The 1,118,581-nt window shown below is 40.3% G+C and overlaps 6 protein-coding genes and 4 long non-coding RNA genes across 37 annotated transcripts; 4 read left to right on the top strand and 6 right to left on the bottom strand.

Moving 5' to 3' along the window:
• Positions 1-22,050: 22,050 nt before the first annotated feature.
• Positions 22,051-30,062, bottom strand: THAP10 (THAP domain containing 10; the record flags this gene model as incomplete). The annotated part of the gene is given in 7 exon segments (XM_070519619.1): positions 22,051-22,382; positions 22,493-22,522; positions 22,525-22,639; positions 25,883-25,995; positions 26,705-26,804; positions 29,189-29,249; positions 29,251-30,062. Coding segments are annotated over 7 exon segments (1,428 nt in total), but the record flags the coding sequence as incomplete, so codon positions are not given.
• On the top strand, positions 29,361-167,240 carry LRRC49 (leucine rich repeat containing 49). 9 transcript variants are annotated; one of them, XM_044764625.2, is made up of 18 exons: positions 30,014-30,148; positions 30,220-30,406; positions 30,826-30,882; positions 32,947-33,034; positions 37,616-37,813; positions 38,158-38,260; positions 42,016-42,219; positions 48,889-48,955; positions 54,524-54,667; positions 69,204-69,265; positions 108,820-108,967; positions 119,622-119,705; positions 124,206-124,372; positions 134,913-135,150; positions 136,327-136,512; positions 139,636-139,745; positions 150,011-150,164; positions 166,537-167,240. In XM_044764625.2, the coding sequence occupies exons 5-18, from the start codon at positions 37,705-37,707 to the stop codon at positions 166,738-166,740; spliced, it is 1,980 nt and encodes a 659-aa protein (XP_044620560.1). In that variant the 5' UTR covers positions 30,014-30,148; positions 30,220-30,406; positions 30,826-30,882; positions 32,947-33,034; positions 37,616-37,704; the 3' UTR covers positions 166,741-167,240. The 9 variants fall into 9 exon arrangements, with proteins under 9 accessions (XP_014703708.1, XP_014703709.1, XP_070355054.1 ...); XM_014848222.3 differs by lacking the exon at positions 30,220-30,406 and having other exon boundaries at positions 29,361-30,148; XM_070498946.1 differs by lacking the exon at positions 37,616-37,813 and having other exon boundaries at positions 29,781-30,148.
• Positions 167,241-216,057: 48,817 nt separating this feature from the next.
• Positions 216,058-762,906, top strand: THSD4 (thrombospondin type 1 domain containing 4). 6 transcript variants are annotated; one of them, XM_070498910.1, is made up of 20 exons: positions 216,058-216,313; positions 241,491-241,620; positions 243,033-243,143; positions 254,794-254,863; positions 303,166-303,530; positions 312,043-312,174; positions 329,114-329,561; positions 341,660-341,762; positions 467,215-467,351; positions 674,853-675,057; positions 727,364-727,539; positions 729,855-729,951; positions 734,258-734,533; positions 740,876-741,005; positions 741,677-741,881; positions 742,472-742,645; positions 749,691-749,864; positions 756,843-757,022; positions 760,630-760,774; positions 761,229-762,906. In XM_070498910.1, exons 3-20 carry the CDS (start codon positions 243,112-243,114, stop codon positions 761,369-761,371), a joined length of 3,192 nt encoding a protein of 1,063 aa, XP_070355011.1. In that variant the 5' UTR covers positions 216,058-216,313; positions 241,491-241,620; positions 243,033-243,111; the 3' UTR covers positions 761,372-762,906. The 6 variants fall into 6 exon arrangements, with proteins under 6 accessions (XP_070355011.1, XP_070355003.1, XP_044620557.2 ...); XM_070498902.1 differs by lacking the exon at positions 241,491-241,620 and having other exon boundaries at positions 216,059-216,313; XM_070498906.1 differs by lacking the exons at positions 216,058-216,313; positions 241,491-241,620 and adding an exon at positions 222,161-222,239.
• On the bottom strand, positions 559,284-580,591 carry LOC139042174 (uncharacterized). The gene is made up of 3 exons (XR_011498544.1): positions 579,592-580,591; positions 577,214-577,459; positions 559,284-560,662 (listed from the first exon to the last, which is right to left on the bottom strand). It is a non-coding gene; the product is annotated as an uncharacterized lncRNA (long non-coding RNA).
• Positions 718,076-729,827, bottom strand: LOC139042176 (uncharacterized). Its single transcript, XR_011498547.1, has 3 exons — positions 729,160-729,827; positions 727,335-727,420; positions 718,076-725,874 (listed from the first exon to the last, which is right to left on the bottom strand). It is a non-coding gene; the product is annotated as an uncharacterized lncRNA (long non-coding RNA).
• Positions 762,907-764,706: 1,800 nt separating the features above from the next.
• Positions 764,707-767,973, bottom strand: LOC123282865 (uncharacterized). The gene is made up of 2 exons (XR_006523166.2): positions 767,704-767,973; positions 764,707-767,553 (listed from the first exon to the last, which is right to left on the bottom strand). It is a non-coding gene; the product is annotated as an uncharacterized lncRNA (long non-coding RNA).
• A 10,965-nt stretch (positions 767,974-778,938) lies between these two features.
• On the bottom strand, positions 778,939-783,209 carry LOC139046252 (uncharacterized). Its single transcript, XR_011506092.1, has 3 exons — positions 782,571-783,209; positions 781,814-782,012; positions 778,939-781,407 (listed from the first exon to the last, which is right to left on the bottom strand). It is a non-coding gene; the product is annotated as an uncharacterized lncRNA (long non-coding RNA).
• Positions 783,210-785,943: 2,734 nt separating this feature from the next.
• NR2E3 (nuclear receptor subfamily 2 group E member 3) lies at positions 785,944-792,785 on the top strand. Its single transcript, XM_014849746.3, has 8 exons — positions 785,944-786,266; positions 786,832-786,958; positions 787,140-787,243; positions 787,333-787,581; positions 787,721-787,896; positions 788,795-789,041; positions 789,289-789,394; positions 792,089-792,785. Exons 1-8 carry the CDS (start codon positions 786,173-786,175, stop codon positions 792,219-792,221), a joined length of 1,236 nt encoding a protein of 411 aa, XP_014705232.1. The 5' UTR covers positions 785,944-786,172; the 3' UTR covers positions 792,222-792,785.
• Positions 792,786-796,425: 3,640 nt separating this feature from the next.
• On the bottom strand, positions 796,426-1,085,952 carry MYO9A (myosin IXA). 14 transcript variants are annotated; one of them, XM_070498759.1, is made up of 45 exons: positions 1,085,471-1,085,641; positions 1,071,266-1,071,423; positions 1,037,574-1,038,484; positions 1,015,774-1,015,868; positions 1,011,104-1,011,166; positions 1,004,859-1,004,958; positions 1,003,170-1,003,226; positions 996,736-996,833; positions 992,601-992,727; positions 986,586-986,675; positions 979,910-980,026; positions 976,707-976,841; positions 967,174-967,295; positions 961,158-961,299; positions 955,631-955,826; positions 944,094-944,213; positions 931,258-931,333; positions 909,850-909,993; positions 908,144-908,183; positions 901,654-901,776; positions 894,358-894,438; positions 892,171-892,281; positions 891,188-891,310; positions 889,456-889,605; positions 888,071-888,390; positions 885,859-887,463; positions 882,652-882,751; positions 881,930-882,145; positions 873,294-873,406; positions 869,564-869,706; positions 866,748-866,971; positions 866,184-866,300; positions 864,170-864,358; positions 862,894-862,941; positions 848,480-848,591; positions 840,085-840,146; positions 831,882-832,074; positions 830,227-830,355; positions 829,302-829,407; positions 828,397-828,528; positions 827,533-827,656; positions 825,726-825,779; positions 804,303-804,505; positions 801,813-801,955; positions 796,426-801,133 (listed from the first exon to the last, which is right to left on the bottom strand). In XM_070498759.1, exons 3-45 carry the CDS (start codon positions 1,038,411-1,038,413, stop codon positions 800,670-800,672), a joined length of 7,947 nt encoding a protein of 2,648 aa, XP_070354860.1. In that variant the 5' UTR covers positions 1,038,414-1,038,484; positions 1,071,266-1,071,423; positions 1,085,471-1,085,641; the 3' UTR covers positions 796,426-800,669. The 14 variants fall into 14 exon arrangements, 13 of the variants coding, with proteins under 13 accessions (XP_070354860.1, XP_070354858.1, XP_070354864.1 ...); XM_070498757.1 differs by lacking the exon at positions 1,071,266-1,071,423 and having other exon boundaries at positions 1,085,471-1,085,952; XM_070498763.1 differs by lacking the exon at positions 1,071,266-1,071,423 and having other exon boundaries at positions 881,930-882,142; positions 1,085,471-1,085,952.
• Positions 1,084,713-1,106,955, top strand: SENP8 (SUMO peptidase family member, NEDD8 specific). 2 transcript variants are annotated; one of them, XM_014849694.3, is made up of 2 exons: positions 1,084,713-1,084,851; positions 1,105,213-1,106,955. In XM_014849694.3, the coding sequence occupies exon 2, from the start codon at positions 1,105,249-1,105,251 to the stop codon at positions 1,105,885-1,105,887; it is 639 nt and encodes a 212-aa protein (XP_014705180.2). In that variant the 5' UTR covers positions 1,084,713-1,084,851; positions 1,105,213-1,105,248; the 3' UTR covers positions 1,105,888-1,106,955. The 2 variants fall into 2 exon arrangements, with proteins under 2 accessions (XP_014705180.2, XP_014705179.2); XM_014849693.3 differs by lacking the exon at positions 1,084,713-1,084,851 and adding an exon at positions 1,086,096-1,086,233.
• Positions 1,106,956-1,118,581: the final 11,626 nt, after the last annotated feature.

Genomic DNA, 1,118,581 nt, shown 5'->3' with positions numbered 1-1,118,581 from the left:
TACCCTAGATCTGATGAATGAGATCTCTGGGGATGGGGCCTAGAAATCTGTGTTTTAAATAATATCCCAAGTGGTTTCCAACAAGCTGCAGTTTGATGACCACTGGCCCAGGGTACGAGATGGTCAGATGGTCTTTCAATAAAAATAGATGGAGCACCTCCTACCTGCCAGGCCCATGCCGCCTTTCAGATGTACAAGGGCAAATAAGACCTTGTCCCTTCTTTAAGCATGCTGATCTAGTGGGAGACACAGACAAAAAGTGTAGGTCCTGGCAGGAGCCCAAGCTACGACCTCTGCTGGGGGTCAGACGGATCTGGCATATTCAGAGAACCAGTGAGCAACCCAGAAATCTCTCCAGGAGGGACTGACTCTCCTCCCGGGAGAATAGTCATCCCCGGGAAGTGGGAGCCTGGCACCACAAGCCTGACTCACTAACAAAGCCTCTGTTGTCAGAAAGGAGTGATTTGCGGGATAGCTTAGTGTCTGACACGTGTTTGCTTGTGGGGCAAAACCCTGCTCCCCAGCTCCTGTTTACACCCTGTGGTTGTGTATCTGAGTCCCACGGACAGCTGGGGGCCTGTGCATTAAAACTGAAAGAGCTGTTTCCCTAAAACCCATGTAAACTATTTGGGCAAAAGGAAGATGACTTTGGGACCCCACTACTTGCGCTTACACATAAAGGGAGAGGCAATCTTTGCCACTGCGCAGAACAACACCTCAAAGCTTCAGCACCTCCTGTACTGCCCCTCAGCTGTGGGAGGAGGCTGTGGTGCCTGGTGGGCAAAGCTGTGCCCAGGGGAAGTGTCAGCAGTGGCCAGGGGACAGGGCATTGTCTAGCAGAGAAGTTCTGGGGCAACAGAGGAGGGATAACCTGCAGGCATCTGGTGGTGGCTAACTAGACTTGTCTGCAAACACACGTGAGACACCCTGAGGGAATGCCCAGAGATACTTGGGGAGTGTTTAGGGAGCTAGGATCACGTACTGATGGCATTAGTGTGTAAGAGGGAGCAGGTGGCAGGAGCCCAAAAATTTGGGTAACAGACTAAGAAGATCTGGCTTCTCTTCATTTGCCAACCCTTTTGCAGAAAGAACCTGGTGCGTAATCAGAGTGACTTCTAATTTGTAGCCCAGACCAAGCACTCTGAGGACCCAAGTCATGGGCACTGGGATGGGGTGGGGGTGTTGAGAGGGAAGGACCCTGGAGTTCCTGAGGGAGAGGATGTGTGGGTCATTTCCTTTGCACAGTTTGGAAGGTCCAGCACTTTCTGACCACTGCCCACCTTTCCCCCTTCCTATCGTGTCTGTCTGCTCCAGCCACATTGAAGTCCTCTCAGTTTACTCCAAGGCACCACCCTCTTTAGCTTCCTGTCCTTTAAACATGCTGTTTTGGATGCTTGAAATGCTTGTTCTCCCCCTTTCACCTGGCCAACCCCTATTAATCTGTCAAGTTTCAGTTAAAATGTCACTCAGGTAGACTTTTCTGGAGTCACCAGTTTAGCGTATAGGACATTAAATGCAGGAACTCAGATGTGGAGAAAATGTAACTGTTTGGAGTGATGGAAACTGAATCTCAGTTTCATTTTGGGCTCTTCTCATAACTTGGATCAAAATTCCAGGCACCTGGTCACCAGTCATCTGTTTACGCAGGAATCAATCTCCTGAGATGTCCATAGCCTCAGTCAGGGCTCCCCTGCCTGCTTCTATGCCAAGTTTGGGCTGTGGGGATCTTTGCTGGGCTCTATTTGATCCCATGTGCCTAGAGTCAACACCAATGACACACAATCGTTTTGCTCCTTTTTTCTCTGGCTTCCATTCTGGAGAAATCCTTTTCTGGTTCAGGGAGAAGTCTCTCTCATCTCCAACTCCACTCTGCTCAATGATTGTGGACTTCTTTCCCAAAACTTTTTATTATTTTTATAGATACCAAAAGGTTTTAAGAATAATAAAATGAACATTCTTATACACTCTACTGGATTAAAAAATTGTTAAAATTTTGCCATCCTTGTTTCCTCACCTCTAAGTACTCCAGCCTATGACTTCTTAAAATAAGGGCATTTGTACATAACCACGTCTAACAAAATTATCAAAAGTTCTACAAAATCATTTAATATCTAGTTCATATTTGAATTCCCCCTAAATGTTCCATTTCAATAATTTTTTTATGCTTAAAAACAAAAACCAGAATCCAATTAATTAATACATTGCATTTTCTTTTTATGTTCTTCTGGGCTGTTTTAATCTAGAACAGTCCCTCCACATTTTTATGTTGTTGTTGCTTCATGACATTGACTTTTTGAAGGATTCATGTCAGTTATCCTAGAGGACTCAGGTATTTGGAAACAAAAAGCCAGAGAACTCTGCTCTAAACTTTCCCTGAGGCAAGAAGTGTAACCAACCCATTCTGGTTTGCTCAGGATTTAGGGTTTTCTCTGACCGTGGGACTTTTAGTGCCAAAACTAAGAAGGTCCCAGGCAAACTAGGATGGGTTGGTCACCCTAGAGGTAAGGAGGCACAGAATTGGATATTTGCTTGAAGGCTGCAAGGTACAGAGTAGAACCCTAAAAATAATAATAACCCAATATTATGCAGCCACACTTGATCAATAAATGCTTTCACAGCATCCTGTGGTTACCCTTTTGCAACATTCATATTTTGACTCTCGGTTTAATGTCTAAATTTCTCAATAGATAGTAAACTCCACGACAGCAGGAACATATATGTCTTTCTCATTACTCTCATCCGACTGTATCCCCATTGTCCTGGTACATATCAAGTGTGTATTAAATATTTAATGAACGAAAGAATAATTGAATGATCTCAAGGTATTTCAGAACAGAACGTATAAAGTAGAATTCAGCATCTATTTTGAATGCCCAGCTGAGAAATTTTCACACAGTAAGGCTGCAGCCCTGGTTGGTAATCTCCATCCCCTAATCACTGAGTATGAGTAGGTTACGTTGCCTGCATGGAAATCTTAATAAACACCCTGTGCAATTGTCCTGGCCTTCTGGGTGAGACCCTGTAAGTTTGAATAATCTTCAACATCAAGTTCAAACCTTAGCTTCTAAGTCCTCAGAGGCTTCATGCAATGAGAGGATAGACAAGGGTAGGGGTATCTGGGAATCTGGAGACACTTAACCCGTTGGCTCAGCAGCACTGGCCCATGTACCAGGTCCCAAGGAAATCAATCACACTGTAAGAAAATTCAATTAAATCATGTAGAAATTAAAATAATAATTCTACTCCTTGTCCCATTCTCCAGATTTGAACACCTCAGGGTCATTAAATGATTGATCTCTGAGAAGCCAAGAAAAAGAGGCTGGGATTGGGGAGGCAATTGCAATATAGTGTAATTCTGGACTTGGCCTGAATTTCAGGTCAACTCAAGGTCATGTCTGGCCTTTGGGAATTCTTCTGGGCTGGGGATTTGGTGACAGACTTGAAGCAGCATTGGGTAACTGATGGTAGAGAATTCAGATGGAGGCTGATCTGGGCTGGAATCTTGAAGGCCCAGAGCCCAGGACTGGCAAGGTCCAAGTGGAAGACACCACATCTCAATGCACGCTCTCTCATTCCAGTCTCCCTTCCCAGAGGAAGGTCTGGTTGGGACCCAAGCTAACCTACATAGGGCTGGCTTTGTGGCAAGAATCCTTAGTTCAGATGCTTACCAGAGAAAGGTGTCAGAGTCGCTAAGAAGTATCAGAGAAAGACTGATAGACAAGAGCGTTTAGAAAAGAAGAGAACTTCCTAACTGTGAAGGAATTTTGAGGTGCTTGATGATATTTGTTTTTTTCTGAGCATGAACAGAGTACTTTTTATATGTCCCTCACAGTAGGATGAGGGGACTGAGGTACTGAGAAGACACCAAAGTACTGTAAAGGAGATCAAAAGGATGACTACTTATGGAGCAATTACTGTGTGCTATGCACACGACCTCATTTGATCCTCGCAGCAGTCCCAATGAGGTATTGTTTGGAAACTGAGTCTTAGCAAAATTAAATGACTAGCTAAAGATTATAAGACTGGGATGTGGGAGAGCATGAAGATTTATACCTGTGCTGTCTGACTCCAATTCTCTACCTTTCCCACTACGCCACACTGCATTTTTCTGGAGATGGACTGGGACTAGGGCCTAAACAGCTTCAGAAGTGAAGACATTATTAATCCAGCTGAAGAACATAGTTATTGCTGCCATGCTATTTGAAGAGCACTGGAAAGACCTCTTGGCTCCACACTTTTCTCTACCGCACCTACCACACTACCTGAAACCCTGGCATGCATTGCTTTGAGGTGAATATTGGGGTCGTGCCTCTTGGAACCATTCTAAATGAACTAATCTGATCCAGAGGTGGTGGGGTGAATGCTCTGCACTCTTCCTCTCTGTCACCTCTATTCTGATACATCCCAGATGCTCCAGCAGCTGCATTTCTCAGCATTAGCTGTAAACTTGGGAGCATTGTGTTTTTCCTGCTCTTTGGCTTGATTGTCCTTTGCCTCTAGGGGAGGGAGGGGGCTGCTAACAGCCTGGAGGGTAGCCAGATTTTCCATTTTGCAATCTCCAGTCACAGCTGCTAAAGAAAACTTATATTGTGTTTTCATTCAGCGGGGAAAACATGTTTGTTTTGCACCCTTGCGTAACCATGAAACATCTGGGGTAACTCAGTTTAAAACTTCCCTCCAGTGTCACATTTGGGCTAAATGATACAGAAAAATGTTCACCTTGAAATGCAAGCTGTAATGGTGTAATATGTCATTCTTACGCGTGTTTGGATGCAGCCCCAGAAGGGAGTCATCCAGGACTTACAACTCAGGTCGTCTAAACTGCATTCATCCTACATCACATTGTCCTTATAAATGGTCAGGGCCAGAAAATGGAATTTGGGTACTTGAAAGGGGGAAACATTTGGCAGGGCTTAGAAAGGACTCTTCAATGCTTTCTCAAACTCGAGCGGGTATCAGAATCACCTGCAAGACTGGTTAAAACTCAGGCTGGCTCCCGTCCCCAGAGTTTCTTATCCAGTAGGTCTAGGGTGGAGCTCAAGAATTTGCATTTCTAATAAGTTCCCAGGTGATGCTGACGTTGCTGGGCTGGGGACCATATTTTGAGAATCTCAGCTTTAAACTTTGGTCAACCTAAGTGAGGAGCTGAATCAATACATGCGATTGGCAAAAACTGTATACAGAGGCAATGTCCACTTTTATGCTTTGTTTGTTGTTCTAAATGGGTGAGTTGGTGCTAAAATGAGATGACCACACTTAATCATTGCTGGTAGGAGCACACTTTGGTACAAACTTTGTAATTGGCAGTAAATAAATACTTATAGGCATTGGTCTAGTAATCCCACTTCTAGATATCTCTAAGGAAATAGTAAGAAACATGCACAAAGATTAAGGTATAGGAACGTTTATTGGAGCTTGATATAAAATTGTAGAGACTTGGAAATCACACAAATATCCAATAGCTCAGAAATAATAATATCCACATAATGGAGTATTATGCTACCACCAAAGTACTTAAGGAAAGTTTTTTACTTTATTTTATTTTTTTGAGGAAGATTAGCCCTGAGCTAACATCTGCTGCCAATCCTCCTCTTTTTATTGAGTAAGACTGGCCCTGAGCTAACATCTGCGCCCATCTTCCTCTACATTATACATGGGACGCCTACCACAGCATGGCTTGCCAAGCGGTGTGTAGGTCCACACCTGGGATCCGAACCAGGGAACCCGGGACATCAAAGCAGAATGTGCAAACTTAACCACTGCACCACCAGGCCAGCCCCAAGGAAAGTTTTTAATGATGAAAGGAAATGCTTGTGATATATTACTAAACAAAAAGCCCAAGACACAGAGCTACATATGTAGTAAACCAAATATATAATACATATGTACTGCTATAAATAGCATATCAACTAAGGAAACATGCTGAAGTGTTAACAGTGATGAATTCTGGGTGGCATTACATTTGCACTGCATATGTCAGTCATTTCCTCCCTACCTGATCTTCTGAAATAATAAATCCTACCCTCAGCCTCACCCTTCCAAATCCAAAAGGGGATTCTTTTTTTTTTTTTTTTAAAGATTTTTATTTTTTTTCCTTTTTCTCCCCAACCCCCCTGGTACATAGTTGTATATTCTTCGTTGTGGATCCTTCTAGTTGTGGCATGTGGGACACCACCTCAGCGTGGTTTGATGAGCAGTGCCATGTCCGCACCCAGGATTCAAACCAACGAAACACTGGGCCGCCTGCAGCGGAGTGCGCGAGCTTAACCACTTGGCCACGGGGCCAGCCCCAAAAGGGGATTCTTAGGCTGCCATATTTATACCAAGTGATCCATCCTTCTAATGATAGGTGACTGGACCCTGTAATAGACACCTGACTCAAGGCGAACCTATCAGAGACTCCATGACAAAACTGCACTGTTAACCTCAGAAACTGTTAGATGGCTGTGGGATGTACCCACGTAGACTGAGGGCTGGTGGCCGTCCTAGGCTGTATGCAAGGGGAGGAGGTGAGTGCAGATCTGCAGCTCTGTGGGTTTCTGCTGTCTGCAGTACAGGCTCAGTAGCTGAGCAGCATGTGCAAGCACACATGCACACAAAAATCTGCCTTAAAAAGCACAGGTGGGGAAGGGTTGTAAATATTAAACTGTAATACTTATGCTCCTGCTATGCTTCCCACAATCTCCCTTTTGTGCTTGAGCTAATTAGAGAGAGTTTCTCTTCCTTGCAATTGTGTCTTAAATTAACAAGTTTCTTTTATTTATTTATTCATACACGTTTGTTTTTTCTTAATCTCCCACACTGAATGTATTGTTGCTTTTGTTCGGAGGAAAATATTGCTAAAATTAAAATACTGAGCTGCAGCTGAAAAAATAATTATTTACTGGAAAATTTCCTAGTCGATTAGTAGCCCTCACTCCTTTCCTATTTTTGATACCCTGAGCTTCAGAAACTATGAGGTTTTCTTTGCTTGCTTTCAGTTTGGTTCAAAACGCAGCAGTAAGTTTACTTTAAGTTTGGAAAGCGTCTGTGCAAAATTCTTGTCCTATACCGCTCTAAGCCCGGCCATTTCCCCAGCAACTCTCTGAGGATTCCAACAGCAAAGACTGATGCAGAATAAAAGATGCAGAGTGTGGTTTTCCCCACTGATTTATAGACTCAAAGATTGGAATGGGTGAGTCATCAGCAAATTGAATTGGGAGAGATTACTGCAGAGCAGCCCACACTTTGTTATAAAAATTCTGCTGCAGTATCACACTAGCTCAACAGTGGTTTTTCATTTTTAGAAATATGAGTGAATGCCATATAGTTGGTCACTGCTTTTTTGTGACACGTTAGATTCATATGAGTTTGCACTAGCTCCAAACTGTGACACAGTTTGGAACAGGACTATTTGGAATAAGCCTATTAGGTCATTCTTAGCCCTCTCAAGGTCATCATCTCATCCTCTTCCTCACTGAGAGTCAAATTCTAACTAAAGCGTGATTAGAGTTGGTTTGAAGAATCTTTACAAATGCTGTTGATCTTTGAGAGAGGAGCTGATTCCGTCATTTTCAATTTTATCCTCAGTTTGTTGAATGAGTGAAAAAATGTTCATATTGTGCTTCAAGATGAACCTAGGGGATGAGCGCTTGGAAGTAACTTCCTGAGGGGTCTAGTTTGGGGACCTATAATTATGGTTTAGAAGCCTGGAATGAGGTTGGAGATAAAGTTGTGATGCAATAAAGAACTTCCAAAAGTGTAAGTATTCTTAAAAAATGAGAGAATTGTCAAGAAGGAGAAAATTATTGGCACATTAATAAAAGAGGAAATTTAGACCAGAGAAGTTCCATAAGCAGAAGCTAAGAAAGCTGTCATGTCCTTGAGGAGAGTGATTCAGATCTGAAACCATGGAGTGAGTTTGTGCCTAGAGAGAAAGGGGACCTTACTTGCCAAGAGACTCCAAGACCTGTGAGAGAAATGACTCTTAAGAATGGATTGGCAAGCAGATAACCTGTCGAAACCTACAGCTGACCCAATTTTAATAACAATTATACTCTGCTATTCCCCACATATAGTCAAAATGGCTAACTAAACCTATTATGGTAGAAGAATAGGAAGATGAGGGTTAAGGTGAGGAGGGAACAGGAAAATACTGACTGTCTTTTCCTGAGGGAGTCTTCACCACTACATACACAGCAGGTAGTGTTTGCTGTATAACATGCTGCCCCAAATGTAATGACTTAAAACACAACCATTAACTTATCCCATAATTCCATGGGTTGGTTGGGAAGTTCTTCTGTCCGGAAAGGCTGGGCTGATACTGCTGGGTTGACTCAGCTTCTCCAGTCAGCTGGTATGTCAGCACCGGTTCTGATCTAGGATGCTCTAGGATTGCTTCAGTCATATGTTTGGGATTTAGAAGCCTCTTGTCAAGGATCTGGCTGTTTCTCCACATGGTCTTTCATCCTCTAGCAGGCTAGCTGGGGCTTATTCACATGGTAGTTCCAAGGTTCCAAGCACAGCAAGAGGACTAGCCCAGTGCTCAAGCACTTTCAAAGCCTCAGCTTGCATCACCTTTGCTAATATCCCATTGGCCAAAGCAAGCCATGTGGCCAAGCCAGATTCAAGGAGTGGACAAATAGATGTCACCTTTTGATAGGTGTGGAAGAATTTATGGCCATTTAAAAAATCTTCCACAAGTAGATAGTAAGGTTGGTAAAGAAAAAAACCAGTGAATCCTTAGAACTATAGAGAAAGGGTTGGGATGTCAAGGAGACTGTCCTTGGCTAAAGAAATTCCTCGTTTCCTGGCTGTGTTAGCAAAACACTACTTCCAGTATGATTTGGTCCAGCTAGGGAATGCTCTGTTTAGGGATTGCCCTGGGTTATGTTATCTCAGATCCCAACATAACTTTTGAGGCTCTGAATAGAACTGCAAACACCATCTTAAAACAATCCTGGAAGTGGCCCAGATTCCTGGGATCCATCTGTTCTGAAACTAGCCAGGCAGGGACGACCTCCATGGAATATGTGAAACCCAGGCCTACTGGTTCAGGGGTGACAGAGGACCTACTTTTTCTTTTTAAGTCAGGGATTAAGAACCAGAAGGTGCAAGGGGTGGGTGGATGAGTAGCAATGATAGGGTAGGTTAGGATTTTTAGCTGGAAATCACAAAAAGGAAGGATATAAATGGTAAGCCTGCTCCCAGAGGGAAGCAATCAAAATTAATAATAAGGTGGAGAATGTGATCTGGAGGAAAGTTTAGGGACCATTTAAAGGACAGGTGGAAGAAATCTGATCATCTCTTGAAGGAGTTTGATTTTTTTTTTTTTAAGAAGATGAGCTAAGGAAGATCCTAATCTCAGCTCTGCCACCAACCAGTTAGCTGTGTGACTGTGGACAAACCACCTCATTTAGTTTTCAAATCACCTCATGACAAAACGAGGGATTTTGGCTGGGTGATTTTTACAAAGTTCTTTCCAGCTCTAACATCTTCATGGAAGCTAGAAAAGGATTGACATATACGCGAAGGGAATGAGGCTCTGGCAGGAGGAATCCCCTTTAGAGAGCATTGAAACAAGTATTGAGGACGATTTCAAATCTCTAGAGCTTTAGAAACCTGATAGATCCCCATCATTCACGCAACAAATATTAATTGAGCATCTGCTATATGCCAGACAGAGCAGTCAGTGAATGACAGCAGCTTGCTCCTGCCCCTGTGGAGATTACAGAATCATCTGGGTTTGATCAAATGATTTTAGAGAAAAATGAGGTTTTATAAGCACATCCAGCTTCATGATTCAGTCATTTGTCATAAAGAGTGGGATTGGGTTTGGCAGAAATGGGGAGACTGGATTGCTGAGACAATTGCAGGCAGGGATTACATCAGATAACTTCTCTGAACTTCAGTTTCTTCATCTGCCAAATAAAAAGGGCAGACTAGATCACCCCTAAAGTCTCACTCGGCTCCAGAATTCTGACCTGGCTGCCCAGCTTTCTTAGGTGCTTCAGCTCAGCAACTCCATCTAGTGTCACTGTGTGAACTTAGTAGAAAACATCTAACAGTCCTTCTACCAACTGATGAGAGCACTAAAGAGGCTGGACATAATGAAGACGAGATTGAGAATCAAGCTATCAGAGTAGGGGGTTGATGGTATTAGAACTAACACTGACGTAATGTTGACTGTGTGTCAGGCAGTGTTCTAAGTGGCAAATATTCGTTTAATTCTCACAACAATCCTATGATAAACTACTAACACACACTAACTACTAACTACTACTAACTACTAGCTACTAACTACTAACACATACCTTACAGATGAGGAAACAAGACACAGAAAAGTAACTTGCCTCATAAGCAGCAGAGGCAGAATTCAAGCCCAGCTAGTGGGCTACAAAGTCCATCTTCTTAACCACCTCACTTTCCCGCCTCCAGCTAAGAGTGGTGGAATACTTACCACACTTACCATGTGCTGGGCACTGTTCTAAGAGTTTGGCATATTTGACCTCACTTAATCCTCTCAACAAAAATATGATGTAGGTATTAAAATCACAATTTTTTTTCACATGAGTAGACTTAGGCTCAGGGAGATTAAGTAATTTTTCTAAACTCATATCGTTGATAAGTGGTTTCAAACTTCAATATTCAGCCAGAGTGAAGGGAGCTGACCAAAAGATGCATCTGGTCTGCTGCCATCTCCCTAGTCCCACATGTCACTGCTTCATTATACTTGGTACAGAAAGGGAAGATGCAAGCATTAAATGCCAGATAGAGCTTTTTTTTTTCAATTATTCAAAGAGCCAGTTCCTGAACATTCAGAAGTTATTAATTCAATTAATGGATAATGCAGGCTTGTATGCATTTTCTTGGTCATTCTTGCTTCTCATCTTGGAGCAATGTTGTCGGGTAAATAATGAAGACATTAAGTGCCACAGAAGGTTTATAAGCTCTCCTTTAGGGATCCTATATCATAGTTTGAACTATCACTTTTATGTAAACACCGCCCCAGACTACATCTCCATGTCTCACCGCTCTAATTGCCTGAGGAACATGTCTGCTTTCCTGTTCCATTGTCCTCTCAAACTCAACATTCGGTATTCATTTGCAAATGCTTACAAGCACTTACTATGCACCAAGCACATATGCAAAACCATTAGACCTTAAGAAGGTGCTTGGCACATGGGAATACTAGTGAAAGACAGTCCTTCCTGTCAAGTTTTACAGAGTCTAGTCGGGGAGACAGGTAAACAGTCACTACAACGCAAGGTGACAAATGCTATGATGGGCTAAGCAGAAACGCTTCAGTATGTGCAATGATATTTCATCCAGTCTTAAGAGAGAGGGAAGAGTCGGGTCAGGGTAGTTTTCTCAGACAATTGACTCCTAAAACTGAAATCAGCACCTTTCTCCCCAAACTGGCTCCTTCTTGTCTCTGCTAGTTGTACTGCCATTTTTAGTTATCCAGGCTTGAAACATTGTGTACTCTTTCCTTGTTCACAAATCCATTGTCTAAACTAATCATCATTCCAGTCAATTCTTCCTTCTCAATATCACCTCCATTCTTTACCTTTCCCCATTCTGGTTCAATCTTTCGTCTTCTCAAGCCAGGAGTATTGTTACCGAACTCAGGTTCATTTTTGCTTATTGCCTGGAAAGCCAAACACTGAGACACCGAGATTGCAGCAGAGAGAGTTTAATCACAAGGCAGCCAAGTGAGGAAGCAAGAGAATGAATCTCAAATCTGTTTCCCCAAAAATGGGGACTCAGGGATATTTATGGGGTAGGGGGCAAGGAAGTCTGAAATGTGGAGGTAGATGATTGGAGGTAAGGAGAGATGATGATCTATGCAAGTGTAGTCAGACTTCATGCCTCTTCATAGGATGCACGTTCACAAAATGGAGGCGTTAGCATGATCTGAGGGTGGAGTTTTAGCCTCTTGATGTCAAGAGGGCGCTTAGCGGACATCTGTGTGAGGATGAGTTGGTGGCCTCAACCTGCCTGAAGTGGACAAGGGGTTCTAATTCCTGAGAAATAGTTCAACCACCCATTACCATGGTGACCCAGGCTCCAGGGAAATGTTATCTATAGGAACCTAGTGGGAATCAGATATCTTATTGCCTAAATAGCACAGTTAACAATCGGTGGGTAAATGGCTAAAAGCTATAATCAGTAATTGCAAAAAGGGGAAAAAAACCCTCTCTTTAGTTCCTAGCTACCTAATTATCAATGGCTGTTTGCTGGTTTCACTATTGCACACGTCTGTCATCCTAACCCTAACAGTTCTCTTTTTCAATTCTCCCTGCACTGTACTCCAAATTCATTTGCTTAACATATTTTCCTGCTCAAAAATCTCTAAAGGTCATCCAGTTCCCAAAGGATAAAGACCAAGCTCCTTGTTCTGGCACCTCTGAATCTCCCACAACTCCCTTGTAAGAGCCTCTGCCTTCAATCTAATGATACTATTATCCCTCTAAAGTGCTCACTCTCTGCTCTTTCTGCATTCATGCCTGTGTTGACTTTTATTTGCCTCCAGTTCCTTTTTTTTTTAGATATAGAGTATCTACTCTATCTCTCCTTAAAGAGCCATTATTCTACCTCTTCTGTGAAGCTGATCTTAAAAAACTACAGAATTTATTGTTTGTGTTAGTCTTTTGGCAATCATAATGTATTGCTGTTTTCTTCAGTCAACTTTATAAAGTATAATTTACGTACAACTGCAACTGTATGTACCAATGTAACCATCATCACATCAGGATATAAAACATTGGCTTCACCCCCAAACATTCCTTCTGCCATTTTGCAGATGGTGTTCCCCTGCCCCGTCCTAGGCAACCACTGATTTTCTTTCTAGGACTACAGATTAGTTTTCTCTTTTCTAGAATTCCATACACATGGAAATATAGAGTATGTGCTCTTATTTGAGTTTGGATTTTTTCACTCAACATAATGTTTTCAAAATTTATCCACATTGTTACGTGTATGTTTGTTCTATTCTATTTCTTGAGAATTTCATTGTTTGGATATACTACAATTTGTTTATCCATTCACCTGTTAATGAACATTTGAGTTGTTTCCAGGTTTTGGCTCTTATGAACATTTGTGTAAAAGTCTTTCTGTGGACATATATATATTTTAACTTCTCTTGGGTAAATACCTAGGAGTGGAATTGCTTGGTTGAATGATATGGGTATGTTACCTTTACGACAGTTTGCCAAACTGTTTTCCAAAGTGGTTATAACATTTTGCATTCCCATCAACTATGTATGAGAGAGTTCCAGTTGCTCTTTGTCTCTCCAACACTTGGTTATTCTAAATCCTTTGCATTTCCATATTGTAAATGGTATCGATTTTTTATTTCACTTTCCAGTTGTTCATTGCTTGTATATAGAAATACAGTTTATTTTTGAACGACTGTACTAAACTCACTTATTGATTCTAGTAGCTTTTTTGTAGATCCCACAGGAATTTTTATGTACATGGTCATGTCATCATTTTTTTTTTAAAAAAAAGACAGTTTTGTGTCTTCCTTTAAAACTTCTACTCATTTAATTAATTAATTTTGCCTTTATTGTACTAATTAGGATCTTCAGTACAATGTTGAATAGAAGTTTTGAAGAATGACCATCCTTGCCTTGTTCCTGATCTTAGGGATAAAACATTCAGCCTTTGAACATTAACTATATTATTGGTATATACTTCACAGCTGCCATTTATCAGGTTGAGAAAGTAAGTTCCCTTCTATTCTTAGTTTGCTGAGGGTTTTTATCATAAATGGATATTGATTTTTGTCAAATGTTCTTTCTAAATCTAATGAGATGATCATATGATTTTGCTCCTTTATTCTGTTAATGTGGTGAATTGCACTGATTGATTTTTGAATGTGAAGACAACCTTGCATTGCTGAGCTAAACTACACTTGGATGTGATGTATTATTCTTCTACTATATTGCAGGACAGGTTTACTAATAGTTTGTTGTAAGGATATTTGCATCCACATTCACAAAGGATATTGGTTTGTAATTTCTTATAATGTCTTTGCCTAGTTTTGGTAATAGGGTAACACTGAACTCAACGTGGAATGGAAAATATTCCCTCTTTCTTGAAGGGTGCTTGTGTAATGTTGACATTTTTTCTTATGTGTTTGATAGAATTTATAAGTGAAGTCATCTGGGCTTAGAATTTTCTTTGTGAAACGATTGTAATTACAAATTCAATTGCTTTAATAGATATAGAACTACTCAGATTTTCTATTTCTTCGTGTGTCAGTTTTGCTGGCTTGCCTCTTTTCAGTTTCAATTTGGTTCTTTTTTATAGTTTCCTTTTCTCTGCCAAGATTCCCCCACCTCTTCATCCATTACTGTTACATTTTCCTCTTTGAACATATATATAATAAATCTTTTAAAGTTCTTGTCTGCTAATTCCAACTTCTGGTTATCTTGAGGTGGTTGCTATTGATTCATTTTTGTCCTTATTATAGGCCACACTTTCTGATTTCTTCTCACGACTAGTAAAGTTTAATTTTATACTGGACATTTTGGAAGATAAATTCTGTTATCTTCTTCCAAGGCATGATGGATTTTTTTCTAACAGCCAGTTAACTTGGCTGATCTCAAACTCCAAACTCTGCTTCTGCTATGATACGTAGCAGCTAACCTAAGGCTTCCAACTGTTGCTTTCTGCAGGGCTGCCTGAAGTCTCTCCACACAACACCCGTGTAGTTCAGTGACTAGTCAAAGATTTGCGCAGAGTTTATAAGCAGGTTTTGGTCCCCCTCCCCAGTGGGGACCATGGTTTTTCTGCTTTTCCATGACTTGCCCCATCACTTTTCACTCTGGCAGCCCTTAATTTTCACCTCTGACTCCTCAGGCCAGTAAGACTGCAGCTTTCTGCTTGAGTTCTAACTGCCCTTCGCGGTGTGGAATAGGGAGTACATTGAAGTGTAAAGACACATAAAAGACATCTCATGCACTGAAGTTCACTTCTTTCAAGGTTGACTCCCTGTTTCTTCCCACTTTTAAGGCTCCTCAGCTCCCTCAAAGTTATTTCGTGTATTTTTTCCAGAGTTTATACATGTTATCTACGGGAGGGTTTAATCTGATACAAGCTTCCTCACCACTAACAGAATAGGAACTGATCTGTTTTCATGGAGAAATTTTGGGAGATTTTAAAAAATGACACCATCACTACCATCATCTTTCCAGAATTCTCATAGTGGAACATTTAAAAAAATTATTTTATTGAGGTCATAATAGTTTATAACTGTGAAATTTCAGTTGTATGTTATCTTTTGTCAGTCACCCTCTAAATATGCCCTTTTACCCATTATGCCCACCCACCCCCAAACCTCCTTCCCCTCTGGTAATCACTAAACTGTTCTCTTTGTCCATGTATTTGCTTATCTTCCACATATGAGTGAAATCATATGGTGTTTGTCTTTCTCTGTCTGGCTTATTTCACTTAACATTTACTCTCAAAGTCCATCCTTGTTGTTGCAAATGGGACAATTTTGTCTTTTTTATGGCTGTGTAATATTCCATTGTGTATATAACATATACCACATCTTCTTTATTCAATCATCAGTCAATGGGCACTTGGGTTGCTTCCACGTCTTGGCTATTGTGAGTAATGCTGCAACGAACATAGGGGTGCATAAGTCTCTTTGAATTGTTGATTTCAAGTTCTTTGGATAAATACCCAATAGTGAGATAGTTGTGTATATGGTATTTCTGTTTTAATTTTTTGAGGCATCTCCATACTGTTTTCCATTGTGGCCGCACTAGTTTGCATTCCCACCAGCAGTGTATGAGAGGGTTCCTTTTCTCCACATCCTCTCCAACATTTGTTATTTTTTGTCTTGATGATTATAGCCATTCTGACAGGTGCAAGGTGATATCTCACTGTAGTTTTAATTTACATTTCCCTGATGATTAGTGATGTTGAACATCTTTTCATGTGCCTATTGGCCATCTGTCTATATTCTTTGGATAAATTTCTGTTTAGATCCTCTGCCCATTTTTTGATCAGATTTTTTGCTTTTTTTGTTGGGTTGTGTGAGTTCTTTATATATTTTGGAGATTAACCCCTTGTCAGATATATGATTTGCAAATATTTTCTCCAAGTTGGTGGATTGCCTTTTCATTTTATTCCTGGTTTCCTTTCCCTTTCAGAAGCTCTTTAGTCTGATGAAGTCCCACTTGTTTGTTTTTTCTTTTGTTCTCCTTGTCCAAGCAGACATGGTATTCAAAAAGATCCTCCTAAGACTGATGTCAAAGAGTGTACTGCCTATATATTTTCTTCTAGGAGTTTTATGATTTCACATCTTACTTTCAAGTCTTTAATCCATTTTGAGTTATTTTTTTGCATATGGTAAAAGATAACAGTCTACTTTCATTCTTTTGCATGTGGCTGTCCAGTTTTCCCAACACCATTTATTGAAGAGACTTTTCTTTCTCCATTGTATGTTCTTGGCTCCTTTGTTGAAGATTAACTCTCTGTAGATGTGTGACTTTATTTTTGGGCTTTCAATTATGTTCCATTGATCTGTGTGTCTGTTTTTGTGCCAATATCATGCTGTTTTGATTACTATTGCTTTGTAGTATATTTTGAAGTCAGGGATTGTGATGCCTCCATTTTCTGCTATAATTTTTATTACTTCCCTCCTTCTGCTGACTTTGGGCTTTGGTGGTTCTTCTTTTTCTGGTTCTGTTAGGTGCAGTTTAAGATTACTCATTTGAGATTTTTCTTGTTAGTGAAGGTGAGCCTGGGTTGCTATGAATTTGCCTCTTAGGACAGCTTTTGCTGCACCCCATGTTGAGTTGGTATGGTGTATTTTCATTTTCATTTGTCTCCAGATATTTTTTTATTTTTCCTTTAATTTATTCATGATCCATTGGTTTTTCAGTAGCATATTTTTTAGTCTCCACATATTTGTCACTTTCCTAGCTTTTTTCTTATAATTGATTTCTAGTTTCATAACATTATGGTCAGAAAAGATGCTTGATATGATTTCAATCTTCTTAAATTTATTGCCTCATTCCCCAACATATGGTCTATCTTTGAGAATGTTCCATGTGCACTTGAAAAGAAGGTGTAGTCTGCTGATTTTGGATGGAGTGTTCTAAATATATCCATTAAGTCCATCTGGTCTAGTTTTTTGCTTAATTCCACTATTTCCTTATTGACTTTCTGTCTGGATCATCTATTCATTGAAGTAAGTGTGGTGTTGAGGTCCCCTACTTTTATTGTGTTGCTATTAATTTCTCCTTTTAGGTCTGTTAATAGTTCCTTTATTTCCTTTGGTGCTCTTGTGTTAGGTGCATATATATTTATAAGTGTTATGTCCTATTGGTGGAGTGTCCCTTTTATCATTATAAACTGCCCCTCTTTGTCTCTCATTGCCTGTTTTATCTTGAAGTCTACTTTGTCTGGTATAAGTATGGCAACACCTGCCTTCTTTTGTTTGCCATTAGCTTGCAGTATTGTCTTCCATCCCTTCACTCTGAGCCTGTGTTTGTGTTTAGAGCTGAGATGTGTTTCCTCAAGGGAGCATATTGGTGGGTCTTGTTTTTTAATCCATCCAACCATTGTTTGCCTTTTCATTGGGAAATTCAATCCATTTACATTTAGAGTGGTTATTGGTATATAAGGGCTTAATACTGCTATTTTATCACTTGTTTTTTAGTTGTTTTGTATTTCCCTTGTTTCTCATCCCATGCATTTCCAACTGCCAGTTCAGTTTGGTATTTCTCTATGATGATTTTCTCAGTTTTCCCTTTATTTATCATTTGTGTCTCTGTTCTGATTTTTTGTTTAGTGCTTATGTGAGGTTTGTGTAAAAGATCTCGCAGATGAGATAGTCCATTTTCTGATAGACACTTATTTCCTTAGCCTGAGTAGTTTCCATCCCTTTCCTCTTCCCTGTCTAAGTTATCATTGTCACAACTTATTGCTTTTTGTGTTGTGAGTTTGTGATTAAAATGAAGTGATTACAGTTATTTTTGATGCTTTCCTTCCTTTCATCTTTAATGTTATAATTAAGCATTTGCTAACTAGTTCTGATAGAAAGCTGCAATTTTCTGATTTTGTCTATTTATCTCCTTGCTCAAGGCTTTGTAAGCCCTTTCTTTTCTTTTCTTTTTTTTCAGGTTTGAGGGTCTTCTTCATTATTTCTTGTAGGGGAGGTCTTGTGGCAGTGAACTCCCTCAGCCTTTGTTTATCTGGGAAAGTTTTTATTTCTACGACATATCTGAAGGATAGTTTCACTGGATAGACTATTTTTGACTGAAAGTTTTTGTCTTTCAGAATTTTGAATATCTTTCCACTCTATTCTAGCCTGTAAGTTTTCTGACAAGAAATCTGCTGAAAGCCTGGGAGGGGTTCCTTTGTAGGTTACTTTCTTCTGCTTTGCTGCCCTCAATATTTTTTCTTTGTCATTGACTTTTGCCACTTTTAATAATATACGCATTGGAGAAGGCCTTTTTACATTGATATAATTAGGAGTTCTATTACCTTCATTTGCACGTAATTCCAGCTCATTCTCCAGGTTGGGAAGTTCTTGGCTATTACTTCTTTGAACAGCTCTTTGCTCCTTTCTCCCTCTCTTCTCCTTCTGGAATACCTATAATCCTTATGTTGCGTTTCCTAATTGAGTCAGATATTTCTCAGAGAATTTCTTCATTTCTTTTTAGTGTTAGTTCTCACTCCTCCATCTGCAGCATGTCTATATTTCTGTCCTCTAAATTACTGATTTTGTCCTCCATAATATCAGCTCTGTTATTTAAGGACTCCAGCTTTTTCTTTATCTTGTTCATTGTGTCTTTCATTTCCAACATTTCTGATTGGGTTTTTTTTTTTTTTATAGTTTCAACCTCTTTTGTGAAGAATTGCCACTGTTCATTAATTATATTCCTGAGATCATTAAACTGTCTTTCTGAATTTCCTTGTAACTTATAGAATTTCTTTATGATAACTATTTTAAATTCTCTGTCACTTAGATTGTAAGTTTCTGTGACTTCAGGATTGATTTCTGGGTACTTGTCATTTTCCTTCTGATACGGAGTGTTAATATACCTCTTCATGCTATTTGATGGGGTGGACTTTTGCTGTCACATAGTCGTAGTATCTGGTTGCAGATTTAACCTGCCACCACTGGGATGGGGCAGAAGCTGTGTTTTTGAGCCCTCTGTGACCTCTGGCTGATGTGCCTGACCATTGGAAGCTGTGCTAACAAGGCTTGTCTGCGTTTTCTCACTGGCTGCAGGTGCTTTACACACATAGGTGCAGGTGCTCAGTTGGGGATCCTGTGCTCTGGCCAACTGGCTGAGCTGGTGTGCCAGGTGGGAGAGAGGAGTGCTTTCTTCTGCATGCGTGATCCTGAGCTCCTCCACTCTGCACTCAATGTTTGCCCACCTGGGCTGTTTGGCTTGGTGTGGACATCCATGTGACTGCTTAGCCACCTTGGTGTAGAATGTTCCCACAGGCTGGGAGGCAACTCCAAGAGTGCAAGCATTCCCATGGATGGCTGCCTTTTTCCCTCTTCTCCTCTCAGGTTTACATGCTGGCCACCACACAAGGTCCTATGCCCCAGATTGCTGCTCCTGGGAAGGGTGAGGAGACCCCTTACCTCCTTCCACTGCCTTCCAGGGGGGTTCAGCACCTCCACCTTCAGATACGTGGCTGTGTGGATCTCTCAGACATCTATTGTGTTGTGAAAATGTCCTCTGTTGGTTTATGAATGTCCTTTTCATTGTGTCTTAGTGGGGAGAGACTTAAGGAAGAGCTCACCCCACTATGACGCTGACGTCACCTTCATAGAGGAATATTTTTGACTGAACAAACTTTACTTTCACACACTCAACATATCTCCCTTCTTGCCTAAAGTCCAATGGCTTTATGTGTATATCCAGTTGAGTTTCTTAAGTATAAAAAAAATACTGGCCAGCCATAGAATACATTTAAAATAAATTTGTGTAGAATAAAGTAAATGTTTTTATTGTGACCTCAAATGCCTTACCCATTCTGGTCCTGTACACCACTCCAACCACATCTCGTATCATTCTCTGCCTAGTTCATTATCTCCAGCCACCCTAGCCTTCTTTCTGTTGCTCAAATACCAGAGCACCTGCTGTTCCTATCATCTGCAATGCTCTTCCCTCAGATATTACACAGTTGCTCCTTTTGATCATTCAGGTCTCTGAGCATATATCATATCCTTAGAAAGTTCTTCTCTGATTACCCTACCTAAAGGAGCAAACCCTCTCTTCACCTCAATTATGCTTTAACATTTTGCTCTGCTTTATTTTCTTCAAAGCACTAATCACTATCTGATATTATTAATTCATTTCCTTGTTTATTGTCTGGCTCCCTACTAAAAGGTAAGTGTCAAGATAGCAGAATCTTTGCCTGTTTTGTTCATCAATGTATCCTTAGTATCTAGAACAGTTGTCTGGCACAGAGTATGTTTAATAAGTACTTAATAAATAAATAAATGAAGAATGATATGGGAGGTGTTGAAGTAAATCTAACTTTTTTTCCCTCCATTAAACTCATCTGACACCAAAACAAATTAAGATAATTGACAATGCTTATGTAAAAAGCCAACAGTATTATATAAACTATAAGTTCCTTATGTTTAACTTAAAATGAAGCCAATATTTTATTTTATTTTAAGGTAGTGAAACATTATATAATATACTATAAAATCACGTGAATCAACAAACCAAATATAAATTCTCAATTGGTAAGAGAAAAAACCCTAACTGAACAGGAAAAAAAATAATTAATAAAGTGCTCTTATGGCTGTCAAAGTTGTTTAATATGTGGAAATGAAGTAAACTCATGGGAGTGAAATTTGGGGATGAATGGGCAGATAACATTCATTACATTTTGAATTAGAGAGATGGGCTGTTTCAAAGCTCAAGGGACAGTAGGTACTTACTGATCGTATTTAGCTTCAGAAGATTTATATGCTTAATTTTAAAACATAATGCTCTCTTAAAACATAAAATAGCCAAAGCAGCAGCAATAATAATAATAATGCTTTGTTGTTTACATAATCATTGTTCAGGCTCACAACTTCTATTAATACTTAATTCTATTATTCTTTTTATTAGAATTACACTGTTCAAATTAAGTCAGACATGAAATTAGTTTTTGAAGAAAATCACTTTGGTGTATTATTTAAACCTTCAAGGATAAAACGTATGCAAGTTCTTCCAATCATGCAGAACTAACAAGACATGTGAGGTGTAAAATAGACTTTTATTTTTACTATTCTCCATAGAAGATCAGAGTTATAGTAAGTTTCTTAGAAACCATTGTAACAAATTACTTCATGGTACAAAGTTGCCATAGAAATTTTCCTGGTGAATGGCAGATGGGGCAGCTAAATTTCACATGCTTATTTCCCAAACGTAGAATTCAGTAGAGTGGTATTGATAGAGGAAAACCTAATCCCAGAAATGGGGATATGTTAGAAATGTAATATCTTTTCTTGCATGATGTCAATAATTTCAATCTAAATTAGTCAAGCTAATTGATTTGTTGTAATAGGAACTCATGCAAGTAGATTTCATTAACAAGGTAATCCAACCATACGAAACTCTAACTCTAAATTGATTCCCTTTGAAAATTTTCTGTGAGAGCCATAGCTTCACCAGAAATGCTCACAGGGACTGATCCAGAGATCTAATAGTATTACAAATGAACACACCAATAAACAAATAACACAGAAAATAATAATCAAGAGTAAATGTCCTGGCTTTACCCTAAAATCATTTTATAGTATCAGACTTGGCTGTGTTCACTATTATTGCTCTTTATCTTCACATTATTTAGAAGGAGAGTGGCATTGTAACTCGTGAATGTCAAATAAGTCCCATATGAGTGTTGCTTCTGAACTAAGCTTAAATATTCAAGGCTTAATCTTGGTCTGGAAATGTTGCTATTTAGTTTTGTTTTATAACCTGATTACCACCAAAAAGATAAAAAGAAAAAGAAGGTGAAAGTGGGAGGTGGGGAGGTTTTGGGCAGGATTATCTTCATTATCTTGGCAAGCAGGCAAATTTTTGTCTTAGAACTAAACAAATTTTCTGATACTCAACTGTCAAATTATCTCGAAGTGAAAGATATACAAGAGCAAAGAGATAATTATGTTAGCAAAGATTTGAAAACTTATAGCACATCAAGTCATCTGACGCTGTGTTTTTAACAGATCTCTTCTTTCACCTGCACAGCTATATAAGATTAATCACTCTGCTCACTCTTGATATCCTGGTCTGCATCTGTTTCTGAGTCACTGGAGTAAATGTCAAAGAGAGAGGACGTTCTAGGCCACAATTCACCAGTCTGAGGAGATGCATTACATAGTTGTTTTCCAAACACTTTCACTTTGGCCTGAACACCTGAAAGAGAATAAACACAATTACCTACGAGTTAGACTTTGCTTTTCATTTATCTTTCATATACAAAAGATCAATTCAATTGATCAATCAACTGGAGAATCAAAACATACCCACACTATGGTGAGGGGGCCTTTTCAAGAAATCTGTGTACTTTTATGCACTGGGCCTTCTTCACAGTGAGTAGGTACTGAAGTGACATCATTAGATAGATTATCAGCACGGATTTGTGTTTGTATAACTTCATTTTCACATGTAATCTAAAAATATTAATCAGAGGAGAATTATATCAAAGGTAAACCCACCTTATATGGTTGTATCTCTCGAAAGTTACAAGTAGTGAAAGAGTATAGATAATACTTTTCAAGGTCACATAATAGGAAGGCTGGAATTTGAACCCAGGCAAGCTGGAACCATAGTCCAAGTACTTAAGAACTCTGCCATACTGTTCTTTACTATCTCTAAATCATAAATTACTAAGAATTCTAGTCAAGCAGAAATCTATAAGCTATTAAGCTATTTGCTTACAACTCACTATTTTTTTCCTAAATCAACAGCTGGAAGAGATAATATTACCAGAATTGAATATCACAATAGTAGCCTTATTCTAGAAAGCCTAATCATCACTTTCATACCTTGCAGGGAAATACTTTAATAAAATAACATGATTGGCTTTAATGTTTTTATTCTTGCCTGAGAAAAATTACAATGTGAAATGGAAATTTTCATTTGTGGGGGAAGTAAGAGGTACAAAGGAGGAGGATTTCTAGTACCTAGAAATCATGTGGAAGAGGACAGGAAAAGACATCTTGAAAGTGTAAGAGGACTATGGGAAGAAAAAAATAAGAAGTGATAGAGAAGTGAAAACAAAATTAAAGTGCTTTGTAATTTTACCTCTGGCCCTGGTAGTAGCAACTGCCATGAGACTACTGAAAGAATATGTTAGCAGGCATTTTGGGCTGCTGTAACACAGGCTATTAATACTCAAGTTAAAAGAACTTTGTGAAGAAACTTTTGTGAAGAGCCCCTTTGTAACATGAATAATTACACCTAATATTATTGAGGATTTAAATGAAAATTTAAGTCTTATCTTTATTTGTCCTTATAAAATTATGACTAATTTCCACTGGCTACATCTACTTCTAAGCCAAGCATTATAAAAGTCTAGAATAAGTACAGATTTCTTTACAAAACAGATATACACCTAATAAAACAGAGTTTTAGGAATTATTTAATCAGGGTTTAAAAAATAACTTTGGTTCCCTTTATAACAATATGTTATATCATTGAGTAAAATAGGTACCATAAAGAGAAGCAAAAAAAAAAAATCGTAAAAACTAGCCATAATCTCATCATCCATAGCTAACAAATTTATATTTTGGTACATTTTTTTGTCTTTTTCTATGCATTAAAAAAAATTGGGATGATATGTTTTATAATCTAATTTTCCCCTTTAATATATATGTCATATTTGTATGTTATTAAATATTCTAAGTCATAATTTTCATGGCTGTACATGTTCTATTGTACAGATATACTAATTTATTAAAACAAACCATATTATTGGAAATCTTTGAACATAAATCTTTTGTGCACATATCTGATTACTTCTTCATATTACAAGGTTAAGAGGCAGAATTTCCAGATATGTGTTAATCAACTGGAACATGACTCAAAAGAAAATATTTAGAATGGGGCAGAGAGAGAAAAAAGGATGAAAAATATAGAAAAGATCATAAGAGACTTGGTGGATATGATGAAAAAGTATAACATACACTATTAATTGTAGTCCCAGAGGAAAGGAGAGAGAAATGGGACAGAAGCAATATCTGAACAAATAACATCTGAAAATTTGCCAAAATAGATAGAAGGCATTAAGACATGGTTTTGCAAAAGTACTATTTGTATTTGTCAAGATAGAAACAAACAAAACTGTACCTATGCACATTACAGTAAAACTGGAAAACAAAGGAAAACCTTAGGAGTACTCAGCTAGAGGAAAAAAGTACATTTTGCTCAAATGGGCAACTACAAAACAGAGAAATGTCTAAACTCTGAAGGATATAGAAAGATTTAAATAAAAGGATGTACTATGCTAACACTAACCTAAAGAAAGCTAGCGTTGCTATAGTATTAGCGTGATATCACTAATAACATAGTTCCAAAATACACAACACAAAATTGGTGGAAGATTTTAAACATGCCTCTCTCATAACTAATACAATAAGTAGACAAAAGTTCCATAAGGATATAGGAAATTTAAAGAACATGATTACTAGACATATATGGAACAGTGTACCCAACTGCAGAGCACACATCCATGTCCAGTGCATACAGAACATTTACAAAAACTGACCTCTGTTACTGACCCAATACAAGTTTCAATAAATTTGAAGATTAAATTCATATGTTGTATATTCTCTGGCCACAATCCATATGTTGTATATTCTTTAACCTAGACATCTATGACAAAAATATAATTATAAAACGCTCATATGTTTGGAAATTTTCAAATATAGTACTAAACAATCCATGAATCGAGATAAAACTAAGTGGAAATTAGAAGATATTTTTACACTAAATAATAAAAATATCCTATATCCAAAACTTGTGGGATTCAGTTAATACCACACTTAGAAGGGAATTTATAGTCTTAAATACACATAGTAGTATAGAAAAATTAATTAGGCTTGATTATTTTAGGTTGGAATCATTAACATCATGCAAAAAAGTATTTCACAAAATATTTCTACTGTATCCCCATTTCAGGAGTCAGTTTTTCCTCTAACAATACCACTCTAGCGAATTCTACATTCGGAAAATAAGCCTGTGAAACAGCTGCCCCATCTGACATTCTCTATGAAAATTCTGAAAATCAGTGATCTAATTTCACTTTCAAGAAGTTAAAGGAAGAATAGGAAATAAAAAATTTAAAAGTAGAGGGACCAAGAGTGAAATGTAACGCAGACTGCAGACTTTGGGTGATAATGATGTGTCAACGTGGGCTCATCAGTTGTAACAAACATACCCTCTGGTGGGATGTTGATTGTGGGAGAGGTTATGCATGTGTGGGGGAGGCGGTATACGGGAAATCTCTCTAACGTCCCCTCAATTTTGCTATGAACCTAAAACTGCTCTAAAAAAATTAAGCCTTAAAAAATAATTCAAAAAATACTGAAAATCTTTAAAAAAATTTAAGCACTTGGGCAAAATTTGAAATATTTGATAATTCAATGTTTAGTCTTCACATAAGCAAGTTAGTTATTTATAAAGTATTCTTGTGTGAAATAGCACATCTGAATACGTAAGGATATCCTAGTGTTTAAGTGAAGTTTTCACTTTTTAATAAGTTTGTTTAATAGAAAAACAGATATGAAAAGGTTCATGTTAATCATTTAGCTCAGTAATGTATAAATCTAACCTATCAAGGAGAAAATAAAAGCTGAAAAAAATAAGTAGAGGGAAGGAAATAATAAAAAATAGAAATACATGAAAAAAAATACCAGAGAGCAGGGCTGGTGCGGTTGTGTAGTGGTTAAGTTGCACACTCCTCTTAGGTGGTTAAGTAGGCAGCCCAGGGTTCGCAGGCTTGGATCCTGGGCACAGACTAGCACCCCTCATCCAACCACGGTGGCATCCCACATAAAACAGAGGAAGATTGGCACAGATGTTAGCTCAGCAACAATCTTCTTTACACACAAAAAACCCCAACAACCATCCAGAGAGATCAAAAAGGCAAAGCTCATTCTTTGAAAAGATTAATAAAAATAAATAAACACCTGGTGAAGCAGATCATGGGAAAAATAGACTGAAAAAGCAACAATTACTACAGATCATACAGAACTTTAAAAGGTAAAAGATTATCTTGAATAATTTTGTCAATATATTTGAAAACATATTAAACTGACAAAATTTTAGAAAAATTTATCAAAATGGAAACAGAAACAAAAAACTCTGAATAACCCTACAACTATTTTAAAAATTGAATCCATAATTAAAAATCTTCCCACAAGGAAAACTCCAGGATGAGATGTCTTTTTCAGTGAATTCTACCAAATATTAATACCAAATTTATTAGTGAATATATAATGACAATTTATAGAAACTTTTCCAGAGAATTATAAAAGAGGGAATGACTCCAAATTGGGCAGCATTGTCTTTTTTTTTTTTGAGGGAGATTAGCCCTGAGCTAACATCCACCGCCAATCCTCCTCTTTTTGCTGAGGAAGATTGGCCCTGACCTAACACCCATCGCCATCTTCCTCTGCTTTATATGTGGGATCCCTGCCACAGTGTGGCTTGATAAGCAGTGCGTAGGTCCATACCTGGGATCCAAACCGGTGAACCCTGGGCTGCCAGAGCAGAACATGCAAACTTAACCACTGCGCCACCAAGCCAGCCCCAGCATAATCTTGATACTAAAACCTGAGAAAGCATTTCAAGAAAGAAAAATTATAGACCAATTTTGCTCATAAACACAGACACAAAAATCCTAACTATAATATTAGCAAATTATATTAAGCAACATCAAAAAAGAATAATACACCTTGGCCAAATTGGGTTTACTTCAGCCTTGGAAGTTTGATTCTATATCTCAAAACCAGGCATACATTTCACCACATTAACAGAATAATAAACAAAATATATGACCATTAATAGATTCAGAAAAAGCATTTGATAAAATTCAACATCATTTATGATTTAAATCTGTAGCAAAAACTAGGAATAAAGAGGAATATTTCTTTTTATGATAAACAGCAGCTACAAAAAAAACTATAGCAGAAATCATATAAAATGGTGAAATATTAAAGACTTTCCCTCTGAAAATGGAAATGAGGAAAGGATTCCCCATCACTCCTATGTTCCCCACACTGTCCTGGAGGTTCTAGCTAGTGCAATAGGAAGAATAAGATAAAGCATGAACATCAAAAACTATTTGCAGACATTTTTTAAACATGTAGGAAGTCCCAAAGAATCTATAAATTACTGGAATTAATAAATGAGTTTAACAAGGTTTCTCGATAAAAGGTCAATAAAAATCAATTTATCTACATATATTTATAGAAAATAAAATTTTAAATATTATTATTTATAATAGCAAAATCAAATAGGAATAAATCTAATCAAAGATGTATAAGATCTCTAAATGGAATGCCATAAAATGTTTTTAAGAGAAATGCAAAAACCCAAATAAACGGAAATATACGCTATGTTCATGGATTGGAAGAATCAATATTGTCAATATGCCCTTTCTCCCCACATTTATTTATAAATTTAGTGCAATCTCAATCAAAATACCAGTAGATAATTTGTAGAAATTGAAAAGCCAATTTTAAAATATATATGGAAATTTAAATAGCCGCAAATAGCCAAGACATCCATGAAAATGAATAAGATGAGTTAATCAATGGATATTAATTCTTAATTTAAACTACAGTAATTAAGACACTGTGATAATGATACAAGGATAGGCAAACAGACAAACAGAACAGAACAGAATGTGGAAATAGCCTTATATGTATACTGACACGACTTATGATGAAGGGGTTCAGAACAAGCCTCCCCAAAATGTGCCACTTTGGCATGTGGACTATTTAGAGCTGAAGGCAATCAAGACCTAGCCAATTCAAGAAAAACTTTTACCTCTCCCTTGACACTTAAAAGAATTTAGATAGGGGCCCTGGCCCAGAAAGAGAACTATTACCAGAGAGAACTTTTCTTTTTTTTTTTGCTTTTGTTTTTGAGGAAGACTGGTCCTGAGTTAACATCCATGACCATCTTCCTCTACTTTATATGTGGGACGTGTGCCACAGCATGGCTTGATAAGCAGTGCATAGGTCATGCCCAGGATCTGAACCAGTGAACCCTGGGCCACCAAAGCAGAGCATGTGAAGTTAACCACTATGCAACTGGGCTGGCCCTCAGACAGAACTTTTTATCTGAATGACCTATCTGTACGGCAGGGCAAACATCTAATTACCAAACATCTACCCTACTTATTGTCCTGTGAATTACCCTCCTCCCCTTTGAAGTCCCAGGCCACTATCCCATTCCTCAGCTCAGGATGGCATAAAAGCCCCAACTGCCTGACTTGCCCTATGTCTCATATTCTTATGGGGTTTCTCTATGTGTGTAATTAAATTTGTTTTTCTCCTGTTCACCTGTCTTATGTCAACTTGATTACCAGACCAGCCAAAGAGCCAAGAAGGGTAGAAGGAAAAGTTTGCCTCCCATACAATGACAAAGTTAACACTGCAAGGTGATGAGGAAACGCTAGTCTTTTCAATAAAAGATGCTGAATCAATTGAGTATATCTGGGAAAAAATGAAACTTAAATTCTATCTCATATCATACACAAAAATCAATTCTAAATGGGTTGTAGGGGGCTGGCCCTGTGGCCGAGTGGTTAAGTTCGCACGCTCCGCTGCAGGCGGCCCAGTGTTTCGTTGGTTCGAATCCTGGGCGCGGACATGGCACTGCTCATCAAACCACGCTGAGGCAGCGTCCCACATGCCACAACTAGAAGGACCCACAACGAAGAATATACAACTATGTACCGGGGGTCTTTGGGGAGAAAAAGGAAAAAATAAAATGTTTAAAAGCCAAAATATCAGTTCACTTCACTTCTTGGTGAACTCTTCCCATCTCTAGAAATGAACACTCTTTAGATCCAATTGAGTCATAACCTAACCTGTGTATGGTGATAGGGCTGAAGTTTGATTACCTCAAAGAAGTCTAGGAAGTTTTCTTTAAGATGGGAAGTGGGGAAGAAGATGGTAGTGACCAGATGCAAAGTAAGTGTAATCAACGCTTAAAGGGAGGCCGCCTGCTCGGTCTCCCTCTTCTTCCGCCTTGGGTGCTGAGGAGGCCCCTGTGCACGGTGGGCACGGCGCCTGCTACGAGCCTCGGGCGCTGCGAGAAGGCAGGCTCTTCTGGACAATCGGAGACGTCAAAGCAGGCGGGAGCAAAGCGGTCCGAGCAGATGAGCGAGGGCTCACTGCCCGGCACGCAGTGGAGCGGCAGCCGCCGCACGGCTCGGTCCTTGGGGAAGCGGAACAGCGACTTCCCGGACTTGGGGGTGTTGCCGCAGAGCGGGGCCACGCGGCGGGCCGGCAGGACGGCGGACGAGCCGGGATCCCCAGGCCCCCGCACGCCCGCGCTCCGAGCCGCGGCCGGGGGAGGCGGTCCTCCCTTCCCCCGTCCCCGCCGCGTCGGGCCGCTTTCCTCGCCCTGGCTCCGGCCCCCGGAAACGCCGACCTGGGGCCCCACAGGCGACGGTACCCGAGTCTCTGATAGCTTCCTCCCCGTCCTCGTCGCAGTTTTCCCCAGAGAGCAGCCGGCCGCAGGCAGCAGGTTACGAATTTCGCGCGGCCCGAGCCGAGGTGGGCCGTAAAGAGGAACGAACCGGAAGTGGTGGTTGTCACGGCTACCGAGGTGGCCAGCCTCTTCCCGGTCTTCTCCTCGTCGTCCTCCCACTCTGTTTTTATGAGGCCAGGAAAACAGAACGAGGACGTGCTCACGCACCGGGTGCCCCCAAATATAGCCAGATGCGCTAACGGCTGTGTTGGCCGGTTGATTTGGGAGAGGACCAGACCGGAAACGGTAGTTTCCATGGTAACCCCTGAGCGGGTTACCTGGGAGATGACCCCTTTCGGCCTCTGAATTTCTGCTGTAGCGTCGCTTCTAAGGCAGATCCCACCGATCTTGGACTGTCTCCTACCATGATTCCCGGGAAATACCGCTCCGTTTCTGGCCGGGCTACGAACAACGTAGGTTGGGTCTCCTGCTTTCTCTTTTTTCCCATTCGAATCGTCCTTTCTGACTGGCGTCTTTGTCCTAGGTGTTGGGCTGTAATATTGGGACCAGGACCGCTGAGTCTACTCAAGCTATTGTCTGACCGAGGCTTGAGATTCGTGGACTGACCAAGGCACTTGGAGGGCATTTAACATTGTATGATGGGTATTCAAAGTCTTGTCCAGGATCTTGGCTTCCCGGAAGGTGGAGCTGGTCTGCTGTGAAAGGCTCAGGTTCATTTAAATTCCTTTAACCAGTCAATTTCTTTTTCTTTTCTTTTCTTTTTTTTTTTTAATTAAGGAAAGAATTTATTATTAACAGACACTCCCACCCCCTTCACTTGTCCCATTGAGATATTACTTAGACCTGAAATGGCAATGTCAAAAGCCTGACGTGATGAGTAGAGGGTTAAATTGCTGCAGACATTTTGGAAAATGAATCACAGTGAAACCTTTTAATTCTTGGTTGCAATTTTATTGTTTTCAGCAAATCCTCAGAACATGATAATTTACCAGAAATAGAGAAAAGCAAGCATTCTGTTTTATTCTAATTTTTTGTTATGTCTTTATCTGTATTATTTTGGGGAAGAATGTGTGTGTGTATGTGTGTTTAAGTTAAGAGCATATTTTATGGTTTAATTTTTACATTGCAGGTGAACTGTGGGCTTCATCTGGTTATTCAAACATCATCGCTTCCTGAAAAAAACAAAGTAAGATTTCAGCAGATTTGTATTTATATTGAAGATAAGTTGTTTTGTATTCTACACAAATAGTATGATATAAAGAGTAGAGTCTGACTTGGACATTTTAAGTGTATTTACTTTGGTCTCCAGTATGAAGCTAATTTTTATGTTCTGCCTACATAAAACCAAAAACCCTTTTTTAAGAACTGAATCTTATTTCACCAATTACAAGAGGTAAGGTTTTTTGTTTTTATTTTTGTTTTTTTAACATTTCTTAAATGTGGATCCTTCTTAAAATTGATGGCACATAATAGTTTAATTGGGAAAGTTTCTTCTTTCTTAGTAGTGGGTAAAATGATGGTATGTCTTACTACTGATGGAATCTTATAGTAGATAAAATATAATAATTTGGGGGAACATATCTACACATCCCATTTAAAATCAGAGAAGAAAAATAGATTATTAGTGGAAATATATTAGGCTTAATGCTCTTTAGAAGTTAAAATATGAACATGAGATTCTCTTTTCCCAATTTGCCCATAATATCCCTTGCATTTACATAATTTCTGACTTTTGACTTGATTTTTTAGATACACGTGTTTTTCTTTCCCTCCTGTTTCACCTCGGTGCTCAAACATACTCACGCACCTCCTATACAACTGTGTCTCAAGACACAACACAACTTTTTCTCCTTTGTCCAAGTTGGACTCCTCCAACCATCACAACTCAGTTTTTTTCCTAAGAAAATTGTTAAATAGATGCCACTGGAGGAGCTCTATAGTGAAGGGCAGAGTTTACAGAGAACAGCATGAAAGGAGGGGCGTGAGGAGGGGCGTGAGGAGGGTGGATCAAAGGACACCATTAGTCAAAGAGGCAGCAGTTGATTACATGAAGTATATGAAAATGAACACGTGGAAAACAGACCATTTGGTCATCTTGAATAAATAGCGTATAAACAGCAAATAATAAAAATTAATAAATAAGTAGCATATATAGAACAAATAAGTAAATAGCAAATAAAGAAATTGAAAATATTCTTTATTATAATTGGACGTAATGGATTCCCTCCAAAGCTTTGCTAATTGATTTCACTGGACAAATCCTATTCTACCATTAGAATGTGTTTCTAGGAACTATGTGCCTCATCCAAGTTCTTTCCAAACTGTTCATTTCCTCTTGTGTGGACATATGTTCTGAGAAAATGCCTTTAGCTAATCATAAGACTAATCCTAATCCTAATCATAAGGATATAATGCTATTGGAATGTTTATAGTATGGATGAATCAGAAGCGTCATAATTCTTTTAAGATATGTATTTAGGGTTTTTTTTTTTTGTGGCTAGTCATGAGAAGTTGTTTTGGGTTTTTTTCTCAGTCCCCCATCAAATAATTTAAAATCAATTTGGAGAAAACTCTTCTCATAGGGTGTAGATATCCAATTTTATTATGTTATAGTTGGACTTTTAAAGGAATCCTAATGATAAAAACAAGTGATTTTTTTCTTAATAGAATTTGGTTTCTATTGTATGTTTTTGCTTTTGTTTTTGAGAAAATGATTCTTTTATTCACTGTATTTGTGGTGAGGGTATGGAGGAATTAGGAGTGCCTCAGATTGGAGGATGGTTTCATTTGACCTCATGAGATTGACTCTGATTTTTTGTGTGTGTGTGGTAAAAAATGCATAAAACATAAAATTTACCATTTTAACCATTTTAAATTGTACAAATCAGTGGCATTCAATACACTCATAATGTTGTGCAGCCATCACTACTATCTAGTTCTAGAACTTTTTTTCACCCCAAGGGAGTCCCTGTACCCATTATGCAGTCACTTCCCATTCCCCCTCCGCCACCCCCCCGGTAGCCACAAATCTGCTTTGTGTCTCTATAGATTTTCCTATTAGCGATATTTCATAAATAGAATCATAGAGTATGTGGCATTTTGTGTCTGACTTCTTCCAATTAGCATGATGGTTTCAAGGTTCATCTGTGTTGTAGTGTATATCAGTTATTGTATGTTATTTTATAATTATCTTCATTACTTATTGTTAAATTCTTCTCCAAATATTTTTTCCTTAAATAATGTTTTTTAGGTTGAATTCAAGCTACATAAAGAAACACCATCATTCCCTGGTCGACTCTTACAACATGACCTTGAAAGAAACTACTCAAGTAGGCAAGGTATTGTCAGTGAGTAGAGACCAGATATGGTTTATCGTCTCTAAGTAATATTGTTTAATAATGTTGAATTTCTAGATCCAAATAGACTTGAATTAAAAATGAAATGGTTCATTGGTTACCAAGTTGGTTTGATATTTGTTTAAATCAGAATTGGTTTTATATACACAGCATAGTAGATTATTTCCAATGCAGAAAAATTTATTGTATTTTAGTTTAGGAATTGGCTATGCACAAGAGAGTGGGAGAGAATCTTCCAAATACTGTATTAAAACTAGGAAGAATGGCTAATTAGTGAAAGTAAGAGGATAGGAACACAGATCTTTAGGAAATACGGGAACAGTGGAAAGAGTGGAAAGTCAGGAGTAGAAAGAAACAATCCCTTTCCCTTACTAGCACATAGAGTTATAGATATTTTATATCAAAGGCCTTAAACTTTAGTGTACATCACCTCTGATCTTGTTAGAAGAGCAGATTTTTAGTGCTCCCCTTCCATTTTTCCCCTTCCCCATTCTGATATTGTAGGTCTTGGCTGGGATTTGAAAGTGTGCATTTTAATAATGTCTCTAGTGATTCTGATGGATGTGGTTTGTGGACCACCCTTTTAAAAATACTGCCTTATATGATCTGGTTATATTTCTGACACGTATTTTTTATTTCAAGGAGAAATTTCCTTTGGCACATTTGAGTTGTTACTGAGTTGCTAACAACTGTTGGATATCTGTAACGTGCTGGTGTTAAGCACTACAGCATCCTTACGTACAGTGCCATCGTCCCCCCCTGGGAGTTTGTATGGGAGGGCTGATTGGTGTAGGCCTCTTTGGATTGTTCGTCTCATTAGTGCATGAACATATGGTGGTTTTGAATACCGATTAGTTTCCCCTTTTTGTTTTGTTACTTTTGGACCTTCCTCTTGGGCCCATCTAATCTGACATGCCTTTTCTCGTTCCTGCATCCTACACTCCTGTCTTGGCCGATTGCCGGACGTGGCATCGACCTAACTGCAGTTTTACAATGCAGTTTTACAGCGCCTGTCTTCCCTTCTTTGGTTCAGTTCAATATTTATTGAATGTGTTTTATGTGCCAGGCGCTGTTTTAGGCACAGAGTTATAGAAGTGAACTTCGAAATTCTCAACTAGGATTTTTTATGTTTGCATTGTGAATTTTCTTCACATTTTTAATAATAATACCTTAAGATTCTTTTCTAAATCATGAATCAGATATTTTTCACAAGCTTTCCTTGAGTCAGAGAAGGAAGTTGGTGTACAGATTTGTGGTTGGCTGGCCAGGTAAATTTATTTAAGTGGTAAAGTACGTATTACTAGATATTTGCCAGTAAGGAATAGTATGGAGGCACTGAATTTTGTGAACCTGAGAGATGAATAAAGTCTTATACATAAGTAATGACCTAGAAAATACAAATGAATTCTTCAGGGAAAAATAAACCTAATTTTTTTTTCATTAAAATATTTTATTAAAAATCATTTTCTGTGATAGACTACTCATTTGTACCTGATTGTTTCCAAATGTGCCTCCTCCATAGTTCCAGGCAGTTTCATGTAAAGAAGGCCACACAGCTTAGAGCTATTTTCTTGACTTGTGTACTCGCTATTCTACCTCTAAAGGCATAAAACTGGAAAAATTATAAGTGGCACTTTATCAGGAAAAATTTGGGGACCTCTCATAAACTGCATCCTAATACCCAATCATTGTAATTAATTTCATTCCACTTTTAATTTTTCTATGTTTTTCAAAATTACTTGAACATTTATAATAGCTTGTCAGTATAAATTAACCAATGGTACTCTCATTCCAAAGTAAAAAAAACTTGATGTTTTAGTTTGGCTGATTAGTCCAAAACTTGGTATGTGATTTCCTTTAGGCTTTTTAGAATATTGTTAAGAGTTAATCCCTCTATCTTTGAGATTTTGTAAGAGCCGGATACTCTAGGGAAAACTACACAGTAAAATCTCAGTTAACCAGACCTTAATTGATTGAATTGCTTAATTAAGAATTCCAGAATGTGGGTATAGAAAGGAAGAGACAGTGCTTGACTCTTAAAATCATGATAAATCACTGGAAAATCTAGAATCAGGATATTGTTTACCAAAACAATCTCAAAGATAGCACTGAGTGGACACACATTTATTGCAATGTACTATATCAGCCAGCCAGCCAGCAAGCCATTCACCCATCTGTCTGTCCACCCACCCCTCCATCCATCTATCTGTACGTCCATCCACTTACCCATCCATTTACCCACCCACAGATGGATATCTGTGTATCTAAAGTGCAGTACCGTGACGATTTTTACCAAATGTATTCATATGCTGCTTAACACTGTGAGATCCTAATTATGAAAGAATTCATTCAGCATTTTTATACTAAAATGCAAGAATTTCTGATTTTCTTTTTTAACAGAAATAATATATACAAAACAGATTTCCAATTAACTCAGTAAATTGGAAAATCAATTAATTAATTTAGTGATTGGCTACTGAATTTAGATTTTACCAAGAATAGAAAGAATGTAAAGTGAGGTCTATCTCTCAAGGAGCTTATGAATTTAATTGAGAAGACAAGGGCTACATATCTGGTAAGTTAAATAGTCATATACAAAATAAGCAATTAACAGAGGAAATGTTTCAATTAAAATTTTTCCAGGGACTGGCCTGGTGTCGTAGTGGTTAACTTCCGCACACTCCACTTTGGTGACCTGGGTTTGCGGGTTCAGATCCTGGGCATGGACCTACACCACTCGCCAGCTGTGCTGTGGCAGCAACCCACACACAAAATAGAGGAAGACTGGCGCAAAGGTTAGCTCAGGGCAAATCTTCCTCAGCAACAAGAACAAAATTTTCCACGTAGTAAGGTAGTTTCATCCCACATATATATTTATGTGGGTGTTCATTGACCATTCTGTAGTCATATATGAACACCCACATATATATATATATATATGTGTATGTGTGTGGGTATTTGATACACACATATATATATATGTGTGTGTGTATATGTATAGGTATTTATGTATCCACATAAATATGTCAATGTTTCAACCACAGATCACTCTAGTTCCCAGTCATTTAGAAGATCTTGTTTCTAGATTTTAAGGCTTTTCTACCTAATCATTCTTATCTCTTGCTATTTATTGTTAAGATGTATATCACACTGATTGTGATAGTAAACTCATCATGTGGATAGTGGTTATGACTCTGTGTATAATAAGTGCTGAAAAATGTCAGAGTAAAATTCCTGTATTCACTGAGTGTAAATTAAATTTATTCTTCAGTTATTACCTTTACATCTCAAATCTTCTAATGTTTAAATCTGCCTCTTGAATTGAGAATTGGCTTGAAGACTTAACAAAATAATTCAAAAAACCTAACTCTGATGCTAACAAGAGAAATTGAGTTTATCTATTATTTGCAGTTTTTCTTTTATCATCTTTAGCTGACCAGTTAATTTTAATTGGTTAAAGGTTTTTGTTTTGTTTTGTTTTTTTAACCCTCTGATTTTTGATTTCCACATCGGTTTACTGAATCCTGTTTCCTTGGGTATCCTGCCAGCAGCTGGTCACGTCACAAGACCGGTTCATTGGTGAACATGATGTCAATTCAGAACGCTTGTACTCTAGATCATCATTATCAGTTATCTTGATACTTCATGATATTCAGAAAAGTGGGATGTGAGCACTAATTATTTTGTTGAAAAATCTAAGTGTGTGATACTTTGGTTTACGCCCTGCAGACCTAGAGAAGCTAGCAAATACGATTACTTTGCAGCTCATTAATATGGTCTATATGGAACTTGATTTTAAGTTGTCGTCATGTTGTCTGACGGCCTCCCAAAGAGTATGTTAGCTTCCTAGATTTAGTTTCATCTTTTCACCTCATTGTTCAGTTTAAGCAGCAGAGTTCTGTGGCAACCTTAGGTTCTACTTTACTGCTCATTGCTCCCCTCAAGCACTTTAACGTCAATTGCTGCTTTCAGGAGATTTTTCTCTTTGTAGAGGAAAATACAGTAGATTTCCTCTGGTGTTCAAACTGTCACCTTTGACCCATGACTCAAATCTTACCTAATTTCTGGAATTTCCTAGCATTTCCTCTTGACCATTCTATATTCTTCTGGGTCTTTAGAATACATCTTAATATCCATCTCCCCAAAACCTGTCTGTAACCATCTTCATTAAGTGAAGGATAATCAGATACACTTTATATGTGAATATATAAACAGGTATTTTTTATTCTTCATTTTATGTATATTGTTCTGTATAGTTTGTTAATTTCATATGTGTTTGTCCACTAGATTGAAAGCTACTTAATGGCAGGGACAATATCTAACCAACAGCCTGTAAACCTCATAGGAGTGTCATATACCCTGTGGACCCTAACTACAAATGTACAACATTTAGTGACATTCACTTTGGTCTCTGCAGTATTCTTTACTCATGGCAGCTGAACATACAAAGAAAACGTGATGACACGAGGTTTACATTTGTTATCCACAAGTACTTTCTCTGTATTTCCTGTAGCAAAGTCATGTATTGTGTAGCTTTGTGATAAACTTTTTGATATTTTGAAGGAGATGGAAGAGTAATAAGCCCTTCGCCTCGTAATAAATCATCATGCATCTCATCCACAACAAACGTGACAGAACTATGTGGGCTGGAAATGAAAACTACCACGAGCTCCTTATCAGCATTTGGAGATTCTTCCATTCAGACACCTTCAAAGTCCAGAATCCGGCAGGGCTGTCATAGTGCTGGCCCCAATGTATCTGGTAATGAGGGACTATCATCTCAGTTATAGGAGAGTTAAAACTTAGTAGTAGGAGTCAGGGTTCTAAAGGGATAAAGATAGCACTAGAGTAGTGCTGTACTTACAGGGCCAATCTCTAAGGCAAGGGAAAACTTTTTGGCACACACAGAACACATGGTTTAGGTTTGAGGAGGAAAGAAGCAAACTCGAATTTAGCAATTAATTTCAAATATGGAGAGCTATGGAAAGTATGCTTTCTAGCAAAGATATTTGTATGTGCCAGAGCCCTCCAAATATAAGATGACTTTAGTTTCATGATTTTAAAGGTTTTTCTTAATCAAGTAATTTGTATATCATTTTTAATAGGTGATCATATTAATTTGGTGAGCTCATCAATGCCATCATTTCCTATTCTCCAACGTTCTTCTGAAGAGAAAATTCTTTATTCAGACAGGTTGACCCTAGAAAGGTGAGGACAATTTATTTTCTTTTATTTTTTGACTAGATAATACATAGACATGGTACAAGATTTGAAAGGTACAGAAGTCTCTCTCCCTCCTCTCGTTCTCCAGCTGTATAGTTCTCCTGCCTAGGTATAATCACAGTTACCAATTTTTTATTTATCCCTCCAGGGGTATGGGGAGGAATTTTATATCTATATAATATAAAAGAACTTGACAATACTCTGAAAGAGCTCTATAGCAATTCTAAAATATGACATTGTTGGAAATGGATTTTAGGATAGAAAAAACTTTCTGATACAGTCCTCACACAGGCTTCTGGGCCCTAGCCACTCGAGTTCCCTGTTACCTCACTGGTATCATCTCCTCCTAATCTCTCCTTCACTCACTCTGCTACAGCCACATCTGCCCCCTTGTTCTCTTTGAGTATATCAAGCATGCTTACACCTCAGGGCTTTTGCACTTGCTGTTACCTCTCCCTGAATGCAGTTCCTCCACAGAGCTGTAGGCACATTCCCTTACCTTCTTTAGGTATTTACTGAAATGTCATCATCTCAGGGATGACCTTCCCTGGCCACCTTCTCCAAAGCTGCAACCCCTTCCACCCTGACAGTCCCCAGTCCCTCTTCTCTGCTTTATTTTTCTTCTTAGCACTGTCACCCTCTAACATAATAAATATTTTACCTATGTTTGTTGTCTGTCTCCTCCTCCTAGAGTATAAGTTCCATAAGCACTGGGAGTTTGGTTCAGTTCTGCATCCCCAGCACCTGGAACAGAGCCTGGCCCAAAATAGGCTCTCAATAAAAGGTTTTGAATTTAGGACTTGGTCCCCATCTTTAAATCTGGAAGGTATCTGCAAAAGAATGGTGGATGAAGGATCCCAACCCTACCTTAGTGTATAACCAGCAGAGAGACCACCTCTGCTGTGCGTACCTTTAGCTTACCAGTGCGCACCTGACAGCAAATTGTTAAGCAAACTGTGTAGCTTAGATGCGCACACCCGACAGCGAATTGTTAAGCAAACTGCGGAGCTTAGCAGCGCACACCCGACAGCAAATTTTCATGGGCCATTTGTGTTTGTAGGTTGGGAAAAAGCTCTCTGGAGGGTATATGTTGTTTTGTGGACAAAGTAACACTTGAGGGCAGTATCTCTCATGACATCTTTGCAGTATTGTTGGTTTTTGAGATTGTAATCCTAAAATTTATAGCTTCCACAAAACATTTGAGGGATTCTATAGTAATTTTAATCTCAGTCTTTAAAAGTCCAGCTGAGAACAGTACCTCAGCCCTTCAGTTTCATGTTACTTGACACTAACAGGAGCCAGTATTTGTGAGACCGTGACGTCAGTCGTCAGGCACTCGTGTTGTAGCTTGGGGGGACTCAGGCAGTTGTGAAGAGGGTCCTGGGCACTTGGCCTCTGGGGTAAAGACGCGGACTTTGATCCGGCAGAGACTTGTTTACCCAGGAAGGTCAGGACCAAGATAACCGACTCAGCTTCAGAGGCTGGTTGTGAAGCGACAGGATCACAAAGAAATCATAAGCTTAGGCATAATTTGATCAGTACCAGGATATACAGTTGAGAAAGTCGGGCTAGCAGCAGGGCACTGAGGGATCATTACTGAAAAGGCAGTGCGTAATGGTAGTGATTTTCAAAGGTGGATCTGCTATGCTGGGCAGCTCCTTAGCCAGGAGACTGAAGGGTCAAGAGTAGAATCCAGGGCCTGCCCAGTGGCACAGCGGTTAAGTGCACACAGTCTGCTTCGGCGCCCTGGGGTTCACCGGTTCAGATCCCGGGTGCGGACATGGTGCCACTTGGCAAGCCATGCTGTGGTAGGTGTCCCACATATAAAGTAGAGGAAGATGGGCATGCATGTTAGCTCAGGGCCAGTCTTCCTCAGAAAAAAGAGGAATATTGGCAACAGATGTTAGCTCAGGGCTAATCTTCCTCAAAAAAAAAAAAAAAAAAGAGTAGAATCCAGCCCTGAGAAGATTCTAGATGCTTGGAAGAGCTAGCCTCTGGCTGTTCTGGGAGTTGGGGTAGGCTTGGCGTACCAGGATGGCAACCTATCAGCACCAAGTAGGAAATACAGAGGCAAAAGCGTTGTCCAACAGACATGTCAGTAATGGGGTGGGAAGTGTAGCAACTCAGGGGTTTTGTAAGCATAATCAACTCCCCTTGAGAGCACTGGCTTATCTGTGTTTGCTTGCTTGCTTTGATGGACGGCAGGGACTTATGGGGTTATGGTGTGGACAAGTGAGCCTTGGAGCTGGATCTTAGACACTGGATTTGGAATCTAAGAAAGTGACTTTATTTCAAGCTATAGCAGCTTATGTAAGAGGAGAGTTAGAGGTTATTTTCCTAACTCAGTGATGACTGACTCAAGAATTGGATGAACTAGAATCTGGGGGTATTAGTAAGTTTAGCTATGAGAAACAGACGAAGACTGAAGCAGGAAAAATGAAACAATTTTTTTTGCTAAGCTGATGTACAAAGAGAGAAATTTTAAACTAGAATGCTTACAATTTATTAGTTTATAATTTATAAAACAGAAGCACCAAATGTGGTAGTATAATTGAATGCATGAAATAAATTCTAAACGCTAAGCACACATTAAAAGAATTAAACTATTATCTATTTTTTAATTTTACTTCTATTTTAAACCAATTTATTCAGGGCCTGTATTTTTAAACATCATATCTTTGTAAACCATTAACATTCAGTTATTTCCCTATCCTAATCATTCTTTTTTTCATTATGAGGAGGATTCGATCACTTCTACAGTTTTATGTAGGCTTATAGCACTAATTTATTTTCCTTAAAGGTTACATTAGCTTGATTTTTACTGGAAGGAAATATTTCTAATAAATCTCCCTGTTAGAGTTGTTCACACTCTGATCAATAGAGCTACATTTTCTTCGAAGACTCTTGAAAATCTCAGAGTAAAGCACTCCTGTCTGGCCATTTTATTACACTAGTAGAATTCTTAAAGGGCCCTGCACATATTTACTTCACATGTAATACATTATATATAACTTTTTGCATAATAGAGGCTTACTGTTTTAAATACAGCTGAAGGTATATGTTAAGGTTTCATCCTACTTTAAGCATTCTAAATGTTCTGCAAAGTTCAAAGTGAATGTTGAATATGTAAAGATACACTTAAAATCTAAGCTTCTGAGGAAATGTTCAAAGGACCACCTTACCATTAATGAATTTCAGGATGAAATTGTTTTCATCAGAGTGAACTATAGATAGCTGAATTTCTTGCTCTTCCTAAGATATCATCCAGCTCAGGAGTCTATGATTCTATGAGAGATCCTTTGATGTGGTTTTTTTTTTTTTTTCTGATGACTTAGTTGCCTGGACAGTCTTTTTATCAGTGGATCGATGGCCAGGGCATTTCTCTGGTTATGTGACATGGTTCTTTGAATCATCTGAACCTCTATCGCAGAAGGCAATTACATTGAGTGTTTTCTGATGTTAAGTCAATTTTATGTGAAATAATTTATATTTGGAGGTTTTTTTAAAATACAATGAGAGCTTAGACTTAATTTTAATAATTACCCTTGTCAAAGTATATTGACTTTTATATGAATGATTTACGATTAGGTCTAAGATGCTTAGTTCATGGAGGCAAGAACTGGTTCTATTTATCTTTTTCTCCTCTCAGCATGGGAGCACAAAAATACTACTAATAATATTTGCAAGGGGAGGCAGGCTGCCAAGTCAGAACTTTATTAACTTTTTAAAATGTTTTCTAGGCAAAAGCTGACTGTATGTCCTATCATCGATGGGGAAGAACACCTTCGTTTGTTGAATTTTCAACACAATTTTATAACTCGGATCCAAAATATTTCTAATCTGCAAAGGCTAATATTCTTGGATTTATATGATAACCAGATTGAAGAAATTAGTGGGCTTTCTACTCTGAGATCCCTCCGGGTCCTTCTGTTGGGGAAAAACAGGTAATCTTTGTAGAACAATTTTTGTTATACTTAGAACTAATGTTGAGTCCTGTGGTGTTTAGATGGCAACTCAGAATTGAATAACACTTGAGAAACTAATAGTTTAAAATTTTTGAAAGATTATTTGAATGGATAAAGACTTAACCATAATTTGTTTTATGAGATTCAATCTGACAATTAGTCAAATAACCAAATAACATTTATGGAGTGTGTATTTTATTATTTCCATTGCTTTCCAGTACCATATCTTATCTGGAAGTAAATAGCAGACTTTGGCCTTACCTTTATGTTCTCTTGGCTATATTTTAAGCGTGTGTATCCACGTTAGGCTTACGTGTTTCACTTGTGATTCTTCTCAGTGCTTGACTGAGGGTAGACATTTGATACTTTGTGACTGTCAAATTACTGACTGATTCTTGTTCAGAGGGTATTTTCAGTGTGTCTATAATGGTACGTCCTGTATGAACCTGCCCAGTTCCTTTCATGAGGCTCTATTGTGGAGTGCAGCAACACAATTCCTGAGTAATTTCCTTGAGATTTGTTCATGACTTTTCTCTCCCTTCTGTTTTACTGGATAGCTTTTACAATGCCTGCAAAGAAGACCTTTTTAGCAAAATCCAAAAATGATTTTTATGTTATCAAATGATGTAGTTTAGATATAGCATTATACCTAAACATGCCCCTCTGTATATACCTAAAGAATTACCCCTTTACTCTCACTAGCCAGTGGTAAATAGAAAATACTTTTTCCCAAATCACGTCCCAGAGTTCTAGGCTCTTGTCTGTTCTCTGTGGTTTCTTGAAAGTTCCAATCATTGTAGTTTATCACCTACTATTAAATCAAGTGTTAAACTAAGTATTATGGTAGCATGAGGGAATTTGGGGGAATTATAGGATCATAGAGTATTAAGCTTGAAGTGACCTCAGAGATCAGCTCTCTCATTTTATATATGGAGAAATTTTTATATATGGAGACATAAAGTGACTTTTGCAAAGTTAGATATGTACAAACTATCTACAGTGTGAATATGCCACCAGAGCAGTTCACTGAGTAGAGGGAGGAGTAAACTTTTCATACAGTTAAGGCTTTCCCTTCTAGGTGCTCCCTATTATCTCTCCCAGAGATTTCTTTACTAGTTTCTGATCCTTGGAGTAATTGATGTGTTTGTCTAGCTTCCGTTTATTCTTCAGTACCATTGCCCTTTGCCAGCCCTGGGGTCTAGTGGTTAAGATTTGGTACTCTCACTGCCCTGGCCCAGGTTCATTTCCCAGTCAGGGAACCACACCACCTGTCTGCTGGTTGTCAGCTGCGTGTTGCTGTGATGCTGAAAGCTGTGCCAATGTATTTCAGATACCAGCAAGGTCACCTATGGTGGACAGGTTTCAGCGGAGCTTCCAGATTAGACAGACTAGGAAGAAAGACCTGGGCACCCACTTCCAAATAATTGGCCATGAAAACCCTATGAATAGCAGTAGAACATCATCTGATATAGTGCTGAGAGGTGAGAGGTTAGAGCAAAAAAGGACCAGGCAGGCTTCTGTTCTGCTGTACACAGGGTCACTAGAAGTCTGGAATCGATTGGATGACACTGACAGCAACAAACCATTGCCTTTATGCTGTCCTTTTAGTCCTTGAGTTAGGTGCTTTCCAGTGATATTTTTAATCTCCTTTTCTAGTTTTAAACCTAGTTTTAAACAAGAGCTGCTCCTGGTTCCTAAGGTTTTAAATCATCTCTCAGTCTGCTCTCTTTTCCTGCTCCTCCTTTTCAGCTTCTTGGAAATAACCTTTTAAGTTTTTTCAAAATAATTTGTGCCTCAAAGACACCAGTCTATCTGGCCTTCTGACCTTTTTAAAGGTCTCTTTGTTCCTTCAAGTCTAAGGGACGATGCCTTTCTCTATCCTTACCTTGGTCAAGTAAAAGCAATCTGATTCAGTCTCTTCTTCCTCTTTCTACTCTTCCATCTTTTTGTTTGTTTGTTTGCTTTTGGTCATATTTTACTTTATTTTTCACATAAGGAAAATTCCTGTTAAACAGTTCTAGAACTGTTCATATTGTTGCATAAAAAGAAAATGAGCCAGAAGACAACTTTCCACATTTTTCCAAAGTGCATATTTCTGAAGAATCAGTACAATGCAAATCTGATCCCTAAAACATATGCCTGGTGCTTTCCAACCTGCTGACTTTGTCATGGAAGGGGCCTGTGAGCCTTGAGGGTGCAAATCTCTCCTGTGGCAGTACTTTAGTGCACATTATGCAAACCTGACTGAGGACTGCTGGAGAGGAGAGAAGCACAGCTGCCACCCTGTCTCCTCACGTTTGTGGTGGATGACTCGTTATCCTCTGCTAGTCAAGTCCAGAAAGTTTTCTCCGTCCCACATTGCACAGCACTGCAGCGTCTTTAAAGCCAAGGCAATGGAACCATATATGAAAATCCAGGGCAACGATATGCCTCTAAGTTCAAGCAGCTCCAACAAAAATTTGTGCTCAGAACCTAGAAATACCCTGCTCAGATCCTGTGTGTGAAGTTTACATTGCTACCAAAGAACTCCCAACCCCTCTCTGTCACTTTGCTAGTGAAGTTCTTGCCATCTCTTCTACTTTCTATGTCCCCTGCCTGTCCTTGTGAGATCTTCTAGTGTTCTCATGATCACAGGTGAATGAATAGAACTTCTCTGTGTTTTCTTCTGATCACCCAGGACTATGGATACCAAACTCTCTGCCAGACCCTGGGATTCTGTATTCCTTTCCTTTTGATTCCTTGAAGGTTCCCACTTAGGGATTTGTCTCTGACACCTGAAAGGCCCAGCATTCATATCGACCCTATAATGGGGTCTTTGTCCCCAGTTCAGTAACGTGCTGTGCCCTGCAGAGACGGGCTGTGATGTACCCCTAGAGGTCTGTGGCTGCTGATGGGTGATGGCTGAGCCTTCTCTTTGTCTCATTTCAGTCTGTTTAATGGGAGAACTTCTTTTTAAAAAATCTTTTGGGTCACATTGGTGTTAATATAATAATCCTTAACTAGTAGGGACTGACGAGGATTCTGAAAATTCCTCACATCAATACCTGATCTGACCAGTGGCCTCCTAGGTCAGCTGATGCCCTTCATGTGCCTCTGAATTCTTTAGAATGGATCTGTTTTTATGTCATTTCAGGTGCTAAGGGTGAGGAGAGAATCTATGGCAAAGGCAATTCACGGGAACAAGACAGCAAGATGTTTGGTTGGTCTTGGGTTTAACTGACTGAGTGACTTCTGTATTTTTCTTCCTATTCACCTGAGCAGTCAGAATCTGAAGTGAGAGTCATAAAGCCACTATGGGTCAAAGCTTAGAGAATGCCCAAGTCACGACACATAGGGACTGTTTTACTGGATAGCTTAACAGTGTGTGAGGCCCTGGTGGAATTCTGTGGGGAGACGTGCTGCACATGAAGGTTTCTGTGATTGAAGTGCCTTAAAGGTGCCCAGAGTTTCTGAAAAATACAGAAACAGATTACATTGATCCTCCAAATCAGAGAACTTTGCCGAGACCATCTCCATCCCTTGTGTATAATTTTCAAAATTTTAAAAATATAATTCTCAGACAAATAGATAGTAATTACAGGCCAGTGTTTTAATTAACTCAGTACGTAATGATGGAACCAGTAGGATGACAAAGCTCGTTCAAAGGAGCATAAGAGAAACTGATATATAGTCAATGAAAAGTGAAGAATGTTGGAATAAGATTGTTGTTATAAAACAGGTTAATATCCTACAAAGCAGTAAAATCATAACCCTCAGGTTATCTTTTCTTTTCTTTTCTTTTTTTGCTGAGGAAGATTTGCCTTGAGCTAACATCCATGCCAATTTTCCTCTGTTTTTTAGTAGATGGGCTGCCAGCACAGCATGGCCACTAACAGAGCAGTGTAAGTCCATGCCTGGGAACTAAACCCAGGCTGTCAAAGTGAAGCACACTGAACTTAACCACTAGGCCACTGGGGCTTCCCCAGGTTCTTGTTTCTCTTAGACAAAATAAATTACATTCCTACCTGGCAAAAATCAGCATTACGTCTTATCAGTTTTCTACAAGTTAGTATATGACTTTACAGAGTTTGGGCTGTAATCTGTAGTGAATAGATGATCCTTAGGTAGGCTTGTGGACAGTGCTCTGATATGACATTGAAAGGACATGCAGTCATCCCTTTGCCTTGTTTCCAAATTTTGGTTAGCAACACTGAGTAGCACCCTTTCTTCTATACTTGCGTATCACTGCTTTAGAAAATTGGTTTTTGTACCTACCATTTGTTTTTCACTTGAATATTTATATTTTATTATTTACATTATCCCATATCATTAAATGTTCTTTGAAAATATAATTTTTAAGAGCTGTGTGATATATATATGAATATATGTAATAATTTACTTAATATTTCCCTTTTGTTAGACATTTACATTGTATCCTTTATTTTGCTATGCTAATGCTGTGATGAATATCCTTTTCCATAAATCTTTGTCTGCATCTCTGATTATTTCCTTATAATAGGCTTTAGTATTTTCTGTGTAACAGGGGAGTCATCGTCATAAGGTTCGCATGAGGGGAGAATTGAGATTTGATGAGGAGGAAGGTCTATATTTCAGGGCAGTGCTTCTCAAAGTGTGATCCCTGGACCGGCAGCATCAGCAGCACCCAAGAAGTGGTTCTAAATGCAAGTTTTTGAACCCTATTGTAGGAATTCTGGAGATAGGGCTCAGCAGTCTATTTTTAGCAAGCCCTCCAGATGATTCTGATGCACACACAGAAGTTTGAGAACCTCTGTTTTAGGAAATGTAAACTTGGGAAAATAAAAGAATTGAATACAAGGCTTCTCTAATAGCTATGAGGTCGGATTGCTGTTAGAAAGCATCACTCTGTCCTAAGCCATATTATTAGGATACTGTCACCTTCTCTAACTGTTCAAGGTATTTCAAGAGCAAAGCAGGTGGAGGAATAATTTTGTTGAAAGTTTTGTCTGTTTTCCCATCTCGTTTGGCTGCTACTGTTAGTATTGTTAATAATATTGGCTGTTATTATTAGGGATATTTCATTGTTCTATAGGATAGTATTACATGCCTGACTCGGGATGAAGGCTAATTAAGGATTCCGCTGAGTCTGGAAGGATGTTAATGGTTTGGATGAAGTGACTGAGCAGTGTTGAGGCAGTAGGGTGCTTTCTAGGAAAAGAGCAGATTCTGCCAGTGTGATGGTATGAAAGAGGAGACTGAGGAGGAGATTGTGGTCATGGGGGAGTGTGTGTGTGAGAGAGAAGGGAGAGAGGAGGAACCAGAATCACGCTGTGATGGTACATAGTGAGTGTATGAGAAATATTTTTATAAATTAAATTGGCTTGAATTGGTTTTGGTGATAGAAGTCTGGATTTGGCACTGATGTAAGATGGCTGAGGTAAATGGAGATAGAAATTCATGAACTTTAAGTCTGCATTATGTTCACATGCTGATCAGCATGTATGAAGTTTCAAGGGGCGATCCAGGTTCTGGATCAGTTGGAGGCAGCTGGACAGGTAAGGTAGCCGTAGAAGATAGGAGTGACGGAGACAGTGGGTAGACCCTAACCATTAGGGAATGTAAGAGGGGACTTCTTAGAGAGAAAATTCTGTGTTTTTCAACTTGTAGCAATGTTTTAGCTTTTCATGAGATGGCAAATCAAAAATTCCAAATAAATATTACAACTGAGCAGGTCCAGTAGAAAGCATTTAGGTAGTTTGTATTTGTGATAAATAATCCTGTTGTGAATACCCTTGTACATGAAATTCATCCATTTAGTTAGTATGTTTATTCATTTATTCAACAAATATTTATTAGGTACCTACTTGTGCCAGGCACTGTCATGAATGCTGGGGATAGAGTAGAGAACATGTCAAAGTTTCTGCTCTCTTGAGCTCCTATTTTGGTTTGAGGAAGGAGATCATAAAAAGGTAAACATATAAATAATATAATCTTAGGCAAGGATAACTGCAGTGAAGTCAATTAAAAGCAGAGAAAGGAGAGAGTAATGGGGATGGGAAAGGGGAGAGCTATTTTTGATAGGATCATCTGGAAAGGCCACTCCGAAAAGATATTTGAGCCAAGATCTGAATAATGTGAAGGCATGACCATGTGAAGTCCTGGGGAAGAACATTAAGGAAGAAGGAACTGCAAGGGTAAACCCCCAAGGCGGGAATGAATTTGTTAGGTTAGAGACAGCAAGAAAGCCCCTGTGACTGGAGCAGAGTGAATGGGTGCGCCTCAGTGATGGTAGGAGAGAAGGCGGAGGAAGAGTCAGCAGCCAAATGGTTTAGGGCCTTGAAGACTGAGGTTAGGAGTTTACATTGTATTCTAAGGTGAAGGGAACTGCCTTGAATAAGTGCCTTATCCTAAGGTTCTTAGAAGTAGAATTGCTCTTCTCTAAAGATCTAACTTTTAAGCTGTCTTTGGGATGTTCCCTGCAGTGGGACTGCATCTTTAACGTTATAATTAAATCAATGGGAAGTATGTTTTTCTTTAATATGTATAATTATATATGGTCTCTCTCTCTTTATATAGCTGGTTCTCTATCTGTATATAGAGATTAAATTAAAATGAGTTATGCCTTAGCATGTTTTGATTTACAATAGGTGTGATACATCCATATTTCTATCTATTTATTATGATTTTCAGAATCAAGAAAATCTCAAATCTGGAGAATCTAAAAAGCTTAGATGTCTTGGACCTTCATGGAAATCAGGTATTGTAAAGCCTTTTTATTTCTTTCTTTTTTGGCAAAAGTCCAGGAAATTTGGTATTATAAAAGTTTTAAGTTATGTTCATGTTGAATTTTTGAAGAGTTACTTCACTGATTCACTGAAATTTCTAAGGTATTAAGCCTATTTATATAAGATTTGGTAATACCTTGGCAGTAAATGACAGACAAAACATATAAAACATTTGGAATCCTTATAGTTAGGATAATTTTGTTTCTTATTTAGTCCTTTATTAACTTATCTTTTAAGTAGACGTTATCCAACCCCAACCCAAGAGCTAGGTTGTTACTAATGGTTTTCTTCTACTTAAGTGTTCCTCCTTCATTCCAAGGTAACCCCAATTCTGGATTTCACATTTATCGTTCCTCTTTGGTTTTTTTTCAGTTCGTTTTATCACGTATAATTGTGTCTAAATAATATATTGTTTAGTAGTATTGTCTGTTAATTTAAAAAAGGCATCATACTCTATGTTGACATCTAGTGTTTGCTTTTTGGATACAACATTATGTTACTGAGAGTCATCTGTTTGAATAAGTAGCTGTAGTTTATTCATTTCCACTGTTGTATGTTTCATGTTGTGGCTATATGAAAACTTTTTTCTCTAGTTTATTATTGATAGATGTTTGAGTTGTTTCCTTTTGTTGTTGTTGTTTGTTTTGTTTCCTGTTAGGAATAGTGCTTCTAAGAACATTGATGTATGTGTTTCTTCCATACACCATAAGGACTCTAGAGTCTATATCTAGGAGTGAAACTGATGGGTCATAGGTTATTTAAATGTTTAATTTTAAAAGATAACGCCAAATTGTTTTCCAAAGTGGTTGTACCAGTTTATGCTCCTACCAGTAATATTTAAGAGATCTGTTGCTTCAGTCTTTTTTTTTTTCCTTCATAAAGCTCACCTTCACCTGTGATCATTCTTTTTTCTTTTTTGAAAGATTGGCCCTGAGCTAACATATGTTGCCAATCTTCCTCTTTTTTTTTCTTCTTCTCCCTAAAGCCCCCAGTACATAGTTGTATATTCTAGTTGTAGGTCTTTCTAGTTCTGCTATGTGGGACGCCACCTCAGCATGGCTTGATGAACGGTGCTTGGTCCGTGCCCAGGATCCAAACTGGCCAAACCCTGGGCAGCCAAAGTGGTGTGCATGAACTTAAGCACTCGGCCATGGGGCCAGCCCCCATGTTCTTTTCAACATTTGGAATCGTCAGGCTTCTTAATTTTTGCTGATTGAGTTTGTGTAAAGTGTTGTCTCCTTGTGGTTTTGATTTATATTTCCCTGATTACTATATACTCTGGGGTTATTGTTCTGTTCAGTCAATTTGTCTACCCCTCTATCTGTCTGTCTGGATTTCTCTATCTGGTTTATTTCCCCTCCTTATTCTTCTCTCTCAGAGCATCTCAGCTGCCTTTTTAACCCTTTGCTCTTCCATTTAAATATTAGTGTTTGAAATGTATTTATTTATGAGTAGCTACATGAGCTACATACTCCTGCAGAAGGTAAAGCCTCTCCTGAGGTAGTGAGCATACATTCTGGGATGATCCAGGAGTCCCTGCCTGTTGATAAACAAGATCTGTCACTGCCATTTGCGGTTGGTCAGGCGCAAACCTCAGTATGATCTCTGTAGGTTTTCTAACAGCTGTTAGTCCCAATTGTTTTGGTGAAAAGCTAATATAGTTAATAAAAACCTTGATAGATCTAGATAGGCCACATCTGCTAGGTTCTAATCTCATTGCAGCCCTTTCTGTGAGTCTGTCTGTGTGTGCACGTTGTGGGAGGAGTGCCGAAGACCTGGGAATTGCCCAGCTCTGCAGGCGGGTTAGTGTTGCTCTAATAGAATTGAAGTTACCCAGTTAGATAGTGGTGGAATGGGAAGAGAAATTAAAGAGTTTTGTCAGTGAGAAATATCATATGCAAAGGCACTGAGACTAGAAACAATATGGTAAGTATTTTTTACTGCTAGAAAATTTAGCACATGTTGTGGACTGGTGAGAGATGAGGCAAGAAAAGTAGGTAAAGGGCAGATTGGAGGACTTTGTACTCCTTGTCATGACAAGGAATTGCCATTTAACTTGTAGCCCACTATTTTTAAAACTATTCATAAGTATAAATGAAACATTTTATGGTAGCAATATTTTTATTAAGTTTATTTAAAAATGTATATATGAGAAATAAACATTTATCCAGGATCTCTAAGAGAACTAACATATCACTTGATCTATATACTGTGTATAGGAATTATTTACCAACCATTATGTTGATGAAAACTGCTCTATCCCTTGTTAGCTGACCTGTGTTAACTGTCTTATAATTTCAGCATACGTTTGTCATGTTGCGTGTATTAATATTAAATATTTGTACCACACAAATTATTTCTCAAGGCTCTTTAACTACAAGAAGGAAGTTTGAAATGAAAATCTAAGTCTTGTTTCAAAATATCTAACCAGTAAGCAAAAATTTGGAGTATTTCAAAGCGAAGACAGACTTGGTGACCTTAAGCTTCTAAAAAGTCAGGAGATAAACTATTGAAGATGAAACAATGTCCAACTCTAAAAAAAAGGGTCAGGTAGCTAAAAAACTAAGAGAAAATTAAGTGAATTTTTTGTCTTTGAATTTACTTCCATTGGAAATAAAAATGATACTTGTATATTTTGAAATTAAATAAAATTGATTTATGGATGTGAAGACATTCTGAGGAACGATGGTAGTGTTCAAGAAATAGATTGAGGAATGGAAAGAGATAGAGGGAGGTAAAACGAGACAGACAACAGCTGAGAGACTAATCCGATAATCCTGGTGAGAAGTGATAGTGGCTTGAACGGAAGTGGTAGCAATAGGGATAATAATAGGGGGACAGATTGAATAAATATTTAAAGAGTAGAAACATCAAGATTTAGCAATTGTTAATACATGAGTAGCGAAGTATACAGAGGAATCTGGGAGGGTGACTCCCAATTTCTGACCTAGATTTTTTTTGATCTACCAGAATTTGTTCTCTCGGTAACGCTTATGCTTCGAAAAGAATCTGTTCTTTCAGTGATATCTTTTCCTTCAGGGAGAGCTTGCCCTTTCTGTGGTTGCTTCCCTGAAAGCAGACATTCGCTCTGTCAGTATTGTTGAGTAGGAAGGTTGTCTTTGTTTAGACAGAGCAGTCTGGTTACTCTTATACACAAAGCTAAGACTGGAAAATCCAGCTTTCCTGTATGTATTAGGAAACTCTGCAGTCTGACTTGGGACCCTCTCTCTGATCAGTATGACCCATGATTGGGCTTCCAAACATTCCCATCAACTCTTCTTCTTGCTGTGAAGTTTATTAACTAATCAAGAACCATGCTCTCACCCTACACCGCCCTTTGCTTAAAGTTTCTATCGTTTACTCTATTCTTGTGACTTTGTCTATGGCTGTGACGAGTAACAGACTTTATTCTGTCAGAGATGTTATATATGATTCCAGCCTATCTGATTGCAAACCAAGATGCCCAACAATATCACTAGTGATTTTTTTTTTTTAAATTACGGGTTGATACCTGTATATTAGATTTAACATTAACAATGTTTCTTTTCAGAGTTACCAAACTAAAGGGTAACTCTAAAATGTAGGCATTCTAATTGTAAGTCCCACCAGGACCAAATGGAATTGGAGAGAGGTAGTTTTCTAAAAGAAAAGCCCCAGGATTATTTGCAGAAGGGAGAAAACACCCTATTCAGGTTATACAACAATTGTGCCCCTTCATCCTGTATATTTATATCTTTCTTGAGCTCAGGAAAGTTTTATTTATTTAAATATTGCTTTTCCATTTATGTTTGTTATATCTATGTTGTTTGTCTTTCGTATCCCCATCTTATCTTTTATTCCTCTTATCTCTATTTTTTCTTAGTATTTCAGGAGAATTTCTCAAGCCTGTGCTGACATTACTCATTTTCTACAGTGTCTATTTTGCCTTTTGCTGATTCCATACGTTTCAGATTACATCACCTATTTACTTTTGAAATGTTTTTGTCCATGTCTTGTTATACAGTTCTGTCATCTGAAAATACTGATAACCTTGTTTCTTCTTTTACAATTTTTTGTTTAATTTATTGTCATTTTACATTAGTTAGGCCAAAAATCTTAGGACAAATTTTAAAGCATGGTCAGATGTTACCTTTATGTATTATTGAATTTATAATAAACATACTTGGGTTTCCCTTCTCAAACCTGGATAGAATCTAGATGATATTTCTTGAATGTAAGGTAAGGTCAAAACAACAACATAGAAACTGGATTATAAAACTAAAAAAATTCTGTTAGCTAACATCTGCTTTGAATTGTTAAATGAAAAATTTCAAATAATACATATGTGTGATGGCAATACATAGAAAATTAATCTCTAGTGATTTTGCAGTTTATTTTTAATGTTCAGAGGAAAAAGTGTTATGTGTATGACTCACTGTTACTTAAGTACATTACATTAAAAGGTTGATGAAGCTCCCCAAAAGGACCTCTACTTCTGTGTCACGTAGAAACTCATCCCATTGTGCTATGCTTGCTATATTACAATAGTACAATAGTGGGGCTTAAAATCCTGTTGAGGTCTCATCACTTCATGGGTATAGCTTTTGCTTATCCTGACCTTGCTGTGAAACTCTAGCTCCTCTGCTGCAGTTCAGTGCTTATGTACATGTGCATATTCCATGATTCAAGTCCTCTCGTTCTAAACAGTTAATGTCTACCTGACTAAACATTATCTATCTGTCCCCTCTCTCTTTTTTTTTTTGGAGGAAGATTAGCCCTGAGCTAACTGCTGCCAATCCTCCTCTTTTTTTCTGAGGAAGACTGGCCCTGAGCTAACATCCGTGCCCATCTTCCTCTACTTTATATGTGGGACGCCTACCACAGCATGGCTTGCCAAGCAGTGCCATGTCCACACCCGGGATCCGAACCTGCGAAGCCCAGGCCACCGAAGCAGAACATGCTCCCTTAACTGCTGCACCACCAGGCCGGCCCCTGTCCCTTCTCTTAAACATTTCCACTAATAAAGAATATCACCCTCTACTGGGGATCCTAGATCCTTGAGTTATTTCCATTCAGACTCTTGACTGCTCTCAGGATCCTGCAGTATAAATGGAATTAACAAGGGAAACTTAGTATCATTCCTTTTCCTTGCTTCTCTCAGAGGACAGAATTGCTTGGTCAAAACATTGTGAGCTTATGCCTTGGGCTCATAGTAAGTTTCTGTTTGGCAAGTAGTATGTATACTTCTTGTTATCTTCATGGGACTTGGCACAGTATTGGGCACTTAGAGAGGTCCCAAACGACGGACTTGTTGATTACTGGATAAAATTTGCTTCAAATATGTACTATTTTCAAATTATAAAATATGTTTCTTTAGTTAATTTTCACAAGTTAAATGACTTCATGTTATCTACAATAGAGGAAATAGAAATAGATTTTTAAATGTCTTCATATAAACCTGTCAGTGAATCCAATGACTCTATCTTTTATTTTTAGGGTTTTTATAACATGCATGTCTGAGATTTATGGCTGCTAATCATCCCTTCCTCATTTTTTAACAGATTTCTAAAATCGAAAATGTCAGTCATTTGTGTGACTTGAGAGTTTTAAATCTTGCCAGAAACCTTTTAAGTCATGTTGATAATCTTAATGGGCTGGACTCACTAACTGAACTTAACCTGAGACATAATCAAATCACTTTTGTGGTGAGTATTAAAGTAGAATCAATATGTGATCCCTGGCTTTTCTTTTAAGGAAATGAAATAAATGTTATAGCATTGCTTTATGCAAAGTAAGAATCAAAGGTAATTTAGTTTTTTCTGAATTTAAATTGTGGATATAATTATTAAGCTTTATAATATTTTGATTTGGGAAGTGTTAACATGTTTTCCATTAGAAAGGGTATAGAAGTATGAGTAAATGAATCAGCTAGTGTAAATGAACACTGAATCCTTTCCTGTTTTGTCCTGGGTGTTTTAATAAGAAAGAAGGTTATTGGTGACTGAAAGTTGATTAATTGTTGCACCAAGAGGAGAAAGGCACAGAGAGGAGAGCTTGAGCGCTGTGAAAACATGCATAAATATCATATCCCTTGCAGTTTTTAAAGAGGCAACTTGGTTTAGCAGAAAGAGCATTGCATAGGGCTTCAGAGGCCTAGTTCTGGTCTCAGCTTCATCTTTCATGAGCTGTGTGACCTTCGCTAGATCACTTTAACTCTTAAGCCTCAGTTTACTGTTCACTAAAATAAGGGCATTTGGGCTAGATTATCTGTAGGGTCCTTTTTGCTTGTTGACTCTGAAAAAAGACTTAAAGGTGGTAGAGAACTGGCATGTGAGCAGGAGGATAAGAGTTAGCATTGTGGGGGCAAAACCACAGAAAGGCGACTCTAGAACTCTGAAGATAAACTTCATTAGATTTATAGTTATGCTCAAGTTCAGCAACTAAGTAACAGCTTGGTGCTCAGGTATTTTTGACTTGTGCATATGTGAAGAGCACTAGAAATACAACTTTTAGCTGTGTGATATGACAGGCAAGGACGACTTCTAATGATTTGTAAGAATGTTATTTGTTCTTTTAACAAGTTTCCTTTGTTTATATGCAATAAAAAACTTCATTAGGTTCTCTCTGGATATCATTTAAGCACTTTTAAAGGCACAATATAACTCTGAACTTTTTCAAGACTTTGAGTTCCTTAGTAAATAATTAAGTATAACTGTAAGTGGTACCCTTGAAAAGGTTGGGGGACAGATGATGCGTTATATCTAGGCCTCATTGTACAGGCTGGTTTCATTTTGAAGTTTTCCCAGAAAATCTGAGCCAAGTAGTGCTCATATTTTTTAGGAGGTTGAGATAATTTCAGAACCTTCGCCAAGACATGGATTTATTCCAGAACCTCTAAATTTTATCATGCCATCCCCAGATTGGATTTAAATACTGCAAATGGCTTGTTTATTTTAGAAGACATCCAGACTGAGTTAATCTGTTTCATTGCTGAGTCTCTAGGAACTGCTCAGGCTGGACTTAACCTGACCTTAAGATTTGGGTATAGTGAGAATCCAAAAAGCTTTGGTAGGGTAGGGTACAGAAATTTATAGGCTCTAGCATATCCCTGTCTATATTTTGTCTTTCATTTGGAAAATTCAAAATGCATATAGAAGAAATTGCTTACTGAATTTCCCATTGAGTATTATGTCTAATCATTACTGGTATCGTTTAAGCAGTAATAAACATTTTATGGAAGAAGAAATTGCATTAATTTCTAAAAGCTAAAAAGATTTAGTGATAAGTATTATACATAGATGATTATCATGATAATGATAAGTATCATGTATATTAATTTACAGGAAATTGTGAGTATACATTTAAGGATAAATAAGAAACTTTACTCAACTCTTGTTTGTTTCTTTTTCAAAGCATCCTTTTCTTAAAAGAGCCAAGAGACTTTTAAATTTGAAGATTCTTTTTTTTTTTCATCATCTTTTCTTTTCTCCAGGGTCAGTTATCACACTCTTTCTTTTTCCTTTTTTTTTCTTCCATGGTTTTGATTTTCCTCAATGGCTGGTAATCCTTAAATGAAGGACCATGTTAAGTAGTGGCTGGGTCTCTTGTGCAGTTGAATAGGTTTTTTTAACCATAAGGTCTCTCCCTGGAATGATGACTAGCTTTGTGTAAGTTTTTAAATCCCACACATTGGCAGACTTCCCTTTAGAGTAAGTGGAAGGGAAAAGGCAGGCTCGCTCTGTAGTTGCCAAAATAGGAAAGACTTTACTTTTGGGAGTAGAAGGGCTTCAGTAGCTTTTGTGCCAGGTAATACTGCCATTCCTTTTTCCCCTCTGGTTCTACTGTGGCCAGTTATTAATCATCTCCATAGATAAAACACCCGCACTCTCCATCCTTCTTTGACAGATGCTCTATTTTGTTTAGAGAGCAGATCCTGAGGCTCCAGCTGGGGGTTTCTTCAGCCAGCTGGTCTGTGTGTGCATGGCAGGGGTGGGAGTGGGCTGGGAGTAGGATGGGTTTGTTGGTGTTCCAGGAATAGCTGTTGAGTAGACGGACATTTAATTACACATCTGCTTGATTGCCCACAGTTAGCCGCAGTCCACGCCTGCTCTTTGTACGTGTTAACCCTGAGCATGGAGTGAGATGGCATTCTGTCAGACAGAACTGCTGCCTTTGCAGCGCAGCGTCTCTCCTGCTAGTTTTAAGCTGCAGTTTTCTCTGTTCACAGTTATCTCCAACAAGATCCTATCTGTTTTCCAACTTCCTGAAATTCACCAAAAATGCCAGTCTGTTAATGATAACTCTTGTTTTTAGCATTTTCGTGGATTTACTCATTTTGTGTTTTTTTTTTCTGCTTCACCCACTGAATCTTGGGAAGGAGATGAAACAAATACCTTACCTACTTCATCATCTTATTAGAAACCTTCTCTGATGTTTTTGATGTAGAAAAGTTACTGTTTGTTTGTTGTAGTTAAATTCACCAATCTTTTTCTTGGAAATTTTGTAAATTTCAAACCAGATATCTTTTTAGTTTATATATTTCCCTGTTAAAAATTACTAAACATTTCAGACACTCTTAAAAGATCAGGAAATAATGTTACCAACATTTGTATATCCAGCAATCAACTTAACAAATAAAAGCCTTTCAATTTTCCTGTTGTCTTTCAAATACGGGTGAAGCCTCTTGTGTAACCCTCCCCCATCACATTCCCTCCCTCCTTCGCAGAAGTTACCACAATTCTGAATTTGGTGTTTATTCCTATGCGTGTCTGTTTCCTTTTCCCATATATGTATGTATCCCTAAACAATATGAAATAATTTTCTTGCGTCCTTTTAAATATTCTGTAAATGGTATCATACTGTACATATCTTCTGTAAGTTGCTTTTATCAACATTATGCTGAGATTTATCTATGTTGATACTTGTAGCTCTAGATCACTAATTTTAATTATGTATTATTCCCTTGTATGATTGTAATTAAATATTCTTTTATTTATGGACAATCGTGGCATTTTCAATTTTTTGTTGTTATTTATTTAGTCTAATGTTAAGATCAGCTTTCTTTTGTTTTTTTTCCCCTAGTATATCTTTTTTCTTTAAAGATTGGTCCTGAGCTAACATCTGTTGCTAATCTTCCTCTTTTTTTTCCTTCTTCTCCCCAAAGCTCCCCAGTACATAGTTGTATATTCCAGTTGTAGGTCTTTCTAGTTCTGCTATGTGGGACGCCGCCTCAGCATGGCTTAATGAGCGATGCTGAGTCCGTGCCCAGGATCTGAACCGGTGAAACCCTGGGCAGCCAACTCGGAGTGTGCGAACTTAACCACTGGGCCACGGGGCCAGCCCCCTGGTATATCTTTTTTATTCCTTAACTTTTTTGTGATTTTTTTTTTTTTGAGGAAGATTAGCCCTGAGCTAACCTCTGCTGCCAATACTCCTCTTTTTGCTAAGGAAGACTGGCCCTGAGCTCACATCCGTGCCCATCTTCCTCTACTTTGTATGTGGGATGCCTGCCACAGCATGGCTTGTGAAACGGTGCCATGTCCACACCCGGGAGCTGAACCGCTGAACCCCAGGCTGCTGAAGCGGAATGTGTGCACTTAACTGTTGCACCACTGGGCCGGCCCCAACCTTTTTGTAATTTTTAATTTTGACATAATTTCAGAAAATGTTGCAATAATAGTATAAAGAATTCCCAGTACCCTCCTCCCAGGTTACTTAAATGATAACATTTTAGTACATTGATTTAGCCTCTCAAAGTCATTCTCTTTTTTCCCTTCACTTTATGTCTACCAGTCTCTCTCTCTCTATGTATATATATGTTTTTTTTTTTCCTGAACTGTTTAAGAGTAAGTTGCAGACATGATGCCCTTTTATCTCCACATACTTCAGTGTGTATTTCCTAAAAACAAGGAATTCTCTTATATAACCAAATTACAATGATCAAAACCAGGAAATTAACATTGATATGATGCTATTTATCTAATCTATAGATCCCATTCAGATTTTCCCAATCTTCTCAATAGTGTCCCTTATTGCAAAAGAAAATTCAAGATCATGCTTTGCATTCAGTTCTTCTGTCTCGCTAGTCTTCTTTAATCTGGAAGAGTACCTGAATCTTTCCTTTTATTTTATGACATTGACATTTTGGAATAGTATTGGTTTATTATTTTGTAGACTGTCCCTCAATTTGGGCTTATCTAATGATGTTTCCTCATGATTAGATTCAGCTTGTGCACTTTTGGCAGGAATATCACCACAAGTGATGCTGAGTGCTTCTCAGTGAATCATATTAAGTATTCTTTATCAACCTTTTTCTTATAAAGAATGCACAATTCCTCTTTTCACTTATAATCTGAGAATCTGTCTTTCAACCAGAAACTTTATTCTATTGTACTAATTGTGATTACTGACATATTTAGATTTATCACTTTGATGTTATTTCATGCTTTCTATTTGTCTTGCTTTTCCTGTACTTTTTTTTTCTTGTGCCTTATTTTCTCTGCTCTTTCTTATTCACTTTAATGGGTACTCTTTAACATTTTAAAATACATGCTTGACTTAAATTATAGAGTTAGTGTACATCTCTACCCTCTTCTCAAATAAGGACCTTGAAAACATTTAATCCAGTAAGCCCCTCCAATTTTACACATTTTTGTTGTCTAGTATTTTCTTTTTGTCTTTCTGTTCCACAAATTAGATATTTTAGTTGCTGTTGTTTTCAGTTGATGCTTATTTGGATTCACCCACATGTTTGTTTGGGTTCACCACTCCTCCCAAAAGATATAACTTAGAAAACTTTAGAAACTTTTTTTTTAAGTAGAGTATTTTACTACCTCTCGTGGTAGGAAGCTGTCTCAATTTGTCTAATAATGTGTTTGTTTTGCTTTTATTCATTACTGATGTTTGACTTGGTTGACAGTTCTTTTTCTCCCATACTAAGGTGTGTATATGATGTGGAACTACCATATTTCACCAATTGAGACACATTTTTCCATATTTCAAACAACTCTGAAGTCTGGACATGTCTTACATCTATGACATCTAAAATCACTGTTGGACAGGCTACAGCAATTTCATTGCCTGAATATATGTGAACTTGGCTCTAACTGTTTATACTGTAGTCATTTCAATTGTTGGTACTACATGTTTTGAATTTAATCAGTGTTCAAAATGTATTTTAAAAGATTACACCATGATTTGACTTTGAAATGAAACATTATTCACGAAGGCATGGAAATCAAACAGCAAAGACCTACTTTTAGTATTAGTGAAATATATTTTTCATTGGAGGAATGACTGCAATTCCACATTTTTTGCTTATTAACAATCAAATACTTTAAAAGGAAGACAACCATGTATAGATGAAGCTGTGTTACATTTTGTTACTAAGATAGCTTCAGAGAGGTTGCCTATCACATGCCAAGCAATGCAGCTGAAGGCAGGAGACGTTCAGCAAACTCCTTGGAGTGAGTGAAAGAAATGTCAAAGTGTCAAGAAGCTGTGTGAATAATCCATGCTGGTGTCTTAGTCCATTTGGGCTGCCATATCAAAATACCACAGACTGGGTAGCTTATAAACGACAGAAATTTGTCACTGCTCTGGAGTCTGGTAAGTCAAGATCAAGGTGCCAGCATGGTTGCATTCTGTGAGGGCCCTCTTCCTAGTCCATAGCTGGTGCCCTTTCACTGTGTCCTCACATGGTGGAAGGGGCTAGAGCTCTCTGGGGAGTCTCTTTATAAGGGCACTAATGCCATTCATCAGGGCTCTACCCTCATGACTTAAGCACCTCCCAAAGGCCCTACCTCTAATACCATGATGGGGGTTAGGATTTCAACATAGGGATTTGGGGCAGACACAGACATTCAGACCATAGCACTAGTGTTTCTTTATCTTAACAATATCAAAACATCAGATAGGGTGTCAGTAGCTCGGAAGAAAATCCTGTAGACAACAACCTTTTGTGTGTGTATGTGTAAGATCGGTCCTGAGCTAACATCTGTTGCCAGTCTTCCTCTTTTTGTTTGAGGAAGATTGTTGCTGAGCTAACATCTGTGCCAATCTTCCTCTATTTTATGTGGGATGCTGCCATGGCATGGCTTGACGAGTGCTGCTAGGTCTGCACCCAGGATCCAAACCTTGAACCTAGGGCTGCCAAAGCAGAGCATGTGAACTTAATCACTATGCCACCAGGCCAGTCCCCTTTTATTTTCTAATCTACTCTGCACTCCTCCATCCTCTCTCTTTTTTTTCCCCTCCCCAAAGCCCCAGTACATCGTTGTATATCCTAATTGTAGGTCATTCTAGTTCTTCTATGTGGGATGCCGCCACAGCATGGCTTGATGAGCCATGTGTAGGTCCATGCCCTGGATCTGGACTGGTGAGCCCCGGCCACCAAAGCAGAGCAGGCAAACTTCCGCTCAGCCACAGCGCAGGCCCCATAGACAACAATCTTAAAGCACATTTTTAGGGCATACTGCTTCACCAATGGTCTTTTGTGTGTGTGTGAGGAAGATTGGCCCTGACCTAACATCTGTGCCAATCTTCCTCCATTTTGTATGTGGGGTGCCTCCGTAGCATGGCTTGATGAGTCGTGTGTAGGTCCACACCCAGAATCCGAGCCCGCTAACTCCAGGCTGCCGAAGTGGAGTGTGCGAACTTAACCACTATGCCCCATCACCAATGTTCTTGATGGCACAGAAGACAATACTGTGTGAAAAGCATAGACATTATTAGTTAAGGAATGCTTCAAAAGCTGAACTCTAAATGTGAAGACTTTTCCTCCAAACTTTATTGAGGTACAATTTAGATACAGTACATTGCAAAAATCTTAACTGTACAGTTTAATAACTTTTTTTAATGCAAGTGTACTTTCATTTGGCTACCACCCAGATCAAGACAGAAAACATTTCTATCACTCCAGAAAGTTCCTTGTGCCCCTTTCCAGTCAATGCCTTTCCTCGCCCCAGAGGTTTTCCAACTTCTATCCCCATGGATTAATTTTGCCTGTTTTTGAACTTTTTATAAAGGATATATATATATAAAGTATGTTTTTTGTGTGTACTAAACATAATGTTTTGGTATTCATCCATTTTGTTGTATGTATCGGTGGTTTTTCTTTTTTTTTTAATTCTTTTTTTATTGTTGTAACGGTAGTTTATAACATTATATAAATTTCAGGTTTACATCATTATATATTTCAATTTCTCTAATTTCTGTGTAGATTACAACATGTTCACCACCCAAAGACTCATTACAATCCATCACCACACACACACACACACACACGTGCCTAATCACCACTTTCGTCCCCCTCCCACCCCACTTCCCCTCTGGTAATCACCAGTCCAATCTCTGTTGCTATGTGTGTGTTTGTTGTTGTTTTTATCTTCTACTTATGAATGCCTCTGAACAGAAGAATGAAAAAACATTGTATCTTTTGGATAATGTTTTTTTATAATGTGTGTTCTTTTTAATTGCTGCATTGTATCCATTGTATAAATATAATACAGTTTGCTTTTTCATTCTTCTGTTCACAGCATTGTGATTATTTCCAGTTTTTGACTCTTACAAATAAAACTGCTATGACTATTCTTGTAGTCTTTTATTGATATGTTTATTTTGGCAGACATGCTCTTATTTCTCTTAGGTAAGTACATAGGAGTGTCATTATTGAGCCATAAGGTAGGTAGCTATCTAAGTTTATTAGAAACTGCCGAAGAGTTTTACAAAATGATTATACCACTTTACACTACCACTAGCAATAAATGAGAGTTCTAATTGCTCCATGTCTTTGCCAGCATTTGGCATTGACAGTCTATAATTTCAGTGACTCTATGGTATTCTCATTGTGATTTTAATTTGTAGCTCCTTGATGACTAATTATATAGAGCATCTTTTCAAGTGCTGACTGGTCATTCTGACGTATCGTTTTGTGAAGTATCAGTTCAGTCTCTTGCCAGTTTAAGAAAAATTGGGTTGTTTATCTTTTTATCATTGAGTTGTAGTATATCTTTATTCTAGATTCAGGTCCTTTGTTTGATGTATATTTCCTGTATAGCTTGCCTTTTTGCTTTCTTAACAATGTTTTTGATATGTAGGAGCTTTACATTTTAGTAAAGTATAGTTTATCAATTGTTTTCTTTTATCCTTAGTGCCTTTTTTGTCCTATCCAAGAAATCTTTGCCTATCCCAATATCACGAATATGTTCTCTGTTTGCTTCCAGAAGACATATAGATTTCCTTTCATTTTAGGTCTGTGATCCATCTTTAATTAAATTTTGGGTATGGTGGAAGGTGGGGGTCATGGTTCATTTTTCCCACATAGGGATATTTATTTGCTCCATCACCTTTTATTGAAAAGACCTTGCTTTCCCTATTGAACTGAATTGAGGTCTTTGTTGAAATTGAGTAATAATCAAATGAATTTTTGTGAATCTTCTATTCTGTTCCGTCTATTTGTCTACCATTATGCCAAACTGTGCTGTTGAACTACTCTAGCTTTACAGTAAGTGGAGATATTTTGAGAATTCACTTATTTGATAAATTTATTTTATTTAATTTACTTTGTATGTATGCATAAGAATGATATTTGGTAAAAAAAATATGGTTAAGTAAATCTAAAAGAGCTCTTTTGGTAATAATGAAATAAAAATTCTAAGTGATAGATTATTTTATTGTTGGTTAATCATAAGTTTATTTTCACCAAGTGTTGCATAAAATAATTGTAAGATGGTATCAGATTTGATTAAATATGGTAATTTTATTAGCATACCTAATATTTATGTTTCCTGAATCTGCAGGCTCATATCTTTTATTAATTATGGGAACATTCTGAGTCTTTATATTTTCAAACATTGCCTCCTCCCATTTCTTCTCTTTCTACTCCTTAAACACCTACTAGGTATAGTATGGACCTTCTTCTTCTAGCCTTTGTTTCTTAAAATTTCATCATTCTTATTTCTCTCTGCTATATTTCTGCATTCTTTTTACTTCTTTATTGCCATCTTCCAGTTCACTAACTCACTCCTTAGTTTTGTTTAATCTCATTTTCAGGCCATCCATTGAGTTTTTAATAATGACCATAATTTTTTGCTTCTAGAAGTTCTGCATGGATTTTTTTTCATAAATGCCCAGGTTTCTTTCTTTATACTATTGTATTTTTTTCTTATGTTTTGGTTTCTTTTATTCCTCTAATAATTTTAAGCATAGCTATTCCATAGTCTTTATCAAATTATTGTATTTTCTTAATTTTTTGGCAGTTCTACATTTGCTACCTGAAGTTTCTGCTGACTCTTGCTCATGCTATTCTTTTCTTCAACGGTTAGTAGTTTGGGATAGTTATAATGCTGTAAAGCCTGCGTTCAGTTTGTGTCTTTCCAGAGAATTTTACCAGGAGTGTTAGGGGCATGAATGCCAAAGATCATTTTTTCTGAGGAATCTTGTTAGATCATGCATGCAGTGTAAATTTGAACTGCAGATTCAGGTGAGGAGAGGCCTATGATTATGAAATTGACGCTTATTCTCTTTTTTCCTGATGGCATTTAAATCTAGCTAACCTAGATTGTAAAGACTGGAAATCTCTGTAGTTAGAGTATTAGTGCTTGCTTAGTAGTGTGGTTTTTAGTTCCCTTTTATTTTCTTTTTTGTGGAGGATTGTAACAGTATGTGGAAGAAAATCAGACTGGAAGAGTAGCTTGCAGCTAGTGACTGATAGCTGTTTCCATGTAATGGGTAGTGAGCAAATATAAAAAGCAGATATGCATATTAATGCCTTTGGGTAACAAAGCCAGATAAGGACTTTTTTCATTGACATTTAAATGTCCAACTAGAGTTGTTGATATGATGGCTTACACATGCTATTCCTCATTTAATACATGTCTGTGTCACAAAGTGATGACTATAGCAAGTAGTTATTTTGGAATTAATTTAATAAACCTTTTTATAAAAAGGAGTACTTTTTTCTTTGTTTTTTTCAAAATTACTCAATACTTTGTTAATAAATCTGTTTCTAGTTCTCAAAATTAAAATAATTACCCTTCTATATTTTTACTCTGACTTTTTTATATGACAGCACAGCTGACAATGGGAGTAGCTATGATTTTATTCTCGTCATCTTTGTCCTGCTTGATGCATGCCAAAGCCTCTGCCTCTTCACCTCTTCTGCCTTATTCCTCTGCAGGAGGCTGCTCTAAAAATAGCTCCAGTGGTAGATGTTTCACACATGGTCAGGTTGCTGACTCATTTCATTCTTTTGTGAAGTTTAGGAATATGGAAAACTGTATCTGAACAGAGTAGGACAGCATGTTTCCCAAATGGCAAGTCAGTATTCTTTTGAAAAAGAATTATAATCCTCTCAATACTCTTGTAGTGAGTAGTTTTATTTCCCTATTTTTAAAGAATTACATTTAAAAATAGATAAAATGGTTTTCAATCTTACTTCACAAAATGTTTTAAATGTGATTCTCAGAATTGTGTTTTGCTAAATATAATTAATTTGAGACTATGAGCAGATTACTAACAGATGAGCTATAAATATTCTCCTATATGTAAATAATTTCTTTCATCTTTTTTTCTCATCTTAGATATGTTAACATTAATGCTTCTTTGCAGTGGTTTCTCTGCCTGTGAAACAGTTACTTCAGGAGAAGTCTCGTCGGGAGGGTTTAACGCTTGACAGTGAAATAAATGTGCTGACTTTTTCTCAAAGCTATGAGGCTTTAGCTTTCTTACATTACCCTTAAACCCCCAATTCTCCTTTCCCCATCATTATACAATAATTATATTGTACTTTTTGGATAAGCAGATTATCAAATGCTAGCTCCCCCAAAATACCACCAGCTGATTAAAAAAAGCTGAGATTAGGGGCTGGCCCTGTGGCTGAGTGGTTAAGTCTGTGCGCTCCGCTGCAGGCGGCCCAGTGTTTCGTTGGTTCGAATCCTGGGCACGGACATGGCACTGCTCATCAAACCACGCTGAGGCAGCATCCCACATGCTACAACTAGAAGGACCCACAACGAAGAATATACAACTATGTACTGGGGGGCTTTGGGGAGAAAAAGGAAAAAATAAAATCTTTAAAAAAAAAAAAAAAAGCTGAGATTATTACTGGCAAGAAGAACACACTGCCTTGACATAGTCTTAGTAATGTCTTTGAGGGAAAAGGAAGGATATTTATTTTTGAGATTTCTTTGGGGTCTGGTTTAAGGTGGGTCTTTCAGTGCAGAGGCTTGATTCAGATGGATGAATTTATGAGATCGTAGATTAGGAGTGTCTGGCATAGCAAGATGAGCTTTTCAAAGTGAATATTGGACCATGGTATTCAACTTTTCTTTTCTGGCATTAATGACTGTCTCATTTCCCCCCATTAACTGAAGGTTCAATTTACCATTAATTAATGTCCAAACTCCCCAACAGAACTGTAAAATTTCTCTTCATATGGGCAAAGATGTCAGGTAATCTATCTGTTTCATTTCCTGCGCTTGGAGATGCCCTTTCTAGACCCTCTGTCCTCTGTCTCTCACATAGACTGGTTACTCTCAGGCCTGCTATGGAGATGTTATTCTTGGATTTGTTGTTGCCTCCCTCTGACGGTGAATCTACTTCCTGGATCTTACATATCTCCATCTTTGGTTTACTCTTTCATGTTAGAGGAGCCATCTTCTAGTAGCTTTCAATAAGTCTTTGTTTTTCTGTAAATAACTCATGCATAGATAAATGATATGATGAATATGTTTTTCTTTTGTTTATTGTAATGCCAGAACTTCATTACAAAGTATATCTCAGAATTGCTAGAAGAATTAAAGAAAATTTATGATTTTCTTATAGAAATGAATTTTGGAGCAAAAGTGATTGTGGGTAATTATTTTGCTTTTTAAAGTTCTGGAAAGGGTGTCTGCTAAAGTGGTAACAGGAACATATGTAGTTGAATTCTGATTTTTATTTTTTCAGTTTGTTGTGAATATCTTTTTATGGCTCTGCCAGATAATGACAGTTTATGATTTTGAAAATTTGATAAAGACTTCTGGTAAAATTTTGTTACATAAATGAAGATAAATACAAAACGTTATAATTTAATAAGACAAACTTTAAAAAACCTTTTCTCACAAATTATAGCCTGATGTAATGTGAGTTTATGTTTTAATAGCAAAAAATTATGTCTTGAAAGGTTTCTGTAGTCTCTGAAGGTGGCAGGCTGGAATTCAAAAGGACAATTTTTTTTAAGATGCCTTGATTCAATGGAGATCCAGGCTACCGCTTCTCAGTGTCTCCCAGTTGGATGTCAGCAAACAATGCTTGTGTCCAGAAATATCTCAAGTAGATTCCAGGAGGAATGTGGGAGAAGAGAGTCCCCAAGAGTACAGAGAGGGCTTTCGATTTGGCTGTGACTTCTTATTTCTAGAGACCAGATAGGAAGCAAGCTACCATTTCCTTGGAAAATAGGGCCCTGGAATAAAATGAGCTCTACCACTTGTCCGTCACTCCTCCTCCACCCCACTTCCCTCTCATTTCTGGGAATATCAGAGAGAGGCAGCTGGTAGAAATGATTCAAAAAGTTTGCCAACATATAGAGCCTAATACTCCCTGAGGGGAATTTGGCTGCCTTCCTGTTTTCTGCAGACTTATTCCTTGACCATGGTTGAAAAACTTAAATATCACTAACTCACATCTGTGGAACAGGTTTTTCAGGGGTAAGCCTGATAGTGGTAATGCCAAATGAATGGTATACATAGCCAGTGTTTTGATCATTGGCAATTGTATTCATTTTACAGTGTTTAGGATCTAAGGGGTTGAGAGAAGCCTGGAGAATGGTACACAAGGGAAGCTACATACGAGAATGTCCTAAGCCAGATTCATTTCTCCTGTGCCCTCTCAAAAACCAATGAGAAGTGACTGCCAAATTTTATCACTTTTATATTTTCTTTGTATAACAAGCTTTTAAAAATAAATAAATGAACCGTTTTTGGAATAGCTGGGTTTGTTTGTAATTTTACTGCACATCCTAAATTCTTTCAGGGGTCTTGGAGTGGTATTTTTAAAAGGGATGAAGAAAAGGGTGGAGGAAAATGATGACTTGTGGAAACAGTAATACAAGTTTTGATTTAGGTTTAAATATTGGTGACAATAATATATAAAATGTATATACTTGTATTAGCATTGTTCAAACTCATATAACTGGGAGTTATTGTAAATGATATTGCCCTTAAAAACGAAAAACATTTTATGTGAGTAGTACCAGTGTGCAGTATTTTAACGGACAGAACACTGAAAGTCAGGATAACTAGAATCTTGTCCTGTCTCTGCCCCTAGGACAGTAGGTAACCCTGGGGCACCCTCCCACCCCACTCCCACCCTGCGCCTGCAACAACCTTAACTGTTTACTTTTTCTCATTAGAATAATGAGGTTGGAGACTAGGTAATTACTTCACTTCCTTTTCAGATTCTGTTACTTCAGTATATGTCATACTTTCCGGAAGATTTGTCTTTTCCCTTGATGAAATTAGGTAGCTTTGTATGTATTTATTTTGTGATTTTTTTTTTTAATCATTTGGGCCAAAATGTTTCAATATTTGCTAAGGGTAGCTGTATTTAAACAGCAGTGGCTTGCTTTGCGTTGCTATACCTAAACAACAGGGTAGATTTCCAGTTGTAAGAACCTCTGATTCTTGCTTAGATTGGAAATTGCCCTTAGGTGCCCTTCAGTGACTCTGTGATCTGCTTTCATTTTTATGGGGGAATTGTCAGTGTATTGGTTCATTGAACACCGAGTGGTATATTTCCAAGGGTTTGAGAATAGTGAGGTAACTAGCTGTGAAAGTTATCAGTACTGCTTGGAAAGCTAATTGCATAAATTTACAGTTTAAAGCATTTGAACAGCTTCCTTTTAAAAGTGATTTTTAACAAATGTTTGATCATACTGTATTTGTGCTACCGTTGAAGTGCTGAAGTAGCATTTTGGATTCTTTCCCAAAAGCAGGCTTAAAGAGGCTGGCAGCAGCCTCTCTTCCTGCTCTCTTCAGAGCTCTTTACCTTGCCAGTGGTGCAGCTCGTTCTGCCGATGCACTGAAACCCTCCCATTTAATCTGCAGTGGAGAAAAATGGAGCTCAATGTCCAGTAGAAATCAGTAGGCTAGCAAGGTTGCAGTAAATAGAAATGACTATATATTTCAACGGCTGAGCAAGAAGACATGTACAATATTTTTTTTCTTTCAGCTGATTAAATTTTTGCTTTCTGTTTCCTTCTAGAGAGATGTGGATAATTTGCCCTGCCTCCAACGTCTGTTTCTCAGCTTCAACAATATATCTACGTAAGTGGAAACTCCCAACTTGTCGTTTATTAATAACTTGATGGTGTGGGTTCTAGTGCTTTAAGTTAAGATTATAAGTACCTTGGAGAATTTTGTTGGTATGTAAGATTTTAAATTGGAAAATAATAGGGCCATCTATGACAGAGTTTTTTGTGGAAAAACAGAGCTCTGGTGTGTATTAGTGCCTCTAATGCTAAAATGATGAAATTTGTATGGTATGTGCTTTTTGTTTAGTTATACAATTGTTTAATTGCTCTTTAGTAAAGCATGTGTATGTGGAAATGTCAACATATGTTTTGCTGTCCTTTGTGTGACACTTACTGCACTAATCAGTTAAATTAGAATTTCTTCATAAATTATCATCTACAATCTGTAGAGCTACTAAGCAATTTTGATATAGCAGGCTACATTTGTCATTGAGCCACTTGGTAATTAGATTATAACTTGTAACCTGGGATCCCTACTTAGAATTAATGCTGCTAAGAGACTGTATATAGAATATATAAATAAATGAATTTTATTTTTCAAAGATTTGAAGTATATCTTCCTTTATATTGTAATGCTCTCATTCAGTGTCAACCTGGAAGATTTCAGAACTGGAGCTGAGACAAGCAGTCAGACTTTTCAATGCAAAAGGACCTCTATTCGTTCCTTAATTCTTTGCTTCTCCTCCTTCCCCCGGCCACTTAATTTGAACTAGGCTTTATAACTACCCCTCAGTTCTTCAGTTTCACTTCAAGGCTGTTCTTTGAACCTACTTTTATAACAGTGTAAGAATTAAGTATAAAAGAGTCTAGAGCACATCTCTTCCTGAACTCCAGGCCTGCGCTTTTGTTTATTAAAAGCCAGTTTACTTTTTGTGCATTTTCTGTTTGCATCTTTTCCTCCTCCATCAGACTTAAGTGTTAGCCCTGTATCCCTGTACTATATCTCTAAAAGTTGGAGATTAAATCCAGGTGGTAAGCTTTGCATATCGGCATTATTTCAAAGAAAATACACTTAGTCTATTTTCTCTTCTGTGAAAAAAATATTAAAGTTTTCTGAAAGACTTTTCACATTCTTTTCAGTTTATGTTGAATGCTGTTCCAGCTGCTTCTCTATCTTGTTGGGGAGGTAGGATTTCTTTTCAATGACAGTGGAAGGGTCACTCAATATTCTTTAGGGAATTTCTTCCTAAAAACCATTAGCAACTGTTTTGAGAAGATAGTTTCTCTTTCTCACAATATGTTGTTTCTCATGTCTCACAGTGTTAGCTGTTTAGGTGCTGAAAACCCTTAGATTCCCTCAGCCTATCGTGGACCTCAGTACTTTCTCTTGCTGTCTTGTTTATGAGGAGTCATTTAAAGACAGACATAAATTTGAGTGTATAGGGGTTATGATGTTCCCAGATTCCCAGGATACCTGGATTTCTGAACTCCTGCCTCTGCAAGGAATTGTTTATAATTGCTTCTGTGTAGGGAATTTTCTTCGCAACCTGGAAAAGAGTTTCACCCACCCAACCAAATAAAGATAGGATTAATGAGATTAATATTTATAACTTTCTCTAAAGAGCATGATTTCTCAAGAAATTGAGATGTGTGAGTCAACAACCTCAGGGCTTTCATTTTCGTACTAATTGCTGTCTCTGTGTTTCTACATAGGCTTAGCCCTTTGCCTTCCTCTTGTGCTTCCAGCTGGTCTGCTTTTGAGGCTAAATACATTTTCTGCTTTCTTTCTCTTGATGCTTGTGGTCCAGGAGATGGTGTAGAGAATATATTAGGTCTGAGGTGGGGAGCATTGGAGAGAGCAGAAAATGTTTCTGCGAACTTGACTGAAGACACACATGTCTCAGATGGCTGAGCTATCAGATACCTGTAGTGATAACTATAGTATCTTTTCAGGGCCTGAGTGCCCTGCTATGGTCCTGGCATAATAGAGTTGCCTGGTTTTACAGTTTAGTGACCTAGAAGTAACAGAGGTCAAGAAGTGCAGAAACAGCAGTGTAAAGCTGGACTCCCCCTAGAAAACTCTCAGATAGGATTCAGCAAATGAAAATATCCAACTGTATATCCTTTTGGGGGAGGAAAAATGTATTGACTGTTATGCACTAGGGCTTCCTAAGTTTTGACCAAGTTCTTGGATTCTTAGAGGTCCATTTGCATAAACTATTAGGTACCTGGTGGAAATTCAGAAAGTTCCAAAATGTGATGGCACTCTATTCAATTCATAGAATTCCAAGATGAGATGAAGAGGTACCTATATTTAATGGTGCGCTTTGTGGACAGAACTCTTTTTGTATGTTTTCCTGCAGATACTAGAACAGTGCATTTAGTTCTACCAGTAAGCATGCAAGATATATTTAGAGAATGAATGACACGTAAGCATGACTGTGTATCTGAATAGAACCAGTGCTTCTGGTTAAATATCCCTCAGAGCATGAAGAAGACAGAGACACAAATAAGTAATGATAATACAGCGAGTTAAACTTAGTTGTGGTGAAATGCCAGAATATTAGAAAATGTAAGTCATCCTGGGGAAGGGAAGTGAAGAAAGCCTTTCCAGAGGGAGATGGTATGTGAGCTGAGCTCTAAGTTGAGAGTAGGCCTTCGTATGTGAAGGATACTTGGTCATTCCAGGTAGAGGCACAACCTGAGCAGAGCTGATGCAGAGGGCTCAGCGTGGACTCTCTAGGTCCACCCTCTGGGGACGTGCAGTGAGATCTTTGCCCTCCCCCTCCCCTTTCCCCCATTCTAACCCTGGGCCCTCCTCCAGCTCACAGAATGCTGGAGGGGCCTGCCAAAGTACTCTTTATGATGATCACCCTGAGAGAAATGTACTGTGCTTAATCAAGGGGATCAGTTATATCTGATTCGTTCTTCAGACGTGTTCATTCCGTTATTCACCTCTTCTTCCGAGGTACTATTCATCTGGTTGATTTGGTTGTTTTTCTTGGCTCTCATGATCTTAATTTCTAAGTAGTCTGATTGTATTTTTTTTCTAATGGCTTATTCTTATTTTATGAATGAGATGAAGTTTTTTTGATTTCTAGAAATTACTTTTCCCTCTTGAAGTTAATACCTATATTCTCCAAACAAAACAAAGAAACAAAAATGCTCTTTCTTTGTTTCCTTATTTCTATGATTTGTGAGTGGCAGTTCATATTTATGAGCGTCTAGGTGGATTTGTTTCCTCAAGATAAATTTAAAAAGTCACTATGAATGCGAATTATGAGTACAGGATCTCTGTCTGCAGAGGATGTAGGGTAGGGAGCGAGGAGGATGTCCACCTGTTTGGACTTTCCTTTAGGATGTGCACAAGAAACTTGCCTCTAGGAACAGGAGCTCCTTTTTCATCTTGGCTGCCAGAACTTACCCAGAGCACTGCCCTTCTTCTCTCATTGTTTTCGACCTAGGGACAGTTCAGGAGTCAGCCGCTCTGAGAGTGAGACGCTGGCAAATTGTTACCAAACCTTCAATAATTGCTGGGCAACCGAGCCACATCTGCTGTCAACACTTGCTGCCTCTGATCTAGGCAACATTCTGTGGTTCTGCCGGCAATACTTACTTACAATGTAATGATCCGTTCATGTCAGGCTCTTCAGCAATTTGCAGTTTTACTGATTCCATCTGCTTTATATCTTCCAGAAATTCCTTAGTGTTTTGGTCTCCTGATAGAACTCCCCCTGGCTTTCTACTACTGCTAGGGATATTTTTGTACTCTTATGTTCAGTCATTCAAAGAGATTTTGAGAGGGTGAAGAGAGGAAAGAGCGTGTGCTCAGGCAGCCGTTCCCATAACTGTCCTTCCGTTGAGTGATTTCCCCAAATAGGCTACACATAAAAATGTCCTTGGAAGCTTTGATAAAGATTAACTGATAGAATTCATGAAGAGAGTTGAGCAGCACTTGGGACGTAATGAGTGCTCTCTAAAATTAGTTATTCTCACAATGCCCGTCTGCTTACCTGCCCTGCCCACCAGCCATGCCATCGAATGGTGGGCTCTTTGAGGGGAAAAATTATGTCTTGTTCTCTACTATAATAATCCATAGTGCCTAACATGTAGCATAACTAATGCATTCAGCAATTCATTAAACAAATATTTATTGAATGCCTACAAAAAAAATATCCTTGGAATCTTTGAAAATGCATAGTCCCTGGTTCACTGCTGGGTGGTCTTCTTCAGTAGATTTGGGATGGGGCCAGGGATCTGTATTTTTTTAAGGCTTCTCAGAGGATTATTATGTACAACTTGATGCTAGATTTGGGAACCACTGAGTTATGGAATCCCCAAATGAGAGTATTTGCTAACTTAGAGATTACTGTTTTATGTAAAATTTCCTTTCACAAGGAAAAGCTTTGTAAACAAAAATATTTGTCAAGAATAAATATGTGCTACCCTCAGGAGGTAGTTTATGATCTGTAACCAAAAACTGGGGTGTTTCGTCAGTTTCATCTCTTCTACACTGAGACAGTTGCAGAGTTCTGCTATTTATTACAAGGTTAAGTTGCAATTGATTCTTCTCTCCAGTTTCCCTCTTCTTTAACTCTCCAACATAGAAAGTTTTTACAAGGATTTTTTTTTTTTAGGAACAGAAAGGAAGAAGAGTTTATACTTCTAGTGCCTTGATTGCCTAAAAGGGAATGGTTGCTATCGCTTTGAGAACTGAGAGGAATTCAGTATCATTGGGAAAGTAGTCAAATACAGATGCTCCTTGACTTACAATGGTTCAACTTAGGATTTTTTGACTTTAGGATGGTGCAAAAGCAATACACGTTCAGTAGAAACCATACTTTGAATTTGGCTAGTAATATCTGATACGATTCTCTCTCATGATGCTGGGTAATGGCAGCGAGCTGCTGCTCCCAGTCAGCCATGCGAGCACCAGGGTAAACAACTGATATGCTTACAGCCATTCTGTCCCCATACAACCATTCTGTTCGTCACTTTCAGTACAGTATCCAATAAACTACATGAGATATTCAACACTTTATTATAACATAGGCTTTGTGTTAGATCATTTTGCCCAACTGTAGGCAAATGTAAGTGTTCTGAGCACGTTTAAGGTAAGCTAGGCTAAGCTATAATGTTCACTAGGTTAGGTGTATTAAATGCATTTTCAACATGATATTTTCAACTTATGGTAGGTTTATCAGGATGTAACCCCATCATAAGTGGAGGAAGATCTGTACTGGTCAAGGTCAGATACCAGCCCAGGACTGTTGGCTTCTTTTTTTTTAATTGTGGTAAAATACACATAAATGTTCCATCTTAACTATTTTTAAGTATATAGTGTAGCAGAGTTAAATATATTCACCGTGCTGTGCTGTCTCTCCAGAACTCTTTTCATCTTGCAAAACTGAAACTCTATACCCATTAAACTACAAGTTCACATTCCTTCCTCCCCCAAGCCCCTTGCCACTACCATTCTTGTCTGTCTCAATGAATTTGACTGTTCTAAGTACCTCAGATAAATGGAATCATACAGTATTTTTCTTTCTGTGACTGACTCATTTCACTTGGTGTAATGTCCTCAAAGTTCATCCATGTTGTAGCATGTGTAAAAATTTCTTCCCTTTTTAAGGCTGAATACTCATCTATTATTCTTGAGGTGGTGTAGAACAGACTAGAAGAGGGAGTTTGCAGAAAGAGCCATGCTTGCCTCTCCATCCTCATTGCCTTCCCACAGTGCCCTAGACTCATGTTCCACTGAACTTCCTTAAACATCTCATGCTCGCCCTTGCCCACTCAATCTTTGTATCTACCGTGACTTCTCACAGTAGCATTTTTCTATCCTCTTTGTCTGAATAACTCCTGAGCATCCTTTAGATCTCAGATTAAATGACACCAAGGGTTCTCAAGCTTGAATATGCCTAGGAATCATCTGGAGAGTCTGCTAAAATGCAGCTTTCTTGGACCCATCTTCCATGAATTCTAATTCCGTAGTTTTACCTGGGGCTCAGGAATTTGTATCTCTAGCAAATGATGCAGCTGACTTGAAAATACCATGGTATGTGTTTTTTCAGACTTTGAGTTAAACCCATACAGGGATCCTAAAATCAATTTAGTGGTTCAAGACCAGGAAAATAAAAATAGAATAGAAAATATCAGAGTTTGTCACGTGTTGTAAGGGCAAATATTGTTTCACGAAAATTTTCCAGTTCTAACTGTGTATGGATGTATCTATGCATGCATTTGTGAGTGTGTGTGTATCATTTTACTATAGGTATGTGGGAACTGGGTTACAGTGTAAATATATATTTCTCACTATGGATTGGGTTAAAAGAGGTTTGAAAAATACTGTGGGGTCTTGATACATGCTTTCATAGCTTCCTGTATTTCCACTGTTATTGCAGTGGTCGTAGTTTCTTGTGCTTTTGTTTTAAATTGTTCTCCCCGCTGGACTGTAAACTTGACAAAGGCAGAGGAATGTGTTTACTTTGCTCACTGTGGTCTCTCCGGCACCTAGCGTGTATATGCTCTCAGTAAAAATACTACTATTGTATGAAAAAATTTTTCAAGGAGAATTTAGTCCCTCAAACAGAAAGATTTTTCTGTGCGGTCTAAGAACTTGTTTTGGTGGGTCCTCTGTCAGGTCATTGCTAAGTCATTTGGACCATGTTTAATACCCAGACATGTAAGGTTTAAAGGCTTAAGAGATGGAAGTTCTCTTGGTAGTGGTTTCTGACTTCCAGGTCAATCTATTGATTTTTCAGCAAGGATCTTGCCCAGAACTTCTAGATGTGAGAAAAATCTATAGAAACTGAGACTTCCTGTTGGACAGTGGTATATCAAGGGTAGGGTGGTGGGAGTGGTCTGCCCCAGGGTATAGACAGTAAAGAGCTGTGGTATCAGTAAAGCATTTAAAAACAATAATAAAACTGACTAAAAATAATTTTGCCTTTTATTATCACCTTACACTGGAAATCCTAAACAATGTCAGGGATAAAATATTCCTCTTTGCCAGTGTGGACCTCTCATATCTCCTTCCTTCCCTTAATGAGGCATGCTATTTGGACTCTGCTTTCTTATTTTATGATGTCATTTAAAATTTTAAGCTAGGTTTCCATTTTCTTTTTTGAGGAAAGAATGCTGCTACACGTTGTCTATTGACCTCTTTTAGTAATTACAGTATCCCTAAAGGTCACTGAACTGCAGGCTTTGGGCTGTGACTTTTCCTTCATTATATCCTCCTGCCTACTTTCAAAATTTTACTGAAAGTGGTTCATAATTTTACCTTTATCAGGAAGTCATTCTCTTTGCATTTTTCTCAAGCTATAACATGGTAAGTTACCCTGTATGAATTATATATTCAGAGAAGAACCTGTTTCTATTTAGGAAAAGCAGAGAGACTCACACTGCCCTGCAGTGGTCTCTTTTAGTACTGGTTGATATTTTAAGGAGGAAATTACTTCACTGACCTTCAGAATGTACCGGTATTTGTCATGAACTCAGGTGGTTACGTAAAGTGTTCCTACAGTTGAGGTATAGGGCTTTACTCTTGTACTTTCCAGGATTGGACGTGTCATTAGGTCATTTTGGCTTGAAGGAAATTAATTTTCCTTAGTTCTAGTATCCAGCAAACTGGTAGAATGCTTTCAGTTTTTTCCTCTGTGGCTCAAGTTAACAACCAGTAATGTGTGAACCTTCTTACTAATTGAATAAAGCAGAAGACATCAACTATTGAGAGATCTTTTCTGACCACCTACTGAGAAAAATTTTCAATTTAAGAAATGACTACATATTTGTTGAGAAAATTTCATTATCGGTACCCATTTAGCTACTTAACTCCTCTTGAGGTGTTTGCCTAATGGCTGACATATGATTCATCTTCAGATAAACATTTAATTGCATTTTCCTAAATGTTATGCACCTCATCTAAAGAGGACCTACAAAAATGAGTTCTAAAAATAGGGGCTTCTTTTCCATCCATTGCTCTTTTATTTCTTAGCCCTGAGCAAAACTCCCACAGCGTGCTAGGGCATAGTTACCTAGCATCTGATGGGCAAGCCGAGCTCCAGCTTTTGAATTCGTTCAGAAAGAAATAGGTGAAACGTCCACAACTATTGACAGATTTGTTCTCCCACTTCAGAAAAACAGACTTTGAGGTAAGTTAAATTTGTTTTATCGTGCTCAGAGTTGACATAATTATTGGATCTAAACTTATTTTACTTAAAACATAAAATTTTTACTAAGTAATTTTTATGTAATTTTCCGTTGTATCCTTATTTTAATATTATTATAGGTGACTTTTCTTTTTATAGATCAAAAGTAGAAATTATTTAAAAATATTGTAAAACATAAAAATGTTTAAAGTGGACTGATTCTTTTATTCCTTGTTTTTAGGACATTCAGTTTGTTAGATGACTGTGCTATTTGTAATACTTTGCATTCTAATAGAAAGTCTTGTTTGAATTTTTCTACTAAGCTAAGGATTACACAGTTTAGTTGATTTTTCTCTGACTTTTATTTTTGTGTTGCAGTCAAAATGACTTTTATTTCTGTTAGTTTTAAGTGTTTGTTGATTTCATGCTAGACAGATTACTGACTATATAGATGGAATATTAACACCATTATGCCACGTACTCTTGTCAAGTGGCAATATTATCAAAGACATTGGAGATATTAACACCATTATACCACGTACTCTTGTCAAGTGGCAGTATTATCAAAGACATTGGAGATTTTCTTCTGATTTAAGGGAACCAGCATTAGTGCTGTTTACACAGTATAATTTTGAAATTGTAAGATTATCCTATTGATGTTCTGCAGTTAAGTAAGCAATAGAAACCAACTTCTTTATATGCCTTGTGTACCTTTATAGTATTCTGTACAGTTATAAATTCTACAAATTTTTTGCTTTAAGCTAGCATTTTAAAATGAATGGACTACATTTACTTTATATTTTCTAATTTACTAAATTGCATATAGAGTTTACTGCCAAGAGAGAATGATTTAAGTGACAGGAATAGAAGTTAAAGGCTTCATTCAGAGGTATTGTCAGAGAGCACTGAAAACTTGGTGACTCTCTGACTGAAGTAGGGTCAGAGATTTTATAGGATATTAGAAAGCTGAGCATGTGAGCTTGTGGTTCTACCATAGGCAGAAGTTTTTGACTTTAACCTTCCCTAGCAATGGGGGGTTGTTCCTTTCTTTATGCCTCTTGCTGAAGGGCTCAATAACCATCAGAACGGTATTTTCTGAGGACTATTTTTGCAAACTTTGTAGTTTATTGAAGAGTCAAAGTTTATAGGGCAGGATGTGGTAGACAGTAAAAAAGAGAGAAATGGGGGCAAAGGTACCAGGCAGCGGGGAAACCGGGGATCCTCTGTCGGGTTTGTTTTATTCCTTTTGCTTTACTTTGAAGGAGAGAAAGGCAGAAAAAAATCTATTGGACAGCAGTTACTTTTTATTATTATTACATGCCTCTTTTTTTTTTTATTATCCTCTTTCTTTCTGTCAGCATCTATACTCATTTAAAGCATCAATTCTGTAAATATAAAAATACATACAGGGGCCGGCCCCGTGGCTGAATGGTTAGGTTCACGTGCTCCGCTTTGTCAGCCCAGGTGGTTTCACTGGTTCGGATCCTGGGCGTGGACATGGCACTGCTCATCAGGCCATGTTGAGGCGGCATCCCACATGCCACAACTAGAAGGACCCACACCTGAAATATACAACTATGTGCTTGGGGGGAGGGGTTGGTTTGGGGAGAAAAAGCAATTAAAAAAAACCCCAAAAGATTGGCAACAGTTGTTAGCTCAGGTGCCAATCTTTAAAAAAAAAAAATTACATACAAATGGACATGGACTTTATTTATAACATTGTGAAGGAATTTCACAGGAAGTTTTCTAGATGCTTTTATTGTAATCATAAGATTTCATTTTCATTAGTATAAAGGTAATTTATTTGCGTATGCTAAAAGAAGGATTCTTGAACTAAAATTAAGCTAAGGCCCTGTGAGCATGCTGTTTGCACACCTAGTCTCAGTCCAGGTTCACACATACATAGTTGAGAGACTGATGGCTTTTCGTAGCAGTGAATTAACATTTTTAAAAGCATTGCTGTTTCCAAGGCCCTTTTGGGTTTTGCTAATGTGTAGGGTCTAGAAGTTGCAGGAAAATTTTTGGTGCATATTACTAAGGGGAGTTTTGAATCTTAAAATTATTCATGATTAAATGTTATATTGGGTGGTTGTTTCTAGGTTCAGAAACAAGTATGATAAATTGAGACCAATGTGTTTTATGATGTCCTTTTTGTTGTGTTCTACAAATGCAAGGAAATTCCAAAGTATATTCAGAAACAAACTTAAGATATAAATAGATTAACTCCAAAATGCATTTAGAAATAAACTTAAGGTATATAAGTAGCTTCCTCTAGTGCTATTCCTTCTACTTGTATTATACAAAATACTTCCAAAAGGAGTTTGAAGTAGTTTACAATAAAAATCCCAAATAGAGTGAACGTCAACATTTAAAACAAAGGTAAATGAACAGATGTTGAACAAATTGAACAAACTGGTCACTTAATTTCAGGAAAAAATAAGCTCAAAATCGACCATGCCAAAACCCCAAATGTGTACTTCTACCTGCTAACCTTCAAGGTTGATCTACTGGAGGAACTTTTGTTCGTCCTTTATGATTCCATCTAAACCCCCAACAAGGAGAGTGATTTCCTGTTTCTACGACCTCTGCAGTACCTCCTAGAGTACTATAATATCTGTTGTTGTGTATGTCCTCTTAGGCCATGTTTAACTTATCATCGTGTCTGTCACATTTTGCACATAGTAGGCATGTAATTATTATTGTTTTAATTAATGAATAAATAAAGCCGAAGTTTAAAGCTGATTTTTTCAATATTCATAGATAATTCTTAACAGCCCTATTCAATATGTTATCTTATTTAGTTGTCTGAGAATTCAGTTTGCAGCTAATTTATCATGGCTCTCCCTTGGGATATAAACTGCTAAAAAGTAAATAACACAAGGAAGCCAAATATAGATTATTTTATGGTAGAGTTGGGTTATTAGTAACACCTTTCACAGGATATTCCAGCCCAAAGGCTCTCTTCAACGATTTAAGATTTCAGTGGAGTACTTTTTGAACATTTGAGTTAGATTCAAAATTGCTTCTCGGAGAAAAACTGACACTTTGCTTGAGGTGGTTTCTAAATCATCTGATGCAAAGATAAGATAATCCTCTATGTGAGCAAAAATATCTACCTGATTTTCATATATATGTATATACACACACACACACATTATATTGGGTGGCTGTTTCTAGGTTTAGAAATAAATAGGTATGATAAATTGAGACCAATATGTTTTATATATATATACATTTATACTTGTATATATGTGGCTATTTTAAAGTCCTTGTCTACTAATTCCAATATTTGTTTCAGCTCTGGGACTGTTTCTAGTGACTTTTTTTTCCTCTTTGATATTTATTGCATTTTCTTGCTTCCTCAGTTGTCTGGAAATTTTTTATTGCATTCTGAGCATTGTGGATGTTATTTTTGTTGAGAATCTGGGTTTTGTGGTCTTAATTTAAAGATTGTTGAGTTTTGTTCCGTAAGGTAGTTAATCTACTGGAGAATCAGGTTGATCCTGTTGAGACTTGTTTTTAGGCTTTTTTAGGGCAGATCTAAAGTAAGCTTATCTACAACTGGAGTAGTAAGTTTTTATATCTATGTTTATTTTATCCTGACAGTAAACATTAGAGTAATACGTTTTTATATCTTTATTTATTTTATCCTGACGGTAAACACAAGATTTCTGGATCAGAGGCAGACTGATTATTTGCCTGCAGGATATCTTGTGTTGATTTCCTGTGCTCCATTTTCCTCCATGGGGTTATGTGATGAGGGCAGATGTCACCTACATGTACAGGGTAGGGGGTTTCTAGCACATGAGAGGAACCTCAAATTATAAATCTTGGAGCCTACATAGGAGCTGCTTGCACAGCTGGACCTCTTTGCCTCTAGAGAAGGAGAAAGAGAGAAAGAAAGAGAAGCGGAAGGCTTCCTTGGTCAGTTACCCTTTGGAATGAAAACAAATGGCTCCGGGTTTTATTATCCTTTGAAATGTAAACCCTTTGCTCTGGGAGTTAAATTTCTGTATTATTCCAGAGGTCTCTATCTATACAATCACCCTTTAACCCAGGTGTGATTTTCTTTGCTCAGACCATGCAGCCCTTACCATGCAGAAACATGAACATCTTCAGATTGTTTCCCGACACAGAGTAGCCCTACACCTAAGGCATAACCTTTCTGGGGCCTCAGCTATAAAACCTGAGTGTTCAGTCTCTTCACTATGTCTGGTTGGAACTCCAATGTCTCCCAGCTCTGTGTGGACTATAGCTACTTTCTTCACCTCACAGCCCCTCAATAGAACATTTTCCTAGGTTTCCTGGAGTCTCACCCTGTGTTGGTGCATCCTAATATTCAGCCAAATAGTTAAAAGATGCTTAGGCAGATTTCTTGAGTTTTTCGTCTACTCGGCTCTCTCTTCTCCACTACTCTTTCTTTCAAATTCCAGCAGCCTCAGCAAACCCAAACACTGACCTCTGTTTCATCCACCCAGTGAGATCTCTCTTCTTTTTTTGACTCCACTTCCCTATGTTGTGATCTGGAAAGTGCCTCCAGGCGGAAAGCCAAGATGAATGTGGCTTTCGTGTGTATATCTTCTCCAAGGGTCACAGCCCTGTGCTGTCTGTTGTTCAACGCTTGCTTCACATATTTGGCCCAGTTTCTTGGTTGTTTACATTGGGAGAGTGAGACTGATACCATCGTAGCCAAAACTGCAAGTTCCTTCTATCAGATTCTCAAATTATCATGTTGTATATTATCTTTGCCATCTATCTGTCTGGGACTTAAAGGATATGATTCCCTTCAAATCAACAATACTGTAGTCCTGTATCTAAGAACCAATGATTTAATCTACTCTTCAATTGGTAGATATACAGTTTCTGTCAAAAGCCTCTTTGATATTTAAAATGAACAGTTTAGAAATGGGCTAAAAATATATCCTTTAGATTCTTTCAACTCCACTCCAGTATCATGTTATTTGTCCAGAAAACTCCATGCTCTGTCTTATTACTTTATGTCCCTGTAGAAATGCCTTCAAAAACTATGATTTAATGTATTCTAATCTTTATTGAAGAGATTGAGGAAAGAACTAATTAAACCAGAAAACTCTGGCTAGTGAAAGATATTACTGTTGAACAGATTTTGTTACAGGTCAAAGTGAAAAGGGAACACTATGAATGTATGAATAAATTACTGGGATGCTTTTTCATATGCACATACAATAAATATGTCTACAGACAGTTATTCTTGAGTCCATGTCTGAGATTGTAGGATCATGTAGTTTTCAAAAGAAAAATATTTTTTCTTATTTGTGATGTAAAAATATGTGTAATCTAAAAGCTGTGTCAAGTTATTTAGGAATAATTTATAAATATTGTATATTTCTATAGAAGCTGCCAACTTTTGATGTTTGAAGAGGTGATTGATAATCATACTCTTTCTCTTCTGCTCTAAGTTTTGAATCAACTGAAAGGTACAGGAATCAGACAAATGGAGTACAAAACAGCAGAATGCTGTTTAGACATACACCTATAGTCAGACTTCCAAATACATCTCTCCTGAAGTGAATTTTCAACTCACTCTATAACTGGCAGAGGAATTGGAAAACTGAGAGTTACCTCTCAGGAATGGAACTGAAGAGAATACTCCCATCCTGGAGACTGAGTAGCCTGAAAGAAAAATAAGAGAACCTAGGATTATTATGGGAGATTTGCAAGTTAACCTTTTAGGAGTTGTGTGTGTTTGTGTGAGGGATGTGTTTGTGTGTGTGTGTGTGTGTCTGTGTGAATAGGTTGTTAAATGGGATGAGTTAATTGTTTTCTCCATATTAGTTTTTAGTATTAAAGAAGACTTTTATGAAGGGCTGAACTTTGTCAGGAAGGAGAATTATTGCCTGATCTTGAAGGTCACTGGACTTCTAATCAGGCCTTGGTTAAAAGAGGAGGGTATTTTCCCCTTTAAGAAAGTTGAGAATTGGGATTCTATATGAATAAGGAGGATATTTCTGGATTCTTGCCTTAAAAGGAAATGAATCAGATAGCTTGTTTGTCCTGGGCACATAAAAAGGTATTACAGTGACTTAATTGCACACTCCAAGATATCTTAAAGGGTAGTTGAAAACTGTTGACTAGTCTCTGGGAGTTGTTTTTTGATAAAACTTCCTTCTTACAGATTGAAAAGAAATTCACAGTTTTGGTTTTAGACCCCATATTAGGGACCATAGTTTTTAGTTTTGATTTGTGCTGGGAAGCACTGAGTAAATCTGTAAGCAAGATTAATAATATTTTCTGCTAGTCCCTTTCGTTTTGTCTTTGGAGCTTGCTTTTGGCACTTCAGGGACATTGGCTTATAATTCTCCAAAAATGACCCACTTGAGGGATTATGAGCGTGACGCCAGTTTTTCATAGCTGCTTGGGTTCAGGATCTAGGACTACCTTAGGGATATCCAGAGGATAGTAGCTCAAGACTGATCTTCCTCCTGCTTTACCATTTCAATGATCTTCTCCATCTCTTTCATCTAGAGAACTTTACATTTGTCCCCAGTTGGTTGTTGAAGAACATTGATTATGCGTCTCTATATGTAAAACACCCAGTAAGGCATTCTGGAGAGTGATAGAGATTAAGTATACGGCTCTGTTTTACCTGAGTGTCTAACCTAATGACAGAGAACACGCAAATACATGAGTGACAGAAATGTAAAACAAACAAACCCTACATCTTGTAGAAAAGCCAACAGCCCCAGAATCATAGTCTGTCGGCTCAGCACCTCTGGTATAAAGAGCACTTCTTCCTTGATAACTCTAGCAGAAAGTTTCTGAAGAGCCTTAGTGTTCATAATTGTGAACTTGGACCAGCAGTTTCACCTTCACTGGGGAGCTTATTAGAAATCCAGAATTTCAAGCCCTACCCTAGACTTACCGGATCAGAGTCATCATTTTTAAGAGATCCCGAGGCGATTCAGATATACATTACAGTCTGGGAAGCCTGCTGCAGAGGATTCTGATTGTGCTTATTTAGGTCAAGTGCCCAGTCGGAACTAATCACTCTGGCCAGGGGCGTATTGGGCACACCAAATGCTCAAGCCTGGGACATATGTTCCCTAACCCCAGGACTGTGGGGGTGGGATCAGTTTGTGGATTGGGTTTGCTATAGAAAAGAAGTGTTCTGTTACCAGGAGAGGGGAAGCTGAACAGGAAGATGGTAATAGATATCCAATAAACTTATTTCCTCCTTCATGTTTTAGCTCACATTAATGTTAGGGCTAGCTGTTCACTAGCCCCTTGTCTTTGGGTCATTTCATCCCATTTCCCGTGTGTGTGTGTGTGTGTTCTACTCCCAATCTCCCTTACCTCACAATGCCATCTGTCTGCTTGACCTAGATATCAAGAGATTCTTGTTTCTTCCACAGCATGATTCTTCTATCACTTCTCAAAGAGTCATATTTCTCAAGTAAATATAAATACATTAAGGATAAGCACACACATACCTGTGCCGAAGTCTGAGTTCACTTCCTTGCACTCTTGATAGAGCAAGTGTGCCTCCCTCACTGCCTTTCATCCTACCACTAAAGTGTGTGCCTTTTCAGACTGTGAACTATCTGTTAAAATGCATTTGTATTTACTAGAGGGAGTCATACTTTTACCCTCAGGAATTATAACTCCTAATGTCTCCTTTACAGGAAGTTTTACATACAGGGAAAGAGAAGGTTATAATCCTTTACTAGTATTATTTATTTTTGATGCTCAAATTTTCCTGAATTTGTCAAGAAGGCTCTTACCATCTTTTGGTATGTCCTTATCATTCTTTGAGCACTTCCTTACTTTCTGTCACAACAAGGTGTTCCAGGCTCATCTTGCAGGAGTTCTGATTCCTTTTTGTGGAAAACGGTATTTAGAAACCAAGATTTGAGTGCTAGGTATGCTTGTGGATATGGGGGTGTCATTGCTTCTAGGACTTCTCAATGGGTAGAATTAGAAAAGTATGTATGTGTGTGTGTATTACACATTTTTATCTATTTGTATATATGAAAAACTGTGGCTTCATACTGACACCTTCTTGAATTCAATCATGAAACGTCCAATTACAATCCAATACTACATGGCTTATTTTAGCTATCCACCACACTCCCTTTCCATAGTATTTATAATTGCTTTCTCTGACATTGACTCCCCATTATATGTAATATATTTACTTACTCAGTCTTTGAATATATACAAAGATTTTTCAGAATTACTAACCATACTCCTGTGGGAGGAAAAATCTTCCAACCAGGGTTCAATATTTATTTATACTGTGTTTTGTTTTTAGTCGAAAGGTGTATAATCAAAAAACTGTGTTCAAAAGTTGCTTGGGTTAGTTCTCCTCCACTAATTTCGGTGTGATTATGTCATTCATTTGAACAGTGAGATTTATTTGTTTCTGTTTCTATTCCATTTTTTGTTCTTTTTTCCCCTCAACCTTGCTAACTTGATATATTTATTTTTCAGTCTGTGTAGTAATAACATGTTTCCAAAATTCAGAACTATACAAAACGGTGTTACTCAGAGATCTTTCTCTTTCCCATTCCTTCTTCTCCATTCCCACCCCTCTCCTTTCCATTCTATTTTCACCCACCCCTATAGGTAACCAATCTTGTAAGTTTCTGGTTTATCCTTCTCATGTTTCTTTTTGCATAAATCAGCAGATACATGTATACTATAGAGAAACACACTTTTTCCCCCCTAGAACTTCTATGGTTTCCGTTTTTACATTAGATTCCTGATCTACTTGGAGGTTATCTTTTTGGATAGTATGAAATTTGGAGCTAATTTAAGTTTTTTCTAATGTCTTCCCAGTTGTCCCAGAGCCATTTATTAAAAGGCCCATCTTTGCCCCAGTGATTTAGGATGCTACCTTTAGTATCAACTTGTCTAACTCCATTAAGAAGCTTGACAAGCATGAGCTCCTTTACTTTCCTCTTTCCTTCTCCCATATTCCATTTTTTAGCTGTGTTATTTCTACTTTCCTGCACATAAAATACATTATGTCTACTACATAGCATGTTGTTCTTTTAACTAGGTTCCTGCCTTTATTTTAGTCTGAGATCTGCAATTAATTATTGAGTGCTTGTCATTAATCCTTTTGCTTGAGTTTCCTCAGTCATCTCTTAGTGGATGAAGCTCATCCAGTATATTCCTCAAGAGGGGCTCATGGGTACAGAATATTCTGATATCTTGCCTGTTTAAAAGGTTTTCTATACCTTGCTACTTGAAGGACAGCTTGTCTAAATATAGCATTCTTAGTTCACTCATTCTTTCCTTGAGTTTTTTTAAAAAAATACTACTCCATTGTTATTGCATTGTAAGTTATGTTTAGGGCATCTGGTGCCAGTCTGATTTTAATTTTGATCTCTGTGCTTAGAGATCTTGAGGATATTTTTTTTCATTTCTTTTTAAAGTTTAATAGTTTTATTAGGATATGTTTTCAAATTGATCATTCTGGTTCAGTTTTCCCAGGTACCTGTTGAACTTTTTTAATATGTACATTTTGGGTCTTTTCATATTTCCAGAAAGTTTTCTTGGGTTATAGTTTTAAGTATTAGTTCTGTTCAACTATTTTGTTTTTATCTTTAGAATCTCTTATTACACATACTTGTTTTCTTCTTTCTCTTTCTTCTGTTTCAACCACTTTACTTCTGGTCCATTTTACTTCTTTGCCTCATTTTTATTCTCTTAATTGTTTCTGGCTTTCTTCAATATCCCTTAGTAAAATTTTATTTGGATCTGTTCTCCCTTGGGGACTTTGTAATTTAATCTTTGATTCTGTGATGATTTTGTCCTTTCCTTTTATTTCTTTCCTAAATTCACTCAACTCTCTTTTTATTTCTTCCTGTTTATTGTCCATTTATACTTTTAATTTTTGAGTTTCTTATTCAAGGTGGTTTTTCATACCTCTAAATGCTTACTTAAGGATATTTAATTCAGTGTAAAATGTTGTGTTACAGTTTTCTTCTTCTTCATGTTTCTTTTTGGGGGTGGCGAGTTTTCATCAGCTTGAGTGGGTTTGATTTTATATTCTTAAAATACTTTGTATAGACTTGGTCTGTTTCTGCCAATTTATTTTGTGGGTTTGGGCTGTTTAGAAGAATCTTAGGTCAAGGGTGCCTTCTTCTGTCAGTGTAGCAAAGTACAGTTTGTGGTGTGTGTGTGTGTGTGTGTGTGTGTGTGTGTGATGGGGAGAAGGTATCGTATGTCTTCTTTCTTCTCTTTATTTTTTGGTTCTCTTTTTCTTGCAAGGCTCTGCATTTTCCCCTTTTGCTCCTTTACCCATTTTCACCTTCACCGTCCAATCTCCAAAGAGCTCCTCTTGCTGCCTTTCTACCTTCTTAAAAGCAGTGACTTTTTTTTTTAAAGATTTGATTTTTTTCCTTTTTCTCCCCAAAGCCCCCCGGTACATAGTTGTATATTCTTAGTTGTGGGTCCTTCTAGTTGTGGCATGTGGGACGGCGCCTCAGCGTGGCTCGATGAGCGGTGCCATGTCTGTGCCCAGGATTCGAACCAAGGAAACACTGGGCTGCCTGCAGCGGAGCGCGTGAACTTAACCACTCGGCCACGGGGCCAGCCCCTCAAAAGCAGTGACTTTTTGAAGACTGCCACCTCGAACTATATGCTCTTAAAAGTCCCTTCCTTGTAGTGTATGTTCTCATCTATTGGCACTCTTCCAATATTTTTGAACCTACTGTGGACTTTCTGGTGGTGATTTTAACTTGGTTTTAGGCCCACTACTAGCTCTTCTTTTCTCTCTTCCACAGTTTTTCCATATTACCTACTTATAGGTAATTTGGTGTTTGGGCCCTCTCTGTCTTTTTGTTATGTTGTGGGCATTGGTTTTATGTAGTTTGTTTGTTCTTCTGTAGTTCTGTACTGTTGTTTGGAGGATGGGTTGGGACATTCAGTTTATGCCTCTGTGTTTACCTCATGTATGTGTATATGCATACATGCATGTGTATATATATCATACGCCTTTACCTCTCTCTCCTACCAGAATGTAAGTTCCTTCAGAGTAGCAATTCACTTTTCCTCATCTTTCTGTCTCTAGGAGTAATCCCAGTGCCTATTATATACAGTGACTTTTAAACTTTCCTTTACCTATTTATGAGATTAAAACAAAGTTGCAATACAACATATTACTCTGTTAATAAACTATCTATCTCTTACCAAAGGCTAAAGGATTGTAACATGAAGTTAAAGCTCTCTTAACTGTGCAGCTAAGTCCATAGTAGGCTAGATAACTAGCACTTGGAGTTATTACTTGCAAACCTGAATGTACATAAATTGCCATGTTGCTCATGAGTGAAGGAATATGTTATATATAATATATAATATGATACATATATATCAATTTAGAGGGAAGCCTATGGTTCCTGAATGAATATGTTGCTCTTGTGTCTTGACTATGATATGACATGAGAGATGCCAGAAATATTTTGTTCTAATATGAAGAGATAAATAGCAGTGCTGCGTTATGCTACTGTATTTAAAATTGGGAAGGTCAGAAGTGCTACAGTGAATATTTAATGTTCTGATGAAATCTTAGGGGAAATGATGCAGTATTCACCAATACCAGTTTCACACTGAAATCTTCCTGACAGTTGTTTTGTCTGGCTCATGCAGCAAATAAAATTTAATGTAACTTCCTCATGATAACTGCCATTTCTATAAGAGATAGATACCTTTGTCAGGTCATGATTCAGAAAGAGAAAAAAGCGATGGATATGGATACAAGGACCAAATCTAAGAATATGCATAAAGATTTATGTACAAGTGTTATGTACTGAATTGTATTCCTCAAAATTCCTATGCTGAAGTTCTAACCCCTAGTACCTCAGAATATGACTGTATTTGGAGATAGCGTCTTTAAAGAGGTAATTAAGGTAAAATGAGGTCATATGGGTAGGCTCTAATCCAACAGGATTAGTGTCCCGATAAGAAGAGATTAGGACACCTCTGTGCACAGAAGAACTATGTGAAGACAGAGGGAGAAGATAGCCATCTGCAAGCTGAGAGGCCTCAGAAGAAATCAACTCTGCTGACACATTGATTTGGACTTGTAGCCGCCAGAACTATGAGAAAACACATTTCTGTTGTTTAAGACCCCCATTTTGTGGTACTTTGTTGACAGCCCTAGCAAACTAATACTTGAAGGATAGCCATCACAGAATTTTTTAGTAGCATCTCAAAACGGAAACAACACAAGTGTCCAACAATGGGGGCATAGTTACATTGCCTCCAAAACTACCTATCCTACCTCATCTGGCAGTCTCCTTGATGGCAGCAAAGGACAGCAAGAGTAGTCAAGGATTCAGGCTGCTACCATCACAAGTAACCTGAGCCAATTCATGAAAAATTATCAGTGGAATAAGCTCCAGTGTCTTTCAGTTTATGTTTTCATCCATGCAGTAGGTGGGATAACAAGGTACCATGGATTAAGACATTAGTTTTATTTGTGCTGGTCATGAACATGCCAGAGAAAAAAAGAAGACAGGTAGCGTGCCTCGAAATTTTTACGTACACAGGCTCAGTATATTCCTTTTCCCCAAAATGATTTCATTCTTTTGTTTTCTATACAACCTACACTCCAGAGTCTCTTTGGAAATAAGATTTAAACTGCTGAATTTTTTCTTCTTTATTGTCTCTACATTATTATCCCTAATTACTATGCCAAGACCAAGGTATACTTGTTTATATCTGATAAATTATTCTTTTTTTGCCTACAGAACCTTAGAATATAGTCCCCTAAATTCATTAAGACAAAAAAAATCTCTTTCAAGATTAGTTCTCATATATATTATTTCTTATAATTTCTATCCATTTTAACACAGTAGATTTCTTCTATAGATGTCTAGAATTCGACAGGTTAAGTAAATTAAGATATTCCCAAAACATTGAAATATTATGTGTCCATTAAAGTAATCATTTAAAAGTAATTAATGACATGGAAATATGCCAGAGAAATGTTAAGAAAGCCATATACAAAGCAGTATACATATTACACGATCTACATTTTGTTTAAAAAAAGTATAAATAAGTATATCTTTAGGATGAGAGATTTCATATAGTTTAATTTTGGTCTTATACTTTTCCAAATTTCCTTAATGATTATGTGTTACTTTTATAATCAGGAAAAAAAAAAAAAAAGGAAGGCAGAAAGGAAGAGCTATAGAGAAGCTTGCTGGTACAATCTCATTCCACATTTAAGATTTTTGTTACATAATTAAGGAGTGAAGTGAGGTTTTTAAAAAATACTATTATTTCATTCCATGCTTATAGCAAAAACAAACAGTACAGAAATGTATAAAGTAAAAAGTGAATGTGGCATCATCCCACGGCCCCCAGTCTCAACTGCAGAAGTACAACTCTATTAAGAGTTTGGTGGGAATCTGTGAGGATTCTATGGGATTTTTGTTCCTGTGCCAATACTATTGACACATGAATAATATTTTTATAAATATGGAATCATGCTGTATAGATTTTTCCTCAGTGTGCTCTTTCACTTAGCAATATATTATGGATATTCTTCCATGTTATAGGTAGTATAGGCAGACAAAAGGATAATAAAAAAATTGTGTTGCATGTCTATTATATCAAGTATAGTGTACTGGTTTACAACATTTAACCAGTACAGCATGGGCACTGTCCCCAGAATAGAGCTAAACTGAGTCTCGAGGCCCCTGCTGTGCCAAACATTAATCTTTTCGCTGCTGAAAGAACAGGAGATGCAGAGCACCTCAGGGCTGGGACTGGGCAGTGAGGTGAGGCACTTAGGCATCTTGAGGGCGGTGCCTTCACCAACTGGCATAGAAATATTTCAGAATTTTAGCTAGTACAGTTAGTTATGCCAGGTAAATATCAGCCCTGCATGTATATCTCATTCTTTTTAATGGTGACATTCAATTTCGTTGTATTGATTAATCTTAATTTATTTTATGAGTCCCTTATTTATGATCGTTTAGATAGTTTGTCATTTTTTTGTTCTTACAAGCAGTGTTACAATATACGTTTTTGTACATACTATGTTTGAACATGGGCTAGTATATCACAATGTGACTTTGGAGAAATCATCTTTCTCCTTAGAATCAGGAATCCTGTTTTAGTATTAGCAAGGAATTGTGAGGTTCACTTTTAAAATCTGTAACTTTAAGGGGCTATTGAAGTTTAAGTCAGTAGTCTCAAACCCTGACTGCCTCAGAATCACCTATAGAACTATTAGGAATTATACATCTGTGACCCTCCTCCTAAAGATTCCAATTTAGTTTTAGTTGGGTTCTAAGTATTTATATTTTTAATAAGCTCCACAAATGATTCTGATGCCCAACCAGTATTCGAAGTTACTGGAATATAGAAGAACTGCTATTTTAAAAGAGTACAGGATTGTATGATTTGTCCGTGTCTACTGTATGGTAATATATATTGGCGAAGATGTGGAAATACTGGAAGTCCTATACTGCTAGTGGAAGTATAAATTGGTAAAATCGTTTTGTAAAACTCTCTGGCAATATCTATTAAGTTGAACTTAAGAGCATACTGTATGACCTCTCAGTTCCACTCCTAGGTATATATCCCACAGAAATGCTTAACATGTTCACCTATTCAGGTGCACATTCTTTTTTTTTTCCTTCTCCCCAAAGCCCTCCAGTACATAGTTGTATGTTCTAGTTGTGAGTGCCTCTTGGCTGTGCTATGTGGGACGCTGCCCCAGCATGGCCCGATGAGCGGCACTAGGTATGCACCCAGGATCTGAACCAGTGAAACCCCGGGCCACCAAAGCAGAGTACATGGACCTTATCACTTGGCCACGGGGCCGGCTCCAGTTGCTCACTCTTAGCTGCACTATTTATAATAGCCTTAAACTGCAAATAAGCCACATCTCCTCCAACAGTGGAATAGAGAAAGTAAATTAAAATAGAGAAAAAAAATAGCATTAAGGTATTTTTATGTAATGAAATACTACCTGGCAATGAGAATCCTCAGACTACAGCTACATGAAATACAGATGCATCTCAGAACACAAAATGTGTGTTACTGTACCAGGGTTGTTTTTGCCTGTTGCCTGGAAAGCCAAACGCCAAGAGGATGAGAGTGCAGCAGAGAGAGGATTTTTGTTTGTTTGTTTGTTTTTTGTGTATTGAGTTCATAATAGTTTACATGGATGTGAGATTTCAGTTGTACATTATTTCTTGTCTGTCACCACATCAGTGCTCCCCTTCATCCCCACCCCCCTTCCCCTGGTAACCACTGATCTGTTTTCTTTGTCCATGTCTTTGTTAATATTCCACATATGAGTGAAATCATCTGGTGTTTGTCTTTCTCAGTCTGGCTTATTTCACTTAGCACAATTCCCTCCAGGTCCTTCCATGTTATTGCAAATGGGATGAATTTGTCTTTTTTTCTGGCTGAGTAGTATTCCATTGTACATATATACCACATCTTCTTTATCCAATCATCAGTTGATGGGCACTTGGGTTGCTTCCGTGTCTTGCCTATTGTGAACAGTGCTGCAACAAACATAGGGGTACATATGTTACTTTGGATTGTTGATTTCAAATTGTTTGGGTAAATACCCAGTAGTGGGATAGCTGGGTTGAATGGTAGTTCTATTTTGAGTTTTTTGAGGAATCTCTATACTGTTTTCCATAGTGGCTGTGCCAGTTTGCATTCCCACCAGCAGTATATGAGGGTTCCCTTTTCTCCACACCCTTTCCAACATTTGTTGTTTTTAGTGTTAGTGATGATAGCCATTTTAACAGATATGAGGTGGTATCTTAGCATAGTTTTGATTTGCATTTTCCTGATGATTAGTGATGTTGAACATCTTTTCATGTGTTTATTGGCTATTTGTATATCTTCTTCGGAAAAATGTTCATATCCTCTGCCCATTTTTTGATCGGGTTGTTTGTTTTTTTATTGTTCAGTTGTGTGAGTTCCTTATATATTATGGAGATTAACTCCCTGTCAGATATATGATTTGCAAATATCTTCTCCCTGTTGGTGGGTTGTCTCTTTGTTTTGATCCTAGTTTCTTTTGCCTTGCAGAAGCTCTTTAGTCTGATGAACCTCCCACTTGTTTATTTTTTCTTTTGTTTCCCTTGTCTGAGAAGACACGGTATTTGAAAAGATCCTTTTTAGTTCAGTGTCAAAGAGTGTACTACCTATATTATCTTCCAGGAGTTTTATAGTGTCAGGACGTATCTTCAAGTCTTTGATCCATTTTGACTTCATTTTTGTGTATGGCATGAGATAATGGTCTACCTTCATTCTTTTGCATGTGGCTGTCCAGTTTTCCCGACACCATTTATTGAAGAGACTATCTTTTCTCCATTGTATGTTCTTGGCACCTTTGTTGAAGATAGGTGGCCATTGATGTGCAGATTTATTTCTGAGCTTTCAGTTCTGTTCCATTGATTTGTGTGCCTTTTTTTGTACCAATACCATACCATTTTGATCACTATGGCTTTGTAGTATATTTTGAAGTCAGAGATTGTGGTCCCTCCAGTTTTGTTCTTTTTTCTCAGGATTGCCTTAGCAATTCGGGGTCTTTGGTTGCCCCATATGAATTTTAGGATTCTTTGCTCTATTTCCATGAAGAATGTCATTGGGATTCTGATTGGGATTGCGTTGAATCTGCAGATTGCTTTGGGTAATATGGACATTTTAACTATGTTTACTCTTCCAATCCACGTGCATGGAATCTCTTTCCATCTCTTTATGTCGTTATCAATTTCTTTCAGTAATGTCTTACAGTTTTCATTGTATAAGTCCTTCACCTCCTTGGTTAAATTTATTCCTAGATACTTTATTCTTTTAGTTGTGATTGCAAATGGAATTGTACTCTTGAGTTCTCTTTCTGCAAGTTCGTTATTGGAGTATAGAAAAGCAACTGATTTTTATAAGTTGATTTTGTACCCTGCAACTTTACTGTAGTTGTTAATTATTTCTATTAGTTTTCTGATGGATTCTTTGGGGTTTTCTGTATATAAGACCATGTCATCTGTGAACAGTGAGCGTTTCACTTCTTCACTCCCTATTTGGATTCTTTTTATTCCTTTCTCTTGCCTAATTGCTCTGGCCAAAACCTCCAGTACTATGTTGAATAAGAGTGGTGATAGTGGGCATCCTTGTCTTGTTCCTGTTCTCAGGGGGATGGCACTCAGTTTTTCCCCATTGAGTATGATGTTAGCTGTGGGTTTGTCATATATGAACTTTATTATGTTGAGGTAATTTCCTTCTATGCCCCTTGTCTTTAGAGTTTTGATCATAAATGGCTGTTGGATTTTGTCAAATGCTTTCTCTGCATCTATTGAGATGATCATGTGGTTTTTATTCCTCAGTTTGTTGATGTGGTGTATCACATTGATTGATTTGTGGATGTTGAACCATCCCTGTGTCCCTGGTATGAATCCCACTTGATCTTGATGTATGATCCTTTTGATGTATTGCTGAATTCAGGTTGCCAAAATTTTGTTGAGGATTTTTGCATCTATGTTCATCAATGATATTGGCCTGTAGTTCTCCTTTTTTGTGCTGTCTTTATCTGGCTTTGGTATCAGAGTGATGTTTGCCGCATAGAATGTGTTAGGAAGACTTCCATCTTCCCTAATTTTTTGGAATAGCTTGAGAAGGATAGGTATTAAATCCTCTTTGAAAGTTTGGTAGAATTCTCCAGGGAAGCTGTCTGGTCCTGGGGCTTTATTCTTTGGGATGCTTTTGATTACTGTTTCAATCTCTTTCCTTGTGATTGGTCTATTCAGACTGTCTGTTTCTTCTTGACTCAGCTTTGGGAGGTTGTAGAGTCTAAGAATTTATCCATTTCCTCTAGATTATCTGTTTTGTTGGCATATAGTTTTTCATAGTATTCTCTTATAATCCGTTGTATTTCTGTGGTATCTGTTGTTGTTTCTCCTCTTTCATTTCTGATTTTGTTTATCTGAGCTTTCTCTCTTCTTTTCTTTGTAAGTCTGGTGAGGGGTTTGTCAATTTTATTTATCTTCTCAAAGAACAAGCTCTTTGTTTCATTGATCCTTTCTACTGCCTTCTTTGTTTCAATAGTGTTTATTTGTGCTCTGAGTTTTATTATTTCTCTCCTTCTGCTGACTTTGGCTTTGTTCTTCTTTTTCTAATTCAGTTAGGTGTAATTTGAGATTGCTTATTTGGGATTTTTTTTGTTTCTTAAGGTGAACCTGTATTGTGATGAATTTCCCTCTTAATACAGCTTTTGCTGCATCCCATATGAGTTGGTACAGTATGTTATCATTTTCATTTGTCTCCCGATATTTTTTGATTTCTCCTTTAATTTCTTCAATGATCCATTGCTTGTTCAATAGTCTCCACATCTTTGTCCCTTTCTCAGCTTTTTTCTTGTAATTAATTTCTAGCTTTATAGCATTATGATCGGAAAAGGTGCTTGTTACTACTTCAATTTTCTTAAATTTATTGAGGCTTGCCTTGTTGCCCAACGTATGGTCTATCCTTGAGAATGTTCCATGCGCACTTGAGAAGAATGTGTATTCTGCTGTTTTTGGATGGAGTTTTCTATATATGTCTATTAAGTCCAACTGGTTTAGCTTTTCATTTAATTCCACTGTTTCCTTATTGATTTTCTGTCTGATGATCTATCCATTGATGTGAGTGGGGTGTTTAGGTCCCCTACTATTATTGTGGTGTCATTAATATCTTCTTTTAGATTTGTTAATAGTTGCTTTATGAACTTTGGTGCTCCTGTGTTAGGTGCATTGCTATTTATAAGTGTTATTTCTTCTTGATGGAGTGTCCCTTTGATCATTATATACTGCCCCTCTTTGTCTCTCTTTGCCTGTCTTATCTTGAAGTCTACTTTGTCTGATATAAGTATTGCGACACCTGCTTTCTTTTATTTGCTATTAGCTTGGAGTATTGTCTTCTGCCCCGTCGCTGTGAGCCTGTGTTTGTCATTGGAGCTGAGATGTGTTTCCTGGAGTCAGCATATTGTTGGGTCTTGTTCTTTAATCCATCTTGCTACTCTGTGTCTTTTGATTGGAGAATTCAGTCCATTTACGTTTAGGGTGATTATTGATGTATGAGGGCTTAATGCTGTCATTTTATCACTTGTTTTCCAGTTTTCCTGAATTTCCTTTGTTTCTCATCCTCTGTGTTTTGGTCTACCCATTGAATTATGTAGTTTTTTGTTTTTTTTTTTAAAGATTGGCACCTGAGCTAACAATTGTTGCCAATCTTCTTCTTTTTTCTTTTCTGCCTTTTCTCCCCAAATCCCCCCAGTAGACAGTTGCATATCTTTTTTAGTTGTGGGTCCTTCTAGTTGTGGCATGTGGGATGCCACCTCAGCATGGCCTGATGAGCTGTGCCATGGCTGTGCCTGGGATCCGAACCAGTGAAACCCTGTGTCACCAAAGTGGAGCACGCAAACTTAACTGCTCAGCCACAGCGCCAGCCCCAATTTATGTAGTTTTTAATGATGTGTTTCTTTGTTTTCTCCTTATTTATTCTTTGTGTCTCTGTTCTGCTTTTTTGTTTAGTGGTTACCCTGAGGTTTGTATTCAGAATCTCGTGTATAAGATAGCCCATTTTCTGATGGCCTCTTATTTCCTTAGTCTAACTGATTCAGTCCCTTTTCTCCTCCCCTCCTAAGTTGTTTTTGTCATATCTTATTCCATCTTGTTTTGTGAGTTTGTGGTTAAAATGACAGGATTATCTTTGTTTTTGGTGTTTTCCTTCCCTCTAGCTTAATGCTATAGTTGAATATTTGCTGTCTTATTCTGATTCTGTCTACCTATTTATCTCCTTACTCTGTTTTGTGACCCCTTTCTCCCTTTTTTTTTCTTCAGGTATGAGGGCCTTCTTGAGGATTTCTTGTTGGGAGGGTCTTGGGGCTACAAAGTCCCTTAGCTTTTTTTTGTCTGGGAAAGTTTAATTTCTCCCTCATATCTGAAAGATATTTTTGTTGGATAGAGTATTCTTGGCTGAAGATTTTTTTCTTTTAAAGATTTGAATATGTCATTCCATTCTCACCAAGCTTGTAAGGTTTCTGCAGAGAAATCCGCTGAAAGCCTGATAGGGGTTCCTTTATAGGTTATTTTCTTCTGCCTTGCTGCCCTTAGTATTCTTTCTTTGTCATTCATTCTTGCCAGTTTTACTACTATATGCCTTGCAGTAGGTCTTTTTACATTGACAAATCTAGGAGATCTGGAAGCTTCATCCACACAGATTTCCCTCTCTTTCCCTAGGTTTGGGAAGTTCTCTCCTATTATTTCTTTGAACATGCTTTCTGCTCCATTATCCTTCTCTTCTTCTTCTTGAATACGTATTATTCTTATGTTGCATTTCCTCATTGAGTTGGATATTTCTCGGAGACTTTCTTCGTTTCTTTTTAGTGTTAGTTCTCTCTCCTCCTCTGTCTGGAGCATTTCAACATGTCTATCTTCGATCATGCTGATTCGCTCCTCTATGATGTCCACTCAAGTGTTCAGGGAATCCATATTTTGTTTTATCTCTTTCATTGTGTCTTTCATCTCTGATATTTCTGATTGATTCTTCTTTATAGTTTAATCTCTTTTGTGAAGTAGCTCCTGAACTCATTGAATTGTTTCTCTACAATTCTCTTTTATTCTCTTTTACCTCGTTGAGTTTTTTGATGATAGCTATTTTGAATTCATTGTCATTTAGAGTACATATTTCTGTGTCCTCAGGGCTGAATTCTGGGTGCTTGTCATTTTCTGTCTGGTCTGGAGATTTGATGTAGCATTTGATGTTGCTAGGTTGGGTCTTACACATTCTGATATTATTCGGTTGCAGTTACAGCCTATCGCCACTGGGTGGGTGTCAAGAGCCATGTATTCTGAGCCCTCCTTCTTCAGCTGATATCCCAGGCAGTGGAGCAGCACGGGGCAGGAGGGGGGAGGGGTGCTTTCTCATGGGTGCACTCTAGGCTTTCTTGATCAGCTCTCACTCTATGGTCTCCTGGGATGTTGGCTTAATGAGGTTACTCCCTGCAAAAGCTTTCGCCCCATTAGAGGGCTACCGTCTAGGCTGCAAGGGCCCTAGGGAGTCCTTGGTGATCCTGTAAATGAGCAACCCCTTCCCCATTCCTTCCCTTATGGATCCTCCCATGGCAGCACTCACAGTCTTTAGGTGAGGGAGCAAAGTTCTCTCTTACCCCATTCCAGCTCCTCCGAGGGGGGCTCCAGCCTCTCTGCCCTCTGTCATGTGGCTGCGAGTCTCTCCAACATTTTTGTGTTGTTAGAATGTCCTCTGTTAGAGTATGGATGCCCCTTTTTGTTGTATGTTGGAGGGGAGAGAGTCCCAGGCAAGTTCACTCTGCCATGATGCTGACATCACTCTGAGAGTGGATTTTAATCATAAGGCAGCCAAGTGAGGAAACAGAAGCACGAGTCTCAAGTCTGCCTCCCCCAAAATGGGGAATCAGGGATATTTATGGGGTAGAGGGCAAAGGGGTCTGAAATGTGGAGATAGATGATTGGAGGTGATGAGAGGTGAGGTAATTGATGATCTGCACAAGTGTAGTCAAACTTCATGCCTCTTCCTAGGATGAATGTTCACAAAATGGTGGCATTAGCATGACCTGAGGGTGGAGTTGTTAGCTTCTTGACATCAAAAGGTCACTTATCAGGCGTCTGTGCAGGCCCATTGATGGGTTGGTGGTCTCAACCTGCCTGAAGTGGACAAGGGGTCCTAATTCCTGAAAAACACCTCAAACACCCATTACCATGGTGACCGAGGCACCAGGGAGATGTTATCTATAGGAACCTAGTGGGAGTCAGATAACATATTGCCTAAGCAGTGCAGTTTACAATGGGCGGGGGAACAACTAAAAGCTATAATCAGGAATTGCAAAAAAGGAAAAAAACTTTAGTTACTAGCTACCTAATCATCAATTGCTAGCTGTTTACCAGTTTCTTATGGAGCAAAAGAAGCCAGATTCAAATGAGTGCATATGTATGATTTCATTTACATAAAGTTCAAAAACAGGCAAAACTTATCTATAGTGTTAGAACCAGGTGAGTGGTCACTTTGGGGAGGAGTAGTGGCTGTAAGGGAATGCAAGAGGGGGCATCAGGGTGTGGGTAATGTTTGTTTCTTAATCTGGGTACTGGTTACATGGATACGTTCAGTTTGTGCAAAATCATCAAGCTGTGCACTTATGATTTGTACCCTTTATGTATATCATACATTGATTAAAAAAATTCAAAGAATACTATAAAACTATCAATAGAAGGAAGTTGCTCCAAATAACAAAATTGTTTCATGACAGAATAATAGCTGTATTTCCATAAACTATAAAAGAGGAGTTTGGTCTGCAGTGGCATGCTGGAGCCAGCTTGCACTGGCTCACTAGACCAATCATGTACATCTCTTCAGCTCGGTGATGTCATTTTGGTAGCTGGAAATCGGCCATGTTGGGAATATTTACTCCATGGAAATTGGCAAATGCTACATTGGATTGTTGTTTTCCCAGAGGGTGGTACCTACAGTACTGAATTTAGGTCTCTGTACACAGGGACATTATTTGACTTGCTTTATAGCCAGTGTAATTATTGAACAATTAATATAAATGTTGAAAGTGGCTGAAATGAGCAAGCCTTTTAGAATTATCCTTATCACAATTTGAGACCTCAAAGAATCTTTCCTTCTTTTTTCTACTGTAAATTCGAGGGGGTTTATTTTCATTTACATATCAATTCAGTAAGTGGAAATATGTCATTAAGAACTTTCCTTATCACTTTAAATTTGGTTTCAGTGTCACAAATTAGCATTACAAGAACATCACCATGTATTGAAATCTACCCTTGGTAATTAGAGTTATTGTGAATCACCTGAGACTGAAGCTATGTTGCTCCTTTTTTGTTTTTACTACTAGAAAATGATCATTGTAGCCTGGAGAAAGTAAATAAAATTGTCACCCTCAATTCTGAGACACTCAACTCTGTCCTGGTGTCCTCTGTCAGCCAAGTGCATACAGACATAATAGATACTCTCTTTGTTGAATTGTTGTCAATGACATTGTTGAAACAAGATACCAAAAGAGACAGGTTAACGTTTTTCTCTATTACTTCTGTTTAACTCTTTATGTCTCTATCCCATCCTTTTCACTTTCTTTTTGTTTCTATCTATAGCCACAGTCTTCTATCTATCTATTTCTCTCTGTCATCACTTTAGCTTCTCAAATATTAAAATCTTTTAAACATTGCGATGGAAGGATTAAACTATTTTAAGAGTTTCCCCAAGGGGAATTTGGAGATCTTTTTTATGCATGTGAGAAAAATATCTTGTTGTCTTAACATTATTTTTGCTTTGTGATGACAATGGCTTATTATTAGAAGGCATCTTTAGATTCCTTAGAACCACATAGTTTCTGAGAACCCCTGCTACCATCGTGCACTTAGTGACTAACATCAATTAACGTGTATCAGCATAGATGGTTAATTGTTATGGAGCACCCAAAGAGAGAAACAGGAAAGTGAAAGAAAAAGTGAAGGGAGGAGAATACATATAAGAGAGGGAAAAAATTCTGTTAGTTTTGCTTTCTATAACATTGAAAATGAGTTTTGGATTCAGCTGTTATTGGACTATTCCATTTTTAATAAAGTTCCCTGTCACCTTTTTACCTGAGTATTTTAGCAGTCATTGATGATCATCGTCTGGATCCATTATTTCATTAGGGATTACAAAGTGGTGATATTCTGTCATTCTTCATTTTTTTTAGCTATAATTCTTCTATAAAGAAAACTTTTATTATCTTTTTGGTTACCCTGAAGAACAATTTGTTCAGGAAAGGAAGGATAAGTGCTTGATTCCCTTTATCTCCATCTACTGCCTTTGACTTTTTTATTTTAATTTTTTAAATATTTTTTTAGTCTCTGGAAGTTCTGTGTCTTCTCAGATCTTATTGGATTTTACTCATATTTTCAAACTTGTTTTTATTTCTTGAAATATCTTATAATTTTTTAATTCTGTGTTTGAATATTCCATTGTATGAAGAAGTCTTAGCCAATCTGACTAAGTCATCTGTTGTTTCTGCTAGTAGACTATCAGAGTGCTCTATTTCCTTTTGAACTGTGAGCTATTTATTTTTCTTGGTACCTTATTTTTGGGAATTTAGGCGGGGCTTGTATGAAGGTAGTTTCCTCCATAGAGGAGTTTCATTTGCTTCTGTCAGATGCTTATAGGTATAACTAGCCTTACACACTTGAAAAAATCAATTCTCAGGGCTCTCCTGGTGGCGTAGCTGTTAAGTTCGTGTACTCTGCGTTGGTGGCCTGGGGTTCACAGGTTCAGATCCCAGGTGCAGACCTAGCACTGCTCGTCAAGCCACACTGTGGTGGCATCCCACATACAAAACTAGAAGAAGACTGTCACAGACGTTAGCTCAGGGACAATCTTCCTCAAGCAAAAAGAGGAAGATTGGCAACAGATATTAGCTCAAGGACAATCTCCTCATCAAAAAAAAAATCAATTCTCCTCTTGAAATATTTTAGACCACCCATTTATCGTGGATTCAGGCTGCAAACTGTGATTTGTGGTTGTTTTCCTCCTCTTCTACTTAACCCCAAATTTTGAGATAGGCGATATTCCTGAGGCAGTGGATAGGAAAATTCATAAGTAATTCACCCTCTATTGAGAGCCTAGCCCTTGGGGTCCCAGATTTATGGACAAGTCTCCAGTTAGGCTCTCCAACTTGGGTGGCCTCTGGGATTTGTCTTCTGTCTCCCAGCCTTGAAGATCACGTAAACAAATCTCAAATTCATTGGATTCAGTAAATGCTCTCATAGCAAAAAGGTCAGTTTCAACATTCTTCTTACCTCTCTGAGTTCCCACCTTTACTTTTTTTTCGGCCTGTATATTTCTTATTTTTTAGCAGATCGTGGATGCATTTGATGCATTTGAGAAGATTTTTAAAATATATTTTATCAAGACTTTTCCATTGTTTTTAGCAAGATCTTCAGTCCACAAACTTAGTTCATTCTATCACAAATACAAACACCGTCATGTGCTCTTTTAACTGCGCTTCATTCTTTAATACTTCATTATATGTTATCTTATAGATCTTTCTAGTCATTTGATGTTTACAGTTGTATTTGTTTCAGTCCTTGTGAGTACACTTGATTTATCTACTGTTGCATTTCATTGCAGCCTGCTAGGTACAGTAGTAACTATTCAGTAAAATTCTCGCTGATGAATATAAAATAAGTGAGCTTTTCTTTTCATTAAGATTATTTCATAGTACATGGCACTTTATTGGTATGAAGGAGTAAAACCTCTTCTTCTAAAGTACCTAACTTTTGGGGGGAAGCTTTCTAATTGAAGAAATTTGACTGGTATTTGGGACTTGTTAGTTAAATATCTATGTGGTATACATGCATATTTGGGAATTTTATTTTTTCCCTTTGTTTTATTAAGTAAGCATAAAATGGACTAAAATATTTTTCTTTTGAGATGTGAGTTTTGGGCAGTAGGGACAGATTGTTCCTCTATAGGTTTAGCAGATAGAAAGCAGATGTGGCATTGGGAAGAGAGTGCTAGAGGCAGAGCAAATGTATGAGTAATCTGGAAAAAGATGAAAGTCAAATTATGAGTTAAATGTCAGCTTTTGGACCAAAACTTTTTCATTCTTGGTACTCTGAAGAGGCATGCAACTGAGTGCTGTGTTCTTAAAAAAATAGAGAGAGAGACTATTCTTGAAAGCCAATGCTACTCCGCTATACTTACTGTTCTATTTCCAGGTTTTTTTGTTTTTGTTTAAACAATCTGATTTTGATTTTCTTTGGTTAGGTAGGATATAACCCTTCATTAGCTTGTATTTGTAATTAAAGAGTATTGTTTTGTTTGATTAGAGAGTGTCTTGGAAATCATATGTACTTTGTCTGTGCATTTCTAGGAATGTCTGGCATGTTTATTGATCAAATGCCTTGCAGATGGAAATGAAATTTTGTTAGGAATCTTCTGGATGAAATACAGATTTATTTTTACTTTAATAAAACTGTTCAAAACATAAAGACTAGACTTCAATCTGGGTGTCAGTGCTGGCAGCTGATGTGGGAAGGGTTGTCAGGATTTTACCTGCTAAGGATTACAGTGATTTTCCCATTCCTCATGCCTCTCTTTGTTTGTGCTTGAATTACAGTTGTAGACAAGATGGGCATCAGCATGTCTTCTAGATCTCTGAAGTGCTTCATAATGACTGTATTCACTGGGCATACTATTTTCTTCTCTATCCACTAATGTGCTTTATATTTAAATTCTATGAAGCTATCATTTAGTTTTGTGTTTAACACCACTTATTTGGTAATTATTAGACTAACTCCACTCCCCAAAGGAATACTCAAGAAGTAGGGCTGAGAACAGTTGGAATTATTGTAGTTTAAAATTATGCTTATCAATAAGAAACAAATCATAGACTGTCTTCAGCCCAGCTTGTAAATAAACAGTAAAATTAGAATCTACCTATGATAAAATGAGATTTTCCAGCTTCTCTATGGTCTAGACATATTATTTCCACTTTTCAGTGCATCTGTCTTACTAGTGACAGATATCAGGGCATAATGATTCTCGAATAGCGTGATAACTTTTAAAAAGTAATTTCAGGGATAGTGTAATAAAATTCACTTACTAATTTTTTTTATCAAGAATATGACCTTTGGAATCATTTCAATTCATCATCTTCTTTCATTCATTCCCCAGAACTTTATTGCAAACTTATTAAATGCTAGGTCCTATGTTAGGTGTTGGGGCAGTGGTCACACCACATTTCTAGCCCTCAGGAAGCTTCCAGTTTAATTCTGTTCAGACATGCTGGGCCATTGAAGAAAACTGCTCTTTAACATAGACCATCTACTGGCTCTGTTGCCTCTGCTCCTCACATTAGTTAATATCTTAAGGTTGAAATTAGTTACCCCATCCCTTGAAAGTTTTAGGGAAACTTAATGAAAGCCCTCTTGAAACATGTCCTAATAGCCACTGGCCACCAGTGTCACATGGTGTTCCAGATAAAAGAGACCTGATAGATGAAAATGTGATCTCTCAAATATGTGCTTTTTATACTTTAAATTTCTTTGTAAATCACTTCATTGAAATATAACTTACATGTAATAAAATATACCTATTTTAAGTGTAGAGTTCAACGAATTTTGACAAAGTATACATCCTTGTAACCACCATGTCAATCATTAACCCAAGAGAACCTGTATGTTATTCTAGATTTATCTCTTCTTCACATTCAAATGATTACTAATTTCTGTCCGTGCCACACTTTAAACTTCCATAGAACCTATCCCTTCCTCTTTACTCTTATGGCTATCACCTTAGTTTTTGGTATGTTAGACCCTTACTATTTTTCACCTTTATTACAGCAATCTACTTTATAACTAGTTTTTTACTCTTAACTCTTTTTTTCCATTTATACCTTCTATAATGTTACTAAGTTGTGATTATTCTAGTCACGTTAGCCGCCCCTTGCTTAAAATCCCTTGATGACTCTTCACAGTTCCCATTCTCAATCATCAATTTCTGAGGAAGAGTGTGGTTCGCAGTGGCAACTGACTTGATGATGACATCATTCATCAGACAGGAAATATACAGAGCAGAAAACATGTGGAGGGAAGTTAGTTCACTTAACACTGTGGAAGAAATAAAACTTTGCCTTGTGTTTCAGTTTGGAAATTATCAGAAGCATTTTTATTTGATTTAAGCTTTATGTAAACAACTATGAGGGAAGGAGAGAAGCATCTTTTAAACATCCATCTCAAACACCAGAAACTGTTCTAAGATATTTTATAGTGATAAACAAAACTTGTTAATGCTAGGTGGAAAAAAATATAATGTTTGTTGATGTTTATTTACACCTGAAGTGCTTAAGTTTAAATTCACGAACTCTCATTTTTACCTACATATACCAGCCTTTTAAAAAATGTCGTCTCATAATTATCTAAACATGTCTCAAAAACCATGATGTGAATATGAATCATGAGATTTACCTTTTAGATTGGTAAGGATAAGCTCTGAGGTAAAATAATTGATAGTGGACTATCTCTTTACCTTGGATGGGAGGAAAACATAGAAGAAATATTTAAATATGACAATAAAAAACACAATGAACTTTGTTCTTGCTAGAGAGCTTGCCTCAACCTTAATTGTGCACACACAGGTTATTTTCTATAGCATAAATATTCTATATCGTGTAGCTTTTCTTAACACAGGAAGAAAGATATTCAGTATAGTACCTCATTAAATAAAGTGCTTTTAGGCCTAGGTGTTTTCATTAATTATTTGATTAGACACTAGATTAGATGACTAATATAAATGAGTTTTACCGACCTGCTCTGGGGTATTATTTAGAAAAGTGATTATTCCTTTCTTTAAAAAATGAAAGTCCCAATCAAAATCCCAGCAAGTCATTTTGTAGATATCAACAAATGGATTCTAAAGTTTACATGGAAAAGCTGAGACCTAGAATAGCTAAACGATACTGAAGGAAAACAAAATTGGAGGATTCATTAACCTACTTCAAGACTTATTATAAAGGTACAGTAATCAGGACAGCATGGTATTGGTGAAAGAGTAGACACGTATATCAATGGAACAGAGCAGACGGCCCAGAAATAGACCTACACAAATATAGTCAAGTGATCTTTGACAAAGGAGCAAAGCCAATTCAATAGAGAAAGGATAGTGTTTTCAACAAACGGTACTGAAACAATTGGATATTTCTCTAAAAAAGTGAATCTAGACATAGACCTTATACCTTTTACAATCTAGACATAAACTTTATACCTAAAAGAAAACTTAGGAGAAAATCTAGGCAACCTTGGGTTTGGCGATGAGTTTTTAGATACGACACCAAAAGCGTGATCCATGAAAGAGAAAATTGATAAGTTGGACATCATGAAAATTAAAAACTTCTGTACTGTGAAAGACACTATTAAGGAAGTGAAAAGACAAGTCACAGATGACGAGAAATATTTGCAAGACATGTATCTGATAAAAAAGAAACCTATCTATGATATACAAAAAAACTCTTAAAATTCAACAATAAGAAAACAACCTAAGTAAAAAATGGAACGAGAGGTAAAAATGCAAAGAAGACATACATATGGCAAACGTGCATATGAAAAAATGCTCAGCATCCTTTGTCATTATGGAATTCCATAGTAAAACAATGAGACACCACTACACACCTATTGGAATAGCTAAAATCCCCCAAAACTGACAAATACCAAATGCTGATGAGAATGCAGAGCTGGTAGGAATACAAGATGATACAGTCACTTTGGAAGACAGTTTGGCAGTTTCTTGCAAAGCTAAACATAGTCTTCCTATACGATCCAGCGGTTGCACTCTTAAGTATTTACCCAGTTGAGTTGAAAACTTATGTTCACACAAAAACCTGCAGACAAATATTTATAGCAGCTTTGTTCATAATGGCTAAAAACTGGAAGCAATCAAGATGTCTTCACTAGGTGAATGGATAAACAAGCTGTTTGTACACTCATACAGTGGAATATTACTTAGTGATTAAAAAAAGATCTATGAAGCCATAAAAAGATATAGATGAACCTAAAATGCATATTACTAAGTGGAAGAAGCCAGTCTAAAAAGACTACGTGTTACGTGATTCCAGCTGTATGACATTCTGGAAAAGGCAAAACTGTAGAGACATAAAAAAATAAGTGGTTGCCAGGGATTCAGGGAGAGGGGAGAAGCTTTGAATAGGGGATTTTTAGGGCCATGAAACTATTCTGTATGCTGCTTTAGTGGGGGATACATGACATTCTGCATTTGTCAAAACCCCTAGAACTTTACAGCAAAGAGTGATCCTTAATGTATGCAAATTTAAAAAAATCATTTAGGAGGTTGTAGGATCCCAGGAAGGAATGAACACAGACTATGACAAGAGAATCTAACTGTATTTCAATTGTATGGAAAAACCTCCCTGAAGGGGTGGTGGGGTAAGGTGCTGACCTAAGTAACTTTGTAAATGAGTCTGCAAAACTAAATGCAAAAGGAATTACACATAAACATTGTGTTTTAGTTGATAGAGTCGTTTCCCACGGGGGTACAGGTTAAAAATTCGGATACCACTATGCATGTATTCTGGAATTGAACAATTGAATGATGGCTGGGAGATGGTGGGAGCCAGATTTCTCCTGGTGGGAGTAGGAATTTACAGATAAGCAAGGGAAGGACGCTAGAATGATCCTTTTGGTAATAGATTAGAGTTTGAGACAACAGTGTGAGCTCATCTTTAGCTTAGTATAGACACAGATGGCTACATGGAGAAATATTATAGATATATGTATACACACAGGTTAGCATATACACATATATTTCTTTACTTTGTCAGCAGAGAACCTGAAAGAAACGACATCCCAGTAGCAAGAAGTACACTTAGCCAGCAGATCTTTGTTTCTAATACCATTTACAATAAAAGGAACCATGGCTCCTTGGAGAAATGGCTGATTCTAGGACTGGGATAGTAAATATATAATATGAATCTAGAGAATCTTATAGTGCCAGAAAGTAAAGAAGTGCTCAGAAAAAAATCCACATTAATGGGGGTATGTCAAAGGAACATAGGAGCCGACTGAAAGAGCCTCCAATGGCCAAAGCTGGAACAAGTTGAACAATAAGATAAGTAAAATAGTTTTGGATTATAACCCAAAGTATAAAATAAATATCCATAAATTGAAACTGATATAAATAAATAAATGGGGGAAAAAAGACAAACCTTCTGGGAAGAAGAATTCCAAATAATTTATGTAGATACTCTGCCCTCAAGGAGGGGCAGCTGAACTTCCCACTCGCTAAGTTGGGGCTGCACATGATGACTTCCTTCCAAAGGATTCAGTGTGGAAAGAAGGGAAGGGAAGACTAAATGTACATTGGAGAAAACGGAGAAGCACTACCTCACCCAGGTTCTCAAGGCCAACATGGACAGTGATAAGTCATGTTAATTAATAGTATGTACCTCAACCCTAGTCTAATCATGAGAAAAGTATCAGACACATCCCAATAGAGGAGCGGCCTACAAAATAACTGACTGGTATTCCTCAGAACTGTCAAGGCCATCAAAAACAAGGAAAGTCTAAGAAACTGGCACAGTCAAGAGGAGCCTAAAGAGACAGGACAACTAAATGCCATGTGGTGTCCTGGATGAGGTCCTGGAGTAGAAAAAGGACATTAGGGAAAAACTAAGGAAATCTAGATAATATATGGTCTTGAGTTAGTAAGAATGTATTGATATTAGTTCACTAATTGTAAAAACTGTAGTATATTAATACAAGATGTTAATAATAGGGGAAACTACATGCAGAGTATATGGGAACTCTGTACTATCTTCTCAATTTCTCTGTGAGTCTAAAACTGTTTTAAAAAAACAATGTCTATTAAAGAAATGAAAGTGCTGTTTGAAGGTCTCACAATAACCCAGTGGTTTCTGTCTCTCCTGCAGTTTTGAGAGTGTCTGCTGCCTTGCTGACTCTACATCTCTCTCAGACATCACTTTTGATGGCAATCCAATAGCTCAAGAGTCATGGTACAAACACACTATCCTTCAGAATATGATGCAGCTGCGCCAGCTAGATATGAAGAGAATCACGGTGAGAACTCTTCTAAAGTGCTTACCATATTGTTTTCCTTAGCATGCATTAAGAAATTGGCATGCATACTCTTTGCTTGAAATGCTTCTTAATTTTTATGAACTGTGGATTATCATGACTGTATACTTCATAATTATAATTGCAGATTTTTTTACCACCTGTCCCTGATTCCAGTTTCATTGAATAGGGCTTTTTAAATTCCTAATCTTCTATTTAAAATAATAATCATGCTTATTTCTCATTCTTGCTTAGTATCTAATTGATAATTTACTTTGGAATGGATGAGTAAAAATTTCATTGATAAGTTCAATGGTATAATGGTTAAAAACATGGGTGATGGAGCCAGACTGTTTGACCATTTTCTAGGCATATGACCTTTGGCAATTTACTTAAAATTTCTATATCTCATTTTTCTCAAAGTAAAATGGGAATCATAATTATATTATGTCATAGGGTTGTTAAGATAAAATAAAATACTAAACCTTAGAACAGTATGAGGCTCCTAGGAAGCATCATAGGGAGCTGTTGTTTGTTATTGTTATTATTGATACTATGCCTCTCAAAGTAGCAATCTCTTTTTTTATTCACTCTGTCTCCGTGTTAGGTATTTTCTACACTTAGATGTTTTGATATGGCTCCTGAGCTAAGTGAAATGCTGCATATGATACCCCTCTTTTAAGGTGTACAATGCACATTAGCATATTACAGACTCCAAGAAGTTCTGTAATAAAGAAACTTACCTTAATTTGTTTCATTGCATCTCAAATTTATTTGAATATTTTATTTTCTCAGAAAATACCTATTAATAATCTCAGTTTGGAGGCCAACTGGTGGCATAGTGGTTAAGTTCACATGCTCTGTTTTGGTGACCTGGAGTTCACAGGTTCAGATCCTGAGCATGGACCTACACACTGCTCATCAAGCCATGCTGTGGCGGTGTCCTACCTACAAAATAGAGGACAGCTAGCACAGATGTTAGCTCATGGCCAATATTCCTCAAGCAAAAAGAAGAAGATTGGCAACAGATGTTAGCTCAGGGCCAATCTTCCTCACAAAAAAAATAAATAATCAATTAATTACTTGAAAAAATCTCAGTTTGATAATCTCTGATCTAAAAAATATCCTAAGCCTCCACCTGTTTTCCTACTTTTAAATTCTGCTAATTTTAATGTGGATTCTCAGTGATCAGCTGGGTTTATTATTTATTAATTGACTCATTGGCTGTACACCAGTTTCACAATGTGTGCAGTTTACATTTCTACCTCAGCAATGTTATGGAAACCTAAGGTATTTAGCAGATAGTTAAAGTGTTGATGAATTCATGAGTACCAGGAATCTCCTAGAGTCCTGCCTCTCTCTTCCAGCATAGAGATATGGTTCTTTGTCCTCTCAGTTTGTTCAGACCTACACTGTCAACACTGTTTTGTACTTTTACCCTTATCTCTGTCTCTTTCTCAATTAAGCATCTTTGGTACTTCTAATTGCTCTTCCTGTTGAGATTGAGATGAATGGGGTAAGAAATTAAGCTAACCCATTTATATAAATTAGTACTTAATTGTGCATTAGGTTTCTCATAGTGAATTTATGTGTCGCTCTTGTCTACCCAACTAAGGTATATAGTCCTTAAGGGCAGAAGCTGTTCTTCCTCCTCACCTGATACATACAGATGTTCTATACATATTTATTTCCTCTCCTTCTCTCTCTCACACAATGATGAGAATACAGTCGTGTTCAATAAAGACTTGTTGATTGAGAGAAATTTACCTACTTCTATGCCTTAAATATAGGAAAATCATACTGTATATAATCATTGTCCTTGTATGTTCCATAGGGTGTGTTTACCTGTAAGGAAATGAATGAAAATCACCTGAGATGGGAGCAGGGCCAGCTGTTCTGCTAAATACAGAACAGCAATCCTTGCATATCCACTTCTCCACTTTTCAATTTTAGAAATTAAATTCTTTTTAATGGAAACAATCTGAAAGATATATAAAAGCTGTAAGTGGAGTACAAAGAACTTTTTTAAAACCATTTGAAAGCAAGCTGCTAACTCGATTCCCCAACAACCCTGAGTTTGTGTGTATTTCCTGCAAGCAAAGACATTCTCCCATATAAATACAATATTACCAACAAAATCGGGAAATAAATATTGAATACTTACTAGTATCTAATTCTCAAACCACATTAAATTTTATCAATTTTATCAATAATGTTCTTTATATGAGAATGGTCCAGTTTGGAATTATATATTGCATATAGATGCATTTTGTTGTCATGTATCTTCTGTCACTATTTTTCAGGAATAGTTCCTCAGTCTTTCCTTGACTTTCGTGACTTTGACATTTATAGATTATAGATCAGTTATTTTGTAGAATGACCCTCAATTCAGGTTTTTGTAAAAATTATTGAGGCCATATTGGCTTACAACATTGTGTAAATTCCAGGTGTACATCCCCATATTTCAGTTTCTCTACAGATTGCATCATGTTCATCACTGACAGTCCAGTTTTTATCCATCACCACACATATGTGCCCCTTTACCGCTTTTGCCCCATATCCCCTTCTCTTCTGGTAACCACTAATCTGTTCTCCTTTTCTGTGTGTTTGTATATCTTCCACATATGCGTGAAATCATATGGTATTTGTCTTTCTCTGTCTGACTTATTTTGCTTAGCATAATGCCCTCAAGGTCCATCCATGTTGTCGCAAATGGTATGATTTTGTCTTTTTTATGGCAGAGTAGTATTCTATTGTTTTTTTCAATATTTCTTTACAATTTTTAGCTGTAGATCTTTGGTATTAATATCACAGAAGTAATTTTGCATTCTTCTCATTGCATCCTATTAAGTGATGTGTAATTTATATTTATCCCTTTATTGATGATGTTCACTTTAATTAAGATGGTGTCTGCTAGGCTTCTTGATGTAAAGTTATTCTCTTTCCTTTTGTAATCCTATTCTTCATAAAATTTTCAATTTATTCATTTATTTGTGTCCATATGGACTCATGATATTTAGTCTCACCTTTTGTTTGTAACTTTTTAGCAACTTTATATGGAAACAATATACCATTTAAAAAACTTTCTAAAACAGGGTTGGCAAACAATGGCCCATAAGCTGGCCACATGTTTTTGTAAATAAAGTTGTTTTCTAACATAGTCATATCCATTCACATATGTATTATCTATGTCTGCTTTGATGCTGAAATGGCAGAATTGAGCAGTTCCTAAAAAAACTATATGGCCTACAAGCCTAAAATATTTACTGCCTGGCTAGAAAAATTTGCTGATACCTGTTCTATAACTATTTTTTCTCTTTAAAGATGCTATCTTGGTTAAATATTTATGTAATTTACTATATAAACATTCTAACTGGGGTGGATCACACAAATATTTAATGAACTTCTAGGCACTAGGGCTATGGATCCCAAACGGTGTGCCAAGGATGCTGCAGTGAACTCACAGGGGCACTGTGGAATATTTTTAATTTTCAAGGGAAACACGGTGGTATTTGATATCTGTGAGACACTGAGAAAACTACTAGCTCAAGGTAGTTTACCATTTCAATGTTAGGTCACACTATTTCCCTCCATGGGATCATTCTTTACAAAGCTGAGCTTTCAGTGGTGGTTGTGATAAAAACAAATGCCATGCCCAAATCAGTAAGGAACGGGAAATGAAGGTGGCGGTGTCCCAGTTTAATTCCAATGTTTGAGAAGTTGTGTAATACTGTAGTACACATGTTCCATTGGTAAGTAATTGTGGTTATTTAAGAATGGTATACAATTTTTTTCTTTTAATTTACATGTATTATTATTTTTTCAAATGGCTAAGATGCTAAAGTGTGAATAGTTATTCAATTGTTTACTAACCACTTAGTAAATAGAGCTATAACTCATTTCTTTTGACTTAGATGCACCGTGAAAAAATTCCTGAGACGCTCTCAGGCACCTTGAACTGAAAAGTTTTTGTGTGAGGGTCTGTATTAGACGCTAACGATAACAGATCAAAATCACAGTTTGTGCCCTCGAGTTACTTACAGTCTGGCGCAGAGGCAGGCATGCAGCCAGATTATACGGCAAAACGACAAGCTACTTAGATAAGATAGAACGATCGATAGATATGTGTGTGTGTGTGTGCACACACTCACACACAAAGTGCATATGCAGACACATATGACACAACGATATTGAAGAACAATGCACTCCTATGTTTACCAGAGAAATAGGAAAAGTTCCAAAGGAGAAAAGACTTGACTTGAGACTTGAAGAGTGGTGAAGAAGGAAGATATATTTGTGGAGAGTGTTCCAGGGAGAGAGAAGGCGTCCAACATGCAAAGGGGTGTGAGAGAATATAGCAGCTGGTAGCAGTTCAACATGGCTGAGCATTGAGTGTACATGGGGGAGAAGAGCAGGAGAAAAGGATGTCTGATAGGCAAAGGGTAGGCCATGAAGGGCGTTTTATGTCATAATGAAGAGTTTAGATTTTTGTCTTGCACCTAATAGGAAGCCCTTGAACAGTGCAAGGTAGTTAAATTAGATTTGCCTATTAAAAAGATTGTCTATCTAGGTAGCAGTCCACAGGATGAACTGGGGCAGATGGGGTGGGTGATGAGATGAGAAGCAGGGAGATTAGTCAGGGTAAGAGCTTTTGGGGGTCTAATCCAGGGGAATAGCAAGACACAATGTGATGCCAATAGAGAATATGAGTCGCTGGCCTCAGTTCCTATTTTGCTTTTGTTATGTCTGTTAAGAAGAATGACTTTTAGATTATAAAGAATAAAAGTAAATGTTAATAAGATGAAAGCGAAGCCTAGGATAGGTGACTAAATAAGTTTTAGTCCAGACTCACCTAGAGCAGGGGCTGGCAAACTTTATCTGTAAAGGGCCTGTAAATAAATATTTCAGGTTTTTGGGGCAATACAATCTCTGTTGAAAACTACTCAACTGTCTCATTGTAGTGTGAGAACAGGAGAGACAATATATAAATGAAGGAGCATGGCTCTGTTGCAATAAAACTCTGTTTACAAAAGGAGGTGGCAGGCTGGATTTGGCCTGTGGGCCGGAGTTTGCCAATCCTTGATGGAGAGCATGGAATAAACCTAGTGAATAAATTGCTAGACCACTGAAAGTTAGATCTGAGAAGCAGTATAGAATAATAGGGTAGTTGAAAAGTAAGGTGAACTAATCTGTCTTTATCACAGAAGGAAAGAATATAAATTCCACAAATTGTGACAGTTAACTTGATGTTGGTTATGAAAGAATACTACATTGGATTGTTGAAAGATAGGTTGTGAGTGCTCAAGGAATTGATCACTAGGAGGCAGCACTACTTCACTAAAAACAGTTCACACCAGACAAAACTAGTTTTCTATTTTAGATATTATAAATAGACTCTCAGAGGAGTGCTATAGATAAATAGTGTTTTGGTGTTTATGATATTACTTTGAGTAAGTTGTATGACAACATGGGTGAGTAGGTCTGTGATCTAAGCATCCCTACAGAGCGTGGAGTGAGGATTAGTGTTAGCCTGGAGCGAGATCTGTGCTATGTGCCAGGAGGCTTTCTCCACAGGCCCATTCTATTTTACATTTTTGTTAAATGACTAGATGACAATCTGATAAAGTATGTGGATGACAGAAACTGGAGAAATTAGAGATCCTGATATATTGGTTGATCAAATCAGAACCCACAAGTAGTTTAATTGTCTAGAACAAGGTTTGTTAAGGTACAACCTGTGGGCCATATCCATCCTGCAACCTATTTTTGTACGGCTCTCAAGGTATGAATGGTTTTTATATTTTTAAAACATTGTAAAAAAAAAAAGTGAAAAAGAAAAGAAAAAGAAAGAAGAATATGCAATAGAGATCTTATGTTTCTCACAAAGCCTAAAAGATTTACTATCTGGCCCTTTACAGAAAAAGTTTGCTGATTTCTAGTCTAGAAAAATAAGAAGAGTTAGCAAGATAAAAAATAGATAAATTGAAAATCCTGGACTTTACTCCATAACAACAACAACAAACCAATTCTCAGCACAAATGCAGGGTTATGGGAGATGAGACTCAGCAGCATGTGTGACTATGTCTTGCATTTGGAATTGATACGTTCAAATTGAGCTCATTGTGAGATGTGATTGTTAGAAGTCAATATGGTTTAAAGCAATATTCATTTATAGAAATAGAGAATTCAGAAAAATAGAGACAATAGTCCTTATTTTTTTATTTAATGGTCAGATTACACCTGCACTATTAGTTTTAGAGTGGTGATAACAAACGAGTATTTGCAGAGAACCTGGCACAATTCATTGACAAAGGAGAAGACATAAGGAAGTATTACAGTAGCCTTCATATATTTTCATGTCTGTCCAAAAAAAAACAAAAGAGAGAAGAATAGACACATTTTGAGGAACTGGAACAAAGACTGTTGTACAGAAAATTCTGGGAGGCAGAATTATCTCCTTTTTATTTCTAAAACAGTATTTTGTGAATGCAGTCACTATTGTCACAATTCTGAAATGGACACAATATCTAAGGTTTTCACCTTAAACCCACATTTGGTTGGCTTAATATGAACTTATTTACAATTTGTTCCCCGAAAATGGCATAACTTGAGATGGAAGTGAGTTTCCTGTTGGAGTAGCCATTACTAATGCTCACCCATACGTTCTGGTTCTCCCCCTCTTTTTTGACACGTGGAAAGATATTTCCTTTCCTCTTGAAGTTAAGTGTGGTTGTTCAACTTGCTTTCACTGATGAAATGTGAACAGAAGTAATGTATATAATTTTCAGGCAGAAGCATTTAAAAGGTGATGTGTGATTTTCCATGCTTTTCTCCCATGTGGTGGTCATTGAACTGAAGATGCCATCACATCACAGCACCTGGGAATACTTAGCCACTACGTGGAGAACAGTTGCAATGTTCTTTGCATGATCAAGAAATAAACTTTTCTTATTGTAAGCCAGTATAAGTTTTCAAGTTGTAATGGCAGTATAACCTAGCCTGTTCTGACTCCCCCTCCCCCCTAGTATTTAACAGCTAATATCCCTGGGCCAGTAGAAGTCACGTGACATGGCTTCTAATCTTCATTCTGACATTAACTATGACCCTGGAAATATCAGTTTTCTCTGTAAAAAAAAGATTGTTTGAATGAAGAATATGGACCATCTCTTCTAGACAAAAACTCTGTGATTTTAAAGTCTGTTTTAATATTTGATGTTGTCAAGGAAAACAATGTCTTTTATAACTATCTATTCTGAAGTTTAAAACACCACATTGCCATTCATTTTTTTAAATTCCCCATAATAAATTGCTACCCATATTAGGACTACCGTTATTTATTTTGGAGCAAAACTTCTTTTCATATAATATATGCATTGTTTTAGAGCCTTAATAATCTGCTAACAGAGTATAATCTAAGTTATCAAACACCTATTAAATGGCTGCAGTTCTTAATTAATTTGAAATCGTTTCTATATTGGGTTTTCATGACAAACTGAAGTAAGGAAAAAAGTAGATTTTGTTTTGGTCCCAGATAGATTCTTTTCTTTTGCTACATAAAGGATATGGCTTTTTTCCCAGAAATTGGACTATTATCGTGATGATGCCAAAATTTTACAGTTTTTCCTCCCTACCAACAGATTTATAGCTTATCTTTACAATTAGAGGTTTATTTTTTATTCTAAGTTTAGTTACTCTATAATTATTTGGGGCTGAAATATAGTCATCAGATGCATAAATTTTTTTAAAAACACCCAATAGTTGAATTGATTTGGTGTATATCCAGTTTTCCTAGGTTTAGCTTTCCTTTTAAAGTCCTACTTTAAATAGCCTTTAATAGAAGCTCAAATTCTTTTTGAAAATCTGATGAAATCATCTCTTAAGTGTGTGTAGTGCGTGATCCGTACAGTTTCCAGTACTGTTTGAATAACCAATCTGTTTCTAGTTCACATTTTATAGATGAGTCCACAATTGAACATCAATATATTTTGCTCTTTCAAAAAGTTGGTTCTGAAATAGATTATACTTAATAGGTAGCAAATCAGTATTTGCTGAACAGAAGAGTTTAGTATAATTATTAATCCAGCTATTTTATGAAGTTCAGAATCAAAGTTCTGAATTTCTTATTTAGTTTATTTCTCCTCGTTACCTCTACTCAGCCTTTAAACATTAAAAATAACTATTTTCCATATTGTAAAAGATACTTCACCAGAAGTCACATTACATTTCCATTCCCTTTAAAACAAATAAATCATATGGCAGATTACTACTGAATTTTTACCTCTCCTTTTTCATCTTTCTAAAATCAGTAAAATACATTTAAATATAACCTTATTATAAGAAATACTACAAATCCCATTTCTCCCAAAACGTGGCTGCTGGTCCTGATCCTGGCATGGTCAGTAGCTGTGTCACCTTGTATAAACTGTTAAACTTCTCAGAGCGTTCATTTCTTCATTTCTAAAATTAGAGTCTTCTAATGGATATACTTCTAGTTTCCTTTTTAACTCCGTGATAGTTTCTTTTGTGCATCTTTAATATGCTTTTTTAGTCTAGGTCTTTGCTTTGTTTTCAGAAGCATTTATAATACTTCTAGAAATACATTTTCATGTCCTCTTTGGTCTTCCTTAATTCTAATATAAAATATATACTGCTCTGGATAGACTAGATTATGTTACAGTAACAACTTCTCTAACTTTAGTAGATTAAAGCAACACAGTTTATTTCATGCTCATACTGCCTGTCTGTCCATAGTATGTGGTCTTGGAACTTTACTCTGTGTTGTCCTCATTCTAGGACCAAGGCCTTCAAAGTGACCCCATCTGGAGCTTTGCAGATTCTGTAGCAGAAGTGAGAGAGAGAATAGCTATATCATACCTGGTCTTTGAAAGCTTCCACTTGGAAGTAAACACATATCATTTTGTTCATATGACATTGGCCAAAGCAAGTCACATGATGACACCTAACTTCAAGGGGGCAAGAAGTGCTATCTCACAATGTGGCCTGGATGTGGGAAGACACAGAAATATTTGGCGAACTGCTCTTATGACTATCCATCATGTTTTAAGACAAATGTTGACTTTTGGTAGGAATGTAAATTAGTATTACCTTTATGGAGGGCAATTAGCAAACATATCAAAAGCCCTAGAAATATGTCTACCATTTGATTTATCAGTTCCAGTTTTAAGAAATTATTGAATAGATATATAAAGATTTATATTCAATAGTTCAGTCTTTAAATATACATTTATTGAGTATCTACTATGTGCCAGGAGTTGACATGGTCCATACTTTCATGGAGCTGTTTGGAGCAGGAGAGGGGAGAGACAGTACCAGAGATAATTAAAGATTTTATTTTTTTCATTTTTCTCCCCAAAGCCCCCTGGTACATGGTTGTAAATTCTTAGTTGTGGGTCCTTCTAGTTGTGGCACGTGGGATGCTGCCTCAGCATGGCCTGATGAGCGGTACCATGTCCGCGCCCAGGATTCGAACCGACAAAACACTGGGCTGCCGCAGCGGAGCACACAAACTTGGCCACAGGGCTGGCCCCAGTACCAGAGATAATTAAAATGAAACAAGTTAAGTGCTATGATAGCGAAGTCTAGGATGCTATGAAAGCATATAGGAAAATTTCTTCTGACCTATTTTCCAATTGACTGATTCTCTCTTCAGCTGTGTAAAATCTGCTCTTCAACCTCCCTCCATTGAATTTTTAGTTTCAGTTTTTGTAATTTTTCGTTTCTAAAAGAGTTCTCCTTCAAATGTGCTAAATTACTTTTCATGGTTTCCGATTCTGAAGATAGTTTGAAGCTTGTCTTTTATGAAGAAATTGTTTTCTCAAATTGTGACATCATTTTGAATGCCTACAAATCTTTTGATAATCAAAACTGAAAGTTACATGGTTATATCTTATTCTATTAAAATTTGACAATCTTCAGGGAAGAAAACATGATCCAGATTGTGCATACAGATCACAACTTTTAAAAATGTGCTTATAGTAAATATTGTAAGGTGATACAGAAATGATAAGACTTGAGTTAGGGTGTTAGGATTATGACTGATTTTTTTTTTAAACTTTCTAAACTATAATGTTATTTCATGGTTTTTAGAATTTAAGAAATTAGACTGGTCAAATCAACTTAAAAACAAAGTAAAAGTAATGATATTGATGGAGAATATTAGTATCAATGAAGAGTTTTTTAAAAGGCTTTCTCTCTTGTTTTATCATTTAAAAAGCTCAGATTTACAACCATAGATCAAATCAAAATTGTTAGAAGTATAATTTTGACCCTTTTTTATCTTCAAGGTAGAAAGTTTGTTAAGTCTTTCTATGTGGAATTTTAGTGCACGGTATATAAAGAAAAATTATACAAACCTGCTTTCCCCTTTTTTCTTTTTCTTCTCATTAATTTTTCTTTCTTGTGTTAGCTAGATTCATCTCAGATCCAGAGTTGGGAGTAGAGTTAAGAATGCATAGGTTTTTTAGAATTAATAAGGAAAAAGAAAATAAAGAGGAACATACTAACTTTTCTTTGAGGGCATATTTTCTATTAGCAAGTAGTATGCCTCTCACAAAGAAAAACGGACTTGCAGAACCAAAGCTATTTAGCATTAAAAAGATTAAATACTTAATAATACTTTTTAAAAATTTTCTTTTAGGAAGAAGAAAGGCGTATGGCGTCTGTTATAGCCAAAAAAGAAGAAGAGAAGAAGCGGGAAAGTCAAAAACAATCACTGCTTAAGGTATTTTCTCTGATGTCTGCATGCATGTGTGTACACATACTCAAACACTGAAGCGAGCTAGCGAGTCAGCTAGAACAGTCATTTCCAAACTTTGTAAATTTTTCAATCCCATCGTTAGAATGCTTTTTTGAAATAAACACCCCTAAACTTTATAAATTACCACCTATAAGTAAACTAGTGCTTCTGAAATACTATATAATGTACATTATAAAACACATGCAAAAACTAGAAACTTTAAAAGGAAGAGAGAAAAAATAAATATAACAGAATTTGCTATTTTTCTACCCCAGGGCATCGCCTTATATATTCTCACAGAACGTGCACTTCATTTTGGAAACCTCTGTGAGAGTCTGTCATCTTTACTGATAGATTTTAATGAGCTCTGCTACTTGGGGTTTTTTTAACGGTAGCTTTTTAAATTTTAAAACTTCATTAGCTTCTCTGATATAGAGGTAGTAAAGATCTTGAGGAATTTAGGAATTAAAACTTGTTTTAAACTGGTTTTAACTGATTTAGCATATCAGATATTACTTTCCTTAAATAAAATATTTTCTTTTAAAATATTTTATATCATCTCAAAGTATAATAAAGACAGCTTAAAGTTTATAGCTCATGTTACGCTTCATACTATGTTCTAAAACTAAGGATATCACCCTGATTATCACTACTCATTCTTCTGTTATGTAGGTACTTTTCTTTTTAAAATTAAAATGGCATTCAGAATTCAAAAATGACTGGTAGGGATACAAAGTTGTATACAATACACTTAGGAAACAAGAGAACTTACTGGGGTGATGGAAATGTGGTGATCTTGATAGGGGTATGGATTACACGGGTATATGCATTGTCAAAACTCACCAAAGAGTACATTTGAATCTGTGAGTTTTACTCTATGAAAACTACTCCTAAAATAACAAAAAATAAAAGCCACAACTTGGTCCCAAGCCCTCTCAGCTCAGGACAACTACTTCAAAAGTAATTAGAACTGTTCGTCAGTGTGCTGTAATTTTCTCACCTGCTGTTATCTCTAACCTGCTGACTCCTCACCAGCTTTTATCTGTTTTCTCTTCATCCATTAATCAGACGTGCCTAAACCCTCTCTTGACAACTCTACCTTTTTATTGATTTAGCCAATAGGATTTTAGTCTTTCTTATGCTGGAATATCCCTATAGATTGGCCAGAAACACCTTGGTTTATAAGAAATATACAGTAGTTTTAGGCAGTATTTTTTAAATGTGTAGGAGCAAGATTTACCATTGCCAGATAATACTAGTGGCAAATTTTCTGAATGATTCATTTAGAAAAAATATTATTTCCTATCATGTAGCTGCTGCTGTCAGATGAATGAGTGAATAAATGAATAAAAATATGTGAATAAATAGACTAAAGCTACATAAAGAACACTTTTGTGTGGGCCCTGGGCAATAGAAAGGAAGAATAAACTTAGAAACTCCATTGATGATTTAGCTCTAAGGCTACCAGCGTAAGTAGAGCCCCCATAGGCAACAAATTGTCGTGGACTCCACCTTTGAACCGAAAGGTTTTTGTTATGTATTCAGTTCAGCTGCTTGTTATCATCAGAGTTTTTGGAAAAGTGCCATTAAATTTTTAGCAAACGTGATTTTTAAATGTTTGGAAAATTTGTATGAAAACTTCAAAAAATGGCTAATGTTTCTCTTCAAGCCACTAAAAGGGGCTCTTTAATTATGAGGGTTATTTAGCTTTAAAATTTTTCAATAAGAGGAAAAGCATGGGAAATCAGGAGACCTGGGTTCTAGCCCTAGCTCAGATTCTGGGTCATGATACCAAAAACCCTCAGCATTTGGTGGGGATTGTTTCACGTGACAACACATATTGATCATTAAGAAAATGGGGCGGGTGGTTATAGAGGGACAGGAAGAGTGTATCAACATGGATCTTTTGCCTTGTTGCTTTTCTATCTTTCTATTTTCCTTGCAACTTTGGAAATGAATGAGAATAATAGCTATGGTATATACTGGTGAGGTATTGCTTGAGCTGTGAATAGACTCAAGTGGCAGAAGCTGAAATTTGGCGTCTTCTAAAATAATTGTCACTTTAACACAGAGTTGACAATTTATTGCCATCTAGCTTTAGAAACATGATTGTAACTGATACACCAAATGCATCCATGATCTTTAAGCGTAAAATTTTCTTTGGGTACCCTCTCTTTTTGTCTTGCAGAATGTCTAGCCTTCTTTTGTTTTTTTAATTTTTTTTTTTTTAATGAAGATTAGCCCTGAACTAACATCTGCCACAATCTTCCTTTTTTTTGCTAAGGAAGATTGGCCCTGAGCTAACATCTGTTCCCATCTTCCTCTACTTTATATGTGGGAGGCCTGCCACAGCATGGCTTGATAAGCAGTGTGTGGATCTGCACCCAGGATTGGAACTGGTGAACCCCGGGCCGCTGAAGTGGAGCTCGTTAACCACTATGCCACCAGGCTGGCCAGTGCTTTTTTTTTTCCCTTGTCCCACAGATACCTAGAGTTCTTACGTGGCCCCCTGGCCAGCCAGTGATACCTACCTGACCCCAGGTTGCAGTCCTTTTCTAAAATGTCTTCCCTTTCCCTGGCCCCAGGAAAAATATCCATTCTCTTAGTTAACCTGGTGTTGATCTGATTTTAATAACCCAAGTGAAAGAAGCTTAACTTTGGAGTGGGTATAGGAAACTGTTTGCATTTTCAGAGTAGCTTGTTATAAATTTGTTAACATGCTCAGTGGTGCAGAGATATTTTGTGTCTTTTTTCTAAGCACTGCTATATCTACCCCATTAGGAATATTTCTTTCTACCAACCCCCAGTCAGCCAGAAAACCAAATGCATGGAGTCAGCAGGATAGCCATCCTCCATCCACTCACTGTCCCTCCCTCTCTTAAAGTGGCCTTGGTCCTGAGTAAAAATAGTGGCATTGCTTAGATTGAGAATTTACTTGTCCCAGTCATCTGCAAATAACTGAAATAGAATTCCTTAAGGTAGAACACCTTTTTATTATAGATTTGGGGGAAATAATTACAAAAGAACAAAAGCTTCCTACTTGCTTCAGGGAAAGACATACAAAAATTTTAAAAGTCTCAGAAGTATATACATATTAAGTATAACCCTTTGAATTATATAGATAAATTCGAAATACCAAGCAATAGAAAAAAAGAACCCATGCTAAAAACATTTTTAAACACAAAAATAGAACTTCGAAAAAGTTTAGTTTTAATTAAGCTTTCTCATCACTTTTTATTCCTATCCAGTGCCATTCCTACGTGCTAAAATTTTAGATAACCAAATATAGGCAAAGATGTGGAACTAAATATAGTTATTCTACAAGTATATATTTATATATGCTCTGAGGGAATGGGCAAAGAATCTTCCTAGGAGCCTCGCCGGGCTCCGGGGAAGCCGGTGAAGAGGGGTCAGTATCACACAGCTGAGTTTCCAGTGGATGATCGTGCCCTTAGCAGAGAGGAGAGGCAAGTGTCTATTTTCAGCCCTCTGATCTAATTGACATGCCGCTTTAACACATTAACTTTGATAATGGAGACTTTACCAGAATAGTGATTTTTTTTGCATCAGTGTATATAGTTTAATTAGAAACGTTTCAACATTGCACAGTGTCTTTCAGTAGTCTAGATCTGCTCTTTCTCAACAGGTTTCTGTGAGAGAATGGAGCCCCAGTGCCCAAAACCAGTGGTTCTCAAAGTGAGGTTCATGGACCAGTAGCATTAGCAACACCTGGGAGCTTGTTAGAAATGCAGATTCTTGAGCCCCAACTCAAAAACATTAAATTAGAATGAAGTGAGAACCAGCACTTGGTGTTTCAATAAGTTCTCCAGGTGATTTGAGGTACTCTAAAATTTGAGAACTACTGCCCTAAGGCATCCATTACATGCGATGAATTAACTTCTTCCCTATTCATCTAGGATGGTACTAGTTACCTAGAAATATTTCAACTTAGTACTATTTCTTTTAGTGGTCTACATATAATTATTAATTTTCAGACGTTGTAATTTATACTATGAAGCTTGGAACATTAATTAATCCCTTTCCTTTTCCTCTCTCTCCATCAAGATTATCCACCATGTTAGTACTAATTATTGGACAGGAAAATTAAAGTATCATTAGTTTGTTCTTGCTATGTTTAAACACAAAGGCATATAAATTTCTGTCAAATTAAAATTTCAGATATCCCTTAACTGTATAAATTTCTGTCAAATTAAATTTTTAGATAGTAAATTTTTGTATCTCCAATGTGAGTAATTATTATTTGTAGATTATTTTTTTCTTTGAGTATAATAGACCATTATTGAGATGTGTAAATGCACAGAGTAGATAAAGGCCATTTGTACTTTGTTTTAGAATGCATGTTTGGTAGCTACTTTTAAGGAATAGACTCCTTTGAAAGTGTAATAATTAGTCTGTGCTCCTTGGATACTGACCTGCTACAAAAATTGCATTATGTAATTCCTGTCACAATGAACTTTTTCACAGGAGAAGAAAAGGTTAACAATTAACAACGTAGCTCGAAAGTGGGACTTGCAACAACATCGAGTAACCAGTATTGCTGCAAATCAAGATAGAAAAGATTCTGATTCTCCTTCTCAGGACCCTGGTCAAGTCGATGGAAGCACCATCTCTGCATTTCCAGAAGAAACAGGGTATGGAATGGTATTCTTTCCAGATATGAGTGTCTTTGGAGAACTGAATTTGGAGCAGAAATGGGACTATTTCACATATAATTATTTAAAGATAGTTTTCTTGGGGCCAGCCCCATGGCTTAGTGATTAAGTTTGGTGCGCTCTGCTTCAGCGGCCCAGGTTCCCAGGTTTGGATCCCAGGCATGGACCTACACCACTTGGCAGCCGTGCTGTGGCAGCAACCCACATATAAAGTGGAGGAAGATTGGCACAGATGTTAACTCAGGGCTAGTCTTCTTCAGGAAAAAAAAAAATAGTTTTCTTAAGAAAACCTACTGAAATTAGAAGTTTAAATTTAAAAGTTAAGATGGAAATATTAAAAATATAATCTAACCCATAATTTAAAAACCCTTCAGTGGTTTCCTATTTTTCATAGGAAAAAATCTAGATTAGCTAATAAAGGCTATGAGGTCCTCTCTCCACCTCACCTACTTTATTCCATACCATCAGCCACTTTATTCTTATGCTGCAGCCTCAATGAGTTTTGGTTCGGTTACTTCCTGCCTCAGAAACTTTCTCCTGGAAACAGTTGTATTTTCCCCTGACACCGCTTCCCTGCACCACTTCCCTCACCTGCCCTGGCTAACTCCAACCCTGCCTGGAGGTATTAAATTTAAACCCCACACCCTCTGAAAAGCCTTCGCTAACCTTCCCAGCAACTAATCTAGGTCAGATACCCTTTTTGTCTCTCAGTACTCTGCACTTCCCCCTTTTAGCACTTACCGTAACCATAATTAAATAACTAATGGGTAATGAGTTCTTTCATATCTGTCTTCCCCACTAAAAGGTAAGCTTCAAGAGGAAAAGAATCCTGTTTGTCTTGACCTCTGTTGTGTCCCCAGCAGCCAGCACAAAACCTTACTCCTTACTGGTGGTATTAAGCAATTCGGCATAAAATATGAATAATTACTCCAGTTGTGTTCTACCATATCTGTCTATTCCAGGGACTCACAACCTCTTTTCTTCTATGATGCGTGTCGCATATTACATACCCCTAGTTCATGAGCAAATCTGAGCACACTGTCTAGGCTTCACATATTTCTCTTTCTCTTCCACTTGATATTGGAATCAAGTAAATGAGAGGGGCATAAAGCATATTTATCTTTATAGTTTATTTGTAATTTTAAATATATGTGTAATTTTAAAATAAAGCCTAAAAATCAAAGATAGAATGCATTTCCATTTTGTTTCATTTGATGAAGCAGTTATCTAATGACCTTACCCAAATTCTGAAACACATTTCAGACTAACTATACTGTAACTTTATTTCAGGTTTTTAGGCAGTATTCTTTAAGCTTTTTGTATAGAAAGAATGTAATAAAGAAAGTAATTTAGGAAGCATTAGAATAATATTTTGAAAGTTTTGTGAAGTTAAAGAGTCTGGCATATGTTTAGACGAGTATACTTCAAAAATTTTAGTTATACGATTAATTTATATTGATCAGTGTACTTCTCTCAGTTGTCCTGGGTATTCCCTTGTAGGACTGCTCAGCTCTTTCAGCTAGAAAAATAAGGCAACAAGCATAGAAATTCTAATTAAGTGATAATTTATATAACAAACATATCATTTTATATTGCCCTAGAGCTTTATTTAATATCATTTAAATGTCAAAATATAATTATACTTGATTAGAATTATATCACTTTATAAAGATAAATCTTTATATCTTTGGATTTAGACTTAGGAAATACTACACATCAGTTCTATTTCTGATTTCTCTTTTTAACAAAATATTTTTCCTGTATTCCTTAAGAAGGTTTCCTGGTCCCAAGTTTGTCCAAATAATCTTGCAAATTTTATTCTAAAGTTTTAATAAGCTTTTAAAAGTTAGTCCTTTAATACATCAAATTTATTTTTAAATATGGTGTTAGGTGAGAGTCTAACTTAATTTTATTTCAGTTGACTATTCAATTTGCTAATAGCATTCCTTAATTAAGCTATTCTCTTTTTAAATGAGAATGCCATTTTCATCTTGTTTAAGTTCCCATAAATATTTGAATGTGTTTCTGGATTTTCTATTCCATTTTACTATTCTATTTATCTGCTTTATGCCAATACCAGACTATTTTGATTATAGTAGTTTTGTAGTGAGTTTTAATATCTAGTAGGGGAAATCTGCTTTCATTATTTTCAAAGTTTCAATTCTCGCACACTTGTTCTTCCATATTATTTTAAATGTAAAATCATTTAATCTAAATAGAAATGTTAAGAATCTTATTCAAATGCCATTTAAGTTATTCATTTCAGAAAGATTGACAGTTTTAAGGTAATAAATCATCACTTTAAAAATCATGGTATATCTCTCCATTTTTTCAGGTCTTGTTTGGTATCCAGAAGGAGCTAACTGGGGAAGTGTTGAAAGATTAAGGGAAAATTCTGAGGAACTAAATGAGGTTAGAGACCATGAAGTTGTAGCAACCGTAGTCTGAATTGTTGAGTGGGTATTCCAGGAGCACAGAAACTAGATACAACAGTAAAGAAGCTAAATGTCTGATAAAGAATGAGGAGACAAAGGATCAAAGATAAGGAATAAGAAATTCAAGTATAATGACAAAAGAAAGAAATGATGGGTCCTATGGTCTAGGCTAGATTTTTAAGGAATTGAAAAACAGAAGGTTGCCGACAGATTGGAAGAAAATTTAGTGTTTCTGGTACTGGAATTGTAAATGAAGTTGAAGATGAGAAGTATATAAAGTAAGAGGGTTAATAGTGACCTAGAATGGTGGGAATTTTTGGTCAGAGTAAGTTTTTGAAGTTGAAGATTTTAGAGGTGGAACATATCTACGTAATGAAAATGTTAAAAGCAATTTGGAGGCCATTGTTGGGCCATGGGAATGGATTGTTGGAGAAGAGTAGAAGTGAAAGTCATCAGAGGAGAGAAGATCAGTTGAAGCTATTGTCATAGACACTAAAGTTGTTGGTGGTAGAACTAGGCGTGGAAGCAAGGGCCGAGGTATTCAACAATGACCATCTCCTCGCAATCTCAGCCGTGCATCCTATGCTCTTGTTAGAGGGCTGTTCACTCTTCAGGTTTTATTAGTGTTGGGGCAGCAGTGAGTGGAGTAGGGTTTTTGTTTACTAATTGGCTCTTTTACCCAGCAAAACTCTCTCTGATAGGTGTTTTCCAGAGTATTAATGTGACTTTCCTATGACTTTGAACTTTTTAAGCAGCTTATGGCCCCAAATTTTGTGACCTTCTAAAATAGTTTAAAATGATAGTGTTTACTTTTGTGTTTCAAAAACAAGCAATCAGTTCCAAGAGAAAGAGGAAGTGTCTGTTAGTGAAAATTCTTGTGCCTTATAGTTACTGCCAAGAGTTTCAGAATTTTTATTAGGAGTTCCACAAAGTCAGAGGCTTTTTAAGCAAGGACCACAAAGGAAAAGTTTGGGAGAGACGGGAAAAGTGATGAATGGGTTCAATGGAGAGGATACGGAGAACAGGAATGAATCATTAGGAAAGAGAGCCATAGTTTCTGACAAAAGATTTATTTTCTGTTCATGTCAGTTCAAAGTGCCATGGAGACACCATTATGTTAGCTTGGTCTGACCCTTTTGTTTTGGTGAGGAAGTTTGGCCCTGAGCTAACATCTGTTACCAATCTTCCTCTTTTTGCTTGAGGAAGATTGTCACTGAGCTAACATCTGTGCCAGTCTTCCTTTACTTTGTATGTGGGACACCGCCACAGCATGGCTTGATGAGCAGTGTGCAGGTCTGTGCCTGGGATCTGAACCCACAGACCCCAGGCTGCCAAAGTAGAGCATGTGAACTTAACCACTATGCCACCAGGCTGGCTCCAGTCTGACCCTTTTTAATGACCTAAAAACTGTTAAATCAAGGAGACAGATGATATTTATATATGAAGTCAGAAAAATGAAACTTTTGAGAGAGTGAATTATTGGTGGAGACCATAAAGCAACATCAGTTACTTATAACTTCTAGTGGTTGCAGATAATTTCTTCAGTGTAGTTTGTGGTTATCTGATTCCTGTAAAATCTCTTACATCAGAAAGGTAGAATCATTTCTAAAAGAGCTTGTTATACCTTGTATACGTCTATACCAGGTGCTCTTAACCAGAGGATCCATATTGACTTTTTGAACTTTAAGACCTTATTTTACTTGGACTGTCCACACCATTTGACATAGTTGACACTCTGCATTGTCGAAAGGCTCTCTGCACTGACTTTCTTGAGAGCATATTCACCTGATTTTCCTTTTACCTATGTGGCTACTCTTTTCTTTTTTTAAGTATATCTTGCCAACTCCTTTTCGACCAAATCTCTAAATGTATATCATGCTATTTCTTGATTTATAAGATTTAGATATACTTTTTGCTCATATATGTCTTTGACTTTAAATACTATTAATATTGTGAAGATATCAATAACTGTATCTTTTCTTTTATGGTTTACCTATTTAGATTGCATTTAAAGAAAAAAAATCTTTTACCACATTGAGATTATAAAAATATCTCCCATTTTGTCTTCCTGAAGGTTTAACATTTAGCTGTTCATATTTTAGTTTTTAACATGGAATTGATTTTTTAAGTTTGAGGTTGGGATCTGATTTGTTTATTTTTCCTCTATAGAGATAACCAATTGCCCTAGTGTTATTTATTGAATATGCTTTTCTTTCCCCACTGATCTGCGATGCTACTCTGACTTTTGTTGGCAGTGGGAGCAGTAGGTGGCAAGGTCCTTTTATAGATCTTCAACTGATGCCCCTGTGTTCACTCTCACTTCTCACTCCTTCTTCTATTATATCTACTGTTCTTTCCTCTCCAAAGTTCTACTGGGCATGTTGGCTGCCATCTTTGTTCTTGTCCCCAATGCATATTCAAAGCAATGGCTTCCTTTGTCCTTCTTTGTCACTCAACATTCTTCACTTTCCAGCTTCCAGAATTTTGCTGAAACTTCTTGCTGCAGATTGTTATTGCTGTTGTGGCTTTATACCATGTTAATCACTTAGGGTCTTAGAGGGAAGGGTTTCACACATGTGCTCAGCCTGTCTGCTATTTTATCTGAAAGTACAAAGTGAATGTTTTAAATATTAGAAGTTGTGTTACTACATTCTCTGTAAATCTTGAAAAATATAGTTAAATTTCATCTTTCTGGAATGATATAAGCCTGGCTCTTTCTAAAGGTAGAAAGGCAGTCAGAGGGCCACAAAGTCTCTTCCTTAGTGTTCTGATTTGTTTTTTTAATACTACATAAAGTTTTCCATTTTTAGCAATCCCATTTATAGTCTTTAGTATTTCATCATGCCAAAAAAGTGGCTAATTCTTGTGTTACAATGTCTGTGACCTTTGGCTTATGGGTGTGTAACTGAATGCCTGGAAACAAGTATCCATGAAAAAATTATAGGCACATTAAAGGGAAGAAATTCTGTAAAACTTTGGTATATCCCATTAATGATTTCACTGTTCACTGTACTTGGGACAACTCTACAGTAAAATGACATATTGCAGCTTTCTTTCTCCTGCCAGAAATGGGAAAACACTTGGTGTAATGTTTTCTTTGCTTACATTGGATGCATGCAGTGAAACTGGTTTATTTTTGGTCATTTCCTGTCTATGAACACTATGCTATTTTAGCCAACACTACTATAATAAAACATAATGCATAAAATGAATTTCCACACCTATGAATGTTGTAATAGAAATTCATAAAATACTTTATTATAGGAATCAGCGCCACTTATTCGTTGGGAAAAGAATCTTCCGAAATATTTTAAGTCTTTCTGTTCTAGCCTGTTATGGAAAGCCTAAAGATTAAAAAAACACACACACCAGAAAAACCCATAATCCTCTGAAATACTGTCTTTTTTCTTTTAGGCATTTAAGAGTAAATTCTCCGTTTAGCCTGGCTTCAGAGACTCATTGCTTTATTGCATCGAATTGGTCACCCTCTCTTCTCTTAGGGTCCTCTACTAATCAAGAAGCATAGAATGTTTTTCTGATTCATTCTTATATAAACATTGATTTGAATAAATGAGCACAGGACTTGAAATTAACCACTAAAGATCTTGAAGAGAATTCCTATTTGATGGCAGACTGCCTACTGTTATATAAATAACATTTGAGTTGGGAAATTTATGTGGAAATGTATTGGAATTCATGAGAAAACAAATTTTAAAACATGTATCCTCCATAGAATACCACCACATTTCTTAGAGTGTAAATTCAGACCAGACAGAGGTAGGAACCTCTACCAGGTACCCAGTCACCTACTCTAAAGCATTCGAGTAACACTTGATTCTTCCCCCTCCCTCATTCCCCACAATCAACCACTTAAGTCCTACTTTTATTTTCTCTTAAATCTCTGGTATATCTATGTTCTCTTCTTTTATTAAAAATAGTCACTAAAATGTATTGAGCTAAGCATGAGATATGGTTTAGAATATTATTTCTAGTCTTCATAACAACTCTAAAAAATATATGTATTATGATCACCATTTTACATCCAAGGAAACTGAAACTACAGAGAAATTCAATAGCTTGCCCCAAAAGTGATCTGTTTGTCACTGCAGATCTGGGATTTGAACTAAGGTCCATCTGATTTTCTTGCCAATGGCATTTCCACTACACCATGCCCTCTTTTTTTGTTATGCTCTTATATCGTCTAGTTAACACTATTGCACTGGTCTTCCTACTATTCTCCCTCCCTCCAGCCTCTCCCTGCTACATCCTGCACAAAGTTGACCAACTTACTGTCTCAAGTGGTTCCTTGAGGGCAGAGAACATGTGTTATTCATCTTTGTATCCCCAGCACCAGCACCTAACTCCAACATTAGAGGTCTAAAAAACTTGTGTTAAATATGGTCCTCTTACTTTTTTATTTAAAAATCTTTTTCTGCTCTTCAACATAGGGTAAAATCTGACTTTCCACCTTCATTTTCAGCTACAACTCCCCCATATGTTTCAGTGTTCCAGCCATATTGAAATTGTTCTTAACAATGTTACGCATAATTAGGCCTCTGTGCCTTTCTTCGTTCTGTTTTTCTTACCTAACGTGTGCTTCCTCCTCCTACTTCTGATGAAATTCTACTATTTATCATTCAGGGACCAGTTCAAATGCTACCTCCTTTGGAAATCTGACTTCTTCCCTCTAGAAGAATTAGTTATTCCTTCCTCTGTAGTTCCATAGCGTATTGTTTAAATATTCATTATATGACAATAAGCACATTATATTAGAGTTAAAAAAAATATATATATATATCTTGCTCTCCACTCTCCATCCAGATTGGGAGCTCTTTAAGAGCAAATAAGTCTTAATTTATCTTTATATCCCCAGTGCCTACCATAATACTTATATATAATAAGCTCTCCAGATTAACCTATTTGCTTAAGGAGGTTGAAGTTATTTCAGTTTAGAAATGATATCCCATGTATTTATTAAATTAATTGCAGGGTATGGTTAGAGCAGTTATATTTCTGGGACAATAGCCCAATAAAATTGAGGAAAAATTCTGATATATCCAAAAACTTGCACATGATTTCTCTACTGATTGTCCTTATCAGTACAGAGGAGTTAGTTGCCTGTGCCAGAATTCTTCAGAAAATATTTGGTGAATAAATGAACAAATGAAATAATATGTATGTCTAAAAAGATGTGGACCTATCTACCAAGAATACAAGAAAAACTGGAAGAGCAACCACCAACATATAAACATTGGTTAGCAAACTTTCTAAGATGTTTATTTATTTGGTGAGGAAGTTCGGCCCTGAGCTAACATCTGTGCCAATCTTCCTCACTTTTGCATGTGGGACGCCACCACAGCATGGCTTGATTAGCAGTGTGTAGGTCCCTGCCCAGAATCCCAACCCATGAACCTCAGGCCATCAAAGTAGAGTACATGAACCTAACCACTATGCCATCAGGCCAGCCCCTCTAAGTTATTTTTTATGGAAATCAGAGCACACCTTCCTAGAGGAACAGGTTCCTCTGTTCCATATTGGCCAGAGTTTGAGGCTAAACTCAAGCCTCATTCAGAAAATAACTGAAATGGGTTAGGTATTGGATGAGCTGTTTAACAGGTGCTGTGTCTCCTATTGAGGAGGCTGGACCTGTCTACAGTCCAGCACTTGCCGTGTGTTTTACTGAATGTCCAGGTGAGATCTACATAAACTGGAGGTTATTTCTGCTGTTTTGCTGAGTCCAGGCTTGTTTTTATTTTTTCGCTCATTTTCCCAACAGTTTGCTTGACTAACCTTTACACAAAATAAGTAATCCCTTTCTGATGATACGCTTTTCATTTTGTAGTTTATATTCTTAAACTTTTAATCACATGGAAAGAGAAAAGCAAGACACTTCCAAATATATCATATAAAACACCACTTCTCAAAGGATTTATTCATGTTTTTTGTACATAGCTTTAATTCCCCATCATTTTTACATTAAAACAAACTTCTTTTGCTGGGTATCTTGGCCATCAGGCATCACTACATCGACTAGCTAGCTTTTTTTCTTGCCTTGACCTTACTTCTTCATTATTTGTCTTTGCCTCACCTGAGAAGACCTTCTTGCTAACCCTTTTCTGTGTCTGTCTCACTGATTCTGCCTCTTTGCTCAAACCAGTTTATGATTGGAACATCCTTTTTAAGATTCAATAGATACTCATACAAAACTTTATAACTGTCTCACTTCGTTAAGCCGTTCAAGAAGTGTTTGTTGAGCACAACATGTGCTAGGAGTTGTGCTAGATTCTGGATCTACTATAGTGAATGTGACAAAGTTTGAGCCCTTAAAGATCACAAGATTTAGCAAGAGAGACAAGTAAACAGGTAATCGCAGCACATCGTGGTAAGTGCTGTAATGGGAGTATGCACTCTTTTCATCAAGCCTTCTTTATTTTAGTAGCAGTGAAATCTAACTCTTATCCTTTATCCTCCATCCTGGGGGATGAAATGATTATATGCTCTACATAGCACAACACAAAGCTTTCGCACAAAGCACAATATAAGGAAATCTTGTTTCTCATCTTATTTTTGTTCTACTATCAGCCTTTACCTTTCAGGATTATCATCTAAGATTCTTCATATACTACTGCTCATTGAATTGTTGTCATATAATAATCATTGTCTTGAGCACTAGTCTGGCAGAAATCAAGCTTTTTTGTATTTTCTTGGTTGCATATTTACTTAGAATTGACTGATGTTATTACCCAGCTTGTTATTGTGTAGACAAATGTGTTACAGGTTAACTGGTGTCTCTGAAGTAGGTACATAGAAGTCTAGTAAAGCATGATAAACCAAGAGGGTGATGCTTTGTCAGTCTTGGTCCCAACAACAGCATTATAAAAATTTCAAAGATCTTTAAGAGCCCACACTAGACCCCAGTGCCCCCAAAGATGAAAAAGTATAGTCTTTAGCCTTGAGGAACTCGCTATCTGATAGGAGAGACAAAATTGTAGACATGTAATTATGATAGCTTGTGAGAAGTGATGTGTTGGGGCAGTGTACAAAATTCCACAGGAGCACAAAGGAGGGCAAGGCACTGATACCAATAAGGGCAAATAAATACTGTCTGGAAGCAAAAATCCCAGAAGGAAAACACGTAGAACAGAAGCCAAGCGTTGTCAGAGTTTTGAGACTGCATAAAACAAATAGTTACGTTTCTATTCACAAAGCAGAAAATTTGAGTTGGATCGAGCTATTTGTTTTCCTTCGCTATCGTTTAGGTAACGTTTTACAGAAAATATGGATTCTACTTTGGAAATAATAGCAATTATTATATTCAGTAGAGTATGTGAAGTGATTTTATATACAATTTAATATATATAAAATATGATATATAATTAATTTATTAAAATATTTAATAAATATAATATATTTAATATATAATATAATATTGTTTTTCATCATTTCTTGTTTCAGATGGGGAGGAAATCTTCATTGATTTTACTGCTTGCTTATAACTGTAGTATACATACACTTGCAAAATTTCAAACAACATTGAAGTATCCAAAAATAGAAAGTCAAAGTTACCCTTCCAACCTTTGAGATAAACTATTGTTAACAGTTATTATGTGTCTTCCCAAGTGTTTTATAAACATTTTTGTATTATATGGCTCTTACTGTAGAAATATTGTTTTGTAAAATACATTGTTTTTTTCCCCAGCCAAACAGTGGAGTATTTTCTAACTTAAGAAAACCTATTTGTATTGACATGAAAAGATATCTACAATATATTAAATGGATTGTTTTAAAACTAAATAGAATATCAATTCTCTTTCATTAATATAAATTGATATAAATAATTTGAATTTAAAGGCAGTACTTTTTTGTGGACATGTACCTCTTTTTTTGAATTAAAGTATGTGACTAGAAGAGTACAAAACTTCCAGATATTCCATTGAAAATTAGTCTTTGGTGCTCTGGGTTTAATTATTGAAATGAAAAAGTGAATATAAAATTTCCAATATGATTTCCAATAGGTCTTTACATTCTTTTATTTACTGTGCATGATTAGACTTTCATTTAAAATTGTATGTTGGGTTTCCCAGGTCTCTGGACTCGGCGCTCGGCAATGCTTTACAAGGTTTATCTGTCACAGACACACACCTTGTAGAAGTGGATGGGGACACGCTTTCCCTGTATGGCTCAGGAGCGCTGGAGTCCCTGGATCGGAATTGGAGCGTTCAAACAGCAGGAATGGTGACAACAGTGTCCTTCACTTTCATAGAATTTGATGAAATCGTCCAAGTGCTTCCCAAACTGAAGATCAAGTTTCCCAATTCTCTGGTAAACATCTCCTTTTGGTAGTATATTTAAATTCTTCTCAGTTATGATTTGTGTGTTCAGGCCAAAGACTTGTTTTAACTTTTATTTGTGTAGTTTCTGTCTGGCAGGGAGACTAAGCTTTTGTGTTCGTTTTCTGAATCTGGAATTTAAATTAGTATTCATAAATGGCCTTGCAGTTTCCTGTTAATACTGGAAGTTATCTCTCTGGAAAATGATTCTTTATGGAATATAAAGGATTAATATAATTTTATTCAAATTATATAGTTCTACTTTATAAAGCATTAAACAGGATCTCACCTAACTCCATATTATATATTCATCTGCTGTACCTGGTATTAGTGGGACATGTACATTATATATGATTTTTATAGTAGTCCCCTAACAATATTTAAAATAATTTTAGTAGCTCATTAAAATTTCCTTTCCAATTATGGTATTATTGTGTTATTAGTATGCATTTGCGGAAACTGTGGTTTCCATAATGAAGTCTCTCTTGAGTTTGTATTATTGTTGTGTTTTTCTGTTAGCTAAATGATTTCCCTCACCTGCCCTTTTATAGTGCTTTTTTCTTTTGCCATATCATCTTCCCTAGAAGATAGAATTGGAGATGGTATGTTTAGAAAAGATCATCCAAATTCACAGACAGAACACTTACATTAACATTTCAGTTTTAATGATTTTATTTTCCTGTAGCCAGTTTAACTAGCCTACATAGTAATTGGCAAGATACAAGTAATGATGGCTGACTAATTCTTCTCAGAAGGCTTGTGAGCCCTGTTACTTATAAAGTTCTGAAATTTTCATTTCTAATCTTTCTTTTGTAGATTTAATCTCAGCGTAAAGCATATAAAATCATTGTAATGCCTGAAAGAGTCTGAATTATTGTATATTTATATAACTTGTAAGAATCTTAGCTTGTTAATAGAGGGATGTCCTTTGTAGAAAGGCACTTTGAATGCAATATTGGGTAGATTAATGGATTCCATCAGTGATGCACTAGATGGATTAAAGTTATGTGAATTTAGTACATTCAGTTGATTTAGTGTAATTGAAAACATGTTAGCTCAGCCTAAAGTTTACAGATTTACTTGGGGAATGATCACTGAAGCTTTCATGTTAATATTTTAAGATAGTTAAACTCAATGTTCAGCTCTTTTTTGTGTTTTTTTATTGCAGCACCTTAAATTCAAGGAAACAAATCTTGTAATGCTGCAGCAATTTAATGCACTAGCACAACTCCGTCGCATTGACCAGTTGACAATTGATCCTCAAGGAAATCCAGTTGTCAGTTTCACACTCTGGAAATACTATGTACTGTTTAGGCTGAGCCATTTTAGTATGCAGAAGATAAATGGAACAGAGGTAAGCTAAACACTAAGAATAAAAATGTTCCATTGTAGGGGAAATAGTCATAAAAATGGTAAGGAATTTAAGTTCTCATGAGAGAACTTTTGAGAAAAATTTTTTTTAATCTTGACATTTAAAATATGAAAAAGCTAAAAATCTTTTTTTCTTTCTTCTTTATTTTGGTGAGGAATATTGGCCCTGAGCTAACATCTGTTGCCAATCTTCTTCTTTCTGCTTGAGGAAGATTAGCACTGAGCTAACATCTATGCCAGTCTTCCTCTCTTTTGTATGTGGGACACTGCCACAGCATGGCTTGATGAATGGTGTGTAGGTCTGTTCCTGGGGTTCCAAACCTGTGAACCCAAGACCACTGAAGCAGAGTGTGTGAACTTAACCACTACACCATTCGGCCGGCCCCTAAAAATCTTTTTATCCAAAAACTTCTAAAGCACTAGACAAATTTTGAAAATAAAATAGTAACCAATTCATGGAGAACAGTAAATACTTTTACTCTTGCTTGTAAGCATTCAGAAATGTAAAATGTTGGTAGGATGACAGTTTAAAAAAGAACACTTCTATAGGTAATAGGATCTTTTGTGTTTTTCAAAGTGCAGTGCAGACCGCCTGGCATGCAGGAGGGGATGGGGAAGTAACACCCAAATGTAAGCTGGTAAGGGGCATGGTAGAGGCTGGGAAGAATAGCATAGAAAAACAAGAGAATGTACATAGGGAAGGAAGAGCGACTTAAAAGAAAGGAGATGAGAAGGAAAAATAAGCAAGGAAGAAAGGTAAAAGAAGAAAAAGTAAAGAGGAGAGAAAAAGGAAACGAAACAAGCCTAAGTGAACCTCTGAACTGCTTTGTTAGTAGTTTGTATGAGCTGCCTGTGGCACATCTGCATTGTATAACTCAGGCCTGGAGCCCAAATACCTGGAAAATCGTTTTACAGATAGTGAAGTTATTTTTCAGATCAGTTCTGCTAAGCTTGTCACAAGGGTAATCCCCCAGCTATCCAAGGACCATGTTCTCTTTAAATATTACTTTGGAAGAAAAGAGAGAAACTATGTTTCTTTCTATTGTATGGTGGAATTCCTGAGCTGAATTCAAATAATCCCCCAAAGGAAAAAATTGTTAATATGCCTTTAGTATTATTGTGATTATCTCTTAAAATTCAGAAGAGCTCCTTATTGTAGGGTGAACTGTAATCAACTTGGCCATGATAGCACCTGTATTTCCCTGCAGCTGATACACTACAAGGATCTCTGGCCTAGAACTCCAAAAATCCAGCTTACTATTAGGAGACTGGAGGTCTGTGGGTCAGTACACAAGAACCATGTGAAATTTCCATCAACCATGGGAGGCCCGTGACCAGTGTCAGCCGTCTTTTGAAGATGTAGGGCAAATCTGGAACCTTCAGATGACTGTTAATTTCTCCAGGTAGTTCTCAAGAGATTTGGTTCAGCCTTGTGTATTCTTGTATAACTTCTTAGTATTCCCCAGAGAGGTCCTGAGTCCCTGGCCAGATCTAATAATTAGTCCCAAAGGTTTCCAAAGCTAACTGGACTGGAAATAGAATGGTTATTTTGGCTCTAGGTGAGTAATTCTCCCTCATTAATGGCAGAACTGTTATCCTGATTAACCCTAAATAGTGTATTTAGACATAGTGATCTAGACATAGATCACTGCCAGAGGTGTACTAATTATTAGAGAACCTTGAAATAGAAGGGAATAGTATAATATAATTATATAAAGTAGAGAAGAATTAGAAAGAACCAATATAATTTATTCTGATTTAAACTTCCAAAAATGTCAACGCAAGGGATATTTCACCCTTTAATAAAAGACGTAAAATAAAGCTACTTATCTCATCCTTGACAATATAATATTATACTATATTTCTACTTCTCTTTGTATAAAAGAAAATGTATTGCTTGAGGTAGAGTTAAACTGAATTATGAGCAACAGGAAGAAAAGATGAAGTAGTGACCTGCACTGGCCACTAGGTGACTATATTAGACCAAACAACTTGGTTGTCAGCTAAAGAGGGATCTGAGGGAGCAGCAGTCCCATTAACTACGAAGGTCTAGGGAAGGGAAGGGAGTGAGTCAGTCTGGACTGATTCATGTGTATAAGATGCTTGGGTTTATTCTTCAGAAAATGCCTGTGAGGTGTATTACAGCTAGCATTAAGAATGAATTTTTTAACGATCCAAAATCTAACTACACCAGGGTTTCTCAGCCTCAGCTCTGTTGATGTTTTGGGCCAGATCATTCTTTGTTGTGGGAGCTGTCCTATGCGTTGTCAGATGTTTAGTAGCATCCCTGGCTTCTACCCACTAGATGCCAGTAGCACCCGTCCACCAGTTGTGATAACCAAAAATGTCTCCGGATGTTGCCAAACGCTCCCTATGGGCCAAAATGGCCACTGATTGGGAACGGCTGAATTATACAGACAAACGAATAGTATTTAAAATGCAAGCAACCTCATTTTATATTAAAGAAAATGTGCCCAGATATTAATGTAAGTCCTGCTTTTAGCTTTTAGTACTTTCTTGGTTAACATGGAAATGATCCCTCACAGGGAACACCTACGACAATTTATTCCTTGCGGGGAGAAAGAAAAGTGTAACTTCAGAATGAACAAGAGTGTCCTTGCTAGTACAATGTTCTATCTCTCAGGAAGGCACAAAATTATCCTTATAGGAGCAAGGCGTGAACAACACCTTGGCTTACCTTTGACACATTATTGAAATGAATCTGTTCCATTGAACTTGAGAATTTCCTCCCAGCCCCCCAAATCACTCTACTCCAAGAAGCCATAGGGTTTCTGAAAAAAAAAATCGTTAAGAATTTAAAGTATCTCAGGTATAATTCTCAGGAAACATGGCTTCTAAGTCAGAGCTAACTCATCACCTCTCAGTCGTCCTCCATTACCATGAGCTACATTTGTACATCTTCATTTTAATTAAGCTCAAGGAAGAAAAAGAAATATCAATGAGAACTCTCTTCTTACAGCCCAGGAGAATGTACTTTCCTGGACTAAAAGAAAATATTTAATCTGGACTTTCTTTGGAATTATGCTAGTTGTATCAAGCTAAGAGACAGTGTCATTTTGGACTCCTCTCCATTGTATCCCTTCAGGTGACACAGAATGATATGATAATGGCTGAAAGGCTCTTTGGAATCCTAGCACATGTAGCATCTTCTGAGTTACCCCAGTACCGTCTGATTTCAATTCTGGGTGATGCCAGGTAACCTTTAATTTCTATAGTTTTGTAGAGTTACTGTTGCACTAGAAAAAGGAAAGAAAGGAGACTAATCAAGAGGCTAGTCTGTAGTCCAGGAAAGAGATCATAAGGGCCTGAACTAAGACAGTGAAAATGGAGAAGAGGATAATTTGAAAAGTACTTAGAAGAGGTGTACCTGACAGAACACACTGACTGACAGGATGTGGCATGGAGGGAAGGAGGAAAGTCAAGGATGGTGTGTCAGTTATAGATAAGAGAATTCACTCTGGCTAGAGCCAGCAGAAAACAATTGATATACAAAGAATTAGTTGTCTACAAAATCATTGGAAGGATTGGAGAAGCAGTCTCTAGACTAAGCCTCCAGAGATGACTCCCAGAATGATACCACAGAACCAGCCCACCAAGGAAACTGTCACTTTTGCTACAGTCGGGGAGCTGGGTGATCAGGAGACTGTTTATTGTCCCAACTGCAAGCTGCAGGATTGTACCAGTTTAACTACATTGGGGATCAGGAAGTTTCCCACTCTGCTCTCTAGAACTTGGCTCCAAAGCCATGTTGCCCTGCTGTAATTTATACCAACAAAATGGGTTTCTTGTGTGCTACTCCTACTTCCCCACTTAGCTCAGTTCTGATTTCAGTCTTACCCAAGTGTATCTGATTGGTGGAATCTAAGCCCCATAAAAATCCGTAGAAGCATTCTGAAAAAAAATACCAAGGGAGGTACTGCTACAAAAGGAACAGGAATGCAAGAAGTAGGAAGCAATGAATTCAAGAAATGATGCTGTGGAAAGAAATCAGTGAAAAATAGAGTTGTCTAAAAAATATTAATGCATAATGTAAAAAAATTTTCATAACCTTAGAATTAAAATTCCAGAAAATCCTAAGAGAAAAGAAGTTAAAGTTTGCTAAGTTCCTTTCTCTGTTTGGGAGAGATAATAGGTATTAATTAATACCAGAAATTATTAAAAAATACATGTTTAACTATGTGTATTAAAATTTTAAGGGCTACCATTAGAATAAAAGATGAGATGTACAATTTCTAAACCACTAAAAGGCAAAAACACTGACCAACAAAAAGCAGGAAGGGAAGAAAAAAGAAAAGTAAACAGGTCAGTTATCACAATAAATATTAATGAATGAAATTCTCCTATTAATAAATAGTAGCTCTCAGATTGGGTTAAAAATTGAGTTACAAGTTGTGTTTGAGAGACCCCTAAAGAAAGCAATATGTAGAGGTTGAAAATAAAGGGATGGAAAATATATAATTGGCAAATAGAAACAACAACAAACAGATATGGGAATGTTAATATTAGTGATAATAGAATTGATGACAGCAAACACTACAGTCATCCAAAAAAGATAATAATTATGAAACAATATAACCAGGATCATAGCTTCTAAATATTATCAACAAAACAAGTTACATTGACAAATTCACAGTTATTGTGGTAGATATTAATCTATTTGATCATTAGATCAAATAAATCAAAATAAAAAAGAATATGGAGGATTTGAGTAACACAGTTAACACACTTTATTAAATAAATGTATTTAGAATTTTTTTCCTAGGACCTTATTCCCAATTCAGAAAAATATATATATATTCTATTCAAACACCTATGAAATGTTTGCAAAAATTGAACATATATTAAGCTGAAAGAAAATTTCCATGTATCCCAAAAAGCATACTTATGCAAATCACTTTCTCTAATCATAATATCATAAAATTAGAAAATAATGAGCCAAAAACATATCCAGTTGTAATTGGAAAGTCAAAAAAACAGGAGAAGCAAGTTCCCAGGAAAAAAAATACATGTGCCTTTAAACTTAAAACAAGATGTTTGACCTCAATCCAAGTTATAGATGTGAAAATTTTAAAACAGTGAGATAACTTTGTGAGGAAAGACTAAGAGTTTGATGACACACAGCATGATGAAACAGGATTCTTAGGCATTGTTGGTGGTAATGAAAGTTGATGCAACCTTTTCACAGCAATTTAGTAATACCTAAAAAATTTTAAATGTATATGCCCTTTGACTTAGTCATTTCCCTTAAAGGAATATTCTACAGATAGTTTTTTACATGAGCATAAATATATGTGTCCAAAGATTCCATTGCAGCCAGTGTTTATAATAACAAAAATAAGAAAACTCACTAAATGTCCATTAATAGAGAACTAATTACTTGCAGCTCTAAAAATAATTAGAGATTCCATTATGAAACAATCTTTAAAATGTCTTAGAAAATAAAAGTACAAGATATAGAACAATTGTATAGTATGTTGCAATTTGTGAGAAATAGGGCATTTATGTCAGATATCCTTGTGTAATTTAAAACTATTTAATTTTTTTTTCAATGATTGCCTCTAGGAGTTGAGCTGAAGACACTAAGTTTCCAAAGCATGTAGAAGCCTGCTTTTCACTGTATGTCTGCGTGCACTGCTGAAAGCTTTTTGGTTTTTGTACTTTTGTGTGTGTATGTGAGGAAGATTGACCCTGAGCTAACATCTGTTGCCAATCTTCCTCTTTTTGCTTGAGAAAGGTTGTCCCTGAGCTAGCATACCTGCCAATCTTCCTCTGTTTTATATATGGGATGCTACCATAGCTTTACAAGCGTGGCTTTACAAGCAATGTGTAGGTCCACGCCCAGGATTTGAACCCACAAACTCTAGGCCACCAAAGTGGAGCATGCCAACTTAACCACTGTGCCACCAGGCCAGCCCCTTTTTGTTCTTCTTTCATAATTATTATTGTAATCCTTTTTTTTTAAAGGATTTAAAAAAATACTTTAACTCTTTTGGGTCAAAGAAGAAATTAAAGTCATAAATCACATATAAATGAATTTGACAACAAGAGCACTATGTGATAAAACCTGTGAGATGTGGCTAAAACTGTACTGAGAGGAAATTATATATCTTTAATGTACTTATTAGAAAACCAGAAAGATTAGAAATTAGTGAGTCAGACTTTCAATTCAAGAAACAATTCAATTCAAGGAAAATACCAAAGTAAAGTAAAAGAAAAGGGAGGAAAGAAATTCATAAAGATAGCACACCTTTTAAAGAAGAAATTGAAAAAAGAACAGTTGACCAGTAAAAGAAAAACTGACTCTTTATATAGACAGTTTTCTAAGAAAAATCCAAGAGCTCAGCTTTTAAACTTTTAGAATTAACCAGAACATACAACAGGGAAGCCAGATGCTACATCAACACACAAAAACAATTAACATTTCCTCATGCCAATGGTAAACTATTAAAAATAGTATTAGAAAAAGTATCCCATTTACAGAGGCAATAAAAACTATAAAATACCAGGAAATCCACCTGACACAAAGTAACTATGAAGTGAACAGTGAAATTGGAAATAAAAAAGATATCTATAAAATAGAGATGTACGTTATTAATGAGTTCTAAGACTTCATGTTGGAAAGATGCCAGTTTATTCAAATTAAATACCAAATTTATTAAGTTCCCAATCAAAAATCCCAATGTCATTTCTCAGGAACCTAAATAAGATGAATTTTGTATTTTAGGAAGGTATTCATCATCCCATGTTTATGAAAATATTCTGCTGTGCTTTCTAATACTTTCATAAGGTTTGAAACATTTAGTTCACAAAAATTTTGAAGTTTTATGTAATAAAAGACATCATAAAGTCAAAAGACATGAGCAGACAAGGAGAATATATTTGCAACATATTTAACAAATTTTTGTCTTTTTTTTTAAGATTTTATTTTTCCTTTTTTTCCCCAAAGCCCCCCAGTATATAGTTGTGTACTTTTAGTTGTGGGTCTGTCTAGTTGTGGCATGTGGGATGCCGCCTCAGCATGGCTTGATGAGCAGTGCCATATCCGTGTCCAGGATTCGAATTGGTGAAACCCCGGGCTGCCTGCTGAAGCAGAGTGCACGAACTTCACCACTCAGCCGCGGGGCCAGCCCCCATATTTAACAAATTTTTAAAGAAGTTCTACAAATTTAGTAAGAAAAAGACAGTCAACACAATAGAAGAAAAAAAGGGGTAGCATATGAGTAGAGAGGTCATAAGAATGGCCCGATTAGATAAGAAAAGATCGAACTCACTTGTAATCAGAGAAATACAAATTAAGTTAAAATAATGATATGCCATTTTTGCCAATGAGATTAACTTAAAATTTTTAAAAACAACAATATCAGGGATTTATTAGTATTCAGGGCAACATACTCTCTACACAGTTGGTAGCAGTAAACTTGATGCAGACTTTTGCAGGGAGGTGGTTTGGCAATATCTATCATATTTTTGAACCCAGAGGTTCTAATACTAGGAATGTACCCTATTGAAATACTCACACATAGGCACAAAAGATTTATATACAAGGCTGCCATTGCTTTATTGTTTGCAGTAGCCTAACTTTGGAAAGAAATAAATGCCTGTTAATAGAAAAAGCTAAATTAATCATGATACTTATACACAATGGATGTAGTATCTATATGACACTATCTACATTACAGTCATTATATGACTGTAAAAAAAGAAGAAAAAAAATTGAGATAGATCTCCTGTTCTGCCATGAAATGACCCAGAGACAGATAGTTAACTGAATAAAATAAAGCATAAAACAATATTTATTTTATGACCCAATGTTATTATTAAAAGCAACAGAATAAATATGTTTGCATATAAATATAGAGGCATAGAAAGGGGGCTGAAAGGATGAACACTTGGAAGGGTATGGATGTTAGGAGTGGTGGTGGTGTAGTTGAAGAGCAGTTTTCAAGTTTTACGCTGTGTGTCTGTACAATTTGAAACTTTTCATTGAGAATGTATTGGACTTCTTTTTCTGAAAACAGTGAGTTAGATTGTTTTGACCATCGCTGGCATTAAAAACAACTAAAAATGCCAGATAAAATAAAAACTGTATAAACATGTCGAAGAGCTGACAAGGTATAACATAATTACTATGCCAAGATCTATGGGAAAATTAGAACATTGAGAAGTAAGGTGGGCACAGAGACTGTGTTTGACCTGAAGGCATTTCAAGGAAACGTAAATTTTGGTTTGCCAGCTGTAAAGAAGGAAGGATAGGAATCAAAGCCCAAGACACCATCTAAAGTGGCGAATATAAATTGAGATCTTCCCAAGGTTAAGCTAGATCACCTATGGCTACACAATGAGAGTAAGAGTGTGTCAGAAATAGGGGCTGGCCCCGTGGCCGAGTGGTTAAGTTCGCGCACTCCGCAGCAGGCGGCCCAGTGTTTCGTTGGTTCGAATCCTGGGCGTGGACATGGCACTGCTCATCAGACCACGCTGAGGCAGCGTCCCACATGCCACAACTAGAAGAACCCACAACGAAGAATACACAACTATGTACCGGGGGGCTTTGGGGAGAAAAAGGAAAAAATAAAATCTTTAAAAAAAAAAAAAAAGAGTGTGTCAGAAATAAATCTACCCTTTCTCCCCACTCTCAGGATTTTCTAGGGAGTGTTGCCTTCATATGAGCAGAAAAGGGGTAAAGTGGTCTCTAAGAAGTTGTAACCAAAAACCAGTTTTCATATAGATTTGCAGCCTGAATTCATAATATTTGGATAGTTTAAAATAATATCAAAGTTTAGACAGTACTATCTCTAGATACCTGGGAAAAGAAAATGCAGCTCCTCTCTGGAGGAGGTTGCTTTCATCCTATCTCAGAGAATCCCATGGATAAGTTTTAAGGACAATGACCAGCACACAATGAAGAAACAAAACAAAACAAAACCATCACACAGAAAAATAAGGCACCATATGTAAGAACTAGAAGCAAAAAAATAGACTATAGAAACAGACCTATGAATATTTTGGATTTTGGCATTATCACACATAGATTATAAAATGACTATGCCTAGTATATTTCATGATATAAAAGACAAAGTTGAAAATATCTGGAGAAAACAGGACATTTAAAAAAGTGATCCAGCAGATCTGAAAGGAAACCAAAGGAAGTTCTATAGATGAAAAATATAATAAGCAAAATTAAAACTTAATTAAGAAATTTAATAGCCAATTAGACACAGTTGAAAAGAGAATCAATAAACTGGGAGATAGTCTAGAGAAAATTTTGTAGAGTGCAGCACAAAGAGAAAAGAAGAACATATAGAAAAACAATTAAGAAATTTTGGAGCTGGAGTAAGTTAGAAACTTGATTGGAGTTCCAAAAAGACACAATAGAGAGCATGGGATAGAGACAATATTTAAAGAGATAATGGCTAAGAATTTTTCAGAACTGGTGAAATACACTAATCTACACATTAAGGTCAATCAATTCCAAATTTGATAAATAAAAAGAAGTACATACCTACTCACATTACAGTGAAACTATAGAATACCAGCTATAAGTGAAAAATTTTTGAACAACCAGGAAAAGAGAGGTTATCTTCAAAAGAGTGCACATCAACAATTGACCTTATAACAGCAGTATGGGGAGCCAGAAGACAGGACAATGAATGATATATTCAATATAATGAAGGAAATCAATTGCCAACCTAGAATTCTATACAGAGCAAAAATATCTTTTAAGAATGAAGTTGAAATAAAAACATTTTAAAACAAAATAATAAAAACAAAGCCTAAGAGATTTCCCATAGTATTCCTGCACTAAAAGAAATTATAAAGCCTGTAATTATGGCGGAGGGAAAGTGATCCCAGAAAGTCTGACATGCAAGAAGAGCTAAAGAGCAAGGAAAGTGGGATAAATTTGTGGACTAAATCTTAATAAACATTGACTGTATAAAGTAACATTAATAATGTGCTGTGGGATTTAAAAATATAGAATTAGAATACACTCCAACAGTAGGGGGTTGGGGTTGGGAAGGGGTGAATGGAGACATGGTAATCTAGGTCCTTGTATTGTCTGGGATGGAGATACAGTAATTAAGTTTAGATGTTAGTAAGTTAAGAATGCATGCTGTAATGTCTGCGGTAACCAAAGAATAATAGAGTATATAGCGTTCAAGCTAGTAAGTGGGAGCAGTGGGGAGGGTTAGGGAGAGGATAGGGAGAAGACAAAGAGAAGAAGAAACATAGAACATGTGGATCAAATAGAATGAAAATAAAATGTCAGATTTAAGCTAGATACTACTGTATCAGCAATTATGTTTGTACCAAAACTCAGTGGCTTCAAACAAGAAGTCTTTTCCCTCCTGAGTCTACAGATCAGCTGGGTGGTTCTTCTTCCCTCATCTGGGGCCCTCATGTATCTGCAGTCGCCTGTGGGTTGGGTAGGCTGCTCTGCTGATCTGACCTGGACTCTCTCACTTGTTTGGGGGTTTGCCGGCTATAGGCTGGTCTAGGAAGACACAACTTGTCTCTGCTCCACATGGTCTCTTATACTCCAGAAATCTGCCTGGGCTTGTTTTCATGGCAGAGGCAAGATTTGAAGAGAGAGCAGAAACATGCAAGGCCTCTTGAGAACTAGGGTAAGAACTGATACACCATCATTTCCCACATTGTTAGTCAAAGCAAGTCACAGGGTAATATTTAAGGGACTTGGAAGTAGACGTTACCTAACTTCAAAATCACATTGTCAGGGACATGGAGTCAAGGGAGCCATTAATTATGACCATCAATATAATCAATCTACCTCAATGATAAAATGTAAATGTTCTAATTGTTCTGGTTAAAAGCCAAAGATTGTCAGACTGAATAAGAAAATGACATTCATATCATACACTGCTGGTGGGAATGCAAACTGGTGCAGCCACTATGGAAAACAGTATGGAGATTCCTCAAAAAATTCAAAATAGAAATACCATATGATCCAGCCATCCCACTACTGGGTATCTACCCAAAGAACTTGAAATCAGCAATTCCAAAAGTCCCATGCACCCCTATGATCATTGCAGCATTATTTACAATAGCCAAGACGTGGAAGCAACCTAAATGCCCATCAACTGATGATTGGATAAAGAAGATATGGTATATATACAATGGAATACTACTCAGCCATAGAAAAAGGATAAAATCATCCCATTCATGACAACATGGATGGACCTTGAGAGTATTATGTTAAGTGAAATAAGCCAGATAGAGAAAGACAGTTTCTGTATGACTCCACTCATATGTGGAAGTTAAACATGTAGACAAAGAGAACAGATTAGTGGTTACCAGGGGAAAGGGGGGATGAGGTAGACACAAAGGGTGAAGCGATGCACCTACAACATGACTGACAAACAATAATGCACAACTGAAATTTCACAAAGTTGTAAACTATCATAATCTCAATAAAAAGTTAAAAGAAATGAAGTTCAACTATATTTGTTACAAGAGACACATCTAAAATATAAGGTTACAATATGGAAAAAGACAACATCAATACTAATCAAAATAAAAACTGTAGGACTAAATAGACTAAGATTAAAAGCAATACTAGAAATAAAGAGGATCATTTCAAAATGATAATAGGTTCAGTTTGCCAGAAATATAAAAATAAATTTGCTAATTTAATTGGTATGCACCTATTAGCATAGCCTTAAAAACTTATAAGGCAAAAATTGACAGCACTACAAATCCACAATTACAGTGGGAAGTTTCAATATACCTCTGAGTGATTAATAGAAAAAAAGATATAAAATATTTAAACAATATGATTAACAAATTTGACATAATGAATATTTAGAGAACATTACCCCCAACAACTGTAGAATGTACATCCTTTTCAAGTCTACACGGAATATTTATAAACATTGACCAGATACTATCCATAAAGCAAACATCAACAGATTCCAAAAGATTTACTTGGACCATGTTCTCTGTTCAAAATGCAATTAAAAGCTTTAATTCAATTACAAAATGTTAGCCAGGAAAATTAAGAAACATTTCTAAATAACCCACAGGTTAAAGACAATTTCATAATGGAAATTTGAAACTACCTTGAACTGAAATATAAAAATAGCACATTTCAAAACTCGTAGGATCAAGTTATAGTGGTGCTAAATGGAAACATTTTAGCCTTGAAATAGGTATATTAGGAAAGAATAGAGGCTGCAAATGAATGAGCTAAACGTTTATCTAAAGTTAGAAAAAGAACAGCAAAATATCCTGAAGAAAGTTAAAGAAATAATGACATTATAAACAGAATTAATGAAAAGGTGATTATTTGAAAAGACTAATAAAAGTAATATAAAATATATGTGTACATTGCTTTTGTAATTAAAAAATCAATACAGAAAATAAGTGCAGGTAAGATCTATATGTTATTTCTTTCTTTATAAAAGTGAAAAAATTATACTACTTAAAGATCCAATCAAAAAGATCGATTAGGTAAATTGTGATCTACATCACAATTGAGTTTTATTTATTCATTAAAATTATTAATTTTCTAATCTCAGCTTTTTACAAAAATTCATAGAAAAAGTCTGGAAAGAAATATATCAAATGTAAACAGTGTTATAGATTTATATAGATTTATGAGGTATACTTTATCAATGATTTTTATCTATTCAGGCTTTTCAAAATTTGTACTTAAAATTTCTAAAACGATTGTGTTATACTTTTAAATTGGGAAAAGGAAGATATTTTAAAAGATATATTCCTCTTCTGCTCCCAGTCTTCAGTTCACAGTTCACGGTAAAGTAGTCACATCACTTCATGTAGAGACACGCTAGTGGTGGAAGCCAGAATGCGACCTTCCTGGAGGATGAGTTGCAGTCCTCTGCAATTCGAGGCTGAAGGGTCTGTAAGGGATGCAAGGAGCACTACTTATGTTCTTCATCATCAAATGAGGCTTCCTTTTTCATTGCTTATCTCCTACTGGGATCTTGCCCTGATATGCTAACAGTTGGAGGTATTTGGGTTTTTGTTTGTTTTGTTTTTGCCTATACTTAAACCAGTATCCCCTCCCATTTTCTACCTATGAGTAATACTACTGAGCTGCATAATGGAATTATGAACTATTTGTATGATTTATGAGATATGAAGATTTTGAAAGTTTGGCCAACTACATCTTTAATAGAGTTGTTTTGTGCTCTGTGATTATTTTATTTTTATGTTGATTATTTTTTTAAGGTAGAATTTTTTCACTTTAAAAATGCTTGAGAGATTTACGTTGATGATTGGTAGTTATGAATCAAAAGAATTTGGGTTGAATAGCTTCATTAGTAGAAAGATTGAGATATTGAACTGACTCAAAAAATGATAAACTCAAACTCGTAAACAAATATTGAAAAGAGCATATGCTCCCCTATAAAGTCAACAAAAATAGACATATTTTAATAAATCTGATAAGAAACTCTCTAAATCTCTTTACTGTCTTTCTACAGGAAGAAGCAGTTCCGGTATCTGCTAGAAACCAAAGGGAAAAAACCTGGTATTGTCAGTGAAGAAAATAATGATAGCAAAAGACTTGTAGGAGAAAACACAAATCGTGCTACACTTAATTATACCACAAGAGACTTTTATAATGAAAAGTTAGAGGTAAAGCTACCATTGATCTTTGGAACCCAGTGCCTGCATATATCCCATGTGGCTTGGGACTTGGCAGTTGTACAATTCTCCCTTAATCAGTTAAGATAAACTTGTTCTGGAATGTTAGCCAGCCTTATGTACAAAGCTGAGGGCAGTGGGCACGAAGGCTTTAGGAAGAAGTAGAGCTCATAGTTCCAATGTCTTTATTTTAGCAGAAAAAAATGTTCAAAAGACATCTGTACCAAAAATCTAGACCAAAGTAGGCCTAAGGGTCCTGAGCTCCCTGAATTAAGAAAAGGGTTATAGGCTTGCTGAGAGGGCTTAACTAACCCATGCTAGCCTGGCAGAGGATGCAACAGAACCCCCATTTCTGTTCTCTTTGCCTGAGTCCTTGATGTTTTAATTCACTTCTTTCATTCCTCCTACACCATTAAGTTCTGTATTCTTAATCAGGTAATATAATTTTGATCTGTTCTGTTTCTACTGTAGCTACTTAGTCAGAAAAGCTGGAATCAATTCTTTATTTCTTTATGTGTTCAGAGGTTTATTGGGGGAATACAATGTTAGGGTGCTGCGGGAGCTACAAAGAAGAAAAGCATGCACTGCCTGCCTTGATGGAGCTCATAAGGAAGCTGAAGAAACAGGTCATCTAATTATCAATAGAACGCTAAATTCTATAAGAGACTTTGAGGAGACTGAAGGGCAAATGAGCAAGACAGAGCAGGCAGCATTGATTGAGCATCTGTGACTTATGTGCAAGGCACTGTGAGTTATTTATATATTTTTTAACTCATATATATTTATATAACCCACACAGGTTTTATATATATATATATAGAAGTGAAATGGCCAGGCAAGTGGTTTTCAAATGTTTTTAACAGTGGTGGGGCTCTTTATTCAAACCATATTGTAGCATGAAAATCCAGTATGTCAAAACAAAGCAAAAGAGCAGAGCTGCTGTTGTTGTAGAGGGAAAGTAGAGGGTTCAGAGCTTCATCTGACTGGATCTTCTCTTCTTGTCCTTTCCCCTCACTTCACCCTTAATCCTGAAGCATCTCTTTGGAACCCATAGGGCTCTAAGGATTACAGCTTGAAAATCACTTGAAAACTCAATGCAGCAATATTTTTTATAGCATCCTAAAAGATGTTCAGACTCTGCTTTAAATTCTTCTAGGACAAGAAAGGCCACTGCTTCGTGAGGTACCTTTATATCACTGAATAACTCCAACTGTGAAAAGATTCTTACATATTAAGCTAATAACTTTCATTTAATGACTCTAGTACCACTTTATATAGAAAAGAGGACAAGTCTCTTTCTTATGAAAACTCTTCCAATACTTTGTCAGCTAATTCTCTGTCTCATCTTAATCTTCTCTACGTTCATACTTCCACTCATTCAAAAATCATGGATTAAGTACCTATCACACACATACTTGGACTATAAGAAGTCACTGTCCTCATCCTTATGGATCTCACATTCTGATGGAGGAGATAGACACACACAGGGATAATTATAAGTCAGTATATCGAGAGTAGAGGAGGGATAGCTAACTCAGGTCAAGGGAGGCTTTCTAGAGAAGAAGCTTCCTGATGTAAGTCTTAAAGGATAAAATAAATATATGACAAAGGGCAATTCTGGAAAATAGCACAGTGTGAATAAAGGGTGTGGCAGTATAAAACAGATAAGAAGAGGCCCAGGAACTATACGCAGTTCAGTGTTGTTGAAGTACTGAGACTGAGATGGATGGTGTTAAAAGAAGAGACTGGAAGGTAGTAAGAGGGCTGTGTGAAAGAGATTGAACGTCATCTTTGGCTAATTGGGGCTTCCTGAAGTTGCCAAAAGAGGAAAAGGAAAGCCAACCTCACAGGAGTATGAGTCCTCTTCCTAAAGCAGTTGGTTCTGTGAGTCAAAAATTAATACAGTTTCTACAAGAGACATTTAGAAAAATGTCCAAAGAGCTTCATGCAAAATAAGAAGAGTTCCATAGAGAAATCTACCAACTCTTTAAGGAACAGACAATTCCAATGATTTTTAAATTGTTCAAGTGTATTGAAAAAGAAGGAAAACTTTTACATTTTTTCAGGACGGACAGCATAACACTGATTCCAAAACCTGCCAGGATTGCACAGAAAAAGAAAAGCCAGACCAGATACCTAAGAATATTGATGATGCAAAAATCTTTTAAAACTGTTATCAAGCAGAATACAGCAGAACATTGAATGAGTAACAAACATTACAGTCAAGGGCAGTTTATTCTAAGAATGCAAGGAAGATTCAAATTAGTAAATTAATAAATCTAAGGTGCAAAATTGTGATTATTCCTATAGACGTTGAAAAGGCATTTCACACAATTCAATGCTCATTCTAAAATTTTTTTAACTCACTAAGTAGGATAAACAGAAATTGGATAATAAACATGATGCGTGATGAGGAAACTCTAGAAACGTTAGCATTAGTGGTAGGCAGAATTCTGATTAAGATGACCTCCATGATTCTCACTCCCTGTCATCCACACTGTTGTATAATCCCCTCCCCTAAGTGCAAGTAAAACCTGTGACTTGCTTCTAACCAATGAAATGTGGCAAAGGTAAAAGAGATTTTGTGGATACAATTAAGATCCGTAATCAGTTGACTTTGAGTTAATGAAAAGGTTATCCTGGGTAAGCCTGACCTAATCAGGAAAGTCCTTTAAAAAAAGATTCAACATTTCCCTGAGAGATTCTCCTACTGGCCTTAAAGAAGGAAGCCACCATATTCTGAGAGGGTCACATGGCAAAGAACCAAAAGAAGCTTCTACAGAGTAGCCCCCTGCTGATAGCCAGGAAGAAAAGTGGACTCCAATCCTATAACTGCAAGGAAATGAATTCTGCCAACAACACCTGAGCCTAGAAGAAGACCCCCCCCCCCAAGCTTCAGAAAAGAACGTAGCCTAGCCAACACCTTGCCTGCAGCCTTGTGAAGTCCCGAGCAGAGCTTCCAGCTGAGCCACGTGTGGACTCCTGTTGCATGGAAACTGTGAGATAATAGATGTGTGTTGTTTTAAGCTGCCAAGTTTGAAGTAGTTTGTTGCATAGCAAGAGAACACTAATGCATCTGTGAAGTCAGTACCAAGACAAGGGTGTCCAATATCACCATTATTATTTATCAATACAGGCAATACAATTAGACAAGGGAAAGAAATCAGTGGTAACTTGCAAAGAAGGGGTTAAACTTACTATTTACACTATTTACAGACAGCATTGTTGAATACCTGTGAATCCCAAGAGAATTAATTGAGAAACTGTAAAAAGCCGTAAGAAAATTCAGTAATGGAGCAGAAACCAACAGCTTCCATATATAGATAGCAACCAAAAAGAAAACATAATGGAAGAAAAGATTCAACTCACAGTAGCAACACAAAAAAGATAAAATACTTAGTACTAAGCTAATTAATATGCAAGATGTATGAAGTAACCTTTAAAACATTAATGAAGCACACAAAAGATTTATACAAATAGAAAAATCTACCATGTTTTGGATAAGAAGGATCTAAAGCAAAATAGGTCAGTTTTCCTTAAGTTTATTTAAAAATTTAATATGATCCCAATAAAAATACCAAAAATTTTCCATTGAAGTTTTTTTAAACAAGTCGATCCTACAGTACATGTGGGAAAATAAACATAAATAGCTGTAAAAACTCTGAAAAAGGGAACCATGAAGCGAAGACTAGCATTACTAGATATTAAGGCATATTATAAAATCTTATCAATTAAAACAGGATGATCATGAGGAGATAGTCTAATGGAATAGAATGGAAAAGTCAAGTATACATCCAAATACAAAAGAGAATTTGTTATAAAGAATAATCTCAAACCACTCAGGTGAGCTATCCATTAAGTGATTTGGGAATAATTAGGGAACTGAGGAAAAAAGCTGGATTCAGACATTATATCTCTTATACCACCATAAATTCTAAATGGGTCAGAGATTTTGAAGTTCATAATGAAAGCATTAAAATTCTGTAAGAAACCATGGAAAGTTAACGTGTAGTATTGGGATGAAAAAGACCTCCAGGAGAATAAAATAAGTAAAGACAAATGACAAATTGAAAGAAACAGTTTGCATCTGATCTCCCTAAATTATAAAGAGCTTTTAGAAATCAGTAAGAAAAGGAGTCAGCAATTGAATATAGGTTGTATTACCTATTCAAAAACAATTTTTAAATAATATACCATTTACCATAACAACAAACACTGCAGGAATGAATAATAAAATATGTATAAGCCCTTTATGGAGGTTTCAATAAAATTCAGAATTTTATTGAAAGACATTGAAGAGGAACTGAAAAATAGTTTATGTTCATGGACAGAAACTTTCTACATGGTAAAGATGTCACTTCTTCCTAAATCCATCCATAAAGATAAGGCTGTTCTAATCAAAATTTGCACAGTGTTATTTGTGAAACTTCACCGGTTGATCCTAAAAGTTACCTGATAGAGCAAAGGACCTAAAATACACAAGAGTGAAAGTGATAGAACTTGCCTTTCCAGATATCAAGTGTTATTACAAAGCATAGTAATTACAGTAGTACACAAATAGACAGACCCATGGACAAAATAGAGAGCCAGAAGTATCCCATGGATATGGGGAAACTTTACACAGAAAGCAGATATTGTAGACTAGTGCAGACAGACTAAATGGTGCTGAGGGAATGGAATATCACATCAGAAATACATATTGAACCCCTACTTCACACCATACAACAAAAATTATTTCCAGATCAAATAAAAACCCAAGTATGAAAAACTTTAAAGCTCTCATTTAAAAAATAGGTGAAAACCTTTATGACCATGGTTGAGTAGGCTATGATTTTCTAACACCCCAAGGACACAAACTAAAAAGAAAAAAATTTTGATAAATTTGGCAATCAAAGTCATTGGTTTTTGGGTTTTTTTTTAACAGAATTAGTTTCAGTGGAGTCATATAAGCAGAGTCTTGATTAAAGTGGTTTGAGCAGTAAATGAGCAATGAAGAAGTAAAGACAGGGAATGTGGACTCCTGGTTTGAGAAACATCAAAGAGAAAAGAGGAATCTGAAGCCACATCATATTTTGGAAAGAACACTAGAAAAAGAGTTGGATTTGCATTCCACCACTTATTACCTGAAAGACCTTGCCCTGTTCATCACTGTGTCCTGGCTCAGCCCAGCATTCTTCCCTGTATACTATGCTCCCCACTTGAAAACATTTAAATCACTGCAGCACCAAGTGCTCGATCTCTCTCTTCCGGACGTCCTGAGTCGTTGAGGGAATTAGTTGAAGTGAGTTCCTCACAAATCAGGGTAAGCAGGCCCTTTCATTATATGTATGACATGTGTAATTATACACGACATGTAGAATTCTGTTGCTTGGTAATTGTCTGTCCATTTTCCTGACTCACTCTAAAAAACATTTAAGATGGATGTAGAATCAGAGAGCTGAAAAGGACTTTAAAAAAATCTAATCCTGTTCTTAGACATATGAGGAAAACTGGAAACTCAGGGGAACTGCTCAGGATCACGCGGTGAGGCACTGACTGAGCTGCCTCTGGAGCTCAGACCTCCTCATTCCTGGCCTTGGGCTCTTCCACAGTCTGTCATTCTGCTTCCGGAAGTCTTCTTGACCACCCCAGTGCAAGGGTTCTCTCTTCTCTGAACACTGATTATATTTGCTGTCTAAATATTTCATTCAGTACTTATCTACTGTTTAATTTTTTTATTTAGTTTTTCATATGTGTAGGCCACCTCTAACTAGACTGCAAGTTCTTAAGGAACTAGATTAGACTTTTGTCTACATAAGTATTAGTAGTTGATGTCTAATCCTGAGAAAGTCTCTCAACCTCTATTGGCTTTAGTTTCCCATTGTAAAATAGAGATATGGATTAAATCCAAATACCAGTACCATTATAGTTAAAATTGCTCTATCACAGATCCCACCTTTGACCTACTTTTTTTTCCAAACCATCTTCATGACAACACAGTTTGAGTTCAATGAAATAATATAAACAATATTATATAGAGTCCATTTCATCAGGATTAACTTGAAAATACTTGCTTTATGAACTCCACAGGGATATTGTGGAATAGAAAAATGTAAATGTATGAAAGCATTCGAGAATGGAAAAAGCATTATTCACAGAGCAGCAACTCCTGGACGGGTTAGGGCAGGAGGTATGTCTAACGTGCTCCTTAACAGTCATTCCGGACAGGCAGAGTCGTCCTGGCTGACACCTGAGGAGTCTCAGAGCATATGCACTGAGATGTAGAGTAATTGGCTTGGAGGAAAGAATAAATGAAGAAGTAAAAATGCTTTCAAACAGTTACTAAATTAAGGGTTATTATAGCAGATACATTTCTGTATCAACATGTTTATAAAGAAGTAATGGAAGAAACCGTAGCAGGAAATTTTAAAGCACCAAAATTGCATTATAACAATTAAGAAAAGTTTATTTTAATTTGTATTCTGTATAAATTACTTAACAAAATACATCATTTAAAATATTTTTTAAATTTTTGTTATTCCTAAATTACTATATGGGTTTTTTCCAGTCTTACTGCTAGAACTTTACCTTTTTCTTTTTTTTTTTATTAAGGTTATGAAAGTTAACATCCTTGTGAAATTACAGTTGTATATCATTATTAGTCATGTTGTAGGTACACCACTTCACCCCTAGTGCCCTCCCCCCATCCCCCCCTTTCCCCTGGCAACCACCAATCAGTTCTCTTTGTCCATATGTTAACCACCACCTGTGAGTGGAGTCATACAGAGTTCGTCTTTCTCTGTCTGGCTTATTTCACTCAACATAATACCCTCAAGGTCCATCCATGTTGTTGTGAATGGGACAACTTTGTCCTTTTTTATGGCTGAGTAGTACTCCATTGTATGTATATACCACATCTTCTTTATCCAATCATCAGTTGCTGGGCACTTAGGTTGGTTCCATGACTTGGCTATTGTGAATAATGCTGTGATGAACATAGGGATGCATGGAACTTTTGGAATTGCTGATTTCAGGTTCTTAGGATAGATACCCAGTAGTGGGATGGCTGGGTCATAAGGTATTTCTATTCTTAACTTTTTGAGGAATCTCCATACTGTTTTCCATAGTGGCTGCACCAGTTTGCATTCCCACCAACAGTGTATGAGGGTTCCCTTTTCTCCACAGCCTCTCCAACATTTGTCACTCTTGGTTTTGGATATTTTTGCCATTCTAACAGGTGTAAGGTGGTATCGTAGTGTAGTTTTGATTTGCATTTCCCTGATGATTAGTGATGATGAGCATCCGTATATCTTCTTTGGAGAAATGTCTGTTCATGTCCCCTGCCCATTTTGTAATTGGGTTGTTTGATTTTTTATTGTTGAGTTGTGTGAGTTCTTTGTATATTATGGAGATTAACCCTTTGTCGGATAAATAACTTGTGAATATTTTTTCTCAATTAGTGGGCTGTTTCTTCGTTTCAGTCCTGTTTTCCCTTGCCTTGAAGAAGCTCTTTAGTCTGATGAAGTCCCATTTGTTTATTCTTTCTATTGTTTCCCTCATGTGAGGGGTTATGGTGTCCGAAAAGATTCTTTTGAAGCTGATATCAAAGAATGTACAGCCGATATTCTCTTCTAGAAGACTTATTGTTTCAGGCCTAATCTTTAGGTCTTTGATCCATTTTGAGTTTATTTTAGTGAATGTTGAAAAAGAGTGGTTGATTTTCATTCTTTTACATGTGGCTGTCCAGTTTTCCCAGCACCATTTGTTGAAGAGACTTTCTTTCCTCCATTGTAGGCCCTCAGCTCCTTTGTCAAAGATAAGCTGTCCATAGATGTGTGGTTTTATTTCTGGGCTTTCAATTCTGTTCCATTGATCTGTGCATCTGTTTTTGTACCAGTACCATGCTGTTTTGATTACTGTAGCTTTGTAGTATGTTTTGAAGTCAGGGATTGTGATGCCTCCAGCTTTGTTCTTCTTTCTCAGGATTGCTTTAGCAATTCGGGGTCTTTTGTTGCCCCATATGAATTTTAGGATTCTTTGTTCAATTTCTGTAAAGAATGACATTGGAATTCTGATTGGGATAGTGTTGAATCTGTAGATTGCTTTAGGTAGTATGGACATTTTAACTATGTTTATTCTTCCAATCCATGTGCATGGAATGTCTTTCCATCTCTTTATGTCGTCGTCGATTTCTTTCAAGGAAGTCTTGTAGTTTTCGTTGTATAGATCTTTCACTTCCTTGGTTAAATTTATCCCAAGGTATTTTATTCTTTTTGTTGCGATCGTGAATGGGATTGAGTTCTTGAGATCTTTTTCTTTTAGTTCATTGTTAGCATATAGAAATGCTACTGATTTATGTATGTTGATTTTATACTCTGCAACTTTGCTGTAGTTGTTGATTGTTTCTAATAGTTTTTCTATGGATTCTTTGGGGTTTTCTATATATATAAGATCATGTCGTCTGCAAACAGCAAGAGTTTTACTTCTTTGTTGCCTATTTGGATTCCTTTTATTTCTTTTTCCTGCCGAATTCCTCTGGCCAAAACCTCCAGTACTATGTTGAATAAGAGTGGTGAAAGTGGGCACCCTTGTCTTGTTCCTGTTCTGAGAGGGATGGGTTTCAGTTTTTGTCCGTTGAGTATGATGTTGGCTGTGGGTTTGTCATATATGGCCTTTATTATGTTTAGGTACTTTCATTCTATACCCATTTTATTGAGGGTTTTTATCATAAATGGATGTTGGATCTTGTCGAATGCTTTCTCTGCATCTATTGAGATGATCATGTGGTTTTTGTTTCTCATTTTGTTAGTGTAGTGAATCATGTTGATTGACTTGTGGATGTTGAACCATCCCTGTGTCCCTGGTATAAATCCCACTTGATCATGGTGTATAATCTTTCTGATGTATTGCTGTATTCGGTTTGCCAAAATTTTGTTGAGGATTTTTGCATCTATGTTCATCAGTGATATTGGCCTGTAGTTTTCCTTCTTTCTGTTGTCCTTTTCAGGTTTGGGGATCAGGGTGATGTTGGCTTCATAGAATGTATTAGGGAGTGCTCCATCTTCCTCTATTTTCTGGAATAGTTTGAGAAGGATAGGTATTAAATCTTCTTTGAATGTTTGGTAGAATTCTCCAGAGAAGCCGTCTGGTCCTGGACTCTTATTTTTGGGGAGGTTTTTGATTACTGTTTCTATTTCTTTACTTGTGATTGGTCTATTCAGATTCTCTATTTCTTCCTGATTCAGTTTGGGTAGGTTGTATGAGTCTAGGAATTTATCCATTTCTTCTAGGTTGTTCAATTTGTTGGCATATAGTTTTTCATAGTATTCTCTTATGATCCTTTGTATTTCTTCAGTATCTGTTGTGATTTCTCCTCTCTCGTTCCTAATTTTATTTATTTGAGACTTCTCTCTTTTTTTTTTTAGTGAGTCTGGCTAAGGGTTTGTCGATTTTGTTAATTTTTTCGAAGAACCAACTCTTTGTTTCATTGATCCTTTCTACTGTCTTTTTTGTTTCAATATCATTTATTTCTGCTCTAATTTTTATTATTTCCCTCCTTCTACTGGCTTTGGGCTTTGTTTGTTCTTCTTTTTCTAATTCTGTTAGGTGTTGTTTGAGGTTGTTTATGTAAGATTTTTCTTGCTTATTGAGGTAAGCCTGTATTGCAATGAATTTCCCTCTTAGGACTGCCTTTGCTGCATCCCAGATCATTTGGTACGGTGTGTTTTCATTTTCATTTGTCTCCAGATAATGTTTGATTTCTTCTTTAATTTCTTCAGTAATCCATTGTTTGTTCAGTAGCATGTTGTTTAGTCTCCACATTTTTGGCCCTTTCCCAGCTTTACTCTTGTAGTTGATTTCTAGTTTCATAGCATTATGATTAGAAAAGATGCTTGATATTATTTCAACCCTCTTGAACTCATTGATGCTTGCTTTGTTTGCCAAGATATGGTCTATCCTTGAGAATGTTCCATGCGCGCTTGAGTAGAATGTGTAACCTGCTGTTTTTGGATGAAGTGTCCTATATATATCTATTAGGTCCATCTGATCTAATTGTTCATTTAATTCTATAATTTCCTTGTTGATTTTCTGTCTGGATGATCTGTCCATTGGTTTTAACGGGGTGTTGAGGTCCCCTACTATTATTGTATTGCTGTTGATGTCTCCTTTTATTTTTATTAATAGTTTCTTTACGAATTTTGGTGCTCCTGTGTTAGGTGCGTATATATTTATAAGTGTTATGTCATCTTGGTGGAGCGTCCCTTTTATCGTTATATACTGCCCCTGTTTGTCTTTCTTTATCTGTTTTGCTTTGAAGTCTACTTTGATATAAGTATGGCAACACCTGCTTTCTGTTGTTCATTATTAGCTTGGAGTATTGTCTTCCATCCCTTCACTTTGAGTCTGTGTTTGTCTTTGGGGCTGAGGTGTGTTTCCTGGAGGCAGCATATTGTTGGATCTTGTTCTTTGATCCATCCTGCCACTCTGTGCCTTTTGATTGGAGAGTTCAATCCATTCACGTTTAGAGTGATTATTGAAACGTGGGGGCCTACTGTTGCCATTTTATCACTTGTTTTCTGGTTCTTTTGCATTTTGTCCTGATGGAGAGCTGTTACTTTGTGTTATTGTCCTTCTGCTTATCTCCTTTGTTCTGGATTTTGTAACCCCTTTCCTTTTTTTGATTTTTCAGGAATGTGGTTCTTCCTGAGCATTTCTTGAAGAGGAGGTTTTGTGGTGATGAACTCCCTTAACTTTTGTTTATCTGGGAAAGTTTTTATTTCTCCATCATATTTGAAGGATATTTTCGCTGGGTAGAGTATTCTTGGCTCAGGTTTTTGTCCTTCAGAATTTTGAATATTTCATTCCAATCTCTTCTAGCCTGAAAGGTCTCTCCTGAGAAATCTGCTGATAGCCTTATGGGGTTTCCTTGGTAAGTTATTTTCTTCTGCCTGGCTGCCCTTAGTATTTTCTCTTTGTCGTTGACTTTTGCTAGTTTCACTACTATATGCCTTGGGGTTGGTCTTCTTGCGTTAATAAAGTTTGGAGATCTATTGGCTTCTGTCACATGAAGTTCCATCTCTCTTCCCAAGTTTGGAAAGTTCTCAGCTATTATTTCTTTGAACAGGCCTTCTGCCCCCTTCTTCTCTTCTCCCTCTGGTATACCTATAATCCTTATGTTGCATCTCCTAATTGAGTGAGATAATTCTCGGAGAGTTTCTTCATTTCTTTTTAGTCTTAGTTCTCTCTCCTCCTCTGTCTGCAGCATTTCTATATTCCTATCCTCCAAATTGCTAATTCTGTCCTCCATATTATCGACCCTACTGTTCAGAGAGTCCAAATTTTTCTTAGTCTCCTCCATTGTGTTCTTCATCTCCAGTATTTCTAATTGGTTCTTCTTTATAGTGTCAAGCTCTTTTGTGACATAGCTCCTGAACTCATTGAGTTGTCTATCTGAACTCTCTTTTAACTCGTTGAGTTTTTTAATAATGGCAGTTTTGAAATCATCGTCATTTTGGTTATAGATTTCATTGTCTTTGGGATTCTTTTCTGGGTCCTTATCATTTTCCTTCTGTTCTGGAGATTTAATATATTTTTTCATACTGCTTGATGGCGTGGATTTGTGCCTCCGCATAGAGATAGAGTTTAGTCGCTGCTTCCACTTGTTGTGACGGGTGTTGAGGGGGGCAGCTGTTTAGACTGCACCAACCAGGAACCCTGTCAGCTGTTACTGACTGGACCTGGACCCCTCCTCGTAGTCACAGTGGTCCTGTGGGGTCCCTCATCGGTTGTGGGGGCAATTGCAAGGGGGCCTCAGGCTGCTGGTGCCTACTGTTGCAGCCCACTTAGACGCGCTCCCTCCTTGTGGTCTGCAGTGGTGTTGTGGGCTTTCTCAGCAGCCAGGAGCAGGATCATATATAATCGCCGCTTTGTCCCTAACATAGCCCACAAGATCACACTTGTCCACTATAGGTCCCAGCAGAGCTATGGGTATCTTCTGCAGTCTGTCGTTAGCTCACCCAGCTGTGCTACTTTTGCCCCAGGGCCTTCCCGCCTTGCGATTCCCAGTCAGGACCTCTCCACTAGTGCTGTGCAGAGGCTTTTGCTGAGGCTGCTGTAGGAACCTGGAGTTCCCCCCTGGGCTATGTAGCCGTTTCACTGGAGCTCCACTCTGCCCCATTCCACTCTCACGGGATCTCTGGGAGCCCCATGCCTCGTCTGGGACACGGCCAGAGTGGCGGTGGCTTGTAGGCTGCTGCCTTGTGGGAAATTCTGCTCTAGGGAGCTTCTTGGTATTCCGAATGCTGGGTGGGGCATCCCTGCCAATGGTGAGCAGAGGCCCTCCCTGCTGGGGGTGGTGCAGGACCCTGGAGTGTCCCCCCGGGCTGCAGAGCCGGGTATTGGAGCTCCAACCCTGTCCCCAAGCACATCCACAGGAAGTCTGGGCGCCCCCTACACCAACCCGTGCGCCAGAGACCGTGGGCCCAGCAGCAGCTTGCGGTCTGGTGCCATGCCAGGGAATCCACCTGCTGGGAGCTTCCCTTTGTTCTGGCTTCTGGGTGGGCCTCCCTGCTAATGGTGAGTGGAGTCCTTCCCTGCCGGTGGGTGCGGGACCCTGGGGATTCCCCTTGGGCTTAGGTGTAATCACGGGGGGCTTGAGTAGGGCTGTTGTCACCTGTTTCCACCGCCGCTCCGCTGGTGAGTGCACACTCCTGCCCTTGGTATGTGGCAATGCTATGGGGGAGTCCACTGGAAGAGAGCCTCCTGCAGGAACTAGGCTGTCCAGGGGTTGGGGGTCGGGGGTCGGAGAGTTTTCACCTATTTCCACCTCCTCCTGGGGGGAAGTCCATCCACCTTCCGATGTAGAGACTCTTAGGCATCTTGAGATGCTATCTGGATATCCTTTGTTAATCAGTGAATGTCCAATTAGTTGTAGATTCGTCAGGGGAGAGACAAAGAAGACCACTCACTACGCCATCTTGGTCCCGCCTATTAGCACACTCTTATTGCAATTGTCCTCTTAATTGGGTTGGTACCCAGTATAGCTGGTTGCTAGGCTCAGGGGCATACAGTTGTGATAGGCCTGAGGCCAACAAGGCTGATGTCAGTTCTCTTAGGAGTGCAGCTGAGTAGGGCTAGCCCTTGGCATGGAGGCACTGAGTTGTTTCAGGCTTTGGAAGGTGGGGCTGATCCTTTTTATGGCTATTTGTGAAACACAAGTCTTCTGCTGCTGCTAAGCCTCACCCCCCTCTGGACCGCATACACTGTCAGCACAGTCCTGGTCCGTGCACACTTCTCAACCCCCTGGAGCGTACCCCACCACCACACTGCAGAGGCCCCCACCTCTGCCCCAATGCTCCCCACAGTTCACCTGGTCCTCACACAAGCCCTGCCCCACAGAGGCAGACACCTTTGCCTGCCTGTAGAGGATCAAGGCACTCAGTCAATGCAGGCTGAAAAGTAGCCTGAGGGCTTGCTGTTAGGTGGGGCCAGTCCCTAGGGTGGGTTGCGTGCCCTGGCTGAACTGGATTAAATCTGTGCTCTAGTGGGTGTGGCAGACCCCTGGGCTAACAGCCCAAGGGACGCACCTCAATGGCCCCCACCTGTGTCCATATCAGCACGCCTGGACCAGCTCAAAACAATGGCCCCCACCAATGTCTCAGTCTCCGGAGAGGATCCTCCTCTCACCAAGATGCCCCCAGAGCCCACCAGGTGAGTCTCGTTTCACCAAAGGACAGTCAGCCTTCTCTCTGGTGATTTTAGGTTGCTGCAATGAGTGACTGGCCCCTTTAAGACCCGGATCTTTTCGGCTTTCGTCTGATAGCTTTTCTGGGGTGTCCTCGCTGCAGTTAATAGCCAGCAAAGCCAGACAGTAAGACCCCCCCCCTCTCATTTGGGCTGAGTCCGAAGGATGGTTATAGCAGTATTGCCCCAACTCCATACCTCACTCCTCCAGGGAGGGCTGTGTACCTTAGGTTGGCTCCCACCTGGCCAACTGAGAAGCTCTGCTGCTCCCAAAGGTGGCTTTTTTCCTCTCTGGCCAGAGTTACTGCCTCTTCTGCTTTCGTTAGGACTGTCCCTTGTTGTGGGGGTTCTTTTTATCCAGTTTTCAGTTTTCAATCCAGGGTGATTCTTCCTAAAATTGTTGTAACCTGGTTGTGTTTGTGGGAGGAGGCGAGTTCAACATCTGCTCACAGCACCATCTTGACAAGAACTCCTTTTAACTCAAAATCATGTTTTAAGAAACTTAAAAATCTGCAGAGAGACCTTCACTAAATATGCTTTGTGCCTTCTACTTGTAGAAATGCATTGCTTGTTGTAAAATATTGCTCGTTTTAGTTATTGATCTCTGGTGAGTCACACTTGTCCTACTTCCGGGTAGTCCCTGGGTAGCCCAGATTTACTGAGTGTTCAAAGGGAGCAGCTAAATGCTGTTCTCATCGACAAGCTAACTTAGTGCAGGTGACTAAGTCCCAGACTGTATTTCCGAGTTAGAGAAGTGAGGTTCATTGGTGGAGTAGCCAGCTGGAACCATTTGTTATTCATCGCCCATCAAAATCTGTACATATTTTTATGATAGGTCAACCCATGACCTGTTGTTTTTAGTACATGAACTAAATCAAATCAGCATGTTGACTCCTGAATGGTGAATGATTATTTAGAGAAATCTTACATGTCATAAGAAAATTTTCAAAATATGCCTCTGTTAGGGAAAGTTAGGACAGTTGGGACTCATCATTGACTTACATTAATTGATCAGGAACCTAAAACATATTTTATTGTTTTAAAAATTGTAAAAATTTGGAAAAGGAAGAGAAATAGATAAAGGAGGAAAAAAGCACTCATGGTCTCATAACCCAAAGACAGTCTTAATGACACTTCAGTATATTTTCTTCAATAATTTTCTGTGTATTTTTTCTAACTTTTTAATGAAAATTTGAAACGTTCAGCAAAGTTGAAAGAATTTTACAGGAAACACCCATACACCCAAACCTGGATCCTACTATTAACATTGTACTATACAGTGTACTTGCTTTGTCACATATCTGTGCGTCTGCCCATCCTCTATCCGTCAACAGTGCACCTTATTTTTTAAATTCATTTCAGAGTAATTGCAGATATTAGCATGCTTCTCCCTAAATAATTCAGTATTTGTTATTTGATAACGTTTCTTCTTTTTAGGTAAAATTTATATACAATGAAATATAAATTTTAGGTGTACAATTGCTAAGTTTTGACAAATACATACACTTGTATAACCCAGCCTCTATTAAAATTTCATTTTGTATTTTTCCTTTTCCATTTAACATTATAGTGTATTTTCCTTGTTATTGCAGATCTTCATAAGTGTAATTTTAATGGCAATATCCATTGATATTTTAAATTTAACTCTTTAATTCATCTTGAAATTATTTTGGTATTTTGATTTGAATTGGAGGTTTCAATAGATCTTTTCAAAGTAATTAAACCTATTGTCTCATTGACATTTATTATTTCTTTCCTCCTTCATTGATGGAGACTTTTTCCCTTGTAATTCTGATTATCTTATCTATTGCATTGATTTTTCCATATTATAACACTTTCCAGCATCATGCCTTTATAGTCCCCAAAAGTATCAATAAGCAAAATTAATGTTGAATCCTTGCATTAAAACAAAATGGCCTTGTCTCAGCCCCTGGGATGAAATTGGGGCCCAATGCCCTAATATCCTTGGGCCCAAAACTTTCCCTGTTGTGTTTGCACTCCAGATTTTTCACGTGCAGACTGCCAGACCCAGAAGTTGAATGGGAGCACTATTTCTTTCAAAGGCCAAGTTTCAGGTCCCCAACTTGTGTATATTTCCTCTTCCTCCTTGTACACTTCCCCCAACTTTGTCCAAATGGTCTAAGCCACATAAGTTAGTATAATATATCACTACCTGCTTTCCTAAAACACAGAATCAGTTCAGAGTATGGCTGTTTAAAGTATGTATATGGATCTTCACTGACCTCATACCAATTAAGATTGTCAGTATCAGTACTGTGATACATTACCACTAGAAACTGTGAATCTGTGCGTTCAGTTGACTTGTGTGAGCTGAACTACCTGAACTGAGTAAGGGGAAAGTCTACCAAGGGAGAAATAGTAGTTATGAGCCAGTGATTCCAATAAAGAAACACATTTTCTAAGAGAGCTGTCCAACAGAGGTAGGAGTGGACTGGGAAGCAGTGAGCTCCTGATTGCTGTCTTGCTCAAGCAGAGCTCTGTGTCAAGTGTCTAGGAAAGTGTTCCTGCTCTCAGGGTTGGGGCTCAGAACAGATTATTTCAAGTTTCTCTGGTTCAGCTGATTGTTGCTTTGGCTTTTGGATTAATTATGATTCAATGCAAATTTTTCTTTTTTTAACAGGAAATAAAGGAAAAAAAGAAATTCTGCAAGATGTATATTGAGGACCTTGTGAAGGAAGCCACAGAGATCAACATGAAAAATGAGGCTTTGCAGAAGCTTTGGCCACAAATGTTCATTGAGCTTGTTAGGGATGCAGTCATAGAAATCCGCAACAAAAGCTCCTACATGAAGCTTTGCCTGCAGCAGATAACTGACCAAAAATAGAAATGACTTGTAGTTACAGTTGATTTTAGCAGTTTTATGTTTTTCAAGGTTGAAAATACGTAGGTTAAACATGTTAAAACAACAACAACACTATCCTACAAACTAGAGAGACTAGCATCAAGCCATTATTGCCTACTGTTCTCATAAGTAAAGGTTAGGAAGGAAAGAAAGAAAGAGAGCAAGAAAGGGAGGGTTAATTTCCTCCATATGTTGACCAAACCACCTTTGGGAACTAAGCGGTCTGCAGAGATCGCCTGGGCCTTGCATTAGCACTGCATTTTCAGTTCTTGCTCTGACTGGTGCCCCTGCTGGAGCCCAAAGCACTCAGTGTTTGCTCATGTTCAGCATGAGTTGCTTTTACCTACTTTCAGCTGGAAATTTCCAATTGTTTGCCTTTTTATTTTATGTCATGATTTCAAAGCCAAAAATATGTTCTTTTTTATGAATGAAGAATAAACTTATTAATAAATTAGTTTAAAAAAAGGCGTTTGCCTCCTTAATCCAGTGGGAATTGTCGTATTTACTGTATGTTCCTCCTTAGCTGAATAGGAGCCCTTGTCTTCACTTACATGAGAAGAGGTCCTACTCTTCCAGGGATGCTGTTCTCCTCAGGGTACGGCAGGAGATTCTGGGGGTCACTGTGGGCAGAAAATATGAAAATGAGTCAAAACTGGGGCAGGAAAAAATGCTTTGTGTGGGGGCCGGCCCTGTGGCCGAGTGGTTAAGTTTGTGCACTCTGCTTTGGTGGCCCAGGGTTTCACTGGTTTGGATCCTGGGCACGGACATGGCACTGCTCATCAGGCCACGTTGAGGTGGCGTCCCACATGCCACAACTAGAAGGACCCACAACTAAAATATACAACTATGTACTGGGGGGCTTTGGGGAGAAAAAAAGCAGGAAAAAAAAAGATTGGCAGCAGTTGTTAGCTCAGGTGCCAATCTTTAAAAAAGTGCTTTGTCTTAAAGGATCCTTAGTGAATGTAAGATGCAGTTATAAATCATCTGCTTTAAATTATAAATTATAAAATATAAATTATAATCACTTGTCTTCTCTGAAAGGTGTTTCCTTCTGTTGGTAGCTATTCTGAGGCTCTTTTTTCCAGCAGGAATATGTCCCTGTACCTCAGAAGATTTAGGAATTCATGAGTGAAAGGTTCTCATTTTTCTAATTCCATATGAAGATCTAATAGGTAAACAGGATATAAGCAGGGGTTTGTCCTGGTTCATGCTGGTGAGGAGGGTGGTTGGAGCCCATTACCATAGCTAGAGATGGTACAACTTCAGAAAAACGATCTTACAGGTCAATAAATGGGACTTCTCCAGTTTGCTCAGATTTTGCCTAGCAGCTCATGTCAGCAGAACCACCATGATGTGGGAAAACAACAATGAAGTTATAGGACAACAAAGTCATACAGAAATGCTGGGAAGGAAGCTAGGTAAGCTACTTTTGCAGTTCTAAGAAGGGCTCACATCCTTAAGAATTCCTAGTCATCCTCCCCCAAGAAAGAGTGCTCAAGCTTAGGAGGTAAACATAATATTTAAGAAGGTGACGCTGTAAGTCACCCTGTCCTGGGTTCGCATCTTGGAACTTAAGCTACCAGCTGGATAGCTTGTAACCAATCTGAACCTCAGTTTCCTCATAAGAGAAGCTACCCCATAAGATTGTTGTGAGGATCAAATGAGATAATACATTTAAAGCATTTATTATAATGCCTGGGACAGAGCAAACGCCCAGTAAATGGAGCTAATTCTTCTAGATACAAGTGGAACCACAGAATTGGTGCCCCAGGACAGGAAAAGCTATTAGCTTTTCTTGCTGATCCTTCAGTCTCTCTATATTGAAACACGGAGCATCTCTCATCTGGCTGGTAAAGGGTGATCTCTCCTGGGGTTTATATCTTGTTTGGTATAGAAATGAGTTCTCACCCTGAGGGTGATGTTGAGAGAAAAACCAAGAATATCTTGCTCATGGACTTCTAGTAAACAGGAAAGGCAAGAACCTATGACTACTCAGGAGTGTGGGGAATTATTGCTCACTCTAGGCTTTGCAGGTGAATGGCCTGGCTGTCTAATAAATAATCTGTCTCGTTTCTCGAATGCTGCCTCTCCTCCCTTAACCCATCCCTGAAGCCAGAGGCACTTGACCCTCACGTTTACATGCATTCTTGGCCCTCCCCAGTCATTCTGGGAATTTAAGGAACCCTGGGTCATCACTTAATGACTTGGCAGCAAGCCTACCCAGGCGCTGCTGGCTCAACCTAGACCATCTGTTTCAGGCCTAGTAATAGGGTTTCTGTCTTGTTCCTGAAACCAAACTGCCTTATGCCCCAGCTTTAGTCACTTAGTTTGACATCCCTTTGTACCTGAGCTCCCTCTTGTCTGCCCCTACTATCCCATACTGATTGATTTCTATGTCCTGAATCCTTATTTTGCCTGTTTGCAAACTCCTGATGGCTATGTCCTCCCATCTAGTTTCTGGCCCCTTCAGCTGAGCTTCCTCCTAGCCCGTTTTGCTTGCTGGAGTTCCTGGGTGAGGATAATTTCCATATGAAAGGACAAGGAGATCTGGGTCTTCTGGCTCTACTGGGTCTGGAATCAAGTCTGGGTCCTAGGTTGTTAATGGTGATTGCTGGAACAAGCTGTCCTCTCTATTTGGAGTATGCCAGGGTCTTCAGGAAAGGGGAAGAGGTGATATCCCACAGTCTGAAACTGTCCAGGCTGGCATATGCTGAAGGAGTGCTTTTTTGGAAGAGGAGTCTCAAGCAGAAAGAGAACATTGCGTATGACCCAAAAGCAGAAACATCCAGTATCTCCCACCTGGGGGATACTTTATGTTCTGGTGCAGCAGCTAAATGGTTACGTGTGCTGCTAGATCTGGGCATGGTTGCTAAGTGTGCTGTTGGATATAAAGCCAGTTAACTGTGCTCCTGAGTCTGAGGATGTTGCTGGTATCAGCTCCCCATTTCTCAAGCTTCACTCCACTGACAGCCTGGCATGTGCGATGGTGAGGCCTCGCCCTGCTCCTGATCTGTTCCTGATCAGGGCGCAGGATACATTGAGATTCATATCCTCCTCCACTGAGATTTATTGAGCAGTGTCTAGCACTATTCTAAGCTCTTTGCATTCATTATCTCGTTGAATCTCCTAACACTGTGATATACATATGATCGATATCCCCAATTGAACATTAGGAAACTGAGGCATAGAGAGGTTAGAAACCTCACCCAAGGTTATTTCAGCCGATAGTTAGTAGACAAGACCTGCACTCATACCCACCGCTAGTCTTAAGAATCTGGCATCTGGGTAAAATAAATGAAAGAATGAAAAGAAAGGAAGTAGAGGGAAGGAGGGAAGAAAGGAAGGAGGGAGGGAGGAAAAGAGAGAAGAAAGGGAAAGGGAAAGGAAAGGGAGAGAAGGGGAGAAGAGAGGAGAGGAGGACAAAAGAAAGAAGAATCTGGCTAGTTAGCAAGGCAAAATGAAAAATAGAATATAAAGAGACTGTTCAGGAAAATATTAAGTTTAAACCTTGAAGAACAAAGGTTAGTTTTCATAACCTGCTTTCATGGGTCAGCTGGAGATGGAATGGTTCGTGTTGCCAAGAAGTTCAGAGCCAAGTTTGAAACTTGCTTTAATCACCGCAACTGTGGCTAACCGGTACTGATAGGATATTTGTTATCTTTGATCCTGACTTTCCACTTATGTTTATGTTTTCCTGGCTCATTATATGTGTCTTTTGTTGCAAGCTACCTTAAATCCTTTGTGGAAAGAGGATAAGGATAAATAAATGAGCTAAAGTATACCCAATGCTCCAAAGAATAAATGACTCCTATAATTCTTGGGCAGTCGGATAGTTTGCAGTTTCTCTTCAGGAAACAACGAAACTATTAATTCCTTACACCGGTCTCTCTAAGCTTGAGCGGTCGGACAGTTGACTTCTCTTTATTTGTCTAGAAATATTTCAACATGCAGAAATGCATGTGGAATACTATCTCAAATAAATACGCTGTGTCCACCACCAAGCATAACAGATATTAATATTTTTCCACATTTGCTTCAGATTTTAAAAATAAAACATTGCAAATAGAGATGAAGCCCGTGTACCTCTTTCTCTCCCTAGAGGTAAGCACTGTCCTGAATTTGATGCTTATTATTCGTTCACGTTTTCATCCCATTCCTACTTATGCATACATGCATAGGGAGTTTATTGAACTGAGTTTTTATCTTGTCAAGTATTATATATATGGTATCATGCAATATGTTCTTTTCTGCATCTTTTGTTTTTCACTTAATACTCTGTTTCTGTGTCGCTCTATTCAGAAACATAATTGATGGAAGTAACTCTGCTTCTTTTGTTTTTACTGCTCTTTAATATTCGGTTTTATGGGTGATGCACAGTGTATATATCCATTTTCCTGTTGGGGAGCATTGAGTGATTTCTACTTTATAGCTATTACAGACAATACTGCTTTGAACATACTTGTTCATGTGTGATTTTTGGAAGGTACACAATTAGCAGTGGGATTGCTGGGTCATGTGCACACATTTAGCTGTATTAAATATCATCAAATTGCTTTTCAAAGTGATTTGTATCAGTTTACACTCCCACAAGCAGAGAATACAAGTCCAGTTGTTCCACATACTCGCTGACAATTAGATTTTCAGTTTTGCAATCTCATGTGTTAATGTGAAGTGTGTGTGTTCTTGAGGGTGGCCTTTATGCAGCGAAGAGCTTGTTCAAGGGCTTTTTTAAAAGATGAAATTTATATACAGTGAAATGCACTGAAGTGTATAATTTGATTAATTTTAAAAATATAATCAACATCCAGTTAAGATATAAAACATTTTAATCACCTCAGAAAACTTCTTCTAGTCAATCCTTGCCCCTCCCCTATGAGCAGCTATTTTTCTAGTTTCTTTCACCATTGATTAATTTTGTCTGTTCTGGAACTTCCTGCAAACGGAACTGTACGGCATGTATTCTTGTGTTGGGCCTCTTTCACCCAACATATTGTTTCTGAGAATCACCATATTGTTTCATGTATCAGTAATTAATTATATCTTATTGCGCAGTATGAAGATACCACAATTTGTTTATCCATTCCTCTGGGTTGTTTCTAACTTAAGGCTATTGTGAATAAAGACATTTTTATATAAGTGTTTTTGTGCAGTGGAACTTCTGGGTCATGGAACAGTTTTAAGTTTATATAAGGAACTGCCATACGTTTTTTCGAAATAGTTATATAATTTTACACTCCCTCCAGCAATGTATAGAGAGTTCCAACTGCTCCACGGATTGCCAACAATTGTTGCTATGAGCCTTTTTTATTCCTAGCTTATTCTAGTGTGGCTTTTTCAGCCATCTCATTGTTGCTTTAATCCTATTTTCCCTGATGTCTAATGATGTTGATCACATTGCTATGTGCTTTTTGGTCATTTTTGTGTCTTCTTTTAGGAAGTAAATGTTTAGGTCTATGCCTCTTTTTTAAAATTTGAATTGTTTGTCTTTTTATTATTGATTTATATGAGTTCTTACACGTTCTAGATACAATACTTTTGTTTTGAAGTATGATAAAGTTCAATTCATCAATTTTTCTTTTATGGCGAGTGCTTCTTAGTGTTCTCTCTGAAATAGTTTGCCTGCCCCACGTTTGCAAAGATATTCTCTTCTGTTTTCTTCTAGAAGCTTTATAGTTTTAGCAATTACATTCAGGACTACAATCCTTCTTGAATTAATTTTTGAAACTTTTTGAAAAATCAGTTAACCATGGTGTGGGTCTTTTTCTAGACTTACTATTCTGTTCCATTTTTCTATTTTTACGTGAATACCACACTGTCGTGATTACCATAGCTCTATAGTAAGTCTTGAAATCAGGTAACATAACTCCTTCAACATTGTCCTTCTTCTACAAAATTGTTTTAGCTAGTCTAGGTCTTTGCATTTCCATATAAATTTTAGAATCAACCTGCCAGTTTCTATAAAGAAAAGATATATTGAATCTACAGATGAAATGGGGAAGATGGACATCTTAATTATATCGAATCTTCCAGTCCATGAATATGAGATATCTCTTCATTTATTTAGATCATTTTTCAGCAAAATTTTATAGGTTTCAGTTTAAATTGTATTCTGAAATAAATTTATTCCTAAGCATTTCATCTTTTTTAAAATAAATTAACAGTATTTTTAAAGGTACTTTAGAATTTAATTTCCAATTGTTTCTTTGCTAATGTATAGTAATGCAATTTATTTTTACATACAATTGCTCCTCATTATTCAGAGATTCTGTATTTGCAAATTCACCTACTTCCTAAAGTTTATTTGTAACCCCAAAATCAATTCTCACAGCACTTTCATGTTCATTCACAGACATGAGCAGAGAGATGAAAAGTTTGAGCCACTCAATGCACATGTTCTCAGCTGAAGTCAAGGAAGGCAACATTCTGCCTTCTTTTCTCAGTTCTCGTAATGTAAACAAATGTCCCTTTCATAGTATTTGGTATATTTAGTGGCATGTTCGTTTCATTTTGTGTTTTTTGTTGGTGTCTTTGCTGTTTAGAATGCCCCCAAGGATAGTGCCGCAGTGCTCCCTAGGTTTCCTACGCACAAGAAGGTCGTGACGTGCCAGGTAAGCTTTGTTCAGGCATGAGTTACAGTGCTGTTGGCCATGAGTTCAATGTTAATGAATCAATAATATGTATTTAAAGAGACGTCTTTAAACAAAAACACACATAAAACAGGTTACATATTGACTGACAAAAATGTTGTGCTCAGAGGCTCACAGCAACCTAATCCTGTATTTTGTCTAGAAGCAAACGTTCAGCATTCACTAATTCAGTGTTCACAGAATAACTCCAGTGGATGACAAGAATCTTTTATATTGACCTTGTATACTGTAACTAGTCAACTGGGCAATAGAATCTGAATGGTGAGAAGCTGCATTAGCTCAGAGGAACTATACCAACTGATCTCAGCAGAAAATAACTGATCGAAACATGGATAATTTTTTTGGAATTTCTTTTAATTGAGGTTATGATTGTTTACAATCTTGTGAAATTTCAGCTGTACCTTATTATTTGTCAGTCATGTTATAGGTGCACCACTTCACCTTTTGTGCCCACTCCCCACCCCCTTTTCCCCTGGTAACCACTAATGTGTTCTCTTTGTCCATGTGTTTGTTTATCTTGCACATATGAGTGGAATCATGTAGAGTTTGTCTTTCACTATCTGGCATATTTCACTTAACATAATACCCTCAAGGTCCATCCATGCTGTTGTGAATGGGACAATTTTATCCTTTTTTATGGCTGAGTAGTATTCCATGCATATATACCATTTCTTCTTTATCCAGTCATCAGTCAGTGGGCACTTAGGTTGCTTCCATGTCTTGGCTATTGTGAATTATGCTGCAATGAACACAGGGATACATGAGTTCCTTTGAATTGCTGATTTCAAGTTCTTTAGATAGATACCCACTAGTGGGATGTCTGGGTTATGGGTATTTCTATTTTTAATTTTTTGAGAAATATCCCTACTGTTTTCCATAGTGGCTACACCAGCTTGCATTCCCACCAGCAGTGTGTGAGGGTTCCTTTTGCTCCACCACCTCTCCAACATCTGTTATTTTCTTGTCTTGGTTATTTCAGCAATTCTAACAGATATAAGGTGAAATGCTTATGTAGTTTTGATTCACATTTCCCCGATGATCAGTGATGATGACATCTTTTCATGTGCCTAATGGCCATCCTTATATCTTCTTTGGAGAAATGTCTCTTCAAATCCCCTGCCCACTTTTTGATCAGGCTATTTGATTTTTTGTTGTTGAGTTGTGTGAGTTCTTTATATATTATGGAGGTTAACCCTTTGTTGGATATATGATTTGAAAATATTTTTTACCAGTTGGTGGGTTATGTTTTTATTTCAATCCTGTTTTTCAGCTCTTTAGTCTGATGAAGTCCCATTTGTTTATTCTTTCTATTTCCCTTGTCTGAGAAGACACGGTGTCCGAAAAGATCCTTTTAAGACTGATGTCAAAGAGCGTACTGCCTATATTTTCTTCGAGAAGTCTTATGGTTTCAGGTCTTACCTTTAAGTCTTTGATCCATTTTGAATTTATTTTTGCAAATGGCGTAAACAAATGGTCTATTTTCATTCCTTTACATATGGCTGTCTAGTTTTCCCAACACCATTTGTTGAAAAGACTTCCTTTCTCCATTATATGTTATCAGCTCCTTTGTTGAAGATTAGCTGTCCATAGATGTGTGATTTTATTTCTGGGCTTTCAATTCTGTTCTGTTTATCTGTGTGTCTGTTTTTGTACCAGTATCATGCTCTTTTGATAACTATAGCTTTGTAGTATATTTTTAAGTCAGGGATTGTAATGCCTCAAGCTTTGTTCTTTTTTCTCAGGATTACTTTAGCAATTCGGGGTCTTTGGTTGCCCCATATGAATTTTAGGATTCTTTGTTCTATTTCTGTGAAGAATGTCATTGGGATTCTGATTGGGATTGCACTGAATCTGTAGATTGCTTCAGGTAGTATGGACATTTTAACTATGTTTATTCTTCTAATCCATGTACATGGAATGTCTTTCCATCTCTTTATGTCATCATCAATTTCAGGAAAGTCTTGTAGTTTTCATTGTATAGGTCTTTCACTTCCTTGGTTAAATTTATTCCAAGATATTTTATTCTTTTTGTTGCGACTGTGAATGGAATTGTGTTCTTGAGTTCTCTTTCTGTTAGTTCGTTGTTAGAGAATAGAAATGAAACTGATTTATGTAAGTTGATTTTGTACCCTGTAGTTTTGCTGTAATTGTTGATTACTTCTAGTAGCTTTCCGATGGATTTTTTGGATGTTTCTATATATAGATCATGTCATCTACAAATAGCAAGAGTTTCACTTCTTGGCTCCCTATTTGGATTCCTTTTATTTCTTTTTCTTGCCTAATTGCTCTGGCCAAAACCTCAGTAGTATGTTGAAAAAGAGCAGTGAGAGTGAGCATCCTTGTCTTGTTCCTGTTCTCAGACGAATGACTTTCAGTTTTTCCCCATTCAGTGTGATGTTGGCTGTAGGTTTGTCATATATGGCCTCTATTATGTTGAGGTACTTTGGAACATGGATAATTTTTGAGCATAAAAATAAGAACGTGTTGATACTCCTGTCAAAATAATTAATTTTATGTTCCAAATTTGTGGAATTTATATAAAAACCATTTTAAAAGTATTTTTGACCTCTCTGAAACCACCAAACTATCTGTAGCCCAGTCGTTTAGACTGCTGGGGTCCACCAATGATTTAGAGAAAATGGTTTGAGAGACATACTTACAGGTGTATTTTTTTAAATATCCCCCTCCAGCAGTGTAGCAGAAATTTGATGGGTGAGATTATCTTCACTTCCTAGCACCAGGGATGCCTCTTGATTGGTATAAGCTGGTTAACATAGTCTCATGCCTTTTGTACAATCATTGTGCAGTGAATCAGACCTAAGCCAATCTACATATGGAATTTATCTAGCATCAGTAATCGGCTCAGGTAGGGCCAATCAGAGAGGAGTGCAGTTTTTTGTTTTGAATGGTTGAGAATAAGAGAACTCTCTCTCTCTTGCTCTGAATCCCAGATGTACAAATTTGAAGCCTGGAGCTCCTGCAGCTACTTTAATACCGTGAAAGCAAGCAGCCACACGCAGAAGGGGATTACTGAGAAATTAACGAGAAATGGAGAAGGAGCTCTGACTGAACCTCACTTGAAGCCCTCTCTACTGCTGAACTTATTCTCTGCTGAATGATCTCTGGGGCCTTAGCAAGGAAGATGCAAAGGCTGGGGTCTGGAATACTCTGAAGGTTTACTTAACTCACGTCTGGTGGATGATGCTGGCTACTGAGTGGGACCTCAGCTGAGTCTTTACCCAGAGCACCTACGCTTGGCCTCTTAAAGTAGCTGATTGGCCTTCTTCATAGCATGGCATCTGGATTCCGGGAGCAAGCATCCCAAGCTCTGTCATCTTTCTTGACCTAGCCTCAGAAGTCACATAGCATCACTTTCAGGTCTGAGGTCACATAGATCCAGCTCTCAACAGGTAAAGTATCAAAGTCATAGTGTCAGAAGAGTTTGTGGACTAGGAAGTAATGTGCAGCCATTTAAAAAACTACCATTTGCCACAAACACCATGCTGTTTCTTGTCCTTAAGGCCTTGGACATTTTGCAACATTTCTCTCTATCTTTTCACCTGGCTGAACCATACTCAGCCCCCTCTGGGTGAGATGCCCCTATCAATGTGTACATAGTACCCTGTATTTCATTTAGAGAATTCACTTGTAATTTACCTGTCTATCTCCTCCACTAGTCTGTAAGTTCCCTGACCATATCTGAATTCATGTCTTCATTGCGTACTCCAGCATATTTAGCAAAATATCTGGATGAGCAATAAAGCTTTATCTTGGGCTTTGTGTAGTAAATCAGTTTCATTTAAATTGGATCCTCATAGAGACAGCCCTCAACTTCCAACTTTTAATATCGTTACATCGTGCATTTTTGAGCACTTTGCACTGACACCTCTGTGCACCTTCTAGATGCAAAGTTCAGACTTTCATAAGCCAGGAAGCAAGAAACACTCAGAGCTACCTTGTTGTGGCCATGCCCAGCAGCCAACCGCTCAGTCTTATAAACATCACCATGTGTGCACGGCAGAGTGAGTGAGAAAGGAAAAATATATAATTCTGATACTAGTGATAAAAAGTGAAACCTCACAGGTACTACAATAGAGTCAAAGATGGAAATCATTAAACATGATGGAAGTACCATAAATAACAAGAACAAAATGTAAAGAACATGTACAAAATGTTGGAAATATATCATCAAAGATGGAATCTAAAAGGCAGGGCATTAATAGGTATTTTATCATTTTTTTAGCTATCTGGGAATGAAAGTCCCTTATAATATATAAATTCTGCTGTTGAACTTTTGATTTTCCAGCAGATTTACAGAGACATATTACACACTAAAAGAGTGGACCACTTATCCTAAATAAAATGTGAAGCTCATAATTAGTTTTATCACCTCTGCAGGCCAACTTTAACAGCATCTCCAGGGTTCAAGATTGGCAAGACACCTCCTAAAATATACACAAAGACCTACTGTCATTACTCTGGGAAATATTTCTCAAAGAATGGCATGGGGAGGCCCACAGCAGAATCACATGTGGGAGTCTTACAATTCAGATACCTGTCCTCATCCTCTTTCCTTGGACCAAATCCCTGCGAGATCATCCCAAAATTTTTAGCAGGCTCCCAGATGACTCTTCTTCATACCAAGTTTGGGGGCCAGTGCTTTGGTAGATGCTGACATTGGAGCCATGCGCCCCTTGACCTACTCCTGCAGTCTGGAAAGGAGTCTGCCTTAGCCTCGCCACCATGAGAAGGTCAACCTGATCAGACCCCAGGTAATATAAGCCCATATTAAAAAGAAGAAATGGTTTTGCAACAAGAGAACAAGAAGAAGAATCTGGAGAAAGTTTTTGCAATCAGCTTTGAAAACACTAAACTCACAGATTTTCAAATGTCCAATGCCTTTGCCTTTCTCCCCAAGCTGACATTGGAGTAGCAGACCTGGGTAGCCATGCTTCCAACAAGTTTCTGTGAGGCACTGGGCATGTGGTCCAGCTGAACAGAAAACTAACTATGGGAAGAGACAGGTGGCCAGCAGCAGAGCATTTTGTAAGATTGAGATGGAGAGACTGAAGGCTTTGAGTATTTGTAAGAATAATAACGCTTCTGGCTTCCACCCTGTGGACTAGACTGCTGACAGTGATGGAGAAGGTGACAGGACAGGACTGATCAACCATGTGTGGGGCGAGTAAGACCTTTGACTTTCAGCTAGTCCCAGTGCTGAACGTAAGAATGCAGAGACCTTCTACACCATAAATTATGGGAAGTTAAATCTAGTAGCTGAACTTACAAAGCCTATTACTCTAAGATGGTCAACAAGATGGATATGAAGATGCTGTAGTCAACCATGAGGAGCATGGTGACTTGTGCTCAATAGAATTAAGCAAAACTAAGAAAGGAAATGTGTCCTTAACCCCATAGAGCTCAGTTCTTAGTTTGAGTTCGGCTAACACCATTCAAATCCTGATGCTTTCTTCAGTCAGTGAATCTATGGCTTGTGTTTATGGTCTAGGGAAGAAACTGCATGAGCAAGCTTCTCTCTCTGCTTTTCTCTCGCCTCCTGTCCATTTTTCTTCCCTTTACTGTCTCCCCATCTCTCCCTACTGCTCATATCTTGCTGTAAATCCTCTCTCAACATCACTTTCTCCATAGCTGTCTTCTCTCCCTCTATTTTTTGTCCTTTTTTTTTTTTTTTTGGCCCATATATTTCTGTAATCCTCTTCCTATCTTTCCTGCTCTCCCCCTCAGTGCTGTCTCTCTCACCCTTCCCATCACAAAAAACATCTCCCTGCCTCTCATTCTACTAATCTCTTGGTGTCTTTGTTTCTGAGTGTCTCCAGCCGCTGTCTTTGTATCTCAGTCTTCCGAGACCTCCGTGATTATTTTTTGAAGTCTCTGTGTTGATCTCAATCTCTATGAAGTTATTCTCAGGAGAGTTATGTGCCAAGGGAAGTGAGATATTCTGACAAGCAACGCCTAAGATCATGTGGCAAGGAGCATAGAGACACGTGTTACATCCAGCTTATCTCCTACTAGACTGTGAATTCCTCAAAGCAGAGACAGTTCTTGGACTGTATTAAGAATACATATGTTTATGGGGCTGGCCCCGTGGCCGAGTGGTTAAGTTCGCGCGCTCCGCTGCAGGCGGCCCAGTGTTTCCTTAGTTCGAATCCTGGGCGCGGAAATGGCACTGCTCATCAGACCACGCTGAGGCAGCGTCCCACATGCCACAACTAGAAGAACCCACAACGAAGAATACACAACTATGTACCGGGGGGCTTTGGGGAGAAAAAGGAAAAAATAAAATCTTTAAAAAAAAAAAAAAGAATACATATGTTTATTGAACTGGCTGTTGTTACTGGGGAGAAAGTCTTAGTAGTGGATGATACCATTTACTATAAGAAAAATAGGGTACAGCAATATAACATCTTTTAATTTAAAAAATCATTGGAAATATGGTTTACTTTTTAAAGTCACAATTTTGCAAGTGCAAATGGTTCAACAACAGTGGTAGAAATTTTGCCCATTTTTCGTATGCATCCTCCCATGCTCAGTGTTCTAATACTATTGTCAAGTAAAAGAAACCAAGACTGCCTGAAGGATAGATGGCTCCTTATGTTGTGAAAGGAGGGGAAAAGATCAGAAGGAGCCTGGAATATCCTACTGTCACTGGAAGGCAAGAATCTTCTATTTAAAAAAAGTAAGGGGCAATATCAAAAGGCCAAAGGACTCAATTTAAGGGTTTCCATTGGCCAAGTTGTGATAATTTGGGCACAAAATATTATTGTTGTTATGATTTCTTGGAGCAAGTTGAGTCTATGAAAGACCACAAATTCATAATTATCTCAGAAGAACTACATTAACATAATAAACACAAAAATATAGCTGTAATACAAAAAATGGATAACCAGTTATAGATTTGTTTCTTGTTAATGGATTTTAACAAGTGACTCTGGTTTACATGTGGATATTTTGTTTCTCCCACTAAGTTACTGGTTTGTTTGTTGGTTGGTTTGTTTTCGAGGAAGATTAGCCCTGAGCTAACATCTGCCACCAATCTTCCCCTTTTTTGCTGAGGAAGACTAGCCCTGAGCTAACATCCGTGCCCATCTTCCTCTAATTTATACATGGGACACCTGCAACAGCATGGCTTGATAAGTGGTGTGTAGGTCTGTGCCCGGGATCCCTACTGGTGAACCCCAGGCCATGGAAGCAGAGCATGTGAACTTAACCACTACGCCACTGGGCAGGCCCCTAAATTACTGTTTTTTATAAAAATACATAAATGTATATACACGTTTGTTTCTGAGGAAAAAATAAAATTATGGAACTGAGTTAACCAATAATGTAGGAAAACACATGACTCCAGCAAGAAAAGGGAGGACTGGTTTGATTGGCACTGGGATTGACATATAATAATTTAGATGGAAAGAAGATCCAAAACTTAATGAAGAACAGTGATCACACAAAATTACCAAGTAGAAGAAAGGTTCAACCGGGTCTTCCCAAAAGAGGATTTAGTCAAATGTTCCAAAGAGGAAGAATATACTACCTAGACCCAATGCCTCATCTCGCAGGAAATGAAACCACTAGATGGCCCTGCTCATTTTAATAAAACACCAATAAGGAATACATAATTCTTTAAAAAGGTAACAGACCAAGTCAATATATCATGCTGATAGGACACTGGGTTTTGTAACTCTGGTAAAGTGAGACTTTAAAAGTACATAATTTCCTGAAAGACACCAGGTTGTAAAAAAATAAAACCCAAGTGAAGGTGTGACCTTAAAAATCATGTTGCAGTAACACCGGAAGTTAATGCAGCCTGATGATGATTTCTGCGCCCAGACCAAAAATGGATCAGCCAGTAATCCAGATCCTGCAGCCTTGGCCGAGCTGAGCACGTACACTTTTTCTTTTGGGTCTAGTAATATTACTCTACCCCTGGGAAGAAATAAAAATATATTACTGAAACCTTAGGAAGATATTAAAATAAGTATACTAATATCCCCTAGGAAGGTATAAAACAAGCACATAAATTATCAAAGAAATGAATAAGTCCATTGTTCGGAGGCTTTAGAAAACATTCAAGTGGAAGTATAATAATAAGCTTTGTAGTCACTGTGTGTGTGAAAGTTCTATATTTGAAGTGTACAAAAAAATCAGCCATAGGACAATTATAATTGCATTTTAAATGATTTAGGAGAATTTAATCAAATTAGAGTGAGCTAAAATTTTTGAAATAATTTTGTTTTTAAACTATTTATTAGGTATATGAGTTCAATAATTTGAGCATTAAACAAAATACAAGTTTCCAGTTCCTGACAGGAAAATTAAGAAACCTGGGCTATGAAGTACCCTCTGCAAAATCAGCCCAGAGGAAATTACAGACAGTGATTGAAAATCTTTGTGGTGTGTTAGAGTCACCCAGGGAGCTTTAAAAACTATTGATAATCAGCAGTCCTCCTTGGACCAATTGTATCAGAATTTCTAGAAGCAGAATCTGGGCATTAGTATTTTAAAATATTCCTCAGGTCCAACTAACATCCAGCCAGGGTTGAGAGATTAATAGAGGCGGAGAGAAGGCAGAGTCTGTGGAACTAACATACAAACTTTGAGAAGGCCATGAGGAGACCAAAGACAGTCGTGAGCTGGCGTAGGAGCTTGTGGCAGTCTGGGACGGGAACATAGTTGGGCAGTAGGTGCAGCTGTGGAGGGTAAATTTTGCTCTTACCTGTCCCGCATGTTGCCTTGGCAAGATCTTTTCTGGCCCTATCACTTCTGTAGGAAATTAGCAAGAGCAGCCCAGATGCCAGGTGTGCATGTGGGGGAAATGGAAGGATTGGGAAGATGGGAGAACATCAGGACAGCTCAAGACCCCTCAGGCTGAGAACCTGGTGAGAACACGTGTATGATGACCAGCTGCCCTAAGGCGATTGCTTCCTCATTCCCTTTCTCTCCCTACCCTCAGTGACAGTGGATTGCAATCTAAGAAGGTTACTTCCTATCCTGGAGATGACCTGCTTCTTTCCAAGAATTTAAGGAAGATTCTCTGAATGGAGGCAATGCCTGATAAAGGAACTAGGAATGGAGTTGGTCAGGTTCTGTGATGTGTGGTGGTCATTCCTAGAGACCTTCCCCAGCCTTCTACATAAATAGTCCTAAAGATCAATGTCACACAGACTATGTTCTCTGACCACAATGCAATTATGTTAGAAATAAATTACAAAAGAATAATTGTTGGGAGACAATTCTCCACGGGTCTCTTGTATTTCTCTACGTCTTCCGAGGAGAGATATGGTCCCTTTTTGTTCTGGACTATCTTTTCAAGGATGTTTATATAGCAAACAGCCTTGGAAAATAAAGATAGTATCTCCCTCTGTGGCAGGGGGTAGGTTTGTTTGCTGTCCAGTAAAATGAAGATAATGTCTCCTTCTGGGGCAAAGATTGGGTGGGTTTGCTGACAGCCCCCTTATAAAATATTGGAATTTCCTAATCTCAGGGTCCTTTAACTGTGACCCAAACCCACAACATGTACAGCATCCTCCTGGATTCACAAATACATCCCTCTCAGGGGACTTGGGAGGCAAGGGGAACCAATGAGAAAATGAAGTAATTAAGTCCTTTGTCTCTGATCCAGGAATCTCTTGTCTTCTGCCAGCATTTTTGAAACTGTGGCTGGCTACGTCATTAGCTTACAAGTAGAGTAAAATCCAAGATTCCTCACAGTCCTTGATAATAACTTAAAACCCCATGTCTGGATATGAAATAGCATACAACTAAACAATCTTTAGATTAAAAAGGAACTCATGAAGATATTATAGAAAATTAGATAAACTGAAAATATTTTAAGACAAAATTTATAGGTGTAGCTAAAGCAGTATTTGGAGGGAAATGTATAAATTTAAATAAATTTATCAAGAATCAAGAAAGATTGAAAACTAATGAGCTAAGCGTTTAACTCAAGAAGTAAGAAAGTTAGAGCAAACTAAGGAAATTAGAAGGAAGGAAATACTAAGGGCAGAAATCAAAGTCAAGAATAAGAAAGACAATAATACAATATATAATAGCAGTAGCAACAAAAAATAATGAAGATAAGCAAAATTATAAGCTGGTTCTTTGAAAAGATAAACAAGATAGTCTTCCAGAAAGACTGGTCAAGACAAAAGAGAAATGATGTAAAGAAACAAAATGCAGAATAATAAAAAGGAAATAACTGCAGATGCATAAGAAATTTTAAAATAATACAAGAATATTGTGAACAATGATTGTCTGATATATGGAAACTGATGAAATTGATTTTGTTCTACAAGGTAGTATTTAAATTAGGCAACACGAGTAGAGCTTGGGTGCTGCCCAGCCAAGGTGGACACTGCCAACCAGAAAGGGTGCCACCAGGGTGCCGCACTGCTGTGTCCTCCTGGAAAACAGCTCTTTATTTCTGAGAGAAAAATTCAGTGCCAAATTGGCCGGAGGAGAAATGTAAATATCAAACAGACCAGTAAGCATTAAAGAAGTGAAACGGTAATCAAAGCTTTCCTTTTCAAAAATGTTGCAGCCAGAAAGTTTTTCAGGTGAAAATTTTTTAGGTAGAAGCTTTGTAAACTTCTAAGGAACATGTCTCATGTATTCTCAATGGGATCAAAATCAATCAGTTTTTGGGGAGGGGGAAAAACCTAGATATTAAAACAGTTTGTGGTCCTCCAAAGGGTCACCGTTTGTGGCCCTCTGAAGGGTCATTGTACATAAATGGATGCACAGTGCCTCTGTGGTATCAAAATTTCCTGGTGGGGAATTAGAAAAAAATATATATCTAAAAAGGCTCCAGGGTAAGGGGAAGACTATAATGAAAAAAAGAAGGTTGAGAAACACTAATTTTATTCAAGAAAATAGAAAAAGAACAAAAACTTCCTAGGTCATTTTAACATTTTAAGAGTCTGGTATAACTTTGAATCCAAACCTGGATGAGAAGAACACACACGTGTGTGTATATATGTATATGCATGTATGTATGTGTTTATATTCATAAGTGAAATGTACCTCTTTATATATGGAGAGTCCCATTCAGTTAGGAAAATGAGTGCAAAAATCCTCCACAAATATTAGTTAAGTGAATCCAACAGAGTACTAAAAATATACCAGAGAACCAGACTGACCCTCCCGCCTCAAGCACCGAGAAAAACTGGACAGAATATGTGGAGCGACTGTTGTAAGATATTGGATAACAGGAAGATCAGGACTGTGATTCCAGAGAAAAGGGAAAAAAGTGGCATGAGTCCTACAGCCACCGAAGCTTCCTACCTAGAGGTAGGCTCTAGGAGCAGAGCCAGAAGGGTGTTCCCTAGCAGAACATGGTGGTCTCTCTGAGCTGAGGAGCAGAGATTGGAGTTCTAGGAGCCTGCGGCACCTGGAAGTTGTCGGGGCAGGGTTCCAGAGAGGAGACAACTACACAGGAGAAGAGCTAAGTCTTTGGTTAATACTAAGATGTGCAGATGTAGAGTCTTTTATATACATATATATAATTGTAATATTATTTGAAGGCAGACTGTGATAATTAAACTTGCTTACTACAAACTGTAAAACAACTACAAAATACAAAACAAAGAATTATAACTAATAAGTCCCCAAAGGAGAAAAAAAATGGATTCATAAAAATATTCAATCCAAACGAAGTCAATATGATGGAAAAAGTTCACAAATAACAGATGGAACAACTAGGAATTGAAAAGTGAGGAGGAACCGCATAACAAATCACATAAAGTATGAGTGGTGTAAACACCAAATTAAAAGGCAGAGATTGTCAGATTGGATCCTAAAACAACACCTAACTGTATGCTGCCGACAAGCAACCTACTTTAAATATGAAGACATAATTGATTAAAAATAAAAGAATAGAAAAGATACACCAAGATAACCCACATCAAAATGAAGCTGAAGTGGCTATACTAATATCAGACAAAGTAGATTTCAAAACAAATAACCTTAGCAGGGATAAAGAGGGTCATTTCATAAAGATAAAAGTGTCATTGCACCAAAGGACATAGCAGTTCTCAATGTTTTTGCACCAAGTAACAGAGGATCAAAATATATCAAGTAAAAAAACTGATAGACCTGAAAGGAGAAATTGGCAAATTTACAATTAGAATTAGAGATTTCAACATCCTCTCTTAATAATTAATAGAACAAGTAGAAAATCTGGAAGGACATAGAAGCCTTGAAAAACATAATAAACACTATAAACCAAACCATTTATATATATTTATAGAACACTCCACTCAACAACAACATAATACACGTTTTTATCAAGTGTACAGGGAATACTTACTAAGACAACATACTGGGAGGTAACGCAGACCTCAATAAATTGAAAACAATTCAACTTATTCAAAGTATGCTCTCTGACTACAAAAGAATTAAGTTAGAAAACAATGAGAGAAAAATACCTGGAAACCCTCCAAATACTTGGAAATTAACATACTTCTAATAACCCACAGATCAAAGAAGAAATCAAAAGTGAAATTAGAAAGTATTTTGAACTAAATGAAGATGAAAACACAACATATCAAATATTGTAGGATGCTGGCAAAGTAGTGCTTAGAGGGAATTTGTTAGAAAGTTCTCAGATTAATGACCTGAGTTTCCACCTTAAAAAAGAAGAGTAAAAAATAAAATCAAAGAGAAAACCAATGAAACCAAACATTTGTTTTTTAAAAAATCAATAAAATTGATGAATCTCTAGTCAGATTGATTAAGACAAAAAGAGAGAAGACACAATTTACCAATACCAAGAACTAGGAAGCAATGTAACGACAGTTTCAATAGACATTGCAGGGATAACAAGGGAATACCACGAACAACTCTACACACAGAAATTTGGCAACTTAAATGAAATGGACCAATTCCTTGAAAGACATAAACTACCAAAGCTCATTCAAGAAGAAATAAATAACCAGATAGCCCTATACCCATTAAAACTGAATTTTTAAATTAAAGAAAACTTGAGGCTCAGATGGCATCACTGGTGAATTCCATCAAGTATTTAAGAAACAAATAAAACAAATTCTAAATAAACTCTTCCAGATAATTGAAGAGGACAAAACACTGCCCAATTCATTCTTTAGGTTAACATTACTCTGATACCCAACTAGACAAAGATATTATAAGAAAGAAAATTACAGACCAAAATCCTTCATGAACATAGATACAAACTTCACAATATTTTAGGAAATGAAATCCAACAATATGTAAACAGATAATACATCATGACCAAGAGGATTTCATCTCAGGAATCTAAGATTGGTCTAACATTTGAAAAATTGATTGATATAATTCACGATATTAAGGACTAGAAAGTGAAAATCAGCTGATTATCTGAGTAGATGCAGAAAAAGCACTTTGTGCCACCATTCACAGCCTCCCCTGTGACCCACACACAGGGGCAGGGGAACATCAGGGGAAAGAATCTATGACAGCCTTTCGAGAGACAAGGAGAGTCCTCCCTCCACACAGAAATCCAGATTGCTCCCGTCTCTACCTCTGCACTGGCTCCAGGGAGAGGATGGAGAGGGCTTCTCTTTGCCTCGTGATCAGCGCTTCCCAGACCTGTTCTGTGTGATGGGCCCACCTACCACCTGGTCCTTCAGAGGGTAGCCCCCATTTTCGGCCATTGGTTTCATCACCTGACCTGGGACAATAGGATTTTAGGGTTTCTGAAACCAGGTGCTTCAGCCAACTCCCTCTCCCCCAGGCACTGGGACTGACAGCCCCGTTCCACCATCACTGAAGCACTGCCCCCAGCCCATTCCCTTAATGATGGTTAAGTGGTCATTGTAGGGCCAATAGCTTCTTACTTTTACTCTCAAATCACCCATAATTTTTCACATAATAATCCCCAGACTTTAATATTTCCGTAGCACTCTCTAACCCAAGTTTATTGTTAACATAGTTTCTTCAATGAGGAGAGGGAGCCTCTGGCAAGACTGTGGGATGAGGACTGCTGTTTTACATTATAAACCTGGGAAGCACTGTTCAACTTTTAAGACTGTATACATGTAATTCTTGGATAAAATAAAATTAAATCTAAAAAGAAGAAGAAAAGACATAGTATACTCGCTGCTTCTCCCCATCCTGAGCCTAGTGCAGGCAACACTAATCCATAACGCAACTCTTTTCCACTGACCCACATCCTCCAAACCCTTCTCAATACAGGACTCCAGGCAGACACTACCAATCAATTAGAATGACATGAAACCAGTTTTACGTTCTTGATCTTCTCCACTGGCTGTGAAAACAGGTTTTGACTTTGCTTGTCTAGCTTGGAACTTTGTGCCTTTTCCAGAATGATTCCAAGCTTCAGCCCTCTGGCATCATACACCACAGCCCAAGGTGTACACTGCTCCTAAACCAAGTCACGCCTCACTGCCAGGGAACCTTCTGTGGCCACCTTCAGTCCCTGCTCAGTGGGGAGCAGGGTGGACAGCTATAATGTGTAGGAGCAGATCCATTCAAAGAGGCCCCAACAGCCGGAATCCCTGAGAGAACCCCTCTTCGGGAACAGCAGGTGCCGCTGACTGGACACCTTATAGCTTCAAAGGTCCTCAGTCCTTTCTGTCAGTCTGAGTCACTGGGTGTCCAGTGGGTGGGTAGTGACCTCTGACCTTTTAATACTTTCCCCTCTAAGAGGAGCAGCAACTTCCTACAGCCATTTCAACTGTGATTGGCTTATACCAGGTAGAGAGATCTTGCATTACACCCGGTGGAGGGTGTGGCACGGGAAAAGTTACAGCAGTGTCACCCTACACTCCCTCCCGTCAGGAAGAGCACTGCCTGTTTTTTTTCCCCCTTGCAAATCTTCAGTCTCGGAAGCAGAGCAATCAATCATGTGGTCAACACAAATAGACCTCATAAAATTTGAAGTTAGAGTCCCCTCTGACAGTTTCCTCACCCATAAAATGAGGGAGATAGACCAGATCATCTGCAAGAGTCTTTCCAGCTCTCACATCCAGTGACTTTATGGTTTCATCAACAACATAAAGAAGAATAGAAAGCAAAAGACATCCTCTAAAACTTAGCATAGGTTCTGGAGAAGAAGAGAGTTGATTTGAAAGGGGAGAAGCCAAAATGAATTCTGAATTGGAGGAGGACAATGAGAACGTGCTTGTTAAATGCATCACCACCCATGTGCCTTCCAGTTGGCTCTGGATAAGTTCCAGACGTGGTATCTGACTGATAAGTATCTTTCTTAGTTAATGTAACGATGGTCTGTTGTGCCTGCCAAAGGTTGGAAGGAAACTAAGCCAAGAGCTGGAGGCCAGAAGTTCCTCACTCCTGCCTTACACATAGGGCAGGCTCCAGGTTTTTACATTTTCTACTATATTTCAAAGCAAGTAACTTTAGTTTCCTCTGTCCTCCGTCACTGTGAAATACCACATCTCCATGGGAATGGGGAATGCATTTACCTTCATCAAATCTGCTAAGATCCTTCTAGAACACATTGTAGCAGGAGTTGCCTTTCACTTGGGGGAGGTTCAGAATGCAGCCTGTATGAGAGCTGCTTATTCCTGGAATGCAAACACTCCCCAAATCTAGAGATTTCAGAGATCTCTGATGGAGGAAGTGGTGGCTGTAAAAATTCACTTGGAAGAGACATAGGCAAGAAAAGCTTATCTTAGCTTGGGACAGAGTTCGGGATCATTGCTTTGGGAGTTAAGGACACTCAGACGGGGATGGAAGCCTCCAGGGTGAGGTGGCTCAAGGAGAACAAGTGTGTACAGGGAGAAGAGGAGAGGCTTTGGGACAGGCTGGTGGGTTGAATGCTATCTTGGTTTTGTTCCTAAGAAGTGTGTTTTTCCAGTCTCTTCATGCCCTCACACACCTCAACTTGGGCTGGTAGGGTGTTGCATTTCTTCATTCAGTTATGAGTCATCCATTCTTTCACTTACTCACTTGCTCATTCATTCAAAAAGCATTTATTCAGCACCTACCATGTGCCAAATATTGTCTTAGATACTGAGTTCACACAAATGAACAGGACCTGGTCCCTGCCCACCAGAGCTCACAACCTAGTTTGGGGAGGCGTACAACTAAACAGGCAGATGCCGCTTAGCAGGGTCCATGCCATGGGAGGTGAGCAGGGGATGTGGTGGGAGCATCGCAGAGGGGGAGCTAAGCCACCTTGGGGAGGGGGCACAGTGGGCTTTTCAAAGGAGGGCTTGCCTTAAGGGTCCTGAAGAGTGTGGATGGGTGAGAGTGAGGAGAGGGAGAGGAAAGAGGACAAAGGCATTCTAGGCAAATGAGGCAGCTTTTGCAATGACTCAGGGATAAAGAAGAGCCCGTGGGGTTGCAGGTCTATAAGTGGTTCAGAGCACTCAGCTGATGAACTGACCACACACTTTCCGGTGAGCGGGAGCCCTCGTATTTACTCAGGTGTTTACCGAACAGCCCCCATGAAGAAATCAGCTTGCTGGGCTGACCACATGAAATGATTTCATTTGGTTTGAATGTATTTAACTCTGTGTGGCTGAATTCAATGAAATGTCCGTCTTCAGAAGGAGCATGGATCTCAGCACATAGCTTCACTCATTCTTTCATTCTGTTTATTCAATTAAAGATTCAGCTAGAGATGCAGCAGGAAAAGCAAACAAACAAGAGGCAAAGATCTGTGCCCTCATGGCACTTACATTCCGGCAGGGAGGCAGATAACAAACAAGATAAATGAATTTGCTCTATAGTAGAGTAGATGATAATAAGCACTAAAGAGAGAAAGGAAGGAAAGGAATACAAAAATGTCAGGGTGGTTGCAGTTTTAGATGGAGTGACCAAGGAAGTGGCATTTCAGTAAAGACCTGAAGAAACTGAAGGAGTGAACTGTGAGGACGTCTAGGGGAAAGGCGTTTCTGGCAGAGGCAATGGCAAGGGCAAGGGCCTGAGATGAGAGCGTGCCCGGTGAGTCTGAGAACCAGCACCAGCCCATGTGGCTAAGGGGCTAACTAGGAAAAGATGAGAGAGTTTAGGAGGAGCTAGACCACACGGGGCCTTGAAGGACGTGGTAAGGACTTCCCTTTCCCCTCAAAGTAGGATTGGAAGTCTTTGGAAGTCTTTGAGTAGAAAGTGACATATTCGTCTCATTTCTCTGTGGGGAGTCCGTGGCCTGAAGGCAACAAAGGCAAAGCAGGGAGATGCATCAGGAAGCCAGCGCGGTGATCCAGGTGAGAGCTGATGATGGCTTAGACCAGGCGGAGCAGTGCATGGGGTGAAAAGCGGTCAGATCCTAGTATATTTGGAAAGCTGAGCCCACAGGATTTGCTGACAGATTGAATGTGGAGTGGGAGAGGGAGAAGTCAAGGATGACCCCAAGGTTTTGGCCTGAGGAACTGGAAGTGCCTTTAACAGAAGCAAAGAATGAGGAGTTGAGCAGGTTTGGGGAGGAAAATCAGGTCCTCATTTCTCTGACCTGTTAAGCTTGAGGCAGAGATGTGGAGGAACATGCAGATAGGACGGCTCCACAGAGGCCAAGGGCAGGAAGAATGTGTCAAATGCCACAGAACAGTCAGGGAAGATGAGCATGGAGAGAAGGTCATTGGCTTTGGCAAATAAAATGGTCCTGAGATCCCAGAAGAGGCACACAGTGTGCTGTGTGGATTCACCCAGTCTCACGCTCCCCTCCATTACGTTGGGGTTCTTTGGCCCAGTTTCTTTTTTCTGTTCTCTTTCCAAGCTCTTCTCCTTCCCAGCTGGCCTATGACTATCCACTTCTCCAATACTGGTTTTGAAGCCTGTTTAATTCAATGGTCACTCCAGGGATCTCTTGGAAACTGGTGGAAGGGTGCCCTGTTCCCTGTACGGTATTTTTATGTTCATTTTTATGGAGCGCTTATTTTTTCTGCTAAAAATATCCTGTGCCTTTATGGAGGTATGGGAGGGGGGAAGTGGAGTGGAAAAATTATTTCAGCATCTTGCTTACGAATCTGCTCAGTGGACTAGAGTCCTTACCTACTGTGGGTTTGAGCACTGGCTTTCCATGCCCATTTCTGGATGTCCTCACTAACATATTCCAGCCCAGGCCTTTCCTGTTTTAGTGAAAGGAAAGTACTGCAGCCCCACCCACTCATCTTAGAAACTCTCTCCGGATGGTCTGGTGAGTTTCCATTCCAGTAGATGGCACAAAAATGAGTTCATGGAGCACAGAAAGTCCGAACATCTGTTTCTATGGGTCTACATGATGTCATTTGCCCAGAAACACCCCAGCCCCACACACAGACAGCACAGATTCTAAATTTGGAGAGGAAAAAAAATCAGAAGGGGAATTCCTACTGGAGTAATGTTCTGGATGTGGAGGGGCACCCAAATCTGGCTTTCATGAATGGACTGATTGAGCTAGGTAGACTCAAGAGGGTTAATCTCCCCTGACTGTTTTCCTAAACTCTGTCCTTTGAAAAAAGAAAAGAAAAATAAACTGGGGAAAGGCATTACTGTGTGAAACGGGGCTGGTGATTAGGACTTCCACTACATGGGTCTAAGAGTAATTGAGTCATTACCGTTGCATAGATTCAAGGTTGGTTTCAGGGTGGTTGAGTTCATATAGCACAGGATATTTGAGAAACTGTCTGAAGAAAAACTCACTGTGACCCAGCCTGAGCCAGGGTAACAGCTTGCTTCAGAAAGGCAAAAATAAGGAAATAACATCCCAACTACAGAGGGGGGTGAGGGTAGAGACTGGAGCACGGAGAAAGGAGAAGCCATGTGAAGGTGCCGTTATATGGCTGGGGAGGAAGGGCTTCTCTCTGAGCTCCCCTGTGCTGCTGCCTCCAGAAGAGTCTCCTGAAAGAGTCCCCTGGGGTGAGGAGTGTGACCCCTTCAGGTCTGGGAACTAGGACTTGGGACTGCCACGCTGGTCACTTTTGGTTTGGGGAAGTGTAAGAAAGGGACAGTTTGTGAACGATATATAGCCCTCCAAGTTGAGTGGGCTGTTTAAAGGCCAATTCATAAGGGGTCACGGTGCACAGTGGTGGTAGAAGGCAGGGCTGGGGATGGTGGGGTATGGACTATGTTCTATTTTGCCAACCCGGAACCTAGAATCTTGATGGCAGCAGCATGTGGTGTCCTCCTTGTAGAAAAGTACATCCACATCAGTATCTGGACGAGAGCTTTATCTTAGGACTCCAAGAAGATAGCAAAGGATTTATTGATAATATTTGAACCTATACTTTTAAATGAGAACTTCATATTGTGACTATATGGATGATGTAAGTTTAATTAGATACACCTGTGCAGAAGAGCTGCCCTGACAGGCCTGAGAATGCTGTCCTTAGAAAGGCCAGCTTGCAAGGTTGGCTTTTGGCTGGTCTGTGGAAACTCGGCCAGTAAACAGTTCCCTGCACTGATATAAAACTTTCCCTAAATGATAAGGTTAGCTCATTGTTCCCATCCTGTGTGTACAGTGTGGTTTATGCTGAACACCCAGTTTTCTTCTGGGAGTCCGGAATTTTGGTACAATAGGATGCCTATGTGACCAGTCCCCAGTAAAAACCTTAGGCCTGCCATTTCTAATTCACTTCCCTGATAGACAGCCTTAATATGTGTTGTTGCAACTTGTTGCTGGAAGAATTCAGTTTGTCCTGTGTGTCCCCCCTGGGAGAGGACTCTTAGAAGCTTGCGCCTGGCTTCCTCCAGACTTCTCCCTGTATGCCTTTTCCCTTTGTTGATGTTGCTCTGTATCCTTTTGCTGTAATAAATCATAGCCACGTGTGCTACCATACGCTGAGTCCTGTGAGTCCTCTTAGCAAATCACTGAATCTGGAGGTAGCCTTGGGGACCCCAACACAACACTAAACTGTACATGCTAAGGGTAGATTCTAAAATTAATGACCAGCTTCCTCTGCACTAAAGAATTTGAAAAATTCTTTAGCCAGGTGAGGTTAAAGGAAGATATTGGTTCCAGTCTGGATAGTTCTATTGACCTTGTTCTTGGTGACCCCAGAGTAATAGCTTTCCTGGATCAGGACATTCCCTCCTGTGCACACGCCATTCTCAGTCTTGACTTACTATCATGGAGCAGAGGCAGAGGAGAGACAAGGAAGCAGTATCTGGATCTATATGTGGTTGAGGCTGGAACTCCATAGGTGTTTGCAGTTCACCTCTCAAGCCAGCAGGAGGGTGACTGTGATGAGCTGGCTGGCCTACAGGTACAGTTCAGGACAGACTCCTGCAGCAGGGCGTTGAGGGGCTCTTCCCAAGTGTGCCTTTCTGAGAGAGGTGTTCCTAGATTCCAAGCTGACCTACCTCTACTTGGTTTCCACACATCCTTCCTTTAGATATGCTAATGAAGGCAATTAACGCAGCTGGGGCCTGTGGGCTCTGTCTTTCCATAACCTGATGTGTTGATTTGGCTCTCAAAGAGCAACTTGATCCAAGTTTTGGGGCATTCCTCACTCATAGTCCCTTCTCCTAGCTGCAATTACCACCTTGTATACAGAATTGCTTTGGAGGCTTGTGTCTTTTCTGGACGATCCTATAAAGAAAAGCAAGTTTTAAGCTCATATGTGCTGTTCAAGGTCTTAAAAATCAACTTGCCACGTACCCAATTCTGGGTTCCCAGACAGCCACTCAGAGGTGGGGGCTTTCCTGGCAAGATGGGTGTATTTCTCTAGCCTCAGCCCCTTCTGCAGACACAGCATACATTCATGGGGATATGAAAAGGGGGCTTTGGAAGTACACAGGAGTCATGCTAAGGGGAGGCCATTCTTGGAAGTCTGGAAGATTTGCTACCTTATAGACCTTTGATTCTGAGGGCTGGTTTTCTAAATGTCCTAGTCCTCATTAGCTCATTCTTGGAATAAAATAGTCCATGGGTCTGGCAGCCATCATAGAAAGCCAAAGAGAAGTGGGACTCCTGGATGTGGAGGTGAGGGGAATGAAGGAGCGGAAGTATCTACATGGCCACAGGACCAAAGGGAGTGGTGGGAGAAGGAAAGAGAGATATGGATAAGTCAGTTCCTGAGGGACCAGGAATCCCCAAAGACTTTTTTTCAAAGTAAAGTCTTATCATCCCACTAAACAATGAATAGGATTAAGCTGCCATTCATGATTATTGACCCAGTATGAACCTTCACGGGTTGTTATAGGTGGCTATACAAGTGGCTTCAGATCCAAAGAGAGAAACCATTCAACATGTTCTGCCTTTGCGTGATGGACAGGCTCAGTGTAAGACTTTTGGATAAAGTACTCCCTGTCCTTCCGACATTACAAGCTTAGTAGGAAAATAGGAAAATGTCATAATTACCACTGCAGGAAGTGCTAGATGACCAGGGCAATATACTTTCCTGTATGGAAGCTCTTCCTCACTGTTAACCTCAAAAGTCTCTATATCAGAGGTATTTGGGGTCCAGACTCTGGATTTCAGTGAAAAGTCTTTAACAGAACATGATGTGAACAGGGGCTCCTTTCCTATCTAGGGGATCTCTAATGACCGTGAGCAGAGGCCTGTATTTGCACTGACACACACTGGCTGGGCACCTGCAGTGGTTGGGGGAAGCCACAGAGTATTGACTAAGAGACGACCTCATCCTTCAGGGAGCTTGCAATTTAATACAGTAAGGTCGGTAAGTGGGACCAAGCGGATGACAAATTTTTGAAGAGAGGCCAAGTCAACGGACCAATCCTAGCTCTCAGTGGTGGAGTGTTCCATCCTTACATGTGTCCCATCTGCAGACACATTTGCTCAGGAGGCTGTATTCATTCCCCAGAATAATGGCTTTCTGCACCGTCTGTAAGTATCTTTGAAGGAGGTCTTCAACAAATGAATTTTAGTTTCTCACAATTCAAGTCAACCCAACATTTACTGAAGGTTGACAAGGATGGAAAAGAATGTGGTCTCTGACCTCATGTGTCCTGCTTTTACTCTCTTAGGACTGGCTGTGATCCCCTAATCATTGCTTGGCAGGCAGCACAAAAACCTTCAGGCCCAGCTGAGCCATTTAATTGGTGCTTAAGTTGAATTTGGGGGAATTTTCTAGAGAAAAGAAGCAATTTTGCTCAGCATCCAGGAATAATTCACGCAGCTGTACTTCTAGCCTCTGCATTTCTTCCTGTTGTAAAGGACGACCTGCCACTGCCTCTGTCCAGGGCACCCCACCACCTGTGCACAGGGTCCCATCCCCTCTTCCCACTCAGGGACTTTGCATCTTTCTCTTAGATCATTAATTTTCCCATTTCTAGTGATTCATCCCACTGACATACCAATATGTTGTAACATCCCTTATTATATTAAAAAATTAGTCAAAAAAGAAATCTCTCCTCGACCTCCAATTCCTCCTTCATCTGTTACTTTATTTTGCTCTCTTTGTAGCAAAACTCCTCAAAACAGCTGTTGCTACATCTCTGCTTTCCTTCCTCCTATTCTTTCTTTGACCCCTATCTGTCAGGCCTTAGTCTCCACAGTAATACTGAAACCAGAATTCTTTTCTTTTTTTTCCAAAACATAATCAAAAGGATTTTAAATTATTGAGGTAACACTGGTTTACAACATTATAAATTTCAGGTGTACATCATTATATTTCAATTTCTGTGTAGAATACATCATGTTCACCACCCAAACACGAATTACCATCCATCACCATATGTATGTGCCTTATTACCCTTTTCTCCCTTTTCCTTCCCCGCTGCCCTCTGGTAAACACCAATCTAGTCTTTGCATCTATGTGTTTGGTTGTTGTTATTGTTATTTTTATCTTCTAGTTATGAGAGAAATCATATTGTATTTGACTTTCTCTATCTGACTTATTTTGCTAGCTTAGCATACTACCCTCAAGGTCCATCCATGTTATCACAAATGGCAAGATTTCATAGTTTTTATGGCTGAGTAGTATATATACCATTGAGTATATATAGCACATCTTCTTTATCCACTCATCCATCAATGGGCATTTAGGTTGTTTCCAGTTCTTGGCTATTGTGAATAATGCTGCAGTGAATATAAGGGTGCAAATATCTTTACACATTTATGTTTTCGTGTCCTTTGGATAAATACCCAGTAGTGGAAGCTGGATCATATGGTAGTTCTATTCTTAATTTTTCGAGAAATCTCCACACTATTTTCCATAGTGGCTGCAGCAGTTTGCATTCCTGTCAGCAGTGTATGAGTGTTCTCTTTTTGCCACATTCTCTCCAACACTTATTTCTTGTCTTATTAATTATAGCCTTTCTGACAGGAGTGAGGCGATATCTCATTGTAGTTTTGATTTGCATCCCTAATAATTAGTGATGTTGAACATCTTTTCATGCGCCTGTTGGCCATCTGTATATTTCTTTGGAAAAATGTCTGTGAAACGAGAATTCTTAAAGTCACCAGCAACTCCCATCTTGATAAATGCACTGATCAGTTCTTATCTTCAGCCCAGTTGACCTTGCATTAGCATTTAACACAGCAGGTCATTTCCTTCTTCTGGAAACCCTTTCTTTGCTGGAATTTTGGGGTAACCCATTCTCCTGGCTTTCCTCCCACTCATTGGCCACCCCTTCATGCTCTTTGCCTGCTTCTTCTCTTCTTCCTTTCCCCTAAATGTCAGGATGTTCTAGAGGTCAGTCAACAGACTTGTTCTCTATTTACCCTCGCTCCTTAGATGATATTACCCGGTCTCATGATTTTAAATACTGTGTCTACTCTAATGACCCCCAAACATATCTCCAGCCTAGACCTCTCCTCTAAGCCAGCTGCCTTTTTACCATGCCCAGTTGGATGCCTGCTGGACAGTTCAAAGATTGCACGTCCACAATAGACCTCTCAATTTCCTGCCAGATCCCCTCCTCATACCTGTGTCTTCTTCAGTCCTCCTGTCTCTTGGTCAAGGGCACCACCCTTTACCCAGATACTCAGGCCCCAAGCCCATGAGTTGTAACTGAGTTTTCTCTTTACCCCACACTCCACATCTAAACCATCAGTAAGTCTGGTTGGTTCCATCTGCAAAGTATAGTCCAGGTTCACGCACTTCTTAACATCTTTACTGATGTCACCCGTCTGAGCCACCTCCATGTCTCTCTGGACCTACTCTAGTAGCTTCATAACTCGTCTCTCTGCTTCCTCTCTTGCCATCCCTCCCTCACTCTTTTTTCTCCATGGCCACCCAAGTGGACAGTTTTAAAACACAAATCAAATCATGTCAACCCCTGGTCAAAACATAGAATGAAATCCAAATTCCTTACCATGGCTGACTCTCACTCTTACCTGCTCTTTCTTGTGCTCCTATTCTCACTACACCAATCTTCTGACTTTTTCTCAACCCACTAACTTTATTCTTACCTCCTGGCTTTCATATTTCCTATACCCTCTGTCCAAGATCTTCACATTCTTACTTCTTCACATTATTTACATCTCAAGCACTCATTACCTGAAATTATAATGGTTATTAATTTGCCTATTTGTTTATTGTCTATCTCTAAAGCAATGGAATCTAAATTTCATGGCAAGAAGTGAGTCTGTCTTGTTCACTGATGAATCATGGGTGCCTGAAATAGGGCCTGGCCCATGGAAGAGACTCAATAAGTATTTGTTGAATGAGTGAGAAATAGTAATAGCTAGAATTTATTGAGTACTTACTATGTGCCAGATATTGGATAAAGCTTTTACATGCATTGTCTCATCTAACTCTCACAGCAATCCTATGAGAAGTTTCCTGTTATTTTACTCCAGTTTTACAGATGAGGAAAACTTCAGCACAAAAAGATGAAGAAGTGTGCCTAAGGTTACACAACTAATGATCGGTGGAACTGAACCTTGAACCCAGCTTGGTCTCACTCTGAGAGATTATACTGCCCCCCACGAAAGTAGCTCCCCTACCAGTTAGAGTCCCAATGGAATCATTTTAAGATCCCCTACTTATGAATTCTGCCCATAGCTACCATAAATGCTCCTTTTGTTGTCTGATGGGGCTGAAAAGAGCCATCACTCCCTAGGAAAGAGTTGTGAGGACACTCTCAGCCTTCAATTCTCCTGCCCAGCCCCAGAAATGGATTCATAGTTCTAACATGGGGGGTGAGGAAGGGCAGGAGCACACGTGGAATGGAAAAGAAGCGTTCTACTTCTGGGAGCCCAAATTTCTAATCTTTCAAGGCTTTGATGTAGGGCAAACTCCACGATTCTCCTGCTGTCTTCGTTCTCCAGCTTCATGCTTCTCTTGCTGCCCTCACTTCCTCTTTTTCTAGATAGGACTCTCTCTAGGAGACACTCTTGGTCCCCAACCATATCCCCAGGGTCTGCCCTAGAGGTTGTCTGCAGATAGTTCCTCAGCAAGGAATGTCTTTCTGGATCTCTTCACTTAAGGGCAATTTCCAGCCCAGGAGTGTACTTTCTCCCGGTGGGGGACACACCAGAGGTGCCAGTAAGTTAATGTTATAAGAGTGACCCTCCTCCAGTGAAGGACAGGACTTGGTGGATGAAAACCCCTCCTCCACCCCTTTCAGGGGGACAACTCTGAGGTGTGTTCCACAGTTTTCCCGAGGTCCCCAGTGGGAATGAGTGATCCACTCATTAACACACCCTTCATCAGCTTTCCTTTCTTCCCTGCCTCACCTCCTTACTCCCTCACATGTTCCCTGAGAGCACCTCCCAAGTAAGTTACATGTGCTGGAATCTTCATCTCAGGTCTGCCTTTGGGGAAACTCGACTCAAGACAGACGCCCTCTCCTAAAACTGCACTGTCTTCTGAATAGAACCATATCCAGGAGTCATCAGAAGAACCAGCCCACTTCCCTTCAAACTTGGGTTAAATTACATTTCAATGTGTTGTACATTCCATGGCTTCTGCTGTGATTTCAGTTAATGCTCTCAATCACTCTGCAATAGACACTGGTTGGGTAGAGTCAGCCCTTTTTACACGTGTGAAAACTGAGGCTCAGAGACTCAAAGACTCAAAAACTCCAGGTTGGCTGCCACCCCCTTGGAGATGGGTGTAAGGATCAAATAAAGTCCTCTCTATAATGCACCCAGAAGAGAGCCTAGCACTTAGTGGGTGTTCAACCCAAGTAAGTGCTCTGTTCTCTTCTGACTTTATTTATTCCAATAAATGATCTTGAAATCATTTTGTCAATGGAATTTGGCGCATATTTCATAATCAAAAAAACAGATGCACATTGAGCAGTTTCTTCTCCTAAGTGAATATGTGCTTGTGGTTCAGAAATTCCCCACCAGACTTAATCTCCTTCTCTTCACAGGCACGGGTCAGGAATCACCGAAGCCTTGACTCTGGACAAGGCTCCCGTCTCTGGGGCTGGGTGTCAGCCTCTGTTGACTGCCGCTTCTGACCTGACTCCAAGCTTCCTCTCAGGCTCCAAAGGAAAGCAGGCACTCCAGTTCTCTCAGGGCCCAAGGGTGGAGCACAAACAGACTGGAGTAGGAGCTCCTGGGATCAAGCAGAAATATAGGCTGGCTCCCTGATCCCAGAGTAGAGCATGTCTCCCCTTCCAGCCCGTCCTTGCTGTGGGTCTCCAGCCAGCCGGGGAAGTTAGTCTATTTAATGAGCTCTCTCTGGAAATGTGTCAGCTACCTGATTATGGCTTCCTCAGGGGTGGAGTGTGTGCTCTGCCTGTTCATGTGTTTCCCCCATGACTCCTTCCTTTGCTCTTCCACAATAAGGCCCATCTGCCATAGCAACGCCTACAGCCAGTGGCACCGTACAGGGTGTTCCTTCTCAGCTGCACAATGTTTCCTTAAAGAAACACACACCTGAAAATGGAATTTCTGGAACGAGTCCTGGATGCTTCCCAGAGGAACTCTGGCAACATGTGCAAATACTCTTTTATTTTCCAACCTGGGAACAAATATTTCCTATCTTTCTTTAGGGCTATGCTCAATAAATGCTCAGGTGACATATTTCTGAATGGCAGGTGTGGATGATGGGAATGAGGCCAAAACAATACTTGTCAGTCTGTGTCATTTCCACCAGCACTGCGAGGTTATTCTTTTAATATCCAATGGAAACTAGGGACTGGAACTCGGGGAAAAAAGACAGAGATGAAAATTCTGGAGTTATCTTCAAAAAGAAGGAATCTTAAGCTATGAGGATGGATACAATCTCTGTGGAAGAGAAAAGAGAGAGGAAGAGATGGGAGGAGATAGGGTCTTAGGTAGGTTGACCATATAATTTGTTGCCCAAACTGGAACAACTTTGAGAGAGAAACAGGCCACGATTAATAATGACATTGGAACCTCAGATGTAAACCTGGCCTGTCTTGGGCACACAAGGACATATGGTCACCCTAACACTGGGGTCCCCTCTACTGAAGGGACTGGTGATGACTGCCTTTACCACAGCCCTGACACTTGTTACATGACACAGGAAGTGGCGACGAGGTGGTCTCTCGCTGTAGCCCAGAACAGGAGACCTTTTGTAGGGCTCCTGGGGCTATCATGAATTTCTACAGCTTGTCCTCTCCTGGCTGGGAAAGGCCTCCAGCCCTTCTCTTGTCATCACATCCTTCCTTGGGGACAAGGGAGGTATGATGAGGATAGGACACAGATGTGCATGTGCTCTCCCAACGTCTCAGGGAGAAAAACTGGAACTATTGGAAAATTCATAGAATCATCAAAAGAGTGTAATCACCTACATAAATTGTTTAAGAACTCATAATCCTATGATAAAAATGAAAAGTTTCTTCATATGATATTAAAACTCACCCCTACCACATACATATAGTTCCCCCTCCCAAATTAATTACAATATGCCTTTGTCCCTACTTTGTTTCCCACCCAGTCCCTGTATGGGGACCATGCCCTCCTACCTCTTCTGGGACCCTGATCCATATTTAAAAAAAAGAAATCATCTCTTGACCCTGAGTCTCCATTTTGACCTATATCTAGAAGAGTTTAGATGCAATACCTTCCCTTTTCTCCCTCATCCCTGTGCAACCTGGGCTTGTACCACTCCCGCCCCCCACCCCCCACCCCCCGACTTTTTTGAGTGTTTCAGACAGACTGAAGAGTTCTAACTGACTTCATCTGGGTCAGCGTGGTTCACAGTAGGCTCAGACTAGCTCAGTCATTTCGGAATGTCAGGTTTCTAACGGAAACCAACTGGTTCTCAAACTAACTCCAAGTTGGTTAAAAAACAGTTTTTAACTGATTCTAACCAGGTCAAATCCAACCTTCCTGAATCAAGGTGGATAAAGCCAGCTCAAGCAGGATAAAACATTCCAGCTTGGGACAAATCAGATTCAGAGCAATTCATGCTGACTGAGGCCAGATAAGCCCGGTTCTAACTTGTCCTCACTGGATCAGACCAACAGGACGGAATCAGAACGGTGCAGAAGGAGGAAACGGGATGCAGCTGGGGATACTGCTTTGTATTAGGGGAAAACAGTGTAGAGTGATTCTTAGCAGAGAAAACAGATTCTAACTAAATTAAACCGGTTTAAAGGCTCATTTGTCAAAGTAGCCTCGTTCAAACTGGATCAAATCAGTTCTGATTTCCATAGTTTTTCCCTTTCTGGTTAAAACCAGCTTTGACCAGTTTAACCCAGATAAACTTGGCAGCATTGCCAGATGGCTTTAAAAACATATTATTAACTATTTATTGAGGAAAAAAGAGATGGATAGGTTATAGATATCATTATACATTATATTTTATAATTTACATTTTGCTTACATAGATCATTGAAAGGCATATTTTTTTAAAAAAACCCAAAGCAAGCTCTTTACTGATTCAGCACACAATCGTAATATACATTAGTCAATAGATTACTCTGAGCATTAAAACAATTTCTTACATTGTTGAGTGTCCCAGGTTTTAATCAAATTGGGGCAGGTTATTTGGAAAAACAAAAAAAATGTTCCGATTATCTAGAGCTGAGTCTGTCAGTGGAAATGAACTGCGTGACCGGGGACTGACTTTCTCACAGTGATATTTTGGGGGAACCTCTTTTTTTCATGGGAACAACACTCAGACTTCAATTACTTCATCAAAAGCAATTAATGAGGAGCCAGACTCACAATAAGACACATTTTCAAAGGGAAAAGATTTCTCCAGATCTGTGAGGACTCTTTCCCAAGGCAGTGCTGCTTCTTGAAAAATATGTTGACTACACAAACTGCTCAACCATCCTTCCATAATCTAAATATAACTTTCCAATAAAAACCCTTTCATATTTTTTTCCTCCGGAGAATTTCTGAATTAAATCATAATTTGATATGGGGACATTCAGCAATTTTATTTAGTTGCAGACTTCCTAACTGATGGACAGTGCAAAAATGAATGAATTTAGAACTATGTTGACTGCCTTGGAACCACATGAATTAATACGTAATCCTACTTGTTTATCTAAATGGCAAACTACTACAGAAGCAGAAAGCAAAGACGTAGAGAATGGATGAGAATACAAGTTATCAGGCAATTAATAGTAACACTGACGTGGAAAGGTAATTTACATGAACCACATTAGAGAGAATATATCTCCCAGACAGAACAAAATATTGGATTTCGTGTTTCAAAACCAGACACCTACAAGCCTGCAACACAGGTCTGATCAGATCAAACTTGTTTAAACAATTCTATGCAAATGAAATTTGTTTTAATTGTTTAAGCTGCTTGCAATTGGATTAAACTGAAAATTGCCTTTTGACATCAAAGTTTGCACTGACTATGGTCCCCTAATGTCCTCTTGGAGGCTAGATTGTGAATAAGAAAATGCCTCTCCCTTTGCACACCCACTACCCACCACTCCTCTATTTCTCTAGCTCCCTTTGGAAAGAGTTGCTTTGTGCATCAGGACCCCCAAAATGTTCCATGTGTACTTGAAAGGAATGTGTATTCTGCTGTTGGGTGGAGTGGTCTATAAATATCAACTAGATTCAGTGGATTGATGTGTAATTCACTTCTAAGTGTTTGCTGATTTTCTGTTTACTTATACTATTAGTTACTGAGAAAAGAGTTTTGAAGTCTTCACTCTAATTGTGGATTCATCATTTTTCCATTCATTTCCATCAGTTTTTGTTTATTTGTATTCTGAAATTCTGTTGTTGGGTACATGTGCATTTAGGATTGTTATGTCTTCTTTGTGAACTGACTCTTTCTTTATCCCTGGTAATTCTCCTTGTTCTGAGGTCTACTTTAATATTAAAATAGCCGATCCAAGTTTCTTTTTATTAGTGTTTGCATGGTTTATCTTTTTTCCATATTCTTATTTTGAACATACCTATATCATCATACAGTCACACACCACATAATGACGTTTCAGTCAATAACAGACCACATATATGGCAGTGGTCCCACAGGACTAGTACCATATAGCCTAGGTGTGTAGTAGGCTATACCATTTGGGTTTGTCTAAGTGCACTCTATGATGTTTGTACAACAAAATTGCCTAACGATGCATTTCTCATAACGTACCCCATCATTAAGTGACGCATGACCATATTTAAAGTGGATTTCTTTTAGGCAGTAAAGACTTTTAATTCATTCTTGCAATCTCTGTCTTTTAACTGATAGGTCTGATGAACATATTCTAAAACGGTCCCTAGTGACCCCTGTCTCTTGAATGTATTTTTTTGCTTACTCCCTTCTGCTTAAGTGTGGACAGGCTCTGTGAGTTGCTCCTAACCAATAGAATATGGCAAAGATAATGGGATGTCACTTCTTTGACTGTATTACCTAAGATTGTAACTTCTACATTGGGAGCTTGATAGACTCTCTTGACAGAGTCACTCCCTTCCTGCCTCTGATAAAGCAAATTGCCATGTTGGGGAGGCTCACACAGCAAGGAACTGAGGACAGCTGCTAGTCAACATCCAGCTAAGAACTGAGGCCCTCAGTCCAAACAGCCCAAAAGAAACGGAATCATCCCAACAACCATGTAAACGAGCTTGGAAGTGGATTCTTCCCCAGTCAAGCCTTCAAATGAGACCCCAGCCCTGGCCAACATCCTGGTTGAAGCTTCATGAGAAACCCTGAGGCAGAGGACACACTAAGCCATGCCTGGATTCCTGACCCACAGAAATTGTGAGATAATAAACACATGTTGTTTTAAGCCAAGTTTATGGCAATTTGTTTTACAGCAACAGATAACTAGTATATGCATTTATACCATTTAAATATAAGAATTGAAATGTTTGTACTTAGATCACCATTTTATTGTTTATTTTCTGTTTGTTCCTTCTGGTTTTCATTTTCCCTTTCCTACCTTTTTTTAATTACTCGAATACTTTTTGTATTCTGTTCTAATTTTCTATTGAGGTTTTTACTATATCTCTTTGAAAAAGAGTTTTTTAGTAGTTCTCTAGGAATTACAATATACGTACTTAACTTCACAGCCTAAGTGTTCATCAACTGGTGAATAAATTAAGAAAATGTAATATATGTATAAATGCGATTGGTGGTTGTCAGGAGCTGGAGAGATGGCTGGGGGAATGAGAGTTGCTGTGCAACATGTATGTAGTTTCAGTTATACAAGACAAATGAGTTTTCGAGATTGGCTGTATGACATGGTGCCTATAGTTAGCAATAGCGTATTGTGTACTTAAACATTTCTCCAGAGGGTAGATCTTATCTTAAGTGTTCTACAGGATTTAAAAGATAAATTCATAAGATAATTATAAATCTATGTTATTTGTCATATATAAAGATACACTTTGTAACGACAACAACATAAAGGAGGGCAGGAATATAGAGCTGTACAGGTGCATGGATTTTGTAAGCTATTCAAATTAAATCAGTATCTATATGAATTGGCCTGTTAAAATTTAGGGTATTAAATATAACCCCCATGGAAATCACAAATAAAAAATTTTAAAAATATACACAAAAGGAAATGAGAAGGGAATCAAAAGAGTTCACTAAAAAAATCAACTAAACACAAAAGAAGGCACTAATAGAAGAAATTAGGGACAGAAAAACACTATAAGACATAGAGAAAACAACTAGCAAAATGGCAGAAGTCAGTCCTTTCTTATCAGTCATTGCTTTGCTGGAAATGGGTTAAACTCTATAGCCAAAAGGCAGGGATGAGTAGAATGGCTAAAAAAATTTTCCATTTGCTTCAAGATTGCTTGCCCTTACTTCTTGGAGCATGCTTATAATCACTGATTTAAAAATCTTTGTTTGATCATTCTAACATCTGTATCTTCTTTGGGCTGACATCTGTTGACTGCCTCTTTCCTTGTCAGTTGAGACTTGAGTGGTTCTTCATATGCTAAGTAATTTTGTATTATATCCCGGACATTCTGAATATTATGTTATGAGATTCTGAGTCTGGTTTACATCCTAAAAGAAACATTGATTTTTTTTTGAAGCAGGCAATCAACCAGGTTATATTCTGGCTGCCAGTTCTGACATGCCCCTGTGGGCTGTGGTTCCAGAATTGGTTCTGTTTTCAAAGTGCAGTGCTATTCAGATCAGTCCTGTGTGTGTGCTACCCAGTGACCAGTCTTGGGCCTAGATCACGGTCTATCCTGCAGTTGAATTCTCAAAACCTGTGGTATGCTGTTTAGGATCAGATCGACACATGGGCAGCTTGGAGGTGAGCCCAGGAGTGCATACATAGATTTGAGGCATTTCTTTATGAATCTCCCTACTCTCCACGCTCTCCCCAACACCCTCTTGCTCCTCAGAGCCTCCCTTCCTGGTCCTCCCCAGACAGAAAACTTGGGCTATAGTTTCCTTGCTCTGCCACACACTTCTTGTGACTATTTCTGTGTCTGGAGTCAAGCGGCAGGAGGATAGAGAATGGAAAAAAAAGAATAGAGACTTGCACACATTCTTGTGATCACTCTTCCTCTGATCAAACAAAATGGTTCTCCTCCCTCAGAGCCCGTCACCACTGCCACCATCCCTACTTACCCCACTCCCCACCTCCCCAGTGCTGCCACAGTACTGCTTGTGGGAGAGGCTGGAAAGAAGGGAAAAAGTAACAAAACCCAGAGGATTTCTCCCTCTCTCTCTGACTTGTAGTAGCCCCCATTCTTGTTTCTTGGGCCAGAAAGAGAGGACTTTGGACCTCTTTCTGTCTGACCCTGGTTCACACTTCTGAGTTTCTGGCTGCCTTCGAGTCCAGACTGGGCAACAATGGAGGAAAAAAAAAGGCAAATTCATGGCTGGTTTAGTGGAACTTTGCATTCTGGTCTCCTTCCCTGATCTGCCTGCTACAATTTCTGTTTCAGAGCCTCAGATAGCTGCTCTATCCATTCTGCCCAGGATTTGTAATTGTATTTAGTGTGTCATTCCTTATTCCATCTTTTCTAGAATCAGCATCTCCTTTTGCTTTTTAAATCATTGATGGTTCACTATATGGACAATTGTATCTTACTTTATATATATGGCATTTATTGCAAAAAAAAGTTCCATTTTTTAATTTCGTTAACCAGCAATAGCTCTTTCTTACGGCCTGAAAGAATTTGGCAGTCCACATCCTATTTTGTGAATCTACAAGTAGAGGCATTCCCCTCAAAGGTAAATTCTCAAAGGAACAAATTCACACTAAGATTGAATCACAACCTCATTTGCTCTGCACAATTCTTTCAGTTGTTTTTCTTGTTTGCATCCTCCCCCTTCACATTAATGGGAAAAAAGACTGTTCCAATGAGGCCAAAAGAACTCCGAGATTTGGAGCCTGAGGGATTAGGAGGACAATTGCCCTTCATGCAGATATGGAGTATAGAATAGGAAACAGAGATTTTGGCAGTGGGATGGGAGGTGATATGTTCTTTCCATAACACATTGACTTGAAGAGCCTACAAAAATATCCAGGAAATGGGAGCCTGGAGTTGAGGGTTGGAGGTCAGATTTGGGTGGCATAAAGAATGACTCCCAAAGAAGTTATTGTGGAAGATGTGAGGAAGAAGATTATTATGGGAGGGTAGAGTATGCAGTATGGCGAAGGAGGAAAGACAGTGACCACATCGAGAGGTGTGCTTAAACTTCCCACTGCCAAGAACTTCCACCACGATGCAGACCTCAGTTCTGTATCGGTGCTCTTCAAGACCCCTCCCACTCCTAGGCCCTCCCACTGTTCCTGAGCATCGCTCCACTCCCCAGAGCTTGGTGAATTCCCGCCAAGCAGTCCCCTTTGGGACATGGATTAGCCCTTTATCTGGAGCTTGGTCAAAGACAGATGTGGTATTTTTGTCACATGGCAGATCTATTGGGGGAGATTTTTCAGGATTTCCCTGATTCTGGCCCCTGGTGGAGACAAATAGTCTGGGGTGAAGTTGCAGACTTCTGTGCCTGCCCAGCTTGTGCAAGAATTCACCCCTTGATTTGGGCCCCTTAACCAGCATGATTACTGTATAATTAAATACAGTAATTGCATAGTGAAATAACAAGGCTTTTCAAGCACTTTACCATTGCCAAGTTGTATTTACAAACACCATCACATTTTATTGTAACAACCACTGTAGCAGATACGGTATGCCAGGTTTTGCTGCAGTAATAAACAAACCCAGCTCTCAGTGGCTTCATGCAACAAAAGATGCCACACGTCCAACAAGGGGTGGTGGATGCTTTGCTCATGAGAGATCCAGGCTAACCAAGACAACATCTTAACAGTAGCTTCCACAGTCACAGCACCAGTGGGAAGGGAACATGATTTGTACGCTGAGCCTTAAAACATCTGCCAGCTTTTCTTTTTTTAATTTTCAAAAAGAGAAGTCACATTCTATTGGAGAAAGCAAGTCACATGGCCACATTTCACTTCAAAGGGACAGGAAAGTTAATCCTCTCTTGCCCCTGAGAGGAAAATGGTGAACCTCAGTAATGACTACCCAAACCTTGCGCTCAAGAATTATCTCCACTTTAGAGCTGAAGAATTCAGACTCTGCTAAGTCACTTTTCCAAAGTCGCCCAGTGAACAAGTTAGCAGAGCAAGGATCCAGGTGCACACTTGCTTAACTACAAAACCCACGCACCTTCTATAACTCAGATATCTCTTCTTCATGAAACATTATATAGAAGATGGTTCTTACTATCTTCAAGGGAGCTTCATATGCTGACAAGTAAAAAGTTTGACCCCCAATTAATCTTGTGAAAATGTGTCTCTTTTCTCTCTCTTCTTGCAACAATTCGTCTGTTTTTTAAAGAAGAATAAAAGAAAGGAAAAAGAAAAGAAAAAATACAAAACAAACCAGGCCCTCGGGCCCGCCCTGATGTGCACCAAACAGCTAATCGCGTGGGGAGCTGTGGTTTGCTTCCCAGTGTGTGGTATTTTCCGCTCATAGGACTGGGTCAGGAGAAGTTTGTATCTTAATCGACATGCTTGCTCTTGCTTATGTTTGTTCTCTGCTTGATCCTGTACCCTCATTCATCCTTTGCAATGTTCCTGTGACAGTGGAAGAGTGACATACTTCTAGCCAGACAAGAGGGAAGGACCAGGTACCCAGCCCAGCTTCTCTCAGACTGAGAAGTCTAAGAGGGAAAGTGGAGGGCATGGGAGCACTCCTCCCCATTATCCTATCTGAGAGAAGCCAGCAGTCTTAGTCCCACTCTGCAGATGAGGAAAATGAGGCTCAGGGAAGTTAAGTGATGGCTTAAGGTCAGATGTCTAGCACCAGATTAAAACCAGCTGTTATTATTTTTTCTGAATCATAGCTTGGTTTCCTGTCCACTCCGCTCTTCCTTTTACCCTCCTACTCCTGGGAAACCTGCCCTGACATACACCAGCTGAGGCAGGGCTGGCTCTGCCTTGTCTAAAGACTTCAGCCTTCCCACGGCTTGCTCCTGGGTGAGTATAAGAGCGGGTGTGGCTCTTTACTATGGAGACCTAAGAGGTGAGGCAGTAACCCTGAGGCCCAGGCTGCCGGGCCTTGGAGGTGACAGTCCTCCCAGAGCTTTAGAGGAGGCACTTCTCAGGCCTCAGAACTGGTCCTGAACAAAAGTGAGATGTATGGAAGAGTTCTGGAAAGAGGCGTGGGTAGTAGTAGAAACTTGTTTCCCAACTGCTGGCCGAGCCTCTGGACAAGCCCAGGAGGGAGACTCAGCAGTGTTTTTATTTTAATCCCAAAGAAGGAAAAAACATCACTTGATTAGATTAAATATGCTTTGAGGGGGACCTAAAATCCTCAGCTTCAATGTGTATGAGATTTGAAACTCACGATGTTTTTAGTGATTTTGATGAGTGTTTCTGACAGCAAGAGACCCCTAGTTTTCATGAGATCCCCAGTTTTCTCCATCCATGAACTTATGAAGGGCAGGACAATGGGGAGGGGGCTCACTGAAATAGCCCAAGGCCTGGCCCCCGTGGGGTAGTGAAAAGGGTACTTACTCGGTGGGCTCTTGTTCCCCATCAACCATACACACACTCATAGTCTGAATGGATGCCATTCTCTCACTTCCATTCCCTTATCTGTGTAAGAGGAAATGCCCTCTTCTACTTCTAGGATTCCATGATTTGAAATAGGGAAAGATGAACTTAAGAAATAGTGGGCCATGGACATTGATCCTGTAGCTTTTGGATGGACGTCTAATTCAAGGGGAGTACAGGAGCCATTCCAGGACTTACCCACACAGGTAGGCCTCTAGTCCTAACAAACACGTGAACGCAGCAGCTATGTCAATGAGTCTTAATGACTCAAGACATGGGCCGGGGCAGTTTTTTCTGGAAGCCATGATGTGGCGCTGTAGTTGTGTGGTAATTCTCCACATCACAGGGAACGAAAGAAGCCATTTCAAATGCAGCTTGAAATTTTTAAAAAAGAAGTCACATACTTCTCTGTGTATGTCATCTTTTCCCAAATGGATCCAAAGTGAGCCACATAATTTCCCTGTTGCAGAGTTTCTGAGAGAATCATAGATCTGAGAGCTGGAAGGAGCTGCAAGACTCACTGTGAGCCAGTCCCCTTTCCTTCCAGCAGGTATAAATACGTTCTTCCCATTTGATAGACGAGGTGACTGTGGTTCCAAGGTTGGTGATTCCTACTATGGCACGGCCAGCGGGTGAGGCTCGTATAGAGGCTGGGGGACTGCCTGCTTGCTTTTACTACACTATGCTGCTTCTCACAAGTGGAAGACTCCACCATCACCCAGAGAGCAGTGAAACGGGAAACATTAAAGAAAAAAACAGAATATAATACCCTTGAAATCTTGGCAGCAAAGTTTGCAAGATGATGTCACAATTGGCACACAGTAGGTCCTTTATGTATTGAAAGTAGAGGCAAGACAAAGGTAAGAAGGCAAGGTGAAGCAATGAACTTGGAGACTGTTGGGCTTCGTGGCCTGTAGTGCCCTGGGTTTATATACACACCATATCTGGCCAGTGTTCATTGGATATGCCGTATCGCTGAGACTTTATAAAAAAGAATTCATTCAACAAGAAAGCCAGTTTGCTAAAGTGGGAAAATTGCCAATGAGGCCAAGGTGACAGCAATTTCAGGCACGATGTAAGCTGATTAGCCTCAAGCAGAGACGCTGTTTCCTGAGCTGAGACCTCTAACCCCGCCGCCAGCTCGGAGACTTGCGGTGCTGGTCACGAGGGCGGCGTGGGCTATGGCTGAAGGACAAGACCTTATTAGGAGTGTCTTCCAGGGAGCAGGGAAGGCAAACACAGGGCATTCCTTTAGAATGATGGATTTGTTTTATTTTGCATTTGTTTTTTTCATTACAAAAGAATTGTGGAATGATGTTTTTGAATTACCTTGTTTTATAAATAACAGGATTTTTTTTTCTCTCCCTGTGGATAAACACAGATCTGATCAACTCAGCCCCTGCTTAAAGCCCCTCAGAGGCTTCCTCTTGCTCATTTGAAAATAACCCAACTCACAAATATGGCCATAAGCGTCACTGACCTTTAACAGATTTGCTCAGGACAGCTTTCCCAACTGTTTACAAAATGATACATTTCTGTATTGATAGATTAATAGCCACTACCCCAAGCTCCCCCTACCACCCAACTTCTTCCACTCTGGGATCGCCGGACCTCCCCCAAATCTAGCTTCTAGTAGAGCAGTGGGCTCCAAGATCCTACTCCAGCCTGTGGCTTGTACCTGTTCTGGTGGGACACGCCTGTGTCTTTGTGGTTGTCAAAGGACGATAAACCAGACCATGCCCCTGCCCCACTTCCCTCCTTCCGCTCTCTTGGATTCAAGCCATGCCCGTTTTTCTGCTCCTTGAGTGTGTCATGCCTCCCTCAGGGCCTCTGAAAGTGTGCTTCCTACCATCTAGAATGGTCTCTCCACCCTATCCCCTTTTTACTTTGGTTAACTTTCTCTTCAATCATTCATAGTTGGATGGATGAATGAAAGAATGATCAATCATATTTGACAGGAGCAGGCACTTGCAAATGGCCTTATTTCATATGTATCATTGCCTTCACCTAGTGAGTTAGCACCAGGAGAAAGGGCGCCTGTGAATCTGGAGGCTGTGATGTCCACTCTCTTTCTCGCTCAGCGTTGCTACTGCTGGAGAGAAGTGGCTTCAATCGGGGTGAAGCCTCTTAGCTGTGAGTATTATCATCTGCATAGCAGGAAAAGGGAAATAATCTGAATATTTGAGATTCCGAAAGTTGTCTTGTACCAGGTAACATAAAGTTTCCTATCTCCTCTGACTGCACTTCGGGCAAGGAAGAGACTGAGAGTGAAGCCAGAGAGGGAACGAGGAGGAGATAACCTCCTCCTCATAGCTGGAAGTCTCTGACACTCCATGGGAAACCTGACACTCCATCTAGAAGCCATTTTGCTTCTGTCCTCAGAGCTGTGGCTGGAATACTCTCTTGCGTAGTCGTGGATTACAGGTCAAGTAGGGGGCCAGCCCAGGCGGGGACATGGGAACTCGGTGGTTAGGCCACCATGCCAGGTCCCCTGGAGGAGGAAGAGAAAGAACTGAGTTAAGGAGGCAAGCAGAGGAGAGAAGGCTTCCTAGCGTTCACCGGAGGTACTTAGAAACTGCTTAAAACAACAACAAGTGTGTCAGCTCCCAAAAGTTGTGTTTTGTGCTGTTTACCACGCTTCCTTATTTCCTTATTATTTGCTGAGAACAAGCTTGCTTCGACTTTACAGTCTACAGAAGTTTACAACCAAGAAAATGAAAGGAACAATTTCGCAAGCATCGTGATGGACCCTGGTATCTCGCTGGAGCCTGAAATTAGGGGTTTGAATAAATGTCTATTTCCCTTCCCCTCCAAATGCTAACAAAGTAGAGATAATATGGGGGTTTCCTTCCCCACTGGGACACAGCCCCCCTGACATGCCATTAGGTGAAAACACTAGCATTCGTCCAGAGCTCAGAGCAGTGTTTATCATGTTTGGAACTCTGGCCCCGAGAAATGCTCTGCTGGTGAAAGGATGCACGGTCGGTCTTGCTGATTAGTGAAGGGAAGAAGCTGAGTTACTCGTGCGTTTTCCCCGGAAAGGTTCGGTTGTCCTGAGTTGCCTCACTGTGGTCTGTTCACACTGTGCTCTTACTCCAGCTCCACATGCTCTGAAATCCCAGGACGTTGCTCTCAGCCGTATGCCATTCGTCCTCAAACATCTAGCAGCACTCACCATGTGCCAACACCGTGCTCCAGGCTGGGGACCCCAGGAAAATGGCTGAAGGCTGAGGATGTGGCTTTAGGCAGAGGGCAGACTTAGCGAGGGGGGTGCTGGCAGTCTTCAGTAGGATGACCAGATCATCAGATGTCATCCCATCTGGCACAATGGAGCAAAGGGGAGCTCTTAATAATTACACTGGGACAACAGATGTAAACTAAGACTGTCCTACATATACAGAGCTGACACAGGATAGAGGAGTTATGTTTGTGTGAGTGTGTGTAAAATTAGCCCTGAGCTAACATCTGCTGCCAATCCTCCTCTTTTTGCTGAGGAAGACTGGCCCTGAGCTCACATCCGTGCCCATCTTACTTTATATGTGGGACGCCTGCCACAGCATGGCTTGACAAGTGGTGCCATGTCCGCACCTGGGATCCGAACCGGCGAACCCCGGGCCACCGAAACGGAACCTGTGAACTTATCTGCTGCGCCACTGGGCCGGCCCCTGAGGAGTTATGTTTTTTGTCTGTCATTTTAGGAGCCACCTCTAGGGCCCATGGGTAGTAGTCATGGGGAAAAAGGTTTCAGCCCACAATTCAAAGGGGCTTTCTAACAGAGAGCCTCCAATAACAGTATGGGCTATTTTGTGAGGTAGTGAGCGCCTTGTCACTGCAGATAGATAAGAGGGTGACTAACATCCCCCCCACCCTGTTCCCCCCACCAAGGTATTGTGTATAGAAGACACTGATGTGCTAGGGAGACGCCTAGGCTAGATGGCTGTGGGGTGGCCTCTGTTATCTGAGGCACCTACTCCTTCGCCCTTCTGTTGGTGCAGGTTAGTAGCTTATCTCCTACATGAGGACCAAATCCTGCCCATCTGACTCATGTGCACACACACACTTGGAGAGAAGGAGAAACACAACACCAGTGAAAGGTTACAAACTCGCTGTTTTTGGATAATTAATATTCATTGGTGCCCACACATAATGTAAGTATCTCTTTGATTAAAATGAGACTAGATTTCAAAATATAGTCTTGATTCTAAATAAAGAAAATATTTTGTGACATGTAAACAAAATATAGTCACAATAATTTGATCAAGTTGGCAGTGGATCAGAGTCAGTTCTGAAGAGCCAGCCTAGGTCAGTTGGATCAAGTTTGGTCAATAATAATTAAGGCAAGAAGGGTGGGAGATACAAGGGAATTCTTTGTACTACTTTCGCAACAGATCTGTAAGTCTAAAATTAGTTTTAAAAAACCCCGTATCCTTTGCTCCTAAGGCCTGTTCATACCATACCCGCCTCATGACCTCTCCTTCTCCTTTAAGACTCAGCTCAGGCACAATATCCCAGATTTCCGCTCTCCTCCCAAGTATTCCTGCATATCCCCCAATTATACCTACCACCTACTAATATGATTTTCTGACTAGATCACACCCTCCTCACCTTATTCTGAGCTTCTTGTGGACTGGAACATTTTCATTTCATCTTTACCTTCTAGCACCAAGGCCCTAGTCAGCACTCAGTGCAGGCCTCTTCAATGAACTAATAAATCAATCCAATTTGAACAAGTTTTATTAGTTTTGCTTTCATTTTTATAATTGTGGTAAAATATGGATTACATAAAATTTACCATTTTAACTATTTTTAGGTGTACATTTCAGTGGCATTAAGTACAGTCCAATGTTGTGTAATTTTTCTCATTTTAAATGATTTAAACTGGTCAGAATTTATTGGGGCTATTAGATCCACTTGATCTGGACCCAAGGGACTCGTGACACTCAGAATTAATTTAATCCCAATCATACCAGGTACCTCCAATCAAAATCTGTTTGATCAAGCGTAGAGTTATTTCATCCCATTTGCAGCGGCCTGAGTCAGTCAGAGCTGGCTCTGAGCAGGCTCCTGGCCAGTAGTTAGCCCCCAGAGCGGGTTCTCTTTCCTTGGCCTAACCTTTTGGGTTGCCACTTTCTCTTTCGTTAATTTTTTTCCTGGAGCCATCTGCCGGGCTGCTCTCCTTTCTGCCCCCACATGCCACACCCAGGCGTGGTGGGGCCTGGCTCTGGGGCAGGGAGCTCGTATTCCACCATTGCCTTCTTGTCCTACGCGGGCACCTGCACTTTCAAAACAGCTCCCGCAGGCCGGCTTCAGAGGCAGTTATAAACAAACAGGCTGACTCACAGGTAGGAGAATACCTGGGTCTGGACAGCTTCTTCCAATGTTGGTCACCCCCCAGCACCCCTCCCAGGGGAGGAGGGATATTTTCTCACAGTCGCTCTATTTCCCACCTCTCTTGAATTTAAAGAATGTGGCAGCGCATTAGGAGTCAAGAAACTGGCCTCTCCTACTTCTCCTGCCATTAATTAGCTGTATAACTTGGGTCATGCCCTCCTTGGGACAGTATTTCCCAATTAGTGAAAAGAAGGCCTTGGATATACAGATCAAAGTGTGGTCTTTATTATTAATTATGCTTATTATTATTATTATTGGCAGCAGGCTTTTTTGTTCGCACACAGTGTTACCCTGAGTAAGACAAGAAGCAAGGCTGGACGGCTCTGGCTGTCAGGGAGTGTGTTTTCTCTCGCCCCCATGCTAACCCAAGTTAGAATTCAGGGGCCTCTTGGCCTTTTCCCCGCCTTCAGAAGGAGCCCAGTGAGTCTATCTTGTGTGTGAGTACGCGAGTGAGGGTGACTGTGTGTGCCCCCTAGACGAGGGCTCCTCCCCTGTCCTTACAGTCACCGCCTTCTCTGCTCTGGTTTACAGCAAAAGTTTCCTTGCTTGCTCCTTGTTTCAGCCTCAGCCCATTCCCGATGCAGCCAGAATGGCTGTTCCAAAACGCAAGGATGCCCACGTCTCTCCTGCGCTTCGATCCTCCCATGGCTCCCACAAACCTCAGGATCAGATTAACGTGGAATTCAATCCTTCCACCAGCTGACCCTAGCTTACCTCCTAGTCTCACCCCTTCTCCCCTCGGCCGGGCCCGGCCAGCCTGGACCACTCTTCCTTTCACTCTCACCACCCTCCTGCCCTCGTTGCCTTGGTCTAGACTGTCTTCCCCTCTACGGGATGATGTCTGTTATCTCAGTACCCAAGGATCAGTCTCGCTTATGGTTCTAAGGGGCCCCTCTGGGGTCGCGGGGGTGGGTCGGGGGGCCGGTCCTTCCCGAGGCGGCCGCCAGGGGGCGGCAGGAGCGGCTCCAGATGACAGCAGGAGGCCGCGAGTGGGGGAGGGAGGAGGGACCGAGGGAGCGCGGATCCCGGCGCTCGGATCGCAAACTCCGAGCCAGCGTTCTCCGCGCGCGCCCGAGCCGCTGGCCGCCCGCGCAGCCCGACGCGGAACCGGGGCGCAGCGGGAGGCCGTTCAGGGCGGGCGCGGGGCGGCGGCCGTCCATGCGGCGGGCTCGGGGCTGCCCGGCGCCGGGAACCACGCGGGGGCGAGGCGAGGCGGCCACCGGCCGCTCCGGGACGCGGACCGCCAGGTGAGCAGAGCCGCCCGCGCCCTCTGCGCGCCACCCGCGACCCGGCCTGGCCGCTGCCCGCCTTCGGGGCTCTCTGGACCGCAGGGCGGGCTGGCGCGGGCGGCGGGGCGCGGTGGGTGTGTCCGGGGCGCCGGGGGCTGTGCCCGCACCGGGCTCCGGGAGCCCGCGCGCGCCTGGTCTGTGCCGACGGTGCGCCTTCTTCTCTCCTCCTCTTCCCTTCCTGGGGGATTTGCTCTGTCCCGGCGCCAGTGCTCACCCCGCCAACTCGGAAAGTCTAGGGACAGTCCACCTGGGCCGTCCCCGAGTCGGGGCCCGCGCCCGCTGGGTCGAGACCAAGGGGACCGGAGAGTGCACACCCAGCCTGTGCGCCCCCATCCCAGCCTCGCCTACGTCCTGCTTGGGGCTAGAGCGCTGGTCCAGCCTCAGTCGGCGCGAAGGAGCCCCAGCCCGGGGCCTGGCCACGCCGTTTTCTAGAAAGCCTCCAATCTGTGTGTGTCTCAGCTAAGCCGCTGCAACCCAGCGCCTCTGGGAGAGGGAGTGGATGGGCTGTTTCCGCCAACTCTGGACACTTCCTCAAGTGCAGTCCCAGTACCTGCAGTCTCTTGGCGCGCTGAAAGAATTAGCTTTTACAGAACTAGCTCACCTTGGAGCTTTAGAGATACGGAAGTTACCATTTGTTTCTTTGAAATAACATCAGCCCTAACTTGGGAAGGGCATTCAGGGCGTTCTCGGGCCGACTTAGCATCTGGAATTTGTAGGGCTGGTGTTTCCTAAGCAGTCTACACCCGGCCCCGCGCCCCCCAGCCTCCACTACTGCCTATTAAATGTGCCCGCTTGAGGCTCTTCCGTCTCCTTTGTGACCCCCACCGCGCACCCCTTCGCCCCTTTGCAGGCAGTGAGTGCATCTGAAGCCTTGTACCTGGGTACCCGAAGTCATCATATTGGAATTTGGAATGAGAGAAATAGAGACCCAAGAGAGGTCTATGGAGTCGTCTTGTCCACCTGTCGTTTCACAGCTGAAGGCACCCGGGCACAGAATAGTTGAAAGAGTTTTCAGAGATCACACAGCCCTTAAAACCTGCATAACCTGCATGTTTTTGATAAAGGTGAAGAAGTGGTTGAGTTTAAGAGGATCTTACCTGGTTTCAATATACAAGGAAGCAAACATTTAAAAAAATTGATTTAAATATAGTATTGCTTAATTCCTATAGATTTTTGTTGGCACCATAGTTGAATTCCTTTAGAAAACAAAATCCTAGCCCTGGAATTAATGCAAGGAAGCACATGGGAATCCTGGGACTTTCCTATAAACCTCTGCAGGGCTGGAGCAGGGGTTTCCCGGAGGGCCTGGCCTGGGAAATGAGTTCAGGTGATGAGGATAAGGGAGCCGCTACTGAATAAGCACCCAGCTGGCTGGCCGCTTGTAGGGAGGGCTGGTCATTTGAGCTTGTGTTGTCTCCTCCATGCCCAGCATGGAGCAGGGCACCAGGTGGATCTTATCTTCATTTCCGTCTCCCCTGCCGTGAAGAAATATTTCTAGCTGGCTGTTAGGAAAAAATAAATGAAATAAAATACAGCCCAGAGTTTGAGAGTAACATCAGGGGTTTATATTTTGACTTGGAGGTTTGTTTTTGTTTTTGTTTTTGCTTTCCCCTAGAAATGCTTATTGTGATTGCTATCAGTTATCCTAAAGAGAGGCTGGCTGTTGCCCCTGTTCTTCTCGGTCCCCCATGTTTCTCTCCATGGCATCACCCTTCTCCCATTTGGCTGGGAGTCTCCATGTTTGAGTGCCCCCGGCTCACCCATCCCACCCCCCACATTGATGGCTCATTCATTCCCAAGTCCCTTCCACATTCTTCTGTGATATCGCAGGGAATTATTTTCCTGTCTCCATTCCCTGTGCCTGCTCTTTAAACCATGTCCACATTACAGTAATAATCTCCCCTCTTGACTCCCGGACATGAGTCGCTTTCTTCATTTTAATCCATCTTCTTTCATGCTGACAGATTAATATTCCTGAAATTCTGATTTCACCACATCATTCCTCTCAAGAAATCACAGTGGCTCCCCAGTCTTCACTTCTATTTAATTCTTCTCCAACCCATGTTTTTGGGCATCTGCTTTGTGCCAGGGACTGTTACTATGTGCTGGGGCTTACACTAAGAACAAGACAATATCTCTGCCCCCCATTTGTTGTCAGGCTAGAGATGATAAATAGACACCTGGGAGAGAAACGGATGTAAAGAAATAACCACAAAACAATGAAAAACATTGGGGATGTGGAAAACATCAAGGAGACACAGATGAGGGAGTAATTTTTTCTGCATGGGAGGAGCTAGGAAAGTTACAGTGGGGCTTTGAAGCATGAAGAGGAGTTCAAGAGGTGGGAAAGGCTAGAACAAGGGAGGGCATGCCAGGCAGAGCGAAGTACTTGAGCAAAGACCTGGAGATATGAAAGTCCTGGTATGGATGTGGTTGAATCAAGGTCATTCTTCATCTGGGCATTTGAAACTTGTCTTAATTTGAGTCTACTTTATGTTCCAAGAGCAGCCCAACTCTTTCCTCCTTGAAACCCTTCACTGCACACACCAAGTCTCTTTATCTGGGTCTTGTCTTTATCTGGGCCCTACCCTCAGCTCAGAAATTCACATCTCCCCTCTACTAATCTAAATTTTGGCAGAAGTGTGTCTCAGCCCTTCTTGTGCACACCCGTCTCTCCCCTCCCCGAACCCATCTTATGTGTTCCCCTGTAGTCTCTTCAGCCTCGACATGTCCTAATGGGTGAGCCTCATCTCCCCAGCCAACCTGAAGTGTCTCCAGGGCAGCCCCTTCGCCTCTCCTCCTGGGGCCTGTCCCAGGCTGTGTAGCCCAGTGCGAGCTCCTTACCAGATCCAGCAAACTTGAAAATGCAACCGGGTTTGACCTGCCATCTCGCTTTTCCCTTCTTTCTCCTCTTCTCTCATTTTCCCCATTTTTATCTTTCCTTTTTTGTGTGTGTAGAATTGTGATATCTGTTTACATATGTGTGGATATAAAGGTTTCGTGTGTGTTAAATAATGAATTAGAAATGGGAGCTAATGCCTGACACAGGCTGACACTGGAAAGGGGGGCTTCAGTGGGAGGCTCTGGCTGGAGGCTGCGTCGCTGACTCTTGACCCCTTTCAGGATGCCCGCTCTTCACTCCTCCTCTGTGGGACCTGTGCATGAGGCTGGGCCCCCCTCATCTTCTGGGCCTGGCTTACCCTCTTTTCTTTCCCCAACCTATCAAAACTGACTTCTCTGGTTTCTAGAGCCCTGCTGGCCCGAGGAGCTCATTCAGGTCACGTTCATGGAGCACAGGTATGTGCTGTACTTGGTGCTTTAATCCGCCCAGCAACCTGTGACCAGACATTATCATCTGCATCTTACAAGGAAGAAAACTCCGGCTTCCTTGCCTGAGGTCAACTCGGGTTTTGAACTTAAGCTTAGAACCTGGCTCTCTAAGTCTGGTGCTCTTTCCACTGTGTCAATATTTCCTGAAAGTGTTGTCTTCGGAACATCTGAATCAGAGCGAGGATCTGGTGGGGAAGATACCAGATTCCATGGTGGAGTCAGGGCCTGGGAACTGGCATTTGTAAGATCCCCTGGTGATTCTGCTGCATGTTTGGGTTTGAGGACCACAGCCCTAGGCTGCCTTTACAGTGAGGTTCTAGTCACAGCTGGTGAGTTAATAAGCCACTTTATCCCAGGTAGCATGTCCTTGTCAACAGAGGCCTTGACCTTGACTCCAAGGAGTGAGCATTGGAGCACTGTGGCCCAGGCCAAGGGGAGAGCACTCTTTTGGTCAAAGGGGTCTTCAGTTCAGTCCTGGGAGCATGCTCCTCGCCTGCTCCCTACAAAGGCGTGTAAGCCTAGCCCTGGTCAGGCTCACTGTGAATTTATTTCTGGGCCTGAGCAAGTGCTGAGGGAGAAGGATAAGGCTGGGTTGGCTTGGGAGCCCCAAGTTGCCTGGGGTAAGAAATGGGCTGAATATTGCAGCCGTATATTCAAACCCAGCAAATGAACTAATAATCATTAATCAGTAATAATGATAATGAGTTATCCGTTCAACATCCTCTCCCCTCTCTACTCTCCTCCTCCAGTTTCCTTTTAGATTCCTAAAGAAGAAACTAAGAAACACGTAGGCAGTGGTTTTCTTTATGGATGGTTTGTTGTCCTGGGAGAATGGTCTCTTTTTCTTTTTACCTGATCTTTCAGTGCAAGGTACTGTGCGCGTTGTCTTCTCCGATGGGCCTTGCCTGAGCTGATCACTCACATGGTTTTCTCTCTGGCAGTATCCTCTCTTTGCTCCTCTCCTCTTGGGTGTGGTTCAGAGGACAGAGAGTCAGGCTTACGCTGCGTGGTGTCTTGCCCCAGAAGGGTGGCACTGGGCAGCCCACAACCTGGGCTGGGCAGCAGGCGGGCCTGCCCCACCCTCCCAGGCAGCTGGCTGGCTGCCCGAGGGCTGGCCAGCAGCGAGGACAGAAGTAATGAGTGATTAATGGGCACCCCATCTAATCTCCTGCCAGGGGAAATGAAGGGCCAGCCGTGGGCTGGGACTCGTCATGACCTGCTCCAGGTGGGCTTGGAATGTACCCAGCTCAGGATGGGGCTTAAGGCTTGAAAGACGAGAGGAAATGAGATGTTAACCCTTTAGGCTGTGGCCCTCTGAGCCCCAGCAGGGAAATCGCAAGGGAATTACCCAAGGCATCTGATGAAAGGGGAACATGGCCTTTGATTTATGGTGGGGATGCAGCCACATGAAGACCAGGGGGTGGGATGACAAGCCACATCTTTGACTTAACCGTTTTTCCTGGATGCTCAGTCAAGAGAGAGAAGAGGAATTTCTTATGAAAATGGACACACAGACTGCTGGGAGCTGCTCTCCCTGCTTCCTTCTTGGAAACCTTCCAATCATATCAGCAAGTTACAAATTTGTAGTTGCCCAACAGACTTTTCCTCCTAAAATGCTGTGCTTCTGACCACTTGTCATATCAAGGGAGATAGAGGAGGGAGTCTGGCACTGGGTGGACAGCATCTCCAGCAGTGGGGTCCACCCCCGCCCCAGGTCAGACAGCAGCAGCGTGACACAGGGGGTGAGAGCCTGAGAGCCCGCTCCCTGAGGTGGACCTTGGCTCCACTCAGCCGTAGTCCCTGACAGTTTCCTTAGCATCTTGTTTGTAGTTCTGCCGTCTGTAAAATGGGGGTAATAATGATTCATACCATGGGTGAGGTTCCTGAGAATGTGAGGTGCTTAAGGCAGTTTCAGGCATGTGGACGTGCCGCATGGATGGCAGCCATCATTTTTTTCTCACCTCTCTAGTTAATCCAGAGACCAGGTCTTCCCAGGGAAGGATGTCGCACTTCTCTTCCAGCTCTCTGACTTGCTTTGGGTGACCTGACGACCTACTCTTTGATCTCGCTTGTTTGACCACTGAACCTCATATGACTTGAATTCTGGTCCCCTGGCCCCTCCCTTGCTGCTGGCTCCCTGGCCTCTGGCTGCCCTTTAGATTACACTGCCTTTCCCCTTGTCCCCTGCCTCCATGCTTGGTGGCCAGACCTGGGGGACTGGGCAGCGACGCCTGCCTGGTCCTCTTGTGTCACAGCAACTTCTGCACCAGCTCTGCCCATTGCCAGGCTCGCTGTGACCTGACAGGCCCAAGCACAGTGGCCGAGGATGGAGAGGGCAGCTGCCTTGAGAGCTAAATTAGGAGCCATGGAGACAGGCTGACCCGGTTGCAAATCACAGCTCTGTCCCTTTTCTGGTTTCTCTGAGCTCCCATTGCCTGAACCTTGGTTGAAGCTAATAATAGTAACATTTATCTAATGGTTGGGAGGCGAGTCAGACTGACCGTGGACATGAGGCCCTTGAGACTGTGCGGGGCAGTTTATTGCTGGTTATAAGGTGAGCTGTGGGGGTGGAGCTGTGTCTTCATGTTTTGAAGTCTTATTACAGGGTGTGCACTGACATTCTAGCCTCTAGATCCATTTAGAGTCTTTTCCAGAACAGACAGGTACCCAGGCTCTGCTTGACTTTTGATATTTTAGTTAAGGCCCAGGGTTTCATTTTGCTTAAAGTTCAAAGGACCTTCTGGCCAGCTAATGGAGAAGGACCTGCTGTTAATGGAGTTGCGTGTCCGGTACTGGAATTCACCTGCATTCACTTATTTAATTCTCTCAATAATGCATGTGAGCTAGACATTATTCTTCTTATTCTACAGCCTAGAAAACAGGCTCAGAGAGGCAAGTTAAGGAACTTGCGTGGGCTCTCACAGCAGGCAGATGTCAGAGTCCTGTTTGAGTTCCACGTCATCTAACTTCTAAACATGTGCTCCGGGGGAACCAATGGGTCAGTTAGTGCCTCAATCTAATTGTAACCCACTGAAAAGTCTAATTGTAACCCACCTAAAATTTTTTAAAAATTGAGATATAATTCACATACCATAAAACTCACCATTTTAAAGGGTACAATTCAGTATTCTTAATTTATTCACAAAGTTGTGCAACCATTACCTTTATCTCATTCCAGAATATTTTCATCACCTCAAAAAGAAACTCCATACTGGTTAATAGTCACTCTCCACTCCTGCCTCCCCCCAGCCCCTGGAAATCACTAATCTGCTTTCTGTCTCTATGGACTCTGGACATTTCGTATAGATGGAATCATACGATTTGTGGTCTTTTGTGACTGGCTTCTTTCACTAAGAATGTTTTCAAGGTTCATCCATGTCGAAGCACGCATCAGTACTTCATTCATTTTTATCTCTGTGTAACCCACTCGTAAAATTAAAAGGCCGGGGGCCAGCCCGGTGTTGCAGCAGTTAAGTGCGCACGTTCCGTTTGGGTGGCCCGGGGTTCACTGGTCTGGATCCCGGGTGTGGACATGGCGCTGCTTGGCACGCCATGCTGTGGTAGGCGTCCCACGTATAAAGTAGGGGAAGATGGGCATGGATGTTAGCTCAGGGCCAGTCTTCCTCAGCAAAAAAGAGGAGGACTGGCAGCAGTTAGCTCAGGGCTAATCTTCCTCAAAAATAAATAAATAAATAAATAAAAAGGCTGACTGTTTGCTTAGAGAAGGAGTGGAGTTACCGTCTAAAACAGATGCAACACAAAGGGTGCTGATTTTCTACTGTGGGCAGATGTGAAAGAGCTGTGAAATGTAGGGGCTGGTGGGGTGAGCGCTCCTGCCTCGTGTGGGCTCCGTGAGGCAGGTGGGGGCTGGCTGGGTTCCTGTGTCTGGGAGTGCGAGGGATGCGCAGCCTCTGTCCTCCAGACGCCATGTTGCACTGCCCTTGGTTCGTGCCATTGGCAAAGCCTGTTGGGATGTGTCCTGGAGAGGCCGTGTGGGTGCAGTGGCCCCCTGCCCCGGAGAAGTGGGCTAGAGGGCTTGGAGCCATCTTTGCCATAGTCTGCCTCCTTTGGGTGCTGTGTAGACGTCTTAGCCCCTGTGCAGTCTGCTGCATTGCTTTGAACTCCACGTGGACCCTGGTGTCAACTGCTGCTTGCTGATAACAACATTGCTGACTTGCTTTGTAAGTTTCTAGATGTAATACTTTATTTTTTTCTGATTACAAAGGTAAGGTATATTTATTGTTGAAAACTTAGGAAATATAGAAAAACTCAAAGAAGAAAAATAAAAATCATCCATAATTCCCCAACCAGTAATGGCCATTATTTTTAATGTGCATCTTTCTAGTCTCTCTCTCTCTCTGTCTGTACAGACACACACACACACACACAGAGCTTTTTAACATTGGTATCATGCTGAACATATTGTTTTGTCCACTACTTTTTTCACTTAACAATGCATCATAAACATTTTCCCTATGTATTAAACATTCGGTATTCTTCCAAAACATGATTTTTAAAATGACTGCAGAGTATTTTTAAAAATATTAATGTTTGCTTAAACAGTCTCCTATTTTTGGACATGTTGGTTGTTTTCAGTTTTTTAATGTTATTTATAAATAAAACTGCTTCTTTTGTGCATTTTTTCTACTTATATTAATGCATAGTGCTGTTTCTGGGACAAAAGACAAATACTCTTAAGGTATTTGATACATCTAGTCAAATTGGCCTTCCAGAAAGACTGTATACTTTATAATTCCACAAGTGGTATTTTTTAACTTGAGTTTTGCTATATGCGTAACTTTACCAGAACATCCCTCTAACCCTCTCCATCCTCCCCCTCCTCCCCTCCTTCCCTCCTCCTTCCTCCTCCCCCTCCTCCCTCTTTCCCCCTCCCCCCTCCTTCCCCCTCCTCCCTCCTTCCCCCTCCTCCCTCCTTCCCCCTCCTCCCTCCTTCCCCTCCTCCCTCCTTCCCCCTCCTCCCCCTCCTCCCTCCTTCCCCCTCCTCCCCCTCCTCCCTCCTTCCCCCTCCTCCCTCCTTCCTTCCTCCCTCCTTCCCCTCCTTCCCTCCTCCCTCCTTCCCCCTCCTCCCTCCTTCCCCCTCCTCCCTCCTTCCCCCTCCTTCTTCCCTCCTCCCTCCTTCCCCTTCTTCCCTCCTCCCTCCTTCCCCTCCTTCCCTCCTCCCTCCTTCCCCCTCCTCCCTCCTTCCCCCTCCTCCCTCCTTCCCCCTCCTCCCTCCTTCCCCCTCCTCCCTCCTTCCCCCTCCTCCCTCCTCTCCCCTCCTCCCTCCTCCCCCCTCCTCCCTCCTTCCCCCTCCTCCCTCCTTCCCCCTCCTCCCTCCTTCCCCCTCCTCCCTCCTCTCCCCTCCTCCCTCCTTCCCCCTCCTCCCTCCTTCCCCCTCCTCCCTCCTTCCCCTCCTCCCTCCTTCCCCCTCCTCCCTCCTTCCCCCTCCTCCCTCCTTCCCCCTCCTCCCTCCTCTCCCCTCCTCCCTCTTTCCCTCCTCCCTCCTTCCCTCCTCCTCCCTCCTTCCCCCCTCCTCCCTCCTTCCCCCTCCTCCCTCCTTCCCTCCTCCTCCCTCCTCTCCCCTCCTCCCTCCTTCCCCCCTCCTCCCTCCTTCCCCCTCCTCCCTCCTGCTCCTCCTCACCACATATCTGCATAGTACACTAACTGCTCATATTGTTCTGTTTTGCCCTTGATATTTGCCTATATTTTAATTTAAGCATGTGCACATTTGTCTTTTTCACATAGAATGATTTTGTGTAAACATTTCTCTTGACCTAACCCACGTTCTTATTTTTAAGCGTAATGACAATTCCCATCATTTTGCTCCATGGTGGTTTCCTTAGCCATTCCCCACCCTCTGTTAGGGATCTAGGTTGTTTCTAGTTTTTCTCTAATCAGAAAGTTAGGACTGCTAACGTGAAGGTTCAATTTGCTGTTATTTTTTTTCCGATCTCATGTTCCGTTTTGGAATTTCCGTTCCGGGCCGTGTAATTGCGAGGTCGGAAGCAGGAGCTGGTCTAACAGGGTTAATGCTGCTCGGGGCTCTCCAGAGAGAAAGCACCTGGGAGGCCCAGGTGAGCGCCCCAGAACAGAGAGGGTGCTTGTTTTCTGCCTCCCCTGTCTTTTCCTCATTAGGTAGTTCTTTCCTCAGGCCCACCTGGGAGGAACTCAACACCTCGCTCCTAGCGAGGGATGGAAGAGGTGCTGTGAGGTGGGCACTCTCCGAGGTCCACGCAGGGAAATTATGTCAGTGTTCATACAACGTTCACGTGTAAGTGGAATCATACAGTATGGTCTGTTGTGACTGGCGTCTTTCACTGAGCGTGGTGAAACGGAAGGTCTTGGCAACTTCTGAGATTGTGCTGACATGCTTTAGTGGTCCCGCGTGGGCATCGCTCTGCATTCGTTCACTCAGGCATCCAGTGCTCCCTGAGCCCCTGCTGTGCAGCAGGTAGCAGCACCCTGCCTCGTACGTGGTGTGAATTCCAGGCCTGACTTCGCTACTTATTGCCTGGGCGACTTTGAACAGCTTAATCACTTTGAGCTTCAGTTTCCTCGTTTGTCAAATGGACTAACAATCACTGTACAGGCCACAGGAGTGAGAGGAGACAGCATTTGAATGAACAGTGTTTGTTCATTCCTACTATGGAATGAAGGCTCTACTATGTGCCTCACTGCGCACTGGAACATCTGTCCATCTTAAAGAAGATGGCCTTCCTGCCTTGGGGGGCACTTACAGCCTTGGAGGGGGCGGGCGGAGGGGATGATCAGAGTGATAAACCTTACGTAGTAGGAAGAATGGGGGCCCAGAAGATTGCTGGGAATCCAGGGAGACTTGAGAAGGGCTGAGCCCTCAAAGGGGAAACACTGTAGGGGGAGGGAGAAAGGAAGTGGAAGCCTGCTGTGTTTAATGGAGGCTGTATTCTTGAAGACCTCACAGAGTTCAGGTCTCTTGTAATTCAGACCACTCTTTTCTGACAGAATAAATGTAAAGAACATGCGTGTGTGCTTGATACATTCTCAGAATGCATGGTTTTGCTTTAACGTTGCTTTTCATATTGTCAGTGTTATCTCTAACATTGCACAGTGGGCTTGCTGGTAAATTGCCCATTTAGTATCTCATGACGGTTATTTGGCTTCCTCAATAGCCAAGCTGGTGGTGGTAGTAATGATCATCGTCATCTCCGTGTGTTTTTAATCTGGCACCACCATTTGACAGACTGTCTAGATCAGGGGTCGGCAGACAATTTTTTTGTAAAGGGCCAGAGAGTTAATATTTCGGTTTTACAGGCTGTATGGTCTTTGTTGCAACTAATCAACTCTGCCTTTTGAGCACGAAAGCAGCCATAGACAATACGTAAATGAATGGGCAGGGCTGTGTTCCAGGGAAACGTTATGGACCCTGCAGTTTGAATTTCATATAATTTTCATGTCATAAAATAGTATTCTTTTGATATTTGTTCAACCACTTGAAAATGTGACAAAAACAGGTCGTGGACCAGGTTTGAGCCACTGGCCAGTTTGCTGCCCGTGGTCTAGATGACTACAGTATTTGAAAGTTGTTTTAAATTGTAAAAAGAGTGAATGTTAAAATATTCTGATAATCGACTAAATCACTCATGTAAGTTCCAGTGCTCATAAGGGTGTAGCTTAATTCACAAGTTCTATCAAAAGATTGTGGGTATTTATCAGCCTGTATGATACTAACGAAGGCAGTTAATTCAGCAAAATTTGTAATACTTTAAGTAGTTATTTTAATGAATTTAAAAATTTAAATCATATTATTTCAAAATTTAGACATCATATGACTTTATTAATATTGTTATATCATTCCATTTCATGATTCAAATTGTATACCATAAAATTGTTCATTATTGTATACCATCCTGGAGCCTAGCAGCTCGGCCTGACTCTCAACAGCCTGATGGCCTATGGGAAGGGCTTTGGAACGTGATTCTGGCTGGAATATTTCTTGCAGAAGCCAGGGGAAGGCATGGAAGGGGCACCACGGTGTATGTCTGGCACATGGTGAATGTGGGATCAACTTTGTTCCCTCTCTTCCCTTTCTTTTCCTCCCCACCCAAAAGTTCTGTATATTTGATCAGCTCCAAAACATGCTGAGCCTCTTTGAAATTGTTACTTTGGTTCTTTCCACATGCAGTAAAGTCACTAACCTTTTAAAATGGAAACAAAAACAAAGGCTGTTAGAAAGCAGTTTCCCTCCCGGGTCACCAGCTTTCCCTTGCTGGAGAATAAGCAGTGTGCTGAGACCACAGGCGGGGGCCAGACAAGAGGCCTCAGGTCCAAGGAAGGCGCCTCCAGCTGGGTGTCGACCCTGCTCTTCTGCCAGGAGGAGGGCGCCTGGCCTGCTGGCTGCTCTGAGTTCTGCAGCTCCTGAGTGTATCTTGGTATCAGGGATTCCAACGGTAGGAAAGCCAGGATCCTCTCCAGATGGAAGACCACCAGCCCCGAAGGTGACTGTGATGCTGTAGTTCTTGGCTTCCAAGCGAGCTTTGGCTGTGTATGTTGGATGGAAGGCCTGTCTTGAGTAGACGTGTGTTTGTGTTGTTTAGGGAACGATGGTGCTTAACCACGTGTGCTTTCTGGCTGGGGTCTGGCAGGATGTGAAGGGAGGCAGCCACTATCCTTTGGTGGGTGAGATTTTTCATTATTATGTCGTGTTGGGGGCTGGCATTCTTCCTGTGCTTTAGAGGCTCTTTGGTTTATAGACAAGTGATCTTGAAGCCAAGGGCATAGGCATTGAGGCTTGACTTTGCCACTGACATTCCATTTGACCTCCAGCAATCCATTCTCCATCTCTGGGGTCACTAATTCTTTATTTCTAAATGAATGGTGATAGCCTAGACCATTTCTGAGGGCCTATTTCTCTCCGTTGAGACATGTGAGAAGGCTGGACTTCCGCTCCCACTGAGCAGCCACCTGGGGTGGTCAGAGGAGGCCTGGTGGAGAGTCAGGTTTCTTACCATCACCCAGCAGTAATGAGGCCATGCATCCCCTCCTATCTCCCTGCCCCCCACCCCTGACACCAGTGGTGCTGGTGGAGGCCACATTAGGGACAGTAATGAGGTACTCCTGCCCCCTCTCATCCAGGGAAGTTTCAGTGGAGGGCTGTTGGGGAACTGAAGCTCCCACCACTGCTCAGTAGTAATGATGAGACCCCCTTCCCCCTCGGGTGTCAGCGGAGGCAGAGTGGGGAACCTAGATTTCTGTCCCCACTTAACTATAATGAGGTTGGGTCCCCCTTCCTCTGCTGGAGCAGTGTTTGAGGAAGCCAGCTAAAATGAAAAGTTTAAATAAGATCTGGAGTCTCATAAGATAATACCTAAAATGTCCAGGTTTCAAGTGACAATCATTTGTCATACCAAGAACCAGGAATATCTCAAACTGAATGAAAAAAGACAATCAATAGATGCCAACACTGAGATGACAGAGATGTGAGAATTATCTGACAGATTTTAAAGCAGCCATCATAAAAATGCTTCAGTGAGCAATTATGAACATGCTTAAAACAAATGAGAAAAAAATTTAGTCTCAGCAAAGAAATAGAACACATAAAGAAGAACCGAATGAAAACTTTAGAACTGAAAAATATAACTGAAATAAAGTCTCACTGGGCGAGACAAACAGCAGAATGGAAATGACAAAGGAAAGAATCAGTGAATTTGAAGATATAACCATAAAAATTCCCCAGTCTGAATAAGAGAGAGAAAATAGACTGGGGAAAGAAAAAAAGGACAGATCCTCAGGGACCTGCAGGACTATAACAAAAACTAACATTTGTGTCTTTGAAATCCTACGAGAGATGAAAGAGGGTGGGGCTTAAAAAGTACTTGATGAACTAATCGCTGAAAACTTCCTAAAGTTAGGATAAGACATAAATCTACAGATTCAAGAAGTTTAGTGAATTCCTAGGATAAACCCAACGAAATCCGTACCAAGATATGTCATAGTCAAACTTCTGAAAATAATTTTGAAAAAGAAGAATAAAGAAGGAGGAATCAGTCTACCAGGTTTCAAGAGTTAGATAGCTACAGTAATCAAGACAGTATGGTTTTGGCAGAGGGAGAGGCACACAGATCAGTGGAACAGAATAGAGAACCCGGAAGTATGCCCATCTGATTTTTGACAAAGGTGCACAGGGAAATCAGAGAAACACTAACTGTAATCACCTGAATGATGATTTGGAAAAGGCTGGTGGAAGAGGGAGTGAAGAGGAGAGAGTTAATCTGACAGAGAATACAAATGAAGAATTGAGAGTTGGCTTGAGACTGGGCCCAGGGCACACAGGAGGGAGATTCACAGAAGCCCAGGTAAGCTTTGAGCTTTATTCTCTGGAAGGATGGTGTTGCCACCACTGAAATAGGAAAGCTTGGCAGGAGGGCATGCTGTAGAAATGGTGTCTGGGTCCTTTTTTTATTCATCTTGGGTGGCCTTCAGCAGGAGGAAACTAGTCATACAGGAAAGCGGTCTGAAGGAGAGGGTAGGTCTTGAGATATTGGATTTTTGAGACCACAGCATGAGATAATAATCAAAGAAGTCAGAGTGTAAGAGTCCTTAACCTGCGTACACAGCTCATTAGTAGGGGCTGGGTTATTGTTGATATTTTTCTACTCCTGGTTTGGGTCACAGGGAGAGCCAACAAGGCAGAAAAGAGAGGAAGAGAACAGATTTGTGTGGCCACGGATGATGGAGTTCAACAAAAAGGCTATGGTAACAGTTTTATTCTTGCTAAACCCAATTGCCTTTTATTGCCCCCCCCTTGATCTCTGGGTGACCTTTGACTCCAGTGACTTGCCTTTCTTGGTTTCCTGGAAAATATTTCCTAATTCTCGGGGTGAGTGTCTGTTTCACATTATCATAATCTTTTAATGACGGCACCTGATTTCAGCTTTACCTAATACCAGCCCATCACAGAATCATGTCAAGGAAGTAAGACTAATTTGCTGGGTTTCTGCTTCCTTCTGTAAGGCTATATGGAGCCTTTCAGCATACATTGCACAGCAGTGATTGCTACAAATCATTGACTAGATTTCTATCGCTTAAAAAAATAGTGACATAACTCACATGTCAATGCAGAAGCCCCACGAGCCAAGTAGGAAAAGGCAAATCCTTTCCCTTGATGTTCAGAAGCACCAAGGGCAAAGCGCGTGGCTGGCTGATTTATGGTGGCTGAGGCACAGAGAGCCGGATTGCGTTCTGGATGGGCAAATGTATGGGGGCACTGAGAAAATATCCTGGACTCAAGGCCAAAGCCGTCTTGGAGTGAACAGGCAGGGCACAACCTCATGCACAGCATCTCCCTTGGCTGAAGCCCAGGCTGCAGGCTGCGAGTTGTGCACCAGGGAAATGTGAACACAAGCAGCTCTCCTGGAAATGTCTATTTGATGTAGTGTTTCAGGGGACCTGAGAGGCAGTTTAATGTAGTGCTAAGACAAGCCATGTCTCCAGCAATCAGTTGGGCTTGGGGTCAGATCATCTTTCTGCTACTTACTAGCTCTGTGACCTCCAGCATATTGCTTCACTGCTTGAAGCCTCAGTTTCCTTTTCTGTAAAATGGGGATATCATAGGGTTGTCTTGAAAATCAATTAAAATAACTTTTGACACATAGCAATGGAGATTGGATTGGTGGTTACCACAGGGGAAGGGTGGGGAGGGCAAAAGGGGTGATTAGGCTCACATGTGAGGGGATGAGCTATAATTAGTGTTTGGGTGGTGAACATGGTGTAATCTACACAGAATTTGAAATATATTACGATGTACATCTGAAAACTATATAATGTTATAATCCAATGTTACTCCAATTAAAAGTAAATTTAAAAAATTTAATTTAAAAAATAATAATAAAATAAAATAAAATAATGTTTGTAAAGTGTTTAGCACAGCCTGTCCTGTATTATACACTTAAAAAAATTTCAAATCCCTAGTCCTGGATTTGCCTCTAATTAGCTGCAATGCCTTCTATCAGTCGTCTTATTTCATTGAGTATCAGTTTATTTGTCTGTGAATCATGATTACAAAATACTGAAATTGGGGAGTTGGGTTAGAATCTCCTAGTTTTTTTGTGCTTTGTGATTTTGTGATGTCAACCTGAAAAGTCACAAAGGAAATAATTGATAGATTTAAAGACATAAAATAAAAACTTATTTACATAAAAATTATCAAGAAAGTTAAAAGAAAAAAATCAAACTGAAAAAACTTGACAAAAAGAGTTAACATCCTTAATATAGAAAGAGCTTCTTAAAGATCAATTCAAAACACTGTGAGCTCTACAAAAAAACTGGAAAAAGAGGTAAAAACTTCACAGAAGAGATAGTACACATGGCTAATAAAAAAAGAAATCTGGGGAGTGGGGAGAGGGCACAAGGGGTGAAGTGGTGGACCTACAACATGACTAACAATAATGTACAACTGTAATTTCACAAGGTTGTTAACTATCATAATCTTAATTAAAAAAATCTGTTTCAACTTTACTAGTAATGTGAGGAATACATATTAAAGTGATTTACTTGGGGATTTTTGCCGATTGTGACACACACACTGAATGCCCACTTTATCCAGGCAAAGTTGTTCACCAAAAGGTTTCCTCCTGGGAATATAAGCAGACCACGTTTTCCACACTTTCTTGCAGTTAGGTGTGGCTATCTGACTAAGCTGGGTAATGGGTTGTGAGTGGCCGTGATTTAAGCTACCTTTGTGAAGCCACTAGTTCCGTCCTCCATGCTTTCTCTTTTCCCTTGTTTGCTCACTGGATGGAAAAAACCAGCTGAGGATTCTGAGGCCCTAGACAACGGCGGAGCCACTAGATGGAAAGAGACTTGGTCCCTGGATGCCTGCGTGCCTATGTGGAGCAGAATGCCCCTGCCAACCCACATTAGACAGTGAACTGAGCCAAAAAGTTTTTGTAGTGCTAAGCCGTTGAAATTCTGAGATGGTTTGTTGCTGCAGTTAACCTACTGTAACTGATTATGTATCAAATTAGGCAAGATTATAATGCTAACATTATTAGCAAATGTGTCATCCACTGCGTGTGGGATTTCAGGTGGATACACTGTTTTTGAAAATAACCCACAGCTATGAAGGACCTTAAATAGTCATACCTTTTGGCTTAGTGATTCTGTTTTTAGGAACTAAGCAGAGAAGCAGATAAAGAATTTTATACCAAGATGTTCATCACAGATTCCAATAATAAGGAACCTATTAGATATATTATCTGGCTTCCATAGAAATGTTTCTGCATATTACTAATGAGATGCTTATGATTTAAAGTGAAACGTAGAATGTAAAGCTGTATGTGTGATTTTGCATATGTAAAATATGAAGATAATATGTATAAGCATTAAGCATAGAAAAAAAGACCAGAAGGAAGAACGCTAAAGAGTTTCATGTGGTTAACCTGGATTATGAGTAATTATAACTTTCCTCTTTATGTTTTTCTGTAGTTTTCAGTTTTTCCTCAATAAACAGGTATAATTTTATAGACAGATTTTTTTTTCCAAAAGAATATCCCATTTGCTATGTTCTACCCAGCCCTGAAGTCTCACCTAGACCTATTTTGTGAATGAATGTGATACTGCTCTCTATGAGCTTGTTACTTTAGTGTTAGTGCACTTGGCCCACCCTCCTTCTCTGATGTGTGTGTGCATGTGTGCATAGACACATGCAGATGTACACAGGTGCTTGCCAGAGTGGCAAGAGGCCATTTGTAGATGGCAGGACCTGAGCCTTGTATCAGAAGGAAGAGAAGGAAGGGAAGGTGGACTAGGAGGGTGGCTCAGCCTGAGCCAAAGCTGCCGTTAGTCCCATGGCCACCTGCCTTTGACCAGGGCAACTGGAGAATATATTGGTTTGGGGGATGAGATGGATCATCATCTTGGAGAAGGCCTGGGTAGTTCGTTTGAAAATCTTCGGCTCCCATGCAGAGCTCAGCTTGTGGTAGTCTGATCTTGTTTCCTTTGATAACTACAACCCAGGGATTACAGACTGCTCTTGGCAGAGGATGCTGGAGAAAGGTTGAGTCTGAGTGGGGAGGAAGGCTGGAGCCTGTCTCTAGATATCTTTGAGTCCTAGGTAGGGTGGCCTGCATCCCATTACAGCTGTTTATTTGTGTGTCGGAGGCTCCAGGAGTAGGGCAGAGAATGTCATCGATGGTGTTAATTTCACAAACGATTAGCAGTTACTACAGAAGAGTGAAGTGTCTATTCAGATCCTGGGCTGAGCAAGTGTCTTGGAAACGCAGCGTGCTCATGCTTGAAGTGAAGGCCGTCCCAGTGAGACCGAATGTAAATTCTTTCTGTCATCAACAGAACACCTGCTGTGCCCAAGGCCCTGTTCTAGGCACCGGGAATATAAAAAATAAGTCTTGGGAAAAATCTTTACTCTTCCGTAGTCCCGTGTTATGGAGAGGAAAGACAAGCACGAAGCGTAGGGACACACTGTGACGGCTGCTAGCTTGGAGTTCTGCATATGGGATTTATACAGCAGTAAAGAAATTTAACCAGGTTTATCAAGTGCTGTAAATCAAATGACAGTGTAATATTTGGGGAAGAGAAATTGCTTTTACTCCAAATGCATGTCTCCCCTTAGATCTGCAGTATCGTGTCATCAGAAATTGAAAAAGCAACTTTGTGCAGAAGCAGGAACAAATGGCTCACTAATTTTAAATATCTTGCCTGCCTGATATTTCTGCCCTTGAACGTTTTCCTTAGTTACCTGGGAAACACTTTTTAGGACTGGAAACAAATATAAACCACATCAGTGTTAATGACCATGAAAATGATGCAGTTTGTGTTGAAATCCTTAACTAATCTGTGCTGACTACCTAATTCCTCCAGGTAAGAAAGGAGAAGTAAGGTGTTTTCTTTAATGAGTAACAAAACCCACTGTAATGTGTTAGCTTGAAAGTATCCAGGGAGTTTTAATAGAGCTTCTCAACATTTTTTCTTAATTCAAATTCTATGGGTTTTCACATTGCTGTGGGCCAGCCAGCCAGTTTGCAGTATGGAGGTTTGATGGGAGGAAATGAGTTCTGTGGCTGAGTTTGAAAATGACAGAGAAAAAAGGATGGTCTCTGCAAGGGGGTAGGAACAAAGACCGAGAGCAGAGGGGGTTTAGGGGAGCATTCCCCTGGCTGGGCTCAGCCCAGTAGGAAGAGGCTGGAAATGTGACTGGGCGGGGGCTCCAAGGTCAGCTTCCCTGAATCCCCTGCTGCCTGGGGCAGGATTTCCTGAAAGGGCTGTGGCGAGTGATGACGGCCACCAGAGGGCTTGGGAGGGTTGCACTCTCCGTGGAGGCAGCACACATCCATGGTGGGTTAGCGCCTCCATTCTGTTCCTAGGGCAGTCTGTAGATGTTTGCTGAGCATCAGCAATAGCAGACAGAGAGAAATCAGACATGGTCCCTGCTTTCAAAGCAGTGAAAGTCTGTTAGAGACACATGCTGTTCATCCTTCATTCATTCATCCATTCGTTCGTTCATCTGTTAATTCATCAAACTCTTGTTGCATGGCTACCTGTACCAGGCAAAGATGAGTAAAGATGTAAAGATGAGTAAAACATATCCCTTGCCTTCAGGAGCTCCCCATCCATAAGGGCCAAGCAGAAACAGAGCGTGTCTGGTGTTTGTTAGAGGAGGAGAGAACCCCTTCTCTTTTAAGCTTCTAGACCCTGTCCTGTACCTCTCACTGTTGGCTGGCTGATTTGCCCACCATATTGTTAATGATGTCTATTCAAAGGATATCCCTCCCTTTATTCTTCTCGCTTGCTCTGAATAATCTTTTCATATTAAGTGGGACATATCTTGAAGAAATAAGAACTCCCCTTTATCTGCCTCTTGTTTTCTGGCTGCTCTTCTTGGCAGCTTCTTGCTTCTCCAGCCAAAGCTCTTTCTCCAAAATCCATTGTGTCTTCTCAGGTAAAGGGTGTGGGGGACACCCTGCACATCCTTATTTGGCCTGACCACCACCTTAGGACAGTGTAGGACAGCCTCCTCCTTGATTTCCACTCCTGTGCTGGCTCCTTCTTTGCCTCCTCTTTTGGTCTGCTGGGCACCGGTTGGATCCTTGGTCCTCTGCCCTGTGTCATTCATTCACTCTATGCTCTCTCTCCAGTAGCGAGTTTGTTCATTCCCAAAACACACGAGTCCCTTGTTTTTTTTTTTTTTTTGAAGGCGCCAGAAGCTTTCATCTTTCCCCAGACCTCATCCCTCATCCAGCTATTAGTTCCTTGTGCTTGAGATGCTGGCTCTAGTTCTTCTGATTCCTTAAAGCCCACCTGGTCCATGGAGGCATCCCCAAACACCCAGGAGGCAGTCAAGGTAGAGTTCAGAGCACTCTGGAGCCAGACTGCCTGGGTTTCAAACATGTACTGCCACTTAGTAGCTGTGGGTCTTGGGAAAATCCACTAACCTTTCTGTGCCTCAGTTTTCTCCGCTGTAACCTGGGGGCAGTACGAGTAACTACTTCATAGAGTTGTTAGGAGATTAAATGAGCCATTACATGAAGTTCTTAGTGCATGCCTAGTACAGTCATGCATCGTTTAATGACGGGGATACCTTCTGAGAAATGTGATTCTGTCGTTTTGTGAACATCATAGAGTGTACTTATACAAACCAAGATGCTGTAGCCTACTACACACCTAGGCTATATGGTATAATCTTTTGGGACCACCATTGTACGTGCGATCTGTCATTGACCAAAACGTTGTTATGGGGCGCGTGACCATATATAGCAAGAATAATGTAAGTGCTAACCATAGAAGTCTACTGTGCTATTTACTTCCTTGGAATTCTGGGGTTCCTTTTTGCCTGTGCCAGCCATGGAGCACTCATTCTCATGTAATTTATCATTGTTAAGGAAATATTCATTTATGTACTTACTTATTTATTGATTTGCGTCAGTAAGAGTGTAAACTCCTTAAGGACAGGGGTCCCTCCCTGTCATATTTAGTATCTTGCATGAAGCTTAACCCAATAGGCACTGAATGCTCCTTAGTTGGTGACTAGATTGCCCCACATATGAATACTCCAGGACCTCAGGGTGACTGCTGCCAGCCCTGCAGGAGACATGGGGCCAGTCTGCTATGTTGTGATTTGAGGAGTCTATGCAGCTTATCCACTGAGGCCTAGAATGTTCCTTTATCTCCAAACTCTTACTCGAGATGACACCTGGGAAAAGACCTGAACCAGCAACAGACATAGTCAGCCTCTGTTTTGATGATTTAAGCCAATCCTTTCTGTATGCAGGTAGAAGGCAGTGTTGAATGATGGTTAAGTACATAAACTTTGGGCTCAGGCTGCCTGGGTTTGAATCCTGACTCTCCCACCAACTAGCTGGGTGACTTTGGAAAAGTTACTAAACTTCTCTGTACCTCCATTCCCCAGTGGTACCTTCTTCAAAGGGTTCTTGTGAGGATAAAATGAGTTAATACATGTGAGGTGCTTAGAATACCACCTAACCCATGATAACCACTCATGGTAACTGTTTGATCCTCAGCCACATTATTATTGTTATCTGACATAATAGATTATTAAGTTGTTCATCGTGGCTCACTTTGCTGTAGGTGATGATCATGGCACAATAAACCGTTATGCCCTGAAATGTTTTATCCCCCAGCAAATCTGTGAGGTACACAGAGTCCCTTGGGATGGCATCCATTCACTGATTCATTTATCCTTTCATTCATTTGTTGAGTGTCTGGCTATGCGTGATTCTTTCCTAGGTGGGAGACAGTGAGTCTAATAGAGCGAAAAGAGGAGCAGCTCAGCTGTCAGTGGTCAGTATTCAAGTCCCAGCCCTACCCTCGACACTCTAGGTGGCCTCAGTTTTGCTGTGAGGATTAAATAACATGACTCATGTCCCCTATCAGGTGCGTAGTAAAAGTTGATTTCTGACTCCTCTTCCACTTTCTTGATAATGGAAGACAGAGGAGGGTTGGACACACTGATATGGAGAGCCCACATCCTGGTACTTTTGTCCTCAGACAACTGGAATGTCAGGAAGGGGGCAGTGCGAACAGCGGGCCAGGGTTCTGCCAGAAGTTTGCATAAATGGTGGCAGGGCAGGAGAACGTGTTGGTGATGCTGATGGAGACAGGATTGGGCAGGCTGTAGGCCCAGTGCAGAGGCTTCTATTCTGTCAGGGCCCTCAGAGAGCGGCTTTCTTAGAGGAGTGGGCAGGTTCTGAGACTCGCCCTCACCATGTGTTACTGGGCCTGATTTGGGGTCTGGAACTGCCTCCCTCTGAAATCCCTGGTCCTCATTCTTGTGCTGGTGAGTCACTTCCTCTCCGTCAGGGACTCGGGCTTTTGTTTGTCTGGGTGGTTACTGTACATTGTGGGAGTTCCAGAGGGAGAAGCCTGTGTGTGGGAGAGAGGGAGGTGGAACCGGCGCCTGTAGTTGGGATGTGGCCTCAAAGTGGGCCATTCCTGAACCCAGACATGAGAGGCTGAGCAGATCCTTCTCGTCTAGGATGTAGGCTGAAATCAGGCAGGGTCTTCCAGAAGCTCTGTCAGGCCGTGAGGAGAAGGGGCGGGAAAGATACTCAGAGTTGGACCTATGGGTAAGGGGTAGCGGAATAGCGTGGTTGTCCAGCGCACAGTGGCATCTTCTGGGGTGAGGGGAGCCATCTTCTGGCCTGGGTTAGATTCATCCCAGTCCTTCTTTGTGTCCCTGCTGTCCTGAGCCTTGGAGCCCCCTGCCACTTCCTCCTGGTATGTGGGGACTGCGACTTTGGCCTGAACCGAATCAGCCTTCCTGTAGGATCTTTGTGGAAAGGAGAGGTGGGGCCTCCATCCCCCAGGGAGTGTATGTTCTAACAGAAACTAGATTGTTCGATTTTTTTGTTCACTGTCAAGAAAGGTTATAAATCAACAGCAGCAAACCTCAAAAGGCGGACACGGCTCCACAGATAGCCTGTTTACTCAGCCAGCTTGCCTGGTGCTCTGTTGCCAAACGCATTTTCCGGAAACCTCACTTTCATTAGGCCCCTCCCTACTCCAGAACCTAAATGGCTCTTTCTTGCCCATCTCCTCAAAATCCTCCTGGCGCTGTTTTTCAAGGGCTTGGGTAACATGGCCTTGTGTCGTCTTCACGGTTGTATTCCTCCCATCACAGTTAGAATCTGGTCTTCCCGATTTTAAACTTTCTGACTGTGAGCCACAGTAAGAAGTACTTAGCCTTACTGTGCATAGTAACACTAGAATTTTCTCTTCTCTCATTCTTTTCTATTTCATTAAAAAAAGTGTAGGTCATGACCCGTGAAATTGATTTGATGACAGACTCATGGGTCATGACCCACAGTTTGAAAAGCAGAGCCGATTTACCACAGTCCTGATCATGGAAGCACAAGCGAGCACTGAGGAAATGGCAGAGCTGGGACAGGCTCGTCACCCACATCCTGAGAAAAGAGTGACTCATTGAAGCTGACAAGAAGTTGGTCAAAAAACATTCTAGATTAGTGGCCTCCAAAATTTTTTTTTGGATTGCACACTCCGTCAGTAAAAACTGTTTGAGTGTATTACTCCAATCTATGTTTGGTTATTTTTTTAACCTATCAGTTTATGATGTGACCACATAAAACATATATTTGAAATATAAATTTAAAAGGATGAGATAAAGATGAAAGAAGCCATATTTTAAAATGACGTACTAATCATGATGGCTTCATTCTATTATCAGCAAATATCCGAAGGCAAAATACTCACAGAGGACGAGGTTCATGGTTATCTGCAGCAGCTGTAAATCTATTTTCAAAATGTTTTGATAATTTAAGATGCTTTTCTGGGTGACTTCTTGTCAGATTTGGAAACCGCTGCTTTCCGTCACAAATACCTCCCTCAACATTGCCCTTCCTTTCTGGCAAAACCAGAAAAGCTCCGCTAGCCCCTCCTTTGCCACCTCCATCCACTGGAAATCTGTAGGGAGGCGTCTGGCACCTCGCTTTCCCTTGTCCTCCTCAGCCATTCCTTTACCATACTCTGGGAGTTTTACCTCTCAGTGGAGGGTAACCTCTCCCCATGTCCTCCTTCCTTCGCTGTCTTCCCGCCACACTGCCTCCTCCTCCCTCCCAGTTCCTCGCACACCTTTACACTTGTGATTCCCCTTCCCTGGGATGCCCCCTGCCCTCCTCCCCTGGCTGCCTCCAGCTCCCCTCTCAAGCCCCAGAATGAAAGTCACTTCTCAGAGGGACCTTCTCTGACCACTGCCTAGGATATTTATTTTTTTTTCAGGAAGATTAGCTCTGAGCTAACATCCGCCGCCAATCCTCCTCTTTTTGCTGAGGAAGACTGGCCCTGAGCTAACATCTGTGCCCATCTTCCTGTACATTATATCTGGGATGCCTGCCACAGCATGACTTGACAAGTGGTGCCTAGGTCCGGACTTGGGATGCAAACCGGTGAACCCCGGGCTGCCGAAGTGGAGCTGCGAACTAAACCGCTATGCCACTGGGCTGGCCCCTGCCTAGGATGCTTTTTGAGGCACCTTGGACTTTCTTTAATGACTTTTATCACAGTTTTATTTTTATACCTGTATATGTTTCAGTTTGTTTAAAGTGTATAGCCCTCTAGCATCTAGGCTGTAATTTCCTTGAGGGCAGGGACCACACAGCAGAGGCCTGCTGTGGTGTGTGTCTAGCACCCAGGTCATGCAATCTCAATAAATATTTAATAGTCCCAACAACCCTATGAGGTGATTATAAACAGTGTCCCCATTTGTGTGTGTGTGTGTGTGTGTGTTTTGGAGGGGAAGAAGATTGGCCCTGAGCTAACATCTGGGCCAATCTTCCTCTGTTTTATGTGGGATGCCGCCACAGCATAGTTTGACTAGTGGTGCTAGGTCCACACCCAGGATCTGGGCCTGTGAACCCTGGGCCGCTGAAGCAGAGTGTGAGAACTTAACCATTACCCCACCAGGCTGGCCCCAAACATCATCCTCACTTTACAGGTGAGGAAATTGAAAGATAAAAGGGTTAATTGCCAAGGGTCATCTGGTTAATAAATGGGGATGTTGGTCTCAGACCAGGTCTTTTGGATTACAGTGTGTACTCTTACCAACTCCTCTTGCTTGTTCATCTGTAGCCTGTGTAGGCTAAGGGCTGGTTTTAAGTCCCATCTTCCTTGCTGATGCCCGCCCAGAAGGACTCTCCTTCTCTTGAACTAGCTCGATTTGTACTTAGGGTCTCTATGAAACACCATCTACCCTGTGTTGTTCCGGATAACACCATCCTTTTCCCAGACAACAACACGTCCCTACATCTTTATCCACCAAAGCTAGATCGTAAAGTGAGACCCTGTCTGGACTCATCCTTCTCTTGAATCGCATAGCACCTTGGAGAGGACCTGAGCGCACCATGTATTGAACAAATAGTTACTTATTAGTTGATCGTTATCAGGAGCTTGGCAGAGATTTCCCGTGACTCCCGACTTAAATCCCGTCTTTGTGCATACCTGCTCCCCAGCCAAGAGCAGGAAGCCCGCACCTCGGATTCAGAGGAGTATTGACTGTTCCAATTTGCACTTGTTGGCTTTCTTCCTGGTGTATCTCAGTGTAACTTCTGGCTGAGACCCAAGACTCTAAGGGTCTTCAATACCATGAGTAATTTCATGAGTTGCTGATGGCTAATTAGGGGTGATTACAATTAAGAGGCTTTACTTTCTTAATAACCCCTAGCAAGGACTTGTGGTAACTTTTGAAATCTTGATTATTCTCCCCTGCAAATGGAATTTTCTGATTCTCATGATTGTCTTTTCTTAAATGGTTACAATTTGTCTCTCCATCCCCCATTTCTAGGGAGAGGAAATCTGAAGTCCTGGGAAGACTTCGGAAATCAATGCTTGTGGAAGACTCTGGCTTTATTAGAGAGGACCCCTGGGCACACCTTGAAAACTTGCTTCATTTGTTTGTCTTTCCCTGAAAGGAGGTGCGAGAGGAGGGGAGGCTGGCCCATGGTTTTTCTTCTCAAGTTACATTATGTTCCAACCAACTCTCCCATCCCCCGATTTTTGATGCTATTTATAATTGACTTTTGAAACTGCTGGCTCGCTTGACAATGTTTAGAAATTCTGTTTAGTGAGGGCCTCTGAATAAGGCAGGGTTTGTTGGCAAGGGGTTTTACCTTCCTGTTTTTACTATGATAACACATTTTAAGTGTTGCTTCACCTCTTCTTTCATCAGTATCATCAGAGCTACTTGTTATTGCGGGTCACTCTACTCTAGTGCTGGACTAAGCATATACATGTGTTCATTTATTTAATCTTCACGACCTGCAGCAGTTCTGGAGGCAGTATTATTTTTATTTTTGAGGAAGATTAGCCCTGAGCTAACATCTGCTTCCAATCCTCCTCTTTTTGCTGAGGAAGACTGGCCCTGAGCTAACATCCATATCCATCTTCCTCTACTTTATATGTGGGACGCCTACCACAGCATGGCTTGCCACGTGGTGCCATGTCCGCACCCGGGATCGGAACCGGCGAGCCCTGGGCCGCTGAAGCAGAATGTGCAAACTTAACTGCTGTGCCACCAGGCCAGCCCCTGTAGGCAGTATTTTTTAAACAGTTTAAACAATTTTTAAACAGTTGAGATGTAATTCATGTACCATTCACTTCACCAATTTAGAGCATACAAGTCAATGGCTTTTAGGATACTCACAGGGTTGTGCAACCATCACCACAATCTAACTTTAGAACATTTTTGTCACCCCAGGAGGAAACATTTTACCCTCCCCATGACCCCTCTCCACCCCATGACCCTGGCAACCACTAATATACTTTCTGTCTCTATAGATTTGCTTTTTCTGGACATTTCCTATGAATGGGATCATACAATATATGTGGCCTTTTGTGTCTGGCTTCTTTTATGTAGGATGATGTTTTCAGAGTTCATCCATGTTGTAGCGTATATCAGTATGCCGTCTATTTTTATTGTTAAGCAGTATTTTTTACCCCTACTGTACAGCTGGGGAAACCAAGACACATAAGGGTGAAATGAGTTTCCTGTGGTCTAGTAGCCTTTAACAGATGGAGCTAGATTTCCAGTGCAGGTTTGCCTAATGCCAATTCTGCTATTAGCTTGGAGTCTGAGGTCATTATACTAATAGTAATTTATTGAACATCTTCTGTGGAACAGTCACTGTACTGAGTGTCCAGTAAATTTGCTACCTCATATTCATACATAATCAGATTTCAGTTTGAAAATCTGGTTACCATAAATGGGTAGTGGCATTTTTGTTTCAGTGTCTTCCATTTGCTCACTTCTGGTTTCATTGGCTGACTTAAGCTCTAGAATCTTTCTAAGAAAATGATGCTAAAAATAGCATTGTTTTTCCTTCTGTAGGATTTGAACACCACTCTCATCTGCAGAAAATTGGCAACATCTCCGAGGAGCCCTTGCTTTTCCTGGGACCCCCAGCATCATGGTTGTTCCCCGTTTCATGGAGTCTTTCAGGTCAGTAGAAAACCTTTTAAAAAGAAAATAGGAGAATAAGAAATTTGATATTTGAGTTTTACTATATAGTTTCTTTTAGTAACCAGCCTTGAGGGTCTGCCTCTCACTGACATTTTTGATAGACTATGTACATATGTGAATAAGTTTGCTATTCACAAAGGCCACCGAGGCCTGGGGATCTGTGTCCTGTGCAAGGAGGTGCTTTGACTGAGATCCAAGTGGCTTGGTTTCTAGGCTGTGCCCTGCTATTTGCTAGGAGTCCTGTAGGCCTCAGATTTTTTTTTTTTTTAATAAAGGTGTTACTGGATCAGTGGATATTTATCATAGTTGCACAATGGAATTATCTGAAGAACTTGAAAAAATATTGTTCTCTGGCTGCATCCCCACAGATTTTGACTTAATTGATCTGCTATACTTAAAAGGTGACCTCTGTGCTCCCTTCTGCTGAAAACATCTATATCTTTCATCTGCATATTTCATTTGATCCTAATATCAACCATGGGCAGTCCATAGAAGAAATAGTATTACCTCTGTTTTGTAGATCAGAAAATCGTTGCTCAGGGGCTGGACCTGTGGCCAAATCATTAAGTTTGCACTGTCCACTTTGGCAGCCAGGGGTTTGCGGGTTCAGATCCCAGGCATGGACCTACACACTGCTCATCAAGCCGTGCTGTGGCAGCATCTCACATACAAAAAAATAGAGAAAGATTGGCACAGATATTAGCTCAGCGACAATCTTCCTCAAGCAAAAAGAGGAAGATTGGCAACGGATGTTAGCTCAGCGCCAGTCTTCCTCACACACGCACACAAAGAAAACTGTTGCTCAGAGAGCGTAACTCCTGGGGGCCACTTTCCTCTAGGGCAGAGTCAGGAGAGGGGCTCTGTTCTCGGGAACCGTAGTCCACGTCGCTGAGGCTGTTTTCCAACTTTTCTTTAAACTAATAGACCCTTTTAAAAATTCTTTAATCAAAATCCTATGTAAAAATATCATTATATAAAATAGCCAATGGCAGTATTCTATTAAGATAAATTTATTTTATAAGTTCAAATTTGTAATATTTAAACCTTATGAGATAAATGAGTCTGTTATGTTAAACTCCAACATTGGAAATCAGGATTTATGGATGAGAGCTTAGACATTGGCCTCAGAATCTCGTTTATTCTGTGACCTGTTTTAGCTGCACAGTGTTAAGAAAATCTTGATCCACACAGGTAAGTAATTCAATTGGTAACAGTTCTTTGGTGGAGCTCATCTTGCAATCTCAGGATCCTCTTTAAATAAGTTGATTCAGAATCGAAAAAGAGGGAAAGGAAGAACTTTTTGTTTCAAACTTGGATCACTAAGGATATCTTGTAGTTTTTTTTTTTTTTTTCATAGCTATACAACTAGCCCCAAATGCCCAGGACTTACAATAAATAGTAAAATGGTCTATATAATGTGTTATTAGGATGATGCCACATGTGATTGCCTGATCAAGGCTAGAGCATTTGCCAGGCAGATGCTCTTGGGCCTATGCCTGGCATTTAATTGAGAGTATGTGAGCTTTAGTCTGTGGTTGCTTGTATAATTTTACATGAATGGACATGTGCAGGCCTGAAGTCCAAACACCCACGCAGAGCTTCAACCTTCTTCATCAATGGCATTCACAAGCATCAGAGAAGGCAGGAAAAGCTCCATTCTGAGGCCTCTGCAAAATCCAGCTGTTAACAGGGCAGCCCAAGACTCTTTAGGGCTAATATGTGGTATCTAATCTAAAGTAGCATGTGTGCATTTTTTTAACCATAGTTTAGAAAATAATTTGAAAGATAGTTCAAGACATGAAATATGCATCCTATGTGTGGGAGCTCTGACATACTGCTGTAAAACCGCAGGGGAGTGAGAAATGCAGCTGTACCACTGGGTCACTTCAGGACCACAGCTTATTTGAACACTAGGACCCAATGGGGCACAGAGAAGTGGCGGTCATAGTCAGATATTGAACTTGATTGAAAAGAGCAGTGGATGACCAAACGTGGGTTCACCATGTGGTAAGCAAGTATAAGTGTGGCTGCCATCAGAAAGGCTCCTACAAGTACTGAAGACCCTCAAAAATGTGTGCACCCAGACTGCAAAGGAAGGGCGTTCATTTGGAGAAGTCCCTTTTGCGAAGTTTTTTTTTGATGTCTTGGAATTTTAATTGATGCTCCTGCAGACAGTTAACCTCCGGTAATGATCTGTGGTATGGAGGCCATCTCCTTTCAAGGAAGGCCTGGTGGGCTTACCTCCACGCTGTGCATTATTTTGGAGAAATTGCCCACAGATTAGAAATTAGCAGGACGGGAGTAGTGGAAAGCTAGATGTGGTCTTGCTGCCCTCTGGGCTGAACTCAGGAAATCGTGACAGGCCTGCAGGATCAGCGTCCTGCTGAAGGGGTTGTTTGAACAGGGCTGCTCAGCAGGACATTTCTCTGAGTCCTGCTGTAAGGACTGGGAAGGAAAATATGAGTTCTGAGTAGAGGTGATTCTTTGGGAGCGCTCAGCGGGAGATTTCCATCAAGTCTCCTTCTTCATAAGCCAGGCACTCGTAAACCATTCTACATTCTGCTTCTAGGGCCATGCAAATATATTTTAACCTGAAAAAACCCCCAAAACTAGAGTGTCTTTTGTTTGAATGCTTTTCAAAATGTTCTGGGGAAAGGGCTATGGTTACCTTATGAGTGAGAGGTCTTTGGTAAAATTGGTAGATGAGAAACACATACACACACACACACACACACAAATTAAGGGCTTTTAAATATTTATCAAGGCAACCAAATGCATAAAGATCAGTTGGAAAAGTTGGAGGATTTCTCTACCTGTACAGAAAACAGGGCAAGATTAGAAGTTAGCTGCTAAGATAATCCCTGAGAGGAAAAAACTTTTAAGGGGATTCACAATTCTGATATGGAGAGATTTAGTTTAAAAATCCCCACAGAGAAACAGAAGGCCAGCTTTCTCCTTATTAAAGAGATGGAGAAGCCCTGATTGTTAACGTAGCAAGAGTGTCTCGGCCCTGCTCAGAGTCTGTAGTAATAAAGAGAATCACAGTTAAGCCAGCAGCAGAAGAGACATAAGATTTGAATACTTAATGGAGTTGGTTAGCGAGCTGTCATTGAACCTTGGGCAAGCTCTGGATGCCATGCAAAATGCAGGGCAAGTAAAATCCTTTTGGACCCAAGTATGGGTCAAGTCTAGAGTAAGGAATGTTTGTCACCTGTTACAAATTAGAGAGGAAACAGCACTAAACGATATAGAAGTGTTTATATTTCTTAAAATCTTGCTCCAAATTGCGCACCTTTTGTTGTATGCACAGTTACATCTTTATGTGTGTGTTCACATTAGGGAAGGAGACACAATTTTCTCCCTAGAAGTCATATAAACAGGTGATGATAGCTACCTACCATGGCCAGCCAGCGAAGTCTCTAGAGCCAGTTGGCTTGGTCAGGGCTCTTCCTTGACCTCGAGGAGTGTTTTAGTATTGTTAACATATTTTGTGTTTGAAATGAAAACATAGATGAAAACAAAACTATTGAAAAAAGCCAAATAAGTGGTTGAATTGGCAGGAAATAAAATTGATTTAGTGATTCTTATTTTGAATAGTTTTTGAAGAAATGCAGATGTAATTAGAAAGATTACAGAGTTAGATGGTGATTTTTATAGATCTGATGAAGGGCAGTTCTTGATCATTTTCAGGGTGTTACAGGTTGATGCCCCTAGGTCAAGTGTTTGGTTTTAGTCTTCGGAAACGTAAGGCTTTTCTTTTCCTCGATATACGCTTCAGTAAAAGTGTATTGCTGTAATGCCTGTCAGCTAGTTTGCTTAGAAATACAACCAGAAGGGATTGAGGTAAGAAAGAGAAAGGTGGCTGTTTTAGGGCAACTGAAAAAGATCCTGAATATAGAAAGAAAGAAAGAAATGGGTTGAGAAAGTATGTTTGTAAGTGTGAGAAAGAGAATGTCCCAAATAGTGATATTTGAGTGATGATTGATCAGTGAAAACTGAGACTTCCCTCAGGGGTAGGGAAATATGTGTTAATTGGGAAGGGTCATGGGGTCAATCAGTGTCCCTATGTCCGTGACCAAGAAATGGGGTGGAGGAGGAGGAGAAAGAGGGGAAGGAAGAAGAAGATAAGAAAGAGGGGGAGGAGGGCAGAGGGACAGGAGGAGAAGGAAGAGGAGAAGAGGCCAGGCTTGGATCATAAGTATTAAACTTCATGGTGTTGATAAGACAGGACAGAGTTTGTGTAACCCACATCTAAATCACTACCCAGCTGATGCTGAATGAATATTTGTTGAATATTGAATGAATAAATTAATAATTATCTTTTGTTAAAAGAAATAAAGTAGAAAATTGTTGTTTCTTGATCAGGATCATTAATTACAAAAATAGGTTAAAGCAGAAATAATACACACACACCTTTAACAGTTTATTTTTAACTTAAAACACATGTACATTCACTCACCAATTTTTTGACGTGGGGCCAACGACTTTTCTTTGAGCATGAACCCCTGATTGTCTTCCTTGTGAAGACCACACCTATAAGCATTATCTAAGATTTCCATTTGGGTTTCTTTAAAGTGGAGTGAGAATTTAAAGACATTTGCAAAGCAATCAGAGTGCAGAATGATTCTAGATTTTTGTTATTTTTGTCCTTAATCATTTACAGTTGTCTCATCCACACCTAATTTGCCAGAAGTTTTTTTCTTGGCTACTTGCCTTTATTGAGTCTTTCCAAAGCATTCAGCTTCATTTTTGTAGAATCAGCTAACAACTCTTTTTGTGCTCTATTTCATGGGTTTGTGTACTATTTGAATATTTTATGTGATTACAAAGCAATTGATATAAACAGGTTTGGGAACATGGTTGAATCTATATGAACACGACTCATCTGGTGGGAGCAGAAGAATACAAGTGTGCCAGGGAAGAACCTGCTGGAATCTTTTCTGGGAAGCCCAGTAGGACCCTCTGAATGGTAGGCAGGAGGCTAGGAGGAAATAAAATAGTTTTTTGGAGGACTGCCCTGGCAAACCCCTACCTATAAAATGATGGCAGGCATTCAGACAGCATTGATTTTTCTTAATGCCTGGCACAGTCCTGCATCTGGACCATGTCCTCATCACTCAGTACTTGACTGTGGGATTTGCTAGAACATTCTGTACCAAAAAGGGTACAATAGAGTCAAGGTGCGATCATTGGGCTGCCAACTACCCATTGCTTATGTACCCCAGTGGATTTATATGCCTCAGGTTAACATTGACCCCCCAGGGATCAGAACCAATAACTCCAACTTGTAGAAATCCACCTTTTAGGATTATCTTCCGTTTTCCAGTTCTTCTATTTTTCCAGCAGAGAATTCTGGGATGTATTTAGAAAGCACTTTATTAATGAACAGTGTTGGTCACAGCAGCATTTTGCATTTCTTTAGTGACTGATATTTCCTCCTTCCTTCTCAATCTTCTTTCTCCCCACACTTCATTCTTTCCTTCCATTCTTATACTCATTTGCTGTTTATCAGCCCTGAGTTTGGACCAAGACTGTGATGATTGTTCTACTAGCTGCAAACATGTATCAGAAACCCTTTTCTCGAGGAACTACCATTCAGTAGGGGAATTTAGCAAAGGGTTTTGTGTTTTAAAAAGCTGTGCCATGACAGCACACCTCACTTTTCCAGAAGTCCTGGTCCAGAAAATACAAATGGCTGCAAGAGTCAAGAACCTGGAAATAAGCAATAAAAACCTGTGTGCAATGAGACTAGGTATCCTTAAGTCCATGCAATAAAAAGGAAACATTTACTCCACGAAAGCCAGGCACTTCTTTTCCCAGAGCCTCTTTGGTCTTGGTTTGGCTGCAGCTTGGTGGTCTAAAGGTTTACGAGGGCAAGGCTGATCTGAAGGGAGCTGAGTTAAGAGGATGCAGGCTCATCCATAGTATAGTCAGTGATGCCTGACAGCAGGGAAGAGACAGCAAAAGGCCAGCTGGATTCAGAAAGCCCCAAGCTTCTGGGCTCTCCACCTGCTCTGCTTTAGGGCTGCACAAATTGATTGCCATTCACACTGGTGACTCTGAGCCATCTAACAAAGGTTACTTAAGCTCAGCATACTCTGCATAAGAAAGCAGGGGAAATAGACAGAATGCATTTTTTTAAAGTTTGGGATTTAAATGGTTAGCTTCAATTATTTTAAAATTTAGAATGTTTTTAGAGTGAGGCTGGATAAATGAAGTATCCCACTTATTTTCTGATTATTTTTGCAAGCAATGACAGAAAGTAAAATGGATGTGTGAAGCCACAGCCTCATACAGACTAGGGAAGAAAACTCATGTGATGAAATGGCAAATGCTTGGTTTAAAGGTGTGTTGTGTCCTAATGAGGCCCTGGAGCACAGTGGTCAAGGGTCCAGGCCAAGAGTCTGACTGCTGGCATTGAAATCAGGCTTTGCCACTTAGTAGGTATGCGTGCCCTTCCATAAAAGCCTCTCTGTGCCTCAATGTCCTCACCTGCAAAATGGGTATAATAAAAGTATCCGATAGGATGGTTGTGGAGATTAAATGAATTAGTACTTGTAAGCGTTGAGATCAGTGGTAACCATCAAGTCTTCATTGGCTAATGTCATTTGTAACCCATCTCCCTCTCTTGCTGCCTTTTCTCTTAACTGCTGTCAGAGGAAGGCAGAGGGTTGAGCTGAACAGGGTAAAATGCATGCTTAGCAAAAATTTTTGATCTCCAGAGCGCTGTAGGTTGAGATTTCGCTTCAATGCTAAGATTTTGCCTCTCTTTTGCTAAGGTTGGTATAATTTTACTAGTGATCAGGCTGCTCCCAAAATATCTCTTGGATTGTATTAACTGAAGAAGAAAAGTAGTAAAGTTCTTTTTTTTGCTGTTTTCCTTGTTTTGTTACTTGATATGCTCCAGTGTTGTTGAGTTTGCTGAGCTGATCCAAGGTACCCAGCGGCTGTGACACGATCCACCCTCACTGCAGTTGAGGAAGGGCTGGGGTGGGAGTGGGGAGGGCTTGGCTAAGGCAAATAGAGAAGCCCAGAGCCCAGTTCCATGATGTAAATCTTGTACTGAATTTCAACGAGCATTGTTTTCTACATGAGGAAATGAAATGATGGAGTGTTTAAAATCTAGAACAGTGCTTGGTAAATGGCATAACTTTTTTTTTTCCTGACTGGTGTGAGATGTTGGGTTGTTTCTACTGCAAGGTGATTCGGAAAGTCTTGGTAGGAATGTGGCTTCCCCACTGCCTGGAGGGGAGTGTATGATTTGTTTGCCAAAAGCCCTGGTAGCCTTCAATCTGTCAAAACGTTGCAAGCTGGGAGCAGTTTGCCAAAGCAAACTATCAAAGTGAAATAACACACGAGTCGCACACACACAGACACACATATGCTCTCCTATTCCCCAAACATTAATTTTGAATTGGGTCAGGAGGAACAAGGATTTGGGCTAGATTGTCAGTGTTTTGAAGAGGTGTGGGCACGGCTACAGACTACCAATCAGATAGGTATGTGTGAGCAGGGTGGGGTATCCTAAAACAGAGTCTACTGAGCAGGGGTGGCAAACTTTCAGCCCTTGGCAGAGTTTCATCTGGCCCCTGGGGTTATATATTGCTCTGGCTGCTGTTATTGCAGCCCAAAGAATGATTTCCCCTCTGGGGGAATTTATTCTATTCCGTTCAGAGCAGAGCCCGTTTAATAACTAAGATTTTATTCCACAATGAATTTTATTAGGTACCCCTATGCATTTTAACTTCGCTAGGGCCCAACTCAGTGAAGAAAAGAATCTTTTGAACATGTAAATATAACTTGTGTTGCATTTTTGCAACAAGAGGCACCAACAAACATTTTGCTGCCAGACCTTGTATAAATCCTGTGAAAACAAATTTTGGGGGAGTCACATAGAAACTCAAAAGCACAACTGATTTTTATAAATCACTCATAAAAGCATAACTCATTTTTATAAATCACTCATAAATCGCTCCTAAAGTGACTTTGGACATTTTTTAATGTGCTAATTCACAATATTTCCACTTATCTTGAAATTACATGGGTCATAAGATGATGAAGCATCATTCATTAATTCAGTGAATTAGGTTCGGACTATAAAGCAGATACTCTGCTAGGGCTTGGGGATAAAGTAGTGACAAAACATGATCTCATGGAGCTCGTATCCTAGTGGACAGAGGGAGAAATTTAAATGAATCAGGACGCGGTATGTGTGATGGTGATGCTGTGGAGAAAAAGAAATAGGCTGGGCTGGGAGAGGGAGCCTGGTTTATATAGCGTCAGGGAAGCCTTAGGTGAAGAGACAGCTTTGGGCAGACACCTGAAGGAGAGAGGGAACGAGGCGTAGACATTCCTGGGAGTAGAGTTGACCAAGCATCCTGGAATGCGGTTCCTCTCAGACAGAGGAAAACTCAGAATCTTCCCTCCTCCGATCTTCCGCTCCCCCTCCCTCCCCAAGTTCCCCTGCGTGTTATGGAAGTGCAACCTGGGATGAGTGGTTCTGCAAAACTGTTCCTGATTGCATTACAAGTATGTGGCTGAGGCGTGTGCCAGCAACTTTGAGGAGCTGAGGTGTAACACAATTATGGAGCTGCTGTTTGTTTTCTTAACAAAACCATACCAACCTGGTGTTCTTTTTAAATGAGTAAACAGTGCCAGAATGTGTTACAAATGATCCAGGTTTTCAGGCACAGGTTCATAATGTGCTTTCTTGCATATTAAGTCATTTGAGGTAGACAGGCAAGGTTATATTATTCTCATTTTACAGATGAGGAAACTGAGGCACAAGGTGATTTGCCAAAGGACATGTAACCAAGGAGCGTAGACTCCTAGGTTGTGATGCGCATGTTACTTGGTTTAGAGGACAAATTGGATTCAGTAAGGATATAACTAGAAAATAACTATTCTTTTCCCACCACTGTGTTCAACCCACTTCTTTGGATGCCCTGCCCCATCCCTGCAAGACTCTTGGGCAGTTTTCTGGTCTATTGTAAGTTTAATGAGCAGTCTTGTTTTCAAGTATCAAAAAGTCCAAAAAAGGTGTCCGTGGGAGGGGATAGCTTTGTTGATTGAATGCCTGTCCTTTTAGTATTAACCTCAGACATCAGTAACGTCACCATCTAGACCTGCACCCTTAGCGCCTTGTGTGCTTAGCACAGATCTGTGTCTCTGCATTGAACGGTACGGAAATAGAACATTTTCATCATCAGAGAAACTTCTATTGGACAGCACTGGCCTAGATCCTCTTCAAGTTATAAACCAACTCTTTGATTCTTTTCACCACTAATTTCATATTATCTATTTTCCTTGAAAGGATTTTGTGTATAGATATGGTACATTAAAAGAAAGTCTAGTCAGATATAAACATTTCAGTCTCTCATCCAACTTAAAGCTTCTTTCCTCCCCTGGGCTGGGCCTGCAGTGGGGACGAGAGGGCTTGGCTGGCTCCTTCACTCTCTTAGTTCCCCTCCCTGCCCACCCTGCCTTGTTAATTCCTCCAGGATGGAGCAGAGGAGAGGTCACTGGGCAGAGGATCTCGATAGGATTGGTGCTCTTTGTAATCTGGTGGTGCTGTCCTCGTTGGCAGATGTCTGAGTTCTGGATTCTCCTCTCTCAGGGCACTTTGGTTGGTCCTTTGGAGAACCTCTGCCTCACTGGGGGTCTCCTCTGCACATCACCTTATGACCCTCCCCCCACCTCCTGTACGCCACAGGTACACACCACACATCACCTGTCTTTTGGGGTCACCTAACCCTGGTGAGCAATCTTCTTTGATGAGGTCCTTGCTAGACAACCTAAGTCCAGCTTTCCATGGTACCCACGTAGCTCATGGGAAAAACCCAGCACCTCCTGCCCCTGCAAGCCCTAGAAACACAGGCTACTCCCACTCCAGCCTGCTGTCTCCACTCTGCCCTCCCAGACCCTCCAGCCAAGTTTTGGCCTTTAGATACTTTTCAGGGGAGAATCAGGCACCAGTCCTTATACCCCAAACACTGGGCCTCCAGATCAAGCTCTCTGAATGGTTGCTCTCCTTGCTTGGTGGGGGAGGGAGCTCTGATTTTCCTCCCCATAGGGGACTGGAGGCACTGTGCTCAGCACTCCTGCATCCTTCTTCAAAGAAATCCACACCTAGCAAACTTCTCCCATTCTCCATCCCACTCCCCACTGCTTGTACAGGCTGGAGGCGGGTGAAGGCCTACGGCTCAGGACGCAGGTGAGGGCAGTCGGGGACACCTCCTTTTCAGGTCCTAAATAGACAGTGCAGCCCTTCTCTTTGGAATGTGTGCATATGTAATACCCTTGGTCCTCAGCTTTGGGGCCTCAGCTGCAACTCTAAGACAACAAAAAGGATGTATTTAACACCTCCTTACATATCCTTTTGTCCTGCTTCTTGTCCCATCACACAGTCTCCACCAGTCTGTCCACATCCATTCTGTGCAGTCTGCTAGGGCTGGGCTCATTTGCATACAAAATGAGGGTTAGGGTAGAATTTGGGACACTCAGAGACGGCGAGAGCCTTTTCTAACTCCACAAGCCCTAATGCCAGATTCAGACAGGTTTTCCTCATCTCCAGCTCCACATGATGAGTTTTTCTTGGACAGGGGCCGTGTTTCATATCTCGCAATTATGTTGGAGGCTTCAAAAAGGTTGAGAATCACTGAGTTAAACTGCCCTCAGGGTTAGACCCCCAAAAGGATTAAAAAGATAACTAAGCAGAAGCAGTGGCCCTTTTGCAGGGATGCTTAAGACAACGCTGTTGATGATTTGAAATCAAGGGACTTTAGGCATTTTGATTAATTGACAATACTTGCCTCTCTGACTGACTAACCTGCTGGGGGTTTTCCCCTCTGTCATCATCCATGATCCTTACAGATGAGAACACTGAGACTCAGAGACCTTGGCTTACCCAGGATCACCCAGATGGGAATGGGGGAGTTGGGATTCTAGCCTAGATGTGTTTGAATCCAAAACTTCACACTCTCCCAGCACACCCTGCTGTCTCGGGGCCAGCTGGCTCCTATTTCCACACCTTCCTTTTATTTGATGACAAGCCCTAATCAGGGCTGGTGACAGTGGGGCTTAACACAGCTAATCCCACCCATGGAGAACATATGTGACACTGAAGGGCCACGGACAGGCAGAGGAAAGGTTCTGAGGAAAGCCTGGGGTGTAGGAGAGGGCCTTCCCTGGCCAGGCTCAGAAGCCCCACTTTTAGCCTGACTTACCAGCTCCCCAAGAAGCACGCATGCACTGGCACTTACTCTGTGACAGGCACGGTGTCTTATCTAATTCAGTCCTCGCCAAACCTCTGAGCCAGCTTCTGTGATCCCCATCTTACAAGGCAGGAGACTGAGGCTCACAGAGGTTGAATGTTCTGATCTAGAAACCCTGCTGGCAAGCAGTAAAGCTGGGTTTGATCCCAGATCTGCCCCATGCCGTGGCCAGCCCACAGCCCTGGGCTGCCTCCCCTCCCGGGGGCCAGCCCTTTGCATCTTCACTGGGTCACATCCCAGGGCCAGGGTTGGACTGTTCTCGCCCTTCCAATGATGAGACGGAGATGCTGCCTTCCGCTGGATGCTGCTGCCTGGAACAAACTCACAGCCTGCCTGTTGCTATGTTTCCTTCTCAGTGTCCTGGGTTCCCTCCTGCTGCTTGGATTCCAGCTCGTCTGCCCACAGCCCTCCACTGAACACAGAAAGGTAAGCCATGGCCGTTCAGAGGCTTTCCTTCTCTGAACAAGGGGCTGAGGTCACTCCAGTCACAGCCCTGAGTTTTGTTCTATTTGGAGGTGAGTCACTGCTTATTCTGAGAGGAAACATCATTTATAGAATGTTCTTTAGTCCTTCTATCCCTCCTAAGTCCTTGGAGCTTAAAAATGAAGCTGGTACCCAGAGTCAGTCTCTGACCTGAGAGCAGTGCTGGCTTTGCAACTGGTGTCCGTTAGAAAGGGGCGGTTATGGAGAGGTCAGTGAGAAGACTCTACCCACCTCGGAATGGGGGAGCACCAGCATGGAGCTTTTAGCCCCTCTAGGGGCACCTTCAGGGGAAACAGGTACAGATGTCAGAGAGAGCGATAGCTAAAGCTGTGGCTGTAGCTACACAGAGGATGCCCTTATAGGGAGCCAGGATCTTTGTTAGAAGGACATAGCCACTGCCGACCAGCACCCAGGCAGGGAGGGAGCAGGGAAATAAGGACCTGGCCCTGTCTTTGCTCCTCCCCGCCATCTCCTGCTGCTGACTCCTTTAGCTGAAGCCAACCCAAGACAGAAAATGAAAAGCCCTTGATGCAGTCCTCAAAGGCCAGCCTCCTGGGCAACAGGGCTGGGTGGAAAAGGGTGGTCAGAGCATCTGGAGGGACAAATGGACAGTATCAAGCATGCTTCCCTTTAGGCTTTGTGTGTTTCATAGTAGATGAACTATCTGCTGTTGCCTAAAGAAGCCAGCTACTGTCCTGCCACAGAGCAGGTGTGTGATAAATGTTTCCTTAGGAACAGATGCATAATGTGACTCTGAGAAGGTCCCTGAAATCCCTTTCTGCCCTCTGGGAGCTCCTCTTGTCTACTTGTAATGAAATGCACACACTTCTGAGAGGAATACTAGGTCAGCCGTTTGTGTCTGAGTGTGACTGAGTTGGTTGGAACCTTTGCTGAGAGAAGGTTTTTATAGGGGATGTCCAGGAGAGAAAGAAGCAGAGGAAAGAGAGTATGTACACAGTTTTGGCTAGATAAGACCTTCTTGGGAGCAGCTCTTGATGATCTTGTCTGATTAGTCTAATTTCTTTTAGGTCTGTGGATTATGTTCTGGCTTTGTTTTTCTGGGCCAGATATAAACCTATATTGTATTGTATTCCCTACTCTGACGTCAGCTCCATGAAAGTAGAATCTTACCTGTCTTGTTCACTGCCATGTTCCCAGCTCCTGGAATACAGCCTGCATGTTGTAGGTGCTCAATAAACTACTTGTTGAATGACTAACTGAATGAATGGAAAACCTGGCCAAGGTCTAAGCATCATTTTGTTGGAGTCACTTGGAAATGTACACCCCTTCACTCCACTGCATCATCCCTATTCATAATTTTGAGAATCAGAGGACAACTACTGTACATTGAGTGTCTGTGTCCCCCCAAATTCATAGGTTGAAACCTAATCCCCCATGTGATGGTTTTTGGAGGTGGAATCTTTGGGGGGTGATTAGGTCGTGGGAGTGGAGCCCTCATGAATGGGATTAGTGCTCTCAACAGAGTCGTGAGAGAGCTTGCTGCTCTGCCATGTGAGCTTACCAGAAGTCTGCAACCCAGAAGACGGCACTATACGGCATCCTGGTCTCGGACTTCCAGTGTCCAGAACTGTGAGAAATAAATTTCTGTTGTTTATAAGCCACTCAGTCTGTGGTACTTTGTTTTAGCAGCCCAAACTTACTAAGACAAAAATTGGCACTGAGAAGTGGGATTGCTGCTGGAACAAATACCTAAAAATGTAGAAGTGGCTTCAGAACTGGGTAAAGGGTAGAGGCTGGAAGAGTTTTTAGATGCATACTTGAAAAAGCATACATTGCCGTGAATGGACTTTAAAGGCAATTCTGGTGAGGGCTCAGAAAGAAAAGAGGAGAAGCTGTAGAGAGAGCCTGTGTACTTAGAGAACAGAAAGTTGGTAGAAATATGGATGTTAAAGGCCATTCTGAGGTGGTCTCAGATGGAAATGAGGAATATGTTACTGGAAACTGGAGGAATGGCCGTGCCTGTTGTAAAGTGCCAAAGAACTTGGCTGAATTGTGTTCGTGTTCTAGTGTTTTCTGGAAGGTAGAACTTGCAACCAATGAAATTAGATATTTAGCTGAAGCAATTTCTAACCAAAGTGTTGAAGGAGTGGCCTTGTTTCTCTTGATGCTTGTAGTAAAATGTGGGAAGAGAGAAATGACTTAAAGGTTTGGAAAATTCTCAGTGTATCCACATTGAAAAGAAGGAGAAATCTTGTTCTGGGAAGAACATTAAGGGTGTGGCTGAGAGACCATTTGATAAGGAGATTAGTCAGCCATCTTAACAGAAGCTGGGAGCTATTGTCCAAGACGATGGAAGGATGCAGAGGAGGGGCTGCTGGTGCCTTCTGACCTTGGCTCACCTCTGGTGTCACCTCACTTGGTGGTCTCCACTCTCTGCACTCTGGTACTGAGCTCCTTGGCTGTCCAGTTGCTGCTCCATTTGGCCCAGGGAGGCATGGGCTGTGCCCAGCTGAGCTGTGGGGGCATGGCTGCCTCCACCTAGATTGCAAAGGACATGACCTCCCAGCAGGGTTGTGGTCCTGGAACCCCCAACCCAGAGAGCTGCAGTGGGGACAGGGCTGTCTAAAGCTCTTGGGGCAGGGCAGCCTGGAGCCTTGGGGCCCCACCCCTTGCCCAGCAAAGCTGTGGGCAGGGGGGCGGAACACTCAGTCAAGGAGGATTATTCTTGAGCTGTAACGTCTAGTGAAATTTGCCCCATTGGGGTTTGGACTTCCTTGGGACCTTTCACTCTTTTCTTCTTTCCTCTTTGTCGCATTTGGAATGGGAATATCTGTCCTGTGCCTGTCTCCCCATTGTATCTTGGAAGCGCATAACGTGTTTGATTCCACGGGTTCACAGCGGGAGAGCAGTTTGCCTCAGTATGAATCAGTCTCACCATATCTGATGTAGATGAGATTTAGATGAGACTTTGGACCTAGACTTTAAAGTTGATGCTGGAGCCAGTTAAGACTTTTGGGGCTATTGGGGTGGAATGAATGTATTTTGCATGCAAGAAGGACATGAATTTTGGGGGGTCAGGGGTGGAAAGCTATAGACTGAATGTATCCCCTCAAATTCATATATTGGAACATAATCCCCAGTGTGGTGGTGTTTGGAGGTGGGGCTTTTGGGAGGTGTTAGGTCATGAGGGGATTGGTGCCCTTATAAAAGAGATCCCAGAGAGATCTCTTGCCCCTCTGCTATTTGAAGACAGAGCAAGAAGGCTATTGTCTATGAACCAGGAAATGGGCTCTCCCCAGACACCAAATCCTCTGGCCCCTTAATCTCGGACATCCCAGCCTCCAGAACTGTGAAAAATAAATTTATGTTATTCATAAGCTGCCTAGTCTGATATTGTTGTTACAGCAGCCAGAATGGACTAAGACGACTGTCTATTTTCATTATTAAGTTATATTATTCATTATTGTTTGGAATTGCCAGGGTTGTTAATCCTAATAGTTGAATCAATCTACCAGTGTTCTTTTTTGTTGTTGTTATTCAAATAGACCATCATAGCTGAAAGTATTTTATAAATGATCAATTTACTTTGCTATCTGTTAATTTTTCAAGTTAGCCTGGACAATATAAATATAGCCTGAGCAAAAGGTTCACAAGTAAATATTGCCCTCATGTTTCTGAAAGTGTTTGTTCTGAGAAATCAAAAAAAAAAAAAAGGGTTATGAGTTTCTTTAGGATATTAAATTTAAAAATTGAGCAAAATATATCACACCTTGGTATACTGTACCTTCTTGTCAAAATATTTTTAAGAACTCTGCAGTAGAAAGATTAAAAAAAAGTTTTTTGGAATCATTTGTGGATTCTTTTACTTGGAGAATGTAATTTTAGGACTATCCTGAAATATAATTCTGTGGATTTCAGCTGCCAGGGTCATTGTCACTCGCCCCGGAGAAGAAAGGATTCAGTGCTTTCTTGGCGGGTGGATTTCTTCTTGATGTTTCATTGGAGTTTGTGGAGCCATGGTTGTCATCCTGCCTGGTTATATCCTCAAAATCCTGGCGGCAGAAGCAATACTGGCAGGAGCATCATCCATTTATTTCTGCCACATAAGAAGTAAGGAGATACTTATTAAAAAGAAGCCGAGGGGCCGCCCCCTGGCTGAGTGGTTAAAGTTCGGCATGCTCCACTTTGGCGGCCTGGTTTCTGGGTTCGGTCCCAGGTGCGGACCTACTCCACTTGTCAACCATGCTGTGGAGGCATCCCGTGTACAAAGTGGCGGAAGACTGGCACAGATGTTAGCTCAGGGCTAATCTTCCCCACAACAACAACAAAATAAAGGAGTTGAAAATCTTTTTCTATAAAGGGCCAGTTTTGAATGTTTTAGGCTTTCTGGGCTACAAAGTCTCTGTCACAACTACTCAGCTCTGCTTTTGTAGCACAAAGGCAGCCATAGGCAATGCTTAAATGAATGGGCATGGCTGTGTTCCACTAAAACTTTATTTACAAAAATAAGTAGTGGCTGGATTTGTCTCTTGGGCCAGTTTGCTGACCACTGCTCTAAGTCAGGATAGGGAGGAGTTAAATGCAAGTAGACGTGTTTTGGAATTTGAAGTTGAAAATTGTCTGCTCCTGGGACTTTAAGGAACACAGAGGATTTGAGAAAAAAAAGTATATTATTTCATTAAAACTTAAGAATTATGATTGCTATCAATTGTTTTCATTACTTAGATAAATCATAATTGAATTCCTGCTGACCCATTGTTTTGTGGTAAAATCCGCTCCCACTCTCTAACAGAGAGCAGCAGAAAGAATTAGAAAACCATTTGTGGTAAATGCTTAAGGGACAGCATTACTAATTTGTGCATATCGTAGTTTAGCATGTCTATGAAAACTACCCACTAAAAGACATCCCTTTTTCTTTCTCGTTACAACAGCATATCCAACTTTAGCATATGGAAGCATTTCTACAGTCTAAGTTATTCTGAGGAAAAGACATAATTTGTAAATGCTGTCAAGTAAACTATGCATTTCTAAATGCTGCTCGGGTGATTGGATACGTCTCTGTAAAAACCGTCCTGTAATAGTGCAAGAAAAGAGGACTCTGGTGCAGTGTGAATAGCTCTCTCCAGATATTTCTGTCCAGAAGTCTTCCTCTTGCTCCTGCAACATGGACAGTATCACAAAGGATGGCCCAACCTCTGTTCTTGGTGGTTGTTTAATGACATATGGCAAATGATTATATTTTTAAAACTCTCTTTGACTTCATTTGCAGATAACGTAAGACTAAGAACGAAGACTAAGAGCAGGAAAAAACTTGACTGAGACTTTAATAAAAACCACACATTATTAGCAAGGGAAAATATGCTGATTGTAAAAAGCTTTTAGGTTAATGAAACTGTTCTACTGTCTGCCCAACAGACATTCACTGAGCAAGCTGCTTTACAAGTCATAATGTGTATGGTCAACATAATCTATACAGGAAAGAATCATGATACTTTGTACTTTATTTCTACAAATGGAAAATCACATGTATACTTTCATCATAACTGCTCAATGTGTTCTTTTTAAGTTTACTTTTTTTATTTAAAGTATGCGTGTTTGTTAAAGAGAATTTAGAAAACAATGAAAAATTAAAAGAAGGAAAAAGGGACTTACTCCTGGGGCCACCGGCCAAAGAGAAGTGCTCTTCAACATGTTATTTATAGAAACTTGCAAACAAAAAGAACAGAGACACTACAGAATGAAGTAAGGGTGGAGTGAAATATTTGTCTTGCTGACTGATTAGCAAGCCTCAGTGTGAACAGCAGGGACCTTGTAGTGGGTCTAGAGCCTACTATTATTGCACACGAGGTGCAGCCAGTTACTTCAGATTGCCTCTTGACAGTGTCACACAGTTGGATATGAACAGAAAGCCTATGGAAGGGCAAAAAGAACTTGTAGACTATATAAAATTTCTCATATTACTGCTGCTATAGTCAAGAAGAAGAAAGGATAAAACAGTAATGCTTTTAGGAGAAAACATGAAAATATCTGCAATATTTAGGGCAGGCAAGGATTTCTTAAACAAGACACCAAAAGAACTAACTGTGAAAGAACTGGACTCTGCTAAAATTGAGGACTTTTGTTTATCAACATACACCATAAAAAGAGTGAAAAGATAAGCTATAAACAGGGTGAATATATTCACAATAATATATTTGACAAAAGATTCATGTTCAGAAGTATTTAAAAAAGACCCACTTAAGAAATTAAGAGTTAAGCAATCCAGTTTTAAAGTGGGCAAAAGACTTGAACAGACACTTCATGTAAAAGGATATTCTCGTGGCCAGTATGAAGAGGTGCTCAATCAAAATCATTGGTCTTTAGGGAAATACAAATTAAAATGAGACACCAGCAGAATGGCTTAAAATGAAAAACACAGACAGTACCAAGTGCTGATGAGGATGAGGAGCAACTAGGACTTTCATACCTTGCTGGTGGGAGTTTACAATAGTGAACCCTTTGGAAAACTGTTTGGCAGCCTATCTTTAAGCTAAACACATTGAACATTTAAGCTGTTCAATGACCTGGCTATTCTACTTGTAGGTATTTCCCAAGAGAAATGAGTGCATGTATCCACCAAAACATATGTATAAGAATGTTCATAGTAGTTTTATTTACAATAACTCAAAATTAGGAATAATCCAAAAGTCTATCAACAGGAGAATGGATAAATAAATTATAGTACATCCATACAAGATAACATGAAACAACAATTAAAAACTAGACTTGTGTTTCCAGGCACAAGATGGAACAACAGGGATTGGGTTGACCTTTCCTTCTAGAACAAAAGCAATATGGCCAAGATAGAGCGACAGGGACTGGATTTTTTCTTACCCTGTCACAGGAAACAACCAAAGCTAAACCAAAACAGACAACATATGTGAAACAGTGGTTTTCAAAACCCTGGATATCAATCAGCAAAAGACAGCAATCCCTCAGAGAGAGAGAGCTGAACCCTAAACTTTTCCCAGCTAATTGCCTTGAGAGAGTTTCCCATCCTTGGACGGGAGGAGGAAATGGGAATCCAGGCAGAACCTGTTGGACTCCTTGAGTTAAGGAGATGGATTTGAGAGTCCAGCAAGACCACGGTGGTGAGGTCTGCAGGACAGAGTACCAGAGAGGAGAGAACCACACAGAGAGAAGACTACAGAGATCTGCAGGGGGTCTTCCTCAAGGATACAGCACAGTACTGATCAGCACATGCATGTGAGTTCACAACCTGAGGCCAAAAATGAATCTTTCAAAAAGATTAAAGGGAACAGCACCTGGTACTCACACAGGACCAGAAACAGTGACTCTTTTCAGCAGCCAGACTTCAAAAACTCATAATTCAGGGATATTGGAAAGAATACTCAGGAAGCTCTTGCCTTGGTACTGGGGGAATAATTGACCCTAGACTGTGCATCCGTCTAGACCTAACAAATCATAAAAGTACTACTGGAAAGGATCAAACTGTTGCTAAATAACTTAACTATCCCAGCACAAAGCTCACAAATATAGGAATATAAAAATATTCAGCACCCAAAAAGGTAAAATTCAAGATGTCTGGCATTTAGTGAAAGATTACCAGACATGCACAGAAGCAGAAAAACATTAGCAGTGTTCTTCATAATGAGGAGAATAATCAGTCAATTGAAACCAACTCAGAATTGACACAGATTTTAGAATTTGAAGACAAGGATATTAAAAGATACTAAAACTGAATTCCGGGGGTCCAGCTCTGTGGCCAAGTGGTTAAGTTTGAGTGTTGTGTTTCAGTGGCCCAGGGTTTTGCTGCTTCTGATCCTGGGTGCGGACATGGCACAGCTCATCAGGCCATGCTTAGGCGGCATCCCACATGCCACAACTGGAAGGACCCACAAGTAAAAGTATGCAACTATGTACTGGGGGGATTTAGGGAGGAGAAGGAGAAGGGGAAGAGGAAAGAGATTGGCAACAGATGTTAGCTTAGGTGCCAATCTTACTGAAACAAAACAAAACAAAACAAAACTGTATTCTGTATATTCCAAAAGTTAAGTAGAGGCATGGAAGATACAAAAAACACTCTCATCAAACTTCTTGAGATCAAAATGACAAGATCTGAGATGAAAAATACACTGGATGGGATTAATGGCAAATTAGAGAGTACAGAAGAAAAGATAAGTGAACTTGAAGATGTAACAGTAGAAACTCTCCAAAGTGAAATACAAAATGAAAAAAAGAATTTAAAAAGATGAATAGAGAATCAGGGAGCTCTGGGACAACTTCAGGTGGGCTGATACATGTGCCATTAGAGTATCAAAAGGAGAAGAGATGGAGGGACTGACAGGAAAAATATTAAAAAAATAATATTTGTAAATGTTCCAAATTTGGTGAAAACTGTGAACCCAAGAATATCAATGAACTCCAAGAAACATGAAGAAAATGGCATCAAGTCAAACCATAATCAAATTGCTCAAAACTAGTGATAAAGGAAAAAACTTTAAAAGCCTCCAGGAAAAAAACACATTACATACACAGAAACAAAGATAAGACATCAGATTCCTTGTCTCCTGTCACTCATGCAAGTGAAGCAACATCTTTAAAGTACTGAAAGAATAAAACTCTCAACCTAGAATTCAATACCTGGAAAAAAAATCTTTCAAAAATGAAAGTAAAATAAAGACATTTACAGACATAAAAATGCTGTACTATACCTGCACCACAAGAATTGTCAAAGGAAATTCTTTAGGCAGAAGGAAAATGAGATCAGATGGAAATATGGATCTATACAAAGGAATAAAATGCACCAGAAATGATAACTACATGAGTAAATATAGAAGGTTTTAAAAAATTATTTAAATCACTTTTAAATATTGACTTTTAAAATAAAAATAATAATGTGTTTGGGGTTTCTGATATATGTATAAGTAAAATGTATGACAATAGTATAAATGCCAGAAGAGGATAAATGGAAGCAGAGTATTGTAAGCTCTTATAATATATGTAAAATGGTATCATATTACTTAAAGGTAGACTTTGATAAGTTAAAGATGTATACTCTAAACCTTAAAACAACCATTAAGTAACAAAACAAAGGATTTTAGCTCACAAGCCAAAAAAGGGAAAAAATGGAATCATAAAAATAATTCAAAAGAAGACAGAAATAGAGGAAAAGAGATCAAACAACAGACGGGATAACTAGAAAACAAGTAGCAAGGTGGTAGACTTAGATATAATTATATTAGTAATCACAAAAACACCTTACCTGAAAGACAGAGATTGACAGATTGGATAAAAAACAAGACACACACCTGTATGCTATCTATAAGAAACACCCTTAAAGACACACATAGGTCAAAAGTAAAAGGATGGAAAAAGATACCATATTAACAGTAGTCGCAAGAAAGCTGGAGGGACTCTATTACTATCAGATAAAGTAGATTTTAGAGCAAAGAATATTACCAAGGATAAAGAGGGTCATTTCATAATGGCAAAGGAGTCAGTTCGTCAAGAGGACTTAACAATCCTAAACATTTATGTACCTAATAATAAACCTTCAAATTATTGAAGCAAAATCTGATATAACTGCATAAAGAAACAGACAAATCCACAATTATAGTCAGAGATTTCAGTATCCCTTTCTGATACTGATAGTGCACACAGACAGAAAAGTCAGTAAGAATGTAGAACACTTGTCTGACTATCAACCAGATGGACCTAGTGGACATTTGTAGAGCATTTCCTCAAACAAAATTAGATATGCATTCTTTTCAGGTACATGAAGAACACTTATCAAGATAGATCATATTTTGGGCCATAAAACTTAGTCTCAGTACAACAGGATTCAAGTCACAGACAGTTTGTTCTCTGATCACAATGGGATTAAGTTGGAGCTCAGCAACAGGAAGATATCTGGAAAATTCCCAAATGTTTGGAAATGAAGTAACACACTTCTAAACAATCCATGAGTCAAAGAAGAAATGAAAGGGAAATTAGAAAGTACTTTGACCTGAGTGAAATTGAAAACACAAAATATCAGAAATTGTGGAATGCTGCTAAAACAGCACTTAGGGGAAAATATATATAACTAAATACCTATAAAGACAAAAAGGTCTCAAATCAATGACCTCAGACTCCGCCATAAGCAACTAGAAAAAGAAAAGTAATTAAAGTAAGAAGAAAGGAAATAATACAGATCAAAGCAGAAATCTATAAAATAGAAACAGAAAAACTACAGAGAAAACCATGTAAACCAAAAGCTGGTTCTTTGAGAAAATCAATAAAATGGATAATCTTGGGCTAGAGTGATCAGGGAGAGAAAACAGTGAAGACACAAATTACCATTATCACAACACAGAGTGGTGAAATCACTACACATTCTGTAGATATTAACAAGATAATAAGGAAAGATTATGAATACTTTTATTCCTGTAAATTCAACAATTTAGATGAAAAAGACAAACTATTTGAAGCATGTAAACTACCAAAGCTCCCTGAAGAAGAAGTAGATAAGCTATTTCTTCTAGATAACCTATAGAGTAGTTCTATATTTCTTAAAGAAATGGAATTTGTAGTTAAAAGCCTTCCTGCAAAGAGAGCTCTGGTTCCTGATGGTTTTACTGGTGAATTCTTACAACCATTTAAGGAATAAATAATAGTAATTTTGGGCCAACCTCGTGGCACAGTGGTTAAGTTCGCTTGTTCCGCTTTGGTGGCCCGGGGTTCGCCACTTTGGATCCCGAGTGCGGACATGGCACCGCTTGTCAAGCCATGCTGTGGTAGGCGTCCCACATATAAAGTAGAGGAAGATGGGCATGGATGTTAGCTCAGGGCCAGCCTTTCTCAGCAAAAAGAGGAGGATTGGAAGCAGATGTTAGCTCAGGGCTAATCTTCCAAAAAAAAAAAAAAAAAAAAACCAAAACTAATTTTACAGAAACTCTTCCAGAAAATTGAAGAGGAAAAAACTTCCCAACTTATTCTGTGAAACCAGCACTTCATACCAAAGCCAAATAAAGATATTACAAGGTAAGAAAACTATGGGTGATTATCCATTATGAACATAGATACAAAAGTTCTTAAATTTTATCAAATTAAATCCAACTTATAGGAAATGATAATACATCGTGAAGAAAAAGGCTTTATTCCAGGAATACAAGGTTGGTTTAGTGTTTAAAAATGAATCAATGTATTTCATCATATTAACAAACAAAAAAGAAAAACCATATGATTATCTCATTAAATGCAGAAAAACTTTGACAAAATCTGACATCCATTCCTGATAAAAATCTCAGCAATGTAGGAATAAAAAGAAACTTGGCTTTAACCTGATAAAGGACATCTACTAAAAATTATAGCTAATTATGCTTAATGGTGAAAGACTGAATACTTTGCTTCTAAGACTAGGAAAGACAAGGATGTCTTGTCTCACCACTTCTATTCTACATTGTACTGGAAGTTTTAACCAGTGCAGTAAGGCAATGAAAAGAAAGAAAATGCATCCAGATTGGAAAAGAAGAAGTAAAATTGTCTTTATTTGTAGACAGAAAAATTATCTGCAGAAAATCTGATGAAATCTAAAAAAGGCTTCTAGAAATAAGTGAGTTTAGCTGAATTATTTTATATAAGATCAATATGCAAAGAGTCAACTGTATTTCCATCAACTGTCAATGAACAACAGAAAAATTAAAAAAGAATATCGTTTACAATAGCATGAAAAATATGAAATAAAGATAAATCTGACAAAAGATGTGAAAGACCTCTACACTTATAACTGCAAACCATTGTTGAGAGAAATTAAAGGACACTTAAATAAGTGGAGAAATATACAATGTTTGTGAATCAAGAAACTCAATACTGTTAAGGTATCCATTCTCTCCAAATTAATCTATAGATTTAACACAATTCCAATAAAATTTCCAGCAGACTTTTTGCAAAAATTTCAAAAATACTTATGAAAATGCAGAGGACCTACAATAGCCAAAACAAGTTTCAAAAAGAAGTACAAAATTGCAAGAGTTACACTACCTGATATTTATATTATTATAAAGCTACAGTAATCAAGATAGCATGTTATTGGTGTAAAGGTAGATAAATAGAGAGTGGAACACAATAGAGAACAGAAATAGACCCACAAATATAAGGAAAACTGATTTTTGACAAAGGTGCAAAGATAATTGAGTGGAGAAAGGGTAGTCTTTTAAACAAATAATGCTGGAACAATTGGATATCCACTTGCAGAAGAGTGAACTTCAATCAATACCTTGCACAATATACAAAAATTAACTCAAAATTGATCATAGATCTAAGTATAAAACCTAAATCTATAAGCCTTCTAGAAGAAAACAAAGGAGAAAATGTTTGTGACTTTGGACTAGCCAGATTTTTTAGATACAACACCAGACTCATAGTTCATAAAAGAGAAAGTTGACCAATTGAACTTTATCAAAACTACTAACTTCTACTGTTCTGCGACACTCTTAAGAGAATGAAAAGGCAAGCCAGAGGCTGAGAGGAAATATTTACAAAGCATATATTTGATAAAGGACTTGTATTCAGAATATATAAGGAACTCTGAAAACTCAATCATAAGGAAAAAACAAAGAGATACAAAAGTAAGCAAAAGATTTGAAATACTTCACCAAAGAAGATACATGTTAGCAAACTGACAAGTAAGCTCAAGAATGATGCTCAACATCATTAGTTATTTAGGGAAATACAAATTAAAACCACAATGAGTTATAACTACATACCTATTAGAGTAGCTGAAATGAAAAAGACTCATCATACCAAGTCCTGATGAGGATATGGAGGAACTGGTTCCCTCATGCACTGCCAGTGGGAATATACAAATGATAAATTACTTTGAAAACAGTTTGGTAGTTTCTTAAAAAGTTACACACCTGCCTGTCATGTGATGTAGTATTTATCTAAGAGAAAAGGAAATATATATCCATACATAGGCTTGTACATAAATGTTCATAGAAGCTTTATTTGCCATAAACTGGAAACAACCCAAATGTCCGTCAACAGGTGAATGGATGAACAAAGCTTGGTTTATCCATACAAAGAAATACTACTCTGCAATGAAAAAAGGGGAACTATTGATAGATGCTACAACATGGATGAATCTCAAAATAATTATGCTGAATGAAAGAACCTACACAAAAAATGTACATACTGTATTACTCCATTTCAATAAACTTCTAGGAAATGTAAAATAATCTATAGTGACAGAAAGCATATCAGTGTTTGTAGGGGATGAGAGGAAGGGAGGATGACCAAGGCGTGCAAAGAAACTTTTTGGGTGATGGATATGAGCGTTATCTTGATGATGGTGATGGTTTCATGGGTGAATACATGTGAGCAATCTTATCAAATTTTACACTTCAAATATTATAATTGATTGTGTGTCAGTTATAATTCAGGAAAGCTGTTAAAAATAAACTACTGAGATAAGCAACAACTGAATGAATTTCACGTGAATTCATTCAGTGAATTCACTGAATAAATTTTTCCTATTGATCATAAGAAGCCAGAGACAAAAGTACCTCCAGTATGATTCCATTTATATTTAGTTCAAGAACAGGCAAAGCTCATCTGTGGTAAAAATAAAATCACAATAATGGGTACCTATGTGGGCATGAGTACTGACTAGCAAGAGAGCATGAGGAAAGTTTCAGGGATGTTGGAAATATTCCAAATCTTGGCCAAGGTGGTGGTTATTATAGGTCTTAAGAGTGTAAAATATCATACATTTACAACGAGCATACTTTATGCACTCCCTGTATATTATACCTCAATGAAAAAAAGGAGGGGAGGAAAAGGAGGAAGAAGTGCATAAAATGCCAGTACTGAAATGGTCATGAAAGTCTTTGGAGCAGTGTGGGATTGTCCTTTGAGAATTACCGGGAAACAAAGATGCTCTTCAAAGGACAGCATAAGGCACACTCTCATTAGCGAGTGTCCAGCTACAGAACCCTTCCAGAATTGGAAGCTGACTCTCAAGCAGACACTGTGTCTTTTCCAGCTGGTATTTGTCAGGCCTTCTGTTTCTAATGGCATAAATATAACTGACTGCTTCTGAAAAATTAAGCGTATTTCTACTTATGAGAAATGAAGAAATTAAAGTAAAAAGACCTTATTAAGGACTGGAAGAATGTCAATGCTCACTAATTCATGCTGTGCCAAATCTCTTGGATTCAAATCCAACAGCAGAAAAGTCAAATTTGCTTCTTTTACAAATAGAGTCGCAAGCTTAGGACTTTGTGTTTGGAATACAATGTAGCAGGAAGAGAGCATCTTCAGATTTTAGTTTGGGGATAATGGGGCGGTCCTGGCCTCTTAGCCTCTTCCTGGTTTCTGGCCAGGATTCCCCTTCAGATCTCTGATTTTTTTTCTGAGTATGTTTATTTCCTGTGGGTGAGTGGCACAAAGTGGAACGTAGAATAAACCGTCTGCCTTGGAACCGGGTTTTCTTGTTGGCTAATGCTTACTGACTTCCTCGACCGTGGACAGGGTCTGCCTACCCAGCCTCTGGGGAACCTCTTTGCCTTCTCCAGCCTTGACTGACTTAACCAACCTTGTGGTGTCTCCTAGGGAGATACCAGGTCTCTTCTATGGAGGAGTCTTGGTCTCAGCCATCCTAATGTCAATTGCCCATACCTGGAGCCAGGAAGACCGGAAAGAAGTCATAGCCGTTTTCCTCCCCATCATGGCAGCTCTGCCCTCATCTCTTCTTGTTAACCCTTCCCTGCTTCAGAGCCCTGCATCTCTAGATTGTGAAAGGACTTGTTATCTTGTGGGAAAGCTCCAAATCAAGAGATGAAATATGGAAGACGGAGAAAAACTTGGGCCACGTATTCTATTTGTAGAAGTTTGTGAAGAGGGCTCATCAGAAGAAGGAGGCACTAGGGATAATATAAGCCAGGGAAACTGAGGCGACAGCCCCACATTTTTTATGACGAAAATGATATCCATTGAGTTTTGAGTGTTCCTTCCCCATGACAGCCTCTGCCCTGATTTCTTTAAAGACTTATTTTTTTATTTGAAAAATGCTACTAAGTTCAAGGGCAAAAAACTTTTGTTTTTCTATATTGTGTTTCTTTTGTTCTAAGTGTTTTTCCTGCTTCACAGACACACTTACAACTCAAGTTTATAAATTCCTTCCTTTGGAAGTTCGTAGTTTCATTTGTAGCAGTATTTAAAAATAAATACATTATAAATTTATTATTATTGTCTGAACAAACTCTAATACCCATATCTCAAATGTCATCTTCTACAAATAAGCCAAGTTATACACAATAGATTTTTTTGTGTGTGTTTTGACCCTAACAACGTGACTTTGGGACTATAAATGGTTCTAAAAAAAAATGAGTATTTTATGTACTTTAATTTTTTCTTGAAATTTCCATTCCCTTTCACACTTATACACAAAGAATGCAAACCATAAAAAGGAGTTTTTTAAATAACTTCTAAATTCCCCCACTATGTTATGTTTCCAGGCCAGATTACAGTTAAAACAAAGTTTTGACAGACAGAATAACTGATCACTTTGGAAAAGAAAATGAATCATAGTACAGGCTTTAGGCCACTGTCCTTGGGTATATGCTAGCGGTCCACCTTCTTTGAATGATGATGTTAACTGATTCTTAATGATGGAGGAATCTGGCATGTGAGTCTTCGCCTGGCAGCCAGCTTCCTTCCCCACCACTCCTTGGTTAGTTTGGAGAAACAGAGAAGTCAATGACCTTTTGTTCCTAATTTTACTTTCTTTGTATTGCTTTTTATACAGCTGCTGCATATTGTTATTCATGGCCAACTTCATTTTTTTTCCCATTAACTCATCAGACACTTATCAAGTGACTACTGTATGAACTTGAACTCTGAAGCCGGACTGCCTAGTTGATATCCCGGTTCTGCTGCTTACTAGTTCTGGACCTTGGGCGGTTTTGTCATCTATAAAATGGGAATAATAATAGTACCTATTGCGAAAGTTGTTTTGAGGATTACATGAGTTATATATAGAGTTTAGGAGGTGGCCTGACCCATAGCAAATACTATGTTAAGTGTTCTTGTCATTGTTTGCTGTTGTTATTATGACAAAGTCCAGCCCTGTGCTACATGCTGGGTACCCAAACAGGCTTCTTCTCAAGGTGCTTCCCTCCTAATGTCATGGGTATGATCTCTACCCAAGCCTGATTTATCTAGACTGGAGTTTCTCTGTCTTGGCACTGTTGGTATTCTGGGCAAGATAATTCTTTGTTGTGGGACTGTCCCGTGCACTGTTGGAAGTTTAGCAGCATCCCTGATCTCTACTCACTAGATGCCAGTAAGATGCTCCTCCACTTGTGACAAGCAAAAGTGTCTCCAGACATTGCCACATGTCCCCTGGGGGACAAAATTGCCCTCAGTTGAGAACCGCTTATTTAGACTGGTAGGTCCTCCTGCAGAGGCAGAACTGTGGCTTCCCCGCATTCTGGGGAGTCCCCTCGTTCCATGTTGTCGTCTTCTCCCTGAGCTTGTTTTTGAAGATCCGTGTTACGTGTTACATGTGCCTCTTAACCACGTATTTGGAACCACGGGTTCATTTCCCCTGTTCCTACTGAGGCCTCCTTAGTAGGAGGGGCTCCTCTTTAAAGTCTCCTCCTCCTTCTCAATCTCTTGGGCTTCTCTAGAAAAAGGAAGGAGGGACCTAGTCTTCCTAGCACTAATGTTCAGGGCTGGTCTTGAAGACAAACACCTCGCCCCAACTTAAGACGTGTGTTACTTATCGCTCTGGAGAGCGAGCATGGGTTGCAGGATCACACGTGGGCATCTTACTATGGGAGATCGTGTGGCCCTGGTCCTTGGCCCACGTTTTTCCCACTTCCCTGCTGAGTGAGCACTGATGGCTAACACTGAGAGAAGGCCTACCAAGTGCTGGGCTCTGTGCTAAGTACTCGATGGAGATTGGCCTGTAATTGTTCACATTCACCCTTGAAGGCAGATATTTTATTTCTGTGTTGTAGATGAGGAAACCTCAGATTAGAGACATCATGACCACAGCTACGAAGTGGCAGAAGCATAGATTCACACCTGGGCGTCTGATCCCAAAGTTCTTAACCCAGCCATGTCTGTCTCCATATCAGCTCAGGCAGCACCATCTCCTTCTGGCCTCAGGAAAGCAGCAAGTGTCTCCTGGGAATGTCCCGTGTCTGTGCTCTAATTAGATTTAGGCTCTTAGATCCCGTCCTGGTCCTATACAACTGTCCATCAGTAGCCTCCTGCTGACTTGATGTGATGGGAGTGATTTTGTTTTATTTTGTTTTCATGATAATGTCACAGCTGAGACTCACCCTGTCCCCCACCCCTGTTTCTTGGCTCTCCCTATGCTGAAAACCCTACTCTTTTCTTCCCTGTGTTTAGGCTGACTGTGAGCTTCTGCTAACTGACAAGGCTCAGTGAAAGGTAAAAGTGTAAACCAACCTTGTAAATTGGATTAAAACTTTTGTGCTAAGCCCTTAGGCCACAGAATTTACCTTGCTGACGCCAGGTGTCCTAACATCTATATTTCCCTAGGACTAACCTCTTTAAAACTCTTCATTCTATATGCAAAAAGTGATTACATTTAACTTCAGTTCCGTCCCAGACACAGGACTCCATATAAGCCAAAAATAAAGAACTTAGTGTGGAAAAAGACTTATACCTAATTTAAAATCTTTACTAGAATTTTATTGTATTGAATATTATTCAAAATATGTTGGCCATTGCAAGGTATGGAGTCTTTTTTCCCCTGTTACATTGATAGTTTATGCTAACAGGTTATGATTTGGAGCATAAATCTATATATTACCTGATTTCTCTTTGGCCCACCTTGGTTTCTTTTTGCTGAGGTCACATGGATTTGCTTTAATTTTCCACTTTGTATTAAAACCCTTGGATCATCGTCCTTACAGTTTTAGCGAAAACATCAGCGTCTGTAGAAAGCACTCAGAGAAAATGAAGATCGTAAAGTGTCCAGGTACAAATGAATTATGTAAAATCTGCTGGGGAGTATTCCTGAGTAGCATCGAGAACATCCTGTTCTCTTCCTTTATTCTCTTCCTGCGCCTTTCACAGGGAAGACACTCCATGTCGACGCACAGACCCACAGGAGGGCTTATGGTTCAGACTGGAGTTAATCATCAATTCAAAAGTGTGGGAGGTTTGCTGAGCACTTGCTGTGTGCCAGGGAATACACGAGGCACTGGGGGATGTGACGATGATGTATTGGCCCCTCCCTGGAGGAGCTCAGCTTAATGGGGGTGACAAAAATAAATGATGGCAGTGCAGTCAGGTAGATGCCATGATCAAATCTGGATACTGAGTTTGGGATCACAGAGGAGAATGACAATGCTGATGGTGACAACTAACACTTATGGAGCACTTTCTACATGTTTGGCACTGTACTTTCTACACATTGTCTATTTTTTTTTTTTTTTTGAGGAAGATTAGCCCTGAGCTAACATCCACTGCCAATCCTCCTCTTTTTGCTGAGGAAGACTGGCCCTGAGCCAACACTCGTACCCGTCTTCCTCTATTTTATGTGAGACGCCTGCCACAGCATGGCTTGACAAGAGGTGTATAGGTCCACACCCAGGATCTGAACCTGTGAACCCTGGGCCACCGAAGTGGAGCATGTGAACTTAATTGCTGGGCCACCCTGCCAGCCCCTCACATTGTCTATTTTTTAATCCTCACAACTGTGGGAGGTAGAAGCTACTATTATCCCCATTTTACAGATGAGGAAATTGAGGCTCAAAGAGAAATTCCCCAATCTGAGCCTTAAAAGCCAAGTAAAGAATTATCCAGGGGGAAGAAGGAGAAAGTGGAGATTCTGGAATGGGAGAAGAGCAAGTACAAAGACACAGAAGCAAATGGAAGAGATGATCTCTGTGTAGCAAGGAGGCTTTGGGAGCTGGGGTTACACCATCCGGTTCTGCCCATGGTTAAGGGATTTCAACCTTGTGACCCATTTTCATCGAAGAGCAGCCTCTGCTTCCGACACCGCGCTCCGGCTCTCTTCCACCCTCAAGTGATGGGCCACTTGGTTATGTAAGGCACCCATGTGATTGGGGTGAACTCTTCAACCTTGAAGTGGTTGTTCAAGAGACTCTGAGCTTAATCGTGGGGGAAACAACATCATAGCCTCTCTGGGAAAGTCACAGGGCTGGCAGGATCCCCAGAGGTGTAGGTTCTCAGTCTTCCAAGCTGAATTTCAAGTGGCCTTGGGCAACTCCTTTAACCTCTGTGACTTTTGCTTTGCCCCTTGAATGCTCAAGTTTGTATTCCCTGAACCTACCACAGAGCCCAGTACGTGATAACCTGGAAAATGGGGATACCAGTTATTGCAAGGCATTTCAGGTGATTAATTAGAGTTCAAATGAAAGCCTTTAAACTACTTGGTGAAATGTAAGGAATAAATAAATAATCCAACTTCTCAAGATTCCTTAATTAACTAGTCATCACTGATCTAAGCCCTTATATGTAGAGTTGGCAGATGTTAGTTGTGCTAGGAAAACTATCTTGGCCTCTGCTCCATGCAATTTTAGTTCGCGGCGGGTGGGTACAAATGAGTACAAACCAGAGGTGGAATTTTTTTCCATACATGGGGCATGCTGAGGGGAAAAGCAGCCTTTTCAGCAGGGGAAGGCAGGTCGAGTGTGCAGCAGAACAGAAGAGCCTGGAGCGCCCAACTGTGCCTTGTCTGATGGCTTCTCCTTTGCAAGGGTTGATCCCTGACATTGAGTGGGGGGAGGGTGTTGATCACATTGAAATATCTGCTAATAGGCAAGGCCCTGCCTTCCTCCACACCCTCTCTCCTCCTCTAAAGACTTTCTAGAAAACAGAGCAAAAACAATGAGGTAACCCCAAGGGTTGATGAGAATTACGTTCTCCATGCAGCCCGATTACCCAGCGCCTTTGTCCCTGTCGACTCCGTGAAGGAAATGGCTGTCAGGTGTCTCTCCTCCATGTGCAGGGTAATCTGCACTGATTGACTTGTCCATTGTCCTTCTCCTGGAGCTAAAAAACAAAACAGGAAAGGCTGCTTGGTGGGGAAAGAGGGGAACTTGGTGACCAAATGCTGTTGCTTTCCAGGCATTGGACACAGGCTCATTCTTTCTGAGAAACTTACATCCAAAGGCAGTGACTTTGAAAGGACCATGGCTGTGGAATTAGAGACAGATGCTTAGCTGGCCATGAGTAGATATTAAATTGTATTAAACTATGCAAACCACATTTCTCATGCAAGGCTTGTTTCAACCTTACATCAGCCCTTGGGCTGCATTTGCATTTCTATAGAGAACGAAATAAAAGCAGCATGTCAGTTACTCATTTCTATTCATAACTTTGAGCTGTTATTATTCTAGTTCTTGTCTACCCTACACGGCACGGCCAGATTAATCTTCTGAAATGTCCATCAAGAGCCAGTTTAGTTCCCAGCATTTCACTTTATCAACTCATGTTTATAAGGCCCAGGTGCTGAGAAGGATATAAAGATACATAAGATGGGACTAATTATAAGGTAACCAGACATCCTGCTTTGTCTGGGACAATCCTTGTTTATGTCTGTTATCCTGATATAATTATTACTAGTACTCCCTTTCACTCTAAAAAGTAATCTAGTTTTAACAATGAATTACGGGTCTCCCTGCTCATGCCTGTCAAGTGCTCATAAGCTACAAGGGGCAGAAAGAATGAACAGAAATAATCTCAGAATGAGGTCGAGACTGGAGGCAGAGGAGTATAGAGGTTTGGAGGGGGACGGGAGCCACCCCAGGGCTGACATTGACAGGGAAGCCTCTGCAGGCCTAGGCTTCAAAAGATGAGAGCTGCTCAAACAAAGGGTGAAGGAGGCCTGGTGACAGTGGGGGAACAGTGTGAGGAAAGCTGTGTGTTCAGGGTTCTCAAGTGGCCACACAGAAGGAGGCTTCTTCTCAGGAGAGGAGACAGGGGCCTGGAGAGGTGGGAGGGACAGATCTGGAGGGCTTGAAGGGCAGGTGGGGAACTTGACCTTTACCCTGGAGACTGGAGGAAGGTACTAAATAGGAAGATTACACTGGTCATCGTCTAGGACAGGTCACCCAACGATAAGTTGCAGATACAGGATACAGTCAGGTTGCAGATACAGTCAGGGTGCCCCTTGACTGTGCTCTCTACCATCATGCCATTCTGCCTGCCTGTCTCCCATGTCCTGCACGATTAACTAGGTAAATTAAGATTTTCCACACATGACAGAGTGAGGAAAATGGATGTTCTCGTGTCTTTGGTTTCCTCTAAGCAGAAGTCTCCAGCCAAGAGTTGACACGAGCTTGCTGTTTTAACATCAGTTAAAATAATTATTGTAGCATGATTTTTGACAGGAGAAACGCAGAGGCATACATTTATAGGAGCGGGCCATGCAGTTAGGACAGGTACCATCCTTTAGGGGGCCGTCAGAGGACGACTCGCCACAGGGTGTTGATCTGTCTTCCATGTGGGTAATCATCTGCTTAGTAATGTTGCTTGAACTGTGGTCACAGTTAAGGCTCCGCATGAGCTGCGAAGCTATTCATTTTGGCTTAACGTCTGCTTTCTCTTCTCTTCATTCCTTTTTTCTTTCTTTCAACTAAAACCACTTGTTGAGTGCCCAAAACATGGCCAAACCTTAAGCTACATTCCCTCATTTCATTGTCACAACAATCCAATCCTTTGAAATCAGAGGATGCCCATTTTACAGATGAAGAAAATAAGCTTCCAGGAGCTTAAGAGAGCTGCTCAAGGTGACCAGCTGTGTGTGCTGCTGAACGTGTTCCCGGGAGATCAAGCAGGTCTCCAAGAATAGTTTGATTTTCAGGGATGCTATTGAGGAAATTAACATCACGCAAAAAAACGGTACTCTGTTAGTGGTACCCAAGCCCAAATGTGCATAAGCGCCCTTTGAGGAGTTTAAAAAATACCGGTTCCTCAGCTCAGCCTCCAGAGATTCTATTTTAGTGGGTCCCAGTGGGCTTAGGAATCTGTGGGTATGTTGTTTTAAACTTCCCTAGAGTAGCGATTCTCCTACTCTAGGTGCATCAGCATCCCCTGGAGGCGTGTTAAAACACAGATGCTGGGCCCCATGCCAGAGTTTCTCATTCACGAGATCTTCAGTGGGGCCTGAGAACTTGCATTTCAGGTGGTGCTGACGTTGTTGTCTGGGGAGCATACCCAGAGAATTGCTGCCTTCGCGGTTGTGGATGCTCATCCAGCGGTTGAGTCTATTTCAGGAGGTTGTGATAGGATGAGAGAAGCTAGGCCCAGGATGCCTACATAACCAGCCATTCCCCTTCCTCCAAACCCAGGAGAATCACTGTCCTCTTATCAACTGAGTCTGGACATGGGCTCAGTATCTCTCTTGTCTCTTTGCAGTCCACCAATCCCAATCAAATGGGCTTGGCTCACAAGCTAAACCTATTTTTGTTAAGCTGGACAGTCTAACTGGCACTTCCCAAATCAATAATTTTAAAAGTCTAAACAGGCCAGAACATACAATGGAGAAAGGAAAGTCTCTTTAATAAATGGTGCTGGAAAAACTGGACAGCTACATGCAAAAGAATGAAAGTAGACCATTATCTTACACTACACAAAAATCAACTTAAAGTGGATTAAAGACTCGAATCTGAGATCTGAAACCATAAAACTTGTAGAAGAAAATATGGGCAGTACCCTCTTTGACATCAGTCTTAGCAGTACCTTTTCAAGTACCATGTCTACTCAGGCAAGGGAAACAAAAGAAAAAATAAACAAATGAGACTACATCAGACCAAAGAGCTTCTGCACAGCAAAGGAAATCAGAAACAAAACAAACAGACAATCCACCAACTGGGAGAAAATATTAGCAAATCATATATCTGACAAGGGGTTAATTTCCAAAATATATAAAAAGCTCATGCAACTCGACAACAAAATTGAAGAAGCTGTTCAGAAAATCAGAGGATATAAACAGACATTTTTCCAAGGAACATATACAGATGGCCAACAGGCACATGAAAAGATATTCAACATCACTCATTATTAGGGAAATGCAAATCAAAACTACAATGAGATATCACCTCACACCCGTCAGAATGGCCATAATTAACAATACAAGAAATAACAAGTGTTGGAGAGGATGTGGAGAAAAGGGAACCCTCATACACTCCTAGTGGGAATGCAAACTGGTGCAGCCACTATAGGAAACAGTATGGGATTCCTCAAAAAATTAAAAATAGAAATACCATATGATCCAGCTATCCCACTACTGGGTATTTATCCAGAAAACTTGAAATCAATAATTCAAAGAGATTTATGCACCCTATGTTCACTTCAGTATTATTCACAATAGTGAAGACGTGGAAACAACCTAAGTGGCCATCAATGGATGAAGGGATAAAGAAGATGTGGTATAGTTATACAATGGAATACTACTCAGCCATAAGAAAAGACAAAATCATGCTATTTGCAACAACAGGGATGGACCCTGAGGGCATTATGCTAAGTGAAATAAGTCAGACAGAGAAAGACAAACACCATATGATTTCACTTATATGTGGAAGATCAACACATAGATAAGGAGAATAGATTAGTGGTTATGAGAGGGGAAGCGGGGGCGCAAGGGGTAAAGTGGCACATATTTATGGTGATGGATAAAAACTAGAGCATTGTAGGTGAACATGATACAGTTTTTACAGACTGAAATTTACACAATGATACAAGCCAATATGACCTCAATAATAAAAAAAAGTCTGTTTGTGGAACTTGCACCCTATGTATTCATTAAAGGAAACCCCTTGAGGAGTGGTCTTGACCTTGGCTGCACATTAGAATCACCTAGGAAGTTAAAAAAAAAACTATTGATGCTCCACCCGCTCTGAGGCCAGTTGGATCAGTGTGTCTGGAGGTGGGTCCTGGTGTTGGTAGCTTTGTGAGCATCACAGGTGATTCTCATGTGCAGTTGGGGACGGCAGCCATTGGCCGGAGGCGTCAGCGCTGAGCAGGTGTCTAATTAACCAGATGCCATGCCAATTCCTGATGTCTGCCTGCAGATTCTTCTTGCAGAGCACCCCTTCTCTCCCCACACCCCTTCGCATGCAACACTTTATTTTCTGCCAAACAAAATAGAAGGGAAAGCAGCCAAAAGCCCTCTGACACCATCATTGCTTGGAGGCTCCCTGACAAGTAGCTGAAATGGGTGACAGCCACTGTCCCAGAATAGTCGGAAGGAAGCTGTGTTTCTGGAGTGGTGCCAAAGGAACTGAGCTCTAGCTGCAGAAGGTGTCATTTCTCCTCGCTCACTTTATCTTCTGTGAATTTTGGGATGCATAGGGTCCCATAGAGAAGAAAGATTTCCATGTAGAGACTCCCCAACTCTTAGCACCATGGGATCCCCAAATCCAAGTCTCCTGTTTCCACCTTTGCCAGGACTCACTCTCTCCTTCCCAGGTGCCCCCTCATGCTTCACTAAAATTGCCCTTTTATGAAGTCACCAGCGCCCTTCTAAGTGGCACTTCTCATTTCTTTGTTCTCCCTGAGTCATCTGATTCTGTTGGCCACTCTTTCCTTTCCTGGCATCCTAACTTTTCTGCCTCCTCTCTTTTCCTTCTCTGTGTGTTTTTTACTAAACTTCTTTGTTTCCTTTTACCCTTAAATGGGAGCATTTCCCCAATGCCACCATCTTTGCCCCTTAGCACTTCTCTGCATACCTTTTTTCCTTGGAATTCCTTCCTGAGATCCATGGCACTGGGCTGACATATGCTCTGAGTCCAGGTCTCCCAACAGCATCTGTCAACAGAACTTCCTCTTGTGTCCACCAAATTGGCCCTGTCTCCAGACTGCCCTGTTTTTATTCCAGGCTCCCTAGCTCTTCTGGTTTCCCGGGTGTGGGATCTCAGCAACATTAAGCCCCGTAATCCCGTCAATAACTTCGTCTGGTGCTCCTTTCCTTCCTGGTACCTCTCTCTATAGCCATCTTGCCTTTGACTCTGCTACCTTGTTGCTGGGTTACTGTGATAACCTTCTAGTGAGCCACCCACTTTCCAGTCTCACTCTCCTCCCATCTACACATCACCCCCAGAGCCCTACTTCTGATATGCTCGTTCTCCTCTCCCTGGCTGCAAACATCTGTGGAGTGCTTACTGTGTGCCAGGCACAGTGCTAAGCATGTACATCTATTTTCCCATTTAAACCTGACAGCAATCTTATGAATCAGTAGACGCTATTATTATCCCATGAGGAGACAGACTTGGTGACTGACAGAGATGGAACAGAAATTCAAGCTCACTCGGGGCCTCTGAGCCCTCACTCTCAGCCACTATACTCGATGCCCACCGCCTTTCACCCAGCCCTCAGTGACTGCCCAACACACACAGAATCAAGACCAAGCCCTTGGATTGGCACACGAGGGTTTTCTAGATCTGCCCCAGTCCACCTTTGCAGTCTTACCTTCTTTGATCCTTCCGAGAAGAGTGTACCTCCACATGACCCGGTTTACTCCTGGGTTCCCAGATCATGTCACTCTTTCCCTCCTCTACATTTTTGCCCAAATCCTTGGTGACATCCAGTACCCAGGGGCAATGCCACTCCTTCAGCTTAGTCTTCTTGACCTCTGCAAACCTGAATTCCAAAAGTCTTTTTTGGTGTACTGTCTTGTGTTTTAAATTTCTTTCATTAATTTTAATGTGAACCCGTTGTGGTCCCCTTTTTCAGGTATCTCAGAGTTATTTTCCTGGATGGGCTAGAAATCCTTGAGGGTAGGATAGTTCCTGACGTGGTGTCATGGACTTAGTTCAGTCTCCTACAGTTCCCAGCATGCTTCCTTGTATGCAGTGGCCCCTCAAATTTGTGTTGATTATTTTGACTTCATAGTCTTGTCCGTTACAGCTGTCCCTGTGCTGGGCGATGTAAATAAGGCCATGATACAAGGCCCGCCCTCTAGGAGCTGTTCTGCCAAGGTGCCCGGATCCTCCACTAGTGCTCTGCACAGCCATAATCGCTTGTTAGATTAGTTTTCCATCCTTCATGGGAATCATTTTTCTTCATACGTTTCTGTTTTTAAAGTTTGAATAAAATGGAGACTTGGCTGTACACCAGGGAGGTTTAGGAGAGAAATGTGCAGTGGGACCTCCCCAGCCAAACCTGGCTGCAAATGCTGAGTGCGCAGGAATACAAATGACTTCTAGCAGAATGGGCGGGACTCCTGGGGGACACACAGCCATTCCTGCTTTGATCAGGAGCTGGGCCAGTGTTGGGAAATCAGGTATAGTGCAGCCCTCAGCTGGGCTCCCTGCTGTGTATCTTCCGGAGTGGACTGCGCCTCCACAGTCAGAAAGGGCCACCTCTGCTTCAAACCTGCCTCTCACTGACTGGCACAGTGATTGGGTGGGCAGCTCGTGACATGACTCATTCAGAACTGTGCGAGTAATAGTAACAAGCACTTAAATAGAATGAGATTACCGTATTAACACACATAACACAGGATATGACATAGTGAAATAAACATCTAAGTACAATTGGTACAATTCTAATGATCCACAACTGCTAGGATTTCTAGATCCTTCCGCTGCCTGTACTCTGGTTCTAGGCCAGTGTCACAGAGTCACGGTTGCCTAAAGAAAGAACTGCTGCGTTGGTAAGAATGCTGAAGCACAGTCTGTCTTGTTTGTTTCATCCCTGTAGTAGATGACAAAAAGGGGTACCCACATCCCTTCCCCACAAGCTGGGTGGCTTTTCTCGCCACTAAGTAGAAGTTGCCTCCCCTGGCTTAACCCCAGCCAGCTACCAGCAGTAGCAGCAACCTGCCACTGAGGAGCACAGCCCACCCACGTCCTTGGCACTGAGAGCAGTGTGGAAGGGTCTGGAAATGGTCTGCTGCTTCCACACTCTGGGCAGGGGGGCCGAATTTAGCCCCTCGGGGAGCCTGTGGGAGTGTAAGTGTATAGTTTCCTTATGACCCCATCTTGGTAGCCTGTTGCCCTGCTGGGCCTGGTTCCTGTTTGTCACTCATTTCTCACTGAAACCAAGGCTTGACCCTGAATGTAGGCACTGTCTGGAGAGGCCCCCGCTAACTCATTTAGATCCTACCAGTCCAAGGCTGCAGCTGCTTTGTGGTATGCTTTAAGTGCCTCAAAAAACGTGCATACCTCTGCCTTCTGGGCACTAGCAGTTCCTGGTCTTCTGTGACATCCATCTCAGGGGGCTCACACTTGTGCTCTTGCTTCATAAGACCCAGTGCAGTGGCTTCACTGTAGAAGGATGAAAACCGCAGATGGTTATCACCTTATGGGCTGTTACACCTGGAATCTCAATTGGAGAAGCTGCTCTGGGGAGAGCTAGAGGCTGCCAGAGGATCAGAAACAGGAATGAAACATGGCTTGGCACACAGGAGCCAAGGATGGTGCTGGGACCGTGTCTGTGTACTCCAAAATGTGAGATGTGACCTCCACGCTGTCACTGGGAACTGTTTTCTTCCATCAGTAAATGTTTATCGACTAATTTTATGAGCAAGGCTTTGTGTTAATCCACTGTAGAAGGTGGAAAAGCAATAATGTTTGTGAATGTACCTAACAGTACTCAGTCCATGGGAGATGCTAAGAAATGTCAAAATTTTTAGGTATGTATATGCAGATATAATTTTCTATTCCAACAGATAAAAAGACAACTGAGCATTATTGAGTTCAGCAAAGGGCAACGTCTCTGCTGGGATCCAAAGTGGTTTGGGAAGGCAGAATTGGGAAGGCTCCAATAGATGGAGGCAGGTAGGGAGGACATTTGTCTTGTAAACTGGAGTATGTGTAGGGTGGATAGGGATGGGGAGAGGCTGGTAGTGAGGAAACTAGCTGGTAACAATAATAATGATAATGATAGTTACCAATTATTGAGCATCTCCTAGGTGCTGGATACTGTACACATATGATTTGTATCTTCCTCAACAACCCTACAAAGTGCACTTAACCAAAGAGGAAACTAAGGCTTGTCCATGTTGAATAGCCCACCCAGAGTCCCAGAGCTTGTAAATGCCCAAACCAGCATTTGAACTCAGAACCACCTTCTTTCAAAGCTCAGGCTGAAATACGTGGAGGTTTTTATTAGAAATTTGGGATTCAAGATAGGGGAATTATAGTCAAATTGAAAGGAAGGGTCAGATGGCAGAGATAATTGAAAGAATCAAGAAGACTTGATAACTGATCAGGTTTGAAGGGCAAAGGAGACTGAGAGGGAAAAATTGACTCCATTTGGTGTCCTTGGATATTGGGAGAGAGGTATACAGCACGAGACACCAAGCATCATGAGGAGGAGACGATCTTGAGGAGGTGGGACGAGAAGGTATTGAGATGAGTTTCAGAAATGTGGCAATCAAGATAGTGGCAGAAATGCCAGGTATCCATTGTCAGTCATCTTTTCTGACTCACATTGTAGACAAGCTGTGAGTATGGACGAGTAGGAACATGGAAAAGTGAAAGCATCTTGTGTTAGGGGAGAGATCCTAGAGGAAGTAGAATGAGGGATGGCGGCAGAAGTAGCTGTCAGAGAAGAAGGAAGAGGAATAAGAATGGCATCATGGTACGCATGGCAGAAACCAGTGGAGGAGTTGCTGCCAAGTGAATTGTCAAGACTGCCCTACATGTCAGAGAAGTCAAGATTAGTGCTCCTACATGAACTCGGGAAGGCTCAGGTTCAACTCACCATACATTCACTAGCCTTGTATTTTGTGTAGGAGAGAGAGAAAGATGAGCCTCTGCTCCGGAAACCTTCTTGAAACAGACGTGAGTTGAAATGTGGCTCTTCCACTTAGCCTAAGATTGTTATTCTATGAGCTTCTATTTCCTCATCAGTAGAATGGGCAGACTAATTTCTGCCCCCAGGGATGGTATTGTTGCTGGGAATTGTTCTGGGAATCAGTTCTGATGCATGTACAACACTCACACAGTCCTGGAGCTTAATGATGCTGGCTTGATTATGCCTAGAACTCATAATGACAAATAAGAGAATGAAGGGTAGTTTTCGGGGGGGAGAGGGGGTCTTCCTGCCAGACTCAGGGAAGCCTGCCTTCCTTGGGAGTGCATCCTTTCTTCAGTGGTTTGGGCTGTTCAGTCTATCACGCCTGATTTCTGCTGTCTCATGTGGCTTTTCAGTACGAAAAAGAATCTCCTATTTCTAGAACTTCCTGTCCTTTAATGTGTTTTTTGGCCCAGATGTTCTGACAGAGCTCCCTTTTACTTTTCTTCCCCAAGTTCAGACATTGACCAGAGCCCCCTTCCGTTTGTTGGTGATGTTGTCACTTGCCACACCACAGGAAAGCATACCGTGTGCTTCATGGCAGATGAGAGGGTCCCCAGATGGCTCTGAAGGTTAATACAACACAGATGAGCTGGATGCGCTGCGGGTTGTGTGGACTGGCCTCTTATCCTCTGGGGGCCCAAGGGCTGAAGGGGTCTGTGTTTATCTGCCTGAGGGACTTGCTGCATACCTGCCACCTGTCTGTCCCCTGCACAGCCTCACTGGGGACTAGGAAGTGGGGAGGTGGTTGGGGATATGGCCTTATGTGTGTTTGGCACTCTTGAGAGACTGGGGTATGGAGACAGGGGGGTTGATGCCACAAAGATAAGGGCCTCCTTAGGAATACATGTGTGACTTAGAAGCTGGAGGATTTGGTGGGGAAAAGAGATGCAAGCAGGGACAGGAAAGGCCATCAAGGTGGTGGCCCATGACGCTGGCACAGGAAGGCTGGGCCACCCAACCTTCCTCATTCACCTGGCTATTCCTAGTAGGCAGCTCTGCCCCATTTCTTTGAGATCAGTCCACCCTGGGCCTATATCCAGGACACTCAGATTCTTGCATGTCAGGCTGGGAGGGCCTTCAGGGGTGACCCATCCTTCCTCTCTCTCTCTCCTCCCCTGAGCTGGGCACTTGCCTCAGTTTGCCAAGATGGTTGGAGGAATGTAAGTCACAGGTGTCTCAGTGTCACAAGTGTAGGGCCTGGAGGGCAGCATGGGTCAGAAGGATGCTTGCATCCACGATTAGGAACTTGTTAACCTTGCATGGTCTACTTCTTCTACCTGGCCAGGTATCCCTGGCACCCAAGAAGGCCAGGTGAGATGTGTGGGCTCTAGGTAAAGTAAATTCTTTCGGCCATGTGTGTGGGAGCGCACCACCATTCACTGATACGGATGACCCAAGTTCCTTTGAATAAAACTTCACATATAGCCCAGTCATTGTAAGAGCCCTGCCACAACCATTTAATGAATCAGAGCGGCATTCCTTTTCATCCCAATTGACCAATTCCAGTCTGTGTATCTTTCCAATTTAATGTCAGCAGTATCAAGTTTAATCAACTGGCATAAAAAGTTCCCTATTAATAGATTCTCTGGAAATCCCCTGATGTGTTATTTTATTCCTGACCTTGTTTAAAAATAGCCCATATCAACATCCCCCAGCCATGCACCAAGACCCAAACTGGCCTACCCAGGCTCTTTGCACAGGTGCCAGGACACATCAGAGGCAGGGTCCAGGGTACGACTCGGGATCCCCATACATGCATTCCCACATTCCCATTCTCTTTAGACCTTTCCTTTTTGGACCTTTGCTCCTTCCCACTTTGTGCCCCACCCATCTCCTCCTCTCATTCACAATGCTGATGTTCTAGGGACTGGATTTCTTTGGTCTGCATACGCCAGAAATGGGGCTGCAGAGAAAAATGCTGAGAGGTGTCAAGGATCTCCCCAGCTTACTCTAGAGCAAGGTGTTGCATCCTCAGCACAGTTGACATTTTGGGCCAGCTAACTATGTGTGCGTGTGGGGCTGGGGACAGCTTTCTTGTGCACTGTAGCATGTTAGCAGTATCCCTGGCCTCTACTCACGGGATACCAGTAGCATCCCCCACCCCCTCAGTTGTGACAACCGAAAATGTTTCCAGACATTGTCTAATGTCCCACGTGGGCAAAATCGCCCCCATTTGACAACCATTGTTCTAGAAGCAGCAGCAGTAGGTATTTCAGAGGCCTCTGGAACCTTCCCCAGGTTTCTCCTTCAGCCAGGAATTTCAGAGGCAACTCCTACTGGGGGTGATGGAGGGCATTTCCCAGAGCTCCCTCCACATTCCTGGACCCAGCATGCTTCTCTTTCATTTCTGTGGCTGCTTTTTCAGCCAGAAATCCCATCACTTCTCACATCAGTCTTTTGCCTGCAGAGTCCCTGTTGTCCCAGATAGGCTGGTCTGCAGCTTCTCTGACCTTGCACGTCAGGGTGACTGGGGGAAGGGGTGGTGGGTAAAGCATGAGAAATCCTGGGCTGGCTTCCTGGCTCCACTTCTCACTGGCTGTGCAACTTAGAGCACCTGTGTATAATGTCAGCACTGAGTCCTGGTGAACTTGTCATGTCATCCAATGGTATTATGGCCAGAGACCCTGAAATGCCTGAATCCTGCCAGTGGGATTCCTAGAGGAAAGAGACCCCAAGAACAGTAGCAGATGGGAAACAAAATATGATGAGTCTTGTTATAATGCATTAGCTATGTCCCTGAGAGGCCTTGTGCTAAACATCAAGTGATCAAAGCCATTATTCTGAAGGAAGAAAAGGGTTAAGTGTTCAAGGGTTTTACACTTGCAATAACAAAACAATTTTTTTCTGTAAGAATTTAATCAATAAAGTGTTTTTAATGGCCACAAATTAAATTTTGGTGAAATTTATGGGCTATTGTCATCATAATCCATTCTTATAATCAATAAAGTACAAAATTGAAATAAGTTGTTGGGAGTAGGAAGCACAATATCAGAACACACCACAGCTCCGTTCACAACCACCACCAACAGGAGAACGAGACGCCATGTTGGGGGAAGCCCCCAAGCAGAGCTGCGCCATGTTGCGGGAGCGGCGGCTTCTCCTGTGCTCCAGGCTAGCTTCCCACAGGAATCTCATATGGCCAACATCTGTGTGATGGTGGTTGTGCTCATTTTTAATCATTCCCGTTACATCCAATTCACAGTATAAAGACTTATGTTGTGAGTAAATTGCCAAAAAACACTTTATCTGGGTCAGTGCCTAATGACTCCCAAGGCAGAGTTCTGAAGAAGCTCAAGTGTATTATACAGCTTGGACTTGAGGCCTGCATGGAACCGTCTATCTTCTTTAAGCCCAAAGCAGTGTCCAACACTCTCAAGTGGTTGTAAAGAAAGAGGTGGAGGATCCCATGGAGTGGAAAAAAGGGCCAGAGGATAGAGGCTTTCAATGTGGTACCTCTGCTGGCCAATAAATGTGGTCAAGTCAGCATCTGGGGTTCTAACCTATTAGATTAATGACTCTCCTATGGGTAAAGAGAGGATGATGTTGATCTCAGAGGCTTGGGGTGTGGATTAAATGGCTTTATGCATGTACTAATGTAGTACGCTTACCATTAAACACACCAAGTCTCAAGCCTCAAGCAGCTTGAAAATTGAAAGGCACCTCTAGTTTCTCCAAACTGGTACTGCCCCGAATGTGCCAGAATCTGCTTGCCCTCGCAGCACTTCCAACAGTACCTTTGGTCTCCCATATAATTGACTGTGAGCATTGGAAATAGTTGTGGTTTTTAATACAGTGATATTTCCTCTTCGGGGACTCTGGCCCCTGGTCTCATTTCAGCGACTGCTAGCTCTGTCCCAAATGTGGTTCTTGTTTCTTCCTTGTCTAATGGAGAGAGTGTGTGCATTTGCACAGGGTTTTTAATGGGCTGTAAGCTGTTGGCTCTGAGAGAGATTCTTGGTTCAGAGCCAGGGAGACTTTAAATGTTTGGGGAAGCCTGGGAGTGCTGCCGAGGGGGCCCCTCCTCTGCCATATGCATGACACAGGTCACCACAGGCAGGTAGATGTTCCTGTCCCCCTGACAGACAGGAGGAGCCCAGCTCCATGGACAGGCACTGCTAGGGCTCTGTTCCTTGCTTGGGCGAGGCCTCTGGGCCAGGCAAACTTTTCTACGAATATCTGGAGTAGAAGTTTTAGATGAAGCCAGAGATTGTTAAGAGGGGTCCTTTTTTATCATTCCAGAAACAATTGGGGAAGCTTCCAATTTGGCCGCCCCTGGTGGTCTAGACCATAGAGTTCTCAAGATGGAAATAACTTCCAGGGATTTTTTCTCTCAGGCAAGACCACACCTCTGCCATCTCAGAAAGACAAATCTGTTCTATTTTGAACTTCTCTGGGAAGGAGATTTTGCAACCATGCTTGGAAACAGTCTATTTTTAATGATCTCTGCACTTTTGCCTTCTCACTCCAAGCCCTGTGGCTGAGGCCCGTTGGCCTTTGTCTCTGTGAAACCACCCTTCGTGGCCTTGAAGGTCATTGTTCAGGGTGGTCATCCCTCACTACTTTCTTCTTTGCGGAATCATTTCAACCCCAGCACGTTTGGGTGGTGGCCAGTACAGTTCTGGGTTTCTCAAATGTCTCCCCCAAAATCTCCCACCAGCAGAAGTGTGTGAACACGTGCACATATGTGCACACACATACACACCCAGGCACACATATCGCCTTTAAGGAAGCCCCAAAGTGGCCAACTGAGGGCTCAAAATTTCCTTGAAGTCTACTGTTTTCTTTAAACATTCAAGGAAATGTGACATTCTGTCTCCAAATATAACTGATTGTTTTAATTTTGAAAGAATGCTTTAACTTACTTAGCATCAGGAAAAAATGTACATATACACCTTCCTTTTTTTTTTTAACCCCTGAGGACATGAGTAGTTTGGGAAGATGCCACATCTTTTTTTCTGGGACGTCTGGTGCCCCTCGCTGCACTGCTAACAACCAGAGTTAGAGAAGGTTGGGTAGTGCGTCTCCTGGCTCCTAGTACAAATAGATCTGACTTTGAATTCTGACTGTATCACTTGTTAGCAGCCTAACCTTAGGCACATTACATCAGCTTCTCAGTTATAACAGTGGGATAATATTTCCTACTTGATAGGGTGTATTCATTCAACAACCATTGAGTGTCTGCTATGTGCCAGGCTCTGTTGTAGGGGCTGAGAATAGAGGTGAATAAGAGAAAAAGATCCTCACATATAATGAGGTGTTTCTATTCCAGATGGGAGGAACCGACAATATATAAATAAGCAAATAAGAGCATTTCAGGCTGTCAGAACTGCTATGAGGAAAATGAAACAGGGCACTGTGATGGTGGCAGTGTGTGTATATGTGTGTGCGTGTGCACTCATGTGCACTCACTGCTTTAGATGGTGTGGCCAGGGAAGCCTCTTTGAGGAGGCGACATTTTTTTTTTACACTTTTGTGTGTGTGTGTGAGGAAGACTGGCCCTGAGCTAACATCTGTTGTGAATCTTCCTCTTTTTGCTTGAGGAAGAGTGTCCCTGAGCTAACATCTGTGAGGAGGCGACATTTGAATTAAGGTCTGATTGGGAAGGAGGAGCCAGCTTTGAGAATTAAATGAAGGAGGTTAGTAAGGTGCCTGGCATGTGGTAGGAGCTTAGTTGACGTTAATTGGCTCTCTTTCTTCAAGAATCAAAGAAATACTGTTTAAACATGGGGAGATAGATTTTACAGGTTGTTAGATGTGATTGGAAGGATCTCAAAAGCACAACCAGGGAATTCGGACTTTGGAAATGATACAGTGGGATAATTTGTTTGCATCCCAAATTGTTGCACCTCTTCCAAGGATGGCTGCTCAAGGGTACTCCTGAGTAAACAGAGTTTTTCTAATTGTATTTGCACCTGGGCCCTGATAATCAGCGTCTTTTCCTTTGTTGGAGAGGCCTAGCTTTCTACTCACCTACTGCTGTGACCTGCTCCCATGGAGCATGTAAATAATATCTTCACCTCCTTAACCAAATAATATCAGGCTTGAGTTGTAACCTGTTAAATATATGGGAAGAACTGATATAATTATTATTTCCTTAAAGAAACATTGTATTGTGCAAGATGTGCATTTCCTAAAATATGCCAGCTCTTTTTCTAAAGTATTTTTCTTTTACATATATAAATAATAGTAACCAAGCCTTAAACTAGTGATTGTACAGGACATTATGGCCTACGAAGCCCTTTAGTACCCAGTATTTGGGCTTCATAGCATTCTGGAGAATTAAACACCATGAGGCAGAGAGAAGAGTCTGAGTTTTTGAATCAGCCCAACCTGAGGTCCAATTCTGGCTCTGAGCCTCGTCTGTAATTTTTCTTTAAAAGTTAAAACAGTGTTTTATAAGCAGAGGACTCATAGCCCCTTGGTGTCTTGAGTATATTCTTGATGGTTAGCAACTTAAATTAGATTTCTTGTTTTAGTTTAGAATTTTCAATTTGATGATAACCTAAAAATATTAATATAAGTCTGTTCTGGATAATCTGAATGGCAGTTTATTAACTGAATACCTCCATTTTAGTGAAAAAAAAGATTTTTAAATTTTTAATCCATAAAAGGTGGCAATTTTGAGATATCTCATAGGGTACCAACCTCCAAAGACCCTGCCTGTCCTGCAGAGGTCACAACCATGTCCACCTTCAGCTGTGTTGTACAGGTTCTGTCTTTTGTGACCCAGCTCACACTAGCACATTGGCAGTAAGTATGGTGGTAAATAGAGGTGAATTTTTTTTCATCAAGTGGCATTTAAAATTATTTTAGTGTTATAGATTGGCTCTTCAAAATAATGGATTGGTGGTTTAAAACAAGTTCATTTTTCAGAAGGAAAAAATAACTCAAATGACGATCTGTTGTGCTCAAGTTCAAGAGAATCTCATCAAAAGGTGAAACTTTAAAGACTATTCTACAATCGCACCCAACAATGTCTATTTAGTCATTAGCCATCCATCACATGAAATTAATATTGTTAATTTGAATCTTTTTTGGTTTTCAGTTTTGTACTTACTGCATTTGTTGATAAGCATAAAAAATTTATACCTGGTTTTGTCTCACAACTTGGGGTGTAAGACACATGAAAACAGAAATTATAGTAGAATATAGTGAAGTGTGTTCAAAATGCTGTGCATGGCTAAGGGACAGAGCAACTGTCCTTGCCTGGGGAGTCAGGGTAGTTGGCAAAGAGGGCACATAAAATTCAGTAGGTCTTGAAGGGTGAGCAGAAATTTATCAGGTGAAATAAGGCTGGGGACGAGGGAGAGCTTTTGAGCCAGTCACATGGGTTGTATGAGGCACAGAGTGGCGTAAAAGCTTGGTGTGGTCGTGTGAGAAGTTAAGAATAGGGAAGTGCTAGAAGGGGAGGCCGCAGGGCTAGGTAGAGGCCAAAGAGTGAAGGGCCTTGTGAGCCAGGCTAGGGGACTGGATTTAGTCTTAGAGGCAGAGGGGAGCCCAGGGATGTCAATAAACATGGGACTTGGATTATGTGATTTTTAAGAATGTAATTCTGGAGGTGGGGAATGTGAGGGTTGGATGGATAGAGACCAGATAAGGACAAATGGGAGTGAGGCCTTGACCCAACCATGGACCATGAGAATGGAGAAAAAGGGAAAGTCCACAGATATTTCTAAGGTAAAAGTGGCAGAATTTTGTGTCCAGTTGGAGGAGGGGAGTAGGGGATGGGATCACTTCTGGATGAACCAGAAGATTAGCGTTCAGAGGATGAGGTGTTCAAGTCCTGGTTAGGCGACATGTTGAATATGAAAAGCCCATGTGTCATTCTGTTGGAAATGTCTAGTTGGTTATTAGGGATATAAATCTGGTGCTTGGGAGAGAGTTTGGGGCTGCCCATTAATAAGGGAGACATCAACCTGAAGATCATTGCTGATGCTATAGTATTTCCCTGTGAGAAGGTTTGGATAAGATTGGAAGGCCAAGAATGGAACCCTAACATCTGAGGAGCAGATAGAAGAGGAGAAGCAAGCATACTGAAGAACTAGACAGATAGAAGAGAAGACAGCTAGAAGTTTAGGAAGAAAACCAGGACAGGATGGTGTCCTGGAGTCAAGGAGAGAGAAAGTGTCAACAAACAGGAGGTAATCAGGGGATCAAATACTGAGTGCATTACTTTAAAAGGACAGGAGAACTGTCTTTTGGATTGTCAGCCTCTTTTCATTTAGGCACACGGAGCAAGGAAAACAGTAGAGGCATCAGAGATCACTAGCCAAGTAGCTGAACAGCCATGACATGTGCTGCTACAGAGAGAGTAGGTGTTTCACATTTAACAAAGCAAATGGGCAAGAAACCAAGAAGTTGGTACATTTGTCCTTCATTCATCCATATGCTCATTCATCCATCCATCAAATATTTCCTGAGGGCCTGCCAGATGACAGACTATGTATGAGGTACTGTTAGAGTATATGGAACGCAAAGATAAATAAGACAAAATCCCTGCCTTGGGGAGCTCACAGTGTTGTTGGGAGACCACTGTGTACACAGATAATTATAGTGCCAGGTGGTAAGTGCTATGGAGAGGGATATGGTTAATGGCCCTGGTGCATCGGAGAAAGAGCATTTGACCTAGATGGGAAAGGTCTTTGGAGCTGAGTAGGAGTTCAGAGGCACAGGAGAAGGAGAGAACGGGGAGAGCATTTGAGCTGAGAGAATAGCAGGGTGAAGGCAGGAGGGGAGAAAGGGCACGTCCTGCTTCATGCACAGTGTGAGCATTGGGGGTGAGGGAGAGCAGAGGTAGAGTTGAAGCTGGAAAGGAAAGGTGGGGCCAGATTATTAAAGGCCATGGCAGAGAATGAGTTTGGAGCTCATGTTTTGGAGAGTGGGAACTCAAGAGACATTGGTAAGCAAGAGAGTAACACAGTAGGACTGGATTTCTAGAACATAGCTTTGGTGACAAGAGGCGGCCTGAGTGGGCAAAGGAAGGACTGAGGCAGGGAATCTGGATAGCATCCCATCTCAATTCATTTGTAGCCTCCTTCGTTCAGCAAAGTATAGAACACCTATGATGCGCTTGGCACTGGATGCTTACATGTTCCATGGCAATGCTTTTGAATTGACTGTCTTTCAGGAGCCTGCTGGTTCCAGCTGCTTCCTGAAGAGTGCTGGATATTGATCCAGAGGTAGATGGCCAAATCACCAGACAGAATTCTCTGCTAGAAGGTGACTGTTTTCCCAGTCAACCTCTGGGTCCATCAGCTGGCACTGTTTATTGTGTGAATTACTCATTATTTTGACTGTCCTGGTTGGCTTGGGTTGCAGATAGGCAATTGCTGTTGAGAGCACAAGGCCAAATGGACTAGCCACCGAACACAAGAACACACCCAGGCATTGCACACAGAGACATCTGCTTCTGTTTCCCGAGTAGCTGTGCAGCCACACAGGGCGGACTCAGTACCCAGGCACATGCTCTGTGTTATTTTTTAGTTATAACTGAGGATGATTTCCATGTGGCTGATGATGAAAGAGTCAGGTCAATTTCAGAAAGGGGAGTGTTTCCGATTATGCAGATCACATCCAAATATTTACCTCATTCCATCATTTTGGCTGGGTCCTGCATTTGAATATCATGGAAATGCATCCGGGCCTACTTTGCACTGTGTTTAGGGAAGATCTTCTATGCTTAAAGCCTGCTCTTTGCTGGCAGTGGGGAAGCCTGGGCACAACCTGTGGGATTGCCTGTCTCTCTTGTGGGACTCAAAGCAAATCAATATGTGGCAAGGAATGTCAGTGCTCTTCCAGGAAAAATCAGAGCCTATTAGCACGGGAAGGGACCACGGCCCTAATCAGTTCCAGCCAGCTCATTTTCCTGTCATGGAAACTGAGGTCCAGAGCCATAGACTGACCTGCTGCAAAGCAGGAAGGGAGTAACAGCAGACTTGGGACTGGAACACAGGGGCCAGTCAAGGGTTTCTCACGAGTCTTCCCTCTTCTTTCATCTTTCATCAGTTCCTGTTGCTGCTAGACCTCTTTTGTTAAAAGTATATTTCAAATGGAGTCTGCTTAGCCTGGATCCCATATAACATGAATGTTTTCCTGTCTCATATGAAAAACTCCGATTTGGCCTCAACTTGAATGGCAGAAGTAGAAGGGGTAGGTCAAAAACGCAGGGAAGTTGAGGGTAATAAAATAATGTGGCTAGAGCATTTTGAGGTTAAGGAAGTAGCAGCATATGGTCGAGGTCCAAAACCTGAAAGGTAAGTTCAGTTGAGTGCTTTCCTCTTCGAATCTCACCTAGAGCTCTCCAGCGGCCAGTGATTTCTTCAACCAGAGGATGCATTCAAATCACTGAGGAAGCTTATTGAAAATGCGTATTGCTGGGCTCCACCCCAGAGGTTCTTATTCTCTAGGTTTGATGTAGGAGCCAGGAATCTACATGTCTCAAGTAGATGTGAGGTTGATTGTGTGGCAGGTACCCTGTGGGTCACACGTGGAGAAACAACACAGGACTAGGAATAGGAGGACAAGGGTATGTCTGTGTTGTTCTCCAGTGTTTGTGTCAGAGTATATACTCAATACCATATATGTGGATGAATATGGTAGAGTTTGATGTATCTGAGATCATTTACTACCACAAGAATTCACCAACTGGGAGGACACAGGTATTGAGAGAGAACCTAGGGGCCCAGCAGACAGAGCTGGAATTTGCAGGGCAACCAAATTCCCACCTGCTTAGCTTTCAGATGGCTGCATGTCAGTGGTTTTTTTTCTTTATATGGCTCATGCTTTAGCAAAGGCTTGGTCCTTTTCCACATTTCTCTCTCTCTCCCTTGGCCTCCACTCATTCCTCCTCCTTTGTTAACAGTTTTGTGCAAATGCGTCCTTTTAACTGTTCCTGAAATGCATTCATTTTACAGCTGCTGGCTTTGACATTAATGCTAAGAGGTAAGATTTTGGGCCTTTGGAGTGTGTTGTATCAGAGTCAAGATAAGTGATTAAGATATAAGGTTGAATTCGTCTTTCGGAGAAACCATCATGGTGGTTTAGATCTGGTTTGAGTTTGGAGCCTCTTTATCAAGATATATGACCTCCCCTGGCCCCTGCACAGGGTCCCAGGTAACAAATGTCCTGGCTGAGCTGCCAGCTCTATGTTCCTGCTCTCCTTTGCTCTCAGCTTTCCAAAACTTTGCTCTCTAGGCTCAAACTCCAAGGTGTATTTTGGTAATGTTTGCTTTAGGGTGTTGACTTGGTTATGTGGCTAAAACCAAACCTACTTTTTCCAGTCTTTCCTAGAATGAGACTTTAGAATTTCAGGCTTTGCATGTGACTCATTTTCTATGAAGAACAGATGGTGGGTTTAATTTTGTAGAAAGAAAATTAGAAACCAGTGAAATCTTACATGATTTCACATTAGTACCAAAACCAAATACATTGAAAACATTTAGAGCTGTTCCTAGTTACAGATTTACTGGTGGCAAAAGAAATTCCCAGGGTTTTCTGTGACAAGGACTGCCACCAACTCTTGGTTTACTTGGTGCCTCCCACCTCCCACAATCTGTTCTGCATCTTGCTCCATTTAATGTATTTATTTTTATTTATCTAGCAAGAATATTGTAACCATGACCGAACTTTTTTAAATTACAAGAAAACTGTCCTGGGTCTACCTTCAGTAACAGATCTTATGTTTTCATTTTTCCATGTCCCCTTCTAGGCTTTGTTCATATGCCAACAGAATCTTTACATTATTATGATCATGGTATAGTTACAAGATTGTATTTGGCATTTTTCACTTAATATTATGTTACAAAATTATTTCCATATTGCTCTTTATTGTTCACGATTGTGATATTTCATTGAGTAATTAAGCTCTAATTTGCTTGACCGTCCTTCTATTTTGGTCTTATATGTTCATCCCCCTTAAAAGGATTATGATGAAATAAAACAGACACAATCGCTCTGATTGTTGCTTCTCCTACTCTTCTCTAAACTCACTTGCTGTCTGACCCTTGAACGTCTCATTCACTCAGCCCATCCTGTTTCATGGAAACCTTGCTTCTCTAGTTATGCTGACTGTGGTCAGCTACTGTCTCTATATGAATTCTCCAGCCCTGGACTCCCTCAATCCAAGGCTTCTGCCAAGTCCAGACCACCTTTGATCATCCCAGTCACTGCTTTCTCTCCCCTCAAGTCCTGTGCCAAAGGCAGACCTGGCTTGGCTTATTTCACATTATCTTGGTCACCATACTTTATGTGTATATTGTAATATTTGCAATCATTTAGATATCATTTAGGGTTCTTTACTGCAAGCAACAGAAATTAACATGAGTAGTAGGGACTTTAGTCGAACCAACCTAGGAAGCCGGTGGGCATTGAAGCAGGCCAGAGAGCAACAGGAATGTTCTTAGAGCATAAACAGTGGGGTCAGGGGAGCTGCTGCTGGAACAAAGGACCCAAAGCCATTTCTAGTCTCTTGGTCACTCTACTAGAGATTCACATTGCAGGGAGGGAGTGTCCAACTGGCCCACATTGCCTACCTTGGCTTCAGCAGGCAGGGCCCCTGAATACATTCTCACCACACTTTATCCAGTGTGGAAGAATGATTTCCTAAAGGACCCAGAGAAAGAAAAATGATTGCCAGGCTGCCCTACACACACATCTTCCCATTAATATACGTTTACATGAATTTCCCTGCCTAATTTTAATTTCCATACAACCAACCCCAAAGTGTCAGTAGTAACAGCATCTAGCTCCAAACCCAAAATCTTTGGGGGATTTCAGTTTCCCCTCTAGCTCTGCCAGTCTCTTCTTTTACACGACCCAAGTTGAGTGAAACAGGGATGTGACTACCCTGATTCTCTGACATCTCTGAGTGCCTTCCCTTTTTTCTGCTCCCTGACTCATGCCCCACAGTGCCTGTTTAGAGAGGCACCATAATATCTAGCAGTCGTTTTTATATGACGAAGGGGATGTTAGAAGATTTGGAGCGCTTCATCCAAAATACACTCATCTCCCTTGACCCTAGCCTCACCCCAGGCAGGACATATCATAATCTCTGGAAGAAGGGGCATAACAGGGTATTTGTACTTTGAAAAAGCTTCTCTTTTAGTTCTGTTATCTTACGCCTACACCCACCCTGGCCCTATTCTTTAAAACCTCCAGTGGAATGGAGAGAGCACCGGTTTGGTTCGAGGGGTGGATCTGCTTCTTACACATTCTAATTTTGATTGGTGACATATGTTTCCCAGGGAAGGGATGAAATGCAGGTCTCTTATGTTCCTGCTGGGTGACTGGCAGTGCGTTTGATGCTTTACTTTGTTATTTCATTTCATCTACCTAACAACAGTCAGATTTGCATTATTTTGTCTCTTATATGTATTTTCAAAGTCCATGCTTCATCCACCAGAACACTCTGTACCTCAGTGACCACATCTGCAAAGTGAAAGTAAAAATCGTTGAAATCAGGATGAAATCCTGTGAGTATCAGATGTAGGGCTTGTGTTAAAGTAGTTCAGGCATATAAGGGATGCTTTTGTTAGTCTTAAACAGCTCTTCTTTCTCTTCATGTAGCTCTTTTGAGGATTAAGTTAGATAATACATATAAAGCAATTAGCCCTTTGCTAATATTCTCTACTAAATAAATGGTGGTTGGTGTTGGTGTCATTTGTTAAACATCTGCTGATAGCTGTGGCCTGCCAGCTGCTCCAAGCTGTTAGGTGAGCCCCTGGGGCAACCAGCTAGTTGTATGACGGAGGTGGTAGGTGGATGAGGAGGCCACACTGTGTTCTGCTTTTTCATTCCTGCTGCCCAGTTTGGTGGGGAAAGATTTTTTAACTGGGCTATTTCCATTGCCAGGGTCAGGGAACTACTCATATTAGGTTGAATCATGTGAGTCATTTGAAACTATGACTCATGAAGTTGCATTTTCGTAGATCAAAAATGGTAACATATCAGTAATTATTTATGCTTCAACCTAATGCTTAAAGAGAGATATCTACAAATAGTCATTCTCTGTATACTCTTCTACCTCTAGGTTGTTTTTTTCCTTCACCAATTAATATATTATGGAGAGCTATCCACTTTAACAGACATAAGTCTACCTTACTCTACCAGGTAAATTGCATTGCATTGTTTGGACAGACTAGATTTTGTTTAACCAAGCTCCTATTCAGGGACATTTAGGTTGTTTCCAATTTTTTTTGGTTTTGTTCTTACAAAAAATGATGCAGTGAAAGTTTTTATATACACAACTTTACGCACTAGTTTTGAGTGTATCTATAGGGTCAACTACTAAAAGTAAAGCTCCCAGGCTAAAGGATATGTGCATTTAAAATTTTGATAGGTATTGCAAAGTTCCCTCCAAAGAAGTTGCCTCAATTTAGACTCCCATTAGCGCTGAACATTCTTGCCAAAGCAGTATTGTCAAACTTTATAATCTTTACCAATCTAATGGGTATAAAATGGAATTCTGTTGTTTTATTTTACATTTGTTTGATTATATGTGATGTTAAACAGTTTTCATATATTGTGTTTATTTTCCTGTTATATTAGGCAGATCAGGCTGCCATAACAAAATACCATAGACTGGGTGAATTTATTTCTCACAGTTCTGGAGTTTGGGAAATCCAAGATCAAGATGCTGTCAGCTTGGGTTCCCCAGTGAGGGCTCTCCTCCTGGTTTGTAGATGGCTGGCTTCTTGCTATGTCCTCACATGAGAGAGCTCTGGTCTTTCTTCCTCTTCTAATAAGGACTCTAATCCCATCATGGGGGTTCCAACCACATAACATCGTCTAAATCTAATTAACCTCCAAAGGCCCTGACTCCAGGTACCAGCACAGTGGGCGTTAGGGCCTCAGCATGTGGATTTTAAGGGGGACAGAAACATTCAGTTCATAACAACTGCAAACTACCCGTTCATGCCCTTTGTCCCTATTTCCATTGGGTTTTTTGGCTTTTTCTTACGGATTTATTAGACCTCTTTATAAATGAGGAAAATTAGCAGTTCAGGGTGCACTTGAGAAGCACCTCAGGTTTTCTGCTTCAGTCTTTATATGTCCTCTGTGTATTGAGGAAGCGGCAATGTTCTGGCAGCTTACAAGGCTTTGAGTTTCCACTATTTGTTTTTGTCTCTTACCGTGATTTATTCTTTGATTTTGCTGTTTGTCACTGACTAACAGAGGTCCTCTTAGCTAGTCCTAATGTTAGGAATATTATGTCTCAGAACACTTGGAAGTTTTCCCATCTTGCCGCCAATCAGGAAAGAAGGAGGGAGCAGGGTCATTCGGAGGGTTGGGAAGCTGTGGAGGGAGGATGGGAGGCTGAGGCACAAGGAGGCTGACATCCGAAGCCCTCCTCCCTTTATTTTTCCTTTGATTTTCCTTCCTTCCTTTCTCTTTCTCTTTCTCTGTATTTCCTTCCTTCCTTCCTCTCTGTTCTTCTGTTTTTTCGTTTGTTTGTTTCTGGCTGTGTACTATGAAAACACAATTCTGGAGCATGTCCTCAGATTCTCACCATGGGGACTGAGATGGAATTTCAAGTCACTCGCCATAATTCAACTATAATAGAGAATTCTTATGAATAGAATAGGATGGAATGTGGTTTCATGTTTTCTTTCTCCAGGGACCCTGCCAAATTTGGCAATAGGAAATTAAGGGTGGGATTAGTTCTAGGAAGTGGATTTTTAGGATAGCGGCATGTCTAATCCAAATATTAGAGACAGTGCCTAAGTTATCTGTGTTAATGAGAAATCAGGAGGGGGTGGATAACTGAAATCCCTAACTGTGCCAGAAACAGACTTCTGCCTTTGCTGGTTTATCCTGATTATCCTTCTACTAGAACTATCAAAATGGATTTATTTCTACTCATTTCACTCTTCTGTTTTTCACCAACAACACAGCCAGGAAGGCAACATACTGCAGGCAAAAAAAAGGACACTAGAGTAGGAGCCAGGATTCCTCAGTTTTAGTCCTGTCTGTACCCCTCACGAGCCTGCGACTCTGGGCAAGTCATACAGCCTTTTGGGGCCTCGGTTTCTGCCTTGTAAAAGGGTCAAATTAACACTGGCCTCCCACAGTGGCCTGAGGGGTCCTGAAAGGTGTAACCTGAAGCTAGTGGTGCCCATGCCATAGAGCCCGTCCCTGTGCACGTGAGCTGTCTGCCCTGTGCTGGACCCAGAGAGGGTGCTTGGCAAATACATGTCCACTTATCTTCCTTGTCCTGGAAGTACCAACACTGTGTTAGTCCCACAGGGACCAAATGTTTCTGTACAAAAAGATTCATGAGAGAATAAAGAAAATATTGAAATATTGCGTGCCTGGAATTCAAACCATAGGGAGGAAAAGGAAGGCTCTCGGAGCTGGGCCTGGTCTTGACCTGGGCCCGACCTAGCAGCCATTAGGGTAAGAAAGGCATCAAGGGGCAGGAAGAGAGAGTAACACAGCGGATAAGAGCAGGGTTTGGAGCCAGACTCTGGGCCAATCCCTATTCTGCAACCTACCAGCTCTGGGACCCCAGGCTTGTCACTTTGTCTCTCTAAATGCAGAGTTCTTCTCATCTAAAAAGGAATAATACAGATACTTTATGCAGAAGAGTCCTCTGAGGTTTACCTCAGAGTCTGAAACCCAGGGTGTTAGATCCCTAGGGTGGCTGTAACAAATTACCACAAACTTGGTGGCTTGAAACAACAGAAATTTACTCCCTCAGAGTTCTGGAGGCCTGAAGCTCAAAATCAAGGTGTTTCTAGGGCCACCCTCTTTCCAGTCACAGAGGAAAATCCTTCCTTGCTTCTTTCAGCTTGTGGTGGCTCCCGGCATTCCTGCTTGTGGCTGCGTCACTCCAGCCTCTGCCTCAGTGGTCGCATGGCTTCTCCTCTGTGTCTGTGTCTTCTCTTCTGTGTCTTATGAGGACACTTGCCATTGGATTTAGGGCCCACCCGGAAAATCCAGGAGGATCTCATCTTAAGATCCTTAACTTAATTACATCTGCAATCACCCTTTTTCCAAGTAAGGTCATATTCACAAGTTCTGGGGGTTAGGGCACGGACATATTTTTTGGAGAGGGCCACCATTCAACCCACTACACACACTTCAGGCATTACTTTATATGTCAAGACTGTAGTCTGATTTGGCACTTTTTTTTCCAGCCACCTCAGTGAATCCGCCATCAGTTTGATATTAATAAATCAGGACATGTGAGGAAGGAAAAGAAAGAACAAAAGCCGGTTAGTTTGTTTGTTTTGTTTTATATTTATAAGCAGGCAAATAGCTCTTGGGTCCCCAATTTAGTAGTGTTGAGTTGAATGTACTTGCTTCGTGCTCTCATTCCCCCTCCTCCTGCTGCCCACACAGTGGCTGTAAGGAACTGCAGCCCTCCTGTCAGAGAACCTTCTGTCTTGTCCTTACTCTGACCCCATCTCCTGCTGGCTCCACCCCACATTGCCACTGACCTCTCGCCCTAGCTCTTTGACCATGGCTCCTGTAGCCTGGTGGTCTGACATCCAGCTCTGAGCCCAACCGTCTGGTTAGATACTTGCTTGCTCCCTCGGTTCCCTCAGCTCTGTCACTCATCCTGCCTCAGTTACTCCCTGAACCTTCAGGAACCCACCTTAAGCTATAAAGGTCACCCAGAGACCACTCTGTACAAGGAAAGTGGCCTCAATGAAACAAGCCCCGTGGCTTCAGGGGGACTGATTACTGGGAGCAAAGACTCTACCTAAGAGCTGAGCCCTCGCTTTTAGTGACTACACTGCCAACTACAGCAATGGCCAACACTTAGTGAGCACTTACCTCAGGCACTTCATGGCGGGGCGCGGGGGGGTTCCTCGTCAAGTCCTCACAGCCACCCTCTGAGGTAATCTTAGCTCCATCTCTCATTTCCCTGTGGTTACGAAGGAGTTCAGGCTTCTCAGGTTTGTTCATACAAAGGGGAACACAATCCCTGGAGCTTCTCACTGCTCAGGGGTACTGTGGGGACAGAGGAGAAGGGCAACTGTAAAAGGTCTTAGAGTTCTTGGGCTGAATAATGCTGCCAAAACCCAAGATCTAAAACAAACAAAAGTCGAGGTAGTCTGGAGGCATTTTTGCACTTCAGATGAAAGCCCGAGGTTCAGTGAAAACCCACATTCTATGGAAAGTCATAGTGTTGCTCAGTGTCTGACGGGTAGGAAGGACATTCCAGGAGAAGGATCCAGAAGTGCAAGAGTAGTTGTCTGCTGGGAGAGAGCAGGGAGTGCTGGAGCTGCGGGTGCTGGGAGCTGAGTCCAAACCCGGCTGCAGCACCATGAGTGGGGCGGGTCACAGTCTCTGAACCTCAGTTGTGAAACCTTACCTCTGAAAGGTGAGAATGGCAGTAACCAGGGCTGCCGTGAGGACTAGAGATTACCCTAGTTATCTGGCACCTGGCACCGAGTGGGCGCCTGAGTAATTACAGCTATTACGGTGATCCTCCTCTGTGGCCTTCTTAAACCCTCACCCCACCCCCTCCTCACCCCGATCAGTCAGGGCAGCCAGTTCCCCAGGAGCCTCCCCCAGTCGCGTACTAGCTGCACACAGCTCTTCTGCTGCGGGGTCCGGGCTGTCTCTGTGGACCTGGGGTGCTTTGCTCCTCGCCCTCAGGCCTAGCTCAGTGCTGGCATACAGCTGGTGCTCAGAGCATGTCTGCAGAGTGAAGGAACGCTGTGTACCCACGCTTAGCACGTGTCTGGCATAGTAGGTGTCAGTGAAATGACCAATTAAACGAATGGGAATGTAGAATCACCCTCTGGATAGAACCGTAAAACTTTCTGACACTTTTCACTTCTGATTCACCATGGAAGCAGGAAAAATTATCATCATGGTTACTAACAAGTAAGTATTCAGTGCCAAGCTCCCTGCTAGGCACAACGATGACCTGGCTCAAATCTCTTTACATCCTTATGAAGTCCCATCTTTCTGAGAACACAGTGAGGCTCTGAGAGGTTCAGAAACTTCCCCGTCACACTGCCAGAAGTGGTGACAGGGATGTGACACTTGGCACCTGGCTCTGCAGCCGGGCCTCTAAACTGTGGTGTCCCATTGCCTTCATTGAGTGGAGGCACGGGGCTTCCGGCGTTCCCAGGAGCTTAACGGAAGTCCCTGAGGCCTGAAGCCCAAGGACCTAAGCTGGAGGTTAAGGGGGACTCCTGGGGGGTAAGCCTCAGTAAGAGGTGAGGGCACCATGTTGAACTCTCCACGGCCATGGTACCCAAAGCAAGGACCGAATTAGGACTTTTGTGGGCCCTAGGGTCTTTTGCTTTTGTGTCCCTTCCTCCATTGAAAAATAAATAAAATTATACTTCATGAGTGTTGGTATAAAGACAAATATAACCTAGGCCGTATTATGTTCATTTCGTTCTTCAGATTTTAAAACAGGCCCTATGCCGACTTGTGCCTAATGAAGAAGCCTTTCAGGCTATCCAAAGCTTTGGAGGGTGAAGCAGGAGCGGGTGTTCTGGTCCCCTAACCAGTCTCTGTCTCCGCAGGTCCCGCAGCGGATGGTGGCGGCGGCCGAAGGCGCGCAGGAGGACGGCGGCGGAGGCGCCCCGGGCGTCTGGGGCGCCTGGGGGCCCTGGTCCGCCTGCTCGCGCAGCTGCAGCGGCGGCGTGATGGAGCAGACGCGGCCCTGCCTGCCCGGCTCATACCGCGCGCGCACTGGCCCGCGGCCCGGAGCCCCCGCGCGCGCCTTCGCGGGCCACGTGGTGTCGGCCGTGCGCACGTCGGTGCCGCTGCACCGGAGCCGCGAGGAGCCGCGCGCGCCGGCCGGCCTCAACGCCAGCCGCCAGGGCCCAGTGCTGCGGGGCAGCCGGCACCCGCAGCCCCGCGGCCGCGAGCCCGCGGCGGAAAGAAGGTACACGCCCTCCGCACCCCGCCCTCCCACCACTGTCCCTGATCCTGCCCGGATGTGCGGCGCGCGCTGCACTAAATTGCGGGGCTGAAGCGTTGCTTTGCCGGGTGGGGAGGAATTCTTGGCTCCACATATCTCCTTTCATCTTTTGATTTATTTTGCAGCCTTGTAAAGCGTTGAGGCCACTCCCACCTCACTCTGAGGTTCTGAATAGTCTTTAAAGTGAAGCTAATTCTAGGAATGCCCTTAGACATCAACCTTAGGGAGGCCCTGCAGCGAAGTGAAAGTAGAAGGGGACCTGGAGCTGGGAGACCTCGGCTCCAGTGCTCCCCAGGTGCAGGGGGAAAGAGAGAGATCTGGCCACAGGCTGTGTGGATCTGAGCTGAGGACACAAGACAAGGAGGCTTCTAATCCAAGAGCCGATAGAAGTTTCTAATCACTGGACAGGTTAGATGTCTGGAGCTTTAGATGCTCCCTGGCTGTGGGTTTCAGGATTCTATGAACTTTGCTAGAAAGTTTCTCCAAAGAATTTTGAGTGAGCACACTGCTTTGAGGATCTAATTAAGGACCTAGACATTTTTTAGAGTCTTATAAAATATAAACTCCAGAGATGGCACAGTGGTGTCAAAATAGTTGTATAGCTCTAAAGAGCCTGCCATGGCTAGGCCGGCATAAATATGCCAAACTAGGCAGTGCCCATGGGAAAGGCAGGTATATAGGGGCTGAGGAGAGCTTGTCAGTGAATTAGCTGATATTTACAGATTCCTCAGCATTCAACAATATTTGTTGGGTACCCTAGGTCCATGAAGGAGTCTGAGAGAATGTTAATATATTTTGTATTAATAATACAAAAGCAATAACAACAACAAACAAACATTTACAGGAAGAGCAAAAAGTGTACGATATGCTCTCTGTGCTAAAGAAATGTATAATTTAGTCGTCAAGCCAAGTTAATGCCCATCCCAGGCAGGACACATGCGTGTCAGGTGGGCTGCCTTGCCCCTCTTGTCACTTGCAGTTCAGACATCGACAGCGATGGCCACCCTCTCCCACTGTGGTTAGATGCTACCATGAGAGTCCTTCTCAGCCATCTGCTGTGGGCTGTCACTGCCAGACACCTGGAGGTGGGTAGGAGATGCAACCCATCTACCCTCCCCAGCTGCATGCTCTTGACCTGATCAGTAGGAGTTTGGAGAGAGAGGACCATTTCACAGAGAAGGTGTTTTAGACGAATTGTGAAAAATAAACCAAACTTGGGTAGATAGAAGAGAGAAGTGAAGAATTGTGAGTTTCGAGGCCTGGCATGTCCTGTCAATGGGAGAGTAAAAGAGAAAGATCAGCTGGGAGAGTATGCTTCTTTCTTTCTCTCATCTTGTGTAAAAGCTAAGCATCCTCCAACATCACTCTGGGACTGGGGTCTGCTACCAGTCCTAGTGCCGAGGGCTTGATGTATGTTCTCTCCTTTCATCGCAACCCCAACCGTAATAACATAGCTCCCTAGTCTCTCATCTGAAATGCTTATGGCCAGTGTGTTTCACCATTCAGAACTGTTGAGGTTTTAGAAAGGTAATTCAGGGCATAGTGCACATATTAATGGCATTCCTTCTGTGGTGTGGGCCAGCATCCCATTATCAAACACATTATTATTTTTGCAATGCAACATGAATGTTTACATCAGGTAGGATAAAAAAAGACCATAAATAGAACTTAATGGACCTTAATGTCCATTAAGTTCAGGTTTGCTGCCCAATAAGTTTTGACACCAAACTGACAAAAACATTTTAAAAAAAAAAAGAGAGAGAGACAAAAACTTAGTTTTCCAAACTGTTGGTTGCAGAATTGCAGATTTATAGTAGCTAAGGCTTATTGAATACCTATTCTATACCAGGCACTGTTCCTGTCTCTTTACATTGACATGAGATGGATGTTAATATTATCCTCATTTTAGGAATGAGGAAACTGAAGCCCACAGAAGTGGAGTAACTTGCCTAAGGCCACACAGCTGGTACGTGAAGAGTTAGAATTCGAACCTAGACAGTCATGGCTCTAAGGATCTGATGAAGGAAATGTTACACACGAGCAATCTGAGGCCCTGAGAGGTTAAACTACTACCTGGAGTCCTCGAGCCTTGGAAAAGCTGCGATTCGAAGATGCCGCTGACTCCCAGATCGCTGGAGTACTCGGGGATTTCTCTTACAGCCTCTGTGGTTAGAACCTAGGAGAGCTGCCGAGGGAACAGGCTCGTGTTGGCTGCCGGCCTGGGCTGCAGGCATTCCACCCCACGCGTTTTGGCAGCAGGAAATTTTTTTCTTCTAACTTATTGACAAGGGGCCAGTTACTGTTTACTATAAAGTTCCTACAAATTTTTATCATGCTCTTGTAATTTGACAGTTTCAGATGAAACAATCCAAATATTAGTCTGGGAGGCCCGCACTGCTGACAAATGTCACGCTCTTCCCAGCTGACGAAAATCACGTTTGCTTATATTTATCAGTCATTAGGAACTTGCATAGTATATGTGACCCCAGAAGAAATGTCAGCATGTTCTGCAGATGGCTGGCTGCCCCACTCTCTGTTTCAGGTTTGAGGTGAAGGCTCTTCGGGCTTAGGTGTTTAAGAAACTGTTAGATTGTTATGCTAGGCAACTGAAAACTTAATTGGAGCCAGATAACAAAAAAACAAAACTATTCAACCTTCCAACAAATATTTATTAAGCATCTACTACGTTGTAAGGCCCTGTGACCAACAGAAAGGGGAATAAAAAACAAGTTGTGGGGCCTCAAGGCTCTTACTGACAGACTAGAGCAGCTGGTTGCAAACTTACTATTTTTTAAGCATGAGAATCCTTTCTGTGAAATCGGTCTTACTTAGAGGCTCAGTTTGTCACACGGACAAAAGCTGAGCTGCTCTGCTTCCATCCTCAGAGGCATCATTATAGAACCCCAGGGTCTAGATCAAATGGAGCAGTGGTTTTCAACCTTGGCTGCCCATTGGAATCCTCTGCTCATTTTTTTAGAAATCATGACACTCTGGTCACATCCCAAACCAACATCCGAATCTCTGGGGATTGTGCCCAAAGTTGGGAACCATGAGTCTGGAGGTACCTCTTTGGAGCCTCAAGGTTCCCTGGAAAAGAAATTGGGAATCAAATGTTGTCTCACAGAACTTTCCAAGTTTGGTGAGCACACATCAGAATCACTTGCAGTGGGATGGGGAGGCTTGTTAAAAGTAGAGCTACCTGGTCCCCACTGTCTCCCCTGCTTAGTGGGGATTCTGTTGTGTAGTCTGTGGTGTGATCTAGGTAGCTTCATTTTAAATGATTCTGATGTATTCCAGAGTTTGAGAACCACTGCTCTAGAACGTTAGGAAAGACATGTATGTGAATGCCTTCCACACAGGCAGTATGATGACATAGTAATGGCAATGACTGTGGCCGCCATTTTGGAGCATGTCTTATAGGTGCAGCCGCCATAGCAAATGCACCAGCACATTTACAGCTCACACAACCCTGGGAGGCAGGTATATTTATTCACATTTTACAGACAAGGAAACTGAGGCTCAGAGGAATGAAGCGACTGCTTAAGATCACCACTTCAGAAGCAACAGAGCCAGAATTCTAAGTAGGTCTGTTGGAGTTCAGCACTAAAGTTCTTTTTGCCGAAATGGGTGTTTTTGAAAGTGACCCTGCTTGCTTTGGGCAGGTGTGGTCAGAAAGGCTGCTTGGAGGGTGGACAGTTTAGTGAGGTCTTGAGAGTGGGTGGGATTTGGTAGTCAAGGCTTAACATGAACTGCATCTCTTCCTTGCCATGTTCAGCTCTCTTACCGAGGGAAATCTTTGCATCTAGTCCTAGGCACCAAGAGGCCTCAAAAACATTGGAAGCCACAGTCCCTCTCCTTGGAGGTGTGACTCAGTGGTGATGGGCCAGTGACAAACGCAAGAAAAACTGCACTTGCCAGAAAACAGTAAAAATGTGACTAGAGTTCAGGAAGATGGGAAATTCTTGTGGGATGGAGCAGTCATGGAAGACTGCACAGAACAGTAGGATTTGAACCCAACCTTGATGAATAAATAGAATTGACTTAGCTGGAATATATCTGAAAACTTCTTGAGTCCACTTGCTTCCATATCAGAACTTTGTCTCATTAAAACACATACACACACACACACACTACAAATTGTACTCTAAAAGCCTTAGAAAGCGTGTCACTACTGGAGCTCTCCCAAGGATCCCGAGCTTAGGAAAGTTACAGAACTTCCCTCAGCCTCAGGGGCTTCATCTTTCAAATGAGAGTCGTAATAATACCTGTCACATGGGATTGTTGAGTGATTAAATGAGATAATATATTCATACTTCGTGGCCTATAGTAACTGCCCAATAAATTGTAGTTCTGCCTCCCATTATGGGTTTAAAGGCTGGGTATTAGTGTGTTAGAGAGTTCCAGTTAGGACTGTGGTTCTGCAGGAAGGATCAGGTAGAGAACTGGGGCCGCATAGGAAGACAGGGAGCCAGGAACTGAGGTCTAATCCAGGAGGGAAGGACTCTGGGCAGCACAGCCTGTGTGCAGCAAGGATTCCCAGGGCCTCGGCACCCTGCCCTCTGCCCTTTCTCTGTGTGGCCTGCTTGGAAAGGCCCTCCATAAAGTGTGGCCTTCCCCTGGGATTTAGTCAGAGCGGTGGCAGCCTGGGGAGGCTCTCGACTTGCAGAGGAGTCAGCCTGCGGGTCTGGGCCAGCAGCTTCCATGATGCACTCAACCAAGTCCTCCCTCTCTCCGTGCCCAAGGTTGTGTCCTTGTGATGGCTGAAGGAGGAGGGGCAGGTGGGGGAGAAGGGGAGTCAGGCTGCGCATGCAGCGGTGCAGCAACTCACACCTGTGAAATTAAAGACACCGCTTAGTAGGAGAGCCTTCCCCTCAGTTTCTGGAAATGGGTCCCTGCAGACAGGAGGAAGCTGTAAGGAGCCCCTGTTCCTGTAGGACCTTCCCTTTTGTAACACGGAAACCAGACAAATTTCTTTCCATTCCCACAATGTCTAGCGACAACAGCATCCAGAGAGAGTGCCTGCTGTCCAGAGTCCAGGTACAGAACCTTACAGAAACCTGTTGTAATGTCTATTGGCCAGTTTAATTCTGCTTCCACAAAGGCAGGAGATGAGAGCAGCACCTATTCCTATTTGAGGACGACTTTAGGTAACGTTTTCGCTGCCCTGTTTGCCAAAGAGCCCTCCAACAGATAGCTATTCCCTCCCACCGGGCTTCCTTATACTCACCAACATAGGCCAGTTTTCCTCATCATTACACATGTGAACCATCTGGCATCTGGGCAATGGGATGCTTGATGGCTTTGATTCAAAGGTTTTCAAGATAGGGAGCACTCCTCCCATTCCCCAGTGGGCATTGCAAGTTGAAAACTGTCATCCACTGGAGACTCTTGTAGGAGCCCAGGACATGAAAGTCACAACTGTGAAAATCTCTGATGCTGTTTCCCTTGGGTGGAGTGTGTCATATCCCTCAGGTGTCAGAAAGAGGCTGCGGAGGGTGGGCTTCCGAGAACATCCCAGAGGAGTCTGGCTACTCTCCTGTTGGGAGGTAGTCTCGCTGGGTCAGGGGTGCTCTGGCCCAAGCTGTGCAGACCCGAATCTCAGGGGCAGTTTGTGGTCTGTTCTCAATTATTGGATTTAAAACAAAATATTGGTCTTTATTTGTTTTCAGTCTCTTAACCAGACCTTCAGATGATGGGGGAGCAGGAGCTAACGCATCCTGAGAGGCTGCAGAATGCATGATAGAGAAGAATTCAGCTCTGGAATGGATAGGTCTGGCTTCTCTGCCCAGCTCTGCCACTTATTAGCTGTGTGTCCTGCTGACATTGCTTAAGTTTTTCCTAATGAGGATAATAATACACCTGCTTCGTTGGGTTGCTTTGAATTGGATAACTTGTACAAAGTGCTTAGCACAGTGTGGGGCCACCCATAGGTACTCAGTGAAGGTGGCAGGATGCCTCCCACATGCTGAGCACATTGGCTGGCGTTTTACACGCAGCATTTCATGTCATTGTCTTGACCGCTGGTGTGGTAGACCAGTACTGTTCCATTCATGGATGATAAACTCACGGGTCAGAGAGAAAATGTCTAGTTCAAGGTCGTACAGAAGGAAGGCAAGAGAGTCAGGGGTTAAACCTGTCTGTGCTAGCTATCCCACTGCTGGGTATTTATCCAAAGAACTTGAAAACACAAAGGCATAAAGATACTTGCACCCCTATGTTCATTGCAGCATTATTCACAATAGCCAAGACTTGGAAGCACCCTAGGTGCCCATCAAGGGACGAATGGATAAAGAAGATGTGGTATTTATACACGATGGACTACTACTCAGCCATAAGAAATTATGAAATCCGGCCATTTGTGACAACATGGATGGAACTTGAGGGTATTATGCTGAGTGAAATAAGTCAGACGGAGAAAGTCAAATACCGTATGATCTCAATCATAAGTAGAAGATAAAAACGACAAAAAAAAAAACACATAGCATTGGAGATTGGATTGGTGGTTACCATAGGGAAACGGGGGAGGAGGAGGGGAAAAGGGGTGATTAAGCTCACGTGTGAGGGGATGGACTAAAGTTTTCGGGTGGTGAACATGATGCAATCTTCACAGAATTTGAAATATATTATGATGCACATCTGAAAATAAACAAATAAATGAAAAAAAAATAGGAAAAGAAACCTGTCTGTGCTACATCATGCTCCTCTTAGCCTACTACTTCTGGAAAGCCTTTTTCAAAGTAAAAGGTGACACGTTTATTAAGCAAAGTTTGATAAACTAATACTTTTCTCTCTGAGATAAAAAAGTGAGATCTTTCTTCAATATCTACCCCCCAAGTTTTTAGTCTTACACGGTAACATTGACACCGTCTCCAGCATGAACTCCAAAGTCTATGTGGGAAGCTGAGAGGAAACACCAACTCGCTATAGTCAGAAGCCGACCCTGCAAATCCTTCACATAAAGGGATTTGCTTTTGAGGGTGAGATCGCAGGGCTTAATTGATAGAGATGACCTGGGCGTTACCTTCTTGTGTTTTGTTTTCATTAAAAATTTTTTTTCTTGTGATGAGAACTTTTATTTTATTTTTCTTGCTGTTTTATTTTTTCTTCTTCTTCTCCCCAAAGCCCCCAAGTACGTAGTTGTATATTCTAGTTGTAGGTCCTTCTTGTTGTGCTATGTGGAATGCTGCCTCACTGTGGCCTGATGAGCGGTGCCAGGTCCATCCCCAGGATCAGAACCGGCGAAACCCTGGGCTCCCGAAGCAGAGGGTGCAAACTTAACCACTTGGCCATGGGGCTGGCCCTCTGCTTTCATTTTAATTCACTCAACATTCCTTGAGTATTTGCTGTGAGCCAGGCACTGTGCTAGACACAGAAGGGTAGACAGGTAAAGGAGGTGTGTTTTCAAGGACTCCACGTAGAATGAAGGAGCAGCCCACGGATACCCACCATACTGGCGTGTGATGAGTATGTTACCTGTGGGATGAGCAGAGGGCTGTGGGAGCCAGAGGTGGATCTAATTCGTGGGGAGTCAAGGTAACTTCGTGGTGAAGGGCACTTCCTTGAAGGATGAGTTTGCCCTTCTCAGTGGCAAAGAGCTGGGAAGTACTTGGTATGGATGGGAGATGGCAGTGGTTTGGTAACGCGAGAGGAACAAGAAAATTTCCTTGTCCTCAAGGGGCTCGTGCTGGTGGGGTAGGGGAGGTAGACAAGCAAACAGACATTCACAAGACCAAGTGCCCAGGAATCTCTGAAGGGGATGCTCAGGGTGCAGGGAGGGACAAGAGGGATGAGAGAGGACTGCAGAGCCAGGGAAGGCTTCACAGAGGCAATGATGAGAGAGCTGAGCTTTGAGGAAGAAGGATTTTAGCAGAGTGAGGGAGTGTGGAGGGCGTTCCCTAGGAAGCAGACTGCAGGGCTGAGCCTGGAGGCTTGGTGACCATGTCCGGATCTGGATCTGGAAGTCGAATGGGCTGCTGGGGCTGGAGCACTGTCTGTATCTGAGGGAGCGTCCAGGCGAGACGGGGAAGCCCACAGGCTCCTTTCCTGGGAGGGCCTATCAAGCAGTCTCGAGGGGACTGAGCTAGAAATTCTTTGAGAAAAACAACCCCCATAAACACGATGACCAACTCTTTTCTGTTTTAAAGCAAAACAGTGTCTCCAGTGTGTAGTTGGTCTAAATCGCTCCTTAGGTCCCTTGTGATTCTCAAGGTGTTTGGCTATGCTGCCCCATCTCCGTAAATCTCAGAAGACAGGGTGGACTGGCCAGGGAGCTAAGACTTGCTCCTCTAGTGCTGTAATAGGTGTGTTGGTTTCCCATTGGTTCTGTACACTTGCCACAAACTTAGTGGCGTAGAACAGTGCAGATTTGTTCCTACAGTCTGGGAGTCAGAAGTCTAAAATCAAGGTGTCAACAGGGCTGCGTTCCGCCTGGGGGCTTCAGGGGAAAATTTGTTTCTTTCCCTTTTCTGGCTTCTAGATGCTGTCTGCATTCCTTGGCAGGGAGGCCTTCCCTCCCATCACTCCAAACTCTTGTTTCTGTCATCTCATCTCCTTCACTGACTCTCATCTGCCTACCTCCTTCTTATGAAGACCTGTCAGATAATCTAAGGTAATCTCCCATCTCAAGATCCTTAACTTCATCACACCTGCAAAGTTCCTTTGCCACAAAGGTAAGATTCATAGGTTCTAGGAATTAGAATGTGGACATCTTGGGGTAGGGGGAACATTATCCAGCCTATCATAGGAGTACTTGCATTTCAGGAGTCTTGAAAATATCCAAGTAACAGGACAATTTCTGTGCTAGTAAGACCGCCGGCCACTTCTCCATGTCACATCTGGTTATTGTCAGTGGGAAATTCAGCAGTACTGTTTACCAGAAAAAAGAAGAGAAAAGCCACGCAATCCCCACCCTACCCTTCAGTGATCTTCTTTGGACGTGTGGTATTAATCAGGGACAGTGATGGTAATGGAGTTAAGGATAATAGATGCCCGAGGCAACTGGCGTATAATAAGGAGCTCTGTATTCCTAGTCCAGGGTCCAGGGTCCAGGTCCCAACTCTCACAGATGCTTTAATCTTGGGCAAGTCACCTCATTTCTCTGGCTTTTAGTTTACAGGTTTTGTAAAATAAAGGGGTCCTATTCCATTCCTTAAGGTCACTTGCTAGATACTGATGAGTTATTGAGGCCCAACTTGCTGTTCTAAACGTCCCACCACCATTCTGCCATCCAAAGCCATGGAAAGAGAGGAAGGTGGCTGGAGACACAGCCCTCAGACATCTTCTCAGACCCGCTCTGGAATATGATGGTTTTCTTCTCTCAAGATGTATTGACATCGCAACCCTTCAAATCGCCCTGTTCAGACTTCTGTCTCATGACGTGAGTTTTTCTTACAAGTGCCGTCAATGTGTCTGACCTTCTTTTGTCATCTCCCTCTGGGCCTTGGCCCTTTTTCATTGGAAACATTCTCATTTCTTACCTTGGAGAAGGTCCCGGGCTACAGTCATTAGACCCCACTTCTTGCCTCAGCTGCCTCATTTGCTTACTGGGTGACCTTTGGGAATCATTTAATCTAAACTATAAAATGTGGACTTCAAAAACCAGAAGACATTGGGGCCTGCCTGGTGGCGTAGTTGTTAAGTTCATACACTCTGCTTCAGCCGCCCGGGGTTCACAGGTTTGGATCCTAGACAGGGACTTAGCACGACTTGTCAAGCCACGCTGTGGCGGCATCCCACATAAAATAGAGGATTGGCACAGATGTTAGCTCGAGGTCAGTCTTCGTCACCAAAAAAAAAAAAAAAACCCAAAAAACAGAAGACATTGTTCACAAACAAGATGGCTTGATTCTTTTATTATCCTTGACTAGATAGTCTTTGTGTTTTAGAACCTGTGTCTCTTTCTGTAATTTCTTGTATGTGTGTGCATATGTGTGTTTGTGTGTTTTTGCTTGAAATGTTCATTTGTTATGAAGCAGGACGGTCAAGATCAGGCCTAGATCACAGGCTTTACCCCACCCCCCTATTCCCGCCTCCCTGGGGAACTGTCCCTGGCTGTGGGTAGGAATCATTTGTTTTTTCAGCTCCTCCCTTCCTGCGCACTCTTTGGAGGCTATTTGCATTTCATCATTAATTACTCAGGAGCAATACGTTATTTCTGTGCTGAGGGCCCGTGGAGCTGAGTGGGCCTCTTCGTGATGCTGGGTAGGAAATTGCTGTTAATTAAACTTCACAAAGCCACATGCCATTTTCCTGACCCTCAGTCGATACCTAGGGAGTCTTGTTTCATACAGAGGGGCAGAAACCACATGGCAAGCAGAAGGGAAATCTTTGGCCTTGTCTGTGTTTCTCCTTGGAAAATCTCCCTGGCAATCCTGGGCAGTTCACAGAGAAAGCAGGTACATCTGTTTGAAATGCGCACTTCACATTTTTGGTGTTTTTTGTTTTCCTCCTGCAAGGCAAGTTTTCTTTACCTTCTGAAGCAGGATTTCCACTTAGTTCCTGAATTGTTTGACAAGAACTTACCTGTTGATGCTAACCAGATAAACGGTGTTTTAATATGCTTTGGTTTCTAAGTTGGAAACCCTAGCCCTTTTCAGTGAGAGAGCGTGTGTAGTGGAGCTGGGCCCACTGGTATGTACGTTTCTGCCTGTAAGTTAGGAAAGATTGGACCCAGATTTTAAGCTTGAGTTACTCTGATCTCAGACAAGGCTCCAAAGAGCCCTTGTTCATTTCTTGTGGCATTTCATTAAGTGTCAGAAGTATTTCATTAGTTATCAGAACAAAGATCACATTTGCCATAAGAATGCTGCTGTTGAACCCCCTCCAAGTCATTCATAACTCCGGGTTCCAGAAGAAAGATATGGTGGGCTATGGAAAAAGCCTGACTGCAATGTGTGTGTCCCAGAGGGGGAATCTCAACTTTGCTTCTGGGACCCTTAGGGCTTCTCCTTGGATGCACGTCTGGCAGCATCCTGAGATGCCTTTGCAAGGATGGGAGCAGGGACATTTCCTGTATGTGTAGGCTACTGTCCTTTCCTTTACTCATCCTTTCTGCACACATTGCTGATTCAGTTGTAGTAATGACAACCATTTTTACAACACCTACATGTCTCACATAATTTACATGTGTTATCTGAGCCTCAAGTAGCCACATTTTATAGTTGAGGACACTGAGCTGAGGGTAGAGAAATCCCCAGCATCCTGCTCCTGCAAGGGACAGAGTGGGATCTGAATGCAGGGTTGCCTGACCCCAACATCCGCACTCTTCCCACTGCCACTCTGAGCCTGTACTGTGGATCTAAGTAATTTGCCTGTACGTGAGAGGGTTTGGTGGGCAACAGCTAGGGCCTCCTTGTTTGTTCTCGTGGTAGAGTGCTAATGGCCCCTCTGGGCCTCTTGAGTCCTTACCTTCTCACCCATCCATAGGCCCTTTCTTGGATGTATAGTTCTTTTGGCTCGTCTCTATTAACAGTAACAGGATCAGTCACAGCTAATGTTTATTGAGAGTTTCCTGTGTGTGGGAGCCTGAGTAGTGGCCCCCCATATAGTAATGGACCCCCAAATAGTATTGGCCCCCCCAAAGATATCAGGTGCTAATCCCAGGGACCTGTAAATGCTAACTTATTTGGAAAAGGGGGCTCTGCAGATGTGATTAAGGGTCTTGAGATGGGGAGATCCTCTGAGATTATACAGATGGGCCCTAAGTGCAACCATGAGCATCCTTATAAGAGATAGGCAGAGGGAGATTTGATACCCAGACACACAGAGGAGAAGGTGATGTGAAGGCAGAATAGAGAGAGGTTTGAAGACGCTGTTCTTGAAGATTGGAGTGATGGGGCCACAAGCTAAGGAATGCCGGCAGCCACCAGGAGCTGGAAGAGGCAGGGAGATAGATTCTCCCGTAGACGCTCCTGAGGGAGCTCAGTCCTGCCAACAACTTGATTTCAGCCCATTGATACTGATTTCAAACTTCTGGCCTCCAGAAATGTGAGAGAACAAATTTCTGTTGTTTCAAGCCACCAAGTTTGTGGTAATTTGTTACAGCCGCCCTAGGAATCTAACACCCTGGGTGTCAGACTCTGAGGTAAACCTCAGAGGACTCTTCTGCATAAAGTATCTGTATTATTCCTTTTTAGATGAGAAGAACTCTGCACTTAGAGAGACAAAGTGACAAGCCTGGGGTCCCAGAGCTGGTAGGTTGCAGAATAGGGATTGGCCCAGAGTCTGGCTCCAAACCCTGCTCTTAACTGCTGTGTTACTCTCTCTTCCTGCCCCTTGATGCCTTTTTTACCCTAATGGCTGCTAGGTCAGGCCCAGGTCAAGATCAGGCCCAGCTCCGAGAGCCTTCCTTTTCCTCCCTATGGTTTGACTTCCAGGCACACAATATTTTCTTTATTCCCTTATGAGTCTTTTTCACACAGAAACATTTGTCCTCTGTGGGCTGTGTGGATCCAGCATTTAGCTAAGACTTCTCTTTTCCTCAGTGATTGGAACGTAGTTCATTGTGGGCTAGCACTGAAAATGTTTTCTTTCTGGATTTGGAGGGAAACTAATTTTTCCCCCTATTTTCCAGTAAATTCTTATTCCAAACAGTCCATCGCTCTAATCCTTGGTGAATGGCATTTGTATTCATCAGTTGTACTGTATTGCAGCTGTTTAAGCTCCTTAAGGCTTACCGTTCATTCATTCAGTAACGTTTGTTAATATTACAATAATATCTGTTCACACAGATTTACAGATTGGACATAATGTTTAACATCTTTTAGACTTAGTTTCCTTACATATCAAATAGGTGTCTGCACTGATGGTTAAATGGGATAACATGCCTAAAACTTTTGGCAGGTGTTCAATAAATTGTTGCTATCTGAATCCTGAATTTACTAATTTAAATACACGATGCTAGATATTTTGGGGGATGAAGTAAAACTCTCGGACAAATCCCTCTTTCCTTCAATGAAGTGAGGTTGACAGACTTGCACCTAAATAACTTCCTCTAAGGCAAGAAAGAAAGTTATGCATCATTTCTCACACATGATTATTGTATTTGAAATATTTTATAATTATAATGAAGAAAAAAGGAAGTGATGTATGGCAAGTAGACACATAGAAGGTAGTATAAAAATTCAGCTTGGGAAAACATCCAGAATATGAGAGAAATAGCATTGCTTCCTCCATGGGCCTTTCACATAAAAGATGATGAAGACATGCAAGTTGCATTATAATCCTTATTGCTGTTGTATTAATGAACTCAGCAGAACTTACAGAAAAGAGTTCTTCAGCTTGCTTCAGCCTGCTGGGGGTCAGCCTCTGGGGCAGGGGGCACTGTTGGAGAGTCCCCAGGGGAGAGGGGTTAGGAGCTCACACTTGCTTAGCACCTGCCCTGGCCAGGCACTGTGCCCCCAGGTAATCTCATCTGTTCTCCCCTAAGCCCTGTAGTCCTGGAGGGCCGCTCAGGTTCAGATTACAACCCACACCAGCAACAGGTCTGACTCCCAAGAGGCCTCCTCTCAGTTACACTGGAGAAATGAATGCATTTACTGTTCTCTCATGCAAAGCCTGCTCCATGCTGCTCAGCCCGAGTTTGGCTGTCTCCCTCTGCAGTGACCCACGCGTGTCAAGGTTGGAGGCTGTGTGTCTCTCACCTTCAGGAGCTGTTGTTGTGGTAATCACCATTCATGAGCGTCCGCTGAGGGCCAAGCTCTGTGCTAGGCACTTCACCTCTGTTATTTCATTTAATCCGCTCCACAGCCAGTTGAGGTGGGCATTGTTATCCCCATTTTACGGCTGGAGGTAAGAGATGTGGAATGACTTACCTGTGATTACACAGGTAATAGGTGGCTGATCTGGCCTGTTTGATGGAATACTTGGGCTCTTTCTGCCATCTCATGTTACCACCTTTGTCCCAATTCCTCTCTTACCCTCCTCATCTTCAGGGATGCCCTGCCCAGCACTCAACAGGGTGGAGCCATCATCTTTGCTCTGAGTAATCTCACTGGAAATGCCTCTCTATTGGACCTCTACCAGCTCATTTTTTCACCTTTATGTGAATCCAAAAAAGATGCCTCTTCCTCTGGCCAGATTCATCACACTGAATTTCAACACCCGGGTGTCCTTGTTCAGTGAATAACCTGCTCAACTGTAAGTGGCATCCCTGCAGCCACTGGACACCATTGCTTTCTTTTGGTCTGAAATTGGTTTCCTTGAACACCTGCTCGCTTGTCCTTATTCCATCCCTCTGGGCCCACACTGAATAAGGCACCTGAAGATTGGTCTTGGAACCCCAGGGTCACTCAAACGCATAGCAGCACCAGTGAGTACTGACATGACCTCTTCTGAGGGATCCTGGCTGATTTTCAAGCACCATCCTTTAGACAAGGGGAAGCAGTGATGGCAATATCTGGAATCAGAGTCTAAGTCATCTCCTACGATCATTGCCCCAGAAGGACTGGTTCTGTTCTGAAGGCTACTACTCGGTTTTATTTTGGGAGGTGTTAACGGGACAGCCCTATGGATCTCATCTCCTGGGAGGCCAGTGGGTGGGTCACTGAGGATAGGGTCTTCTTGAAGCTTGGCTTCCTGGTGCAAAGCGGGCCTTGTAAGCTCAGAGTTGCTCCAAAACCACTTTTCTGCTTCCGTTGCTAGGTTGCTTGCTTCTTGACTCCTGGCAGTGCTCCTGAATCCATTTGTGAAAAGACCTCTTTCCTTTCTCTTTATTAGAATAAATTCAACACTTCTCCCTGTGTCCCTTCCCCCGCCTCTTCCCCCTCACACCTCTCTCCCTCTTATAAGCCTTATTCCAGGCTCAGAGCAAACCTGTCAGCTGATTCTCATGCTGGGCTTTAGATGCAGACCGTACATACTTTCTGGGGCACAGCAGCAGATCTGGTCAAACCAGCTAATGGTTGTGATGGTGTGTGCCACACAGTAGGCAACCAGGAAAGCTTTGTTTTCATCATCTTAATTTTTATTTCCCTAAGTGGTCCGAGTTTTGCCTCTTATCTTCTGTAGACATGAGATAATTTGTTGCCTGGAACAGTGCTGGCAGGAGTTTCAGTCTTCTGAACTTCTAAGAAGACATATGCACTCAACCTAAACCGTTTACTCAGAGCCGCTTTGAACTTAGCACATGCTAGCCCTTCTCCCTTTGGCAAGTGATCCTAATGGAACAGGGCGAGTTTTAGGAACACTGGGCTCTCTTTCCAGTTGTAGGCTGCAGACTCGTTTCTGTCCAGCTTTCCTTGGATCATGTGGCTCCTTGGCAAATGCATGTTTCCGGTCTTCAGCTGCTGCTTGTTCCCATTCTTGCTCCCTTAAAGTTTGGACCCTTAGGTCTCTCTAGGTGGTCAGTGGCTACCGACTTTTAATTTCACCAACTCCCTTTGCTTCCCACTCACATGTGTGGGGCTGGCTTGACTTCTTGCTTATTGGAACTCAGAGCCTTTTCGTCTCTACTAATTGGTCTAAGAGGCAACCTTTATTCAGCCACTGGTTAAAAATGCTGAGCAATTAAGCTGTGGTGTCTCACATGTGTTATTTCTGCAGCCATGCACAGAGTGCCTCTGGGTCAGACCCACTGCTCGTCTCAGGGATTATGGGCACAGGGGCAAGAAACTGACAAGCCTTGTCCTGAAGAACTAGAAGACTAGTGAGGGAGCCAGGCCTTTTACTTAACAATGTTACCAAGATACGGTGTTAATGCTGTGGCAGAGAGGTGTGCAGACTACCCCCTGAGAGCGCTGTTTGGGGGAAGCGTCCGGAAGTGTGGGGGTAGGGGGACTGGTGTTTACTTTAGGCCTGGAAGGCTGCACCAGTTTGGAAATAAGTAGGGCAGAATTCCAGGCAGAGCCTGGGAGGCACAAGAGCTCAGTGTGTTTGGGAAATGGTGAGTGATCCATTATGTCTGGAAAATTTAGGGTTGGGGGCAGAAGACAGGTGGAGCGAGATGAAGACTGGAGTTGAATCTGGGAAGATAGACTGAGACCAGACGAGGAAGGATGTAACATGGCGTCAGACTGAATGTGCCTTAAAAACTTCTAGATTTAAGCTATCTTCTGGGCAGAGATGAGCCACGAGGGTTTTTTGAAATAGAGGATAATGACTTGGGCTGTGTTCAGAAAGACAAGTCCCGTGGAGAGAGAAGTCAAATGTACATGAGGTCCCTGACCCTGACTTGGGTACCTGATGGTGAGGATGCTGTTAGACAACCTGGGAATATGCACTGGGGTGTTTGTCATCACTAATAACGCTGGACTGGGTGTCAGAGTCATTGCTATTCCTTCTTAGGTGTGTTGCCCAGGCATATTCAGACCTAAAAGGTTTCCATCTGGGTGCGAGGCTGGTGATGGCCTTTGTTGATATAATGACTTTTCAGTTATTGACAGTGACATTTCTGAAGAATATTTTGTCCCCTAACTATTTCTGTCCCCTCAGTCTTTGGGGCCTACCGCCTATTTATAAGTGGTACATTATGTCCAGACGAGATGTCTGCATATTTAATGTTAGGGTTACTGACCTGGTTTCTCTTTGTGATGTTGCTTATCCCACAGGCACAGCCTAGCGGGGGTTCTGACAGGAGGGTTCTGCATTTGCTTCTTATGATCCTCTCCACATCCATGGTTATATTTTTAACAATTCAATTGAAAACAGTTTAGTGTTTTTCTTTTTTCTATTACTTTCATATATTGAAAACCTGGGCAGAAGGCAAAAAAAAAAATTTATGGTCATACAAAATGATAAGAAATGACAAATGAGCCTGCTTCTACTCCACCCTGTTGTGTCTGCTTCCCAAAGCAATCCAGTGCCCAAAGTTTCATCTGTATCCTGCATATATGGGCATTTTCATACACTGTATACATATTTTCTCTTTTCTTTTTTAACACTAACAGGAGCACGGATATTCTCAGTTTACCTTCTTTAGTGTCTTGTTCTTAAGTGTATTTTGGAGACCATTCTGTGTCAATATATTCACATCTGCCTCATTCATGTAAACAGCTTCATAGTACTCCAATATCTAAGTGTACCATAATTTAACTAGCTCCTTATTCTCCTTCTTAAGGATGCATAGGGTATGTTTCAGATTTGTAATTTATAATCACAACTCAGATATGCAAAATGCAATTTGTTTTTCTATAACTGGACTTGGTTCATGAGCCTCTATTTCTGCTGCTGCAGGAAAATTGCCAATTCTAGGAAACTCAGATGCTCAGACACTTGATGGTAAGTGTTATCAATTCAGGGTTTATGCTCAGGTCAGTCAGGGTTCTCCCTCTTCATCTCATTCTACCCTTCTCCCTGAGGGTGACCTGGCTGCCCAGATGAGGGGCTTCTGTGCAGTTTTGGTGAAGGAAGCGAGGTGTCCACTCTGCCTCACTGGCTGCCTCCCACCCTCTGCAGTAACTGCGGCTGAAATCTGCACATGTACTCTCCTGGCCTCCAGTTGCCGAGGGCCATGTATTCCTTGTTCTTGCTGGAACCACAAAGACCCCTTCGGGATGACCCGCCAGCACGCAGGTGGGCCCCTCCCTCCCGTGTCCTGGTTGGGTGCCATGTTGGACCCGGGTTCCCCACAAGCTTGCAGGTCCCTTCTGTTTTCAGGCTCCTAAACGAATCCGGAGTTTCCATTGCACCCCAGCCCAGGCCAGAGCATACCGGCCTAATCTCCGGTTACTGCCTCTCAGTACTTCTCTCATCTGCCTGCTAGGCAAATGCTTAATTTCCTTTGGTTTGAGGAAATCATTCCAAGGTCTTAGCGCTTTCTTCATACTCTAGAGTGTAAACTATACCTCTGCTTTCCATGCCGCAGACTTTGGCTCTTGACAGACAAAGCCCGGTTTTTCAAATTCTAAAGAAACTTTTTCTCTCCTTGTGTGAGCTTTGGGTCTTCTCTTCTGTGGCACTGAAATCATCAAGGTCATTCTAGAAGCTTGCGGGGCGGGGGTGGGGGTGAGGGATTACTGAGAGGGAGAAATGTGCTGGCTAGTTTCACAAAATGTTGTCCTACTAGGGTTGTTTCAGATGTCCGGCCAGCGCAGCAGGCGCACTGAGGACCCTTGAGCCCACATCTCTGTGTGCCTCTATAAGCACTTGGGAAGATAATTCCTAGTTATGATTCCTGCTGCCTAGGATCTTTTAAAATGTCTATAAAAACCTCTTTAAAAAATGCATTTAGTCATACTAATGGATTTTGGAAAAAGCGTTTCACTTGATAGTAATTACAAATCACATCTCCCTCCCCTCCCTGGGAGCTCACAGTGCCAAGTGGAAATGCTTTGCTTCCTCAGTGAGAGGAGAAAGGAAGGAGGGGTGTGCGCGTGGTGCAGGCTGGTGTAGAGGCCGCTCTCAGATGCAGCACCCCCACCTTTGTAACTAGGAGTCTGTGAGGTTTAGCTCCGTACTTGCTTAGGCCTATCTTTGATGCTAAGACTGGCCAGGTAAATTGCCCCAAAACGTTGCCTTGGTAAGAGTTTAGTTTTGATATATAATGACAGCGCCAAGTACAAATGTGGCAGAAAGGATCCCTTTAAATCATGAGGAGATTATTCACTCTATAGCAAGATTCAATAGGATCTTCAATTTCCTCAACATCTAGTACAGGGACTTCTATCCACCCCTGATTCTGTGAGCTATCTCCAGTAATAAATAATCTTCTATCTCACACACCTCCTTCTCATTTTTCCCTATGGGAGAATTGATTTCTGTTTGCCCAGCAACTCAACTCAGGTACCTTGCTGCAAGGAATGCCACCTCTCCAAATGCTGTTAAACCCAGGACGTCCAAGATGAAGCAGTACCAGGAGACCCTCCGCTTGAGCGGGGGCAACTGGCCTCATTGCCCAGCCCCTGGGCTGTCACACTCAGACTCCTGGGGTTGCTTGCAGGCTGGTCCCAGGGGCTGCTGCTCTGTTGGATGCTGTGGCCCATGTGTGGTTCATGTTAGCACAGCTGAGAGAGGCTGGACCTCTCACAGAGACTTGACGGAGCTTGAAGAGAAAACAAAAGGGAAATAAACATGGAGAATATAAGAAATACAAACAGCCTGGCTTCTGGAGGGCAGGGTTCTTAGTGTGCCCATTCTACCCTGTACTAGAAACTAAGAAAGGAGGTGGGAAGCCATCCTCTAGCCGCAAGCAGCTGACAGACAGCCTTGCCTGCGTGGCTCCCCAGCTCTGACAGGCACGCATGGAGTGCCCTTGACCTCTTAATTCTTTCCTCCGTCTGAGAGTAAAACTGAGTCTCAGCCCATTCTGGGTCCTCCTTTCCATTCCAAGGACCTGTTTCTTCTCTGGGTGTTTGATACTGGGAACCATCTCACCCAATAGATGAGACTTTTGTTCCTGTCTAGAGCGAGGTGGCCTTGTCCTCAGTGCCACAATAGTTTAATAGTCTTTTAATAAAATATGTCATATAACAGAAATGCAATAATGGGAAGGGGAGATTTTCCTCCCTTTGGCAATAGTTGTTTGAGCTATTCATTCATTTGTTTTTTCAGTTTTTCAACCGTCAATTATTATTGTTATTATTATTTTTGCTGAGGAAGATTCACCGTGAGCTGACATCTGTGCCAGTCTTCCTCTATTTTTTAGTATGTGGGCCATCGGCACAAGCATAGCCACTAACAGAGCGGTGTAGGTCCATGCCGGGGAACTGAACCCTGGCCACTGAAGCTGAGCACACTGAACTTAACTACTAGGCCACTGGGGCTGGCCCTCAGCAGTCAATTAATTATTGAACACTTACTATGTGGCGGTCATTGTACTTAGTTTGAGGGATATAATACAAATAAGATGTATGCCCAGAAGGAGCCTACGGTCTGATAAACTAAGGCAGACTAAACAAATAAATATTATAAAAGATTATTGTGTTGTGACAGTTACATGGGGTCCAGTGGAAGGACAAAAGGAGAAGCACATCAATTCAACGGAGTGGAGAGTTGGGTTGGGATTTGGACCAAGAAAAGTTTCATTGAGGAAGTAATGCTTCAGCCAAGTCCTGAAAGGTGAATAGGTAGTTGTTCCAGGACATGGCGGGGAAGCCAGCGTAGAGGAGGAAACAGCATGCGCTGAGCATGGAGAAATAAACTGGGTTGTTCTGTTGGGAAACTCCAAGGAGTGTAATGTGGGTGGTCCATGCAACACCAGGGCTGTGACAAGAGATGCAACAGGAGCCATGTTGTGCAGGCTGGGTGACAAAGCCAAGGAGTTTGGACTTAATACAGAGAAGTGGGGAGAGTGGAAGAGCCACTGGCTCTGAAGAGTCACTGACTTCACTGACTGCAGAGTCAGGGGGTGGTGTGGTACTTGGGAGTGAAACAGAGCAGTGGTTTTCACAATGTGGTCCGCAGATCACCAGCTTCAGCATCAGCATGGCCTGGGAACTTGTTAGAAATGTAGATTCTCAGATCCCGCCCCAGATCTCCTGAATCAGACTCTGCAGGTGGGGTTCAATAGTCTGTTTTAACAAGACTTCCGGGTGATTCTGATGCTTGCTCAAGTTTGAGAACTCTTGTGGTGGAGACTAGAGGAAGAACTAGGAGGACAGTTTTGCAGGGGGAGGGATGATGAATTTGGGCTTGAATGTGTTGAGTTAGGGATGTCTGTGGGAAGGTGTGGGTGGAGCTAGCAAAGTGTGGTCCCAGGACCCAAGCATCGGCATCACCTGGGAGCTTACTACGAATGAGGAATCAGAGGCCCGCCGAGACCTCCTGAATCAGAAGCTGTTTTTTGACGAGGTCCCCAGGTGATCTGGGTGCATATCACAGGTGAGAAGCAGACTCTAGTCTAGCGGTCAGTTGGGTATACGTGGTTGACGCCCAGGAGAGGGGTCTGGGCAGGCAATAGAAATGTGGGTGTTGTCAGTTACAGATGATGGTTATAGATGACACATTTCTAGGGTATGTGCATGAGTTGGGAAGAGGGAGACTGGATGTGGTGTCTTTGCTTGAATCATCACACTGACTGGTCATGATTAACATTACAAAGCTGTACAACGTCACACATGATGAGCCCCTGGATGACAGCCAGCCTGTCGTAAGGAAAATATTTTATGTGCTTCTTACCCTTTCCAAAATGCTATTTGCAGCCAATATCTCAAGAAACAGCAATTTCCTCAGACATCCGGAACTGGAAGCACTGGGACTGGGCCCTGGTGTCAGAACCCTTATGGTCCAGTTCTTGTCATTGAGCCATACCGTGGGGGAGGGAGGCTGTGCATTTGCTTACGTTGTTGTCAGGGCTGGAAATGTGTACAAGCAGAGAAACATTATACATGATGCTCAATAGATGTTCAAAGAAGTTGCTCAATAAAGGTTGTTGAAACAAATGATGGGAAACAAAAGATAAAGACTACTTTCAGATTAAAAAATGCGTTTCTATCAGTAACCTCATTTTGATCATTACAACATCATTGTAAGTAGATAAGATGGGAATTATTTATGCTCTTATTTTAAAAAATAACAGCTTTCTTGAGATATAATTAACATACCAAAATATTCACCATTTAAAGTGTATAATTCAGTGGTTTTTAGTATATTCAGAAGGTTGTACAATCATCACTACTAATTTCAGAATATTGCCATCACCCCAAAAAGAAACCCTCTACCCTTTAGCAGTCACTCTCTATTCCACTCCCCGACTCCACGCCCAAGCCCTTGTTAACCGCTAGTCATGTTTTTGTCTCTATGAATTTACCTGTTCTGGACATTTCATAACAATGGAATCATACAATATGTGGCCTTTTGTTTGTGTCTGCCCTCTTTCACTTAAAATATTTTTGAGGTTCATAAATGTTGTAGTATGTATCAGTACTTTATCCATTTTATGGCTGAGTAATAATCCATTATTTGGATATAATATATTTTGTTTATCCATTCATCAGTTGATAGGCATGTGGGTTGTAGCTATTATGAATAGAGCTGTTATGAACATTCCTGTACAAGTTTTTGTGTAGATATATGTTTTCATTTCTCTTGGGTATGTACCTAAGATTGGAATTGCTGGGTCATATGGTAATGCCACATTTAACTTTTTGAGGGACTTCCAGATAGTTTTCCAAAGTGATTGCACCATTTTGCATTTCTACCAGGAATGTATGAGGGTTTCAGTTTCTCTACATCCTCTCCAACACTTGTTTGTATCAGTTCTTTTTATTATAGACATCCTAGTGGGTGTACTCTCATTTTGTAGGTAAGAAAATTGAGGGTGCGTTATTTGCTGTTATTTGTAGAGCTAGTAAATGGCCAAGCTAGACCTTTTTTTCCCCAAAGCAAATACTTGTTTGATGCACGCTCTCTGCTAGGCCTTATGAAGTCCTTTGCTCTCATTAAGTCATTTACTCTTTACAACAACCTATAAGGAAGGATCATCTTTACCATAAATGCATACAGGGCCGGGACTGGGCCTAGGGTGGAGCATTTAAGGAGACATCACTCTCAGGTTCGACCAGCACTTGCACGACCCTGAGAGTGTCTCCTTAAATGTTGCTCCCTGTGTGCTTCACTGGTCTCATCCCAGTCCTGGCCCTGTTTAAAGAAACTGAGGCATCAAAAGACTGGGTAACTTACCCAACGTTTCATGATTAGTAAGTGGTGGAGTTGGGATTCAAACCCAGGAAACCTGGCTTCAGAGTCCAAGTCATTAACCACCATTGATATGCTAACACCCATGTTCTTGATCTCACACCGGGCTTTTTTCATTTTTCTCAAGGCCCAACTTTCCAAAATTAGCCAGAGCTCTGACAAGTGCTGAATCCTGAGTAAAATCCCAGAGGTAGATTATGGGGAGACCAAGCAGAACTAATTGACCTCACAGCCCCCCAGGCACCTACCGCATGCTCCCCTGGAAGGGTTAACTGGCCACATGGGTTCCCTCGGCCACATCTGTGCTTATTATCTCAACTCTGCATAAATCTGCCCAGTTCCTGGAGGCCCCCTGCAAGTGGCCAGATGGAGCGTGTCCTGGTGGGGAAGAGGCCATTCTGAACCGTCAGAATGATTAGCTCTGACTGCCGTAAGGAAAACACACATTCTCTTGGCCAAGTGAGGATGAATCTTTTGCTTGTCCAAGTGTTCTGAGTCAAGTATTCAGAAATCGTCTCTCATAATCACACCCTAATTGGCCTCTCATTCCTTTTAGTCTATTTATCAGAATTAGCTAGTCGTTTTTATTCAAATCATTATCTTTCCAATGGTGTTGCTGTTTGTGTGGATTGAATGGTTCTCCAGTTTAGAGCCTCCTATAAGGCAATGTGAATACAAAAATATACATTTGCACATGTGTATGTTATCCCCCTCAGGGGTGATGGGCAGCCTTTGAAAGATGCTTACACAAGTCATCAGCCAATGATGGTTCTCCCTCGGCTCCCCAGGAGTAAAGAGCTAGTCAGTCTTGGTTCAGCAGCTCCCACTGGATGAACTGCAGCAGTGCAGCCTGGCTCAGGCCAGCAGATTTTTGTATATGTCACAAACTCAGAGGTTTTAAAAAAATTTTTATAGCTATCTGTCTCCATTAAAAGTGATAAATTTTGTTGTTGAATTCTCATCCTTTCGCTTGGAATTTCAATTCTGTTCTATGACTTCGTTCCAAAGCCATAGGTCTGTGGACCAGCAACACCAGCATCGCCTGGGAGCTTGTTGGAAATGCAGAATCTCAGGCCCCACCCTGGACCTCCTGAATCAGATCTGCCTCTTAACAAGATCGCTAGGTGATCCACTGCTACACGTGTCTTCATTTCTCTCTTACCTTCAGGTGGGGTCTCCACCTAGTATTTTGAGGCTAGAATTCTTGGTAGACTTTCAGATCTTAAAGAAAAAATGACACACACACACACAGAAATTCTTTCCTTCATCTTTGCATGATGTCATTCATTTTACCCGGCCTACCACAAGAAAGAAAAAGGCAAATTACATCCAAGTTATATATATTTTTAAGACTAAGTTCTTAATTGCATCTCTTAAAGCAGCATGCTAGATCCCCCATCATTAACAGAGTCCCAAGTGTTGCCAAGATTAATTGAGAAGTGGCTAAAGGCAAAATAAACACTGTAGCACAGTTTAATTCAAAACCATATCAGCTAAGAATGAAGGTGCAATTAGTGATAAAGGTGTTAATAATTAGTCGTGGTCTGTTAAATTTTATATTCAGTGGTTATGTAGAGTGAAGAGAGAATTTCCTCATGAAGGCAGAAATTAATGTTTCACCTTGATTGTTGTTTTAACGTGCTTATTTTAATGGGGCCATCCTGTAGAAACGGTTGGGCACATTTCCAGTTTTACGTAAACGTAGAATTAATTATTATGGAAGCATAATTTTAGAGTTGGAACTATTTTGCAGTCATTTAATCCAGTTTGGTAATTTTACAAAAAAGTAAGAGTTAGATGACTTACTTAAATCCTTCCACAGAGTATTGGAACCTTGTGTCTCAACTCTCAGACTAATGATGGTGAAGCCTTCTCAGGTCCCTCCAGACAGAAGTACTTCCTCCTGCCTCAGAAAACCCAAATCACCATTTGTCGTATTGCTTCCAAGGCCCTTTCTCCACATGGCATTAGTTCTAGCTGCTTTCAGTTGTAAGCCTGGGGGCTTGGGACCCCTATGCAGTTCACTTTTATATTTCCTCACCATGCCTAGCTTTGTATTTTGCAAACAGTAGTTGTGTAATAAATTTACATGCAGTGGTGTCCTGGAGCTGTTTTTCCCTGCTCTATGGAGCTGATTGTGTCTTCACATTGGTAGCTTGACACTGGCCATGGTGGGAGTATTTATACCATGGGCAAATTCTATAAATCAGGGCTTTTTTTCCCCCTTGGAAGCCAGTTATTAAACGTTTACCAGCACACCACTGTTTACATGATTTTCCTAAGGTCTTACAAGGCAAAACGTCTTGACAAAATATAAAGAGCCTTACCACTGTGGAGGTGACCATTCACCCGTTGCTCAGCATGGGTTGCCTCAAGAGTGGTGGAGTAGCCAATTGCTCACTGTCCTCTAATTTCTTCAGGGATTAAGTTTAACCAGGGAAAGTCAGGCCTCAGGACAGTTAGAGTGTGGTTGTTTAGCTAAGTTCCACTTCCCTGGAAAAGCTATTTGGGCATGAGTGGTAATGGAAACGGTCTGAAATGTCAGGCACAGTTGAGTGAGAAAAAATCCACAAATTATTATTAGGAAAAAAGTGAACAGGAAGTTACTATGGCTGAAATTACAATTATATCTTTATCCTTCTCAGAAAACCTTCAGTGGTTCCCTGTAACATACAAAATTGCCCCAACTCGCTGACATAAGTCACGTACTGACCACGGCTTACCGTTCTAACCTCATTTTCAACCACTCTCATCACCCACTGTTGACTCCCACCCTCATTCTACTTTCTAGCCTCTGTTCTAGCCTCCACGATGTTCCCTGCTCCTGGAATGCCCCCCTCTACCTCCCTGTTCCACCACAGGCTCTCTCCCGAGCGTTCATTCCTACCCAGTCCCCTCTACCATGGTCCAGAGCTTCTGGGTGAACATGAAAATTCCTATGACTCTGTTCATCCCCTCTCTTGTGTGTCTCTCTTTAGGAGCAGGACCCGAGGTCCCATCGGCCCTGGCAAGTATGGCTATGGTAAGGCGCCGTACATCTTACCACTGCAGACGGACTCTGCCCACTCACCGCAGAGGCTTCGGAGGCAGAGGCCCTCATCTCGGCATTCAAGGTCCCAGGGAGCATCTGGTTCTAGCCCTGGCTACAGCCCGCCAGCCTACCGGGCCCCCCAGCATGGGCCTCTGTACCAGAGTGACAGTGGCCCTCGTTCTGGACTGCAGGCCTCAGAGGCCTCCATCTACCAGCTGCCTTTGACCCATGATCAAGGCTTCCCTGCAGCTTCAAGTCTCTTCCATAGCCCAGAAACAGGCAGCAGCCATGGCACCGGAGCCCACAGGGCAGCTCAGAGCTTCTCCCAGCCTGCCCGGTCTACGGCAATCTCCTGCATCGGGGCCTATCGGCAGTACAAGCTGTGCAACACCAACGTGAGTCCTCACCGCCTCTTACTGGGCCTGGAATCAGCTGCTATGCTTATCTTTGTGTCGATTGGCAGTGAACATGTGGAAGACAGTGAAGGCGTAGTTTTTTAGGCCATGTTAATGTACCTGTTTATATTCCCTCCTTCTCTTTTCTCTTCATGTAGCCTCCTCATGTACTTTTCTTTCTTATAAGGTTGTGACTTTAGTAACTGATGAGTAACTTCTTGAGTCGCTTACTGACAATCACTATTGCTGCATATCAAACAACCCCCAAATGCTTAGTGACCTTATGACAACAGTATTTATTCTTTGCTCATGGGTCTGTGGGTCAAGTGCAGTTGGCTGTTTAGGGCCACCAGTGGTGGAGCCAAAGAAGGGGGAGTTTTGGGAGTTTGACTAGCATAGGTATCACCCAGTAAGTTTCCTGGAGGTTGCCTGCTATTCCAGGCATGAACATGTTAGATACCATATCGTGAAAAAATCTGGTAGTGAATAACTTGCTGAGATTCCATAGCTAATGAGGAGCAAAGCAAATTATAAATGGAAACTACATAAGATGACCAAATGTGTTTTTTAAAAAAAATCAGTATAAATACTGTGTATATAAAAGAGAAAGGAATAAGAGAATGTTTAAAGGTTAAATTTTTCATTAATAATTTAATCTGCCTTAATACTCCGTTACCAGGTAACAGGACAGCTGTTATATATTAGCTTCAATTTCCTCATTAAAAATATATTTCCTGCTATAGAGTTCATAGAAATGACTTAATTTGTGATTTTAATAATTCCTCTGAATGCCTGGATTGCTTTTTAGCTTGTTCTTCCACTGACAGACTTCAAGAATTCTTAATTTTTGTAAAGCAGTAATTTTTCTAAGGCCATTACTAATCAGTCAACCAGTAAGTCTCAGTTGAGCATCATTGCTTGTCTTGTAACAGACCAGATACCATGAAGGATAAAAGAAAAGTCATATTATCTACCTCATAGAGTTGTTATGAGGATCAAATGAGGTGATGTTAGGAAAGTGCTTTATAAATTGAAAAGAAATACTTGTGTCCATGATCAGACATGGTCCCTGTTCTTGAATATCCATTGCTATCCTTTTAAAGTGAAATGAATTCATTTCTAATGTAGAATATATTTTCCCATTGAGTAGTATGTTTCTTAATTTTAAGACCAAGTAAACTATAAAGATAAGGGAAAAGAGACAGAGGGTGTTTGGTATGTATGTGGACCTGATGTCTGCTTAGCATTTCTTTCATTTAATCTACATTTTGTAAGTATGCATTTTTTGCTAGACCTATGCTGCCAACAGCAGGGCTGTTTCTCCCCATGTAGAAGTTGTGGCTGCTCTGGGTGCTGGGGTAACTCCAAACTGAGGAGATTGAATTGCAAGGAATCTTAGAAAATTCTTGTGAATTCATGATGTCTGCCATCATTTTGGAAGTCGGCAAAATAACATCTCACCCCAGGACAAAGAAGTAACTGTTGACAAAGGATTGTGCAGGTTTTATTCCCTTCTCTTGGTTGTAACATTTTACATAGTGTCCTTCCCAGTGCACCCTATCATCCCAAATCACGTCCTACTTACTTTATTCAGAGATGTCATTTCTTAGAGGTCCCATTACTACATATCTTCTTTTTATAAGCCTATGGCTTCTTGTGACTTGAGGTGTAAGCCATGAACACTTTAAAACTCCCATGTTAGGGGCCCCTAAGAGCTCTCCTAGGTTTGATGCTTTGCTGGGAGGACTCACGAGACTCAGCACATAGTCATACCCACAGCTCTGATTGATTACAATGAAAGGATACAGAGCAGAATCAGCAAAGAGAAAGGCACGTGGGGCAAAGTCCAGAGGACAACAGGCACAAGCTTTGGAGAGTCCTCTCCCTGTGGAGTTGTGCAGGACACACTTAATTCCCCCAGCAATGCTGTGACAATGTGTGTGAAGTGTTGTCTACCAGAGAGGCTCATTAGAGACTCCATGCCCAAAGTTTTTATTGGGGTCTGATCACATAGGCACCCTCTGCCTGCCGCATACCCAAATTCCAGACTCCCAGGAGGAAAGCACGAGTTCAGCATACATTATCTTGCTTGTACAAATAGTTTGGGCATAGTGAGTCACTCTTATCACTTGGAGAGTGATGGAAACTCTTCTGAAATGCCAGTTCCCAGATGCCAGCCAAAGACCAACTTTGCAAGCAGGCCTTTCTGAGGAGAACAGTCTTAGTCCTGTATCTTATTTGCGCACTCCCTACGTGAACCCGTGTGCTCCAGCATCTCAGCATCAATGACCTTATGTAGACATTTACATATCTTCCCCAATGTCCAACCTGAAGAGATAACATGAACCCCCAAATTATGTAAATTTTCCCACTCAAAGAGGAAAAAGGTGAAGGACAATATTGTAAAAAATTTTACTAATCTAACAGAGAATACAGGTTATCACTTATGTCCTCTCCAAAGATTAGAAAATAATGCATGCATTTAGAGATCTCTCCCAGTTATTACCTGGGAGAAGAAAAAGAATGGAAAGTAGGCCAGGGCAAGTTGGAAATAGCCATTGACTTCGGAACTCCATCCCTTAAACTAAGTGCCCAGTATATCTCACCCAAGTTTTGGGTGGAATATCCCTTTTCTAATCCCACCCCCACAGTAGAATGCTGTCTTGAGATGCATGGTAATGCATATGAAGGTGGTCTGAGTTAGGGGATATGTTTTTGCAGCCTTCCATTTCTCGGAACAGTCTCATCATTGGTCATGGTCCCTCCCTTTACACTCTTATGGTCCAATGGTAGAGAAGGTGCCAAATGCAGCCGCTAGTTAGTCATTGTGCTTGGTGCTGGAGCATGTTAGCGAGGGGAAAGACCTGTAGGGGACAGAGCAGGAAGCCATAGGGTTGGGAAAAACTCCACTGAGGAGTGTACAGTTGAGATGGGCTTTCAAGGATGGCCAGAAAAAGAGAAAAGAGCACTGGGGGCAAAGAAGCAGGAGGGCAGGATTGTATTAGAATCTCAGGTGCTGTGATGACTGCCAGGTGGTAGAGACCCTCCTTCCTTTCCCCCCCCACCTCCTCCTACCCACTTTAAATAATCACAGCCTTATTGGGGAATTTATTCTTTAACATCTCAAAACAGAAGTATCTCATGGGCCTTGTTTGACTTTCATACATGAGATAGATGGGTGAGAAACTTCTTAAAACATAGTGCAAAGTCAAAAAGCAATTCTATCCACTGGTTTAACTGGATGTTAGGCCTGCAAGGCAGTGTGGGATAGTGGGCTTGGGAGCAAAGCTGAACTGGATGTAAACCCCAGTTTCCCTGGGCAAGTTATTTAACTCTCTGAGGACCATCTGCCAAGCGGAGATAATAATAGTACCCACTCTCCATAGGGTTGATGTGAGGTTCAGAGAAGATCGTGTATATAAGGAGCTGGGTCTGGTGCTGACACATTGTTAATAAATAAACTCTTTTGACCTGGATAAGTGAACGTGGCTTACGTGCCTCTCTGTAGATAGGAATGGAGTAAGGTCTCCGCATATCTGAACAGCTTCCAATTTTGAGGTACTAAGTCATGACATTGTGGATGAGATGGTCAGCCTTGTTCAGAGTTCCCTTTGTCCTCTGGTTAGCTTTGGTCCAGAGGCCTTTCCCTTTGCCCAACAATAAAACAAGATTGTTGAGAGACCCAACATTTTAGTTGTGATGTAGTTTCACTGTAATCACCTTTGGGTCATATTAAAAGTGATGAAAGTGAAACTATACATAACTTCATGCCGATGAATTCTTTACACCCTCAAATGTGCATGTTTAATGTGAAACCCTATCTTATGTCATCTGGGAATTTTAAGCATTCTAGTGTGTCTTTAGGATTATTTGATTCATGTAAGGTGTCCACTATGAAATACTGCAAAATTGATAATAAATACAGCACTAATGATCTCTGAAAGTAGTTTTTAAAGATAAAGAAGGGTTTTTTTCTTGCTTACAATGTGTATGGGTACGTTAAGGTGGCAAAGCCCAGGATGGATAGAGAATCTGTGGTCTTTTAGAGCAGGCATCAGTCTTAGACATCTACTAGTGCAATGCTCCAAGTCAGTCACCACTGCAGGTTCTTGCTTGGAGTCCATAAACACAGCATTGACATTGACTGAGTGGGTCAGGTGTTAGGCTGTGGGTCAAGGACACTGAGGTTAGAACAAGCCCCGGCTCTAAGCAGCTCAGAGTCCAGTGGGAGAGAGAGCCCCATAAATAGGTAATAACAAGTACATGGTGTAGGCATCACTGCATGTGCAGTGTAGGGGCTTTGAGATCTCTGGACAGTGAAATTAACCTGGCATGGGTGGAGTCAGTGGAGGCCTCCTGGAGAACTGCAGGCTACCCGGGTGAGGGGAGGATTTTTCTAGGAAAAGGGGGTGACAGTGATCCTAGAGGCCCTTTGTGCTCCCATAAGGACTGAGGAGCAAGATGGGGGGTCTTGGGGAACCTCTCGGTGGAATCAGATGTTTTTCCAATGAGCGGTGTCTTCCCTGCAAGTATGTCCTCAGCAGTGAAGGGGCAACACAGGGAGGTATCCATAGTTTATCCACAGCCCTGCACTTGCTCAGCTGTGGCTAAAAATAACAAGTACTCAAGGAATCAAGCAAATAGTTAAGTTTCTTCTTTATGGAAGCTCATTGAAGGCCAAGATTTGGGAGCAAAAGAGCTAGTCTTTATAGGGGTGAAACAGGAAGAGAGAACATACAGCAATCCCTCAGGTGCCTGAGGGATGTAGTTAAAATAAAAGTCTTTTCTACTAGCTGTTTCTGGGGTTTTGTATTATTATTTGCTAACTATGTTAACCACCACGACACTTTATGCCCTTTTTCCTGGAGGCCTAAGTGTCTCTCTCGCCACCTTCCTCTCTTTAGGCACTCTGAACTCAACGCTTTCTCCCTGGAGAGGAGACTGACACTCGGCTCCTCCTGGAGAAGGGAGGCTGCAGTGGGTCAGCTGGTGCAAGGCGGGGACAAGGTTATGAGTCTTTAAAGGGCTTTGCTGCCAAAGGAGACGTGATCCTGAGTTTAGACAGAGTGCACTTAATGTTATGAGGGGAAAAACTCCTGGGGCTAAAAGCAGCTTGTAGCAAACGTGGATACGATGATTTCTGGTATCAATGACTCTCCAGTAAATTTCCCTGGGGGAGACTGGCTTCTGACAATGGGTTTGTCCCCCTGGAGTTGTTTCTGTCTTGGAGTAAGTGAAAATGAAGGGAAGATGTTGGACAAATCTCCCATGTAGCTAAGCTCTCTTTAGGCAGTTCCAATTCTACCCCATTTCTAGTCTCACACTGAATGAGAAAGGAACTGACAAACAACTTCCTGTAGTTTTAAGGAGAAACTTAGCAGGTGGGCCAGGTAAGAATTCAGTCTATTTCTGTGAGACGTAAAACTTGCCAGGAACTGTGGGGCCAGTTAGTGGATGGATAGGCCTTCTAACTGAGGGGCGTAACGTAAGTTTCTCTAATCAGAGCTTATCATCAATCTCCTTATCTGGGAAATACATGCTAGGGTCAGTGCTTTTTGCATCATTCTGTTTTCCATCCTCTCAGACCACTGGGAATTTTCCATGGAAAATTCTCTTATTGACTTTTTCATATTCTATCAATGGCCTTTCATTTATATATGAAATACATCTGTGAATATATGAACATTAAACGTTAAATATATAAATATAAATATCCACATGTATTGTATATAAGTATGTTTAATATGTATGAAACAGATATGTATGAATCACACACACACACATATATATGAATTGTTCACAAATGTCGCTTTTCATGATTATGAAACGTAGTACAGATTGTAAGAAATATCACAGTGGTAGAGAGAGGCATATACTAGTCCCTCTCCCAAGATGTAATCACAGTCAGTCATTTTTAATTTTTAGTTCTTATGGTCATTCTCTCCTTAACTCTAAATAGCATACTAATACCTCTGCTTCTTGATGTATCAACTTCATATTTTTTCGTCGACTCCTCGCTTTGAAAGATCTAGAAATGACCTCCTTTCCTCCCACTCTGCTGATCTCTGCTAGCCATGTTTTTATTTTTAATTATATTTTTGACTATATATAGTATATTAACAATTTTTGTTTTCTTTGTTTGTCAATATTGGGAAGGATCAGTCAGCTTCTTGCATTGTAAGATTAGAAATTTAGTGCCCAACAGTTCACTAAATTCTTCTCATTGGATTACATGTTTTGTTTACGGATTTGTCTCACCTTGGCCTGTGAAATCCCTACAAGAGACTATTATGAGGGATTCTTCTCTGTATCCTCAATAGTCACAACACCTACCACATGGGAGAGACACAAGGAATATTTGCTTTGAAGGAATTTCCATTCTGCCCTGGCAGATAGCACCGGGGAAGGAAGCCAGTCATATTCATGTGACCCCTAAGGTAGCAACTAGGAAATTTTGTACCTTGTAGGGGAGTGGGAGTTTTGAATGTTTTAAAAAATTTACATTTTGCCGTATACTTCCTGATTAGTTAGAAAAAAGATGCTCCCTTTTAGACCTTCTTAGAGATATAGAGATATGTAAATAATCTAAGGAGGGAGGAATAAATAAGCACTCCTAGGATAGACCTGGATTTGTACGGATGTGTGTTCAAAGTACTTAAATGTGTAGGGTACTCCTGGGTGAATGGATGGGCTTAGTCATATTAACGTCTTTTGAGTCTTGATGTTACTGTATGTATTGTATTGAATGTATTGAGTGTATTGATGTATGTATTGAATGAGAGGGAAATACTTTTCTCTAGAAGAATATTATGAACTTGGATGGGGAAAAAAAATGTTTGAGAACTAAGAAACCCTCAGGTTTTTTTCCTTTCTTATTTTAAATCCCAAGCCTTGGCCCAGCTCTTTGGATGGACCAGTTGGCTAACTGTCTGGAGGAGTGCTGAAAGTGGTAAGAGGGCACAGAAGAGTTTTTGTGAGGCTGAGTTTGTTCCAAGTGACTCAAGAAATCAGATATTAAATATATTTGAAAAATGTGCTGGATAACCTGTAAGAAATTTTGGTCCATGGTTATATTATTCTACAGCTAGAACACAAAGCCTGTTTCCAGCTGCAGAAGAGAAACGAGGGGAATGTTTGCTCAGAACACCTGCCTTTCGGGCACTTACAGCTTATGGAACTGCTGGATTCGTTTTGATGTCTGCTGGATTCATTTTCATTTAGATTCCAATTCAGCTAAATGAAAATGAATCCAGAGACATTTATTAAACATTACTACATGCTAGAAACCTTAATGTCTTACTAATTTAATCCTCACAAGAATCCTTGGGGAGTGCACGTGGTGCTGGGTTTGTTACTGAAATGCAGTCACTTAGGTTTAGAGAAGCAAAGTGCTTTGCCCAAGGTCACATAGCCACTTTCTCATGGCAGTGCAGGGACATTTTCTAGGTTTCTTTTTTTAGATTTCTTCGCTGTGGTGATGTTAAATACATCATATGTTGCTATGGTAGCTGGTCTTTTGATTGATGCCAAAGTAATGTAAAGGATAAAAAAAATGCGTATCTGACCCAGGCAGGTTTCAGGGTCATGTTCCTTGTTGCCTCCTTCATTGGGGATGATGCTCTTCAGTCTCCTGGGGAATTGAAAGCAATTAATTGCCAAAAGGTAAATGTGTGATCACCAACAGTGGCCTCTTGAGCAGTGAAGTTAGGCACTGGCACTTGTCATCTCAGACTAACCAGGGTCACTAGAAACAGCCTGAGTTTCCATAATACTCTTTGTGACTCATAGCAACCCCAGGCAATTGTCTCAATGGAACTTTGGATAGAGCCTGAAGTGCATTATAAGGACTCAGCTCATTCTATTAAAGTACATTTTTATTCCTCTTCCCATAAGAGACCAGTGGAAACATCCCTCCCTCTTTGGGGTGGAAGGGAAGCATTTGATGGAGATTATCTCCCAGGGGCATTTCTTGGCTATAAAGCTCCGGTCTTTGCTGGCCCCATCCTGAGTGAGCCTGATCTCTATCTACATGGCTTTTTCCCTGTCTCAGTTTCCTGGCCTGAAAATTACAAGAATCTGTGCCCACGGAAAGGATTAGCTGTCTGCAGGAAATCTGCCCAAAGCCAATTCACAGTGTAATATAGAGACAATTACTGATAAGGTGAGGGTGACTCAGTCTACGGCATCAGGAAACAACCCACTTAAAATATAACAAATGTAAAATGATCTGAAACCTGGAAGTTTTCACTTCAGAGAGTCTGTTACAATGAGAGATCATCTACTGATAATAGTATGACAAGCACAAACAGATGTAATCTCCAAAAGAGACATGAAACAGAATTTCCCCAGCCCTGCTTGGTTTTCATCCTCAGTCCACAGTTCCCTGCTCCTTACAGCTGGGGCTGCTTCACCAGGTGTCAGACGCTAAGTCTGACCTTGGCCTTGAGGACCTCTCCTGACAGGAAGCAAGAAGGAGTTAAGGCCTCCTTGTCTGAGGACCCATTGCAAATTGACTTTGCTGTCACGCAATCTTAAGGGGTTCATGGCATGCTAGTTACTGGCATAGGTTCTACCCAGAGTGTCTGGGTTCAAATCCTGCTTGCCACTCCCTCTGTGACCTTGGGCAGCTCAGTTAACTTTTCATTGCCTTGGCTTCTTCATGTGACAAAGGAGTATATTAGTTGTGCAGATTAAATGAGCTAACATACATAAATCATGTGGTAGAGTATCTGGCATTTAGTAAGTGTCAATAAAAGTTAGCTATTCTTAACATCATCGTCATCACTCCAGGCTTCTGCCTTCCTCTCCTGTACCATAATTCTGCCTCAATAACCCACGTCCATATCTGGGCCCTGTGAGCTTTGCCCTTCTCTGGCCAGGTCCCTCTCCTCCCCAGGAAGTAGTGCCCTACCTCTAACTGGCAGCTTGCCTGGTTCATGTGAGTCCCTGCTCGGGGTCATGCACAGGGCCATGCCCATCTGCTAGGGCACCTTGTTACCTTCTGCTGCACCTTCCCTTGCTGGGTACCGTAGTCAGCCTTGGGCTGGGCTGCTTCCTGGCAACTGTAGATGGATTTGCTGCCTCAGCACCTGACTCCCCACTGAGTCTGATGCCACATTAAGCCCTCGTGCCTTAGGAGGTAACTGGGCCATGCTCAGATATAAAGAACTTGTTGGGGCTGGCTCCGTGGCCGAGTGGTTAAGTTCACGTGCTCTGCTGCAGGCGGCCCAGTGTTTCGTCAGTTTGAATCCTGGGCGCAGACACGGCACTGCTCATCAAACCAAGCTGAGGCGGCATGCCACATGCCACAACTGGAAGCACCCACAACTAAGAATATACAACTATGTACGGGGGGCTTTGGGGAGAAAAAGGAAAAAATTAAATCTTTAAAACAAAAATGATTCTAAAATAATTTGGACTTAAAAAAAAAAAGAATTTGTTGACGGGATGGGGTATCCTGAATGACCCATCACAGGTGACTGGTTGTCTTGGCAGATGCATATGGATGGAATAAGACTGCCAGGTGTTAGTGGGGTATTAAAACACCCTGTAGATTTATAAACTACAGGCACATGCAAGGCTGGCTGAGGGCCAAATGGGTTTGGAAGGGCTCAATACTGATAAATTTCTATTATACAAATATTACATATTTATTGCAGAAAAATTAGACAATACAAATAAACCAAAAGTTAATCATGAAGAGGAAAGAAACATCTATAACCCACCTTCCAGAGATAAGACTTTTAACTCTCTCTCCACACCGCCCCCCGATAATGATTGTAACACTTTTTTCACTTAATGGATTGTGGACTGCTTTCCATGTCATGAAATATACATTTATGTCATCAAATATTGAGCAATTCAAAATGATTCTGAAGGTGCTTTGGTTCATGGTCTGGCCAATAGGCAATACTTTGCTGATGGAGAGAAAGAGATTAAGCAGACTGGCCAAGTTTTTGTGGTCTGCAGCTTCCAATTCTGGTAACTGCCACCAGGTTAATTAGCATGGCTTCTGGCTGAAGCCTCGTTGTAGCTTGGCTTTGCATAGGTGTGGTTAATTGAGGAACAGGACATTTAGCCCGCTTGTTCTGGTCTGTTTCCGTATGAAAACCTACAACCCAGCAGCTCATCTCTGGTTTCTGATGATAGCCGGGGTGGGCGGTCAGTGCTCTGGGCTCTCTTCCTATCTCACTTTGGGACCTTGGGATGCCACTTCTCCGGTCCTCGGTTTCCTCATCTATAAATTGAAGGGGTTGGATTTGGTTCTCTTCTGCTCGAACGCTATGTGTTAAGGAATTTGGAGTGAGATTGAGGCTTGGGTGTGGCTCTTCATTGCTGCTGCACAGTCTGGTGCCTGGCTGGCGGCACCAGAATACCTGAGGGAGCAATTCAACCATGTCTTCCTGGGCCTGTTTCCCCACCCTCCCACTGGGGTGAGGGCAAAGAATCTGTATTTTTAATAAGCTCCTTAGCAAGTCTTTCTCATTGCAAGGTTGGTGCCTTCTCCCAAGTCACCCAACTGATCACATCCTAGTCGAACTCTGGTTCTGGCCAAAGGGTTGTAAAAAGCAGCTTAACCCCAAATCCTTCATGGAGACAGCTGGTATTGCTGGAAGCCTACCTGGTTCTGGCTTTAGGGACGCTAGCAGCTTGGCTTCCACCGCCCTTGGAGACAGCCTTCCCTGGCTTGTCAGCTTCTCACTGGTTGTCAGAGTTCAGCCCACCCTGCCCGTCCACCTGGCCCTTTTATCCCCACCAGTTTCCATCACGTTCTATTTCATATGGCTTCCTGCTCCATATGGTTTGGCTCAGGCTGCAGCAAGGTTATGACCACCCTGGTGTTTGTACCAGCAGCCTCCCCAGACTGTCCTTTATCAAGAGGAGACATTTTTTCTTCCATCTCGCTCTATTCCTCCCTCTGTTCCCTCATCTTCCAGAAGACCTGGTGTTTCTGATACATACAGTAGATTTCTTTGTAAATCCTTCAGACTTTGAGCTATCTCCTTAGCCATTCGTTCCAGAGACTTCTTATACACAAGGCTTTTAATATTTAAGGGGCCAGATTCCTTTCCCTTCTGATTATTAAAACACACATTCATGCACACACAGCCCACACTTAAACTGAGTGTAGCTAGCTTTAAAAAAGCTAGGCCATACTTTATCCACGATTTGAATGAGAGATTCTAATCTTATTTTATTTCACATTTATTTTTTTTATGTCACACTTTGCTCATATTTACCATTTATAAATAAGAAAGAAATAAGCCAGAGGGAGCTGGATATTTTCTTTGAGTAGTCTAGTGTATCAGAATCACCTGGATAATTTGATAAAATACAGATTCCTGGACCTCATCCCAGATTTTCTGAATAATAATCCTTGGAGGAGGGATCCAGGCGTTTGCATTTCCCATGAGATCTCTGAGTGATTCTTTTGCATGCAAAGGCTGGGAGCTTCTGCGTTAGATGGCGGAGAGAATTTAGACAAGATAGGGTTCATGCTGAGATGCAGCCTGGTGGGCACCAGACTTCTTGGAGTTAAATCCAGCCTCTGCCCTCCCAGGCTGTGTGGCTCCTCCATGCCTCAGTTTGTTCGTCTGTGAAAAATCTGCAAAACTAGCATGTTTACCTCATTGCTTGTTGTGAGGATTAAATGAGTTAATATGTATCCTATGTTTACAGCAGCGCCTGCACGTGCTAAGGGCTCCGTACAGGTTTGCTGTGAATATTATCCCATGTGGGAATGGCACAAACAAAGTCAAACAGATGGAAGTGGATGACCTCTTTGAGGGAGGGGAGCAGACCTATTTGTCAGGAGCAGAAGGTTTAGGTTAGTGGTTTTCAAATTTTGGTGTACAAAAACAACCTGGGGGACTTGTTAAAATTTTAGTGTCTTTCCAAAGATTCTGACTTAGAACGTGTGCTATGAAGCCTTGGGATCTGCATTTTGAATTTTTGTTGTAGGCGATCAGCAAATTTTCAGAAACCCTGTTTTTGGTAGAGGAGGGCTAGCACATAAACTTGGAGAGGTCTCCTCGGCCTTGACTGTGGCTGCGAGAAGAAATGGACACTAACTGGCTCTTTGCTGTCTGCTTTATTAGGTGTGCCCAGAAAGCAGTAGAAGTATCCGGGAGGTACAGTGTGCATCCTACAACAACAAGCCGTTCATGGGCCGGTTTTATGAATGGGAACCATTTGCAGAAGGTAAGAATAGACCCAGCCCTGCCCATAGGAATAATTTTTGTCTTTTCTCCAACTCTGTTGCCTTGTGGTTGATTTTGGAGGAATTGACTTGATCCTGGCTAGAGTGACAATACGGGAGAAAGTGTGACCCCAGGGCACAGGGGAACCTGCAGGGGTCTTTACTAAAGGTAGGTAGCTCAGGTGACACCTGGACCATCAATCAGATGGATGAGGTGTTGATAGAAACAAGCAGCCTCCGAGGATGGCAGACCGAGTGGGACAGAACAGCGTTCAATGAACAGGTTGGAGCAAGAGGCTCAAATTAAGGTTGTCAGGAGTGAGTGGGCATGGAGGTTCCCTTTTCCTTGGTTCCTGCTACAGGGGCTGGTGTGGTGGCTTAAGAGAACATGTAGGGTTTTAGGGTTGACACTTGTTTGGCTTTCACTGTGGAGGACCTTGCACGCCATTTCCAAAGATGAAGTGTGGTAGGCAGACATTGTCCCTGGGACCAAGGTTCCTGCCATTTCAAAATGGCAGAAGATCCAGTTTTGGTAGGAGTTGTCAGTACTGCTCTGGATCCTGGAGTCACCTTTCTTTGTTGAAACCTAGATGATAACATGGCTTCTGGACTGAGAAATGTTAAGTTCTGAAATATTTCTTCCCATCACAGAGAAAGTGGGCTCCAAAGTGGTGATGGATCAAGCAAAACTTGTAGGATTCAATACTGACAGCCAAGTTGGCCAGAAAGAGTCCAGCTGTCCTCAGTGTCCAGCTGGAGAGCTCTGCCCAGCCTCAGCCCAAGGCAGTGGCTGGGACAGCTGGTGTTGGCCAAAACCCAGAGTGCAGAACACTGCTGCTATGTCCAGGATCTAGAGAAATTGTCTTGGGAGAGAGCTTGATAGTGAGTTGTGTTGATTTCATTACAGAATCAATGCTTGGGGAAGCCAGACTATGGAAGGTCCTGTCTAGGTGGAAGCCCTTGGGGAGGAGAAGGGAGGATTGATGTCTGCTCTGAAATTGGATGCAAAATTGTTTTTGTCTGTGCATTTTTCTCAGAGGAGAGTCTGTAGCTTCTAGTGGATTCTCAGAGTGGTCCTATGACCTCAAAATTGTTAAGAACTAACTTGACTGAAAAATTGGGGCTATCAGATCCAAACAAGAAAAATGAGTAGATGAAACATAGAGCCAGTTGGATGCAAAAATGAAGGTGGCTAAGAAACTGGAGGGTGAACTAGGGAAGGAAGCCTGAAGTGAATTTTTGATGTTGTAGATCACAGCTTGGTCCAAACACTTTTCATTCTTCAAAGCATGATGTTAAATGCCAGGTGGTATCCTGATGTGATCCTGGAACAGAAAAAGGCTATTGGTGGAATACCTGCTGAAATATGCATAAAGTGTAGAGTTTAGTTACAAGTATTGTACTGGTGTTAATTTCTTAGTTTTTTGTTGTTGAGGAAGATTGGCCTTGAGCTAACATCTGTTGCCAGTGTTGCTCTATTTTGTATGTGGCTCACCACCACAACATGGCTGCCAACACATGGTGTAGGTCCATGCCCAGAAACTGAACTTGGGCCACCAAAGCGGAGCACGCCAAACTTAACCACTAGGCCATGGGGCCAGCCCCAATTTCTTAGTTTTCATAAATGTGCCGTGGTTTTATAAGATGTTAACATTAGAGGAGGCTGGGTGAAGAGCATACAAGAACCCTCTGTACTATCTTTGCAGCTGTTCTATAACTCTAAAATGATTTCAAAATGAAAACTTTTAAAAGCGGCATTGTGTTCCCAGTTAGCAAGGTCTTACATGCATTCTGATGAAGACAATGTCTAAGACTTGCTTCATGTGGGTGAGGAAGAGTACACTGGGTTGAATAGCATCCTTCTTGGAACCTCAGAATGTGAGCTTATTTGGAAATAGAATCATTGCAAATGTAAACAGTTGAGATCCTGCTAGAGTAGGGTGGGCTCTTAATCCGGTAGGAATGGTGGTCTTATAAGAAGAGGAGAAAACACACAGACATACAGGGAGAACGCCAAGTGACTATACAGTCACAGAGACTGGAGTAATGTGTCCACAAGCCAAGTAACACCGAGGATCACCGAGGATTGCCAGCAACCACCAGAGGTTGGAAGAGGCAAGAAAAGATCCTTGCCTAGAGCCTTCAGAGAGAGCGAGGCCTGCCGATGCTTTACTTTTGGACTTTCAGCTTCCAGAACTGTGAGAATAAATTTCTGTCGTTTTAAGCCACCCAGTTTGTGGTATTTTGTCATGGCAGCCCTAGGAAGAGACTCCAACGAGGAAGAAACTAGGTACTGATTTGATTGCGATCTACCCACATGAGGAGGTCACCAAGTGGGGTTGCTCTGACCAACAGCAGGAGATGCCCAGAGAAGTGAGGCACATGTGCAAAGTGAGTGACCACCTGAGGGATCTAGGCAGTGCTTCTCAGGCTTAGCTGCTCATTAGAATCACTGAGAAGCCTTCTAGAAACGCTGATACCTGGGCCCCACCCCTAGGGACTGTGATTTAATTGGTCTGGAGTGCAGCCTGTGCAACAGGATTTTTTTAAGATCCCAAGTGATTCTGATGGGCAGCTGGGATTGAGAACCTCTAATCCAAGAGGAAGTCAGGATCCAGAAGAGGTGACAACTCTAGCCTAAATTAAAGTACAGAATCACGGGTGTTTCATAAACTGTAAAATATATTCTTGTGTCAGGACCACGGTCTTGTCAGTACACATTTAGAAAAGTAACCCTGTCTTTTGTCTCAGCCACACCCTGCTTTATTGCTAGCCATGGATAATAGCTTTATTGTGATTAACTGGAGGAAAGGTGAAATCCTCCAGTAGTACACTGTGCACTCTATTGCTTCCCCTTGAGCAGAAGCCTGTTGCCAGACCTTCTCTGCATAGCTTGGGGTGGTCATTTGCCACCCACTGTTATCCCAGACCTGATCCTGTCAAGCCCTAGTAGACTCAGATCTGGTATCAAAAGCCCTATGAGTGCCACAAAGAACACTCGTGCTGATATTTTCATGTATTACAAATATGCCCTGTGGATGCCCACTATTGTTGGGTTTATGTATGATTCTGCGCTTTATCTTCTTTTGTTTGCCGTGATTTGCGCTGGACTTTAAGTGTGAATACTGCAGGAATTTTTTTTTTTTTTATAACAATTGATTTAACTTTTTATTTTGGAAAATTTCAAACATATGTAAAAGTAGAGAGAATAGTATAATTGTATAATAATAAGCTCCTGTATACTCATCACTTAATTTCAGTGGTTATTAACTCATGGCCAGTCTTTTTCATATATATCTCACTTGCTCTTTCCCACCCAGATTATGGGGAACTATTTGAATTCACATTATATAGCATCATTCACCGATGGACCTATTAATTAGAACTCTTGGTTGTAAGTGACAGAAACCCAACCTACATACATTTAAACAAGAACAATGCTTTTTTTTTTTGGTGAGGAAGATTAGCCCTGAGCTAACATGTGTGCCAATCTTCCTCTATTTTTTGTATGTGGAATGCCACCACAGCATGGCTTGATGAGTGGTTTGTAGGTCTGCTCCCAGGATCTGAACCCGCAAACCCCAGGACACCAAAGTGAAGCACATGAGCCCAACCACTATGCCACCAGGCCAGCCCCAAGAATAATATTTTGGGTCATGTTACTAGGAAGTCCAAGAGGTGGACTGAGCTTCAGATAGAGCTGCATAGGGATTCATTAACATTAGGACCCTACATTTCTCTGTATTTCTCCATCTCTTGGTTCTGTTTACTTACTTCTCAGGTGTGTGGGCAGGCTTACATGGCTTTGAGCTTGCAGTCATAGTGGGAGAGACTCTCTCTCACCTAGTGTTGTGGATTGAACTGTGTCCTCCAAAAAGATGTGTTGAAGTCCTATCTCTGGTACCTATGATTGTGGCCTTATTTGGAAATAGTGTCTTTTCAGGTGTAATTAAGATGCAAGTTAAGAAGAGGTCATACTGGAGTAGGGTGGGCCCTTAATTCAATATGACTGGTATCCTTAAAAAAGAGAAGAGACACAGAGACTGACGGAGAGAACCCCAGGTGACAACACAGGCCCAGAGACACAGGGAAGGTGGCCATGTGATGACCAATGCAGACATTAAAGAGATGTACCTGTGAGTCAAGGTTTACCAAGGGTTGTGGGTAACCACCAGAAACCAGGAAGAGGCATGGAAAGATTCTTCCCCAGAGACTTCAGAGGGAGCACGGCCCCGTCAACACCTTGATTTTGAATTTCTGACCTCCAGAACTGTCAGAGAATAGATTCCTGTCGTTTTAAACCATGCAGTTTATGGTAATGTGTTATGGCAGCCTAGGAAACCAGTGACGGTTTCAATCTCAGAAAAACCAAACTTTGGTCTTGCGTGGATCATATTCCCATCCCTGGACCTGAGTTCCGGGCATGGGGGTACTCAGGCTAGCTCAGGTCATGTGACCAACCCTCTGGCTGGGGACCCATGTCACATGAAGCGGAGGTGGGCAAGTGGGAATCGGGACAGACAGAAAAATAGCATCTTCTACAAAAATCATTCTATACTCCTTAACCATAAGCCACTGAAATTTTCAGTGAGCCAAGTAGAATCCTGGTGTATAGAAAAATGCAAAATAGCAGCAGATTAGAGAAATTAGCTGTCTTCTACAATGTGTTACTTTACCTAGAAAATTCAGCATTCTTTTAAAGTATTTATTGACGTTAATTTGTCTCACATGCCTAGGAGAGGAGGAGCCTATGGTCACTGAAGCTGCATTTACTTTGGCTTTGTTTAAAGAATTCTTTTTGTTGCTAAGATCGTTTTCTTGATTTTGCTCTTCTTCCTCTTAAATGAGTCCCAGGCTGACCAGTGGGAGGAAGATGCTGTTAATGTTTCTGCAGGATGTTCATGCTTTACGGCTGGATTTTGCATTGGGCTCTTGGTTTGGTTTGGATGTCTGCTGCTATCCGCATGTGCCTGCTTAGGGAAACAGCTGGACTCATTCAGTCCAGTGCCGCATAGAATAGTAAAAGTGGAGGACATTCTCTGATAAACACATTAATTTCACCACATGCTTCTTCCTAGGCCTTTAATCGCATTTCCTGGATATGTTGATCTATCTTTAGATAATGCCTCTAGGAATTTTTCTCATAGCCTTGGACCTAATATTGTAAAGATGATGGAAGTGGAATTCTGGTGCCCATGTGTTCCTGTTTACTGAGGACAGTGATGGTTTATGCCTGTCACCCTAGTCCCATTTCACTCAGAACCACTTTGGACAATAAATTATATGGTCAACCTAGCTAGAATGGGACACTTTAATAGGAAGACTCTTGGTTAGATGTTGACATTGGAGAAAATTGTACCTGTTTTTATGCCTCCAGTATTGGGCCGGGCAGCAGTAGAGTCTACAGTTTTGCTGGCTCACTGTGGGCTGTGCAGCCGCAGGTATCAGTCTCAGTCAGTCCAGGGGACAGCTTTGTGCTTGCATAATTGAGTGCACTGTGTGGCCCTGAGAGCTGAACTAAACTGAGTGGAAATCTAAAAGCCAGAGGTGAGGCTGAGTCAGAAATTCGAGGTTGCCAACTGGTCACGTGAATAGGGCCATTGTATCTGTCAGGAGTGACTAGCTTACGCAGCAGTAAAAAAGAACCCCAAACCTAAAGAATTAACAGAACAAAAGTTTGTCTCTTGCCCATGCTACATGTATAATCTAGTATATGTTCTGCCCAGTCAGGGGCCCAGGCTGATAGAAGCTGCATCTCAGCTTAGGCTTCTGCTGACGCAGGGAAGAGGAACAAGTGAATCATGCACAGGTTCTTGAAGCTTCTGCCAGAAATGATACCTGTTGCTTCTGCTCACATCTCATTGGCCAAAGCAAGTCACATGTCACACGCATCTTCAGAGGCAGCAGGGAGGTACCATCCCACCGTGTGCTCAGAGGAGGAGAAATGAAATGTCTGTCACCAGCCATGACCAGCACAGGCAAGAAGCTCTGACAAAATTCCCTGCAGGCTTTCCTTGTGAGTCCAGGTGACTTTTACTAGAGTGTTTGCAAGAATAGTAGATTTTGCTCTAGGGAATATTAAAGATGCCATGCCGTCTCTAACAGCCACCGGGCCTGGAGCCTCTTAGATCAAGTTCTTCCGCCTGATGAAAGCTCTGAGGGGCAGAGATGGAATGTTGGTGCCCAGGTGACCAAGGGTGCTGCTGATTGCTTCACCAGTCCCGCAGTCTGCCCTGGCACGGACACCACGCTGGAGCGTGGGGCAAGGGCTGTCAGATAAAAACATGGACAGTGATATCGAAACTGTGAGGCAGGAGGGAGGAAGGCTTAGGACCAAGCACTGGTGGACCCGGGGTTAGGAAGTTCACGTTTTAATGAAGCAGCTTCATTCCTAGGGGCCTGGCATTCTCACTCCCCCGGCCCACCCCTCCTGCACAGACAGTCCATAGCCATTAGGAACCTTTCAGAGTAGACAGGGCAGGCCTGAGGGAAACGAGAGGAGTAGTCCAGTAATACCCCCCCCCCCACCAGACCGGTTCTTGAACTCTCTTATACACGTCTAGGAATAGCTGACAAGACTAGGCCGTGTTTGTTTAGGGTATGAGCATAGCACTGAGAACAAAGCAAGATCCTGAGGGCAACCTCTTTGTGAAAACAGAACAGTCATTTCAGTTTTGTACAAGTTGAGTTTGACTGAATCGCAGCATTGCTGGTAAACTCTGAAGTTTAAGGGAGATATCTTAGGGTTGAAGACCTGTATTTGAAGTCGTTGGCCTTGGTGTGATAATTAAAGCCACCACGATGGGTAAGATGTTCAGGAAAGTGTAGAATGGTGAGGCCAGAGAACCAAGGGGGGAGCTCTGGGGGATGTCCACCTTAAAGAAGCAGGGAACGAGGCTCAACCGGTGGAGGAGGCTGAGAAGACATAGCACCCAGGCATTGTAATGCCTTGTATCATCTCTTACATTAATAAAGTCTATTGTGGTTTATAAAGTTCTCTTATGACATATACCACAATGAGGAACAAAAGAGACAATAGAAATTGCTTGTGTTTACTGAGCACTTACTACATGCCAGGCACAGTTATAAATGCTAACTCATTTAATCCTCACAGCAACCCTGTGAGGTGAGTAGTATTATCAGCCTCATTTTACAGAAGAAGCAGAGGTATAGAATAATTAAATAAGTTGCCCAAGCTCACCCAGCTAGTAAGTGATGGAGCTGGGTTCAAACCTTAGAGTCTGGCTATAGAATCTGTACTCTCAATGTGTGTGGAAGCCAGGAGAAGAATTGTACAGTTGAGAGTATTCAAGACCAGTCTTCAGGTACCTGTTTTCATTGTAAAAACTATCTGAGTCATTAAAGTTTAGCTCTTCTGAAAAAAAAAAACAAAGAAAGAGAGAGGAGATCAACACAGCTGAACACTGCAAGGGGTCAAGGAGAGATTGAGACCCGAGGAAATGAGACTAGAATGGGCTGTCGAGAACTATGGGAAAGAAATTAGGGATGGTATCCAGTAAGTGTAGCTAGCTCTTTTTAAAAAAAAAAAAAAAAAAAAGCTGTGAAGAAGGCATATTGAGAGTGTTTGCCAGTTTGAGGGGAGAGAGAGAGGTTTGTCTAGAGTAGTAGAGAAATGAGGATGTGTGTAGATTGACAGAATGAAGCTTGTAGAGAGAGTAAGGGGTTAATAGAATGGTATCTGTGAACCTACGCTATCCCAGAAGAATAGATGGAAAGTAGGTATTTTTTTCCCTCCTGGGAAAGTGTGTTATTACTTCTCCACAAGCTATTATAGAAAGCTTCTTCACCATTTAATAAAATTTCATTTACTCAAGAGAAATAAAAGCAATCATATATTCCTAAAAAAGATTTGTTTAAGAATGTTCACAGCGGCTTTTTTCGTAATAGCCCCAAACTGGAAACAACCCAAATATCCATGAACAAGGGACTGAATAAACAAACTCTGGTACATTTATACAAAGGAGTATTACTCATCAATAAAGAAAAGAGCAGTCTACTAATACATATAACAACCTGAATGAATTTCAGAAATGTTCTGTTGAGCACAGTAAGGCAGATAAAGAGTACATACTGTCTGATTCCATTCACATGGTATTCTAGAACAGGACAAATTAGGCTGTGGTGATGGAAATCAGAACAGTGTTTGCCTATGGAGTGGAGAAGGATTATCTGGCAAGGGGTATGATGGAGCTTTCTGGAGTAATGTTAATGTTCTATATCATGATTGGCATGGTGTTAGACAGGTGTATACAGTTGTCACAACCTATCGAACTGTACACTTGTGATCTGTGTGTTTTATTTTATATAAATTATACTTTAAAAAGCCCGTTATTCTCTTTCCCCTTCTCTGTCTCTGTCTCTCTAATTCCTGAAAGTGACATTTGAAGCCAGTATAAATTTCACCATTGTAGAACTATTCTAAGGCTTGCTGGTTTCTTTCTTTCTTTCTCTCTTGTTCCATTTTATTTTAAATACTCTTTCTTACTGAACATGGAAGAGGAAGAGAATTTTAGGGAGAATGGACTCATACACAAAGTATCATTTTTAGAATCATTTAGGATCAAAGGGCTTTGTTGGGCCTAGAAATCTTTAGATGGGTCCAGAGTCTCAGGAAGCAAGGTGGACATCTGTATTAGTTAGCATTCCTTTTTTTTCTTTTTTTTTTGCAAGCAACAGACACTAGTTTAGGATGAGTCAAACACAAAAGGATTTTACTGGAAGGATATCCAGGAGCTTAGAGAATCAACAGAAAGTGTGCAGAACCAGGCTCGGTGAAAGACAGAAACTGAGGAAGCTCTGGGCGTCTAGGTGGACAGAGCTGACGGTCTTACTTGCGTGCTGCTGCTCCAATAGATAAATTATAACAGGTTTCTCCATCCAAGGTTCAAAGCCCTGGAAGTAAGAGCCTGATTGGCTTGGTGTAGGCCACATTACCCACCCCTCGGCTGGGGAAGTGGGGGTGGGAGGAAGGAAAGTGAAGGGGTCCTGATTGACAGTCTCGCTGAGACTCACACGGAGGAGGAGAACTGATTCCCAAAAAGGAAATCTAGATGTTGAACCACAAGAGGGGAGAGTGGATCCTGAATGGCCCAAAACAACCAATGTCCATGACAGAAACTTACGGCAAGTCAGGGTGCCCACCTGGCTTGTCAGCTCTCATTTCATCAATAAGTTTACAGGGCTTTTAACACCTTTGAGGGATTACTGGAACTGGAATATAACACGATTGTCACTCTTTCCTTCCCCTCATTGTGTTTACATTTCTGAGGATTTCTATAGATAGACCTCCTTATGTATGTCTGACATGTGACTGTGTGGGTCCCCTTTGCTCCCAGACATTATTCTGGCATAATTAAGGTTGACCAAGTTACATTTACATGGGGCATGGGAGAGGCTGGGCTTCTGGCGTGCTTTACCCCATTGCATCCTGTGTCAGGGAGTGACCTCAGGGAGAAGTGAAGGGGGTTAGTACTGATTCTGTTCCCTCCCCCTGGTTTCCATAATCACTGTCATTAGTTTAGCTCTCTTGCTCCCCAGTGGGATTATATATGTGAAATGCTTCTAGAACATGTCTAGTTTTTGTATCCACACTGTGTTTCTCTCTATATCTGAAGAGTAAGGAGAATGTAGGATGGAACAAATGGTTATCATACATCTCTGTAAGTCTTTTTGCTGGGAAATGGAGGATTTGGAAGAGGAAATATTGTTTGAGGGAGAAAATTTCCCCTGCTCTAGGGTATTCTGGAAGGTGTAACTGATTCGTGTAAAAGCAGCTTCTTTCCTGGCACTTGAATCAGTGTCATTCTGGGTAATTAGTAAAGAAAAGCCTCAGGATATATTTCAACATCTAATAAGCAGATTAGTCTAAATATGAGTAATTTTAAGGATTTGAAACCAAGCATAGAGCTTAAACTCATTGCAAAATATTAAATAATGAGACCCAATCCTGTCGTTTTATTACCTCCCAAGGTGGGAGTCATCAGCCCGCTCCAAGACAAGCCAATAGTCAAGAGGCGAGGAGGTAGGAGAGAAAGGGATTTTTATTACAGCTTGCTAGCAAGGAGGAAGATGGCCGACTAATGTCCAAAAGAACCATCTTAAGGGGGCACAGAATCTTGAAGCAGTTATATAGGCCAGTGGATTATACGGGAGGAGGTTAGGAAATGTTGAACTTCCTGGTGTTGCAGACTGGGAGTTGTTATATCAGATCTTTGCATTGTCATGGATATCAGCATAGAATCTCTGTCTAGAGGCCATCACCTTCCTGGAAAATTCAAAAGAACAAAGTTACCATCTTATTGCAGCTGGGAGGGGCCAGAAAATCTGCAGACCCTGCAAATCCTCCAAGACAGACCCTTACTTATCTAGGCAAACTAAAGCAGAGATTCAAAGGGGCTGGTGAGTCAGAGTTATTCATGGTTCCAACATGGCTTTCTTCTATAAGATGGCTTCCCTTACGCTAACTTTTGACTGTGCCTGTATCAGTTAGCTCAGTGGTGCTGATAGTTTCTCTCTTCTGAGAAGTTCAGCTTTCTGCAAAGCTTGCCTCAGTCCTTGTACCTAGCATGGCTGGCCAGGATAGGCAACGTCAGATGTCACTACGTGTTCCTGTTACAGATGCAGGAACAGAGATGAAGGGTTGGATGGTCTGCCCCAGATCATAGAATAAAATAGAAGAGTCAAATGAAAGGAGAAGTTACATAACAACTGCCTGCTGAGCTGAGAGCTGTCGTTTGCCGCAGGGGCTACGAAAGAATTTCTCCCTCCATGTAACCAAGCCATGACCAATTCATTTCCTTTAAAAACAAACAAATGTGTGTTTTTACATCAAGACTACTAAGACTTTTCCAGGAAATCCTGCGACTCTGTCTTAATCCCTTGTAGCACAGTTCTCTCACTCTCTGAGCAAAGGTCTCTTATTGTAAATTGGTAGGGGTGTGTCCCGAGGGAGTGGTCAGGACATTTTGCTGCACCTTGCCTGGACTTTGAGAATTTACTAGTGGGCCAGTACCAAGAGGTGTTTAGAGTTAGAGGGTTTAGAGCTAGAAAGTATTCAATGATTATGCAATTTATATTTAAATTGTAAATTCAGTCCATTCTTTGCATATTTATCAGAGAAATTCTCCCTCATCTGCATAATCCCTCCCCCAAGCCATTAAACAGCAACCATACCTGTCAGTCTCCATTTCCTAGAAATTTCAGTGAGAACATTTGTAGATCAGTGGGACTCTTTTACAAAGGATTAGAAGAAAGCTCTGTTGAACATCTGTGGTCGGGGTGGGAGGAGGGGAGAGAGCGTGCATCAGCACTCCGTCTTTCCCCTGGTGGCCTGCTTTACCTGCCTCCTCATACTGTCTGAACTCTGCCTCAACACATTCTTATAATGCCACTGTAGTTCACCCTGGAATGATTATTTATTGCCTAGCTACCTTTTGGAACCACATTGAAGGATATGTCCAGGGTCCTCCTTCAGATATTTGAAAGCAGCCATGGTGTCACCTGGAATCTTGTCTTACTAGCCTGCTGAATATTTCTGTTTCCTTCAGTTGATTCCCTGTATATTGGAGCATGCTCCTTGTTTATCATCCTGGCTGTTTTTAGAATACAGTCATATGCTGCATAACGACATTTTGGTCAACGACGGACTGCATATACAACAGAGGTCCCATGAGCTTAGCACCATATAGTCTAGGTGTGTAGCAGCCTATTCCCTCTAGGTTTTTGTACACTCTGTGATGTTCACACAACGAAATCGCCTAACAACATATTTCTCAGAACCTAACCCCATCGTTATGTGACGCATAACTGAGTACTGAGTACGTGAGTCATAACAAACAGATCTCCTAGCCTGTGCCAGCTCTGGCTGAGCATCCCTCTGATGTGCTGGGCTCAGGAACAAGGAGTGTCATTGGGGTTGATGAGTGATGTCTGCATAGGTGTGGGGAGGGAAATGGCAGCATAGACGCTGCCTCTTTGCTGGCTTTACAGTTTTTCAGTCTTTCAAATTGTAGTTACATGGGTGCCCATTAACCCTGTTAGTTGCTTGAAAATTTGGGGTGAGTCCCTATTCTTTTTTGAACAGAGATGAGACTTAAATGATTGACAGAGTTTGCCAAGCATTGCGTAGGTCTCACTACAAATGCCTGTATGAAGTTTCTGATTTTAAAAAACAGTAATCATGGAAATGATGCAAATAAATATGATGAACACAGATCATTGTACATTAAAGCTAAAATGCGTTCACATTTAAAATGTAAATAAAACCAAACGATATGTAACTGATTATAATTTTCAGAAAGAAGACTTTAGGATGGCTGAAATGGTTGGAGGCAGGCCTGATTTCCCACAGTGACCCTTTCAATTCAGGATTCTTTCAGGGGCACAGTATATCTGGAGGGGGAGGAACTAAACCAAGGATAATTTCTAAAAACTGGTTTGTCTGGGGCTGGCCCCGTGGCCGAGTGGTTAAGTTTGCGCGCTCCGCTGCAGGCGGCCCAGTGTTTCGTTGGTTTGAAGCCTGGGCGTGGACATGGCACTGCTCATCAAACCACGCTGAGGCAGCGTCCCACATGCCACAACTACATGGACCCACAACGAAGAATATACAACTATGTACCAGGGGGCTTTGGGGAGAAAAAGGAAAAAAATAAAATATGAAAAAAAAAATTCTTAATCAAAAAAAAAAAACTGGTTTGTCTGATATCTATGTATTAAATAGGTTTCATTCTGCCTTTGGAATTGTATTTCCCATCTGCCTCTGGGGCTGTATCTACTGCAGCAAAACAAAATTAAAGTGGTGGCAATTTATTTGTATCTGAATTATCGTGATTCCAAACCCAGCTATCTTCAGCCTGAACCATGGAGACCACTTGTCGTCAGATCCTGAGTTCGCATTTGTCATTTTCATGCCTCTTTGCTGCAAACCTAGGCTGCACTAACAGCTAGTTATTTGAACCGACTCCTTTGAACCCGAATCCTTAGCAACTGAGTATATATTGGGATATATTTTTTAGATTCCTAATTGTGATATATATTACCCTGAAATATAAGCCTTTTGTTCATTCAACCGTTTCTGTTTGCATGGGAGAAATTTCTGGATTTTTGCTTTTCCCTCTCTTTTCTGTTCTGTGGCTGTCACTGCTCACTTCTCACCCCCTGATGGTGTCCAGTGATCTTTGGACTAAGGAAGACACACCTTTCTGGCCCTTTCTGTGCTGGGACTAAAACAGCACAGATTCTGTAGCCCCCTGGGGCAAAGCAGAAGCGGTCATCACTGCCTCATTGTATCCGGTTCAGCTCATCCTTCCGTGGGTAGTGCTTAGCTTTTTATCTGGATTTTTTTCTTCTCTCTTTTTGAGTTGCTAGCTAGATACATACACATGCTGACTACTACCACCACCACCACCAACACCCACTAATATCTCCTATGACGAATCCACCGTATAACTTTGTTGACAAACATCTGTTTGGATATGTTTAAATGGTTCAGAATGAAAACAGGGAAAGGACTTATATGAATTTTAGTTTTGAACTAAGGACTTTCTAAGCAGACAGAAGTTTTGTAAATGTAAGTTAATTAGCGCTTTGGAGCTGGTCAACAGAATTTACAACTCAAGATTGCTACTTAGTAATTAATAACAAGAAAAGTTTAGTAAATCAGTTCTCCATTGTATTCAGTTAATCTTTTTCTTTTCAACCTTGCTGCAGATGGTATTTCGTATGGAGGCAAGGAGGAGAACAGTGAGCAGTCACTGACTGGGGAGGGACTGCTATTGGGAGAGACTGAAGTACGATAGGTTACAGGCGTAGACAGAGCCAGGTATTACAGGGTCAGAGATGCCATGCAGACAAGCCTTGTCATGCATTTAGTGAGGCCAGAAGTCAACAGCAGAGTAGGGCAGGAGACTGGCAGGGCAACCATAGATTTCACATAGTTACTGAATGAATTTTTGCTTTACAATTTGATCGAGTGAGCTGAGTTGAGTTTTGTCCAGGGGAGTGATTTGAAGTTTGCATTAATCCCTGGAAACAGCTTTCATCTAAAGGCATCCTCCAGCGAATGATGTTGATTTTAAATTGAGCAGCCCATTAAAAATAGGTCAGATTTAAACAGGACAGTGGACCTTGGTTTGGGGAAAACTTGCAGTGACTAGTAAGCAGTGTCTCTGCTGTGATCGGTAGGCCTGCCATTGGGAAAGGGAGAAAATGGAGGGGGGGTTCTTACATTCCAGTCAGTTCGTGTAACCTCTTGATGCCAAAAGTTAGAAAGGAGAAGCGTATCAGATGCATACAGCCCAAATTCCATTTGTACTTAAGGTTATGTAACTGCTCATCTCGTAATACCTTTGGCCCTTGTCCAGTGAGCATGTAGATATTGGCAGCTTTGCGTGCTTAATAAAGCCCCATTGATCAGTCACGATGCCTTGTCCTACACCCAGTTGCCACGTTTGTTTAAGCTAGCTTTGGAAGTTGTATAAATAGCTTTAGCAACCTGCTCTCCCACCCATTGTGATAAATGGCACCTTCAAAAAATCCTTTGGCATGTTCTTAGAATGTGAAGGAGTAGAGCTTGATCCACTGACATTTACGATGGGTATCAGTCTCCTTCTGTTATCATCTCATGGCATCTCCAGTGGGGACCCTGGAGAGGCCTCTGGGGTATCTACTCCCACCCTGGATCCCTGGACCTCCGGAGCCTCTGCTTTTCAGAATCAGCTCGTGTGGTGTCCTGTCTCATGGAGCCTGGCGAGGGCTGCGCAGGGGCTGCCAAATGAAACTGGGCCTCTGGACTAGACAAGTGAATTCGAGTTCACACAGAATGGAAAGGCACACTTTTTCCCCTTAAAAAAAAGATTGCTACAACATGTTGGCATTGATTCATGTATCCACCTTTTGTTCTGTGTGAGAGATAGCCTTGGGGTGGCAGAAAGGACAATGAACAGAGGACACAACCCCAGGGGTACCAACTCCAGCTCCTTGGACCTCAGTAAGAAATTCCTTCTTCCTATCGTGAGGGTCCAGTGAGATGAAGTATATAAAGCACGTGTATAAAGGTTGTAAGTTCCGCTATTATGACTGAGTGCCTGCTACATGCATGGCATCCTCCAGGCAGAGCCTGGAGGTGTGAGTAGGATGGGGCATTTGCAGATGTTGGGAGAGGCATTCCAGGCGGAGGGAACAGCACAAGCAAAGGTGCAAGGGTGGAAAACCCAGGATGTACTAAGGAAACATCAGGGCGTGTCCTTTGCCTGGAACAAAGAGTCTGTAAAGGGAAGATGTGCAGGATAAGGTTGGGCTTGGAGTTTAGGGCCAGATTATGGAGGGCCTCAAATAGGAGGCTAAGGAAATTGGACTTCATTTTCTAGGCAGTGAGGAGCTATTGGGGGTTTAAGCAGGGGAGTAACATGATCAGAGCTGAGCTTCAGGAATATTAATCTGGCAGCAAAATGCTGCAAAACCTCTTTGGAACAAGAAGGGGTATAAATAAATAAATAATTTGAAAATCTGGCAGTAGTGCTTTCAAATATGTTCTGAAACGTATAAGCTATATATTTTGAAATGATAATGTCTTTCTTGTTCCTTTTTTTTTTCCTAATAGCAGCCAAATTCCTTTTTTGTTCTCTCTTTTCAGCGCTTCCTCCCTCCCTCCCTCTCTTTCTTTGTTTCTTTCTCTCACTTACTCCTTCACTCGCTCTTTCCCTCTCTCCTGCCTGTCATGGTTAGCGGTGTTTTGAGGGATCCAAACCCAGCCCGGGGTTGAGAGGTCCAGCACAGTGCTTCAGGAAGGTCCAGCTGCTGGGGCTCTGTGCCCGTGGTGCCAGCTGTGCCTGGGTTCCATTACCGAAGGCAGTGAAATCGTCCAACTTTGATTTTTACCAACCCCAACCATGCAAAATATAGGGATTTTGAATGAATAGGCAAATTCCTGTAATTCGTGTGGCCAATGTTTCTATAATCAAATTTTCTAGAGACGTCACCAGAAGTCTTAATTAACTAGTGTAACTCTTGGGTTAGCAAAAACAATGGAATTTCTATGGATTCTATAGTTACAGCCCATGTCCCTGCTCAAGCAAACTTAATAAATGCATTTAGATCCTAGATGTTCATGGATTTAACTTACAAGTTTTTCACTCTCTGTGAGGGAGTTCCCTTGAGGGTCCGAGGCACAAAGTTTGACTGCGATATGAATCTGAAAAGTCTGCTTTGCAAGATATGTGTATGGAAAAGGGTCATTTAGCTTTATTGTTCTCTACTTATTTGTGCATTTGCAACACGGCTCATTAAATAATTAGAAATTTTGTTCCTTTGAAAAATGGCTGTCAAGCGAGAGAGAAACCTGTAGTGAAGTTTGAAAGTATCATTAACTTGTAGTCTGTAACGTAAGGCTGTGAACAGGAAACTCACCCAACTCTCCATGGAAATGTGATTCGAGAGAAAGCTGGGAGCCTCTGTAAACATTTTTGTATTTGTGAATCTGGGAATTCAAGAAGGTTCCGGATATAGGCCTCAGGAATGTCAAGAGTCTGCTGTAAATCCAAATTCACAAAACAGATAAATTATTGAATGACTATTCAAATTGTAAAACAATTTTTCATTTGATTAAACATTTACTGCATGTTTACCCTAGAGAAGTCCTTTAGTGAATACAGTTGGTATTTGGTTTACAGAAATTCAGTGTCTACAGTTGCTTCTGGATACACATATTATGATAAGTGGAATCCCCTTTTCATAGCATTAGGAAATTTCAAGATAACCGTTTCTCCATTTGAAAAATAAATTTGCATTTATGAAAGGTACTTGTTCAGTAATTATAGATTTTAGTTTTTAGCGTGAAGAAAGTTTGCATTATAAGGAGTTTAATTTTCAAAGCTGTTTGTTAACAAAGGTTCTTATTTGTTATACGCAGTGGTCACCATATTCTTTGCCCTTTGGCTTAGGCCCACATAGAATAGCTTTTAAAGCCCTGACTCTGATACTTACTTGCTTTGGGATCATAGGCCTCAGATTCTCCATCAATGAAATGGGGAAAATAGTAGTATCCCCCTCTGAGGTCTTTGGAAAAGATGAAATGCAATAATTAATGTGCCTTGTACCTAGTAGGTGCTCAATAAAGGTTAGCTATTACATTATTACTATTATTATTTTTCCAGTCCCAAAGACGAGTTCAGTTAACTCAAGCTGAGCAGTATTTTATTTCCAAATGAGGGTTTTTTTATTCAACTTTTGTTCGCTATCTAAACTGTTGTACATTTCCCAAAATAAGGAAATTTTTGGCGTCTAACTTAAACTACTGCTGTCTAGGAGACCCTGCCTTATCTGGTGCTTAGATTAAAGTGTTTTAAAGGTTCCCTGATTTATGAGATCCCTATCCATTGCACCATAGCCTAAGAAGGAAGTAAAAGAGGAAAAAGAGAGGAAGAGAGGGAGCTGTGTTACCTTTATGTAAATATTAGGTTGATCCTGGTTCTTGTCACAGTCCTATTTCTAGCAATAGCCTCTTGCCGGTGCAGTGGTGCGTTGGTTCCAACATAACTCTAAGCTCTCCTCCTTGACTTTGAAGGTCCACATGGGCTAACACCCATAACTTACCCATACTTTCTCTCCCAGCATTCCACTTTAGACACTTTCCACTCTCACCAGGCGCGTCACGACAAACTTGCTCACGTGTTGACTCTGTCTAGGATTTCCTCTAGTTCTCTTTGATTTATCCAAATCCTGTCTAGCCTTCAGGACCCACCTAAAACTTACCAGATCCATGACGCCTTCCCTGACTGCCTGCCTCCTCCCTGATTTCTTTGTGTTTCAACTTATGTATCCTTTTCATCCTGGGCCCCAGAACAGATCACCCTACTAGAATTAGTGGGAATCACAGTAATAATTACAAATACTCACATAAAATTCTCTAGCCCCCAGAGTATTCTCATTTACATTATTTCTCTGACCTTCCTAACAACCCTCTGAGGTAGGCAGGTTAGATATTTTTAACCCTACTGTGCATGATTACTTGGTCAAGTTCATACAGCCAGTGAGACCAAGAACTTGAACTCACCAAGTCTACCAGCCTTATTTCCCAAATATGGTTTTACATGGCTTGTTGTTTCTTCTTTGGTAATATCTTCTCCTTAACTAGTCTGTAAAATTCTTGCTGGGGGTGGGGGTCGGGGGTGGGGAGGATCTCTTTTACTCCTGGACCTCTCAATAGCATTTGGCCTTGTATCCAGGTCGCTAAAGACTTGTTGACTAATAATAGTAATGTTTAGCGAATGCTTACTGTATGGCAGGCATTGTGCTTAGCTTCTTTACGGGAAGTATCTGACTTAATCCTCAGAATGCCACTATAATATAGGTGTCATTATTAGGTTTAGGTTCAATTTAGGTTCAGAGAGGTTTAGCAGCTTGCTAAGATCAGAGATCAAATAGCTAGTAAATAATTTTAACTCATCACAAAGATTGCTATTACCATGGGAGGTTTATTATGTTTTATTTTTTAAATTCAGACTTCTGCATAACTTAATATTTGGAGGCGGCATTGATAGGGGCTAAATTGCTACATTAGAGGGGTGGGGATCTGCTCTATTGACGGTACCCAGGGTATTGACAGTACCCAGGAATGGTAAATGGAGAATTTGAGTGAAAAAGACCTTGGTTCATGACCTGTTTGGAACCTTTATTTTAGAAAAGAACAGTCCCATTGATTGCTTACCAGAATTTCACATTTTAGTTGGATTGAATTATGTCAATACCATAGTATTCTACTTAAACTAGAGATATAGTACTTCTGATGCCTTTTCTCTCAAGTGTACTTAATCCCAGAGCCAATGAATGAGAACCCTGGGTATGTGGCCCCAAGTAACATGAAGGAAGGCCAGAAATGTCTATACATTCTTATAAATGCATATGGGTTTTTCATTGTACACAATAATATACATGTTTATCTTAATAGAAAAATACTTTTGTATTACTTACATTAAGGGGAAAAGTGAGATACTATTGTTTGGATGTTTTAAAAGTTGGGTTGATAAAAGAGTGCTAATACCGCATAATAGTAGGTTCTGGGTCTAGACAGCTTCTCCTTCTTTCTTGGTGTTATAATGTTTTGAGAACATAAACTCATATAAATAAATGTTGGGGTATTGTATGTGGGGAGATGCCCAGAATGTTGCCAAAGAAGTGGTTGCATGCTACATTTTCAGGCTCCTTGTGATAGAAATTTTAGTAAGTATTTCTTCTTGCTGAGGGACCAAGTTACTTCTATAACATGGCAGACCCAAAGTGTTTCTGATTTCAGTAACGAAAAAAACTGGCGTTCTTTGTTTTGACCGTTAATGTAAATAAACTGTCTCAAAGACACATATCGTCCCCAGGCTGTGTGCTCTTCATATAATTCAAGCTTTTTTATTGCAACAGTCAGCTCTGCCTTGTGGTGAGTTGAGAGGTTTCAGCCATGAAAAAAATGTTTCCTAAATAAGTGAATTTGTGAATAGCAAAATAATTCAGTGCATCCAAGTCTTTACCCTTTATTTTGAAGAACACTTTTTCCTCCATTAAGAAAAACAACAATTCAATAGTAAGTTTAAGAACACTAGCCATGGTCTATCCTCCCCTCCCCTGATAGCCAGCATTCAACTAGGTAACAGAGCAAGCTTTTGGATGCACTTTTTATTACAATGTGTCTGAAAAGTCGACAGTCAGCCACTACATTTCCTTCTTTTCCTTAAGAGTGTGTTGTTCTCTGTTGAAGCTGTTGCAGTTTTGGGTGTGCTTACCAGCCTCCATCCAAACTGCCATTCTCAGTTTTAGCTGTTGTCTCTATATTTTCAGAAATGGAGCACTATTCTTACTCTGAATGAAATGGAATGGAATAATCGTACCTTATTAAAAATCACTTCATCAGATATTTTACAGCTAAGCGTTTTGCACATTAACAAGCCTTTACAACAATATTATAAACAGAACAAGGAAAGACCATGAAATGGACGAATCAATACCAACCTCTCAACTGCCTAGAAAATTCCTTAGCTGCTCCTTCACTTGTGTCTGTTGAATAGTTTAAAATGTATTGTTTGGTAGTATTATTGATTTTTAGTTTGGCTATCTCTTTTTGACCCAAACCAGAAAAATCTATGCATACGTATGAGGACTTCACCACATGTTCTCTTGACTGAGCCTTACCTTCTGGGTTTCAGTTTCTGAAACTGATCCTGAAGAAAGCTTCAGGCAACTTAGTGCTTTATTAATTGTGTTTCCTAATCGATTGCTCAAATCCCAACTTTTGTCTTAAATTGAAAAAACCCTGGTTTTTTTCAAAAATTTACAGTTTCTTAATAAATATCATTGCAAGAAATTTTTTTCTTGCAGCTAATACTCAGATTTTTTTCCCATCATAATAAAAACAAATCAGATTTATAACCATTTGTGTCTCTACCATGGTAAACTCTTTGTTGGACATACACAGAGAAGGTATTTTTTCAATTTAACGTATGTGTGTAAATGTGTGCTCTGTGTTTTAGATTGACTGTGGCCAGTTTGCTATAAGTTGGGTTTGGGGTCATCTTCTTCTTCTTCTTCTTGTTTTGCTCTTGTTATTATTATTTGTCGTCAATTTTATAGTGAGGAAATTTCAAAACTTGTGCTGATTTCAGATTATTTTGCGTTTTGCCTGTCTTCCACATTTTTTATTGTTTCAAGTTTATGCTTCAAACTTCTAGTTTTTAACAAATGATCACCATTCCTAGGAGTATGCAGACTGCCATTTGAGAAGCATAACACTTGAGTTAAAGTCATAGTCACAAATAAATTAATACTAAAAATTGTGACTGCCTGGAAAATATACCAGAGGAAATGAAATATTTAGGAAGCAAAGGAAAGGCTACAGGAGTAGCCTTTGGGTGGTTGAATTCAGCAGTGTCAGATGCTTGTATTTACAGAAGGAAATGGAAGAAAGTTCATCCTCTTACAGAATACCATGTTAATATTTAATATTCAGAAAATTGTAAGAGCATCCAAGAAAAACCAAAAATAATATGCTTATTATCCCTTTAGTGTTTTTATATAAACCTGTGATCTAGATTTTTACCCATTGCTTTATCTGTAATAAACATTATGGAATAATATTAATGTCCTTACATTCTTCTTTGATATGCATGAGGATATTTTTAAATTTAGATGTTTTATATCCAAAGAAGTTCCAGATACTACCCGAAAAAACAATCAAACTTCACGTAATGAAGAGAAATAGGAATATGTTCCTGGGAAACAGATAGAGACTTTAAAAACAGCTTTGAATGAGACAAACAGAACTTCTGAAAAACCATCTTGCACGTTTTTGAAACTAGGACAAGCCTCCTGCCACACAGGAGTCAAGGACCACTATGGGGTCAGATGCCAAGAGGATGAACTTGCATATTTCAGATGCTTCATGTTTTGCTTCTGATGTTCTGAGCCGCTGGAGTTGGGTGCAGTTCTTCCTGGATTGATAAACTGTGTCAGGATACATTGAGTTCAAGAAGGGATTTTTAACCTTTCTCTGTTTCAAAATGAAGGACTTCTGTGGCTGAGGGCTAATACACTCTCTAGAATCGACTTGGGAGAAAGAAATTGACTCTATTTCACATTGGGGTGTGCAGCGTGCCCTGTAAATAGGGAGGCCACCTACAGAGAGTGCTAGGTGACACTTCCCGCTGCACATGCCTTAGTTTATGCCTGATGAGGCATATAAAATGTTTAGAAAAAAATGAGTTTTATAGTCACGCATAATTGTTTGCTTGGTATTTGCTAAATTCAGTTATCCATTAAGAGGATAAAAAGGAATCAGTCCACAGTAAACAATGTGAAAAGGGAGGAAGACAAATTGGAAACTTTCTTATCCTCTTGTTTTGATCTCTTTGTGAAAGAAAGCATCCTGACCGCAATGAGGAAACATCAGCTTGGAATTCTTACCTATTTGATTTGGCAGATGTGAATAATTGTTCTTTCTGAGGATCCAAGAAGTAAAAACATGGGACAGCAACTGAAAACCACCTCAGAGAGGATCTAATTAACTTCCCCATTGCACAGATGGAGAAACTGAGGTCTGGAGATATCTAATGACCTATTAGGGTCAAAGGGCCAGTCAAGGGCGGGGTGGAGAGTCAAGTTAAATGCCCTGACTTCTCTCACCATCCTGTCTCCTGCTGGCCAAGTACAGCAAGAAGCCAGAGGGCACGGGCTCCCTCTTGAGACACAAATCAGGGCAAAGAAAGGCAGGGAATGGGTCTGGGAAGGCGGACAAAGAATGACCCAGCACAGTGATGACATCCATGATGAAAGGAGCCCTTACGAATGCAGTGATTCTCGCATTCAGTAAATTTCAGTATCTTAATCACAATAGCATCAGCATACATTTGAAATAGCGCCTGTTCCCATGTGGGATACTTCCCATTTACATGGTCTGCTGACAACACTTCGTGCAGTTTATGTATTCAGGCTCCCCTTACAGTAATACCAGGACCTTCCAGGGATCTGCGGTCTTCCGCATGGGGGATTTCTGCATAAAGAAACAAAGAAAACACTTTCAGTGGGCAAACCCCAACTGGCAGACATCTCTATTTATTAGTGTTGCTTTTTGAAAATAAAATCAACTCTCTTTTAGGAAAATAACTAAATATTACCAGAAGTTTGAATTAGAATTTTAGAGATGAACTAGACACCGTATGAGATGTCTTGTATATGTCACCTCAGATCCTCTTGGCTGCACCTAACTTGAGGGTCTTGGCTCAGTCCTCCCTACACTTGTCCTCCTGTGGACACAACCCATCAGCTGCTAGCCTCTCATCTGCCGCCCTGGGGCTTTCCTGTTAGCTCTCAGGGGCGAGACTCCCAGAAGCCCCAGCACTCATGCATGCACCCCCAGGGAATGTGGGGAGGTAGCATACCTGGGGCGAACCTCTCATTGGTGGGAGATGGGAATTAAATGGGACATGAGAGTTAAATTCTTTCCCCTTCCTCCCTGCTGGGTGGACTATCCTGAGACACAGCAGTTAATGCTGCCTCTAGGATATGGTCCTGCATGATCCCAGGGTTAGTTGCACTGGACACCATGCAGAGGTCAAGCTTGGGAACACACCCTGTCCCATTTTCTCTCTCCTTCCCTGCCTCTCTCCCCACACCCTCCTTCCTGAATCAAGCAGTAGCTCTGCTTCCGGGAACCCAGGCTAAGATAGTTCCAAAGGCCGTGCTTTTGTGGGCTCCCTTATGAGGTCCAGTTCTCGAAGGCACTAGTTAGGCAGCTGTTAAATGAGTATGGAGAACATTAAGTGGACCAATCAGTAATCTAATTATTGTAAGTAACTGGATCCCTGTTTGACTCAGAAAACAGATAAACGATGATCTGTTTTCAGAACAAAAATCATAGAGCATAGAGTTCTAAACTGCCTGGTGTCGCCTTAGCCTGACCCCTTCTCAGCCCTTGTTTGGGGCTCATCCTTTACCACAGGATGTGTCTCTAGCTTCCTCCTGACAGAAGAGGAATGACTGAGATTCATTTTCCTATTTTTCTAGCTGGATGATCCCTCCCTGATGAATAATCCAGAATGAGGCGATGGTGCCAGAGCACTGGGGGATCACCCACTCGTGCCGAATGCCTCCTCACTCACCTTTCCCCAGAGCAGGTATACATCAGACCCCAAAGAATGTTGAGCAGTTCTTTCTTTCCAGTGATAGATGGAATAGGGAGAAGGGCATTGGAAGTTCTCCTCTGGATCAAACTGCCTCAGTCCCTGTGCCATCCCCTGTTGGGGGTACTGGTGGTGCGAGCTGTGGGTGACGGTGCCAGGGTCTGTAGCCTTAGGGCTTCCCAGGGGCAGGTGCTGGTACAGCGCATCATCTGTTCCTGGCTGAGTAGCTTCCCAGCTGGCTCTCCTGGAGATTCTGTGAGCTGCCTAATGTCCGTTAAATATATTTTCCACTTAAACCAGCTATGGTGGGTTCTCTGTTTGCAACAGTGCAACAGAGTACTTTTAAAATCAGTGAATGACGCTGCCATTAGGAATTTTATTCTATGTCTCAGGGTTTCATTTGTGTGTCATTTAGATTTTTCCCCTTTTGTCCTGTTAGTATCTCTTTGGGATCTCCACAACTATCAACTTACTATGTTGCTTTTAAAAATGATCTTGCTTACAGTGACGTCCAACACTTGCAAAAGTTCTTTGCTTCCAGGAACTGAATTTCAAGGAAGCTAAATGCATGTTAGTTAAATTTATTTCAGAGTTTGATTACTGAGAAGAGCAGAGATGTATCACTCACTAGTGCTTAATATAAAAAATATTTAGATTAAATAAATTAGTTATCTTTGTATTTAGTTTAAAACCCATAAAACACTTAACTGCATAAAAAACTGTTGGTTACGAATAAGTAACCTAGTCCTCGTGTGTTACAGGTGGCAGCAAGGTTTGTCTCTGCTGCCGCTCCAATCAGGTTATTTTTAACATGTATAATCATACTCTAATTGGTCTGTTTTGAAAATCTTGTTACCTTTGTTTTTCTTTGGTAAATTAAGGTTTATTTATGAACACATGCATATAATTTAAAATTGAATAGTCCTAAAAGACTTAAAATGAATAACAGTATTTCCCCCAAATCCTAGCCACTCCCCAGAGGTAACCATCTTCAAATTCTTGAGCTGTTTCATTTGGCATTTACCTCCATGTTTCTAGACAGTGTGAATTATCCGTTTTGGTTATGCCTTGTTGTCTTCTTGTAAGATAACTAGATTTAGCATCTTATACCAATCACCCCCAGCCTCACTTCCCCTCCCTAACCTTCCTCATGTAAATTATAATAGAATTTTTAAATAGTCATTGTTTACATTATTATGACTGTGGGAATGCTGTTTACTACAGTTCTGTCATATGTTACCACATCTCTTTCTAAATCAGTATATTTGTGTTAGCCAGGATTCTTTAGAGAAACAGAACCAAAAGAGATATATATGTATCTCCATGAAGAGCTGATGTTTCCTTTTGAGTCCAAAGGCAGGAAAAAACTGATATCCCAGCTCAAGGCAGTCAGACAGGAGGAGTTCCTTCTTACCAGGAGAAGATCAGCCCTTTTGTTCTATTCAGCCTTCAACTGATTGGATAAGGCCCACCCACCTTAGGGAGGACAATCTGCTTTACTCAGTCTACTGATTCAAATGTTAATCTTATCCAAAACACCGTCACAGACACACTGAGAATAGTGTTTCACCAAATATCTGGGTACCCCATGACCCAGTCAAGCTGACACATAAAATTAACCATCACAGTATTTTTCTGACGTCTGTCATTTTTTCTAAGTGCTCAGATACATAAAATAACCTATCATTTACATTTTGCTTCCTCTTGGAGACCTGCTGCTTTATTCTTCCACCTACTTGCTCCAGTCTGGACTGGTTGAATTCTCGGCTGGAGGCATAGCTAACATTCTCTGTTACCACATCCCATATCTTCTACTCTCTTGGTTTATTCTCTTGCTTGGCTCAAGCACACCCTCCAGCAGCTGCCTAAGGAGGGGTGCAAGGGAAATGTTTTGTTTTTAGTTTCTGCATATCCAAAATATGTGTTTATTCTACCCTACACTGGCTTATAATTAAACCAGTTTTAGAAATCAGTGTTGGAAACATTTGTATGTGAGAATTATGAAAGTATGTCACTATTGTCTTTCCAGCTTTGAGAGGAGACTGGTGCCACTCTGATTCTCCTTGCTTTGTGTGTGGTGTCAGTTTTGTGTCCTGAAGCTTTCAGGGTGTTCTCTCAACCTCCGGGGTTTCCATACTTTGCAGTGAGATGCGTTGGGGAAAGCCTTGGTATCCTGTGCTTACCTTAAGATAGACCCTTTCAAACTAGAAACTCATGCCTGGGTAGTTCCTTTTAATATGTATTTGATAGTTTCTTCTTTGTATTTTCACTGTTCTTTATTTCTGGAACTCCTTTTTGGATAGAATCTCAAATTTTCTTATCTTTCCTCTCCTATTTTCCTTTGTTTTGATTTTTGGTTCTACTTTCTGGGGAGTTTGGTTGGCTATCTTCTAGATTCTCTGTTGAACTTTTTAATTTTTGTGGTCAAGTAATTTCCAAGAGCTCTTGCTTGTTTTCTGATTATTTCTTTAGCATAGATCCTGTTCTTGTTTCATGAATGCAATATCTTAATGTATTCACTCTCTAAGAATATAATAGGATTTTTAAAGTTCTTTTTATTTTCCCTGCATCTCCCCCTACCTCCAAGTTATTTTTGTTTGTTTTGACTCTGCCTTTCATGTCAGAGTCTTTCCCTGAATATTTGTTGATCTTTATCGAGTATTCACATTTGACAATAAAGCACTAAAGCCAGACTGAAAGTTCTACGTGCATGGGTGGGTAGCTGGCTGATGAGCTTTCCTTGGGGAGAACAGATTTTGAGCTGGCCTGTTTGTTGGAACCTCACACGCAAATGTCAGTATATGCATGTCTTTCCTCTGAGCTGTTCATTTTCTCCAGAGAAGAATCCTTTAATCTCCTGCCTGGAGGGGTGGACGTGTGGCTGGTGTTCTGGAAGCAGCTCGCCCCTCACCTCGGTTCTCCACCATGTCTCCTTCCTTAGTCTGCAGCTCTTCCTCAATTTCTCCAGAGAATAAACCTCTTGCCTTCTTGGAGAGGGGGATAGGGGATGCAAAGTGGTCTGGCCACATAAAGTAGGCTCACTAACTCTGTTCTCTGTCATGTACCCAATCCCCGTCTTTCATGGAACTTGTGCCTCTAAGGGCTGAGCCACTGGGGTTGTCAGGCCAGTTAGTGTTGGTCTCAGCAGAATCCTTTATGGCGGATACTGAGTTTGCAACGTGTTCTCTATCACAACCCTTTTATCCACTTTTCTCCAAGTTTGCGGAAACCTTTTATACCTTTTATTTGCTGATATCTCCTTGCTTTTGCCTTTGTTCTTGTGGGTTAAAACATTTTTAAATTGCTTTCCCGACCTTTTAGTAGGGTGTGGGAGGGAGAGGAGGTCAAAGCAGATAGTCAGTCCTCCATGTTTAACGGGGAGTGAAAATCTAGGCTTCTAGACCAGAGAGGTCACGGGGCTGCCTGGAGGCCATTTGGGGTCCACTGAGTCCATCATGAGTCCTGGGACGGGGGGCATTCACAGCACATGTACTAGGTATTTGCCATTCTCATTTTAGGTATTTGTCCTCCTGTCTTTGCTTTTCTTCATGTTTTTCCTACTTTAGTCCTTTCCATCTTCTGTTCTCATTTATGCTCTGCTGATTGAAATTAGGTTTTCAGCAGTCTTTAACACCTCTGTGCGCTGGGTGCTCTCCAGTTCAGCTTGCTTTCCCCCAGCCTCAGCTGCTCTGCTGTCATGAGTGGCAGTCCCAAGTGACCTTTTACAAAGAGTGCCTGTTAGTCACTGTCTAGTTCAGTTACCTGGGGCTAACTAGTCAGTGACTCAAACAAGTTCCTTCAAGAAGTCAACTTTTTCTTGGAACTAAGAAAGCAAACAAAACATGGGCTAAGCCAGTGGAGTTGGACGGGGTGCTTCCCTCTCCTGCCTTCTGCCACATGGCCATTCTTGTCCGCTCGCACAGGCCGAGAGCTCAGGATCACTTAGGTTCAGTTCAGGAGACAGCGGTATTTACATTTTTCCTTCTGAGAAAGCAGTGTTCCCCTGTCCTGACACAGGCTGCACGTCTCTCTCTAAGTGTGGAAGCTGCCGCGGCCATCTCGGTAACTTGCTGTTCTCGGTCGACAATGTCTGAATTCACATCAGGGCTCTGATTAGTGCATAATGTAAATGCCTGGCCCCGAACGTATGGCCTGAGTTTATCCAAGGCCCAAACAATTACCAAACATTCCTCTTAGATAGAAGACAGATTTCTTTCCCTTGGCAAAGATTTTCTACTGAGATATATTACAGGATGTTTTACATTCTCTTGGTCTTGTAATAACACCACGCCCAATCCAGTATTTGATGTGTCGGTGGCCACTCAGAAGGTTGTTATTTTTTTAAATACACGTTGCTCTTAGTCTTGCACTCTCCTGTCTATAAAGATGCACAATTCTGTCTCCCCTCTGTTATGACACCTGTGAACTTACATCAAGCTGGGACTGGGACCAAGAGGGGGTGGATTAGTGGTGCCTGTGTCGGGGAAGCTTGAAAGGGTCTGTGAGTACCCAAAAGGCTGGAAGGGATGCTCTAGTTGTGGCGTCTAGATAAGCAGATTGGGCTAGACATCTGTGGTTTCAGTTAGGCAGGAAAGAAATCATCTGGAATCATCTCTTGCCTGGATACTCAGTGTCCTCCTTACTGGTGTCACGGTGATCCTGGAGTGCGATATTATCATCTCTGAAGGAGATGAGACTCGGGGAGGTGGAATGACCTGCCCAGGGTCACCATGAACTCTCAGGGCCAGGATTTGAACTCAGGTCTCCTGACTCCAAGTTCGTGGTCCTTCCACTCTCCTCCAGCTGTTTCCTGAGCCCCTTTCCTAGATCGTTCAAGCAAAACAAGCGAGCTTCCTGCTATTTGAGGGAAAAAAGGGTTTAGTGGGGACTGACTCATTGATGTTGGCTGTTCCCTTTGGTTAATTTCACCAGGTCATCTCCCAGCCCTCCATTTCCTTTTGCAGAGACCCAGATCAGAGGCGTTCTGGCTCTGTACAAACTCACTTTGTGACCCTGGGTGAATCATTTCCCTCTCTGGGTTTCAGTTTCCTCATTGTAAGATAAGTATATTGGAATTCAGTGGTTCTCAATCTGCTTGTGCGTCAAAATCACCTGGGGAGCTTTTTAAAAAGAAACAACTCTATTGAAGTTCATTTTATGTTATAAAATTTACCAATTTCAAGTGTTCAATTCAGTGATTTTTAGTAAATTTACCAAGTTGTGCAACCATTACCATAAATCGGTTTTAGAACATTTTCATCACTTCAGTAATATCCCTCCTGCCCACATGAATCCCCATTCTCACCCCCTGCCCCAGGCAACCAATAATCTATGTACTTTCGGTCTCTGTAGTTTTACCTTTTCTGGACATTTCCTATAAATAGAATCATACAATATGTGGTTTCTTGCATCTGGCTTCTTTTACTTAATGTAATGTCTTTGAGAATCATTAATGTTGTAGTGTGTATCAGCAGTGTATTCCTTTTTATTGCTCAGTAGTATTCCATTGTGAAGATATTTAGTCTATCCATTTCATCAGTTCATGGACATTTGGTCCAGTTGATAGACTTAGCGGTCAATAAATAATGATGCTAAGAACATTTATGTACAAGTTTTTGTGGGGGTGTATGTTTTCATTTTTCTTAGGTATATACTAGAAGTGGAATTGCCAGGTCACATGGTAATTCTGTGTTTAACTTTTTAGGAAACTGCCAAACTGTTTCCAAAGCGATTGTTCCCTTTTACATTCTCACCCACAATGTATAGGGGTTCTCCTGGGGAGCTTTGTACAAGTTCTCATTTCTGGGCCTTGCTCCCTAGAGGTCTGGAGTTGGGCCCAGGAATTTGCCTTTAACGAGCTTCCTAGGTGATTCAGATACATCTGGTCGGTGGATGTGTGTTTGGACCCACTAAGACCAGGTGACCTCGGAAGTCTCCCTGAAGCCAGTTGTCTGTTAGTTTGTGCCTCTAGGGCAAGATGCAGTTCCTGCCAAGTCTTTCTTGGTGTTTGTCTTTGGATCAGAAAAGCAGTTATGCAGAGCAGAGCGGAGAGAGTTGGCCAAGTAGCGTGCGTAAATCTGTGCAGCACCTGTCCTGCATTATCCTCCACACAGGCCAAGGCTTTGTGTCCTTGGCTTCATAGACATAAAATTTTATCACAGGTTTTTATGTGTTATCACGCTGTAAAAGTGCCATAAAATCAAGGGTCCAGTTTTCAGTGCATCTGAAAGCATCCTATTCCTTCAAGTCATAATTTTGGTTGCTGTCATTTTGGTAACTTATTGAGAAGCTGCATCCCAACCTTGCTACTTATTAGCTGTGACTAGTTTCTTGATGGCTCTGAGCCTCTGTTTCTGTATCTGCACAATGGAATTAAAAATATCGACATCGTGGAGTCTCTTGTGAGGATTAAATGAGATAACATATGAAATGTAACTAGAATGAATTTTAGTGCTCTTTTCTCCCTCTTTCTTCCCCTGTGCCCTCTTGCATTATTATACATATTTTCATGTGCTTGTTGGCCATTTATATATCTTCCATTTATTTTTTATTTTTATTTTATTGTGGTAAAAACACTTAACATGAGATCTACCCTCTAAAATTTTTGAGTATAATATAGTATTGTTAATTACAGAGACAACATTGTATAGCAGGTCTCTAAAAGTTATCTTGCATAATTGAGACTTTATGCCCATCAGTTAGTAGCTCCTCATTTATTCCTCTCCCTAGCCCCTGGAAACCACCATTTTACTCTCTGATTCTACGAGTTTGGCTACTTTAGACACCGCATATAAGCACAAACATGCAGTTTTTGTCCTTCTGTGACTGCCTTATTTCACCCATGTTACTGCGTATTGCAGCATTTCCTTCTTTTTTTTTTTTTAAGACTGGGTAATATTCCATTGTATTTATATACCACATTTTTTAATCCATTCATCCATCAATGGACATTTAGGTTGTTTCTACATTTTGGGTATTGTGAATAGTGTGCAAGAACATGAGAGTGCTAATATCTCTTTGGGATCCTGATTTTAATTTTTGTGGATACATACCCAGAAATAGGATTGCTGGATCATACGGTAGTTCTAGTTTTAACTTTTTGAGGAGTCGCCGTACTGCTTTCCATAGTGGCTGCACCATTTTGCATTTCTACCACAGTGTGCAAGTGTTGCAATTTCTCTACATTCTTGCCAATGCTTGTTTGTTTTTTGAAAATAGCTATCCTAACAGGTATGAGGTGATATGTCATTTTGGTTTTGATTTGCATTTCCTTGATGATGAGTAATGTTGAACATCTTTTCATGTACCTGTTGGCCATTTGTATGTCTTCTTTGGAGAATTTTCTATTCATGTCTTTAGCCCTTTTTTATGTGTGTGAGGAAGATTGGCCCTGAGCTAAATCTGTTGCTAATCTTCCTCTTTTTGCTTGAGGAAGATTGTCACTGAGCTGACATCTGTGCCAATCTTCCTCTATTTTATGTGGGATGGTACTACAGTGTGGCCTGATGAGTAGTGCTAGGTCTGTGCCTGGGATCCGAACCTGTGAACCCCAGGCCTCTGAACTTAACAACTATGCTACTGAGCCAGCTCATTTTAGCCTATTTTTTAATTGGATTATTAGTTTTTTTGCTGTTGAGTTGTAAGAGTTATTTTTATATTTTAGAAATTAACCCCTTATCTGATATATGATTCACAAATATTTTTTCCCAATCTGTAGGTTGCATTTTTACTCTGATGATTGTTTTCTTTGCTGTACAGAAGCTTTTTAGTTCGATGCAGTCCCACTTTCTATTTTTGCTTTGGTTGCCTGTGCTTTTGGTGTTATAGCCATGAAATCATTGCCAAGACCAATGTCACAAAGTTTTTCCTCTGTTTTCTTTAGGAGTTTTAGAGTTTCAGGTCTTACATTTACGTTTTTAATTCATTTTGAGTTGATTTTTGTGTATGTTGTAAGATAAAGGTCCAATTTCAGTCTTTTGCATGTGGATATCCAGTTTTCCCGACACTATTCATCGAAGAGACTATCTTTTTCCCCATTGTATATTCTTGGCACCCTTGTCAAACATCAGTTGACTGTGTATGTGTAATTTGATTTCTGGGCTCTCTATTTTGTTCCATTGGTCTATTTGTCTGTCTTTATGCCAGTACTCTACTATTTGAATCACAGTAGCTTTGTAATATATTTTGAAATCAGGAAGTGTAATATGTCCAGCCTTGTTCTTTCTCAAAATTGTTTGGCTGTTTGGGATCTTTTGTGGTTCCATATGAATTTTAGTACCGTTTTTTTCCTCTAAAAAATATCACTGGGATTTTGGCAGTGAATGCATTGAATCTGTGGATTTCTTAGGGTAGTATGGACGTTATAACAATATTAAGTTTTCCACCTGATAAATACAGAATGATTCTCCATTTGATTGTATCTTCTTTAATTTCTTTCATCAATGTTTTACAGTTTTCGCTGTACAAGTGTTTCACCTCCTTGCTTAAGTTTATTCCTAAGTATTTTATTTTTACACTCTTGTAAATGGGATTGTTTTCCAATTTCTTTTTCAGATAGTTCATTGTTAGTGTATGGAAATGTAACTAATTTTGTGTAATAATGATATGATAATGATTTTGTATCCTGCAACTTTCCTAAACTTGTTTATTACTTCTAATAGTATTTTGTGGAGTCTTGAAGGTTTTCTCTATATAAGATCATGTTATTTGCAAACGGGGACAGTTTTACTCCTTCCTTTCCAATTAGGATGCCTTTTATTTCCGTTGCTCTGGCTGGGACTTCTAGTACTATGTTGAATAGAATTGGCAAGAGTGAGTATCTTTACCTTGTTCCTGATCTTAGAGAAAAAGCTTTCAGTTTTTCACCATTGAGTATGATATTAGCTATGGGCTGTTCATATATGGTCTTTATTATGTTGAAGGAATTTCCTTCTATTCCTAGTTTGTTAAGAGTTTTTATCATAAAACGGGGGTTGAATTTTGGCAAATGCTTTTCCTGCATCTGTTGAGATGATGATGTGATTTTTATCATTCATTCTGTTATTCTTTCTTTTTTCTTTGAGGAAGATTAGCCCTGAGCTAACATCTGCCACCAATCCTCTTTTTGCTGAGGAAGACTGGCCCTGAGCTAATATCCGTGCCCATCTCCCTCTACTTTATATGTGGGACACCTACCACAGCATGGCATGCCAAGCGGTGCCATGTCCGAACCTGAGATCCGAACCAGTGAACCCTGAGCCACCGAAGCGGAAAGTGCGTACTTAACCGCTACGCCACTGGGCTGGCCCCCGTTCATTCTGTTAATGTGTTGTATCACATTAATTGATTTTTGTATTTATCCCAAGGATAAATCCCACTTGGTCGTGGTGAATGAGCCTTTTATTATGCTAGTATTTTGTTGAAGATTTTTGCATCTATTTTCATTAGAGATATTGGCCTGTAATTTTCTATTCTTGTGGTATCTTTATCAGCTTTGGTATCAGGGCAATGCTGGCCTCATAAAATGAGTTTGGAAGTGTTTTCTCCTTTTCAGTTTTTTGGAAGACGTTGAGAAGAGTTGACATTAATTCTTCTTTGAATGTTTGGCAGAATTCACCAGTGAAGCCATCTGGTCCCGGCTTTTCTTTGTTGGGAGATTTTGATTCTGATTCGATTGCCTTACTAGTTACAGATTTGTTGAGACTTTCTGTTTCTTCGTGATTCAGTCTTGATTTATGTGTTTCTAGGAATTTATCCATTTCTTCTAGGTTATCCAGTTTGTTGGCAAATAATTGTTCATCGTAGTCTTTTATGATTCTTTTTATTTATGTGGTATCACTTTTAATGTTTCCTCTCTTTCATTTCTGATTTTGTCTTTTTTTCTCCCTTTTTTTTGAGGTGAAATTTACATAGCATAAAATTAACAAATTTTCTCCGAATCCACATCACGCTTGTTATTCTTCACCTTTTAAAAAAGATTGTAGCCATCTTAGTGGGTGTGAAGCAACATCTGATTGTGGTTCTGATTTGCATTTCCTGAATGACTAATGAGATTGAGCTTCTTTTCATGTGCTTCTTGGCCATTTGTATATCTTATTTTCAGAAATGTTTACTCAAGTCCTTTGCCCATTTTTAATTGGTCTTTTTTCTTTTTGTTGTTGAGTTGTGAGAGTTCTTTGTATACAGTCATGTGTTGCATAATGACGTCTCGGTCAATGACAGACCACATCTACAACGGTGGTCCCGTAAGATTAGTACCATAGAGCCTAGGCGTGAAGTAGCCTATACCATCTACGTTTGTGTAAGTACACTCTGTGATGTTCACACAAAGACAAAATTGCCTAATGATGCATTTCTCAGAACGTATGCCTGTGGTGAAGCAACACTGACTCATCTGGATACTAGACCCTTATCATAAATATGATGTGCAAATATTTTATCTTCCCGTTCTGTAGGTTATCTTTTCACTGTCTTGATAGTGTCCTTTGATGCAGGGAAATTTTTAGTTTTGATGAAGTCTAGTTTATCTATTTTTTTCTTTTATTGATCATGATTTTTGGCCTCATATTTAAGAATCCATTGACAAATCGAAGGACATAAAGATTTACCCCTATGTTTTCTTTTAAGAGTTTTATAGTTTTGCTCTTAAATTTTAGGTCTTTGATCCTAAATCCTTTGTTGTTTTTTTTTTTTGAAGAAGATTAGCCCTGAGCTGACATCTGCTGCCCATCCTCCCCTGTTTGCTGAGGAAGATTCACCCTGAGCTAACATCTGTGCCTATCTTCCTCTATTTTATATGTGGATTTTGTATGTGGGATGCCTGCCACAGCATGGCTTGATAAGTGGTGCGTAGGTCCATGCCTGGGATCTGAAGCAGTGAACCCCAGGCTGCCAAAGCGGAGCACGTGAACTTAACAACTGTGCCACAGGGCCAGCCCTTAAATCCTTTGATTTTTGTGTATGGTGTGAGGTAGGGGTCCAGCTTCATTCTTTTGCATGTGGCTATTCAGTTGTCCCAGCACCATTTGTTGATATTATTTTTTTTCTCTTTGAGTGGTCTTGGTAACCTTGTCCAAAATCAATTGCCTTAGATATATAAGGGTTTATTTCTGGAGTCTCAGTTCTGTTCCATTGATCTGCATGTCTAGCCTTATACCACATTGTTGTCATAACTGTAACTTGGTAGCAAGTTTTCAAATTGAGACGTTTGAGTCCTCCAATTTTGTTCTTTTTTAAGACCCCCTTCCATTATTAACTGGCCATCCCACTGTTCTGCAGTAACCACTTAAAAACACATCCAGGGGCTGGCCCAGTGGCACAGTGGTTAAGTTTGCACACTCTGCTTTGGCGGCCCAGGGTTCACAAGTTTGGATACCAGGCGCAGACCTAGCACTGCTCGTCAAGCCTCACTGTGGTGGCATCCCACATAAGATAGAGGAAGACTGGCACAGATGTTAGCTCAGGGACAATCCTCCTCAAGCAGAAAGAGGGAGATTGGCGATAGATGTTAACTCAGGGCCAATCTTCCTCACAAAACAAACAAACACACAAAACACATCCACTATTTTGCTTCTGGGCCAGGGTATCAGTTATGTGTACTGTAAAATCAGCTACACATGTCTGATCTCACTATTTCTTTTCACCTGATGAGGCTTCATTTCTTCTCTTCTAGGATCCCCTAGATATTCCATCCTTCAACATGACTGACTCCACCTCTCTCCTTAATCTGGAATTTTATGGCTAGTTTCTTTTTAAGCCCATGGTCCAATGCTGGCCTTGTATTTTAATCTCCTCCATGGTTAGAGAAGCAGAATCTTTGTTGTTGGGCCCCCATGATGCCCTTGGCTTCAGGCCTCAGCTCTCCTTGTGACCATCCAGCCTGTTTAGGGACCCTCAGCTCAGAAGCCCTCTCAGAGTATCAGATCCAGCTCAGCAGCTTCTACCTTCTTCCCCTGCCCTGATATTGCCCGGTGCTCTTCCCACAGACTGGGTACCTCTGCATCAGATCTTAATGAGCATCTTGGGGTTTATGATAATCAGGAGTGTTATTTTTACTATTGTTGCTCTTGTACCCTCCCATTTCATCAACATGCATATCATCTCCCCCAGAGAAATTAGGTGACTTGCTCCAGTTAGTAGGAGTTGAAACCTGGGATAGAAGACTTGTCTCCTGATGTCTAGCCCAGTGATGCCGCCTTTTCCCAAATGGCTGTGTTTTCTGTCTCTCGAGAAGAGCATGGACATTGAACTCAGACAAATGTAGGTGTGATTCTAGCTCAGGCCCTTGCTTGCTAACTGTGTGACACTGGGCACATTTCTTAAACCCTGTGAGCCTCAGATTCTTCATCTATGAAATGGAAATAGCTGTGCTGGCTTTGCAGGATTAATACTCAGATCAAATGAAATGAGGAATGAAAAATACCTAGCACAGATCCTGATACAGGTGCTGATATCTTTAAAAGCCTCCAGTCTCGAGGCTGGCCCCATGGCCGAGTGGTGAAGTTCATGCGCTCCGCTGCAGGCGCCCCAGTGTTTCGTTGGTTCGAATCCTGGGTGCAGACATGGCACTGCTCATTAAACCACGCTGAGGCGGCGTCCCACATGCCACAACTAGAAGGACCCACAACGAAGAATATACAACTATGTACCAGGGGGCTTTGGGGAGAAAAAGTAAAAAAATAAAATCTTTAAAAAACAAAAAAAAGCCTCCAGTCTCCTTTACAATGATGCCTCCCGTTGTGTGCAATTTCCAGTTCCAATGGATTATTGCATTCCTTCTTAGATGACCTTCAACATGGGGATCACCCAGTTTGGTGCAAGACGTCTCCATCGTCCCTTCCCTCTGCACCAGCCTGGTGCTCTCAGCTTCTGCCCTGGGCTTTTGTGAATCTCTGGTCTGAGCTGTGCTTCATCCTGCCAAGCTGGACAGTGGGGATGAGAAACACAGAGCAGAACAATAATTAAAAGAGGAGGGATGGAGTTGGGTCACTTTTATGGAACTGTTTTAAATGTTTTACCATATTTTGAGGTTTTTAGTACTTAGGTCATCTTGTTGCTTTTATTTGCAAAAATTTGGTTTCTAGATAGGGGCAAGCTAAGGATTGTGGACGCTTTGATATTCTTCAAATATTGGTTCCACACTATGTAGAGGAGAAGCTGTTCCAGCTGACAGAGGAGAAAAGACCACTGGGGGCAGGAGGTCCTTTGTTGTTCTGGGCATTTCATCTCTGGCCCCAAATTTGCATGCCACACGGAGCAAAATAAAAATGATGCACTTAACAGGAACCACCCACCTGAGACAGCATTTTGATGACCAGCTGCTATTACTCAAGCATGCTTCTTACAGTTGTCATGACCACCACAGGCGCCCTCATCATAGAGCTCTCAACCATTTACAGAGCTCTCTTTGAAAGGAGTTCTGGCAAATACCATTTTCCTTCTCTAGTTAAGTTTTCTTTATGTTTTGGCATCTTGACAGCTTCCTGGCTGGCCTGCCCCTTAATCTGGCACTGGAAGAGACCCTGACGTCTCAGAAAGCAAGTTCTGAAGAGCATTATAATGGAGGGCCCCAGGTGAGGGTGGGGGATTCCAGTAGAAAAACTTGCTGAGAGTACATGCTCTCTAGACCCAGAAAGCCCTAAACTAATGAACGTTAACTCTCAAACCCCCAGGGGATGAGGAATGGAATTTTCATATGTGTGCCTTTTGATAGTTAAAAAAAATCTGTTTAGAGTATATTCTTCCATTGGATCAGTCTGGAACATACTGGTAAATCATCATCCCTATTGTATAATGAAGGCCAAGCTTTCACATAAAGGAAAGTTTTCTATCCATAGATGTGTTCCCTCCAAATACCTAGCAAAATGAGCTTTTTTAAAATAATATTTTTATCTACTCTATCCTCGAGGACACACCACTCCTATATGCTTTGTAATTTTTTTTTTTCAAAAACTACCCGAGGTGACAGAAGAACATAAACAGTACCTGTATTGGGAGTCAGAGGAGTACCTCTCTAAGACGTGGACCTTCTGTCTAGAAGAGGCTTTCAGAGCTGCACAGGGCCTATAGGGCCTTGGGATGGTTCATTAATGCTGATTATCAGAGATTGGCTTAGCTGTTATTTTTGGACCAGATGCTCTATTCCTAGAAGTTCTCATCACCTTTCCCACTAAATCACTCATTGCCTGTTCTAGGCAGGGTTCGGCTTTTTAAAGCCCTCACACTTATCAATACTCAAAAGTTATACAGGAAGGGGCTGGCCCCGTGGCCGAGTGGTTAAGTTCGTGCGCTCCGCTGCAGGCGGCCCAGTGTTTCGTTGGTTCGAATCCTGGGCGCGGACATGGCACTGCTCGTCAGACCACGCTGAGGCAGCGTCCCACATGCCACAACTAGAAGAACCCACAACGAAGAATACACAACTATGTACCGGGGGGCTTTGGGGAGAAAAAGGAAAAAATAAAATCTTTAAAAAAAAAAAAAAAAGTTATACAGGAAGATACTAGTGTAAGAGTGAGAAGCACCAGTAAACATCTAGAGAGTCTAATATGTTCTTTCTGGTTGCTTTTTCTGCTTTAAACTCTTTGTGTAATGTCTGGCAGTAGAACAGTGTGTGAGAACTTGATTAAGTTCCGAATTAAGAAATTGCGAGCCAGATAGTAAAATGAATGGATTGTGCTGGCAAGTTCTAAGAGAGCATCAAAGTGCCTTGATAAACTTCTCCCCAGTGAACCCAGTCCCAGCTTCTGAAATCACAGCCAGGGGAAAGTCTTTGCTCTGAGATTTTACCATTGTCCAAAATAGTATCTTGTTAATTGGATAAATACGTCTGAGGACAGAAGAATTTGCTAAAGGAGAAGGTAAGATCTGGGCAGAGCTTGTTTAATTTAAAAGAATCTGTGCCTTTGCTGCAAGACCAGGGAAACTTCTCTGCCCTAAGGTCATTTTCCCTCAATAATAAGCTTTTCTTTTGTCAAAGGTTGAGGGTTTTCATTGTTGTTGTTTATAAGTTTTTAAATGGAAATAAGGACTGAAGAAAGCAAAGAGAAAAAAATCAGCTCTGATTCCATTACTCGGAAGTAACTGCCATTATTATTTGCCATTATTATTATGTTACTTAATTTTTTAACAAAACTGAGATCATACTATATATAATGTTGCTTAGTCTATCTTTCTGCACTTAAAAAATATATTGTAAACAGCCTTTGAGGCCAACAAAGAGAACCTCAGATCATGAATTTTAGTGGCTCCAAGTATTCCATTTAATGGGTGGATCATAATATATTTTATGAATCACCTACTAATGGCTATCTAGGTTGTTCGTAGAATATTGCTACTTAAAACGTTGCTTCAGTAAACATCTTTGAACATGTACCTTTGTGTATTGGGGATAATCATTCGTTTCCATCTTTGCTGTCCTGATGAACAGTATCTCTTTATTTCTTTTTCAGCACCTTTCCAAGTCTTCTGACCATTTATATTTCTACTTTTATGAATCATATTTTAATATTTTTTGCTAATTAAAACTTGTCTTTAGATTTCTATAAAACTTTTATTTACCTTCATTTATTCGGGGGAAAAAAGCCTGGTTCTCTTTGAACTCCTGTACCTGGCTCTGAACTCTAGACTAGAGGTCCCTAAATGTGATAGAACATTGGAATCGATTTCCTGGGGATCTTTAAAAAGTGACTGGAGCCTGGCTCCCAATCCCTGTCATTGATTTAGTTGGTATGGGATGTGACCACTGCTCTAGCCTTGATCAATCATCATGCATGCTTCTGTAGATATATATTTCCTTCCAATTTGTCCCATTTATGCTTTTTTCTTGATTTTATTGAGTGTCTGTACATCTTTTATGCTGCCTTTTTAAAAATTTCGCATTATATCATAAGCAGTTTTACAAAGTGCTTCTTTGTTTGTAACCACCATTTTAGGCCTGCACAATACCATTTTGAGTTTATTGACAATAACTTATTTAAAATTTATCCTACAATGAACATTTCAGTTGATTTGCTAGAGAAGCAGCTGAATGTAATAGATGCAAACATTGACTCTGGTTTTAGATAGTCTGTCTTACTAACTCTATGACCTTGAACAAGTTGCTTAACTTCTCTTGCCCTCTGTTTCCCCATCTGTAAATGGGGATGATAAACTACTTCACAGGGTTGCTGTGATGATTAAATGAGTGAATATATGTAAATCATTTAGACAATGTTTGTAAGTAATCAATAAGTGCCATAAGACATCTCTGAGAACAGCTCTTACAGCACCCTATAAGATAAGATATATATATATTTTAAATTTTTTATATTCCTATTTTATAAGATGTATTTTTAAACTGTCTATTGCATCCTACTAATTGGATTCTGTTATTACTCCTTTGTAATGCAGTCATGTGCTGCATAATGATGTTTTGATCAACAATGGACCACATACAGGCAGTGGTCCCATAAGATTGTGTACCACATAGCCTAGATATGTAGTAGGCTCTACCATTTAGGTTTGTGTAAGTCACTCTATGATGTTCACACAATGACAAAATCGCCTGATGACTGATTTCTCAGAACTTATCCCCATGATGAAGTGACACACGATGTCTGTGTTAATATCTGGAAGGCCTGATTCCCCTTTATCACTCTGCCTTTTCCAAGAGTCTCCTTGCTATTCTGAGCTGTCCTTTTTCCAGATGAACATTAGAGTGATTCTTGTGCTTTCTTTTGAAAAGTAATTTAATCTCTCTTCTATAATGATTTTCTCTGGGCTACCTCGATGTCTCCTCCAAAAATTTGAGGTTCAAGTTTCAACTCAGAGTTTCCAATCTGATGTGTGCTTCAGCGTGGTTGAACTCGTATTCTGCCTGCATCCCTGCAAGGTAACTAGCCTGTCCTCCAGCCAGGGGACCTTGTCGGAAGGGGAGGAAACAGCACTCAGCCTTTGCAGCTCATGACATTAGGAAGATGCAATGCCTTTGATCCCTCTTGCCGGGGGGCTTGTTGGGGTCTGACCTCTGCTGCCTCATGCCCCACAGGTCTGTCACAGCAACTCCAGGATGTTCTGATTTTATGGTCAGACAAAAACTGGAGAGTGTGTCTATGGGAACAAGGTTAGGATTGGTTTGTTTTGGGACATATTTCTGAAGACTGAGGTTTAAAGAGGTTCGTTCAAACCCAGAAAATCCTTCTTCATGTAAGAAGTAAACTACCACGTGTCGTTGTCTGAGTCTTCTTTCCCTGGCAGGATTTTCAATCCTTGTTTGGTGGGATTCTCTGGGCCTGGGTCTACACAGAGATTTTTCTACCCCAGGTTGGAGAGAACACCAGAAGTGGCAGAGGGTGGGGGTAGGCAGAGCAGAGCTGAGACCCAAATAGAGAAGCCAAACTCTGATGACCCTCAGAAGGAAGGCCAGTGGGTCACCAGAACAAAAGGGGTCAGAAATGGGCACTGAAGCCAGAACATGCAGCTGGAAAGGCCATAGTTGTGAGATGAGAAGAGCAGAACCAGCAGATGCCATCCAACACAGAGGCTGTGGGCGGCTGCTCAGAACATGCCCCATCGCTGGCTCGGTGCACACCACCTGCAGAAGGGCCTGTTCACATCCAAGATCCAAATGTCTGGGGGAGTGAGCTAAGGCCACAGGTAAAGACGATTTGGGGCTGCTGTCTCTAAACATACTCCTACTGATGCTTAGCGCAGGGAGCACATCCCCTCTTTGGGCCAGCAGGAAGTCTGGCTGCTCGAAAGTGGCACGAAATGATCTGTTAGTCACTTTCCCTCATCTGAGTGAGACTGTACCCATTTTCTCCTTCTTCCAACACCATGGGCCCCAAGCCACCCTTGCATGTAAGGCCTTGGTTTGCTCCCTAGAAATGACAGCCCGAATTTGGAGAACGCTCCATGAATCCTGCCGTAAGGTCTGCACTTGTGACTTATGTCCTTTCGCAATTCTTTGCCATTCTGATTCCTAAACTCTCTCACCCAGGGTGGAACTCTGATCTGCCAGTTCTGGGGAAGCACTGGAATCTGTGTTTGTGAAAGCTCCCCAGTGATTCTGGCAGTCAGCACATCTGGGTATCACTAGCTCTGGGTACCCTGGCTTCCCATGTCAGCCAGGACAGTGGCTAAACCTCCAGGCAAGGCCCAAGTAGGCACAGATTAGGGAGCTGTAGGGCAGGAAGCAGGCAGTCAGCATGGGCTAAGTTTTTATAAATCTCCGGCAGACACTGTTGTCTGCTTTGGCTGAAGAGGGAATCAGGAGGCAAATGGCCTCTAAAGTTGTAAATAATGATATGTGCTAGCTTGTTAATGTGGAACTCATACAAGCCAATTCTGTGGATAAAGCAGTACATTTAAGATGAGGCATCTACTTGTTTATTTCTGTTTTTGTAGGAGGAACAAGGGCTGTGGGCCTAATAGAAATTGGTAATGGGTCTTGAATGTGTTACCTCTTCCAGAATCTTCCCTTTCAGGTTTTTCCATGTTACTATTGATGCTCCTTCCCTGGAGTCTTGCATCTACTGCCATTCGTCTGGGTGACACTTCCTTATAACTGGATGCTGTTCTGGTGCCAGGGGTCCTCAGGGAGGGTATTTTAATTGTAGTCTAGGTTAGTCCTTGCCTGACGTTGTGACTCTGACCTGTGGTTACTACAAGGAACACTACCTAGTTTACCTAAAGAACACCACCAGGCAATCGTAGGTCCTTTAACACTCTCTGGGTGTTAGGCCTCCAGACCCCTCTGAGTTTCTCCTCATTCTAGAAACCTCGTGCTGCTCTACTTTGATTCACAAGGGCCCCAGAGCAGGCCCCTTTGGGAGGTGCCTTTGAAGCAGGATCAGATGGCAAAAATCGAGAAGGACATGTCCCCAGGGAAGAGTGCCAGGGGCTGAAGAATAGAGCTGGCCCAAGCTGCCCGTTCCCTTTATTCCATCTGTGGGTAGGATGCCTCCTAAGTTGGCAGCTCATCCCAGAAACCAACCAACCTCCTCTGGGAGACAAACCAAAAGGACTGTATCATGTGAAGGCTGGGACCTCTTATTCCTTGTGAAAGGTGATGAAAGCCTGCTCCATTGGGCTGTGACCTCTGGGCCTTTGGTCAGGACTGTCTGTGCCGCCCTTCACCAGGCAAGCCGTAAATGGGAACGAGGGAGACTTGTGCTCCTTTCAGAGGTTGGACGGTGCCTTGGCATTGTTACTTCAGACCCTAAGCCCTCCTGGATGGAGTTCAAGGGAGAGGTCACTTATTCTGAAGTTTGCCATATAGAGAATAGTGTTTCTATTTCAGTGTAGTTATAATATCAGAATTATCCTGCACATTTAAAAACATATTTAGCAGTAAATTTTTCAGTTTTATTACTAAAATTCCACCTGCATTCTCTTTCCTCCTTTCTGTTTCTCACCCAATTTGAGGATTATATTAGTATTTCCCTTTGGGAAAATGCAAGAGCGTTACTGAAGAACCTTGAACTCAGGCGCTGCTAATGGAAGATGCTTAAAGGGGTTTCCAGTGTTCTTCAACCTTGTCTATGGTAAAAAGTTTTCCATATAAAGAGATCCTTGCTAAAAAGAAGTAACCAAAATGCATATTTACCCTGTCTTAGATAATTAATCTCTCTAATAGACTTGTGGATTTATGCAAAAAAAAAATGGTAGACTATAAAAGATCATTAATCATCCTGGCATCATGATCTCATGTTGTTATGAAATAAATATGCTTACTAAATGGATCCAGATGCTAGCAAATACATGTGTCCAATAAAGACTATTTCTCTTTTTGGCCGAGGCAATAAACACACTGGGCTTGTTTGTAACGCCTCTCTTCCATCACTCGCCAGTGATCCTACATGTATTTTCACCTCTTTCCCCAACTGCTCTGTTGCTGGTGAAAGGTGGGTAAGTGTTTTCTGATAAGGATTCTGGGGAAAACCCTAAGTAGGTAGGAGACTTTTCCCCATGACCCAGAGCTGATGGATGATAGGGAAATGAAAATCACATGGCCAATCATCTACCAACCTGGGACAAAACATTTTTCTCTATTAATCTTCTTGCCCAATACGTCAAAGTATGAATTACCCATCCCCAGAGGACATACTTGAGCCTTAGAGGACCCACTGCAATCTGCCATGGAAGGACAGAATGATAGAAAGATGGAGACGTATTCAGTTACCATCAAACATCAGGTTCTTGACGTGGGTAAGCTGTCTTCCCAAGACCACCCCCAGGAGTTGGCTGCAGGGCTGGAAAGCAGAGGAGGCCCACTGTGAGAGAGGATGGAGCTCATAGTGAGCTGAGGTCAGCGGTTAACCTGGGTTTGGAGCCAGACACATATAGATTCCAATCTTGTAAGCCTCAAAGGTGCTCTACCGCTCTGAGTTCATTTTCTTTTCTTATTAACTCTGAGTTGCTGGGAGGATTAATGAGGTTGTTATTATAAATTGCCTAGTACCTCCAATGCACCTAAGATGCGGTAGCTATTGTTGCCATTATTAACAGAATTACTGCAGACGGAGAATGAGGTTGTCTAGAAGTATATGAGTGAAGGAAAAGCTGTTTACGTTTCTAGCAGAATGATGGCTTACACATGCCACTAGCCAGGAGCCCTGTCCTGCTGGGAAAGGCATCTCCTCACAGCCACTTCCAAATCTACCCTTCTTGAGTTCCCACTCATTGTCATCCCCAGTGTCCCAAGTTCTCTGGGTCCTAGAGTTGGCCAAGTCACCACAACCACCACCACTGTGCGTGGCCAGCAGGAGTGCATGCCTTCCTATTAACACTGGAGGAAGTATGAAATACCTACTTTGCCCCTCAAACAGATGTATGAGAGCTTGAAGGCCTAGAGATAAGAAGGAAGAGAGAGAGAATTATGTATTTATTGTTGCCTTCTCTTATGCCCAGCCCCTTGCTAGGTAATTCAAAGATTCTATCTCATTTTTATCTTCATAACAACCCTAAGAAGTGTGATCATCCAGGGAAACCGAGGTCACACTCAAGTCTGTCTTTCTTAAAAGCCCGCGCTCATTCTAGTAGGAACTTCCTGCTTCTCATGTATCTTTTCTAAGAAATCAAGGTAAACAAGGCAGCATATATACAAAAAAGGTTCACAGGAGAAAGAGTTTTGGAACAAACATGCTTGTATTTTGCTGAGCATGGATTTCTGTTTCACCAGATGAACAATATTTCTCAAGCTGGTGTCTGACAGAATAGTAGATCTCTGGAATCTTGCGTGAAAGAGAATTCTGTGGTCAAATAAAGTTGGGAGTGCTCATGTTATATTCCTCTCTTGACAATTCATAGGGCAGATTAGCCTGTTAAAGGCTCTGAGAAAGCCCTGCAGTTAAAAACAAAAAACTGTTTAAAATTGGTTAATGCAGTGTCTTTCAAACATATGCTGGATCTCTGTATGGTGTGTGAAACAGACATGAACATTCTGTTGCACTTTTCTTCACAGATAGTTCTTTGGAAATATCAGTCTAGAGTACAAATATAAATTTCTAGGTTGGCATTATTTTCAAATCTAGGATATTCAGGCACCATCCCAGAATTTTTTCCCTTATGCTCTTTCAAGACCCTACTCTGCAGCCATCCCTCAGGTCCTCCCCTTGAGGAAACCATTTTCCTTCTAGACCTTGGGACAACTTGCTTTCTTTGTTTCTTGGGGATTCTCTGGGGTTCTGGTCTGTGAGAGTTGCTCTTCTTGACTGAGACCCCTTTCTCACTAGCCTCTTGTTAAGACTGACTGAGTAAATGTGCTCAGGTCTTCCATTCAGTACCTTAGGTTGCCATCCTACACTAGTTACAGCTGTGGCCGGTCATGAGGCCTCCATGTCAGGTTCCGTCTTTCCCACGTATGACTTAGCTTATTCTCAGTTTCTACATCTGTGTGATTTACTTGTATGTGAAGTACACTGGATATGCCAGCATACTGAACCTTTAAGACTCAGTGTGTCAGGGGTCCTCAAGACCACCCTCAGGCTTAGTGATTTGCTAGATGGGATCACAGGACTCAGGAAAGCTGTTTACTCCCAGTTATGGTTTATTACAGTGAAAAGATACAGATTAAAATTAGCAAAGGGAAAAGCTGCAAGGGGTGAAGTCCAGGAAAAACCAGGCACAAGATTCCAGGTCTCTCTTCCAAGCAGAGTTGTGCAGGAATTTACTTAATTATTCCAGCAGTAATCTGATAACTTGTGAAGTGTTGCCAACCAGGGGAACACACCTGAAGCTTGGCATCCGGGAGTTTTTTGGGGGTCTGTCCTGTAAGGCACATAGCACGTGCATGACTGACCTCAGCTGCTCAGCCTCCAGTACATCCCCACGCCCCGACTCCTGAGCAAAAACAGGTATTCACTGTAAGTTATGCGGCTAGGATAAACTTATGTGGTCACATTGGTATAGCATGTCCAAGGCCTCAGGTGTACAGAACTGCTCTTATCAGGACAATATTCCAGGGGCTCAGAGCTTAGCTCCCATAGTGTGGCCAAGGGCCAGTCCTTAAAATAGCCCTTTCTTTGTAATGTGCAGGGTTTGGGCATCACGGACCTGCTGAGTTAGCCCTTTTTTTAACCCTTTCCTGTCTACTAAAGTTTAAATTGCTCTTACAAGTTGCTATTTTCTCAGAAAGACTGAATTCAAGTCAAATGACAGGTACTTCAGATTAATTTTTTAATTTCCTGCCTGAGTGCTTGTTGAAATATTGCAGAGATAGTTTTTGGCCTTGGTTTGAAACATCAGGATAGCCCTGTCTATTTCCTTTTTATTTTGTTTCCTTTTTACTGAAATAAAATTCACCATTTTAACCAGTTTATAGTGTACAATTAAGTAGGTTTTAGTATTTCATAATAAATTTAGATAATTTGGTATCTAGGATTCTTATTGGCCTTGGTGTCCAGGCCAATTAGTACTACCTGCTACAATTCCAGAATCTTTCCATCATCCCAAAAGAAACCTCTTATCTCCCATTTACCCCCTCCTTCTCTCCCTTGTAAGCACTAATCTAGCTTCTTTCTCTGTGGATTTACCTATTCCGGACATTTCATATAATTGGAATCCTATAATATGTGGCCTTTTGTGACTGGCGTCTTTCACTTAGCATAATATTTTCAAGGTTCGTCCATGTTGTAGCATGGATCAGTTCTTCATTTCTTTTTTTTGCTGAATAATATTCCATTGTGTGGATATACCACATTTTGTTTATCCATTCATCTGTTGATGGACATTTGGATTGATTCCACTTTTTAGTTATCATGAATAATACTGCTGTGAACATTCACGTGCAAGTTTTTATGTGAACATATGTTTTCACTTCTCTTGAGTATATACCTAGAAGTAGAATTGTCTGGTCATGTGGTAACTCTATGATTACCTTTTTGAGGAGCTTCTTAACTGTTTTCCATGGCAGCTGCACAATTTTACATTCCTACCAGCAATGTATGAGGGTTCTGATTTCTCCACATCCTTGCTAACATTTGTTATTACCCATCTTTTTCATTTCAGCCATCCTAGTGGGGGATGAGGTGGTATTCATTGATTTTCTTTTGCTTTTCCTTAATAACTAATGATGTTGAGCATCTTTTCGTGTGCTTACTGAGCATTTGTAAGTCATCTTTGGAAAAATGTCCATTCAAATTATTTGCCCATTTTAAAATTGTGTTGTTTATCTTTTTATTGTTAAATTCTAAGAATTTTTTATATAATCTAGATGCTTATGTTATATGCTTTGCAAGTATTTTCTCCCATTTTGTGGTTGTCTTTTCACTTTCTTTATAGTGTCTGTTGAAGCACAGAAATTTTTAATTTTGATAAAGGCCAATTTATCTATATTTTCTTCTGCTGCATGTGCATTTGATGTCGTATTTAAGAAACCATTGCCTAATTTAAGGTCATGAAGATTTACCCCTATGTTTCCTTCTAAAATTTTTATTGTTTTAGTTTTTACATTTAGGTCTGTGGTCCATTTTGAGTTAATATTTGTAAATGGTGGGAGGAAGGGGTCAAATTTCATTCTTTTGCATGTGGATATCCAGTTGTCCCAGCACCATTTGTTGAAGAGACTGTTTTTCCCCCATTGAATGATCTTGGCACCTTTGTTGAAAATCAGTTGACCATAGATGTATGGGTTTATTTCTTATTTCTCTCTTAACAAAAAGATAAGATCTGACAGAATAATGGTGGCATGCAGGCCCTGCTAGACTAACAACACAGGCTACCCAGAACAGCCCCAGTGCTGATCTCTACTGCCTTGCTCTCTGTTCCACCACATGTATGCTCAAATGGACACTCAGCCATTGATAGCTCCCCACCTGTGCAGCTTGTCTTCACCTTGAAAATATTTACTATTCATACAACTCCTAAAATACTATCATTATCACCTTTGGGGGAAAACTTAGCTGGTAGACCATAGAAAGATATCAGTTGGATAACACTATTTTAGGGCAATAGTGTTCAAACAGTGGTCCTTGGAGCCCTGTTCCTTTAATCCAAATAGTAAATAGTTCTGCTCTTATAGTTTTATCTATCTATCTATCTATCTATCATCTATCTAGCATGATTTCATTTTAGGAACCCAGCATAGACTTTATGACTCGCTCTTACCATGGGATTGGGAGACATTCTTTAGAAACCAGTTATCACTAAGTTAAAAGGATGTCTAGGACATTGGGTAATTCTTTCCACCACAGTGTACCAACTATATCTTGCTGAGTCTATCAGCCTAGATTTAGGCCAGTATTCAGTAGCAGAGACCCAAAATAAAGTGGTTTAAGCAAGACAGAAGTTGGTTTCTTCCTTGCTTTAAAAGTTCACAGGAAGATAATCCAATGCTGTAATGATGGCTCTGCTCCACAAATCCTCAGAACCCAGAACTTTCCAACTCATAACTCTTTCATTTCTAGGGTTTGGTCCTGTGTAGGAAAAACTTAATCTTCCTCTCTGTATCTCCTTTGCTCTCAGCCTACTACCATACTCACTACACTTTTGACACCAGATGTTTGAGGGTTTTCCCCCACTGAGCAACTCTCTGCAACACCAGCTGGGTATCTTACAACTGAACTCAATTGGAGATAGCATCACCTTTATCTAGAGACAGTATAGGATCCCACAGGTTAAGGGCTCAGTCCCACAAGACTACCCACTTCAGATGCCAAGTGCAAGTCCAGGTTCCCTGTGCTTCTGACCTATTGGCTATAAATCAGAGGTTTCTGTGATCCTTTCCTTTGGTTCTATTAATTTGCTAGAGCAGCTTATGGAACTCAGGAAAACAGTTTACTTACATTTACCAGTTCATTAAGGGATACAATAAAGGATACAAATGAACAGCCAGATGAAGAGATGTATCGGGTGAGGCCTGGGAGGGTCCCAAGTGCAGGAGCTTCTTTTCATGGAGTTGGGGTGTGTCACCCTCCCAATAGGTGGATGTATTCACTGACCTGAAAGCTCCCCAAATCCCATACTATTGGGATTTTTATGGTGACTTCATCATGTAAGCATGATTGATCACTAAGTGAGATGGGGCTGAAAATTCTTGGCTTGGTCTTGCTAGTGACCAGCCACCATCAGGAGCCACCCAGGAGCCCACCCAGAGTCACCTCCCTCAAAGAAAAGACACTCCTGTCACCCAGGAAATTCCAAGGGTTTTAGGAGCCCTGTTTCAGGAACCAGGGTCAGAGACCAATATGCATATTTCTTATTATTTCCTATGTCCTATTTTTAGATTCCAAGAGGCAGTCAGAATTCCAGCCATCATATTTCAATTCCAGGTGACAGTATATTGAAGAGAAGAGGGAGAGTGATGAACAAAGGGCACAGACCTGCTTCTTTAAATGTAGCTTTCAGGAAGTTGTCATGTGACAGTTCTGCTTACATTCCATTGGCCAGAAATGCATCTTGTGGCCACACTTAGCTGCAAGGAAGGCCTGAAAATGTAGTCTTTGGAGAGGCCAGCCATAAGCTCCGCTAAACTTCTATTATTGTGGAAAATCATGTGTTTTTGAAGACATCAGACATTCTCTGGCACACCCATCATTTGAATAGCTCCTAGAATCCAACCTCTTCCAAGAAATTGTTTGAACTAATTAGAAAAATGCTGTGCTCCTTACCCTTCTTGGTCTGATCCAGGGACTTTCTGATTTGGTTTCTAACTGGCTACTCTGCCTTACTTTCTGCCTCCACACTTCCTTTTTCTAGACTTAAAAATGATGAATCTAGCATTATATGTTGATGTCGTGTTTCTCTTTTGTATGTGTGTGTAAAATAGTAAAATCTATTTCCATCTCAGTAAATGGCACTACTGTCCACCCAGTTGCTCAAGCCAAACACTTAGGAGTCATCCTTAAGGCCAGTCTTTTCTTATTGCTCCTGCTCAGTCCGTTAGAAAGACCTGTCTTGTCTACCTTCCACATATATCCCATATCTGGCCTTTTCTCTATGCTACCACCCTAGTGCATGCCCCGATTATCTCTTGCCTGGGCTGCTACAAATACCCTCCCAGGTGGCCTTCTTCCTTTCACTTCCTCCCACGTCTCCCCACAGTCCATTCTGCACACAGCACAGCAGGCAGTTATCATCTGTGACATTACCCTGCTTCAAACCTTCCATTGCCTTCCTGTTGTGTTTAGGAGGAAATCCAGGATTCTCTTTGTTTCTGTGACTTCTATTATGTGCTGAATTGTGTCACCTCAAATTTGTATATTGAAGCCCTAATCCTGAGTACCTCAGAATGTGACTGTATTTGGAGATAAGCCCTTCAAAGAGGCAATTAAGTTTAAATGAGGCCGTTAAGGTGGCCCTAATCAAATCTGACTGGTGTCCTCATAAGAAAAGGAGGAGGTTAGGACACACAGAGAGTGATACCAGGAATGAATATGCACAGAGAGACGACCACATGCAGAGGCAGCAAGAAGACGGCCATCTACAAGCCAAGGAGGGGGCCTCAGAGGAAACCAACCCTGCCAGCACCCTGGTCTTGGACTTCCAGCCTCTAGAACTGTGAGAAAATAAATTTCTGTTGTCTAAGTCTTCAGTATTTTGTTATGTCAGCCCAAGTAAACTAATCCAACCTCCTGTTCCACACATGATCAGTTACCTCTGGCCTCATACCACCCTCTCTCTTTCCCACTCCACTCCAGCCACGCTGGCTTTCTCTATACATTCTCCTGGCGGGGCCTTTGCACTTCCTGTTCATATTTCTTAGAATGGTCTGACCCCCAGATCATCCTGTGGTTCCCTCCTGGTCATTCACATCTCATTTCAAATGTCACCTCCTCTGAGAGGCCTTCACTCTGATACCCTACCACTTTCCATCATGTTACCCTGTTTATTTTCTTCATAGCACTTAGAACTATCTGAAATTTATGGAGTTTACTTATTTCCTAGAATGAAAGCTTCATGAGAGCAGTGACTTCCTCTCCCTTATTCACTGCCATATCTCTACTTGCTAGAACAATGCCTGACACATAGTGGGCTCAATAAATAGTCATTGGAATGAATGAGTCGATGTATGATACAATTAGTTTTATACATGGGTAATTTTGAAATTTAAAAAGTACTACTTGAGGGGAGCAGAGAATCCACCTTTTGGAGAAAAGTTTTTTGGGAGAATCATGTCGTTTTTAACTTTTCAATTTATTCTGTGTACCCTTGCCCCCAAGCAGCTAACCCCTTGGTTCTCATCTACACGGTCTCCCTCCATCTCAGCAGATTAGTGCTGATACTGACTCTCTGTGGCTTTCAGGCCCTTACCAGTATCATTTTTCTACATGACCATCTCTAGACGAATTTTTCTCTATTAAAATGAGGACTTGGGTAGTTAGAAAAAACATAGCACAGGCTTCTACTAACAAAAGCAAATGGAAGCTATCATTTAATTTAGCTCCAGTGCCCTAATACCGACGACTAGGCATATGGAAGCTTTTACTGGGGGATTCTTCTGTCTGGAGGGGCTTTGAATACAAACTTGCTCAAAGTCCTATAGCTTTTCCTAGTCTTTAGAGAACATTGACCCTAAGAATGTTTCTGGGTGAGTTAGAAAAGATCATTTTAGTCATGTGATCATAGCTCTTTTTGAAGGTTTGATAATAGTCACACTTTATTGAGAAAGAGATTGAATATCTCTTTGGGTTGAGAGCAGAGAGGACTTGTTTATTGTTTGTAAGTCTGTTTATTTGTTTTGAAAAGGTGGGTTTAGTTTCAGATATACTTAATTGGAGGCAAAGTTAGGATATTAAGGAAGAGCTATTTAGCAGAAGCTAGAGATGTGAGAATGGAGAGCAAGACGGAGGCGAGGAATGGCAATCCAGATAAATTTCTACTTTAGTAGCATGTGACCTCAGTCATAGCCAAGAGCCTGTCCTGGAAGCAGATTCCCATACAGGCTGAATTTTAGACCTGAGAATTTTAGAAATGTACTGGTAAGATTTACCAATGAAACCTACGTTTGTTATTTTTGTTCTGTATCAGCAAGGATGGTTTCTGTCTGATATGGAAAACTGTTGGTTTGTCCCAATTTTATCCCCACTTCCAGACCAGTCCCTGCTTGAAAATGACGCAAGAGTCTACAGAAAGAGAGTAACGTGAAATCAACACAAAAGTTATATTTTCATCGTTATACTTCTGTTAACACTGCTTTAATCATGAGGTCTTGGAAGAGTCCTTCATTTAAAAAAAATGTTTGATAACACTTATAAACATGGCTCTAGGTAAAGAAATCCAGCCTCTGCACAAGTGAGAGATGCTGAAACATTGTAGGATATGTTCAAAATGACTTTCATTTTGAAATTTCCGTTCTAAATTTCATTTCTAAGTTGGGTATCTGTGTGCTTTCCCAGCACCACATTTCTGTTCCATGGGAAGTTTAGGCCACTGCATCCTTATGAAAAATATTTACAGCAGGGATCATATGATACCCATCCATTATCTTGTAGGCTTTCAAGATGGCACCATATTTTGGGTGATCATATTGGAGCTCTTGTCATCTCCCAGAAAGTTTTCCAAGACATGATTTTTTTTTTGAGGAAGATTAGCCCTGAGCTAACATCTGCCACCAATCCTCCTCTTTTTGCTGAGAAACAGTGGCCCTGAGCTAACGTCCATGCCTATCTTCCTCTACTTTATATATGGGATACCTGCCACAGCATGGCTTGACAAGCGGTGCCATGTCCGCACCTGGGATCCGAACCGGCGAACCCCGGGCCGCTGAAGTGGAACGTGCACACTTAACCGCTGTACCACTGGGCAGGCCCCCGAGAAAGGATTTTTATTGAAATAAATGATTAAATATTATATAATTCATCTGATTGATTGGCTGATATTTATTTACATCAAAGCTTACTGGGCATCTTGCAACACGTCTTCACTTTCTTTTCTGAACAGTTCCTCTTTAAAGACTCTTTCTTTTGTTATAGCCCTGGAGTTTGTATTATAGCTTTTTAAAAGATTTTTAAGAGTAAAGGATCAGATGCATAGGAAGGACAGATATTTTGAGAGCCTGCTGAAAATTCTGTGTTGAATTATATTTATTTCATAGTATCAGGATAAAGAATAAATAGAAATGAGACTATGAAAAAGCCTTTGTGTAACAACTTGGCTAACAGAAGTTGCCTGTGTCAGAACTGGATCTTTCTGCTTTTGCTCTAGCAACAGTGATCATATGAAGTTGTTGATGGAGAAGTGAGAGGTGCCTATTAATACTTGAGCCAAATAGTTTGTACCAGCTCCTCTTTGGTTTGCTGAGTCAGGCTTCTGCCAGGTTTGCAAGTGTAACCTAGAAGCGTTTAGGCGGAGTCTCCTGTGCTTGCTGGGCTAAGTAATGGTGTGGTACAATGGTCAGTCACAGTCCCTTCTGAGACCAGCTTCTTCTGTGTGGACCATGTTCTTTTTCTCTAGTTGTCTTAATTTTGCAGTAAGTATGTTGAAATTGAACAGAGAAAAATTAACAATGTCAGAATAGGAGAGAGGGAGACTGGGGAGTCACTCCAGCAGTACCCCCAAAGAGAGGATGCTTGTCTGAACCCAGCATTGCGGTGTCTGATCCTCCCCTGCAGAATCAGACATTAGATGTTAGTGACTTGAATCTCATGAACTCTAAATTATTAAGAGTAATAGGCGTAGCTACCAGGTGAGGTACAGACTCATGTCAGCTGGTCCCCACATTCTTCTCCCTAGAGGAATATGTATAGGGGAGACCAGCTATTATTCTGATTGAAGAGCAGTTAGCATAGGATGATATAATGAACGTGAGCTGTTCAGTGGGACAGAGGTTGACTTAAACATAGGTTGATAGATAACTCAGCCCTTCCACTTACAGTAGGCGACTTTGTGTAATCTTACTAGCTTCGCGGAACCTCAGTTTTCTCATTTATAAAATAGGGTAGTAATCATTCATTCTGCTGAATTTGTAGAATTGTAATGAGGATCACATGACATAATGTATAAGTGCCAAGTCCCATGGTAGTTATTGATATTACAATATTTTTATTAAAAAGTAGCTTGATCATTTGCACAGAGCAGAGGGAGCCTAGGGGGGCCAACTGTCATTTCATAGATGACCTTAAAAAGTAAACCTAGCCAAGTCTTTCTTACTTGTTTTGACAAACTTTTTGCCTTGTAGGGAAACTTCTAATTAATGCTGATCTTACTCATTTTTTATATTGATCATGCCAATTAATACTCAGAGAGGACTTTAGTTATAATAATAAAAATAGTAATTATAATATCTACCATATATTGAGTAATTATTGTATGTCTGCATTGTGCAAAGTGCTTTACACAGATTATCTTATTTAATTCTCATAACAAACCTATGATGTAAATATTATCTTTATTCTCAGAGTGAGGGAAAGGAGGCTTAGAGAGTTGAAATGACATCTAGTAAGTGGCAGAGTTGGTGTTATTCTAAAGCTACACTGCTGCCCCCCAAGTTTTTGAGACACACTTGTCTTTGCCTTATAATTTCATAGCTGTATTAGAAAGGCTTATCAGTAGTAGTGATCTGGACCTTTTTATGCTTTTCTCTTTTATATTATTATTTAAATTATAAAATTCCAAATGTAGAGAAAGTATAGAAAATAATAAAATACAGTGAACTTACTACTAATATTTAGTGCATACTACCATTTTGCCATATTTGATACAAATTTTTAAAGATACGGAAATAACTAAAACCCGCCTCATCATTTCTTCTCCTTCCTTAATCTCCTCAGCAGAAACTCTTCTACCAAAGGCAGTGAATGTTCTTCCCCGCCTGTTTTTCTGGCTTATGACTTGTTTACATACCTAAACAAAATACATAGTATTTGTTCAATGTGTTTTTAAAAAAGTATCATGTTGCATGTCACCTTTTGCAACTTTCAGTTGAAATTTATCTTTGTCAATACATGCAAATCTCATTCACTCCTGCTGTATATTTCAGTGTAAGCACTCCATGATTTATTTATCTGTTCCCACATTGATGAACATTTAGGCTATTTTCATTTTTTAGCCCTCACAGACAATGCCTCCTTATACACGTGAGTGAAATGAGCACACAATCTTTTGTCAATTACATGTGTTGCAATACCTTCTTCTAAACCAGGGATCAGATAATAAATACTTTGAGCATTGTGGCCCATAGAGTCTCTGTTGTATCTATTCAACTCTGTCATTATAGCATAAAAGCAGCCATAGACGATATGTAAACAAGTGAGCGTGGCTGTATTCCAATAAAACTTTATTCACAAAAAACAGGCAGAGGGCCAGATTATAGCTGGTGGGCCAGTTTGCTGACCCCTGTTCTAGATTATTGCTTATCTTTTTGTTTATGAAGCTTTTTGTTATACTAAATTTTTATTTGAGTATAATCAGTTTTTGCCAATCTTTTCCTTTTTGTTTGTGCTTTTGTGTCCTTTTCAAGATATTCTTCCCTGCTGTTTGTATTAAATACTTTCTTTTATTTATACCTCTAAAAGCTTTAAAATTTTGCTTTTTACATTTAAGTTTTCAGTCCACCTGGAGTTTATTTTCGTGTGGTGTGAACTATGAATCTAACTTCAGTTTTCCTCTTATGGCTTGGTGGTCCTAGCCATTTATTGGATAGTCCATCTTTTATCTACCAATTTGTCAAACTGCCTCTACCATATACCAGTTCGTTTAAAAATAACCCTTTAAGTTTTGCAAAAACAAGACTAAGCTGCTGTCTATTGGTTGCTATCTACTTGAAGAATTAAGCCAAGATTAGAACCTTCCAGTTGGGCAAAAATTTAAATATTCCTAGGAGAAACATCTCTTTGGCATCCTTGCTGGAGAAACAGGATATAATTAGTCACTTATATAATTAGTGACTGAGTATTGCTCAGGGTAGACTCACTGCTGTAACATACAACCCCCAAATTTCGGTGGCTAAACACATCAGGATGTGTTTCTTACTCACATCATAGATGGGTCTTAGTAGGTGGGTATGTAGGAGAGCTCCATTTCACAGAGTCATTCAGGGACTTTAGTTCCTTCCAGCTTATGGATCTTCTATCCCTTAGGGCCTTGGGACCTCCACTGGGTCCTCTGCCATAGGGCCGTGTATGATGGGAAGAGAGACAGCATATGGAGTTTTGTGGGAGGCTTCATCTGCCAGGTCTGGAGGTGGCATACATCACTTCTACGCACATTTCATTCATTGCCCGGAACTCAGTCAAGTCACACGGATGCTTCTGATTACAAGAGATCTTGGGAAATGTAGTCTAGCTATGTATTCAGGAAGAAGAATAGATGAGGTGAACAGGTAAATATAGAGGTCTCTCCGTTCAGATCCAGAAATCTTCATCGTGAGAGCAAGACCATGTTTATTGCAACTACCACTGTCTCCCTAACACCTGGCTTGTGGTAAGGGTTCAATAAAAATTAGAAAGAAAGAAACAAAGGAGACTAAAAGAAGGAGGAAGAAAGGAAGAGAAGGAGGGAGGAAGAAAGGGAGGGAGTGCAGGAAAGTGGATTGACATGAGAGTGAATGAATCAGTGGGGAAGCCCAAGGCATTATTGAGGGGATTGTCCCAGACTTTTGTGGAATCTGTAGGTCAAACACAGGTCTACCTTTATGAAGGTGAGTGACACAGAACCATGACTCTGCAGGGGCTTGGATGTCATTTGGCCCTTTAAAATGTAGTATATCCCAGTCTAAGGCCATTGCTGGTAGGGGTGGGGACCCATCATGCTTCTAGACTTGGTGCCTAGTGGCTGGAGGACTGAACAGAACTGAGCCTGGAGACAAAGTCCTTCAGTTCCAGCCACTAAGCAGAGTGGGGCTCCCTGGGCCTGGGGCATGCTGGGCCCCCAGTGAGCAGCAGGAACTGGCTGGAAAGTTTACATTCCAAGCATCCCAGTGGTGTTTTAAGAAGACAGTATAATGAATGGTAGGGCCAAAATCTGGGACTGTCAGATAAGACCTTTTTTCCTGCCTGTTTTGGGAGATCCCATGTTGGGAAAACCTAAAGTATTGTACTTTATAGTTATCAGTGGGACCTAATAAACCATTGCCAATCCTGACATTTATATTTTCATGCAACACAAAATAAACCATGGGAACTGCCTTCCACGGTCCCTCAGAAAGTGTTGGCAGAACCCAAAGTTTTAAAAAGATTGGGTGGGATGTAAATGTTTAGACAGATTAGATTGCCTAAGTGTTTGCTTTGTATAAGAATAGTCTGAATAAACTGCCAAGGGATAGTTTTCAGAGTTGGATATTGGTGTCTAAAATAGTTGATAATGAAAGTGACTAACTCTCTAGTCCCTTTACCTCTGAAACAGATTTGTGACTGAGAGAATTAGAAGTGAGGAGTAGCCACAAAAGGAAAAAGAGTGTTTGTCTCCTGTGAACCCATTTCTGTCTACATAGGATGGAAATTTTTGGAAGATGCTGAAATGTGCCCATTGGGAAATTTGTTTTTCCTTAGACTTGGACTCCTTGGACTGGAGTCCAAGTCCAAGGGAGAGGTTGCCCGTGCAGAGGGGCAGCCAAATATTGAGGATCGGGGATGGTCTTGTTTCAAATCCTGGATCCACCACTTAGTATTGACATTTGACAAGTGTCTCAACCTCTTCAAGCTTTATTTTCCTCATCTGTAAACATAGGGGAGATCATAGTACCTACCTCCATAGGGTTCTTCTGGTTTAAATGAGGTAAGCCACCTAAACTGCTTGATTAGCATAATGCCTGGGATTTAGTCAGCGCTTAGTAGGGTGTTAGTGGCTCTTATGATTCTCACTATTATTATGAAGAGAGGAAGCAGTGAAGCTTAGAACACATATACCCAGGGGTAGGGTACTTCTTGTCCAACACCCACCTGCCAGTGGCTTTTAGATTTATGTGGAAGGAGGAAGGATTCAGGGAGCATGGAATTATATGTCCCTAAGCTGCCTATGCCACCCTTGGGAGAAGTTCCTGAGGAAAAGGTTCTAAGTCCTTCCTAGGACGCATGCCATGAGTCAGAGTTAAGGCAATGAATTGGGGAAGACAAGGACTCAAGACAAGCAAGCCTCCTGGTTGACAGAGAGTGGGACAGAATCACCATGGATGGCCACCAGAATGAAGGCTGAGGAGGTCAGTGGTGGGAGACAAATGGGGAGTCAGGGGTGTCAGTGGGGATGGGGCGGGGTCTAGTTTGGAGCAGGGCTAGTTCAGTAGCCTCTCTACCTGGACCTTTAGTTCTTCGGCCACACTGAGAGATGGAATCCTAATGGGAATGAGCCACTACCTGTCCTTTAGTCACAAGGTTCCTAGACCAAGATGAAGGCTCCTGGAGTAAGTATCCTGATGGGAAAGGCCTAAGCTCCTGAGAGGCACTCAGGGTTTGGCCACTGAATCATTAATGGTTAAGAGTAGTTAAGGTCATTTAGACCAACAGAGACACAGGGCCAAGGACCTGTAGCTGAGGCTGGGGCTCCACTTGTCAGCAGTCAGAAGGCCCCAGACAGGACAGAACCACACTGGATCATTTCATTCTGAGGTGGAAGTCACTAGGGTGAAGATCCCAGGGTAAGTAGGGGCAGTGAATCTAAGACTTAGGACAAAGGGAAAACAGACACCCATGTAAACTGGAAAAAGGTCAGATGACGTCAAGTGTGAACCTGAGAAGCAGGAGGGCAGAGGAGCCAGAGGGCAGCAAGCAGAGAGAGCACTGAGGTGGGAGCTGGAGTCCGACATGCCAGTGGGATTATCCTCGCTTGGTGTCTGGCCTTGGACAAGCTGCTTTGTTTCTCAGAGTCTCAGTTTCCTCATCTGCAGTGGGGAGGACCATGCCCTGGGTCATGATGTTGGTTAGTGGCAGAACCTGAATGAGAACCAGACCTTCTGAGGATAACAGTTAGCACTTCTGCCTGACATTGGTGCCTGCAAAATACTTTCTCTTAAGTGCTCACATTTGATGATATTTCGTCCAGGTTTGTTTTCAGTACGTCCTGGTCATAACTGGTCACTTTAGGGCACTCCTGCCATGTCTGATCAAGGAAATGAGGAACACTAAAATAACAACATGAAACAAGAATTCCAAAATCTCTCAATGTCCCACAGTCCCTCTTGAAATTTTCAGAAATACTCTTTTACATTAATTCCAGAGTAAAACCACTCTTCCTTAAAGCGTTTAAGAAAATAGAACATTGTTTCTTACTCAATGTTTTTCTTTGTCCTGGTTCCAGAGTGCCTTGTGGGTGGTGGTGCCCTGTTAGAAATCTGTTAGGGTGGCCCTGAATGTGAGTTTTGCTGGGCTATTACTGAAAGCTTGTTTTGCCAACAAATTACAAGCATGTGATTAAACAAAGATAAGCAAATTCTTTTTTTTAAATTATTTTATTGAGGTCATATTGGCTTATAACATTGCATAAAATTCAGGTGTACGTTATTATATTTCAGTTTCTGTATAGACTGCCTTGTGTTCACCACCAATCATCTAGTTTTTATCCGTCACCATACATATGTGCCCTTTTACCCCTTTCACCTTCCCTAGCAAATTCTTTATTACATGACTTTTCAGAGCTTTTACACTACTAATATGAATTATAGATTTCCAAGAGGAAGGTATAATAACCAGACTTTACCAAAAGAGTCACAGAAATTTTTTTAAATTTTGGGTTTCGTTTTTGGTTTTTTTTGCAGAGATCTCTTGACACTAACATTCTTGGGAAAGTGCTTTGGGAAATGCTGACTCAGAGACCGCGTTTGTTGAGCTCCGAGTTTGCTGAGTCACCCCTAGATAAACTCCCAGTTCCCCCACGTTGGCCTTTGAGCGTGCGTTCCCATACAGGGTGAACTGTGTGAGGGGTATTTGCTGTCACTCATAATAACCACATCACAGTCTGATGGGATGATTCCATGATGCCTTACAGGGATAACATTTGAGTTCATAAAACACTTTTGTGTATTTGGAGTGTACTAAAGACCACCAGTTAACTCAGACTGAAACAACCTCAACATTGTTTGCTGAGCATCTCTGTGTTGGAGCAACTCGCTTTCTCTCAAGCTCTTGCCTTTCCTCTTTCCGTGGGGATGCCGCCTTCCAGCAAAGGGGACTCTCATTTTTACCACAAATTATTCCCTCCCCTGAAGATCCCTGTTATAACTAAGATTTAAAATAGGTCAGCTCACATTTCTAGGCTTTTAGTACAATGCAATCCACCTTGGATTGGTAAAGAGACAGACAACACATAAAACAGAAGATCTGAATAGTCAAAGAAACCTTTTCCTGGAATATTATTGAATGTATTGCTCCACCACAGACCTTACCTTACGTCAGCTTTTCAGAAAGTGTGGTACTCAACACTGGTGTTGGTAGCTTGTCCCTTCACTTTAGGTGGAACCAAGAAACCTTACTATATAACACTGAATCGTGGAACGAGAAAGTCATCCTTGTTCAGTTCTCCTTCAATTCCAGGCTAAATCTTTTTTTTTTTTTTAACATCAAGAAAAATGTCTCAGTTGGGTGTTAGTTATCTTTAACAATTCTCAAACTGAGCTAGCCTTCAATAGTATCTAGCTAGAATTTAGTAACGTTGGTTTTTTTTGTATTTATTTTACTGTGACCTTTCATTGATGGAAAGTGGTGTAGATTTTCCGTTTACCATGATAAGATAAAATTTCTTTTGAAAACATATTTTAAAAAATTTAAACGTACAGAAGTCCACATGATGGCAAAAACTGTGAAGATTGGAGCTGCTGTCCTAACAGTTGCCATGTCACTTTTCAAAGTTGACTCCAAATATATAACAACTCATTTTACAGATGAGTAAACTGAGACTTAGAGAGGTGAAGTGACTTTGACTCAGTCATTTGACTGAGATAGCCAGAGCTGGGACGAAGAGCTTCTAAATCTTCATGTACTCTCCTCATTAAATCTTTTGTATCAGCCCCTTGTATTAAAACATAAGGATAAAATAGTCAACTAAAATAATTTTTCCTCTCCTCACAACATTTTGAAATCATGTTCCAAGAATAGATTAGAACTAAGTAAGGTATTAAAAGCAGTTACGAATGTAAAAGCACTGAAATAAATGTAATTACATTCTTAAAATGCTATAACGTCAGATGATAATTTTTTAAGTTAAAATATTTAACCAAGAAACAGCTGAAACAACTTAAGACCTGTTAAAACAACAAATGGGCTAATGTGAGCAAAGTTGAAAAGAATCTTAAAATATTAGATTCAGTTTAACATGGGGAAAAAAGATTACTTTCTCAAAACCCTAAAAAGCAGCTAAAATCTATAAAAGCCAGAGTCAATAATTGAAAATGTTAGTAACAATCGATGTCCATTAGAACTAAAGGGCAAATTTAGAACTGAGCAAACTAATAACATAGATTTCTTCTTTGGGTTTTAATATGGGTCAAACTAAGTTGAAATCAAGCTTGGAGTACATTAAAATGCACCTACTAATGGTTTTTAAAAATCCATTGTAGGTCAAGCAGTGTTGTTGAATTCTGCCTGACAAAGGAGTCAGTGACCTTTTAGGAACTTCGAGGAAACTTCCCCCTAGTCTGCCTGATTTGTACCTACTGACTCACTTTCCTGGAAAAGAGGGTTTCCGAGAGGTAAAAAGCCTGGAAGGCTGAGATTGTAGGTAGGCTGACTAGACAAACTCAGCCCTTGCTGGAGCATATTTGATTATCAGAACCATCCAGAAAAAGGGATCAGAAAAAAGTGAGGTAATTTAGTCCAAGGAGTAGACCACAATAACTTATTAGGTTTGTAGAATCATTGTAGTTTCCTCCTATTTTAAAATTTGCAACCCTCTCTTTTTCACATCGTATTGAGTAGTAGAATTCTAAAAACACCAATGTATTAGTTGTCTATTGCTGTGTAACAAATTATTCAAAAACTTAGCAGTTTAAAAAGAACAATAAATCTTCATTATTTTACAGAATTTCTGTGGTCAGGAATTTGGAAGTAGTTTGGCTGGGTGGTTCTGGTTGGTGGCCCTCACGAAGTGGCAGTCACATGTTGGCTGGGGCTGTGGTAATCTGAAGGCTTGAGTAGGGCTGGAGGATAAATGAATGTCCTAAGTAGCTCACTCACAGGGATAGCAGTTTGGTGCTGGCTGTTGGCAGGAGGCCTCAGGTCCTCTCCACATGGGCCTCTCCACAGGCCTGCAGAGTGTCCTCCCAACATGGTCGCTGGCTTTCCTCGAAGCAGGCAAAGAGGCAAGGTGGAAAATGCAACATCCTTAATGACCTAGTCTCAGAAGTCATAAACTGTTACCTTTGTCATCCTTGATTGGTTACACAGACTAGTCCTGATTCACTGTGTGTAGAGAGGACACAGAGGTGTGAATACTAGAAGGTGCTGATCATTGGGGGCCATTTTGAAGGCTGACTACCACAACAAAGAATTAAAGATCATGAAGACAGCAGAGAAAGCCCATGTTTGCCTGTGGCCAGCATTGCAGAAGGAGGAGGAGGTCTAAGAGATACAGAAATAATGGCAGCTTAGAAAAGAGAAGAAATCATCGAAATCCCAGTGAGGTCCGTTGGAAAGAAGATGGGATTGTTCCAACACCCAGTGAGGAATTGAAGAGAAGTGTAGCAGGAGAAGAAGGGTGGGAAGTGGGCCAGTTACAAAAGCCCCTTCAGTTCTCTCAGATTCCCTGAAAACTGGCTGCACAGGTTCTGGCTGGTTTGGGTTCCAGAAAGGTCATCATGAGCTGAAAGCTTTGGGTGCCATAGCAGATCCTTGCAGTTAAGTTGACAGAGTGTCCTGAGGTGGAGAAAGAAAAGCTGGTTGACAGAGAGAAAGATAAAGCATGAACGAAGCAGCAGAAATCAAAGGCCTATATGGCTCTGCTGTTCCCTTTGGTTTAGTGCAAGATTAACAATAATCTGCTTCTTAGAAACCACACAGAGCCCTTTTTCTCATAAGGAATATATTTATGATAGGAACTTTAGAAAATGCAGATAAACAAGAAGGGAAATGTAACCTGTAACCCCACTACTCAAAGAACACTGCTGAAAATTATGGTTCTATTTTTTCCGGTAATAGTAAATCTATCACTCTCTCTATACATGTATATGTTGGGTTTGTGTGTATGTATTTTACCAAAGTGGCGTCCTGCCACTATAACCGGCTTTCTCCTGTGGCACTCATCTTTGACCTGGATCCCTGTAGTGAATGATTCTACTGTAGGAGTGTTTCTCAACCTTTTCATTATTGCTTCCCTAAGGAGCCCTTTTAATACCACCATGAAATTTTAATACCACAAACATAATCTATACCTGTTTATATATTGTGGTCCTTTGGAGGGTTGCAATTAATTGTAATATCTAAAATTTTTTTCACCTCCCAAGAACAAATGTTTGCCCCCTTTGACACTGCATGCAGTACAACAATATTTTCTATAGCTTTATGGTATTTCATTATATGAGTGTCTAGTAATTTGTATAACCATCTCCCATTACTGAAAATGTGAATTATTTCCAGGTTTTACTTGTTATACCCAATGTTGCAACAAGCTCCTCACACGTGTACAGACATCGTTTCTCTCATCCATAGGAGTCAGACTCTTATCCATAACCTCCAGTAGGATCTCCTCCTTTCCCTTTGATCAGTTCAGCACCATGGATTTTCTCTTCATTCCTCAGTTCTCGAGTCCCTGCGTACCTGCCAGGTGCCAGCAAGTCCTGAGTCTGGCACTGGCAATCGAGAGATGACTGAGAAACCAATTTTATCTGTGCAGAGCTCATGCCCAGTGGAAGGAAGGAGGCAAATGTGAAGATGAAAAGAAGGCAGGGGACTTGGGTACCCAGAGAGGTCCTCAGAATGTTAGTCTAAGGGGCTTCAAAGGTGAGGTATGTCGCAGCCCCTGTCCTCCTTGGAACTCAAGTCAGGGCACAAGACCATGTGATTTCTGATTGCTGCAAACCTCGATTTCCACATCTGTACAGTGAGCTAGCGATACTGACTGCACAGGGATTTTTTTTTTCAAACCTTCTGCAGTTGGGCATCAGCTGCTGAAATGCCAAGCCCAGATCAGAGGAATTGCTAAATTAGAGCCCATTTGACTTCTGAGTATGATGGTAATTAAACAAAAAAACACTTCTGAGTATGAGATTAATTAAACAGAAAACCCCTCAGGGACTCTGGATGGTTTGTCCAGGGAGGCACTGTGAGTTTATGATGACATCAAAGCCAGAGAGAAAGAAGGATTTTTACTAGGAACTTTCTGCCCTCTTACTCTTGAGTAATTCTAATGACACGCATGTAAAATACATTATGGCAAATCCTCTAACAATTTCCGCCTCAGTAATAAATGTTGCATTCTAGTAGAGCAAGAACATCTGCTTAATAATTTCACGTAACTGCTCTGCAAAGCTGCCAGGGGTAGAATTTAGTCAGTTGGGTATAGCATGAAGCAGATGGCGCTGGAGGAGGAAAGACACAGTTTGAACCCATTTAGCCACTAATGTGACCTGGGGCAAGTGATTTAACTTCTCCAACTCTTGGTTTCCTCATCCACAAAGTGGATAAAATAATGACAAATGCCATACGGGGTTGTCATGAGGATTTAGTGAGTGCATGTGTGTCAAGGGCTTAATGTCAATGCCTGGTCCAGAGTGAACACTCTGGAAATGGTGGTGATGATGATGGTGGTGGTGGTGGTGATATGATGATGGCAATGGCAATGAGGGTGATGGTAGCTGTGGTGGTGACGATGGTGATGATGATGGGAAAGTAAAAGAAATATTGCTAATATGAATCAGGAGTGATTTTCTGGTTTTATTGCCACTGTCTCTGAGATTGAGTGGCAAGGAAAGAGAACAAATAGTAATTTCTTTTGGGACAGGATGAAACTCATTCAGCTGTGGGAAGAACAGAGGTGTGTAGGCCAAGAGACTTATAGCAGCATTTGGCCTCTAAACTGTATTGGCTGTGTGATGTTGAGTCTTGATGATTCTCGATTATCCACCTGTGAAAGGAGAATAGGACGTCAGGTTGTAGTAATGATCACAGGAGATAATTTGGGCGGAAGCAGCTGGTGGTGGGTAGGCCCAGTAAATGTTAGTTGTGTTTATGAAAGGAATATTTAATTAACAATTTCAACAGTCCATTAGACCACTCTCTTTTTTCCGTTTTCTTCTTTTAATTGTTTATGGTGGCCTTATTTACCCCCTGTCAAATGCTTGTGAAGGGGCTCACACTCTCTTGCCACTCACCATTGCTTCAAATAGCTTCTTCCAGTGTAAACCCTAGCCTCCTTCTATTAGGTTCTGGGTACCTCCCTCAGGAAGCCCTCCATGGCTGACCTGGCCCACCTACAGCTTCCTTTCTTGGGACTTTCTGAATCACACAATTTATAAAACAATTCGCTAATGCTTTTCTATGCTAAATAGGTATATTTATTTTATATATCAATGTTTGTGTTTGTCCCCTCTGCAAATTAAAGCTCTATGAAGTCAGGAACTCTGTTATATTTATATTTTGAATCTCATCTGCTTTCTTTTACCCTGACTCACTCCTCACCCCACCCACCCCCACACAAAAATAAATTCTTTATAGCACGGTGCTGAACATATAATGGGTATTCAATAAATAAAGTTGTATTTGGATTTCTTTTTTATAAATCCTGCTTTTTCTCTTGCTCCTTTTTCTTCAACTCACTCCCCATATCATGTGCCTTCGAATATACACGAATACAACCTTTTATGTTTATATATTTAGTGACCCACTTGTGAAAATAAATGTGTTACAGTGTGGGGCCTGGGACACCAGATACCATTTGAGCCTCAGAATATATTAATTAATTCAGTTGTGTCTACGAGAGAATGGTGATTTCTCAACTCAAATAAACGCCCTGTAGTGACTACAGCTGGTATCTTTCCCCACAAAGTTACTAAAGGGAGGAATGGGACCAAAGTAAAGCCACTGTCTTAACTGCCTCACTGACTGGGCATGTGTCATCCTTTCCCAAACCATAAGGTGATCTGACTCCAAAAATCTGAAAAATCCTGGCTCGGCGGAGAGGCCTGTAGCCCAGTGTCGCATTCTGCTGTGGGCTCCCTTGTGACGCCCCTGTTATTAGTAGGCTGTGTCACTGTATTTTTATGCTTTTCTTGTCTTTATTTCTCTTCTTGCTGTTTCTTTTTAATTCAATCTTCAATCACACAATCTAGCCCTCTGTGTGAATGATAGCGGCCCTTTGGGTGTTTCAGTCTGCCTTTTATTTAAGACCGTACTAAAACTTTTCATCTGTTTCTCCTAAAAGATATCCGTTTCTGCATACCTTGGTGGGCAAGGAGAGAAAACGGTAATCTCGCTTTATTTTGCTCGTGACTTTGCTCTCCCCTTCCCACCAACAGTCAGTTTGGACCTAATGATTCTCCTCCTCGTCTTTACTCATTTGTTCATTTAGTCAGTCAGTCTGCCATTTGATAAATATTTATCATTTGTCCACTGTGTGCCAGGTGCTATTCCGGGCTCTGGAGATAGAACAGTGGATGAAACTGATAATGTTCTAGTCTGCAGGAGCCAACAATTCTGGCAGGGGCAAGAGAATGATGTACCGCACTGGCGTTTTTCACTTGGAACTTTTTTAGAACTTTGAACCTTGGAAAAAGTCCACTTTCCATGGGCTTGCTAGTGCTGCTGAACTAGACAGTTGCTCAGTTGCTGCTGCTTTCTGGAGATCAAAGTTCAACACACTTGAGCTCTATGATGCAGAGCATTTGATTTGATGATTTATAAAATAAAACTTAAGGCCCTCTGCAGATGTCACATCTGATTTGTTCACCATGTTCCCTCGAGGCCCTGTAGTATCGGGGGAAAAAAGTGAGACTAAGCTTTGTGGATCCAGTTGCTGGGCCTCAGTTTCCTCATCTGTAAAATGAAGAGGTTGGATAATATCTACGGTTCCCTCCAGCTGTGCAGTCCACTGACTGTTGTCCTACAAGATCAAGATCCTTTTCTTGAAGAGATGTTGGTGTTTTTTTAGCTTAAGGCACAGCCAGAGCATCTGAGAAATACCAAGCCTCCACTATGATGTGTCACCATGAAAACGTTGGCTGCCCTCTGGACATAATTCTGCTGGTGCTGTGGCCCAAAGTTAAATTTAGATAAAAATCAATTAGGAGCTAAAAATATTCCCAGCTTTCCTGACAGGTTGTATCCATCATCATGGGAGGGAAAACAAGGAACTGGCTGCCTGGCAACAGGGAGTGGGCAGGGCCAAGTGTGAGCTGGAGTCCCACTGACTTGAAAAGCCAGAGCCATGTCCCGGGAAGTCTGAGGCAGACTGTGGGAGGCTTCAGCCTGAGGAAAGTTCAAGTTGGAGAGGAAAGTGGCTGGGCCTCTGGGTGACCCACACTGCCCATAACTTCTAGAAGGTTCTTTTAGGGAATCCTGTTCAGAATTGAAACCTGGAAACTTCCTTTGCTGCCTCCTTAACAACATACCTTAAAGGGATTCTTCAGCCAAAAGGCATATTTTAATTGAGTTGAAAAGGTGAAGATTGAGTTGGTGTCCTCTCCTGTGAGATACCATGTTGGCAGGCAATATGGTGGCCCTGAGTTAGAACTCCTGCCTGCCTTTCTGAAGCTTGTGGATTGTGAAATTGAGGTAATGCCACTTGCCTAACCAGGCGGTGGTAGTGATGATGTGAGATGACATGCGCAAAGTGCTTGGTTTGGTGCTGAGCACGTTGTACATGTCCAGTCAGTATTCGCTGTCATGGCTGGTATTATTATGCCCTCCCGGGCTGCATGAGGAGTGGCTGCAGCTGCCCCTGGGTGCACCCATGAGAAGGACTCATGGTATATGGAGTCACTCAGACTCAGTTTCAACCTGTGCCCCTCCCAGCCCCCACATACTAGCTATATGACCTTTACTAAATTCATCTTTCTGAGCCTTAGTTCTCACTTCTCAGAAATAGGTATGACACATAATTTGTAAGGTTATTGTAAGAATTGCATGAGGTCATGTAAGAAAACACCCGGTGCACAGTAGGTATTCAGTAAACACAGAAAATCATGCATTGTTGTCGATAGAGGGAGCTCTAAAGTTAGACCGACTTGTTAAAATCCAGACTTGACTGGATTATTAGTTGGGAGGTCTTGGGAAAGTTGCTTCACCACTCTGAATTTCAGTTTCTTCTTCTACAAAATGGAAATAATAACAGTATCAGCTTTCTAGAGTTACTGTGAGGATCAGATGACAGAAGGCATGTAAATCAGTTAGCACAGTGCCTGGCACACAGTAAAGCCCTCAATAAGTGTTAGCCCTTTCTTTCCTGCCCACTCAGTTCTTCCGGGGTCCGGTTGAAGAGAGCGGTCCTGCAGTGTGTTCCTTCTGACCTAAAATACTGTTTTATATACCCACTCGTTTTTTCTTACTTTCTCTCTCGGTCTCTGCTGCGGCTGTCACTGGTCCACTGCTCTGTTGGCTGCCAAGACTAAGAGAGAGACTAGTTCGGTGGGTAACTTAAAATAAAACAGACATCAGATGACATATCTGAGGTTTGAATGGCAGAGACACCAACTAGCCTGTTGACCGGGCGTCACTGTGACCTGGCCTTGGAGACTGGGGAGGAAGGCCGTGCTCATTTGCTCTTGCACCTGTGTTTTTCCTGGGGCGTAGACAGAGAATTGAGCTCGTTTCTCTTGCACTTCTCTCAGTGGCCTTTGGCCGGCAAGCTGTTTGTCTCCCCTTCCAGTTTTCTGCTACAGTCATTTAGACAGTGTTGATTAGTTTTCCTGAGGTGGTGTTTGGGCGTCTCCCCCAGCCACCTAGGTGTTTGGCCTGTGACGGTGATGGAGGGGTGGCTGTCCTTCCTCAGGCTCCTCCTGGCATTGGGGAAGCAGCTCTGAAATCTCAGAGTGGGACAGGCCAAGAAAATTTGGATGTGGACACATGAACACTTGGTTTCATCTGAAGACAGTCGGGTCTCAGGCGGCTAGATCACTGGGAAGAAATGTGGCTTTGCATCTGAACTCTGCATTTGGGGAGACTTGGAGTTATCAGTCTCAGCTGGCTCCATCTCAGAGTGGATTAACTTTTATGAAATGATTGTCTCCAAACACACTTACTAAATGCAAAAACCTGCTGTGGCTCCACAGGCACCATGGGGCGGGGTGAGCCGCAGAGGCTCACTGGAGCTGGGATGGCTCTGACGCAGTCTGGCTCTGGAGCATGGCGGGGCGAGAGGAGGAATCCCAGATTTACGTGCTGAAAACCGAGGCTTTGGTCTTGGCCTGCTGCTAATCAGTCGTGGGACCTGGGGAAAGGTGTACAGCTGCACAGAAAACCCCACAGGGCCCATCTCTGGGGCTCTTTGTGGAGGGGTGGATGGCATCTGTGGCATTTGGATTCACAAATAGCTGATATCTAATCCCAGCTCTTTTCTCATGCCCTGTGTGACACTGGGCTCGTTACTTGTCCCTTGAACTTCAGCCTTGCCATCTGAAATACAAAGATAATAAGATTCTGTTTGTCAGGGTCTTGCAAGAAGCAGGCACCAAGACAGGATTAAATGTTCAAGAGTTTATTAGGGGAAATGAGTAGGCTGGGAGAACGGTTAGACAGCAATGCAGGTCTGTTCTCAACTGAAGGAGAGAGGGAGGGAAGGTTGCGGGGAAGGGTCCTAGATTTCCAAAGAGGGTTCAGCAAGGCCATATCAGGGAGCCCTGGAGTCAGAGGCAGCTATCAGAGGAGTCCATGTCTCCTAGGAATAGACTTGCCTCAGTACCACTTCTGGAGCAGCCACTGCCCCGGGGAGCTCAGCTCAGTGCCAATGCTGCTGCAGTGATGAATTTCAGAGCCTGGCAACTAGGGCCCTTGGTTAGTTATGCTCCTTGTAGTTGGAGGTTTGCAGAGGACCTTCATTTTCATGGGCAACACAGATACCTACACTGTAGGGTGGCTGGCTGTAAGGATAAGAGAGCAAAGATGTACAGAACAGTACGTCCTCTTTTAAGGATGATGTGTATGTGTACATGGGTACATATATGTATGGAAATTCTTGACTGTAGAATATAGAGGGAAGAACACCAGGCTTGGCATCAGGAGGCCTGTGGGGAGGAAAGGACCCTGCTCAGGGTCATTCAAATTACTGCCTTAGTTTAATCCTTGCCACAAACCCTGGGAAGTTGGGTGCCTGAGGTTGCAAAGTTAGAACTCAGCATGCTTGGATTTGAACCGTAGTTCAAGTCTTGTGATGTTAACATTTTATGACCCAATGGCTGTCGTAGGTTAAGGTAAGCATCATTATCCCCAGGGGCAGCCGTGTCTGTCTGTTTTGTCCGTGCTGTGTAATCAACATGCAGAATTGCGCCTGGTACACAGAAGTCTCTGTAAATATTCGAGTGATGAATCCACTGACTGTAAACTGTTAGCTTGGTGTCCAGTCTACCTCACCCAGGCTCCATTTGAGTACTCCTCCCGATTAGACCTCCCTAACAGTGGTGCTCCTATGGGGAGACGGGGTACTTCGGTGAGAAGGACATCTTCCCTCTTTGCTGGCTGCAAGGTCATGGTGGAGAGAGCCACTGTGCGTCATGCTTTCTACTTGAAGAGGCAGGGTGTAATGCAAGCATTAGCCCCTCAACCCAAGAGCCCAAGAGCGTGAGCTTCCTTCCTCTGGAATCTCCAGGCTGAGTGGGTGTCGGGAGGAGTATACCAAGGCTCAGCTTTCAGATCAGGTGTGCATTCTGTAGGGTGGGTCCCAGCCAACCTAAAGCCCCTTGTTACTGTGCTTGCAACCATGAATGTGTTGTGGAAGTGGTGAATTGCCCATCAAGATGGCAAGAAACAGCTGCCCGTTTTAGTTTCCCGTTTCTGATGTGTGGGCCTCTTAGACTTGAGCTTTCTCACCCTCAACATGCTCTAATTAGGCTGAGCCTTGGTTTTTTTTTTGGCCAGGAGCCTTGTCATTCTGGCATCTACGGTTTTGGACAGGAAAAATGTGGATTTGAGTGGCTGGCAACTGGTACAATGCAAAAGGGCAGTGATATTAGAGGACATTCCCATGGCATCAGTGTGGGCATTTTTATTTTCTCAAGAATCAGCCAGACCAAGGGTGCTAGGGGTTGTGGCTGTGACTGAAGACACATAGTAAGTCTTTGGTTTACACTTTACTTGATGCTATTTCCCTCTCAATAGAGGTAACATTTGTATCCAACACCCGATTTATAAGGTGGTACCAAGCAGAAACAGACCTCTCTCTCCTGCAGGGTTTAGCAGATGCTTGTTGCAAACGTGTGGACTTCAGTTGACGTGATACTGCTACACAAGGTTGTGGCTTTTTCCTTCCTTCCCTGTCCCACTGTCTGATCCGTTATCCTCAACTAACATTTCTCGCCTGTCGCTTTTATGCCAAGTATGTGGAACTCAGCAATGAGTAAGACGCAACCTCTGCCCTTAAGAAACTCACAACCTCCCAGCCTGCTATTTTATTTGAGAGTTTAGTTGATGAAAGTGTTTAAAGAAAGACCGTTTTTAAGATTTAGAATTCACATTATGGAGGACAGTATGATAAGATACATCCCAGCAAACAGGAAGCTGGAGCAGTATATCAACCACCAGAACGGTCATAAACTGTGAACTTAGTTAGCTCTTTTCCACAAAATCATCCAAGGCATGTTCACGTGGTTCATTTTTCTTCATGACATGTGAAAAACAAGGAGAATGCGCTCCTTTTTGCAAAGGGGGAAACAGAGCTAAAGGACTTCTTCAAAATCTTAGCTTTGAAACCAACACATGATTTCTCTAGAACCCTTTCTCCAACAGATAAACATGAGCAGCCTTTCTAAATTAGCTGGTCACAGAAGAGTTTGGGCATTAAGCCTGACAGTCTATGTGAAGCATTTGGCACCTTTCCTGGGTGCTTACTAAACAAGCAGTAGAATTGGTAGCTTTCATTTTTGTTATTATTTTCTTCATCATTCTTGTTACTTTCTCACAATCTAGCTGTGGGGGCAGCTGGTACAAGGCTGTCACCCAGGATCCATGGAGAATTCCTGAGAGCCTAATAGCACTGGGATTGGCATTGGCCAAGTCTATGACCAAATGCTGGCCCCTCAGGGCAAATGACTCGGCAGGTCAGGGTCTGACCCTAGCCTGGAAGAAGAAACACAACAGCTTCCCTGTCTCCAGTTCTCTGAAATTAAGCCCTTGGCATCATCTGGATTTGTTGCTGGGTAGATTTGTAGCCCTCACAGCTCTCAGAAATGTTGGCAGATAATGGTAGATGGAGAAAGGGAAACGTATATCTTCATGGAAGCTGTGCTGTCCATCTGGGGCAAAGGCGGAATATGTTACAAAGTCTGCTTCTTTTTGAAGCTGCACATTCAGAAGTAGAATGTGGCTAAGTGACAGACTGCAACAGATGGGCCAGGGCTGCCCTGCATTTTAGAAAGGCCCTCCTTCTTGAGCAGAATTAATGGAGCTCAGGTCCTGGGAGGGTGAGAGCACTCTTGGCATGCAGCTGTCCTATGTGACTTTTGCTACACTCATCTGAGAAACATATTGGATCTGAGAAATGAATCTTGGATCCTGGGTCATGTTAGTGTCAGAGTCATCTTTTATTAATTAAATGAAACAATGCATATGAGGTACTTAGAGCAGTGCTTGGCACACAGCTCGTATTCAATAAATATGGACACTCATCAGCACCAGCATCTTCTTTTAATTGATGGCTCTTTGCTTAAATCAGTGTTGTTGGGTTGGGAGATTGTACTTCAATGAAACAGAACTTCCTATTCTGTTTAGACTTGAATGAAGTACCCTCCCTCCCCCCATCCCATGAGGATTTTTGTATAATCCACATACCTTAGAACCTGGACTCCCAGGATGGCAAATAGATTTAATCTGGTGCTATGGAGTCTGGCTGGACTCCTTTTTGAGAAGAATTCTGGGACTTATTTCAGGCTCAGAGGACAAGGATATAGTGATTGATTAGTGATGTCTGTCATGGGTGTAGGAGAGGGGTGGGAGGGCATGTGTGCCATGCTTTTACCATCTGTAATTAAACAAAGGAACTTCAAGGTCTGACCTTCTCAGTGAAGATGAGCGTGAGGCTCGTTTCTGAAGATGTTGCCATTCTGGCAAGCATCTGAGACCTGAAGAGCTACTTATCTTCCCGGTCCTGTTTCTGGTTTCTGGCTGTTTGTCTTTTAACAAGAGGTCAGTGATTGAGGGCTCCTCCACATCTGTAGGGAGTTTCCTGCAGAATTAGGATATGTAAAATAAACCCACGAACTCAAACTCCCAACAGATGCTGAAGATTGTTTCCCACTTGAGATCATTCTTCTTCTAGAAGGGTGTGGTGTGGGTTATAGAGCAATGATGTGGAAGGCCAAACTTGAGGGGCTAGACCACAACAAAGCACAATCAATAAAAAAAAATTCTCCAATTGGGGAGAAATCACCTCAGTGGATGGCCTTTCAATTGTAATCCATTAGGGAGGGAAAATAAAGTGATGGCTGCCATACCTCCAATATGTGTGAGACATGCATACACATTGTCTCTCTCTCCCACGTGCTCAAGCTTCTAGAATCTATTTAGTCAGTTAAGTGATTTAGGGCAGTTGTTTTTCAACTTTTAGTGTAACAATAAGTTTACAGCCTTGGTCTGAGTGGTGAGGGTCTAATGATGCATAGAAATAAGTGGTATCTATTAAATGTATTAATACCCCTTATTACAAGTATGTAATATTTTGTTAAATCTGCAATTCAGTTTCCATTTAGCCATAAAAGAAATTTAGATTCAAGTTACTGAAAAGTTGAAATTTCTAATTAGCAATCTTTAAAGCAAGGAATATTTTTCTTGAGGATTGGCCCTGAGCTAACATCTGTTGCCAATCTTCCTCTTTTTGCTTGAGGAAGACTGTTGCTGAGCTAAGATCTATGCCAGTCTTCCTCTATTTTGTACATGGGATGCTGCCACAGCATGGCTTGAGGAGTGGTGCATAGGTCCATGCCCAGGATCCGAACCCACCAACCCCAGGCCACCAAAGCAGAGCACGCAAACCCAGCCTCTATACCCCCAGGCTGGCCCCAAAAGCAAGGAATTTTATTTTTTGTCCTTTTAACATTTAAGGAAAAAAATAAATTGGTCGTTTGGGTATGATTGTTTTTCTTAAAGTTGAAGATCAGTATTTGGAACATTTGGTGTTACCACCGGACATTAATTGTATTCCACATTCAACCATGTCTCAGTCTGTTTTGAAGAACCAGATGTGCAGAGAAACAATAGCTCTCATGGAATTAGACTTTTTTTAAAAGGCATAAAATATGAAGTTTCTGTAACACATGCTTTCAAAACCCTACTTTAACATTTCATCATTTCTGTTCCTCAAAATATTTTTTTAAATTCATAACTCATTTTCTCTTTTGGATAATTCAGATACAGTTTCTGAAGCAACAGAAAGATTTGACCCCAATCTAATTTTTCTGTAGGAAGCAGGCAAAATTCTAAAAATGGCACACAAACCTGTCTAAATGAGCAAGACTTTCACACTTTCATCATGGGAAAACGCTATTTGTTAAGGTCAGTTGGAGGTGACTTTGGTCACATTTGAGTGTATGCCTTAGGGAAGCAAAGGGCATTATTTGCATGGGCACCATTTGCTGAGGGTCGCTTCTAGACCTTAGGACAATTCAGTGTGTGTGTGCACACATGTTTCTGTTTTGGTGGGGAGGGAGAAGAGGGGAGGAAGGAGAAGCGTTATGATGACCACCCTGGTTCTGAGCTAGGCAGAGGATGTTTGTGGATATGGATGTGGCTCGACTGGGTGCAGCACTAAATTGCCTCTCTAGTTTCACCCCTAAGAACTGCTAAAAAAGCTAAGCAGCCATTTCCCAACCTGAGAGAGGACTGTGAGAGGTGATAGTGACTACAGTAGCCAGGCCAGAGGTAGGATGGACTGTGGACCCAGCATGGAGGCCCAGAGAACTGCTGGCTGCCAGAGGATCCAGATAGACCTGAGTAGAGCCAGGCCCCATGGGCCTTGGTGGAGCTAGGAGCAAGGAGCCACTGAGCCCAAGGTCACTGGGAGGAAACCTGGCCCTGGATGGCTTGGCCCTGTTTATTCAGTGACTGTCACCCCAGGAGAAAAACCACAAATACTTGCCTTGTGAGCCAAACCCTACAAGAATCAACTAGTTAACATGTAAAACGTTGTCCTAAATTGGAACTGGATAAACTGGTCTGGCCTGATGAATAGCTAAAGGGTTTCCCAGCCAGGGATGGGGCAAGAGAGCCCTTGGACACTCTGCCGGGGCAGGCCATCCACTCAGCAAGTCTGTTCAGCCATGGAGGTCCTCAGAAGGGTCCTGGGCAAGACAGGCCCCAGCCGGGCTGGAAGATAAGGCTCTGTGTGCACACACGAGGAGGCCTTTGGGTGCCCAGAATGGGCCTGGCAGAGGAGTTGGGACACCTGGGAGACATTCCTGGAAGGGTTGCAGGTTAGTAAAGTGACTCCTGAATGCAGTGTGATGTAGGCAGAATGGCCCGTTTGAAGGTCAAACTGAGTTCTGAGCTGGACTCTCATTCACTAATTGACTGTGGTCAAGTTTCTGAGCCTCTTCTCAACCTCAGGTCCTTCCCTATAATATAAATACATTGGAGTATATAATTATAAAGTATATTGGTGTATGAATGTATATCTATATACCAAGTATATACAAAGTATAAATAAGTTGGTGATGCTGATGACCTCTTTGAAGGATTATGAGGATTACCAGAACTATGTGTGTAAAACACCCAGCAGTGCCACACAAAGGCTACTGTCCAGTGTCCACAGTCCCTTCCCTATGCTGTTGTTAAACTGCACATCCCTCCCAAATGCTATCACTTTATTTCCCTAAGAACTAGGCTCAAAGTATGGTTTTTAACATTGAAGAATCAGAAGTTCGAGCTTTGAATCCTTAGTTTCCCTCTTCAGCTGAGCGACTTGGAGCCAATCCCGCAATCTTGGCATCCTTGAAATGTCAGGATTCCCTAGGTGATGATGGCTCCCTCCCTTCCTGCTTGACCTTTCCGAGCTCTCTGCAGTCGCACAGGAGAATCCAAAAGCAAAGAATGTGCTTACAGTCGCATGATCAATTTTCTTTGGACCTGTGTCTAAACCAGCTGTACTTATCAGGGCGTTTCATGTTGTCCCAGTTTATACTCACGTGAGGAACCTAGAATCAGGCTGTGAGGTAACGCCAAGAGTATGTGGACTGCTATAAATTAAGATGCTGGTCTGCTCCACAGTGAGGTTCTTTCGGCTCTGATTTCTCCTTTTATGGTGTCTTTAGAGAAAGGCAGGGAAGTTAGGAGGCCATTGACTGAGGTGTTACAAACACACGCTCATTCGGCAGAGTAGGGCTGGAGTTTAGCTTTTTGTTTTTGAGCAAGTTCTGTTGTTTGGGTTTGATCAATCTGTGACCAAAAACTGGGATTATTAGAAGGAAAAGGCACCCATAACCAGCCTCTTACAGTAACAGATATTTGGTGGGAGGTAAGAGAAGGGGGAAATAGAACAAAATAGAAAAGACCCTCCAACTCAAACCAGCAGTGGGCCTGGCAAAGACTGAAGTCTCCAGTTTGATGTGGCCAGAAATGAGGCCAGAGTCTGGCCGTTGTCCGGAAACCAGGGTCAGGGTTCCAGGGCTACCAGTAAAAGGCTGTCTATCCTCGGGGTCACATTTGTTCCTATGGGAATGGAACTATAGGAACCTGCTGGCTGGTGTTTATAGGATGAGACCTAAGCTCTTTCAGGGTGGTCACGCTATGTGTTGCTGCTGCCTCAGGCCGTCTCTGTGGGCTTGGCTCTTCCCAGGCCATCTTGAACTGACCTTATCCCACATCGTTTTGTCAGCCTTGTTTTCAGCCCTCAAAGTATCACTCCTTCTGTGCATGGTGGCTTTCTCTTCGTAGCGTGTAGCATTCTTACTGTGTTTTGTCTCCATTAAACTTTTTCAGTGTTCTTTCTGTTTCTGGCCCTTTATTTCCCTCTGCCTATCCAAACTACTGCTTCTGCCTGGGCCTCCCTCTGATTTCTTTATTTTTTAGCCCAGAAAAACTCCCATTCATCCTTCAAAACACAGATCGAGTTTAATTGCTCTTAGAACATCTTCCCTGACCTTCTCAGATATTTGATTATTTCCCCCCTGGGTCACTTCTGTCCTTTGCACATGTGTCCTGTTAAACTGATCACAGGGCATTATTTTATATTTGTTTATGTGCCTTGTCCCTATCTAAAAATATAACCTCATTAAACATGAGAGCCATATATTATTTATTAGAGAGTAGGCATAGGGTATAGTGTTTAAGAGATGAGTTGCCTAAATTAAAATCGCAGCACTACCATTTGCAAGCTTCCTAACTTGAGGCAAGTTCTTAACTTCCCTGTGCCTCAATTTCCTAACTGATGAAATGAGAATGATTAAAGAATCCGCCTCCTAGGGGTGTTAGGAAGGTTAAGTGGGAAACATATGCAAAGTACATAATTGCTCAGTGAGTCTTAATTATGGTGATGTTGCTCTGAATTCCCAGGCTCCATTACAGCTTTGGAGTTGAGCACATAGTCAGTAGGTGTGTACCGATTTGCTTTGTCTTGTGAGTCTGTGGCAGGGCTCTGTGCTCGCCGAGGAAGGGCAGCGGGACCTACCTGTTGCTGTACACGTTGGGTTGAGCACCTGGCTAGGATGGTCTCATATCCCCATTTCACAGATAAGGAACCTGAGCCTCAGAGAGGTTAAGTGACTTGTTGAAAGTCACTTTAAAGTCCAAGATGTGGTAGAAGTCCTGGAACTCTGAGTGGGTGCTTGAACCAGAGAGTCTAAAATGTCACCCACTCCGTAGCTGAAAGGTCCTGGCCTCTCAAACCAAATCCTCAAGGAGATGAGCTAGAGAAACCATGACATGTGGCCCATTCCATGCCACACTGGAAGCTCACTGCCCATCTTGTGGGTGGCCTTGGCCGTGGCGGCCTCCCACTTCCCAGGCTTTCTTTTGTAAGACAAGTGGCTGGTATTTGGGCCTTAATGAGCCTCCATAAGGTTTCCTGGGAGTTCACTTGTGAAATGGGATGGAGTGCCTGCACCTACACTGGGGCCCAGGTTCCTGAGGTGGGTGTGCAGATAACCACCTCACTGTTGCCTTCCAGTATGTGTCATCCCCTCTCTCTCCTGTTTCGTTGCTTTCTTCTCTTCCCTTTTCTAGCCTCTCTCCTTTTTCCTTTCCTTCTTTCTTTCTTTCTATTTCCACTTAGAGACTTTTATGTTCCTTTTGGAATAATGACCTTAATGCCTTAATGTTTTTCCTAATAGTAGCATGTGCCCAGGGTAAAGAATTCAAGCAATCCAGATGAGAACCAAGATGAAAGTAGAAAATTACTCCAAATCTTACCACTGAGAATTAATTCTTGATAATAGTAGGTAAACATAATGCCAGACATTTCTGATATATATCTATAGATATATATATATATGTATCTCACACACACACAGAGAAAGATGGATGAGTGGGTTGATTGATGGACATCCTGATGGAAAAACCGATATGTCAATTGCCTGTCTGTCTGAAGTGCTTTTTTATAAAAGTGGGACAGTAGATGTTATTTAATAACATCTACTAAATTCCATTTTCTTTCTGGAGTTTAAAAATAACATAACTGTTGAGGTTTTAAAGTATACTTTGGGAAGTTGGAATGGAGAGGCTGTTTGTGTTATACAGACTGTTATGGGAAGTGTAAAATGTTCATGGTGTACGTGATGAATCGAGTAAAGAAGTGGGGGCATTGTCCTGGGCTTGGGCCTCTGGCCCTCTCCCTGCAGACACTCTGGAGAACACTGAGTGAGAGGACGGACTGGGACAAGGAGGTGCAATCTCAGCACACGTGTCTCCCTTCTCTGACCTCCTGTTTTACAGATCTCCACACAGTTCAATATCTTCCGCTCTCTAGATTCCCTCACCTGCCTGCCTGTGTTTCCTTCTGCCCCTGGCCTAGGATACTGTGGCAGGGACAGACCCTGCAGGGCTGCAGAGTGGCCGCTGAGTATGCTCTACGGTTGTAGCCTCTTTGTCTGATTCTCACATCCTTGCCCCTTTTTCTGGAAACATGAGCAGTGTGCCAGGTGGCTGTGTTGGAAGGGAACCCATCCTCAGCCATAAGCAGTGCCTGGAGCAGCCCTTCCCACCCAACGTCACTGGGTGGGGGGCCCAGGACACCAACCAGATGCGCCTTTCCTCATGGTGAATTCCCCTCTGGGGCCCTTGATGTGAGGCCCACCCAGACCATCAGAGAGAGGCAGATGTTGAGTCTCCGAAGGTGTTTGAGGCTCTCTACTCCCTTCCTCTCACTGTCTAGTTCTGCATACAAAACGATCTTCAGAGAAGTAGCTTTTGCCATACCCTAAAGGTTTCATTTCACTCTTTGTGCCGCCTGGTCTTGTGTTATCATAACTAGGAGAGAAAATTGTTTCTTCTCTGCATAAACAAAGCCTACCTTTAAATGACCTGCCTTGCCCACTATGTTAGTTTCCTAGTGTCGTTATAACAAATGACCACAAAGCTGGTGGCTGAAAACAATAGAAATTTATTCTTCCACCATTTCAGAGGGCAGAAATCTGAAATCAAGATGTCGGCAGGGTTGGTTCCTTCTGGAGCCTCCGAAGGAGAATCATTCCGTGCCTCTCTCCTAGCTTCTGGCAGCTGCCGATAATCCTTGGCTTTCCTTGACTTGTAGACACATCATTCCAATGTCTGCCTCTGTCTTCACGTGGCCTTCTTCTCTGTGTGTCTCTGTCACTCTAATCTCCCTCTGCCTTTCTCTTATAAGGACCCTTGTCCTTGGATTTAGGGTCACCCTATATCCAGGATGATATCATCTTGGGATCCTTAACTTAATTTCATCTGCAACGACCCTTTTTCCAAATAAGATCACATTCACAAGTTCCAGGGTTATGACTTGGACATATTTTTTTTAATCTTTTAAATTTTTTTTTTGAGGAAGATTAGCCCTGAGCTAATGTCTGCTGCCGATCCTCCTCTTTTTGCTGAGGAAGACTGGCCCTGAGCTAACTTCTGTGCCCATCTTCCTCTATTTTATGTGGGACACCTGCCACAGCATGGCTTGACAAGCAGTGCGTAGGTCTGCACCCAGGATCCAAACCTGCAAACCCCAGGCCACCGAAGCGGAACATGTGAACTTAACCACTGCACCATGGGGCCGGCCCTGACTTGGACATATTTTGAGGTAAAGGGCACCATTCAACCCTCTACTCCTAGCTTATGGAGCAACATTGGCAGCCTCTCCAAAAACATGTGAGCTACCTTACCAGGCACACAGGCAGGGTGCTAGCTGAATTCTGCTCAAGAAAAACCTCACATCCTTTATCCTTTGTGTCCTCCTTGACACCTAGGACTGTGCTGTAAGCTCATCTTTAGTTGTTTCTTGCCAGACATGATAATTTAGGAAAAATAGTAAGTTGTGTGAAAGTTTTTCTGGGCTTAGGGTAGGGGTATTATTTTCATACTCAGAAAAAGCCATGGAAATACCAGGTGGTGTCACGAGCAGTCAAAAAAATCTCTTGTGCTTGCCTGTGTGTGTTCTCTGTTCATATGTATGAGATCCACTTGACAAACGTGGCCTTTGCTTACCGGAATCTTCAGGGCTATGGGAAGGATTTGAAAATGGTGTATTAACATCTAAGTCTTTCTCAGGTCCAACCTTTGAGAGCTGCTGAGGTGGAAGATGCCCTTGAGGTGTGATGGCAGGAAAGTAAGCCAAGAATTCTGAGCATGTACATGGTCGTGAGAGAGAAGTGTAGAAAGAAGGGTGCAAGTTACACTGGCGAAATATTCCAGCGGGAGATCATGAGACTTCAAGTCGAAAAGAAAACTACTTTCGGGTTTCCTTGTCTTTATCCTTGATCTTTTCTTAGTCTAGCCAGAGTCTGTGACATTGGCTATAATTATGTATGTGATTTCTTGTTTCTGTAAGGTAGTCTTCTATTCTGTTTCAGTATGCAGTTTTCTGTGTGTGCATCTGTCTGTGTGTCTGTATATGTGTGATGAAGGGAGGGACTGACTTTGAGTAAGGAGGCGTGTGCCTTAGCAGCCTGCCAATATGAAGGGCATTTCAAGCGTCAGCAAATCCAGTCTTGGTCCAGAGGAGATGATGGAAGGGAAGCTGAAATAAAGGGGCCATTCCTGCATTGGTACCAAAGATACCTGAGCAGCCTGTAGTAGCAGAGAGTGCTGAACTCTGACTCTTTTCTCCAAACAGGAGAGCCAGCGCTGCCTAGTTGCGGGGGTGTTTTTTACTTAAATGATTTGGATTTGATAGTAAATCACACATAACAAGAAATCTGGAGGTTGCCAGTTTGAGGGCTTTTTACTTTAGCAGCTCAACAATGCCAGTCTCTGGGATGGCCTCTCTGAGTTTTTAGTGGCTTTCCCCTATTTGCAAGATGGTTGCCACAGCTCCAGGAATTAACTTTAACACAAAAATGTCTGTGTCAGGTGGAAGGGAAGAGGTTTCCCTGCACACTGTTCTCTCTTTTTGCCAGAGAAGAAGGCCGTCTTTCTGAGATGTCCCTAAAGACTTCCCCTTAAAGTGCATTGTCAAGAAATAGATAAACAGTTAAATTTTTTAAAAATTTTTTACGTTGAAACAGTCTCAAACTTATAGAAAAGTTGCAAACCCTGGACAAAGAATTCCTTTTTTTTTCCTGAACTATTTGAGAGTAAGTTGCCAGTGTGATGCGTCGTCACCCCCAAATACTGCATTTCCTTTAAACAAAGACATTCTCCTACGTGACCACAATGAAGCCATCAAAATTGGGAAATTCGCGTTGGTACGTTACTGCCATCTGGTTCTCCAACATCATTCAGGTTTCACCAGTTCTCCCAAGGATGTCCTTATAGAAAAAGTATCTAGGTCAAAATCACGTGTTGTGTTTGGTTGTCTTATCTCTTTGGTCTCCTCCCATCTGGAACAATTTCTCCGTCTTTCCTTGACTTTCATGACCTTCCCAGTTTTGAAGAGTTTAAGCCTTTTGTTATGTAGACTGGCCTGCGATTTGTGTTTGTCTGATGTTCCTCATGATTAGATTCACGTTATGCACTTTTGGCAGGAAAATCACAGAAGGGGTGGTGTGTTCTTACTGTATCCTAACAGGTGGTGGTGGTGCGTGCTGTCCATTTGTTCCTTTATTCAGTCCTTTATTTCTCTCAGTATGGACACATGGATTTCTCTTTTACTCAGTGGCTTATGATCTGTTACTATCACTCCTTATTTTGAGGCTCAAATTGTCCCAGTTTGGCCAGTGGGAGCCCTTTCAACCTGGCTCCTGTATCTTTTTTGACATGCCTCCATCATTCTTTGAGCGCTCCTCACTTTCTGGCACAGCAAAATGTTCCAAGCTTGTATTATACTTTTCCAGTCCCAGTCCTGGAATCAGCCATTTTTCTAAGGTGACCTGGTTCATTTTAGTGGAGAATGGTATTTAGAAGCCAAGATCTGAAAGGTAGACATGCCTATTGCTGTTGGGATGTTGCTGCTCCTAGGCCTCAGAGTGGACAGAACTAGGCAATATACACACATATGTACATCCATATTAATTTCTGTATTCATCTATATATATTGAAAATTGTGAGTTCACACTTATATCTCAAGTTCCAACCCAACATCATAAAGTTCATTCTTGTTTTCTCTCTTTCCATATTTATAGCTCTCTTCTCTGATGGCGAAAAATCTGACTTCCATAATTCTTTATATATTTGCTCAGTCACCCTGCATGTAATCAGTCCGTGTTGCCACCATTACCCCTGCCCAATGTAGATGTCTGCTCAGTGCCAGATCACCCTCTCACTGGGGTGGCATCTTGCTCTGGGCCACCATCAAATGGACATCTCCCTTGCTTGATGCCCTGAATACACACTTTTAAAGGCAAAGTGTTTGACTTTATCAGGACCTCCATTTTCTATATGTCTAAATCTACTCTTTCAAACGTTCCTGCCTTACTTGACTGGTACCTTTAGTGTCCTATCAATGACCCTTCCCTTGATGGGGATCCTGCTGGTGTTTGTATGTACCTGTGCTGACCAATACAGTAACCAGTAGTCACATGTAGCTCTTTAACTTTAAATTAATTGAAACTAAATGAAATTTAAAATTCAGCTTCTCAGTTGGACTAGCTATATTTTAAGTGCTCAATAGCCACATGTGGCTGGTGACTACCAAATTAGACAGTGTAGATATAGAACATTTCCATTATTGCAGAAAGTTCTGTTGCATAGCTCTGGTATATTCTGCGTAAACACCCTTTTTTCCTTCTATTTTGACATTGATCTTTCCCTGACTGCCCTTCATCCTGACTTCACCTTAATTTTTCATTGTCAGATGATTAGTGGGCCATTCAAATACTTGGCAGTCTTTCATGCTAGCTAGCCTGTCTCCATACCCTCATGGTAACAGCTTCACTAATCTCACCCCTGAGTACTTATTCACAACACACCTCAGTCCATTCCCATTGCACCAGACCAACCAGGATATGTGGTCCGCAAATGGATCCAAATATTTGAAACTGAGACTGTCTTGGAAACTCTTGGACTTATACTAGTTGCAATAGTTATAAAATGAGAGTAAGCTAACTTCTGCTTGTCTGAGGTTTTGAAAAGCTTGCTTATGTAGGTCGTTCCTGGGAACCTCGATTCCAGGTTGTCTTGTCGGTTCCTCAGCACCCAACCCTTGGCACAGGGCCTGCTCCTCCAGACCAGTGCTTCTCAAACTTTTATATGCAGCAGAACCACATGGGAATGTTGTGAAAACACAGACATTCTGATTCAGTAGGTCTGGAATAGGCATGAGATTCTGCATTTTAATGAGCCCCAATGGGTGCTGATGTTGCTGGTCTGAGGACCACACCAGCAGGTCCTGGATATCTGAGATGCTGAATCTCAGAAATGTCAACACTCCCCTCTGTTTTTCTTTTGTCTTCATTTAGAACACCTGCTCACCAAAACTAGATATCCAGATGAGTGTTGTTCAACACACGAAGTGATAAAGGACTCGAAGAGATGCTTTGAGAGTCTCTACTCTGGTGATACCACTACCCAAGAAAACAGCTCTGAGGATAGCTCTTGCTTGGTTCAGAGCCAGGGAGAGCCATAGAAGACATAGTCTCATCTAATTGTAATGGCTATTTTAACCTTTTATTAAAATTTACACTTCCCAATATAACTTTTATTCCAGATTTGGTTCCAAAGAATGAATACCTGTTAACCACCAAGCTATTTAAAGGAATGTGCCACGTGTTCTGTAACTGTTTGAACAAGGAGTCATATTGACGTTTTGAGTGAAAGTAGCATCTTTGAAATAAGCACCAAGTCTCCAGGATGAGCCCCTCTATAAGGCAGCAGTGCTCTTAGCTGGATAGGCAGGTTCGCACCGTTTTGTTATGAAGGTCACTTTCCTTTACAGTCACATCTTGTATTGCAATCTCTATTGCTATCCCTTCTGGGTTTCACACATACATTCTCTTTTTCTGAGTCATCCTTCCTCCCTATGTCCTTAAATCCATCTCATCCCCCAGGGCTTTGCAGCATGGAGTGGTGGGGACACCGGGACATAGGAGGCAGACTAACCTGGGTTCAAATCCCCTGTCAGTTCTTCTTAGCAGTAAGATCACAGACAAATTGTTTAACTTCTCTGAACTTTGGTGTTTTAATTTAGAATGAGGCTACTCTGATGTATGGGGATTAAATTAGATATCGTGTGTACAAGGGATAAATTGGATATAGAAATGCCCAGCCCAGAAAAGCACCCCAAAATGCTTCCCTTTCTTAGTTGTTTCTCTCTTTAGTATTGACCCCTCTTTCGCTCAGTTCTTTTCTTCTTCATTCAGACATGCATGTTTCCACTACTAGAAAACAGCAGTGACATGAACTTGCTCCCTTCTCCAGATACTTTTCCATCTCCCCACTTCCCTCCATTGACAAACTTCTTGAAGATGTGGCTGCTAGCTGCTCTCATCACTTCCGTGTCCTCCTAGCACCTGTCAGTGACCCCTAACTCCAGAGCACATGATCTCAGCCTTGACAATCCTGTATTTTCTCTGACCCACTCACCTCTGGGAGGGAGCATCCCCATCTTTTCTTCACTCAGTGGCACTCTCCCAGGTAAAAGTCAAGGTCGAGGACCCAGCATTGGTCAAGGACTACCATGGAAAGAGAAAGATTGCTGAGAGATGAACCACAGGGTCAGATTTTTGTTTCGTTTTGCTTTCACATGTTTTGGACAAATGGGGTGAGACTGTGTGTGCATATATTTGTATTTGAAGTAGGATAGGGATCCTTATTCTTAGAGGCTACAGGAGCTTTGTAACTGAGGGGGAGTTCAACGTGGGCCCAGCCAGGGGGAGCTGATACACAGCTGGTCTCAGGAAGGAGGTTAGAGCAGGAGGGAAAGAAAGGGTATGGTCCGTTTCACCAGGAGCCAAGGTTTACAGTCCATTAATTTTAACGTAATGCAAATCGGTTTGTGGAAGTGCTGACACATGTTATTTAAAAAGCATGAGTAGCATGATAATTAAATCTCTGTCTATATTTTATTCTAGCACATTTATAGTGTATCCTTGCCCAGGTGGTGTGATAAATTTCCAGTCTTATAATGATACAAACTGCAAAGTACCAAAAAAGAAAAAAAAGTGAATTGTGATGCCAAAAACAAGATGGGGTACATTCACATGAGCTTCATTATTTTGAGCTGAACTCTGTTTTTGTCCCTGAGTTTAACTGCATTGACTCACTAAAAATATCCCGAAGTTATGCTTTCCCGTATACAACATGAGGGGATATCGGTGTCTGTTTAATGTTTCTTTTTGGCACCTTCACTTTGAGGCGTGCGTTCTTGGTGGGAGCCAAGCATGCCCTAGGATTCAGACAGTCCTTCCCTGCCCAGCAGAGTATGGAACAGAAACGAGCCCCTTCCTGGGAATCAGGAGCCCTGAGTCCCCTGGGCCCTGGGGATGCCACTGCCTGGTTAATTGACCTGCCCTCTGGGTCTCTGTCATATAAGGAGCCAAGGTGCTGTTACTTCTAAAGTGAGCATTTTGTGACTTGAATTTTTATTTTTCCTCTTCATCTCTTAAAATAAAAATCTCCCAGCATAGTCCTTTACACATCTCTGAAGCTGAATTTCTTTAGTTCCAAAAACATTCAACTAGAAAGAACGGCCACCAACCTTGAAATGTCCCTGGAAGACTAGGAGGAAGGCAGGGAGGAGAGCAGAGGAGGTAAGCTGAGGCCTTGGGAGAGGGGCAAATGGAAAACAGAACAGAGTTGGTGACAAGGGTGTGCCACTCCCAGATTTGGGGAATCCCCTCCTTGTAAGTGCATAGTTGTACAGAGCATGTGACTGTACTTCTGCCCTTTTCATTGCAGTAGGCCTGTTGTTAATTCTTCCAAGAAACACCTCTGGGAGGAGGTAATAAAACCTTTAAGCTGATCTGGTATGTGAGGCCACTTGGGTCCCTGTCTTCAAGGAGCATAATCAGACAAGTCTGTCAACAGCTGCAGTTGGAACAGCTTTGCTTTGAGCACCGCTGGGGTACCAATTACCTCTGTTTGAGAAATGCTTTCCAAGGCCAGCTGTGGTTTTGGGGTATCAGGTGAGTGGTTGGGAAGCACCAGGGAGTACTAGAGGTCCATGTGTACTGTGTAGGAGAACGGCCGTGCATCACAATGAAATGTTGCATGGTAAATCCATCACGGAACGTGAGCACTGCAAGAGGCTTTGAGAGCTCCTCTGGCCAAGCATGTCTTCTGGAGAGTGAGGCCCAGACTCAGCTAGTGAGGGGTGGGGCCCGTCTCTACCTGGTGCAGAGCTGAGCTTTCTGTGTTTCCCACTGTAACACGCTATATATATGTCATTATTATGAAAAAAAAGTCCCTTCTTCAGGAAAAGTATAGGTAAGTAAAACAGCCGTGTACAGTAGGCCCTTAAACTATATGGCTTTTGTTGATTGCTTTTACCCTCTAAATATCGTGTTTTCTCCCTGCTTATGGGTATCCTGAGACTTCCAATCTTGCTTCTCCCAGCCGTCTGCTCTTAAATTCCTCCCTGCACAAAAACGAAACCTTTATATAACCTCAGAATAATATCTCAATGCTTCTTACATGTGCTCTTGCTCTCATTACCTGTGCCGAGGCTACAAGCTCTTGGCCACAGCTATTTCCAGTGTTTTAATCTAGACTCTTACCAGAGGGTGGAGATGGCATTCGCCTGGTCCCTCTCCTGGGCTGGTGATGGTTTTCTCTGTGGCCAGTTTGGACTGGAAACAACATGGAAACCAGTTTCCTTTCTGCAGTGTGTCTCTCAGCTTGATCCCTGCTTCTGCTTCTGTCTCCCTACTCCCTTCCAGGGGCCGTATTGGTTCAGAAGTCAATTACCAAATAATGCTAACTTGCCAACTCTGGTCTGCATTTAGGAAACCTACTACTTTCTCTCACTAGGCTTTTCCACCCACAGTTTGCCAGCCCTGGTTCTTTTTAAAACTTCTTAGTACATTTGTGCAGCTAGCCGATAAGAGCTCCTTTGGAAGAATCATGACAACCCTGTACTTCTCACATCTTTCCTCTTTGGCTTCCAAAGTGGGCCCATTAATTAAACAAAAGAAAAGATTACAATGTCTGTTTATTTTGGGCAGGTTTGTGATTCGAACAGAGTTGGTACTTTCTTGTCCATTTTTTTTAGCATCCTTTCCCAACCAGGAACATGTTGAATGTTCATTTGGGAAGACAGAAGCTTCCAGGATCGTCACCTCTGGTGTTGCTGTTCCTGTTACACACAGTCCTCAGCCAGGTTAAAGTTTGATGATCGGTCCACAAGGTAAACTTCTGGCTGAAGACACGTGGCCTGAGTTTATCCAAAACCCTGATAGTTGCCAGCCATTCTTTCTGAGAAGCAGACAGGTTTCATTCCCTTGGCAACAACTTCGTATGGAGATAAATTACAGAATGTTTCACACAGTCATGGCCCCATAACCAAATGGCAGGCATTACCGCGTCTGCTGGGTCGGTTATGAATGGGGTTGAAAGGTATGGGTCTTTAAAAACCAGGTAAATTGGAACATACTTGAACTTTACTAAAGCTTCTAGACATCCTGGGACTTAGAATTTGAGAGAATTTGCTAGTGTAGTTGAGTTCTTTCAAAGAATATTTATTGAGATCCTCTGTGGTCTGCTAAGGATACAAATGTTAAAGACATGGGTCCTGTCCTCAGGGGCTCCGAAATACCAGGGGAAGGAAGTGAATAACTCTAACGCAATATCATACGTGCTATGACAGAGGTTTATCCACACTGCTTTATGAACTCCAACGAAAGGAAAATGAATTCCAACCAGAGTTTGGTTCAGGGACGGGTAATGCAAAGCTTAAATTTAAGCTGGATCTTGATGGAATTTTCCATATGGACACATTGTGGAAGGGCATTCAAGGAGGAGGAAACAGCATGAGTGAAGGCCCAGAAGCCTGAAAGCTCTGGGAAGTGCTGCTTTGTGTGGCTTATCTAGAGGATGAATAGGTAGGAGGGTCAGGACATGAGGCTATGAAGGCACACTGGAACCAGCTTCCAAGGACCTTGCAGGCAACGACTCACATTCGTTCAACACCATCTCATGTACCAGACACTTTGCTAAGCACTCTCTACTTGGTCCCTCATTTAGTGATCATAGCATCTCCATCAGACCCTTCTGATATCCATAGATACATGATACATGAAACAGAAGCACTGTTTCTCTATTTTCATCCAGGAATGTTGTATCTAGAGGAGCAGTGAAGGATGAAGAAAATAAAATCTTCGTGTGACACAACATCTTTGACTGTTTTGGGCCTAGTGCAATTTTTTCTAATGAATAAGCCTTGTTAATAAAAATCAAGTGTCCAGTTTTTTATTAGGAAGCATTTAATATGATCGCAAGACCATCCATGTGTGCTGCAGTTTTCAGTGTGCTTACTAGAGGCAAGTCAGAGCAGATGAGAAAGAACACATCAACTGTGGTTTGATTTAAGGACTTCAAAGATGTTCTCTGTGTCTTTACAGGATAAATTCTTCAATTTGAGGTCCCTGACAGATGGAGTAATGGATGAGCTTCAAGGGGATCCAGGAAACCCTTTAAATTGTATAAAAACATTTTCTCTGCTAATACATTTGTATGTGGGCTTCTACAGAGAAAGTCTGTTCTTTTATATAATTCTAAAAAGGATCTGTTGGTCCCCACCATAATAGGAGCCACTATGGAATGTACTGTCCCCACTACTTCTTCAGGGCCTGGATGATAAAATCCCAGCTTCCTTGCACTGGAGGCATGGACTTGAGAATCAGACAGACCTGGATTCAAATCCTGCCTCTGCCATTTGCTGTTTGTGTGACTTCAGCTTTAGTTCCCTCCCTTGTGAACGTGGAAAGTAATATGGGAACAGAGAATGAGATTCATACACGTGTAATAAAGAAAGCAGATGAATTGCCAGGTGATTGAGAAGGGAACGAGCTGAGACAGGAACGCTGGGGAGCATCAGAATCCAAGGGGTTTTTGAGAAAAGGGGGCCAATGAAGGAGACTGAGAAGGAGAGGCCAAGGAGCCAGGAGAGAAACCAGAAGGGAAGACTGTCCGGAAGCCGAGGGAGGGGATGACGTCAAGCAGGGAGCCATCAGACTAATCCACTTAGATGAGGACAGGAAGGTACCTTTGGATTTTTATTGTAACTTTTCCAGAGTGTGCTCAGGAAGCATTTGATGAACTAGTTAAAGACTCCTCCTTTATTAATTCAACATAAATCTTCTGAATGCCTATTGTGTAACAGGCAAAGCTGTTGATGCCATGGAACTTGGTTCATGAGATCTCACCTTTAGAAACTTTAGGCAATGACATAATTTCTACTGCTGCATTTGCTAACAGGCATTGGATAAGCCCACCAGAGAACATGTGGGTCCACTGTGTGGCCTTGAGCAGGCCGTGCAATCTCTCCAGGCCTAAGGGATAGAGACTAGATTATCTGTAAAGTTTCCCCAGTCTAAAATGAATCCTACATCACTGTCCAGTCGAGATGGGGGTGGGAGTGGCAGTCAATAAATGCCTCTCACTTACAAAACTCTAGTTGCACTTTAGAGCTCTTCATCTTACAGGATGTTCCCTCGTAAACTTCACAGTCCTCTTGTCCTTCCCTGCGATTCCTGAGCCTGCATGGTGCCTATACCCATGTTTGGTGGATGGATAAATGTGTTTCATCTGAGGATTTTTTCCTCCCAGGGAATCCTGTTGTTTTAGCATGGAAGCATTACAAATGTTCTGTAAAACAAAAATAACATTTGCTGAATGCACAACCATGAGCTAGGCCCTGTGCTAGAATTATTTCATGTACATAACCTTGTTTGGGGGGGGAGTCCTTTTTATGGAGCTTTCACTGTGCTGTAGATCAAGTAATGTTTCAAATAAAGGTTTTCCTGGACCAAAACCACAAGCAATAAAAGACTGATACAATGAGCTTAATGCATAAGGTGAGTTAATCCTGGCCGCCTTACACCCAGCTCACCAAGGAGCTCTTCTTTATTTGAAATTGGCTTCCAAACCTGATGACTTTCTGAGCAAGACATGCTTTCCTCTAGCTACTTTGAAGTTTGCGTCTTTCTCGCATGTGTGTCTGTGTGTACACTCAAAAAAAGAGGCTCTAAATGAATGTCTCTCAGTTTCTTGCCCTATCTGCCCACAGATTTGTTTCTTCTTTTTGTGGCAAGTATGGGCCAATAGCCCAAGTATTCCTAGATTATATATTGTTTGGTGGTACCCTGGGAGAAGAGGACGGATCACACGGCGAAGAGGACTGCCCTGGGCTGCTGACCCAGCCCTTGCTCAGCTGGGACCATGCTCTTGGGCAGCCAGCCCTGTGCTTCAGGGAGCTGAGTTCATGGCAGGGCCCAAAGAGGATGCTGTTGCTTGACGGAGTTCCCATCAGCAGGACCCTGGGTCAAGGCAGGAAGTAGTATTTTCTTCACATGTCAAAAAAGGGTCTTAGAGGGCCAGCCCTGGTGGCCTAGTGGTTAAGTTCAGCGTGCTCCACTTTGGCAACCCAGGTTCAGTTCCCAGGCGCGGACCTACACTGCTCTGTTAGTGGCCATGCTGTGCTGGTGGCCCACATACTAAAAAATAGAGGAAGATTGCCATGGATGTGAGCTCAGGGCAAATCTTCCTCAGCAAAAACGAGTCTTAGAGTAACTCTTTCCCGAGTGTTCTAATTCAGATTCTTCCAGTTAGTTCTAATTAGTTTCTTCTCTGGAACTTTCTAATTAGTTTCTTCTTCCAATGAGGCTGATGACTACTCTCCTCAGATAGTTGCTTCTGGGGCCCAAAGACCTTCTGTGAGCACCCAGACTGAAGTGGCCACGCAGTCACTCCCCGTCTGGTCCCCCTGTTCCTGTTCTGTCCATCACTTATTACAGTCAGCAGGGGTATGGGGCATTGTTGTTGACTGTCGCCCCCCTCCCCTCAATAGATATAACTTGGTGAGAGTGGAGACCTATTGGCCTCATTCCTTGCTGTGTCCCCAGAACCTAGAAAAAATACTTGGTGCATAGTTGGTGCTTAATGAAAATGTGTTGAATGAATGAACAGCAAGTGGAGGAAAGGAAAGAAAGGGAAAGACGGAATGTGAGAGAGAGGGAGGGAGGGTGGAGGGAAGGGAAGAACATAGGGAGGAAGGGAGATTTTAGCAGGGATACTAACTCTTCTTGGATAAGGAAGCTGGGACTGAAGTGACCATGGTTCTCAACACTCGTGAGGGGTGCCCTGTTCCCTTAGTGTGGTTCATCTACCTGCTGGAGCCCACAGCTCTCTCTTAGGCCTTAACTATTCCAGCACTGACAGGCCTGGAACTGCCCTCACAGCTCCTTCTCTAAGGGGAGTTTTGCTCCCAGGACATTAGCAGCACCATACACCCAAAGATACCAAGGGACAGTGTGCAAGGAGGCAGTCGGGTGTGGTCCAGGGGACCCAGAGAGGGACTGTGGCCACCCAGCTCAGCCTCTGCTTCTCCACCTCACCATTGTGAAAGATGACATTTTCCTTGTGGATTTGGGGCAAGGAGTGCAAATCCATGTCAGTGCTCCCAGCGCTTAGTAGGTGGACAGGATAAGGTAGCTCCTCCGTTTGCGTCTTGTGGCATCTGGGCTAAGGATCCTTATTTCTGGCATGCTCCTGTTCGTTGTTACCCAGCAGGTGGAGAGAAAGCAAAAGAATGTCCTCTCTTCCTGCCTTCCTACCTCCCATCCTACCTGGCTCACTGCTTGCTGTCCTTTGATTTGGTGTCTGCTGCATGTGAGACATCTGTGTTGCTGTGACAAGGGTGCTGCAGTGACAATGGTGTTGCCATCCCCACTCTGGTGTTGCATCACCAAGATGGCTTTGTTGGGGTGTGTGGGGGGGTTGTTTCCTTGGCTACTGCTCCCGGCCTGAGTGGGAGCTGACACTCTTCAGTGTGTATTTCAGCAAGTCGACCCAGTGGGACACCCGGCAGGCCGGCTTCTCCGAGAGGGTGTGGGCTGTGCAGCCAAGAGCAGTGGGGGCGGCTGCCAGGTTTTGAGAAAGTATTTGAGGCATCGAGGCTGTGCAGGGCCCCACGCCCTTGCTCCCTCTCCCCTCCTGGCTCTCCCGCTTGCAGTTTTAATATGGGCGGGAGCTGGATTAAGTGTCTTGGCGGAATCCAGCAACTGGAGTCCTTTCTGGCAGAGGATGGGGAGTGCACATCAGGATCACATTCCAGATGTAGGGACGCAGATTTGGGAAGGATAAAGGAAAGAGAGTGAGAAAATTAAATGTGGCGAGAAATGGATTTTCCCTTTCTGCCGTCTGAAAATAATTGAGTTATGTTATTTTGTAAAATAATCTGTTTTGAGGTTTTTCCTGTTCCCCCTCATACTACCAATTGCCTTACTGATTTGAAGAGGGGGAAAAAAAAGCACTCATTTTGGCCTAGTGCTGTGATTCCTCCCAAACTTGGGCCAGGTTCTAAGAGGTGGCTCTGCCGTCTGTTAAGAGTGTGGAAATGAGAACCGGAGGAGGTCTGGCCTCCCAGGGAAGGGGCTCCGGACCCGCTTTGTCAGGTCCTGGCTGGCTCCTCCCACCCTTCCAGACAAGTGCCCACTGCATGGCCGTCCCAGCCTTCCCCTTCTCTGGGCTTTGAAGGGCTTAGTCACGTTTGGCTGGAGGTCCTCAAAGGTGTCTGGGTCACCTCATGATGTGTCAGAGTTTCCCTCCCCTCCTTCTCAGCTGTTCCTTAAATTCTGCTCCTGGCTTCTCTTTATGGGGGCTTAAGGGGGAGTTCCCAGGTCAGGGTGGCCTTTACAGTGAGATCTCTTTATTATCAGTCCAGGGAATATTTAGTAACTGTGCTTTAACTGTGGAGTGTGATAAGATGGGCCTTCAGGCAGCTGTCCAACAGAAATCCCGTCAGATGGGTGTCCCTTTAGAAGCAGCCTTCCTGTGGACGGACAGAGCAAGCATGAGGCTTTCAACAGCTTCAGGTCTGGGCCAGATTTCAGAAAATTCATATCCTGGCTTAGCCACTTATCAATGGCATGGCCTTGGGTAAAGACATAACTTCAGTGTGCCTCAGTTTCTCCATCTGTGAAATGCCTGCAAAAATAGTGTTTACCTCTGGTTGCTGTGAGGATTAAATGAATTAATGAACAAAATGTACTTAGAACAGTGCCTGCTATGGCTCAACTCATATTACTTAGCATCATTGCCATTGTCATCATCATCTTTAATTACTATCTGGTGGCCTTGTGTGCAAGTTAGCTTTGATTCTCTGAGCCTTAGTTTCCTTATGTGTAAAATGGGTGTAATACTAATAAGATTGTCAGGAAGATGAAGAGAGAATATATGTGAAGACACTTAGCCCAGGGCTTGACACCCAGTGGAAACTTGGCAAAAATGAATTCTCTTGTCCCTCTCCAACACAGCCTGCCTCTGTATAGCCTGTCAGCTGTTTGGATGGAAGGATCCATTTTCCTACAGTCATGCGCCACATAAGGACATTTCTGTCAACAGTGAACCGGATATACAACAGTGGTCCCATAAGATTAGTACCATATAGCCTAGGTGTCTAGTAGGCTATGCCATTTGGGTTTGTGTAAGGACACTGTGTGATGTTCGCACAATGACGGAAGTGTCTGACGACACATTTCTCAGACAGTATGCCCGTCGTTAAGCGATGCATGACTGTATAGTTTGGCTGGCTGTGTGATGGCAAGTATAGTCCTTGTTACTTATTGTAATTTGACATGAGTTAACATAATCATCAGTGTAAATGGTCAATTCCTTTTCTCACCTTCCAGTTCTTCCCTTTGCATCTTCTCTTCTGCTGTGAATCAGTCAGGCAATTAGTCTTGAGGGCCTTGTACTTGTCCAGGATGTACTAGGAAGCCCAGAGCTCAAGCTTAAGACTTTCTCTTTGGATGTCAGACTCAACATGCCCAAAACTCTTTCCTAACCTCCATTGCATTGTTCACATCACCATTCCCCCATTAATCTTGAGTTATCTTTGATTCTCCCTCTATCATTATAATACCCTTCATTCAGTAAAGGCCAGCCCCCTGGATGGATTTTAAAGGGCCACTTCCCTCTCCATATGAAAGACCAATAGCCTGAAAGGAAATGGACCAAAAATACTTGAACATGGAGCTCTTAGAGATGCAAATGCAAATGACTTAACTATAGGTAAAGATGCTTAGCTTTGTTCATAATAAGGACAATGCAGTTTTAAACTACACCGAGATACTGTTTGTTACGGTGTAGTAACAAAGATCCAAAAGCAGATTTCACCTGAGATAATGAGGGTATTGGGCTTCCTCTTGCATTGCTGGTGGAAGTATAATTTTGGTAACTTCTCCATGGAAAACAACGTGGCAATAGCTAGCAAAATTATAAATGCACATGTTCTTTTGACCTTGCAATTCTATTTCTCAGCCTACAGCTATTCTTAGATTTAGAGGAAGCAACAAATGCACTTAATTATTTATTGTAGCCTTGTTTGTAATTGCAAAGGATTGGAAACAATCTAAAAGTCAAGAAAGGGAAACTGCTGAAATACGTTATATTTCATCCATACAAAGCAATGCTATGAAATCTTGAAAAGAGAGGATGAGAATTTCTGTATGTCCTGATCTGGATGGATTACCAAAATAAAGTAGTAGGTGAACAGAAAAAAAATTACTAAAAGAAAGTGGAAAAATGCATATTATTTGCTCAAATATACCTAAAATATCTCTGGAAGGAAACTTAAGAAATAATATTGTTCCTAATAAGGAGTAGCTAGGGTAAAGAAGTAGGAGGATAATATTTCATTGTTTACTCTTTTATACCTTTTGAATTTTGAACCATATGAACCTTAGTTTTAAAAAAATGAAAAGGAAACAAAACAAAATCAAGACATTCAGACAAATAAACCATTGCCGCTGGGAACTTCTTCAGATCTGGGACAAAATAAATATTCCATGGATCCCCTTCATTGTACAGTCAGTTAATGAGAGAGGAAACCTGGCATAATTTTCACAAATTAAAGACTGTGAAAATAAAATCTGAAGCAAATATGACAAAACATTAAAGTGAGTTGAGTTGAGCACATAAGTATTTCATACTATCTTTCGGTATGATTGAGTTATTTTGTAATAAAAAAGAAAAATTGTATAAGTAAATAAATAAAAAAATGGATAATTTGCCTGGCATGGCTTTGGTGTTCTACTCTGGGATTGTTGTAGTTCCATTTTCCTCCATGTTCAGCACTCTCATGCTAAGTTTCATCACCCCCCTAACTGCCCTTGTACATGGAGACCCACGTTATTTTATTGTCGTTTTTGCATTCTCATCTATGTGTGACTCATTACTAACTTTCACGTGATTATAAACTCTGTAAAAGGTAAAGATTGTCTCTAATTCAGAAGTCAGCAAACTTTTTCTGTAAAGGGCCAGATAGTAAATATATTAGGCCTCGCGGGCTAGTCTTTGTCGTGATTACTCAACTCTGCCATTGTATCACAAAAGCAGCCTTAGATAACTCATAAATGAGTGGACGTGGCTGTGTGCCAATAAAACTTTATTTACAAAAGCAAATGATAAGCCAGATTTGGCCCAAGGGCCGTAGTTTGATATCACCTAATTCATAGTTTTCTATCATTGAATTCATTGTTATATACCCTTTCGCTCTCTCCCCTTTGCCTGTCTCCCCCTGGAAAAAGGCTGATGCTTTGTGTGTGTGTGTGTGTGTGTTTGTGTACATATATGTATGTATTTGTGGTCCCTGGGACGGGAGGAAGTGAAACAGGAAGGAGAAGTAAACATAGTCTGTTTCTAGATTAGGGAGAAATCCAGGCCAACTATCTGGTCTCTCAGGCAGCAGTGGAAAATGTGAAGGAATAGTTTTTTAAGAAAAGGTAAAATCATGACTCTCAAATTTAAAAGGAACATGTCAGAAATTTTATTTAGCTCGTTAATCAATGAGGGAACCAGTATGATGTTACCACTGGTTCAAAGGAGAGACCAAGGACATATAAAGACCTTCAGGATTGATGAAAGGAATTTGCTGTAGATGAAAAACTGGCCTCTTGGGGAAGAAGGAGGGTTTATTATTTGCATTTCCATTGACAAAATTCATTTGCATTTCTCTCAGTTTTCTACAATTTATAGAATCGTAAAAGAGCTCAGGTAAGGACAGTGACAGGCAAAAGGTGCACACCTATAAAATTAGATGATCCAGAAAAGGTTATTAAATGATGCCTAATTATTCCCTGGGAAATATACTCAGATCTTTTTTTGGTCTTTTCAAAGTTTTTCACAATTTTGTGTGATAGAAATAATATTCAGTAAGCTCATGTTACTCTAGATTATAGAAGATCTCGAAATCTAGGCCTGAGGTTTTCACACTCAGTTTGATAGTGATAGGCAGCTATGACAGATACTTGAGCCTGTGGAATAGCAAGGTGGAAGTTCAGGAGGGAGGTAAGTTTACCAGCATTACTCTAAGTGAGGACTGTGGTTTGACCAGGGGAGGTGGGGTGGAGTGGACAATTCCAGGGACCATTTCCAGAGAGGCAGCATGATGACATGGAATCACACAAGATTGAAGTTAGAAAACCTGCATTTGAGTCCCACCACTGCTACTTACTACCCCTGCAACATTGAACCAATTTGCTTAACTGTGTCTGAGGATAATATTCATTGCCTCAGAGGCCATTGTATTAAGTGAGGAAGCACATATCTTAATACTGAGCGCTTTGCCTGGCCATAGCAGTTTGTAATAAATGTTAGTTTCCCACCTTCCATCTGGGGTGCTTGCTAGACACAAGTATGTGCCCTTAGGCAATTACTTCAGCAATCTGAGCTTTGGTTTATCAGTTCAAGTGCAGAAAATGATATCCACCTCACAGAGTTGCTAAAAGAATTGGCACGTAATGGTTCCAGGAAATAATAGTTTCCCTTTGGGGGTTCAGGATGGCCTCACAGAGGAGATGAATCAATAAGTCAAGTCTTGATGGATGAGTAGATGTTTTGTACATCAGCATTTCCAGATTTCATAAGATTTCCCAGCACAATAATTAGTATGCCTATAATTCAGTTTTATTTTATTTATGTTCGTCACATAATTTTGGACCATTGTGTTTTCTTTTTAGTCCTTGTATGACACTGAGTTTTAAAGCTTGTCATGGTAAGGGGCATGTGTTGTGGTCACAGTAAGTGGGAAACAGTATAAAATTGTGTAGAGCTTATTTGGGGATGGATTATAAATGGAACATAAATTGTACACGTGAATTAACGGTTATTTAAAGCTCTTTTAAAAACTGCAGTTTGGGAGGACAGCCCTAATCAAATATTTTGACCTATTGCTTCTGCCTAAATAATAAAATATCTTAGGAATTCTGTTATTTTGGCACCTAAATTACATCTCCCAGATTTTCTCTTTCTCATAGAAACAATACAAAAGTTATTTATCAGACCATTGGAAATGATGCTCATTTTACTTACAGCTCATGGAAGTGTATGCTTCTCTCCCTCTCTCTCTTTCTGTGTGTGTGGCCCGCCAGCCATGACCCACTTAATTGGGTGTGTAGCAATTTAAGGAATTTGCCTGAGGATTCCCAGGTGAAACAGAGGGAACTCCAGCTCCTGACTTTCTTAGCTTGCCTTCTAGTTGTCGTCTTCTCTACTTCATGTCACTCTTGCTGATGTAACAGTAACAAGCCCGCCAAAAGGGTGGTCCAGGCAAGACACCCCAGTAGGAGCCTTAACCCCAGGGCACCCTCTCCACTCCATCAGCTCTTTCTCCCTGCCCGGGATTCCTACCCTATCTTCCTTTAGCCATGGTTGCCCTAACTCTTCCCTTCTAGTAAAAAGCCACCTTCCATCCTTTTAATGTCTCCCAGAATCCCTCTTCTGCTGTGTATTTCCTTCTCTCCCAGGGATAGCCTTCAACAGCACAATCCACTGAGACTTTACAGAAATATGGGGGAGGGAGGAGAACAGGGAAGAGATTTTTAAACTGAAAGGAGGTCTCTTTTGTTCTTTGGCTTCCTTTGGCGTCCTTGGTATCACAGCATCCTAAAGTGGGTTCTGGTTGGAATGGAGATATAGCTTGTAAGCAAAACAAGTAAACTGAACAGGAAACTCATGGGATGTTGTTACAGGCAACTTTTTTTTCTTTCACTCTCCTTTTAAAAGTAATTCAGTAGAAGTTTTTTCACTGCTCTTGGTTGAAAAGTCAGGTAGTCCCATGACCTTTCTGATCACTCTCAAGTAATAAAAAATCGTAGAAAGTTGACTGAACGGTCTCAATTCAGTTATTAAGTGTCCAGTCTATGTAATAATCAAACCGTGTGACTTGCTTTAAAGTTAAACCTGCTCCCCTCTCCAGACGAGAAGCTGCTGCAGGTGAGAGGAGGCCGAGCTTCCTTTTTGCTCTCCTTTCACACATCTTCCCTCATGTTGGTGACCCAGGTTGCTGACTCTGCTGGGTATTCAGAGAAGGAAGAGGAAAAGGCAGGAAATCTCTTACTTGACTAGTCCTTTTGTAAGACATCTTCACTGGGTGGGTTTGAAAGCTCTTTAGAGCTGACTCCTTCTCTCATGGATTCTTTTGTGGGTTCTGAGACCCTTACAGGGAACATTGAACTATATTTCTCCAGAGGCATATGTTGCATTTTCCTCTAGCTGGCCACTCTTTCCTCAGCTCTGTTTTTTCCAATGGTGCACTCTACACAGACCTTTTCAGCTGGGATTCTGTCACCTTCCCATGAAATTCTCTTAGGTGGGATTTAAAACAGATCTAGACTGAGTCTCTTCCCAATATACCTTCTGTCTAGTTCACAGGAAGCACTCACGTATCGTCTGCCCTGACAGCCTTCAGGAGAATAGTGCCCAACAGACACCTCTCCTTTGCTTGTACCATGAGAGCATCTAATCTTTTAGGTTTTCCAGACAGGATTTAGACCCAGTGCTCTGCATCCCAACAATGGTAAGGAGACCAAATCAAAGCCTCCGATGATCTCACCGAACCTTCTTTCTCTTAACTCGAAGGAGAAGAACCTCACCCCTTCTGCTCAGGAGGGGCCTGCTAGCACAGCTCTCTCCAAAGAAATCCTCTTTCAAGCTCCATTTTCTCAAAACTATTCTATCCTCACTGTGAGTAAGGGATTCAAGAGTCGTGTAATGAGTTTTTGCCCATCCAGTTTGAAATTTTTGTATGGTAGTCTCTTTAAAATGTAGCATCCACTGTTTTGATATCTTAGCTGAAAATGAGGCAGGAACGGCCCCGTTTGAACACCCAGTTACACCAGCTTAGCCTTCGTGTTACATCACAGTTGTTGAACAGTCACTCTACGCTATGTCTTTTTTCTTATCTCTTCTGATCCTTGCAACTACCTCCTTTCAGAGAGAAGGAAATTGAGAGATTATAGGCCTTGTCCGAGAGTGTTCAGATAGTGTTGGGGCTGGGATTGGACGCAGTTTTTCTAAATAGTTCATAATTTCAGTTTTGATTGCCTTTTTAATTAAAGAGTTAAAGGAATGTCTGTAACTTGCAAGTGGATAGATTAAAAATAATTCTTTCAGTATTAATTTCTAGTATTATTGTTTGTGGGTTTTGTGGGGTTTTCTTGGTCAGAAATATAGCCCTGAATGAGTCCTGAGTTTTAGAATGTAGTGAGGTTTGTGTAATGACCTAATAACGTGGGCAATTTTAGTAACTGTTCTATGGGTATGTGAAGTCTATGTACTTGCTTTTTTGTTGTTGGGTACAGAGTTCTGTGGTTTTCTCTTAACTTGAACTTTCATGGCTCCTAGTTCAGGATCTTACACACTGAAGATCTCAATGGCTGAAACAAACACATTTTGGACGTGCTTATAACCAAAATAGCAAATTATCCTTAAAAACATTAGCATGCCTGAAACTCAGCTACAGTTTGTTATTTCATTCCAAGTCAAGCAGGAAGTCCCTTCTAGACCCATAAGATCTGGTGGTGAGGTTTTCTTTCACTTCTAGAACAACTTTGGACAGTGAGGCAGGACATGTGAGTTCTTAGCCCAGCTCTGCCACTAACTTGCAACCTGGGCAAGTTGCCTCCCCCTGAAATATAGAGGTCAAGGCAGAGGTTCTCATGGTCCATTCTGCTTCTCAAAGCCTAAAACTCTGCACTGCTGGCCTCTGGCTGTCCATCCTGAGGGTCACAGGCAGTTCACAGAAGAGGGTGTTCCCAATGAGAGTGAGTGTTTTTTGGAGAAAGCATTACACACATGCAAATGCTGCACGCTGGTCCCTGGGAATTACAAAATCATTATTTAAAAATTGCTGGAACTGCTGGTTTGCAATCAGTTGTAAAATCGCTGGGGTAACCCTTTCCTCGGTATGTTATGTGAATGCTGGACCAAATTAAATTACAAACTAGGTCAGAGGGTAGACCTGGAATGATACACGCAATGCTGGCTGTGTCTTCTTTGTCTAGAACAGCTGCACATGGGCTGGGTGATGTGTGTACTCCCTGAAGGTGATGCAAACACATTTCTAGCATTCAATGTTGTACTCTTTGTCCCCTGATGCTCTTGACTGTGGGGTGGTTGAAGCTCTCAAATGGGGAAAGCAGAGGGATGTGTAACCTTCTATGCAAAGCTTGGTTCATTTTCATCATTTCAAATGTACCGTTGAATCGATATCTTAATTATTTCGTTCATTTTCCCTCTATTGAGCATTCAATACGTATCAAGCTGTGCTATCTTCTGTGAAGACAAAGATGGGTAAGAGACAAAAAGGGCTAGTGGATATTTGTCATTTCTTATCCCACCTAAAGTGAGACATGAGCTAACCATGTTCTAAATATGAATAAATGGGTGCAGTAAGAAAGGGGATGTGGTAAGAAAATGTCCATCTAAATTTCCAGATCAGAAAGTGGTGCATCTCAGGGGAAGGAGTCATGTTCTACCAGTTCAGTGGTCAGAAAAGCCTGCCTTGACCTCACCAGAGCAGTGGGCCTCCCTCCAGCTTCCTTGGAGGCTGCACTGGGGAATGACTCTAGAGGGGGAGTGAGGGCCCTGAGCCTCAAACTCTGAATTCTAGGAAAGGGGTTTCTTGCAAGAATGAATTCAGCCTAATCACTTGAAATTAAGGCAGCAGAGGAAAACGCCCCATCTCTGTTTATAAATGTGCAAAACAATTTGCTAGACACAGCTATTACTCAAGCAAGGGACTGTGCACAGATGGCGGCTTGGGCTGGAGTGGATGCAAGGGCTAGGACTGTGGGCCATTAATCACCATCCACAGATCCACTGCCGGGTGTAAGCGAGCATACTGAGCCGAGGTAGTTTATTGTAGGGGCTTCATGTTGAATCCCAGTCCTGCAGGTAATTAGAGAAACCCTCACAGCCACAGAAATCACCAAAAACCCACAGAGGGGATTTCAGCCAAACCCACATGTCCACACTTTCCCCTCTCATCCTTTCCTGCGCCTTCCTAAATACAGAACACTTCCAGACTGTTGCAACTGTGTGCATTCAATCAATGAATAAAAACATCCATGTCTGCTAGAGGCCAAGCACCCTGAGGAATGCCTGTGTAGATTAGTGAGCTCCTCGTCCAGGTAGGTTACTGTCTAGATGTGGAGATAAGGCAGAGTGTGTGTGTGTGTGTGTGTGTGTGTGTGTGCACACGCATGCGTGCGTGCAAAAGGCAAGCAACTCAAGGCAGTGAGTAAGTTTCCCCTCCTCCTTCCTGACTACCTTCTCCTCCTCACCCTTCAAGGTCCCGGCACAGCTGCACCTTCCTCTGAGCAGCCTTCTCTGACCTTCCAAGACTGGCTGAGGTTTTCTGGCTGTATGTACCCACAGCTGCCTATACTTCCCCCATCATTGCACTTCTCACTCTGAATTGTAATTGCCTGTTAAATTGTTTGTGTCTGCACCTTCCCTATTCTGTGACTTTCGTGGGAGCAGGGACTTCGCTTGTCTGTGTCACTTCCAGCATAATACATGTTTGTTGTCACATTGTATAAACAGTATTGATGATGTTCTCTGAGTATAGAGATGGAACAGGTCATTTTAAGCTGAGGAGAAGGGACTCCAGCTGCCCCTGTGAGATAAGTTGAGAACAGAGGAGAGATGATATGGTTTTACCTAGTGCGGTAGCTCTCAAAGTGTGGTCCCTGGACTGGCAGTGTCATTACCTGAGAACTTGTTGGACATGCAAATTCTGACCTCATGCCACACCTCCTAGCTCAGAGACTCTGGAGGCAGAGAACCTGGCAATCCTGGTTTTAATAAGCCCTCCCGGTGATTATGATGCAATGAACTCTCACATACAGATTTGGCTTTACCTGTGACTTTTGGACAAATAGAATTTACCTCATGCGCTACTTTCAGTTGATTGGCAGTGGCTGTTTGAAGCTCTGTGTGAAAGATTCTGAGGCCATGACTGTGCCCAGGATGAAAAAGTACCATGACTGATTAGTGATGTCTGCATGGGTATAGGAGTAAGGGGGTACTCATGTCCCTTGCACCTGTTATCTCTGATCTGGAGCCCCAAAGGCAAGAACAATGCCCTTAAAGATAAGGATGTAACTTCCCCCACATCAGCACTTCCTTAAGGATGAGCATCTCTCCCTAAATTAAGGATTGATTGCTGACCTGCTGTGCTCACCTTGTGACCACTGACCTGCTGTGTTCACCAAATTGCTATGCCAGCAAAGCAATCTCATGACTATCCTAAAAGGGACGTTCCAATCATATTTGATGCATGCTCTTTGACTCTGTACACCCCCACTTCTTTGGAGTGCTCCATTCCTTTGTGAAAGGACTCTCCCGGGCTATATGGTCCTCAAGGTTGGCTCATAGTAAACTCACCCTAATTTTGATTTATAGATTCGTTATGGATTATTTGCAACAACGGTTGTAAAGAAAAACTGATGAGGATCTGCCCAAACCTTGGGGAGGGGATGAGAGGGTATGGGAGGCACTGCAAATGCCAGAGGGATGAAGACCATTGGGGGCTTCAGAAAAAGGAAAAAAGGCAGATGTTTGACATAAAGTGGCGTTGCATATAAGGGGAACATGGAAATATGAATTTGACTAACATTATCTGCCTTTAATGCAGACATCTAACTTTCCAGCAGATGGAGATGTTACCACGTGAAAGAGAAGTTTGACAGGTGGGCCCAGCCCCAGACTCCCTACTTTGTAGAACAGGCTGGTTGTTTCTTAGGAATGAGGCACAGAGGGGACCCCTAAACTATGTAGACTCCCAATCTTTAAGTAAATAACACTTTTTAAAAAAATTAGGCACTACCTATGTTCCTAATTCAGAGGGTAAGCTTTTTAAATTACGAAAGCCTTAGCCAGTTGTTTCCATCTGGCTCTGGGAGAATTTGACAAAAATCGTTTGTCTTCTGAGCTTTGTGTTTGGAAACCGTGGGCAGAAAAGGGTTCTGTTTGCCTTCAAATCAACATGTATTTGCATTACAGTACTTGATACTTTCGGAGTCAAGGTTTCAGGGGTTTTTTTGTTTTTGTTGTCTTTTCTTTTTTTCCTGGTCCCTAGAGATTCCCTTGGGGCCATGGGCATCGGGGTCAAGTTGTTTTCACAGCTTGCTTGCGTTTTGTTTTAGGCTTCTGAGGACTTGGGCAGAATGCTTTTATCATGTGTTTGAAGAATTGAATAGCTGTGCACCCGAAGCTAGCTGCTAGGCATAACTCATTAACATTTAAAAAACCTGTTTGAGTGGCTAATAGAAAGGGATCTTTTTGACCGACAGTGTTGTCTGGGTGATCTCAGGTGTTGGATAAACATTTTCAGATCTCAGGATGCTGGGTTGGTCATTGTCTCCAAACCAAGTAAGTGGTACTCATGAATCAGGGCTGATAGAGAGGTTAGCAGGAGATAGACAAAATGGCCTTAGGTGTAAAGGGGATAATGTTTTATAACTTGTTTTCCTTCCCTAAAGTCTTTTTCCTAATGAGTTTAAACAAAAGAACTCAAAAGTCATTCAGTACATTTTCAGGAAAACCATAATATGTTCTACTCTTCTTTTAGATTTTAGTCTCAGAATAAATTCCAGGATGGAGATTAATAGGTCACTGGGTATGAATTATGTCACTCAATATCTGCCTTATTTTTCCAAAAGGACCAGCTGTACAAAGATACCGCTTTCACCCGAAACATGCTTTATGTGCAATCACTTTTTTAAAAAAAGGAAAAAAAGGAATCTTCTTTGTCAATTATAAGTATATATACAGCAAAGGCTTAGATGTAAATATTACAGTCTGGTCAGGGAATTTCAGGCATGTAGCTCAGAATCCTGCTCAGCATAGCTTAAGAGAAGCATCTTGGAGATTTCCTTCTTAGCCCAGAACCCCTTTTCCACATTCCTCTAAGTTCAAGCAGAGGTTACCCTCCCTCGGCCCAGGGACCTCTTGCCTCCTGCCAGCCCATGATGTCTGGATCTTCTTTTGATCTTCTCTTTTTTTTCTTGACCCAGAGCTATTTAATCTCTCCTGGGAGAGGCAGGGGCATTTGTTATTTGGCCATCAACAGTTAACTGCTTTTGCGGTTTACACACATACATATGAACACAAATCCAAATTGCGCTCAGGATATCACAAATTCTCAGTAAAACCTGAGTCTTTAACAAGAATTTACTCCACCTTGTTTCACATAAATCATCCCTTGAATTTGTCCAGAAAGAGACGATCATTTTGCCATTTTAACACTCTTGAGGGCCTCTTACATTTCTGCCATATAGCTGCTCAGTTCACTCCCCCGGCCTTTCCGTTATTCTTTCATTTGCTCACCAAACTCATACGGAGTCCCCGCTGTGGGCCAGGCACTTTATAGTAGAGAATGCCAGTGAAGCAATGGAAATGTATCACCAGTAATGGGGAATGCAGCAACCTTCACGCATGCTTTATTGGTTTGGGGTCAGTAATGTCATCTTTGTTTTGCATAGGATGGCTGACTTTTCCAGCTGCTAGAATGTGTTCGCTTCCTAAAGGTTTTGTGTTGCTCAGCTCTTCCTGTATGCCCAGCTTCACATGCAGGGGGAAGAACAGAAACCAGAAAACAGAGCTCTGTAGGGCAGAGTGGTCTGCTAGGAGATGACCCCAGCTGCTGGAATCTGGCCACCAATTTTAGTTACCCTTTCCTTAGGGTGTTGATTTGATTCTTTGGAATATTATGTAGGGGGGACAGATTTTTGGAAGTTTATACGGCTTTTGGCGTATTGGCTGCATTTTTTTACTTGTGCTAAAATACACATAACGTAAAATTTGCCGTCTTAACTATTTTTAAGTGTGCATGTCAGTAGTGTCAAGTACATTCGCATTGTTGGGCAGCCAATCTCCAGAATTGTTTTCATCTTACGAAACTGAAACTCTTTATGCATTAAACAATAGCTCCCCATTTCCCCACTCCCCAACCCCTGGCAATATTATTCTGTTTTCTGTCTCTGTGAATTTGACTACTCTAAGTACCTCAAATAAGTGAAATCATACAGTTTCTTTTTGTAACTGGCTTATTTCATAGAGCATCATGTCCGCAAGGTTCTTCCATGTTGTAGCATATGTCAGAATTTACTTCCTTTCTAAGGCTGAATATATTCTGTTGTATGTATACACTAGATTTGGTTTGTCCAGTCATCTGTTGATGGACACTTGAGTTTCTTCCACTTTTTGGCTTTTGTGAATAATGCTGCTATGAACATGGGGGTACAACTATCTCTTCAAGACTCTTACTTCTTTTGGATATATACTCAGAAGTGGAATTGCTAGATCATAAGGTAATTTTATTCTTAAATTTTTGAAAAACTGCCATACTGTTTTCCTTAGTGACTGAAACTATTTCACATTCCCACCAACAGAGCACAAGAGTTCCAATTTCTTCAATCCTCGTCAACACTTATTATTTTCTATTTTTTTGATAGTAGCCATCCTAATGGGTGTAAGATGTTGGTTCCATTTTTAAGGGCAAAATAATAAAATAGTTGAACAACGTATCCTAAGAAATCCCTGCATTTTCAAATAAAAGGATACAAATCAGGAAATGCTAACATTTGCCACTATACACACCTAGTATCAAAACCAAACAGTATCAAAAACCAAACAGGTTGGGCCCCATGGAATCTAGGTCAAAAGTTTAAGAGAGCTTATATTACATTTTCTCTCTGTTTATGTTATCCAGTTTGATTTTCATGGAACTATCTATTTTTGGTGAACTCTTTGTATGGTTTTAACTGGACAAGGAAAGCAGAGGGAGATTAGAGAGGAAGACTTAGAAATATGGCTAAAACTGTTGGAAGATTTCTGGATTGCATAAACAAGCTATGGACAGTTTGAGTTTTCTTTACATAGGTCTACAAGGTTAAATCCAATATTGCATCCTGTATTTCCCTATGTCTGCTCTATCGTATAACCTTCCCCTGACCTCCAGCACTCTGAACCCACAGAAAAGACCTTGAATGCCCTTGGTCTAAACTTGAGCTTGCCCATTTGTCAGAGCTTTACCCTGAAGAGGAGTTTACTATATTGAATTATCCAGGAATTTTTCCTGGAGCCTGATCTACATAGGACAGTGGGAAGAGAAGTAGATAATAATCTGGGTTACTCAGTCAGAAAGGTCACATCCTTTCATCTCAAATATTTAGGCATTTAAAGAGAATTCTCTTTTTTTCTGCCCCCCTTCCCCAATTTTTTAGGTAATTATGCCTGGCTAAATCTATCCAAAGGAAACCAGAGCATCAGGCTATAGCTGCATAGTCAATGTGAAGTAGGGGACGGAGTCTAGGAAAAGAGCCAACATCACAAAGGTTTACTGACTATGGCTTGTGCTGTTGGGAGTGTGGGTAGGTGCGCATTCTTTCCAGGTGTCCTGGTCTGTCGTCACGTGTTTTTCACTGAGGCTGTATGCTTATTGATGGGAACTTTTGCTGAAGGAAAAGAATAGTGAGTTTCTCTCTAAGACCTGTGTTTATCAGGGGATGATGGTTGAACTGCTGGAGACTATGGCCCTTCAGAACACAAGAGACTCCCAGAAGAAGAAATATTAAAGCCTCTCCTCTATGCAGATCTAATAACGAAATGAAACTTGCAGGTGGCTATTTGCAAGAACCATAAAGAGAAAGAAAATAGAATATTGAGATCCTGAACAGCGTTCCCAAGGCTTGGCTACTGAGCAGCTGGAGTCCTGAAGGGGAGCCAAAAAGCCATGAAACTGTGCTCCCTGCTCTTCTTCCAGGCATATTTTAACTTGGCCATGCTGCTGTGACAATTATCAAAGAGGATTAAAAGAAGAGGCAGTTCAGATGCGCTTTGGAGACAGCCTAACATCAACTAACTACCTAGGGGCGAGGGAAGACGTCTAATAGAGCCTTGAGACTACTGGGGACTACCACCTAGCCTGTTTTGTTACTGCCAAGGGTTGCCACATTTTGATAGAGGTAGATATTTCCATGTCTGCAATTCTTATAAAGCTTCCCAGTGCAGACATTCCACCCCTTCCCTGGACATCTAGTTTCAGGGGAAAGAAAGGAAGCGAATGTTTATTGAGTGCCTGTGCTTTTACAAGCCTCCTCTTATTTGATTCTCAGACAAGTCTGTGAGATAAGCATTGAAATACCCATTTTAACAGATAAGAAAAGCAAGCTTCACAGACATAATTTGTCCAGTGATGCAGCTTAGTAAGTGTCAGGACTCAAATTCAAACTCAGGTAAGGACATGCAAAAACATCCTCTTTCTCTTTTACCTTTGTGCCTTTCAGTAGAGTCCCGAATGTTAGGGACTTTGTCTAAAGGTCTAACCAGCATCTTTTCTGCTGCATTTCTTTGAATCTGCTGCATCTTGAAGGTCCTAATAGACCCCAAAGGCCTTGCATATGGAGCCATAATGCTAGCAGCAGCAGGTTCTGCAAAACAGCTTTGGGTCTCAGTGAGGCTGAGAGGAAGGCTACACCTCATTTAACTCAATGGCCACCTTCCAAATTGTCCCACAGTCAAGAAGTGGGCTGCTTTTCATGCTGCTTCTGTACACATCCTTTGTGTTTCCTTTTTGTCTTTGCCCATCCTTTCTCCCAAATATCACAAAACACTGTTTCAGCCTGAGGTTTCAATTAGGTTCTGGCATGATGAGCTCATGCCACGCTTTGTGTGGCCACGGCGAGAACATCCTTCCCGGTGCTTCCTTTGAGAGGGAGCCGCGGCTGCTGAATTCCCTTTTCATGCCGCCGCAAGGGAACCTCCGTTTCTCATTTGTCCAAATCGTTGTTTGTCTTCGGGAAGTGAAATGCTTGCATTTGATTGTGGTTGGGATGGATTGACGTCTTTTAAAGTCCTGTGGAGGAATGAAAGCCAAGCTTACTCAGGGGGATTATCCCCCTGCATTCAGTCTGGTTGAATGTGGGGGGCTGCCTTCGTTTGGTAAATAGTGTGGAGGGACCCGCCCCTGCCTTTTTCTCCTGGTGGTTGTGCATATTTGGATGGAACGTGTTCTGCCTGCAGAGAGGACCTCAAAAAAAGTCAAATAACTGGGGCCTGAAAGGGACAAACGAGGCTGGCTGGTGAATCCCTTCAGGGTCACAGTTTCTATCTTAAGGTAAAAATGATCACTTTCCACACTTGCCATGTAAATCCAATGGGCCACCTTGCAGGAGTAAATTCACCAAGCCACCAAGGAGGAGAGCCTTGGTTCCAGGCTCTTGTAGAAGCTCCAGGAAAAGGCTGGAGTCTAGCTGGTTGAAGCAGCCACTTGCTGGGGTCCTTTGTGTCTGTCCCTGTGTTTGTGCATGTGCAAATGGCCCCTTCTCTGTCTGGCTTACTGTGTATTTTGTTTGGAAAGCTCCTGGCTGTCTGGGATTGTATCTATTCATGCGCCTCTGTACAGAGGCATGTAAATGAGCTTGTTAATTCAACTGAGCAATTGATTAAGCTGTTTTTTAATGTGCTTGGCAATGTCCTAAGCACTAGAGGGAGGTATGAAACAAGGCCCGGGGTGGGGGCGGGGGGTCTCTATCTGTAATCTTGAGCAGCTCGAGGTGTCTTTCTAAGCCTCCTGTTCTTGTCTGTGGACTAAGAAGGGTAGACAAGCTGATTTCTAGAAGGACTCTTCCTGCTCTAAGGTTCTCTGATTAAGGTCATCAGAGATGGGAAAACATCAAGCCAGCTAAAACATAAGACCCATTGTGATTAAGAATACGAATGAATTATGTAGAAAAATGTATCTTTTCGTTGTATCCAGAGTAAGCTTGCTAGCAAATAAAAATAAAGAATGCCCAGTTAAATTTGAGTTTCAGAAAAACAAATAATTTTTAGTATAAGCATGTCCCATGCAATATATGTTGTGCATCTGAAAAATTTAACTGGGCATCCTGCCTTTTACATGGCAAACCTAATCCAGAGAGATCATGAGAACTGAGAACTTAAGGAAGGGGCACCTCTCCAGGCTCACTCCTCTTCAGGCTGTCTTACTCTCTGCTCTCCAGCCACGCTGACCTCTTCCTACTCCTTCTCCTGTCACAGGCCCTTTGTACAGCCTGGTACTCCTGCTTGGGATGGATTCCTCCCCATCCCCTCCATCATAGAACTGACTCATCTTTCAGATTTCAGTTCAAAAGTCACTACCTCGGGAAAGCCTTTCCTGTATGATACCCTAGACAAAGTCAGTTTCTCCGGTCCATGTTCTCTGGGAGACTGTGCCTTCACAGCACCTGTCACAATTTGTATGTTTGTGTATTTCACAAACAGATGCTGAAGGTGGGGTTTGTGTAGGTAGATTAGAACATCAAGGACATTCTAGATAGGTGAACCAGAGAAAAAGAGCCCCAGAGGAGAGAAGGCCCATGCTGTGTTTCCATAAGAGTGAAGAGAGCAGTTGAGACCCACTTGTAGAGAACAGTGTCCTTGAAACCCATCTTAATCGTTGGATGTAGCTGTTCTGAGGACAGCGAAGAACTCAGGATGGCTGTGAGAAGAGTGGTAACATGATGAAAGTCATTATGCAGCGGGCTTTATGAAGCCCCCAAAGGGAGAGCTGAGTCGGAGAGCCTTCCATGGGGCTGCTAAAGGAACAGGCTGTGAGGGTGGCAGAGAGCATCAAGTCAAGAAATACCTGCTAAGCCCTGCTGCCTCGCAGGCACAAAGTGTGTGCTAGGCGTGGACAGTTCACAAAGACTCGAGTGAAAGCCAGGTGGTGCCTAACTCATTGGTTCCTGTAGTCAGAAGTTGAGACGAGGTAGCTGGGATTCCTTGAAGTCTTCTCTTGAATTCTGAGAATTTATTATGCTAAAAAATTCTTTTCCTGAAGACATCAAAACTTTCTTCCTGCTGAAACTTTCTTTTTCCATTGTCTTACCATGTCCGCTTATAAATGTTTAGAAGAGAGAGAGAGCCTTTGTTAGAACCATTGCTTGGTTTTCAGCATGTGGATTTATTGTATCCACCCACTCATTCATACAATAAGTTTTCCACCTTATGGACCAGCCTATGTTGTGTTCCTATCACTGTTGATTGCTTTGGCCTGATGCCAACAGACTGGAAGACACATGTGTACACGCCTCGCCATACACATGTGCACGCATATATACACATACATATATACATATATTTTTTACCTAAGATGATAATAGCAGGAGATGGGAAGTCAGGCTGCCCCACTCTGGGCATTGCCTGCAGAAGGGGTACCATTTCCTCTGCCTCTGAGTTTCTCTGGCTTCTGAGACTTACTTCACATGGTGTTTATGCCAGAGTTCCCTTTCCTGATTTCCTTCGGAGAGTTCTCAACTCCTCAGTTCTTGACAGGAAAAGCCCACATTGTTTTTCTGGAGGATATGTGTATATTCCATATTTTAATATGTCCATATCTGCTTAGATAGATATACATTTTCCAAAGCCATAAGAAACTGGTTATGACCTCTTGCTTCTATTGAAACTGTCTCACTTCTATTGAAACTGTCAAGCGGCTTTGCTGACAGCTAGCCAAACTGACAGAAGGCCCTTCAAACTTTTACTTTTTATTAAATGTAACATTTTAAGATGTAACACTACATGTCACACAGCTTGAACAGCATGGTGTTTTTTCCATAATGGTATTGTTTTCAGTCACTTTTTCCAACTTTAGATTTACTATGACATGAGAGAAAAAGAAAACATTTTGAAAAAGGTTGGGTAGCTTGGACAAGTTGGCTTAGCCAATTCCCATGAAACTACATGTCTAGGAACTTCCTCCAAATGGGAAGCTACTGTTCCATGTTCTTCTCTCTGGAAAATTACGAAGAATATAAACCATGGTACTTCGTAGAACTCTTGACAAGAATGTTCATTCTTTCTACAAAAACGATGGTCTTGCTTGGCCTGGGCTGCTGGTCTACCTCTGCAACCTCATCTCCTGTCATCTCCCCTCGCTCTCTACTTCAGCCGTGGAGAATGTCTCTCACCCCCTTTTTTTAAAGGTATGCTTTTTTTGGTAAGGAAGATTAGCCCTGAGCTAACATCTTCCTCTTTTTTTTTCTCCCCAAAGCCCCAGTAGATAGTAGTCTATCTAAGTTGTAAGTCCTTCCAGTTCTTCTATGTGGGACACCACCACAGCATGGCTTGATGAGTGGTGTGTAGGTCCACGTCTGGGATCTGAACCTGTGAACTTGGGGCTGCCGAAGTAGAGCATGTGAACTTAACCACTACTGGGCCGCTGGGCCAGCCCCCTCTCTCACTCGTTGAATGGGCATATTCCTGGCCTTTGGGTGTAGCCCTTGGTATACCTCTACCATGAATGATCTTCTCCCCTCCCCTCCACTCCCCTTCACACAATAAACTATCCTTCACAGTTATAATTTCCCATCTATTTGTATGAATATTAATGAATACCTGTCTTCCCTATGAGACTGTAGTTGCATGAGGTTGAGGACTTGGTCTCTTTTTCTTATCATTTCCTCAACACATTGTAACACCTGGAATGAGGTAGACTCTTAATAAATACTTGCTGAGTGAATGGATTCATAAAGTGAATGAATGCTGATTGCCCATTGAAGGCAGAGACTCTGTCTTATTAATAACTTGCTTAAACCTAGATCCTGGCACACAATAGGTGCCTAATAAATGTTTGTTGGGTGAACGAACGAGCATTGCTCCATATGTGGCATCATGTCAAGTACTGTACTTGAACTCAAGGAGGTGAGTTTCTGCTTAGAGAGATAATCTGTGCTCATATGAAAGAATTAAGAGTTCAGAGGGGCACTGAGAATAAGAATTCTGCTTCTGAGTCAAACCTGGATTTTTGAATCCTGCTGGCTCCACCACTTTCTGGTGGTGTGGGTTTTAGCAAGTTAGTTAACCTCACTGAGTCTTGGGTTCCCATGTATAACATGGGATAATAATAGTATCTATTTCAATGAGTTGTAAGGATAATATGGAATAATACCTATGCAGTGTCTCATACGGTACTTGGTACACTGCAAGTACTATCTAACTAGCCATGTTAGGTATTATTATTCTTAATCTAGAGAATCTCTATGCCTTTTAACTGTAGTGGGGTCATTGACAGTCAGCGTGACTCTAGGCAAATCTTTTCACTTTTCTAAGCTTCAGTTTTCTACCATGTAAAATGAGAGAATTAGGTGATAGATTCCTTCTAGGTGTGACATTCTATATCAGGTAGACATAGCAAGATCAATGTGGCTGAGTCTGATCAGGGGAAGCTTCCAGGAGCAGGTGGGCTGAGCCTCAGCTGGAAGCTCAGGCAAAGAAGAGAATGTGAGGTATCCCAGCCAGGGGGAACAGCTTGTGCAAAGCCGCGGTGTGGGAAGGGGCAAGGGGCATCTGGGGAGGGAGTGGAGTGGGGAAAGTTGTTGGTTAGGAGTGGTGGGAGAGGAGTATAGAGCTACGAGAGGGGAGTGACCTGAAGAAGGTAGGTTTGGGGATAGTATAGGTTGAGCTGGATGAATGGGGAGAAGGCAGGGAGCCTGAGTCATGGAGACCAGCTAGGAGATTGTGTAGACCTTCTGGCACAGGCTGATGGCCTGGGCTGGAGTTTGGCAGGAGGAATGGGGAGGGGAGAATCCAGAATGAAAGAATGACTCAGCCTGGTGGCCGAGCAGATATAGAGAGCGAAAGAGGTTTCTTCGATGCTTGCTGCCTCAGACAGAAATGTGTCCTGTCCTTGAGAATATTGGATTGTGCTCTAGAAAGTTGCATCAGTGGTTGGCAACCCAGCAGAGGACCCGGCATCCACCAGCGGAGGGTTAGACCCTGCTCATTGGACGTTGACAGCCATGGGGAGAAGGCGAGTACTAAGTTCTATTTCTGCTCACAACACTCTGACACCAAACATATAAGTTTTCTACACCCAGCAATTCTCTAGTTCTCTGCAAACACCACCTGGGTGTCCTACAGTTTAATTTTGATGCTAACCACCTGGAGTTAGTGCAGACCCCACAGGTTAAGGGCTCAGTCCCGCAAGACTGCCCCCTGCTTCGGACACCAATTGCAAGTAGTGGGTCCCCAAGTTACCACACTTCTGTCCAACTTGCTGCAAATAGGAGATTCCCATGACCTCCTCTTCAGGGTCGATAATTTGCTAGAATGCCTCATAGAACTTAGGAAAACAGTTTACTTAATATTACCACTTTATTATAAAAGGTACAACTCAAGAACATCCAGATGGAAGAGATACATAGGGCAAGGTATGGGGGAATGGCACAGAGCTTCTCTGCCTTCTCTGGGCATGCCAGCCTCCCAGCACGTGCATATGTTCACCAACTCTAAAGCTTTCTGAACCCCATTGTTTAGAGTTTTCATGGTGGTTCCATGATATATGCATGATTGATTAAATCATTGGCTATTGGTGATTAACCTGATCTCCAGGCCCTCTACCCTCCCCACCCTGTTCCCCAGAGGTAAGGGGATAACGCTGAAAGTTCCAATTTTCTAATCATGCTTGTTTTTTCTGGTGACCAGCCCCCATCCTGAACCTATATAGGGGCCCACTAAGAGTCAACTCATTAGCATAAACTCAGGTTTGTTTGGAAGGGGCTTGTTATGAATAACAAAAGATGCTCCTCTCATCCCTATCACTCAGGAAATTACAAGTTTATTAGAAGCTCTGTACCAGGAACTGAGGACAGAAAACAAATATATTTCTCATTATATCACAATATCACAGTGGGAGTAGAGGGAGAGGTTGCCAGCCAGCTCTCTTGTCCAGCACCAGCTCTGCTCAGATGTCATGAAACTGATGGGAGTAGCTCAGCGAATTGGGTAGGTGATAGGGGCTCAGCCTTAGGAATCCAGAACAGAAACTGAGGCCATTCTCTGGGGCCATTGCAGAGAGGCAGGAAACGGGCTTCCTTTAGCTGGCTGCCCTGGGGGAGACACGGAGTCCCCAGGTACCCAAGAGATCCAAGCATGATGGGGCTGGGTAGATACCCTGGCCTCGAGTAAGTGGCTTCGGGGTAGGTGGTGTACAGGTATATCCTTGTGGCAGCACAGCCATGGGAAGCTCTGTTTGGAGTTGATTTGGGTTCCAGCACAGGACAGGAGGGTGGTGGTGTAGTGACAGCACAAGGGCAGTGGAGTCCCACAGGGCTGGGCTCCAAGCTGAGCTCTACCACTTAGCAACTAGGCAGTCATGAGCAAGGCACTACAATTGCCTGAGCCTCAGTGTCCTCATCCTTCATAGGTGAGGATTAGCTGATAGTCTGGCATATAGTAAGTGCTCAATAAACAATAGACATAGTAAAAATTATCAAAGGTGGCAGTAGGTTAGGCAGCAAAATCCAAATGCAGATGCTAAGGAAAGAGAAGTTCCTTTTCCTTCTCTGTTTTCTTTTCTGCACATTGTGGACCATGCCTGACAACTCAGAAAGGAACTTCCTCCTTGCAAATTTTCTTGATGATTGCAGTCTTGAGTGGCTGGCTTGCATGTATAAAACTGTAACCTTTTATTTAGTTAGCCAAACATTATTCTGTATGTCAGCTTTGGCACTGTATTCCCAGTAGTGGTTTGGTTGCTAGGTAGGTCTCCTTTCTCCATTCTCGTTCAACAGCACCAATTAGAGCAGTGGTTCTCAAAGCAGTTCCTGGACTAGCAGCATTAGCATTGCTGGGGAACTTGTTAGAAATGCAGATTCTGGGGCTCCACCCCAGACCTAATGAATCAGAAACTGTAAGGGTGGGGTCCATCAATCTGCATTCTAACAAGGTTTCCAGGGGATTCTGAGTACACTAAAGTTTGAGAACCACTGCATTAGTGTTACCAGCTAGAACTCTGTTTCAGTGAGAGTGAGGCTAAAAGGAATTTAACATCTGTGGAACACTGAACCGATGTCTTTTCAGAATTTAAAAAAGACATTTTTGTTTACTGTTTCTAATGCAGATCTCCAACCCTGTTAAGACTGTCAGTTAAATAAGATTTAGTAGGGCATTGCATGTGGACTTTTAAAGCACGTAGTCAGAAATGTGGGATAGAAGGTTAGGGATATTACACAATTGATAAGCTGTATGCTTGTGCATTTAAGTTTTAATAGTGGAATGTGCCCCAAACAATTTCCTTTTCAGAACAGGAAAAGCTAAGAATATACAGTCTCGCCCATCTTCTCTTCTGACTTTTTCAGAACAGTTTTTTAATTCCAGGGAAGAGTCTGGGCTCTCAGAAGCATTCTCCTCATCTTATTTTCCATAACTTTGTGCTGGAAAATGCAGTCTGGGGGAAAGCAGTTTAAATAGTAATCATCCGCGTCTAGGGCAGAATTTGGAGTCCAAGGGCAGGCAGATCCTTTGTCATAAACAGGAGGAAGGCCGCACAGATAATGCAGTCCGTGGAGGTCTGCCTCTGGGTTATTCACCCCAACTGAATGCTGCAGCCTCCGTGCCCATTGCTGGGGCTGGGAGCAAACCCCTTTTTATTTTGTTTAAACACTGCATACACGCTTAAGACATTGCATCCACATGTTTCTAATTCGTTTACACTTCACTCATCAGCATGTGTTGGGTGAGCACCCCGCCACGGCTGAGTTTTATGAGCTGCGTTTACGAGGCTGCTTTTCTTGAACAGGGATATCATATATTCTACCAAAAAAATGGAATTTGAGCCTGGGAAATGAGGGCTTGGGTGCTAAACTTGGAGTGAACTTGTGAAGTTTGAATGGATCCAAAACTCGGCACAGATGTTATCCATTCTCCAGGAATAGCCTCACATATTTATTCACAGAATCTCCCCTCTTTTCTTACCTGAAATTTTCTCCCTATTTAAATGAGGGCGAGAGAATGTGCCATTGTGGGAAAAGCTTGAACCTCGTTTCCTGCCACTTTGGGGAGCCTCCCTTGCTTACTAAGAGCTAGTGCAAACCTAAGTGATAGCAGAGCTACCTAAAACCTAGAACCGCGATACTTCAGCAACATTTTGCTTTCCTAGAAAGCAACATTTTGTTCTTCCACTTGTGTAGAGTCCCTAAAAAGATGGCAAGGAATTTTACAGTTTTGCGTTAATTTTGAACAGATGGGAGGGACCTACCATTGATAGAGGCTGTGCAGAAGGATTCCATTTTTCAGAACCTGAGTTGTTGAGGTTATTTTTTGCATTCTTTTTAAAAATAGTTTCTTATTATTCTGAGTTATGCATGTATATATCTTACACTCAACAAGCTCTACAAACTTTACTCCTTCTCTAATATTTCTTCCTCCCCAACTATTTTAGCTGTTCTTTCGATATTACCATCTTATCCTTAAATAATGCTACATTGTTACTTCTAGATTTTTCAGTTTCAGATATTTTCTGTTGAAGATGAGGATGTCTCCATCTTTCATCATCCTCTCCGTCCACCTCTCCACACGTGCATATGCACACTTCCCATTCCACAGCCTCCCAATGTAATTATGTTGTAATTTTGGTTAGATTAATAACCATTGCTTACAGTATGACCATGTGCATGCTCTTCACAGTTGAGCCATATAGAGCACTAGCTTAGGTCAGATCTCCAGGATGCTGATGCTGAGGCAGAGATTTGTGCCTAGTATTTACTGGGGAGAGACCCTGGAACAACACCTGTGAGGGGTGTGAGAGGCAGGATTGCTATGCTCTGAGCTGGGATTACCCTGCAGAGTTACCCAAAATTGAGACAGGGTGGGCCTTTGTACAATCACCTGGACCAGTCATTGGATGAGGGCTTTCCTGTGGAGGAGGTTTAATCTTAGGTGAGGTGGTTCCCTTAGGCTGAGGGCGAGTTCCAGAAAGACATATCTGTGAGCTCCCAGCAAGCAACACTCCCAGCTGCCCGGGGAATTCTGATTTGGATTGAGGGGGTCATGGTAGATAATCTGGGTATCACACTGTAGTTTCCAGTCCATATACTATGATTACTTTGCTTTTCCTGAAATATTTTGTTCTATGGTGCTAATGAATACTTTTTTGTTTTTAGTTTGTCTATTTTTTTATGTTCTTCAGACTAATGCAACCCCAAGCTCTTCTAAACTGAGCAAATCTTTGGATAATTTGATATCTCAATATCTTAACATTTACTTGGTATCTTATCTTTTTCATTTTCTTGAAGAAATCTCTCCTGGAGCCTTCTGACCTGCCATAGTCTCTCCCTATTGCACATCTGTCTTATCAGGATAACCCTTCACTCTAGTCCTAGGCATTCTCTTTGCTGGGTTAGATCTTCTATTTCCTGGGTCCCACACCTTCTGTTTTCTTGGTTTATTCCTTCATGTGGTAGCATATGTCCTCTAATAGGGTACGTGAGAGTAAATTGTGCGAGAATTGAATTTCTGAAAATGCCTTTATTTTTTTCTTAAGAATTGATAACTTGACTAGATATAGAATTCTAGAAATTACTTTCCCTCAAAAATTATGAGGCATTGCTCACTTACCTTCTAGCTTTCAAAGTTGTTGTTGAGAAATTCAATACCATTTTATTTATTTGTTTGTTTCCTCTCTGGTAGGCTGTGTTCTCTTTTCTTTGTCCCAAGTGTCTTGAAATTTCACAGCCTTGTGTGGTTCATTATTATCCATGCTCTGGGAGACACTTTTCCATGAGTCTCTTATGCTCCTACAGGTCTCTGTGAAGTATGCCAAGTATGCAAGGCCCTGCCCCCTAAAACCAGGTTATTTCTCAAGGTTGTGTTTATAGTGAGCAACCTTGGAGGGTGAGCTACATCTCCATCCAAGACGAAGAAAGGGCTCCTGATTGCTTCCCATAAAAGCAGTGGGTTCCTCCAGCTCAGTGTTCTTCAGCTGCATGTGCAGGATCCATCTGGGCTCCTACACATTGCCCCTCTGGGACTTGGGGCCAAGGGGAACTGGCAAACATGCTGATGCTTGTGCTGCTTGCTCTTCCATGAGTAAAAAGTCCTTTGTCTGACTCAGAGTCTTGTATCTTCTGTCTGTATCCGTGAAACAGTAACAGGCTAACATTAATTATAAGTAGGGTAAAATCAAATCCCACCCGAACACCATTGTCCTGGGCACTTGGTAGTCTCCTTGAATCTGGAAACAGAAATTTATTTTTTTGAGTTATTTCTTTGATAATTTCCTGGGGATTTAGGAAGCTAATTGCTGCTGCTCTGTTTTTTTTTTTTTTTTGGTGAGGAAGATTGGCCCTGAGCTAACATCTGTTGCCAATCGTCTTCTTTTTGCCTGAGGAAGATTGTTGCTGAGGTAACATCGTGACAATATTCCTCTGTTTTGTATGTGGGACACCCCCACAGCATGGCTTGATGAGTGGTGTGCAGGTCCGTTACCAGGATCTGAACCCGCGAACCCCAAGCCACCGAAGTGGAGTGCGCGAATTTAACCACTGTGCCATTGGGGTGGTTCCTGCTGCTTCTTTTTAAAAAATAACAGCTTTGGGGGCTGGCCTGGTGGCACAGCGGTTAAGTGCACATGTTCTACTTTGGCAGCCCAGGGTTCGTCGGTTTGGATCCCAGTTGCAGACATGGCACTGCTTGGCAAGCCATGCTGTGGTGGGTGTCCCACATAGAAAGTAGAGGAAGATGGGCACAGATGTTAGCTCAGGGCCAGTCTTCCTCAGCAAAAAGAGGAGGATTGGCAGCAGTTAGCTCAGGGTTAATATTCCTCAAAAAAAAAAAACCCGAAGAAACCCCAGCTTTACTGAGATAAAATTCACATATCATAAAAGCCACTAATTTATTTATTTATTTGAAGAAGATTAACCCTGAGTAACTGCTGCCAATCCTCCTCTTTTTGCTGAGGAAGACTGGCCCTGAGCTCACATCCATGGCCATCTTCCTCTACTTTATATGTAGGACACCTACCACAGCATGGCGTGCCAAGCGGTGCTATGTCTGCAACCGGGATCCAAACCGGTGAACCCCGGGCCACCAAAGTGGAATGTGTGCACTTAACTGCTGTGCCACCAGGCCAGCCCCAAAGCCACTACTTTAAATAGTATAATTTAATGCATTTAGAGAGTTGTGCAACCATCATCACTGTGTAATTTCAGAACATTGTCGTCTTCCCAAGAAGAAAGTCCATACCCATAACAGTCGCTCCACATTCTTTTCTCCCTCTAGCCCCTAGCTACCACTAATCTACTTTCTTCCTCTATAGATTTGCCTATTCTGGACATTTCATATAAATGTAATTATACAGTGTGTGACCTTTTGTGACTGGCGTTTTTCACGTGGCATAATGTTTTCAAGGTTCATCCGTTGATGACATAACAGTCGCTCCACATTCTTTTCTCCCTCTAGCCCCTAGCTACCACTAATCTACTTTCTTCCTCTATAGATTTGCCTATTCTGGACATTTCATATAAATGTAATTATACAGTGTGTGACCTTTTGTGACTGGCGTTTTTCACGTGGCATAATGTTTTCAAGGTTCATCCGTTGTAGCGTATATTGGTACTTCATTCCTTTCTATTGTCAAATAATACTCCATGTGTGGATAGACCACATTTTGTTTATCCACTCATCAGTTGAGGGACATTTCGATTGTTTCCACTTTTTAGCTATTATGAATAATGCTGCTATGAATATTCATGAACAAGTTTTTGTGAAGACATATGTTTTCATTTCTCATAGGTGTATACCTAGAAGTGGAATTGCTGAGTCATATGATAACTCTATGTTTAGCATTCTGAGGAGCTGCCAAATGTATTCCAAGGAAGCTGTTCCATTTTACAATCCTCTCAGCATTGTGCGAGGGTTATGATTTCTCTACATCCTTGCCAACACCTCTTATTGTCTTTTTATTTTAGCCATCCTAGTGTGTGTATTGTATCTCATTGTGGTTTTGATTTGTATTTCCCTGATGACTAATGATATTAAGCATCTTTTCATGTGCTTAATAGCCATTTGTATATCTTCTTTGGAGAAATGTCTAATCAAATACTTTGTCCAGTTTTTAATTGGATTATCTTCTTATTATTGAATTATAAAAGTTCTTTATAGGTTCTGTATACAAATCCCTTATATGATATGTGATTTGCAAAACTTTTGTCACTTTCCATGGGTTGTCATTTCATTTTCTCAATGGAGTTCTGTGATGAAGTCCAATTTATCTATATTTTCTTTTGTCACCTGTGCTTTTGATATCCTGTTATCTAAGAAACCATTGATGAATCCAAGATCATTAAGATTTATGCCTGTTTTCTTCTAAGAATTTTATAGTTTTAGCTCTTATATTGAGCTTGATGCATTTTGAGTTAAGTTTTATATATTGTGTCAGGTAGGGGTCCAGCTTCATTCTTTTGCATGTAGATATGCAAAGTTGTCCCAAGAACATTTGTTACACAAAGACTATTCTTTCTCTGTTGTGTTGTCTTGGTACTCTTGTCAAAAATCAATTGACCATAAATCATACTTTGTATGATTTCAATCCTTTAAAATTTTTTAAGGCTGTTTTATGACCTAACATTTGTTCCCTCCTGGAGAATGTTTCATGTGCACTTGGCAAGAATGTGTATTCTGCTGTTGTTAGGTGGAACGTTCTATAGGTATCTGTTAGGTCTACTTGGCTTATAGTATTGTTCAAGTCTTCCATATCCTTGTCGATCTTTTGTCTAGTTCTATCCATTATTGAAAGTGGGTATCAACGTTTCAAACTATTATTGTTGAGTTGTCTGTTTCTCCTTTCAATTCTGTCAGATTTTAACTTCATGTATTTTGGGGCTCCATGTTGTCTTCCTGATGGATTGACCCTTTTATCATTATAAAATGCTCTTATTTGTCTCTAGTAACAATTTTTGTATTAAAGTCTATTTTTTCTGTTACTAGTATAGCCAATCCAACTGTCTTTTGCCAGTATTCTCATTGCTTTTATGAAGGAGTCAATTTTCAAAGAGTTTTAGCTAACCATTCTGGAAAGTGGAACTTCTAACTACTTCTTAAACACCCTTACAGATAATTTTTCTGTTTTTAGGCCTGCTTTCTCCCCTATTTCCAAAGTTACCTTTTGGAGGCACTACAATACTAGGTAGCTTTGTTGCTTCAATTCCTGCTTAGGATCAGTTTTCTTGGGTCTGCTAAGTCATTTCCATGGGTCCTTCTGCATCCCACCTTCCAAAATTGTTTCACTGTTAACTCCTTTTCTATCTTCTTTGTCCCTTATCTCTTAAAAATGTCTTAACTCCTACATCAACGGGTTTTCCAAGGAACCAGAGTTCAATGAATGATACAAATATTTAACATGTATTTGAGTTTCTGGTTTAGGAGCCAGAGGTGAGGCCCAAGAATCTGCATTTTCAACAAGTTCCCAGGTGATGCTGATGCTTCTGGTCCCAGGACCACTCTGAGAATCACTACCTCCTGTGTGGAACGTAAAGGTGTTCCCTTTGGAGGTGGGGTGGACATGCAGGAGGCAAATGAGAACAAAGAGAGAGAGGGAGAGATAAGAGGGAGATAAGCAGGGAGGAGAAGGATGTAGCCCTTTGCTCTTGTCCCATCACTCCCAGCTCATGGCCACTCTTCTGTTTTCCCTCTCTCCCTGCATTGATAAAACCGTGACAAAATTTGCTTAGGGAAGGAACTCTTGGCATCAGAACTGTAATTCTATTTAAAGAAAAAAAAGGAGGGAGGATGAAGTCACTATGCATGGAAAAACCTTAAACTGAAGCCCTGCAAATGTATTTTTATGTAGACTTTTAAAATGCTTCAGGAGTATATGCAGGGCCTAGAGAAATCAGTCCTCATGTAATTTTTTTTAGATTTTTAAAATTTTTTCCTTTTTCTCCCCAAAGCCCCCCGGTACATAGTTGTATATTCTTCGTTGTGGGTCCTTCTAGTTGTGGCATGTGGGACGCTGCCTCAGTGTGGCTTGATGAGCAGTGCCATGTCCGCGCCCAGGATTGGAACCAACAAAACACTGGGCCGCCTGCAGCGGAGCGCACGCACTTAACCACTCGGCCACGGGGCCAGCCCAGTCCCCATGTAATTTTATGAGGAGCACTAGGTTGAGTCTTGCTAAGGCAGCAGGATTCTAGGCAATTTTGTTAGGTGGTCACTTGTCTGCAGGTTTCAGATACCTCCAAGGATCTCCCTTGTTCCTTGTTGCAAGTGTGAAAAGGCAGGGATGCTTTCTGAGCCACACAGGCAGACAGTCAGACCTAGTGGCTGGTTTGGGCCACAGGAAGGAGGAGCCCAGACTTCGGCCATTCCTCTGGGCTATTTTCATGCAGCCATTTGGAGATTCTGCCATAATTACCTCATTTAGCCATGTTTTTGGTTCTCAGGATGTTCTTCTATCGTGTGGTTGCAAGAGAAATAAAATTGTGGCTGCCAAAGATAGTATCCCAAAGGAGAGAGGGAGTCGGGGGGAAGCCAAGAGAAGTGAGAGCTCAAAGCCCTGGCCCCAGGTGCAGCTGCCTTGGAGACACTTTATTACTGAAAATGCAGTGCACCTGGAGAGTTCCTGCTCGCACTTCAGAAAGTGGGGAGCTGGGAAGAGAGGAAACAGATTCTGGATAGATGACATGGGAAAGCAAGTTGTAGGAGGCTAAGTTAACCTCTAACTTTTTGCTTCCTTTCTTAGGCCTGTTGTGGTTGTGGTGTTGTCTTTAATCTATAAAATGATGGTTTGGTTTTAGATGATTCCCAAAGGTTCTTCCATCTTTGGTCTTCTGGGATTTTTCCAAGCTCACCTCTTAGATCTTTTGGGAAGCCAAGGTAGGAAACCAAGTCTCTTGACTTTAAGATAGAGCTCAGAGGACATAGAAGATTCAATCTTCTGTAAACTGTGTGGTCCCAGAGGCCACACGTTGTTTCCTGTTAGCGGTTTTCAATGGCCTTGGAGTGGAAGGAAGTTCATGGCTATGACAGTCAGGCAGCCGCACTAGGGAAAATATGATAGATTGTGTTGTGTAGGAAAAAGTCAGTATTATCCAATCCAGTAATCAGATTTTCAGACAAAGGCATGACCCTGGAACACATTGTCCATGGCTGAGCATAGCATTAGTCTTGTCTCCAAAAGCAGTTAAAAAAAAAAAAAACGTGTACTTGGCTTGTCTCTCTCTTTTGGGTATGGAAATATATCTTGCCTGAAAATTTTTCTCATTCATATTTTGGAGGCAACTAAATTGCTCTGAAGATATTAGTTGTAGCAATAATTAATTTAGCATTTATTGAGCACCAACTGTATGCCAGGCTCTGTGTGAAGTGATAGAAATATAGAGAAAGACTCTGAGGTAGGGGAATACATCTCATGTGGAGAGGGGAGAGAAAGGCAAAAAAAAAAAAAAAGAAAAGGGCTAATATTCATTTATCCCTCCCTCCTTTTATTCTTCAGGGATTTGTTAACCATTTGCTGTGTGCACAGCTCTGTACTAGGTGCTGGGGATCCAAAAGTGAATCAGACAGTCATACCCTGTGGTCCTTCAAGACCATGCTTCCATGAAGCTTGATGAATCCTGTAGTGGAAGAGGCCAGATTGCCCTGTGATGGGTGGATATATAGGTGACATCAAGATCCTGGAGGGCTTCCCAGAGGAGGTGACCTGGGAACTAAAACAGAAGTACAAATGGGTGCTAGCCAAGTGAAGGAAAGACAGAAGGACCACCTGAGCAATGGCTGAACAGAGGAAGTGCTTAATTGGGTATAGAATGTGGATGTAAGGACGAACAATAGGAAATGAGACTATAAAAGTAGGTGAAGTTCATCTCTTGAAAGATGTTTGATCCCTTGCATAGGACTTTGGACTTCAACCTGAGGTGATGGGGAAATCACTTAAATATCTCATGATGCAGGAATTATTACAGGAAACGGCAGCCACTGAAAAGGGCATAAAGATGATGTAACTGTGTAGATTTTAAGTAAAAAAAAAAAAAAGCAGAACATAAAAGTTGTGTACTCACTGTGATTGCTGATATATAAAATATAATTTTGACTCTGGCAAAGCATAGGAGGATGTCTAAGGGTAGACTCTATTATTTGCATTGTGAGATTCTTTAAGAGTTCCTTTGTAATAGTCACTCAGCATCAAATCTCTCCTCTGTGCCAGCAGATGAGGATACAGCTTCCTCCTTCTACCATCAGATCTGGAGAGAGCGAATAACTTTCATGCAGTTTTAAAAAGTGTGTGATTATGAAACATCTAGGCAAATCTATAGAGACAGAAAATGGATTGGTAGCTGCTAAGGTCTGGAGGGAGGAAGGAATTGGAAGTGACAGCTAACAGGCCCAGGGTTTCTTATTCGGGTGATGGAAACGTTCTGGAATTAGTTAGTGGTAATGGTTGTACAACATTGTGAATGTACTAAAAACCACTGAATCGTACTCTTTGCTTAAAATGGTTAATTTTATGTTATGTGAACTTTATTTCAATAAAAAGTACAAGAAGAAAAAGATGCTGATTGACTTTTTTTTGTGGCTAGTAAAGGGCAATCGGAAGTGTGAATTGAACTGCCAGGCAATGGGCTACCGCTTCTACGTACGGCAAGCTGAGAAGGTCATTGATGGTACCCCCTGCGACCAGAACGGCACGGCCATCTGCGTGTCTGGGCAGTGCAAGGTAAGTACCCCTGGGCTTGGCTATCTGGAGTGGATTCTTGGGTGTTCTATCTGTGACTGTGAATCTATTGCTTGCCGGGCTGTGACCTGCTACCCCCAGTCCGTGGTCCCCCTTGAACCGTGAGCTCTGGGAGAAGTGGGCGAAGACAGGGCAGCTTTGTCCACTCTGTGCTTTTGATCTTGGGAAGTCGCCGTGCCTCCCTCTGGCACGTCAGTCAAGTGGTTTATGTTTACATCACGTGCTTCAGAAGGGACACAGCGATCTTTCCTCCTTGGGTCTGGAGCTCCTTCCTTACCTCTGAAGTGGAGGTTATGCAAAGGGCACTGCCAGATCAGGCAAGAAACGGTTGGCGTCGTGAGGGTGGCATTTTAAGAGCATGGCGTATTTTATCGTGCCTCCCACCAGATGGGGCAGGCTTCCAAATGAAAGTTGTCTGGTGCCTTTTATAGCAGAAGTTGTTCTTTAAACAGGAAGAGCTTGCAGCCTCCTTGGACTTCTGAAGTCTGTTCCAGGAACACCCCGCCCTGCATTCACAAACATTCTGGGCTTAAGAGAATCCTTGTGGGATGCTAACCTTTGACAGAAAGAGGCATTTAGTTGAAAATAGTCATCTTCGATGAGATGGCACGGATTCCATTACCACATTAATTTGGGCCTGGGCCACCACCCTCCTTTCATCTGTGAATGTAACAGTGGAGCTGAGACTCTAGCAGGTAAATGACTCTTTGGAGCCCAGACTAAGATTCTGTCTTAATTAACACTGAACAGCTGGCAGGACTGAGTTTCATCCAAGGAAGAGGTCTTGGCTATCACATCTGAAAGTTCCTGTTATACTTCGAATGTAAATCGCCACAATGTGTAGTGTTAGAGCTAATCAAGTGTGATTTATAAGCACAACCTTCCTCCTCTGGCCTTGTTTTAATGAGGAGGTTTCAAATAGAATACAAAATAGCTTATCAAAGCAGCAGGGCTATTCTCAGATTTCTAATGAAATCAGCCGTCATTTGATATGTGATGCGTGTGAGGTGTCTTTGGAAAAGCAAAACCTCAAAGAATTAGGACATGGTATGGAAGACAGAGAGAGCATGATGGGAAGCACGCGGGAGGCTGACACCTATCTGGCCTCCAATTTTCCAGTCCTTTGGAGAAACCACTGGGTTTCACTCATCCTCTCTGAGCCTCGCCATCCTCAGTTAATACCCAAAGGAGTTCTGTTAGAGTTTTGTGGTGTCCAGCTCAAATGGCTCTGCTTCTAAATGTTGCTAAGCCTGAAGTGATGGACCTTATGGCAGCTTAGCCTTTTCTTTCAGGTCCTGACTCAACTGTTTTATTTCCTGAATATAGGTGCATACTCCCAGGAGGTGGTGTGGTGGTTAAAAACATGCCCTCTGAAGCCAAACTACTTGGGTTCAAATCCTGCCTCTTCCACTGATTTACTGCATGATCTTGCACAAGTTACGTAAGCTTTCTGTAACTCTGTCCCTAATCTGCAACATGAGGAGGATGATGCCTACCTCGTGTCGTAGGGAAGAACCACGAACTAACCCACGTAAAGCTCTTATAACAGGTCTGGCACTTAGTAAGCATGCTGGCCTTTATTAGCATTGTGATTGTTTGTGCCCACCTAGGGCCTGTCGTATTTGAATTTTCTATGCAAAAGTATTTTCTCTTTTTTTTTTGGTAGATTATAAATTTATGCGATTCTCATCTTTTGAGGCAAGTTCTCACACTGTAGTGTGAACCAGCAGAGAACTGCGGAGTCCAACTTGGTAGATCCGGGGAAGGGCCCGAGCACCTGCTTTTCTGACAAGCTCCTGTGTGACACAGATACGCTGGTCCATGGATCATACTCGGAGCAGCAAAGTTTTAAAGGATACTTTGATTAAAATCTAGTTAACAGAGAATCAGAAACGTAAATATGGAGTGGTGCAGTGACTTGGAAGGAAGGTGAAATGTGGTCTCTGTCCACTGGGGGAGCATGTTTTCTTAGGGCTGCGTTAAGTGTCTCTGAACTGATGATAGGAAGGAAAAACAAACACTAATGAGGACGTGGGTATGGATTCTTACTAATTGATGAAAACCATTCAGACTGTAGGGCAACCCAGTCTTAATTGCTAAAAGACTGAGGCAGGCGTTCTCCAGGACGTGAGCAGATTAATAGGAATTTGGTGTTACAAGAACGACTTTGGTGTTACTTCATGTTTGCTCTCTGTGCCCTTGCCTGAAATTCGCTCACTGAAGTTGTTGGACCCGCTGACTGTCCTCGTCCTCTTTCGAACTTCGGTTTAAATAATCAGAAGTGCATTTGCTTCCCAGGCTGACATTCTGTTTACCCTGTGACTTCCAAAGGGGAAAGTGTCCTTTTCTGAATATTTGGTCAGAGGCCCAGAATTCAAATTGCTATCTCTGCCTCGCTGACTTGCGGCTGAGAGCACTGTGACTTGTGGACAGTTCCTGCTAAGATGTGTGTCTGTGTCTGAAATAGTGCCAGGAAGCCTCTGCTGGCCACGTAATGTTGAAAGCAAACCCAGGCCTGCAACAAAAATTAATGAAAAGGGACAAGCATTAAATAAGTATGCAAGCTGAACCCACAAAAGGGTAGCTAATGGAGGGGGCGTCCTCCCCACACCAAACCAAAGAAAGGCCCCAGGCCCTCCCAGCGCGCGCTGGAAGACTGTTCCAGCACCCAGCAGAGCACCCCCGGCCAGCCTGTGTTTACCCTGTTGCTGGAGCTCCTCTGTGTTTTAGATCCAAGAGTTGGAAGAAGGGCAGGAAGAATGCAGACGGCCTTGGGCTGGGGGCTGGAGAAAATGAGGGTCCTTCTCCAGTCCCTCAGTGCTGCTCAGTTCCTTTCTTGACAGGGACCAGAGGGTCTCAGTGTGACTTCAGGCTAAGGACTGCTTGTAGATAGACTTTGAAGGGAAAGAGCTCAGGGCCTGTCTTTTCCTAAAGCAAGAGAATGTAGCTGAAGCTCCCAGAGATTCCACCTTCCTCATCCTGACCCCTTCCCTCTAGACATCAAACAGGAACGTCTGGCCAGTCTTCAGAGAAGTCTCTGAGACACTTCCAGCCCTGTCCAGTCGTTATTATCATTTATGGGAATGAAATAGCACTCGTGTCTAATTAACAGAGAGCACAGTAATAATTTCTATCATTAAGCATCATATTAACTATGCTGTGATTTTTTTTCACTTGATCTCAGCTTTAAACTTGAACTAAAAAATTCTGAATTTTCAAAGTTTGATGAATATATATTACATTTGCTCACAACTTAATAAAAATAGGTGAAACTTTGTCTTCAAAGGTATAGTAGGCATTTGAAAAGAACAGGGTCACTGGAGTAAAGACTATGAAAAAAACAACCTTCGTGCCCTGGAGACCAGCCTTTCAGAAACCTCAGGCTTCCAGACATGAATGATCCTGAAAGAGTCAGAATCACCCCAAGACCCATGCTCTGCCCCTTAAAAAAAGTCTTTGGTGGTAAAGGAGCAGTCCTTGAGGAAGGACCTTGCAATAAATAGGCTGACGCAAAGCAAGGGAGTAAGGTGTTGGAGCCGATGCGAGCTAGGAAGGAACCATTTCTAAGAATCTGTCTTGGCCCAGACACTGTGCTATGTACTCTACACACCAAATTATTTCATTAATTTGTCTGCCTTACAGAGGACCTTTGTGAAGATGAAATGGGGTGGACAAACTAAGTGCCAATGGGGGTTAACTATTAAAATTGGCTTTTTAAGACATACTGTTAATAAGAACAGAAAGAGTAGTTTATATGTGTTGGGAAGAAACCCATGTGCTTTCGGTCTCTCCTCTGTTCTGAGTTTATTTTCCTCACTGATTCTTTCCAAAACAGAGTCTCTTTTCAAAACACACATCAGGACACACCTCTCTTTAGCTAAAATTCCATCTGTGGCTCCACTTTGCCTATGGAATTAAGTCCAGGCCCTTCATCGTCTGTCTCCTGCCAGGCCTCCCTGGGCCCCCACTGCTGGCCAGGCTGGGACGTGTTACTCCCAGACCTAGCAGGCCTGCAGGGTTGTCCCTCCATGAGAATGTACACACTGTCCCGTCAGCCTGGAGTGCTGTTCTGTGTCCACTCTTGGTCCAACCAGTGGACTCTGCTCAAAAGCCACTGGCTGACCCCCTTGAGGACTGTTCTATTCTTCTGTTCCCACTTCTTGTACCTGTTTGCTCCCATCGCCCCTGCCCGCCCCCCAGCCACACTGGGAGCGATTCCAGGCACTTTGCTGTAACAAAATGCCTGCCATTTGAATAGGTGCTTAAAATAAATGTGCAAATGAATCGAGGTACTTAGTGACTCAATATGTTGGATTTCGGCAAATGAAATTAGTCTTGAATCCAGCACAGAGTTTTCTCATTTTTGGCTGGGATGGGCAGTTGAGTGCAGATAAAAGAAGGACGTGAAGCCCCCTTGGCAGGGTCCCCGGAACCCAAGGCCCTGAAGATCTGGGAGAGTGCTTGGCGCTTCCCCAAGCTCCTGTCTCCCTCATCTTGTTTTTAATTTTTCTCACTCTGAATTTCTTGAGTCCCTTCAGAGCATATGATGGAAGAACCTAAGCAAAGGCGCGGGTGCACGCTCCCATGCTGCCTTCTGTTGAGGGGAAAGGACCCACATCTGCCCACCAAACTTCACCTCTCGTCCCTAGCCAGTCATCGCCTGCCATGCAGGGCGTGTCCAACGGCCCACCATCCACCGGCACGCAGCAGGGTCTCACACCTCCTCCCCTAGCTGGCACACGCTCAGCTTCCATCGGGCCACATCGGCAGACAGAAGTTTCATATTATTCAATAAATGACAGCAAGGTAACTGTTTCCAAATGGTCAGAGATAAGCCCTGGACCGGTGTGTTGCTCTGCCTGAGAAGGATGACATAATGGGTGTGTGCATCTGTTTGTGCGCTCGTGTGTGTTCAGGCGCCAAATTTCCCTTCTCCTCCGTTATAAACTGCTATTGTACTTTCCGGAGCCAAACAAGTAGACTGCTCGTTTCTCTACCCATTTGCCCTAAGTTGCATTTTTTTTCTTTTTGGTTAGCGCCTTTGTTTTGTGGACTCCACTTTGAGTTCTGTTGTGACTTGAGTGAAAGCAAGAGAGTAAGTGCATTGGGTAAAGCCAGAGCTGTGCGTGCTTTAGCCTTGACAGAGGGTGGAGAGCTCTTACTTTGCTTGAATTCTGAGCTTTTATGATGCTTTCTAGACTCTCTCTCGTATTCCCACCCCAAGCAAACTGTGTTCTAAAAGTACTTGCTGCTGTGACTATTAAAATGCTAATATTATGTTACGGTTATTTTGACATGTGTCTGAGCTCCTAAAGGAGAGGGAATGAGTGTTACACATACTTGTATCCTCAGTGCTTAATATATTAAGATTATTCAATAAATGTGTAAGTGAATGAACAAAAGAACAAGATAGAAACTCTTGAAATCTTAAACTGAAACCTAAAGTAAACTTGATGAAATTTACCTGATTAAATGCACTTCTTTTCCATTACCTATGATTTTTTCTTGTTCCAAACATTGGCACCACTACCTAAAATAAAGACTCTGCTTAGGTTCCTTAATTAATACATACTAATTAATGATTTATTAATTAATCATTAATTAACGGCCCAAGCAATACACATAGTTATCAATTAATTCAACAAATAATCTTAACTGCTCACTGCAATACACTGGACTAGGCATTGGAGATAAAACAATGGAAGAGATGAATGTGGTTCATACCCACATTGAGCTTAAAATCTAAAGGAGAAAGTACTAAGGTGAAAGTCAGTTAACAAGCAAAATAATAACAAATTTTGATGAGCGCTTTGAAGTTAATAGGGAATTGAAATAGGGAACAGTGGTGGAGAAGCATCTATTAGATGGAGTGTCAGCAGAAGGCCTCCAAGCAGGGCAGGGTCAAGATAACAAGTGGAGGTGACACTACTTACTAACCATGCAGGTCCCGGGGGTTGCAGAAGGCATATACCAAGTCTCCTGCCCGGGACCCAGTACACATGCCATGCTCAGGAACTGGTAGATATGGAGATGATCATTTTGTGCCTTCTTCCTGCCCTCTGCCCTTGGGTTAATCTGGCCTCCTCCTGATGGTGCCATTCTTAGTCCACCCGTGTGCCCACACATCTTCCTGAACTCATCCTGGCTTTAGCAACAGAAGCCCCCCATTAAGTCATTTTCTAGGCCCGGAAAGACTGCCCTGGAAATTGGATGGTATAATGGGTGGAGAACAGGTTTTGGGGTCAGCCAGTGTCTCTAATACTAAAACAGATAATAGAGGATCTGCTCTGTGAGATTGGGGCACGATGTCCAGAGCTTCCCACCTGCCCTCCCCCCCACCGTGGCCCCTCCTATCCCAGAGTGCCAGAAGAGAGAGAAACTTAGGGTCCTTTCTCTCTAGCTTTCGGAAGTAATGGGAGCATTGCCCCAAAGGGAACTTAAAAGAAGTGCTGTATCTAAATTATCAGGGATGGTGACTGGCATTTGTAACCGAGAAATGAGAGGGAGCTTCAGTGGAGCTCCCTGGGCCAGACAAATAGTCCACCTCTGTCCCATCCACCCTCGTCCCTGCCCCTAAACCAAGCACCGGCTAGAAGCACTGTCTGAGTGTGATCTGTTCTGGTACAGACGCTACGGAGTTATGCAACTTTCACTGTATGCAAGCTCAACTCTACAGATCCTGTTCCGCAAGGCATGTAATAAAATTTCAGGGATGCAGAAAACTGTGCTGCTTATGGAAACCCCAGGCAGCCTCTCTTCAGACTAACCCAGCCAAGGGGAGCAGTCGCCCCTTTGCCTTTGATCCCTGTGCACATTCTTGCTGAGTCAGCTCGTGTTCTTAACTTGTGATATTGACATAGGATCAGACTTTGAAAAGAGAAAAAATGTGGGCTGCTTAGCCTGATGATGACTCCAGGAGAGGCTGAAAGTCCGAGTGAAGATGAGGGGAAAGCCCATCATCCTTACACCACGTCTGGGCGTCTCGTTTAAATTCCTGCCGAAGGTCGGGTCAAACCGAGTAGTGGGTAATGCAGCTGGTGTGATAGGAGAAGTCTTAGAAAAATATCCCCAGGTGTTGTGCATTTGGGTAGAACTAGGTACTTGAGGACAAAAGTGCCGGATGAGAACATTTAAATTTTTTGTTTCATATTTTTAATAGATGATATGTATATATATATATATATATATATATATATATTTTAAAGCAGTGTCTTTTTTCTTTTTTTTTTTTTACTTTTTCCCCAAAGCCTCCCGGTACATAGTTGTATAGTTTTAGTTGTGGGTCCTCCTAGTTGTGGCATGTGGGACGCTGCCTCAACATGGCCTGACGGGACGTGCCATGTCTGCACCCAGAATCCAAACCAGCGAAACCCTGGGCCACTGAAGCAGAGCATGCGAACTTAATCACTTGGCCATTGGCCGGCTCCAATGTATATACTTTTTAATTTTCTTTTTTATTTATTTTTTATTTTTTTGAGGAAGATTAGCCCTGAGCAAACATCTGCTGCCAATCCTTCTCTCTTTACTGAGGAAGACTGGCCCTGAGCTCACATCCATGCCCATCTTCCTCTACTTTATATGTGGGACGCCTGCCACAGCATGGCTTGACAAGCAGTGCCATGTCCGCACCCGGGAACCGAACCGGCGAACCCCGGGTTGCTGAAGCGGAACATGCGCACTTAACCGCTGCGCCACTGGGCTGGCCCCTAGCTAATATATTTATGTCATTCAAACATCAAAAAGCATGATCCCCTGTCCCCAATCCATGCAGTTTCCCATTCCCCAGTAGGAAATAACCACTCTTTGATAGTTTCTTTTCTTTTTTTTTTTAAAGATTGGCACCTGAGCTAACAACTGTTGCCAATCTTCTTTTTTTTTCTGCTTTTTCTCCCCAAGCCCCCCAGTACATAGTTGTATATTTTAGTTGTGGATCCTTCTAGTTGTGGCATGTGGGACCCTGCCTCAACATGGCCTGATGAGTGGTGCCATGTCTGCACGCTCAAGCTCCAAACCGGTGAAACCCTTGGCCGCTGAAGCAGAGTGCGTGAACTTAACCACTCTGCCACGGGGCCGACCCCTGATAGTTTCTTTTTTAAGGCAGATATTTTTATGCACCTATACGCCCATTCATATTATGTTATTTTTCCCTTGTTTTTACACATATGGTAGCATATTACACACATGGCTCTGGACTTTGCTTTTTTCACTTAACATACATTGGAACTTTCCATTTCAATATCTAAAGAACATCCTCTTCATTTCACAGTTGTGTAGTACTGTGCTGTATGAATTAGCCATAACTTATTTAACTGTGATGTACATTTACTTTGTATCCAGTCTTTTATCATTACCAGCAATGCTGCTATAAATACGCTTGTGCCTAGGTCATTTTACATGTTTGCAGGTATCTGTAGGATGAAGTCTTAGAAGCAGTCAAGAGTCCATATGTCTTTGTGATTTTCATGCCTAATGGGTGGCAAATTACTCTCCAGAGTGGGTGAGACAACTAACACTCCCACCAGCAATGTCTGAGGGTGGTGAGTCGTCCAACATTTGGCTTTTTGCCAAGCTGATAAGTGAGAAATGGTATCTCGAGTAGTTTTCATTTGCACTTGAGTGAGATTGAGCATCTTTTCACGTGTTTAAGAACCGTTCAGGGCTTGGAGTAGGGTGAGTGAGGTGCCTTGGATGCAGAATTTAAGGAGGCACTTCATTAAATTAAATGCTCAGGGTGTCCTTAAATTTTGTGCCTTTGGCACCTCACCTGCCTACTGTTGTCCTAGCCCCCACAGTGGCCTCCTGACCTGGGAGCCATTTACATTCCTTTTCTGTGATCTGTGTTTCTATTGGGTTGTTGATCTTTTTTCTTAATATGTAGGAGTTTTTCATACATGAAAGAGATTTTTTATGCTATAAATTGCAGGGGTGTTTTTTTTCAGGTAGCCTTTTGACTTATGCCTTTGCTCATGGGGTTTTGTTTATTTTTTGCCATGAAGAAGTTTTAAATTTTTTAAATGGTGAATTTAGCAATTTTCTCTTTCACGATTCCAGTTTTTGTGCCATAGAAAGACCTTCTACACTTTGAAGTTAAAAAAGGTTCTCCTATGTATTCTTACAGTAATTTATGACTCTACATTTTTACATTTTATATTAATCCATTTGGAATTATACCTCAGGAGTGTATATGTGAGGTATGGATTCAATTTTACTTTTTTTCCAGTTATGTCTTTACCATAATTGAATAAATCTTTCCCTCACTATTTTGGGGCTCCATCTTTATTACTGTACATATGTGTGTGTTTTGAGCTTTCTATTCTATTCCATTAGTCTGTATATCTATTCATACATGAATATCGGAACATACATTTTGAAAGAGAAATAAAACACCTTGGTGTAAAGTTAAGAAAGGTAAGCTTGCTCTTTGCGTGGAGCTAATGCACTCACAGACTTCAAATGGAAACGTTTTTTTGTTTATCATTTGGAAAATCCATCAGTGTTTAGGGGCCTTAGCAAGACTTCATGTTTACTATACATTTTTACTTGGTTGAAAAATGAATATTCCATGACTTTTAGCACTGGAATAGCAGAAGTTGCAATCAAGAAAAGTACTCTAGATGACAAAACCTTGGGAGGCCAGATCACAATCTCATGCATGGACGGTTAGGGGAAACGTTAAAAAAAAAAAAAAAAAAAAAAACCCAAACCCAAAGAATTAGAAGATTTATTGAAAAATACAGAATAAAAGTTCTAGCAACTATTTGCTTTTAGAACAACCAGATTTGACAGGGGAAAAAAAAAATCCTGACTCCTATGAGCAGCCCAGCTCTTGAGATGCCTTGTTCTGTCATTCAGTAACTAGGTAATGTCTTCCACAAGTTTTATTTATTTATTTATTTTCTTCCTTTTTATTTTTTTGAGGAAGATTAACCCTGAACTAACGTCCGCCACCAATCCCCCTCTTTTTGCTGAGGAAGATTGGCCCTGAGCTGACGTCCATGCCCATCTTCCTCCACTCTATATGTGAGACGTCTGCCACGGCATGGCTTGATGCTTAGGTCCAAGCCCAGGATCTGAACCGGCAAACCCTGGGCCACCAAAGCAGAGCATGTGAACTTAACCACTACGCCACCAGGCCAGCCCTCCACAAGTTTTATTTTATACGAATCCTGTCAATTTCTTAAAGTTTATCAACTCATCTCCTGATGGTTTGAAATTTACTCTTTTTCCTACTTATTTTTCTTGTGTTTTATTTTCACAATTCTCAGCAAAATGCAATTCATTGTTGCATTTAAGGATATTACAGACCTGGTCTCCTAACCAAATCTTGAGATGGTGCTGGGAGAAAAGATTCTTCTTTACCCTACCTCCAGACTCACCCAAAAGGGCTAAAGAAGGAAGATCAGTAATGGCATGATTGTCATTTAAAGGGACTGAATATAATCATATGTGTAAGAAGATCTTGGATTCAAACATTTGGTTTCTGAATACTAGTCTTGTTTTCTTAAAACTGTACTTGAAAAAAACCTTAGAGTGTTTGTCTCCCTTGTGGGAGCTGTAATGGGTTTCTTCTGGGTGAAAGATCTTTGTATCATTTGGGTATGTTTTTGCTATTATTTTCTCACTTGGGGAAAAATATCCTTTTTTGGTGGTGGTGGGGGTGGAGATAGATTTGAGCTCTTCTTGTTACCTAGCCAAAGAGGGTCTGCTTCTCAGTGAGTTGAAATCAGAGCCTTCACCAGAAGTAGTTGTTACACAAATAGGGAGCCCACGGGAAATTATTTCCCAGAGCTGTGGCTCCCCGAGCAGGAGAAAGCAGAGGCATTTTACTTTAGATGGGGAACGAATATTCAAAAGAGAGAGGTGGGTATTCACTTGCACAGGCTCAGCTGGAAAATATGCTTCCAGACGTACATTGCATGTTATAATAATAAGGCTTTAGGCTCCTCCTGGGGCAGAGATTGTAGTATTAAAATGAAACAAAGAGCGACTTTAGGTCATCTCTCAGCTCATGGCGCAGGTTCTGCTGTGGTTGGTGATTGCATTTCTTAACATAACAGAAAAAGAAAAAACAATTTGGAGAAACAGTTAAGTGCTTCCGAAACCTCCCTTGAGTTCCTCTGGGCAATTAGTCCGCGACACTCTGAGTGAGGCTAGAGAACATGCAATATTTTGTAAATGGAGGGCTCTATCTTATTGCTATATTCCAGCCTGTATAGATTATGTAGCACAATATCGAGTAAATGTGACTTTAATACTTCTTGGCAATGACTTTTTCCTATTGCTTACGAAGGGTGGTTTTGTAGAACTGGTTAATAGTGACATCTAGTGTTTAGTATTGAAATTACATATCCTAAAGAAATCGCAAATTATTGTTTAATTCAGGGTTGGTGATAGACTAAATAGGCCAAAATTAAAATAAATGGAAGTGGAGTAATGGGGGAAATAACTGGGGAAAATTTGAATTAGAAGGGTGATCTCTCCCTGATGACAACACCAAGAACTGTAAATAATACTTGGAGGCAACTGTATGTGGACGCACAAAGTACCTTCAGACTTAGCTCCAAATCCCTGTCTTTTGTCCAGTTCAGCCCTCTGTGGTTCTTTCCCAAACAGGCATGGGTGTGAATTCATTAACCACATTACCTTGAGCAAGTCATATAATTTATCTGAGACTCAATCCTCTTAAATGTAAATTACAGACAGTGAGACCATGTCATACAGTTTTGGGAGAATTAAAAATGAGACATCACTTTGTGCATAAAGATCTGAGTTCAGTGTGGGGTACATCATGAACAATAAATGGCGGTGCTGGAGGTGGTAGTGGTGGTGGTGGTGTGGCGATGTGTCAGGGGGCTCTTTTGCAGGGATAGTAAAGACAGATGGGGACCAGATGCAGAAATTGTCCAGGAGATTGTAACTGGATTCAGGGAACAGTGAGCAACAGGAGCCATGTCCTGATAGGAACAGAACATGTGGATTGTGTGAGACTCAGATGCAGGGATCCATGGTGCCTGAAAAGGCACTGGGATTGAGAAAGCTACTGCCTGGCTCCCTTGGCAAGAAAGGGATGGAAGTGTCAGGTGTCTTTGGGGAGAGTGTTTTTGCCTGTAGGGGTTAAAGAAAATAAAACAGGAGCCAGTCCCGTGGCTGAGTGGTGAAGTTCATGCACTCCACTTCGGTGGTCCAGGAGTCACCTGTTCGGACCTGGGCACAGACCTACACACTGTTCACCAAGCCATGCTGAGGCAGCACCCCACACAGAGGAACTGGAATGACTTGCAACTAGGATATACAACTATGTACTGGGGCTTTGGGGAGAAAAATAAAAAGAGGAAGATTGGCAACAGATGTTAGCTCAGGGCCAATCTTCCTCAAGAAAAGAAAAAAGTAAAGAAATATAAGCTATTTTTTTAAAAAAAGAAGATAGAACAAAGTGCAGAAGTGATTATTTATTCTACCATTCATGAGCTGGGTCTCCTTTGTTAAATTTCTTGACTTTTCTGAGCCTCATTTCCCACTTCTGTAAAGTGGTGATGATAGTGGTTACTGACCTGGCAACGATGTGAGGATTAAATGAGAAGATGCGTGTAAGACTGTCAGCACAATGCCTGGTGCTGCTTAGTAAGCACGCCATAGCAGTTAACTCTTCTTGCTGTCTAAAAGGAGGAGATGGAAGCAGAAGATTAGAAACAGGACAAACAAAACTTTATTCAGCCCCTGGACACAAGCCTCTTGATTCTTCCTTGCCCTTCTACCCTGTTCCCTTTGCCTGACGTCCTTTTCTTCCTCTCCTGCCTCATAGGTCGCCTCTGGAAAGCATTCCCTGACTCGGGGGTGGGGAGGGTGCATCATTGCTCTTGTACTGTGTACCTTGTCTTGACACCCTTTTTGTTCTCACTAGATTGTCTGTGTCGTTATTTGTTTACACATCTGACCTCTCTGATAAACAATGAGCCCTGAGGACAGACTGACCAGCTTAGGTGCTTGAGAAATGTTGATAGAATTGGTGAATTCAGAGAAGGAGAGAGGAGCAGAGAGAGAGAGAAAGTCCAACTGCGAAGACTGTTCGTTGAATCTAGGATGTTTATTGAACTATTCTTGCAATTTTTTCTTTAGGTTTGTAATCCTTCAAAATAGAAAATTGGAGGGGAAAGAGTGAAAGATTTGCTGTTTTCCTTTATGTACTGAAAGCACTTCTTTTCGGGGAGACTGGAATGGGCTCTGCCACCTGTTGTGTCTTTCCCCCTTCCTTGCCTGGCCTCCCCGGGCTGCTCTCGCTGCTCATAAATACTGTTGGTGTCCAAAGGACGAAGCTGCCCTCTCTGCCTGCCTGTCTCTTTACTTGACTTGGCTCTGCTTGCCGGGGCTTCAACCTGTCATTAGGAGAAAAACAGATCTCTTCCTTCTATATGTGAACACTTCTCTTATATTGCTTGGAAGCCACAGTGTATCTTGGAATTCAGGGTGAGGAGGGAGAACGTTAAATTTTGCAAAGAGGAAACATTCAAACAGTCCTTTGAAAGTACATGTTCGGTTCAGAGGCAAAAAAATCCCAAACCCCAGAAATTGTACTTTGACACTGCCAGGTCCCCCTGCTGGGCATTTGCAGAACTGCAGCATCCCAGATCACTTGTGAACAATTCTCTCCTCTGCTTTGGAAAAGCGTAAAAGGTGCCAAGTTCAACGCTCTATCCTATCCCATCCCCGTGTGCAGCGAGCATTGCTTAAACTGTTAAGCTCTGTATTGAATTAAAACACAATGGACAAATGTAATTTCAGAATGAAAGCTGCATAGCAAATACTCTTCAAATGCTTCTATTTTATTTTATTTTTTAGCAGAAAGAGCCTGAGGCAAATCCTGGAAGTAAAGACTGCCGCACATCCCTTTTGTTGTGTGGATTGCTCAAAGATCAGACGCTTTTTCTCAATTGGAATTCTGTCTCCTATGATTATCCAAGGCTGGGGCGGTACTTGCTGAGATAATGGACCTTTTGTCAACATTTTTAAAAGTTCCTAAGAAATAGAACTTTCCAACAATAGAATGGCCCATTTCATGTGGTGATACCTATCCTGTTAAAAATGGTGTGAATGCCTAGTAAACATGTGATGAGCAGTGGAAGGAGAGATGTACCGGCGGCCTGTGGACAAACTGATGAACTGGTGCTAGGGAAGGGGTGTGAAATTGAGTGCAGATTTGGACAGGATCACCTCTGGCTCCCTTTCCGTCTGAGATACTGGGAATCAGTCTTTCTAAAGAATTCAACAGAGAGTTTAAAGCACTAAATTAGTCTGAAGTGTCCTAGACTGATACCATCTCTTCTGTGGCCACAAGTGACATTCCTAGCTTATCTAGTCATTTGTTGAATTAATTCTCCGTCAGAAGACAGAAATTTACCAGGAGAATCAATGTGTCCTCTGTAGCCAGGCCTCCCTCCTGAGCTCCACACTCACACCTGTTCACTACTATGCATTTCCACTTGGAAATGCTCAACATGATCAAATCTGAACTCTATTTTTCCCTCCCACATTGCTCATCCTCTCATGTTTTTGATTTTGGCAAGGGGCATCTCCGTTCTACTTGTCTCCCGAGTCGGATCAGCCGGACCAGCTGGATGCCTTCCTCATTCTTGCCTCCCCAATTTAGTGGTGACCAAGTTCTGTCCGTTCTGCATCCTCGAAGTCTCCTGTGTCTCCCCCTCCCTTGCCCTCTTGATGCCGTAGCTTCATTTCAGGTCTTAAGTCATTTGTTCTGTGGACCATCGCATGCATGGGTCTCATAACTGGTCTTCCTGCCTCTTTTTTTAAATTGTCTTTCACTTACGCTTTTACTTTGCTACCAGAGAGACTTACAAATATAAATCAAAGTGAATTCCTCCTTGCTTCTGTGCCCACTATGCCTATCCCCATCGTTCACAGATAAAGTGCAAACTCCCTCGCATGGCATTCAGTATGCGCCGTGATCTGACCCTGCCTACCTCTCCACTCTGAAAGCATACACTCCAACCACACCAAGCCAGGTACAGCTCTCTGAATAGGCCATGCGTCTGTTTTATGGCTCTGGGCTTTGTCCCTCTTTCTTCTGCCTGGAGTGTTTCTTCTTTTCTATACAAATGGCAAATATCAAGACTCAGCTTAGATGTCATTCCCTCTGAAACACTATTACTCTTGGTCCCAGGACAGGGTGGACGCCTCTCCCTGTTGTGCCCCAAATAGACTTCAATCAAGACCCCTGTAATTCTTTATTGCTCCTTTTGATATACATGTCTGCCTCCCCATGGATGCCCAGAAACATCTTGAGCTGGTGACCAAGCTTGTCTTACTCATCTTTGATCCTCTGACTGGCACAGCGAGTCAGCACATAGTGCTTACTCAAAAGATATTTGAATGAACCAATCAGTCTGTTATTCAGCCAACTATAGAAAGCCACACTGTTCATCTGGAGCTACTGGCATCATATGATCTGTTCATTCTTCACCAGGATATACCCTGACCTCACAACCACATAGTGCAGGTGTGTCACATTTACAACAGCGCCCCCAGAGTTCATCTTCTGATCCCCATCAGATTGATCAGCAGGAGGTTCTCTACTTTCTCAGATGATCCTCCCAATCATTTCCACTGGTGATAGCAAGTAGGCAGCCTGATATCCAAGTCTAAACTTCAAAAGATTGGTCGGGATCATTGTTTTGGCTGACTGGGAGGAAGTGATGATTTAGCTTCATGGTTAAAGCCTCAGAAAGTTCTTTTCAAGGTTGTAGGATTCAAATGTCAAATATTACCCACGACAGTGCATGGGCTCCTTGTGATATTGTGTTTCCCTTGTACATCAAAATGTGAAGTGTGGGGAAATTTTGCTGAGCTTGATCATGGAGACCAGTCTATACTTTACTCCCTTTAGCAACTGCATGCTGGCCTACCTAGATGTCCAACAGGGACCCCAAAGCTCAAGACAGTTGGAATATATTCTTATCATTCCCTCCAACTCCCTCCAAAGAAGATAACCTTACTATCATAGATGCTTTCTCTTGTATCTCTATGAACAACCCCCAACTACTTACCTAGGCCAGAAATGTGAATGTCATCCTCACTTCCGCTTTCTTTCGCCCACCACATCTAGTGATGATAAGGTCCCAAGGAAACTACCTCCTTAGTAGGTTTCTGTATTTCAGTTTTCATCTTCCTTCTCATTATCACTTCCTTTCGTCAAGCCCTTGTCATAGCTGGTGTAGATAAGTAAAGCAGCCGTTTTAATGGTCTTCCTGTCTCTAGTGTTGCGCCTCCTTATACAGAATGGCCAGTGTCATCTTCTAAAGTATGAATCTAAATGTATCACTCCCCTGCTGAAAAATTTCCAATAGTTCATCCATGGTCTTTAGATCTCTGCTTAATTTTGCAGTATCATTTCACCACATGACTCTTTCACCATAGACGCTAGTCTTTAATACCTCTAGCTCTTAAAACAGGTCATCTTCTGTCAGATCTCTCACTTTAGTATATGCTGCTGCTTCTGCCTAGAATGCCTTTGTAACTGGATAGTTGTGGCTGGAGGTAACAGAAAATCCAATCCAAAAGACTTACACACTAAGAGGATTTATTAACTCGTATAACAACCCCGGGCGCCTACTGGTTCTTGGGTTGATTAATGCAGCAATTCAGTGGTGCCATTGAGGACAAGGTTCCCTTCATCCTTCCACTTTGCTAAACTCTGCTTGGTCTCCTCAGGCTCACTTCCCTCATTTTCAGGATATCTTCCATGAGTCTAAGCATCTCAGGCAGACGTGAAGTCCAGCAGAAGAAAGAAGAGCCCGTTCTTGCTTGTGTGTCCTTTTTTGAAGACTGAAGGAAGCTTTTCTAGACACCTTCATAGCAGAATTTGCCTATTGTCTCATTAGTGAGAACTGAGTCTCATGCCCATTCCTAAACCAGTCACTGGCGAAGGGATTTAAGGAAGTTGTGAGGGAGAGGGAAGGAGCGAAGGGAGGACACTGTAATGAAAACCAAGGCACTGTCAGCACAGAGGAAGGGAAGATGCCCACTGGGTTGGCAAACTATAGAGTGTGCTATAGCCCTCTTTCCCCGTCTTTACCAGGTTAATTCCTAGTAATTTCCCAAGCTAATTCTTGAATACACAACTAAGGAGTCACCATGGGGAGACTTCTGTGACCACCTCCCTTCCCTCTGGTGCCTTCTGATGAGTTACACTGCCATAGAACTCATCTCACTAGATTATGAATGCCCCAAGGTTGGACCCTTTTAGTATCTGGCACGGTTACTGACACATAGTTACAGGCATATACTCTAGTAATCATTGAATGAGAAAATGGATGACAAAATCTGAGTTGTTGTGTCAGTTAGTCATGATTTTCTGCTTGTAACAAAAACTCAACAATAGTGGCTTAGCCAAATGAAGGTTTGTTTTTCCCGTGGAACAGCAACTCCAGAGGAAGAGGCCCTGGGCTAAGGAAGATGCTCTTGCAATTTGTCAAGGACCCAGGTTCCTTCTAGTATCTTGTTCTACTCTCTTTAGCATGTGACTGCATATTCTCATGAGTACAGTTTGGCTCTCTCTTCCACTGAGTCCATGTCCCAGGCAGGAAGAAGGGCTGAGGGTACTTGTCAACTGAGTCTATGTCTTTTCCTCCAACAACAGCTTTCCCAGCAGCTCCACTTAGTTGACTTCTAGTTACATACCATTAGCCAGACATGACATGGACATTGCCAACACAAACATTGTCAGGGTTCTGTTAAGAAAAAAGGGAGATGGGGGCAATGAGCATGCACTTATCACCTCCCTTCGTTACCTCCAAAGGGTCTGAAGATAATTTATTCTTTATATGCTGTTCCATCTGCCAGGTTGAAAGGAAATAGCAGCTATTCAAAGCTGTCAGGTGGAAGTGCGGTGTTATATTCTAGAACTGGGCCTGTAAGAATGGCTTATGTCACACTCCCGGCATCCTCGTTGAGGATATTGAGAAGACGGTGTCAAGAGGACTGAGGACCAGACTGACGTCGTTTGCTCGGCTTTAACCAGATACTCAGTGGCAGAGACTGTTTGGGAAACAACCTGTCTTCATCTCAATTCTCACTCCCTTAACATTCTGGGGCATTTAGTGATTGCAGTGCATATGATCTTGAGGTGATGGAAATTAGACTTGTTAACTTCTTTTTCCAGTATTGCGTAACCAAGTCTTCAAAAGCAGAACCCATATTTGCCTGATTTGCTAGATATAATGCCTGGTATAGAGTCTTGTAATGAAGATTCTAACGTAGTCCCTCCTGGTTTCTCTGCATGAACTCTAGAAAGATGTAGAAAAGACCTCATGGTGACACGTTTGCCCGCTGCGGCCTGCAGTTACCTCCACTCACGCCTAGATGGCACTCATGCATCAATCAGGAAATGGTTGACTGGTACTATTAACCGCCTGGTAGAAACTGACAAATTCTTGAATCAAGGTGGTGAAAAGTTAAATCTGGGTGGCTTTCAGGCATGGCTGGTAGATGGATTGGTTAAAGGAGAGGTGGTGAAAACCGGGGACTGGTTGTAAACACGTCTGATGATTACACAGAAATCCCCTTGCCTTCTGTTCATTCTTCAAATCTCAGGTCCTTGCTGGGCCAGCCACTACAGGCAAACCCAGAAATGGACTGGTCGGTCTTACCGGGGTATGCCTGCCTTACCAGTGGGCAGCCTCTGCACTGCCCAGAGGACCCAGGGGAGCCTATTCACATTGGTCACATAGTCTGAGATGGTCATCACAAGGAGACTCAGTCGCTAAGCCATGACTTTGCTAGTCAGATGGAGAAGGCTTATGTGTTGGATTGAATTAGTAACTGGGTGAGTGGTTTTTAATTTATTCTTGTAGACATAAACACATTATAGTATTATTCAACACCACTAGTGTTAAACTCTTGTTCTACTGACTGACCAAATTATCTGGGGGTATCTTGGACACCATTTCTCTGTGGCAGTGCAGTAGAGTGGTGAAGAACACATGGGCTTTGGAGTTTGAGAGAATGCGTTCTAGTCTGTGTTCTATCACCTACTACTGTGTGGCCGCGGGCGGGTTAATTAGCCTCTGTCTGCCTCCGAGTAATGGAAGTAATAATAAAACCTACTTCCCAGAGTCATGGTGAGGATTGAGTGAGAAAATTCTATGTAAACCACCTAGCACACTGCCTGCTACGCTGTAAGTGCTCAAAAACATGAGCTATTATTGTTGTCATTACTCCAAATGCATTCAAGTCACAAAGGGCAGTGAGGTGTGTCAGTTGTTCCCATTCTATGCAGACATTTCATAATCAGCTTAACTTGAATAGTAAAAAGTGTTGGGGGCAAAAGCCATAGAATTTTACAGTAAAACACATTTCCAGGTTCAAGTTGAAACAGCATTTAGAAATAAGTAGACTTCATTAGGGGGAAATTGATTTGCACCAAAAAATCAGACCCCAAACTACTGGAAAATGAAACATAGGTCATTTTAACACCAACTGGCATCTGTAAGATTTGCTGGCCTAAGTCAATGCCTAGTTCTTTGGGTAGCTTTCACCACAGATGCGTAATAGGATTTGTAGACACTTGGGAAAAAACCACTTAGTTTTAAAAGTAGGTTAAGAAACTACTCCCCAGATTAAAGCAACATGACAATTTAAAGAGGTGGATCAAGGCTCTGATGTAGAGTGACTGTCCAGGGTGGACATGGATGGGCCTAAGGGTAGTTTGAGGTACAAATCTGGAATCCAAAGAAGGAACAAAGGAAGGAGAGCTTTGGTGTTGGACAAACATCTCAGTCCTACGGTGTGCACTTGAAAACAAGGGGGATGGCAGACATGTCGCTTCTGTCTCTAAACCAGGTCAGGTCACGTCATTGTAGTTAATGACTTGGGTGTGTTTCCATGTGGCCTCATATATTCCGCTAACTGGTTGACATCGCTGCCTGAAGGAAATGTGGGCTTGGAAAAAAAGTTTAGACTCACCCTGTTGGTGTGATTGTGGACCAGGGTGAAAGTAATGCAGGCAGCCAGACCCCTTTTCTTGCCCTCTGTTCACCCAGGAGAGCTGTGCCTGCTCAGAGAGGGTTGGAGGAGGGTAGGACAGGGGACAGACAGAAAGCACATTGAACTTAGGCTCGGGAGATCCCAGTTCACAGTCGGCTTCCATCTCTTACAAGTTGTGTGCCCAAAGACAAGTTGCTTCCACTCTCTGAGCTTCCATTCTCTCATCTGCAGGATGGAAATAGTAAATCTTATAGCACCAACATAGTGTAACAGGTATAAATTACACAGCCACCACTGGGAGTCTGTGGGGATGTGCCTTTGTTCATAATTGAGCTCAGATTGTTCACAAGGCCCCTTTGGCACTTCGTAGACAGAGGTGCTGGGGCCAGGGGAGGGGTAGTATTTAATCTTGCTGGTTAAAGCTAGTCATTTCTGGTTTAGAAGTCTCTTCTGGACTAACTCAGTCTCTTTGGGAAAATCCTCGATCTCTCAGAGTTCCTCCCTCCTTCTCAAAGCTCCTTCTCTTCCCCTTTCTCCATCTGTTCTCTTGGGGAGAGTCAAGGTGAAGACGGAAGTGGACATAGCACCATGGTGCTGGGGCAGAGGGTTTGGCCCATGTTGTCCTTCCCTACCAGCTCCTGCTGACCGGTTTTTCTGTAGTTCATTTTGCCTGGTCTTTGGGCGTCCCCTCTGTCCTCGCTGCATCTGCTCCAAGGGCAGCAGACATAACTCTCAGGCTGTTTTGCAGCACAGTTCAGGGCTGGTGGACTCCAGTCTTCCCTCACGCCCCTCCTCACTATCTTAGCGGCATTTTGACCCGCATGCTGTGTGGCACTGATGCTCCCAGGCCCCCTGCATGCCCATTAGGCTCCCAGCTCTGGGCTGTCCACTCTGTGCCTTGACACCTCATCCAGCTATGTGCTGGCCTTGGGGTCACTGTCTCAGCTCCTTTCTCTGCCTAGACTCAGGACACCCCTATTTCTTCTCTCCTGCAGCTAACCTGTGTTGCTGGAGACACTCTGTGAGGGAGTCTCCCTGCTCCCACCTTCCCATGAGGGAAGGAAGACACAAGTCCCCTTGGCTTTCCAACTCTCTCTGGAAGTTTCTAAACCCACCTCAGGTGTTTCTACCCTGAAGTGGGTCAGGGGCTGCCTGTGGTGAAGGAAAAGTTCCCATACTTGAAACTTCAGCTCTTCTTCCAGTCTCCACTCCTCTCCCAGCTCTCAAAGGCATTTACTTTTGCTCTAGATTGAATTTTGCCCCTCTTCCCTGAAATTCATATGTTGAAGCCCTCACCCTAGTATGATGGTTCTGGTATTGTGATGGGATTCGGAGATGGGGAGCTGGGAGGTGATTAGATGAGTCATGAAGGTTGGGAGCTCATGATGGGATTAGTACCCTTATAGGAAGAGACACCAGAGAGCTCTCTCTCTCTCTCCTTCTCTCTCACTCCACATGTACACACACGCAATGAGGAAAGGCCGTGTGAGGACACAGCAAGAAGATGGCATCTGCAAACCAGGAAGAGAGTCCTCACTAGAAACCGACTCTGCAGGACCTTGATCTGGGATTTCTACCCTCCAGAACTGTGAGAAAATAAATGTGTATTGTTTAAGCCACCCAGTCTGTGGCATTTTGTTATGACAGCCTGAGCTGACTAAGACAACCCTATCCCCTTGTGGCAAGACAATGCTGCATGTGCGTGTGAGAGCTTGTCTCTTCTCTGTCACTTCCAGGCACACCCTGTGCTCAGGGGGATCTTGTAGGCCAAGCCCTTTCAGACTTCAAAACTAAACTCCTTCACTCTGAAGCACCAAGTTCTAGCAGGTCAGAGTGTTTTGCTGTCAGGCTCCTCCCTCTGAGATGGGCTTCAGAAACTGACCTGTTGTCTCCTTTGTCCTTCAGTGCCTCCATGGATGGAGGACCGTCGAGCAACATGGTGTTACCTATCACAAGTGAGCAATATATTGGATAATAATTGTAAATCGTATTTGGTGACATGAGCAGATGTGAAATTACTTAGGACTATGCCTGGTAAACAATTGGTACTCAGTGAATGTTTCCTAAATTTTGACAGTGAGTGGCAGCTATGAACTCGGGTGTTCTAAGAAAGCTGAGCTACACCGAAACAACAGTCGTCTGCTTGCTGTTGGTTTTGTCCCCTGGAGGCATGATATTCAGACATGGAGGGCTGTGGGTGTGTGCCGTTGTGCAGATTCTCTGATGGGAATCTAACGGAGGTACATTAAAAAAATTCACTGTGGTGGTCATTGCCTACTTGCGTAGGGACCATCACAGCCATCAACTGGCAGCCCCCAGAGATGAGGAACTCCAGCCATGAGGGTGTGGGATATTTGTTGCAAATGAACCTTGGTGCCCACAGTGGGTAAACGCTCTTTAGAATGAAAGAATCACGTGGAAAGTAACTCAGAAGAAACATACATTTAAAATCACTCTTCTGTCTGTTACTCCTCTAGGAGGGAAATTAAAAAAAAAGAATAAACCTTAATGTTTAAGTTAAACAAGGCCGTTTCTGTACACTGATGTAACTGGATAGCTTTGAAAAGGAGGGCGGGATCATCCCTGGCCTGGGTCTTGAAGCCTGGCTCTTGAAGTCTGGCTGCTGAAGCAAGAGGTGGCCTGGCCCCTCTCCCAGCTGTGGGGCTCCAGGGCCGAGGAGCCCGAGGCCCCGCATGTGACACCTCGCTCTTAAGATACTCTAATTTATAGTTAACGCCTTTTAAGCAAACAAGAGGCAGAAAAAAAATCTGGTTCATATTATGGCAATTTGCAATGAAGGGAAGTCTGGGAGTTCAAAGAAAAAATGTCCCAGGAAAAGCACAGGCTGTTAAAATTCATTCTAAGTGGTCAGGAAGGTAATTGAAAAGAAGGTTTTCTCAGTGTGATGTTGGCAGCTTGGTCCCTCCCTCTGCGCCTCTCCCTCCAGTCATCAGTTTCTGACATGAAGGTCATTGCAAAGAGGAACAAAACTAACGAGAACAGGTCACTAAGACATGCTAAGTTGACTGAATAAATAAAAACTCCAGGGCTCAGTGGAAGGGATCAAGTCAGGAGAAATAAGTATATTCTCCTCCCAAAGCCAGAATCTTCTCTGGCCTGATTTAAGGGTCACAGAGGCTCCCTCTCCCTTCGTACACTCACCTTTGCCAACCAAAATTAACTGCCCCACCTGCTGATGATTTGGGGCTTGATTTTCTGCCGTTAGTAAGTTCCTAACTGGCTTCTCTGGGCCACGGCATCTTTGGTGACTCTGTGCTGGCTGGAGATCTGCAGAATGGGAGTGATGAGGGCCAGAAAAAAGCAGAGCTTTGCTTCCCGGCTCTGCCCTACACTGAAGCCTCTAGCCTCCCCAGTCTGGAGGGTTTTCATATTTGCTGCAGCAGCGGCACCACAACGACTAAATCAGAAGACCTCGGGGTGGCGGACTGGCTGGAAGGCGGTGTTACGGGGCTCATCTTACAGCTGTGCGTACTGAGAAGCCTGTGGTGTTTGCTTAGTCTGTCTGCTGAGTTGGAGGTTTGGTGGGTGAGGTTCGAAGGAGAGCATGGCGAAGGAAACATCCTTCATCCCCACCAGATACCCCGTTGGCCCTGCTACTTCATGGATTGGGGAGACCCGCCTCTTAATAAGCAGCCATCATTCAGTCCTCCAGAACAGCTTGTCTTTCCACACGGGTCCGTATGCCATCAGCCCCATGCCCAGCATTAGGGGTTCATTCCTTTGACCTAAGGAATTGGCCTGTAATAAAATGCTGCTCTGCTCCCCGGTGGCATGACACCAGGCCTAGTGTGAAGGTGAATTTGTGGATGTAATCTGTTCCAGATGAACTCCAATTTGATTGAGAGCCATGGGGGAGGAATTAGGAGCACTGAGGAAGGGGCAGAAATTTGACACAGTAGAAGCTGAAAGGGAGGTGGAGGTGTCAGTAACAAAATTGCCCTCTTCACCTCAGGGTGGCCCTGCATTGAAGCAAGAAGGAGCCGAAGTCTTTGTGCTTCTCCCCACAGTTCTCGGAGGTCCTGTTGTTTCTCTTGAGCAGCAGAGGCTCTTGATGCCTGTCCCGTTTCACTGAGGTCAGTTTCCTCTCTTTCTGAGCCTGCCAGAGAGTCAAGGGTCAAGCTCAGCCCAGTTCAACCCACTGACCTTTTAGACTGGGCCGCCTTTTGTAAACAAGGTCTGCCTTTTACTCCCTTAATTAGAATCCCCTAGTATGAATGGCAGTGTTATTTTTCAGTGTTTGGTTTGGATGCGAGGAAAGAACTTTTCTCTTCTTCTCTTTTTTCCTCCTGTGGTTTACTTTTGGATTACTTAAATAAATAGATGAAAATGTCCCCAGTTAAGCATCCAAAGAGTGCCAAGGCAGCACACCATGTTTATTCGCATATTTTCCACCCTTTCTATTCCCCTTTACTTCAGATTTTAAGGAAATTTTTTGCATTTCTTTTTCCAATGGAATTTCTTCCGTTTCTGGAGGGAATTTTTTTTTTTTTTAAAGATTTTATTTTTTCCTTCTTCTCCCCAAAGCCCCCCGGTACATAGTTGTGTATTCTTCGTCGTGGGTTCTTCTAGTTGTGGCATGTGGGACACTGCCTCAGCGTGGTCTGATGAGCAGTGCCATGTCCGCGCCCAGGATTCGAACTAATGAAACACTGGGCCGCCTGCAGCGGAGCGCGCGAACTTAACCACTCGGCCACGGAGCCAGCCCCTCTGGAGGGAATTTTTACCAGTGGCAAATAGGAGCTGCCTTAAACTATCAGTAAATAGCGAAAATGCTGAAATAAAAAGGAATAGCACTGGGGTTGCAGAGTGGGAAGGAATGAGGTGCCCTGCTGAGCACGTCACCTGGCCATCTTAGCCAATCCCCAAACAATCTCGTTAGGGAGAGTCGTGTACACACGGGAAACCTGAGGGCCACAGCAGTTTGCCCAAGGTCTTGTACCTGGCTGGTGGCTGCGTCAGGAATTGGACCTCATCTGAGGGCCTTCTGAGTCCCAGAGCCTCATCCAGAGGCAGCAAAGCTTCCCAATATTTGCTTCCTTCTCAACAATCCCTTATCAGAAATTGGAGGAGAGCTGGGGTGGAATGGGGAGGCGAAACAGAAGTAGATGAGGAGAGCGCCTACCTTCTGCTTTAGGTTCTGGGATGTCGATTCCTCAGTGTTCACCTCTTCCCATAGCAGCAACCGAGTAATTTGTGCTTCAAAATGCCATCTTGGGGCACTCCCATTCTTTAACAAACCATTGTCATTCTAGCTCAAAATGATACAATGAAGATTCTGGGGAATTCTAAGAGCCTCTTAAAGAAAAAACCCTAGTGCCATTGATGGCATTCCCTCCAGAAGCTGTGGTTTCCAGGCTGACTTGTGAACCTTGTCTCATTGAAAGGTGAGGTGTAGAGTCATGGACATCCTTTAGATAGGGATGAAGGCCCCATGGGGTGTAGAGTTCCATCCTGGCCTATAAAGGAACTGGCCTCTGAGTGGTGGTGATGTGGGTGTTTCCAACCTGTGTGTTCAGCCTAAAGTTAGGAAGTGGAGATTCCTGACCTGAAATAAAATCCAGACTCTTTGCTGTGGGCTACAGGGGTCTCTAGAATCTAGCTTCTTCCTATTGCTCCATCCTCCTCTCTACTTCTCACTCAGCATCAGCCACATCGGCCTTCTTGTTCTTAGGTCTTGCTAAGCTCTGCCCACTTCAGGGGCTTGGCACTTACTGTGACATCTGCCTGGAGCACTTGACCCTGGGGTCTTTTCAGTGCTTCCTCCTTCACCTCTTTCACGTTTCTATTCAAAGGATCCTCTTCTAACCAGCCTAGCTCCACCCTACCGCCACTGCCACACTCTCCCCCCTCACACTACCTTATTTTCTCCACTGCACTTGCTGTTACCTGAGACTACAATATATATTTGGTTATATGTTTGTGGCTTGTCTTCCTCCCAGAATGTGAGCCCCGTGAATGCAGGATCTTTGTCCATCTTGGTCACCATCGGATTCCCTGCACCATTACAGTGCCTGGCACATATGTGTTGAATGAACAGATGAGTTCGGGGAGTCTGTGACATCAGCAATTACCAAAATCCTTTACCAGAAGATTTCTGGGCTTTCCCAGTTCTGGGATAAATTATTAAAAGTTACACATCCTGTGAAAATGTAATCTTGATATAACAAGTCTCTTTTATGTATGCATTAGTTTAATTCTTTAATGACCATGGGTAAATCATTATAACTTTTAGCAATATTTCTCTTTCACAGATAATAAAACTCAGAGAAATTCTTTGACTTGCCAAAAGCCATATAAGCTTTGAATAAGAATTTTATGATATAAATACCCATGGAAATTTGATTTGTATATCTATTGTTATATAGAGGGAAGAGCCTAGGATTTGGATTCAAAAGGTTTATATTTTATATTTTGTCTTAGTTTGTATTTTAGCATGTTTATCAGAGTCAACAGACTTCCCTTTCTAAGTTTTAGTGTGCTTATCTGTAAAATGAGGATAATAAACTTATCTGTAAAATGAGGATAATAAATTTAAAAAATAGGACTTCATTAGGACTGCCTGTGATAACATATTTGGTATTTAGGATTTAATAGAGTCTAACGTACCTGTTAGGCACTCTGTAACTACTGGTTGACTTATACACACCTATTTGCTCACCTGTAAAATACTATGTCTACCTTTGGGATTGTTGTTAGACTCACATAAAGTGAGGTGCCGAAAGCACTTCCTGAACTATGAAGCATAATGCAGATGTTAACCGATCATGTAATTGTTATGTTCCAAAGCACTGGACATCCTAGAACTTTCTAAAAGAGAAATAATGTTGATAAAAACATTCTATTCATCTTTAGACATTACCAGAAAAAACTGTTGAAGACGTTTATGTTACTGAGAGAGTTATTCTTACCCTGTGAGGTCTCTCCAACCTTAGGTTTTACTCTTACACACAGAATTTTCTAAAGAAACTTCAAAAAACTTGACTCTGTTATTCATTTACAATGGTATAAAGTGTAATAGCCCAGTCACAGGTTCTATGATTTGCTGGATGCTCAGATGGGACTTTCTCTGCTTGAATCCTTAACGATACTGCCATTAACGTTCTATGTTTCATTTGAAAATTCTATTTGAGGGAACTGAAAGGTATACTTAAGACAGCTTTCTCGTGAATTCCTAACTTTGCCTTTGTCAGTTCTGTTGAGTCAGAATAGTAGTTGGCCTTCTCATTTTTTCTTGTTTTCTGTCTAGTCAACATGCTCCTGAGCTAGTTGCTCAGCTGAGCGCTCCAGGCTGAGGCAGCCATGAGCTTTGGTCTGCTCACCTTGCTTGGTTCCAGGTGGACTGAAATATTTCTCCCACAAGTTTTCTTCAAAAAGTTGTATCTCTTGCGTGAAATAGAATATTTTAAGTGAGTTATTTATTTAGATTCCTTTTTAATTAGAAAAATTCAGAAAGGCACATTTATACCCTAAAAGTAAAAATCGCCCATAGTCTTTGAACTGCAGTGAAATATAAATATATAAGAAGTGAATATATATAAACTAAGGAGTTGTAAAACAACTAGTGATGAATCAGAATAACATTTAAGTTTTGTGAAAGATTAGCCCATTGTGTGTAACTCTGAACTAGAGAGTGGCAGGTGGGTTGATAAATTCTAGGGAGGTGTTATTAGGCCAGTAGGCTTTACACGTTTTTATTTTTGAATTATGTTCCCTCTTAAAGGCTGTATAGTGAGTCTCACATGCCCAGATCTACACCTTATCCTCTGCCATAATCAGCCATAGCTTCTGTGGCCCTGGAGTGACCAGCACTCTCTCCCTCTGGACTTGACTCCAAGTTTCTACCTCAGGCCACACTGGTGTCTCTCCTATGAGAAGTGCCATGGCCTCTTTTTCATGTTTCTCTGAAGCTGTCCCCTCCCTACCCCTTGATCTCTGTGGCCCACAGTGGTGATGGTGACTTTCTCAAGCACATTTCCAAGGGATTCCCTAAGGAATGGCTAAGAGATTGAAACGCTAGGCCAATTGTTCTGAGCCGACTTGTGCTAATAGAAGAAATAAATCACCTACCAGCGTTAAGAAATATATAGGTAGATAAGCAAGGAGGAGAAGAAATACAAGTTGCCTGTTTTTTTTAAAGCATGCCGTTGGCCCCAGATAACCCCAGGAGTAGATTAAATGGTATATTAAAAGGCACTTAAGTATCTTGCCTGTTCTCCCAAAATTAATGGCTCGAAGTATATTGCACATTGAATTTATGACGCCTGCCAGCAGGGCTGGATGGCATGTGGACGGTTTGTGCAGTGTGGAAACAGTAGCTCGCTTTATGATACGTCAAGTCCTGAGCTGCCATCACAAGCAGACAGTGATGCCCATGACTCCATGGGAGATGATTTATCCCGGGCCATTTAAAGTCAACAGATACTTTTCAGTGTCTGAATTCTGGCCTTTCTCTCACTGGGCTTGTGGCTGTCTCTTTAGTGAAAACAGAAAAGGGCTGCCTGTGACACCGATGAGTGTTCCCAATTTGAGCACAGTTCAGCCACCTTTAGTGGTTCAGGCCAAGGTTGCTTTTCCTCGCTGGTGTCTGGTCATTGCCACCCAGTTAGATGGGACTGGAAGTTACCAGAGAACAGTTTGCTGGAGATGCTTATGTAATCGTTCATTGCACAGGGCAGTCAGTTCTGAAAAGACCAAATAAAATCTGTGTCTTCTGTATGGCTTCCTATGTCCTCATTTTATCCATGTTGGCCCCCTTAGTGAGGCCCCTCCTGTTTAAGCACTACCAAGAAAAATGGAGTTTTACTAATTGTAGCCTTGTATTAACTCCCTTGTATTAGTTGTCTCTTGCTGTGTAACAAATTACTCCAAAACTTAGTGGCCTAAAAACAATAATAGACATTCTTTCTCCCACAAAGTGTCTGTGGGTTAGGAATTCAGGAGCAGATTAATTGAGTGGTTCTGACTCAGGAACTCTTTTTATGAGGTGGCAGACAAGAGGTTAGCTGAGTCTACTGTCGTCTGAAGGCTTGACTGGGCCTAGAAGATCTGCTTCCAAGACGGCTCACTCACGTGACTAGTAAGCTGGTACTGGCTCTTGGTAGGAGGCCTCAGCTGCTCACCATGTGCACATCTATAGAGCTGCTTGAATGCTTTACGCTATGGCAGCTGGCTTCCCCATATGATCCTAGAAAGCACAAGCCGCAATGTATTTTATGACCTAGTCTCAGGAGTTACACCTCATCATTTCCACAATATCTTATTGGTTACACAAATTAGCCTTATTCAGTGTGTGAGGGAACCATAGAAAGGGATGAATACCAGTAGTCAGGGGTTATTGGAGGCCATCTTAGAGGTGGGCTACCATACTCTCTGTGGCCCTTTGGAACTTTCAATTCCTTTTAGTAGAAAATTCACATAGTGTTATTTCAAATAAAGAACCAAACGTGCTATTGGGATCTGTTGGTTCCATCAGTAATAAATATGGCTACCAAATAGTGTCAATGTTATATGTAGTCCTGTTAAAAGAGGTATTCCTTTTCGATGTTTTTTTCAAACATTTTATTTGATGTTTGTTAAGAAACAGAAATGTAGTCCAGAAAAGTCAAGATTAGAGTCTACTTTTGATCACAATTTCCAAGCAGAATTTTCTTCCACCATGATGGAGCCATATGGGCATTGTCAGTTTTCTTTTCTTTCCTAGTGTTTGCATTGAGGAAAGTTAAATAAACAAATCAAAACTGAACCTCCTTTCACAAAGTTACCAGTTCATGGATTGCCATCCTGGAGTGCAAGCCAGGTTCCTTTGTTAGCTGCTCCTTTGAAATCCATAGCCAAGATTGCCTGGCACAAAGCTTCATGTGTTGGCAAGTCAACTCCAGTGAGTTGGAAGCTCATTCGTAGCTGAAGGAACAAGAGTGGAAGTATTGTAGAATCATATCTCTGAGAGCCTTATAGTTGGAAGGAATCTGAGAGACCCTCCAGGCCTAACTTCCAAGGTATGCAGGTATATATTCTGAAATACTAAAGGTGTGATAGGTGATCAGCCCACTGCTGTTTTAATATCTTCAATGAAAAAAATCATACTACCACTACCTTTGATTATTGAACAGTTCTCATTTTATACTTGAACCAAGTTTTATCTCTGTGTATCTTCTGACCATTGGCCCTTAATTTTTTTCCCCTTTGGAACAAAACCAAATGTGAAATTCCTTCAGATACGTGAAAACCACTCTCATGTGGGTCTCCTTAGTCTTTTCCAGGTTAAACATTCCATGTTTGTTCAGCCTTCTCTTCTGAGAACAGTCTCCAGATCCCTTACCATCTTAGTTTCAAGGTCCATCTGAAAATGTGGTATCCGTTCGTTTGTGTGGCAAGTATTTGTTGAATGCTGTCTATTGGCAAGGCACTGTGCCAGTCCAGATGTCTGAACAGGACAGAGTCGAGTGGGACCATTTCTTCCAATTAATTTGGATGCTAATCTTTCTATGAATGTAACCAAAGGTTACTTAGCTTTTTTTGCAACCATGTCAAACCATTGGATTATTCTTGGCTGTGATCAACTAAAATTATCAGTTTTGGTGACGGGAACTAGTCTCAGGTCAGGTCTTCCCAACCCTGTATTCATGTAACTGATTTTTTGAACCTAAATGAAAGACTTCACATTTGTCTCTATCCAATTCCATCTCATTGGTCCAGCTCATCGTTCCAGTCCACTGAAGTCATTTTGATATTTGCTAACTCTTAAATCTTGTTTTCGCTGTATTAGTTATTTTTCACAGCTTTGTGTCATCTGCAGTTTTAATCAGCGTTTCTTCCATCTTTGTATTGAAATCACTTACAGTAATGAGGAGTAGAATAAGACCAGTGACAGAGCCATTTGGCAGGTCACTAGACACCTCCCTCCCCGCTTCCATCAGCACTCTTTGAGAACAGGTTTTCAGCCAACTATGAGTCGCCCAAATTATCCTGTCATCTGGTCTGCATTTCTCCATCTTGTCCACAAGAATTTCCTGAGAAACTTTGCCAAATGCCTTGATTAATCAATACATTCTGGGTCTCTGACATTCACAGTTGTCAGTTGTAATGACCTGCCTCTTGCTCCAGAGGAAAAGAGGGAATGGGGCAGGCTGGGAACTATTCTCTCCTCTGCTTGGGCTCCCTAACCACCCAACTCCTGGGTCAGTCTAGGGGACTGCCAGGTTCATGAAGATATATCTATTGACTGACCTCTTGCCCTGACCCTTTCGGCCCAGGAGGTACCTTGCTGCTTATAAATATCATAACCTTGATTCGAATCCAAGTCTCTTAACTTCTGATCGATTGCTCTTTCTATCCATTTACTATCCGGGGTTCATCTCACTCTCCCCATTTAACTTCATTTGTCTGCTCTCGACCATGCTTCGATCCTCAGGTTCATGGATTTTCATAATTCATATCAAAATATTTGAGAACCTAGTGTAAGTTTCTGTGTAAGATATGTCCATTCTATGTCAGTACTTTTTAATGCACTCTGCACAACTACCCAGACTACCCAAACATGATTCCATAACAAGCCATCCTGGTCAGCTCTGCTACACCTTAGGAATTCCTTCAAACTCATGCCTATCTCCACAATCCTAGTTGTCCAGGCGAAGTGTTAGGACCTCTGATTTCTCCATTCTTTTTGGCTTCATGCCCTAATTTGCACATTCTCTTTGGGTCTTAGATTTGCTTATTAGGTTTCGACAGTCCACTCTGACTCAGACCTTTTTTCCCATCAGGATATGACTTTCTTTGGATCAATAACTATGGGTAGGATGCACGTTGCCTTGTCTCCACCCTGGAACCTTCATCACAGAGCATACCCTTTACCTGTCAGAAAGGTCGGAAAGGAATAGATGAAAGACTGGGTTCCACTTCCCACTCCAGTACTGACAATCTAGTACTGTTTATTGCCTGTTAATTTAGAGAAGGTATATCTCTATTTTTTTTTTCTTTGCTGACTTGTAGGAATGAGTCCCAACCCTTATTCTTGGTGATACAGATGAAGGTACTTACTATCAGGGGTCACAATTCAAGGTAACTCTGTTACCCACAGTCAGTCTCCTGGTTTGCAGGCCTTTCAAGTTGTGAGCAGCATACTCAATCAGCTTGCCCTAATTTTTTTTATGGAAAGTATAGAGCCTTGGTAGTTTTTCCCAGGACATACTCATTGTCTTCTAGTATAGTCTCATAGTCTCATAGTCTCATCTGGACATTTTCCTCTCGAAAGGTTAAGCTTAAAACCATCTAGATCAGAAAGTCCTCTGCTGTATTTTTCCCAGTCTAGGAAGATGTACAGTGTTTTTCTTTTTTTTTTAGAGTTTGGTGTTTTTCCCAGTTTTATTGAGATATAATTGACATAAAATATTGTATTAGTTTAAGGTGTACAACATAATGATTTGGTATATGTATACACTGTGAAATAATTACCACAATAAATTTAGTTAACATCCGTCACCTCATGTAGTTACAAATTTTCTTTTCTTTTGATGAGAACTTTTAAGATCTATTCTTTTAGCAACTTTCAAATATACAATACAGTATTGTTAACTATAGTCACCAAGCTATGCATTACGTCCCCAGGACTTATTAATCTTATAACTGGAAGTTTGTGTTTTTGACCACATTTACCCATTTTTCCCCAGCCCCCCACCCCTGCCTCTGTCAACCACCAGTCTGTTCTCTGTTTCTATGAGTTCACCTTTTTAAGATTCTATATATAAATGAGAACATATAGTGTTTGTCTTTCTCTGACTTATTTCACTCAGCATAATGCCCTCAAGGGCCATCCATGTCGTTGCAAATGGCAGGATTTCCTTCTTTTTATGGCTGAATAGTATTCCGTTGTGTGTGTATATATATATATATATATCACATTTTCTTTAGCCATTTTTCCATTGATGAATCCTTAGGCTTTTTGCATGTCTTGGCTATTATGAATAATGCAGTGAACATGAGAGTGCAGATACCTCTTTAAGAAAAGTGATTTTGTTTCTTTTGGATATATACTCAGAAGTGGAATTGCTGGATCATATAGTAGCTCAATTTTTATTTATTTATTTATTTATTATTTGTTTGTGGAAGATTAGCCCTGAGCTAACATCTGCCGCCAGTCCTCCTCTTTTTGCTGAGGAAGATTGGCCCTGAGCTAACATCTGTGCCCATCTTCCTCCATTTTATATGTGGGACACCTGCCACAGCATGGCTTGATGAGCAGTGTGTAGGTCCCTGCACGGGATCTGAACCAGGGAACCCCAGGACGCCGAAGTGGAGTGTGTGAACCTAACTGCTATGCTGCTGGGCTGGCCCCTCAATTTTTAATTTTTTAAGGAACCTCCATACTGTTTTCCATAGTGGCTGTACCAATTACATTCCCACCAACAGTGCACAAGGGTTCCCTTTTCTCCACATCCTCACCAACACTTTTTATCTCTTGTCTTTTTGATGATAGCCTTTCTAACAGGTGTGAGGTGATATCTCATTGAGGTTTTGATGTGCATTTCCCTGGTGGTGAGTGATGTTGAACATCTTTTCATTTGCCTGTGACCATTTGTATCTTTTCTTTGGAAAAATGTCTGTTTATTTCCTCTGTCCAATTTTTAATTGGACTTTTTTTCTATTGAGTTGTATGAGTTCTTTATATATTTTTTCTATTAACTCTTATCAGATACATGATTTGCAAATATTTTCTCTCATTCCAAGGTTACCTTTTCATTTTGTTGATGGTTTCCTTTGCTTTGCCGAAGCTTTTTAGTTTGGTGTAGTCCCACTTGTTTATTTTTGCTTTTGTTGCCTTTGCTTTTGGTGTCAAATCCAAACCATCATTGCCAAGACCAGTGTCAAGGAGCTTACCCCTATGTTTTCCTCTAGGAGTGAGATGTACAGTTTCTGCCCCAGAATTCATAGAATCCTTAATCATAAGCTCCACTTAGGTAGTCAGCTACCAATTTCCCTTTTTTTCTGTGGTCTTCCAAAGCTCTGACGTTAAATTGGAGTATGAGATGAAAACATCATCTCTTCCTTTAAATCTTTAATTCTCTCCTTAGGAAAGTGAATATACACTTTTTTAATGTCCCCTAAATGGTAAGTAAAAATGAACGTTTAAAACTTTACAAATTAATTAGAATTTGTCTTTGTGTGTGGCCTTTACCTGAGTTATTTTTTTCCTGGTGGCTGAGTGACTCACAGCCACGGCTCTCCTCCTAAACACTAGGAAATCTGAGCTTTCGGCCACTGAAATGCTTTACTAAATGAGCCTATTTATACTCATTTTCAAGCGTATGAATCTCTTTCATTTCACTTTGAAGAAAACAAGATTTTTATTAATTGAAGCAGGATCTCCCACAGGATGTTCAATGTGACTGCCTCCATCATTACATAATAGTAATAAACAAATGAGTCCTCTTTGAACTCCGTAGTTCAGGCTCCTACTGCATCTTGGCTGTGGTTCCGCAGTTTGACACTTGTGCTGCAGTTAATTAGGGTGGTTGTGAGAGGTAGACAGGGGCAGAGAAAAGGCAGGATTTAAAAGCTGTTCCTGCCACCTTTTGGGGAGTTTCAAGTCCTTTCTACATTATAAAGCTAAATGGTAGATTTATGCTTTGCTTTCTCCCTGGTCTCCCTCCTTGGCTTCAGATTTAATGAGCCCAAAGGAAAGGGGACTCATTATTTAAAATCTGGGTGACATGCATTTAAATTTTAGATTTGTATTTGCTCAGACTTTTTATCCCTGCAACACAAGTCACCCACGTATATATCAAACTTCATCAGTTACATTGTCGGTATTCATCTCCCCTGTTGGGAAAAGCTTTATCTAATGGGTTATTTCCCAAAACTTGCTTTGTTGCTTTCTTATTTGTAAAGCATATGGTATCAGCTGGAGTGAGGAGGGAACCAGAAAGAATGCTTTGGTCACTTTACATGAATTTTAAAATAGTGGCAATAAGAGAATGCCTATTCACAATTCCATGGTAATTCCATGGTGGATAGGTGCTAAAGTTTCCTATGACAACAGAGGGAAACGTCCAGAAAGTAGGGCCTAGGATAAAGTAGATGCAGGAAGAGGGTCTGACTTACCCTTCTTTGGGAATTCTGAAGGATGTTTCTTCTTCTTCTTCTTCATTTTCTTGCCCTCTTTTACTTAGACATGAGGACTAGCGGCCTGAGGAGGAGAAGCTGGGCCAGGGGAGCAGGGTCAGACCTGGATATGCCGTAGACCCTCACTGCGCCCGCCCCCCAAGCCCTCCAGCTCGAGGCCCTCAAAAGTCAAAAAGGTCATGTCCTTTAACTGTCAGACCTCCTTTCTCTGGCTCTGAGGCAGAAACCTCTAGGTGGACTCTTCTTGAGTTTCATTTGTGCTCATCTGACAAATGTTTGTTCTACTCTCTGGATCTCTCTCAAATGCTGCACTCTTTCCCACCCCTTGGTAGAGGCCTTATTGCCTCTTACTTAGATTGGTGCAATGGCTTGGAAACTGACCTGCTTGCTTCATGCTGGCTTGTTTCTCATCCACTTTCTGTGCGGCAGCCAGGGCAATCTTTCCAGAAGGCAACACCGACCTCTGGCTCCTCTGATTAAACCTGGAGGGACTCCATCCTCATTGTCCTTAAGATGAAATCTCCACCCCTCAGCAAGTCTCCGAGGCCTCTGGTGATCTGGCCTCTGCTTGTCTCCCAGTCCTCTCCTCCTGCCCTGTCCAGCTCTGTTCCAGCTGCACTGCACCAGACAGGAGCTCTCTTGCCTCTGGGCCTAATGCCTCAAGGTCCTTTGGTCTCAACTGAGAGAGCCTTCCTTACCTGGACCCTTAATCAGCTCTTCCTTCTGGGGTACTGCCCTCACGTTTATAATCCAGAGCCCCAAATTTCCCCTCCAAGAAATCTTATTAAATGCAAATTGAAAGGCCTAGAAGCTCCAAAGCATTTCCCGTGATTTCCAGAGACTTCTGGGGCTTGCTTTAATGCCTCTCTCTGCCTCTTCACTTCTACATCCTCATGTGCTTCCTTGCTTTCTGTCCTCGTTGGTCAAGCCCCAAAATTGACTTTCCTCAAAAATCCACATGGCGTGAGCTGACTTTTTATGAAGTGACCAACTTTACTGAACGTTAGGATGATCATGAGAAGTGATTTTAACAAGCGATTGGCCATAGGTCTCTTCACTGGCTCAACCCTCATTCCACTCCCTTTTTCCTATTCCCCGTTAGATTAAGTTCAACTCGAGTAGAAAAACCAACAGTAAGAGCAGCACTCTAAAAGCATCTGTTTCTGTCTCGCATTAAAGACTCTGAGAGTGGCAGAGCGGTTTTGTTGTCCTCAGTATGGGACCTGCTTTCATCTTTTTCCTTCCTGTGTGGCTTCTATTCCCAAGGTCAACTTACTATCCAAAATGACTGCTGCAACTCCAGCCTTTACACATACATTCCAGCCAGCAAGAAGGGCACTCCCTCTTTAAGAATATTTCTCAGGGCCAGCCCCAGTGGCCTAGTGGTTAAATTCGGCGCTCTCTGCTTCAGCAGCCCCAGTTCCGTTCCCGGGTGCAGACCTACACCACTTGTCTGTTAGATGCCGTGCTGTAGTGGTGGCTCTCATACAGAAAGAGGAAGATTGGCAGCAGATGTTAGCTTAGGGCAAATCTTCCTCAGCAAAAAGAAAGAATATTTCTCAGAAGTTGCACATACCAGTTCTGTCTCCATCCTATTGGCCAGAACTTAGTCACGTGGCCACACATAGTTACAAGGTAGGCTGGGAAATGTCATTTTTATTTTGAACAGGCATGTGCCCAGCTAAAACCAGGGGATTCTATTACTCTAGAAGAAAGGGAGAATAAATATTGGAGGACATCCCGCAGACTCTGTTGCACCTATGACAATAAACATCCATCCCCTTTTTTTGCCCTGTCTAGTTTGACGTATGATCAGCCCCCTCTAAGCTTTTCATTTGACCTAGGAACTTGTTTGGGTGTTTTCCCAAAACACCTACAGCTCACTTCCAAAGAAGATTCTGCTGAAAAAACTTTCTCCACCTTATAAACATGCACAGTTCTCCGTGTGCTGCATTGCCCAGGCCCCATAAGGTTGTCGTGGCTCTGTCCCAGTGGGGTCCCCTGGATCACACACAGGCCTGGTCTGCACATGTGCATCACAGTTGCGGTTGACTTAGGTTACAGTTTCAGTTGTATGTAGTTCTCAGGATGCAACAGTAGGTTCACGGGTCAACAGTGGTGACCAGTGAAAGAACAAAGCAAGGATGTCCTTGGTGTGGCTCCTCCATACCTGCAGGTCCACAGACACACACTGTGGCTGGTTTCAAAGCTGAGAAGCTACCCACCAACTTTTGATAGCCGCCTTGTGGTGAAGCGAGGCACAGGTGATATTTATCTACTAAACAGCACCCATATGAACACATTTAGCTGGACAGGTATTCAACTTATGCTCAACACATCTGCATCAAATAGATCTTTGGAAGACTGCCCTTTTTGGGGAGGAAGCCAGGAAATTCATAATCCGGTTATCTCCCTCCCCATAATCTTCACTACACTGGTCTTGCTCACTGTTTTATGCTTCCTCAGTGCTTCACGTGGGCCTGCCGTAGAGTAGTCTTCCTAGAAATATTTGTAAATGAATAGATGATTGAACGCCATGTGCTAAGTGATGAAGATACAAACATAGTTGAAACATGGTCTTTGTCCTCACAGAGCTCAGAATCTAGTGGGGGGAGGGGAACTAAACATAAACAATTATAATATAGAGGAAAGTATCCAGTATAATTATATGCACGATGTCCAGGTAGCACAGAGGCGATGACTGAGCTGGATTTCAACGTACGAATAAGAGTTCACTAGCCCTATGGAGATAGAGATGGAGGCCTTACAGGCAGAGAAACCAACTTATGCAAAGGTCTAAAAGCATGAAACGACCTCACGTGTTCAGGCGATAGGTAGAAGACGTCCCCTATCTTGAAGACCTTGTAGTTCTTAAAGTAGTTTTTTTAATAAAACTAAGCTTTTCATTTTTTTCCAAAAGTGATTCCTAATTACTACTAATTTATCAGAAGTCAGAACTTTGATTTACAGTGATGATTTGCACCCGGAGGTTAAGGGACAGAATCTGGTAATGTTCGAGTTCTATCCACTCCTCACCCGGGGGCACCAGTAAAAGTGAAAATTTTTATTTCTTCCCTAGAGGTTGACTCTTAGAGCCGTGTCAGTGCTGCCCTTCAGTAACCTCAATATAAAGGTCTTTTAAAACGCAGTCAATAACCACAACTAGAAGATAAGAACAATTGCTAATATTTACGTGGCAGAGTGCCAGGTGCTGTTCTAAGCATTGTGCACGCATTGACTCATTTAGTGTTCCTAATAACTAGTAGGTGTTCGTGTTATCCCTGTTTCATAGGTGAGGAAGCCAAGTCACAGAGATTTAGTGACTTGCTCAGCGTCACCAGGCTAGTAAGTGGCTGGGTCAGGACTTGAAACTTTTATACAGTTCAAAAGTTTGACACTGTATTTAAAGTTTTCAGGCTGTTTATTTTATTATTTCATTTTTGAGCTTTTTAGGTAGGCAAAGAAAATATTTATGAGGCAAAACCAGAAAGAACTTGCTGGTTTTTGGATCACCCCTTGGGCCTTGACCTCTTCGGAGCGCTCCCTCGCCTTCCTGTGCTGTGGCCCCCAGACTTGGTTGCCCTCCTTCCCTCTCTGGCACTGCTTCCTTCTCTGACTGCTGCCTCTGTGCCCCCCCTCCCCCCCCCACCCCCCCGCACTGGCCCTGAGCACAAACACACTGGCCCTCTGCACGGTAAAGTTCAGAACTAATCACTTGGGCCAGCAAGTGGAGGTAGCCAAAAATCAGATCCATGGATGAAGGGGCAGGTGACACAGTTTCCAGAATGTTCTTACAGCAGGCCCTGCCTCCCTCTGAGATGGTAAGTGTGCTTGCCTTTCTGTTTCATCCCTTGAGAGCATGGTTTACCACTCTCACCTCTTGAGGGGCCCCTCTTGCTCACCCAGGCCAGCCCTAAGGTGGCGTACTGGGTCTCAAGTAGACAGTGTGCTCCTCTGAGGCCTCTGAGCCCCCGCTCCCCCTTCCCCACTTTGGCCTTGCCGTTCCTCCCTTGTCTGACCTCAATCAGATATCTGCCTTTTGTGACGTGAGGGGAGGAGTATAGTCTAGCGGTCAGGAGCAAGGACTGCTCTGCTCAGACAGGCCTGGGTTCAAATCCTGGCTCAACTACATGCTAGGCATGTCACCTTAGGCAAGTCCCCCAAACTGTTGATTCCTCATTTTCCTTATCTGTAAATGGGAGTGATAAAACCTTCCTTGCCCTGTTGTCATGGTGATTCCAGTGAGATTATCCATAGAGCTCAATGATGCTGGCTCCAAGGGGCTATCTGTGCAGTGGTTCAGGACCTGGGCTCCGGAGTCACACTGTGGGGTTAAACCCCAGCTTGGCCATTGTCTGACCATGTACCCAGTGACCATGTGACTTCTCCTGTGTAACATGGAGATAATAGGAGTCTCCACACTATAGGATTGTTGTAAAGATCCCACGCATATAAACTTGACACAGTAATGCACTCAGCGTGCTTTCAGGCATGTAGTAGGTGTTCAATAAAGAATAACTACTGTTGTTTGTCACTGCTTATCACCATCAGCACCAGCTGGAGTTAACCCGTTCTGGACTAATTATCCTGAGTATCTGCGAAGGCTCTTCCAGGTGGAGACCCTTTCCAATGGGGCCCAGAGTGCCCCCCTTGCACTTCCGCTTCTTTGCTTTGTTTAGTGGCCAGAGGCTTGGCTACCCTAACTGGCAGAGTTCCATAGCAGACAAACCGTGTCTCCCTAAGGAAATTTCCTTCTTCCAAGATGAATGTTCCAGAAAAAACCCCCTCTCAATGCATCTTTGGAAATCCTCCTTGCTGACCTGCTTGGAAACAGGAATCCTGATTTTAAGAAAGGTTGATTTTTTTAGGAGTTTGACTGTATGTTATTCTCATAAGGCGCGTGTCATCTTAATTGAAACTGTGTGAGTGGTAAACTTTGCATTCTAAATTTAGAGAACCGGCATTGGGAGGAAATGTAACCCTGGAAGCCGTGGAGGGGCAGCGTGAGCTGTTTTGTGCAGCTCTGGTGGGGAGAATACCTGGGTTGTACAGGCTGACTGGTTGTGGATGCTGTTACTCAGGAGGTCCATTTTAAACAGTGCATTTTTAGGAAGTTTTTTGTTTCCTAATATTACCCAAACTTTTCCTAGTTTTTGTTGACTGTATTCAGCTTTGTGAATTTTAACTTGTTTTTGCTTCATTCAATATTATTTTAAGAGCCAAAAGCTTTTCCCCAGGCCACGCCCCAGCTGGGGCTCTGCAGACTAGATTACTCACAGTTGTTATCATTTCTGAGTCTTCACATCCACAAGGCACCAGTTGGTAAATCATTGTTCTCTCTAATAATAGTAACAGCCTCAGCACTAATGCCTGACATGCTCGTACCATTGTAACGAGGTGGTTTCACCACTGTGTCCCCAGTCCTATACAGAGAAGAGAGGCAGGGAGCATTCCTTTCCCATTGCCACTACTCCCGGGGAGCAGGGGAGGGGATGTCAAGGACCCTGCCCTCTGTCTGGGGGGTCTTTGAAAGTGAGAGATGTTGAATCCTGGAGTAGTTTGAATGGGGCTAGTAAAGTCCCTGTAGATGCCGCACGATGCTCAGACATCCAGGCCACCACCAGGGGAAGGCTCTCATCAGAAAGTGCATAGCGGGGAATCACCTGGGACGTTCTTCCTTACCAGCCTGGGCCCTATCCCAGGCCAACTCAATCAGAACTTCTAGGTCCAGGGCCTGGCCTCAGTGGTAGTTTTCGGAGACTCCCAGGTGGTTTGAAGGTGCATGTAGGCTGAGCCCCACCCCAGTGAGGCCCCTCAGTGCCGTTCACATGAGGGGGTTCATTGGTGGCCTGGGGTCCTCTCGTGGGTCCCACTGGTGCTGGACCTTGCTGTGCAGTCTCTCGATGCTGACTGCTCCTCCCCATGTGGTCCTCTGATCAGGCCTGCATGCTGGCCCCCCTGACCTCCTCCATGGTCAAGCTTTGCCCACCTATGGAATTCCAGTGCCCAGAGGCAGAGGCACCCGCTGTTCGTAGCCTCTTGTGCCCTCACAGGGATATTCTGCATTATTTGAACACACTGGCAGCGTCACAGTACACATTGTTCCGCATTTGCTGCTTTATTCTTGCTCATGACTGCAGAGTTCCACAGGGTTCATGCAACCAGTCTGCTGTTGTACCAGATATTTTCCTCTTGCCCCTGCAGACCCTTGGCCACCCTTTCCATCTGCTCTCTGCCTTCAGGAGGCTCTATATGGATTGCATCATCAGGCCCCCTCTCCTCTTAGTTTCCCATTGGGCCCAGCCAGTGGGAAGCCCAACATGAGACAGGAAGGAGGGAGGAGAGTGAGGTTGGGGCATTTATTCCCTTGCTGTGCTCCTGACAGGGTCATCTAGGTTTCTCTACATGACCATCTCCTTCCAGGTTCCAGCAATCTCTCCCTCCCCTTGTCCCACTGGGGACATTCTCCTTTACTCTTACTGGTCCTAGGTTACTTCACTATGCAAGTGATTCTCAAAGTGTGGTTACTGGGCCAGCAAAATCAGCATCACCTGGGAACTTAGCAATGCAGATTCTCAGGCCCATCCCAGACCTACTGATTCAGACATTCTGGGGATGGGGTCCAGCAGTCTGTGTTTTAAGAAGCCTTCCAGGTGATTCTGATGCACACTTGGGTTTGAGAACCAGTGCGCTAAGCTTTCCTCTTTGCCTTACCCACAACTTTGCTAATCATCCCTTCATTAGACCCTCTCCCATGTCTTACTCTGAATGCGCCATCTGTTTCCTCTTGGGCCCCTGCCTGATGCTCTGCTGATGCTCATTTAGGTTTGCTATTCCACACAGTTGCGATCTTTGTTTATAGATCTTTGCACATATGTATGAGTTTATAAGTAGAATAAATCCCTTGAAGTAGCGTTTCTGGGTTAAAGGGAATGTGCATTTTAAGTTTCGATAGCTATTGCCAAATTGTTCCCCAAAACGATTGTCCCAGTTTACTATATTCTAAACCGGTCTCTAGTTATTTCACATTGTGCTACCTCTCCAATGACTGTGGATAAACCAGACAGTGGAGTGCGTTAGGATCATGCTTCTCTGACTAGTGTGCACACAGATCACCTGGGGCTCTTGTTAAAATGCAGATTCTGATCTGGAAGGTCTGGAGCGGGGCCTGAGAGTTAGCCTTTTAACAAGCTCCCAGGTGATACTGGTCTGTGCTGTTCCTGAGTAGCAAGAGGTTAGAGGGTGAGCATAAAGAAATGGCTAAGAGCTGGGCTCCCAGGCGCATCCTCCCATTGGAGTCACGGGTAGAGCTCCTCACTCCCTCCCCACAACAGCTATACTCAGTCTCTAGGGAACTTGGCCAAGCCCACTCTTGTCTGCACATATTGCCCATAGCCCATTGGGATATATATGCAGACTGGCCCCTAAAATAGCACTGTTCACCAAGGTAAACATGCAAATCATTTGCAATACAGATCCTGGTTTACAAAAGAACATTTCAAAAACCAGAGCCGTGACGTCAAGACGTTGAGAAGAGGCTTCAGACCTGCATGGAGCCAGCCAGAGTCAGTTGCCCAAGGCTTGACATAACTGGCTCCTATCGAACATTGCCTCATTCTTCTGTTTAATGTGGAATTGGATAAGAACATGAGCAGACGGCTAGTAAAGCTGTGAGCATATGTGTGGAAAACGGCATTTAGAAGTTGCCCAGAGGAGTCCAGGAGTGGAGGAAGTGGCTGTGCTGCCTGGCAGGCCCCAGGTCTCGAAATCATTTTCCCCACACTGAAGGTGGCTCTTGTGCTCGGAGGGTGAAAGGACAGGCGGATAGCAAGAGATATTTGAAAGTTACAGGAGTGGGATTAAAGATACAGAGGCCACATTGGGAGCCTCACGCTGCATGTTATGGAAAAAGAAACAAAAGCTGTTGCTTCCTTTTCTTCTTGGCGACCTGTCTGATCTGTGGGTTCTCAGCCCCTTCTGTTTACACCATCTTAGCTGGGTCAGCTCTTCTCTCATTATTTCAACCTCTGTGCCAGAATCATGCTGGCAATTCTCCAGTCTTCATCACCAGTCCAGATCTCCCTCCCAACCAGGTGAACATCCCTCCAGAGCCCTGCGATCAGCATCCTTAAAACTGCTCTCATGATCTGCCACACCAAACCTGCTTCTCTTCCTGTGTTTCCCACTCCCAAGTAGGTCTTCATTTGAAGACAGGGTTCTGCGGCTTAAAAAATGATTACAAACAGTCTTTCTGCTGGCTCCCAGATCTGTCTCTGGATCAGGTGTGATGCAGCAGAACTGTGTGCCCAGATTAGATTGTTCTGGTCCCCAAGGAAGGGGAGCTTATGCCGTCAGCCTGCTTTGAGGGCTCTTGTAAGAAACAGCCCTGTGAAACTGCTGGTTGTCTCTGTGCAGTGTTTTCCTTGAAGATGTTGCTCATTACATTCCACAGCAGCCTCTTAATGAGAACCCAAGGGAGAAATATCCCTCAGGTCTAGCTGAGTAGAATTAACTGTCTTTGTTCTGGGCAAGCAGCCTACTCTGGTTCCATGAATCCTGTCTTGTTACCACTCGTGGCAGAAAGCTCAGAAACTACCTGTAGCAAGTACCTGAGAAGGTGCAACAGTATATGTTGTATGCTCACTCCACATCTGGCTTTGTTGTGTCCTTATCTCCTTATTTTAATTTACATTATCTTGTATTATTACATGTATTTATTTAAACCTCCTTCAAGATGGGACATAAAATGTAAAGAGCTAGACCCTCCGTTCTCATATTTTTATAAATGAACACACACATGCAGCATCTGTAGAGATAAGTTTATTAAAGAGAAAGATGCAGCTTTCAGTAGAGGATGATTTGGTGTGTTCTACCCAAAGGATGTATTAAATAGTAACACAATCAAAGTAACAGCACTTTTGCTAACATGTTATAAAAGAATGCAGCATTGTGAAGAGAGATTTAGGTCTTGAATTTCAACTGGAGAGAATTTCAGTTGTAGGTAGCAGCCAAAAATCAAGTCACTTTTATGTGGCTTAAGATGCACACACTCGCTGTAATTATATACCATGTACCAGAAAATATTGAGAACCATTTTCTGATAATGAAAGGTCCCTGGCACCCAAATGAGTGCTCACAAGGAACATGAACTATATGGGCCTCTTCCAGACACTGGGCAGCATGGCAAAGTGGTCTGAGAATCTGTTCCTGCCTGTGCTTCCGTGATGGGCCATTACAGAAAGGGACTATTTGCTGGTTAACAAAGATGAAAGTTTCTGTCATTTTTCTGCAAGCAAACAGGTCTTTAATATTTCCTGAAAGCACAGGTCTGCTTCATGTCTTGTAACTGAAACAACTATCATCCTTAACACCAGAGAGCAGTGGGCCCCCAAGAGTGCAGTGGCAGTCTAGGGGAACAGAAACACCTGTGGGAAAATTAGGCACAGCCCTTTTTGCAAGCCATGTCTGGGATCTGTAAATGCTCGCTGATCACTGGCAGATTTTCTTTTTTTTTGATCACATGTTTTCAATGGCTTCCCTGTACCTGAGTGAGGTATTAGATGGACTATTTCATACAAATTCCCGGTAGACTTAAATACTATTCTCTGTGTCCATTTGTCCAAGTTGCTTATTATGTTCCCAGCTTCTGTTTCTGAAGCTTAGTCCTTTTAATTGGGTAAGCTTTCTCTTTCCCTGACACTAATGAAATTAATTTTATTAGAGTCTGCACTTTCTTAATCATTGCTTCTGGATTTGGAATTTTATGGATAGATCAAGGACAAGTCATCAGGAGTTAGAGGTGGGAGAGAAGGTTAACTTTACCTTTGGGAAACGGTATGAGGCCTAATTCACAGATATGCTACTCAAAGTCTGAAACAAAGACTTTTCATTAGTTGTTGTAAGGAACAGACAAATTTGGGGAACAAACAGACTTGGCTGTTTTTGGTACTATGATGGGAATTTGGTTTAATTTTTGAAGCGTACTTCAGCCTTTAGTTGCCAGATTTTTAAAAAACATACCTTTAACTCTTTAGGAGAAGGAAATAAATTTTTTTCTTATTGAAGGCCAATGGTACCTGGAAAATTATAGCCAGAATCATATACAAGTTTCAATTGTTTTTCTAAGTGAAATAACTTTATGTTTCCATTCTGACTTAAAATTGCTATAAGCTTATTTTTAATACAAATACAGATGTTCATAAAGAAGAAAGTGAAAATATTTATGTTTTTACCACTCAGAGAGAAACTACTAACATTTGGTATATTTCTTTCTAGGCTCTTTCCTGTACACGTAAGCACAGATATGTGTATATACTTTTATGTCAGAAAGGATTCATACTCTGCGTACCTGTTTATAACTTATTTTTTCTTAATATATTTTAGATATTTTCGATGTCAATGTGTACATAGATCACTATCATTAATAATAATGACTGTTTAATACTCCATTATATGTATCACAATTTATTGAATTCCCTATTTTTGACATTTAGGTTGTGTGTCAGTCAACTATGATCATAATAATTATGCATAACAAAACCACAAAATCTCAGTGCCATACAGAAATTAGCACTTATTTCTTGCTCATGAGTTTGCAGAATAACTGGGGTGGCACTGATACAGAATGGGGTGGAGGGGAGGGGAGGCTCCATGAGTCTCTCATCCCCTCCTGGAATCTTCTCATACTGATGCCACCCAGTGTTGTGTGTTCTTCCCATGGTGCTGACAGAGGTGTGAGAGTGCAAGCACAATTGCACAAATGCTTTGCAAACCTTGGACTGCGTCTTGTTCAGCATATTTCATTGATCAAAGTAAGTCACACGGCCCAGCCTGGAGTCAGGGGGCAGGAAGTACCCCGGGTCCACGGGGAGGGACATAATGAAGAGTAAATATTTCCAAATATAAACCTAATCTACCACAGATTGTCTCCATTCTTCATTATTTTAAGCATTGCCATGAACACTGATTGTCTCCATTCTTCATTATTTTAAGCATTGCCATGTACACTCCTATGCATACAGTTTGTACACTTGATTGATTTTTTTTTAGGATAAATTCATAGAAGTGAAATTTTATCAAAGGTCAAAGGGCATGTAAGTTTAGATTTTTATACATGTGGCCAGATTGCCCTTGTTAGACTTGGTTTGAAATAAAACAATTGTCCAGGAATGACTTTTTACTGATGTTTGTGAGATCGTTTTGGGGAGAGGAAAAAGGAGGATATTGACTAACCCAAAAAACAAAACAATGACAACAACAAAACTTAGGTTTGATTGAGAGAGAAAAAAATAAAGCTCCAAATAATGACAAAATTTTCCTTGAAAGCTCATCCTTTTAGCTTTTTACACCAGAAAACCAACCCAGAACCATGAGTGCCCTTCCCAAAGTCCAACATGAACATGGAGTAAAAAAATGCTTCTTGCTCCTTCTGACCATACTCTGATCACAAAAGGGCCGAAGATGACAGCCGTATCATTTAGTAATTGTTCGGCTTTAAGCGATGGTGACCAACTTAGGTTTAAACCAAGAGGGATTTCTTTTCCTCTCATAATAAAAAGTCTGGATAATAATCACAATTGGTCCAGTAGTTTAAGAACAGTATCATCTCTACTGATTCCCTTGGCCTTTCTTCCATCGTCACTAAATGGCTGCTACAGCTCCAACCATCACATCTGAATTCAAGGCAGAAAGAAGGATGGGAAGTGCAGTACTATAACTTTTAATAGGAAAGCAAAACTCTTCCATAACTGTCACCTGCACTCTCAACAACCGAGCTCAACTCATATCTCATTGGCCAGAACTGTTGGCATGCTCATCCCTAGCTGTGAGGGAGACTAGGAAAGTGAGTATTTTTGATGAAGATAGTAAAAGAAGAGAATTAAAAATAAATGTTAGATTGCCAAAAAAAAAAAAATGTCTTTCACAGCAAAGAATACACAATATTGAAGAACTATAAAAGCACCATCCAGGGATACAGAGGGACCCGAAGTGGGGAGATCTACAGGTCAAGTTTAGCTGACTGCAGTTTGGGGTCCCTCAGACTGGTCCCACGGTGTCAAATACCTCAATGCTTTTTGAGTACCTTCTCCATAAACGTCCGCCAAACTTTACATATGTTTGAATATATGTAAATGTATAGTTTGTATTTTATTTGATATATTGGTATCATAATGGATAAAATATTGTTAATAACTAATATTGAGGCATATTTGGCTTTTGATTGGACATTTTATTTAGGCGAGAGTTAATGTTCTTAAACTTGGGCAAGTGGAGTGAGAAGCAGTGCTGTGTCATGAGAATTGCTTGGCAATTTGTTGGCAATTTACTTAGGAAAGTAACTTGAACTTGAACTTTCACAGCCTCGATTTCTTCTTCTGGGGAGTGGAGACAGCATCCACCCTGCCTGCCTCATGGGGTTGTGAGAAACAAATGAGAAAGTATGTTGTAAACAATAACAGGCCTTTCAAATATGTGTTAGCATAGTGTCTGTTTCACATTGGGCCCATCAAACAGCTTTTCTCTGAACCTGGGCTTTCTCAAGATTTGAAACCGAGATAGAGGCAAGACTATATTCCCAAAAGGAAGCTTTTGGAGTATTTTCCTACAAAATTCCTAATGCTCTGACCACCAGGGAAATACCGTCCAGTGATTTTGCTGACTGCACTGGCGTAGTTTTTAATTGTGAAGTACATCCATGGAGAATGGTTCTACTTTTCCAGATTAGCTTTCAGAAAGGCCCATATGCTATTGTTCCCACGAGTAACCTCAGAAGTGAAAACTTGTTGTGGGTCTCTTCCTAAATTGTTTTTCCAATGAGATAGGTACTGTTATAATTCTAAATTTAAATTTGAGGAAACCAAAGCTCAGAAAGATTTTGTGTTTTGCCCAAGATTGCAGAGACTGGCTTTTAAACCAGATCCACCTTATCTGAAGGCAGAGCCCTTAGCCTCAACTCCAGTCAGGAGTCAGAGGTAATATCATCAACATCAAATCGTCCTCTCCCTCCTCCTTCTCCCCGTCATCATTTCAGCACAACTTTGATCTTATGTAACCCTCTTCTCAACTCTGAGGTTGGGAGAGCTGTGAGTTTATTAGCCCCAGTTTGCAGGTGAGGAAACTGAGGCTTGGAGACAGGAAGTGATTCATGATTGAAGGAGAGCTTGTGGTGGAGTAAGACCTGGAGTCCGAGACATTTAGGAGCATTCTGGTTTCAAAGAGGTCATGGGTTCCTGACAGTGGGTTTAGTCTTGACTGAGAAAATATGCATTCCGGTTGAATTCACTGAAGTTTTCCCATCTTCACAGAAACAGACCTCTGGCCAGAGTCCTCTGCTCCCCTGACTTTTGCTGACTAGCTGGGTGACTCATCAAACGTTTAAACCTGTCTGTGTCTTCAATATGCCATTTCTCCACTCTGTTTTCCTCAGCTCCTCTTGAAGCTAATGTTTCCAGATTTGGAAGAAAGAGGGCAGGCCTGAGGAAGGGGGTTTGATAACCACCACTGCCACTCCTGCTATTCTCATTAATGTTAAGGGCTTTTTCTAGGCCTCGTTGGCTCAATGTCTGTGTGTATATTTCTGCCATGATTCAGCTGCCCTGATTCTCATTAGCATAGTATGGAGGCCTAGATGAGGAACCGGAAGATGCAAGTTCTAGGCCAAGGTCTGCCCTTACTGGCCATCTTATTCTCCATCTCTGGACCTCAGATCCTTATGCCTAAGCTGAGAAGGTTGAACTAGAAACCCTCTAAGGAATCTTTCTGTGATTCATTTTCCTCCCTGGGTAGAGTTACAGTTCACCATCATTGATTATTTTTGGCTCAAAATTATTGTGGTTCAGTGGTGGAAGAGGAACTTATTGCAAATTCATCTTTAAAATGTTTTGAAATCATTAAGGGAAAACTGAGCTCACCATTGTCTCCAGAGCATTTGATGTTACCATCCTTGCTGGGCAGAAGGAGTCCTGAGTAAAGTGGAATTTGGCATCAGAAGTGCTTGGAGATCCTAGACTCCTTCTCCTGCCTTCCTCAGAAGGGGAGACCACAGCCCAGAAACCTTGTCCAAGGTCACTCTGCTCTTAAGAACAAAACCAAGCATAAAACTGTTTCCTGCCTTATTTTATAATGCCTCTCATAGAATGGCAAATCTTCACGAATATATATTTTAGTGTTATTCCTATAAAATTAGTGACCATGGGTGTCAGCAGCGCCTACTGTTTTCTCTGTGGTTGAACTCAGTTACTACTACAGTTCAGTGAGAAGTTCGTTTTTCAGCCTGTGGAAATAATTACATGGTCAAATACCACTTCATGATTAAAAACTTTTCTAACCAAGAATAGCTCCCCTTTCACAGTAATTACTTGTGGCAAATATCCTTTTTTTAGAAAATAAATGCTGAACAAATTGAAGTCAGATCATTTTTTCCTCTCCTGCTAAAATAATTGCGTAAGAGGTGATGCCAGTTTGGGGACGTTAGTAGTTTCACTGCATGATTTTTGGTCTTCAGCACCCTGACACACCCTCCTCTCCAACTCAAAGTATTTCTCTTTCTCAACGTCAGATGAAAGTGGGATCCATCTTCTCTTACAATCAAACTTTAGTTCTCTCCTGCCTCCTTGGCAATGTTAAGCCCTCAATTTTACTTTTTTTTCTTTTTAGCAGCTATAGTGTCTCCCTCTTTATTCATTTGGGGTTCCAGTGCCAGTTCCAGCTGTGTGAGTTTGGGAAAGTTACACCCTCTGAGGCCCAGTTAAAACATGGGAATAATGGTTTTACCCCACAGGGTAGTAGTTATGGGAATTATATGAGAAAGTTACATTTTAGGATATGCCTGGTACATAATTAGCTCTTAATAAGTGTTCATTCTCCCACTTATTATCATTTCTCCATTTTGGCTTATGGCATGTAGGCATCGCTCACATCTTACTAAAACTTTCATTGGAACCAGTTGTCTACCTCCCTGATGCCAGTTTCTTTTCTGGTTTTTGTTTTTATTTTTTTCCCTCTCTTTCCTCTATCTCTACAAACATTTTAGAAATAGTTTTTAAAGTCTCTTTCAGATTGGCCTGTTATCTGCAGTTCCTGGGTGTGAATTCCTTTGTTTGTCGTGAGTGCTGATGCTGGCTCATGGTGGGGTATTTCTCGCATGCTTTGTAATTTTCATGTGAGATGATTCAGCAAGAGTCCTTTCCTGGAGAGACCCACCTGCCCTGGGTTCAAGAGGAGTACCTACGGGAAGATTCTGAATTTGCCTTTTTGGGCTTCTGCAGATTTCTCTAATGTTTGATCATGTTTTATGTTCACTTCTCTGTTTTTTAAGACACCACAAATTGAGTAGCTCCCCACCAGTTCATAAAGCTTCCAAGTTTATGCTGAGAAAACCCATCAGGTCCAGCTCCCTTTTCAGCTGGAGAAGGTGTTGGCTATAGTCTCAAGCGTGGACTGTGTTAAAATTGCTTTCAAATCTCATCCTTGCAGGGTTTGTTAGGGTCTGGTGCCACTGTAAGACCTTCAGCTTTATGCCAGCACAGCATTCTGGCTTTGGATTTCCTCCTTATTTGTGATGCCTTGGGATTTCTTTTTCGTAGTCTGAATTTGCCTATGAGGGATTTTTGTGTGTGTTATATGTATTTTATCCAATTTATCTATGTGTTTAGAGCAGGAAGATGAGCTTTTTGCACAACTTCAGCTCCCTGTAATCAGGTGAGAAGTTCTGTTGCTTTCCTTTTGCACTGAAATGAAGGGCTTTTGCTAAGAGCTGCAGCCTAGTTTCCAGCCCCGCTACTCTGTGGAAACTGCTTTCTTCAAGGTCAGCAGTAACCTCTTTGTTGCTGAATCCAATTGCTTTTTCTGAGTTTCAGTATACATAGATTTTTTTAAAATTTAGTATTTTGATAGTTGTAATTGCAAGATATTGTCAACCAAAATATGATGTCCCAAGCAACATGGTCTATAGAACAATTTTTGTTTGACTTATGTTTGCAGTCCTCCTGAAACCCAGCACAGAACCTTGCATGTAGATGTTTGTCTAGTTCCAAGGGGGGAAAACTGTTGATACTTATATTAAGGTCATGTTAAATGTATACAGTCCAAGAACATGGTATCACTTTTCATTTGTTCAGGTGTTGTTTTGGGATCTTCAGAAATATTTTAGAGATTTTTGTAAGTGACTTTCACATTTCTTAAGTTGATTTCTATGTATTCTATCTTTTTTATTGCTTTTGTAAATGGTTCTTTTCTTCCATTATATCTGCAATCTGGTTATTGTTTGTAAATATGAAACCAATTGAATTCTGTATATTTTTCTACTTTATCTTCCTAAATTCTTTTATTATTTCAGTAGTTTTTATTCAGTGTTTTATTCAGTAGTTTTAATTATTTTTCTGTTTGAATGTTCAAGGTGTATAACCATATCATCTTCAGGTAATGATAAATTTTACTTCCCCCTAATCAATATTTTTAGCCCTACTTTCTTTTTCTTGTCTAATTATATAGGCTACTACTTCTAGTACAAAGTTAAATAAGAGTTGAATCTCTGTATCTTTATCTTGTTCCTGACTTTACTGAAGATGCTGCTTGTGTTTCTCTCTTCAGCACGATGCGAGCTGTTGGACAGGGTTAGATTTATTGTTGTGTTAAGGGAGCATTCTTATATCACTGAATGTTTTCATCAAGAATAGATACTGAATTATTTTTCTTCTTAAACTGATTAATATGATGAATTACATTAATGTGTCTCTATTCTTGGCATAAACTCTACCTGATTAGGATTTATTGTTCTTTTAATGTCCTGGATTCTGTTTGTCTTATGACTTCATTAAATTAACATTGGTTAAGTGGAGCACAGCATGCTGGATGGTGAGCCACAGTTCAACAACAGACTGCAAGAGAAATTAAAATAGAGAAGTTTATTACTCACAGGTTCTGGAGGAAGTACATAGCCACCTCAAGGGGCCATACAGGAGGTCAAGGCACAGTGCAAACAGTGAGAGGCAGGACTAGGGGCGCATGCTTTCTTTAGAGTTATGGGTGGAGTGCTTTGGGGTTCCTAGGCTAGGGCCTGACTGGTCAATTCAAACCAAAAGAGTGGGGTTTTGGTAAGCCCCACAGGGGTCTTATCTAAGGGGCGCATAAGGCATTCAGGTGCTGGGAGGCAGGAGAGACTGTTGATCACAAGGGCTGTTGGGGAAGTCATATCAGGAACTTATATTTGCATGTGACTCTGAGGCTGCTCTCTTGGGCACATGCTTGCATGAAGGGGCTAGTATCAGTTTAAAATCCCTGCAGGCCACTTTGCCAAACAAATGGATGCCAAGACGACAATACCATGGAGTTGTTTAGCTAAGCTCTCAACAGTTTGTTAATAGTTTACTTAGGATGTTTGCACAGTATTCATAAGAGATGGTCTGTGACTTAAGTTTTGAAATATTTGTTGGACTTTGTTGTTGCATACATCAGAAAATCTGTAAGTTTTCATTCTATTTCTATGTTCTAGAATAGTTTAAATTACATTGGGACTTGCTGTTTTTTGAAATGTGGAAATTCTATATGAAACCAGCTGGATCTCATACTTTTTAGGAGATGAGGCTCCTTGTCAACTTCCCTCATTTTTCCCCCCATGGAAATTGGTCTGTTTAGATTTTCTCTTTTTCTGGAGTCAGATTAGGTAAATTAGATTTTCTTCTAAAATTGTCCATTCCTTTAGGTTTTCAAATGTATTTGTTTTGAATTTAGCAAAGTAATCTTTTAGTAAATTCTTTTAGTTTGCTTAGATTTTGTAGGTATTTTCTTATAACATTTCTTAGTTTGTGTATTTGCTGTTTCCTCCTTTTTCCTAAGTTAGCTAGCAGATAAACTCTTTTCTCCAAAAAAGCTTTTACTTCTATGTATTCTACTATTTTCTATTTTCTAACTCACTCATACCTATTATTATTTTTATTTCTTTCTTCTGCTTCTCTTCGGTTTATTTTCCCTTTTTTAACTTAAAATACTCAAATTTGTTGTAGTTTTAGATTTATGGTTAAATGTATGCAGAGCGTCCACCAGTCCTTTTGACATGGTTTCCCCAGGCATCTTTTAGTTGGCTGTGTTCATCTCCTAGAAATTTTCTCAGAAAGCTCATGGGAACAATATTCCCAGAGTTCTTGCATATTAAAAATTACTGTCCTATGAAGAAGTGATCAAACACTAGGCAGCTAAAGAATACAGGGAAAGAAGTATTTCAAGATGGGGTATTATAGAGGAAGGGTATTATAGAGATGGGTCAAGCGGATAGTTACAGTTAGTTATTAGAAACATATTATTTTTCTGGATCTTGGTTGTGTGTGTTGAATTTAGCAGCTTAAAAAAAATTTACGTTTATTACCCTTTCTTTGCTCATTCTAAATAAATAGATTTGTACCTAATTTTGTATTTAAAATATATTATTTATCTTTAAAAAGGAGCCCCAAACTGTATAAACTTCAGGCCTACAGCGCTGGACTTACTCCTGGCTGCTGCCCCGCTCGCCCCCGTCTCTGAGCCCTCTCCTGCAGACGCTGGATCTGTGTTAGTCCCTCAGGAGTGCCCTTCACCCTCCAACAGTACATTATTTGGGGGCTCTGAAATCTGCTGTCTCTAGACCCTCCCTCCTCCTCTTCTCTCCACTTCCTCCTCTGTGGCTCCAGAGAAAATTTGTTTGCTTTTTGTACCCCTTACAAAAATGTGATGTTTGTCTCCGAGAGGTTTTGCCAGAAATGGAAGATGGTAAGTTTTTTCCTTCTATTCTCATCCTTGGATTATTTCCACAAGCAGGAGGGGGAGAATGCTGACTTATGCAACTATGTTCACACCAGAAGTCCAGTTCTATCATTTAAAACATTTTTTTATATTTTAAACATAAAACACATAGACATTATAGAAAATTCAGATCCTGAGAAGTATAAAAAAAGAAAGTTCAAACCACCTTCACTGTTAAAATCTTTGTGTATTTCTTTCTAATCCTTTTTCCATGCTTACATATTCTTCCTTTAAAAAATTAGGATCACTCTAAACCTACAGTTTTGTATCCTGATTTTTTTTTCACATAAGCATTTTCCCAAATCACTAAAAGAGAAAAAAGTTGTAATGGTTGCATAAAATAAATTAGTTTACCATTTCCATACTGTTGGACATCAGGTGATTCTATTTTTCTTTTTTTAATTCTAAATTGTACTATACATGTTGGCAAACTACAGTCCGAAGGCCAAATTCAGCCTGTAGCTACCTGTTTTTGTAAATGTAGTTTTACTGGAACACAGCCATGCCTGTTTTATTATGTATTGTCTATGGCTGGTTTCTCCCGGCAATGGTAGAGTTGAATAGTTGCAACAGAGACAGATTGGCTTGCCAAGCCTGTAATATATTTATAGTATCTGACCCTTTATAGAAACAGTTTCCGACCTTGTCATACTACAGTGAACATCTTTCCATGTTCATTTTTGTATAAATCTATGTTTATTTTCCCAACATAAACCCCTAGAAAAGGAGCTATTTTAGTCAAAGAGATATGAAGATCTTTACAGCACTTGCCAAATTGTCCACCAGAAAGGCTGATTCACTGTTCCATGACTAGCCTATGAAAGTTTGCCCTTTTCCCACACCCTCGACAACACTGGGCATAATCATATATTTTAACCTTTACTAATTTTGTAAGTTGAAGGAAGGCATCTTATTTTTATTTGCCTACTTTTGATTACTAGTGAAGTGGAACGTTTCTTCACAATTGTCACTTCCATTTCATTTTTGAATTGCCTGTCTGTGTCCTTTGCACGTTTTCCTCTTGGAGTATTTGTCTTTTCTTTGTCATCTGTGAGATGTATTTAAATGTTATAAATGCTATACACTTGACACTTTGGATGTTGACAGCTTTGCTTTTTCTCAAAACCATGTGCTCTCAGCATCACTAGTCTCAGGTAGGATGGCAGTTCTTACCATCTTAAATTTCGCTGTGAAGGGAAGCATATTTGTGTGGGAAAGCTACGGGCGTAGCTTCACCTCCCTGAGTGTGAGAGAAAGAAAATTTCCAGAAAAGAAACATAGCAGTTTAGGAAGCAAACCCCTCTTTCCTTTCTTTTTCCAGGCCCAGAGCTAACCCCGGGTCTTCTTCAAAGCGGAAAAGCTCCCCATCGTTCCTAAATAAGCCCCTAAATCAATTCCATACGCATTGAACCTGGTAGCAGGACTCAATTTGTGTGTGGCAAGCATTATTCCTGAAGCATGCCTGTTTAAACCCTTTGCCCTCCATGAAATGTTTTTTGCGTGTTTTTTTAGAAACCATGTAATGAGCTGTTGAAAAAGGGTTAATTGCTATAATGCATAAAGTAGCCCCTCGAAAAACCACACCAGCCATCAAACTTTCCAAATAAGATTTTGTGAATTCAGGTGGGTGTCTTAGCTGGGAAGAGGCAGCAAGAAGATATTTCTGAACTGTATGGTTGTACTTCATGTCCTAAAATAAACAATCCTGCTTAGATTACCCAGAATAAAATTGGTTGGGAAGACCTGAGTAGATTGGCATAGAAGTAGGAGCGCTAAACAGCCCGCCCCTCGATGTACGCCATGTGCTCTGTGGTAGTGAGGTGACAGCAGGTTTTTGTTCGTTTGTCTATTGAGGTCATATTGGCTTATAACACTGTGTAAATTTTAGGTGTACATTATTATATTTCAGTTTCTGTATAGACTGCATCCTGTTCACCACCAATAGTCTAGTTTGTATCTGTCACCATACACGTGTGCCCCTTTACCCCTTCCGCACTCCCCCACTTCCTTCTCCTCTGGTAACCACTGATCTGTTCTTCTTCTCCATGTGTTTGTTTATCTGAGTCATCTAGATAGTTGCATCAACATTAGTATATGAACCTGGGCTTTATTTTTACTACAAGAACTCCATATACTTCACCGTGAACATAGAACCCAATTGGATTGCCCTGAACTTGCTGGCATGAACTCTCTTTGTTGTAAGGACATTTTCTTTCATCCAGAGGGCGAATATTTATTGTGCTCACACTATGTACCGTCCACTCTGCAAGGTGTTTTACACGCAGTATGTTGAATCAGCTGTAGCTGCCTTGTGAAGGAAGAGCTCTTGCCATCATTGTAGCTGGGGAAACAGGCTCAGAGGGGTTACGTTGCCCAAGAGCACAGCACAGCTCATCAGAGGTTGCGCTGGATGTGAACTCAGCCCTGTGTGGCCTTGGTCCGGTGTTGTGTTAACAGCATCAGGCTCTGGTTGTGAGTGCTGGCAAGGGCAGGGCTGTACCTAGCAGCCTTGGCCTAGACCTTCATAGTTCACAGCATTGTTTTCAGGTGGCCTCTGAGTGACTGAACACCCAGAGGTAAGCCAACTTTAATTTGACTGAAGACTGTGAGGGTCAATTTTTTGAGGAAATTATGCATACCAACACAGGGAGTCTTTTAAAATTACATCTGGGGGCCAGCCCGGTGGTGGGGGTGGGTTGGGGGGTGTCATGGTTGGGTTCACAGGGTTTGTAGGTTCAGATGCCAGCCTGGACCTAGCACCACTCATCAAGCCATGCTGTGGCAGCATCCTACATACAAAGTAGAGAAAGATTGGTGCAGATGTTAGCTCAGGGACAATCTTCTTCAAGCAAAAAGAGGAAGATTGGCAATGGATGTTAGCTCACGGCCAGTCTTCCTCACCAAAAACAAAAACAAAAAAAGTGGGGGGGAGTGGCCACATAGCCAAGTGGTTAAGTTCAAGCACTCTGCTTCAGTGGCCCAGGGTTTCGCCAGTTCGGATCCTAGGCCAGACATGGCACCACTCTTCAGGCCATGCTGAGGCGGCGTCCCACATAGCACAACCAGAGGCACTCACAACTAGAATATACAACTATGTACTGGGGGGCTTTGGGAAGAAGAAGAAGAAGAAAAAGAAGATTGGCAACAGATGTTAGCTCAGGTGCCAATCTTTAAAAAAAAAAAAGGAAAACATAGAAGACCTAGAAAGCAACAATAGTGGGGAAAAAGCTATTAAAAAAATTACAGCTGGACCTTGTAAATGAAAAAATTTAGGAAAGCCTACTTTTCAATTTGTATGTACTGTTTTTATTTGTAAACTGAGCTAGTTGGGAGGAGAGTATTATTTTTTTAAATTACAATAAAATAGATGAACACCAATATTAAAAAAAGGCCTGGGTTCATCTCTATCTCTATCTTTTCCTTTGTCACCCCACCTTCCAAGCTGGGAAAGCTTGTACCCTAAACGCATCAGAGGTCCCAAGTCATGGTCAGCCCAGAGTCTCATTCCAAAGGCCAGCAGAAAGCCCCAGCAGCTCTCCGATCCATTAGGACATCCATTGTTTTTGGAGGAAAATTAACCCTGAGCTAACTGCTGCCAATTCTCCTCTTTTTGCTGAGGAAGACTGGTCCTGAGCTAACATCCGTGCCCATCTTCCTCTACTTTATATGTGGGACGCCTACCACAGCATGGCTTGGGAACCAGTGCCGTGTGGCACCTGGGATCCAAACTGGGAAACCCTGGGCTGCTGAAGTGGAACATACGCACTTAACTGCTGCGCCACCAGGCCGGCCCCAGGACGCCCATTTTTAATTAAATATTTTAAAATGCTTTCAAACAACCTAAGTATGTATTCTACAAAGTTTTCTCTTTACTCTTCCGTATTCTGACGCCCTCCCCTGCCCCCACTGCACCATGGACCCCAAAAGAAATACTGTCTGGATCCTTGCCCATTAGCAAATTCAACATTTTTCTTTTAAGTTCTGTTTCAGTTCAGGAAGAAGAGTGGCTTTATAAACGATTACCAAATCAAAGCCCCATCAGAGGAAGACAGAAGCCCCCATACACTGGGATGAATTATTTTCGGTTCTTGATTTTACGCCAGTGCTAGTGAAATTTCACAGCTGGTTATTAAAAAATCCTAGGGTCAGGGTTATGAGCTATTTATGTCACAAGAAGCAGGAGAAGTAAAATACCCTAAAGATATGAAAACATTTTGTAAATTGACATATTTTTGGCATATGTTTCTCTTACGGGGCCTAGGAAGCAATTTATGGGCTCTGATGAAGTGCTGGTAGAAAGACCTCCACTGAATCCCCGCGTAATGGTCCACGCACCTTCCAGAGTATTGATACAGCTGACCTGGCTAAGGCCCATGACGCGTGAGAGGAGGGAAGCCGGGGAAATGGGGACAATTTATTGCTTTGCAGAAAGCAGGGAGAAGAAATGGTGCGAGTGACTTAAGTTACAGTTTCCTCGAAAGGTAGAAACTGCTAACAGTTCAAGTTGACGACTGCCAATAGCAGCCCAGCTTTGCTTTACTCACTGTAAACTTGAATTGCTGGGTGATTTTTGAGAATGCTAAAATGGGGCAGCCCCCTCCTACAGCTTGGAGCGGATCCAGCCCTACCCCAAATGCAGAGATCCAGAGAGGAAGAAGCCCCCCAGCCGGCTCCTCCCGGAGCAGGTGTCTGTCCCAATGGAGGAATGGGCTTTGAACCTTTTATTGTGATTAGCTGAGGATCACCAATATCCAGTCCCCCCAAAGTAATACTCTAAACTAAACTAAAATAGCAAAAAGTAGAGTTTCTCTGTTCGTTAGAATATGATATAGAAGAAAACAAACCATTTTTTCTTTGCCCAGGGGATCTGATACCCTTCAAATCAAGCAGGACGTGCCCGAGCTGTGGTGTCAGAAAAACTGCAGACTGCAGAAGTTGTGAAGGACTAAAATGTGGGTCAATACCATTTCTGTTGTAATAGGAAAGGATTTGTGTTTAGAAACCTCGAGTGTGGGCTGTAGAGGAGAAAGTCTAAAGCTATATTTCACAAACACATCTCACTGCCCCCAGGGACACCCTAGCGCCCTGTCCATCTTGTTTTTGTTGTTGTTTATTTTTGGATGTACATCATAATATATTTCGAATTCTGTGAAGATTACATCATGTTCACCACCCGAAACTAATTACAGTCCATCCCCTCACATGTGAGCTTACTCACCCCTTTTGGCCTCCTTCCTGCCCCCTTCCCCTGTGGTAACCACCAATCCAATCTCCATTGCTATGTGTTTGTTTGTTGTTGTTTCTATCTTCTACTTATGAGTGAGATCATATGGTATTTGACTTTCTCCCTCTGACTGACTTCACTCAGCATAATACCCTCAAGGTCCATCCATGTTGTCACAAATGGCTGGATTTCATCATTTCTTATGGCTGAGTAGTAGTCCATCGTGTATAAATACCACATCTTCTTTATCCATTCGTCCCTTGATAGGCACCTAAGTTGCTTCTGGGTCTTGGCTATTGTGAATAATGCTGCAGTGAACATAGGGGTGCAAGTATCTTTATGCCTTTGTGTTTTCAAGTCCTTTGGATAAATACCCAGCAGTGGGATAGCTGGGTCATATGGTAGATCTATCCTTAATTTTCTGAGGATACTCCATACGGCTTTCCATAGTGGTTGCACCAGTTTGCACTCCCACCAGCGGTGAACAAGGGTTCCCTTCTCTCCACATCCTCTCCAACATTTGTCGTTTCCTGTCTTGTTAATTATAGCCATTCTGACCGGAGTGAGGTGATACCTCATTGTAGTTTTGATTTGCGTTTCCCTGATAGCTAATGATGTTGAGCATCTTTTCATATGCCTGTTGGCCATCTGTATATCTTCTTCGGAGAAATCTCTGTTCAGATCTTTTGCCCATTTTCTAATTGGATTGTTGGGTTTTTTTGTTGTTGAGCAGTAGTAGTTCTTTGTATACTTTGGATATTAACCCCTTGTCTGATATATGGTTTGCAAATATCTTCTCCCAATTGTTAGGTTGTCTTTTCGTTTTGTTGATGGTTTCCTTTGCTGTGCAGAAGCTTTTTAGTTTGATGTAGTCCCATTTGTTCATTTTTTCTTTTGTTTCCCTTGCCCGGTCAGACATGGGACTTGAAAATATGCTGCTCAGACCGATGTCAAAGAGCATACTGCCTATGTTTTCTTCTAGAAATTTCATGGTTTCTGGTCTTAGATTCAAGTCTTTAATCCATTTTGAGTTGATTTTTGTGCATAGTGTAAGGGAATGGTCTACTTTCATTCTTTTGCATGTGGCTGTCCAGTTTTCCCAACACCATTTATTGAAGAGACTCTCGTTTCTCCATTGTATACTCTTGGCTCCCTTGTCGAAAATTAGCTGTCCATAAACATGTGCGTTTACTTCTGGGCTCTGAATTCTGTTCCATTGATCTGTGTGTCTTGTTTTGTGCCAGTACCATGCTGTTTTGGTTACTATGGCTTTGTAGTATAATTTGAAATCAGGGAGTGTGATACCTCCAGCTTTGTTCTTTTTTCTCAGGAATCCTTTGGCTATTCGGGGTCTTTTGTTGTTCTATATAAATTTTAGGATTCTTTGTTCTATTTCTGTGAAAAATGTTGTTGGAACTTTGATAGGGATTGCGTTGAATCTATAGATTGCTTTAGGAAGTATGGACATTTTAACAATGTTAATTCTTCCAGGCCAAGAGCACGGAATATCTTTCCATTTCTTTGTGTCTTCTTCAATTTCTTTCAACAATGTTTTATAGTTTTCAGTGTACAGATCTTTCACCTCTTTGGTTAAGTGTATTCCTAGGTATTTTATTCTTTTTGTTGCAGTTGTAAGTGGGATTATATTGTTAATTTCTCTTTCTGCTACTTCATTGTTAGTATATAGAAACAACCGGTTTTTGTATGTTGATTTTGTATCTCGCGACTTGACTATATTCCTTTATTGTTTCTAAAAGTTTTTTAGTGGAATCTTTAGGGTTTTCTAGATATAAAATCATGTCATCTGCAAAGAGTGACAGTTTCACTTCTTCTTTTCCAATGTGGATCACTTTTATTTCTTTTTCTTGCCTGATTGCTCTGGCTAGGACTTCCAATACTATATTAAACAAGAGTGGTGCCAGTGAGCATCTTTGTGTGGTTCCTGTTCTTAGAGGGATAGCTTTCAGTTTTTCTCCATTGAGAATGATATTTGCTGTGGGTTTGCCATATATGGCCTGTATTATGTTGAGGTATTTTCCTTCTATACCCATTTTATTTAGAGTTTTTATCATAAATGGAAGCTGTATCTTGTCAAATGCTTTCTCTGCATCTATTGAGATAATCATGTGATTTTTATTCTTCATTTTCTTAATGTGGTGTATCATGTTGATAGATTTGCAGATGTTGAGCCATCCCTGCATCCCTGGAATGAAACACACTTGACCATGATGTATAATCTTTTTAATGTATTGTTGTATTCGATTTGCTAGTATTTTGTTGAGTATTTTTGTCTTGATGTTCATCAGTGATATTGGCCTGTAATTTTCTTTTTTTGTGTTGTCCTTGTCTGGTTTCGGTATCAGGATAATGTTGCCTTCGTAGAATGAGTTAGGAAGCCTCCCCTCCTCTTCAACTTTTGGAAGAGTTTGAGGAGAATAGGTGTTAAGTCTTCTTTGAATGTTTGGTAGAATTCACCAGGGAAGCCATCTGGTCCTGGACTTTTATTTTTTGGGAGATTTTTGATTGCTGTTTCAATCTCCTTACTGGGATCGGTCTATTCAAATTTTCTACTTCTTCTTGGTCCAGTTTTGGAAGGTTGTATGTTTCTAAGAATTTATCCATTTCTGCTAGATTGTCCAATTTGTTGGCATGTAGCTGAGTCTGAAGGATGCTTATAGCAGTATCACCCCTGCTCTGGACCTCACTCCTCCAGGGAGGGCTGCGTACCACCTTAGGGTGGCTCCCACCTGGCCAGCTGAGAAGCTCCGCTGCTCCCAAACATGGCTTTCTTCCTCTCTAGAAGGAATTTCTGCCTCTTCTGCCTTCGTCAGGACTGTCCCTTGTTGTGGGGGTTCTTTTTATCCAGTTTTCAGTTTTCAATCCAGGATAACTTTTCCAAATATTGTTGTAATTTGGTTGCGTTCGTGGGAGGAGGTGAGTTCAACGTCCGCTCACACCGCCATCTTGACAAGATCTCCGCGCCCTGTCCACCTTGTTTTTAGTTTTTTTTCAGGAGGCCTTCCTTCAGGAAAAGAACGTGCATCTTGTTTAAGCCCATGGTGGAGTCACTAGGGGCTGTGGAAGTACACAGGACAGAGCCGCCTCCTTTTGTACTCAAGAGAGGCAACTGGGATTCACACTCAGCTCTTCCCTACACAGTGAGCCACCAGCTCGGGTGCTGGCCCAACTTAGAGCAGAAGCTTTTCCCTTGGAGGGTGATGGATTATAACTAAAGACCATCCTTTGGTGTCTTTAGTTACAGATCGGTTTGGAATATCACTTGTCCTGCGTGAATCTGAGCTGTTCCTTGGTTTAGCTGAACTGAGGTGATGGAGGGAAGTTACCTGTCTGTGACTTACCTGAACTGTAGTTTTTGCCTCCTTATGTTACCTTATGGAATAAAAAAAATAAGTTTTTCATATTAAAAATTGACAGTGTGCAAGAGAAAGCTGTTGGGATGAAGTATTAATTAGGATTAGAATCAGCTGCACACACAGAAGACTCAAAATAACTGTAGGTTAGTCCCAAAAGTGGTTTTCTTTTTCTTCCAGTTCCGAAGGCAGTGAGGATCCTAAGTTCCTCTGTCTTTTTGTTCTATCGCCCTCAGCATGTAGCTTTCGTCCAGGTTGCCTCAGGGTCCAGGGTGGCTCCTGGAGCTCCTGTCAACAGAAACACGTTCCAGGCAGCAGGATGAAGGAAGGGGAGAAAGGCGAAAAGTATACTGCTGCTTGTTCCCCTCTTAAGAAGCTTTCCCAGAAACTCACTCTGCAGCTTCCACTGGCATCTCATTGGACAAGAGCAACCAGAAAGGGGAGAAGCTATAGTCATTTAGTTAGGCACACTGATGGATGGACTAAAACTAGGTTCTGTCCTACGGAAAAATGAGAGAGAATGAGTATAAGTAAGTGACTCAGAGTCTCTGCCACAGGAAATATTAGAGAAAGGAAAAGACTGTGGCACAGCCCCCACCCCTTCCCACTTGGGGTGGCAGCAGCTAAAAATAAGAGGAACCATTTCAGGAACATTTGCTGGAAGCCTTGTGCCCTGAGCAGGGTGATGAATTAATTACCAAACAAGAGAGAAGGAAATATATAAACACTCGGCGTACTTCCGACTTTTCCATCCAAGAAATGAGAATGCCAGGACCGCCATTGCACCCTAACCCCCAAAGAGTATTTTGCAAAAAGAAGAATGTTTTAGAGGTTCTGAATTTGTTGCACCTGAAATTATATCTTTCTGCAGTAAGAATGCAATTATACAAATTTGAATGTTTTTCAAAATGCTCTGTTCATGTAAGAAGGTATGTATGTGCATGAAATAATATATATGTTCATACAAATAATATATAAAACATATTTAAATAAATTCTTTTTATGGTGCATACTACATTGCTTTCTTGTTCAAGGAGTCCTGTCTACAGAGAGAAAGTTTAATCTCTTAAGACTGAAATTCCCTGGGGAAAAGCATTGCTTGCCAAGCAAGCCTCACTCGGTTACAACGTCCTTAGGCCTCTGTGTCTGTTGCAGTTGTTTTCTGTTTATCAACATATGATTGGCAGTCTTTGAATATAACCATGGGGCTCTGAAGATTTCTTGTTTGTTGAATAGGCATAATGGGTTTTTAATGCCACTGTCTAAAACAAGTGGTTTCGATGTCCTGAAAAGTAGAATATTGCTTCAGGATCATCAACTCGGTGTACTTGGCAGGTAGACTATCTGGTCACGCCAAAGGACTTTCCAAAGAGAGGGATTAAACTTGTTTGAGTTAAAATGATATTTAAAGGAAACTCGATTCTTTACAAGGGAAGGGTGGGGTGTAGTGGATTCTTACAATGATTTGGGCACTTGTCCTAACTGGGGATGGCATGAAGCCAACATGGGCTAGTGATAGAAATCTAATACTCACTTGAATTTAATGATTAAGTAATTTTCAACAAATAGAAACCCTGCTGTTGGATTACATTACATTACTCAAAACAATATTAAGTTTTGTAACACTGTCTAATCAGAAAGAATCCATGGGAATAATCCATACAGTATTGTAATTTATCATGCTTTAAGAGGGGGACAACTCATTTTTCTTGAGAAAGCTGATTATTTCTCACCTAATTAAAATGCCAATATTTTAGAGCCCATTGCAAGTTGAGACCCACAAAACCTTCCTGCTGTGTACAAGTACCTTAAATGTATTTTAGAATATTTTAAATTTTTTCACCCCAGTTGTGCCTATATGTTGATAATATCTTACTGATAGTATTTGGGGATCAGTATTTTATTGTTTCTTGATTTTTTTTTTGTTTCAGTCCCATGGCTGCCTCTCCTTATGCTCCTCTTGCTTGGGCTCTCTCTGGAATCATTCCTTCCTCCCACTGCCATGACCATCCCGAGTCCAGGTTTCATCACTGTACTTTGCAGTAGGGACATTGCAGTAGCCATTAGTACTCCCTCTGCCTCTGGTTCCTCCCTTTTCATTGATCCTGTACACAGCAGCCAGGTTAATCTTACAGCATGACCTTGGTCATCTACTCACCACGCTCAAGAACATTCATTAGCATTGAATTGATGACAGGTGAAGTGCTGTAGCTTGGCATTGATCAAACGGGTCCGCCCTTCCCCACCTCATCTCCCATTATTTCCAAACACAAACTCTTCACTCTGGTTTAATGAGTTCAACTCCTGGTGCCCAGAGTTGCTGTGCCTCTACCGTTCGTTTTGCCTCGCACCGTCCTCTCTGCTGAGAGAGCCCTCCTATGTCTGTTTACTAAGTTCAATCCTTCCCTCAAGCCCCAGGAGGAAGCCTCTTTCCTTTTGCTCTGACTACCCATGGAGCGATGTCTCTCCAACACTGAGTTTTTGAAGCACATGTTGTCACATAGGATACCATGTACTATATTTTCCATACATTTATCTTCTAAGCAATTGAGAACCAGGTTTATGTTTGAGGTGCTTAGTACAATTCTTTATATATAATAATATTGTTCTTGATGATGAGAGGGTATGAAAAAAATCACCAAAGCTGTGGGAGTTTTTTTTCTTTTGGAAGAGGTAGGGAGAGAGAAAGAAAGCAATTAACACATATTTGGCACTTTCAGTGTATCATACACTTTCTAAATATGATTATTCTCAGTACATACTTATGAGGTAAGTGTTGGTTTCCTTATTTTGCAGAGAAAGAATTTGAGACTCACATTTAATAGCTTCAGTTATTAAAGGTCATGCAGCTAGTGCATGGCAGAGTATGGGTGTGCCCAAAGTGGAGTGGTCTGACTTCCAAGCCGGGTCCTATTTATTCTCAGTCTCAGTCTCTCCTCTCATCTTCTCTCCTCACTTTTCCTCCCCTCTCCTCTTCTCTCTTCTCCATCCTGGTGTTTTCCCAGTTCTGACAATGTGAGTTGTTGACTGCCTTCATACCAGGGTGAGGTAACCCCAAGGTCATTATTAGCCATCCTTTAGAGAGGGTACTTCAACATGGCAAGGATATTTCGTGGCTGAGTTGATGCAACGATCCAGTGTCCTCTGACTTAATTCCCTAAATCTTGTGAGCCTCTTCTGAATAACAAACAGTTGAAGGCAGATTTGAATTCAAAGATGAAATAATTCTTTCCATTCTGACACCCTTGTGAGCCTCCAGGACCATTTTTGTTTTGGTATCATTGAGTCATCTTTCTGGCTTCCCTCTCCCATCTCTGCCTCCTGTATTTAGTACGTGTTACATAATTTCTGCCACCAAGGAGGGAACAAATCATGCAGAGAACACATCTATTTAACTGTGTTTAAGATCTGCCTAGGAATGTGGAACATTTTTAAATATAAAACTGAGAATGAGGGCTTTTGACATTGATTGATTTTAGGAATAAAGTATAACTAATCCACGATACTGATCTCATAGAGAAATATTTTCATAAAATTCCAGAACATTGGTGGGAACTGGACCTTAATTAGAGCCCCATTGTACAGGGATAAATAGAATGATCTTTAGAGTTGATATAGTTACTGAAAGGAATGGTACATGATCAGAGCAAGTGTGTGTGTTTAGGTGTTGTAGATGCTTAGAGATGCTTGTATATAATGTAGGGTCAGTCCAGAAAGCATTTAAAAATACTTCTCAACACCTTCTACATGGTATTGAAATTAACTAAGAGTATGAAAGTTCATCAAAATTAGGGTGGAGAAATGAATGAAAATAATGGCCTGTGCTTCTTTGTGAATTTCTGTGGTAGAAAACAATTTGAGGTCATCATGGATCACAGATGAACAGGAACACAATGTCTTATCCAAAAGCAAGTACAAAGGATGTTTGAACATTTATAAAATCTATTCAGAATCTTTCCACTTGAAATTAACTGTGTACAATAATAATGTATCAAGTTTTATGCTTCACAAGTTAGAGAAATGAAGGAACTTTGAAAGGAGGGTAGAGAGGACAAATATGATTAAAGCATTGGAAAGTAAAATGTAAGAGGAGTTGAAACAAGTGGACTTGAAATATAATGGATCAGATCATAATCTATTATATACTGAAGAGAGGCAAGATGTTCTACAGAAGATAATTTTAGGCTCTTGTTCATTGATAGGAAAAGGGTAGAAAATGTTTTAAATGAGAGTTGAAGAGAGAAAACAAATCATTTTATAAGTGAGGTCTTTCTGACAAATGGCTAAATATTGGAATCCTTACTACTGACATTGCACGTGCTGTTACGTTAGTCCTCGTGGGTGCCAGGTGCCACATCAGAGGCTGCCATCTTACTCAGGGAATTTGCAGTCAAGAGATCTTACATACAGTTGAACTTATATGGTATATAATATATAGATATAGATAGTATAGATATGTATAGTATAAATATAGTATTTATATATATGGCATATATATATAAGTGAACTGATAGAGTATAAGTCAAGTGAATGTATTTATAGTTCAGAAAAGCACAGGGTACCAAATGCTATAGGAGATGTGAACTAAACCCAATGTGCTGAGGGAGAGCCTTCCGAGAGAGGTGCTTTACTAGTTTTACTGAAAATCGAGCAAAAGAAGACAAAGCCAAGCACGAGTTTTCCAGTGGGCTCTGCTGTTAGGGCGTCGGTGTGAGCATGCCAGGTTTGTGGAGGGCCCGGCTCCTCTCTTTTCATATGAAACCATTTCTTTGGAGAGAAATTGTCTTAGAGTTGTGACACTAAGAGAATGATTGAAGAAAGTTCTGATGCTTCCGCCTGTGATCAGCATTTACAGGAGTCATGTGACATCATTTCCCACTCTGGACAGGTGATTTCAGGTAACTTGTAGTTACAGCCAAGCCCACTCCACCTAAGGAGTGGCTCTTGCCACAAAGGAAATGAATGAGCATTCCTGTGCCTCTTCTTCTTTCTTTGCCGCTACTTAAGTTCCTCTATAATTCCTGGTTTTTCCATTTACATTTCTGCATTTCAGGATTATGCCCACTTAGTTCTACTCCAAGTTTGACTTCTTACAGGCAGCCCACAAGTTGTACCACAGTAACCTTTTATGTGAGACTCCCGTCTTGGCCCTCAGGCTGATCCTGCAGAGACCAGGCTAGTGGGTCTGAAAGTTGGTAGAGTATGGAGCCCTGAGCTCATGCAGGCAAGAGGGGTCCACCCCTACCTGACTTATTCTCTGCCTGGCTCTCTCAAGCACACAGTTCAAGATTCCAGCTCCAGGACCCAACCTCTACAACCATCATGCTGCCTGCCCCCAGGGAGAAAAGAGGAATCCGCAGAGCCAATCCAGGTCTCATGGCCTTTTAGGAATGCTGATCCCAGACCTCTCTCCCCTGCATGAAATCCATACACCCACTGGTCCACAGGCGAGCTTTACCTGCATGTCCGATGGGCATCTGAAACTCAGTCCACACGTGACTGCCTCATCTCCTAAATCTGCTCCTCCTGTGGAGTTCCCTGAGTGAATGGTACAACTCTCCCCCTGATACACAAGTCAGGAACCCCTGCCTGGACCTAACATTACATCCTATGAATTCATCCAGGAGATTCATCCCGTGACCAAGCCGTGTGGGCTCTGCTGTCTTAAGGCCTCCTTCCCCACTCTCTCCTTTCTAGTCCCATGCCCTACACAGGTGAGTGCTGCTTCTCTTCGCTCTGGAATTGCCCTAGTGGCCTCCTGACTGGTTTCCTCATCTCTTGCCTGCTCCAGTCCACCATCCCCATCCCTGCCAAAGAGATCTTCTTAGAACATCCTTACATCATGTCATTCCCCTGCACGATACCCTTCAGTGGCTTCCCAAATCTTCCAGGATCACATGCAGATTCCAAAAGTCTGCCCACAAGGAATTTTATTATCTGACTCCCACCACTCCCCCAAGGGCCATGCAGCCATCACTCCAGTCTCTGCAAGGCCCCAAGATGCTCCAGGCTTACGTTGTCTCTATATCCTGCTCTCCCCATCTAGAATGCCGCATACCCACCTCTCACCTGGCTTCCTCTCAGTCCTCATTCAAGCTCAAGTCAAGTGTTCTCTCCACTGGGAGGCCTTCCGTGAGCTCCCATTCTGTTTCATAGTCATTCAAGCTATTTATCAAGTGTCTGCTCTGTGCCTGGTTTTTATGGATATGTAGGTGGACAGGACAGGCAAGACACCCGCTCTTGCTCACCCCCTAGCTTACCTCTTAGTAAGGAAAACCAGATAAAAAGCCAGTAAGCAGATTAAATGGTTGTTCAGATAGAGAAAAATGCCATGAAGCACATAAAATAGGGCCATGGTTCCCAAACTGTGTGCCTAGGCACTTTGGGGTGCAGTAGTAAACTCACAGGGCACCACAGGAATTTCACCTATTTTAGAGAAACACAGCATCTGTCAGAGTCTGGGAAAACTGCAGTGTTAAGTTGTTTGGAACTAGCTACTTAATAAATGAAACTATAGGTATTTCTTTTGGTCTAGGTGTGCCATGAAAAAATTACTGGCACCTTAAGAGTGCCATAAACCAAGACAGTTTGGGAACCACAGAAATAGGTTCATGTGATAGTGACTGGGGGGCAGTTTTGACTGGTGGGAGAGAAGCCCTCTCTCCAAGGAGGAGACATTTGAGGTGAGGTTTAATGTGAAACCTTGTGAAGATCTGTTAAGAAGATCTTCCAGCCAATGGGAACATCACATACAAAGGCAGCAGGAAAGACGGCAGCATGTGTGAGGATTAGAAAAAAGACTAGTGTTGCTGAGGCATGACAGATGCCAGGAGAGTGGTTGCAGATAAGATCTGAGGGGTAGGCAGGAGCCAGATCAAGACTCTATAGGCCCAGGCAAGGGCGTGAAGGTCTTATTCCCCAGGGAGCATTTTCACCCTGACTTCAGCGCACACCACTCTTCCCGACCATCCCCAGAACCCCTTGGCTAAGGCTTCATGACCTGGCCTTTCTACGGAGCTGTTCTGCTGTAGGATTCCAAGCCCACCCATTAGGAGTTTGTTTGGTCCATAAGTGAAAACAACAAAGCAAACCTCCCATCATTCCGGGAGGACCTCGAACAGCAGAGCTCCATCAGCCTGGCTGGGACCCACACACTCGGGGAGCTACTGTGGCTCCCTGACTCTGGGGCATCTTCAACAAAAGAGGGACCTCTCTACTGACCCCTGACTCCCCTCCCCTGGAATGTCACCCTCCAGGGTCATGGCCTAATTTATTTTCTTTTAGGCCCTGAATTGAGAGTTTTGAGGGATAGTCAGTACAGTAAAGCAAAAAAAAAGCACTGAATCTACTTCTGAAGCCAACCCTCCCATCTTTTTCAAGAGAGGAAAATCATACACAAAACAGGAAAATGGAACTTTTGTTTGTGCTGTAATTTCCTAACTCAAGTGACCATGAAGAACCAGTTCATACTGGCACTCATCAGGCAGACAGCATTTGGAACCCAGTTACTCAGTAAATTATGGTTTTGGGGGCATATTGCAGGCTCTTGGCATGGGGAGGGAAGGGAGAGGTGGAAAAGAATGGTGGAAAACGAAGTGAAACATGAAGGCTTTGTGACTAGCAGAGCAAATTATATCTTTCAGATTCAGCAAGGCCCCTGGGCCATGCCCTTATTTTATGATGATCAAGTCATGGAGAATTTTTTACTTTTCTTTATCTTGATGACTTGAGGGCTGGGAGTTTAAGTCACCAGAGTATCTTGAGGGATAGCCAGGGCCCAGCCTATTATAGACTTCTCAATATATGTGTGTTGAATGAATGCTCGAGGGAATGAATGAATGTATGCATGTAGGGTTATGGAAGCTGAGACAGTTAAAGGTAAGGATGGCCACTGCTGTTGATTTATGGAAAAGAATTGATGAAAGATTAAAGGACTTCTTTTTTTTTTCCTTTTTGCTGAGGAAGATTAGCCCTGAGCTAACATCTGTGCCAGTCTGCCTCCACTTTGTATGTGGGTTGCTGCCATAGGATGGCTGATGAGTGGTGTAGATCCATGCCCAGGATCCACACCCACGAACCCAGGCCACCAAACCACTACCACTACCACTAACCACTAACCATTACGCCATGGAGCCAGCCCCAAGGACTTCTTAATTAAGTCAGGTGACTTCAGAAAAAACAATTTTAAAAGTATAAAAACTAAAGTCAACACATTCATCTCACAAAGTATACAGATAATTAGAGGAGGTGGAGAAAAGAAAAGAAAAAATAGACCCAGTGGTTAAAGCAACAAGTACAAAGAGTTTGAGAATAACTTATTTGGATTAGTGTTTTTTTTTTTTTTTAGGTGAGGAAGATTGGCCCTGAGTTAACATCCATGCCACTCTTCCTCTATTTTGTATGTAGGATGCCACCACAGCATGGCTTGAGAAGCAGTTTGTAGGCCCACACCCAGGATCTGAACCCGTGAACCCCAGGGCTGCCAAAGCAGAGCACACAAATTTAACCACTGTGCCACCAGGCCAGCCCCTAATTTTTTTAAAGTTTTTATTTTGGAATAATTTTAGATTTACAGAAAAAATGCAAAGATAGGACAGGGAGTTCCTGTGTACTGCGTGGCCAGTTTCAGTTTTGCCTAATGTTGACATCTTCCCTTACCAAGGTCCATTTGTCAAAACTAAGAAGCCAACATTGGCACATCACTATTAACTAAACCCTAGACCATTCAGATCACCAGGCTTTCCGTTCCTGTCCTATTTCTGCTCCAGGATCCAATCCAGGACCCCTCACATGAGGGCACATCACATCACATTAGGGCTTCACTTCTCATTAGCCTCCTCTGATCTGTGACAGTTTCTCAGTCTTTTGTTTTTCATGGCCTTGACAGTTTTGCGGAGTATGGTCAGGTATGTTGTAGAATGTCCCTCAAAATGGGTTTGTTTCTCATGGTTAGAGTGGGATTATGGGTTTTGGGGAAGACTACCACAAAGATGAAGGGCCCCCTCATCACGTCACATCAGGGGCACATGATATCACTGAGGATGTTAACCTTGATTAATTTTTTGAACATTTCTTGCCTTTACCCAGCATGTTCCCATCCTTATGGCCAACCTCCCATCCTTCCAGGCTCACAGGAAGTGGTACAGAGGCTCCTCTCAAAGGTCCTCAGAATCCTGTTCCTTCCTATCTTGACTGAGACCTCATCCCCACTCTTATTCTCTTTTGCTTTAGTAGCAACAATCTCTCCATTTACAGAGGTTTCTTGAGTAGCTGTTGAAACATTGTCAAAGAGAGTGAATGAAAGAGACATGCAAAGACATCCTCAGGGCTTAGGGAAGGAAACTAAAGCACTGAAATGCAAAATTAGATACAGAAAAAGAACAAGATGAGAGAAAAATGGCAGCCAAAAGTAGACAGCCAAATCAAACAGGGGCAAAATTTGTGATTAAAATAGCAAATGCAAAAATGGAAAAGTGGTGGTCAAAAGCAAAAGTTAAAAAATCAAATGTTTCCAACTTTAAAACTAAATTTTGCAAAAGTAGAGGAAATTTAAGTGGTTTGAATTTGTATAGGAACAGAAACATAGATGGAAAAATATGTTTCAAATAGGTAAGGCAAATTCTAATGAAAAGCCAAACAACACAGTTATCTGATCTTTCAAAAGGAAGGTACTACAATTTAGAAAGTGCAAGAAGCTTTTGGCAGCCCCTAAGTGATTACTAGCTATCAGCTTAGGCTTGATGAGGAGATCTGAGGAAGACTGTCCAGAAGGCTCGAATTTGGGCCTGTTGGGTTTTTTGTATAAACGGAATCATTTTGTTTTGAGAGGCAAACAAGAAAGGAATTTGAAATCCTCCTAAAAATTTTTTCTAAACAAAAATGACTTTTGTTTATTTTTGAGAAAAAAATGTATGAACATGTTTTCCAAATGTGACTCATGCCCACAATGTCATATTGAATGTTTTCTTTCACTCAAAAGAATGTATTGTGCATCTTTTCTGTTCAGATGCTGTGTCAGGAGGTGGACCCTGCCCATAAGGACTTGATGGCCTAGTTAGTACATGGCCACTTTATTCCTTACCTCCCCTCTGTGTATTTGCTGGTTTAGATCTTGGGAGTGGAATCTCTTTTGCAGGCAGGATTTTGGTTTTTGCTTTTTCCTTCTGTAGCCCAGGCCATGCTCCATGTCATTTAGCAAAACCCATTACCCATCAGGGTGAGTGACCTGTTTCAGCACCTCCCCATCCCCTGCACAGGCTAAGTCGTGAGTGTATTGATTCCTTCAGTCTCATTTCTCAGTGTGCTTGTAAGAGGATGAAGATGGTAGAGACAGTAAATTTGTCTCCATAGGTTGGTTCTACTTTGTAACTCCCATGTCAGCCAAGCCCAGGTTGTTTGTGAGGGCCTGCCTTGTCCAACCTTTGGTCCCATCCAGCACAAGGGCCACACAGTGGGCATTCCATCCCATACAAGAATGTCAACACAAGGTTATGAAAATCCTTGTAATCCACACAAAACTATGTAATATATTAAACCTTCAAGTTGCATATAAGAAACAAAGATTCTACTATATCCCACAAGCCCCATTATTTTTTAGTTTTTTCATTTCTATCACTTCTGGTTGCCTGAAGGGCAGGCTGTCTTCCCTGGCCTGAGGCCTCTGACATCGCTGCAGCTTTCTGCCTGTTTCATGGGGTTTGTGCACTAGGCTCATCTGTCCTGTGGGGTACACTCTGTTCTGTTACAACTCATGTTCTTGTGTCATTGGTTAGTTCAGAAATGACTGACAAAAGAAGGAATGATGTCAATATACCATGGACGTTAAGTGGATTCATCTGTGATTTTTCCAAGGCAGGGGGAGGTGGAATAATGGGAAGAGAATTATAGAATCTATAACATGGTACCCAAAGATGCTACCGAACTTCAACAGGACAAAGAGAGGAAAGAAAAGAAAACCTTCAGTGGGGTGCTGCATAGGCAGGAGCCTTTACAGATCTACTTTAAGCACATTCAGAAGGAGTGCATGTCTAGGGCTCCTTCCGGAGAAGCATGCCTCCTGCCAGACGGCGCTCCGGGACTGCGGCTAGTTATGCTTCCTCCTGTGCCCTTTGATGGCTGTCCTGGGGCGCAGAGCTCTGCTTCGTCACCTTGACTCAGCACCTGCAAGCCAGCACTGCCACTCTTTTGTCTTTGTACATTTTTAATACCCCTGAGGCAGACTCCAGAACTTTAAGCTTCCTGCTTGGGGTCTTAAGTTATATCCCAGGAACAAATTCTTGTTTTTGATGATGTCTAGTTACAAAGTGGCATAGGTTTTAAGTGGTTGGCCTTTACTTTTCCCATAAACTATACTAATTTTAGGGCACTGTTTTACAGAACACAGGTTTTTCCAGAGTCCATATTGAAATACCTGTACTCAGCTATGCGTTTTCCTTTCAACCACTTTCAGATCTCCTCCCTCTGATATGTTCTTAGTTGCGGACACTGCTCCCTCCATTGCCCCAAAGTTTGAAAGGTGGGAGCTAAGGAGAAGAGGGGAGGAGTCATGCAGTTTCTAGCAGTTACCTCAATGTATTGTCACTGCGAACTTTGTCTGCCTCCCTCTAGACCCCAAATTACATGAAGGCAAAGACCAAACCTTTTGTTTCCCTCTCTCTTGTGCCTGGAGAAAAGCCTGGCCTCAGTGTTGGCTCAGTAACTCGAGTTGTCTGTGACAGGTGTCAGAAAGCCAGATGCCCTCCACAAATGCACTCCCCTTGGAAGCAAGGCCAGAATTATACTGCTAGACTTTTAGAGATAAACCCCATGACACTCCAAGGGGCCCACTCTAACTCAACTGAACTAATTGACCAATACTCCAATTAGATCTCCTAATAACTTGTGTTGGGCTCTTCTCCTGAAATAAGGAATAGCGAAGTCATTGCTACCAAAAAATAAAATAAAAAGTACAATGGTGTAGTAATGTCGTTTGAAAATAATAGCAGGGGAGGAAGAGAGAAGTGCGTGACTGGGAAAGACATGTTAGATGAGTCGTGAACATTGCTTAGGGAGCGAGAGCACCACTTAATTATCCAGTGAAGTGGGAACTGTCTAGACAAGTAATTCAGATAGCTCAGGCTGAAGCCAACCCTTTAGGAGTTTGTACCAGAGCCCAACCTCAGTTCTGCCTACTCTAGACTCAGGGCTTTGTTTTGCCCTAGGTTAAGCCACATCTCGGTTGGCTGCCAACTATTAACAATGAGTGGCTTACCTTAAGAAGCTCAGGCCCAAGAGGATCCATGTTCTCCCTCATGCCCCCTGTGGTAATGGGCGGGTGAACTTGAGCCCAGCTTACAGCAGTCATTCAATATACAAAGAACTGCTTCTCCCTAGTTCGAAGGGTCATAGTTACCTTGGCCAGACCCTCCATACCTGGCCTTGCCCTGCTGCCCCTTGCAAATCCCTAGAAGAAAAGGCATCAGACACAGCACTGGAAATCAGAGAGCATGCATTCCAGTACCAGCTCTGCAAAGGACCTACTGGGGATCTGGGGGAAGTCATTTGACCTGTCTGCTTCTCAGTTCCTCATCTGTGAAGTGAAGAGGCTGAACTAGAACCTTGAATTGTTTTTCTAAGTAGAGACATGATGTAGCACATTTTCATTGTAGAATTTGTAAAACACATAAAAATATCATGCATATATAAAGTACTTTTAGATATTATGAATACAGTTGTGGATCCTACTTTTTCTCCTAACATTATATGAAGCACTTCTCCATTCATTAAAAATATTCTGTGTAATTTTAATAGCTTCTTAAAATTTTACAACCATTTTTTTCCAAAATGCCTTCCAGCTCAAACATTTTAGAATTCTTTGAGTGATGATACAAATAAAAGGATAGATTTTTTTAAAAGAGGATGCCTTTCTTTTTATTTCTTTGTACATCAGCTCTGAGCTAACATCTGTTGCCAATCTTTTTTTCTTTTCTTCTTCTCCCCAAAGACCCCAGTACGTAGTTGTATATTTTAGTTGTAGTTCTTTCTAGTTCTGCTATGTGGGATGCTGCTGAAGCATGGCTTGATGAAGGGTGCCAGGTCTGCGCCCAGGATCTGAACCCTGAGCCGCCGAAGCAGAGCACATGAACTTAATTACTTGGCTACGGGGTCGGCCCTGAGGATGCCTTTCTAAGAGAAAGATTGGAGAGAAACAGGTAGCATCTTTGGGTACCATGTTACTGCCACTGTGGGGCATAATTCAATCATGTTATTATTGGGAGATAATCCTCTATGAGTCTTTCATGCTCTTATGTGTCTTACTGAGTATGCCAAAGATATGAAGCCATAACTTCTTTTTACCTGAGCCATTCTTCAGGGTTATGTTTTCAGCAAGCAACCCTGAGAAATGAGGTAAGATCTACCTCTAGAATGAAGAGCAGGCTTGCTTATTGCTTGCTCTAAAAGCAGTGCATTCCCCAAGTTCAATGTTACTCAGCTGCAGTGGAAACCTACTGCATGTGCAACATCTATCTGCTTTGCCCTTGTGGACTTGGGGACAAGGGTAACTGATGCAAATGCTAATGTACATGCTGCTTGCTGTGCTGTAATAGTCTTTTGTCTCTGACCCAAGGGTCTTATATCTTCTGCCAGCAATAAATTAACTCATTAGCTTGTAAGTGGGGTAAAATCAATCCTCAAACCAAACAGTTATTACACATTAAACAATGACAGTTGAGCAGCAAGGACATTCAAACTCCAAGAAGTAAAAGATCTTGCTTAACTTTACACAGCTGATTAGTGGCAGAGCTAGAAATCAAACCTACATCTGTTGGACTCCAAACCCCATGTATTTTATTGGCTGCTTTCACCTTATCAGACACCACACCATATCCTCTAGTCAGTAGAAGCCACTTGATGTGAAATTAATTGAGAACTTCAAATGGATTCTTCATTAAGAAAAGTTGTTGATCCTAGTTAGGTGTGAAGTCTGAAGCTACTTTCCCCGGAAGAGCTTACCATCTGTTACTTATCTGGAAGATTCATTCTCCAAGCTACACCACTGATTTATTTAGAGTAAATGAAAGCATTTAAATCTGGTTGTTGTGGTGTCTTATTGGCTTTAAAAAGGGTTTTTTCTCCAGCAGGCTCCAGTGCATAAATATTAGGGACATTCTTAAAAATGAAATGAACATAGTAGGAGTCATTCTAATACCCATACTGACAGACGTTATAAGCTTTTCATACTGGAGTGAAGAGAAGATAGTGAATGCCCCTAGGGACATGTGTCACTGCCATAGTGGGACAAGAGACTTTTTTTAGACAATTATTTTTTAAAGCAGATTTAGGTTTACGGAAACATTGAAAGGAAGGTATGGAGATTTCTCATGTCCTACTGTCCCCACACATTCATGGCCTCCTCCATTATCAACATCCCCCACCAAAGTAGTACATTTATTACAACTGATGAACCTACAATGACACATCATTATCACCCAAAGTCCATAGTTTACATTAGGGTTTGCTGCAAGAGACTTTTTATTGATTAAAGACACAATATTGCCCATTGACAGAAAATCGTTGTGTTGACAGAACACCCAGTGAGCTTACTAAAAGTGCTTTCGGCACAGTGTCTGTATCTAGTAAGCACTCAGTAATTGGTAGAGATTAGGATTAGGTGCTTGGTAAATGCTTTCTGAGTGAATGACAGTTGCTCATTCATCCATTCATTTATTCCTTCAGTGCACTGCGGATACGGCAGTAAACAAGACAGAAGTTCCTGCCCTCATGGAGCTTATATCCTAGTGGGAAGACAGATATTAAATAGATACACAAATACAGAATGTGAGTGATGATAACCGCGCTGAAGAAAAGTTAAATAGCAGCAAGAGGCTAGAGAGATGATAGTGGTGGTGCTGTTCTAGATTATGTGGTCAAGGGAGGCCTTTGAACGGAGATGATATTTGGGTAGAAACCTGAGTGCAGCATGGGAGCAAGCAGTGGGAAGATGTGGGTAGTCCTACCTGGATTAAGAGAAGACATGCAAGTGATGTAAAGAGGAACCAGGTTTCTTTGCAGCCCAGACTCATTTTCTATTTTGGCCCATGGTCTCCCTGTGGACCTCGACTCACGTGTAGCCTGGGGATAATCCTTGCATAGAGACAGCAAGCAGAGTCTTTTGCATTGTGAATGGATGAATAGAGTTCTCATCATTTACCTCAGGTGGCCATCAAAGAAGTAGACATTTTTATTTAAACTGAACAAACATTGATTTTTCCCACATACCAGGCTCTGATCCTGAAGGATGATTGTGATTGTGTTTGGTGGTGTGACTGAATCATGTTTTGTTGTGAGGAGCATGGAGAGGAGTGGGAGTGGGAAGAAGGAGAAATAAAACATGGCTTCTGTTTCCAGTGGAGCCAATCAAATGGATAAGGTGCTAAATTATGAGAAGCAGGGGAAACAAGGAGGAAGGGGAAAGAGTTGTGCTGGTTGTGGGCTGTTTATGGAACTGGCGACCAGGTTGGTCTGAATGGGCATTGTCACGGGCATTTGGTATTGGGCCAAGGCAGGAGTTGGAAACCCCAGCCTCTTTCAGCTTTTGGCTTAAATGGCCGAAGGAGGAGGAATAAATTCTCTCCCTTTCTTAGCTTAAGTTGGGAATAAAGGTGGGAGGATTAGGAGACTTTTTTGAAGGCCCAGGTCTTCTCCAGGCATTGAATGACACAAATTTTATTGTCATTTTTCCTTCCTCCCAGGAAAAAGAAAACGATTTAATTTCATTGCCAATATTTGAGTATTTGTTGGGTTCGTTTTCACAAGAGTTAAAACGTGGGAAAACCAAACTGTCCCCCCTCCCATTGCTTTCATTTTGCCTTTTGCTTAATTTTGTAACATTAATTCTTTGATCCTTCCAACCATAAATCATTTAAATGACTTTGATTAAATAACCGCTTAACTTCCAAAATTCTCTGTATAATGATCGTATTTCTTGTCATATTCTATACAATTATAATGAGGTTTTACAAAGCAGGTTCAGATGCCAGCACACCTGGACTCCTCCTGGCAGGCTGTGATTTAAGGCAAATTATTTCACCCTCAGAGCTTAGCCTTAGCATTGATAAGAAAAGCTTGGTATTTAATATATATCCCCCATGGAGACGGTGTGGGGAATTTTATTCAGTTAGTATTTATAAAGGATCTTTATTGGAGACCCCAGGGAGGGCAAAACCCATGAACATTTTAATATGCAACTGGAAATCTGCTGTTTGGACCCTCTAACCAATGTTATATAATGACCTGTTTTTTGGCTGCACGGTCCCTCCTGAGGCTTTCTTCTGGCTTCTCCAGAGACTGCGTTTCGCTGTTTTCGCAGCAGCTAAGAAACCAAGGGCGTGGCTGCGCAAGCTGAGCAAATGGCGGTTGTACGCGCGGTGCGTTGTTCCACCGGTGTGGAGGTCCCGGTTATGTCTGCAAGGACGAGCAGCGACTGCCAACGTCTCTAGCTTTGAGGGTTAATGCAGATCTGTGAAACATGAGACAAGTTTTGTCAAAAATCCTGGCAAATTACTCTTCATTTTGCTCACCCTATGGGTTTATTAGTAATACTGCTTGACTCCCACTGACATTTATGTGTTGCTGTTACAAAGGTTGAACCATTTCGGTCTGGTGATGTTTACCTGCGACCCCTATGTTTACAGTAACTATTAAAGACGACAGTAAAACATATATAATGGACATGATTCAGATATTTCCCACTGCTTCTGAAATGATTGTTTTCTCTACAAGAGCAAGAGACTAGTGAAATGTGGGCTTAAGGAGAGGCAGCAACGAAAACCATGGGTTTTTAAGTTTAAGCTAATATTTAATGTAGGATAAGGACTACTGGTAAATATTGATTTATCTTCCCTCCTATTCCTCTAGGGGCTTAATCTTGCAGCTCAGAACATTAAACAATTGTTTATTATTTCACCAGTATTATAAAAGCAATACCGAAATTCTTTTCCTTCTTTCTTCGTTTTTGGCTTTTTTTTTTTTAAAGAAATAAAAAGCATCCAGTGTCCCAGCAGGACAGAGCAACTGCATATGTGTTGAGTGACACACCCATAAAGGAATAGGCCTTGCTGTGGCTCTGTTCCATACAGGGACCTGCTGCTTTGGTCTGAACACAGATTCTTACCTGCAACAATACTTGAAAGAGTTCTTTAACTGTAGCCTTTAAAAAGAGCAGAAAGGATTGGTGGGAAATCGTTAAGCCCCCACTAGCCACATAAGCCATCTCGAGCAGTGCTGTGTGATTAGAATGTTCTGAGATGATGGAAATGTTCTATATCTGCACTGTGTGGGTACCATAAACCACGTGTGGCTACTGAGCGCTTGAAATGTGGCTCTGCAACCAAAGAACTGAGTTTTCAATTTTATTGCATTTTTAATCATTTAAATTTAAATAGCCACATGTAGCTAGTGGCTTCCACCACTTTGTCCCTGCTTCTCTTCTGTATTTCACCTTGCCTACTCGGTTTTTTTGTAACAACTTTATTGAGATATAATTCACAGACCATACACTTCATGTATTGAAGGTGTGTAATTCAGTAGTTTGTGCTGTATTCACAAGGTTGTGCAACCACTGCCGCTATTGATTTTATAACATTTTCATTACCCCAAACAGAAAGCCTGTAACCATTACCAGTCACACTCCATTTCTCCCCGAACTCTCACCCCCAATCCCTGGCAACGACGTATCTATTTTCCATGTCTATAGTTTTGCCTACTCTGGACATTTCATGTAAATGGAATTATACAATATGCGGTCTTTTGTGACTGGCTTCTTTTACTCAGCATAATGTTTTCAAGGTTCATCCCTACTGTGGTACGTGTCAGTACTTTATTCTTTTTTATTGCTGAATAATATTTCATCATATAGATGTGCCAATTTGTTTATCCATACAGCAGCTGATGGTCATTAGGTTGTTTTCACTTTTTGGCTGTTATGAATAATGCTACTATGAATATTCATGTGTAAGTTTTTGTGCGAATGTATGTTTTCACTTCTCTTAGATATGTATCTGGGAGTGGAATTGCTGGGTCATATAATGACTCTATGTTTAACCTTTCGTGGAACTGCCAGACTATTTTCCAAAGCAGCTGCACCATTTAACATTTCTATCAGCAATGTGTGAGGGTTCCAATTTCTCCACAACCTTGTCAACACTTGTTATTATCTGTTTTGTTTATTGTTACCAGCGGGTGTGAGGTGGTATCTTTTTTTTAAGATTTTATTTTTTCCTTTTTCTCCCCAAAGCCCCCCGGTACATAGTTGTGTATTCTTCGTTGTGGGTTCTTCTAGTTGTGGCATGTGGGACGCCGCCTCAGCGTGATCTGATGAGCAGCGCCATGTCCGCGCCCAGGATTCGAACCAACGAAACATTGGGCCGCCTGCAGCGGAGCGCGCGAACCTAACCACTCGGCCACGGGGCCAGCCCCGAGGTGGTATCTTATTGGGACTTTGGTAGGCGCTTCCTGATGGATGACTGCTCTTTGCCCCCTGTCCATGTACATTCTGTGCTGGCCGATTCCACAGGTAGATTCGCCCTGGGAATGCAATTTTACAATAAAAGAGCAAGTTCCATTTTAGGGATTTCTTCAGAAATAACAAAAGTTACTTCTGTGGCACAGTTACAAACTGAAACCAGGGGTGATAGTGTTTACCTATTTGTGCCTAGTTAGTTGTTGGATACATTTATACTTTTTCTAGGTCAGATTCCTAGGCAGGGCTTCGTCCCCTAAAAACAGTCTCTGTAAGTGAAAGTGGTTCGAGCCAGCCCTAGGAGAATGGCTTTTAAAATTTCCTATTACAAAAGAATGTCCCCAAAAGTCATTTCTCAAATAGGCACAAAATATTTTAAGACCACCTTCAAATTATAGTGGTTTAAGTGATGCAGAGCAAGAATCAAAATACTAACACAGGATGAATGTGGAAAGATAGAAGTCCAGGTGCAGAAGGCCAGGACACGCCGGGTGAGGGATTTGTCTGCAGGAGCTATGCCACCCTCTGTGGCCTCACGTCCAAGGTTTCATACATCCATTTCTTTAATAAATTTTGAGTGCATCGATGTGCCGGGCACAGCTCTGGGTAGAGAACAGTGAGCAAAATGGACCTGGTCTTTCTTTTCACAGAGGTGAGGTAGATACTAGTCAGACAGTCAAATGGCCAGTGTTGAGAAGCAGCAGTCCAGGGCACTCTATGACTGAGCACATCTATTGCTTGCTTACTTAGTCTCTTTCCGTGCACTCACATCAAATAGTACTGCTGTGGGAGATACGCCACCCCAGCATGAGGTACCCAAGTATAATTTCTTTTTTTATTGTTAGATAGCCATTACTTCATTTCTTTATTCCTTGCCCTTTCTCTCTCTCTCTTTTTCAAATATTCTGTTTAGCTAGGTGTAATTTCTATAACTGATTTGTTTTTAGCATCTTGGAAGGTTTGGAGAAAGTTGTTTATGCTAGCACTATTTCCTGTCTTTCTGTCATATTTCTACTTAGGCTTTAATGTACTGCTCAAATACTACCTTTCCTGCGAAACAGCACCATCACTGTCAATCCTGATGACCCCCAGGAATAAATATTTCACTTCTCCCCTGAACTCCTGTAGCACCTTGTGCTTGCATTATGACACTTCCCATCTTGCAGACGGAAGGTCCTTTCCTCTTGGCTTTCCTCACCACTCAGTGAATATCTCAGGGTAAGATTTTGTGTCTGAGTCTTGTTTATATTTTCAGCTTCAAGCACAGTAGCTCACATCTAGCCGGTGATCAATAAATGCTGAATGTATGAATAAATGAACACATAGAGGAGTTAAAAAATCACATGAGCCTGGATTTTTTCTTCCAGTTAGGAGTAACTTGTCATTGAAAGAACAATGAATTGTCAACTCTTATAATCGTTGCTTATCATTTTTTATTGATCTTTTAATTTAATAGGGAAAATATAAATATATTTTCCTATTGGGAAACTTATTTTAAAAACCACAAAAACTAGATAGAGAAATGATAAGAAATCAGTTGTTAAAAACCTTCAATGCTAAAGCCAATGCTATTACAGCCTTGCATCACTTACCGACTGGGATACATTCTGAGAAATGCGTGATTAGGCTATTTTGTCATTGTGCAAACATTATAGAGTGTACTTACACAAACCTAGATGGTATAGCTTACTACACACCTAGGCTATATGGTACTAATCTTATGGGACCAATGTCGTATATGTGACCCGTCATTGACCAAAATCTTGTTATGCGACGCATGACTGTATTTTGTCGTGGGAAACAGAATCCACCTCCTACCCCACAGAGCATACTGGCAATACTATTTGTAGGGGATAGAATGAGGAACCAAGTCTAGTCGATCATGGAAAAGCCCAGAGATGCAGGAAATAAAGAGTGGCCTATCCTTGGGATAGAACCACGGGCATGAAGCCACATAGACAGGCCAGAGTACAAGCACCTTTTGGCCCTTGGGGTAAAAGCAAGACCATGAGTAGAATTGAGGATAATCAACAAGTCATATAGAAAAATAAAAACAAAATCTTGCTTGCAGGAAGCTCAAAACCCAGTATTTAAGAAAGAAGGAAAGCAATTAGAGATTAGAGCAAAGAAATTGATCTAAAATCTAAGCAAAGATGAGGGAATGATAATTATGACATGAGCCGAAGGGGAAGCAGTGTTGGGAAAGACACAGAATCAAGAGACTCAGGTGGTAGACCCTATATCCCTCCAGCACTGCCAGAGGCTTTCCAAGGTGGTAGACAAAGCTAAGAGCTTCCTCACGTCTCTGTAGCCTGGTTTTACTCTTCCTTACAAGTAGCGGAATTGTGATTTCTATTAAGAAAGGCCATCCTTAAAGTTTATAGACTGTCACAGCATTGTCTAATTTGTTCCTTACCTTGAACGTTTGAGGTAGGTAGAAAGTATCTTTAAAACCATTTTATGTGACCGTGGACTTGTATCCAGAATATATTAAGAACTCATAATCTTAATAATAATAAGACTAACAACCTAGTAAAATGTCAAAAGGGTTAAATTGACACTTAGCAAAAGAAGATATATGAATGGTCAATAATCATGTGAAGATGCTCAACATCATTAGTCATCAAGAACATGCAAGTTAAAACCTCCACTTCAATACCACAAATACAGCTTCACTGTATTTTCACTATTGGCAATGCCAAGTGTTGGTGAGGATGAGAGACTGGAACCTTCAGCCATTGCTGGTGAGCATATAAAATGTCACAACCGCTTTGGAGAACTGATCCAGCAATTCTATTCCTAGGTATTTATTAAAGAGAAATCAAAATATATGTACATGCACGTACACACACACGCAGGACTTGAGCAAGAACATTAACAGCAGCTCTATTCATAATAGCCCCAAACTGGAAACAACCCAGACATCCATCAGTGGGTGAATAGATAAACAAACTGGGATATATTCATACTATGGATATAGTCAGCATCCAAAAGGAACAAAGTACTGATACTCGCAAAAACATGGATGAATCTCAAAAGCAACGTTGATCAAAAGAAGCCAGACACAAAGGAATTCATCTGCAGGATTCCATGTATATGTAGTTCTAGAACAGATGGAGCTAAGCTTAAGTTTAGAGGAACTGACTCGAAAAGAGAACTTTCTGTGGCAATGGAAATGTTCTATATTTTGAGTAAGGTGGTGGATACATGAGTGTAAATATCTGTAATATTTATAAATGTTTGTCAAAACTCAATTAACTGTAGACTTAAGGGTGGTGCATTTGGTTATGTGTAAATCACACCTTTACAAAAGAAGAAACTCAGGTTCAGAGAAGTGAAGATACTTGCATAAAGTTGAACAGCAAATCAGTGGTAGAACCGATACTTGAACTCAGGCCAGCTGATGTCAGAGCTAGGGCCCCTTTGGCTACATTGGACTGTCTCAGCGTAGAAGGAAGGTGAGGAAGAGTTGGGCACAGCAGCAGGGGATCTTCCCTTATACCAGGGGGAGGAAAGGGCATAAGTCACTGAGGTCACATTTCTGCTCTGGGCATGAGGCTCGTAATGGCGCCTGTAATGGAAAGAGCCAATTCCATCTGGCCACCTGCAGGAGTAATTAGGAAGGCTTGACAGATGCTGGAGCAGAGATAAGCATCGCCATCTGACTCATGGAACCTGCCAGTAGAAATCATATCAAGGTTATTCTTTTGTTGGTTATCCACCTTGGGTAGTAAATGATAAACTTGTTTCATTCTTAAGACCTTTCAAAAATGCTTTACGAATTAATACATTTCCATTGCAAAAAAATAAGACAAACAAAAAAAAGAAAAATTTATAACTTCCTAGGTCCTATTATCCAATGATCTCAGATATTTTTGTTTGCTAATAAATGAAAAAACTTTATTTTAACCAAAATGGTATCATACTATATGTGCTGTTTTATAACATGCATTTTAAACAACATACCATGAACATATGAACATTGCTCTGTGTTAGAGGATATAAACAGATATCCTTACTATTGGGTACATAATGTCCCAAGGGCGGATGTATCCAAATTTGTTTCACCAAACCTTACTGTTACATATTTAAGTTGTTTCCAATTTTTTGCTACCACCTACTACCCTCCTGCAAAAGAACATCTTGTACATGCATATTTGCTCACTTTTTTACTTATTTCCTCAAAGAAAGTTCCTAGAAGTGGAAATTCTGGGTCAAAATTGTGGTTTGGATATCTTTAATTCATATTGTCATTTTTTTCTTTTCAGAATGGTTGTACCAGTTTACATTCTCACCAGCAGTGAATGAATGTGCTATCCTGTGTCACCCTAAGGCCTAGACTATGATTGTCTCTATGCGAGGTGCCTCCTCTTTTCATGGAAAAAGTCTGCCAGGGTTAGAAACTCACCTTTGATGTTCTCTAGCTCCATCTCCCAAGCAATGCCTGAATCCCCTTTTGGATTCTGCTAGTTGGAAATGAAAAATGTTTCTTTTAAAATGTTAATCGGAGAACATGATTGATGTTTGAACTGAGTAGAAAAATTGGGGAAGCTAGAAAGAGAAATGATCCTGGGGTCCAAATACTTTGGTTTCAGGGTTAGCTGTATCATCGTCTGTCACTGTGTGTGATCCTGGGCAAGTTACGTGCTTACCCAGCTTGGGCCTCATCTCTGATGAGGGATTGAGGAGGACCCAGTCTCTACATCATCTTCAGTTATGACATTCTATAAATCTTTGGCTATTTAAAGCATTCCTCTCAAAGGCTGGGCTTGTAAATTGAGAGTGTCAGGCCTTTGAAATGCAGCTTGTGTGGGAAAGGAAAAAACCCAGCAGCTAGTTTGCTGCTGGATCAGAATTCTGTGTTCTTTGTGAGGTAATAAATTGTGTCTTGGCTCTCGGATTATTCCAGGTTGCCTCGGGTTTTGCGGAAGTGGCTTTTTCAGAAATTGTGATCGTTGCCGGAAAGTGGGTGTTAATTTGTGCCTTGGCTATTTTTCAGGGCACACTCTGGCAAAATCCTGGCAGCTTTTTCAGAGGATCAGCAAATGCAATGAACTGGTTGTTGCTCTCCTTGCAAGATGACACACACCCTATATTCATAACCCAAATTAGACCTATAGTCAGAGACCTCATTTTTATAATAGACCACTTATCCTGGGCCTCCGAAGGGATTTTGGACCAAGTGGAAACACTCTGGTGAACATACCACAGGAAATGGGATAGCCAAAAACATAGAAATTGGTTAATATCCTTTAATAAAGTATCTGCGATCCACAGAAATGGGGTCCAGGTGGTATCCTGGAAAAGGAGCTGAAGCTAAGGAAAGTGGGGAGGGACTAAAACTGAACCCCATTTGCATCTGGTTCTCTACAGTTAGCAGCCTACGTTGACCTACCTCATTTTCTCCATGTGATATCTCTAGGATATCATCATCACTGTTTTGCCCCACTTCACCCCGCAAGCAGATGCAGGAGCTGGAACATGGGTGATTGGCCCAATCGCATCTACAACAACCGCAGAGCTTGGCTTGAATTCCCCTAAATCTCTGCTTTCTTGGCAGATTTTTTCAGTCTTACACCTCTTTCCTCTTCTATCTCACTCTTCTTTGACAACAGTTGAAAAAACAACTCTTCTTTCTTACTCTGTGAGTCCACAGTAACCAATTAAAGTCATTTCCCAATCTTCAGTATAATGCTCTTGGAAAACAGTCTAGTCTAGTATTTTCCAGATTTTAGTCGTGTAGTCATTTAGCCTTCACAAGTTATTCCATGTTCCACCTGTACCGTTATTTATTTAATATTTGTCTTCAAATAAATGCACTATTTCATTTTTTCTTATTCTAAGAAATGCAATATCTGTGAAATCATAGGTTTGAGGTACTAGTTATAGTTTTCCCATATACCTTAAAATAATATAATAGCTATTCAATTTTTTAAATGTTCATTTGTATACTATGTCATATATGTTGCTTTTTTATCCCCTTTGATATACATACTATACTCTGAGAAATTAATTAAAACTAAATAAAATCTAACATTCAGTTCCTTGGTTGCATTAGCCACATTTATAAAGCTCAATAGCCACTGTGGCTAGAGGCTACGATGTTGGACAGTGCAGATAGAGAGCAACCTGTCATCACAGAAAGATGTACTGGACAGCTCTGTCTAAGGGTTGCCCAGGGCATGTTGACTGCTTTCATTGGCTCAAGCTACACTAATATATGGCAAGATCACCAAAAGAACTATGACTGGTGATTAATTTAGGAAGTGCTAGCAAAAATGTCAGATAATAGTTTATTCCAATGACCATTATCCAAGTAGGCAGGCAGCAAGGCAAGTCGAAGCATTTGAACTTGAGTAACAGATTCCCTTCGATATGCTCTAGACGGGCTCTCTCTCTCCTGTGGCCCTGCCTGTCCCCTCATCCCGACCACCCCCATCCTCCCGTCCCCTCTCTCCCAGTCTATCTGTCTCCTTTCCATGTGCGCATCTGTGTGTTTTCTGCTTTCCTGCTCCTTCTTCCTTTTGTTCCACCTCTGTGTCCTAGCCTCACTTTCATTCTTGCCCTTAGTCCTTTCTCTCCCTTTCTCCCTATGTTCTTTTTACCTTCCCAACCAGAAATCTCCCTAATCCAAAATCCAAGTATATTTGGGTTTCATTTTGTAAATTATTCTTCAACTATAATAATTTCAGGCCAAAGGACATTCTCGGTTATAACACGAATAAGCGATACCTCCTAGCAGAATTACTTACAGATGTGGTCACCTGCCCACTGGCCATCGCAACTTGAAAGTCCCACTGGCATCTCAAGGTCAGCATGCCTAAAACTGAACTGTTTCCCACTCAAACCCCTGCCTTATCCTCATCGATGTATCCACACCTAACCACTTGCTTTACCCTACTCCTTGTCCAAAGCTACCTTTAAAAGAACAAGAGAATTTTTGATTATGCTTCTCATCAGCCGCGTGAAAGAGGGGCCCACACTGCCTCTGTGGCACTGGTCACCTTTATTGAGCAAGCTAAAAACAAGGAATTGCCTAGATGGCTTGATGCAACTTCTTTTAAAATAAAAAAATGACCCTGCTAGAGCTTGGAAAGATTTTGGAGGATCCCCAGAGGGAGGGAAGTGCCGCATAGACATATATATATGCTTTGTCTGTGGCCGTGAATGCCAAGGAGTAGAACAGACCGGACCTCTCTCTCCTTATTTTAATTATCTAGGGACCCCAGACAGGAAAGTAAAGGAGATGTTGGATTCGAGAGCTCTCAGAAGCACAAGATGCAGGGGGGTACATATGTGCATTGTTTGCACAAAATAGACCCTTCCTTAGGAGAATGAAATTGAAAGTTTCTCTTATTCTTTGCAGGGGAATGTGTTCTCTTTCTTTTCCCCATTCTAAATGCATTCAATTAGGCTAGGGAAAATTCAGTTCCTCTTGCTAATTTATACAAGAAGTTATGATACTTTGGGATCCTTCATCTGGGTGGGAGTGATAGAAACATCCTTCTGGCTAGGTTCTATACTGCTCCACTCTCTGAAAAAGAGAAACAGATTCAAGTTTTAACTAACCTTAATCTTTCTAAAGTTTAAGGTCTGTATTGTCCTCTGGATAATAATAACTATAACAACTATTTGTTGAATGCTTGGAATTTGCCCAGCAATGTGTCAGGTGCTCTAGACACAGTCTCATTAATCCTCATCACAACCCTGGTGGTGTGCACGTTCCCTCCCCGCTGTATTTTAGTTTGAGGAATTTGAGTCTGAGAGAGATAAATAACTTGTCAAAGGTCACTCAGCCAATAAATAGCAGAGCTCAGATTCAAACCCAGGTCTGTCCAATGCCAGAGCTCTGTGGTTTTTGTACCCTGTAGTTTTAGTGTTTGTTTTTTCATCAAATGTTTATTGATGGTTACTGTGGGCCAGACACTATTCTAGGCTCAGGGGGTTCTACAATGAACAATAAAGGAGAGATCCCTGATCTTATGGATCTTGTATCCTAGAGAGGAAAGAGAAAAAGAGTAAGTTTAAAAAAAAGTCTAGATGATTGCAGATGTTGGTAATGCCATAAGAACAAGAAATGGCGTAAAGTGATAGTGAATGGGGGGTGGCTTATGTTGGGAGCTCTCGGAAGATTTTCTGAGAGGATGACTTTTGAACTCAGACCTGAATGATATGAAGGATCCAGAATGTAGGTGTTGAGGGCAGCAGAAACAGCAAGTGCGAAGACCCTAGGGTGAGAGTGAGTGCCATGTGTTTCAAAACAGCAAGAAGGCCAGTTGTGCTATGTAGTCAGTGGGAGTGAGTGGTATAAGGTCAGACTTGTAGATAGGGTTTGGATTTTGTTCCAAGAAGAATAGGATGCCACAGAAGGGTTCTGAGCAGAAGAGGCATATGGTTTGAATTAAATTTTTAAAAGATCACTCTGGTTTTTGTAGGGGGGAATGGCAGATACAGGAGCAAGACGGGAAGTGGGAGAAATGGTTAGAAGAACATGAACTTCAGAGGAGCTGGAGGGTTTAGAAGAAGGAGGATAGTGGGAATGGGAGTGAGGGAGCATTTACTCCACCTCCATCCAGGTCCTGGGATATGAGGAGGCAGCCCCAGGGACCAGCAGGTCCAATTAGTGGGCTGGAGGGAAGGGAACATCCAGAAAAGAAGATGAAGCTCAAGGGAGTCTGCTTCAGCGGCTGTGGCAGCAAATGATTGTAATGACAGCCAGTTTTACTGAGCATGTAGTATGTCTAGGAAAGCACTTAGAATGTGCTTTCCTTGGAATAACTTCTTTAGTGCTCTCCATAATCCTAAACTGTAGATATTATGATTAGCACCATTTTACACAGGAAACTGAGACACAGAAGAGTTAAGAAACTTGCAGCTACTAAGTGATATGGCTGGGATGACAGATTCCTAATTTAGGAAGGCAGACTGGCAAGGTTTGGGGATTGTCAGAGAGGGTTGGAGAGTGGCCACACTCAGAGAGGGGTAGACTGGTCTGGAGATGATACCCGCGTGACAAAGGTGATCTGGGAGGGAGTGATGAAGGGAAACAAGTTTGTTCCCTGATGCCATTCATCCTAAGTGACACGAGAAGAAGGTTTACTGCAAACTGGAAGCCTGGAACCCCTGAGCAACTGCCCTTTCCTGCAGCTCCCCGTGGGTGGGGTAGAAGCGCAGGGTGAGCCAGGCCTCCTCCTCGAGATTGCTTTCTTAGGCAGTTTGTGGGGGAAGAGCAGTTTCATCTAAACAAGACAGTGTCTTGACCTCTTTTATCTCACTGCTCTTGGGTGGGGAGAATGCTCATATTCACATTTCTGGAATGTTTTTACCGTGACTTTCATAATCACTTACTGTGATTAATTAAGCATTTACTACGTTTCAGGTTCTATGATGAGCACTTGACATATACTAATCCTTCAGTAAACGCAATCTTATGATGTAGCTGCTCTTCTCACTCCCTGTTTTCTGATGGTCTACCTGAGCTCTAGACAGGTTACATAACTTTCCCAAAGTTATAGTGAGTGGTGGACCTGAGATTTGAACCCTAACAATCTGGTACTAGAGGTCTGTCCTTGATCACTCAGCTACAAGTGAGAAATGTACGTATGCTGGGTCGGGGAGAGTGCTTCCCAACAAGTCTTTGTAAACGCAAAAAGAATGAGTGAATGTGGCAGCACACAGTTGGAAGAGAGATCTTGGGAGTAATGAGCCAAGGTTTTCCATGGCCACACTGATGTTGAAATGTTGGTGGACCAACTATGAGGATCAGGGAGCAACCTGAAGATGATGTGCACTTGGGGGACACACGGGTGGGAAGGAGGAAATTGATGTGAACAGAGAGAGGAATGATTGCTTTACTTACTTATCTTCTACTCCTAAGTCTAAAGTGATACTACTCAAATAACACTTTAATTATTTTAATTTAGTTTTAATTTCCCTTTTAATTCTATTTAATAAACACCTAAAAAGCTGTCTGCTTCCCCACTCTCCCCCCAAACAAGAAAAGTGGTAGGATTATGGAATTTGTGCTAAGATATTTTAGTTTTCCATGATTTTAAAAGAAAACAAATATGCAGGGTATTTTTAAAAGAAAGTGTTTAAATAAATGAAATAAGATTCTTTAGGCGTCATATTTAATTAAATCCATTTCATTATTTTTAAAAAATGTATTTTATTTGACGTTCATCTATTCCTATCCAAAAACGTGGGTGGATAATCTGATCTCAGTTTTCTTGGGCTCTGTGATCTTGGCAAAGTCACTCTTTAATTGTGTGTCTGTGTTTCTCCAACTTGAAAATATGTAGATGTCCAGGACAACTGAACTGCTGTGGAAGGGCCATGAATTTCTTTGCCAAAAGGCCATGAGTAAGGAGACAGTCTCTTAGGTTGCTCTCAGTCCTTCATTTGTATTCTAAAAGAATTCATTAACCTATAAATCCGTTCGTTTTCTTTTGATTCACCTGGTGGATCAGAGTTTGCTGTCACTAAATGTCCTTCTGAGCTCCTTGGAGAAAAATGTCATAAATAATAGACATCTGTCCATTTGTTGTACAAAAGTGTATTAAATGCCTACTGGGTTCCAGGCTCCAAACATCAAAATGAATAAGATGAGATCCTTGTTCTTAAGGGATCATTGTTTGAAGGAATGATTACAAAAGCTGGTAGAGAACAGATATAACTACCTGCATGATGAGCTAGTCTGTGTCTCTTTGTGTAACACATTCCTTGGGAGTTAAGGGCCTAAAGTCTTGACCACATTCACATAACTTTCAGATCCTTGTCATGGCACACTGTTACGATGATGCTTACCTACAACTGACATGGACTTGGGCTCTGCAGATCATTGAGGCCTACCTACTTCTTAAGATGGAGTGATGGAACCCAGAGAGACCACCCAGCTGAAAAATGGCAGAGCCAGGCCTTGGACCTCAAATTCCTACCACAGTGCACTTTTTTCCATCTGAAATAAAATCCTATGTATTAGATGTACATTTTGTTTATGTCTTTAAACCTCCCCAAATTTATTAGTATTACTATGTATTCATTATTACATATTATTGACAGTCAATATTTCTTTAGATTAGCCAACATGTTATACTGTAAGGCCTTAGTAGAAGCAAACTCAGAACTGTCCTCTGGGCTGCCTCCCCAGTCCAAGGCATGCAAAGGCCACCCATAAAAGTCAGTTCTCTTTGAGGGTGTGGGGTTAGGAGTGGGGATGAGGGAAGTCCAGGGCATATGGCAATAAAAGGAACCTGTAGTTTCAGGCTGAGTGTTTGGGAAAGAAGAAAATATCGCTCATTGATTGAAAGCAGTATAGTCATAATTTCATGCTTAAATGTAACCAGTTCTGGATATAGTTGTCACTTAGTTTGTGCTCAATAAACATTGGGTGGGACTGAATGAATGAATCTGGGGAAGAGAAATACAAGCAAAGACAACAAGCAGACCCAGAATTTTCATTTACTTTCTGTGTGCCTCCTGGTATATATGATTTAACACCTCTGTGTCTCTAAGTGGAACCAAAAGGTTTCATTGGCAGAGTTTATGGGCATCTATCTTCGAATGCTATTTAGTGAGGGAGCAGGCATTGTGGCAGTAAATCTGAGAGGTGAAAAGAAAGATCTACTAAGTTCCAAAGTTGGAGAGTTCAGAGCCAGCAACTTAACGAGGCTTCTAGAAGCCTCTAGAAGCCTTCTAGAAGGCTCCCTTGCACTGTAACATCACACATGGGTGTACCACCACAATGATGGTCATACTTTGTTACCTAGTATGTGATGGGAACAGAGGAATCAACACTTTGGGGTAAATCAGCATTAGTTCATGTTGCTTCATTTCTGGAAATGAGTAAAAAGATGGCATGATGACTGTATTCGTTTCCTATGACTGCCGTAACAAAGTACCACAAACTTGGCTTAAACAACAGAAATTTATTCTCCGACAGTTCTGGAGACCAGACATCCAAAATCAACGTGTTGGCAGGGCTTTCCCCCCCTAAAGGCTCTAGGGGAGAATTAATCCTCTCTTCTTCCAGTTTTTGGTGGATCCAGGCGGTGCATGGGCTGGGCTGGGTCCCTCCAATCTCTGCCTCCATCTTCACATGCCCTTCTCCTCTCCTCTCTGTGTCTCTGATTAGGACATTTGTCATTGTATTTAGACCTCACCCAGATAATCCAAAAGGATCTCATCTTGAGATCCTTAATTACATCTGCAAAGACATTTTTTCCAAATAAAGTCATGTAAGGGAGGAAAAACATCTTTTCCTTCTACCCTTCTAAGTTCTCAGCTGCGGACCCTATAGCAAAAGACAGATTAATAAGAGAAAAGCATAAAAATTTATTTAATATAAGTTTTACATGACACCAAAGCCCTTAAGGAAATGAAGACCCAAAGAAACAGTTAAACCTAAGTATCTTTACCAGATTCCTAATCCAGAATCTAATACCAGATTCCATGAAGAGTGGAGAGTTGTGGAAAAATGTGATATGACAAAAAGGGGTACGAGCTGAGAGTAGTAAACGGGAGGAAATTTAGCAAGGCTTGTTCCTTCAGATTTCTCTCAGCGTCCCTCCGTCTTGGAGGTAGAGGTGCTCCTCCCTCCGGGTACGGGGAGGGCACCTTTCACATGAGGGTCTTATGAGCTGCTTCAGGGGAAGATCAGAGAGTCCTTCCTGCACCTATCATTTCTCAAATTTCTTTAGCTTAAAATATTTAATATGCCAAGGTGCCATATTATAGGCTAATGTTTCCTGAACCCCGGCAGTCACATACACAGGTTCTGGGGATTGGGACATGGGCATACCTTTTGGGGGACCACCATTCAACCCATTAGAGTGACATTGATGTATCTGGAAGACAGTTTGACGGGGGAGTAGGATGGCAAGGGTTAGGTGAAGACACTGGGCTCACTGGGTGCTCTGGGTCCAGAACTGAGGAAATGAGGACCTGGATCAGGGTGGAGGCCATGGGAATAAAGGAGAGGAAGTGGAATAAGCAGACATTTGATGAAAGAATTTGCCAGGACTCGATCACTATGTGTGTGGTGAATAAAAGAAAAAGAAATGTGTAATTTGTCACTAAAGCATGTTTCCCAAAAATGTGTGCTGTGGGACAATGGATCTTGGAATGCCAGTAGGTGATGTGTGAGGGAAACGCTTCAATAGGCCCACACATCTGGGACACACTGGATGAAACAGGATTGAACAGGCTTCTCTTCAGCAGCACTTCTCTAAGCCTTTAGCGTGCTTGTGTGTATTGTGGCCCGAAAGGGGGGTTTGTGGGAGACAGCCTTTCCCAAACCTATTTGACCGTGGACCTGTTTTACCTGGATTATCTCAAAGGACAAATGATCCATAAATCCCTGGAAAACATTGCTCTAGCCCTCCCCGCCCTCTGAGATAGGGATGAGGGAGGAAGGAAAATGCTAACAAGGGACAGAAAGATGGAGTGAAGAAAACTTTAGTCAGATGGTCTGTTGAGGGCCGGGTTTATTTCCTGAGACCCCCGCCAGGAACAAGGATAGACACAGGGACTGCCAGCAGTTGGCAGAAGCCACTCAAAGGCTTGCACAGCTGTCTTTGACTTTAATAGTCCGTGGGACCGTCCTATGGTTTGGGTTCTTCTTTTTCTGGTATCTTCTTGACAGGAGAAGCTTTCGCTTTAGAGGAGGTGTGGTACATAAATTTCAACCACTGTGCTCACTGTGATCTGCTGGATGGCGACTCTCCTGCTGGGGAAGGATGCCGGGAGGAGTGCTGTAAATGATTAGCAATGGCTGCGCTGAGCACAGGAGGACGCTGGGGATGAGCTGTGAGTCCTTCTTGCTTTATACCTCGAAGAGCTTCCCCACCCACTCCCTCCATCTCCAGGCGTGGAAAGGGGTGTCCAAGAGCTCAGCTGAACCCCCTACCCCACCTCAGTAATCCCGGAGCCTCCAATCTTTAGCACTCCTTGCCTCACATAGACAAGAATGGTTAGTACCATTGACAGAAATAGAGGCATCAATTTTGCAAGGAATAGTAAAAAGAGCAAATATTTACTGAGCTCTTGGTGTGTGTCAGGCACCACACGTTAAGTGTTTTACACGTAATATCTCATTTAATTTTCATGACAGCCCTAAGGACCATCAGTCGTCGAACTTTATAGATAGGGAACATGAGGCACATAGAGATTAAATTACTTGCCCAAGGCACATAGCTGGTGTGTGGTATGACCAGAATTTGACTTCAAGCAGTCTAATGTTAAAACTGACATTCATAACCACCAGATTACAAATTTAATTGTAGATGTTTTGGGTTTCAAATGTTGGTAAGACTTGCAAATGGAAATATTCAAAAGGCAGTGGAGGATACAGAACTGGACAAGGTCAGGCCTGGGCTCAGAGCCATGCGGGGAGACGGTGGTTGAAAAGTGCCCGGGGATAAGTTTATTCAAACTGTGAGGTCGAGAGTCGGTTATACAGATTTACAGTGCAGAAAGAACTTTGTGCAAAGATTTTATGTATTAGTGGGATATTTTCCCAAAGCACTGAGTTAGAAATAACTGACTACTGTTATCGCAGTCCATGGATACAACATTCCAACTCTGAGAAAACCAGGGCCCAGACACAGAAGTCTACATCCTAAATCATGTTGAAAAGTCAAAATTGGTTGGGATTTTTGAGAAGCAGAGAAATCTCGCTGGTCCCATAAGTGCAGTAGAAAACCCTGGTCCCTGGTGAGCGCCAGTGAGGCAATCTGATAGACTGTAGCTCTGCCTTCACATCTCTGCTACAGACTCAGTGCCCTCCCGATTCCCTCAAGAACTTGAGCTTCTGGAGCGCAGAACTTTGTCTCATTCATCCAGAAGTTTCTAGCGCCTGGCACACTGCAGAGCCCAGGAAATAGCAGCCGAATTGATTGAGCTAAGGAAATGAGAACCACTTTTATTCACCTACGTTTTTGCTCCTGGATACATTATCACGTTTTAAAATGTTTTCACTGACCCATCACTATTTCATTGCAAATGTCTGAATTTTCCCCTGTATACTAGGGACAAAGCCACGATAAATTGCTCCCTACTCACACTGAGTTTCATTTTGTTCTGATTCATCACCCGCTTCAGGGACCTTCTAAAATCACAGTTTATGGACTCTACATCCTGGTGGTTCCCAGAGAGAAATGAGCCTAGATTCCAGGGAATGCAAATGTCTCCAAATTTGTAGCCAGCTTCCAGGCTCCCTGCAAAGGTCTCTTAAGCCCCTAAGTATTTCCTCTCTTAAATCACACGTCACTGGCACAGGCAGAATATTTTCAAGTTACTTCTTTCTTGTTGGGAGACGGTTACTTAGAAGTCTACCGAGTAGACAGAAATGCCGGTCGTTCTTGGCAGTTTTATTGCACTGTTCTTAGGTTTAGTTTAGTGATTCCTTTTTAATGTTGTGGTTTGGTTTTTTCTTCCTGAAAGAAACTATTTTTTCAGTGCTGCATTTGAAACATGATGTTGAACCTCTCTTGGCATGTTTATGGGCTGGATGAAGAACTGTATATGTGAAAAGGAGCTTAATACTTCACTTGTGCAAATGTCATGACTTTTATTGGACACATTTCCAATTAGGTGACGTGAGTATCTAGAGCCAGTGATGGGTTATTGCATAGCAGTGGCACCTGGGTATTCTGCCAAATTTTGATCTGGATGTAAGGTTTATTTTTGCTTCAATTTAGAGTAGATTCTCTTATGGTGTCTATCAGATGGTGTGTGGAACTAAGCAGGTTATGGGACGTGGCACAGTTTTCTGTGCCAGGAGATAAGAGGCACAGCGTCACCTCAAGTCAGCACATATGAAAAATGGCCATTTATTGAACTATGCAAACACTTCTTGTGAATTGAAAAAAGTATGTGGTGAGAGCAGTAAAGAATTCTTCTCAAAAGGGGGGCAACAGAAGTGAATAATGTGACAAGTGTGGGAAGTTTTTGGAACCTCCGAAAGCTTTCTTTTTTCATAATCAGTGTTCACCATTAAAGCCCTTCAAATGGACAGCCAAAAATTTAAGTATTTGAAAGTGTGTTATAGACACACACACAAAACTGATCTATTACAAACCATTGATCTATTCCCGATAACGTCACTTAGGCTCTGACACACACACACACTTCAGTTCATGTTTGTGATTCTTATTTTGGATCTTCTTCAAATTTTGCTGCTTTTCTTCATTGACATTATTCAGATTTCTAAAATTTCAACCCATGTTTCCATTTATATGATAATATTTTACCTTATATGTCCTAGGTGTAAGCCTGGGAAAATGGCCTTAAGTAAGACTGAAGAGTTCTTCAAAGTCTCTTGCTCTCAGGCAAATATCCAGTCTTCCAAAGTGATTATTGCTAGAAACCACAAAAGTTGAAAATGGAGGGCAGCTAACCTGGAAACTCCCCCTCATTCCTCCATCTCTCCCACTGTCAAGGTCGGTGATAAGGATTAGAGGCGAGTGCTCTTGCCCATATGTTGGGGTGTTTTTGTGGTAGACAGGGCTCCTTGACTGAGATTTGTGGCCCTTAAGATCATCAGGAGCTGCCCTGGAGGGTGTTGTCAGGAACTTCCTATTCCAGGCACCCGCCAGTGTGCCCTAAGAGCCCTCGGCTCCGTGGGAGGCAGGGGGATGGTGGAAAGTACGTGGACTTGGACAACATTCAGACCAGGTCCGCTTCTTACTACAACTGTAACCTTGCAGAGTTGTTTACTTCTGTGAGCCTCAGCCTTCATATCTGGAAAATGGAATTAAAATTCCTTCCTCCATGGTTATGAAAATCAGAAAAGATCCTATCTATCAAGCACCAGCATAGAATAGGCACTCAATAAGTGTTCATTTCCCTGCCTCTCTGCACCCCGTAATGTAAGCAATAACTCCCCACTGGGCTGCAGCTTCTGTTTTTGAAACTGAAACATCTGCGCATCAACTGATGGGGATGATGAGACATGCTTCTTTAGTGAATTCATCAGATTTCTTGACTGGATGTAGATGAAGCAGAGGCAGTGGCAAATCTGGATATAAAGCAAACATTTAGGCTTCGTAGACAGTATGGAGTCTGGGCTATTCATGGTCACCTTAGTACAAATATACATCACACTTTTATATAAAACAGGTGACAGCGATGAACTCTCTCCTACGGAAGGTCTTGACTACCATGGCAGACTGTTTTGGTATTTGCCAAACCTGTGACTCTTTTCTCCTGGGTCCAGAGCTAGGTTGTATCACCCAGCCTTCTTGAAGTTGAATGTGGCCAGTGGAAGGTGGACCATTCCTGACAATCCTCCACTTTCTCCCCTCCCCATCTATCAGTGGATGTCGATGTCCAGAGTGACCCTGGGAACCACATGTTGAAGCAGGCAGAGCCTCTGACAGCCTGGGTCCCTAAGTGGCCGTGTAGAGCAGAGCAGTACTTGCCCCACCATCTGGACTTTACCCAAACAAGAAATAAACTCTCTTTGTATTAAGCCATTAAAGCCTCAAGACTTTTCTGTTACAGCAGCTAGCATTACCTTAACTAATACATTTGATGAAACACGAGGTGCATTTTAAAAACTTTCCCATTATGATGGCACTTGACATACTTTTGAACGTGACAGCACCATTTTATATTTTGTTACTGTGGGAAAATCAATTTCATAGTTGCTTTAAAACTCACTATATAGTCTATCTACTCAAAATATGGTGTGTATATTGATCGTAATAAATATGGAACAAGGTTCTCTGTCAGCAAGAAGGCTATTTGATTTGCCTGATAGGCTCAGCCGAAAGCCAGGGTTAGTGATTAACTACTTTTATTGTTTTAGATTGGATTAAACACTCCTGATGCCAGGTGCTGGGCTGGGAAGGGAGAAATACAGGTAGTTTTTTCTAAATTATTAGAAATTGAGAAATTAGATAATTAAAATTTTTCTAAGTAGCCTATATACTTTTATGGTTTCTTTAACAAAGTATACTGAAAATAATTGGACCTTTCCCAGCCTTCAGTTTTATCAACCATAAAATGAGGGATGCTTAATCCATAGGATTTGAGGATTAAGTGGGGATCATGTCTACCTCCCAGCCCAACGCCTGGCATAATAAATATTAAATACTACACACAATAAATATTGAAACCTTGACCCCTTTCTTAATGATTTGGTTCATTGGATTTTGCTTTGGAATTATGCTTATGAACATGAATCATCACCCTCAGAGACTTGTAAACTATCTTTGGCTGCTTACCCAACACTGATTGGTGCTAGACAGCAGTGCTGTTATAGTATCTACTTTTATAATTTATGTTGACTTCTTCTTGCCACTTTTTACTGGTAGCTACAGGCTTCAAGTTATCTTCTTCAAATTCTTTTTATGGGGAGACAAAAATAAAACACCCTTGGGGCTGGCCCCGTGGCCGAGTGGTTAAGTCTGTGCGCTCCGCTGCAGGCGGCCCAGTGTTTCGTTGGTTCGAATCCTGGGCACGGACATGGCACTGCTCATCAAACCACGCTGAGGCAGCGTCCCACATGCTACAACTAGAAGGACCCACAACGAAGAATATACAACTATGTACTGGGGGGCTTTGGGGAGAAAAAGGAAAAAATAAAATCTTTAAAAAAAAATAAATAAATAAAATAAAATAAAATAAAACACCCTTGGCAGAAATTATGAAAAAGTGAACGAGCTCTGTATGTGAGCTGGAGAACACCCCAGCAGAGCAGACTACCAGTCTTCCAAATGGCTGTTTCAGCGGCTTGGGGGCCCATTCCAGTCAGTGCCAAGATTGTTGCAAGTTCCAGCAAGTTGAGCTTAACAGAAGTCAAAACTCTCTGCCTCAGTGTAGCATTGCTGCGCTTCTGCCCCCTGAGCTCCCATGCCAGGAGGAGCGAGGGAGGAAAGAGAGGTAAAAGGTAAAGAAAGGTTAGGGATTGAGGGAGAAAGAGGGGTCCAGGGTAAGAAGTAACTTTGGTGGCTCTTCACTGAGGAGGCCAGGTGACCTGTGTGCACATTGAAGTTCGAGAAGCCCAGCTCTTGAAGCACCTATTCCGATTTACATTCTCACCAGCCCTATATCACACTACCCACTTCCCCAAGAGAATGGGTATTTATCATTCATAAAAATTATTTTCCAGTGAATTGATGAACATGTTATTTGGTTTTGTAATTCTTTGGTTACCCTGATGTTAAGTTGTTTTTCATGTTCCATTTTCATATTGAATATCTTTTGTGAATTGACTATTCATGGTCTTTTCCATTTTTATTGTTATATTCACCATTTTTTCCAAGTGAAAATAATTTTTTTTACTGTATTTCTCTGCTGCTCTTGTAGAAAAAAAATTAGCAAATTTAATAAACAAGAATATGGTAATCACCTGTTGTGTTTACCAAAAATAGAATTATATTAAGGATGCCATTCCTCAGGCTTAGAAATCTACCAGTCTACTTTCTGTCTCCATAAATTTGCCTATCCTGGACAATTCATGTAAATGGAATCATTTAATAAGTGATCTTTTGTGACTAGCTTCTTTTACTTAGTGTATTTTTGAGGATCATCATGTTGTAGCATGTATCAGCACTTCATTTCTCTTTATTGCCAAATAATATTCTGTTATATGGATAAACCACATTTTATTTATCCATTTATCAGGTGATGGACATTTGAATTGTTTCCACTTCTTGGCTATTATGAATAATGTTGCTATGAGCATCCATGTACACGTCTTTGTGTGGCCATGTTTTCGTTTTTGCTGGGTGTATACCTGGGATTGGAATTGCTGGGTCATGTGGTAGTTCTGCCTTGAACTTTATGGTGCAGCTGCCAGGCTGTTTTCCAAAGCAGCTGCATCGTTTTATGTTACCACCAGTCGTATACGAGCATTCCAATTTCCCCACATCCTCACCAGTATATGGTATTACCTGTACTTTTGACTAGTAGATATGAGGTAGATTCTCATTGCAGTTTTGATTTGTATTACCCTAATGATTAATGATGTTGAGCATCTTTTCATGAGCTTATTGGCCATTTGTATATCTTTTTTGGAGAAATGTCTATTCAGGTCTGTTGCCTATTTTTCACTTGGGTCATTTGTCCTTTTATTAAGTTGTAAGAATTTTTTAATATATTCTGGATACAAGCCCCTTACCAGACATATGATTTGTAAGTATTTTCTCCCATTCTGTGACTTGTTTTTGCTCTTTCTTGGTGGTATCATTAGCAGCACAAAAGCCTTAAATTTTGATGCAGTCCCATTTAGTTTTTTCTTTTGTCTCTTGTTTTTTCAGTGTCACATCTGAGAAAACATCACCTCATGATGTTACTCCTAGTTTTTCTTCTAGGAGTTTTATAGTTTTATGTATTAGTGTCCTATGGCTGCTGTAACAGACTAGCACAAACTTTGTGGTTTAAAATAACACAAATTGATTTTCTTACAGTTCTGGAGGTCAGAAGTCCAAAATGGATCTCACCAGGCTAAAGTCAAGGTGTTGGCAAGGCTGCATTCCTGCAGAGTAGCTAGGGAATAACCCCTATCTTCTTGGCTTTGCCAGCTTCTAGAGGCTGCCTGCATCCCTTGGCTCATGGCTCTCGTCTTCAAAGCTGGCAATGGCAGGTCGAGTTCTTCTTGCATTGAATTACTCCAACTTCCTCTTCTGCTTTGCTCTTCCACATTTAAGGACCCTTGTGATTACCTTGGGCCCACTTGGATATTCCAAGATAATCTCCCTATGTTAAAGTCATCTGATTAGCCACCTTGATTCCCCTTCGCCATGTAACTAACATATTGATGGGTTCTAAGGATTAAAACAAGGACATCTTTGGGGGCATTATTCTGCATGCCAGTCTATGATCAATTTTCAGTTAATTTATGTGTGTGGTGTGAGGTAGAGGTCCAATTTCATTCTGGGTGATATCCAGTTATCCCAGCACTATTTGCTGAAACGTCTCTTCTTCCATTTATATGGCTTACTTTTATCTTAAATCAATATAACATCAAAATGTGCCCATAAACAGGGTCACTTTAAATGATTGGATAGGGTTTCTCTTTTTGGATGTGCCATAGTGTACTCAGCAACTCCCCTATGGTTGGACATTTCTTTCAGCTTTTTGCTATTAAAATTGTCATTATCTGATGTGCGGGATTTTTTTAAAAATATATTATGGACACAAACCCTTTTCTCTTATACATCTTGTAAATTATCTTTGAAATTATTCACTTCTTTCCACCATCCTGGTTTAAGCTCTTATCCTTTTTTATCTGGACTATAGCCATAATCTTCTAACTGGTCTCCCAGCTTCGACTGTTGCCTCTCTCCAATTATCCTTTCTCCATAAACAGAGTGGCTTTGCAAAACGCAAATCCAGTCATGTAACTGCTGCCTCTGCCCTTAAAATAGATTCTCATTAGGAAAAGGACAAAACTCTTTGTCATAGACCGTTCCTTTGTCTTCAGCCTAATCCGATGCTTGCTCCCACTTGCTTGCTCTCTATCCGTCCACACCTGCTTCCTCTCAGGTCCTCATGAAAGCCATTATTGCTCCTACTGCAAGCCAATCTCCCTAATGAGGACAAGCCTCTTATGTCACCACATATCTTCCCTTTGCAGCCCTTTCCACATTGCAATTTTAAACTTACTTGTTGGGTTTCATTAATGTTAGCTTCCTGCGCCAGACAGTAAGCTCCATAAAGATAGGAATTGAGTCTGCTTTTGCTGATCACTGTATCTCCAGGTTCCAGCATATGATTAAATACTGACATTTTGAGTAAAGAAACAAGTGAAATACATTTTCTACTGTGCGTTTGACTTTTCATTTTGTTTATGGTATTTTTGATTTACAGAACCTTAAATGTATATATATAAATGTATAAATCTTTTCTTTTATGATTTCTGCCTTTGTTAGAGTTATGTTAAAAACCCTTCCCCACTCCAAGAATATGGCAATACTGACCTATTTTCTTTTCCTGCTGTCATACTTCTCTTGTTTGCATTAACATCTTTAATGTACCTGCAATTTATTTTTGGTACATGGTATAAATTAGGGGAATAACTTTATTTACTTCCCAAATGGTTAGCCATAAGCCCAATCTTTTTCTATCCTTTCCTTGCAGATTTGAAGCAACTCATTGACTGCCACTAAATCCTTTTCCATGTTTAGTTTTGTAAATAATTTGTCTATTCCTGTACTGGTAGTATTTGCCACTGTTTTAATAATTATAGCTTTATGCTATGTTTTACTATCTGACAATCACATTTTCTAAGAAAATATGTTTTTATAAAATGACACTTTAAAGTTATACAATTTGAATTAAGGGTTACTAAACAGAATACTGTTACTTAGAGCAGTGGTTCTCAAACTGAAGCTGGCCCCACCCCTAGAGTTTCTGATTCAGTAAGTTTGGGGTGGGGCCCAAATATTTGACTTTCTAACAATTTCCCTGAGGATGCTGATGCAGCTGATCCAGGGACTACGATTTGAGACCTCTGCCTTAGAGTAAATTCTTGAAATAAAGAATATGGTCAACCTGAGAACAGTCCTGATGCTTTCTCGGAATTAATTCCCCCGCGTGCTGTCAGCCTTTGGATGAGTCTGCCCTGTGCGCTTTTTGCGAGCATCTCCCTGATGGTGTCCCTGGCCCTGCTCCTGGCTCTAGTTCAAAGCTGAGCCAAGAAACATAGCCCTCCTTTCAGCGATGCTGCGAGATGCTCAGCCTAAGTGCATGGCTGCCCTGCTGCTTACAGGTGCCTGTGCAGCCAGGCTTTAGCCCTTTCGGGCAGAAACCAGAGAAATGTGAAGCCGTTATGACTCCCTTTGCTGTAGGTTCTCACGATTTTCCTTATGTTTAAGGAGAACAGGGCAAAGAACTTCCCTTTGCTTTCTTCATTACCACTTCCTTGGCTATTTAATAGCTTCTCCGTCCACACAAAGGGAGAGTTAATTACTAACACCTGCTTCTGTTAGCCGAGTTCTTGACAGAGACTTTTCCCACCTATTCCTCACATCATAAGCATATTTCAAGCAATAAACATAGTGTGAACAGTTTAGCCATACAGTATATAGCTCTGTAGAGAAGGCTACATCTTGCTTCTTCCTTCATAAAGGGACAGACATTCTTTCAGGAAATAAAATAGCCTTCGAGAGTTACTCTTTGTTATTAAGACAGAAGTGCGTGATTATGTTTTACATGAAATATGTGGTTTAGACTTCAGACATTTGTTTTCCCTGTTTTTTGATACTCACAATTTCCCCCACTCTCGTATATTTTCCCTTTCTAGGTTACCCAAATGTTAGGTTGGAAATTATTTGCATATCCTTGAGAGATATACCTTCTGGGAATTTCTGCTTTTCGTTTTCCCCTTCATGGTATCAAGATACACCATTAGAAGAACTCTCCTCCCATCATAAGCAGATGAGACTTTCCTGTATGACCCTCCCTTGCGTCCAGTCCCTGCTCAGTGCACACTGAGTGAGGCTGTCTATGTGCAGAGTCTTGGGAACATATGCACAAATAACAGGACAATAACCACCACCATTGTGCATCCTACTTTTTTCGCTTAATAAATCTTGGAGATGTTTCCTATCATTACATAGGAAACAAGCTCAATTTTTTCTTTGTTTTATTTATTTTACTGCTGCAGAGTATTACCTTTTATGGATGTCACAAAGTGTTCATTTAGTCTTTACTGATGGGCATTTAGGTGGTTTCCAATATGTGGTGTTTATAAACAATTTGAGTTGAGTTTTCCAAGAGTCAAAGAGTAACATGAGCTAACCCCATGAGGATGTGGGAATGACATTCTAGATAAAGGGGCTAGCGTGAAGGAAGGCATGGGCCATAAGGGCACTTGGCATTTGGGGATGATTTCTTGTGGCTCAGGATGTCTGGAGAGTGGAATTTGTGTGAATGGAAAAAATGAGAAGGAGGCTGGAAGGACAGAGACCAGATTGCAAACAGCCTTGCAAATGTCATATGAAGGAGTTTGGACTTCATCTCTAATGGAGAGTCATCAACAGATTTTAAGAAGCAGCAAAGAATAAATAAGTGATTGAATTAATAAATAAATGGGTGGGAGGGTCAAATCTTCCATACCAATGAATTCTGATTAATAGATGTAGAAGGCATGAGGGAAACAGAAAATCACTATTAGAGCACAGTAATAATTGCTGCAGGCAAGATCTACTGATGAATATTCAAATTAGTGGGTGAAACTTTGAGAAACAGGATATTTGCATAGCCTCAAAGTATCTCCCCAAAATATGTATTAATTATTGTGATTGTTTTAACATATGTCCAAATATTCTTTGAAACTCCCCTGCAGGAAGTGGGGCTTAATTCCGCTGGACTGGCTGACTCACTTCCAATGAAAAGGGTATGGAAAAGGAAAAATAGTAATTTTGCACGGAATAAACCTGGCAGACACCACCTTGACCAAATGATCAAGGTTAACGTCACCAGTAATGTCATGTTGATAATAGGGTGCCCCTGACAAGTGTAATGAGAAGGGCACTCTACCTCTATGGGATTCTCCAAAAACCTATAACCCTAGTCTAATCACGAGAAACCATCAGATAAACCCAGTTTGAGGAACATTATACAAAATACCTGACCAGTACTGGTAAAAGAGTCAAGGTCATGAAAAGCAAAGAAAGGAGGAGAAACTGTCACAGACCAGAAGAGACTAAGGAGATAGGTTGACTAAATGCTATGTGGTATCCTGGATTGGGTCCTGTAACAGAAAAAAGACTTCTGGGGATAAACTGGGGAAATATAAATAAAGTCTGTGTTTTAGTTAATATTATTATGCCAATATTAACCTCCTGGTTTTTATAAATGCACAATAGTTATTTAAGATGTTACATTAAAAGGAGCTGGGTGAAGATATACCCTGACACTCTGTGCTACCTTTGTAACTGTTTTGGAAATAAAAAATTATTTCAAAATAAAAAGTTTTTAAAAAAGAATCAGGGAGTGACATGATTACATGCACATTTTAGGAGAATCCAAGTGATTATGGTGGGAAAGAAGACTGGAAGGGGAAAAGACTAGAGTGAGGTGGTTATGAGGTCCTGGGATGGTGGAGGCCTGGATGGGAGTAGGGGCAGCAGGAATCTGAGGCTGTGGACAGACTGGAGAGATCTCTAGATGGAAACTCAATCATACCTGGTGATGCTTTGGATAAGGAGATGAGAGAGTAAGAGGCCTCAAGATAACACCCAGTTTTCAGCTTCTGGGTATCAGATGGGTATTGATGTTATGCACCGAGATGGAGAAAACAAGAGAAAGAACAGGTTTCGGGAAAACATTAGTTCAGTTTTAGACCTATTGAGTTTGGAGTACATTTGAGAGATCCAAGTATTCCATTAGGCAACTGGATGTTTGGGCCCCCAGGTCAGAAGGAAGAGCTGGCTATTGACCGTTGTGGAGAGTCATTGGCATGTAAAGAGTTGTTGAGGCCAGTGAAACAATGAGATGACCAAGGAGAGTGGATAGAGCAGAGAGAGGGCTGAGAACACGGGCATTTAGGGGCTAGGCCCAAGAGGTGGCAGGGAGACTGGAACATGTCCAGAGAAGTGGTGACAGTGCAATGTAGTCTTTAAGAGCTAAGTGGTTGAGGCAGGCTGCCGGGTCCAGAATACTGGCTTTGCCACCTACCCATTGTGTCATGTGGGGCGAGTTATTTAATCTAATAAGGCTGTTGTCAGGATTATAGGAAACACTAACTGTAGAATTCTTAGAATAATGCTGGGCTCCTAGTGCTCGAAGAATGTTGGCTAGTTAGAGGCAAAGGAAAACTAGAGATCAGTGTTCTGGAAGCTAAGAAACGGAGTGGCTCTTAAAAACAGATATGCACTTCACACCCCTTAAGATGGCTGTTATCAAAAAAGTGGAAAAGAAAAGTGTTGGCAAGGATGTGGAGAAATTGGACCCTTTGTGCATTGCTGGTGGGAATGAAACATAGTGCTGCCGCTATGGAAAATGATTTGGTGGTTCCTCAGAGTTAAACACAGGATATCATATGATCCGGCAATTCCACTCCTTGGTTTACAGTCAAGCGTCACCTAACGACAGGGATAGACTCTGAGAAATGTGTTGTTAGGTGATTTCATTGTTGTGTGTAAGTATACATAGAGTGCACTTACACAAACTCAGATAGCACAGTCTATTACACACCTAGGCTCTATGGTACTAATCTTATGGGACCACTGTCATATATGCGGCCCATCGTTGACTGAAATGTCGTTATGCAGGGCATGACTGTATACCCAAACGAATTGATGACAGGGATTCAGACAGACCCTTTTATACACTCATATTCATAGCAGCATTATTCACAATAACCAAAAGGTGGAAACAATCCAGACGTCAATCCACAAAGGAATGGATAAACAAAATGTGAATGTTATTATCACAATGAGAACATTATTATCACAATGGAATATTATTCAGCCTTAAAAAGGAATGAAGTTCTGACACATGCTACAACATGTATGAACCTTGAAAGTATTATCCTAAGTGTCATAAACCCAGTATAAAAGGGCAAATATTGTATGATTCCACTTATATGAGGAAACTAGAATAGACAAATTCATAGAAAGTTGAATAGAAGTTACCAGGAGTTGGGGGCAGGAAGAATGGGGAGTTATTATTTAATGAATACAGAGTTTCTATTTGGGATGATGAAAAAGTTCTGGAACAGGATAGTGGTAGATGGTTACACGACATTGTAAATATACTTAATGCCTCTGATTTGTACACTTAAAAATTGTTAAAATGGTAAATTTTATGTTGTGTATATCTCACCACAATATTTTTTAGAAAGGAGGGCATGGATAATGCTGCAGAAAAGTCAAATAAGATAGGCCCTGAAAAATTATCCTCTGTATTTCATGATACAGGGGCCATTGGTGACATTTCCAGAGCCCTTGTAGTGAAGCAGAGAGGTCAAAAGTCAGATTGCAGTGGGCTGAAGAGTGATTAGAAAGTGTCTAGACCAGGCAGTGGCAAACTACGGCCAAATCTGGCCCACTGCCTGTGTCTGTAAATCAAGTGTTATGGGAACACAGCCCCACCCCTTTGTGTGTGTGTCATCTAGGGCTGCTTTTGTGCTACAATAGCAGCGTTGAGTAGTTGCCACAGAAACCATATGGTCTGTAAAGCTGAAAATGTTTACTATCCAGCCCTTTACAGAAAGTTCCCCAAACCCTGCCCTAGACAAGCCCCTGGTCCTTCAAGAACTTTGGCTTTCTTAGACAATTCCTGCATTTCTGGTGAGGTTGTTGAGTAGCTGACAGAGCCCCTTCCCTCTCCTAGCAGAATAGACCCAAAGCCAAACAATAATAATAATGAGGAAGAAGAAGGAAGAAGAGAGGGAGGGGGAAGAGAAGAAATTCTTTTTCCTTTCTCTAACTGGAGATATTATCTTCGTCATTCCTTCTGCCTCTTACAGTCCTGGAAAAAGGGATTGTAAGTCCCTTCATCCACCCCCCAAAAGAAACTCCCCACTAGTAATTCTCTGTGACTGGTGATAATAAACATTATAAGATGCCTAGCAACTGCACTTTGGTTTAAAGTTTCCTCGTTAATGCAGGAAAATGCCCACAACCTGAGGCTTTTCAAGTGTTTATTAATTTACTTTCTGGGACTGAGCGCCGATATTTGTTTCAAATCAAAGAGAAAGCCGATGTCTTTAGCACTTACTGTGTGTCAGGACCTGTGCCAAGTTTCGTGCCTAGGTGACCTCATCAATAATCATCATAACCATCAGATGGCCTTCCTGCATTTCACAGATGGGGCAGCTGGGGCTCAGTGGGGTTAAATACTCACCCCCAGACCCACAGGGTCTGCGAACTGGGGTATGAACCAATGTGTCCCGCATTCCAGGGCCCCAGGCTGTTTCCACTGCACCATGTGCTCATCATGCATGGCCACCAAAAACCTCAGAATGGTTCTTTGTGCCCATTTTAAGCAGAATTAATATTTGGTAGGTTCTCAACCCATTTTAAACCATGAGCCCCACTATTTCACAGTAAGAGCTGGCCACTTAGGGTATATCTCAAGTGGACTGTGGGCATTAGCAAGACCTGCTGCCCAGTCTGCTTCTGTGCTCTCTGTGCCCCCATCCCCGTTTGATGGTCAACCTGATTCTACCCAGAGATATTTCTTTAAAACTATCCTGCTTTTCAATGTGCCACGCCACTGCCATCTGACACCTGGGCTTCACTTGTTCCCAGTTTACTATTTATTTTTACATCGTCTGTAATAACTCCTTAAGGTCTTGGCTAGGCACAGTGACCCAGGGAGCCAGCAAGAGGGGGTTGTAGTGGCTTCCCCAGTTCCCATCCATTTGTGTCCATATGATCAGGACCTAAACACAGAGAACTCTTGTGACTTCTTTCCCCTTCGAGGCTGCCCTTGATGACGTAGTCTTTGACTGCCTAGATTTCTGCAGTCATCAAATCAGAACTAAAAGGGCACTCAGAGGTCATCCACCCAATCCTTGGTTGTACCAGTAAGAAAACCAACAGAGGCCCAGAGAGGGTTGGCGAGTTATGCAGGCACACACAGCTTGTCAGCAGCAGATCCTGGACCAGGAAGGCCCCAGCTCTCCAGCTCCCAGCCTGAAGCTCATCCTGCCGCAGTTCACTGCGTCCGCCTGCCTCAGTTGATGAAGCAGGAGCCGTCCCCCTGCATGTGGAGTGCTTACCTTGGAGCCCTTTTCATGAATGAGACCAGATGCAGAACTCCACATTGATCATTTCTGTCCCTCCCCTTTCTGCTTTCTGTTAAAGGCAGCCCCCCAGCTCCCAGCTGGCTCCTGTCCCCTCCCCCAGCCGGGAGAAGTTATTACATGAAGAGATCAGCTTACCAGTTTTCTTCAGAGCAGAAGCTGAGCTCGGAGCTCCGGGTAGTACAGTGAGGGAGAGCAGAGGGAACCAGCGCGGTGCCTAGCAGAACTCCGGGGCTGGAATCCCGAGACACAAGTGCATCTGCTAGCTGTTAGCACTTGGCAGACGGAGTTCTCCTCTAGGGTAGTTCTAACTTTGGGTAATAATGTTTGTCAGCTACCTGATATTAACATTGCTCCACGTTCAAACAGCAGTGTTAGCAAGACCTGGGGGAGAGGTAAGCCAAATAAAATATCTTGTCAGAAGTTGTATTTTTGTCAGCATTATATTTCCTCTTCTATCTACCAAGAGGGATCAGGGAATGGGTTTTTATGGTGTGCAAAGAGTAATGCTTTATATTGCTTTTTTAAGGTTTACTTTGCCTTTTCTTATAGGAAAACTTCTTTTCTTCTTGAAGAATCCTGTAATTTCTAAAATCTCATTCTGAGGCTGCTGTGCAGTTGCCACACTGGGGAGTTGGCATGGCCTTGGTGACAGATGCCTGGAGTGTGCACATTTCTCCTTCTGCCATTGCAGAAAAAAAAAAATGTGCATGTCAGATTCCGATAGGGACTGTTACCTTTTGAGAATTTTTTTCCAGTGTTGCAGAGAGAATATGCATGCTAGAGGAATTGCTTTTCTTTACTATTGTGCAACACATTTGTCTCCTTGTTTTGCTTTGATGTGCTTGAAAAATCTGTACTTAACTCTGTATCACAGGTTTGAAGAGGGATGGTGATGTATAACAGGGCTGGGAGTGTGCCCAGATCTCCCATGGAAAGGAGGCGTGCTTTAAGGCCCACGAGGATGATTTATTCTCATTGGTTTAGCTCTTATGTTTGCTGGATACAGTTTTGAGCATCATAGATGCCTCTAGGAGCCAGTTTTTGATTCAGGCAAAGAGATTGGAAGGGATGCTCAGATGGGCTGGAGAAGGAAGCGCTTAGGTATATCCATCCTCACCTTAAATAAGCCTTCAGCAAATTTACCTCATCCACTGCTTTTACTCCTTACCCCAATGAAACGTCTCAGAGACTGATGCCTGAGTAGTGAAAAGACAGCCTTTTTCCGAATCCATCTTCCTCTCTGAAAAGCCAAATGAAAAGTCTATCTCCTAAAAAGGCCATGGGGCCACTTCACAGCTTTGCCTTTTGTTGGCGTTGTTGGGAAGGAGCAGGCTCTGAAAGCCTAATGTAATTACTTTCCCTTTTCTAAGAAGACTGGGCGCTCCCCACCCCGGGCTGCAAGGCTAGGCGTGGTTTCAGCAGGCTTGTTACTCTGTGCAAAACAGACATGTGGCTCAGAGGCGTGTAGCAACGGGTCATTTGTTTTAGGCTTTTAGCCCATTAGTTACCCATGTCCTCTGCTCTGCAGATATTTTCTGAGCATGTGGAGGGATCAAGGTCTTGAATGGGAGCTGGAGGAACTGAATGGGTTAGTGATGCTGGAAGCTGAAAGCAGACCATTGCCCTCTAGTTGTAGTTGAAGTTCGTAACTCCCCTGTTGATTTTTTACTGTGTAGAGTAAATGACAAATGGGCCGGCCTCACTCAGCCTGGAGCACTTAAGCATGTGAGAGGCGAGCTCATATGGAAAATATTTCTATCACCGCTGCATGCGCATATGGTCTGGGGAGACCCCCGTACAGAGCAAATCACAGCGCTCCAGCAGCCCCTCAGTGGCGTGCCAATTACTCTTATTAACAGCAAGGCTAAGGGCAGGCTTCAGTTACCTGCACACAGCTGGCTCCTGTGGAAGGCCACTCTGGAATGTGTGTGCCTCAAGCCTGTGTCACACGCAGAGAGGCGAGCGGCTCTGTTTCACTTTACAACCAGCAAAGCAGATGAAAACTGAAAGGGGATTACACAGGCTCACCCAAATCTTGATGCTGTTCAGAGGGCACTCAGCACTCGGAAAGGAAGGCAGGACTTCTGTCTTTTGAGTTAAAGGGTGTGTGCTTAATAGCCAGAAGACCCACTCAGAGGTGGCAAGATGCCTGCTTTTCTGTTCCTTTGTTCTCCTCTGCTGTGCAAAGTAAAGATCCTCCTGTGCCTTTTCCTCTCTTCTTTCTTGTTTTCCTTCCTTGCCCGTGTGTGTATGTGTCTGTGTGTGTGTGCATGTGTGCACACACACACGCACGCTGCTGCAAAGCCTTGGCTCCATAACTACTGCACTCCTAGGAAATTGTACAATTAGGATTCCTTTCCCCTTGTTGGAAACGAAATGATGGGGAAGGAACGTGAGTATGAGTAGCTCCCCCCTCCCTCCTTAAAAAGAATGTAGTTTATATAGAGCTTTGAAGAATGTGGCATTTATTTATAAGAGCCTCTTTTTATAGCCATGTTACTTACAAAACTCACCCATAAACATGTGGCGTCGTCCTCAAGTCACCAAGATTTTCTTTTTCTCTGCCAGCCGGTTTTCTTGCAGGTTTTAATTATCTTCCCTTTGGATGTTCATAAAAACACATGAGGGAAAGGAAGAAAGGAGAAGAAAGCACCTAGCAGTGCTTAGCTGGCTGTGTTCTCAGTGTGGGGCTGGAAGCCATGCAGCTCACAGGGTCCATTTCAGGGGCTGGCAGGTGATGGGAGGAGGGGGTGTGATTCAAAGCAGGCCTTATTTGGCGTCCTGTTGCTGGTACTGTTGGCAGTGGTGACCAGTGACTGTCATCCAAGGATAGAACAACCTGATATGGTGTCAGTGCATGGATTTGAGAACAAACACAGAGAAAGACTATTCTGTCTTCGATTTTCTGCTGAGAACACTGAGGTCCCTAGAATGCCTTTGCCCTCGTCAGAATTAGGACAGCAGTAGTGTTCCCTTGCACAGAGCATGCATGCCCTAAAAGAATGTCAAGGACTGTAGGTCAGGCTGGACTTCTGGTGCATGTGTCAGTGTGGGAAGCGTGCCAGGATCCAGTTTCTTTGCAGGTTGCAACAGAATGGTGTGTGGGGGTGCATATGTGCATTTTCTTTCCTGAACTTGAACTTACCTTCTCAGATAAGACCAATGACATACTATTATATGTGGGGAGGAAGAGGTCGGGGCAACTAGAAACCTATATGATTCCATGAATTGTGGTGGGATAAGTTCCTAGAAGTGAGTCAAAAAGATATTTATTTTAATTTTGATGAAGCAATTGGCCAAAACCTGTCAAAATTAAAAATAAATATTTTGGCTGCTAGTGGGTATGAGGTTTCTTTTGTGAAGATAAAAATGTTTTGGAATTAGATAGTGGTGGTGGTTGCACAATTTTGTGACTATACCTAAGACCACTGAATTGTACGCTTTAAAAGAGCAAATGGTATGGTTGTGAATAATATTTCAATTTTTTAAATTAATAAATAATATACATCTCTTTGTCCCAGCTTTTCCATTTCTAATATTTTATCGTATAGGTCCACTCTGAATGTGCAAAACGCTCTCTGAACCATTTTTCACAATTAGGCCATTGCAACAACCTCCATGTCCCTCAATAAGGGACACTCTGCAGGTGTTCAAGAAGAATGAGGTAGCTCGGTATGTACTGATATGAAGTGGCCACCAGGATATGTTGTTAGGTAAGAAAAGCAAATTGCAGAACAATGTGTATAAAATGCTACCCTTTGTGTAAAATGCGTTAACATGTTTGTCCCTCCTCTCTCTGGAAGGATATACAAAAAAATGGGGAGGAAAATCAAGTGGCTGGAGGAGGAGGGCAGGTGAGAGACTTATGTTTCACTATATACCTTTGGTACCTTTTGAATTGTGTGCAGTAAGCATGCCTTACCTAGTAAAAAATAATAATAAATAAAATAGATGATATAACCATAAATCACTTAGTAATGAATAAAATACCTGATAGAATAGCTCGTGTTCTCAGCGGTAGCACATGCTAAGGTGAAGTGTACCTGAGTTAATAGCCCTAACCGCTTAGTGAAATGGTTCCTTAAGGGCTAAAATGATGTTCTTTAGGTAGCTCATTCATTCATTTAACACCTACTTAAAGCCCCTCCTTTTTCACTTGTTCAATGAGGGTAAAAATAGTAGCTAATTTAAGGGGTGGTTGGAAGGATTAAATGTGCTAATATGTGCAGAGCTCTCAGCTTGGTGTGTCAGGCACATAGTAAACAGCACTTATTCGCTATTACTCCATCTACTATCGCAGATGCTACCAGGTGTGCCACTTCTGTGTGGGGGGAAAAAGGAAGCTGAAAAGATAAGGTTTTGGTCTTTGATGAGCTGTTACTTTAAAAGGGGCACAGAATGCAAACAGTTAATGATTGTGCAATAAAAACTCCTTAATTGCCAGAGTAGAAGCAAAGGAACAGTGAAATCTGCTTCAGAAAGTGAAGACAGACTCTAGAAACAATGTCACATTTGAACTGAGACTTGAAGAGTCATGAGTTGGGGGTCTTCTGGACAGCCCCCAGGTTCAGGGATTCGCAACAACTCAACATACAGTTGCACTCACAGCTGGGATTTATTACAGTGACAGGCTACAGAGCAAAATCAACAGAGGAAAAGGTGCTTGGGGTGAAGGCTTGGGGAAACCAGGTGCAAGATTCCAAGGCTCTTCTCCCAGTGGAGTCACACAGGATGCACTTAATTCCCCTAGCAATGAGTTGTGATAACACGTGTAAAATGTTGCCAACCTGAGAAGCTTGTTGGAGACTCGGTGCCTAGGGTTTTTATTAGGGGCTGGTCACATAGGCACCCTCTGCCTGCTATGTACCACCATATCAGACTCCCAGAAGGGAAGCAGGTGTTCAGCATAAACCAGATTGTCTATGGTATAGGCACAGTGAGCCACTCTTGCCAGTTCTGGGAATGGTGGGAACCCTGCCAAACTCCAAGTTCCCAGACACCAGCCAATGGCCAGCCTCATAAGCAGGTCTGTTTAAAGGAAAACAATCAGGTGTGCTGTGTTAACTCTTCTGCACAGATGGATAGGCATTTTAAATGGAAAAAGAGGGCGAAGACATTTCAGGCAAAGGGGAAAGAAACATCTATAGAGCCCCAGAAATAAAAAAGAACATGATACATTCTGGAAAAAATGCTTTGTTCAGATTACGGAAGCGTTTATTGTGAGGGGATGTGGCAGGAGAAGTTTTCTCAGTCACCTAGTTCTTGAGGTTTGGAGTTTTTCTCAGAGCCTTTGAAAGTTCCAGAAATTCCATATGTGCAATCTTAAGATTATCTTTTTATGACATGTCATTTAGGTTACCATTGTGGGACGTTTTCTTGGTCAAAGATTGTTGAAATTATTTCCTAAGGATTAAATCAAATTAAATAATGAATGGAGAGTTGCTTTGTAAGCAGTGACAGCCTTTATAAAAAGCTAGCCATCATTATTAATCCCTGGAGTGTTATTTGTGGCAAATAGAAACGAAGGATCAATGTAATGCCCTTAATGACTGATTCTTTGCGCACAGTTCTCAGTGGCTCCACCTCTCTTTGACTTCCTGATGTCTAAAATGAAAAACCAACTATGTGGAACTAACTTGATAAAGCAAGACCCCAGTCTGAGCCTTGGATCTTCCGCTTCTAGCCATATGACTTTTGACATTTTAAATTTTTTAATTTTAATTATGAAAGCTGTTGTTGTTGTAAAAACAAATTCAAGCAATAAAAAAATGCAAAGAATAAAAAGTTAAAGCTTCCTCTTTATCCTCACTCCCTTCCCAATCCTTCTCCCCTCCCCAGATGAAAAACCATTGTTAATGATTTGCCGTCTGTCCTTCTAGAATCATTCCTACACTTTTATAAGCACAAGGGTGTGCGCATGTGTATATGTGTGTGTCTATGAGTGTATGCGTGTATATGCCTACAACTTACGAATAATGACAGTTTTGTTTCTTCTTTTCTGATACCTGATGCCTCTTGTTTCTACCTTTTGTCTTATTGCAATTGCTTGGACTTGCAGTATGCAATGTCAAATGAGAGCAATGAAAGTGAACATTCTTGTCTTCTTCCAGACTTAAATGGGAAAGCTTCTAATATTTCATCACTAAGTGTGATGCCTGCCAGATGTTTTAGGTAGATAAATTTTATCCAGTTACAATTTCCCTTCTAAGTTTTTATCAGGAGTCGTTGAATTTTATCAAACGTTGTTTACCTTCATGAAATGCTGATATGGCACCTTCCTTTAATCTACTTATATAGTGAATTGTATTAGTACGTTTCTTCATGTTGACCTCTCTTTGCATTCTTGGAATGAATTATCTTAATCATGATGATTTATTCATTAAATTAAAACTATTATATTTGATTTATGAATATTTTGAATTTTGTCTTTTTTTTTAAGTGAGTGCTGTTGATTCGTGGCTCTCTTTTATTGTACTAGACTAGGGTTTTTCTAGTTTCGTTAAAAATGTTCAAAAGTGTCTCATCTTTAGTGTGCATTGAAACAGTTTAAACAACAGAGGAATTCGCCTTTTCTTGAAGGTGTGTTGAACTCAGTCATAAAACCTGCCCTTTTGTGGAGGGGTGGTCTTTGAGTACCTTTCCTATCTACCTTCTCTTTTATTTCTAAATGTTTATTTCTTTTATTCTAAACTTGCTCACATATTACATATATTCTCAAAGGGTAGCATTTTATGCACATTTTTAATATTTACAGGAGAATATATGTAATATGTGAGCAAGTTATGACGCAGAATAATGAGACAAACAACTATGAACCCAACACCCTACCAACAAAATGAAACATTCCCAATACTGCCTGCTCCTCCCCAGGTGTGTCCTCCTCGCTCCTCTCCCCCAAAGAGCACCGTCATCCTAAATCTTGGTTGTCATTTCTTTACTTTTTAAAAATAATTTTGTCACATATGTATGTATCTCTAAAGAATATATGGTTTGGTTTTGAGTTGTATAAACATGGTATCTTGATTTTTTTATTCAACATGACAATGTGTGTAGTTGTAGTCCATTCATTTTCCCTGCCCCATAGTATTCTTCCATGTGAATATACCATCTTAGTTCCTGTTGATAAATATTTGGGTTCTTTTTGGATTTGGGCTTGGGTTTTTTCCCCCATTATAAACAATGCTGCTGTGAACATTTTGGAACATATCTCCTCACATCCATGTGCACGGATTCCTTTAGGGTGTATACATGGGAGTTGAATTGCTGAGTCATAGAGTATGTGTTTTAACTCTATAACATAACGTCAAATTGATTTCTAAAGTGGTTGTATCGGTTTTCACTTCCATTAGCAGTGTTTCAGTGTTCTCAATATTTAAGGGTTGTCAATGTATGGCAACATCAGACCAGTTGATTTTTGCTGCCGTATTAGGTATAAAATGTCATTAGTGTGTGTTCATTGACATTTCTCTGATCACTAACTGTAGCTGCAGTATAATTTTTATATGTATACAAGCTATTCATGTTTCCTCTTCTGTGAAATATCTGTTCATGTCTATTTCCTGATTTTAAATTTGATTCTTCACTTTTTCATTACTGATTTCAGAGTTCTTTGTATATTTTGAATATGAATCTTTTGCTTGTTATCCCATGTAACATTTTTCTCCAGTTTATGGCTTGTATTTAAAAGTTTACAGTGTCATTTGATAAACAGAAGTTCTCAGTTTTAGTATATTTGAATTTATCAGTTTCATTCATTTATGTTAACACTTCCTATGTCTTCTTTAAGAAATTATGGATCTCAAGGCTGTAGAGATATTATCTTATATTCTTTTCTAAAATTACTGAAGTTTTGCATTTCACATTTACAACTTTAATACACTTGGAATTGATTTTTCTGTATAGTGTGAATAAGGGATCTAATTTCATTTTTTCACCATATTATTAATCAATTGTTGTAGGCCCATTTACTGAAGTCTGTCTACCTTATTCTTATTTTTGAGGAGTGTCTGAGCTATTCTTAGACATTTGCTCTTCTTTATGAAATTTGAAGTTAACTCACCTCGGTTTTCCTTGAAAAATCCTTTTGGAGTTTTTTTCAGAATTGTATTGCATCTGTAGATCAATATGAGAGCACTAACACCATTCCAATTTTATGCCATTCTACCCATGAACATACAATAAGCTTTACATTTATTTAGATCTTCTTTGAAGTTTTTCAATAACATTTTATAATTTTCTACATAAAGGTCTTGCTAAGCTTTAATTTTAGATTTATTCCTACCTCATTATATTTTTATTATTGTAAATTATGTTTATATTTTTTAATTAATTTTTTTGCTAATGCTTAAAAATGCAAATGATCTTATATCCAAGCAACTTGATAAACTCTTATTAACTTAAATCCATTGTCTGTAGGAACTTTTATGATTTCTAAGTACGTAATCATGTCATCTGTGAATAATGGCCATTTTGTTTTCTTCCTTTTCCAATTCTTATACTTTTTATTTCTTTTTATTCTCACTGCACTGGCTAGGACCTCCAGTAAAATATTGAATAGATTCAGTATTATTTTGTTCATGATTTAAAGGAAACTCTTCTAACATTTTGCCATTAAAAATGAAGTTTGCTGCAAATGTGTGATTGTACACTTTATAAGGTTGATAAAACCTCTTCTATTCATAGTCTGCTGAGAGATTTATTTTTTAATCATGAATAAGTATTAAAGTTTATCTAATGCATTGTCTCTTCCTATAAGATGAGCATGTGGTTTTCCTTCTTTGGTCTGTCAGTATGATAAATTACCAACACAGATTTTATAATGCTAAACCATCCTTGCATTCCAGGGGTAAATTCAACTTGGTTATGATATATTTCAATTTTTATTAAATTAATTCTACATGTCACTATTTTGTTTAGAGGATTTTTTTAAAAAATCTATATTCAAGGGACCAGCCTAGTGTTGCAGTGGTTAAGTTTGCATGTTCTGCTTTGGCGGCCCGGGGTTCGCCAGTTTGCATCCTGGGTGCAGACATGGCACCGCTTGGCAAGCCATGCTGTGGTAGGCATCCCACATATAAAAAGTAGAGGAAGGTGGGCACGGATGTTAGCTCAGGGCCAGTCTTCCTCAGCAAAAAGAGGAGGATTGGCAGCAGATGTTAGCTCAGAGCTAATCTTCCTCAAAAAAAAAAAAAATGTATATTCAAGAGTGGCCTGTAAACTCTGCTTCTTTACCTTTCCTTTCTGGTTTTGTTGTAAGGCTATAAATTCATTTCAGAAATATTTCCTTTTTTCTAAAATTTTGTGTAAAATTATTATAATCTATTCCTAGAAAGTCACCTGAAAAAATGGGCTAGCCCTGGTGTGGTGTTTTGTTTTGTTTTTATTTTCCCTGTGAGGAAATTTTAAATCATTGATTAATTTGTTGAATGGCTATAGGAAAATTAAAGCTTCCTATTTCTTCTTGGATAATATTTGAAAGTTATATATGTCTAGGAATTTGTCCATTTCATTTAAGGTTTCCAGTTTGTTAACATAAATATGTTCATTATATCCTCTAATTATCCTTTCATTGTGGGCAACATCTGGAGATACATCTGGAGATGCTGCAGGTGCTCTTTGTTCTTTCTTAACATTGTTGTTTTGTGACTTCTATTTTATCGACCATTCTCATCAGAAGTCTGTCAGTTTTATTAGTCTTCAGGAAAATCAACTTTTGGCTTCTTTGATCATCTGTATTGGAGCTTTGGTTTCTATTCTATTCAGTTCTGCTCCTCTTTTTTCCTTCTACTTTCTTTGGTTTTATTCATTTGGTATTTTTTTCTTTAAGATTATTAACTTCTTAAAATTATGTTTAGCTCATTAATTTCCAGCCTTTAATCTTTTCTAATACAAGCATTAAAGATGGTAATTTTGTCTTGAAATACTACTTTTGTTGCGTTTCTTAAGTTTTAATATATACTATTTTCATTATTCAGTTTTAACTAGTTTTAAAAATTGTCATTATTGTATGTTCTCTGACCCATGCATTACTTAATTATATTTTCAAAAATACGGTCCAAGTTCATTTCTAACTTGACGGTATTATAGTCAGAGAATGTAGTATCTGTGAGGCTGATTTTAAAAAATTTGTTGAAACTTGCTTTATGGCCTAGTACGTGGGCAGTCTTTGTAAACATTCCAAGTGCGCTTGAGAAAAATGTTCATTCTTGATAGCTGGGTACAGTGACTTTTTATTTATCTATTAAATCAAGGCTGTAGATTGAGTTTTTCAAGTCTTCTCTATCTTTACTAATGTCTGCCTGCTTCATCCATCAATATTTGAGAGAGACATGTTGGATTCTCCCACCAGCTGCTCTGTTGGCCTGTGGGGGAGATCACCTCGCCGTTCTTCAGGCAGTCCTATCCTTGATGTTGATGACCATTCTTGCTCCATGGCTCCTTCTGCTCATTGTACCTGTGGTTTCTGAGTTTAGAATTTTTCCATCTCTGCAATAGTCTGTTTTGGTGGTTTCTTCTGCTGTAGTTTCTTGCCAACAAAAACTTCCTGATATCCAGAAATCCCTCAAAAATTCTTGTCTGCTGACCGTATCGTTTCTTGTTTTATAGTTGTTGCTACAACATGTTTATCTTTTCTGCCATTTGGATGGAATTTTGGAAAGGAAAGAAAAACAAATACCTTTAGTCAGTCTGCCATTTTGACCCTTTGTAAGACACATTTTTATCCTTTCTTCTTTTCTTCCTCTTCCTTTTTCTCTCAATATATGTTTATTGGGCAAATATTTTTTCTAGACCTCTGTTTCCTCATCTATAAAATGGGGATGATGATAATATTCATCTCAAAGGCATATAAAGAACATTAATGAGATAAGGCCAATGTAGGTGCTTTGCAGGCTATAAAAATCTATACAAATGCGAAGGATGACCGTAGCACCTTCCTTTAACTTTCCTTTCCTTTTGTGTAGTTAATGTTCTAAAGAAGTTTGGCTACATTAGAGAAAAGTGATTAATTGTGGTTGGCATATTGTGAGAAGCTCAAACAAAATTTTATTTGCCACTTTTTGAGAAAATGACTTACCAAGAAACTATTGGATGCCTTAATAGAAAGTCACATATTTTATAAATGGAAATACTTATTTAGTCTCAAAACTAATGCTACAGTGCGTGTCATTTTTTCTTTCCTATTTTCTTGTACTGTGCTATTGGCATGCATTCTCAATTAAGCATTTCTCCTTAAAAAATTTTTTTTTAACTTAAAAAACTTATTTGCTGGTTCAGCATATTATATAAATTATTTACTTTAGCTTAGAAAGTTAATATGAGCTGACAGAAAGAATGCTAAAATTTCAACCCAGGGACACAAAGAGTAATTGATGTAAAAGATCACGTGGTTTATATTAGAATATACTGAAATTTGCCTAGCTGCAGTTATTTTTTTCATATTCCTTCACTGCACCAAGTCAGAAAAGCAAGTCTCAGTTAAATTCAACAACTGTGTATTGAGTGCTATTTTGTATATAAGGTTTGTGCTTAGTACTGTGGGATTCATAAGGAGGTGAGACACCCCCTCCCTGATTTGTCCTCTAAAGGTGGCCACCAACAAGTAGGTTAGTAAAGCTAAGACCTAAATTACTCTAGTAAACATATCACACCCTATCGTGAGGATCAGGAACAGCCATATGGAGAAAATAGCATTTGAGACAGGATTGAAGGATGCTTAGGAGTTCCATAGACAGATAGTAGAAGAAGCCATTCCAAGTGTCAGGAACAGCATGAATAAAGAAAGCTATTCAGTTGGGAAAGGTAAGGGCGTATTTAGATAATGGCAAATAATTCTTTTTTTTCTTTTGGCTAGAACATCAAGTACACGTATTGGGAGATAATGAATGCAAGAAGACTCGGGGACATATTGTACAAAATACAATTTCAGCCGTAGGAAAAGGGTTGAGGCTTTCTTTGTGGCCAAATATACCAATTTTTGTAAATGTTCCATGGAAGCTTGTAAAGACATACTTTACATTTTTACTTTAAATGTAGATGTATATAATTTGTATTCGTTCTTCCATGTAATTATATCATTCCTTTCTTCTGTGTGGATATGTTCTTCTATTTTTTAGGTTCTACTAGAAGTCACTAATGATTTCTTAAATATGTTCCAACTTTAAAATTCTCTGAATCTAGGAATGACTCTTAAACTACAAATGCATATCACAAATCCCTGAATAGTGTTACTGTCTTCGGTAGAGTGGGAGAAGATCCATGGGCTTTGAGAGACACAGGCCTAAGCTTCAGTCTTCAGTCCTGCACGTTCTTGCTCAACAGGCTGAGTGACTTCCCTGTGCGTCATTTTTTTCATCTTTAAAATGGGGAGGATCACGTCAACATCATAGAGTTTTAGTGAAGGTGAAGGAGGTAATTTCCATAGTATTTGGTGCACAGCAGATGCTCAATGGACGGCAGCTATCCTTGTCATAAAAATATTTGATCTCTCAAGTCTAATGGAGAAGGATTCTTCAGTTAGGCCAGAGGAAGTGTGTAAAGCTAAAAGGAGATATTTGTCAAATTAAGGCAGAATATAAAGTGAGACAAATGAGAGGGAATGAATATGGAGTTGAGGGGACATCCTAGAGAGGGGAGGTTTACAGTCTGGAATCTAAAACCTGGGTCCATATTTTTTAACTAAATTTTATGAGTCAAAGGCTCTGAGTGGCAGAGAAAGAAGAAAATATCTAGGATGCTTTAAAATGGAAAGATCAGGATGGGAAATTGAGAAAGGAGAAAGTGCAAAAATAGGATTCCTAAGTCTAGAATAGGTTGGCCACACCTTCCCGGTTGGTGAAGGAGGGGGCTAGGAGGTCTCTGTGGTTTTCTCAGCAAAAGGTGGACCTGGGGCTCAGATAAAAAATGCTCTGTCTTCCCTAGAGCCAAAAAGTGGTGTTAAATACCAAATTCCAGTCTTTTGAATCATTATTTGAGAAAGAATCTTAGAGATAATCTAGTCCAACCCACTAATTTTACATAGGAGGAAAATAAATCTTTTAGAGCTTGTGTGGCTTGCCCAAGACCACACAGTTGCTCAATCCAGAGCTGGAGGGTAAATGGTCTAGAAGCAACATGGTCATGATGAGTCTAGTTGTAGCATCTGAGACCTTTCAGCAAGTAAAAGCTTGGGGGTAACTTGAAAGGGAGTGGTTGTGGCTTTAAATCTTTATGGCAGCAACAGTTAAACCTGATACATTAAATTAGTTCAAAGCTATTTGTAAGAGGCCTCAGCTGTATACAGTTTGTTCTCCAAGAATGCTGACCCTGTAGTGATGGTTAGATTTGTACATCATCCATCTGAGTCTGTTGGAAGGTGATAGGGAGATAGGGGCAAAGGATGGAACCCAGGCCTCCACTGCATTCATCAGCACATTATTTATGGAGATTCTGCTGTGCACCAGGCACTATTCTAAGTGATTAATGTATATCAGTGAGCCAAGCAGACAAAGATCCTGACCTCACATTCTAGCTTTCTTGCCCCTGGAAGTGTAGCAGAATAGCAGAGCCTGGATGTGGTGCTGTGTCCATATCATCACAGCCCCCCTTCCCTGGCCGTTCTAAGTTCCACCTCTTTCAGGACACCCTAGCACACCATCACTGGTCTTGGAGCACCCTCTGCTTTGGCATATACCATAACATCAAGCCTTGGATCTGGTGTGACCTCTATTGCTCTCTTAGTAGTTTCCCCCAAAGAATATCTGATCTCCCAGTGAGCCTATCAGCACCCTGAGACTAGGAAACCATCCCTACATCCTGCATTGTCCTGTGATGATGCCTAGCACTGGACACCAGATGCATGCATGTGGCACACATTTATTGAGCCTTCACATCAGACCGGAGCAGAAAAGCTGTGTCGCGATGGATGAGGACACCCTTCAGAGAAGAGAGGTGCAGCAGAGTCTTGCTGGGGGACCCACTAGCAAAACCACTTCAGGAACCTTCCCTGTGAGGCTCAGGTGGTGAAAACCCAGTTAGTGCTCTGGAGGCAGCTCCTTTGGAACTGTCTTCTCAATGCTCTGGAAAACCCATTCAAAGGGAATTGACATCCCAAATGCCGTTGAAAACATCTAAGAACTATGAGTAAGCACTAAGGGATTGTCAGATGAAGGGGGCCCGCTAATCATGAAGCATTTTGATGAGTAACAGAATTCTAAGCCAAAACCTAAAGCTGGATACACATCATAATGGTTAAGCCAAATAACACTTAATCATTTTGGCTCTTACTCCTGAGAAAGAAGGCACACTGGAGTAGAAAGACAGTAAATTAAAAAAAAAAAAAAAGTCTACCTATTTTTATTAGGTTCAAATAACCTGATTCTAAGTACTTGCATGGTCTCTGATTTCCATGTTTCATAGTATATCTGTCAATAACCCCAGTGGAGATGGCTTTGTTCAGCCTCAAAAAAGGTTGCTATCCAGCCAGGCCTCCCTTCTTCCCAGTTACTGCTCCCATCTCCCATAAATGTATGCAACTGGTAAATAAACTCTGAAGCCAGCGTGGCAGGTGTGTATTGAGACCTTACCATGCTCCAGCCCCCAAAGGTGCAGTTTGACCTGCATGTCTGAGGCAGTCCTGGCTTATTAATGATGGTGGGTGGGCGTCTCCATCAGTTGTCTTGGTTGATGTGCCAGTTGTCCAATTCTACAGTGACTGAGTTTTTGTTTGTTTGTTTTTTATGTTTCTATATTGATGGAAAATAGGGTTTTTGCAGCATCACAGAATAGAATAGAACTGATGCTTCTGTTTCATAGTTTACAGAACTGGGTTTATGTACTTTCAACAATTCACTATGTTTCTGCCCTTTTTCCCTTTTGGGAAGTTGTAGGGGTAAGATGCCCTGTTGCCACTACGCTTATGTTGGGCAGTATACCAGAAACTAAAGATACAAAGATGGGTCCGCGCTCTTAGGAGCCCCCTAAGGAGGACAGATGGGCACAGAGAGGCCACAGGGCAGTGTGAAAACTGCTGTGGTGTGTATGGATCGAGTGCTGTGGGAACCCAGATGTGGACATGGCTAACTATGCTGAGGAGAGTCAGGTAATGTGCTTCACTGAGGAGAGGACATTTAGGTTGGGACATGGAGAATAAGTAGGAGTTCATCAGTTGAAGAGGATGGGAGGAGAGGCATTGAATTTTCCGGGCGGAGGGAACAGTGTGTGCAAAGGCAGGAAGTCTGTACAAGTTCGCATTCTGTTATCCAAAACCCTTGGGGCCCAGATGTGTTTCAGGATTTGGAATTTTTTTTTTATATTAGAAGGGTAATATGGTACGTGTTGTATATTACATAACACCCCCAGCAGGGTTCTAGTCAGATAGACAAATATATCCAGACCAAAAAGTTAAAAGTATTCATATTAAGTGGGATTAAAGACTATTATTAATAGTGTCATATCAGTTAAGTCATGTTTTCCTATCAAATGAGTTTGAATACCAAACTTACCCACCCCCCTAAAAAAACCCAAAGCCTTAGGTTTTTAAGCCCTTTGGATTTTGGAATCTTGAATAAAAGGATCGTGGCTGCAATTCCAGCAGATTCTCATTGGGCTGACCTAGGTCATGTGTTCATCCCTGAACCAATCACTCTAGCCAAGGGGATAAATATGCTGATTGGCCAGCCCAAATCCTGGGCCCTGGCTCACCCCTGGAATTGGGCACTAGGTTCAGCCTGCCTGGATCACAGAGTGATATCAGGATAGTGTTTCCAGAAAAAGGGATACTTGGCAGGTAAAAATCACTGATGTCCATTATATATGCATCACAGATGTACCCACATTATATGACCTAGATCACACCATCTTAAGAACCAGGGTTCGGATCTCTTTCTGTCTGATTCCAGAGCCCATGCTAGACTAGGCTGCTCATACATGCCAGTGGAATATAGTCTACCGCCACCCCCGTGTAACTCACTGCTCAAATATATGATGCAGACAATTGGAACCTAGCAAAGTATATAATAAGGCGCTAATTACCCAGAGTACAGAGAGCCCACTAGTTGAAATGACTTAGAGAAGTTAGAGACATTAACAGGCTGAAGTTTCACAGGGTGGCAGAGCTTGAGCTGAGCTTCAGAGGACACGTTGGAAGAGAGAGGAGAGACCTTATTTCTCTGGTTCTGCTCCAGGGGTTCTCTTGTAAGTTTAATTACAAACAAACATTGAATTGGAGGAAGGAATAACAGACAGATTTTCCTGGGCCCTGAATGAACCTCTGAGACCACAGGACATAAATTACAGAGGAATGGTGACAAGAGGAAAGACATCTCCCTGTAATTTATTGACAAGAGAAGAAAAGCAAAAGAGTCATTAAGGGTTAGACGCTCTAAGCTGGCTTCTGAGGTGCTCAGAGCATAAGTGTGACGATGGCAGACAGAAGCAACTCTTTATGGCCACATAAAGGACTCAGTTCTGTGCTTTCCCAGGGGGTCCTAGAATTGAAACAGACCAAAGATCTGAAAGGGCTCGTCAAGTGCATCTGGCCCAGAGCCCCTTGACTTTAGTCATGGGAAATCTGAGGTCCAGGGAGGGGAATACCTTGATAAGGTCACAGCTGGTACTTAAAGAAAAGAAATGGGTAAACCATTTCATGTGGTTTTGTTTTAGAATTTTTTTGCTGAAATTCAATAGTGAATTCAAGGACCCTTCAGGCATTGTTATTCTGTAACAGTGCGTGGTTTGAATGTTGTGTGTGTTTTCTCTTTACAGGAATTTAATTAAATAAAAATGCAAACTAATTTTGAAATAGCTATGCCTAAAAATACCCACTTTTTGAGTGTCGAGAAGTTTGTGGTCAGAGTTGTCCATGCGTTTCCCTCATTCAGGACCAGCCAAGAGATTCCAACACCAGTATTTACTGAGCATCTACTTTGTGCTCAGGTGTTGAACAGTCTCATTTAATCCTCAGCATAGCCCTCTGTGATAGGGATTATTATCCCACTTTTAGATGGGAAAACTGGGCAAGACAGATCGGTAACGTGCTGAATGTAACTTGTTAAAGGTTGGGGCTGGGATTCTCTTTGGTCCTTAGCCACTCTGGGTGATACCATCCCACCCTGAGTTTCTGTCATATAGACCCTGATCTGTTGACCATTTTACCCCATAATCCCTATCCTGTAGCCAGATTTTGTTGGTTTTAGTTGACTCATCATGCCTCTAGAAGGCCCTGTCATTTTCTCTCTTGGTTTATAAATTGTCCTCTTATCTCTTGGGCACCCCCTCTTCGTCCCTGTTCACTCCCTCCTCATTCTCCTCCTGCTTAATTGGTCATGACATGGAGAGATGTGACAGCTGCTCCAGACACTGCCTCCTCTCTCCTCCAGGGGCACCTCCCTGTCTCCTGAGCCTGAAGGCTTGTACAAAACAGACTGAGATTCTCTGAAAAACAATTCAGCAGAGAGCAACGTGATATTTGTTCTCCTTAAAAACTTAAACTTGTGTAGGTATGGCATATTTTATGTCAAGGAATCTTAGAACCAGAGGGGACCAAAGGCCCAACCCTCTCTTGTTAGAGATTAGAAATCTGTAGGCCAGATAAAGTTATTGGCTCAACTTCACGTAGCAATGCTAAAAGTTAGTTCTCTCAAGTGGACCCCTCACCCAGAGCAGAGAGCTGGGGGCTGTGACATTGATCATGAGGAACTGACCTTGACTCCTTATAAGAGGCAGTGCATGACAATCATCGTGTTTACTGCGTTTCACTAGATCCCACAGCATCCCTGACTCGATAGGATTCCCCTAGACACAGATCCTGAGCCAAGGACCAGAGTTTATGTGGTTCATTTGGCAAGTGGTCTCAGGAAACCCCACTAAGGGAGAGGAGAAGTGAGACAGGGAGGGAAGGCACGTGGTACAGGTGTGTTATCAAGCCAGTGACCTGTGGCCACCTGGGGCTTCATCCTGCCGGGGGCCTCTGGGAATCAGTATAGCACATAACTCAGAATTATTCAACAGAGGAGCAAGGAAGTTGGCATATTGGCCCACCAACTCATTTTCCTCATTGGGTGAGGGCTGCTTCAGGAGCATCACCTCTCCAGCACTTCCAGCTCGTTCCTGATGAGAACAAAGCGCCCAGGCAGAGTCACAGGTGTTCCCAGCAAACTACCTTCGGATCAGCAAGCTGAGTGTGAAAAGGATGCAGCAGGGCTTGCACAGACTTGGCAATAGTCCCCAAGAGACAGCTCCATCAGCAGTCAGAAGCAGGAAAGCTAGAACACCTGGTGTGTGAGTGTGTGTATGTGTGTGTTTGACTTACAAATGCTGGTTTTGGTGCTATGTCGTGCTTGCTTCTCAGTCTTGGCAGTTTGGAAGCTCAGAACCAGTTTCCAGCCCACATCTAGCTCTTGGACAAGACCTTAAGGGAATGCAATCTTTGTACCAAACTTAACCCTTTATTTCCCTTCTTTTATTTATTTTCCTTGTATGTCTGTTTGTGTATTTATTCTGATCCTCTTTGTATATGCCTTTAAAGCCCCCTCGAATCCGTGTATTGATATAGGCTGGATACAAATAGACATAAAATCAGGTTACCCAGTTAAAAGAGATAAATCTGGGACTATCACAAGCAGCTGCCGGGCCGTTGACTGGTCTCTAGCTTCAGCTAAAGAGGACTTTTCATCAGGGCTCCCTGGTCTCCACGTGAAAGTCACAAGTGCACGGGAAACCACAGACTTCTTGCCCTGCTGCAAGTTTGTCGTGAGTCACAGAGAACTGCAAATAAGGGAAAATGCGTGTTCTTCAAAATGGCCACAGAAGCAGGATGTCCATCATCCCCATGATGCTGTAAAACAGGAGATTCCTGTATCACTTGGGTGATGTGATAAGAGGTCCCTGAAGGCCAAATTGGAGCCCACGATTTGCAGTTTTGCTGAGTCAGGATTCAGGACCCTTTTCATAACCTGGAAAATAGAAAAATAAATGAAAGCAAGCACTAGCAGAAGCAGCCTCCAAAACTTTTAATAGTTAGACTCTTCTCTCTCTCTCTTTTTAGGCTGATACTTAAAATATTTTCTCCTATGCATGATTTTTATTGATGAATATTTTTTACGGCTTTTCTGTACAGTATATGACAAATTTTCTTTAATAAGCATGTATTACTCTTAAACGGGGAGAAAATGAAAAAGTATTTCCTCTCATCTGAATATTTTTTAATCATAACATCCCCTTCAAATGTCTTGTTTTCTAAAAATAGATGTTTTGCTAAAAGCATCCAAAGTAAAATGTGGCCTGCCACTCCAAAAGCTCAGGTTTTGTTTGTTTTCTTTGCTGATCAGAAGCCCTGAAGAAATGACGATTCTGCCCTCTGACATTCATGAAGGTGGGTGCAGACCCACAGTAAGTCTTTCTTTGCCATTTGGTTTCCTGTTTCAAGGAAAATGTTAGCCAGATGTCACAATTAAAAGGAGCGAGGGAGGGAGGAAGATAGGAAGATAGGAAGGAAGGAAGGAAGGAAGGAAGGAAGGAAGGAAAGAAGGATGGAAAGTAACAAAGCTAGACTCCGCTCTTGTTTCTTTCTCTTTCTTCTGTCCAATAATCAGCAATGTTAACTAAGCATCTCTCAAAAGTTATTTATTTATGATTCCTTAATTCTAAAAAGGATCTAAAACAACCATAAAAAATTTAGTGAATGTAATGTACAAGATTGCAAGTAAGGGAAGAAAATGGAGCAAAGGGAAAACTGGGGAGAGGAAAAATAAGACAGGAATAAGACCAAGGTCTAAAATCCATGCCATTAAGTCCTATGAGGTGAGGTCAGAAATTTTACTCTGAGCTTCACAGCAACCAAAGCAAAGAAGGAAACGCCATCAAATACATGACTCAGGTCAAAAAAAAAAAAAAGCTAATTCATTTGGCATGGAGCACTGGGCTAAGTATTTTGGGAGAATATATACAACGAGGATAAAAGATATTATTAGCTCATTGACTCAGGAAGTCAGTGCCCACTACTTATGAGGACTAATAATCCTACCGGCTAACAGCACTTGAGCACTTCTGATATGCCAAGCACTGTCCTAACCAGTGTCATCATGGCACAAGAACACCGGGCCTCAGGAACAGCTACTTACATTTGTAAAAGTAGAATTTATGGCTTACAACGGGCTTTCCCATTTGTGTTATTACTTAATTACTTACAATAACGCTGTGAGATATTATTTTTCCATGAGGAAAGCAAGGTCATGTAGCTAATAATTGGTAGACCTGGAATATAAAGCCAGGTTTTTCAGATATTCTTTTTCCATTACTTCATGATCCAGGAGGCAAAACCATGGTGATGGAAATATGGATATTTGGCTCTAGGATCTTAAGCCGAGTTCTCGTGAGGTGTCTACTTCTAGGCCCACCATTCACTGGCTGTGTGGTGTTGGGCAAGTCCCTTTTCTTCTTGGAGCCACAGTGTCTTCAACGGGAAAATAAGGAGGTTGATGACTCGTCTGGGAAGATTCATTCCAGCTGCAGCAGCCTGTTCATCTCTGGGTTTCTGTGGCTCCAGGCAGTTTCCCAGACTACACTCCGGGGTGTTCCTAGTCATTTTCACATTAGCAGTTGCTCTGTGGTACGGCTTGGCTGCGCCTCTGAGGACCATTTAACCTTCACCATTGTCCCAGCCTGCTTGGGAGCTGGGGCTCTGGGGCTGCATCTGAAAGACTGAGAGAAGCCAGAACTCCCGCTGAGCCCACGGTGTCCTATAGGGTGTTCCCACAGCATCACCAGGACGTATTTTGTTGTTACTGATTGATACTACATCTTCCATGGATCTTCCGAGGAAGATTCAAAGTGGAAAGTGCCTAAAGTTGGATCCAGACCTGGTGAAGAACTCACTTTTTTTTTTCTTTTGTTTTTAAGCCTCCTCTGAGCCCAAAGATCCCCTGTACACGTCTTGGATTCATGCAAGTTAGCCTTGTCTCCGTGGAGGGCTTCCCTGAGGGGATGGAATGTTGTGTGTTCGTTTCCTGTGCCCAAATAAATAAACCCTCTCCTAAGCTTTAGGCTCCAGGTTTGTTTCTGGCATCCCTTTGCCTAAAAGTTTCTGTATTGAATAAAACACAAATGTTTAGCAAATCCCAAGAAATTCCTTATTTAATGGAAAAAAGAGATCCCTGAGCTTATATTTCAAAATGTGATTTCCATGTTCCCATTGCATTAAGGCAAGTTTGCCTCACCAAATCCCCAGATGTCTGATATGCTTTTCTAAAAATGCCTTTATTTAGACCTTAGAATGCGTTTTGAGAACCTATTGTGGCCAGGATTCTCCTCTGAGCCCTGTAGAAGATAGAGTAGCAGAAGGAGACTCAAAGCCCACGCTATAATTTGGTTGTAAAGGTTGCGTTAGAATCTGTAGGAAGTCTCGGTGTTAGCCTACAGACAAGCTTTTCTCCCTGCGTGTTGATCTTTTATGCGATGCGGTATAGCACCTCTGTATGGCCATCTGTCCTCCTTCATGACAGCAGGAGATTCAGCTCTGGGGTTGGCCACAAACAGTTTATCTCGTTAGCTGACCTGGCATCTAGGACCTGCCTTGGTAATTTCTCTGTGAATTGTATTTTCTTTCTTCCAGCATCTTTGAAGACTGGGCTTTTCCTTTTGCTTCATGGCTCTGCCAACCCTAAACTGCTCTCCCTCCTAAAATGTTTCTCTTTTGTTATAAAAGTAATTTATATTCATTGCTGAGAGAGAGACAGAGAGACAGAAACAGAAGAAAACAGCAATTGCAGAGAGAAATTTAGAAAAACATAATAAAATAAAATCCCATCACAGTAAAGTTATTGCTGTTACTATTTGGATTTACAAAAATAGTTTGCCCGTAATTATTTATCCTCAGCCCTTTGCCAATTATGTGAATTTCCAGTGGGGGGATAAACACTACACTCTATAATGAACAATTTTCCTGTGTCATTAAATAGTCTTCAAAGTCTTGATTGTTAATAGCTGCCTAACATTCAGTTGTAGGGCCAAAGAGTTATTTTAACCATTTCCTTTCTGCTGGACTTGCAGATTCTTTGCCCCATTTTACTTCAAACCCTGCTGTAAGGTGGTAGCTATAGCATGGTAGCCACTTACAGAGTGTACAGCTCATGCCTGGCGCAGGGCACAGTCTGGGAATAAAAAAAGAAAAGGCACTGGCTTGGCCCCAGGGAGAGGGGTGGGGAGCACTGGCACTGGGCGTGTATCATGTCTACCAATATGAGCTACTCCCTGTAGCATGGCAGAGTCTGAAAGGGCTTGCTGAGTCATCTAATACGAAGTCATGTTCAGTGTAATCTTAGAGCTATGGATATTTCATTGTTTGCTAAGTCTGAAAAGTGGACTTTGGGGTGGAGATGGGGAGAAAAGAGAGGCAGGCTCTTGAGCTACTTCTTGGAGGACAAAGTGACATGGAGAAAGGAGGGAAGGTTGGGAAGGGGAAGGGAGAGGTCATTCTAGGAAAGGCAAACAATGCCAAGAAAGGGAGCTTGGCAGGGTTAGGTGTGTGTCAGGGCTTTGTTCTGACCCGAGTTTAGAATGCCTGGGAGGGCATGGCAGGGGCTGCAGCTGGAGAGGTCTGCAGGGGACACATCCTGAGAGACCTTTGATATCCTACCAAGGAGGGAAATTTCATCCCAAAGACTTGGTGAAGCTGCTGAGGCTTACAAATAGAGGCCTGAGCTCAGCAGACAAGCACTTCAAGGAAACTCGCTGTGGCATCTGTAGGTGGGACAACAGACTTGGGGGGTTCTAGGGAGAGTTGGTGGTGAGGACTCTGAGCCTCCTGGGCACAGGAATCATGACTTTTGGTTACCACTGCCTGGCACACCCTAGGTGCTGGGTATTTGTTACATCTGAAAGAGGCTGTTACAAGATCCCAGGAGGGAATGCAGAGGTTGGTTGGCAGTAAGAATAGAAGGGCTGAGGCCTATTAGAAAGACATTTAGGAAGGGACCTGGATGAGATGCACTGTTTCTAAAGCCAAGGACCCCAACAGACCTTACTTTTTAGCCCTGAGCAAAAACCAGAATGTGGCTTTTGAAAAGGTATTTGACTTTAGGAACCAATGTGCCAATAGAATGTTTCTAGACCTTTCAAAACTCTAATCTTTGCTTTGTGAATTACATAGTTTGGTTCTATTCAATGGGTCCCTTTTTCCCCAAAATACCACCTGTGAAATAAGTTAAACACCATACTGTTTTAATATAAAAATATTTCCTCAAATCCACTGTATAAATTAATTACTCTTTAGGGAATAGGATAATCTAATTTCCCTTATACAATGTACTCCATTCACATGCTCTACATTGCTGTAAGGGTAGGTTATGAATCAACTGTTTCTGAAGGATTACGAGCTATAATAAATGTCAATATGAGCTCTGATTGATTTCCTGCAGCCTCACCAGTTGTGACTTCATTTAGTAACTTCATACCAATCACGTCGCTTGATTACCTTTGTTTCTCGCTATATCCCCAGCACCTCCTAGAGTACCTGCAACAAGTGAGGTGCCTAATAAACGTCTGTTGAATGAAGGACGACTTTCTATCCTTCCAAAATGCTCCTCAGAGAAATTTTAGAGAGGTTGGAGAGAACTCCTGTTCAGGTGGGCATTACCTTAAGAGGTGAAATCAGAATTCAGTCCTTGAGAAAGTAGCACAGACCTGTTCTGAGGCACCACTTTATCCCAGCACCTCAGCCTAGAGTACACACTCAGTGAATATTTGCTGGCTGACCAACCCTGCTGTAGTAATGTCTGACCTGAACCACAGCTCCTAGTTCAAACCTGTGCCTTAGACAGTAATGCAATCTTTCATGTATGCATTCAGCCTTTATTGAGCACCTACAGTGTGCCAACACAATAGCAAACATTCATGGTGTTCCTTGGATTCCAAAGAGCTGTCTCATTTTGAACCTTGCAAACCACTCTGGTAGCTATTATTATCATCCGCTTTTGCAGATGAAAGAAATGAGGTTTAGAAACACTAAGCTACTCGTCCACAGTGGTGTAATCAAAGGGGAAGCTGGCTCTCTCACCTACATCCTCATGGTATGAAAACTGGCTTCTGGATCTCCTTACACCAGCTAAGTGAGCAGTGGTGACTGTGAAGTGGAGTGTCAGGATGTTAGGGTTTGAATCCCTGGCTCCGTGCTTTTCTACTGTGTGACCCTGAGCAGTTCCTTCCTCCCTCTGAGCCTCAGTTTGTAGTACCCAGGTGAGAGGTGATGAACTGAGGGGCTCCAGAACAGATGGAGAGGAGCAGCTGGACACAAGATTGTTAAGGAGAAAATCACCTGAACGTGATGATTGATGCAAGGTAAGGCAGGAAAGAAGGGGTTAAAATAAGGGCCATTTATTATTGTTCTTGAGTCTACAGGTCAGCTGGGGTGGTTCTGCCGCTCTGGCCCATGCGTGGCTGACTTTGGCTGGGCTCACTCATGCATCTGTTGTGGGCCAGGAGCTGGCTGATCTAAGAGAGCCTCACACATGTCTGGCAGTTGCATGGCTAACAACGAGAGCGACAAGGGTAAATGGTCCACACGTCTCTCATCCTCTGCCAGGCTAGCCCAGGCTTCTTCACATGACAGTGTTAGAATTCCAAGATTGTAAGCAGAAACATGCAAGACCTTCAGGGGCTAAGGAAATAGACTCCATCTCTTCACGGGAGGAACTGCAAAGTCACATTGCCATGGGCATGGTTACGGAGACACATGAACAAGGGCAGCCATAGTGATTGCCTGAAGCTGATGTAGTCAATCTGTTTGTCTAGAGGCCCTAGAATATCTTCAGACCAAGCCAGACTGGCAGAAGCTGCATACCTGAACCATAGCGTTGTAGGCCTCTATGGAATTACCTTCACTAATGGGGCTTGAGTGGTGCATCAGCCCATATGCAAGGGATTGGACTATGCAGCTCGTTGTCATACATTTGTTGCTGAAGACTCTTTGTTCATGTTAGAATGTGGTGGGAGAGATTCTTCTCATCTTCGCACTGAGCACACCTGGGCTTCTCTAGAGATGGGGTGGTTTTTAATCTTGCAGATTTGTGACTCATGCACCTAATGGATTTCTCTCTTGAAGCTATCAACCAGAATATGTGATCCACCACTAACAAACGTGAAGCTCTTGTGACATATATTTTGGTACTGATTTCACTTTCAGATTCATGTTATTGTTCCTCTTAACAGATCTCCTCCCTGCTTACTTTGTCTTATTTTGTTTGATGGCATTGTATATTTTTATAAGTTGTAAGCTTTGTGTATGGTAGATGATAAATAAAATGACAGAAAGGACGAATGAGGAAGCAGATTACCTTCATATAGCCAGAAATGTACTGAAGGTCAGGGTGTTTTTATTTATTTGTTTGGGTTTTTTAAAAATAAGTTATATTAAAAGTCCTTCATTGAGCCAAAATTCATACCTGAAAACTACATCTTCTAGAAAGATTTTTACTTTGGAAAGCCTGCAGTCCCGCTTCTTACCACTAGGTAACACCCCCTCATTATCATCTCTAAGGTGGCTCTAGCTACATGGACTGTCGCGCACTGGGGGGCGTTCATGAATGGCTCCTCCAAGGCAGAATACATATGTCTCTCTTATATAGGATTGGACATACAAATATTTGGCAATGGAATGAAAAAGATTAAAGGGATGGTAGTCTGTGAGCTAACCCCTGCCTGCAAGATGCTTACAATCTGGGTCAGAGGTTTCCAAGCCCTCCTAAATGCAGTGTTCAGTGGCCCTGAGCAAAATGTGCCAATGAAGACGATCAGACGGAGGCTTCCAGGAAGCTAAATATATTCACTCTTAAAAATTTTCTTTTACTCTGAGATTATGTCCTTTCTTCTTTTTTGATATTAAAATGTCTTTTCTTTTATGAAATGATAGTAAGAGTAGATAGTAGATACTTTTTTGTTAAAAATATTCTTACTTGATAATAAAAAAGGAATAAATTCATAGAGCTTTCAAAGTTCTTTTTGGGAATACTGAAATTTTAGCCTACAAAATCCAAAATTCTGAAAACCTGTGGTTGAGTAAGAGAAGGAATCAGTACAGAAATATTTAGTATAATCCTGCTCCATACATTTGTATGTATCAAGTCCTTAACAGAAAATATGACCTCCTATCATTTATAAGTCAGCTCCTATTACAGACTTTTTTTTTAAAGGTGGAATTTAGGAAAATAGTCTAAGGCATCTTCTCTTTCCTCTCCTCTGGCTGGGAATTCTGAATCTACTCTTTGGGCAAGTTAGAACACTTGGGCCTCAATAACTATACTCCACTGCTATGTTCTTAGCTTTTATAGAGATCAAAAGAGGAAACAACCAGTTAAAAATCTACTTCTGCCCTGGTTTTATTTTAAAGCTGTCATTAGGACACTTTCTCTTATCTTGTACAGTAGACCTTAAAGTTCCGTGTAAGGAAGTTTCGGGATCCTTTCTAAGGCCTGTGGATCTATCTTTTCTCCTCTCAGATAACAAAATAACACGTTACCTTTTTAGCCTTGGCTGCCGACGGCCTGAAGTTTAGATTTTATGCTCAACTAGAAGAACTTTGTTTACCCTTAAGAGTGATATATTTTTAGTTCCCTGGTTTCTTTCTATTTTTACCAACTTTATAACGCCTTTTATTATAAGCCTCCCAAAGCTTATGTTGGAGTGATATACAAATACTTTTTAAAATAAATAGGATTTTTTATATAATAAATGCTACTTCTGGAAAGTACTGGATTATTAATATAAACTATGAATGTATTCAGAATATGTTCCAGGACTGTCCTAACAAAAACCCTTTAGTATTTTATTATATATTTCTCTTACTCAAAATTATTTCACATGTTTAAGCCTTGTTTCCTTGACTAGAATGTAATCCCTACTGTGGGAGGAAACTTTGTTTTCTGTGTTGTCTTAAATCCCTCATAGTTTCTAGATCAGTGCCAGGACATAAGACATGCTCAGCAAATACTTGTTGATTGACTAATCCCCTGATTTCTGTGTTCTGGGGGAATTAGAAAAGCTTTCCTAGACGAGGTGCAAGGAAGTGGACAGAATGCAGAGTATTCACTTCTCCAATCCTTGGTTTCTCGAAGGTTGAACATGGTGGCTAAGGTCTATAATGTTCTGGGACTTTACAGTTGTAAGATAGGAGGACAGGAGACTGTGGAAGGTGGTGAATGACAATGTTCAGATTCGTGAAGGTGGAAATCAATGTGGTATTGTAGAGAAGCTTTCGAGATGGAGAAATGCTTTGGAAATTGTTAAGTGCTGTGAAATTATGCCTCTGGTTTACAAGCATTTGGCTTTACCAACACTTTCAATTCCTGCCCCTGACTTATCTGAGGGGCTGTCTTGGCATTTAGGAACACTGGTTTGAACTGACGCACCTGTGAGCAGCTGTGCGGCCTCCAGGTGGTCGTCTGGGCAGTGGTGCAGCTGGCATCAGCGTCTGGCTGAGCATGCTCCTTTCAGATGACTCGCGGTTTGCTAGTTGTAGCAGGGATGATGTTCGTTATAACGTCGACTTCTTTGATGACTGTGGTGTCATTTGTATCATGTTCATTGATTCTTTTGACTTTACTATTTTTTAAATTAAAGATTGAATTAAACTTTGAGTATCATGTATATTTTTTGTTTCTTTAGCATAATCTTAAGTATACAGGTGGTAATAGCCTAAGAAAAACAGATAAACAGCTATTTGATAGACTAATAATAAAAACACGTGGCTAGGTTATATTATGATACTAATGTTTTCTAGTAAAGTGATTAAGACCATTTTGGTGATATTTGGTGTTGTCTTGGCATACACAGATTTAATTTGGGAATTTGGATTGCATTAACTTTTTTCTTATGAAAATAGTGGTAATTATTTTTCAGTTTAAGATAATTTGGCTTTATAAATTGGGAATAAACTGCATTTAGGTAAGGGAATATTATTACATTATTTCTTTTGTAGTCTCCATAAGATCTGGTTCTTCATAGATGTCCAATACTTGCCGTTAGCTTGCTCGAGGCCAGCTGGCATTTGAGGAAGCATTACCTGGAGGTAGCAGGTCCTTCTGAAGAGAGACCCATGCCTGTTCTCATGATGACCAGCCTATGGCAAGTCTATGGAGTTTCTGATGAGAAACGGAATTAGAAATACCTTCAGGTAAACAAGATGAGGGAAAGCCTATGTGCGAAAAATACTAATCATTCAATGACCTGGATTCACCTTCTCAGCCTTAACACAGTTTGAAAGTTTTGCTGTTTTAACAAAGTAATTTCCCTCAGAAAAGACCGTTGCTACACTCTTGAAGGACAGCTCCACTCCACTCTGCAGTAACTGCCTCCACACGGCAGACACTGCTCAAATTCATTCCTTTCTCTCTCCCTACCCTTGACCTTGGTTTTTATTTTCCATTCATAGCTTTTAAAGTACCTGAGCTGCCACGATTTAGAAGGTAAAACTACAGCAACAAGAGAAACCAATTTTATAGATAAAGAAATGGAAAACCTAGCTAGTGACCAAACCCACCCAATTCTATATGTATTAGTTTTCTATTGCTTTATAACAAATGACCACAAACTTAGTGACTTAAAACAAGACAGATGTATTATTTCAGAATTTCTATAATATACACAGAATACCTGTGTATTATGTTAATGCATGTATATTGTGTATTACGTCAGTGTTTCTGTAGGTCAGAAGTCTGGGCACAGCATGGCTGGGTTTTCAGCTCGGTATCTCACTGAGCAGAAATCAAGGTGAAATCAAGGTGTCCCCAGGGCTGCCATCCTCATCTGGAGCCTGGGGTGATCTTCCAAGCACCCTAGTTGTTGGCTGAATTCATTTCTGAGGTCCCTGTTTCCTTACTCACTGTCAGCTGGGGGCCCTCTGAGCTCTTGGAGGCCACCTACATTCCTTGCCACATGACCTCTTCTTCTTCAAGCCCGAAACAGTGTGACAAATCCTTCTTGTGCTTCAAATCGGTAACCAGCAGCGAAAGCTCTCTGCTTTTAAAAGGCTCATGGGATTAGGTCAGGCCACGCAGATAATCTCCCTATCTTAAGGTCAACCATGCCATTTAACATAACCTAATCGTGGGAGTAAATTTCATCACGTTTGAGGTCCTGGAGATTGTCCAGGGGGTGAGAGGTCATCTTAGAATTCTGCCTAGCAAGCTGTTCCATTTCCCTCGTGGAGCTGTTTGCATCCCCTGAGGGAAGCTGCTTATCACAACCAACAAGCCTCCTACCTATTGTGCGGGCCCGTGGAGCCTGTAAATGCACACAACCCCTCTCCGCCCCTTTACAGTTTTCAAAGCACTTCCACAGCTGTGACCTCATTTCCTCTTAAAAAAAAAAAAAACTCTACCACATTTTCATTTTATATGTGAGGAAACTGGAACTCAAAGAGGTTAAAAGATTAACCCGAGCTAACAAACCCAGCAACTTGGAGCTGGGACTTCTGACTCAAGAATGAGATCCTCTGGCTCTAAGACCAGAACTTTCACTGTGGCATAGGTGCCCCCTCAAGAATCTTGTCATTTGGAAGACAAAGGTAGACACAGAAGGCAGTTAAAGACTGAGGGGTAAATATCATAGTGGTGTCTGAAATGCAGCTTCGGTTCAAGGGCAGTGTGGGCTGAGGGAGCTTGGAAGACTTGATGGAGAGATGGGCACTGGTACGCAGAGGGGAAGAAGAAGAGGCAGGCAGGGGGACAGCTTGAGCAAAGGCTGGGACAAGCAAAGTGTGCTGTGGGGGCAGGAGAGAAACCTATCAAAGGGTTAATGACCTGTCAAAGAGACCCAGGAATTTGCTGTGGGATGTTAGACATTAGGGAACTGTGGTGTTTTTTTAGCTGGAGAGTGATTTAAAATAGCAGTGTTTTGTGGGAGTCGAAGGTTCACATGGCCTTCTACCCGCTTAGCAATTCTACGCTTGTGTATATACCCCAGGCTCATTAATGGATCGTGAAATCAGCTTAGTGGGTTTTGACCACCGTTTCAAATAGAGAGTAGAGTGAAATGGAATGTATTAAAAGACAGAGGATGCAATAAGGGTAATAAGTATTATTTCTTGAAACAGGTCCACTTTGTGAGTGTACAGGTACGTAATTTGTGTTTTGTATAGTATACTGTGATATAAAATATATTTCTTACTCTGGGTTGCACTCAAAAAGGTTTGAAAAATACTGCCCACAGAAACTCATGCACATGTGTACACAGAAACAAGTACAATAATGTTGCTAGCAGTGCTCTTCATAATCACCAATAGTTGGCCTATTGATTATATCAATCACCTTGATGGCCATCCTCAGGAGAATAGATAAGTAAGTTGTGGGTTATGCATATAATGAAGTACAGAGTAACACTAAAAAAACAAAACACAACTAGAGCCACGTGTATCGTCATGGACAAAAAACAAAAATCAAATATGGAAGTAAAAAGATGATTTCTGAATTATAAAGGTAGTATATCATTAAACTTTGAAATATACAAACCAAAAAGATAAATTATTTACGGATCTATAAATGTTGGTAGGAGTGTACACATGCATGAGAATGATAACACCAAATTGAGAACAGTGGTTATGGCTGATGAAGGAGAGAGAAAAATGGGATCAGGAGTAAGGACTGTCACCTGCATCTGTTGTGTTAAATCTGGGTGATGGGAACTCACGTATTTGTGAAATCATTCCTTATATTTGCCTACAGGCTTGAAATAGTCCATACGTTTGTTTCGAGCAGAATCATAGGATAATTCATGAGCCAGTGCTTGGCAGAGACTGACTTGGAGACTTACAATAGTGTCACTTTGAGGCAATGTGCACCTGAACCAGGGTGACAATAAGAACAGGCCACTCTCATACAATAGTGTGTATGAAAGCAGTAACAATGACACCTTGTATTTTGGAGGCATTTTCCCAAATAGAGAAATACTTCTACAGACATCTCATTTTATTGTCACCGAATAGGCGAGGCAGTTGTTTATTATTATAAACCTCAGAAAGCTGAAGTTTAGAGAAATTAGATGACTTCCCTAAGGTAAGACAGCAGTTTGTAGTGAGGTGGGGAATTGAATCCAGTCTGCCTGTGGTTTTTTCAGTCTTTCAAGACTGGTATATTGGGCCCACTTTTGGCCAAAGCCCAAGTTCGTTCTTTAAATCTCTGTTTTTTATTTGTGTGTGTGACAGACATGTGACCATGTGATAAAAAGATTTTGGTTGTGGGCACTTCTTCAATTCTCATGAAGCAAGAACATTGCTGTAACCATCCTCTTGGCTCACTCCCATCTTCAAGGTCCAGGAGCAGGTCATCAGCTGGGCTTCCCAGTTGGGCATATAGCATGTTCCATGTGTGAAGATGACACTGAAAGGGAGACTATGAAGGCGAACACTTGGTAGATTCCTGCTGGCAGAGCTTCAGGGGATGTCAGAGGGCAGCTGTTGGGAAAATGAGGCCTGGTGCAACCTTCTGCAAGAATGTTTGCAACCAACCCATGTGTGGGGAGATATGTTTAGATGAGACCAGATGTTTTCCTTAGCAAGAAAAAAAAAATGCAACAAACCCAGACATCTTCCATATACCAAGAACTAACACACAAAAAAGTGGGTGTGTAACAAGCAGAAGGCAAGTAAATGCGAATGGTATTGTTCAGAAGTGGTTTCACTATATAAATAATGAAAGAAAAGACAAAAACAAATGTTTGTGGATCTAATGTGTGAAAGGCTTCATTTCAGGTTTTTATGAACATTATCTCATGTTCTTTTCCCAAAAACCCTATAAGGCAAGTGTTAATATCTAGCATTTAAGGACAAGGAAATGAGAGCTAAGACCTTAGCTTGTTTGCTCAAGGTCACTGGCTAGTAAGTGGTGTTGCCAGGATTTGAACTAGGATTTTGCTCCATAGCTCACAGTGTTTCCTCTGTATCATGCAGTGATAAAATTGAAAGAGAAAAGAACATGCATTTATAAGCCAACATGTGGTTACCAAGGAAAGAAGTAGATTTTGAAGGGCCTGGAATACTGGAAGAGAAAATTTGGATCTTGCGGCAAGGAAACCATTTGAGGTTCTTGGGCAGACTGTTGAAGTGAATGCTCTGATCTTGCATGTTCCATCGAGGAGTGAAATGCATGATGGGCAGGAGCTACAAGAAGTAGCAGCAGAGAGAGGAGACTGCTGGCCGTCCCACAGTGCCCCCCTGTCATAGGGACCATCTGAGCATGTGCACAACCACAGGCCCCTGCTGGGTCAAGAGCTAAGCAGTTACCCCTCTGTAGAGGTGCAAGGAGAAACCGTTTGCCTGGCGTCACAAGTTGGAATTCAGAACACATTTTCCCACAGAAACCATGTCCTCCTTGATGATTGGCTTTTGGTCTTAAGATCAGTGACACAATTCACTGTGGGCTGGATTGGCTTTTATGGGCAGGTCTGGGAACCCAATCACCACGTATAACATACATTCCATGGGAAAATGTGTTTGTAGTTCAGCTTTCAAATGAACATTTGGAACATAGCCTACCCATAAGTTGAGAGCAGCCTGCCTTGGAAGAATATTGAGCTTTGATGTGTTAAGAGTCCCTGTTCCAGTGTTGACTGAGGGAGGAGACAGGGAGTGACACTTGGTGAGCACTCACAGATACCAAGAGCTGTCCTGGGGGTTGTGTGTACCCTCTTGCCATGTTCCAACTGTAGTTCTCTGAGGTCAGTAGGAGCACCCTCATTTGAGTGCAGGGGAATTGGATTCTCAGAAAGATTAACTTTTCCAAGTGTGTACAACTAGGGAGAATTGAGGTCTGAAGCTCAAGAAGGAGTCAGATCAAATCTAGATCTAATGAAGAAGTGAACGGAGGTGTTCTTCCAGTTTCCAGCCTCATCCCTTAGCATCATTGTGATAAAAAGAGTCCACAAGAAAGCCTCATGGCAGCCTTTTAAAAAGTACTAAGTAGCTGGAGACAGTGTGGCACCGGTAAGAAGGTATGCCCTTCATGTCTGCTCCTGCCCTTTCCCCAACCCACTGTCTCATCTCCCTTTCTCTCCTCTGTATTTAGCTGGAAATTCTTACTACCCTAATCAGTGACTGTTTAAAGTCACCAAGAGAGAGGACCAGTGGGAAAGAAGGAAGAGGGGAAGTGCTCAAGAACAGGAGGAACATGAGATGGTGATGAGGTGAGCTCCCTGGGGTGCAGAGTGCGCACAGTGTGGGGGTTGACTGTTCCTGCCAGGAGCTTCCCTCAGCGCCTTCTGCCCCACAGCTCAGGACTCACTGAATTGCTGGTACCATTTGCTCCAGCATGTTCCCAAGCCTGCATGGATCTCTTTCTATCTGAGATTTCTGCCCCTCTCTGAGCCAGTCTCTGCCTGGCCCAAGAGGATCCAATCTGGCCCAGGTGTGACCAGATGATCCAGTCTTCCCAAATCAAAGGGGCTCCCCACACTGCCTTAGGTGGAGACCTTAGGCCTCCTCCTTGGAATCTCCACGGCCTCCCTGGTATTGGCAACAGACCTGTGAGGACGATGCTCCAGGTCACTCGTGCTTGTGCCTCCATTTATCCAGCAAGCGTTAACCCACTGCCTCCGTGTGTCAGGCTTGGGTGATGTGCTGGAGCATAAAGGAAATTAAGATATAGTCTTGTTCTGGAAGAATTCGTAGTTGAGAGAGAGAGAGAGAACTAAACAAAGTATGTTTTATGCATGAGGGATGCACAAAGAGCTTGGGAACAGAGGTAAGTCAGTAACTAGGTCTTGAGAGGGAGGAAATTAGGGAAACCTTCTCTGAAGAGGTGACTTCTGAGCTGGGCATTGAAGAAGGAGGAAGCCTTTACCAGCTATGTAGGGGCATGGGCAGTCCCACTGGTGGGAATTGAGTGGGAGGGTATGGTATGAACAAGAGAACTTTGGTGTTGCCTGAGCATAGAGGACAGGGTTGAGCTGAGTTTAGAAAGTTAGGTGATGCTGTTACTAAACTGAATGTATGGGCTTTTCTGTTTAATCAGATTGGGATTGGAAGCTGTGTGGTCGTACTTCTCTGTAGATACTGCTGCAAAGGCTCTATGGGCAGAAAGTCCTGGAAGTCAGATACTGTGAATCCTAAAATTTGTTTTAATAAGCAGTGTAGTTTGAGCGTTGGAAGTTCAAAGGGCCTAAAATTGCATGTGTATATATGCAAGTCCAAAGGAAGCAGATAGCATACAATACTGGTTATTGTATTTCCAAAGAGTCTTGTTAATAATTAAGTGCAAATGTACTTGCAATGGAGAGCATTCTCCCTCAATTATTAGAGCTGAAGAATCCCCTCACCCCATCGCCCCAAGATCTGCTGGTTCAATACCTTCCATTTAAAGATGGTGGATGCTGTTATACCCATTCTACAGATGAGGACACTGAGACCCAAAGAGGCTAAGAAACTTGCCCAAGGTCAGCGTAAGTGGCAGAGAAGTATTTGAGTCAGTGTTTGCATAACTGCACATGTTGGTTTCAGAGAGAGATGTCACAGCTTTTTTGGGGGACTGTTTCAGCATCTCCTATCCCTTCAAGTCAGGACATGAGTTCTATTCAACCTCATCACTACTCTTCTTTCCCAGCAGAGGTTCTATTTTGTTTTTTTGTTTTTTAAATCACAACCAGAATGTCCTTGAGGTATTCCTTGTTTGTGTTTTTGTTTCTTATGAGTATTCATTCCATCCCTTATTAAAAACATGTCTTTGGAGAAGTCACTGAGTGATGAGTGAAACATTGAGGCAACTTCTATTTTGCGGACTGGTTGAGGAGAGAGTGGCCTTCCACAAATGACATAGTGTGGGCCACCCCTCTGTGGGTAGATATATAGTCAAAATAATGACATCATTGTGGTTTTCTCTCTTTCTCTCTTTTCTCCAAGTACAAACACAAAATAGTTATCTAAAGGCTCTTTTTTGTGAAAAAAGGAAAAATCTCCCACCACATTCCAGAAGAAGCCATCTGTTTTTCTAACTCAATAAATGTATCGTGTCCACCCTCCAGAAGATGCTGTGAAAGCTTATTGCTAAGAGTTTTGTGTTTTATAAACCGTGAGTTGCCATTCAGACTGTCCGTGGTAACCTAAGACTGGATCCTTGGGAACAAACTGAGATGCTTAGTTTTATCTAGTTGCTCCAGATCGAGTCACTGGTGGGGCTCTGAATCCTAAAGTCTCCTGGTATTGAAGAGGCCTGAATGGATACTTGCTTGGACGGTGCTCTTCAGACTCAATTTGACCAACCTGTTAATGATGGAACCATTTTCTGCTTGTTTCCTGTTGTGCGTGGTGGGGTTAGAATCCTGCAGGCTTCCTAGCTGGGGAGCCATGTCCTGTTTGGGGAGCGCAGAAACAGAGAGAGGTGGAAGAATGGCGGTGGTTTGTTGAGCCCTGGGGTGCCCCTGGCCCTCCTGGCTTGGAATGCTGTTAAGAGCTACAGCCAGAAGGGGGATGGGAGGAATGAAGGAAAGCAGCCAAGAAACAGTGAAGCCACAGCTTTAGGGAACAAGGCTGGGTGAGGCAAAGAGGACCTATTGCTAAACCAAAATATTTGACTAGATTTCACTTTTTTCTTTCAGTCCAAATTCTTTGCCTGAAAGTTTAGCTTTGAAGTTGTTTCTTTTCTTAATGTTCCAACAATATTGTTCTTTTAATCTTGTTTTTGGGTGGAACATAGACTATTTTGATTATTTCTAAATTATAGCATCAAATTTCTCAAATCCTTGGGTATACTTTCCATCATAGGATTTCTTTGGTGCTACCCGGAGCTCCTTTCTCAAACAGGCAAGACTATGTAAAAACAGCCTGGATAAAACTGACAGTTTGCATCTTTAGCATCTGTTATGTATTTTGAAAATTTTTAGAGAGTTGCTAAATAGGTTATGTATATTATAATATATGTAGCTCTTCCTGATTTCCTAATACAGATTATTTATGCCAGTTCTTTCTATAGACAACACATCCTGTAAAGAGCATAATAACCGAAGTCATTATAAGAATCATAAGATTTTTAGAGAAAAAGCTTTTTACCAAAAAACGTATTTACAGGGAATACAACCTTTATATTTCACTTGGAAGAGCAAGCTGAGAAGCTCCCTGGTCAAATCATTAAGCTTAGATGAATTAGTTTCTCTCACGTACTTTCCCCCCAAGTCATGAGATGACCCTTATGGGTTTTTAAGCTCAACACCCCATGTGAGAAGAGCCTCTTCTGTCTGTGGCCTGCTAGCGTGGGAAAGCAGATCCCACCGCCCAACCCTGAGCCCGGCTTCTGAGCCCCCAGGCCTGTGCAGTGCATCTCATCAGGGAACACGCCTGTGTCAGCCCAAAAGGGAGTGAGTTCAGGCCCCCACCCTTGAATTGCTTTTCATTCTTCTTCAAACATTTAGTGAGTGCCTGCTCTGAATCCAAGCCTGTGCTGGGCCCCAGGGTCGCCCAGATGAATAAACAAAGATTCAGGCCTTCAAGGTGCTCCCGGCCTTTCAGGGGAGAGAGAAGCGCTCACTGGAACAGGCTCAGCTGAGTAAGGAGAGATGTAGCAAGGGCTGTATTGGAGGGTAGAGTCATGCAAGTTAGCGAAGGCTTACAGAGCCAGTCATTTTCAGGTTAGACTTTGAAGGAATGGTAAGAAATGGTCAGGTAGATGAATGAGAAGAGCCTTCCAGGCCAGGAGAGCAAGAGCAAGAACCAAGGGCAGAAGGGATCCAACTCAAATGTTTTGGAAAATGCTAGTTTAGCTGGTGTGGCTACATCAGGAGGCTCGAGAGGTCAGCCAGGACACATCCCAAGGCCAAGCGTTTGGCCTTCAATCTGTAGGCATTGGCGGGTATTGAGAAGAGGAAGGCAGGATGTACCCGTGGTATCAAGTATTGACACCCTAGGCGATTCATTGTAAAGGCCAGGATTTGACTGAAGTGTGGGGAGGGGGGTCATTATTTTGTTGAGTCCATTTCCCTCCTGCTATGTGGAACTCCCCCCTCCTCCTCTCCCCTGTGCTTTGTGCTGGAGTCTTCCACTCACAGCCAGGGACACAGGAGTGTTAACAATAGCCAAGACAGTCTTTTGAGGCAGGAACCAACAGGTGTCACAGGTCTGTGTTTGAAAGAACCCCACCATGTGCTCTGAGGAGCATCGTGACACACCGCAAAGGCTTCTCATCCGTGTCATTGCTAATCGAGTTGCTCATATTCCTCAAGATGGCAGCTGCCTCAGGCTAATGCCAAGAACAGTAATCTGTAATTAAGGTCTCAAGGAAGAAAACGAACCTCCTTCATAAATTCTCTGTTTAGGACCACTGCCCAACAGGTTCGTTCTATTGGATGCTGTCTTTCACTCCCAGCCCCTCCCAGCCACAACATTCTGCAGGAAAACCATATTATTCTGAATATGCTTCTGAAAGAACCATATTTTAGAATACCTAGAATGAGAACAGGGCTTAGGCAAGTTCCCCAGCACTCCTGCAGCTCTGTGAGGTTCAAGATCAGCCCTGGGTTCAAATCCCCTCTCACCTCTGACAAACCAAATAACCTCAGATGGCAATGATCTCGCAAGATTGCTGAGTGCTTAAAAAGACCACCTAATACACAAAGTTCTTATTGTTTCTCCTAGGAGTTATTTTGTAAAGATTGATGAAAGTATGTGTCACCTCTGTTAGGAGAAACCCAGCTGAAGTTCCACATCCTTCCTGACACCTTTTCCGACTGCTCAGACTTGCTCTGACCTTTTTATTTTCTCTGAACTCCACTCGCACTTAACAGTCAATATTTACAGTTGAGACCACTTGAAAACCTTAGTAAAACCCTAAATGATGTTGGGTACAAGCATGTCTTTCATGTGGCTTAGTTTTCTCTCCCAAACTAAATTGTAAATCTTTGAGATCAGGGGCCATGTTTTATTTTTCTTTAAATCCAGCCCTCTGACTCTAGCATGGTGCAATGCTGGTTATACAGTATGTACAAGACAAATGCTTGATTGATTGATTTGCTGTGGCTTTTTCCATCCAAGGGAAAATATGGATGCTTTTCCTCTGGGGAGGGTCCAGGTCCTCTGGGCTGACATCACACTCAGAGCCCACTTTCTGTCAGTATATTCATTCACGTTGTCACATACTCATTGGACACAGACTTGAGCCCCTGCTATGCCAGGCCCTTTGCATGCACATCATAATGTTTTCTCTTAGTTCCTAAATTTGAGGCTCACACTCATGCAAACCTCGGTCACCTGTAAGGTCACGAAAATGCTGTGGAGTACTCTCAAGGGTGGAAGGGACCTAAAACCAGGAACCCTGTCCAAATGATAATGCAGGGTAATTACACTCCATCAGTCTGGTGGTATGCACCCCCTGGTAAGGTCCCGCTCCATTTGCTTCGTAAAACTTGATGAGGAGCATTTTTTAAAGTAAGAACTGTTACGTTCTGCCACTCAGCTGCTCGAGTGGATGCTGGCTGCCGGCCCGGAGGAATGTGTGTGCATTCAAGGGCAAATGTCATCTCCCTGCATTGTGTGGAGAGGCATGCTTTGTGCCTGAAGACTGGGAGCTGCATAAAGCCCCAATGTCTTGCCCACAATGCGCCCCAGTATGAGAAGTTCCTTTTCAGCGGCAGAGCCACAAATCTTCTCACTGATATGGACTTTGGCTCTCTGTTTTCCTGTAAGCTCTCATGTCTCAGATTCTGAAACATCCAGGCTTGGTTAGTGTCATCTTTCCATTATGTCCCCATTCTAGTGAAAGCGTATTTAATTTCCCTTCTAAATGACTGATTTGAGCAGCAAAAGCTTTTTTTTTGCCTTTTTTAAAAAAAGACTAAAACAGCAATTAAGATTTTATAGCAATATGGCCTTGAGAAATACCACTAATGAGCTACAATCAATTCTGTGGATTAGACAACATTCTGCGCAAGATTGCCACTCCCACAGAAAGTGCTGTCTGGATTTCTGCGTCTTACCTTCTTCCTGGAGTGCCTGTCTCCTAGTCTTCCAATGGTCAAATCTTATCATCATTTTGTTGTCTTGGATAGCACTTCCTCCAGGAAGTCTTCTCTGGTTTCCACTATTCTGCATATTCCCTTTCTGAATTCCCGTAGGATTCTGTTTACCCTTATCATTTTCTTCTTTGTCTTGGTTTAATACGTGCATTAGTGACTTTTCTGTAAGATCCTTGAAGGGAGAATCTGTGTCTTCTTAATCATCTTATAATTCCCGTAGTACCTAGTACAGTACCTACAATACAATGATTGGGAGTCATTTGAATTAATCATGCTCAGCTGTTTTGTTTTGTTTTGTTGTTTCCAGTTTTATTGAGATATAAGTGAAATATAACACTGTATTATTTTATAGTGTACAACATAATGACTTTGATATATGTATTTATTGCAAAATGGTGACCACAATAAATTTAGTTTACATCCATCACCTCACATAGTTAGAATTTTTTTTTTGTGGTGAGAACTTTTAAGATCTACTTTCTTAGCAACTTTGAAATATACAATACAGTATTGTTAACTATAGTCACCATGCTGTACATAACATCTCTAGGACTTTTCTATCTTATAACTGGAAGTTTGTGCCCATACTCAACCATTTTTAATGACCTACACAACTGGTTCATGAGTATGTTGTCTGATGATGATGATCACGACAACTAAAATAGTAACAGTGGCCATCATTAATTGAACACCTACTACATTCTAGACACTGCAGTAGGCACTTAATATATTATTATGCCCATCTTAATGATGAGGAAACTTGGTTTTAGAGAGAGTAAATAACTTGGCTAACAATCCACAACGAGTAAATGATAAAAGCGAGATTTGAACCCAGGTCCATCTGACTACAGAGAGAGAGCTGTTCATTGTTCTGTTGTACTAAAGACTATCACTGAACAATTCCTGCCGTGTGTGAGAGCAGGCTCTTTGCCTTCATTCCCTCAAGGGTTGGGTTGGGGGAGTGGGAAGATTGAGGCATTTGTGAAATCAGCCTGGAATGAAAGCGTTTCACAGCTAGAAAGAGAATTACAGCCTATCTCCTCTTACCCTGCTCCAGCGATTGCTTCCCTGGCCTCCACGGGGCTTCCAGGACAAGAGGATGGAAAACGGGCTGAGCATACCCAGGTGGCCGGACTGTGTGAGGCATTGTCATGGGCCTGCCAAGCCTCTTTTCATATTGGCTACTTTATAAATGACTATAATTGCACCAGGCTTTGGTGAAAGACTTTGAGCCTAATAAAAATGTCAAACTCATTACGAAGGTTTCCAAAACCAAATAAACTCTGAAGGGGCTGTAGTCTCTGATGGCTCTAAATTTGCGAATCCCAAGAATGTGGAAAAATATAGCTGCCATGTACGGGGCTACTGAAATGTCACTATTTATTGCTTCAATATCGTCTCTTAAAGGAGGTTTGGTTGCAAGATCAGGAATCTCTCCAGAAAATATTGTAGCACTCTTTTTCTTTCTTGTGTCAAAGTGGCTGTGTGTCTGAGCAGTCCTGTATGTGTCACAAAGCAAAATCTAAAGTAAACACAAGTTTGATTAGCGTGGAGTCATGGCCAGAATCTCATTATATTGGAAATGTTTCAAGTCAGGCTGAAAGGGCTTTTTTCTCTGCGCAGGGTAGCTTAGGAAAACCATAGGAAAAACAGAAGTTACACTGGGGAAGCTTTCACATGTAGGAGGTAGGAGTTCAGCTGGATCTTAAATGTTGGCTTTGGAGAGGCAGAGATTTAGGAGACAGAAATGAGCTGAGAGGTAAGAACAGGGAGAGCAAGGTAAGGACAACGATAAAGAAGATGAGTTGATTGGAGCTAAAGGTTCCTACTGGGGAATCTGAAGGAGCCAGAGAAATAATTACCATGCTATTAGTGATTTATTAAAGTCCTCTTAGATGTCAAATTCTGAGCTAGAAGCTTTGCAAACATTGCCTCTATCCTCAGGGCTCAGGTACTGACTGAGCTCGTGATGGAATATTTTTGGTGCCTACAGCTGGTCAGCTGTGACAAGTAGAGTCTGTGGGAGGGGGCCATATTATGAAGGGCTTGAAATGCCTTCCCCGCTGGTGGGGGAATTTGAACTTGGTGCAGTGGGCAGTGGCACATTAGGGCCGTTATTGTTGTTAGAAGGTTCTCTGGGAGTGTACAAAGGGTGGGTTAGTGTGAAGATGGAGTGGGTCAGGGAGGCCAGCTGTGGCCATCCAAGCGTGAGTTGAGGAGAGTTTAGTCCCAGTTTTTGTTGGTGCAAATAGAGAGGAGGAAGGAATCTGGGTGAGATTTAGAAAAAAGCAATGATAGCCTTGAGCACAGAAGGAGAGGGAAGAATAATAGTTATAGAACTCTCCTAAGTTTCTCTCCTTTTTACCTCTAGGTTTTATAGTCTGAAAGACTAGAAACTTGAAGGTGCTAAGGATGGACATGAAATAGAAAGTAGACCTAGTTTGAGGAAAGGATAATGAAATGAGTTTGGGACCTCATGAGTTTGGGGAGTGACTCTGGAAGATGTGTCAAGAGTTGTGCAAACTCCCTGCCCAGCCCTCATCCCAGACAGGTGCAGGCTTTTCCTTCCTTCCACTTTAGGAAAGCCAGGTCTGATGGCTGTGCCAGTGAGAAATCTGAAAGAGTAATAACGCTGGCAATCTAAGACCTTTTTATAACAGTTTACAATTTACAGATTACTTTGACATCTTTTATTCCATTTATTGTGACACAGTTTCATTGTGTTTTTTCCACAATGGTGAATTTGCCCTGCATGAAACTGTGTAGTTGGATTGACTATGGCATTCCATTCAGCAATTTGAGGATTTCAGATCAAATGTATTTAAATCCAAGAAATGACCTCAGGTGAGTGACACAGGGAGTTTAAGAGGAAGAATCAGAAAGGCCCTGAATACATGGATGCAAGATGAGACATCCCACAAGTGCCTGGTGAAGGAAGGGTATGTTATCTGCATCAAATCAACAAATGCCCCATTCAGCCTTAGGGGAGCTCCAGAAAAGTTCTGGCAAGCAAAGGCTGGGATATGTATATGTATTATTTAGTGTCAATTATTTACTGTTTCAAGGTGTATAAAATGTCAATTGTAGTATGCAAGCCACAAGACAGCAGAATAGTGTCTTTAAGTGCTGAAAGAAGAAAAAACACCGTCAACCTAGAATTCTATATCCAGTGAAAATATTCGTTAGAAATGGTGACAGAAGAAATGCTGTGGAGAAAAATAAAGCAAAAAAGGTCAATAGGAAATGCATGGGGGTTGGGGTCTCAGTTTTAAGTAGCATGGTCAAGGAAGACCTTTCTGGGAAGTTGACAGTTGTTCAGAGACAGGAAGGAGTCGATGGGGGAGCCATGTAAACAATGGGAGAAGAAGGTGGCAGACAGAGGCTATAGCAGGCCAAAAGGCCCTGAGAAAGGTACGTGTCTGACATGTTTAAGAAACAGCAAGGAGACCAGTGTGGCTGGAGCAGAAAGATCAGGAAGAGAAGAGAAGGAGATGACCTCATAAAGTTAACTGGGGACCAGATCGTGTAAGCCATTATAGGAAGGATAAATATATATTTTGTTTGCCTTGGACAATCCAAACTTATACCTATTGTCCTGATATTACTTGATTCTAAAAAATATCCTGGTGTGAATGAGAAACTATACAGTAACCCTAAGTATTGGTCATTTAAAGACTTTGGCCTTTACAGATATTGCAATGGGGGCCCCTGGAGGGTTTCATCTGGAGGTCTGGCTCTAACATGACCATCATGTAAAGAACAGATGACAAGTGGGCAGAACGTAAGAGAGTATCCCAGATAGTTAACTACTGAACAAACCCAAGTGAGAGGTGAGGTTATCTTGGGTTACAGGGCAGCAGTGAAGATGAGAGAAATGTCTGGATTCTGGAAGTGTTTTGAAGGGAGAGGGGCACACTGGATGTGGGATGTGGGAGAAAAGGTGAGTAGAGGGTGACGTCAAAGTTTTTGGCCTAAACAATGGGAAGGATGGAGTAGCCCATAGCTGGAGATGGGGAAGATTCTGGGAAGAAGAGATTTGGGAGGGAAGATCAGGAACTGGATTTTTGGATTGTGCAGTTTGTGGTGCCTTTTGGACAGTGAAGTGGAGATGTCGGAGAGCCATCAGGTGTAGAAGTCAGAGGTTCAGGGAGAGCTTCAGGCTGGAGATGTAAATGTGGAAATTAATGCCAAGAAACTGGATGAGCCTACCAAGTGTAAACAGAGGAAAGAAGATGGTCAAAGAACTGAGCCCTGGGATGCTACAATGTTTGAAGTCAGTGAAATGGGTAGGACAATAAATAAGGCTGAGAAGCAGCAACTCAGGAGACAGGGCTAAAACTAGGAGAAAGTGCAGTGTTAGAAGCCAACTACAGACAGTATTTCAAGGAGGAAGGAGTAATGAGTGAGTCAAATGTTCCTGTTAGGGCTAGGAAGATGAGGATCAGAACTAGCCGTTGGACTTAGTATCGTGGCAGTCACTGATAATCTTGACAGTGGAAATGCCTGTGCATAGTGATAACGGAAGCTTGATCGCAGCAAGTTCCAGAGAAAACACTGTCTCTGTTTTTGTGGAGTTCTTTTGTTTTATTTTGTTTTTTCTTTTTCCCACTCTCACACACTCTCCTTGGTCCTTGTGAAAGTGAAAGACAAAGGAAATTTCTCCAAGAGACCTCTTCTAACCTACTTTGTACAGTGGCCGGGCAGAGAGACCACAGAAGCTATATAGTTTTCTGTTGTTCGCATCTGGCTCCTTTTGGGCATGCGAGCATTTGCGGCGGTGTGAGAACTCATTTTATATTCCTTGTCACTTGCTCCTACAGCAAAGTGAATGCAATTTGGAAGCTGCGAACTCCAGCAAGGAGACAGGATAAACTGCTCAAAGGAACAAGACCTCCCAGAAATAACATATTTCTAGCGGCAATTGTAATGTGATTGTCCTTAAAATTGGGAGATGAAATCTGAAAACGTTTTGGATGGGAAAACAAGGCAGGGCTGGATGACAGCTTGACCTTTGGGGGATGAATTAGGGGAAAAGAAAGAATTTATTGAAGTTTTTGAGGGAGCCAAAAGCTCAGCAGTGCTCCAGCAGAAATGTGTTGATAGGAAAAGAGGGGCTAGCTGGGAGCAACATGGTAAGTTTAATTTGGGACCTTTGCAGGAGATACAAACGGAGATGGTCTTTCACTGGCTAGAAACTGAGACCAGAGAGTCAGGATGGCTAAATGTGGATCCAGGAGTCCCTGCCTGGGAAGGGGCAGAGGAAGTCCTGTTGCATACCAGAGGTGGGATTTAGAAGCCTTTGCCAAGGGTAGAGAAAGGCAGCTTGACCATCTTGGGAATAAGGGGTAATGGGGCAGGTCACAGGCAGATAGTGCAGCTTGTGAGAAGGCTCAAAGGCAAGGATGGATGGCATTTGTAAATGACAAGGACCTTGAGAGGTACCTGCAGTGAGTTAAGGTGTTGGAACAAGAGTCTCTTACTCCTGCACTCATTTGACTAACTGCTAAGAACCGAATATCAAGCCCAGCACTGAGAATTCAAAGGTGAGAAAGGTGCAGTGTCTACACTTGATGCAGTCCCCCTCACTGTCACTTTGCTGAAACAGAAGTATGGGGTCATCACAGCACAAAGCATAAAAGTGATAATTAGAGAATGAGGAGGGAAAACCTTACCCCACCCCAAGTCCAGTGGAGGTGTGCAGACAGAGTCATGCTGAATAGGGCTTAACTAGGTGTAGGTAGGAGAGACCTGTAAAATGTTCCAACACAGACAACACTGAGGCATGTGGCAGAACATGAACGGTCCTGGGAGGTACAGGGCATTCAGAAGTATGGAAGTGTCTATAGTCCAGAGGACAGCAGGAAGTGAGATAAGAAGGGTGGATAAGGGCCAGATGGTCAGCAGCCTAGAAAGCATGCCAAGGGGGAGGAGACTGGGACTAATGCCTGTTATGTGGCTGCAGTATAACTGGCCCTTTGTTAAGGTGTTTATATTTTTAGGTTTAGTTGTGATCTTTGAATTTGAAAAAAGATGTCCTCATTGTAGAAAAATTGTACAACACAAAAAGTAGAAAGAAGAAAAGAATCCTCCATCATTAGCATCTTGATGTACATCTTCCTGGTATTATATAATTTCTCTTCCTTTCTTTTATCACTTAACATTTTAAAGGGGATTTCCCACATTATTAAAAATTCTTTATAAACATTGTTTTAAGCAGTATCTAATATTCCATCATGTGAATGTACAATAATTTATTTAATCATTCCTCTACCACTGCACATTTGGGTTGCTTCCAGTTTTATGTAAATATAAATAAAGCTGTGATAAACCTCCTTGTATATAAATCTTTGACCTTGTTTTGGATTATGCCTTTAGGATTAATTCCCATAAGTGGAATGACGGGGTCAAAGGACAAGAGCATTTTAAGTCTCCTGATCCCTATTGCCAAATGGCTTTCCAAAAACATCTGTCCAATCTATGTTTCACCTGGCAGCACTTCACCACGCACTCTCCAAAAGTGAATGTTGTGATTTAAAAATTGATATTACTTAATCCTTGTGATAGTCGCATGAAATGAGTATTATCTCCAATTTATAGATAAGGAAACTGAGGCTGACAGATTCTTTCACTAGCTCCAAGTCACATCGCTAGTCAGGCACAAAGACAGAACCAACACCAAGTTTGAAATTCAAGAGCTGCATTGCTCTCCCCCTGCGCGGGTGAGGGACCCCACCGGAGCATTTAAATCCAGAGCGTGATGTGATGTACAAGGTCCTCTTGGCCTGCTCTTCTTAGTGCTGGCTTGTATATTGGTGATGATAACTACCAACTGGCGCAAGAGAGCCCTTTCTTGACACGCTGCTTCTTATTCTTCAGGGCGTTTATGAGCTGAAGACTGATTATGTGCAGGGGGGAGAAAAGAATAGAAAATATAAAGTAGATTATTAATGTTAATACGTAACATATATATCAGTTTATACAAACTAGTTAACAAATATGACCCACTGCAGTAATTTCTAAACAGTGTTGTATAGTTAATAATTGAAGGGGTCATTTTGTTAGGAGTAAATCTGGGCTGTTCTCAGCTCAGCCATGTCTCTGATTCCTCCTACATCTCTTCAGCTTTCCAGACCTGAAGGTCTAAATGCACCTCCAGGTCCAGGGTCACCTCAGGATTTAACTCAGGCTGTGGCCAGATTAGCCACATGGATTTTATTTGCTCTCTTGAAACACCCAAATGGACCAATAATCTCACTTGGTCACACATGAGGAGTGTAAGAAGAATAATTAGATCTACCATTTATTGAGTGCTTGCTGTATGCCAGGCATTTAGAGAAAATGAACTCCCTCAGGCACATTTGGGGCCCAATAAGCAAACCAAATTAAAGACAGGATCCCTGGCATTGAATCCCAGACTGTCATCAGCAATAAAGAGGTGAAAACTGTTCGCAAAGGGATTTAAATAATCTGTTTCAAAGCACATCGAGTCATGCACATTCCTTCCCTAGCTTAAAGAAGAACACACTGGTGTTAAATAGGAAAATTAAATAGAAAAGCATCAGATTGACCAGTGATTGATCCTGACAACCACTCACGTATCTCAAAGGAAATAGAAGCTGCAGGGAGGCAGAGAACCATGGTGGCACTTTGCCCAGTTGGATGTGTCACCCCCACTGCAGGCCCCTCCTTTCTACATTCTGCCCTCTCCCGTCTCCCCCCTTGGCTTTTTATTCATTGCTCCTGTCAGTTAGAGAGAACATACATTTCATAAGTTTGTGTGAACTATAGAGATCCACCATTGTCCAGAGAATGACGATCCTTAGGAAGGCACTGGCCCGTACTCAAGGCAAGGGTAATTTTTCAAACAGAACTCCTGAGGAAACAGGGCTCAAATTAGCAAATGGGTTGCCCTTTGAGAAACAGTCTGTCCTGCAACAGGAAGGAGATGACAATGTGGGTGGGGTTCCACTTAGTAGAGACATGTGTGTGGGAGACTTCTGGTTCCAGGAATTTACTAACACTTTCTGTGCTCAAGAATATACGCAGGTGATTTATATACATTTATATACCTATTTACTGGAATATACTCAGACATTAATAGACTCTCCTTCCCCATGTTGTGTAAAATGCCTGTCTTTATACCTCCGTGCTTACATAAGGGAAAGTAATAGTTTGACAGTCACTCCCCAAATATAAATTCGAGGGGACCAGAGAGCATAGAGTGGACAGGACAGTTATGTCATGGGAGTGGGAGTCTAGAGGGATGCCCCTGGGTGAGTTGGCATGTATGTGTATATATATCCACATGTATATGTATGTATGTGTGTCTGTGTGTGTGTAGAGAGAGAAGGAAAGAGAGAGGCTGGAGTGCGGAGAAGATTACATGAATGAATAACGTGCTGACCTCTACTCTTAGCATATAGCTATTTGCAGAGGCCTTGGTGATTTTAAAAGTGTACTTAGATACCTTAAAAGACAAAGCTTTGGGCTTACGGCCAATATGCTTGAGCTGAACCTCAGTGAAGCCACCTTACCAGCTGTGCCATCAGTAACTATGATAAGTATCAACGGTGGTTAGTTCCAGCGAATAGATTACATTTCCCTCTGTATCCCTGACACTTTCAGTTTCCTAGTATTGCTGTACTGATCTCCTGTTTTCTGCATCCAGCATTTGGAGGATCCTGGATTTTTCATTGGAAATGAAAGTATTGCCATCTTCCTTCAAGAACTACATTAAGGGTGGTACACCAAGCCAGCCTTTTCCCTTTTGCTGCTACCTGCTTCCCACTGCCAGTATTTCCTACTGAAGCTAACTCCCTCAGCAAGCCCTGGGCCCATCCACAGCACAAACACAGCCGTTCTCCTCTTTTCTCAGTGAACACCCTATGGACACTTGCTTAGTGCTAAGCACTGGGGACACTCAGGAGCACAGTCTAGACAGGAGAGAGAGATCAATAACAACTAACCATTGTATGAAATGACAAGGGAGCGATTAATGTTATGTGTGGAGGAAAGAGAAGGATTAACCCTGCCTGGAGAGGTCAGGGGAGGCTTCAGAGGAAATGACATTTCAGTTAGAACTTAAAGGATGATTTTTGTTTGCCAGGCCAATGAGGACAATAAAGGCAGAGCCTATAGCATGATAGGATTAAGGGACAAGGAATAGTCTGGAAAGCCTAGATCCCTGGGGATGCTGGATGAGCTTGTAAATCGGGGAATGGAAAATGGCTATAAATAAGGTTGGAAAACTAGGCAGGGGTCAGGTCTTGAAGGCTTTGAGCTAAGCAGAAGTTGAGTGAGCATTCTTTGCCAAGAACTGCTGCTGTATTAGAGGCATTTAAGTCAGTGAATATTGTGTACCATTTGTAGCCAAGACATTTGGGACCCCAAGAGTACTGGCTCATTCCGAAGACGTCCCCTCTTAGCCAGTTCTCTGGAGATGGACAACCCTCAATGACTTGGGAAACACTAGCTGTGTGTCAGGGGGGGCCAGTGGCCTGGGAGACCTTTGGAAAAGAGTCTTCAATGACCAATATCTTTGTGCCTTTGTCAGTGTAATCACTAAACAGGGATTAAAGCCTTTTGTGAAAGAGGTAATGAGGCTTTCTAAGGTTGGATGAGCTCACAGTTTCAACTAATCACCTCCCAGTGCGATTGATGCCAGACTTCTTCTGCAAACTCATTGTAAGATGGCGCCTTGAATTGAAGGATTTCTGAAAACAGATATTTCATAGAGAAAATGGTTGCATGGAGATGGAGGATCTGGAATTCAAAGGGCAGGCTGCAGGAAGCCAAAATGGTGTCCCTGGCTCCATGAGGTTGCTTGGATTATTAGTGTGTGAACCTGTGCAGGGTTTTTCCATGGCTGTTTTCTGGGCTGACACCCATGAAAAGGGGTGGGGTCTATGGCTGCAGCTGTTGACAGAGAAAAGAGGGATATGCAGCTGCTTAAACTTTTGACACATTGCTATGGGACTGGAACGAGAGTTCATTCAACTTCCTCTCACGTCTGCTATGCCTTCTTAATTCTACTATTGAAAGGGTAACACTCAGAAAGAGGCCTCAGCTGTGAAATTATTTCCCAACAGAGAGTCAATGCATTGATATGTTTCAAAGGCTCCAATCCAGGGTACTCCAATGAGCTTCGAGCAAGGTGGATAATTGTCATAGCTTTCCTGAAGTTACTGATTGTTGCAAAATGCGCCTGAAGACAGAATGCTATTGCCATCAGTAGGAAGGTGTTAGTAAATTCATAAATTGAGCTTTTGGTAGTGATTCTATCCTGAAGGGTATTGTTTGTTTAATAAAGGACTTTGTCACTTGGTCACATGAATAACCAAGGTAAAGCATTTGTAGAGTCTGCTTCCTTAATTAAAAAGCATTGTGAAGGGGCCCGCCCTGTGGCCGAGTGGTTAAGTTCCCGCGCTCTGTTTCGCCGGCCCGGGGTTTCACTGGTTTGGATCCTGGGCACAGACATGGCACTGCTCATCAGGCCATGCTGAGGCGGCATCCCACATGCCACAACTAAAACATGTAACTATGAACTAGGGGGATTTGGGGAGAAAAAGCAGGGGAAAAAAAAAAGATTGGCAACAGTTGTTAGCTCAGGTGCCAATCTTTAAAAAAAAAAAAGAAAGCATTGTGAAATTTGCCTGACTAATAGAAAAGCAAATGAATTTTCATTTACAAATGACCATAGTCACCAGCATGGTGTTTGCATAAGCAGAGCTGGTGAAGAGCAGCCTTTCCTAAAGCATATTCCAGGACCGTTAGTCCTGTGAGAGTCCAGCTCAAGAAGAGATTTTTATGCGAATAAATTCAAGAAAAGCTGTGTATTATGTGCCCTTCTTGGAGATTCACAAGGCCCGCTGGCATAGTAAAGACTCTAAGATATCTTGCACCAAGGAAACCTCGTTGACATTGTATAATTTAGCATTTCCCAAACTTCTTGTCCGTGGAGCCATTGTTTGGGGGTTTGTTTTTTTCAATTTTCAACATCTTTTAAAATCCTACATAGGCAGAACAACTTTAGGAAATGCTGATTTGGAGAACCATGACATAAATAGGAGTAGGATTTATTGATTTATCAGTTGTCTTTTCTTACTTTTGACAATGTTGAGCCAGTTAATCTTTAGCCAGAAGATACAAATGGAGCCATATACATAAAATATATATAATGAGTCATAGTCTCTCTCTCTAGACCTCTCCTTCCTATCTAGACTCTCTCTTCATAACTCCACACATTCACCCAAGCAAAACTGGCCTGCCTACGTCAATTTTTTCCTCTACAATCTGTTCATGAACTGATGTCCACACCAACTCTTATGCTTCAAAATGTTCTTCTGTCCACACATGGGATCATATCCCATCTAAAGCACTAAATCCATGCAGAACCAATGTACTCCAGTAAACCAGTCCTGATTAGGTAGGATGGAGTATCACATTTGGGCCAAATTCCTGGCACATAAAATTGCCTCCTTTTATGTGGGGTGTAAGCGTAGCTCATCTGGGCTTCGAGTATGAGAACTGATGGCCATCTATTCTCTGAAAGGGGATTTGTTGCATGTAGGCCAGACCATAACCTCACTGAATAGATAGACCCTTTTCCCTGTCCTGCCCATACTACAGGCAATATTTATTAATGCAACTTTTAACCATAGCAGCCAGCTTCAGATATCCAGATTCTATAGTGAGGGCTGGACGTCAGAATGGCAGAACAGAAATACTTGCTCCCTAAAGTGTCATATCTTTCTCCAAAACCCAGCTGCTCTGTTTTGGCTAAATATTTCTGTCTGCTCCAAATAAAGCACTTCTTCAAAAGTGCTTGGGAACAACTCTACTCACATCTTGGGCTTCTTTGCCACCATTTGCTTCATTCTGTTACCCATCTGAGTCTGGATTCAGCCACCATTACTCCTGAGGACACTGGTAACTGCCAATTACCATATTCGATTGCCATCTTCACAGCTTTTTTCCCCTTTCTCAGAGACTTCTTGGGAATTCTATCCTCCTGACTTAGGGGATGCTGAATTTGCCTGGTTCTCACACATACTCTTGAACTCAGCCCATCCGGTCTCCATCTTCCACATGGAATGTTTCTGTTCATTTATCTCCAACTACCTAAATGGTTGTTGTCCCACCTCTCGTTCTTTTGGAATGCTGTGGGGGACAAATAAACAAGCAAAGAGAACCTGTCGCCTCCTCCAAACATTTCTCTTTCTGTAAATGGAATCAGAACTTTCCCAAGTCAGTTGAACTTAAAACATCAGGATTGTGTTTGACTTCCCTGTCTCCCTGACCTCCTGAGACATTTGTGACCTTGTCGTAAATTAGGAAGCACAAGGGCAGGTCTGTAAAAGATGTTTATTTCTTCTGTGTCCTGCTCAGATAAATGGAATTTATTTAGTCCATTTGTTTTATGCTGTGAAGTTGTCTTGCTCTCTAATATCCTCATGCATGACTTCAAAATGCTTCCTGGCTTTGTTAATATGTATATTTTTATCATCTGAAAGATGTATATGTTTCATCAGAGTCCTCTATTCCACAATATTGTGGAATATTCATTGGAGTCCACAATTCCAGTGGCTGTCTTCTGGTGAATGGTCATGTCTGTTTATGTTTTCGTAAGCCTAGGCTAGAGGTTTTACTCACTGCCCAGCTCGACTCTGTGCTGGATTTTTGAGAAGAGAAGAGTAAGATTTGGTCCTGACTTTATAAAGCATAATCTCACTGGGAAAAAAAGCGATAAATCTGAAACATTTAAATAACAGTTTCTGAAAATATTTCATTAAATCCAGAAATGCTTAGTTGAAGACTTACTTCAAGTGTAGGAAGAGAGGGAGAGGTCAGTGTTGGTTAGAGTCATTGTGGAAGGTTCCAAAAAAAGATGAAATTTTGAGTGGAGATGAAGAATATGCAATATTTGAAGAGAGCAGTAACTGAAGACAAGGAAAGTCAGGGGCTGTTTCCTTCTCCTTTTAAAATGGAGAAAGGCAATGAGCTAGACCTGGCAGGGGAAGAAGCATCCACGTGAGTGTAGGTGAACCACCCTAGAAGTTCACGTTCATGGGGACTGACTCCAGACTGGGTCTGTGCTGGGTGCTTTTACAACCAGTGGATGAGGCCTGTGTATGAGGTGTCCCCACCAGTGGGATAGGAAAATACAACTCTCCCTACCAGATCACTGCCCTAAATTCAAAAATAGGACTTGAGAAAGGCCTGGCATTTAGAATAGTTCTTAGATTACACTACCTTCAATGTAAATCAACGTGTACAGATTTGGTTTTGCAAATGAAAACAATTGGTCGATGTTTTGTTGCTCTCCACTTCTGCCCTCAGGCTTGTTCACTTTTTCCTTTTAAATGTAAATGGAAAAATGGAAATGAGATTTCTGTGATGCACGGAATCTCTATTTTCAGAAAAGATAAACAGGGTCTCCTGGCCAGAGACTCCAAAGAGAAATATGGCTCCCAAGGGATGGAAGACTAAAAATAAATTAAAATGTTGGTAGGTAGGTAAGTAAATGAATAAAATAAGACAACCAAATGAAACCCCTAAACTCAATTCACTTTACCGTGATGAGGAACACCACTGAAAGAAAATGAGAACCAGGGAAAGGAGAGAAACTTCCAAAGAAACCCATAAGGCTACTCCCAGATATCTCATGAGCTGGGATTTCCAAAATGTTGGTCACATGGGGAGAAGGGACTCCTGCACCCAGGATGAACACATACAGTGTGAAACTTAGGAAAACAGGGTTAAGAAGGCCAAGGCTGGAATCAATCAGGACTCTAGGAAAGGAGCTTCTAGATAATTTGGGTGTCCTGTTGGCCTACAGGTAAGCAGGGCATCAGAAAAAGTGGTCATCTGAGTGCATTTGAGGTGCAGGAATCCTGCATTTGGGCTCCAGTGGCCTCATTTCCTAATAATATGACACAGGACAAGTTACTGAGCCTGTTTTCCCAGATGTAAATGAAGATAAAAATAAAAATGTAATCTTCATTGGATTGCTATGAGGATTAAAAAGGAATAAAGGAGGATATATGAGATATATATAGCATGTACTTTCCACACAGTGAATATTCAAAAAATGGAAGCTGCTTCTCCTCTTCGTCAAGGTCTTTATCATCCTTTAGAGCAAGTAGGAACAGAGTGAAGAGCCAGGCCTGCTCCGTAGGGTCCCAAGAGTAATGGGATCAAATATCAAAGAGAAACAAGGGCTGTTCCAACATGGATTCTGTGTTTTCCAGAGTGGAGATTACTCTTTGTGAGAAAAGGTAGAAACGACAGGGTAAAGAGGCACCTGCAGCCCTGGGTAAGTGAGGAGCTGGAGCACCCGGACACTTAGGATTTTAGGCTTCCCGCCAATACTAATTGCGTGCAGGTTGACCCCAGAACTCCAAGGAGAGATGCGCCCTCAGTGTGGATGGATGCGTGTTCCCATAGCAACTTGTTCCTGGGCTGCTATAACCTTCTCTTCACTCCTGTGACTCTCCCCACCGTATAGAGGCTCCTCAAGGGCAGAGCCTGTGTCTTAGTCACTGCCCATTCTCAGCTCCCAACACAGCATCTGGCCCAGAATAGACACACAATGCAAATGTGCCAATTGAATGTGCCAAGACTAGAGATGGACAAATGTCTATATTTTCCAAATGAAGGGGGTAAAATTTGGAAACTATAAATATCTAAGCTTGATGGTAGTTCCAAGAAGAAAATCTGGGACAGACTTAAATAGCTGGTCTGAAAACTCTGCAGTTCATCTAGAAATGATCAGGAAATTTGAGCTGGCCTTCATTAAAAACCACTGGTGCGATGAAAAGATTTTAAAAGTGAATCTAATTATACATCGAATTAATGGAGCAGTCAGTCCTCTTGTGTTTTGCTGGTCAGACCACGTTATGTTATGGTCTGAGCAGCTCATTTTAAGAAGGACTCTGATAAACTAGAACACACCCAAGGGAGGGTGACCGGGACCAGTCATTAGGGTCCCTATCAACTGAGTACAATTGAGAGAGCTGGCATGGTTTAACCTGGAGAATAATTGGTGGAGGTAGGTAGGAGGAGGCAACAATGCCCTCTTCAAAGCTCTGGAAAGTAGGTGTAGATCTCTTCTGTCCTACTCACAATGGCAGAACCAGGACCAATGGGTAGAAGCAATAGGGAGCCTGAATTCAATCCACTATAAGGAGGAATTTCCTAGAAAATAGAATTGTGCTGCCTCCGGATGCAAAGAGCTCACTTCAGTGCAAACATTCCACAGCAGTGGCTGGATGACCTGCTTAGGGAAGCTGTGGATGGGATTCCTGCATGGGGCAAGAGGTTCAAACTGGGTGGTCCTCAACTCCAAGAATCCATGATGATCCCACTTCATTCATCATGAACACGATTGACTCTACAAGAAAACGTTTCAGATTAGGGCAAAGCCCCTTGGAGGCTCTATTCACATTATTTTCCAGGTCAACTGCTCACGGTAGCTCATATCTGTAATAGGGACTCAAAAGAGTGTAGCCATTAGTTTAAACTGATTTCCTACCTGTCACCAGGGAGTGGCCAAGCTATAATTACTTCTAATTTTTAGAAGATAATTTGTAAGTTAGAGAATAGATTCACATCACATTGTGTGATAGCATGGCAAATGTCAGCAGAAGTTTATAATGATAACCTGAACTCCTTGAAAATTTCTTGAACAAGAAATTTTCTTGAATTTCTCAAATTCTCTATCTCAAATTCCTCTCCTTCGGTTGTTTTTAGAACATTTAATAACAATCTTCTACTTTTTAAGTAAAATCAGATATAAGCCAGAAATAAATTAATGGAAGTACATGAAATTAGACTATAATAATTTTTCTTAAATTATTTTAGTTTAAAATTTCTCCACCGTCATTTATATCTAACTTTTATTTTTGTCAGTAGTTTCTCATTGTCTGTCCCTTTCTTCTTCTTCCTCTCCTTCATTTCCTTTCATCTCCTCTTCCTCTAAGAATTTAAATTTTTTAAACTTTCCCAGGACTCAATTAACATCACTTAAAAAATTTTTGTGGGACCAGTGAAGTCTTGGAGCTGCTGTATTTAATACTCAGCTGAACCCTGCAAACCAAATCTGTAGCCAAACATTTGGCTTTGGTTTAGAGGCAGAAGTCGAAAAAGAGAATTGATATGCAGGTGTGGTGCAAAGCTGGTCTTAAAAATACAGATGTTATTACCTCTGGGCCCTAGGGACCTGGAACAAAATGCAGCGAGCCACCCCGAGAGGTGAAACAATGGTCATAAAATGGTTTCTCCATTCGTGAGTTTTGCTGAGCTGTCTCTGCAACATTTAGTGACTATTTAATAACACTAACAGCTCTTTGAGCTAAATTGCTAACATTTGGGGAGCAAGGTTGTGTAAAACAAAATTGAATTATGAAAACAATTTTCCAGTTAGCTCTGGCATTTCTTTATTTCTGTTTATCTTTCTCCTCAAAGGAGCCATTTACCAGTTCCTACCCAGCTGGCACAAGCCGATGTCCACAGACCCCAAACAATCAGGGCACACCTCTGAACAACAAGGGTCCTTATTTTCCATCTCTGGTTCTAGCCCAAAGCTTGGAAACACATTCAGTCATGGAAAGATCTAAAACCAAGAAGTACCCAAAGTGGTCTTTTGAAGAAAATTATGATGCTCATTTAACCCCACTTAAGTTTTCATAAAACTTCTCTCTTAGCCTAGTGCTGTTGGAGGCAGCCTTATTTAGATGTGGGAACAGTGTGGAGTGATAAGCAAAACTTAAAGACAGAGAGAGGCACTTTCTAGTAAAACTGAGAATGCACACGCCATCAAAGCAAGCAGTTCCACTTCTAGGTATAGACTTTAGGGCAACCCTAAACACTTAACATTAGGTAGGTGCATACGCTTAACAACGGGTAAAATGACTAAACTAATGCATATGTGTCCACATGGATAGATCTCAAGAACAAAACAGAGTGAAGAAAGCAAGCTCCTAAAGACAGCATTGTGCAGATTTTTAAATAAAATACAAAACATACACTGTAGGAGCCTGGATACACCCCAGCTTCTGGGGCTGCCTCTAGGGAAGGGATGGAAGAAAGGAGGGATGCCAAAGGCTCTTCAGCATTATCGATGATGTTGTGTTTCCCTAAAAAAGAAAATATCTAAAGCAAATTTAACAAAAATTTAATTCAGTGAGTACCTGGGTGTTCTTTTCTATACTTTTCTGCATCTTTCCATATTTTACAAATTAAAAATAGAGCTCAAACCAGTGTTTAAACAAAAAGGATGGACATATTATCAAGCATCCGGGAGGGTTTCTCTCCAAACCTAGAACAGCCAGGATAGTTGGCATCTGGGAAAACAAGCCGAGGTCCCAGTCTTCAGAGAGGACAGAAGTACCAGGAGAGTTATATTCAAACCAATTTATCCTTTTGTCTTTCAGCGGCCTAAGCTTGTAAGACTCCATAAACACTTATTTTTTAATCACTTAACTTCATGGTCACATTCTACTTGCCTGGCACAAATTTTTAATCTCACTTGGCAGTAATATAAATTGAAATTTTCTTTGCTTCTATCTATTCTGTTACTTTGTGCTCAAGTTTCCTTTACTCTCTGTATGTTATATTCAAATGTATAGACCCAAACAGAACATATAAGTGAATGGCCTAGCCTGCTCTCTATTTCAGGTAGAACTTGATTTAAGTGGAAATAAATACCCACACATGGAGCGAGATCTGTTTGACAGTAACAGTTCATTTTTCCAACTAATTCAGTTAACAACTGATTGAAAATCCTAACCGATGTTTGAGGTTATTTAAGAGTTACTTAATATTACTTCTGTTCCACTAGTTATCTAGTCAACATCTTCTCTATTAAGAGTGACTAGCCTGTAAGACTAGAGTTACATACAGCTCTTTAGAAATTCATTTGCAGTCCCAGAAGTCAGTTTGAAGGCAAACATATGATGCACTGCGTGTTGCATTGATGCTGATCAAGGGCCTTTGCGAGTCGTGAGACGGAGACATAGAGGAAAAAACCCAGTGTTGGGATCAGACAAGGGAGGCTTTAGATTCCAGCTCTGCCACCACCTGTGAGGCCTTGGAAAAATTACCTAACATCTTTGATCTTATGTTTTCTCCTCAAAAACGTGAGGTTGGTAATACCTACCTTATGGAATTGTTAAGAATTAAATGAGATAAGTAATGTAGAATGCTTAATCCAGTGCCTGATATATGGTCAATTTTTGAAAGCCTAGTTGTAGTTTCCTCTTCCTTGGCCCTGACACAAGACGCAGGTAAAGACATGTGAATGCTGCATGTATCTGTAAATACATGATTTTCATGTAATGTATTAACATAGGAAAAATGTTGGTCCAGCTTTGGTCAAATTGCCATATTAAGGTTTTGCCTGCGGATGGTAACCATCCATCTGCCCTTTACCACAGGAAGGTTATCTTCTTGCATTGATGATTTCACATCAGGAGAGCATCAGGATTAGCTCACTGGTCTAGCCAAATAACTCAGCAGAAGCAACCTTAGTGATAACTGTGGTATCAACACAATTAGATCTACAAATTCTGTGCATGAGCTTGTACAAGACTTGATAAGTGAAGCTTTGAGTGCGTAGATTCAAGGTACACATGTCCCATGCCATCCCTCCAGCCTGGACTCACTGCCCTAGTGACGAATGTTACTGGAGGGGGCACATGATAGCCCTCAGGTTGAGTGAGGGTTGAAAAGGTTATTAATCAGTGGGATCAGCTTCTGGTGGAGAGTTCAACCTGTTTTCCAATCTCCCTGTTGGCTGCTCACTATTGTGTCATCTGGGGCAAATAACTTTTTTGCCTCTAAATTTCTTGGTCTTTAAAAATAGGCATGCAGGGGGCTGGTCCAGTGGCACAGCAGTTAAGTTTATACGCTCTGCTTCAGTGACCCCAGGGTTTGCCGGTTCAGATCCTGGACGCAGACCTACACACCACTTATCAAGCCGTGCTATGACAGGCATCCCACATATAAAATAGAGGAGGATGGGCACAGATGTTAGCGCAGGGCCAATCTTCCTCAGCAAAAAGAGGAGGATTGGCATCAGACGTTAGCTCAGGGCTAATCTTCCTAAAAAAAAAATGGGGATGTAGGATGTTGGAGTAGATGATTTCTGGGGTCCTCTGCTTCAGTATTCTGCATGTTCATGATTTCTTGTTCTTTGCATGTCTGATTAAACACTAAAAATACCATGTGTTATCAATTCTAAAATGCAATTTTTTTCACATTTTAACATCTAGGAAGTCAAGATGTAACATATAATTGATAGTGATTTAGAGTGCTGTGAAATACATACAATTAAATGTGTGAGAAGTACTGATAATAAGCACTATCTTATCATGAGTTTCTACAGGAAAAGTTAAAAATTATTGTCAAAATATTGACTGAAAACAAGAGTGTACAATCCTTGTAACTCCAACGGAGATTGTTAACATAGAAAACAACCCAGGAGCTGCTCAGACAATTGTCCCAGAGGAGAAATTGGTTTGGATGTTCCTGAAAGTCCCTTTCAGCCCTGAGATGCTATGACACACTAACTTTGAGTTATTTGGTTAGTTATTTTGTATGTTCATTAAGTAACCATAGAGCATTTTGGAAAAAATAAAGGTGGTTTATGGGAATGACATAGTAGTATTGTGCCTATTAAATAATTACATCTAAATTTCCATTGCTGTGTTCTTGATTTTCTGATTAGCTGAGTGTTACTATAGCTGTCACATATTGATTATTTATTTTCAAATAAATATGTTTGGACATTAAAACTAGAGTGGAAATAATTTCGTATTTCTTGATCGCTTAAGAGGTCCTTTGTTTTCTTGTAGAGCTCAAGAGTTGTTTGCTATGAGCATAGTGCCATATGACAAAAAATATTTACTGTTTGTGCTCTAGATAAATGGAACTTTCCTGTTAGCTATTACCCTAGTAATAGAGGAGGTATTACTTCATTGTAAGCTGCTAATGACTTGTTTGTTTCTGTTGAGCTTATATGTATAAAAAGAAGCCATTAGTTGCTTATGGATGACTTGTTTCTGGATTTATCAAACCTTTATAATGATCACAATACATCTTGTCTGTAGTCAGTCTCACTGTGGCTCTTAGCATGGCTGAGAATTGAAGTGATTTTGAACCTGACTATCCCAGGAATAAGGCCCAGAGGTGTGGCACAGTTGATTTTGGAGGAGCTGCTTAGAAAGCAATTTCCAATGCCAAAATCTGGGATCAGTTATCCAAAGGGCCGTATTTGAGGGCTGGGTTTGATTTCTGGGTTTCCCTAATTGACAGTAGAAATCTCAGTTTATCACATGTGCCATGAATTTGCCACTAATGTAGTCTGAAGGAATTAATCAAAATGCTGTTTCTATAAACATTTTTATTGATTCATCATTTCTGAAATCATGCAGTTTATGTGTTGGTCCTATTTTGGGAAAGAGCAATTACTTATAAAGCTGCTAGATAGTTTCTGTCAAGCTTAATTAAACCTCTTCTGCTGGGAGACTTTTTAAAGAGTTTGTGAACTGTGGGCTATTGATACTATGTCCCAAATATTACTCATGAAATGGAATCTCTACCAGTAAAAACAACTCAGAGGCATCAAACTTCCAAATCTGAAAGCCAGTTGACTCCTTTCAGACAAATGCCATATGTCTCATTACCTCATCACAGCTCGGCATTTGGTCTTGTGTATTATTTATGGATGGGATTCACTTTTATTTCTAACGTGTTCTAAATCTTTTTTTTTTTTAACGTCCACTCTATTTTTTAGTACCATCCTTTTGTAAATTTTAATAATGCAAAAAGCACCCAAGGACCAATGGAGATGCTCAGAATAGCAACCTTTGTAGGAAGTCCTGATGATAAGCTTATAAAGGGAGATTTGGGGCCCAACTATGAAATCTGAGGAAAATCTAGAACTTTAGGAATGCCTTTGACTATACAATATTGGACACATGGGACAATATTAGGGCAAGTGGAGGCTCAGGACAGGAGTAGCTATAGACTTAGATTGAGAGGAAGTTTGATTGATGGGGTCTACTTTGAGCTGGGCAGGATTTGGATTGATAAAGAAAATAAAGAGCAATCCAGACTGAGCAATGGTTCAAGGATGGTGAAGAACAATCTTCTCCATTGGAATGGTGGTTGAATGACTACGGAGGTGCCAGTTTAGGAAGGTCTTGCTAACCGAGAGTCCCTGAAGTGTTTTAATTGGAAGAGTGATGTAATGAAAGCAATATTTTTTTTTTGCTTTTTATTAAGATTATGATAGTTTACAACCTTGTGAAATTTCAGTTGTACTTTATTGTTAGTCATGTTGTAGGTGCACCCCTTCACTCTTTGTGCCCCCCCCCCCCCGCCACTTTCGCCTGGTAACCACCAATCAGTTCTCTTTGTCTACATGTTTGACTTCCACCTATGAGTGGAGTCATACAGAGTTCATCTTTCTCTATCTGGCCTATTTGACTTAACATAATACCCTCAAGGTCCATCCATGTTGTTGTGAATGGGATGATTTTATCCTTTTTTTATGGCTGAGTTGTATCTATATACCACATCTTCTTTATCCAATCATCAGTTGCTGGGCACTTAGGTTGCTTCCACGTCTTGGCTATTGTAAATAATGCTGCAATGAACATTGGGGTGCGTGGGACTTTTGGAATTGCTGATTTCAAGTTCTTTGCATAGATACCCAGTAGTAGGATGGCTGGGTCATATGGTAGTTCTATTTTTAATTTTTTGAGAAATCTCCATACTGTTTTCCATAGTGGCTGCACCAGTTTGCATTCCCACTGGCAGCGTGTAAGGGTTCCTTTTACTCCACAACCTCTCCAACATTTGTCACTTTTTGTTTTGGTTATTTTTGCCATTCTAACAGGTGTAAGGTGATATCTTAGTGTAGTTTTGATTTGCATTTCCCTGATGATTGGTGATGATGAGCATCTTTTCATGTGTCCATTGGCCATCTGTATATCTTCTTTGGAGAAATGGCTGTTCATGTCCCCTGCCCATTTTTTGATCGGGTTGTTTGATTTTTTGTTGTTGAGCTGTGTGAGTTCTTTAATGGAGATTAACCCTTTGTTGGATATATAACTTGTAAATATTTTTTCCCAATTAGTGGGTTGTTTTTTTGTTTCATAGATTACGTTACTTAATCATCACAACAACCTTGTGAGATAAATACTATTATTAATCCCATTTTGTAAATGAAGAAACTGAGACTTTGAAAAGCCAAATAATTTCCCTTGAGTAATTAGTAGAGCTAGGATCTCGACCTAAGTCATCTGGTACCGGAGCCCATGCTATAAAAGAGGAACGTTAGGTGGGGCCGGCCTGGTGGCACAGTGGTTAAGTGTGCACATTCTGCTTTGGCAGCCTGGCGTTCGCTGGTTCGGATCCTGTATGTGGACATGGCACCACTTGGCAAGCCATGCTGTGGCAGGCATCCAACATATAAAGTAGAGGAAGATGGGCACGGATGTTAGCTCAGGGCCAGTCTTCCTCAGCAAAAAGAGGAGGATTGGCAGCAGTTAGCTCAGGGCTAATCTTCCTCAAAAAAAAAAAAAAAAGAGGAACGTGAGGAATACTTGAAAGGTAGAAATGAGAACTAGCCAGTATTTATTTTGCTTAGTACTGTACTTGGTCCTATCACATCTTAAAGTAAAGACCCAATATTTTATCACCAGATTTTAAGACCTAACCAGACAATCAAGTCCTATGACATGAATCAGATAGATGTCATAGGTTGGGTTCTCCAGGAAACAGACTTTGAGATCTGTGTGCAGAAGATTTACTGGGAAGAGTACTTGGAAACAGCATCCATAAGAGGTGAGGGATGCAGGAATGGGCCAATGCAACAGAGACCTCAGCTAATCTTATAGGGAGTTTGGGATCTGGAACGATCCTTCAGAGTTGGCCCAATAAAGGCAGGGGGCCCTGACCTCTATACCGCTCCATCAAGCAGTCAGTGGATACTGGCTGCCCCCAGGAAGGGAGGGTGACCTCTAAGCCAAGCAGCTTCCTTCTGCTGATGACAGGTCCTGGGGAGGAACTCAACTGTGAGTCTCCAGCCTCAATCCTGAAGGGAATCTGAACAACACACCACAGCATCCACTGCAACAAAATATAAGAATGTATTATATTTTTGAATGTTCTATTCTTCACTATATAAACACCTTATGTCACATTTGGGAGGAATGCTTTCCTTTTACAGTACTTTTTTGGTAGAGAGGAGACACCCAATAAATCTGTCAGTACATTTCTTTGCCATGGAGTGGTGACCTTAGTTCTTGATAAAAATAATCAATACGGAAGGCATTTGGTGTGTGGCTTAATTGAAACGCTGTGTTTTGGACCCATTTGGTGTTAATGTGTAAATCCCATACTGTTTTCACACCTGCCCTCTTTTTTTGTGATGCTTTGCTCAAGCAGAAGTCTAGTCTGGATTTCTTCCTTCAGACTAAAGAAAGGACATGGATTGTCATCACTGGCCAGGAATCCATTCATATGGTGTCATGAAGAGCCATCTAGGGAACACTCCATTATACCACTGCTGATCTTGACAAATATTAGGCACAAACACACACAGAATACATGCGTACCTGGACTTCACATCCCAAAGAATTTGATTCCTGGTGGCTGGAGTAGGTTCCAGGCATACTTTTTTTTTTTTTTTTTCCTTTTTCTCCTCAAAGCCCCCCAGTACATGGTTGCATATTTTTAGTTGTGGGTCCTTCTAGTTGTGGCATGTGGGATGCTGCCTCAGCATGGCTTGATGAGCAGTGCCATGTCCATGCCAGGATCCGAACCAGCGAAACCCTGGGCTGCTGAAGCAGAGAGCGCGAGCTTAACCACTCGGCCACGGGGCTGGTCCCTATACTTATTTTTTTATTTTTTATTTTTTGGTGAGGAAGTTTGGCCCTGAGCCACCATCTGTTGCCAATCTTCCTCTCTTTTTTTGGTGAGGAAGATTGGCCCTGAGCTAACATCTGTGCCCATCTTCCTCCATTTTACATGTGGAATGCCACCACAGCATGGCTTGATGAGTAGTACATAGGTCTGCACCCAGGATCCAAACCTGTGAACCCAAGGCTGCTGAAGTGGAGTGTGTGAACCTAACCACTGTGCCACCAGGCCAGCCCCAGGTATACTTATTTTTTAGGAGCCTCTAAGATTCACCAGAGTTTGAGAACCTCTTTGTAGTTGGCCAGTGGAGAACTTTGATAAATCAATCTTTTCTGTGGAAGTCTTTGGGAAGAGATCACCTGTTGGATATGTTGGGGCTCTTTAATAGGCTAAATCTTAGAAAGAGAAATCTTCTTGGAGGAAGCAGGAATACTGTCTAGAGATAACAAAGAAGGTAAAGAGAAGTTTGAAAAACTCTGCACTCAAATAAAAGAGAGGTGCAAGAGGACACAAGACAGAATTAGGGGCTAGAGAGCAGGCATAAGGCTTATGAAAAGGCTCTAAGATTCAGGGATCTTCTTTAACTTCCTCTTTTTTTACTTTCATCACCTTATCCGTTACTCTTTAGTGAAGATGATGCTGGTGCTTATCTAGATGGATGGCAAATAGGTGGGAGCTTGCAAGCAGGGGTCTGTGTCTCTTACCCATTCATGCAGTAAGCCTGAATTGAGCAGTTCCTAGATTCCAAGCACTTGGCAAATGTTAGTAGTGCAGAGACACGAAGATTCAGCATCCACCTTCAGGGAGCTCACAGTCTGAGGGAGGGGTGGAGACTGATAGATAATAGAGTGCTGTGTGGAGAGAGGAGAGAAGCACAGGGGCTGGGATAGCACAGACCAGTGGTTCCTGAGCCCTTCCCTGAGAGCCAGGGAGGGCTTCCTGGAGGAGGCCTAGAGGACTTTGCAGGATTGGAAATGGGTAGGTCAGATGTGGTTTTTCCATCCATAATTGTGGCATATCTTTCCACTTATTTGGATCTTCTTTTATATGCTTTAAGAAGATTTTTATACATTTTCTGTAAAGATCTTATACAGTGTCTTTGAACTTAATTCCTAAATAATTCACAGTGTTTGATGCAATTGTGAAGACTATGTTATTTTATATTCTTTTTCTGGTTGGTTATTGTTGGTAATAGAGAAGTACAATTGACCTTATAGTATCATATCTTATATCTTGCAACTTTATAGCACTCTCTGACTAATTCTAAGAGTTTTTGAATTTTCTTGAGTTTTCTTTGTAGATAAACATATCATCTGCAAACAATGGCAATCTTGTCTCATCTTTTCCAGTTCTTGTGTTTCTTACTTCCTTTCTGCACTGGCCAGGGCCTCCGTATCTCATTGAAGAGCAGCAGTAATTGTGGGCATCTTTGTCTTCTCCCAGACCCTAATGGGACTGAGTCTCTATTTTCTCTTTTGATAGTGATGTTTTCTGTGGATAGGTTTTGATAGATAACTATTTCAGGTTCAAGAAGCACCCTTCTATTTCTCAGTTTTTCTAGGAATGTTTTATCTTAAATATTGGTCTTTAACAAATGCTTTATCTAAAGTGCATCTTTTGAGATGTCCATATGATTTTATTCTTTAGTACCAATGATGGAATCATTACATTGGTAGAGTTATCAGATTTCGTACCACCTGGGATAAAATCACTTGATTATAATTATTACCATTTTAATACACTACTGAATTCCATTAGGTAATATTTTATTCAAGAGGGTAGCATATTGAAGTAGAGGACGTTGGCTGATTTTCTGCTCTTTCACTGTTCTTAGCCAGCTGTGGAATCAAGGATATATTAATGTCATTACATGAAATGGGCAGCTTTCCTTGTTTTTCTGTACTCAGGAACAACTTGTAAAGTGGGAGTTATCTGTTCCTTGAACATTTGGTAGAACTTACCCATAGAATCATCTAGGCTAGTGCTTTGGGGGAGGGAGTGGGGCGTAGGGAGATTCTCTGTTACGACGTCAATTTAGCTAGTGGTCATTGGTCTATGTGTGTCTTCTGTTTCTTTTGTGTTGGTTTTGGCATGCGTTTATTTAGGTGCTCATGGAAGAAAAGGAAGATGTCCATTTGGGTGTTATGGGAAGAGAAATATGCTTCAAGAGCTACTCAGGAACAAAGAGGCACCCTATCTCTAAGCCAGAGGACTGTCAGAAGGCATGTCTGTGTGAAGGGACTTAAATGCCCCTCCTCTTATCAGTGCGCCCTATTTGTCCCAAGAAAGGAGCCTCAAGAGGCAAGGTGCTCACCCCATATGGGTTTATGTAAGATGAGAACTCCCTGACATTGTCATCTGTAACTGGGCCAAGAGTTCTTAGCCTGGCATTGGCCTTTTCTGGATCACTGACTTGGGCCCCAGGCAGCAAAGGGCCAGCCAGCATTGCCACAACTTCTCTGGTTGGGTCTGAGCTTACATGTAAACCTTTCCTTAGAGAAGAAGTAGGTTTAGCTTTTAGAAGGACACGTGGATATCAAAGAGCCAATAACTGGCCTTCGGGGGAGCTTGACCAGGGGTGTGAGGCGTCCAGAAATCTCATATGAGGACTGCCTGTTGGAGCTGGACTGGGAATGTTAGTAAGGGGCATGATGGATGACTTCTTATATTTAAATAATTCCCACGGAGGGTGGTTGTAGATGTTTTCAATGTCCTGTGTTGCACAAGAAGCAGATTTAGGTTCAGAGTAAAGAGAGATGTTTCCGGTTGAGCTGTGAGCCCTCCACTACCAGAGGAGTTTGTTTATGCAGAGGTTTCAAGCAGAGCATCTCCTGGATCAAGGCAGAAATTCAATTTTGACAATGAAAAGGAAACTCAACTGAGGGTTGCAAGCAGACTGTGCACTCAGGAAGACAATGTTTTAGAAAGGATCACGTGTGAATGACCAGACGAACATTTCCTGGGCCCTTCCATATTCCACATTCTGCACTGAATAGTTTTATATCTACAACCTCCTTAATGCTTCATAACAACCCTGTGCATTATTTATCCCCATATTAAATATGGAAATACCAGGGATCAGAAAAATTAAGTAATTTGCCCAAGGTTGCACAGCAACTAAGGAGCGGAACAAGGATTTGAACCAAGGTGCACTGAGTCTGAGCACATTTCGACAGAGACCAGGGCTGCTCCCACTTTGGTGCACACAGGGTAGTCTCCTGGGGAATATGTTAAAATGCAGATTCTGTTTTAGGAAATCTGGGGTGGGGCCTGAGGTTCTGCATTTAATAAGCCCCCGGGTGATGCTGATGCTACTGGTCAATGGGAGACACTTTTGAGTATTGTGGTGTAGACAGTCTTGATAAAGCCGTTCAGGAGTGTTTGATTACAGATGAATTTGATGACTGTGTTTCCCAGATGAGAAAATGGAGAAAAAGAGGGAGCTGGCCGCTGGTGTCCATGCACGACCAGGAAGCCTCCACCTTTGCTTACAACTGCTGCTTGTCCTGCTGAGGCATCAGATAGGCTTCCCTGGGAAACGGGAAGAATGGTGCTGGCAGTGACAGAAATAGGGTTGGTCATCTAGTCGTTCAACTAATATTTATTGAGTGCCCACAGAGAGCTGGAGACTGTTCTAGGCACTTGAGATGCTGAGGTAAACAAGGCACTTTATAATCTAGCAGAGTGAGCCTAAACCAAAACAGTTAGCATGGGGTTTGGTTACATGTCTAACTTAGAGTTTTCCTGGCCCCAACCCTTGAAATACCCTGATTTTTCTCCGTCTGTCAGTTTCTATGTCCAATCTGTCACCAGGTTGGCTCAGTATGAATAAACAGTGTAGTGGAACTGCCAGAAAGCTAACGGAGGCTCCATCTGCATGAATAGAAGTGTCCTGAACTAGCTTGCCCTGCCCGCTCAGCCCACAGCTGGACGACTGGCTTCAGATCTCTGGCCCTATCTCAGTGGGAACTGTGACAAACTGGTCCCCATCCAGGGAGAGCAGCCAGACAGGGGAGGAGACCTGAACCGTGTCACATTAAGCACTGTTGAAAGAACTGGCAGTGTTGGTCCTGCTTCAAGACAGAGAGCCTGGGGACCCTGAGGGCCTTTCCCAGCTGTCCCTCTGCCTCCATGCCCCCTCCACAGTCCCCCCTGGGATGACTCCTGTCTCTCAGGCCACACCCGGGTACCACCCTCCCCGACTCTCCAAGCTAAAGCAGCCTCCCCACCACCCACCATCACATGTCCATGTTTTAGTTTCTTCTTAGCTCTTATCACTCTCTGGTTGGACCTTCATTTCTTATTTGTTTGTGAGGACAGTTTGAGAAGGTCAGATCCAGAGGATATAATACATAAGATGCTTGGGACTCCCAGTTGTGCCTTTGTGATTCTCATTGATTTGCCTTTTCCTCATCCAATCCCCACCCCACCCCTCATCCCACACTTAGACTGTTACATCAGCCTCCCTGTACCCATCCCCAGTAAAATCCATCCCGTACGCAGCTTCTAGAGCAGTCTTTCTGTACATTTTCCTCATTCAGGATATGTTGATTACAGCCTCAGTTCGCAGGAGTATGATTTCTCTGGTTACCAGGATAGCCAGCCCTCTGTGACCAGTGACACCTTGGTTCTGGGATCGTTGGTGGCTCCTTTACACCCACAAGTTCGCATGGTCATGTCCCCTATGTGCTCAGAGAGGGGCCTCTATCCCCTTTGGCCAACTTTTCTCCTTCTGCCTGAAGTTGGAATCTCTCAATAAAAGTAGAAACACTTTCTGAGCTTCAAACTTGTCTTTGTAAGCTGGTTCTCGATCACTTTCTTTCTTTTCTTAAAATTTGTTGCTATCTAACTATATTCTAAAGTTCCTCCAATAAAAAAGAAAACAAATAGACCAAAAAAAAAAAAAAAACCAAACGAACACAAACCCTCCTTTAATCACTGCTCGCTTGACTGGTGCTTCAGACAAGCACTTCTTAGGCGAATGGATGACCACATGGATTTTCCAGGAAGGGGCAGGGGGATGTTAAATTGGCACAGAGCTCAGCTCTGTCTCATCACGGCACTGCCTTTGATCTTAATTCGAGCCATTCTAGGCAGGGCTCAGTGCACTCTGAAAACAACTTTGTGATTAAAAAATGTGTGGTACATCAGCCAAAACATTTGTTTATATTTTACCCCCCATTTCAGGGTTGTTTCTTGTCATGCTTTCCTTGAGAACTTTCTTTGTGTAATTAAAGAGGTGTGAGTGCTCCGAGCATGACCATGCAGTAGAATACAACGTGCTCTTCCCTCCCCTGAAGACAGAGCAGCTTTTCTCCCCACCTTCCCAGCCACACAGTTCATAAAGATATAGCAAAATGGCCTTCACTGCACTATCTCCAGAACCATAATAACAGTTGGGCTGTCCAGGAAAGAAGGAGCTTCACAAAGACTGAGACCTTCCAAATAGGGCCTCTCATGGCCCTAGGGATCCCCTCAGAGGTGCAAGGGTGTTTGAACGTACTAGTGTATGTCTCCAGTTCTTTCAGAACAGAGTTTCTCAAGAATAGCACTATTCACATTGTAGACCAATAATTTTGGCCGTGGGGGCTGTCCTGTGCATTGGAGGATGTTTAGTGCTGTCCCTGGCCTCTACCCACCAGGTGTCAGTAGCACACTCCCCTTACCTCCCCCAATGGTACAATCAAAAATGTCTCTAGACATTTCCAAAGGTCCCCTAGGGAGAGCAAAAGCCCACCCCACCCCACCTGCCTCTTGTTGAGAGTCACTGCATTGGATGGACGTGGAAAGGGATCCTTCTAGGAGGAAGGGTCCGTAGGACTCAGAGTACTGGGCATACAGTAGAGTCACTGAGAAATGTTCAACAAATTACAATGACAGGCCCATGCCAGACCAATAAGTCAGAGTCTTAAGGGTAAAGCCCAGGCATCGATAGCCTTAAAAATGTCCCCTGTGTGATTGCAGCATACACTCAGGGTTGAGAAAGACAGAACTTTGAAAAGAGGGACTATTTCATGACTTCCATCAAAGGATTAAGAGAGGAGCTGGGGCGTCACAGTTTCCTTAAGGAAGTCAGAAAGGAATGACTAAGAAGGACAACAATCATCCTAAGTTCCCGGGTTTGCTCTTTTTGTCTTCCTTAGTGGTTAGGAGAACTCTCCTCAGTGAAGAAGACCTGTGCTGGGGAGGCTGGGCAAGGCAAGGGAGACTGGGTAACACCTCCTAGCCAGGGCGTGAAGAAAGAGGGACCCGAAACGGGTAGAACTTGTCTTGGAGACATTAAAAAGGAAAAATAGGGTGAGTCTTTGAGGCCTCAGGGAAGAGGGAAGGAGGGAGAGACAGGCCAGGAAGGAAAGTGGCCCTGAGGCTGAAAAGTCAGTCCTCGGCCACTTGGTTCCAATTAATGGAGGATTAGGAAATTGCTTCATCAATGTTGGCTTGGGGTTCTTATCATGTCCCTCCATTTTCATCTGTGATACGCAGGTCTATACGAAAGGGATAAGAAAACCAGTGGGATGCTTTAGTGTCAGGCTTCTGGGTTTCAGTTCAGGGTGCTGTCATCCCACCTAATATCTTAAGCTAGAAAGCCTCCTGTCACTTTGCACTCTGATTTCTACAACAGCAGAGAGTTTAAGTGCATGGGCTTTGGAGTTCACTAGAGTTGTGTTCAATTCTTGACTCCACGTCTTACTCATTGAGAGATCTTAGAGAAGTAAAACTGCTTGACCTCCCTGGGCCTCAGTTTTCTCATCTGTAAAATGGAGATAATAATCATGCCTATTTCGTAGAGCTAATAGAAGAATTGAATGAGATAATCCATGAAAAGCATTGAGTACAGTGCTGACTAAATATCAGCTACTATCATTATTTCTTCTTTGGCCCCAACATCCAGTGGTTTCAGAAGTCCTGTTACACATTCCTTGGAAATGTCTTTTGAAAATATGGCCCCCTCCTTCCTATCTCTGTTGACATTGCCTTAGTTCTCTGCCACCAGTTACCCTTCCTGAGAAGTCTACCTTGCTCTGCCACCCAACTGACCTCTCTCTAGGTGTTGCTAGGGTCATGTGACACCTGCTTAAAATTTCTAGGGGTTCTTTGCAACCAACAGGGTGAAATCCAGAAGCCATACAGCCAGAACCTAGTTCTTTGGCCCCTCTGTTGTCTCCCAGTGTGTTGGAATTGTTCGTTTTACTCCCCATGAGCAGAGAGCCTTGACTGGCTTCCCTTACTTATGTTTTAAATGTCTTTATGTTTTCAAGTCACTCTGAGTGTTGGTCGAATGAACTCCCCTGTCCAGTTTATATGTCTTGGACTGAAGTGTTGTAAATTTTTTTCCTGTTATGTTTTAATTATAAAGTTGTGTTTTCCCAGCAAGTGCTGTAAGTGATTTGGAAACATCGCCTGGTCCTGATTAATTTCTTTTCTGCGTCTCATGTACAGTCATGTTTATTTACATTAATAGGAAGACTATACAAACAGCTTACATGTGAAATTTTCTCCTGAGGACACAGAGGCTGATGATAAAGCCTAGTTCATGAGTGAGGGGAAGTTGAAATCTAGGTTCTTGCAGCTCTTGTCTAAGCCTATTGCTGTGACAAGCCTCCTGATTACTATGACAGACCTTGTTTAAGGCAGTCATTTCATTACAGGTCTCCCCAGCTTGGCAGCTCACCTGACAGCTTGCCCTTTTTTTCGGGGGTCAAGATAGATTGGAAAGAAAAGACGACATAAAGCAAGAAAGCACCTAGAAGGCAGACTGCCTCAAAATTAAACTCTTTGGAACCTCTGGGCATTGGTTGACTCCCAAGAGGAAAATGCTTCCAGAAAGATTTTGTTGCACTGTCCCAAAATTTGGACTCTTCCAATTCTCAGATTCTTGTTGTGGTTATACACCCATCCATTGAGTGTACACATGACCAGTCCCACCTGTGAGAATGATTCCACTGAGAGTGAAACAGGAGTAACCGGGGAAATGTGGTGACTTGAAATCAAGACCAATATTTCTTTTGAAGGGAAGAATTTTGGTTCCTTGAACATACAGCTCACCTGGGTATTGGTATAGATTATTAATATCTGTCTTCCTCTTAGTTGGGTTCCAGCCGGATTATAATTATCAATAATTGTGAACTTATTTGTCTATTTCCCCCTCACTAGACTGGGAGGCAAGTGAAAGGAAAGTCAGCAGTGTATCATGGATAAGGGCATGGGGTCTAACAGCAGATAAGCGTGATTCTGCTCCTGCCTCTGCTGGCTCACCAGCTCCCTAGCTTGGGGAAAGTTATCTGATTGCCCTTGCACTCAAAATTCAGTTTTGTCATCTGTCAAATGAAAGAATAATAGTAGCCTCCTCACTGGGTTGTTCTGAGGATTAAGTAGGATCATGTAAGTAAAGCACTAGCAGAGTGTTGGCATACCAGGTAGGTCGGCTGCTGCAGGGGGGCGGACGATGGTTTTTATAAATTCCTTGAGAACACGGAGGCTTCTGTCTGCATCACCAGCTTCTAGATGAGTATCTGGAAATGAACGAACGTTGTGCCCACGTTTGGGTCTTTGCTGTCTTCAGTGTAAGTATTTGGTTAAGCGTGAGCACAACTGCAACCCAATGACACGGCCAGTGCTTTGTCTCCAGCTGGGCAAATGACAATCTTAAATTCCTGTATGATTTGGGAGAAGGAGTCTCCCCAGGGAATCATTGACCTAGCAAATGCGAACAGAGAAGAACAGTGACTTGGGGCCTGACTCATTGAGGGCATGGTAAGTACAAGTTGAAGAAAGCTCAGTCAGAAATGAGAGAACAAAAACTGTCCTCAGAGGAGAAGGGAAGAGTTTCTTGAAGAAGGTGATGCTCCTCTGTGCCCAGGGTGGCAGCAAGTTCAAGGGGAAGACCACTCCATGTGAACTGTACAAATTTCTGCATGGGGGCCACTCATTTGGGCATCCAGTTTTATTACAGTTGCATCGTGCCATAAATTCATTTTTCTCTATTCTGGTTAGTGGCTATTAAAGAGCCTTTACGCAGCACCACAAATGAAAACTGTATTCTAATGGTTCTCAGCTGAGCTGTGGTTTGCTCGCCATTGTTTGCACACAAAAGCCTGATCCCATTAAGACAGTCAGATATTTCCTGCCATCGCATGGCCTCATGCTCACAAACATTTGATGCTATTTAAAGCCTCTTTTCTGCAAGTATGCTTTGGTCACATTTGTGCAGTGCCCGTTAATTAAGGCCAGATTTGAAGCTCTCAGAGCTGTCACTTCTATTAACTGACTGCAGAGAACGTAAGACTTTGTTTTTCCAGGAGATAATTTGGACATCACAGAAAAGCTAAGAAATCCTCGAGTCCCTGTGGCACTTACCTTGACTTCCCGGCTTCTAATGAAAAAGCTTCTTACCCAAAAAGGCACACAAAGACCCTTTCACAGAATCCATCAACACTCTCTGCCAAGCAAAAGATTTATTGGGTGGGAACACACACACACACACACACACACACAGGCTTTATTTGAAGCACCCTGGAAAATGAAAAGCGATCTGGGAAAAGTAATCATGTGAGAAGATGGTCTTGAAGATAGCAAGACCATTTCTCTGAAAGCAAAAGTGGACCAATTTACAACTGTGACTCTGCTAGAAGGCTGAGTTATCTGTTTTCTCTTCTATCTGTCTTTCTCTAAAGGAAACATGTCATGGATTAGTTGGAACTCATGACTTTCTGGTTACCAAAGGCTTTAGTTAATAAAGAATCAAAAACATACTATACAAAGATGGCCAGTTATCAAAGAAATAACACACTGATTCTTTCCCAGCCACATGATTTGGAGCAGGAGTGTGGTGGTGGAGGTGATACTGAAAATAATCACAGTCATAATATTAATTCAGTTAATGTTTATTAGGTGCTTACTATGTGGTACTTTAAATGTATGCAATTTCATGAATTATCTCATTTGGCACTTGAAAACCTGTGAGATAGGTGCTGTTATACGCCCATTTCATAGATGAGGAAATGGTGGCTTCACAGCCTAAGGAATTTGCCCAGGTCACCCAGCTGGGAAATGGCAGGGTCAAAACTCAGATCCCAGTGAGATCTATCTGCCCCTCGCCTTTGGTTAGCCTGGTACAGTGGAAGCACGTGGGCTTTGGAGACAGACCAGGGTTTCATCCAGGTCTGTCATGTGACCTTCAACAAATTGCTTAACTTTTCTGAACCTCAGTTCTTCAACTGAAGTAAATGGGAAAAATAATAGCTACCTCATGGCTAGTATAAAGGGTAAACGAAATGATGATAAACAAAATCCAGAGGTATTCAACAAATATCTGTTCCTACTCCTCCTCCATTTCACTTCATTTCATTCCAATTATTTCTTTTTCTTGTCACTGGACTGAAGCTCCCACCACCTTCTGCTACATGGTCCCTGCATTCTCAGCCTCTCCCTGGCTTTTTGTCATGGGCACCAGCACAGAGAAATCTTTCTTTGCTCAGCTCTTCCTAGCAATCCTGCAGCTGTGCCTTCTACTCTGCTGACCCCGGCTGGTCCCCCAGGAATCACCAGCTCCACCTCTCCTGAGACTCCCATGACACCACTGAACCACAGGAAGGCCTGTGAGGTGAGAACCCGGCAGGCTTGATTACTGGCCCAGCACTCCCTTCTAGTCAGGAACTTCTCACCTGTAAGCAGGTTCCTAAGAGAAGAGCTCTGAACAGCAGCCATTTCCTCCCTCAAAACTGCTTTCTAGATTTAGATTTTATTTGTTAGAGAAACGTGGGTATTCTTGCCCTAGTATCTTTCCTGAATTTCCTGAAGGATGAGTAAAGAAGAGGAAAGACAATAATTAGTAAAATGCTTTTAAAATACAATCCATGGACTTTGGCAAGAAAACATAGACACCTAAAGGACTCCTTAAGAGAGTGATCTTCTGGATTAGGAGTTCGGGTGAGAGGAGGTGGCAACTGGATGAATTTACTGATGGCAACAGAATAAATAGAAAACTCTGAGAGTGAGCAGTTGTCTTGGGAGAACACCCACTGTGAGGAGGTGGGGGGGAGTCAATGAGCATTGCTATTTCCAAGTCTGATTAACTCTTTAACCATTGTTTACAGATCTTTACCCTTTCATTTACTTTTAAAACACCTGGATTTGAAATTTTAGATGAAAACTGAAACTTCTACTAACAAAGTCTTAAGTTTGGCTTTCAGAAAACATCTCGGACTGTATATACTGAGAAAGTACAGTTATGAACTGAGCCTTTGGAAGCCCATAGTTAGGAGACAAGTGAAGGGAGGAAGGAAGGAGAACTTGGAGGGCAAGGCGGGCACTGTCATGGAATGCAGGGGCAGAGGGTAATTCAAGAGGTGAGGCATGAGCAATGCTCTTGTGAATGAATGAAAACTGAGAAGACTCCATTTGATAGAGGGATAAGGACGAGATCATTGTCATCTTCACGGGGGAAAATCTCAGTAACCTGGTGAGGGTAGAAGTCCGTGGCCGAAAGTTAAGGAGACACGATTGTGTGAAAGTTGGTGCTTGTTCAAGATATTTGGTAGTGAGCAGATAATAGCCAACAGTGGAGGCAGCATCAAAATTGGAGCTGTGGTGAAAGTTGGGATTGTCAGTGATCCCACATGTAACGTCTACATTTTTGTAGTCATGGTTACTCTTTTGTACTATCATGTTGAGCTGATAGTATGCAGTCTGGACAAGTGAATGCAGGATTCTCCGGGTTGTGTTTTCAGAAGGTTGAAGGCCATTTAGATATTTGTGGGTCCTCTCTTTCACTCCGGCTTTGTGTAAAACATAAAAGTTGTGATGAAATGTCCCATTGATGTCCTGCAGGGTCTTTCCTGGGGTTTTCAAAGCTATATCTCATAGCCAAGAAGCTCTGAGTTAGAGGTAAATTCTGAACCCTTGAAGACTAAAACTATACATGAATATCAGGAACCGTATATGGAATTGGAAGGTAGAATTCTATATCTATTAACAGTTTGTGTTTTCTATAGAATAAAGAAAAATCTTTTTAAGCAATTTCAACTACTTAATTTAAAACTTTATTATTCTCATAGTCATGGTACTTTTCATTTAATTTAAGACATATCAATGCAATAGTACACTGTTATTCAGGTATTAGAAAGAAAGGATTCAGGACATAGTTTGACTGTATCAGATATTAGAAATTAGCATGATCTGGTCTTTATCACCTAGCATGAAGTTCTGCGTAATTTTTTGGCTATAGGTTTAAGAATTGAACCAGAAGTTCTGTATCAAGAAGAATAGGTTATGCTATGCTTACATGACAAATAATTACACAGTATCAGTGGCTTAAAACAAAGATTTCTTTTTTCACACTAGTCCTTAAATGGCCAGCAGAGTCTTTGCTCATCATAGCCCCTCAGGGACCAAGGTTGGTGGAGGCTCTGCCATCTTAGGCAGCTGCCATCTCATCCCACATCTGCGAGATTCCCTCTGGCAGAGGAAGAAAGAGTTGGAGAGTTGAGCACCAGAATTAAATGTTTCAATCTAGAAGTGACACATGCCACTTCCACTTGCATCCCCTTGGCCAGAACTAGTCAATGGCCACAACTAACTTCAGAGGGCTGGGGAGTTGTAATCCTCCATTTACCTAGAAGTAGAAGAGCCAGATAGTGAGAAACATCAATAATGCTGAAGAGAATTTCATCCTACTATTCCCTTTGCCTGTGGAGAAAAGATTAGTACTTTCATCAACTTTGTAAACTGTATTTTTGAAGTAAATCCTGGTGGCTTGCATGGGCAGTGGGAGGGAATTCCCGTAAGCCAGATATAATTCAGGAGTGACATTCACTTAAGCTGAGTGTCTCTTTGATTTCAACATTTGCGCTACAGAACTAAAATGCACTAAACCACAAAATTCCGCTCCAAAAGGATCTAGGCTCTGATTTCCTCATTCTTTAATGAGACATTCTGTGAACTAGAATGGAAGCCTAGTCATAGCTATAGATTTTACTTAATTCAAGAATTATTATCAATGGTGTACTAGTTCTGAAAGGAATGCAGAGTTAAATTTTGCGTGTTCTTTGCTCAAGGGACTTAGATGTAACTTCAATACAAGGCTGATGATGATGTTAGGATTTAAATATTTTATACAGCTTGCTATTAAATTAAATTGTTAATCAACAAAGAATTATCTCTATGTTGTGACTTTGTGTAATCCTGACCCCCTGCTGATATACCCCTGGGAATTCTCATCTCCTAATTCTTGTAGGATGGTCTAGGTCAATTATGAGTAACCTATTTAGCAAAAAGACCAAGCCAGAAACACGTTACAATATGTTTGGGTTAATTTTTTTCCCATTCAAAATAAAATTTACTTTAGCTTCATGAGGAATAATACATCTAACAATGAATACTTACTGACTTTTTTCAGTAGAGACAGGTCAAGAAAGAAATGGTACCATTTTGTAGCCACCAAATAGTAGTATTTTGGGCATATTTGAAAAACAGTAACAAAGGCAACTTTCCAATCTGGTGTAGTGAAGTTAGAGAGCAGACCATAGCAAAGCCTGGTGGGTAATTTATGGCAAGAGAGCCAGGAGTTCCCCATAGGCTGCCCAGGACTGGTCTCACATTCTTCCATATTGGGCTGACTTCCATGATGTAAGGTGAAGCTGCTGAACCAGGTGACTCCTGCAGAGCCAAGAGGAGGAAGGACAGCATGGCATAGATAAAGACCCAAGTTGTACTGACTATTGTTTAGACATTCTAGGCTTTCCCAAAACTGTGTGATTTTTCAATCTTTGATTTCTTCTCATTTTATTTAGAGTAAAAAAAATCCATCTTTTATTTTTATGAACCCTGATTCTGCCATGAAGCCATCTGTGATCTCCTTAGCCATTGCTGCCCAATTCATTCATCAAATCCTGTTCTACCTTCCATGCAATTGATGTCTTGTTTATTTTGCTCATGGATATTGTCTCCCCAGCTTGACAGCAACCCATTGAGAGCCACTTTTGATTTCTCTAGAGGACTGGGTAGTGCTAGGTACATGGTAGATGTTTAATCCCTCGTTAATAGAGTAACTTGTCTGATGATTTAAACCTTTCTTTCTACACCCTTCCATCCTTGGTCAACTCTGACTGTTAATGTAGAGCATAGCCAAGATTTATTGAGTGCCTACTATGTTCCAGGCACAGTGTTAAGCCCTTTACACAGATTGTGACATTTAATCCTCATAGCAATCTTATGAGGTGAGCATTCCCTGAGATTCCCTTTTGGGATCAGTAAATGGGATAAGTTTTTCTGTGCATCCCCCTGTTAGTCCCAGTCCAGTCTCTTGGGACCACAGATAGGAAATCTTTCCTCCATGTGATGAAGCCTATGATATTTGGAGCCATCTAGCATGTCTGTCTTCTTTTCTTCCTGTTAAACACTCCAATTCTTTATACTATTGTTAACAACAATCACAAACCCTTGTTGAATGCTTACTATATTCCAGGTACTGTGATAAGTGCTTTCCCTTGTGGGTTAAATTACTATAATTTTTCCTACTTAAGCATCTTGCCTAAGGTCACACAGACAGTGAATGGCTAACAGTATTACAGTCCCAGAAGAGATGATTCCAAAGACAGGGTTTCTAATTACTACTCCATATAATTGCTATGTAATAGTGATTTTACCCTTTTTAAGAGTATAGAATTCCTTATGTCACCTTTTCAATAAAAGAATGAAAAGGGCAAATACTTTGTCATAGAAAGAAGATTCATGAAAGGGGTATTTTTAAGCCATTGTTTTCTCAGGGAAACTAGATGCTAGAAAAGTTTTAATACTAAAAATACATTTGTGATACCTGCACAACAGTAAAGTTATTCCAGATAATTTAGCTTTGGAGCTGGAAAACTTGGGCTCTACTTGTGCCAGGGTCTCACACCATAGTCCTGACAAAGAGGGGATAATGTTGAGAAAAGGATCTATTTTAGGCAAATACATCAAACCAAATGGAAAATCTTAGAAAGGAAGTGGCACAGACAAGTGTCCAAAGGTCTCCGGAGATCAGAACATGATGCAGCAGTGGACGGTACACAGAGAGGTTTCCAGTGGCTGGAAGGGAAGATTTGTTACAAGTCAGAGCCTTTCAGGGATGAATGAACTTCCTCAGCTGGTAGGGAGCTTCCTGACACTGGGAGAGGGTCAAATAAAACCAGATAGACAGAGTTCTTGCCAAGAAGGGAAATACCTTAGAAAGTTAGAGTTACCAGGCACCTGTGAGGTCATCTGGAGATGTGGTAAGAGTTGAAGTTAACAGTCCAGGTTCTGGGACTGGAGTGCCCACGGTACATTCCAGCTCAATAGCTTGCTAATCTTGGACAATTTTCTCAACCTCTGTCTCACTTTTTTCATCTCTAAAATGGAAATCATAATATCGTCTACCTCCTGGAGTGTTGGGAAGATTCAATGAGTTAATTTATATAAGCCATTTAAAAAAGAAAGTGCTATGCATGTGCTAAATCATCTAGTCTTATAGTCTTTACATTTTAGCAGAAGTGCTCTTTTTTCCAAAGAAAGTGGTATAGTGATCCCGATATATAAAACAAGTTTTTAAAAACCTGTGTTTTATTAGTATAAATTAATTTTTAATTAAAACATTATCTAACTATTACAAAGGTAATTAGGGAACATGTGACTATTTTGTTGAATAGTAAATTTAGCGCAGAGAATATGGAAAATGGTTAAGATACCTCAGCATCCCATTTATTTCTCAATTTTGTTTCAGCTTACAACTCTTGAGGAGTTCTTTATTAAGACAGACAAGAAATTGCAAATTGCAGACAGGTAGTCTCTCTGATTAAATAAAAGTGGAAACAGTTTATTCTGGGGGCTGCATAAAAATGAGTTAATGTAGTGGTGTGCAGTGTGTTATATAATTAAGCATATACTGTGGTTGAAGATGATGTCTATCAAGTTCTTCATATTTTAAAAATATGTTTTAAAGATTATGAAAACATTAAAGCAGAACCTTAGAATATCTTGAAAGCCACTGACCTATCTCATCTAGCAGACACATTTTATCAGTTAAATTATCCCCAGTGACCTGTCCAGGGTCTTGGCAGGGAACATCCTCTGACCTTGGTTAGACCAGTTGTCCTCCATGGTTTCTTCTACTCTAAGATTTTGTGATTCTTGCATTTTGTGTTTAGTGGGAATACGTGATAATAAGCCTGATTGTACTGTGATAAACCTCCTCCTAATCCTATTGGTTGAGCCATTTTGTTCTTCTCTATCTTACAAAAATCTGTTATGAAGTGAAATTTCAAAGTTGTGTTTTCTGAAAAGGATAGATGTCCTTTGTCTCAAATCCATTTTATTTTTGTTCCTATCCATTTTAGTGATATTTGTATAAAATAGAGAACTGTGGTCTTCTACATCAAGGAGAGTTAGTGATTTTTGTTAATGCTCATTGGTAACTGTAAGGTCCAAATTTACAAGGAAATCCAAGTTTGATTTTCCTAGCCAGCTAGGTCAATGCCCTTTGCCACCCTTGTTTGTGTTCTGTTCCCTGATATTTTAGCTTATATCAAAACACCTAGCTTGATTTGTTGATGACTTTGAGCTACAGCCGAGAAGAAAACAAACATCCTCATCTATACTGATGGCATGGTTTTCCAGCCATCCTAAGTAGAAGATAAATCATTTTGCTAGTTACGTCTAAATGGCTGTGTGTCAACCCTGTTGCTGTTACAAACTTATTTGAGGCGGGGACTTTCCAGTGTTCAAGTAGACACTGCCAATATCTTTCTCTAGCAATCCAGTTCACTCCTCATCTCACAGGTAATGCCTTGGTTAACTCATGGAACCCACAGGAGGCATTAACAACTCAAAATCAGTGTTCTACAGCAGTGCCTATTGAGCTATAGGTTTGTTGCCTTCCTCTGCTCAAGATCTCTGGAAATTTCTTTATCTTAAAGGGAGCAGCCTGTTTCCTATCATTATTTTAAAACACAAGCTGAACAAATTGAAATGATACAGTGATTTCTTTGCAGCCCTCAGACATATATAGAATACAGTCTCAAAGAGGAAAACCTTAGATCTCAAAATGGGGAGGCCCAGGATTGCTAGGATGAATCAAATAAACCCAAAATAAAGATGGTCTTGGGGAAATTCCAGGCTCATGGATCCCTTCTGCTCATCAGAGGAAAATCTTCTGGAGGCCTGAGCCAGAGTGAACTCATAGAAAACAGAAGCTATCCAAAGGATTTTAAAGTCCCAGACCCTTGGGTCTGCACTGGAGAGAAAACCTCCATCAAATCCTTTTGTTAGAACAGGAAAAAGTGATTGGGAGAAGATTTTAGCACCAGGGCTTCAGGCAGCACATGGAGACAACAGATAAGACAGGACTCAAAGTTTCTGGGAAATTGGAGCTTTCCCGTGAGTATAAAGAGGAAGTCCAAGATGATACTGAGATGACTCCTTTCCGTGAAATAGCAGGGAAGAGCAGGCACTCAGAAGCCACCTTTTCCTCTACCACCTGTCACCCTGAGGCTGCATGCACTCATTCGGAGGACATTTGCCTTTGTGGGCCGCTGTGGTCATCCACATCCAGAGCTGTTCCTGCTCCCTGCTCTTGTGGCTCCTGCTTTTCACCCGTTGGCATGTGCTGTTCACCACCATAATCCCTGTGTCGATCAGGATGTTAACCTCACCTGTTTGGCTTCCACCTTATCACTCTGCTTCTGAGTTTTTGAGCTCAATAGATATGCGTTCATATCCTGATGCTTAGCTATATGACCTTGAACAAGTTAATTAACCTCCCTCTTTCCTCCTCTGTTAAAATGATTTTGAGTAAATATTGTCATGCTAGTAGATTCTCAAAAACCAGTTTCCTTTCTTTCTATTGCTTTTCTTGGTGCCCATGAGCATCTCTGTAGAACTCTGAATAATGAGCGTACGCCTTTCTTGTAGGACCCAGAGAGTCCATTAATTGTTAAAATTGAATTTTTGACTCTTTTTGGCTTTGGCTCGGGCTCTCTTTTAACTAAGGGTTATTTTGCTCTGCTAGAGAAATGCTTTTCTTTTTACTTCCATCTTTGCTGCCATTCCACATTCTTTAAAGTATACGTAGGCTATTCTCTAACTAAATAACATTCCAAGACAGCTATTGTTTAAACTAGGAATGAGTATCATTTGTTTGTATTTCTTTGAATTTGCCCTCTATGTTGTCTTTAACTCGACTTTAAATAAAACGTAATAGGCATTGAGTTCCTTCCATGTGTCAGATGCTTTTTACAAACTCTCTCTCTTTATCATCACAAAACCAACCCAAAAAATTAGAATATATAATTAATAATTAGTGTTGCTAATTAATAGGTAGTGTCACTTTAATAAAGTATTTTTGCTGTCAAAGCTTAAGGATGCTGGGTCATTTTCAAAATTCCTGCTTTTTATTGGTGGTGAACATGATGCAGTCTATACGGAAACTGAAATATAATAATGTACACCTGAAATGTACACAATATTATAAGCCAATATGACCTCAATAAAAAATTTTTTTTTAAATCCTGCTTTTACTCAGTTAGCCACACCTGGGGTAAAGCTTATTCTTTTGGGGGTTTTGTGTGTGTGTGAGGAAGATTGGCCTCGAGCTAACATGTGTGCCAATCTTCCTCTATTTTATGTGGGATACCACCACAGCATGGCTTGACGAGCAGTGCTAGGTCTATACCCAGGATCCAAACCTGCAAACCTTAGGCTGCTGAAGTAGAGCATGTGAACTTAACCACTACAGCACTGGGCTGGCCCATAAAGCTTATTCTTGAGCTGCTGCAGCCCCAGGCACTCCTTTCCACCTGGAATCAGGGACCCGAATATAGGCATAAGACCTAGGAGGAAATAATCAGCTTGTTTAAGCGACAACTGACATCAGGAAGCTTTTTGAGCCAGAGGAATGACATGATGACAGCACTGTCTTGGGAAGATAAATTTCACAGCCACATGCAGGATAGATTACCTGAAACCACAACATTAGCCTTTCTTATGCTTAGACATCTGGGGGGCATGATTTAAAAGCTCATAAATATGATCTGTTTAAAGAAGGGACTGGTGAAAATTAAGAATTTCAAGGTTCCATCAAAGAAAGTGAAGGATCAGTGTTTATCCAACTGGTTTGCATGTCCTAAATATTTATATACACAAGTGCATGTTGTTCGTGCGGTCACTCTGAAGCCATATGTGGGCATCATATCTGCCATTGCCCTACCTTTCGGCTTAAAGTTGCACGAGAAGGAAAATTCTCTGCAGACATGAGAATCATTCATCTGGCTGCCACCTGAATTATTGTTATAGAACACATTGAGTCTGACAGATAACCCTGTTCTTAGCCATCCTTCAAAAGAAGCATGAAGGAGCCTTCATGTTTAAATATTTCAGCCAAATTTCTCCTTCTGAGCGTACATGTAACACAATGTCTTTATTTCTTAATGAAATAAATATTCATATTGGATGCATCTATGGTTAGAAGAGAGAATAAGAAGGAATTATCCTTATTTGATTTCTTGGTCATTCTAGCCCTATGGAACCAGCTCTTGGATTGGGGAATGATGTCTCTCATTGGAACCTGGTGTTTTTCCTTGAGTCATAAATATCTCCCAGCCTGGTAAACCAACAGTTTCCATTCCAAGAAGGCAAATGAGAAAATAGTTACTATTCCAGTGAATAATTTTGGACCTAGGAATTTGTTATGAAAGAAAGCGTGGTGTGATAGATGTTCCTTCAGCTGGGTGAATGAGCACTGAATGCTGGAAAAGAGATAACATGGGACTTTGAGGGAGCAGAGAATAAAGAGGGGCTATCAGAGATGCTGAAACAATTCACTTAGTCCTCGTGGGAGAGGAGGCCTTGAATTGCAAGTAGAGCCCACGTGGAAGGGCTTGGGGCAAACCAGAGAGCAGTCCTGAGATAAAAGCAATAAGAGAGAATTATCTTTATTTGATTTCTTGGTCATTCTAGCCCTTGGTATATGTGGCCCCTGGTCCGGCATCTACCCAGCCCTGTTCTTAACGAGTAAAGAAGGGTTTCCGTTAGACTAAGGGACTATGCAGCTAACAGAGGAGAAAGAGCCTGGGTTTTGGAACCAGAAGGCCCTTCATTCAAACCCACTATCACAACCTCTTTGTGACCTTTGACATATTACTTACCTTCTCTGAGCTTCAGTAAAATAGGGATAGTCAAGAGAATTAAATAGGCTAACATATGTCAGGTGCCTAGCACATGGTGAGTGCTCTATCTGTGATAGTTGTCACATGTGTACAAGGGGCTTCCTGCTGCCTGAATCCCTGCTTGCTACTTGAATCCCCGATCGCATCTGTTTTCCACCTACAATTCCTCTAAGGCTCTGCTCCAACATGTCCAGGCTATAAGCTTTCTTTGCTCTCTTTCTAAAATGAACATAACCCCTTTACAATTTTTGAGGCCTTCCATAGCTGGTCTCCAGCATGAACCAGGAAAGACTAACAAAAGAAAACACATTTTAAAAAAGTAGAGAGAGAGGTAACAAAGTTACAAGAAAATCTCTGAAAATTTTGACCACCGTTGTCCTCAGAAGGTTATTGAAATGCAAATAGATCGCAGCAGTTTGCCTGTTACAATTCTGGCTTCAAACCGCACTTGAGAATCATGTGTAAACAGCAGTGCGGTTTCAGTGGACAGTACAAACAGACCAGCCTCCTCTGTTAGCATGGAAATGTGTGTGCCTTGTGTGAGAAAAAGAATTCCCGTGGCCATGCCCAGGGACAGGTCATTGAAGGCAGGCACATGCGGCCTCAAGGAGAAGGAAAAGCATACCAACATTTTTCCACGCCCTACTCCATGCCACTTCTGAACTAGGCACCTTCATCTGCACATCCTCATTTAATCCTCAAAAGAGATTTGAGAATTATACTTTAATGCCCTCGTTTTACAGGTAAGGAAACGAAGGCTTAGAAAAATGATGTCACCTGCAGGTGTCGAGTGTGTTAGGGATGCTCTTAGGCGAACATCCATGTGACTAGAAGAAACAACTTTTAAAGATGTGGGAACAAACAAGAGAGATTTTTGTTTCAGATTATGGAAATGGAAAGGGGAATCTAGACCAGGAATTCTAAAGGCAGGAAAATAGGCATAATGTAGGTGTCGAGCTTCAGTGAAGACTTGGGAGGGCCCAGAACAGAGAGAGGTTTACACCCTGGCGTGTGAACTTCAGAGTCCAGGTCGGTTATTAACCGTCCTCTCAACCACTCAGGGCTTCTCACTGGCTCTCCACAATCACCCAGCTCTTCCCTCCATCTCTTCTCTGTCTCTTTCTTCTCTTTCCAGCCCTGGAAGCAAAACCAGACTCCTCTCCTATTTAGCCATATCTCAGTTTAGCCATTATGTCTTGTTGCCTTGGTTTCTGCTGATTCCCAGGCCTCGGGGTCCCACCTCCCACCCTAAGCAGTTTATCCAAGTATTTCCACAAAGACAGTTGGCTCTCTATAGGGAGTTGCTATTCAAGCTAGTACAGAAATCCTTTTTCATGTGGTTACAGGGACATAATAAGAAGATAGACCCTTTGAGAAGAGGAAACAGTAAAACGCTGCCTCGAAAGGAGCAAGAGGGCATTGGAGTGTCACGAAAAGAAGTCTCTAGCAGGAAGCCCTCTCTCTGCCTCCTTGGAGAAATCATCTCCCCTGCCAGGTCTTGGTTCTTCATTCATGAAGCAAGGGGCGGGGGCTCCCAGTGCCTTTCCTGCTGTTCCGTACTGGGATTCTCAGGAGACTGTGTTTGCAAACATGTGTCTTACTTCCACCCCTGTCCCCTTTAAAAATCTCACAGAGAAAAGCTTTCCAAAGGCATTATTTCATTTCACTTTGTAACCAAAAGGGTGATAGTGTTGTGTTGTCTTTGTTTTGACTGGATGAGAGAGATGGTTGCCATTTGGGGGTTGGATTGCAACTAGAGAAAAAGTAGAAAGAACGTGGAGAAAACAAAAAGTGACCTAAAAAGTCAAATAATCCCAGATTGCACAGGAATCACCTGAGGATGCTGCTCAAATGCAGATTCTGATTCATTAAGCCTGGGATGGGGCCCAGATTTCTAACAAGCTCTCAGATGATGCCTGTGCTGCTGGGCCATGCATCGCACTTTGAGTAACAAAGGGCTGTAGAGGATCAAATAATGATTCTTGATTATTAATAATAATCAAATTAGTATTCTTGATTTAAAAAAAGAAAACCAAAACAGAGGAGTGAAAAATATGCTTTGGAAGGCTTGACATCCAAAAGGCTAAAATAAAAATGTCTAGGGTTCCAGAGGAAAGTTCTAGTGAAAGAGGGAGAGAGAATTAATATGACTAAATTCAATGAATGAATTAGTGATTATGAAGATCCACACTCAACCCTCACTCTAAGATGACTCCATCAAAGGCCTTCCCCCGAGGAAAGCTTCTGCCTGAGTCAGACAACACTACCATTCTTCCGGGTTCCCAGGCCATGGACCTCCCTGTCTTCCTTACTTTACCTTCGATAGACCGTCCTTCTTCAGTCTGTTGGTTGTTCCTTCAGCACAAACTTGGTGTTGCCTTGCTGTCCATTCTAATTCCATCTCTCTGGTCCAGGCCCCCATCTCTCTGTGCCCATCTTAATGTAGTCGTCTTTGTGCCTCTCACTCTCCAGGCTCTTCCATCTCTAATCCACTGCCTGTGTCTGCCAAGCATCTTCTGAAAACAACATTTTGGTATGCCGTTCCCCAACTCAGGAGCCTTGGGACTCAAACTCCCATGATTTGCTAGCCAGCCTTTTCTCTCTCATCTCCTCGCACCTACCCACCTTCTCTGCCTTCTCTGGAGATCACCCAGTGACATCTAAAAAGCCCATGTAACCCCCACAGTTTAACTTATTTACACAGAATTTTAAGCATTTTCTTGAACATTCTGGAAATAAAAGACCTGAATGTTCCACCCACGTTTTTAAATGTTCCACAAAAAACATTTTGAGAAATGAAAATCGTATCTTAACAACATGGCAGAAACTTGCACGTAAGAGCACAATAAGTGTGCATTCAGCCTGAATTGCTGAGTCCACCCTTGTGTTTCTCAGCTGTCATTCCTTTGAGTATTTAACCACTGTTTCTTGTCCCTAAACTGGTTGCTTAGGTATCGTTTTACAAGGGCTTATAGGTGCCATCTTGTGGAGAAAAATGCAAACAGGCACATTTGGAGATAGGCTGTGTGTCAAGAAAATGACAAGGATTCAAGCATGAGTCTCCCTCATTGCCTTCTGATCTCTGGATTCAGCCACAGTCCTTGCGGGCCTTCTCATTGGACCCACACCTGTACACTTGGGCTGTCTGCACCCAGGAGGCCACGTAATTGGGCCAGGGTGCAAGCAGCCTCCATCCTAGAGCACAGTTCATCAACCCAACTCCATATTGTGTTTTTGCTGATAGTCCGGCTTCCAGAATTTTGCCCTATACAGTGTGGACAGCATGTCTCTGCTCTTTGCAGGAAACTTCTTAGTGCTGATCCCCCGGCAGCGCAAACCACAGCTTCTGACAGACCCATCCCACATGGTGCAGGCCCTTCCGGGGGCCCTTAGAGTTATGAAACAATCTGACCAGATATTTTAAACAGGGTTCTCTTTAAACAGAGAATTTACTGTATAGCCTTACATTTTAAAAGTAAAGTGGAAGTCCAGAGGTTTCTACTATTCTATACAAAAATAAGGGTACCTTACTTTTATAATAGAGCAACTGTCATTGTCATAATTCATTCGCGCCCCTCCACCCCCATTTCAATCCATTTGGGAGCCAGATCATGAAAGTGAAGCATGGGAATTTTAGAGTTTGGGATGCCACCACTCTGGAAAGATGGGAAAGATGACTCTAGCGGGAAGAGGGGTGGTAGTTCTCTTACAGCATGTGAACTCTTTCCCTCTCAGGGCTCCTTTCTTCAGATTTGTAAACATTGCTGCAGTTGATTTTCGCCCAATTTTATCCTACAGGAGCGCCAACATTTTCTTCCAGTTGAATCACTTAGTAAGGTGTTATCTTCTAATGAAATAGGATGAGGTACTGAAAAGCAACAGCCATAAGCTTGATTAAAACCAGATCGCTTGTTTCACAATTGCCTTATTAAGGAAGCCAAAATACCTTTTATCCCATGGACCATTTCTTCTCTTCAAATGAATGACACTGTCAGTGTGTTTCCCGTTGATTCCTGTTTCCAATTTAAGTTTGTCTATACAAAGCAAATTCCTTGGACTTTAGACATGGCAGAATTCTTCCATCAGGGCTGTATCTTTTTTTCAGAAACAATTTAGCACCAGAAGGTCTTAGAGATGATCCAGTTCAAGGAACAAATTCGTCCTATAACTTTGTTCTCTTGATTCCTCAACCAGGTGCTCTTTCATTCAACAAACATTTATTAAGCACCTACTGTGTGCCAGGCACTATGATCTTTCCAGTACATAATCCTGCTCATACTAAAGTTAAGCCAAAAGGCAGGCTTAAAGAGCTCTAGAAGGCTACTTACTGGTTAGTTTGATGGCAGTGAGGAAGTATTTTTTAAAACTGGGTAATTAAGAGTTCTATGCTCATTAGCTCCTTTGAAATCTACAAAGTACTGCTTTTTCACTTTTGTGGAATTGCCATTGTTTCGAAGCTTTCTAGAGGATCTTCCATGTGTTTCTAAAGTGTCCCATGACCTGTGGAGTAAACTAAAGCAGTGATTCTCAACTGCTGGTGGTTTTCTTCCCACAGGGAACATTTGGCAAATGTCTAGAGACATTTTTGTTTGTCATACTGAGGGGAGGGGTGCTACTGGCATCTAGAGGATAGAAGCAAGGGATGCTGCCAACCATCCTACAGTGTAGAAGACAGCCCCCATGACAAAGAACTGTGTGGCCCAAAATATCACTAAGAGCCACAGTCGAGAAACACTGGCCATGAGGAAGAAGAGAAGGCTGGAAGTGAGATGCTAGGCTTTCACACCCTGCCAGCCCCTCTTCAACCAGAGCAGTTTCGCTTTTCTCATTTTACATATTAGACTTCTGCATTTGTGCATGAGATTTTGTTTGAAAAATTTGTTTTTTCTGCTTAAAAAAAAATTGAAGACTGCTGAGGTAGAAGATAACTGTTTACCTTCCATTTTATAGTTGAGACACATTGAGACAAAGCAAGCGGGTGTATGTGACGCAGCATGAGGGCAGTCAGGAGCGATTTGGGAGCATCGACCTAAGCCTCAGTGTTGGCTGCACAGGGTCCTGCACATCTCCCTCGCGACATCACTTGCTGTAGTGAATGATGGGGTCATGTCTGCCTTTCACTTCAATCCAGGGGTTGGCATCTTCTATAACGTGCTAGATCATAAATATTTTAAGCTTTGTGGGCCATACTATCTCTGTTCCAACTACTCACCCCTACTATTGTAGCACAAAAGCAGCCCTAACAATAGGTAAACAAATGGAGATGGGTGTGTTCCGATAAACCTTTATTTACAAAAACAGGCAGTGGGCCAGATTCGGCCTGCAGGCTGTAGTTTGTCGAACTCTGATTTAGACCATAAGTAAGAACCATGTTTGTGTTACCTTCATGTCTCCCCTGGCTGACACTGTATGGACCCATAGTAGGAAACATCTACTGAACTCTATTGAGGGTCAATTGTGCAGGCAGACGTACTAGAAGATTTTAATGAGAATAACAACTGGAAAAAGATCCATTCCAGTATTTCCAAGAGAACTTCTATATAGCATTTCACTGTTTCCCTGTGTTGGACATTTAGGATGTTTCCAATTTTTTTTATTAATAATAATATTGTGATGAGCTCCTTTGTGCAGCAGTTGTTGGCCTCATTTCTTAAATTTCCTTAGCATAAATTCCTAGAAGAAGAATTCCTGTGTCAAACAGTCTATATTGCTGAATTACTTTCCAGGAAGGTGGTATTGATCTACATTCCTGACAGTAATAAGAGGGAGATATTCATCATATGCAACGGATTTCTTTCAACAGAATGTTATGAATAAAAATTTTGGCATCCGTATGTATTTCCATGAATTAGCTCACCATAAATATAAGTAAATCGGTTTTAGCTACTAATCATTTTAATAATAACATTCGCCCACACCGTTGTGACAGCACGATTATTAAGGCACGTTGTTTTACCTGTCGGCGTCATCTAGCCAACCAGTTGAGGTTACCCTATCTAGTGTGTTTACTGAGCCCACACAGTAACATCTGCTTCCCATTAGGGAATCAGAAGCCCTGCTATGTACACACCTGGCACCGGCCTACCCTGCCGTGACGTACAGAGGCCTCCTCTCCATGAAATTCACCACCAGCTGTGTCATCCAGATTGCTCATTTCCTTCAGGAAACTTCGTTTAGGTTAATTTTGGCACACAATCGGGGGCAATTCTTGAGCAATTTCTCCTGTGGTGGCTCACAATGTGTAAAATTTTCCTACAATATGATGCAAAAATCACTGGAAGAATACTAAGGATATCTGAGAGTTGTCCAATCGCCTTTGTAACAGGAAGAAATATCTCTTTTGAACTGCAGTTCATGGTGAGCAAAGAAAAGAACATGAGATAAAGGTAGGCCGGGGGGTGTTCGTCTGTCTGCTTCACTAGGTGCTGTTGGAGATGTAAAGGTGAAGGGGCCTACCTTTATAGTGAACCTTGGCCATTTCTTAGCTCTTTAGATTTTTCTGATCTCCAAATGAAGAAGAAAAATATCTGTGACTGAGAAGTAATAGAAAATGTTATAGAAATAGGGGTGGGTCTGAGCAGTTGCATGAGGATGTGATTTACTTCAAAGCGGATAGATTCCACATGAAACCAGTGGACAGTGACTTTAAAAATATTTTCTGAGAAGCCACCCTTTTGCAGCATTCTTCTAAGTGATCTCCATGTTTCCCTCATCTTATCCTCCCAACAGTGCTATGAGGTGGGTGCTGTACCGTCCCCAGCCACAGATAAAGAAACTGAGGCACAGAATGGCTAATTAACATGTCCAAAGATACAGTGCTTCTAAGTGTCAGAGCCAGCACAAGACCTATGTCCAGCCGACCATAGTGCCCACCTTAAGTGCCCACTGATGGCACTTTGGTGGTCCCTCGAAAAGAATTTGGAGACATAGGCCAGCATGTTAAATCATCCCCATCAGCTGACTTCAGTTGAACAGCCTCCTGATATACAAGCCAGAATTCAGGCCAGATTCATTTCTGCGTGCTGTCCCTTGAAAGATCTGGATGGTGGGGGAGGTGTTTTCAGCGCTGACCCCAGAGAGAAGTGACCCATCCAGCATCACACAGCAAGTCAAGGACTGAGCCAGGACTACACGCCAGGCTTCCTGATTCCCAGCCCACCACTCTTTCCATCATGCCAAACTGCTCTTTCTGCTAAATGACATCAGCTGCACTTACCAGTTTTATGTCCTTGTCCTGGAGGAAAAGACAGGCTGCTTTGAAGAAAGTAACATGGTACATGAATCTATACGTATGATAAAACTTCATATACACCAGAAAAGTGCGTGTAAGAAATGGCAAAACCAAATAAGCTTTGTTCTTGAGTTAATGGTGGTGTAATGGCAATGGGGTATGTGTTTTTGACACTGCTCTGTGCTTGTGTGAGTTATTATCATCAGCGCAAGCTCAGTGAAGGTCACTGAAACTCTGCTATTTTTGTAACTTCTTAAACTATTTCTTAACTATTATGAGTCTTAACTATTAAACTTCTTAAACTATTGTGAGTCTTAAACTATTTCAAAATAAAAAGCTATAAGAAATTAATGTAATAGGAAGAAGCTAAAATATTTATTCACTTAACTGTATGTAAAGTATTGTGTTAAAAAAGCTGATGTGGAAGAGAGAAATAATGTGGTCCATACTTCATAATATCAGAAGAGGAGAACGCCGGTCACTTGTGGGCCAGCTTCTCACTAGGACTGTATGGTAACAGCGCCTTGAACTTGCTCCTCTACGCCCAGGTCACTGCCACCATCTACCCCTTCAACAAACTAGAACCCTCAGCATGACCTCTGATCCTTTAGGGGGCAATTCTTGCATAATGATTAAAAGCATGGGCTTTGGTTTTGTCATAAACGGCTGTTGGATCTTGTCAAATGCTTTCTCTGCATCTATTGAGATGATCCTGTGGTTTTTATTCCTCAGTTTGTTGATGTGGTGTATCACGTTGATTGATTTGCGGATGTTGAACCATCCCTGTGTCCCTGGTATGAATCCCACTTGATCATGAGGTATCATCCTTTTGATGTATTGCTGAACTCGGGTTGCCAAAATTTTGTGGAGATTTTTGCATCTATATTCATCAGCGATATTGGCCTGTAGTTTTCCCTTTTTGTGCTGTCCTTGTCAGGCTTTGGTATCAGAGTGATGTTGCCCTCATAGAATGTGTTAGGAAGTGTTCCATCTTCCCTAATTTTTTGGAATAGCTTGAGAAGGATAGGTATTAAATCCTCTCTGAAAGTTTGGTAAAATTCCCCAGGAAAGCCGTTTGGTCCTGGGGTTTTATTCTTTGGGATGCTTTTGATTGCTGTTTCAGTCTCTTTGCTTGTGACTGGTCTATTCAGATTGTCTGTTTCTTCTTGTCTCAGCTTTGGGAGGTTGTAAGAGTCTAAGGATTTATCCATTTCCTCTAGGTCATCCATTTTGTTGGCATATAGTTTTTCTTAGTATTCTCCTATATTCCATTGTATTTCTGTGGAATCGGTTGTTATTTCTCCTCTTTCATTTCTGATTTTGTTTATGTGAGCGTTCTCTCTTTTTTCTTGTAAGTCTGGCTATGGGTTTGTCAATTTTATTTACCTTCTCAAAGAACCAGCTCTTTGTTTCATTGATCCTTTCTACTTCCTTTTTTGTTTCAATAGCATTTCTTTCTGCTCTGATTTTTATTATTTCTCTCCTTCTGCTGACTTTGGGCTTTGTTTGTTCTTCTTTTTCTAATTCAGTTAGGTGTAATTTGAGATTGCTTATTTGGGATTTATCTTGTTTGTTAAGGTGTGCCTGTATTGTGATGAATTTCCCTCTTAATACAGCTTTTGCTGCATCCCATATGAGTTGGTATGGTATGTTATCATTTTCATTGTCTCTAGATATTTTTTGATTTCTCCTTTAATTTCTTCAATGGTCCATTGCTTGTTCAATAGCATGTTGTTTAGTCTCCACATCTTTGTCCCTTTCTCAGCTTTTTTCTTGTAATTAATTTCTAGGTTTATAGCATTATGATCAGAAAAGATGCTTGTTATTATTTCAATTTTCTTAAATTTATAGAGGCTTGCCTTGTTTCCCAACGTATGGTCTATCCTTGAGAATGTTCCGTGCACACTTGAGAAGAATGTGTATTCTGCTGGTTTTGGATCAAATGTCCTATATATGTCTATTAATTCCAACTGGTTTAGCTTTTCATTTAATTCCACTGTTTCCTTGTTGATTTTCTGTCTGGATAAGCTATCCATTGATGTGATTTGGGTGTTGAGGCCCCCTACTATTATTGTGTTATTATGTTTGTTAATAGTTGCTTTATGAACCTTGGTGCTCTTGTGTTGGGTGCATAGATATTTATCAGCATTATTTCTTCTTGATGGAGTATCCCTTTGATCATTATATACTGCCCCTCTTTGTCTCTCTTTACCTGTCTTATCTTGAAGTCTACTTTGTCTACTGTAAGTATGACAACACTTGCTTTCTAATGTTGGCCATTAGCTTGGAGTATCATCTTCCACTCCTTCACTCTGAGCCTGTGTTTGTCATTGGAGCTGAGATGTGTTTCCTGGAGGCAGAAAATTGTTGGGTCTTGTTCTTTAATCCATTTCACCACTCTGTGTCTTTTTATTGGAGAATTCAATCCATTTACATTTAGGGTGATTATTGATGTATGAAGGCTTAACGCTGTCATTATATCACTTGTTTTCCAGTTTTCCTGCATTTCCTTTGTTTCTCATCCTGTGTGTTTTGGTCTACCCACTGAATTATGTAGTTTTTTATGATATGTTTCTTTGTTTTTTCCTTACTTATTTTTTATGTCTCTGTTCTGCTCTTTTGTTTAGTGGTTACCCTGAGATTTGTGTTCAGAATCTCATGGATAAGATAGTCCATTTTCTGGTGGACTCTTATTTCCTTAGATGGGCTTTGGTTTTAGACCTGGGTTCATATCCCAGTTCAATCTCTTACTAGCAGCAGCAGCATGGTTGGGGCCAGTTACCTAACCTTTCTCCTGAGTCTTAGTCTCCTACGGTTTTCAGCAATATCACAGATTGCTTTTAAGATTAAATGAGAGAAATATATGTTCAGAGGACCTGGAATGTAGTATAGACTCCAAAAGTGTTAGCTATGATGATGCTGAGGAGGATGGGGAAGAAGAGGAGGACGAGGCTTCAAGCTCCCTTTTTCCCCCCCCAACCAATCCATCACAAAGGCCTGACACCCCCAAGGAAGGTTCACATGCCTCTTGTTCTGACTTCTCTCTTGAGGAGTGAACCCTGGGTGCTCAGAGTCCAGAGATGGGTCCTGAGGAAACAGGATGTCACCTTTAGTTCTCGGCATCACTTGTGCAGCCACACCCTTTACCAAAATAACCTCCAGGCTATGTGGACGTCTACCAGGAAACAGTGCTGCAGCCCTCCTTCTCAATGTCTAGACTCATCCAGAGTGGCTGTGCTGTGCAGGAAGTCTGGTGGGGGGAGCCATTGAACTGTGCAGAGCATTTTAATATAATGTCTGATTCAGATAAAATGGTGTTTTGTCTGTCTGTGGTTGTCTGAAACGACCCATGGCTGTGTAATTTCCTTGTGATCATCCCACTGTAACTGGGCTGGGGGCTGAGGATGGATGTGATGTCTGTCCCCACCTTCAGCGGTTCTCATTCATTCCTAAAATATCCCCTACACCCTGTTTACAAGAGAGAGACTGACTAGACTGCCTGTTCTCCTTACTCGAGGACCCTCTCCACACTGCAGCCACAGTTATCTGAAAGACAAGTCTGACCGTGGCTCTCCCCTTCTTCAGACGTCTAGTGCTGCTGATGCCATCTGATAAAATTCTAATCCTTCACCCTGGTAAACAAAATTCTTGACAAATTTAGCTGAATTCTGCAGCCTCATTTCATCCCTCCCAGCAGCCCTACACTTCCACGTGTCAGTCTGTGAACATGCTTTCATACTTTCTGAGTGTTCTTTCCTACCTCTGTGCCTTGGTACACATTGTTCCCTTTACCTGGAGTGCCCCACGAGACTGAGCTGATGCAGGGACAAATTGAGTCCCAGGGTAGCAGGTGGGGAAAGGGAGGAAGGTGAGATATTACCAGACAGGGCAGGGAGTGAGTGCTGACCAGCTTCTCTGTCCATCTTCCCCATCAGTGACAAGTATAGGCATGTCCTTAATTCAGTTAGAATTAACTCTCACTTTGGCAACATGGGATCTAGTTTCCAGAATCTCTTTTAGTGCTGGTACTTTTTTGTCTCAAAGCAAAAGAGAACCAGGTTTGGGGACGGAGTTGGGTTGGGGGGTGGAAATCATGCATGGAAAACATTTTCCTTGTTTTTCTGCTAAAATGTGCATAGTGCAAGGGCAAGAAATATTTGAGGGAGGGGAAAAATATAGCAAACATGGCATTTTGAAAGTCTAATTGGATATGGATGAACATACTGAGATGATGTTCTTTTATTGTCAGAAATAATGTTTTACAGAGAAGCTATTTGTGAAGAGAGACCAGTTATTATTGATGGACTAATGTGCACTCAAGAATATGGAAGTAATAATGCAGACTTATGGTACCTGCAGAAAGATGTCAATCAAACGTGAAGTTGGAGGGGAAAGAATGAACACTTTCTGATTTGACTTTGCCTGTAGGATTTGACCTGTAGGACTCAGATGAACAGACCCAGGATTGTTGAACAAAATCAAAAGTGGACTCTGAATGGTTTACTGACCACTTTGCCCCCTGAGATGTGTTCTGACAATTGCTCTTAGAATTCAAGAACCTACACAAGCCTATGATTCAGCAAACATGTGTCTCAACTTTCAGAATACCATTCTGACTTCAAGTACCATTTCCTATCCCTATAACCCAGGGAAATACTCCTGTCATCCCAATATTTCATTGTCCAAACTACACTCCGCTCATTTCCATCTGTCCATGGAAATGTGACAGAATTCTTTGCTCAGACCACATGTTCCAACTTTAGACTCAGGAAACATGATTGTGAGTCCTATGGAGTCAGCTCCAGAAGTGGAAAAGGATTCCATAAAGATCATTCCATTCTGTTTAAGGTTTAATTGCCCCAAGAGAAAAATGAATAGGGAGGGGGAAGATAAAGCAAAAAGATCTTGGAATGAGTAATAGGAAGACTCTTTGGGGGAGGAAATGCAGGAGGGTCAGAGCTCCTTTAAGCACTGATGAGGCTGCCTGTACAAGGAGCACCCCGTTAGTTAGACTCATATCATCCAGCATAATGATGTTTCGGGCCCTTGCTTCCCTGCACCCTTCTGCCCTGGGAAAAAGGCTTTGGGGGAGCCAACAAAAGTCCTGCTGCTCAGCACTTCAGAGCCAGTGACCCAGGGGGCCCAGATCTCAACCAATTTGATTTGATTTCGTAAGAAACTGTGACTGAGGACACTCCTTTGGGGTCGGGGGTACTTTGCTAAGTGTTTGCATTGTCTCTCATTTAGAACAGAAGTCTTGGGGACAAACCCCAATTTTTTTTTAATTAAGATTATGATAGTTAACAACCTTGTGAAATTAAAGTTGTACGTTATTATTAGTCATGTTGTAGGTACACCACTTCACCCCTAGTGCCCTCCCCCATCCCCCCTTTCCCCTGGTAACCACCGATCAGTTCTCTTTGCCTATACGTTAACTACCACCTATGAGTGGAGTCATACAGAGTTCGTCTTTCTCTGTCTGGCTTATTTCACTCAACATAATACCCTCAAGGTCCATCCATGTTGTTGTGAATGGGACGACTTTGTCCGTTTTTAGAGCTGAGTAGTATTCCATTGTATATATATACCACATCTTCTTTATCCAATCGTCAGTTGCTGGGCACTTAGGTTGCTTCCATGTCTTGGCTATTGTGAATAATGCTGCGATGAACATAGGGGTGCATGGGACTTTTGGAATTGCTGATTTCAGGTTCTTAGGATAGATACCCAGTAGTGGGATGGCTGGGTCATAAGGTATTTCTATTTTTAATTTTTTGAGAAATCTCCATACTGTTTTCCATAGTGGCTGCACCAATTTGCATTCCCACCAACAGTGGATGAGGGTTCCTTTTTCTCCACAGCCTCTCCAACATTTGTCACTTTTTGTTTTGGATATTTTTGCCATTCTAACAGGTGTAAGGTGATAACTTAGAATAGTTTTGATTTGCATTTCCCCGATGATTAGTGATGATGAGCATCTTTTCATGTGTCTATTGGCCATCTGTATGTCTTCTTTGGAGAAATGTCTGTTCATGTCCCCTGCCCATTTTTTGATCGGGTTGTTTGATTTTTTGTTGTTGAGCTGTGTGAGTTCTTTATATATTATGGAGATTAGCCCTTTGTCAGATAAATAACTTGTAAATATTTTTTCACAATTGGTGGGATTTTTTTTGTTTCAATTCTGTTTTCCCTTGCTCTTTAGTCTGATGAAGTCCCATTTGTTTATTCTTTCTATTGTTTCCCTCATCTGAGGGGTTATGGTGTCCGAAAAGATTCTTTTGAAACTGATGTCAAAGAGTGTACTGCCTATATTCTCTTCTAGAAGACTTATTGTTTCAGGCCTAATCTTTAGGTCTTTGATCCATTTTGAGTTTATTTTTGTGAATGGTGAAAAAGAATGGTTAATTTTCATTCTTTTACATGTGGCTGTCCAGTTTTCCCAGCACCATTTGTTGAAGAGACATTCTTTTCTCCATTGTAGGCCCTCAGCTCCTTTGTCGAAGATTAGCTGTCCATAGATGTGTGGTTTTATTTCTGGGCTTTCAATTCTGTTCCATTGATCTGTGCACCTGTTTTTGTACCAGTACCATGCTGTTTTGATTACTGTAGCTTTGTAGTATGCTTTGAAGTCAGGGATTGTGATGCCTCCGGCTTTGTTCTTCTTTCTCAGGATTGCTTTAGCAATTCGGGGTCTTTTCTTGCCCCATATGAATTTTAGGATTCTTTGTTCAATTTCTGTAAAGGATGTCATTGGGATTCTGATTGGGATAGCGTTGAATCTGTAGATTGCTTTAGGTAGTATGGACATTTTAACTATGTTTTTTCTTCCAGTCCATGTGCATGGAATGTCTTTCCATCTCTTTATGTCATCATCGATTTCTTTCAAGGAAGTCTTGTAGTTTTCGTTGTATAGATCTTTCACTTCCTTGGTTAAATTTATCCCAAGGTATTTTATTCTTTTTGTTGCGATCGACAAACCCCAATTTTAAGTGTTGTACTTATCGTGGTCCCCAAGAGCTTCTTTATGTAAAAATCCCAGCATAGTCCAGCCTCTCCTCTCTCAGAGTCCAACAGAGGGATGGATTTGTGGGACAACTTCACTGTCCACCCTGTGTAAATACATTTCCGGCCCCCACACCCTCCCTTTTCCTTTTCTCTGCATTATTTTTCTCCTGATCATTTACCACCACCAAGCATACTCTCTTTTATTTACTTGTCTTGTTTACTGTCTGTGGCCCCCATCCCGCCCCTAGAAAGTACATTTCACACATACCTAGAAGAAAAGTTCCTTTCCCAAAGTAAGTGTTCCATGAATATCTGTTGAATGAAGGGAAGAATGAACTTGTTCATCTGCAGGAGCTGGATGGGGGCAAGAGGAAGGTCAGTTCAAGTCCCACCAATAGATCTTCAGTTTCCCCTCTCCCTTTCTTCCCCCAGTGCTTCTGTTACATGCTACAAGAGTCTTTTGTTTTCCACCTCTTTGCAGAGCATTGGCTGCGATGACTACCTAGGCTCCGACAAAGTCGTGGACAAATGCGGGGTGTGCGGAGGCGATAACACGGGCTGTCAGGTTGTGTCGGGCGTGTTTAAGCATGCCCTCACCAGCCTGGGCTACCATCGAGTTGTTGAGATTCCCCAAGGAGCCACAAAAATCAACATCACCGAGATGTACAAGAGCAACAACTATTTGGGTAAGCTTGGGCTTTTTCCAGAGGAAACCATCTGTCGCTATCAGATGATTTATTCCTTCCAGGATCGTGACACAGCAGGGTCCAGAGGTCCTTGGACACGTAGAAGGTGCCACTGGGGAATGTCAAGGCACCACCTGGCCTCTGCCTTGAAATGAGAGGCTTGGGTGGAGAAAGTAAAAAAAGTCCCTTTTCCAAGTAAATGTTTAATATCTACACATTTAGGCCAGCCTCTGTTCCTTCCAAGAGAAACATGGTTATGAAATCGATAACAGGCTAAATTGTTTCTCTGAGATGGGAGAGGATCTTTGAAAAATGAGGAGATCTGCCAGTCTTTGTTCTGTTGGAGTTTGAGGTGGCCAGGAGGAGTTGATGATCCTGTCTGGACCTTCACTCCCTGGGGTCCAAAGCAAAAGCCATTTTTCACTTCTTTCTGCTTCACCCGCCTGGGGCAGCAGTGTGTGTATAGTAGGAGTGTATCTTCTGAACAGCTGCAGAACCCCTCAGCAGTCACTTTGGGCACTGTCATCAAGGTTGAGAGGCCATTTTTAACCCATTTTCCTACCAAAAGAGATCTTTGTTGATACTTCCTTCTGAGTTTCTGGCTGATTGCATCTTATGCACAGCAAATCGAGTCACAAATTAATTTTTACCAACTTCTAATTCATGTAAGCATATACAAATCAGTTAAAAAAATAATATAAGGAAAGCAGTTTCTTAAAGTCATTGAATGAACAGCAGTATTCATTTTTATTTTTTCATTATTTATTTAACAGAAACTTAAATAGAACAGACTATGTGCCAGGCACTATTCTTAGTGCTTTACAAGCATTAAATCATTGAACCCTCTCAACAGTCCTAGGGGATAGGAGCTTTTTCCATCCTCATTTTATAGATAAGGAAACAGGCACAGAGAGATTATATAACTTTCCAAGGCCACACAGCCAGGAAAAGGTGAAGCTGGGATTCAAACCCAGGCAGTCTGTCTCCAAGCATGGTAGTCTACCAAGAGATGACACCTGCAAGCAGGTCTAGAACCTGAGTTCTTCTGGTACGCCATTGGCCAGGCGGCAGTCAATGGCTGCAGCAGGTGGGAGATGACTAACTTTGCAAATTTTGAGTATCAGAATCACCCCAGAAGGTAACTCTGGACCCAAGAACTCCAGATTCTGCAGCTCTTCCTTCTCTGCCCAGTCAAGCAACCAAAATTAGCTTCGCTTGGTTTTATTGGTAAGAGGAGGAAGGGGCGGCAGATGGGACTTGAAGACAAATCCAACTGAAGAGGAAAGCTGTTACATTTGCTCTGGCAAAGCCAGGAGCCACTATGGTGGCAGTGAGCCTAGTTTACCACTGAGTGGTTTGCGTGTTATTTTTATTTGCAAAAAATAGTCTTTGCGTGTTTCCTCCTTTCTTTTGTACTATTAGGAGATCCCATCTCCATAAACATCCTGTCTCCTAGAATGGAACATGTTCTTCGGGGGATTATTTGAAGCGTGATTGTGTCCAAATGCACCAGCAAACAATGCCACTTTTTATGAGCTTTGTGTTGTTTTTAGTAAATTTTCCCTGGCTCGAATTCGTCCTATTCAGTAAGTGGTTTTTAAGCTGTGCCCTCTGGAGAGAAAATATGTTATCCTGTGTGAATGTCTGGATGTCTGAACGGAAACTGCTCTCAGAGACTCAGTGTTTTCATCTAGAGTATGGGCGAAGAATCTTGGCCTTACAAGTATTTTCGTGAGACTCAATGGGATAACAGATATTCAGGACCCAGCAGAGCCGCTGGCACTTATTAGCTCTTGACAAATGTTTCTTCCTTTTCTTTTGTCTCAGAAAACTTGTCAAAGCTTTCTGAAATCCAGATTCCCTCTCCCCCTAAAAAAGATGAGGAGGCAGAAGAGAAGGGAAGTAACCAGAGTCAATGGGAGGGTGACTCAGAAAGGCAAGTTCAATTTCCTCTGCCCAGCGACCAGCGGGGTACATGAGAAATCCAGAATCCGTGGCAGTATTACAGGAGGCCACGTGGGCAAAGGAGGGAGGATGGAAATGGAAGAACAGGCTGTAGTGAAAGGAAGTTCCAGAGGTGATGAACAGGAGCTTCTGTCTGTAGCACTTCAGCATCACTTGGGTAGCATCACCTGGGATGCCCTTTTTTTCCTTTTTTTATTCCTTTTGCTATTGAGATATAATTCACATACCATAAAATTCACTCTTTTAAAGTGTACAGTGGGTGCTATGGTCTTTTTCTTATCACAGATTCTCTTTACCTATCCCACTTATCCTGCTAAATCTCCTGTTCTGTGAAGTCTATATATTTTAAAAGTTGAATTGCATGGCATTGCTAAGATGCTGTATAAGCCACCAGAGCACAGATCTAGCTACTTTTGAACCATCCAGTGACTGTCTTTTACATTACACATTTTCAAACATTGAAACATTTTTCAAAGAGATATGTGGTGGGTTTCTCCACAATTTTCCAGGTAATGATGAAGGTTTCAGTTTTCTTACTTTGTGATTTCTGGCTACGTGAACTGTATTTTGTATAAAAATTTGACTTGACGCACAAAACTGATTTGGCTGTTTGCATACATTTCTTCTACAGAATAGGCAATTTCGAAGAAATGAATAGTTCAAATCTGTATCATTGCTTTTAAAAAATGCACAACTTTTTTTCAGTTGCCTTATTGTTTTCCAGAATTACCTTTAGTTATTTGTAATGCAAATCAAACTTTCCTTGTGAAATACTTGGTATTTTGTAATGACTGCCTGTCCACACTTTCTAGAGATAGAAAGTAGATTTCTGTGAAAACAGAAGGACTTGTGTTATTAGTGCTGGAGAAGATGGTTTAATCATCTCATTTTAAAAGATTTTTTTAAGAGGTTGGCCCAGTGGCATAGTGGTTGAGTTTGCGTGCTCTGCTTCAGCGGCCTGGGGTTTGCAGGTTCACGGGTTTGGATCCTGGCTACAGATCTGCATACCACTCATCAAGCCATGCTGTGGCAGCATCCCACATATGAAATAGAGGAAGATTGGCACAGATGTTAGCTCAGTAACAATCTCCCTCAAGCAAAAAGAGGAGGATTAGCAATGGATGTTAGCTCAGGACCAATCTTCCTCACCAAAAAAAGAAAGAAAAAATTTTTTAAACCTTCAATATTTAAATAACTTACTCTAGGCTAGTCACTTAGGCAATAATAGTAATCATGCTGTATGTGTAATGCTTCAGTCTCCAAGCTTTTTTCCATGCATGGTCTTCTGACTTTGAAAACTAGACATTCTTTACTTTGCTTGCCCTAAAAAAGATTTGGAGTATCTTACTAAAGGTGCAATTATAGAGTTAGGGTGTGAAAATTGAAATTAAAAAATCAAGAACTACACAGAAGAAAGAGGCATATATACCAAAAACCTTGGCTAATATGTAAAGAGTTACAGTGCATTCAACCTGACCCTGAGTTTATGGCTTAATTTGGTCTGGCCATCAAGAACTGGACCTGCTGGACTCAGTTTCCAATGGCCTGAGGTCTGGCCCTGGCCCTGCCATAACTCACAGGGGCACTGGCCCATGTGGAGCTGGGGGGACAGGCCAACCCTGCACTTCACGATGCACACTGTTTCTCTAAGCGAAGCTACAGAAACCATGACCTTTAATGGTGTGCAGATTTCAGGAGACGGGATTTTATTCATCTCATTTTAGGCAGGAAACCGTGAAATTCTGTATTATTGAGCTCCACCTTTCGGTGTTTATTTGAATTTGTTCACATGCTGCAAAATGTAAACTAGTTGATGGATGATGGATCCTCAGATCTCTTTTTTATTTTAATGAAAAAGGCTATGGAACCTCTGTATCTGTTGTAGGCTGTGGATTCCCCTTTTGCATGTGAGTTATTCTGAACCGTGCTCTTTGAAAATAAAAAGTTGAATCTAATTTTATTTAAATGATTGACATTTTTTATTACTTCCTTCTTCCTTAGTAATAAGATGTTGTAAAATTATTTCAGCCGCAATATCAAAGATTGGCAGAGTTCGGTCAGCTCAGCTTACTAATGTCATTATGTAACCGTTAAGAAATCAGACGTAAAAGCATGCCAAGCAAAAATTGATGCTACAGGATACGTTCTCCCTGCCAACGTGGTGCACTGTCAGAGAGCCTTAGACTTGGAAGGGGTTTTTCAAGATCTGTACGCTTTTAAAAATAAACTGGCGATACTTTTACTTCTAAGCATGTTTTCTTAAACGTTTTGAACAGTAATAATAATGGGCAGCATTTTAAAAATCAAGTATCATGAATCATCTATAATTTGCAACCCTTTATTTATTAGTTCAGCAGCTTTCTATATGGGAAAGATTGGAGTATTTGGATTATATGATGTCTGACGTTTGCATAACAATGAATCCCAAAGATTTTTTCATATGCATTATAAAAATTTTGAACGATACAGACAGTATAGGGCAAAAAAATGAAATTCCTTCATGCCAACGCCCTGCCCGATCCACTGCCTTCAAGAGCAAAGACAGATGAATGACCACTCCTAACAGTTCAGTGTACACCTTCCAGTCATTTATGGAAGTACAAATAAATATGTGTTTTCTAAAATTGATGTTACTATACACACTTTTTGCAATTTGCTTCTTTATTTTAGTATTATATTATGATATCTTTTCATATCAGTGCATATAAAGCTAATTCATTATTTTTTTGAATGGAGAATATTCCTTGCAATGATGTAATATAATCTATTTGAGCTTTTCTCTATTGAGAAGTGTTTAAATTGTCTCTAGTTTTCTAATATTGCGAGTAATACTTTAGATTTTTGGTTCAAGATGGCAGACTGAGTACATGAGTTTTTCTTCCCTTCCTCACAAAATTCCATCAAAAAGATACTAAAAGAATAAGAGAAGATATAGCCTATAACCACTAAGAAAACAGGAGTTGAGGGGGTGGGGATCTGTTAAATAATTTTAACAAATTTCTGGAACAACGTTCTGAAAGCAGATGGAAGAATGTTGACTAATAGAGCAGAGGGAATCACAGCTTAGGTAGCAGAAGGGACTTTGATGAGGAGGGCCTGGCCTGCATGCAGAGCCCCAGGAGCCTCTGAATCTGGGAGGCAGCAGGTAAAATGGAAAGCAGGAGGGAAGAATGGAGCTGAAAAATGGAAGAATAGTGAAAAGACCTGTATTTGAACAGGTACGCTCAGAACACACATTCAGAATGCTGGCATAGACCGCCTTATCCAAAAGCTGAAGGGAAGTAGGGCCTGCGTGAGACGATTGATGGTCCAAGACCTCAGCATGCCATCTGGAAATGGAGGAAGGAGCAGCTTAGCGACGGGTATCCCATTCTCTCCCCCTCCAGAACTTGCCTGTTAACGGGCCCCACCGCCGTCTACAGAGTTCTCCGGCAGCCTTCCCATTGCTTTTGTCTGAAATATCAATGGATAACTGAAAAGAACATGAATGGACAACCAAGGATCACTAGACGTTTTTTACCTATAGCATGAACAAGAAAACCCAAAGTAGTTTCTAGAAGAAACAGAGCAAATTCTTGGAGAAGAAAACTTAAAGAAAATTTCTCTAATAAGTAATGCTCCCATGAATATCCTAGTACATATATCTTTTCATACTTACATAAATATTTCTGTAGGATAGACTCCTAGAAATAGAATTTGTAGGTCAAATGGAATGAACATTTAAAATTCTGAAAGATAAAAGCAAAATTCCTCTTCAAAGTAGTTGTACCAATTTACATCCCCCACCGAAAGTACATGGAAGAATCCTTTCTCTACAGCCTTATCAACACTAAATATTATGAATGTACTTGATTTTTAGTATATCTTTCTTATTTGCATTTTCCTGTCCACTCATTTTTATTTGTACTTCTCTGAATTTGCTGTTTTTAAATTGTTTGTAGTTTTCTTACTGATTTTAAGAACTCATATATATTATGAATTATAACCATTTTCTGCTGGTGTGTATATAAGTCTTTATCTCGTGTTTCACCTCTGCTTATGGTATCTATTAATCTCTGGGGAAAATTTTTAATCTTTATTTAGTCAGATCTGTCAATCATTTCTTTTATGGCTAGTGGGTTTTGTCTTACTTAGGAAGACCTGTCCACCTCCAATATTATAAAATTATTCCCTGATACTTTCTTCTATTACTTTTATAGTTATATTTTTATAGGTAAATACTTAATCTACCTGGAATTAATTTCCAGCAGAACAAAAGAGAAACAAAAGTGGACATGCGTGTTCAGTATCTCTCCTGTGTCAACCTCATTCTAATCAGAAAATGGATTCCTCAGGGTATAAATTTATGATCATGTATTTACTACCCCTTCCACCCCGCTGCATCCAGGGCCTTGAGTGGTGTTTCTCTGCTCTTGCTCTTATCTAGTCTCTAGTTCTTGGCCTTGTCTTCCATTTATGGTCCAGTACTGCCTGTTGAAATGTCCCTTTGCAGAGCTACCATTTCTGGCTTGGATGCTCTTGAACAAGTTCCTTAACTTTTTTGAGATTTGTTTTTGTCATAGGTAAAATAGGAAAACAGTTGTAATTTCAGAGAGCTGTTGACTTTAAATGAGATAATGTATGTAAAATACCTAGCATCTTAAAGGTACTCAGTAACTGTCCGTTCCCTTATCTCCCTGCGTCAGTGGTTCTCACTCTGGCTGCTCACTGGAATCACAGGAGGCATGATATTTGAGGCATATTTGAAATAGCCCAATGCCTGGCTCTCACCTGCAAATTTAATTGGTCTGGGGCACAGCTTGGGTGTCAGGATTATTAAAGCTCCTTAGGTGATTCCAATGTCTTTTCAAGGTAAAAGACCATTTCTCTATGTCAGTGGATCTCAATTTGGGGCTATTTTGCCCACCACCCACCCATGCATATAGCACTATCTGGAGACATTTTTGATTGTTACAGCTGGGGTAGGGGAAGAGGTTGCTACTGACATGGGATGGATAGAGGCCAGGGATGCTGCTAACCATCCTACAATGCACAGGACAGCCCCACAACAAAGACTTATCCAGCTGCAAATGTCAGTAGTGCTGAGATGAGAAACCTTGGCCTATGTGATCACTAAGATCCCTTTTAGTGCTAAAGTTCATGGGTCATTTACTTCAGAATGCTGTCTAAAAAATAATAAGTGTCTAAGGTACTATTAGAATAACTTTTTATCTACCATTAAATTTGCGTTTATCAGCTCACTCTGAATTCTTAGTTTCTGCTTCAAGCCCCCTCCTTAAGTTTACCTTCAATATTTCATTCAATTTGTTGGCCGTGGGCCCCTGAATTGCAGCCCCAGCAACAGAAGTTCCAGCTTAAAATGCCTTCCTATAGCCTGTCTTTCTGGTATTTGGAGTCCTTGCTTGCTTTCTTAATATGTGGCATAGAAATAAAAGACAGAAAAGGAAAAGCAAAGAGAGTTCGATTTTTCATTCGAATTCCCATAGGACTGATCATACCTCCAGTTTGGCACTTACCGTATTTTATTGTAATTTATCTGTTTACATGTTTGTGCTCTCCCCAGTTAGGCTGTGTACTTCTTGAAGATAAACAGTGTAGCCTCAGACATTCCTTCTCTCAAGTGCCCACCATGTGCTAGTAACTGCTGTGTAGTGGGGATACAGAAATCTGTTCTGTCTCTCCTGAGGCTACGCGTGTGCTGTGCAGCCCATTTTTGGGGTCTGTGCTCAGACCCCCTTAGCCCACCTTGATCACGAGACCCCACTCATGGTAGTGGAGTCATAAGTTCCTCATAGACTGTTGGAATCCTGGATCGGCCTCCCTCAGGTAATACTCACAGCGCTCACGGGCAGGTGGGCGGGCGGCCGGGGGAATATCAGCATCTGCGTTTGTGGTTGAGGACACTGAGGCCAGCATGGTTGAAGGACTGCCCAGGAGAACAATTTGTGTGTGGTTCAGTTAGGACTCAAATCCAGGCTCAGTCTTTGCTCATGATTGACATTCTATGTGTATGCCCATGGCCATTGGCAAGAAAAGTGTGGCGGTGATGATCGGTGTGGGAGAACTTATGCATTCCCCTGCCCCCGCCGTTAGAAAAAGGACATGTTCTAATTCCCTGCAGCCTTTCTGACCCCTCCACACTGTTCCATCCCTACCCCCACTATTACCTCAAACTTGAGTAAAATCATTTGGCCTACCCTCACATTGGGAATCCTTGGACTAGGTTGCCATGGTTATATCTTAGCCACCATCTGCCTGAGCAGAGTTCTTCTGAAACTAGCATCTAAAAGAACGTCCGGCTCTTAAAAAGATTAGAACATTTTGGAGTAATAAAACATCATGTTGTTTTTTTCTTTTCTTTTCTTAAATTGTGGTAAAATTTTTTATTGTAACAGTTTTTAAGAATACAATTCAGTGGCATTAAGTACAGTCATGACGCTGTGCATCCGTCACCACAATCCATTTCCAGAACGTTTTCATCATCCCAAAAGCTTTTCCTAATAAACCATAGTTCCCCGTGTCCCTCTATCCCAAACCCCTGTCAACTTCTGTTCTACTTTCTATCTCATGAATTTCCCTGTTCTAGGTACCTCAGTCAAGTGGAATCATACAGTATTTGTCCTTTGGTGTCTGGATTATTTGACTTAGCATACTATTTTCAAGGTTCATCCATGTTGTAGCATGTATCAGAAATTTATTCCTTGGTATGTATATACCACATTTTGTTTCTCCACCCATCTCTTGATGGACAGTTGGGTTGTTTCCCCTTTTTAGCTATCGTGAAAAATGCTGCTGCACATGTCTGTTTGAGTCCCTGCTTTCAATTCTTTTGGGTCTATACCTAGGAGTGGAATTGCTGGGTCATATGGTAATTCCATAGTTAACTTTTGAAGAACCGCCGAACTGTTTTCCACAGTGGCTGCCCCATGTTTCATTCCCACCGGCAGTGCACAGAGGTTCCAATTTCTCCACATCCTTGCCAACACTTCAAGCACATTTTTAAAGGAGTGCTTAAGCTGGTGATATGACAGGCACCCAGTGGTCTGCTTTCAGGCATCGGACAGGATGCTGAGATGGCCTTTGAGATCCTCCTCGGTTACCTGCTGCGAGTAGTGGCAGCCCCAGGAGACAGTCAAACCACAAACGCCGCAGAGTGGTATCCTGACTCGTGGCTGGATGTTCCTCATCAGTGCTGGCTCAGGAGAGGAGGTGATCACTGAGTGTTTGGTTTTTTATTTGGACTCAGTTCTCACGTTTTGTTCAGCAGCAAGCTTTTATGATTTCTGTCCAAAACCAAATCTTCGCAAAACAAAGATCCTGTGCCAGAGAGACGTGCCTTCTTGCTGTGATTTGGACAGATGCTGTTGTTTGTTTTAGCACTCCTGGACTTCATTTTGCCTTACATACTTTCCACCTGGTGTCTGACAGCGTGCTTCCCTTTGATTTGGGAAAGCTCTGATGTTCTTGCGTCTGTTTACATGGGCTTTCTTTGCACTTTTTCAGTCGTTTGGCCTTGAAAAGCTTTCAGATACGCTGGAACAAAGGGAAATCGACTCCACCCCACCCTCTTGTGCTCATTGTTGTTTCACATTTTCTGCTTTTTAGTCAGCACCTAGTTGCCTGGAAATGTAAGACTGCGTTTGCCTGTTTGTACCTGGATTTGCCTTTAGTTTTGGTGGGGAATCGTTAGGCTGTGATTTGGTTTTGCTTTTAATTGTATCGTCTGTCTCGGACGTATGCAAAGCTCCCACACCTGCTTTTCTACACCTGATGAGACGCTTTCCTCCAATGCAGGAAACGGCTGCCAAGCCGGCTGGGTCTTGGATTTTTATGGAGGTGATTTGACAGCCCTCTCCCTCAGGGAGAACAGCCTCTCTCAGCCGGCTCTGGGCAGCAGCACCTCCTGACAGCATCTTCTCTGGGGCTGCTAATCGCTCCCAGGTCTCCTACCTGGATTAGGGTAATACTTAGAAGCCGTTATCTGTGAGTCCAGCATGGATAATGCTGTCCTCAATCCGTCCATTTTCTAACCCGCTTGGAAGTGCCTCTAAGCCTTCCCTCTTTGAATCAAAGTCTGGCTTTTTGCAGTGTATTAGATTGCTGAGCTTTCACATTAGGGAATCAATACAAGTTAAGCCTCCAGAAGAGATAGCTAAGGTTTAAACAACAGTTCGTACATATGATTGACTTAACAAAAGAGAAGTGACTGCTGAGAAAAACAGTAACTTCAAGACTTTCTTAGCCTCCACCTGGGGCCCACCCGCCTTTGCGCCCTCGTGGTCCTGGCTCTCCTCTGGAAGCTCCCTTACTTTCTCCCTCAAGGATGAGAGCTTCAGAAATGGGCAGTCTGCCTCCAGGATCGTCCCCTCCTCGTCTCACCTTCCCACAGGAGAAATTGAGCACCCTCTGCCCTTCTCTCATTAAGGAGAACTCTAGTCAGATCCTGCTCTTCTTCTAAACCCTTAATTCTTGCTAATAAATTCCTGAAGGGGTGAGCTTTGAAGATAAGCCTCTTTTCTCCTTCTAATTGTGGGTGCCTTTAGTGGCTCTTCTGCCGCCCTTTCCGCCAAGCGTCAACAGCTCTTAGAACTTTCGGCAGTTCTACTCTACCCTTTCCCCAAGCCAGACTCTATTCTTTGAATTAGAAATCATGTAAATGTCAGCATGGGGAAGGTCCACTCCTTCTCAGTTCAAGTTGATATTCCTGTCCTTCTCTGGAAAATGTGCTTTCCCATAGTCCCACCCCTTCACCTTCCTTTGTGGCCTGACAGTCACACCTTTATTTATTATGCTTTGGGGGCAAAATTTGTCTCCTTGATCAGTATTTATTTCTCCTTTTATCTAGTAGTTATATAATCTGATTAGATAAAACATTGCTCTTTATTGGACTTGATATTCATGCAAAATAATGAAACATTTCAGTGAATATCTATAAGCACCTACTGTGTGCAGTGCATTGCAGGGACGTGAAGTTGAACAATACATGGTCCCTGCCCGCAAGGTGTTTACAATCTGTTTGAGAATCTCTGATGACTTTGATGAAGGACCCAGCACTATGTCATGTAAAGGATGGAGAAATTATTTTTAGCAGGATAATCTGAGGAGGAACATGGGGAGGTGGTATTTAAACTGGGCTTTTAGAGCAGGGGTTAGCAACCTTTTTTTGGAAAGGGCCGTCTAGTAAGTATTTTAGGCTTTGCAGGCCATTTGGGCTCAGTTGCAGCTACTCTGCCACCATAGTGAGCAAGCAACCAGAGACAATATGTGAACGAGTGGTGATGGCTGCGTCCCAGGAAAGCTTGATTTACAAAAAGGCAGCCACCAAATTTGGCTTCCATGCTGTAGTTTGCCAACACCTGTTTTAGAAGATGAGTAAGCTTTTGTGAGAAGAAATAGGGGAAAGAACTAAGGTACAGAGAAGGAGGAAATGTGAAGCGTGACTGGACACGGTGTCTTATAAATAAGTGAGGGTGGCCTTGACATTGGAGGCTGCAACTTTAGGATAAGGCTAGACTGTGGAATACCTTTCATCCCAAACTCCATCCTTTGGATTAATCTGTGGACAGTGGTCAGCCACTGAAGATGCTGGGCTGGAGGAGGGTTGTGAAAGGATCATACCTCTGCTATAAAGGCGTTTTTTCACAGTAGTAGGAGAGGCAGGGAATGGAGAGCAACCGTTTCCAAAACGTCAGGTCTATACCAAGAGTCTGAGGACAGGAAAGGACTAATACCAAAGATGTTGGTGTATCATTGGGCTCAGTGATTCCAAACAATAAACTGAGCCTTAACTGAAAACCAGAGTTTACGTACGTGTCTTTAATCCATGACGTACGTTAAGCATCTTATTATGTAAAAATACACCAAAGTATTGCTAGATCATGAATCATAACGTGTATTTGGTATTTTGAGATGATCTGGAGGGAACGAAAGTAGAAGAGACAGGTGAATAATTTCAAGAGTTGGGAATTTACATGATCAATCCTACTTCAAAAAAGAGAGAGATGATATACAAACGGAAATCTGAGTTGCATTTGGGAGAAACTAAGTTTCTTTTCTTGTCTCTAAAGCAGCATCTTGACACCTAGCCTGGTCTTTTCTTCCCTGTTGGTGAGTTCTGGGGACACCAAAGCTAAATGGTTATCTAGATCTCTACCATGGCAATGACCTAGTCCTCACAGCGAGTTCTCATCAGGCAGCAGAGATCCTGTACCCATCCTTCATTCATGCTTTATTTAAATTGAATTTCTCTATTTTCGATTATCCCTAACAAGTCACATGTCTGATAAATTCCCAGAATTGCTGCAAGAAGACCAATATTAACCCTTAAGATGAATTTTTATTAGTATAGTAGAAATTTGTTCATCAAAGGAAAAGAATCTAGGGGCCAGCCCCGTGGCCTAGTAGTTAAGTTCGGTGCACTCCACTTCGATGGCCTGGGTTCCCAGGTGCAGACCTACACCACTTAGCAGCCATGCTGTGGCGGCATCCCACATACAAAATAGAGGAAGATTGGCACAGATGTTGGCTCAAGGCTAATCTTCCTCAGGGAAAAAAGAGGAAGATTGGCAACAGAAATTAGCTCAGGACGAATCTTCCTCAGCAAAAGAATCTAATGAACCAACTTAATGTTTCTTCGAAATAAATATTCCACGTTGTGATTAGCCTTTTCTTTACTTAGAAAAATATGAATGTCTAAGACTAACTTGGAATTTAAAGAAAAATTAGTAGTCACCAGTTTCACTGGCGAAAGTACCTGAAGTACAAAGTCTCCGACATTTCAGTATCAGCAGATTGTGCAGGTTGTGCAACGTACCTTTCTGGCTCTATGGTCTTCCATCGATTACTTGACCTTTCCATTATCATTTTCTTCATTTGTAAAATGAGTTCACAGTAATACTTATCTTGTAGGGTCATTGGGAGGATTAAATAGGAGACTACCAGTCAAGCATTTATTTAGCACAATGACTGACACAAAATACTTATTCGACAAGTATGAGATGTCATTATTACTATTTTTATTGTTGTTACTATTATATAAACTAGGCCAGGATTACATGGTTATAGATCTACGTATTTGCTCTTTGAGATTTTGTCTGGACAATAAAAACCTTTCCAAAAGCAAGACTTTTTTTCTAACCATACCAAGCCAATAGTAAAATCAAAGTTTGACAGCACGTGCATTTTTCTAAAGGACAGTGAACTAAATTAAGAGCTGTTTGGATCCTATCCAGTCGAGGCAGTGTCCTCTGATTCACCTCGTTGGCTTGAGATGCTACTCTGAGATGTTCAGAGCTGCAATCAGGAGCCGATCAATGCTCATATTTAAGGTCTGGGCAAGGAATGCAGATTGGGCTTTTAGACATTCTGCTTTTAATACAATAGTGACTTTGTATTCTGTAATGTGTTGATCTTTAAAATGTTCAGCTGCATCTCAGAGACCCACAGAACAATGAAATTTCTGCTGTAAGCATGAGAGAGTGGAGGACGTGGACCCCCAGTACTGTTCAGCATGGGGACTCTTGGAGCCCCTGTGACACAGACCCCTCCTGGAAAGGGTCAAAACGTTTCAACCCAAGGTGTTTATGGACCTGCTTAGTTGAGGACAATTAAATCAGTTTAACTTTTTGTCATCTTTATCCTCTCTTCTCAAAGAGCAAATGAAAAAGACATGCCTGTTTCAGTGCAGAAAGCCTTATTTCTGTTCAGTGCCATCGGCTGGCCTAGCACTTATTTATTTGTTAAATAAGCTTTCTATTGAAATTTTAAGTATAAATACATAGGAAAAGTTCTCAGTTCAAACTTATACAGATTTGTGGAATTTTCACAAAGTGAATACCTGCACGTAACTAGTACCCAGTTCAAGAAATGGAACTTTATTGGCATCCAGCAGCCCCTTCCTGCACGCCCTCTCTCAGTCTCTGATCCTCCAGCTCCAAGAGGAACTGGACTGTTAACAACAGACATTAGTTTCACCTGTTTTTAAAAAACCTTATAGAAATGGAATAATACAGCATATACTCTTTTGTATCTGACTGTTTTGTTTAGGGGGAAGGCACTAAACATTTTTAAGATTTAACCTGGAGAATAGTATAAAATGAGATTTCCTATAATATTTAGCCAATTTCCCAACCCAATTTGATCAATAATTCATTTATTTAACTTTGGACCTTTTGGAATGGGCTAAGTCCTCATCTGTCTCCTAGGTCTGTTTCATGGCTATTTGTTCTGTTTTGTTTATCTGTCAAAGAATTTCTGTACCACATTTTGACTACTGTAGCTTTAAAATGTGTTTTAATATTTGGCATGGCAAGTCTCCCCTTTTTCCTTCTTTTTAATAACATTTTAGATAATCTAGCATGTTTGTATTCCAGGTGAATTCTCGGACCAATTTGTGACATTAAAGGAAAAAAACTCCTATTGGTGTTTTCATGTGATTATGTTAAATCCACTCGATAAACATTTGTTGAGCACTTACTGTGTGCCAGGCTCTGTTCTAGGCACTGGAAATACCACAGAGAACAAGGGCAGATGCCCGCTCCATGACACTTACGTTCTAGTGGGGGAGACGGAGACAAAAGAACAAAGGATAATTGCAGATGGTCGTACTGCTCTAAGGAAAATAAAACAGGGACAGAGGAAAAGGAGTGACTGGCTGGAGGAGCAGGGTGCTATTTGAGTTAGGTGGTCAGAGAAGGTCTCTCAGAGGAGGTGACACTTGAATTGGAACCTGCATCAAGCCAAGAGTGTATTAGATCTATTAATCAATTTGGGAGGAATAGTAATAGTTCAAACATCCAGTCTAAGAACATAGCATTTATTTCCATCTATTCAAATAGATTATATCTGCCAGTAAAATTTTGATATTTTCCATATAGCTTCTCTGCATTTCTTGTGAAGATTGGTCTTAGGTATTTAATTGCCTTCTGTTGTGGGATGATGATGGTGGTGATGAGGAGGAGGATGGAGAATGAAATCTGTTCCTATTTTATCTTCAAAACTGTTATTATCAGTATGTGGAAAAGTTGTAGAATTCTTGCATTTATCACTTTCTGGACACTTTGTTGAACTTTTATTAATTCTGAGTATTTTCAGATGATTCTCGTGATTTTCCAATGTCATAATCATGTCATCTAGAAATACTAACGTTGCCTCCTCCTTTCCCATAGTCATACCTCTGATTTCTTTTTCATGATATACAACCAAAAGTTTACCGAAATTTCTAAAACAATTGTTGCTAAGTGATAGCAGACATCCTTAACCTACCTCTTATTTTAATATGAATATCTCTAATTTTCACTATCAAGAAAGATAGATGTATACTCAATAAATATTTTAAATTAATGAATGATTATGTGCTTACTTATCGGATTGAGAAAATCTGTTTCTAATTTTTTAAATGTTTTTACCAGGATGAGTTTTAAATGTCATTTTGGCATCTATTTAAATTATTTTTTCCTAAAAATTTCCTATATTAAATCATCCTTGCATTCTTGGAATACAGCCTGCTTCATCTTGCTCAGTGAGTCTTTCCGTGTTCTGCTGGATTCAGTTTGCTGGAACCTTACTTATGATTTTAAAAATCTATATTTCTCAGTGAGACTGGCCTGTTGCTTTCATTCTGTGCTGCCTCTCTGAGGCTTAGGTTTGGTTAGCTTTCCAATTTTTATATGCTCTGGAAAGCTTTATACCATTACCTAGTCCTTTAGATTTTGATGAAAACTCACCAATAAAAAACATCTGGCCCTAGAATCTTTTTGGAAAAAATTACTTTTAGTAATTTTTAAAAATTCTTATATGGCTACTAGTCTATCATGTTTTCTTGTTCATCTTAAGTCAACTTGATAATTTTTTTAATATCTTTTTCATGGAGAATTTCAAACGTTGTAGTATAGAATTACGTATAGAATTCACTTATCGTTTCAATGTCCTCTGACGTATTATCTTTTTTTAGTTGTAATATTGTTTATTTGGGCTTTATTGCTTCTTTCTTTATTAAGTTGCTTATTAAAAAATTATTTTGGGGAGCCAGCCTGGTGGCATAGCGGTTAAGTTCGAGCGCTCCACTTCAGCAGCCTGGGGTTCACAGGTTTGGATCCTGGGTTCAGACCTAGCACCACTCGTCAAGCCATGCTGTGGCAGCGTCCCACATTAAAAAAAAAAAATGGAGGAGGATTCACACAGATGTTAGCTCAGAGACAATCTTCATCAAACAGAAAGAGGAAGATTGGCAACAGACGTTAGCTCAGGGCCAATCTCTCTCATGAGAAAAAGAAAAAAAATTAGTTTTGGAGAACTAACTCTCAGTTTCTAATTCAGCTTTCTTTCTTTTTGAATTCATAAAGTTCTGTTTTAAGATTTCCACCTTGATTTCCATTTTTAAAGAAATAAGAATATTTATGGCTTTGACCACATCTCATAAATTTAATGTGTCTGTTTTAGTTATTTTTTCAGTCAGTGATTATCAAATTTTTTGGTCTCAGGCCTCCTTTACATACTTAAAAGTTGTTGAAGACCCCAAAGAACCTTTGTTTATGGGAGTTGTATTTATTGATATTTACAGTATTCAAAATCTAAACTGAAATTTGAAAATTGTTAATTTATTTTAAAATAATAATAAACTCATTATACAATAACAGTTTTTTGAAAAGTTAACTATTTCTCAAAGCAAAAAAATTTTGAGAAGAGTGACATTGTTTTACAATTTTGCAAATATCTTTTGATGTCTGGCTTAATAGAAGAAGCTGGATTCCATATCTCTTCTGCTTTCAATCTATGCTGATGTGTTGTTTCAGCTGAAGTACATGAAGAAAATCTGGCTTCACATAGATAGGAGGTTGGGAAATGGAGAAGGGGTTTAGTAGTCTTTTCAGATAATTGTGGATCTTTTTCTTTGATGCTACACTAAACTAAAAAAGTGGTAGTTTCTTAATGATTTGTTGCAATGTGGAATCTGAAACTACATCAATGAACATTCATGAGAGAGTGAGAGAGAAAAAGGCAAATGACATCTTAGTGTTATTATAAAAATAGATTTGATATCACAGACCACGCCTTGAGAAACACTCTTCTAAGTAAATGGATAATTGTTTTAAAAACTTTTTATTTTTAAATAACGTTAGCTTTATAGAAGAATTCCAACGATAGTACAGAGAGTTCCCATATACCCTTCACCCTGCCTCCTGTAATGTTAACTTTTTTGAAAAGTGTGGTAAAATATATATAACATGAAATTTACCATTTTAACCATTTTAAGTTTGTAGGTCAGTGGCATTAAGAATGTCCACATTGTTGTGCAACCATCGCCACCATCCATCTCCAGAGCTCTTTTCCTCTTCCAAAACTGAAACTTTTTACCCATGATGTATAATTTTGATCTACTCTTTAACCCAAATTATTTAAGGCATTTGTCAATATTTACATATTTTAGGTCATTATATTTGTACTGTTGATTTCTGATTTTTTTGCTTTGGAGAATATGATCTTTACAATTTCAGGAGTTGGAGTGAACAAGAAAAGTAGGGAAATTTTTCTCCTTTTGTCTACTGATTGAATCAGAGCTGTAGGGTTTATACCAAACAAAAAGGTGACAGCTGTCCTTCCACGTAAGAGTATCTTTGTCTTGAGATCGCCAGAGGACTCTTCCTTCGTCAGTTTATCAGTCCCTGTCGTTTTGTATAAATCATGAAACCAGAACACATTGGGGGTAGAGAGAATGCTGACATGGCCTTTTACCCACCAACACCATGCTTTAGTTCAGGCTGTAAGGACAGAGAAAGGAAAAACCCCTGGAGCCATGCTTGCTGGCAAGTGAAGTTGTTGTTGTTGTTGGTGGTGGTGGTGATGTTGGTGGTGGTGGTGGTGATGGTGGTGGTGGAGGTGGTGGTGGTGATGTTGGTGGTGGAGGTGGTGGTGGTGATGTTGGTTGTGGTGGAGGTGGTGGTGGTGATGTTGGTTGTGGTGGAGGTGGTGGTGGTGATGTTGGTGGAGGTGGTGGTGGTGGTGGTGGAGGTGGTGGTGGTGGTGGTGGTGATGGTGGTGGTGGTGGAGGTGGTGGTGGTGGAGGTGGTGATGTTGGTGGTGGTGGAGGTGGTGGTGGTGATGTTGGTGGAGGTGGTGGTGGTGATGAATTCCATTGTTTCACTCTCTGGGAGGAAAAGTGGCAGTAGGGTAAAGGGATTTCCAGCATTACTATACTAGACTTTTTCTGTAAAGGCCAGAGAGTAAATATTTTAGGCTTTGCACCAGAGACCATATGGTCTCTGCCACAACTACTCAACTCTGCTGTTGCAGCGAGAGAGCAGTGACTGATTTCCAATAAAATGTTATTTACAACACAAACAGCAGGCCAAATTTCATAGTCAACTCTGAATATAAAGTCAGATGGTGGCTGTCAACCCCTAGGGAATAAAAATTAAGCTACCCACTTCTTACAAGTATTCCTTTTTTTTCAGTTGCTTGTTCTTTTGGACTATTTAGTCCACTTCTTAATGTTGTTGTGTTCTGCTGTTTCAAATAAGAATTTTATTTTATATGAAAAATTAGCCTGATATGCTTCAATTTTTGAAAGTTATGGGGTCATGAAGGTTTGGACCAGGAGGCCATAACTAGGGTATTATTGCTTCCTCCTGACAGCACTTTCTATTTTTAGGAGAAGGCTGTCAGAGGAAAGTGAACCACCACTTAAAAGACCAAGCTCACAAACAAACCTTAAAAGTTAACATCTCTAAAATTCATCTGTATCAAACATCAATCAGTCAAAAATATTTGAGTGCCTATATGCAGATGACCCCTATTCATTCATTCAACAGACATTTATCGAGAGTCTGTTATGAGCCAAGTCTGTTTTAGGCTGCAGTTAATGACTTCAGTTATAGCTTCTTATAAGTGTTTGTTATGTTCACATGTGTTCGTATGTATTCTGTATAATAACTTTTCCTATCTTCCCTTTTAATAATAAAAGCTCTTTGAGTGCAAATCTATATTGTCTCTTTTCTTCACCATGCTCCAGAGTTCCCAAGGGATGCTCTGCATGCAAGAGAGCACTTAGCACGTGATTTTGACTGACTGGCTGGTGGAAGCCTGGATAATCCAGTCTTCTAGCTTGAGCCCCATCCAGAATTCTTCCCTTACTTTTCCTATAGATTCCAAAGGTTGCAAAGAACTTTTTTTCCGCCTTTAAGGGTTTGTGTAGAATTAGTTATCACTAGGCCTTCACCCTCAAGATGACTGTATTTGCATGCTCAATGCAGTAATCCTGAGGTAATATTCTGAATTGTGTCCTAACGTTTTTTTTTTTAAAGATTTTTTTTATTTTTTTCCTTTTTCTCCCCAAAGCCCCCCACTACATAGTTGTATGTTCTTTGTTGTGGGTCCTTCTAGTTGTGGCATGTGGGACGCCGCCTCAGCGTGGTTTCATGAGCAGTGCCATGTCCGCGCCCAGGATTCGAACCAACGAAACACTGGGCCGCCTGCAGCGGAGTGCACGAACTTAACCACTCGGCCACGGGGCCAGCCCCAGCTGCCTATAATTTTTAAAAACCTACTTTTGAGGGCAAAACGTTAACATCTTGGAGTAATCGCGCCTGTCCATTATTTCTTTCTTTCTTTATTTTTGGTCATTCACTTTGACATCTCCATTCCAGTTGTGACAGATGTTCCAGAACCTTGTGCATCTGGCTCTTCTTAAGGACGAGGCCGTTCCCCCACCTCCTCTCCGTCCTGGCCCACGAGGCAACACACGTGAGAGTCTTTTGTCCATCCTCGGGTGCTGGGGAGGTGCCAGGGGTCCTGCCTCTGGAACTCCGCCCACAAGGACCTGCCGAGCTCCTCAGTTTACTTCCTCCTCAGTGAGATTCTGATCAATAAGTAGTACGTCTAAAATGTGACCAGAAAAGTCATAATAATCCTCCTGGAAATTTCTACAAAGTGTTTTTAACTCCCCACAAGTGTTTTAGCCTCTTGGTATCTTCAGGTGGGTGTACACAGTCGGACCAAGGATGGATTTCAGAGCCAGTGTGGCCTTCCTGCTCTGGAAACCACCCATGATTTGTCAGGGTGCTCAGGAGCTGGAGGCTTCCAGAAGCAGCATCCATGAAGTGGCAGTGGAGGGAGGCGCAGATTTGGAGCCTCAGTCAGTCTTTGAATTATGTATCCACCACTGGGCAGCTCTGTGATCTTGGACGTGTTATTTGAACTCTGTGAATCTCCTTCTCCTCACTTATGAAGTGGGGATGATGTAAATATTGAGAGGATTAAATGAGATAATGTGATATAAAGCTGGCTCCACAAACAAAATCGGCTTTGTTTTCTCGCCTTCACTGCCAGTGCTATCACAGAATCAGGGAGCCAGGAAGGAAAGCCAGGAGCATCCAGGCTTCGCTCCAACCGGAGCGCTGTGGGCGACTGAGCTCCAGGAGACTGGGCTGTCCTCCTGGCCCTGCCTTGGACAAGCCGTGTTCCCTGGGCAAGTCTCTGAGCCTCACCTCTGCTTCCTCATCCATAGAGTGCGGCTAATACTGTCACCCTCTTTGAGGTCATGGGGCCGAAGAAGAGAGTGCATATGGAGGTGCTCTCCGGGTGTTTCTTCCCTCCAGTTTGGTTCTGAGTCTAGAGCCCTGTCTGGAGCTCTCTGCTTGGACCACGCTCCCTCCTTCCCTGAAGACAAACAGAGGCGCAGAGCTGACTTCCTCATGAGGCAGCCTCTTCAACCCTGAACAGCTCTAATTGTTCAAAAGTCTTTTATCTTCATCTATAAAACGAGAAAGGATTCAACTGCGTGAGGTACTCCTTGCGGAATACCTGGCCCCTAGTGGGCACTCAGCACATGAACTCTTTTACTAACGCGGACTGGAGGGGCGCCTTTTTCTCCTCCGCTCCCCTGGGAAGAGTTCCCGTTTGTTCTAGGGTCTGGGAGGCTGACATTCTCTCCCCTGTCTAGCACTATGTAGCCTTGCTCTAGGGATGCCTAGCGACACCACTGTGGGTAATTGGACCACCAGCTGGGCTCCGGGCAGCTGGACACTCTCTTCCCCAAGGGCAGTGAATTCATGAAGCTTTGGCATGGCACATCCATAGGGAAGTCAAAACTAAACAAGGATCAAGATTCCCAATGGTGCCGCCATCCAGGTGAAAGCCTCGAGTAACCAAAAATGGCAGTGTGGTTGGGTGGAACGTTTCACCTCTCCACAAGGGGTAACAAAATTCCAGCGGGGATGTACACCAAAAGTAACGAGTAATCGCACGGGTATGTTTTTTATTCAAGTGACCAGAGCCTCAGTTGGCCAGTTTCTCATATAATCAGTTTAAGAGTAACCAAATACCAGGGCGTTAATATATACAAATGAGTGTTCCAGGACACCCAGGCACAAACTGATAAAAGACACGTGGATGTATATGCACATATAAGAGAACATTTGAGTCTAATTTTGATTTTTCCGTTATTCTAAATTGAATCGCTGCTTTGGGTTTTGAGAATTACAGAGATTATGAGGTCATCTTACTGGAATTAGGCTCCCAGGCCATCCTTCAAAACATTGCAGGAGTTTTTTTTTTCCTCTCCACTTTCCTGGATGCCAAGGGAATTTAACTAGACAAAAGCTGTGCGCTGTGGCAGGACACATATTCTTCCACTGTAGATTTGTTCCTCATTCACTGGGTTTGAGCTTTAGCTCTGCAGTATGTGGGGAGCCACCAGTGAGCTGGAGGTCAGGAGCTAGCTGTGGTGAACTCAGCTCGGCTATCAGAGCCAGGGTCTCCAGCTGGCCAGCCCTTGGTCTCCTCCTCTGTGCTTGGAGGATTGGCCCAGGAGATCCCTGAGTTCCCATGTAGCTCCAGCATCTAAGGGTATCTCAGAGAAGCAGCAGAAGAAAGTGGGGAGGAGAGAGGTGGCGCTACAGTGGCTGCACATAAGTTTTGCTAGCTCTGTTGCCGGCAAGAAATAGAGAAAGAAATCCTGCACCCTGGTATCTGGGGGGCCCATGTCCCAGGGAAGACAATTTAGGAAATGCTGACCTGGGTGATATATAATATTTAAAACTGCCTTTTAAGTAGTTGAATAAAAACTTTATTTACAAGTCGCTATCCTGGAATTATAATTCCACAAAACTTCCAATTGGGCAAAGAATAAACACTTAAGAGAGAGCAGTTTCCTAAACCGATAATGAGAGTGAATTCAAAACTGCTTTTGAAGAGACACAAAAACGTCTCACATTTCTTGCTGTGGCTCTGGATGTTTAGTCCTAGGTTGTTTGAAGATTGAATCAATGCTGGTGTTCACTCACGACCAGTTTCAGGATATGGGGATGTGGAGTGTACGGGAGAGGAAAGGCAGGAAAACTCCTTAGAGGCAGACGTTTCTCAATGCTACCAAAAGGTGTGGAAAGCCAGAAAAATCCCTCAGCAGGAAGCCTGTGTGGGGTGAGCCATACATACTCTCTGGTCCAGCAGCAGGGTGGGGAGGTCCGAGTTCCATGATCCGTCTGCTTGGGCCCACTGGCAGCAGAAGGTCTTGAATTGGAGGCAGAGGTGGATGAAGAAAGCCTGTATCAAGGTGGGACTCTGAGTAGAGGCCAGAGCAAAGATCTCCTTTCAGATGAAGGCCGACCCTTTGTTGAAGACGGTCTGGGAAATGCTCACCATCACATGCTCTAGTTGGAAAAGCCGTCAGCCTCTGAATGGATTTTCACGTATGGTCTAGTGACTTTATCCTTCGTGTACTGTCACAGCAGTTCATCTGGTTCTGAAAGTTTAGATTTCTCCTCTTTCAGTTCTTTTTTCTTTATAATATATTTTACCCTACAATACAGATTTCAATCTGTTTTAGCTTTTCATCAGTTGCCTCCAAGATCACTGTTTCTGATGACTTTTAGTAAAGGCCCGGTATCCTTTAAGCATGATTTGGGGTCATCATATTTTCTTTTAACATGGTTAAGCTTTTCAAGAATTATACCTTTTCCTTCCATTTGTTCCTTCAGTAAGTTTCTTCACAACTTCTTTTTCCCTTTTTCTGTATAGTCTAATTGAAGTTTTTATTGAATTAATTATAGATTCACATGCAGTTGTAAAAAAATAATACAAATATTATTTCAGTTTTTAATTGAGTGAAAACTTCTGCTCCCGAACAAAAGAGCCATTAAAACCTAATAAAAAAAAGTCTAATGATTGCTGCCCATATTATCGTGCCCCGAGAAAAGTGCAGAGAGCTAGAACTTACGTTTCCAGGACACTCTCCCGTAACTATGCGTGGCTTTGTCAGGAGAAGCCTGAGGCAGAACTGGGAAGCAGTCCAAAGCCCCATCATAGTAGCGCTGAGGACCCCGCAGGGCCACAACAAACCACACAGAACATCCGAGCATCCACCTGGGGCCTGTGTGCACCTGGCGGCCAGGAGAGCCCGTAAGTGAAGCAGATGCAGGGAGGTGAGCAGGGGCAGTAAACAACTAGCATGTGCACGGAACTGCCCAGGCCCCCTCAGCTCTTAACTTAAACTTTTCCTTTTGTGCCTCTTGAGTTCGTGTCCCATTCAGTATCCTCATAGCTCCCCTCCCTCAAGATCCCACAGAAGAAGTGTACATCTTCATGAGTTATTGTAAGGTGAAGAACGAGAGCTCCGCCAGTCGCCAGAAGCTCCTCCACATGCCCCAAGCTCTGCTCCCTCCCTTCCCCTCCTGACTTGTATGGCAATCACTTCCTTGCGTTTCTCTGTACTTTTATTGTTCAAGTGTGCATCCTTGGACCTTATAGTTTGGGCTTGCCCTTTTGTGTGTGTGTGTGTGAGGAAGATTGGCCCTGAGCTAACATCTGTTGCCAGTCTTCCTCTTTTTCCCTGAGGAAGATTGGCCCTGAGCTAACATCTGTGCCCATCTTCCTCTGTTTTATGTGGGGTGCCACCACAGCTTGGCTAGATGAGCGGTGCTAGGTCTGCGCCCCGGATCCAAACCTGTGAACCTCGGGCCTTGGAGCGTGTGAACTTAACTGCTGTGCCACTGGCCAGCCCCTGGTCTTGCCCATTTTTAATTAGGTCCTTTAAGCCTCTCTTTATCTACATATTCTCCTTTCTATTCTTTTCTCTTCTTTATGATTTACCTGTGGGAGGACCCGGGGTGACTGATTGTAATGTTTCCCATAGTGGTGCGTTTTGCTGATTGCATAGTCATAGTAAAGTTTAATATGTTCCTCTGTCCTCCGTATTTTCTACCAATTGGCGGCTGAGTCAGAGGCTTAACCAGAGTCAGGTATAGTCCCTTGAGTGAGACAGCCGTCCATACGTTGTCATCTCTGTAGCTGATCTAGCTTGGTAAAGAGGTTGGCAGACTGTAGCTTCTCTCCCTCAGACACCCCCTCCAACCCTACTCCTGTGTCTGCTGCCCACCCTTGCCGTTCCAGGAGAGGCGCCTGCCTAGACATGGAATGTCCTTGCCCCAAAAGAAGGCAGACCCATAGCTCCGTGAAGGCAGGGGCAATCTCATAGAGAGAAGGACTCTAGATGGGCTCTGCTTTGCTGTCCCAGCCCCCTAGGGAAGGGAGAGGTGGTGGCAACCACACCAGAGGCAGGTGAGAAGCTGGTCTGACTCCCACTCTGCCCTCAAGTCACAGCCTCCAGGTCTAGGAGCAGCTTCAGCACCACACAGTCGGGAGCCGGCAGAACTGCTACCCTCCTCTTCCTTCACAAGGGAGAAGAAGGGCTTTGGAACCAAGTTCACATCCCAGCCTTGCGCCTTCATAGCTCTGTGACCTTGGGCAAGTTGCTTCACCTGTCTGAGCCTCTGCTTCCTCTTCTATACGATGGAGCTAATAATGCCTACCTGGAGACTGTCTGCACCTATGTGATAATGGGTGCATGTTGGGCCAGTTACTTAACTGCTCTGTAAAATGTGAATAATAGAGGCACCTACCTGATAAGGTGGCTGTGATGATTAAATGGGTTAATACAGGGGAAGCATTTAGGACATGCCTGGCACATAGTAAGTCCTCGATAAATATTAGCTAGTTTTACTATTATTGTATAAAGTGTCTGGTCTAAAGCAAAAATTCTTTTCTGGTAGCTATTGTCATTTAAAAGAAGAACACAGGGGCTTCCAGGTACCTAAAGATTATGGCAGCAGCTGGTGCCCATCTCCCAATATTTCCTGCACAAACAATCTAGAGCGTCAAGAAAGGGAAAAATGAAACTGCATGAAAACCACACCCTTGGCATAACCTGGGGACAGAGAATGCCCACATGTCAAGATAACTGTAGCTCAAAGAAGGAACACCAACTCCCAGCACATGGAAACGCACGCTGCCTCCCACGCCCACCCCAGGGCCCGGCAGTGTGGGAGGAGAGACACGAGGGGAGAATCTGTGGGGAAGAGAGAGGAAGGAACTAGTGCGGGCGGAGGCCTCGGGTTGATCTAAAACCACTCCCAAGCAGAACCAAGTCTGCTCTAAGCCCGAAAATATAAACAAAGAGTCCAGCTGGACTGGAGCACAGACGCTGGGAGAATCATGGTCTGTGTGACTTGAAGACTTGGCGGTCTTTGGAATGCTTAGTTTCTGGGAGAGAAAAACAGGGAAAGGAAGGGACAAGTGCCCTTTGGTGACAGGCTGATTAGGGGGAAACAGGGTAGTTGCTGCTAAGGACACAGGTCCAAGTTATTGTGTGGAAAGCGGACACGTGAGGACAGATGTGCCAGGGAGAATAGCAGAGGAAATATTTAATTGGAGAGCTTCGAAAGAAACAAATGGGAAAGTTAGGTCGAGGAGCTGTCCCAGAAGTGCAAGATGGTAGGGCAGAAAGGGCGGGTGGAGGACAGTGACATGAAATGAAGATGATCTGTGAGAGGCGCATGAAATTGGCGAGCCGGGAACCAGCCAGTGCGGGTGGAATGTGCTTCCTTAGTCAAACTGGGTGTTCATTTCAGGAAAATGAGAGGAAACACCTGCGTGGGGAGAGTGGACACAGACACATAGACATAAACACTCCTGCCCTCCAAGCAGGCCTCTGCCAGAGGATCCCAGGGCCAACAGACTGGGGCGGGCGAGGGGAGTGTGTGTGAAACGTCCGAGGGGCTCTGCTGTAAAGAAAGAGTGTGCATTTGGGCCCCAGATGAAAGGAGAGAGGGGGGAAAAAGTGATGATTACAGACACCACAGAATAGGAATGATGTAGGATTCAGGTCCTAGAGTCCAAAACGCGCCATATAAAATGAGAGAAGGAAGATAGAGCACCCTGCTAACACTGGTTATCAGGGCTTTTGCAAACTACGGTGTTTGCAAAACCTGCATTTGAGTTACGTATATGGGGGAAAATATTGTTGCATATTTGTGAAACATCATATCTTTCCAGGTACAAAACATAAATTCATTTTGTGGCACAAGCTGTGAGGTCTCCTCTGTGAAGTTTTTAAAAAGCTAGATAGTGAGTATTTTCTCTAGAATAGGTGCGGAAAGGGCCTATGGGTGGAAATATTCATTTGTATTGTTTTTATGGCAGTGGAACTTACATAGATGAAATTTTGCACGGAACCCCCAATTCAATACATGAACAAGGCGCAAGGCAGTTCTCTCACAGCATACGAGGTCAAGGGTCTGCAGCCTCAGCAGCTCAGCCCCTCCCTCACCCTGCAGAGCCCCTCAAGTCACCCCTCAGGACCCTAAGGTTCTCTGACACACACTTTGAAAACCATTTGGTGCTTGCCACTTCCAGATGCATAGTGTGGTAGAGACGTGCAGATAAATAAGTATCATTCCCAGCGCTGGGAGAACTCAGTCTAGAGGGGAAACTGAAAATTAAACAACCCTCTGGAATGCAATCAGGTGGCTGCTAAGGTAGACTCGGAGGGAGAAAATAAACTTTTTCTGGAGGGTGTGGAGAGGAGAGAAAAGGGATTTTAGCAGGCCTTCAGAGGAGCTGCCACTGAACTGGATTGTGAAGAATAAATAAAGTTCACGAGGTGAGAATGGAGAAAGACCTTTGAGGGCAAAGAGAACAAACTGTGTAAATGCAGCAAAGTGCAAATGGGTATAGAATTTTCTGGAAATTTTAAGGAGTTTAGTATCTGGAACTTCTAGAACATAGGATGACTGTGAAGAGTAATGGGAAATAAGACTGGAAAGACTGGGTGAGGTTAATTAGGAAGTCCAGAAGCAATAAGGGAGGAAGGGGCCCTTGCCAGCCAGATTTGCAAAATAACTAGAGTGACTGGTAGGGTGACAATTATAGCCTGGCCACCCTCACAGGATTCAAGGTGGCATTTGGAACTGCAGTCTCTTATAGGGCTTTACCTAAACTCCAGGGTTATAAAATGTTTCCTTTGCAAACAACAAAGCTAGATATTTAGATATTTTTCATAGCTTAGAATGTGCATATCCTCTATCATGTATGTCTTCCGGTCTGTTATTTTTCTCCATTTTTCAAAGCAAGGTTTCTGTAAATATTTTACTCCTGTTTTTAGTGATGCTATTAGTCTTTAGTGTCTGTTATCCTTTCTCTTCTTAAAAATAACATTGTCGTTCCCTTTGTTTCTCTGTTTTGGACATTTCACATTACAGTTGACAGGTACAGCCCAGGGTTTGCTAAAGCTACCTTTAAACTGAGTCCACGCCCAAGGTCTTACAGCTTGACATATGGCACCTTCATCAAGACTTTCCATGCGTTCTGGATGGAATGAGTTTTCCATGTTAATATGGCAGTCTTTGTTGTTTCATGGTCAATTGTATCAGAAAGGCTTTGTGGAGGAAAAAAATCCAAAGAAGTCCAGGAATAAAAATATGGTTAATATTAGGAAATCTGTTACTACAGTAATATATTAAAAGAAAACAAAATCATCTTAATAAGCGCTGAAAAGTCACTTGATAACATTTGCCACCCAACGTATATTAAAACTCTTAATAAGCTAGGAACAGAAGTGAAATTCCTTAATTTGATAAGGAATGTCTACTGGAATTCAATAGCATTCATCATACTTAATGATGAAATGTGAGAAGCAGTCCTATTTCAGGGAAAAGATAGAGATACCGAGTACCACTGTGAAGGTTCTAGCCAATGAAATAAGATGAGAAAAATAAACAAGGTATAAATATTAGGGAGAAGGGATAAAATTCTCTTTATTTACAAACAACATGATTTTTTACCAACAAAATTATTGACAACTCATGAAAAGTTCATTAGATCTAATCATATGTTTATTACAGTGTCCAGATCAACATAAATATTCAAAAATCACTAGCTTTCCTATATGTAAGCAGTAACAATATAAAACATGTAATTTTTAGAAGATGCCTTTCACTACGGCAACAAAAATTTAAAATATTTAAGAATAAGTGAAACAAATGCACAAGAGCCATATGAAGAAAACTGAAGCCATATGCAACTTTACTGAAGGATATATAAGGAAAGTTATATAAGTTAAAGTTGAAAATATATACCGGGGCCAGTCTGGTGGTGCAGCAGTTGAGTGCTCACGTTCTGCTTTGGCAGCCCAGGGTTCGCCAGTTCGGATCCTAGGTGCAGACATGGCAGCGCTTGGCATGCCATGCTGTGGTAGGCGTCCCACATAGAAAGTAGAGGAAGATGGGCACGGATGTTAGCTCAGGGCCAGGCTTCCTCAGTAAAAAGAGGAGGATTGGCAGCAGTTAGCTCAGGACTAATCTTCCTCAAAAAAAAAAAGAAAGAAAGAAAATATGTACCATATCTATGTCTGAGACAACTCCGTATTAAAGATATATCAATTTTTCCCAAATTAATCCGTAAATTCAATTTTACAACTCATCAATATTCCGGTAGAATTTTAATGAAAATCACCTGCTTCTAAAATTCATCTGGAAGAGCAGATGTGCAAGAATAATCACAAGTTTTTGAATAAAGATGAAGTGAGAACATGTCCTACCAGATGTCAAAAGTTTAAAGCCTACAGCAATTAAAATAGTGTGGGACAGACAGGGATACCAAAGAGATTACAATGAAATGAAATAGTCTGGAAATAGACTGTACATAAGAACGTAGTATATGATAAAAGGTGCATTTTATTTATTTTATTTTTCCTTTTATTGAAGTAACATTGGTTTAAAACATTATATAAATTTCAGGTGTACATCATTATATTTCGGTTTCTGTGTAGATTACATCATGTTCACCAAAGATTAATTACCATCCATCACACAACATACATCACACATCACACATGTGCCACACACATGTGCCTAATTACCACTTTCGCCCTCCTCCCTCCCCACTTCCCTCTGGTAACCACCAATCCAATCTCTGTCTCTGTGTGTCTGTTTGTTGTTGTTTTTATCTTCTACTTATGAGTGAGATCATACGGTATTTGACTTTCTCCCTCTGGTTTTACTTCACTTAGCATAATACCCTCAAGGTCCATCCATGATTGTCACAAATTACAAGATTTCATCCTTTCTTATGGCCGAGTAGCATTCCATTGTGTAAATATACCACATCTTCTTTATCCGTTCGACCCTTGATGGGCACCTAGGTTGCTTCCAAGTCTTGGCTATTGTGAATAATGCTGCAGTGAACATAGGGGTGCACATATCTTGATGCATTCATGTTTTCACATTCTTTGGATGAATACCCAGTAGTGGAATAGCTGGATCATATGGTATTTTTCTGAGGAATCTCCATACTTTTTTCCATAGTGGCTGCAAAAAGGTTCATTTTAAATAATTGAGGAAAAGTTGGACAATTCAATAATCAGCATTCTCATAATAGGTTATCATTATGGGGAAAAATAAGGTTAGATTTCTGTGTCACAATACATAATATAAAAGCTATAAATATACGAGAAGAAAATATAGGAAAATAAAACCTATAAAGATACTTGAGGAAAATATTTTTAAATCACCTGGTGTGAGAGACTTTCTAACAAGACTCTAAACTCTCTTGGCCTCTGTAAGCATTAATAAGATTTACAAATTTGATCTAATAAAAATTAGAGCCTTCTGTATGTCTAAAGATTCTATTAAAGGCAAGTGATAGACTAAAAGATAATGTTTTTGAACATATAACAAAGGGCTAATGATTAATATCCTTAACATTTGAAAAAGCTCCTATGATTCACTAAGAAAAGATAAAACAGGCAAATGATATAAGCAAGTAACTCCCAGTGGGAGAAGATGCTAGTGATCTAAAAACATATGAAAAGATATTTAACCCTATCAGTAACCAAGAAAATGCACACTGTTGCAGTACAATTTTCACCTAGCAGATTGTAGAAATTTTGAATGTTGGTAAAAATATGGTGTGAGAGAGGAGGCAAAGACAGTTAGCAACTTTCGTCATGTTAAGTTTATAATGTACCACAGTGTGCAAACCCTTGACTTAGCAATTCCACTCCTGTTTATCCTACTAAAATACTCCTTTAAGAACACAAAGACCCGTGCAAGAAAGTTTATTGCAACCAGTTTTATAAGCTGAAAAAAAATTAAATGCAATCTAACTGCCCAATGATAGGAAAGTGATTAAACGTTATATTTCCATCCTATGAAACACTCTTCAGCCATTAAAAATAATGGAGTCACTCTCCATTTAATGACATGAAATGAAGATCCTTGAAGGGAGGCTGGGCTAAAAAAAAGCTATAGTAGGTCCCATTTTTGGGTCCCATTAAAAATGCACCATATGAGGGCTGGCCCGGTGGCATAGTGGTTGAGTTTGCACACTCCACTTTGGCGGCCCAGGGTTTACAGGTTCGGATCCTGAGCACAGACCTGCACACTGCTCATCAAGCCACGCTGTGGAGTCGTCCCACATACAAAATAGAGGAAGACTGGCACAGATGTCAGCTCAGGACCAATCTTCCTCACAAAATAAATTAATTAATTTAGTTAATTAGAATAAATAAAAATGAACCATATGAAATTATATATAATTATATGTATGTCTGTGTCTGCCCAGGCACAAAAGGGTCTGGAAGGATATGCACCAAGTTGTTAAGCGTGGTCATCCTCATGGAATGAAGTGAGATTGGGGCTAAGTAGGAGAAGTAAGAACTTCCACTTCTTACTTTTAGGAAACTTAATTTTTTTTAAAGGATTACTTCTGTGATTTAAAAAAAATTCAAATTGTTCTGATGAAAAACATATGGAAAATAAAACTGCCAGAGGTAACACTCCTGTCCAGCCTATACATCAAATGTGAAAAGCATCTTCAGACCAGATGCGCCCCGCCAGGCCTCCTCCCCATCTGAGGTATTGGGAACCGACAGTCTTCAAAACCCTGACTGTCTGCAAAGCGCTCCGTGACTTTCCTCCCGGGGTCAGGCATTCCCAGTGGATCGCTGTTCAGGATCCTTCACTGAGGGCGCTGCCTCATCCCGGGCCGCCCCACCCCACAGTAACTGCAGACTGGAGTGTCCTAACAGGACCAGGGAAAAGGCAGAAGAAGGCTGCCACTGACTCTCTGGAGCTTGTCGTCATAGTAAAACTCTTTAATTGATTCATTTCACCATTTTGGATTCATTATTTTAATTAAATTTAATCTTTTAAGAGAATTTTTCACTTAAAGGGACCTTGGAGATCTTTTAGTTCACTCCTAACATTTTACGTGTGAGGAATCAGAGGCCCAGGGAAAGAACATTCACAAATTGTATTAGATTTAAGAAGCTGAATTTTGGGTCTCAGCCTCGTAAGTTTCTTGATTCTTCTGTGAGCCAACACCTGCCCCTGTGCCTCCATTTGAGAATGTCGTTGCCATCCCCCTGCCTGCCCACCTCCAGAAGGGTAACTGTACTCACCTCTCTTCATGAGAGCAAAAGTCATCAGGCAGGACCTTTTGTCATTTCTTCAAACCAAGTTCTTCTGACCTTGGGGCCTTTGCACAGGCTGTTCCCTCTTTCTGGGATGTGTTTCCCCGCTTTTCACAAGGCTGGCTCCTTTCCCACACTCGGGCACCTGCTCAGGGAGCTCTTCCCTGACCTGCGTGTCAAGTAGATCCCTCCCCCATCATTGTCCCTTTTAGCAACCGGTTTCCCTCAAAGGAGACAGACTCCATGTCTCTGTTGTGTGTCCTTAGTGCCCAGCACAGCCGGCACAGGGCACATAGGAGGTGCTCGAAAAGAGTTCCTTAAGGGAAAGAATGAGTAAATCTGACACCCACTTTTGAAAGGTTTCTGGCCCCTGCTCTTATGTGATTATCTCCTCAAGTAGTCCGTGGAATGTATATTATCATTTAATTATTCTTTTGGAAGCAAAAATTGATACAGCTTTATTTTAATTTTAAGAGAGATTGAACATATTTCCATCAGCGTATGGCATTCGCTCTCCTGTCTATTGGCGTCTTAATGTTTTACTCAGTCGTTCCTGGGTAGTGACCTGAGTCAACCAGGGGGGAACCTGTGAGGGGCTGAGAGGGGGTGGATGTCACCTAGTTCTTAAGTAGCACCAGGGACAGGGCCCTAGGGGCTCGGCGCTCTGACAGATGCCTAAAGCCAGCCTCACCCCTTGCCTCTTGCTGGTTTTTCCACAGAAGGCAGCTCATCTGGGCCTGCAGTCCAGGCAGATGGCACAAGGGAAGCGGGTCCTTGGCCATGGGCAGGGCTGGAGTGGGGGCAGGTTGTCAGCCCAGGCGTGGGGCTCAGCTGCAGGTCTAAAGGTGCCACTACGACCTGGGAGTAGATGGAGAAGTTCCAGTTCCCGGGAGCCTCCTCCATTTCTTCCTGTCAGGGCTGTCTGCCCTCCTTTCCCATGAGGGGCAAGGATCTTGGCCAATTTTAGCCAATATTTAATGAAAAACTTTACAAAGTTTTTAACATAACTTATAGTGATTTCACCCTAGGAAACCACTTTCACTCAATTTTCTTAGAGTGAAAATTGCTGTGACAAGATAAAGATAGTACATGAGGTTATGTTAAATTATATAATTCAAAGCTAAGTATTTAGTTATTATGCATTTATCCAGCAACCGCTATGACCCAGACACTCAACTCTGGAGATCCAAAGGCCACTTAGACATGGCCTCTACCTGTGACTTAAGTGATGGGACAGAGAGCACCTTGATGCAGTGAAAAGAGCAGGAGTGCTGGCGTGCAAACCCGGCTTTGACCCCAGACCCTGTTAGCTACACAAATGTGGCAGCCTTGGGCTCTCTGAGTGAGAAGTGGGTAGTGATGCCATCTTTATGGACTCTCATTTAAAGAGCTTGGCCTGGGAAGGTATAAGAAGTCCACTTTGGGTCTTCAAAACAGAAAGAAAGCAATGATATCTAGAGTAATCAGGGGGAGGGGAGATATGGAGGAGGTGGAATGTGGGCCAAGCCTTGAAGAGTGGGTAGAATTTGGAAGGGAAGAAGCAGAAGCTGAGGGGTGAAGATAATCCTAAGCCACTAAAGGGCAGCCATGGAGCTGGCAGGAGTGGAGTGAAGGGTCCCCCTGGGAAGGGGCAGGACCAGAGAGGTGGGCACGCAGGGCCAGCCAACAGCCAGGTGTCCCTCAAACTGAGTCTTCAAATACCTCTTCAACCTTCGTTTCAAGGAGAGGCTGCGCCCTGCATGAGAAGAGAGACCAATGGTGGCAGGGCCTCACTGTCCATACCCTAATTAGCAAAATTAAAACCCCAAAGATAACCAAACCCACTTTCCTGGAAGGTATCTGATTGGCCTGGATTGTTACTGAAGCTCTGCCCCGTGGTGGAAGAGGGCTCTCCTCTAACCCCAAGCCGCTTATCCAGGGCGGTCTTCTTACCATACGCAGTAGTCCCTGACAGGAGTTGAGGTAAAGAAAATTTCCTTCATCTCTTTACATTTCTGGTGAGATGTTGCTGTCCTCGAGATGTTTTAGAGCTCCGTACAGATTAGCATGCTAAGCAGCTGCCAGGCCGGCCCCTCCCTGTTCCAGCTCTCAGGGTGGGCAAGCATTCCCGCCCTTATTTCAGGATAGCGTCCAAGAGAAAATCAGAAGCTATTGCGGGCTTTTCATCAAGGGAAAAGATTTTGCATGCATTCATTCATTCAATGACTATTTCATGGTTGCCTCCTGTACACAAGGAGGATTTAAAGAAGAAAAACTACACGTAGGCTTTTCTCTCCAAGAGTGTGTGGTCAGTTCATTTAATGGGGGAGGTAAGAAGTAATCAGTGATACATTCCCAAAAGAAATATATAAAGTGTTACAGGCATCCAGAGGGGGAGACGCCACTTCTTGTGGGAGTGGGGCAGGGAGGGAGTCAGAGAAGTGTTTGGAAGGAGGCAGTAACTACCAGGAATCTTGAAGGATAAGCAGGTGTGGACATACAGACATGGTGAGGAATCCCGTCCAGAGGATCACAGAGCTGTAGAGATGGTCTTTCTAACCCCTTATTTTGCATGTGAGGAAACTGAGGCCCAGGCTGGTAAGGGGCAGGCCTGGAGACCGAGCCTTTACCTGAGTGCGGCTTCTCTCCACACAGGCCCCTCCTCACCAGGGGCAGGCCTCCCGGGCAGAGCACAGTGTGGGCAGGGGCCTGGAGGTGCGGAAGTTCTGACTGCGTATGGTGGAGTGAGGATCGCAGTTTGCTCGGAAAATAAGATTTCATAATTGGTTAGATGCCAGGCGTAAAGGAAGAGCCAGGGAAAAACAGGCGTTTCCAGCTCGATGACTGGGAGGACATCTGGGCCAGGAAGAGGGGGAAGCAGGGCTGGGAGAGAAAATGGTTTGTTTGGCTTGGGACATGTTGAACCGGAGGCGTTTATGGAATGGATCGGGGGAAGGTCTAGCAAGCCGTGGGAAACCTGGCGCTGGAGTTCAGCAAGGAGATCAGGACCGAAGCTATAAACTGGGAGTCAGCTCTCCAATGGGGAGAGTTGGGGTGTCCAAGGGATAGGGGGGAAATAGAAGCTGACCAAAGACTGTAGCAACAGCTCCCTTTGGAGGGGAGGAGGCAGAGGAGGACCTGAGGCACAGTCAGAGGTAGACCTGTCAGGGGATGCAATACCCTGGAGGGGAGGGATGGGAGAGATTCGGCGGGGAGCAGTCTAGGCCCTAGCAGAAAGGGTTAACGTGCTGCAAACATGACTCCCGAGAAAAAAGGCAGCTGGATCTGGCAACTAGAACATTACTCCTGACCTTTGCAGGTGCAAGGCAGCCAGAGTAAATGTTATTTAGGAAGTTTGACATTGAAGAGGAGGAGAGAGATTAAGAGGTGCCAGGGCTGAGGCAAGATGTGGTTTTTCTTTTCTTTTTAAGGCTAGAGTAGTCTTAAACATGTTTCTTGGAAGATGAAGAGGAACTGGCAGAGAGAGAGGGAGATAAGAGATGGAGGAGAGAAGGAATACATGATGGAGGGTGATCCTGAAGGAGGCAGGAGGGATTAAGGTTGAGGATACGGCCTGTTGACAGTTGGAATTGAAGTCTCTGAGCTGAGGTGGGAGGGCCAGGCTGGAGAGTCATACAGCGGGTGAGCACTGAAGCTGCTCGGATCAAGTCAGTCATGCAGGAAGATGAAAACAAGGGCTGAGGCTCAAACCTTGGGAGAAACCCAAAGTTCAAGGTCAAACAGGCACCAAGGAATGGACAGCTGGAAAACATAGTCATGATGTCCAGATGCCCAAGCAGTTCATTCAGTGGTACCCAGCCCTGGAGACAAGGCTGAAGGAAGATGACCAACAAGGATAATGTTTGCTTTTGAGACAGATTAGAATGATAAAGCTGAAGTCCACTAAGCCACATGTCAAATGCATGATTCCTCTGCTTGCACTGGACTTCAGCATCCAAATATTTTAATTAAACCAATATGTGAATATTGGAGATATCAAAAGAACAAGGACATTATTAATTTGAGAATCCAGGCAACTAACCATTTTATCCCTTTAAGTCATTTCTTCATTTAGTTCCAGTCTCGGTAACAAACATTCCTGAAGCTCCACGATAATGTTCTGGGATTTCAAACCGCAGTTTTGTTTTTTATCCCCTTAGAGACTTATTTCATATCTTTTGGGCCCTTTTGAAATAGGCAGTTATCAGATCAACCTTTAGCTCACTGGCCTCGGGTAGAATAGGTAATTTCCCTTCTGAATCATAGGCTTGTAAGAATTCAAGCCCAAATTCTGGTCTAGCTTCAAGCAATAAATACTGTAATTAACTTCTAACCAGGCAAGCTAACATTTTGCTTGGAGGAAGCATCGTTTTCTCAAACAAATGCCTTTCAAATAAAAATAATTTCATGCCCTCTTTTTTCAGAATGATACTTCCCAGTGCTTGGGAATAACCAGTGTGTCGTGTAAGAGTATATTCTTGGAGATTTTTTAAATCCAGTTTTCTCTGGTTTTCACATTCTGCCGTAGAAGCCTTCTAGGGGTATCCTGTTTCTAACAGTTAACTGAGTTTCCTTCCATCGGATAGTTCTATTACCCTTTTCAAATCCTCTCCAGACAGTGCACCTCCTTACTGCCTGCACCTGGGACAGACCACGCCCACTGCCCAGCCAATGCATGGCACCCTGACTTTAGTCCAGTTGGGGAAACAGGTGAAATTAAGACCCATAATAGGTCAGCAGTGGGGGTTTGAAATGAGGAAGTCCTGAGAATATTCCAGACTTGCAGCCAGAAAACTGAAGTCCAGAGTCAAAGCTGAGCTGAAAACTAAAAGAGTATATAGTGAAGGTATCAGTTGCTAGAAGAGATTTCGTTTTTTAAGTGCTAGGACAAAGGCAAATCAGAAACCAAAAGAATAAGGCATCACACCTATATGCAGGAAGGGATCCATGGGATGGATTATGAATTTTTGCCAAATGGGTTGCCGCTCTCTAACTTGGTTCTTTTTGGTTCAGCCATGCACGTGGTGACCTTTCTCCAAGGAGGTTTTTAAGTCACCACATAATCCGTCAGCATTCTAAGTGAAGGGCATGTAACGTTGCCTGAAAGCTGGCCTTATTTTCTCAACACTGTGGCAGAGCCCCTGTCCTCTGGTTACGGTGCTGCACACACACTGTGCAGAGAGCTTGGGTGGCCCTGGAACCCTGCCATGTAAAGCAGCAGCAATAACCAGAGGTTTATATTCCATGAGGTCCTGTCCCGAGCCTACCGTGGGCTGTGCAATTACGGAGGAGGTAGTGCGGCCTGGCATAAAGATTGCTAAATATGGAAGCGGGAGCCTTGCATTATCCCCCCAGCTCTGCTACTTACTAACCTCATGATTTCAGGCATGGCTCTTCTTTGTTTTAAAACTAGCTTCCTCGCCTGAATAATAGAATTGGAATAAGGACAGCCGAGGGGGAGGAGTAATTGAAATAAGGTGTGTGAATTTACTTTGCGAACTATAAAAGGTTAAGAGATGTGAGAGTGAATTGTCTACAGGTTCTACTGACTTGGTTTTCTAGTGTCATTAGGCCTTAGCCAGTAATTAGGAATTAGGAATTAGCAGCAGTACCTGCTTGGAAAAGGCTCCGCATCAAATCAACCTTGTCCTGGGACTACATAGAAATCTGCAAGATCAGGGGCCAGCCTGTGGCACAGCAGTTAAGTGCGCACATTCAGCTTGGTGGCCTGGGGTCCGCTGGTTCAGATCCCCGGTGCGGACATGCTGTGGCAGGTGTCCCGCATATAAAGTAGAGGAAGATGGGCACGGATGTTAGCTCAGGGCCAGTCTTCCTCAGCAAAAAGAGGAGGATTGGCAGCAGATGTTAGCTCAGGCCTAATCTTTCTCAAAAAAAAAAAAAAAAAACAAGAGAAAACTGCAAGATTCAAAGTGAAGCGTGGAGAAGGAGGGATATCCTAGCTCTACTCTCCTGTCGAATGATCAAATAGATCCTAGGATACTGCATTCCAGGGAAGGCACCTCACTTTACGAGAAATATAGACCACCCAGATAACATGTTGCAGGTGGAGACATCTAGAGAGCGCCAGGATTTTAATTGGAAGGAGAAAACTCTGGGAGGAAAATGAAAGCTCTCTTTGGATTTTGTGAATGTTCTTATGTGGAAGAGGGGTTTGACTTGCTGTAGGTGACTTCAGAGGAGGGTGGCCATTTCAAAGGTACAGGTCTCAGCTCATCTAAGGCAATGTTTCCAAAACTTTGCAGCAAATTAGAACCACCTAGGCAGCTTTTAAATCTCCTATTGCCCAGGCTGCATGCCGAAACAGTTAAATCAGAATCTCTGGGGGTGGGGCCCAGGCATCAGTAGTGTTACAAACTCCAGGGCGGGCCAGGGGGCGCAGCGGTTAAGTGCGCGCGTTCCACTTCGGTGGCCCGGGGTTCGCCGGTTCGGATCCCAGGTTCGGACATGGCACCACTATGGCACGCCAAGCTGTGGTAGGCGTCCCACATATAAATTAGAGGAAGATGGGCACGATGTTAGCTCAGGGCCAGGCTTCCTCAGCAAAAAGAGGAGGATTGGCAGCAGTTAGCTCAGGGCTAATCTTCCTCAAAAAATAAATAAAATTAAAACTCTCCGGGTGATTGCAATGGACAGCCCAGTTTGCGAAGCAGCGATCTGCAGAGGGACTGGTAGCATCAGAACCAAGCAGAGAAGGAGTGAGCTGCTGGAGCTGCTCAGCCCCAGGCTGGGTGTCACCTGGTGGTGATGACTTCAAGCCTTCATGGATGGTTAGACTAAAGTAGACAAGCCTCAAGTTCCTTCCCATCCTGAGAAGCTGAGTCAAAGCTCTGAGACGGAGGTTTTCACCTTTCTTTAATAATTCCGAGAACTGTTTCTTCAAATAAAATAAAACAAAGGAAGAAGGAGGTGGGTTTCCCGCTCCCCCTCGGCTCCTCAGGAACATTCTACCCTCTTCTCCGTGACGACTCCTGAGGACACTTCATGGGAATCTGGGAACTTAAGGAAAATCTCTAGGGCTCCAGGGAACACAGTTTTAAAAACCACCAACTTAAGGGAAGGAAAATAGGATTTCCACAGAAATGAATTTTGTATTCCACCATCTGTAGTTGGAATCTTGGTTATTTTGATGAATAGAGGTACAAATCCCAAACGACAGAGGCCAAGATAAGTGACCATGGACCTAAACTATTTGTTAGTTGGGAACACAAACGGCATCGGCCAGTCTGTGGTTGCCCCAGTGCCTTAGAAACTAGACCCAGGTCTATTTATGCTTATTATTTGGTGCCACACATAAGACAGAAGAGCCACCTCCCCTGGCTCACTGGGGTATTTCCAAAGGGAAGGATGCTTAACCCTTCCTGGCTGGAAGCTCCCAGGCCTTGCATTCCCGTGTTAGTGTTCAACCTGGATCGAGCTCTTCCTTCGTGGCCCACGGTGTACAGAGCAGGTGTTGAGCCCAGGTGTTCCTGTTTCCCATATCTTTTTATAATTTCATGGCACCTTCTGTGCCACACAGACACCAGTTTCTGTACATACCAATGCCGTAACTTACATCTGAGGAACAAAAGGCAGCCTAGTAGTGGGAAAAGGGATAGGAAGGGAGGAAGATAGGTTGGGTCCTGGTTCTGCTGTTGGCCACCTGTGTGACTGTAGACACGTCACCTGACTTAAAGGGAGTTCATGACACCTGCTCCCTGTTTCACAGGATTGTTGTCAGATTAAAACAAACCAGTCATATCCTTTTAAGTTATATAAAATATACATGATTACTGAAAGCAAAAATTGTAACATTGGGAGGATTTCATTTTATATAGATGTAATACATATGGCAAATATAACATACAGAGGGGAGAGTAAAAGGACCTATGTGGGTTTTTTTGGTTTTTTGGTTTTTTTAGAAAGATTAGGCCTGAGCTAACATCTGCCAATCCTCCTCTTTTTGCTGAGGAAGACTGGCCCTGAGCTAACGTCCATGCCCATCTTCCTCTACTTTTTTATATGTGGGTCACCTGCCACAGCATGGCCTGCCAAGCGGTGCCATGTCCACACCTGGGATCCAAACCGGTGAACCCCAGGCCGCCAAAGCGGAACATGCTCACTTAACCACTGCGCCACCAGGCCGGCCCCAAATTGCCTCTTTTTTAAGGACACCAGTCATATCGGCTTTAGAGCCCACCCTAATCCAGTATGATCTCATTTAACTTGATTGCTATTACAAAGACCCTATTTCTAAATAAGGTCACATTCACAGGTTCTGTATGGACATGAGTCTGGGGGAGACACTATTCAATCCAGTACAGTGTCCACATGGCTACACAAATGTAAAGCATGCGCAATTACACAGTAGTATTCATTACATTCTTCTGAGAGCTTCACAGAGTACTTTCTTGTTTTGCAGAGTGTGTGTGTGTGTGTGTGTGTGGTGTGGTTTTGATTTTGGTTTTTTTGCAGTCTAATGACCAGTGCTTTAAATCTTAGTTGACTACTTATGAGGTGATGCCAGGCCAGCAAGTGGGCTAGCATCCTCCATAGGCAGCAGCACCATCCCACCTGACTACCATGGTCTTCCTCCCTCAGACCAAGCAGGTCGCACCCCTTGCGGTTTCCCCTCTTGCTATATATGCAGGATGGTTCTTTTTTGGTGTGTTCTGATCGTGCATTGGAGTCCGCTAATGTAGGGTGCTAATACCCAGCTCCATGAGGTCACCACAGATGCTCCTTAGTGAGAACTTTTGGGGTGGAGCTGCCCCGAGGACCAGGAGGCAGAGCACGCTGAGTTCTAATCCCAGCTCTGGCATACTATTTTTGTCAGCTCCAGTTTTCCCTGTCTCTGCCAGGAGGAGGGTGCATTCTTGTGAACATATTACCGCCTTTTACCTTTATATGTGGGCCCTGAAAAAATACTGCTTTTGCTGTGGATAAGGCTCAAAGAGCAGGGCATGGACACTAAGATTAAGGTTAAGAGGTTAGAAGCAGGAGATACCAGCCCTTGAACAGGACCCCCCGGATGAGAGAGGACACTAGCATTATTTGAAAACATCTACTGAGCATCTTCTTTCAGGTACTAAATAAGACAGGGCTCCTGCCCTATGAAAAATCACAGTAGAATTTTTTTTTAAAAGCAGAGACACAAATTACCAACATTTTCCATACTTGATTGAATGCAGACAAGGGGGCTGTGTGAGGTGGTAGAAGGTAGGGTCAAATCACACAAGACCTTGACTGTGAATCAAAGGAGGGTGAGCTTTATATTTTAGGCATGGAAATTTGGAGGCAGAGGAGGGACAGGAGGAAAGCAGTATTTCAGGAAGACCAATGTAGGGTAGCGCCCAGGGAGATCCATGATCAGGCCTCTGGCATGGTCCAGGTGTGAGGCAAAGAGAATCTGGATGCAAGAGGTGACTGAGCAGAGGAGGAAAGGGGATCAACTAGGCAGCAGTTCAAAGGAGGAGATGATATGCCTGACGAGTGATTGGCTAGGGGGAAAGAAAGATAGAAAGAGCCAAAGATGATTGCCAAAACTTGAATCTGAGTAATGGGAGAATAATTTTTTTATAAAAGAGGAGGGATTAGGAAGCAGGCTCATGTAGGGTGAGAAAGATGCTGGGTTTATCTTTAGGTAAGGTGGGGGAGGGAGGCCCCGAGACGGCTGCCATGGCAGAGCGGGTGTTCTCCGTGAGCCGGAGGAGGCATGGCAGGTACTCAGGAACTGTGGTGTGAATGAACTTTTGGACTTCGTGTTCAGCAGCCAGTGTTGTCTCCAAAAACCAGATCTCAGCTGTCACTCTCCTGACCAAAAACCTTTCATGTCTCCCCAGTGCCCACAATCCAGCCTTCACAGTCCGCCCACCGTCTCCCCTTCCAGCCTCATTTCCAGGGGCTCTCAGTCCACAGCCCCCATTCTGCTCCAGCCCCTGCCCCTTTTCTAGCGCACCAGAATTTTCCCAGCCCTCCAAAGCTCAGACTCCTTCCTGTGTCTGCCTTTGTCCATGCCCTTGACCCCAATGCCATTTCCCTTCACCCTCACATTCCCCCCCCCCCCGACTTCGTCCTCTGCCTGGTGAACTGCCTGCCCCTCACCCTGCAAATTCCTGCTCAGATGCCACCTCCTCTCCGAGATCCTCTACACTCCCAGGGAAATTTTACCAGCCTCTCCATTCACGTCTATTAGCTTGTGTCTGAGCTCCAGAAGTGACGGGCTGTGTCTTATCCTTGCAGCCCCCATACTTCTTTGCCCAGTTTACTTTCTTACTTAAACCGTAGATGGGATCTGTTTCACACAACATTATTTGGGACTTAAAAACACGCAAACTTTCTTTATAGTTAGTAACAATTCAAAGGAAATTTGCAGTCAAAATAAATCACATGTTAATATTTTAAAGAATGAGAATTAGCCGTACTTAGCTATAATTTAGCAATGAAATGAGAACAAAGACTTGGTATTTCCCTTTATTGAAACCCCTCCCAACCTGTGATTATAGAGTGCCAAAGAGAAAGCCAGCCTTCTTTCTCTGAAACTCTGATTTTCAGTCCAAATGCGTTCCATCCTGTTTTAGAAAATCACACAGGTTTGATTCTATCCAAACCCAAAATGCTAAAGCAAATCTGAACTGAAAAATCACTATGTGATATGTGCATATATTTGCTCAAGAGAAACCATAATTTGCACACTTTATCAAACTAGACCTGGATCTACCTGAAAAGAAAGGCTTACACTTCTTTTGAAAAGAATTTTTATGCATCACTACATGTGTTTACCATTTTGGTCAGGAGGAATGACCAAACGACATTTTTGAGACTGGAATTCTTAAACAGTAGTATCCAGATATCAGCAAGACTTTAAGGAGTCTCCACAAATCTCTTATCTGAAGTCCAAGGTTAAAATAAGATAGGTCAGAACAAGACAGCTCATAATTTACTTCTATTCAACAAGCATTTATTAAGTGCCAACCAAGAGCCAAGTAGCAAGGCAAAAATGTATGCCGCAGTATCTGCCATTAAAGCAGTCACCTTCTAGCAAGGGAGGCCGGTATATAAATATATAATAGAGTATAGAGAAATAAACTTAATAACAGAATCCAGCCATAATATACACATATTTATGTACAGATGATACTTCTTTCTACCACCAGCAAAGTTAGACTCTAAGCCTTCTTCATATTCTGAACCTCTTCAGGCCTTTGGCAGTTTTATAGAGCATGCCAGTGATAAGATGTATTGTGTGGTCTGTGTACATGGCCTTCCTTTAGCGTGTTTAGACATATCAACAGAAGTTCAAAGCATATTAAAGACTACTAGGGCTTTGTCTGAATTTCTTGTTTGATTATACATGTTGTTTAGTCAAATTATGTATTTCCAGCAGTTATCTCTTAAACGTAAGCTTGAAGCTCTTGAAAAACAGATGTGGAACGACAAGAGAGGTGATTGAGGATGCGGGAATCCATGGCAGCAACTTCTGCCAGCTTTGGAAATTCTGTTATCTAGTCCAGCCCTTGCTGTACGTTCGTCTTACCTGGGAGCTTGGAAACCACTCAATGCCCAGGCTGCACCCCAACCACCGAAATCCAGGTCTCTGGGGAGGTAGGATGCAGGCATGAGGATTTGAGGGAAAAGAAGTCAACTTGTGTTTTTAAAAGCTTTTTATTTGAAAATAATTTGAAATTCATAAAATGCTGCAGAAATAGAAATAATACAAGAGTTCCTGTATTCTCTTTATACAGAGTCACCTATATTTTTTTTCCTTTCAACCCTTTGAGGGTCAGTTATGTATATCATAGTTCTTCACCCGTAAATCCCTCAGTTTCAGTGAGTATTTCCTAAGAATAGGAATATTCTCTTATTATAGCTAGCAAGCTCACACATTTACATTGATACAATACTTAAAAGTATTTAATTTACTGTCCATATTCCAGTTTTGTCAGTTGTCTCTCATGATATTGACATTTTTGAAGGATAGAGTCCCCCCCTTTTTAAAAAATATAATATTCCTCATTGATGAAATTATGTGCTTTTGGCCAGAAGACTGTGTAGGTGATGGTGTGTCCTTTTCAAGGCGCCACATCAGGAGGTATACAAGGTCCACTTTTTCTCACTGGTGATGCTAATTTTGATCACCTGGTAAAGTGTTGCCCAGTTTCTTCCCTGGATAATTTTCTTTCTTTTTCTCATTTGCAACTAATAAGTAGTCTGAAGAGTCAATAAGACCAAAGGAATATCCTGCCCCACATCAAAATTTCCCCCAATGTTTAGTGTCGATTGCTGATTCTTGCCCAATCCAGTCTTTACCATGATGATTGCAAAATGATTTTCACCTCCAGCACTCCCTCCATATTCATCAGTGGGCCCTCGAAATCTCTCATTGGCAAGAACTCTCCCTTCTCCCCCATGTATTTATCTATATACTTGTTATTGGTATGAACTCATGAATTTTCTTTTTTCCAATCATTTATAATTCATTACTGTACTTCTTTGGATGCTCAAAGTGCCCCAGATTGGGTGAGTAGGAAGCATATGTGACATGTCCCCGTCGTTTTTGTGAACACTTCCTTGCTTCCAGGCTTATCTTGTACCTACCCTGGCCTGTCCCTGGAACTAGTCACTTCTCCAGAAAATGGTGCCTTTTAATGTGAAACGGTATTCGAGACTAAGGTGCTAGGTAGGCTGATGGGTAGTGGGGGTGTTTTTGCTTCTTAGCCGTCTTAACAGAGAGAGCTAGGAAACATATGCATGTATATATACATATGCGTATACATACATAAGCATATGCACACTCCCATAAATATACATGTATACATGTTCATATAAACATGTACAGAGACATCCATATACATAATTTCAAGATCATGAATTCACACTATCTCAAATTCAAGTCCATCCCACAGAGTTCTGTTTTGCCTTCCCCCATCCCATATTTGTATATCTCCTTTTCCACAGTGAGATCCCTGGCTCCCAACAACATCAGCTCCAGGGTTCAACCACTTTGGAAAAATGTTTGGCAGCCCCTACTACAACTGAACATAGATATACCTGTAGCCCCGCAATGCAACTTGTGGGTATATCCCCAACAGAAATGAGGACTTACGTCCACCAAAAACATACGAGAATGTTTATATGGCAGCTTTACTCATAAGAGCCCCAAACTGGAAACAACTCAAAAGTCAATCAGGGGCTGGCCCAGTGGCCGAGTGGTTAAGTTCGCGCACTCCTCTTCAGTGGCCCGGGGTTTCGCTGGTTCGGATCCTGGGCACAGACCTAGCACCGCTCGTCAGGCCACGCTGAGGGGGCGTCCCATAAAGCTCAACTAGAATGATCTACAACCAGAATATACAACTGTGTACTGGGGAGCTTCGGGGGGAAGGAGAGAGAAGAAAAAAAATTAAAAGATTGGCAACAGATGTTAGCTCAGGTGCCAACCTTTTAAAAAAAAGTCAATCAATAAAAGAAAAAGTAAATAAATCGTGGTATATTCATATAATGTAATACTAAATTGCTATGAAAAAGAATGAACTACTGATAAATGCAGCAATGTGGATGAATCTTATGGACCTAAAGTTAGGTAAAAGATATCCAACACAAAGAGTACATACAGCATTATTCCATTTATATGAAATTTAAGAAGCATCAAAACTATAGTGCTAGACAGCACAGTAGTGGTAATCCTTGAGGCTTGTGGGGACAAGGGTAATGACTTTGAGGGGGCAGGAAGGAGCCTTTTGGGGGGCTGGAATGGTCTATATCTTTATTCAAGTAGTAGTAACACAGGTATAATACAAATATAAAATCATCAAGCTATAAACTTATGATTTCAATACTTTACTATATATGTTACATCCTAGTTTAAAAAAAAGAAAAAGAAAATTAAAGCAGCTACAGATTGGGCTGCCAGTGCAATTAACTCATCTGAAATGACTTAATCAGGCCAACTTCACATGTGCTCAGGAAATAACAACTACTGCACATCAGAACGTAATCACGTGCTTGGCAGCTACTGCTTTTCTGTTGTAAGACACATCCAGTGTCAGTAATGGGAAAAACCAGGCATCCTAGTATTTAACGGTACAGTGTGTGGGCTTACTCGGTGTCTTGATATAATTTCCTATTGAGTTGAATTAGATTCTTCCCCCCACAGGGGTTAGCCTCAGTCTAAACCCTTGATGGCTTAGGCTTTGCGTATAAAGACACACAGTTATAGGCATCCTCTAGGACTGATTGCTGATAACTCGAAATCCATGGGAAAGTGGGCTCTGGGAATCCTAACTGCTCACAGGCAGGGCAGGAGGGTGTTATGAGAGCTTCAGTAGTAGGGCGGAATGAAGGCCACAACCCCCAGACTGGCCCTTTTGCCTCTCTGCTCTCAGTGTCTGCCCTGTTGCCCAGGCAGCGCCAGAACATGAGAAGTGAAACCGTTCCTCCCGTGATTGAGAAGGCTTCTCTTTCTATCAGGACTCAAAAATAAGATGAGGGAAGGTGTCCTGCAGTGGGTCTCCAACTTTAAATGCACCACAACCACCTGGAGAGCTTGTTAAACCCAAATGCTGGACCCTACCCCAGAGTTTCTGATTCAGCCAGCTGAACCTACACATCTAGCCAGATTCCAGCAGATTTAGATGCTGCTGGTCCAAGGACCACACTTTAAGAACTGCTGGTGTCTGGAAAGAATATGGAATCAGAGCATCAAAGTTCAAGTCCTGTACTTGAATAGTCTGTGACCTTGAGCAAGCACCTTAATCTCTCTCAGCCTATTTCCTCATCTATATGAGAAAGGTAATATGTCTCCTACTTGCCTTATAAGATTGGTATTTATATTATGTGAGTTCCTTTGTGTTTTGAAAACCATAAAGCGTTAGACCAAGATTCTTCACCTTTTTGTGCCATGGACTCTTTTGGCCGTCTGTGGATACCTTCTCAGAACATCATTTTTAAATCCATAAAATAATATACAGAAGAGTACAAAGGAAACTAATTATACTGAAATGTAATTATCAAAATATTTTTAGAAAACGAAGTGGCAATATAGTAACGTGCTTCTTTAACACTAAAATAGGTGATGTCATGGAGGGTTTAATAACCATTGTAATTTCAAAATAGTGATGAGTTTTTAAAGAGTATTTCAAAATATCTGTGACATCTGTAATGTCATATGAGTCTGTATGTGATTTCTGTCGACGACAAAGGCGCTGTCCTGCTAACACTCTTGTGAGTTGTTGCCTACATCGATAATGGAAGGAATGCTAGCATAGACATGCAACTGACAGCCCCCCCAAGGTGGTAGCATGAAGTGAATAGTTGTGTTCCAGTTTCAGGGTATGCAGATTAGCTCACATATTCTGAGTTTCACTTGTTTGTGCCCACATGTGGGCATCCGTGGGAGCTCACAGATAGACTGCAGGGCTGCAGGCCTCCAGCTAGCATTGTTATGGTGGCCAGTGATGTCTGACCCCTTTGCCCTGGAGTTTGTGTGCTACACTTCCAAGAAAGCTTCTGAGAACTGCGGAAACATTAAGAAGCTTGGAATTTTGCTAGTAGAAGGAATTTAACCTTCATTTTCCAAAGGAAGAAACAGACATCTAGATGACAGTGAATCTGTTTGCTTTAAGGAAGCTGCCTTCTTTATTCGGTTGTGGGAGCAAAGTGGTTGGGTCGTCAACAACGGGAATTAAGATTGTGGGGTAAAGTGTATGAGAAGCAGGGCTTGGATAGGTAAGCATTTCCTATATGAATCTTGGAGAAGGGCATCGTTGGTGCAGATAGTTTAGGCCAAATACATATGTTCAGTATTGACAACTAAAACTGGAATAAAACCCAGATGTCAAATGAGAGTAGAGATTTCCTCATATTGACACAGCAGTGAGGTTGCCTTTCAAACAGGCTTTGCCCAAGCTTGACGTTCAGTGAACACACCCACTAGCAAGAGCCATGAGTCACCTGCACCTTTTTGTGGGGTAGTTCTGGACACCATTAATAGCCGTGGAATTGCTTACAGGCACATAAATTGTAGATGCAACTGTTTTTGATATGCAAGGCCAGGTGGGGGCTAGTTTCAGAGCTGTTTCAGAGGCTAACTCATGGGCACATGGAGTAAGGACCATGTCTGCTAAAGATCTGATATGGCTTCTTTTTATGCTTTGCTATTATCCAGTTAAAGATTCACCCAAACCTTTAGACGGGGTGCGTGGGTAACAGCAGTGGATGGTAAAAAGAGGCAGGGCCCCAAGGTTCTATTTCCTGGGAGGCCCCTGCAGCTCTCTGCTATGCAGTATTCCAAAGGGCTCTTTTATGGACTTTTTGGTTTCCAGATAATAATCTCTTCTACAAAATTGCCATTAAGAGCAATAAAACTTTAGCCAGAACGTACCTCAATTCTGAGCTCTTGATGCTCTGAATGAGATTTTAGGAGAAGATATAGCAAGGGGAAAATACATATATCCTTCAGGGATTTCTGCTTGTACCATGACATTTATAGTAATTAAAAATTTTAAAACTTTAAAGAAAGTAATTTGTGCATATGGTAAAACAAATTTTAAATCATGGTAAAAAGATGTAAAATGGGAAATAAATATCTCCCTTCTCATCTCCCATCCCAACCTAAACCCCCAGTTCTTGTCCCCAAATGTTAACAGTTTTATGGCTGTCTTTCTCTAAAAAGTTTTCTGCACGTGCCTACATGTTTTATGTATATGCTTTTGTTTAAAAGTATGCACAAATGAGATCATACCAAACACTACTGTTCTGCATTTTTGTTTCATTTAAAAATGTATCATGGAGTTCTTCCCATGCCCACACACACAGTCCTATCCCATTGTTTTTAAGGCCACATGGTTTCCCCATTGCATGGATATCCAGTGTGAAAAATCACTTAAGCAATCCTCTACTAATGGACATTTAGGTTGTGGTTTGTTTTTTTTTTTTAAAGATTGGCACCTGAGTTATATATTCTAGTTGTCAGTCCTTCTGGTTGTGCTATGTGGGACGCCGCCTCAGCACCCAGGATCTGAACCAACAAAACCCTAGGCCGCCAAAGCTGAGCACGTGCACCTAACCACTCCCTCATGGGGCTGGCCCCCATTTAGTTTGTTTTTAGTTTTTCTCTATTTAAAAAAAGTTCTCCAGAGAATGTCCTTGTTACAAACACTTCTATATATGTAGAGAAGTAGTTTCCTAAAAGTAGAATTCTTGAGTCAAGTATATGGGCACTTAAAGTTTTAACAATGTAACAAAATTGCTCTCCAATATGGTTTAATTGGTTTACATTCCCACCAACAATGTTATGGGTGCTTGCTTTCTCACAAATCTGTCAATACTGGCAGTTATCACATTTTTTTAAATGTTTGACAATCTAATGGGTCAAGAACATCCCATGGTGGTTTTGATTTGCATTTCTTAAATCCTAAGTAAGGTAGAGTATCTTTTCATTGACTTATAGAATACTCATACTTGGTTGTCTGTGAATTGCCTGTTTATCATTCTTTGCCTATCTTTCTTTTGAGCTGCTTGCCTGTTTCTCCTACCTATTTCTGCATTCAGCAAACATTAAGTTCCTACTGTGTGGTGAACACTAGGCTGGGCACCTGTGCCATAAGGGTGAGGAAACACCAGTGTCTTTGCCCTTTGGGAGCCTCCGGTGCAGTGGGAGACACACCTCAATCAGATCATGCTCCCAATGGGGGTGTGTACAGACAGAGTTAGTACCTTGAAGGAGAGGCTCTTGTATCTCTGAGAGCATGTGAGTGAAGAGACAGGCGGGAATGGGGGTGGGAGGAGACCGCCCCGAGGAGCTGTTGTCTAAAGAACGATTAGGATTTGGGGTTGGGGGAGCATTTCTGGAAAAAGGAACAGCATGGTGGAGGGACTGCGATGTATGAGATGAGCTAAAAGAAGGCCAAGGAACAGAGCAGAGAGAGAAGGACAGTGACTTAGGGTGAGGCTGAATTATGTCACCTGGGGCCTTGGCCCCACTAATGATGTGGAGTTTTTTCTCTTAGAGACATAGAAAGCCATTGAAGGATTTTGAGCTCTAGTTGGTGATCAAATCTGAAAAGATAACTCAGGCTGAAAAGGGAAAGAGGAAGACCAATAGTAAGGTTTTTGAGTGAATCCAGATGAGATTTGCTGGTAGCTTGACCCTGGATTAAGGCAGTGGACATGAAGAGAAGCAGGTAGGTTCAAGAAATATGGAGAAAGTCAAATAAAATGTGATGATAAATTAGATATAGGGGATAAGGAAGGGAGGAGGTGTCCAGGATGATCCCTAGGTTTCTAATTAGATGGATGGTGGTGCCATTTGCTGAAATTAGAAACTGGAAGAGGTCAAGGATGAGTTCAATCTTAGACAACATATCTGAGTGAAGCTGTCAAGTAAGCAATTAGATATAAAAGTCTGGGACCAAAGGAAAAGTCTGAAATGGAAACATAAATTTGGAAGTCACTGGAATATAGTAGTTAAAGTCATGGGCATAGATCAAATTGCTTATGAAAGGAGTACAGCACCCAAAGCGGGTCTACTCTTAATCCTTAAGGAACACTAATATTGAATGGCCAAATAGAGAAAGATGAGACAGAAAAGAAAGAACAGATGAGCAGCCCAAGAACAGGAGGAAGCAAGCCGAGTGTGGTGTCCCAGAAAGCAGTGAAGGAATGTCTCAAATAAGATGGAGTGGTCAGTAGTGCCAAATGCTGCTGAGACGTCTAGTAAGAGGAGGCCTGGGAAATGCCCATTGGATTTAGCACCATGAAGGTGTTGGTGACATTAATTTGAATTGTTTCAATGGAATGATAGGGGCAGGAGTCAGATGGGAGATGGCTGAGACATGAAGGAGAAGTGAGGAAATGGTGACACTGTAGGGACCACTGTCAAGAAGTGTGGGTTTTGATAGAAAACAGCCCCAAACCTGTTCTTCTCAGTTCTTCTACTCTTGACCCATCTTTGCCACTCAATAATTTGAATTGATTTTATAATTGTGTAGTCACTCTTCCACAGCTGTGGTCTCCCAGTAGCCGTGGCAACCAGCGAAGCAGGCATAGAGTCTGCAGGGAGGCCAGCCTCGAAATTGAAGGCTCTTCTACCCCTTCGAGCAGCTTCTGACTCCATTGTAGAAACAATGCTGGAAATGGGTCTAAGAAACAAAAAGTCCTTATGTTTTAGAGACATCTCCTGAAAAATGTAAAGCTAAATAGGGCCTGGGATTTTCACAGTGAAACAAGATAAGCCATGAGTTGATAATTGTTGAAGCTGGGTGATGGGTACATAGAGGTTTATTATAATGTTATCACTACTCTTATTTATGTATACATTTTTCCATGATGCATTATAAAAAATTAAATTTAGAAACTCTCTTAAGTGAAAGCACAAAGAGCCAATGATCATCACAGGCCCACTATGCACATGGCGCTTACAACAGGATCTCCTTTAAACCCAGCCTGCCATTGGCTTGTGGGTTTCAAAGTGCCACACGTCTAAGGGAAGAAAATCATCTCTCACATGCTGTCCTTTCTTCTCTCATTAACTCTGACTCCTTGCCCCTCCTCCTTTCTTACCTCCCTCCTGAGAGTGGACTCCAAATCATAGTTCTGTCACTTACCGTCTTCATGAACTTGAACAAGCTCCCTCTGGCCCCTGAACCACTCTCTGAAAGATGGGTATAGGCATCTGCTTAGCAATGTTGTGAGGACTAATTTTGACAGTGTATGTGGAAGTATTTAACATAACAGCCTCAAAAGCCCACAGAAATCAGGAAGGTAATATAAATAAATGAAGGTGACCAGGTAGGAGAAAATCATGTGATGCTCTTGGCCTATCTTTAGCTTTGCCACTTGTAGTAGACATACACATAGGAAGAATTGTAAGAAAAAATTTATTCCATAAGAAAAATAACAGTGCAAGCATGGTCATAAATGAACTAAATAATCCATATTCATCAATCAATGGCTAATAAAGAAAGACTTAGCCTCAGTGTTGGGGGGTAATAGGGAGTGATGGGGATTAGGGCAAAACAGGGCTTGCAGGCCGCATCTAAAAAGGGGCATTCCCCCAACAGCTCCAACTGATCACTGTCTTGAGGGAATGGAGCCAATGTTAACATGTCTTCTTGTTTTACAAGAGAAGATAGAACTCTAAATTTTTTTGTGAAAATTCCCAATTCTTGAATTTAGGTTCAATTATTTTTTTAAAAAAATAGTACAAAGGCCAAACTAAGCCCATCTGTGGGCCAAAACCAGCTCATGAACTGCCAGTATGCAAGCTCTCACCTAGATAATGGAATACAACAGTTTCCCTTCCCTCTCCCTTTTATCTGCCTCCTCAACTTTCTCCTTTCTCCCTGGTTTTCCACTTTTCTTCTCTCCTAACCACTCCCATCCTTCATTTCTCTACCAAGCCCAAATGAAAGGTATTGAAGTGGGTTGAAGAAGTGATTAAGCTCAAAGAGATGTGATCTAGATGCCTTGTCCTGCCCCAGGGCGTAGAGCAGTCCCTGGCACGTAGTGGATCCTAACCAGAAATGTGATGAATGAATAAGCCTGCACCTGGGGTGGGGGGGGGGGGCAGTTCCATTTCTTGTGTACACTCAGGGCTTACCCAAGCCACTGTCTCATTTTTCTCAACAGCCTTGCGAAGTCGTTCTGGCCGCTCCATCATCAACGGGAACTGGGCAATTGACCGGCCTGGAAAATATGAGGGTGGAGGAACGATGTTCACCTACAAGCGTCCAAATGAGATCTCGAGCACTGCTGGAGAGTCCTTTTTGGCCGAAGGTCCCACTAATGAGATCTTGGATGTCTATGTGAGTTTGGATGTTTCTGGACTGTTCTCTGGATTTTCTATCTTGTTGCTTCTAAGGGCCACACTTAGAACAAATAAGCGACACATCATTGCCCATCCTCAGTAAAACCATTTGAGTGAGCCTTTTGAGGGGCCCTTAAATGCTTGGTGTTCGTCTTTGCCATTCACCTCCAAATGTACCTGGCTCATAGAAAACTCTACCAGATGCTTATTATACTCAGAGTTTATTGACTCAGTAAAACCAATTTTACTTGTTGAACCAAATCAGAGGCAAAACATATCCTTTATTTCATGAGCACTGGATCTCCTCCAAGCACTTTCCTCCTAATGCTAATTTGGCATGTTTTCTTTTTATGGCAAAAGAAAGCATCTGCCTAAAGCAAGACAAGACCACTGCAGTTCCCAGCTCTCTTCAAATTCTATTAAAGCAAATGAAGAAACTAGAGCTCCAGAGTACTCCAGATGACACAGAACCAATACAGAGATTTACTAGAAGCTCCCTGCTTCACAGAGGACAGAACTTTGATTTATTTGACGAGAAACTAAATTTCCCATGAGTTAAAAATGGTCCTTATTTTTAAAAGAAACAACTAGAATCCAGTCTTCTTAAAAAGTTCAGGAAACAAAAGTTGACAAGAAATAAAAGCTCGAAATCACATATTGATAAAAAGAATGAGCTCACCCATAGACGTATATTCTCTTACCATCTCCAAAGCCACGCTAGTCTACGTGATATTTGCTATGTTAGAGTTTTATAAATATTGTAAATATTAACTGTTCATTCCTCTTGGGCCTAGTGGCTCGTGGACTAAAAACTATAAAGCAAGCCTTGTTATAATTTTGAATATTTTTTTAGACTGTCCAGTTGGTTGCTGGACTCAGGGTAAGTTTCAAATGGCATCGGGAGTAAAAACCCAGGTTGTTAAGGCCCACGTGGGTGGTCTAGGATGTGGTGGCCAACAATAATTTCATAAATAGGACAAGGTTTGCACTGGCAGAATGCTTGTGCAGAAGAGGCACAGAAGAGGGAGAGAGGGTTTCCAGCCTCAGACCGACTGTCAGATTGTGTGAAAAGAGAAGTGAGAGGGTTAGGGGTAGAAAGTGGGACCCTGAGGTCACACCACCACGTCCCTTGAGGGCATGACAGTTCTGGCTGTAAGGAGCCCAGTGGTTCTCATGTCTGCGTTCCATCAGGTGATTTATAGAATGGAAGCCCCATTTCCCAAGCAGGGAGGGAGTAACAGATGATGGTGTCAGTGGAAAGAATAGACACTCTCATGAACCAAACAGGACCCACCTGTGCAGGAGTGACTCAGAGACACTTGTAGTCCAAAGGACCTAAGAGATCAGCTGTGATTCTAACCTCCTCCTTCTCCAGATGAAGAAATCAAAAACTGTGAGATGAAGGGACTTGCTCCAGGTTACACAGCTAGCCACCAGGAGAGCCCCTTATAAAGCAGTAGAGACAGAAATATGCAACGTGACAGTGTCTCCTTGCCTGGCTCATATTTAACTGCAGATTCTCATTCTGCTGCTCCATTTAGCCCACCACCCCACTTCCCACCACGAAAGCCCTGGAACAAAGGATTTTGTGCTCCAAAACCAAGAGGGAGGGACTTACTCTGCTGTACCAGGCTGATTTATTTTGTGTTCAGGTCCCAGTGTTCACTTGCTGGCTTCCACAGTGCTGTGCAGTGTTTGTCATCGGTCCCCGAGAGAGTAGGACCCAAGGAGACTTACTTCCCTTATACCTATTTTCCTCACCCCACCTCTTTGTCGTTCTGGAGCTTTCCATGGATGAGAGCGATGGGACCCGGGGAGTCAAGGAGGGAGCAGGCCAGGGCAGACCTTCCCTGAGCCAGCCTGGTGGGAGGAGCCTAAAGAATCCTGGGCTGGTTGTGCATGACTCTATCTCGCCACCTCGTGTTCAGACGGGTTCTCAGTAGTGTAAACAGGAATCTGGGACGTTTTGAGAGCACTGAGCAAAATCTAAGCCATGGGAGGGGATGGTTGCGAACCAACAGAAAGGTTCTGGTACCACTGCTCTTATCTTCCTATTTGGAATATATGAAATCTTGACTTCCAGCCTAGTTGTCTGCTGAGTCTTTCAAAGGCTAAGTTCCTCATTCTTCAAAAGCAAATAAGGAAAAGCCATCTAGAAATAGCTTTCATCTAATCTGTCACGGGACTACTATTAGGATATGAGTCAAACCCACTCATTTATAGATAGTGCCATGTATACCATTGAAACAAGAGCCAGCAGGAAAGAGCTGTGCATGCGTGCTAGTGCAGTGACCGTGACCTTTGTGTTGTCAGATGATACACCAGCAGCCTAACCCAGGAGTCCACTACGAGTATGTTATCATGGGGACCAACGCCATCAGCCCACAGGTGCCACCTCACAGGAGACCAGGTAAAATCCTCTTTTGCTGCCAAGTACTCGTGTCATTTCCTTTTAAAGCCCCCTCTCTCCTCTTCTTGTGCATCTCCCCTCTGTCTCTCAGTCAACACAGAGAAAACCCATGGACGCATACTTTAGAGTCAGTGGGCCTGGAGACCAGAGGATGCTTCACCATCTGTCTGGACCTTCACTGATAAGAGTGTTTCATTCACTTGATTCAAAAATGAGGTGAACATCCTGGGTCTCTCTTTCTAGTTCATCATTTTGAAATGCCTTATATTAGTCTCCTATTGCAGCTGTACCAAATTACTGCAAATTTAGTAGCACAAAACAATTCAAATTTACTGTCTTACAGTTCTGGAGGTCAGAAGTCCAAAATGGGTTTTGCTGCGCCAAAATCAAGGCATTGGTGGGCCATGCTCCTCTAGAGGCTCTAGGAGAGAAGCTGTTTCTGACCTTTTTGAGCATCAAGAGGCCACCTGCATGCCCTGGTTCATGGCCCCTTCCTCCATCTTCAAAACAAGCTGAGTGACACCTGCAAGTCTCTCTCTGACTCTGACCCTCTTCTGTCATCACATCTTCTCTGACTCTCACCCTCCTGCGTCTTTCTTACAAGGACCCTTATATAACATTGAGCCCAGCCAGATAATCCAGGAAAGTCTCTCCATCTCAAAATCTTTAACTTAATCACAACTGAAAAATCCCTTCTGCCATATAAGGGAACACGTTGCAGGGTCCAGGGGTTTGGACACAGGCGTCTTCAGGGGGCTATTATTCTGTCTGCCACTCGCCTTTTCTCTTGCTCCCCTTTTGCTCCTATTAACACTACTTTGACCTGTAAGAAAAGAGTCACACCTGACAACCTGCCTCTTCGCTGTGGGCTCTGCTGGTACCCAGAGCAGGCAGCTCTCGCTCGGCTGCTGCTGGGGGTGGCCCGGCACTCTGGCTCTGCAGACGTTTCTTTACCAAATGATGATGGAGCCCACCACCCAAATGCAGACTGTCTTTCCGTCTTTCGATCAGGAAGGTCTGCAGAAATATTAATGATAATCGCTCACACGCACTGAGCCCTTGCTCGTGCCAGACACTGCTGAGTCCTTTTCATAAATTTACTCATGGAATTCTCACAGCAGTGCTCTGAGGGAGGTATTCATATTGGCCTCATTTTCAGAGTAAGGAAATGGCAGCTTAGAGAGGTTGCCCGGGTCCCACCGTGACCTCAGGCCAGCCTGTGTGACTAGGCCCTGTGCTTGTTATACTCCCTGGAGGCTACTTGGTCCAATGCCTGTCCCAGGAAGTGAGGGGACAGACGCAAGTCCTGTCCATCCTTCTCTGGGCTGCTGATTGGATAACCAGGTCATCTGATTGTCATGGGTTGGGGACAGTTGGCTGCCTGGAGTCAACAGCCTGGGGTGTGCCCAGCACGTGGAATGTGTGTATTGGCCACACTCCAAGTCAGCACACTCAGGCTGAAAGAATTTTTAAGCCATTTCCAAGAGCAATGCACAACGTTAGAAACTAAGTTCAGATGGCAAAATATTGGGATTACTGAAGTCTGTTGTTGATTTATAGGGGCAACCGGGCAGATTATTTGAAATCAAACAGAGTGATGATGATTGATGACGAGCCCAGTGGGTCTCAGCTAACAGGTAGCGTGGAGTTCTGGGATTGGCTGCCTGGGATGGGGCAGGCCCAGAAGGGATCAGTTGTAAAAAGTTCATGCGGAAGGGCATTCTGGACCAGGCTTCATCCTCCATATCAACAGAGTCAAGAGGCCAGAGCTTGAATCCAACTCTGCCACTTTCTTGCTGTGCATCCTCAGGCAAGTCAGTAACTTCTCTGAACACATTCTCAGTCTACAAAATAGAGAGGAAAAAAACCTACACTCAATTGTTTTATTTGGGGAGGGGAGGGTATTGAATAAATTAGGTGTCCATCCAGCACAGTGCCCAATACATACAAGGTATTCAAAAGATTTAAAAATGTTTTTGCCTACTAACATCTTGGGCGGTCTCCTTTATGTTGGTATGCCTGGTCTTGATACTGTTGGCCTGATTTGCGTATAATATTTTAAACCATGATGTATTATAATTAGCCAACTAAATAGGAAAGCACTGGTGAAAGGGTGGAGAAAGCCCTACATTTTAATTGTGTTCTACAGCAACTCTAGAATTTTCCTCCTTATTGTGTATTAAAATGATACATACCTGAGCATTCTTCAATCAAAATAGAAATAGACAAAGTAAAAAGCAACTTGCCTATAATTGCCAAGACGTGGAAGCAACCAAGATGTCCTTCAGTAGGTGAATGGATGAATACACTGGGTGCATCCAGACAGTGGAATGTTATTCAGTGCCAAAAAGAAATGAGCTAACAAGCCACAAAAAGACATGGAGGAACCTTAAATGCATATGACTAGGTGAAAGAAGCCCATCTGACAAGGCTACATACTGTAGGATTCCAACCATATTACATCCTGGAAAAGGCAAAACTGTGGAGACAACAAAAAGATCAGTGGTTGTGAGGGGCCGGGAGCGAGGGAGGGATGAACAGGCAGAGCACAGGGCAGTGGACCATTCTGTGTGATTTAATAACGGTAGACAGTTGTGGTTATACATTTTTCAAAACCGATAGAACGTACATCACCAAGAGTGAACCCTAACGTAAACTATGGACTCCGGGTGATAAGGGTGTGTCAGCGCAGGCTCATCGTTTATAAGAAGTGCACCGCTCGGTGGGGAACATTGATAGTGGGCGAGGCGGGGGCAGGGGCGGGGGCTGGGAGATGTGGGAACTCTCTATACTCCCCACTCAATTTTGCTGTGAACCTAAAAGTGCTCTAAGAAAAATAATAAAGTCAATTTAAAAAAAGCAATGTCCCCCAACTTCATCCCCTTCACCTCTTCCCAGAGGGAATCTCTCTTAACGATTTGGTGGCATTCTGCTGGCCCTTTTCTATGCATTTACAAAGATGCTCACAACCAATTTGAATCCTTGTCTACAATCTAAGTGTACAAGGAACAGGACATGTCATTCTTTTCCATAAGTCAACTTGAATCTAACCTCAACCTGAAACTTCTTTGAAAGTGGTAGAAAATTCAACCTCAGTCAATATGGGGGCTCCTCCCATACACTCCAGATATGAGTAAAGATCCCTGCCTGGCGCTGCTAAGAATCTGTGGTGCTCCGGAAACCCAAGACCTCAGACTCCTGCCTCTCTCCACCTTGGAACCATCTCTCAAAAAGCACTTTCCACTTTTCCCGCCTGCATCTTCCTCCCTCCTTCCCCTTGCTGGCGCCTCTGGAACCGTCATCCTCACTGAAAGCTCAGGCCTCCGCTGTGAGAAGGAAGAGTGCTGACTTCCATCAGCTCTTGCTTTCTCTCCTGCAAAAACCCCAGGCAAGAAAATCTAAGGGCTTGGCGGCTTGGACTAGGGGAGGAGGAGGAACAAAGATAAAGAACAAAACACAAATGAATCTCTCGAAAGGTGTCCTGCCACATCTGTGTGTGAGTGTGTGTGCACACAAACTGGATTCTACTATGCTTTTGTTGTTTCAGCAGACAACATATCAGAGTCTATCTCCATGTCACAACATGTATTTGCTTCATTCTTTTAAAAAATAACATAGCATCTCATTCGTGGTTGTAACATAATTTATTTTAACCAGCACCATTGGTGGCCATTTAAGTCCATTCTACTGTTTGCTATTTCAGATAATGCTTTAGTAACCCTACTTGTGCATACAGCTTTATATGAAAGAATGGGAACATTTATACAACAAATGTCCTAGAAAGTGAATCACTGGGTCAAAAGAGCATGTGCATTTAAAATTTGGATAGATATTGCCAAATTGCTCTCCCAAAATTTGTGTCTATTTGCAGGCTCACCTAGAGTGTATGAGGTGTTTTCCTACACCCTCAACAAGGGGTTTGGGATTTAAGGGTTTCCAAAGTTTCTAATCTTTATTCTTAGGTAGATAGAGCTGTCACTGTTGTTCTTGTTTTCACATGTAATTTTTAAATTATGAGTGAAGTTGAGCGTTTTTAAATGACTTTTGGCTGCCTGTATTTCTTTTTATGTGAATTGCCTCTCCATTGGCTGTTGCCTACTTTTCCTACTGGGATGTTCATCTTTTTCTTATCCATTTTTAATAATGTTTTGAATATTAGGGAAATTAGTATCTGCTTATGTTAAATATGTGTGCTATGAATTAGAAATGATCTCATGCTGCCTAATTTCTAGTGTTGAAGCAATTTCCTCTCTGCTACTCAATGTCCGGTCTTACTTCTGTGCATGTGTGCTCTTGCCTCTGTTAGGGGAGCCCTTCAATGGCCAGCTGGTCACAGAAGGAAGGAGCGCGGAGGAGGGAGAAGAGAAAGAGAGGAATGAGGAGAAGGAAGACCTGCGCGGTGCGGCACCTGAAATATTCACCTCAGAAGCAGCACAGCCCTTCCCGGTCAGGCATCCAGACAGATTTTCTTCCCACCATCCAGACAATTTGGTGCCACCAGCACCACAGCCCCCACGGCGAAGCCGGGATCACAACTGGAAACAGCTCGGGACAACAGAATGCTCAACGACCTGTGGGAAAGGTGAGCTCGTGTATGGGATATGAGCATCTCTGCAGATCCCCAAGCAAGGAATGTGCGGTGGGCCTAAGGGACACGGCTGACCCTGCCAACCTTGAGCCTGACCATGAGATGACTCATTAGTATGATGCTGGGTCAGAGGTCCCCAACACCTCAGGCCTCACCCTCAGGTTTGATGATCCACAAGAAGGGATTGCAAGATTCAGAAAAGCTGCTATCTCATGGTTATAATATTACAGTGAAAAGATACAGATTAGAATCAGCAGGGGAAAAGGCACATGGCCCAAAGTCCAGGAGAAACCAGGCGCCAGCTTCCAGGTGTCTCCTCCCAGGAGAGTCATACAGAGATGCGCTTAATTCTCCCAGCAGTGACGTATGGCAATATACGTCTCGTATTGCCGACCAGAGAAGCTCACTCGAGCTTTGGTGTCCAGGGGGTTTACTGGGATTCAATCATGTGGGCATGCAGCTCACACACACCTGACATTAGCTACTCAGCCTTTAGCACCCAGAGGTTAAACTAGCACCATATGGCCCGAGGACTCAGGCATACAAAAACAGGCCTTGACCGTAAACCACAGTGTTGGCAGAAACTGTCTCGTCAACCTGACACAGCATGACCCAAGACATAGGAAAACATTCCCACCAGCAGAATATTCCAAGGTTTCAGAGGTTATTTCCAGCCCTGGCGAAGGGCCGGTTCGGTTCGGAAGACAAGCTTTTCTCTGGAATGTGCAGGGACTGAGCAGCCCAGGCCTGCTGAGTTAACCCTTTCCTGCACAACATGTTCACTAATAATCACAGAACACGCTCATGTGGTTCAAGATCTGAAAGTTGACGTACGAGTCCAGGTTGTGGGACACTTAACACAAATGCCAGTTGAAACTCCTTCTCAAATCTAAGGATCTCAGGAAAAAACAGGCTTTGGGGCTTGGGGTGTTAGTTGCCCAGCTTTCACACTCACCAACCCTACAGCTCCCTTCCTACTCTCCCAGTAAAATCTTAATCCTGTATCCATCCGTTTATCCTAACCCCATCAGCTGAGACCACCAGGAGCAAATCTGTAGCCCAACAGAGTCAGGTTTACTGACTCCTAGCAACAAGGGAGACCACACTCTAGAAGTGTGGGCGTCTCTCCAAACAAAAGAGAAGATAGAGCCATAGGATTTGGGAGAAGGGGGGAGTTAGGTGTTTTTAAAAAACAAGGTTTTGATAGGGTCACAGCACAGTGCGGCTGTGTGCAAAGGGGTCAAGATCACTATCAGTCTGAACCGTGAAGTGGACCCAGGGTCCTGTTTCCTTGAGAACTCCAAAGTTAAGATAGATGTGGAATGTGGTGTTAGAAACCCCTTATCTGACAGCATTCTGCGCTGGGTTAGAAATTGATGCTGCTTCTCTGTTTCAAGGTGGCACAGCTCCCCAGCGCAAGGACACATCTGCAAACTGTGAAGTTAGAATTTGCTTCATATAAATGGTAATAGCATCCTGTTTGTAGTAAAGTCCTATTTGTGAGCTAAAACAGCTGTTCTTTGAGGAGAGGCTGCCACAGAAACAGAAAGGCTGTATCCCCAAGGAGTTTCTGCAGCTGAGAAACTGTGTGATACCCGCAGATTATTGGTTTGGGGATTTTTTTTCTTTTTTTTCAAGAGACACATCTGAGTGTACAACATTTGGAAACTTTGATAAAATTAGCAAATGGAAGAATCTTTCGCAACTGCCTCGAAAGCTTTTACCTTTTCCTAAGGGCATTGATTGAGTAGATTTGACAATAGAATTTAGATCTTTGCTTCTTCTTGGGGATGAACCTCTTTCTGCCTGGAACCTCTGCCAGTTCCGTAATGACTTGATGACCAGGGTGCTGATTTGCGGAGGTGTCATTATGCAAATTTTATTGTGTTTATACTTAATACACGTGCAAAGAATGGACACTGGAGAGTCACTGGACCAACTTCTTTTATAAGCTTTGTGAGGGAAAATTGAATGCCTGTAGGATGTGTCTTGACAAAGGCAGAAAGCTAGAGATAATTATGCGTTAAGGCCAAAATCATTTTAGTGAGGCTCTGTCCATCTATACCGTAGAGGTAAACAGTATGAAACATAATTGACAGAGGAACTCAGGATCAGAATGTCTTATTACTGAAACATTCTCCCAGTTAGGGAGTCGTGTGAGGCCCATTAAAGGAACCAGATACACTCAGAACTAGGTAAAAAGAAGGTAAAGTTATAAAAGGGATAAAAATTGTTGTCATGTGGTTTTACATCAAGGGTGCCTTGTGTGAAAGATTCTCTTCCATTTCATGCCTTTAAAGATAGCCTGGTCCAGCCTTTCCAGTAACGTGGAATGTAGCCTGTCCAGAGACCGTAAGGCATTGTGTTACCAGCTTGATGGGATAAGGACAAAAGCATGTGGCGTTTGCCGGCTCACCCTCCACGCTGCTCACACAGTCCTCAGTTCCCTGACGGTTGCCACTTACTCAGCCAGGTGGTCATTCAGTGGGTCTCTATCTGCTCTGTACCAGACATGATGGAGGGACCCGTCCATCCAAAGAGTCCAGTTATTTTGCTCCCACCTCCACCCCTCCAGTCTGTGGGATCCACCTGAGGCAAACAATCTCCCTTCCTTACTGCTCTCTGGTATCTGGCCAGCAAACTCCTGCTTACACTCCAAGATCTTGCCTGCTCTGTCAAGTCCTTCCTGATTCCTGATTCTGTGAGACAACAGGTAGGCACGGAATAAGTAATTGTGGGACCTCACGGTGATTTGGGACACCGTTCTGTCCCAGCTCTGCTTGGCCTGGCTATCTCCTTGAGTGTACACTTTCCAGCCTGTGCGCCTGGCATCATACCAAGCACACAGTAGTTTTCTTGAGTGAGTGAGTATATCATCACCACATTTCAAATAGGGTCCACATCAGCTATTATGTATGAGGGTAGTTTTTACATCCTCATTACATCCTGGCATAAAGAATGTCGATTGATATATTCAAAACTGAAGAGTCTTTTTCTCTAGATTTCCATATTATTTTGTTTAATGTTCTAAGATAGCCTTTCTCCATTGCATTGTGGATACACACCATGCACACACACTTGGCATCTGCCACTCAGATGCCCGAGATGACATGTCCATCCTCTTTTGACCCTGAGAAACAGTGCTGGTTCTCAGGCCAAAGAGATACTGAAAGGTGCCTTGGAAATAGAAGAAGATCAGAGACGTATTGCTCCCCTACCCCTCCCTTCCCTTGTACTCCTAGCCCCCTTTTTTCTGTGTGACAAATGGCAGCAGCCCATGGATGCCCCTCGTTTGCTCCCTCTAAGATTTGCTCCCAGGTGGCACTGGTCCCCGACGTGCAGGGCAGAGGAGGTGATGTGGATCCACAGGACATTTAGCTCATCTCACGGTCATCAGCAGCAGTGACATGTGTGCCGTGACAGGAAATTCCCACCTGCTGGTGCTAACTCTTTTCTGCGCAACCCAAGTCCATTCCCCTTGTGACGTCATTGTTGTCCCCACACAAACCCTCCCCCAAACTCTCCTCCAGTCCTTCCTGGGGGAGCTAACCAGACCACACATTTCTACGTCTCTGTTTTTGTAGATGCTTTTCAGCATCATGCTATCATCATCACGGGGAGGGGTCCTGCTGCCAGCATCCGAGAGTGGCCCACACTCCGTCCCAGCCTTGCCAACACCTCTGTCAGTCTGGTCAAACTCTTGGCTTGGCTCGGTTGATTCCCATAGTTCCAAGACTAGAGTTATCTAATTTTTCTTGCTCCTTATTTTGTCCATCTCTCCATAATGCCTCACTGACCTCTGTACAGTTCCCTCCTCCACTGTAACATATTTCTGTTTTGATTAATACACCAGACATATAACCCAACCAAACAGACCCCAGATTTTTTCCTGCTGCCTGAAGCCCAGCCAGCATCTCAGCTCACTGCCTCCTCCACCCCCCATTCTTGCTTGCTAGCAATTAGAGGAATAATTGAATGGCATGCTTGGACAATGAAGAGATGGCCAGGTGCCATTCTGAGTGACAGTCTCCCTTTCTGCAGAAATCAAAACTGACCCAAAGGGGCCGGCCCCGTGGCCAAGTGTTTAAGTTTGCGTGCTCTGCTGCGGTGGCCCAGGGTTTTGCTGGTTCGGATCCCGGGCACGGACATGGCACCGCTCGTCAGGCCACACTGAGGCAGAGTCCCACATGCCACAACTGGAAGGACCCACAACTAAAATATACAACTATGTACTGGGGGGATTTGGGGAGAAAAAGCAGAAGTAAAGAAAATGACCCAAAGAAAGAACCAGTTGTGGTCACTAGAGTCAAGAATTATAGCTCTGGTGTTTTCTCGCCATCAGAAAGAGAGAGTGCTTCTGAATTTATTTCCTTGACTAAGCACTGGAGCTGGACCATGGACAAGTGTAGTGTAAAGTCAGTAAGGGTGGGGAACGGCAGGCAGTGGCCATGCACAAACAGCCCCAAGCAGGACCCATCTTTCCAGGGCACAGAGCATTCCTATGGTAACCTATATCCTTTTAGCGAAAGATACTAAATTTCCCCCTCTTTTGAGTGCTGGCTGGTTGGGGTAGTTACTTTTGCTTTCCAATCCACAAACTTGTAAGCAGAAAACTGAAACCCATATGCTCTGAAGGGAAAGGGATAGGCTAAATAATAAGATTTTTACTTAAACTTTTAATAGCTGGGTCCCAGATGGGTACCCTGCAAGCCATGGACTGAATCTTATTCATCTTTGTAACTCAGCACAATGTGCTTAATGTTTGTCAAATTTACTTAAAAATCTCTTCTTAATGGAAGCAGGTATGTCGCTGGACAATATTTAACTTCGCAAAAGTTTTTGCCTTCCATTAATTTTACAGTCAGTACTGCTTTTACTCAGCTAATAATTATGCTTAATTGGAATGTTATTTTAAATAATGGTCTCAAGTTATAGCTACATTGTGAATTTTTACTGCCAGAGTCGTTTAAACAAATGATTGTTTCAGATTCAAAACTGTCTTACAAACTGTCAAGCTCCTTACAAGAACCGTCCTCGGGCTCAGCGGGTCACACAAGCTCAGCTTCAAGAAGCACTAAAACACTTCATAGCTGATGCAGTGTTGAGACGCTTGCATTAAAATTTATCCCTGCAGTTACAATTAAAATTATAGCAAGTTGGAAGTTCAGAAACTCTAAATGCCTGGCCAATTGGCAACAGAGCTAAGACAGAGCTGTAGAATAAATGACAGTGTTCTGCCCAGCAGGAATTGTTCACCGCAGACTGGGGCTGGGGTGGGCGTAGGGAATTACTTGTGAAAAGACATCTTACTCTTCAGACAGTTGAACTGAAATTCAGCCTGTTCCATTTCTCACTTTGTAAACAGCCGGTAGTAATACTTCAGTGCTGCCACCAGGGGGTAGCAGAGAGAGAAAGGCAGAATTGAATCATCTTTCTTTTGAGCTAGAAATTCTGACTTTTTATCCAAAATAGATTTATCCTTATTAAGCCAACGAAACCAGCTTGTGGACTTAAAACGAACAAAAAACCTGAGGCGGTTAGTATAATTTTTATAGCAAAATAATAAAAACAAATATCAGACCTCTGATAAATATTCATTCAACAAACTTTTATTGAGCACCTGCTACTCTGCTGTACTGGGGTTACAGAGATGAACAGGAGCTAGTCCTGTCCCTGAGAAGCTTGCCATCTCATAGGAGGCAGACAAATACTCAAATAACTAGCATACCATTGGATTGGTGCTTTATTAGGGGAATGCATGAGATGATTTACAGAGAGGGGAGCCAGCTGCTCTTCTAGCCGCTCTTGAGTCTTCTTACTTCTCTGCTTCAAACTGACTGTCTCTTACATGTACCTGGCACTTGCAGGCCATGTGTTGGGCACTTTTGTTCCAGTTCAGTGACCTGGACCTGTGCACACAGCTACGCAAACCCACCCTTTCTCTAGGATGCAGCTTGGCCCCTCCAGGACCCCTTTCTCTTTGATGTCTCCAGAATATCTTCAAGAAGTTATTATTTGTGCTCATTTCATAATCATTCACCTGCCTGGCGACATCTTAGACTGTTATGAAAGCTGTTTTTATCTGCCTTTGAAACCGTGTGCACAAATAGGTTGTAAGCTCTTCGAGGGCAGGAGCTGTTCCTATGCTTCTTTGCGCCCCGCAGAGCCTGGCAGACCTTGTGTGGGAGCTGTGTGTAAATGCATCGAGGAAGGAGTGTGTGTGCGAGTGGTTCTGTTTCTATGGCCTCTCTTCATCAGGATCTCTGTGCAGCTCCCCCGCAGCCCAGCAGTCAAGCGTGCGGGACTGTCCTTCTCATGTTCTCCTTGTCCTTGCAGGCTCGCAGTACCCTATTTTTCGCTGTGTGCACAGAAGCACTCACGAAGAGGTCCCTGAGAGCTACTGTGACTCCAGCATGAAGCCGACCCCGGAGGAGGAGCCCTGCAACATCTTCCCTTGCCCAGCCTTGTAAGACGGCCTCGCTATTGAGGTTACCTCTTATTAGGTCGCTTCTAGTCGTTTGCACATTGAGCCTTAGTAGCAGATATAATCGAATTTTTAAATCTCTCTACATCTCATTTAGAAACATGACTTGCTGTATGCATGAAATTCAGTCCATTTAGCAAGCGCACCTGACTTTCGGGATTAACACAGGAGCTCGTGGCCTTTCACAGGTCAGCCCGCTCCCAGGGAGCCAGAGCCATTAGGGCTTAGCCTGGCAAGGAAAACAAAGAGGGAAGCATAGAACTACAATCCAGTGTGGTCCGTGTCGTAGGTGAGCTGTGCACAGAGAGAGAAAGCTAGAATAAGATTTCTTAGTTCCAAAGTGGGTTAATGTTCTACAGGGTAATTAAACTAACCTTTGGAGTTGTTTTTTTTATTAGATAAAAATCATTTATAACTTCTCAGTTTTCTCTAATTTTGTAGAATCTGGGCCCTAATCGCCGGCAAATAGCATGTGGAACAAAGTTCATTCCTTTACAGAGTCAGCAGGCCCCTAGGCAGACTGTTAAGCAGTGCTGTAGGATGAGGACCACCCAGAAGGATTCTGATGGTCCTGTGTAAGTCGACTCGGGCTCGTGTTCTCTTCCTGTTGACTGACGTGATCTCTCCCTCCCACCGTCTTGTTGCTGAGCCAGCTGGGACATCGGGGAGTGGTCCGAGTGCAGCAAGACCTGCGGCCTGGGCATGCAGCATCGCCAGGTTCTGTGCCGCCAGGTGTACGCCAACCGCAGCCTGACGGTGCAGCCCTACCGCTGCCAGCACCTGGAGAAGCCCGAGACCACCAGCACCTGCCAGCTCAAGATCTGCAGCGAGTGGCAGATCCGGACGGACTGGACCTCGGTATGCAGGGTGGGGCAGCCTGCTCTGGGGCTCCCCCTCCAAGACCCACCGCCACCCTCCCACCTCCCCCAACCAAGACCTGACTTGGAAGGACCCTGAGTTCTCCAGGAGGGAACCCATCCTGTGGGGTTCTGAACTTCTGTTTCTGCAAACCGCAGCAGGTACCGATAGCTGGATAGAGTTAAGGCTACCGTGTATCATCCGCAGCCGACTTTAAGAGTGAGCCCATCAGAGTCGTGTGCATATGGGTCTCATCTCTCCCGTGCGTCACAGTGGTGTGAAGGTTGGCAACTGCTGGTAGAGCCAACTCCTTCCAATCTTACTCTCCCATTTTATAGATGACAGAACTGAGTCTCAGAGGAACAAAGCAGGCAAGACATCTAGGAAGGTTTTAGAGAAAAGGGTCGTGAAGTTTTCAGGGATGGGGTCCCCCCCAGGTAGTGTCACACTGCAGGGGACCCAGCAACACAGGGTGTCTCAGCACCGTCCTCTGCTCAGGTGGCAGGTAACAAGGATGAGGGCACCACAACTGGAGAGTCCCCCGGAGCTAACGCTGCCTGTTCCACTGACGTAAGCTTGCTGTGTTTTAGTGCTCAGTGCCTTGTGGAGTGGGACAGAGGACCCGAGATGTGAAGTGTGTGAGCAACATTGGGGACGTGGTTGACGATGAGGAATGCAACATGAGGCTCCGGCCGAATGACATTGAGAACTGCGACATGGGACCCTGTGCGAAGAGCTGGTTCCTCACCGAGTGGAGTGAAAGGGTGAGCGTGGCGGTGGGCAGAGTGTGTTTTCTGGAGCTGGGGCCAAGGCCTGCTGGGCTAATGGGCAGGAGCTGCACGTCACAAGGTCTCCAAACCACACAAAGATGACCCACTCACCAAGAATCCCAAGGGTAATTTCTGACTTTGGGAAAAAGGCCCAGAGAACTATTATAAGCTTTCTATTCTTATATGAAGACTGAGGGGCTCCAAGACTGAGGAATGGGTGTGAAATAATTAGTTTAATTCTCCTTAGCACATGAATATTAAATAATGAAATGCTAAATCAAGTGAATTATTACATCACACCTTTCATAAGTTCTGTGAGTGCCTGGCATAGAGTAGGCACTCAGCAAATGGCAGGCCCCTTCCCTACTTCTTACTGACTCAAAGCATTTCACACACTGTCCCCTCCCCACTAGTCTGGCCTCCCTTGGGGTCCCTGGCATCAGGTGTCAAAGATTAACTCAAAGGCATAGAGTTCATCATCAGCCCACCAGGTACCTGTGTACAAGGGAAACCAATAAGAGACTGAGTCCATCTATCACAGACAAAAATAGGATTTATATAAGAAAAGAGTGGGACTCTGGAGATGGATGGCGGGGATGGTTGCACAACAATGTGGATGGACTTAATGCCTCTGAGTTGTACACTTGAAAATTATCAAAATGGTAGATTTTATGTTATACGTATTTTACCACAATAAAAAAAAAGAGTTTAGGGAATCAACGTTAAAGGGCATAGCTTCGAGTAAGGAATAGAGGGGAAGGAGATGCTGAGCCTGGCCTTCCTTTTCCTGCGGAAGCTGCCGATGGGCTGCAGAAGGAGAGGCCGACCAGGGTTCTGCCCAGGGCAGCTGGTCTAGTCGTCAAACAGACTGTTTCTGGGTTTCCGGATTCTCCAGAAGACCTTGGAAGTTTAACCAGGACGTAGACATGAGTGGCTGTCTCTGTCCTTGGTTAGCGCCTCCCTCTCAGTTAGGCCAGGTCTGCACCATTTCCCTTATCAGAATTCCTCATGATGCTTCCCAACCATAACGAGCTACACATCAGCTGGGAACCTCATGAGAGCGCAGAATCTGAGTCCGTACTGTGAGATGAACCTGAGAGTCCACGTTGCTTTTTTTTTTAAATCTTTAAAAAAAAATTATTTTATTGAGGTCATAATGGTTTATAACATTGTGTAATTTCAGGGGTACAGTATTATATATCAGTTTCTGCATAGACTAGATTCTACATTTCTGATGGGGTCCCGGGTGGCACTGAGGCCGCTGGTCCAAGGTTGGGGAGAGCAGCCGAGTTCATAGACTCTTAGGAAACACTGCTGAGCTCGTGAGCCCTCTCCCCACAGCCTCATGTTCTGTATCTCAAGCTCAGAGGAATAAACTTTCACACATCAGCAGATTCATGCCCATACTGCCACATTGGTTGATTCCAATTGGCCAGCATCCACTCTGACTGGTCAGTACCCACCGTGGACCAGTGTTCACATGGGTTTCCACTCCCTCCCTGTCGTAAGATGCCCCTTAACTTCATCCCTCTCATCACAGTCATAATCCACATCAGTGGGGATTGTTATTGAGAAAGAAAGGGAGAACAAACCTGCCAGCGCAGCCTTCACTCCACATTCAGAGATCATCCTGGAGATTCTCATCGAGTGACTTATCTTCTTGTGGATTCCCGACACCTCATGGCATATGGCCCCTGCCCCTTAGCCCCCAAACAGAGAGCCCTTAGAGTGTGAACACTGAAATTTTAGGATGAGCAGCTAACGGTGCCTCCAGCCCAAGGAGATGATTGCAACAGGCACCAAATTAGCACCATCAGGAAGGCGCTAGCCGAAGGTTGAAACAGATGGAAAGTAGATGCCGATCTAAAGGTGTCCATTGACTCAGACTTCTGCCCCTAGAGCTGACGGCAGCAGAGCTCACCCCAGTTGTTTGCATATCCCCCCCTTTCCAAGGCTCCCAGCTCTCACATTAGCTCCTGGCATTGTGGAAACAGTGCTGGGAGGCAGTTCAGAAGTCACGTTGGCCAGCCTCCCTGCCAGTATGAGGAGTCCTCTGCAGCGTCCCTGACACGGGTCTGATTCCTCTGTCAGAAACTGACTTGGTGCCGAGGCGGTTACATCTATTTCTTGTACAGCCCATGGTGTCGAGAGGTTTCCTTTTACATTGAACCAAAGTGTTTTTGCTAACTGCCACTTGGGGCCCCTAGAAAATGTGAGTGCTCTCTCCTTACATTACAGCCCTACAGATATTTAGGGACCCCTTCCACTTCTTCTCCAGGCTAAAAATTCGCTGTTCCTTCAACTAATTCTTTTGTGTTTCTGGATTTCTAGCCATCCCAGAACTCATTTGTGTTCATAGTAAACTTGGTGAATATAGCGTGTAAGCAAATGAATGAAAAGAATGATGCTGGGCTTTCATTTTTACATTAGAAAGAGTCTTTTTAAAATAATGTTAATTTTTCTGGTCATAAAGTAACATATACTATTATAAAAAATATGAAAAAATCAGAAAAGCATACCTATAATCTCTTCACTAGAAGATAAGGTTTTTCGTTTGTTTGTTTTTCTGAGGAAGATTGGCCCTGAGCTAACATCCATGTCCATCTTCCTCCACTGTGTGGGATGCCTGCCACAGCATAGCTTGATAAGCGCTGTGTAGGTCCACTGCAAACCCCAGGCCACCGAAGTGGAGCACGCAAACTTAACCACTACTCCACCAGGCTGGCCCCTAACTTAACGTTTTTAAAAAGATTATTTATTTATTTGTGTAATTTTTTGTTGTTGAAGAAGATTCGCCCTGAGCTGACATCTGTGCCCATCTTCCTCTATTTTATGCGTGGGTCACTGCTACAGCACGGCTGCCGATAAGTGGTGGAGGCCCGTGGCTGGGAACCAAACCCAGGCTGCTGACGTGGAGTGCACTTAACCACTAGGCCACGGGGCTGGGCCCCAATAACTTAAGATTTTTAAGCCAACTGCCAAGCTTTTTTCTACTTATACATACTTTACATACATAGCTTTTTTGTACTTGTGTATTTTAAGGATATAAATCATAACATATGTATAATTTGGTAACCTGCTTTTTCACTTATGTATTTATTATAAACATTTTAATGGAATTAAAAAACCTTTAAAGCAAGATTTCTAATTAGAACAAGCTGTTGTATGACTTCTGTAATTGAACCAATCCCTATTCTTTATTTCTCCTCCAATAAAGACTTATAAATTTCCCTATAGAGTAAGTTTGCTTTGTATTTTAACATAAGCACTTGCTGGCTCTAACCTTTGTCTTAAAATTCTAAACAGAGAAAAAGTTGAGCACTTTATTCTTCTGTTTAGAGAACTTTTTTATTCTTTTTTGGAAAAGATGTTTTAAGCCATGTAAGTTTGGTACTGTGATGTAAGTAATTTTGCTTTATCTCCCTCCGAATAGACCATTATTCCTGAATGTTCATGCTTATTTTAGAGTAGTTGAGTGGGAAGGAGTGCTATTGGGTTTAAGGAAGGCACATTGGCTTTGGCATCATTTCCCCAAGGAATTATTTCTTTTTCTTTTTCTTTTTTTTTTTTTTGCTGAGGAAGATTCGCCCTGAGCCAACATCTGTGCCAGTCTTCCTCTATTTTGTATGTGGGTTGCTGCCACAGCATGGCTTAACGAATGGTATAGGTCTGCACCTGGGATCCAAACCCATGAACCTGGGGCTGCTGAAGTGGAGCACGTGGAACCTTAACCACCTGGCCACAGGGCCGGCCCCCAAGGACTTATTTCTTGTTAGACCTTGAGCAGCTGCTGACTCTCTCATCTGTAACATTGCTGAGTGGGCATTAAGGGATAACACATTCGGAACCATGCCCTCGACAAGGTTGGCACGATGGGGTGGGCCTTTGAGTCGCCAGTTAGCTTTCTGAAACGTACATCCTCCAGGGATGACCAGCTGATGGCAGTCTTCCAGATTTGAATAGCAGCTTTGTGTAAAAAATCAACTCTGGAGCCAACCTTGATGGCCTAGTGGTTAAAAGTTCAGTGCACTCGTCTTTGGCAGCCCTGGTTTGGTTCCTGGGTGTGGAACCACACCCCTCATCTGTCAGTAGCCATGCTGCGGCAGTGGCTCATATAGAAGGACTTGAACTAGAATATACAACTATGTTACTGGGGCTTTGGGGAGGAAAAAGAAAAAGAGAGAGAAAGAGGAAGATTGGCAACAGATGTTAGCTCAGGGCGAAACTTTCCTACCAAAAAAAAATCAACTCTGTTAAGCTTTACTGTGAACTATGCAATTTTTCGCCACTGGGACGCACCATGTCTTGAGTGCCTAATACATGCCAGGCATGAATGAGACACAGCCTCTGTTTAATGAGCTCAAGTGGGAGACGAAAGAAAATGAGATTAAAGTTTACAAACACTCAAGGATCCAGAGTGTATCCTGTAGCCAGATTTAGAATTAATTAATCTCTCCCCAAATGAATTGAGGTTATAAACTCAGTCTGAATCTTCTCTTAAACCTCTGGGGCCACAGAGTTCTCACTGATTCCTCACTTGAAAACATCCCTGCAGCCTCCTTTACGTGAGGGTGGGCCTTCTCAGATGTGGGCATCATTTACTTTTTAGTTCTGCAAATCAATGACAGGTTTAAACACATGTGCAATTTTTAATCCCACAGGGGAAAAAAAAAACTTTCAGAAAGTCCACCAGCTGCAATTTTGTAACGCCTAATTTCTAAGAATGTTTGCTAAGAGAAGAAATAAGTAAAGACATTGAGTTATCTAAATTGTAGACAGTGATGCATAAAACTGAAGTTCAGGAATACTCGTTAGAACCTTATGGTCCCTCAGGGGCCAATTGGGCCAAGTTCAGCATTTAACTGAGGCTGGACTGAGAAGACAGTCCTTGCCACAGGGCTGCTGAGGAATTTCATGTGTTTCTGTTTATCAGCCCAGGAGTTCAATAAGGAGTCAGGTCCTTTTCCAACGGTCAGAGCGGATTTGGGCCTTCTTTCAGGACGTCCTCAGGGACTGCGAATGGGTGTGTTTGGGTGCCTTACTCTGACGGTTTCTCTGCTGCCTCATAGGGCCCCCTCGTTCCCCTCATTTCTACTGACAGGGTTCCAAGGCCAGGGCCTGGGTGGGTGGCTCCTTTCAAATTTAGATTTGTTGTCTTTTCCCTGCAGTTGGTGAAATAAAGTGAAATTCCTCTGCAGGGCTCATCCTTATAATGTTCTGTCACTGGGCACTTGGCTTGGTCCTTAACATTCTTCTTTTAAATTAATCACATGGGGATATGAGGAAACTCTTCCAGATGCGTGTACATTACTTGGTTTGAAAAACAGAAGCTAGTGAGTCAAACGGAAATTACCTGGAAAGAAATATTCTTAGAGTTTGGGACACAAAGATAACTTAGCTTTGATTTACCTTGCATTCTTTAGGAGAACTTAAATATCTTCGGTTTTAAAGTGAGGAAAGAGACCAAATAATGCATGGCTGAGACAAAAAACTCTTTAGCCTGGAGTATGCCAATTACTATAGCAAAGGTTTTTTGTAACCTAAGAGACTGATTCATTGTCTCCGATTTCTAATAACAATGCAGATGAAGGATAAGTCATGAAAAGTGTTTGTGAGGCTGTAAGGGAAAAAAAACTTTTCCTATACCCTCTTAGGTTCTTTACTAGAGGCCTGCAAATTAAGCTGACAAAAGCCAGATGAACAGGAGAAAAAGACACAAAATTTATTTGATGTTAGTTTTTTTACACGGCTCAGGGATCTTCATAGGAAAGAAGTGAAAATCCCAAAGAAGCAGTTAGACATGAGGGCTTATATACCACTTAACAAAGGGTGATAAATTATGAAGAAGTGAATAGACGAAGGAAAGACGTTTGGACTTCTAGAAGCCGTAAATTGTGGGGAAATGGCTAAGAGATATATGGGAGAACTACCAGAGGATAAGGGTTACTTTAGTAAGGTTTGTTTGTGAACACATCATCTTGGCATCAATTCCCCATCTCAGATGATGAGAATGTTCTCTTCCTGGAACTGGGAGGGCACCATTCTCATAGGAAATTGATGCCCTGCTTTAGGCAAGAAGGGGAGGGCAGAGACCTCTTTCTGCATCTGCTGTTTCTCAATTGCCTTTAGCTCAAAATAATCAATATGCCAAAGCAGCATGTTCTGGGTGCCTTCAAGCTCTGTGTTCCAGAGAGTTTCCTTTCCGGGAAGTGCAGCCCCCTTAACAGTGGTCGTGTAAATGTTTGATTACTCACCCTGGGCTGCGATTTTACAAGATTAGACAGCAAGTTCCAAAAATGAAAATAGAAACCTTGATAAGGAAACCAGGTTGTATTGTTTTTCCTTTTCTCAAATTTTATTTAAAATTATATTGCTTTTGTTTATTTTTAAAAATGGAAATGTTGGTAGAAACCAAACATTGGGTCTGTTTTTAAGAGAAGACTCTGCAGAAACCCTCAGAATGGGCTTTGGTCATGATCTAAAGGGGCACTTGCAGGCCGGGAAGGTGCTGGCAGAGAAGAGGAATGAGTGAGGGAGGGCCCACTCCCTGATTCAGTGGATATTCATGGATTCGCGCATGGGTGAGATGCCCTGAGAGGGAATTAAAGACGATTTCATGGTCCCTGGCCACAACAAGCCTACTTCTATAAAGAAAAGATAATAGGACACAAATAACTAATACAAAGGAAGAAAGTGGAATCGCAGGTGGACATGTGCCCGAGTTTTTATGCTGTCGTTCTTCTGCTGCTGTATATAGTTTCGAAAGCAAAACTTGGCAGAGAGAGCCCGGTGCGGCTGAGGGTGTTAATCGCTGCAGCGGAACAGGATATTTGGAATGAAGACTGTCCCAGAAAATCTAACATGGGGGTTTGCCGTACCGCTGTCTCATCATGGTGTAGGCTGGCATGAGAGGTGGCCAGCAATTTCCAGGGAAAGAGTTGGTTGGAAATGAGGTGTTTGGTCCTCCTTTGAGTCGTCTGAAAGTGGCTCCGGGACCTGCAGGCGGCCTCCCCTCTCACCGCCCTCTCCTGTCTCGCAGTGCTCGGCAGAGTGTGGGGTCGGAGTGCGGACACGCTCGGTGGTGTGCATGACCAACCACGTCAGCAGCCTGCCCCTGGAGGGCTGTGGGAACAACCGGCCAGCGGAGGCCACCCCTTGTGACAATGGGCCCTGCACGGGCAAGGTGGAGTGGTTTGCGGGGAGCTGGAGTCAGGTGAGTGGCCGAATTGGAGTGTCTGTCGTCCCTGGGGAGGGGTCTGGGAGTCCCAGGTATCCCTGGTTTGGATCCCGCTGTGCTGCTTGGAGCCTGGGCCAGTCAACAGTATGTATTGAGCACCTACGACATGCTCTTCTAAGCACTCGAGGATGCTCAGTGAGTGAGACAAGTGTCCCTGCGCCAGGGAGCGGGGGCCCAGCATGGCTTCCTTGTCCGAAAAGGGCTGGTAATGACAGCTGCTGCTGAGGTTATTTTTAGGAGAAACAAAGTAATGTCAGCACAGTGCCTGACATACAATAAACACGCAATAAATCGTAGCTGTTGCTGCTATTATTATTATTAATGTTAGCAAAGCCAGTTTTGTCTGTATTTGAGTGTTAGAAGCAGAAATAGATATGATCCAGCAATCCCACTTCTGGGTACATATCCAAAGGAAACAAAATCATTCTCTTGAGGAGGTGTCTGTACTCCCGTGTTCATGGCAGTGCTATTCACAACAGTCGAGGTATTGAAATAATCTAAGTGTTTGTTGATTGATGAATGGATACAGAAAATGTGGTATATACATACAATGGAATATTATTTGCCTTTAAAAAGAAAGAAATCCTGCCATTTGCGACAACGTGAATGGACCTAAAGGGCATTATACTAGGTGAAATAAGCCAGACACAGAAAGACAGATACTGCATGGTATCACTTATTTGTGGAATCTAAAAAAAAATGTCGAACTCAGAGAAACAGAGAATAGAATGGTGATTGCAAGGGGCTAGGGAGTGGGGGAAATGAGGAGAGGCTGGTAAGAGGGTACCAAGTTTCAGTTATAGGATGAATAAGGTCTGAGGATCTAATGCATAGCATGGTGACCACAGTTGATAACACTGTGCTGTATAGTTGAAATTTGCTAAGAGAGTAGAACTTACGTTCTCACACACACAAAAGGTAACTATGTGAGGTGATGAGTGTGTTTTTAATTCACTTGATTGTGAGAACTCTTTCACAAGGTATATCATCATGTGTACACTTTAAATATATTACAGTTTTATTTGTCAATTGTACCCAAATAAAGCTGACAGAAAGATAGAAGCAGAAAGAAAAAGTTGAGGTTGTTCATTGTAAAGAACAGATAATACCGAATGCTTTAATAAAGTAACTCAGTTAATCGGTTGATTTACGGTTCCAAAATTGAACATGAACCCCCTAAGAAAACTTGAGACGACCCTTCCCTCGCATTGCCCTGCGAAGATTTCCATCAACATTGTGAGTTCTTGGGCCACTGAGCACTTGGCTCCCGGGGCTGGCTGGCTCTCCAAGGGCTTTTTGGCTGATGGTCATGATTTACACATTATCAGGGCCTCTGGCTCCATATAGAATTTTATTTCTTTTAAGTAGCTTTAAAAACAGCCCCTGAAAAAATGGACTGCCTTGTCCTTGTAAATTGATACAACCCCTTTGGAAAGCAATTTGGCAATAAAAGTCAAGAACCATAAAAGTGTTCATTTGCCTTAACCCAGTCACCCCACTCCTGGGGATTCATTTTAAGGAAATAATTAACCGAAGAAAAAAGGCTTTTTCAACAGAGGTGTTCATGACGGCAGGATAGTTAGGGATATTATGGTATATCGTAACTCTTTAAAATATTATGTAACAATAACAATGATAGGAAGATGTGGAAAGTGCATATGATATAATGGCAAGTGACAAACAGAATATGAAGATATATGGAGCCTATCTCAACCACTTCAAAGTATGGCATTTTATATAAACAATATGGGCAAATGTTTTCTTCTCAAGTTTCCTTTATTTATTTATTTTTTTTTTTTTTGAGGAACATTGGCCCTGAGCTAATGTCCACTGCCAATGCTCCTCTTTTTGCTGAGGAAGACTGGCCCTGAGCTAACATCCTGCCCATCTTCTTCTACTTTATATGTGGGATGCCTGCCACAGCATGGCTTGACAAGCGGTGCCATGTCCACACCCGGGATCCAAACCGGTGGACCCTGGGCCACCAAAGCAGAGCGCACTAACTTAACCACTATGCCACTGGGCCAGCCCCTCTTTTAATGTTTTTATAATGCAAGCTGTAAAATATGGAAAACAGAAAGAAAGAGAATTCAAGTATTCCAGTGCTACCCTAGAGGATAGCAGAGTTAGATATGCTTGATAACAGATGCCAGCGCTGCCTCTCCTCAGTTCTCTGACTTGGGGCAGGTAAGTTTAACCTCTCTGAGCCTGTTTCCTCATCCAGATATCCCGATATGAGGATAATAATACCAACTTCCTAGAATTGTAATGGGTGTTCATGAAATGCTATATATAAAGGGGGTTACCCATTGCTTGGGACGTGGGAAATGCTTAATAAATATTAGCTCTCTTTCCTCCAGTCTTTATTATTTTTTCTGGTGGCTGTTTCTGTCTCATTATTGGTAGCAACACACCTAGCATCTAAACCCCAAAGATAGTTCAGAAGCGGGATGTATATGGGACCCCAATTACACCAAATATCCATGGAAACTGAGGCGATGGGAAGAGTCTTACGTGAAATTGTAATATCAGATCATAACGGTCTTCACGCACAGTGAGGATGAGCAGTGTGATTCAGCTGGCATGCCTGCAATCTCGGAAGGGGAGAGAGGAGCAGGATTCAGGGTCTTCTTTGTTTGTGGGCCTCCTGTTAACTCTAGACCTAAGCTCAGAGAACTGAGAGTGGTGCGAATCCTGGTGAAGCAGCATTTATTTCTGCCAAGATAAGAAACATGGAATGTATTGCCCTGTTGTCTAAAAGGGTCAGAACATGATTGAATGTGGACAAAGGTTTTGGTTCTGAATTTGTAAGGATGTTGGAGCCTGCTGGCACCTCCCTGCCCTGGGAATTTGACATTATCCCTAGAGAAAATAAAATAGAGCTCTTCTTTACTGAAAGGTAAGTCTTAAACATTAACTGACTTCAGAATATAAAAATAAATGTTCCTTCCTGTCACGTGGTTTGAATGAGGGTTGGCATCTTGAACACCCCACCAGCCTGGTCACAGTGATTAGTCCAGGATGGACATGTGACCCAAGCCGAGCCAGACAGAGTCCTTCCCTGGGACTTTTATGGATTTAAGGAAAGAGACCCCCCCTCCCGGAAAGTTGTAAGCACAGGTGCTAGTAGTTGCTGTGTTGAGGCTTGAGAAAGCCAGCCTTACAGAGTAAGACCTGTCCAGTTTAGGGAGTCTTTTTCACTCTGGAGGCAAAATAGCCCAGCTCTTATTCATAAGGTATGCTGCCAAGTCTATTATTCATGCCCAGCTGTTTCCTTTCTTCTCTGTCAGTTCTGGGCTTACTTCACCCTTAGATTGTCTTAGTTCTGAGGGGTCTTTCACAGTGTCTAGTCATCGGGAGCAGCCCTCTTATCTGCCCATGTGTCTGGATCACATTTCTTCTCATTCACGTCTGAGCAGACGTCTCCATTCTCATGCGGTCTTGGATCAGTGAGCCACCAAAGTACAGCCGCAGGTGTGGAAACGTGCATAATTGCTATCACTTCTCAGTGGAAGCATTTATCCTAGTAAATATTACTTTTTGTCTTCTATGCCTTTCTCTATGAATTATATTTTTATCTGATATTTGCTGTATCTTATTTTGCATTGTTGATTTTCATCTGGTATACATTTCTCAACTTCATGTGTATTTTTAAATAGTGTCTTTGGTATGCAGAACTATTTTTGTCTTTATTTTTACTCAATATGCAAGTGTATATTTTTTAAGAGTAAATTTCAACCATTTACATTTATTGTAATCACTTCTATGTTTGGACTTTTCCCTGTTGTCTTATTTTGTGTTTTCTGTTTAGTTTTCTATTGCTGTGCTTTCTTGGGTTTTTTCCTCTTTCCTTTCCACACGTTTTATTGGGCAGGTTTCCTTAATTCTGTTTTTTCCCTCTTACACTTTGGAAGTTATAAATTTTTTTTTTTTTTCATCTAGTGATAACAGAAGAAAAAAGATTTAGCACAGACTTTTTTTTCCTTTTCTTTTTTCTTTTTTTTTTTTTTTTAGGAAGATTAGCCCTGAGCTAACATCTTCCACTAATCCTCCTCTTTTTGCTGAGGAAGACTGGCCCTGAGCTAACATCCGTGCCCATCTTCCTCTACTTTATATGTGGGATGCCTGCCACAGCATGGCTTGCCAAGCAGTGTGTAGGTCCGTACCCAGGATCTGAACCAACAAACCCCAGGCCACCAAAGCAGGACATGCGAACTTAACCACTGCACCACCGGGCCGGCCCCTAACACAGACTTTTAAACTTTTATGTTTCAATCAGTGTCAAGTTATCAATAACCACATCCTCTCCTAAAAGAAAACAGAAGCCTTAAGTCCCCTTTTATTTACCTCCACTCTCTCAATCTATAAGATCTCCAAAAAGATGTTGACATCATCTGGATTTAGCTCCACATTAATGGTAATTAATTTTATAGAAAATACTAATTTAGATTTTAACATAACTTCCTCCTCTCCAAAGATTTTTTAATTGAAATATAATTCACATACCATAAAGTGCATTCTTTTAAAGTATACAATTCAGTGGTTTTAGTATATTTATGAAGTTGTGCAACCATCACCACTATCTAATTCCAGAACATTTTTATCACTCCAAAAAGAAACTGTATATCCATTATTAACAATAGCTTTTACTGATGTCTTTGCCAACTTCTACTTTTGTATCCTGTGTCTTCTCCCTGGTTCTTTTAATTTTGTTAGAGACCATAACCCAGTAAGTCTTTCTAATAAGATTCATAAGCCCTAAGTTTTCTGACCCCTGGAATATCTGAAAATGTCTTCACCTTGCCCTTGGACTTGAATGCTCCCAGTAGGGGTAAATGCCTTCACTTCTTCTTTGGCACAGTCAGGCGTCTGGTCATTGTCTTAGCTGATCACCCTTCCTCGTCCGAGCCTCCCTCTTGTTCCTCACATTCTTGTGTCCGTACTGTTCTCACCTAAAGCACTTGAGCTGCTCCCTCTTTGCTTGGAGCCCTTCTCTGTGTGCATTTTGAACTGTGATTTTTTCCTTCAATTTACTCTCATCTGCCTTTCACCACTCAAAGATTCCCCAGGATTTCTGGTCCACTGAGGATGAGTACCCTTTCCTGTTTTCAGATACGGTCTCATGCACACACATCCATTCACTTTTCCCACACACAACTATTCTGCTGTTTCTGGGCATTTAGGGTCAGAAAACATGGAGATATGTGCTCATTCTCCCTTAACTACCTAACGTCTTCAAGAACTTTCTGAACAGCATAAAATAACTTCAGGTTTCGGTCAAGGTTTACGGTCTGCTATTCTACCAAACACTCAGTAGAAACAGAGACCTTCAGAGGAGTCAGAGGTCTTTCAGGTCAGGTTTCCAAACCCCACTCTTTGCAGGTGAGATAATGGAGCCCTGGGGAAGCGAATGTCTTGGCCAAAGAAACAAGACCAATTCGTGACGACGTCTAGACTAGTTTCCGCCTCTCCTGACTTCAGCCCAGCGTCCTGCTCCTGCCGCCCCGGACCTTTCACACACACCCTCACTCCTCCAGCTCTCCTCCTCCTGCCTTTGCCTGGCAGCCTGTTGCTTCTCTCTTGCCTCCGATTCTTTCATTGTCTGCAACCCTTGAAAGAAAAAGACAAAACATGAATATACTGAATACACTCCAATCAATAAGGAACTAACATGTTACGACATGCATTGTTCTACACAGATGAGAAAGACCACATCCAGGGAAAACCCAGGTCCGACAGATCATGACACGCACGTACAAACCACAGAGATAGAATACCGTCTGCCTGCGATGCTGGGATTGCACTCAACCTCCAGCACTAAGCAGACAAGTTGACTAACTAACATGGAAGAAAATAGGAAAACTAAGAAGACCTGTAGTTTTCTGGATGTCTGTGTCTATGAAATGGCAGAAAAGAAGACACAAAGCAGAAATTGCTGATGGTGATGTTTATTGCGCTTTGTGTGACTAATTCAGAGTCTGTTGATTGGGTTGTGTTTTTTTTCTGCAGAGGTGTGGAGTTTTTTCCCCTTGTTTTTATTTCACTGTGCGTCTGCGTACAAAAGCAAGGCTAGTATTAAGAGTTTCAGCTGTAGACGTTGTTACAGGCTTTTCATAAGGGAGTAGATTCTGGAAAGTCTCTAAAAGTATATAGATCACAGCTTTTAAAATTTGTAACGAAAAAGTATTAAGAGTAAATCAAACATAAACAAAAACCATTTTACAAAGGAATAGATACTAAATAGAGAAATTTATGAGCAGTTATATGCGTTGTATTTCCGTAAACTAACAACACGCCAACAGGTCTAAGAGTCTGACTGGCCTCTTTGTGGCCACAACTATAGCAAGCTTCAGCACCAAGTTAGGAAGCAAGGGGATTGGACTCCAGGGTCAAAGGCTTCCTCCTGGCCACCGTCTTGGGAGGGGAGGGTTGACCATAGGTGACATTGTCCCAAGTCTGAGATTGTCTTCTCAGCTTTGTGTGAATCTTAACTTAGCCCTTCATCCACAGGTGAGCAGGCTCTGGGAGACTAATTCATTCCCAGTATCCACCCTCTAAGAGACCAGCAGATAAACGAGACTGTCAGTTCCTAGTTTCACAGTGAGAGTGGTCAGAGTCTACTGGACAGAATCAACCAAACTGACTAGCTGGTGTGTTCCCATGGGGGAGTCTATAGGAAACCATTTCACCCTCAGCACTGAGGGACCAGGATCGGAGCGACCAGCATCCTCAAGCTGTGGTAACTCAGGACACCAAGTCTCCATTCTAGACACAGAATTGTTAGGAAAATTGGAATCCACATGCAATTCTCCTTCAGAAACATTTCCCAGGTGCCCATGCACTCTCCCTCACTGAATTGATGATGGAAAGCATTCATAAACATCCCTTGGTGGACGGTAGTTCTCGTCCTCTTTCCATCATGTGACACCCGTCCTTCTCTGCTTCTTTCTCTAGTGTTCCATCGAGTGTGGGAGCGGGACCCAACAGAGGGAGGTGATTTGTGTTAGGAAGAATGCAGATACTTTTGAAGTGCTTGACCCCTATGAATGTTCCTTCCTGGAGAGACCCCCCAGCCAGCAATCCTGCCACCTCAAGCCTTGTGGGGCCAAATGGTTTAACACAGAATGGAGCATGGTAAGTCATGGTGCTCTTGATAGAGATTTCAAGAGTACATCATTCTTCTGCTTTCTTCCCGTAGATACGCCTGGACCACCTACTAGATGCCAGGCACTGGGCTCAGCCCTCGAATAGATTCCCTACTGCAATCTGCTCTCATCGGTTGCTTTTGGGGCACCCCAGGGCTCAGCCTGCTTGGTGGGGGAGCTGGAGCCTGGGATGATCTTGATTTGTGTGTGTTGTGTACACTTTTTAAAATCCTACAGACAACATGGATTGTGGATTATGGGACTGATCCTGTTTTTCTCTTTGAATTGGCTGCTAGGAAACTCAGAGCCAAAATTGTGGCCCATCTCTAAGAGAGAGTTTATCAGACCTTACAAAGTGGATTTTGTGTGCCAATGTTCCCTGGCTTCTCTTTCTTTTTCCTACTTTTATCTTCTTTTTACCCCAATTTCCTCACTTTTTTCTTTTTCTTTTTTTTTTTTTTTTTACCTTGTAGCCCTTTAAGTATTTCTTAAGCCATCGCAAAATCTTTTTTGTAAGGAGGGAGAGTAGTATGTAAATGAAGAGAGACAGAGACAGACAGTTAATACAGAGATAAATTATTAAGGAATGAAATGGGAAAGAATGGAAATCGTGATAAAATTCTTTTTTTTTCCAAGTAGAAGAGTTTATTTTCGAGAAACTTCATGAAACATAAAACTTACTTAGCATCATTGCCAGGAACCTTCTATCACAGCTTGGACACGTGGCGGGATGGGGGTGGGGAGTCATTCTGCTTTGTGTCACTGAAGATCTTCAAGCAATGGCTGTCGGTGAGCCCGGAATAGAAGCCAGAGCCTTTGTCAGAATCACTTAGAGGTGAGGAAAGGGATTTTGCTTATGAAATATGCAAATAAAAGCTGACAGTCCTATTTCCAAACAGTGTGTGTCCACTCCGGTGGTAACGGCCGTTCGAGCGTGTGGTCAAGCGCATCTCAGGGGCAAGTGGGGACAAAGGAGGTGTTGTGTTTCAGAAGTGTTTTGTCAACTTCTGGGAAATGGAATTTAATGATTTTGATGTTGGCCAAGACCCTTGAGAATGTTAGAACAGGTCACTGTTTTATTTTGCCACTCGGTTCGGAGAGTCTAGAAGGAGCCAAATTCACCAGGCCACATCAAAGAGACAAATTCCAAAACACTTGGCCAGAAACAACTCAGATGTCCCTCAACAGGTGGATGAATAAACAAACCATGGGACGTTCACTCGCGGAACACTGCTCAGCAACAAAAACGAGTGCACTGCTGGGGCCTCCGACAACGTGGGTGAACTTCAGTGCACTTTGCTAAGTGACAGAAAGACCCCAAAAGCTACATGTAGTGTGATCCTGTTTACATAATATTCTGTAAAAGGCAAAACTGTAGGGGCAGAGAACAGTGATTTTGCCGGAGGATGCGGTGGGTGAATCTCATGACAAAGGGAAACGCGAGGGGATTTGCTGTGTGAGATGGAACTTTTGGGTCTTGTTTGCAGTGAGAAATAAACGACTCTAGGAATTTGTCAAAACTCATAGAACTGTTCACCACAAAAAGTGAATTTTTCTGTCTGTAAATTTAAAAAGAAATAAATAGACTGAAACAAATATGAAATAAATGGTTACTATCATAGCAAAGACAGTGATGGAAGCTCAATGTTGGAACATGCCTTGTTTTATAAATTTGAGTGTGAAATTAAGTAAATATTTTATATAATTATAAAACAAAGTTGAATTTTTTTAAAAAGCAATCCCTAAAAATGGAAAATGCAATGAAACAAATGAAGCTAAATATGTACCCTATTGGGGGCATCAGCACTATTGCACGTGGTTTTAAAATGTAGTAATTTGTCCATCCGTAAGGACAAGAAGAATTGCAGAAAAATGTTTACATTGTTTGCAATAGTCACATTTTTAGTGATAGTGTTGGATGTATCCTGAGATTATTGGGTATATAATGTGCAATAAAGTAAATGAGTAGTATACTTTATGGTACTATGATAGTATATATGAAAATATGAGAGTATAACTCTATTATCCCCCATATCCTTGAGAAATAGGGTCCTCAACTTAGGAGAAAGAAGATACAGATAAAAGATAGGAGAAGTTTAAGTGAAAATCCTATTGTCCTGAATTCGAATTAGCAATGTCAGTATGAACTCATTAATCAATTTATCTTAAAAAAAAAAAAACTCTTTTCTAGTATTATCCACTGAAACAGCCAAGAAACAATGACAGTCCAGTAGCAAAGGGGCTGCCTGTCAGCCAGAATGTGGTTTCAAAATACCACTGTCCACTAAAAGGAACCAAGAATGCTTAGAGAGATGGCTGATTCCAGATCTGGGACCATGTACGTATAAATTAGGTGGACTATCTTTTCAAACCAGGCAGCAAGGACATTCTCAAAGACAACCGAGTTCATGTCCAGAGACCCCAGGACCAACTTTTAGGGGCTCCCGCTAGTCATTGATGGGACATTATGAGCATCAGGAAAAATAATAACTACCATAAATTGAATGAAACACATCATATATGTTTAAGTTCATCCATTTGTAACAAGTTTATAATAATAATAATAAGCTAATCACTATTAGAGGTTGTTAGAGGAACTAACCTGTTATTCTGAAAACTGATAAATAAAGGGGAATAATAGAGCATTTACTCTGTTTTTCCTAAACAAGCTGTACCGCTGGGCAACCAAAGACAAAATGTGTGGGGCAGGGGCAGAGGCAGCAGGAGAGATTCTTTAGAAAAGATTCCCAGCTAGAGAAAGAAGAAGTGGTAGAATATTAGCACCATTTCCAACCCCAATTAAACTAGTGGATCTGGGCATTGCTCATCGATGGCTGCTGACATCCCCAAAAGAGAGACAACCACACGCATCCTATGAAGTAGTCTCACCACAGAAAAGGATCAAAGCTGCACCTGTTAAGGCCTCTTCTAGATCCAACTTCCAGTACACAGCAAATACAGAGCACAGAAGAACACGTTAAACTGTACCGTGGGGATGCAGTCAGCGAAATCCTGGTTATGAAAAACTCTGCCAGACAAATGACTCAGTTTCTCCAACAAATAAAGTGCAAAGGGAAAAAATACAGTGGAGGAAACCTGTGGATTAAAGACTTGTAAAAGGCATGTCAACCAATGGCAATGTGCAGACCTGATGTGGATTCTGATTAGGAAAAAAAAAAAAAACAACTATTAAAAATCTTTGAGATTCACAAGACATGGAAATAGGAACACTGAATATATATATATTTGAAAATAATAAACAACTATTGTTAATTCTAGGTGTAAAAATGGGATTGTGGTAATTTTTTGAGAGTCCTTGTCTTTTGGAGCTACAAACTGAAATATTATGGAGGAAGTTATATGATGTCCAGATTTTTGTCAAAAGAATGTGAGGAGGGGACGTGGGTGGGGTAGAGCTGGGACGTGACTGGGCCTCAGTGGATGAGTGGTGAAGCCGGTGGAGAGGCTCACGGGAGCTTGTGTGAATATTCTGTCTCCTTTGGGAGATGTTAGACCTTTTCCAGTATCTGCCCTCTCCATTGTGCTGAGCTGTTGGCTGCCAAGGAATCTACCTTTCTCCCTTTGTCCCCTTGCAGTGCTCCAAGAGCTGCCAGGGCGGTTTCCGGGTCCGGGAAGTGCGCTGTCTGTCAGATGACATGACCCTAAGTAATCTCTGTGACCCTCAGTTGAAACCAGAAGAGAAAGAATCTTGTAACCCTCAGGACTGTGTCCCTGAAGTTGGTAAGTAGGGATTCCTATCTTGGAGTAAAGATTCGTCTTTCTTCAGCTCCGTCAAGTTCTCTGGTGTGACAATGCCAAGCCCATCTAGGTGTCTCTGTGACCTTGTGCCTAGCCACGGAGTTCAAGGGGTCAAAATCCTTTCGGTATGATAAGTTTCACAGTTTAAGGTGGCTGTTTGTGGCAGATGGCCATCCAAGCCACTCACCAAAAGATCAACTTAACTGTAAACTGATTAAAATGGAAGTGCATGCAGAGATTTGCTTCCATCATCCTTAAGGTCGAAGTAGTGAGATTTCAGCTTTATGTTTAAAGGAAAAAACATAAGCTCTTAGCCCACGCTCACACCTCTCATGTGATAAACAGTAAGGCCAGGATTGAAAGCTGCGTTTCTCTTTCCGTAAGTACAGGCTGCCTCTTGTGTTCAGTGAGTCTTTTTTGTTCTCTTCTGCTGCAGATGAAAACTGCAAGGACAGGTACTACAACTGCAACGTGGTGGTCCAGGCGCGGCTCTGCGTCTACAACTACTACAAGACAGCCTGCTGCGCCTCCTGCACTCGCGTGGCCAACAGGCAGCCGGGCTTCCTGGGGAGCAGATAACACCCCCACACCCCGTCAGTAGGGCAGGACAGGGAGTCTGTGAGCAGTGGGACTGGCTGGCTCCTGCTCCACCAGGGGCTCCCTGGCCCGATGCGCTGCCAGCCAACTGAGTCACCACCTCCGTGTAAAGTGTACACGTGGTTCCCAGGAGCAAAGCCACGTTGTCCTTTGAGCATCGCCATAAACTGATCATCCCCTCCTTGGGAAACGTGGCACCTGCCAACTGTGCTCCCTGAAAACCAAGCGGTGGGGAGTGCGTGTGGCTCTCAGCCAGACTCCCGGCCTGCACTTTCTAGGTCAGCGGTCGGGCCCTGACTGGGCACTGCCTTGTCCCTGGTGCTACCAGCCTTTCCAATATCAGCGCCCTTGGGGAGTCGGAGGGGCAGTGCCCACCCCAGAGCCCCAGAAGCCTTGCTGAGACGCCCACTTCCCTGTTACCTCAGCCCACAGTGCCTGTTTTCATTCTCGAAGACGTTAGGCTGTTTTCCTGCCTTACGACACAGATATCTCCTGTCAGTATAGAGCTTTATTGTTCTGCAGGTGTATTCACAGATATTAGCTCATAGCGGCTCACAGCGCCTCAGAATGGGAGGCAGGGAATGAATCATTATCCCCATTTTACTGACAAGGAAACTGAGACTCAACTTAGGTAACTGACCTGCCGGGTACGGTCACCCGTTCAGTGGCAGAGCTGAGTCCCGACCCCAAGCGTCTGACCACAAAGCCCTCACCCCGAGGCCTTAGTCTTGGGTCTGCAGGATGTGGCTTCATTTCAGACCGAGAGGCTGAGAAGTTTCCGGTTCAGCACATGAAACCCAGGCCTTTGAGTTTTCCTCTGACCAGAGGTCAGGACGTCATCCCCTGCGCTCAGTTGTTTCAGAAGTCTGTTTCTATTTATGCCTTCCCCCAGGAAGTCATGGATCCTGGTTACAGCACTCTGCAGGTTTGTTAAACCCCATCAGGAATGGAATTGTCCCATGAGATGAGAAGGCCATTGGAGGGCAACAAGGTGACTGCCTGAAACACTGATTCTGTTCGCCAGTGATAGGTTCCTCCCATGGAATCACACATCAGGGTCCCGTTGGCCACAGAGCCTTTCGTGTCCCCGACCAGGTTTCCCGACAGCTCTGCCCTAGGCTCTCTCCCCTCCTTAGCCGTCTCTCCTGGGCTGTTCACGCTCATCACCCGGGAATTCCAACCAAGCTATCCCAGCAAACCCTGCACTTCCATTAGAAAGAGTCTCCCTTTGCTCTTTCTTGATTGACTTATGGATTTCTCTCTGTGACTTTGCATCCCTCCTTTCTCCCATGACTCACAACCCATATCCTCCCCTTCCAGACTTCAGCATTAAGATCTACGTTAATGCAGCCAACCTGGGAGAAGGGGCTGTGAACTCTTCCAGTGATGGCCACAGCGGCAGGGTCTTCCCTGCTTCACTTCCCCTAACTCTGTAGTTCCAGAGGCCTCAGGCTGGAAGGCGGGTACAGTACATATGGAAAGGTGAACTAGCTGAAAAACCAATTAAGAAGAAGAAATATATATATATATGTATTTTAGATATATTATTTCACTCACTCATTAAGAAAACTATCAGGCTAAACAAATCGTAAGCTTGTAGAAAATTTATCTTATTTAGTACCATGCTCCCTGGCCTGTTTCCCTTTGAAAGCACGCCTGGATTCTCAGCATTTGAGTTTCTGCCGTGAGCCCTTTCCCCTGAAAATCTGCTAATCTGATGATCATTTGGGGCTTTTGGAAGAGACACCAGCCTGGTCTGATGCACTCCATCAGCTTCCCACGACCCTAGGGTTTTCAGAAACTCTAGCTGGCCTTTCTGTGGGTGTCCTTCTCTTCCTAGAGAGCCCCAGCCATCACTTCCCAGAAGCACCCCCATCTCTCCTGATTTTATGGAACTTGTGCAATAAGCCACTGGGCTGAGGCCCAGGAGCCCATGCCCACCAAGCAAAAGGAGACCAGAGAAGCCAAGCGTGTGGTGTCCCGCCCAGGGCCCACTCTCTCCCTCTCACCACTTGCTTTTGCTTCCTGTCTCAGGGGAGTTTTTCCTTTGTATGGCTGCTCTCAGATCTTGCTGAGCTAGCCAATCATTGGAAGGATTTCTTAAAAGATGCTTTCTTTCATGCTGAAGGGCAGAGCAAGATCAATGGGTGGAAGAGCAGAAAAGCTGATGTCAGCTCAAATTAAGGGAAAAGCTTCTAGCCATCGAAGCTGCCCAGGAGAGGCATGGACCACCATACATGAGTGAGCTCTCCATCCTAAAAGGGAGTTCTCCATACGGCTGGAGGTGAACATCCCAGGTCCTTAACTTGGGATTCTCACGACTGGGCTAGGTCAATGATGGCTTTGTCTCCTTGACACCTAACATTGTCCTGTGGCCGCCACACACTACCCAAAAGGGCAGCGATCCTCCTGTGAGAGTGGCCGTCATGTAGTTGTGGGACTGGGTGGGAGCAAGTGGATCAATCTCATGTCTTCAGGGGGAAAAAATACCTTAATTAGGGGTCTTTTTTATCTTCCAACAAATAGTTGAGCTATTCTTGGAATTCACTCATCTCTGAAGAGGTTCTAAATTACTAGAACAGGGGTTTTATCAACTTATTTGTCTTAGAATTCCAACTTTTACTAGGAAATTATCCTTGTTTCTTATATCAATATCTAAATGCCTTTGTCTTTAGCACAACACATATGATCCAGTCCTTTAGTATTTCCAGTGATAACTTTCCTGGGTGGGACCTTCTGATGACTCTCTCCCTCCGGGCATGCCTCCTCCCCCTTTCTTGGCACCCCATTGTTTCAGCCTCTCCTCTCCGTTATCTGCCATCTCCTTGTCCATCCTCTCCCTGTTCCCTTAAATGGCCATAATGCAGAACTGAAATTTACATTTTCATACTGCTTTTTCCCCCCTATGTACTAGATTGCCGCATTCTCTGCTCTGAATTTTAAAATTAAATGAATTAAAGCTGTTACATGTTTTTCTCACAAAATCAACAAAGCTCCAAACAGAAATAGTTTTCTTTTTTACTTTCACTTACTTAAGAAAGAAATTGTGCCCCCTTGCAGCCTAGGCAAAGGCCATTTAATGCAGTGGACCCTGCCCATCCTCACGTCGACTTGCATTTCTCCCCATAGAAAAGGAATAGTATAAAAGAGGTGACGCTAAAAAAAAAATGTTGTAAACCCAGCCACTAGAGGGAGCCAGTTCAGTTCATTAAAGGCATGTTGAGCGCCCACTACCTTCCAGCTAATCTGGAACCGAGATGAGCAAGGCCTGTGCTTGCCCTCAGGGAGCTACAGTGTGATGCTAGCGCTCAGATCTGTCCCTTTGCCTTACTTCTCAGTCCAGGGTTCTTGGAGTTTGGTTTTTTCTTCATTTCCTTCAGTATGCATCATTTACTTATCTTCAAAGTGTTGAGCATTCAACACTCTTTTTCCTTTACAAAGATTGGCCTTACAGAGGGATGAAAAATGAGAGACACTAGCTTAATTTATTTTCATCAAGTTGTGTGGCAGAGAGAGAAATCTAGAGGTTACTAGTACCTTTCTAAACCAGTGGCGCCCTGTTTTTTTTAATGGAATCATTTTAGAATTGGAATATCAGTTTTCTAATGTGGAACACATAAATATAAGTGGTAAAAAGAAACGTGACTTCTCCTAAAACAGGCTAAATAACCAAACCTGAGGGAGCCCAAATTAGCCTGGCAGGCGGAGGCCAACATTGGATCTTTGCCATGTGAAACATTTTTAATACAGCTTCGATGGGAAGTTAGAGGCCTTACTGATAAAATTGGTGGATGGCACGAATTTGGAGAGCTAATGGCTTGAGTGACAGGTTCTGGATCCGAAAAGATCTAGGAGACTAGAACAAAACCTGGATCTTAGAAATTCACCAGGGAACAACACGAAGTCCTCCCTTTGGATTGAAAAATAAATAAATAAAAAGTATACAAGTTCAAGATGGGAAAGATGTAAGAGTTTCAGTTGACTAAGCTTACTGTGAGTCAAGAAAGTGGGATGGAACCACCCAAAGAAAACACAGGGGGAAAAAAATTGAGACATTTAGGCTACAGAAGGAGAAAACATTGGTGAGAGTCATACCATATTATATTTGCTATTGTCGGAAACTTTAAGAATGTTGATAACGTTTAACATTCGGATGAGCATGCTCAATCCTGATGAGGGGTGCAGACTATTAAAAACAGTGACAAGGACTTCATGAGAGTATTTAGCTTGGAGAAAAAGAGACTTGAGATAGCTCTGCAGAAGAACCAAGAGCCTTCGGAAGGCTCTGTGGTCAGCGGTGACTGACCAGTCACTGGAGGTCTCAGGGGAGGCTGAATGGCCATCTGTCAGAGATGCTGGAGAGTGCATTCCAGCACCCAACTGGAGCCACATGCTTTTAAGATCCTTTCCAAGTCTGGGCTTTGGTAACTCTCTCAGTAGTACAGTTTTAAGTGATCCGCCTGGCCTGGAATGGCAAGTACGCAGAGGAAGTTATTTCCCATTTCTCTGCCGTTTTGAACCCAGTCTGGCCCTCCTCCCCTGAGCTGAATGTGGCCTCACACCTCAAAGAACCACTAGCAGATTGCTCAGAGCTGCCCTGTCTGGTCCTGCTTCACAGATCTGTAACCAAACGTCCTGATGGCTAGTTCCCTGCCCAGGGTCACACATCTTGATCAGGGCAGAGCCTTGACTAGACTAGGACCCTCCAAATAGCATCTCTCTCTCTCTCAACTCACCTTGCTTTCCTGCACCTTTGCCGGAGCGAAGTTATTGTCTCCACCCTGAACCATCCCACGCTCCTGGTTCTATTCAGTGTGACAGTGGGAGACTTCCATTGTGCTGAGGAAACGTGACCACGGGAGGGGGGGAGCTTCCAGCCAGCTTTCCCAGCATCTTCCAGACGTTGAGCCCTTTGCCTCACTGAGAGGAAAGCCATTCTGTTACATAACTAACTTCCACCTGCCTTGATCCCCAGATCCCCAGGCTCAGTTTGACAGAAGGATATACTTTGTTATAACTTATTATTTTGTTCTTTGTAAATACAAGATGTCTATAGGAAATGTGTATTCTGAACTCTATTGGCAGAATGAGTCACTACACCAAAATAGTTCTATTATTTAGAATATCTTAATTTTAAAGGGACCTAATAGGTATTTATTTACATATGCGATCCACATTTGTGTAAAATCATTTGATCCTACTAACCCAGCTACCTGGAAAGTTGCTACACGATGTCTTATTCTAAGTCCATACTTAGAATTTAGTATACTGATTAGTCAAATTCCTTGGGTTTTAAAATCGAATATAAATTACTCTGCTTTTCGACTCGTTCAGGGGTTTTTCACCCTGGCATTGTACCTGAAACAGGTCTGTCTGGATTGCCACCTTTCCATCTTAAATATTATATTTGCTCATATAATCCGCCCTCTCCTCATCCCCGAACATTTGGCAAAGGAAATACGAGAGCCTTTCTCGTCCCATCTGTGTATGCGGCCTCATTGGTTAGACACAGCAGCAGTAAGGGCGCGGCTTGGTGAGCTCTGCCGAGGAGGCAGGGCGGCGGCAGGGCCGGGGAGGGGCTGGAAGGGCGGGGAGGGGCTGGAAGGGACGGGGAGGGGCTGGAAGGGACGGGGAGGGGCTGGAAGGGAGGGGAGGTGTTTCGCGCTCTGCCCACGCCTCCAGGGTCCCCAATGGGACTGCTGGGGTGGAGCTCTGAGTTGTCCTGGCAACTGCACAGCCCGGAGCAAGGAACCCTCTGATGCTCCAGCGACTCCATGTCACCCTTGTGGTGTTAAATTATTGTTTAAGGAGGATAGAAGGTGAATTATGTGAGTAAATACAGTCTGTTTTCTCTTCAGCCAAAATGACGACTATTTTTGTGTATGACTAATTTATTTTTATTACTGTAAAAATACAATAAACTGGTTAAAAGATCAGCTTTGTTAACCCATTTGTGCTTTCTCGGGCCTTATTCCGTTCCTACTCATGTTGCTTCAGACAGCCCCCTCTGACAAGAAGAATGGAGCGCTCCCGGGGGCAGTCGGCTCTGGGCTTCTGGGGCGCTGGGCCGCTCAGAACAGGAAGTGCCCTGGACACGGCGGACTTCAACCCGCTGGTTTAGGCTGGTCCTCAGCATCAGCTGTATGTGAGAGTCACCTGAGGAGCTTCAGATAGAAGATTCAGGAATGTGCACCGCCCTCGGGATTGCGCTGGTACAGTGTTTCTTTAACCCCCCCCCACCCCCACCCCACCAGGAGGCAGGAAAGGTTGGGACCCGCTGTGCCAATTCAACATGGCTCCATCTCTCAACTTACCTAAAACTTCTTCCGACTCCCCTCGAGCTGACTTCACCTTGGTGTTGAGTTTGCAAAGTGTTCGACAAAATCAGGTCGTCTTGGTGCCTAATAAAGTGAAATATGACTTAGGTCATAATACCCATTGAAAGTCACCCTGGACTAGAGACAGCCTCCACTGGAGTGCCCACAAGCTCTGTCCTGCGGGGCTCGGGCAGTCACTCTCAGAAACTTGCTATAATGCCTGAAATGTGCTTCCCGGCTCTCCCGTCCACCTTTTCTGCCTGGAAAATCTCCATTTATTCTCTCTCTTTTTTTTTTTTTTTTTTTTTGATTGTGGTAAGATTCACTTAACATAACATTCACTATTTTAGCCACTTTAAAGTATCCACTTCAGTGGTATTTAGTGCATTCACTCTGTTGTGCAACAATTGCCAGAACATTTTCATTACCCCAAAATGCCATTCATTCTTCAAGACCCAGATCAGAAGTCTCCTACATGCCAGACACCATGCTGAGTGCTTCCACACACACTGTCTTATTACATCTGCACAGCAGACCTAGAAAGGTGGAATATTATCCCCTTCCAGAAATTAGGACATTGAGACCCAGAGAGGTTTAGTCTCCAGCTAACACTTGGTGGCACTAGGATTCTACAGTCAGTATCCCCCTGAGCAGGCCTCTGTCTCTCCCACCTCCATCTCCCCAGGCCTGGCACGTTAGATGGTCCCAGCATATGTTAGTTCCAGTCCTTTATCCACATCAATCCCAGTCAATGGACATCAGTTGCACAAGGACTGGATGAGTTGCTTAGCCATTATGACTGATATGGTCATGGGCTGCATTTGAAGATATACAACTGCCACCTAGAGGTGGCAAGCCTGCTCTGTTCTAGGGGTCAGCTGGAACCATAGGTCTTCAATTCTAGGAATCACATGTCATACAAATTGATTGACCACCAGGAAAGAGCCCAGAGGATGATGCCAGGATGTTGACTGGGATGGGGGTGGTAAATCTGAAGAGGAAACTCTCTTCAACCATCTTTAGACATCTCAAGGACCGTTAGGGACAGACAACAAGAACCTGGATACCTCCAGCAGATGAACAAAGACAAGGGACAGGGAGTCAGACTTGGTTCAAAATAAGATGTCCCTGGGGTCAGCCCGGTGGCATAGTGGCTGACTTCACGTGCTCCACTTTGGCTGCCCAGGGTTCGCGGGTTCTGATCTCAGGTGTGGACCTACACACCGCTGATCAAGCCACACTGTGGCAGCATCCCACATACAAAATAAAGGAAGATTGGCACAGATGTCAGCTCAGTGACAATCTTCTGCAAGCACAAAGAGGAAGATTGGCAACAGATATCAGCCCAGCGAGAGTGTTCCTCACCAAAAAAATAAATAAGATGTCCCCATAATAGAGAGGCTTACCAGTGAGAAAAGATATTCAAGAGACAGTGGTACCCTCAAAAAAGAGTGATCAGGAACGTGGGCAGAGGGAAAATTTGAATATGGACTGTATTTAAGATGACACAGTTGAATCCAGGTAAGACTTCTTGGATACGATGCTCAAGCAGGAGTATGTGCCTGCTGCAGTGTCTAGGGCTGAAGGTCACGATGTCTGCAATTTACTTTATCACAGGTCAATAATAGCCTGCGTGTGCATGTGAGTGGGTGGAGAGTGAGAACACACGCAAATAGGTAAAATACACTTTGGTGAATATTAGTAAAGAGTATGTGGTATTCATCATACTATTCTTTTCTGAAGTTTGAAATTTTCTAAAATAAAAAGTTGAGGGTGGGATAAAATACAAAAAGAGGACAGGGAGAAAGAGAGCTAACGTTTTTGGTGGTGTTTTTCAAATTTTTCTAATGATAGAAATCACCTGGACTGCTCATCCCACCCCCCCCCCCCATGTGGCGCCTCGCCAAGAGGAGAGCACAGCGGGCTGCACGGCGAGCCAGTGCCCCAGGCGAGCCCTGGCATCATCACGGCCGGGCAGCCCTAATTTATTGAGCACCTGTATGTGCCAGGTGTCCTCTAGGGCCTTTACCTGATTTAGTTTAATCTTCATAACTCCTATGTAGCAAGCACTTCATTTTGTGGCCATTTGATGGATAAATAAATCGAGATTCAGAGAGAATAGATAACTTGGCCAAGGACACACTGCTAAGTGGTAGGGTCTGTCCTGGGTTTTCATTAAGCCTCACTGTGTAATGAAATCAACTGGAACTTTTTTTTAAGTGACGTTGGGACCCCCACTCCCACGCGTTCCAGTCTTTAGTTGCTCGGGGTGGAGACCAGGCGTGGGTATTTGGGTACTACCAGGACAGTCTAACGGGGGCTGAGAACCGCTGAGAACGGTGCAGCTCACTAACGTGTCTGTGGATCACCTGGGCTCTTGTTGAGCGTCAGATTCTGATTTGGTGGCTCTTTGGTGGGGCCTGAGAGTCTGCAGGTCTAACGAGCCCCCAGGTGGAACTGGTGCTTTGAAAATGAGGCACTTAGCACTTTAAGAAAGTTGCAGGTTTTCTGGGTTTTATTGAGAAGTTGAGCAAGTGACTCCTGAGATTCCTATGAAACAGTCTTCTGTAAAGTTTAGATTCTTGGACTTAATCTACCAGTTTACCCCTTTGATGAGTGAAACATACCAACTCTGAAACTCTTTTACATCTTTGTACTCATGTGTCATACATCATGTAATTTTATCTTTTTAGTTTATTTTTCTGTGAGGAAGATTGGCCCTGAGCTAACATCTGTTGCTATTTTATGTGGGATGCGGTGGCTTGATGAACAGTGCTAGGTCCACGCCCAGGATCTGAACTTGCAAACCCCAGGCCGCTGAAGTGGAGCGCATGACTGTAACCACTACACCACCAGGCCAGCCCCCTTAACTTTTTAACTAGATAATCTGTGTTATCATTCAGGCATTAATTTGGCCACGTGTAAAAGAAAATCTGACTACTCTGACTTAGGGACTTGTTATTCTTGTTATACAAGAATTCTGGAGGAAGGCAGTTTCTGGCATTGGTTCAGCAACTCAACAGTTTCAGGGCCAGCTTCTCTGCAGTTCTCTTGGCTTCTTCCTCATGGTCACAAGACAGCTGCTTCTGCTCCAGCTATCATGTCCATCTTCAGGGGATGAAGGAGGAAGGACAGCTGCAACTGCATTTGTATCCATTTACCAAGAAGGCAAACATATTCCTAGAACCACCTCTCCTGGCCAGCAGACTTCCACTTAGATCTCATTGGCCGCAGTAGGGCATGGTCATTTCTAGCTGCAGAGGAATCTGGGCAAACAGAAACAGAATTGTCATGATTAGCTTGGACCAATCAGGATCCGTCATCTGGTGCTGGACACACAGCTGTGCTGGGTGCAGTGGGGGGTTCTGAGAGCAGAGGAGAGGAAGAACATGGGTGAAATAACCAGTGAAGTCTGATCATTGCACCCTTAGCACAAAGTTCTAGGCGGCAGCAGTGGAAGTTCAAACACTGCAGTGTCTGCTCATCTTTGGCCTGTTGGGGAGCTACTCCTTAAAATCGGCTTAAGCTGCACAGCTCCCTTTATTTAACAAATATTTATTGAGCACACACTATGTGCCAGGCACTGTTGGGGGCATTGAGGATACATAAGTCCTGTGGACTTTACAAAATACTGTGCAACCTAAAACATTTGCAGACAAGGAGACCCACAAAGGGACCAGTTAGAGTGGATGCAGCCAGGCTTCTGAAATGAACAGCAAGTAAATGGACATCGTATTTGGCTCTCCATTTTCCACTAGCTGGAATGGTGGTGCTGGACGGATGTTATTTCTGACCAGGCAGTCAGGGAGCCCACACTTGCAGTGCCTCCTCTGTGCAGCATTGTCTACAGCCCTGCAGTGCTCGTCACCACCTTGGCAGCTGGGGACCATTCTCTCCATTTTACAGCTGGGAAAACCAAGGCTCAGCCAGATTAGGAGACTTACTCGTGGTCACACAGGTCATAAGTGGTTGAGGAACTTGACCCCGCGTCCATGTAGTTTCAAAGCTTGTGCTTGTCCCTCTGCATGGCGCTGCCCCTCCAAAAGAGTTGCACAAATCCACGTGCAACACAAAACTCCCTTTAAAACTAAACTGAAAGCATAATTTACTCCTTGAGTATGGGTTATACATTACAGCAGATGTTGTTGTTACGTTTGTGGCTTCACGAAGATTCTTTGGCTCTCGATAGAGAGCCCAAGGACAATGGGGGAAAATTCTTTGATGATATCTACACACACACACACACTATTGCCTCCAGAGAAAATGCTTCAAGGAGCCACCTCTACTTCTATGTCCTGCTTTTACAGGTGGATTCCAAAAACTTGTTCGTCTTAGCCCAGAGTCACTCTTCTTTGGAGGCTGGCCACGGTAGGAGGGGCACAGAAGCAGTGGGACTCAAAGGATCAAATGTGCTTGAACTTGACACCAACGTCAGCCTCTAGTCTCTCCCCCACACAGCAGCATTCTTGGCTCCTCACTCCTGAGCCCTGGATGGTCCTGCCTGTCTAACTTTGAGTCTCATCTTTGCCTTGTGGCTCATCTGAGCTCAGACCCATGCCCCTCACACCCGATTCATGCTCTCAGGTAATGACCTAGTTTGTCTTATCTATTACTGTGTAATAAACTAGCCCAAAACTTAGTGGCTTAAAACAACCACCATTTTATTGTTTCTCATGATTCTACGGGTCAGGAATTCAGTCAGAGCACACTGGGGACAGCTTGTTTCTTCTCCACGTGTTGTCCACTGAGGCTGGACCATCCAAGATGGCTTCTTCACTCCCAGGTGATGCCTCAGCTGAGACAGCTGGAATGGCTTGCTCAGGGCCCTGTATCTGGGGCCTTAGTTCTCACTGTTGGCCGGATTCCTCGCTTCTCCCCCACGTAGTCTCAGGGCCTTGCCCTCCCCTCACGGCCTCTTCATGTGGTCTCTCCTTATAGCTTGATCTTCTCAAATATGTCAGACAGAGGAGGAAGAGCATGCAAGAAAAAGGAAGAGAAAGCTGCCAGATCTCTTAAGGCCCTGGCTTAGAAGTCCCAGGCATCACTTCTGCCTCATGCTATTGGTCAAGAGTAATCATAGGCCCGCCCAGATTTGAGGGAAATGAAATAAGTAGACCCGTCAGCCTGCTCCTGACCTCTGAGTTCTTTTTGCCAAAGAAGTCAGGCATTCCCCCTTGGGAGTTGCTTTATATCACCTGCCTTTATGCCTCCCTAGTCATGACAATCATTCACTCACTCGTTCAACAAATATTTATTGAGCACCTACTCTGAGCCCGACACTCTGCTAGGCACTGAATCTGTAGCGGGATACCAAGTGGAATAAGACTGCCCTCAGAGAGCTTACATTCTAATGAGGGAGAGAGAAAATAAAGACATAGACAAGTAATTTATGCGTGGTATGTCAGGTGGTGATATGTGTCATGGAAGACAGCAAGGCTGAGAAGATGGGTAGGGAGGGAGAGGTGGAGATGGGGCAGGAGTTGCAGTTTTAAATAAGATGGTTAGGGGGCGCGAGAACAAGCTGGCCATGTGGAGATCTGGATGAGGGCGTGGGAGGCAGAGGAATGTGCAGGCGCCCGGCCTCAGCTGGAGCACGCACAGAGTTCAGGAACTGCAGAACACGGCCGGGGGCGCAGGGGGTGCGGTCAGACGCCTTGGGAGCCAGGGAAGGACTCTGGTTTCACTGTGAGTGACAGGAGAGGCCAGTCAGGAACTTGGGCAGAGGAGGGACGGGATTTGAGTAAGGCCAGAAGCGGGACATGACAGCTGTGGATTCGTGCACTTGTATTAACTGTGCCCCAAACACTTATTTTCCTGGGTTAAACCATTAGCATTGGAGGCAAGCTGAGAAATGCCATTTCCAGGAAAATGTTGATTTATGAAAGTCCACTTAGCACATTGTAGCAAGAGCCATAAAGCTGAATATACCCTTTCACTGAATAATTCCGTGCCTGGGAATTCATCCTGGGGAGAGAACTTAATAAAACGTGTTTTTCAGGAGTGTTTTCAATAATAAATTTTTTCATTTTGTGTTTTCACATTCATAAAAATATTTTAAAATTAGGCATGAACATATACTCCATTGTCTAGCTGGCTGCCTTGTAGCTCAACATGACCATTGGTTCCAGCACTGGGACCACGTAGTGTTACTTAAGTTGTCATGAGATGAGCTCATACAAGAAGAATGGAGTTGAATTTAGCGTTAAAAGGTCTGTTCATGCCAAGCAGAGGCTGAATTATGTCACAGACTCACTATTTGGGGCAGGATATGCAGCAGTGTGGGGAGACAAGAGGGCAAGTTTCTTGTCAGTATCTGCCAAACCCAAAAGATTCTGCGCCATGCAGTTGGTTCCTGTATCCATGTTGTGAGTGGCAGCTGAGTTTCAGCAAACGTTATCTATCTTACCAATGCTGTTGCTTTTGATTCTGTTTTGAAATAGTGTTTTCACCTAATTAGCAATTTCATTTTGATTATATAGTTCTATAAGAGTTATAATCCTATTAGCTTAATTTTTGTAACATTATAATTAAACATTAAATTATTTAATTCGACATTGGAGGTTAGTGAAACAATTATTTTCCTTTAAAAGTTGTCTGGAGGTTACTCAAGTGTGAGCCACACTGGGATAACTAGTAGCTGGAAGCATCATATGGTTCAGAAAAGCCTTTCTGGTGCAGATTCCCTGATCAGCGCTCAGGAGGGGCTGGCGCCCCCTGGCTGCGGCAGGGGCGTGGGATGGCAGGCGGTAGCCTCTGTACCTGCCCAGGCCTCTTCAGGAAGTTTCCCCAGGGCTCCTCCACGAGCAGGTCTTGACAGGTTGGTCTGGCATGGATTCCAGAATGTTCAGTTCATTTATTCTGACCACACTCTGGGGGAAACAACAGGCAATTCTGTGTCCAGAAAGTTGTCTGGCTCCCAGGCTCCAGGCATCCACTTTCTATCCTCACTCAGACTTCCTGCCAGGTGATCTCAGTCATTGTCTTCTGTGCAAGCTCCTCCAAGCAGCCTTCCAGCTTCCCTTCTCTCATGCAGCAAGAAGTCAGCACCCAGCCTCCGCCGCCTGGTCCCGCCTCCGTTCCCAGCGTCTGCGGAGGAAGACAGGTCCTCTCCCGCCAGGCTGGGTTACCCAGTCCTGTGGCTTCCTACTTTCTCCTCCTCCCAATAGTCTAACAAGACAAAGATCCCTGACCAAGTCTCAGTTCAGTAAATATCCTTCCTGCTCAGTGTGCCCCGAACCTTGCTCATCTGGCCTGTGAGACAATCGCCTCTAAAATACAGAAAAACTGAATTCTAGCCAAAAACTAGAGACAGCTCTAACCATTTTGACAAATCATCTCAACAGTTCTTATGGGAACGTAGGAAGTCCTCTTTATAGAACACCGTATATTCTAACACTGAGGTGCCTGCCGTTCAATGATTCAGCTCAACAAATTCAGCATCTATTTCCTGGATGTTGATGACATGTCAGGAGCTCTGACGCACGTGAACCAACGTATCAGAACAAACCCAGCAGATGTTCTCACAGGGTGAAGCTGCCGCCTCAGTGTCAGACGATGGTCTCGTTGCTCCATCACAGAAGCTCCTCTTTGGTGCTTTGATTAAAAAAAACAAAGCTGTGCATTAAACACTGGGTAACATGCCAGGATCCATCACTAAAAGAGTTTACATAGTCTGCCTGTGGTTGTGATTACTAAAAATTCTTTTCTGCAATTTCTAAGAACAAATTCCCAAATTTTCTTGGGCTAGAATTTGGGGGGCGAAACATTCCATGGAGTAGGCAGAGCTTTTCTCATGGAGTAACACCTACATCTTGTGGCCTTTCTGGATATTGCAAGTAGATCAAGCTATCTCTAATCCTGTGACTCTTGGTACAATCATAGATCTTAGAGCTGGGAGACAACTTGAGGGGTCCTCTAATTGCGTCCCCTGTCTTCATAAAGGTAAGGTTTATTCCTTCCCCTATTGCATCATTGTAACAGCCCAGAGAGGTTAAGAGGCTCGTCCAAGGTCACACAGCTAAGTAGAGTATCTTATCTGAGGCTCCTGCAACCCTCTTGTCACTTTTATTTTTTTTTAGGAAGATGAGCCCTGAGCTAACATCTGCTGTCAATCCTCCTGTTTTTGCTGAGGAAGGCTGGCCCTGAGCTAACATGCATGCCCATCTTCCTCTACTTTATATGTGGGACGCCTACCACAGCATGGCTTGACAAGCCCTGCCATGTCTGTACCCGGGATCCGAACTGGGGAACCCCAGGCCACCGAAGCAGAATGTGCGCACTTAACCGCTGTGCCACCAGGCCAGCCCCCCTCTTGTCACTTTTTAGGAAGAGGAAATCTTTCCTAAACAAAATCCTCCCAATTATAAAAGTGACGAAAGCAGAGGTGTTGCGGTTGAAGTGACCGAAGGGCCACCCTCGCCAGCGCCTTCACCCAGCACACCTTGACAACCGTGTCTTGTACCAGGGGCTGCTTCCCTGGTAAATCACCATGGGAACATCACTGTGGGAACCTGGGAAAGATCCCTAGGAAAATACCGTTCCATTCTGAGGCAGTTTATTATTTGACCAGTTTCTGTTCTGACCAGACAAATCCCTTTATCAGAATGTAACTCGCTTTCTATCATGATTATCAGCAACTCTTCATTTCTACATCTCTCCCCAGAGAATCTCTAAGTTGATTTGTTTTCAATTGCAAGTCAGATGTTTTCAACCTCCTATGACAACATGGGCCATGGGTGTGACGGCGGCAGGGATGAGGGGTGGCCTGCTCCACGCCAGGCCCCAGCCTCGCTGCGGCGTGTGAGCAGATCGGTCTGATGCAGTGAGATGGGGCAAGAGCAGAGGGCAGGCGAGGAGGAAGCAGCAGCTAACTCTGCCAGGGCACTAGGGGGAGCTTCCATTTACTTACTTGGTCAGTCGTTCAACAAATAATTGTCAGGCTCCTTGCAGGTGTCAAGCCCTTAAACAAGATAGACAAGATTTCTGGTCTCACAAAGCTTACGTTCTAGCCAGAGGAGACAGGCCATAAGAACTAAACAAATAGATAAGATGGTTTCTGATTGTGACTGAAATGTGGGGAGGAATGATAGAGTGTCTGATCTGAGGAGAGCTATCTAGCTGGGCCCTGAAGTGTGAGAGAGTTGGCTGGAGGAAGAGCGCAGGGACTCCGGGCAAGCCAACAGCAGGGAAAGACAGGAAGGCGAGCGACAGGGCCAGGCCCTCTGATTCGGAGAGAAAGCTCCAGGGAGCCTCCAGCCGGGCTCTTGGCCTCTTTCTCCTTCCGGGAGGGGGCGCTGATGGTGTAACCCCAACCCAATCCGATGCCGAAACCCGGCATCTTCCTCTCTGAGGCACCCAGCCCCTTCATTCAGCTCCTCAAAAACTACACAGCAGGAGAAAAACGGTCGGTGAAGACAGACTTAGCGTGGGAGTCACTGAAGCGAAGCGAAAAAAGAAAAGACAAACTAGAGAGTGCGTCCAGAGTCATCAACTGCCTTTTTGGTTTCATTTTTCGTGATATCTGCTTGTGTGTGTATATATATTTTAAATTAACTTTTCATTATGTAAATTTCAATCATAAACAAAATTAGAGATAATAGTTCAATGAAATGCCATGTACCCATCTCCCATACCAACAACCATCACCTTCCGTTGTTCTCGCTTCATAAACCTCATCCTTCCATTCATTCCTTTTTTTTTTCTGTAGCCTTTAAAAAGCAAATCCAAGACACTAATCACTTCTCTGGTAAATTACTTCAGAATATGTCTCTAACAGATAGGATTCTTGTTTATTTAAATATAACCACAATAGCTTTGTCATAACAAACATAATTAAAAACAATTTTTTAATGTATTCTAATTGTGTGTGTGTTTAAACATTTTATTTTTGAAATAATTTCTAGGAAAGTTATTTTAAGTTTCAATGTCTGATTCTAGAGTCTTACCTTACGGTTGTGTCTGGGAATAAAATAATACATTACAGATTTGGTTAGAAGTTATCTTTGAAAATAGACTGCCAAATAAATAAATGACAAACTGTTCCTTATGCTGAAAAAACAGTATAACATAAAAGACCAGTACAATAATAACACTAATTTCTATTAAACACTGTATTATAGTAAATATAATGATAAATTTAAATATATTTAATTTAACATCAGCAAGAACACCTCTGACTTAGCATAACTACTTTTGTTTTTGTATACAAATGTCATAGGATTTATAGTATTTTGTACCTTGCTGTTTAATCATAACATTTTTCCATCTAACCCATTTCAATGACAGGAAAATAACCATCTTGGAAATGTGCCATAATTTATTCAATTTTGAAAATACACTCAACTCTTTCCAATGCATTGTGACTGAAAACAACATCTTGGTACATCATGGTGTGGCTCGTGTAAGAAATTCTATTAAAGAGCGCGTCTTCCAAACCCCTTTGGAGAGAAGAGGGAGCAGGAGCGGCATGTTGGAAGGCTGCGTTTGGGGAAGGAGCACGCCTTGTTCAGGGTCCAGGAGACGTCTGCGGCCAGAGCATGGAGCAGGGGCAGGAGTGCGGCCAGTCCACACAGGACCCCCCACCCCCACCCCAGAAACATCATGTCTTAGGGAAAATTGCTTTGAGCAGATGCGTTTTCTAAAATGTCATTCTAAAGGACATATCCTTCATTTCTGTGGAGAAGCACTGGATATTCGTTACCTCAATTTAGGATTTCATCAAATTAATAAATGCAGCTAATAAAGAATGTCAGAAAACAAAATTTACTTCAATATCAAAAGTCAAGAAGGAAAATATGCCAAATATTACATTTAAACACTGCTCATCTAAACAGTTCCATCTGGGCAACTTCTCTAAGCCCATGCGCCTGTCATGACGTGGTCTGGAACTGCAAGAATAGACTGCGAGAGACACAGGCAGGGCTGGGGGCTTGAGCCAACACATCTCAGTTAGACCCCCGTGGCATGGGACAGTCAGATTCTCACCGTACACACACTCACGCCTCCACACGCATGTCCACATACACACTCACACGGACACACACACACTCACACGGACACACACACACTCACACAGACACACACACACTCACACGGACACACATGCACACTCACACGGACACACACACACTCACACGGACACACATGCACACTCACACGGACACACACACACTCACACGGACACACACTCACACGGACACACACACACTCACACGGACACACACACACTCACACGGACACACATGCACACCTACAAGTAGTTCCCACTCATATCTGGTGCAGCCCCAGAGCCATTCCATTAAAAGCGATCAAAGAGGTTTCCTACAGAGTAACCCTTTCACTTTTCTCTATAAGTTTAATGTAGTTTGAATGTAAGAATCTGCCTTTTGTAGAAAAGCTGAGGACAGAAAAGCCAGTTCAAAGTGACTTTGCGTGGCCCAGAATTAGCTGCTTTACCCTTGATTTCAACCTTCCTGGAGACAGCATGTGTCTGCAAGAGATTTTCTTTATTAAATGTATGGAGGTGGTTTTTTTAATATGATATTCCCATTTTTTTGTCCCTCACCCTTGGGCAGATATATTCTCCTAACATAACTTTCTTGTCTGCCTGGGTTTGAATCCCTCCTCTGTCACCTGCTACCTGTGTGACATCAGGCAAGTGGCTAAACCTGTCAGTCTTATCTGTAAAAGCTTAATAACTCTCACGCCTACCTGATAGTGTGGTTGGGAGGGTTAAATGAGCTCACACAGAGCAACACTGGGACCTGTGTCTGGCACACAATTTCATAATAAATATTTCCTAGGATTGTTATAGGTCATATTTATTTCAAATTAGCCAGTCTGATTTAAAAATATGAAAAATCCATATTTTTCTTGATTATAATACAAGTTCATTATTAAACATTCAAACAACACAGAAAAATGCAAAGAAGACAATGAAATAGTAAAATTCTCCTTCAGAGAAACCTCTGTTGACCCTTCGAGCATCTGTCCAGATAGTTCCTGAGTCTGCATTCACGTGAAACTGGAGATGATGTTACATGCCTGATGGCCTGGGGCTCCTCACCGACATTTGTCCTGGACAGTGCTTCCTGCATCTGTGAAAACACTCGGTCAACTGTCCCCAGGGAAGCAGGAAATAACATGGCTTAGGCCAACGATTCTCATACAAGGGCGATTTTGCCCCACAGGGCAACATTTGACAATGTCTGGAGACATTTTTGATTGTCACAGTTGGAGAGAGGAAGGTGCCACTGGCATCCAGTGGGTAGAGGCCAGAGATGCTGTTAAACATCCTACGTGCCCAGGACAGCCCCATGACAAAGAATTATCTGGCTCCAAATATCAATAGTGCTCAAGTTGAAAAACCCTGCCTTAGGTCATTTCATTTCTAAGAGGTAATAAATATTATTAACAGGAGAGTCAGGCAGCTAGAATATACTGGTAGGGTCGTCCTGTCGTTAAACTTTTCTACTTCTGTGCTGGTTTCCCAATAGCTCCCCACCCCGCCCTGCCCTCACTGCCGGTCCTCCCCCACCTTCCAGGGCTCCCGCAGGCCCCCCACTGAAGGCTTTACACCTGGCAGAGCGAGGCAGGGCCCCCCTGTGGCTGCAGCTGTTGTGACTGGCCAGGCTCAGGGCTCACCAGCTGTTGGAGATTCGGGCCCTCCCCGTGGGTAACGAGGGGGAGAAACCTGAGCAGGAGAAGCTTTTCCTTCTCACCCACATAAACACTTAACAACTTCTTCATAAATATTTCGTATTATTATTGGTAATATTTGTTTCAAATTAGCAGTTCTCTTTTTTAAAAAATGAAAAGAGCTTTGTTTTATCCTGATTATAATTGAGATGCGTATTCATTATTAAACATGCAAACAAAACAGAAAATTTTCTGTTTGTGGTGAGAATGCCTGCCCATGGTGTCTTGGAAGCGCTCTGCTGGAGAGAGGAGAAGCCCCTCTCAGGACCAGGACAAAGGAGAAGTCACATCAGGGATGGTTCCCTGTCAGTCGACTTGACACAGGGAGAAAGGGGCCCCCAAACGGGGAGCAGCAGATTGGATGTGTCCTGGACAGACTGCCTTGTGTCTGCCCGTCCCAGGAGGGGGTGGGAGCCTCTGCAGTTCTGCTCAGACCTTTAGAGGGTTCTAGGAGAAAGACTTCAGTAGTCAAGGGCTGGGAAAACTGTGTAGGGAACACATCTGATGACTTCTAAATGTTATCTTGAAAAGAATATAAAGAGGCTTTGTTGAGAAACTTTCCTGCTGCTGTCAGCCTCTTGGAGCCCTGAACCTTCCACTCACTGCTCTAGAAAAAGAAACTGTTGATTCATTTAGGTCCTGCCGAGGAGAAAGGGGTCCCATGATCTTTGGTGAGAAATTTCCCTGAGACACATAAAATCAGACTGCGTGGGCTGGTTTGTAGCTGGCTTGGAAGTTGAAACACTGTGGACACGTCTCCATGTAAATAAATTCGGGAACACCACCATTTGCAGCAGCTGCATAGTGTTCCACTGTAGGGGTGGATGCTTTTTTTAGCCAGTTGTCTACAGATGGGTGGTTTACTAAAATTGCTGCAGGGAACAGTCATGAAATCTTCGTGAAATTTTCCATGGGATAGTTTCCCGGAAGTGGAATTGTTGGGTCCTGAGCTCCAGAGCCCACATGCTCACCATTAGCTGTGCTTGCTCAGAGACAGTGAAGACCCTTGGGTGGGGGAAAAAGAGAGAATTTTTAAGAAATCCCAGAAGACATGTTCCCGGGACTAAATGCTGTGAACGAGGCTTGCCCAAAACTGGAAGCCTGTGGCTGCTGGAATGGGAGCCATGGCCGTCCAGCCCAGCCAACCTGACTGGCAGCTGGGTCATCCCAGGAGCCACTCCCTCCTCCCTATGGGAGACCCAGGTCATCTCTCAGGCCTGGGACCTAGTGACACAGGGTATGACAGGCCCTAGACAGGCTGGGGCAGCGGGCTTTACCTGCCAGGGTCTTAGGGTCCACAGGGAAGTCAGTTCTGCAGCCTTTATCATGCACCCTCATCCCCGCCCACCCCATCCCCTGGCTCCCTCTACCCCGCCCCAGACCTCCAGAGAGTCAGAAGGAAGTTGCTGACCTGTCCCCTGGGGGAATAATTGTATTAGTGATAAGGTGGCCTCTGGCGGCTTCGTCAGCAGATTCAAGGCTTTGGGCTGAGTAATCCTTTGGCGTCTGCCCCAGCAGCTGGTCACAGATCGGGCGAGACCCCCTGCCCCCAGCCCTGCTGGGCTGTCATCCTTTCCCCCAGCACAGTCACGGCTCTGGCTGGGCCTGACCTGCCAAAGAACCGAGGGCCCTGGTAAGAGAGGAGCTTGGCTGGGATCAAAATGATATGAGGAGTCGACATAACCAAGTCAAAACAAACAGCGTAAGAACAGGCAGGTTAAACACTGCTGGTGTCTTTTATTCCGATGGATTTATTTTTTGCCATCCTAAGTAATACAGACCCACCATAGACTATCAGGGCAATAAGGACAAGTTGAAAATGAACGTCTGTCTATTAAGTGCCTTGTGACCCACACGCCCAGCTGACCTGAAACTCTGAACCTGGTCCCCAGAGCCCTCCATTGACTGAGGAGAGAAAGTTGACCTGGAATGAGGTCCAAGATTAAGGACAAGATCTGGCCCTGGAGGTGCCTCTAGAAGGACAGCAGGTAGACTGAGGAGTCAAGGCAGATAGCCTGGAGGAGGTGAGCCTTGAACAGGCCTGGAAAGACGGGAAGGATTGGGTAGATAGAGCAGGAGCGGCAGGCAGCTCAGATGGAGAACAGCAGAGAAAAAGCAGCCAGGGCAAATGAGTCCCCTCTTTGTCCGCTTCCCTGCTTCGCTCTTACCTTGAGGGTTCCTTCCTCGGTGTCTTCATCTCCTTCCCTGAGGTCTTTCCCGTGCACTTGCTGGGAGCAGTCCTGGTGTCTACTTCGCCCAGGGTTCGCAGCCCTGCTAAGGGCTTCAGGGAAAATCCTCTCTCTGCCCAGACTGTCCTCCTGTCAAGTCACTGTCTTTAACCTCAGCTGCTCCTCAGAGCTTCCCCCCGAAGTCCCTTCCCCACAACGGCTGCTTCAGACCTTACCCTCTCCAAGGCAGTCACCTCCAACCTCTGCCCTCTCACTCCTGGCCCCCTTCCACCGACCTCCTCCTCTCATCTTGGACTGCACTAACCCTTTTAGTATCATCTCCTGTAACCCTACCACAACCCCCAAGGGGGCTCTAGTCTACCGTTTTAGAGATGATGAAATGGAAACACAGAGAGGTGGAATAATTTGCCCAAGCTCACACAGCCAGGAAGACATCAAACCAGGATCTAAGAGGATTGCCCTGCCCAGAGCCCGCCCCTTAAGCCCGAGGTTCTCTCGTTCCCTCAGGGTGACCCCTCTCCAGGCCAATCCGTCCCTCTCCTTGTGCTCTGCCACCCCCTCTGGCTTGCTCAGGATCAGATATTCAATTTACACACCACCTCCAACTTTACCCCCTCTCCCCTGGCTCTGTCTCCTCTGTATCTACCATTTTAAAAGAAAGTTTCTTAAGTGTTTTTCTTTAAGTATCTACCTTGACAGAAAAAAGAAAAAAATCTTTCCTTAGTGTTACCCTTTTTATAAACCCCTTAGCGCTGTCTCCTTCGTTTCTCAGCCAAGCGCTCTGCTTCCCGTGCCTCCCTCCTAGCCGTGGCCGCTGGGTCCCCTTCTCCCTTGGAACAACTCTCGCCAAAGGCACCAGCTGCCTCCTGCTGCTAAAGCCCAGGAGATTGCTCGAGTCTTCTTGCAGAGCACCACGGTGGGAAACAGGAGTTTGGGGATCAAACGTAAGTTTGAAACCCCCGTCTCCATTTCCAGCCTCTTCCACCATGCTGTAGCTCTGTGGCCTGAAGCAAATTGCTTAACCTCTCTGAGACTCAGTTTCCTCATCTGTGAGTTAAGGCTAATAATGGCTGCTCCTCTCTGGGTTAGTGTGAGGTGCAGATATGATATTGCAAGTATTGGTGTAAGCACTCTTCTTGTTTGCTTTCTCATTCCTCTTTTTGGTGCTGCAAATGACCTCATAAGACACTTGACCTGGCTGATGCCTCCCTCCTTGTATCCCGCCCTTCCCTCTCTCCCGTGGCACGCGCTATCCTAGTTGTCCCTCTCAGCTCCTTTGCCAGCTGCTCTTCCTTGGCCCAGGCCTCCAGGATTAGAGGCTCTCAACTCAGCTTTAGGGACTTTCCTCCCCACACACGTGCTCCAGGCCATCCTTCAGTCCCAGGCTTCAGTGACCATCCTGTGCAGACCAGTTGGGGATGGGTTGTTCGGGGTGTGTGGAGTTGGTCCCTACACCAGAACTCCAGGTGGACCTATGGGTGGAAGCTCGGGGCAGAGACCCAGGCAGGAGCCTGGTGTGAAGTGGTCACCGAAGCTGTGAATGTGTGCAAGACTGTCCAAGGAGAGGGTCTGCTGGGGTGACCTCCGGGGCACCCTGAGGGATGACAAGTTAAGAGAGGGGTGGAAGATGGTCAAGACAGTTCCAGGAGAAGCGGGAGAGACGAGCTTTGGGAAGGAGGGACCAGTCAATCAAATTCCAGGGTTAGGAGGAGCTGGAGACCCTGCAGTGGAGGGTCCTGAGGGGCTGCCTGTCCGGAGGGTGAGGACAGAGGCAGACGAGGTTGGGTAAGGGGTCTTAGCCCAGTGGCCTCGATCTTCTGAGGCCCCAGAAAGCAGATTAGCCTGCAAAGCCCCTCAAGCTGACTTTCCAAATCCTCAATAGTGCTTCTCTGTCACAGTGAGGGTTAACCCTGCTTAGATAAGGGCCCTGCCCTACCGGCTCTCTCCCCTTAACTCCACGATCCTCCCAGAAGCTTCACCCTGTCCGCTCTCACCCTTGGGCTCTAAGGTAGAGCAAAGCCCTGCCCCAGGCTCACTCCAGAGGTGAACCCAGGTCCGCTGAGGATGGGTGGTCCCCTCCAGACCAACATGGGCTCTCTGCTTCATCGTGCACCCGGGGTGGGAGTGGTTGTGGGGGCAGAGGAGCAGGGAAAGGAGAGGCTACTGCAGATTGCTCTGTGATCTTCTCAGTAACCCTGGGAAGGAATAAGACTAGCAGCCCATTGTTTATTCTGCTCTGAGTACCAGTCACTAACAGACTTTGCGATCATCTTACTGAGTTTCCTGACTACACTACAAGACAGGGACTTTGGTCATCCCTTTTACAGACGAAGAAACTGAGCTCAGACAGGTAAAATCACTTGCTCAGGGATGCATGGCTGGCCTGTGAGGGAGCAAGAGTTTGAACTTGGGTCTGTCTCGCCTCTCCCCACCCTCCCTCTGGGGCCGGGGTCTTGGTCCAAGGAGGCACAGACTCTTCCTTCCGCCTCCTCCCTTCAGAACCATCACTGGGCAGACTGAGTCTGGGGACCGCTGAGGGACCGTCCTGCCTAGGACTGTGAGGTCCAGTCAGGCAAAGGAGGGAGGCTGCCTGAGATCCCATAGCCAGACTCCAGGGCTGTGTCCTCACACCCTCCCGCCCTACAGGCCCAGCTCCCCAGGTAGGTGAAAAACACCTGCCAGCTCCTCTTCTGCCACCTCACAGGCCTGGAGGAGACCCTTCACATTGGGCCCCAGGCCTCACCACCTCCAGGCCAGCCTCAGACCCTGCATTGGACCCATTCCTACATGTGATGGGAGCTGCCTCTGTGCTGGGCATCTGGGAACTGCGAGCCTTCCAGGGAGCAAGAACCCTCAAATTCTGGGCCCTAAGTAGTCCGTTATCAAGGCATTGGGCAAGAACCACTGGGGCAGAGAGCTGGACCTACCTACCCAGGACCCTCAGTGAGCACCACATGCGCAGAGCCACACACAGATGCACACACACCTCAGTCACACACATTTGTCCCCAGATGCATGCCTAGGAGCTTGGAAAGATTAAAGTCCTGGGGAAAGTGGAGTCCATACCTCCCTTCAAGATTTGGCCTTGAGCGGCAAACAGCTTGAGACCACACGGCAGAAGGGACCTGGGGACATTCACTGAGCAGCCAGAGACTGGTTGGCAGGCAGCAGGACTGACCGGCTCCTGGGGGCACCTTGGTAATGTTGCAGGTGTGGCTGGTTGATCCCCTGTGGAGACAGTAAAGATTAAGAGGATCATAAGCTGTATTCAGCGCTGCCCTGGGAGAAATCTCCTCCAGCCAGAGCTGCTGCTGTGAGGGGAAGTTGGGGCAGTCCCTGAGTTCTGACAGAGAGGACCAGAGGCAGGAGGACAGAGAGGAAAGACAGAGGAAAGAGACAAAGACAGAGGGAGACTGCCAGGGCCAGGGAGCGGAAGAAGCAGAGACAGAAGAGAGACGGGCACAGAGAGACAGAGAGAGAGGGAGGCAGAGGCTGGGCCTGGCTCAGTGATCCGGAGGCCTCCCTCAGGCAGGAAGGCGAAGGCTGCCCCGGGACAGGCCAGCACTAGGCCAACAGCACGGATGAGCTCCAACATGGCTGCAGCTGTGCCAGTGGCTGTGGCTGCCTCCAGGAAGGAGTCTCCAGGCAGATGGGGCGTGGGGGAGGAGCCAACAGGTATGGCTTTCCTGGAGATAAGGTCTGGGCCCTTGGGGAGTAGACTGTGAGCTGGGGGTTTGCAGGGACCATGAAAGAAGTCAGAGCAACTCAGGCCCAGCCCCAAGGGCTGGGGGCAAGTGTGAGGGAACCTTCTGGCAAACCCAGAATCCTAGAAACATGGGGGTCAGGACAGCTGAGCTGACGGGGAAGGAAAGAAGAGAGAAGCACCCTTAGGGTTTGGCAGCAGAGGTCCCTAGTGGTGTTGCCAAGAATGTTTTTGTGGGATGATGGAGCCTGAAGCCACCTGCAGAGGGGGAAATGAGAGGTGGGGAAGTGAAAGCAGAGTCTAGTCTTGTTGAAAATTGACCATAGAGGGAGGCGAGGGGGCAGAAGCTGGGTGGGGTGTTGGGAGATGCAGAAGGGAGACACTTTTCCAGATGAGAAAGGCATGGGTTGTTTAAATGCGGCTGGCCAGGAACCTGAGGACAGGGGAAAGGGAATGAGGGGTGGACGGGGTCCCTGAGGAGGTGGGAGGGGCACGCGGCCCTGCCCGGCCAGCCTCCACTCAGCCCCTGCCCCTTAGGCTTGGGCCCCTCCCTGCAATGCCGCGTATGTGGAGACAGCAGCAGCGGGAAGCACTATGGCATCTACGCCTGCAATGGCTGCAGTGGCTTCTTCAAGAGGAGCGTGAGGCGGCGGCTCATCTACAGGTGAGGAAGGTGGGGGTGGGTGAGACCCCCAACTGGAAGAGTCCCCCAGCCTGCTGCCCCTGCGGGTCCCTGGGAGGGATGGAGGTTGTTCAGGGGAGAAGGAGCAAGGGCAAACATGTCCGAAACCCCAGATCCAGGCCTGGGCAGGACACTGACACCTGGGGCTCCCCTCCTCCTGCAGGTGCCAGGTGGGGGCAGGGATGTGCCCGGTGGACAAGGCCCACCGGAACCAGTGCCAGGCCTGCCGGCTGAAGAAGTGCTTGCAGGCAGGCATGAACCAGGACGGTGAGTCAGGGAGCCAACTTGGAGAGGGGTGACAGAAGAGAAGGGGTTGCATGACTGGTGGTGTTTCTTTACCCTTCCTGCCTCCCCAGCTGTGCAGAATGAGCGCCAGCCACGAAGCATGGCCCAGGTCCGCCTGGATGGCATGGAGTCAGACACCGGGCCCCGGCTGGAGCCCCTGGTGGCTTCCCCAGCCCCGGCAGGGCCCAGCCCACGGGGCCCCATGCCTGTTTCTGCAGCCAGAGCCCTGGGGCCTGGGGCCCTCACACCTCCTGGGCACCACCACTTCATGGCCAGCCTTATAACAGCTGAAACCTGTGCTAAGCTGGAGCCAGAGGATGGTAAGTGGGAAGACGGCTGAGTTTCCAGGTCACGGTGGGGCCACAGCTCCCAGCCTTTATCCCCACACCTGAGTCCCTGGGCACTCCCTGCCACCTGCTGCAGAGTAGGGACTGAAGTCACAACCTTCTTCTCCAACAGCTGATGAGAATATTGATGTCACCAGCAATGACCCTGAGTTCCCCTCGTCCCCCTACTCCTCTTCCTCCCCCTGTGCCCTGGACAGCATCCATGAGACATCAGCTCGCCTCCTCTTCATGGCTGTCAAGTGGGCCAAGAACCTGCCTGTGTTCTCCAACCTGCCCTTCAGGGATCAGGTACACCTGTCAGGTGGCCCATGTGAGTCAGCCGAATTAGGGGCACATACAGCCCTGTGCAGGTGATGATTGGAGGTGCATGCCACTTGGGGATGGTGATGGTTGGGGACGCACATGTCTCTGAGTCAGTGATGGTTAGGGGTACATCTCTCAGGGATGTGATTACTGAGGGTGCTCACATCTCTGGGCAGCGATGATGGTCGGGGTGTGCACATTGGGGATGATGATAGCCAGGTTCACACAGGGACCACGGATTTGAAGTCAGTTCCTATGGCTCCCTGGGTCTTCTTTCCTTCTAAACAAACCTTCTGGTCCTACAGATGCTCTGTACATGACAGGGTGGCTGCATACCCTGAACAGCATGAGCAGATGACTCTGGGCTCCCTTGGAGCACAAATGCCTCTGACTTCAGGGCTTGAGTTTCAGTCCAACCTCTTCACCTCTAGGACACCCCTCTGGGTTTCTCATGGGCAAGCAGACCTGTCATGATAAACCCAGGAAAAGAGCCTGGCTGAGGGTCTGAGCCCTTAAGCCGTGGTTTGGATGGAGCAGCTCAGAAGTCAGGCCAAGTCTGCTGAGTACACTCACCTTAGGATGCTCATGGGGAGTGTCCCCAAGGCTGCCCAACTTCTCAGGGCTCTAGGCTTTCCTAAATGTTCCAGTTGCAGCTCTGGGTGGAACCCATAGAGTGTCTTGAAGCCTAGACAGCTGAGTCAGATGGTGCCAAATCCCAGAGCTCTGGGTCCCTAGCTGATGTCAAGCAGAGGTCAGGAGAATGTTCTGGGCATCCAGGACCAGCTCTTCCTTTCTTAGGGTACCCGAGGAGAGGGCAGAGTTGCCAGGCTGAGCCAGAGGAACTGTATATCAGTCATCATACTCACCCACTCTCTGGGCACAGGTGATCCTGCTGGAAGAGGCGTGGAGTGAACTCTTCCTCCTTGGAGCCATACAGTGGTCTCTGCCTCTGGATAGCTGCCCACTGCTGGCCCCGCCGGAGGCCTCTGCTGCCGGCAGCTCCCAGGGCCGCCTGGCCCTGGCCAGCGCAGAGACTCGTATCCTGCAGGAAACCATCTCACGGTTCCGGGCATTGGCGGTGGACCCCACAGAGTTTGCCTGCATGAAGGCCCTTGTCCTCTTCAAACCAGGTACCTGAGTCTTTGCCCAAGCCTTAGAGAAAAGTGGCTGGGGATGAAGAATGGGAATTCCAGGGCCTTCCTTCTGCCTCTCACTTTCCCTCCATCACCCCATATAGAACAAGAGGATTGCAGTTGTCTTCCCTGGGGGGCAGGAGGAGAGAGGTACAGGGCTGGGTTCACCCCTCCTGAGGGCCCTGGCTATCTGAGGGGGCAAGGCAGGCTGGGAGAGGAGCTCATTGCTGCTGCTTTTCTCCAGAAACACGGGGCCTGAAGGATCCTGAGCACGTGGAGGCCTTGCAGGACCAGTCCCAAGTGATGCTGAGCCAGCACAGCAAGGCCCACCACCCTAGCCAGCCTGTGAGGTAACCTGAGCACATGTCTACCTGCCCATCTATCCCTTCACCTCTTCACACCCCTGCCCACCTCTCTGACACCATCTCAGGACTGCACTGATTACATGACACAAGGGACTCAGTTCAACTGGCATATAGCCAACAACTACTGTGTGCCAGGCACAGTGCCGGGCTGCAGGAGTAGGGACAAAAATGTGTGTAAGACAAACTTGTTGCCTTCCAGGGATGCCCGGCACAGTGACCACACAGAAGATGAGAACCACCCTAGTCAGATATTGAGGGTTGCATGTATCCGAAGGAGACAGAGGCCCATTGGGGGCTGTAAAGTGGGGGCTGTAAAGCAGAACTGCAAGGGACTTTGTGGAGGCAGGGCTGGACCTGGAAAGAAGGATAGGCTCTAAAAGAAGAGAAGTCATCATTTACAAAGCGGGGGAGAGAGAGAGAGACAGGCAAATCTGGATGTGTTCTTAGGATAGGAGCCCGGTTTGCAAGGTGCAACTGATTGCTGCCAGTGAGAAGGTGGGAGATTAAGACAGAATGGCCTCTGGGACCAGGCTGTTTAGGACTTTGAATGACAGCCAAAGGCCATATCTGATTTGCTGGGAAGAGGAGAGCTACTGCAGCTTTTTGAGCAGGTGGGTGTTGTACATAGAGCTGGACTTCATGCAGACTGGCGTGGCAGTGAGCACAGAGTATACAACCCAGGAGGGAAGCAGATACTCCTGTCATCCAGGGGAGACCACGGAGTTCTGCTCTCTGGGAGTGGCTATAGGGAGTGGAAAGGAGAGGAGAGATGCAAAAGCCTCCAGGAGTTGAAATGGGTCACATTTGGCACTTGGGTGGATGTAAGGAACAAGGGAAAAGGAGCTATTTGGGAGAAGAGATAGTGAAGAAATAAAAAGAAAAGTCAGGAGGAAGAGATAGTTTTGAGGGAACATAACAAGGTCTGTTGGAGGGGCAGAGGGACATCTCACAGGGATGCACTTGCATAAGCCGTGTGTGGACAATAGCCCAGCCCAGGCTGGGTTTGGGGGACAGTAGCCACAGGGACAGTGTGGCTGGGGGGAGGGTGGGGAGAGGAGCCAGTGCTCTGGGACTGCTCAGCTTGGCCCAGCACCAGCAGATACAGTGGACCCTCAGCGAGATTGGGCCACTTGGCCTCCAGGCATCTATTGGCTATTTTAGAACATACCATCTGCATTCTCTTGGGGTTCTCAGCAGTTCTCTCTGAGAAGTAAGCTATCATGGGCACCCTCAAATCATCTCTCATCTGAGAAACGAACATAAGAAGAGGTAATTTCCCTTTAAGAAGAGCCAAAGTATACGAGGAATATACCATGTTTCACAGAAAGATTTCTGCTCCTTATGAGCTTAGGGAGAACAACTGTTCCTAAGGCTTGACACAGCATCCCAAAAATGGTCATCACGGACACCAGACACCAGTAGCCCTCCTAGGCCAAGTTTCTGTTGGGATCAGCTCCCAGGGATGTTTGGGCATATTGGTTTTGTGTCAAATTTCAAAATCCTGATTAAGATTTCTATAGCAGTTCAATACCAACTACAGGAAGAACTGAGTGTTGAGAGAGTGATTTGGGGTTCTCCAAGTCAGCGTATTTCAGTTTTTAAAAACTGCAATACCAAGAAGGAATACAATTTCCATCATAACCCAATACACACAGTCACCAAAGCAAAGTTCCACCAAATAATACTTGCCCTTACTTTGTATAATTTACTCTGATAATTCTATTTTAGTTTTTTTTAAAAAGCCTGGTTGTGACCCACTATATTGAATTTCAGACTGGATTTCATTTCAGTGGATCAATTCCTGTGGTTTGACAAACAATTTCTCTACTTGACTGTATAGTTACTTCTTCCAGACATTGCTTAGATCAGAAAAACAGAAGAGGGGAAGACACAGGGGACGGCGTACGATGCTCAGTGCCACTCACATGGCGCTCACAAGAGAAAGCAAGCCCTTGGGTTGGCAGAGCGAGTTCAGCAGATAGTTGGGAGTTGGGGAGGCTTCCCGTATTCCTCTATGCTGGAAGTTGAGCATGAAGCTGCCCCACTTTGGAGTGGCCTCATTGATGTTGAGCATTGACCCCAGCTGTCAGGTCTCCTACCCAAGGAAGTTCTCATGCCCCCATCTATCTCCCTTGGGCCTTCACCACCCACCTTCTCTGCAGTGGGGACCCCTGCCTTGGCAAATGGTTCTTATTTAAAACTGTATTTATTTTTATCCTGGATGATAATCTCAGCCACAAAAACTATGCTTCAACTTCACAACATTTTCACTAACGGCTACTGTAGTATCATAAGTTTCTTACAGAGGGGAGTTTGTATTCCTTTTCAAATATGTATAGTATTAATAATATAACTATCATAATAATCATATATTGATTAATAATATATTCATATATATAATATAACTTCTCACTTTATAATCTTTACACATAATATTTATTCACCCGTTTCACTGTGCTCCTCAACTAAACAAATTGGAGTGGGCGACAAGGAGTCAGGGGTGGGTGGTGGCAACTCTGGTAGTGAATGGGGCCTTTCCTCGAAATTCCTCCTTACTTGCCATGGGTACCTCTCATCTCGCCTATCCTCCCCCCTTTGCCTTTCTTGGGACGACACTGCCCCCAGGGCTCATGCTTCGATGCTGATAATAAAACTGATGGAGTCCTCTCTCCTGTTCAGGTTTGGGAAATTGCTCCTGCTCCTCCCGTCTTTGAGGTTTATCACTTCCGAACGTGTTGAACTCCTCTTTTTCCGCAAGACCATAGGGAACACTCCCATGGAGAAGCTCCTTTGTGATATGTTCAAAACCTAATGAAGGTGGAAGGAAAATGGGTACAACCACTTTGGAAAACAATCTCCTGAAGCTAAATGTTTGCCCGCCCTGTGACCCAGCAATTTCACTTGTAGGTATGCATACCTAGCAGAAATGCACATCAAAAGATATCATAAGAATATTCATAGCAGCTTTATTCATAATAGCCCCAAACTGCACATTGACAGTAGAATGGATTAATTGTGGTAGTCATATAATGGAAAACAGCAGTGAAAAAGAATCAACTACTAATACATGGGACAACATGGATAAATTTCACAGACATAAAAGTTGAATAAAAGAAGCCAGACACAAGTTCTGCTTACACAAAGTTCAAGAACAGGCAAGACAAAGTTGGAATAGTAGTTACCTCTGGGGTAGGAGGTGGGGTGATTGGAAAGAGGCCCAAAGGAGCCTTCTGGTGTGCTAGAAATATTCTTTATTTTGATCTAGACGGTGGTTTCATAAAAATTCATTCATTTCATAAAAATTCATTATACATTCATAAAAATTAATTGAGCTGTGTATTTAAGATTTGTGCACTTTACTGTATTGTTAGACTTCAATAAAAAAGTGAAAAAACACAAACAGGAAAACAAATGTGGCCAAGGATCTCTCTCTGAGGACATTAAAGGAATGAACACAGGGTCTTACGTTCCATCCAGCTCCTCTCTGAGTCAGAGTTCATGTGCAACGAATTCAAGCCCAGTGAAAACTCTCCCACAGGATTCAACAACCCAGCTTCTCTCTAGATGACCTCCCACCATCCCACAGCTTCTCTCAATTTTCCTCTTCCTTATCCTTCCTCACCCCTCCATAAGCAAACGTGGGCACCAGCCAACTCAACACAGGGCAGTTACAGGCACTTTTTGTGAAGGGGAATCTCCATCACTTCTTAATTCCTTACGGAAAGATGAAGCTCAGAAATCTCATCCTTTTCAAAGATAGACCCAGAAGACCTAGAATATAATAATAATCAAAAAAGTTAACATATATCAGGCACCTTATATACCAGGCAGTGAAGTGAGTGCTGAATGCGCATTGTTATTTAATCCTGATTAACTCTGGGGGAGGGACAAATCATCTCCATTTATAAATGAAAAAACTGAGGCTTGTCTAAGACTCAAACCTTGTTGCGACTCTACTTAACTCTGGCACTGCCTCTACCCCATGCCCCCTCCACCTCTGGAATCAGCTAAACAATTCTGTTGCATTTTTTTTCTTTTTGAGGAACGTTAGCCCTGAGCTAACTACTGCCAGTCCTCTTCTTTTTTTGCTGAGGAAGCCTGGCCCTGAGCTAACATCCGTGCCCATCTTCCTCTACTTTATATGTGGGATGCCTACCACAGCATGGTGTGCCAAGCAGTGCCACATCCACACCTGGGATTCGAACTGGCGAACTCTGGGCCACTGAGAGGTGGAACGTGCGAACTTAACCACTGTGCCACTGGGCCGGCCCACTGTTGCATTTTCTGTCTTCAAAGAAGAGATGCTTGAAGTCAAGCAAGAAAAGATCATGTGAGAAATCTGTGAAATCCTAGGCGTTCCCTCCTCTTTGGCCTGTGTATGAATTCTCCTAGCTGACAGACATCCTGCCTTGGTGGAGGAAGGATGGTTCAGGACACTCTGCTCTGGAAATGACAATAGCTAAACTGGTACCCGGAGAGGAAAGCGTATGGCAAATACTGCCCAGCTTAAGCCCCTCCCATTTAAGCATTGGAACTACTTGAGACTCTTGATCTTTTAAAAGCTTGCCTCAGTTATTTGAGTCATTCAATGTCCATTATACTATCCAATTCCCTATCAAAAGTTTTATCCATAAGGTTTAAAGGCCTATATATAGAAAGCCTGAGCAAAAGCACTTTAGCAAGAAACATGGTTGAAATATAACGATAGGTCCTGCATATTTATCCTACAGAACATAAGACAGCAAAGGCACACAGTCTGGTGTCTGGGGTGCGTGAGCATAGCAATTCTACATTGGGAAAGAGACAGTTTGGGATCTCCAGAGGAAGTCTTGGAGAATTAGAGGAGGTACATAAATTGGATTATCTGCTGTCGATACCATCTCCTCTTCTAAGGTCTTGTCTTTATTGCAGAGATGCCAGGAAGTACATTTCCCAGGATCCCCTTCCCCTATGGTTTGCTAATGGAAGAAAGGCACTCACATGAGATTTGGAAGGTAAATGAGAAGACATTATTCTCTGTAGGCAGTTGCAGCCAGATGAGTGGGAAGATGGAGATTTCACATCGATGTTCTTTAGAATTGCAGTAGCTTCCAGGCAAGCTCTTGAGAACTCTGGAACTTTTGGCTGAGATCTGTGTTGGCGTTCTCGACCTCCTGTGGGAACTTCTCTGACCTTTGTTTCCCCAGTTCTTCCAACGGTTAAGCCCTTAATTCTTATACTAAGTCCTTCTTACCTGAAATATACTGAATGGCTTCTATTTTCCTAATACAATACAGCTCTCATTGACCCCAGGATTTATTCAACCTTTGCGTAAATTGGCCCCACTGAAATTAAGATGGGTAACAGCTCTGTTTCATTGCAGGTAGGGCCCTTGCTAGGAGAGAGGATACTATGAAAGCTCTTTTTTGCCCTTAATGCCAGAAATGTCTTTGGTTGTGAAGCACAGAGGTAGTCGCTGTGGGCCTATGTGGGCATTCTCTATTGCAGTTTTCAGATTCCTGAGACACTTATCTTCTTTCACCCTCAAGGGAGTATTTAAAGGTAGGAAGGGCAGGAAAAGACTCAAAGAGGCCAAGAAGCACCCATTCAAATGAATAAATATAACCTGATAGTGGACCCCAGATATTGTGGATGACTGGTCTCCAGCTGGTGGCCATCATTGGGTTGCCCCACTAGAATGCCAGCTCCACAGGGGCAGGGAGATTTGTTCTGTTCACTCATGTACCCCAAGCACCTAGGACGGTGTCTGTGGGTGCTCAGTAAATATTTATTGAATGAATGGATAAATGGCCACACAGAACCAGGAAGTGACACACTCCTTGACTAGGAGTCCAAGATGCCTACAAGATTCAACAGTCAGATATTATATGTGTCTTATCTACTAAAATGGTTATGTCTCTGGCTCTAAGACCCTGTACTGCTACCCATTCTAGAACAAAGAAGAATTTTTAAAATATAAAAGCACTGGTCTCTTTATAACATGCATCTCCTTACACCTTTCTGTTCTTGGCTTCATAATTGGAAAGGTTTGTTGTAGATTCAGTAATCCCAGGGGCAAGTTTTAAAAATGGCATTTCTAGTGGTTTTTTCTGCCAATTAAAATTTTAAGAAATTCACTATCTTTATTGTTTTTATGTAATGTGAATTTAATGCAAAAATGTAAATATAAAATTAATGTAAAAAGAAATGGGAATGATGATCTCAGAATTTTAAAAAATTGAATAAATTCGGCATTAGGGAAAAATTCATTACATTAATTTTTTTCCATTTCACCTTAGACCTGGTTTGGCATTTGGGAACCCCAATCTCATTCACTCCTCTCATCAAATATCTAAGTGTGGGCACCTTTTTTTAGGTACTAGAGATCTAAGAGGCAGCAAGATAGGCACATTTCTTGCCTTGGGAAGCTTACATCAGTTTTTTGATGCCACAAATACCGGGAGCTGTTGAGAACATAAGACATCTAATCCAGTTCAAGGAGGAAGAGGAAATTTCCAAGTACAACTATCTTTTACACTGAGACCTGAGAGTTAGTATAAGTTATCTGGAGAAGAACCTGGGGAAGAGAATTCATTTCAGATAGGAAAAATTAACACCCAAAGAGGACAAATGACTCCCAGTCCTGCAGTATATTGGCAGAACAAAGACGAAAATCAAGGTTTGAATTCTTTGGCTCTCTAGCAGCAGACACTGCTACTTGTTCATGGCCTCTTTGGTGAGGACCCTAAATGTAGATTTATTGCCTTCCCTTCCTACCTAGCTCTAAACTGATTAAATGAAGCCTTGACAGCTAGCAGTTAGCATCCCTTACAGAAAACTAACAGCTTGAATCTCACCTTCACTTGAGTTGAGTTCCAATAACTACCACTTCTGCACTTTGTTAATTTTGAGCTCGGTGATTTCCTTAAAAAAAAAAATCAGTTTAACTAACAAAACTCACTGCTGTTCCTTGGGGCTGGGTTGGAGCGAGTTGGGGTGGGAGCCAGAATGGTCAGAAAATAAACCACACGTATTGCTGCTTCTGGAAGCTTTGTTCTTTAATGAGCCATGGAGTGATTTGTTCATCAAGCTGCTTTTGTGTAGCCGCACAGTGCATATTTTGAGTGATACAAACTGCACTTTATACAGATGATGTTTTGCTCTCCCCCTCCAAAAAAAAGACCCAAAAGGAAATTACAAAGTGCCTGCTGATTGCATCAGGAATGTAATCAGTTCTCTGGGTGAGATAAATCATCCTTCTTATAGAATTATTCTGTTAAACAGTAAAATGATATTTATATTTCACAGGATATGTCCTTTTACAATACATAGTCTTTTAAAAATTTACACTTGGCATACTTATAAATTACTTTAAATCCATTAAAATAATATAATACTAATCTGTAGTCCACACCTTTCCCCCAGTAAATACAATTAGTTGGTTCAAAAGGTGCAACTCTTATATGACCTAAGAGGGCTGATAAATAGGTATAAAGTATGGATGGACAGCAAGGTGATAGGCCCCTTGGCAGGCTTTTTGAAAACAATTTAAACCAAGAGACCAACAAGACCTAATAGATCCATGTCCACAATCATCATCTTGCTGTTACACTTTAACACCAAATCAAATGTGGAAGTGGTTCCAAAGAAAAGTGGTTAAAAGTATTTTAGAGGCATAGAAAGAAGATTCCCACAAGTACCAAGGAATTTTACTAGGAAGACTAGGAAGACTAGTACTGGGGGACAGTGCTGAGGAGTTGTCACAAAAATATGGGTAGACATACACATTTGTCAACACAGAATGATGCACGCCCCATGTCCACTTCTGCACCAAAGGAAAAAAAAGAGGAGAGAGAGAAGGAAAAGGAAAGGCCGTCTGGACTGTGTTTCTTTTCAAAATTAAAACTCACTTAGCTTTGAACACATCCTGAGAATACTTTCTTCTCTCTAGTTCACCAAAGTGCTCTGTAAGGTACACATTCCTTAGTTACAGTCAAAAAACCATGGCCCCCAGTTACTGAAGTGGGCCTGCAGAACCTTGCTGGACTTCCTTTTCAGCACGCTTCTGGGACTCTGTCTTTGACAGTGAAAACAACCCTATTGTGATGGGACACAGAAATCTCCGCTAACCTCCCAGCAGGGTAAGAACTATAGCTGGTTTCCAAAGCATGAGAAGGTGGGGGCTCTGGGATCCCATCTCCTGATTTCATGCCCCTCTGTGTTTGCAAGGCTCATACTGGGAAAGCTGTATCTCCCTTTGTGTTTTCAGAAGCCGAGAGGGACAAAAAAATTAAAATGGTAGGAAGTACAAAGTGCATTATGAACTAAGCATGTCACCTCCCTATGCTGTTAAAGCAGTCTGTTTCACTTTGTGATATACAGTGTGAACCTAAAATTACACTTCTCTGCTTCCATTAAATTTTCCATGATAAGGGACACCTTGGCTTTAATGGGGGGAAGTGAAAATCCAGGCTTTGTTTGGGGCAAGGAATGTGTGATATGAACAGAATGTTCTGCATTTTGGAGCACAGGCACCACACGTGGGGCTGTCCCAGCGCTGCCATGCAGGGATTTCCTTGGAGGCATTTGAGATCAAAGAAAACAAGCAAAGGAGAAGCAACGAGAAACACAAACTTGACACATATTAAGGTTAAATATCTTAATCATAAGTGATTGTAATACAGCATTACTTTGTGGTGACATAACTTTAACCACAGAGAGGACCAGTTAAGCTCAGGTGGAAGGAGATACAGCACTTGGTTCTGACAGTTTTTAAGAGTTATGGCTTCATATCTTTATCAGGCCAACAATGACTGTTATCCTATGAGAACAGCAGCTTTCTTTCCTTCAAAGGGAGGGTCCCACACTTGCTCTCCATTCTTAAAATTGAGTGGATCTCTCCTCCTCACCACCTTCCATTCTGGCAGCTTGTTAAATGACCAGAAATCCACAAATCTAGCAACTGAAAAACAAATATTTTTTATTTAATTTTATCCAAATTCAGGTTTCAGATCCCTGAGAAAAATTAAAGTCTCTTAACATCCATCACCTAGTTCCTATAAGGTGACCTACATGACTGCCAAAAACTTAATTTGCAAAAAAGCAAACAACGATTTAGAAGAGAGAACATATGTCAAGATGTATTCTCCGCCATTCCTCTGAGCCAAAGAAAATTATTCAACAAGGGTAATTTCTTTTTTTGTATAGTATTTAACCAATGTTCTGGAGCAAGTGGAGAGTAGTAGTCAACGCCTAGCAGAAGACTACTCTCCCAAGAATACTGAAACAGACTGTGCAGCCTAGCATGGGGCCCTGCAGCACCAGCAATCCCACTTTGACACAACCGTGCTGAGCGGCTGGACTTTCCTCTAGGAGAGTCTCTGAAATTCAGATTTTTAAAGGCTTTACATTTATTACCCCTGAGAACAGCATGAACAAGGTGGCAGATGTTTGCAGGATATAAAATCTAACATTTACTCACTAACCATCATCATTCTGGAGATTTAAAAAGATTCCTTTCCCTAACTCATTTCTGAACCCAAACCAGGGAGAGGTAAGACTCCTGCTACGTTTAGCTGCCACTCAGAATGATGTTCCAAGTCTGACCTCTGGGGCTCGACAATAACCACTGAGGCAGTGGCATGAGGTTCAGTGTTGTGTAACAGGAGAGATTCTGCCTTAACAAAAGTCTTAATATTTCCATAACTTTAAATCAAAGAAGTATGAAAAGGAAGAATAACCAAAATTCAGGTTACAGATGGTAAAGGCTCTTTTTTAGAACAGTGCATGTGGTAGTTAGACAAGATGCATTTAGTAACATTAAAAATAAACATCTTCACATACTTATCTCAATAAAGGGTATCATGTTTCATTTTCCATATATTATAAATAGCAAAAACAGGTTTCTAATCCCACAAATGCTAAGAAGCTTAAAATGCTATTCTAACTCAGGGGTATGGAGACACCCAGTGGTGAAAAAGGTGGTCTGACTTTTCCTCCAAATCAGGGAATGAGTGGCTCTCACCCACCCTGTCCAATAGCTCCTAATCTGTGGGAAGAGATTCCATGGGGAGGAGGGAAGCATAAGGTTAAAAAGAAATATGCCTACTATACATAAATATTTACAGTAAACTTCAGGAACCAGAATATTAACAAAAATAGCTTCAAGTAGTCCTCGATTTTTTTTTCATCTATTTAATACTGATAGTCTGAGGAGAAGATAAAAGTTAGATGCGTCATATTAAAAACTTTTCTCTTTTTATTTTTTGGCAGGTTTCTGTAACACTTATGCAATGTTGTGTGTGAATGTTTTGGGAGAAGTGATTAAATGGTCACATTATTTGTTTGAGTTCATGGTGAAAATCCACCAGCAGATAAACAGGTTCATATGTGATCTTCAGTTTAATTTATACCAAGAGAAAGGCCTGGATGGATTAGGATGAAACCCTCATGTTTAGGGATCACCATGTCTCTGGGACATTTAAAAAAATTTAGAGGAACCTGGTCCTAGGACCAGGGAAAAAGAGAAGAGTATGGCTACTGAAACTTCAGCCCATGCAATATATTTGGCAGGAACTAACCAGGAGTTAAACCAGCATTGATTATTATGACATTAAACATCATCAAAAAACAAAATACGTACTCTCTTCTTCATTGAGTAACCAGATGTCTGAGACATGCTCTGATGGCTTAAGGGAAACAACTGCTTTTTTACTTTCCCCAGAATATAATACGGAGTGTTTTTCAAAAATCTTAAAATAGAGGGCTTAAGCTTTTTGTTTATAAATCCTCGGAAAAAATTATATTCTACCTCAGTTCCTAACTATCCCCAAATAAACCCAAAGGCTTTTGCTTTCATGGTTAAGAAAGATTTACATGTTTTCTTCAAATGCCAGAAATCAGTGGGTCCTGCAGGCCCACAATGTCCCCCCTAGTTCAACATCCACCTCTAAGAAGGGAAAAGAGGATGGAGGAGAGGCGACTACAAAGACCTCCACAACTGACCCAGATCCCCAGGTCCTAGGTGGCTTTGTTTAGTGAAATCTCTAGTCAAATACAGCAGCCAAGGCACAGCTGGCGCCATCCCAAGCAGGCTTCAAAGAGGCCTGTCCACTTCTGCAGGAGGCCCAGGAATTCAGCACACATGGTCTTGGTTGTATGCTTGGGTAAGAGGCAGGACCACAATTAGGATGGACTACTGCGGATGAGGTGATGAGAAGACGCCCCAAAGACGAGATGTGTTTACCACTCTGTAGCCATGCAGGGACACACACCTGCTAGTTCAGACCATAAACTCATTATTTCCAAAGAGAGCTAGCTGTTGGGTGGAACTGCAGTCTGGGTCCACAGTTCTCCTGCGGCCAGACACGACTGTCCCCTCTGAGGTCTCTTTGGTTTTCTGAGGTGAGTTTTTCACATTCTTTAATTTTTGTTTGCCCTTTTCAGGGTTGAAGGTTCCTCTGCTGATGAATTGAGGCCTGTCTTCCAGGGATTTGGTCTGGCCCAACAGCCCTTCCATTCCTGGGGCCTCACCAGCTGAGGCAGCTCGGTAGAATGGAGATTTGGAATAAATTTGAAATCGTTTTCTGGTCCCATGGGAGGATGCAGTGTTAGACGAACATAAAGAAGAGACTGAAGAGTCCACTGAATCCAAAGAGTCCTGCTGCTTTTTTAGCTGTTTTCGCAACTTGCCTGAAGGTTCAGACTTGCCAGCTGCCTTCAGAGAACTAAGGGCTAAGCTTCTCTCTAATGCAAAAAAGAGACCAAAGCTGTAAATGACAGTTCTCTCTAAAGGAAATCATCATATAAGAATTGGTCTCACTGTTCACACATGAAACTGGGTGGGCTAAGACCTGGAGGGTCCAGGCTGACCTTTGTGCACAGTCACGACTCGAGAAGAGTTCATCATCTATTTTTACATATATTATTTCAGGATCAAGCCCAAGGAAGTCTAGAGATTGACTACGCCATTCGGAAAGGCCTATAACTGTCACTATCATTTAAAAAACTGCCAATATATATAGTTAGTTCTATGTCTCCCTGAGACATGTCAGGTAGTTAAATACCCCCCGCTTTGGTACAGTCCCATCTCACAGCAGGGCACAACTCCTGTTACCCCACCCTTAGAAAATGGACCATAGGTCAGTAAGACAACGTGTGTTGTGATTATTCGCTTTTTCTCTGTGGTAAATATAAGAGAAAACATTAAATTATACCAAAAAACTACACTACATTGAAGGCTTAGTCTGATGAACAATTTATATGGAACCTTCACAAAGATCAGTATATTTCAACTCCTTAGGACTTTGTCACCTTTTCGTGTAAGGTCAAGGCATTCTTGAAAGGGACTTTGTCTTAGCTTGGGAGTCCTTATTCCTCTTTTGCAAAACAAATCTGGAGTCTTTGGTCAAACATTTTCATTTACCTGATTTTTCAGAAATGGCACCTTCAGACTCAATATTCAAATTTTCTGAGCTATCGGCAGTTCCAATAGAGGCCTCAGACTCAAGGGTTTCATCATCAGAGGCACGTGGTTCCAGTACAAGCATCTCAAATGTTAGCTCCTCTCTGTAAGATACAACCAAGAAAACCATTAGCATTTGATAAGAAGTGGAAGGAAGACTACAAGAAAACAGACCTCCCATGAAAGTCAGAAATTTAAGAAGCAAAAACAGTCATATTTCTTACTCTTCTCACCAGGGTGGTGATAAGGACCTGTAAGCCACAGCAATGGTGAAGGTTAAAGACAGCAAAGCCTAGGACCCACAACAGGGCTAAGGGTGAGGTGGGTAAAGATGCTGCAGCCGTAGGATCTTTTGGTAAAATGAACTCTGGGCTGATAATCAGGAGATCAGGGTTCTAAACTCTAAACTCATTCATAATGCATCAGGAAATTACTTTCCTCTCTCTGGACCTCAGCTTCTTAAGCCACAAAACAAAGAGATTAAACTAGATAATCTCTAAGATTCCCTCCAGCTCTTAACTATTTTCCATGAAACTTTACCAACTGGCTACAGACTATACATTCTACCTTGATCACAGAGAGACCTCTAGATGAAGTAAAACATCGCTTGATCTTTTCTGTCCTTTGAAGCTTATGCCATCTCCACGGATAGTATTCTCTACTCCTCTTATCAATCACCCAACTACCTCTCAGTCATGCCTCCTCCCACATTCCCTGAAGTCTTTGGTCCTTGCTCCTAATCTTGCTTTCTCACTATTGCCGGACATCACCCCAATCTATTTAAATCAGTATCTTTGTAAAATCTGACGTCAGTACCCTAACACCAAACTTCCTTTATGTCTGCAACTTCTAATAACCTTTCTTCCACCTTATCCAGGCAACTTCCTCCAATGGGCAGATCCTAGAGTTTGTCATCACCTGAAAATATACTAGCTGTGAACCCAAAACTCCACTCTGTCCACAACCTCCTTATCCTTCCAATTCTTACTCCCTTTTTCATCAAGTCTCCTCCCTTTCAGAGCCATCTTAGCTTCACTTCCACTCTACCTAACTTGAACTAGTCATCCTTCAATACCTCCAATACTTAGCCTGAGATTCATGGACAATCTTTTCAAGGATAGTCTCACCAGCAACTCATTGCTGCAATTACAATTGTCATAAGCCATGTGCATTCACACCTCTGAGACTATACACATACTTTTTCCTTTCTTTGGAAAGACTTTCCCCCTCCTAGCAAATTCTTGTTCATCCTTCAATACCTGCAATACCATCTTCATCAAAGCTGAGTCAGGGCCTCTTTTCAGATCATTCTTATATCAAATAGCTAGGCCCTGGTCAATGTACACCACTTTTGCCTTACCATGTTTTGCACAGCTGAGCCCCAGATGCTTTTTTAGCTTGCCTAAGTTCTAGAATCAATCCTGACAGGCAAAAAGTACTTTAAGATTCATATTCCCTCATGCATCAAGCTCTCAGACCTGGGATCCTGGAACTCAGGAACAAAAATCCCCTTAAAATTTAAGAGTCATCATTGTCAACTAGAAGTAGTAAAAAGTACCTTTAAGGAGAACCCATGGGATATTCACAGTATCCCAAGATGTAGTTGTAACCCACCCCTGCTCCAGTGATGGTGGACATCACAGAGCTGCTTATTTGTTTCTCTCCTAAATTGCAACCAATTTCCCTACCCAGTATCCTAACATCCTCTAGAGTTGTCTTACCCTGACCATCTAGTTGCTGGCCCCACGGCTATACTGATCATCAGACAATAACTTTCCTTCATGGAGTTTTGAATAATGCCTCTTCTTAAAAGGGACTTTGTCTTAGCCTGGGAATCCTTATTACCCCCCTGCCTTTTTTTTTTTTTTTTTTTTTTGCTGAGGAAGATTCACCTTGAGCTAACATCTGTTGTTAATCTTCCTCTTTTCGCTTGAGGACAATTTGCCCTGAGCTAACATCTGTGCCAATCTTCCTCTATTTTGTATGTGGGTTGGTGCCACAGCACAGCCACCAACGAGTGGTGTAGGTCCGTGCCCGGGAACTGAACCCAGGCTGCTGAAGGGGAGTGTGCCAAACTTAACCACTAGACCATGGTGACAGCCCCACTTATTCCCATTTTTAAGACACATCTGTTCATTGAGGCTGGTCTCTGAGCTGTTAGGCATCTTGACTAAGACTGACACACCCGTCCCAGTCAGCCTCCCCAGAACCGTCACTGTAGCAGCTTTAAGTCTTCCTGCTCGTGGAGCTTCCTTCCCTGAGATGACAACTTTCACACTGTTACCTGAGTATAGGCAATGTGTCTTCTGTCATCTTTACATCCCCTGTATCATCGGATAGTGCTTGACATATAGGAGATATTTAATAAATAAGGAAAAATAAAGAAAGGCTAGAAGGGAGGAAGTGAAAGCAGATAATAACCAACTGCTCCCTTTCCTCCCGGAAACTCACTTCTCTTTCTGTAGGTTCTCAATCTGCTCAGTCAGTGCTCTCTCTTCCTGCTGCATAGCCGCTTGCTGCTGCTCTGTGATGTCAGTCTCCAAGACTGCCTCACTAGTCAAGGTCTCTTCTGGGACATCAGACATGGAGGGCAATCGGACTACAACAGGAGAGGATGGACTTGGATAGTTTCCTCGATGAAGACGCCCCTTTCCCTGCAAAGAAAAATACACATTAGACAGTAAATTGAGTGACTGTATTGGTTTTACATGGCCCATTTAGAATAACAAGTGTACTTCCATCACAACAGGTGAATGGTAGGAATAAATGGAAACATTCTGTGAGGCCTAAGATATTTATTGACATACCATCCATCAAACACATTTAGGTTGAGTATATCTTGTAAGAGCACTGGAAAATGGATACTTTGGTGGGTAGGAGCGTAAGAACACATTTTGTACTGAGATGAGATTCTTCTTTTAATCAAAGCTGCATCCATGCCAAACTAAATATCTGTACATGGCTATTTTAATTTAAATTAATTGAAATTAAACAGAAGTAAAAATTTAGTTCTGCATTCACACTAGCTATACTTCTGGTGCTCAATAACCACAGGTGGTTAGCGGCTACCATATTGAACAGTACAGATATAGAACATTTCCATCACTGCAGAAAGTTCTGATGGACAACACTGCTCTATAACTTTAACCTTGGAATGCACAATCTCTCTAGGAAAACTATAGAAACATGTCCTGAAACTCAGTTTTACTAAAAATAAAAAGGTCATTTATATACTGCATGGTGCTAGTGAGAGAGATTCTCTGAGAATAACTCAAGAAGCTTCCTTCTTGAGATCAGATGGGGAGAAAAATCTCATTGCTTTTAAATTGGTTACCTTATATATGACTCTAGCTTGTGATAATGGCAGACTAGGGATTTCAGATAAAACTTCCTGCTGAGAACAACTGGACCAAACATAAATCAGCCAACATATTCTTGAAGGCACTGGAGAGCTAACAAGGTAGACTAAGGAGAGGCTAGCCTAGCATTTAGGGCTAATCTAAATTTAAGAAGAGGTGGCTGAGAGTCTGAGCAAAGCTTTTGACAGACTATAGCAGGGGCCAGCAAACTATGGCCAGTGAGCCAAATCTGGCTTTGTGCCTGATTTTGTAAATAAAGTTTTACTGAAATAACATTCATGCTCATTAATTCACACATTGTTTATGGCTCTTCTGGAGAACAATGGCACCATTAATTGTTGCAATAGAGACTGTATGGTCCACAAAGCTTAAAAGATTTACTCTCTGGTCCATTACAGAACAAGTTTGCCAATCCCTGGGGCAGAGAATAAAAGTTGGAGCCCAGACCCACACAAGGGTGTGGGCTACTGCCTGGCAAAATCTCCATGCCTGATGTTGGGGTCCCCAAGGTTTGCATCTTAGATATAATGGTAAACTGAAATTATAATAGTCCTTGTAGACACTGCAGCCTATCTTCAAGTCATTTGAATGGCCCAGAAAATTATAATCCCTAAAAGTGGATTAAAGTAATCCCAGATTGCTAGTGTCCTAGGACCTGGCAGAAAAAAATGAAAACAGTCTTTGGAGGAAAGTAATATCATCTCAGGCCTCAAATTATTTTTACAAATAATTTTTCAAATACTATGTATGACACACAATCAAAGCTAACCAGGCACAAAAGGAGACCAAACAATGTAAATGAAAATCAGTAAAAACAACAGAAAACAGAAACCCTCAATGCCTCCAGATATTGTGGCTATCAGACTTAAATTAATCATGCTGAAGGAGACAGAAAGACATAGTTGAATTAGTGGACCAAAGTTACATCAGAAGAAAATATAAAAAATCAAGAAGAAAAAACAAAACAAAATAAAAACTTTTTTGGAAAAAATTCAGAAAAGAACATGAAAGACAAAGACATAACAAAAAGATCTACCATGTGTAAAAGAATACCAGGAGAGAGAGACCCTGTAGAAGATATATTGAAGAGATAATGGTAGAGTATTTTTCAAAACCAATTAAAGATATTAACCTAATGACTAAAGAAAGCCTTCAACCTCTAAGAAAAACAAATAAAAAGAAGTTCATACCTAGACACACTGCTAAAAATTAAAGGCAAGAGAAAATCTTAAAAGCAGTCAGAAAAAAAATGTATCTGCAACAAAGAAGCAACTACTAGATTCAAAGTTTACTTTTCAACAGAAACAATGAAAGGCAGAAAACAACAGATGGTATTTTCAAAGTGATGAAAGGAAAAAGTAACTGCCAACCTAGAATTCTATACATAGCAAAAACTACCTTCAAGAATGAAGTTGAAATAAACACATTTTCAGACAGACCAAGACAGAGAAATCTGTCACCAGTAGACCTACTCTAAAGAAATACTAAAGGGCAGATAGAAAATGACCCAAGAAGAAAAGTTAGGGAGGAAGAAGTGAATGCCAATGAAAATGGTAAATACGTGATTAAGTCTAAATGAATATTGACTGCGTAAAACATAAGAACAACATGTTGGATTGAAAATATACAGGTGGTTAAAAACACAACAACAATAGCAACTATATCATATAACAACTAAAGCATATTAAAGCCCTTGCATTATCTGGTGAAAAGATAAAAGTACTAATTAACAGACTTTGATAGGTCTTAGATTTATGTTGTAATCTGTAAGTTAACTACTAAAAGAAAAAGAGTGTAAAACTTGTAAACTAACAAAAGAAAAAATGGAATAATAAAAAGTAGTCAAAAGAAAAAGGCAAAAAGAACAAAAAAAGGGCAAGAAACAAAAGAAAAGGAACATATTTCAGGTAGGAAAAATAAAAAGCACATAATAAAACAGATTTAAATTAAAAAAACAGAACCACACAGCGATTACATTAAATGTAAATAGATTAAGACATACCATGTCTAACCAAAAGAAAACTGGTATAGCTATATTAATTCTAGACAAAGTAAACTTTAAGGTAAAAAGTGTGACCTTTGATAAACAGAGATATTAGACAATGATAAAAGTTCAAATTATGAAGAAGATATAACATTTCCAAATTTGTAAGTATCTAAGAAATGGCTTCCGAAGACTTAAAGTAAAATATTGACAGAAATACTCAAAGAAATACACAAAGCTATAATCAGCAAACAAGTGTGTACACACAAATTAGTAAAGCTATCAAACTGAACTTAATAAACAAGTGATATAATAGACATATATAGATTTCAGTATTTAACAACTACAGAACACTCGTTCTTGTAAAGCACATACAGCAAGACAATAAATTTTAAAGGGCTGAAATAATTTATCTGACTGGTAAAGTAATTTAAAGTAAGTTTTCTGATAGGGCGATAACAAAGAGAAAACTAAAAATCCCTGTATATTCAGCAATTTAAGAAATAGATTCTAAAACACCCATGGCCAAAGGAAAAATCACAACAGAAATTAGAAAATACTTTGAATTAAACAACAATATCAAAATCTGTGGGATACAGTTTAACTCTGCCTACCTTAAAGTAACAGCCTTATATGTACATATTAGGGGAAAAAACAGGTTAAAAATTAAAGAGTTATCTCTATTTCAACTATTTCAGGAAGGTAAAGAACAACAAAACAAACCCAAGGAGAGAAAAAGAAATAAAGACAAGAGTAAATAAACTTTAAAAAAAGAGGACCGAGGCTGGCCTGGTGGTGTAGTGGTTGGGTTCGTGCGCTCCACTTCAGCAGCTCAGCATTTGTGGGTGCGGATCCCAGGCAGGGACCTGGCAACACTCATTGGGCCACGCTATGGTGGCATCCCACATAAAATAGAGGAAGATTAGCACAGATGTTAGCTCAGCAACAGTCTTCCTCAAGCATAAAGAGGAAGAGTGGCAACAGATGTTAGCTCAGGGCCATTCTCCCTCACACACACACACAAAAAAGAGGACCAAAGACAAAATGTAGCTCTTTGAAAAGACTAATAAAAGATTTAAAACCCTGGCAAATTGATGAAGATAAAAAGAGAATTCACAAATAACCAAAGGCAGGAATGAAAAACAGAACATCACCACAAATCTTATAAACATGAAAAGGAGAAGAGGCCACTATGAACAACTTTATGTCAATAAATCTGAATTTTTATGCAAAGTGGAGAAATTTCTACAAAAATCCAAGTAATTAATAGTGTCAAAGAAGAAACAAAAAATGTGAATAATCTCATAAATTGACTCTATAAATGAAACCTTTTGAGAGAGAAAACCCTAGGCCTAGATGACTTCATTAGCAAACAAGCAGAAGAAATAACACACAAATTCTTCCACAGAATTTTGAAAAAGGCCTATTCCCCAACTCATTTTCAGAGGCTAGCATAACCTTGGTATCAAAACATAACAAGGATATTAAAAGGACTATTATCGGACAATTTTACTCATAACATAGGTATAAAAATTCTAAACAATATATTATAAACTGAATCACGAAATATATAAGAAGGATATTACCTCATGACTAAGTTGGATTGATTGCAGTAGTATAATGATGGTTTAACTTTCTAAATTCCCTTGGTGTAATATGTCATATCAATAAAATTAAAAAGTCTCATGAATACCTCAATACATGCAGGAAAGGCATTTCATAAAATTCAGTATTAAATCACAATAACAATTCTTAGAAAACCAGAAATAGAAGGGAACAAACTTAATCTCATAAAGCATCTACAAAAATTTCACAACAAACATCATACTTAGTGATAAAAGTTGAAAGCTTCCCCTTGGAGGTTGGGAACATGCCAAGAATGATCCCTATCCCCCTTTCCTTTCAACACTATACTGAAGGCTCTACCAACATAAGAAAAAGAAATAAAAGGCATAAGGACTATAAAAGAACAAATTAAACTATTGTTATTCATGAACAATATGACTATAGAAGTAGGAAATCCAAAAGAATCCACAGAAAAATTATTAGAGTGAGTTCAGCAAGGTTGCTAGACATAAGGTGAAAAATACCAAAATCAACTGTACTTTTACTTAACAAGCAACAAATAGAATACAAAAATCTTTAAATAACATTCATAATTGTATTAAAAATATTCCAATTCTAGTAATAATCTAAACTAAAGATGTGCAAGATCGCTACACACAAAACTTATAAAACACTTTTGAGAGGAATTAATGATCTAAGTGAACAGAGAGATACATATCATGTTTACAGATGGGAACAATTAAAATTGTAAAAATGTCAATTCTCCCTAAAGTGCATTACCTATAAATTCAAAGCAGTCTCAATAAAAATCACAAGAGAATTTTTGTGAGGCTGATTCTATAATTTCTACGGCAGTGTAAAGAGCCAAGAAGAATCAAAATACTGTTGAAGAAGAAGATAGGATGACTTTTCTAGCAGATATTTTCGGAAAGCTATAGTAATTAAAATAGTGGTGTTGGTACAAAGATAGTCAAAGTAGAGGGCCTAGAAACAGATCCATGCATACTCCTGATTTATAACAAAAGGGGAACTTCAGGGCAGTATGGAAAGGATGCTTTTTAATAAATGGTGCTGGGAAAACTGAATGATCCATGTGTAAATATAAAAACCACTCCCTACATTATACCACATAGAAAAATTGTCTCTAGGTTAATATAAAGGCAAAACAATAAAACTTTTATAAGATAATAAAGCTTATCTTCATAACCTCAGGTGGTAAAAAAGTTCTTCAACATGACCCAAAAAGTGCTAGCTTAAAGGAAAAGACTGATAAATTAGACTACATTAAAATTAAGAACCTCTGTTCATCAAAAGACAGCTTTAGGGGTGGAAGAAGACATTTTCGACAGAAGTAACCAATAAACGGCTTGCATCCAGAATTCATAAAGAAATACTACAGATCAGAAAAAGACAGACAACTCCATTAGAAAAATGGGCAAGAGCTTTGAAAGGGTTCTTCACAAAAGAGGATATCCAAATGACCAAGACACTATGAAAAGGTGCTTAAATACATTACTGTCACAGCACAAAAATACAAATTAAAACCACAATGACACTCTCATTAGAACAGCTAAAATTAAGGAGTCTGGCAATATAATTGCTGGGGAGGAGGTGCAGCAATTGGGAACTCATTCACTGCTGGAATAGTACAACAATTTTGTGGAAAAATTTGGCATTATGTACTAAAGTTGAAGATACATGTATGCTGTGACCCAGTAATTCCAGTCCTATATGCCACTAATAAAAATAAATGCATGTGTCCACCAAAAATACTGTATCAGTATGTTCACAGCAGCATTATTCATAGTTTTCCAAACACAAGCCAAATGTCATCAATACTAGAATGGATAAACTGTGGGAGACACATACACTGGAATACAATACAGTAACAAAAATGAGCTACAACTAAACACAACAATATGGGTAAGTCTTACATAAGGTTGAGTGAAATAAGTCAGATATAAAATAATACATGTTATATGATTCCATTTACATAGGGTTTAATAACAGGCAAAACAAAACTATAGTGCTCAGGGATACACACTTTAGTGGGAAAACAACAAAGAAAACAGGGTAAGTGATTAACATAAAACTCAGGTTACTGCTTACCTTTGTGGGGAGAGAAAGGATTGTGATGGGAAAGAGAAAGAGGAGAGTTTCTGGAGTGCTGGCAATGTTCTCTTTCTTGACCTGAGGGTGGTATGAGGATGTTTACTTTATAATTCATTAAGATGTATATGTACGTTTCTGTGCTCTTCCATATGTGTTGTATTTCACAATAAAAAAGATATTTTAAGAGCTCCTTTTCAAAGTTAGCTATTTATGCAATAGACTAATATCTTCTGAATAGCATGGGACAATAAACTGACAGATTTCTGAGTTGATCTTGGGAAAAAAGAAGGAAGATATGCTGTCTCAGAAATAGAAAGTGCTGATCTAGCCCAGGTGGTGAGGGGAAAGTAGAGGACAGTTCTAAGGGCATTCAGGCTCTTTTAAACTCGTGCTTTCTAAAACACGCAACAGTATGAAAATCAGGAGGATTACAAGATTGCTATTCACCTTTAGTTCTGAGATCAAAAAGTAAAAAATATATTAAGAAAAATATTCTAAGAAAAAGGCCCTCAAAACAGAAGATCAGTCAGCAAATTTAACAAAGCATGACTCAGAGAAGATGGCACTGTGGAATGGAGGCAGAGAACAGGGTTTGGAGTTACTATCAACATAGTGTTAAAGTCCATATTGACCAGTGAGAATTACACTATAAATTCCAGGACATCTTCCCATTCCATTTAATTTTGATTATTTCAATGAAGCCAAATAAATACGTAGAAAAATGTGATATAAAAGCCTCAGGGAGCTGGAAAAATCGAGCTTATCCCTAGTATAGACTCCGTAGTATTCAGTAAGAGTTGCCTTTGTTTAGCGTTCATACTAAACTGCCTGAGTACTGTATCATGGGTTAGCTAAGAATCACTTAAAATAGCTGAAGAAAATCAAATAAGCTCTACAGGTCTGTCTCTTTGAAGACAGCATCAAACCAAGATGAAGGAAAAGCTGAAACCTCTACAGCCCAGAGTTCTCTTACAAGGTCAAAGAAAGAAATTCTTAAAGTTGATTACATAGAGGTTTTAGAAGCATGGGAAAATGCTATTGTCTTTCTCCTATTTTATTATAGGGGCTTCTTCTTATTAATTAGGGAAAATTAGACTTTGTGACAAGAGTTATAAATATTTTCTTATGGTGTATCATCTTTGTTTTGCCTTGCTTATGGTCATTCTTATCATGTAGCAATACTTGATACCAGTGCTGATGAACCTATCCACTTTTCTTTTAATGGCTTTATATAATAGAAAAGCCTACTCTACTCCAAGAGAAGTATATGGCAGTATACTTTTCTATCATAATAGGAATTTTGTTGGTTTTGATTGATCACACACTTTATGAACAATTTGTACCCAATTCTTAATTTAAGTATTGTAAAACCTGTAAAGCCATATTGTCATCCTTTCTGAATAGTTATTCCAGTGACTTTCCAGCTTAATCTTTAGAGACAAATTATTCCTAAAATCAGGATATCAACTGCAATTATCTTCAAGTGTTTTAAGTGTTAGGTCTAAAATCCTACTAATCCATGATTTGATATCACGCACAATATTCAAATTTCCAATCCCTCACAGGATATTAACAAAGTTACTAGGAAAAGCTGGACTACTGCTACTAAAGACGTCACAGATAAAACACCATTCTGACACAGAGCCAAGACCAGGGAGCAATTTAACACATTATCAAGCTTACAGAGAGTTAACAATTTTCAGTATGTACAGAAAAATAAACTAGCACTTGATTTCACCCTTTCAAAATGGGAAGAAATAGGATTCCTTTCTTCCTAAAAAACATGTTCTTAACTGAACTCATAGAAACAGAGAGTAGACTGGTGGTTGCCAGGGGCTGGGGAAAATGGGTGATAGTGTTCAAACGGTAAAAATTTCCAGTTATAAGGTAAATAAAGTCTAGGGATATAATGTATAGCATGCAAAAGTAGATAACAATATTGTATTGTATACTTGAAAGTTGCTAAGAGAGTAGATCTTAAATGTTCTCACCACCAAAAAAAGAAGATACCTATGTGAGGTGACGGATGTGTTAACTAACCTTTTTGTGGTAATCATTTCACCACTTGATGATATATACATATATCAAATCATCACACTGTACACCTTAAACTTACACAATTTAATATCTAAATAAAACAGAGGAAAAAGAAAAAAAGCTTTTAGAGCTCTAAAAAGGTCACATTTACAACACAGTGACTAAAAAAAGTTCTTCTAGATTATTCAAGGATTGTAATACAGGGACCACTGACTTGATAAATGATATTAATTTAATCACACAGCTTTCATTTCTCTGTTTTTGAAGTGTTTTTAGTTTCTTGGTTAGCCACTTTAGTCTGTTTTCCTTTTGCTCCCTTTCCCTTGCTTTTTCCCCCTAAAGATTTATCCTTTTCTGTCACCTTTTATGGCTTGGTTTTAACTTTTGTAGGAAAAGGTCTAGCTGACAGCTTTGTTGATTTCTTCTTGGGTTCTTCCATAGCTGCCCTCTCAGCTGAACTGAACCTCTTGGGCACTGTGGCAGTGTGAAGGTGAAGAGGTGGGATGCTGGAGCGCCTACAGGATGCAGGGCAGTGAGCGGCTCTGCAAAGCTAGTGTCTGAGCCATACTTGGGTACTTTAATTTTGTATTTTTCACAGCCTTTGATTCATTGGATCAACGTTTTGATTTTTCTTGTCTTTTCCCTACATGGCTATTCGTTTTTCCTTCACCATTTACTGCATAATATACCTTTGAAATGCTACTCACTTTGTTCTATAAGCCTTTTTCTTTTTTTAAGGATTTTCCTAGTTTTTCTTCTTCTTTATTTTCTTCTTATTAATTTTAGTATCAACTTATCAAGGTCTCCCCCCAAATATTATTTTGCTTTTTTTAATTGAGATTGTATTTTTAGGTAAAGGCTTACAAAACTGTTTCCAAAACTCTTTTCCAATTCCAAGTCTATGAGAATTTGTCTTTTGCCAATGTTCTAGCTCAAGACCCCTGAAAACCTGATAAAGGCAGCACATAAATGATGTTACTAGACAACATTGTCTCTGGCAAAAATTACCCAGATTGGTAAAAACTGCATCTGGAGAAAAAGGAATGATAAATTATAAATATCTGGTAGGAAGCCATATATTTGGACTTCCCTGAGTGTGGAGGAGTCTGTTCCAATTAGACATATGCCTTGCAGGCTCCCCAGAAACTACGTCTGGGGAATTTTATGAACAATACTGACTCCTGTGGAGGCATGAAACTTCTAAGGCAGAAGGGATCTGTACTCACTGGTTGTGGATCTCTTTTTCCTTGCAATTGAGCTGTGACTTGGGAGGCTAAAGATAACTAACTCCCTGATGGCTATGTGGCAGCATGGGCTGCTACAAGGAGTCTGGCAGAAGAGTAAGAACTTATCCTACTTGCTGGCATGTTGTGCTTCCTGTCCCATATCTTTCTAAGTGATTCTGATGCCAAGTGTAGCCCATGGTAGTCTTATAAGTCTGAAAGTTTAGTTGAGTCTAATAAGATATCCTCTCTCCATCCTGTTGGCAGTAGAACAATAAAAGAATAGAGGAATTTGGGAAGAACTTACACCTTTATAAAATTTAGTCTTCCTTTCCAAATGTATTTGTTCAAGTCTTCTTTTGTAATTCTTGGAGTTTTAAGGCTTTCTTTGTACAAATCTTCCACATTTCTTTAAGTTTACTGCTTGGTATTTTGTGTTGCTGTTTTCATTGTGTGCTAACGCAAATGGGCATTTTTCTTCCATTATATCATCCAATTGGTTGTATATATATATCAAAGTTATTAACTATTAATTACACCCAGACAGCCTACTGAATTCTTTTATAATCTGTAATTGTTTAATTGATTTTCTTGAGTTTTGCATATATACAACCATAATGGAAATAGTGATAATTTTACCTCTTCTTTTCCATTTTATACCTCTGATTCCTTTTTATTATCTAATTGCATCAGCTAGTACCTCCAGATCAATGTCAAATAATAATGGGGATAAAGGACATCCTTACCTTTTCATGATTTTAATCAGAACACTTCCAATGTTTCCCCATTAGCAAGATGCTGGCTTTTGAGTTGAGACAGATATACTTTATCATGCTAAGGAATTATAGATATATTCCTATTTTAATAAGAATTCTTAAAAATAATACTTATGTAATTATATCAAATGCCTTTTAAATATCAATGAGGATGTGATTTTTTCCCCCAAAGATCAATTAACATGGTGAATTATCTTAACAGATCTCTAATATGGAATCATGCTTTCATTCCTAGGTTAAATCTCACTTGGTCAAGGTTTATGTTTATGGCCTATGCTTGCTAATATTTTAACTTTGGATTTTTGGATTAATATTCATAGATGAGGCAGTTCTGAATTTATATATCAAGTGTTTTATTGACATATGTGTATGTGTGTGTGTGTGTGTATATCTCCCTCTCTCAATGTATCAAGTGCTGTTCTTATGGCTTTAGAAATATTAACTCATATAATCCTGTGAGTTGGGTACTATTAACTGCAATTTATAGATGAGAAAACAGAGACATGGAGATTAAATGACTTGCTCACGTCACAATAGCTAGTAAACGGGTGCTTGGATTTGAACGCAAAAGTCTAGTCCAGAGGCCATCCTGTACTCTGCTGCCTTTAATACTTTTGTGTGCATTTTTTATCAGTTTTTCTTTTTTGTGGGGGTGAGTATCAGTGTTATACTCTTTTCATAAAAAATAGACCTTTTCCCTCTCCACTCTGGAACAGCTTAAATTGTATTGCAACTGTCTTTAAAGGTTGGTAAAATTCCTCTGTGAAACTGTAAATGTGTGGTGTTTTTATAGGAGGAAACTCTCAGACAACTTTCTCTATCTCTGGTAATTGGTCTGTTGATAGTCTTTTTTTTAGAGGTAGTTTTGGTAAAGTATATTTTCCTAGAAAACTTTCCATTTTGAGACTTATTTCAGAGTTGAATGAAGATGCAGTAGCTATCCTTCAAGATGACTCCTGATCATTCTAATCTCTTGGTATTCACGTCCTTGTGGAGTCCCTTCCACACCGAATAGGGCTGATCTGTGTGATTACTGTAGAGATGACAGAGTATAACTTTTGAGGCTAGGGTATAAAAGACATTGTGAGCTTCCACTTAGCTCTCCCTTGGATCATTTGCTCTGGAAAAAGTCATTCGGACACTCAAGTAGCCCTATGGAGAGGTTTACATGGTGAAGAACTGAGGCCTGCCAACAGTAAGCACCAATAAGCTAGCAATTTGAATAAGATATCTTGAAAGCAAATCCTATAGCCCCAGTCAAGCCTTCAAATAACTGCAGCCCTGGCTGACATTTTGACTACAAGCTCATGAGAGACCCTGCCAGAACCAGCCAGATAAGCTGCTCCTGAATTCCTGACCCACAAAAATATATGTATGAGATAATAAATGTTTATTGTTGTTTTAAGTTATTAAGTTTTAGAGTAATTTGTTACACAGCAATAGATAACTAACACAACAGTAGTTTTTTACATGACTCTTAATTTTCACTGTTATCCACGATAATTCCTTCCTTATTTCTTATTTGTGACTTTGCACCTACTCCACTTTAATTAGATTAGCTAATGATTTGTTTTTCAAAGAATCAATTTTTAATTTATTAGTTTCACCATTTTTTTCTAATTTATTTCCTTCTTTTACTTTCATTATTACCTTTCTTCTGCTCTCCTTAAGTTTATTTTGTTGTTCTATTTCTAACTTCTGGATTTAGATGTTTATTTTCATTTTTCTTGTTTTTAAGTTTTTAAGGCAATAAAATTTTCTCTGAACACTGCTTTAGCTTTACATCCCATAGACTCAGATATATAGCGTTTTTATTCTAATTTTAAAATTACTCAATGATTTCAGTTTAGTTTTCTTCTTTGCCTTTGAGGTTTTTCTTGTGGCTTGATTTTTCCCCCAGACTTCTTATTATTTAATTAATTTTTATTATGATATATTTTATAACTAAAGATAATATAAAACTTACAATTACAGTTTCAAAAATAATAAAACAAACACCTGTACAGCCACTGCCCAGATTAAGAACTACAACATCACCAATGTCACTGAAGTGTTGCAGCCTAATTTTGAAAATATTCAATGGGCAGCCAAAAAAAGTATACATTTTCTCTTTGTGGGTACAGAATTACATGTATACACACATTAGATCAATCATTAATTGTGTTATTTAAGTATATTCACTTTAAACAATCTTTTTCTGGTATCAATTATTCCCTAAAAATGAAGACATTCTGTGGTTAAAAATAAAATTCACATTCCACCCCAATAGACAGATTGCCCTGAAATCTTAGGATGCTCTTTAGCTACACTTACTGTGAACTTTGAAGGAGATGTAGGAGGAAATTTTAATACTATGGCTGAAAAATAATAACTAACATTAGCTCCCATTCCCTATCATAAATATAAAAGTAAGATATAAAGCACCAAACTTACATTAAGTGCTAAATTATCCATGAGACTTTCTAAGTCCTGGTTCACCCTCATGGCCCCATAGTGCTAATGTCTCAGTATGCTTCAAAACAAAGCCTATTTTGGTTTTAACTTGTAAGGCCTCTCTTCTGCACAATTACATATCCAAGTTTCTAGCAGTTCTTAATTACACAGCTTTTTCCAGAATTAAACCTTATACATAGTCTTTGTATCAACATGCCTTTCTCCAACTGGTTAGTTCTGACTCACCCCTTAAGATCTAGCTCACATGTCACTTCCTCTACAGCCCTTCCCAGTACTCTCAGGCAGAATTAAGTACTTCTTCCTTAGTACTCTCACCACACAGTGCACAGTACTGTCTGATCCCTCCCTCCCTCCTTTTAGAACATTTTTTCCAATACCCACAAATTCAGTCATTTAGTCATGTAGACTTGCCGTCCTTTGTCTGAGGAAGGCTATAAATGATTCTATGTCTACTTCTTCTAAGAATGATATTCTGAAAGAGAGATCCTTTACTATCTGCTTTGGGTCAGAATTCTGTGAGATCAGTCTATAACGGGCTTCCCTAGTATTCTGTGAGACTTGTCTGTAATAGGCTTCCCTACTGTAACAAAATATTGGGAACCAAATGCTTTAATGGGGAAGATCCAAGTGAAGATACCCTCTTTGAGGTCATCCTCAGTTGGGCCCAACACTTCCATTTTCTCCTAAGGCTTAAAGAGATAACAATATGAGTAGAATTACACCAAAAGTGTTAAAATGAATAAGGCTTATGAGGAGAGTTTTGATTTCTCTTGAAAATGCTATGAGGCTCATGACAGAGAAAGGTTACAGGAAGAAATGGCAAGGCATGATCAACGGGGCACAAAGAAGCTTAATACTATGAGTCAGAGTAAGCCCAAACAACTGAAGATAGATGAAGTTAGAGAGATACTTGTGGTGGTGATAAAGGAATGGATTGCACTACCCTTAAAAAATCTGATGACTAAGTAAGGAAAGACATCACCAGAGAGTCATGATACTTTATGAAGATCCAAGGAAAGTATAGGTAACAGGGGTTTCTCCATGAATTGAATATATAAGAAGGAGAAACTGAATACCACCTAGATAGGACTGTATATAATTAGCTATAGCACAAATCTCAGAATCTTAATGAAAAAATTTTACTCCAAAATAGCACATTGGGCCAAGATGAGAGATCACTATTGAGTGTCTTTTGTTAAGTCAAAAAAATAGGAAGCAAGGAATTGAACTATCAGACCACTTGCTAAGGAGTCTGCTTTCCTGGTAAGGAGAGGTCCTTATATCGAAGGTTTTCTAGGAGACTGTTTTGCATAATGTTATAATTAGGTAAGCCGGCTCGTTCAAAAATCCCAATGCTTGTTGTTATGGTTCACCAGATAATGAGGATTAGTAAGCACTTTAAACACAGCCAGTTAAGTGTTTGTGTGCATTTACGTCTTGCACATGAAAAGAAATTATCCTCACCAAATATTTCTGTGCAATGCAGTGAGCCAGCATACTTGGGTAAATGGCAGACATTTTCTTTAAAAATGTATGAAGGGAGCCCACTACAAGTGCAACATATGACAATATTTGTTGTCAATGATAAAACTTCAAGCTTAAAAACAAATATCAGAATTTTGGAATACTTGAACTGCCCGGTGAGTTTGACAGCTGCCCAATACTTAAAGATTTTCTGAAGAGACTGGTGGCGATATTAATGAATGTGATTTTTGGTATTATATACTGAAACAACATTTAAAATACCTGCATAACTCAGTGAACCAATATTTTCCAAATGACCCACTTATGACATTATGAAGCCCTATACGAGTAAAAGATCTTTCCAAAGTGCAAAATAACCAAGAGATTTTAATGTCACAGAATACGAAATGTTAATTGATATGGCTTCACATTCCATACTGCAACTAAACTGTAAGAAACTAAAAATTATTCATTTTGGCTGTAGGACCAAAGAGTATTCAAAATTATCTGAGCAATCAAGATCAGAAGTATATCGACCATAGTAGATGAGAAATCTTCCCTCACTCCAGATACCACAGCTCCCTAAGCCTGTTTCAACAGAAATGAGTTTGAATCTCTTAATGGCATTTTTATAAGAGCTACAAGCTATCCGTTTTAGAAAGCAGAACTGAGGCAGGCTCCTTTTCATCTACAAGGCCAACATTCTATGAAGGAGAAGGAAACTCAGCTTTGGATCATGAGCAGATGCTGAGTAGACACGTCAAATGAAGGAAGGATTAAGTTATTTTAGGGGAGGTCTGAGGGAAAACATCTGCTTTCTTTGTCAAGAAACATGTTCCTGAGCTATCTTCCTGGTCTTGTGAGAAATACCAAAAACTACGATAAACTAAAATACTGGTTCTAATTCTTTAATCTTCTGTAATAGAAACATCTATACCCTGCCATAGCCTCAGGGTAGGTAAAGCCTATTCCCCACTCCTTGATTTACTCTGGCCAGCTGGATACGAGCAGACATTATGGGAGCAGAAACATGCACAGCTGATCTTACCAATTCATGTGATGCAGACATTGTCACGAGAAAAACATATCCCAGATAGTTTACTGGTTCAAGAATAATAAGAGATGTGTCGAACAGAGCAACCTGCAGCCTACCGTAAATCAGCTGAACCCAGCCACCTCACAGATGTGTAAGTGATAAATACATGCTTGTTGTATTAAGTCAATGAGTTTTGGCGTGTTTTGTTATGTAGGATCATGAAAACAGCTAATGACCTTAGGCTATCCCATGTATACCTAATAGTCGAAGATACACTTGAGTAAACCTATTGCCTTTCCCTAAGAAGGTTTGGAAGTCTTTGGTAATAAACATTTGGTAATATTATCCCCTGGCTTAAAAACCTTTGATGGCCTAAAAGGATCAAATCGAAACTACTGATTCTGGAATTTAAGAACCCAAAACCTTACTTACTCATTATATCTTATCACTCTTCCCTTCCTTCATTCTTACCAAGAAATCTTGCATTCTAGCCACTGACGTTTGTTCAACTTTCTCAGGTGGTACTAGTCATCCAGCTCTCTATCTTCCTATAGCTTTTTGCACGGACAAAATGAGATTTAGTAAACTGAACTGCAATTATTTACATCTTTGTTTAATAGACTTAATTTATTTAAGGCAGAGATCTTGTCATTTCTATATCTCCAGCACCTAGCATGGTGTTTGAAACATGGCAGAACTATTACATTTTTGTTGAAAAAAATAAATGAGAATAAATGAAACTGAATGAATAAGTGGGGTTAGGGGGACAAGTCTCATCTGCAGAAGAGAATGGGAACGAAAAAAAGATGTGTCTAAGGTGTAGTCTACAAAGAGAAGTACCTCTAAAGAAACATATTGAAAGCAGTCTCATTTTTACTTAGTAAAATTGTAAAAGTTTAAAAATATTAAATGAATTTATGATTCTGAATTGAACTAATATTTTATCTCTACAAAAACCTTCCAAAAATAATAAAAGAAACATAAAACTATGAATACTATAGTATTGTCATAACTTCATTAAATACACGTAAGGAAAAAGTTCAAGACAACTATAAATATTCTAAAATATTAATAGACAATCATGATTTTCTTCACGCTTTTTACACTTTACCCTACTGTTCAAAATTTTCCACAATTAACATAAAACAATTATGTGAATGTGTCTTTAATGTAGAAAAAGATCTTAGATTTATCAAATGGCTAATTTTAAAAGACAGTATATAAGTTAAAGAAATAATTCCAATGATTTGAAAATAAATATAAAATAGTTTATCTTTCAATTTCAAGTTCTGTGAGAAATTAGAAAAGTTTCTCTAAAAAGTATTAAGTACATTATGCAAAAAGGGCTAGCATGAAGCTTCAAATCTGAATTTTTTTAAAAAAGGAGATACAAGAGTAAACTGAGACTATTTAACAATTTTTAGAATATAAATGGTACACCTGTAGGTAAACTCCTTCTAGCAGCAAAAATTACATAGGAAGCCAACATCATTCATTCCTCTCTAGCATTCTGCACCTTTTATTCTCTAAACATACAAACAGCCTGGATCACTCTACCATTTGTAAACTCTTCACCTTTTCTTCTCTCACTTATAATCCAATCATCTCCAAACCACAGTCATCTTTATATTTTCTTACTTCCTAACTTCTGCCTTTCACTCCCCAAACCTAATTTTTCAGGTCTCCTGAAAAGAGTCAAGTTCTCTTGCCAGATAATACTGTAGTTATTACACTCCTATGGAATTCTATCTATAAGAATTCCCTACATAATTTTTCTTCCTGTTTGTCCCCATCTGAGAGAATAAGAAGATTCCAAGGCTTTGAAAGAGATGCTTCTTTCACAAATACACAAAAAAGAACACAAATACTGTTCTCCTTTTGTCTACTCTCCCAAAAAGGTCCTGTGCCTAATCCTCCTCACCACTGGCCCTGCATGCAGATCTTCAAGTAATGCCTCCTGCATACCATAATGATCTCTGGAAGAGGGGTAGGGAGAAATAGAAAGTGTGGGGGTCTTCTGGTAGTGGTGGCATCAAAGATAACATTACGAGTTCTCATCACACAAAAAAAATTGTAACTACGTGTAGTGATGGATGTTAACTAAACTTATTGTGGTAACCATTTTGCAATATATGCATATATCAAATCATTATGTTGTACGTCTACAACTAACACAATGCTGTATGTCAATTATATCTTAAAAGAAAGATAACACTACAAAAATACGTGCTAGTCAGTACCAGAAACAGTAAGAATGGTTCTATATTCTGAGAGAATCTTCATTCTTTGAATCTGATTCTTATTACCTCAAGTCACCTGAATGTGAATAGTAGATTTAGATACCATGCACAAAGGTAAGGAAATGACAGTACCCTTTGCTAGAGTCAGATAAGTCCACACTTGAAATATCTCTTTCCTTTGGAGCTCTTTAGAGCTGTCACTTTTCAAATGATTCTTGGCTTTCCAACTATTAATTCTTAACTTTTGGAGAGGCATTTCTTGCTTCTTTTGGTGTAGTCAATTGCAAAGCTTAACCCCACAGATCTACTTATCCACGTTAATTTAGAATTGCACGTATGCCAATTTCTAACAGAGACATGCAAGGAAGTTCTTTAATAAGCCTAGAAGATACAAAATTCCCAAGTACTGTCAACCCCTATAAGCATAGCAGAAAAACCATGAAAAGACTTAGAGTAATTTTAAAATTCCAACTAAGTAAATAAAGTAGCAACTGATATTTGAATAGTATTAAAAATTAAAATGTTGTTTTAAAAATGCCTTGCTTAGAACCCTGTTCAACTTAATACATTATGAAGAAAAGCACTCCATGGTCAAAGTTTTGAAAGTGCTACACATTATATCCCAAACTTTGTTTGGCTGTGGAAACCTTCGTGTGTAATATCTTTCAAAGAGGATTATTTGTGAGGGTTTTATAGATTAGTAAAACATATTTCAAATTATATTCTTCATATTATATTAGCTAATTAGTGCTAAATCCCTATTTATGTTTGGAATTACAGCATAAATAAATAACAAAAACCATTTGTTATAGAAAAGGCATAACTGGATGGACTGTAAGCGTAACATGTTCTGAAATCCTAGTCTGGAAGTAGCCTAGTCAAAGATTATGCTCCCTAAATCTAATTACCACTTTTCACATGGTAGTAGAAACAGAGATTTTCAAAGTCATTTCAAAATAAAATGACCAGGATTCAACTTATTTTAGCGATGACAAACATGATTATTTACAAGTCAAGAGGCTCCTAATTGATACATGGCTGCCAGTCTTACCCATCTCTAATCCATTCTTCAGAATGCTACCAGTTATCTTCTAAAAGACACTGTTGGTGACATTCCCCTATTTAAAAACCTTTCCATAGCTCCCTAATGCTTCAAAGCAGGAAATTCAAAATTCCTAATCTTGCACATCTGGTTCCAATCTACCTTTCCAAATTCTTCTGCCATTTCCACACTGCCTGCCCTAGCTTTAGCTACTCAAAGCAGCTATTATTCCTGGATTGCTGTTTCATGCCTCCTTGCCTCTGGAATTGTCTTTCCCCTCCCTATGTGTTAAATTACTACTCATCTTTCAACATCCAACTCAAATGACTTTTCACATTGGCAACAGTACAATATACTTTTCATAAATGTAGTTCATCCTTCTTTTCAAAAAAGTCACTATTATACTTAATTATGAAAGAGAAATTTTTTCATTTATGAATACATGAACACTATTGACTTTGATTAGTCTATTTGTAGTGGATATCCTAAAAACTCACTGCTATCTTACCTAGATTCAATTCTTAGATTTACTTCCATAAATGCTTACTGAATACTGAATAGGTCCTAGATATAGTCTTGTTCTTAAGACTCGGTGTACAGCTAAATGTATATGCAAGAGGATGTTAAGTGGGATTTTTCTTCCTGTCCCAAAGTTGTGGCTAAGACCCAAAGCTGAGAATAATTAAGTACTCCTTCCTTTAGCTTCAAAGAGCCAACAGAACTTCGTACCAGCCTCTTCTCTCAGGGCTTACCAAGAGGCACCAGTTTATTGAACCAATCTTATCATCAATATTGTAACACCTTCCTTCAATGTAAATCTAAAAAGGCAGAAAAGAAAAAGGGGGCTACTGGACTTTGAAGGGAATGTAGAATTTATGAAAAGAGGATATTCCCTTCCCTGACTGGGGAAAATAGTAGTGTCACATCTGAATCTAGAGGATAAGAATCAAAGTTAGAGGCCATCTAAAAGAAATGCAGACTGGTACTGCATTCCCTGTTTGATTATTTGTGTAGGCAAAAGGCCTATTGATTTGCCTCTCTATTATATGCACAGGGAAAGGGAAATGGGGAGAGAGTGTGGTGGGGAAGTGTCAGGTAGAAAAGTAGGCTAAGACTATTGCCACCTTGAGTTCTTGGTTCCCAAGAGGTATGAAAAATGTAACCTTTTCCCCTAACGCGCCTGCAGGCCCTAGAATTGGCCATGGGCGGTAGATCTGATTGGGTAAAGTCTTCAGGCAAAAAAAGATATACATATCAGGGTCACACGGTGTGAATGCCATCAATCAGGTTTGGCCAGAAGATATAACCAAATCTTGCAAGGGATTGCCAATGCCTATGGAACTAGGATAGGATTGGAAATGGGATAGGATTGACCTCACTGTTGGCAGGATAAACTGGAACTACCACTCATCTTTATTTAGCCTATTGATAATGAGCTTGAATAATAACACTGAACAATCAAGAAAAAGGACTGGCCCTCAACACTGGGATATTATGTAGAATTCTGCCACTCCTATCACTCCTCCCAGGTTCAACACCAGAAAAAGAAAAAGCACAAGAAAGAGGGAGAGCAGAAGTGTGTGACAAAAAGAACCTACTCACTCACCCCCAAAGTTCTCAGCCTCAGATTAAAGTCTAGTCTACCCTGGGAGAAAGCGACAAGAGTACTGCCTCAAGCCTGTGACTGAAGTTATAATGTGAAAAGAACTAAGTCTTAAACACTGGAATAAGACTAGAGTATTTGAAAATTACGGCATAGTGACAAGATGCTGTTAAGGTAGTTGACAGCCAGTAGGCAAGGGGACTTTGACATGGTAGAGTTGGGAGGCAGTTATCAGATAAAAAAGCAAAACTGATTTGTATTTATAACCCAACAAACTGGCATCCTCAATGAACTGGCTACACATAGATGGACAGTCTCTGAAATTAGTTTCCATATATATTGGCGTTAGCTTTCCATCTCTCTATTCCTTTTTTGTATAATCAATGAAATCCTGGGATGAGTTCTATTATACTATGATTTTAAGTTTAGAACCAGTCTGTCAATTTGCTCACTACTATTTGCTACTCTACCTGAAAAATGTTAAGCAGATAAGAGCCACACTTTCACATCTGGGAAGACACTATCAAAGTCACAGATATGAATGGACAAACAAGCATTACTAATAATGGAGGATGCTGAAAGCAGAAATAAATATTTTAAGTAATAAAGTGGAGGAAATTGATGAGAACAAAGCTCATAGAGCAGAAATTAATTTGATACCTCAATGCTTTCAACGTTCACTTTTTAATGATCCAACCAAAGAAGAAATCACAAAGAGGCTTATCTGACAAAGAGGAAAAACCAGTATATTGTAAATGGACATCATTCAACTGCATGATACAGAGGAAGGAAAACAAAGCTTCTAAAAAAAGAGAGTAAGAGAAACGCAAGTGAAGGCCAGTCAGGAAGCGGAACCTGAATTGGGGCTGCACATGAAGCGTGGACAGGCATGGATGACAGACAGAGCAGAACAACTCCTGGATGGATGAGAGACAATAACAAAAAGTGGCTGTGACACATTGCAATATTAATACATACCGAGACTGAATTGCGGGTAATGCTCATAAATCTAACTGCAATTAGTACAGGTTTCTGGATTAGGAAGGACATGAAAAGGAAAGCAGAAGGTTAGAATTTACATGTCATTGCCACATTAAAAGAGAAGGTTTAGTCTGTTAATGGACTGAATGTATCCACCTTCTGCAGCATCAGCAAAAAAAAGCACAGCTTGTCTAGCTGCTTTGAAAAGTAGCTTTATATAAGTAAAAGGTCTCTTCCCTTCCTCCCTGGATGGGCACTGCTAAATTGGGGCCTCTCAGAACTGAGAATTCACACTACAGAAAGAGACTCACGTTTAAAGATTTTATTTTTCCTTTATCTCCCTGAAGCCCCCCAGTACATAGTTGTATATTTTGAGTTGTGGGTCCTTCTAGTTGTGGCATGTGGGATGGAGCCCCAGCATGGCCCGATGAGGGTGCCACGTCTGCACCCAGGATCTGAACTGGTAGAACTCTGGGCTGCCAAAGCGGAGCGCGCGAACTTAACCACTTGGCTAAGGGGCTGGCCTCCGAGATTCACTTTTAAATGTGGTTTCTATTTCCATTTTCTGGGGAAAAGATTTAGACAGTATCCTATGATGAGATTTATTTAATCTTTACTGCCTGGAAAAAGTCTATGTTTATATTTGTTTTTAGAGAAGACCCTTCACTAACTTAATCAACAAACATTTGTTGAGCACTTGGCATGTGCCAGGCTGTTTAAACAGTGAAGGAAGACAGTTACTTTAATGATAATCTAAGTATAAACTATGAAGATACGGAAGAAGTATTGCTGGGCCCCTGGAATAGCATGGGCATGATGACAGGGAAGCTTGCTTCTTTTTTCAGATTTTCTGGGGATCTGAGTGGGCGTTCATCACTATAATTTTGTTTTACAATTGAGGGTAAGAGTAGCAAATGGGCAATAATTAAACTTTAATGTAGCAGTTTTCCAGCTACCCAGACCCTCTTGATTATTGGTCAGTGGGAACTGGAGTTATCTATTTACAGGTCACTGGTTACAAAGGAAGATATTAAACAGAAAAGGGGGCAAATGGAGGAGATAAATTATTTTTTGCAAGGCTTTTCTCAAAACCTAACAATAAACACTGAAAGAAATCTTTATTTGATAATAGTAGACTCATAGATGGAATCCCATTTCCTTATGAATCACATTCTTGCAAATGATTAAGTTCTCTATATCCCAGGAGTATTGGCAGGACCAAAAGTGACATGGTTATGCATGGGAACAGATGGCAGAAGGAAGTAGCGAAAAAAGTAAGAACAGGTTAAGTTTTCAGAGAAAGGACAGAAAAAGAAAACAGGGCAGATTATTAAACCACCACCACTTTATCCAAACATTTTCTTTTCTTCTTCTCCCCAAAGCCCCCCAGTACAGAGTTGTATATTCTAGTTGTGAGCGCCTCTGGTTGTGCTGTGTAGGATGCCACCTCAGCATGGCCTGATGAGCGGTGCCATGTAGTACCTAGGATCCGAACCGGTGAAACCCTGGGCCACCGAAGTGGAGCGCACAAACTTAACCACTCGGCCATGGGGCTGGCCCCAATCTGAACACTTGATTTAAAAAATTCTGCACATTTAACTGCGTATATTCCATACATATAATTAAAGACAGCTAAAAGATCAAACATGAGGCATCCATAGTACTCTGAGATGAGGTGATTTTTTTTTCACTTGTTCCATGTGAAAAACATTCAAAGAATAACTTCTCTCTACACCATAAATGCACACTTAAAATCCCATGAGGGCTCCCATTTTCCCCTATGATTATATGTCTTGCATCTTACCATTGATCTACGAATCAGTGATAGCCTGGTCTTTGCCTTATTCTCAGCAAATTCCAGGCTACTGATGTCTTTGAGACGAGCCTTATATTTATTCATTTGTTCCACAACAATTAGCTCCACACAGCTGAAACAGAAGGAAAGAGAAAACCCTTAGGAGCTGAAGTAAATCAAAGAAAGTGTAGTACCCCCAGAATGTTTTTTAGCTAAGTGTGGTAGATGGTTGGAGGATAAAAGAAAAATCAACATCCCTTATTTTACGAGCTCAGAGATAGGGTTTAGAAAGGCGATTTACAACATTGGCTGCACTTTAGTATTCATCTGAGAAGTGGTTATAAGTCCCAGTGCCCAGGCCATACCCCAGACCAAATAAATCAGACTCTCTGGGGATAGGACACAAACACTAGTTTTTTTTTAAGCTCTTTTTGCAGTCAAGGTTAAGAACCACCACTCTAGAAGGAAAGCAGAGGCCCATGAAAAAAGGCCAAGGTGAAATACAAGAATATTGAAGTATTAAGACCAAAGGGATTCAGAACCATAATACCATAGTTAGACTAGATTACAGGAAGATACAAAGTGTATGTAATTTGGTAAAATGGAATTTTAAAATGTGTTTAGAAACTATAAGCATTCTTAAAGAAAGGTCAAATTTAAAAAATAAGACCCTTCAAAACAAATGACGCTCAGGTGAATAGAATCTAAAAAAATTTTTCATCTTCAGCATAAGACAATCCAATGGTGTCTAGCTGCCTTCTTAAAAACATCTGAACTTGTGAAACCATTCACTAAATTTTATATCTGGATAAAGTGACTACAGCAACTCAGAAGTCCCCAGGGTTTTGCAGAGGTGATAGTGACTGGCCTTACGTGGTAGTCTTACTGATGTCCTGCACACTTTGTAGCGGGTCAATGGTGTCAGGGCAGCGGAGAATGCAGGGCGCAAACACAATGGCTAAAGCATTAGCAGACATTCGATTACTATCTTCCTGTAGAGCAATCCTAAGGTACAAAAAAAACCAAGTGAAACCACAATAAAAGCAAAAATAGTAGGGAGGTAGGCAGAAAAGATGAGAGAAAAAAGATGTATGACATCAACTGCATAGTAGTGGAAGGAGAGTCACATCAGTCGAAGGGAAACACTGTAGACTTTTCCCAAAGCTGTTCTTTTGCCTCTGGAAAATGCACTTTCACTCTGGTCCTTCCTTGAAGCAATGTAGACCAGCAGATAGCTTACCAAGGGAAATTTGTGACCCTCTGCCCAAGGTCACCATCACTAGATGAACACATCTGAAGAATGGAGAAGAGACTTTAAGGCATTTTCAGATGGTCATATAAGGTATTTATCCAAAAAGAAAGATGGAATCTTTCCCAACTACTGCTTATATTTACACTCAGGTGAAGAGAGACTATTCCTGAAGTCTCTTTGGTCAGTCCATTCCTGAGCACCATCTGAACCCACTTACTATGAATTAGGTTATGTCAACAGATATACATCCTTTCTAGTTTAGGGGTTAGATAACATGCAAGACTATAGAGTGCCACCACGAGGCTGAAGCTGATACATGGCTCAAATAGAATAGAGAAGCACCTGCCATGTAGTCTAAATCAGCTGAGGCTTTCTGCTCCAAGAAACTGTAACCATCTGTTTAAGGCTTGACTTTATAAACAAGAGAAAAAAATATATCTGTCAGTTTTCCAAATGGAGGAGCCCTTCATTTATTTAAAATAATCCAAGAGAAACTCTTAAACATTCCCTTGCTTCTTGAAGTTACCTGACTAAATGAAAGATGAGGCGTTCCAGTGTATTGAGATGAGTTCGGGAGAGCTGGTCAATCACAGAGTATACACCACGGATTGTCTCTTTCCTCTCCTGAAGGCCTAAAAACAGTAAGAGCAGCAAATAAGACTGAATACCCCCTCTCATATGCTACATCTTCCTCCTGGACAGACACCAGGTAGCGGGGAGACTGGCTCTAGAGTCTTACAGTTTTAGGAGAGGCAGATGTACCTGTATGGCAGAAGAGCAACTCACCATTACCACTAACCTCCCTTTGCTTGAGTTCTATATTCACTAAACAGTCTCCTGAGTTTTAACCTATATTGCAGTAATCCTTGATTACAGCAAGGGGAAAGAGATGTCGTAGTTTTTCAGGCATTTTGTGGCAGACTGATTCTCCATTAAAATTAATCAATTGCCATAGATTTTATAAATCAGTCTTATGGGAATTTGAAGAGTCATGCCTCAGGGCCTAAACACTTCAAGGGAGGCGTTCATCAATACCTTACACATCAGGAGCACTGAAAAACTAAATTCACAACCTGTTAGGCCTGGCATAAAATAGCTAGCTTTACATAGAGGTCTTGCCTAGATTCACAATTTAAATGAACATAAGCCAACCCTCAAATCTCTTCATCTTTTAATTTGTTTATAACCTTAGTCTTTTAATCCCTTTGTGAGAAGCAACTAAGTGACTTACAAATCTTTCAGGACACTGACATTTTAATGAGTCTCTAAAGAAAGTCAACATTTGAATAGGTGAGTATACACTGGCAGTTTTGTGTTGACTGTCAGAAGCTTACTTTTGGTTTTGGATCTATAAAGACTAAACCACAAGAGGATGGCCAAATAATCTATAATGAAGATGGCATTCCTTTCCTAAGTGAGGCCTCCCCTGAAACCAGGAAGCCTGTACTTACCCATAGCTCGAAGAAATTCCTCATAGAGTTCAAAGGTCATGAGTGGATTGGGCAAATCCCGAAGCCATTGTTTGAATACACTTGCAATGACATGTATGTTATAGTCATCTAGGTTTACGCTCTCAGCATCTATTTAGAGACAAGAGTTAGACAACAAGGCCAAAACATGCAAAAAAGATTCAAATAATTCACTTTACAAACTATCATCACCAAAAGAAGCCTACATGTTCTTAAACTAACTTAGATCTTCTACAATCTAATTTCATGCTTGGCAGCAGTTCTTCTAACTGTGGTAAAGGAACTGTTTTTCTTTGTTTTCCAAATCTGTTGTGGACTGACAGATGTGTAAAATAAAAGATCACGTTTTTTCATGTCAATGCACTGTTAAACTGCTATAAATGTTTCTAAATGCTTGCTCTCAATTTCTGTACTTATCTTGTGGATTAGTGTGGGAACCACACTTTGAGTAGCAATGCTTTGGATGGCAAATGGAAAAAAGATCCAGAGAGCATTTTGTAATAGTAAGGCTGATTTTAAGTCATTGTTAGAGATGAAAGGACAGCAATAATTGAGCTTAGGAACTGTAAAGAAAACATATTATTCTGTTTCATTTAAAAACTCCCTAAGGTTATACAGATGAGATGATTGGGAGGACACAGGATGAATGATTTTTCATTTGTGCTGACCTAAGGTACAAGAGACAAGTTGGCAATCTGCCTTTAAATTGGAGTAGACTGAGTCTCTGGTGGGCAGAACCTTCTGCTTGAGTTTTACTAGGCATTTTCTGTTATTATTTCCATACTGATTCTTTTCTCATTAATTTGTTCATTAAAAAAAAAACTGCAAAGAAAAAGCATGTGGGTAGGTTCTTAGGAACACAGAGACAAGTTTTGTACCTAAGTGTGATTAAAAAAGACCTATTCTTTCCCAATAGCAGTAAAGAGTAGAAGTTGAGAATGAAACCAAAGTCAAAGTTAAACCCCTGGGTACACTCCAGGACTGAGGCTAGAACTCTACACAAACACATGTTCAACCTACTAATTACCAGTTTAAATAGCTATGTCATCAATGTAGGAAGGCAAGAAGATGTGTTGGAAAGAGCACCACTTGGACTCATAATAGGCAATAGTTCAGTTTATGGATTCAGAAAATCTAGGGTTAAAGCCCAGCTTGTTCACTTATTGATGGAGAGTCTTTGGGCAAGATCCTCTGTAGGCCTCAGTTTCTTTATCTGTAAACTGGAGTAATACTCTCTAATTCATAGGACTGTTGCGAAGATTAGTATAAAAACATTAGCACAGTGCCCTGCATCATCCTCAACTGCTCGTTATTTAATTTCCCTGAACCTAAATTTTCTCCTCTGTAAATTTCAGATACTGTGATCTTACTGGATTGTTAAAAAGATTAAATGAAATCTGTCTGAAGTACCCAATAAGGTCTTGCACAAATGACACATTCAATAAATGTTTGCTGAATTGACCACATAAAAACAAAGACTCTTTAGAAAGCTACAAAATGATAAACAAGCACCACAGAAACTGATTGCATTCTTCTGGCTGCAAGAAAAGGACCAACATGTGATGAAAACATTAAGAGCATGAAATGACCTATTTAAATAAAAGTACTTGGTTTTGATTTGGAGGGCACTATCTCACCTGTATCTAGACCTTGACGAAGCTCCTTGATTTTATTAGTTGAACCAGACTTTCGGTAAATACCTTCTGTGTACAGTCCATGCATTTCAATGTAGTTTATGAGCTTTTCCACCACTAAAGGAACAGTTCGGTCTTCACTGGTCAAACGAGACAGTTCAACCCCAAACTGTCGAGATGATAGCTCTGGATCATACTAAATGGAAGATAATTTTTTGTTCCAAATACATTCAACCATCTTTAAACACGTTTAACCAATTTTTTAAGAGGAACTACTTTTTATTTCTCTGAGGTTTTATAAACACGGTTACGAGAATTGAGGGGAAAGTGAATTACGGTAAATGCTGAGAGTATAAGTAAGTGAGATGTTAGTTTCAATCCTCTCCCAGTAGGAATCTTCCCCCAAAATTATGGGGTGGAGAATGGAGGCAGTGGCAACAGGCTACTGTTTCCTTTCCTGCTAAACGTCCCTTCATGTAAAGTGGGATTTGGGCAAGAGAGAAGCGGAATAGACTTTGTATCCTAAACATTTACCAGATAGCATTAGAAAAATCTACTAATTTGATATGAATTAGAGATGTCAGTAATTTCTGAAGCATAAGAGTGCTTCAATGTTTATGAAAACTTTAGAGAAGTTTAACTGAACACTGATGTCATAGCTAAAGGCAGAGACACACAGACTGGCCCATGATGAGTGTTTTAGATCTTTTTTATTTACTTCAATAGTGTACCTAATATCATACCTTACTAACTATAGTGTATGTGACTGCAAAAGAACAGCTTATCCTTAAGATTATTTGAAATAATTCACAGAAAAGAAAAATGCCAGGTATTACTTGAGACTAAAACCTTTTTTGTAAATCTTTTTTGTCCTTTCCTTCTCTTGCACCATTCTCCCTCTCTAACCCATCACTGTACACCCTACTCTCTCCTTCAACCTGGATCCAATCAGTACCAAGTTCTTTCACTGAATCAGTACACTGTTTTTTCTTTTCTGTTCTCAGTGCCATCACCCTAGTTCAAACTTATGTCACTGACCACTTGGACTACTCCAGCAGCTTCTTGATGAATTTCCCCACATCCATTCTCTCCCTTTTTAATATATTATATAGTATATATAATCTACTTTATTATCCTCAAAAACCTTCAGTGGCTAATTAGCATATACCAAAATAAGGTACAAACATTCCTGAGTCTAATATTGAAGATATTACTTTAATTGATCCTAATTTCTCTTTCCAGTCTAACAATACATTTGTCATTTACGTGCTAGGTAACAGGGAAACAAAATCAAATCAGAGATAGTCCTTATCCTAAGAGTAATAGTAGTAGTATTAGTGTGTAGACTAGTAGTATTAGTCTAGTAGTATTAGTAGACTAATACTAGTCTACTAGTATTAGTAGTGTAGAGTGTGTAGTGTGTAGAGATGGGTAAAGATTTATTAGATATTATAGATTGGGCTGGGTAACAACCAATGACCTTGAGAAGACTTGATGCTTAACCTAACTGCTGAAAAGCAAATAATACATAAGTAAAGAAGGCAAGAAAAGAACCTTTTAGGCACAGAAAACACACAACTACAAAGTTGGGCAAAATACACTAAAAGTAATCTGATATGGCTGAACTAAAATGAGGAAAAGGTAGACAGAGAGATTATAAAGGGCTTTGAGTACTAAGTTACAGAATTTGCGTCGTGTCCTGACAGATAAGGGAAGCAACCAGAGAATTTTAAGTAGAAGCAGACCTAAGTTTTATATTATGTGTCATTCATCTACATATACTCTGAATTCCAGCACTTAATTCTCAAGAGAATTAACTGCATGTCTACTCCGAAGCATGTTAAGTTATCTTAAATTATTATAAAGCAACATCTCTGAAAAGTATTTCTAGGTCTGAATTGGAAGGACAATTAATCTTGAAAAATTTAGAGAATGCAAGTTAAAATTTTGCATCATCACTATATGAATTAGGCTATTTAGGTTACTTCATATTTACAACTAGGTTATAGCTATGTTACTTTATATTTATATTTGCAACAGGAGTATTACCTTTCTATCTGAGAGGCTTATTGTAAAGATTAACAGATGAACATACATAGCATAGTATCTGGTATATGGCAAATGTTCAATAAATTGTTAAAGAAACAGAATAATGTTTGCTGCAATGATTAAAACAAAAATAAACTTTAGCCAAACTTCTTGCTATTACTGTGACACACAGATGCACACATATAATCTGTTTATTTAAATGTTATGGCTATCCCTACGGCATTAGAAATGTTAATAGTTAAGATCTGTGAAAGCAAAAAAATACTTGAGAGTATTAAACAAAAATTTTAAAATAGTCTGATTTGAAACCAACTAATCTAAAGCACACTTGCTAAAAAAGTCTATTTCTTGAAATTAAGGAAAAAATTAATTTTACTATTTTCAACTGAAAAAAATTTAACTCGAGTTTTCCTTGTAAAAAAATGTTTTTATAGTTATTTTTCCTCCAAATTAACTTCCTTGTATACTTTAAATAAAATTTTATTGAAGTATAACATGCATACAGAAAAGTGCACAAATCGTACGTTTAAGCCTGACAGACTTTGACAAAGTAAATGCACACTTGTTACCAGGACCCAAATCAAGAAATAGAATATAACCAGTAGTATAAAATTCTCCTCAAAGCCCTCCCAGCCACTATGTGTTTCAACCTTCACAACCAACCAGTACTTCTATCACTATAAATTATCTTTACTTGCTAGCTATCACCATAAATTAGTTTTAGTTGCTTTTGAAAATTATATTAGTAATATCATATAACATGTATACCATAAGTTAGTTTCATCTATTTTTGAACTTTATTTAAATGGAATAATACAGAATGCCCTCTTTTGCTTATGACTTCTTTCATTCAACATTATATTTGTGAGTACCAATAGTTTAATCTCATTATTATATAGTATTCCATTATACAAATAAACCAAAATTTATTTATTCATCCTACCGCTGATGAACATTTAGGTTTCTTCGAGCTGGGGGATATTTCAAATAGTGCTGATATCAATGTTCTTTATTCGTCTCTTGGCACAAATATCTATGCAGATCTATTGGGTATATAACTTGGAGTGGTACTGCTGAGTCATGAGAAATGCTTATGTTCAGGTTGGATAAATACTGACAAATAATGTCAAGAGTAGTTTGTGAAGTGCTTGCTTAAGTCATGTGCTCATTTTTGTATAGAGCTGACCATCTTTCTTACTAATTTGTAGATGCTTTTGATATACTGCAGATCCAAGATGGACAGATGAATTGCAAATATATCTTCTTCCACTCTGTGGTCGATTATTTTTTGTTTGTTTACTTGTTTGAATAATGCATGGGTTTTGAATTTTATCTAATACTTTTCCTGATTTATTGAAATTACATTTTTTTCTTTTGTTCAACGTGGTGAATTATATCGACTGATTCTTTTGAATGATAAACCAACTTTGCATTCATGGAATAAAAAACAACTTTACCATAAGGTATTTTTTTCACATTTTTTTATCATTAGCACAAATTTAATATATTAATATTTTAAGATTTTTACATCAATGCTTATGATATAGACTGACCTGCAATTTTCCTTTACTGTAATATCTTTTTTTTTTTAAGATTGGCACCTGAGCTAACATCTGTTGCTAATCTTCTTTTCTTTTTTTTTTTTCCTTCTTCTCCCCAAAGCCCCCCAGTACATAGTGGTATATTCTACTTGTATGTCCTTCTGGTTGTGCTATGTGGGATGCCGCCTCAGCATGGTTTGACGAGTGGTGCCATGTCCATGCCCAGGATCCAAACCGGCAAAACCCTGAACCGCCAAAGCGGAGCATTCCGTGAACTTAACCACTTGGCCAGAGGGCTGGCCCCTGTACTATCTTTTTCATGCTTGACTTCAAGTTTTCACTATCTTCATAAGCCAATTTGGGGAAAAAAGTTATGAAGCATTCACTCTTTTACCATTTTCTGGCAGAGTTTGTAAAAGACTGGTGTTGTTTCTTCCTTAAATACTGGGAAGTATTCAGTGGAAAAACCATCTGGGCCTGGAGATTTCTTTGTGGAAAGATTTTCAATTACAGATTCTATTTTAACAGATATGACTCTTCAGATTTTCTATTTTTTCTTGACTTATGTTAGCTAAGTTACGTTTTTGTGTGAATTTGCCCTATATCTAAATTGTCAAGTTTATTAGTACCCATGTATCTGTAATAGCCTCTTATTTTGCTTTTAATATATGCAACATCTGCAGTGACATGTGCATTTTTGTTCCTCAGAATGACAATTTCTGTTTTTTAAAAATTCTTTTTATTGATCATTCTTCCCAAGAGTTTATCCATTGTTTTAATCTTCTCAAAGAGCTAAAGTTTGGCTTTGTAGATTTTTATCTCTTGTACAAATGCTTTTGATTTCATTTATTTCTCTTTATTATCTTCCTGCTACTGTCTTGGGTTTAATTTGCCAGGGTTATTTTTCTCCTATCCTCTCTAATGTATACATTTAAAGCTATAAATATTCCTCTAATTACTCACACTTTTGCTATGTCATACTTTCATTTAGTTCAAAATATTTTTCAATTTTTATTCTAATTTACAAGTATAGTGCTTAACTTTCAAACAACTGAGGACTATCTAGTTATCTTTATGTTGATTTATAGTTTAATTCCATTCTGGTCAAAGAATATAATCTCAATATTTTCAATCCTTTAAAATTTATTGGGACTTGTTTTAGGGTCCAACATACAATCAATTTTGTCAAATGTTCTATGGGCACTTGAAATGACTCTGTATTCGGGCAGTTGTACAATGCAGGGTTCAATACATATCAACTAGGCCAAGTTTTTTAATCTTGATTTTCATACCAATTGTATCCTTAACTGAATTTCTGTCTGCCACGTACTGAAGTTATAATACTAGACTCTTCTAAAGTTAGAATTTCTCTATCTTCCTGAGGGGTTCACCATTTTATCATTATGAAACACCGTTATCTAAAGTACTGTTTTTTGTCCTAAAGTACACTTGAATATTAGTACAGCTACACCACCTTTCTATTGGTTGGTTCTTGCATGCTATATCTATCTACTCTTTCACTTTCAACCTTCCTGTATCTTTATATTTAATTATGTCTCCTGTAAACAGCATATCATTGAGATTTTTCAGTTGGTTTTAACATATTAATTGGAAGTAACATTTAATGTAATTACCAATATATTTGGACTTATACTCACCAATCTGCTAATTATTTTCTTGGTCTAACCTAATTTATGTTTCTGTTTCTCTCATTTCTTGTCTTTTTTTAGATTAATCAAGTATTTTTTGTTTTTCCATTTTTCCATCTTTATTTGCCTTTAAGCCATATATTCATTTGCTGTTCTTTTAGTGGTTACTTTAAAGACTACAACAAATATCCATAACACATTTAAGTCTAATATATTTTTAGCACTTTAACCACTTCCCAGATAACCCAGAGACCTTATAATAGTTTAACTCCATTTACCCAACCACCTTTTGTGTTGCTGTTCTCATGCATTTTAATTCTCCATATATTTTAAGCCCCACAAGACCTTATTATTGTTTTTAGTCAATATTCATTTATATTTACACATTATTTACTCTTTCTGTTGCTCTTCATTCTTTCCTACACGTCTGTTTCTATCTAAGATCATTTTCCTTCTTCCTGGAGAACCTCCTTTAGTGTTTCGTTTAATGTAGGTCTACTGGTGATAAATTCTGAGTTCTTCTTTGTCTGGAAACATCTTCACATCATTTTCACTTTTGAAGGCTATTGTCACTGGGTACAGAATTCTAGGTTAGCTTTATTTTCTTATAACACTTAAAATATGCCAAGCCACTGTATTTTGGCTTCTATCATTCCTGTTAAGAAGTCAGTTGTCAGTCTTTTCACTGATTCTTTAGTAGTGTTTATTTTTTTCCCTCTGACTGCTTTGAAGAAATTTTTTCTTTCATTTGGAGCACTGTGCTTCTGATGGTTTTCTCTGTATTTATCTCACTTTAAGTTAAAAGTAGTTAATGAACCTGTGACTTGATGTGTTAGCCATTATCTCTTAAAACGCTGCTTCTTCCTTGTTCTCTCTTATTTCTTCCTGGATTCCCCTTTCACATGTTTAAGAACCTTTCATCCTTCCCATATGTCTCTCATGTTAATTTACGTATTTCTCCTTTCTTTTTGCTCTCCATGCTTGGGTATTTCTACTGACCTATCTTTCAATTCACCAATCTTCTCTTCTCCTGTGGCCAATATGCTGTTAAATCATTCTTCTGAGTTTATAATGTCAGTGTACTTTTTATTTTCAGAATTTCCATTTGACTACTCTTTTTTTATGTATATTTCAGTTTTCTGATAGAAAAGAAATTTTCTATCTTTTAATCTATCGTTTGAATACATGAATTAAAAAATTTTTTAAATACATATCTGATTAATTCAGTAACTGGGTCATCTATGAGTCTGTTGATATTCTCTATTTGTCTCTTTTCTTAGTCTCATTTGCTTCTCTTTTTTTTTTGGTGAGGAAAATTGTGCCTGAGGTAACATCTGTGCCAATCTTCCTCTATTTTTTGTATGTGGGACAGCGGCATGGCATGGCCTGATGAATGGTGTGTAGGTCCAAGCCTGGGACCCGAACCTACAAACCTGGGCTGCTGAAGCACAGCGTCTGAACTTAACCACTACACCACGAGGCCAGCCCCCTTACTCTCATTTCTTAATGTCTGATATTGTATTCAAGCAAACTGTTAAGGCTCTGGATGATATTCTCTCTCTTTAAAGAGAGTTGAACCTATTCTCTCTGGTGGGTAGTTATAATAAGAAACAGATCATCTTAATCTAATCAAGAATGGCCTCAAAGCTAGTTTGCAGTTTTTATAAAGCTCAGTCTATCAATGGTTCACCCCCTAGAGTACAGCTCTTCAGAGGTCTCAATGAAAGTCTATGGTACTGACCAGGGTCTCTCTTCAAAGGTGGATCATACAATTCCAATTTTTCTCTCCTTAGCACTGTGACACTGCAGAAATCTGCTTTTCTGTGTAGATTCTTAGCCTTTTACCCCAGGCAGCTTAAGAATTCAGAAAATGCCTTGAGAAGAAAACCTCTGAGTTTCAGGCTTACTTCTCTATATCTCTGGATAATGGTCCCTAAAGTCCCGGCAATCCCAAACTCCAACTTTTGTCTCTATAGCCCTATGAGATTCCTAAAAGCTGTGCTGACTCCTCTGACTCTCAAATGTGGCCCTGTGCCCAGGTTCTTGGTTTCCTGTCCTACAATAAAAATTAACAAATTCCAAGTACAAGAAAAACATCTCACAGATACAGATTTACCACTCTGCAATTCTCTTCTCTCTAGGATCTAGACCTTTAAAGTCCAATTTGCCTGGGCAGCTCTTCGATGCTTGGCAACAGACTTTCTTCAGTTGTTCTCAACATGAGTATTAGTCTTTCATAAGCTACTCCATCTTAACTAGAAGCACATGTCCCACCTTCACTGTACTTTAAGCCCTGAATCAAATTTCTCCTTGTTTCCTGCCATAATTTGTCAACGAATTAGGAATAGATGCAAATTCTATATGTGGGCTATAAACAACACATACACACATTTATATTACAGTTCAGAATTGTATAGTACTGTTATAATTGTCGGTATGTGATTAATAAGTAAGAAAATGTGATCACACATCAAGAAAAGCCTGAAATGTTTCAAAAATGGTTGCTTCCTTGAAGCATAAAGTACTATAGTACATTGTTCATTATCTTTTAGATCTCCGTGTATCCAAGTATAAATATGTAAAAACGTCAACTATGCTGAGGAATTTTGCTGTTCATGTTAAAATCTTTAACTATCACTTTCAAGACAATTCCGAGGAAAACTTATGAGTGTTTAATAAAGTGGGAAACCCTTAAAAGTAGTGTTTTAGTAAACTGTCGGTTGTGAAATCAGTTTAGTAGCTTCCATGTGATATAGTTCCAGGAAAATTATTTCAGATATATATACACATCTCACTATATGTGTATGCTAGATCATGACATAAAATGTATTTCTTACTGTGATTTGTGGTCAAAAAGTTTGAAAACCACTGCTCTATGAAATCATTAAAGAGGCCTTGATTTCTTTCAATGAGGCACAAAATACCAACAGATCTGTTATTTATTACTCATAGGTGATAATATCCTACCTTTTTAGAGCACTTGGCTGTGGTTTTCAGACAGCACTTCTTATGGCAAGCATACTTGCATACTGAAAAACAGGTTAAGAATGCAGCATTTTTAGAAGTCTGTAAATTCATGACAAGAACTTAACAATTTTACAACTTTATTCTGGACAAATTTTTTCTTTAAGTCCAAGACCGCTATAACATCACACATATGTTTGTAGGGTATTATAATGAAAATGGATTTTAAGCCATTGTATTTGGAAAAATGAAGCTAAAAACATGCTTAAAATTTCTAACTACTGTCTATGAAAAAGCTTTTTATTCTTTCAAACAGAATATTTATATAACTTTGTGGTTTGATTCACAATATAGCACTCATGTTCCCCTTACATATCTGATCCATAATCTTCTAAAATGTCAGAAATATCTATTAAGAATCATTCCAATGGGTTAGGAAGGCATTACTGCCAAAGACTTCTACTGAAATAAAAAAAAACTTTAGTACATTAAAAGCTAAGAAAGGGAGTGATGTCAGTGTCATGGTGCAGTGAACTTGCCTGGGACTCTCTCCGCTCCAACATACAATACAAAGGAGCAAGCATATTCCAACAGAAAAGACCCTAACAGCACAAAAATTCTCAGAGAGTCAGAGAAGCCACACGACGGAGGGTGGAGAAGCTGGAGATACCCTCGGAGGAGCTGGAACGGGATAAGAGAGAGCTTTGCTCCCTCCTCTAAAGACTGTCGTTGCTGCCGCGGGACGCTCCAAGAGGGAAGGAGTGGGGCAGGGGTTGCACGTCCACAGGATCACCCAGGAATCCCTAGGGCCCCTGCAGCCTAGAGGGAAGTGCTCTAATGGGGCGAAAGCTTGTGCGTGGGATGACCTCATCAAGCCAAGACCCCAGGATGGACAAGATGGCGAGACCTGATCAGGAAGTCTGGACTGCATGCAAGAGAAAGTGCCCCTCCCCCAACCTGCACTGCGACATCTCGGCTGAGGGCAGAGGGCTCAGAATACGTGGCTCTTGACACCCATCCACTGGGGATAGGCTGTAACTGGAACCGAATAATATCAGAATGGGAAAGACCCATCCTTCCAACATCAGGCACTTCATCAAATCTCCAGACCAGAGAGAAAACAACGAGCACCCAGAACTCAGTCCCGAGGACACAGAAATAAGTAAACTAAATGACAATGAATTCAAAACAGGTATCAAAAAACTCAATGAGGTAAAAGAGAATATATAGAAACAATTCAACGAGTTCAGGAGCTACTTCACAAAACAGATTGAAACTATGAAGAAGAATCAATCAGAATATTAGAGATCAAAGACACAATGGAAGAGATAAAACAAAATACAGATTCCCTGAATGCTCGTGTGGACACCATAGAGGAGCAAATCAGCATAATCAAAGATAGACATGTTGAAATGCTCCAGACAGAGGAGACAGAACTATGACTAAAAATAAATGAAGAAAGTCTGTGAGAAATATCCGTCTCAATGAGGAAACGCAACATAAGAATTATAGGTATTACAGAAATTGAAGAGAAGGAGAATGGAACAGAAAGCATGTTCAAAGCAATAATAGCAGAGAACTTCCCAAATCTAGGGAAAGAGCGGGAAATGTGTGTGGAGGAAGCTTCCAGATCTCCTAGATTTGTCAACGTAAAAAGACGTACTGCAAGGCACATAGTAACAAAACTGGCAAAAAAGACTGACAAAGAAAGAAGACTCAGGGCAGCAAGGCAGGAGAAAATAACCTACAAAGGCACCCCTATCAGGCTTTCGGCAGATTTCTCTGCAGAAACCTTACAAGCTAGGAGAGAATGGAATGACATATTCAAAACTTTAAAAGATAAAAATCTTCAGCCAAGAATACTCTATTCAGCAAAAATATCCTTCAGATATGAGGGAGAAATTAAATCTTTCCCAGACAAACAAAAGCTAAAGGACTTCGTAGCCACAAGACACCCTCCCCCCTGCCCAAGAAAGCCTCAAGAAGGCCCTCAAACCTGAAAAAAGAACAAAAGGGAGAAAGGGGTCACAAAACACAAAGTAAGGAGACAAATAGATAGTAGAATCAGAATAGGATAGCAAATATTCAACTACAGCATTAGGCCAAAGGGTAGGAGAACACCAAGGACAAAGACAATCTTGCCACTTTAACCACAAACTCACAACACAACTTGGAATCAGATATGAGAACAATGACTGGAGGAGAGAATGAGAGGGACTGGAATCAGTCTAGACCAGGGGAATAAGAGGCCCTCAGAGAATGGACTATGTTATATACAAGATTCTGGATACAAACTTCAGGGTAGCCACTAAACTAAAAGGCAGAACAGAGACACAAAAAGTAAATAAGGAAAAAACAGAGAGACACATCATAAAAAACTGCATAATTCAATGGGTAGACCAAAACACACAGGACAAGAAACAAAGGAAATGCAGGAAAACTGGAAAATGAGTGATATAATGACAGCATTAAGCCCTCATACATCAATAATCACCCTCAATGTAAATGGATCGAACTCTCCAATAAAAAACACAGAGTGGCAAGATGGATTAAAGAACAAGATCCAACAATTTGTTGCCTCCAGGAAACATACCTCAGCTCCAATGACAAACATAGGCTCAGAGTGAAGGGGTGGAAGACAATCCTCCAAGCTAACGGCAAACAAAAGAAAGCAGGTGTTGCAATACTTATGTCAGACAAAGTAGACTTCAAGACAAGGCAGGTAAAGAGAGACAAAGAGGGGCAGAATATAATGATCAAAGGGACATTTCATCAAGAAGAAATAATGCTTATAAATATCTATGCACCCAACACAGGAGCACCAAAGTACATGAAGCAACTATTAACAAACCTAAAATAAGATATTAAAAATAACACAATAATAGTAGGGGATCTCAACACCCCACTCACATCATTGGACAGATCATCCAGACAGAAAATCAACAAGGAAACAGTGAAATTAAATGAAAAGCTAACCCAGTTGGACTTAATAGACATATACAGAACACTCCATCCAAAAACAGCAGAATACACATTCTTCTCAAGTGCGCACGGAACATTCTCAAAGAGAGACCATATGTTGGGAAACAAGGAAAGCCTCTATAAATTTAAAAAACTGAAATAATAACAAGCTTCTTCTCCGCTTATAATGCTATAAAGCTAGAAATCAATTACAAGAACAAAGCTGAGGGGCCGACCCGGTGGCGCAGTGGTTAAGTGTGCACGTTCCACTTTGGCGGCCCGGGGTTCGCTGGTTCGGATCCCAGGTGTGGACATGGCACCCTCAGCAAGCCATGCTGTGGTAGGTGTCCCACATACAAAGTAGAGGAAGATGGGCACAGATGTTAGCTCAGGGCCAGTCTTCCTCAGCAAAAAAGACCAGGATTGGCAGCAGATGTTAGCTCAGGGCTAATCTTCCTCAAAAAAAGAGAAAAGAAAAATGCTGAGGAAGGGACAAAGATGTGGAGACTAAACAATATGCTATTGAACAAGCAATGGATCATTGAAGGAATTAAAGGAGAAATCAAAAACGATGTGGAAACAAATGAAAATGATAACATGGCATACCACCTCATATGGGATGCAGCAAAAGCTGTATTAAGAGGGAAAGTCATTGCAATACACGCTCACCTTAACAAACAAGAAAAATCCCAAATAAGCAACCTCAAACTACACCTAACTGATTTAGAAAAAGAAGAACAAACAAAGCCCAAAGTCAGCAGAAGGAGAGAAATAATAAAAATCAGAGCAGAAGTAAATGCTATTGAAACAAAAAAGGCAGTAGAAAGGATCAATGAAACAAAGAGCTGGTACTTTGAGAAGATAAGTGAAATTGAAAAATCCATAGCCAGACTTACAAAGAAAAAAGAGAGAAAGCTCACATAAACAAAATCAGAAATGAAAGAGGAGAAATAACAACAGACTCCACAGAAATACAACAAGTTATAAGAGAATACTACAAAAAACTATACGCCGACAAAATGGATAACCTAGAGGAAATGGATACATTCTTAGACTCTTACATCCTCCCAAAGCTGAGTCAAGAAGACACAGACAATCCGAATAGACCAATCACAAGCAAAGAGATCGAAACAGCAATCAAAGGCATCCCAGAGAATAAAACCCCAGGATCAGATGGCTTTCCTGGGGAATTCTACCAAACTTTCAGAGAGGATTTAATTTCTATCCCTCTCAAGCTACCCCAAAAAGTTAGGGAAGATGGGAACACTTCCTAACACATTCTACGAGGCCAACACCACTCTGATCCCAAAGCCCGACAAGGACAGCACAGAAAAGGAGAACTACAGGCCAGTATCGCTGATGGACACAGATGCAAAATTTTGGCAACCAGAATTCATCAATACATCAAAAGGATCATACATCACGATCAAGTGGGATTCATACCAGGGACACAGGGATGGTTCAACATCCGCAAATCAATCAACATTATACACCACATCAACAAACTGAGGAATAAAAACCACATGATCATCTCAATAGATGCAGAGATAGCATTTGACAAGATCCAACAGCCATTTAAGATAAAAATTATTAACAAAATGGGGATAGAAGGAAATTACCTCAACATAATAAAGGCCACATACGACAAACCCACAGCCAACATCAACGGGCAAACACTGAGTGCCATCCCCCTGAGAAGAGGAATGAGACAAGGATGCGCACTATCACCACTCTCATTCAACATAGTACTGGAGGTTTTGGCCAGAGCAATTAGGCAAGAGAAAGGAATAAAAGGAATCCAAATAGGGAGTGAAGAAGTGAAACTTTTGTTGTTTGGTGACGACATGATCTTATACATAGAAAACCCCAAAAAATCCATTGGAAAACTAATAGAAATAATTAACAGCTACAGTAAAGTTGCAGGGTACAGAGTCAACTTAGAAAAATCACTTGCTTTTCTATACTCCAATAACGAATGTGCAGAAAGAGAACTCAAGAATATAATTCCATGTGCAATCGCAACTAAAAGAATAAAGTACCTAGGAATAAATTTAACCAAGGAGGTGAAGGACTTACACAATGAAAACTATAAGACATTACTGAGAGAAATTGATAAGGACTTAAAGACATGTAAAGAGCTTCCTGGGGCTGGCCCAGTGGCACAGTGGTTAAGTGCACACATTCTGCTTCAGTGGCCTGGGGTTCACCGGTTTGTATCCCAGGTGCGGACACGGCACCACTTGGCAAGCCATGCTGTGGTAGGCATCCCACATACAAAATAGAGGAAGATGGGCATGGATGTTAGCTCAGGGCCAGTCTTCCTCAGCAAAAAGACGAGGATTGGCAGATGTTAGCTCAGGGCTAGTCTTCCTCAAAAAAAAAAAAAAAAAAAGAGACTCCTTGCACATGGATTGGAAGAATAAACATAGTTAAAATGTCCATACTATCCAGAGCAATCTACAGATTCAATGCAATCTCTATCAGAATCCCAAAGACATTCTTCACGGAAATAGAGCCAAGAATACTAAAATTCATATGGAGCCATCAAAGACCCCAAATTGCTAAGGCAATCCTGAGAAAAAAGAACAAAGCTGGAGGTATCACAATCCCTGACTTCAAAATGTTCTACAAAGCCATAGTGACCAAAACATCATGATACTGGTACAAAAACAGGCACACAGATCAATGGAACAGAACTGAAAGCCCAGAAATAAAACCACATATCCTTGACTGCCCATCCTTGACAAAGGTGCCAAGAACATACTCTCTTCAATAAATGGTGTTGGGAAAATTGGACAGCCACATGCAAAAGAATGAAGGTAGACCACTATCTCACGCCATACACAAAAATAAACTCAAAATAGATCAGACTTGAAGATACGTCCTGAAACCATAAAACTCCTGGAAGATAACATTGGTAGTATACTCTTTGACATCGAACTTAAAAGAATCTTTTCAAATACCATGTCCTCTCAGTCAAGGGAAACGAAAGAAAAAAATAAACAAGTGGGAATTCATCAGACTGAAGAGCTTCTGCAACATGAAACAAACTAGGATGAAAACAAAGAGACAACCCACCAACTGGGAGAAAATATTTGCAAATCACATAGCTGACAAGGGGCTAATCTCCACAATATATAAGGAACTCACACAGCTGAACAATAAGAAAGCAAACAACCCGATCAAAAAGTGGGCAGAGGAGATGAACAGACATTTTTCCAAAGAAGATATACAAATGGCCAATAAACACATGAAAAGATGTTCAACATCACTAATCATCAGGGAAACGCAAATCAAAACTACACTAAGATAACACCTTCCACCTGTTAAAATGGCTATAATCACTAAGATTAAAAATAACAAATGTTGGAGTGGGTGTGGAGAGGAGAGAACCCTCACACATTGCTGGTGGGAATGCAAACTGGTGCAACCACTATGGAAAACAGTATGAAGATTCCTCAAAAAACTAATAATAGAACCACCATACGACCCAGCTATCCCACTATTGGGTATCTATGCAAACAATTTGAAATCAACAATCCAAAGTAACATATGCACCCCTGTGTTCACTGCAGCATTATTCACAACAGCCAAGACAGGGAAGCAACCCATGTGCCTATCGACTGATGATTGGATAAAGAAGATGTGGTATATATATACAATGGAATACTACTCAGAAAAAAAGACAAATTCATCCCATTTGCAATAACATGGAAGGAGCTAGAGGGAATTATGCTATGCAAAATAAGCAAGAGTGAGAAAGACAAATACCATATGATTTCACTCACATGTAGCATATAAACAAGTACTGGGAGAAAGAAAACAGTTCAGTGGTTAACAGGGGAAAGGGAGTCGGGGGAGGCTAAGGGGGTGTAGGGGAGCACTCATGTGGTGACAGTCAAGAAATAATGTACAACTGAAATCTCACACTGATGTAAACTATTATGAACTCAAAAAAAAAAAAGCTAAGAAAGGTCTTATTTATTATCTTAGAAGGTCCAGAATACAGCTCTGAGGAACCAGAACATTAAGAATATCAGTTGTGATTGGGAAGATGAGATAAAGAAAAGGTTCAGAGCAGAAATAATTTCTTCGAGTAGGAGCTAACAAGGTAGCTAGCCAGGTAGGTGGGAAGAGGCACACTGAGAGGAGGATACTGAGAACACACTTGGCCTATGTCATCTTGCTACACCATCTCTGGCTCTTGTATATTAACACCTGAACATCCTTCTTGAGTCTCTAGAGTATAAACTGTGGGGTTTTCAAGCCAAGATCAAAGAGGGGAGGCCAAATCATTGTACTGCTATAATCACAAAGAAATTTATTTACTTTGTTAAGAAACCAAACCAAGCCCACCCAAGTTATAAAAAAGCAGATTCTTCACATTTTCAGTTTCAAACCAGAGAAAATTACACCAAATCTACAGGAATCAGACTAGCATTAAACAGTCAAGTACATGGCAAACTACTTCCTATTTCATTCTCACTATAATTTTTTAGACTTCTAGTAATAAAAAAAAAATGAAAACCATCGTTGAACCACTGAACAAGTGAACATATCCAGCAATGATAGTGATTTCACTATGGCGAACATGACTTTCATTCTTCTTGTCATACCGGACCCAGTCCTTCCTAGTATTTTATTCATTCAGTTCTGGCCCACTAGTAAACAAAGCCTCACAGAATTACTGAAAGGAACAGACTAGATACATGGAATGACATGAGTGGAAGCTAAAGGTTTTCTGTAAGCCAGAATCCAGTTGACCTACAAAAAATCTCTACTCACATTCTGGGATTTATATATTATGATGAAAGGATTACAGCAGAAAAAAGTACCTTTTTGGTTACAATTTAAGAGTTCATTCATTAATTCATCCATCCAGCTATAGGTCCATCTACCCAACAAATATTTATTAAAACTTAAAATGTGCCAGAACTGTGCCAGGCACTGGTGATACAAAAGAGACAGGTAAGTTTCCTGACCCTATAGAGCCATACATTCTAGTGGGACAGACTGACTAACAAGAAAACAAATGAATACTTAATATATTTTGGGGTAGTGATAAGTGCTATAAGGGCCATTAAACCTGAGTAAGGGGACAGAGAATGGGGGACAAGGTGCCATTTTAGATAGGAGAGTAAGGAAAGAGCACTCTAAGAGGTAACATTTGAGTGGAGACACAAATTAACTGAAATTGTAAGTCATACTAACATCTGGGAGAACAGCATTCCAGATAGAGTGAGATGCGAGTACAGTGATCAGAGAACACCAAAATATATGGTTTGGTTACAGAGAGCAGGTGAGAGTATAGTGAGAGATGTGGTTAAAGAATTAGAGTGTGAATTACACCTTTATGTTAAAGAATGTATAAGAAAACTCAGGGAAATAGAAATGTCAAGTGGTTAAAAACAATTCCTCAAAGATGTCTCATACTTACATTTGCAAACAGAGGCTCGGTCCATTATCCATATCAAAGAAGAACAGTACTCACAGTATGTAGGGATGCTATATTGGGTGGCCTTAAAGATGTGACCATTGTGCTCTTCCACCTGAATGAAAAAATACAGCTATTTATGTTAAAGCCAACACAGTAATGCTGCTCTAACGTGATCAGCCAATAGGAAATCCTTCAATCCCTTATTAAGTCTTCACTGGATACTTATTCTAGGAGGAGAATGATAATCTTCTAAGAAATAAAAGTAAAATATATGCTCTCTGCTTTCAAAAAGCTAACAATCTAGTAGAAAGAGAAGACCAACTTATATGAAAATCAGAAAGCAATGGTACAAATATAAAAGAGCCGTCTCATATGACTCTGAATCGGCATGTTAAATTAAAAGCAGCAGTTCTCAAATTTTTATTTTTAACCTCAAGAACCTTTTACACTTTTGAAAATTATTGATGAACTTAAAGAACTTCTGTTCATGAGTTATACCTATCGATTTTTACTGTATTAGAAATTAAAACTGAAAAAAGTTTTAAGTATTTATCCAATTCACTTAAAATTAACCTTAAATGTATTACATGTTAACATAATATTTTTATGAAAAACTATATCTTTAAAATAAAAAAAGTAGTGACAAGAGGGGTATTGTTTTACATTTTTGTAAATCTCTTTGATGTCTGGCTTAATAAAAGACACCTGGATTCTCATACCCACTTCTGCATTCAATCTGTTGGCAGTACGCAGTTTAGTTTGAAACTGATGAAGAAAATCCAATTTCATAGAGATACGAAATTGGAAAATGAAAGAATAATTCCACTGTCTTTTCAGATAATGACACTATATTAAAACTCTACCAATGGTAACTTAAAGGTTAATTGAAATCTAAAACCACACCAACGAACTCTTCATGCTCTGTGACATTAATCCATTGTTCTAGGCTTTATTAAAATTTACAACTTTTACTTCAAAGTACCACTAAAAAAATAAAAACTAAGCCACAGACTTGAAGAAAATATTTGCAAATCATGTATCTCATAAAGGACTTCAATCTAGAATATATGAATAACTGTTACAACTCATTAACAGGAAGATGTCAGTTTAAATATAGGCAAAATATTGAATAGACAGTTCAACAAAGAAGTACAAGTGGCCAACAGGCACATGAAAAGAAGCTCAAAATCATTAGTCATCAGGGAAACACAAATTGAAACCATGATGAGATAATCACTCCATACTCACTAGAATGGCTATAATTAAAAAGAAAATAACAACTGTTGGTGAGGATGTGGAGGGACTGGGATCCTTAGATACTGCAGGTGGGATTGTAAAATGGCATAGTCACTTGGAAAACTGTTTGGCAGTTTCTGAAATGTTAAAGATAGAGTTACCATATGACCCAGAAATTCCACTCTTAGGTTTATTCCCTAGAACACTGAAAACATATGTCTACACAAAAACCTACAGACGAATGTTCATAGTACCATTATTCATAACAGCCAAAAAGTGGAAACAACCCAAATACTCATCAAATGATAAAAGGATAAATCATCTGATGTGGTATATCCATATAATGGACTAGTATTTCAGCACTACAAAAAAGACCAAACTACTGATATACACAACATGGATGAATCTCAAAAACATTATGCTAAGAAGCCATACGCAAAAGACCACACATTGTATGATTCCATTTATATAAAATGTCCAGAAAATGCAAAAGTGTAGAAACAGAAAGTAAATTAGTAGTTGCCTGGGGGTGAGCATAATAAAGGGCAATGATTGCAAACTGGCACAAAAAATCCATTAGGGGTGATGTAGATGTTCTAAAACTGGATTGAGGTGATGGTAACAACTGTGTAAATTTACTAAAACTCATTGAATTGTAGACTTAGAAGGGATAAATTACATGAAAAGTAAATTTACCTTAATAAGGCTGTTTTTAAAAAACCCTTTGGTCTATCCTGAACTTTAAAAGAACATTTTACCTATACATAATTTTACTGTATTATGTATGGGTTATTTGGAAAACACTGGTTCATTGAGTTGTGTAGTTCTTCCAAATGTTGATACATTTCATTATACACTATCAAAAAGTCACATTCCTTCATATTACCACCAATCTTATTAGAAATTTTTTTTACTTTGAGCAGCTTGTTTATCCTTCATTCACTTTTTTCCTTTTTTTGAGGGAGATTAGCCCTAAGCTAATATCTGCTACCAAACCTCCTCTTTTTTGCTGAGGAAGACTGGCCCTGAGGTAACATCTGCGCCCATCTTCCTTTATTTTTATATGTGGGACGCCTGCCACAGCGTGGCTCGATAAGCGGTGCGTAGGTCTGCCTGGGATCTGAACCAGCAAACCCCTGGCTGCCAAAGCAGAGTGACGGCAACTTAACTGTTGCACCACTGGGCCGGCCCCAGAAAACTCTTTACAGAAGGATTGTCACGCTCACAGTAGCAGACACAAGTTTTCCACAATTTTGATTTTTGCTTGAAAGTTCAAACTTTACCACTGATAACTTGGAAGACTTTGTCAGGCGTCTTCCCGGAAGTGACAGGGTCACTTTGTTCATTTTCAGAAAATGTCTGCCAAAGTCTGAATAAGTATAGCTTGTTAATAAAGTAAAATTGATGTTCTATAAAAAAGAAAAAATGAGCAGGGGCCGGCCCAGTGGCGCCATGGTTAAGTGCGCATGTTGCACTTCAGTGGCCCAGGATTCACAGGTTCAGATACTGGGTGCAGACATGGCACCACTTGGCACACCATGCTGTGGTAGGCGTCCCACATATAAAGTGGAGGAAGATGGGCATGGATGTTAGCTCAGGACCAGGCTTCCTCAGCAAAACGAGGAGGACTGGCAGCAATTAGCTCAGGGCTCATCTTCCTCAAAAAAAAAAAAAAATTAGCTAGAAACACGTTTACACAAAAACTTGAACATAAATGTTCATAGATTACTCATAATAGTCAAAAAGTAGAAAAACCCAAAAGTCTGTAATCTGATAAATGGATAAATAAAATGCAGTATATCTATACAATTGAATACTATTTGGCGATAAACAGGAATTAAGTACCATACATGCTACGACATGGATGAATCTTGAAAATATTACACTAAGTAAAAGAAGACAGACACAAAATGCCAATATTGTATGATTTTTTTGTTTTGTTTTAAAGGAAGGAGGAAATTTTTTTAATTTACTTTTTTATTGTGGTCATTATAGTTTGTAACATTGTGAAATTTCAGTTTACAATAATAATGACATTATTATTTGTCAGACATCATACAAATGTGACCCTACATCCCTTGTGCCTACCCCCACACCTGTTCCCCTTGGTAATCACTAACTTGCTCTCTTTGTCGGTAAGTTTATGCTCCACAAATAAGTGAAATCATAGGGTGTTTTGTCTTTCGCTGTCTGGGTTATTTCACTTAACGTAATACCTTCAAGGTCCATCCATGTGGTCGCGAATGGGATGATTTTGTCTTTTTTATGGCTGAGTAGTATTCCACTGTATATGTATACATCAGATCTTCTTTAACCAGTCATTGGTCGATGGGCACTTGGATTGCTTCCACATCTGGGTTATTATGAATAATGCTGCAATGAACAGAGGGGGAAATGCCTCTTTGTATTGTTGATTTCAAGTTCTTTGGATAAATACCCAGAAATGGGATGGCTGAATCATATAGTTTTTCTATTATTAACTTATTGAGAAGTCTCCATACTGTTTTCCATAGTGGCTGCACCAGTTTGCATTCCCACCAGCAGTGTGTGAGGGTTCCTTTTTCTCCACAACCTCTCCAACGTTTGTTACTATTAGTTTTACATATTTTTGTCATTCTAATGGGTGTAAGGTGATATCTTAGCATAGTTTTGATTTGCATTTCCCTGATGATCAGCGATGATGAACATCTTTCATGTACCTATTGGCCATCCATATATCTTCTTTGGGGAAATGTCTGTTCATGTCTCCTGCCCATTTTTTGATTGGGTTGTTTGATTTTTAGTTGTTGAGTTGTGTGAGTTCTTTATGTATTATGGATATTAAGCCTTTGCCGGATGTATGACTTGCAAATATTTTGTCCCAGGTAGTGGGTTGTTTTTTTGTTTCAATCCTGTTTTCATTTGCCTTGAAGAAGCTCTTTAGTCTGATGAAGTCCCATTTGTTTATTCTTTCTATTGTTTCCCTTCTTTGGGAAGACATGGTGTCCAAAAAGATCCTTTTAATACTGATGTCAAAGAGTGTTCTGCCTACATTTTCTTCTAGAAGCCTTATGATTTCAGGTCTCACCTTTAGGTCTTTGATCCATTTTGAGTTTATTTTGGTGAACGGTGAGAAAGAATGGTCAATTTTCATTCTTTTCCATGTGGCTTTCCAGTTTTCCCAGCACCATTTGTTGAAGACACTTTCTTTTCTCCATTGTAGGCCCTCAGTTCCTTTGTCCAAGATTAGCTGTCCATAGATGTGTGGTTTTATTTCTCGGCTTTCAATTTTGTTCCATTGATCTGTGCACCTGTTTTTGTACCAGTACCATGCTGTTTTGATTACTGTAGCTTTATGGTATGTTTTGAAGTAAGGGATTGTGATGCCTCCAGTTTTGTTCTTTGTTCTCAGGATTGCTTTAGCAATTTGGGGTCTTTTCTTGCCCTATATGAATTTTAGGATTCTTTGTTCTAATTCTGTAAAGAATGTCCTTCGGATTCTGATTGGGATAGTGTTAAATCTGTAGATTGCTTTAGGTAGAATGGACACCTTAACTATGTTTATTCCTCCAATCCATGTACATGGGGTGTCTTTCCATCTCTTTATGTCATCTATTTCTTTCAGAAAAGCCTTGTAATTTTCATTGTGTAGGTCTTTCACTTCCTTAATTAAATTCACCCCAAAGTATTTTATTCTTTTTGTTGCAACTGTGAATGGTATTGTGTACTTGACTTCTTCTGTTAGTTCTTTATTAGAGTATAGAAATACTACTGATTTATGCAAATTGATTTTATACCCTGCAACTTTGCTGTAGTTGTTGATTACTTCTAAAAGTTTTCCGATGGATTCTTTGGGGTTTTCTATATATAAGGTCATGTCATCTGCAAACAGCGAGAGTTTCACTTCTTCCCTCCCTATTTGGATTCCTTTTATTCCTTTCTCTTGCCTAATTGCTCTGGCCAGGACCTCCAGTACTATGTTAAATAAGAGTGGTGATAGAGGGCATCCCTGTCTCATTCTTGTTTTCAGGGGGATGGTGCTCAGTTTTTGCCCATTGAGTATGATGTTGGCTGTGGGTTTGTCATATATGGCCTTTATTACGTTGAGGTAGTTCCCTTCTATCCCCATTTTGTTCAGAGTTTTTATCATAAATGGCTGTTGGATCTTGTGAAATGCTTTCTCTGCATCTATTGAGATGATCATGTGGTTTTTATGCCTCAGTTTGTTGATGTGGTGTAGCATGTTGATTGATTTGCAGATGTTGAACCATCCCTGTGTCCCTGGTATGAATCCCACTTGATCATGACGTATGATCCTTTTGAGGAATTGCTGAATTCGGGTTGCCAAAATTTTGTTGAGGATTTTTGCATCTATGTTCATCAGCGATATTGGCCTGTAGTTCTCTTTTCTCGTGCTGTCCTTGTCAAACGTTGGTATCAGCGTGACGTTGGCCTCGTAGAATGTGTTAGGAAGTGTTCCATCCTCCCTAATTTTTTGGAATAGCTTGAGAAGGATAGGTATTAAATCCTCTCTGAAAGTTTGGTAGAATTCCCCAGGAAAGCCATCTGATCCTGGGGTTTTATTCTTTGGGATGCTTTTGATTGCTGTTTCAATCTCTTTCCTTGTGATTGGTCTGTTCAAATTGTCTGCTTCTTCTTGAGTGAGCTTTGGGAGACTGTAGGAGTCCAAGAATTTGTCTATTTCCTGTAGGTTAGCCATTTTGTTGGCACAGAGTTTTTCGTAGTATTCTCTTATAATCCGTTGTATTTCTGTGGAGTCTGTTGTTATTTCTCCTCTTTCATTTCTGATTTTGTTTATTTGAGCTTTCTCCCTTTTTTTCTTTGTAAGTCTGGCTAGGGGTTTGTCAATTTTATTTATCTTCTCAAAGAACCAGCTCTTTGTTTCATTGATCCTTTCTACTGCCTTTTTTGTTTCAATAGCATTTATTTCTGCTCTGATTTTTATTATTTCCCTCCTTCTGCTGAGTTTGGACATTGTTTGTTCTTCTTTTTCTAATTCTGTTAGGTGTAGTTTAAGATTGCTTATTTGAGCTTTTTCTTGTTTGTTAATGTGAGCATGTATTGCCATAAATTTCCCTCTTTAGGACTGCTTTTGCTGCATCCCATATGAAGGGGTATGGTGTGTTCTCGATCCCATTTGTCTCCAGATTTTTTCTTTTTTCTCCCTTTATTTCTTCGATGATCCATTGGTTGTTCAGTAACATCTTGTTGAGTCTCCAGATTTTTGTTCCTTTCCCATCTTTTTTCTTGTTATTGATTTCTAGTTTCATAGCATTATGGTCAGAAAACATACTAGATATTATTTCAATCTTCTTAAGTTTATTGAGGTTTGCCCTGTTTCCAAATATATGGTCTATTCTTGAGAATGTTCCACGTGCACGTGAGAAGAATGTATATTCTGCTGTTTGGGGATGGAGAGTTCTGTATATATCTATTAAGTCCATCTGGTCTGGTTTTTCATTTAATTCCATTATTTCTTTGTCGACTTTATTTCTGGATGATCCATCCATTGATGTAAGTGGGGTATTGAGGTCCCCTACTATTATTGTGTTGTCACTGATATCTCCTTTTAGGTTTGCTAATAGTTGCTTTATGTACTTTGGTGCTCCTGTGTTGGGTGCATATGTTTAAAATATTATATCTTCTTGGTGGAGCATCCCTTTTATCATTACACACTACCCCTTTTTGTCTCTCTTTACTTGTTTTGTCTTGAAGTCTACTTTGTCTGATATAAGTATGGCAACACTTGCTTTCTTTTGTTTGCATTAGCTTGGAGTATCGTCTTTCATCCCTTCACTCTAAGCCTGTGTTTGTCTTTGGAGCTGAGATGTGGTTCCTGGAGGAGGCATATTTTTGGGTTTTGTTCCTTAATCCATTCTGCTACTGTGTGTCTTTTGATTGAAGAATTCAGTCCATTTACATTTAGAGTGATTATTGATATACGAGGGCCTAATACAGCCATCTTATTGCTCGTTTTCCAGTTCTCCTGCGTTTCCTTTGTTTCTCATAACATGTCTTTTGAACTACTAATTTGATTAGGTAGATTTCTATGGTGGTCTTCTTCATTTTCTCCTTGTTCATCATATATGTCTCTGTTCTAAGTTTTGTTTTGTGGTTACCAAATAGTTGTATAAAAAATCTTGTAGATGAGATAGTCCATTTTCTGATAGACTCTTATTTCCTTAGACTATGCCAATTCCGTCCCTTTCCTCTTCCCCTTCTAAGTTATTTATGTCATATCTTATTCCATCTTGTGCTGTGAATTTGTGGTTAAAATGATGAGATTACTTTTATTTGGTTGTTTTCCTTCTCTTTATCCTTAATGTTAAAGTAGAGTGCTGACTAACCTGATCTGATAGAGAGCTGCCATTTTCTGGTTATTGCCTTCCTATTCATGTCCTTACTCAGGGCTTTGTAGCCCTTTTCCTATTTTTTTTTTTTTCAGGTAAGAGGGCTTTCTTGAGTATTTCTTGTAGTGGGGGGCTCTTGTGGTGATGAACTTCCTTAGCTTTTGTTTATCTGGGAAAGCTTTTATTTCTCTGTCATATCTGAAGGATATTTTCCCTGGATAGAATATTCTTGGCTGAAAGTTTTTGTCTTTCAGAATTTTGAATGTATCAATCCACTCTCTCCTAGACTGTAAGGTTTCTGCTGAGAAATCCTCTGAAAGCCTGACAGGGGTTCCTTTGTAAGTTATTTTCTTGTGTCTTGCTGCCCTTAATATTTTTTGTCATTGACTTTTGCCAGCTTTACTACTATATGCCTTGCAATAGGTCTTTTTACATTGATGAAATTAGGAGGTCTACTGGATTCATTCACTTATATTTCCAGCTCTTTCCCTAGGTTTGGGAAGTTGTCAGCTATTATTCCTTTGCAGAAGCTTTCTGCTCCATTCTCTTTCTCTTCCCCCTCTGAAATACCTATAATCCTTGTCGCATTTCCTAATTGAGTCAGACATTTCTCTAAGAGCTTCTTCATTTCTTTTTAGTCTTAGTTCTCTCTTTTCCTCCATCTGAAGCATTTCTATATTACTATCTTCTAAATTGCTAATTCAGTCCTTCATATTATCAGCTCTGTTGTTTAGGGAATCCAGATTTTTCTTAATCTCATCCATTATGTTTTCCATCTCCAACAATTCTGATTGTTTCTTCTTTATAGTTTCAATCTCTTTTGGGAAGAAGCCCCTGAATTTGTTAATTTGTCTTTCTGTGTTTTCTTGTAACTCATTGAGTTTTTTTATAATAGCTATTTTGAATTCTTTGTCATTTAGGTTATGAATTTCTGTGTCTTCAGGGTTGGTTTCCAGGTACTTGTCACTTTCCTTCTGGTCTGGAGATTTAAGTACTTTTTCCTACTGCTTAATGGTGTGGATTTTTGCCTCGCCATAGTTATTATCTGGTTGCAGCTTCCACCTGCCTCCCCTAGGTGGAGATCAGGCACTGTGTACTCTGGGCCCAGCATGAGCTGAGGCTCCCCATCTCCAGACACTGACTTCTTTTCTCTGTGTGCAATGCTCTCACTGACAGCCGATCTGGGGTGCCAGGCAGGGGGAGGGGTGCTTTCTTTCACTTGTGCTTCCCCTAGCCTCTGCTTTTCTCTCTGTGTGGAGCTCTGGGTGATCACAGGGCTGGAGTGCTGGGTGGGGAAAGGGGTACCTTCTTACACCTGTGCACCTTTCCCAGCCCCCACCCCTCTCCCCACTCAGCACTCTAGGGAATCTCAGAGACCTGCGCACCTTTCCCAAATGCTGCTTCTCTTTCCACATGGTGCTCTGGTGGATCAGAGGGCTGGAGGGCCAGGCAGTGGAAGGGGTGCCTTTTGTTTTTTTTTTTTAAAGATTGGCACCTGAGCTAACATCTGTTGCCAATCTTTTTTTTCCTCCTTCTCCCCAAAGCCCCCCAGTTCATAGTTGTATATTCTAATTGTATGTCCTTCAGCTTCTGCTATGTGGGTCGCCACCTCAGCATGGCTTGATAAACGGTGCTAGGTTTGTGCCCAGGATCCAAAGCAGTGAAACCCTGGACTGCCAAAGCAGAGCATGCAAAGTTAATCACTCAGCCACAGGGCTGGCCCCATATGACGTTTTTCCTTTTTAAGTTTTTTTTTTTGAGGAAGATTAGCCCTGAGCTAACACCTTCCACCAATCCTCCTCTTTTTTGCTGAGGAAGACTGGTCCTGAACTAATATCCACGCCCATCTTCCTCTACTTTATATGTGGGATGCCTGCAACAGCATGGCTTGCCAAGCGGTGCGTAGGTCCACATCCAGGATCTGAACCAGGTCCACATCCTGGGCCGCTGAAGCAGAACATGTGAACTTAACCACTGCACCACCGGGCCGGCCCCCCCATATGACTTTTTTTTAATCAGTGTCCATAACAGGCAAACCTATAGAGACAGAAAGTAGATTAGTGGTTGTCAGGGCTGGGGGACGGGAGAATGGGGAGTGACTCCTTAATGAGGATGGACTCTTTTTGGGGGGTGATGAAAATGTTCTGGAATCATATAGTGGTGATAGTTGCCCAACATAATAAACATACTAAAACCCACTAAATTGTTTACTTTAAATGGTTGATTTTATGTTACATGAATTTTGTCACAGCTTTTAAAACAGCTAGATCAGCTTACAATTCAATTGTACAAGTGATTTTTTTTGAGACAATCATCATATGCAGCTACTGCATACTTCCTATTCCCATCTGGAGCAACTGCTTTCTGCTAAGTTGTCAGCAGTTTTACCTATGATTGCTTCTGTGTCAACTCAGTAAAAAAGGAAACTAATGTCACTGTTATTATGAAAATAGTTTTGGTCTTGCAAAATCCCTGAAAGTATCCCAGAAACCCCTGCAGATTACACTTTGAAAATCACTAAATTAAAGAGTTTATATAAGTACAGATAAAGTATAGAAGGAAATACACCATGCTGTTAACTATAGTGATTATCTTTGTGAGATAAAATACCCAGTAATATATGCAACATTAAATAATAAAAACCTACATATGAAAAACTTTAAAACCCTCTTGAAGGACAGAAAAATACTGCTGAACAGATGAAAAAATTCAAAATCATAAATACGTCACTTCTCTCTGTTAATTTAGAAATATAAGGTAACCTGATAAGTAAAAGTACTAATAAGACTTTTCCCCCTTAAAGTAGACAATTGAACTCAAAGTTCATACGGAAAAATAAGTAAGAATAGCCAGACAAGTTCTGAAAAAGAAAAGTAATTAAGGAAGACTTAGCCCTGCCAATTATTATGCATAATAAAAGCTCAACAATTAAAGTGGTTAAGATCAACTAATGGAACAGGATAAAAAGATCCAAGCATAAAGGGAAATTTAGAATGCAAAAAGGGTGACATCTCAAAGTAGATGGGTAAAGATGGACTTTTAAATAAATGATGTTGGATTGCTAAGAGGTAAAATTAGATTGCTATCTTATACTATAGACTAGGATAAACTCCGTAAAGATCAGAATTTAGACATAAAAACTGTGACCATTAAAGTATTAGAAGAAAAAAGTTGAGAATGTCTTTATAACCTTTAGGTGAGGGAAAGTCTAACTATTATTCAAAATTCAGAAGTTATGGAAGAAAAGATTGGTAAATTTAATTTTATAAAAGTGAAAATCTATATAGCAAATAACATTAAAAGACAGGTCAAAAGACAACTGTGATTACCTCTACAGGGAAATGAGGCAATATTTATCAAAATAACAAATGCACTTTACTTAAGACCCAGTAATTCCAATTCTAGGAATAACCACCCCCCACTCTCTTACACACATGCACACAAACATGGTAATTCATTGTGTCATTATTGTTTGTAACAGCAGAAGACTAGAAACAACCCAATGGTCCAGCAAGGAATATGAGACAGCTATAAAACAGATTTCTATGCACATCTATCGTATTAGTTTTCTATTGCTGCTGTAACAAATTACCATAAACTTAGCAGCTTACAATAACACCCGTTTATTACCTCACAGTTGTGTAGGCCAGAAGTCAAACTCAAGTCTCACAAGGCTAAATGCAGTTATTGTCAGAGCTATTTGCTTCTCTGGAACCTTTGGGGAATAACCTGTTTCTAATCTCATTCAGGTTATTGGCAGAATTCAGTTACATGCGGTTGTAGGACCAAAGTCTTGTTTCCTATCTGGCTGTTGGCTAGTGGTTGTACTCAGCTTCTAAAGGCCACTCACATTCCACGGCTACCAGTCCCCCTTTCTCCACCTTCAGAGCCAGTAACAAACTGTGTCCTTCTCATGCTTCAAATTTCTCTTTCTCCTTCTACCAATTTCTTGTGCATCTTCTTCAACTACATCTTTCTGACTTCTGACTTCCTCTTCTGCTTTTAAAAGCCTATATGAGTATATTGGGCTCCTCTGCATAATCCAGGATAAACTCCTTATGTTAAAGTGAGGTGATTAGCAACCTTAATTCCATCTGAAAAGTCCCTTTACAACAGTACGTAGATTAGTGTTGACTGAATAACCAAGGGACAAGAACCTGGAGGGGCACTTCTTTAGGATTTTGTCTACCAGAGTTATAGAGGGATCTCCTGAATACACTGTTCAACAATAAAAGAAAGGCACAAAAGAGTATTATGGCGTTATTATATAACATGCTAAATTTTGTGTGAGAAAGCATAGAAAATAAGCATTTGTCTTATTTCTTATATTGGATAAAGAAACATTGGGAAGATAAACAAGAAACTAATAAAAATATACATCACTAGAGGAAGAAAAAGGCAGTTAGACTTCTCAGTACCTGCACATTTAAAAAAAAGTTTGAATGATATAGACTTATTCTCTGTTAGAAAAAGAAATACTCTTTAAAAAGAAATTGTTTATATCAGTGTGGACTCATAGATTGTTTTGTGTTTTTTTTCTGCTTTTTCTCCCCAACCTCCCCTAGTACATAGTTGTATATTTTAGTTGTGGGTCCTTCTAGTTGTGGTATGTGGGACGAAGCCTCATCATGGCCTGATGAGTGGTCCCAAGTCAGCACCCAGGATCTGAACCAGCGAAACCCTGGGCCACCAAAGCAGAGAGCGCGAACTTAACCACTCGGCCACGGGGCCGGCTCCTGTTTTAATATTTTTAAGCCTTTTAATACACCATTGTTAGAGTATCTTCTCCAAGAAGGTTATGCAAATTACCCTTGTATTTGCAATACTGAAAAAATTCATATTTATATATCCTTCCAAACTAGGTAATTAATTTATTTTGAGCTTTGTCCCTTTATGAACAAAGTAGAAATTCACGATTTGTTTCATTTTCTTTTGACTCCTAACAATTATAAACATTATTTATGCACTTGTCATTTCTTTCTATGACCTGCACTTTATCACAGTCCCTGAAATATACCAGTTGTTGGATAAATGAATTGTCTTTTTTTGAATGTTATTTGCTTTGCTCATTTTTATCCTGAGGTATGGTTCTTTTGCATATAGACATGAAAAAGACTAGTCTTGTAAGACTTAAAGTGTATAAAGTACTTAAACACTACCTGTAAATAATGGGCCCTCCACCTTCCCTACCCTTTCCTTCATATACAATCTCATTTACTCTTTATAAAAATTCTTAGTGGTGGGTGGCATTATTCCTATTTTACACACGAGGACACTGAGACACATAGATAAAGTTGTCTAAGGTTTCTCAATTCTCCTTTGGAAAACAAAAGTAAGCCAAGCTATATACTACTTTCGGGATTCTGTACCTGTGAAAAGGAAGAACTTTTCAAAAGGTAGATCACGTTAAAAGGCTCAGATCATGCTTTTAACACAGACAGTGAAAAGCTACAAGCAATGATCTAAAAGACTTCAGAATATGGTTTCCAAGTGAGAGGGGAAGATTTATAATCCTGATTTATTAGCAAGGTTGACAATAAATACCCTTGAATTAGAATTTGTCATTGGAAGGGGTGAATCCAGGACTGTAGGCCCTAAAGCTTAACATTTTCAGGGGAAGTGAGGAAGACAAGAGGGGAAACGAAAAGGGGAGAGAGGAGGAAGTGGTGGAAGCAAATGAAGCTGATAAGCAGAGGGAACAGAGAGAGTGGTACGAAATGAAGCTTAGAGAGGTAGTCAAGATCAAGATCATGTCGAGTCTTGTAGGCATGGTAAGAATTCTGGGTTTTATTCTGAGTAACAATGGAAATCACCAGAGAGTTCTGAGTAGAGGAGGGGGACATGAGCTGATTTTTGTTTTTAAATGGTTAGTAGGCTACTATGTAGAGAACTGTAAGGGGAGAGAAAGGTATAAGAAGGCAGACCAATTATGAAACTACACATAGTGTACTGGACTGTTGTAATGCAGTAGAGGTGGTGTGAAATGGTCGGATATTAGATATATTTTGAAGGTAGTGTTGACTAGACTCCTGCCTACTTTTCTAGCCACCCCCATAAAAACATACAATACTTGAGCCAATCAAAGCTACTGGCTCAACATGCCAGATTTTTCACTCATGCGCCTTTGGATATACTCTTTTCCCTTCACTAGATACTGCCTGTCTAAACTACTATTCACTTGTCAAGAATTAACAGAAATATCTTTTCATCTGTAAAGCGTTCCTTCATTCTCCCTTTCTGTATTTCAACAGCATTTCGTGTTATCTCTACTATAATATTTATCATACCTGACAGTAAGGATTTTTTAAATGCCTGCCTTCACTAGTAGATTATGAACTCCTCTAGGGCTTAATTCATCCTTGTAATTATAAAGATTATCATAAAGTTCAAAACAGAGATATATAATACTATAGACAAGAACATGAACAATGGTAAAATATGCTCAAATGTCTTGGGAATGTCTTTTGAATTAGAAGTACTTATGTTTGTAAAATCCTAAATAGTTCTCATTTACTTTAGAATGGAAGGAAAGTTCCTAAAAAGCTCCTTCTCCACCCCAACTTCTAAAAAGGGATCATATCTCTACTTTCATGAATAAACATTTTCAGTTTTCTGCCATTTTAGGAAGCCACCATTGATAACAAGTCAAGTCACAGAACTGAAGACACATTTGTCATTCTAAATTCTTGTAAAGGCATAAATGATTACCCCCTAGGCACTGGATAAACTTATTCCTAAATATATCCAGAGAACTACTGTATGATACACTTCAGACTGCTTGTCTAAAAATCACTTTTTTTATAATATAAAAAACAGACTGTAACTTACTAAATCAGTTTCTTTTTTCCTTCTTTTCTTTCTTTCTGTTTTTGGCACCTAGTAGGAGAGAGAAATACAGAAATCGTGAAATAAAGACTACCATACTTTCTTGCTTCTTGGCAAATGCTGAGATTTTTGCTCAACAGATAATAGAGTAAGCAGCAAGAGGAAATGTACAGTGCTAGCAAGGCAAATGTGAGAAAACTTTAAAGTTTAGTAAAACACAGTGCTCATAAAAGCAACAGAATGGAAGGATACTTTAGAGATTATTGTCTTCTTAAGCCTCACTTCTGTCCAGAAGCCATACCATAATGACTATTTTAATCATTGATTAGATGATTATTAATTTTAAAGATTGCATTTTCCATATTTTGGCTCTAGAAAACTCTCCATCCCAAAGCTAAATATAAAAAGGTATCGTTTCAGACACGGAAAAGCTCTTTTACATATGACATTTCCTGATAGCAATGGTATAAAATAATCTAAACCTAACCTTTTAAAATTATAAACAAAGGCAGTATATACGTGGTAAGAATCTTCTTCTGCCTAACAAAGAGTTTAACTTAAATCTAGAACAGAAGAACTTTCAAGGGTTTATTTATTTCTGACTACTTCAAAAATGATTTAAGATGGTATGTAAATCTAAACACACAAACTAGAATAAGTGACAATAAAATGGGACATAATTAATAGAAAAGATTAATAGTATTCCTGCTATCTAATAATTGGATACCTAATTATTTCAGCTGGGGTACTGAAAGGAAACCCATTAACAACTTTATATAAGCCTGCTACCTCTTCCGTAATACAGGTTTCATACTAATAGTTATATAATAGGGCTGAAGCAAGAATTAAATATCAAACACCTAGTACAATTCCTGGCATGCAAGGAATAAAGGTTATTATTACTGTTATATAGAGTTCCAGAAACACATATATTCCTAAAACCTAATTCAAGGAGAAATATAATTTGTGGGTCCTTACATAAAGGCCACTAGATGATACAATTAATCACATCTTTAACCACTGTTTTTCAAAAGGAAATTCATGTATTGACCTCTATCAAAGCTGAGGGCACAACATTTTAACTCTGTGAAAAATGTATTAATTGCAGAAGGTTTAGATAACATGGTCTGATGAACTTAGAGAATGGAGTTTGTTGGATCTACAATAGTACTAAGTTGACATGTTTACTCGAATATCTTTCTCAAATATCAGATGTCCCAGATTCTTAAGAAGAATTCATAATTGAATCCTTTTACAAGTCAAAATATATCATACTTACCTTTGTGGGTATACAATCCAAAGTCTTGAATTCATTCATATATTCATCTAAAAACACTTTAAAAGTGTTGACCCAAACTCTGACTGGAGATTCATTCCAATCACGCTGCTCAAGCCTCATGGTCTTTTCCAGAATCTGTTCAAATAGTGCGTAGAGATCTTTATACCGTATGCTTTTCCCATCATCTATCTAGTAACAATAGGAGAAGAAATGTAAGGTTTTTATGAAGAAATTCTTTAAATATAGAAGACTGATTCAAAATATAAAAGATTGGGTAGTTCAGAATAAAGATTAGGATCCTAATATACTTTCTAATGGACATGCCCATGAGGTCATGTGGTACTTGTAAATTCCCACTCTACTGTGGAACATCTGAAGAATAAAACCTGCTAAATTGTAGTAAAATACTTAACAGTTTAAACAATGTGATAATTTAAGAAACTCCTGGGAATTTCTCCCATAAGTCTGGTTTTTTAACTATATTTAGCTATAAAGATTATTTGCATCCTTCTTCTCTATCTCCCCAGGAATGAACCTTGTTTAGACAGTTCTACTCTAAAATTGAAAGAGTCAATACTTGAATCCTTGCCTAATGACACATTAGGCAACCTTTATTTTATTTTTCCAAAGAAGAGTGACAGATCCAGAATAACACCTAATTAATTGCAAAGAAATCTACAGGGAATTCCTTTTAACTTATCCAAATAAGGTCTGAAATCTTTATAAGAGAAAAAAAAGTCTTTAAGTGACCAAAAAGTGTTATATACATTTAGAGTTTATATCTCTTTCACCTTCTTAGAATTAGAAGTTGAACTTTTTTGATGCAGGGTTAAAAAACCACTATTAAGCTCTGTTTCTTACTGCTGGCTCTTATGTGATTCAAAGTGTACTGGAGCATCCAACAAGCCTGAGTCTCTATGCCAGGAAATCCAAGTATGACGTAGAGAAAGAGATGAGCATAAGTATTGGGCAGGATTAGACAAATATGGCCAACCTTGTCCCTCCTCAAACCTAGTCATTTGTCATTGCCTGGTTACCACTTTATTATGGTCTTGAAATTCCTGTTCTCTCAGACTACGTAGTTCCTGTTTTTAAAACGCAAAAAATCTTATACTGGGAAAGAAAAAATAGAGGATATACAAGAAAATCCATCTGATTTCTCTTTTCACAATGGATTATAGATTGAACAAAGAAAAACCAATTAAATACAAATTATTTTATAGAATATGACCATTGATAGATACTAATAAAGATTCTATAGATCAAAGCACTAATTACTATATACTTTAGCATCAAAAATAAATTTTCTAAACTACAATCAATATCATATGAAAGTATAAGGTAAATCTGAAAGTGATATAAACTGATATACAGAAATCAGTGAACATAAACAGTTCTAATTCCACTGGGAAAACATGTATACTAATTCCACACGTGTGAGAATTAGAAGCTAGAGCTACAGCTAAAAGGATTATGAGGAGTCAAAATAGTAGAGAGCCACTGGGTGAAACAGAATCATACCCATAGTAATTTTTTTTTTTTTTTAAAGATTTTATTTTTTCCTTTTTCTCCCCAAAGCCCCCCGGTACATAGTTGTGTATTCTTCGTTGTGGGTTCTTCTAGTTGTGGTATGTGGGACGCTGCCTCAGCGTGGTCTGACGAGCAGTGCCATGTCCGCGCCCAGGATTCGAACCAACGAAACACTGGGCCGCCTGCAGCGGAGCACGCGAACTTAACCACTCGGCCACGGGGCCAGCCCCCATACCCATAGTAATTTGAATTCAATATCTTACGAAGATGCAAATATATCCATGAGAGGGAAAACAAAACTACTCAAGGAAACTCAAGGAAGTTATCAATCTGAGGTCAGTCAGTACGATTTTCCCTACCTAAAACAAAAACAAGGAACCAGAAAAACCTCTAGTTGCACATGGCCTCTGTATTATATTCTATGGCATTGCCAAATTTCTCATATGTTGAACTACTGAATATCTCCTAACACAGTCCAACTTACCGCCAACGCAGATGAATAAAAGCTGAAGATATTCTGCCGAAATTCTTTTAGGGCTTTTTTAAACACAACATCTACTAGTGTGTCTTTCTTGCTGTCTTCATTATCTAGGTCATTCATCTGGGGACCATAGAAAGAATTTTTGTACACAATCAACTAATTAAAAAGAGGTGAATGTAACAGTGGTCACATATTGTTTCTTCAACAATGACTGTCCTAAAAGTGCAAGCCACTGCTATTATGGGACCCAGGTAAAGGCATAACTAGATAGCCAAAGTTTTATCACTACTAGATGATTTCTAAGGTCTCTTCTAACATTCTATGATTCTATAGTTCTGCTACCATCATAGCAAAATGGAAGTTAACAGTAAAGCCCAAAACCTTAAATCCTGTCTACCCAGTCTGACTAATGCATATCCTATTATTTGTACCTTTCTGGTAGAGAACAGACCATTTAACTTACTGAAGCATATTATAAACTTTGATCTCCAGGGGACATATCGTGATATATACCAGTATTCCATAGTCAAAGCTGCTCAGGGGCCTAACTCAGCACGCAAAGTGTACCTTTTTCAGAAGAAACTCATCCATGCTTTTTAAATCACTGGCACTTGCTATGATCTGAACAGAGTCATTTTGCCATTGCATAGACTCCAAAGCCACGCTGCTGATCTTCACGCTTCGCTTGCGCTTTGCCTTTGGAGAAGGCTCTTTATTCTCTTTGAACTCTTTCCGGCAACTTCCAGGCAATTCTGGACTCAAAGGAGGGGTTGGGTGATACTGAGCTAATTCTACAATTCAAGATAGAGTATCAAAAAAAAATTTAGTATAAATATTGAAATCTCCACATTCCTCTTTTTAAGTTTAAGTTCCTTTAGAAAGTCACTGAAGGAAACATACATAAATATCTGAAAAGCAAAGTAACACTAATGTTTGAGGTCAGGCATTTAGGCAGTAACTCCAGATTGCACATTTGGACAGAAAATATATTTAAGAATTACAACTTTTCAACAGGAAATGCTATCGTGTCTCCCAAGGAGCTGAGGTCTGATACTGAAAATCTAGATGGAAGAGTCTTGTAGAACCGAAGCATGGATCCCAAAGACCTCAGTTCCAAAGAAAAGAAAGAAGAGTACACAATCACCCTAGCATGTTAAGTGCTGATTGTTAATCCAGTCACAGCTTTATTATATCTGTTTGAAAGAACATCTAGCTATATACAAGTTCAACAACCAGTGAAGTTTGATGATTATTATTATTTCTTGACTAGGATCTGAAGCCATAAATGCTTCAGAGATAAGATCTGGTTATCTGGTTACCTGTTTAGGGAGCCAGGTAACTCAACTGGCTCACTTCTGCTTGGGTATCCTTAGTATTCAGGATTTTCTTATACATCTTCCAAATAACTGTCTGAATTTCTCAAAGAATTCCTGGAATGAACTAGCTTTGTATGCAATATTGGAAAGCACAGCAAATTTTTTCTGCAATTGTTTATACCAGAGAAATTAGATTTAAATTGCCCATTACAATCAGCACTACACCGGATTTACCAAAGCCCTACCTGGGGCTTGATGAGAATGCTGGCCCCTTCTCGTTTCACTTATCTGTTTGTTTCCCCCACATGCATTCACCTTATCGTCTGTCCAATGGTATATCCTCACTCCATCTAAAAGCTAATGCCGATCATGAAGTAGCCTCCTACACGCTAAATGCCACCCCAGGAGGTGAGACAGACTCAATCTCAGAAACGGTACCAGAATAAAAATTATAAAGATACAAGATACAAGTAAATTCAAATTGGTATCAACTGATTTTAATTCCATTATATAACCTAGATATATAAGTATGTAATTATTTCATTTAGCAAAGTCAATATCTTTCTTAAAAGAAATAATGGTTAGTAAGAAACTGTTTATAATCCTATTTCACCATTAAAAACAAAGGCTACGTTAATGGATTTCTACCCAAAGATAAATAAAAAGCTACAGTCTTAATTTTTATACATGTATCCTTATGAAGCAAATACACAATGAAGTCTGTCATAATATATGCTTCAACTAAAGAGCTTTACACTTCCTTCTTGGGAATTAGCAGTGGAAAATGAAAATTTTAGAATTATTACTGTAAACCAGGTAAGATACAAGAAATTGATCCTCTTAGTAATGTAACGGTAAGAAATTCCAAATTTTCCAAACTAAACTTGTAGTATTCATTTAATTTATTATTGTTTTTATCCATACCAGTTTGTCAACTAATAGGAGCAAAGCTACAAGACACAAAAACAGGGCTCTAACTACATCTCTACCATTTTTATCTCTGACATACAGGTGCCTCCATTCTGACTCCTCAATTTCTATATGAAGCTTGATGATCTTTCCTCCTTGCCCCTCTATCTTATCTTAGACATGAGAAGTTTTGTTTACTTATGTTAACTGGGTCTGTTCTATCTTTTGGTAAGAGATAATAACTTTCTTCCTTGGACCTCTTTCTGTTTTATCCAATACTAGTATTTCACCCACTCATTACCACATACTCCCCTTTGATGTATGTCCCTGGTGAAGATGACTGGCATTATTACAGAGTAAGTAAAAACTCTCTTACATACTTTAGCAAAGGGCTTGGGAACTAATCTTCTAATGCTGGGATTATTGGAATCTTTAGAAAGTTAGTGATTCTGGCATTTAGAAAGGCCAATTTTCTCAACAGACTGTTGACTGATATGTGTTACGTGTTTCATATGTGTTATGACTGATGCCCAAAAAGTCAAAATAACAGCTACCATTATAAAGTGCCAGACATTGACATATAGCAGGTACTTAATAATGTGGACTCTGGAGCTGGACTGCCTGGATTTGAATGTCACCTCTGCCAATTACCATACATGTAGAAGCAAATAACTTCTCTGTGCCTCAGTTTTCTCGTCTATAAATTGGGAATAATAACCATACCAACCTCAAAAAATTGCTGTGAGGATCAACTGAGTTAATACATACAACACGCTTAGTACAGTGCCTTGTGTGTAGTAAGCACCCAAATATTAGCTGCTGTTATCTTATTAATTGCTACTAATAATACATATTTGTTAAGTGAATGAGTGATGGCTAAATTTTTACACTTTAGAAAACTGAGGCTAACTGAAGATTCATAACCATTCTTGAAGTTGTTTCACTGTTTTGTGCCACATTTCCTTGGAACTTCTTTTATAGGTACAATGTAATTTTATAATTATCTTTTAGTTAAGGAAGAATTTAACAATCCTGGTCTTATCTCCTTAGAACATCTAGCCAACAGGACTACCATTATGAATACTAGAGGAACAGTAAACATTCAGAAAAAGTAAACAGAAATTACGAAGACAATCTCCACCCTCTGTCCATTTTTACCCTCTGGAAACTGATGAGCTGGAATCATCTCTGAGCCAGCAAAGAGTGCCAAAACCTCCGACTGGGTGGCAGGTTTCACTCTAGTAGTCTTCTTCTCCCCTTGTTTCCCTTTGGCCCAGAATCTCATCTTAGCTCTCTGAGGTCTATTTTTAAAAAATAAAGGTAAAAATGTAAATCAGCATGTCCCAGTAACAATATTTGTACATTACTTTAAGCTATATAAAGATCTTTCATCTGTATTAGTTCATTTAAACTTCACACTTAAGTTTAACCATATTTAATCTTCAATTTAACATCTAAACATCTGGCAGGTTACTTTCCTCACCTTGAACATAGAACTAATAAGACTCAGAGATGTTAAATAATTCCCTAACACAAAACAGCTACAAAGCAGTGGAACTGGATTCTAACTTAGGTTTTCTGATTTCTGATCTGATATCTTTTCATTCTTGTCCTCCTTCCAGCTTGGATTTAGTATATGGACAACTTAACAAAGAAAATACTTACAAAGAAATCACTGATATCCCATTACTGTAAACACATTAGTTTACTTTTTTTTTGGTAATTTCCTTCCAATCGTTATGCATATAAGCATGCCCATTTTTAGACCACTGCAATCATGATGCAGATACAATTTTAAACCTTTCCACTTACCATTGTATAAGAAAGGTCTTAATGTCACTATTTTATTTTCACGAGTTATCAACATTAACAAAAGCCACCACTTATTTGCGTTATCTTGCTCCGGGCACAAGTGCTTACACAGGATTACCTTACTTAATTGCAACGAGAAGTTTACTTTCAAACTACTATAACCATTTTACAGGTGAAAACTGGAGGCTTAAATAAACATTAGGTAACTTTCCCAAGGTTACATAACCAGTGAGTGACAAAGTTGAGAATCACGCTTACTATGTATATCACCTCATTCTTAGTGCTTATAAACTCTCTCCCGTCACACAGATCAAGGAAATACCTTGAGATACTAACAACAGCTTACATTCATTGACCATATAGCATGTATCCTAACTCCATACTAGGAGGCTTATTTATACATTAATTTGTTTGTTCCTTTGTATGTTCACTTAGGCAATCAAAAAAAATTTTTGAGCATCTACTAGGAGCCAGGCACTATGCCTCATTTGATATGCCTAATTTTCACAACTACCATGATAAAGAGGTATTATCCTTACTTGACATATGAGCAAACTGAGGCTCAGAGGGCTGATGGAACCAGCAGTTAAAGTCAGGTCTATCTGGTTTTGAAGCCCATGTTCTTTTTTCCTTTGTTCCTTTTTTTCCTAAAGCTTATTATTAAACTTACACATCCAGAGTGTAAAGAGAAATTGTTTTACAAGCTTGATTACAAATGACAGCATCCTTCTGCCATTCTCATTCCTTTTCTGCTCCCTGGAGGCAACTCTTTTGAATTGATTTATGATTCTTTTAAGACTCACCATACTTATATTGCTATCATACTTGTGACCACAGTTAATGATTAAGCATGTTCTATCACTCCTGTTCTACACTGTCCACAAACAGAGATGTGTCCCCAACTGAATCATATGGTAACTTTAGTTAGATCAATATACAGTATTTTCTTTTAGTAATTATTATTTTTATTATGTAAATAATATTCACAACTGAGGCATGTGCATAACCCATTTTTTTTCAAGAGTTAATAAATGGTTTTACATTTGCTCACTTTTCTACATACAATTCACCTCCAAGTGTTTCCTCGTTTGTATATATTTCCTTTCAACATGTTCAAATGTAGTACTCCATCAGTTTCATGTTCTTGACGAAATCTCTCCCAGAACCTTCCAACCTGCTCCAATCTGGCATAGTTTCTCTCAGTGTTTGCTGTACAACTATCATTTGAAAAGCTACTTTTACCATAATGGAGATTGCTTTTGTCTTTATTATGTTATAATGACATGTCTTTTGGTATGGGTCTGTTTTCATCCATATGTTGGGCACTCAGTGGGCCCTTTCAATCTAGAAACTCATGTCCTTCAGTTCTGTGAAATTTACTTGAATTACTTTATTAATGATTTGCTCCTCTCCATTTACTTTGTTCTCTATCTTTCCAGAGCTCCTATAGCGGGTCACTGGATTTCTTGAACTGCTCCTCTAATTTTCTTATCTTTTCTTGTCTCTTCCATCTCTTTGTCTTTTTGTCTTTGTCTTCAACTTTCTGAGATACGTCTTCAAGTTTCTTTCTAACTCTCCTGGTTGTTTTTTTATGCTATCATATTTTTAATTTTCAAAAGCTCTTTATGAATGTTTGTCTTTCGTGCATTCTGTTTGGTTTCACAGATGCAGTTATATTTATTTATGCAAAAGTCTGTTGATAGTGTATTTGACTGTCTTGAAGTTTTCTTTCCTCTGCATAGTTTATTTCTTCCAAGTTGTATTTTATCCATTACTTTTAGTTTCTTTCATATAAAATGTTTCCTCAAATGTGATAAAAAGTAGGATTAAAAAGAAAGGTATTTGGAAGCTCTAATGTGTGTTGGTGGGGCTTCCAAACCATGGTCTTCCTTGTACAGTTGTCTGGCTGGTCCATTTTCTAGGGATGACCCTGATGCCAATATCTCTAGCTCTTTCCTTGAGGGTTGGACAAAAGCCCCAAAGACTCTTTGAACCATCTGCTTAAAGGGCATGTGAAATGTGGAAGTTGAGTAGAGGAAAAAAGCTGAGGAATCTTAACATTCAGTATGTAAACATTCATTAAATCCTCCTGTGGCAAATATGTATCCTAGTCCTCAACTGTATCTGACATCCTTCAAGTGCAGAGACGTTCTGTTTTATCCTTTCCAGAGAATGAATCTCCTATTTTCTGCTAGCACTGGGGAAGGTCAGTCAGTTGGATGTTCTTTCTTAGCTGATTTACAATTCAGCTTTCTCCTGCCTATTAAGACATTTAAAATTTGTCTACTTACTTTTTGGATTCCACAATTTTATTATTATTGTCTCCTGTTGTTTTATTGTTGTTGTTTGTCCTGTATAGGTTTTGTAATTTGAGCAATTTTAGTGAAGGGAGTGGAAATTAAATTTACATATTTAATCTGCTATCTCTAGCTGTATGTTCTTCCAACTATGTTATATCTTGTTTCCCAAAATTTGATCTCCAGCATAATCTGCTCTGGATTTGGGTTACTTTGGATGATGCCTCTACAGTCATTGAGAAAGTGGTCTTTAATAGGGTTATGAACCATATTGATTTCAATGTGATCTTCAGGTGTTCGGTGAGGGCCCAAATGCCTTGTATAACACCATAAGGGACAAAGATATTTACTTGACTAGTAAAAATTCCATATACTCTTCTAAAGAGAACAGAATTATTTCCTGAAAGTCCTTTCCAATTCCATTTGTAAAACACTTAGTTTAGAACAGAATCCAAGTCCAAAACTGGAAAATATTTTCAATCTCATCTGTTCTCTTTTCTTTTACAACAAAAAAAATCATAAGTCATATAATGATTTAATGACTGCCCAAATCACACTACTAAAAATATAGAAAGATACAGCTCTTTATATATATTTATATCTCTGAACCATTATGTGCCTGTCACACAGTAGGTACTTAATATTTGTTGAAAAATAGACAAATTTCAAAACTAGCTATTCTATCAATTATGCTTTTAAAAAGAGGTTCAGTGTTTAACTACAGTTAGTAGTAAACAAAATTATATTACCCTTATTAACTCTCAGTGTATATTTTATACCTTATATCCAAATCTGAAGCCTTCTGTCTCACTGCCAACTTTGTAATCTCTCCTTGAGACATAGTCTTATGAAGCTTTGCTTCTTCATCAACCGAAGAAAATCGCTGTGATGTCTGTAATAATCACATACATGAACAACTTTAAAACCAAGTAACTACATCATAGCACTGTAATTAAAACTCAGGTTATAGATTATTTGAGAATTACACCTATTAAAAATATACAAAAGTACATTCACATTATTCAGAGATTCACTGAAATAAAAGAACCTACTAAAAACTCTTATTAATTTCCTAAAGTAAAGAGACTTGATAGGATCTACCAGATCATGTTTTTGGACAATTTAACAAAGAATATCAAGTAGAAAGGTAAGAAAAAAGTCAAAACTACCTAAAGATACAGACAAAAGATCCAGGATCTGATAAATCTAGAAAGCTAAGTATAGTCGTTCATACCTCCTTTTATTTGTCCCTAAAAGGTGATGATTACTTTTATGGCTTAACTTTCAATTATAGAGTCTTACTGTATCCAGTCAAGGATTTAAAGAAGCCAGAACACAGGAAGATAAGAAAAACCAAGGGACCAAAGAATAAAAGATATTATCACCACTAATTGTCTGAATTATAAACAACTTACATGGCTACCAAACTGGGACCTGAATTTCAATTGTCAATTCTTGTTCCATTTGTTTAAAATCTGCCCCTTTAAAGACAATCCCATTTGGAGGAGAGAATTTCTCATTACTTATTCAACTCATTTCCTAATATTTTGTTTTTCTATAGTTATAATTTCTTCTCTTTAGCCTTTTGGTCTGCTTGACTATGGCCTTATCAACAGAAACAGAAAACATTTTGAGTTGTCAAAATTTAAAGAACAGACTTCTGCTTCTGGCCAGGATGGAGTAACAGGGACTTTTTTTACAGTCCTGCCTAAAAGAACCAAAACCAAAACCAAAACCAAACAACAACCCAGACAAAATAATACAAAACAGCAGCTATGAAGATGATGGATAGTTATCCCTGAGAGATGGGAAACAAATGAAGTGAGTCCTACAACTGCCCCAGTTTAGTGCCTTGAGACAGTTTCCAGGCTGTGACACAGAGAAGGGGAATCCAGGTGAACCTCGGCAGATTCTCTGAGTTGAACACATGAAGCTGAAGGTACAGAGAAACCAGAGTGACTAGAGACCAAAAGACAGAGTACTGGAGAGGAGAGATACATAAAGAAGGAACTTTAGAGATCTTCAGAGAGGCCCCATTGAGTATTTAGCTGACAACTAATCAACGCTTCTGTGTCAGACAACTACCCAAGATGAGGGAAAGGACCACTAGAAAGGATTAAAGATAATAGTGCCCAGCACTCACAAAAGGTCAGTATGAGTGTCTGTGCCCATGAGTCAGAGTACATAACCTTATGATTCCCAGGGTACCAGGCAATGTACACAAAGGATTTTGCCTCAATAGTCAAGAATAATGAGCCCTAGACTAAGTACTGCTCTGTTTGAACTTAACAAATCTTTATTTATTAAAAATGTACATATTTAAGGTGTATAACATGATGATTTGATTTACATATAAAGAGTAAAATGATTATGGCAGTCAAGCTAATTAACATATCATATCCTCACATAGCTACATTTCTTTTTGTTTTTTGGTGATAAGACTACCTGAAATCTATTCTTTTAGCAAATTTCTGGTATTCAATGCATTCAGTCTAAGAAATCTCAAAAGGAAGACCTAAAAGGACCAAATTGCTTCCAGAAGAAAGCTCTGGAATATAACAATCTCAAGAATATTAATCAAATACAAAGGTATCAGCATCCAACAAGGCAAAACTCACAATGTCAGGCATCCAATACAAAATAATTAGGCATGCAAAGAAATACAAATATATGGCCAGTAATGAGGGAAAAAACAATCCACCTATAATGACTCAAAACTGACACAAATGTTATAGAGTACTGGTAGATTAGAGAACTGACTAAAGGGAACGGATTTAAATTGTATGTGATTCAAGGTGACAAGTTTGAAAGACTTTGCTTCTTAGGAAGAAGAAGGTAAAAAGGAAGGAAAGCGTGTCCTTTAGAAATTGGGTAACAAAAGCAAAAGGACAAAATTTAGAATCCAGCATGGCAAAAGAGAAGCAAACATGGAGGACACAATGCTGCCTCTACCACCACAAAACAAACAAACCAACCCAAAACAGGCTGTCTGCAAAAGAAACATACTTTGCTCACTAACAGAAGAGAAAGTACTTGAACTTATTATCTTATACACGACCCCAAACGCACAAAATGAATAAATTAAAACATACAAAATCTAGAGAAGTTACAATAAGAAAACAAAGAAAATGAGAACCAAAACAACTCAGCTGATTAACCCCACCTCTCACCAAAAAAAAAAAAACCAAGCATGAAGCAAAAAACTGTAATTCAAAAATGAATTAAATATCCTCATACATATGAAACACCATCCTGAATCAGAAATTCAGAAATTAAAAATAGAAATGAACCAAAAAGACAAAACACAAGAAGAAATGTTCATTCCAGAGAGTTGAATGAACTCAGGAAAGATAGGGAAATGAAAACTAACTTACAAGATGCCTAAGGAAGAAAAAGTACAAATGGAAGTTTACAAAGGGGACTGAACAAAGGCAGGAAGATAATAAAGAATATAAAGTGATACAAAGAAATAAGTAAAAAGGGCCAGAGAGGAGGTGGTTGAAATGGAAGAGAGGAGGTAATTGAAATGGAAGACAGGAAATGAAGAAAAAACATATTTATAGTTGGAGACCCTAAAAAAGAAAAACAAAACAATAGAACACAACTAATATTTAAAACTATAATGCAAGAAAACTTAAAAAATAAGGCAAGACCAGCATTTACAGACTGACAGAGCCTTGCAGGTATATGGGATAATTAGTCTGTAACGATCAACTTGAAGACACATCCTAAACTTTAAATATAAAGAAAAAATTCTGAAGGCCTCCAACTAAAAAGATCAAATAACTTGTAAGAGCAAGAGAATTACACTGGGAATAGACTTACCAAAAATAACAAATAAAGCAAGATAACAATAAAATAGCATTTTCAAAAAATTCAGGGACAGAAAGTATGAAATAAGGATTTTATATGTAGCCAAGATATCCCTTCATATACCAAGGCTATAGACAGAACTCAGGGAATTCTGTATCTATGAATGCTTCAGGAGTAATCTACTAGGGGCAGAGATTCATCCAACCAACAGATAAGTGGGGAAACTTCAGCAAAATACTTGATACAATCATTTAATATATTTAATAGTAGATCTAAGCCAAAAACAAAGGTGGGGACTAGGGTAAAGAATAATATGTAAAATTACATGTTCTGCCAAAATAGAAATAAAAGTCTAAAACCCAGGCGTAGAAGGGAGAAGAAAATAGAGATTAGAATAAGTCATTGATAGTTGTGTCACAGCAGGTGAGAATTAAACAATGTTATTCATTTAAAAATGATTAGAGAATAACTGCTTAAATAAAACAAGTAAATTATGGGGCCGGCCCAGTGGCGCAGTGGTTAAGTGTGCATGTTCCGCTTCGGCAGCCCGGGGTTCACCAGTTCGGATCCTGGCTGCGGACATGGCACCGCTTGGCACGCCATGCTGTGTGGTAGGCGTCCCACATATAAAGTAGAGGAAGATGGGCATGGACGTTAGCTCAGGGCCAGTCTTCCTCAGCAAAAAAGAGGAGGATTAGCAGCAGTTAGCTCAGGGCTAATCTTCCTCAACAACAAAAAAAAGTGAATTAAAGGCATTTTAAAAATCATATACAAAAATTAATAACCAAGAGAACAAGAACAAAACCCTTCCTACATATCAAAAGAAATTTAAAAAAATAAAAGAGGGGAAAAAAAAACCATGTAGTAAACACATCAAATTTAACATAACACATAATAACATAAAATTATAAGAAAGAGCTTAGACTGAATCTGTCAGTTATTTCAATAAATATGAATAGATTTAAGTCACCTATTAAGGAAAAAAATTTTCATTTGGTTCACAAAGCAAGACCCAACTACACTGCACAGAAAACAGACATCTAAAAGGATCCAGAAAGGCTAAAAATAAAGAAATGAGCAAAAGTATTCTAGACAAATGGAAACAATAAGAAAACAGAGACTGTAATATTATTATTTAAGTAGAATTTAAACAAAAAGCATTGAATGTGACAAAGGACACTTTAATACTAAAAGCCACAATTCACAATGAATACTAGGAGATTCTAACACAGCATTTTCTGTGTAAGACAGATGAAGTGTACAAGAAAAATTAAGGATACAGAAGACAAACAACATAATCAGTAAGGGAGAGATTATGGATATCTATTGTAATTTTACATTCTGAACAGAGAATACACCTTCTTATCAAATGCACATGGTATATTCACAAAAACTGATTACATATTAAGTAAGAAAGAAAACAAGAGTAAATTTTATCAAATAGAAACATTACAAATACTCTTTGATCGTGATACAATAAAACTAGAAATTAATAAAAATTAAAAAACAAAAAAGCTTTTTCTGAAAACTAAAAATTTTTCCCAAATAGAGTAAAAAAGAAATATAAACTGAAATTACATATTTTCTAAAAAATAAAAACTTTACACATTAGAGTAAATGAAATACACATCTGAAGTACTGAACAGAGAAAAATCCATTGCCTTAGAAACCTGTATCAATAAAAATAAATAAAATAAATGACTTACTCAAAAACTAGAAAAATAAGAAAGTAAACCACAAGAAGGCACAAGGAAATAAATAATAAAGGTAAAAGCAGAAATCAGTGGAGAATAGAAAAAAAAAAGTAGGTATAATAAATCAAAATCCTGTTATTTTGGAAAAAAGTAACAAAATAGACAAATGACTAGCTAACAAAGAAAAAGGAAAAAGCACAAATCTACAAAATAAGAGATGATAAAAGGGAAATAACCAATGAAACAGATAACTTCTAAACATCATATAAGACTGCTTTCCAGAACTCTGTACAACTAGAGGTCTTGAAAGTTAGATGAAATGGATAATTTCATAAGAAAAACTATTTACCCAAAAGTGAACCCATTAGATAGAAAGCTTAAAAGATTAATTTCCTCAGAAGGAAAAAAGAGGAACTTATCAAGCAATTATGCCACAAAAAGGTACCAATCCCAGACGGTTTCACAGGGAAATTCTACCAAATCTTCAAAGAGTAGAGAATCACAATGCTATAAACTGTTCCTGATTTTTTTGGGGAAATAAAATACACATATGAATACTAAGTGTATTCAACAGTAGGGTTGCTGTTCTGGGGCCACCAATCCAAACCTCTTACATCATAAACTTTGTTCAATATCAATCAGTCTCCCAACTTGCAAGAGCCACCTCAAAATCACCAGCCTAGGCCTTAAAATCCTATAAATATCCTCTCCTGACTTCCCCCTTCTGAGAAATTACTAAGACCTACTCAAGTTGGCTTTTTCCCGCCTGTAAAATAAGCTAATAAAGTTAGCCCTGCTTGATCAACAGGTTTTTCTGGCAGTTTTTTGTGGAGTGGACAGAGGAGAGAAGGAAAATTCAACATCAGTTAGGATTGGAGAAGTGTCTTAGAGAAGAACAAACAGAAATATAAGAAGTAAACAGCAGTTTTGGGGGAAATTGAGAAATTTAGTTTTATCATACTAGAGACAAGACCAATTCTGGAGAGCATTTGGGAGTTATACCCAAAGAAACGATGGCTGTGAGTCAGAGGAATGGTAGAAAAAACTATACAGAGAAAACTATAATCTATACCAATCCTACAAATAAGGGATAGAAATGATTTTAGTAACTCACTTACTACGCAGAAATTGAGAGACCAAAAGACTATATGAAAGTCACCTTAAAGTACTGCTTAGCAGAACACGTCATTCTTGGGTAAAAGCCAACATAGTGGGTCTAAGAAGTGAGTGAGAGCAGCATACAGAGATTAAACAGTTATTCAAATGGCAGAGTTAAAAGTAGGAAGTTAAAAAAACACCAGCATCATAAAAAGGGAAACTACTACTCTGGCCTCCACTCCTCAATTCACCAACTCAGGAGGTAATGCTTATCAAATCCCCTTCAGGTAATTCATTTAGAACTGTTCTTATCCTATTAGATCAGTTATTTTACAACTGGCTTCCTCCAAGATTGAATGACACACTTCTTAGCAAATGTCAGAGTGATGGGATCACTTTGTCCAGAAGAAAATACCACAACTATCCAGTTTTTAAAAATCCACGTGCCCAGAAAATCAAACCCAATTAAAATCCTGAAGATATCTGGATTTTGAGAATTCAGTAGATTCCACTTAGAAACAATTAGTCTTCATCTTCACAATACCAGATAACATTAGAACAGGGCATATTTTTAAGATAAACAACAGAAACACATTTTAAAGCTGTTCCCACCTTTCCCAACCCAACCCCAATAAGTACGTATCAGCATATTCTAGAAAGCAAAGCTTCTTCATGCAAGTGTCCACCAGAAATAAACACCACCACCTGTTCCTAAAATAGGCAGTGCTGGAACAGAAGTACAGTGAGAAAGCTGTAGAGGAGACTAACACATTGTGCAGGGGTGCTCTACAACTACTGGCATGCAGTGACCGTCAAGCAGGTGAACAGAATCACAGGCAGAGGCTACCAGCTAGAACCCTTAAAGGGGCTGAATCCTCCAAGCAGAAAGCCCAACTTCCTGGCTCCTCTCAATAAGAGTTCTCAGTGAGAAAGAATTCTACCACCCAAAGGACTAAGGTTTGTAACAAAGGAAACGCTCAGGAACAAAACAGCAATTACAAATGCTAAGTTCTTCCAAAAACGAAAAATCTATGTCCACTTGAGAGAATAATTTAAGTATGCTCCCTAGTTAGACTATTTCATTAAGATTAGTTTGTTCCATTGCATAATTTCACATTTAACTACTAATCATATGATACAGTATGTTTTACTATTTATAACTCAAAAATAGGGCACCTCCAAAATAGAGTTATTTTATCCCACACTGAAGAGAGGGCTTTGGCTCTAATTATGTATATTAATGGATATAGATTATTTCCAACTTCTACAATCCTATAGTTTGGCTCAGAGTAATGACTCGATTGTCTAATTAGAGAACTGGTCATGCACATGCTTCTGTTTTGGTTGTTGTTTTTGTTTGTTATTTTTTAGAATATCAATATAATCATTTAAAAACTGGGTCTATCTCCAATAAAAAATAAAGACAATAAGGGTATTCTGGAAATTAGCGGAAATTTTAATTTTAACTAGGTCTGTGGTACAATCAAACAGTTTAAAACAATTCAAGGGCCAGCCCCAAGGCCAAGTGGTTAAGTTCAGGTGCTCTGCTTTGGTGGCCCCGGGTTCGGATTCTGAGTGCGGACATGGCACTCCTCGTTAGGCCATGTTGAGGTGGTGTCCCACATGCCACAACTAGAGGGACCCATAACTAAAATGTACAACTGTGTCCTGGGGGGATTTGGGGAGAGAAAAGCAGGGGGGAAAAAAACGATTGGCAATATTTGTTAGCTCAGGTGCCAATCTTTAACAAAAAAATAAAACAATTCAAAGAGAAAATACTTAGAGTCAAAAGAAGACTATCCCAAAATCTTCCTTCCATAATGAACAGATGTTAAAGAATATTAGAGATCCAACTTAATTAAGGATACGCAAGGAAATAAAATGCATTCATTCCACTTCATCAGTGATAATCTTTTAGACATATTGGACATACAGGGTCCTTACATCATATATTTCCCAGGAGAATTCCAAAATCAAATACTTTATATCCATAAACACATTCATACTTGTCAAACTATATATACTTAATTTTGGTTGCTATATGATGATAAAATTATATTCTTAGTCAAAATAGTGCAGCTTTATTCAAACATGACTCCAATGTCATATTTGTGATTAAAACAAATTCACATTACATATAACCTTCTACTTGGCTGCGTTGGTACAGAGAGATATTTTTGGCATTGCTCATTAAATGTTTAAAAATTCATGATTATTTTCTATTACTAAAAAATGGGGGAGGGGAAGGCAGTTTAAAGGGAAAAGAAAGAAAGAAAGAAAAGAGAATACCATTTCAGTTAAAAGCTACTGGATTATTTAAAATATACCCTATTCACTAGATCAGGGAGGGATCAGCAAACTATGGCCAGCAGACCAAATACAGCCGATTGTCTATTTTTGTAAATAGCTTTATTGGAACACAGCCATGCCCATTATGTTTACTTACTGTCTATGGCTGTTTTCACTTTACAGGAGCAAAGTTAAGGAGCTGCAACAGAGACTGTATAACCCACATAAAAAAAATTGAGGATCCCTGTTTGAGACTTTTTAAGATATAACAGAAAATTTCTACATTAGCAATAAGTTAAATAACCTGAATTTTGCCTAATTTATGATTTGACATACACTAAGTGCCCTTTATCTGAGTCCTATTAAATTAAGGTTTAGCTTTAGTTGCTGTGTTCACTGAGGTTTCCCATGTATAAACCAGTATATGGGGAAGAAGCTGTGAAGGTTAGCTTTAGATTAGCAAAAACTATTCCCATCAGATTTGCTTGTTGCCTATTTTTCTTATATTGTTGTAAAATTACCATTTCGGAGTCACTGTGAGAGGCCTGACCCAGGCTGGGTGTAGGCCCTAGCTCAGAGTGAGAAGCTTGGTCAAGGGAGAGAAGGGGCTCAATAATGTCATCGTAATCATCTTCCTCTGTATCCCCCTCCCCATCGGCAAAAGTACCTCTAGTCAAGAAATCGGAGCGCGTCCGCGCCATTCGAGCTTTCTTTTTATGGGCCGGTCTGGCAACCTGCTTGACCAAATGATAAAACAAATAACACAACAATGTTTTGTTTTGGTTTTTTTGGAGATGATGCCAATGAAAGACATCAGAGAGCTCAAGAATTTCTTGAAACATCCCTCCACCCCACGGTGCCCCTTCCACTAAAAGTGACAGGAATAACCAAAAGCAATCCATAATATATTACTCTGGACAAAGGATAAGAATGGAAGCTAAATCTACAGTGTTCTTCTCCATAGCCAAGGAAGTCATCTTTCACTGCCATAAGTCACCAAAGTCACTTGCACAAATTGCCTTCTTAGCAACTTTTTTTAAAATAAATATAATCTGGGTTTTTTAAGCACCATTGCCTGCCTGAAGTAGACCTCTCTAGGTATAACAGACTTAACTCATGGTTCTTTTCTCTATAAATACTTGGGAGTAAATGGGTAGATGAGGTGCTCTGCCTACAAGAATAATAATTTCCAAAATAGCGTGCATCCATTTTGCATAGAAGATAAACAAAATTCAACACTTACCTCTCTTTGGCCCGGCCCAGTTAACTTCACAGGTTTCCAAGCTGGTTCATCTTGTTTATGGAGTTGAGGATTTCCACTGTTTAAGGCTTCCTTGTCGACACTTATGATAAAACAATAGGATTACATTTCAATTCCCAGCAGACAGCTCATGGCAGCATTCTTAAAGAATAGCTTAAAATATAGTGTAAAAAACCAGGTCAAAGATTCCAGCAAATCCCATAAATACTTTCAGATCTTATTCAATTCACAAAACAATACATCAAATTTTTTCTGCTTACCAAATTAACAATATTATCAGAAATTTACATATATGACTGAATTACTAGAGGCGCTGCCCTGATAATCACTCGGTATATTCTACTGTGATTATATGTTTAACAGGATCAGAATATATTTAATAGTTATAAACTATTATATAGCTAAAATATTATATAATATTTTTAATATTATATAGTTATAGCATATGTTTAATAGTATACACATGTTTAATAGTATCAGCAGAATTAGCTCAAGAAATGAAATGGATTTGATGACAAGAAAGGGAAAATACCAAATCTCCAAATTTTTAGAATCAGTCTTAGAAGGGGTCTTTTACTCTAATCATTATAAAACACCTGATAAGTAGCCACCAAGTGATGAGGACCTCAATACTTTGTTTTATACTGAGACAGTTCCTATTGGTTAGCAAATTCCTTTCTGAAATCTTTATAGCTTCTATCTACTGTCTTAGTTTTAAAACTTGAAGTTGGACATAATAAAATCAATAATAGCAGGATAAGAAATTGTTATCAAGCTAAAAGAAGTATGCCCCAAACCATACAGATGGTATAGTGTTAGCTTGTGAAAATTTAGTTTCGCATGAATAACCACATGATGTGACTGCTTTATCATTAAATTTTGGTAGAAATGGATGCCAGCACCTCATGAAAATATGAAGAGAATCTGCACTTTCCTGGCCCCAATTACCTGTATTAACTCAGCACTATCAGTCTTAAAATTTATCAACAACATATTGCTAATCTCTCCTTAGCAGGACTGTAAGCTCATTGAGAATCACATCTTACCTTCTACTACAGTGCTGGGTTTAAAGTAGACATTAACCTGTAATATAAATTGGCAGACTAATTGATCTCCCATTCAAAATCTTTCATTTAATTTTTATAAATGAAGGCCTAGGGGCCATAAGAGGTTATCTTATCCTCTGCTCTATGAAATAATCCCTAAACAAATCTAAATAGATGACAATCTTTCCTAGCTAAAGGCTTCTCAGAGATCTCCCTTTTTGACCAGTGTATGATCAAGCCTAGCAATCCTGAGTTGGCTTAAAAGATTCCCTTTTGGCTATTAAAATCTCTCTTGCCACAGTTGAGCCTACTGGTCTTTGATCTGTTCTCCAAAGAGAGAAACAATTAACAAAACCTTTGACTTGACCATCCTAACTTTTAAACTCGCAACATTTTCTCGATTTCTCCATGATTTCTTTCTTGTTCTCCCTCATTAACCAGATGAATACCACTAGGTACTTATAACCACTATGGCATAAAAAAATCCATTAATCTAATGTTACTTCTTAATCATGAAACCGAATGCTGATTCCTAATTATGAAACGCAAGTTCTAGTCCCATCTCTTTCTCTAAATATGTGAACCTGAACAAGCCATTTCACCTCTCTGGGCCCCACTGACCTCATCTATATGTGGCAACTGGACTAGATAATTTAGAAACACCAACATTTATGATTCTATAAAATGCTAAGGTTTCTAGTATTACTTATAGAACAAGAGAAGATTTGAAGTATGAATTTTACCTAAGCTTTCACATAAGCATTCTAATATATAATCGTTTGGAAGTAGATTTTAATGAGGTAAAGCAAACTAGATCAAGTAGACTTAAGATTAACTCAGAAAAATGATAAAAGGAATAATTTACAAGAATGATTAATGTTTTTGAAATCTACAAGGAAGCCTTCTACAAAACAGATTCATGGATCCAATAACTGCACACACACACACACACACACACAAATACATGTCTCATATCACTAAACTTAATCAGAATGATACGCAATAACATGTTTTTAACACTTTCTGATGGGCTTATATGCTACATAGAGTCTTTGAACTTTTGGGCAATCTATAAGTTAATGGGCAGGAATAGAACCTCAAACTGTCACTAAGTCCAACTGCGTTTCATAATGCTGTACGGAAATCCTTAGTAGAAAAATAAAGTATCAATGATCTCTTGCCCATGTTTCTATAAAATCTGCATGCAATTTTAAAGAATGAAAGATTTAAAAGCTCAGGTTATAATAAGAAAGTTATTTTTCTAGTTAATGTGAAATTTAGTTTTTTTAGCCCTAAGGTACAGCCCTCATTTCATTTAAACCGTGATATTTTCCCATAAGAACTGAAAGAATCCACTGTATACAAAGACTTCATACAAATATCTCAAATTTTATCAAATTGATTTTATGTACCACTTAAAAATGCTGTTCTCACAGCTACCACTAGTTAAGAAAACTTAAAAGTATAAAGAATTTCCACTTATATGAGGCACCTCAGGGAGTCAAACTCTTAGAAACAGAAAGTAGAACTGGTGGTTGCAAGGGACTTGGGGAAAGTGAAAGAGGGGAGTTGTTGTCCAATGAGTGATAGAGTTTGTTTTGCAAGATGAAAAAGTTCTAGAGATCTGTTGCAAACAATGTGCACATAGTTAACTACTGTATTGTATACTTAAAAAACGGTTAAAATGGTAAATTTTATGTTATGTGTTTTTTTACCACAAAAAAGGTATAAAGAACTTATTAATGAAGACCATAAATAGGCCAATAGATGTGACAAAGCATATTAACTTTAAAGCCTGACACTAGCTTAGATTGCTACACCTAACAGCTCTTGTGCAACTAGCATTTGCTGAATGCTTACCATGTTTAATAGGGACTGTATCACCCTGCACAAATGTTTTCTCACTTAATGAGGAGGAACCAAAAACTCTGCTATCTGTGATTGGTCACAGATTCCTAGAGTATAATTATATCCAATTTCATGTGGCTGGTGGAGTCAACAATTAGAGAATGTTTTTTACATAGAGAAAATGGCTAATTTGAGTAGCACCCATACAAACAGTTGAGGCAGATTAAGTCACCTCAATGAAATTCTCCAAAAAGTTTCTCATTTATACACAAAAATAAATAAACATTTCACTTACAGGGAAGTACTCATATTGTCCTTCGGCGTGAAGAATATGGCCCTAGTAGCTCCATCTCCAGAAGGGTCATCAGATTTGTGGCTATAATACTGAGTAGGCCTAAGGTGTTCTCTTTTTGAGATGCGATTATTAGAGAGTTTACAGGCTATATTTTGCTGGGTGGACATTCTGTCTGTCTTGGATAACTCCTTGACAGTACTAGACTGGCATGGGCCTCCTTTTCTTTCAAAGAACAGGGTGACACGTGGGTCCTTCAGGGGTAAGTGAGCAGAGGGACTGTCTTTTGGGGCAAGAGCTGCATCTTTCACAGATACTGATAGAGGCCCTAGTACACTGGGTTCTTCCTTATTTGGGGTATTCAGGATGAGGAGAGAGGATGGCCTCTCTATTCTTCGCTTTGATTGATGGAAAGATGGTGCCAGAGAACACTCTCCAATTCTTGGCTTTTCAATTGTCTTGAAGGCTTTACGCTCCTTCTCTAAAATATCTGTTTGCTGGCGAATCTGTTCCATCATTTCTTTTTCATTCTGCTGCTGCAACTGCTTTTGCCTTTCTTCCTTCTCTGTGTTTAGCTTTTCTAACTTCTTAAGCACAGTATTAGAAGAATCTGTATTCAAATAAGCAACAACTTGGTTTGCTTCTGAGAAGTGGTACTTTCTGGCTTCCCTACTGATATCCAAAGTAAGAGCTGGAAGTGTTTCTTCACTTTCCAATAGTTTGTTTCTCTGGATATTTGTGTCTAGTTGGGAAATTGTTTTCAGTGGGTCTTGTGGGGGAATATAAAAAAATGTAGGCAGACTATTTGAAATAAAGGAGTCTCTCAGTTGCGGCTTACAGGTAATAGGTTCAGAACCGCAACCTAGTTTTTCCTTGACTGTCCCATTCTTCAAATGCACTGAGTCAGAGGGTGCCCGCTTTTGAATCAACGTATAGTTAGTCTCACTTGAGGCACTGAGGGCATTGTCTTGTGATTCAAATTTTGGACTGCTAGATCTTTTAGGTGATGGAATCTGAAAATCTCCTTCATCTAAAATTATGGGCTCTAGTTTGCTCTTTTGGCTTTCTTCACAGCTCAGAAGTTCCAAGCTTCCTTGAGAGCTTCCACTATCAGGTGTACCCTGTAGAGACTGAAAGCCCTCAGGCATCAGTTCTGTAGACCATCTTCGTTCCTCTGAAGGAGACATACCACCAAGAGAACGAACTTTCAGTAATTCTAAACTAAATATAGCTTGCTCGAGTTCTCTCATTCTCCGACTTTCTCTTTTAGCTCGACCTACTTTTTTCTGGTGGAGATCTTCCAAGGACTTGGGTCTCTCTCTTACAATCACATCTTCCTGCAAGTCCACACCACTTTGGCTTCTGGCTCTCTCCTGTCGCTTGTTTGGGGACTCCTTCAAGTAGTCCATTGAACTTTCATGGCTAATTCGATTACTCTCTATCACAGATTTACCTTCCTCTATGGCTTTTACTCTGTTGTCAAAGGAACGATCTTCCCATTCTGAAGGGTCTGAACCCTGAATTTCCAGAGCTCCATATGGCTCAATACTTGATGATCCAAGTTCTAGTCTTGTTTCTTTTAGTCTTCGTTCTCTTAAAGCTTTAAATCTATATAAAACAGAAAAAATGGGTTAGAGATATCTCTTGGTTACCACTGGAGAGAAAACATTTACAGAGAATTTAAGAAAAAAATGGAAAGTCTCAAAAATTTTTTTTCATACCTAAGTATTTCTGAAAGTAACTCAGGTAGACACTTCATAGGTCTATTTCCATGAGTGAGATGATATTTTATTAAGTATATTATTCCTAACTGGGCATTCTAGTCAAAACACAAATTAACTCAAAAGTAAAGCTCTCATTTTAATAATATCCTTCTCTTAAGGTAAACCTTAAAAATGAAATGAAAGTTTCTGAAGGTAAAAACAGTTAATATTGTCAATTTTTAAAGATTCAACCTAAAGGGAAAAGTTAACTCTTAGCAGTTATAACCATAGACCATGCAAGTTTTCCAATCCAATTTAATTTAATAAATACTTATTTACCTTCTATTATAGACCACACGATGTGGGTTAAAATTGCTAGGAGTATCACAGTCTAGTGGAGAATGCAAATTGTACATAACCAATTCGAATACAAGTTAGGCAAGTATTAGAGCAGAGGTATAAACAAAGTACTTGGAAAGAGAGAGAGTAATTACTATAGAAACAAAGATTACCTTTGTCTTGCTCTGAATCCTCTACATATTGACTGCAAAAGGATAATTTTGTTTCTTTGTTCTTGATACCTCTTACTTTCCCTGTAGCCTTTCCATCTTGCCTGTATGCAGATGGCAGCCATGTGCCTCCGCCTATAGAGCTCCCTCCATCTCTGCTGGATGATGACAGCTGCAGTCCGTAGCTCCAAATACCGCTGCCTCTCTAAGTGAGCACGCCAGGAAGCTTGGATAAGAGTGGCTGCACTAGCCATAACTACAGCATCCTTCTGTACAGCTGCATCTCTGACTTGCTTCTGATTTAGGTAATTTCTCCAGAATCGCTGTGGGGAAGACAAAATAATAGAAAGTGTTGTCATATCTTATACCACATTTTCACAGAAAAAGAAAACAAGGATAAATTTCTAATGTCATAATTAGAGGTTAAGTAGCTAGACAGCTAAATTGTGGGTGATTAAAGTAAAAGAAAATGTTTTCTTTCCCAGATATGCTTGCCTAAAACAACTATTTTAGGTAATATATAATCTTGATGAAGTTAATTATAGAACTTAAAATAATTTTGAATTGTTGATGCTTTCATGCTCCACAAATTAATTTTAACAAATTACATTATATTCTCATGCTACAATTTGCCAATATTAATGGGTTTAAGGTCAATATGCACACATCTCAAAGATTAAGATACGAAAGATTTTCTTATACAAAAGAGAAAAAGTCCTATAGAAAACAACATCATCCAAGGTGAGTACATAACAACAACAATGTATGTATAACTCTCAAATATCACTCAGAACACTATTAAATAAAAATAACTACATCAACAAAAATTAAGGCACATAATTCCTTTGTCCTTAATTATATCATACAAGACATTATAACTATAAATTCAATTTAATTTAAATTCAACTCCATCAATATTTATCAATAGCCTATTATTATATGCCAGATAATCTGTTGAGCGCTATGAACATTTCAAAGATGAGTTGGACACATTCTTATCTCTGAAAAAGTTTACATTCTTATTTTTATTATTATTTTTTTTTTGAGGAAGATTAGCCTTGAGCTAACTGCTGCCAATCTTCCTCTTTTCACTGAGGAAGACTGGTCCTGAGCTAACATCCACGCCCATCTTCCTCTACTTTATATGTGGGATGCCTACCACAGCATGGCATGCCAAGCCATACCATGTCTGCACCCAGGATCCAAACCAGCGAACCCAGGGCCGCCAAAGCAGAACATACGCACTTAACCGCTGCGCCACCAGGCTGGCCCCTACATTCTTCTTTAAATGTTTAAATCTTTAAACGTTTCTTTAAAATAGCTCTAGTTATTAAAACAAAGGCCAAATAAACCAGCCAGTCTCATGCAAGGAATCCTTTGCTTCCCACCTGGATAATAATGGATGCCTGTCTCAGATGGAGAAAACGCTGCCTACACAGCAAGGCCCTGAACCATCGCTGTAACACTATGATTCTACGGAGCACCTCTTGGTGAAGCAGATCTTGCAGGTGCTGTCGTTCCTGCTCCTTTAGGAACACCTACCACAAGGGAGAAAGAAAAGGAACACAGCTTAAGAAGGAATTAGAAATTTATTTCATGAATCATCCTTTCTGTGGTAAGCTTTTTTAGAGAAGAATAAATTCAGTGGCAGATGTGTAAAAGTAGTACTTGTAAATATTTCTATCAATTTATCCAAAGTGGTCATTCTCAAATTGGAAAGGAGACATTAGAATACAGAAGGGGAAATGGAAAGGTGAACATGAGTACAAAAATCCCAGGGCCAGAGGCTGTGATACATTATTCGCTCAGGAAATTCACCACCATCATGAGCCAACGTATTACTGGTAATATATCATCTTTTTCAAGATGCTAGGAAAGCAGGAAAAGTTGAGAACCATAGTTTTAGAAGTTTGGTCATAACATGAATAAACCAATAACAGTCTTTTTGAAAGCCAGTATGCATCAAAGGCTTCTTGCTGCCCAAAACTATTAATTAGTTTATTTATTTATTCCTTCATTCCATTAATAAATCTTTAGGGATTTAGGGGGTACAAAGATAACTTAGACATAGTTCCTTTGGAAATAGAATTTGTGCTTCACCTTTAAGAGCAGGTAGATATTAAAAATTGTACATATTTAAGATGTACAATGTGACGTTTTCATTTATGTATACATTGTGAAATGATTACCACAATCTACCTAATTAACATATCCATCATCTCCCATTTTTGTCAAAAATAAAAAAATATTTAAAAAAAAGAGCAGATAGACATTAAATACCCGAAGAGGAAAACAGTAAACTAATAAGGGAATGAGACAGAGGACCACACCTGAGCAAAACAAGGAGTTGGAAATAATGATAAAGGCACATATAGGGGACAATGGAACAATTGATTCTCATAAAGAAGATATTAAACAATATGAAGTCACAATATGTAGGTTCTTGAAAAAGAGAAAGATGTTTGAATTTAATGAGAAGGTTATCTGGGGTTAGGGTTAGGCCCAGGAAGCTGATATAAAGAAAGAAGTACACTAAAATGATGATCTTGATACTATGGGTCGAGTGAGTTAAATGGAATGACAAATAGACTGGAATCAGATGAGGGATCTGTTTGCTGTAAGAAAAATATAAGTGACAGCTAAGGAATAGAACTAAAATGGAAGCAGTAGGAATGGAGAAACAGGGAAAGATGTGAGAATCATTCGTAAGGAAAAAGAAGAAACAGAACTTTGTAAAAGGATGAAAGTGAAGGGTAAGCCAAATATGATTACGGTTTCTAGCCTAAGAAACTAGAAGGAAGGTGGCAGAGAAAGACAGTATGAAGATGATCAATTAAGGACAGCAGGGGAATCTGAATAAGGTCACTTTGGGCAAGTTGAGTTGGAGAGAACAGTAGAATACCTAGGGAGAGAAGGTTTTTAGGTAGTTAAAATTATAAGCAGAACCAGAGCACTGGCCTGAAGTTCTTTGATTAATACTGACTGTATTATTAAGTAAAAATCTTGGCCTGATCAATTTCCTTATGATATTTTTAAAAAACATTCTCATAGGCAAAGATTGCCAATATTATTTATAAAAATGCACTCAATTTTGACAAGAGCAGTATATATTATATTTACCATGGATTTTCCAACTTGATAATTATCTGGATTAAGATTTATTTTCCTGAAGAAATCCTGAATGTTAAATTTGGACGGAATAATATTTCGGGGAAGAAGTACATGGAAGTGGCTCACAAAATCCTGAAAAATGAAAAGAAAATGTTGTAAAGTCACAAGAGAATTATATGTAAACAACATCCTCAACTAATTGTCCTTTTATTGATCCTTTTCTCATTCTTTTAAACAGGGTGAAACCAAGAATTTGCCTGTTAATTTAAAATATCACAAAAAGTTAATTTGTAAAATGTGGGGGGGGGGGACAGTTCTACATATTTTGTTATCAAAGGGGAATGGAAGAAGAATAGAAGGGCAGAAACTAATTCTCTCTTTTGAGAAAGCTGTATTAAAGACCAAAGAAAAAGTTATTTAACAAGCATCTGAAATTTTTAGCAGAAAAATAAGCAAAGGTGGCAGCTATTACAAGGTACAAGTGAGAATGAAGCTTTCTCTCCCAGTAACAGCAAAGATTTGCTCAGCTGCTGAAAAGCTTCAATGCAATTTCTACACCCATAGCAGCAGTAGCTGTTAAGAATAGCTGTAAGCCTTGCTGGCAGCTTCCTATAAAAGAAAATCCTGCTGAGAAAACTTCAGAGAAAAGCAAATGGAATCTTTTCAGATAGTTCTGATTGAACTATTTCAACTACTGGAGCAATCAGTGTGAAGAATTGCTATGTTATGAGTAAACTTAGTATTAGCAAACATTCAGATCAAATGAGAATAGTCACATGTTGGATTCAATTACAACACAAGCTTATTGAGATTGTTGCCATTCAATGGAACTGAGTACTCTCTCTCCCTCTTCAATTCTACATACAAAGGATGGAATGAAAAGGAAGAATTAAGAGGAATAAACAAGTAAGCCTGAAATTAACAAAAAGCAAGACAAAGGAATAATTCACTTGATGTGCATACATATTTAAATATCACTATAAAAGCATAACCTGGAAAGAATATTTGCAGCTGTATCCTGACTGGCGAATCCGAACTGTCTCCAGCATCCCAGTGTACCGAAGCTGTCTAAGTACCAAGGCATCATTGAACCTTAACGGCAGCTAAAACAAGGCAAATGGAACAAATATTAACCCAGAAGAACAGATCTCCAAATTAATGTCTGTCTTATAAGTATGGTTAACTTCTGAAGATCTAGAAATTGACTAGAGGTTGTCTGGTTAAGATATAGCAGAGGTGATGGGACAATCTTACCTCCCCAGCTGATAGCTTCAGAAAAGTTCTGACTGCCTGACTCTAGGGAAAAAAGAGAAACCAAGCTTCCAGGTTTCTCTAGTTGTAGAGGGAGAGGACCTTCAAAGGAGGCCACATTGTCTAGTCACTATAAAATCTGTAACAAGACTAACCTACTTAACATAATCAAGAGTGTCTGTATTTTTGTTAATGATACTGGTATGACACATTGAAAAACAAAAAATTCCATTAGTCCTTAAGAATTGATCTCCTTATTGTACAGGCATAGACAGGGAAGATACTAATGGGAGGCAGTCACTCATCACCAGTCATGACACCCTGTCACTCCTAGGTATCTCAGTAGGCATTTTTCTTTTTCTGCTTTTTCTCCCCAAATCCCCCCAGTACATAGTTGCATATTTTAGTTGTGGGTCCTTCTAGTTGTGGCAGGTGGAACACCGCCTCAGCATGGCCTGACGAGTGGTCTGTGCCCAGGATTCGAACTGGTGAAACCCTGGGCTGCCAAAGCAGACATGCTAACCCAATCACTTGGCCACAGGGCCAGCCCCATTAGGCATGTTTTTAGACATTCAAAAAAGGATGTATTTGGAGCTTCTTATATTTCTCCTTATTCTCTAAATACTATTTTCAATGATCCCCCTCTACAGTAATCACAAACATTTTCCTGCAGAGAGATGGAAAATCCCAGCTGTCAAGGAAAAAAAGTCAAGTGGGAAACTTATGTTAAATAATCATAACAGTTAACATTTATTTTGTAATTATTCTGTGCCCTGAAATACTTCGTTAATTGAACTTTTTGCATAGCAAGATCTCAATTAATAATAGAGACTCAAACTTCCACTTAACTATAAATAGAATGGTTTCCTTTTTTGTCACTATAAAAGAATAGCTAACATTTACTAAACACTTAGGACGGGCTAGGAACATTCTAAGTACTTTACAGGTATTGACTCAAAAAATCACAAAACACTATGAGGTTGGTCCTATAATTATAGTATATTCTTACCCAGAGGAAAATATATAAGTCACAGAAAGGTTTAAGTAACTCATTTAAAGTCACAAAGCTCGTAAATAGAGTGGGAGACTGCTTCTTAAGAATTAAAAAAGCTGATGGGGCCGGCCCAGTGGCGCAGTGGTTAAGTTCGCACATTCCGCTTTGGTGGCCCTGGGTTCGCCAGTTCGGATCCCGGGTGCAGACATGGCACCGCTTGGCAAGCCATGCTGTGGTAGGTGTCCCACATATAAAGTAGAGGAAGATGGGCACGGATGTTAGCTCAGGGCCAGTCTTCCTCAGCAAAAAAAGGAAGATTGGCAGCAGTTAGCTCAGGGTTAATCTTCCTCAAAAACAAAAAACAAAACAAAAAACAAACAAAAAAGAATTTAAAAAGCTGAGCATAATTCCTATAACATTTTAGCTGTTCTGGCTGGGAACTATGTTTTCCTATGATGAACATAAAGAAAGACGACAAATGTTGACACTTATTACATATATTTTGCAAAGCTTTAATTAGGAGAACTGTCATAGAAAAGAGGAAATAATCAAAAATGTCCCCAGTACCTTATTTTACAGAGACAAGAATCTCTAAACATGAAAAATGCCAAGCAGCTTCTTTAAGAGTGATAGCTTATATCCAAAGAAGAGAGATTAATCTCAGGGTAACAAAAGTCGCATAAAACACTTTTTTATGATGGAATTTCAAGAGCTATTTACTTCTCAAATTCTAGGAGATGCTAAATCAAGCTCATATAAATATCTTACAGCTGGGTAAGTGCAGAAATTAGAAGGATATCCATAAAAAATATAGAACATTGTTTTCCTTACAAAGATTATAGTTTTTCCCCTCCATTTAGTCTCTTTAGAAAGAATTTAAGGCTTGGTTTGAAGTAAGCTGAGCTAGAAGCTCTTATTTACAGGACAATTTTACCTTTTCAGCATTAGAGCGAATGCATTTTACAAAATAAGGTTCTGCTTGACCAAGCGTCTCCATCAGCTTGCTTAATGAGGCCTGCAATACAAAGCAATATAATTAGCATTTTCTCTCACTACAAACTGACAAAGAATGATTTACAAATATAAACAAGAGTGTTGGCAAAATATGCAAAAAACAAATGGTATTCATGGAAATAGGTTTGTTTCTGAAAAGAAAATTGTGTATATTCCCATACTGATTAAATTAAGTATAATTAAGGACAAGGAGGGTAATTTAATCTTAAAGCTGACAGCTTGGCAATAGTAAATATTGCAGATATATTTCAAAATAATCTAAGTCAAGAATAAATTTCTCACTTTTCTTCACATTTCATGAAGTAATTTTATTCAAACTCATGCATTCCTAGAGCAACTCTGAAAATCATCCAGCAGGGTATCCAGTAAGGTGGTGTTCCCCTGCTTTAATTTTAATGTTTGTAGAGTATGCAGTGATGTTGCCGCTTTCATTCCTAATAGTGATAGTTTGTACTTAATCTCTTTTTTCCTAATTAGTCTAGCTAGAGGTTTATAAAGTTTTTGATCTTTTCAAAGAACCAGTTTTTAAACATTTTAAACATTGATTTTTCTGTATTATTTTTCTGTTTTCAAATTCACTGCTTTCTGCTTTTATCTTTATCATTTCATTCCTTCCGCTTGCTTTGGTTTAATATGTTTTTCTTTTCCTAGTTTCTTAAGGTAGAAGCATAGATTATTGATTTTTCTTCTTTTCTAATAAATGCATTTGACATTATAAATTAATCTTGGAGCACTGCTTTAGCTGTATTGCACACAGTTTGATATTTCATTTTCATTCCATTTAAAATATTTTCAAAATTTTCCTTCCTCTTTGACTCATGTATTATTTAGATGTCTGTTTTTTATTTGCCAAATATTTGGGGATGGTTATCTTTCATTGACTTCTGATTTAATCCCATTATGGTCAGAAAACATATTTTGGTTTTTAGTATTATATTTAATTTATCTATTGGCTTTCCAGCTATACTCTTTGTACTGTTTTTTACTGGCTGTTCTAGGGATTAGAATATACAAACCCACTTGTCACAGTCTACTTAGAGTCAATATTTTATAACAAAGTAAAACTTAGAAGCCTTACAACCACATAGACTCCTGCTACTGTTGTCATATATATTGCATCAACATACAAATTTTTTATTTTTAGGTGCTTTTTTCCTTGTAAATGTTATTGTAGTATGATATATATAATAAAATGCTTAAATCCTAAGTTTAGTTTGATGCATTTTCACAAAGGGAACACACTCTCATAACCAGAGCACAAATCAATAAAGAAAATATTACCAGAACTTCAGAAGCCCCTCTGTGCCCTGGTGCACTGAATTTAGCAAGGTCACTGTACATAAGCTACCTGCCCCGACCTCCACACGTCAACCAAGGGTAATCATTATCCTGACTTCTAAGACAGTAAGTTAGTTTTGCTGCTATTAAACTTCATATAACAAGAAAGACATACCATGTATCATTTTGTTGCATACACTTGCATTTTGTACATTTTCAGTGCTATAAAATATACCACAATTAAATTATCCATTTAGGATGGATATTTAGTTGTTCCAGTTTGGGCTATTACAAATAAAGTTGCTATCAATGTTCTTCTACGTGTCTTTTAACTGTTTTCCAAAATGCCTCCATTAATTTATATTTTAACAGCAGAGTATAAAAGTTCTGGTTGCTCCACATCCTGACCAACACTTTATATCACAGTCTTTTATTTCAGCCAAGCTGGCAAGTGTGCATTATCGTTATTATTATTATTATTATTATCATCATCATCTTGGTGAGAAAGATTGGCCCTGAGCTAGCATCTGTGCCAATCTTCTGCTATTTTATGTGGGAAGCCACCACAGCATGGCTTGACAAGCAGTGCTAGGTCCACACCTGGGATCCAAACCTGCAAACCCCAGGCCACCAAAGCAGAGCATGCAAACTTAACCACTAGGCTACCGGGTCAGCCCCAAGTGTGTAGTATTATTGCCTTATAGTTTTAATTTATATTTTCCTAATGAAGAATAATGTTGAGCAGGTATTTGATAGGCTTATTGGCCTTTTGGAGAACATCTTTTGATATCAGACAGTTTTGCGTATTCAAGACTTTTGCGCATTTCTATTAGGTTGTCTGTCTTTTTAAAAATTGATTTATGGTTCTTCATATATTCCACATACAAGGTCTTTTTCAGCTGTACTGCAAGTATATTCTCATACCCTGTAGGCTGCCTTTTCATTCTGTTAATAGTGACTTTTGTTTTTAGAAGTTTTACTGAAATACAATTTACATACTATAAAAACATGACCATTGTAGTATACAGATGATTTTTAGTAAATTTATACAATTGTGCAACCATCACTACAATCCAGATCTAGAAATCTTCTATCATTCCAAAGAGTTCCCTGCTGCCAATTTGCCATCAATAACTGCTTCTGCCCACAGCCCCAGGCAACCACCTATCTGCTTCCTGCTGCTATAAATAAACCATCTGTGAAAAAAGTAATCCTTTTTAGACATCTTTTCCTCTAATTATAAAACCAATATATAGATAGCTATTGTAGAAAACTTAATCCATAAATATATGTTCAGAGAATAAAAATCAGTTTGGTTTAGTTTGGGTAGTGACTTAATCCTTAGCTTCAGAGGCAGAACTGAAAGAAGGTTATTCAGATTTTTGCAAAAAAAAAAAAAATGCTTCATGTATCCTACATCTTCCTTAGACCTAAAGTTAGAAAGACCCTTAGGCCAAGGAAGAGAAAAACTGCTCTAAGTATAGGACTATGTTGACTAATGATGTAGTGGCGGATATATTTCCCAGCAATCCATGGGTCTCTGAGCAGCTAGGCATGCATGCCTTGTCAGGCCAGGAGAGGGGCAGTGGTTTTATTAGCAGGTTTCAGCAGATATAATAGCAACAGCATGTGCATGACCTATTACCCTAGGAGAAAGCCACAAAACTCCTTTTAAGGAATTAATTGAGCAGAGACATGGTGCCTATGAAGTGACCAGGCTTTCACATAGGGGTCCATGCATAAACAATGCAGTTTTGCCTTATGATCAAGTTGCATCATTCTGCCCATAACTTAAGGCTTTAGGTACTTTATTTGACAGTTTGGTGGCCAAAAGGATAGATTCATACTAACATTTGCTTGCAGGAGACAAAATCTCAAAAGAGAATGATCCAGAGTAGGGTGAGGGTGGGAACTTACCTAACAGTTGAAATGATCAAGAAAAATATACATATGGTCTACCATCTTGCTATTTGCTTCTATTTATTTAATATGCTGTTTTATCATGTCTTTTTTAAATTCAGCATATTTTATGATTCCATTTTAGTTCTGCTATTTGCTCATTACCTATAATGAGCTTTTTGTTTTGGAATTGCTCTAGGGTTCACAGCGTTAACATATCACAATCTACCTTCAAATAATGTCACACCATTTCCTGTATAATGTAAAAACTTTATAATAGTGTATACTTACATGTTAGCCCCTCCTTTTTTTTATGCTACTTTTGTCATATGTTTTATTTCTACCTCATATTATTTTTGTTTTCTACAGTCAATTGTCTTTTTAAAAGATTAAAAGAAGAGAAAAAGTATTTTTTTATAGTTAAGTTACATTTCTGTCATTCTGGCACTCTTCATATTTTGCAAAGATCTAAATTTCCATGTGGTTTTCTCATCATTTTTCTCCCACATTTAACATTCTGATATTGTACGAACTGCTGGCAATAAATTCTCTCAGTTTTTCTTTCTATTTAACCTTCATTTTTTTTCTTTTTGTTTTGGCTGAGGAAGATTCGCCCTGAGCTAAGATCCGTCACCAATCTTCCTCTCTCTCTCTTTTTTTTTTTTTCACTTGAGGAAGATTAGCCCTGAGCTAACATCTGTGCCAATCCTTCCCTATTTTTATGTGGGTTGCCACCACACCATGGCTGACGAGTGGTGTAGGTCTGTGCCCACGATCCAAACCTGGACACCTGGGCCACTGAAGTGTAGCACACTGAATTCAATCACTACGCCATGGGGCCAGCCCCTTTAACCTTCATTTTTACAAAATATATTCACTGTGCATAGAATTCTAGAGTAACAATTTTTTTCCTTGCAGTCTTTTGAAGATATTACTCTTGACTTCCGGCTTTCATAGTTTCTGATGAGAAACCTACTGTTATTCTTATCTTCATTTCTTTGCACATAATATCTTCTTTTTTCTCTGGGAGTATTTTAAGATTTTCTCTTTTTAACTGGTTTTAGCACTTTGATGCGATATGCCTTGGTGTGTTTCCATTTGTTCTACTTGGGGTTTGTTGAGATTCTTTGATATTTGGGCTTATATTATTCATAAAATTGGGGAAAATTTTGGTCATGATTTCTTCAAATGTTTTGCTGTACCCTCCTCTCTTACCTCTCCTTCTGAGATGCAATTACACCTCTATTCAACCACCTGATATTTTCCTACAAGTTATTAATGCTTTTTTTCATTTTTCTCCATCTTTGTTATTTCCCTCTGGGCTTTATTTTTAAGCAAATATAATTTCAAATTCATTACTTCTGCACTAATAGGTGTTAATCCCATCTACCTTATTTTCAAATATTACATTTTTAATCTCTAAAAGTTCCATTTGAATCTTTTTCATATCTTCTAATTTTTTCTCATCATATTCATGTTTTATGTTATATCCTTAGACATATTTATACAATCTGTAGTAGCTATTTTGAGATCCTTATCTACTATTTCCATCATCTCTGTCACGTTTAGGTCTGTTTCTAATGATTGTTTTTTCTCCCTTGTTATAAGTTTCATTTTCCTTGACTCTTTGCATGTCTAGTCATTTCATATCGGATGCTAGACATTGTGATTTTACACTGTTGGATTTTGTTACATTGCTTTAAAGAGTGACAGACATTTTTCCTGGCATGCTGTTATGTAGGATCACTTTGATTCTTTTAAGACTTCCTTTTAAGCTTTCTGAGGGCAAGTCTAGAGCAAAATCTCTGGCATTTGTTTGGCTCCCCTCTTCCTGAGCCATAGAAAACTGCCTTTATGCAGTAATCTGGGGCTTGCCTCATTTATTTCTCTTGTCTCAGGGATCACAGTCCTGCAATGCTTACTGTCTAATATCTAAAAACATTTGATTCTTATCTTTTGTCCAGTTTTCTAGTTGCTTAGAGCAGAAGGGCAATTCCTGTATCAGTTAACCCATCATGAGTTCGATGATCTCATTTTCATGAAAATAGACATTCATTCATAAGAAAGGCATGGAATCAAAGACACTTGGGTGCCATCCATCTCCACCACTTATAATTTCTTCACCTGTACAATAACAGTATTTATCTCATAGAATTGGATGAAAAATTAGATAATGCATATATATAAATATTTAGTAAAGGATTTGGAAAATATGGTACATTGGTCATCATCTCTGGATGGCAAATGATTTTCACTTGTTTTTGTTCACCTGTATTTTCTAAATAATCAAAACAACTCAATTACTTTTGTAATATTTAACATATTAGAAACACTAAAGATGGCCCTTTTTGCAAAAGTTACATACAACACATAAGTACAACTTGAGAATAAATTCTCCAAAATTCTTAAATTTCAGGGGATTTTAAGGGACATAAGAGGACTGTAATTATAACTAAGTTTTTATTGTAGTAGCTATAATGTACTATTCAGATTAAAGAATGACTTTGGTATACAGGCACCTGTAAAAGATCCAAGGTAACAAAACAAAGGACACTTAACAGCTTTATTCTACTCTTCATAATTATGAGATTAATGCTTCCTTTTCAGATATGAAGCTCATGAAGTTACCTTTTGATCAGAATTAGGTTTCCCATGTTGATTTGCTAATCAGGGGAAAATGTGATAATGAACTAACAATTGTAACAAGTCTGCTTATAATTCCGTTTCTCATTGTATATTAATACACTTTGATACTGTTTTACAAAGCAGTGTATAGTTTATCACTTAGCATGATTTTTTTCCCTATAACCCACTCACTTTTGCATTTCTAAATCTACAAGTAAAAAGCCAGACTCTGGAAATGTGAAGACAGCACCAAGGTATGGATACACTTGGCCAAGAAACATCTCTCTTTTTTTAATAATCAAATATCATTAACTCATAGGATTATGAATTAAGACAGATTTTTTTAAATTCATGGCAGATCTTCCACTATATTCAACTGTCTTTCCTTTAACCTTATTAGCACATAGTAAGTTATTTGGCTTTTCATCTTGATTTTTCTGTTTCTCTCTATTTTAAAAGAAAGCATTTGACCAAATAGCCTTCACAGATTCAAATTTTTCTCTAGATCTGGTGAGAAGTGTCTAAAATAAAATGACATTTCTAGCCCATAATTTGAAGAACTGTGCTTATAAATCAAACAAGATCATATACAGTGACATATTAGTAGATAATTTACATTCAAGTATTCTGGCTTAAAAAGGAGGATTTAGAAAAGTGATAACATATAGAAATACAGCTACCAGCAGATAAAAGAAATTTTTAGTTAACAATGCACTTTGCTTCTGTGATTTAAGCATGAAGCAGAGTAAAATTATGCAAAGCATTGTTACTCATCAGATTTTCAGCTCATTTTCATAAAAAACTAGCAAATGAATAGAACAGTAGAGAGAGATGACTTGAGAAGAACAGGAAGAAGTAATTAGAAATGTATTTTGAAAAATTATTCTCAAGATATTTGGTTAATTTATTATGATCATACTTACTCTTAAACGCCCAGTCACAATAAAAGGAACTGAATTTCTATATATACAAAACTAAAATAAGCAAACAAAAAAAAAAATGCTACAATCCCATTTAAATATTAATGACAGTAGCATGAGGTTTAAATATATAGAGAACAAAACATACATCGTTATGTTAACAGTGACTATATCCAAGCAGTAGGCTTTAAGGCAGATTTTGTTTATATTATCAATTTTCTGCTGCCTTTCTCCTCACATTAAAAATAATGAATCACTCTTTGGGATATCCACTATCCAGATATACAAGGATGAAAAAGAAAGGCAGCTAACTTTTTTCCATCTTTGGTACTTCTCTCCAAAATGACCATTATAGCATGGCATTTTAGTTACATGAGTCATATCCCACTCAGGTATCCTGCAGATCACTTTGACCTTTCAATGCCAATCTGAAAGAAACATATTCCTTTTTGTTAAAAGTAAAATTTTTTTTATAAAGTAAAATAGGAAATAACCTGAAACTGGGCACTGATGCTGGGAGGTTTCTTCTTCTTGTGCAAATGAAGAAGAGACTTGGTAATTCGATCCTGTAAGGTCAGTCTTGTTAGGTGTTTTAAAGAATTTACCTCTAGTAAGTGCTGAAAACAAAGGGGAAAATACCAAATTATTCACATAAATTAATTTAAGAATAGGAAAAACAAAATTGTAAGCCACTTTTCATTATTTCTTATGTATAATGACTGAGGTGGATATGGGAGATTCTGCACTCCTTCTGTTTTCCTGCAAAAGCTTTCCAGCTAAAAAGAAAACTATATTTCCCAAACTCTCTTGCATCTTGGGTCCCAGATGTGATTGCAGTTCATCAATTAAATTGCCACATGTGAAACTAGGAAGGTATTACTGAGGCAGAGCCTCTGGCTACTAGCTTCTGTTTCTGCTGGCAAGCATATACATGAAAGTGCTTTCGTTTTCTGTGGTCCCAGTGTCCAGGTACTACTTTTGTGAGTGCTGAGAGGCAGAGTGCAGAACTTTGGTACTGTCACTGCAACTCTAGTAAATACACCTTAGCCCTAGAGCCAATAGTTGTAGCAGCTTCTTCCTGATTCCTGGATTATACCACAGGTGGTGTGTGACTGGAAGCAGCAGCTACAAAGGCAGCTTCCAGATTTCCTAGCTTTCTGACGACAACTGGGTTCAGTTCTCCTCTTTGTTTTAATTCTCTGAAACTCTAAGGCTTCTAATGATTGTCTAAGCATCTCCCTGAATTAAGCCCCTTTCTACTTAAAATAACTACAGTGATTACTGTCATCTGCAACTGAATCCTGACTCATAGAGACAATAAATTAAATTAAATCCCAGGGTTATACCAGGTATGCCAAGAATATATACACAGAAAAAAAGAAAACATAGTCCCTATCAACCTTCATCCTCATGTGCTAATTATTAACCTTAATAATAAGATAGGAGTTACGCATAAAGCAACTAAAGAATACAAAATAGGATATTAGTAAAGTGATTGGGAGCTTTTAAAAGTCTAAAAAATATTAACTTTGACAATATAAACATTAAAAAATAAAAACTTTCAAGTGGCAATAAGTACAATATATGCTTAAACAATTACAACTAAGAAAAAATATTTCCAACAATGACAAAGACTTATCATCTGTATATAAGAACTGTAAAAATCCTTTAAAAATATATCCCACCATAATAAATGAGTAGAAGACCTGAATATGCAATTCTCAAATAAAGTATAAATGACAACATAATGACAATCAATCTCACTTGTAATCACAGAAATACACATTTTCTTTTAAAGAGATTTTCTGCAGATTGGCAAACATAATAAATTCTGACAAAACCCAGTATTCGTGAGGATGTGGAGAAATAGGCATTTTATGCACTGTTCTTAGGAATGCAAATCAGTATAACTTTCCTGATAAGCAATTTCACTTCCAGATATTTATTTAAAGAGATTATCAAACAAGATCTGAATGTTATTTCTAACAATGTACTTCAAAACATAGTGAAAAATTATGAACAGAGATTTGCAATAATATGCAATTCTTTTCATAAAGTATGCTTCATTCACACAAATGAATACTATACAGCTCATAAGGATACTGTAAACCTGTATTTACTAACAAGGAAAAATATTTGCAAATACTACTGACCAAAAAAAGCCACATAAAACAATAACTTATATTCAAAATGTCATGTGTATGTTGAATTTTGGAGGGTTTTTGCTTTATTCTTATTAGTATTTTTCAATTCTCACAAGAAGATTCATTGTATATTAAGAAAAAATAATTTTACACGCTGATGAAGACTCAATTAGAAGAATTTTATAGTTTATCCATAAGTGAAAACAAACTAGCACTAAAGATGAAAATGATTTTTCCCCCTATTCAACACACTTTCCAGAAAAAGACCATGGAAATAATGGTTTCATTTTATAAACCTGTATCTAAACCAATGGTAAAATTCATTACTAAATGTTTGTCACTGTGTGAAAAAACATCATATGGACTGTGTAAAACAAATAACTATAAAAAAAAAGTCCTCGCTTTGAAGGAATTTAATTTGAAAAGTAAAAAAACAAAAACAAAAACAAAACCTCACATTCATTCTCACCTCAGTGTCTTTCCAATTTTTTCATTTGCTTGGAATACTCTATAGGCAGACCTTCACATCGCTTGATTTTTCTTGGCATTGATTAACACACAAACTTCGTTATAAAGATCTTGCTTAAATACCCAAAAAGTAGCCCACTTCTAAGTCAAGAATATGTCACTTCATTTTCCTCTTTGAACATAATATGGTGTAAATTATCCTTTCATTTATTTGCTTAATTGTATGTTGTTTTTTTTATTTCTCTAAAAGATAAACTGTGAGAGAGCAAGGACTCTGACTAGACTGTTTATCCCCATAACCACAATGCCGAAAACAGTGTCTGGTACAGAGTAGGTAATTAAATAAACATTAGTTTAGATTAAGGCATAAATGGTTATCAACTAACGATTTTTGAGCAATGTTTCCTCAGCAACAGGAGACTAGACTTCTACCCATAAAACTTACCATGATCAAATCAATCAACAAATCTACACATCAGGCTCTGTTCTAAATGCTAGGAATACACTGCATTCAACTATACAGAAACAGCCTACAAGGACATTAAAAAATAAATGATAATTTGAGAGTTTTTAAGATTTATGAAGAAGATAAAATAGAGCAACGGAGAAAAGGGAGACAAGACAGAACAGAACTAGATGGAGAGCAGGAGGCTAAGGACCCGAGAGAGATGAACCCAGTTAAGTGATGGCTGCAAAAGCTCAGCATAAGGTGATAAAAACCAAAAATTAGAACGTGGGTGAGAGATCTAGCAGAAAAGGGATATAGAGTTAATTCCCTTCTTAGGTCTTCTGTTCATTATCTACTTTATTCCTTTCTTAATTCCATCTTCACTGTTTAGTTTATTCAGCTTAATTAATCAGTACATTCTTTTTAAATCAATTATTTACTACTTGCTGTGCAAGGTACTATAGACACAAAAATTAAGAATATATTGCTCATACAGCAAAGGAAACCATCTCAAAACGAAAAGACAAACTACCAATTGGGAGAAGATATTTGCAAATCATATAGCCAATAAGGGATTAATATCCAAAATATATAAAGAACTCATACAGCTCAACAACAACAAAACAACAACCCTATTAAAAAATGCGCAAAGGATCTGAACAGAAGTTATTCCAAAGAAAATATACAGATGGCCAACAGGCACGTGAAAAGATGTTCAACATCACTAATTATTAGGGAAATGCAAATCAAAACCACACCCATTGCCTCACACCCATCAGAATGGATATTATTAAAAAGACAAGAAATAACAAGTGTTGGAGAGGATGTGGTGAAAAGGGAGCCCATGTACACTGCTGGTGGGAATGTAAACTGGTGTGGCCACCAATTTGGAATATGGATATTACTCAAAAAATTAAAAAAGAACTACCATATGATCTAGCTATTCCATTTCTGAGTATTTAATCAAACAACACAAAAATACTAATTCAAAAAGATATATACACCCTTATGTTCACTGCAGCATTATTCACAATAGCCAAAACTTGGAAACAAACTAAGTGCCCATTGACAGAAGAAGGGTAAAGATGATGTGTATGTGTACACACGTAGACACACACACACACACACACACACACACACACAATGGAATACTAGTCAGCCATAAAAAAAGATGAAATCTTGCCATTTGCGACAACATGGATAGACCTTGAGGGTATTATGCTAAGTGAAATAAGTCAGATGAAGAAAGACAAATACTGTGTGATTTCACTCACACATGGAAGATAAACAAACAAATACATAGATACAGAGAATAGATTGGTGGTTACCAGAGGAGAACAGGGGTTGGAGGAGGGCAAAAGGGGTAAAGGGGCACATGTGACAGTGACAGATGACAACTGGACTTTTGGTGGTGAGCATGAGGTAGTCTATACAGAAGTCAAAAAATAATGGTGTACACCTGAAATTTATATGTTATAAACCAATGTTACCTTCACCAAAAAAAGAAAGAAGATATTGCTCATGTTGTTAAAGAGGACTAAAATGGGTGATAAAATTAACTTCAAGTTTTGAGCCTGAGTGACTAAAATGGAGAATAACACACTAAAATCACTTTGGGCATCAAGTCTGAGAGATGAGCAGGGTGTCAAAGTAGAAATGTACAGCAGGGCAACTATGAGTACAAGAGACTGGAAATTAAAAGGTCATGTTAGAAACGTAGATTTAACAGAAGTGACCATTTCAAGGAATGAGAGGGAACAAACTCTGAGAGAGAAAAGGGAAAGTACTATCAAAACTATATTAACAGAGGGCTAAGAGCTATTGAAGGATATATTTGTTAAATATTTGCCTATGTTTATTCAGGGTTGTAATAAAAATAAAGCATCTTATCTTATCTTATCTATATCCATAAAATGACGTACTAGAAGTGCCCACAAGAGGGAAGACTGAATCTTATTTCCAGCAGCTATAAAAGTTGTACAATGAATGCAATAATGCTTCATATAGCAAGGTAAGAAAGAGGGTGCAGATTTCACAAAAGAGCAAAAGAAGAAGGAAAAAAAAACAATTTCAGGTTATCTACACTTCTGTTTCTTCTTTCCACATTATATATAAAACTAACTCAATGCAACAGAAATATTCAGAAAATGACCATGGTCAGTGAGGATATAGGGTCTCCCATTTTAATTTTTATTAACATATACTTGTTTTGACTTGATCTGAAATGGACTGAAAGAAATAAGCAAGACATTCATTAAGCATAATTAGAAAGAGAGGCATATTTAAAAAAGAGGAGGAAAAATACGATGAAGAGTGAGGTTACTAAACAAACCACACATCATACATACATGTATGTGTACAGATAAGCCACAAATTCAGCTCTAAATGTTCTGGTAGAAAATATGAAGAAAAATACTTATCATTTATTGACTGCTAAGCATGCATGTATCTAATCCTAACGTATAATGCCCTGCATTAGAAATGACGGGACACAGGTTAAGACAAGTTAGAGAACTTACTCTAAAAACCATAGAGCAAGTAACGGATCTAGAATTTGAATGGAGATCAGTCTGACTCCAAAGTCTATATTCTTATAGGCTATTTTGCCTCTCTAATATTAAACATATGTATTTGAATCTATGAGACACACTAAACACAAAAATAGCCACATTTAATTTAAAAAGAGAAAAACACATGGGATTCCTATGATTGATGATTCAATAGAATTATTTACTTCAGATGTATCCAACCTATTCACGCTGGCTATCATATGAAGTTGAAGAAGTTATCCACTTGAGGAGAGTGAAAAGAACAGTGCAAATAGCGAGGCCCAAAAGCAGCATGCAAAATACTAAATGGCTATAGAACGAAGAAAAAAAAAAGGACAAATGAACAGATACAGACGTTTGATAACAAATTTGGCCTCCTTTCCTCTGTCTCTACATAAAATCTTTTCATGCTAAGAACATAAGTGAAAACCATGTAAATTAATTTCCTTTGTGCTCTGTGGTTTAAAACAATATTTACATTATCAGACACCACATCAGCAGTGTATTAAGCCTAAGGTGACTTAAGCTGAAGAAAAATAAAGACAGAGTCATTTCCTTATTCTTGAACTAGAGAATCATGAGAATAAACAGCTCCTTTAAAATTTTGGAATTATGTTCATCAACAAAGTTACAAGTGACAGGATTCTTTCTTTGGAAGGGTCCAAGAGAAAGAAACAGTAAGATTTTTCTTTCTTTAGTAAATGCAATAAATATTTTTGGAATGTCATCTCTGCATAAAGAATGTAGATCAGAGGAGGCAAATTACGGCCCGTGGGCCAAATCTGTTCTTACACCATTTTATACGGTTGAAAAAAAAATTAATGGCACGGGAAAAATTACATGAAACTCAAATTTCACTGTTATTGGAATACAGTCACAATCACTCAATTACGTATCGTCTATACCTGCATTTGTGCTACAACAGCAGAGCTAAGTAGTTACAACAGAGATGAGAGACCTGCAAGCCTCCATGGACCTTTTCAGAAAAACCTGGCTAACGAGCACTAATCAGAAATTATTTTACAATCAAGTAAAATTCAGAATTTGATCTTAACCTGACTCAAGGAGAAATGAAAACATCTACATAAAGAGGCCATTACTCAACAAAAATTTCATTCGTATTCAGAAGCTTTACAAATACTAGAAAATGGAATATATCACAAATAAATATTTATCAGAATAATTAAGCTTGGCCATTTCATAATATCCAGTGTTATTTCTGAAATGGATTCAACTGAATGCACACAATTAATCCCTATTTGGGGTATAAATAAGGTATTTCTTGTCTTTGATTCAAAAAGATTGTTTGCATGAGTAATAAAAAAATAATTATGAAGGAAGACACCAATGGAAAAAGTTTTTTTATAACACTCACCTTTGGAAGGCCAGGTTTGGATTTGAAGTTTTTGTTTCTCCTATAGAAACAAATCAAACATTAGAAAAAACTACTGTAGAGGTGAATGACTTCAAGGACTCTACTGAAACAACAGATTCTATACTCATTTCCAAGATATAGGTCCTCCACATGAAAACACTGTTTGATTCAACTAAGCAAGCACCTTAGGGAAAGAAGAATAAGCAAGGGAAAAAGAGAACAAGAAAAGAGACGACAGCTCTGTACTATAGCTAGGCATAAACGGATTTAAGCCTGATGATCAGTAACATAATTTTGTACATTCAAAGCTAAAGTTGCATTTTCTTTTGGATGTTAATAGGGCTCTGCTTTCTTATACCTACAGAAACTCAGTTTCTGTCATTTTAAGATTTTAAATAGATGCTCTATTTCATAAATTTTTAAAAGGTACTTTTCACTAAAACTTATGATCCTCTACTTTTGGGAATTAAAAATTCTCTTCTGCTCTTTTTTTTTCTTATTCATAACTCAGTATCATACTTATATCAAGAAGGTTGTTTTATGGCTACAGAAAAAAAGAGAATAAAGCCCAATGCTTATGAACATGGGCTGGGAAGTCAGAAAGACCTGGGCTTGCATCTAAACTCTACCACCTACTAAGGTATGATTTTAACTTTTTTCTTTTTTTTTTTTAAGATTGGCACCTGGGCTAACAACTGTTGCCAATCTTTTTTTTTTTTTTTCTGCTTTTATCTCCCCAACCCGCCCCCGTACACAGTTGTATATCTTAGTTGCATGTCCTTCTAGTTGTGGGATGTGGGACGCCGCCTCAACATGGCATGACGAGCAGTGCCATGTCTGCGCCCAGGATCCAAACCCTGGGCCGCCACAGTGGAGCGCGCGAACTTAACCACTCGGCCACGGAGCCGGCCCCTGATTTTAACTTCTTTAAGCCTTGGTTTCATTATGTAATAACGTAAAATGAGGATGGTAATACACTAACCTCTTAGAGTTGTTGTGAGGATTAAATGGGCTAATTCACAATTCTGGAGTACAGCAAGACTTACATAAATTGAACCTCTTAACACTGTTAAGCAATGACTTAGACAGGGATTAAGGAATCCAATTCAGTCAGACCTCTAACTACTGGTCAGACCTCAAGCTAGTAGTCAAAAAATATGCTTTGGAAATGTCTGAAATATGCTGATATAGGTAGCTGAGAACTTTTTACTAATCCACCATGCATGGTTATATCCATGTCCTCAAACCAGTTCTATGATCAAATAATGAGGAATGCCAGGCTCAGATAAGTGTTATATATCACTATATACGATCCCATCCAACATTATGGAGGGGATTTCCCTGACTAATTTGTTAGGACTACCAGAATTAAAGAACAATTGCAGTTAAAGACTAGGAATCCTAAAAAGAGCTAAGTTTTTTCTCTCTCTGGAGGTAGGGTCTGTCAAAGAGCAATAAAGAATCATCTACATAGTGAGTACATTCAACCATTATTCTCTTGGTGAAATGAAAACAAACAAACAAACAAAACACTGGCTTTATAATGCATGAAATTCATAGCTCTAAATAATGACTACTTTTGAGTCTTGTTTCACTCAAAATTCTACTCACAAAAATAATGCTTCACCATCACCCCTCTTCATTTTTTCAGCCAGAAATTTTAAACTAGTCATGAAGAGCAATCCAAGTTACTAATCAATACTAACGTGAGAATTCCATGGGCTCTCTCCAAGAGTTTGCTGCTAGCTGAATTAGAGAATATCCCATCTTTATCAAGCAAGGAGGTGCTACTTGATAGTCTGCTCTGGCGAATCCCAGTTCTGCCGTTCCAGGAAAAATCAAATGCATCACTGTAAAAATTAAATATAGTACAATTTGTTTTAGTTAACTGAGACACCTCTAATTAACACTCTCTAAAATGTTTAAATAAGTAAAATAAGACTTTATAAACTTAAGTTGAAATTTAGAAAAAATGCTAAGCCAGCAGAAAATGGTTTTATCAGAGAGATCACCAATCAATTAGGACTAACATTTTATTTATTCAGAAGAAAAAATTTCTATGGATTCTGGCATATTCACACACAAATGTGAATGTAGATGAGGATATCATGCAGCTAGTATCTTTAAGCATATTATTAACCATTTAACAATCAGTAAATAATATAAGGTATTATAATGTAATGGCTTTTGTCTTTGTTAAATTTTAGAACTTCCAAATGCAAGCGAAGGCATTTACAATTCTAACAGGCCATTCCATTCTCTTAAATGTTTAATTTCCCTCTGGGAGGTCTTATTTACATACTCACTCACTACACACATACCAACTAAAGTTACAAAGCTCCTTTTATGGGCTGAGTACTCTTCTAGGCACTGGAGGTGCAGGAATGAACAAAACAGATAAAATTACCAGTGATTACAATATAAAGACTAGGGGGCTTTCTAGGTAAAGACAGCAAACTGGAAACACATTTGGATTCCTCCAGAAACCCAAAAAACAGTACTAAAATAACTGTTGAAAGAATAAACACTTAAGAATTAAGAGAAATACTAAGAGACAGCAGTAACACATTTTTGAAATATGGAAAGTAGATGAATATAGAAAGCACATTGCTTTCTCAGTAGTAAGCCTGAGAAAGAAATAATAAACCGGATGTGGGGAGAGTTGAGAAGCATTCCTATTTACTCTGCAGAACTCCCAAATGGCTTCAGAGTTGCTGGTACCAAGTATTTCGGGAAGTGGTGGGAAAGGAGGGTTAAAACAGGAACACTACTAGTTGAATGTCGGGGTAAGAAGCAGCTAGAAAGAGAACTCAAGAACACAATCCCATTCACAATCGCAACAAAAAGAATAAACTATCTTGGAATAAAAGTAAAAGTAAAATACCTATACAATGAAAACTAGACTTTCTTGAAAGAAATTGAGACAACATAAAGGATGGAAAGACATTCCATGCGCATGGATTGGAAGAATAAACATTGTTAAAATGTCCATGCTATCTAAAGCAATCTACAGATTCAATGCAATCCCAATCACAAACCCCATGACATTCTTTACAGAAATAAAACAAGAATCCTAAAATTCATATGGGGCAATAAACGACCCTGAATTGCTAAAGCAATCCTGAGGAAAAAGGACAAGGCTGGAGGCATCACAATCCCTGACTTCAAAATACACTACAAAGCTATTGTAATCAAAACAGCATGGTACTGGTACAAAAACAGACACATAGATCAATGAAACAAAATTGAAAGCCCAGAAATAAAACCACATATCTATGGACAGCTAATCTTTAACAAAGGAGCTGAGAACATACAATGGAGAAAGGAAAGTCTCTTCAACAAACGGTGCAGGGAAAATTGGACAGACACATGTAAAAGAAGGAAAGTAGTGCGTTTTCTTATACCATTCACAAAAATAAACTCAAAATGGATCAAAGACTTGAAGGTAATACCTGAAACCCTGAGACTTCTAGAAGTAAATATTGGAAGTACATTCTCTAACATCAGTGTCTTAGAAGGATCTTTTCAGACACCATGTCTTCTCAGACAAGGGAAACAATAGAAAGAATTAAAAAATGGGACTTCATCAGACTAAAGAGCTTCTACAAGGCAAGGGAAAACAGGATTGAAACAAAAACACAACCTACCAACTGGGAAAAAATATTTGCAAATCACATATCTGACAAAGGGTTAATCTCCATAATATATAAAGAATGCACACAACTGAACAATAAAATCTCAAAACACCCGATCAAAAAATGGGCAGGAGATACAAACAGACATTTCTCCAGAGAAGGTATACAGATAGCCAATAGGCACATGAAAAGATGCTCATCATCACTGATCATTAGGGAAATGCTCACAAAAACTACACTAAGTATCACCTTACACCCGTTAGACTGGCTATAATGACCAAGACAAAAAATAACAAATGTTGGAGACGTTGTGGAGAAAAAGGAACCCTCACACACTGCAAGTGGGAATGCAAATTGGTGGAGACACTATGGAAAGCAGTATGGAGATTTCTCAAAAAATTTAAAACAGAAATACCGTATGACCCAGCCATCCCACTACAGGGTATCTATCCAAAGAACTTGAAATCAGCCATTCAAAGAGACCCATGCACCCCTATGTTCACTGCAGCATTATTCACAATAGCCAAGACATGGAAGCAACCCAAGAGCCCATCGACCACTAATTGGATAAAGAAGATGTGGTATATATACACAATGGAATGCTGTTCTGCCATAAAAAAGACAAACTCATCCCATTCAACATGGATGGACCTGGAGGGTATTAAGCAAAATAAGGCAGACAGAGAAAGACAAATACCATATGATTTCACTCATATGTGGAAGATAAACAAACACATGGACAAAGAAAATGGGTCAGTGGCTACCAGCGGGGAAGGGGGCTGAGGGTGGGCACAGGAGGTAAAGGAGAGCACTTACATTGTGAAGGACAAAAAATAATGTACAACTGAAATTTCACATGTTGTAAACTATTAGGAACTCAATTTAAAAAAAGTGAAGAAAAATCAACCAAAAAAAGCTATCATTAATACATTTAGAGAGAAAAGAGAAAATATTCCATCTATTAAATAAGAACAAGATGCTATAAAAGATAAACATCAAGGAAACAAAATTAGTAACAAAAAGCTCCTGAAAATTAAAAATGTAACACTAATGAAATGCAGAAGAATATACCCATTCCCTCATTCAAAAATATTCATTGAGCATCAACTAGTGCCAATTATTTTTCTAGCACTAGGCATATACCAATCAACAAAACAAACAAAAATCTCTACCCTCATGAGGCTTAAATTCAGGTGGAAGGAGACAAACAATAAAACACAAAAGAAAATACTATATCACATCTCAGAGAATAGGGCTTAAGGAAAAATTTTAAACAGGGATGAAGGATAAAAATTGCCAGTATGCTAGGCTTTTTAATAGATAGTCAGGGGAGGCCTCATTGATAAGATTCCATTTAAACAGAGATGTGAAGAAGATAAAAAAAGCAAATCAAATAGTTATCTGGAAGAGCATTCCATGCAGAGAGAAGTGCAAAGACAAAGTTCACGAGGCAGGAATGCTGTTAATGAATCTGAGATATATGAAGTAAGTCACCAAGGCTGAACTGGATTAAGTAGGGGAAGTAAGAATGGTAGATCATGGGGGCCAGCCCAGTGGTGCAGCAATTAAGTGCGCACGTTCCCCTTGGGTGGTCTGGGGTTCGCCCGTTCGGATCCCGGGTGCGGACATGGCACCACTTGGCAAAAGCCATGTGGTAGGTGTCCCACATATAAAATAGATGAAGATGGGCATGGATGATAGCTCAGGGCCAGCCTTCCATGCCAGGGCAATTCATGTAGAAGTAGTGAGAAGTGGTGAAATTCTGGATATCATTTTAGGGTAAGTCAATATGACTTGCTGACAGATAGGATGTGGAATGTATGAGAAAGAGGGAATTAAAGATGACTTCAAGACCTTTTACTAGTAACAGGAGATTTAGGGATAAGGAAGTGGGAGAGATCATTCCTTATAAAGCAAAACAAAACAAGATGGAAAATCATAAACAAAATACAGTCATGCATCACTTAACAACAGAGATACTTTCTGAGAAATGCTTCTTTAGGTGATTTGTCACTGTGTGAACATCATAGAGTGTACTTACACAAACCTAGATGGGATAGCTTTCTATACACCTAGGCTATATGGTACTAATCTTACAGCTCTACCATTGTACATGTGGTCCACTGTCAACTGAGAAGTTGTTATGTGTCACAAGACTGTAAATCAATCAAGTAGACTCAATACCCAAACAATAGAGTTTCTAGATAGATCCTCCAAGATTCTGAGACTTAGAGACAGAGAAGAGATGTCACATACAAGAGCTCAAGAATCAGATCAAGGGCATATATTTAAAAACCTACAGCCAACATTATGCTTAATGATGAAAAAAAAAAAAAAAACCTGGAAGATTTCCTTCTAAGATTGGGACCAAGACAAGGCCATGAGCTTTTGCCATTCCTATTTGACATTGTACTGAAATTTCCAGCCAGGTCAGTTAAGAAGAAAAAGAAATAAAAGACATCCAAATTGGAAAGGAAGAAGTAAAATTACACTTATTCACATAAGACATGATCTCATGTAATTAAGGAATCCACTAAAAAAACTATTAGAACTAAAAGATGAGTTCAGTGAAATTACAAAATTCAATTATATTTCTACACAACAGCAATGAACAATTCAAAAATGAAAGCAAAACATTTACCACAGCATAAAAAATAATATACCTAAGAATAAATTGAACAAAACAAGGATAAGACTTGTAGACTAAAACCAAAAAATATTGTTAAAAGAAATTAAAGATCTAAATAAGCGGAAAGATATTTCATGACAATACTCCCCAAACTGATCTATAAATTCAACACAACCCCCATAAAAACCCCAGCTGCCTTTTTTGCAAAATTGTCAAGCTGATCCTAAAATGCATATGGAAATGCAAAGAACCCAGAATGGCCAAAACAATGTTGAAAAAGAACAAACCTGGAGGAATTACAGTTCCCAATTTGTAAACATATTACAAAGCTACAGTAATCAAGACAATATGGTACTGCAATAAAGAAAGACACATAGGTCAGTGGAATAGAACTGAGAATCCAGAAACAAACACTTTCATTTATGGTCAATTGAGTTTGGACCAAATTGTTAAGACAATTCAATGGGGAAAGAACAGTATTTTCAACAAATAGTGCTGGGATAACTGGATATCCACGTGTAAAAGAAGGAAGTTGGAGCCTTATTGTACACCACATACAAAAACTCAAAATGGATCATAAATCTACATTTAAGAGCTAAAACTATAAAAAACTTAGAAGAAAACATAGGGAATAAACCTTTGTGACACAGACTTAGGCAATCATTTCTCAAATATGATAATGAAAGTACAGCAAAAAACAGATTTCATCAAAATTAAAAACTTTTGCACTTCAAACAACACCAGAAAAAAAGTAAAAGGACAACTCCCAGACAGAGAAAATATTTTCAAATCATATCTAACAAGGGACCTGTATCTAGAATATATAAACAACTATTACAACTCAATAATAATAAGACAATCCAATTTAAAAAAATAGGCAAAGATTACTCAGAAATAAAAAGGAATGAACTATTGATACATGTTATAACCTGGTGAACTAAGCATCACATTTAGTGAACTATTTTTTCCTTTGTACTATTTTTGAAACTTCCTACTTTTGAAAAATGGGATATAACCTTAAAATATTTACTTTCCCATTAGGTCTTTATTTAAACTTAAGACTTTTTGGATAGCCAGGACAGTATCTTTAAAATTTTGTAATAACTTTGTACTGTCCTTCTGGTCAAGCTTTTTATTAAGAAAAGCAGGAGCAAAAATAATCAAACATGCAAAAATTTAGCTATAAAAATTTTCACCAATACCAAAAAATTAGAAATAAGCTAAATAACCAACAATTGAAAATAGGTGAAATAAATTATGTCACAACCACCCAATGGAAGCCTATGAGGTCATTAAAAATCATATTGTAGAACAATATTTAATGGCATAAAAATATGTTCGCATATGTTATTAAATTTAAAAATTGCTGCAGGAATACAGTTTTGTTTAAGACAACTACAGATATACACTTGAGAAGAAGAATATATACCAAAAAACACTTTTTTTTTGCATAATGTAAGAAGATACATAAGTCGCCAATAAGCACATGAAAAAATGCTGAGCATCATTAGGCATTAGAGAAATACCAATTAAAGCCACAATGAGATACTACTTCACACTCACTAAGACAGCTAAAATAAAAAAGGCAGGCAATAACAAATATTGGCAAGGATGTGGAGAAAATGGAACCTTTATCCATTACTGGTGGGAATGTAAAATGTAGCAGCCACTCTGGAAAACAGTTTGGCAATTTCTAAAAATGTTAAACAAAATATAGTTACCATATGACCTAGCAATTTCATTCCTGGGTATATACTCAAAAGAATCAAAAGCATATGTCCATGCAAAAACTTGCACACAAATATTCACAGCAGCATTATTCATAACAGCCAAAGTGAGAACAACCCAAATGAAATATCCATACAATGGAATGTTATTCAGCCATAAAAAGGAACGAAGGACTGGTACAGGCTACAACATGGATTATCCCTGAAAATATCATATTAAATGAAAGAAGCCTTGTGAGGCCACATATTTTAAGACTGCATTAATATGAAATTTCCAGAATAGACAAATCTATAGAGACAAGAAGTGGATTCATATTTACCTATAGTTGGTGACAGTATGGGGAATGGAGAGAAACTAACGAGTAGGAAGTTTCTTTCTGGAGTGATTAAAATGTTCTAGATTAGATTTTGAGATGGTTGGCCAACTCCTAAATACACCAAACTCCACTGAATTCTATGCTTTAAATGGGTGAAATTTTGTGGTATGTAAATTATATCTCAATAAAACTGTTTAAAACAAGAAATCAGCTCAGAAATCAGCAATACTGGAACCTAAACACAAAGCAGGAATGTCTCCAAAATTCTGAAGAAAAACTATTTCCAACCAAGAGTTCTATATACAGCCAAATTACCAATCAAGCATGAGGAGAGAATAAACACATATTTAATTATGCGAAACCAAAACATTTTCTCCCTATACATACTTTCTCATGCAGCTACTACAGAATATGTTCCATAACAGTTTTCAAAGTAGACTTAAAAGAGGAAGAAATGGTAGAAAAAATAGTTGATACGAAACAGAAGAATAACAAAAAGAAGGTTCAATACAAAGGTAAAAGAAGATATCAATGTGACAGCTATGTGATAGATCTAGAAAACAAACCCTCCATGTTGGTACAGATCAAAACAATGCCAGGAGAGATTTCTACAAGAAGATGAAATTAATTCAATATGTATCTCTATATGATCAGAGAAAACTCAGACAACTGTCAAAAGAGCTGGGGGTTTACCTGGTGATAGGCATAGAAAATTTTAGAAGAAAATCTGGCTGAATACATGACTTGTGACTAGGGAAGAATTTTTTCAAGTTATGAAAAGGATAAATCAGGGGCTGGCCCCACAGCTGACTGGTTAAGCTCGTGCACTCTGCTTTGGTGGCCAAGGGTTTTGCTGGTTTGCATCCTGGGCACGGACCTAGTACTGCTCATCAAGCCATGCTGAGATGGCATCCCACATAGCAGAACTAGAAGGACCTACAACTAAAATATACAACTATGTACTGGGGGACTTTGCGGAGAAGAAGAAGAAAAAGAGAAGACTGGCAACAGATGTTAGCTCAGGTGCCAATCTTTGGGGGGAAGAAAAAGGACAAATCATAGAGAAAAAACTACTACATTAAATTTAAGAATTTTTGTTTACCAAAAGCCACCATTAAATAAAATAAAAATATAAGCTACAAATTGGGAGTATATATGTAACATATAATTGAAATGGGACCAGTACATAAAATTTATAAAGAATACTTTTAAAAAAAGAAATATGAGCAAACAAAAAACTGACATTTCAAGAAGATACATGAATGGCCATAAAATATATGAAAATATGTTCAACATAATTAATAAGCAGGGAAATGCAAATTATAATTACAATAAGATATCATTTTATAACAATTAGATTGTCACAAGTTAAGAAGTCTGAGAATAAGTTGTACTGGCAAGAATGAAGCAAAAGGAATTTTCAGCTGCCACTGTTAATGTACATTGGTACAACTACCTTGGAAAACATTTTGGGATTATTTTATAAATCTAGCATTCACATATCCTACTAAACTAGCAGTTCCACAACGAAGTACATATCCCAGAGACTGAATAATAGGTGAACCAGAAGACTGGTATGAGCATATTTAAAGCAGCACCACTCAGAACAGAAAAAACCACCCAGATACCCACCAACAGGAGAATGGACAAATCAATTATGTATATTAATACCATGTAATTTTTTATTGTGGTAAAATATAACAAAATTTACCATTTCAACAATTTTCTTTTTTTATTGACATACAATTGACATATAACATTATATTAGTCTCAGGTGCACAACATAAGGATTCACTATTTGTATATTGCAAAATGATCACCACAATAAGTCTAGTTAATATCTACCATCATTCATAGTTACAGGTATTTTCTCCTGTAATGAGAACTTTTAAGATCTACTCTCTTAGCGACTTTCAAATATACAATATGGTATTATTAACTACAGTCATCATGCTGTAAATTACATTCCCAGGACTTATTTATTTTATAATTGGAAGTTTGTACCTTTTGACCACCTTCACCCATTTCACCCACCCCTGATCCCCTGCCTATGACAACCACAATCTGTTCTCTATTTTAACAATTTTAAATGTACAATTCAGTGGCATTGAGTACATTCACACTGTTGTACAACCATTACCACCTTCTATCTCCAGAACTTTTTCATCATCCCAAACTGAGACTCTGTACCCAATAAACAATAACTCCCTATTCTCCCAATACCATGCAGTTTCTTTAATACTCTTTTTTTGTGGTAAAATACACATAGCATAATAAATCTTATCATTTAAACTATTTTTAAGAGTACAATTCAGTGGCATTAGGTACATTTATTGTTGTGCAACCATTACCACTACGCATCTCCAGAACTTTTAGTCAAACTGAAACCTTGTACCCATTAAACGATGACTCCCCAATCCCCTCAAAACCATATAATATTATACAGCAACTAAAAAGAACAAACTACATGCAACAAGATGGATGAATCTTAGATGCATATTATTGAGGGGAAAAGAAGTCACAGAAGACCTTATGCTATATCTTAGTATTTCTGTAAAACTCAAAAACTAGCAAAGCCAAACAATTTATTGCTTAGGAAAACATACACTTTTATCATATAACTTTATTTTTCAGCGCACAGTAATGATAAACATAAAATTACAGATAGCAGTCACCTGTGGGAAGGAAGGGAGGAGAATGATCAGAAAGTAATATAAAGATGGCTGCAGTAGTATTAATAATCTTCTGGTTCTGAACTTGAGTAGGTTCATTTTGCTGGTGTGCTGCCTAACGTACGTGTGTTTTGTATATTCTGTTGCATCAAATGCTACATTAACATCTAAAGACTGAATAGGAGCTTTCCATTAAACATGTGTATTGAAAACTTATGTACCATTTCAAATCCTCGCAGTCTTATCTCTTATTCTAGCTATTGCTGTTGCAAACAGTATTGTGACTAGTTAGACACACATATTTTGTCTAATTTCAAGTAGATGCTACTGACAACACACGGTTTCAGACTCCATACATTTGTCTCTTGTTTGATGGCTTCAGCTCTGCACTTACACATGCATAACTCTTAAAATCCTTCCTCCTTTCTTCCCCAAGGCAAATAGATGGTCCTGAGATATGATTCATTAGGGTTCTCAGTTGGTCCCACAGGGTTGAGCAACCAGTAGCCAACTCATTAATGCATTCTTGTATGGATTCTCCATCCTTCCTATTTTTATTCCCATAGCTCCACTCCTGCATCCTAGGATAACATTTGTTTTTTTTTTTTTTTTTTTGAGGAAGATTAGCCCTGAGCTAACATCTGCTGCCAATCCGCCTCTTTTTGCTGAGGAAGACTAGCCCGGCGCTAACATCTGTGCCCATCTTCCTCTACTTTATATGTGGGATGCCTACCACAGCATGGCTTTTGCCAAGTGATGCCATGTCCGCACCTGGGATCTCAACCAGCAAATCCCGGGCCGCAGAAGCGGAACGTGCACACTTAACCGCTGAGCCACTGGGCCGGCCCCTAGGGTAACATTCTTAAATAAGCTACATTCTTTAATAAACTACTAGGCCTCTGCTTAGAGGAAATAAGCCTCTATGGCATATGGAACTCAATTGCTTATTTCAGCACCCAGTTGAAAAACCACTGAGATGACAAATAGGTCGTAAATTCCTAAGAACAAAGAGTAGGAAGGAAGACTATGCAAGGGACAAGGAGAGGCAAAAGTTTAAAAGTTGATGGACATGCAGTAGACAAGAAAAAGCTGAAAAATCTAAGTTTACATATACGTGAGAATCATACAAAAGCAGAGTATATATGTGTACGTGTGATTGAGAATATATATATACGAGTGTATGTGTGTAGAAGATGGGGTAAGGAGTGGCAGGGAGACTAAAACAACAAAATGCATGTAGATTCTCATTCAGAACTCTGGGAACGTTCAGGTATTAGAGATAAATGGCACCTCTGCAAGGGGTGCTGTTGAAGGAGGTCAAAAATAGGAAAATAGGTTGGAATTCTTTGAAATGAGCTAGACCCTTGCCCTACATCGTGAAATAACATTCCCTTGCTCATACCTGTAGAAGATGGGAAATTTACTTTATAGAGAAAATGGAAACACAGAATTTCAGAAGTAGTTAGGGACATTAAACAAAGCTAAATGTAGGAGTAAAGTACCACACTGAAAATGGGAGGAATTAAATGGAAGTATGCATATGGAATCACAAGAAGCCCAGCAACACATCCAGAACATTAGTATCCAGATTTATAACCTGTAGGCAGAGAAACAATCTAACTGACCCAAGAAAAACAATCTAGAGATAGGACATTTGGAAGTCACCAACTAAATGGTGTGGTCTACAATTAATTACAAAACATATCTCTAGTCCTAGTATCTCTTGAGTGTACCAGTGGATCCAACGATTTATTCTCTCTCAATGAATGTCTCTCGGGAACCTCAAGGTAACATGTCTAAGCCAAAACTTTCATTCCCCCCTCAATACAATTGCTCTTCTTATATTCCCTATCCAAGTACTAAGCCAGCAATCTAGAAATCATCCTTAATTACTCCCTCTCCTCATCCAATATATTCCATAATTTTTATATAGACATATAGATTCTCTCCATCTCTTTCTCTCCCTCTCTCTCTCTCTCTTTTTTTTGCTAGAAACAAAGGTATACCAGAGTTGCAATCACAGAATAACAAGGTAAGATGGGCCAAAAACAAATTTTTGGTGACAAACCAGTGCTCTTCTTCCTACATGCTATGGAAAGGGCTAATGCAAAACAAACAGATTTTACTGGTATTTAACACATTAACTAACAAGAAGAGTCCCAGCATTAGAATGGCAGGCTTGATGGTGAAGTAGAAGATTGGAAGTGAAAGAAAACAATAATAGGCTGTGCCACAGAAAGAGAGGACAATCAGTGGGGTGCTAGGGAGAACAGAGAAGCTCTGTGTATACTTAAAAATCTTTATAGCAGTTGGTTGTTTCAATGAAACGACTTCACATAGGTTATCTGTTTCAGAGTTTCCAGGAGTTTCCCTTAGCTTAGCACATTGCTACTAAGATTGATGGCATATACAATGTCTTTGTTTTGTGCTCTATATGGACACCTTTCTTGTATATTAGATCACTGACACAGACTTAAGTGCATACATATGAAAATTATTCGCACAAAGTAGAGAAGATACAATATACATTTCTCATAAAGTTTGAATCTTCAAAAAATAAGGTGAGAGGCATATACATTCTCCCTTAGTTGTCCTTCTTAATATAGGTTCACATCAATGCATACCACCAGTACCATCCCATTCCAAGCTATCATTTCTTGCCAGAACTACTAGTCTCCCTATATCCTATCAAGAGCCTCTCCAAATCATGCTCATAAAGCAACAAGAGAGATTCTTCTGAAATGCCAGTCAGTCCCCTGTTTAAAAGCATTAAATAACTTCTCAGAACCCTTAAAATGAAATGCAACTTCTCCAATATGGCTAACAATATGGCACTACAGGAACAAGCTCATGACGATTTTTCTTCCTAAAGTCAACTCTCATCACTTCTCTCTTCGTACTCATATTCTTCTAATTCTTTATTTGTGCCATGCTCGCTAGCGAGAGCTCTCTCTCTTTTTGCTCCTGAACTTTCATACAGGTTGCTCCCCTGGCTGGAATACATCACTCTCCTCTTCATAAGGCTCACTCTCACTTTTCCTGAATGTAACATTTTAAAAGATTCTTTTTATGAAAAACCTTTCTGATGCATCTGGTCCATATTCAATTCTTTAAAACTAGTATCAACATGAGCACCATGGCAGAGTGAACTTACCCAGGAATCTCTCCCCTCCAACATACAACAGGAAAGAGCAACCATATTCCAAGAGAAAATAGCCTAACAGCACAAAAAACTCAGAAAGAATGCAGCCACATGACAGAGGGCAGAGAGGCTGGAGATGCCCACGGACGAGCTGGAACCGGGTAAGAGAGAACTTCGCTCCCTTCCCTAAAGACTGGGGTAGCTGCCGCAGGAGGCTCCAAGAGGGAAGGAGTGGGGCAGGGGTCCTGCGTCGGAGGGATCACCAAGGACTCCCTAGGGCCCTTGCAGCTAGAGGGAGCCCTCTAACGGAGCGAAAGCTTGTGCGTGAGGTGAACCTCATCAAGCCAAGACAGCAGGAGGCAAGATACTGAGAGCTGATCGGGAAACCCAGGACTGCATACAGGAGAAAGCGTTCATCCCCTGACCTGCGCCACGACATCTTGGCTGAAAGCAGAGGGCTCAGAATATGCAGCTCTTGACTCCCACCCAGTGGGGACAGGCTGTACCTGCAACCGAATAATATCAGAATGGGAAAGACCAGACATTCCAACATCAGGCACTACATCAAATCTCCACACCAGAGAGAAAACAACGAGCACCCAGAACTCAGTCCTGAGGACACAGAAATAAGTAAACTAAATGACAATGAATTCAAAATAGCTATCATCAAAAAACTCAATGAAGTAAAAGACAATAAAGGGAAACAATTTAACGACTTCAGGAGCTACTTCACAAAACAGATTGAAACTATGAAGAAGAATCAATCAGAATATTAGAGATCAAAGACACAATGGAAGAGCTATAACAAAATATGGATTCCCTGAATGCTCGTGTGGACACCATAGAGGAGCAAATCAGCATAATCAAAGACAAACATGTTGAAATGTTCCAGACAGAGGAGGAGACAGAACTATGACTACAAAGAAATGAAGAAAGTCTCTGAGAAATATCCATCTCAATGAGGAAATGCAACATAAGAATTGTAGGTATTGCAGAGAGTGAAGAGAAGGAGAATGGAACAGAAAGCATGTTCAAAAGCAATAATAGCAGAGAACTTCCCAAATCTAGGGAAAGAGAGGGAAACGTGTGTGGATGAAGCTTCCAGATCTCCTAGATTTGTCAATGTAGAAAGACCTACTGCAAGGCATACAGTAGTAAAACTGGCGAAAAGGACTGACAAAGAAAGAAGACTCAGGGCAGCAAGGCAGAAGAAAATAACCTACAAAGGCACCCCTATCAGGCTTTCAGCAGATTTCTCTGCAGAAACCTTACAAGCTAGGAGAGAATGGAATGACATATTCAAAACTTTAAAAGATAAAAATCTTCAGCCAAGAATACTCTATCCAGCAAAAATATCCTTCAGATATGAGGGAGAAATTAAATCTTTCCCAGACAAACAAAAGCTAAAGGACTTCGTAGCCACAAGACACCCTCCCCCCTGCCCAAGAAAGCCTCAAGAAGGCCCTCAAACAATTTGTTGCCTCCAGGAAACACATCTCAGCTCCAAGGACAAACAGAGGCTCAGAGTGAAGGGGTGAAGAAGATCCAACAATTTGTTGCCTCCAGGAAACACATCTCAGCTCCAAGGACAAACAGAGGCTCAGAGTGAAGGGGTGGAAGACGATACTCCAAGCTAATGGCAAACAAAAGAAAGCAGGTGTTGCAATACTTACATCAGACAAAGTATAATTCAAGATAAGGCAGGTAAAGAGAGACAAAGAGGGGCAGTATATAATGATCAAAGGGACATTCCATCAAGAAGAAATAATGCTTATAAATATCTATGTACCCAACACAGGAGGAGTAAAGTTCATAACGCAGCTATTAACAAATGTAAAAGAAGATATTAAAAATAACTCAATAATAGTAGGGGATCTCAACACCCCACTCACATCATTGAACAGATCATCCACACAGAAAATCAACAAGGAAACAGTGGAATTAAACAAAAAGCTAACCCAGCTGGACTTAATATACATTTATAGAACACTCCATCCAAAAACAGCAGAATACACATTCGTCTCAAGTGCGCACAGAACATTCTCAAAGAGAGACCATATGTTGGGAAACAAGGCAAGCCTCCATAAATTTAAAGAAACTGAAATAATAACAAGCATCTTCTCCGATGATAATGCTATAAAGCTAGAAATCAATTACAAGAAAAAAGCTGATGTGCGGACCCAGTGGTGCAGCGGTTAAGTGTGCATGTTCCACTTTGGCAGCCCGGGGTTCGCTGGTTCGGATCCCAGGCGCGGACATGGCACCCTCAGCAACCCATGCTGCGGTAGGTGTCCCACATATAAAGTAGAGGAAGATGGGCACAGATGTTAGCTCACGGCCAGTCATCCTCAGCAAAAAAGAGCAGGATTGGCAGCAGATGTTAGCTCAGGGCTAATCTTCCTCAAAAAAAAAAAACAAAACAGAGAAAAGAAAAAGGCTGAGGAAGGGACAAAGATGTGAAGACTAAACAATATGCTATTGAACAAGCAATGGATCATTGAAGGAATTAAAGGAGAAATCAAAAAATATGTGGAGACAAATGAAAATGATAATATGGCATACCACCTCATATGGGATGCAGCAAAAGCTGTATTAAGAGGGAAAGTCATTGCAACACACGCTCACCTTAACAAACAAGAAAAATACCAAATAAGCAACCTCAAACTACACCTAACTGATTTAGAAAAAGAAGAACAAACAAAGCCCAAAGTCAGCAGAAGGAGAGAAATAATAAAAATCAGAGCAGAAGTAAATGTTATTGAAACAAAAAAGGCAGTAGAAAGGATCAATGAAACAAAGTGCTGGTTCTTTGAGAAGATAAATAAAACTGACAAAGTCCTAGCCAGACTTACAAAGAAAAAAAGAGAGAAAGCTCACATAAACAAAATCAGAAATGAAAGAGGAAAAATAACAACAGACTCCATAGAAATACAACAAGTTATAAGAGAATACTACAAAAAACTAAATGGATAACCAACAAAATGGATAACCTAGAGGAAATGGATACATTCTTAGACTCTTACATCCTCCCAAAGCTGAGTCAAGAAGACACAGACAATCTGAATAGACCAATCACAAGCAAGGAGACTGAAAGAGCAATCAAAGGCACCCCAAAGAATAAAACCCCAGGATCAGATGGCTTTCCTGGGGAATTCTACCCAACTTTCACAGAGGATTTAATAACTATCCTCTTCAAGCTATTCCAAAAAATTAGGGAAGATGGGAACACTTCCTAACACATTCTATGAGGCCAACACCACTCTGATCCCAAAGCCCAAAAGAGCACAAAAAAGAACTACAGGCCAGTATCGCTGATGGACATAGATGCAAAAATTCTCAACAAAATTTTGGCAACCAGAATTCATCAATACATCAAAAGGATCATACATCACGATCAAGTGGGATTCATACCAGGGACACAGGGATGGTTCAACATCCGCAAATCAATCAATGTGATACACCACACCAACAAACTGAGGAATAAAAACCACTTGATCATCTCAATCGATGCAGAGAAAGCACGTGACAAGCTCCAACAGCAATTTAAGATAAAAACTATTAACAAAATGGGGATAGAAGGAAATTACCTCAACATAATAAAGGCCACATATGACAAACCCACAGCCAACATCATACTCAATGGACAACACTGAGTGCCATTCCCCTGAGAACAGCAACAAGACAAGCATGTGCACTCTCACCACTTTTATTCAACATAGTACTGGAGGTTTTGGCCAGAGCAATTAGGCAAGAGAAAGGAATAAAAGGAATCCAAATAGGGAGGGAAGAAGTGAAACTTTCCCTGTTTGGTGACGACATGATCTTACACATAGAGAACCCCAAAAAATCCATTGGAAAACTAATAGAAATAATTAACAGCTACAGTAAAGTTGCAGGGTACACAGTCAACTTAGAAAAATCACTTGCTTTTCTACACTCCAATAATGAACTTACAGAAAGAGAACTCAAGAATATGATTATATTTGCAATCACAACTTAAAGAATAAAGTACCAAGGAATAAATTTAACCAAGGAGGTGAAGGACTTATACAATGAAAACTATAAGACATTACTGAGAGAAACTGATAAGGACTTAAAGAGATGTAAATAGATTCCTTTCTCATGCATCAGAAGAATAAACATAGTTAAAATGTCCATACTTCCCAAAGGAATCTACAGATTCAATGCAATCCCTATCAGAATCCCAATGACACTCTTCACAGAAATAGAGCACAGAATATTAAAATTCGTATGGGGCCATCAAAGACCCCAAATTGCTAAGGCAATCCTGAGAAAAAAGAACAAAGCTGGAGCTATCACAATCCCTGACTACAAAATGTACTACAAAGCAATAGTGTCCGAAAACGGCATGGTACTAGCACAAAAACAGGCACACAGATCAATGGAACAGAACTGAAAGCCCAGAAATAAAACCACATATCTACGGACAGCTAATCTTCAACAAAGGTGTCAAGAACATACAATGAAGAAATGATAGTCTCTTCAATAAATGGTGTTGGGAAAATTGGACAGCCACATGCAAAAGAATGAAGGTAGACCACTATCTCACACCATACACAAAAATAAACTCAAAATGGATCAAAGACTTGAAGATTCGTCCTGAAACTATAAAACTCTTGGAAGATAATATTAGTAGTACACTCTTTGACATCGAACTTAATAGGATCTTTTCAAATACCATGTCCTCTCAGACAAGGGAAACGAAAGAAAAAAATAAACAAGTGGGAATTCATCAGACTGAAGAGCTTCTGCAATACGAAACAAACTAGGATGAAAACAAAGAAACAACCCTCCAGTTGGGAGAAAATATTTGCAAATCATATATCTGACAAGGGGTTAATCTCCATAACATATAAGGAACTCACACAGCTGAACAATAAGAAAGCAAACAACCCGATCAAAAAGTGGGCAGAGGAGATGAACAGATATTTTTTCAAAGATATATAGATGGCCAATAAACACATGCAAAGATGTTCAAGATTACTAATCATCAGGGAAATGCAAATCAAAACCACACTAAGATAACACCTTACGCCTTTTAAAACAGCTATAATCACTAAGACTAAGAATAACAAATGTTGGAGAGGGTGTGGAGATAAGGGAACCCTCATACACTGCTGGTGGGAATGCAAACTGGTGCAACCAGTATGGAAAACAGTATGGAGATTCCTCAAAAAACTAATAATAGAACTACCATAAGACCCAGCTATCCCACTACTGCGTATCTACCCAAACAATGTGAAATCAACAATCCAAAGTAACACATGCACCCCTATGTTCATTGCAGCACTACTGACAATAGCCAAGACATGGAAGCAACCCAAGTGTCCACCAACCAGTGACTGGATAAAGAAGATGTGGTATATACATATTCAATGGAATACTACACAGCCTGAAAAAAAACCAATTTATCCCATTGCAACAACATGGAAGGACCTAGAGGGAATTATGCTAGGCGAAATAAGCCAGTCTGAGAAAGAAAAACACCAGATGATTTCACTCATATGTGGAATATAAACAAGTACTTAGAGAAAGAAAACAGTTCAGTGGTTACCAGGGGAAGGGGGATTGGAGGTGGGCACAGCGGGTGAAGGGGAGCACTTATGTGGTGACAGTCAAGAAATAATGTACATCTGAAATCTCACATTGATGTAAACTATTAGGAACTCAATGAAAAAAATAGTATCAACATTAGAATTAAATAGTCCTCCTATATATTTCCATAGTGTCCTATATTTTTTCCATCATATCACTTGTCACTATCTTACAAAGTATGGAATCTCCAGTTTCTACCACATGACCTAAGTACTTAGTGCTAAGTATGCACTAAGCACTTGTTAAATAAACAAATGATCTGCCAGAACTATAAGCTGTAATTGTCTTAATTTATCTTTTTATTTTTCTCTCAAGAACAATCTGACCTTCAGGAATAGACATAACATGCAATTAATGCCCAAGTAAAAAAGCCATTAATTTTTAAAACAAAAGTTTGACAAAACTATGTAAAAACACAAAAATATCATTTAGGCTAAAAGACGTACTATATTTTAAAAGTGAAAAAACTTGGAAGAGACTGTTGAAATGAGTATATAATACTTAATGCTTTAAATTTATAGTTAAATATGAGTATTATCTCATAATACCTACAATTTTCTAGTATTATATGAATTGCTAATCACATACACCTACTTACATTAATATCTAATGTCTCTATTTTTCCTAGACAATATGGTAAACAAAATACATACTAAGACATGAAGGAATGCCATAAGATTTACCTAGCTGTAACAAATCAGAAATCACTCCAAGCTATTTCATGTGACACCAAGTCATATTGGTTCCAAGAGAACCTTGAAATCCACTCATCTTTATAAATCATGCTAAATATGATCATTTCTAAATCAATCCTAGTAATAAATTATTTTACCTTTTATTCTCAAAAAAAAGGTATTTACTTTGTTTTCATTGTTGCATTTTATAATACAATGTCTTAGATGGTAAGCAGTCATTTCCCCAGATCAAGAGGAAAAGTTGAATTTAAACAAAAACAATGCCGTAGACAGAGAGTTTTTACTTGTATTAAGAATAGAAATCAGTGTCCACAACATGCTACATATTCGACTCTTCAAGGATAGGTCTATCTCAAGTATGCAGATATTAATATAGTAGAAAGTGCTAAAGAATGGTGCCATAACCCAAGAGTTTTAATGAGACTTATTCTTGTTCCTTAATGCCCTGGGATTAGCACGACAGTACAACAGACGCTATTTAATTAAAAACCTACCACATACTTCCACAATTTACAAAATTCATAATTTACTTATCAACAATAAATTGTAATGATGTACACTCCTGTTTCCTCCTAGACAACAAATTTCCAAAGGCATTTTTTTCCAATATAGTCTCATGTATTTTATTCTTCACAAATTCCGCTCTACAACTATTCACTCACAAGAGCTTTTTCTACCTGTGAATAAATGTATCTTTGGCTACTAACACAGTCTTTTTAGTTATTCTTAGTAAGGGTCAGTTTAGTAGCTTCTATAGTGCATTTACCACATCGGTTTCATGATATGTGAACCATAGGCTCTATATTTTTCCTCAAATCATATTTTGATATAAAGACATTTGTTTCCAGTTTATATCCTCTTACCAAAAAACAAGTGCCCTCTCAACTTTAATGAAAGTTTTATCTCTCACTTGAGGAATAGTTGCACTGGCTAAAAACAGTTTTACTATTTGCATTTCCTTGTTTTTATATAGACTACATCAATTCTTGGTCCTAGATCACCACCAAATTGGACATTCCACCCTTTCACTTAAGAGTTACTTATCAGGAGAATTCTATAGCAAAGATCCAAAAGACTGATACTTATAAAATCAGTTACTAACGATTTCACAGCTGATCTGATTTTATAAGTATCTATTATCCTATCCTCTCCTTCTTCTCACCAATTTTCTCTAAAATAAATTCACAAATACAACGAACACAATCTGGAAGGATCTCTTGTTAAAGCTGCTAGATGGCCTTTTCCTGATAATACTACTTCAATGCCACATGTTTTTTACAAAGTTAAAGAATCAAGCTGATGTAGTCAAGTTCCCTGTAAAGAAGGGTCTCATAAATCAGCTTACACAAATACCTTTATAAAATTAGTTTATCATTCCATCAGTGCCTAAATTCAGTTAATAGCTTGAGTCCAGAACAACCCAATCAATCTTAAATCAAAATATGAGACCATCCAAACTGATGTATAAAAACCAGAGGCCCATACAGCTCACTTCAGGAATCCAAAATTGAAAGTACAAAGAAATACAAACCAGCAATTAGGAGAGTTATAACCATTAAATTGTTTTGGGAAATGAGGCAGAACAGTTTCTTTTTTTAATCCAAATCAAGAAAATAGGTTCCTTAAGTTAGGGATCTCTAATGATCAGGGTGAGAATACTGCCAATAGACTGAATTGAAGGCACACAAGTCACCAGATTAATGATTTAATTTGTTGTTGGGTAAAATTTAACATGCAAATACAGTGGTGAATTTCATCATTAGCCAAGCATCATTGTTAAGAAAATAAAATGCATACTCTATAAAGATAGCAAGCAGTTTGATTTGCTGACATTTAAGATGAATATAATTGAGGTTGGATACTTGAGCTGTGACAGTTGTTGCATGTGAGACTAATGAACCAAGACTTCTTTTAACAAGCAATAAAGAGTTATAAAATAGTTACTGAGCACAGAAATGACAATATACATTAGAAAGACATAGTAACTCAAACTGGAAAAATTACTCAATGAAGTTACACTTTAATTTTAATGACCGACCATCTTTATTTGTACAGCACTAAGAAGCTCAATTCTCTTGAGGATGTTTAAACACAGATAGCCGACTCTAGACACTAAACATTCCTGTTTTGCTTGTATAGAGTACAATCTTTATAAAACAGTTATGTATAAAGAACAAAGAAACTTTATTTAGAAGCTCAGAAAATTATATTTCTTACTTTCAAATTTTACTCAACAAATCTTCAGTGAAAATGGTAAAAGGTAAGCTTTGGTTATCACACTCATCAAGAAAAGGTATTAGATGGTTTGATGTAAGTTAAACTACAAAATTATTACTTACCAATAAGATTTCTTCATGGGGAAAAAAACAGAAAAAAATCTTGAATTTTGCACAAGACATAAAATGTAGAAGGGTCTCAGGAATTAAAACACATGTGCTCATTCTTAATTATTCTGGGGAAACTTTCTTTTAATTGTGCAATTATTCTACCAGAGGCAAGTTTAGTCTTAATAGTTTTGTTAACTCTAACCTTATTAACTTACTATACCATTTATAAAAGCTTCAAGAACTAAAAACCAAATGAGGTATGATTTTCTTCATATTTTTAAAGTCACAAAATTATTAACAAGAATTCTAGTTATTTCTTCTATAATTCCGTGAAAACAAACCAAAGATACTTACTGTTGGTTTTTTTCATTTAGAGTATTCATGCCCTGGAGATCAGAAAGAGGTGTTCTGGGATTTTTCCGGGTTATACCTAGCATATGAAAGGCAGAGATTTTCAAATCAATGCTAAAAGAAACTAAACACAATTTTTCTAAGGACAAATGAAATTAACGTACTTCGATAGTATTTGCTAAACATGTCAGAAACATCTAAATAATAACATGAACCAAGGCTCAGGACTATTACTTGCAAATCTGACTTAACCGACAATGAAGTCAATTAGGAAATTTAATAATAAATTTTTTTATTTCTCCTCTCATTTAAATATTATCAGAAAATAAAAGGGTAACTGGGCTGAAGGTCTAGAAGTGTACAAGCTCATTTCTTATTTCAATATTCAAAAAATTCCTAATGATTCTTTGGCATCAACAATAAAACTTTTCAACAATAAATATATTGCTGACACGGACTATAGATTTTAGAGATCAATTAATCTCACATATAAAGACACTAAGAATCAAAGGCGATAAATTTCTTCCTTAAGGACTAACAAATTTTTTTTTGGGGGGGTGGTGAGGAAGATTGGCCTTGAGCTAACATCTCTTGTCAATCTTCCTCTCTTCACTTGAGGAAGACTGTCGCTGAGCTAACACCTGTGCCAATCTTCCTATATTTTGTATGTGGGATGCCACCACAGCATGGCTTTGATGAGTGGTGTGCAGGTTTGCACTTGGGACCTGAATGCACAAACCCCAGGCTGCCAAAGTAGAACACGGAGAACTTAATCACTATGCCACCAGGCCAGCCCCCTGGATTACCACTATTTTTTAAGTTATAATTTTCTTCAAATCATATGATGAACACTGAAGCTCTATAAGCATAAAGCTATCAATTTTCATAACATACACACCCACAAAAAAATTTAATGTAGGTAAGATACATTGGAAAGGAAGAAGTAAACATCTCTATTTGAGATCATCTTGTATGCAGAAAATCCTAAGTAACTCACAAAAAGCTATTAAGACTAATAAATGAGTTCAGCAAAACTAAAAAACATAAGATCAATATCCAAAAATCAACTTTATTTCTATACAATAGCAATAAACAATCAGAAAATGAAATTAAGAAAACAATTCCATTAATAATAACACCAAAATAATATAAAGGAGTAACATGAACAAAAAAGTATAAAATGTCTAAACTAAAAACTACAAAATATCATTAAAAGAAATTGAAGAAAATCTAAATAAATGGAATGCCATCCATGCTCACGAATTGGAAAACTTAATATTGTTAAGATGGCAATGCTCCCCAAATTGATCTACAGACTAATGCAATCTCTATTAAAATTCCAGCTGTCTTTTTTTTCAGAAATGAGTAAGCCGATCCTAAAATTAACATGGAAATGCAGGGAACCCAGAATAGTCAAACAATGCCGAAAGAGAAAAACATGGTTGGAGGACTCACACTTCCTAAATTCAAAACTTACTACAAAGATAAAGTAAACTGAGACGGTATGGTATCAGCATAAAGATAGACAAATAGATCAATGGAAAGGAACTGAGAGTACAGAAATAAACCTTTACACTTATGATCAATTGAATTTTGACAAAGGTGCCAAGACAATTCAATGGGAAAATAATCTTTCAACAAATGGTGCTGGGAAAACTAGATATCCACATGCAATAGAATGAGGTTGGGTCTAAGGTCAAAATATAAATGCCAAAAGTATAAAACTCTTAAGAGAAAACATAGGAATTGATCTTCCTGACATTGGGTTAGGCAATGGTTACTTAGATATGACACCAAAAGCACAAGCAAAGAAAAAAATGGATAAACTGGACATCATCAAAACTTAAAACTTTTGTGCTTCAAAGAACACTGTATGAAGAAAGTGAAAAGACAACCCACAGAATGGTAGAAAATGTTTCCAAATCAAATATCTGATAAGGAACTTTAATCCAGAATATAAAAAAAAAACCTCGTGCAACTGAATAATAAAAAGACCACCCAATTTAAAAATGAAAAAAGGATCTGAACAGGTATTTCTGCAAAGAAGATATGCAAACAGCTAATAAGCACATGAGAGAATGCTCAACATCATTAGTCATCAGAGAAATGAAAATCAAAATTACAATGAGATACCACTTCACACCACACTAGGATGGATAACACCAAAAATACAGGTAACAAATGTTGGCAAGGACATGGAAAAATTGGAACTTTTCATACAGCGCTGAAGGTGAAATGATAGTCACTTTGGAAAACAGTCTAGCAGCTGATCAAAAAATTAAACACAGAGTTACCATAGGACCCAGCAACTCCCCTCCTAATTCTATACCCTAAAGAACTAAAGATATATATCTACACCCACACAAAAACTTTCTTTTTACTTATTCAGCTCCTAAGTCATAGACATCAATTACCCCATGACAAATTACCATTTTCTATCACCATATCCATTCTTTTCTTCCATATATTTGCATCTCAGACCTTTCCTCAATACTATTAAGTCAACTTTCAGCTATGTTTCCTCTGTTGGCTTTATTCCTCTGCTTGTTTTCAGTAGTTCAATATCTATTTTCAATATCATTCTGATACATTTTTTTAAAATATTGGCACCTGAGCTGACATCTGTTGCCAATTTTCTTTTCGTTTTTCCTTCTCCCCAACCCCTCAATACATAGTTGTATATTCTAGTTGTGGGTCCTTCTGGTGTGCTGTGTGAGGCACCGCCTCAGCAGGGCCTGATGAGCGGTGCCATGTCTGTGCCCAGGATCCGAACCAGCAAAAGCCCAGGCCCCTGAAGCAGAGTGCACGAACTTAACTACTCAGGCACAGGGCTGGCCCCCTCATTCTGATATTTTATAGTTTTAAATTCGCACTATTTATTTATTGGATTCATGTTCTTAAATTCTTCTATACTGTAAAGTGCTCAGAGGGAATTTTCTTCTCTCTCTTGGAGTATCTTCCCTGCAAACACAACAGAGTGTTTCTTTTAGGGTGGTTCTTTTATGCATTTTATTTGACTTCCTTATTTCCCTCTGTGTAATGATTTGTTAATATCATTAAATATTTTAAACATTAAAAAGGCATAAGGAATAATACACTGAACACTTGCAACTGATCACTCAGATTAGAGAATGAAGTCCTGTGCACCTTTCTTCCTGATCCCATTCCAACAGCATCAGATCCCAACATCACACTCCTGTTGGAATTAGCACAAAAGGCATTTAAAATAGCCATCACAATGTTCAACAACTTAAAGTAGAAGATAGGTCTTTTGAGTTAACAGATAGAAAATGTCAGGAGAGAAATGGAGGCTATAAAAAGGAACCAGAGTATGAGGAATCTGTGAGACAATATCAAATATTCTAAGAACATGTAATTGAAGTCTCAGAAGGAAAAGAGAAATTGTAGCAGAGTACATTTTTGAAAAAATATTGGCCAAAAGTTTCCTAAATTTGATGAAAAACAATGAAGCACAGGTCCAAAAGGTGCAGCAAATTCCAAACAGGATAATATAAAATCACACCTCTGGACATCAAAGTCAAATTGCTGAAAACCAAAAAATAAAAAGAAAACCTTAAAGCAGCCAGAGGAGCAAAGGTACATTAGATATGAAAGAATGACAAAAGGATGACATCTGAGTTTATCACCACAAATAATGGAGGACAAAAGAAAATGGAACATCTTTAAACGCCAGTTTGATAGTTCCTAATGATGTTAAACATATGCCTAGTTTATGACACAGAAACTCCACTCACAAGTCTTACCCAAGGAATGAAAATAGACTACACAAAATCACTTGAACATTTATAGCAGGGTTTCTCACAATAGCTCAAAACAGTACACAACCCTCATATCCATCAAGAAACAAATGATAAACACAAAGTTGTATACACAGTTATACACACATACGTATAGTGGAATACAACTTGCCTACAAATGAATGCTATATGGAACAACATAGATGATATATATACCCATTATGTTGCATAACAGAATGAGAACACAAAAGAATATATAATGTATGATTCCATTTCTGTACAATTTTTAGAAAAAGCAAAACTAATTTATAGTAACAGAAATCTTAACAGGAGTTGCCTAAAGGAGGTGAGAAAATGTACAAGACAGCAAGAATAAGTTTTCTGACACAACTTCATTCCATTATTTTATTTTTAATCTTTTTGTGTTCATATGTTTTAGGTTTGTCTCTTATAAACATTTTACAGATGAATTTTATTTTTCTTGGTTGCATAACCTGTTCTTTAACTTTCTGGTTTGGTTCATTTTAATTTAATGGTATTACTGATATATCTGCAATATTTTTTCTGCCTTCTTTTATGCTTTCTATCTACCCTAATTACGGTATGCTTTTATCTAGATTTCTACTGAATATTTTCTTTATATTCAACTTCTTTCCTTTGTTTTAGAAGTTATATATACTCTCCTCCTTGATTATCTTTCAGTTTTTTACAAACTCATGAATTCCCAACTAAGTTAATTTTTTTCTTTTCCTAAAGAGTACAAGAACCTTCAAATGCTTTGATTCTCATCATCCCCTTCCCATAACAGATGTCACCTAGTAATTATATTCACCTTGTTTTCTTCGTTAATCAAGCAAATTAGGCATTACTACTAAGTTTTATAAAGTAATTTCTTATTTAGATTTACACATACTTTTACCAATTTCCTTATCAGATCTCAAAGTTTCTAGTGAGTTCAGCTTCTGTCTTTCTCATCTAAATCTTATTCTAAGTTCTACTGGTGCAGATCTGCTGAGATTACTATCTAGTTTTATTTACCACTATTGTTCATCTTTGCCTGGTATATCTTTGTCCATCCTTTTATTTTCACTGTTTTAAGACTCCTGTAGCCATCATTTAATAATTAAACTTTCTGAAACATTCATTTTGAGATTTTAATTGGTGAGGTTAATCTATTTTCATTGATTTTAAACAGTAGGACCTGTTTCTTGTATCTTATTTTATACTTTCCATTTATTTCACTCTTTAAGCTCATTTTTCCCCTCAGCTTTCATTTGACAAATAAAGGTTTCTTATGCTATTTTAAAAGACAAAGATTCTATTTTTGTTATTGTTGTTGTCTGTAACGCATACTTCATGATTATTTACTCATATTGATTTCCTAAATTTGATAAATATCTATATTCAATCAATTCAAGAGAAACACACTCTGCCTTCCCTGCAGGCTTCATCAAATACATACTAGAATCTCTTGTGTTTGTTTCCGTTTATCATTTTCAAATAGGAATTGTGATCATATACCATTTTTTAATGTTTCATATATATTTTAGAGATTGATCTATAAATGTCTTTGTGTGAACATACGCTTTCATTTCTCTCAGGTAAATATTTGGGAATAGAATTAATGGAACATATGGAAAGTATATGCTTACCTTTATAAAAAACTGACAAACTGTCTTCCAAAATAATTGTACTATTTTACATTGCCAATAGAGTGTTAAGTGTTTCAGCTGCTCCACATCCTCATCATCAGTTAGTATTGTCAACTTCTTAAATTTTAGCCATGATACAGGGTGTTAATGAGACCTCACTGTGATTATAATTTGCATTTCCCTAAGGACTAATGAAGCTGATAATCTTTCATGTGGCTATGGACCATTCATATATCTTCTTTTTTGAAGTGTATGTTCAAATCTTTTGTTCATTTTTAACTCAACTGTTTATCTATTATTGCATGACTTTTTTAAACATTTTGTTCTCAAGTCCATTATCAGTTATCAGTATTCTAAATTATCTCAAATATTGTTTCCCAGGCTGCGGTATGCTTTTTGTTTCCTTAAGAATATCTTTTTAAAAACAGAAGTTTTCAATTTTGGTGAACTCCAATTTTTTATTCTTTTCCTTTTATAGTTCATGCTCTTATGTCTCATCTAAGAAATCTTTGCCTGTCCCAAGATCGCAAAAATTTTCTCTCAGGTTTTCTTCTACAAATTTAATAGTTGTACTGTTTACGAAGAGCTGTATGACCCATTCTGAGTTAATTTTTATGCATAATATAGGGTCAAAGTTCTCTTGGAACATGGATAATCCAGTTGTTCCAGCGCCATTGTTTAAAAGACTATACCCCACTAAATTATCTCAGTGACTTTGTTGCAAATCAATTGACAGTATATGTGTAGATCTCTGGATTTTTTATTTGGTTCTACTGATCTGTTGATCCTTACACTAAGAGACTAATGTCATGATTATTTTAGTCTTGAAATCAAACAGTGTAAGTTCTCCAGCTTTGTTGTTCCTTTTCAAAATTGTTTTGGTCATTCTAGGTATTCTACACTTCTGTATAAATTTTAGTTATTAGCTTGTGAAATTCCACCCAAAAAATCTGCTGTGACCTTCTGGGATTGCATTCAATTTATAGATCCACTTGAGGGAAGAACTGACATCTCAGAAATACAAAAACATATTTCTCTTCATGTATTTAGGCATTTTTCAATTTCTCTCAGTTGTATACAGGTCTAACACATATTTTGTTAAGTTTATCCCTAAGTATTTCATGTTTTGATGTTACGTTATTATCCCTTGCATATTCAATTATTCCCAAACCTGGCACTTTAAAACAACAGTTGATCATATTACACAGTTTCTAGAGGAACAGGTTTCAAGAGTTGCTTAGCTGGGTAGTTCTGACAGGGTTTCTCATGAGGTTGTATTCAAGTTGTCGGCCAAGGCTGCAGTCCCCTCAAAACTGGAAGCGAACTGAAGGATCCGCTTCTAAAGTCACTTATGTATTTGACGGCAAGCCTCAGTTCCTCACTGCCTGTTGACTAGGGCTATTCACAAATGACAGCTTGCTTCTCCCAGAAACAGTGATGCCAAGAGAGCTAGCAAGTCAGAAATTACCTAAGAGGGAAACTGTAGACTTTTATAACTTAATTTTGGAAATGACATCCTATCACTTCTGCCATGTCCGATAGGTCATAAAGACCAACAGTGGTAAAATGTGGGAGAAGACTACATAAGATTGTGAATACCAGAAGACGGGGATGACCGAGAAATATGTAGGAGGCTGGTTGCCACAGATATATAAATGGCATTTATAAGTTTCATTTTCCAAGTGTTCATGGCTACAATATTACAGTTCAATTTCATATATTTACCTGGTATCCTGTGAGATCATTAATTTTTCAGATCAAACAGCATTTTTTAAACTCCTTATCACTTTCTATATAGATGATCACGTATCTATGTACCTTTTCTTTCTTTTTATTGCCTTATTGCACTATGACCTTTTGTACAATGTTAAATTTCAGTGGCAAAAGCAGACATCTCTGCCTTATTCTCAATGTCAGGGAAGAAGTATTCAATCTTTCACCACTAACAATGAAGTCTGCTGTAGCATTTTCATGCATATTCATTATAGAGTTGAGAAAGTTGCCTTCTATTCCTAGGCTACTAAAAGTTTTTAAGTAGGAGTAAGTGTAGAATTATGAAAAACTCCTTATCCATCTACTAAGATGATAATATGGTTTTTCTTTTTGAGATGGTTAATATGGTGAGTTATATTGATTGATTTTCTATTATCAAATCAACCTTTCATGCCTGGGATAAATTCCACTTGGTCTTCATGTATTGCTTTAATATATTGCTGAATTCAGTTTGCTCTTATTTTCTCAAGGATTTTTATATCTATCATTGTGAGGTATGTTGGTCTGTAATTTTCTTGTGATGTTTTGTCTGGTTTAGGTATTAGAGTGATAATACTGGCCTAATGACATGATTTTTATAGTGTTCCTTGCACCTTTCTTTTCTGAAAGAGTTAAAGAGAACTAGTATTAATCCTTGCTTAAATGTTTCTTAAATAAAATTCACTATTGAAGTTATCCGGGCCTGGACCTTTTTGTGTTTGTGTGTGGGAAGATTTTACTTATGAATCCAATATTGTTAATAGATACAGGAATAATTAGATTTTCTATTTTTCCTTGGGTCAGTTTTGATAACTTAATGACATTCAAGGAATTTGTCCATTTCATCTAAGTTATCATATGTATTGGCATAAATGTTCATAATCTCTCTTCAACCTTTTGATGTCTGTACCGTATGTAACTGTGTCCACTCTTTCATTCCAGATAATAGCATTTGTGTCTTCTCTCATATTTCTTGATCAGAATGGCTAGAACTTCACTGTCCAATACAGAAGCCACTGGCCATATATGGCTATCCAAATTTAATTTAATTAAAACATTGGGTTTTAAATTTTTCAAAACTTTCACATGCTTAACAGCCACACGTGGCTAATGGCTACAATTTTGAACAGCATACTTGGAGAACATTTCCATCTTCAGAGAAAGTTCTATTGGACAGTGCTGGGCTCAAGTTTTATCAATTTCATTGCTCTTGTTGAAAAATCAGCTTTTGATCTCCACTGATTTTCTCAACTGTTGGTCTGCTTTCTAGTCACTGACTTTAGCTCTTAACTTTATTATTTACTTCCTTCTACTTATTTTGGGTCTAATATGCTCTTCTTGTTGTAGCATCATCAGGCAAAAGCTTAGATCATTGATTTTTTATTTTTTGTCCCTAACATAAGGATTTAAAGCTATGAATTTTTTCTAAGCACTTCTTTAGTTGCATTACTAAGTTGTAATATGTTGTGTTTGCCATTATCATTGACATCAAAGTACTTTCAAGTTGCCATTTTGAATTTTTCTTTACTTGAGTTATTTATGTATATTATTTTCCAAATATTTGAGGATTTCTCAGATATCTTTCTGTTACTGATTTCTATTTTAATTTCATTTTGATCAGACAATATTTTAAAATTTCAATCATTTGTGTGATCATACTGATGCCTGAGGTTAGGGACATTAAGGCAGGCACTGTCAGCAAGGTGAAAGGAGTGAAGCCTATCAAGCCCATAGCTCTTCTCTCACAATTGCTAATCCTTCATCTTATTCACAAACATCACAATCTCCATTGTCCCTAGACTAGATTGAAGGTCAGAAGTATAAGTTCAAATTGAAGTGAGATTATTCTATTCTACCATCTCTCTCTCTTCCTCCTACCATCTTATTCCTTCTCCTTTCCAGAGCTCCTGACCTTTGCGGAAGTGACGCTACAGCTCATGCTCCCAAGAATCCCAATTTCTCCCCACTCCTCTAATTTCCTCCCTGCCAAATCTCAGAGAATAGGCACTGCAGAGAGAAGGTAGAATCACTGGAAATGAACAGGAGGAGGAAGAGCCACAATACCTTTTATGTCTTAATCTTGAAGGTCATACCCTGTCACTTGTGCCACATTCCGTTTGTTAGAGGGAGTCACTAAGTACAGCATATGCCTTTTGAAGGGAGGAGTATCAAAGAATTTGTGTACATGTTTTAAACCACCAAAACAATTCTAATTTTTACCTTAAACAGTCATATATCTTGTTAAAAGATTAAGAGAAGGGAAAAAAATATACATAGTCATTTATTTTTAAACGTATTTATTATTTCTGGTTTCTTTATTCCTTCCAATAATTCATGGATCAGCAAACTAGAGTCCATGGGCCAAATCAAACCCACCACCTATTTTTGCATGGCCTGCGAGCTAAGAATGGTTTTTACATTTTTAAATGGTTGAGGAAAAACTCAATGGAAGAATATTTTTGTGACATGTGAAAATTATATGAAATTTAAATATCAGTGTCCACAGCAAAGTCTTATTGAAACACAGCCATACTTATTTATTTATGTTTATCTATGGCTCCTTTCAGAGCAAAATTGAGTTGTTTCAACAGAGACCATATGACCTACAGAGCCTAAAATATTTACTATCTGACCCTTCTTACCATACATCCAAGTTACCATCTAGTGTCATTTCCCTTCATTTCTGAATGGTACTTTTGCTAACTGACATTGTAGATAATACACTGTAGCAACACTGAATTCTGTTATGTTCTTCTGAAGACTGACAATTTTTCTTCTAACAGATAGTTAACTTGCCTGGACCCAAACTACAAATACAGAAATTCTGCCTGAAATTATTTGTGTTTTTGGAGTTTGGGGGGGGGGGGGGGTGGGGTTAATTATGTTTTTGGATATTTTTCAGCCTCCATTGCTTTTTAAAAATTTTTTTCTTTCTTCTCCCCAAAGCCCCTCAGTACATAGTTGTGTATTTTAGTTGTGGGTCCTTCTAGCTGTGGCATGTGGAATACTGCCTCAGGATGGCTTGATGAGTGGTGCTAGTCCATGCCCAGGATCCGAACTGGCGAATCCCTGGGCTGCTGAAGCACATGAACTTAACCACTCAGCCCTGGGGCTGGCCCCTCCATTGCTTTTAATAAGAAGTCAGGTGTTAATCATATCATTATTCCCTTGTATTTGATGTGTCATATTTTCTCCTGGCTGCTTTCAAGATTCTCTCTTTATCTCTAGCATTTAGCAGTTAACCTATAATGTGCCTAGTTGTGGTTTTCTTTTGTATTTGTTCTATTTGGAAGTCACTCATCTTCTTGGATCTCTAAGGTAGTTTTTTTAACCAAACGTGAGAAGTTTTCAGTCACTGTTTCTTCAAGTATTTTTCTGCCTTTTTCTCTCTCTCCTCTACTTATGGGATTCCAACTAAGGCAGGAAGAATTTGGCTTTCCCTCCCACAGGAGCTATGCACAAATACAAAAAGCCCTCAGTCAAAAAAGCAGCAAACCTGCAAATCTCATCAATTGCAATTGTGTCTTTCAAAGGTTATCTCCTATTTGGTTTGCACTGCTTTTTTGACAGGGCTCCTACAGTCTTCCCTGGATACTCACAGCAGTCAGCCAAGTATGGTTGCCAGAATTCATACTCTAACTTTGGGTTTTAGCCCTTTGGCAGCTCTTTCAGTTCCAGGATTATCCTCCTAAATCTGAAGCCGCTTTGCCAGTCCTCAACTTTGTCCTCTGACACCTCAACCCAGTATAGTTGTGATTTTCTGTCGCTGGAGTTATGGAAGTTGGAGAGTACCTTGTGCAAAAGGTCACAAATTCACAATTCTTACCCACAAATTCACTTACTTAATAGAATAAAGTCTCCTCTGGTTTCTGTTTCTTTTTGGTCTTTTAGTATTTTGAGTCTTTTTCCAGTGCTTTTAAACAGTTTGCTATTCTTACATTTTTTCCAGGTTTTATTATTGTTACCTGTGGGAGGGTTCATTCATCTTACCAATTCACCATTATCTGGTAGTCCTCTGGTTTCACATGGCTGGTAGTCCCCTGATCCTTTTTAAAAACAATCTCCCAAACTTGAATTTATAATTTTATATAAAATTTTAATTATTGGTAGTACTATAATGGAAAATGGAATAAACTAATAATGGAAAAGCTCCAACTTCCACAAATATAGAAATAAATTTATAGGTGAACACAGACAAATGTACAATTTACTCATGCAGCCTAAGGTGAAATTGGTGCCTTCCTATTCTAGACCCATATATATACTAAGCTGGCATACAATCAGGCCTGGGGTCATCAGACTAAGAAAATGAAAATCAACAAAGCAAATCAACCACTTGCTGATTATTTAAAAGTTAAAAAGAATTAATTCAAGCTCCAAAAAAATATTTAGACAGTTTTAAATAATGTCCCATGGATTAAAAGATTTGGAAAAGGAAATGGATAATAGGAATGACGACTTGTTGTATATCTTTTAGAAACAACAGCAATAATTAAGAGTAACATTTAAGAATGTCTTTTTAAAGGAAACACTTACGTTTCTTCTTTCTAAAAGGAGAAAATACTTTTCAAAATGCATTACACATTTTCTTATACCAAGACAGCAAAAGTAAGAACTGAAGAAAGAACCCACAACATTTGCTTTTAGGAATTCTGCTTACATTCTTCTTTCACTGATAACGGGATACTAAAATTTCATAGAATTTCAATCACAAAACTGTGAAATTAGCAAAGTGAAACTGTGGTGACTTGTAAAAAGCTCAGAACAGAACAGAACATATAAGTAATGAGGTCCATTATATGCAAATTGCTGAGTTAGGCTTTGAGTATTTTGAAGGACCCCTTTATTCTCACTATAGCATTAACCAAATAAGTGTAATCCAACAACAGGCAAAAGAAACCACTTTCATGCAGAATGAGCATATAACGAATAGAAAGGGGGAAATGGAGACCAAGGGCAACTTTTTACACCAATTTTGTAAAAACAAATGAAACAAGGACATCCACTATGATTTTGTCATTCTTTCCTAAGCCAAAACGTTAACGTGGTGGCTATGCCCGAAACCAGACATAGGAAAGTGCGATGGGACTGCACTCAAACTAACTGGATTTACCAATGATACACAAAAGCAGCACTGCTGATGTTGAAATTCAAGCATAAGCAAGCATAAAAATCAGTCAGAATTAGGGGCAAAGGAAACTTTTGGCAGTGTTGAATATGTTAATTATCTTGACTGTGGTGATAATTTCACAGGTGCACATATCTGTCAAAATTTACCAAACTGTATACTTTTGCATGCAATTTATTTTACTTCAATTAGAGTTCAATGAAGCTTTTTTTTTAATCAGCAGGAAAAAAATCCTTATTCATTTTTACCCAACATTTGGCTACTTTAAAGAGAAAAATGGAAACCAATTCAGAGTCTGTAACCAAGTATGATTAAGAACTCAAGGATCATAGGCAAACAGTTATCCAAGTTAAAAGAACAGGTATATCCATTTTTTTGATAGAAAGAACTAAAGTATCAATAGAAGTATCCTAAGACTGACTGGTCAAAGGAGTATGGAGGTCACACTGCCTATGCAATTTATGTCCCACCCTGGTGTAGAATGTTCCTGGTTTCCATTTCCAAATGGTTACATGATAACACAGAGTTTATCAGGATTTGCAGCCTTACTGTACTTCTCTTCCTTGCACCTCTGCAGAATCTCTAAGCTCCTCTGGTGGACTGGGTGTTGGAGAAAGCTAAAACTATCCATACTTTTCAAAATTGCACATGGCGTTGTATCATCATGTCCTTAGGAAGCAAAAGAAAAACAAAAAAATGGAGAAAAGAAAAAGACATTATATAAGCCCAAACCAAGAGAGAATCAAGGACAATGCTGCCAACTATCTTAGGAGTATATAAAAATGTATCAAGTAATAGGGATTAAATGTGAATGATTTTTCCAATTAATTTAGGGAAATTACCAAAAATACTAGGAAAAAATAAAGGTCCTTGTTAGGTATTCAAAGTATTCCTTTCAGTACTCAGTTGTGACTTGAGACCATATTAAAAATTTCTAATTTAAAATACTAGGGAAATTTCAAAAACAATTTGTATGGTTTAGTCATTTTTTTTTTAGTAGACTCATTTTTATCAGGTCTGAAATATAATTAGCATATAGTTGGCAACAATGCAAGGAACACTGATGGAACCCCAAAGAGAAATACACCCAAAACAATTTACCAAGAGTTAAACAATTCTTTCATAAATCTTGCCATTAATGACAGTTGAAAGAATTCCAACAAGTGTGTCAATGTAGAAAGAGTAGAAGAAAAGCACCATAGAGCAGGAAAACCCAGCAGCGCTTCTGTATTTACAAATCTGAAAATAAACCTGGAAAATCTGTAGCTCACCACCACTTCTTAGAAAAGTGAGACAGAATCAACTACTGGTAGGAAAGGGAAGAGAGCATGTTCAAGTAAGGACCAAAGCCCCAGATTAGTGCTACTGAAATAGTGAGTCACTTGAGCAACAAAGAGGGGGGAAGTTTCAGTACCATAAACATTATCGATAAATGGATTTAAAAGAGAATACAGGTTTTCCAGGTTTTGGGGGGAGCTGAGTTTCATTTACCCAGAGAACATCTCTAGGACAATTAAGAACAGTAATTAGGTAGGACATTAAGTTCAAATTTACGTAGGTTTGCCTTTACAACACAAACGTGAATAGTTTAACAATAGATCGAGGTAAATTAAGCAACACAAACAATGAAGTAACATTCTATTAGTGCATATTTACTGTATAATTAGAAATCAGATACTACCTATGAATAATTCTCAAGACAGAATCATGTTAAAAGTTAAACAGAGGCAGAGTCATTCAAAGAGGTTTGTACAGCATGGTTTAATCTAATTATGATTCCTTAAACTTGATTTCTATAACCAGAGAGTAAACATTACATTTTAGCTAAGAAGACAGAGTCTTATGATACCGTAACATCAGATAATAATATAAAAAGCAGGATTTTTTTAATAAAATGGATTTGAAAAATTTTTTTCATGTCCAATAATTAAAAAGCAAGCTAATATAAAACATTATCTCATTTATCCAATATGGAGAGTCCACAGTTGCAAACGTTCAATGTTTCAAAGAGACAAGTCAAAAGAGATCTCGGTAAAAATATTTTATTCTCATTATTATCAATAATCTCCCCCTTAATGGACTACTTGGAGGAAGAATACTCAGGTTCACACTAACATGCACTTGGTTAGTTGAGGGGGTGGATGGATATGAGCTGAGGGGGACCACTTAATAAAAAAACACCTGGTGAGTTCTACTCATACTCAATCCAAACTGTAATTTTAAAAAGTTACCACCAGACTTTCAGGCCCTTCAGTAGCTAACTTGATAATCTGCTGGTCAGAAATAATTTAAGATGATTATGGTATTAAACTATTTTATATAAAAATTCAAGATATTAAATATACTAAATTATTATGTAGTTTTAAGAAATCACTCAACATTACTACAGCCACTGGAATCTATTTTTTATTTTATCTAATAAATTGTGGCATTTTCTATCTGTGACTGTTTTGTCACCATCAAAGCTACATTAGCTTTTTCAAACTTCTGTTTTTTCATTCTGCTTTCTATGCCTCCTTTTAACTCTTCAACTATTTTAAACATTATTTTACAGACTATAATACTATTTCCAAACCTTAAAGCGATATTGCTCATTTGTTGTGTGTACCAACTCCCTGTCAACGTGGGTCTGGTTTCCTAGGATGGTTTATAAGTACATTTTCATTGGGGTTATTGTCTGAGGAGTCTCAGAAACTCTTAAAAGAGGTTTAATTTAATGTCCGCTTATGCTAGTTTCTCCTGGTCTAGTTTTGATAATTTCTTATCTTGAGATTATGTACCAAACACACAGCATAAATTCAGACTCCATATCCATGCATGGTGAAGATACAGGGCACTGATTTTTTCTAAAGGTAACTTTTTTTTAAACCTTATCTAAGGCCTAACAGATTGCTAAGGTTCTTCCTGTTTCTCTAGGCAAGGCCAACAAACAGAATTTTTCAATTATCTTTTCAGTTACAGAAAAACTCAAGGTCTTTGAAGCTCCTAAACTACACAATAGGAGCTCAATCTCAACACCATTGTATCATTCAAACCTGAAGCCATGTCTCTGATCCTATAAGTTTCTGTAATGCCAGCTCCCAAACCTTAGGGCCGTTTTCTAAAGGTATATTTCATACACAGTAAAATCCACTGATCTCAAGTATACAGTTTGATGAGCTTAAATGTTTACATCCATGTAATCCTCAATCAAAATATAAAACACCTCCATCAGCAAGTTATTTTATCTCCTTCCTGTGAATACCATCCTTGCCCCTCCCAGAGGCAATCAAGTTATGATTTCTATCACTGTATATTACTTTACCTGTTCTTAAATAAAATAAAATCATACAGTATGTACTCTGTCATGTTTGGCTTTTTTGCTCAATATTCTTTGTGACTCACTTGCTATGAGTATCAGTAGTTTGTTCCCTTTTATTGCCAAACAGTGTTTCATGATAGGAATGTATTACAACTTGGTTATCCATTTCTTTCACTGATGGACATTTGGGTGTTTCCATATGGGGGCTATTATGAATAAAGCCACTACGGACATTCTTTGTGTTTGTGTATAATAGCTTCATTGAAATATAATTCATATAGCATACAATTCACCTATTTAAAATGAAAATTCAATGGCTTTTAGTATAATTCACAAAGCTGTTTAACCATCACAATCAAGTTTAGAATATCTTCATCATACTGAAGAAAAACTCTATACTCTTTAACCATTACTCCCCTCATCATCTCCCAGCCTACCCACTCCAGCCCTAAGCAAACACTAATCTACTTTCTCTCTCTATAGATTTGCCTATTCTAGACATTTCATGTAAATGGAATCATACAATACGCAGCCTCTTGTGTGTGACTTCCTTCACTTTAGCAAAATGCTTTCAAGGTTCATCCATGTTGTAGCATGTACTAGTACTTCATTCTTTTACATGGCAGGATAACATTCCAGTATATGGATTACCACACTTTGTTTATCCATTCATCAGTTGATGGACATTTGGGTTGTTTCGACCTTTTGGTCATTATGAATAATGTTGCTAAGAACATCATGTACAAGTTTTTGTTTGAACACCTGTTTTCAATTATTTTGGGTATCTACCTAAGAGCGAAATTGCTGGGTAAAATGTAACTGTAACTACCAGTCTGTTTTACAAAGTGGCTGTACCATTTTACATTTCCAACTGTAGCACACGAGGATTCCAACTTCTCCACATCCTTATCAACATTTGTTATTGCCTGTCTTTTTTATTATAGCCATCCTAGTAGACGGGAAGTAGTATCTCACTGTGGCTTCAATTTGCATTTCCCTGATGACAAATAATATTGAGCATCTTTTCATGTGTTTATTGACTATTTGCATATCTTCTTTGGAGAAATGTCTTTTCAGATCCTTTGCTCATTTTTTAACTGGGTTATTAGTTTTTTATTATTGAGTAGTAAGAGTTCTGTATATATTCTAGATACCAGTTTTTTATCAGATACATGATTTAGAAATATTATCTATCATTCTGTGGAGTGTCATTTCACTTTCTTAAGTGTCCTTTAAGGCAAAAAAGTTTTTAACTTTGATGAAGTCTAATTTATCCATTTTTTCTTTAGTTGCTTATGCTTTAGGTGACATATCCAAGAATCCATTGCCTAATCCACATTGGGAAATGTGAGTCCTCCAACTTGGTTCTTCTTGCATTTCTGGGTCTATTTACATATCAATTTTAGGATTAGCTTGTCAATTTCTGCGTAAAGGTAGCTGAGGTTCTGACAGGGACTATGTTAAATCTGTAGATCAAGTATTGCCATCTTAACTATATTAAGCCTTCCAGTGCATGAACTTGGGATATCTTTCCATTTACTTAGGTATTAAGGTTTTTCAACGTTTCGTAGTTTTCAATGAACAAGTCTTACAATTCTTTTCCTAAATTTATTAGTAAGTATTGTATTTGTTGGCACTCTTGTAATTGGAGCACCAACTTAATTTTGTTTTCAGGTTGTTCATTGTTAGCGTATAGAAATACAACTGATTTTGCATATTGATCTTGTGTCCTCCAACCCTGATGACCTTATTTATTAGTGCTAATAGCTTTTTTTGTGGATTCTTTAGGATATTCTATCTACAATATGTCGTCTTCAAACAAAATGGTTTCTTCCTCTCCAATTTGGATGTCTTTTATTTCTTTTTCTTGCCTAATTGCTCTTATCAGAACCTCCAAGACAATGCTGAATAAAGAGGTGAAATCAGATATCCTTGTCTTGTTTCTGATCTTAGGGGAAAAGGATTCAGTCATTCACCATTAAGTATGATGTAAGCTTTGGGTTTTTCATAGATCCCCTTATCAGGTTGAGGAAGCCCCCTTCTATTCTTAGTTCTTCGGTGTTTTTATGAAGAAAAACATAAAAGGTGTTGGTTTTTGTCAAGTGCTTTTTCTGTGTCTACTGAGGCAATGATGTGATTTTTGTCATTTATTCTATTAACATTCTACAACATTGATTTGATTTTTGTAAGTTAAACTAACTTTGCATTCCCAGGTAAATTTCACTAGATGATGGTATATAATACTTTTTACGTATTGCTGGATTTGGTTTGCTAGGATTTTGTTGAAGGATATTAGTTTGTGGTTTTAATGAGAATTAAAATAGTCTCTTATCTTCTATTTTTGGAAGAGTTTATAAAGGATTGATGGTAATTCTTCTAAATTATTTGATAGAAACCATTCAGTGAATTCACTGTTCACTGGCTTTGCTTTGTAGGAAGTTTCTTTTGTTACCAATACAATCTCTTTTCTTGTTATAGGCCTATTCAGGTTTTCTATTTCTTCTTGAGTCAGTATTGGTTGTTTGCATCTTTCTGGGAATTTGCCTATTTCAACTAGGTTATAATTTGTTGCTACACAACTGTACATAGTGTGACGCCTTTTATTCCATCACTTGGTAGCAACACCCCTCTTTCATTCTAAAATTTAGTAAGTTAAGTCTTTCTCTTCTTTGTGGTGAGTCTACCTCAAGATTTGTCAACTTTGTTTACCTTTTCAAAGAACCAACTTTCGGTTTTGTTTTCTTTATTGTTCTCTATTCTCTATTTTATCTTTTTCAAATCTACTCTTTATTACTTCCTTCATACTGCTTGCTTTGGGTTTAGTTTCCTCATTTTTTCTAGAATCTTAAAGTAGAGCATTAGATTATTTATTTGAGATCTTTCTTTTTTTCTAATAAAAGTTTTAAAATTACAAATTTCCCTCTAAGCATTGTTTTAGTGGTATCCTATAAATTTTGGTACATATTTTCTTCCATTTATCTCAAATCATTTTCTAATTTCCCTTGTGATTTCTTCTTTGACCTATTGATTATTAAGAAGTGTGTTTAGCTTCCACATATGTCTTTAGACATATTGTTTTGTTCCTCTATTATTTTATTACTCTCTTTTGAATTAAACAGATATTTTACAGTATATTATTTTAGTATTTTTCTCATTTCTTTTGCTAAATTACTTTTTAGCTATTTTCTTAACAGATGCCAAGGGAATTATAATTAGCAACTTAATTTATAACAATCTAGTCTGGATTAAAAACAACTTAATTTAAATAGCATATAGAAACTTTCCTCCTATATAGTTCCATTCCCTTCCTCCTCTTTTATGCTGTTATTGTCATACAAATTACATCTTTAAAATGACATGTCCATCAACACAGATTTATAATTACGGTTTTGTACAGTTATCTTTTGAATCAGATTAGAGCGGAAAAAGTTACAAGATTAAAAAAACAATATATACTGTCTCATATTTAACTCTGTAGTTGCCTTTAGTGGTGCTCATTATTATTTCATGTGCTTCAAGTTGTTGTCTAGTGTCCTTTCATTTCGGCCAGAAGTACTTCCTTTGTTATTTCTTGTGGGGCAGATCCGCTAGTAATAGTCACTCAAGATTTGTTTATCTAGGAATGTCTTCATTTCACCATCATTTTGAAGGATAGGATTTTGCTGAATATAGAAGTCTTAATTGACAGTCCTTTTCTTTCAGCACTTTGAATATGTCAAGCCACTGCCCTCCAGCCTCAATGGTTTCTGATGATGAGTCAACTGTTAATCTTACTGAGGGTACTGTGCACATGATAAATCACTTCTCTCTTGCTGCTTTCAGTATCCTCTGTCTCTGGACAGTTTAATTATGATGTATCTAAGTTTTGATCTCTTTGAATTCACCCTCCTTGTAGTTTGTTGGGATTCTTGAATGTGCAGATTAATTTTCTCATCAAATTTGAGGAGTTTTTGGCCATTATTTCTTGAAATATTCTTTTCTATTCCTTTCTCTCCTTTCCTTCTGGACTCCCAGAAGTTGGTATGCTTTATGGTATCCCACGGGTCTAGAAGCTCTGTTCATTTTTCTTCATTCTTTTGTCGTTCCATTCCTTAGACTAGATAATCTCAACTGATCTGTCTTGAAGTTCATGGATTCTGGCTTCTGCCTGTTCAAATCTGCTTTTGAATTCTTCTAGTGAATTTTTCATTTCAATTATTATACTTAGTTTTCCCATTTCAGAGTTTATATATATATATATGTAAAATTGATACTCTCTATTTGGTGAGACATTGTTCTCATACTTTCCTTTAGTTCTTCAGATATGGTTGCTTTTAGGTCTTAGAACATACTTAAAATAGCTTAAAGACTTTGTCTAGTAAGTTCAATGTCTGGCTTTACTGAGGGATAGTTTCCACTGATTTCTTTTTTCCCATGTATAGGTCATATTCTTTGCATGTCTTGTAATTTTGTGTAGAACATCAGACATTTTAAATAATATAACATGGCAACTCTGGAAATCAGATTCTCCCGTCTCCCCAGGATTTTGTTCTTGTTGCTGTTTCTGAGAGTTGTTGCTATTTGTTTAGGACTTTCCTGAACTAATTCTATAAAGTTTGTATTCTTTGTCACACGTGACCATGGAAATCTCTGTTCAGTTAGCTTAACGGTCAGCTAATGACTGGAGGCAGATATCTTTACATGCCTGAAACCAATAAATCTCCCAGTCTTTGTCAAGGGTCACTGTATGTCTGCTGGGGCACACCAACACTCAGCTAGGCAGTTTACAACTCTGTCTTATCCTTCACTTCCTGCTAGCACAGAGCCTGAAGGTTATCCAGAGGTGAGAGATCAGGATCTTCTCAGGTCTTTCCTGATTATGCATATAGCCCCTGGACATGTACATAGCCCTACGCATGTGCATGGCTATCTAGATTCCCATGAATATGTGGGAACTTTTCAAAGACATGATGGAGACCTCATTCCCAAGCTTTTCCTTTAAAGTGTTCTGGTTAGTTTTTGCCCAACTGGTATCTACTGCATCAGGGAGGTGCAATGTTCAACAATTGCTTCTGATTATTTTTTGACAACACCCCTAAGGAAAGGCTATTCAAGCAGGGCAAGCTCCAAATCAGGTTAAAGACAGGCTTATAAGAGGGGCCTTCCAGGGAACTACCCAATTGGCTAAATAATGAAAATTCTCTGGGAATGGGGCTTTGAAGGAGCTCCAACCCCCTTCTAGTTCCTCCAGTGGTTTCCACACTGCTGATTTTCATTGTGCTCCTAGGATGTTGGTTTTCCAGGCTACCACGGAGCTGGAGAGGGAGGGATGCAAATAGTGCAAGCTAAAACACTACAAAGCGTACTGTCTTTACTAATATTCAGCTTTTTTTCTTGTATAAACAATTCCCATATTACTACAAAACTTTGACAAATTTCCTGAGTTCTGGGAAAGTTATTCTGACACTCTTTGTAAGTGTTCTTGTTGCTTTTACAGAAGAAAGAATTTTCAGAGGTCCTTACTCCAACATTTCGCTGATGTTCAATCTAAAACCCTCACTCTTAACCACCACACTACAGTGCCTGATACAGAAGTGATTGTCTTAAGTATTGAGTAGCACTGGGGACAGAGTACTGTATAGAGATCCTAGACTCTTGGTCATATCCAATCAGTTTTAGTATCTGGCCATTTCTGAAAAGAGATGGTCACTGGAACCCTTATTCCCCTTGCAGAAACAACTGGGAGCACATTAGTCATGCAGTCCACTGAGCGGGGTAGGAAGGGGAACAGGTTATATAGAAACTAAAGTTAATAGACATTAAAGCTGTCTATTTGCAGACACTATTTGAATGGCTTCAGTCTCTCTCTCTGTAGATGAAGAAACTGAATGATACTTTGAACTCTTTTGTTCTTGCTTCTTATTCCAATGCCACAGCTGAATTCCCTGTCTCTGCCTAGTCTTTTTAGACTGATTAAAATTCCTCTTTGGCTATACTTTCATGTAACTCCAAAAGAACCAAACAAAACATCACTGCACTTACTTCTACATACTGTACAATTCAAGGTCAAGTTATGATCTCCCCTGTGCTCTCTAATCCATGCTCTTTCCTACTCAGGAGGAGTAAATCAGAGGTAAGGCGGATGATACCACTGAAATCTCTGTTCTCCAAAACTTCACTGCTGACCAGACAAATCATTACCATTTCTCATTCTACCTCCCAGCAGGGCCAACATGTAGCTTCACTCAGGCTGCCTACTTATATGACTCCACTAAGAACATTTTATGGTTTCCTGATCACCATAATACAGAGTCTACAACTGTAACAGATTTGTTCTTAAAAAGAATAATTAAATTGAATTAATTTTTATTTAAAGGCCTTAAAATGGCATTATGTCCCTTCATTTGGAAGTCTACAAAAAAAAATTAAACAGTTAAAAGTAGATTTTACAATGATATTCTCATTTGTGTTCAGTTGGCCTGATGAAGCAAAAGAATGTCAGAGAATTCCCTGAGCATATCCAGGATTTTTTAGTCCACCCTCAGGATATTTGTTGACCATTAGCTAAGAGTCCACTGAAATTTTTTATAAAGATACTCTCAAAGGAAGTGAAAATATACTGTACTTCTGCAGTCTACATCTTCTTTTTTCACTAGAAGTATTATCTTTGACCTCTTGTTCTCATTCAATATCTGAACTTGGTTACCTTCTGCTTTCCATATATTCTGCTTCTGCTTAAATAATCTCCAATTCCTGTTTCACCTGGATATATTTGTATATTATTTATATTTATGGTCACAATATAAGTTCTGAATCTACTACTTAAATCAATTTTCACAGTAATTCCATTAGTTTTCATTTTGCAATGCTACAATGTTCTAACTTTATGCTATCCTTTTATCGCAAACCCACCAGAAAATAGGTGGTGGTAAGTGGTGTAGAGGAAGCAAAAAGGCTAAATGCTGGCATTGATACTAATATACTTTAATACAAACAATTATTCTCCGGAAGAAATTTGCTCAGTCATTGCCTCAAAATGCAAATGAATCATAGGATTTTTATTTTCCTTGATAAAAAGTGAAATTTAGAAAGTTTGTCCAAGGAGAATTTCTAGGGTGTTGATAAGATTCTATTTCTTAACCTAGATGGTAGTTCCAGAGGTGTTTCATTTTGTGATAATTCTCTAAGCTATATCTTTTTGTTTTGCACACTTTTCTATATGCACGTTATATCCCAGAATAAAAGAGTTTTCACAAAAAGTTTATTATATTGAAGCTCTATGTTGGCCAGAAAGAAAAGCTAGATTAGAAAACAAAAAAAATCTAGAAATTATCAAAGTAGAGATTAAATAAAGGTTCAGTTTGCTGATTACAATAACATTGAATGTCTTTGCCCAAATTGATAATAATATACAACCAACCAACTTTCACAAATAATATTTTACATGCCAAAGGAGCATACAGAGAATGTGAATAACTTTTACAGAAAACAATATATTTAATAGTAAATACAAAAATCTTAGCAGGATGCTTAATTTTCAAAATTTATAGGTCACTGTAATAAATAAGAATGCACCTTAAAAGAAAAACTTTTCCTCATGTTTTTTGCAAAGACAGCCTCTGAGAAATAACTTTGTAAAAGGCAAAGCAGGTTTAAGCTATTTCTTTTATTTTCCAAAAAACTACAATTCTCCCTGTCTACAAAGGCCAGTTTGCATATATCATAAGCTGAAAAATATTTCTACGTTCAATTAGTTTTGCCACTCAATTTTAGGAATACAATCTTCCAAATATACTTATTCATTTGAAATATATACAAGTTGAATTCAGAGTTTTACTGCTAGTGCACATGCCAAAAAGCCATAAAAGTAAGTCTGGGAGTCCTGAAAGCACAGGTGTGCCCTAGCACACTTCTACTGAAGCTTCTCTGGGCAGAAAATTTTATTTTAAATGACTATATATATATTAGAAAATCCTCACTAGGCAGCAATGGTCTATTTAAGGCTAGAGCTACAGCAAGCAACAGTGTGGTTTTCAGTAGGTAACAACTGCTTAGGAAGATACCTTCCTACAGAATGTGAAATGGGATATTTTATAATTTAAGAGGAGGCACACAGAAAAAGGAACCTGCTCTATCCGTTTCTAAATTTCCAAGTGAAATCCAATGAACTGAGTTAAGGGTAAGAGGGAAAAATAAATTGACACCTCATAAACAGATACTTTACATGTATTATCTGATTTTACCCCTATAATTTTGAAGGTAGTATTTACACTCCAAGAAAAATTGCTAATAGTCACAAAATCAGTCAGGAGAAGAGATAACACTTGATTGATTACTGAAGTGGGTTATCTCCACTACCTTATACTACACCTCCATCCTAATTTTTCTGTCTCCTGATTTATGCTTCCACATTAAATTATGTTTCATCTGTAGTAAAAAACTATGGCATAAGAAGTAAACAGAGAAAGGTATCAATAATAAATTCTATATAATTAAATGATAATTCTAATTTCACTTTTTGCTTAAAAATCACATCAATGTCTTACTGACTGCCTACTAAATACCAGGTGCTTTACACTCATTATTCCTATCAGTATTTATTAATAAAAATGTACCAACACATATATACACACATACACCAACATCCACTTAACTCAATCATATAAAACTCACTAGAACTCATTAGGTCTTAAACATATTAGGGTATGGTAAGAAAAGAGAACAGAATAAAATTATGTCTCTACTCCTTAGACAGGTAAAAAACTAAAAGAAGCAGCATGGTAGAATACTAATATCTACTGCTTACCAGTTTTTCTCTGAATGTGTCTTTTCCCAGCTTCCCTGAAAGCAACCACGGCTCTGAAAAAAGCTCGGAGAACTGCCCATCGGAAAACAGCTACGGGATCAATTCCAATCATCCCAGAGATAAATGCATTCTTGCTACTTCTCAGAAGAGCTACAATGTCAGGGCGCATATGATCTGTATTTTTTTCCCGGAAATCCTACATGAAAAAAGTACTAGTGTTATTGTTGAAAAGATGATTAAACCAAGAAGATAATGAGTGACCAAGGACTAAGGACTACAACAAGTGATTTCTATTCTAGGTAGCTAACCAGACCAGATATCTTCTATAAAGTCCCATCCAACCCTAAAACTACTGAATTCTATAATACATTTAGATTAGAATGAATATCCCACAATTTTCTTGCAGCTAGTTAAACACTGCTGAAGGAGAGCCTCTCTGAAGCAGTATCACATAAAATGATGAGAGAGGCGAATAACAAAAACGAGCCAGATTTGAGAAGACCAGGAACAGCATTCCAAGAAAAGGGAACACCTACTAACTATAGGTGGTAATGAGTTGGACAAGTTAGGAGAAAAGCAGTAAAACCAGGGGCTGGAGCATTCTGGGCAAGGGTGAGAGTAATAGAACATGAGGCAAATAAATAAGCTATCCTTTTATCCTTTATGTAAGCTGGAGTTAGGAGTTTGGATTTTATTCAAAGGTAAAAGAAAACCACTAGAAGGGTAATGACATGAGCTAACTGGTGTTTTATAAATACCAAAGGTTGCTGCAGAGGGAAAGAATTCTACAAAGAATGGAGAAAGGGAGATCAGCTATTACAATATTCCAGATAAGAGCTGACAGTGACTTGGACTATGTCAGTGGTAATACGGAAAGGGAAAACAGTTACCATATTTGGGATATGTTTTAGAGGTAAGGGCAGAGGACTTGCTGGTGGATTACGGCATGGTGAGAGAATGAGGGAATTAGGTTAATGCCTCTATTTTGGTTTTGAGTAACTAGGTATATGGAGGTGCTATATACTGATGTGGAGAAGACTGGAAAAGAAAGAAGGAGATAGGAAATGAGGATCAAGAGATCAGTTTTGTCCAAGTGAAGTTTGAGATGATGAGGATAATGATAATGATAATAGCAAATAACATTTATTGAGAGGTTAATATGTGTGTGGCACTCTTAAGCATTTTATATTTTATATTGTCTCATTTAAGCTCATTTCATCCTCCTAACAACTCCTTGATGTAGATATTATTCCTATTTTATAGATGAGGAAACTGAGACACAGAGAGGTTAACTATCTTGGCCCCTATCACATGGTAAGTGGAAGAACAGATATTGAAACACAACCATTCATAACCACCAAACTATGTCTGCATACAGACATCAAGCAGGCAGACGGACATACATGTTGAGAGTTCTATAGAGAATTAAAAAAATACATCTGCATGTCTCAGCATACAGATTTTTTAAGTTGGATAATATTACCTAAGGACTATAAATAGGCAGTAAAAAACACCTGCCAATGGGAGTTGAAAGGTATAGAACACAAGAAAATGGTTTAAAATACCCCACAGAAAGAGAGGGCAAGAATTTTACACTCCTGGAAGAAGGTCCCAGATTGATACATACTGTTTAGGCATTACAACCACACCTAGATGGAAGGATTAAAACTTGGCGAGTAAATCACTCCATGTTGGTGTAGCTTCATAGAACAACTCTAACTCAGAATTCTATGAGGAGTGTGACTGTATGACATCATCTACCCTCATGTCCAGAAGACAGCTTGGATTCATCCTATTACCTTTAGGGCTTTCCTTTCCTAATTCTCCATTGTTCTCCTGAGAATAGGGAAAAAGGGGAAACAAGCCAGAAGTCTTGGTCTTTAGCTTGTCCCTAAATACCCTCTGAGCAAAAGTATGTATTATAAAAGTTAACAAAACTGAGTAAGAATTTTCAAATCCAAATCGTTGTCACCACCACCACCATCACCATCATCATCAATTAACACCTTCCAAGGGCAGACAAGATGGCAGGCACTAAGTTAAGCACTATACACAATTTACCCAATTCTAAATAAAGTAGAATCAATTATAAATCATACTTTACTGATAAGTAAACAGAGAGGTAAAGAAGCTTGCCAAAGTACTGAGGCAGGAAATGAAACACCGGTCTGCCCTACTCCAAAGACCATCCCATCCTATTCTAAAATTCTTTTCCATGATGATTGTCAAATGTTGACAGAGACCTTCATTTTTCAAATGTAATGCTCTCATCTCTCTGTCTTCATATTTCTAGATTTCTTAAGTACATGTCATAAACAAATCACATTATTCTTCTTGAAACTCTTTTCTCCTGGTTTCTATAACACATTTTGTGATTTACTACTTACCTCATGTGCTGCCCCTTCTTAATCCCCACTGCTGGTTCCATACTGGAGATTCTTATGGTTTTATCTTGTGTACTCTTATATTTTTCACTCAATCATCTTACATCAGGTGATCTCAACCATAATTTTGGCTTTAAACACTATCTATATGATGAGGCCCAAATTAGATCTTTCTTGTTATGTCTGAGATCCATTTATACATCTTAAAAGAATCTCAAACTTGCATGAGAATGTGTAAGACTAGTTATTACTTAAATGTTTGGAAGCATTCACCAGAGAAACCACGTGGGCCTGGAATTTCCGTTGTGGAAAAGTTTTAAAATTGATTCAAATTATTTAACAGACACAGGATTTTCAGGTTTTCATATATCTTCTGGTGTCAGTTTTGGTAATGTGTGTTTTTCATGGAATTTTCCACTTTATCTATGTTGTCAAATTTACTAGCAAAGTATGTTCATACCCTTTTAATATCTGTAGGGTATGCAGTTAAGCCCCCCTTGTCATTTCTGATATTTATAACTTGTGAATCTCTTTTTTCCTATTATTAGTTACTTTCCATTACCTTTTACTCATATTATTTTCTGTTATCCTTTTAAGGAACTAACTTTTGGCTTTGTTAATTTCTCTATTATATGTTTGCTTTCTATTGCATTCATTTTTTGTCTTCCCTTTATTATTTCCTTCTTCTAATTTTCTGGGGTTTAATTTGCTGTTCTTTTCCTAGTTTCTTGACATGGAAGTTTAGATAATTACTTTTCAACCATTCTTCCTTTCTATTATATGCATTTAAAGTTATAAGTCATTGTTTAAATGCACCCTACAAATTGTGATATGTTGTATTTTCATTAATGTTCCATTCAAAATATTATCATTTTAATTGTGATTTCTTTTTTGATTCATGGGTTACAATAGAAGAATTTGCTTAATTTCTAAATATCCAAAGACTATCTAGTTATCTTGATGATATGCCAATTGGGTCAGTTGTTTAATAATGCTGTTCAATTTTTCTGTTTTAATTGATTTTGTGTCTGCTTATTCTGTTAGTTACTGAGAGATATTATTAAAATCTACAATGATGAGGATAGATTTTTCTAGTTCTACTTCTGCTCTTTTTGGTTTATATATATTGAATTGAAGTCAGTAGGTAGATATAACTTTTGACGATTAGGATAGTGGTTACCTTTGGGTTGGGGAGAATGAGCTGGGAAGAGGCACAAACAAAATCTGTATACTTTAGATTTGTGTACTTGATGCATCTCACTATGTGATTTTAGAGCTCAAGTTTTTTGTTTTTGTTTTAAACTATTTTTTTAAATCTTCTTTTAGAATTGAGATAAAATCGACATATTAACATTGTTTAAGGTATACAACATGTTGATTTGATAGATTTATATATTGCGATATGATTACCACTGTAACACTAGCTAACACGTCCATCAAGTCATATAATTATCATTTCTTTCTTGTGGCAAGAATATTTAAGATCTGGTCTCTTAACAACTTTGAAGACAATGCTATAATCATGTTAACTATAATCACAATGCTGTGCATTAAATCTTCAGAACTTACTACATCTTCTAACTGCAAATCTGTATCCTTTGCCCAACATCTCCTCAATTCCGCCACCTTCTTGCCCCTGGTAACCACCATTCTACACACTGTTATTCTTAATGTTTGTTCTAAAATCTGTTCCTTCCTGTCATTTTCATCTCAGGAAACAGCACCTCAAATTCACCCACCAGCTACAGCCAGAAGTCACTTATTTACTAAGAATCCATCAATAAGGTCAACTGATTATACCTCCAAAATATATCTCATAATCATTCAGACCTCCTCCATCTCTACTGCCACCCCTGTAGTTCACTTTACTTTAACGTTTCACCTCAACTATTAAGAACAGCTACCTAATTGATCTCCTGGCTTCCACACTCATCCTCTGCTATGCCTTCTCCTCAAAGTAATCAAAAAAATCTTTTAAAAACACAAATTTTTTACATCCTCTGCTTAAAATATTTTCATGGCTCCCTGTTATAATTTCAACAAAACCCAAACTCCTTTAACCTGGTCTAAAGGCCCTGAAGAACTAATTTGCTATCCATTCTCTGAATTCATTTCATGCCACCTGCTCACTATAATCTAGTTACACAAACCTGTTCTCAATTATTTTAACATATTAAATTCTTTCCTATCTCATGGCCCAGAATATTCATCATCTCAACTCCTCACCAAGTAAATGTTATTTCAGGCCATCTCTCAAAATTTAAGTTTCTCAGAGAGGTGTTCAGGGATCTCCAAATTCAAAACCCACATTTCGCTACTTTCCCTCATAGAACCCACTCATTTATTTATAGCACACAGTTCCATTTATCTATATTATACACACATGCACATGTATATGTATATATGGAGAGCAAGGAACACATCTATCTACTTTATCACTAGATCATTCCAAACACCAAGCACAGGGTCTGACACATGCTCTTTGTTTAATAAACACTTACTGAATAAATGAATCAGTAATAAATGAATAAGTGATCTTAATTTTGACTCTCATCTCAAGGCGCAGGAGAAAACATACTGCTCAACTATTCCCCATATCATCACTGCCTTGCCTGGGAAATTGTCTTAAATGACAAGTTGAAACATCAAAGGTTGAAGGGTAATGGGCTCATGAATTACAAACAAGAAATGGACAAAATTATGAAGATTCCCTTCCACAGGAGTTAAAGGGTTTCAATATGTTCTTTAGGAGTACAAGTTCACAAACACCTAATGGTGCATGAAGACATGAAGCCTCTGTCAGGTCTCAGGGATGTAGAGAAGAGAAAAATTCAACAAACTATCTAGATGAACTAGTGAGTTTAAGACATAATGATGCAATTTATTCCTTAAGATCTAAAAAGGCCATTAGAATGGACTAGCATCAGGGTTATCTATAAGAGGGAAGCAACAGAAACATCACCTAAGACAGTAATATAATGCAAGTTAGAACCTGAATTTTAGTAATATCCTTATAAAATGTCTCCAACTGTTACTGATCAAGAGCCTCCACAAACTACAGAGAGGGTATTGTAACTGGGATGGTGATATAGTCAAGAACACATCTCTGCCCTGTAGGCATAGCCAATGAGAAATTTACTGACCTTTACTCCATATTTTACTTTCCCGGCATAATGCTTTATGATGAAAGCAGGTTCCATCACAGCTGGAAATTCAATGTAAGAGTTCTCCTCATGTTGATGCTTAAATTTGTCTAGCAGTGTTTGATTTGTAGCCTGTGGAAAGCTGAATTAAAAACAAAAACAAAAACAGTAAAGAAAGATGCAGCACTTAATACACTCTTTTTAAAAAAATACATTATAGGGGGGCCGGCCCCGTGGCTGAGTGGTTAAGTTCGTGCGCTCCACTGCAGGTGGCCCAGGGTTTCGTCAGTTTGAATCCTGGGCGCGGACATGGCACCGCTCATCGAGCCATGCTGAGGCGGCGTCCCATATACCACAACTAGAAGGACCCACAACTAAGAACACACAACTATGTACCTGGTGGCTTTGGGGAGAAAAAGGAAAAAAATAAAATCTTAAAAAAAAAAACTAACATTATAATTACATTGCCATCTAACACATTTAGCAAATTACAAAGAGTTTCACCTATATTAACTGTCATAACAAGGTTAAAAGCGAGTATAACAAGAATTGGTGTTCCTATTTTATAGATGAGGGATCAAAAGTTGTGATTTGCCTAAATGCACATTTTGCTAATAGTAGAACAGAAACTAATTTAGGTCTTTAGACAGTCGGCTTAGGTTGCATGGTGCTATACTACCGTAAAACCTGTAGAATAATAAAAACTAACTCGCATGTTTTTGGAGCTGTGAAAATTAATAAACAGAAACCTCATTAAACTGGAGTCAGGAGGCCAAAAAGGGGAGTTCTCACATTCTACATCGATGACTGCACAGTCCAACAGGAACAGGTTCAGGCCATGAAAGACTCACAAACTCAGCCAATGAAAAGCTACTAGACATGGAGCTCTCAATTCCTCCAATGGACTCTGTTTATAACAGACCTCTCAACTTCCTCTTCCCCTATATAAGAGTTTCTCCTCTCCTTGTTGAGGGAGACTCTCACATAGTTTGCCATGGTTGCAGACTCTGAATTGTATTTCGCTGCTGATCCCCAATAAACCCACTTTTGCTGGAAAAATAACTAGCTGTCTGTTTAAGGTCAACAGGGCCAAGAACTTCCAAAAAGAGAATGATATCTCAATTTGGACAGTTCCTTTAAATCCAGTCATTTTTTGTTTTCCTACTACTTCATATATAAATTAAGTAGTAAGTCTCTTACCTATACAAGTTCCTATATATTTTTCTATTATTATTTCAAATATACATCAATGGGTTTGTACTCACTGATGAGCTTTTCACGTTCAAGAATCAAATAATATTTATTGAGATAATTACATAACAGCAAATGCAGAAACATAAAAGTACAGAAGAAAAAAAAAATCACTAGGGGCTGGAAATAACAAAAAGGTTAACAGAAGATGTAGGAGGCAATTATGCGCTAGAATTAAAGGTTGGGAGGAGTTTCAAATAAAGGAAATATCGCTAACAGAAAAAGGAGAGAGCAAGTCATCTTTCAGAGAATAGTTTCATTTAATAGCTGGAATTTTAAGAAATAATGTGACATGAAGTTATAAAGAGGCTGAATACAAGATCTAAGGTGTAAAAAGGATTCCAAAATTACAACAAAAATAATCCATAGTATGTATTGGAATCAGGAAGGATAGCCTTTGGTGTCAGATAGTCATAGTTCAGATTACCAGTTCTATCTGTGACCTTGGGCAAACTAAGTAACCTTCTTTAACAACTGGTTTCCTAACCCATAAAATGAATATAAGGTAGTATCACAGTGCTACTATAATTAAATAACTCTAGTAAAAACATCTAACACTAACTGACATCTACGTTTTTATGTTGCCCAAACTGCCATTTTCCTAGTCACCTAGGCCTATTTTTGCATTCAAATACTATCCCTTCTTTAAAACACCTCTACCATCTAGCTCCTCCTCTCCATTCCAGAACTCTAAAGCCATTCTAGAATAGATTACAACCCTTACAATTTCAAACAGAGAATACAGCAACAGCCTCTACAGCCTCAGTGATTCTAATCTAACCCTGTTTCAAGTCACCAAAGTATCAAAATAAATTGTCTCACAATAGTGCTTTAATCATGTGCCTCCTCTACTCAGAAAAATTTATGATCACCCAAAGAGATGGAATCCAGGCTCCTAGGCATAGACCAACCCAACCTCTGGAAACTTAGGCCTCACTACTCTACAGCAGAATGCTTCCCTTCAGGAAGGATGCTCACCTCATTGTCTCTAGATAAGGGTTTATTTACCTTCTAATCCTCAGAGTAATTGAAAAATTTGTGATTTATTTTTCTCTTACTTTTAAATGGAGACAGGAAATTTTCAAAGGAAGAAGGACAGACATGAGAACAGTTTTATTTGTTTATTTTTATGATTTTTTTTTAAATTGCGGTAACACTGGTTTACAGCATTAGATAAATTTCAGGTGTACATCATTATATTTCGATTCCTATGCAGATTACATCATGTTCTCCACTCAAAGACTAATTACAGTCCATCATCATACACACGTGCCTAGTCACCGCTTTTGCCCCCCTCCCTCCCCCATTCTCTTCTGGTAACCACCAATCCAATCTCTGTCTCTATGTGTTTGTTTGTTGTTGTTGTTCTCTTCTACTTGTGAGTGAGATCACATGATACTTGACTGTCTCTGACTTATTTCACTTAGCATAATACCCTCAAGGACCATCTAAGTTGTCATAAATGGCTGGATTTCAACGTTTCTTATGGCTGAGTTGCATTCCACTGGGTATATATATCACATCTTCTTTACCCATTCGTCCCTTGATGGGGACCTAGGTTGTTTCCAAGTCTTGGCTATCGTGAATAATGCTGGAATGAACATAGGGTGCATGTATCTCTATACATTCGTGTTTTCATGTTCTTTGGATAAATACCCAGCAGTGGAATAGCTGGATCGTATGGTAGTTCTGTTCTTAACTTTTGAGGAACCTCCATACTGTTTTCCAGAGTGGTGAGAACAGTTTTTATTCCAAACAAGGAAAGATGGAAAGTAAGCTCACATGTCCTGCATTCAAGAAACATTTATAGATACATACTACATTATCAAGCAAGACTTTAGAACATTTTCAACCTCTCTTTACAGGTACATGGCAGAGGGAAATCAGACATTATTGCTCATTTCAAAGCTCTTCATCTAGTGTTCTCCAAAGGCTATCTGCAAGGGTAGCCTTAGATTAGTGTTGCTATGCATATAAGAAGTACCTCTGGAGCTTTCAAAAATACCAATGCCTGGACCCCACCTCCAGTGATTCTAGTGAATTGATGCTAGGGTAGTGACATGTCAGTAATATTTACAAGTTCCTCAGGGAATTCTTATGAGCAGGCAAGACTGACAAAATGCTGTCCTAAATGAATGCCCTGATCTTAACTTCAGTTTGTTAAAATACAGCTTCTGATTCAAACATTTGGGGTGGAAGTCTGAGATTACGCATTTCTAACAAGCTTCAAGGTCCGGCCAGAACTGTCAGCATATTACGCTTCAAGTACTATAGGTATGAACATCCTATTGATACCTAAATTTGCTTACACTATTTCTCCTTTCTAAATTCCACACTGCATCCTTTAGAATCTAGCTTAAGTAACTTGCCCAAGGTCAAACAACCAGTAGAGAGCAGAGACAAGATTAAACAAGACTTCTGACTTCAAACCCATCCATCTGATACACTATATACACACTGAATGAAGTAGGAACACCACTAGGAATATATTTCATATTATATATTCTTTATAGAACAAAATATTTTTTAGAGAAAAAAATACTCAGTTTAAGTGATTCACAAAATAGCTCTTCCTAAATATGACTAATTTATTTTCAGTTTCTCTTTATAAAGGTACATGGCAGAGGGAAAATATTTCATGCCTTTGCATCTTCTGTGATGTTAAAGCATAGAGACAAAAGTGGTCTATTTACAAGGGGAGGTAATAACAATAGGACTAACTCATAAAGTGATGAAAATAATATTATGATTTATTAAAAATTTTTATGGAAGAGTGAACATAGAAATATAATTGAAGGGATGATTAAGAGGTTTTTCAGTCCAGTCTCCAACCTACAACAATATCCTGACAGATGATGCAAAATAATTACTATAATGGGAAATTTCATTACTTTATGAAGCAACTTGTAATCAGCTCTAATGATTAGAAAGTTCTTCCTTATACTGAGCCAAAATCTGTCTCCCTGTAATTTCTGGCCACAAGGCTTAACCCCAGAAGCTTCTGGGTAACAACAAAGAGATGACACTCTCTTCACTTATATCTATGTGATATAAATGGGCATATTTATGTGCATTCAAATACTATCCATTTCATATATTTATCATATAAATGTGATATAAAAAGGCAACATTTATATCTATGTGAAGTAGCAACTGACCAGAAAAATACAGTCTCTGTATAAGATGTAGACTCAATGAAATTTTGCTTAAAGAATGACAGGCCAAACAAGATCCTTTTGCTCTATTAAAGTTTTAATTATATATCCACTATCTCAATTGCTGCTCACAACCTCCTTAAGACACACAGCAGAGAGCACTATCATTTATCATCATCATTTTCTTTTTGCAAGCAAGAAAACCGAGGACCAAGGATACTAAAAGATTTGCTGAGGGTACTTAATAAAGATGGGATACATCCTGAACTTCTGACTATATAGCCTAAGTATTATGGAAGAAGCAATGTCGGATAATACTTCAAAGTACAAGTTTATTAGTCAGAAATATCTGGAGGTTTTGAATCTCTAGTCCATCATTTACTGCCTATATGACCTTTTTCTCAAATTGCTTAAACTTTTTTGTTCTTTTGTTACCATAAAATAGTTCAAAAAAAAGAACTGTTTATCATTTCATTATCAGCCACAACCATTCTCAACAATAAATATCAAGATCTTTGAAGCTTTCCAGAAATAAAGTACACCTGAGCTAAGGTATGCACACAAAGTTAAGAACCACTAACCTTATCATTTTATAAGAGATATATATGTTTCAGGGCATATACAGCAATACAAGAAACTTCTACCCAACTTCGGACACAAACTTAAAATATTTTTTGTGTTAACCACATTTTTACTCATTTAGATTAATACACCCTGGTGATAGAGTGGGTAGATGTAACTGTTAGCAGTCTCCTTACTAATATATTTGGCATTCCTCCATATTATATATCTATGTAACAATTATGAGTATTTATGGCATATTAATCGTGTGACATATAACTTACCATACAATCCAGGATAACTAAACTGGACAACAGGCATAAACTTTAAATTCTCCCATGCAAACCTGATGTATGGTCATCCTACCTATGATATTAAATCCCCAGTATTTTATATTCTAGTTTAATGAGTAAATATTAAGCTGGGAATCAGGTGACCTAATTCAATTTCTAAGTACTTTATTAAAGAGCCAGAGAAAACCTACTAATACTCCATCACTTTGATTTCTTCAATTCCAGATCTGCCATCTCTTAGGATAATTTAACTATAAATACTTTATAGAGCACTGAGAACACTCTGGAGGATGCTATATGAATCTTTATTTCTAAAGCTTATATATAAGTTTGATATATTGAACAGTGTTGACAAGAAATGGCAAACAATTGGCATATATTGCCACTTATCACCTGCACAGACATGGCAGACATCACTAATCTATAATGATATTCTTTTCTGCTAAATTTGAAAACTGCAAATAGATATCATATCTGAAACTCAATTCAAGAAGAGAGGAACACTTAACGACAACAAAATGGCAACAAATTTAACATCAAAGTGACTCTGTAGAAGAAATCTGGAAAAACTTAAGGAAAAATGAGTTTAGAAGTGAAGTCTATCCAATTTTCCTAGAAACACAAAAACACATGCAAAAAATGCAAACAAGGGAAACTTTGGCTCTTTATTTAATAAGGTAAGAAGAAAGTTTAGGACTTCAGAAGACATGAAAAGCCCAAATGGCCAATAACAAAATTGAAAAGAATCATACTCACTTGCTTTCTTCATCTAAAAGATGGAGCAGTCCTGTTGGTTTCTTGCTAATAAGATTTATGCAACAAGTATTATCAATATAATCTATATTGTGCCAGCTGATACCTTCAGTTCTATATTCCTCCTAGGAAATAAATTAACAACTTATTCATCTTGCAGAAAATAACAGATATATGATAATAAAGGCTAAAAAGCTTTTACCAGGCTTAAAAGAATAGTCTAACTTTTCTCTTTTGAATCAATAATCCAGACAATAAAATAATGTATAATTTGTTGTATAAAATCCTGATAGAATATATGTCTGTCTTATTTAACATGCAATCAAAATTTTTTATTCAAATCCTATTTGGGATACCATTCAGATCAAAATTGAGGGCTGATTTGTTTTAGCCACACTATCTGATGACTGCACTAAGAAAAAATAAAACGAAGAGGGGCTGGTCCCATGGCTTAGTGGTTAAGTTTGGTATGCTCCGTTTCAGCAGCCTGGGCTCAGTTCCCAGGAACAGACCTACATCACTTGTCAGCAGCCATGCTGTGGCAGCACCCATACACAAAGTAGAGGAAGATTGGCACAGACGTTAGCTCAGGGTGAATCTTCCTCAAGCAAAAGGAGGAAGATTGGCAAAAGATGCTAGCTCAGGGTGAATCTTTCTCAGCAAAAAAAATAAAAATAAATAATATGAAGAAGCCTAATCTCTCCCACATGACTTTAAGCCATCAAAAAGGACTATTTGTCAGATGATCAGCAATGAATTTAATGAAACAATGTCTGGGGAAAGTGGAAAACCATCACCTCCAGTAATCACTGATATAAATCACATGGAATCCATACATACTTAATTTTGGCAAAATAAAACCCTTAGCATATTTTCCCAAAAAGGGGTGGAGGTGGGGGTTTCAAATTCCAAGATTAAAAAACTCAAAGCTCAGGCCTTAAGTAACTACTCAAAACCCTTCATGAAGCCCCCATTATTTCTTACTTTTTCTTTGTCCTGGGAAATATTCTTTTACTCATCCCTGTGATGCTTATACTTTTAAACTGTTTTTCAGAAAGATGCCTCTGACAATCTAAAAGAGATAATTCTCTACACTGCAGTGATATTTAGGCACCACGTAAATATCCTGTTCACCTGATGGTTTTAGTATTCACTGATAACACTTGCACACTTCTCTGCAAAATGGTGGTTTTGCAAAATCGTGATTTTGTAATTTATCATTTTTTAGTAGTATTATTATCCTATAAAGAAAAATGGGCCTTAGTATAAACTATAGTTACTCTAATTGGGAAAGGTAAATGCTTATTTCTTTCCTTTTAATTAACAATTTCACAAGTAAGTAATTGCTATGTAAAGGTCACCCCAAGTGGCAGTAGGCAAGATTTATTTTTCTCTTTCTTTTTTCTTGTAGCATGGATCAAAAGCGTACTAGACAGTACAGGCATATGGATGTTTGTAGACATTATCAGCAATCCAAAATCTCTCCTCATCCCCTCTTCCCAATGACAATTCAGACATTCTTGCCCAAAGTTTATTATCTCAACTTCTAATACCACTGAAAAGATTTGCCTGTCTATAAATATTATATAAATAGAATCATACAATACATACTCTTTTCATCTGGCTTTTTTTCTTTTTATTCAACATTATATTTCAGAGACACATCCATCTTGTAGGATGCATCTAAAGTTCATTGATTTTAACTGCTGTAGAACACGGGTTGTGGAACACCAGAATCCCTCATTTATGCATTATTTATGGCTGCTTTCTCAATATAACAGCAAAGCTGAGACCATAGGGCCTAGACAACCCAAAAGACTTATTTATCTGGTCCTTTACAGAAAAAGCATGCCAAAATCTACTAAAGAGCATCAGTTCTCAAACTTTAATGTACAAAAGAATTACGGAGAGCTTGTTAAAACACAGACTGCTAGGACCCATGCCCAGAAGTTCTGAATAAGTAGGAACAGGGTGGGGTCCGGTATTTGCATTTCTAACAAGTTCCTACGTAATGCTGATGCTACCAGAAAGGGACAGTAAGGGAAGAATAACACTTTGAGAACCAAAGCTATAGAGTATTTATATACAATTTATTTACCCATAGTACTATTAATAGACATTACAATTATTCCCAACTTTTGGCCATTAAAAATAATGTCATTATGAACATTTCTGCACAAAACTTCCGGCGTGTATTTATACACATGTTGAGAAAACACAGGCTTACAAACTACACATGTATAACCTCAGCAGATACTGCCAAACAGCTTTCTAAAGTGGCTGTACCAATTTATGCACCTACCATCAGTGTATGGGACTTGCCTGTGCATAGTATCTTATACTTGTATTTTCGGTCTTTTTCATTTTAGTTATTCTGGTGAATGCCGAGGGGTATCTCCCTGCGGTTTTAATTTTAATTTCCCTAATGACTAATAAGTGAAAACTCTCCTATGTTTACTACCCATTTGGATGCCCTCATGTGCCTATGTTCATGATAAAAAAACTCTTAAGAAACATCCTTGCCTTGTTCCAATCTTAGGGGGAAAGCATTCAGTCTGTTTCCAGTAAGTATAACATTAACTGTAGGTTTTTTGTAAATGCCCTTTATCAGAAAGTCCCCTCCAAACCTAGTTTGCTAAGGCTTTTTTTTCTTTTAACATGAATGGATGTGTCATTTTGTCGAACGCTTTCTATACTTCTATTGAGAGCACTATGAGTTTTTTTTCTTCGTTTTGTTTATAGATAAATTAAATTGATTACTGGTTAGATGTAACACACAGTGGGGAAAAAATTCCACTTGGTTCTCACATATTATCTTTTTACGTATCTTGCTGGATTTAGTTGGCTAATATAAGTGTTTAGAAGTTTTGAATCTATGTTTATGAGCGAAACTGACATTAATTTCCACTTCTAAAAATATCCTTGACAGATCTGGATATCAATGTTATCCTGGCCCCCTAAAAAGCATTGAGAATCGTCCCCTTTTATTCTAGTCCACATAAGAATTTATGTCAAACTGATAGTTCTTCTTTCAATCTTGGTAGAATTCACCAATAGAGCCATCTTGGCTTACAATGTTCTTTATGCAAAGGTTTTTAATCAGATATCAAGTTTCTTTAATAGTTATAGAATCAGATTTTGTATTTCTTCTGTGTCAGTTTTGCAAAGTTTTTTCTCATAACATTTGACAAGTCTACTTATGGACATAAAGTTGTTTAGTGTATCCTATTATCTTTTTAATATGTGTAGGATCCACAATGACATTTATCATTGGAAGTCTGGTTATCATTGGAAGTCTGGTTATGTCCCTTTGTCTTTGTCTCTGTCTCTCACTCAGATGAATTTCTTGAGGGGTTTATCAACGTTATTAGTCATTTCAAAGTATGACTTTTGACTTTGTTGATCCTCTCCCATGGTATATTTGTTTTTGCTTTTATTTAACTTCCTCTTTTATCTTTATTATTTACTTCTTTCTTCTTTCCTTCACTTCAGTTTGCTGATCTTTTTCCAATTTGTTGCAAGGGATACTTAGATCATTGCTGTTCAACCTTAAAACGTTCTAACACCTATAAAGTCTTCCTCTAAATACAACTTTAGACACATTCTACAAGTTTTAATATGTAACGTTCATTAAGTTCAATGCATTTTCTAATTTTTCAACCTCTAGGGTACTTGGAAGTACATTTCTTAATTTTTAGTCATACAAATATTTTCCAGTCATCTTTTTTTCTTTTGGTTTCTGGCATAATTTCATTATGGTATTAAAATCTGTGTGATTTTGATCCTTTGAAAGTTGACCCTTGTTTTATGGTCCAGTATATGAACAAATTTTATAAAGTTTTTGCAGTTATCTACATATGTCAAGTAAGTCTTTGCTTTAAAATTCTTCTAGGTCCTTATTTGATACAGACCATAGGCCCAGGGAAACTGGCATTCTGACCTGAAGGGCAGGCAGGATTAGGTATCCACAAAAGCACCCACCCTCACCCTCTGGGTGTTTTAAATCTGCTATATCCTTACTAATTCTTTTGCCTGCTTATTCTATCAGATATTCAGGAAGGTATGTTAAAATATTCCACCAAAATTGCAAAAATATGTTTCTTTTTTAGTCATTAACTTGTGTTTTATATACCTTGAGGCAATGTTAGGTACCTATAAATTCTGAATTATATACTTCCTGATGAACTGATTCTTATAGCATTATCAAATATTCCTTTTTATTTCTAGCAGTGCTTAAAATATGATACTAATACAGCTATACCACTTCTTTTTTTGTTGTTTGCTAAATCTTTTTCCATCTTTTTACTTTTAACCTTTCTGTATGCTCATGTTTAAAGTGTCTTTCTCATAAGCAGCAATTTAGTTTTGTCTTATATCCAGTCTGACAACCTTTGGCTTCTAGCTGGAGCAATTAATCTATTTATACTTAACGCAATCAGTGATAGTTGTGGGATTAAATCAACCATCTTACCATTTGCTATTTGTCCTGCTTTCTTAGTATTGCTTTTATTCTTCTTTCTCATTTTCTTTTGGATTACTAGAGTTGTTTTTACTCTACTTACTCCCTATATTAACTTGACAATTCTATATTCTTTTACTATTTGGTGGTTATCCTAAAATCATAATATACATCCTTAACTTATCAATATCTAACAGAAAAAAATCTTCTACCACTTGGCATTTAATACAAAGATCTTAGAATACTTTAAATTCCATGTAATCCCTTCCTGAATTGAATGCTATCATACTCATGTATTTTAGTTTAACATAAACATTAAACAACAAAAGGTATTTTACCTTTGCCTAATTTAGTTAATATTCAATTTAGATTCACCTACTTTTTTACAATGTTTATTACTCTTCATTCATTCCTGACTCTCTGAGCTAAAACGGGGATAATTTAGAAACTGTCCAAATAACATACTTCGGTTTTAAGGAAAATACCCCACTGTCTTCTGACACCCACTGTTTCCCCCGAAAGACTGACTTCTAGTCTTATTGTTGTTTCTTTAAGGGTACTGTTTTCACCCCCACTCTGGCTGCTTCTCAGATTTTTTTTTGCTTGGCTTTGGTTTACCATATGGTTGTCTTTGTACTTCATGCTTTAGATTCTTAGAGCTTCTCAAATGTGTGCTTGTCGGACTTTTTTGGTTTGCGTTTTAAGTTTTGGGAAGTTCTCAACCACCACCTTTTCAAATATGGCTTCTATTTTGTTCTCTTTCTTTATCTCATATACATCTTTACAGAATTCCTGTTACATATATGTTAGACCTTTTCATCATACCCCCATATGTCTCTTATACTATCTTTATTCTCCTTTTTTACCTTTATCCATCAGGCTGGGTATTTTCTTCTGGCCTATCTTCCAAGTCACTAATTTTCTCTTAAGCTCTATCTAACTAACTATTTAAAACTATCATTGTGTTCTTAATTTTACTCTATTTTTTAGCTCTAGATTTTCCTAAATTTGGGTTTTTTTTTCCTTCTTCTTCTTCTCCCCAAAGCCCCCCAGTACATAGCTGTCTATTCTAGTTGTGAGTGCCTATGGTTGTGCCATGTAGGACGCCGCCTCAGCACAGCCTGATGAGCATGCCACATCCGCACCCAGGATCTGAACTGGTGAAGCACTGGGTGGCCAAAGCAGAGTGCGCAAACTTAACCACTCAGCCATGGGGATGGCCCCCAGGATTTTTTTTTTTTTAACAGTTTGTAGTTCTTTAATAAAAATACCACTTTCCAAAAAAATTTCTTAAAACCATTGTTACTTTAAAGTTCATGTCTGACAACATCATTATCTGAATCCCCTATGATACTGTCTATTGTCTCCTTTCTGTTGGTTTTCATTCATGTTGGTTTCCCTTCCTATATGTCTTTAAAAAAAAATTCTGTTAAAAATTTGAATGCTGGATCTTCTATTTGAAAAAACTACAGAGGTAATTTCAGCACTAGGATGATCTCTTCCTCTGCTGGAGATTAAATTTGCTCTTGACAGGTGGCTAAGAACACTACAAATTCTATGCTATTTTAACCCAATCAGAAACTGAGATGATTTTAAACTGGGCTTCAGCCCCTATGATGCCTGATCTATTTCTGTTTTACCTTTACTCCTAAGATATAACCTTTAGAGGCCTCTACCTAAATCCTGTGGAAGTTAACAGGGAGCACCTCCTTATTCTTAAATCTAGAGAAAACCCTGTTACAGTTCTCAGATTCTCAAAGTCTGGCTCTTTCAAAATCAGTAGCCCTCTACCAGAACAGAGAAATGTCTCCAGAAACAAAGCAGTCCCCAAATGTTGGGCTCATCTCCCTGGGTTAACTTCTTATAGCACTAAGCCCTGTAAAACTTCACTTATTTGAAGGTACTTTAGTGCATTCAAATATATTTTGTCCAGTTTTTTTAACTGTTCTGCAAGGCAAGTTTGGTAAAAATTTCCCAGTCTGACATCTCCAGAAGTGGGATAGACAAAAGAAAGAATCACTAGATTATGAAGTCCTCCGATAAGATCTTTACACTCTAAATTTTCTATCTTCAAAGCCTAGCACAGTGCCTCACACACAACTGTTATTCAATTTACTGATGAATCAATGACCTGAAGGATAATTCTGAGCAAGTAAAGGAAATTAGAAGACAGCAGTGTTACAAATAATAGAAAATATATATTCAAATCAAAGAAATCTCTTTTAGTCTGTCTCTTATTCTCTTATCTCTACTAAGACATTGATTCAGGACTCAGAATCACTCACCCACACTACTTCAAGTGGCTCATACATCATGTCCTTCCCTCCATTTCACCTCTCTTCAGTCCATCTTCCACGGCTCCAATTCAAGCCCTCTGCTAAATATGCTTCAAATAGCTCCTCATTCTCCAAAAGAAAAATTCTAACCTTCTCTGCACCACAAATAAGGCCCACAACTATCTGACCCTAGGCTATTTCATCACACTTATCTCCCTTCATGTCTCCATCTTTATATCTGGTATTTTAGCTATATTAACTATTTTCAGTTCATCAAAAGTGCCATGCTGTTTTATGCCTCACAGTTTTAAGGATATTGTTACCATTGTTTAAAATATCTTTACTGCACTGACAATTTGGTAAGCTCAACCTTCTCTTCAAAACTAGATTCCAGAATCACACGTGGGAAATCTTCGCAGAAGTTCAGGAACTTCTTATCAACTTTTCCTTTATATCACAACTTTACCTTATATCTGATTATAGCACTTATCCTGAATCACAATTATTATATCTCTCTCCCATCCTATATGGCTATGCATTACTTTTGGAGAAAAGTTAGAGGTGAACATGAGTAATCGGGATTTTCAAGATGTTTCCTCCCAAAGTATCTTTGATACTTTTTTTATTTCTATTGTCTTTTTAAAAAAATTTTTATCTACTTAACTGATTTTCTATTCAATTGAATTTAACCAATAGTCACTGGGTACCCATCTCACACTAGGTACCAGTGATAGACAAATAAATAAAACACTTAATATTTAAACTGCCTTAAAATCTTTTATTCCCAGCAAATCCATTTTAGATGGAAAAACATGGAGAGAGAGAGAAAGGAAGAAAAAAAACAGATGGGATGGGTGAAGAGGTGTAAGGTCTCTAAATTTTCCGTAAACTCTAAACTTTCCATAAATTACATCAAAAACACACCCATCACATCACAAATTACAGAAAAGAATACTGAGAGTTGAAAGAAAAGAAAAGATATAGCTTACAATCTAAGTCTTCTGATCCATAATTCCACCACATTGCCCAAAATTATGATACTCAGGGTTGCAAATAAACAAGGATCACCCACCCCCTACTAGTTTTGAATATGTTTTCCAAGAACTATAAGGTTTTATTTTTATACATGGTTTTTAGGCAAGTTATTTCTTGTGGCTCCTCCATGTCTAATCTAGACTTCTAGAAAAAGTAAGAACAATCTCAGTTCCCATTAAGAGAACATTTCTCTTCCTCAAAAGCAATTTAACCAATCTTCTGTTTAACAATCCACAGAGCAATTGATGCCTTACTTTGTAAAATACAGATCACAGGGGCCAGACCCATGGCCAAGTGGCTAAGTTTGCGCGCTCCATTTCGACGGCCTGAGGTTCACTGGTTCAGATCCTGGGCACAGACCTACACACCACTCATGAGGCCATGCTGTGGCGGCATCTCACACAGAAGAACTAGAATGACTTAAAACTATGATATACAACTATGTACTGGGGCTTTGGGGAGGCAAAAAAAAAAAAAAAGAGGCAGATTGGCAACAGATGTTAGCTGAGGGCCAATCTTCCTCACCAAAAAAAACATAAAAAAAAAAAGAATACAGAACAAAGTCAACAAAATGCTTCCTCCACTCCTCCAACACATATATCCATTTGCAAGAGTTAAAAAATACTAACTTAGCATGATCTAGTTAAAAGAACACTGGACTGAGTGAAGAGATCAATTCCAGCTCGGCTTTTGGTTAAAAGCAAGAATTATGGAGCCAGAATATTAAGGTTTGAGTAATAAAGCCAGAATAAAAACAGTACCTGCCTGATAAATACCAAGCACTACATAAATGTTAGCTAACATTATAACAAGACATACTATCTTTTAACATCTTTTGGAGAGTCTAGCTAAAAGGTTATATATTTAAAAACTTTAAGCATTCATCAAGACGGCCAGGACTAACACTGTTTGTGCTACTGTTAGTCAGTCTCTACCACCATTTAAGCAAAATATAGGTGCTTAAAGCTAGGACAGAGGCCAACAAGTCCCAGTGATAAGGAAGATCCTTTTTTTCTTTCTGTTTTAGACCTGTTGTAGTTTTTCTCTTCATTTCATTTCTCAATCAATTCCCATGAGTCAAATGTGAACTCTGCTGCTGCTTCTGTCCTCATATACAAACTGAAATTATGAGCTACAATCTCAACTCGTTACTGACTTCCAACTTGGCTTGGAAAAAGAACCAACATCTTCTTTAACCTTGCATTTACCCTAAGAATTCTCATGGAAAATGATGTCTCACTCTTTCTACACTAACTCAATTTGAGCTTCTCACAAGAAATATCTAGTTACCCATTTTGGTCTCTCTACACTGTTCTGTTTTCTTGTATCCATACTCTGAGTTGCTTCAAGATTCTATCAACAAGCTCCTCTATCCCATCCTGGAACTAACAGACCAAACCAATCAAACAAGCATACTTAGCATTACACACAGTGGCCAGGCCCAAGGCAGGAATTAAAAATAAACAACACCAACAGAAACTTGAAAACAAATCCATGCATCTTTTCATTCAAAGGTTCACTCAAACAAACACATATTATTAAATCTACTTAAGGCCAATAAAAAAAATAAGAAAGGAAATTCTATATGATACGGCTCAACAACTACGCTCTGATTTGTCACTTGCTTACACTGATACGAAGACTACAATATCCATATTGAAATACAAGATTTAAAATGCTTATGATGACTATGACTCAAAAACTTGTGTGTGAAGTGGGGCTGCAGGGGTAGGAGGGGGCAAACATACATGCATTTAGGCACTCACTTGCTCCAATTTAAAGATATGCTGATTAAAGTAGTGTTGTAAACGTTCATTAGCAAAATTAATACAGAACTGTTCAAAGCTGTTATTTTCATAATCTTCAAATCCAAAAATATCAAGAACGCCAATGGACAAAGTCTGTAAAACAGGAAAGAATTATGTTTAAAAAAAAGATGCTCAAATTTATTTCATGAATAATAGCCACAATATAAACAACAAATGCTCAAAGTTCTACAGCAGTGCAGAGGAGATTTTTGGGAGGGCCGGTGTTCAAACAAAATACATCACAAATAAAAAGCATTCCAGTTCTCTTTATCTTCATCTTTCTTTTTATCCTAATTGTAAAAATACATCTAAAATTTTAACACATGTAATTCACTGCTTACTCTACAGAAATGTGCAAAGCAGGGTTAGTGGCCTGTTATCTCAGTCTCAGAAATCCCTAAACTCTAAGAGATAAGGGAATGGGTAAGTCAAAAGGTTACTTAAGTAAAGCTAGGCTACTCCTAACTCTGCCTGGTTATGCCAAGAGGACATTATAATTGTCCTATTTTAACTTTTATATCCTAACAGAATTCTTCTTTAGGAACTAAGCTAAGTATGTTTAATCAGCCTTGTGCAAGACAGGAACGAAACTAGATATCAGAATATGTGGTTTTTTGAAGTTAAACATTTTATCAGGGGCCGGGCACGGTGGCGCAGCAGTTAAGTGCATATGTTCCGCTTCAGCAGCCTGGGGTTCACCAGTTTGGATCCCGGGTGCAGACATGGCACCGCATGGCAAGCCATGCTGTGGCAGGCGTCCCACACATAAAATAGAGGAAGATGGGCATGGATGTTAGCTCAGGGCCAGTCTTCCTAAGCAAAAAGAGGAGGAGTGGCAGCAGATGTTAGCTCAGGGTTAATCTTCAAAAAAAAAAAAAAAAAAAATTATCGAAAAAGAAATTGTTCAAAAGAAAACAGTTCAGTGGTTACCAGAGGAAGAGGGGTCAGGGGCGGGCATAGGGGGTGAAGTGGAGCCCTTATATGGTGACAGACAAGAAATAATGTGCAACTGAAATCTCACATCAATGTAAACTACTATGAACTCAATAAAAAGGAAAAAAAATTACGGATTACATTTTTTAAAGAAAAGAATTGTTCGAGGTTTGTCACATTAAATAGTTATAAAAGGATTATAACAAAAAACAATCCTTTCTTCAACCTCAGTTTCGGCTCCCTAAAGTCAACAACACTCAAATCTTTTAGCTATTTGGTATGAAATAGTAATAGTATAGCACACAAATATTTATTCTTCTATTTCTTGATATTTTACTTCTAGAATTTATCTTCTAACTTCTTACTATGGTTGATGAGTATTCAGTTCTAAAACCTCCAAACCAACATTCTTGTCACTACCTCATCTCATTCTTTCTTTTTTTTTGAGGCAGATTACCCCTGAGCTAACTACTGCCAGTTCTCCTCTTTTTGCTGAGGAAACCTGGCCCTGAGCTAACATCTGTGCCCATCTTCCTCTACTTTATATATGGGACGCCTACCACAGCATGGCGTGCCAAGCAGTGCCATGTCCGCACCCAGGATCCGAACCAGCGAACCTCAGGCCACTGAGAAGCAGAACGTGCGCACTTAACCGCTGCGCCACTGGGCTGGCCCCCTACTTCATCTCATTCTTAAAATACAGTTGTATGACAATTTTGGTTAAATAAAAACAACTTTTCTCTGCTGGTGCTAAGAGAGACACTGGGCAAATCAATGTAATAAGCGATAAATAGTTAAGAGATTTTTAAAAGTCTCCATTAAGAGTATTTTGTTTGATTAATTCTGTTGACTAATGCTAAGCCTTTATGAAAAACAGTGAAAATTATTATCTTCAAAAATAAGTCAATGTGGTAAATTAGATTGCAATTAAAATTAATTTTCTAACTGTGGTCTTACTCAAAGCATGAAAAGTTCATATAAAAGCAATTTTACATTTGAGACAATAGGATTAAGTAAGAAACATGACATTCCTAATCAGTCTGAAAAGGTAGACTATTCCATAAAAGCTGTTGGGAAATAAAAATGGATTTGAAATTATTAAAGTTAAATATCTAAAATCTGCCATATTAAAAAATAAATTCCAATTGGAAAAAAAGGCCTGAGCATAAAAAATTAAATTCTAAAAGTATGCCAATAAATATTTTATTATCTTGGGCTGGAAGAGGCTTCTCCATGGAAGAAACATAAATAAAACCCAGAACAATAAAGGAAAAGAATGACAGAATTAACTGCACAAAAAAATTTAAAACATATGAGCTCAAAAAGACAACATAAACAAATCTTAAAAGTCAAGAGAAAATATTTGCAATATATATCAAACTATGAGTCTCTGCAATATCCACAACGACTCCTAAAAAGAAATAACAAAAAGACAAAATGAACAACTTAAAAATAGAAAAAATATATAACAATATAATAAAAGATATAAAACATGAGAAGATACTTGACGTTCATCTATCATTGAAAAGACTGGCAATAAAATGGGATAGTCTTCCTTATCAGATTCGCAGATGAAAATAGATAATATCCACTGTGAGTAAAGGTGTAGGGAAATAGGTACTTTCATACAATAATAGTGGAAGTGCAGTCTTTTTTGAAAAGCAATTTAGCAATAGCTAGCAAAATTTTAAAATGTACATAAATTATATATAGACACATATAAATGTATATAAATCACATTCTGAGGATTTTATCCTAAAGAAATGTGCACAAAGAATATTTGTTACATCATTGTATATAACAATACGACAAATTAATATATTTTTAATGGGAGAATTTATAGTACACATGCATACTATACAATATTAGAAAATTATTAAAAATAATGAGGTCTAGATATATTTCAAGACACACTAGGTAAAATAACACAAGTTAGAAACAATATAGATAGCATGATTCTATTTTTATGTTTAAAAGCAACTCTGTATATATACATCTACAGGAATGTAAGCAGATAAGAAAAAAGGTCTGGAAAGACACAGGGAACAACAGTGTCCCTGAATACGGTAATGAAAACAGAAATAAGGAGGGAAACAGTAGGGAATACAGATAAAAGGTGATTCTCACTTATTATTCCATATAATTCTGTGTTTTTAAATTTCATGTATTAACTATTTTACTAAAACAGTTTTCCAGGAAAAATATATAATAATCTAATGTATGTCTACCTTGATATTTTGCTCCAAATCTTTACTATTCAAAAGTGCATGATTAATCCGAAAAACTATCCAGTCAAACAAGGCACTATATAAGGACTTAGCCATGGAGTTCCTCACTGTCACAGCCTGAAAAGAAAGAAAAGGGTTAGGAATACAAGTGAAATTGGCAATAATCTAAGATATTATAACAAAGTGTGCTTTGCTCTCATGAAAGAAAGAAATCTTACTATCCTGAATTAGAAAGTAATTTTTCTCTCAATATATATAGCCTGTAATCGAAGTTTTCTATATATACTCATCAATTTAGTTCAACTCAGGGAATCTAGGCTAAAACTGCCATGAAAGATAAGGAAAACAAAATGTAGGTCACACAATTCAAAAATTTTACTGAAAATTGGGGTATATCTTTAACCCAGTAAAGAAGGTAAAATAGAAAGTTTACAAACAAATGAACCTTGCCAGCTAAAGTCAGGAAGAGTATTCCAGACAGAGGAATAAACCTGTGAGCGAAAAGGCATCAGTTATCTGTAGAATTTTAGTCAGACTCTTAAAAGTTAATTATAATACCACCACAATTACATTCCTGGTTGTCATCAGCTTGTCATCCACAGTGACCTCTAGAATTTCTCCATCCCAAGACAGAGTAACAATTCCTTCATTATCGAGTCAACGTAATTTACTTTTTCCCTCACTTTAAGCTTTTCCCAGTTTATGAAAACTACTGTCTGCTCAATTTTTCTGTAAATCTGAAACAGTTCTAAAAAGTAAAGTCTATTAGTTAAAGTAAGTTCAATAATTAGGAAGTACTACAATCTAAAACAAAGAAGGGGGCACATATCTTAGAGAAGTGAATCTTAGCACTTGGAAGAGTACAAATCCTAATAATTTATAGTCTAGGGACCTATTTTGAAGCTTGTATATTCAGGCACACATTTATATCTCTGCTCACAAGTTTAGAGGAAGTACAAGGTAATGATTAAGAGCTAGATTATCTTCCAATTCCAGTTTCTCTACTTATTCTAGCTATGTGACCTTGGTCAAGTTACTTAAACTTTTAGGTTACAGTGAACACATTTGTAAAACAAAGATAATACTACAAACTGTCACATAGATGATTAATTTCAGTGAAAAAAAAATTGTAAGCTTCAAGTTTCTAGACCACAAAATAATGACCTAAACCATTACCTACATAGGAAAGAGAAGACAGGTATCAAATTCTCTGTCTTCAACAGCAGAAACTTGAAAAGAGGAAAATGTTTACAAGTTCCAAGAGAAAAAGGAATGTGGCCCTAGGATTCTATACTCAAGCAAGTTATCAACAAATTATCTTTAAAATATCAATAGTAGAATATATAGACAGAATAACCATTCTGTTTTTCCCCAAAGGGGGGAAAAAAAGAATGAAGACAATCAGATCAAATTCAGCAAAAGTAAAATATTTTAAAACTAAATAAACAAGCATAAGACACAAAAACAATACAAAAAAATAACAGTTATCACAATAAATATAAATAATGTATATTTTTAGTTAAAAGGCAGACCTTCATATTCAATTAAAAACTAAAACCTACATATTTGTGGTTTATATTAAGTACTATTTTTATAAAATATCATAGTCAGATGGAATCCAGATATACCAAAATGCACCAATAAAATGCCTAGTTACCCCATTACTCCCAGTATTAGACTTTCAGCCTCTTTTCTCTGAAATGCAGTCCTGCCTATCATGGCTTAATCTCAATAAGCCCAAATATCAATTAATATTTTCCCACCCGTACAGCTAAAGACTACATGCAGTATTACAACCATGTCCTTCTGGCCCTCTTCTGGGCAGGATGCCAACCATCGGGGATTTATAACAATCCAGGGCCTGGCCAACCTGAATCTTAACTTATCTCACTCAAAGAACATCACGTCTTGAAGGAACACAGAGCCCTTTCGCATGAGCTACGGTTCCGGGATGGCTGGTCACACCAAGGACAGTCCCTCTTGGCAAGCACTTTTGTTCTCCTGTCTATATAAGCAGCACCCTCTCCACTCGTGGTAGTGGTAACTCTGTCCAGCTGGCCTCCACTGGACACTCTCCACAAGTAAGACTTAATAAACCCTTATGTCTCATATGCTGTCTCCAGGTCTTTTCTTCCGACTCTCCACAACCTATCCCACACTGCTTGCCCAACTGGACGTGTGGCCAGACAATTGGTAAACCAGCCAGGAGACCGAGGAAACCCCCATGAGCACCGAGACTAGGGGCAATGGGAAGGGGAAATCTTCAGGGGAAATTCCAAGTTGGTCAGTGTCCTCATATGGGAGCCAGTCACAGCCCTTCTAGATAGACAGGGCCTACTGCATGAGTATGGGGACACCCCAAAAATGTCCAAGGGCCTAGAGGGAGTCCTGGGCATGAAAAATATAGGGAAGAAGAACTGAGAGGCCCAGGAAGCAAGTCCATGGAAAGAAGGTAACAGTGTACCATGAGTCTGCACATCAGGCGACAACGCCACCAGGGAACCAATAAGCAGACGAGTTAGCTCAGATCTGTCTCCTGGAAGAAGTGCCAGCCGAAAGAGTGGCAGAGTGGCTACACCAGAAGACTGGACACAAAGGACCTCATGGGCCAATGCCAAGGCCTGGGGCCTCCCCCTATGCAATGCTGACATAGTACAGATCTGCCAGGCGTGCCCTTCTTCTTCCTTGCTGAGACCCCAGGGCCACTCCCCAGGACACAGGCCAAATCACCAGAGGCAATCAGCCCACTCAACGCTGGCAGGTAGACTACATCAGGCCCTTGCCCCTTTCTGATGGCTGCCGATATACCCTTACCTGAGTGAACACGAATACAGGACTGCTGCAGGCATATTCTAGCAAACAGGCTACAGAAAAGACCACCTAGAGACCTAGAACACCTCTGCACTGTGTACGGTACTCCCATTGACATCGACAGTAACCAAGGTACACATTTTACCGGCCACAAGGTACAGATGTGGACTGACCAAATGGACATACATGGGCATTGTCACCTATCATACAACCCCACAGCCACGAGACTAGTGGAACAAACGAATGGCTTGCTGAAAAAATAATTAAGGTCAGAAGATAGGACCCTAGCCCAGTGGATGAGACGCCTAACAACAGCCGTAGATCAACTAAATGAACATGAAAGACACACTGGACCTAGTGTATATCAGATGTTCACACAAGAACCCAATACAACAGTACATCTACAGACAACAGCCCACAAAGCAGAAAAGCTACAACCATAGATAAGCACTCAGAACAACTTGCTTTTGCCTCTGCCAAAAGCACTCCCTACTGGGACCCACATGGTCACTTGGCCCTGGGACTGGCAGATGGAGCCCCACTGGTGTGGTCTCTTAGCCCCTAGGGGACAGACTTAGAACAGAATATCACAGTAACACCCTTTATTGTGGGAAGGTCACCCAAAACCTCCAAACTTACTAATCCAGGGCCTCTGATTCATTCCCCAAGGCAGTGTCATCCTTTCCCTCTAGAGTGTCGTTCCTCCCTTATCCTATACCTCTACAACCGTGTGTGTCTTGTTGGACAGTCATGACCTCCCTGTTTTAGTTCTCTCTAAACACCTTACTTTTTGTCCTCAGGACAACATCTGCCAACTTCTTCACTGATTGGGCACACACCATTACTGACTTACAAAATCACTCCAATTGCTGGGTATGTAGCAAGCTGTCTCTCTCTCTTCAACCATGGGGTTACCATGGCAGAAAGAGTTCTTTGGCATTCTTGCCTTTTTGTATTGCTTGTATATTCGAGCTGTGCTCTTTACGGCTGTTGTGGTACATAGTTGCAATGCTCCTGTATGTCTCTGGCCCAAGGGAAACTGCAGAAGATGGCATGATAAAATTGTAAGGGCCATTCGGACACACGGAGGGTAGAGTATAGGGCCATAGCCCACACGCTGTATTACAACCATGTGTCCTTCCGGCCCTCTTCTGGGCAGGATGCCAACCAGCTGGGATTTGTAATGATCCAGGGCCTGGCCAAGCCAATCTTAACTTATCTCACTCAAAGAACATCACATCTTGAAGGAAGACAGAGCCCTTCCATGTGAGCTACTGTTCCTGGGAACACTAGTTGTACCAAGGACAGTTCCTCTTGGCAAGCACATAGCCTTTTGCTCCCATCTGTATAAGCAACCCTCTCTCTGCTCGTGGGAGCGGTAACTCCATCCAGCTGGCTGCCACTGGACACCCGAGTGGGTGCACAACTTCGTCCAGCCAGCCGCCACTGAACACTCCCCACCAGAAAGACCCAATAAACCCTTAAGTCTTGTATGCCATCTCAGGGTCTCTTCTTTGGTTTCTCTGCAATCTATCCTGCACAGCTTGCCCAACTGGGTATGCGACCAGACACCACCCAAACAAGATCTCATTTAGTGTTTCCTATCTCACTGAATGGTACCAATATTCTTATAGATGTGTAAGCCAGAAAATTAGGATTCATCCTTGTATCTCCTTCTTCCTCCTCGTTTCCCATTAAGCAAATCATTGCCAGGTCCTGTTGATTTTACCATCTAAATTTCTTTCTTTTTAAATATATCCATTACTCCCTATCAGTATGTCATCATTCTGGACAAAGCAGTAAACACCTTTCTCCTCAGGAGTACTACTACAGGCCCCAAACTCATCTTTCCACATTCACTCTTGCCTGCAGTGTTAGACAAAATCCTATAATGGCCCCAAGGTTCCCAAACCCTGGTGTACATGTTCTGTATAACCCCTCTCCTTAAGTGTAGGCAGGACTGTAAATATGATGCATTTCACTCCTGTAACTATCTAATGTTATATGATAAAGGCGAAGGGACTTTAAAGATATAATTATGGCCCAATATCAGCTAATTTTTTAGTCAGAGATTATTGTGGGCAGAGCTGACTTAATCAGAGAAAGCTCTTAAAAAGGACTGAATCCTTTCATCAGATTCTCCTGCTGGCCTTGAAGAAGCAAACTGCCATAGTATGGACAGGAACATACGGCAGAAAATGGCAAGTAGACTCTAGCTGCTGAGAATGGCCCCTGACAGCCAACGGGAAATTGAGGATCTCAGTCCTAAAACTGTAAGCAACTGACTCCTATTGATAATCTGTGAACTTGGAAGAGGATGTTGAGTCTCAGATGAGATCACAGCTTTGACGGACATCTTGACTTCAGCCTGGTGAAACCCTGAGCAGAGGGTCTATCTAACCAGTGTCCAGATTGATGATCCATGGAAACTGCCAGATAATAAATCTGTGTTGTATTAAGTCACTAAGTTTGTTACACAGCTATAGAAAACAAATAAACTCTCCAACTGATTCTTCACACTGCTGCCAGAGTGCTCCTTTAAAAAAAAAAAAAAAAAACACACTTTTTTCACTAAAAACATTTGAAAAGCTTTCCACTGCTCTTCAAATAAATATTAAAATCCTTAAGAACTACTCCTCATTTTACCCCTAATGCCTAGCACATTTCTGGGCATAAAGACGGTTTTCAAATATTTACTAAACAAATAAATAAATATACCAAACAAATGTAAACAAAAATAAAGCAGGGGCTACAAAAAGTTGAATTTGAAAATGTAAATAAAGAAATATTTTATAATGAAAAAAGTTGTGAACAAAATATAAAAGTACTAAACTTTTATGTAAAAGAAGGGCAAGATTCTTTAAAAGGTTTGGCTTTTTCTGTTGTTTAGAAAGGAGCTCTCAAAGTTGGAGACTATACAATACAATATAAGATACCTGACATAATGAAGAAATGTAGACTTGTACATACGGTTAGGAGGGACCTCAAAAAGTGGGATAAATTGATCAGTGTCAGCCTAGTAAGCATTCTTTACAGTTCAATCACTATTTCCCCATCTCTGTGTCTTCTAATCTCATATTCCTGTCCCATTTTTTTTAACTTTTTTTTTTTAGTTGTTAAAGGAAATTTCCTATTTGTTTTTGGTTATTTTTCAGCTTTTTTCCCGTCCTATTTTTACACTAACTGTCATAGTTTGATTTCTCATCACTTGCAGAAAATTACACTATAAAATAGTAGGTGTTTCAATAATTTTCCTACTCCTATACACCTGAGTATAATAATAACAATAATGATAATTACAATAACAATAATGGTTCACTATAGCAATAAATCTCACCTGGAAGGCTCACTATACAGATGATATTTAAAGCCATGGGACTGGGTGAGATAATCTGGACAAAGAATATAGAGAAGAAAAAACAAAGACTGTGTCCTAGGGCACCCCATCTTTTAGAGGTCAGGAAGAAAATAAAAGGCAAAAAGAAGTGAAAAGCAGTGGCCAACACTGAAAAAGTAAACAGAAGAGTATGATGTGCTAGAAGATAAGAAACTGTCAAAAAGGAATAATCGAGTCAAACACTGCTCATTTATAATTCTACCTATCATCTCTTCACCTCATATTAATATGAAACTTAAGAATGACGAACAGATTAAGATCCTTGGTAAAAAATGTAAGTTTATTCCTTAAAATCACATTCCACTTTAAGTTTCCAAGTTGATGGAAAGCTCACAAATTTCAAGGGCACAGAAAATACTTCAATCAACGCTCTTTGTCGTTATTTTCCTTCTGTTAAGAGAAAGAACACAAACCCAAACTTCTAAGAAAGTTCAGCACACTTTGATATCAAAGAAAACCTATTCATACCTCTGCCAGCTTATATGGTAAAATAAGCTTTTCTCCCACTGTCACAGTCTTCCTTGTAACTAATGCTTCACATAGCATCTCTTCTTTAACCTACACAGCAGAAAAGTAAATTCAATATATAAGATTTATGACAATGGGTAGAATTATTTACTGAAAAGCCAAATAGAGACAAAAAATTTAATGAGATTAGCAAATATATAATAGAGAAAAAACAAAAAAGCAATACACTGGGCAATTTAAATATTGGCCAAAGCGGAATTTAAGTGTCCCAATCACTCCACTTCCCCTCACAAAAAAGAAAACAAAGGGTAAAGAAGACAGACGGGTCTTTTAAATTAAAGTTTTCTTTCTTATCATAATAGAGAAATATGTTTCATTGTACAGGATATAGAAAATATAGAACAGTACAAAAACAATTTTAAGACAATCAACCATAATCCCACAACCTGGAGACAGGACTAAAAAGTGACAACACTTCTTGAATTCCAGGAACATTACCATCGGTACTTATTTATGTTTCGGATGTTTACTTTTATTTACAGATGTTAAACCTAATGATAAAATTGATACTTACTTTCTTCTCACACTCTCTCTAGAGGCAAATACTATCATGAATTTGACTGGTATCATTTCAGTTCATTTTTATACACACACACACATATATATCAGACGTATTCATAAACACCATATTATATTGTCAAGTGTATCTAACTCCTATTTGTATGGTATCATATTGCTCATATGTTTTTGCGATCTAACTATGTTGATAATTTAGATGAAGCTTATTCATTTTAACGTCTATATTGCATCCCAGTATATAAATTACCAGTGTGTAATCCATTTTCCTACTTGTAGGCAATTACATTGTTTACAATTTTGCACTATTAGAAAATAAACTGCAGTGAATATTCTTGCATATGAGTTCAAGAGTTTCCCTAAAGTATATACCTAAAAGTGGAATTACTAGGTTGTAGTGTACACATTTTCAACTTTACAGGATATTGCCAAACTCCTGTACACAGTTTTCATCAATCTGCTCTCTCAGCAGCAGCACTGAGAGATGTGAGAGTTCCTATTTCTTCGAACCTTGACTATACCTAGTATTATCAGACTTTTGATTCTTGTTTTGATTTTTGCCATGCTGATGGACATGAAATAGTAAAACATGAGCATTTTACAAAAGCATCCATATATAATAAAGACAGAACCTCCATAGAATTTTATGTAGATAGTATGATATAAAACATCACAAGCAAAAAAGATTAGATTACAAGGAGAAACTGAGTTACAAAATGATAGAGTGAGGCATTACCCTGCCACTAGCAATTCATGATAGATAGATCATTTTTTGAAATATGAGTACATGATAAAGAAAGTACACCTTCTTTTCGAGCATCCATTGCTAAATTCTCAAATTCTAAAAAATGGAAATAATTTGAGGTATATTACCTTTACAAAACGCAGTAAAACCAAAAGTGAACAGCCAAAGTTTCAATATAAAACCTCAACCTTTCAGACATATTTAAAATACTTTGAGGAACAAAAACAAAATAATACTAATTACAGAAAAATGACAAAACTAAGGGAAAATATATGTGAAAAAAAACACTGTCATATTGTGAGGTATATATTTCTACATTTAAGCAATTATTATTAAAAGTGAACACTTAAAAATAAATGGTCTACGCAGCAGACTCAAGAAATTTTTTTAAAGGAACAAACAAATGTAAGCTGGCAAGAACATGGAGCAAAAGTCACTTCCAGACATTTGTATAAATTTATACACCACTGCAGAGAATCATTTGTCAGTATCAGTAAAGCTCAATAGGTGTATATACCATATCCAAAAAGTTCGACTCCATGGACTATATCCAAGAATAATTCTCACACATTTTAACAAGGAGACGTACAAGAATGCCTATCATAGCACTATCTATAAATGGAAAATTACAAACAATTCAATGCCCACTAAAAAAGATAGATTATGTTTTATTCATACAATGCAATTATATACAGCAGCTAAAAAAAAAGAATCTAGACTATAAATCAGCATTGAAAAATCTCAAAAATATAATATGAAATGAAAAAGTCATGTTTTAGAATGATCCATACAGTATAATGTTTACATAAGTCTGAAAACATGCAGAACAAAACAAAATATTCTGTATGGAAATATCTATCTATTCTGAAAATAAAAAACAAGAATGGGAATGATAACCACCAAATTTATAATAGTGTGCACTTCTGGTGGGGGCAGAGTACATAACGGTATTCAATTATATGCAATGTATTATTGCTTGGGTGGAGTTGTGAGTACACAGGTGTTTATTATATCGTTTTCTATATACAGTGTGTGTTGAAAACATTTCATAATTTAACAGAGAAAAATGAAGAAAATGTTAAAAACAGAAATTAATACATAACAAGTAAGACGTAGAACTGATAAATCTAAAGCCCAATTATTTGAAAATAAGAAATGAAAGACAAATCTCACATAAATCAAAAGAACAAATTAAGAAACACAAACAGAAAGCTAACACCACAGAAAAATATTTTAAACATTAACAGAATATTTTACAAAGAACACAAAAACAATAAATTTTAAACATTTAAGCAACACATGATTTCCTAGAAAAATACAAATTATCAAAATTAACTAAAGCAAGATTTGAAAATCTTAAAAACTTAGTTAACACAAAACAAACCAAAAGGACATCAAACACAGTTGGTCACAGAGTTGGTATCTCTCAAATCTTTAAGGAACATATTATTCTCTGCTAATGATTCTTCTCTTAAACGTAGGAAAAAACTTAAAAGGATGAAAAACTATCCAACTCATTTTTAGAAATTAGCTTAATGTTGGCACTAAAACCTGACAATGATTGTACACGGAGCCACACACATACACACAAATCATACAAAATACTCTAGTCCTGTTTATTATATTTGATAAACATCCTAAAGAAAATATTAATAAGTTTATGATATTTTAATCAGCTACCTCTATAATTTTCCAAATATTCTTAGTTGCACATATATGACATTTAAAATTAAAAAATAAACTTTATTAATACAAATAATTAGCAATGGGCTCAATATCCAATCTACAAAGTTTCTCATATTCACCTAATTGAGAAACTGATACATATGTTAAAAATCCCTCCTTTATATTGTTTCAAAACATGTTAAAATATACTCAGATACATAAATCTGCTAAAAACTGAACAGTTTTTGTTAACAGTGATGGTTCTAATATCTCATAACAAAAACATGCTCCACAATTACCCAAATTAATCTATTGGAGCTTGTCCATCTTTCAATAATTTCACAACTATCTATCCCAAATAGAATTTAGTAAACAAAAGACTCCAAACATTCACCGTTGCTTGAGGTAACTACAAAAAAATAATGGGAAAAAAATCGAACCATTATTTATGAAACATTTGTTCTTAGAAACTAAGTCTCTATCATTGAATTCAATCACTTTGGAAGGAGGGGCATTAAATTAAATCTTAACTAAAGAGTTTACATTTTAATTAAGCCACTTACTGTGCTTATCTTTGTTTTATCTCAACGAAAGCCTTAAGGTTGCAAGTATTAGTATCAATTTTAAGCAATTAGAGGAGATCATCTTTAAAAATAATTTCTAAGAACTAACTATAGGCAGAATACCATGATAGGTCCTATCAGATCTCTAGCTCCTCAACTCTGAAAACATCTTCTTTCTACTTATTACCAAACCTCCATTCCTAGAACCTGTCCAAACTACACCTAACAAAGAATTTAAGAAGCTTGGGTTCAAAGGTGAGATTTTCTATCAAATTACATTTGCTGTTAGTCTAACTTTCACACTGGTAAGCCCAATTCTCAGAATTGGATTTCCCCTTTTTATCACTACCTGAGTTTCTCTTTGAATTGCCTGACTTGCTCTGAGCAGTCTCTCACCAAAGAAGGAATACTGGACAAGGACCAAAAGCTTTAGTACTTGCTGAATGCTTGAACTTACAAGACCACTAGCCACAATGCCATGTACTGCCATAATACCAATGTCTGACTAAGATATCACCTGAAATGCCTAACAGAAATACCATCTGTTCTCTGACCCTCATGACCTCCAACATTTACAATTTTCAAATACCACACTCCTGGTAGAACTTCTTTCCAATGAGTGAGTATCGTTCCAATGCAAGGTACTCCCTTTCTCCTGTTCCTTCTGCCAGGCTAACTCATTCCATTAAAGTTAATAAGCAACACCCAGGCATGTGCAAAATAACAAACTCTGTAAGGTTAGAAAAATAAGGAAGAGGCATCCTTTGCTCTCAAAGAGCACTGCAACCTCATAATGGACACAAACTAGTAAACAATTAACTTTCTGCTACAAAACCAAAATTAAATTACGCTAAATAGAAGCAAAAGTACTATGCTGATGGAGTCAGTTTAGACCATTTAATAAGGTTAAATCCCATGAAGTGGCACATGAACCAAGATTTGAAAGATGAGTAATATTTGAATAGAAAAAAAGCAGCCTATTCATTATTGTAAAATACTGGAAAGAACCAAGTTGTCTTTCAATAGGTAAATGGATAAACTGTGGTACACCAATACAATGGAATATTGTTGTCAGAATGTTACCCAGTAATAAAGAGCAATGAGCTACCAAGCCACGAAAAGACACAGATGAATCTTAAATGCATACTGCTAAGTGAAACAAATCAGTCTGAAAAGGCTACATACTGCATGACTCCAATTACGTTATATTCTGGAAAAGGAAAATCTACAAAGCTAGTAAAAAGATCAGGGGTTTTGGAGAAGAGGGTTGAATAGGTGAACCATAGGGGATTTTTAGGGCAGTGTAATTTTGTATGATACTGTAATGGAGGACATATGACATTAGCATTTGTCACAACCCATACAGCACAAAGAGTGAACTTCAATGTATACAAATTTTTAGAAAATTATTTAAGACACTGGGGGATCCTAGGAAAGAATGCAGACAATGACAATAGAATCTTACTGTATGACAAATATATGAAACAACCTCACTGAAGGGGGTGGGAGGAAAAGGTGCTGACCTAGATTTGGAAAGGAATGGAGTCTGTAAAACTAAAGGTAAAAGGAACCGCACATAAGCACTGTACTCGAGTTGATAAAGTCTTTTCCCACCTGGGTATGGGTTAACAATTCTACTACTACTAAACACGAATACTAGAATTGAATAATTAAGGAAATGAATAGTAGATGGTGGGAGACAGGTTCCTCATTGTTAGAATGGTAGTTTACAGATAAGCAAGGGGAAAAGCATAGAATGATACATGTGATAACGGATTAGTTAGAAACATCATTATAGCCTCATGTTTATCTTTATATACATATAGATGGTTACATAAAGATATCTGTAGATATGTGAATATACACAGCTTAGTATACACACATATATTTCCTTGCTCTGTCAGATGGGAGGGCCTATAAAAACCAACACCTCTTTTAATATGAATCTAGCAAGATAAGAAGTTAGTGGGGAAAATATGAGAAATCATCACTCCAGGAAGAAAGATTAAGGTAATAAAAACCTTGATATGGGAAGAAGCATGATGAGAGATGAAGACCTTTGGTTCTGATTTGGCCACGAAGAAAGAAAAAGTAGCACCCTTTCTCTCCGTCCAGATAGCCCATCTTCAAATAAAATAATCTAAACAAAATCTTAGTATGAGAAGATAGCTCAAATACAGAAGGGGAAAAACAAGCAAAGGCCTAGAACATTATACAATCTAGAATGAAATATTCACCCTATCCAGCAAATTCAGGGGTTATGGATATCTGGGGAAAGGCAAGGCAGGAGAGAAAATCCAAATCTTCTACAGATTCTGGTACACTATGTAGCAAAAAATCCCATCTTTTGGAGAAACACCATTAATAAAAAGCATTAACCCATCTACACTCTCAAAATAGTTATACAAAATAAAAACTGAGAAGTCATGCAGTATTTGAAATGAAAACTTAGATGTAATCACTCACTTCTAATAATTCTGAGACAATAGGCAGAATTTCAGGATTACAGATATCTATGGAGTCATCCCGGTATGTCTTCTTTTTATAACAGATATTACCCAAATGTAGTATTGCTGAGAGAAGAGAGAAAATCCTGCGAAAATAAAACCACAAATTATGGCTTGCTTTTGTGCATTCTCTAAGCTTATTTCATTCTAAAATTCTAATCAAGCAAATTAATCAGTACAAATATGAAGTATTTAATCTTTAGAAAAAGAAGAAACACAGGAATAATAACTATAATAACTAAAATTTATTGAGCATTTCCTCTGTCAGGCACTGTGCAAAGTGCTTTACATAACTTTACTTTCAGTATTGTATCACGTGTCAGACATAGCTGTTTGAAGGGGACTTTTGCTATTCATCTGAATCTGCTGTAGTTTGAAAAGTTCATGCCTTTCTAAATGCTTTTCATCCTGCCTGGAATGCCCTTTCCCTACAGTGTCTATTTCAGATCTACTCAATCAGAATCTTTAAAGGAAAGGCCTTGGAATCTGTAATTTTTAATCAAGTAGACTAGGTGATTTTTTTATTACTCGTTATATTTAAGAAGTGTTCTCCTACATCATATTATGGTGTAATATCGATAAATATTGTATATTTAGTATACTGATAAATGCTTTTTAAAAAACAGTATAAGGCCATTAGGGAATATTATCTAATATTAGGCCTCTACTGTGAAACATCTACATCTGGACCCTCCCTTCTGTTCTCCCCTCCTGTCTCAGAGGAACACGTGCCCCTCCTCCAAGCACAAACTAATCCCTCCACTTGTGCTCTACATCCCAGGAACTCCAGTTTACTCAGGAACATTTATATACCTACTTCCTGTCTTTCACCTGAACCTATAAAAACTTTCTATCAAAATAATCTCACGTTTACTTCTCTCTTATTTTAAACAATCTGTCCTAGATCCACATCTTCTCCTTCCTTTCACAAACAAGCCTATTGAAATGTTAACTTATACTCCTGTCGTCACTTTGTTATTCCCTATTTACTATCAGATTCTGGCATCTACCACCCACTGAAGTGTCTCACAGAGGTTACCAAAGACCTCTAAGTAACTAAGAAAAATATATTGTTTTTAACTTACCTCACATCTCAGAGGTATTTTTAACACAACTGAACACTCCATCTAAAGCCCTTCCTGGAACTCCATGTATACACACATCTTTGTGCCTTGTCCAGTACTTCCATAGGATAAATCTGTTCTACTCATGAAATTTTAACTATGTGTTTTCCTAAAATTAATAAGTATTCTAAATAAAACAAAAATATTGACTTAGGGGGCTGGCCCCATGGCCGAGTGGTTAAGTTCGCACATTCCGCTGCAGGCGGCCCAGTGTTTTGTTGGTTCGAATCCTGGGCGTGGACATGACACTGCTCATCAAACCACGTTGAGGCAGCATCCCACGTGCCACAACTAGAAGGAGCCACAATGAAGAATATACAACTATGTACTGGGGGGCTTTGGGGATAAAAAGGAAAAAAATAAAATCTTAAAAAAAAAAAATATTGACTTAGGAAGCTAATATATATACTTTCAGATATACAGTATCTAATTTATAGGTCTCGTTTTTCAAATAATTTAAAATTTTTAAATGTTTGAATCATTAACATGACTCAAAAAAATACAAGTAAATTATAAAGGAATAATTCATAAAAGTATTCTGGGTTAAATCAAAGAGTAAACTCAGTATCAATAAACATTATAAACTCTAATGGAATGGGGCCAGCTCTGCTTAAGTTCGGCGCACTCCACTTCAGCAGCCCAGGATCAGTTCCCAGGCAAGGACCTAACACCACTTGCAGCCACACTGTGGTGGTGATCCACATACAAAATAGAGGAAGACTGGCAACAGGTATTAGCTCAAGGCAAATCTTTCTCAGGGAAAAAAGAAAAAACTAATGGAAAACAAAAGACATAAAAACACAAACTCACGGCCCATTTTTTAAAAACTACTTTTAGTAGTAGTTTATATGGTTTCTAAATTACATTGTTTCAAAATTTGGGGTTCAAAAATCAGCACATCAGTGTTTTCTCACACACAAATATGTGATGCAAAGTCTTCAGGAATAATAAATGTCACATAAACAATTTAATATACTATAGTATAAAAAAAGTATAAATAGTATAAAAAGGAGTAAGAATCTCTGTTCTCAAAAGCTTATAATCTTCCATAAGGAAATAACAATAAATAACTATACTACAGGGCAGGATATCTTAAAATACAGAAAATAGAAACAAACACAGTTAAGGAAAATTTCATTAAAAAGGTAGGATATGAACAGTACTCTAAAGCAAAAAGGTTTCAATTCACATGCCAAATTTTAGGTTGCCTGCAAGGTTGTGTTAAGAGAGATTCTGGGCTAGATCTAAGTGCAGTAGAAAATAACATTGTGATTTATTAGCAGAGTCAATAGTGGTCACAGGAGAGGGGAACAGTAGTATACATGATATGCTCTCTATCCAAAAATTGAAAGTTATTTGAATGAGTGGAAAGGAGATGAAAATCATTCCTTCATGGAATAGGGAAAATAATGAATGTTCAGAATACAACATAATGTTTTAGATAACACCATCTAGTTAAAATACAAACCCTGTGCTAGGGAATATCTGAAGATAATATCTAAGGGATAGAGAAGGGTCTAATTGAAGACCTGGCTACTAGGAACATATTGTTTCCTGTGGTTTCCAACATGAGATATAGTCACATAAGACTCTTTCACATGATAGGTGCATGATAAGTAAACACTGTATTTCCAACTTATGTTACCTAAAAAAAGTGAAATGAAGTTTCACTATTACTTAATACATAGACTGGCACTTCAGTCTATATGTCAGTCTGGCAGGTGTCACATGAGGTAAATGAGATATCCTGAAGGAAGAACGTGGGTATTACACCTCATGGAGTAATTGACAGAGGTACTCTCATTTATTTAGTAACTTCCAGTGAATTGTAGTTTGTCACCAATTAAATTGGTTTGCATACTTACATATTATCTTATTTGGTTTTAACTTATCTTTCATAAAAAGATCCGGGCAAAGAATCTGCCAATCGAAGATTCATACCAATGATATAATCACAAGCAAACAAGAAAATGGCAGGACTAATATTCTCCTACTCCTGGTACAAGATTAAAAGTTGACAATATAGGGGCCGGCCCCATGGCGGAGTGGTTAAGTTCGCATGCTCCACTGCAGTGGCCCAGGGCTTCACTGGTTCAGATCCTGGGCAGGGACATGGCACCACTCATTAGGCCACGCTGAGGCGGTGTCCCATGTGCCACAACTAGAAGGACCCACAACTAAATTAGCTGTAAATTATACAACTAGGTACTGGGGGGGATTTGGGAAGAAAAAGCAGAAAGAAAAAACAAAGAAGAAGATTGGCAACAGTTGTTAGCTCAGGTGGCAATCTTTAAAAAAAAAAAGTTGAGAATATAATCAGAACTGAAATATTTATCAACACTAATTCCCTCCTCAAAAAAGTTATATGTTACTACATTCTTCTGGTGACAGTCAAGATTTTAAATATTTTGTTTTATTTTAAATATATTTTAAATATAATCTACTTCATCCTTATCTCATTTCTCTTTTACTTATATTTACAATGAACAAAATACGGTTCATACAATAGTACAGACATAAATTTACAGGGAAAATACATGGAAAATTAGGTTTTACTGAGAGGTATCCATGCCTTAACAAGATCAGAGATCACTGACATAAAAAAACAAGACCTATAACACTTTAAATAGCGTTATAAAGCAACAGTTTTTAAGTAAGGTCCCTGGATAGGCTTCAGGGGTACAATGAACGCTTGCAATTACATGCAAATGTTTATGGATGTACATTTTACAGGAAGAAGAGCTCTAGTTTTCAAAAGATTCTCAAAGAATTTATGACCAAAAAAAAGCAATTCAAAACAACTCTTTTAGAAAAATAAATTTTGTGAGCAATGCTTAAGATAGAGGAGGCACTGGATCAGGAACATCAGTTAGAAAATTGTTTAAAAGGACCGAGGAAGAGGAATTTTTTGAAACATACATCATGACTTGTTCTCCACTAAGGGTATAAGAATACAACAAATAAACTCACTGTCTTCGTGTCTTGGGAAGAAATCCTACCATTTCCATAGCCAGTTGTAAGCGTTCAAAGTCATGCCTCAAATCTTCCCCCTCCACTGTGAAGCAATCCTGTTTAAGGAAAAAGGGGGGAAAAATCAAGACTACCCATTGAAAAGTAACATAAGCCACTAGAGAAATAAAGTAATTTTAGATGAGAACACCCATGTGTAAAAATCACAGTTGGTGAATATTTAGACATCATCAAATTCATTAGACATCTTATCTTACTACAGATATGCAAACTAAACACATACCTACCAAAATACCAGTAAGTTACCTTTTTTCTCCCTTACACAATCACCAAGGCAAGGATCTCAACAGTAACTTAAGATAAAGAGCTAGCAATACTTATAAACTCTTCTAATACCAAGTTTGATTCTGAGTGGTTCTGAAGAGTTTTGGAGATCCAAAGTATTTAAGAGGGTTCAATACCACAAACCAATGTTATTTACTCAACAAATATTTAATGAATGCCTACCCACATGCAAGGCACTGAACTAGATCCTGGGACACAAAAACAAATTTTAGAAGAGGCAGTAATTTAGCTGAGAAGTGGAGCCTAGATTTGTATAATATAGAGATGTTTATGGTACACAGATATGAGATATAATATAAATAGTTCCTAATGAAATAATATAAACAACATGGTAACCATTCTGCAAAAGAAAGAAGTATATGTGAAACTATAAAAACCTGCACAGAACAGACATCACATGAGTCAGTAAAAACAGCTGTGGATAAACCCATAAAAAAAATTATGGTTTTTTTTTTTTTAAGGAAGATTAGCCCTGAGCTAACATCTGCTGCCAATTCTCCTCTTTTTTGCTGAGGAAGACTGGCCCTGAGCTAACATCCGTGCCCATCTTCCTCTACTTTATATGTGGGACGCCTACCACAGCATGGCTTGCCAAGTGGTGCCATGTCTGCACTCGGAATCTGAACTGGCGAACCCCGGGCCGCCAAAGCAGAACATGCACACTTAACCGCTGCGCCACTGGGCCAGCCCCAAATATTTCATTTTTAGAGTAACCCTTGCATTTTAGTTCCCAAAAAACACGATCTGTACACATAATCTAAATCTTTAAAATAATAAATAAGTCCTTAAGTCTCTTTACTCTATGTTCTCACAGTCCCTTACACTTACATTTTCAAAAACCTCCTCACACATATTTACTTTTTTAATGCCTATCTTCCTATGGAATGTTGCATCAAGTACTTAGTAAACACATGGACTGTTATTTGTCTTATTCACTGCAGATCTCCAGCACTGAGTAAGTGAGCCAAGAATACAGTGGATAATTACTGACGTAAACACACAATCATTGACTTACTGAATTAAATGAAACATTCCTTTTTGAGAAATAAAGAAACTGCTCATTCATTTTTTTTAAAAGTATTTATCGAGTATCTACGATGTACAACCCCCTCAGGCACTGGAAGAATGAGTTAATGAATATATCTAAATATAAAGTTTACAATTAAATACTAAATTTTAGAACGCTGTTAAAAATATTTTTATTCTCTATATAGAAAGGTACACACACATAGTTTAAAATTTCAAATTCACTTCAAGAAAAGTTCTTTCTGAAAATCCATTCATTTAATTTTCTGCCTATAAAATTTGGACTAAGCAATTTTAAAACATATTTCTACAGACATGCCCATGTCCTACTACTCACTAAAAAATTTTAAGTTAACACATTTTTCTTTTATCTATAGCAAAGCTTTTTTTTTTTTTTTTTGAGGAAGATTAGCCCTGAGCTAACATCTGTTGCCAATCCCCCTCTTTTTGCTGAGGAAGACTGGCCCTGAGCTAACAGCCGTGTCCGTCTTCCTCTACTTTATATGTGGGACGCCTGCCACAGCATGGCTTGCCAAGCGGTGCCATGCCCGCACCCAGGATCCAAAACAGCAAACCCCAGGCCACCAAAGCGTAACATGCAAACTTAACCGCTGTGCCACGGGGCCAACCCCTATAGAAAAGCTTTTTAAAAGGCTCTTGATTCTCTTCTCCCCCAAACCACAAACAACTCATTCACTCTATGATTTGGTTAATATTTTTCTATAACAAATAAGTGAGGGGGGAAAAAAGCTATGTTTCCACTCAATAATACAGCAATGAATCTCATAACTGACAGTGTTCTTATCTGCCCCCAAAATGAATAAAACAACGTATATAAAATACTGAGAAAGTAAATTGAAAGAAGCACTAAAATATACATTTATATTTGCTGTTATCCACAATCGAATGTTCTTCAGAAATACAAAGTGGTCTTAACAAACACCAAAATCATAATTTATTTTCAAAAACATGTACTGACGACCTTAACTGTTTCCCTGATGATAACAGTATTAGAAAAGCTAGGGATGGTTAATCTACCAAACCAGAAATATCCTTACCTTAATTTGGGTTAATTTGGGTTCCCACAGAAGTAGACCTTGAAACCAGGATTCAGCATAAGTAGTAAGGGAATGGGAAAAGAAATAGGGAAAGCAGTGTAGCCTAAACAGGGTTCACTATTAAAGTACCTACCACAGTGGGTAAGTAGAGTTTAATCCCAAAGTAATCTCTGGGAAACAGGGTAAAACACAGAGAGATAAGAAAGCTGGACCATTTGTATGTCATCTCCCATCACTGGCTGAGGATTTCTACAGATAGGGGGAGGGAGTTGTTAATTCCTATGCTCTTCCAGGGGGCCATGCTAGAGCACAAAGGCCTTCCAGAGTTCTAAGAAAAGTCTTCAGACACCAAGCTGCAAATACTGGCTGTTGGAGGTCACTCAGAGAACAACGAAATGGTAAGGTTCAAAGAATAAGGCAGGGAACTAACCAATAACTGCCACAAACCTTTCCACCGGAAAAAGATAGCTGGTTCCTCTTGCCCAACTCAGCTCTAGCTGTAGTCTTGCTTGATAACACGCCACTGCACACTCCCAACAAACACACCAAAATGTTCTTTCATGCTATGAGCCTTTTTTTCCCTTTGTGTGGAATGATGAGAACCCTTTCTCATTTACAAGTGCCTACGATAAGCCTGGCAGGTAGTAGGCATTTGACATGGGTATGAGGGAGAGAAAGTAAAGGGTAGAGTCAAATTATACATTTCTTTTGTCTATATTTCCTAGAATGGTATTTAGAAAAATCATACTTTTTTATAACTTCAAGTTGACAGTACAGGACATAAATAAGAATAATTGACTTTGAGAGTTAGTAAAGATGCCAGAGATCATTTAAGGAAAAGAATATAAAGAACAGAGGCTTCACTGGAATCCCAGTAACATTACTAACTTGCTTCAACACAATGGGGGAAGCCACTTAAATTTTAAGTCATTGCTGCTTCTTGTGAGAAAGGTAATCATACTAACTCCAACCAGTGGTTTTATAATGATCAAATATAATATGGATGTTAAAGTGGTTTTTAAATGGAAAAATATATGCAAAGTAAGTTGTGCTGCATGCAGAGACCTCATATTGGACTGACAGACGATGAGGAGTAAAGCCACAAAGGCAGTATTTGAGAGAATGACCATGAACTTAACAGACTACAAGGGAATGGAGGTAAGAGTCTTTATGCTGTAGAAATACTTAAAATAAGGAGAATAGAAACATTATAGATTCAAAGGATTCTACCCAAGTTGCATCAGGATCCCTGAAAGCACTGCAGCAGGTCTACCTCATGGGAAAACAGGTTGCCAGGTACTCTACAGATGGTTGGGTTCCTGTAAAGGTAGTGATGACCAGGGTGAGAGCTTGGTCTCAACAGGATAATAAGTTCTAATCCCTCTGCAGCATAGTGGACATGGTAGTGTTCTGAGACTATCACTTACTGTAATAATTCTCATTAAATCTCTGCCCGATAGATGGACCCTTAAACCACTCAAACCTTGGTTCAGATAAATAAAAAAATTAGGTGAGACTAACCTTTTACATAAAAGTTATTGAGAACTAGCTTTAAGGTAAAATTATTTGAATAGATTATTACCATATAAGAAGAGAAATCAGTATGTACCAAACATCTTCGACTTATCAGACACTATGAAAGTCACCTGACACATATAATCTCACTAAATCCCCAAAACACAAGAAGATAATTATATGTATGTCTATATAATTATATGTAAATTTCTAGGGAAGAAAATAGACACAGAGGTTAAATAACTTGCCTAAATAACAAGGATGGCCAAACCAAAATCTATCCAATTCTAAATCCTCTGCTATCTCCTAGGCAACATTAGTTGCTTCATCTTATTTAACAGAACAACCCTTAAAAGGTATTAAGTCACCATATAGTGGGCAACAACAGGTCCCTTATTAAATGCAATTTTCTCACTATAGTGCCCCTTGGGATCAATTACATAAGATGTACGATAAGTAATACAGCACAAATGGCAAAACAGACCTTAACAATCCTCTCTTCCCATAATGCTAGTCACATAAGTTCTAACAACTCAGACGGAAATAAAGTTTAGTTTGCCCCCAAATTTACCATGAGGAGTTAAGAGGAAAGAATAAACCAGAAGATCTTCAGAGTGACTGGTTGTTTCATTAATTAACTCCTGAGACAAAAGCAGAAATTAATCAAAGTTCAAACTATAATAGATTTGAAAACAATAAATGGGAAGAAAGCGATGAAAGTAATGTTAAGAGAGTAGCAGAGTATGGCTATAAAGTTCTTCCAAAAGGAAAAGATGAATGATGATGATTTCAATGATAGCAGCAATGGTAGGAACATTTATTGTGCACTTACTAAGTATTAAGTACTCTATCAAGCTGTTTATATGCATTGTCTAATTTAATACTCACAAAAGTTAAAGACATTATCCCCTTAAACAGATGATGGAAACAAAAGAATTAAGTGACCTGCTCAGGTTCTCAAAACTAGTAAGTGGATGAACTAGAATTCAAGTCAGAGCCCAAATGCTTAAGCATTAACTTAGAGACTGCCTCTAAACAACAGCAGATGAGTTCACAGTTTCATGTTAAGCTCTAAACAGGCAACCAAATCTTATATTTGCCATACAAGTTTCCCTGTCTCCTTCCTACTTCCCAATGAGGCACGGTCACTTGGTATAGGAAGTGAAACATGGAAGCTTCTCAAGTGGCAAAACAGTATAAAATTTTTCTCCAATATTTATCTGAATCTATAAATTGAAATGTCTAAAATTTATGTTCCAAAATCTAAAATCTGAAACCATAAATTACTTGATTTACTACGAAATGTTCATGCAACTAAACTTTGCCTGAAGGAAGAAATTAATATCCATAATTACTGATCCTTCTCAACTCTAAAATAGGCCAGTTTTATAATTAATGAAGTATGTAATCACATACAGTAAAAAATTAAAGTAATGGTTATTTAAAGAAAGGACTAAGACACGATATGTTTCCAGGAGGAACAGTTAATAAATTAGTTCATTAGTTAATTAATAGATATAGATAAGTGCATGTTTTCAGCCTTTTTTTTTACATCTGACCTAATTGAAAACTGAAGTGAAAGATTTTTTGTGCTCTTTCTATGATTACAAATTTGTCCTTATAAAATGTAAGAAATAAAGCTAAATTTACCTACTCAAATTATACTACATCATATATGCCCTTAAATCATTCAATTTAAAACATATAATCTTATTTATAGGAATTTCAATTCTTAATTTGTGGAAAATTATATAAAGGCTATAGCCTCTCTTGCTGTTAAAAAAAAAAATGAAAGAAAAAATATACATGTATTCATTTTGTGAAAAGGCTGTTACATTGATTGTTAAATTGATACATATCACTTTTTAAAATAATAGTACTAGGGACTGGCCCCATGGCCGAGTGGTTAGGTTCACGCGCTCCGCTGCAGGCGGCCCAGTGTTTCATTGGTTTGAATTCTGGGCGCAGACATGGCACTGCTCATCATACCACATGCCACAACTAGAAGGACCCACAACGAAGAATATACAGCTATGTACTGGGGGGCTTTGGGGAGAAAAAGAAAAATTTTTAAAAAAAAATCTTACAAAAAAATCTAAATCTAAAATAATAGTACTATTCATAATATGTGGGTAATGAAACTACTAAAAATTAACTGAAAAAATAAATGTCAAGAAAAAACTACAGTTCATAAGGATCCACATCAATGCTCAAAAATCAGGAATGCAATCAATTTGTTTGTCAAAGTACGTAGTGAACAGACTAAACATTTAGCAACAAAAAATATTCAAAAAAGTAAACTGACTGCTTTTTAACCAACAAACCATAGACATACAGACAAATCAATTTGAAGAAATTAAATATTGACTTCTCCTTTCCTAGATTCTTTATTAGTATTTCTGCTGATTTTCTAAGTCATGAGATAGATGCAAACAAGCAAGGTGAGGATCCTTTAACAGGAACACAGAATAGTTAGGTACTTGTACTGACCGGCTCAGAGTCATAGCAATAATCATCCCAGCTCTGTCTGAGGGGTTTCTTTGTTATCTGAAAGTAAGGCAGATTAGTTAGGTAGAAGTAATGGTTATCACACTTTTCTAATCACCTCTTAGATGTAAGTGTTGAGGAAGGATTGCTGTTATCCAAAGAAAGTTGTTTTGTATAGCAGCATAAAACAAGAAACAATTACGTAAACATTCAGATTCTGGGAGATCATTATAATCAATCATATCTGCTATTGTCCAGTGACTCTGAGATTTACATTAACTGCTGGGTCCCATATCTATGAATAATGATCTTATGACAAGAATATGTATAGTATGGCCACTGATTACAAAAAGATGTGGAAAACAATAATAAACTCTAGATTTCTCTAATACTAACAACTATCAGCTCATTTATGGGCAGTTACTACTTTTTAAAAAGGAAAATATTTAATCAACCAAATATAATGCAAATAAACATGCAAGGGGAAAAACTCAAACTATGACAACTATTTTTCTAACCTACTTCATTCTATACAGTAAAAATACCCAGAATTATACCAGAAAATGATGTTCTGAATAATTTCGAAGTTCTCCATATATTAATACAGAGTTATGTTAGTTTATATAAACATGTAGTTTCAAAATTAAGAAATATCACTTATACAGCATGCTGTATATCTTGGGAGAGGTCTAAGATGTTACTTTCACAACCCTAAGTACAGACTACAATCTTTGAGTCATCATCAATGTGCTAATTTGCTTATAAAACCTTCGTACAGATTTTTCAAATTATCATACGTGAATTTTTTTCCAGACATTACATTTTGCCTCAAATGATTAAAAAATAAAGGGAGACAATCTGTTATTTAAGTGATCTACTGTCACACCAATTCTATTAATATTCTAGAATTTTTGTTAATATGAGGAATAAGAAAATTATAGAAACCAATGTAATGAAAAGTGAGAATTGCTCATTATTACGGAAGTGAATTTTGAGTTTCAAGGAAAGATACAAATTCTCTAATAAATCATTTCTTTTGATGAATTTCACATTGAATGTTTAAAGGGATCACTCACTAAAATATTAAAATAGTCATACTCTAAGTCCTTATCATAATGTCATGCAAAGAAGTACATGTATTAGACTTCAAAACATGCAAATAAGGTTTCAAGTAATCCCTTGCAAGGACATTAATCATTAGTTACATTTAACATGCTGTGGTCTACAAAAGGTAAACCACTTGGGAATGAGTAAAGCATTTTTCTAACATGGAGGTACGTATAAACAACTTATTACTCTCTTAAAGTGTCTCACAAAAAGCAAAAGGCACACAAATAACTAGTCTTTTACAACACATATGAGAGTAAAAGTAATTTTGAAATTTGACAATTACATCACATATATTTTTAGACTGCATGTATGAAAATGCTAAACAACCAAAAGGACCTACAACTAGAATATACAACCATGAACTGGGGGCTCTAGGGAGAAGAAGTAGAAAAAGAAAGAAAGAAAAAGATTGGCAACAGATGTTAGCTTGGGTGCCAATCTTAAAAAAAAAGAAAAGAAAAGAAAATGCTAGTTAATAGCCATTACCAGGTTTGAAAACAAAGAATGCTACAATAAACTTTCTCTCAAGAGGTAAAATTTAATAATGCCCTACATTTCAAAATGCTTTTCATGAACTCTCACCTGATTGAGATAATGATATTCTTCTGGTTGTTTAAGATGGAATGCTAATCTCTCTTCTTCACTTGCTCCTGCCAGGAGGTAATAGAATACATGATAGTTCCTGTTGGAAATAAAGAAGTATGATTTTATAATGCACATGATCTATGGTTATCATTGAACAAGAAAAAAAGCAAACATTAATTAGTAAATGTTTCAGCCTTGCCTCAGTTTTTTAATACAAAGATGATAAATTCAATATTTAAGTACTCCTTCAAAATAGAATGATGTTTTGGATGCTGAGTTCAAAAGAGGGGGATGAAGGCAGCGATGCGGCAAAGTTAAGGCCTCCGAAAATTCTCTCCTCCATAAAACCAATTAGAAAACTGGCAAATTTGTCAGAATCAGCTTTTTCAGAACTCTGGAAGTTAACCAAAAGCTTACAGCAATCCAGGGAGTCTTTACACAAGAAAAATAGCTAAATCTCAGTAAAAATGGCAACCTTTGTGGCCTTTTATCTTGCCTTATTCCACCTCCTGCTCACCAGCTCCACGATAGCCTTCAAACCAACAGCTTATAATGATGAACATCAGAAGGCTGGTAGCCTCCAAGAAGGGCAGACCAAAGTTAGAGTTTGTTCAGAGAATCATTCCTAAGAAATATCATTATTTGTACTGTCTGGTGGTTACCTGGAAGAAGCCACATTCAAAACTGTCTTTATTTAACCTGACTCAGAGTTAGCCCAGTGTGAAAATCTTTTCCCCCAGGGCATGCAGAAAACAATTACGGACAACTGAAAACGTCAGCTGCCTGAAGTGGTGGATAAATGTTGGGGCAAACAATAAACTAACCAAAAAAATTAAAGGGAAAAGCTAGTAATTGAGATCTCCACACAGGTGTTGAAAAGCTCCAATACATTCCTGGAAATCTAGAAGGCCATGTGCACGTATCAGCCTGTGTGCATGTCCAGGGCAGCATGTCCATTCAGCAAAGACCAGAGGAAGTACAAAGCTCTCACCTCTGGCTAACCTGTACAAACAGGAAGTAAAGGCTAAGTCACAATTATAAAATACCTACCTGAGTGTTAAGGCATGGCCCAATACATATAAGGAGCCCCACATCAAGAATTTAAGGAAATCTCTGTTTAATCATTACCTGACAACCAAGCTAACCAAGCAGATACTCCAGTGGCCACACTCAAAAAAAAGAGACTTCATGAAAGTAGCTCAGAAAAGTTGTAACACAAACAGCAGGAACAAAAACAATCACCATAAACCATGAGAGTGGGAGAATCTCATTTCCAGAGCTGCCACATGATTATTTAAAATGGCCAATTTTCAACAAAAACATTAAGAGGCATGCAAAGAAAGCATAGCGCATACAAAAGAGAAAAAACAATCAATAGTAACTGTTTTTGGGGGGGAGGGGGATTTAAAGATTTTATTTTTCCTTTTTCTCCCCAAAGCCCCCTGGTACATAGTTGTGTATTTTTAGTTGTGAGTCCCTCTAGTTGTGGCATGTCGGACGCTGCCTCAGCATGGCTTGATGAGTGGTGCCATGTCCATGCCCAGGATCCGAACCGTTGAAACCCTGGGCCACCAAAGCAGACTGTGTGAACTTAACCACTCAGCCACAGGGCCGGCCCCACGTTTTTTTTAAAGATTTTAATAGTAACTGTTCTTGAAGAAGCCCAAACATTAGACTTATAAGACTTTTAATCAGTTGTTTTAAATACATTCAAAGAACTAAAGGAAATCATGTTTAAAGAACTAAAGGAGAGTATGAAATCACGTCTATCATATCAAATAAAGACTATCGATAAATATAGAGAACTTATTTAAAAAATCAAAAAGGAATTCTAGAGTTGAAAAATATAATAACTAAAATGAAAAAGTATCTAGAGGAGGGGCCAGCCTGGTGGCGCAGCAGTTAAGTGCACAGGTTCTGCTTCGGCGGCCCAGGGTTCACCAGTTCAGATCCTGGGTGTGGACATGGCACCACTTGGCACACCATGCTGTGGTAGGTGTCCCACATATAAAGTAGAGGAAGATGGGCATGGCTGTTAGCTCAGGGCCAGTCTTCCTCAGCAAAAAGAGAAGGATTGGCAGCAGTTAGCTTAGGGCTAATCTTCCACACACACACTCTCACACAAAGTATCTAGAGGAGCTCAACGACAGATTTGAGCGGGCAGAAAAAAGAATCAGCAAACTTGAACACAAGTCACTTGAGAACAGTCTGAAGAACAGAAAGAAAAATGAATGAAGAAAAATGAACAGAGTCTCAGAGATGTATGGAACACCATTAAGCAGACACCAACACATGCATAATGTGGGAGACCAACATATGCACAATGGGAGTCCCAAAAGGAAAGGAAAGAAAGGGGCAGAAAGAATATTTGAAAAAATAATGACCAAAATTCCCCAAATTTGATGAAAAACAATTTACCCATTCAACAAACTCAACAAACTCCAGGGAAAAGAAACTCAAAGAGATCCACACCTAGACAAAACAAAATTGTTGAAAGACAAAGACAAAATTTTCAAAGCACCATGAGAGAAATGCTTCATCAAGAGATCCTAATATAAGATAACCAGCTAATTTCTCATCAGGAACCATGGCAGAAGGATAATATATTCAAAGTACTGAGAGAAAAACATTATCAATCAAGAACTATATATCCAGCAAAACTATCCTTGAAAAATAAAGGAGAAATTAGGACAGTCCCAGATAAACAAAAATAAGAGACTTCATATATAGCAGAGGGGCCCTACAAGAAATGCTAAAGGGAGCTTTTCTGGCTGAAATAAAAGGAGACTAAACAAGATCCAGTTAAACATGAAGAAATAAACAGCACTAGTAAAGGTAACTACATACATAAATACAAAAAAGAGTATAAATTATGTTTTGTTTGTAACACTTTTTTTCCTATTAGATTTTAAAGATACCTGCAAAAAAGCAATAATTATAAATCTGTAATGTTGGGTCAACTATTATAAAGATGTAATCTGTATGACAATAACAGCACAAAGGAGGGGCAAATGAAGAGAGATACATAGGACCAAAGTTATTTGTATACTATTAAAATTAAGTTATTAATCCAAACCAGATTGTTAAGATGTTTACTGTAATCACCAGTGCAACCATTAAGAAAATAACCCAAGAAATATATAAAAGAAAAACCAATGGAATTAAAATGGTACACTAGAAAATATTTATTTATACAAAATAAGGGAGTAATAGGAGACTAAAGGAACAAAAACATCATAAAACATATACAAAACAAATAAAAATAATATTAAAAAATTCTCCTTCATAATTACATTAAATATAAGTGGACGAAACTCTCCAGTCCACAGGTGGTTAACTGGCAGAAGAGATTTAAAAAGAAAAAATGATCTAACTACATGCTGTCTACAAAGGATACACTATAGATTCAAAGACACAAACAGGTTGAAAGAAAAAGGATGGAAAAAGATAACATGCAAACAGCAACCAAAAGAAAGCTTACTATCTACACTAATATCAGATAAAACAGATTTTAAGACAAAAATTCTTATTAAATCAAAGGACATTTTATAATGACAAAAGAGCCAATCCATCAAGAAGATATAACAGTTCTAAACATAAATGCATTTAAAAACAGAGCCCCAAAATACATGAAGCAAAAGCTAAAAGAATTAAAGGAAGAAATAAACAATTTAAAGACAGTACTGGAAATATTTCAATACTCACTTTCAATAATGAACACCACAACTAGACAAAAGATCAACAAAGAAAAAGACGATTTGAAAAATACTAAATGTCAACTAGACCTAAGAGACATTTATAGAATACTCCATCCAAGAACAGCAGGATACATATTTGCTCAAGCACACATGCAATATTCTCCAGGACAGACAATGTTAGACTATAAAACAAGTATGAATAAATTTAAGGGGAGTAAAATTATACAAAGTATACTCTCTGACCACCTTACAATGAAATTAGAAATTAATAACAGAAATTTCCAAATTTCACAAATACGTCAAAATTCAACACACTCCTAAATAAGATCAAAGAAGAATCACACACGAAATTAGAAATACATTGAGATGCATGAAAACAAAAACACAATATAACAAAACATGGGAAACAGCTGAAGCAGTGCTCAGTGGGTCTTTATAGCTGTAAACCCGTATTTTAAATGAAGAAAAATCTCAAATCTATAACCCAACCTTCCCCCTTAAAAAATTAGAAGAAAAAAGAGCAAACTAAACCCAAAGCATGCAGAAGGAAGGGAGTAATAAGCATGAGAGCAGAAATAAAACAGAGAATAGAGAAAAATCAATGAAACCAAAACTCACTCCTTTGAAAAGATCAACAAAATTGATAAATCTTTATTTAAACTGATCAAAAAGAGGGGGGAGATTGCTATGGTCTGAATGTGTACCCCTCAAATTCCTATGTTGAACTCCTAACCCCAAAAGGTGACAGTATTAGGATGTGGGGCCTTTGGGAGGTGATTAGGTCATGAGGGTGGAGCCCTCATGAATGGGATTAGTCCTCTTACAAAAGAGATCCCATAGAGCTCCCTATTCCCTTCCACCAGGTGAGGACCCATCAAGGTGGCAAGGCTTATGAACCAGAAGGAGGGCTCTCACTAGAATAGCCGCTCATACTGCAAGTGCCTTCATCTTGAACTTCCCAACCTCCAGAACTGTGAGAAATAAATTTGTGCTTTTATGAGCTACCCAGTTTGTGGTATTTTGCAGCCCAAAAGAACTAAGAAAGAGGCGGAGACTCAAACTCAGGAATGAAAGGGGGGACACTGCTATGAACCTTACAGAAATAAACAAGATTATAAGGGAATACTATAAACATTTTTTTTTTGGCCAACAAATTAGATAATCTAGATGAAATGGACAAATTCCTAGAAAGAAAAAAACTACCAAATCTGACTAAAGAAGAAATAGAAAATCTAAAGAGATATAAAACAACTAAAGCATTTGAATTAATAACCAAAACTTCCCCAAAATAAAAACCCAGAACCAGATGGCTTCACTGGTGAATTCTATCAAACATTTAAAGAACTAACCCAATCCTTCACAAACTCTTCCTATCTCATTCTATGAGCCACTATTACCCAGATACCAAAACCAGCCAACAACATCAAGAGAAAAAAACCCATACAGCAATATCCCTTATGAATAGAGACACAGAAAGTCCTCAACAAAATACTAGCAAGCCAAATCCAGTAACATATAATAAGGATTATATATACATCTGCAAATAAAATCCAACAAGATAACAGAGAATCAGTTTATAAGCTCTGGATCTTCATCTCCCATTGATTCTTCACATCAAGGAAAATCAGCTTATATCCCTGCCACTCCATTAAAATGTATTAGAAAAAGTTACTAATAACTTTCTAATAGCAGTACCTGTTAGCTCTGCAAGTCTTTCTAGAGCTATTCTCTTCCTGAAACTGTCTTCCCTTCATTTTGAAACAACTCTAAGTCAGATTTCCTCTTCTGCGAGCCACAAAAAAATTAATAGAAAAGTCTGAGTTCTAATCCTAACCTTGCAGGTAATTCATTATGATAATGTTAGCTATTAATTATTGAACTTTTATTATATATAAGGACTACACTGAGTATTTTATAAATGTATTTCATTTAATCCTTTAAACAATTCTAAGATAGTTTTCCATCTGTAAAAAAGTAATAAATAAGAAGCAGAGAGTTTAAGTGAGATGCCAAAGGCACATCTAAAATTTGAATACAGGTCTGTTTAACTTCAAACTCTGACTCTTAACACTATTTTGTCTCACTGTAACATGAAGTCAATCATTTACCTCTCTGATATTTGGTTTCTTCACCTATAGGAAGATACATATATCATCTCTGAAGTCCCATATACCTCAAACATTATAATGAAATGAAGAGCTTAATTAAAAACCTCGCAAATTAGAGAAAGAACACTAAAACATGGAAAAATGCAAAAACGCTCACAAAGAGCTAAAAGATACCACCTGTGATACCAGTGTTTTCCTTTCTGATAGTTTGCCTAGAATTTGGAAAAGGCAACAGAATTCTACATACTCATTAAAAAACCTCCTTCTAGCAGCCTCTGAAAAAGTGCTGTGTTCTGCCCCATGATATAAATAGCATTACATGTAAAGCTATGTATGGTATAAACTGAATTAAGGGTCATAATATACAAAGATCCTAAAAGTCAATCTGCATATGCAAACGTTAACTTGATCTAATAATATAGATAAAAATATGTACCGTTCATTATGCTCTTGATAAACGAGTCTGGACTTCTCCAGTAGATATTTTTCAACATAGGCACTAGAAGAAAACAAATTGGTTGATATACATAACAAAGCTTAACACAAGCTAGACAAACATTTTTTCAGAGAAGACACAACAGCATAAAGAATACTATTATCCAGATCATTTTAGTACATTTACCATTAAAACTGTGTTATGGACACCATTAGTGTTATTCACGTTAAATTCAAAACATATAAGTCTCTTTTTTTTTCCAATAAAGCAAAATAAAGTCAATACATGGCACACAAGACCCTCCCATGACATAAAGTTTACTTTCTTTCCAGGCTGATATACCACTACCCATTCTTTCAGACATTATACTTTGGCCAGACCTTACTAAATAAGGCTCAAAGATGTACTTTCTTTACATATTCATGCTATTGCCACATGCTGGAATCAATTTATTATTTAATGATTTACTCAATAAGTACTTATCAATTGGGCACTGTGATAGGCACCATTCAAATATGTAAATAAGTAATACGCTACCTGTTCTAAAGGGGCTTACAAACTAGTAGAGAAATAGGTAAACTAGCACCTATCATACTGAGTTGATAGGTTTATTATAGAGCAACAACCAGGATATTACGGATGTACAAAGAGAGACACATAAGATTCAATCCAAGAAGGAAAAAGGATGTAAGGAAGAATTCTCATAAAGGGTCAGTACAAAGCACACAGTAAATATTCAGTAAATATATCTGGTGAGTGACTGAGTAAATTACTCTGAAATCTGACAAGAAGGCAAGGAGAAGTGACTTTACCTAACGGCATAAAAGAAAGAGGGTACTGACAGTTTCAGGGAAGACAATTAGTTAACATGGCTAGAGAATGAGATTGGCAAATGGACTAGATCAAGAAGGACCAATATACTATAGGCTGGAAGAATTGAATTTATCTTGAAAGTAATGAGGAACTGAAACACTACTTGTATTTCTGATATATTATTCTCTTTATTTAGCCTGAACCCTTCAAATCTCCAATATGTCTTACCCAAATTGGAGCAATCAGTTAAGATCTCACTGGAAAAAGAGGTTCTACAGTCTGAAAATTAAAAGCACTAGACTCCTGAATCCAAATTACTTAGCACAAATCTCTCTAGGGTCAAAATTTGACCAAGCTTTTATTACCCTCAGTTCCCTCCTACTGCATGCTCTCTATTTCAGTCACTCCCAAATACAGGTTATTCCCTCAAGCTTGCTATTCACTCCTGACTGTATTGTTCATGCTCTTCCTTCCACTTCTAATTCTCCAGTCTATTCCCACTCTGTCCAGTAGATTCCATTCATTCATTAAATTGAAGCTCAAATGTGCCTTCTGTGCAAATCTATAGCCAGTACCATCACCAATAATTAAAACTGATCACTTCTTCTGAATTACCATTATCACCTCGTCTAAACTACTGAAACAGGATCTTATCTCTCCAAAATGGGAGAAAGCGAACTAACAAAACTTAGTGTGTTAAATTCTTATACTCACCCTGCATGCAAATATCACTGCCTCTATTTTACAAATGGAGAAACTGATGCTCAAAGATATTAACATAATGCAGCTAACAAACGGCAGAACCATCACTTGAACACAGGTCTATTTTAACTACAAAGGCTCTCTCTTTGAACTATACCAATATACTTCTGGACATCTCTCTTCCCTCTCTTTCAATCCATGAGTTACACTGCTACAAGAGTATCTACCTATAAAATAAGATCACAATCATGTTGTTCCTCTACTTTCACTTGATCCCCATACTAAAGTGTATGTTACGGTGAACTGATGTTATGCCCATCTGGGCTTGTTTTTAAAATACATCAGCATAGAAAAAGAAAAAGGAGTTAGATGAAGCAAATATGGCAAAGTATGAAAACCACGAATCTGAGTGGGAGTTTTGCATACTATTCTCTTTACTTTTGTGTATGTTTGGCCATTTTTCATAATAAAACTTTTAAAATCTGCTTCCCAGTGTCAAGAGGATAAACTATAAACATAAGAGCTTTATTCACAATCTGAAACCAACTGACCACTGTGCCCATAATCCTTAGCTACTGAATTTACATCCTCAAGTATACCAAGCTATAGTCATGATTCCATTCACTTGCTAAGGCAAGTTCATCAATCGATAATGTGATTTCCCACTTTTTCTGTTTGGCATATTTTCAACACCCAAGATAAAAATCACCCTTTTTTGTGAAGTCCCTCAGACACATAGTTCAATCATTGCACTTATCTCATTTACTGTAATCATCTTATATAAACATCCATCTTCCCAAAGAGACTATGAGAACTTTAATGGGAGACAACATATCTACATCTTTTCATATGCTCAACATTTAGTACAGGGCCTGGTACTCAAAATGAACTCCATAAATGTTTGCTTAATAAATGATAAAATGAAGATAAATATTCAATATATATTTGTTGACTCAATGTTAAAGTTAAAAATGTTCAATATGTATTTGTTGACTTACTAATCAACCTGAAGATTTTTGCTCATCATTGATGTAAGGGAAAGTTTAAATTTTTTAGGTAGTCACTTAAAATATAAGAGCTTAAGTTTAATTCATAAAGTGGGAAAATAAACATCTGCCATTCCTAACTCATGAAATTGTCTAAAGAATCAATGAACATATATATATCAACATTTTGTAACTTAGAAAGCAATATACACAATTTTATCCATTATCAACCTCTCCTGCAGCAAAATCATAAATACTAAGAGAGCAGCCTGACAACTTGACTGCATCTCACTTTTATGAGTAAAAGTTCCAACTGTACCTTTGGAAACTGATGATTCCTCTAATCAGGAAAGAAAGAAGCTATGAAACTTACCATTGAAGAAGGATTTAGCCTTCTTGTTTTTATTTTTGACTTTCGGGGGAAAGAACACAGTTTTGGTCAAAATTTTAAAATTCAGCAGAAATAAAATAAGACAAGCATAATTAAGATAGCATAAAAAAGAAAAATACAGATCAATCTCACTTATTAATATGGACGCAAAAGTCATAAATAAAAACTGGCAAAAAACACAGCAGCCAATTTATATATGTTTGTGTATTAATATGTCTGTGTATGTATGTATGAGTGTGTGTGTCTTTGTATTGACCACATGGAATTCTTTTCCCAGGAATGCAAAATGATTCAGTGTTAGGAAAATAATGATATGAATAGATCTCAGAATGAAAATCATGCCAATCTCCATAGATGCCAAAAAAGCCTTTCATAAAATGCAATACCCATCACTAACAAAAACACTCAAAGAAAATTAAAACCGAGGCTTAATTCATTAACATGAAAAAATGTCCTAAAGCCAGTATTTTACTTAGTCGAGAAAAGTAAAGGCATTCACATAGTCTGAAATAATTATTATCACAGTATAGGAGGTATGGAACCAGACAAGATAGAAAATAATCAGAGATATAACAGGAAAAAAAGTAAAAGTATCAGTAATAGATACATCTAGAAAAGGTAAGAGAAACAATAGGAAAATTAATAAAGATAACAAAATAATTAATATATAAAATTAATATAAAAATCAATACCCTTCATATACACACAAACAATACACAATTTGAAGACATAGTGTAAAGAAAAATCACACTTATAATAACAACATAATATTAAAATAAAATAAAATACTTAGGAATAAACCCAACAAGAAATACAAAAAACTTAAAAACATTTCTACAAAGCACTAAAATGTCAGTTATACTCAAATTAATATATACATTAGTCCAATAAAATCAAGACAGGAAAGACATGGAGGAATCCTCAACACATATCGCTATGGGAAAGAATCCAATCTATTAAGACTATGTACTACATGATTCAAACTATATGACATTCTAGAAAAGGCAAAACTATGGAGACAGTAAAATGATCAGTGGTTGCCAAAGGTTAGTGGATGGGAAGTGATGAATAAGTGGGGCACAGAGGATTTTTAGGGCAGTGAAACTATTCCGTATGATACTGTAATAGTGAATACATGTCTTTATATATTTGTCAAAGCTCACAGAATGTACAACACAAATGGTACAAACTAATGCAAGATGCTATTAATAAGAGAAACTGGAGGATAGGGTGAAGAGGTATATGGGAACTCTCTGCACTTTCTACTCATTTTTGCTATGAACCTAAAATTGCTCTAAAAATAAAGTCTATTAATTTAAAAAAAAGTTATAAAGAATATTGCTGTTACAACCAGAGGACTCTGATCATAGACTGTGTAATAAGAAATATGGTAACAAAATTAAATTTCTTGAGGATAATAATAGTATTAGGTAGGAAAATGTAATTGTGGTTGCTTTACGAAATACAGTAATTAGAGGGTCAAGTTCTATGTCCGACATTCAAAAACAATTTAAAAAAATGAATGTATGCATAATATAGAGAGAGAAAGCAAATGCTTAATAATTAATAAATCTAAGTTAAGAATGTATGGTGTTACATTATTCTTAGAATTTTTCTCAGGTTTAAACTTTTCCAAAAGGAAAAAAAGATGCAAGGAAAGAATTTAGTGAAGACACCAACATCATTATTCTCATGAAAGAGTAAATGAACAATCTATGGTCATGAAGATGCAATGGTGAAAATATAACCATGCTCCAAAGCCTGTTACTGCTACTTACCCAAGTACAGTGCCTGTTTCTTGGTAATTTACTTGAATAAACTTGCCAAAACGGCTTGAATTGTTATTATGAGCTGTCTTTGCATTTCCAAAGGCCTGTCAAAATAAACAGTTCTCATTAATTTCATTTGTTTAAAAAAATGGAAAATCCTCCTTAGGTCCGCTGAAGGAGACAAAAATGCTAAAGAGATAGTAGAGAAGCAATTCACTTATACCTTCAGACCTATAGTTCAGGTAAAGTAAAAGAAAGCAACTAATAACTGAAATAAAACCTAGTAGGTAGTATTTTATACTATTCAATTCAGCAAAATAAACCAATTTTAAAAATTTAATGCTTATTAAAATTCAGATTTCACGTTCACAATCCAGAGCCAGCAAATTTTCTTAATAATTCATATACATATATACACATATATACAAATCTTGCTAATCTTGCTAAACTGAAATAATGAGCTAGGAAAAAATAGTTACATCAAAATAATTACAATTTTAGAATAGTACAAATGAAATGAAGTTTCATTACATAACAGACTTTATTACACTTACTTGAAACAAAGCTACAGTACAAATTTTAGAAGAATAACAAACATATAAGCTTCCTAAATTGTGACCTAAAGTATACACCATACAATGGAATATTACGCAGCAATAAAAGTGAACTACTAGTACAGACATCAGCATTGATGAATACCAAACATTATGCCAAGTGGAATAATCCAGACACAAGAGTATATACTGGAATATAACATTCTAGAAAAGGCAAAACAAAAGTAACAGGAACTATATCACTTTTCTGGGAATGGGGGTGAGGTTGAGAAATGTCTACAAAGGGGCACAATGATTAATGGAAATATTCTATAGTTTGATTGTATAATGGTCATTACACAGGTGTATACATTTATCAAAAATCACTAAACTGTACATTTTAAATTACTATATTTTATTGTAAGTTACAGCTCAATGAAAGTGATTAAAATTGAAATTTAAAAGAAAAGAATCCACAGCAGAACTGACATATTCAACAACTTGAATTAATCTCCAAGAGATAAGGCTAAATGATAGTAGCCAGTCTCAAAACTGTACATATTATATGATTCCATTAATATGACATTTTGAAAATAAGAATAACAGCAATGGAGAATAGACAAGTAGTTCCCAAGAGTTATGAGAGTATGGGAGGGCGGAGGGTATGAAGATAAGGAATAGCATGAGGTGGTTTTATGGGGTAGAGGAACAATTCTGTATCCAGATTATATATAGTTGGCTATACAAGTTAATATCTGTTTTAAAATTTATAGAATTTTATTAATATTATTCCTTTTAATTTTAATATCTCCTAAAAAAGTAAATTAGTAAAAAATGCAGGCAAAAAAGGGCAATTTCAGATATACGAATCTGAAAATATTCAGCAAAAGCCAACTCACATTAAAACAAACACAAAGGAAGTCCTTCACACAGAAGTAAAATGATATATTCAAATATGGATCAATGTAGGCAATGGAGAACAGCAGAAATGGTAACCACGTGAGTAAATATATAAAACATTTTTTATTGCTTAAATATCTTGAAGAGATCATTGAGCGTGAGGTCAGAGAAAATGGTAAAGATATCTGAATATCCTCTCCCCTTCATAAAAGAAATAAGAACACTAACAAAAATTCTCAAATCAACTTTTCGACAACTCTGGAAAGTAACCAAAGGCTTGGAATAATCCTTTGTAGAGGAACATTTAATCAAGGAAAATACTGAATTTCAGTAAGAAAAACAGACATTGTGGCATTTCAACTTACCCTATTACCATCTCCCTCTCCCTAGCTCCAGGATGAAGAGAAAACCAAAACCCTACAATTATAGTTTTTTTTAAAAGTAGACTAGAAGCCATTGGAAGTATTAGACCCAAGTTACAGCCAAAGCACTGTTCCACAAGATAACTGTCACAATTTCACCTAAATGGCATTCCCTGGAAAACCTCACTCAAATGGTTGTCTTTATTTGACCTGACTTGGAGATCACTCACTGAAAACAGCTTGTCCCCGAAGTGTGTTTGTTAAAACAATCAGAGGCAATTGTTCAAACACGGCAACTGCCTAAGATGGCAATACAAGGATGGGACAAAAAACAAGGTAATCAAGCAACTTAAAAGGAAAAGTTGGTGAATGACATGTATTAAAGGGGCTTTGAAAATATGTGAAATATTCTTAGAAATGCAGAAGGTTTGGTGCATGTGTAGGAGTGTGACAACCCAGGAATGTGTACATGCTCAGCAAAGATCTGAGACCTCTGGTGGACATTCAGGCTCTAGGGAACAGGAAGTAAAAGGTATGGCAAAGTTGACAATTTCGTGCTTGAGTGCTGAGGGTTAATCCCAATAAGCACACAGAACCTTGTAGAAAAGAGTGGGAGCCTTATTGCTTTGGGATATTTAAAGAAACACCTGTTCAATCATTATCTGACCACTAAGCTAACTGAGTACAGAATTTGATGGTCTCATACACACACACCAAAAAAAAAACAGACTTTGCAGAATTATTTCTAAGAAGTCATGGGACAACCAAAGAGCAATGACAAAATGACAACCACGAACCCTTGGAGAAGGGAAAATCTCATTTCCAAAACTGCCACACTGTATTAATAAAAATGCTGAGGTCTCACCAAAAGATTATGAGACATATAAAGAAGTAACAAAGGATGGACATGGGAAAATAAAAAACAGCAATAAATAAAAATTGTCCCTGATGAAGCCCAGATGTTGGACTTACTAGGCAAAGACTTTTTCTCAGCTATTTTAAATATTTTCAAACAATTAAAAGAAAGTATAACAAAGATGCCTTAACAATGGAGAATATCAGTAAAGAGATAGAAATTGTAAAAACTACTAAAATTTCAATGTTGGAAAATATATTGACTAAAACGAAAAATTCATTACAGGGGTTCAAGTGAAGCCATGAGCAAGTAGAAAAATCAGAAATTTGAAGATTGATCAATTGAGATGATCCAATCTAAGAAATAGGAAAAGAAATGAAGAAAAAGGAACAGAGCTGGAGAGGCCTGTAGGACATCACCAAACACATAACATATGTATATAATAGGAGTTTGGCAGTTCCTCAACCAGTTAAACACAGTGACCATATGACACAGCAACTCAACTCCTAGGTATACACCAAAGAGAAGTGAAAACATACGTCCTCAGAAAATCTTGTATTTAAATACTCATAACATTATTCATATAGCCAAAAAAGAGAAACAACACAAATGTCTATCAACATATGAATGGATAAACAAAATGTGTTATGTCTATGCGATGGACTATGACTCACCCATAAAAAGGTATGGAGTACTGATACATGCTGCAAAAAGGATGAACCTTGAAAGAACTAGGTGAAAGAAGTCAGACACAAAAGAATACAGAGCATATAATTCCATTTATATGAAATACATGGAATACATAATTCCATATATACAAAAAGCAGATTGGCGGTTGCCAGGGGCTAGGGGGAGGGGAGAATGAGAAGTGGTTGCTAAATGGTTATGAGGTTGTCTTTTGGAATGAAAACATGAAAATGTTTTGAAAGTAGACAGAGGTAGTTGCATAACATTGTGAATGTTCTCAATGCCACTTAACTATACACTTTAAAAAGTTACTTTTATGTTATGTGAATTTCACCTCAAAAAAATATTGTAAAAAAGGAAGAAAAAGAAGGCAGAAAAACATAAAGGAAATAAGGAACATGTGGGATTAATAGGAAATATTACAAGAAGATACACTTATACTAAGCCATATCAGGAATCTCATGAAATGTAAATGGTACTAGCATCCCAATTAAAGGTTAAACATGGTGATATTACATAAAAAAATCAAGACTCAACCATAAACTGTCCACATGTACTTCTTTAAATATAAAGAAAAAAGCTAAAAGTAAAATGATGGAAAAAGATATCTTGCTAATACTAGACACAAGAAAGAGTGGCTACATTAATATCAGACAATGTAGATTTTGGAGTAAAGAATATTATCAAGAAAAAGAGGGAGGGAAAGCACATCAGTATAATGGCGGAGTGAACTTGCCTGGGATACTCTCCCCTCCAACATACAACAAAAAGGGAAAAACCATACTGCAACAAAAGATATCCTAACAACAAAAAACCTCAGAGAGACATGCAGCCACATGATGGAGTGAGGAGAGGCCAGAGCCTCCCCTCAGAGGAGCTGGAACAGGGTAAGAGACAATTTCGCTCCCTCTCCTAAAGGCTGCAATCACTGCCAGGGGAGAATCCATGAAGGAAGGAGAGGGGGAGGGGTTGCTCATTTGTGGGAACACCCAGGATTCCCTAGGGTCCTTGCAGGCTACAGTGAAGCCCTCGAAGGGGGAAAAAGCTTTCAGGAGGCATGACATCATCAAGCCAAGACCCCAGGAGACCAGATAGTGAGAGCTGATTGAAAAGGCCCAGAGTGTACACAGGAGAAAGTGCCCCTCCCCTGACCTGACTGCACCATCTTGGCTGTAGGCAAAGGGCTCAGAATACCAGGCTCTAGACCCCAACCAAGTGGCCATAGGCTGTAACTGCAACCGAATAATATCAGAATTAGAAAAAGCCAACCTTCCAACATCAGGCACAACATCAAATCTCCAAACCAGAGAGAAAACGACAAGCACCCAGAACTCAGTCCTGAGGACACAGAAATATGTAAGCTAAACGACAATGAATTCAAAATAGCAATCATCAAAAAACTCAGTAAGGTAAAAGTGAATATAGAGAAAATTCAACTTTAGGAGCTACTTTACAAAAGAGATTGCAACTATAAAGAAGAATAAATCAGAAATACTAGAGATGAAAGACACGATGGAAGAGATAAAACAAAATACGGATTCCCTGAGTGCTCCTGTGGATACAAAAGAGTAGCGAATCAGCGTAACTGAAGATAGACATGCTGAAATGCTCCAGAGGAGACAGAACTAAGACTAAAAAGAAATGAAGAAAGTCTCCAAGAAATATCCAACTCACTGAGGAAATGCAACATAAGAATTACAGGTATTGCAGGAGATGAAGAGAAGGAGAATGGAGAAGAAAGCATGCTCAAAGACATAACAGCAGAGAAATTCCCAAATCTACAGAAAGAGAGGGAACTGTGTGTGGAGGAAGCTCCCAGATCTCCTAGATTTATCAATGGAAAAAGACCTACTGCAAGGCACATAGTAGTAAAACTGGCAAAAAGAAATGACAAAGAAAGAAGACTGAGGGCAGCAAGGCAGAAGAAAATAACCTACAAAGGAACCCCTATCAGGCTTTCAGCAGATTTCTCTGCAGGAAACCTACAAGCAGGGGCCAGCCTGGTGGCACAGTGGTTAAGCTCGCATGTTGCGCTTCTCGGTGGCCCAGGGTTCGCCAATTCGGATCCCAGGTGCAGACATAGCACCACTTGGCATGCCATGGTGTGGTAGGCGGCCCACATATAAAGTGGAGGAAGATGGGCAGGGATGTAAGCTCAGGGCCAGTCTTCCTCAGTAAAAAGAGGACGATTGGCAGAAGTTAGCTTACGGATAATTTTCCTCAAAAAAAACAAACAAACAAACAAACCTTACAAGCTAGGAGAAAAGGAAACAATATATTCAAAACTTTAAAAGACAAGGATCTTCACCCAAGAATACTCTATCCAGCAAAAATATCCTTCAAATATGAGGGAGAAATTAAATCTTTCCCATACAAACAAAAGCTAAGGGACCTCATAGCCACGAGACACACCCTACAAGAAATCCTCAAGAAGGCCCTCATACCTGAAAAAAGAAAAAAAGGCAGAAAGGGGTCACAAAACACAGAGTAGGGAGACAAACAGACAGTAGAACCAGAATACGATAGCAAATAGTCGGTTTAGACTATGAATCGGTTTAGACTATGGAAATAAGAGGACAACAGAAAACAGACTCTTATAAACGAGATTCTGAACACAAACTTCAAGGTAGCCACTAAACAAAAAAGCAGAACAGAGATACAAAAAATAAATAAGGAAAAAACAAAGAAACACATCATAAAAAACTACATAATTCAATGGGTAGACCAAAACACACAGGGCAAGAAACAAAGGAAATGCAGAAAATGAGTGATATAATGACAGCATTAAGACCTCATACATCAATAATCACCCTCAATGTAAACAGACTGAACTCTCCAATAACAGGCACAGAGTGGTGAGATGGATTAAACAAAAAGATCCAACAATTACCTGCCTCCAGGAAAGACACCTCAGCTCCAATGACAAACAGAGGCTCAGAGTGAAGGGGTGGAAGACGATACTCCAAGCTAATGGCAAACAAAAGAAAGCAGGTGTGGCAATACTTATATCAGACAAAGTAGACTTCAAGATAAGGCAGGTAAAGAGAGACAAAGAGGGACAATATATAGTGATCAAAGGGACACTCCATCAAGAAGAAATAACGCTTATAAATATCTATGCACCCAACACAGGAGCACCAAACACAGGAGCACCAAAGTTCATAAAGCAACTATTAACAAACCTAAAACAAGATATTAAAAATAACACAATAATACTAGAGGACCTCCACACCCCACTCACATCAATGGATAGATTATCCAGACAGAAAATCGACAAGGAAACAGTGGAATTAAATGAAAAGCTTACCCAGTTGGACTTGACAGACATATATAGAACATTCCTTCCAAACATTGCAGAATACACATTCTTCTCAAGTGCACAGGGAACATTCTCAAGGATAGACCATATGTTGGGAAACAAGGCAAGCCTCTATAAATTTTTAAAAATTGAAATAATAACAAGCATCTTCTCTGATCATAATGCTATAAAGCAAGAAGTTAATTACAAGAAAAAAGCTGAGAAAAGGACAAAGATGTGGAGACTAAACAACATGCTATTGAACAAGTAATAAATCACTGAAGGAATTAAAGGAGAAATCAAACAATATCTGGAGACAAATGAAAATGATAACATACCGCACCAACTCATAGGAGATGCAGCAAAAGGCATATTACGAGGGAAATTCATCACAATACAGGCTCACCTTAAGAAACAAGAAAAATCCCAAATAAGCAATCTCAAATCACATCTAACTGAATTAGAAAAAGAAGAACAAAGCCCAAAGTCAACAGAAGGAGAGAAATAATAAAAATCAGAACAGAAATAAATGCTATTGAAACAAAAACGGCAGTAGAAAGGATCAATGAAACAAAGAGCTGGTTCTTTGTGAAGATAAATAAAACCGACAAATCCATAGCCAGATTACAAAGAAAAAAAGAGAGAAAGCTCCCATAAAATCAGAAATGAAAGAGCAGAAATAATAACAGACTCCACAAAAATACAATGGAATGTAGGAGAATACTAAGAAAAACTATACGCCAACATAACGGATAACCTAGAGGAAATGGATAAATTCTTAGACTCTTATAACCTCCCACAGCTGAGTCAAGAAGAAACAGACAATCTGAATAGACCAGTGACAAGCAAAGAGATTGAAACAGCAATCAAAAGCATCCCAAAGAATAAAACCCCAGGACCAGATGGCTTTCCTGGGGAATTCTACCCAACTTTCAGAGCGGACTTAATACCTATCCTTCTCAAGGTATTCCAAAAAATTAGGGAAGATGGAACGCTTCCTAACACATTCTACAAGGCCAACATGACTCTGATACCAAAACCCGACAAGGACAGCACAAAAAAGGAGAACTACAGGCCAATATTGCTGATGAACATAGATGCAAAAAAATCTCAACAAAATTTTGGCAACACGAATTCAGCAATACATCAAAAGGATCATACGTCCCGATCAAGTGGGATTCATACCAGGGACACAGGGATGGTTCAACATCTGCAAATCAATCAATGTGATACACCACATCAACAAACTGAGAAATAAAAACCACTTGATCATCTCAATAGATGCAGAGAAAGCATTTGACAAGATCCAACAGACATTTATGATAAAAACTATTAACAAAATGGGGATAGAAGGAAATTACCTCAACATAATAAAGGCTACATATGACAAACCCATAGCCAACATCATACTCAATGGGCAAACACTTAGTGCCATCCCCCTGAGAATAGGAACAAGACAAGGATGCCCCCTATCACCACCCTTATTCAACACAGTACTGGAGGTTTTGGCCAGAGCAATTAGGCAAGAGAAAGGAATAAAAGGAATCCAAATAGGGAGGGAAGAAGTGAAACTTTCGCTGTTTGGTGACGACATGATCTTACACATAGAAAACTCCAAAAAATCCATTGGAAAAGTAATAGAAATAATTAACAGCTACAGTAAAGTTGCAGGGTACACAGTCAACTTAGAAAAATCACTTGCTTTTCTATACTCCCATAATGAACTTACAGAAAGAGAACTCAAGAATATGGTTCTATTTGCAATCACAACTTAAAGAATAAAGTACCAAGGAATAAATTTAACCAAGGAGGTGAAGGACTTATACAATGAAAACTATAAGACATTACTGAGAGAAACTGATGAGGACTTAAAGAGATGTAAAGAGATTCCTTGCTCATGCATCAGAAGAATAAACATAGCTAAAATGTCCACACTACCCAACACAATCTACAGATTCAATGCAATCCCTATCAGAATCCCAATGACATTCTTCACAGAAATAGAGCAAAGAATATTAAAATTCATACAGGGCTATCAAAGACCCCAAATTGCTATGGCAATCCTGAGAAAAAAGAACAAAGCTGGAGGTATCACAATCCAATGTTTGGATAAAGAAGGTATGGTATATATATACAATGGAATACTATTCAGCCAGTAAAAAAGACAAATTCACCCCATTTGCAATAACATGGAAGGACCTAGAGGGAATTATGCTAAGTGAAATAAGCCAGTCTGAGAAAAACAAACACCAGATGCTTTAACTCATATGTGGAATACAAACAAGTACTGTGACAAAGAAAACAGTTCAGTGGTTACCAGGGGATGGGGGATCAACACAGGGGGTGAAGGGGAGCATTTATGTGGTCAAAGTCGAGAAATAATGTACAACTGAAATCTCACATTGATGTAAGCTATTATGAACTCAATAAAAAATTCAAAAAAAAAGTTAGGAAAAGACGAAAAAAAAGAAAGAAAGAGAGGGCTATTTCATAATGAAAAAAGAGCCAATTAATCAAAAGCAAGCACCTATAATCATAAATGTGTATGCACCAACAAGAGAAGTTCACACACAAGATGCAAAACCTGACAGAACTTAAAGGAGTAATGGACAAATCTACAAGTATAGCTGAAGGTTATCAAGACCTCTCTCTCTCTCAAGAATTGATAGAATAAGTGGACAGAAAATCGTAAAGGACGTACTGGACTTCAACACCACTATCACCCAAATTAACGAGATTGATGCATATAAAACATTCCACCCAATAAGAGCTGAATACACATTTTCTTAAGTGCATATGAGAATACTTACCAGGAAAGACCATATTCAATATATTCAAAAGGATTCCAGTCACAAATGTAATATCCAACCACAAGATAATTAAATTACAAATCAATAACAGATAGGATCTAAATATTTGTAAACTAAATAACACACATCTAAGTTTCTTTGAATCTTCTTTGAACCCATGTTCAAAGAATTCATGAATTCACTCCATTCAATTCAAATCAAAGAATAAATCAAGAGAGAAATCAACAAACATTTTGAACTAGACGAAAATGAAAACACAACATATCAGAATTTGTGAGATGTCACTAAAGCTGTACTTAGGGGAGAATTTATAGCACTAAATGACTTTATCAGAAAAGAAGAAAGGTCTCAAATCAATGACCACAGATACCACACTAAGAAACTAAAACAGAACAAATTTGGGGCTGGTCCCGTGGCAGAGTGGTTAAGTTCGCGCGCTCCACTGCAGGCGGCCCAGTGTTTCGTTGGTTTGAATCCTGGGCACGGACATGGCGCTGTTCATCAAACCACGCTGAGGCAACGTCCCACATGCCACAACTAGAAGGACCCACAACGAAGAATACACAACTATGCTATGTACCTGGGGGCTTTGGGGAGAAAAAGGGGAAAAAATAAAATCTTAAAAAAAAAGGAGGTGAGTGGAGCAAAATGGCGGGGTGAGCTGACCCGGGATTCTCTCCCCTCCAAAATACAACAAAAGATTGGAAGAACTGAATTTCAGAGAATAAACATAATGCCAGCTCGTTAGAGACCTACTATACCAAGAAGGAGGAGATCATAAACCTAGCTTTACCCCTTCAGAGGCACCGGAAAGGTAGGAGAGAACATTGCTCCCTCCCCTAGAGTCTGCGATCGCTGCGGCGCGGGTCAGGAAGGAGCGGCGGAGGGGCCACACGACCGGGGGATCATCCAGGACTCCTGCCGCTGATTCAGTGGAGACCCGCTGACAGGGGGAAAGCTTCCGTCCACGGGGACCCTATAAATCAAGGGCCTTGGGAGACCAGAGAACAGAACTGATCTGAACCCAGACCGGCGCGTGTGAGTAACAGCCCCTCCCCCCTAACAAAGCCAGTGGGCGCAGCCATCTTGCCCCAAAGGCGGAGAGCTAACACGCTGCTCTCGACCCCCATCTAGTGGCGACAGGCTGTAACTGCAACTGAATTCTACCACCATGAGAAAAAACTGCTCCTCTACCATCCAGCAATTTATAAAAGCCCCAGACCAGAAGGAAAACAATAAAAACACAGAATTAAGTCCTGAGGACTTGGAATTAGGTAAACTAAGTGATAATGAATTCAGAGCAGCTATAATCAAAAAACTCAATGAGGTAGAGAGAAAGATAGAGAAACAAGCCGAGTTCTGGAGTTACTTCACAAAAGAGATTGAAATCATAAAGAAGAATCAAACAGAATTACTTGAGATGAAAAACACAATAGACCAGATAAAACAGAATACGGATTCCCTGAATGCCCGTGTAGACAACCTAGAGGAGCAAATCAGCATAATCGAGGACAGACAGGCTGAATGGCGCCAGACAGAGGAAGAAAGAGAACTAAGAATTAAAAAAAATGAGGAAAATCTCCGAGAGATAATGGATTCAATGAGGAGTAAGAACATAAGGATCATAGGAATTCCCGAGAATATGGAAAAGGAAAATGGAGCAGAAAGTGTGCTTAACGAAATTATTGAAGAGAACTTCCCAAATCTAGGGATCAATGGAGAAATGTGTGTAGAGGAGGGTTTTAGATCTCCTAGATATGTCAATGTAAAAAGACCCACCGCAAGGCACATAATAGTAAAGTTGGCACATAGGAATGATAAGGAAAGAATACTCAGGGAAGTAAGAAAAAAAAAGAGAATAACCTATAAAGGAGCCCCTATCAGACTGGCAGCGGATTTCTCTACAGAAACCCTACAAGCTAGGAGAGAATGGAGTGATATATTCAAAGCTTTAAAGGATAAAAACCTTCAGCCAAGAATCCTCTATCCAGCAAGAATTTCCTTCAGATATGAGGGAGAAATTAAATCTTTTCCAGACAAACAAAAGTTAAGGAAATTTGTAACTAAAAGCCCTCCATTACAAGAAATCCTCAAGAAGGCTCTCATACTTGAAAAAAGAAAAAAGGGAGAAAGGGGACACAATCCACAGACTAGGGAGACCGATGGATAGAACCAGAACAGGATAGCAAATATTCAACTATAGCATTGGGGTAAAAATAAGGAAACTACCAAAACAAGGACAATCTTAGCACTCTAACTACAAATTAATAAGACGAGTTGGAATAAAAAATGAAAATAATTATTTAGGAGGGGAAGAGCAAAGGGTCTAAATCAGTATTAGTCGAGTAAGTAAGAGACCACCAGAGAATAGACTATATTATACACGAGATTCTAAATACAAACTTCAAGGTAGACACTAAAATAAAGTACAGAACAGAGTCACAAATCATAAATAAGGAAAAATCTAAGAAACCCAGCATAAGAAATTGCAGTATTAAATGGGTAGTCTAAAGCACACAGGAAAAGAAACACAGGAAAACAAGATAATGAGCGACAGATTGACAGCATTAAGTCCACATGCATCAATAATCACTCTCAACGTGAACGGATTGAACTCTCCAATAAAAAGACACAGAGAGGCAAAATGGATTAAAGAACAAGATCCAACAATTTGTTGCCTCCAGGAAACACACCTCAGCCCCAAGGAGAAACACAGACTCAGGGTGAAGGGGTGGAGGACAATACTTCAAGCAAATAGCAAGGAAAAAAAGGCAGGTGTTGCAATTCTCATATCAGACCATGTGGATTTCAAAATAAGACAGGTAAAGAGAGACACAGAGGGACAATATATAATGATCAAAGGGACACTTCATCAAGAAGAAATAATGCTTATAAATATCTATGCACCAAACACAGGAGCACCAAGATTCATAAAGCAACTATTAACAGACCTAAAGGAAGATGTTAAAAACAACACAATAATAGTAGGGGACCTCAACACCCCACTCACATCAATGGACAGATCATCCAGATAGAAAATCAACAAGGAAATAGTGGAGCTGAATGAAAAACTAAAACAATTGGACGTAATACACATATATAGATCACTCCACCCTGAAGGAGCTGAATACACACTCTTCTCAAGTGCACATGGAACATTCTCTAGGATAGACCATATGTTGGGAAACAAGGCAAGCCTCTACAAATTTAAAAAAATTGGAATAATAACAAGCATCTTCTCAGATCATAGTGCTATAAGGCTAGAAATTAATTACAAGAAAAAAGCTGAGAAAGGGACAAAGATGTGGAGACTAAACAACACACTACTGAACAAGCAATGGATCATTGAAGAAATTAAAGAAGAAATAAAAAAATACCTGGAAACAAATGAAATTGATAGCATGCCATACCAACTCATATGGGATACAGCAAAAGCTGTATTAAGAGGAAAATTCATCATAATACAGGCACCTCTTAACAAACAAGAAAAATCCCAAATAAGCAACCTTAAAGCACACCTAACTGAACTAGAGAAAAAAGAACAAATGAAGCCCAAAGTCAGCAGAAGGAGAGAAATAATAAAAACCAGAGCAGAAATAAATACTATTGAAACGAAAAAGGCAGTAGAAAGGATCAATGAGACAAAGAGCTGGTTTTTTGAGAAGATAAATAAAATTGACAAACCACTAGCCAGACTTACAAAGAAAAAAAGGGAGAAAGCTCAAATAAACTCAGAAATGAGCGAGGAGAAATAACAACAGACTATGCAGAAATACAACAGATTATAAGAGAATACTACAAAAAACTATATGCCAACAGAATGGATAACCTAGAGTAAATGGATAAATTCCTGGACTCCTACAATCTCCCAAAGCTCACTCAAGAAGAGGCAGACAATTTGAACAGACCAATCACAAGGAAAGAGATTGAAACAGCAATCAGAAACATCCCAAAGAATAAAACCCCAGGACCAGATGGCTTTCCTCGGGAATTCTACCAAACTTTCAGAGTGGACTTAATACCTATCCTTTTCAAGCTATTCCAAAAAATTAGGGAAGATGGAACACTTCCTAACACATTCTATGAGGCCAACATCACGCTGATACCAAAACCTGACAAGGACACCGCGAAAAAAGAGAACTACAGGCCAATATCACTGATCAACATAGATGCAAAAATTCTAAACAAAATTTTGGCAACCAGAATTCAGCAATTCATCAAAAGAATCATACATCAGGATCAGGTGGGATTCATACCAGGGACACAGGGATGGTTCAACATCCGCAAATCAATCAACGTGATACACCACATCAACAAACTGAGGAATAAAAACCACATGATCATCAATAGAAGGCATTTGACAAGATCCAACAGCCATTTATGATAAAAACTCTGAACAAAATGGGCATAGAAGGAAACTACCTCAACATAATAAAGGCCATATACGACAAACCCATAGCCAACATCATACTCAATGGGCAAAAACTGAACCCCATCCCCCTGAAAACAGGAACAAAACAAGGATGCCCTCTATCACCACTCTTATTTAACATAGTGCTGGAGGTCCTGGCCAGAGCAATCAGGTAAGAAAAAGGAATAAAAGGAATCCAAATAGGGAGGGAAGAAGTGAAACTCTCACTGTTTGCAGACGACATGATCTTATATATAGAAAACCCCAAAGAATCCATCAGAAAACTTTTAGAAGTAATCAACAACTACAGCAAAGTTGCAGGGTATAAAATCAATTTGCATAAATCAGTAGCATTTCTATACTCCAGTAATGAACCAACAGAAAAAGAACTCAAGAATACAATACCATTCACAATTGCAACAAAAAGAATAAAATACCTTGGGGTAAATTTAACTAAGGAAGTGAAGGACCTATATAATGAAAATTACAAGGCCTTTCTGAGAGAATTAGATGACGACATAAGGAGATGGAAAGACATTCCATGTACATGGTTGGAAGAATAAACATAGTTAAAATGTCCATTCTACCCAAAGCAATCTACAGTTTCAACGCCATCCCAATCAGAATCCCAATGACATTCTTTACAGAATTAGAACAAAGAATCCTAGAATTTATATGGGGCAACAAAAGACCCCGAATTGCTAAAGCAATCCTGAGAAAGAAGAACAAAACGGGAGGCATCACAATCCCTGACTTCAAAACATACTACAAAGCTACAGTAATCAAAACAGCATGTTACTGGTACAAAAACAGGTGCACAGATCAATGGAACAGAATTGAAAGTCCAGAAATAAAACCACACATCTATGGACAGCTTATCTTTGACAAAGGAGCTGAGGGCATACAATGGAGAAAAGAAAGTCTTTTCAACAAATGGTGCTGGGAAAACTGGAAAGCCAGATGTAAAAGAATGAAAATTGACCATTCTTTTTCACCATTCACCAAAATAAACTCAAAATGGATTAAAGACCTAAAGGTGAGACCTGAAACCATAAGGCTTCTGGAAGAAAACGTAGGCAGTACACTCTTTGACATCAGTATTAAAAGGATCTTTTCGGACACCATGCCTTCTCAGAGAAGGGAAACAATAGAAAGAATAAACAAATGGGACTTCATCAGATTAAAGACCTTTTTCAAGGCAAATGAAAACAGGATTGAAACAAAAAAACAACCCACTAACTGGGAAAAAATATTTGCAAGTCATATATCTGACAAAGGCTTAATATCCTTAATATATAAAGAACTCTCGCAACTCAATCACAAAACATCAAACAACCCAATCAAAAAATGGGCTGGAGACATGAACAGACATTTCTCCAAAGAAGATATACTGATGACCAATAGGCACATGAAAAGATGCTCATCATCGCTGATCATCAGGGAAATGCAAATCAAAACTACACTAAGATATCACCTTACACCCGTTATAATGACAAAAATATCTAAAACTAATAGCAACAAATGTTGGAGAGGTTGCGGAGAAAAAGGAACCCTCATACACTGCTGTATGCTGGGAATGCAAACTGGTGCAGCCACTATGGAAAACAGTATGGAGATTCCTCAAAAAACTAGAAATAGAACTACCATACGATCCAGCCATCCCACTACTGGGTATTTATCCAAAGAGCCTGAAGTCAGCAATCCCAAAAGTCCTGTGCACCCCAATGTTTATTGCAGCACTGTTTACAATAGCCAAGACGTGGAAGCAACCTAAGTGCCCATCAACAGACGAACGGATAAAGAAGATGTGGTACATATATACAATGGAATACTACTCAGCTGCAAAACAGAACAAAATCATTCCATTTGCAATAACATGGATGGACCTTGAGAGAATTATGTTAAGTGAAATAAGCCAGCGAGAGAAAGATAATCTGTGTATGACTCCACTCATATGAGGAATTTAAAACTATGGACCAAGAACAGTTTAGTGGATACCAGGGGAAAGGTGGGGTGGGGGTTGGGCACAAAGGGTGAAGTGGTGCACTTACAACATGACTGACAAACATTAATGTACAATTGAAATTTCACAAGATTGTAACCTATCAATAACTCAATAAAAAAATATATTAGGAGAAAAAAAATCTTAAAAAAAAATTAAAACAAAATTAAAAAAAAGAACAAATTAAATGTAATATAAGCCAAAAAATAATAAAGATCAAAGCTGAAATTAATGAAATATGAAAGACCAAAATAACAACAACAAAATCCATGAAACCAAAAGCTGGTGCTTGTATAATAAGGGAATATTGCATAAAACACTATTCCAATAAATTTTAGAACTTAGATTAAGCAACTTCCTAGAAAGACACTAAAAGTACCATAACTTACTCAAGAAGAAATAGGTAACATGAATAACTGTATCTACTCTAAAAATTGAAACTTTGTTTAAAATCTTCCTGCAAAGAAAACACCAGGCCCAGATTGCTTCATTAATAAATTCTAATATTGATAGTAGAAAAAAACTACCCGTTCTACACAACTCTTCCAAAAATATAACAGAAGACTTCCCAACTCACTCTCAAGAGGCCAGAATTATCCTGATACAACAACAACAAAAAGATATTAAAGAAAACAATATTTCTCATGACCACAGATGCAAAAATTCTAAAAACAAATTTAGCAAACCAAACCCAGCAATACATTAAAGGATAATACATCATGACCCAAGCAGTGTTCATCCCAGGAATGCTGGGCTGGTTTACCATTATTCCAAAATCCATCAATATAATTCACCATATTAACAAACTATATTTTTTAAACCATATGACCATCTCAAAAGACACAGAAAAAGCATTTGACAAAATCCAACATCCATTTCTCACAAAAACTCTAAACAAGATAGGAATAAAAGGATATGGCCTCTATCTAATAAAGAGTATCTACGCAAAACCAACAGCTACCATCATACTTAATGTTTAAAGACTGAATGCTTTCCCCCAGTACAAGGATGTTGCTTTCACCACTTCTATTCAACATTATACTGGAGTAGCCAGTGAAACCTGCAAGGAAAAAAAGAATTCCATATTGGAAAGAAGGAAATAAAACTGTCTTTTTATTCACAAACATAATTTCCTATATGGAAAAGCCAATGGAAACCACAAAAAAAACTATCAGAACTAATATTTGCATCTAGCCAGGTTGTAAAATACAAAATCAATATACCAATATCAACTGTTTTTATACTCTAGGAACAAACGAAAATTTTTAAACACCACTTATAAAGGAATCAAAAAAATACTGAGATACATCTTACCAAAGATGTGAAAGATGTGTACATTAAAAACAACAAAATACTGCTGAGAGAAATTAAAGATCTTAATAAATGAAGAAATAAATTTGGTTATGGGTCAGATGACTTAATATTGTTACCACGTCAATTCTCCCCAAATTGAACTACAGATTCAACACTGTCCCAATCAAAGTCCCAAAAAGCTTTTATAAGAAAACTGACAATCTAGTTCTAAAATTCCTACGGAGATGCCAAGAACTTAGAAGACCCAAACAACTCTGCAAAAGAAGAACAAAACTGGAGGGTCAATACTACCTAATTTCAAAATTATAAAGCTACACAATGAAACTAATGTGGCATTGCCATAAAGACAGACAAACAGATCAATTAAACAGAAGACAGAATCCAGAAATGAGCCCACATATATATGGACAAATAATTTTTTGATGATTTTTTAACAAAGACATCAAGGCAACAAGGTAAAGACAATACAGTCTTTCAACAAAAGGTGCTGTAAAAAGTGGATATTTATAGGTAAACATTTGATCTATACCTCCCACCATACACAAAAACGAACTCAAAATGTATCACAGACCTAAATGCAAAATCTGAAATAATAAAAGCAATGGAAAAAAACATAGGAGAAAATCTTTGCAACGATGGGTTAGGCAAATTTTCTTAAATATGACACCAAAAGCACAATTCATAAAAGAAAAAAATGGCTAAAATGAACTTCATCAAAATTTAAAATTCTGGGGCAGGCCCAGTGGCATAGTGGTTAAGTTCATGTGCTTGGCTTCAGAGGCCCAGAGTTCACAGGTTCAGATCCCAGGCGTGGACATACACATCGCTCATCAAGCCATGCTGTGGTGGCATCTCACATACAAAACAGAGAAAGACTGGTAAAGATGTAAAGACTGGTAAAGCTCAGCGGCAATCTTCCTCAAGCAAAAAGAAGAAAAATCTTCCTCACAAAAAAAGAAAAAAAAATTAAATTCTGCCCTTCAAAAGGTACTTTTAACAGAGGGTTAAAACTGGGAGAAATTTCACCAAGAAGTAAAAGATGAAAGATATACAGTGAAAACTATAAGACATTAATGAAAGAAACTGAACAAGACAAATATATGGAAAGATATTCTGTCCTCAAGGATTGCAAGAATTAATATTGTTAAAATCTCCATACTACCCAAAGGAATCTACAGATTTAATGCAATTCCTATCAAAATGGCATTTTTCACAGAAACAGAAAAAACAATCCTAAAATTTGTATGGAGCCACAAAAGACCCCAAATAGCCAAAGCAATCTTGAGAAAGATGAACAAAGCTGGAGGCATCACACTTCTGATTTCAAACTATAATAAAAATCAACAGTAATCAAAACAGTATGGTATTGGCATGAAAACAGACATATAATCAATGAAAAAAAATGGAGCACCCAGAAATAAACCCATGCATATATGGTCAATTATTTGACGACAAAGGAGCCAAGAATACACAATGGGGAAAGGATAGTCTTTTCAATAAATGGTGCTGGGAAAACTGGGCAGTCACATGCAAAAGATGGAAACTGGACTTCTATCTTACACCACACACACAAAAAATCAACTCAAATGGATTAAAGTCTTGAATGTAAGATCTGAAACCATAAACTCCTAGAAGAAAATTCAGGGGGTACGATATCAGTCTTGGATTTTTCAGATTTGACACCAAAAGCAATGGCAACAAAAGCAAAATAAACAAGTGGCACTACATCAACCTAAAAAGCTTCTGCACAGCAAAGGAATCATCAATAAAATGAAAAGGCAACCTAACAAATGAGAAAAAATATTTACAAATCATATAACTCATAAGGGGTTAACATCCAAAATATATAAAGAATTCATACAAGTCAATAGCAAAAAAACAAACAACCTGATTACAAAATGGGCAGAGGAACTGAATAGACATTTTTCCATAAAAGACCTACAGATGGCCAAGAGGTGCACGGAAAGGTACTCAACATCACTAATCATCAGGGAAATGCAAATTAAAACCACAGTGAGATACAACCTCGCACCTGCTAGAAGGGCTTTCATCCAAAAGACAAAAAAAAAATTGTTAGCAAGGATGTAAAAAAAAGGGAACGCTTGTGCACTGTTGGTGGGAATGTAAATCGGCACAGCCACTATGAAAAACAGAATGGAGGTTCCTCAAAAAATTAAAAAATAGATCATACAATCCAGCAGTTCCACTCTGAATATCTATCTGAAGGAAATGAAATCACTATCTCAAAGAGATTTCTGCACCTCCCATGTTCACTGCAGCATTATTCATAATAGCTAAGATATGGAGACCTAAGTGTGCGTTGACAGATGAAGAAATGAAAACGATGTGGTATGTATCTAAAATGGAATATTATTCAGTCATAAAAAAAGATGGAAATCTTGCCATTTGAGACAACATGGATAGACCTTGAGGGCATTATGCTAAGTGAGATAAGTCAGACAGAAAAAGATAAATACTATACAATCTCACTTATATGTGGAATCTAAAAAAATTGAACTCACAGAAACAGAGAGAAGATTGGTGGTTGCAGGAGGGGGGAACAGGTGAAGGTGATCAAAAGGTATAAACTTTCAGTTAATAAGATAAATAAGTTCTGGGGATGTAACGTGCAGTATGATGACTACAGTACTGTATTATAGGGGGCCGGCTCCGTGGCCAAGTGGTTAAGTTCACATGCTCTGCTTCGGAGGCCCAGGGTTTTGCCAGTTTGGATCCTGGGTGCACACATGGCATCACCCAGTAAGCCATGCTGAGGCGGCGTCCCACATAGCACAACCAGAAGGACCTACAACTAGAATAAACAACTATGTACTAGGGGTTTTGGGGAGAAGAAGAAAAAAAGAAGACTGGCAAGAGATGTCAGCTCAGGTGCCAATCTTTAAAAAAAAAAAAAAAAGTACTGTATTCTATATTTGAAAGTTACTGAGACAGTAAATCTTAAAAGTTCTCATCTCAAGAAAAAAAATTTGTAATTCTATCAAGTGATGGATGTTGAATAAACTTATTGTGGTAATCATTTCACAATATAAACATATATTAAACCATTATGTTGTATGCCTTAAACTAATACAATGTTATACATCAATTATATCTCGAGAAAATTTTTTAATTCTGCTCTTCAAAAGGTATTACTAAGAGAGGGTTAAATCTGGGAGAAAATGTGTGCAAAATATGTATGTGATAAAGGATTTGCACCCAGCATACACAAAGAACTCTCAAAATGCAACAATAAGAAAACCCAGTAACAAGTTTAGCAATAGATTCTGACAGACACTTAGCCAAAGCAGATATAATGACGACAAATAAACACGTGAAAAGGTGTTCACGTCATTAGTCACTATAGAATTAAAACCACAATGAGATATCACCATATACTTATTAGAAAGGCTAAAATTAAAAAGAGTGACTATACTGAGGGTTAGCAAGGATATGGAGTAAATGGAACTGTTATACACTGCTTGGTGGAAATATAAAATGGCATGTACAATCACTTTGGAAAGTTTGGGAGTTTCTTAAAAAGTTAAACATACACTTTTCACCTAGGAAAAAATTCCACTGCTAGGTATTTACCCAAGAAAAAAGAAAGTGTACATCCACACAAAGACTTACATACAGCTTTAAGTGTAACAGCCCCAAACTGGAACAACCCAAATGTCCATCAACAGGTGAATGGACAAAGAGTGGTATACCCATACAATGGATACTATCTTAGCAAAAGGAATGAATTATTGACACACACAACATGGATGAATCTCAAAATAATTATACTGAGTGAGAGAAGTCAAACATAAAAGAGTATATACTATATGATTCCATTTATACAAAATTGTAGGGAAAAAAACTAATCTATAGTGACAGAAAACACTTAAGTGGTTTCTTGTAGATAAGTGGGCTGGAAGGCGTGTGAGAGAGGGATTACAAAGAGATATGAGGAAACTTCTGGAATAAAAGATATGTTCAGTATCTCGACTTCGGTAGTGGTTTATAATGAGTATATATACAGGTCAAAATTTATCAAATTATACACTTTAAATATGTGTAATTTACTATAGCTCAATTATACCTCACAAAAATCTCTCTTAAACAAAATACTAAGAAATATTACCTTTTTCTTTCAGCTCTAAAACAAAAATAATACATTCTCTTTCCTTGCTACCCTTGATAGTACTACTTCTAAAACATTACAAAACTAAAAATTTTTCCCATATTTTACACATTTTCAAAAGTGAACCCTTGGAATTTCTACGCTAGACACAGATGTTAAGTTTGCAAAGACAGAAATATACTGACAAGAATATTTTCCCCAACCACCTACTTCCACAACCCGGTTACTGGGAGTCTTGCCCCTGGTATAACCCCCTTTACAAGGGTATACATATGACTCCAATGATCTTTCTTTTGCATCACTATGACCCAAAGACATCCTTTGAAAAAAATATTGCCACTGTCACACTCAATCTTCCACATTGCCTTTTCTGCTTTCCCATCTTCCGGTTTTCCTTGATAACTAAAAATGATGCCTATACCTCTTGTTTAGTTTCATTTTCTCACATCTACCAAATTTTAATTTTTTAAGATATGTTTAAGAGTAAGAAAACTATTTCTACACACTTACCTCAAGTACTGGTCCAGCTCCAAGAATAATCTGTTCTACACCACTGGCAAATCCTTTCTGACTGAGAGCAGTAAGGTGATGAATAAGAAAGTTTGTGCTTTGAGTCTTCCCGGAACCACTCTCTCCAGAAATCACAATACACTGATTCTTTTTGCGCTGAAGCATAGCATGATAAGCTACATCAGCCACAGCATAAATGTGCGGCTCAAGTTTTCCCAGTTGGTGGTTATCATACATTTTGACATATTTGGGGTTATAAATAGGAAGAAACTTGAATGGGTTAATAACTATTAGAATACTGCCAACATACGTATAAATTTTTTCATGCTTAAAGCGATATCGTAGATTTTCTAAGAGAGTTTTCTCATTCAAATCAGGTAAACTACATAAATCATCAAAGTCTTTCTGTTGAGGCTGTGGAAGAAAACCCCGTTCCATCATCCTGCGACGTTCTTCTGTTACCCGGAGCCATGACTGAAGACTACCATAATGGATTGATCCATCAAGGTTTTTTTCTCTCAGAAGAAAGCGGTAGTCCTCTCCACTCAGGCGATTTTCCAGAGCCATTCGGGGCCACAACATCATTCGCTGAACTGGACAGTCTGTTGGATTGAGTATCCATTCTTCTCCACCAAATTCCTTTACTTCTGCTAGTACGTAACATTTTGTTTTGTCAAGATTAAGCCTGTTTATGAGAGATTCAATCACCTCAGCAGCTGTGGAGTTTTTTCTGGCAGGAATTGGACAGTAGATTGTCCCTTCTGAAATTGTCCCAGGATATATACGTAATGTATGTTCGTTATCCTCAAAGCGTCGTCTTCCTCCATCATTTATATTCATATTGGATCCTGTCCCATCAGCATGGATAGTACGTGTTCAAGACTGTGCAAACCATTTTCGTGGCAAAAGAACTGTAATATAAAAGATGCGAAACATTTAGAAGTCATATTAGACAATCATTGCTTTCCGATGCTCAAGAAAGGCAGGATTAACAATCATGTTGATTACATCTTTTAGAACACAAAATCCTAACTCTTCTCTCAGTATAGGAACAGTCTTGAAAACAGTCTCATTGAGACCACGTAGCATTACATTTTATTGTGCAGATCTGAAAACCTTCTAAAATAGCAACTTACCAAAAAATTTTTTCAATGTTTTATTAACAATTCAAAATCCAAAGAGTACAAAGAATTTATTTTGCCCCCTACTATCTCAAATGTTTCTAAAAGTACTTGGGATCATAATCAAGTTCTTTTTTTATATTTAAAGAGCCTCAGTGAAGACTGGATTAAGATGGACAGAATAAACACACAAATCTAATCACCCTGGACCCAAAAGCTCTCATACTTAAAAAAATCAAGAAAGAATGCCACCAACGGAGTAAAAATTTTGTGAAATTAAAAACAGTAAGAAGATGAGATCAGATAAACAGAAATTAAACTAGTTGAAGTTATAACTAAGATAACAATGAGAGAAACCTGCCAAAGAACAGACATATTTTCAAGGACTTCTGGCTCTCACTCTCCACTTTCCCCAAGGTGAAGAGGTAAGGGAGGCAACAAAAAGATCCTGCCCCCGGCTTGCTGAACAAAGCTGACAAAATCATAAACTAGGCACCATTATAAATTTTATTCAACCTTCCCTTGTCCTTCAATCCCACCTTTTTATCTAACCTTATTTCATTCCTTACAGTATTCTGCATATTCTTCCAATCTTCTCCAACCTCACATACCACACCTCTAGAAGAATGATTTCAACTTTTATACCTCACTGAGAAAATAGTAACTTCCTTTAAATGACTTTTCCAACTCAAAATGTATTCCTATTTTCATCTCATCTCTGTTCTTCCATTCCTGTCAAGAGAGAAAATATGTCCCACATCCTTTCCAGGGCTAATAAAACCCATTTCTTATCATCTCCATCAGTAACCTGCCCCATCGAAAAACCACCGTCATGAGTTAGCAATCTTTCCCTTTTTACTTATTTCATCCTTTAACATATAAAGATGCGGTTATTAAAAAAAAAAAAAGAAAAATACCTTCATTTACTTCTCTCTCATACTATTACATATTTGTCAAAGTCCTCTAATGAAGAAACTTTGTTTTTCATCTTTTTCCTAGACGACGTTTTAAACACAGAGAATATTACAGAACATATAAAAAGCAGCCATATATCTATCATCCAAATTCAACAAGTTTGAAAACTGCTATAATTCCCCCACATCATTTTAAAATCAAATAAAAAATATCAGAGATATAGTTAAAGCTTCTTCCATTGCTCTGCAGAGGTAATCACTATCCTGAGGCTGGTATTATTCCCATACATGTTTTTATATTTTTATTATATATGTGGGTCTCCCTAAACTATATATAGTACAGTTTCAGTTTTGTAAGCTTTAAAAAAAATGGTATCATACTATATTTAATAGTCTGCATCTCACTTTAACTTAATATTGTCTTTTCTATGTATAAATGGTGATGTATGTAAAGTTCATTAACTGCCAAATAATATGCCATTGTATGTAGATTCATTAATCGAAACAAATGCACCCTCTGGTGGGGGATGTTGATAACAGGGGTGGCTATGCATGTGGTGGGGGCCGGCAGGGAGTATATGGCAAGTCTCTGTACCTTCCACTCAATTTTGCTGTGAACCTAAAAATGCTCTAAAAAATACAGGATTTATTTTTTAAATCCCTTTGTATGATTACACCACAATTTATCAATCTACTGTCCTTTTACTGAACACCTAGAATGTTTCCAATAGAACACTATTAAAACAATGCCGTAATTCTAATACATGTCTCTTCAGGTGCCTTTGCTAGAATTTCTCTGAGCTTTACACCTAGGAGGGGAATTGCTGGGCTTTAAGCCTCTTCAAATTTACTAGATGGGGCCGAGCCGGCCCTGTGGCCAAGTAGTTAAGTTCACGCACTCCAATTCAGCGACCCAGGGTTTCACTGGTTCAGATCCTGGGCACAGGCAGGGTACCGCTCGTCAGGCCACACTGAGTCAGTCCCACGTGCCACAACTAGAAGAACCCACAACTAAAAAATATACAACTATGTACTGGGAGGATTTGGGGAGAAAAAGCAAAAAGAAAAAAAATTTACTAGACATTAACAAAATGTCCTCCAAAATAGGTGTACCAACTGATTATTTCAGTCAGTATAACAAGAGCTCACATTTCTCTGCCTCCTTACCAAAAGTTAGTATTGTCAGACTTGATTTTCTGCCTCTATAAGTGTAAAAAGCTATCTTATTACTTTAATTTGCATTTACCTGATTACTAGTGAGGATAAGCAACTCTTATTTGCCATTTGAGCTAAGTTGCTTATTCATTTTCCCTTTTTGAGTTGTCTTTTCCTAATTGGTTTGAATGAGTTTTTCATATATCCTGGATATTCATCAATTTTCAGTTGAATGTGTGACAAACATCACCTACCAATCAGCGGCTTATCTTTCTATTTTGTTTACACTGCCCTTTGTTATAGAGAAGTTTTTCTCTCTTTTTTTGAGGGTTTTTTTTTTCTTTTAGATTTTTTTTTCTCCCCAAAGTGCCCCCAGTACACAGTTATATATTTTCAGTTGTGGGTCCTTCTAGTTGTGGCATGTGGGATGCCACCACAGCATGGCTTGATGAGCGATGCCATGTCCACGCCCAGGATCCGAACTGGCGAAACCCTGGGCCGCCAAAGTGGAGCACTCGAACTTAACCACTCAGCCACGGGGTCAGCTTTCAAAGATTTTATTTCTAGTAGTCAAATTTATCAATCCTTTAAAGGTTATAAATTATTTCTTTTTTAATAAACAACATTAACAACAAGTGGAGTTAACTCTTATTGTGTGTTTATTTGTACTGTCATTTTTCTAAGCATTTCACATGGATTATTTAATTTAATCCTCACAATTCCTTCTTGCAGGCTGTTTTTATCATCCTCCTCCTCATTTTACAAATGAGAAAACACAAAAAGATTATGTAACTTGCCCAAAGTCATAACTAGAATGTGAGAAAGTTTTGATTTGAAGCAGGCAATCTGGTTCTAATGGCTCTGTAAGTATTATCTCCTGGTATAGTTTTTAAAAATCCTTCCTTATCTTGAGGACATAAAGTTATTATCCTATATTTTCTTCTAAAAGGCCTAAGTTTTGCTTTTCTCATTTACATCTTTTTAATAAATATAAAATTTATTTTCATGTATGCTGTGAGACATGGCTCTCAACTATTTTCACATCAATTCAGATCAGTAATTGAACCAGCACCACAATGAAGAACCTACTCTTTCCCAACTGATTTATAATGCTATATTCATCATGTGGCAAATTCCATATAAATATCAATCTGTTCTGGGCTCTGTACTCTGTTCCACTAGTCTGTCTGTCTATCCCTGAGCCTGTCTTAATTATTATAGCTCTGTAATTTTTGAATCTCAATTTGTTTCTTTAATGTTACTCTAGCCATTTACTCTACTATGAGAATCTTATGATCAGCACATCAATTCTCATGAAAAAAACTTTCGGCATTTTGATAGACAGTGCATTGATTTGAAAGATTAATACTGGAAAAATCTGACATGCTATTGACTCCCCATTTGTGAATACCACGTTGTTGTTGTTTTTAAATTACACTATTTTTCACTTCTAAGGTTTGTCATTTTCATATCCACCAGTTCTTTTTTCTACTGATTTAAATTTCATAATTGTTTTAATTTAAGGGATACTACTCCTTCACTTATCTCCTTGAAAATCCTAAATATATAATTTGATATTTTTCAGACTAACATTATGATGTCATCCAGAGTGAACTGCTCTTCTGATTGCTTTCATATCTTTCTCAGAATTAGATGGCCTAATTTGTTTCAGAATTTACATTTACAGGTGCACTTTTTTTTTTTTTTTTTTTTTGGTGAGGAAGATTGGCCCTGAGCTAACACCCGTTGCCAGTCTTCCTCTTTTTGCTTGAGGAAGACTGTCCTGAGCTAACATCTGTGCCAATCTTCCTCTATTTTATATGTAGGATGCCACCACAGCATGGCTTGACAAGCAGTGTGTCGGTCCAATCCTGGGATCCGAACTCATAAACCCCTGGCTGCAGAAGCGGAGAACATGAACTTAACCACTATGCCACTGGGCTGGCACCCAGGTGCACTTTTTGATGGAAGATATTTTTTTTGTTTTTCATACATTTATCAAGAACCTACTATTTCCTACTTTTTTGTAAAACAATTGAAATACCATTAATTGCATCTTGAAAAACTAAGAATTTTTAGTATTACTGGTCAGTGTCCAATTTCCCCAATTATCTTATAAATATTTTTCTTACAGTTGATCCATTCAAATCAGGAGATCTGTCATGCAGTAACAGTGAAGATATGCTCTGAGCTGGCAGGTTCCTAGTTGTAAAGCCATGTTTGTGTCCTCCTGAATCCTTAGGTATAGGTTTCATATACTGTGGCCTACGGCAGCAGTCAGCAGCAAAACTACTCCTTACAGTCAAGCAGGCTCTGCCCTGCACTACTGCAAGAGACACATTGCCTAACTACAGTCTGATCTCTAAAGATGTACAATACGGCAGCCCTAGAACTAATCTCAGAAATATGTTTTTCAACAGAGTAAACCCTACCTATCCTGACCCGTGGTTTCCAACAAGGAGCCCAATTCCAATGACACCTCCTCATTAGCTCAAAGAAGCCAAAACCTCAGCTGCTTTACATGCAGGTTTGCAGCCATAGCCCCACTCATTGCTTTGTGTTCTATTACCTGAGATACGTAAATGTTTATCTTTTTTGAGCCCCATTATGTCAGTTTGGTTTTCTATTTTCCTTACTTTATCAATCATTGCTTTATGTTTGGAAAAAATGGATTGCCTCAAAATAGCACTCACAAATCCATCTTGACAGCAAGCCATGAGCATTTATCACAATCTTCTGGAAAACGTTTTTAAAAATATACATTTCTAGGCCCAATAATGGTTCTGAGGTTGGGAAACATAGGCAATTCTCTTGTTGCTGGTCTACAGAATAGTATTTGGGAATCAGTGGTCTGTATTTCTACTCTCCACTCCCTCACCACTCGTCCCACATAGTGAGCTACTGCCAATGTGCTCGGAAAATGTCACCAGTTAGCATAAAGTTGCCAAATCCAAAGCCCTCTTCTCTCAATCTTCATCTTAACATCCCATACTACAGCATTTGATTAAGGTGGCCATCTTCTCAATCTTGAAACTGCCCTCACAAAAGAATTATTTTTCTTATAATCTTCCTGATAGGCTCGATCTTTTTTTTTATTCACTCTTACAGCTCTTTTTCCACTACCTCAACTTAAAAATAAAAATATTCCCCCAGTTTCCGGTCTCAACCCAGCGCTTTTTTATCTGAATGATTTTACCTAGTCCTCTACCTATAATTCATGCCATTATCTATTATCCATGGATGCTTCTGCACTACAGTGGCAGAACTGAGCACCTGTGGCAGAAACCATATGATCCACAAACATATGTGGCCCTTAAAAGAAAAAGTTGGTCAACCTCTATTCTAGGCTAATTACTAAAAAAGAGGAAAAAAATATAACTTCCCAACTAGCATAGTAAAAAAGTGGAATGATAAAAAACAGTCAATTCAAAAGAAGGCAAGAAATGGGGGTGGGGGTGAGAACAGATGGGACAAACGGAAAGCAAACTAAATAAATCAGCAACTGTATTAAGTGTAAATGCTCCAGTTAAAAAACAAAGATCGTCAGACCAGATTTTTAAAATCCAACTACATGCTGTCTTCAATAGACACATACCTACAGTATAAGGGTACAAAATCTGAAAGTAAAAAAATAGAAGATATCTCATGTAAATTCTAACAAAAATAAAGTTGGTATAATCAAAATAATATCAAGCAAAATAGAAAAAGAAAGTTAGGTTAAATACCTCTTAGGACCCTTTTAGCTCTTACATACTACAATTGTAGGTTTAGGCCTGAAACAAAGGTCTCTGGATACCACTGGTGACCCTGAAAAGCAGGAAACTGAAAGAACTATAAGAAGTTAAGGAGGAAGTGATAGTTTGGCAAGTAAGCAGACTAAGCAGTTAATCAAATCTGCAAGAAAGAAAAGGAGTGTGAATGAAATTTTTATTAACTAGAGGGCTTGGGAGCACATCTTTCAGTTATAAATAGAAGCAAGCAGAAAAGTAAAAAAGGAAAGGTCTAAGTGGTGAGCTAAAGTTCTTTGGTAAACAAGACTAAATGAGACTTAGGTCAAAAGTGGACGGGTACCTCTCCCAGAAAGAAAAAAAGACACTATATCTCTCTTTTGAAAGAATTAAAAAAAAAAAAAGAAGATGGGCTGATGGGCTGAGAAACAGCTTTACATAAGACATGACAAGAGTGCATGTCAGCTGATCATCACTAGACAGGATGTAGGAGCCCACTTTTACCTACAGTAAGTCAATGCCTGGTAAAAGCCAAACTGGGTGCTGAAAGAAGAAATATTTTGTAGTATATCAATTGAAGAAAAGGTAATGGAAGAAATGAGGTATCAGATGACACACTGTAGCACTGGGACATGGACAGCTATCAGTTTAGTCTGCCCTAATATCTGCTTTGGTAGGTAATCTACACCTTCTTCTGATGAAAGTGCTGTGTTTTCCTTTGAAGAATTACTTCTCCTCTCCTGTGATTTGACACAGTTTGAATGGACTGACCTCATCCCCTAGTCACGGGGGAAGCTGGTATTAGCTGTGACCCAGGCCAGTCAATCAGTTTATTCCATTCCCCCTAGGAACAGTACATTCTACACTGCATTCCCCCTGCTCACTGACATTCTACACTGGAACACTGCTGTAACTATTAGGAAAGAAGCATTTTTTTCCTACTATGGTTGCTAATCTAGAACAATGTAAACCTAGAGCTATGGGCAGCCATCTTCCCTGAATACACAGAATAAGCCTCTCTGCAGTAAAAGAAAATGAACTAACACACACAGCATATCAATATTGTTTGGGCCACTGAATCCAGCTGTGCTTCAAATAAACTCAATCACTGAACTTCCTTGTTAAGTGTGCCCATCAATCCTCTTTTATTCCCTGCATCACTCTGAGTTGGTTTTCTGTTCTCTACAATCAAAAGAGCCCACTACAACAGGTAGCATTTCAGTGCAATTCCCTTTGAAAATATAGGTACCCCTTGTTATCCAAATTCCTGACATCGAAAAACCTCACAATCTAAATTTAGGAACCAGATATATTTGAATAAACTTTTAGATTGTTCCTTCACTATCATGCTATTTGCTACCCAAACTTGGGTAACCAAATAGATTCCAAGGCAGTACCCCCTGACATCCAAATTTCACTATCCAAACTGAAGAATTAAACAGATTTGGATAGTGAAAGATATTTACAATGTCAGCCATGCACAAATATGGAAAGGAATGTACAATATAATGTCAAATAAAAAAACATACAATATGTAATTGTATGTAAAGGTACACATATATTAAAAATGTACCAAAAAAATAGGCTTTGGGGACATCTTCAAAATTTTCCTTTATAGTTTTCATCAAAAACTAAGTTCGACATGCATTACCTCATTCGAGTTGAACAGCACTTTCCTGAGACAGGGAATAACAATTACCTTTCAAATCAGAAAATTAAGGCTTAAAAAGCAAAAAAATCTATGAAAACACTTTATGATAAAGATAGCATTTCAAATCAGCAGGGAAAAAGGAGATTACTCAATGATGACGTGAGGATAAATGACTGACTGTGAGAATAAAACTACACATATAAAGAATTAAGCACATTACTGGCACTTATATAGCAATCAGACATTGCTATATCTTTTATGAAGAAAATTATTTAACACTTTTTATTCCCTATCCCAAGGTAGTTACTTCAAAAGTATATGCTAACAGAGGGAAACAATGTGGTGAGACAGTTGCTGTGGTCAGTAGGGTGTGGTTCCGAATAGGCCAGCTTATGATGTTATTCACTGGACTGAGTTAGAAGGGACTAATTACAGAGGAAAACTGTGGCAAAGACAGAAAACAGTCAGGGAATACAGAGTTTCCTTTAAATTGGAAGTTCAGTTAAAAAGATAAAAAGAAATGACCAAAGATTTTTAATGCAGTTTTGTGTCTGTGTGCTAACAAAATTTAATTTTCAAAGATTCTAGATTGTTGTTTTTACTTTTTGATCAAGTTCTCAAGGTTATTTTCCAAGAAGAAAAAAAAAGTATCCTCTCTCTTTATACTTGCTTTATCATAGGGATCTACTGATGAATGTTAGTAAGCAGGATCATTAATTATCATTCAGTAACAAGAGGAGTGGAAGAATAGAATCAGGCAAATGCATGTCTAAAAAATAAAATCTAGCTTCACTGAAGAATAAAATAACTCAAAGCAAAGGCCTCACCAGTACATATTAAAAAGAGAACATTCTACTGTCTGGGGCCAGCCTGGTGGCATACCGGTTAAGTTTGCACACACTGCTGTGGCGGCCCAGGGTCACCAGTTTGAATCCCAGGTGCAGACCCAGCACAGCTCATCAAGCCATGTGGTGCCAGGCATCCCACATATAAAATAGAGGAAGATGGGCAAAGATGTTAGCTCAGTGCCAATCTTCCTCAGCAAAAAGAGGAGGACTGGTGGCGGCTGTTAGCTCAGGGCTAATCTTCCTCAAAAAAAAAAAAAAGAGAACATTCTACTGTCAAGGCAGGATCCATTCGAGAAAACAATACTGATTTGTGTACAGCTGTAAATTTCATGGGGAGAGAGCTACTATTTCAAACTTATTTTAGAAAAATAACTCTGGGAAAGTGGTGTTCAAGACCTAATATTCATGTTTCTTCATTTTTTGGTACTTACAATTAAAATGTTCTACAAATCAATATAGTTATTACCATACTAATGTACAACCACATTTATAAACATATATGTAACTTACTTAGATTTATAAATATTCGTATTTTTAAACTTTGCAAACTATGTGTTTTGTAATGATTTTTTTTCCCCAAAAGTCCCCAGATACTCTTTTTTCAAACCATTGCCTCCTCTTCCCAGGCATACAACTAGACTATATTTCCCAACCTTTCTTACAGTTAGTTACATGTGGTCATCTGACCACGTCCTAAGCCAATGGTATGTGGGCAAGGATGATACACATCTCCTTCAGGCTGAGCCAAATAAGGGCCCCTAAAAAAAGGGTGAGCCTTTCCTTGTCTGCTGCAAGAATGGAGAGGATCCAGGGGAAAGCTCTAAGATCCAAAGGGATATAGAGCCGCTAGATGGAAGGACCCTGGGTCCCAAAAGACCACATAGAGAAGAGCACCCACCAACACTCCATCCCCATGTACCTACATTTTACTGTGATATAAATAAGAAACAAACTTTTATCGTGTAGAGCCACTGATATTCAGGGTGTGTCTAGTTACAGCAGTTAGCCTTCCCTGACTAATGCATTACCACAAAGTTTTCCAACCCCTCCCCTGTAAGGAGATTTCTCTTATATTCAATCCATCAATAAGTACTATTGGTCGGCCTTTAAAATACATTGTGAATCTAACCATTTTTTTTACCATTCCTATCTCTAGCACTTAGTTCAAGCCCACTGTCATTCTATCATCTGAGTTAGTGAAGGAGTATGATAAATCTTGCTTCTATCATTGTTCCACTACCGTCTGTTTTACACACAACAGGCAGAGTCATCCTTTTTAAAGGTAAATCAGATCATGCCACTCTTCTATTCAAAACTTTCAATGGCTCTCCACAAAACAAATAAAATTGAAACCTCTCACTGTGACTTAACTTCATCTTTCCCTCACTCTACTCCACTAGAGCCTCACTGGTCTTTTTTCTGTGTTAAGCTTATTCCTGCTTCAGGACCTTTACACTTCCTTCCTGCTCCCTCTGCCTGGACCTTCTTTCTTATCATTGAGGTCTCTGCTCAAATGCCAACTCCTCAAACAGGCTTCTTTACTACCCTCTTTAAAATAACCCTCTATCCCCACTCTATTCTCCTTATCTCGACTTATATTTAATCAGAAACTTGATACACTACCTGGAATTATATTAGTATTTGTTTGTTTTTTTGTTTATTGTCTGACTTGCCCACTGAACAATAAAAGACTTCATCTTTTTCATCACAGGTATCCACAGCTCAAAAAGACACTTGGTAAAGGAATAAACAAATTCACATACACATTAATTCATGTATTTTAGCAATCATTTTTATTGCTTAAGACAGTCATTTTATTAAACTTCTCCATAGCTTTTTTTCCACTAACTTTCTCATCTATTTTCAGTATATATCCCACTTTACTTGACTTCCTGTAAGAGCTATTTTCAACAATAATTTGACAATGTCTGGCTTTAAAGGTGAGCAAGTAATTCAAAGTCCTTTCCTAAGGAGGTAATCAATGCTGCTGATACAGTAAGTATATCTCACAATATATATGGAAGAGTGGCTCTTAAGAAAAGAGGATATCCAAATGGCCAATAAAGACATGAAAAACAACTCAACATCTGTGACAGATTAGATTATTGTTCAAAAATATTCACCACCTACCCTCATGTCTATTGGAGAAGTGTATCTCCCCATCCCTTAAATTTGGGCTAAGCCACATGACTTAGTTTGAAGAATAGGAGGTCAGCAGACATGACACAAACAAGGTCTTGAAATATGTTTGGCCAGCTAGCTATGCCTTCTTGTACTTGTGCCACCACCATGAGAACATGCCTCATCTAGCCTACCAGTCCCGGTAGGAAGATGAGATACACAAAGCAGAGCTGTCCCAGCTGACCCACAAAATCATGACGGAGAAATAAATACTTACCGCTGTACACCACTGGTCATTATCAGGTTGTTTCTTAAGCAGTAATAGTTAACTAACACAACATCATTAGTCATCAGAGAAATGCAAATCAAAATCACAATGGGATGCTACCAAACCTCAACCAAAATGGTTTATGCCCATGAAAAGATATGTACAAGAACATTCATTGCAGCTTCATTCATAAAATAATAGCCAAAAAATGAAAACAATCAAAATATCCATCAATAATAAAATAAACGGAATACAATATATTCCATTATTCCAATATTAAAAAAGGACAAATTGCTGATACACACAACATGAATCTCATAGACATAAAGTTAAGTGAAAAAAGCCAGATACAAAAAGATACATACTAAATTATCCCATTTATATGAAGTTCACAAACAGGCAAAATAAATCTATGGTTACAAACTTCAGAAGCATGGCTACCTTTAGGGGAGGGGGAGTTACGGAGGTAGGGCACAAAAGGAAGCCTTATATAGTTTTATAAACATTCTATATCTTGATCTGGATGGTGGATGACTAGGTATATACACATAATTTTTAAACTGTGAACCTGAAGACTCATGCACTTTACTCTATGTCATATCTCAATAAAAAAAGGAAGGAAAAACTTTAGCGTAACTAATGAGACTGGTTATTTGAAGTTAAAATGGTATTCATGTAATAAATGTTGCTTATCAGTCTAATATTGCTATTACCGTATAAGTTAAGAATGTCTCAAAATTACACCATACTATAATCACTAAATCCCAGGGAAAGTACAAAACTTAGCATCTAATTTAAAATACCAGTCCAAATAGTTAAAACATGACCTTATTTTAACAGTTTCAAAACAAACCGATCTTTTGCCATTCTACTAAGACACCATGTGGAGATCAGACTGTAACAAAAACATGAATCTTAACTTAAAATCTCTCCCTCTACAAGATATATTTCCATTGTTTGTAAAATGAGATTTTTCCCTAATACACCAATATAATATGGATGGACTACTTATGAAGCTTCTGTGCTTTTATCAATTTAGGTAATAAAATTGCAGAGCTTCAAAATATTTACTTATTCTAATAAAAGTCTTTTAAGGCTATAAAAGAAATTTTGTATAGTTTTACTCGGCAAATTTTCTATTCTGTAGAAACCCCCTCAAGTTTAATTACATAAAATGCATAGATACTCATAATTACAATACAATGCACAGTTTGACAGACTAAGAATCCTACAGTTCTTCAGAATTCTTAAAGAAAATACAAAAAGTCTATTTGCAATTGGAAAAGAAAAGAAAATTATAAATGATTTTCTTTTCTAGGTTATTTATTCTGAGGTTTCCTTTTACTAGTTCAATGATATCTGCCTACAAGACTATCAAATCACCCTTCCACAGTCCTCATGGAAAGAAAACTATTCTTCAAACAGCTTTCCTCCCTAGGCTCTCATTCTCTACATAAACGTATTAAGTGAACATGCATTTAGTGACTCCTATGAGCTCAGGAATGAGCTGTATCTCAGCAGTACTTTACTTCTCTGAAATACTGTAACACCTTATTTCATTCACAGCTTTAAAAAAAAAATCTCCTCTTTATTGAACATATACAGCTAGACATTGTGTTATGTGCCTTCTATGTACTACCTCACTTAATAAGAAATGTGTCCTATTACCCTCATTTACAGATGAAGAAACCAATTCCAGAGAGGTTATGTGATGTTCCCAAGATAATATAACTAGTATGTGGGCGATCCGGGATTAGAAACCAGGTCCCAGTTGCTTAACCAATAAGCTACACTTAGCACAAATAAGAAACATGATGATGATTAATAATAATGGTAAGAAACATTCATATAGCATTTACTACATGCTTAAATCATTTAATCTTCATAACAATACTAATTAAATGTGTCCTATTATTATCCCCATTTTACAGATCAAGAAATTGAAGCACATGGAGGCTGCCATTTATCCAAGGTTACAGGCCAGTGAATGGCAGAGGCAAGATTTGGACTTCAGTGGTCTAGCCCTAGAATTTAGGTTCCTTTTCTTTTTTTTAAAGATTGGCATCTGAGCTAACAACTATTTCCAATCTTTTTTTTCTTTTCTGTTTTATCTTCCCATACCCCCCCGTACATAATTGTATATTTTTAGTTGCAGGTCCTTCTAGTTGTGGGATGTGGAACGCCACTTCAACGTGGCCTGACGAGCAGTGCCATGTCTGCGCCCAGGATCCCAACCCTGGGCCACTGCAGCAGAGCACGCGAACTTAACCACTTGGCCACGGAGCTGGCCCCCGAGAATTTCGGTTCTTAACTGCTATGTTACTTTGCCTTTCATAAATTGCCTTCTATTATAGTTGATAAGGTACATGTCTTATCTCCTCCATGAAATCATAAGCTCTTAGAGAGCAGAAGTCAAGTCTTCTGACCCTACTACACCTCAGCATCACATTTTCTCTAACATAGAGACTGGTAAATAAGGGGAAACTAAGAGACACACTGAGGTCCTAAGGAAGGCTTCTTTGCAGTAGTGATGTTTGAGCTTGCCTTGCCACTGAACTCCAAAATTCTATATCTAATTGCTTAGTGCATATCTGGTGGTATCCCCTACTAATCTATAGGCTTGTTGAGGGCAGTGTTTTTATTTCAAAAAATCTTTTTTGAATAAATATGTGAAACTCTATTATAAAGGGTCATAGCTCACAATCCCCACTATCAACAGAATCAAAAATATAAAAGGATTTCATAAGCAATTATATAATTTGTGGTAAACTACTTATCAGGCTGCTGAAATAGGAGAGTAGAGGAGTACAGTGTTAGACACTAGAAACATATATTGCTTATACTCACCAGAAAATAAGGGAGCAAAAGCAAAACAAAACAGAGAGACTTCTCCTTTTTCTTAATTCACGTATTCATAAATTTTCATTCCTTCAGTTTCTTTTAAGACATCCTTCCTTTTGAGCACCCCTTCCTTTGACTTTCATTAAGAATCAGAGACTAGGGGAGTTTATTTATGGGTTGATCCACTTATGAGCTCCATAAATGTCTGTATATTTTGGCAATCTTGACAAGATACATATACTCAATGACTATAAAATGGACACCAAAATGCAGAGACTCAGCATCACTTTCCAATTCTTAAGCTTCTGCAACAAGAGTTCAGCACTTATTTAGAAACTTAGCCTAAGAATATCTTTCAACTCTACTACTTTGCCTATGGAACACATGCTTCCATAATATGACATCTTTCAGGTACTCAGTGGTTTTTCAGATGTGCATACTTCTAATGATTTGAATAGTTTCACAGGTATACTTTAAACTCAAATATGAATCCTCTGTATGAATGATTCTAAGGGGCTTTCAGAGTCACACGAGCAATAAATCCTTTTAACAGATCATCTCTTCGCATCCACTTTGGGAGCAGTCTCAGACTGTTTAGTCTTTGTCTCTACTACATTTTTTATCTGTCTTGCTTTTCTATCCTTTTAACAATGACTCTAATATTCCTTTTATTAACTACTGTTGCTTAATTCCTTCAGTCCAGACAACTTAACTGACATTTCAAAACTCTTCAACAATTAAGCATCCTAAGCTCAAAAAATACTAGGGAAACAGGGCCGGCCCAGTGGCGCGGGGGTTAAGTGCACACGTTCTGATTCGTTGGCCCCGGGGTTTGCCAGTTCAGATCCCAGGTGCGGAGATGGCATCACCTGGCAAGCCATGCTGTGGCAGGCATCCCACATATAAAATAGAGGAAGATAGGCACGGATATTAGCTCAGGGCCAGTCTTCCTCAGCAAAAATAGGAGGATTGGCAGCAGATGTTAGCTCAGGGCTAATCTTCCTCAAAAACAAACAAACAAACAAATACTAAGGAAGCAAATGAACAAAGTAATTTTAGATAGCAATGGGTTCTTTTTCTGTAAAAGGCCAGTTAATATTTTACACTTGTGGGTCACATAAACTCCGTCACATATTTGAGTTTTTTGTGTGTTTTGTTCTACTCTTTTAAATGTTTAAAAATGTAAAAACCATTTTTAGCTCTCAGACAGTACAAAAATAGGCCACCTGCCGGATTTGGCCCGTGGGCAGTAGTTTGTCTGTCATTATAGTAGAGGGCTTAGGTATGCTATTTTAGTTATCAGTAGCACTCAGTGAAGCTTCTGGGAAGTGAAGAGAAGCCTATATGACACGAAGGTACCAACTGTGCTAACATATGGAAGAAATACTCCAGGTTCAAAGGAACAGGTAGTGCAAAATGTCTAAAGCAGAAATAAACTTGGTATGGCTGAGAAACAGAGAGGAGGTTAGTGTGGCTGAAGAAAGTATACAGAAAGGAAAACGGTGAGTATGAGGTCAGAGGTAGGAAGGGGTTGGATTGTGTAGTAGCTTGCAGTATGTGATTTTACTCTAAATGGAATAGAAAGCCTCTGAGTATTGTTTTGTTTTTTCATATACGGGGAATGATATGACATAATTTGTTTTTAAAAGATGACTCCAATTGCTTGAAATAGAATAGATTAGGGACCGGCCCAGTGGCACAGCAGTTAAGTGTGCACATTCCACTTCGGTGGCCTGGAGTTCGCTGGTTCGGATCCCAGGTGCAGACATGGCACCACTTGGCAAGCCATGCTGTGGCAGACGTCCCACATATAAAGTAGAGGAGGATGGGCACGGGTGTTAACTTAGGACCAGTCTTCCTCAGCAAAAAGAGGAGGATTGGCAGCATATGTTAGCTCAGGGCTAATCTTCCTCAAAAAAAAGAAAAAAAAAAAAAAGAATAGATTAGAAAAGGGAGGGAGGAAGAAGCAGAAGCAGGGAGACTAGTTAGGAGGTTGTTGTAGTAGTCCAGGCAAAAGATAATGGCTGTTGGAAAGAGTAGTAACAGTGGAGACAAAAAGAAGTAGACAGATTGGGTATGTATTCTGGACTCACTGATGGATTAGACGTGAAAAGAAACATAACACCTAGGTTTATCTGGCTGAAAAGAACTTGGTAAACAGTGGTTCTATTTACTAAAATGAGGAAGAGGAGGAAGAACAAGTTTGTTTATGTTCATTTGTTGGTGTTATTTTTGTTGTTGTTTGGAAGGGAGGGGAAAATATGGCTTAGTATGCCTTTGGCCACATTAAGTCTAAAATACCTATAGGATATCCAAGTAGAAATATTATGCAAGCAACCGGATATACAAATCTGGAAAACAAATGAGGAAAGGGCTAGAGATAATACACATCTGGTAATCATCATCATATGGATGGTATTTTAAGCCATCAGACTAGATGAACTCACATACAAAGAAACTGTAGACAGAGAAAAGGAACTATGACCAAGCCATGTGGTTGCCAATGTTTAGTGGACCAGCAGAGAAAGAAGGGAAGTCAAAAATAGAGCAGCTAATGACTTAAAAACACATACTAGTAACAGTAGTCACAGTAATAATAGTAATAATGGTTAACCCTTAGAATACTTATTATCTGCCAAACTATTCATTTGAGTCATTAAATCTAAGAACAACTTTGTGGAGGTAAGCACTATTATCACAATTTTCAAATGAAGAAACTGAAGAACAAAGGATAAACAGCCTGCTCTATAGATGAGATATCTAAGCAGAGGAAAACCGCCAGGCAAAGGAAGGGTCATAAAGAGAAGTATTTCAAGCAGCAAATGAAGTCAAATAAGATTAGATAAAGGATCTATCTATTTGAAATCACAGAAATAAAATGTGACCATTTCTGTGTTCTGTTTGTGTTGTAGCTAGTTAAGTCTGGATATGTACTTCAATTTCCTAATGGGGTTAGTCTGAGAGATAAGTTAACATATAAAAAGAACTTAAAACAATATCTGGCACATAGTAAACAGCATATAAGTGTCGGCAGGCACCATTATTATTATTATTATTATTATTATTATTATTGAATATTCCATTACCTACCTACCTATGAGAAGACATCTTATCTTTCCTATTATAAATTATTCATGGTTAGTAATCTACTTTTACATAGATCACTATGTAATCAATGTTACTACTCTATTAAGACACTGTGGAGATATAGTAAATCATCTGTTCCCAGAAGCTAAAGTTAAGCCACTGCTAACTACTCTTCAAGTGTGACCCTCCATTAAATTAGTATTTACCTGTAAAGATCATAAGATCTATACCAAGATCAACAACTTGCAACATTTGCCTTAGTTATTTAAAAATCATTTTAGTGGCTCCTATAACTAAGAAAAGTCACTAAGTGTACCTATCTCAACCAATTACCACCACAATTACCAGGGTCCATGGAACATCAAAGAATCATAACCAAGTAATGCACTGGGCAACAATCCTCAGATCTAGGTATACCCCCTGATCTAGTAAATTTATTCCATAGAGCCAACATATCACTCCTATTCACATCTCAAGGGAATCTAAATTAAAACATCAATGACAGTCTCAAGAACTGAAAGAAGAAATCAGGAAGAGCCACATTTTGAAACAAACAAATACGTAAACTATAGCTCAGATTAGCTGTTTAGCAATGGTTCATCATGGCAACGATTTTATAGCAAAAGCCCTTAGGGAAGCAAAAAAAAAAAAGGAACACTGATAATACAGTTATCTTCCTCTGTTTGGACAACTTTTACAGATGGAACTGAGGTGTCTAACAGAAAGCAACCAACAGGAAATGCCAACAATGACAGGTAATATGTAAATCTGGTATCACAGTCTGCTGAAATTAAAGACTCTACACAAAATTCTGAAAAGAAAAGTAGCTGTGTGACCTGGGAAAGCTATTTAACTTACAATATTATTTACCGGCATTTAATTATGGTCTAGTGCAGGTCTAGTGCAAGTTTTCCTGTAAAGGGCCAGACAGTAAATACATCAAACTTCATAGGTCATATGGTCTCATCCCAACTACTGTACTCAACTCTGCCTTTGTGGTGAGAAGACAGCCATAAACAAAAACTTGTCCTCACATCACCTGGCTTTTACTCATAAAAGCTGAAATCCAGAAAAAAATTTAACTGATGGAAAGTTAGATTTGAGTAGGTATTCCTGTGTGATAATAATAAAAAATTAATCATTCTCCCTATAGTTTATATCATGGAAATGAAAAAGCAAAGTTATAAACTTCATTCTCACAGTTCTTTTTATATATAATATTCACATACAATAAAAATTACAAGATGTTCAAAAAATTACAAAAATGTGATGCACAGGCAAGAGAAAAAAGTCAAAAAAACCCATACATGACCCAGATGTGGGAATTAGCAGAGTTTAAAATAAATGTTATAAAGATATGTTTGAGAAAAATATGGATTTAATATATTTTGGCAGAGAAATGGGAACTCTATAAAAGAGCCAAATGGAAATTCTCAAATTAAGAAATACAATATCTGGGGGCCGGCCCGGTGGTGCAGTGGTTAAGTTCACTCGTTCCGCTTCGGCAGCCCAGGGTTCACCAGCTCGGATCCCGGGTGAGGACATGGCACTGCTTGGCAAGCCATGCTGTGGCAGGCATCCCACATATAAAAAAGTAGAGAAAGATGGGCACGGATGTTAGCTCAGGGCCAGTCTTCCTCAGCAAAAAGAGGAGGATTGGCAGCATATGTTAGCTCAGGGCTAACCTTCCTTAAAAAAAAAAGGAATACAATATCTGAAATAGAAAGTATGCTGAATAGGCTTAACAATAGATAAGACACAGAAAAGATCACTGAGTTCAAGAGATCAATAGAATTACCCAAACTAAAGTACAGACAAAAAAGAATTAAACAAAAAGGTTTAGGATTAGACAGTCAGAGATCTCTGAGGCAATATCAAACAGTCTAGAAAGAGATGAAAAAGAGAATGGTACAGAAGAAATATTTCAGGAGAAAATGGCAGAATTTTTTCCAAAATTGATGTAAAAATAAACCCACAGACCCAAAAAACACAACAAACTAAATAAACAAACAGAAAACTACACCCAGGTACATCTAATAAAACTGTTTAAAATTAAAAATAAAGAGAAAATCTTAAAAGTATCCAAAGAAAAAGGACAGATTACATTCAGGGTAACAAGAATGACAGCTGATTTGTTCTCAAAAATAGAAGCTAGACCACAATTGACAGTATGTTTTAATTGCTGAAAGAAAAAAACTGACAACCTAGAATTCTAAACCTTGCAAAAATATCCTTTAAATACAAAGATTAAAACAAAGATATTTTCAGACAAACAAAAGCTGAGAGAACTCATCACCAGTAGACAAACAAGAAATACTAAAGGAATGTCTTCTGACTGAAAGAGAATAATCTCGAATATAAGTCTGGATCTGCAGGAAAGAAAGAAAAATGCTGGGAACAAGAAGGGTATGTCCATTCTCACCACTTCTATTCAATACTGTATTAGAGATAACAGCCAGTGCCAGGAAGCACTAAAGTCACAAAGAAGAATTAAAACTATCTTTATTCTCAGAGAACACAATCTTATACACAGAGGATCCAGAGGAATAGTCAAACTACTAAAACTAACAACTTATCAAGTTCAAATAACACAAGTACAATATACACAAATCAAGTAACAACAAGACAACTGGAAAAATGAAATTTAAAAAACAATACCATTTATAATAGAATCAAAAACATTTAACAATAAAGTTAGCAAAAAGATGTGAAAGACTTCTAACCTGAAAATTACGAAACTCCGCTGAAAGAAACTGAAGAGAACCTCAATATATAGATATACCATACTCAAGAATACAAAGACTCGATACTATTAAGATGCAAACGTTCCCCAAATTGATCTACAGATTCAACACAATCCCCAATCAAAATCCCAGAAAGTTATTTTGTGAATATATACTGATTATAAAGTTTATATGGGAAGGCAAAAGACCCAGAATAGCCATGATAATATTGAAGGAGAAAAACAAGGTTGGAGAAGCAAATGACAAGACTTCAAGACTTATCTTTTCTAAGCTACAGTAATCAATACAGTTGACATTGCCAAAGGAAAAAACAAACGGATTACTGGAACAGAAAAGAGAGCCCAGAAACAGACCTACACAAATGTAGTCAACAGATTGTTGACAAAGGAGCAAAGGCAATTCAATGGAGAAAGGATAATCTTCTCAACAAATGCTGGAACAAGTGGATGTCTACACACACAAAAAAATATTTTATATAGATATAAACCTTACATCTTTCAGAAAACTTAACTCAAAATGGATCACAGACCTAAATGTAAAACAAAAACCATAAAACTCTTAGAAGATAGCACAGGGGAAAAATCTAAATAACCATGGGTTTGGTAATGACTCTTTTTTTTTTTTTTTTTTTTTTTGCTGAGGAAGATTAGCCCTGAGCTGACATCTGTGCCAATCTTTCTCTACTTTATATGTGGGTTGCTGCCACAGCATGGCTGATGAGTGTGTAGGTCTGGACCTGGGATCCAAACCCACGAACCCAGGCCTCCGAAGTGGAGCATGCCAAACTTAACCATGAGGTCAGGGGGCTGGCCCCTGGAAACGACTTTTTAAATACAACACCAAAAGTAAAAGCCATAAAAAGAAAAAACTGATAAATCAGACTTTATTAAAATCAAATTCTGCTCTGCAAAAGATACTACTAAGAGAGCCGGCCTTGTGGCTAAGTGGTTAGGTTCGTGCACTCTGCTGCAGCGGCCCAGGGTTTCACCAGTTCGAATCCTGGGTGCGGACATGGCACCACTCATCAGGCCATGCCGAGGTGGTGTCCCACATGCCACAACTAGAAGGACCCACAACTAAAAATACACAACTATGTACTGGGGGGCTTTAGGAGAAAAAGGAAAAATAAAATCTTTAAAAAAACAAAAAAGATACTACTAAGAGAATGAAAGGACAAGCCACAGACTGGGAGAAAATCTTTGCAAAACACATATCTGATAAAGGACTGGTATCAAGCCATACAAAGAACTCTTAAAACTTAATAATAAAAAAAACAAGCAATCTAATTAAAATGGGAAAAAGATCTGGATTTCTCACCAAAGATATACAGATGGCAAAGAAGCATATGAAAACATCATATCTCATTAGAGAATTTAAAATTAAAACAATGAGATAGTACTACACACCTAACAGAATGGCAAAAATCCAAAACAACGTCAAGGCCAAATGCTGGTGAGGATGTAAAGCAAGAGGAATTCCCATTTACTGCTGGTAGGAATGCAAAATAGCACAGCTGCTTCGGAAAAGAGTTTTGCAGCTTCTTACCAACTAAACATACTCTTACCATACAACCCAGCAATCACACTCCTTGGTGTTTACCCAAAAGAAGTGAAAACTAATGTCCACACAAAAATCTGTATACTAATGCTCACAGCAGCTTTATTCATAACTGCCCAAACCTGGAAGCAACCAAGATGTTCTTCAAAAGGTGAATGGATAAACTATGGTATCTATACAATGTAACAGTCAATGCTAAAGAGAAATGAGCTATCCAGCCATGAAAATACAGGGAGGAACCTTAAGTGTATATGACTAAGTGAAAGAACCCAATCTGAAAGGGCTTCATACTATATGATTCCAATTATATGACATTCTGAAAAAGGCAAAAATATGACGACAGTAAAAAAGATCAGTGGTTGCCAGGGTTTGGGAAGAAGGATGGAGGGATGAATAGGTGAAGCACAGGCGATTTTTAGGACAATGAAACTATCTGATATGATACAATAATGGTGGACACATGTCTTTATATATTTTTCAAAACCCAGAGGATGTACAACACAAAGAGTGAACCCCAATGTAAACTATGGACTTTAATTAGTATTGGTTCATAAATCATGGCAAACAGACCATACTAATGCAAGATGTTACTAATACGGGAAACTGGAGGGATGGGGTGAAGAGGTACATGGGAACTCTCTGTACTTTCTGCTTAATTTTTCTGTAAACCTAAAACTGCCTTTTTTTTTTTTTTTTGAGGAAGATTAGCCCTGAGCTAACTACTGCCAATCTTCCTCTTTTTGCTGAGGAAGACTGGCCGTGAACTAACATCTGTGCTCATCTTCCTTTACTTTATATGTGGGATGCCTAAGACAGCACGGCGTGCCAAGCGGTGCCATGTCCACACCCGGGATCCGAACCGGCGAACCCCAGGCCGCGGAAGCAGAATGTGCGAAGTTAACTGCTATACCACCAGGCCGGCCCCTAAAACTGCTTTTTTTAAAAAGAAAAAAGTCTATTAATTAAAAATAAATTTTTAACAAATTTTTATAAAATCATCAACTTGTACACTCTAAGATTTAGGCATTTTTCTATATGTAAATTATACCTTAATTTTCAAAAATGAAATACTGAACGGTTCTTTAGATCTTTCATTTAAAAATGGATATAGAACAAAGGTCATAATGATACATTTATGTTTTTTAAAACAAGATGATGTATGTTCTACAAGTGCATATATATGTATATAAGTAAATGCATAGACAACTATGTGAAAAGATATATAACAAACTGAAAAGAGCAGCTCTAGGAAGGTAACAGTATGGCAAAACCACTGGGAAGGGAACAGGATGGAAGGATGGGAGTGGGTTGGGTATGCCTGATCTGTATGTCTTAATCTTTGTTAGGAGAATCTACATTAATTTTTTAAGTTGGCTATTTCTAGGTTTTAAGAACAGGCTTCAGAACTTGAAGAAAAATTTCAAAATGTTTTCTAAACTTTTAAAAATGAACAGCCTTGGCATAGGGGTCAGCCTGGTGGCACAGCAGTTAAGTTTGCATGTTCCGCTTTGGCAGCCCAGGGTTGCTGTTCAGATCCCGAGTGCGGACCTATGCACCATTTATCAAACCATGCCATGGCAGGCGTCCCACATATAAAATAGAGGAAGATGGGCATGGATGTTAGCTCAAGGCCAATCTTCCTCAGCAAAAAGAGGATTGGCGGTGGTTAGCTCAGGGCTAATCTTCCTCAAAAAAAAAAAAAAAAAAGAATAAACAGCCTTGGCATAAATTAACACTGGATATAGGTTTTTATCTGTAAATATTTCCACACTTATAAGGAATTTTAAATCACTCAATTGTGATTGACCAGACAAGAACAAGTACTATTTGCTGATTCCTAGTTTATCAATAATTCCATCCCTACAATGATTATGGGATTTCCATTGTACCCTCTTCTTTCATAACTTAGCTGACTCCTAGGCCCTTCCCCCCATCAAAAAAAAAAAACCTGGTGTAGCGTATGGCACTCTGGTGAACATCACACTAGTAAAATTGTAATACAACATTCTACAGCATCCATTATTTCAGAATATGCAAAAAATTGATCTGAGATATGCTATTGTGACATAGTTAAACTAATAATGTACCAGATCATCAAAACTATCCCATGATTGTCTTTTCTTTCTTACAGTCTTTTCCACTATGCCTTTCTCTAGACAAAATTTACCCTCTGTTCTGCTGTTTGGGTTTTCACTACTGCTGTTCTAGGCTGAATTGTGTTTCCCCAAAATTCGTATGTTGAAGCCCTAACCCCTAATATGACTGTATTTGGAGACAGGACCTTTAAAGAGGTAATTTTGGTTAAACGAGGTCATCAGGTTGGGACCCTAATCCAATAGGACTAGCATCCTTATAAAAAGAAGACTTGTCAAGGATGGATGTGCATAGAGAAAAGGCCATGTGAAGATGCAGCAAAAGGTGGCCATCTGCAAGCGAAGGAGAGGCCTCAGGAGAAATCAAAGCTGCCAACACCTTGATCTTGGACTTTCAGCTTCCAGAACTATGAGAAGATAAATTTCTGTTGTTTAAGTCACTCAGTCTGTGGCATCTTGTTATGGCAGCCCTAGCAAACTAATACAACTATACAGCAGTCTTTGGTACACAATTATTAATACATCATAACTTGGCACTGTATTATAATGAACTCTATAGGATACTAACTCTAGTTTTCTACCACGGCCTAAGAAGTACAATACTCTTTGTGCCTGGTTGTCATATATGTATGGCTTTCTTTTCCCAACAGAGCTTCAAATATTACACTCAAGTTCCCTTCTCTTCCATCCCCTCAACAGTGATCATCTCTGTCTGATTTCTTTTTTTCCTCCCCAAAGCCCCAACACATAGTTGTATATCCTAGTTGTAAGTCTACTACGCGGGATGCTACCACAGCATGGCTTGATGAGCAGTGTGCAGGTCCGCACCCAGGATCTGAACCAGCATACCGCAGGCTGCTGAAGCAAAGTGCACGAACTTAACCACTCGGCCACAGGGCTAGGCCCTCTGTCTGATTTCTGCTCTTATTATTTACCACTGTCAGAGGTCTATTCTCCAACACACTACCAAAAGTGTAATGAGACATATTTGCTACTTCCCACTCTGACATCTTTTTCTCCCTCACTCACTCCTTTACCAGCTGCTTCATGTATACCTCTTAGCCTTGCATTGTTGACATGAGACAATGAGAGCACTTCTAGTCAATGATCAAAGCAATAATATGCTGGTTTCTATTATTTATCTTATTGCTCACACCAGTAGGCAATTTTTTTCTGACTGTTGGAGCTCTTCCTTGAGTTGGGAAAATTCAAATGCTAATTCTGTATAGCTTATTAAAATGAAAAAACACTGCTCTTCAAATACTATCTAAAGAGAGTCCAGCTTTTACATCAATAAAGCATGTGCTAAAAGTTGATTTTTCTACTTACACTGGTTATGTCTGTGCTCATTTATCCAGTCATCCAGTCTCCCTTCCCTCACCAACAATGTACATATTTGCAAAGAATAGCCTCCCAAAGGTCAGAGTATGATCAAAGAACAGAGTATTCCTTACCAAATTACTCAGGAATTAAGCCTAAAATTTTGTTCTCATTTGAATGCTACACTGAACAACTAAGTTAACACTTCAAAATACTCATCAAATATTGCCTTACTGACTCAAGAGTCAAAACATTACAGAAAAATGGATCATTTTTATTCCTTCAAGATCTTCACCTTATCAATAGCAATGGTGCCCGATCGCTTACAGAAAAATTCAATCTTGAGTGTTTCCTTGGGTTTTGGTACTTTTAAAAAGGTCATCATTCACCATCTGTCAAAAACTATATAGTGACAATGGCTTCAAGTGGGATTCTAGAAAGCTCACCTCTATTTTGTTAAGCTGTGAGACAATGCTAAATAACTTATGGAGACTGAGTACTCATGAAGTTACTAGTTTTATGCAAAATAAAAGTGCAAGTTAATCATTATCTTACTGCATAGTAATTAGAATCAGATAACAAACCACAAATTACTTATCAGCACATCAGTAAAATTTTAGCTATGCTGAACATTTAGAGAAGTCATTCCAGAAATCTAAGTCTTTCAACAAATCAGAATTTCAGCTCTTCAAGCATTAGATGTTGTTGTTTTCAAATACTCTGGATAAAATTATTCCTACAATATATTTCTACATTTATATCCTTTTAAGCAGAGCATATTGAATATAATTTACTCATTTCTTAAGAATTGGAATCTTGTAATAAATGTCAATTTTTATGATACAGTGATATTCACAGAAATTACTAACATAGATGTGCAAAGTTGACTGGCCCTAACCTGAATATCGCCAGATTGGCTTACTTTTAGTTTACAGAAAAGCTTTTCATGCTGTCAGCATGACGACCTACAAATGTCCCTCTGTTTTCATTGCTGCTTCTAATCCACGTGACCTTAGAAACCAATACTGATTTGAATTATCTAAAATAAGTCTAACCTCTAAATGAAACCCTGAGGGACTCTCATATAAGTACAGAAATGTTAACCATATATTTTCATAAAATCTCCATTAAGCATTTAGAGATTTTTTGTTTGCAATGTAATTTTGTGGGAAAAACATGACCTTTATAGTCACACAAGGGTTCAGATCCTACTTTTAGCAATTACTAGGTGTGTAATCCTGGGTAAATAATAAACCATCTTCCCTAAATGTTTGGATACTTGTTAAAAGACATCACCGTCATCACCTAACTCACAGCTGCTAGGAAATTAAATGTGATAATGTACATAAAAAACACTGATTACTACAAAGTAGGTACAAAATTAAAAGGCCAACTTTCATCTTTGATTCATATAGTTACCACGGCAAATTTACTAAATTCTACTGTATTGTACAGAGTCAACAAATTTTCCATTTCTTTTCCAACATTTTTTTGTTCTCAAGTATGTATATATGTTGTTATACTTCCCTGCCAAAATAGCTTTTGAGTATTTTATGTCTTTCTTGTCCTCTGTAACTGAGACACTTCTCCTGCATGGTCCAGGCAGCAGAAATCCTCAAGATTGTACTGGGAATATGGGAAAGAATGTGCAATCCTAACTGCTCACATTCCTACATCATAAATAAGCTTCCTAAAGACAAAGTCTTATCTGCTACTTACTAGTAACAACTTTGGGACAAGCTACTCTATCTCTCTAAACCTTAACTTCTTCATATTCAAAAAAGAATATCAGGGACCGGCCCCGTGGCCAAGAGGTTGAGTGCATGTACACCACTTCAGCAGCCCAGGGTTTCGCTGGTTTGGATCCTGGGCGCAGAAATGGCACCGCTTGTCAGGCCACATTGAGGCGGCATCCAACATGCCAAAACTAGAAGGAGCCACAACTAAAATATACAACTATGTATTGGGGAGATTTGGGGAGAAAAAGCAGAAAAGAAAAAAAAGGAAGATTGGTAGCAGTTGTTAGTGAGGGTGCCAATCTTTTAACAACAAAAAAAAAGAATATTAATCTCCAATAATATGGCCAATTACTTAGAACAAAACACTCACTGAAATTTTTTTAACTAAATAAGATAGAAAATATACATCCTTAAAAGGATCCAAGAGCTGACAATACAGTAAGGAACTAAGGCCAAAACATAAGAAAGGGCAGGAATTAAGAGAGGTGGGCAGAGTACTGAAGCCAAGTTAGCCCCTGACCAAAGCCAATTTGAGCTTTGGTTTTCACAGTCTCACAAAGATAGAAGCCAAGCCTAGGGCCCACTCTGGGTAGTGAGTATGACAGAAGACCCTATACCACAAGACTGGAACTCATAAAATGAACAAAAGTAAACCTGTCCCATGCTAACCTATCCCCTAAGAACTGCAAGGAAAGTTGCTCTGGCTCTGGCACTGAGCTGTAAAGGAAAAGGGGAAAGAAGAGATGCTGACAAGTTATAACTTTCTCTGGAAAGGGCCAGATATAAATACTTTAGGCTTTGGAGGCCATGTGGTATCTGCTGCAACCACTCAGCTCTGTCTCTGTAGCATGAAAACAGCCATAGGCAATATAGAAACAAATGAGTATGGCTTTGTTCCAATAAAACTTTATTTAGGGGCACTGAAATTTGAGTTTATATAATTTTCACATCACAAAATATTATGCTTTTTTACCAATCATGTAAAAATGTAAAAGCCATTCTTAGCTTGCGACCTTATAAAAATAGGTGGCACAGGCCACAGTTCGCCTTAACCACAAGACACACAGCACCACCTCAGCTACCACTACCCAACCCACACAATACACATACACACACACACATTTGTGGTCCTAATTCACATCACCTGGATGACATACAAAAAAAAAAAACCAAGGTTATAGACATCTAGAATATGCATGTACAAATGTCACAAACAATGTCCCAAAAAAAGGCATTATTTAGACCAAAAAAGAAGGAAACAAAGCACCATGAATGAGAGTAAGTAAACAAAAGATAGAAACAGATCTGCAAAAATTTTCAGATACTGGACATGATCATACACAAAATATAACTGCTTACTAATGTCAAAAGCAATAAACAAGCCTGAAAAATATCTGAAGGAGACAAAACCCATAAAAAATGACTTGGAAGATTTGAAAAAGAACTAAAAAGAACTTTAAAATTGTAAAGCACAACAATTGAAATTAAAAATAAAATGGAATAATTGAAGAAAAATTGGTGAACTAAAAGACATATCGGAAGAAATTACAGTGAAAGAAAAAAAATTAAAAAACAAGGTTAAGAAACATGTAGGAAAGAGAGAAATTCTAATATATGTAAGTTGGATATCCAGAAAAAGTAAAGCACTGAAATAGTAACATGGTGTTCTTTGAAAACAAAGAGAAATTAGTAACAAAAAGATGACTAGCAATAACAAATAGTATCTTTCACACCAATATATATCCCATCCCACATACCCTTTTACAATGTGACGCTGACATTTTTCCCTGTGTTCTTTCCCCCTTGAACTTGGATGGATCTTTCTATCTGTCTGGACCAACAGAATGCATTGAAGTGAGGCTGAGTGACTTCCAAGGCTAGGTCAGAAACAACAACATGGCTTCTACCTGGCACTATCTCCCTCAGGAATTCGAGCAATCATACCATAACAATATTAAAAAGTTCCATCAAAAAATCTACATGGAAAGCAATTGAGGCAGAACTGCCAAGCTGAACCGCTCCTGAATTTCTGACCAACAAAAACAATAATAAGCCACTAAGTTTTGGGCTTAACTTGTTACGGCACAACAGATAACTAACATACTAGGAAATATCTAACTGTAAATTTAAAAATATAGTCCTGTTTTGGTGGTGAACACAATGCAGTCTATATCAAAGTAGAAATATAATGCTGTACACTTGAAATTTATACAATGTTATAAACCAATGTGACCTCAATAGAATAAATAAATATATAGTCCTAAATAATCCATGTGACAAGTAAATAAAAAATATTTTGAACTAAACGATAACAAAAATACTACATTTCAAAACTTGAGAGAAGCAGCTAAAGCAATACTTTACAGGAAAATTTATAACCCTAAACAAGTACAACAGAAAAAAACAAAAATTAGGAAACAGTCTATTCAACAAGACAGAAAAAGAGTAGCAAAATAAACCTAGGACAAGTAAAAGAAAATAACAGAAATGAGAAATAAAAAGAAAATATACAATAGAAAAGGACAACAAAGCCAGAAGTTGTGTCTTTGAAAAAACTATAAAGAAAAGCCAGAAGAATCTACAGATAATCTCTTATTAATTCTATAATTTAACAGACACAATTTGATATGTTTTATATTTCTATATACCAGCAGGAAACAATTAGAAAATAATCTTTTAAAGATATCACTACTTAAAATTGGATCAGAAAATATGAAATGCTCAGGAATAAATCTAACAAATAATGTACAAAACCTCTACTGAAAAAAATGAGACTATTATGAATCATTACAGAAACAGACAGATATCCATGTTCATAGATTGTTAAGACTCAATATTGGAAAAATGTAGGTTTTCCCTAAATTAACCTATAGAGTCAATTCAATCTCAATAAAAACCCCAAATGTTGTTTTTACGTTGGATTATTTGTTGGGTTTTTTGTGTGTGTGGAATTTGACACAGTGATTTTAAAATATATATGAAAGTGGGCCAAAAACAGCCAAGACTCTCTAGAAGACCAACAGCAAAGTGGGAAGACATGCTTTACCAGGTATCAAAACTTATAAAGTTATGGGGCTGGCCCGGTGGTGCAGCGGTTAGGTTCACATGTTCTACTTCAGTGGCCAGGGTTTGCTGGTTTGGATCCCGGGTGCGGACCTAGGCACCGCCTGTCAGGCCATGCTGTGGAAGGCATCCCACATATAATGTAGAGGAAAATGGGCACAGATGTTAGCTTAGGGCCGGTCTTCCTCAGGAAAAAAGAGGAGGATTGGTGGCAGATGTTAGCTCAGGGCTAATCTTCCAAAAAAAAAAAAATCTTATAAAGTTATAAGTAGTTAAGAGAGTATGTCACTAGTATAGAAATAGACAAATAGATCAGTAGAACAGAAAAACAAGACCAGAAACAGAACTACACAAAAATGGACACTTGATATATGTCAGATGTGGCATTGCAGATCAGTGGAGGAAAGATGAACTTTTCAAAATCGATGCTGGGACAATCAAGTATCCATTTAGGGTGGGGGTAGATGAAACTGGACTTCATACTATCCACAAAATCTACTCAAGGTGAAGACCAAATTTGCAAAAGGTTACAACTTAAAAACTCTTAGAAGATAATATAGGAGAACATCTTACCTCAGGAAAGAGTTTCTTTAAAAGGATTCAAAAAGCACTAGCCAAAGTTGACAAATTCAACTATATCAAAACTGAGAGGGCCAGCCCAGTGGTGCAGCGGTTAAGTGCACATGTTCTGCTCCGGCAACCCAGGGTTTGCCGGTTCGGATCCTGGGTGCAGACATGGCACTGCTTGGCACGCCATGCTGTGGCAGACGTCCCACATATACAGTAGAGAAAGATGGGCACGGATGTTAGCTCAGGGCCAGTCTTCCTCAGCAGATGTTAGCTCAGGGCTAATCTTCCTCAAAAAAAAAAGACTGCAAAAAAAAAAAAACTGAGCAATTCTGTTGATCAACAGGCACCACAGAGAGTGAAATAACAAGCCAAAAACAGAAGAAACTTGTAACAGGTATAACTGAAGAACCAATAACCAAAACACATACAGAATTTCTAAAAATCAGTAAGAAAAGCACAGACGATCTAATAGAAAAAAATTGGGCAAACAACTGGAACAGGCACATCACATAAGAAGAAAACTCACATAAGAAGACATAAAACACTAGGGAAAGTGTTCATTAGTAGTCATGGAAATGCAAACTAAAATCATGAGATACCATCACATCCTTCAGATTAGCAAAAATTAAAGTCTGACAATACCAAGTGTTGAAAATGTAGAGCAACAGGGATTCTCATAAATTGTGTTAGTGGAAGCATAAACTGAAATAATTTTGAAAAATACTTTGCCATATGTGCATACCTCACAACCTAGCAATTCCATTCTTAGAAATTCTACAGAAACATTTGTGCACTTGCAAACATGAAACAGGTAAAAGACGACTCACCACCGAATTGTCTGTATAACAGCAAGAAACTGAAATCAACTCAAATGCCCATCAAAACTAGAAAGAATAGAGACTGTAGAAGTGACGTCAGCAACATGGTGGCATGAGCTCACCCGGGACTCTCCCTCCTCCAAATTACAACCAAAAAGAGCATCTGCTTTCCAACCAAAAAAAAAAATCCCAAGAACAGAAATCGTCAGAGACCCACAGCAGTCACACGACGGAAGGGGGAGAGGGTGGAGCCGCCCTCGGAGGAGGTGGCACAGGGTACGAGAGAACTTCACTCCCTCCCCCAGAGACTGGGACTGCTGCCACGGGTGAGGGAAGGAGCAGGGGAGGGGCCACGCATCCAGGGATGGTCCAGGACTCCTACGCCCATGCAGTGGAAACCCTCTAAGGGGGGAAAGCTTTGGCATGTGGGGACGCCAGCAAGCCAGGGCCCCAGGAGACTAGAGAGCGAGAGCTGACACGAATCCAGGTCAGCATGCAAGAGAAAGTGCCCCTTCTACCCCAACCCGGCTGCGCGCCGCCATCGCAGCTAAAGGCCAAGGGATCAGAACGCACGGCTCTCAACGCCCATCTAGTGGCAACAGGCTGTAACTGCAACTGAATAATACCATCATGCACAAAAACCGCTCCTCTACCATCCAGCAATTTATAAAAGCTCCAGTCCAAAAGAAAAACAGTAAAAATGCAGAAGTATGTCCTGAGGACTTGGAAATAGGTAAACTAAGTGAAGATGAGTTCAAAAATAGCTATCATCAAAATACTCAATGAGGTAAAGGGAAACATGGAGAAACAACTCAACGACTTCTGGAGGTACTTCACAAAAGAGATTGAAACCATAAAGAACAATCAAACAGAAATACTAGAGATGAAAAATACAATGGATCAGATAAAACAGAATACAGATTCCCTGAATACCCGTGTAGACACCAGAGAGGAACAAATTAGCATAATCGAAGATAGACAGGCTGAATGGCTCCAGACAGAGGAAGAAAGAGAACTAAGAATTAAAAAAACTGAAGAAAATCTCCAAGAAATAGCTGACTCAATGAGAAAATGCAACTTAAGAATAATCGGAATTCCTGAGAGCATGGAAAACGAAAACGGAGCAGAAAGTGAGCTCAATGAAATAATAGAAGAGAACTTCCCAAATCTAGGGATTGACAGAGGAATGTGTGTGGAGGAAGCTTTCAGATGTCCTAGATTTGTCAATGTACAAAGATCTACTGCAAGGCACACAGTAGTAAAAATGGCAAAAATGAATGACAAAGAAAGAATACCCAGGGCAGCAACACAGAAGAAAATAACCTACAAATGAACCCCTATCAGACTTTCAGCGGATTTCTCTACAGAAACCTTACAAGCTAGGAGAGATTGGAGTGACATATTCAAAATTTTAAAGGATAAAAATCTTCAGCCAAGAATACTCCATCCAGCAAAAATATCCTTCAGATATAAGGGAGAAACTAAATCTTTTCCAAACAAACAAAAGCTAAGGAATTTTGCAGTCACAAGACATCCACTACAAGAAATCCTCAAGAAGGCTCTCATACCTGAAATAAGAAAAAAAGGGAGAAAGGGGTCACAAAACACAGAGTAGGGAGACAGATAGAATCGGAATAGGATAGCAAATATTCAACTATAGCATTAGGATAAAAGGAAGGAAATCACCAAAGCAAAGACAATCTTATCACTCTAACCACAAACTCACAAGTTGAAATAAGAGATGAAAATAATAATTAAGGACAGGAGGAGGAAAGGGACTGAAACAGTCTAGGCTTAGGAAGTAAGAGACCACCAGAAAATGGACTACGTTATACACGAGATTCTGAATACAAACTTCAGCGTAGCCACTAAACTAAAAAGCAGAACAGAGACACTAAACATAAATAAGGAAAAATCTAAGAAACCAAGCATAAGAAATTGCAGAAGTCAATGAGTAGGCTAAAACACACAGGACGAGAAACAAAGGAAACACAGGAAAACCAGAAAACGAGCAACAGAATGACAGCATTAAGCCCTCATGCATCAATACTCACCCTCAATGTAAATAGATTGAACTCTCCAATAAACTGACACAGAGTGGTGAGACGGATTAAAGAAGAAGATCCAACAATTTGTTGCCTCCAGGAAACACATCTCAGCTCCAAGGACAAACACAGGCTAAGAGTGAAGGGGTGGAAGACAATACTCCAAGCTAATAACAAACAAAAGAAAGCAGGTGTCACAATACTTATATCAGACAAAACAGACTTCAAGATAAGGCAGCTAAAGAGAGACATAGAGGGCCAATATATAATGATCAAAGGGACACTTCATCAAGAAGAAATAATGCTTATAAATATCTATGCACCCAACACAGGAGCACCAAAGTTCATACAGCAACTATTAACAAACCTAAAATAAAAATTCAAAAATAGCACAATTAATAGTAGGGGACCTCCACACCCCACTCACATCAATGGACAGACCATCCAGACAGAAAATCAACAGAGAAACAGTCGAGCTTAATGAAAGGCTAAAACAGTTGGACTTAACATATATATATAGAACACTCCATCCAAAAACAGCAGAATACCCATTCCTCTCAAGCACGCATGGAACATTCTCAAGGTTAGACCATATGTTGGGAAACAAGGCAAGCCTCTATAAATTTAAAAAAAATTGAAATAATAACAAGCATCTTCTCCGATCATAATGCTATAAAGCTAGAAATTAATTACAAGAAAAAAGCTGAGGAAGGCGAACGATGCGGAGACTAAACAATATGCTATTGAATAAGCAATGGATCTTTGAAGAAATTAAAGAAGAAATCAAAAAATACCCGGAGACAAATGAAAATGATAACATGCCATACCAACTCATATGAAATACAGCAAAAGCTGTATTAAGAGGAAAATTCATCACAATACAGGCACATAGTAACAAACAAGAAAAATCCCAAATAAGCAATCTTAAACTACACCTAACTGAATTAGAGAAAGAACAAACAAAGCCCAAAGCCAGCAGAAGGAGAGAAATAACAAAAATCAGGGCAGAAATAAATGCCATTGAAATAAAAAAGGCAGTAGAAAGGATCAATGAAACAAAGGGCTGGTTCTTTGAGAAGATAAATAAAAGTGACAAAGTCCTAGCCAGACTTACAAAGAAAAAAAGAGAGAAACTTCAAATAAACAAAATCAGAAATGAAAGAGGAGAAATAACAACAGATTCTGCAGAAATACAACAGATTATAAGAGAGTACTACAAAAAACTATATGCCAAAAAAATGGATAACCTAGAGTAAATGGATAAATTCTTGGACTCCTACAATCTCCCAAAGCTTAGTCAAGAAGAAGCAATTTGAACAGACCAATCACAAGGAAAGAGATTGAAACAGCAATCAAAAGCATCCAAAGAATAAAACCCCAGGACCAGATGGCTTTCCTGGGGAGTTCTACCAAACTTTCAGAGAGGATTTAATACCTATCCTTTTCAAGCTATTCCAAAAAATTAGGGAGAATGGAACACTTCCTAACATATTCTACAAGACCAACATCACGCTGACACCAAAGCCTGACAAGGACAGCACGAAAAAAGAGAACCACAGGCCAATATCGCTGATCAACATAGATGCAAAAATCCTCAACAAAATTTTGGCAACCCAAATTCAGGAATTCATCAAAAGGACCACACATCATGATCAAGTGGGAGTCATACCAGGGACACAGGGATGGTTCAACATCTGCAAATCAATCAACGTGATACACCACATCAACAAACTGAGGAATAAAAACCACATGATCATCTCAATAGATGCAGAGAAAGCATTTCACAAGATCCAACAGCCATTTATGATAAAAACTCTGAACAAAATGGGGATAGAAGGGAACTACCTCAACGCAGTAAAGGCCATATATGACATACCCACAGCCAACATCATACTCAATGGGCAAAAACTGAGCGCAATCCCCCTGAAAACAGGAATGAGACAAGGATGCCCTCTATCACCACTCGTATTTAACATAGTACTAGAGGTTTTGGCCAGAGCAATTAGGCAAGAAAAGTTATAAAAGGAATCCAAATAGTGAGTGAAGAAGTGAAACTCTCACTGTTTGCAGACGACATGATCTTATATATAGAAAACCCCAAAGAATCCATCAGAAAACTTTTAGAAGTAATCAACAACTACAGCAAAGTTGCAGGGTATAAAATCAATTTACACAAATCAGTAGCATTTCTATACTCTAATAAGGAACTAACAGAAAAGAACTCAAGAACACAACACCATTCACAATCGCAACAAAAGGAACAAAATAACTCGGGGTGAATTTAACTAAGGAAGTGAAAGACTTATACAACGAAAATTACAAGGCTTCTCTGAAAGAAATGGATGACGACATAAAGAGATGGAAAGACATTCCACGTACATGGATTGGAAGAATAAACAGAGTTAAAATGTCCATTCTACCTAAAGCACTCTACGGATTCAACGCCATCCCAATCAGAATCCCAAGGACATTCTTTACAGAAATAGAACAAAGAATCCTAAAATACATATGGGGCAACAAAAGACCCCAAATTGCTGAAGCAATCCTGAGAAAGAAGAACACAGCTGGAGGCATCACAATCCCTGACTTCAAAACATACCACAAAGCTACAGTAATCAAAACAGCATGGTACTGGTACAAAAACAGGTGCACAGAACAATGGAACAGAATTGAACACCCAGAAATAAAACCACACATCTAAGGACAGCTTACCTTCAACAAAGGAGCTGAGGGCATACAATGGAGAAGAGAAAGTCTTTTCAACAAATGGTGCTGGGAAAACTAGAAAGCCACATGTAAAAGAATGAAAATTGATCATTCTTTTTCACCATTCACCAAAATAAACTCAAAATGGATCAAAGACCTAAAGGTGAGACCTGAAACCATAAGGCTTCTAGAAGAAAACGTACGCAGTACACTCTTTGACATCAGTATTAAAAGGATCTTTTCGGACATCACGTCTTCTCAGACAAGGAAAACAACAGAAAGAATAAACAAATGGGACTTCATCAGACTAAAGAGCTTCTTCAAGGCAAAGGAACACAGGATTGAAACAAACAAACAACCCACTAACTGGGAAAAAATATTGCAAGTCATACATCCGACAAAGGGTTATATACCATAATATACCATATATACCATTATACCATAATATATAAAGAACTCACACAACTCAACAACAAAAAATCAAACAACCCGATCAAAAAATGGGCAGGAGAAATGAACAGACATTCCTCCAAAGAAGATATACAGATGGCCAATAGGCACACGAAAAGATGTTCATCATCACTGTGCATCAGGGAACTGCAAATAAAAACTACACTAAGATATCACATTCCACCCATTAGAATGACAAAAATATCTAAAACTAATAGTAACAAATGTTGGAGAGGTTGTGGAGAAAAAGGAACCCTCATACACTGCTGGTGGGAATGCAAACTGGTGCAGTCACTATGGAAAACAGTATGGAGATTCCTCAAAAAATTAAAAATAGAAATACCATACGATCCAGCTATCCCACTACTGGGTATCTATCCAAAGAACCTGAAATCAGCAATTCCAAAAGTCTCATGCACCTCTATGTTCACTGCAACATTATTTACAATAGCCAAGACGTGAAAGCAACCTAAGTGCCCATCAACAGATGACTGGATAAAGAAGATGTGGTATATATACACAATGGAATACTACTCAGCCATAAAAAAAGAACAAAACCATCCCATTTGCAACAACGTGGATGGACCTTGAGCGAATTATGTTAAGTGAAATAAGCCAGATAGAGAAGTACAATCTCTGTATGACTCCACTCATATGAGGAATTTAAACATGTGGACAGAGAGAACAGATTAGTGGCTACCAGGGGAAAGGTGGGGTTGGGGGTGGGCACAAAGGGTGAAGGGGTGCACCTACAACACGACTGACAGACATAATGTACAACTGAAATTTCACAAGATTGTAACCTATCATTAACTCAATTAAAAAAACACTAGTAAGAATATATTGTAGTATAATCATACAATGGAATACTTTAGCAAAACAAAATCTAATGAATTATGGCTAACTATAACAACTTGGAATTAATTTCCCAAATGCTGAACTAAGCTTTTAAAATCACATAAAATAATCACATGTACAAAAACTAAACTATATTATAGGTAACTAAACTACATTAAAATATTAAACTATACAAGAAAACTAAACTATATTATTTAAGGATATACAACATGGTGTTTAAAACTATAAAGTAAGAAAATGATTATCACAAAGGTCAGGATAACAGCAACCTCCACAGAGGGGAATATGTTGACAAGGGTAAGAGGAGGGTGAGGTAAGGGGGAGGCAATTCTGATTTGTTGACCTGGGCGATGAAAACACAAATATTCACTTCATAATTTTCTTTAAATTGCACGTTTTATCATTCTCTTGTATATATCAATAAAAAGGAATATGTTTGCTATGGTAATTTAATAAATAAAGCAACCTATGTAAGTCCAGTACCTAGTGTGCATTAAAAAAAAAAAAGCTACTATAACTATACAATTTTTTGTATCCTCTAAAGTGCCCACCACAACAAGTTACTCATGGTAGATGCTCAAATATTTTGTTCAATAAATGAAACAAATCCCTTTCAATCACTGCACTAAAAGACAATTTAGATCAGAATGGATAGGTTCTCTAACTTCTAATTTCTATTTCAAAAGCCCTAGAGCTTGAATTCCTTCTATCCTAACAGGTACCCTTTCCTCTCCCTTTAGCATCCCTGATCTCTTAATCTTTAAACTCATAATATACATCTTACCTGCCTTACTAGACTGTTAAGTAGCTGTTCATTAAATGCTTGGAATCCTATAATCTGAGAAATTTAAAGCAGAAAAGAGGAAGAAGAAAGGCTAAAGTTAAGGAAAGGGGAAACTGTGGGAAAAAAACAGCAAACACAGAACTTGAGTTATCCTTACATGAAAATACCCAGGACATCAGGTTTTAATTGCACAGCTTCAAGGAGCCAAGAAGCATAGGGTGACAAAGCAGGTAAATCATCTGCTGTCCCTCTGACTCAGGTACCATAAAACAATTAAAGCAGATTAACATTCATATCGATCACCTACTAGGGGAAAGAAAGTGTACCTATGTCCCAAAATATATCTACATCTCTTGAAATTCTCTTAACAACAACAACAAAACACACAACAACAAAGCCCTCTTGGATTATAAGACTCTGTGGAACAAATCAACTCCTTCTCAATTACCTAGGGAACAAACTTTACTTCTTAAATAATTTATTCAATATGTATTACTTATCCATAGTTCAAAAGATTAAACACAAATACCCATCAGATCCAGACTTGTTAATAAAATTATGGTATATCAACGCAACAGAATATTATGCCTCCGTAAAAAAGAATGAGAAAGATCTGTATATACCAATATGGGATGCTCTCCAGAATATATTAAGTGAGAAAAAAAAAAGAGGTACAAAACAATATATATAGTATCTTACCTTCGATGTATGAAGGGAGAATACACACATACACAGATATCTTATTTTTAGAAGAAAAAAATACTGTAATGATTGATCAGAAATCTACAAAAATTGTTATCTATAGGGGAGCAAGGAGGAAACAGAGTAGAAGGGATGGAGATACATATTCCTTTTCATGTGGTTTCTCCTTTTGAACTATGTGTTTTACACACTCCAAGGGTAATATTAAATCAAAAAACAGAGGAAGCAAACCCTAAAATGAAAAACAAATGGATCTAACTACATATCAAATTAGTAGCAATCACACTGAGAAAATAATGATTTCAAGTGACTTTTGAATACAGTACTAACAATAAGTATACCCTTACTGGGATACGTTCTGAGGACAAAATGAAATGCAAAGAAATCTTAAACTTCACTGAGTAGTTTTATTTATTTTGAAACTACTTTAGGCATACTTAGAAAAAAAACAATTACATCAATATTAACAAAAACTAAGATCTTCAATGTAAAAGAGATTAAAAGTAATTTTTTAAAAACAGATGAAGAAAGAAACCTACAATGTCAAATTTGAACTAGAATTATCAATATGACCTCCTGGTTTTTCTTCCCTCCTGACAAGGCCTAAAAACAATGACAGCCCCATAACAAGAAGCATACTTAGCATCCAGATATTGGTTTATAAATATGAGCCTCCACTCTAAAGAGACAGAGCTCCTTGGAGAAATTGCTGATTCCAGCCCAAGCAAGAAAAGTCCCTGGTCAGCCAAGATACCTTGTACCCAAAAGTAAAGAATCACTCAAAGACGAATAATGGGTTCATGCAAAAAGAACTCAGGCGTCTACTTGAAGGAACTCCCAATGTCCTTATTTGAGACAATTTAAACATCCAAAAGGAAATGTCTGTAACTAATTGTATACAACAAATAAAACTCCAAGAGACCATTAAAAAACTCATTTGTCACCACCATAGATGACTATTAGACCAACTCCGCACTCTGAAAACTAGAGGGGAAAGAATTAAGTGTGTATTTACTCTGCCCTTTTAGGAGGAACTGTAGTTCACTCCCAGTTGATGAAGGTCATAACGCTCTTGCTAGCTTGAAGAACGACAGCTAATACATGTAAAACAATTACAGAATTAGAAAATCTTTTTGCTGAGCAAGACTGTTGCTGAGCTAACATCTGTGCCAATCTTCCTCAATTTTACGTGGGATGCCACCACAGTGTGGCTTGACGAGCAGTGCTAGGTCTGCACCCAGGATCTGAACCTGCAAACCCCAGGCCGCCAAAGCAGAGTGCACAAACAACCACTACACCAACGGGCCAGCCCCAAAAGTAACATTTTTCAACCTCCAATTAAATAACTTATTTGCCTAAGGCTCAAGAAAGGATGCTAAAATTATTAGGTAAAGAATTTTGAAGAATGCAATATTTTTATGGTACCAAAGTATCACCCCCACAGATTATTGTACTTGATGATCATAGGAGGAAAAAAATAACTCTTACAATGAAGAGAGATAGCAAACCCCACCTTAAATCTCACAAAACTTAGATCGCTAATAGTGACATTATGTAGCTCCCATAGTAGGCATATGAAATACAACATCACCTATGAAGTATTCTTGCCAAAACTTTTTAACATGTATCTAATCAAGCTTTTAAAATAGAACTTACAGTTTACAGGATACACAGGGAACAGAGGAAATTTAAGTTAAACAAAAGCACAAAGAAACAATCAGGTAACTCTAGAAAACAGGCCATTCTACAAGATAATGATCTGGTCTTGTCAAAGAAATTTCGATACCATAAGAAAGGAGAGTGAAGGAAAGAAGCTTTCTAGATGAAAAGAGACAAAAAAGATAATCAAATGCAATGCAAAAATCTTGATTGAATTCTGATTTGAAAAAATCATTTTCTGGGACAATTGGTAAAATTTAAATATAGACTGAATATTAAATGTTATTAGGAAATTTCTGTTATTTTTCTTAGGGGTTGGCAATGGCACTGTGGTGACGTAGAGCATATCTATTTCCTCAGGAGATACATGCTAAAATATTTTGAAGTAAATGTCAATATTCGCAACTTTCAAAAGGTTCAGTAAAAGTATATACACACATACACATAGAGAACAATAAAGCAAATATGGATGGCATATTGGTAACTTCTGAATCCAGGTGTCAGATATACCAATGTTCTTTGTTCTATTCTTTCAAGCTTTCAATATTTTCAAAGTTTTTTATTATAAAAAAGTAGGGGGGAAATAGGAAGAAAACTAAAAGAAGGTAGTTGAAAAGTAAAGAAAAAACATGATCTCAAAATCATTTATGAATACACATCTACACAGTCACCTGAAGAACCTTCTCCCTTACATAAAAAAAGAGATTACTCAGCCCACTATCATCTGATCAATATAAGTAAACAGATTTCAAACAAATACTTACACACTATAAACAGCAATAGTACTATAATCTGTCAATGATTTGAGGAATGTTTGCCATTGGCAAACAGAACATTTTGTTATGATACCTACCACTGAATCAAAACACATTCTTACATCCATTAATCTGACACACTAAGACATCAAGAGAAGCACTTCTTTGAAATTTTTTGAATTGAAAAATATGATCACATTTGAAAGACAGCTAGCCGACTATCCTCCTAAGATTTACTTCTATTTCCAACAAACTTTTATTAGCCATTTATTCTAAATGCCACAAAATGAAATTCTTTAAATTCTTGATCTTGTATTTAAACACAACAAAAAATAGAGGGGCCAGCCCCTTGGCCAAGCGGTTAAGTTCATGTGTTCTGCTTCAGTGGCCCAGAGTTTGCCAATGTGGATCCTGAGCACAGACCTAAACACTGCTCATCAAGCCATGCTGTGGCAGCATCCCACACAGAAGAACTAGGAAGGACTTACGACTAGGATATACAACTATGTACTGGGGCTTTGGGGAGGGGAAAAAAAAGAAAAAACAGGAAAAAAGAAGACTGACAATAGATGTTAGCTCTGGGCCAATCTTCCTCACAAAAAAAAAAAAAGAAAGAAAGAAACAGATATACTCAAGTGGGAAAAGGAAGACTTGTTGATTATCAACTATACGCTTGGTGCTTTACATAAAGTGTTTAATGATAATCTTATGAGGTAAATATTCCCGTTTAAGAGATGAACATCTTTAAGCTCAGAAATGTTAAGTAACTAGCTCATAAATAACAGCTCATAAGTGATGAGGCTGGAAACTGAATTAAGGTCTGTTAGAAATCCAGGTTTGAAAGTCCATATTCTCTCCACTTAACTGGCCTTAATGGATTTAATATTTATACAAAGAAAAGTCCACCTAAGGAAATTAAGTTTAAAAGAATATCATCATATTCAAAGAGCTACATAATCTTAAAGTTTAAGAAAAATTAAAACTGAGAAAAAAGAAAAAGTATACTCTAAAATTATTGTTAGTTGTTAAAAAGAACCAATTCTTAGCAAGCCAGCTGTCTATAACACAGGACAGCTAGTACTTTCCTCTCTGTCCATGTAAAATTATACTCCAGTTGCCCGCTGGATGACCCCACTGCCAAATATGCTAGCAACATAATTCACATTAAAACCCAGAGGCCAAACAGCATTTGGAAAGTGCTGTACATGTATACTATACCCATCTCAACATGTTCACCACTCAAAACTAACAGGCTATTTTCAGCAAATATTCTTTGATCTATCTTATCTTTTTCTGCCACTCTAAAATTATATTAAACTTATAAACAAGAAAATCTACCTAAATACAAACATCCCACAACTGAATATTAGAATATTAGTATTACACGATCTTGAATTTGTCTATGACATAAAAGGATGCCAAAATTACATTTCTATAATATAAATTATGCAGTTTCTTTCTATAGGTTCAAAATTCCAATGCCTATGTCTCTTGTATGTCTAAAGACACACACAAAATATGCAGAGAAATCTATATGTTAAAGAGTTTTCCTATTTAAAATTAAATCCTCCTGAACTGGATTAGTGACTAGAAGAGGGCATGAGGGAGCTTGTGGAGTTGTAGTAATATTCCGTATCTTGATGTGGATGTTGGTTACACTGGTGTGGTCACTTGGTAAAAATTCACTGAGCTGTACATTTATGATCTCTGTACTTTTTTGTGTACTTTATAATTTATAAAAAGCTTATATTTTAAAAATTCTCAATCTAAAAACCTGCCTTACTATATTACATTGATATCAAAGATGTTAAAGCCCAGTGAAGAAAATAAACAAGTAATCAGGAATTTCATTAGAGAGCTATGACAGAAGTAAGCACTATGTACCACAGGAGCACATAAGAGTTGCACCTAACTTATCCTGGAAGATGTAAACGAAAGTTTCCTGAAGATACATCTGAACTGAGCGCTGAAGGAAAGGACTCAGCCAAATGAAGCAAGGCGGAAGGGGAAGATTGGAAAGGGAACAGAGAGTGCAAAGACAAGAGGAAAAGCACTTTATCTGAAAGGAAGCCTAATTTGAATAAGACTGTATCAAATAATTTATGGAAGAGAGCAAGGAGGAAAGCCTAGAGAAGAGTCAGATCATGAAGAATCTCATATACATTCCATGCTACAGTTTAAAGTTTATCCTGAAAGCAAGAAGAAAGCACTAAAGATCTTTCAACAGGAAAAATCATGATTAGATTTGAATTTGTGCTGTAAATGTCATTTATGGTGCCTGCCATACCTGCAAGCCCATTTTGTGAGAAACCAGCCTGCACACTGGCCCATGCTTTTCACATTATGATCCTGCCCCACACCCACATGCACAAATAAACACATGGCCAACACTAAATGGCCAGGAGTGGTCACATGACCCAAGTACCCAGGCTTGCTAGCAGCCCATGAGAAAAAGAGCTGAGCCAAAGAGATTGCTTCTCAGGAACTCAATCCAGAAAATCCTAGTGAGAAGGAAGCAGTTAGCAACAGGAGCTCAAGTTTATAAGATAGCAGCCAGGAGGCAAGATTTTGGCATGGGAGTGACACAATAGTTATAAAGAGACAGAAATTAGGAATAAATGGAAGCTATGAAATAGAGGGGGAAAAATTGGAGTAGAGAGAAAAAATAAGCCACAGAGAAATAGAGTAGCTAAAACAAGTTAACAGTAAAGCACTAGAGTGAAATCTGTCTTTTCCTACTTCTAGTTCCAGTTTTATTTATTAAGCTCCTGTTCTTCTTGAGACCAAGGTGTTTAACTTTTTCTGGGTTCCCTTGTGCCTGTTACCTTTCAATAAGCACTCCACTACCTAAGGTAACTTGAGTCTCTTGCTTGCAACTGAAAGAGGCTAACTAAAAGAGCATTTTAGAACACTTACTCTGGCGGCAGTTCAGAGAATGAACTGAAGGGTATGGCAAAACAAGAGACAGAAGAGAGCAGGCTAGAAGACTACTTAGAAAGCATTACAGAAGCACGACATTTGGGGTTAAAATAGAGACAATAAAAATAGCAATAAGGAATGATCTGAAATATCATGAGGGAGAATAAGTAGACTTAGTGATCTTGGTAGTAAGGTACAGAGTGAAAAGGAAGATGATTCCCAGGTCCATGAAGCCTTCATGAGGAGACAGCAGTGCCATTCATCAAGACAGGAAATCAAAAGAAAAATTTTGTTTCAGTTTGTCTCCCTCTCCCCCACCTTTTTTGAGGGAAGAGAGGTAGAGAATAGTTTTATTCTGTACATGTTTGAAGTGCTTGTGAAACGTGAATCCAAGTGGAGATGTCCATTAGCAGTGATTTATAGGGGTCTAGAGTACAGCAAAAGCTCTACACAGTAGCTCCAGACTTAGGAAGAAATACATTAACGTCATAGTTTTAAAACATGACTGAAAATTCTTCAGCTAATATTTATTTTAAACTAAATTAACATAATTAAAAATCAGGTAAATCAAAAAACTTATTCTTGGCAAACCACATTGTCAACCCTCTGCACTTCTCTGCAAACACTGAAGATTGAACAAGCTTCAACAATAGTGTAATCCAAATGATTAGGAAAGATGTGATTTATACTACTAATGTGTACTGAGGCTTTACTCTTTTAAAAAAAACCTAAGTTTACTCCATTTCCCTCATGAATTATATACCACTAATGTTAACTAAGGGAAAAAACTGTTAAAAAGTCATGTTAGACAGTGAACCTTGCTACTGATGCTTAAACTATAATAACAAGATTTTTTTTTAAGTTAATCACATAATTTACAGCTTAACATTCAACTCTTCCTATACTGTAAATGTTGGGTTTCTGTCCTACAATCTGTTCTCCTCTCATCTATACCCTTTGCTCCAGAATCTATTACTACCAACCCAGAACTTGATAATAAGCTTAAGCCACAAATCCAGCTGCCTACTGGCCATCTACATCGGACAGAAGTATAATCACCCAAATGTCAGAAATTGAATTCCTCTTTCTTGACAAAAAATAAAAATCCCACTCCTCCCTCCTATGGCTCACCACCTCAGTGAAAGGCAGAAGCTAGAAACCTAGATATTATCCTCTATGAACCCTCTCCCTAATCCCAAATTGAATGAAATCACCAAGACTTATCTATTCCCAATACTCAAATCCATACCCACTGCCATCATTTGCCTGGACTACCCTCCCAATATTCCTGCCTTTAGCATTAGTCTACTCTTCAATACAACACTCCACACTGCAGCCAGAGCGACCTTTTAAAAATGCAAATCTGATCATTTCAGTCCCCTACACCAAATCCTTCAATAACTTATTTGATAAATATAATCACCATCAAAACTAGTCACTCCACGGAAGCTCAGAGGTTCAAAGAGAAATTTACTTTAGTTATACCCTTTTTTGTAGGTTCAACACAAAAGAATCATCAGGAAATTTTAACAGCTGATACATTTAAAAGAAAAGCATGCAGTACTATTTGTAAAAGCAAAGACTGAAAAATAACCTCAAGACCACCACAATGGAATACTATCCAGCCAGTAAATGAGGCACTTCCATATGTACTATTGTTCAATAACCTCTAGAATCTATTATTAAATGAAATTTTTTAAAAACAAACTATATACAGAGTGTACAGTATGTAAGCATTTGTCTGTGGTGTGTTTTAAAAATATAAATGTACAGGCCTGTATACGCTAGAAGTATCACAGGAAGGTCACACACGAAGATGGAAACAGTGGTTGCCTCTAAAGAGGGAAAATGGATGGTTGGAGGTAAGAGAGGGAAGAGAAATTTTTTACTGCACACTCTTTTGAACCTTTTGACTTTTATACTATGTTCAGTTATTACCTATCCTTATGATTTTCTCCCTCCTCAGTTCCACACACACAAAATAAAAATTTTAAAAGTACTGACTACAAAAATCTCTCTATACTTCATCCCTGTACCAACGTTAAAATTATGCACTGATCATTTGGGGTAACATTACATTACCTTCTTGACAGCTCAGGAATTCAACTTCAACAAACAACATTTTATTCAATATTTTACTACTGCTGGGAAGGCTGTTGATAACGTCAGTGAACACTGCATGATAATCGTACTTGCTCCTTGGAAAAGCAACACAGCAGCACCAGGGAGTAAAAACTTAAGTTTAACTGATATTAAAATTTTCAGGGATTAAGTAAAGCTACAAATCCTACTTTTCCAGGAAATTCAAAACCAGCAAACCAAAAAAAAGTCCCCTGGTATCCTTCAAAAACTGCAAAAGATCTGCAAAAATCTACAAGAAAGTGAGGCAAATGATACTACACGGACACAGTTATATCCATTAGTGTAATGTGATTTAATCCTTATAGAGGTCCCTAAAATGTCATATCTGGACTACCTCACACGTTCTGCAAAAGAGACAAGATGAGAAGCTGGCTGCGTGACCTTATAAGAGCGCACCCATCCCCTGCCCTGGGCTTCACACTCCTCCCTCTCCCTCTCTTTAGCCACCAGAGTAAACCCTGCAAACATAGGTGTCACTTGGTCCGCTTAAGCCCCACTGGGAGGAATACTAGGCTGAGCAAACATGCCTTCAGGATTTCACAGCAAAGCCCTTCAACCAAAAAAAGGATCAAGACCTTTCTTTGAAAGAAAGAAAGATAAGGACTGCCTGAGGAGAGAAGGTCTGTGGGAGAGGCTACAGCAGGGGTGGGGGAGAGGCCGCGGTCTGCTGGCGTCTAGAGCGGCTGACACCAGATCTACCGGGAGGTTAGAGCATCACGACACAGACTCTGAAAGCCGAGTTGGGTCGGGGAAGAGCTCGTCGGCTGTGTGCGGAGCGAGCTGGGAGGGGGGTTCCGCTGGGGAGAGGGGTGGGCAGCGACAGATAGGCCTGGGAGCTGGGGGTCGCAGTGGGTTAGGGGGCGGCCGTGACTGGGTCTCAGAGGAACTGTGATCCGGTCAGCTCATAGAAGGATGTAAGGGAGCCCGGAGGCTCCACTAAATACGAGTGCTAAGAGAGTCCGAGGGGGGCTCTAACCGGGTGTGCTCGGGGTGGGAGCCCGGGAGAGAACCGCCGGGGAGGCTGGAGGGCCGGAATGGTGCCGGCCAATGGAAGATACGATAGGTGGGGTCTCCTGGAGCCCCCGGGCAGCGATCGGGTGTCTGGGAGGCTCCGGGGCCGACCCGCGCGGGGCGCCTCCGTTGGGGCTGGGCGGGGTGGCCCCGCCAGAGCCAAAGAGCGAGACTGAGACGTGGGCCGGGCCGGCGGCAGGGCCGCTGGGCGGCTTGGGCGGGTCTTACCTCGGGCTTCGCCGCGGTGGCAGCCCCCTCCTCTTCGGCGGAAGCCGCCTCAGCCTCGGCCCCAGGGTCAGACCGGAGGAGACAGCAGAGGCGGAGGCCCCCAAGCGTCGGACGGTTCCGGGAGGGTGGGCCCAGCCGCCTCAGGGTCCGGGCGAGCGGCCGCCGCGCATCCCCCGCCCTGTCAGAGAGACTCCGCCCGGCCTGGGCAGACACATCGCCCGCCGCACCCCGCCCAGAGAGCACGCGTTGGACCGCCGCCTCAACCTCTGTCGCCGCCTCTGCCGGTGCCGCGGTGCCTCCTCCGCCGCCTCTCACGGTCCTGGTTGGACTCTCAGAAGCCAACGCCAACCGCCGCCGCGTCCCTAGTCCGCTTCGGCCCGCGCGCCCCCGACCCCGCGCATGCGACCCCGCCCCGCGCGACTCCTCGGCTGCAGGCGAGCAGGCGCGCGCGCACTTAACTCCCACGCCCCCTACCGCCCGCCGGAGCTGGCCCGCCCAGCCCCGCCCCGCCCCCGCACGTGACGCCGCCAGCGAGTACAGTTTGCGCTTGCGCGGACACGCCTCATCGCGTCCGCCTCAGGCGGCCCCGCCCAAACTTTTCTTCCTCACCTTACGGCAGAACGCTGCTTAGATTTTCCCTCTAGGAGAGAGGAGTGTCGCAAGGTTGGGGGTAGAAAAACTCTGAGTTTGCGACAGTAGGTCTCGCTTTCCGGCCAACACTGAGGTTCCTGAATGCTGGTTGGGGTGGTGAGGCCCGAGGCAGGTAAGAAGCCGCCTGCCCACTTCGGTTTGTCGGTCAGTGTGTCCCAGCCGGAGACTGCTTTGCTGCGCACGCAGACCTAGTGTATCCGTGCCCCATCCCCAATTTTGGCGCAGGGTTCTCAGCGCCGCCCCTCTTCGCCCCCGCCCCTTTCCACGCACACGCCCCCTCCCCCCGCATTTCCCCGCCCTCCTTTTCCTAGTCGTCCTTTCCATTCATTCCTCAGACTTCGCTGGGTCGTTTCCGTGCTTTAGACTCCGTAAAGTCAGAAGCGAATGAAATAGTCTTCAGCTTTCTGAAGTGCTGTGTTTTGTGGAAGACGATGAGAGAATCTGCGGTGGTAGTATAGTAAAATCATAATAGGAAAAAAGCACATGATACTCTCTGAGCATAGAAGAGGGGCCCCTGATTGTGTAGAAGGACACGAGGAAACCCCCTCCAAGGTGACCTATGGGTCACTCTTAACTATGTTAAAAGACATGAACGGTAGCTGGTCAAAGAAGTACGTGGTGAGATAGAAGCAAAAAAAATAACGGGTACAAAAGCATCTGACAGTATTGGCTGGAAACGTAAAAAGTTAGAGGAATAGAATATAGCTGATGGAAACCTTACTTGTGTAGGTTACCCTTTAAAGAAGCATCGCTGTAAAGGCTGAGAGCGATGAGGGGTGAGTATGTGGGCCGCAAGAGTGTTTTCTTTAAAGATGGCAGACTCAGGCATAAAAGTGTACCATGGAAGCGAGAAGTGGACAATTCATGGGTGAGGGTGGCTGATTTATGGGATCAAGAGCACTAGAGGAACTCAACCTTGTATGCACATTACATTAGAATCACCTGGGAATCTTTTTTAAAAAGTAAAAATCAATGCTGTTGCTCTACCCGAGACCAATTAAACAAACTCTGGCATCAATATTTTTTTAAAGTTCCTGAGGTGGCTCTAATGCTGAGGGTTGAGAACCACTGAACTAGAGAAAAAGAAAGGATGAAAAGTAGAGAAAGGCAGGAAGTTGATGGGCTCTGTAACGTTAAGATGGGAGTCATTGATGAGAGAGCTAGGGATAGAATGAGAAGCTTGAACAGGGTGATGAAAGTTTTGAATAACTGCTCTGGGAAGTGGGAGAAAGAGTCCCTCCTGCCTTTCCCTTCAGCACGTTCCATCCCTCAGTCTTAATCAGGCCTGTCTTGGTTACAGCTGTCTTTCCTCTCCTTTTCCCTTCCATGCAGGATTTGTCAGCTGGGGATCCAAATTTAGAGCTCAAGTGCATCCTCATTTCTATCCCCAAAAAAATCAGAGCTAAGCCAATTTATGAGATTCAAAGGCTAACATCACTCCCCTAGAAATTACTACACACAGTGCCTTGCCAATTTAGAATCTGTCTTCTATTATTTATTTCATCAGTCATTTAAATTAGGAATGATATATAAAGATATTTAAGATACAACTCTATTAGGGCCTCATAGTATTAGGGAAAACAAACTTTTTGGGGGGGGGGGGAGGGCGGACATTAGCCCTGAGCTAATATCTGCTGCCAATCCTCCTCTTTTTTTTTTGCTGAGGAAGATTGGCTCTGAGCTAACATCCGTGCCCATCTTCCTCTACTTTATATGTGGGACGCCTGCCACACCATGCCTTGCTAAGCGGTAACCGGAGATCCAAACAGATGACCCAAGATCAACAGGCAAACCCCCAGCCACTGAAGTGGAGCGTGCAAACTTAACTGCTGCGTCACCGGGCTGGCCCCAGGGAAAACAAACCTTTAAAAGAGGAATTCACTTGGCAAGCAGAGGTCTTTATAAAGCAAAGCCCAAGCCACTGCATGGTTACTGTCTGTTAACTAGGGTTAATCCAAAAACCTGTCTATCTGCCTCCAGATAAGAGACTTACTGTTGTCTGCTGTAACTGGAGTTTAATATGGAGAATAGAGGTGGGGCAGAGATAAAGATGATAAAATGGGTGTGAACAAATTATGAGGAGTCTTGAATTCCATGCCAAAGCATTTAGATTATATACTGTAAGCAATTAATAGGTATAAATAACAAAGGTAAAAATAAAATAACTTGTTTACACCATGAATCTCTGTCAGCCTGGCCTGTGGACCCTATCTCAGAATGAGGTTTTTAAATGTATAAAATAAAATACATAGAAACAGGGGCTGGCCCCGTGGCCGAGTGGTTAAGTTAGCGCGCTCCGCAGCAGGCGGCCCAGTGTTTCGTTGGTTCGAATCCTGGGCGCGGACATGGCACTGCTCATCAGACCACGCTGAGGCAGCGTCCCACATGCCGCAACTAGAAGAACCCACAACGAAGAATACACAACTATGTACCGGGGGGCTTTGGGGAGAAAAAGGAAAAAATAAAAAAATAAATAAATAAAAAAATCTTTGTTTAAAAAAAAAAATACATAGAAACATAAGTGAAATCAATTTTATTGAAAGTTTTAAAAATACTAAAACAAGTGTGTGGTGTAGTTATATATGTGCTTCTTTATGCATTAAATAACATCTGGCAGCAGGTCTAATTATGTAATTTCAAAATAATGAGTATAAATTATATTTTGAGATACTTGTAACTACTTTAATGTGATGTGAAAATATCGTTTTTCTATTGATGACAAAGACATAGGGACTGCTAATACTACTGTGGATTATTGCCTACACTTACTGAAGAAAATACTAAATTTTAGCTAGAGATTATTGAAAATAAAGATGCAATTTTTTTCCCAATCCAAGTTCCTGGAACTCCTAAATTCTGGCCACATCCTGGCCCATGGATCCTAGATTTATAAAAATCTCACTGTAGGGCCAGCCCAGTGGCACAGCGGTTAAGTTCGCACGTCCCACTTCTCAGTGGCCTGGGGTTCGCCCGTTCGGATCCCAGGTGCAGACATGGCGCCACTTAGCAAAAGCCATGCTGTGGCAGGCATCCCACATATAAAGTAGAGGAAGATGGGCATGGATGTTGGCTCAGGGCCAGTCTTCCTCAGCAAAAAGAGGAGGATTGGCAGTAGTTAGTTCAGGGCTAATCTTCCTCAAAAAAACCTCACTGTAATGGTTTTAAGCAAGAGCATAACAGATCAGATTTGCTAGAGCAGTGTTTGCTTCCCAGCCTCTTTGCTGGAGTAGGACTGGGGCACTGGCTGTTTTATTCTGCTCCTCCTATACCTTGGGGGCAGCAACCAGTACTAATCCAGCGTTGCCTAACAGTTTGGGCCTGCAGGAGGACTGAGCTTGTGGCTGTGTATGTAGGAGCAGTACTAGGAAATAAGTTGGGAAAGATAGGTTGGGGCTATTTTTTGTGGAAATCATTGAATGCCAGGCTGTAATTTGTACTTAATTTGGTAGACAGTGGAGAGATGTTAAAATATTTGGAGTAGAATAATACAATTAGAGTTCTGTTTGAAAAATTAATCTAGCAGTAATGTGTAGTAAGAGAGGATAGGAACAAAGAGACTAGACCAATAAAGAATTAAATAAATTTTTTTAACTAAATTTTATCATAAAGTGATCTCTCAAGAATCCGCTAAGATACTTTATTTCCCCGGTGTAACTGACCAATCTAAAGAAACATAGATTGGAATAAATTACATACCTTTCAAGAAGGATGTGCACACTAGTGTGGAGGTCAGTTAGCATTTTACATAGTCAAGAGGCTAGCCCATTCTTTTGTGTTATAAATAATAATATTAATACTTCTGATAAACAATGGCTTTACCACATAGACAGGTTCCCAGAAGTTGCTAAGGCCTTCGTTGGTTAAATTTCTTCTACACCTGTAAATCCTACATTTCTGACTTTTTAAGGTCAAAACTCCTCTCTCTTTGCCAATCCCTTAAACCTCTTGGATGAATAAAATGCGTTAGCAAACAAAAAGGAAGTCTTCAAGGCCCATCTCTTTGGAAACTGATCCATATCAGACTATCTAAAACTTACTGCCCAAATACCAGCTAGTCTCCAAATTGTGTGCTTTTCTAAACATATTGTTCAAAAAATTGTTTTGATGGTCCAAATATTAGTAATCAAAATGAGTAAATGTAAAGTTACTTAACTTTCTGAACCAGATTCTCTGAGAGACTACCTTCTTCAGCATGACTTACCTATATTGACTTTGTCCATCTAACTACTGGAGACCATTTGGGTAGTGATAAGGTTCAATACAGACTGAAAATCAAGTTTATGTAGAGTCTGAGGTTTATCTATCTGTTCCCTTTTTGGAGGGAAGAGGGAACAGGTCTATCTTAAAGCAGAGACAATACTTGAAATTTATGAAGCTTTTTAAAAACTTTTATTACTTGTAGAAAATCTCTGAAAATTCCTTTCTCAGGCTTCTAATTAAATGGCTGTCCCTTCGCATATTCCTGTGTTATGGAAGCAGTATCAATCCTGATACTGAAAAAAATTGTCCTGATTACAGTTATTATTTTTGAGCATCTGTATTACAGGTTTAAAAACCTTAAGCCTGCCTTCCCTGATAGCCAACGAATGAATAAATACTCTCTCAGAGCATTGTGACAAATTAAAGTCCTTCAAAACAATAGCTTGGGAACTTCTGGCCTTTGTTGGCTCTTAATTTTCTCACAGCAGCAACTTGGCACTTTACATTAAAATAAATAGTTGCTGGTAATGTTTAGCCCTACTTAGTAATATGTAATCTAATTCAAACTTGGTCAGATAGCCCACAAGTATTTGTGTTAATTAACATTTAAAGGCAAATGGCTAAGACAGAAAATTCTATATATCATTATGTCCTATCAGACTCTGTTTTCCTGTCAGCGTAGTACTGACAGAAGTTCATTATTTCATTCATTCATTGAATATTTATTGAACCCCTACTATGTGCCAAGCACATTTTTGAAACCCGTTAATTAAGAGTTTCTAATAACAATTTACTTCTTAACTATCTATGAAAAAAATAACTTACCAGGCTTTGAAATATACAGAACAAACAAGATTAAAAGATGATGGCTTTTTCATACTCTTTCAAACACTATCTTTGCACATAGCTACTATGTGCTGAACACCGTGCTTATTTATGAAATCAAGCATATTATAACTTTAGTTTGAGCAAAGTTTATCAGCTAAATATATCAGCTATATACTAAACTAAAAGTCTGTCCACTCCTTTTGTAAAATATTATCTTACTCAGACCTCTCATTAAATCTAATAGCCTCGGGGGCCGGCCCCATGGCCAAGTGGTTAAGTTTGCGCGCTCTGCTTCAGCGGCCCAGGGTTTCAGCTCTTCGGATCCTGGGCGCGGACATGGCACTGCTCATCAGGCCATACTGAGGCGGCATCCCACATGCCGCAACTAGAGGGACCCACAACTAAAATATATACAACTATGTACCAGGGGGTTTTGGGGAGAAAACGGAAAAATAAAATCTTAAATCTAATGGCCTCCCCACACACTATCTTTTCAACCCCAGTCATTTTACATTTTGCAGTTGTGTAAAGTCATTTCTCAGAAAATTTTAAGCAAAACAAAGTTTAAGAAAAGGCTGGTCAGCAGCCGGTGGTTCGCTGGTTCGGATCCTGGGCATGGACCTACACACCGATCATCAAGTCATGCTGTGGCAGCATCCCACATAGAAGAACTAGTTGTAAGGAGTTACAACGAGGATATACAAGTATGTACTGGAGCTTTGGGGAGAAGGAAAAAATGAAGGTTGGCAACAGATGTCAGCTCAGGGCCAATCTTCCTAATAAATAAATAAATAAGAAAAAGAAAAGGCTGGTGTTTACACCAAGTTTATAATAAGGAAAAATAATTGTAATACAATTATAGATGGAACCCTTGAGATAGAAATGGTTGACTGAGAATAAAATTCTTTTCATTGTCAATGACACCTTAGCTGTTGATGGCCATGCCTAGTAACAGAGCAGTAAATGGAAAACCTTGGTGCTAGAAGGAATCATAAAAGGTCAACTAATTTATCTCTCTGGCCCAAGGCAGGACCAAATGAAATTTATGGCATTAGAGTTACCAGGCATCATCATCATACCGAGTGCTTTTTCTACTTTGAGAGCTGAATTCTTCTATTTTTAAAATATTGATGTTAGAGGAATATTATCCACATTTATAAATAAATTTATAAAATTGAGAAATCTTCCTATGTTTATAACTATTTTATGTTATTAGGAGTTTTTCAAAATATATTTCACTTCTGTATTTTGTTCAGGAAAAGCATTCATTTATTAAAACTTCTCCAGTTTGTCAACCACTGAAGATAACAGGAATGAGTGAAATCTAATCTCTGCCCTCAAGAAGGATATATAAATCTTGATAGTAATTTTTACATGCCACTTTGTACAAATCTCTGGATGGTTTAGGCTAGCATTAAAAGGAAACGTTTAATTAGGGGAAAATGAAACAAAAAAAACGTAGCCTTGAACTTCCTTCCTGAAAATTTTTTGCTTATGCTGCCATGAAAAGCACATATGGTCTTGGATGTGATTCTTTTTGTGAAATTGCAAATGGAATCATCCATTAAAAGTTGAGCATAAACTAATTTTAGTAAACATCAGATTATTTTTAAATCTTTGTGTTTGAAGGTTTGTAGAAGAGAGATTAGACCTACACTGTCTTTTCCAGAGGACGGAAGTGAGACCAGTGAGTTGAAGAAACAGACATATTTTAGGTCATTGTAGGAGTGGGAAGTGGTACATCGTTTTTTTTCCCCTGAGTGGAAATAGCTAAATTTACTGGTTATGTGCTCATTATAAAAAGAAAAGGGAAGAAAATAAAGCAAACAGTATCAAAAAGTAGAAGGTAAAAAGTTAAAAAGTACTAATAATCCTTTTCTTAAAGAAAACTGTATTAAAATTTTTGATGGCTATCATTCTTGATTATTTTTATGTGTTTTTCTGCTACAAATTTTTATATAGCCTTTTCATAGCATATCATGAACATCTTTCTATGTCAATAAAGTCATATCTGCAACTTTATTTTTTTTTTTAAAGATTTTATTTTTTTTCCTTTTTCTCCCCAAAGCCCCCCAGTACATAGTTGTATATTCTTCATTGTGGGTCCTTCTAGTTGTGGCATGTGGGACGCTGCCTCAGCATGGCCTGATGAGCAGTGCCATGTCCACGCCCAGGATTCGAACCAATGAAACACTGGGCCGCCTGCAGCGGAGCGCGCGAACTTAACCACTCGGCCACGGGGCCAGACCCTACAACTTTATTTTTTAATGGCTGAAAAATATTTCATTGTATGCAAACCCTGTTATTTAAATTTACCAGTCCTGTTTTGAACTTTCAGATTGTTTCCAATTTTTCTGTTATAAATATTGCTATAGTAAACATCCTTGTTAAATTTTTGCACACATCCTTAATGTTTCCCTTAGAATAAATTTCTGAAAGTGTAATAGCTACAAATAGACATTTCTTAAGAATTAAAATATAATGGCAAATTACCTTTCAAAAAGCTTGCGTTTGTTTACACTCCTGTCAACAACGATAATGCCCGTTTTTCCATAGTCTCTCGGCAATGCTGGTTATTACCAGTTTTCCCCATGTTTGCTAATTTGATAGGTGAAGAATGAAATCTTGCTTTAACTTACATTTCTTTGATTACCAGTAAGGTGTTGAGTATCTTTTCATGTGTTTATTGGCCAGTCGTATAAGTGTATTAAGCTCTATTTTCTTCTAATATTTTTGTTTCACTTTTTAACATTTAAATTTTACTTCATCCAAAATATAATTTGATATACGGTAGGAGGTAGGGATCCAACTTCATTTTTTAATCAAATGATTAACAAGTTGTCCCAGTGCCATTTGTTAAATAACCCAGTGAGTATATCCCAAACGTCATTACACAGACAATAAGGAGTTAATAGATATTCTACAAAACAACAAAACAAAACAAAAAATGTTTCATGGTCAAATGAGCTTGGGAAATATTCAGACCAAGAAAAGTTAAATTTCTTTATTGGGGAACAACTTCTAGCCTCTAATGTGCTTGTGGCATTATGAATCTTCAATCAGGAGTTTTAGGGTGCAGCATTTGCCTAACTTATTTAACCATATAATCTTAATTTTTTCTTTCCAGAAATACTTATGAAATCCTCTGCAATTGTGGTTTCCAAAATAGTAGCCGCTACCCACATGTGGTTATTTAAATTTGTTTAAATTATTTAAAATTAAATATTTAGTTCCTCAGTCACGTTAGCCACATTTCAGGTGCTCAATAGCCACATGTGGCCAGTGGCTACTGTATTGGACATTGCATATAAAAAATATTTCCATCACCACAGAAAGTCCTACTGGACAGCACTGCTATAGAACATAGTGTTCATTGAAAACATGGAGTAGTTCATAATTTCTTCCATTAATTTGGAATGTTTTCATCATCATATTTAAAATTTCTAAAAATGCAAGCATTTGTTTTTGTGCTCTTCCATTGATTTATCTATTTCTGTTCCCGTACCACACAGGAGGTTGTGAGTCAAGCTCCTGCACCTTTTTCCCTGAGAGCAGAAGTGAAGAGTTCTTGCATGGAGTAGGAAGTTAGACTAGAAGGGATAAAGTCCTTACACTTATAAGACTCTGGAAATGTAAACATTTCTCTGCAGAACTTATATCATGTTGGGATCTATACTACATTATTCAGTCATTTATGCTACAATTATTTCTTGAGTATCTGCCTGACAAGGTCTGTTTTAGGTCCGGGGGCTATAATAAGTAAACAAGTTTAAGCAGACAAGGTCCCTTGTTCTCTTACTCTCATGGAGCTTACAGTCTTGTTTTTTTGGGTGGGGGCGAGGGGGAATTAACCAAGAAACAAATAAACAAAAAAGAAGACTGTCAGATAGCCATCAGTGCTATGCAAGGAATTGAAATTAGAGTGATGAGAGTGATTGGTGGCCTCTTATTTTGGGTGGTCACAGGAGAGCTGTGTGAATAAGTGGTGTTTAAACTGAAATCTGCCCCACAGAAGGAGCCAACCACTAGAAGGTCCAGGCACAGCTAGTACATCAGCCCTCAGGAGGGAAAGAGCATGGCATGTCTGAGGAATAGAAAGAAGGTTGGTGTGGCTGGAGCTTAGTGGGCAAGGGGGAGAGTAATAGGAGATGAGGTTGGAGAGGTAGCTGGGGCCATGTGATCATGCAGGGTTTTGTAAGCTAGGGTAAGGAGTTTGTATTTCTTTCTAAGTATGATAGTGTGTTCCTGGAGGGTTTTAGACAGGGGGCAGACATGACCTGACTTAAAATTTTAAACAATTACTCTGACAGCTATATGGAGAATTTACTGAAAGGGTCAATGATGACTTCTATCAGGAGACCAGTTAGGCTGGGTCAAGGTAAGAAATGATGATGGATTTGACTAAGGTGGTAGTAGTGGAGGTGGAAAGTATTGAACAGATTCAAAACATTTTGGCTGGAGAATCAACAAGACATTATCGATTGGATGTGAGATATGAAGAAAATAGAATACTCTAGGATGATGTCTGTGTTTCATTATACAGTACTGGATTCAATTTCTGGTCTAATTATTACAGGCAAAATTGGCACACAGAAAACACCAGTAAATATATTTTAACCAAATAAATAAACTTGCTTTAATAAATGTCTTGCTCTTATACAGATTTAACCTACTAAAGCATAACTTGTGCTCATACCTTTGTTAATTATTAGGGAATCTGATTCCTAAGAATTAGGGGCTTATGTTACATGCACATCAACTATGAACAGTAATTAGACTGTTCCACCGAAGTGCCCAAACCAGCAGAGTAGAGTGAATGAAGCAGAGAAAATTGCCTGCCACAGGTGCAAAAGTTCTCTGGGGATCTCTTATTTTAAAAGTCCATGCTGATTTTGTATTTTATGATACAGTATGTCCATGTTTATGTTAATAATTAAGATATTTTAAGTTACTGAAATATTTTATTGAAATATTTTAAGATTAAATTGATTAGCTCTTTTCCCCCAAAGCTACTGAAGTTGAAGCTCTAGGAAGATGTGCTGTGATTAGCCTGTGTTTGATTTTTGATGTGTGTTTGATTGTTGATAACCTGCTGGCCGTAGCCATGTATCCAGGTAGAGAAGCACAGACCAGTTCTGAGAATTTGCAGTTTGATACAATTTGAAACAAAAGCCAAGGGGAGTTAGGAGGGGAACTGCATTTAGAAACTACTAATTTATAATCTTCATTTAAAATTAGTAGGACAGGTGTACTTTGCACTTTTAATGTTTTTAAAAACATAACCAAATAAGGCTGTTCCTTTTTTTTTTTTTAAGGAACACTGACTGAATAATTAGGGGAAAAATGAGTAAAGGTCACGATTCTGAGATAGTATATTTTCTCTTGGGCCTTACCGTAAAACAAGCTTATCTGGATCGCTACTTCATTTAACAGCCACAGGCATATTTTCCCAGAAGTTATGAGGATTGCTGCATACCTTTTGAAATGCTTGGTCATTAAGATCCTCATGTATATTTTTAATCTTATAAAATATTTGTTAATGCATCTATAAAGTAGACAATACTTATTTATATCCACTGTAATTAGTATTTTTAGGGATTTCCTCATCAAAAATCCAGATTGAAACAGCAGTAGCACCTCTAGTTAAAGGTTAATAATCTACCTGGAAACTGCCTTTAAGATAGTTTAATAAATAGCCCCAATGCTTTATTAGACCTTTAAAAGCTCTTAAAATTAATTCAACCTAGAAATTTACAATAGGTTACATAATTGTGGTCTAGAACAGGGATCAGCAGTTTTTCTCTAAGAGGCCAAATAGTAAATATTTTAGGCTTTGCAGGCTACTCAGCTCTTATAGCTCAAAAGCAGCCATAGGCAATATGTAACAAATGAGCATGATTTTGTTCTAATAAAACTTTATTTACAAAAACAGGCAGTGGGCCAAATTTGGTCTGTGGGCTGTAGTTTATTGACGCTGGGACTAGAAAACTAGGATTTTTTTAGGATTTTTTAAATAGGATGACAAGTTTTTAAAGTTGGCAAAGGTGAAAGCTTAGACTTAGAATTATAGAATCCTAGAGCTAGAGGAGACTTTTGGAAATCATAGGATCACTTGCAAATGTCAAAAATACAGGTGCCCACATTTATATGGTGTCTGACAAATATTAATGTACAACTAAAATTTCATAATATTATAAACTATTTAGACCACAATAAAAAAATTTTTTTAATTATTTTAACTTAAAATCAAATGAATTATATTAAAAAACAAAGAGGTATAAACAAAACAAGTTTGGCAATATATTGATAATTGTTGAAGCCAGATGATGGATAATGGTGGTTTAGCATACTTTTCCTTCTACCTTTGTGTGTTTGAAATTGTTCATAATAAAAAACTAGGAAAAAAACAAAAGCAAAAGAAAAGTACGGGTGCCCAGACCCTATTCCCTAGAGATAAATCCTGTATGCTCTTTAAAATCCCTATAGATGATTCTGATGTGCACCCCTGGCCAGAACCACTATTTATCTGATCCATAACTCAGTTTATAGATATGAAGCTGAGACCCAGAGGTTTAATGACTTCTCCAGAGTCAAACTGGTTAATTGTAGATCTGAACTGAATCCCAGGTTTTCTGACTCCCAACCTAGTGTTTTTTCTACTGAACCAGCAGCTTCTTCCCTTACTTATATCAGCAGGTAAAGAATGGCTCCTTTTGGATTGTAAATTTTCCCGCAAGTTAGTTTTTACTGCTTTTTTTTTATAACAGATATTCAAGTAGTATGCATTTTAAGGATTTTAAGACTAATATGAAAAAATAGTCTCTTCCTCTTGTTAAAATTAAACCTTTGTTTAGGAAGTGTTCTATACTGTGAGTTCAATATTAGCTTCATTTAGCTACAGAAGTTGGAAGATATAATAAACTAAACCCTGTAATTGCAGAGTTTGTGTATACTGACAACACGTTAACGTCTTTGCCTCACTTAGCTAGGGTTGAGAGAACAATTTTCTCCGGGATTAGCATTCACTCTTCTTCTGCCAAAGGTAAAGCACAAAAGCACAGAGTCATGCCCTGGCTAGATCTATCCTTGATGACTTTGTGACTTTTTATAAAGAGACAAATGTTTTATTTTCAAGAAATCTTTAAGGTCCATTGTTCCCATCCCAAATATAGGGAACAGAGAAGGAAACTACCTTATTTTGAGAGACTGCTGTATACCAGACAATGTGCTGAGTGTTTTCACTCATGTTTTTGATTTGTGTAACAACCCTGTGAAGCAGATTTTATTGTTACCTCATTTTACAGATGAGGAAAACAAGGCCCGGAAGGAGGAGGAGTAACTTGCTCAGGGTCACGTAGATAACAAGTAGCAAAGTTAGAGCCTGGACCCAAAGCCACCTAGCCCCAAAACATAGAACTATAATATATTTGTAGGATTTTACAGATAGAACCATGAGGAGGTCATTGTCTCCCAGTTCACTGCCCAATATTTTTACCATCCACCAAAACCAAGTACATAGGTCTTAATTCTGAAGGAATTTAATACTAATCAACAGAGGAAAACAGACAAAACACAAAACCATGGGGCTGGCTCTGTGGCCGAGTGGTTAAGTTCACGCACTCTGCTGCAGGCGGCCCGGTGTTTCATTGGTTTGAATCCTGGGCACGGACATGGCACTGCTCGTCAAACCATGCTGAGGCACCGTCCCACATGCCACAACTAGAAGAACCCACAACAAAGAATATATAACTATGTACCGGGGGGCTTTAGGGAGAAAAAGGAAAAAAATTAAATCTTTAAAAAAAAAAAACAAAACCAAAGCAAATGAAGATGTTACAGACAATACAAAAATCCTAAGAAGACTTATTTCTCTAATCTGTATTTTCCAACTCCCCTTTTAAAATGTTTCATTCATCTGGCAAATATTTGTTGTACCTCAGATATGCCAAGCACAGGGCTCACTCTATAGCAAGGAAGTATGGCTCTTGGTTCTTTTGCGAGGTCCCTTTCATCTCCTTTTCCCCCACACACCCTTAATAGTGGGATCATCGCCCTCCTGGTCACACCAGCTAAAGCCCCTAGACCATTTCTTAATTCTTTCCTTTCTCATCCAACCTCCTCTGATCACTTACTGATTCTCTGTCTACACTATCTTTTCCTCCTTGCCTCTCCATTCCTACTACCATCTTCCCTGTTTTAGATCATGTCCTCCTACCTTTATTTTCAATAAAATCTAATCTCTACCTCAGTTTCTCTCCCTACCAATTAATCCTATATACTATGGCTGAATCATTAGTCTTCCTAAAGCTTGACATGGCCGTTAATGGCTCCTCGTTTCCTCATATAAATTCCAAACTCTTTTACTTGGAATTCAGTCTAACACCACTTAGCTTCTAATAATCTTCCTCTAACCCTCCCTACACTCCTACTGCCACTTCAATCCAGCCAGACTGGACCACACGCTTAAAGGCACTTTCCTTGCCCCTCTGCCTTCTTAATGCCCTTTTCCTTGCTTCCAACTTCACCTGCCTTTCAAGAGCCCACTTTTATGCCACTTTCTCCTTCAAGTCTTCCTGATCTGAGCTCTCCTTCCCTTTCACCCCCTTAGCCAGAAGTGATTATTCCCTCTTCTTAATTTCCATACGTTTTATTTGTGCCTCATGGGTTTCTTCTCTCATTGAGTGTAAGCCACCTTATACATCTTTGTGTCTCCCACAACACCTAATATTAGATACTCAGTAGGTGTTTTTTGACTAAAAGAGGTATATGTATTCATTATGTATTCATTATAACATAATAGGCTTAAACTCAGTCAGGGTAGGAACTATGATTATTTCATTCCCATTCTGATTTTCCAGCCCCTAGCACATAGGAAACACTCAATAAACATTTGTTAAATGAAATACATTACAGTTATCAGTTACTGGGATGTAAATTTCCTAATGACATAATAGATACCTGGAAATGCCACTTTGTTATGTTTTTTAAAATCTTAGTTACCTATGTTTCTTCACTTTATATTGACAAACACCCTATGATAAAGGTCGTGTATTAATCTTCTCACTTTACAGAAGAGGAAACTGAGGCTTAAAAAAATTAAGTAATTTATTTATGATCACACAGCCATGAGTAACAGAACTGAGTCTAAAATTCAAGTCTTCAGATGTGAAGTTTAGAGTTCTTTTTCTTGGCCAAGGGTGTTTTGGCTAATATTAGTTTGATTCCATTTGCTTTAGAATTGTCGGGGTTAAACTATGGCAATCATGCTGTATGAAATAGAATTAAGTCCTTGATTACCCATTGTCTGTATGTTGGACATTTTCAAATTCAAACAGACAAAACACAAAAACTACTTTTTGAAGAAAATTTTGTCCCTGCCTGTGGACACTCCCTCCAAGGTGAGATGCCTGTCTCTTCAGGCATTCTTCTTCTTGTAGGCTCCTATCCCTGGTTGGGTTGGCTGATAAGATGTGGGTCTGATTTCAGCTGGCAGTGTAGAGAGCAGGTCTCCATGTCGTTGCCAGGCAGTACAATCTGGCACTCACCACTACGTAGTGTTCACTGAAGGCATGGGGGAGAGATTCAGGGATCCATGCTTGATGCATGTACAGTTATTCCCTTTTCATATTCGTATACTCTTAAATCAAGGCACATCAGCAGCAAGCTGAGCACCTAGCCTCCACAAAACTGCTTTTACTTGATCACTGTTTGCTCAATTGCCATCAGGATCATTAGAAGAAACAATCCTCTGAAACTGTTTCATCTATTGTAAGGATATTGTGGGATATTATTCATTATGATAGACCATGACTTCTATGAAAATTTCTTGAGAGAAAATGGTCTGACTTTAATACAAAGAATGCTTTTACCTTTCCTGAACAAATGCTTTGTTTTTACCTATGGACATTGTGAATATTTAACTTAATGCACTCTGGTTAGCTGCCAAAAAGCTTAGAGCCAAATTTGTGGCCCACCCATAACAAATGTGCTCTATGCCTCGTTGACTTTGTTCCTGGCTCCAGTTTATATCTCTGCTCAAGTTACTTTTTCTTAAGAAAATCTTAGTTCACGCCATCTTATTTTAGATAGATAATAGATAGACAGACAGACACTCACAAACAGCCTTATGTTGTTTCTGAAATAGTTCGTATTATGATACACTGCTCATAAAACCACCTTTGGTGCGTCTTAGCTACCTCATTTACTTAGCTTTTTTTCTTGAGGGGTATATTTATTTTTCTCTATAGGTTTTTGCAGGGTTTTGATTACATGAAAATGGTTGTGCCACAAAATTTTATTTATTTATTATTGGAACATTGGTTTATAACATTATATAAATTTCGGGTGTACATCATTATATTTTGATTTCTGTGTAGATTACATCATGTTCACTACCCAAAGACTAATTACAATCCATCACCACACACGTGCCTAATCACCCCTTTCACCTTTCTCCCTCCCTCCTTCCCCTCTGGTAACCACCAATCCATTCTCTGTCTCTGTGTGTTTTGTTTGTTGTTGTTCTACTTATGAGTGAGATCATATGGTATTTGACTTTCTTGCTCTGACTTATTTCACTTAGCATAATACCCTTAAGGTCTATTCATGTTGTCATAAATGGCAAGCATTCATCCTTTTTATGGCTGAGTAGTATTCCATTGTGTATATATACCACATCTTCTTTATCCATTTGTCCTTTCATGGGCACCTAGGTTGCTTCGAAGTCTTGGCTATTATGAATAATGCTGCAGTGAACATAGAGGTGCATCTGTCTTTACGCATTCATGTTTTCATATTCTTTGGATAAATACCCAGCAGTGGAATAGCTGGATCATACAGTAGTTCTATTCTTAATTTTTTGAGGAATCTCCATACTGTTTTCCATAGTGGCTGCACCAGTTTGCACTCCCACCAGCAATGTATGAGAGTTCCTTTTTCTACACATCCTCTCCAACACTTGTTTTTTTTTGAGAAAGATTAGCCCTGAGCTAACATCTGCTGCCAATCCTCTTTTTGCTGAGGAAGACTGGCCCTCAGCTAACATCCATGCCCATCTTCCTCTACTTTGTATGTGGGATGCCTACCACAGAATGGCTTGCCAAGCAGTGCCATGTTCGCACCCAGGATCCGAACTAGCGAACCCTGGTCCACTAAAGCAGAAGATTCACACTTAACTGCTGCGCCACTGGGCGGCCCCTCGCCAACACTTGTTATTTCTTGTCTTGTTAATTATAGCCATACTGATGGGCATGAGTTGCTATCTCATTGTAGTTTTGATTTGCATTTCCCTAATAATTAGTGATGTTGAACATCTTTTCATGTGTCTCTTAGCCATCTGTATATCTTCTTTGGAGAAATGTCTGTTCAGATATTTTGGCCATTTTTTAATTGGGTTGTTAGTTTTTTTGTTGTTGAGTTGTGCAAGTTCTTTATTTATATTTTTTAGATATTAATTCTTTATCAGCTATATGGTTTGCAAATATCTTCTCCCAGTTGTTAGGTTGTCTTTTTGTTGTGTTGATTGTTTCCTTTACTGTGCAAAACCTTTTTAGTTTGATGTAGTCCCATTTGTTTATTTTTTCTGTTGTTTCCCTTGCCTGGTCAGACATCGTACTTGAAAATTTGCTGCTAAGACTGATATCAAGTGGGCCAGCCCCGTGGCCGAGTGGTTAAGTTCGCACACTCCGCTGCAGGCGGCCCAGTGTTTCATCGGTTTAAATCCTGGGCGCGGACATGGCTCTGCTCATCAAGTCATGCTGAGGCGGCATCCCATGTGCCACAACTAGAAGGACCCACAACTAAGAATATACAACTATGTACCCGGGGGGCTTTGGGGAGAAAAAGGAAAAAAAAAAAAAAGACTGATATCAAGGAGTGTGTTGTGGGTCCAGGCCCGTGGCGAGTGGTTAAGTTTGCCCGCTCTGCTTTGGCAGCCCAGTGTTTCGCCAGTTCGGATCCTGGGCACCGACATGGCACCACTCATCAAGCCATGCTGAGGCAGCATCCCACATGCCCCAACTAGAAGCACCCACATCTAAAAATACGCAACTATGTACCAGGGGACTTTGGGGAGAAAAAGAAAAAAAAAAAACTTTAAAAAAAAAAAGGATGATTTAAAAAAAAGCGTATTGTCTTTCTTCTAGAAGTTTCTTGGTTTCAGATCTTACATTCAAGTCTTTAATCCATTTTGAGTTAATTTTTCTGTGTGGTATAAAATGATGGTCTACTTTGACTCTTTTGCATGTGGCTGTCCGGTTTTCCCAGCACCATTCATTGGAGAAACTTTCCTTTCTCCATTGTATGTTCTTGGCTCCCTGTCGAAAATTAGCTGTCCATAGGTGTGTGAGTTTATGTCTGGGCTCTCGATTCTGTTCCACTGATCTGTGTGTCTGTTTTTTTGTCTGTACCATGCTGGGTCTTTTTGTTTGTTTGTTTGTTTGTTTTTAGTAGCATAACCAAGTGGTAACATAACTGGTGTAATCGTTGGAATTGATTAAATTGATGTCATAATTCTAGTCCAGTGTTGTTATTTCTTATAATATGCTTTGCTTTGTACTCTCAGTCTGCATGTGATAGTTGATTGCTTTGTGATTTTTAAAAATAGTGTTATGCTGACCAATCAGTGAATAGCAGTGAACTCAGTCTGTTAGGTTCAAATATTGTTTTACCACCATTACCAGAGTTTTTGTCTTTGTTAGCACCTTCCCTCAGGTGATCATGAGCATATTCATCTTATCATACCACTTGTCTTGTTCCTACTGTTAGTGAGTCCTGCTTTTGTTTGGACAAAATATGAATGGATATTTGTTTCCAAACCTCATTTGCTTTGATTGGTTTGGAGCTCTATCTAGATTGTCTGATCATCTTACTAATATCATCCAATAATAACATAAATATTATTTGTACAACAGCTTATACTCTTTTAATACCTCCGAGTAAATTTATTTGACCTTTTCCACAATACTCTTAGACATGTAAAGCAGGTATATGCCCTTTTTACAGATGACAAAAACAAGGACAAGATCATTTAAATGACTTGCTCAAGGTGATACCAGCAAATCAGTGGTAGAACTAGGGCTCGACCAAGGTCTTGATTCCTGTGCCCACTACCTTTCAATGCCAAAAGAATTTCTAACTTACATTATGAACAAAGTCTTTATCTTACCCCTTGAGGTTAAAGATGGGAAATGGGCAAGACATATTATATCACTCATGCTCTTAGCTAGGCAGAATCAGGAATGAATTACTCTCATGATTTTCTGTTCTTGAAATTATAGTTACTTTTAACTACAGCTCTAATCACTGTCACTTTCCATTATGGAATGAAGAAGCAATATTTTATCTTATCTCTTGAAAATTAATGTTGAAATGGAAACTATTTCCCTTGGTAATTAGTAACATTTTTCTGTAGACTTTTTGAAAATTTATCTTTAATATAAAAATAATTTGCCATTGGGGTCCAGCCCTGTGGCCTAATGGTTAAGTTAGGTGTGCACCACTTCCTGCAGCCCAGGTTCAGTTCCTGGGCACAGACCTACACCACTCATCGGCAGCCATGCTGTGGTGGTGACCCACACACAAAATAGAAGAACATTAGCACAGATGTTAGCTCAGGGTAAATATTCCTCAAGCAAAAAGAGGAAGATTGGCAACAGATGGTAGCTCAGGGAAAATCTTCCTCAGCAAAAGAAATGATAATAATAATAAATTTGCCATTGTTATCATGCATATTCATTAAAGAGCCAAATATATGGTTAATGCTATATAGTTTGGTGAAACATTAGTTATAATTTTAACCAGTCTCTGCATTTAAAGAGGAAATTAAAAATCCATGGTTACTGTTTTAGCATGGAAAATTTCCAAAGTTTTCATTCTAACGAATTATTAACATAAAGAACATAAGCTAGAGTTTCTTGAATGTTTACTTTTAGCCAGGCATCGTTGTTCTTTATAATAGTATTTAACTTCACAAAAACTTGTAAGAGTAGCTACTATTTATGATCCCTGTTTTACAGCCAAGTATTGTATTCAACAGTAAATATTGTCTTCTGCCTCTCCTTCAGCTTCTGGAATTTCTGAGCAGCCCTGGTCAGTACAAGATGGACCCTGTAGTCTTGAGTTACATGGACAGTCTACTGCGGCAATCAGATGTCTCACTATTGGATCCTCCAAGCTGGCTCAATGACCATATTATTGGGTTTGCCTTTGAGTACTTTGCCAACAGTCAGTTTCATGACTGCTCTGAGTACGTCTGCTTCATCAGCCCCGAAGTCACCCAGTTCATCAAGTGCACTAGCAACCCAACAGAGATCGCCATGTTCCTTGAACCCCTGGATCTCCCCCACAAGAGAGTTGTATTTTTAGCCATCAATGATAATTCCAACGAGGCAGCTGGGGGAAGCCATTGGAGTTTGTTGGTTTATCTCCAAGAGAAAAAAACCTTTTTTCATTATGATTCCCATAGCAGAAGCAACTCAGTCCATGCAAAGCAGGTAGCAGAGAAACTGGAGGCTTTCATAGGCAGAAAAGGAGACAAACTGGCCTTTGTGGAAGAGAAAGCCCCTGCTCAACAAAACAGCTATGACTGTGGGATGTACGTGATTTGTAACACTGAGGCCTTGTGTCAGAACTTCTTTAGGCAACAGCCAGAATCACTATTACAGCTGCTCACTCCTACGTACATCACAAAGAAGAGGGGAGAATGGAAAGATCTCATTGCCAGACTTGCTAAAAATTAGCTGTTGAAGTGTATTTTGTGACTTTTGAAGCCTCCTCTCTCTGCCCATCCCCATTTATTGGATGGCTGCAATCTCAGTGCCTGAGGGAAGATGCCTGGTAGAGGGAAGCTTAGGATTTTTACTTTCTCTTGAAAGAATGTCATCCTCTGCATTATCCTAATGAAAGTTTCACTTTAACCCTAGCTTGAGAGCAATATGTTCTGTGAAAATGTCTTGAAGTTATGCACCAAAACCTTAAGACCAAGCGATTTTAAGATTTATTAATTCCCTTTTGGTATCCCTTATCCATATTGGCTTATTCCCAAGGAAAGGCAGTAATCTGTAAAATAAATTAAGAATATGTGAAATCTAGAGGAATGCAAGAAGAAAACTATTGAAGAACCAAAAACTTATTGCACAGCCTACATATGTAAAGAGATCAACTGGCTAGAAGCAGATCAAGACCTAACCTAATTCAAGATTAAATGCTATGAAAATCATTTACTCAGTTCTGTGATCTCTCTTCCATTCACCATGCAAAGTCTTTTCTGGCTGTCTGCGTAACTTTTGCAAATATTTGATAGAGGTGATGTTATCCCATCTTCCTCCATCTGATTCTTGAATGCTTTAAGTAAGGGGGAACTTTAAGTAATTTCATTAAAATAAATGGCTATAGTAGCCCTCTTAGTTTGCTCAGTGAATGGGGTCAACTTGCTACTCTGGATTGATAACAGCTTTCCGTCACCATGTCTATTAGCCATGGTACACTCCTTCCTTATGTCCAAATTTCTCTGGTTTTAAAACTCATGGCTGATAACTTTCCAAGGTTACCTGTTATTTCAGGTAAATATTTCTGCTTTCTGATAGTCAGTTTTTCCTCTCCTCTCTATCCTTAATCTGGCAGAATTGTTTTCAGTTATGTCATGGTGATTTCAGAATGATTATTCTATCTGAAACTCACAGGGTAAAAGTTGGTTTGTTTTTGAGATATAAATGAGAAAAAGTGGCCTTTGTCAACCCTTTTGCTTAATTCAAAATGCAGACTATGTAACTTTTTAAATGTGGAACCAAGAGTAAAAAAATGCTAACCCTCCTAAATCACTGATGTCTTTTTTCAGAGTTGCTTCAAATAATTAACAATCAGATGACATGTTGGGTACACACATTAATTCCATTCCTAATGAGAATTAGATTGCAATGCTTATGAGATTTGAAAACCAAAGATTACCTTCAGCCATGAAACTTACTTCAACTACCTCCCCAGCCTAATCCTGCCCCCAGCATTCATAGCCCAGAATAACCTCACCACTCAGTGACCACAGAGGCAGTAACTCAGTTCCTTTTGGTCAGGGACGGAGGAAACACAGTAAGTGTAAATAAGTACAGGTTACGTAGCAGGCCCAAGTGAACAGAAGTTGAAACTAAAAGTCAAAGAGAAGGGCTACAAAAAAGTTTACATTTCAAGTCAGTATGTTTTGAATAAAAAGAGGAGACCTAATGGAAATCGGTGTCAGAAAAAAAAGATTGGGACCTGGCAATCAGTCATAGAGGTGAAATAGGGAGGGAGGGACAACAAGAGGAGTGACATAGGTTGCTGAGGCCAAGAGTGTAGATAACGATAAGAAATAATATTTATTTCAACAACTGTTGACCTAGGCATCTAGTCTAGACTCTGAAAGAGTCATATCCTCTCTGGGAAAAGTTGTCCTTCTGATAATACAAAGTGTGTCTGTGTACATGTCAGATTGTCTCCATCTTAAGAGTTAATACGTATGAGAGCAGTCTTGGCTAACTCCCTAAGATTTGTCCCAGAAATAATTTTTTTAACTAAACTAGTAAAGTCTTTTAAAAGATAAAATCTGAGGTCTCCTTTTCCAAATACATTCTGTTATTGAACTGTGCCATAGGTTAGTCTCCTATGAAACTTTGAGTATGATATTTGTTTTAGCATTATAAATGACAGGAGAATCTAAGAGTTTACTTGTAATATTTCACTAGATGCTACTATAACAGCCCATAGTTATACACGGCTTGACCATCCATTGATGTTACATGATACAAAATAGGAGACAGATCTTTTGTTGGTATTGTGTTCCCTGTCTCTTAGAGTCAAAAGGATCCAGGGTGCAAAATTCAGCTTCAAAATATTCAAAAGGAAAGCAGGTTATTCAAAATTCAATTAAGCAATTGCTACAGTGAACTACCCTGCTTTTGAATATCCTGGTGTATTGATCCATAAGTATACTCACACTTGTCTAACCTGTGTCTCATATGGAATTTAGAAACCCAGCTGTAGATGGTGGTCAAAAATAAAAATAAGTATCAGTGGGTTTTCTATTTAATACTGTCCAAATCATAAATATTTCTGCCCTTTGGCTAGATAGTTGTTGAAATTCCTAAGCACTAATCCTAATTGGACCAGAATAATTTAAAAAATCACAAGTGGATTATATTTCTAATATATACCTTATGATTTTTACTATACTACTTTTACTATGTCCATACTGACCATATGTTTTAATAATAGGTATTCCATTGAAATGGCAAAGTAGAATTTCTCAGTCACATGGCTATTTACTGATATTGAAAGTTTTTTCCTCTGTCACTTAAAATAAAAAAGGGGAAAATATTTACAGAAATTTCCATGCTGTGGTGTGGGAAAGGGCATGGATGTTTTAATAGAATCCAAGCCTTGTCAGTTATAAACTTACAGCCTCAGGCAAGTGTGAGATTAAGTAGCCTCATCTGCAGAATGAAGCTAGTGGTCTGTTCAAGCAGGTCCTATAGGGGTTAAATATCATATGTAAAGCATATAATAGACATTAAAATAAACCTACTCCCCTTCTGTCCTACTACCCAGTTCCATTTTCAGACTAGCAGCAAGTCTGAAAACTTTGTTTTATATTGCAGCTAAAGAGCTGCAAAAAAATGGCCTGATAAGTACTATTATGTACAAAAGAGAAAACTTATTCAAGGATGGTAAATGACAACAACTAATCTTTTATTTATTATTTTTTTTTGAGGAATCTTAGCCCTGAGGTAACTACTGCCAATCCTCCTCTTTTTGCCAAGGAAGACTGGCCCTGAGCTAACATCCATGCCCATCTTCCTCTACTTTATACGTGGGACGCCTACCACAGCATGGCTTTTGCCAAGCGGTGCCATGTCCGCACCCAGGATCCAAACCGGCAAACCCCAGGCCGCCGAGAAGCGGAACGTGCATACTTAACCGCTGCACCACCGGGCTGGCCCTGACAACAACTAATCTGTGTATCACTCTATAATGTACAAGTTATTTTATATAGAATTATGTAGTCTCATTTGTCATGTTTGTTCAGTATTATTATTCTAATTTTATAGATAGACAAACTCAGAGAAGCTCAGTCACATGATTGAAAGAGACAGGGCCAAGACTCAAATGCACGGCCTCCATCTCTTCTTACACTCTTTCCGCGTATGCCTTTCTCCCTGTCTCAGAAAATGGTGGCAAAAACTCCTTGCTTAAACATTTTAAATGTAATCTCGCCTCACTTTATAAATTTCATAAATTCAGCTGGTATATTACAGAAACCAATAGTGAAAAATTATCTCAATTAACTGCAAAACTTTGTATAATAACTGGCTTTGTTTTGTATATTAGGTCATATTTGGATCGGCTCCTGACATCGATCTACTGCTCTAAGGCATTTTAAAACCCTCCGTTGTATTTCCTTTCAGATTCTGTACATGTGAAAGATGAGAAGAACAAGAGCAGCGGCCTGGGGAGCCTCATAAACAAGAGAGAGCTTAGAGGAACTGTGTCAAGTAAATGCAACTAAGCAAAGATGGAGCACTCAGTACAAGATGGGAGGAGTGGTCACCAAGTTCCAAAATGAGGCAAATGAAATTCCACTAAGGAAAAATCAAGTGCAAAATGCATTTAAATTAAGTTTTCTTATGTAGGGAAAAACATGTCAGAGTGTCAAAGGAAGTGGTAGGCAACTTCACTGTCAGTAGTAGGGAAGAGTGGTCATTACTATGGAAAAAATTAATTTTAGATCCTGCAGTTTGTGTTAAAGGACGAGAAGAATTACTTCCTGGCTCTTTTCCCTCCCTGTAACCAAATGCAGCAACCTGTACTTGGAAGAAAACCTTTTACCCATGACACAAGCTGAGACAAGGTTTTCTGTACTAGGCTGTGCCTCCTAGCCAGCTCACACTGCAGCTCTCTACTGCTGCCACCTCAGTCTTCATTCCTCAAACCTCAAAGCCCTGACTTCCTCCCGCACTCTCTGACTTCATAGAGAATATAGTTACCACCATGAGCTTCAACTTTCCTGACACCAAATCTGCAAACCTAAGTGTATCTGTACCCATCTTTGAGCATTCCTCACTTCTATTGCGATGACCCTCTTGGCTAAAGCTAATCCCTTCACCTGGGCACAGGGATCTTATGCAGACAATTCCTTCACATACACATCATCGTCATCGTCGTTGTCATCCTCTCTCTACTGGCTCTTTTCCATCAGCGCTTAGACGTATAGATGTCTTAAGTCTCCCCATCTTTAAAAATAAAAGCATGACCTCATATCTCCCTCTTAGATATTGACCTTTTGTTTTCCTCCTCCTCCAGCCAGATCTAAAGTGTCACAATTCTTCACCTCCCTCCCACTTCTCAACCTACTTTAATCTAGATTCTTCTCCCACCACTCTAGAAAAAATTCTCAATAAGATCGCTAATGGTTCTTTTTTTTTTTTAAAGATTTTATTTTTTCCCTTTTTCTCCCCAAAGCTCCTGGGTACATAGTTGTATATTCTTTGTTGTGGGTCCTTCTAGTTGTGGTACATAGTTGTATATTCTTTGTGTGGGTCCTTCTAGTTGTGGCATGTGGGATGCTGCCTCAGCGTGGTTTGATGAGCAGTGCCATGTCCGCGCCCAGGATTCGAACCGACGAAACACTGGGCCGCCTACAGCAGAGCGCGTGAACTTAACCACTCGGCCACGGGGCCAGCCCCTAATGGTTCTTATTTTATTAGTCCTCCTAGTAACATTAAACCCTTCTTTTCAAACCACTCTTGTTTAACTGATGCCATACTTAGTTGTCCTCATACTTCTCTGACCAGTCTTTCTTATTTGCCAGTTTCTTCTCTACTTGCTGTAGATTCTCAGAGTTTTGTCCCAAAAGATCTATTCTCCTCATTCTGTACACACTTCCTAGGCTCCCTCTTCCCATTCCCCAGGCCAGCAATAGATTTGAGCACTTCAGACCTGTACTTCTCTCCTGAACTCTTCCAAATTTCTACCTGTATATCCATTTACCAGCCTACTAGACATATTCCCTTGGATATTTCATAAGCAACTCAAACCCAACAAATCCCAAAGCTCAACTCATCTTCCCCATCACACCTGCTCTATCAGTATTCCCACTGAAAATTCCCCACCCACTTCTAGCTAGAAACCTAGGAGTCATCCTTGACTTTCTCTCTCACACACTTCACATACTTCAATCTAGTCATGTTGATTCTACATCTTAAATATCCTTTAAATCCATCTATTTCTCTCGCCAATACCACCACTCTCGTCCAAACAACCGTCGTCTCTCATCTGGTCTGCCACAATAGCTTCTAACGCGGTCTGCTAGTATTCACGCATACTTTCCATCCCCCAGTCCATTTTATATTCTGCTAATATCTTTAATAAAGCTCTGCATAATCTGGCCCCTTCCTGCTTCTCCTACCTCCTTACGAGCTAGACCTCTCTTGCTTGCCCAGTTTACTGTGCTCCAACTCTGCACACCTTTTAGTTCCTCCAACACAACACCTTCTTTCCTCCCCTTAAAGCACTCTCACTTGCTTTTCTCTCCCCCTCTGACTCCCACACTCTTCATTCGGGAAACTCCTATGTAATATCTTCCTCAAGGAAGTCTTCCCTAATGCACCAGACTGGTTTGCTTTCCCTGTTAAAAATTCTCCAGAGTCAGGAACGCTTTCAGTATGCCCAAATCACATATAATTTTTGGTGGTGTATCTCTTCCTGCTAAACTGTAAGGAGGCCAGGGACCATGTCTGATTTGCTCACCATTCAATCCCTGCTGCTTAAAATAGTGCCTGGCACATAGATGCTGGTGGTTATTTGTTGAATGAATAAATGCAAATATAGAAACAATTTATCAAAAAACAGCCCATCATCCTTCCATGGCATTGCAGCAGAAATCAAAATGCCAGGTTAATCAGCATAACTTGTCATGTTTGCATAAGAGCAAGCTATTATGGGATACGGGGTTGATGAACTCAAGCAACCTGATGGAAAATAAGGAACTCACTAAACATAACTCTAACCATGAACATCCCTTCAACTTATCTGCTGATTTCTTAAAGATTTTCACATTTCACATAGTTGTAATCCATGTGTAAGCACTATTTTAATTCTGCTTTTTACAAATTTCCCTCCTTAATCATTGTTCACTTGTTACGGTTAAAGGTAACATGGGGTTACATCAAGTTAATAGATCATGATGTTCGTAACCATTTCCCCTTGATTAGGTTTTTTGGTTAGTTGTAATGTTATGAATAGCAGTGCTGCAAACCCTCTTCATAAATAACTTTTTCATTTCCAGTTATCTCCTTGAGGAATACAAAACTGGAATTGAGTTATCAAACTATATAAGCAATTTATATCCCTTCGTATAGATAGCCAGAGAGTTCTCAAAAGAAAGAATCAAGGTATAGTACTATTAAAAATGTACAATATAAACCTATGTATACTTCCATGTAGCTCTACCAACGTTGGGTTTTATACTTGTTTAAATTTATTTCTTGAAGTTTAATAGATAATAACTCACAATTATTGAGCTCTCTCTATGTGCCAGGGACTTCTAAGGATTTGATGTGAATTTTCCCATTTAATAATCACCATATATCCGTAGGGTAGATACTATTATTGGATACTATTATTGTCCCCCTGTTAGAGATGAGAAAACTGAAGCTTAGAGTTGCCCAAGTTAAGAAGTAAATTGATGAGGTTTATTTATTTATTTATTTATTTTGAGGAAGATTAGCCCTGAGCTAACATCTGCTGCCAATCCTCCTCTTTTTGCTGAGGAAGACTGGCCCTGAGCTAACATCCATGCCCATCTTCCTCTACTTTATATGTGAGACGCCTCCCACAGCATGGCTTTTGCCAAGCGGTGCCATGTCCACACCCAGGATCCAAACCAGCAAACCCCGGGCCGCAGAGAAGCGGAATGTGCGAACTTAACCACTGCGCTACTTGGCCGGCCCCAGTTGTTGAGATTTAAATGTAGGCATACTGATTCCAGAACCTGTACTCTTCACCACCATAATATACTGTCTCCTGATTGTTTGTTAATGGTAATGTGTTTTTTTCTGTTTTATTTACCGTAAAGGAAAAATTGCTATTAAAAACAAAAACTGAATGTAGCCTTTCCGATTTCAGGAGTGTGGCATAATTTATTGCTAGGGAGCTTGTTTTGTTGAAGTAACTATCTAGAAGGACCTTTTTGGTTGAGAAAGGTCAACTTCCTGGGTTTAGCCTGGGTGGGCCCGGAGGATACAAAGAGAGATCAGTTACTCCAAATAATAAAATGAAAGCAATCTGAATTTTCACTGAATGTCCTAGAAAAAGAGAATGAGGCCTAGGAAAGAAAGAAGTGGAGGGAGGTTGATGAAAAGAACTGAGATGGGATGCATACCAGAAAAATGGCAGGAGGCAGGGGCCTGCTGGAGGACATGCAATGAGAAGTTTCCTGAGAGAGTAGAGAATGGCTGTTAAATTTCTATAAGCAGTCATGTATGCATTTAATTTGAAGCTGTTTTCTTCTTTGTGCCTTCCATTAACTCTAAACCTTTTGTGCAATTTGGATACACCAGCCGTCTTAGTGGTGGATCATTTGGAGGAATGAAGGATGAGAAGTGGCACATCATGGGCAAGAGGGCAATAGCCAAAGGAAAAGCAGTAGGCAAGCAGGCTGCATCATGGTCTGACCCAGGAGAGAGAGAAGCAACCTGGGAAACCCTTGGACAAACTGAGGTCTCAGGACTTCCTACAATGGTTGAAAATGGGGCTTAGGCCATTTTTGTATTGAAAGAATGACTCCTAAACATTAAATTGCTTGGAGTTGTCCAGGTTGGAAACTTCTGGGTTACATTCAAGCAAGAAAAAAATTTCGTTGAGCCACAGTAAGAGAAATTTGATTTATTAGCAGCATTTTTCAGTCTCCTCCTTGGTATGTGGTAATTAGCTTCCAGAACACCAAACTCTTCTGGTTTTTCTCCTACCTCATCAGGCACTCATCGGTTTCCTTTGCTGGTTCCTCCATTTCTTCCTGATCTCTGTGGCACTGGCCATGTGCCACAGGGCTCAGTCCTCCATCCTCTCCACTGTCGACACTCAGTCCCTTGGTGATCTCATCCAGTCTCGTGCTTTTAAATACCATCCATATATTGACAGTTCCTGAATTTATATCTCCCAGACTTCTCTCCTGAACTCCAGACCCAAATAGCCTATTGCCCACTTGACCTACTCACTTGGATGTCTAAAACTCATCTCAAACTTATGTCCAATATTACATTTCTGATCTTCCTTCCAAAAACTCCACCACTCACAGCTTTCTCCATTCTCAGTCGATGGCAATTCTATTCATCCTTTCAAGCCAAAAAACATGGAATCATCCTTTATGACTCCTGTTCTACTCCATCTCTAATTTGATAGGAAATTCTGCTGTTTTTACTTTCAGAATATATTCAGAATCAGCCCATTTTACCATCTCTACTTCGGCCATGCTAGTCAGAGCCACCATCATGTCTCCTAGCTCGCCACAGAGCCTCCTAACTGATCTCCCTGCTCCCACCTTTCTCTCCCTAGCGGCCAAGGGTGGTCCTTTTGACATGTGTAAAATAAAAGCTTATTATTCACTCCTCTGCTTCCGTTTCATTTTGAATAAGAGCCAGATTTTTTACAGTGGTCTTATATGATCTCCAGATCCCCCGCAACCTAGCACCACCCCACCATCACCTCTGACTTCGTTTCCTGGTCCAGAGCCCCCTTGTTCTCTCTCTTCAACTCTACCTGCATTCTTGCTATTCCTGAACAAGCCAGGCACCCTCTCACCTTAGACCTTCTGCTTTGGTTATTCACTCTGCCTGGAATGCCCCACAAAGCTTATTCTCTCACTTCTTTTAAATCTGTGTAAATATCAACTTCTTAATCAGACCTTCCCTGACCACCCTCTATTAGTTGGAATTCCCCGTCAGGATTTCTAATCGCTCTTTTGTTGCTCTACATTTTTTTCTTTTTCCCTTAGCACTTATCACCTTCTAACATAATATATAATTTATTATTTTTATTGCTTATTGCTAATCTTCCTCCTCCCCCTGCCAGAATATATAAGCTCCATGAAGGCAAAGATCTTTATCTGCTTTGTACACTAATATATCCCAAGTACTTAGCACAGTGCTTAGCCCATAGTAAGCACTCAATGATAATTATTTGAATGAAAAAATAAAGTCCGTCATCTCCAGAATCTCATTCTGGGATGAGAATGAGCTTCCGAGTCTACAATTTTGTACAACACAGGCATTTCCTTCAGATCAGGGGCCAGCAAACTTTTGCTTAAAGGACCAGATAGTAAATATTATAGGTTTATAGGTCATATGATTACTGTTGTAACTACGTACTCAACTCTGCCTTTGGAGCTCCAGAGCAGCCAGAGACCATACATAAACAAATGGGCATGGCTGTATTCCAAGAAAACTATTTACAAAAATAAGTAGCTGGCGAGCAGGCTGTACTTCACTTTAGACAAAAATACATCTTGGTAAATCATAGCTCTTCATTGGCAGATCAGGCTCTATCCATCCACTCTACCAATTGCCAAAAACAAAATTTTAGAAAGGTACATGTAAACCCAGCAAAATTACAGATCAGGACCTTGTCTGCCTGACAAATTGGACATTCCTTACTCAAAGGGGACTATTGACTTGGGTGGGGGTGGGGAGGAGAGAGAGAAATCCTGATATCAGCCACTTTCTTGCTAATGAGTCTAGAGCACGTTATCTATAGCTTTGGAGTACCCTCTAGAGATTTCTAATATGCAGAATGATCTAATTCTGAAGCCTTTTTCTCTAGGCCATTAAGCTCCTTGGCATGATGAATTTCCTGTGGCAAGGAAACCATTTTTATTTTTGTCAGCTGTTCTAAAAGTCGATAGACTGATGCAGTTGCTTAGGAAAGTACCTGCCAATATTCTGAGGTCCAAGCCCTAATCTCCTGCCGTCTAGAACAGTGATTCTCAATCAGGGGCAGTTTTGACCCCCGGGAGACATTTGGCAATGTCTGGAGACATTTTTGGTTGTCACAACCAAGGGTGGGGGTGCTACTGGCATCAGGTGGGCAGAGGCCCAGGATGTGGCTAAACATCCTACAATACACAGGACAACCCCCATAACAAAGACTTATGCAGCCAAAAATGTCAGTAGTGCCTGAGGTTGAGAAACCATGATCTAGACTATTCCCCTGGACTTTTAATCTACCTTGTTCTCCATTGCCAAACCAATATTCCTACACAATTAAATTTATCCATTGCTCCTAAGCTTCAATAGCTCCAGTGGCTCCTCATTGCCTGAAATACCAAGTCTCCCTCCTTTCCTGGCACTGAGATCCTGAAGGATTCTGCCCACTTATGTATCCATTCCTCGAAGGAATTCTGCTTCTCCCAAGATTTCATCTGCACCTCTTCTTCCATCCTTTTACCAATGTTACCCTCCGAACACACATTTTGTGAGGATCATCCCCACATCTTTGCTCTGATCCAAATCTTACTCTTTCTTTGAAGCCCACACATGCTGCACACCCCTCTGCCAGTGAGTCCATCTGTTGCACTCCCTTTTGTATTTGTCCTGGGCTCACATGTCTAGACAGTTATATAGCTATTCCCTCTATCTTGTCTCCTCAGTAAACTCCCTGAAGAGGTCTGTATTGAATTTCTGGCCTATTAGTTTCAGTTTCCACAGTGTAAAGTGTGAAAACTGTATTGTTGTATTGAGAGTCAAATGAGTATAAAAAGCACCTTGTTTGGGGCTTGGTACCCAGCTAAGTGCTCAGAAAATTATAGTATTCTAGTATCTATAGACGTGTACATCCAGGAACCCATACAAAGTGCTTAATAAATCTTTTAAATGTAGTCATGTACTGGCGAGAGCATACCATTCAGACTAGCCTGGTATTTGGAACTAACAATAGAGAAAAATCTTCCATCAGAAATCCTACACCAGATAACACACCTTCATGCTACAGTGAATCCAGGAGCAGTGGGTGTACATTTTCCCAAAGTGGTGCCTAAGCCACCCTTTCTGCATTTAGCAAGTTAATGAACAGCTTATGAGTAACACTTTGCCCACTCTGGCCCAATTTAGAAGGCTGCCAATAGGATAAGACGTCAATATGCCACAGTCTGCTTTGCTGGGGTCCTAGCTGCATCCTCCCAAAGTGCTTCTGCTCTTAGCCACTGGAGGGTCTGATGTCTGTAGAGAAGTCAGCACCAATGGGATGAGGCTGCAGCAAGGGCCTGGCCTTTTCTCAGGCGGAAGAGAGCCTTGTCTCAGATCCTGTGAGAGGAGAAGTGAGTGGGGCATGGTATTCCGAGCAGCTCAGGTTTGGCTTTGGGCCAGGCACTGAGTGGCAAACAAGAAGGAACACACACATTCCAGAAAGGCAAGGAGCCCTGCCAACACGAAGGAAGCCCAGCGAGCAGTGCCTGCTGGGCGCCAGGTGCTCCTTGGCTCTGTGGAGGTCAAGCATGCAGATGGATGAACTCAGGTTTCTCTGGATTAGCATTTCAGAGGCTTAAATACCCCCCTCCCTCTCACTTTCAGTGGCCAAAACATGTATAACCATTAAATTTTAATCCTCCCTGCTCTAGGATCCACCTGCTGCACTTTAGAGGAAGGTAGGAGGGGAAAGAGTGTTGTTGCCTCCTGAAATCACACTTTGCAGGAGCCAGGTTTCTGTAATTTTGTGTCCTGAGTAAGAGAAGATGCTACTGACGAGGGCAGATCATGGGGAAAGCCTGGGATTTCTGCGCCCTTGTTGGAAGTGAGGCCGAGCTTCCCCTGTGACTCCTCCCTGCCCCCCACTTGTTCTTCACACCTGCCAGTTCTGCCTTCCTACTGGCCTGACCTTCCGAAGGTCTGGAGATCCCTTGGGAATGCTCTCCTTTCAGAATCAGCTCAGACCTTTCCCCCGGGTATGAAAGAAGAGGGAAAGGGAGAAGAGAAAGGACCAAAGGAGACGGGAGAAATGGCCATGTGAGCCTGCCAGAGAGTGCCTTCTGTGATTGGATAGGCCGTACACTGGACTTGGATGAGGGCTGGGCCCTTTTTTGACCTGCAAGGGGACAGGGGGACCTTTGAGAAAGAATAAATTGTGTTGCTCACTTCCTCGGCTCTAGTTCCTGCTGGACTTTGCTGCCACCTAGTGGCCCAGTTGGCATCTCTTCCCCCTCAAAGAGATAACCAGCCTAGAGATCTGGCCTCAGTTCCAGGCCTGAGGCAAATAGGAGAGCCTTCTCTGAGAAGTTCCTCTGCCCTTGGATGCCCTGATCCTGTGGCCCAGCAGCTAGGAGAGGAGCATCTCAGATTTAGGATCTCACCCAGTTCCATGGGTGGTCCTAATGTCATGGCCATCAGGTAGGAGGGCCAAGGCTGGGTGGCTGGCTGG

Source organism: Equus asinus, chromosome 2 (genome assembly GCF_041296235.1).
Source record: "Equus asinus isolate D_3611 breed Donkey chromosome 2, EquAss-T2T_v2, whole genome shotgun sequence".
Lineage (NCBI taxonomy): Eukaryota > Metazoa > Chordata > Mammalia > Perissodactyla > Equidae > Equus > Equus asinus.
The sequence above is the reverse complement of the archived record's forward strand: the minus strand, read 5'-3'. Positions and strand labels throughout refer to the sequence as shown.

What these genes read in the sequence shown, in the direction of transcription:
- THSD4 (XM_070498910.1), top strand. Translation starts at nt 243,112, where the DNA reads ATGGTTGTTCCCCGTTTCATGGAGTCTTTCAG. An exon ending in GACCTGTCAGATAATCTAAG is followed by an intron (nt 312,175 to 329,113) that starts GTAATCTCCCAT and finishes GTCTCTCTTTAG; the next exon opens with GAGCAGGACCCGAGGTCCCA. An exon ending in ACAAGCTGTGCAACACCAAC is followed by an intron (nt 329,562 to 341,659) that starts GTGAGTCCTCAC and finishes CTGCTTTATTAG; the next exon opens with GTGTGCCCAGAAAGCAGTAG.
- MYO9A (XM_070498757.1), bottom strand. Translation starts at nt 1,038,413, where the DNA reads ATGAATATAAATGATGGAGGAAGACGACGCTTTGAGGATAACGAACAT. An exon ending in AATATCATTATCTCAATCAG is followed by an intron (nt 1,003,227 to 1,004,858) that starts GTGAGAGTTCAT and finishes CCTTACTTTCAG; the next exon opens with ATAACAAAGAAACCCCTCAG. An exon ending in ATGAGTTTCTTCTGAAAAAG is followed by an intron (nt 866,301 to 866,747) that starts GTACACTTTGCG and finishes TATGGTCCCCAG; the next exon opens with ATGAATGACCTAGATAATGA.
- SENP8 (XM_014849694.3), top strand. Translation starts at nt 1,105,249, where the DNA reads ATGGACCCTGTAGTCTTGAGTTACATGGACAGTCTACTGCGGCAATCA.
- NR2E3 (XM_014849746.3), top strand. Translation starts at nt 786,173, where the DNA reads ATGAGCTCCAACATGGCTGCAGCTGTGCCAGTGGCTGTGGCTGCCTCC. An exon ending in TAAGCTGGAGCCAGAGGATG is followed by an intron (nt 787,582 to 787,720) that starts GTAAGTGGGAAG and finishes CTTCTCCAACAG; the next exon opens with CTGATGAGAATATTGATGTC. An exon ending in CACCCTAGCCAGCCTGTGAG is followed by an intron (nt 789,395 to 792,088) that starts GTAACCTGAGCA and finishes TCTCCTGTTCAG; the next exon opens with GTTTGGGAAATTGCTCCTGC.
- LRRC49 (XM_014848222.3), top strand. Translation starts at nt 30,101, where the DNA reads ATGATTCCCGGGAAATACCGCTCCGTTTCTGGCCGGGCTACGAACAAC. An exon ending in AGCTTCAACAATATATCTAC is followed by an intron (nt 69,266 to 108,819) that starts GTAAGTGGAAAC and finishes TCTCTCCTGCAG; the next exon opens with TTTTGAGAGTGTCTGCTGCC. An exon ending in TCAAGTTTCCCAATTCTCTG is followed by an intron (nt 135,151 to 136,326) that starts GTAAACATCTCC and finishes TTTTTATTGCAG; the next exon opens with CACCTTAAATTCAAGGAAAC.